At 45.9% G+C, this 1,153,433-nt stretch overlaps 1 protein-coding gene and 1 non-coding gene across 5 annotated transcripts; one reads left to right on the forward strand and one right to left on the reverse strand.

Annotated features, from left to right (window-relative positions):
• Positions 1–38,143: 38,143 nt before the first annotated feature.
• TENM4 (teneurin transmembrane protein 4) lies at positions 38,144–756,986 on the reverse strand. 4 transcript variants are annotated; one of them, XM_087868191.1, is made up of 33 exons: positions 756,587–756,986; positions 613,367–613,422; positions 530,994–531,095; positions 472,063–472,159; positions 412,690–412,977; positions 409,416–409,685; positions 321,728–321,937; positions 267,482–267,737; positions 257,496–257,594; positions 256,070–256,305; positions 232,006–232,176; positions 224,781–224,995; positions 222,752–222,962; positions 187,788–187,889; positions 185,569–185,763; positions 179,197–179,397; positions 160,777–160,962; positions 145,523–145,669; positions 133,261–133,477; positions 111,960–112,079; positions 106,788–107,049; positions 103,970–104,237; positions 101,561–101,704; positions 98,651–98,900; positions 88,694–88,926; positions 84,724–84,878; positions 76,204–77,081; positions 62,821–62,993; positions 58,069–58,304; positions 54,292–54,588; positions 51,033–52,647; positions 45,983–46,125; positions 38,144–43,641 (listed from the first exon to the last, which is right to left on the reverse strand). In XM_087868191.1, the coding sequence occupies exons 5-33, from the start codon at positions 412,910–412,912 to the stop codon at positions 42,883–42,885; spliced, it is 8,472 nt and encodes a 2,823-aa protein (XP_087724317.1). In that variant the 5' UTR covers positions 412,913–412,977; positions 472,063–472,159; positions 530,994–531,095; positions 613,367–613,422; positions 756,587–756,986; the 3' UTR covers positions 38,144–42,882. The 4 variants fall into 4 exon arrangements, with proteins under 4 accessions (XP_087724317.1, XP_087724315.1, XP_087724316.1 ...); XM_087868189.1 differs by lacking the exon at positions 472,063–472,159; XM_087868190.1 differs by lacking the exons at positions 472,063–472,159; positions 756,587–756,986 and adding an exon at positions 756,304–756,420.
• Positions 230,582–230,689, forward strand: LOC123804261 (U6 spliceosomal RNA). Its single transcript, XR_006783122.1, has one exon. It is a non-coding gene; the product is annotated as a U6 spliceosomal RNA (small nuclear RNA).
• Positions 756,987–1,153,433: the final 396,447 nt, after the last annotated feature.

A 1,153,433-nucleotide genomic window follows, 5' to 3' on the forward strand; every position in this document is an offset into this window, starting at 1 on the left:
TTAACTGAAGAGACCTTGTTTTTGCAAATCAGAGAAGGCATGACAGACAACGTGAAGATGTCGGAGAGACTGGAGGGAATGTTGGCCATTGCCCGCTGGAATCTTCAAGTCTATCTTTTTTCCAACACAGTTATCTGCATTTGTTTGACCGGGAAACAATGACCCTTTTAAATTTATCCACCACCCCCTCCCAAATTAAAAAAAAAAAAAAAAAGAAATATATATATATATATATATATATCTGTAATTCACTGACAATCATGAAAAGTTTTCCATCTAATTAAAAGATAGAAGTAAGGGTTAACAACTTAAACTTGCTGCTATTATTATGCCCATATTACAGATACAGGAACTTGGGCAGAGAGAAATGAAGTGACTTGCTATACATACATCCTATAAATGTGAGATTTAAACTCAGAAATCCAGCTCCATGCACTAAACTACTATGCTATAGAGTGTCTCAAGGTGGGAAATAAAATCATGGTCCTTCCACCAAGAAGCTCATGGTCTAGACGTGGGGAATGACAACAAAATAGATTATTGCAATATAAACCTATAAGTACACATAAATATACGAGCCAAGTGAAGTGGTAGTGTAGAGAAGGAAATAAACTGACTTTTTGAGGAGGATCAAATTTTGCAATGCTGGGATATAAGAAAGAGTATTTCCTGCAGGAAGGTGAGCAGAGAGGGTTGCTAGGAGGGCAAATAGTCTGGAAGAATTGTAAAATTGTTCTCAAGACAGACTAAAAAATATCTCTCACAAAAATACCAGCACCTCTTGAACCTTTTGAGAAGAAATGTGGAGGGGTACCTGGCTGGCTTATTAGGATCATAAACTCTTGATCTTGGGGTCATGAGTTCGAGCCCCACATTGGGTATTAGTGATTACTTAGATAAAATTTTAAAAATATGGAAACGTCCAAATACCTTCAGAATTACGTAGCTTTGGGACTTTAACAAAAAAAAAAATAACTATGGCTTTGGTGTATTGGCTACAAAATCTGGGAAGAAGATGATCACAGCATTAATGTGTTTCTCCATTCTAATCTCCCCTTTGACTATGCCTACCTTGTCCAAGGGATGAAAAGAAGTGACCAATTGGCTCACTTCTTTCCCAGGCTGTTTTTCTGTCTTGCCATCCTTCACCACCCTTTCCCCCTCAATGTGTATTTTAAGAACTGTGGTCCTTACCACAGTGATCCTGACTTCCTTTACTCTCTCACCTACAGCTTGTCTAAGCCAAAGGGTTAATTAATTTCTAAGCAGGGGACCAGTGCCTACTAGTATGATGAAGACAAAGGAAACCAGTGGGTGAAACTAAAAATTAGCAGTAATTAAAAATGTATATAGTTGAAAGTTGACTATAGCATCTGTGTGTCTGGTGCTAAGTTCAAAACACTCCATGAATCTTGCACTACATCAAATCAAGTTTTCTTGATTTCTGTCTTGATTCTGAATATTGCAAAGGATCCTGGGTTTCTCTGAAGAAGCTAACGTTGGTGAGTACAATTTAACTTGAAAAATGGAAAGGCACAGGCACAAAGCCGCACAAGAAGTCACATGTGTCATTTGGAACCTTCAGAAAAGCAGCTCATAATCTAGAAAGAAAAGCTGACAAGTAAATGATCAATTAAAAGAAAAACACAGAAGAGCAGTAGTAACCAAGTGCTGGGGGAGTAAGGCAGTTTTCGTAGAGGAAGTGACCGCTAAGCTGAAGCCGGAGGATGAATATCAGCCAGGAAAGCGGGAATCGTACGTGCGGAAGAGAGTTGGCAACGTTCTATATCATAATCCTGGTGGGCTTACCAGTATCAGATAGACAAACATTCCTGGAGCTGTAAACTTAAGATTTGTGCATTTTACTCACATATACCTCAAAAATATATAAATTAAATATTAAAATAGAGGAATCGGGTCTGCTGCTAGAATTAGAGCATCTTCTTTCCCTGGTCAGTACAAGAGACTCGTGTGTGTGTGTGTGTGTGTGTGTGTGTGTGTGTGTGTAAAACATGTGAACTATTTCCTGCATATAGAAGAGTTTCGGAAATAATGCAATAAAACCTGGTAGCTGACACCTGGGTTTGTCATATCAAATCTTAATATTTGGTCCTATCTCCTTGAGATCTTCCTCCTTCCAGGAAATGGACCTCCTTTATACCTCTCTCCAATCCCATTTCCCTCTTTTCCTCCTGGATAGAGGTAACCACTATCCAGAATTCAGTGTTTATCATTTCCTTCCATGTTTTTATACTTTAATTATACACACGCACAATTTTATATATATATATATATATACACACACACAATCTGTGCACGTATATATATGTATATATAATATGCATACATCTATAGTCTCTTGTATTGTTTTGCATAGTCTTAAAATTTAAGTTAATGGTATCTACAAATTATTGTGCAACTCAAATTTAGTTTTTCACATATATCCATGTAGCTGCAGCTCATTCTTTATAATATTCTGTTGTATGAATATACCACAATTCATTCATTCTCATTCTGATAGTTATTTGGGCTGCTTTCAATGTTTTTCTATAATAAACAGCAGTGGATTTACCATGAAGCTAATGAAAGGTAAACTCAGAGCCCCTTATTTGCATGTATGCAAATAAGTCTCATACCCCTCAGCATCTCCCTCTCCCCAGCCCCTCCCCCCCAGTGCTGGGTACCGCTGGGAGTTGTAAAAATGGGAGGGGAAGCAATCAGGAAGGGTTTCTAAAGGAACTCAGAAGAGAGGGGCATGAATCTCCAGAGTTCTAGAAATTTCTTGTAACTGCTCTCATTCTACATAAATATTTACCTTAATATTTGTAGTTCTGTATTATTTTCCTTAAAAAGAACGTCCTAAACTCTGTAAGCTTCAAGACCCACAGAACTGGATCTGCCCTTCATTACAAGACTGCTGCAGAAAACTAGATGGGACACGTCAAAGAGTGTCCCTGCATCATACGCCTCGGGTGCAGAAGCTATGCATCTTCAGCTTTACTAGGTACGCCAAATTGCTCTCCCAACTGAGGATTCCAATTTATACATCCTCCAGCAAGTTTTCAAGGATTCTCCGAGCTCTGTACCTTTCGTGACAATATAGTCACTTTTGAATCCCCTGAATTTTATCAGCCAATTCTCTTTAATTCCCAAAGCAGAAGGCTCAAGATGATTTCTATCTACTTTGTATACATTTTAGGTGCAGTTCTTCAGTGTGTATCAGAATCACCAGCAGTGCTTGTTAAAATGCAAATTCCTGGGTTTCCTGCCTGATGACTCTGACCGACTTTGAAAAACACTTCTGGATCTGTAGTTGGGTCTCATCCTTTCCCTGGTTTCTTCCTTTTGCTTTCGGGAGGCCCTCTGAGACTTGAACTTCTTTTCTTATGCTGTACCACTCCTGCTACTACTATTTTTAAACTTCTAATGTTATTTTCAAAGAAACTGTAACAAAACCACCTGCCGCCCAAGCCGCCTTCCAGGTTTAGGGTGGGGGAAGCACCAGTGCACAGTGGCTGGAGCATGACCCCAGGGGTGCAGAAGGAGCTTCGTCCTCCGCTGGCTCTGCTGGGGCAGTAGGGCAATCTACACTGAGTATTTTGTTTACACATTACATATACAGAACTTGTACATCTGCAGGATAAATTCCTAGAAATAAGACCAAAAATTTGTTTCAAAAAATATCTTTAATGTTCTTTTATGTATCCAGTTGCTCTCCTCATCCCCATTTTGGGATACTGATCTTTTCCACTCTGGTTTTAGTGTATGTTTGGCAAAGACCTGGAAATTTAGAAAATAGGTTTCTATAATGCTATGAGACTATACTGCAGAGGAAAGAAAACATACTTAATCCCAGGAGTGGCTAAAGTTTTCATCACCCATTAAAATTCAGATATAGGAGAGACTGGAGACAGTCCGCTACTAGATAGGTTATTACAAATTTTGATTTTGTACAATTACCTCCGGAGTTTGATACCTGTTAATTGGTTGGCTCATTGGCAAACCTTTGCATTTCTGAAATTGGGCTTGAAAGGAAATTGTAACATCCTCTGCAAATAGGTTAATGTGTGTAAAGCATACAAATTTTTATGGCTTATTATTTGGGATAATTTGGCATGTAGTAATAGCCTGGGTTTTCACTGCTGAGGATGAAAGGAGGTTCAAAAAAATGTTTTTTGTTACGATGCAAATAACAGAAAAAAATCTAAAATACAAATGTATAATGAATGCTTATAAAGCGAATACCTATCTAACCACCATTCAGATGGAGAAAAAGATCATTGCTAGGACTCTTCTTGCCCTCTCCCTTCCCCGTGGCAAGCACAACTTCCCTACTCTCCTGACCGGCTTGGTAATCTTTGCTTTGCTTTCTTTGCTTTAAAGTCTTACCACCATCTCAGTATGTAGTCTAGACATTATAGTTTCCTCTGTTTTTGAACTTCATGTAAACAGAATCACGCGGTATGGGTTATTTTGTGTATGATCTCTTTTGGTCAATACTATTTTTGTGAGAATCCACTGTCGTTGCCTATAACTAAAGTTTGTTCATTTTCATTGCCGTCTGGTATCCCATTTTATGACTATAACCCAATTTATTTATCCATTCTATTGTTGGATTTTTGGGTTGTTTCCAGTTTGGGGTTATTATAAGTAACACTGCTATGAGTATTTTTTGTACATAACTTATTGTAAATGTGTATATATTTAAACTGGGAATAATATCTAAGAGTAAAAGTGCTGTATCATAAAGCATACAAATTTCAGCTTTAGTACACAGGGCAGACTTTTCCCAGAGTGTCACCCACCACTTAGGGGAGTTGCTGTTGCTTTACATTCTCTCCAACACTTGGTCCCGTCAGACTTTTAAATTTAGCCATATTGGTGGAGGTATAGCAATCTCTCATTGCAGTTTACTTTGCATCTCCCCAATTACTATTCCTTACTGAGCATCTTTTGATATTTATTTTCACTGGGTTTTTTTCTTTAGTGAATTCACTAAATCTTTTGCCCATTTTGCCCACAAGTTCTTACATATAATTTACATATAAGTTATTCTCAGTTATAAGCATTGCAAATATCTCCACCCACTCTGTGGGTTGCCTTTACCATGGTGTACTGTGAAGAAATGGCTGAATGATAGCAAAACTTGACATTATTTGACCCTTTCCTTTAGAAATAGTGTCTAGTTCTTAAAGAAAATTATTGACACTCAAAATTGCCCTTTTGATTTACTTGGCCAATGTAAGACCAACATCTTTTGTCATTTCTGTTACTGTGCTTTAAAAATAAATTTTTTTCTATTCAAGTGTTTATTTTCTTACCATTCCCCCCTGCTTCTTGGTTGCATGGTTAATGGCCTTTTGTACACATCTCTATGTGGTAATCCTCAAGCAACAATCTGAAGGCTTGCAACTTCACTTTAGATGGTTTGAAGCTGATTCCTGGCTGCTTGCAAATATTTCTGTGTATAATCAACCTCTAAGATTTCACACCGGAAAACCAGATAACTCGGAAAAGAAAAATTACACGTAGGAGACAATAAATCTGAGCCGATCCGCCTACACTCATACTTTCTTTTTGATCACACAGAACTTCAAAGAATGAAGTTTGCTTTTCAAAATTTCTTTAGTGCCCACACAGCTCAATAATGAGCACCCCATCTTGTCTGGGAACATTTTTCACGGCTGTACCTACATTTGTGACTACATCTTTGCAGCATTTTCCACTGATGAAGTGAGAGTGAAAAGAATGGGCAAATTCCCCCCCCCCCAAGTTTCCAAAAATGTTACATGTGAAGAAAAAATGTTTCCAAATAATAAAACTCCACAAATGTTTAGGCTTTTTCAGAAAGGAGTGCCTTATCACGGACAGTTTTGGTTTATAACCAAAAATAAAAAGTAGCTGGGCTTTTGGTCCATTTTACTATCGTTTTTTAAATTTCTACAGTGGTACACCCCCTAATTGCCTGCACCTTGGGCAGGCCCCTCCCACTGCCCCACCCTTGGTAGACCACTGATATTAAGCATGATATTTTCTACAGACTTCTGAGAAATACTTTTTCCTTTAAGAAAGTTCCCTGCTGCTACTGAGGGATTACTACCCTCCCATCCCAGTATATATAATGTCATGAATAATGAGAGCTATCTTTGGAAAAGAATAACCTGCATAAAGATATGCAAATTCTAACTGAAGAGAATTTTTTCCTTTTGACAAAAGAGTCTGGAAGAGACATTTTCCTGGAATGCGTAGGAGCATGGGTACTCACCATTGGTCTCAAACGAGCAGACAACTACATAAGAACTTAAAGACACCAAAAGGAGATGTGCTTTTGAACATTTTTTCACGTTTCTGTTAGCCATTTGTATGTCTTCATTGGACAAGTGTCTGTTCATGTCTTCTGTCCATTTTATGATTTGTTTATTCGTTTCTTGTGTATTGAGTTTGAGAAGTTCTTTGTAGATCTTGGATACCAGTCTTTTATCTGTAGTGTCATTTGTAAATATCTTCTCCCATTCCGTGGGCTGCCTCTTAGTTTTTTTGACTGTTTCCTTGGCTGTGCAGAAGATTTTTATCTTGATGAAGTCCCACAAGTTCATTTAAACTTCTGTTTCTCTTGCCTTTGGAGATGTGTCATAAAAAAGGTTGCTGTGTCCAATGTCATAAAGGTTGCTGCCTATGCTCTCCTCTAGGATTTTGATGGATTCCTGTCTCACATCAAGGTCTTTCATCCATCTGGAGTTTATCTTTGTGTATGGTGTGAGAAAGTGGTCAAGTTTCATTCTTTTGCCAATGTTCATAGGAGCACTGTCCACAATAGCTAAATCGTGGAAGGAGCCGAGATGCCCTTCAACAGATGACTGGATTAAGAAGATGTGGTCCATATATTCAATGGAATATTACTCAGCTATCAAAAAGAACGATTACCCAACATTTGCTGCAACATGGACAGCACTGGAGGAGGTAATGCTAAGTGAAATAAGTCAAGCAGAGAAAGACAATTATCATATGGTTCCTCTCATTTATGGAACATAAGAAGTAGGAAGATCGGTAGGAGAAGAAAGGGATAAAGAAAGGGGGGGTAATCAGAAGGGGGAATGAAGCATGAGAGACTATGGACTCCGGGAAACAAACTGAGGGCTTCAGAGGGGAGGGGGGTGGGGGACTGGGATAGGCTGGTGATGGGTAGTAAGGAGGGCACATATTGCATGGTGCACTGGGTGTTATATGCAACTAATGAATCATGGAACTTTACATCAAAAACCAGGGATGTACTGTATGGTGACTAACATAACATAATAAAAAAATATTATTATTAAAAAAAAGGAGATGTGCTTATACCCTGATACTTCAAACAGGAAACAAAAAATATCAATGACCCAGTAAACTGTTTTGAACTCCTTACAAAAGGGGCTTGTGAAAGGTGTGTTAAAACAAGGATGGCAAGTAGATTGTACTCCAAGAATAGCAATGCCTGAACGTTCGGGGACCTGGATATTTCCTTTCATAGATTTCCTGCAGAACTTCCTCGAGCTCCACACCCCCTATGAACAGCAGTAAGAAGATTGGCTGGTAATGTAACTTTCCCTGAAAACTGATTTATGCTCCTCTTCTCAGGGTTTACTTTTAGAATTGTGTACATTGACAGATAAAATGTAAAATTTTAATTTCCAATGTATTAGATTAAGTAACTTAATTTTCATTCCTAGAGTATAATATATATCATTAAGGGTTATGAGATATATATGTGTGTATATTCCTAAATAGTGTGTATGTACACACACATTAATTACAAGTTACATTAAAAAGCTGTTGCTTCAGGGCACCTGGGTGGCTTGGTCAGTTAAGCATCCAACTCTTGATTTCGGCTCCATGATCTCAGGGTCCATGTGGGGCTCTGTGCTCAGTGTGGAGTCTGATTGTCCCTCTCCCTCTGCTCCTCCCCCAGCTCACGTGCACTCTCTCTCTCTCACTCTCTCAAATAAATAAATAAAATCTTAAAACAAAAAAGCTGTTGATACAATCCCCACTTAAAAAGTGTTTAATATTTGGGACACCTGGATGGCTCATTTGATAGAGCATGCAGCCATTGATCTCAGGGTTGTGAGTTCAAGCCCTGCATCGGGTGTGGAGCCTACTTAAAAAAACCAAAAAGTTAATATTTATCAATTTGGCTGGAGCCCTGTAAAATTACATAGTTTGGTTTACATTTCCTAGTGACTGGTTGTGGTCGCCAGTCTCTAAAATGGCCCCAATGATCCTTGCCTCTTTCGTAGAGTCCTCTCCACATTAGTCACACAAGATTAGCCCATATAACCGAAAGAATGTAGCAGATGTCTTAGTGTGTGATTTCTGAGGATAAGTCATAACAAACACTGCCCCTTCTGCTTCTTCTATTGGACCAATTGCTCTGGGGGCTGCCAGTTACCATGTCATAAAGATACTCAACTAGCCCTATAAACATGCCCACATGCCAAGGAACTGAGGCATCTTGCTGGTAGTTAGCACTACTGTATTACTACATAGGACAGAAATATTCTATTTGTTGTTTTTCTAGAGAATCCTGTGTTAGTAAGTTAATTAGTGAGTGAAAGAGTTAGCGAGTTATTATGCATTGTATGTATGTATATTGCTTATATGTTTATGGAGCCTGAGAAGTCCCACAATCTGTCCTCTTCAAGCTGGAGACCAAGGAAGGCCAGTGGTGTAGCGTGAAAGCCTAAGAGCCAGAGAGCCTACGGTACAGATACCAGTCCAAGTCTGAAGGCCTGAGAACCAGGAGTGCAGAGGGCAGGAGAAGATTGATGTCCCAGCTCCTTTAGTCAGGCAGAGAAGCAATTCAGCCTTCATCTGCCTTTTTGTCCTATTTAAGCCCTGAATGGGTTGGATAATGCCCACCCACACTGGAGATAGCCATTTGCTTTTCTTTGTCCACCAATTTAATGTTAATCCCTTCTGTTATAAAATCAATAAATCCTGGGGATGTAACATACAGCATGACGACTACAGTTAACAATACTGTAGTGTGTATTTGAAAGTAGCTAAGAGAGTAAACCTTAAAAATTCTCATCACAAGAAAAAAAATTGTAACTATGGCTGGTGATGGATGTTAACTAAGTTTATTGTAATCATGCTGTACACCTAAAACTGATACAATGTTATATGTCAATTGTATCTTAATTTTAAAAGGTTGATAAAAAAAAACAAAGCCAATTTAACCCATAATGTAGCCAAAATGTAATACACTGACAATAAAAAATATTCTTAAAAACAAAACAAAAAAGAAATCCAGGCTAACATTCACTGTCTTTTCCTCATTAGGAAACCAGCAGAACCTGAAAGGACTGCTTATTATGCACTCCCCCTTTCTGTAGCAGAAAACAAATGGCAATAAATCAACTTTCATCCCACCTAAAGGCTAGAAGTTAACAGCAATATAATATGAGCCTGAGAAAAGTCTCGTTCTCACTTTTTTTTTTATCTATTGAAAACTTGGGGAAAGGAGACTTTGTTGTTGTTTTCATCTTTTTAAAAAAAATTTATTTATTTATTTAAATAATCTCTACACCCATGTGGGGCTCAAACTCACGACTCTGAGATCAAGAGTTGTATGCTCTTCCAACTGAGCCAGCAAGGCACCCTGGGAAAGGAGACTTTGTAATAACACTTAAAGATTTTAAAAAGATTATTCTCTGGATGATGTTCTTTTTAAAATTAAATTTAAAAAAATTTTAAAATTTAAACTCAAGTTCATCAACATATAGTGCAGTATTGGTTTTAGGAGTGGAATTTAGTGATTCATCACTTACATATAACACCCAGGGCTCATCCCAACAAGTGCCCTCCTGAATGCCCATCACCCATTTAGCACATCCCCACACTCCTACTGTCCAGCAACCCTCAGTTTGCTCCCTATAGTTAAGAGCCTCTTATGGTTTGCCTCCCTCTCTGTTTTTATATTATTTTATTTTTGCTTCCCTTCCCCTATGTTCATATGTTTTGCTTTTAAAATTCCACATGAGTGAAATCATATGATATTTGTGTCTCTCTGATTGACTTATTTCACTTAGCATAATATACTCTAGTTCCATCCATGTTGTTGCAAATGGCAAGACTTCATTGTGTGTGTGTGTGTGTGTGTGTATACATATATATATACCTTTGTGTATCTCACATCTTTATCCATTCATCTGTCAATGGACATTTGGGCTTTTTTCATGATTTGGCTATTGTTGATAGTGTTGCTATAGACATTGGGGTGCATGTCCTCCTTCAAATTAGCATTTTTGTATCCTTTGGATAAATACTTAGTGCAATTGCTGGGTTGTAGGGTAGTTCTATTTTTAATTTTTTGGGTAACCTCTATACTGTTTTCCGGCGTGGCTGCACCAGTTTGCATTCCCAGAAACAGTGCAAAAGTTTCCCCTTTCTCTGCATCCTTGCCAACATCTGTTGTTTCCTGAGTTGTTAATTTTAGCCATTCTGACAGGTGTGAGATGGTATCTCACTGTGGTTTTGATTTGTATTTCCCTAATGATGAGTGATGCTGAGCATTTTTTCATGTGTCTGTAGGCCATCTGTGTGTCTTCTTTGGAGAAATGTCTGTTCATGCCTTCTGCCCATTTCTTAACTGGATTATTTATTTTTTGGGTGTTGATTTTGATGAGTTCTTCATACATTGTGGATACTAGACCTTTAACCAACATGTCATTTGCAAATATCTTCTCCCAGTCCATCAGTTGTCTTTTAGTTTTGATGGTTGTTTCCTTTATTGTGTGAAGCTTTTATCTTGATGAAGTCCCAGTAGTTCATTTTTGCTTTTGTTTCCCTTGCCTCTGGAGATGTGTCTAGTAAGAAGTTGCTGCTGCTGATGTCAAAGAGGTTGCTGCCTGTGTTCTCCTCTAGGATTTTGATGGATTCCTGTCTCACATTTAGATCTTTCATCATCCATTTTGAATTTATTTTTGTGTATAGTATAAGAAAGTGGTCCAGTTTCATTCTTCTGCATGTGGCTGTCCAATTTTCCCAACACCATTTGTTGAAGAGACTGTCTTTTTTCCATTGGATATTCTTTCCTGCTTTGTGGAAGATTAGTTGGCCCTAGAGTTGTGGGTCCATTTCTGGGTTCTCTATTCTGATCTATTGATCTATGTATGTGTCTGTTTTTGTGCCAGTACCATGCTGTCCTGATGACTAACGGTTTGCAATACAGCTTGAAGTCTGGGATGCCTCCCACTTTACTTTTCTTTTTCCAAATCACTTTGGCTATTCAGGGTCTTTTCTGGTTCCATACAAATTTTAGGATTGTTTGTTCTAGGTCTGCGAAAAATGCTGGTATTATTTTGATGGGAATTGCATCAAACGTGTAGATTGCTTTGGGTAGTACAGACATTTTAACAATATTTTTTCTACCAACCAATGTGCATGGAATGTTTTTTCATTTCTTTGTATCTTCTTCAATTTCTTTCATAAGTGTTTTATAGTTTTTAGAGCACAGATCTTTTACCTGTTTGGTTAGGTTTATTCCTAGGTGTGCTACTGTTTGGAGTGTAATTGTAAATGGGATTGACTCCTTATTATTTCAGTTTTTTGCTGCTTCATTATTGGTGTATAGAAATGCAATAGATTTCTGTATGTTGATTTTATATCCTGCCACTTTGCTGGATTCATGTATCAGTTCTAGCAATTTTTTTTGGTGGAGTCTTTTGGGTTTTCTACATAGAGTATCATGTCATCTGTGAAGAGTGAAAGTTTGACTTCTTTGCTGATTTGGACGCCTTTTATTTCTTTTTGCTGTCTGATTGCTGAGGCTGGGACTTCCAGGACTATGTTGAACAATGGTGTGAGAGTGGACATCCCTGCCTTGTTCCTGACCTTAGGGAAAAAGCTCTCAGCTTTTCCCTATTGAGAATGGTATTAGCTGTGGGTCTTTCATATATGGCCTTTATGATGTTATGTTCCTTCTATCCCTACTTTCTTGAGGGTTTTTATCAAGAAAAGATGCTGTATTTTGTCAAATGTTTTTCCTGCATCTATTGAGAGGATGATATGGTTCTTATCCTTTCCTTTATTAATGTGGTGTATCACATCGATTTGTGGATATTGAACCACCCCGGCAGCTCAGGAATAAATCCCACTTGATTGTGGTGAGTAATCTTTTCAATGTACTATTGGATTCGATTAGCTAGTATCTTGCTGAGAATTTTTGCATCCATGTTTATCAAGGATATTGGTCTGTAATTCTCCTTTTTAATGGGGTGTTTGTCTGGTTTGGGGATCAAGGTAATGCTGGCCTGGAAGTTTTCCTTCCGTTTCTATTTTTTAGGAGCAGCTTCAGAAGAATAGGTATTAATTCTTCTTTAAATGTTCAGTAGAATTCCCCTGGGAAGCCATCTGGCCCTGGACTCTTGTTCGTTGGGAGATTTTTCATTACTGTTTCAATTTCTTTGTTGGTTATGGGTTTGTTCAAATTTTCTATTTCTTCCTGTTTCTAGGAATTTATCCATTTCTTCCAGATTACCCAATTTTTTGGCATATAATTTCTCATAATATTCTCTTACAATTGTTTGTATTTCTGTGGTGTTGGTTGTGATTTCTTCTCTTTCATTCATGATTTTATTTGGGTCCTTTCTCTTTTCCTTTTGATAAGTCTGGCCAGGGGTTTATCAATTTCGTTAATTCTTTCAAAGAAGCAGATCCTAGTTTGTTGATCTGTTCTACTATTTTTTTAATTTCTATATCATTTACTTCTGCTCTAATCTTAATTATTTCCCTTCTTCTGCTGGTTTTAGGCTTTATTTGCTGTTTTTTTTTTTCCAGTTCCTTTAGGTGTAAGTTAGGTTGTATATTTGAGACTTTTCTTACTTCTTGAGGTAGGCCTGTATTGCTCTATACTTCCTTCTTTGGACCTCCTTTGCTTCATCCCAAAAGTTTTGAACTGTTGTGTCTTCATTTTCATTTGCCCCCATGTATTTTTAATTTTTTTCTTTAATTTCCTGGTTAACCCATTCATTCTTTAGTAGGATGTCTTTTAATCTCCACATATCTGTGATCTTTCTAAATTTTTTCTTGTGGTTGACTTCAAGTTTCGTAGCATTGTCGTCTGAAAATATGCATGGTATGATCTCAATCTTTTTGTACTTGTTGAGGCCTGATTTGTGACCTCGTACATGATTTATTCTGGAGAATGTTCCATATGTATTTGAAAAGAATGTGTACTCTGCTGCTTTAGGATGTCATGCTCTGAATATATTAGTAAAGTCTATCTGGTCCATTGTGTCATTCAAAGCTATTGTTTCCTTGTTGATCTGCTTAGATCATCTGTCCATTGCTGTTAGAGGGGTGTTAAAGTCTCCTGCTATTATTGTGTTATTATCAATGAGTTTAAGTTTCTTATTAATTGCTTTATATATTTGGCTGCTTCTAAGTTGGGGGCATAAATATTTACAATTGTTAGGTCTTCTTACTGGATAGACCACTTTATTATGATATTGCCCTCCTTCATCTCTTATTACAGTCTTTGGTTTAAAATCTAGTTTGTCTGATAGAAGTATGGCTACTCCAGCTTTCCGTTAATGTCCATTAGCATGATAGATGGTTCTCCACCTCCTCACTTTCAACCTGGAGGTGTCTATGGGTCTAAAATGAGTCTCTTGAAAGCAGCATATTGATGCTTTTTTTTTATCCATTCTGACACCCTATGTCTTTTAGAGCATTTAGTCCACTTAAATTCAGAGTAATTACTGATAGATATTAATTTAGTGCCATTGTATTACCTGTAAAGTCTCTGGTCTTAGATTGTCTTTGTTCCTTTCTAATCTTTGTAGCTTTTGGTCTCTCTTTCCTGTTCAAAGGGTCCCCTTTAATATATCTTGCAGAGCTGGGTTAGTGGTCACAAACTCCTTTAGTTTTTGCTTGTCTTGAAAACTCTATCTCTCCTTCTATTCTGAATGACAGTCTTGCTGGATATAGTATTCTTGGCTGCATATTTTTCTCACTCAGAATGTTTAAAAAATCATGCCACTTTTTTCTGCCTGTCAAGTTTCTGTGGACAGGTCTGCTGCTAACCTTATGTGTCTACCCTAGGTTAAGGACCTTTTGTCCCCAACTGCTTTCAGAATCCTCTCTTTTTCTTTGTATTTTGCAAGTTTCACTATGATATATCTTGGTATTAACCTGTTTTTGTTGGTTTTGAGGGGAGTTCTCTGTGCCTTTTGAACTTGAATTCCTGTTTCCTTCCCTAGATCAGGGAAGTTCTCAGATATAATTTGTTCAAATAAACCTTCTGCTCCTTTTCAGGCTCTTCTTCTTCTGGGACTCCTATGATACAGTATCATTGCACTTTGTGGAATCACTGAGTTCCTTAAGTTTATATTCATGATCTAATAGTTTTCTTTCCTTCTTCTTTTTGGCTTCATTATTTTCCATAATTTTATCTTCTATGTCACCTATTTGATCCTCTGCTTCTTCCATCCTTGTCGTGATTACATTAGTCAGTCTGGCATCTCAGTTATAGCATTTTAAATTTTGGCCTGACTAGTTTTTAGGTCTTTTATCTCACAAGCCAGGGTTTCTCTGGTGCCTTCTATTCTTCTTTCCAGCCCAGCTAGTCTTCTTATAACTGTTGTTTTAAATTATTGTTCAGATATATTGCTTATATATGTTTTGAGCAAATCCCTGGCTGTCATTTCCTCTTGATCTTACTTTTGGGGAAAACTCCTCTGTCTTGTCATTATGTCTAGGTTTCTGTCTTTTGCGTGTTATGAAAGCTTGTTATGTTTCCCACTCCTGAGAGTAATATTATATTAAGAAGAGGTTAGGGGTGCCTGGGTGGCTCAGTCAGTTAAGCGTCTGACTCTTGATTTCAGCTCAGGTCATAATCTCAGGGTTGAGAGATCAAGCCCCATATTGTGCTCCATGCTGGGTGGAGTCTGCTAAAGATTCTGTCTTTTTCTCTCCCTCTGCCCCTCCCCACCACATGCACTCTCTCTCTCCAAATAAATAAATAAATAAATAAATAAAATTAAATTAAATTAAAGATGGTGCCATTAAAAAACAAAAGAAGAAGAAGACAGTCACACACTGTCCAGGGCCTGGTGCTTGGGGCAGTGTTTCTGGTGTATGTTGTGTGCATTCTGCCATTGTGTTTTCACTGCTCTTTCCCATAGGTCAGTCCTCTGCAGAGTTCCTCCTTGCTTGCAGTAGGGAGTGTTTGGACCTTTAATTAGGTGTACTTTGATTTATTTGTTAAAATAAGCCTGATTAAAAAAAAAAAGCCTGAGCCATGAAAACAGAAAAGTAAAAGTAAAAGCAAACAAACAAAAAACCATAAGTCTAATTCCAAAGAAAAAGAAAGAAGGAAAAAAGAAAAGAAGAAAAAAAAAGGTACCTGATCCAAAAAATGAGAAGAGGAAACAAAGCAACAAATGAACAAAAAACTATAAGCCTGATTCCAAAGGAAAATGAAAAAAAGAAAAAGAAAAAAATTATAAAAAACTGAAAAAGAAAAACGAAATCCTGGTTCTATTTCCTCCAGAATTGAAGCTAGTGCTTTGGAGCACTCTATGATCAGTAGACTTGGTACATGTGGGGGCCTGTGTTTGTCTTCTGAGGAAGAGGCCCCCTGTGCTGGCTCACAATCAGAACTGCTCTAGTAAAGATGCCCCTGCCAGGCGCAGGGGGTGGGGTTTGGTGTAAGCGACTCCAGCCTCCACTGGAGGTGCTGTGTTTCTCTCTGTAGTCCCACTGTGCTGCTGCTGCTGGTGGTGGAGGGGGGGGGAAGTGTGTAAGATGGCGTCACCCTGCCCTCTCTTCCTGGGGCGGAGAGCTCCTGGCCACTGCTGTTTACGAGGCCCTCATAGAAAAATGAATAATCTCCCCTCCTGTGTCCCAGGCTTTAATCAGATTCCTGCCCTCTCTGAAATCACTGGTTAACCCTAACATCACTGAAAATGTGACAATGAGACATTATAAGCCTCCTGATATCACGCAGTAGAAAATACCTGCACATATAGAATACTATGAGAAGCATTATTTACAAATTTAAACAAATAAAACTTTAATTTGATTCAGTCTTTTTCTTAAGATTTATTTTTTCGAGAGAAAGAGAGAGAGATCTTGGACGAGCAGGGAGAGGAGCAGAGGGAAAGAATTTCAAGCAGACTCCCTGCTAACTGGGGAGCCTGAGGCAGGGCTCAATCTCATGACCCTGAGATCACGACCCGAGCCAAAATCACGAGTCCGACACTTAACTGACTGAGCCATCCAGGCGCCCCTGATTGAGTCTTTAGGTTAGGGGTAGGCCAACTTGTTCTGCAAAAAGCCACATGGTAAATATTTTAGGCTTTGCAGGCCATAGTCTTTAGTGCATATTGTTTTCCTTGTTTATTTGCTCTTAAAACACTTTAGGAATACAAATGACCATTTTTAGCTTTCAGGAATTATAGAAAGAGGCTGTGGACAAGATCTGGCCTTCTGGTCATAGTTTGCCAACCAATCTTTGCTCTAAAGAACATGTTAGTTTAAAGGAAATATGGAAATTAGAGGAACACGTGAAATAAAACCGCGAGGAAGAAATGAGCCCAATCTAGAATTGAGTAAATTTTGTAGGGCAAATGCACCAGTTTCTCTGACAGTCAAAAGCATTAAAAAAAGGAGAGAGGACATTAGAGATTAAAGGAAAATTAAGAGACACGTCACCCAAATGTAGTATGTGGGTACTTGCTTGGGTCCTGATTTAAACAAGTCAATTGGAAAAGATATATATGGGTCAGGGAAGACAGTGAAATTTCTTAAAAAAGGGTATTATTTTTTGAAAGACTTTATGTAACGTGAGTATTATTTCTTTCTTAAATGTTTGGCGGAATTCACTAGTGTAGCCATGTGGGCCTAGAACTTTCTTCATGAGAAGGTTTTAAATGACAAATTTAGTACGCTTAATAAATAGGATGTCATGCAGATTTTCTATTTCTTCCTATGTCATTTTTTAAGGCTATATTTTAAAAGAAATTGGTCTGTCTCTCCATTTTGGGGGCAACAGTTTGCCTTGTGACTTCAGTTCTCTGATGGATCTAAGAAGAGTTATTGATTTTCAGATTATTCAGTTTTTTTCTTATTGTGAGGACAGGAGTGAGAATATCTAAGTTCCTTACTTGCTGGGTGGGAAACCAAAAGGGAAAGATCTGAAAGAGAGGACAAACACTGTGGGAAAGAGAGAAGAGAGTCCTGGGCGTGACGTGGTAGAGTAGTGAGAGGGGGTGGGGTGAGTCAATGCAGGGCTGGGTTTCCCTGAGAGCATGGTGAGCAATTCACCTGTAGTAACAGGAGAAGGTAGAGTACCTGGGCACGCACACAGGTTGGTGAGTATATAGGGCAGCTTACAGAGTCCTTTCTCCCTCAAAATAGAGGCAAATAGAAATAGGAGGCAAGGTCTTCTGTTGAGAGAAAGGGGAGAGTGGGGAGGAGGGAAAGAGAGAGGGAGGGAGGGAGAAGGAGAGGAGGAGGTGGAGAAGGTATCAGAGTTTTGAAAAGACAGAAAAGACTGTGAAATAATCATTTGAGAGACTGGGAAAGTGGACAGACTGGAGAAAGATAGGTTGGTTGCCAGGCAGAATTGGAGCCCACGTGAGTCGTACTTTTGAATTGATGCCCTTAGTCTCAGGAAACATGATAAATCCATGATGGTAAATCTGCTAGCATCTCTCAATGTCTGTTTTCCTGCCTTTAACAGCAGAAGCCCAACTGTTTCAGGGTACACAGACCCCCATAATAAAGACATTTGCTAGCTTCCCTTGAAGGTAGGCATGGTCATGTAACTAGATAACTAACTTCTGGAAAACAGAATGTAACAGAAGTGGTCTCTCCAACTCCTGGGAAGACTCATTGAAGGGAGGGCCCATCAGCTAAACTTGAGGAGGGAGCAATGTAGATAATAGAAAGAGGAGAAGGCACGAGATAATTATCTAGGGGAGTGGAAGAATGGATGCAGTAGGGAAATACATTATGATTGCTTGGCAGCGTTAGGGAGTTCTAGTGGGGGTTAGCGGCCGTAAAGTAAGCACCATAAGACATCCTATTTTATACGTGAGGATACCAAGACTTAGAGAGATTGAGACTTACTCCCCAAAACTCACAAGGATTACATCATGGTGACTAAAATCAGGCTACTCTATTTTCTTGGCTCCTCTCCCTGTATTTTGGCATAGACACTTGATGCTCTTGCCTGCCTGGGAATCAGGCCATGTGTCCACTCATCAGTAAGGAAAAAACATGGTTCCTGAATGAGCACACACATAGTGTGGTCACAGTTACTACTACAGACCCTGCCAGTGCTGCAGTGCAGTTAGCAACTATCGTGGAGCACCTGCTATGTGCTAGGTAAAGTGCTCAGAACCGGAAGTACAAAAGGGAAAGGAAGACGACTAACACCCCATGTAGGTTTCTTATGTGCATGTCATGTGCTAGAGGATAAAAATGCATTAAAAATTATTTTTTAGAGATTTATTATTTGAGAGAGAGAGAGAGAGAGAAAGAGCGAGCATGGGGGGGAGGGATGGAGAGAGAGGGGGAAGAAGAGTTCCAAGCAGATTCCATGTGGAGTGCAGGGCCTGACTTGGGGCTGGATTCCACAACCCCAAGATCACGACCTGAGATGAAACCAAGAGTTGGATGCTTGACTGACTGAGCCACCCAGGCACCCTTAAAAATTATTTTTTGAGCACCCACCATGTGCTGAGCCAGGTACTGTCCTGGGTGAACCCTTCTGGAAACTCATTCTGACAGATCCTATCTCCTGCCCCTATACTGATTCATCAAACAGTTCTATCTCCCAGGACTGTGAGTCCTGTGCACAGTGATGAAAAGGAAGGAAGTCATGTTTTCCAGTGTTATACTCCGATAGTTCTTGTGCTCGTTCCTGTCTAGTTTCTAAGCCTAGTTCTTCAGCCTTCCTATTGATTTTGAGAGTTCCATGATTATTTCAATAAATCCCCTTTTTTCCTTATTGTTTTGAATTTTAAGACTATTTCAAAATAATATAGAATGACAAGAACAGTTCAAATAACTCTCATGCCCTTTACTTGGATTCATTAATTGTAAATATTTTGCCATATTTACTTTATTGCACTCTGTATGTTATACATATTATATATGGTATATGTACATGTGTATGCTTTACATATATTATATACACGATATATGTATATGTGTATTTTTTCCTGAGCCATTTCAAAGTTGCAGACATCATGTTCCTTTACCCCAAATCCTACATTGTTTATTTCCTAAGAACAAGGATCTTCTCTATCTTCTCTTATATAATCACAACATAATGATCAAATTCAGGAAATATAAGATTAACTAATACTATTTTACAATATACAACACACTTTTCAGATTATACTAATTGTCCCCAAAATGTCATTTATATCCATTTCTCTCTCTGATCCAGAGGATTCAATCCCAGATTACACATTGCATTTAGTTGTCATGTTCTTTTTCTTAAATTAGCCAGAATTTATCTCTGTTGCTTACAACCAATCTTAATGATACAGTTTCTCCCTGTTGTTCACAACCAAAGAATCTTTATAATATAGTCAGTTATTTAATTTATTTAATCCTAATAAACTCTTCTAGGTAGGTATTAAACTCCCTGTTCTACAGATCGGCATTATCAGGCTTGGAGAAGTTAAGAAACTTGCCCATGATGACACAGTAAGTTCCAGAGCCAGAATTTAAATCCAAATCTTTTAAATTCCCAAGCCCCTTTTTATTCCATTATAGGCTTGGCAGGTATTAGTAAACCACAGTCTCTTACCCAAAAATCTTACAGGCTAGGATGGGAGAGAGATAGATAAACAAATAATTAGAATAGATGGCAGTAAATCTGAACCACAGAAGTATATACAAGGTGTAGATGGAGCACAGTCAATGAACTTACTTCAAGGATAGCAAGAAATATGGTCAGGGCTTCAACAGCAATAGGAGAAAATAAAATTAGTTTTCTTCCTTGATACCAACTGGGAATTTACAGATTGTCTGTCTACTGTCCAAAGCATGATTAATATCAATGCTGATCAGCTAATGTCCAACATATGGTCAGGAAGTTCCACATTTAGTTGGCTAACATTGTTAGCTTTGACATCTGCTAATGCAACGCTCCCTCCTGAATGTTAGGGACCCAAGTAGTTCCTACATCATTCCAATTCTTAGGTGGCCATTTTGATTAATGTCGACATTATCCAGTCTGACATTTGGCTGTAACGTATTGCAAAGATCCTAATCTGTAAGCTTGCTAAAAATCTGCCCTGTTTAGTTTGATAGTTTTAAAATATTGACATTATAAAGGGAGTTCTGAAGGTAAAAGGGTCTGCTCCCTTCAAGAAATCTAGAGCTCTTTCCCTTCTCTTTTTGTAAAAAGTCAAATGAAAAGTAAGCATCAGGCAGGAGGAAAAGTAGAACTACAAAATCAGAGCAAATAGCATCTTCTATTTTGTGGCTTCAGTTCAGAATGTGGTGACAAAAAGAAAATATGCAAAGGTCGGCAGCTCAGACGGTATACAGGAACTGAAGCTTGGAGCAATTATGAGGACTGTCAGAGTAACAGGAAAGTGTTAGCAAATCAATGGACCCTTGAGCTCGGTCAAGGAGCTGAGCATTTGCTGGGGACCCCCAGAGGGACCTGGCAGCAGGTGAAGGGCAAGAACTTGATAAGCGTGCAGTGATAATATCTGTTATTGATGAGAGAATTTAATTTGTATTTAGATTTTTTTTAATACTTAACTTTCATGTTGAGTTGTCCATAAGTTACTTGGATAAGTAGGTGTTCAAGTAATGTTGTATTGCATTAAGCTAGAAGTGGATGAGAAGACTAGCTGACACGGATTTATGGTATCAGCGGCTCATGGGGTGCATTCTCACTTGTCTCAGCCGAAGCTGTCCTAAACGGCGACAACTGGAGACCTGCCACCCGCAATCTAAAGGCCAGGTGTAGGGGTTGACTGATTTAGTAAATGTTTACTGGACACCAGATCTTGTCTTAGGTAGCAGGGACACAAAGACATCTCTGTCTCTACTTTCAAGGAGGTTATCGACAAGGAAGCCCACAGTTATGGCTGCCGGCTGTCTATTTTGACACCCCCTCTCTCAGTTCACCCATGGGCTGCAAAATCTGAGACCGCTGAATATCAGCATCATACTAAACCACTGACGTCATTATCTTTATCATCCTGCTTTTGGCAGGAACACCCCAAATTCAGCCTTAATGATGGGGTATACCCTCCTTGTTAAAGCTCTCCTAAGGTGACAGTGACCTCACTGTGTGATCTGGTCACAACTCACTGTGTGACATTCCTTCCACAGAAGAACGATGTCAGTGCAGCGGTAATAACCCTGACCCACTGTGCCTGTGGTATGTGCCCGTTCCCGTGCGAGAGACTCTGCTTAGTTCTTCTCAGTGAAAACTCATAATTCTGTAAGTACGTTGTTTCCAATTTGTATTTGGGAAAACGGAGGGTGGAGAAGTTAAGCGGCTTGCCCAAGGTCACATAGCTAGTAGGTGGCAGATATTCAGTCCCAGGGTTGTCTGGGACATGCCCAGAAGGCATGTTTCCACCTCACCAAACCGCAGTATTCTTCCTCCTCATTTGTGGTCAGTGCAGTCTGTCCAGCTCCCCAACGTACTCCTTGATCATCTTATTAAGAGTATGTGAAGGGGGCTCCGAAAGTGGGTGCCTGCTGCTGGGCGGTGTGTGTGGGTGAGGCCAGGAAGGCGGAAGGCTGTGAGGGAAGAGTCCGATTTCAGATCCCAAAGAATCCAGTGTGATTCACACATATCATCCCCATCACTTCCCCATTGACTTGCAGACCTATAGGTTGATTTCTGTCTTTGTCTTTAAAGATTATTTATTTATTTGAGAGAGAGAGAGAGAGAGAGACAGAGAGACAGAGATAGCGACAGAGATAGCAAGAGAGAACACGGGTGGTGCGGGGGAGAAGAGGGAGGAGGCTGCCTGCCGAGCAGGGAACCCAATGCCGGGCCCAGTCCTAGGACCCTGGGATCATGACCTGAGCCGAAGGCAGACACTTAACCGACTGAGCCACCCAGGCGCCCCTGTAATTGATTTCTTGACAGTGGATTAACTCAGGCCTTCTCTAGATTTCTCTTTCATAATTATTTGGATGTCCCTGCCCTCAAGGGTCACTTCAACAATAGCAAACAGCCCTGCGCCAGCTCTAAAACTGGCAACAGAAACATGGGCTCTGGTTAATTCACTGAGGCAAGGTGCTTAAGAGCATGGCCTCGAGAGTCAAATTAACTTCAAATCCCGACACTGCTACTTACCAGCTGTGTGATCCTGGGCAAGTAACTTAACTTCTCTGTGCGTCAAATTCCTCAACTGTGAAAAAGGAATGAATAATGGCTTTCAGTCAGAACAGGATGATGATGGCATAGATTTTTAAAAAAAATTTGAAGGGTCTTATTGAGTTATAACTGACACACAGGAAACTACATATATTTAAAATGTACAACTGACAGTTTAATGTATCTATACATCCATGAAATCTTTGCCACATTCAAGATAATGAATCGTCACCCCTAAAATTTTCATGATCTTCTATAATTTCTTTCGCATCTTTTTCTGTCACCCCCCCATCATGTTGCTCACAGCCAAAAAGCCACTGATTTGAGAAGCTGAGATTTACCGAAGAATTGATTCTTTTACCATTATGTAATGCCCCCTTTTACCCCTGATAGTTCTCCTTGCTCTGAAGTCTGCTTTGTCTGAAAATAGCTTCCTTTTGATTAGGATCAGCCTGGTATGTCCTTCTCTATCCCTTTAGTTTTAATTTGTGCCCCTTATATTTAAAGTGCGTTTCTGTGAACAACATATACTTGGGTCTTTTTTTATTTATTTATTTTTATTTATTTATTTATTTTTTAAAGATTTTATTTATTTATTTGACAGAGATAGAGACAGCCAGCGAGAGAGGGAACACGAGCAGGGGGAGTGGGAGAGGAAGAAGCAGGCTCATAGCAGAAGAGCCTGATGTGGGGCTCGATCCCATAACGCCGGGATCACGCCCTGAGCCGAAGGCAGACGCTTAACCGCTGTGCCACCCAGGCGCCCTGGGGTCTTTTTTTAAAAAATAACTTCTGATAGCTTGTCTCTTATTTGATGCATTTGGAACATTCAATTTTAAAGTGATTATAGTCGTGGGGCACCTGGGTGGCTCAGTCAGTTAAGTGTCTGCCTTTGGCTTGGGTTATGATCCCGGGGTTCTGGGATTGGGCCTGGCGTTGGGCTCCCTTTTTTTTTTTTTTAAAGTGATTGTAGTTGGTTTAATATCTACCATATTTACAACTACTATTTGTTTTTCTCCTTGTTTGTCTTTTACTCTTATAACATTGCAATCATTCCACTTATCCATAAGCTACAAACACTAAATGCATTATTGGTATTATTATTTTGAACAAACTGTTATCTGCTAGATCAATTAAGAATTAAAAAAATGTTATTTTACCTTCATTTATTCCTTGACTAACACTCTGCTTTTCTTTATGTAGATCTGAGTTTCTAACATATATAATTTCCTTCTCTCTGAAGAACTTTATTAAAAAAGATTTTATTTATTTGAGATAGAGAGAAAAAGTGAACACAAGTGGGGGTCAGAGGGAGAGGGAAAAGCAGGCTCCCTGCTGAGCAGGGAGCCCGTCTTGGGGCTCGATCCCAGGACCCTGAGATCATGACCTGAGCTGAAGGCAGACACTTAACCGACTGAGCCACCCAGGTGCCCCTCTCTGAAGAACTTTTAACAAATTTCTTATAAGGCAAATCTACTGATGACAAATTCCTTTAATTTTCATTTGTCTGAAGAAGTCTTTATTTCTCCTTTCCTTTTGAAAGATAAGTGCCAGTGGATACAGAATTCTCAATTGGTGTTTTTTTTTTTCCTTTTAACACTTTAAATACTTCACTCCCCTCTGCTTGCATGGTTTCTGAAAAGAAATTTGATATGATTCTTATCCTTATTCCTCTGTAGGTAAGTGGTCCCTACCCCCACCCACACCCTGTGTTTTATTTCAAGATTTTCTCTTTGTCTTTAATTTTTCTACAGTTTCATCATAATATCTTCATGTGTAAATTGTTTCAAATTTACCATGCTTGATGTTCTCTGGGATTTCTGGATCTGAGGCATGGTGTCTGTCATTACTTTTGGAAAATTCTCAGGCATTACTGACTTCAAATATTTCTTCACTTCCGTTCTCTCTTTCTTCTCCTTCTGGTATTCCATTACACATATGTTATACCTTTTGTAATTGTCCCACAATTCTTGGATATTCCATTCCATTCCATTCCTCCCCGCTGCCATTCTTTTTTCTCCCTGCTTCTCAGTTTGGCACATCTTCAAACTTGTTGATTCTTCTGTCACCCATGTCCAGTCTGCTGATGAGCCCAGGAATGGCATCTTTATTTCTGTTATATTGTTTAGGATTGCTATACTTTCCTTTTGATTCTCTCTTAGAGTTTCCATTTCTCAGTTTACATTACCCATTTGTTTTACATGGTTTCACATTTTCATTGGATCTCTTGGCACATCAATCATAGTTAATTTAAATTCCAAGTCTGATAGCTCCAAAATTTCTGTCCCGAGTCTGGTTTGAAGTGCTCTTTATCTCCTCAGACTATGTTTGTGCCTTTTAGCATGCCTTGGCATTTTTTTTGTGGAAAGCCGGACATGATGTAGCAGGTAAAAAGAATTGAGTTAAACAGGACTTTGTTGTAAAGTTCTGTGTTTATCTGAGTTAGACTATGTTTACTATTTGCTATAGTTGCAGATGGTAGAGACTGAAATCTCCTGTACTGTCCCTGTTTTGTCTCCCCTAGTCTTTGGAATTCCCTAGAGACTCTTTCTTGACCAGGGTCTGAGTTTTGCAGTTCTTTCGGTAGTAATGTCCTGTTACCATACAGAAGCCTGTTAATGTGGTGGTAAGGTGTACATATGTGTGTGTGGGGGAAAAGATTCCATAATTCTACAATTAGGTCTCAGTGTTTTAATGAGCCTGTGCCCCTAAGCTATGACTTTCACAAGCAATTCTAGGCTTTTTTCCCTCTTAGGTAAGACAAAAAGTGTAGAAGGGGCTGGAGTTGGGTATGTCTTTTCTTCCAGGTAGGTTAGGCTCTGGTAAAATAATTTCCATTGAGGGCAGGCTTTTGTTAAGGAGAACATAATGCTTCAGATGTATTTCATAATTGTTACCTCTTTTGGAAGCATAAAGGGATTTTTCTCTGACTTTCACCCTGAGAACCTGGTGGGATTCCTAGAGGTAAAACTCATAAAAGTGTGGGAGTCTCCCTAAAATTGGGCACCTAAAGTTTTTAACTCAAACTAGTCCACACTGAGCCATCAGCAACTTTTAAAATTACAGTTTAAATGTTCCTACTACTTCAATAACCTGGGTGAAGGAAAGTTTTCTTATGTCTCAAAATCTAGAAGCAATAAAAGAAAACTTGATAAATTTGGCTGTAATTTTTTTTTCCAGAGCAAAACATTGTAAGCAAAGCTACGAGACAAGTAATAACCAGGAAAAGATCTGCTACTCAAATCACAAACAAAGGCCTAACTATCTTAAACATTGAAGGAAAAAAAGACCAACAATTCTTTTGAAAAAGATGGAGAAAGATAGGAATATATGTTTCACAGAAAGAGAAACAAAAAAGCTCTTACACATGTGAAAAGATGTTCAACCTCAACTATAAGATACAAAAAAAATAAAAGTATGCATATTTTTCAATGTTCATCTATCAGATTGGCAAACATTCAAAATTTTTGAGATTTTATTCTGTTGAGAAGTCTGGCTGTGAAGGAAACAGGCACTCTAGAACCCTGATATCTTTCTGGCAGAAACCCAAATGATACGACAACTTCAGAAGGGAATTTGGTGACATATTAGCAAAATTATATATTCATCTACCTTTGACTCAGCAATCCCACTTGTAGGAATACGATTCTTTTTTTTTAAATTTATTTTTTATTATTTTAAGCAGGCTCCATGCCCAGTGTGGAGACCCGTGCTGATAGCAAAAATTGGACACTTAAACAACTAAGCCACCCAGGCACCCCTAGGAATAGCATTCTAAAGATACAGCAACAAAAATAAAATATGACCTATGCACCACACTGTAGTTTAATTTATAGTAACAAATGATTGGAGATAGCCCCAAATGTCCATCAATAGGGTTGAAGAAATGGTTCAATCAATGGTTGAAGAAATGATGGTACTTCTATGCAATGAAGTATGATGAAGCTCCAAAGAGTAATGAAGAGATCACTAAATACTGATTTGCAGTGGTTTCTAGGATACACTGTTAAGTAAAAAAAAAAGCAAGGTAGAGAATAGGGCCAAGTGTGCTAATTTTTGCTAAATAAATAAATATATTAAAAATAGAAATGCTAAACTAATATCTAATTGCTATGTATGAGGGGAGACAAAAAAACTGGGGGGAGAAGATAGACATATAAGGGAGATTCTATAAATTCAGGTTGTTATATAGTTTTGACTTTGGAACGATGTTAATGTTTTAGACAGTTAAAAAAATAAAGTTAAAATGAAGACAGAATAACAATAAAAAAGACATTGAAACAAATAAGCCTAATAGTCTAAGATAGTAGCATAAACACAGGGGGGAAAACAAAACAACTCTTCAAATGATGTAAAACTACAGCAAAAATAAAACCAAAACGTTCTGCAACGAAATCTTGAACCATAATCAGTAGTCTAATTGCCATTTCAGAACTATTATAGTTTTACTGTAAGTAAACTTACTTATAAGTAAGTAGTTATGTTCATGTGTTTGGAAATCAAGATTTCCAACTTAGGAGGAAAGATAATGAAACATAAAATGAAAGAAATAAAAACCATGTAATTATAGATTACAATCACAAATACAGTAACAATCTATGATTTTGCTCAACATTAAAAAAAATATTTTTTTCTAGCTCTGATCACTGAAAAGGCCTAGACGCCATGAAAACCCTGTAGCAGTGAGCACCCATATCTTCTAGATTGTGGTATCTAAATACATTTTCTCAGCAAAAGGAACCAGGGAATCCTTTGAGAAATGATTGATTCCAGTTCTGGGGTATGAAACATACAAAGTGAGTTTGGGATATCTTACTCTGTTAAAAAGCAGCCGGGGTCATGTGAAAGGACAATAGAAGCCAACTGGCCTAAGACAGGACAATTTGTATATCAAAGGTAATTGACAGAAGCACATGACATCATAAAGATTCATTAGTTCATGATGACATTTGAAAAATCTTATTTTAAGCAATACACACAAACGTATGCACATATGTATGTATGTGTGTGTGTGTGTATATATATATATATACATATATAAACTAGGGTCCCAGTGAACAGATTTGAAGACTGATCAACAAAGGGCAGAATCCCTTTGGCATCCTGTCTTTCTTATATGAAGTGTATTTCAGAGTTAAAAAGTTGAAAAAACCCCATTCTTCTCCTTCTCCCTTCTTCTCTTCTTCCCCTATCTTAGGCTCCTCCCTCTCCTTTTTTTCTACCCTTCTAAAAATTACCATAATTATTTTGATTTTTTTCCTAACTATACCTCAGGTGTACCAAGTTGGGTTAGTCATAATTCTTGGTTTATAACATGTGAATATCATTTGTGCTTCCCAGGCCCTTCTTGTTGATTAATTTTTAACAATAAAATGAACTCTCATTTTACTAAAATTGTTCACTGATAGAATGAAGTCCTGAAGAGTAAAAATATTACACAGATATTTTGAGAAATGTGCAAACAATTGCTTAATTGGTAGAAAATTCTCTTACGAAGAAAGATAAATGTTCCAATTGGATACTTTTAACCAATCTATCTTCATTGGCTCTTGTCCTGTCAGCTCCATTCTGCCAGACCGAGCCATCCAGTGAGTTTTAAAACGTTTGGTTAATGTGTTTTTTTTTTTTTAGTTGCAAAATTTCCATTTGGTTCGTTATATCTTTTATTTATTTTCTGAGGCTTTCTCTTTCCATTTGCTTCAAGAGCGTTCCCTCTTACTTTTGGAGTACTTTTATAATAGCTGCTTTAAAGTCTTTGTTAGATAATTTCAACAACTGTGTCCTCTCAACGTTGGCCCAGTGGAGGCTTTCCTGGTTCTTCATACGTCGAGTATCCTAGATATTATGTTATGGGTCTCTGGATCTTATTTAAATTCTATGGACAATTAAAAAAAAAAGTGAAAAGCAAGTATTTGACGAGGCAAGTTCTGACCAGTGTTCTGTGGATTGTGGTTTCAACGTTCAGTTTTCAAAGACTTTGTCAGGCTACGCAGATCTGTTCTGTATATGTGTTCCACGCAGTGGCCAGTCTGCGACCTAGGCCACAGTCTGTTCCTCAGCTGAGTTCTCAAAGTTCATGTATACTGTTTAGGGCCAGATCTACGTCTGTGTAACTAGGAGGGTGCAGGAGTTCACATTCAATGGATGGGTCCACTGTCCTGAGCTCCTCCTGCTCCACAGCCACCCTGGTGGTTTTTGTTTCCCTGAGGTCCCCCCTTTTTGGTTTTGGGGCCAGAAATCTGGGGCTTAATTTATCCTCCTTCTGACATGCACTTTCTGCAATGACTACAGCTGCATCTGGGCAATCCCGTAGGATGACAGAGGAAGTAGCAGGGTCCTTCACCCGACACTCCTCTGATCAGAGGACAGTCCTCCCTCCTGTGTCTGTGGGCCTCTCCTGCCACTCTCAGGAGATCCTGCTCTCATTCTTTAAGCCCAACACAGGATTTCTGCTAGCATTCTGTCTGTGCTGATGTCCGACTCTGGGTTTTTGGCTGCTTTGAGTCAAGGCTGGGGGATTCCAGAGGGGAAAACAAGAGATAAACTCAGTCAATTCAGTGAACACTCAAAGTTCTGGTCTTTCTCCCCAACCTGCCTGCTGCTGTTTACTTTTTAAAGACCTCATAACTGCTCTGTGCATTCTTTTCAGATTTTTAAAAAATATTTTATTTATTTACTTGAGAGAGACAGAGAGAGAGCATGAGCGGAGAGAGGGGCAGAGGCAGAGGGAGGAGTAGACTCCCTGCTGAGCAGGGAGCCCAACTCAGGGCTCTATCCCAGGACCCCGGGATCGTGACCTGAGCCGAAGGCAGATGCTTAACTGACCGAGCCACCCAGGCGCCCCTCTGTTCAGGTTCTATAGCTGCCCCATCTCACCTGTCGCCAGAACCTGGAAGCTCTTCCGTAAATAAGGGTCCCACTTAAGTAAGCATTGCTTTAACATCACTAAACCTTAACATCATGAGAAGTGGAACAGCCACACATTACTCGCCTCCCGATGGGATGCAATAGAAAGTACCTTTGAATTAGTCCTGCTTGAACAATTGACCTGAATTTATTTAAGCTTTAGAGCTATATGCCAGCTTATAGGTTTGGAGGCTTAAGAGTCAGGTGACCCTGAAGACCCATCACCCCATTCCAGGTTGTGAGACCTCCTATAGTACAAATGACCTGTGTGTCCACAAATAAATGGCCTTAAGAAGAATGCAGCACTATTACAGAATAAAGGGACTCCAGAGGCGTAACAAGTAAAGGGGGGGATAAATCTCAGGATTCTTGAGAAGATTCAAGGAAATAATGAATGTGAAGTGCTTAGCTCAGTGCCTGAGAAATGGTAAATGAAAGCTATTACTATCTCTTGTCACGCCTCAGAGTCTTAGTCCTCTTTATTCGTAAAACACAGAAAACAACAACGTCCCTCTCAAGGCTACTTAAGGGTCAAAGATTCAGCTACCTTCAGCCCCTTTCCCTCCGCATCCGGGAGGAAGGCCGGACGCTGGCCATCCCCGGAGCAGTACATATGGTCGGCCAGTAGATGGCAGTTCAGGCCCGTCTATGTGGAACCTGGACCCCTGAAGGAGCTAGTCTTGCTTTGCTTTAAGAAGGGGAGTCTTGCCTCATCTCCAGTGTTCCCCTTCTCTTTCTGGGCAGTTGGCCTAAAGCTCAAGGGAGAGAATCACTGGAGCTTCTTAGATATAATTAGGATTCTAGCAGCTGTTTGCTGAAGATTCATGATTTGCTCTGCTGATATTCTTTAGACCCAGTTAGACCAGGGTTCAAGTACCGCCTGGCCCTACTTCTTGTCCCAGTACCTGCTGTTCCATCCCAAATCTCTGTGTGCAGGTCCAACCTGGTTCGGCTTCTCTTCCCCATCAGAGTGGGGGTCACTTACACCTACGTACCCACCCAAACCTGGTGTCAGATATCCTTCAGGAAAAGTGAGTCGAGTCAATAAATAAGTAAATGCATTATGGGTATTGACTCACATATCTTTCCTCCCCAGCAGTCTCCAGGACAGAGTATATGCATTTTGTTTTTGTCTCTCAGCCTAGGAGGCAGCCCGAGTAGTGATTTAATAGTGTGTGCCCTGGACCAGACTGGCTTAGCTTCAAATCTCCGTTCCTCCACGTACTAGCTGTATATCCTTAGACAGGTGCTTCAGTGACCCTACCTGCAAATGGGGATTACAATAGTACCTCTCTTGATGTACTGTGGTGAGGAGTAAAGGAGCAAATGCATTTAAAGTGCTCAGAGAAGTGTCTGGCATTTAGTAGGCACCCAGTGTATATTAATTGCCATCTGAATCTTGCCTTACTGAGACAGATTTAACGTACTTGCAGAAATGCATTCAAGGAAGATACGTAAAGGGGGTTGGCTCTCAAGAAACAGCATCCTCCCCTCTAGCTCCTCTTCTCCTCCTGCTTCTTTTTATTGATATTATCATTCCTGAATGTTCCAAGAGGCCTAAGGTAAGTTTCCAAGCCCTGTGAGTCATGAGTGCTGTTTTGTTTTGTTTTTTTGAGATGGAGAGAGGTGGGGGGAGGGGCAGAGAGAGGGAAAGAGAGAATCTTAAGCAGGCTCTGATCTCACAACCCTGAGATCATGACCTGAGCTGAAATCAAGAGTCAGACACTTAACTGACTGAGCCACCCAGACGCCCCGTAAGTGCTGTTTTGACCACCTTCGTCCACCCATAGGCTTGGCCTCCGCAGTTTTCCACATGGTGTTGTGACAGCACATCAGAGACTCAAGGGTCCTGTCACAGTAACCCAAGGATCAGAAGGCACTGAGGAAGGGACCTCCAGGGCTGATTTTCCTCCTCTGTCCACTTCCTGGTGTGTGTGCATGTGTGTGTGTGTGTGTGTGTGGTGCATGTGAGTGTGTGTGCATGTGTGTGTGTGTGTGTGTGTTGGGAGCATCTTCCAAGAGTCATTGCTCAACTCTGGGGCTGTTGTGTGGGTCAAAAGGATCCCTGTATGAAGGCTGTCTGAACTACACAAAGTACAGGGGCAGGACGGGGGATTATTATGGTCCGATATAATCTCTCCAATTTTTCTGCCTATCAGTCTGTTGAAATGGCCAAGTGTGCGTGACAGGTGACCACCAGGTGGTGTTATCAACGTGAAGAAATCATTGTCTGTAAGCTCCTCACCTCCCCTGTACAACAGAGTGGAAGAGCAGATAAACATTTATCTGGAGAAGATCAACCCTTCCCCCTCAATAAATTTCAGCCATCCTGGCAAGATTCAGGTGGAAAGGGGGCACTGGCCCAGTACAATGTACCAAGAAAACTGGGGGCAAGGAGGCAAAGTCAAGCCTGCCTGGTTGTCTGGCCCCTGCCCACAAGTCCAGTGCTGACTGCTGAGCTCCTTCCTCTGCCTTGCCCAGGAGATGTGCCCAACGACCCCCAGGACACCTCGGTGCCCTTCCCTCACCATGCCCTCCGCCCGCCATAGCCTTCTTCATTCCTTTCTCAGGGTGTTGTCTCCCCCTTGGAAGCCTCCCCTGACCAGGCTAATGTCTTCTTTGTGCCGCACTGTCCCTACACTTCCTTCTTTCCCGATCTTTGCCACTTTAGGGGACTTCAGGAGATTTAGAGGTTTACCACTGAGTAGGGATTTCCTGGCTTGGTGTGGCTAGGGGTGGGAAGCCATTGAGCTGGTTCTAGTCAGTCTCCCCTGCCCCTCGAAACATGTAAGGGTTTTCTTGCCCACAGCATCCCTTTGGAGTTCCAGGGCCCCGAGAATGTCCTAGCATGCTGTGTTTGTCCACACAGGGTAAGTAGTGTGGGGGGACTGGCTATAGAAATTGCACAGTCCAGTGCCAAATGAAAATACAGGACCCCTTATTCAAAAACTAATGAATTTCAAGATGCAGACAGCAGAACAGTAAGCCAAGAGCGGGCCCTTCTGGCTACAGGAGGCTGTGAGGCTGCGTAGGCCGCACACCTGCGAAGGCAGCCCCGCGTCTGGAGTTGAGGGAAGTCTCGGGGATGCCTCGCGTCTCTTGCCTGATGGTCAGGTGACCGGCGGGCTGCTTGCAAGATGAATGGCCACCAGCAGACCTTTTCGCGTATGAAACCCTTCACATGAAACCCTACTCGCCAGCTTTAAGACAGAAGAGAAATAACCTCAAATTTGGAGTTAAGCAAATCTGGATTCAAATTCTGATTCTATTGCTTAATAGCACAAATCACAAACATCTCCAGGCCTCATAAGCAAACTGGGAGGTAATAATATCTACCATGAATATTGCTATAGGTTCAAGTGAGGTTTCATGCGGCTAGTACTGGGTCTAGAGCCCACGCCTACCACATGTCACTGAGCTCTCCCCACTGAGCCTCACTGTGTGTCCTCGGAAACATTTGATCAGGAGAGAACAGGGGCGGATGTTGGCCCAAACAGTTGGCAGGTGCTTGTCCATTGGGGAGGGTCACCATGTGGTGAGATCCCAGGGAGCTCACCCTGAGTGCCCCATAGTCAAGCAAGCAATGAATGAGAGAACTAGGGAGACCCTAGAGAAACTTAGAACTTAGAGAAACTTAGTGGGGGGGGGGGCGCGAAGATTCATTCATCATTTATCCGACAAATGCATATGAATGTGTCCTCTGCCAGGTGCCAGGGATGCAGTGGTAAGCACAACAGGTGGGGTCCTGTCCTCTGTCTGCTTAATGCAGGTGATTACTGTGTCCTGTTCTCTTGGATGCATCTGTCACTAGCCAACAGTCAAGCAGCATTTACTAGGTGCCCACTATAAGGCAGGAAATGAGACCACAGCGGGTGCTTTGAGACTCCACTAACCTCCTCAGATTGAAATGAATGAACGCTGTGTGCTTTCATTCCCAAAAGCCAACACCTGCGACTTTTTGTAGGCAGGCTGTCCTCAGGCGGCTGGAGCCCCATTTGCCGAGTGCACGAGGGCATGGAGAGCCAGAAGTGACACGAAATGACATCCCCAGGGGCAGCCCTTAATGCATGACTGACAGGTGCAGAGGTGTCAATATTCCTGCCCTTGGCCCCGCTGGGGACAGCTCCCAGGCGTGACTTAGCTGGTTTCCACAAGTCCCCCACTGGACTGAGCCGAAGTTACTCTCCTGGACTTTGCTTGCTCTCACACCCCTGATAGCCTTTTCTTCCCCCTCATCTTCATTCGTCTACTTGTTTTTCCCGGCACCTTCCTAATAACTTACTTTCAGACAAATCTTTGTTCAGGAGCTGTTTATGGGGAACTCCTCCACCCAAGATAGAAAAGAAGGAAAAGGAGGTATGTAACTTCATGTTACTACGAGGAGTGACACCATGTGTCAGAAGTAAGTTATTATGAATAATGAAGCACAGCTTTGCAAAATAATGTCTTTTGCTATAAATTAGAGTGCATCCAAAATTATCCCTGTAATATGATCACTCTTCCTCATATGCATTCTGATATGCTTTTTGAGTGGGGGAAAAATTCTTGCTTGCTGGGGTTGGCACAGAACCTACACCTTTGTTTTACCAAATCTGGATACACCCATGGGAGTGGATCCTGCATGTACCCATCAACCATTGTGCATTTTGCTCTGTGAAAAAAGTTGAGACGTGCTGGGTCAGATCCTTTTGGCTTTAAGCTCATGTGGATTGGGTTCACAGGAGTAGGGCTTGGAGGCGCAGGCTCCCCTCAGCTCACGTGAACAGCACCCCTTCCTCCCACCAGGAATGTCTTCTAATCCCTCCTAATCCTTTCTCACCAAACACACCTCTTCCAGGAAATTTACTCAGATCCCTTCCCTCCCCCACCCAGCCTACCCTGAGCTCCCCTTCTTCGGCACTGTGGAAAGTGGTTTTTGTTGGAACCACTTTCTTAGCACTTGGCTCAGTCCCCTCCGTCCTCTCAAGATAGCTGGAGTCTGAGTTTCTAGTGGAAATCACAGGCTAATGAGGCAAGGAGCACATTAGGAGCCTTAGACAGGCAGGAGGCGGGAGGAGGAGCCGGCCCCGCTATCACAGAATCATGGCTATTGGAAGAGGATGAGCTTAAGTCTCCAGACCTTAGTTCCTCCTAAAACCAAACGTCTATTAGTGAAGTTTGGATACTAGGGCACCTGCCGAGCCCACCTGCCAGGTCTGAGGCCTTGCCTCACTTGCCTGCCCAGCCGACCTGCCTAGACCCAGACCCCTGCCCTCAGGGTCTGGACCTGACACTTGGCTATGGATAGGGTAGTGCTCCCAATAGCCCTACACACGGTAGTGCTTGGACCCCCTGGCTGCCTTGCCACGCCTCTGCAATCCCTCCCTGTCCCTTAGACGAAACTCAAGCTTTTGGTGAACCTCTTTGTTCCAGAGACTGGGCCTCTGGAAACCTGGAAGGTTTCTGCTCCTTTGCCAGAATTCTGAGTTCTAGCAAGTCTGGACGCTGAGGCTTCTGGAGTAGTGACAGAGAGCACATGCTCTGTTTTCTGAATCTTTCTAGACCTCCTGATTGGGCAGTAATATTTTTAAGCAAAGGGTCCTGTTTTACATCTAAGATCCCTTTAAGGCTGCTTGGGATAGTGTCTAACATACATGAAGTGCTCATTAAACATTTGCTGATTAATTGCAATTGCTCTTGTAGGCCTCCTCAAAGGCGTGGCTATGGCATTCATTCATTTAGTCATCCGTTATCTTCCCACCCACCCAGTGATATAATATCTATATCTGAAAGAATGACTCCATGTCCTCTGTTCCCATCTCACAGACTGGGGAAGGGATTTTTACCCTAAGCATTTAGTCCTGGGAGTGTGCATTGGGCATGTTTTGAAGGTGAGGGAGGGGATGACAAAGTGAAGGCCCATCTGCTCTGCATACGATGTCACATACTGACGTCCACCGGGCAGGAGTGGGCTTGCAGGTAGGAAAATGCTTCTATTCTTCCCAAAGGGTTTAAAATTCTACAGCCCTACGAACTGATATCTATCTTTGCAAGGTGTGTCTCTGCAAATACGCTTTGGATAAATCTTGAAGGATAAAGAGCGTATGTGCAACTCCTACTGCTGTTGATATGTTGAAAGGGGACTGGCTGGGTATGGTGGTTGGAGCCTACTCAGGGGTTATTCCAGACTTGAGAAATAAAATACTGGACTGCCTGATGGGGGCAGGGCTGGGCTCTCCGGTAGGGATGGAGCTTCCCAAGGCTGCAGAGAATCTCCAGTATGGATTTGGAGGGAGAGACACCCAGAGGGATGCCAGCGAGGAATGGGAACAAGGTCAGGGCGGAATGACACCAAGTGGGAAGCCTTTGTAAGAGGTTCAACCCTTAGACACTTCTCCCCTGGATATGGGACAAAGCACAGTAGTACTCACTTTTTTTTAAGAGAGGGGGAAGGGCAGAGGAAGAGGAAAAGAGAATCTTAAGCAGGCCCGAGGGGGAGTTCAATCCCTCAACCCCTGAGTTCATGACTCTGAGATCGTGACCTGAGCCAAAATCAAGAATCAGACGCTTAACCAATTGAGCCACCCAGGCACCCCTAGTACTACTCACTTTTAAAGTCTTTTTCCTCATAGATTGTGGCTTTCTCTATGGCTTCCCGGGATCGTGAAAGAGGGAAGCTAGCGCAGACCCTTGGGGGCGGGGTTACAGAGAGCGGGGGCGGGGCGCTGGGAGAAGACCCACTCTGCTCTCTGCAAAAAAGGCAGCTGCGGCCAGTTTGCCTGGCAGGCAGTGGAGGGAGGAGCAACGCCCAGTTTGGAGGGGAGGTAGTCCCCTTTCAGAAGGGGACAGGAGATGATCCCCACTCTTTCTCAAATATAATAGGGAGAGTGAACCCTTAAGGCAAAGGGAGAGCTGAACCGGGGGTGACCCATGGCCCAGCACCTGCTCTGGACACTGGGGACACGCAGAACATTAGATAGACACAGCCTCGGTGGGGCTTGAGGGCTCACACGGAAGGATAATCCAGTCTTGAGAAGTGCCTGGAACGCAGCAGGTGCTCAGTGTGTGCCTTCGGAGAGGGGAATGAGCAGCCAGAGGGCTTCAGGAGCACATTTCGGCTGGGCTTGAAGAAGCAGTGAAAGGTCCTTAGGTGTGAAAGTTGGTGGGTACCTCTGGTGGGGGGCGGGGAATGTGTTCCCATGCAGCTGACAGAAGAAGCCGGGGTGGTGGAGGGGGGGCAGTGGGCAGAAGAGGGCCTGACCCACCAGCTCTACCGTCTGGCTGCTGCGGTAGGTTTCACGGACTCCAAGCATCCGAGTGCCCTGCTAAGTAGCTTACTGGGTCCACAAGATACCCATAGTGTAGTCAGCACGGGTTCTCAAAGCAGGAAGGGCTATCAGTGTCCCCTGGGAACATGTCAGAAATACAGATTAATGAGCCCCATCCCAGACTCCCTGATTCAGAAATTCCCTGGGGGGAAGGACCCAGCAGTCTTTTTCGATAAGCCCTTCAGGTGAGTCTGACGCTGGCTAAAGGTTGAGAAACACTTGCGTAGGGGCAAGAGTGCCGGACTTTGGAAGGAAGGTGGGTGTGGTGGGCTGGGGAGGGGCGCATGGAGTAAGAAAACTCACCTGGGAGAAAGCCCGTTGTGCTTGGAGTATCGTGTGGCATTGCGTACCCTGTCCTCTGAGGGGTATGCACCGTCATACCCTCAGTAGAGATGGAAGACCAAGGCTTAGGGGCGCTAAAAGACTTGCTGAGATCTCATAGTAAGTGCTGGAGCCAAGTTCTGCACCCAGTTTGGCCCAACTCCAAAAGCGGAGTAGGGTTTTTTCCTACCACCGTAGATGACTCCTGGCCCCACAGCAGGATGATGGCCTGGGCAGCAGTCCTGGGAAGGCACAGGTTCCCTGGTGGTGGGCCCGTGCTGAGGCTAACAGGAGGGCAGGGAGGCCTTCTGCTCTTACGCTTCTGCCCAATGACTTGAATTTTCATAAGGTTTGCTATTCGCATGGGGGAGCTGGGCTTAGCAAATGTACTTTCTGAAGTGACCAGCTGTCATTCCTGACTTCTAGAGCTGAGAGGTTAAATGTGAGGTTAAGTGAGAAAAACAAGGTGAAAAATTACCTGTATGCTGTGATTATAACTACCTTAGTTATTGTTAAAGCTACATTAAGAAAACACAAAGGAGGGGTGCCTGGGTAGCGCAGGTGTTAAGCGTCTGCCTTCGGCTCAGGGCGTGATCCAGTGTTAAGCGTCTGCCTTCGGCTCAGGGCGTGATCCCGGTGTTCGGGGATCGAGTCCCACATCGGGCTCCTCCGCTAGGGGGCTGCTTCTTCCTCTCCCACTCCCCCTGCTTGGGTTCCCTCTCTCACTGGCTGTCTCTCTGTCACATAAATAAATAAAATCTTAAAAAAAAAAAAAAAAGAAAACACAAAGGAAAGGAAAAAAATGTTAAAAAAATTTTTGTCCTTTCTTCCAAGTTGTATTATGTGGTTATAATAATTTGCATGATGACTATGCGTTCATTTATTTTCAAAAGTACAACCAGTGGCCTAGGGCACAACTCTGTACCCAGTGGCTCTATGTTCAGGGCAGTGTTGGGCTGTCCTGCTCCTTGGAGCCTGGCCCTGAGGCCAGTGAGGATGTCAGCTGGGGGAGGGCGTGGCCTGGGGGAGCAGTGGGGACACAGCTGATGTCAGGGGTGACTTGACATTCAGGCTCTTTGTGGCCTCTGGAAATGCCTCTCCAGGTAGCTGTCACCTAGACGCCTTAGGAAGGCCTCTGGGGCCTCGGACCCGAGTCTTGCCAGTCATCCTGAGAACAGCAGCGTCCAGAGAAATGCAAACTCAAGAGCACTGGCTCAGGCCATCCTTACTCTCCAAACAGAGGCCACCCGACACCTTAAACACAAAATATTCTTTTATTTGTCAACGAAGGCTACACGGGATCACTTCTGGTTTTGTTTTTATGCCTTTTTTTTTTTCTAGAAGGTATCTACATCTGCATTTACAGCCTTGTCGGTATTTACAGTCAAGAATACAGTGTTAGAAACACAAAAGTGTTGAGAAAAAAACTTCTCAAAATTAGTTCCAGACTTCAGGAAAACTGTTTCCACATGGTAAGGCCAGAGTCTCCAGTGTTGGTCGTCCAAAGGCAGCTTGGGAGAGTCCTTTTGCCAAAGCTGCGGGTTCAGAAGTGTTCAAGAACAGGCAGGTTTAGAAAAGTGGGACTCTGGTGTTGGGTGAATCCGGGGCTGCCGGGCACCACCACACATCCGTGACCCAGCTTCTGCCGGGACAGCTGAGCCTGCCTGAGGGTTGGTTCTCCGTTGGCAATGTGCCCTCAGAATCAATCACACGTTCTTGGGGACCAATAAGTCACCCGGTGTCATGCCTTTGGCATTCCAGAGGGGGTAAGAAACCCAACATGAGCCCCACCCAGGCCTCCCCCCACTCTGATCTTCCACATTCATGATGAAACCGAAGAGCTCGCCGCTGTCTGGGGCGGTCAAGTACACAGGGCTGGTTTTGGAGAATGTAAAGGTTAGAAAGGATAAAGTTTCTATCACCTGAGCAATGAGTCTTTAAAATGAGTTTGCTGTTTTTTGAAGGTTAAATGAAAGGGCCTTGAACGACAGAGTTCTTTCTTTGAATCCCCTCCCTTCCAATAAAATGTAGACAAGTGTATAAACCTAGCTGGGAATTATGAGCCTTAAATGGAAGGCTTTGTGTCCTAACAAGGATCCCAACAGAAAGAAGAGACTGGGTTCTTTCTGGGACCTCTCAGGAGGCGGGCCCCAGCTCAGGACCAGAAGCCAGAGCCGGGGCTTAGCAGCTGCTATGAGGAATGGAGAAGAGATCTGACTTTGAGCACCAGGAGATCAAACCCCAAAGCCCGGGATCCCGCAGAGTCCTGGCGAGCTCCTTCCTCCTGGGCACCAAGCTCGGCATCCCTGCCCTCACCACGTGGCAACTGCAACCACGAGGCTGCAGATGTGAAACTGCCTTCTAAGATTTCACATCAAAAGCCCTGTCTTTGCATAAGGGAACCTGCCACCTATAAAGCTGGTGCTTGAAGGTCACAGCTGAAAAGGTCCTTTATAATTTTTTTTTAAAGCGAATGTGATTCCTTGTTATGTGTCTACAAAACACTGCCCAGGGTTAATCCTCTTCCTTGCCTCGCCGTCCCCTTCTGTTTCTGCCCCACCCCATCCTGATGATTTAAACCATTCTCAACCTCTGGTCAGTTTCCTAGGGATTGTTTCAAATTCTCCATCACCAGGTAGACATCAGGCACTGGGCTGCTCCTTGGGTTAATTCTCAGCCAGCAATTCTGAGAAACAAGCATCAGGGGCTGACAGAGCTGGAATTTACCAGAGTTTCTTCCCCATCCTCCCCTCATGGTAGCTCTGCCCTCCAATGTGGTCTGTCGGTGGGGGGATACGAAAAAGGAAATCTCATCCTATAAAAAACCACATTGGGGAATCATTAAAGTCCTGTTTAAAATGCTGGCAGAGGGGCTGAGGGTCAGGGGCTGATGGGAGCTATGGAAGGCAGGGAAGAAGGCAAGGAACTCTTCCAAAATAAACCCGTTTCTAGGGCACAGAAGCTGACATCCTGCAGGATCATGAACCTGGGCCAGTGAGGGAAGGCTGGTTGCTCCAAGAAATGGACATGTGTAGGTTGCTTAGTGCCAAAAGGGCAATGGGATTTGACACTTGGAGGCCACTCAGTGGGCACAGGGACCTCTGGCTTATGCCTTCAGACTCACTTTTGCTGTGATTGGGACTGCTGGTCTCAGCAGAAGGCCAGACTGAGAAGGGAGGCACTGTGTCACCTGCTGGCCCGAATGGAAGCCGACTCAGAAAGGCCAAGGCCAGAAGCACCATCTCCAGGAGCAGAAGTACCCATGTGAAATGGCGGCGCTTAATGCTGCCTAGCCCACACCTGACATCTTTTCTCTAAAGTTTGGGAATGCCCCAGCTTGTCCCCGCACAGACGCTGGGCCTCCTGGGTGGTGTGTAGCCCAGTAAATGTAAAACATTATTTGTTGAAATGAAAGGAACACGCAGTAATTCTCTGTGTTTTTGATCTTTACAAGTCCATACTGTTACTTTGGTGGGGGATGGTGGGGGAGGCTCAGAGGGCTGGGAAGGTGTAGGCAGATGATTCATTCCCTTGGCTCTCGCGTTGTCTCTGACCTCCAAGTAGATGTCCCCAGCAGATCTTGACTAGTGTCAGGCAGCCAAGATAGAACTGACCAGCTAGGCTACTGGGCAGGAGAGCTTCACCCAAGGGCTCCTTATATCAAGAGTATGCTTTGAGAGGCTTAAGTCCATTTTGGATTAAAAAAAAAAAAAACAAACGTGTTCTTCAGGCCAAACTGCTGTCCATCCCATCCAAGGACGATTGTGCCGGATGGGAGCCCACCACCAGCTCCCAGGGACCATGCACGGGGGGCCCCAGGAGCACTGCATCTGACTCAGCAGAGCTCTGGACCCGGAGGACAAACAGGCCAAGGTGCACTGGTGCAGCAGTGTGGCTTTTTTTTTGGAAACAGGAAGAGCACTTAGCGAAACATATCCTCTAGTCCCGGTGGGATGACGTAAGGCGAAACCTCCTCTTGCGAGAAGCTGTGGATGCTTCCCTCCGCCGGGCAGAAACCAGGCGACACGCTGCTCCGCTTCTCACGCAGTCAAGACCTTCTTGGTTTCATTAACTCGGGTAATATTCTGAAGACTCTGTGAGTAAGGCTATCAAGGTGCCATGAGCTTATCAGTCCAACAAGGTTTCCATGGGGGATAGCTCAGACTCAGAATTCATTTTCCACACTTAATGTACATGTAACCCATAAAAGTCCCATTTTCTAAGAAGCCCAGCTCAAAGGAAGCGTTTGGCTTCCCCTCCTGGTCTCCCAGAACCTCCTGTGAGCGGTAAGGATGATCGTCATCAGGCAGATGAACCAGGAGCACGGGGCGCCTAGCGCCTGCGGCTATCTCCCCTCCCCTCGCTGCCACCCTGGCGGGTTGGCTGCTGCCTCTCCCTGGGCATGCCGTCCGGAAGTGGGCTGTGCCCATCCGCAGGGGGCGGATGCCTCCTCCCAATGACCTCAGGCCTCGGTCTTCCCAGGGACGACTGTAGCCTGGCCTCCCTGATCTCTGGGCGTCGTCTCGGGAACTGGCCCCAATCCGGGGGCAGCAGGGGAGGCGGGGTTGGATGACACTGCCAGGCCACGCCAAATTCGCTCTTTCCTGCTTTCTCCTCAGTCTCTCTTTAAAACCCTGGACAGACTCCTCTAGAGGGGAAGCTGCTGTAGGAGAACTTCACAGAAGGCATTTCCTGAACGCCTAAGCTGTCGCATCCCAGCTGTGTTACTGGCCCATGTATGCGAGGCAGAGAAGCCTTCAGGAGCTGGTTAGAAGACGCTTGACTTATGCCTTCCTCTCTTTGGCTGACTTTTTCTTAAGTCTCTTTCCAGAATCAAAGGCCACCAAGCACCTCTCTCCACACTCCTGTTTCTCAGTGGTGGAGCTGAGCAGTGGAGGGAAGATACCCAAAGTCACGGAAGCAAGTTTCACCCAGGAAGGCAGGCTGGTACCTTGGCCGCCACTGCCATCCTTTTGCCACGGGTGGCCCGCCCCTCCCAAGACCTTGTGGCCACGTGGCAGGCTTGCTGGGCAGTGCTGGTTCTCACATCTGACTTTGGGAGAGAGGAAGAGATGAATAATAAGGAACATCATGGGAAGACCGACCAACCACAGACATCCTGGGTGCCCCTACCTCTTAGGGAGGAGGCTGTTAGCCCCAGGATGTGACGTCACCAGACTGGGGCAAGGGACCTGGGGGACGCTTTCTCCACCCCAGCACGGGGCTGGCACCAACAACTACACAGGATTTGCAAAAAGGGTTGGGGGTTCCATTTAGCATCAAAATAGAAAGCTTGGACAGGAGTTGGGGGCAGCTTGAAAAGGTGCTGAATGATATCACAAAATCCCCCAGAGCAAGATGAAGACATCTGTGGTCCTCCAGAGGCACAGAACATGGTGAGTAAAAAGCCACCACTTGTCTGTGGGAGCTGAGCCAAAAATCCTCAGGTCCTGCAGACCCTCCTTCCAGGCCCCCTCGGAAGTTTGGTACTAGCTCGTGACTCTCTGCACCCCTCACTCCTGCTCGACCCCCACGGAAGAAAGGGTTGCACATGAGACAAATTAGCACAGACACTGTGTCTCACATCACACCGGGTACCTAGGGACAGACAAGGACACACCTCAGGAGATATGTCTCAGAGAGGAGAAATGTACCCCGACAACAGGGAAAAATCCTCAAGGAAAAAGGGAACAAAAGACAATAAAGTTTTCATTGTGATCACACTACAGAAAAAAAAATACCTTCTGTTCTTTGCAAAAAATGTGTGAAGGCCAAATTTGTGTTTTTCTTTTCTTAAAAAAAAGGATGTTGCATGAGTTACAATGCAACCAGTATCTTTTTTTTGTCTGTTTTCTGCACTTGTTAAAAAAGGATTTTTTTTTCTTTTTTTTTCTTTCTTTCTTTTTTTTTTTTTTTAAAGTACAACACAGTCAGGTGTGTGGCCACGAAGGAGTAGCTGTCTTTGGCAAGAAGTGCAGGCCGTGGTCCTCTCTGTCACCTCCGGCCCATCTCGCTCTGTCTCATGAAGTGGATGTTGTTGGCGCTGTCTGACAGTTCTGGGTACTGCTCCACGGAGATCACGAAGAAGCCGTCGTAGCCTTGAACCCGCCCTGTGTTCAGCGCCTGCTGCTTCTCCCCCTCTGTCCAGGCCCGCAGGCCTTCCTCCCCTTCCCGCAGTCGCTGCTGCTCGCGGGCCCACGCCTGGCGCACGGCTCTCTGCCGCGCCAGCTCCAGCACCCGCGCCTTCTCCTCGTCCAGCGTCGTCCCGTAGCGAGTGCTCAGGCACAGCGCCCCGTACTGGAGCTGGATGTCTGTGTAGCGTCTAGTCCTGCCATTCAGCATGGTGTTGATCTGGGACACGGTGACGTTGACCCCGTTCTCCAGGGTTCGCCGCCCCCCACTGAGGCCCAGGATGGCCAGGTCGCCTTCCGAAGGCCCTGGTTTCACGAAGTAGTGGGTATCCACCCCGTCAATGGTGAAGTGCAGGTTCTCCAGGTAGTGGGCACTGTTCAGGATGGCAGCGACCCTCCGCCCATCCTCGTTGGCCACACTGATGATGTCTGTGGTCACTCGGCCATCCTTCAAGGCAAACTTGACCCCTTTGCCGAAGACTGAGCCACTGGATGCAAACTTCTTTGTCTCTGGGGCCTGTTGGCAGCTGGTGATGGTGGAGCCGTAGAGCTGGTCGAAACGTTCTAGGGTGACGAAGGCCTTGAGCTGCTTCTGCACTTCACACTGTACCCCGAGGATAGACTGATGGGGGAGGAAAGAGAGAGGGAGGGAGAGAGAGAGAATGAGACAAAGGGGGAAACCTCTCCCTAACAGCCTGAAGAGTCAGCTTACATTACTGAGTCCAATCTATACATATTTATTAACCAGTAGCATCTAGCTCTACCGCTGACTACTAGAACATTCCACCATCCTTCAGCCATCCAGTCACCCATCCTTCCATTAAGAAACTGTTCAGGGAACATCTCTGTGCCAGGTCCTTTTCTGGGCACTGGAGAGACGACAATGAATCAGGCAACATCCCTGCCCTTGAGGAACCCATCATTTAGTGGGGAGAGACAGCTGTGACAACTGAAGACTGTAGTTAAGCGTGATAACTGGTGGTCTACGTGAAGTAGTAGTAATGCCTATGGGTAACATGTCTTGGTCTTTGAGCTAAAGAAGTCACATTCAGTAACTCATTTGATCTCCACAATAACTTTATATAGTAGGTACTGTTCTATTACTGGTCTTAATCTAAGGAAACTAATCTCTAAGAAGTCGTAACGGGCCACAGTCGTAATGCTAGGAAGTATTCAAGCCGACACTTGAACTCAGGTCTGTCTGATTCTAGAGGTTCAGTTTCAAGGGCTCTAGATTAGGGAGCAGCAAACAAGGCTCAGAACATCTCAGCCTGCAGGTGAAGGAATGAGGTTCAAGGAGAGACTTGTGCTTGAGTTGGAATTTGGAGGCTAAGGGGCTGATGTACGTAAGATACAGCAATGGCAAGAAACGGGCTCTTGACAAAAAGGCTTAGGAAGATGCAAAATGGTGATTTATATAAACCCTCTTGCCCTGCTTTACTGTTCTTCATTGTGTTAGGAATGATTTTCAAGGAGGGCCTCTGCCCCCACAGTACTTCCTGGGGGCTCCTGAGATGCTCCTGCTCTTGGCTGCTTTGGGGGACAGATTGGGCCCTGTCTCTGTGTCATACCAGGTACCAGTCCCTCCCATGGCAAAGCCATGTTCGGGCGGACTCCAGGGCCTTATCGGCAACTCAGGGAAATGGCTTTAGAAACAGGCCCATCGGCTTCTCACTGAAATTAAGTCCTCTTTATAATTAATAGAACCCTGTCTGTGAACAATTATTTCCTAGAGTTTCACAAAAGCTGGAGTGCTCAACAACAAAGATCTCCGATGCTTGCCAAGGGCAGAAATCAATAATTCATTGACAGGCGAGGTTGGCAAACAGGCCGTCAGAGACCGGGTTTCTGCGCAGGGGAGAAGGGAAGCTGGGAGGAGCTGAGCTGCTGGAATCAGCCCCGGGCACAGCGATGCTGGCCTGGGGGGACCGTGGGGGATTGGAGCCGGGCAGAGGGGCAGGGCTATGGCAGCAGAGAACAGTGGAAAGGGAATGGGCTCTGTGGTCAGACACACTGGGTTCTCATTGCCTTGCCTGCTGAGTGACCTTGAGCAGGTCTCTCTGAGCTCTGGTCTCTTCATCTGTAAAATGGGGAAAAATGCTCACAGGGTGTTTACTTCTTCCAAGCATTTGTTCATTCCACACAAGTTTTGGTGCCGGGCAGTATACTGGGCGCCACATAAGACCCAGTATTTGCCTTCCTGGGGCTCACAGTCTAGCGGAGACACAGGAAGAAAACAGGAACTCAAGCAAAGTGTGGCGAGTGCTTTGAAAGAGGAGAATACAGGCTGCGTCCAGAGCCAAGAGGCACAGAGTCACCTTCTCCAGAGTCTAGAGGAAGGAGGCAGCTCAGCTGAGGATGGATGGAATCGGGTTGGAGTAAGATATATGGATGCCTGAGGTTTCTGGCTGCCAGGGGTATGCCATCTAACAACCTTGCTTTCCCCCGGACTGGGAACATGAGAAAGTCATATTAGTTTGAATGGCTACAGACAGATCTAGGTTCGAATCCCAGCTCTACCCCTTCCCTTGCTGTGTGGCCCTGGAAAGCCTCGGGCATGAAATCTGTACAGCGTGAACAGTAATACCAGGGGATATTTGTGAGTTAACTGGTGTAGCATACCTCAGGCAAGTTCAGGTGCACTGAGGTGCTCAGAAAATACATTTGTATTTAGAACACACCTTTCCTCCTTGCACTTTTGCTCTGGGCAGTGACAAAGGCTCATTGTTTTTGTAGATTTCCAAACTCAGCGTAATACAGAAAACTGAATAGGGCTTGTCAGGGTCTGTGTGCTATTGCAGCTGGGCCCACCACGGTGGCTTACCAGCGGCAGGGTCCCTACATACGGGCTGAGCAGCTTCTGGCAGTTTCCATCACGGGCCCATGCTTTCCGGGAAAGCTTTGCAGGACCCACTCCTGTCATGTCTGAAGGGCCCAACGGTGAGCAGCTGTGTGCCAATTACCTTGCTGTTGTCCCACTCCTGAGTTTTCATCTGCGTGTGGATGAGCTCGTAGGATGGTTCCATAGCATCCATGTCTGGCTTGGGGTAGCCAGGAATCACGTTGTGTAGCTGGAATCCAAAGGTGAGGAGCCAACTGTTCACATCTGGGTGGGAGAGAAGCAGGCACGTCCTCATGGAGTAAGTGGCCCTCAGAGGTGACATATCCCAATAAATTAGCCTAGAGTTGGGCTGCAGTGGGGGTGAGGGGGTGGAGTGTTGCAGGTGGGACAAGCAGCTGCTACAAGCACCTTGCAAAACTGTTCTGTAAAAGCCGTATGTACTCTCGGGACCTGGTGCCCCGCTCCTGGGTATGTATCCAAGAGAGCGTGTATCCAGTAGAGCCTATGTTTCCAGATCCCCCATTCTGTCACTCCGCCTCCTGGAGCCTTGGTCTCCCACCCGGGGGGCAGCTGTGGATGGAGGAAGACCGTTCCGCGTCCTCTCCTGGCATTTGTAGGACACACTTGCAGAGGACAGCCACACCCAAACGGAAGATGTAGATGAATACTTTCAAACAGAAAATTCACTTAAGAAACAAGCCCTCCCTCCTCTCCTGAGCCATGAGATGGCCTATACCAAAACTCACAGTGTTTCCCCCACGCTGATCATACCTTTCATTTCTTCTGGGAATTGATGCAAAGGAAGTCACTTAACTCCCCGGTGCCTTCATTTTCCAATCTTTAATATTGGGCTTGAGGATCTAGCCCCATAAGCACTGGTTTCATTGATGTTAGAACATTCCTGGGGGGTTACTAATTATAAAATATTAGGCAGAGGGGCAGGGAGGATTTTGCCATGAGCCTTCGGCTCCTTGAGGAACAGAGTCAGGGAAGCCCAGACATAAGGAAAAGAAAGAGGATGGATGTCGTGCCATCTGCTACCTGGCCCACTGCTGCTGAATGCGCCCAGGAGCGTGTTACACTGATCCTCACCTTGCACACTCAGGACCCCGAAAGGGGGATGAGACATGGGAATGCAAAACTTTGACACAAGAAGAAAAGATGAGAGGAGGGCAGAAATCTTCCAGTTGGACAGGCTGCTAAGTCTTCATGGAGAAGGTGGCCTTTAAGGCAGACATTGAAAGCTGTGTACCTTTGTCAGGCTTTAGCAGAGATGAAGGGGGTGCTTCAGGCAAAGACCATCATACAAGGCAAAGCATAGAGAGGGGAGGGGAGAGCAGGGAGTGTTGAGGTAACTGGAGAGCAGCTCAGCAAGGCAGAGAGAGAACCAGAAGGAAAAACTGGCTGGAGGAGGAAGAGCCTGGGATGACAGGTGGGAGTTGACTGGGGACCTAGAGGAGACAGCCCGTGTCCCAGTGTGGCTCAGCCTTCCTTGAGAAGGGGGCAGCTGAAGATGCTAGAGTATAGCAGAGACTCAGAATCCGAAGTCTGGGGAAGGAGGGATGTGGAGCTGAGCCTCAAAGCTGGCAATTCCGGGCTACGGGCATCCAGGACTGCTTTTGGCTTCTTTCAAAGGAGACACGTCCTTGGTTAGGGAGGCCCTGCTTAGGGTCCAGGCATTGGTGAAAGTGTCTTCCCCTAGCACCCACTGAGGCCATCCCAGGGATGGGCGTGTCCTTTGGAGCGTGACAACTGTGTCCCTGCCACCCCTGCATCCCATGCTGTCTTCCCACTCGAGAACCTCGTGATTGCCTTTGTTTTTTGTTTGTTTGTGTTTTTGCATGCCCCAGAGCCCCTCTGTTGGGTGTGAAATCTGGAGGTACTGGGGTGGAGGGAAGGTAGGAAGGGCAGCTTAGAAACCCAGGTTCTACTTCTAGAAAGATCATGGAAGGGAAAGAGCATGGTGAGGCAAGACAAAACCCAGGTCGAAATTCAGGTTCCCCAGCTTGCAGACTGTGTGAACGTAGACAGTTGCCTTAACCTCTCTGAAATTCCATTTCCGGATCTGCAAACTGGTGGTAGAAACGGTTTTCACCAAGCCATGGAGAAGAACACTAATAGTGTTACCACTTTGGGCAGCCATCATAGAACGGGAACTGTTCTGTTACAGGAAGGACTGGGTTTCCTATATTATATTCTGAAGTGTCCAGCTCAGTTCCTGTCTCATAGAAGGTTTTCTGTGTCCCTTCAAACCCAGGCCTCCGTGTCCCTGGATCCCCATTTCCTCATTTATGACATGAGGCTCTCAGACTAGTTTTCTTCCAAAGTCCCTTTCCTCACTGAGTTTTTGAGAATCTCTGATTCTATGAATCATGGCAGATGGTTTTTCAGGAAATTAAAACAAACAGAACAGGGGGGGGAAATCCCCTCCAAAGTCATTTTTGCCTGAGGGCGAGAACTTGCAACTGAATTTGTAGTTGGAAAGGAAAACTTCTATCAGGAATACCACAAATCCCCAGGAAACCAGGGGGCTGAAAAGAGGGCTGGGCCTTAATTATAACTGATGGAAGGTAGGAACATTTCTCATGATGCCTTCAGGAAAAATGCTGAAAATTGATTTCTTCATTGGTTTTTCTACAGTGCTTTTCTGAAGAGCTGGGAATCTTACCTTCCTTTTCCTGACACCAGAGCTAGACATTTCCCTCAAGTTAAAAAGCTCCTCTTTACCCATCGGCCCCAGACCTCAGGCGTGGCCACCCGGGACATCGATGAATCCCTTTTACGTGTGCATAATACGGAGTGGATTCCATTCCCAGAATGAGGATTTTGGAGCCTTGTCACTTCTCAGCGGGGCAGTTACTTTAGAGCTCTGACCTTCACTCTCCTCTGACAGTGGGCTCAGTGATCCCATCTCACAGGCTGCACGGCAGGGTTAGTGTGGTAGTGTGTATGATGTATTTGCAGTGGACATTTTGTGGTTGCCTTCCCAGCATCCCATTCTGCCTCCCCGCTCTTTCCTTTTGGGGTATGCGTGTAGCTGGAGGGACACTGACTCCACCTAAGGGTGCAGCAATGGAGCACGCGACCTAGGCTAAGCCAGTCAGCGCGTTTTCTCTCTGCAGCCACAGTGTGTGGTTCAGGCGCTGTCATGTGACCTAAGCCTAACCCATTGGAGGATATCTCAGGACCTTTGAAGAAAGTTTTGGAAAAAAGATGCTCTTTTTTATTGGTGTTACTGCTGGATGTGAGTGAGTTTGCATGTAGCTCACGTGGAAGCCAACAGGCTTAGTGAGAACTGGCGGTGTCCTGGTTTTTAGTAGCAAAATGTTTTTCTGCATCACTTTTTTTCCTAGCTAAATTAACCTGCCAAGATACCTCACGAGACACTCACTGGAGGATGAGACAGGAGGATGCAGACAGAAGTATTGCAATGTGCTCTAAATCTGTAAAGTTTTCTAGGGCTGCCAGCAAGTTGAGCATAGAGAGACTGTGTTGGGACAGTCCTGTTTCCCACAGGTCCCAAGTGTGTTCACCACGGCACGTGCCCACCACCATGTTCCCTCTTCCACCTCACTGGGGGCTCCTGCTCTCAACATGACCCCCTGGGGTTCTTGCTGAAAGAAAATCCACCAATCGGTGTCAACAGAAACAGGGTCCAGACTGGGCTGCCAAGTTCGGGGGGCCAGGAAGCCACATCTCTAACAGGCACTTACGTGAGCTGTCCCTGTTGCCCTCTCTAGACTTTTGTATATGTGGGCCCCTCCTTGGATTGCCTTTCTCCCCATTAGCTGATGAAGAGGGCCCCATGCATCATCTGCTCCCTGGGCAGAGACAGCTATGCCTCCTGTGTTTCAATGGCCATCGGTACAAACCTTCACCCTGGGCCCCTCACACTGGACGGCAGCTGTCTGCTCCCCCGCAGTGTGTGCTCCTGGAGGGCAGCAGCCATCTTCCTATCCCCAGTTCCTACAACAGTGGCTGCAAGGAGGAGGCGTTTGTTGAATGAAAATGAATCTGCCTTGAAATAGGGTGTGGGTATAGCTGGGATCACAGGAAAAACAGAAGGACATGTGCCCAGTCTGTGCCAACAAAAAAGTCTCTTTTATAAAAAGTGCTGGCTTTATCCAGACCTGAATCCCTGCAGCTGCTCTGACCCCTGAGGTCTTCTGTGGCTGGCCTGCGAGTGGCTACTTGCTGGCTGGACTGTGGCCGCTGCAGGCATTTCTGGCATGTGTGACCAGTGGGGACACTTATATTTCAGGTGGTTTCACAGGAGTAGAAAACAAAGCCCACTTTTTAAATCCGGGAGGAAGAAGGTAATCACCATGAGTCAGGTACTGTGCTAGGCAGGTTATTAAATGTATGTCGTTTTGCCCTCGCAACCATCTTTCTCTTTTTATCCCCTCTTCCTCCCCTCTTCGGTTTGAATATTTTTTTAGTCTTCACTTTATTTCCACTATTGACTAATTAGCTATGTCTCTGTTTTATTCTTTAGTGGTTGCTCAAAGATTTACAATGTGCATATTTAATTCACCAGTGTCAGTGCAGGTGTTCTAACTTTAATTTACACATCAGGAAACTGGAATCCAGGGAAGTTAAGTAAGTTTTGTGACTGTGTACTACATCGTCCCAAATAAGAAAACTGATTTTTTTTCTTTAGCTATGCCATCACCCACCTTATTGGGGACTCCTAGCCAGCCCCATCTCTGGGTCAGAAACTCCCAAACTATATTCTTAGGGTGTATCCAGTGAAATATTAGCGTTTCATGGTGAAAAAAGGGGCTTCATGCTCAAGTGGGTAAAGGGATTTCATGTTCAAATGTTTAAAAAACAGGTAAAGGGGTTTCATGCTCAAATGTTTGAGAAATTGTGGGTAAATGTATCAAACAGTCCTCTTTACTACAGGACTTCTCAGAACCTTTCATAAGCTGCAGTGTCTTATGAAAACTTAAAAATGGTGGCTGCCCTGTTGAATTAATTTGACGTCAGTACCAGTTTACCTAGGCTATTTCTCTAAAGTAATGTTTCTTAAAAAATATTTTGGAAAACGCTGTTGTAAGAGAAAGCCAATGATTCTTGTCACCCCATCCCAGCTTTCGCAAGGAAGACTATCTCGTCAGATGACCAGAGCAGCGGTGGTCCCTGTCCTCTGAATGAGCCCCAGTCCTCACCTGTCATGAAGCACTTGATGTCCTGAGAGTTGCTGATGGGGTTGTTGTTTTTAAACATGTAGAGATTAAAAGGCATGATGTTGCTGCTAGTCAGATGCTTCCACAGCTCGTGGTCTGGGCTGGTCCAGCGCCCAGCCAGCACGTCATAGTCCCGCCGGCCCATGTGGATGAGCTTGGTGAGTGGATCGTAGAGGCCTCCATGGTAGCCGATGATGATCTGGAAGTTGGGGTTGGTGTCCATGTAGATCTCCCCGTAGGCCGTGTACAGAATCTGCTTGATCATCAAGCCTGTTCCACTGAAGACAGCAAGAGGGGTCCCGATGTTGTCACAGGCTATGTAAAACTCATCGCCGCTGCTCAGCTCCATGGCAAAGAGGTGCCCTTGCAGATCGTAGTAGAGGGATGTGATCTCAGAGCTGGAGTGGTTGTAAAGGTGGGTGACCTTGGTGGGGTTGGTCAGGTCTGCATAGAAGAACTGCAGATGGTGGCTGTGGCTGCTCTTGCTGGACACGCGCCGCCCCAGGCCGTCGTAGTGGTACCTGACGCTCCAGCCGCCGGCCCGGTTGTATGCCTTGATGAGCAGGCCGGCGGAATTGTACTCGAAGACATCCCCGCCCCGCTGCCTCAGGAAGCCATCCTCGTCCATCTTGTACTGCACGTCACCCAGCCTGGTGATGCGGTCACGGAGGTCGTACCTTAGCGGGGTAAGCCGCGCACTGTTCCCTGGGCTCAGTAAGTGCAGGTTCCCATTGAGGTCATAGCTGTATCGCCAGAGTGGCTTGTCATTGATGGAGACCGTCTGGAGCTGGCCGTCAGCATCATACTCATAGGAGTAGCGGGTGGTATTAGCATAGGGTCCCACCTTCAACTCCTTCTTCACTACTCGCCCCATGTTATCGTACTGGACGGTCATCCAGTACATGAGGGAGCGGAAAATCTCATATTGCACTTCCTTCATCCGGCCGTACGCGTCAAAGTGTTTGGTGTGGGTCATGACCGCCGTAGTGATGATCTGGTTAATGTCATAGTAGATGACGCCGAACTTCCCGAACTGCTCTGTCTTGCCTGACACGTCATCATAGCGATAAAGATCGATGGGCAGCGGGGTCTCATTGATCACAGCCTGCATGCTGGTCACCCGGAAACTGTTGTCATAGTTATAGTCAAAACGAGCATTGACCATGCCTTCCTCGGTGAAGCGGAAGATCTGGCGGTCGATCAGGGGCCCGATTTGGCGGTAGCGGATGGTGCAGGTGAAGCCCTCGTTCTGCAGGTTGATGGTCTTCAGCATGCCTGCTGTCTCGTCATAGGTGAAGCTCACCTTGGTGGTGTCATACAGCATCTCGGCGAGCTTTGACAGTTTGCCATACTTGTAGATGACCCTGCGGCCGGTGCCCAGGTAGGAGGTGTGGAGGAGGTGCCCGTCCTCGGTGAAGTCCTGGATGACCGACGCATTGCCCTCAGGGGGCTGGTAGATGTTCCTGTAGTAGCCCACGGACCGGATGGTCTCTAGGGTCTGCCGGGCCACGTTGGGCATCGTCACGGAGGAGAGGCGGTCGTTCTTGTCGAACTCAAAGATATACTGCCTCTGGCTGTGGAGGAGCAGCACCATGGACTGGAGGGAGAGCAGAACAAAGTCGTGAGGGGAGGGGTGTGGGGAGGAAGGGTAAGTCTGTGTGCCTAAGACTTAGAGGAGAGGAATAAAAGGCCAAGGAAACTGGTGGTTCTCCTAAGTTCTGCCCAAGCCGCAGCTTTCTAACCAATGTGCCATAGGATACTGCAGTGGGGATACGAATGTGCCAAGGTGAGGACTTCCTGGGGTGCCTGGGTGGCTCAGTCGTTCGGGCGTCTGACTCTTGGTTTTGGCTCAGGTCGCGATCTTGGGGTTGTAGGACTGAGCCCCATGTTGAGCTCTGTGCTCAGTGTGGAGTCTGCGTCACATTCTTTCTTCCTTCTCCTCTGCCCCTCCCCGCTCACATGCTCTCTCTCTCTCTCAGACAAATAAACAAAATCTTAAAAAAAAAAGGGATTTCTCTCAGCCCTTGGCCCTGGCACTCAGGCATTTGTCTTCCTACAGTGGGCAGCCTTGTCCATGCGCCCCTTTGTGAGGTTCGAAAGTGATTTTAGTGGGTGCTGGTGTGTGAGAAAGGTCGGGAGCACTGACGAAGGGTATGGCAGCAGCCGCCCTCCTGGGTGCATTGCTTCAGCTTCCGTCTCAGGTCCATTTTCCTACCCAAGCAAGAATGATTTTCCTGAAACATAGCCTGACAGCATCTCCTGCCTGCTGAAGAACTTCTGTTGACGCCGCGGGATAGAGACCGCATCTGAGAAGGGCATTTAAGGCTTTGCATGGCTGTTTATGCAGGAACAGGTCATATGCCCACACTGGGGTGGGGCAGGCTGTGATGGGAACGGGGAAACCTGATTCCTAACCGTGGGCTTATTGTGTGGCCCCGGGAAAGATCTTTCCCCCTCTGGGTTGGGTTTTTCAGTACGTCGGATGACCTCCAAGGTCTCTCTTAGCACCACCAGAGAACACGGCTCTTGGAGGTGCTCACCCAGCACAGGGTGGGGAAGACTGGGCACAGACCAAGCACAGCCCAGGGGACCATGAGCAGGAAACAGAGTAAAGCTGTGAGCACCAGAATGGGGGCTGGGCTGGAGGTGCAGGCTCTCTTTTGGGAATAAGTCCGTCAGTAACAGACCTGGAGGTTTCTCGGCAGCAAAGCTACCATTTTCTCCTGTTTGGGACCGACTTTTGCTCTCAGGGCTTTTCTGACTCCTAGCGGCTGGGATGCAATAAAGCCTGACCTGAAGCAGAAGGGGTTTATTAAAGTTAGGCCCACCATTCACCTCCTGCTTAGGGACTCACTGCTAGGCTTCTGCCCTGTTCTCTGTGGCCAGATCGCACGGTGTGTGCCCCAGATCTGGCAGAAGACCCGTGCCTGGGTCTGCACACTGAGTCCTGCTCTGGGAGACCAATTAGCGTAGGGCCTCTTCCCAGCTCTCATCTGTCACGTGGGGCTTTCACATTCTTCTGCCCCCAAACTCCCACCTGCTGCAGCATCTCTCCACTCCACCCAGATGCCTGCTGGGCTCCCTGATCCTCTGCTGCAGATTTTTCTGCACATTTCCTTTTGGAGACCACATGGGTCTAATCCATCCCACTGAAGTCAGCAGGCTGGGCCTGGCCATGAGTTGAGCCACAATGGCGGGCCTTCTGTATGGTAAGGCCAGTGGTGGGGAGACGGACACCTGCCTTCTCTAAGTATGTGTAGCTCCACGTCTTCCCGTCGGCGAAGATCCTGGATGTGATGCGACCCGCCTGGTCGTATTCCATCCTCTCTGACATGATGCCTCTCTGGACACCGGCGATATGGCCCCCGGGGGAGTATGTCACGTTGACGCCGTTCAGCCTGCTGCTGGGTGACCAGAGGCTGGGCCGCCCTGCCTGGTCATACAGTATTCGGAGGGTGAACTTGCGGTGGTCATCATAGATCTTCTCGGTGCGGGTCACACGGTCAAAGTCCAGGGACAGGAGGTTCCGGTTGTGAACCTGGAGAAGGGGCAGGAGGAAAGAGAGAGTTAATCTGGACACGGGAAACTCTGGTGTGAGAAGATCCTGAGTAGAGGCGGCAGCACAGGTCATGGGTGTGAACAGACAGGGTTTGGGTCCTAGTTCTGTCACCTGTCAGCTCTGTGATGCTTCTTCATCTGTAAAATGGGAATAATAATGCCAATTACATACAGCTATTGCGAGAGTAAAGACAATGCAGGTGCTGAGCCAATAGCGGCTAGTCCTGAAGACGATCCACATCATTTCCCAATGGGAGTCTTCTCATGAGGACAAAAAGGCAGATCCTTCTTGACTCTCTCCTAAAAAGGGAGAGGCCAGGTGGGTCCAGCAAATTCATGCGTGACCCCATTTCTCATGTGCCAAGCAATGAATGTGCTAGTGTTTGGCACTGAGGAGACCAAAGCTCAGGGACATGACGAGACATGCTCCAGATCTCCCGGCTTGTAAGTGACCGCATCTGGATGTGACTCTCACTCTGGCAACATGCTGACAAATGCTCAGGGGTCCTCTGAGTGTGTCTGTCCTTTTAGGGGCCTTGGACTTCCCATCCCCTCTGAGGTTGCTCCTGCCCTCTGCCACCGTAGTCAGGGCCTCCTGGTCACCTTGGTCAGCTCCCAAGGTGTCTACTTCTTCCTCGAGGCCCCTGGAGGCAATGGGTGTTTGAGTCTAGGACAGCTTCTAGGGCGGTGGGCTGCCTGGGGACAGACACAGTCCTACTTTTGGGACATTTTGCTCCTGCCTCTAGGATGAGGATCCCCTTTGTAGGATCTCTACCTGGGTTGCTAGGTCAGCACGCAATTCAATTTCCTTTCAGAGTCAGGAATATAGGGCTCCCACAAGGGTAGCAGTAAGTCAGGGTTTTTCACAGTTTAATAAAGAAATACACTTCAGAGGTCCCCTTCCATATCGGGATCCACCCTATAGGCACTGGTTGCCCCTGAAATACTTCCAGGCACTCCGAAGCTAAAATGCTGGTCCCCTCTAGTTGGTGCCTGGCCCGACAGGGCATTTGGGCACATTTTGTGACTCTCCATTAGTCACTGGTTAAGTCTGACAAGTAGTAAGGAAAACACAAGAGGAAAGCAGACAATGTAGGTCACATGACACAAAAGCACACACGTGCGCCATGGTAATGGGAGGCCCTGTAGGGCTCTGGGTGGTGAAAAGGGCTCAGGTCTAGAAATTAAGGCCAGGATTCCAGCCTCAATGCTGTGACCCATCGCTTTGTTGTGTGACCTTGGGCAGGCACTGTACCCTGAGTCTCAGTTTCTTCCTCTGTGAAACAACCGAGCTATTGTGAGGACTGAGGAAGCCTTAGTCAATTGCCTAGTGGAGTTCTGGGTGCATAGAAGGTCCTGAATTAATGATTGCAATTATTTCCATTAAGGCAGCAAATATCACGGTCATTCTTAGAGAAAGTAGAGACATGTGTGTTTCCCCTTTTCTCCAAACAAATTCGCAAACCTTGAAAATAAGGATTTATAATGATACTGAGACAAGTTTTGCTGTGAATGGCCTGGTTATAATAAGGTTGCCTTCCCAGGGGTAATCAGACACAACTGCAGAGCAAAAACAGTGTGGCAGACAATTCCCATGAAAAATCGGAGGCGCTGGAGACTGAAGCTTGTGTTCTTTGCCGGGAGGGCAAAGGAAAGTGCAGGGTCCGCACCACCAGCAATGACGGGGGCCTTTCAAAGCCTCTTTTGCAAAGTCCCTTGCGACTCCCCCGGAGGAGGTGCCACCCAGCCAGCAGCCCCCCTCCTCCCCTGGAGGACCCCTAGTGAAGGGGAGCTAAACCTCTGTGGCAAAATTAATAAAATTGAATTAAGCAGCTCACTGGGGAACTGCCTAATGCTTCCTGTGCTCGGCAGTGGCGGCAATGAGATTATTTTACATCTTTCTTTATTAAAAAAGTTCCCAGTTGTATAAAAAATGAGCTCCATTATGGGGAGGCGCACCCGGCTAACATTCTAATTCCACATGCCGCCACTGTGGGTGGCCATTTATTTTGGGAGGACACGGAGATGGGGCCACCCGACTGGCACACCATTAATCTCAGGCTGGGAGAGGGACCAGTTAAAGCCTGGGAAACTTCTGGTCCAGTTCACACCGCAGAGGGGAAATCCTAATAGCACTAAAAGCCGCCGTTTACTGAGCACCTGGGGTCTACCAGCACCGGGCTCAGTACTTGGAATCTAGTGTCTTGTTTCCACGGAGTAGGGGGAGACTCGGAGGAGCTGCTTGGGGCTACGCACCAGGCCCAGGCAGGAAATCAGACCCAGGTCAAACTTTCCGTTCAGCACATTGCCTCAGATGTGCCGGAGGGGATCCTGGAGAATTCAGACAGAGGGCTCCATGGGGCTGCAGAGGGTGGCAGGCCTCCGAGAGCACACACAGCGAGGCCTTCCTCAGGGAACTCGTGGAAGGCTCTTTCCCACGTTCGATTTTTGCTGGAGTTCTTGGCCATGGAGGAAACAGAGGAAGCCCGGCTTTCTGGGTTCTCGTTGTGTGATACTGGCTACGTCGAGACAGCCCCGCTGAGCTGCAGGAGGATGTTGTGTGGGTTTTAGGAGGCGGGAACATCTAGCTCACTTCTGTGGTTCCCTTCAGCCCCACAAGTGTCTGCAGAGCACCAGGCGTCTGCAAGGAGCTGTGCTGAAAGCCAGGGCTAGTTTCTTCGCTGTCACGCTCCCCCTCACCTTCCATTCTGAAGCTGGAGGGAAAAGAAGCTGGGCAATGGGGCCTGGCCCGGGCCAGAGGTAACACTCTACAGAAACGTGGGGTGTGAGGCAGAGAAAGGGCTGGTTCACGGCGTCCACATACTGAGAAGCACTCTGAACCGCCAGACCCCACAGGCCAACCCCTTGGCTGGGGGCGGGGAGGAGTCGCAGGATGTGGCTTAGGTTCCAGATAGCTCCATATGAGATAGTAATGACCAAAACAGTGGTGAGAACGGCAGGAACAACAGGGGTAGGTATGACTGACCACTACTGTGTGCTAGGCTCCGTATGAGGCACATCGTATACTATTTCTCATCTCGTAGCAACTTGTGAAATGGATTTTAACCTTCCATTTCTTTGGAGAATGAAACAGGCTTTGGAGGAATGAAAGGACGTTATGGATTTGCTCAGATTCCATCAGGTATAACAGAAGCTGGAAACCCAACCCAGGCCGAACACCGAAGTCCGTAGTTAATCTTTCCACAAGTACCAACTGAAAAGATATTCAAGACTTATTACAGGGTGGAGGGGGTGCCTACTTGACTTTCCCCCTTTTGCAAAGGGCCCAGGAAACTTTCTCCCCTAGGGCCAGTGTCAAGAACGGAACCCGGTTCTGCAGATTGGTCCTCGTTCTTTCATTCTCAAGCCCAGCACCGCCCCCCCAGCCCCTGCCCCTCCCCAGCCACCTCCAGAGGCTGAGGCCCCACACGACCGCTGGACCTGCCCGGGGCTTGCTCACCCGCAGCCGGCGCCCGAACACCGTGACCTGGCCCCGGGCCTGCTCCTTGCGCTGCCGCCACTCCACCAGGTTCAGGCCGTTGTCGATGGGCAGTGTGACGTTCCTCTTGCCCACGGTGGGGTTGACGGTGCCCGCCAGCAGGTGGGGCTCGGTCTGCAGCGCCACCTCCATGCCGTTGGCCAGCAGCAGCCGCAGGGAGCCGTCCGCCCCGATGTAGTAGCTGTTCCGGACCTGGTCTGAGGGAGAGGAGAGGACCGGCTCTGCTCAGAAGGGCCGAGATGGGGCTGGGTGCGGAGGCGGGGGGGGGGGGGGTGTGCACATCAGGGGCAGCCATGTTTTTAAATGGGTTTATTTTTCTGACTATGCAAACAGAACACTATCATTGAAGAAAACGAGGAAAATGGAGGGAGATCATCCATGATCTCAATACCCAAAGAAAGCCATTGTCAATATTTTGTATATTCCTAGACTTTAGGATATTTCTGAATATACTGATACCTCGAAGTAATTGCTTATGGTTTTTCAGTGATCGTGGTATTATACTGTTGAATATTTTTCATAAATGTTTCTCTTAAAGACTGCCTAGTATTCCATTATATGGAAACACCATAATTTACCTAACCAACTTTCAAGGAGATATTGTTCCCAGTTTTTCAAAATTACAAAGTTAACACTGCAAATAAACATACTGTAAACATTATGCTAAGTGGAAGAAGTCAGACACAAAAGACCACATGATGTATCAATGAGTCCATTCTATGAAATGTCCAGAATAGCCCAATTCATAGAGACAGAAAGTAGATTAGTGAGGGAAAGGTAGAATGGGGAGGGACCACTAATGCTTTCTTTTTGGGAGTGATAAAACATTTCCAGAATTAGACAGCATTAATAGTTGTACAACTTTATAAATATGCTAAAACCCCCTGAACTGTATACTTTAAAAGGGTGAATTGTATATTTTTCATTTTTCTAAAAGGGTGAATTTTATAGTATGTGAATTACGTCTCATAAAAAATATACTTTTTGGATAAATCATTGTCTTCATTTTGGGTTAAGTTACTAGAACAAAGGACTGAACATTTTTAAGGTTCTTAATATACACCAGGGTAACAATATTTTTTATAACAAGGTGAGAAATAACTCCAATACCAAAATCACTGGCAAAATGCTAAACATGTGTGTTTTAAGTCACTGTCATACACACACGCACACACACACACACACACACACACACATAGATATACCAATGATTTTAAAATAAACCTGATTTTGAAATTTTAAACCTGATTAAAACATTTAAATTAGGATCTTTAGCTAAAAAGAAACTTCTGGAGAAGAGTAAATTTCAGCTGGAAAATGCACACAGTTCTTTTCTAGATATGGAAACATCTCTGAGTCTGTGCTGCAGTCTTCTGCCTCTTGTCCGTCCTCAGCTGGTGCTTCTGTCTGCACCCGCCCCTCTTTAATAGACACCAGCCCAAGTCCTCCCTTCAAGGCTCTGCTTAATTGTCATCTCTTCCCAGAAGCTTCCCCAGTTCCTTGGTCAGAACGAATGCCTCCTCTTTCCTTAGCCTCTTTACGGGCCTCACTAGTGGTCCTGCAGCTGGGGGGTGCAGGGCTTACCACTCTGGTAATGAAGGCATTCTCAAACACCTAAGGGCCCGCTGTGCAAACGACAACTGCCCAGAGATGGAAAGCACAGCCTTTGGAGCTGGGCTATCAGGGTTCAAGTCCCAGCTCTGCCATTCTCTCTGGCAAATTCCTTAACCTTGCATGCCTCTGGTTCTTCATCTGGACCTTGGGGATAATAACCGTGCTCTTACGGATTAAGCGGGATAATGAATATGAAGAGCTGACAGTAGTACTGGGCATGTACTGAGTATTACATAAACGTTAGCTATTTCTAGGGTTTTTTTTTTTAAGATTTTATTTATTTATTTGACAGAGAGAGACAGCCAGTGAGAGAGGGAACACAAGCAGGGGGAGTGGGAGAGGAAGAAGCAGGCTCCCAGTAGAGGAGCCTGATGTGGGGCTCGATCCCACAATGCTGGGATCACGCCCTGAGCTGAAGGCAGACGCTTAACGACTGCGCTACCCAGGCGCCCCAGCTATTTCTAGTTTTATGTGCCTGGCACTGTACTGTATACCTCTTGTCACTGTCATGTATACCTCTTGTCCTCTCTCCTCTATCTCCATCACCCCGTTGCATAGATCTGTCATAGTGAACTTTCTAGTACTGATCATGGGTCTTCAATAGCTCCCCATGGCCTTTAGATCAGTGGTTAAGAGAATGGGTTCTGGAGCCTCTTTGTCTGGCTCTAAATACCTTACCAGGAGTGTGTCTTTCAACAAGCCACTTAACCTCTCAGTGACTTGCTGTCTTCCTTTGGAAAATGGAGATGTTAATAATACCTCATAGGGTTGTGGCAAGCTGAAACGGGACTATGAATGTAAAACACTAAAAATCTACTTTATACTTAATGAGTGTTCCAAAATGTTAGCTATCACTGTTACTATTGTGTGTGCTCAGTAAACATTTGCTGGATTGAATGAGATATATTACAGGCTATGTTAAGCAAGCAGCAACAACAACAACAACAACAACAACAGGTGTAGTTTTGTAGGAAACCCTCGCTGAGTCTTCCGGGCGAGAACAGCATCAGATCAGCCCCTTCCTCCGCCACTCCCTCCCCCTCCATCCTTCTCCCATTCTTTCTCATACACACACAGAATCCTAAGATCTGCCTTAAACTTGCTATGTATTATTCACTGGCAACCTGTATTTTACTTCCTTTGAATGGCGAAAAAGCCTGTGTCAATTTATCTTTTAAAGCTGCTTCTTGCTGAATGCACATATGTCCATTAACGGTGACTGTGGATGGAATGGTGTCTGGTAGAGGCCCATCTCAAACCATCCCCTTTAATGTGAGCTGTGACTCCCCAAGCCCGCCCCTCATTAGCAGCTGCTTCTTATTTCTTCCCATAGTTCAGACGTAAGATGAAGCTGGAAGAGCTTTTCACGAGGACTACCGAGGCAGCTGCCAAATGGAGCATCTAAGCCTGGTATGAAAGAAGGACAGGGAGCTTGGCAGGGGGACCAAAAAGGAAGCACAGGTGCCGCACTTCCTGGATTCCGAGAGGCCGTTTTCCTCCTCCCACTTTAATGTTTCTGAAATTGGAATGTGTCTTAAGTCCTTGTATGAATTTTCAACAGCGGGTCTCCCGTCCTCCCCAAGCTGGAAAGTTGCTATTAAATTGACGGTATGTTTTAAAAGTGAGGAAATGTGGCGCTTTTGAATTTAAAAAGTTGCCTTAATATAAGAAAGGCTGCAGTAACTTTTGAGAAAAATGCCACAAGCCAGCTCAGAGGCGTGGAGTGGAGAAGAAAGTTCTTAACCCCTGGGAAGGACAAGATGTCTGAGCCATCAGGGGCCCTGCTGTCTTTGGCCAGGCAGAACGTGGCTGGCTCGGAATTGGTACCTTCCTGTGGCAATAACCCAGTCAGAGCATAAATACCCGGGGTGTGTCCCAACCTGCTGCTACAGGTGTTGGTGGGGAAGGACCTGCAGGGTATTGTTTCTCTTTCTTTGACCGAGAATGGCTATTGTTCTTTGAGCTTCCTTATAGGCACAGGTTTACGTTTGGGAGGAAAAGTGATTGTGAAAATATATAGTTATTTTCTTATGGTAAACCGAAGTGCCAGTTATCAAGTAATTAGTTCACTAATCCAACAGGTACTGAGTACTACTATAGGCCTGTGGTGGTCACTCTATGTGCAGTGTGTCAGAAGATCGTCTGAGCAACACGGATGAGGCAGGCATCGTAATTCAGCCCCGTTTCCCAGGCGCAGAGACGGAGGCTCAGCGAAGAGGGATTCCGCCCAATTCGCACAGGTAGGAACTGACACAGTAGGCACAGGGACCCTGGCCTGTCTACTCCAGAGCTTCTGCTCCTGGCCTTGCCTCATATCATTCAACATGGCTTCAACTTGCTTTTGCTTCCTTGAGGAGAAAACTGAGGGCCCCCGTGATATGACGGCAGAGTCAGGACTAGAATTTGGGTCCCTGAGCCTAGCCCAAAGCTCTTTCGCTACTTGTGTCAAAGCTTTTAGAAGTACCACAAGCCATCAGGAGGGTGGGGGAAAAGCAATTAAGCAAAGCTTTCCCTAGTGACAGCTTTTTTCTTTTTCTTTCTTTTTCATGCTTACTAGAACCAACAAAGCCACAAGCTCCGCTCTGGGTCACCATGTCCCATGAGGACAGTTGAGGCAGACGGTTAGTTCACAGCAAGGTTTTATCACTGTGATTTACCTAAAGCTAAAAGGTCAACGCGTACTAGGGATGGTCTTATGGGTGCAGAGAAGAAGGGTCTCTTCATGAAAGGGTTTCATGATTAGGTGTAATTATTGTCCTTTGTCCTCACCCGCACCAGGGTGAGAGTTAGTCTTTCATCTGGGAACCACTGGAATGGTGGAATAGTGAGGTCACCTGGATTAGCAGCTAGTGGACTCTCTACTCTTCTGATGATAACGGGATGAGACAATGGACTGTTATCCTGCAGCTTTGGGAAAGAATATACAGGACGCAGGCTGCTGTGTTCTGCTCATTAGGGGGCAATGCAGAGAGAAACCAGTCCTAACGCTTTCCTGTGCTTGGGCGTTTCCGGTAGCAGCTCATTTCTGATATCACCCGCTTCCAAAGGGGTCCCTTCACCCCTCTCCCTCGAGGTCCCCAAGCCCCCCACCTGGCTTACCTTGCAGCAGTGTATAGAAGGCACCTGAAGCAGACAGGTTGGTGGTGATGGTGACATCATCCTTGCTGGAGGTCTCTACCTGGACATGCACTGAGCTGTCTGTATCACTTCGGAAACTGCTCACCTGGCCAGTAGGGAAGGTCACGTTTGTCAGGCGGCCAAAGCTGTCATACCTGAAAACCAAGGGGTGGCTCTGAGTAACAGAAATATAATAGTGCTATTGCTGGAACTTGGCATGTTCTGCCCAGTGCCACAGTTTGGCGTGTTCTGCTTTTCTCTCTGCTTAGATACGTTGCCGTGTCTTCTACATCTCCTTGCACACGGTTTTTTCGGGAAGCGACTCCACCTGCTGATATCTGACCACAGGCAAATGACTTGCTAATTCCATAAAGTGGAGACGATCACCCCTGTCCTGTGGGGAACATGTGGCAGTGGCCTGTGGCTACAAACTAGTAGCCGCCCATGCGGGGTGAGATGATGGGGGCCATCAGGGACCACTGACCTGTGGTCTTAGAGCTGGGGAACTCCCAGAGGTGAGGGGGCCAAACCTGATGCTTCAATACCCTCTCAAAACCCCGACGACCGGGTATACAGTTGTTCCTGAACAACACAAGCGATGGGGCTTCCTACAAAGCTACAGACCCTGGGGTAAGGGGACTCTGAACCCAAACCAGGATCCTGCTACCACATAAGGAGGCTAAACGGATGGGCTCTTGCAACCCCTTCCCATCTCGATTTCACAGCCAGCACCGAGCAGCTACGTATCTGCAGTCGTCACAACTCACGGCTCTGCTCTGGTGCGGGCTTTCGGAAGCATGACAATTTAATCTTAATTCTCTTTTCCATTCCTGAGAATAATAAAAGAAATGCCTACCATTACTGAACACCTACCATGCCACAGCTTTGCGCTTCTCATACCTTCTTTCGCTCACTCCTTGCAACTTGTCTAAAAGGTACAAATTATCTCTTTTGGAGGAGGCTCAGAAAAGTGAAGTCACCTGCTCAAGGTCCCACAACTGAGAAGTGTGGTGGAGTCAAAACTCAAGCTCAGATCAATCTGCTTCCAAGCTGCCACTTGCTTCTCTGCCCTCGCCCAGCATTTCTGTGCTGTCCATTTGCAAGTGTCTGTTGCGTGGGTTCTCCGAGCGGCAGAGTGGTCGGGAGATGGCAGGGAACAGGCTGTTAACACTTCAGTTATAATTTTTAATTGTGGGAGGCTGAAGTGTAAAAAGGTAGGTTTAATAGCCTTTTTGCACTTGTGTGTGAATAGGAAAAAAGGTCTTCATCCAGGGGCACCTTGGTGGCTCCGTCGTTAAGCGTCTGCCTTCGGCTCAGGTCATGATCCCAGTGTTCTGGGATGGAGCCCCGCATCAGGCTCCCTGCTCAGTGGGAAGCCTGCTTCTCCCTCTCCCACTCCCCCTGTTGTGTTCCCTCTCTCGCTGCCTCTCTCCATCAAATAAATAAATAAAATCTTAAAAAAAAAAAAAAAGGTCTTCATCCAGATGTCAGTATTTCTGACTTCTGCTCACGCTCAAGCTGGTGCACGGCTTGAGTTGTAGGTCTCCTCCATGGATTCCGGGTCTCCCTACTGGACATTTGCCCCTGCTTTGCCCTTACTAAAGCTGACCTCTGGGCCCCGAGGGACTTAAAGATGGTGAAATGGAAGGCCTTAGCGCTGTCCTGGCTCTTCCCATGATCCTTGAGCTGTGCCTGGCTTCCCGCTGGGATGCCTGGGTGCTGTGGTTTCTAAGACTACAGTGAGACTTGGGAGGTGAGACTAGGCTGAAATTTGCTGAGCCATTTTCTGCCCAAGGTCAGATGTTGGTGCTGCATCGATTTTGCCCTCTGCCAACTCTTTCTGTCCCTGTGCCTGAGACTGACCACGGCACTCTTTACGTTGGATGCCAACGGTCCTTGGCACAGTCTGCCACAGACGGGGTGCTGGTTAAAGGTCTTTTGAATGACTCATCCAAGTCCTTGACCCAAGACCAACTCTGGGATCAGTTGAATCTCTTTCTATCGTCTGAGGAAGGGGGACAAGCAGCACAGGGATCTCTAACACACAACTCGGGCTTGGCCTTGGCGGGGCAAGGGTGTGGGCTGTATCAATCCTTCTGGCTCTCCTATAGGCACCTTAAAGGGCTTTGGAAACCTGCTTCTTGTCATGATTTCTCATCTTTCTTCCATAGCACTGAGTCAGGTTCTTGTAAGAAAGCATCAGTCTGGCAACGGGGAGGGTGATGATGTGGCTTATAAACCGGACTGGAGGGTCACAGGTGCAGGGTGCCCCTCAGAGCTGGGTGAAGAGGTGATTCTGAGAGACTGCTGCTAGGAAGGAGGGTGAGTCTTGGGATAAAGATCTGGAAGGTTTGTCCTAAAGCCTCTCTGTCCTGGAGATGCTCTCAGAGCTCTGCTCCCTTTAATTCTAGGGGAGGTGGTGTTCTTTTCAACTCTTTATGGCGGCTGGAAATTTGAATAGGAAGGAATTTCACAAAAGTGTTTAGAGTGGTTATCTCTGGAAGGTAGAATTACAGGTGATATTTTATATTCCCAAGATTTTTAAATAATGAACATGGATTATTTTCATAATCAGAAAAGTGACCACCCAAATAATGCCATGTACAGAGAGCTCATGAGCATGGCCATCTTGGGGAAGAGGCCCTTTTAAATTACTGGCATCATGGAGTGCCTGAGTGGCTCAGTTGGTTAAGTGTCCAACTCTTGATTTCAGCTTAGGTCGTGATCTCAGGCACGTGAGATGGAGCCCTGTATTGGGTTCTGTGCCAGGTGTAGAGCCTGCTTATGATTCTCTCTCTCCCTTTTCCTCTGCCCCCTGCCCTCTGCCACATGCGCGCACACTCTCTCTCTTTCTCTATCACTTATTTTTTTAAATTTTAATTTAATTTTTTTTGATGTAGTGTTCCATGATTCATTGTTTGCGTATAACACCCAGTGCTCCATGCAATACATTCCCTCCTTAATAACCTTCACCGGGCTAGCCCATCCCCCCACCCCCCTCCCCTCTAAAACCCTCAGTTAAAAAATAAATTATTGACATTTATGGAAGAGTCTCACTTATAGGACATCTGCCAACAACAATCTCCAGGCCTTTTCAGTATATATTACTAGGGTACCCCAAATTTCTGAGCCCTAAATCAAGACCCCCAAACTGGCTCTGCCCTGGTCATCTTAGCTATATCTGTGGTCTGCGAGTAGGCTGAGTCCTGTCAGATCCTGAGTCATCTTAAATCAGTGGGAAGATCCATTCCAGTTCAATAGTTTCATGGGATGGGTATGCTGTTCTAGTCTGGTTCTCTGAACACCTGTTATCCACGTACATACTCTTTACTGAGACGACTTACAGACTATGTAATTTCCTGATCTAACCAGATACAAAAGATTTTATTATGCCATGCAAGATACTTAAAAAGGAGTTTTAGAGTCTTACCAATAAGTATTGATAGGGAGATCACAGGTTAGGGGGCAGATGTCACTTCAGTACTACTTTAATATGACCTTGCTCAAATGCCGCCTCGTAAAGCCTTCCCTGGTCTCTCTCTCGTCCCTCCTCCGGCTGATACTCTGGCACAGCTGCCTTACAGAATGGGTTCCCTGCATTGTAACAGCCCATGTACAAGCTGGGAGTGTTTGAGTTGGGACAGGACTGTGGAATCAGACAGGCTGGGAATCTGGAGTCTACCACCTGCCAGCAATGGGACCCTGGAGGACTGGCTCTCAGTTCATCTCTTCTTCCCCAGCATTGCAACTGGCAGAGAGAAGACGGGCAGGGAATGCTATTTGAACAAATAAATGAATACATGATTGGCTATGTGAGGCCCCTTTGCTGCTCTGTTGGAAAGGGGAGACCATGATTCATTCAAACACTGTCTCCTGCAGGACTTGACAGAGGCTTGACACACAGTAGGTCCATGATAAACATCTGCTGAACGTGCAAATACAGAAACAACTGCTTTCACTAAATGGTTCTTCACCAATCTCTGTAGGCATCTCCCCGGAGCTTTGGTCTCCAAGACAGAAAGAGCCTTTGCATAAAGGCAGACAATCGTAATTATTATTGAAGGTGGCCTGTAATACATAATTAAATTGAGCTTGAAGAAGATACAATGAAAAGCCTCATGCCTTCAAGATCTGGTTTTCATTTTATACGAGATGGCCGAAAAACAGTAATTTCCACTCCTCACATTTTCCATTAGAGGGACTGAATGTCTTAATTAAATGAACATCAAATAGAACAGCCAATTTATAGAATTTTCTTGTCTCTTATTCATTCATTTCAGTGCCTTCCAGAGCTTGGGAAACGCCACTGGATCTCTCTGCGGCCTGATCCATACCTGTGATTACCCCATCAGAACACTGCTGCTTCTTCCTCTGTGGGGAGGAACTAGGACTGCCCATCCTGGGGGCCCTGAACACCTGTGCCCCCTGCCCACTCTGTGGAGTCCTTCTCTTCCTGCCACAGAGCTGTTGAGAGAAAGAAGGTTGGTGCCACCCAATGAGGTGGGACAGTTCGCGGGCCTCTCTGGATTCCAAGTGGCTGCCTCAAGCCCTGACCCCATGATTGGGAGATTTCTGGACAATGGCTCAGTTGCGTCTGTTTTGGCTTTACCTAAAGTACTGGCAAATTTCTTTCTTTCAAACCAAGAGGAAGGAACGGGTTGGTACAGGAAAGTCCTTGGAGCCAGACGTTCTAGGCTTTGACTAGGCTCTACCTTTGCCAGCACTGCAACCCTAGAGGACGGGCACTCAGTTGTGTTTTCCCACGAACCATCAACCCCATCACATCACAAATGATACGATTTCAGGCAGGTCATATACCATAACCTCTGGGAGCCTCTGTTTTCTTCTCTATAAAATGTGATTATAACACTTATCTGAGAAAGATACTGGGAAGTTCAAACAAGGTGACCTATTTAAAGTGAAATGTATTTTTTTTTTTAACCAGGGCCTGCAGGACCCCATGAGACTGACTTCCCTAGGATGTCAACTCCCTGATAGAAGGGCCTTTGGTCACTGATCCCAGAACTTAGAAGAGTGCCTGGCGTATAGTAGATGCTCAATAATGTAAATGAATGTTGGCTGAAGGACCTGTTTCTTCCCGCCTCTCTTTCTGATTTCAGTTTGAACCCGACCCCTCCATCCTTCCTGTGTTCCACTACATCTGCTCTTCAAACACGCCAAGCTCAAGCCAGGCTTGGGGTGCTCACACTTGACTGTTCTTTTTGCTGAGAATGCTCTTCCCTCCAATCCTGGTGTGGCTATCTCCTTTCATGACTCCTATTTCAGTTCAAATGTTATCACTTCAGTGAGGCTTTCCCTGAAATAGATGGGTCCTCCCATCTTGGCCACATTACCTTATTTTATTGTCTGCATTGTACTTATTATATTACTTATGTGTTTATTGGTCTGTTATCTGTCTCTTCCTATTATAATATAAGATCCATGAAGATAGAGACCTTGTCTGTGCTCTCATGCCTACAAGAGTACCCAGAATATAAAAGGTACTCAATACATATTTCTTAGATGAATGAGTGAATAAGTAAATAAACAACAGATACTATTATTGTTTTTTCAAGATGTGGATTGAGAAAAACTAAGAATTTCACCCCTTTCCCCTCCCCCCTTCCGTATGAGGAAGGGAAAGTTCACGAACATTGATACCCGTTTAGGTACCGAGGACAATGCTCATCACTGTCTTCTGAGGTGGGCATTATTATTGTCATTTCACAACTGGTGAAGCTGAGGCTCAGGAAGGATTCCTGACTTGCCTAAGATCACACGGCTAGTTGAGGAATACAGATTCAAAGTCAAGTCTGTCTGACCTTAAAGTCTGTGTGCTTTCATCAAGCTTCCCCTAAGAGTGATGCTGTTTCAGGGAAAAACCTTTGTGTTCATCACTATGTTAAAGGAAAAATTGTTTGAAAATCTCACATGGGTTAAGAAAACGGACAGTTTTCGAGATGCTTTGCTTTGATACCACTGCAACTGACTTTGTAGTGATGCCAACCCCCCATCTAGGGGGTATGATCAAGATGGCCAGATGATTGGCTTTTCATTATTTCTTTCCATGGATTTTTCTTCACTCCATTTTCCTGGAGCATCTTTGGAGAATGGGGAAAGAAAACACATAAAACATTCATGTAGTTGCTGTGAACTTGGCTCTCAGAAGAGGATCGCTAAAGGGTATCTTCAGACACATTGCAAGGTTTTCTTCTTCACACTCAATATTTCACATCTCAAGCCACTTACCATGTTGTAGCTGGTGAGGAAAATGCCAAATTGCTTCTCTGATACTAACTTTTGCTGATTGGGATTTTTTTAGTTGGAAAAAAAAAGATGTGATTTTTGAGTTTCATCTACGATTGTTTCAAATGCCACCATTGTGAATGAGAGGAATTGGATACCACATCCTCTGTGAATAAACAGGATTCACAGCCCATGCACATGATAGTTCCCTTGGCCTCAGGTCCCTGTAAGAGATGGCATTCCTACATCATGATCTTCTCCAAAACTGGACCAGAGCTGGGTACTTTTTGGATTCTGCGATGGAAACTTATACCTCCTGCCTGTTCCCTACAGAATTAAGTCCCGCCAATGAATTCTAGCCTTTGGGATTTCTAAGATTTGACCCACCCTACCACCGTAGGTCTTATCTCTTGCTGATGTTGTACTTGAAGCAGTGCATCTGGTGGAAAGGATTCAGGGAGGTGTGCGATTGAATCCTGGCTCTGCCACTTGTGTACAATGTCACAGAGCCAAGCAGTGTCTGTGCTGGTCATTCTCTCCCCTCAGGTCCATTCTCTGTTTTTCTCTGTGCCTACAGGAGCTGACCCCACAGACCCTGGCACTGGGCCCCCCCTTCTGGCTTGCTTTTGGTTGGATTCAGTCAATGGTAGGCACTGGCAAGAGACTGGAGGTCAGGAGGAGAAGTTTTCCTTACTCCCTAACTCCTTTGGTGCCATATTTCTAATAGTGGCTGCATGTGTCCATGATTATAGTTTCTATGAGATAGCTTCTTCTTCCTGGTTATGGCTCCCACTGGGTGCTCCTGTTCCTGCCCCACTTTGCCCTTGAGTCTCAGGGTCGGTCCTGGTTGTTCACTGTTTTTAGTGTCTGCGTGCCTCACCATTCTTTGTTGGTTCCCTTATCCCTGCCTCTACCTTTATAACATTTCTTTATGGGGAAGATATTTTTCCTGGGTATAGAATTCTGGGTTGACAGGGTTTTTTTGTTTTTGTTTTGTTTTGTTTTTTCAGCATTTCTGTCTTCTAGCCTGCATGCTTTCTGATGAGAAGGCTACTGTAATTCTTATCTTTGTTGCTCTAAAATGCCTCCCCCTCCATCTGCTTTCAAGATTTTCTCTTTTTCTTTTGTATTTTGAATATACGCCTAAGATATATATATGTGTGTGTGTGTGTGTGTGTGTGTGTGTGTGTGTACTCTGCTTGGTGTTTTCTGAGCTTTTTGGGTCTGTGATTTGGTGTCTATCATTACTTATGGATAATTCTTGACCATTGTTTCTTCAAATATTTCTTCTGCCTTGTTCTTTTTCTCTTCTCTTAGAATTTGAATTATAGGGGGTGCCTGACTTACAATGGTTTGGGTTATGATTTTTTGACTTTATGATGGTGCAAAAGTGATATGAACTCAGGAGAAACCATACTTTGAACTTTTTTTTTAAAGAATAAACTGATTTTGGCCTTTTATTTTTATTTTTTCATACTTTGAATTTTGATCTTCTCCCAGGCTAGTGATACGTGGTATGACTCTCATGATGCTGGGCAGAAGCAGCGAGCTGTCGTTCCCAGTCAGCCACCAGAATCTTGAGGGTAAACAACCAATACATTGACAACCGTTCTGTACCCATATACCCATTGTCTTTTTCACTTTCAGTATGGTATTTGATAAATTACAGAGATATTGAACACTTTATTATAAAATAGGCTTTGTATTAGATGCTTTTGCCCAGCTGTAGGCTAATGTAAGTGTTTGAAGCACATTTAAGGTAGGCTAGGCTAAAGATGTTTGGTAGGCAAGGTATATAAAATGCATTTTTGACTTAGAATATTTTCAACTTACAATAGGTTTGTCAGGACGTAATCCCATTGTAAGTCAAGGCAGATCTGTGCATTCGTATTAGACCAGATGATATTGCCTCCTAGCTCTTGGATGCCTGGGTTTTGTATTTTTTTCACTATTTTTTTCTCTTTGTATTTCAAGTTTGGGTAGTTTCTATTGACCCATCTTCTTTCTTCATCTGTGTCAGATAAACTCATTAAAGGCATTCTTCATCTCTGTAACTGGTTTTCGTTCCTAGATTTCCATTTGATTTTTTCTTATAGTTACCATTTCTCTGCTGAAATTATCCATCTGATCTTTCATATCGTTCACCTTTTCTGTTAAAGCTTTTAACATAATTACAGTTATTTTAAATCCCCTGAAAGATAGTTTCAACATCTGAGTCATATCTAAGTGTAGTTCTGATGATACCTTTGTCTCTTGGGAGTGTGTTGCTTTTTCTAGGCTTTTTTGTATGCTCAGTTGGACATCTTGTGTAGCAGAGAATGAGGTAACAGGCTTTATGCGTGGAAATGGGTATGAATTTCCTTCTGCTAGGACTTCAGTGAAGGGGTATGAGTTAACTTAGTTAGGATTTGGGCTGGCTTTGAAGTTTGATGTTTCTCTGGCTAACTTTAGTGCATTACAGGCTTTACGTTCCTCTAGCAATACCTTGTGTTTAGGGTGCTAAAACTGGTTTGTCAGAGGACTTTTTTTTTCTCAGTGTCAACTCCATCCTAAGCTTTAGGTCCCCTGTCTGTGCTATGCCTCAGGGAGGATCTCTTCCCAGGCTCTTGTCCCTCTTTTATCTCTTTCACAGTAGTTCTGTTTCTCTTTTTATCTCTTTCCATTGTTGTGTTTGGCTTTTTAGCTAAACGGTGGCGGCAGTGGGTGGTGAGCTAGAGAGTTCCCCATTATTCTGAGCAAGCCCCACTCTTATCCATGTGCCCCCGAGTCTCAAAAGTGTGGCCTCTTCAGTCTTTCTGTCTCTCTTCCTGTTGTAATTCTTGGCCCGTTACATATCCCTTTCCCCTCCTAAGAGAAGTTAAAAATTTTTTCTCTTCCCTCATCAGGGGCAGTGGGTCTCCACCAGTGCCCTTCTCCCCACAGATTAAGACTTTTGTTCCATATGGAATAAGGTGAGTCGTCTGGGCGCAACTGGCAGATATTTGTGCCCCTCCCCCAAGTCCACCATAGTAGACGTTTTCTTACATCTTTCTCTACTCTTCTCTGAGAGTACCTGGTTGGGCTGTGGAGAGAGGTTATGAAGAGGATGTGGGTTCTCCCACCCAGTCTGCAGCCTCTAATTTCTTCAGACTCTCTTGTCAGGATACACTTAGCCTTCATAAATTCACCAGTCCCCCTAGCTGAACCCGTCTGGCCAGCTGCATTGACCCCCCCAGTAAGCCAGTGCTCATATCTTATCTCTCTCCTCAGGAGTCTCTCTCCTTGCGTTTGGCTAGGTGGTTGCCCTGTGACCTCTGAGAAGGAGTTTAAGGAAAACTCATGAATCTGCCATTTGTCTAGCTTATTCCTACTGTAAGTTTGGGAATGGTGCACTTTCTAGCTCTTACATCCTCCAGCAAACCCCCAAAGCCAAGTGTCTTCATTTGAACCATTTGAGTTGAGTTCTGTGTCCTGCTGGATGTGCTGATAATGCTGGAGCTGGGATTTGATACTCTTCCCACTATAGCGTGTTTCTCCCCCTTTCTTTATTTCCCTTCCCTGTATTTACATTTCACTCATAAAATATTTACTGAGAACCTCCTAGGTGGCAAGCCCTGAGCTTGAGACAGAGTACATCAGTTAGGGTCTCCCAGTATTTAGCGTGAGCAGAACTATGACAGGAGCTGTCACAGGGCACCAAGGGATGCCAGAGCCACTTACCCTGTGAAACTTCGGGCAGCCAGCTGCTCATGCCCACCACCCGGCAAGCGAATTTTGGAACCTGCCTCATGCTCACCAGGCCATTTTCTTAGCCACTGAGCGCCATCTGGCCAGGAGCCCAGTCTGAAATGAACGATGCCGCACACTGAAGATGAGGACGGCATTACAGGGTTCTTTGAGGTTTTCTGCCAGCAGACCTGTGGGCTGAGGGGAAGAAGGGAACCTTCATTCCCCAGAACTGTGAACTCTCTAAGTCAGGTTGCTCTGCAGCGTGTGATGTTTATGTTAGATGTATTATTTAATCTGTTGAAAGGATCAATAAAGCCAACTTAAAACTTGTTTCAATAACAGCCCATGTTACAGGCAAGCCTGGGCTGATTCTTTTTTTTTTTTTTTAATATTAGAGTGTTTGGATTGGAATCCACTAAACTGCCTCACGGAGCTAAAAGTAGAAAATTCACTAGAGCAATGGCGCTTTGGCAAAATCTGTCAGAATCTGTGTTAAGAAACACCACAATAATGGGGTGCCTGGGTGGCTCGGTCGGTTAAGCGTCCGACTCTCGATCTCAGCTCAGGTCTTGATCTCAGGGTAATGAGTTCAGGCCCCGTGTTGGGCTCTGTGCCGGGTGTGGAGCCTACTTAAAAAAAAAAAGAAAGAAAAGAAAAGAAAAAAGCAACACCACAATAATGATAACACTGCATCCTTACTTCTTGGGAGCCTCACAGTTTGCAAGTATTTTTACCTTCCGTATTTATTTAGTTTGTTGATCCTCACAACAGCTCTGAAATAGGGTAGGGGAAGCTTGAGTTCTGTCTGGTTGAAACCTAGGTCTGGAAACCAGCCAGCCAGCCCCTGAGCCACATGGCTAACATTCAGCGAAAATAGCTATCTTGTACCCTGGCTTTGTTCACAGTCTGAGCTAAACCATTTTTCCTTGACCTGCATGCCTTTTTCCAGCCCAGTTTGGATATTCTCAGGGACCGGACCCCTTTCCTAATCCTTACCTTGATCCCTCAGACTTGACATTGGATTCTGCTCCTGTAGTGTAAGTTCTAATTCCTACCTACTTTAATGATATCTCCTGTTTGCTCCTTTGGCTAGTTTACTTGCTGCTGCTCCCGGGTACTACATTTCATGCCCAAACAGTATTTCTGCAATTACTGGTACGTCCACTCATCTTGCTTGAAATGACGAGGAGGAGGATGATGATGATGACGACGACAGCAGCTATCAGTTGAGAACTGCTGATGAGTAAGACATCGCGTTTCCATAGTTTATCTCATTGACATTCGGAGCCTCAGACTGACCCTGTGAAGTAGATACTATAGAGAGAAGCCACAGAGAACTCAGGTGCGCCTACTCAGTGTCAGTGAAAGAACCCGGATCTGTGTTCTGGCTCTGCGATGCATCACTGTGGAATTTTAGACTGCTTCCTAACCTCTCTGTGCCTCGGTCTGCTCCTCTGTAAAAACTGCGGATGAGAATTTCTCTGGTCTGAGGTTGCTGTGAAAATGAAATTGGAAAGATCCTGGCACACAGTAGGATGTCAAGATAAGTACGTTTCTCTTTTAATTTGGGGGCTTTTGTTTTCCATTCTCAGGGGATTCTTTGGAATTCCAAATGCCATTTTCTAACAAGTGATTATATACTAATTCTCTTCTTCATAAAGCAACTATGACTACATATTTCATCGAGGAAGACAGGGAGCAGGGACTGGGATCCTTCCTGGTGGAGGCATAGGAAATGGTTTTAGGTTTCAGGGTTGGTCGAGAGCAACAGTTGCAGTGATATGTAAGCATTCGGTTTGGGATTTGAAGGAGTGACCTTGGGAACTGAGTGTGTCGACTTGCTCTGACAAAGAAACCCCTGTATCAGCCAAATAACGTATAAGAGATTTCCATTGGGCAATGGAGGAAAATTGAATTATTTAGTGTATTTCCATTTCAATGAGTTAATCGAGATAATTGCTGTTTCCTGGATCTTTGTCTTTCTTTGTAATTAACGAGGCCCTTGTTTGGCGACAGGAATTTAGCCAGTGAACTTTGTACAAATTGCCGTGATAGTTTTTGGGTGCAAATTGTCTTTAAAAATCTATTAAAGATCTTTTGCTTTTGGATTCCAGGACTATGAGAAACGGATGCTTGATCAAGCTTGAGAAACATTTACAGTTCAAGGATTTAAGTTCATTTGGGATTAACAAACCCAGCAGGAGGCAGCCGGGCAGAGCTGACAGTGCAGGAGCCCTGGCATCAGACAGACTTAGGCTGTGATCCCGGTTCTGCCGCGTTCTCACTAGGTAACGGTGAGCCTCGCTGAGCCTCAGTTTCTATTCCTGTAAAACGGATTCTATCACTCATCTTCCAGAGCTGTTATGAGGATTAAGTGCGGCAGTGTGATTGCTAGCCCATCTCTGGTGCTCAACAAGGCTACTTCCTCCCTACCTCCTGCATACCTGTTTAACGGTCACATATTTAGCAGTCTCAGTTGTTTGGAACATGGCTAAGCCCTTGAAAAAAAAAATCTAAGTGGTGAAAAGAGAAGGTACAAAGTCCATTCATTACATTAGCTCCTATAGAAAGTGCGCAGACACACGTCTCTGATTCTGGCTAGGACGGAATAAGCTGAACTTCTGGTTTTCTGACCACACCGTTCGAGAAGCCCTACCTCGGAGGAGGGGAAGGGAAGTGAGCTCCTTGTGGTGGGTGCCACGACTGAAACACAAAGTGACACAGTAGTGCCACACTGGGGGAGGAAGCAGTGAAATGATACCCTGCCACACGGGAGCTTATCAAAACAGTTTGTAACCCTTTTTGGACAGGAGGGAAGGGTTCTGTAGCCTTGTGTCCTCCCTTCTATTGTAATAAGCAACTGCAGTTGTTCCTTATTAATGATCTTGACTCATAAAGAGAAAGGTTTCATTATGGCTCTATAATGGGTTTGAGAAGGGAGGCATGGAAAGCATTTCTTAAGTTCCACCCCAAATGGTTAAAATGAAAAAAAAAATGTTCCAAAGCCTGAAGATGTAAGGTTCGATTACGTGGGCAATTCATCTACATGGAACTTGCCATTGTTTTCTGGAAGTGGTCATCCGAAGATGCTAGCACTCTGTGAAGTACGTTTCATCTCCATTACCTCCCTGGGGAATGTTGGGCAGATTTCCATTGTACAGATGTGGCAACAGAGGCCTAGAGAGACGCAAACCAAGTCTCCTAATGTTCATGCCTTTCCCATTACATCAGGTTCCTTCCTAGCAGCAATCGTCTGTGATATGAACTTGCAGAACACGTTGTAGATAATGGTCTGCATCCCAAATTCTGAGCCAAAATGAAATCTATCCAAAAATTAACAGTCTCCCAACTCACCTCTAATGGTACATCTCATGAAACAAAACCATCAAATGCCCTTGTGGTGATACTTACTCATAAAATGTTGTCCATCCATTTTCATTGCTTTTGGTTGCCAGAAGGCCAGAGTTGCCATGGTATGTCATCATGGCCAACTCGTGTCCTTGTGTGGTCACGCTCTTGAGTGCGCTGTTGGTGCCCATGGTCACCCAGTACACTTGGCCATCTGGGACCACCAGCCAGAGAGGCATCCCGGTAGAGTCCCGGCGGACGTTCACCATGTTGCCATTGTTGTCAGTGATGAGTGTGACATCGCCATCGCCAGTGTAGGTGAAATTGTACAGATAATCTCCCGTGGGCAGACTTTGGGTGTACAGATGCTTTCCACTGGTATCAAACAGGTAGAGCTCCTGGTCAATTGGTGAGGACAGCTCATACATGTTCTGGGTGTTGAGGAAGGGCTTGTTCTTCCTGATAAACCGAATTCGGATATTCCCCAGGTCGGCCACGTAGAGCTCCCCATCGGCACACACAGCCAAGGAAGATGGAGTATTCAGCTTTGCATCCTTGGCATAGCCGTCATCTCCAGAGAAACAGTCACAGTTGGCATCGTTTTTACAGTCACAGCCACTGGGGGCCCCGGCAACCAGTGAGATCTCTCCACTGGTGGTGACCTGCCTGATGCGGTTGGTCTTCTTCTCGTCGGTCTCAGCAATGTACAGGACCCCATTGTGTGAGACAGCCAAGGCGGTGGCTGACTCCAGGGTTGCGTGGATGGCCACCTTGCTCAGCAGGAAGTGGTCAATGCCGGGGACCTGGCAGTGCATGGGTCTCCCGGCGACGATGCGCACCTGGTGGTTTTCAGAGATCTGCAGGACCACGTTGTTGTCAAGGACGTAGAGGGAGTTGTCCATCGGGTTGATGGCTAAGTCTGTGGGCCACTCCAGGCGAACCTGCCAACAGAGACAACCGGTACTCAGACGCCTGGCAGGGTGCCCACCACTAACCCTCCCCCAGCCTGTATAGCTCCAAAGAACGTCTCGAGTGCCTTCACAACTGTCCTGCCTGATCTCACGACAGCTTGTCATCAACTACGGATGTCAGCCTCTTGATCAGAGTGAAACATGCAAGAGCTGTCACTGAGACACCAGATGATCTCCATTAGACTCATGAACACAAAGAAGGGAATATAAAGGGAAAAAAAGGCTAAGAAACAAAAAAAAGTAAACAGGAGATAGACTTGGGAGCCAGGCAGGCCTAGGTTCAGGTCCTAGCCCCACCATTATGACCTTTGGCAAGTTACTTTGCCTCTCTGAGCCTCGGTATTCACATCTGTAAAATAGGACTGACAATAGTGCAAAGTGCCTGACCCACGATAAGCGCTCAAAAAATGACCGCTAATGTGATGGAGGTGGGAGGGAGTCTGGAAGCTGAGGCAGGAATTGTTCAGATGTCTACATGAACTGATGATATAATATCTGTATGAAAGACAGCATCTCAACCCATTGGGTTCATGGATTAACCCATGACTAGGTGCTGGGGATGTAAAGACAAAATAGCCACGGCCCCTGACAGTTCCAGACCAGTGATTCTCAAATCTGGCCACACATTCCAAGGACCTGTGGTGACTTTAGAAAGCACTGGTGCCCAAATCCCACCTCTGCTCAATGAAATCAGCCCTGAGTGTGGGGCTCAGGCAGTGGCAGGCTTACAAAAGCTTTCTGGTGATTCGAATGTGGGACTGGGAATCACAAGGAATCCTTTCTCTGTCAGGTGTGATTGCTGGACCAGCGGCACATCGCACGGGAGCCGGTCAGAAATGCAGGACAGCAGGTCTCACCAGGCTTCCTAAACCCGAACCTGCATTGAAACAAGAGCCCTGGCTGGCTCCCGTGCACATGGAGGCGCACTCTGAGATAATGGTTTCTTGCCTCTCAGAGAACAGGTCCTCCTGGACGAGATTCAGGAAGCTGGCCCTGGGAATGAGGGGTTCCGAGGTCCCGGGGTCCACGCCTGAGCCTCCTCTGCGCCAGGCCGGGAAGCTGACAGGGACGATGGAGGGCTTTCAGGCGGGAACACAGGGGACGCTGCTGACAGGGTCTGAGGCGAGGAAGGCTTTGTTGGTGGACATGGAGGCCGGATTGTTGGATTCCACACACTGGGAGGTGCTGGCACTGAGGGAAGCCGCTTGCCAGCTGTGTCCCCAAGGGGTCATCCAGCCACACTGTACGTGGGCTGGAAGTGTTGCCTCCATCCGACTTGTGTACCCCGCCCCTAGGGACTCATCGCCTTAGGTTCCTGAGCCCCCTGCAAACCCTCGACGTTCCATCCAATTTGGGACTTACTTAAACACGCGTATTCCTTTAGATAAGAAATTTCTCCCCCAGGAATTCACTCTGGTACACCCCTGTCCACAAGGGTGTACATCACAGCCGTTTTTTATAGTGGTGAAAAACTGCAACCAACCCAAATGCCCAGTGACAGGGAACTGGCTAAATAACGATAGTATTTAGCTCGCCCCCAAGGCAGAATACTCCGCGTAGTCATTAAAAGTGATGTTATGGCTGGATATTGAATGACATGGGAAAATGGTTGCTTCGTATTAGTTGAAAAGAACAGGTTACAGAATTGTAAGCATAGTGTGAACCCAACTGGGGGAAACACGGCAACCACAAATTAGATAAATTACAGATCGAGGGGAGATTAAAAGCGTGGGGGTTATACATCAAAATGTTAACCATACTCGGGTTTGGGGTAATTTTAACTTTCTTCTTTGTAATTTTTAACTTTTTACATTTTCTACAACGTCCATGTGGTCGTTTACTAATATAAAAAGAAACCTGAGCAATTACATACCTATGAGATGTGGCCACCTCCATCTGACCCTTCAGCTCAGGGCCATCCTCAGGCCCTGCCTGCTGGTCTTCCTGTCTCCTCCCCCCCAGCCTGGGCCCCTTGGCCTCCACAGAGCCGGGGAGCCAGAGCCTCTGGCCAGAGGCGCTCCTGCACACTTCCCAGGGCTCTCTGGAGCACAGCGTCGCAGCAGCCCTTGGCTGCTTCAAGAACAGTTTACTCTAAAGTGACAGGGGAATTTTCAATTTCCTAAAACCCATTTCTTGTCAACACTGGCTGCTAAATATTTTATGCCTTTTGGTCCTGTGGCACCTTGGGGACCTGCTTGCCCAGACCTTTCTGCCAGTCATGATGATGAAAAGATGGCTCCCTGGTGGGTGGGAGGCGAGGCGGAAGGGGGACAGGGAGAGGAGAAGGAGGAAGGACAAGCGCTTTCCTGCTCTCTCCCTCCTTCCACTGTGTGCACAAAGGCACCTGGGAAAGAAGGAACAGAGCTCTTGGAGTCCATCCTGGCTCTGTCACGGAGCCTGTGGGGTGGCTCTAGAGCAGACCAAGCATACAGGCTTCTCTGATTTCACCTCCTAGGAGCGACAGCCACGCCAAGGCTTAATCAACACAATGGAGGCACGATTCTTTAGAATTCCTGTGGTCCCTCCGGCTCCGGCTCCCGTGTTCTGCAGTACTCCCTCTCCCCTGTCCTTCTGAATATTCTGTGCCTTTATCAAAGTGCTCTGGGATGACTGCCTTGTTGCAGAGTTATTTGTTCTCAAGAAATGGATTGCCAAGTGGATGAATGAATAAATGACTGGTGAATGGCATGGGGAGTGCGAGGGATTTGAGGCCAGGACAGCTCACTTCTCGTCTTAGTCCCACAATTACTACAGGTGTGCGTTACTTAAAGACTTTGAACTTCTTCCCTCATCTGTAAATGGAGGTAATAAATATTACATAGAGTAATTGTGAGGATCAAACAAGACAATGTACAAGGAGTTTCTTTGCAAATTATAAAGGGAATGAATATTTACAGCTTATTCCTGGCTGCCAGGCACTGTGCTAGGATTTATGTACATGATTTCATTACAAAATTCATTTCCACATCCCTGATGGAACCTAGCATAGGGCTCTGTATGTATAACTGCATTTTCACCCACCAAGCCTCAGTTTCCTTATCTGTAAAACGGGGTAGATAATATCACCCCTTGGGATTACTGTGACAGCTAAATAAGAAAAGTGAAGTCATACTCATCTCTGTCTTCCCATTTCTAACAGTGCCTGGCACAGGCTAAGTTCTCAAGAAATCATTTTGGACCCTCCATACAGAGTTATACTCTGTAGCCTGCTGAGCTAGGGACGAATCCCCTCTTTCGACTAGGTTGCAACATCTTGTGTTCCTTCTCTGCTCTACGCCTCCCTTGACTTTCTCCTCGGGCCTGGTCTTCATCTCCTCTCAGCGGAGCTGGTCCGAGTTCCTTGGTTCCTGTTTTGTACTCTTGCCTCTGAGCCGTGTTCTTAGCTCTCCGGCTTACCACCTTGCTCCCCAGGGGGGCAGTGAAATAGCCCTGAGTGTTTGTACAGAGGAAGCTCTCAGAATGAAAGCCAGTACCCCGCCCACATGTGCGCATAAAAATATCAGCCTGTGTCTGGAGAGTTTGGTAAAAAGAATTCCATGCTTCGACTCAGATGAGAGTAGTCAGGACCAGGGGCAAAGGAACTGTGGTCCAGGATTTCTGAAGCTAAGTGTGGGTTTTTTCCCCACTCCACTATCTGCCGCTTGTCCTCCGAGCCTGATTCCCGCTGCTTGGTAGTCCCTCTAACTGAAGTTAAACAGCTTTCCATTTCTCAATCTCATAAAAGCCATCTATGAAAAGCCTACTGCAAATATTATTCTCAATGGGGAAAAGCTGGAAGCCTTTCCCTTAAGATCAGGAACACGACAAGGATGCCCACTCTCGCCACTATTATTCAACATAGTACTAGAAGTCCTTGCAACAGCAATCAGACGACAAAAAGGGATCAAAGGTATTCAAATCGGCAGAGAAGAAGTCAAAATGTCTCTCTTCGCAGATGACATGATACTCTATATGGAAAACCCAAAAGAAGCCACTCCCAAACTATTAGAAGTTATAGAGCAATTCAGTAACGTGGCGGGATACAAAATCAATGCTCAGAAATCAGTTGCATTTCTGCACACTAATAACGAGACCGAAGAAAGAGAAATTAGGGAATCCATTCCATTTACAATAGCACCAAAAACCATACGTTACCTTGGAATTAACTTAACCAGAGACGTAAAGGACCTATATTCTAGAAACTATAAATCACTCTTGAAAGACATTGAGGAAGACATAAAAAGATGGAAAGATATTCCATGCTCATGGATCAGAAGAATTAACATAGTTAAAATGTCCATGCTACCCAGAGCAATCTACACTTTCAATGCTATCCCGATCAAAATACCGAGGACATTTTTCAAAGAATTGGAACAAATAGTCCTTAAATTTGCATGGAAACAGAAAAGGCCCCAAATCGCCAAGGAACTGTTGAAAAGGAAAAATAAAGCTGGGGGCATCACAATGCCGGATTTCGAGCTGTACTACAAAGCTGTGACCGCAAAGACAGCATGGTACTGGCACAAAAACAGACACATAGACCAATGGAACAGAATAGAGAGCCCAGAAATGGACCCTCGACTCTTTGGGCAACTAATATTTGATAAAGCAGGAAAAAACATCCGGTGGGAAAAAGACAGTCTCTTCAATAAATGGTGCTGGGAAAATTGGACAGCTACATGCGAAAGAATGAAACTTGACCACTATCTCACACCATACACAAAAATAAACTCCAAATGGATGAAAGACCTCGATGTGAGACAGGAATCCATCAAAATTCTAGAGGAGAACATAGGCAGCAACCTCTACGACATCGGCCAAAGCAACCTTTTTCATGAGACATCCCCAAAGGCAAGAGAAACAAAAGATAAAATGAATTTATGGGACTTCATCAAGATTAAAAGTTTCTGCACAGCCAAGGAAACAGTCAGAAAAACTAAGAGGCAGCCCACGGAATGGGAGAATATATTTGCAAATGACACTACAGATAAAGGACTGGTATCCAAGATCTACAAAGAACTTCTCAAACTCAATACACGAGAAACAAATAAATAAAAAAATGGGCAGAAGATATGAACAGACACTTTTCCAATGAAGACATACAAATGGCTAACAGACACATGAAAAAATGTTCAAAATCATTAGCCATCAAGGAAATTCAAATCAAAACCACACTGAGATACCACCTTACGCCAGTTAGAATGGCAAAAATAGACAAGGCAAGAAACAACAATTGTTGGAGAGGCTGTGGAGAAAGGGGATCCCTCCTACATTGTTGGTGGGAATGCAAGTTGGTACAGCCACTCTGGAAAACAGTGTGGAGGTCCCTTAAAAAATTAAAAATTGAGCTACCCTATGATCCAGCCATTGCACTACTGGGGGTTTACCCCAAAGATACAGACGTAGTAAAGAGAAGGGCCATATGCACCCCAATGTTCATAGCAGCATTGTCCACAATAGCTAAATCGTGGAAGGAGCCGAGATGCCCTTCAAAAGATGACTGGATTAAGAAGTTGTGGTCCATATATACAATGGAATATTACTCAGCTATCAGAAAGAATGAGTTCTCAACATTTGCTACAACATGGACGGCACTGGAGGAGATAATGCTGAGTGAAATAAGTCAAGCAGAGAAAGACAACTATCATATGATTTCTCTCATCTATGGAACATAAGAACTAGGATGATCGGTAGGGGAAGAAAGGGATAAAGAAAGGGGGAATGAAACATGAGAGACTATGGACTCTGAGAAACAAACTGAGGGCCTCAGAGGGGAGGGGGTGGGGGAATGGGATAGGCCGGTGATGGGTAGTAAGGAGGGCACGTATTGCATGGTGCACTGGGTGTTATACACAACTAATGAATCATCGAGCCTTACATCGGAAACCGGGGATGTACTGTATGGTGACTAACATAATATAATAAAAAATCATTATAAAAAAAAAATAAACAGCTTTCCAATGTGTGCATTGAAAATTCTCAGCGCCTGTGCGGGCTGGTGCAGGGCCCATTCTGAGAATTGAAAAATACTCGCGTGCACGTCCTCAGGCCGTGGCAGCTTCCTGATGGGTAATTCAAGCTCGCTCACAGGCCGGAGAGGGAAATGCTTGAGCCAGCACGGGGAAGCCTGCCAAATTGGGAAGACAAGTGGCAGAAAACAGATTCCATTCCGGAGCGTAACAATCACATTAGTTGATGCAGAGGAAAACCACTCCAGCAACTGAAAGGGGTGTGAGGTGGGTGCTGGGATGGCCAGCGACAGCCATGGGGCTCTGGGGACGGTGCTCCATGATACATGCCACTAACAGGCAGGCATGACCAGCGAGGGCTCCCAGCCTCTGCTGCCCGCGGAGCACAGGGAGCAGGTCAGCAGTCGGCAGGAAAGGGCCTCTGTGCAGGGGGTTTAAAAAGCTAAGCGAGGTTATTGCTGACACCACTCTGCAATTTAATGGAACTCCTGCCTTCCTTTTCCCCTTGGTTTTGCTAATGTTGGCAAGAAGGATGTTCACTGCTTCAGCTCTGGCCAGGCCCTGCCAAAGGATCTAGCAATAAAGGACACTTTTTGCAATAAAGGACACTTTCCTTGCCAAGACATTGCGGGACAAACTAGGGACATGCTGAACGGCCAGTCACTGGGTCTACACGGGGTTCCCGGTGTTCCCTGCTAAGGTCCAAACTCTTTGGCATGGTCCAGGAAAGCCCATCCCTAACTGGCCCCAAGTCATGCTTCCAGTTTCAACGCCTGCTTCTTTATTCCAACAACCCTAGGCTCGGGCATTCAATCTTCCAACGGTCCTTGAATGTTCCCGGCCCATTAATATTGCTGTAGCTTTTTGCACACGCTGCTCCCTCTGTGCGAGATGCCTCTGTTCTTCCTTGCCAACCAGCAACCCCTATTTAACCTTCAAGATCTGGCACAAATTGCACCTCTTTTGTGCAAGTGGGCACCAGAACTTCTGTTTACTGACCGCCTTTGAGGAGCCAAGCCATGCCAGGAGCCCAGTGTGCACTGTTCATGTTTCCTCCAAGCAATCCTGCCAGGCTGAAGTCAATGATTTCCATTTTAAAGATATAAAAAGAGAGGTTCAAAGGACTTCAGGAACTTGTCTAAAGTTACTCAGCTCGTGAGTGGCAAAGCTGGGATTCAATCAGTCAGTCACCAAATACTGGTTATACTCCTACTGTATACCAGGCACTCTGGTTACAGCAGAGGAAAAGATGGAGAGAATTCCTGTCCCCACGGAGTTTATAGTATGGAAAGAGAAAAGACAACGTCCAAGTACCTGTAAGTATTTCCAAAGAGGGAATTCACAGGCAGCTATGGATCTAAATTCACACCATGTGAATCTCGGCTGCCTTTGAAACTTCCTCGGGCAGATTTCTTCACTGTCCCCTGAGATCCCTCTGTCACCCCCCCCGCCCCCCGTCACACCTGGTGGTTAACTCCCAGAGCACCAAGCTATGCTCTGCTCATCTCTGTATCCTAGTTCTTTTCCCAGGTCCAGCACCAAGAGTGTACTCTTAAAGGGCTAGTGCAGTATAAAAATGGGGGGGCCGGTGGGAGGGCTGGGTGCCGCGTGAGGGGACAGGTGTGCAGCTCCAGGGCTCTAGCAGGCAAAGCTTTCTCTTTTACCTGAGAAATATCCATGACAGAGTCACAGCTGAGGGGCCGGGCGGAGGTAAGATCATTGGAGCCCAGCAGGGTGGAGATGACCCCATTCTGATCAATGCGTCTGATCATGGTGCCATCCACGAAGTAAATCAGCCCAGACTTGTCCACCGTGATGCCTGGGAAAGAGAAGCCAAAACAGGGAGTTCAGCATTAGAGGCAGTAACTAGCTACATGCTCGGGGAGCCCTGCAGGCTGATGGAGACACACCGCTCTGTGATTTGACGACATCCTCCCCACAGGGTTCGATTCTCTTCTAAAGGCCTGAAGACAGATGCCCAGGGGCTTAGGGTGACTTGTTCAGAGCAGGGATTAGAACTAGAGTCTTCTGATTCTCCAGGGCTCTGGTCCTTCCACCTTACTGCTTCTGGAGATTTCTACCTATCAGCTTAGCTAGCCACTAAAACCGGACCCCTGCTTGTCGAGCACTAGAGGTAGCGGTAAGGAGAACCCTTTTCAATGTCAAAACTGTGAATTATTTAAGTGAACCTACTTATGAAGCCTTGTAATTATATTAATCAAATCCCCTTTTTGGTAACAACTTTTCTGTTCCAAGATAATCATCCTTCTTGTTTTTCTATTCTGATTTTATTTTCATTGGTTATTATAGATGCATAGAGCCTAACCATGAAACCTGTGGATGTGTGCAGAGAACACGGGTGAAATAAATGTCCATAAAAAGGCACACAGATGAGAGCAGTCGGAATTCGCCATTCGTTTTCTCCATGACCAGCTGTGTGACCTTGGGTAAGTCACTGGACGTCTCTGCATTCGTATTCTCAGCTCTTAAATGAAGGGATTATTCTAAATTTGTACTTCTCACTCCCGGATGTGTGTGAGAATCACCTGGGCGTTTTCTATTAGGTACCCCACAGGGAGCTGGTTCAGAAAACCTCAAGTGAAGCCTGAATATCTGTCTGTATTTTAGACGAGCACCTCGGGTGATAATGATGTGAAACAAAGTTCGAGAATCGCTCTAATAAATCAGTGCTTCTTAACCAGTCATGTACATCAGAACCACCAGAAGAGCTTTTATTTTCCCCAACACATACTTGCTTGGCCTCGCTCCTGGAAATACTAATTCTGGGGGTGGCTGGGACTGGGACCAAGATATGTTTTATCACGGGTGATACTGATTTCCACCCCCAATTTCCACCCCAAGAGTTAGACATAGCCCTGCCACACCGAGAACTGCTCAGGGGTGCTGGGGCTGAGAGACGGACGAGAAGGCCCCCAGGAGCACGCAGGCTAAGATGGGGAGTCGGGGCCCCGGGGAGGGCCCGAGGGAGTGACACGACGAAGCAAAGGAGATGCCGGTCAGTTGTGTTCTGTTCAGGCTTCTCTGGGACTGAAATGAAAGAAGGGGTTGGGAAAAGCTTCCCAGAGGAAACTTTCCGGTCGTAGAACCTTGGCTGTGTCGCTTCACCGAGTCCAGCTTCCTCATCAACAACATGGGATAAGAACAGCTGACTTGTAAGAGCCCGCAGTAATTATTAGTGGCTGATAATTCTGAGAACGTGACCAGCGCTTTGTGGAGGCCCTTGCTCTCGGGGTCCACGTGTCCAGGACGGGGGTGGTTTCAGACCCCATCAGGGCCTCTGAGTGATGAAGACTTCCCAGAGCAGGACTTCCGTCCACCCCCTTGTCAGGCTGCTCAGGGCCGGAGGGCGATTTCCCACAGAGGACAAGGCAGCCTTCAGGCAGGGACGCCTTTCTTCTGTCCCTGCCTCGAGTGTAAATTAGTTGCATTCTGTAAGCACCAGGACAGGAGTTTTCTTGTCTGCCTGGCTCTGCTCTGTCTTCCTCTTCCATCTGCTGGGACTGAGAAGTGCTCTGTGAACAACTGAGTTTCTTGTTTACAAAGTTGGCTGCACTGGCTAATAGAAGTGATCTGCCCCCTGATTAATTACTTCAGATTTTCTCCTTTTGTTGTGCTAAATAGATGGACATCTTTTCTCCCCACTGCTGTGAAGTGTCTGCATCCTGTGGCACCCTTGTCATTTCTGTCTGGGTTAATTACAGACTTTTGGGCAATTTCACTGCCGCTACATGTGTGTGTGGCTGCATCTGTGTGTGGAGAACACACGTGTGTGGGGGGGCAACAGAGAAAGACCTAGAGAGAATAACATTTTCAGAAAAAACCTTTACTTCTAAGGGAATAGAATGTTGTAACTGAACGTGGTCTTAGGGGATCCATGGAGCCCAATCTGCTCATTCGTCAATGGGAAAACTGAGGCCCAGAGGAGGAGGTCAGAGGCCAGGGAGCAGCAGGACCAAACTGTAATGCAGGATCCCTAAGTGCAAGCCTGGTGTGCTTTTCACTGCAGGCTACTCACTCAGGGTTGGGAAATTGTAATTGGGACCGTGGAAATCACAATACTTACCCCACAGTCACCACCTGACCAGTCCGGGTATGTAAGCGAGATGAGATGAGATGACATATGACATGGTGTGATAACATAATGTAATGTAATATAACAATTCTGATAGAAGTCACTATTTATGAGATGTTTATCCGGTGCCTGGAACCACTGAACTAAGCATTTTCACTCCTGATCAGATTTAATCTGTACTACGACTGTGCAGTGCATTTCTATTTCATAGACGAGGAAACCGTGGCTCAGGTTAAGCAACTCACCCCAACTCACATGGCTACGAGGCAACAATGTTTGAATTTGAATACAGAACCGCTGATTTCACTAGAGTCTAATGCTTTGGCTGGAAAGTGCACGTACCAACCACTGTCACAGACATTAATTCCAATTCACTAGGGACACAGCTGGGTCCAGGAGAGGCCCTGCGATCTGGCGCTATTTACTAATACGATCACGTATGACATTGTTGTGGGACATCATGTGAAATACATTCATTTTGACCCTCAGAACAACCCTAGGAGGTGGACACAGAAGGTATCGATGTCCCTATTTTACTGACGGGGACGCTGAGGCTCACACACTATCGGTCATTCGCTTTACAGCCGCACACAGCGGATGTTTTGCTGATGAATGTTGACAATGACAGCTTCTCCTCCAAAAAACCTTCCCTGTGTTCTACGCACGGGGGCCTCTCTTGCCTCTGGTCCCTCACACAGTTTCCCTTGCCTCTCAGGGAGAAGCTCCTCTTCCTCTCTCCCACATCAGTGATTCACATTCAAGTCTTATTTCTTCTGCTACACTGAACTTCTCTATGCAACCACAGTGCACTGCACGCTCAGTGAATACTTGCTGAGTAAGCAAATGAAGAACTGTAGCTGTGAGTAGAAAGAGGTCTGACTTTTTGAAGGACTCAAAACTGAAGCCTACAGTTAACCCGTCCTGTGGCGTGTGAGCATCTACAAAGACGATACGCTGCAATGTTTTGATAAAACAATAACATGAGAGCGAGCATAGATGTTCAACAGGAGGGGACTGATGAGTGAATGATGGGACGCCCATTTGCTGGAATGCTATACAGCCGTAAAAAATGCCGGCAGAGGAAATTGACAACATGGAGAAGCGTTCATGGTATATCAATTAGGGGAACAAAAAGGAGGTTACCAAAACAGTTTGTTTAATGTGACCTCAACTTTGTCTGTTTTTGGTGAGCACCCAAACACACGCACACCCACACGCAGGAAAAAGACTAGAAGGGAAGACGGGAAAAGTTACCTGGGAATACTGCTGGCAGGTGGAATTGTGACAATTTTAACTTTTCCCTGTAGACTTCTTGGTATTTTCCAAAATGCTTTCACAAGGATAAACATGCATTTCTTCTGAAAATTGAGCGGGTATGAAGGCCGAATTTTGCTATCACATGGGGCTGATATATATATATATATATATATATCTATTCCAATTCTAAGCCCGAGTGTGGAGTTGGACTCCTCACTCCTGGGAAGTTGATTATCAGGACGCCCATCAATGTTACTAACTGTGTTTACAAGGCAAGGCCTTACCTCGGGGGTTGGTAAGTGTGGCTTCAGTGGCCTTGCCACCATCCCCGCAGCGAGTGTCATCGAAGGGGAGGCACTGGTCACCCGTCCCCGCGACCACCTCGGAGTTCTTGACAAGGTCCTTCACCACCACGGTGGACTTGATCTTAAAGACCCGCCGGCTGTTGGTGTCCGAAAGGAAGACAGCCCCACTCATGGGGTCCGTGGTCAGGTAGTACTTATGGGCTGGGCTGTGACTGCGAAATAAGGACACACCAGTTGGTGACCATAGAGGTACAACCTGAATCCAAGCAAAAAGTCACCTAGGGATGACTTTTGGGTGACGGCTCTGCAATTTTTCTGACCCCAGTGGGTGGCTTCACTGTCCCTCTTCCCTAACTGTTAATACGAAAAGCTCTTGCCAATGACTACAATGCCCGGCCCAGCGCCATGTCCACAGGAGGGGCTCAACCCATGTTTTCTTCAAAGGATTATCAGGGAGGCTTCCCACGGGGGGTCTGGAGAGCCAAGCCAGAAAGACAAGAGGGCTTGCCTCTAAAAAAACACTTCAACAAGAGTTCACAACACAAGCCCTTCTCCTGCGAGTCTGCCCCACCCCCAGCCACCTCGGGACTGACTGACAAGACCCTGGCCACATCTGACTCCCAGGCAGCGGCGATACAGTCTTCTGTCGACTCAGACTCACGTTATACTTATCAGGATGAGTTTGTAATTTGAAGCCACACCCAAGGAAAAAGAAATAAAACAAGGGGGCAGTTCTGGAGATACTTCTGTTTCTGGAAACCAGTCCTAAAGACAAGGCTCTGGAGACAGAGGGAGGCAGAGGCCGACCACGACCGCACGGAGGGTGGCAGAGACAAGGCACTGGCCTGGGCGCACGGCAGGAAAGACGCACAAATTTTGGAATTGGATCAGTCTGGGTTCCACGTCTGGCTCGGTCATTTCCAGGTTCTGAAACCCGGGCAAGTTAGCTGGCCTTCTGAGCCTCAAGTTCTCTTCATCTGCAAAATGGGGTGTAAACAGCTACCTTGTCGGTGTACCAAGAAAATTACATAAAATCCTATGTGAAGAATATTTAGCATAGCGCATGGCACATCGTAGATACTTAATAATCGTAACTGTTAGTCTAATTCCTAGTCATTATGTCTGTTTTTACAGTTGGAGAGGACAACAGAGTAGGTATCCCTAATTAAACCTGAATTGTCCTATCACATGGTACTGCTTTATAATTTCTCCCAAGTCTAGCCTGAATTGGAGCTGGACTCCTACATCCTGGAAAGCTAATCTTCAGTCCCTGTGCATGGCCTGGTCACTCCTGGGCCCTTAAACTGCATCTTAATACTGGTTGCCGCTTCCAAGTTTCTGGAAAGTCTTCTGATTCAAAGGACTCTCCCTCTGTTCAGGTTGGATGGCCTGGCACCGGCCATTTTCACTGGATGGTGGGCTGCAAACTGTGCTGGGGGTTCCGAGGGCAGGCTGAGAGGGGCCTAGAGCCCCAGCACCAAAGGGGCACTGTACAAACCTTCAAGATGCAAGAGAATCAGAAAAGTCCAGAGGAAGTGATCTTACATTTTATCAGGCATGTAGGTTTTGGGTCCTTTTGAAAAACAAAATTATATTTTACAGCTTGGTGTTTTTTGAATTACACATGAAGATGGAGGGATCATCATCTTTTCAGTGTCAAGGTCTCTGAAGGTCTTAATCTGGCCCTGACTGGCTGTCATTGTAGCCATCCCTTGCTTTGAGCATTGTCTTGGGGACTGACTGATTCTTAACAGGGCCAGGTTCCCAGACCCAAGATACCCTCCCTTTATTTTCTCTCCTTGAATTAGACTAAGGTGACATGATTTTCTCCCACTGTCCTTCCTCTCTAGACCTAACACGACTGTCCCATCACCTCATCCTTCTCAAATAACAGGCAGGTCTCCCTGCCTGCAGCCTGGGTCCTTCCCAGACCATTCTTCCTTGTTCTAACTCAAACATCGTCACGTCACCCCAGAGCCAATGCCCTCCCTTCCAGGACTCCTCATGGCTTCTAGGCTGAGTTCAGACTCCCCAGCCGAGCAACACACGGGGCTTTTCACATGCTGCCACTGCCTGGTCTCTCCAGCCTCCTCCCAGCAGATGCCCTGCACTCCAGCACCTTGTCACCCCCCACACCTCTGCATCTCTCTGTACCTGCCATGCCTGCTCTGTGGAATGTTCCATCCCCCTTCCCTTTTCAGCCTGCAGAACTTCTACCTATTCTTCAGGTGTCAGCTCAATGGTAACTTTTCTGGCAAAACCTTCCCTGACCCGTGTCATATCTGCCATATCTGTTCGTAACTGGGTAACAGGACACTTCACATAATGCTGTGACTATTTATTTATGAGGCTGTCTCCCGAATCTGACAGTCAACACTTGAAGGGAAGAGACGGGATTTTATTCATTTTTGTATTCCAATGTTCAATTTGGCGCCTTCTAGTGATAGTCGCCCCTTGCTTTAAAGGGGTGGCATCTCCATTTTGAGCTTATTTAAATATCATTTTCATTCAAATTACTTGGTATTTCTTTCACTTCTCTTCTGGGGGAAGCTGGTAACAGGAGAGATGTCCTGTTTATCTTGAAATGCCCCCTGAGACTTATCCTATAATGCAACACAGATTTAATCTTCCCAGATGACGTGGATTCTGGCTAAACAAAAATGCAGTGACCTTAGATGCCACTCTGCGATGCGGGGCAGCCTTGATCTCTGCTTTCCTGATGACAGCTGCGAGGTGGGGGAGACCATTTCATTTCTTTGTGCATCACTCATGATAAACTGGTGCCCTCCACCTTGGCAGAAAATGTGTCCCAGAGGAAGTATGGGGGGGCCCTGTCCACTGAGATTCGCCCCGAGTTTCTGGCTCATGTCTTCCTGCACTGACCCAGAGAAGTGGCACTCACGTACAGTTTCTCAGCTCAGTGAATTCCAGAAGGGGATGGCACTGGCAGGACTGTCCCAGAGAGTCCGAAAGGGCTGCGGCCCGTCTGCTGTGCCCAAGGACATATTGCAGTCTGGTGGTCAGGGAAGCGTAGGGAAAGAACGCTAGCTTTGAACTAAGAAGACGTGGGTTCTCATTTGAGCAAGTCACCTACATCGCTCAAATCGTAGGTCCCTCGGCTGTCAGCTGATGGAGTTCCTGCTCTGCTCGGCCCACAGGCTTGTCATCAGGATCAAATGAAATTATACATCTCAACAGCCCCTTCCAACTGGTAGAGCTCTTGGACAGTCTTCAGGACACTGCCTCCTCATGCCACCTGCCCAGGGAGCAGCAGCCAGACCTCTGCAGGGGGCAGGAGCACCGTTCAGTGGAGCAGAGCTTGCCGAGCGGACTGTCGCTGGCATGAAAGCATCTGCTACCACCGCTGGGGGCTTGTGCTGCCCCAGACACCATCCTAGTGCTTTCTCTGCACAGCCTGACATGCCTCACAACTACTGTGTAAGGCAGGTGCTTGTTGTTGTTTTAAATATATATATTTCAGAAAACTGAGACTACCAGAGATGGTTTCCATCTCCAGTCTTCTTGACCTAAAGGCTGTGTTCTTCCTATTTGCCCACGCTGCCTCTCAGGGCCTCGAAAGTGCCCCTGCCCTGACCCAGCGGGGGGAGCACCCGACCATGTCCTGAGACCCAGCTCCAGCGTTCTCTCATCTGTAATGCCATCCCTGGATTCCCAGCCCTGCCTTCCTCCACTGGATAACTGGCCACTTCCTTCGTGGCGTCACTAGACCCTCTGCAGAGGAAGTGTTCCAGAAAGGTCTACTGACTTTCTGAATCACTGAATGACTATCTGCCTCCCTGGGAGCGTACAGAGGAAATACTAACGCTAAGGAGCTTACAGTGATGGTGCTCAAACACGGATCAGACTCACCAGAAAAGCTTAAAAAAAAGAAAAAGAAAAAGAAAAAGAAAAGCCTCACTGACAACATCTGAAGGGCCTGGGCATCTGCACCCTTAAGGTCTCTCCAGGTGATGCTGAGCCACAGTCAGATTTGGAAACTGAGGCCTTACAGCAGTGTTCTTCACACTTTCACGGGCAGACAAATCATGTGGAGATCATGTTAAACGGAAGATTCCAGCTCAGCAGTTCTAGCCTGTGGCTTGAGAACCTGTATTTCTAACAAATTTTCAGAGGACGACAGGGTAGCCTGTCTGTGCTGAGAGTGGCAAGGCCTTGGAATACTCTAGAAACCATCCCTCGCGAGATGGAGCCCCAGGCCCAGCTCTGCAGCAGGGACCATGTCGGATTCAGCTCTGATTCCTAGTGTCTTGGGCTGGGCTGGGCACAGGGGAGGGTCACAGCTCTGTATCCAGAGCCCACCGCGGGACCCACATTCTTTTCTACCTCTGTAAACATGAACTTGGCGCCTCTGGAAGCTACACACATTCTTGGAGGCTCTGAGGGTGTCATTCCCGAAGCTCATGGCTGAAATCAAGCCTCACTCTGCCTTCTTTCTGGAAGCTGTGGGGAATGTCCTGGTCGGAGCTGGGAGTCCAGGGACCAGAGGCACTCTATTCCCTGCTTCTGAGTGAGAATTCTCCCTTTGTCTCAGAGTAACGTCTACAAACGAGCATCCTTTGGCTACATCTGGCAGCAGCCCTGGCAGAACTTGATTTACTGGCTCTTAGAACCAGTGGGAAGACCCACAAAGACAGGGGTCCAAATGCTAGTTCTACCACCCACTCGGTAGGTGACCTTGGGCAAATCACTTCATTCCTCTGAGCCTTAGTTTCTTCATCTGAGAAATGGGGATAATCACAACTACTTCAAAGGGCTGCTTTGAGGACAACATTGTATAAAGACTGTAAATCTCCGAGCATAGTGCCGGGAGAAACCTGCAGAGTATCTACGTTACTGCATAATGGAAAAGCCAGGTATGTCAGACTTAATATTGTCCTGTCCAGCATATTTCCTGGGGCAGTAAAGGGCCCTCTGTTGCAGTTAACTTAATATGTGCGGCTGGGATTGATGGAGACCTGAGTTCAAATGTGCTCCTGAACAACAGGCTTCAAGCTTTCCTCCATGACCCTGGGGAAGAAATCTAGGAGGAAATAAGAATCCTCGTTCCCTGAAGGGGTCCACTGAGGAAGACACCCAAGGGATGAGGGGTCCCTGGACTGGGCATGCCCTGCATGGTGGGCTGGCATGAGGCTGAACTGTCAGAAGCGGACAAGATGGCTCTGGGGAACACACATGCGGACTCCCACTCCTGGGAACAGCGAGACAGAAAATGCTCATGGACAGAGAGGACAAAATTCTAGAATTTTTAATCTACTTCTGACATTAACGAAGGGGGACACGAAGGCCCGGAGAGAGGAAGGGATTTACCAATATCCAAGTGCCAGTTAAAATCAGAGCTGGGACCTGGGTCTTTTCACTCCAGATTTTCTTTAGAAAACTGGAGAAGCCAGAAAGAAATTTCTTTTTTCCTTCCACTTTGGTTTATTTCAGAAGTAGTTTCTGGCGCCTGAGAAAGTGATGAATTGAGGGAGGGCAGGAAGCTGGCTTTGAAATCATGCCACGGATGTATCAAAAGATCACTAAATGTCAGAAACAAAAGGCACGAAAACCACAGCTCTCACGGTTGACAGATGACGAGGCTGGAAACCGGAAACGCTGGGTGACCAACCCAGAGGCACCCGACGAGTGTGCCACGGCGCTGGACAGGAACCCTGGCCTCCTGATTCTTCCCAGCTCCGGCCCCATAGCCCAGCTGCGTCCCAGCCAGTTACCACCACTGACTGAAGGTTTTCATGTGAAATGCTGGGTTTTCACCCCAGATCTTCACACGAAACGTACCTCTGTGTTCTCTCTAAAACCCAACTCGGCGGTTATGTATCGATTCATGGTTCAGTATCATCCATACAAAGCTCACTGAAAATTCTTTTAGATTTCGGTGTCAGGAAAAAATAGTCCCCCTCTGAGAAGTGAGCATGTTTTTCCATTTCTGATAATGCAAACCATGAGAATAATTATGTTTCCCTGTTTACTCTAGCTGCCAGGAAGTTCAGGGTCTAGTTTGACATACAATCACATATGTGTTTCTTCCTTTTTTCTTTTGTTCTCAACTTCTATTTAATTTACTTTAAGACATGTGTCTTTGGTTATAAGAGGACTGAATTCCTTTCCGGAAAAGATGGAGACACCATCATCATCATATAATGGTTATGATGATAGCAATAATACATATAAATATAATAATAATAATATTTATTTATTATTTAGTAATAATATGTGCCTGCCTGCTGTGCCAGGCAGGCCCCCTCTGTGCCTGGCAGCCCCCCTCTGTGCCTGGCACAATGCTACATACTTTATAAGCACCCTCTGTAACCTGTAAAACAGCCTCCAAGAGAGACTTTGTTAACTTCCAGGAACAAACAAAAGCGCAGAAAGATGAAGTGATTTTTCCAAGGTTACACACTGGGGAGCTTCAGCTTTCTCATCTGTAACCTGGGTGCAGCAAGAGTGCTTACCTCACAGGGTGGTTTGGGGATGAACTGCTACAGTCCATGTAAATCACTGAACCCTCTCTCTGACACACACTGGATGCTCTATCCATGTTAATTATTATTCTAACCTTAAAATAATATATATGATTGGGGCGCCTGGGTGGCTCAGTCGGTTAAGCATCTGACTTCAGCTCAGGTCATAGTCTCAGGATCCCGGGATCAAGCCCCGTGTTGGGCTCCCTGCCCAGTGGAGAGTCTGCTTCTCCCTCTGCCTCTGCTCCTTGCTCTTGCTCTCTCTCTCTCTCTCTAACAGAGTCTTAACAAAGTAATATATATGATTGTTACATTAATACTATATCTAATTACACAGGTGTGGATATAAACATTATGGATTTTGGGTCTAACTCTTTCCACCATCCTAAGATTTTCTTTCATTCCAACTTAGCACTTACCCCATGTACCACTTTGATGTGAGCCACACATGGATAACTGAAAGCCACCTCTGTGGCAGCCCCAGCTCTACCTGCCCACAGCTCCTTTCGAGTCACCTAGATGTGTGTGAGGCGACTGTTCCCTGGGACTCAGACTAGTGCTACAAAGACAGTGGTGCTGAAGGGCAGACATGTCTCTGTCACTGTGAGCCTCCATGACAAATCTACCCTGTGACAAAGCTCCTATTTGGGGACCACTATTTTGGGTGGTCCATATGGTCTGCAAAATCCTCCCCAACTCTGTCCTTGCTGGCAAACTTTCTGGTGGGGTGACCGGGCATCCCAGCCACCAAAGCCAAAGCATCCAGAATGCCCCCAGAAGTGCAAATCTGAAACCTGCCTTCTTCCAGGTTCCTCGCCTGATCGAGATGTTCTCAAGACTACCCATTGTGACCATCGAAGCCACTCAACACAGTTAGGATGATGTCCTCATTTACTCCAAGGAGAAGCAGACTGGTGTTCAAATTACCATGCCAAGGTTAAAACTGTTTCCCCTATTATTTCTGTCTGTCATGTCCACAGACAACCAGAGTAGCTCCTGCACTTCGCTAGAGATGAAAGGAACTCAGGCTCTCGCCCCCCGCCCCCCCCATTATTAATGACTTCCTCTCACTGTAACTGATTACCCCCGATCAGTTCCAATCGCACAGGATTCATTTGCTATGGAGCCGTCTGAAATTGACACGTGCAGCTTACCACACAACATGCAACAAGGCAGAGAAGAGACAGGAAATTCTCCACTGGTTGGCTTACCTATGTCTGAAATCTTTATTTCTGACAGAAGACAGGAGAGCAGGGAATAGAAGAAAGAATGAGGTGTTAGCAGTGGGGTTAGAAGCATTATTAGCAGCCTGAAAACTTGACAGCAATGGTACTGTACAACACTATAATAAATAAAGACTTAGCAGCTATGACACTGATTTATTTTATATTGGATATTACTTGTCAGTGAGCTCACTTACAAGCAGCTACATATCACAGAAGAGGCACGGTTTCACCTGCACCACTATGGCTGAGTTCAGGGGAAGAGGAGGAGGCTGACATGCTGCCGCTCTCACCAGGGCTAAGACAGAGGCTGGGACCGCCGATCCCCTTCCCTGTACAGAGACACATGCCCAGAGATACACCTGCTCACTGCTGTGTCTCTGTCGGTGGGCATGCGGCCCTACAGAAGGTATTTAAAACTTGCGTCACCCACCGTGATCCTGCTCATAACAGAATACAGAATTGGAGACACACCGTAATTAGAAGGGAGGGGGAGGAACAGGGAAATAGGCTGGGAAGACAATATATTAAGATGGTAACATATTGATAAATTTATTTCTTTCCAAATTTCATTAACTCCTCCCTTCCTTGTCTATTGTCTCCCATGATTTCCCCTCAAATGTGGGAGGGAGGCAGGGAAAATGGGATGCCTTATTTGAAGATGTGAAAATGGGGGCCCAGAGAGGGTAAGCGTATTGCCCAAAGTTGCACAGCCTCTCTGCCGAGGTGGCCTGACTCCCTAGTCTCTGGCTCTTTCCATCGTACTACAGGAGATAGGAAGACAACGGCAGCAGCTGCCTGGAGCAAACAGGCTTACGGGCTCCTTCCTCCCTGACAGATGTCTGTGGCAGGGAAACCCATAAAAAGAGAGAAGAAAGGCAGAGAATATTCCATCGGTAGTTCTCATTAGCCTTATATCTCATCTCCTAGGAGTCCAGAGAATTTGAGCTTCTGATTGTTCTTGTGGCCAAAGACCCTCTGCTTCATTTGTCCGTGTGTGTATGTGTGTGTGTGTGTGTGTGTGTGTGTGTGTGTGAGAATAGGAACCCTTTCCGACGGTGGTCAGCCAGTAAGCCTTCCCTTCCTTTCATGTGTGCCCTGCAGAGTGAGATTCTCAGCAGGCAATGACCTCCACAGAATAACTTAATGTGGCATTAAAGCCAATGTGGCTCTTTTTGGGTGAGGCAGAGCTGTGTGATTGACGGCCTTCTGGGTTTGGGTCCACCATGCTAAAAGCTGGACCTCGGGCAGATTCTTTAAATTCTCCGAGTCTCCTTTTTCTTGCTTGTCAAGGGCAATCATGAGAAATATTTTGCAGGACTGTTATACTGGGCAAATAGTTGGGACCTCACAAAAGTGAGTTTCCTTATCTCTGGCTATTTTAGAGGAAGGCTTTCCAGCTCATGGGCCCACACCCTGTTCACATGGACCCCGGTCTAGGAGATGGGCAGATCCCCTTCCCTAAAGCAGTTCTGAGGAACCTGGCGTCATTTCTCCTGACTGGGAGTGTGGGGCTCCCCTGTCTCTAGCCACAGCTTCTCTGTAACCCTAGAACCCACCTTATGACAGTGCTTTGGTTCTAAAAAGACCTGCTTTAGGGAGGCCTACAGAAAATTCAACCCATCAGGTCCTTCCCCGAGCTCTAAGTGTGGCTGTGCTCCAGCACGCATGGTTGCGATGGGGAGAAAGAAAAGGCTGAGTCAGCTGGCTGTGCAGCACGTGCGGGGCCGAGAGGCACTGCCTGATTTCAGCCTGCGGGCCTTTATCTGAAGAGAACCATTCCTAACTCGGATGAGTGTTTAGTAACAGGGCCAAACCAGGTGACGCTGGCACGGGGGCCGTGTCCATCCTGTTGTCCTTGTGCTTCTAAGAAAACTCATGGGACTAATTCCAATCTGTTTGGTGCCAAGAATCAGGAAGAAATTCAAGGCCTTCCAGAGTCTAATTCCTGGTTGGTAGCAGACCTTTACATCTTCTGGGTACCAAGATACCCCTGTCCCACAAGTGGTTTGTCTTCATTGCAGTGCCCCATGGAAAACTGCACCTGCTTCCCCAAAGCCCCCAGTTTATAGTTCAGCCCCTGAGCTGGGAAGTGGAAAGTCCCAGATGGACTCTGACAGGTGAGGCTCCGTCTATCCCCTCCTCTGGGTGCAGTGAGTAACGCCGGGTAGGCCCAAGGCATGGCCAAGGAACGGTATTAGCAAGTGTGAGGAGGGCGTCACCTTACATACCTCAACTCCAGGATGTTGGTGACGTTCCCAGAGGGGAAGATCCTTCGGACGTAGTTGAAGTCTCCCACATAGAGGCTCCCGTCGGAGCCACACGTGAGGGCCACGGGGGCCAGGAGCTTGTTGCCGTCAGCAAGGCCGTTGCAGCTGGGGCAGGAGATGCTTCTCCGGCGCCCGTTGCCCATGATGCTCCCGATGACAGGGGGCTGCTGAGACACAAACTGGTTCTCCCCATTCCCTTTGTGCAAGATGCCTGGGGCAAGGACAAAAGGGCAGAATCACCAAAGGAGCAGGAAATGGCCCTCTTCTATGGCCAACACAGAGTCCCCGTGAGTGTGCAAGGAATGCAAGATCTCTGCCTACCATTTCCAGACTCCCCCCCCCCCAAGGCTGCCGCACCCCCATCACGAAACCCAGAATGTCTTGAACAGGCCATCCTGCCTTCCTGATCGAACGCTCACAGTGACTCTGTAAGATAGGTCCCATTATCCCCTCTGTATTAATGGGGGGGGGCAGGCTGGTGGCTTACCTGAGGTCACCCAGATGGTAGCAGAAGTGCTCCTGAGCCTAGGCCCTGAACCATTCACCGCTTCTCAGATAGATAGTACATGGCTAGTCCCTCTCTTTATTACAGTGTGCATTTTTTATTACAGTGACCCATTTTTCTCTCTTTAGATTGACACCATTTCAAGCGGGGAAACCATGTCTTCCCCCTTTCTGCACCCCCAGTGCCTAGTGCAGACTGGACATAGAGTAGATCCCAATGAATGTTTAAAGAAACGCACGAGTGAAGTTCAGTCTCCTCTCACCAGGGTGGAGTCAAAAGACCTGGGTTTTTATCTGGTTTTGCTCCTAACGGACTGATCCCAGATGTTGCATAGGACTCCCGCTGGCTTTACCTGCTCTTGGGGCCTCAGTTTTCTTACCAGAAAAATGAAGGGACTGACCTCAGTAACTTGGAGACTTCATCCCATACCCACACTGTTTCTTTTCTAGGCCCAGATCACCTTCGTCTTCCATGTTACTGCCACAGCCTCCAAACTGGACTCCCTGCCTCCGACCTCACCTCTTCCATACTGAAGCCTGAGTTTTGGGTTTATGGTCACCAGGATCTTCTCCCGGGCTGTCACCGGTTAGCTTTATCCTTTATTAAACAGGTGTCTTTCATTCTTACATAGTCTCATCACTCATTTTGCTACTGTAATGTTTGTGCTCTTTTTGGTTTCAGAGAATCCTCTGAGATCATAAAGATATTCTCTTATGTTTTCTTCTATCAGTTTTAAAGCGTTATCTTTCAAATTTAGATCTTTAATTAACCTGACTCATTTTGTATGTGGTGTGAACTTAATTTTACTCTTTTCCACCTATTGAACCAGTTTTCCCAATGCCAGTTTCTAACGTAACTGTCCATCCCCCACCGATAGCTGACGCTGCCTCTGTCACATACCAGTTCCTATGTATGCATGCTGTTGTCATCCACAGACACCCATCCTGTCCCCTGTCCTTACTCTGCAGCTACAGAAGCCCTGCTGTCTGGCCGGGCACAGGAAGATCTAGGGCTGCCTACACTTGGCGGGTGATGAAATTCTGGCCAGTGGTGTGGACGGACAGGTGGGGCGGGCAGCTGCTGGGAGGTGTCCCTGAAATGGAAAGGGCTTGCCCTTAGCCCTTCTCCTCCTTCTTGCTGGCTGGGTCATGGATATGAAGGCCGGAGCTTAAGCGGTCACCCTGGACCATAACCTTGGAGTTGGAGGTGCGAGCAGAGCAATGGGAGGGGAGGAGCCAGGACCAGGACCTGGACCTGCCAAGCCAGCCCTGGACGGTCTCCCTCCAGACTCTGAGCTGAGTGAGGAACAAACTTTCAACTCGTTTGGAATTCTGTTATTTTGGCTTTCCCGACACGTGTGGCCAACACTAGTCCCCCGACTACTTACAGGTCAGTTTCTGAACTCCGAGCTCTGTCCCATAGAGTCTATTTATCTGCTCCCGGGCCAGCACCACACAGTGCTGGAGACTGGTTTTTCTAAGACAGTGGATTATCTGGCAGTGCCTCTTTCTTCTTCTTGTTTTAAAGGCTGCCATAGCTATTGGCAAATCTTGATGCTATCATAAGTTCTAGAATCAGTTTGTTGATTTTTCCTTAAACCACGTGGTGTTTTGATAGGCATCCACTGCTTCCTCAGGTGAGGCGGGAGACATTATTCCCGTATTTAGTTGGCCCATCCCGGAACACAGTCAAGGTGAGCTTGACCATACAGAGCTCGTTGTGTCACTTGCATGCCTGGAACCTTTCTGAGGCTTGACACCTGCCTCTGGACGAAGTTCAAAGTCCCCCTCTTCTCAGCCTCGGCTCTAGCTGCTCCAGCCCCAACTTTGGCTTTTGCTCTCGCTTTCATTTCATCCTTCGCTCAAACCACAGCGAACCTTCTCTCCCATTACTCTTCTTTCAGCTTTGTGCTTTGGTGCATACTGTGCCTTCCACCTAGAATATTCTCCCTACTAGGGCTAATCCTACAGACCTTTTGAGACTCAGTTCAGAGCTTCTCACCAAAGAGAACCTTGCTGAACCAAGAAGCTGAGGTGCCCCTGTTCATGCCCTAGGGTCCTGTGCCTTTGTGCGGGGAGGCATTGCCACCCACGGCACCACTTGGAGACCACCTGGGAAGTGTCTGGCGTCTCACCAGAGTGTCAGCTCCTGAGGCCTTTCATTTCTGTATCCCCAGCGCCCAGCAGTGACAAGCACAGAGCAGGCTCCCAAGAAATATCTCTGTTGACTAATCCTCTGACAACTGATCACACACGAGCCCTTGTGGTTTGAAGTGTGCCTTTTTTCCCCCTCTGGCGGGGCAGGAAGGCTAGGAGACAAGGGTCACACCCGAGGCCTGGCTGCTGGAATTCTACGCACGTACTCACCACTTTGGATGTTGAGGGCATGATGTTTGTCTAGGCTCCAGCCTCCCAGCTTGGAAGCATCGATTTCGTAGCCCTGTAGCACTGCTGTTCTTTTTTCCCAGAGGATCAGATCTGGGCAGGATTCATACTCATAGCCCACAGAAACTGTAGGAAACAAAAGGTGCAAAATGCACAGGTGAGCAAAGCCTCTGCTCTGGCTTTGATCTGCATGCGAGGCTCTGGCTTGTCTTTTGTAGCAAAGGAGAGAGGATCCAATTTCTCAGCAGGAACCAAACGTACGTGCAGTACTGACACGGAGGTGCCGAGGCTGAATACCTTCCTTTCAAAGAGCAATCGTGCATTATTAGGAAAAGTTAAAGAAAATGCACTAAACACCTTAAAAAGGACCCAGGTGAATCGATTCCCGGGACATAATCCTCTCGTATGGAAAATACTTTAGGCCCAAAACTCTTCACTGAAGCATTATTTATCATAGGGCAAATTGGAAGTCATCTGAAAGTTCAAAAGGGGTTAGAGGTTGAGCTCAAGTGTACCCGCTGGAGGAATATTATGCCATCACTAGATATTTTGGTTATGAAGATAATGGGGTGACATGGAAAATGTTTATGGAATAATGCTAAGTTGGAAAGACTGGTTATATACAGTATTATATCTATGCTTAAAAAAACTATACACACACACATAAAATAACTATACATGAAGAAAGAAAATAAATTTAAATGTTAACGAGTAGTGGTATTATTTATAGAAACATATGAATTTATTTATTTTTTGTCCACTTATCAAATTTTTATGAATGATAATGGTATGACTTGACTAGAGAAAAAATTCAATATTGTTTATAATGAATATATGGGAAAAGAGCTCAGGGTACTTTGAAAGCTGGAAGATGCTTTGAGGCCTCAAAGCTTGAAAATCCCCTGGTTTCACTTCTGTTTCATAAATCCAGGCTTCCTTGGAAGGCCACCGGGATGCAGGCTAACCCTGGCAGGCGTCCCAAGGCGGGGTTTGTAAAAAGCCCTATAACTGCCCTATGGAAAGGAACTAGCAGGGATGGGAATGCCATTTCTTTCAAGTATCCTTCTGCGCAGACACTATTCGCCAAGCAGGCAATATCCTACCGCGTGTTCAAGGCGGGAATTAACAATTGGGCAGCTCCTGAAAGTTTCCCTACATGCCATAAAAGGTTGATGGCCAAATACGGCAGGAGGGGAGTGTCCACATGGACATCTTCCCTGTGACCAGGAGTCCTGTTAGCAGTCTCTCTGCCTCCTGCTGGTCACCTGTCAGCCCAGGAAAGTGAGCCTCTGCCCTTGGAGGTCTCACTGAGCAGACGCTTCCCCTTTTTCCCTGGCTGACGGATGCGAAGGATACTCATTTCACCTGAAGAGGTTGTGAAGTTTCGCTGTTCTTGAAGGGACCCCAGAAGCAGTTTGAATTACAGAAAGGAGAGCAAACGGTGAGAGACAGCATCTTTGCTCCCAACATGCCCTTGCGAGGTAGGGTGGGCTGTGAAACTACAGGGGAGGTCTGCGATGAGTCCAGCTCTCTTCCTTCCTCATCCACCCTTGGGGAGGCCCCTCACCTCTCTGCTTCCTCTTGCAGACATTCTCTTCATGATTACCTGCCTTCCTTCCCTCCCTTCTTCTCTTTCTTTTTACAACATGATTTCTCCTCTGCTTCCTCATCCTGCCTTCGCTGAATCCAGCAAGGGAATGAAATTGGAGCAGGGTTCAAGGTAAGAAGGAATTCCCTGGGCTAACCTTCTCCATGCTTGGGGGACTAGCCCCGCAGGGCTAGGTCTGCTAGCAGTCCAGCTCAGAACCCTCCTTGGGACGCTGCTCTATACGGAGGGGCTGGGACCCAAGCGAGGCCACAGTCACCTTCTGCCTCATCTTAGAAACAGATAGCAATGACAACAAGGAGAGAACCTCTCTGACTGCAAATGAGATGAAGAGGCCAACAGGCCTTTCTGATGAAGAAAGAATCTTTGCCCCAGCATCTCAGTAAAACTGAAGAAACCCAGGAGCTCCAGACTCCCACATGTTTAGTGGGTGCGTTGAGGCCAGATGGTTGTGAGGAGGCCAGGACAATGCCACACAGCTCAGTCTTTGTGGCACAAAGCCTCTGTTCACCCATCACATACCACCACGGTGCTTTGCAAGGACCCTTTTGGTTTTGTAACCCACTTTTTTAAATGATCAACTTCTTTACATTCAGGTCTTTGAGTACGTTCTCTGAGATTGTGGACGGTCCCTGAAAAGTCCTGAAGGTCAACTAAGCTGAAGGTATTTCTGAGAAGAGTAAGGGAGGAAGAAGAAACAAAGGAGGTGGAGAAAGAGCCCTGTGCCCCCAAGTGTTACTCTCTCTCTGGGGATGGCCTTGTGGTCCTGTGGCTGAGAGGCTTACCAAAGGCTTCCGAGAGCCCAAACACCTTCTGGTTGTAGACGTCTGTCTTGTCCCAGATGAAATAATAGGACAAGTCCGGGGCTGCGGCAAACCACTTCCTGAAGAGGCGGCCCTCAACGGCCACCATGAGGTGCACCTTCATGAGGTTGAAGGGGATGGTGGGGTGGGTGAGGCGGATCCTCAGGACGGACTTGTAGCCAGGGGTCCGGCTGCTCAGGTAGCTGAGCCTCATCTTGCAGCCAGAGATGGCGATTTCCTCCTGCAACGCCTGAGGAGACAGATTACATGGAAAGTGACGCTCAGGGACTCACGGCACATGGGGAGATGGCAAGCCCCACGCACTCTGGGTGACCGCGAGGCAGAGGAGGAAGCAGAGCAGGGGGACCAAGGGGAGCAGAGGGGCAGGGACTAGAAAAGAGAGAAGAAGGAAGAGGAGGAGGCAGAGTGTGAAGAGGAGTGGGAGGAGGAAGGAACCCAGAGGTGCAAGGCCTGGTTTCTGGGGCCGACTCTGTGTGGTACACCCCGCCTCAGCGAGCCTCAGGGTCCCCCCCATTCCGTGGGGATGACAACGCTCACGCTGTTGCATTACTGAAGGAACACACAAAATATTTATCATCGTGGTGCCTCTCGTTCACTGGCGATGTCATCCGAGAAACTCATGTGAGCCGCTGAATCTCAGTTTCCTCTCAGGATTGGTGTGAGGACTGAGTTGGGTCACATATAGAAAGTGCCCAGCTCATAACAGGGGCTCAGTGAGCGGGACAACGGTGCTGGTGCTGGTGCTGGGACCGGCGGGTATAGGACAAAAGACCTTTCCCTCAGACTAATGTGGACAGCTGCCTCAGCAGGAAGGATAGTGTCTCCCTCAAAACTTCCCGGAAGTGAGATCCTCCAATGGCTGTCCCCTTCAGGAAAGTAAACAGAGACCGGGAGAGGTTGGTGAAACAGTTATGCAGGGTGGAGAGCACAGCCTGCCAAGGACCTGTGGGCAATGCCTCCCCCAGCTCTCCACGGAAAGAGGCCGAATTGGCGACATGGAGTTTTCGTGCCCCGGTTCTCCTAGGTGCTAGATGAACAGAATGGTGGGGAAGGCGGCACTTGATCTACTGGGTGTAACGGGCTCAGTTCCAAGATGGAAACTTGAAAATCAATGACAGGATGTTTGGGCACATGGAAGAGCAGAGAACTTTTATCAGCTTGATGCTCTGGGCTCCGTTTCAAGAAGGGGACGTTAAATCAATTGAGGCTAACGTATCCATTAAAAGGACAATGATCATTCTGTCCTTGTGTTCATGGTGAAACTGGGCCTTCACAAAGAAAGCCTTTTCCTTTCCATCCATTTCATATCACAGATGGGTGTGAACTCTCTCCCCACCCCATTCTGAGCACACGAAATTTTAGGGCTTGGGCCTAAAGCAAAGCAATCTTTCCAAAAAGCAGCTTGCAAGTTCTAGGCAAGGCAGGCTCTACACCCCGGTGAACCATAGGCAGGGTTCGAGTCCCATCCTGATGCTCTCATAAATATTTATTTATCTTCAACATACCTTTTAAAATGTACATCTCACAGGGCTTGTGAAGGCTAGCCAATGATAGGACTGCACCAACCCAGGAGCTTGTTTTCATGTGTTTCATGACTCTGATAATAAGCAAGGTTTGTGACCCGGCTGGGCTTGCAGACACGCAGCCCAGGGAGCACTGTGAAGAGGGTGGGACCTTTAACCTCATTTGTTCCAAAGTCTCTGCTCCTGGGAAAATGTCTAGCTGGAGCTGAACCAGGGTTGAGTAACAAATTACTTCTCTCCAGCAAGCTCTGTCTCCACTGACAACCATTTCAAAAGAAAGGTCAGCCTGGGAGTCGAGACAGGAGACAAGCACTGCATCTCTGAAAAGGAGTGAGGGTTTCAATCTGTGGGTACAATGAGAATTTCAAAATGGTTGTATGTCCTTGTGGGCTGGTGCCTGAAGCCACTCAATAAGACACACACAGATGTGTCTGCTTGGCCAGGCACGAAACACACACACACCGAAGTGTCTGCACTCCCTGCTCCACAGGCACCAGTAACCTATTAACACGCACATGGCCACAGCTCTCATTGGGCAAGCGAGCCAGGCTGGGGCCTCTCCCTGTGGTCTCTCCTCTCCCCCTGGCCTTTGCTCCTGCCATTAGAAATTGGGCTGGGATGGCGGAAGACATTTAGCTCTGCACAGCTCTGTTAGGCAAAGAATCCATCTTGATTTCCATTCAATTAAAATGCATCTTTTTCCAAATTACTTCCTTTTAATGATAATTAAGTAAAGCGCTTGTGTGTAGAGATTTGAGCCAAAGCAGTCCTCGACCGGCATGAAGGCAGTCTGTGTAAAATAATCTCAGTGATAATAACACTGGCTAAAATTTATTGAGCACTTACTAAGTGCTGATACACATTGTGTTAAGCACCTCGTATATATAGTCTCATTTAGTCTTTCTTATGATGCTCTTATGTCCTACACTTCTTTGTAGACCCTATGATCAAAAATATTTTTTATAGAAATAAGATAGAGGGGGGCATGAGAGGAAAGTGGAAGGGAACTGGATGGCAGACTGGAAAGGGAGCAGGAACTCTGCGCTGGAGTGTGCCAGGCACCTTCCAGTGCCGGCGTGTTTTAAGTGTGTAAGAGGGGAGACCATCATCTCCTGACACCACGGCTGCTGTGGGGCCTGGCAGCTGCATTCTTCATGGTGGGCTGATGGGATCTCTCTTTCTGCCCCGGCTCTGAGACCCTCCTCTCCACCAATGAAATGAAAGCATGGAGAAATATAGTGAAGTCAGCTGGGTACCTGAATTTCTGGAACGACGGGGCCTTTCTCTGCACAGGAGCTGGCGAAGGACGTCAGCGGGGATGGAGACACGACAGGGTTGGGGCGGGCGAAGTTGCTCAGGTCACAGCTGGGAATCTCATTCTCTTCATGTCGCATGACGATGGTTTCCATGACAAAGAAGCGATCCCAAGGCAGCCAGAGGGTGTGCTCCTGTGTGATGAAAGGCGCCCGTTCAAACCGCAGGATGATGGAGATGCCGCCGTTTGTGACCAAGTCAAAGCTGTTGGGGAGGGAGGGATGGAAAGGGGGGGGCAGGGAAAGTAGGAAACAGGAGGTGAGGGGGAGGAGGAGCAGAAGGGGGCAAAAGAGAGACAGGAGCAACAAATTACACCAGAGGTCTACGGACTCTTGCAGGAGACCCTAAAACCTAAAGGCTTTACTACAGCCACGAACAGTAACAGCGAGTCCAGAAACCATTGTTTTTGTTTGTTTTTTGTCAAAATGATTCACTATAGAGATTTTCCCCTAACCCACACGAATCAGCACTGCCACGGAGAGCCATGTGCCAGGACAGAGGGCGGCTGATGCGCCCCCGCTCTGCTGCTTCGGGCACGTACGGCCTCTTAGAGCTGAGGCCTGGGGAACATCAGAACCAGAAGGAGCAAATCCTGCCCTGGTGTGTGGAGCCCTAAGCCCAGCCCTGCCTCTGCCACAGATCCTGTGTGATCTTGTGTACATCACTTAGCCTCTCTGAGCCTCAATTTTCTCATCTCTAAAATGGGAAGGTTCAAATGGATTAATTGTTTTATTCAAGTACAGTTCACATACAGCGTTACATTAGGTTCAGGTGTACAATGAAATGCTTCAACGATTCCATCCGTTTCTCTGGGCTCACTGAGATGAATGTACTTTTGATCCACTTTATTTTACCCATCCCCCCTCCACCCTCCCCTCTGACAGCCATGTTTGTTCTCTGAATTTAAGAGTCAGGGTTTTTTTTTTTTTTTAATTTGTTTGCTTCTTTCTCTTTGTTTGTTCATTTGTTTTGCTTCTTAAATTTCAAATGGATTATTCTTAAGTCACTAGGATTCTACGACCCTACGGCAATTTTAGCTCTGATTGTGATAGATGAGTCAATACAGGCCTTTGGGATTACAAAATGGCACGATTAGAGTGACAGTCCATGAGGAGTGGAAAAGGGAAGAGGAAGACTGCCCTGAGCTCCCCACGGAGGTGAGATCTCTGGTGGTGACCCTGAGAGCCGGCCACCCAGCCTTTGTGCATGGCCCTCTTCCAGGCTGATGCTTTTCTTCTACACAAGGGGCCAGTAGGCTCCTACCGCATGCTTCCAGGGATGAGCAACTTGCCATATCCATGGCAGGACTGTCCCGTCTTTGGTTAGTTCTGACAGTTAGGCATTTTTTTTGGAATGGAGCCTGGGTGCCTCTCCGTATGGCTACTTAGCCATGGGACCTTGTTCTACCTGCTGGGGTGACTTCAAACTGGTGTGTCCCTTCTGTCTTTGACAGAAGTCCTTCAGGACTTAGAAACAGTGTTCCTATCCACCTGGCCACCTCCTGGCTGTGATGTCTCTGGACAAAATCCTTTTAGCTACTACTTTAGGATACATTTTCTTTTCCTTTTTTTTCATTGTTTTATTTTTTTATAATTTTTTTCTTCCAATTTTGTATTTAAATTCTAGTTAGTTAATATATAGTGTAATACTGGTTTCAGGAGTAGAATTTAAGGATTCATCACTTACATGTAACACCCAACGCTCACTATAACAAGTGCCTTCCTTAATATCCACAGGATGCATGTTCAAGGCCTGTCGTCATCTTGCTTCTTTGATTGGAGAGCTCCTGCTAACTCCTTGGCCAGATGGAATCCCAGCTCCCTCCCTTGGGCTCCCAGGGCACCGTGTACACTCCTCTTTATGGCCCACTTACACTGCACAGGAATCATGCGTTCAATGCTCCAGCCTGGAGACAATGATTCCTCCGTCTTTCTAGAACCTAGCACTGTGCTTGATGATTATAGTTTACTGAATGAATGCATGAGTGCCGCTGTCAATTTCTTCTGAACTGACTGTCTGCTAAACACCCTGGGTTCCTTCTCACTCTGGCTGTTATTATAAGTCACCCCAACATTCACCCATGCCCTTGGCTTCAGAGACTCTAACACAGCACCTCACCTTTGTCGCTGATAAGTACACCTTGTGGGGATGCGCTCACTGCTCCAGCCTGCTCTTCGTCCCTCTTCTAGGGATTTTGCACAACTGCCCAGACCTAGTGCCAAACCCTGCTCTTGGTAGACGACGCCCCCAGATTCGGATTTCTAGCCTCCAGAGCCTGGCTCTTCCGTCCTTTGCTGAAGCTTTTCACCCACTTTGGCTGCTTTTCAAACCACTCAGCCCTTTTTAGGCCCACACTCGGGTAGAGGAAGCGGGACAGCACCATCCTTCAAAAACCAATGACGGAGTTTATTTTGAATCAAGAGTTTAGGTTTTGGCTCTCTAGGAGAATATCCATGGTTTTGGGGAAATACCCAGAGAACAACTTTCCTGCCACTGAACTGAATAGCATCTGTACTTTGACAGAGCATTTTTAACCATCACACAGAATTTTGGCCCGACTTGCAAGCTCCTTTCATGAGAGGACAAGTGTGGGGAGGAAGCGAAGACAAACATGAGAAGATGGATTCTCGAGGTCACCAAGAGCTGGGTGCAACTGGGTCTTGCCAAGATCCAGGCCTGATCACCTGGAGGGGAAACCCTGCTGTGGACATGGGTGTGAATGCAACGCCAAAGGTAAGGCCTGGGTCTCAGAGGAAGCCCAGACAGCTGACGGCCGGTCCAAGCACTGTCGCTAACTCCATAGGTGAGTTATATCACCTGTCTGGGCCTCAGTGTCCTCGTGTAAGATGACGTTGCTGATGACAATCACTGGCAGAGTTATTAATTAGAGAGATGCGATCACGGATGGGAAAAGCCCAGGGCCCCACTCCCAGGACAACATGCTCTGTATAACCCCATTTTTCAATTCAACGAGCCTGAACTGCTTCTCTTGTCTGCTATTCTTGTAAAATTTGTCTTGATGACTTCTATTTTTCATCTTTTTAATGATCTCTGTGGCTCTGTTTAAGACTAGATGCCTAGCATTTCGGGATGGTGGGGCTGTGAGGGGGAGCCGGGCCAGGGAGGGGAGCATGGTGCCTGCCTGGAAAGTGAGGGAGACAAAGCTGAGGGAGACTTGCTCCCCGAACTCGCACACCCTGTCACCTGTGCACGACGTCTCTAGCCTTCCGGGTTCTCCCGGGGTGTGAGAGGTACGAACGAGTCGGGGAAGCGGGAGGGAAATGGGTGAGGCGCTGCCTAGTCACCCAACACAAACCGGGATCTTCAGGCACCTGGGGAATACGGAATGACTCTGCTATACGGGATGCAGTGTCTACACTGGGAAGCAAAGTCAAGCCCCATCAAGCACTGGGAACACCTGCTTTGAAACTCAAGCTCTGAGCGTCAGCAACTCTGGTTCCTATGATGTGATTCAGGAGGCTAATGCACGAGATGTGGCTGACACTTCCTCTCAGACCCCCCCATGCTGTCAAGAGGCCACAGAGATCCCAGAGGGCAGCACACGTGGGAGGAATCGAAGCCTTGAGGGGGTGCAGTGGGTTTTCCCAAGGGCCACCAGACTTATGTGACTCTGGGGTGTTTTACGGACCCACCCTGACCCAGCACAGCAGGGCGAAGGACTGGCGGTTTGCCCTCTCCTGTGAACGACGGGCAGGTGTCATGGCAAAAAAAGAGCAATCCCCACAACTCCTTTTTGATGACTGTTTCACAGCAGGTAATGATGTAGCCAGAATACCTGTTGCCTGGGGTGCTCACAGCTGCCATTTCCATACGGCAGGCAGCCCCAAGCTGGAAGGCAGTAGAGACAGAGCACGAGAAGGGATACTCCCCCATGCTGTAGCGAATGTCTGTACTGACGTGCGTCCCGGGATGGGATGTGTGCGGGGCAGGGGGTCGTGCGCTGGGCTGGCCTGGGCAGATTATTCCGGGGCCCGGCAGCCGGCCCCTTCTAGCTGGGCCCCTTCCCATTCGCAGGGTGGGGAGCGGGGAGAGGGCTCCCCATGCCAAGCTTGCCACGCTGTCTAAGAGGCACACATGTCTACAAACAGATGAGCCTCTACTTCATTATCACCTCGGCCGGGACATGTTCACATCTGATATGGGATTAAAGAGGTGCTAAAATCAATCAGGCTGGAGCATAATTTCCGACACAGAGTGAAAATCAACCTTATGGGCCCACGCTTAGCCAGATGGACTGCCGCCACCTGATTTTATTAAAAATCGAGGACCCGTCACCGCTGACAGCCTAAATATTCCACTTTCCTCCTTCCCTTCCCCTTTTCTTCAAGATAGTCCCATGGCTTGTACCGTAATCGTCACCTTCTCATCATTTAATAATTGGTAATTTTAATAAACGTCTAATATTTATGGCGTCCTTACCTTGTGCCAGACCCTGGCAATAAAGCAATGAAGCAGAGTGGGGCAGGGAAAGCGAGATTTATTAAACACCTACTGTGTGCAAGGTGCTTCCACATCCATCACGGAACGTAATCTTTACAACCAGTTTGTGAGATGCTAGTATTAGGACCACTCACAAGTGAAGAAGTTGAGGCCTTGAGAGGTGAGGAGAAGTGTCCGATTGTTCTAGCAAATGGAAGAGCTAGAATCACTAAAGAAACTTTACTTCCCTCTCCTGATGGTTCCCACAGGGACCCAGAGGGCAGAGTTCCCAGTGGCCGCCATGGTGGTTGTGGCCAACCTAGTGGCTGCACATGGAAACCACACAGCAGGAACGCTACTACCATGGCTGGAGTTGTCCGGTCTGTAGAAAGTGGTCCATGTGAGCGTATCTTATATTATAAGCCAGGGAGCAGGACAATATACAGAAGGTACCTTATGCTTACTCTGAGAACCAGAGCAGAAGAAACTGCTTAATTTTTAGCCAAAGGGATTAGGCCAGAGTCAGACACAAGCTGTCACAGCTAGTGAGTTATAGAACTGGGGCTCTGAACACAGGTCCCATCCTCCTTCCATGTTGTCATCCAGCAGCAGCTGTGTGGCATGACCACATCAGCAGGACCGTCACTAACCCTGGTCCTCAAAAGGTCTCCTACCTGCCATCTTGCCTGCTGATGGTGTATCCAAAGAGAGGGTTATTGACGAAACTGATATTCACACCAACCAGCGGGGTCCCATCTGATGTCATCACTTGACCACGAATGACACAAGCATGCCTGTGGGTAGAGAAGAGAGAATAACGTGATCTGCTTTTCATGCTCAGAACCCCGGCTGGCAGGGAACCCCTGGAGGTCAGACGACAGAAGACAGGCTGCTCAGACATATCCTGGCACCCAGAGACCCATCGTCTTCACTCAAGAGGAGTAGTAACCCTCTTTTTTTCATAGAGTCCCAATTTTAGATATTGAAGTGTCCTCTAAAGGCTTATTTCTGGGAGATGTTTTCAGATTTCTTACTCAGAGGTCATTCTCTAAGGACACTATGTTATACCATAAAGAGACAAACTGTTACAAGAGGGCTGCATGGTGGAGTCATGTGTGAGAATCCAGAGTCACGTGACGTGGGTTCAACTCTCAGCTCTGCCACTTGCAGAAGAAAACTGTGGAAGGTTTGTCCTTTCAGTTGCGAAAGGACGTGATGGTTCTCTGAGCCTCTGTTTTTGCATCCTGGTCCAGAGTGAGCTCCATAAATGGCAGTGGTTATTACGGTCACTAATACCCTCACCAGAGGTGGGCATACAAGAAAGTGAACAGGGTAGACAGCAATTCCTTTCATCGGGCTTTAGAAACAGGAGAAGGACTGATGCTAGCGTCCCCCTGGAACCTTTCGCATCTCCCAATATCCCCACTCTAGCTTTCCCACTATATTCCAGACAACACACCCTCTGTTTTCCCCAAACGTGCCGGGCACTTGTTGCCTAGGCCTCTGTGTCTGTGCAGTGTTCTCCCCTCTGCTGCAGGTGCCACTCCTGCACCCCTCCCCCAACACTCCCATCCTTCCTGATTCAGCTTCAGATGACACCTTTTCCCTCATGCCTGTCTTGATGGCCCTAAGTAGAACTAGTCACTTTCTTCCAAAGCCCGACACAAACACCTTGCTACCCTACCACACGGTACACGGTTCTCCTCTCCACTAGATTGTGAGCTCCTTGAGGGCAGGGTCAAGGGCTCTTTCTTTCCCTCTCTCTGCAATGCCTGGAAATGCCTAACGAGTACTAGGCCATTGTCTCAAAAAAATGGTGGATTGAGTAAGTAAGTGGGACAATTAGAGATCATCTAGAATGATGGTTTTTCAAATATATCAGAAATGGAATCTTCTTACCAGATGCTATTTTATAAGGACCCAAAGTGGAAAACAAATAAAAACAAGATATCTCTAGATGAAAGAGAGGTTTGGGGTGATTCTGAAGGCAGCTCTGGAGTCTTAGTCTTGGGAAAAGCCAGAGAAAAACGAGTTGGAAAATCACTGAGTTGGTGGAAGAGGAGGAAACTGGGGTCCACAGAGGTTATGTTATTTGCTCCCAAGCCACACGGAGGGGTAGTGGCAGAGCCACGCCTCGAATCCATGGCTACCAACTCTGGGTCCAATTCTAGAGCAGCTTGTTTACCACTAGCAATGTGCTCAACTGGGGAGCTAGCCCTCACCGACAAGACAAATCTGAGGCAACTACGCAGGCGCGAGTATCCAGACGACTTTTTCCACCTGCCTCGGTTCAGAAGGCTCTTTTTTTTCTGGCCTAGGGAAGAGCTACTGATGAGACCTGTGGGCATTCATGAAAAAAAGATCTCAGACTCAGCCTCTGCTTTATTAGGTACTTAATTTCTACATTCCTAGCGTGATAAACTTTTCTCTGTTTGATGAGAAAAGCAATTAGCACCAGGCTTGTAAGCAGCTGGTCTCGCTAGTGTCAGCTTGTCCTTTCTGAAGGCAAGAACAACTACCCACAATGCACCAAGCTCCCCTCCCCCACCCTGCCCTGCCCCACCCTACCCCACCCCACCTCACCTCACTACACACAATCTGGTTAATGCTAATTCAGTCAGTGGTTTCCTTCCGAGGCCCTTGGTCTAAATGCAATTACATGACAAACAAGTTAAGCGGTGAGGCTCAGCAAAGACTCTCAGTCCTGCTCTGAAGGTCTCCCAATACATTTATGTGAAATTATCCCTCCACTAATGGGAAAGATTTATTCCATCAATTGTATTCAGCTGGTACTGAGAGATGCTTTCTTTAATGGAGGAAAATTGAATTTCTTATTGCTGGAACTTTGTCCTTCCAGAGAATTACTAACAGATCTCATCTCCCGGAGCTGGCTCCTATCCAGCCTTCTCCTGACATATGCGCCTTCAGATTCTGCCTGGACGATCACCAGCCCTCGGGGGAGGCTTTCCTTCTGGGGGCTGCCCTGGCTGCTGCACCTCAGGCACGTGGGGGCCAGCCTCCTCCGATTTCTCTCTCTTTGGGGATTTCCTGATAATTGGGAAGCATTAAATCAGCACCATTTGGCTATCACTCAGCCTTCACTTGGGCAAGCCAGAGCAGATGCAATTTCAGCCCAGGCTCCTGTGGATTGCTTTGGGTTCTGGAGAAGATTAAGTTGACTCCCTGCACCCCTGTACACCGCAGAGGCCTCTTGCCAAAACAGGCATTTGGCTCAGGAATGAAGTCCTGCAGAAAAACACTTCCATCCCCCTTCTGTTTGACCATGATTTTCAGTTGTAGAGAAGACCCAATTTAACATAAAGGCTTCTCTGGGACAAAGGAGATGGGAGAAGTCCGCTCTGTGGTGGCCTCCGAAATATGTCTCCTGCCACGAGTTTTTGTCCAGGGAGGCTTGAGAACGTGCGGGTGCCGGGCTTCCAAATGCTTTCCCATTTATTTAACGGATAGCAACAGTGGCGTACTGGTAAATGTTTAATGATCGGCTTTCAAAAGAGAAAAAGCTTGAATTTGTAGCATTTGCCTATTTCTGTGGTGTAAATACTTCCGCTGTGGCTGATTTCACGCTCTTAATGAGATACCACTGACCCCAGGGCTGGGAAGAGGTGCACGGGAGGACCCCATTACACAGTATTTCCACCACAGAGATACAATCGTCCTAGGAAGCTCAGGAGCAGAGAGAATAGTAAAATACAGTAAAATAATTAGGAAGTGATAAGTCTGAATTATTTATTATCTTTATTTTGAATATAATTTATTTAATTTTAATTTCCTATAATTTAATTTTTAACAACTGTCGTGTTCACACACTAGCTTGCAGAATTCCTGAACGTCTTGTGCTCGGCTCCTGCGAGCTGACACGAGCCAGCTTCTGTGCAGCACGGGACACTGACCCCACACAAAGGGTCACTGTGGCTAAGAAATAGCTGCTGCTCTGACTTCGAAATTCTGTGGTGGAAGACCATCGTGGTGAGAAATCCGTAACATGGGGTGCAGCTCATCGTCACAAATTTGGCCCCCAGCTGGTTCATACAGTCCCCTTATGACCAGTCCTATGTCTGACATGTTTGGCTTTCCCTTGGTCACTGTCTGGGTATCATGGAGTTTTGGGGTATTATTTTCTCCTTGTCCTCAGATTCCCATCTAAGCTGTCATCACCTCAGCAAGGCTGTTACTGACTCTTCCTGGCGCAATTAATCACCTCTCCTTGAGGCTCCTCTAGATACTTCCAAGTACCTCTCCACGGCTGTGACAGTCATAGAATTCCATCATTCACATTTACAGAGCTGAATTCACACATCTGCGTGTACGTGCGAGCCGGAGGAGGGCTGAGACCACATCTTCAGTGGCTAGGGTGAGCATGGGCTCTTGCTCTCTGAGTATCTGCTAGGTGAAAACTTGATCAAGTGCTTGAAACGCAGCGAAAAGACTTGCTCAAGGTCACATAGCAAAGACCTCAACTGGTTGAACTGATGCGCCAGGCTAGGACTTCTTACTTCGAAGTCCTCCCTGTCACCACATGTGGTGTACCTGCAGTCACTAAAATCCTTTTGAATTAAAAACCGGGGCACCTACTTAATAAGCTAGATGCTGGGGTTGTAAATGCATGAATTACAGTCCCCACTTGCTTGCTGGAGCTCCCGAGAGCCAAGTGGAAATGCTCGAGTGTGGCTGTCTTGGACACAAGTGAGTCAACACATGGGTTTGGCATATGTCAGGCAGCTGGGGTACAAAACAAGCAATTAGGTTGAGTGAACTCTGCCAGGAAGGAGCGCTCGTGCCAGGCCAAGGGGGGAGGGGCGCATCACACATGCTGGTATTAGTCCAATCCCACACTCAGGGCCTGACTGAGATGCCCCTACTGACGCCACTGAGGACGGAGATCTGCCTGACGCCTCCCAAGGACAGTGGCCAGGTTTGGGGTCAAGAGAGCAAACTGTTGGGGAGACAAGAACACCTCAAAACACAATCAAGCAAATAAGAAATGACCCTCAAGTGTCAGTCAGGGAGAGGTGGGGTGGGGGTGTGATGGGAAGTGCCCTGGGCAGGGAATCAGTCCCTAGTTCCAACTCTGGGAACTAACGGTATGACTTTGGGGAATCATCTGACCTCTCTGGACCGCCATTCAACTGTCTATCCAGGCTGAAATTTTTCCCATCCTGGTGTCAAATAAAATCCAATACGTGTTTAAGAATGTATAATGGTTTTAATATAGGGCTACACAATCTAACTCAGTAGCTCTATTCCACCTTGTTTCAGAATCTTCATGGAGCTCACCCAATACTTACATGTATCCCTGGGCTGTTCCCTCTCTATGGAAACTTCCACCTGTCCTGTTCACCGGAAAACCAGCTGCTTACCCTCAGGACCCACGTGGAGCATTCACCAAGTGCTAGCCCCCACCCCCACCCTTCTGGCCTGCCTCTGTAACACCTCAGTGCTGTCATGCCACGGGGACAATCTTCTTCCCCGACAGACCATGAGCTCCTTGAAGACAGGCGCCACATCCCCTTCACTGCTATATTTCTGGCATTGAGCACGAGTGACGCTCATTTTTAAGCGGGCAGAAGAATGCCTCCACCAAAATAGGTGTTTGCTCTGAAATCTGAATGCAGAACACAGAGCAAGCTCTTGATACATTATTTACTGGATGAATAAAGAACTGATGTTTCTGTAGCTGAAGGTGGGGGCGATGCCCAAGAACACGGAGCCACATGACCTTGCTAGGGATTTGGCCAAGGAACAGAGGGCTGGAGGGGCTGGCCGGTTCTAGCTGGTCAGTCCACATGGCATCCCAAGCCTCGGTTCCTTCCCCTGGGGGACCCACCCCACCTCAGCTTGCAGCCCTACCACTTGGAACTGATAGCCTCCTTGTCTGCACTTCTTTTTTTGAAGACTTTGAACAGTGAATGCCAGGAATTAAGTTAGATTTGTTATTCAGTGCACATTACAGAAGCAGATAAAGGCAGGTGAAGGGGGAAAAGCTGCAGCTTTAACTTTTTAGATTTTAACTGAAAATAGCTACTGAAACTGGTATTCAGGAGAATGGAATCATCACTTGGGATCTAGGTGGCAAAAAGGAACTTTTGCTTTTCTCTGATTTAAAGTATTGGTTACTCTGTGCCACCCTTGTTTATGCAAATCACTCCTTTGCATTACATACTTTAAATAGATTTTATATGCCTGACTTACACAGATCCTTAAGCTGTTTTCTGCTAACTCATGCTGATTGACTGGGGATCTTTCCAGCATCTACTAGACTTTACTCAACGTCTTGTAAGAACCTCACTTGGACTCACATGAGAAGCCCTCTCCATGGCCTATCAAACGACCCCCAGCAAGGGGGTTCCCGTCAAAGCCTGACCCTGTCCTCACTGTGGCCTCCAAGACCTTCCTTCTAGCCTGGCCACACCAGCTGTTCCACTGTCCTCTCTTTCTGGCTCTCCACCTCAGTGAGCTGCCTCAGTTTCCTTAACCAGCTTTTCTAGCCTGATGTCTTCCATCCATACACGTATTCTTGGGAACCCACCAGGTCATGACATGTTAGAAGAGCCCTTCCTAAACTTTCCTACTTCTCATTGTGGAGGTGAGAAAATAAGGTCTCGACAGGGAACAGACTTGCCCATTCTTGTAAGTTGCTGGAGAGCCAGGATTCCAATTAAGGACCACTCATTATCCACGAGACCTCGGGAAAGTCATTTCACCTCTCAAACTACTTACCCTTTGGCACAGATACACACCTAAGCAATGGAGAATCTCAATTTGTTTGCGCTGCCTTAAAAATCAGAGTTGATATCACCAGAGCAGGCTCGTATAACTTCTTCATTATACACCTTTTCTGTCATCATGTCTGATCAGGCTCTCTGGATGTACTTTTATTTAGTAGTAACATACACCTGTGCGGCCATAATTAGCTAACACTGGAAAGAATCATATGCATTTGGTGCAAGGTTTAATGGATAAAAATGCACGCATGCATACTCGGTTTTCTTGCACTTCACAGACAGTGTGTGTTTACAAATGGAAGGGTTGTGGCAACCCGGTGTCAAGCGGGTCTACTGGCGCCATTTTCCCAATAGCATTTGTTTACTTCATGTCTCTGTGTCACATTCTGCTAATTCTTGCAACATTTCAAACTTTTTCATTATTATTATATTTGTTCTGATTATCTGTGATCAGTGAACTTCGATGTTACTACTGTCATTATTTTGGGGAGCCATGAACCATGCCCACGTAAGATGGTGAACTTCATTGGTAAATGCATGTGTTCTGACCACTCCACCAGCTGTTCCCTGTCTCTTTCTCTCTTCTCAGGCTTCCCTGTTTGCTGAGACACGATGGTATTGAAATTAGGCCCATTAATAACCCTACAATGGCTCCTAAGCATTCCAGCACTTTAAATCAAAAGCTAGAAATGATTAAACTCAGTGAGGAAGGCATGTAGTGAAGGCTGAGGTAGGCTGGAAGCTAGGCCCTTGCAACAGTTAGCCAAGTTAGCAAAGGAAAAGTTCTTGAAGGAAATTAGAAGTGCTACTCCAGTGAACGCACGAATGATAAGCACAGCAGACTTACTGCTGGTATGGAGAAAGTCTGAGAGGTCTGGATACAAGACCAAGCCAGCCACAACATTACGACAACAGAACAAACCAAGCCAAAGCCTAATCCAGAGCAAGGTCCTAACTCTCTCCAATTCTATGAAGGCTGAGAGAGGTAAGGAAGCTGCCGAAGACAAGTCTGAATCTAGCAGAGTTCGGTTCATGCAATTTAGGGAAAGAAGCCATCTCCATAACATAAAAGTACAAGATGAAGCAGCAAGTGCTGATGGAGAAGCTGCAGCAAATTATCCAGAAGATTCAGCTGAGGTAATTCATGACGGTGGCTACACTCAATGATAGATTTTCAATGTAGATGAAATAACCCTTCTATTGGAAGAAGATGCCATCTAAGACTTCCATAGCTTGAGAGGAGAAGTCACTGTCAGGCTTCAAAGCTTCAAAGGACAGGGTGACTCTCTTGTTAGGGGCGAATGCAGCTAATGACTTGATGTTGAAGCCAGTGCTCATTTCCACCCTGAGAATCCTAGGGCCCTTAAGAATTACACTAAATCACTCTGCCTGTGCTCCATGAATGGAGCAGCAAAGGCTGGAAGACAGCACATCTGTTTACAACATGGTTTATTGAATATTTTAAACCCTCTACTGAGACCTACTGCTCAGAAAAACAGATTCCTTTCAAAATATCACTGCTCATTGACAATGCACCTGGTCACCTGAGAGCTCTCATGGAGATGTACAAGATGAATGTTGTTTTCATGCCTGTTAATACAACATCCATCCTGCAGCCCATGGATCGAGGAGTCATTCTGACTTTCAAGTCTCATTATTTAAGAAATATGTTTCATAAGGCTATAGCTGCCATAGATAGCAATTCCTCTCACGGGTCGGGACAAAGTAAATTGAAAACCTTCTGGAAAGGATTCATTGTTCTAGATGCCATGAAGAATATTCGTGATTTATGGGAAGAGGTCAAAATATCAACATGAACAGGAATGTGGAAGAAGTGGATTCCAGCCCTCATGGGTGACTGTGAGGGGTTCAAGACCTCAGTGGAGGCAGTAACTGCAGATGTGGTGGAAACAGCACGAGAACTAGAATCACAAGTGGAGCCTGAAGACGTGACTGAATTGCCACAATCTCATGATTTTTAAAACTTGAATGGGTGAGGAGTTGCTTCTCATGGATGAGCAATGAAAGTGGTTTCTTGAGAAGGAATCTACGCCTGGTGAAGATGCTATGAGGGTTGTTGAAATGACACAAAGGATTTAGAATATGACATAAACCAAGTTAATAAAGCAGTGGCAAGTTTGAGAGGATTGACTCCAATTTTGAAAGAAGTTCTACTGTGGGTAAAATGCTTATCAAACAGCATCACATGTTACAGAGAAATTGTTCATGAAAGGAAGAGTCAATCAATACAGCAAACTTCATTCTTGTCTTATTTTAAGAAACTGCCCCAGCTGCCCCAACAGTCAGTGACCACCACCCCGATCAGTCAGCAGCCATCAACATCCAAGCTAAGACCCTTGACCAGCAAAAAAATTATGATTCACGAAAAGCGATGGTTAGCATTCTTTAGCAATACAGTATTTTTAAATTAAGGTATATACATTGTTTTTCAGACATAATTATATTGCACACTTAATAGTCTACAATATAATGTAAACATAAGTTTTATATGCACTGGGAAACCCAAGAAGTCACTTGACTTCCTTTAGCGTAATATTCACTCTCTTGCAGTGGTCTGGAACTGAACCAGCAGTATCTCTGAGGTGTGCCTGTATTTCAAATAGGCTTCTTGATAATGTTGAATCTTCGAATTGACATTTTTAGATTCTTGAAAATTTTGAATCTTGGTTATCTTTTCTGTTAGATCGGTTGAAAATGATCATTATTGGTTTATCTTCATGGTGGAGTGGACGAACACTCTACTAGAGGTACCAGCTCTGCCATTCTCATTTGCTTGGACCCACACTGTTGTGTTTGATCTGTAGCTACTTTACAAGCACCGCGCCATTTTATATCTAAGTTTAGTTAAACTAGATTTTTCACACACACGCACACAGACACACACACATGCACACACAGTAGTCATATTGTAATACAATAGGATTAAACCAGCAAAAGGTCCACTGTCTCTCTAAGATCATCTTGTTACCAACTAACATTGGGACCAAGGGAGCAAATCAGTGAAAAACTAGTGTTCCACATGAGTAAAACATTTGTCCTTCTTATTTTTTAAGATCAAAAGTAAATGTGGATGCTCTAATATTTTCTCCCTGTTCCTCATGGACCGCCCTGAGCACCCCGCTCGGGACCACTGCACTGCACTGTAGTTACAATGGTGTGTGTTTGTGATTTTTTCTTATGAAAGAATCTTGAATATGCTCCATATTATTATATTCAGAAGTCAACTTCTAGTTGTGCTTCATTGTTTTTAACTCATTCCAAAGCTGCTTCCTGTTTTTTTTTCAAATGACCTTAGGCCCAAACCAACAGAATTGGATCTAGTCACTTAACTTTTAATGTTCCTGACTTACTGGTGGGCAGGCAATTGGACCAGATCTCTTGAGGCACCTTGCAAAGCTAAGAGCTCCCCAACTGTCCAAACTTTATCACTGTTCTTTGACCATATCACCAGGGACTCCGTGCTGCATACGTCAGTTCTGCAGTATCCCACAGTCTCCAGACGAAGTCCAAACTCTTCTTCTTGGCATATAAGACCTTTCAGAATCTGGCCCCTGCTGGCCTCTGCAGGTTACATCCCATTTTTCCATTCTCGTACCCTCTGTTGCTGCTATATTAAATTACTTCTCATATCCTTGTCTTGGCATGCATTTCCATGCCTCTCTGCCTTTGCCTCTGCTAGTTCGCCTACCTCAAATGTCTTTCTCATTCCTACTAACCTCTCCTTTAAGGCCTGCCTCTCAGCGAAGTGCTTTCTGATCTCCTTGGTACAAAGAAGTCACTCCCTCCGTTGGTGGACACAGCACAATATACTTATCCCACTAAAGTGTACTCATTAGTTCAAACATCTCCTCTTCTCTTCTAGATTGTGAATTATTTGAGGGTAACAACCATGTTCTTTCCACCTTTGTAACTCCAGTCCTCAGCACAGGACTGGGTCCATAGGATGCGTTCAGTAAATGTTGAGGAAAGAAATCGATGAATATCACATAAACGAGTGGATGAAAATGATGAAAGCAAAAAAAAAAATCAATATAGTTATTACAATCAGCCCAAAGGGAAGAGAAATGCAGACAGAGGCCTGGTAAATGAGAATACGGTTCAGTTATTGGAACTTTAATCAAGCACCTACTATGTACTACACACAGTGCTGGGCAGTGGGGAAGATATTTATTCATCCATTTTCTTATTTACTTATGGAAACTACAGGAGGGCAGTGCCTGTAGTTTCTGTCTTATTTCCTATTATATTCTGAGCAGTTAAATAACAATAAATCAGACACAACCCCCTGGTCTGAGTAGCTCACATTCTGGAATGAATACAATTTAACTTTTTAAAAATCCTTGTATCTAGAAGTAAAACCAGTACAGGATAAAAAGGGGAGCTGCCCACCAAGTCATTCCAGTATGACACACAAACTTTCCTACTCTTATAGCTGAGCTCCAGGCTCTGCCCATATACCCTGACTTTTGTTCTTCCGACTGGAATTGGGTTCTGTTTAGACTCTACCAGAGGCTTCCAGATCACTTGCTGGGTATGTGGAATAAACATCACAGGGAAGTACTCCAGATCATTCAGAAAAAGCTTTTCCTCTCAGACTACTTGTATATGTCTGGGAAGATAGAGGGAAAAATCCACAATCTTCTTCCGATTAATGGGAGAAGTTTAATTTTTAAGCTAGAAGTGTCCTGGGGGTGACTGAATCCAACCCCCTCGTTTACAGGTGAGGTATGTGATCTCTGAGGCTGGGTGGGGATCCCCTCTAACATACATCAAAGCTAGGGCACTGACAGGGCTGTTATGGTACCCTGACATCACCTGGGGGCGTCGAATGACAAGATGGCCTGGCGGCTGCTAGTGTCTCCTGGGCCCTCAGGCTGTATCTGCTGAGTCTGCTGAGCTCAGAAGCCACCACTCTGTGACCTCCTAGCTTCATGTAGCTGTTGCGTCCTTCAGATACTCAGGGAGAATGAGCTCCCAGGCCACAGGTCAGATCACCCAAGCCTGTGGGCAACCTGGCCACTGAATGCTATTGCTTTGGGCTGAGTCATCTCCCACAGGAACCCTCTGGAATACTTTCTCCTGGTCAACAAAGTTAACACAAGAGCAGAGCCCTTGACTGTTCATAACACTATATATCAGAGAAATGAATCCATTGATTGTGGCAAAGGAGAAGCAGGACTGAGAGTGGTCGGCCAGGAGAGATCGTTTTGGAGGAGAAAGGCTCCTGCCTAGGACTTGGAAACACTGGGGACATGGACACAGAAGGTGTGCGGCATGTCCAGATAGGCTGTTCTCTGTGCTATGTAGCCAGAGGCTTGCTTCTGAGAAGAATTCTCAGGAGATGGTTTGTGCTGTTAGAAAAACTCGAGGCAGCTCTACTAAAGCGTGACTCCAGGTACAGTATCTCAGTGTACAGTCCATTCCATGACCGTGTGTCCTGTCTTCCTGTCAGAGCACAGGACAGGCCCCGCTTTTACCTGGAAAAGGGAGACTCTCTTGCTTTGCTCAGAAAGGGGACACAAGGATGGACCACAATTAGACCCACTTTCTGAGCTCGGGACAATGCTGAGCAGAGATGCAAAAAAGGGCCTGCAGAAAGTCCAGCTCATACAAGGGACAGGGCAGGAGGATCTGACGGGGCACAGCCATGATGAGGGGGCTCGCACGGGCAGCCTGGATGTGGAGGTCCCATGTGTTACCAGGTAGTAAAGCCCAGGTCCTGAGCAGAGCAGTTGAAGGACCTGAGGCTGAGCAGCTGGGGCTGCTCGAAGCCTTCTCTTCAGATTGGGGTTGGTTCTAGACGCCTGCAGGTGGACCCACAGGGCCCTATAGGGGTGGGAGGAGGAGGCAGAGGCAGGGAAGGCACCGGGCACATATCTTTCTTTTGTCAGAACACCGTCCAGAGGTAGCATCTGTCCACATCATAGCCCATCACCGTGGGGTTCACTCAGAGCCAACTCTTGATGCTTCCAGGATCAGACTGAAGAGCTGGTTAGACTCTCTGCAGAGCTGTTTGCTGAGTCCTGACCTGAAGCACTTCATTGAGGCCAGTAGTAGTAATGTGATGCTTGGCTTTCCCGTATTTTTACTTCTCATCGCTTGAAATTTATCAGGGTCGGCTAAGTCCCTGACTTACAAACACGGGAATTACTGCTTGAGAGAGCCCTCACTCAGGACCCCAGGTTCTCCAGGACTTGGGAGAGTCCTGCTACTACTTTGCTGAGCCAAGAGCTTTCTCTGACCTCAAAGTTTCCTCTTCTACCACAAAGAGCTGATGATCTCATGGTCCATTCACCTGACACGGGGCTGGGGCATCGGCATCAGTTCCCTAACGGCACTAATGCTTCTGGCTAAGATTCTCCTGGTTCTCGTAGTGACACTAAAACCTATAAAAACACTAATGTCCTTGCTAATGCTCACGCTAACTCTTGCTGTTAGTGACAGGGCCGCTGACACTTACTGAATGCATACTGCCCTGACGCACAAGTGTTTTACATCTCATTTCATCCTCAGACAGCCCCAGGAGGCGTGGATTATTATCCTCATATGGCAGATGGCAAAAATGAGGCACAGAGTGAGACTTGTCCAAGGTCACAAGAGCGAGCAAAGGGTGAGGCGAGGATGCAGGCCCAGGCTACCTGCCTCTGACGCTGGGGCTCTGATGCACTGAGACCTACTGCGCATTAGCTTTACATCACGTCGGGCAGAATTCGATAGAACATCAGGACCAGCTGGGGTTGCAGAGCTGTAGCAGCATCATGCTGTACAGATTTCCAAACCGAAGATGCAGGGATGGGAATATAAAGGACAAAGCAGAGCACAGAGGCTTGGCACATGGGCTCTAGTGGCAATTGGTTCAGCTTCAAATGCTGGCTCTGTTGGGCACCTGCGTGGTTCTGTCAGTCCGACTCTTGATTTCAGCTCAGGTCCTGATCTCCGGGTGGTGGGATCAAGCCCTGCATTGGGGCTCTGTGCTCAGCGGGGAGTCTGCTTCTCTTTCTCTCTCCCTCTCCCTCCGCCCCTCCCCTGCTCATGCATGCTCGCTCTCTAAAATAAGCAAATAAATCTTTAAAAAATATTTTTAAAAATGCTGGCTCTGCCACTTATGAGCCCTATGTCTTTGACCAGGTTACTCAACTTCTCTGTGCCTCAGTTTCCCATCTGTAAAAGAAGGGTGATGAAATCCCCAGGTCATATGGTTTGGGGGGAGATGTAAAGGTGTTACTACTTAGGAAAACCTACAAAGCATTTCAAACGATGCTGACACATGGAACATCCTCTGTAAATGGTAGGTGTTTTTACTGAATGTGCGCTACGTGCCGGCCAGCAGGCTTTCGGGTATTTAATCTCATTTACTCTTCCAAACAACCTGCAGGGTGGGAATGGGTAGCCCCACATTACGTTTGAGGACATGGGGCCTGGCTCCCCCAAGGTCATCGGCTCTCATTTGCCCAACGGCTTGAATGCAGGCCCTCTCCCCGAATGCCCCGAGTGGTTCCGGCTTCAGCACAGCGTCCCCGGCTAACGCTTCCCGTGACAGACAGCTGGGAACACGCTCATGCTACCAAGCAAACTGAGATCGTAATTTGGTTTTGAAATCAATAAAGGGATGATCAAGTGGCACAGGAGGGGTTGCCAGCTGCTCATCAGGGTGATGTGAGAAGCTGCCGCCTGCGTCCTGAATTCAATTCACCTAGTGGCTTTATCATCATAAACATTCATTTCAATGTGGGGAGGACTTTTTAAAAAACCAACATGAATAATATATAATGGCTGACATTTTGGAGGAAGCAGGATCTTTACCTTCTTCCATCTTCCGTCAGGGTAATTTATCACTGTCTTTCTCCCTGCCCCCCTTTTCTTACACTGATGGGGTAGCCTGTCAGCGCAGCTTGTCCTGAAACGCAGGAACGTAATTCAATAATAAATTCACTCGGAGGCCAGCTGTCAGGAAGCTCCATTAGATGGTCTCTGCCGCTCAGCCTCTCCGAGGGCTCTGCGAGGGCTGTCGAAGGCCCGGGGCTGGGGACGCGGGTGTGGTGGCACGCCAGGGTCTCTCTGTAACTGCTCCGCCGCGGACACTCGCACGCGGCTTTATAGCTGCGGTGCGCTGATGAAAGATCCCAGCGCATCTGTGATCTTTTCTCCCCCCTTTCCGTTACTTTTTCCTCTTGGAAACCCTTGCTTTCAAAATTCCTGGAAACTTTGTGTCTTTATAGAAGGATCTGAAGGAAATTCTCAAGACTTACACTGCGTCTCGGCATCAAGGTTACTTCATTTCTCTTTGTAGCCAGTTTTAAGTCCTAACGGAGACGACAAACGCCTCTGGTTAGCGAACAGGCGAGGGATGATATTTCTCGGTTCCTGCCCAAACTACCCCTACGTTCTTCCCTCTCCCGCAGGCCCCCTCTGCACATGAGGATCGTGTCCCCCAGACTTCCTGAGACCATCTTGATTTCACATGTTAGAGCATGGCTCTCGACTTTTGATTTGGAAAACAGTATCACCATAATTATGCTCCAGCCACATTAAAATTCTCTCAATTCTCTGATTGTCCCGGAAAGTCATGCCAGTTCCTCAGTCTAGAAGACATTTTTAAGTCTCGTTCTACTGAAACCAACACTGAGCGATGGAGCTTGTTCAGTAGCACGGGTGCAGGTGCGCAGACCACCAACCACGTTCGTGCAGTGCATATCCTTTCCACGCAGCTGCTCTGATACCTTCCCATTCCACTGCACCGCATTCCATTTAAACTGACTGCTTTCTAAAAAAAATCGTTTCGACTCGCTACTTTGATTCCATGACGCACTAATGGGTTGTTGGGCCCAGAAGCGGGAGAACTAATGTTTTCTTGGCCCGCCATCCTCACTGAAATCTTTGTCTCAGGCCGAAGGCCATGCCCCACCGGAAGTCTCCACTCACGAGTTCCCTTGTTGGCTTGCTCATTGCTTTTCAAAAACAAACATATACTGGTGGCTCCTCTGCGCCTGGCGTGTGCTGGGTGCTGGAGACACAGAGAGGTGCCAGAGGCAGCCCCTGAGGTGTGCAGTGGGAGTGACGGCCATGCTCTTGAACTCTCGGGACACTTCGTCTCCACCTCTCTTCAGGCACTCGGCACTGGCTGACTGGGTGATTCACTGATTCATTCTGCCATCCGTGTGGCTCAGTCTGTGCCAACCTCTCTGCTTGGCACTAGGGGTTCAATGACCATCAAAGCCTGGGGCACGCGAAGAACCCTCAGGTAAGTGGGTACAGATGCATGTCTGCTTGCAGGCCTTGCAGAGCAGTATGTACCAAACAGAGCTTGTCTGCCTGGCCGGTCTCTGCTCCCCAGAGGATCTGAGCCTCCCCACAGCACACGATCCTCTGCCTCCTTTGGGACAAATGCTCTGGTCACCCGTCCCCCCTCCTTTTCCTAAGTCCCCTGACTCTCAAGTCTTTTCTCTTTGGGCTCAGTGTGTCCCATCAGCTGACTTTCATAGCAGTCTGTCCACACCCAACTTTCTCGTCTGAGTGAATTGATAAACTATTATGCTTACAGGGGCCCAGAAAGACTTGACAACATCACATTTCTCTCACCCATAGCATCCTCAGACCTACTCTGAGCTGATACACAAATAACTCGGGGGTGGTTCTTTTGTCAGAACCTCTTCCTACGCTCTGGCATTGGCAGTCCACAACTATTCACTGTAGGGATCTGTCTACCCTGTGTCCAGCCCGTCCTTCCCGAGAGAAGAGATGGACCCAAATTGTGTCATAGGGACAGAGCAACCTTGAGGGCTCTCTGGAGAGGAAATGTCTCATGCTTCCCTCTCTTTCCCAACTGTCTGATCCCAAGCTTTAGAGCCTGGGTCCTGTTATCCGTCCTCCTTTTATGGATGGCTGTTGGGGATCCATCTGCCGCCTATAGACCTGAGCAGCCCCTTCCTTCCCACTCCGAGGGCACTGTACCTTGTATTTTCCCCATGACTCCAGGTGAGGGACGGGCGTTCCACTGAGCAGACGGAGGCTAGGCCTCCAGACTGGGAAGTAAAGATGGTATCCAAGTCACCTGATCTGGTGATGGTGGCTCTCCTGCCTGCTCTGTCCCCTCCCCCTTTAGGCCTGTGTTAGATCAGCAGAAGTCGTTCACGTCTCTACCACCTATGTGGAGGTGAGGATGGCAGGGGCAGAATGTCAGACAGAGCTAGTGCACTCGTTAAACCTGCATGGTACACCTGCTGTGGGCCAGGCATCGTGCTGGGCTCTGGGGACACAGATGAGCCAGTCAGGGTTCCCCAGTGAGGCCGTCCTTCTCCAAGTCCTTCTCCAAGTCCTTCTCCAAGTCCTTCTGCTTCGGTTCTGAGTCAATCTCTGTGCTCTCCTCCGAGGAGTCCAGCCCAGCCTAGAGCCTACGATGCTTGGCGGGGCCCTCATGTCCTAAAGCACTCCAGGACCTTTGGCGCCAGCCGGGGCGCTGCACAGAATCGTAAGGAACTCCCCATAGAACTCCTGGTGTCCTCTGTGGATCTGGAGAGCCTCCTGCTTCTTCACCTCAGCCCTGGGGTCAGGCCTCTGAAGAAAAGTGTTCTGCAGACAGCCCCTTGCTTTCCCCACAGAAGGGCGCTGCAGTCAGTCCACCTTGTCCCGTGGTCCCAGCACGCTACCCGTGAGCCCCCTGAGTCAGACACACAGCTGGGAGCCTGCGGCGTGCGGGAAGGCACCTCTGAGGCTGCCCATCCTCGCTGGGCTCAGAAAAGCTGCCGGGTCTCTGGGTGACAGCCTGCATCGTGAAGCCTGTTAAATGGGCTCCCGTGCGGACGCTGCAAGTTGTGTCACAGCATCCGGGGTGCAGGAGAATGTGGGGTTTTCTGTCAGGCACAGGTACCAAGTCCGGTCCTCCTGCCATCAGAAACCCCAGTCTCTGGGGAAGGGCCATGGATGCCTCCCTAACAAGGCCCCCAGCTGACAGCTGGCTGGCAGAATGCTGCTTTTTCCTCTCCTCAAGTAAGAATTCAACAGTCTAAACCTGGCTCTTCTCTCAGTGGCTGCCAGACTTCCCTGGAGGACAGGTTGCTATCAAGTTACACTTCCAATTAAAAAGGAGTTAGAAGTTCTTTTTAACAACGTCATCATCACCACCACACCACCATCATCTTCTCCGTCATCACCATCATCGTCATCGAATTAGCAGGCATTTTTTGTGTGGCTAGTACTAGGTGATGACTTTATGTACTTTGTTTTTTTTTTATTTAATTCTCATGGCAAGTCTGCAAAGTAGACATTACCCCGTTCTTACAGATAAGGAAATTGGAGCTCAAAGAGGTTAAGGAATTTTCCCAAGGTTGAACAGGTAGAAAGTGGATGCAAAAGACTTCAAATCCAGTTGTCTGAGATGAATGGATAAAGAAGAAGTGGTATATATATATAATGGAATATTACTCAGCCATCAAAAAAAATGACATCTTGCCATTTGCAATGACGTGGATGGAACTAGAGGGTATTATGCTAAACCAAAGAAGTAAATCAGAGAAAGACAAATACATATGATCTTGCTCGTATGCAAGAACTTAAGAAACAAAACAGAGGAGCATAGGGGAAGGGAGGGAAAAATAAAACAAGATGAAATCAGAGAGGGAGACTAATCGTAAGACACTCTTAATCATAGGAAACAAACTGAGGGTTGGTGGAGGGGAGGGTGGTGGGGGGATGGGGTAACTGGGTGATGGACACCACCCAGGGCACGTGATGTAATGAGCACTGGGTGTTATATAAGACTGATGAATCGCTGAAATCTATCCCTGAAACTAATAATACATTATATGTCAGCTAATTGAATTTAAATAAAATAAAATTAAATTAAAAAAAATAAATCCAGTTGTCTGGTCCCAAAGCTTTGTTATTTTCACTAGGCCATGCTGCTGCTGTAAAAGCTACCATTTACTGACCACCTAAGTACCAAGCCCTGTGCTAGGTGCTTTATTTCAGTTAACCTTTTCAACGGCATTCGTGAAATAGTCATTGTTACCGCCCATTTATAATTGGAGGCCCAGGCACAAAGCTTAAATCACTTCCTCTGAGGTCACACAGAGCTGGTGGGAGGTAAAGCCAAGATTCAAACTCTGGGCATTTTCCATGAAGCCACATTCTTTCGTATGAGAGGAAGGAAGGCCACAACCCAAACCTGGTAACGGATTCCGCTTTATGCCAACTATGCAAAAAAGCACCGGTCTGCGGACCCAGATCAAGACCACGGACACCCCGTGGGCAGCCCAACGAGAACAGCATTTGATGCCTCCTGTTTCCAGGTTTCTGGTCCCTTGGGCTTTTTGTACGTAAACATCTGTTTGGGGATACTCTGTAGTGATAGACCACTGTTTCTTCTGAATCTAGACGAGCAAGGAGCAGGGACATAATGGTTCGGGCACATGTTAGGTGAAAGGAATTTTTGCAGTAACATTGAGAAGCTTCTGTTATCCATTTATTTGTTGAGTGAACACCATATTCCAGGCCTTGCCCTAAGTGTGGTAGGTTTGGAGAGATAAACGGTCTCTGCTTTCAAAGCATCTGTCGTTTAACTGAAGGTGACAGATACATAAACAATGATCTGGGAGCCGACTTCTCCTCCTGCCTCTGCTACTCCTCTGTAATATGATTTTTAGCAGATGATTTAACCTCCCTGGACTCTGAATCCTCAGTATAAAATAGATAATGTATCCATCCATCCTTCCTCCCTCCCTCCCTTCCATTTCTTCATTGTTCAAGGTAATCCGTATGCATATCTGTTTTGAGCATTTACTAAGTGCTCAAATGAGGAAGATGCAGTCCTTTCCTGGAGGACTCAGTTTAGAGGGTTGACAAGACATTTACATATGTATTATATTAAGCCACTTGCCCAGAGCCACGTATCTGGTAGTGGCAGAGCCAGGATGGGAAACACAAGCTGGCCTCACTCCGAGGCCTATACTCTTCCCTTCTGCCGAGAGATCCATTTCTCCTGGTACGGTTTTCTCAAGTTCCCTGCTTGACAGGCTCCTTAAGCAAGTCTGACCTGCTGGAGCCACATTCCCGAAAGCCTGTGTGGGTCCCCCAGGGATCCGTGGCATGTAAACAGCAGGCTTTGGTGGGTCACCAGGAGACATGCAGGGGACGTGGTCCCTGCTGGCACTCATCACGGCGGCACGGTAAAGGCCTTCCTTAGGCAGAATGGCCACGTGCAGCCAACCAGCCAGAACCCTGATTGGATCCCATAATGGGTCTAGTAAAGCGAGGCTGAGCAAGGAACAGTCCACTTGGTGGGAATAACATGCCTATCTCCAGTTGATTAAAAAGAACGTATGGCACAGAAAGGCCCGCACGCATACAAAGTCACACAATTGAATAAAAGAGCAGGAAGCTTCCTACCCAGAGCCAAAAGCAGCATTTCTGACCAAGATAAATGAATAGGGTTTCCTCTCTCTAGTTCTGCTCCTGTCTCTGCCACTGACTGGCCTGTGAATCTGTGAAGGCCATTTAGCCTCTGAGGTTCTCAATATTCTTGAGGTGAGTTGAAAGATTTGGACTACAAAGCACTTTCATCTCTAAAAAGGTTAGAGTGTGAAAGATTTTACACACCTGTTATGCCCCTCCCGCTGGGCTCAGAGGACTCCCCCATTTCACTTTCCCTGTCCTGTCCTTGCTCCTTGTGGGGCGGGACTGGGGTCGTGGGAGGTGGGTGCTCTGGATCCCACAGTCTGTGGTGTGAAGCCCAGAACCTGGGCTCCATCCTGGCCCAACAGGGAGGCCTTCTCCTTGGATTCCCGGTTATGCTCTAGAGAGGACAACATCGTCTCCCACAGGCGGCTCCTTCTGAGGGCCCAGCCCTTCTCCCCTCACACATTCTCCTTGAGCAAACTGGTGTGTGCTCCTGGTTCCGACTCCTGCTTGCTTGTTGAAGGCTCCCAAGTCAACACCTCTAACCTCTGTGTGAGCTCCAGAATTGCTTATGAACTACAAAATCTCCCCTCCTCGCCCTTACCGTGCAGGGTGGAGGTCCTCACCTTGCTCCCAACTGTGCTGCTGCTCTCAGATCCTCAACCCGGTGAAGGCAACACCATCTCCCAAGGCCTCAGAGTGAGAGACTCTCCTGCATTCCTCAGGCCCAATGGATGCCTAAGCCCTGCTGACCTCCCCCTTTCAACAGAACTTGGCCTTCACCCTTCCCACCCCTTACCATAACCCCGTTGTCCCCGCGGGGCAGGAACTCTCTGGCACAGAAGTCATGGACACAGAAGGGACGAAATCTCTAACTGCTGAACTGAACTGTGCTGACTTTTAGAGAACGCTCTGCATATAAGAGGCCTCCCTACATGGGAAGACATTCAGAAGAAATGATTACAAGTCACTCTTGGATCCTCTGCCTGGTTCCCAGAGCCTGATCTGGGGAGCAGAGAATAGAGAGCGGCACTTTGCTGGCTCCTGTATCCTTGCTGGCCCCTGGTCTTTGCACAAGCTGTTCCCTCTCCTGGGAACACCCTCCCCTCCCTGGCTGAGTGAACCATTTCTCATCTTTAAGACTGTTCTTAAGTCACAGTTTTCCCCTCCCCAGGAGCACCTCCTCGACATTCCAGAGTACCCTGGGGGCACAGGTCTGGTGGATCACCCTGGAGGTCTTTTTTGTCCTCTCAGTAGACTGGGAGTGACCCACAAGCAGAGACCGTGTCCTAGTCACCCCTGTGATTCCAGCACAGGACCTGGCACAGAGTGAATCTCAGTGAACAACTGTCCAGTGGGTGACAGACACAACTGAACACTTGTGAGAGAATGCACGGACAGATGGCCTGGGGGGCCAGCAGCTGCACCCCACCCCCCACTGTCTTCTGGACATCGGCTCTGAGGGTGAACAGTGTTAAAGCGTTTCCGCTCATCTGGAGACCGCAGAACCAGTAACAGCCGACTGCAAAGAAGGTATTGATCCAAGAGTCCCCTTGGACCTTTGATTTCTCACTCTCTCCATCTATCACCCAGTGGGAACAACAAAACTTTGCTCATTAAAATTCCAAATGCCTGGGATAGCAGTTTTCTAAGTGTGGGCACCTGAGGCTGCTTCTCTGCCTCCCGCGACATTCCATCAAGAGCCTTGATGCCCACCCTTCTGGCTTCCTCCCACCCCCACCGCCCCAAATGTGGCCCTAGAGGTGATTCAGTTCTCCCACAGAGAGCCACGGCCGGGGCCGGGGCCCAGCAGACTCACCCTCCGTCAAAGGGGTTCTCCCCGGGAATGACGTGTGTGCTGTCCCTGCCCACAAGGAACTTGATACGCTCGTAGAAGGAGTGCAGATTCTGCTGGGACACGGGGGCCTGTGTCTCTTGGATGATGTCCAGAGGGTCGGGGGAGCCCAGGCACAGAGGGCTGACATGGCAGAGGGGCTGGAGGCAGCAATCAGGGTCCATGCAGTCCATCAAGCCATCTGCAGGGGTGAGAGAGCATAAAGTTCATACCGCTACGATCCACCAGCCGTGTCTGTCCAATGCCTTCATTCACTTCCCTACGTTTCCACTCACCGAGACACTTGATTAAGGACCTGACATTAGCCAAGGCACAGGGGGATAGGTGCTTCTGTTTCTTTCCAAAGACATAGAGGGCATTCTATGAGGGCCCGGGGTAGGAGAATATACGGAACGTTGGAGTTGCTAAACTCAACTCAGAAGGTGAGGGACGCGGACAAGAAGAGACTGTCATTGCTGGTGGACGCAGAAGCTGGCCGGGACACGGGCCAGCTCAGGGAGTTTGCATTTCAGCCCCACAACGGGGACGGTGGGAGCTCCCGGGAGGTTTAAAGCAGGGTTGACATTGCCTGGTCTACATCACTGAAAGAAGCTCTCCTGTACGCAGGAGTGGGGACTGAAGCTGGCCCAGAGTGGCAGCTGGGGGCTCCGCGGTGGCCAGGGTGTTTCTGAGCTTGCACGGGGCACTAGAGATCAGACAGAGCAGGAACAGTGGAGGCGGGAAGAAGTGGATGGTCTGGAGGGGTGTTCAAGGGTTAAGAGCAGTAAGAGCCCGACTGACTGGCTTTGGGGGTGAGGAAGGGGCACTGTGACTGCCGGCATTGCTGCCAGCTGCTGTGCAGGTACAGGGAGGCCCGGCTCTGCTTTCTGCCGGTGGGGGCTGGGGGGTGGGGTCCTCGCTGACCAACGCACCACTAGCAGGGAATCCTCTCCACCACATGGATGGATTTCTTCAGGACTGAAAGCTATAGTACCGCTCCCAGCTTCCCAAAGTACAGAGAAAGAAATGCCAGCAGACCAGAGTTTTGGTGGCATTAGTGCTTTTACACACACCCAATAGCATAGCTTAAAATGGATAGCACACCCATGGATTCGAGCATACTCCCTACGGGGTGGGGGAGGGGGTACGGGGACAGCCCCGGGTGACAATCTGTGTGCTTTGTTGCAGAAAACAGTTTAAGGGCATGTGTTCCTCTGGGTTCAAATTCTGCCTCTCTTGCTTATTAGCTGTGAGACTTTGGGCGAGCCTCCCCACCATCCTGGAGACCTAGATCTTATTCTGGTGACCTCTGTCGTGTCCCCAGTACTTAGTCCAAGTGTTTAAAACATGACTGTGAAGTAAATACATGAACGAGAACTGAATGAATTGACAAATGACTCAGGGGATGAAACCAAATGACAGTCCATAAAAGCCAGAACACCACTATCTTCGTTCAGTTCAACTCAACAGCGTGGATGTTGGGAGCACCCCCGAGGCTCCGGCTGAGGTCCAGGGCCCAGAACTGCCCCTAGAATGCCCGTGGACGAGTGCCTGCTCTTACTCTCCGAGCCCCAGTCTCCTCATCATTGACATGCCTCCCTCACTTCTGTCTCCCTAGGTTTATAACACAGAAGCCGCCCACCAGGGCAGGGCACAGCACTGGCTAGATTCGGTGCCCCATCCACACAGGCAGCCCCCTAAGACCCCTTACTAGCCTCAGACGTACTGCGGCCTCAGGGAAGCCACTTGACCTCCTTGAAGTTCAGGTTTTCTTCCCTTGGTAAATTAGGGATGAAAATCCCTTGTCTTTCTTGCCTACTTCTGCGCGGCATTCAAGGCTCTATGACTTCCGTGAGGACAGCGCAGCGTAAACAGCCGACACTCCAGAACCCAGATTGTCTGGGGTCAAATCCTGGCTCTGAAACTTGTGACCTTGGGCAAGTTACTTCAACCCTCTGGCCTCTGTTTCCCACGTGTCTTACAAGGGGATTATAAAAGTGTCGCGTAAGTATTTGTGACATAAATACAAAACATAGTAATATCCGCAAACCTAGCAGAGTACTGGACACAGAGTAAGCACTTGCTAAGGGGTACTTCCCCTTCCTGTCCCTGAGTCTACAACGTGGCTCACCAAAGTGTAGGGCCATTTGTCCTTTGTCTGCTCACCTCCCAGATACATCGTGAGATGTGGAGGAAAGGCCTCCTCTGACCCCAGCACTGTCCTGGGTCCTAACTCGTGGCTCCTGTCCCAGCTCCCGGATGACCCACTAACTACCTGGCGAAGCACCTGTCTTCTGTGGCAGACGGCAGGCTCCATCACACATCCTCGTGCTGCCCCTGTCAGACATCACTTAAATACATAATTACAGCCCGAGCCGTGGGTTATTTGCATTCTGCTATTGATGTTAGCATGACAGATTCAGCTGCCGCATCCATAACTCTGCAGAAATGCTCCATTATTCAATCCCAGCGAGCAGGGACGCTGACCATTAAATCAGCTAGCACAATTGAAGGGCCGTGAAAAGTCATGGCTAATTTGAAATTTTATTAGCTATTGCCCGCTCTTGTTTACCACTGAAGCAGACCCTGGAAGCCAGCCTTTTACCTCTTTATAAACACTCTGCTCTGTGGCATCTTGGAAGAACTGCTTCCTGTTCTCTAGTCCTGGGGGAAGGTTAGCCATTATAGTTATTATTATTACTATTATATTAAATGATGATGATGGTCACAGGCATCGTGCTAAATGCTTGACAAGGGATGAGTCGTGGAACCTTCCCAGCTCTGTTAAGTAGCCACTGTTGTCACCATCACCCTCGTTTTGCTTTATTTTATTTTTTTAAAAAGATGTATTTATTTATTTGAGAGAGAGAGAGAATCTTGAGCAGACTCCCTGCTGAGTGTGGAGCCCGCTGCAGGGCTCGATCTCATGACCCTGAGCTCATGACCAGAGCTGAAATCAAGAGCTGGACGCTCAACTGACTGAGCTGCCCAGGCGCCCCATCACCCTCATTTTAGGGAGAGGGAACTGGAGGCTCAAAGTCGTAGAGTAACTTGGTCAAGTTCTCGTAGTCAGAGAAGGAGCTGACTTGGAATCTGAGCCGAGTTCTTTCTGAAGTATGAAGGGTTCTTTGAGTCCTGAAAAGACTTTTGGGAACTGTCTCTTAAGCGGAAAACATGAATTTACTAGTCTTGCTGAAATACCACCCTTCCGTGCCCTTCCGGCTCCCTGGGTGACCTCCATCACAGCACTCACTTCCCCACCCCCCACTCTAATTCTGATTTTCTCTGTGTCCTTCCCCAGACATGGAGCTCATTTCAGTATCACTGCTTTAGCTTCTGGCTTCATCCTTGCTTCTGGAATCAGGCTTCCCCATACTCCTTGATATTTCTTGTGATCAGAGGCCCTTTGTGATCTAGTTGGCCATTCTGCTAGAAAGTCTCAGCAAGGGCTCTGAGCTTCAATTCGGCCCATCTATAAAAGGCACAATCAGACATACCTCACAGATAGGGATTTGGTGAGATCACGGACATGGAACACTTGGCACGATGACCTGTACCTAAGTGCATGCTTGGTAAACCAGGGTCCCTGTTAGCTCCTTGGCCGGGTGCTTCCCTTGGACAGGTATCCTCACAACGGACCTGTCCTGGGTCGCTCCCATTGCACATTTCAGGGCAGCCCTTTCTGGATGCAGCCTGGCTTTCTGAATTAGACAAAGATGGCCTGAGACACACCTGTAAGTTAGGGAAATGGACACCCAGGGAACTTGAAGATTGGGGTTCTCCGAAATGGAGCCACACCACACAAGCAGGGCTCTCATGAAAGTCCTGGGACTGTGGAATGACTCGTGGGTAGGCTTCACAGGACAGAGGGACAATGCCAGGCCACGGATTCTGTCTGCCTAGGCTTTCCTGGGTGGATACTCCCTCATCGTTCACTCAGCAAAGATTTGCAAAGTAGTACATGTGAGCTGAGCCTCTGCTGATAGACATGATCACTGTTACAGGAAGCACCTGTTTCAAAAATGAGTGGGGCCCACAAAACTCTTATCAAAGGTGCAGTTTACCAGAAGGGCTGTCATACAAACCCCTTGGTTTCCAAACGCAGCGCATGGCAGCCTGATGCGGGGCATGCGGCCACCTGCAGGAAAGGGAGACTCTTCCACTCTTCTGTTGTCTTATGCAGAGGTGACAGATTTGAGAAGAGTCATGTTAAGAGGAAAAAGTATGCTTTGGGGACAGAAAGGTAAATTTTGAGGTAGATTAGAAACACCTCAATGTATAGTTTTCATGATTCTCCAGTTTGGTTAGTTTGGAAATATTTACATTTTCCGAGGACTTCCTATCTTATTTAATTGTATATTACACACAAGTTGGTTGACTTAGAAAATGTCTATATTTCATTTGTATGCTATTCCCATTGACAGACCCTTCTTACGGCAAACAGAAAGGCAAACAAAACACACCAGGCAAATAGGGAAGATTTTTCTCTAGTTCCTTAAAAATTTCAGTAAAACCTTCTTGAACTCTAAACCCCAACTTCTGGGAAAGAACATTTTTTTCCCCGGAAATATCCTTTTTCCTTCCTCTCTCTGCTTACCTGTGAAAGTGAAGGGGGCAGAAGGAAATGTGGGAGGCCAGTTGGGCCTCCTGGAGGCTGGAGGGCGGCAATGCCACACCCAGCAGTGACCTCTGCAGGGCGTGGAGGGCAAAGGGAAGGGAGAAGGAGGCGTCCAGAAGAAAGACCAGAGAGTAAAAAGACAGATGGAAAAAAAGGGAGGGAGGAAGGAAAAAACCAGACAAAAGATGCAGGTCTCTGGGGCACTAAATGAACATTCCAAAGGGGTTCAAATTCTCCCTGAAGCTCCCTCCCCAAGGGCTGAAATGCTACATTGGGCATGCAGGGCTGGCTTCTGCTAACATTTCCATCTCAGTGCTACCTACTTGTGGATAAAGGCCATGCTGTTGCCTCCAGCCCCTCCTCAGTGCCTGCCCTGCTGGTGGCTGTCAAGTGACCTTGAGGACCAAGGAGTTGGGAATAGGAGAGAAAAAAAAAATCCTTTCCTGGCTCTGTGACTTTCTCGCCGTGAGACCTTGGGCACAGCCCTTCCTACGTCTGAGACATCATTTGTTTGCGTGACCCCTCAGGATTGCTGGTGGGTTCCTGGGTTGTAAAGAGTGAGTCATTCAGTGAAGTTCTGGGGTCCTCTCCATGCTTGCGGCCATTCCCCGGAGCCCCTTCTGCAGATAGGTGCTATGGCACAGGGATGGGTGAGGTCCCCTGCCATTAGTCCCTGTCCTGAGTAGCAGTGGCTTTCTGCCCACTTTGTGATCTAAATGGCTGCCAGCGAGTGGTGGGACTCTGGGCGACTCACCTCCACACCCGATGTAGGTGTCCTACTCAGTTAGGTGGGGGGGGGGGGCGGTCAATGGGGCAGCCTCTGGGGGCTAACCTGACAGTCACCTCCTGGCCTTTCTATGCCACGGGCCCATCTCTCCTGGTGGCTGGCTGGCTGCAACTCCCTCAGGAAGCAAAAGGTGTGCCTCAGGTCCTACTGAAGGTGGTGGCTCAGCCAGTCTTCTCATCGTTACAGATGAGGACCCTGGGGCGTGGAGTAAGTGACTGACTCCATGTCATCTGCTAGCGAAGTGGGGCAGAGCTGGGAATCTGGTTTCTTATCTGCCTCCCAATCCAGCTATTGGGCACTATGCCACAGTCGACATCCTTACCTGTCCATGCTTTGGACATTCTAGCACTTCCACAGAGGGCAGGACGGACTCGTTGACTTCTCTACCCCAAACGCGGCACACAATGCCCCGCACACAGCGAGCCTCACATTTGTTGAATGAATTGAACAAAGGAACGAATGGCGATTTGAGGACCCCAAGCCAAATAGCTCAATTACTTTGGCCAGGCCGTGGGGTGTGGTGAAAGCCTGTACCCCTGGGATGAGCTCATTCCTCTCCTTAGAAAGGAGGCGGGGGGGGGGCGCCTGGGTGGCTTAGTCATTGAGCATCTGCCTTTGGCTCAGGGCGTGATCCCAGAGTCCTGGGATCGAGCCCCACATCAGGCTTCTCCACTGGGAGCCTGCTTCTTCCTCTCCCACTCCCCCTGCCTGTGTTCCCTCTCTCGCTGGCTGTCTCTCTCTGTCAAATCAATAAATAAAAATCTTTAAAAAAAAAAAAAAGAAAGGAGGCAGGGGGACAGGCCCAACCCTTCGGTGCCCATCATGTGGACAGACAGGGAGAAGACGGTCACACCTCTGTGGGATGCAGGGTGTTGGGTGAGCCAGAGACATCAGGATGCTGGGAAAGAAGGAAGAGATGGGGCTGTGGAAGCCGGAAGGTGGGAACCCAGGTTGAGCTGTGGGCTGGGCCATATCCCAGAAGACAGAATGCTTGAACTGGGAAGCGAGTGGACATGAGCAAGCTGAAAGGAGAACGGAGATGGGAGCATGTCTGGGAAATTCACAGACGAGCAAACTTCGTGTTGCAGTTGCTTGCATGGTCCTTACCCTCAGGGCCCCGTGGACAGTGTATTACACGTCCATCTCCCTCTCTGCGGGCTTAGCTGCTGCCCTGGCTCTGCACCTAGCAGCCAACCTCGTCTCACTGTGGCCCGCAGTGTGGCCACAGAGCGGCTTTACAACACCCCGTGAACAGCATCCAGGGAGGCCCTGGGGATGAGGGTGGAAAGTGCCTCCCCCCCATACACATCTGGGAGAAGTTTTTGTCATCTGCTTTAATAGACTCCGTGCCTTCTTTGAAAAGGCTTGCAAAATCTCTATCTGCCCCTTGCAACACAGGATTTTTAAAGGTCAATTTCTCTCTTGTCTCTTATCACAAGAAACGTGGTTTAGAGATGGTCTGAAGGGTGACCGAATTCTATGGCTTTATGGGAGCTCCCCATTCCAGTAATGGGAGATGGGGAGGAGGAGGGCGGGCAGAGAGCTTTGTTCTCCGCTCTCCTGAAATTTCTCCTTCCAGGAGGTATCTATCAGTGATCTGTATTGCAATCCACGATCGTTTTTCATGGGACCGACAGCGCCTGAAGAGATTATCACACCTTGAAGCTGCTTACAAATCCTTCATCCAAAGGGGTCTGGTTGTTTGAAGATTCCAGGGAATTTTATATTCTGACTTCTTTTTTAAAAACACCCATTCCATTCTAATCCTAGCTCTCCTGCCGATCCACCGTGCGATGCTGGGCAAATGACTTCAGCTCACCGAGCCTCAGTTTGCCCCTGTGTAAATGTCTGCCTTGCACGTCTGTTGTGAAGGGCTGGACATCATGTCTACAGAGCCCCCAGCACAGTGCCTGGCACCGGGGGATGCTCTCTAAACTATTACTTTCCTTTACGTACACTTGAATTTATTCCCTTCTAGGAAGGAGCATGAAACAGTGTGGGAGACAAATTTTAAACAAGAGATGAAAAAGGTCAAAATACACTATTATATGGAGAAACGCATTATAATCAGAAGTGAAATAAATAGAATCTAAAATTTCACAGAGAGTGTAATTCCAATTTTTTAAAATAATTATTTATATATGGGTATACCTTTTTTATTATAGATTTCATGCTTCTGTCCTTACAGGTAGTAAGGCACAGAAGAACGGGAACTGACATTTGCAGGTGAGGGACTGAGGCTTAGAGAAGTTGAAGAGCCCACTCAGGGGCCTGCAGTCAGCAAGCGGGAGAGCCGGGTTTAAACCCCATTCAGCTGGACAGAGATCCTGCACTTCTAATCGCTGTGCAGTGTTGCCTCTCAGGGGCTTTGGGTGCACCTGCAATCCTCACGGCAACCATGCGAGGCAGCCATTCATATTCTCACTTTACAGCCACTTCGCAGGTTTGGGCCAGTTTCACCATCTCTGAAATGGGCATGAAACGAACACGCCCCACTGGAGGGTCACTGTGTCACAGCTGAGAAGACACGTGACAGCACTTCAGGAGGGGTTTCATGGACCAAACTACAGGGAGACATCTTCTTGTCAGGTGGGTCAGGGGCTCTCTGCCTGCTGGCCTCGCCGGTCCCTCACCAGCCAGTGTTCTGGCGACATCTGGAGGCATGTAAGGGTGAGGGGAGCCCCGACAGGATCAGCGGACTGGGGGTCACTGAGTCACAGTCAGGATCTGTGTTCTGTTTTCAAATCTACACAACCACCACAGATTAAAAAAAAAAAACAAACCAGTAATGCTAAACCCAACTCAGCCATACTGATAATTTTGTTTTTTTGTCTCACGGTTTAAAAATACTGCAACAGCGTTCTTAATGAAGCTTGAAATTCAGGTTTAAGTTAGAAAGGACTGCTCTAAGCCTAGCAAACTGGGGAAGAAGAGAAACCGATAGTTTCCAGATAACTTGAAGAGCCACAGCTGGGTATTCGATGGCACCACGAGTCTGAGGCCTGGGTGTACTATAAAGCTCTAATGTGGCCAGACCTTGTAGACGAGGGCGGTTTCTGCCACCCCTCAGCTGCGCGACTTTCCTCATTATACAGAACAGGAAGGGGATCATAACACCACAGCCATGGAGCGTGTGGGGTGGATGCACAGTTGTTTGCAAACTGAACTGACACACGAATGATCCTTCTCAGCCCCGGCCAGCTTTGGGAAAACTGTGGCAGCCTGTTTAAACTTGAGGAAGTACTCACGGTGCCTTTCTAGGGGGAGGATGAATCACTGTAAGGCAGGAGAGCTCCCGGGTCACAGGGCCGTGTGGAATGGCTCAAGAGTCTTGGGTCCTAGTCCAGGGCACGTTACCGACTTTGTGTGTGACTCTGACGTGTGTGGTGTAACACCCCCTTCCTACAACACGCAGGGGGTAGAAGGAGGGAGCTGGAGTCCCTGTTCTGTGTCTCTTCCAGTCCTGATACTCGACGTTCAACTCTGCTAATCCCTGCTCCAAGCTCCTGAGTCACGTCAGCCAACAACAGTCACTCCGCTACACTCTAGCACTTTCCCCTGCACCCTGACTTCTTTATCTGGGAATCTGCTGCGTCCACATCATGGCTGAAAGAAAGGCATTTATTCCATTCTCCCTCCACTAGATTTAGTTGTTAGGATAGCAACTTCGTCCAAATGACAGGGCTTCCTGAGGGAGAAAGACCGGGCTACGTTCGCTGGTTCTTTATACTCTCTCAGAAAGGAACATGGTGCCTTGCAGACGGCAGGAGCCCAGCAAATGTGTGATCCGACTGAACTGAAAACAGCGCAGTGCTAAATATGGCTCACTCCTGTGATGCCTTGTATGGCCTGCCCCATTTCTCCCCCCACGAAAACCATCCCTATTTGGCCAAGACCCAGAGCAATAGGCCAGTGAGGATAGCCTTGCCCTCTTCAGGGCTGGGGGCCAGTCTACTCCCTGTGGTTATTTCATCTGTGCTACCCTGCGAAGCAGGGATCTTGTGCATCCTCTCCTTGGCTGCCCCGATGGGTGGAGAGCCCACCTAACTGAGAGGACTGTGGGGGAGACGTTTCCTCATTTCACAGGTGAGAACCCAAGGCTCCCCCAACAATCTGGTCTCCCCAGCTAGTTGTCTTCCCAACCATGATGGCCCATGGATGTCTTTCTGGCTAGACTGGAAGCCTCATAGGACAGGGACCATATCACAGTTCCCAGTAGGGGACTCAGGCATTTGATAATATCAGTTCAATGACTGGATGCTCCTTCCCCCGGCGATGACCCCACCGCGAATCTAACCGCAGGCTGCTTATCTCTCCCTCCAGACTGTGAACTGCACAAGGGCAGGGACTGTGCCTTATTTGTCTCTGAAGCCCCAGGACGTAGGATGGGGCCTGATGCCTAGCAGACATTCAGTTACTGTTTGTTGAGTGAGTCAACGAACTCAGGTTGTAATGCTATTGCATGGCTTTGCTGAGAGATGCATAAAAGCTCATTCCAGTCTCTAACATGCTCTATAAATGCAAGAGGTATCATCTCCCGCAACTGAGGATTTTCTGACCGTTCTTTCCCAGTCCCTGCTGGTTCATCTCCCAGAGCAGCTGGAGGAGACTCCATTTCCCTGGGGTCTGGGTCAACCCTGTTTCCTATGATGGGAAGCTCTTTCACCCACCAGAGCTGTGGGGCTTTGGGCTCTTGCATGCTCAGGCCCCGTGTAACACTGAGTTCTAGCCCCGGGAGAGCTGGCTGAATGATGGCCAACGGGAAACACAGGTATTGTGCTTCATGTGAGGGAACAGACGGACCTTGTTGTAGAACCTATTCTTGTATGTGTGCCCTTCCCCCACATTTCTCAAGGACACTCTGTTCTTCTGCTGCCCAGATGTTCAACAGCTGTTTGAAGGCTTTGGCCAAGACCCTGCCTTCTTGACAGGGGAAGGACTTCACGGTGCAGCTCTTGTCCCCTTTCCTTCTCATTACATGAAGATATTGTTGGTCGTGAGAATTGCATCTACCGGCAAGTAAAGGAGAAGGTTGAGGAGTGATGCAGATAATTTGGGCCGACATCTCTCCTATGAAGAGCAAATATTATTGTACTTTTTCTTGCCTGAAGACAGGGATGCTTGGGGTCCTTCTGTACCTTGCCCTGCCTTTGTCCATGATGATCTCTGACCAGAAAGCGCTTCCCTTTCCAGGAAACACCTGCCTACTCAAGTATCACCTTCCTGCCGAATGCTTCCCTGCTCCCGCACCAACAATACAGAACTCTGCACGGCACTCGCACTGTCCACTAGCACTTGACCGTGGGTTTTTCCCTCCCCATCTGAATTCCTGGAGCGCAGAGACAAGACTCGGTCACCTCCGTGCCCAGCCTAGGGTCTGGCCCCCTAGGACGAACTCTGGATATTTACGGAGCACAAGAATTGATGGACTCGGTAAGTTTCAGGTGGATGGAGGGACATTTCAAGCCTGCAAGGTCTCAAGAGGAGAACTTGGACCTACTGTCCCTGCCTAGCTACCAAGGCTCAACCCCACGAGCTCCTGGTGGACAACTATTCCACTGGGCCCAGACCTGGGTGCATAGGCCTGATCAGCTCCTGGACGCGGGCAGCAGGTAGAGGGGCTGAAAGCCAGTTTGGACCAAGATTGGCGGTCTGAAGTAGCCCTTTCCAGGCTGCTGGAGCCAAAGGAAGGCAAATGAATGAGAATAACCACAATATGCACACACGGCCTTTTAATCAGTACGGTGCTCTGAGGTTGCAGAGCCATTCTAAGTAGAAAAGTCCCAGAGGTTGGGGTGCAGAGTAGGTGGTCTGCTGATTCCCTACTCTGTGCTGTATACTTACAAAGTCCCCGAGCATCTGTGTGGAGGAGCTGCACAAACACGTTTGGAGCAGGCCAGCTGTCAGGCCATCGTTAGAAAGGAAGGGTCGGTGGCTTCAAATTTTTTTCGTTACTCTGTCTTTTTAATCTCTCCTACTAACCCTCTGAGATTAGGAGAGTCAGGAAGAATAAACCCGTCTTCCAAGAGGGAGAGTAGAGCACATCGTGATTATATTTCTCCAAGTAACACAACAGAAAAAAGAAGGCTAATTCTGGGACCAATACAAGGGTTGGAATGGTTCTCGTAATCCAACTGCCCCTTTTCATAAATAGGGAGTGTGAGGCCCAGAGACACCAAGCAACTTGCTTAGGGATACACAGGGGATCAATAGGGATTGGAACCCTGGTCTCTTCTCCTGCAGCTCAGAAACGTTCCATAAGACGAGGCCTCTCTTCCGTAGGGTCTGGACTGTGTTGCACTTGAAAAAACCCTATTAACTAAGACCAATTCTATTATAAACCCAGAGGGACAGAGGGTGTGGGGACAAAGGTGGCTTGGTGAGGGTTACCACATACAGGGGAGAAGCCATGTCAAACAAAGGTAACTCAGCCTCCCTCTGCCGGGGGAGCTTCCTTTCTGCCACTTTCTGTAATACAAAACGGGATGGGCTCTTCTCGTCCATTTCTAGTGAGGGGGATTGCATAGCTTTGCCAGGCAACCCGTCTCACTATTGAATTGCTGGAAAATTCTTCCTTCCATATGCCTTCTTCCCTCCACTGGCTGTCAGATGGCCATTAATTTCATTTACGTTAGTTCATTTAAATTAATTAAGATGGAACAACGAGAGACATGTACTCACCCCTTCGACCACATGTGCAGTTTTATGCCCACCCTGCAGGCCTCCCTGCCTGGACAGCTGGTGTGCTGCTGGCTTGTGGGCTCAGTGACGCCCACCCACCGCCCTGGCCCCCACCCCACCCCCGCCAGAGCTGCACTGGGTCCCCGGTGCCAGAGCCTTACCTCCATCGTTGTCTTTGCCGTCACCACAGGCGGTTTCCATGGATGTGTCACAGCCCGCTCCTCTCCAGCCCAGCTGGCAGATGCAGTGCCAGCCATTCAGGTCCAAGGTACATCTTCCATTGCCATTGCACAAGCCAGGGCAGCCCTCTGCAAGGCAAAGCACACAGCATCGAGGTCTGATCGTCTGCAGCCACCTGCAGTCACACACACTCACGCTCGTCCTGCCTGCTCAGAAAGTGCTCTCACTCCACCAGCAGGTTGATGCCCTCAGCACCCAGGGAGGCCGGGATCTCTGGGAACTGCCATGTTGCCAAGAGTGCAACTGAGACTCATGTGTGGAAGGACTCGCTAAGGCCGCACGATGAGGAGGTGGCATGGTTGGGAAGTGGTGGGGATAGGTCTGAAACACACCTTCTGCACCAAAGTCCCCCCTTTCAGAAGTGATTGGGATTCCCAAGGGAGAATTAGTGGATGGGAGCCTGACAGAAGGTGACGGATGGAAACTTTTGCCTGATCCCTGCTCCATGGTCACTCTTGTGTGTTTTTCCTGTTTCTGGGGGCTGTTTGGAACAAAGGAATCACCTCTCCATTTACTCCTAACGTTCCTTCAGCATTTCTGGGTCTCATTCTAGAAGGGATATCCTTTTTTCAGCACTTGTTCCTGGGTCAAGTACTGTTGTACTATTACTCGTACTGGACCCTAGCTTTTCATTTATTTTGTCCCGTTTTCTCCTCAACAACCGTCTTTGCTTTGAGGAAGGGCCCTTGGGTCTTTTCCTTCCCACCTTATCTATTGCCACTAGGAAGAAGGTTCTGCGCGCAGAGGACCCCAACAACTGCCGTGGGACAGACTCGCTAGGGCTGTCCAATTGCAAATGCAGGTATGGGCAGGCTGTCCTTCCCCAATTTGGTTCATCTGTACATGCGCGTGCCTGTCATTTATCAAGAACCTTCTCTGGGCTAGCGCTGGGGGTACGGAGATGAATAAGATCGGCTTCTTATTCTGGAGGAGCATGCAGCCTATCTGAGGAGACAGATTCATATAAGCAAAGTATTTCACTGCTAAACGTCCTCAGGGAGATGTACAAAGTCTGGTGGGAACCCGATACGGGAGCGGCCATCTGTCTGAGAGAGCCCCGGGTGATCGCATGAAGAAGGCTCAGGCGATGTTTAGAGTCTGCCTTGGTTCTGCTTTGCCCACGTCATAGGGTAGGGAGTTACCCTTACTGGGCAAGCAGATTTACAGGGTTTTTATGACCACCCTTCTAAACCCTTCTTTCTGAGTTCATGGCTCAGAAATCTAGGTTTGAGAATCTGTTAAGTTCCACGGTTCACTTCGGCCTCTATTTGGCCCTTGGTTTTCATTCCAGCCTTCATTTTAACACCTGCCAACTCCTTCCTCAGAGTGGCTATCAAAAAACACCTTTCCCTGGCCTACCTTCTGTGTCTTCTCTCTGGCCCTGCTCAGTCAGGGAAGGGTATGGACGTGAAAGTCATCTATAAAACTTAATTTATTATTATGAGCAGCAAACGGCTACAAATATGGCTACAAAGTAAATTTTCTGCTACGAAATAACTGAAAATTGACGCCTTATTCTTAAATGGGACCAGTGTGAAGGTAGCTGTCCCACCCAAGACGTAGGCCAAGGCAGGGACGCCCCGAATGACCCATCAATTAGAATATAAAACTTTAGTGTTTCAAGGCCTGTCGGTAGCTGACTTTTATTACAAAGTAAAAGAAAAGAACGTGTTCATTTGTATTTGAGACGTTCAGACATCAGCCAGTCAATCACTCTGGTCACCGTGCTTGTCATTCAGAGGAAGAAACCGTATTGACTGTGCACTCCAAGGCTAGGAGGGATCCTGGCAGAAGTTTAGAAGCAAATGTGAACTCTGTGGTCTTTGCACAGCAGAAGCCTGCTGGGAAGGGTGGGAGGCCACCAGCATGGCTCCCCCACAGGTGACCGGGACAGCAGTCGTGCAAGCGTAGGAGCAGTGCCATGGCACGCAGGTGACCAGCCGGCCATCTGGCCCGGCTCCCAGCACCAGCCACTCTTCCTGGCCCAAACAACTCCAGACCCCTTCTTTCCCCAACTAGTCCCATCTAAATGTTTATCCATCCAGAGGGGGCTGCCTTTCAACGGAGCCTCATTTGTATCTGAAATCAGTCTTAGAGGAAGGAAGTCGAGTCCCATTGTTAAGAATGGTAGTAGACTGCTTTCTCTTGCTCCATGATGTAGCCTCCCGTCAGTGGCAAAGTGTACAAGTTTGGACGCCCTACCAGTGTGGTTCGCCTCTCGGTGGCTTCTATGACCTTATTTAATCTCTTTGAGCCTCAGCCTGCTCATACACGGGGTTGCTCAGGGGATTAAATGAGATCATGTATGCGTGAGGCACAAAGCCCGACCTACAGCTTAAGGACAGTATATGAATCTTCTAAAAGGCATACAGTATCATGAGTTGTACCCAGAACCTTCCATAGGGCTCACAGCATGGCAACATCGGAACCTGAGGCACTTGTCTAGATCAGAGTCAGCCAACTTTGTCTCTGAAGGTCCAGATAATAAATATTTTAGGCTTGTGAGCTATAGGGTCTCTGTTGCAATTACTCAAATCTACTATCGTGGAGGGAAAGCAGCCAGACGTAACTTACCAACGAATGACGGCTCTGTTCTGATAAAACTTTATTTACAAAAATAGGTGATGGGCCAGGTTTGGTTTGTGCGCTGTAGTTTGCCACCTCCTGGCTTAGAGGCTTCGGGACAGCAATATAGTGACAGCTGCCATCTACTGAGGGTCTACCATGGCTTGCCACTGTGCTAGACACTTCACACATATCACTTTTAAATAACTTTGTTATTTTTCCAGATCCTGATTTTCTAAGGCCGTTCCAGTTTCACACCATTTAATCCTGAATTGTAATTTAAAACCGTGTGCTGTAACACAGTGTGGACTTTGGAACTGGGCAGACCTCAATTCAAATCCCCATGCTACCTTTCTAGTTACTACCCACGGGATGACTGGCAAATTATCTAACTCTCTCTTGTATTATCTCTCTCAGTATTATCATCTGTAAAGTGGAGGTAATGCCTAACCCAAAGAGTTGCTGAGAAGATTAATGAGATAATGTATGTTAATTATCTAGCACGGTAGGTAACATAAGTAGGCATTCAATAAGTGATAGATGCTATTATTATTAGTATTGAATTGACTTGTCTTAATGTTGTATAACTTCACTGAGAAGTTCACAAACCAGAACATAGCCTTTGCCAGGCCCAACTGTATCAATGTTTGGGTCAAGAGCTATGGTTCTCATAATACAAACCTTGCCAAAGAGAGCCGAGACAAGCCCAACGACGTGGTCAAGGGGGTTAACATGCAGCTCAGTGGGAGGCAGCAGGATGGGTTCAGGGCCGTGAGTCCCAGCCCAGGCCCACCACTTCGTGCTTTCCTAGTGCTCTGTCCTCCTTGGTAGCAAGTGTCCCAAGTATACGTAAATTATTAATTTTGCAATTAGTTTAATGTCTTATTCCCTCCATTAGGATATGAAATCCATAAAGGCAATGTTGGCTTTAAGCCAGTGCCTTGCACATAGCAGGTGCTCAAAGGGTATTTGTTGAAATGAATCAATGAATGAGACAGGAGACCTAGATTGTTGTAACCTGCTGCCTAACTTGTGGGATCTCTGCAAAGTTACTTGTCCTCTTTTGGACTCAGTTTTCTTATCTATAAAATGAAGGTTCAGATGAGATGCCGTGTTTGGTCCTTCCAGTACAACCGACCCAATAGAGAGGGTGAAAACAACTGTAATTTTGATGATATTGTTCTTAATTTCAACAAACTTTACTCAGCACCTACTGGATGCCAGGCAGGTATGTGTCAATTCTAGGGCACACAGAGATGAGATACACTCTCTGCCCTCGATAATTTTATATTCTATTTACCTATACTTTACTTTGTCCCAGGAAGGACTTACAATGGGTCTCATACTCTCAAACAAAATGTCTCAAAGTGAATTTTGCAGAATGCCAGTTCTATGAGGTCCTCAAAAACAAGCTTCTGTGGTCAAGTAAGTTTGGAAAATATTTTATCCTATAATCTCATTCTAGAAAGTCACACCGAATATTAATACATTAAAGGCTCCAAGGGTCTTACAATAAAGAAACTTGCTTATTGGATTATCAGAACATTTTCCAATTTGACCTCAGCCCTTTCTTTCCCCTATAACCACTTAAAATAATGTGGAATATTCCATTCCACAAAGCCCTGTCTGGGAACCCCTGCTCCAGTGAGCTCGTCTTAGCACAGGATGCCGCATGCACACTTTCTGCTCAGAGACTGCCTGAGGGGGCGGGTGTCCCCGGGGAGAAGAAGCTCTATATGTGAAATCACAGGAACACTTTAAATACCGTTAGCTTCTTCAAATGGACCAAGCTATACCCTGGGGGTCTGCACTGTCCTATCGGTTTCAGGGTTTCAGAGGGACTCTGAGTACCTGTGGGTTAAATGAGGTTTGCTCTCAGCCAGCAGTCTGCTTCTGGAGTACTCACACCCCCATTAGCCGGTATGAGGAAGCCTCCTCTGGGGTGACTTGCTGACTTTCTTAAAGCAACATGCCCATCCTTACCCACCACTAAAGCCCATTAATTCTACAAACTCTGAAACTCATCAATAATTCAGAGAACCCAACTGACATTAACGATCCCCTCTGGAAGGACTCACATCAGGCATTTGCTAGAGCCCAAATAATGTGATTTCAAGGTTTAGAGAAGGCCTGAGCTTTTCAAAAGAAAAGATGCCCTTTAAATGACAAGGGACCACTTTATCTTCAGCCTTCTGTGTAAGCCTATGGAGAAGTCCCCTTGAAGCTAGCATCAGGTATGACAGGAAGACTTTCCGAATCCTTGAGGATAGTTTTTAGTGAAGTGGCAAAGGGGCTGTGTATTAACCCTATCATGTATCAGAATGTCCCATTTCTTTATGGTTCTCTTCCCAGTCCTCCTGTACTTTTTCACCCCTACACTCACTTCCCTAGACAAGGTCACCATCATCTCCCACCTCGATGATGGCAAGAGTCTCCTAATTGGCCTGTTTGCCCCCAAATGTTCCCCCTCAACTCTTTTTTCTCCCCAGTATGGCCAGACTAATCCTTCCAAATCACAAATGTCATCAAGCCACCATCCTGCTTGTATAACCTTTAGCGGCTTTCTCATCTGCTTCTGCTAAAGTTCACAATCTTGGTCTACAAGGCACTCCCGAAATCGGGCAGCTCTTCTTGCTAAGTGGGCCTTGGACATCTCCTGTCATAACCCTCATCACACTCATTGGAATTAGTTGTTTTATTAGTGTCTACTCTGCTGACCGCCAGGAATACAAGAATAGGAAGCATTTCTGTTGTGTGGTATCCACCTTTTCTGGCACTTAGGAGGAGTTCAACATATCTGTTAAGTGCATGTTGTTTCTTCAGTCTCTACTGATGCAAGTGGAAAACAAAGAACAAACGTCGGCTTGTCTTTGCCGGCATGATACTGTACTCTGACAAGTCCTGAGTGTGCACGGTACAGGTCTCTGAAATATACACATACATATATATATATTTAGGATTAGTATCCATTTTACCAGAAAGTCAGCAGGATGGGGGCCTGGTTCAAACCTAGATTTTGGTGAAAAAAAAAATTTCTCTTTTAAAGGAAGTTTTGATTTATTGGCCTAATCCAAATAAAGGTCTGGTGATCTTTTCTGAACTAAAGATCAGAACAAGTGGTTTCAGATAGATTATGTATCACCTCCTGGTGAGGGTGCCAGTTTGGAAGACACGGTTTGGAGGAAGAATATTGGAAATTATGGGACATTCTTGGTGAATGGTAATAGAAGATAGAATGTTGGAAACACGGATTAGGTCAGGAAATTCAAAATCCTGGCTCTGCCACTCACTACAAGGGTAACCCAGGGTGGGCCCCTTACCTTCCTCAACTTCAATTTCCTTTTCCAATAAAATGAGTATAGTTCTATCTGCTCCCTTAAAAAAAAATTCAAAGGACTTAAGACTCACAGATATGAAAAAAATTTAGATAGTAGGAAAAAATTCTACGAAATAGATGGTAACATTATTAAATTTAATCCATCCTGAAGATTCCTCTGATAATGATTATGTGTGAAATACCTATTTTAAAGAGGCTCACAGGGACTTCTCTCTCTTGCCAGAATGACTATATTTTCAGTTGAAGACCAGCATGTATAATGCAAGGAACCCTGCTTCTCAACACCAGGCATCCATCTGATGGGCCCCACTGACACCCTTCCTGTACTTGGCAAAGATGTTCTGGTTGGAAAGCATTCAGTCACTTCTGTTTCCCCCAAAACCTTTCCCTAAGTTTTTAAACAGCAGTTGCTGTCTCTTATTAAAAGCTGATTGAGCCATTTTCTTTACAATTTCAAAAATGACTCTGGCTAATGAAGTTCTCCAAATTAAGGGTGAGGATGAAAATACAATGATAAAATAGCATCGCTAACATTTATCGAGCATCGTCCTGCCCGTGTGCTAAGCATGCATGTTACATTCATTATTTTGCTTAATTCTAATGCCTCCCCTATGAGGTAGGTCCTGTTACCAAGTTCACTGTACAAGGACTCCCAAGTGAAGGGAGGTTAAGTAACTTGCCCAAGGTCACCCAGTCCGTTTACTGGTGGACCCGGGATTCATTCTCAGGCAGTCTGACTCGGAAGTATTTGTCCTTAACCACTGAGCACGTCCTCTGGGCCAGGTGATGTGTTAGGACTTCTGGATAAAACGATGAATATGGCAGGATATTTCTCCTCAGGGGGCTTGGAGGCTTTTAGGGGCACACATATCTTATCTTTCCCAGACTTATTCTTAGAGGAATCAGGACTATTTGGAAAATGGGCCACTAGCTAATTAATGAAGATGTTGAAAATGGAATTACTGTGCCTGTAGGGAACACTCCTCAAACGTAAAACTTACCAAACTCGGGCCTTCCCTGAACAGGAAAACAAGCCCAAACAAAGAGACCACCCACTCCCCGAGGCCAGGGGTCTGTCTCCCCAACTGCCCAGAGCCTGTCACAGCATCCAGCATCCAGCACTAGCACTAGCGGGGGCTTCGGACGCGCTCGCTGGATGAATGAGCATGACGCGTAACGTAGCTGTTCAGACTTCTTAGCTTGCGCTGGGGCCTCTCCCAGGCCACCCACCCTGGTGCTCAGTATCTTAATTCTGATGGCCTAGGGGCTGTCAGGGATGGGCAGAAAGAGTGAGGGGTGTATGTGTGTGTGGGGAGGGAAGGACAACAGCACAATGTAATGTCACAAACGGACTGAGCACTTTGGGGGGGAAGAATGACGCTCCAGGTGTATCGACCCCCTGTGACCAAAAACCCACCCTCTGGGCGTCGAATGCTGTGGTGGCAGCGTCTAGACAGCATGCTTCTGGGGTGTATATACATCGCTTATATACACATTTCTTCTTTTTTGCTCATACACAAACACACACACAAAGGCAATAGGAAAATAGAGGAAGGAAGACCATACCTTTCACTACCCTATCCAGATAGTGCGCTTGGGGAATAAAAGACAGGACATGTAAGGTAGGCTCAAGTAAGTGCAACACTGCCTGCCACGGAACCATGCCAGGTGCTCAGGGGACACGGGGGGGGGGATGAGCCCCATGTTTGGGACAGACCTGCCATGGCGGGGAAAACAAAACCAAAGACAAGATGACACGAGAGAGAAGGAGGGAGAGCAAGCACATTCTCCAGGAAGGGTCAAAAGGAACTTCAACTCATTCTATGATCCAGGGGTTTGGAAAGGTGATGATATAGAAGACATATGGATAGGGAAAACAGGAGAGAAAGGAGGACGGGAAGCTGCAAACGTGGCCATGCTCCTGCTCTGTCAGGTGTGTTCAACTTTATGGAAGACTAGAACTTGCCCTTTGTCTACCCAGAGCAGCGTCCAACTTCCGTGTGGGGGCAGCAGCCACATAAGAACAAGTGCTCCCTGCCTGGGCAGCGGGGCTTCCAGGGAGCTGGAACTCAGACAGGTGTAAACTTGGGATCATGTCTGATATGCACTAGGGAAGTGGGCCGAGGCTTTGGTCAAATATACCGCCAGATTATCTGTTTGCCATTCTTGAACTGGCCATGGACACGTGTGCCCACGCAGACTTGTATGCAGAATGCTTGGTGTTCTAAGTAAGATGCATTTCTCCTTGGTGCATCTTACAGAGAATGTAAGGTGCAGGTCAATGGATGTCACTGTGAAAACAAGAAAAAGAAAAGAAAACCTGGCCACTTCTCAATGCTTGTTAACTCGAAAGGCAGAATGATGTATGCTCTGTTTTCCAATGGAAGGGTCGCATCCAAGCACTGACTTACTTGGCACTCTAAGGATTTGCTTCTCTGCGAGGATGGGTGTCAAATGTTGCTCTGAAATTAACTCCACGGTGCATTCATGTGGCTGGGTGTTGAAAGCAGGGCAGTCCTCTTTGCTCCCAGCATCAATCAGTAGTATATCTCATCTTCCCCACCTGGCCTCCTCATAGCTGTTTGAGGGGCTTCCTTCCCACCCCTCTCTCTATAGCTCCCCCACATGTGCTCCCACAGTGGCTGGACCAATGGCTGTCTCCTGAAGGGCCTGATGCTTTCTGCCAGGCAGGCCTCCGTCCTCAGCTTGATTTCATACACGAATCCAAAGCCCACTAGCTGGACTGGACTGCAATGCTGGGGCCTTATGTGGAAGCCCTAGGGATCTAGAAACTGCAAGAACATTCTTCCTTTCTTATAAAAAATATACACTTTATTTTTTCAGTCCTCTGGGTAGAAGAGACACTGTTGCTGGTCGTCAATATATATTTGCCTCAAAAGACGGGCGGATGAGAGGCTATGTTTCTAGTTGAGGTTTCCATGTGGTCTTTGTTTCTAGATGAAATATGCTCCTGGAGACTGCACAGCCAAGTGGAAAATTGGGAAATGGAGATTTTAACTGGGCCTGCGTGCTCCGCCTTCATTCTTATAGATGCTATGGAGTCCATGAGAGCACGAGACAGAAGAAAGGAAAGTGGAGGAGAATGGCATATTAAAGCAAGAGCGCATAAACAAAGCTGTGACATGCCGAACAATTAGAGAGAGGGCCGGCGCACTGGTAGCTCGGCCCAGGAAGCATCTCTGGCTAAGGTGAAGGCTCTCGATTCTTGGTTCATCTGTCACGCTTGTCTTAGTCAAGCTCATTCATCTCATGTTTCAGGGTGACCTAAAATTTCTTAGACATCACCTCCCGTGATATGTCATCTGAGAACAATAATACACAGGATCTCCTGGACCTCCTGGCTCATCTGGTGCTCTTAGCTTTCAGATCTGTTGAGTTTTGCAGAGTCGTGATCACAGATTGTTGTAATAACTGAACCCAGCCACAGAAGAGCCAGAGTTTCTCTCACGGGGTTGGAAAGGATGGCGAGGCTGGGGAGACACCATCATTGGGATCCAAGTGGCCATACCGCCATGCAGCATCCACTTGGAGGGAGTTCTCTCACCAACAAAACCTTGCTTCTCTCCAAACTTAATGGTGATATCCTGGCTCTGGTGACAGCGACAGACTATACCTCCTCTGTAGGCTAGCCTCCCCAAGCCTGGGGCTGACTTCACAGAGCTCTCGAACCTAATGCCATTTTTTTTGTTGCTATTGTTTTGCCATTTCATTTTTAAGAACAATTTCATAATAAAGATCTTTATTAAATGTAAATATGTTTCTAATACCTTTAAAAAGTGCTTACTAATTTTTCCAGGTCATGGGCAGGACGAACAGCCAGCAGAAGTGACTGAGGCACTCAGGCTGCAATCAGCGCTGTGGGTTTCAGGAGACAAAACTGGGCATTCGAAACTTCAAATTCCGGCTCCACAAATCACTGTACTTTCCAGCGCAGTGACCTTGAGCCACACTGTGGGTCCAGAAGCTGATAACGGCCAGTCAATACCAAATCCAAGAGTCTTCTGGGAACAGAATAGAGCCGTCTTCTAGTAGAGACAGAAGGGGTAACTGGATCTTTGAAGTCCAACGCCATTTATTTACAAAAGCCACATGCGGAAGTCCATACTGTTGTCCATGCTTCCATTGTTTGAAAATCTTGGTACATATGCCCTTGAGTACAGCCACTTAAAAATCCACCATGATTTTAAAATAATAACTTTCAGGAAAGATGACACAAAGTCCATGAGTTTGTATTGTGGATGGTGGATTCAGGACTTCACAAAATTCCCTCCTCTTTCTCCTCAGGACTTCGGGATAAAGACAGTGACAGCAGAGTCATCTTTCCTCTCAGGCCATGCTGATTTTTTCAACATTGCACAAATGTTTCTTATGCCCCTTCTCTATTCCTGTCACTATGCAAGTAGCTAGAGATATCGGTGGTGCACTGCTATTTATGACACAGACTCTGAGCCTTTGGCATGAGTCTGTGAGGTCTTAGATCGCTTCAGCATTTCTATGGCAAGCTTCTTTGCTTTGCCTGCCCCCAAACAAGTTTCCAAAAGTTTCTCTTAGGGTAATCCCAAGAAACTTCAGGGGCCCCTATCAAAGGCTGTGGAGAGCAGGGCATGCAGCTCTTTGTTGTCCTTCTCTGGAAGCCTCAGCTGACTCTAACAGCTGTATCATCGGTACACCTCAGGCCAGATTAAACAAGGATCCTTACAGCCGGTGATGGTTAGGGTGCTTATAATCATGTAACTCCTTTCGATGTTTGACAAACCACCAAAGAGATGTTCCTGTTAAGATCTTGGATACATTAATCCCCTTCACTTTGGATGAAGGATCAATGGCCAGCGGCACCCACCTAAGAGGGACTCACAAAGCCTTACTAACCTCCTTCCAGTTGGCCACCCCTACCACATGTGGGCTAACATCTCCCAGAACCAACGACTCATCAAGCTCTTGCTCTGGTAACCTGGAGTAGACCCCTGTCCACTTTCTCTCATCCTTGCCAGCATCTGTCCTGTCAGGTCACAGGTCCTGTTGTGAGAGAGTGCTCTGAAGCGTGAGGACAGCGTTATCACACAGGCTCTGACACCTTGTGAGGGTCTTGTAAGCTCTCAGTTAAGGACTGTCTGATTACAAACGAGAAACCTGAGAGCTACCATTCGAAAGTGGACAAAGGACTCCGGAAGACTGTGTGGCCTTTCTTTATAATCTCTTTTTATCGTGAAGTCAGGCTGGGCTCACTGGAACAACTGCACCATCACAGTACTATTTTGACCTTTACTCCCCGAGGAGGATTTGTGTAAGAATCAAGATTTATACGATTGGACAGCTCTCCTGAAGCCTAGTAAATAATTCTGTGTATCTGGCATCTTGAACAATCACAGCTTTGGGGTCAAGGTTGGAATTTTACAGATGTAATCAGAAGCTGGCATTTCCCACACGTGTTTTGAGACTTTATAAAAAAGGGGCGCCGAAGTGAATAAAATGACGATTGTCGAAGTGATCAAAAATGATAGTACCGTTTTCAAAGAAACAGGAAAAAAATTAGACACCTTCTCAAATTTAACTATGATTTTTAGCTTTTTCAAAAGAATTGGGAGGTCAAGCCCCCGACTTGAGACCCATGAAATTCCTGGAAAAGACATCCCTGAACATACTTTTGATGACTCTGTGTTGACCATATACTTAAGAAATAGAGCCACACTTGAGAAATAGAGCTACGTCAATTCATCTTACCTTAACGTTTGGATTAGGAAAACTGAGTTTCATATATGCGACTGGGAGCATGACTGACAAGTTAGACTGAAAATGAAAAATCCCTTCTTATTAGTGGGATATTTTTAGGAGCAGGATAACTCAGTTTTGGGATGATGGCTGTGCAGTTCTGTGGCCAGTGGAGGAGGAGGCCAGAACTTTGTCACCCCTGGAGGCCTCCTCCAGCCTCCCCCATGCTGTGATTCATGGAAGGAGAAAACAAAGCCCCTAGCAACCAGGTGGTCTGCCCACAGCGCTTCCACCAAAGACCTTTCTTAAAGATGCAAAGAGACAGGTAATTCCCAATATAAGGAATTAGGATTCAATGTGAATAGTCTTGCTTTTTGACAAAAATGCTGTCATTAAAGAGGATGCTACCATCCATTTCCCTTTTGTTCTGAAAGCCAACCTCCTCTGGAGAAAAATCAAGTAGCTTCCATAAAAGAAAAGATGGACTGAAGCCTCTGACAGGAGATATTTAATTCCTACTATAATAATCTGCTTGGGGAAATGTCACTGGGGTGAAAAGATTCTTATGCTGGGGACTTGACCATAAGGAGCCCAGACTTGTCTTGGTGTTTATGCCAGCTGACAGGTCAGGAAACCATTCTTTCCTGTTTATGGAGGCAGCGGTGTGTAAATAAACAGGCCCTCCACTCTTGCTTCTACCGCGTGGAGGTCTCTGCATCAGTGTCGAGGATTCCAGCTTTTTCTCTGGCACAGAACGTAACTATACTCCAGCACATGAACCAGCTGCGTTATAATGACCTCTTGTATAGTAATGAAATCTGATAGCACGAGAAAATGTAACCCTTTGAATTTCTAACTTTTTACCCCAACAGTTTTTTTCTTTTCCTAAATGATCTTCAAAGGGAGTGAAGCTCCTTGGAAACATAAGAAGGTGCTTCTTGTTCCCATCAAAGGCTAAAAAGGGATTTCTCCTCATTTCTATTCCGAAAGGAAAAAGAAGGCACCGCCATTGTTTCCCTCCTTTGCCTCTCCTACCGCTTCCCCTGCACTGAACCAGGTGACCGGAGCATTCCTTCAGCACTAAGGTGTTGGGTTTCTCACTGGGGATGCAGGTGGCCACAGGCAGAGACCCACAGAGAGCAAGTTGCCATGCGGGGAGATTAGACAGGGACAGAGGAAATGCTCACCACAAAATGAAAGGTAATAGAATTCCGAGCCAACGTCCTTTCATCTGAGCCACTATGACTAGTCCATTACTTCTTCAATGTCCTATGACATTTTTCTGGTCTTTGTGACTGTCAACCTCCCTCTTGAATCGTGCACATTTACCCTGATGCATTTCTTATCTGGAGGGCAGAGAGCATCTGCAATCCCAAGGAGGAATGTGCTCTTAACGAGTGACAGTGGGTGTGCGGGTGCGCAGGGCTGGGGGTGGGGTGGGAGGGGATGGGAGGGGGATGCTTTGACTTCTTGGCATCCAAACACACGGGCTATTCTTCAGGCCAGGCTGAGGCATATCCCTCCACAAGACACTAGGTGCAGCACAGCTGCTCACCAGCCCAGGCATGAATCATCTGCGATTGGGCCCAGGGCTGAGTTCCTGAAATCCCTCAGCATCATTTGACTGAGATGCTTTTATCTGATAAAAGTCTGCCATCCATAAACTTTCTGGAACTTGATAAGGTGAGCTGAGGACTCTGTAATTAACTGATGGAAAACAGGATGTACTCTCTCTGAGCTCTGCCTTTGGTTTTAATAGGGATGGCCCGCCCTTCGGGTGGGGAGGCTGAAAGGTCAGCCTGTCCTCAGTCACGGGGAAAAGTGAGGATGAGGGGAAAGTGGGGTTTAAAGAAGAGGGCCCCGCGAATGATGAGGGCCATTTCTCATGCACGGTTGTTAAGGGCCATTGTAAGTTTGGATGACATGGACATGAAGAAGCTGCCCAGAAGGGCGCATTAAGTCACTGAGGCACCTTCGCTGGGGACAAAGTGGGGAGGGCTGCCCTGGGCTCCGGAGCGGCTCTGTGAGGAGTCTGGGGTGGGCACCTAGGTTTGCAACTCGGAGCGCAATGGTAATGAGGAGCCGCAGCCCCCCAAGGATGTGAGCCCGATGCCTCGTAGAAAACCCGGACTCTGCCTGTGGGCCGCAGAGCAAGCTGGTGGTACGGAGACCCTGCACTGAGGCTCTGGAAACCGAGCCTCAAATTCCTGTCCTACTTCTCACGAGCTAAGTGTCCTCAAGCCTCAGGTCCCTGAGAAGGAGGGAATAACACGCGTGCCTTCACAGGGGGACGCTGTGGAGTATGAGATAATGCAGTTAAAAGCCCTTAGCACAGGCTTGGCACATTGTAAACACTCAAAAATCAGAAGCCATTATTATTGTTAATAAACACAAGGGCTTCCACCGCCGTTTATCACCAGAGTGGTGTTGTGGGCGTGGGGATGATGAATATAGATTATTTCAGATTGCAAAACAGAAGGAATGAAGCCAAAAAAAAAAAAAAAAAAAAAAAGGAGAAAAGCAGTGGCTCCATTTGCTCAAAATTCCTCTGTCCCTCAAAAGGTCTGGGGCTCGTCTCCCAGTTTCTGTAAGACCTAAGAGGTGACGTTTGAGCTGGAGAGGCACCCAGAATCCGGCCTTCCAAAGCCATGTGCTTGCCATCTAATCACAGACCCTCCGTTTGGAAAAAATGGAAGGGGAAGGAGTTAAAGCACACACACAAACCAGTTGATTCAATAGAGAGCTTTTGGTGAGTGCTCCTTCCAGGATAATAAGCCAAGCAAACGTCTGGCTGTGCTTAAGATCAACGAAAGCAGAAGGCAAAGCAGGAAGAAGGGAGTGGAGTGGTCGGCTTGGTCCGAGAGCTGCCAATGGTGCTGCTTCGGCAGGGGCGCTGTGAGGAGCCCCCAGAGAGCAGCGAGGAGACAAATGCAGACAGGATGGGGGCTGCGGACAGGGGAGGGAGGGATCCAGGCCTGATGGGAGGCAGATGTGGCCCGGGGCCTGTGGGAAGCTTTTCCCAGGATTCCGGGCCTGTCTCGCAGCTCAGGCCTAGGTGGCCGGAGGGTGTGGGGGGCTGAGAGCCAAGCCTAAGCCCTCCAACCAGGTCACGAGTTTGATCATAATGGCCACACTACCGAGCACTGTACTCGGTGCCAGCCTGTGCTGCGCTCTTTATAGGCATATGATCCCCATTTTATAGGTGAGCAGACCGAGGCTCAGAGACGCGTTGGGACAGCCCACAGCTGCTAAGTGGTGGTCGTGTGCCCTGCTCCCGACCCCCAGCTCCTCAGCACAGAGCCCTACTGCATCTGGCCCAGGAAGGAAACGCAGCAAGGCACGCGAACCAGCTAACGCACATCTGGGAAATGCAGACTGGGAGGGAAAAGGTTAAAAATGCCCAATTGTGAGTTTAAGTCCAATCGCTGCTGGGAAATGCCAACCATAATGTCGCCAGATGAAAGGACTTTGTGCCCAGCTCCCACATGCGGACAGAGGCAGCATGCGCCCCACAGCAGACCCCCGGGACTGGGCCCGCCATACCGATGGTGCAGTGCTCGCCGTTCCAGCCTGGGCTGCACTCGCACTTGCCGTCGCGGCAGGTCCCGTGCTCCGCACAGCGCGGGTGGCAGGCCCGCTGGTCGCAAGCCGCCCCCATCCAGCCTTCCTCGCAGCGGCAGTTGCCCCCCACGCAGACACCGTGGCCCCCACAGTCGGCAGCACAGATCTCTGTGAGGAGGATGGCAGGGGAGGGAGGGGAGAGAATAAACACATTTTGAGCCGGTCATTGTTGGGAACAAGGGTCACACTTGGCTACCTACCTTGGCTCCTGGGAGGGACCGATCCAGATTCCAGAGGCTTGGGAGGCTAATCTCCCGGAACAATGACCCTTGGGTGAGAACAACTCTCCAGGCAAAAGCCCGTCCTGAGCCCGATTCCCTTCCCAAAAGAGGCCGATGGAAGGGCTCTGCTCTGTTTGCTTTCCCCTCCTGCCAGCCTGTCCCCGCTTTTGTGCTCGCCATGTCCAAGGGGGACCGGCCTTCTGAACAGATGTGAGGAAAAGTCAAATTTAATTAAAAACTGGTTATGTGTGAAAACAAAGTGAGGACGAGTCCCCGATGGCTGAGGGAAGTGCTCGTGGTCTGGCGCCAGCACGTGCAGGGGTCCGGGGCCGCATTTCCTTCCAGCCCTGACTGTCCTTGAGGCGGGGTGAAAGGGCGGTCCCCTGCACCCCGGCTGGGGGGGACTCTGGGGGCTGGTTCTGTGTTTTTGTTGCCTGTGCCCGTCTTCCTGCACACTGCCTTGCCACTCCAACTCCAAGCACCACCTCCATGGCCCTTCAGATCCAAAGCAAATAGCTGGGGGACTGCGTCACAGCCAGAGTCGAGGCACCCAGCCCTTCACAAAGGCCCGTCTGTGAGCCGGTGCAGAACACACATGGCCCAATTCACAAGCCCCTCAGGCGCAGGGCCCGTGACAGCTTCCCAGTTACACAGGCAGAGGTGGTGAAGGCTCCGGCATGGGGTTTAGAAAACAGGTTGAGCGGCCGTGGCCGCGGATGCTCTCTGCCAGGGCTGTCGACGGAGACCCTGCCTGCAGTCTGTGCCTTATGGCCCGACAGTCTTCAAATGAAAACCCCAATGCTTTTGTTCTCTTGCAAACTAAATTAACTGGCACTGTGTCAGGTTGCATTTGCCCGTGACAGCTTGGAAGATTCCAAGCTATATTCCTAGTTTGGAAGCTACTAATAGTCTAGCTATTTTTGAAAAAGGAGATAAATCAAAATTAGATCTCAGAGGCTTAGATCTTCCATATCAACCTACAAGGCAATGGCTAGGATGTTTGCAAATTCAAAAAAACAAACGAAAAACCACAACACAACAGTTGAGTCACCATTTATGGGGTGTCCCTATGTCCGACGCCTTGTCAGGCACACTACCTGGGAAGGGACACACGACACGCAGGGACACACTGGATTTCTCAGCTGCCCAGAGAAGAAGGGTCCACTGTCAAATGGGTGCAGAGAGCCCTGACCTGGAGCCGGGGGCCCCCGGGTTCTGTGCCAGGCTCAGCAGCTTCTGAGCTGTGAGACGGGAGGCAGGGTCCTTGACGTCAGGGGTGTATCGAGTGTGGGCAGTGACGACGAATCCTCACAGTCCTCAGAGCGCGCTCGGTGAGGGGCAAGCTAGAAAAGGGCCTGGCAGAGATGCCGAACTCAAGGAAGGTTTCTCAGGACAGTGAACTTCAGACTCGGAGCCCAAGGACCCGGTGTGCAAGGCCCGTGCCTGCTCAGCCACTCATCTGCTGTGTGACCTCGGGGATGTCACTTCCCCTTACTGGGTGTTGGGTTTCCTCATCTACTTTGGGGGTGGGGGGGACTCTGATGGCCTCTAAGGTCTCTTCTGGCTCTAAGCCTGTGGGAGTCTGTGATGTAAACACCCTCCATGTGACACAGCATAATCTACACCCAAGGCCCAGCTCAAGGGTCTCTCCTTCTCTGAGAAGTCCGTGACTCACCCTGTGGTTATTCTCTTGTTCCTGGCCCTTCCATATTACATGGTAAACTGGTTTTCTGTTTCTGTGCCTGTCCTGCTTCAGACTAGGGATATCAGAGGCTGGACCGGATTCTCCTGATCGCCTCTTTGCTTGGTACCTGGGACAGAGCTAGGTACAGAACAGACCCTTAACTGAAGTTTGCGATAAGGGGTGAATCCACCTGTGCCTGGGGCTACAGGTGGCCTGAGAATGCAAAACAATTCATTAACACCCTGCTCAGCCTGGCTGAGGGTCAGTCCCAGCCTGTCTGGGCATTAGGAAAACCTGCCAGGTTGGGGTGGGGCTGTGGGCTAGCATCACTATATCCAGCAGCCCTCCAGGAATGCAGCTGTCTCAGGACATTCTTGGAGCTTCCTTCCCTTTCTCATACAGACAACGTCTGGACACAGAATGATAATCTCCAGGCCCCAGGCCTTCCAAAGTCCTGTCTCTGAAATTTCTAACCCTTCTGCACAGCAGTGACCCCTGGTGACTCTGGAGGCAGGGCGTGCCTCAAGGCTGGAACTTTCCCCTGAGACCTGGGAGGGACGATTAGTTAAGCATTTGTTTGGTTTTACTCAGCACTTTTTCCAGGTGGCGGTTTATGGTGTAAAAGTAAACAGCAAACAGCGCTTCTATTCACTGAGGTGTGAGCCAGCAGAGGGACAGGCTGCTGGGGCCAAAGCCTTGGTGTTTTCAGGCAGCAGAGCACACAGAGTTCAAGGGGGTCTAGAGCAGAAGGGGCAGCCTTTCCCCAGCATTTGCCTGACTTGAGGCCTTGGCTAACACGTAGGCCATTCCTACATTAATTAATCTGAAGGCAGTGTGGATGAAAGAGCGTGAGACTTCGATGTGGTTCCAAATATGTTCTACCAGTTATGTGACCTTAGGCAACCTATCCGATGGCTGAATTTCGTTTCCTCCTTCTGTAAAATGGGGATGGTGGCAGCACCCCTTCGGGGGGGGGGGGAGCCTGATACAAGGTAGGTATCAGTGCATTCATACTGATTCGTTCATTCTTCCAGTAGTATTCCAAGCATGCCTACTATGTGCTCAAGACCATGGCTGGTGCTCGGAATACACAGAAAAACCAGACCTAATCTCTGTCCTCTGGGAGATCAGAATCCGGACGAAGCTCAACCCGGTCCTGGAATCCCAGAAAGATCCAAGTCATCCGCGGTGGTTCGTGCCGCACCTTCCTGCTGATACGCAGCGGAGAAAACACCACGAACCTTAGAATCAGACAGATTTGGGCGTCACCCTTGGCTTTTCCACTTATTGGCTGGGTGAGCTGCAAGTTGTAAGTTATGAAATTCACTGAGCCTCACTTTCTATTTCTGCGAAACAGGTATAATAATTCCCATTCCATCCATCTCACAGGGTTGGTGTTAGATCAAACGAGGTAATGTGTGGGGAAAGTCATTTCTGGCTTAATAACTGACACTTACATCAGGTTGTAGAGTTTACGAAGCACTGTTCGTATATAATTTCTCATTGAACTATCGCAACAGTGCTGTCAGAACCCCTGGTTACTATCTTCCCTAGAGGTGAGGCTACTGCCGACACGCAGAGAGCGAGCAGAGTCCACAGGGTCATGTGATCACCTGGCGCTTCTCCCTCGTTTTGACAAGTCTCAGACCACCGTGCGGACAGACATTATAAGATTAAGGAAACTGATCAGCGAAGAGGCAGGCTCTCCTTGTGGGGACCTCCTGGCTCTTCTAGCAGATCTGTCTCCTTTTCTGGTCCTGTTGCTTATCTTTTGTTACATCCAGGTCAGCCCCTGAATCTATGTGAAATGAGATGAGATGCCCTACGTAGAATCTCCCAGACACTCAGGCTCACTTTTGTCATCTGGAGACTGCTGGGCTGTCCATCCAAAGCCTCCGTTTCCTCGCCAGTTTACACTAGACATGGTCTCCTGGCATGAAGCTAAGGTGGCCTGGTGGCTGGGCACCTCTCCATCAGCCTTTTACAAGCTGGGTTGTGAGCTCTTACACATTTTAATGGAAGGGGCCCGAACAGGGTGACCTTGATGTTTATGGGGTGCTAACTGATGGCAACACAACCTGTCAGTGTTCAGGTTCTCCTCTGCAGATGGCCCCTCTGCTTGCGTGGGAGACGCACTGACTCTGATGGGAGCAGAAATCGGAGCTGCTACTTTATCATTTGGCCTCGAGTTGTAGGCTCTGTTGTTATTTTTCTTATCTGTCTCACCTTTTTCCCCCCCTTGAAATAAAAGGAACAGCTTTAGTTTTCCTTCTTGATTTTGCTTTGACATTAAAGCAGACAGAACTTCCCAGAGGATTGCTGGAAACGAAATAGGACGATGCTGAAGAATGGGCTTCAACAGGTCATCTGCTCCTTACGTAACATAAGGGGGACTCTGTGAAATTTGGGTCACTGCTCCTCTCCAGTCCCCGGTGCCTGACGAGTAATGTGGGGATGACGCCAACAACTGGAGAGGGCTGTTGCAGGAATTTCTCTCACTTGTTTAATTTCTTGAGTGCCCACCATGTGCAAATTCAACAGAAGGCGCTGGGATCCAATGGTGGTTGTGACAGGCGTGGTTCTCTCCTGACCTCAGGGAGTTTACATTCCAGCAGAGCACACGGATATAACTGCTGTCAGTTACACAAGTTAACGTGGGCAGAAGCGAAACTTCTACAGAGTGCCTGGCACACAGTTTGGGGTATGATAAGTTCTGTACACAGACTCTCGTGCGAGAGAAAATGAGGGGCAGCGGCATGTGCACTGGACTGATGTCCGAACAGCAGATGTGAACTCTGACTTCGGTAACATACTTGGTACAAGCGAGCACTTGATCGATGCCCATTGACCTCCACATGATAAACATCGGAGCTTACTGGCTGAATGCTGGAAGGGTCAGGCCCTGAGAGGAATCTTTTGAAGTACTGTGGAGAATATCATCCGTAGGGCAGACTTGGGCTCAGACTCTGACTCCCCAGTTTCCTTGGGTCCTTGTGGAGTCCTTGGAGAATTGACTCAATCTCTCTGAGCCATACTTCTTCACGCCCGAAGTGAGGAGGGTAATCATGGTCCCCTCCTAGGTGAGTAGGGATCATGGAAGAAAAGGGTATACGTGAAAGGCCCCGCGTAACTTATGTTATGTCCAGAATCCATCGATGAGGACTTAAGACATCTGGTATCAGCAGACCTGTTACTCACCTAGCAGAGGGGCATCTTCCTGAAGAGCAGAATGGCAGCTTTTACAGTAAGTAGCCAAAATGTAGGCATGCTTTCTCTAGTCACCTCGCAGGACACCATCCGCCAAGACCATCAAAACCCAGTGAGAAGCCATTTGTATTTGTAGCCTTGGCTTCCTCTTGAAATCAGGTGAAAGTCCCCAGCCATCCTAATGTTCTAATTCTGGGCCTGTGAAGTTCTTGACTGAACCATACAGGACCCTGGAGATGAACCAGGTCAGGCCCAAGAACAAGTTAGCTCTTCTCTGAGGGAGAGCCATGCCCACACATCTTCCTTCTGCCCTGCCTCACTGGTGTACATATGTCTGTCTTCTCTCTAGACTAGGAGCCCCCCTAATGGCAGGCTCTAGCTTCTTCTCAACTTGGTTCCCTGGCAGCAGGCACCAGACATAGCACAGCATGAGAGCTCAACAAATATTTGTTGAAAGAACAGATGAATAATAATAATTAAAAAAAAGCTTCAGAGAAGAAGTGTTATGTCAGTTGGCCTCAACTGTGTCTCAGTGCCCTACTGTACACAATTTATTTGGTTAGATATATTCACACAGGGGCTCAGTCTCCTTTGTGCCTAATCTTCTTAGAAACTCATCTGCAACCTGTGACTGAGATCTCTGTAATTTTAACGGGTCTCAGCCCATACACCCCCACGCACACCTTCCTTCACGCTGCTGCCCACGTTACACCCATTCTCCTTCCATGGTGTGGAAGCCAGGAGGCACGTGAGGAAGAAGGGAAAAAGGGCAGGGAAAGATATAAGGTTTGGCTATTGGTTAATGGCGCCCCTAAAGTGTATACATAAGGGAAAACACTGCCCCAGGCTCCTCTCATTAAATGTTAATCCCCATAAGAGCCTGGATGAAGCCTGGGACCTAGCGCAGCTACGTTTTAATTTGTCTGGACTTACTTTACAATCCTGTTCATTAAAATAGCTGGTAGGGGAAGCTGTGGCGTGCCCCTAAAGGGACAGACTTACATATATTTTTCTCATAAAATTTCTTTGACTTGGAAAGATGCTCAAAACTGCCACAAGTAGGGAATGGAAGGGACCCCCACCCAAGGCTCTGTGTGCCTTCCTGCTGAGCAAGGACCAGATGCAGGCGAAACAGAGTCTGGGCCCCATGTGACCTCCCGGGAAGTCCTTTAATAAGTCCGTATTTAGCACTAAAAGGGATAACAGGGAAAATGGTTCTATTTTGCTTAGGACCTGAGATTCTTAGAATGCCCTTAAGAAACTTTAAGAGAGGAGGGTTAAATAATTTTAAATGATTCCTGCTAGGATTTTCTGTCTTATCACTAGCTCATCGGAGTTAGTGCACAGCTTGGGGAATTTCTCTGAAATCCTGGTACACATTAAGTCCAAGCCACACTAGATAGCATTTGAAGCAGAAATAAGGAGAAAATGTAGAACCCTTGTTGGTGGCACACAAATATTATCCCATGAAATCCTCACAACAGCCCTGCAATGGTGTGTTCATTCACGCATCGGGGTAGAGGAAACAGCTTGGAGAGATTAAGTGACTTGCTCAAAGGTACTTGACTAGAGTGAAAGGCGACTGTGATTAATGCAGCTCTTTGGTCTGCGACTTGTGTGACCAGGTTGAGGCGCAAGCTCAGCTGTAATCTGACACATTCCCAGGACTGTTAGTTATGTATCAGAGCATCACCCCAGCTATAGAACAGGATCTCTGAAATCAGTCTGAGCCTCCTTCTTCACCCTGACCCAACGTTTACCATATTAAGTACTTTTCCTTCTGTTTGTGTATCTGTTTACCTGTCTGTTCATCCTCCATCTGTCTGTCTATCCAGCTATCTGTCCAATCCACCCAACTATCTAATCAACTAACCAGCTATCCAGTCACTGGCCATCTAACAGCCCATCTGTCTATCCATCTGTCCATCTGATTCTGTCCATCCATTCATCATCCATCCATCCATCCATCCATCCATCCATCCATCCATCCATCCATCATCGATCCATCTAGCTCTATGACTTGGACAAGTTACTTCATCCTTCTGTGCCTCAGCTTTCTCATCTGCAAAATAGGGTTTAGACACTAACATCTCAGGTTCATCTGTCAAGCTTAAATGAACACCACGTAACATGCCCCATACCACGCACATCTTTCACAGGGTAAACAATGTATGGCAACTATATCATGTTTATGTGCTGGAAAGAACCAGGAGAAGGGAGGGCTTAATGATACTGGGGAGAGCAAGGGGATGATGTGAATACTTGAGGTGCCCCTTAGCAGCTGGTGAGGACCAGATCTGGAGCATAATCTGGGGGACAGCACTTTGTGGGCACCTCATCTTTTGGAGGGGGGCATGTAGGCAGAGACACGTTTAAGGGACAGGCCAGGATCATGGAAAAGCACTTCATCAATGGCTTCAATGTTCTCAGTGAGGTAGGAATCTCTACTGATGGATGGATGTGGCCATTTAAAGAGCGCCTGGGGAAATGAGAGCAAGAAGGCACAAAGTACAAGAAGACCTGCAGCTGGAAGGGCCCAGGAAAGGCTAAAGATCATGAACATGAGGTGATCTGGCTTCCAGTGCTCAGAAGTGGGCTGTAAGCTGAGAGATGGTGAGTGGTTGGGATGGTCGTGGGTTTTGCAAGGTGGATGTGGCGAGAGGCACAGAAACAAGGGGGCTGTGGGTCATGAAGGAGAAGAGCTGGAGGTGAAGGACCATGGGACTAGGGGAAAAGGATGGAGAGGGAGGGAGCTGGTGTTGGGCAGGAAGTGGCCTGCCTCTGGATACGGGATCTCCCTCAGGTGGGTTTAGGGGTAAGAGAGAAAACAAGGAGAAAAACTTAGAGGAGCCGTTTTTGTGACGAGAGTGAGAGGACACTTCAGAGATGCTCTAGTCATTCTGTAGACAGGAAAATAAGGGCTGAGAGAGAAGTGCCTGTCCTTTGCCCCACAGGGACATGTATGTCAGCATTTGAGCAAGAACTTGACGGCTGCCTTAGGAAATAGTCATGGCAGGGGCCAGCTAGACAAATGGCTGAAGAGAGGGGGCTTAGCACACTCTGTGGTCCCTCCTCTATGCCTCTGTACAAGCCGTTTCCATGGTCTGGGTTCCCCTTTTACCTCGATCTTCCCACGTTCAACTGTACGTCAGCTTCGAGTTCTGGCTCCTCCTCTTTGAAGCCTCCTTCTGGTGCCCCAGCTAGAGAGTCTCCCCTCCAGCCTTCTCAAAACGCTTGATGAGAACTTTTATCAGGGTCACTAGTCCACCTGTTGCCTCCCCAGCCCTGCCACTGCCAGCCTGAACACTACACTCCCTGGTGAGTCTCACACAGGAAATCTATCTTCATCCATGTAACTATTCAAGGCTCTACCATTTTGCACAGAACAGAGGCTAGAAATCACACACGCTGGTATAAGAGCTTGCTCTGCTACTTCCCAGCTACACAGCACACCTCTGAGCCTTAGCTTTGTCCTTTATTCAATGGTGAAAAGGATTCCCATCTGTGGGAACCCTAAACTTGATTTGAAAATATACTGAGCACCTACTATGTGCCAGCTACTCCTAGAGGCTAGGGATTCAGAAATGATATGAAATTATCCCTATCCTCAAGGAACTCAAGTCTACCCACATGTGTACAGGAGCACCAACCTGCCAGCAGGCTCAGCACACAGTAGGACACTTAAGAGTTACCTTTCTTTCCCATGGAGAGATACCCCTATATCCTTATATCAACATAGGTTTCAATAAAGCACCTCCCTTCCTCCTTCTCTCACTAAATTGGGCGGATAGTTTTTAGTCCCAGTGCAGGTTTCAGGAAGAAGCCAGAAGGAGAGGAAGGTACAGGAAAAAAGCCTTCAACTTCCTTAAGGTAATTAGTTTCCTTTTGACACAAGGCCAAACCCAAGCCACTCTCGGGTGCTTTTCAACTTCCATCCCTCTCACCAGAGGGTCAGCGCTGTTCTCAGCCCTGCTCTGTCCTACAGATCTAGCTGGCAGAAAGCTAATGAGCCTTGGAAACCACATGGCCTTTCACCTCACTCGAGGAGCTCGGAGCACTTTCAAACCAAGCCGAAAAGTGGATTCCAGGATATTGTGCTTAGCAGTCTCCGCACCTATCCCCCCAGGACCAGAATTTCGAGCTTTATGAAGCACCTATCACAGGAAGTAGTAAGCCACTGCTATTCATCTTAATTGGCGGGTATCTGGCTTCCTGATTAGAGGAACCTAGCTCCAACCTAGCTTGAAGGAGGCCTCCCAACAGGGTCTGACTTTGCAGAAGGATAACAAGGGAGCATAGAAGCCACACAGCATGGCCAGGATGTGGACTTCTGGCCAGGGCTGGAACACTCCCCAAACCTCACTGACAGGGCCCAGCTGGGTGAGCTGAAGAGATAGCAATGTTCAGTCCTCTTCCCAAAGATCCCCGGCCCTGATATTCTTCTGTGGAAGGCCCGTCTCTCTACCCGGTCATGTGCTCACCTGTCTAACTAGCTCTTGGACACCTCCACCTAGATGTCTCCCTGGCACCACCAACTACATGCCAATATTAGACTAAGCTTTCCAGAACCAAACCTCACCATATCACACCTCTGCCCAAAATTTTTCAGTGGCTCCCACTGACAGATAAAACCTAAACTCTTTCAAGGCCATTCGTGACTGACTGCCTGCTAACTTCCCTCACCTCTTCTCCTTCTCTCTTGTGCCACAAATACCCTAAGCAAAGCCACTCCAAACTACTGCTCTTTCCTGGAAAACGCCAGTTTCTGCTGCATCTTTGTACACATTGCATTGATTTGATTTCTACAATGGGTTGCTGCAAGGTGCTTGTCTCTTCCTTCTCTCTCTGCCAACTCAAACCCAACCTCCATCACCCACCTTAAAACCCCACTTCCTCCAGGAAGCCCTCTGATCACCATGGCTGAAAGCAATCACTCTTTTCCTTGAGGCCCTGTAGTACTGCCAGGTACCTCGTGGTCAAGATCCAGTTTACATGGCTCTTCGCAGGGGTATCCAATGAAGCGAAACCTTATGAACCTCAGCCTTGATTCCTGGACAGTATCAGCATGAACCTTGGAAATGGCCAATGGCAGAGTTATACCAGAGATAAACATGGGCTCTGAGCCTAGAGAACACTGGATTTGAACTCTTGTTTTCCCGGAGTGTCTCTGGGCAGATCCCTCAAACTCTCTGAACCCAGGATCCCTGGGAATAACACCATCTCCGGCGCCGGGGGTTATATATTTATTGTCCCTATAAATCATGAAGTACATACATGAGGAGCTCTGTAAAATGTAAATATAATTTCCATTCAAAGAACAGTTATTATTTTAAAATTACAAGTCATATAGTAGCAGTTTGACTCAGGAAGACGACTGGAGATTGTGTACAAGTCTTCAGCTTGGGTGTCCAAAGAGAAACCTGATTCTGAAGCCCAGTTTCAGGAGGGCTCATATTTACATACTGAAGAGCTCCAGTTCTGATAGAAAATGTTCTAGGGCTGTCAGGGGAAATTCTACTAAATTACAAAGCTGCCAGCTCCTGGTTTATCAACCTTTAACTCTGGCACTATTTAGTACTATGCCTGTCTGGGCCCAATTTCCCGGTCTTTGATTAAATGCTAGGAACTGACCATCTCATTGTGTCTCAACCTACACGCTACTTCCCAGACAGCTGGTGGGCTCTTCTCTGCCTCCAACACCTCCTCTTCTTTCTCTGCCTCACTGTCAATCTCTCCGATATTTATTATTCTGAACTTCGATTTCAGGCTATCACTTGCTGTTGGGAAGGGGTACAGGAAATGTCAAGTCTCAAGGATATTATTCCTCGGCTGAAATTCTAGCCTCGGGTTTCTTCTTCCGTAACATACCTATACAGAAATAGCCCCGCCTGATCATTTCCTTTTGATGTTTCATTGGATGTCGGTGCTGTGCTTTCTGGGCTGAGAAGCTAATGCTTCTCAGAGAGGGAACAATTCCGGCTACACACATGAGACTTGTAGCAGGGAGAATGCTCCACGCTGAATCTAATTTTCTCTCCCATCCATGAACATAAGACAATTTCTCTGGCATTAAAGCATCTCACTCAGTCTTTCTGTCATTAATAAGAATTAAATTCTGTTTCCTCAAATTTAAATGTAATTATATTTGCCTCGTAAATAAAATTGAATTACCATTTTCAAAATTTAGCACTAATGCAAATGCTATGTTTAGAGCTTTAATTTTTTTTTTAACCCTGTTACTACTTTCAGCTTATTCTTATTTTTTTAAACATCGGGCTTATTTTGCTGTCAGTTGTGACTTAATTTGATAACAGAGCTTTTCCGCTCCCTATCTATGCAGTCATATTTGTTATTAAGTATGCTTTAGGATTTGTGTTTCTTTTTGGAAGCGGAGGAGAGGAACAGAGAGGAAATTGGCAGCTCAGAGGATCTGCGTTTGAATTCTGAAGGTCCCCCCTCAGCGAAGGTGGGACCTAGTCCAGGTTAGGCTGAGAGAGCTAAAGAAGGTGTCCTGACATGAAGGCTGACAGGGAAATCTTCAGTGGGCATTGAAAAATCTTTTAATCCAAGATTTTCAGCAGGGCACTCAGTGGACACCATGGTTTGGACTCTGCCTACCTTTCTGGTCTTACTTCTTCTACCTACCTCCACGGTTGCTACTCTCCACTCAGAGGCAGGATTTTCCAGATGATTCTCCTGCACACCTGTGTACTTTGCACACGCTGTGCCCTCTGCCTGGACTCCCCCCTCCCAACACCCCGCTAACGGTCTGGCTCACATGTCTCCTCCCTGGGGAAGATGGTCTCAGCCTCTGCTCTCACCTGTTTTCTGGCTGAGCTCACTGCTCCTGCCTTGTGCTCCCGGACCCCACATACACACACCAGTCCGGGCTCTTATCATGCCACCTAACTAGGTCTTGCCTCCTGAGTGGGCTGCGGCTCTCTGATCCTTGGTGCCCAGAATAGTGCCCAGTGTGCAGGGAGGCTGGGAAGGGCCACACGTGCGTGAGGTGGATGTCCGGTACTGTCAGGGGCAGGGGCAGGTCTGGAGCTGTTCCGGATGCTCTCTCTGCGAGGCTGTGCTCCTCTCTGGAATCGAGCTCAGAAAGCTCATTATCTGGCAGGAAGCTGACGCTAATGCTGTTTGGCCCTTGTGCTGTTGTTTGGGGATAACTATGTCAGCACATTAATAACTTCATCTAGACTCGATGACCAGTGATGGGCCGGGGCGGGGGGTGGTGCTGGCAGAGGGTCAGAAACCACAAGGAAGCTGAGCCACTGAGAGAGAAAGCAAGATGTTCAAGGTTACGCAGACTCAAATCCAGGTCTGGCTCCAAACCTTCACCGTATAAAATGTTCTCAGACTTAAATTTGCAAGAGTCTAAGGACTGTTTGGCTTATTTAGATTTAACCATGCATTCTAAAAACATACACTTTATTTATTGAGTGCTTACCGAATGCCAGCACCATCCTAGGCATTTTATACATATGTATTAAAGCTAATTTGAAAAACAACCCTGCAAAGCAGGTATTATTAGCCCTATTCTTTGGATAAGCTCAGTCTTAAAAATCTAGCTTGGTCCCATTCCAAATCCCATGTAGTTCTTTCTGACTGCACATGCTACCTCGAAACCCATCCTCTAAATCTCCACCTGTTATTTCATGAAACTCAATTGCAATGAAATGATAAGCATCATAAACCACCAGCATGGGCATTTTACAGGCAGAATCTCTGCCACGTACTGCTTCTGTGAGCCAGCCACCCAAAGGAGTGAAATGTCGCAGGAGGGCCCTTACACATAAAAGTCATTTATGGAAGACAAGACTGGAGAGAGCTCACAGAGCAGTGGAAATGAGCAGTGAATTTATGAGGCTGAGGACCGAGGCTACTGGGCTGGGGTGGAGGGAAAGGAGCACCCAAAGGAGAGCCAGCAGAGGGGCAAACGGCGGATCTAAGTGACCTCATCTGAAAGGGTGTCCTGGAAAACATCGAAGGGCCTGAAATCTTCTTAAGAGGTCATTAGGCTCTGAAAGAAAAGGAAATTTTCTACTTGCAAGAACCATCTTGGAGAGGTTAAATTCCTTCCCTTTTCTAAGGCAGCTCAGAGTCAAGAGGATGAAAATTCAACTAAAGCACCTGGGGTTGGTGGGGAGAGTCATTCAGCTCAGCAGTGCTGCTGAGCACCCCACTTTATGCACAAGCTGATGAGGCATCCAGCCCGCTATGGCCGCTCCCTGGGGAAGACGGCTTGAAGGAGGTGAAACGATGCCAGCTCTTGTCCAGGAGGGGTCTGGCTGGCTGGCAAGGCACACGGAACCAACATGAGCTAGGTCTGGGAACTGACAGAGAAGATGCCCAGGGATTTTGGTTTTAGCTCTGCAGGGCACACGTGCATGAGCGTGTGTGCGTGTGTGCGTGCGTGCAGGGGTGTGGGGGTACACTGGGGTCTCAGAGAACAGATTAGACTGGTAGTGTGCTGGGCTCTTCCTGGGCAGAGCCTTTAGCTTCTTCTTTGATGTGTCACTGGGTAAGTTATTGAATAATCGCTGAGAACCTAACCCATGTCAGGCCCTGTGCTAGGGATACTGGTAGACCATGACCTCATGGGGTTCACAGCTTGGCAAGAGAGAGGCACGATGGCAATATATTGCTCAGTATACCACAGAGCTTGGGAGAGGCCTTGGAGCCATATCTGGTTTGAGTTGGACTCTGCCACTTACCGATAGGGGGATGCTGGCAAGGAATTTAACTTTTCTGAGCTTCAGCTCCTTGTCTGAAAAATGGAACTGGTAATACTTTCTTTACAGTTTTCATATGAACCTTAATGAAGATAATGGCTGTAATGCACTTAGTTCAGTAGTTGGTACACAGTAAGCACTAAGAAATGGGTGGCTCTTTAAGTAATGCTCCATCCTTGTAAGGAAACCTCTTTGGATGGAAAGGGGGCTTGAGGCAAGAGCTGAGGACTTGGAAACAGAGCTCCTAGACTTAATTCATACTCTGCCACTGCTGAGCTGCGTTACTTTGGACAAGTCATTTCCTGTCTCCAGCTCTTTACCATCCGTAAAACCACAGCACCAGCAATCACCACGACCATCATCACTACTACCATCCCCCAAGACTGGAAAAGCCAAGTCTCACTGGGTCCAGAGTTGAGGACACCAGTGTGTGGAGGGTGGGGCATATAACCCGTGCTCTTCCAGGCCAGAGGCATTTGTCCCAACAGTTATCTTACACCGTTGGTCAGGAAGGAATATCACATGAAGGAGGCTAGATTTCAGGAGGAATTTCTGGGATGAGACTGGAAGCCAAGCTGCTGGGAACTTGGGGGTCTAAGTAAATCCTTATACAAAATCTGACTTCCCTGTTTCCACAAGCGTAACTGAAGTGCTGGGGAGCTTGTCAGCTCACATTTCATTACGGGCTGGTTGTCGAGTGCAGGGCATGTTGATTTCAGCTGCTTTCATTAAATCCTGTTCCCCAGGCCAAACAGTGAGACATCTCTTCATCTCAGAAGAGGTGGCCCTCCTTCCTATGAGGGCCCGGTGGTGACTTCTGCCAACCCCACGACTCACAGTCAGTGCCGATGGTGTGAGAAGCACTTCGGGTGAGCTGCTGGCCTGCAGCCCCTGACGGGAAGGCTCTGGACAGTGTCTGTGCCAGCCCCGCCATGCCAGGAGCAAAGAACACACAATGCTATGGGAGCTGCCTCTCACCGGGGGTCCAAGTCGAGCCAGACACGGCGTCAACCATTTAACCTACATTTTCTCACTGAATCCTGACAGCAATCCCTTAGGTGATTTTACTGTGAAGGAAACTGAGGAAGGAGGAGAGGGGAAGCAACTTGCCGGAGCCATTCTACTAGCAGGGAGCAGATTCTCTGAGATGAAGTCCAGTGCCTGTCCCACCACCTTGCAGCTAACCCCCGAACACAGAGACAGCCCCCCAGCTTCAGCAGCAGCCAGTCAATAAGGCAGCTCTTGCTTAGCTTCACGGCAGAACTCAACAGTTTTCAAACCGCTTCCACTCTGTGAAAGCGCCCTCGGTAGGGAGGTCGAGAGAGCCGCGGAATGCTCACTCTAGCCAGGCACTGTTCCATGCGCGCACAGACACCTGGTAATTTGATGGTCACGTGACCTTTGAAGGCGACACTGTGATCTCCAGTTTCAGATCAGGAAAGTGAAGTCAAGAAAAGCTAGCACCTAAGGAGGGCACGTATTGCATGGTGCACTGGGTGTTATACGCAACTAATGAATCATCGAGCCTTATATCAAAAACCAGGGATGTACTGTATGTGACTAACATAATATAATAAAAAAAATTAAAAAAAAAAAAAGAAAGAAAAGCTAGCACCTTGCCACTGTCACAGTTATCACACGGCAGAGGCGGGACTGAGCCCAGGCAGGCTCCGCCCATATGGGGCTGGTGGTGAGATAGCACCACCTTCCAAGTGCCTTCCCTCCCTTCAGACTGGCTTCTGGAGGAGAAGGGACAGCTGAGCAGAAACAGTGGCCTGTGGAGAGGCGACACGGAGTGCTGGGCCGCAGTTGAGGCCTGGGGCCCCAGGCTGAACATGGGCTGCCAGCCTCCTCAGGCCCCAGTGTGCCTGAGGCAAGCCTGGCAACTCCCTGAGCCTCCAGGTGAGAATGCGGACAATGTCCTACCTGGTCACCCTGCCCACGGGGCTGTCGTTGTGGGGGTGCATGTGCGTGTGCGAAATATCTCTGTAGGCTGGGAAGCACTCGACAAACACAAATTGCTATTACTATTGCCGTGGGAGACGGTAATTTTGAAGCCATCTTTGAAATTCCTGGCCGGGTGGCAGTCATGACACTGTTTGAGTCAGCTGTACGTTGGGATTTAAAAACTATAATCCACATTTCTGAAAGGGCATATTTCATCTGGCCTCTATCAAATGTCTCCATTAATATCAAGGGCTCTCATCAGTGGCTGTTTTAATCATAATCGTCACAGCAGCTAACATTTACTGAGCCCATATCTCGAGCCGAGTAGCATGCTAAGTGCTTCTTTAATATCACCTTAAATAATTCACCACACGATGATTTTCCAAATAATAACCCCGGAAGGCAGGGACTGTCACCGCCTCCGTTTTACAGCTCAGGGAGGGGAAGGAGCTTGCCCAAAGCTATAACTAGTACGTAGCAGGGCCAGCGTTTGAACCAAGGTTTGTTGGGCTCAGGGACGCTTCTCATCACTCGGAGCTCCTCTGCCTTTGCACTGGAGGCCACACGCACGTTTGACACCAGTTACGGGGAGCGGTGTGCACAGAGTTAAGGAAGACGAGCCCTCACGGTTCTATTCCAAGTCCCTTCCAATGGGTCTGCCGTCTCCTTTTACAGGACCACCTAAAGAATACCTAATGATCTCACCCGAAGTCATACCTGTCTCCGTGAAAGGCTGTACGGTTTCATCGGGGATTAACAATGCACAGACAGCTATATACCTATCATAAACGAGCTTTGTGGCCACATAACAAACAATACAAGCCAGTGTAGCTTCGAGAGGACCATTTATTATATTGCTGTAAACGGAGCTATATAAAAAGAATTATTTCTAAGACGCTGCGCATCTGTGTTTGCAATCATGTCTTAACATGAGCTTTGCAAACAAGGATGAAAGCCCATTGAACATCAGTTCTCCATTCAACGGGGTGAGGTAACTCAGAGGATTCCCAAGGCACAAATGCTGCATGGATCTCATTTTTGCCAAAGGCCTCAGCCGTCTTTCCTGATCTCTAAAAGGACTGTTACCATGCAACAAAATGGGCTAATTTGAGCTGCACTTTGTTTAAATAGTGTGCGTGGTAAAGAAAGTGATTTAAGTAAAAAAACAAAATAAAAACAAACAAACAAAAAAACATAGCTGGCAATGCTGCCACTTTATAGCTGTGTGTTCTCGGGTGGGATTACTTAAAAATTTTCTGCGCCTAAGCTTTTTTACTCATTATTTCTCTTCATCTGTTTGTTTGCTGTCTCCCTCGGTGGAAGCTCAACAAAGATAGGGACCTTCTTTATCTCTTTGTAACTCTGATGAGAAGAGTGTTTAGTACATAGTAGGCATTCGAAAGTATTCACTGATTAAAGTATTATGTAAATCAGTATAACAGGGGTGAGGATACCATTCTCACAGGGTTTTCATGTGGATTTAAACAGGGGACACTGTGGAAACGAGATCTGAGAAGTGAACACACCTACCATATCCCAGTACTGTGCTAGGTGATTCACACCTGCTGTCATCTGGACAAATCATAAAGTGCTCAGGAACAGAAGGCTGCCAATGTAATGATCCTAGAATGTTATACGCATAAGCCCTCTGCATATGAACTGAACAGCACAGTGAAGAACGCATTCCAGCATGTGCTCTTTCATGTGTTCATTACCCATTCATCAGTATGTACCAGGTAGCTGCCGTGGGCCAGGCCTGTGCTGAGTCCTGGGCATGTAGGGTGAACAGACATGTTTGCTACCCTCATGGAACTTACTGGCTAGTAGAGAATCTGGCCAGAACGGCAGGTGGGGATAAGGTCACAGAGAACCGTAAATAATACACTGAGTTCAGACTTCATTCTGATGAATGGGTAAAACCAGAGGGTTTGACATCTGGGACCTGAGTCCCCCGCTTTTTTTTTAGAGAGGTGGGGGGAGGAGGGAAGGGGCAGAGGGAGAAAGAGAATCCCAAGAAGCCCAAGCCAGTTCCCCGCTGAGAGCATAGCCCAACCTGGGGCTCAATCTCACAACGCTGAGATCATGACCTGAGCTGAAATCAACAGTCAGATGCTTAACTGACTGAGCCACCCAGGCGCCCCTGGACCTGAGTCCTTTAAAGCCCCATCCCTGCAGGTCTCACCTAGGCACACTGTTCCCTGTGGCCTTGCCTCTAGGGATGACCACCGTAACATGGGGGAGGAGATTTCAATCCAGTATTCTAATTCACATGGTTACAGGGCAATGTTTTCACTCTCGAGGCACCACTATGGAAGGAATGGTGTGAAGACTCATTTCTGAATCTTCTGCTGGTCTAAAAGGACAGGTACTGAAGGATGGAGTTCAGGGGGAGAAGGAAAGCACTCAGAGATCTGGGGTAACCCCCCCACTCCACCGCTACATGACCAGGAACAGGGTCTGATCACTGATGGGGACTGAATGGCGAACACGTTATGGTGGCAAGCTCCTCCCTCCAGCCATGCAGTGCCCTTCTCCCCACACTTACCGATAGAACAGTCGTGGCCTGTCCAGTTTGGGTCACAGCTGCAAAGGCCGGTGTCTGGGAGGAAGGTTCCATGGCCCGAACACTGGTCCAAGCACGTGGCCCTGGGCGTCTCACAGTTGGTGCCTCCCCATCCCACGGAGCAGTGGCACTCGCCCCTCACGCACACACCCCGGCCTGAACACGTGGGGTCCATGCAGTCCACTGTGACACGGAGCAGAGAGAACACAGGTGAGCGTCTGACCAGCAGAGGTAAGGCTACTTTAAGTGAACCACTCCACTTGGTAGTGTAGGGGGCTTCACCCTGGTAAGAGGACACAGACGTCCCGCGGAGAGACCACTGGATGTGGTAAAGAGGGAGAACTTTAACCAACGGGAGACCTGGGTTCCTGGCTCGATAGGTGGCTGTTTACCTACGGGAGGTTCAGTTCCCTCGCCTATAAAACGTGGATACAAATTCCTACTTCTTGGTTAGTAAGGCAGAGTAAGAAATACATATCAAGGGGCACCTGGCGGGCTCAATTGGTAAGGCGTGTGACTACGGATCTCAGGGTTATGAGTTCAAGCTCCATGTTGGGTGTGGAGCCTACTTAAAAAAATAAAAGGAAATATATCAAGTGTTAGCATGGTACCCAGAGCCTGCTATGTCTGTAATAACTGCACCACTTAGCGGACCAGACTTCATTTTGTTCCCTTCTGTGTCTCCAGCTCCTGGAACGGTGCTCAGTGCATAGAAGATACTCAAGAAATCTTTGCCAAAGAAACTAGTAGTGTTCACTACTTCATAACACAGTCTTACCATGAAGGTGGGACTAAAAGAGATTCCTTAATTAATTAATTAATTAAGTTTTAAAAGATTTTTATTTATTTATTTGACAGAGAGACAGCCAGCCAGAGAGGGAACACAAGCAGGGGGAGTGGGAGAGGAAGAAGCAGGCTTCCAGCGGAGGAGCCCGATGTGGGGCTCGATCCCATAACACTGGGACCACGCCCTGAGCCGAAGGCAGACACTTAATGACTGTGCCACCCAGGTGCCCCGAGATTCCTTAATTTAAAAGAGAATTTATTTTGCATTTAAATTCCATTAGATGTTATCATCTTCCCAAAGTTCTTGTGATTGACGCAAACTTTCAAACCTCACCTTCCAGAGGGCAAACATTTCAATGACTATTCAAAATGACATGCATTGCCATGAGAGACTCCGGGGAAACAAACTGAGGGCTGCAGAAGGGAGAGGGCGGGGGGATGGAGTAGCCGGGGGATGGGCATTAAGGGGGGCACGTGATGTGATGAGCACTGGGTGTTACACGCAACTAATGAATCGCTGAACACTACATCAAAAACTAACGACGTACTCTATGTTGGCTAATTGAACCTAATAAAATAAAACCCCCCAAACCCCCCAACATTATATTCACAGGCTTTGCACAGCTTCTCCTCACGCACTGGGTGAACTATACAGCCGTAGCTCACAGCCAAGCAAGCCCTTCAGGGCTCCTAGTGCCCAAGGTCAAGGTGGTCTCAAGAGACCTACCCAGAAATAGAGAAAAGAGAATAACTCTGTGCGTTGCCTGTTTTGTGCACTAGAGGAAGTGCTTTACATATATGATCAGATTCAGTTTCTTCCGTAACCCAGTGAAGTACTGATGAGGAAATTAAGGCTCAGAGGCAAAGAAGTTATGCCAGATCATACAGTTAACCCTGCCAGAGAGGAATCTGAAGGTCTGTCTGATTCTGAAGTCAATATTTGTTACTGGGGCTGATTTTCCTAAATCAAAGCTTTAGCTATGGGGCTGCAAAAATGAACAGAGACCTCTAACCTTCCATAAAGCCCTGCATAGGAAAAGCAGAAGGAGAGAGTGGAGGGCCAACTTATCACATGGCTCCTGCTCACATGGCAAATGCAAAAGACAGCAGAGAGAAGACAGAGTTGGCAAAGGCCGGTCCAACTCTACCAAAAAGTTGTGAGGTCTGTCTTTCATTTTAGGAAGGCAGAGGATTCCTGTTCCTCTTGTAACTGTAGGAGAGAGTGGTGTCCTGGTAGGGCTGCAACACGTAGCAGTTGGAAAAAGGGTGGACGGTGCTGCAGTGAGTGTGGTCAGCTTCCTCCAGGAAGCCCTCCTGAGGAAGCCCTATGATCCACAGGAAGGAACTTGGCAACTGATCTCTGAGGTCCTAGGTTCAAGGGTCACGGGACAAAAGGCAGTGGTTCTAGGACCACTGTCAAGTCACATACCTCCTCTGAACGTCCCATGTCAAAATTATCTACCTCTCAGTTGCTAATGAGGACACTGAGGATTGGAAAGGAGTGTGTGAGCTAAACTGTTGCTAAGAAGTTACTTTTCCATCCTATCAGGACATTCAGCGGCATGACTTAGGCAAGCTGGTCAGAGGTGCTTTTACTTTATTTCTTTATAATTCAGACATGATTTTACTTCATTGACTAATTAAATTTTATAACTCCACATATTTGACTTTTGCAGAAAAGATGGGGAAACCTGGCCCAGGTATGTTAAAGTCGGAGACACAAATGGACAGAGACTGTACAAATGGCCACATTCGGGGAACAGAGGGCCTGTCTGAGGGCCAGCTTATCAAGACGGCGCTTTTACTTTTTAGATCTGGAAAAGGAGTTCAACTTAATGACCTAAATGAGAAATCAGGAGGTCGAAGCCAGGAGCAATCATTTGCTAAAAACAGAATCACGGGAACGACAATAGCAACGACCACAATAATAACAATTAGTATTGATGTAGTCTCTCTTCTGGGCCATATTTTGCTATTCGAGCCTTTACATACACAGTCTCATTTAACCCTAGCAACAATTCTTTGAGGTAGATACCATTACTATCCCCATTTCACAGCGGAGCAAATTAAAGCACAGAGAGGTTAAATAACTTGCCCAAGATCACACAGTGCTAAGTGGAGGAATTTAAATTTGAATCATTCTTCCCTGGTACACATCTCTTGTTATTTCTTCTGTAATCTTACTGGTTCAAAAATACACACATACATGTATACAGATGTAAATGGTTAAAAAATAGCAATAAAGGCAAAACAAAACAAAACAAGAAAAGAAACAGAACAAAGTAGAGAATTAATAAAGCCAAACAAAGGCAAAGAATCTTCTCTCGCAGTCTCTGGACACCACTTCACAATGGTTAAAGCATGACCCATTGGAGTTCTTGGTAATTAAAAATCATAAAAATAATAACAGTGATATATTTTCATGACCAGCCTCACATCTCAGAACCTCAGAAGGATTATTCTGGCCCATTAGGCTACTATGATAACTCCCCAGATCCAGACAGCTTTCCAACTTGACAGGAAATGACTCAGCAATTCCTGTCCCGAGGCCCATAAAGGTATTTCCCGTTCTGGGGGTGCCTGGGCCCAGGCTTCGGGTCGACGCTGTCTCTGAGGCGCCCTCGAGGTTGAATCTATAAATCTGTGCTGTTAGCGAGCAAGCCGAGAGGGGGCCAAGTTTAGCAAGAGGCCCTTGGCATCACAGTCCTGCTCCTCAGACACAACAAGTCTCATGGGGACCCAGGACCAGCAAAGTGAACCCCACACTCTCAGAAGACGGTCCAGGCAAGGAATGAAGACGAGACGACGCTGCTGACAGGACTACCTCCAGGCTCTGAGTCACCACTTCTGAAGGGCTGCTTGGCAATGTGGGTGTGGAGCGCAAGAGAAGACTCAAGGAGGACTGCACCTAACAAAAACACAGCTTGGCTGAACTCCCCGAGCGAGATTCCTGCAGGGATGACGCTGTCCTTGCTGACCTGATACCTACGGCCATTATCTACGCCACCATGACACTCTGCTAGAGATGTCCTCTGTGGGCTTGGGATCTGCCCTCACTTTCTGGGGCCTCTGGGGTGACGGGATGAAAGTTGTCTTCCTTCTATCATAGCAAGAGGGTTTCAGAAATGACATTTGTTTCCCTGGGAGCTGTGGGTCACATTGGGAGACCCAGCCGGACTGGGCGGGGGGGAGTTCTATGTTGAAGGAGTAGGGGAGAAGTTGGCAGGGAAATGCGCCGAACTCTGTGTAGAAGACAGTCTAACTTGGTTTCTGCTTAGAAGAGGGCCAACCAGTTACCTGTTTTTCCCTCTGCAGAGCTTGCCATCCAAGCCAAAATTTCTGGCAGAAGCTTAGCCTGTTAACGAAATGAGGAGGCCTGCACGGCCAAACTGCAAACACAACTCTTCCCCCCAAATGTTCCCTGCTTCAGTGATCACACAAGGTGTTAGATGCTCTTCAGGACCAAAACACAGTGTCACTTTGCACTGCAAAAGGCCTAAGGTGTTCTCTTCTGCCCCTCCCCCACCTCCCTCCAAGTCCTGTTGGCACGCTTCAGGCTTTAAAAAATACGGGGCAATAAACTTCAGAAGAAGAAGAGGGAGAGAGGAAAAAAATAAGTTTGTTAGCTGATGTTTTATAAACACTGTGAAGCCCGTCAGAACAGAGCTGAGGGAGGAGAGAGAGAGAGGAGTGGGGCGGGATGGTGGGGAAGGCCCCAAGAAGCCTCCATTATAAACACAAGGACTGTGCAATGATGCTTCACCAGAGAAACAGAAATAATAAAAGGAATCAGGACCAGATGGCCCTCCTCAGAAAAGAAAGGAGTCAAAACATTTCTTTTCAAATAGATAACATAAATCAAAGAGCTAAACAACTTTTTTTTTTTTCTCTTGTAAGTAAGCCTGCGCGCCGGGGCACTGTCCAGTGCCCGCTGAGCTGGGAAAGGGACATCGTGCCCTCCCCGGCCCAACATGACACGGTAGGCTTCGGGGTGGGACGGCCCCACTGCTTCAAGAGGAATCTCCTCTTTGTTTTTCTTTTCTTCTCAGGGCCTTCGCCTCAAGTGACTAAAGTGACAAGGGAAAGCGGATGAAGGTCACCATGGTCAGGATGAGAAAGCCAAGTTCCTTTGTCCCAGACGCTGGCGCCCCTCCGCTCTCAGACAGCCCACAGTAACCCCATCAAAGTTAATAGGTCTGAATCAGGACCTCCAGGCACGCTTGGGGTTTACAGGCAGCCTGTCTCAGAGAGGCGCTGCGTTTCAGACACTAATCCCTTCCTGTTCCCCACTCTTTTAGAGTGGCCCCATTATATTGGCTCTCCTCCACCCCCTTTCTTTCTTTTTTAAGAGAAATGATACCTTGAGAGAGGCCTATGTGTTAAATCCCAAATGGGTTAGAAGCTAGCTCTCCTTGGAGCCTCTTCCATCGGTCGCGAAGACGCCAGCGCCCTAGATGGTGGGCAGCGGGAGGGAAGCCTATTAGCATCGTCCACCAGTTTCAGCAGCGACTTCCACCCGTTTCCAAAGACCTTGGATAAAGTGGTTGGGGTGAAACAGGAAATATGCTTCAACTGTCCCCAGAATAATACTAATAATATAAGACCTAACATTTATGGGGCATTTATTATGTGTCAGACACTGAGCTAAGTGCTTTACATGGGTCATTTAATTCAATCCTTATGATGGCCCTCTGAGGAAGGGATTCCCATTTTATTGATGAGGGAAGCGAGGCTAGTTAGTGGCACAACCAGGACTCAAACCTCCATCTGATCCCAGAGCACGCACCCTTAAGAGCCACTCTATATTGCTTGTGAATAAGACCCTTCTCATCTACAAGCCCCGTGCAGGCAAGAAGAAAGAGGGCTCTGAAGTAAGCAGACCTGGCGGGGTCCCAGCCCTGCTGCTGGCTAGCTCCGTGACCCCGGGCCTGCCACTGCCCTTCCTCAGGCCACGGAAATGCTCATTATCTCACCAGAGGAGACTGTCTAGGGAAGAACGGTGCACGGTAAAAGCAGAAGCTCACTTTCTAGCCCCCACCACACATAGCTGACTTCATGAAGGAGAGACACGAGCTCCTATGGGCTACACGCGCACACGCCTGTGCTAACAGAAGGCAGAGTCTGAAGGTCTGTAACACTCATATGTGAGACGTGGAGAGGATATGAGCTGAAGGGGAGGAGAAAGAACCTGGGCTGTGGGGCTGGAAACACTGGGCTCAACCCCAGCTCTGCCACCTCCAGCCGTGTGACCCTGGCAGGTCAGGTGAGTATCTGAGTCTGGTTCCCCTAACTAGAACGGAAATAATTACCTCGTCCCATCGGGGTTGAGGTTCAATGATCTCAGGCCTCCAGGACACAGCCTGCATACAGTAAGTGCTCCACATAGGACGCCTCTCTTCCCTTCACCAGCTAGGACTCTGATTTGCCTGTCCTCTTCCGCTAAGCTAATTTTCGCTGCTGGTGGGTGCGTGGCTTGGGGTGGAGCGGCGCCCTGCCCCCTGGAGGCGCTCCCGGCGCCGCGCCGGCCCGTCCCAGGGCCGGGTGCTGTAGGTGCTGCCGCGCTCCTACCTTCCTCGCAGCTCTCGCCCTTGTAGCCGGGGTTGCAGATGCAGGTGCCCACGATGCAGGTGCCGTGGTTGCTGCAGGCCACGTCGATGCACTGGCTGGTGGGCACATCGCACTCGGCACCCTTCCATCCGCTGTGGCACAGGCACCGGCCCTTCATGTACTGGCCGTTCCCGCTGCAGAGCACGGGGCAGGAGGCTGCGGAGACAGCACGGGAGGTCTGGCGTGAATCAACGCCCAGCGAGGCCCACCTGCCTTTGTCCCTTCTCCCTTCGGCCTGCAGGCCGGACCAAGAGCCTCAAGGGCTTTGCCACAATCCCCATGCGTAGCCATCTGTCTGCGTCTCTTGCTTTATTTCATTCCAGTTTAAACGCAACTGGAATCATAGGCTAGGGTGTGCTGTGCAGGGCCTGGGGGAGCTAGTGCCCACTGAACGCTGCTCCTCCCCATCCCCCTCGTAGTACGGGTGCAGCACGTGGTAGCCAGGACCCCGACGCAGGAAGCTTCCACCTGTTCCTTGGTCTTACTGGAAAAGACAGCACTGGGCCTCCTGCCTGCCCCAGTCCCTCCTCCAGCGCTCTCCTGACAGCATTCCAGTTTGCTCCTTTCACCCTTATCTGCGGCACCACTACTGTCTCTCTAAGCCAGCGAAGCTCAGCCTGTCCTGCCTTTCGGGCTCCACTCGAGCCCCACACACTACTGCCCCCATAAGAGAAGAGCTGAGCCCGACGTGGCTCTTTAAAGTATTATCTTCCCATTCTGCCTCTCAGCACAAAGCGTTTTGTGCCATCCGGATGAAGGACACTATATAAAAATAAACCATACTGCACTGTGCTCTCCGAACCTACCAGCCTTACCGAGATACGATAAGGCTGTTCTATACGTGACTCCCACGTTTAAGTGTGGATGGGATGAGACAGTAATTCTCGTCAGAGGGAATGACCCATCTCTTCTCGCTGCACCACCTTCCCCTGGCCCCCACCTGGCTGCTTTCCCTTTAACGGCACTCAGCAGGTAGTCACTGTGGTTCTCAGGACTGCAGCTCTGCTGTCTCAAACCGAGTCTCTTCCACATTAGGAAGAAAGAGAAGAAGCCTCAAACGGTATCATGTCACGTATCATGTCACGGTATTTGCTGGGCGCTGAAAAACCATCTCTGCCTCCCACTGATGAACGACTATTCAAGGGTCACGTCTGGATTCCAGTGTCACCCCATCCAGAGAGCCTTTCCTGGTCCTCATCGTGTCCAAGGTGACAGCCGCTTCCCGAATTTAACCTTGCTGCAGCGTGTTTCACTTGCTCTGTCATTATCTACTTACTTGTCTGTCCCCCTGACCAGACTGAGAGCTCCTGGGCTAGGCCTCGCTCAGTGCTCTAACCCAGTACCTAGCACGGGAACAAGCCCTAAAGGGCACTAAGCAAACACCTGCTGAAGGCGTGAAGAGGTGGGAAGACCAAGGAAAGGAGGCATTTCAGTTTCCCAAGAGGAGTTCCAAAGCCTCCGGACTACAGAGCTCCTTTGGCCTTCGCCCTGTTAACTCTTCCGAGGACAGAAATGAAGGCCAATGCACAGGGTACCTCATGGGTAGCCTTTTAGCCATCTCAGTAGAGGTTAACATTAGCACTGTCTGTACCCAGATATGAGGCAACATTAGGGTCCTGCGTGGAGCAAAGCGGACCCCCTGCAATCCCTCCCCTCGGTGGTCTCAGTGAAGATCCCAGCAACAATGGAGCAGTAACGCAGGCCCAGCCACAAGGCCAGAGAGACCACACTTGTGAAGTGACCGGCAAAGCCCCTTGGCACATGTCCATTATATTTCAAGAATCAAAAAACAAAATGAAACAACCCCCCCCCCGATAAAAAAAACCACCAAAGGCATTTGGCTAAGGCTGAACACTCCCCAAAAAGGAAATCAACTTTTTAAAAGGACCGCCACTGCCACTTCCCCTGCCCCCACCACAGACACAAGGTTCACGGTGGCTGCCCCTGTAACAGCGGGTCCTCCCGACCTCCCTGGTCGTGCCCCTGTGAACAATGGGGCTGACGCGGCCATGACTCCACTGCGGACCCCTCTCTCAGGGCTTCCGAAGAACGGCCCTGGGGGGCCCTTCTTGTGGGAGGCAGGAGGAAGCCTGGGGTCCTGCGCTTGCTCTGGGAAGTGGGACACGAACCACCCACAGGGCCGGGGGAGTAGGGATCGCACGCAGACACACAGGCCTCACCTCTGCCACAGTCGGGGCCCAGGAAGCCGAGGAAGCAGTGGCAGGTCCCAGAGATGCAGTCCCCGTTGCCATAGCAGTTGCTGGGACAGTTATCCACCGACTCTGGCGGGGAAGAGAGAAGGAGAGTTGAAAAGAGGCCTTCTTTACCCAACAGAAGACCCAGGAAAGCCAGGGCCCATACATTCGAGCTCTTCTGGCCCAGTCACTGAAAGGAAGCGGCAGTTAAAAATTATACGTTATTTTTACTCTTAGTGCATCTCAGTTGACACTAAGAGATGTGTTCTGGAAAACATCTGCCTGAACCAAGCTTTTATATATCAAATTTGCATCTACAAATGCATTAGAAATTCCGCAGCTAACAGCACCGGGGAAGACAGTGTTCACTGTTAGCAGCGCTGCTCTGTGGAGGCCGGGTGATTGGGTGAGTCTCATGGTCGTCTTCACACTTCCCCTGCTTTACATTTTTCTCATAATGGGCTGATATTCCAGTCACTTGTTCTTTTTCCATAAAGCTACTGGGCATTTGCAGACTGGTCCTCTCCCATCTCAGGTTTTTCCCCTGCTGGTCAGGTGCCCGCTGTGGCCCACCAGGCTAACACGACAGCCTGGAGGCCAGTCTCCCACTTCCTCTCTCGCTCCCTACCCCGATTCCATCACCACTCAGCAGTCTGAGCCAACTCTCGGAAACAAATCTGATCCTGTCATTCTCCTGCTTAAAACCCTCCGATGGCACCCCATTTATTGAGACAAAAAAAATCCAAGCTCTCTCAAAAGGCGCAGGAGTTTTCTTTGGTATTCCCTTTGCTGTACCCGCATCCCCAGCATTGTGGCATATGTGGTCATGCCCGTCTTCTGCAGGGATGGGATTTTCTTTTCTTTCTTTTTTTTTTTTTTTAAGATTTTATTTATTTTATTCGACAGAGCTAGAGACAGCCAGTGAGAGAGGGAACACAAGCAGGGGGAGTGGGAGAGGAAGAAGCAGGCTCATAGCGGAGGAGCCTGATGTGGGGCTCGATCCCATAACGCCAGGATCACGCCCTGAGCCGAAGGCAGCCGCTTAACCGCTGTGCCACCCAGGCGCCCCTGGGGATGGGATTTTCTCAGACTCTTCCTACTACTGTTGCTATTTCTGTGTGACCTGACAAGGAAATACGGAGTTCATGTAAGAAAGATTTGAGCAAGAAAAAAAAAGAAAAAAACAAGGTCACTGTTTTGTAGCTTCAGGTAGTAAACCTGGTACCTAGAAAATCTGTTTATTTGGAACAGATTGCTTCTCAATAGTGCTGGATGTGGTATAAAGGAAAGAAGCCCCTCTCTACTGAAGCCTCCTTTGTGCCACATGTTTCCACAAAGGTTACCTCATTTCACTGTCACCAAATCTGCAAGCGTGTATTGTTACTTCTATTTAAAAAAAGAAAAAAGAGGAGGCTCAGAGAAAGATGAAGTGGCCTGCTTAGAACCATGAAGACACTGAGACCTGGAGGCAGGATTTGAATCCAGGACTCTGGGCCTCATCTTCTTCAATGATACGGTGCCCTCTGAGCCTCGAGGGAACTCACTCCACAGCAGAAGCCTGGAGAAGGAACAAGGTGACAGGTCTATGTACAGTAAGTCTGGTCCTGAAGACAGCAAAGGATCCTGCTGTGAGGTAGCAAATTCTAGGGCTTTCGGGGTTTAAAGGGATCCAAGAGACCATAGCCTAATGCTCTCATTTAATAGTGAAGAAAATTGAGATGCGGAGAAAGGGTGGTGACTCAGCCAAGGTCTCAGAGTGAGTCGGCAGGGTCAGGCTGGGGGGACAGAGTTAAGGGTTCAGCCTGTTGTCTTAGCACACGGCTACAAGTCACGCAGCTAAGACTAAGGCCTCTGCTAAATGAGATGTTAGCATCGAAGACATGGGTCTTTGCCCACAGGAAATCTGCAGGCTAATTGGGAGAACAAGATGACAGCTGTCACCCAGGCAGCGGCATGGAAGCTGTGCCTGGAGGTAAAGACACCTGGTTCTGGGGCCCATCTTCTAGTATCAGGCTGGGGGGCCTAAACTAACTTTCTGCCCCTCTCTGGGCCTCACCTCCTTCCTATATGAAATGAAGGCTATAGCAGAGATGAGCCCTAGGACTGCTTCCTGTTCTAAAATTTTATGAGTCTATAATTAATTAAGAGGGCAACTGTGCAGAAAAGGTGTCCAGACAAGGAAGGGCATTGAGCCTTAAAAGCAAAAGGGCAATGGCAGCTGATGTGGGACAAAACCAGCAGAGGGAAAGCTTCTTGGAGGAGGTGGGCCTGAGGAATGGTTTGGGTATGGATCGATTAGGGAAAAGACAGAGGGAGGGTGAAGAATTCATAGCGTGGTGCATTTCCTGGAAGTCTTTTCCCAACTGTCTGCCATTATTAACTTGGAAACTACTTAAAAAGGATTCAGGAGTTCAAATTACGTGGGGGTGCCTGGGTGGCTCAGTCGTTAAGCGTCTGCCTTCGGCCCAGGGCCTGATCCCTGGGTCCTGGGATTGAGCCCCGCATCGGGCTCCCTGCTCCCCTGGGAAGCCTGCTTCTTCCTCTCCCACTCCCCCTGCTTGTGTTCCCTCTCTCGCTGGTTGTCTCTCTCTCTGTCAAATAAATAAATAAATAATCTTTAAAAAAAAAAAAAAAGTTCAAATATGTGGTTCCTTTTGTGAATGGGTGGGAAAGTCCACTCACTTGATGTTGTCCCTCTTGCTAACAAGAGCTGCACTTTACGTGAACACAGAGTTAAGAACAAGAGGGCCCGATCGAGCAAGCGCTCTCCTTACAGCACAAAGCCGTCTGGGCCTTGGCGGAGCGAGGCTCACAAGCCAGGACCCTGAGCACTTCTGCTCTCCCTTGGCTTTGCCTGGAAGAATCCATGCTCCTACTGCCTTTAAGTTAGAAGTGTCTTTCTAGACAATGACTTTGGAAGTTCCTTTCTGAATATGCTTTTAAAAATAAGAATTTTGAGGGGCCCCTGGGTGGCTCAGTCAGTTAAGCATCCAGCTCTTGATCTCAGCTCAGGTCTTGGTCTCGGGGTCATGAGTTCGAGCCCTGTGTTGGGCTCCATGCTGGGAGTGGAGCCTACTTAGAAAAAAAAAAAAAAGAATTTGGAATAAAGTTTAAGCAAGATTATGTTCACTTTAAGCTACTGGTTGATGGTCCAACCGGGGAGGGTAGGTTCCACCTTCAGCACTGCAGAAGGGGTACAGGGCAGAAGCAGGAAGTCTGGCTGCCAGGTCCCGTTCTGCTACTGCATGGCCGTGGGACCTTGGCCATGTCACTTGATCTCCCCGCACCTGTTTCCTCATCTTCACACTTGCTCCTTGCATGGCAACACCTAGTCCTTTCAAATCCAGCTCAAATGTCACCTCCTCTGAGAAGCCTTCTTGACTTCTTAAACAGGCTAAGTTACTCCCAGGACTTTGTCTCCCTCACCCCTATTAAAGCATCATGTAATCTACATTGTTGCTCTCACTGAGAGAATTCAACCAGATGATCTCAGAGATTCCCCCCCCAGATCTAAAATTCTCTGGTTCAGTGCTTCTCAAACCCAGGAGTATAAAATATGTCTCTTAATAAATTACCATAGTTACTAGCTGCATTTTCACAGGATCAATTGCAGATAAGTGTTACACACTGTCTAGATTTTGATTTATGAAGTCTGCAAGATACAAACCTGTTAATCATCTACCAAAAAGCCTTCACAGTGAACCAGTGAGGAAAATACATTTTCTGTGACTGAGTGCGGTGCTGTTTGCTACGTCTGACAGAATTCTGAGAAGCCTGTTTGCTTCGAAACTTGCCCCAGGCTGTTGGGGTCAGAGAAGGCAGAAGTTTTAGCAGATGCGGAATAATTTTACGATAGCAACAAGGAAGTCGAAGGGAGACATTTAGAGAATATTTCTTTCGGACGGAATGTTCACGTCTATAGCTTTTCTTCCATTTGGAAGGCTTTCAAGTACTTGGGGCCCACTTGGGACCGCACAAATAATGAGTCTGCACTAACCAGGTATCTCTGTACCAAACATGAGCACACAAGAGACACTCATTGGCTTGGGAGAAGTGTGAACTTTATTGCATAAATGTTATGTTTCCAATTAGTGTCTGGTGAATTCCTTCCCCCCATCGTTCCTCCCTGCTTTGCTCACGTTCCGACTGCAGCTGCCTTCCTTTAGCAGAAGGGGTACCTTTGGACTGCTCAGACCGGAACTATAATTGCAGCTGCCTATGAATTACTGATTTTCATAATCAGGTGGATGGTATGCTGGGGGACTGGGGGAGGAGGGCTTTTCCCCTGGCTTTTGTTTTTCTCTCACAACAGTGGGTCCTGCCAGCAGATTTAATCTTCAGGAGCTTGTTTCTTCTCTCAGTATTGGAATGTGGAGTTTAAATGCGTCCTTAGCGTCCTTAGCTCGTTCTCTGGATATGTGTTGTGAGTGGGTGTGTTCCCTGGATCTGGTACGAACTATTGTTCGACATACAAAGGAGCGTCTGCAGAAGGAAGAGAAGACAACGCTCCTTCCTAGAGCAGACGTGGAAACCCCAGACGCCTCCGTGAACCCATGACAGTGCCTCACTTTGTCTGCTCGCGACCCTTTCCCAGGCAGAGCGCTAGCGCTGCTGTGAAATGAGACGGCGAAAGGGGGTCAAGTCAAGGTCAAGGTGAAAGAGGATCACAGTTGATAAATACATCCTCCTGCTCTGGGGTTGACGTCCGGGAAAGCCTGCCTTCAGTTTCTACCGTTTGCTTTCCATTTTTGCAATCCCAAAGCCTCACTTTGTAGGAAACAAGGAGAGACCACAGAAGAAATCCTGCCTGGAGGGGGACTACGAGGCAGGCTGACTGCCCACTGGACTCCTGCTTCACAGCAGTCACAGCAGAAGAAGAAAGGAGGCTCTTCTCTTCCAGCAGCTCACCATGGCCATCGGAGCCTGCTGACGGATTCCGGCACCGAAGAGAGAAGGAATCAGCCGTGAGTGGTGCTGGAGCTCACCAGCCATCCTCCGTCTCTCTTCTCCACTCATCCAGTACTTATCCCTCCCTTCCAGCGCCTCTTCTATCCCTTGTTCCCCTGTGATGCGTCCCAGCCAACAGAAGCACCTTCTTCCACTGCTTCTCTTGTTGCTCCTTAAGTCGTAAATGCGGGTGTCAGCAACTCTTTCGGAGCAGTTGCTTGAAGAACCAAGGTCTACCTATTACGCAGCGGAGACCCACTCTCTGGTGCTTCCTTTTGGCTTCTCTGTAGGATAGATGTTAATGCTTCAGGCAAGAGGAAGGAACTCGGACTCCGGGACGGTCAATTGCATGACTGGACGTATGACCTTGACGGCAACTAGAGAAATGTATACTTTAGGTTACATCTATTACATCTTCTTTGATCCTGGAAGGGGATTAGGCTTATTACTGGCAACAAGGAAAAGAGAGGAAGACAAACTAGATGGCATAGCGGGGATTTAATTCTACAGCAACTCAAGGTGGAGAGACGACTCTAACAGAGACTCTCTCATGTCCTCCAATGGAACCACGAAAGGTGCACATGGATTTTAACTTATTCTTCATAATAATTGTGAGCAATGGGTCCCTTGGCCGTTATTTTACACATTTACAGCTCTCAGATGGAGACTGCGAGCTAAAGTCACCTTCTCAAGGTCACACAGCTGTAAGGGCAAATCTGGTAGGTGAACCGGGTTCTATCTGATGCCAAAGAAGCCAGAGTCGTGGTATTTGGCCTGAACCAGAGCATGGGCTCTGGAGCCAGAATGCCTCCCGCTAGCTCTGTGCCTTTTGGACAAGTCGTCTCCACATACCAGTTTCCCCATCTGTGGAATGGGGTTAATAATAGCACCCACGTCACAAAAAAACAAAAACAAAACAAAACAAAAAACAAAACAAACAAAAATAATAGCACCCACCTAAGAGAGTTATTTTGAAGAGCTAACGGCGTAGCAGTGTGCATGTGAAGAGGTTTGCTCAGGCCTTGGCAGACTTGCTATTTTGGTTTTAAGGAAGGGTCACACATGCCTTTCATTTGTGAACCAAAGCAACATACTAACTTGGTCTAATGAATCCCAACAAGGCCATGTGGGCTTTTGGAGGTGAACGCACACGCATATACATATAAAGCACACAGCAACTCCCCATGGTAACACAGGAAAGCAAACAAGCAGTGTGTTAAATGCGAAGAAGGCAGGGTGTTCGGGTATATTCCCTCCTGGGGAAAAGCACTATCAAAACAAATTAAACCTGTTGTCTCCCAGAAGCCCAAACACAGGCAGATTCATGCCAACATCTGAAAGAACTTGTCTCCCTGTGTACTTGAGATTGGCACTGGGAAGGTGCCAGGTGCTGCAAAGCTGTTCCATGGCCTGGGAGGTGTTGGTCCCTGTAGGCGCCCCAGCTCTGCGTGCAGATGATGGGATTCAAAGGCCTCCAGTCTGCAACAGTCTAGGTCAATGCAACGACAAAAATTTGACAAAGCCCCTGACAGCCTGGGCTTAAAGCCAGTTCTGCCCCGGTATTTGAACTGGGAGATCTGTTCTCAATCATACCCAGAAGTTTACCAACCACTATGAAGAGCAGCTGTAAGGAGGGGGTCTAGGGAAAAAAATGATGATTCCCTTGATTATATTAAGTTTTGGTTATTTTTGTTAATTCTTTCTTTGGGGGGCACACAGAGTCTCACCAATGAGACCATGAGCTCCTTGAAGACAAGCCTCAAGTCTGGTTCCCCAAAAAGTCTGGTGTCTGCTACACACAAGGCAAGTACCCAGTAATATTCACTGTGTTGAGACACAAGGGGAAATGGAGGAAAGAGGGCAGGAGGCACACGGCACGACAGTCAACTCCGGAGAATGCCTGGTGGCCAAACAAAGCTATCGTTTCCTTGCCCTACAGTCTCCGACGTGCCATGCCTAGAATCAAGGGACTGGGAGGAAGTGCAAGTCTGTACTGTCCTCTCAGACCATATCTGGAGTTCAGCAGTTCACATCTGGGAGCCACATTTAAGAGACGGATAAGACGAACTTGAGCACGCTCGTTGAAGAGCAATGAAGAGAAGGATAAGAGGACTTCCACACACATTTCACATATAGAATTCCTGAGTGGCTCAGTCAGTTCAGCTTCTGACTCAATTATGGCTCAGGTCATGATCTCAGGGTCATGAGATCGAGCCCCGTGTCAGGCTCTGTATTGCGTGCTGGGCGTGGAGCCTGCTTAAGATTCTCTCCCTCTTTCTCTGCCCCTCCCCTGCACTGTACCCCCCACCCGACACCTCACTCTCTCTCTCTCTAAAAAAAAAAAAATCCTGAAGGAATTGGGAATTTAGCTTACTCAGGGGGTACTGACCTCTGTTTAAAAGTATCTGAAGGGCTATTATGTAAGATAAGGACTGGACTTTTGTGGTCCTAAATTAGGTTCATTAGGGCCAACAAGTAAGGACTACAGTCCTATGGAAATGGACTTAATTCCAAACAAGAAAGAATCTTGTAAGAGTCAGAGCAGGGTGCTATTTACTTTTGTTGGGTCATATTCTGTTGATGTGTGTGGAACTGCCCATATACTATAAACTTCCTGAGGGCAGGAAACGTGTCATTTGCTTCTGACTCTTTAGTCAATAGTGCCATCCTTGCTCACAGCAGGTCTTTGGCTGAATGACAAGATGAAGGGACTGGGTGGCCCATAAGATCACACCTTCTCAGTCACGGGCTGCGTTCAAACTGATGACCGGCAGAGAGATTGGGGCGGCATTAAAAATAAGATTCTAAACCTGAAACCTTAGGATTCCGTGAGTCATGCGTGAGGGAACAGGCCTGGACTGTATCGAGAAACTTGGGTTTTAGTCCCACTCCTGCCACCAGCTCATTGGGTGACGTTGGCCAGGCCCCTTCCTCTCTTCAGGTCTCCCTTTTCATGTACAAAATTAAACTCACTGAGCACGTATTTACTGAGCACCCACTCTGGCTCAGGAAGGGTTCCAGTGAAGTGGATGGCTTCGATCATCTTTCAGATCCAGCCTATGGTCTCACGGATGAACCCGAATTATCAGTTGTTAGAATACTACACAAACATGAAAAAGTGGAGAAATTCCTCATATTTAGGGTTTGAAGGGGAAAAGGAAGTTTGCTCATTGAAGGGCTGACTTTAGATTCTCACACCTCCCGTCTGTGCCTTCGGATAGCTAGCATCATGTCACCATCGTCCTGCGAGAGGGGCTGCGAGGCCGAGTCCTCAGGACAGGGCTGGAGAGCAGGCAGCTCCCTGGCTTCCAGCTAAGAGCCCTTCCTCTGCTCTGGCGGCTGTTGGCAGAAGCTCTCACAGGTGTCAGAGGCCCCCTTGTGGACTCTAGTTCTGCTGCCTGGCCTGGAGAAGGTTGCACATGCGGTCTCCTCCCCTGTCCCGCGAGCACAGGCCAGAGAGGACACAGAGACACGACATGGAGATGAGGCTGTGCTGTTCAAGAAGAGAAGGGCCTTCAAAAGAGAAGTACATGTCCACATGTTTGGAGACACTTTTCCTTCCCTTACAGATCTATCCATCCTCCACCGGCAGCTCCTTCCGAGGAGTAATGCCAGGGGGCCGAGACGCTGTCACCTCCTCGCTGGCCACAGCTGACTGGCCTGGGGGGAGCACCCGACCCAGACCGACTCAGGACACAGGCGGACTGGCGCTCTGTGATGGGGCCTGGTGCACAGAAGATCTGGGCCCATCAGAGACCCACTCTCTAGTATTTGAACTAAAATGCACCCCGGGAGTGTGGGGTGTGAAGTCTCAGTTAACTCATCTATGAAACGAGAAAACCGTTTGCCTTACACAACTGCCACAAAGATGAAATAAAGCCACTACATACGTATGAGTCCATGTATACGTATGTATGCGCACGTGTGTGTATACAGACAGGCACCTGGGACACAGGAGGCGCCCAGGAGATGTTGCTTTACTCCCGTCCCTTGTACAGTTTCAGTGATAAACCTTTAGCCTCTGTCAGTTAGCTGAAGGGCTTGTTAAAACATGGACCGCTAGGCTCTACCTCCAGAGTTTCTCGTGTCATAGGTCGGGGGCAGGGTCCCTGGTGATAGTGATGCCCTTGGGTACCCTGGCTACCACTCTGAGAACCAGTGGTCTGGAAGAAAGGCTGAGACTTTGCACACACATCTATCACAACAAGCCAGCGAGGACAGAGAGACCTAAACTACGCGAGAACGCCGTAACGTGTGGACCACTTCCAAGGAGGAGGGCCTGGTCCTCCAGGAGGTAGCACTGGCATAGCTCTTGAAGAACAGGCAGCCTTTTGAAATGCAAAGCAGTCTGGGCAAGATGCGGGTCGAGCCAGAGCCAGATTCAGAATAATCATCTCTGCTGCTCCCACGCAGCGACCTGCTGATCGGCATGCCAACTTCATGTCAAGTCTGTCTTTAGAACAAATTATGTAAGAAATCAGGTTTTTAAAAGCTCTACTCAGCTGCTGGCTAGAGAGTTCCATCTAATGAACATCACTTCGTGCTGAATTATTCTGTGATGACAGACAATGGAGGAACAGAAACATGCTCTGCGGGGGTGGGGTGGGGGTGCTGCTAATTATTCTCCCATCATTTACCCAGGCTTGTCACCAAGCTCGATACGGCTCGCGAGCTACACGGAACACCAGGTCAGCGCAGTCTGGTCTGAGAATGCACAGAACTGTGTAAAGATGACCTGGAGACCCGCAGGTTAAGAACACCCATGGCGCCAGGACTTCACCTGGAAAGTGGAAATGTCTGGGCTGGATTCCCTTTGGCCTGGACCACTGTGTCGGCATTCTGAGGGGACTTCCGCCTGCAGCCTTGTCCCTTTCAGTCTGCCCTATACCTGCAGGCCCGGGCTGTCATTCTGGAACTGAGCGTCTTTGGACCACGGAGAGGCCGCTGCTTCTCAGCATCCAGAGTAGGTACCACAAACTGGAGGTCTATGGACACTTTTGCTTGTACAGTGTTTAAAAAGTCTGAGTTAGTTGCCAGGATTTCTAAAAAAGGAGAGCTCAATAAAAAATCTCAGCGGTGGCTTTTCCTGAAACACCGGACGATCCAGCATGGCAACGATCTCTCCTCATTGAGGGGAGGCCCAGACGCTGCGGTCACCTGCTCGGTCCCCAGGACATCTGAATATATGACCCTGGCCTGGAGCAGTGTTTCTAAATGTCATTTACTTGGGTACCACCTGTACGCTGTTGCCATAGGCACATACTATCTGCCTTATTATTCACTTAGTATTTTGGGCTCATTTATTGTCTTAAATTCATTTAAAACAGAAATTTGAAATAATAGTTTGATATACCTAATTACATTTTTTCCAGCATACTAAAATAAATACATCATTTTTGAAAGAGAGTCTGTCCATGTATAATGCAAAATCATCTCAAGAAGTATACCGTAGGAAATGTTAGAGAGGAGAAAGCCCAAATTTCTGGAACCGGGAGTTTAAGGCTCAACTTCTCTTTCCAAAATATCTTCTTTGCCACAAGGGTCCTCCTCATGGCCTCTTCATGCTGCTGCCAAATTGCTCCCCAGCCCTTGCCAGACCCACACCCCCTTTCCAGCCAACACTGACCGCTGCACCTGCGAAGCATGCTCCCGGCCCCCATACACACGTCCAGGACCTGACTATCCTTCAAGCCTCCTGGGATACCTTCTAGCAAGATGGGCCTTTCTCTCCCTCATCTGAGTCCTGATGGCAATTTCCCTCTCTCCTTCACTTATCACCTACTGCTTTCCACCTAGCAGTCTAGTTATTTATGAGTATAGCTCTCTTCCCCTAGTGAACTGCAAATTCTTTGAGAAGAAGGAATCCATTTCCAATTCCTCATCTCGTCTGTGTCTCCCAAGTGACGGGTCCACTGCCTTGTCTGCAGGAGCCGTTCCCTCAACACTTGTTAAATATCAAATGACAAAGGGCAACCTGTGGTTGAATGAGTGTCCTTTGGCGTGTGAAGCCTCACATCCTAAGGCCGGGTTCCTTCTGTGGGGGTCTGGGCTCTTGGCTACCTTGCTGACTTTCTTTTTTTGTTTTTATTTTATTTTATTTTTTTCCAAATTTCATTTCTTTTTTTTTTTTTAAGATTTTATTTATTTATTTGACACAGAGACAGCCAGTGAGAGAGAGAGCCAGTGAGAGAGAGACAAGCAGGGGGAGTGGGAGAGGAAGAAGCAGGATCCCAGCAGAGAAGCCTGATGTGGGGGTCGATCCCAGAACGCCAGGATCACGCCCTGAGCCTAAGGCAGACACTTAACGACTGAGCCACCCAGGCGCCCCTCCAAATTTCATTTCTATACATTTTTTCGGGAACTGCAGCTTCATTTTCATTTCTCTTCCTCTGGGCCTGCTACATTCAGCTAGACACTGTATCAGGCTCTCTTATCCCCAAACAGAACCAACCGTGTGTTTGGGGGAACCCACAGTAATAGGACTTTGCAGACCCCCAGCTCTTCTCCCTAGCAAGAACTGTCAGGATGGCTTCTGTGAATTATGGACCAGAATTACTTCTTTCAGGATATAACAAAATAAAATGATTAACAAGATGGATAAATCTCTGACACTGGTGGATTTTTCTTTACAATAACTGTAATGTGTGTCGGTCAGTCGCACAATGATTTGAGCAGTATTTCTTTCTTATTTATCTAGTAGGTAACACTCGACATAATAACGTGGGTCTGTCTTTGGGCCAGAGGCCAAGCTGGACTTCTGCTGGACACCAAATCCTATTAGAGATCATGGTAATGCAATTATATGCTCAAGTTAAATATTTTATAGCTTCTCTAGCCATCTAGACAGATCACTCCCTCAGCCTCTAGGCAGAAACTGCCCAAATGGTAAAAGCAAAAAACTACATATCTTGTAAAGAATTGAGAAATAGCTGCTGTTGTGAAAAGTTTGTGGAAACTTCTGGCCACCTCTGACTCTCTGGCAGCAGCAGGAATCTAAGCCACCATTATACTAGGTTATAATCAAATGTCGGCCCTTGACTGGGCCAGACCCGGAGGGGAAGTCTCCCTAGTTCCCTGACCCATGACATGCTGGTCCGTCCATGTGCCAGGCCCGTCTGCTCTCTGCCCAGTGACAGGTTTGAAGCAGACTGTACTCTCAGCTGTCTGCCTGCTTGACTGATAAGAGCCCATGGGGTCCCCGAAGCACTAGAGCGCGGCCCCTGTGGTTGGCCAGCCTCCTTCCTAGGACCCCGGTTCCTTCCCCTGGTCCGCTGGGCTGGAGTGTGAGCACGAACCCAGGCGTGGTCAGCTGGGCTCTGCCTCCCCATGCTTGGTCTCTAACCCCTCAGCGCCTCAGGGCTGGACCCCGGCGTAATTCCTGCATAATCTGACTTCATTGGCCGGAAATCCCTGACCTGGGACTGACCGTGGGCCATGCAATCAGACAGCCCAGGGTCTGACTTCCGGCTCCGACTCTCACTGGCTGTGCAGCCCTGGGCAAATCATTTACGGTCTCTGAGTTCCAGGTCCTTACTGACTATCCCATAGCGCAGACGGGGGTTAACTGAGATACTGCATGTGAAGCGCTCTGTGGAGCTTGCAGTAAATTTCTCATCAGTGGTACGTAGAACGAAAGGAAGTCAAAGCTAACCAAACCAAGCAAACCCATATTGGGCAGGCCAAGTCAGAGACCGTGTGATATAAGAGAAAGAGCACACACTTTAGAGCAAGACCCTGGGCATTCTCATCGCACTCTGCCACGTCCTGTGTGACCTCGGGCAAGTCCTCTCACCTCTCTATGCCCCGGTTTCCTAGTCTGTAAGATGGGAGTGATTATACAGCCCGACACACAGTAGGTGTTACAGGATTATCGAGTGAGTGACTACGGATGGGGGCCATAGCCTTTCCCGGCTGTCCCCCAGCTGACCTCAGCCCACTTCTCCCTCATCAAGGGCTGCTGGTACGCCGTGCACACAGGTATGTGCACTTGCTGACGCTAGGACAAGAGGAAGCCAGGATCTCGGCTCAGGAAAGCAGCGACTCATGCTCCAGCAGCAGCCCCACCCAGCGCTGGCTTCCGTCATTACGACACAACTGAGCCCGCGTAAGATGTCAGGTTTACGCTGTCCGCATGACGCGGTGTGGCACACTGAGCCGCGCCCACGCAGAAGAGCTCGGCCTGCCAATTCCCTTTGCTTTTGGCTCAGACCCCCAGTGCATGGATAAACATCCCAGAAACATCACTACCTTTCTGTGAAACGTGAGCTATAAGGGTCCGGCCTCTCCTCGATGCCCTGGGGACATTTCCCACGAGCCCCTTCATCTGGCCAACTCCGCTACTGCTCACCCTGAGAACCCTGGTGGTGCCCGCAACAAGGGCAGGGGGCTGTTCTGCTGACTGGGCCTGATCCCTTGCTACCGCCTCGTTGCGGGCCCAGTAGCCGAAGGCAGAGCATGCACGCGTGCACACACACGCGTCCATGCAAGAAGCCGCTGGAGCGGCCCGTGCTCATGGTTACACTTCAGGTGAGGGGCGGATGCTGGGCTTGCTGGGTCTTAAGGCTTCCATAGGACATAGCAGAAGCAGGAAAAGAGTGGCCACCCTCCCGGGGAACAGACTCCCCCTGCTGGGCCTTCTGCCTCCTCTGGGGGCTAGAGTGAAAGACCCCGGGTCCTGAGCGCTGCACCTGTAGGGACAGCATCTCTGCCTGCGTCAGCCTTGGCCACCCAGCCTGCCTCCCTCCACCTGACATTCCTGCGGCTGGCCAGCACTCTGGAGGAGGCAGGCACACGTTCTCTCCAAAGCACTTGGGTCTGAGGGGCTGCAGCTCTGGGCATCTGATGGTTTGGAAGGTTTAGGGAGAACGGCTTTAATTCACGATGGCTGAGTGTAACCCTTCGTCCCTCCCGGGGCCCAGGGAAATCCCAACCTTCACCCTCGACTGCTAGGACAGTAAATTAAGAGAAAGACACTGGGCCAGAGAGCGCTTCCAAACATCCTCTGAAAGTCAGAGGTGTGCTAGAATATTTGACCCCTCACTCTTCCCATGTAAGCTTCTTAGATCTGAAGCACAGATACAAGTTTTTAATAACAAAGGAATAAAATCCAGACATTCAGTGAGGGAACAACAGCAACAGTGATGGCCCTCAGCACCACCCTTGACTGAGTCCTGCCATGTGCTAGGCCCTGCGATAAGCTCACAAATCTCTTTATCATCTCATCCGAGGCTCACCCAGCCTTAAGCGTTAGGTATCACTATTCCTATTTTTCAGAGGAGGAAATGAAGACTCAGAAAAGGGAAAAGCCTTGCTCAAGATTACAGAGGCAAGAGCTGGTAGGTCTCCCAGACAACTAGTTACTGGAAACTAGTTATCTCCAGGCCTGCCACCCCCAGGGCAATTAGCACTCGGTGGGCCAAAGGGTCTAAGCCCCTCTGTAGCCCCTGCTCTCAGTTCATGGTCAGGCCAAGAGCAAACGGTTGGTAAACAGTCAGCTGAGATATGATGAAGTCGCAGCTGTCTGATAGGGGTGACAAGAAGGTGGGTCACGATGCGGTAAGGGCCTGCGGTGAATCCATGTGGAAAGCCCCGAGGGGGAAGCAACACCTCGGGGTCCCCCAGGTACACACTGCCATGCAGCACTGGGGGCCCAGCAGGCAGGGACCAGGCAAAAAAGGGCCCTCGGAGCATTTAGAAAGAGGAACACGTTCAAAGGCAGGTGTTCTCAGAATCAGGTGGGGCAGCAGGGTGGGAAGCGAGGGTGAGCCGCGGATTGAGGCCACGAAGGGTGGTCTGCTGGCGGATGCCGGTAATGAGGGCTAAGAGAGACTTGTCCCAGTTTGAACTGGAGGCCCCAAGTGCCCACCGCTGCAAATATCACTCCTATCTAAACAACCTCTCGAGACCAGCAGCAACCAGCCTGGCTAGAACCACAGGTTTAGGCCGAGTGCCCTGATTCCACCGCCCTCCCCCAAGAAAACGTCTTCTTGCAGACCCTCAGCCAGTCAACATGCTTCTGCTTTGAGATTCGGACTCCAAGTACAAATTAAAGAAGATCACAGGGGAGCCAAAGGCACGTCCAGTGGAACGCAGGGGCACCGCATGATCTCGTCTAACCCTTCTGCGGCTCAGGGAAGGCTATCACCTTCCTCAAGCTCTCACAGCTGGATGGCTGCAGAACTGAATGGGCTCTTCCGTTCTGTCACGTCAGCATGCTCCTGCACTTCCAGTAGCTTCTCGTGCTGGATTTTTGTTCCGTGGCTCCTCCCTTCCTTTCTTCCTAACCAGAGCCTCTGTGCCTTCTTGGGCCACCCTAGGCTACAGTGACCCTACCTTCTCTGTTGGCCTTCTCTAAATCCCCTTGTCAATTCACCATCACTACATGGTAACCCCCGCCCTCATGCTATCAGTGCTAATTCTCGGGCTGTGAGAAGCTCTTAAAGGACAAGGACCCCAGATAGCTCTGCCTTTGTCTCTCCCAGGGAGCAGTGTAGTGCTCTGCCAAAAACAAAACCAAAAACCAAACAACCAATGTATATGTTTTTAATTGATTTGCTTTTTTAGCAGGGTAAACAGAGTTGGGCATAAACAGGTAAAGCCTAAATTTGGACAACTGTATAAGTTGGGAAAGCAATAAACACAAAAGCAGAATTTGGACTGACAATAACGTTAACATCTATCGTGTGCTTAGTGGGAAGCCTGCTCTGCACACACCAACTCATTTCTCCCTCGTAACAAAGTCTGTGCCGATTATCACCCCCAGGGCCTGATTTGTTTTCTTGGCTACGTGTGCCCAAGGCTGCACGGCTGACAAGAGGAGAGATGCAAGAACTTGAACCCAGGGACTCAGGCTCCCAAACGTCTCCTCCCAACCATTACACGGTATGGAAAGGCTGAGGGACCGAGTACAACTTTCAGTCACCATGGTAGCCTCATCTTGGATCATTCTGGACAATGAAGGCACAGAAAGAACAGACCGTCTTACTGGAGTGAACTAAATGTGCACTTACTTGGGGAGAATGCTGGAGGTGGAACCTACTTGCAAATGAGCCTTTCCAAGGGATGCGGCTAAGTGAGGGGACGTGGAAGGAACCAGGTCTCGCTGAGGTTCCTACAGCTACTTCCAATGGACACTTCCCAACTCTTTCCTCCTTGGCCTCTCGCACATTAATTTTCTTTCTAATTCGAAGTAACGTATGCCCATGATTTAAAAAGTCAAACAACACTATAAAGCTTATGATGAAAATAGCAGTCCTCTGCCCTACCCGCCGCCCGCCACACCCCAGACCACTAGTCTCAACTCTTCTGGCTATTTGTTCTAGAATTTACCACACTATTTCTAAATAATGTGCTTATGCAGCTATTGTTTTGCTTACATTGGTGTTCGCTGCTACTACGGTTAGCTACTCCTGTCTGGTGTGATCTCATGGAAAACAGCAGTTTTTGCTTCTACTTCCTATGTTTTTATTAATAACTCTACCCCTACCTACGATCCAACAAAACTAAAATCCCTCTGAAATAGAATTTTCCACGTGGTCGACTGTACCAGGCAATCTGTCCGGCTCACGGTTTTTCCTTTTGCCTGGGGGATCTCCCTCCTGAGCCCTCTGCCCTGTTGCAGTCTTCTCTGTTGTTTTCTGGGTCGGCTACACCTCCATCATTCCGGGCCTTCTCTTCACCTCTCTCACTTATTGAACCCCTTGTTTCCTGGACCCCTCTTGCTGGCCTACTTCGTGGTTCTGATGGAGTGCATTTTCCAGGAGATTCCTGAGAAGAGGTGAATGGGAGGTGTGATTTTAGGAGCTTGCATGGCTGTTATCATCTTTATTCTACTCTTACACTGGACGGGTAATTTGATTGTCTGTGTGAGATGGGGCCAGGAGACCTAAGGGTCTAATTGTGGCTGCTTGCCTCTCACAGAGACTTGAACCATGTTTCATCTCTGTGGCCTCCTGTTGCCCTCTGCTGCACCTGGTACCCCTGTTTCTGAGGTTTTCTGGGGCTCTGCTCTCATTGACATCTTAATCAGCAGGGGCTCAGTATTTAGATTTCTCTATGCTGCTGTCTCAACCCACTTTCCATTTTCCAAAAGTCTTCTGACATCTCTTGATGGCTATTGTCTCTTCCTCTTTTTGTCCTTGTGGATATGTTCCTTGTTTTAAATCATTGCTGTCATTAGGGTGGGACCCCAGGAGGGAGGTATATATAACCTTCAACCACAAGTTCCTGTCAATAGCATTCGAGATAGTTTTCCAGTTCTTCCTTCTTGAAGTTCTCTCGTCCCTCAGATATTAAAAAAAAAAAAAAAAAAAAAAAAGCACTTTCTGACATTTCTGCCGCTGTAGCCACTTCTCCTGCTCCTTCTCTGGCTCCTCCTCTACGCATGAAATGCTAGTGGTCCTTGGGCACCATTAGTCTTAAATCCTCCTACCTTCTCCCCCTTCGCCACTCGTCTCGCTCTCCCTGTTCAATTTCTCAGGTCTCAGCATAGATGTCACGCATTCCCCTGCCCCAATTAGGTTAGCTCCCTTGTTAAGTGCTCCCCAAACTCTACCCTTTTGTTAAGTGCTCCCCAAACTCTACCCTTTCCCTCATAACTCATCCTAGTCACAGTGCCGATCAACGTCCCTCTCCCTGCAGTCCGAGACATCCACCAGGGCCCGTCCCCGAGACGCGTGTCCTCAGCTGTCAACACTGCCCCAGCAGAGGGCATGGCACAGAGGAGCTGCTGAAAAGATGCAGACGGGATGCATGTGTGCTTGTAAGGGTAAATGAATAATTGGGTCAATCAGACAGAAGAACTGGATCGAAACCCAGGCTCGCCCATGCGCTGGCTGGGAGATCTTGGACCAGTAAAAGAGTCTTTCAGAAAAGACCCTTAACTTCTGAACCTCAGTTGCTGCTTCCATGAAATAGGGACAATAATGCAAATACCACCCTACCTCACTGAGTTGTAAAGATCGAAATAAAAATGCGAAAAGCTCTGTGTCCTTGTGCTCAGTGAGTCCATAGGACACGAGGGATGATTACAGTCTCGGTAAACCCTGCTACGCAGAAAATTCTTGTCCAGTTTGGGCGTGGGGGATGCAGGAGACAGAACGGCAGGCTCAGGTTTCAAAGCTCATGATTCTTTAAAATAGGCTTTCTTTCTGAAAGAAAAAATCCCACTAAGCCTTCTCTGCTTTCCCCTAACACTAGGTTTTCAGGATGGAGGGACCACCGGGGGTCTTGCCTTTCCCCTCAAGCAAAGCTGACTGAGCATGGTGTGCCTTCCTGGTTAATGGTTTTAACCTAATGCACTCTTTACAAAGCAAAAACAAAAAACGATGGAAATATTTCATGCACCTAGGTGCGTCACGGAGAGCTGAAGAAACACGTGTCCCACAGCACCCGCCGCACTCGCCAGCAGACTTTGGCTCAACTCAGATCCTTGCTTGGCCTCTAGATTTGCTCCCTTTATCACTCATGCCAACTGGGGAGAGGAGGAAAGTGTAGAAAAGCCCAGCTCTCAGAGGTTGTAAGGTTGACAAGTCCCTTTTGCAGCGCCTATCATTAGTGCTCCGAAGGACTGCGTTAGGGTCCGTTGCGCACAGCACCAGACCCAACGGCCGGCCTGACAGACAGCCCTGACTGACGCCGTGTAAATATCCCTTCGCTTTGCAGGAAGAGCCTGTGGGAACAGCACGGTTTTGGAGTTGAAAGCCTCGAGTTCCAGGGCCAGTTCTACCTCAGACTATCAGATCAGACAAATTACACTGATATTAATAGATGCATTTGTGTGGGAAACATAACTTCTGTGTCCTTCGGGGGCTGAAAATTACAAGCATTTCCCCATGTTTCAGACACTTCATGGTGATAATTTTTAATGGCTGAGTAATATTCATCAAGTGAATATTCCATAATTTGCTTATGTATTTTCTTATTATTAGACATTGGATTGTTTCCAATTTTTCACAATTGTAAGCAATGCTGAGATAAGCAAGAAGCTTTTGCTAAGTATCAGCTTAGTTCTTTAAGAAAGACTCCCGGACGTTGAAAATATGAACATTTTTATGATTTAACATAAAATGCCAACTTGCTTTCCCAAAGGGCGGCACCGATTTACATCACAACTAGTAACATACACGGGTACAGTTTCACTGCATGCAGCCCGTTCAGGATTGGGTATTAACTTGGGGGAGGCGGTGACTTTATTAGGTAAAAAAAAATACCCAATTATTTTAATTTGCACTTCTTAGTTTACTAATGAGGTTTAACATATTTCATGTATGTTTACAGCATACTATATATTTTCGGAAACTTTTCTACATGTGAACTTCAGCCATTTATCTATGAGATCACAATTTTTTTCACAGCATATGTACTTAACATACTATAGATATTAGCCCTTCCTTGGTCTCTCACTTTTACGTCAAATATTTTCTCAGTCTACTATTTTCCTTCTATTTTGACAAGACTTATAAGACATATGGAAGTTTTCCAATTCTTTTTTTTTTTTTTAAAGATTTTATTTATTTGACAGAGATAGAGACAGCCAGTGAGAGAGGGAACACAAGCAGGGGGAGTGGGAGAGGAAGAAGCAGGCTCATAGCAGAGGAGCCTGATGTGGGGCTCGATCCCACAACGCCGGGATCACGCCCTGAGCCGAAGGCAGACGCTTAACGACTGCGCCACCCAGGCGCCCCTACAATTCTATGTTAATATGTGACAGTCTGTGTGTGTGTGTGTGTGTGTGTGTGTGTGTGATTCCTTCAGTGAATCTTTTAAGCTTAAAAGTCCTTCTGTAGGCTAGGGACACACGAACATTGGGTTTTACCCTCTCCTGGTTTGGCTTTCCAATGTTTACCTCTTTAGTCCATCTGGAATTTATTTGGGCATGTGGTGTGAAGTGAAGTCTGAATCAGAGGGTGAAAACTCAAATTCCTCCAGGGGCCAACACAGGTAAGTTAAAAAAGCAAAGCAGGTCAGGTGTGAGAAAACAGGATGAGGTGTAGACTGTGGGGAATTACAGAGTTTTGGAGAGGGCAGGGACTTGCTCCTGCAGGAATTTCGCTCTCTGAATTTTTAAAGGTAGGCCATAAACCTATGGCTTTATGGGAAACCGTCCAATTTTTACGTATCAGGCCAACACTGAAGGCTCAAAACGCCTTCTCTGTGTCTCTCGGCCACATCTGTCCCTCCGAATGTCACTTTGCAGCCTCTGGTTTAGGCTCTGTTTTGCCAAGTTATTCTAACAACGTTTATCAACCAAGCCTTTCCTTCTCCATTAACTTGCAATTCTTCCTTTTTTTTCAAATATTAAAGTTCTACATGTAGCTTATAATAGTTTTAGGCAATTTTACTTCGTTAATCTGTTTGACTCCTATTCTCTTTTATTTTAGATTTATGATATGTTAGTATCTTTAAGGATGAGTGTCCTTTCATTTTTCTTTTTGAATTTCTTCCATACTTTCATCTGTTTATTATTCCAGACGAAGCCTTAAACCATTCAATCCCATCTCCTAAATTCCCTTTAGGATTCCGTTCGGCATTCCATTAAACCTGTTCCCTGACACATTTAGAGTGTTTCACCTTCTCATCTGGGAACATGCTATATTTCCTAATTATTCATGTCCTGTTTTATGGCCCTCAATAAAATTTCACAGTTTTTGTCACACAGGTCACATATAGTTCTCATTAAGTGATATTTTAATTTTTATTGATTTTTTTTGACTGGGACATTTTTATTATATTTCATACCTGGTGATTGCAAGTATATGGGCAATCTATTGACTTTTGAAAAGCTATCTTGTATCCCAGTTGCAAGTTCTGAATTCTTAAGTAAAACAGTTTTTCAATTACTGTTTCTGGGTTCTCTAGGAATATAGACATATCCTTCACAAATAATGACGGCTTTATTCCAACCTCGTACTCCTGTTTTCTGCCTCATGTTAGCCACAACTTCTAAAACACTGCTAATGGCCACACTCCTGTTTTATCAGTGATTTTAAAGGAAACTTGTCTTACATTTAACCAGGAAGCTCTGGATTTTGACTAGAAAGTCAATGTTCTTTGTTATGCTATGTATCTTTTTGTCTTTCGTTTTCAGGATTGTTAGGACCCGGTGTCCTCACTAGAGGTGTTTTTATTACTTCTCGGACACAAAAGACAGCTGAGCACAGTGCAGAGTGCCTTCAAAAAGTGTTGGAAACTTGCAAAATAATTGTGAATCAGATGGACCTGCGTCAGAATCTTAGCTCTGCTTCTGCGGGACCTTGAATGCAATCCCCTGCCTCACCCAGAAAATGGGGATCACAAGTCTGACGGCACCATTGGTTATGAGAATTAAAATGAGTTCACGTCGGGGCGCCTGGGTGGCACAGCGGTTAAGCGCCTGCCTTCAGCTCAGGGCGTGATCCTGGCGTTATGGGATCGAGCCCCACATCAGGCTCTTCCGCTATGAGCCTGCTTCTTCCTCTCCCACTCCCCCTGCTTGTGTTCCCTCTCTCACTGGCTGTCTCTATCTCTGTCGAATAAATAAATAAAATCTTAAAAAAAAAAAAAAGAAAAAAAAATAAAATGAGTTCACGTCAATAAACTGTGCTCAGTGTAGTCCGGGGCACCCAGAAACAGCTCAACAGATTTCCCCTTCCTCTCCTTTCATTTGAAAAGAGAGAATGCTAGTAGGAACGGTTTCCCAAACGAAAGGTTTCCACTGAAGAGCTTGCATTTATAAGCTTGAGAAAAATACACACTGTATTTATGAAAAATATCACCCTTGTCTTCCTGTCTTAGTGCACTGGGCTTTTTCTTGCTCGTCCAAAATATACAGTCTGTCCCTTGCACTTCTGCATGGATTCTTTGGCTTATGACACAAATGAAAATAAAAAAAATCAGGCTGGCGTGTAATATGAACCAGGAATGAAACAAACTGTGCGTCTATTAGCCCTGAACATGAGAGCTGCTCAGATAAAGGCCTGAACTAGCAGCTACTCAAACGAAAACCAGATGTTCAGAGGTCTCTGGCTCGCGATTTTTTATAACCCTTCATATAACACTCATACTCCTGTCATTTCAACAGAAGGTCCTCTGCTCTGTTTAAGCAGCAAGAAACCCGCCCGAACCTCTGCTAGATTTGTATTCTTTAAACCTGTGCTCGACTTAAAGATAAAGGAGCTCTCCCCCCAAGTACAGACCGTTGGGTGTGAGCTCCTGGGCCCCGAGAAGCCAGGGACTGAGAAAGCACGTGTCCTGGGAACGTGCTGCCAGGGGACACGGGGAATGAGGGGTTCCACGGGCAGGGGGTCCTGATTTGGGAGGAGCCCAGGTAAAGTGTAGAAGAGCCAGTGTAGAAACAGCACAGATTCTGGAGTCGGGCTGTCATGGACTCACATCCTGGCTCTGTCCTTACTCCCTGTATGACTGTGGCAAGTTGATAACTTCTCTGAACCTCTTTTCTTCATCTATATAAAGGAAATCATAAGAACTCCTGCTTCCCGGGACTAGTACAGAATTTAAGTTAGGTAACGTATGTATGACACTTAGCATGCTCCTGGGGCCCCATGGGCACTGAAAATCATCAGGGACTAATATTGCCAATAACAGTAATAAACACTGTGTAGCACCTGTCACGTGTCCAACATCATAACCTTTAACAAATATTAACTCATTTTATCCTCAAAATTACCCTCAGGAAATGCATACTGGCATTATCATTTTTTCAGATAAGGAAACTGAGGCACTGACAGCTTACCTACCTTGCCCAAGGTCACACTGCTAATAAGTGGCAGAGACTGGTTTCCAACCAGGCCGCCTGGCTTCAGATCTGACCACCAAGCCACGTTACCCCTGTCTCTACTCCCACAGTACACAATATGATTGATTTGATTCAGTCTGCCTTGCATGGAAGGGAGCACACACAGTTCGCGCCACGAAGGGCTTACCTAGTACGGCAACCCATCTCTAGAGGGTCAGCACGGACCCTCCCCTGTATTCCACTCCCCTCCACCTTCAAACTTAACTTGCTCTTTTGTCACTTTCACTGCCCTCTCCAGTCCCACAGGAAGTGGGGTCTTTCTCCCTTTCCCAGGGTGGGTCCTTCTGCATCTGCCCTCCACTCTGTGTCTCCCACCTCCTTTCATTAATCATCTCCCCGCTCTCCTGGGCTCCCAATCTTCCCCCTGGCTCCTTTCCCACAGCTGACAACACGTTCAAGGCTCCCCCCACCTTGTATAAACCTTTCCATGAACCTGCCTCCTCCTCAGGTTACTCCCATCTGTCTCCTTCCCTGCTCTGTCTAGAAGGAATTGTTTCAACTCTACGCCTCTCACTCACTTCTGAACTCGTAGTGACCCTGCTTCCGCCTGCGACAGGGGGCGGAAACTGCGCCTGCTGAGGTTGCCAACGATCCGCTGATGGCCAACTCCAACAGCTTCTTTGTCATCAGCTCCCTACCTTTTCTCTAAGGCTAATGTCTATGTACCTCCCCCGCCCACCCTCTGAATGTTGGGGTTCCATCCGTGACTTCCTGCTTCTTAGTACTCTACCCTCCCACCTGACCTCTCTCACACCCACACTGATGATGCCCATTGGGTCTCTGTCTCCAGGTCAGAGCTGTCCCCAAGTCAACACCTATTTATCCATCTGCCCATTGGTAACTGTCGACAATGAACATCCACTTAGAAATTCTATTAGCAGCTCAAATCTAATGTGAACTTACCCTCTGTACTTCCTTCCCCTCGCAAGCCAACTTCCCCTCCTCACTTTCTAATTTAATTAATGTTATCGCTAGGTATCCATTCTCTAAGGTTGAAACTTCCTGCCTCTTCCTTACAGCTAAAATACAAGTGGTCAAGAAAACCAGTCTATAATGCCCTGCAATGCATCCCCTCCTTTTTACAAAGCAGCAAAATCTGCCCCAATTCAGGCCCTCTTTCCTCCTCTAACCCTACTGGTTACTGAAACAGTCTTCCAGGCGGCCTCCCTATTTTTGTCTGAGAAACCAACCCATTTGTATAAACCACTGCCAAAGACATCTACTTAAGACCTGAATCACACTACACCTTTGCTCGAAGGCTGTCCTGTGCTCCCCATTGCTTTCAAATCCAGACTTCTAGGCTGGTCTACAAAGCCCTTCCAGGTTGTCTCTAGGCACATTTTCTAGGCTTTTGTCTGGGAACCATCCCCTTCATGCCCTCTATCCACTCCCAGTAGACGCACCAGGCACTCTCAGAGGCATGGTGGGAAAGAACATGAGGAGCAGAGTGTGGGCACTGGGGCCAGACAGACCCGGATGCGAATTCCAGCTCCTCACTGACTAGGTATGGGACTTCAGTCCTGGTCATTTAGACACTCGGAGCTCCACTTCCCTCTGGGGAAAAATGCCTACTTTGTATGCCTATTGTAAGCCTCTGAAACAGTTTATGCAGAACATCTAAGATACCTGAGATATCATATGCGCTGAATAAATAGTAGCTATCAATACTATTAATTTAGCCAAATAGTTCACGGAGGCAGGGGTGAGTTTACAAAGACTGACAAGACCTGAACTTAGAAGAATGGGACATTTGAGAAGTTTCTTATGGAACTGGGAGATCAATTTATAAGAACAAGTAACAATTAGTGCCTTGGAATGTTCTGGAACCCACATTTCCATTTTTGAGCTGCATCAGTTATGCCACAGAAAGACTATAAGACTTGAACCAGTTTGAGAATTGCTTTGCCCCCTGAATCCAGCAGCCCTGAAATGCACAGACCTCCCGGGACAGAAAGAACATTCCTTAACCAAGTACCTGAATTGGCACTTAGGCCTTCTTTCCTTCAGAGGTGCTCACAAGAAGTTCATGTCCACAGAAGAAGGACCTAGGCTGCAAGGAGCATCTGTGATCTTGGACCATTTCACTTGATGCTCAGTACCTGTCTGGTGAAGGTCTGCCATGTTCAAGAGTCCTGTGCCAGGCAACCGGGCTCCCAGAGAAGTTGCTGGGATTGGTTTCAGAAGACCCGGCTTCGTGTTCTCAGCTGAGCCACTGTGAGCAGACTGTTCCCTCATCTCTAGGAGCAAATAATGATTCCTTCCTGCCCAGTCATCAGTGGTTACATGCAAGGTTGAGCAGAGATGGTTACCATCTTATCTCAATGTCTCCTTTTCGTCGAGTATCTCCTTCTCTAAATTCCTGTTACTTGTACACCACTTCCCAGCTCACTCAGCACATTGATCACAGCAAGTGCTTTATGCTTCCAACCTCCTCCTGCATCCCTGGCTGGGGGGGCTGCCCTCCTCTCTGCACCCATGGGAGCTCATGCAGACCTATCCATTGGCACGGACCACATTGCATTGGAGTTATTTACGAAAGGGTCAGTTCTCCAAGCTGACTACAGGCTCTCGGAGGGCAAGGCATCTGTTTTATTCACTGATGAACCTCCACCACTTAGCAAAGCAGATGTTAGGCAAATGTTGAATAATTAAGAGACACTTAAAAGCACGCTAAGAACGTACCACGAATTACATGCTTTCATGTCGTTGTCAGACTCCCTAAAGAAGGTTTTATTCCTAACTACAGGGGAGTTGGGTGAGGCTTAGATTCAGCCAAAGTCCTACAGCTTATAAACAGTGCTGTCAGAATTCAAACCCAGGCCCGTTTGACTCCAAAGCCTTTGCCCTTTCTCCAGGCCACATCACCTCTCTGGTCACAGTGACAAATTTCAACGATCTCCCACCAAGGTCAGACTTGGTTAGGGTTATTCCTCAAGAAGTGTGGCAGAACTGAGGCCAAATATGCAGTCTGGTCCCGCATATTGGTGTCATTGCAAAGGGAAGAAGAAAAGATGCCACCGTGCGACAGCCCTCTTAAAGGCACTGCCCCGTCATAAAGAAGCTAGCTCGCAAGACGGGGATGAGTAGCAACCTTTAGTGACCGTGAGAGAAAAGAGCTATCAGAAAGTAAAAAATCATCATCAGTTATAAAAACAAAGCCATCCCTATCTCAAAAACTAAACCATCAAGAGAGAAATATCTTCTATCAGAAACTCCACCTGGATGGAGGTGGGAGTAGGGGTCCCTTTGGCAGGAGGAAGTCCCGCTCGGGATGTTCTCTAGAACAAGCCAGATGGGTGCCTGGTGGCTGTTGATGGCAGGCACACTGTGAGTCTAGGAGGTGTGAATGCCATCACCTCTAAGCCCCTGTCTATCGTGATGACGGTCTGACTGAGAGAGTATGGAGGTGCACAGGTGGATGTCATCACACACTAGGAACCCCATCACTAAGATGTCAGAGGAAGCATGGGCTTTGGGTTGCCAACCTAGCTCTGCGATTTCCTATGTGTGAGATCTTGGCAAACGGCATTCCATCTCTGAGCCTCATTTCCGTATCTGTAACATGGAAACACAAAGAATCTGACTTCCCAGGTTGCTGGGGAACTGAGGAATAACACCCCCAGCACGTTACCCGGCATAGAATCACCGGCACTCGATCAACAGAGTGCTGGGACTATGATCCTGGCTCTGCTTCTTGGAGGCTGTGTGTCCCTGGACAAGCATGTGACTTCTCTGAGCCTCAGGTTGCTTATCTTTAAAAGTGTGATTTAAGTAAATAAAAGATTTGGGGCGCCTGGGTGGCTCAGTTGAGTGTCTAACTCTTGGTTTCGGCTCAGTTCATGATCTCAGGATTGTGAGATCAACCCCCGTGTTGGGTTCTGAGCTGAGCATGGAGACTGCTTAGGATTCTCTCTCTCCCCCTCTCCCTCTGCTCCTCCCCCCTCTGCTTGCACGTGGGCTCTTTCTCTAAGAATAAAAAATAAAAATAAAATAAAATAAAATAAAAGGTTTGCAAAGGCTCTTGGCATTTCTGGATCCCAAAGTGGCAGAAACCAAGAGTGAATGGAAGCTCTGGCTATGGATTGAGGAAGATGGCTGAAATGCTGAAATGCAGCGGTGGGCGGTGGGGGGGGGGGTGGGAGTCCTAAAATATCTGGACTCCTTCTATTGAACTTCTTGACGGCACGTTCTTCTGGTCCCCTGCCTCCAGCTCTCTGACCTTCACAGGCTCCTTTGCCAGTGGCATGGCTTCACTCGCCCTTGAAACAGACCATTCCTCAACCCTTTTCTCCCCTGCTTTAATCTCTTCTTTCAGAAAACATCATTTTAATACCTGGGATTTGCAAATAATCTCCAAGCGTCAGTATAGAGCTCGAATGTGTTTGTTTTTATCCCCAGGCCACCCTGAGCCCCTGCCCAGACTCCTGTCACTGGAGTTCACTGGAGTTGTAGCTCCAAAGCTTGAGAAACTTTCAAATATATAAATCAGATTAGGCCACTCTAGCTCAAAGTCCCACAGTGGCTCCCTGTTACCTCTAGGATAAATTTAAAAAGCAGAACTCTTCACATGCCATCTTAAATCCCTGTACCAGGAGCCAGCCTTACCTGAAACCATTCAGCCCTCTGATCCATCCCCACACCCCACAATGTGAGCATCTTAAGAGTTTCTTGAACACTTCCAGCTGTTGCCTATCCCAGGGCCTTTGCACACACTCTTGCCTCTGCTGGTATATTCTTTCTCCTAACCTTCATCTAAACAACTCCTGCTCCTACCCTTGCCCCAGCAATCTCAAATTAAGTCTCCTGTTTGTTTCTCTAGAGCACCTTCTTGTCTTTGCCACAATGAGTATTCACCATTATATATTTACATACAGATTTGATGACTGTGTTGAAACTCAAGGCTATCTCAAACTGTCTCAAGCATGTCTATAAATGGCACGAGGGCAGGAAGCACGACTTTTTTTTATATACCACGGACACTGATGCCTGCTTAGGACATGGCGTGTAAAAGGTGATTAGTAAGTACTGGTTGAACGAGAAAATGAACACGGTATCTAGGTCTGCCTACGAGCCCTCGGACCTGCTCATCCTGTCCATCCCCTTTAAGGCATCTGCAAGGGGCTTCACTGAGTCATAAAAATGTGCTTGGCTCCTTGGTGCTGTAAGGAGACTGAACAAAGCCTTTTCCCTCCTCATCAGCTACATGGGTGGCCTCTCCTTATTCCCAGCCTCACCTCCTAGCTCCTGAGAACGTCAAGGCCAAGTACCGTGTCTGCCTCACGGCTGCAGCTAAAATGCCCAGACTAAGGGGCCCTCAGTTGGTACTTGCTAAACCAAACAGACTCAGCGAAGCCTGTAACGGACACTGAGGACCCCGCATTGACCTCCCCTCTTTCTCAGAGAACCCTGATTTTGATTAGAGTATCGATGTGCTGAGCTACAAATTTTCACTTCCTCAGACTCCTCCACAGCTCAGAGTGTCAAAAGGATGCCAAAGAAACGTTAGCTGAAGGTTTCAGGGAAAATGGGGCTTTCCTGCCTCTTCTCCTTTCTTCTTTTCCTGGCCTGGTATGGAGAGGAGTCATGGAGCTGCGGCAGCCGCGCTGGGACCACAAGGGGGCAAGCATGAAAAGAGCAGCCAGGGCTGAGGACGGCAGGGCGCCAGGGGTGGAAAGAGCCGGGTTCCTGATTCCACCCCTGGGTGCTGTCCTGGGCCCGGAGGGACACCCTCGCCTGGGAGCGTGCATGAGAACTTCAAAGCCCCACTGAAAGGCCATCCTAGCAGGGATGTTGTTATGTGTGCATGAAACGCAGGTCTAACCATTTTCACAGAGACTGAGCTTCAGTGCTTGGTACCTACTGTGTCCTTGAACTATCTTTTCTTCTTTCCTGCCCTCGAGGTCCCAGGTCCCAGAGAATTAGAAGGTCCAGCAGTCCAAGGCAGATGCTGGGGGGAGCGGAGGGGGCAGAGGGGGTGGTGGGGAACCCTGCCCTCCCATCTTCAGTGAGCCGGGGCGGCTGCCTGTGGGGCTGGTCCCCGGTCTGCGGTTGTAGCGCTCTGATATTCCCAGCTCTCTGCCATGAAAACGGGTTTTTGCCACAGTCTGTCCCCAACGTGCTGACTCGAGCTCTCCCTCGGCCTACGGTTTCATTCCACTTAGACCAGACTGATCCAAATAAATCGTGGCTATCAGGGAAAGGTGAGTTCACAGGGCACTTTTCCGAAGATGTGTTTCCAGTGGAAATTTCACAAAGTGCTGCCAATGTCATTTACAAGAAGGTTAGCTGATTACTGAGAGACCTCGATACTTCACCGCTGTATTGTATCTTATAATTCAGAGGGAGGGAATATGGGGAAGGGTGGGGGCAGAGCTTATTAAAAACTGAAAATCATTCTGCAATCACTTTTCTTAGTCTTTTCTTTGAAGTAGTGCAGGTTTTTACACAAGGTAGAATTACAGGTTGCCAGGGCTTTTTCTCTCTAGATGCTTGCAAATGCACTCAGAGGCTAATGAACCACAGTCTTATCTGAGCAGAGCAAAGGAAGCATAGAAACGGTACTGGGCGGGGGTCTTGGAAGATTATCAAGGATCCAGTTGTGACCACCCTTCGAAGATAGATAGAAGCTCATGTGAAAGCAGCTATTCACATCTGGAGAGAAAGAGGAATGGGGTGTAGGCACAGCAAATGAGAATGCCACCAGCACCCTTGACCCAGACCTTCTGTTCTTCCCGGCTCCCCCTTTCCCTCCCTCCCTTCTTCTTCTTCTTCTTCTTTTTTTTTTTTTAAGATTTTTATTTATTTATTTGACAGAGAGAGACAGAGAGAGAGGGAACACAAGCAAAGGGAGTGGGAGAGGGAGAAGCAGGCTTCCCACTGAGCAAGGAGCCTGATGCGGGGCTCGATCCCAGGACCCTGGGATCATGACCTGAGCTGAAGGCAAACGCTTAATGGCTGAGCCACCCAGGTGCCCCCCTCCCTTCTTTCTCTCATGAAATCACAAAGCTCAATCCCAGCAACTTCCTCTGGTTACATAAATTAGTGAGCTCTTTTTCTGGGCCCTATAAGATAAACCTTCTGGCTCTAATCATTTTATCCCCTTGCTCCAAAGCCTGCAGTGTCACCTAATACCTGCAGAATGAACCTTGCCTTAAGGAGGCATGCAATCCTGTCCCTGACAACTTCCTCCTCCCTCCCAGGGCATCCAGCATTCTGCTCAAACAGAACTTCTGGCTCCTTATAGCCAGGTTTCAGTTTTTGCTTACCTTGCAGCTCATGCTATTCGTACTACCTGGAACGAACTCAACAATGCCCCCCTCCCATTTTCCTTCTTTAAATGTGGAAATTCCATCCATCCTTTAGGATGCCATCACATGTGGCTTCATCCAGAGAGCCCCCCTGACCCATCCAGCTGGACACGCCCTTGCCTTCCTCCAACCCTCGTGGTACTTTGACCAGTGACTCCAGAAGTAACCTTTCTTTCTCCTTTCCATGGATTAGACACTTCTTATGTCAATGCTCCATTAGGACCACAGGCTACTTTCGCCAGAAACCATGTCCTACCTTCCCTGTATCTCCAACTTGGGAAAAGGCAGGAATGCACTGTTTGTTGGAGAAAGGAAGGAAGAAGGGAAGGAGGGACAGAGGGATGAAATCTGCTTCTAGTCCTTGGACATGGGTCGATTTACAGCAGACAGCTGCCTGGGCATAAACAAAAGGATTCTTCTCTGTAACTAATATGAATGTCCCAGACCAGGAAGACCAGGGCATGTTTCTCATAAAAATTGCCAGGTCTATGTTTTCTAACAGTGATTCTCATTTTCTTTTCTCTGTGTTTCTAAAGCCACTGTGGGGCATCTCTGTTATTTTCCAACTTGGCTCACCACGGCCAAACGTCAAGTTGATCTGTCCCCTTATGCTTTGGCATCAACCCAAACGAAAAGATACCATGCTCTCCGGAGACCCAAAACCCTGCAACACTGACTTGTCAGGTTTGGGGGTTGCCAGCAATGCATATGAAGAGATTTTTATTTTTAAAGTTTTGGATGCTGTGAGGTTTTTTTGTTTTGTTTTGTTTTTTCCTCCTATGGTCTTTTTAATGACTTCACAAGGAAGCTTCCTGGGTTAATGTAAGATGCTTAGTTCTATTGGAAGCAAGTTAATAAAAGGGAAATTAAATCCCATATAATACAAATGGAAATAAAATATTTAATAGTGTCGTGACAAATAGTAAGCAACTGTGGGCAGAGTGGGGAGAGCGTAGGATTTGGAGAGCAAGTTGCCATCCTGGCCCTGCCCTTACTAACTGCACAACTCTGGGCAAGCCAATTCAACCCTCCAAGCCTCAGTTTCTTCATCTGTAAAGTTGAGATCAACATATGTAGTGTCTAAGGTTCTTGTGAAGATTAAACACACGCAGCAAAGAGCCAAGCGTGGTCTCCAACACACAGTAGGCGCGCTCTGAGTACGTGTTGAATGAATAAATAGATGGGAACGTGAAGTGTCACACTCCAAACAGAAACCTGATTCTGGAAGAAGGCAGACTGCTAAAGAAGGAAGAGCCCAAGCTTTGGAGTCCGTCGGATATAAATTCAAGTCCTAGCTTTTCTCTTGCCATTCCTGAACCTTAATTTCCTCCTCTGCAATAGGGGGTGATTGTAAAAATAGGAATAATCACCTCACTGAGTTATCTAGAGGCTTAAAGAATATATTTAATGCGCTTCGTAAACCGCACCACTGAATTATATTTTAGCTACTGGTATATATCCACCTACTTCACTCAATACTGGGGTCAGCAAGGCTACCCACCCCCAGGGGAGCCAGGACCAGAAACAACATTACCTTCAAATTCTGGATCTCCGCATGGGAGAGAAAAACTGTTCTTTCTGAAAACAGCTGCCCTATTTTATTCCCAAACTTGCTCGGTTTCAGTGGTGTGTGTGTGTGTGTGTGTGTGTGTATAAATGTAAATGCATCCAGTTCAGAGAGAGCTCAGTCAACATCAGGTTTTTCTGTGTATATATTCATGTATACAGTTATTAAAGTGCTTTTAGATTTTTTTCAAGGCAGAAGATAAACTCGTTTAATTTAAATCATCAGCTGGATTGCATTAAATGGAGGCAAAAGCAAAAATGTACACAATACAGCCATTTGTTAAATTAAACGCAATTATTCCTCCTGTTACTTAATTACAAACAGACATAAATACTCGGGATTCTGACATCTCAGATCTTCTTAAATTCTAGATCTGCATTTCAACATGTAACGAAGGGAGGGTCGTATTCCAATCCGTGTGTTAAGCAAACCTGAGAGTTACAGTTGTATACTGGGACCATAATGAGTTCACTAAAACAAGACCCAAACTTTGAATTAACCTGCCAAGACAAATTACACCTCACAGCTCACAGGTAACAATCAGAGACAGCTGAGACTCAATGCCGCGGACTCTTGGGGAGAGAGGGATTAATAGCAACATCAGAATCCGTCTGTTTTTATATTAAAGAAAAAAGAAAAAAAAGGTATTCGTTAAACAATCACTGTAGCTTGAAGGAAGGCAGACAAGTCCAAAAGGCAGCAAGAGAAAGGTGGAAGAGGAAGGAGGGTGGAAGAGAATATTAGCAACTTCCACTGACTGGGTGCTTACAGGGCCAAAGCCTGTGCTAGGCATTTTGAATCTGCTCTGAAGTTCCCAACGGGGATTGCTATTATTATTTCATTTTCCATATAAGAAAAATGAGGCTCAGGGAGGTGGTGAGACTGTCGTCACAGAGCTAATGTGGGGCAGTAACGGGAGGAACGAAGGGAAAGCAGTGTTCACGAGGCAGCGGTTCTCACAGCTTAGTTGACAGACCCCTGGAATCAGGAATCTGGGCTCTGTCTAAGGCTCAGTGGGTCATAATTCCTGGGGGCAGGGCCCAGGAATCGGAATTTTAAACCAGCTTCCTGGGTGCCGCTTTGCACAACCATGTTTGGGACCACTTCTAAGATAGCATAACCCCCTGCTCCTCCAGATGTGGTCCACGATGGGCCCCACTGGTATCACCGCATGCCGGTTACAAGCGTAGAGTCTGAGAAGCCACCTGTGGCAGTCGGGTCTGCAGTGTAACAAGACATCGGATGGTTCAGAGAACTCCGAGAAGCACAGGATAGCCTATCTGCTCTAAGAGATACTCTAGGGCTAAGGGAGGTGAAGGCAGACTTCATCATTAAGCTAAGAACAGGAGACCAGAGGGAAAAGCAAGACCACCGCCTGAGTTATGGCAACAGGTTAGCAAGCTCTGACAAGCCGAGAGTTGGCAAAGGCACCTGACTGTACCTACATTTTACTTCTCTGAGAGGCACATCCTAATTAAAAGGAGCTTTCTTTGGGGTTTATATTAATATTCTTTCATATTTATGCTCAGTTATTAAAAATAAAGAATTCTGATTGTAAGAGATCTCAGTTCTGAGCAGGCACGACTGTGAGCCGTGCCTAAGAGAAGTCGTGAGGCCAGGAAGCTGTAACTCAGACTCCACCGCTAAGGACTCGATAATCCACGCTGCTAAAACGAAACCACCGTGCCCAGAAGGAGAAAAGAAACAGGGCCAGGAGCCTGGCAAACCCCGCCCCCTGGCAGCCTCACTGAGGCTGAGAACCACAACTGGCTCTCCGGCGATGGGACGGGGCCGCGGCCACAGCCTCCAGCTCACCAGTAACCAGCCAGCTGGCCCGGGGGGCTGCGCAGAGGGAGCGCCAGGCTCCAGCTCACGGCCTCAGTGACTGCGGGACCCTGCACGTCGGGGCCCGGGCTGGGTGTCGGGGGGCAGGGAAGATTATGGGGAAGTGCTCGCCCTCTGGGCCCTCGGAGACCAGCAGCGAGGGCAGACACTTCCAGATCACGGAAGGCACAACGCGCTATCGCCTCCCTGGGAGCTGACGTAGCCGGATGGCCTCCACTGCCCTCATTTTGCCAGGACGGAGACCACAGAGCCTGCAGGGACAGCAGAAGGGTATAAACCATGCCCGCTTTTAGTGGGAAGGTAGTCTCTGCCTTGACACTAATGGCAAAATTGCAAATGAGAGGAAAATGGCCTGAACGTGATGACTGCTATTTAGAAGGAGAAGCCAGGGTTTTGAGGGAGTTTTAGGGACCAAGGACCAGATTCAGAGGTTTTTATTTAATTTCATTTTCCATGTCACAGAGACTCCCAGCCAAGGACTGAGACAGGGTTTCGAGGGTAACTCTATACCACATAAAGCTTTTCATTAAGCAGAAACCCTATTTCCAAGCATTCTGGCTAGTGGCGTTTCATTTTCTGTTTTATTTTCCTGCGGGGGATTTTGTCTCTAGGCTATGTCATAATGCTTCCAATAGAAACTCAGAATAAATGTTTTCTGACCTGAACCCCTGAGACCACTGTGTCCTAAGGCCATCTGAGGAGGAGACAAATTCTATGGGATGTGCAGGTAAAGAAGAGAAATTCCTTAGAACAAGATGCCCCAGACACTGGTAGGCTTGGGGGGTGGCCCAGGGGCTCACTCTGAACTGAGAGCTGTGGCCCTGTTCCATGATGAGGGACAGAGAAGGTGGTAAGCCCTACGCCAAACATAGGCGCTCGCTGTCTGTCAGAGATCAAGACGTCTCTGTTCTCAACAGAACCCCAGTCTGACTGATTACGTTGTTCATCGAGGCCTTCGCTCTGCCATTCTCATTCTCTGAGCCTTCATCTTCCTTTCTCAACTGCCAGGGATTGTTAGCTCCAAAGGCAAAACAAACAAACACTCAGAAACAAAAACCCAAATCACAAATCCATGAGTTGAGCCAAGGAAGCTATAAAGACAAACACAGGTGTGGGAGAGAAGTGACAAGAAGAGATGTTGCCTCCGTGTGGCTGGTCAGACAGGGTTCCTGTCTCGTTGTCACTTCTACCCCTTGGTTTCAATGTAGCAGCTGGTCCACAGTTAACACAAGAAAGGCAGTGGGCAACAACAGCCCAGAATGGCCTGCCAGCCCCTCCTGTCACTCCTCCCTTCCTTCATTTCCCTGATTCCCACACCCATCCCTGTCCAGCAAGCCCAGGCAGGATGGACTCATGCCAGACTCCAGGTGGCATTGACAGCTGTGAGCAAGACACATCCCCTTGTTGGCTCGAATCCTCAGGATCCCTGGTGTCCTTCCACCCAAAGAGACAAGATCCCACAGACCCCAGGGGGCTGGAGGCTCCTTACCAATGGCAGTGGTGAGAAAAGAAACCACTTCAGACTCCTTCCCGTCATTGTAAAAAGCCAGGTGCCAGATTCCTGAATCCAAATACTGGATGAAGCCTGTCTCGTGACTAGATGGGGGGACGACTCCCCGAGATTGGCGCTGGGGTCCCTCCAGGCTCCGTGCCTCCTGGGTCAGGAGCCTTCTTCCATCCAGCAGCTCTACAAAGTCAAACTGAAGTACAAAGAGCATAATTAGCAGCGTGTCTGCCTCACCACAGTGCTAGCCTCCTTCACACCTGTCTGGGGAGCACACAAGAAACCCAACCTGAGAACAGGCAAAAAGGCTAAAGCCACATGAAGGTGGATCAACCAACTTCGACTCCTTCCCAGACCCCTGTTTTACATGGTAACAGTCTCCAGATTCCTTTGTGAGTGCAGCATAATTAGTGAATTATTTTTTAGTCTCATTTTTCTTTAATTTGGTGTATACGTGTGCAGTCTTCATCTGGCTGAGTCTGTATCAAGACGAGCATGCTTTCCCAATGATGGGCACGTCGTGATCAGAAACCCGGCCATTTAATGACTGGACCCCAACTCTGTGCAAGGGATGGTGAGAATCCCAGGGCTCAAGGACTGGGACTGGAGCACTGGATGTGCCTTAAATGTCAGTCAAGTCCAAAGGAAAATTTGATTTCTATCTATCTTCCTGTTATCAATGATCCTTTTTAAATGTTCCAGTTTCAGGGAGCAGTTTTAGGGGAACTAAACTGGATTAGCTCAAAATTCCAATAATTGCATGCCATGTCAGATACGCTGCTGAATGACCTGAACCTGCTAATGTGAGGCTCAAGAGAAGTGAGTCACACGGTATAATAACAGGTCGGTGGTTAAGTCCTACTGGTCTACCAGCAAGCAAACTGAGCAATTAAATGTTTCCTGGCTATCCTATCCATCTATCTACCTACCTATCTATGTTGTAAAAAACCAAGATATCTATTCTATTTCATGTATAAATAAAATCCAGGACTAGGATCACTGTGCTACAAAGAAATCAGGGGTGCAGGCTCTATTTTCCTATGACTCCACCACCAGCAAATACATCTGTGTAGCTTTCGCCTGGAAATCTTCCATAACGACTGGGGCTAGGAAGGCTGCACGTGGCCTGGGATGTCTGATGGATGCCTCTGATTTCTGTTACCCCAATCCCAGGGCTGGGACGACCTTACCTTACCAAGTCTGTTCTTTACCCATCACGACTGGTAACAGGTCAATCATCCTGGATGAGTTGTCAGGTGTTTCTGTCACGTGTGTGTGTCAGAGTAACCATGAACCCCCAAAGGACAGAAGGGATGTAAGAGACTAGGGAAGAGGCATGTACTCTGAGCCAGATCCTGCACTAGCTGCCTTATAAATGTTCTTCTAGATTCTCTATAACAGCCCTGTAAAGTGGATATTGGTGTCGCCACTGGAGAGATTAGAAACTTGCTCTGAGTGGATGAGTACCAGGCTGGAGGCTTCATAGCTGATAATGAGAAGATTCAAACTCAAGTCTGTCTGACTCTAAAGTGCCTGCTTTTCTCTTTAGGTTACACGTCTTGTATCATTTAACATAGGTGACTGGGTAACAGTAGAAAGGCTATTCGAATATTTCCTAAAATTCCCTATTCTTAGGGTGCCTGGGTGGCTGAGTTGGGTAAGCGTCTGCCTTCGGCTCAGGTCATGATCCCAGGGTCCTGGGATCAAGCTCCCTGCTCAGTGGGTGGCGAGTCTGCTTCTCTCTCTCCCTCTGCCTCTGTGATCTCTCTCTCTCTCTCAAATAAATAAATAAAATTAAAAAAAAAATTCCCTCTTCTTAAAAAACCCCAGGGATGGAATCCTACTCATCAGAAAGGTAGGGTCTTAGAGGGCAAATGGAGGAATGGGCTCTAAAATACGTGAAATGCCCCTCTAGATCAAGGCTCCAGGTAGAAGCGTTAGGTTTCCTGACTTGAGGTTAAGATGTGAGGCAGGAGCCCCTGGAAGTCAGCAGGGGATGTGGCGTTCTGGTTACCTGTGTATGTGAAGGAGGAAGGCCTTTTCTGCCATAAATGCCAACCAGCGCTGCCTTTCCCAGAGACACATTGAATTTCAGATGCACAGGATGGTCTATGAACACCTGAGATCTCCAGAAAGTGCCAGGAGGAATCTTCTGGGAAGCTCGTCTCCCCACGTCGATTTCTCCAGAGTCTATAAAACTGTCCTCTGGAAAGAAACTACTGGACTTTCCTACCAAGACACAGAGAAGGGAAGACAAAGACAGCAGAGTTAGCCACAAGTGACACGTGGACTCAGAGCCCCTGAGCCGCAGGACTCCCCTGGGCCTTGTGCTTCTCTCTACGGTGTTCCACTGCCAGCCCCCACCGCCACTCCCCATGGAGGAGTAAGAACGTCCAGAACTTTTTTTTCCAGTGATGCTCAAATTGTTCTGCTAAAAATATGCATTCTTCCAAAGCAGTATGGGTCCTCCCCAAGGGCCATCTGTATACTGCATAATTCCACAGCTTGTTAAGACATATTTTGATCCCCAAAATAATCATTTGCGGTCACAGGAGAATAACTCTGTGTGTGTGTGTAAAACATGCATGCTAAAATAGGAAGGATAGTGCGAACAAGGTGTTGTTATTAAATTTCTAACTCAGAATCGTTCCCCCAGCAGTGGGAAGCATGATCTGAGTGGAAGAGGTATTTTCCAAGTCTATGTGTTTATGTATAATTGGAAACCAAATTCTGGGGCTAAGACACGTAGATGGGGGTTTATGTTGGGAACAGGAGTAGGATTGGAGAAGATGAAAAATGGGGGTACTTCTGAAGGGAGGGAATATTTCTGCAAAATGCTTCTTAGTCTTGGATGGAGGTCTCTGAATATCATTTTTGTGCTAAAATAGGGGAGGGATGTAACGCTGAGGAAATTTCTCAAGTTCAGGCACAAAGCCTATGACATACCTGGAAATTCAACCCCGGGTCCCTGACCCTTCAGGTTGCAGGGGACGGACTTAGAAATATGGTCCCTTGCCCATTTCTGTCACCAATCAGGAGTGTGACAGCTTTCTGGGGGCACCCGGTGTGCCAGGAGGAAGGCGGTTTATCAAACTTCCTCTATTCAGTAATTAAGCACATTCACATATGAAAACTATAAACCCGACTTCCTGCCCGACATCAGCCTTCTGTGCAGTTGGGAGGGGACAGAAGGAGGTGACAGGGATGTTAGAGGACCACCCTTAGGACATTGACAAGCCAAACTCAAGCCAGCAGCCTACATCCTATTTGTCATAAGGAAGCACCCCTTGGGTATCCTAGTTCCAAGATTTGCTGTTTTGTTAGAGATGTTCCAAGAGACACTTTAGAGAACAAGAATCCATTTGTAAAGAAAACACGTTTGTGGGAACTTTTTTATAAAAGGCATTTGGGGAATAAGAAATTAAAATGTCTCTTTTCCCCTAGCTTTGTAAGATTCCTTACAAAGCACATTTGATGCTGAAATGGAGCTTGGCAGGCCATTGTTGTAGTCATAAAATATTTTACTGTTTTAAATAATAAAATTCAATTTAAATGTTAAACTTCTCCATATGTTATCATTCCTTTATAAACTCCGAGGCAGAAACATCAGGTTTTTAGCTTCAAACCATTAAATGTTATTTTAATTAAAAATATGCCAACAAAAAAAGTTAAGATGCATGCGCTCAATAAAAGCACCACTAGTATTCTGTCATTAGCATGGGAAAGAGCGTGCATTTGATTCCTTTATGGAAGGAATGTGCCCCAGACTTTTACCTTGAAAATGCAGACACACACAAACCACCACACTGTGGTTCAAAGTTCAAAGACAGAAGCCAAATTCACAAAGCATTAGGATGGAAGAGAATTACTTTCACATTCTTATCTGATTTGGGGGCTCGGATACCACAATTCTTTTGTAGTCTAGGTAGAAAAGAGCATACCCTTTAGCTTCTAATTCTGCTAAGGATGCAGAACTATGAGTTTCCTCCTAGAAACTGCACAGAAATAAGCCCGAGACTGCTAATTCCAAGGACTCATTTCCTTTGTGAGTAGGTGGGAGTCAGAGCTGATGGGATTTCAGAATTGTCTGCATTCAAACAATTCCTATGTCTAAGAATAAATAACGAATGCTTCCCCCACATTTTGGCATGCTGTTAGGAGCACCCTGCCTGGTTCATTTTCCCCTCTAGTGAGCATGTTTTTAGGAAAGAGCTCCTCCCTCAGCTAAGTTCTGAGCCTCACAGTTCAGAGGCCAGCCCAAAGACTCTCTCCAGAGGTCTGCCGGCCCAGAGGCACAAATAAGTTGGCTCTTACCCCGAGGAGTGGTAAAAGGGGAATATTCTTTTCTAGCATTCTAGTATTTCACCAATGTGGGCCAAAATGGTAGGAAATAATTATCACTGGTGTGAATGCAATCAAATAAAAACAGTGAATTCTGTTCTAGGGCACACCCCTCACCAGGACCTTGACTCTCCTGGCTGTCTGTGAGGGCTGCTTGGGCTTCAGTTCAAAAGTGACCTTCGTGCCAAGTTACCCTGTCCAGATTCTTAGGGAAGGGACCACAGCCTAGCCTGAAGGTGATGTTTTTGAGGGAAAAGAGGTTCCCCATCTAGGGACTTAACCTTTAACATTCCTCTACTCTGGTCCCCAGTGGTCCCCACACTGGACTAATGACATAGGGATGGGATGGGGGCTTTGGATGGGAAAGAGCTACAGCCTACTGAGCACTTCTGCCTAGTGGGAAAGAGACACGAGACTGACTGGGCCAGCAGCTGTTCAGAGTGAAGCCACACTCACCCCTTCCTGCCTTCCTCTTCGCAGATGCTGCAACCTAAGACTCTTTGTTCTTAATTCTGAGCACCAAGTGGTGAGCACTAGCATAGAAACTATCCCCTACACAACAAGACCCACCAATGGTGGAGTAATGAGAGATGGCAGAGGGTGGAAGGAGAAAAGTCCTGTGTATAGAATTCTTTTCGTCCCTACCCATATTCTGGAAAATAATAATGATGACAACAGCAGCAGCAATAGGAGCAGTAGTAGTAATAGTAATAAAGGCAGCAGTAGAAGTAGCTGTCATTTACTGCTCTGAGCACATGCTGGGCCCCTTTATGTACACTGGGTCAGTTAATTCTCACACTAATAAGATGTATGTACGGAGGCTCGGAATGCTTAAAAAACCATTCAGAGATAAAGCCATTTGGGGTTTCTTTTCATCTACTAGAATATGGCTTCTTAAAGCATTACATTGGTAAATGGTTAATTAAAACTCTTCAAAGATACTCTCAATGGTGGCAGAGTGCACTGACCCTCTTTAAGAGCTAGAGTCCAACTTAACTCACCGTCCCAGCGGCTAACCGTCAAGGCTAGCCCAGGTAGATCCAAGGCTCACTGAGCGTCATGGGGTACAAAAAGTTGACAATTTTTATGAAGTAGGAATCCACAAACAGGACCCAGAGTTAAAGGGCAAGAGTTGGTGTCTCAAAACATGTCTAAAAAGGATACTACAACACAATCGATGGGGGTCCCCAGAGATGTAACGAACAATACCAAGAGTTTAACTAAGAATGAGGAACCCCCAAGAGCACGATCAGGTTTCACAAGGCAAGTTTTACTGGTAACAGTCCTGTTCTTTGTAAAGATACACAGATTCAGGCTTCCTCTAGCAATGGCCGTACAAATACGCAATCACTATAAAAGAAATTTCTCAGCAAACTTCTTGAAATGATGGGATGGCTCAGCCAAAGGAGGGAGACTTGGAAGAGCTGAAATTCCATGCACTTCCCAGTCCTAGTCCTCACTTTCCTGAACTGAGACCCATCTATACAGGTTTTAAATTCCTAACCAACTAACATTCTCCCCCTCCCTCCACCTTTCTGGTTCTTTTCAATGCAATAACTTGCACAAAGAATCCTTTAGTTTCCTTAGCAACTGTTGGAAATTTATTTGGTTATCAAAATAAGCTGTTCCATTTTGGAGAGCCCAGCTGAGCCTGCGTGCAGCAATTTCCATGGTTTAAACTGATGGGCAATTTTGATTTCACTGCAGAAAGAAGAAAATGCTATCCCTAAGCCCACCAATTCAACCATCAGAAATGCTTGTTTATTCAATGCTTTCCCCCCTCTTTTCCATTAATGCATAACATAAGTTCTTGTGGCTTTACTTCGAAAAGCTGCCGTATTTGGTTTCCATCCCATGACACCCTGAAAAGGTAACGGCCATTTGAACAGCCACTTTGGAAATACAGTGTAAATTGCAGTTTGATGTTACTCTCAAAGACATGATGAACATTTAAAATACTGGACTCATCATAAATTTCATTTGTATAATTAAAGAATATATATCCTTTAAAAATATTCAAAAATGCCCCAATTATTTGCAGGGTCTTTGTGGGGAAAAAATTACTTAGTCTGGATTTCTGAGATTCTAATAACTGACATGGAATGGCTTGGGATTTGAGTGGATGAGAAGAAAGAAGTCTACTTGTTGAGGTCTTACCATCCTGGTTCTTCTAGATGAAGAAACGAAGGCCAAAAAAAGGAGTAATCAGCATGAGTTAACAAAGCCAATAAATGTCAGGGCCAGGATTCAAACCCTCGACAGTCTGGCTCCAAGGCCCATTTATCTTCTTTCCATCATGTCACATTGCTTCTCCCATCTCCGTAAACCAGGGCTCTAATCTTAATTCTGGAATCAGCTCTCCTCTCTGATACCCTCAGAAGGGACAGGAAATATGCATTCACATCAGTGTTAAAGACTTTTCCCCTCAAGATATGTCTAAGGAAGTAGATTTTTAACATTACAATTAAAAACATAAACTGTGTAGACATTGGTTTGACCAGGGCAAAAGAAATTAAGAACCATGTGGTCTCACAGAAACTGTAGGAAGCTTTGTCCTCTGTTTTTCCAGACTGATGTATTTTTTGTCACAGTAATTGCTTTTGATGCTGACCACTGTCCAGCACTGCACTGCATTTTAGGGGTTTGTAAACAGGATTTCCATTTGCATTAGTAATGACAGATAATCCCTTTAAGCAAAAATACTCCAATTAAAGTAAACCAATAAGCTGGTGCAATTTTATTTTGTCTCTTATCTGCACCTCCTGCTCCTTGGGTAAAACAAAACAAAACCTAAAAAAGCCACAAACTAATTTCATTAGAATGGGAGATTTCAGATAGATCCAACTCCTGTTTAGAGAATGTTTGATAGAGATCACGGAGGAAAGAAAATACATTTTGCTAAATGAGACCTTTTCCCAATGCCTTGAGGGTTAAACGTATCTTAAATCTGCATTTGTACATGCTGATCTAAAGACTGTCCACATTTATGGTATTCATGTATGGCATCTGACACTGTAAACCGACAAGGGAATCACAAGCCGACAGGCAGGACCACGGACAGGGCTGACCTGGAAAAATATTCGCGAGAGCCATCTGGTTAGTCTGATGATTCTATTACCAATTTCATATGTAGGACTTATGAATTAGAACAGACCTTGGAGATAATTTAGCTCAATAGCCTCCTTTCAGTGAGAAGGAAAATGAAGCTCAGAAAGTCTTTCAAGGGATTTGCTGAAGGCCAACTCAAGTGGCAGCAGCTGGAATTGAACTCAGAGGTCTTGACTCCTAACCCGGAGCTCTTCCCGTGGCCCTACCCATGCTCCCTCCATATTCTATTAAAGGGCAAAGAAAGTGTAAATTATTCAGTGTTTCAAGTCTTAAAGAATTTGTAAAGGAGAAGACTGGAATTGCCCCTAGGAAAAGTAGGCAGAAGTTCTGGTTTGGCTCCATGGAAATGCTCCCATTCTTACTTTCCTTAAGGACCATAGGTCAAGAACTGGTTTTGTTGGAACAATACAGAGAATATTAGCATTGCCCCTGTGCAAGGATGACATGCAAATTCATGAAGCTTTCCATATTTAGAAAAAAAAAAAAGAGTTGATTTCAGCCTTCGGGATCATTCGGAGGTTCTGAGTAGCTACTTCAACAAAGCATATGGTACCCTGTTAAGCAAACTGACTCCTGGAAGGCAAATCCTTAAAGGGACAGGGAAGCTCAGAAGCTAAGACCCCAAAGTTAACTGAGACGAGAGAAAAGAAGATATAAGCAGTAAAGGTTGGAGGCAGATATGACCACTTTGCTGATAGGTTAACACCCAAAAGATAAAGCAGGGCACAGCAGGTCCAGGAGAGGGAGGCTCACACCTGCCCAGAATGACAATGAGACTGGCTCATTAGCTCAGTCATATTTCCTATTACCATTTTTGTAGGTCTGTGCCACTCTTGGCTGATAGTGAAGACATCTGTGTCAATGGCATGTTAGCTCTTCAAGAAATTCAAAACATGGGTCTACCAATGTCCCGTTTAAGAATGCCAAACTCCAAATGTCACCACCGCTTCCACCATTGATGGAGAAATGTTTGTGTCTCGTGTACAACGGGATTTTTCATCTATATCTCCTTCAGAGTCTTGTAACCATTGGGTGAGTCAGGTAGGACAACTTTTGGAGACAGCAAGAGCTCTGGAGTCATCCACACCTGGACTCGTATGCCAAGCTCCATTATTTACTGGCTATGCGGCTCTGGTCAAGTCACTTAATTAGTGTAACCCTTAGTTTTTGCACCTAAAATGGGTACAAGTAATTATACTTACCTCACAGGATCTCTGTGAGGATTAAATGTGAAATGCTCTTGACAAAAAGCTTTGAACCAAACAAACTGTACAAACACCAGATGAGGAAACTGGTGGTCAGGAAAATTAAGTGACTTGCTTAAGGTCACATGGTTGGCAAATGCTAGAATACCTCGACTGGTGTTTCCATTACACCTCAAGGGTCCGAGGGTATTTCAATGACAACATACCATCTACCCGCTTCACCACATCCCCTCCTGGAGATGCCCGTTCATTCCCATCAGGTTGCTCCAGAAGAGCTCGTCTTGATGCCACACAATCAAAGCCAGCCACCCCAGCAGTGTGAAAGCCCATAATGCTTCCCTCAAGGCATGAGATGGGATACCGCTGAGTGCCATGAGTGCTGCCCAAGCCCCGCTATGAGCTCACAGTGACAAGGAGCTGAGATGGAGACACAGGTGGACTGGCAGCCGGCGTGGAGTGCAGAGGGATGGAGGGAGCGCCAGAGCATGGAGCTGTGAGTCAGGCACATGAGGCGCATAATGAAGATCTCTTCGGTTCAAAGGCAGACACAGAGGACTCACGACACGGACAACACAGCAACCCTACCTTCTGTGGCTCCTTTGCCTTTCCTGTCAGGGATCTCTAACCCAGTGCCCCCTGATGGATACAGGGAGACGTCCGTTGGCACAGGCCAACTGCTGGCTGTGTCCTCCGTGATCTCATACATCTGCCCCTCCATCGGCTGCAGGTGCCAGTTTAGGCCAAACAGGTGCATGGCTGTGGTGAGCAATGAGAAAAGTCATCTTTTTCTGCCGGAGGTGGAAATGGAACTCCCAAGCCACAGGGGAGGGTGGGTGGGGTGGGGAGCACAAGGATTCAGTTCAGCTCAGTTCAACAAATACCCCTGAAGAGGGCTTTTGCAGTGCCAAGCCCAACACGGGGGAACTGGGGCCTGGAGATGCTCAGGGCACAGACCGTGCCCTTGAGGGCTTGCAGTCTGGAGGAACTGGGAGAGGGGCAGGGATTGGAGGGGGTTCAGGAGTCTTGGCCTTTTGCTTCAAAAGATAAATAATCTAGGGCGAAAGTTTGCAACTTGTATCACAAAGGGTTAATTTCATTAATATAAAAATAATTCCTGCAAATAATAAGCAAAGTCCAACAGCTCAGTAGGCATATGATATGAACTATAAACACAGACTTTACAGAATAAGAAATACAATTGGCTCTCAATCATATGAAGACTCTTGGTATCACTCATAATAGGAGAAATGTACGTTAAACTTTGAAATACTATTTTTCACATATGCTTTGGCAAAGATGAAAAAGGTTAAAATTATACAGCACTGACAGAGAACAGGAAATAAGCACTCTCATTCTTTGTTGACGTGAGCGTAAGTTGGTACAAACCCTATGAAGGACAATTTGAAAAAAGCTATCGAATTTATAATAAACAGACCCTTTACCCTGGGACTTAAAGGTTCCCAGGGTTTCTAGAAAATTCTAGAAATCTCTCCTCCAGATATACTCACATACATACTAAATGATGTACATACAAGGTTATTCACTGCAATACTGCTTGTAGTAGCAAAATATTGGAAACCAGTCCATTAATAAGGGGATAGATAAGTTACCATAACTTTTATGGTTACTATGCAACCATAAAAAAGTGTGTGGAAGCTCTTTGTATTTTTCTGAATAGTATATCTGAATGCAGAACACTGTAAGTGAAATACTATCTTTGGGTTAAAAAACATCCTGTATATGTATAGAATGCTTCTGAAAGATGTCAAAGACATTGGTTACAGCAGGTGCAGCCTAAGATAGAAAGAGATGCTAAGGATCAGGGATAGGAGAGATCTTTCACTGTGTCTCTGTTGTACTTTTTTATTTTGTAGCATGTACATGTGTTTCTGTTTTAAAAACATGTTCCCAAGGTAGCAACTGCTAAATAGTCTTGTGCAACAATCTAGAAGAGACCGTAAGACGCCAAAGAATGGACCTGTCCCTTAACATCCACAATGCCTGAAAAGGCTAGGAAGCTTGTTTCCAAAAAGGTTTGTAATCTAGTACAAAATGTCTGCTTAAATCCTGTCTTAGGATTCGAGACTTGTTAATCGTTCCTATTTACGTCTTCAGGGAGGCCTGCCCTGATTCCTCACCTACACTCCAGTCCCTGACTCCCCCAGTAACCTGTATGCAACATCACTGCTTTGTTGTACCGATGAACATTTTCTAGAAGCCCACTCTGTACCAGGACCTACAGCTGACTCCAGAGAACCAGGATGTAATTAGACAGTGCTTGCTTCCATGAGCTCATAGTCAAGTAGGGAAGATGGACAAAGAACTAAATCTGCTCAGAAGGACTAGAAGGCTCCGAGGAGGGGGTAACTGACCCACTAAGAGGGCCAGAGGAACCCAGGGAAGGATATACAGAGATATGAAGCCCATAGGCATTAGGTTTACTGGGGACCAACCGCATGCCAGGAAGTGCCCTGGGAAATTTGTATACATCACATCTAATCCTTAAGGAAGCTCTGCCAGACCCAATGTGCAGATGTGCACGTTAAGGCTCGGAAGGTTAAGATACTTATAAAACTCTGCTTCATTGAGTGCCTATCGCATGCCAGGCATTGTACTAAGAGCAGTAAATGCAATATTTCCTTTGAGTCTCACAAAAATCCTGAAAGGTGAGTATTAATAACCCCATTTTACAGATGAAGAAACTAAGACACAATGACATCGATTAACATGTGGAAGGTGACATGGCTCACATGTGGCACAGTCTAGACTGGAATCCACAACTATTCAAACTCTGAAATCAGACACCAGCATTCTTTCTGGCCGGAAGCCCAGGCTCCGCCCACTGGCTTTAGGGAGCAAGGCAGGCGGGTGTTATAAAGACATCCGCTTTCACACACAGAGCAGCCTGCCAGGCTCGTGACAGAGGATCTCGTGAGGAGGACAGAGTGTTGTGTTGCTTGGTCGGTTTGTGGAAGGGGTCACTGACGGGGGTCTGGAGGGGCTTTGTGGCCGCCCTCAAGACACAAATAACTGTGTAGAGGAGACCAGAACAGCACATCCTTCAGGCTTGTAGTCCCAACACGAGCCACCCAGGGAACGCACTCAAGTCTGACTCCGTCGGGTCGGGGTGCTCCGTAACAGAAACGGAAAAATCTGACCCTTTGCTTTCTCCTTGGTTACTGCCGGAAAGGGGAAAGTGTGCTGGACCAGGGGGACGAAACTGGTTTGGAATCCTAACTGTCGTCACCTAGCTGCATCCAAGAAGTGGGGAGAAAATTCGTTGAAAGAAGTACTGTGTCATAGGAGATCACATATGGCAAAGCACTTTGTAGACTGTACATATGCGTGACTGCTGCCTTTTATTCAGACTGTTGATAAGAATGATAAGAGAGCAGCCGACGTTTTTTGAGCGTATGTTAGGTTCTGGGCACTAAAAGAGGTGTTTTACCCGGCTCTCGGCTCTCTCTGTGTAGTTGTCAATAATAATAAAAGTTCACTTGTCTGAAAGAAGTGAAAACTCTGCTCTTTCCAAGGCTGAACTAGCTCGCATTTCTGCTTACCTCCTTACTGTTTTAATCTATATATTGGCAACTCCAAAGGTAACGGAGAAAGTGTTTGAACTGAGGACACCTCGGATACGTGCGGTTAAATGAACAGCGCTTCTTTCCCCATTAGAATCAATTATCTCATCTAACTGCAAAAGTGCTGTCTTGTTAAAGGTCACGAGAATTAAGTAATCCCAGAATGAACAGAACTCTCACAGCTTTGTGAAGAGAAACATTTTTATTGTCAAAGCTTTCTCTTATTTTTAACAAGATGAAAAACCAACTCCTTGCTTAAAAAAAAATATGCTGAGGGGGAAGAAAAGCCAGTGGAAAAGTATTATAGGTGAAAATGATCACAAGATCTCGTGTCCCAGAGAAGTTAATTAGGGCAGGACAGCTCACAGCTGGTGGGGGGAAGATGTTGACCTAGAGCTTCCTCTCGGCCTCATCCCCCCCCACCCCCACTCCACGACCCACAATCACAGCTGTGAGTCTGGCCGTTCCCTCTGCTCCTTCTCACCACCTGGGAAAGCAAAGTTCTGGATGCAATGCAAACCTGGGCTCTCTTGGAAGACGCAGTCATCCAAAAACAGTTTTGGAGGCTTGTAGGTAGGAAAGTGAGCACGGGGTCACCAAGACTGGGCTCCCAAACGCCGGGTGGAAGGTAGTATTTAGAGAGAGAAGCGGGATGATGTGGAGACAGAGATGTGAAGTTCAACCAGTAACTCATTTTACAGCCAAAAAAGAGACCCTTACTCTCTGACCCAGGGTCTTAAATACAGTCATGCCGGAGGGCCCTCAATTCCTTTACTGTAGTGTGTGGTGGGGGGCTGATTCCATAGCTGCAGGTCACGGAACAGGGGAAGCGAGAAGGAGCAATCCGCTTTGCTCTCTTCTTCCCAAAGGACAGAACACACGCTCGGCCACACACTGTCCAAGGAACACAGAAGCTCAAGCAACCACTCTTCTTTTTCTTTGAAAACAATCACAAGAGTAATAGCTGCTCCAAACTTGCAGTCATTTGAGCGTGGACCGTGGACCCCACTTTCGGGCAAACAGCCGTGAGCAGTGGAATGTAGAAAAGGCGCCTCAGGTGACCCACCTCAAAATATGCATAGGCCCTAACAGACCAATGGGCTCCTTACAACCAGGCACAGTTACCAAAAAACGGAGACCGCCATGCATCACCACACCTCCTCAACTTCCACCTCGAAATACAGCCCCCACCCACTGCCTCCTTGCAGACAGCCTTTCCTCTGCCGTCCTGCCCCCACTCCCTTGGGGGTGGATTCAGTCAACTTCTACCTCCTCTGTTCTGCTTTGGGGGAATCCTCTTACCACCCTCGCAGCCACTGGCTTCAACCCGATTGTCGCCCCACCTTTGGGGGCCGTCATCTGATTGAGAACCCTCGCCCCCATTTAGACACCACTTGTACTACATGCTGAATACTTCATATTATCCAGTTTAATCCTCATGTAAAGATAGGTTGAAAAATCATTACTGGAGAATAAACACAATGATAGTGGAATAACATTAAAACTATAGTGACAAACTCTGATTTCCTCAGAGAGGTAAAGTAAATTACCCAATACCACCAATAGGCTGCCCAGCAAGACATAAGCAATGGCTAAGGAAATGCAAGCTCCGTCCTGACATTTTTAAGAAAAATACCCGATAGATGTTCAGACACTGAACTCCCCCCCCCCCCGCCCCCCGCGCCATCCCCCGCGCCCGGCCAGCAGGAGGCAATTAACAAAGTCATGCAGGACTCCCAATATAAGTACAGCGCTAGTATAAGTCTGAGACAAGTTTCAAAGTCAGGAGCCTGTGTTCCCAATCCAAGCTTCCTCTTTTCCATTGTTTTACTTTAAATAGAAGACAAAATATGGGCAACATAAAGCCACCAGCAAAAAACCAAACCAAATCAAAATGAAAAACAAAACTAAAAAAACCACCACCACAACCAAAAAACACCACAAAAATGGCTGACGTGCATGTCTGGGGGAACCATTGGTGATAATAACTGTTTCCTGGCCCACAGCTACCTGAATCTAAAGTTGCCTGGGGCAGGAAATGCATGCTTTCCAAGCCATCAGAAATTAACAGCCATGGATCCAGAAAAGCTAAGACGTGTAAGTGGCTTTCTCTAGCCTGCTCTAAGGATGAACCAGACCACTGAAAAATATAAGTTGTAATCATCATATTCCCTGTTTCCTGAGGAATTAATGGTAACCACTCACCACCCATGTATATCACGGGATTATAGAAATTACACTTTGTGGTTTGTATTTACAACTGTTTGTGCAAAACTCTCAAGTCCACTGAAAGTGACCTAAATAAGAAACTTGATACTGGTTTTCCCTTTAAACTACTTTGTAATTCCATGAAAAGGTGAAAACATGCTGAAGAGTTCAGAAAAAGGCTGTGCAAAGGTAGCGGGTTCACAGGATCACCCACACTGAAATGTTAATGATTTCTAGAAGCCAAGAGCTAGGGTGGGGGAAGTTTCTTATTCCCTCCGCTCTGGTCAATCTGATCCCAGGGTTGACATTTTCCAGTCGCCTTTTCCTGCCCAGCAAGACATAAGCGATGGCCGAGAAAGTACAAACTCCATCCTGACATTTTTAAGAAAAATGCTCAATAGATGTTCAGACACTGAAGCTGCACCCCTCCCCCCCAGACACCCAGCCAGCAGGAGGCAATTAACAAAGTCATTATGCAGGAGTCGCCAACACAAGTATAGCAGAGTTTTCCTGTCACGGTGCATGCTTTCCTTCCTTCCAAAAATCTAATGCATGAACCCACTTGCATCTGTAAATTAGCAGCTCCAGGTAGTAACTAGAGAGGGTTATAACCACGAGGAACTGTTGATTCAACTGGCATTTCTGGTTTCAAAAGGCAGTGGGAACCAACCCAGTGATGCGGCTCCCCACTTTTCTGTTTTAGATTAGTGCTCGGTATTTTTTTGTTTTTGTTTTTTTAAAATAAATAATGTCATTTGTGTAAAATTTAAGTCATTGGAGTTCTTTGACAATGGTCCTCTAGTGGGAAAACCAAAAAAACCAGAAAGACAGAACTGCAGCAACAAGGGGACAGAGTTTCATTCTCCAGGTCCCAGTCCTGGTTTTGCCACAAAGCCACAACATTCACAAGTTCCAAACCCGGAAGTTCAATACACAGGGCTGTAGGCTGCAGGGCAAGAGCAGAGAAACTGGAAGCAACCTAGATGTGTAAAAATAGAACGATTTAGCTGAATTATACTGCAGGTACTGGAAGGAATGCAACGCAAACATTATACAAAAATGACTATGACCACCAGCAGTGAGGGCAAATGCTGATGACATAACATGAAGAAATAAGAGGCAGGACATAAAATGGCACTTTTTGCTGACTGCATCTCTGCAAAACCAGATATGCATATGAACAAAAAAATCTGAAGAGACGTATGTAAAAATGACATCAGACTTTGAATTATAATGGTAGGATTATGGATAGATTTTCTTCCCTCGTTTCCAAACTCACTTTAATGCTGTTTTACATGAAAGGGGAAGTTCTACAATGCAGTCTCAGGAGGAATAGTTAGAAAGGAAGGGTGACAGCACCCGGGGAGGAGATCCTCCTTTTGAGCACGTGACATGTGTCAGACCCTTAAGGAAGGGGAGTTACATATGTTACTTCATTCAATCCTTACATAAACCTTGAGAAAATTACTATTATTCTCATTTTCTTTTTTTCTTTTTTTTTTTTTTAAAGATTTTATTTATTTATTTGACAGAGATAGAGACAGCCAGCGAGAGAGGGAACACAAGCAGGGGGAGTGGGAGAGGAAGAAGCAGGCTCATAGCGGAAGAGCCTGATGTGGGGCTCGATCCCATAACGCCAGGATCACGCCCTGAGCCGAAGGCAGATGCTTAACCGCTGTGCCACCCAGGCGCCCCACTATTATTCTCATTTTCTGATGAAAGAACTGGAGGCTCAGAGAGGCTGCATGACTTGCCCAAAGATACTTCCCAGATGGGAAGTGATAAAACATCTAAACCCAGATCTGACTGGTTCCAAAGTCCAGGCTCTCCTCCTGATATGTCGCACTGCTAGTGAGTTACAATGCCTGAAACTGAATTAAAGATAATTCAAGGCAAAGCTTCTGTTGACAGCGTGGCCAGGTAAAGGGGCGTTCTTCTCGGGGACAAAGCATGGGGCCCCCCCGTCCTTCCACATCCTGCCTACCAGAGGCATGGCTGACACCCACAGTCAAAGCTATGTACTTGTAGGTTCAAGTCTGGGTCTCTCCAGAGCACTCAGAGCTGGTTTTACTGGTTTCATGACTTTGGGCAATTTCACCTCTGAGTCTCTGTTTCCTTATCTGCAAAATGAGGCTAGTAGGATCTACCTCAAAGGATTAAATGAAACAATGCATGTAATTTGCTTAGAACTGGCATGCAATTTGCCGGGCACACAGTAGGAGCTCAGTAAACGGCAGATGTCTTCATCTTTGTCATTTTGCTACATTGATTTTCCTAAGTGCGGTATCTGTGGGAAGATTTGTTTAAGCCAGCTGTTATATCACCTTTTTCTTCTTTCTGTATATTCCCTCTCATTCCCTTTCCGTGCCAACTGCGAATGTCTTTACACCGAGGGCCCCTTGCTATCATCCTTCCATTAGCTGACAGACTTTGGGCACAGGAACTAGAGATATTTGTCCAATGGATAAAACAGTTTTTAAAAGCAGAATCGCTATAAAGAAACCTGACAGGATCCCACTGGTGACTACGTGGGGCTAATTTTAAATCAAGTAAATATATTGCTTTTCTTCCTGTCTCCGGATAAACCTGACTGCAACAATCAGGGTTACTGTCTCTCACCCCCAAATTAAGTGTTTTCTGGAGAATGGACTCTGGTGCAGTTGATCATTTTTCTGCACCATGCAATGCTGTGGGGGAGGGTTTGCTGGAAGCTGCTCACTATTTCTGTAAATCAAGGTGGGAGGGTGTTGGGCACAGGTAAGAGGCTCAAGTGTAGCCCGCCTGAGACGTGGGAGAGAGCACTGCCTGTCAACGCAGAGGAGAAACAGCAGCATAACCGGAGGGCCCCAGAAACTGTTGACACGGCAAATCGTGGGGGAACCAGAGCTGGAATCTAATTTGTACAGAATAAACTGGTACGATTGCAGTAACAGAATAAGAAAGCTATCTTTTCTGGGCACCCTTCACCCCGCAGGCTCTACTAAGACCTCTTCTATACATAACTAATTTAGGGGTTGGTCACCTCCAGCAACCCTTGGACCCGCCTCAGCCCCGTTACCTGACCTGTCCCTGCTCTACTCCCCAATGCCGTGCTGCTCCCCGAGACCCAGCCCGGAAGACGGGAGCGCACAAACGCCGCCGGGGTGAGCGCTTTGCCGCCGGCCAGCCCTGCGCTCCTTCTCTGGTTCTCGCCTTCGCAGTGATGTGACTTGGCTGCTGTGATTTGACTCTTCTGGGCCTCCATTTCCTCATCTATCAAATGGTGACAATGATACTGAGCCCCAGGAGTGGTGAAGATACTGTATGAGCTTACGGTGCGTAATGTTTGCTCAAGTAGACGACCCTCTGTTCGTATCATTTTCCTCATCATCATCACCATCATCGTAACTATATAGTGAGGTTTTCCCTGCAAAAGTGAGGTAAGGATATTTCTTGAGAGAATCGAGAAGCCCAAGATTTTGCTCCGATGTTGGGGGTGTTGCTAAGATGGCAGTTACAGTCACAGGAATCTGCCCCCCGCTCATGGCACAGGGGAGACCCAGACTTGACTAGAGCATCTAGGCAGAGCCTGGGACCGCGCTGAGCCCAAGTCTCCAGCTTCCGGCGTCAGATCTTCCCACTAAATGCAGGAAAGCCATCCTCAAGGTTTGCTCTCCCATCAGGCACCGCAGTCCCGGATTAAAGGAGTTGTTTCCTCGAGCCTGAAGTAAAGCCCATGCGACAGGCTATGTGGGGCCACCATGAGGCCCGCCCTTCAGGCCTTTCATTTCTTCCCCTCAGCACCAGGCCCACGGGAGTGAAGAAGAGAGGGAGACAAGGAAGGGGGCAGACACAATTAGGATTATCATTAAAACAGTAACAGCTCCCAAGTATTAAAAGTGTACCATGGGCATGGCATAATGCTGGAGGAGTCACGTTTGTTGTATCATTTAATCTCACAATATTTTAAGAAAGATATTACTAACTCCATTTTACAGGTTAGGCACCTCAAAACACAGTGACGAAATAGACATCAATCTCATCTTGTAACTCCAGACAACCAAGGCTCGCTCCAGAATTATCTATGATGGCACCATTCATCCCGGCAGCACCGAGAACCCAAACCAAATCCTGAGTTCATCTCAGACTATTGTCAGGGGAGCACGGGACAGGTTTCCCATTAGCCCGGACCAGACTAAACAAGCAGTTTTTGATCCAATCCCTGCCAACAGAGCAAACAGCCGGGAGGTGCTGGTACCTAGGAAAGGGCCCACGAGCTGCCCTTCATTTTCGAGGGCTCACTAATGATGCAGCGATGACACCTGGGGCGTTGCCGGCCTCTTCAAGCTGCTCTGCTGGGGTGAGCGGCCGGCTCTGCCCTCGCAGAACAGCGCCAGGCCTGGGGAAGTGCCTGCCGTTCCCAAGAGGAGGGCAAAGGCTGGCGGAAAACTCCTGCATGCCAGCGAGTGCCAGCATTATTCCCGAGGCTCTCTAAAGCTTCTCTGTGTGAAGGTGACTCCACTCAGCACAGAACCCGCCTCTCACGCGTGAGGCATCACTCCCTCCTCCTCATAGTCAACTGTCCCGGGGCCAGGAGGAAACATGGGCGTGGGTGCTGCCTGGGTGCTATGGGAGGTGGAAGGTCCTGTCTCCAGGCTCCGTTTCCATCGCTAGGAGGACTTCCTGTTCAGGGCTCTGCAGAGCAACCCTCCCATTTCCTGATTTCCTCTGGCATACCAACCGTGTTAACTGATTTTTTTTTCCTGTGATCAAAGTCAGTTAGGGGGTGGTCCCTACTGTACCTCTAAATGGAGTTTTAATTTGTGTATATATTATTAGGATAGGTCTTTTCCCCCTGGAACATTCACTGCAGCAAGAGGAATGAGGGCGGACAGCTTAACGTGGAGCCTGCCACCCAGATTTGTAACTTGGGATAATATTTCCTTAAAATGAGGAGCATCTTGAAAGAGCATTTTAGAATCTCACAGAACACAGTGTGTGATGTCCCTCTTCTGCGCCCCCGAGCGTCCTGGTCCCCTGCCCCACGGCTGGGCACTTTCTGGCTCTTTGGGATCGTACCGCATTCTCCGGCTTCCCTGTCCTCATCTGTGCACACAGCAAGGCACGCCATACGTGTGAGTTCCCTTTTCCTTCCCAGATAGACACAGACCTCTGGTTTGGTTCAGCCCTTCCATTAGGAAGGTTAAGGCTGCACAGAGTTCTGGGCGCCAGGGTGATGATGGTGGTCAAGTGAACCAGAGTCACTGTCGTTAACCGAAGGCTACCCTGTGCCATGCACTGAGCACTTTATAAACACGCTACCATGTAATCCACACGAAGCTCCACAGGGAAGGTGGTGGTATTACCCTCGTTTGCAAGATGACGAAACAGGATCAAAGAGGTCCAATAACTTGCCCAAGATCGCACATTTAATGAGAGGCAGAGAATAACCTCAGATCGGAGTCAAATCCAGATTGCCCCAAATCTGTCCCTAACCGCAACGCATGCATGCTGACTTTCTGATTAGCTGCAAAACTGTGGAAATGACTAAAATGGGGGGAAAAGGGCAAATCTCTTTATATGGACCAGTCTTACTGCTCCAATTTTGTGCGGACTGTTTTCCTGAGGACAGAAACTTGAGGTAATATCTCTTTGAAACAAACACAATTTTCCAAGAGCATTTTACGTGCTTGTTGAGAGCAGCAGCTGACATTCCTTGCTTTTCTCTGCTCAGGAGTCTGGGTCTGTGTGATTTCTCCTATCCCTGGAACACACCTGTCCATCCAGCCTCCAGGCTTTTGCTGATGCAACGTCTCTGTGTGGAAATGGCCACTGCCCTCCCTATTTAAAAAACCTTTCTCCCACCCTTCAAGGCCTACTTCAAATGTCACCTTCCTCTGTGTGGAGTTTCACCATTATCCTGAGCCAAAGACGACCTCTGCCCTCCCCTGCCCAGCCTGGGGCCCTTGATACCGGGACCTCTCCCATGCACACTGCCCTGACAGTGTGTCCACGTGCTTCCTGTCCCTCGCCGGCTCTGCTGGCCACCTGTGTACTCAATGGAGCAGATCTGCAGAGACAGCCAGCCTGCCGGCTCTGGCCCTTATTAGCTGTGCATCAGCAGACAAGTCACTTAACCACTCTGACCTGCACTGTTTTCATCTGGAGAAACGGAAATAATACAAAGCCATTTCCTGGGCTCTTGTAAGAATTTAATGACAGCTCTTTATAGATTAGAAAGTTTACTAAAAACATAAGGCATTCTGGTCACAATGCTTAAAAGTTAATGAAAGAAAGAACACCCAAAGTCTAAAACATGGACTAATGCAGAGACTGGTGTATGTATTTGCAGCCCCAGGCCTACACAGTCAGGTGTATGAATAGTGCGGCATAATGGACTCGCGCTACACAGAGTTAGAGGTCAGCAAGCAGCAAAAGAAGCGTTTCCAGTTTCTGAGAGCTCTCAAGAAAAATGCTACTTCTCCTAAAATTCTCATTTAATCTCTGCCACCTTCCACTCCCATCTCCCCTCAAATACTAGCTCCGCACGCACACTCAGGTGAAGTAATCTGTGTGCTCACGTAACCAGACACACACACAGGAGCCCAGCGACTAGGTCTTGCTGTACAGTGCCACAGGTGGCCTGGCTGGTAACACTTAGGACAATGGGAAGAAATGGACGCCACAGCACAATTAATGTTACTGGCCTTTTTTTCTCCTTCCCCACTGGACACTGTGAACAAAATCTAACTCCAGGCTGGAAAGGATGAGAAATCAAATAACATGAGGGGCTGGGGCTCCGGGAGTGATGGGTACTGAGGTCCCCTGATTTCACCTGGGTGCCCTCGTCTCTCTGGTCCTGAAGCATGTTGGTACAAGTCACAGAGCCACTCAATGCCACAGATATACGGCTGTCCTGGCACAGGGCATGGCGTGGGACAGGCAGACATCAGTTCTTCTTCCATGAGAAAGTAAGTTGGCTTCTCTGCTCAGTAAGGTGCTCTCCGCATCCTTTCAGCAGTTCTGATCAGGTGTGCCACCCAGCCCCACCCTAGCTGAGGGAATCCAAGAGCACAGTGGGAAGAGGGCCGGCTCTGGGGGCATATCCTGGCCCCCTCCCTCACCAGTGATGTGGCTTTGGACAAACGACTTAACCTGCTGGGGCATCCATTTCTTGTCTATAAAATGGAAATAAAAACAGGATGGTATTTCGCACATGGTGGGCACCTGACAAATACGTGTTGGGTAAGTAAGACTGTTGAGAAGATTCAATGGGCAAATGCACGTAACACTCAGAACGTGCCTGGCACACAGGAAAGGCACATCGGGTTAGGTCGCGGGAGGAAAGCCGGGAGCGGGGGCACAAGAAAGCCACTGCCAGGATGGCAGAGACCCCGTTTTTTGCTCTGAGTCGCAGGTATGCAGGCTGTGGCAGAGGAGGACATCGGGGCGGGGCTCTGAGAGACAGTACGGTCGTCAGGAGGAATGAAGGACTTGGAATCAGAAAATCTGGCTTCTAGGCCCAGCTCTCTTACCCGTGCTTGCAGCTGGACAAGCTATTTACCGGCAGCCAGCCTCATTTTCCACATCTGGGGCTTGTAGGACAAGGAAATGCAGTTAGGAATTCTATACAGCACACAGAGTGCTGGAGGGGATCCACGGGCTGGACGGCCTCATAGGAAGGTGAGGTATTTACCCCATAGCACCTCGTGCAGCCTCTCTTCTAAGGGGGAAGGCAGCTGGTGTCCTGTGATCACTGTGGTTTCTGGGCTTCTACACTCAGGAGCCTTCAGTGAGACAGAGACCGAGGCCGGCAGGTGGGTCAAATGCACCAACGGACTTAACACACAGTGTTCTGATACAGGGGCCCCAGACAGCCCACACTTCCGTCTCCTGTCCTCTGCCTTTGTGGAGGCCGTTCCATCTTCCAGAAAGCTATTCGTAGCTTCTCTTTCAATATCTTACTTGATTTACAAGGCTCAATGCCTTGGGGAAATTTTATCTGATCTTCTTGCTTAGAATGAATTGCTCTTTCCTTCGGGCTCCCACAGGGACAAGGCTCAAACTCCAGTAACACGCTTTTATCGTCTGTCTAGGACTGCCATCAGCTCCTTACAAATCTGGCTTTCCACGAAACTGAGGAAGACTCAAGGCAGTGATGCCAGTGTATCTGGCTTTGTCTGTCCCTCGCAGCCCGGGACACAACCTGGCAGCCAGGCTCTGTGAACACTCTCTGCGGTTTCAAACCTGCGCTCGGGGAAGCGCCTTCTTCTTCATCTCAGATTACCTGGAATCCCTGCATCCGGGGATGGCCCCTGGCGGCTGAATCTGAGAGGGTTTGAAACCTCTGGGCGCTCTTGCTGCCCAGAACGGTGAGAATGGCATTAACTGAACACCCACTATGGGTCACCCATAGCCTAGACCCTTTGCAGATGTCTTCTCACCAACAGCTCAAAACACCGCTTAGATATTAATGGACTTGTTACCAAGGAGAAAAATCAAGACTCAGAGGGATGAAAAACTTGTGTGGGCCATGGCTGGAACGCAGGCCTCACTCTGTCCGGAGTCTGGGCTCTTGCTACTAATGGTATTGCTGTCTCTAAAGGACGAAAGCTGTTTAGCTGTGACTTTGTTGTTTTGCTGATAGGAGGAAGAAAAAATACTGTGCTTCTTACAGCCACCTCTCCTCTTCTCCTGCCCCCCTCCCTTTGCCCTGAAGTGAAGAGCTGCTGCTCTGCTTCCCCACCGGGGTCCTGGGCCCGCAGCCCTAAGCACAGCCCTGACCGTACCCCCTCCTCTCCACAAGCTCTGTATTCAGGGCTGTGCAAGAACAGCCATCAGGGAGACCCTTCCCGCTTTCTCTCTGCACCTAAGTTAAATTAAATTCTGCTTTTTCACATTAATTAGTCGAATCAAGACGAGGATGTGGGGGACAAACCCTTTCCAAGGACGCTACAAATCTGTAAAACTGACACTCCCGGGGTGAAGGTGTGGATGGAGCACCCTGGATGCAGGGTGGGGGCTACTTCCTGATCGAGCATGGCCACGCTGCCTCTCCAGGGACCCTGAAACCGCCACCGCGCCAGGGCCAAGAGCGCCCAGGGAGCGTGTGCTGTCTCTGCAGGAGCTGCTGTTGTTATGAAATAGGATATGAGTCAACTCCACTCTTTTCTGAGACAGCGTTTCCAAACTCGGGACGGCTTGGCCCTAAAATCCAACACATCTTGTTTGCCGGGGGAAGGGAAGAAGATTTCATTGACCAGGAAGAATCAGGTGCCTGACTGGCAAACAGCATCCCTCCAACAGCCTCCCGTCAACATTCCCAGGGAGGAAGCAGAGGCTCAGAGGGAACCAGGAACAGCCGAGGGCCAGGGCCGGAAGTGCGCCCCACACGGACTCCTGTGCTCCCCGCTCAGCTTCCAGAAGCCATTTTTCACTCTCACAAGATCTCCCTGCCTCTAGGCCTTCCCTCACTGTTCCCCGTGTGATCATATGCCTCTATGCTCATCTTTTTCTTTCCTTCCACTCCATGGCTTGCGACAGTGGTTAGGTTCTGGCCCAGACACCTTCCCCTCACTTTCTCTCCTTCAACGGACTTTTTGCTGAACACATGCTACGTCATACTGACCCTGCGCAAGAAACCGTGTCTGTAGCAGTGAGTGAGACGGAAGTAGCTTCTGCCCCCATGAAGCTTACAGTCTGATGGTGGGGACAGGCACAAACCGATCCACAGCACAACGGCCAGCTGCGGTTGTGGTCAGCATTATGAACGCTCCCGGAGCATATTAACTGGGATCCTGGCTCAGTGGGAGGGGGTCGGGAGCTTCGCTGAGGAAGGAATGTGTGAGCTCAGCTCTTCCAAAGGAACTGACGGAAAGAAAGGGGGTGGAAATCCCTCCAGGCATGAAGACCCTTGTAGCTTCTCTGCATCTCAGAATCACTTATTACCTCCCTTGTCCCCTCCCCCCCCCCCCCCCCCCCGCTGAACCAGCTGCCCCAAGTTCAGGCACAAAGCCCCACACTGGCGGGACTGCACAGAAACTACCCTCCTGAGGGGCCCCTAGAAGTGCGTAACAAGAGCTTTAAACTGTGCAGCCCTCGTGACCCAGAAACCCTGCTTTTGGAACAAAATAATTGAAAGAAGAACAAACAGAAGAGGAGACACAAAGATGTTCACAGGAGCACTGTTTAAGCTAGTGAACAGTTGGTAACAGCAGGAATACGGTGATACAGTGATGGCACAAATATGATGGAGCTCTTCAACTTGACGAGAACGAGGACTGTGTCAATACTTAAAAACATGTGCTGAAAAAAACGGTCCATAAAAACGGCAGAAGAACATAAACCCGTGCATCGCTTCTGGCTGCATGGAGGCCTTTCGCCGCTATCCTTCGAGGAGATCAAGAACAACACACAGGAGACCCTAGAATGTTTCCGCGGTTTGCCCTACTATCTTGAATTCTGGATTCTATCTTAGTTTCCTCATCCCTTTAATATCTTAGAGTTTGATTCTGAATCCAGCAAGTAAATCACCTCTGTACTACACCTCTGAAAAACAGTACCTAAAACTACCCAACAGGGAACAGCTGAGTGTTTGCCAGAGGCTGAGAACCAGGACAGGGTTGAGCATAAAGGGACGCAAGGGAACTTTCTGGGGTGCGGGAAATGGTCTGTGTTTTGACTCTGGGGGTGGTCACGCAAATCTATGCATCTGTCAGAATGCATAGATGGGACACCTCAAAAGTGTGAATTTTCTGTGTGTAAATTCTATCTCAGTAAATCTGGTTTTGAACACAAGCAGGCAGGGCCTGGTGGCTGAGTGCGTATAAAGGGAAGGGAGGCATGGCTGAGTGAGGTTTGGGTCTCAGTCCTAGTCTTGGGCTCCTAGGAGTAGAGCCAGAGCCCTGAACACTGCGCAGGAGCCGAAATTGGAAACGTGGGGAGACTGATGTTATCTGCTTGCCTTCAGTCCCGCTCTCCTCCTCCGCCCTGCTCTGTGCCCGGCGGGCTGGGCCACATGGCCTGGATCAATGGGCTTCGTTGGGGTCTGGCTGCTGGCTGTTCCACCAGTGGGAGGAGATTGGGGGGAGGGAAGAGAGTGAGGTCTGCAAAGCTGGAAAAGTTCTTTCCACGCTGAGCGGAAACGTGTTGAACGCCTTCATCATGTCGGCTAGTCTTCTGTTCGCTTGTTTATTCCTATTTTACACACGGGGAAAGTCATCTTGAGCAGGGCGAGTCCTTGCCCACGTGGCCCAGCAAGGTAACGGCAGAAGGTCAATACAGACAAGGTCCGTTGGGCTGTAGAGTCTGGGCGCCTGCCCTTGTTCCTCCCACTCCAGGAACCAGCAGCCCCCACCCCATGTAGGAAGCTGTCTCGTTAGCAAAGCCTTCTCCCACAGAGCCCAAACCGGCCTTCCCCTCGGCTTCACCCTGAGGGCTGGTTCTGGCCTCGGCAGCGCCACGGAGCAAGTCAGCCCCCTCCTCTGCACGGTGGCAGCTCGGACAACGGCAGGCAGCCATGCCGGGCTCCCGACGTCCTCCTTTTGGGGGGTTGGAGGATATTTGTCTGGGGTCTGTTATAAAGAGAACAATCTGTACCTATCTTGCTATTAGCAATTCCCACCGAGCAGCACGAAGGAATCAATCTTGGAGAGAAAAGCTTTAATACGGGATCCTGTATCTTTATCACTTTTTCCTCCCCCTAAAAGATCAAGTTCAATCATCTCCATTTCCCATTCTTTGGGCTATAAAGCTAAATCTATGGCTTCTATCCAAAAGGACTGATGGGAAGTCGAAGAGAAAGGAGAGAAAATGAGCCCTATTGCTCACTAATCACACTCAGGCCCAAAGCGCAACAGGCGTGTGCTTCTGAAGCAGACGGCACCTGGGAAGCTGATAACGCACGCACTGCACCAGACGCGGGGAACTGAGGGATGCAGGGGGTACAGTCACCCCGGCTTCTAGTGCTCATCTTTGTTCACCTCGTTTCGTGTCCCTTTCACCCGTAGCTGAGCCCCTGGACACACGATGCACATTTCTACCATCGTGCTTTCGCCTGTGTCGTGCTTCTGCCCAGAAGACTCTTGGCCGATTTTACCATCTTGCAAGAGGGTGGAGGCCGCACGGGTCCACGCAAGTCACACGCAGTGCTCCGGCCTGCCTCCATCACCACTGCCCAGAAAAGCTCAAGCACGGGATGACCCCGGCTCTTCCAGACCAAGAACGGCGATGTTCCAGGGAGCAGCGCTCTCGGAGAGTCACCTTAGGTAAGGCAGCAATGCCGCTTAGCAACGTTCTCTCGAGAACTATCCCCACTTCAACCAAGGGCTCGGGGTTTTTTCCTTCAATCCAAAGTCAGTGGCTGGTGGAGGTGAAAATGCGAATTACTTAAAAAAAAGAATCCTCATGGGGCGCCTGAGTGGCTTAGTCGTTAAGCGTCTGCCTTTGGCTCAGGGCATGATCCCAGAGTTCTGGGATCGAGCCCTGCATCGGGCTCCTCTGCTGGGAGCCTGCTTCTTCCTCTCCCCCTCCCCCTGCTTGTGTTCCCTCTCTCACTGGCTGTCTCTCTGTCACATAAATAAATAAAATCTAAAAGAAAAAAGAAAAAAAGAATCCTCGTGACTGTTGAGCTTGTCGTGGTAGTTATGCGGAGGCTGCGCCGTGCACGGCTGCAACTTCAGCCTGCACGTCCCGCTTCAGGTTCCTCCAGGCCGCCACCTATAGCCTGCGAGGGACCTGAGGGCATCATCGACGCCCGCCACATCCTGGGTTGAGAGGACTGCGGTCCAAGGAAGGCCAGCAAGTCTTCCGAGGCCAGCAGCAAGGGACCCCTCCTACGTCGCGTGCCCTGCGTGCCTTCCACGCCAACTCACTTAATCTGCGCCACAGCCTCACGGCGGAAGCACTATTACCCCCCCGTAGTGCGGACGAGGAAGCCAAGTCTCCGAAGGGCTACAGAGCTGATGAGCGGCGGAGCTTTTGGCTGAGTCCAGTCCTCTCTTCCCATCAGAACAGCCTGCGGCCTCAGAGAAATCAGTGAACGGCACCCCTTCCCTGCAGGGTGGGCCTGGACCCAGGAGGGAAGAGATACCGTCCCAGGGTAATCTCAGGTCTCCATTTCAGTGGAAAGTGAGGCCTGCTCTTTGTATCATTAGCAAGCCTTTTTCGTCTCCTATTCCAAAGGCCTATCCGGCAAGACAGGTGCTTGGGGAACCCTCGAAATGTGAATCCGCAGCTCTTCCACGGCGCTTGGTGTCTGCTTTTCGTGCAGAGATCCAGAACGCCAGGGAGCCTGTCAGTTTTAGCCGCATAGAGGCAACTGTCAGGGAAGCAAAAATCAACTTTTGTCCTAGTTAAAGAAATGACGTGAGGCACTTTTTGGTAAAGATTCTTCATGCTGCTGCTTCCCCGGAACAGCAAGACATCCCTACAAATGTTTTCTGACAGGTCCCCCTGGTTCTGTCAGCTGCCCTTGAGATGAACACAGGCCTGGAAGCCTGCAGGCACCGCACCAAGGCAAGGCTGGTCCAAGTTCTCAGTCGAGACTTACAAATCCTCTTCTACATGTGATGCTAATAGTACTAATAATACTATCCATTATAATAATGATAGTATCTAATTTTTATTGATACTTGATCTCACAGTCCTGCCATTTACCAGGGGAGGGTGGTGACTTACTCCAGCTCACTGGGTCTCAGTGTTCTTATCTGTAAATCGGGGAGAGTAATTCATAGAGGCTTGATCTCATGACCCTGAGATCAGACCTGGGCCAAAACCAAGAGCTGGACGCTTAACAGACTGAGCCACCCAGGTGCCCCTATGCAAATGATCTTACTGGAATTTTGCAACAACCCTGTGAAGTAGCCACTATTACTACCCTCATTTTACAGATGGGTAAACTGAGGCTGGCAGAGGTTAAATAGACTAGCCTGAAGTCACAAGGCACGTATAAGCAGCAGAGCTGAGATGTGAAAGCAGGTGGCCTAAGTTCAGAGCCCATGCTGTCAACCACGCTGCTACAAATCCCTCCTGTGTAAAATGGGGTAGTCATTCCAGCCACAGCCACTACAGGAACCTGAGTGGAAACTGAGATTCAGAGAAGTTAAGCTACTAGCCCAAGTTTACACTGTCATCAAGGGATGGGGCTGGGCCTGAGCAGGACCTTTTCAGGCTACATCATCTGTTCAAGCCGTGAAGCTACATTAGTGTGGCTGAGAGCATGGCCTTGAAAATCCTAGGTCCTTTACTGGTTTGGGGCCTGGCCTGTTGTTAACTTCTGTGAGCTTTAGTTTCCTCTTCTAGAAAATGCAGAAAATAAAACCTAGCTCACAGAATTGTTGTGCGTGTTCAGGGAGATGACATTATGGGCTTGGACCAATACCAGGCACCCAGCAAGAACTCAAAATACCAACTGGGAAAGTTAGCACGTGAAGTTTAAGACTGTGAACTCGAAAGAGAAAAAAATTTTAAAGCATCAGCCCCAGAGCCTTGAGTGCCCGGGGCTGGGGAGACCACAGTCCTGCCATTTATCAGGTGAGGGTGGTGACTTACTCCAGCTCACTGGGTCTCACTGTCCTCATCTGTAAATTGGGGAGAGTAATTCATAGGATCCTTGGGAGATTTCAATGAGAAAACACAGGCAAAGTGCTCAGAACAGGGGCGTGTGTGGGCAGTGCACAATCAGAGCTAAGGGCTCTGATTATTAACGACAAAAGTGGCCCCTATTATCTTCATTACACTACACTACACTGCCTTTTGTGGTGAAAATGTTTTAAAAACAACTAACTGCTATGAAATAAAGCATTATTGCCATGGCTGTGCAAGCTTCACGGTTTGAACTTTTAACTAATTTTCCCCCCATATCGCGCTCTCCCTATTTTGTTCTGCAAACAGATTTCTTATCTTCAGAAAAAAAAAATGGCAGAGTATTCAAATACTCGAAGACTTTCACAGGGAGAACAGGCGAGTAAAGCAAGGCACTCGTGGTCAACAGCTACCTCTCTGAACAGGTGTTCTTTGGAGACAAAAATACACCTCTTGTCTCTGGTGGGATGCCCTGGGATTCTTAAGGGTCCTCCCTAGATTACCCCCCACCTCCAAACTACAGCAGCCAAGTAATACTCCCAGGGGGGAGGAGGGCCAGGAGGCCTAGCCCCAGGCCCTGCAGCCCTTGTGGGTGGTAGGCGCTGGCTGCGATTTCTCTATTTTCCTATGAAAGTAACTGCACATGTCTCTGCAAATGAAGGGAAACTTTCAAACTAAAAACCAAATGTCAAATGGATCTGTCAGGGTTCCCTCCAGTTATGGCAGCCCCGAGCAGATAGCAGAGAAAGAACAATTCTTTCCCGCCCTGTTTTCGCCTCCCCCGGTGCTGGTGAAGTGATACGATTCTTATCTGCAGCATGATAGGATGTAGAAAATAATTACAAATGAAAAGGTTATTCATAATTTTTAAATGAGTTAATTAGTAAACCCAGTCAGACTCACTCATTACAGTAATTAATAATTGATTATACTTGAAATTAAACACAATTTTTCATCAAAAATCTAATTAAATATCTGTGCTTGCGCCTGTTGATTAGATCAGTTGGTCTGCTGGAAAAGTCTTTGTTAAGGATATTTGTGCTGGGCTGAGACAATTAATTTGATTTTTAATAATTGATAGTTCCTTACGAGTTAGTCATCACAGTCTGTGATTACGGCCAAGCAACAAGACGCTCATCCCTTGCCCCCAGCAGCTGGGGGAGACCAAGCACCAAGACTGCCACCCCAGCCCTTGAAAGGTAGGCCTGGGCCTTGCACCTGCAATGCGTTCACCTGCATCGGCTTACTCCAGCCTCACACGCATCCTCCCGACATAATGAGTCATGCCTATTTTCCAGATCAGGAAATCAAGGCTCAGAAAGAGAAGTGAGCTGCCCAAGGGTGAACAGCGGCCAGGTGGCAGAGCTGGGAATGGAATCCAGGGTGGTCAGAGGCTGGGTGTCTCCAGGGAACAAAGGGAACACCCCAGTCTTGCCTGTCTGACCTGGTCCTTGGATATGCAATCTATGGTCCAGTCTCAATGTTTCTGCAGAGAGAGGGTTTCATCAGAAGGATGTGTTTATTCTGGGCAAGGACACACTATCAGTAGACTGACCACTTGTAACAGGAGACACAAATTCCCCTAAATCGACCTACCCCTCCTCTCTACCTACATTGCCACTGTCTCAGCTGAGGCCCTCGGCTTCTCCTGACCCATTTATTGCGATAGGGCCTATCCTTCCTTCCTCTACACTCATCTTTCTAAAATAAAAGTCTGACTACATCCTGCCACTGCTTAAAATCCTTCAATGGCTCCCCATTGCCCATCCAGGAAGGCTTGTAACTTGGCCTCCAAGGTGATCTTTTCGATCTGACCAAACTCTCCTGCATTAGCTCCAACACCCTTCAAATGCTTACAACCCAGACAATGACCTTATCAGCACACTGTCCGAGCTCAAGTCTGAAGCTTCCCTCTGTTCGAGATCTGCTCTCTGCATGTTTACTGCCGGTTAACTCTGACTGCTTCATCATCACCCTTCCCAGGGAGCCTCCCGTGGTGCTCCCAGCGTTGGGTATTCCCAGAACCCCTGAGCTGCCTCAATTCACTGATGACATAGCTGTCTCCTCTTGGAAGCTACGGACAACTCAAGGGCAGGGACCATATCTTTAGCCCTCACATTTAGCACAGGGCCTGGCCCAAACAGGTACCCCATATGGTTTGCTGAATGAGAAACAAAATTCACAGAATCATGGATTCAAACGCTGTCAGTGTTGGAAGGAAAATTAAAGGCCATCCAGTGAAAACTCCCAGTCAGCGCTTGAATCTTATCCTTGCTATGTGGTCACTGAGCTCTATTTGTACCCTTCCTATGACAGGGAGCTCACTACCTCCTGTAGATCCTATCTAAACTTGGATGAAGACTAACCCCATATTCTTATTACATGGGAGAGGAAGAAGCCCATGGGATGTAAAACAGAAGAGAGTTTATGTAATCATACAACGATTTATTCTTTCTTCCCGAACCAGGCTACGCATTAGAAACCGAAGGCTTCAATGCAAACTGATGTCTTTATGCAGCCAACGACTTGACTCTTGATGGACAGTGACACTGCTTGTTCCAGGAAGTCTACTCATTTAGGAAACATAATTCGGTCAAAGACAAGAGCTGTGCTAGTGGTTAGCAGGGACACATCACGGGTGCCAGGAAGAAACATTTATGCTGGGTGATGGTGCTGGGACGTCCACAGCCCTCACCTGTAACCCGGTTACTGCTCACTGGGCCTGGGTGGCCTCTGGCCTCTTCCAGTTTGGCTATTCCTTTTGCCCACTGACCCACAGCAGGAATGGCAAATGCCTGGTATGTCATCAGTGTTCTCCATGCTGGTGACATGACAGACATTACTAAGCAAACACAGAGACCCTTTCCCACTGAGCCTGACTACAGCCTCAGGATCCTTCTTAACACAGCTTTCTAGGCAGCAACAACGAACCAATCACATAGAACAGAAGAAACGTATGCCAACTTGGCCTTGGAGTCATGAAATTCTCTACATCAATCTTCACGAGGGGAAGAGAGACCTGGTGTATTAAAGAGGGCTTATTATAGCTCCAGATATACAAGGAGACCTCCCTGTTTGAGGGACTATCATCTTCCTGATTACTTATCTCTGTAAAATTCAAGAATCCTGGATGCTCCTTCCATGCTCAAATCCCTTCTCCTGATCAAGCGAGGGCCCACGTTTCCCTCATCATTTCCAGTGACAGTGTGTACAACCACAGTGCCCTTTTTCATTCGCAATGACTCTGCCTATGACAGAGTCCCTTTCCACAGTGGACGGCACTCTGTCTTCCTCTGGCCTGTGCCAGTTACTTCAGTTTCTGGTTGCTGGGGCTTCACTGGAAAGTCCCCCTTGCTTATGGAATTATCTCAGAATTCCTTAGCAGGGGTTCAAGGCCTCCTCAAGCTGGCTTGACCTGCCTTAAACCTCAGAATGATAGAATCTGAAGGCTGGAAAGGATGGAGGGTTAAGCCAACTGCTTCGGATGTCTTTACTAACAGGCAGCAGACTCTACACAATGCCTGCAGATCTCTTCAGATGACCGTCTTCCCTGGGAGCAGACCAAAGACAGGGGTTGGAATGAAGCAGGAGACCAGGCTGTGTGGGGAACTACACCAAAAGAGCACCCAGTGGGTGGCCTCCTGTGGCAGCAAAGCAGGGGCCAGCAAAGTTTCCTCCATCATGGAGGTGGCCTGGGGGCAGGCAGGAGGGCCAGTCAGAGCTGCCGGGGGTCTCCGTGTGCCCCGCAGCCAGCTCGCAGTGCTCACTGGGACCTGGGGCTCCTCAGCTGGGATTTCCCTGGGCTCCTCACCAGGGTTCCACTCTGCACCTCGGTGCCCACAGTCCCCTCAGACCGCCTTGCCAGACCCTCACCTTCAGACATGCCTTCCTGGCTGAGGTCAGCAGAGTCCAACCCAACCCCAGGGGACCCCGTGTCCTTCCTGCAGCTTCATGGCACCAGGGAGAGGCCTGCCAGCCTCTCCAACAGGTCATTTGTGGTAACTCCCATCTTCGACACTCATGTCCTAGGTCACCTGCTCAAAGGCCAGTCAGTGAGCAGTATGCCTCATGCTAGGCATCCGACACGTGACGGAGCAGCTGCTGAGCTTCCTTCCTGGGCTAGTGCAGAGAGGAGAAGAGGGTCCCAGAGAGCTGACTGCGACAGGTTAGGGGGTGGAGGCCAGCACCTCAGTGTGCCTGTCACGCCCACAAGGTGCCTGCAGCGTGCACAGGTGTGTCCATCGCTGCGCCCTGGGCGAAGGGGAACTAAGGGAAGCCGGGGCGAGGGAGGCGCTTACCCACGAAGTATGCCAGCAGGATGACCAGGGTGGCTGAGATGACAATGGCGCTCAGGGCCGCACACTTCCAGTTACAGTACTTGGAGGGCTTCTTGAGGTTGAAGGCCGGCCGGGCGAAGGTGCTGCGGGGCAGGGGCCGGGGCGGGGGTGAGTACACCGTGCTGGACGTCAGAGGGTACCCTGGCGACGTGGTGCAGAAGAGCGGCGAGGTGCCTCCCGGCTTGAAGAGAAAGTGCCTGTGGATGGAGAGAAGGCAGAGGGCGTCAGGGACTGCCGACTCGCCGGGCCCCAGAGCGACCTGGAGGACAGAGGCAGCAGAAGCATGCAGAGGACCCTGGAGAGAGTCTCCACGGAGAAGACGGGAGGGACAGAAAGGAGGAGAATCATGTACCAGACCACACAACAGGGCACACGAACACACGCTTCCACGGAACACAGATGGGACAGCCCTACGCATGGGAAAACCCCCCCCGGGTCAAAGCAGGAGGCATTGCCAACCCCACAGGAGGCTGGGTGTGGAGATCCCTTTCCTGGGAAGGGATGGGGCTGAGATGCTGTTTCTTGGGTATTATATGAGTTGTTCTCTAAAATTATTGGTAGTAACTTGGAAAGTATCTAAAATCATGTTCTGTGCCCTGGAGATAATGGAACCTAAATTTTTCTTCTCCCTCCCATACTCCACCAGTGTACCTTGGTGGAGGCATGAAATACCATTCTATTTGAAGGGTGTTTAGGGGGTGGGAACCAAGAAACCACCTTTAAGTTGTCATGGTTGAGTCCCCTAGTTGCTTTCAGCAAATGGCAGCAAATGCTTTCAGCAGCCAGACGCTGCCTTCCAAACCCTGGGGAAAAGCTGTGTGGGAGGAGAGATGGGCAAATGCATCCTACAGCCTAGCTACAGTCTTCAAGGCAGCGTGGCATGGTCAAAGCGCATGGTTGTGGCCAAACTCGGTGTCAGGAAATCCTCCACAGCTTGCCTTTAACCATGGCCACAAGAAAATTTGTACATAGCCCTGGAAACGGGGTGCACTGGTTGCATTGCTTCTCCCTGAAATCTTAGAGCAATCTTGCACCCTGCAGGGTACAAGATGCCTCAGACCACAGAACAGATACTCAGGGCTACAATACATAGGATATAGGGTCTGTTGCTGCATAAAAATTGCTACGAGATGGCTTTCAGAATGGCAGAGGCAGCCAATGAGATGCTGGGAGCTGCATATTAACAATGCTGCTGTTAATATGCGGAAGATGGGGGATTCCAAGGATAAACTCTTGCAAGTTGAACATGGACTTGGGGATGGGCATGCACCATGGCATCATCACCTCCCGCAGGAGATCCCAGGGAAAGGTCTCAGGGTCAGCATGCTGGTGCAGGAGCCAGAGGGAGAGCACACACAGAGAGGAGGACCATGGGGATGTCACCTACCCGTCACTGTAAGCCCCATCATGGCGGGAGGCGCTGAGAATGTCCATCTCAATGAGGTTGTCCTGCAATGTCCCTAGGAATGGCTGCTTGCCTAGGTTTCTACACACACATGGAGACATGAATGAAGCAATGAGTCATGCATCGATGAAGGGGGATAGTACAGAAACACACAAAGTCGCTGTCTGGCACAGCTGTGCGTGATATCAGCGGGACACGGCTGCCAGGCGATGGGTCTGTGTGCAAGCCACATGTGCAAGGGATCTGCCTGGCACAGAGCACCAGAGGGAGCATTCTCTATACGAACCTGAATGTCTGGCGGTTTGGCCACCCAATGACAGCTCTCCCTGATCAAGACTGATCATGTCTCAGGCACTGAGCTAGGCATGTTACATCCATTCATTTCAAATCTTCAAACCAGGCTATGCAAGGAAGGCACGTCCCCATTTTACAGACGAGGAGACCAAGATGTGGAGGGGTGACAGGATTTGCCAAGGTCACCAGCTAGCGAGGCTGAATGCAGGAATCTGAACTCAGGTTTATCTGATTCCAAAGCCTATGCTGTCTCTACTCGAGACGGTGTACACCTGTTTAAACAAAGCTGAAGATACTTGGCGAGTCCAAAGGGAAAAAAAGAAAAGACAAGCGTTTCGGGTCATTTTCTTCTCAAGCAGTTCTCAAGTTCGAGTAGGCATCAGAATCATCTGGAGAGCTGTGCTTTGTGGAGGCCCACCCCCAGAGATTCGGAGTCAGGAGGTGGTGGTGGGGGGGACTGAGAATCTGCATTTCTCACAAGCCTCCAGGTGGACGCTGATGATATTCAGAGGGTCAAAGTCCTTTTGCAGAGGAGGGACCTCCGTGATGGCTGAGTGGTGAGGATGGCACCCCTCAGAAGATGGGGGGCGGGCTTCGGTCCCCCCAAGTACCCCAAGGGCAGTGCAGCATTTTGTGACATTACTATTTCTAACGCAGAATGAGGAGATGCACACGTGCCCTTTCTGGTCTCAGCCCTGCCTGCTAAGTGGCATCATTCACACTTGGGTGTGCTGGATCCTGTTTTCTGGCATTTTCAAGGACTGCTGCCCCCTCACTCGAAAACCGTGTAGGGCACCATGTTAAACAAGCTGGTGGTGGCTTCAGCCTGCCGTGCCCACCTCAAGGAAGGCTCACTGCAGACGGCTAACTTTTGAGTCCAGCCCTGCGAGGGACCTTCCTGCGACTTTGCCCAGGTCTTGGGAACCAGAGAACCCAAACTCAAGTCCCTTTCCTGCTTCTTTCCTGCTGTGTGACTTTGTGTAAAAACTGCAACCTCTTCCAATTTTACACTTCCTTCATCTGTAAAATGGGGATGACGATACTAAGTCCACAACGTGGATGTAGGACCAACGGAGTGAGGCTGGAAGAATTTATAAGGGCTAAACAAAAATTACTAATGCTAATTGATATACATTAGTACTAATTTACTGATTTATGCAGCGTGAGTACTAAGAAATATTATGGAAGTACTAATGCTAGTCTACACTACGTCCACCGTATCTTACTCACTGTTCTAGAACACTGCATTCTTTAATGTCAACGTTACTCCCCACAACGACATTGCAGAGTCAGCGCTATCACCTTTGCTTTGTAGGCTGGCAAAGCACAGCTCAGAGAAGTAACTTTCCAAAGGTGCTATCACAGAGTAAGCAAAGCGGTGGAGGCGGAGTAGAACCCGGTCTGTCTGACCCCAGAACTCAGGACCCTGGGTCTCATGACTCTGTGTCCCTGCCCAGCCTGCGGGTTTGTCCCCCCACCAGCCTTACAGATGGAAATGAGGAGGAGCTGTAAATACTTCCCCAATGTGTCATTTCACGAGCATCCTCGGGGACGGTGAGAGCACAGGGCAGTACTGTTTCGCAGCCGGAACCACTGAGTCCTGCTGTGGTTGTGGGGACTTCCCCTTCCAGAGAGTTCTGAGCTGCCTGGTGCCCAGGCTGTTCTGGGGGTGTTCATGGCCCTAGGGCCTCCCACAGTGTGTGAGGGGGACTGGCGGGGTGTGGAAGCCCTTCAGAGTGGCCTCAGTTCTGCCCCCGGCCATTGGGCAGGTGAGTCTGCGTCTCCTAGCATTCATAAACTGGGATGATCATCTCTTACGGAAGCTACAACATAATTTGGATCGTGCTACTTCTCTGCTCACAACCTTCCAATGGTTCCGTAAGAATAAAACCATGGTCTTTACCCGGACATACAAGCTCTGGCCCCCTGCTACCTCTCCGGCCTCATTTTCTGGGCTATATATACACTGGCCTCCGCGCTGTTACTCCAACCAGCTAAAGCCTTTGTTGTCATTTGCCTGAATTGCCTTCCCCCAAATATCTACATGGGCCGTTCCTTCCCTTCTCCTGGCTAACTGTAATAGCTCCCACCCTGCTCTTCCTAAATTATCCCTGGCCCCTTGCACTGCTTTAGTGTTCCATGTAGGACTAGACACACACACACACACACACACACACACACACACACACACACACTTTTTTCCCTATTGCACTTTCAATCCCATAAGGGTAGAACTCTTACCCGCCTTGTTCTCTGCCCATGTGCCCAGAGTCTAGAAGAGTGCCTGGTACACAGGAGTAGGCACTCAATAAATATTTCCTGAATGCTGTGAATGATGGGTATACAAAGGGAAGCATATCACAGGCATACAGTTGGTGTTTAATTGAGGCAAGCACAGGTGTTTTATTATTATTTCCCCCATTTCCTGTAGTTCAGGAGGGAATTTCCAGTCTTTCCACAGTCCATATTGCCCAGCCTGAGCAGGTCCTAATAACCCCTGCTCAGAGGGCCTGGAGGCAACGGGAGCTCGTCCCTGGGCCCCGAAGCTGGCTGCATGGCACACTCCCAAGTACGCCTGGGAATCTGGCCTGCATCACTAGGCTAGGACTGTGCTCTCAGACAGTCACTTGTGAACCTTAAAACCCATCAGAAACAAACATATTCAGAGAAAAAAAGGCATAAAGGGTCAAAATCACAATGTTAATAGTGGGATTTTTCCAGTGTCGAGATCAAGAGTGGTTTTTTATTTTTACTTCTATGATTTAGAGAGAGCAGAACATTCTCTCCTGAAAGGACACACCTGTTAGGACAAGGGAAGAGGTGGTGCAGTACGACAGAGGGTTTCTGCAGCGACAGACTGCATGAGTTCCCTGAAAGAGCTCCACGTGCAGGCTAACCTGGGAATCTGGGGGGACGCTGCACTTGCTGAAAATACTGCCAGTTCAGACGCTACGACTGCCTTCACACACCTCGTTCTGTACGTTTGAAACTCAGTTCTGAGTTAGTCCTCATGTGATTGATGAGGAAATTGAGGCCCAGGGAGATAGGGGTCCTGCTCCCATGTACACAGCAAGTTAGCGGCAGAGCTGAAACTAAAACCCAGGTGTCCAGACTCCCAGTCCAAGGCCACCCCCTAAATTTCCTGTCCATTGCCTGCTCCCAACTCTGGGGGTTCCAGTTCTTCTGAAAAACAAAAGCTACGAGGATATCCTAATGGGGACCCATGCTGCCGAAGCCCCCTTAAGTCACAGTCCTACACGGTCTCCAGCTCAGCTGGGAACTTGGGGATGGACGCTCGAGTCAGGTGACCCTCACATGGGTGGGTGCTGTTATCTCATTTTAACAGATATGGAAACTGTGGCCCAGATAGGCTGAGTGACTGACCATGATCATACAGCAACCAAAACGTAGAGGAGGGATTCAAAAGCACATCTCTCAGACCTCACTGCCTCCAGCTGCTCTCAGGAGAGAGAGGCAGAGTCCCCAGAGAGGGGGCACAGCTAAGCACAATACTGCTCAGCACAGTAGGCCAGTTAGAGTGGGGAGGGGCCCAGCTCCCGTCTAAGCCTCAGGGGAGGCCTGGGGCAAGGCCCCGAGCTGCCCGAAGCAGGGGCTTCCAGTTCTAGCCCAGGGCAGGCACAGCTCGCCTTCCAAGGACAGAGCAAGTGGCTTTTGGGAAGGAAGTGGCTGGGAAGTTGCAGTGCCCTGTTCTTCAGACTGCCCTGTTCACCAGCTCATCTTCTATCAGCCTGCTGTCCTGGACCATGCTTCACCCACAAAGCCACCCATTAGAGCAGGACAGGCAGGCATTGTGCCCACATTCTGTAGCTGACAGCCGCAAGGTGTGCAGGGGGTCAGAGATTTGGCCGAGACCACAGAAAGACTTAGTTCTAGAGCTAGCATTTGAACAAATGCATGAACAAAGAAACAAAAAAATGAACTGGGTCACAGTGATCCTTCTAAAAGGCCAAGCCCATAATGTTACTCTCCTATTCAAAAGATATTAACTACTGGTCCCCCCTCCTGTCTCCCTCGAGCCCCAGGCCCATGGGGAGAAGTACAACCTCGTCTTCCTATAACTCAAGGCCCTTCGTGGCTGACCCTCATTTACATGCATCTCCATGAGGCCCCCTGCCCTCCCACGTCCCCCAACTCTGAGCCATCTCTCCAAGACACTAAGCTCACTCAGCTCCGTGCCTTGAACAGCTGCCCCCCATCCCAGATCTCCTTTCTCCCCTGCAGACTCCTGCCAATGCATGTCTGAATAATCGGGAAGGTAGCCCCGGAGCGTGGCTAGGTGCAAGGGCTCTGGAGCCAGCTGGCCTGGGTATGACACTTGCTGGCTGCGGTTCCAGAGGCAAGTTACTTCACTTCCCCGTCTTCAGATTCTTCACCTCTAACGTGGGGATGATGCTATCTTCCCACCTGGGCAGAACAGTTACCACAGCAGTCCTGACCGCATCCTTTGAAGGGCCTGCTTGTAAAGTTGGCCCTTGGCTGGTATCTGGGAACAGAGGTTTTCGGGAGGGTTCTCACCATTAACTGAGGAGGAGCTGACTCAGGACTAAACTGTGTGTACAAACAATATGGCTTATGCTGAACACCTGCTTGCCTTCTGTGAATTTGGACTTTGGGCCTTTGCCCGGCAGGAGGTGCCTGTGTGACCAGCCCCAGTAAAAACCCTGGGTGCTCAGTCTCTGAGGAGCTTCCCGCTAAGGAGCCCCCTTAGGGGCCCCATGAATGCTTGGTGTGATTGTTCCTTCATGCCCCATGCAGAGGGAGCCACACCCTCCTCTCTGCTCAGAGCACCCCTTCACCCCACAAGTCACAGCATTATCCAGAGTGCCATCTTCACTCATCCATTTACGGCTCTGCCTCCCTTACAGAACCAGGAGCTTCTTCTAGCACAGTGGCTGTGCTTTCTGCATGCCTGGGACTGAGTCACTGGACGACGGGGACGACTGTCCATCCCAGTTTCCTGCAATGCTCAGGACTTGGCCTGGCCCACTAGAAGGCACCGTGCGCTATTCTGGGGACTGTACCAAGCCTGGGTTGGAGACCACCAGGATGGCCTCCCATCCCCCAGGTGTGGGCAGAGCTACTCCCCAGTTGAGCATGACCACAAAACAGGCCTCAGGCTCCCAAATCAGGCCTGGGATAAGATGAGCTAGGGCAGGGGTCTGGCAGCCTTGCGCTCTGGCTTCCCCTTCATCTGACAGGAGCCTGACAGGTTATTCATCAGACAATCCCTATGAAATCAATTAAGCATTTGATGCTGCAGAGTGTGAAGAAGCGGACCAGGGTTTAGTAGACCCTGAACACATGGATCCCACCCACATGGACCACAGATGCACCTGCAGGCCTCAAAGTGACATGTGACCCCAGCCCTAGGAAGCACAGGGAGGCCCGCTTTCCCCCGGGGGACTCAGTTACCCTTGGAGAGGGCCAGAGGCAGGGGGTTAAGCAAATCCTCCCTCCCGCCTGTCCTCCCGCCTGCAGTTCTTTTCCTCCAGCACGGAATCTAACCCCCTTCTGGCTATTCTGCCAGCTGGTACGCTATTTGCCCAGCTCTTTCTTTTTGACTCTCCACACAGACTCGGTTTGACAATTAGAGAAGGGCCTGTGACTGTTTCTCTGGCAATCAGGGGGCTCCCCATTCTCAGGGCCTTGGGAATAGCTGGCACCGGCCACCGCCTCAACCAGGCCCTGGGCTTCTAGGCGTTCGCTGAAGCTGTGCCACCCTCGCGCCCTTCCTTCTTCCTAGCTCTGCCTGGGCACTCCCGCTTGCTGTCAGTCCCACGGCACCAGGCCCGCTGGGAAGTCTTCCCTTTGGCTCACTCAAGTTACGTGCAGCTTTTCACTCATTTCTCCCGTCATTCATTCATTTAAGCAGCGTTAGTATTTTCCCAGCACCCATCATGTGGCACCGTGATGCCCGCTGAAAATCCAGAGGCAATTAAAACCAATTCGCTGTGTGTATCTGTCACAGCATTTGTCCCACTGCTAGACTCTGTGCTCTTAAGCGTATGCCTTGCTGGGCACACAGTAGGCACTCAGTGACTACTTACTGAATGACAAGCACTACATAGTAAGCACTTACTGTGTGCCGAGACGTTTCCAGCAGTATTGTATATAATCGCTACAAGAGCCTCGGGAGGCGCTATGGTGCATTAGAAGCGGCTGAAAATCCTTGGGCGCCCCTCCCTTTGAGACATGGGGTCTGTCGTCCTTCTCCTTGAAGCTGGCTGGCCTAGGACTGCTTCGGCCGAGAGAACAATGGCGGAGTGACGCTATGCCATTGCAGGCCAAGCCTTTAAGAGGATCAGCAGCTGTGTCTCAGGGCCATGGAGCTCCAGGCCACTGAGTATGAAGTCCTCTCCCTGCTGGGAAGACTGGGGGAAGAGGCCCTGCGACCACAGCAGAGGGTGAGGGTCCACTGAGCCCAGCTACCCAGCCGTGTCCTCCAAGGCTCTGGCATGTGAGCAGCGCCACCCTGGCTCCTTCAGACTGCCGGGCTAACAGCTCACACGGCTGAGCCCCACTGACACTATGGGGAGACCGGCCCAGCTAGCTCTTCTGGAGCTCCTGCCTCGTGCTGTCGAGTGTAACCAACCAGTGGTGTTCTAAGCCACCAAGTCGGACAGGTGTCCGTCCGCAGCAATAGATCATCAGAACAGGAAATTACTAATCTTTTCTCCCTTTTACAGATGAACAAATATAAGGTCTAGGTCCACATCTAGGGAACAATGGGGGGGGGAGCACAGGATGTGTCCGACCCTAAAACCTGTGATATGAACAACTAGCTTCAGTGAAAGGACCATCACTTATGTCCTCAGAACATCAGCGCCAAACTTCCTTCTCTGAAGTAGAGCAAAGGTAGACCTACTATTTCTTCTCGACTCCTCTGGTGAGTAGGAGCTCATGACTTTTTTCTTCACAGGGTTGATATGGGAAGCGGATATATATGAAAAAAAAAAAGGGGGGAAATCATTTTTATGGTATGTCTTTTCATGCCAGGCACTATGTTTTATGTTTCTTACATGATATTTCATTTACTTCCAGTCCGAGAGGCATAAATACTTCTCCCACTTTACACAGGGAAATCAAGGTTCAGGGCCATAAATAAACTTGCTGGCCAAGTACTAACACCAAGACAAGAATCCAGGTCCCCTGACTCTAAAATCTGGGCTCTTCCTTACATCGTTGGCTATGCTGGTCAAAATTACCTGTGAATCCATCTGCCAGGGGCGACACCTATCTCTCTTAAACCTCCTGCGCCATCAACCAGTAAAGGTCAGTATTAAGGTCCAGAATGCTGATTGTGTTATCCACTGTACCAGGTACCTCTCCCAGTTTTAAACCATCTTTGGATGCATAGAACTCTGGGGTCACAGAGAAGGCCCACCTTCAACATTTCATCTGGGTCTTCAAGAATAGGTAGGGCTTTGCGAGACCCGGAAGTGAGGAGGAGTGCAGCTCTGGCAGAGAGCTGTACGAAAGCACGTGCAAAGGCACAGGGGCATGAGAGGGATGGGCATCTGGGGGAAGACTGACAGCTACGCATAAACGTATACTCCTATACACGTACCCATACTGAACACGATGTATATTATATCTGCGTAGACCTCTATACAAGAGTACAGATGAGCACATATACGCCAGAATGTTAACAATGGCTACCATTTGGTGGGAGACAGAAGGGATTTTCTTTTCTTTTTTCCTAAGTGTTTTATAAAACAGTTATTACTTGAGTGATAAAGTATAAGGACAAAGAAAACAAAGCTCCCTGGGGTCCGTGCAATGGATGTGGGAGGACAGAGGGTCAGAAAGGCAGGCGTCGGCTGGCTGAGGAAGCAAGAGAGGTCGGCTGGGACCACCCTGGAATGTCACCCTAGCCATCAGGAGAATGCCCTGCTGCTCGGCCTCTAGTTTTCTTTCCCTTGAAAAAGCCGGAGAACCACCTACTTTGCTCCTAAGTGAGAAAAATGAACATCCAAGCAGAGGGAGTGGCTACTGGGTTCCATGCAGAGAATCAGAACCATCGATTATTCCCTGGCTTCTCTCAGCCATGTGCAGTCATTCAATAAACCCCCTGGAAATAACAGAGATCTGATTACGCTACCCAGGGTGGGGTGACACACAGTTACACAACTCCCTCACTGAGGACAGCAAAGCAGGCACAGAAGGACAACTCGAACCCGAGTTGAAAGGATGTCAACAGAAACAGTATTGAGCGACTGGGGGTGGGCCAAGCTGGACTGTATCTCTGAGAAATTTGCTTTTGGAAAAATGATTCCACAGGAGTAAAATGTAAAACGGCACAAAAGGATGTTGATTTTCTTTCACTGGATCCCACCTGCCCAATGTGCAACCATCACAGGGATGTGCCAGATTGAGTCAGATGGGTACACTTTCCATGCACAGATTGAGTTCACGTCTTTAAATGTGGCATGACTTTTGTCCTCTTCACAGATCAAGAACGGGAGTTCGAGTAGATAAAATCTAGGTTTCCCCACAACTTCGGGAGATAGGGTAGAAGGCGAGGAGGCTCTAACTGTGCCAACCTGGGACACTTCATCATTAGAGAATGTAGGGAAAGGCTATGTCCCCTGAAGTCAACAGTTCTTCTCTCAGAGTGGTGGGATTATGGGTGAATCTACTCCTCGTCTTTATAGCTTTCTGCATTTTCTCCAGTGAGCTTGTATGACTTTATAGTCATTTAAAAGAGAAAACAACTCATTTCCATTTTGGGAAAACAGTGGCTCACCAGAGGGAAGAAGAATGGCTAGGGAAATGACCCAGATCCTGACCGAATCCCCTGGGGGAGGCACTCTGTGAAGCTGGAGGAAGGCAGAGGTGGAGGGGTCCGGGCCAGGGGAGACCTGGAGAAGGTGGTTGTGGTGTAGGAAATAGCACTGTGCACGAGTCTCGCAACCTGGGTTCACACAGTAGCCACACATCCACTGTCCCTGTGACCGGAGCTCTTCACTGACCCTGATTCTCAGCCTCCAAAACTCCCAAATGGGATCACAAATCACAATACCGCCTCCTTCGTGACGCTGTGAGAATGACATCGTATCTCAAGTACGAAGCTCTTGCAACCAAAAGTTAGTTGATGATGTATCAGTGTTAGGGATTACAGGGTTTGGGGTATAAAGGGATAAATCTGGGGGAGGGAGAGGGAGAGGGAGGAGAGGGGACCTTCCTGGAGCACCACCACAGGCCAGGCAGGCCCCAGGCCAGGCATAGGGTGACCAGATCACAGTAGGGAAAGGCGGAGGTGCGGACGGCCATCAGACGCTGACCAAGGGCCTGCTCTCTGCCCCCTTTACACACTCAGCTCTCAACCACATCACAGCAGCCCCTCCAGCCAGCAGCACCCCACTGCACAGACCAGGAAACGGCACAGACGGCTCATACCTTCGGCTCATACCTTCGTCCACAGCGGCAGGCCCACCCTGGACCTCGCGGCTGCTGGATTCGCAAGTGCCCGCTCTTCCTGCCCCACACCCCTCCCGCAGCCGCCCTGCTCCCCTTCTCCCTGCTGGCCAGAGAGCCGCCTCTCTGAGCAGCGCCCCGACCCCAGCCTCCCCTGCCAGGGAGGTCAGGGACCCCGAAAGGGCGCCGGCCACCCGTGCGGCTCAGCCCCGCCCGCGCACCCCCCAGCCCCGCACCTGGTCTCCAGGGGGATGTTGCTGTTGAGCAGCCAGTTGTCCTGGGCGTGGGCCGGCTCCTGGGCGCCGCCGGCGGGGGGTTCTCCCGACAGCGAGTGGTCCGTGGGGGCCGGGCTGGGGTTGCTCCTCGGAGTGAAGTTGCCCCTGTTCAGGGAGTTGATGGAGGCCGCGTGGTGCTGGTTGGGGGTGTGGGCGTGCGAGAGCGGCGGCGGCGGCGTCCGGAGCCGCGGGTGGTTCTGCAGGCCGCCCGGGTGATCTAGGGCACAAACACGCGCGGTCAGCGGGGCGCCGAGCCACGGCCACGCCACGGCCACCGCCACGGCGGGGGCCCAGGGCCACACGGGGGCCCAGGGCCACGCGGGAGCCGCCGGGCGGCACCGGGCGCTGAGGATCGTGCGCGTCCATGCGGTCGGAGATGGCTGGCTACTCGAAGGGTACTTACTGAGCTCCTACCACTTTCCGCGCTAGGGACACATCCACGAACAAAACGGACAAAATCCCTGCCCGTGAAACTTACATTCAAAAAGAGAGACACAATAAACAAGACAAAACAAAACTAGTCTCTGACATCACCCACTTCGCACTGTTTCTTTGATACTTTCGGGGTGGTGTGTTTGAGTGCGAGCCGGACCGGCAGCTTCAACACCACCTGGGAATTTGTTAGAAGTGAAAATTCTCGGGCCCTGCCCCGGGCTTGCTGAATCACGAACACCTGGGTGGGCCCCAGCAATCTCATTTCACCAACTCCGGGAGATTTCAATGGACGCTAAAAGTTGAGAAACACTAACACCATATAATGGTACGTAGTAAATGAAACAGACAGGAAAAGTAAGACACAGTTTACCGAGGTGGTGATAAATCTGAGAACACATAAAGCCAGGAAGGGGCCTATGGCCTGGGTATGTGCGGGCAATGGTGAAATTTTAGTCTAAGTGGTCAGTGATGGCCTGGGGAGGGAGAGGAGGTGAACTTTGAGTAAAGGGAGTGAACCCAATTAAAAACCACCTGGGGGTTATTACAAACTACCATTAACATTGAGCACTTACTATGCGCCTGGCACTATTCTGAGCCCTCTGCATGTTTAAATTCAGCTGAGCCTCATGCCCCACTGTACTGTTTTTATCCCCACTTTACAGACAAGGGAATTAAGATAAATCTTTTATTTATTCCCTTCAACTAACTTGGAACAATAGGTATTATTATCATTAGATTTATAGAGGAGAAACAGATCTTAGGATAAAGCCCACACAGGGTCCAGCAAGCCCCTTCAGAATTTGACCCACACTGTCTCTCCAGTCCTACCTCTCCTCATCTTCCTCCCTCTTCCCTCCATTCCCGTCACACCTTTCCCCCAGAGGCCACGAGGTCTGCTGCGACGACATAGGGGCCAAAACCTCATTTGCAGTGAGGATGGGCCCCAGGAATGTGAGTGGTACCTAATGAAGATTGCCATGCTGTGCCGGCAGGGATGCCCCTTAATGCGAGGGGAGAGAAGAGAGCATGGGAACCCAAACAGGCAGAGCGGACAGCCTTGGACCAGGGAGAAGGCAGGAATAGCAGGCTCATTTGTTTTGTGCGGCGGTCCTCAGGCAGCACTTTAATGGAGACATTTGGAGCCTGGGACAGAAGCCAGCAGCAGAAGCAGCCTCCTGGGCTGGTGAGTGTCCCTCCTACCCTTGGCCTTTCAGGCTGCTGGCTGCAGGCCAGGGCACCGAAGCAGTGAGAGGGACTGGACCACTATTGTCCAATGCTTATCAGGAGGCCAGCAGAGAAGGGCAACCTAGCCCTTGCTCCACACCCCCCGCCAGGAGTCAACCTCCTCACGGCCTGTTTACCTAACTGATAACGATAGCTGCTGCTGTGAGCGTCTACTGTGTGTACTTGCACAGCCTTGACTGCTCTACTGCTCACAACCCCCAGAGGGCAGTATTCTTATCAGTCCCACTTTCTAGATAAAGAAGCTGAGGTTTGCAGAACTATGAAGCTGTCCTTATTAATCCAAAGCCTGAATTCTGTCTACCAAACCATGGTGCCTTTGCATAAAACACAGACAGCGGCTCAACTGTCCCAGTCCATGGCCAAAGGCAGGAAACCCCCCTCAGTACAGACAGCAAGCATCTGAGGTCTAGGTCAGGACAGGCTGGCCTGCAAGCCTACAGACCTCTGCTTTGTGACTAAGTGAGGATGCCAGGTTCTGGCTTGGTATGTCTTTAGAACCACTGCTGAGAGACCTGAAATAATGAGATTTTAAAGTATAAGACCACTGGTCATAGATCTAAAAAAAAACAACTTCTAAAAGGAAATTCTCCTATGAAGATAAGGAATGTCCTGGCTTGAATCCTCTCTAATTTGAAGCTCAGCTCACTTGATAACCCTTCCAGAAAGCCTTCTTTGGTCTACCCTCCCCAAAGTTCTTTTCTCCCCCATTGAATGCCAGCAGCAGGTAACCTGGACCACTGACCTTTTCCTTCTCCCTGGCAGCTGGCATACTTTTATCCCCATCTTGCCTCTTCTGGTAGGTATAAAAATCCTTATTCTCTCTGTGCTGGGTCCTACAAATGACCAGGTGCTCAATATAGGTTCATTGAGTAAACGGCTCTTGTGAATGGCTTGGGCAGTCTATCCAAGAGAACAGACCTAGTGGGGAAGACATTTGCATGTGATTTGCAAAAAATCATGGCAGATCTCCCTGGACTCTCTAGAGCATGGGCCTATGCAGCCCTTTACTGACTCACCTGGATGTCTCAGCTGGGCCCTTTGTTCGCCTTCCCTCATCCCTTCCATGCTGGGAATGCTAGGAAAGGGGGCTTTGAGGTTCCCTAGGTTCCCATGGGAAAAGTTCTGTGTTTTGGGACTCACGACCCCAAAAAAGAGACATGACCTTCCTAAGGAGCCATTGTCTCCTCTGGTCTGAATGGATTCTCTTCTCTGCTCCTAAGGCCAAGAGGGAGGATAGAGGGGACAGACATAGAGGGTGCTTCTTTTCTCCCCTTCCCCCTCTCCAATATGTACTCCCATCTTGAGAGGGAAACTCAGAACCTGGTGACTCATTCAGCATTTCCCGAACACTTTCTGTGTCAGGTCTGGTAGACTGGTGTCAGGAATGCAGTGGTGAATGACATAGAGATGGCCCAAGAGAGGCCCAACTCTGCTGGTTTCTACAAACTGGCTGGGTGGCCTCCAGTAACTCACTTCACCTCCCTGGTCCTTGGTCTGTGAAAGGGGTACACATTCCTACATCACCACTTTTCTTCTGGTGAAGAAAAGCCATAGCTCTTGCTCAAATGCCAAATACTTGGGCTTCCACTGCTCCCTGAGGGAAGGGACTGCATGCCATGCATCTCCGTAACCCTCGTCAATCTTACAGAACGTGGGGGAGACAACAATAGATTAGCTGGGTGTGCTTCTTGCTTGCACGAGCAATGGCTTCTCTCCTGCTGCCCGCGAGTAGAGGCACTGGTATATTTGCAAAGTTGTGTTGTAAATTCCAATTTAGAGCCTCTTTTCGCAGATAGAGCCGCCAAGTATATCTCTGAATTGAGCCCAGATATGAGTCATTTTTACTGTCCTACTGCACACCTCTGTTAGTAAAGGCCACTTGCTTATCTGAGTTTTGCAAGCCTGGCTTTCCAGCAAGTATTTTTGCTTCCTACAAGTTCTCAGATATATTTGCAGTTGCTGGTTCCCTCCAACACCTCAGACTTTTTTTTTCATTTTTATATATGCACAAAAATCCCGAATATTGAAGCCTCCAGGAGCGTCTCCCTGAACCAAGATCGTCGTGAGGCTTCTTCAGAGTGCTCTTCCAAGCAGTAGGTAATAGAAAGAGACTAGGCTTTGAGGTCAGGCAGGCCTGGGTTCAAGTTTTGGCTTTGTCACTTATAAGTGGTGTCACCTTGATCAGGTTACTTCTCTGGAGCTTCAGTTGTCTTACCACTCAGCGGAGATACTACCTACCTCATGGGGGTGTTATGAGAAATAAATGAGATAATGTATGTAAGGGGCTCATTAGCACAGTGCCTGGGATACAGTAATGCTAAACACTGGTAACTATTAATTCCACGGTTACGATAAAAGCGTGCTGAATGCATAAATTGTAAAGCGTGAATCACCCCCAGGATAATCACTCTATGGCATTTATGACAGGGGTTCCAAGGCAAAAGACCCTGAGAGAAAGAGCAAGAAAATATCTAAGAGAAATGTGGTGCTTTTTTACTGCGGCCGAATCCTGTTCCGGACCGCCCACGGGCTTCCAGGAGCCCTGCTCTCAGGAGGGTGCCCGTCGTTCGGCGTGAGGCTCAGGAGTGATGAGAATGGCTGCAGCCCGACCCTCGGGACAAAATCGGACACAGGGGGCTCCACGTCTTCAAAGGGCCCCTTTCGGCATTAGAAGAGCGTGTCACAGCAAGCCAAGGTGCGGCTCCGTCCTGGGTTCAGGTGCACGCTGAGGAGAAGGCCCTCGAGGTTGTTCAGTCCGTCGGCAACAGTGAACAGCCCTCTGCTGTGTGCAGAGACTGGCTGAGTTTTCAGATGAGCACCAGCCCCAGCCTTGGCCAACAGCCCGTGTCTGGAGGCGTGCTGACGAAAGGTTTAAGAGCAGAGCTGAGGAGTCTTCCAGACCCAGGCTCTACCCTGGCTCTGGCTCTGGCTCTGACGAGCTACCTGATTTAGGGCAAGTCCCTTAACTTCTCTGAGCCCCTAATTCCTCATCTGTAAAATGAATGTGTAACAGTAACAGTAACGAAAGGAAGAGGAAGAGGAGGAGGAAGGGCTACCGTAGACTGCAAACACGGCGACACAGAGCTGAGACGCATACGGTCCCTGAGTGGTTCGAGGTCTAGTCAAAAAGCGGACACTCGGATACTACATGGAGTGGCCATGATGATGGGATTGCGGTGGTTCACATTTACCCAGTCCTTACTGCGTGACTAGGTCTCCGCGTTCGAATCATGTAATCCTGACGATGCCCGTGCGACGAAGGCACTAGCAGCATTCCCCGTGTTGCCGAGGACGAGACCAAGGCACCCGCGTGGCAAGCCGTTGGCCTCAGATTACACCGCCACTGAGCGATGAGCCGCAATTCGGACCTGGGCAGTCTGGCTCCAGGGCCCCCGCTGTTAAACACCCTGCGGCGTATGTATTCAGTGAGTTGACTCCGGTCCAGCGCTGATGTCAGTGCCTGTCGCGGTGAGCCCTCCACAAGCGGTGGTTCCTAGGGTTCTAGTTAGCCTTCACCACAGCCCGGCTGGAGCTCCATGGACCACGGAGGCAGCGGCCAGACCCACTGTCGGGGCTCGGCGAGGCTGTGGAGAAATGACTTGTGACGTGTGTCTAGCGGGCACATGTGAGGGGTTCGGAAGCCTGAGGGGGGGCCAGCACAGCCCGCTGGGGTGCGTGCACGAGCAGTGTGATGGCTGGGAGGCGGCGTGCGAGGGGGACACCGAAAGCAGGCCCAGGCGGCGGCTGTCCGCAGCTGCCCCGCAGAAGAACTTGGCCTTTCCTGGGAGGGTGAGGCGGTCCCCACTGGGCTTAAGCAAGAGAGTGCCGTGATCACTAGTGTTTGAGGAAGATTTCTGCTGGCCAGGTGGAGGGTGAGCCAGGCGGGGACAGACCACGGGCCGAGCCCAGGCTGACTGCAGGATGCCTGCCTGCTAGAGAGGCTCCAGCCGATTGGGTCATTATTCTTTTATAAGAGCACACTCATGAGAAAAAGGCGTGAACTTCCAGGGCTTTGGCTCAGGCAAAGAATTTTAATGTGTCAACAGCCCTGCGATCTAAGGCCAGCTGTGGCTCCGCGCAAGGGTGCCAGGCTGGGTGCCCACGTCAGCCCCGTGAACTGCCGACAGGCGCCCCGAGGTCTCCTTGCTCTGGAGTTCACAGCGACCTGGCGTGCACTGCAGTCGTTCATCGGGCCCTAAAGATTGTCAGATATGAAAGATGATGGTATTTAATTACCATAAAACACAAAAACTCCAGCTGCCTGCGAATGCCAACAGGAAGAGTTATTTGGCTCCCATTAAAATGCCATTGAGCACCACTAACTCGGGACGGTGATGTAGCAGTGCTGAGAGCTCAGCTAATGAACCTTGGCCTCCACGACCAATTTACAGAGGCCAGGAAGCTCTTTGTCACCACAGTCGGCAGCCGGGATCTGATGGCCTGACTTCCAGCCTCAGCGCTGCCTCCTTCAAGCTGTATAATCTCAGACAATTTATGTAGCCTGCATTCTAGCTTCTTCATTTGTCAAATGTGTATGAAAACACCTTGCAAACTGTGGGGTCCTATGTAAGAGTTGGAGACAACTATCACCATTATTATTATTATTATTATTATTATTATTATTATTTAAAGATTTTACTGAGAGAGAGAAAGCATGAGCAGGGGCAGAGGGAAAGGGCGAAGGAGACTCCCTGCCGAGCAGGGAACCTGAGGTGGGGCTCAATCCCAGGACCCTGGGATCATGACCTGAGCTGAAGGCAGATGCTTAATTGACTGAGCCATGCAGGCACCCCTCACTATTATTATTATTAGTTTAGTCCAGAATGAATACAGACCATGAAGTTCAAAATGGAACCACTGGTCCAAGCATGAGGCTAAGGCTGACTTTTCTGTTCCCTCCATGAACAAATGCTTTCTGTTGGCTTTCAGTGCTGGGCTGCTCTTTCTTTTGTTTTTTTTTTTTTTTTATTTAAAGATTTTATTTGTTTATTGGACAGAGAGAGAGAGACAGCCAGTGAGAGAGGGAACACAAGCAAGGGGAGTGGGAGAGGAAGAAGCAGGCTCCCAGCAGAGGAGCCTGATGTGGGGCTCAATCCCAGAACGCCAGGATCACACCCTGAGCTGAAGGCAGACACTTAAGAACTGAGCCACCCAGGCGCCCCTGTGCTGCTCTTTCTATGTCATGGCCAATGTGCAGCATTTCAAAATGGTACTGAAACCCCAGATGGACTCATGGTGGGAGGGTCCAGGGAAGCTAAGACAGTGAGTAGGAGCTTTTTTTTTTTTTAAGATTTTATTTATTCATTTGAGAGAAAGAAACACAGAGAGAGCACGAGCAGGGGCAGCAGCAGGCAGAGGGAGAAGCAGATTCCCCACTGAGCCGGGAGCCTTATGTGGGGCTTGAGCCCAGGACCCCGGGATCGTGACCTGAGCTGAAAGGCAGACGCTTAGCCATCTGAGCCACCCGAGCCATGCAGGAACCCTGAGCAGGAGCTTTTCCAGGGCTCCCCTTCCAGTTTTCTTGATGAGGGGCAGAAAAGGGCACCCTGAGGTCACAATGGGGCTGTTTCTACTCCTTCATTCAGCCAGGGCAGAACGCTGGCTAACACAGACTATTAAAAGTGCTTTGTACTGAGTTCCGGTGATGAGGGGACATCGTGGAAGTGAGGCACGAACCTCACTGTGTGGGGCAGTGGTTTTCCCACGGAGTGTCTGGAAGGGAGAGTTTTCTGGTCCCCACAATGGACAGGAAGCACAATAGGCATTTGGGCAGGAGGGGACAGGAAAGCCAGTGCATACGGGGCAGGTGGACCCAGTGATTCTGAGGGGCGTGCGCCCCGGTCGGCACTTAGTGTGGTCCTTGTTAGTGAGAATGGGTAACAGCCACCGTGAGACTGTATTCTGCATTTGCCTGCTCCACTCCCATCCCGTCTGAGCTCCCTCTCTGCCCTTCTCCGGTGCAGGGAGCTGACTGCTAAGGCCTGCAACACCTGGGCTCCCTTGCCTCCAGGGTTCCATGTAGGTGCGGCTAAGTGTTAGCACAGCGGGTGCTGAAAGATGGGAGGAAAGCGATGTGCAGGTGAGGGACCTCCTCTCCCCATCCCCTGCAGGGCAGCATCTCAGGCAGTAACCTCGTCCTTCACGGCTACAGCAGTTTAGAGGTAGAGTGGTCTGGGGAAACTTCTAGGAGGAGCGAGAACTTGAACTGAGCACAGAAGTAGAGATAGGGTGGAGGTGTGTAAAGGGGAGGGAAAGGGCATTCTAGGCAGGGAGGCTGGCACGAGCAAAGGCCCACAGGCTGAGAAATGCAGGCTCCTTAAGGCAGCAAGGATGGTGTGGGGATGAGAGGGAGCAGAGGGAGAGGCTAGAGCCCACCTGTGAGAGCTGGTGGGGGCCCTGGGAGCCTGAAGCCAGAGGGGCAACTCTAAGGATAATTACGGGGCTCACCCAAACTTCTGGCCTTTTAAAGCCAAATGTTAGAAGAGTCACAGGAGTGAACCAGAATCCCCTGGATTCATTCAAATGCACATGGAATTTCTCATCCAGGAAGGAAAGCTCTCCTAGGGTGCGGGTGGGGGAGAGGGGCATCCTGCTGCCTTTGCTTACACAGTTGAACAGAGTGTCAGAGCACCTGTCAGACAGAGCTATAATCCACATTGCTCTCGCTTCCCAGGGTCATGGCCACTTACAGACAAACTCAGTCCACAGCATCAGGACCTATCTTTCTAAGTGTGTGTATGAACACCATGGCTGAGCCACCCCTGAACCTGGAAGGACTGTCTCCCAACCTACACTGGCCCAAAGTTCATTCTTGGGCTTGTCCTATCAGCCAGTAATTGCTGTGTGACCTTGGGCAGGGCACTTGACCTGACCGAGTTCCAGTTTCCCCAGCTGACGAACAGGAAGGAAGCGGTGGTTGGGAGTCTCCTCCATTTCTAAAACCAAGACTGTATGATTCTTGGCAGATGAACCTGGGACATTTGGTTGTGAGCAGCTACTTACAAAGGATGTGCACGGCAAGTTGTGTATTGCATTGTGCTGTGTGAATAGTGACCAAAGAAGGCAGAAAGATGGAAGAGAAGGGAACATAGTGCTTCCTTCCTCCCACCCTCTCGTCTTGCTTCCATTTCTTTCGTAAAGGTCACACTCCACAGGCTTTGTGCTTGATACCAGACACAGAGGGATCGGACAAAGTCCCTGCCTATAAAATCGGAAAAGGCCACATGCACCTGCTGGGGAGATTTTTTTCTGGGTCCATGGCTTTCCCCCAACTTAAAGCTGTGTCCACCTCAGGCAGAATTTGTCCTGGGAAACCTTTCTGGTTGTCTAGTAAGTTTTCTTTCCTTTCACTGTCACCTTCTTAACCTTTTCAAAAATGGTCTGACCCTTAAACTGTTAGGTCAAGCCCTGAATCAACAAGAAACTATTTGACAGGTAAGCTAGGAGGGTGTGCACACACATGGGGGTGGAATTGAGTTCAGTGCGAGTCTGCAGTGTGTTGGGGCGGAGAGGAAGCTCATGGAAACGTAGCAGGTTGCATGCATAGAAGTAAAGCACTAGGAAGGAGGGAGGTGATGGGCTTGCTGGGCTGATTAGCTGGAGTGGGTCCAGAGGAGGGATGCCTGCATTGTGGGTCATTCCAGTATTACAGAGGCTGATACTGCCCCAAGGTCTCTGGAGGTAATGTTTTCCCTGGCATCCTTGGATGGTGAAGAGTTTAGAAACCGTATTCCTCTGGGTGTAGACAAAGGACCGATGCTGTTAGTCTGAAAAGGAGACACGTTAGGGGAAAGGACTTAAAGAACGAACGTACGTCTGGGAGTCCTGGTGAAACACAGAAGTGCCTGGTGATTGGCTGTCCAAGTCCCGTCACTCAAGCCATACAATCCATAGCTTGGAAATCACACACACGATTACACGGCGCTGTAGAGAGTCCTAGATTAAAGAACTGTCCCCAGTTTTGCCATGAACTCACTCCGTGACTTTGGGAAAGTCCCTTCCTCTCTCTGGGCCTCAATTTGTCTGCCTGAAAAATGATGTTCTTTCCTCTGATACATGATCTCCTGAGGTTCCTTGCGGCCTGTGGCAGCCTGATTCCTCGTGGCTTCCCTCACCCCTTTCAGGGAATTTCCTGGAAAGGAGATGACATGTAGAACACTACTGTTGCCCCCAAACAGCTAAAGGGTGGAAGAAGGGGCAAACCTACTCCACGGGGCTGTAGGATGAAGAATCAGGGCAAAGGCCAGAAGTTACCTGGAGCCACCAGCAGTCAATTAAAGAAACCCTTCTTCCTGCCGAGCTCAGCAATGGGCTGCCTCACAAAACAGTGAGTTCCCTGTTGCCAAAGTGGCATCTTAAACAGCTGGCCTCAACCTTTTCCCTGCACGCCAAGCCTCTGCCACTCTGGAGAAACGCACACAGAGCTAGACCTCCCGCCTCCCGTGCCCCGGCCCCCAATTCTACCCGCTCTCCTCAGCTCCTGACCTCCCCACCACCAGCTGTTGCCAGAACTGCCCACCCGGTCCATGAAACCAGACCTGGGGACTCACCACAGCCTCCTCCCTCTTTTACCAGATTCTCACCACTCCCACTGTCACCACCCTGAGGCCAGGCCACAGCCAACGCTGGTGTCCCAGCCCACAGGCTCTCCCACCTCCTATTCAGCAGGAGGGAGCTTCCTACAAGAAAACAATCTCCCCATTCCCTCACGATAAAGCTCCAGTGGCTCCCCAGTGCCCATGGGACAGGCCCCTCGCCATCTGGCCTGAGCCGGCCACTCGAGCACAGCACCCACAGAGCTCCACTCCCCTCTTTAAAAAGGTGCCAGGGTTAACAGGCTAATTATAAAACACTCATGAAACTGCTCACTGCCTGTCTGACATCCACGGCTTTGTACATGCTGTTTTCTTAGGCATGAATGCCTTTCTTTGTCCCTTCACCCGGTTAACTCAGATTAGGAGTCACCTTCTCTAGGAAGCCTTCCCTGACCACCACCACCCCCCCCAGTGTGGGCTCGAGGCACCTCTTCTGGGCTCCTGAGCCCCCAGAGCTCACCCTGAGTTGTCCTACTCTGTTTGCACATCTGTCCCTCCTACCATACTCTGAGCTCCAAGGGCAGAGGTCTTATCTTAACATGTCACGGGCTGTGAGGCTAGAAGCAGATGACTCTTCTCTCTGGGGTGTGTGGCAGGATCTCTCACCCACGTGCTGCCACTGATTCTCAAGGGGCGTGGTATAATTGGGGCACTCTGCTCTTTCCCTTTAAACTTGACCTGATGTTCTCCAAACTGCACAGGAAAGACAGCTGATCGCTGAGGTGGATATAAACTCTTTATATTTTAATCAACAGTCGAAGATGCCATGAAAAGATGAAGAGGAAATCATGACAAGGACCCTCAAGGCTCCCACGGGGAAGAGCCCACTTTGTTGAAACTGACGTCAGCATGGACGGTCAGGGCAGTTTATGAGGCCGTTTTCCTAACCCACCCCCTTCCCCCCAGCACTGCGCCGCCCGGCAGGAGGCTGAACACCAGCACGCGGACATGCGAACTCTCATTAACGGCGCTCACGTACCTCCCTGCATTGTACGTCCGTCAGTAATACTGAAGAGACTGCTTTCTCTTGGAAGGAGCACAGATATGCTGGATGGAAGCAACAGGCTTCCACAGAGCATTGTGGATGGTGGTTAAGTGCCCTGGCTCAGGCACAGGCCGCTTTGGGTTCAAATCCCACTCCCCAACTTACACACTGGCCACACTACAAATTTCTTCTGGATCCCAATTTTCGTACAACGAATCCCATTCAAACAACACAGTGGCCAGGAAGCAGAGTGCTGAGTCAGATGGAACTGAGTTTTAAACCAGGTTCCACCACTTCCTAGCTCTGTGGTTTCCTGAAAGCCTTGATTTCTTCATCTGTAAAATGGGGATACCAGCACCATATACTGCTTAGTGTTTCAGGGATTTAAGGAGATGGTGCATAGAGTCCTTAGCACGATGATTGGCAGGTAGAGGGACTCAGCTGAGGTTAACTATTAATTCACTCTCATAGCTCCTTAGAATTACGTCTAATTACAGTCCCCTTAGGCTAGAGGATCTTTAAGAGCCGAGATCTTATCTGAGTCTTTCCTATGCCTTCAGCATCCGTAAGTGCTGAATTAAACTAAATTAAGCCCTGTCTATGTAGGTCTGAGAACCAAGAGGTTGTCAGGGGGAAGAAAATTAGTATTTATTGACACGTGATGACGAGCAGGACTCTTATTCCATCTCCAGATGAAACACTGTAAGGTTGGTCTTAATTTCCCCATTTTACAGACAAAAAACCTGAGTCTCATAAATCTGTTCATGTCTTTGTCTACGAATGTTTTCAAATTTTTTTCAACAACGGGATCTCTTGGGCCCTAGCATCTGGGACAACCTTATTAAATGTGACATCTTGGTTCAAAAACAAAACAACAACCAAAACAAGAAACATGGCCTTGGTCACACCGCTCAGGAAAGGATAAAAGCCATGATCCCAACGCAGATCTCCGCTCCTTCTAACTCTTGATGCCCCCTAGAGGCAACAGAACAAGAAAAAATAAATCCAGGAGTACTTAAGCTATAGGTATCGGGCAATATAGTAAATGCAAAAACATCTAATATATTTTTGTTATGACTAAGCAACAATTGTATCAATAGCTACATGGATGAGGTGTTTGGGGGAGCACAAAAAGTTTTACTGTTTGATAACACACCATAACCACTAACCCGAAGAGGAAGGTGTTGTTATCCTCCTTTTATGCATGAGTAAACAGAGGCCCTTCAGGGTTATGTGGCTTGCCTGGGTGGCTTGCCCAGAAGCAGAGACTCCAAGCCCAGTGCCCTTCACAGCCTCTAGAAACCACATGCAAATACGTCCTACCTCAACCAAGAGCACCCGCCCAACCCCAGCAGGTCTTAGGAAGCATGGTGGCCGCTGCCCGAGCGCTCTTTATCTTCTCCCTCAGGCCGTAAATGGTCACACTTAGGGGACAAGGCAGAAAGTCATCCAACTAATTATACAGATCACAGAGATGCTTTTCATCATTTATGACATGATTGCATGTGGATTTTCCTTTCGATACAAGCTCAGGAGATCTTAGGCAGGTGTTTCATCCATCAATGTCCATAAATCAAGACAAGAGAAGCAGATCAAAGGAATTTGTCCTCCCGAAGTCCTCTGCAAAGTGTCCAGCTCAATCCCCAGGCCACCGAAATGTGGTAAGAGTATAATGATGGCCTCAGAGTATTGAAGGCCTACAGGGCGACTAGCCACTAAGCTAAGCATCTTTAACCCACGTGCCCCATCTTCTCTTCCCAAGAGTCCTCTGCGGTGTAAGAGGAGCACACTGCAGCGAGTTCGGCATGCGGCCTCGAGGGCAGGACAGCCGGGGTTCGAATCCTGGCCCTGCCACTTCCTAGCTGTGTGGCCTAGCTCCTTGGGCCCCACTTTCCTGACCTGGAATACAGAGATGACACTCACGGGTGGCTGGGATGATTGATGTAAAGTGAGAAGAGCACGGCCGGCATGTGGCAGGTAGTCACTAACTGCTAGCTATCACTGTCTCTGTTTTATAGATGAGGACACTGAAGCTCAGAGAACGTGCTCGTGCTCCACGGCTACTCAACAGCAAGACTGGAGTTCAAGTCTAACTTCAACCACCACACTCCTGATGACGATGGCGTACTTGCCACACTTCACCTTGCCATCCACCCGGCATAGCAGGTGCTCCATAAATGGTATTATTACTCTTAGTCATACTCGAGAATGCCTACTTAAGTGCCACCCTCCTTGTCAGTGCCCTCCCGAGATGACTGACCCCCAGCTCCGGCCCCTTTTCTTGCCACAGCCTCACGTACAGCTTACAGAGGAAGTCCGTGCCGCAAGGGTACAGACGGGGCCAACTTGATTTCAATGCAGAAAGTGTACAGTCTGTGTGTGCCACCTGGGCTCATTCCCCAAGCTAATTCTTTTCTCTCAGCTGTGGAATATTTTATTTTTCCAATTTCAGAATCTACTTATGTTAAAAAAGAAAGGAAGAGAAATCCAATCAGCCCAGCTCAGGTTTGCGAAACAAATAATGCAGCCACCATAGAACCTTAATCCAACAGTTATATTCATAACCACAGTGATCACTGCTCTGCCTAATTTATACAGTCCAGGGCCTGCTAAAGAAAATGTCTCTTGACGATACAGGATGCAGTGCAGAGACTCAGTGACACCACTGAAGGGGTGTAGATCTCCAGGCCTGGCATCTTGATGAATCCAAAGCAAATGTGGATTTGGAGGCACATCCCCCAGGAATTCCGCCCACACCCGAATGTCATACTACATTATTTTTTCTTTTTTAAAATAAGGAAATGGAAGAAGTAAACTTTTGCCTGCCTGCTTCTTTTGTTTTCTGGGGAAAAAAGAATTAAAATAGAAAGGACAAACGGTCTCAGTGTCCCGGAGAGGAAAAGTGCTTCGGAGTCCAGCTGATACAGGTTTGAATCCTGACTCTGCCACTCACTAGCTGTGTGACCCAAGCAAGTGACTTAACCTCTCTGAGAGCATCTATGAAACAGAGATAATTATAACTACTCACAGATTGAAAATTGAATGAGAGAACAGTGGGTTTCCAACTAGGCTGTGGCCCTTGTATTTCCAATGCCTAGTACACGTACTACTTTATTGTATGTCTAATATAAATGTTCATTGACGATGCCTACAGTCCTAGTGTCCACTGTTTACTGAGAGAGAATGCGTGCCAGGGTCTGTGCTAGGTTCTTTTCGGAGCATGATCTTATTTTATCTTAAAAGCATCCCCTTCCCAGCTCTGAGATAACTGAGGCTCTGAGAAGTTAGGACATTTGTCCAGAATAGCACAACTCATAGGAGGGGGAGCCACTGGGAGTCCAAGATCACAGTGGCAAGCCAGGATTCAAAGCCAGGCCTGACAACTCTACTTCTCGGTCCCGCCTGCGCCTTCCACAGCGCCCACCAAACTTCACACGTGGCAGACGGCAGATTCCCAAGGCCAGTTAGTTCCCTTTTCTTTCTCCTTTGGACCTCTCGTGTTTTGGGATTCCCTGGGGCAATTGAGAAATCAGGGTAATACTTCAAGATACTTCGAGGGATGAAGTCACCATTTCCAGCCAACATCTGTGGGACATTTGCAGTGATCTTGCTCTGTGTTAGTCACTGTGGTGCCCCAGATTTCCAGGCTGTCCGGATGAAATCAAAGTGAGAAACCAAACTCTCCTGAATGACTCGGGGGAGGGAAGGTGCCCACCCAGGAGCCCAGGTGAGTTGGATTCGCGCCCTGCCCATTATCTTAAGGTGGCAGGGTGGTAAGTAGTCCTGGGTCCTAGTTCTGGCCCTGCCATGATCTTGCTGACACATGGTCCAGGCACCCCACCTCTCCGGACCTCAGTTCCTTCCCGTCAAAGTGCAGCGAATGCAGAGTGTTGGGCCTGAGTCATTCGCTCAGTGAAGATTTGTTAGTTGTTGCCAAACTCTTCACTTCCAGAATCCTATTAAAAATCCCTCTTCAATTACTCTATGTTTTAGAATATTTCATTTCTCACACATGCTGTATTTGCTATATTCACTAAGGATTCATTAATTGGTTTCTCTCTCTCTCTCTCTTTTTAAATCAAACACATGTAAAGCTGATAATCAGAATTTCTGTTGGACCAAGAGAATTCAGTCAATGGATCCCTAGCACCTGACCCATTGCTGACATGAAGTAGGCCCTGTGTTTACTGAATGAATGAATGAGGGAATGAATGGATGGATGGATGAACGCTTGATACTAAGCAGAAGAGCATCAAATGGTGGGAAAATAGGGAGTCAGAAGGATCTGGATCTAAGTTCCAGCTCCACTGCTGACATGCAGTTGATCTTAGGAGAAGTTACCTAACTACCTAAGGCTCAACAACTTTCCCATCTCTGAAAGGAGGACAGTTAGACCTATCTTACGAGAGCACCGTAGAGCTGACTACTACTAACGGTAAGGAACATACTATAGCTAACACGTATATGGAGCATACTGTGCGCCAGGCACTCGGTCTTCATAATAACCCTCTGAGGGGGTTACTATTATTATTCACAGATGGTGAAACTGAGGTATGAAAAACATATTGTGGAACTTGCCCAAGGACAGACTTGCATCATGGCAACAGGATGCAAACCTACGTGGTCTGGTTCCAGAGTCTGTGTCCTTAATCCCCCCCCACTCTACTGCTTGCACAGGTCACGCCAAGTGCCCAGCACATGGCATGGTCATTCCCATGCTAACTGAGCGGAAGCCCTAAAGGTTGGCCAGGGCAGCCTTACGGCAGGATGCTAAGCACATTTTTCACCAGGACTGTTGATAAGAACAGCAGTTACCCACAGCACACCTGTATCTTCATGCTGTGTCATGCCCAGGAACCACAGCTGGGATTGAGTACGAGGTGCTGTTAGAGACCAGCTCTGCTGGTGACTGTACCATAAAGACCTTCGTTAGTGGACGGGAGGAAAAACGAGGCCGGTGCTGTCCATTTAGTCTCCATTTCTGGAAGACATGCAGGATTCCTCTTGCCCAAGGCTATTTCCTTCCACCATGCCTTCACCCCTTTAATGTACCCATATGGCTTTTGCTTTCTGGCATCCTTCTTCTTCATTTTTTTTTTTGAGAGAGAGAGAGAGTGAGAGTATGTGCGTATGCATGAGTGGGGGGAGGGGCAAAGGGAAAGGGAGAGGGAGAGAGAGAATCTTAAGCAGGCTCCATGCTCAGTGTGGGGCCCAATGTGGGGCTCCATCCCATGAGCCTGAGATCATGACCAGAGGCAAAATCAAGAGTCAGATGCTTAATCGACTGAGCCACCCTGGCGCCCCTTCTAGCAATAGAAATTCTTTCTCTGTTTTGGGGAGCCCTATTCTCGGACTCTGAATTTGGATGGAATTGGCTTCAGGGTGGCCAATGAGAGCACCCCCAATCCTCCAGGCAGGGTGTCTAATTCAGGCAGGGCCACGTGACCCTGGTCAGGCCAGTCCACCTTGGGATTTTGCTGGAGCTATTTTGCTGGGGTGGGGGGGAGAGGGGAGAGGCACTCTTTTACCTGGTTTACAAAAAGCTGGTAGCAGGGGTTCCTTTTATCAGATGGGGACGCCTGCATAAGAATGAGGCCAAAGCAAAGAGAGACTCAGAAAGACTTTATCTGAATGCCTGGGTCTAGTTGCATTGCCGCTAGAATGGTCCCCTGGCCTTTTCAGTTATACCACCCGCTCCATTTTCTTTCCCTGACAAACCCGGTGGAGTTGTTTCTATCCCTACAGCTGGGAGTTCGGTCAAGGCCCTCGACTGATTTCTCGGCCGAGAGTGCCTTTCCTCAATCATGAGGCTGAAAGTCAACTCAGAGACTGCAGCACCACATCAAAGCCCTTCCCTCCCCTTCAGACAGACCTGGCCGCACCCTCTTGTGGCCCCGTACACCTGACATCACAAGGCATCCGCTCTCGCACGCCCGGGACACTAGTGTGTGTGCATGCACGTGTCCCCCAGGGATTGTGAGTGCTCTGGGGTGCCTTCGTCACCTCCACGCCCCTTGGTCCCAGCCCACTGCTTGCCACATGGTACGTACATATGCTCTGACCTCACCGGCGTTTAAGCCAATGATCACAGACATTCCCTCTAATGAAGAAAGAATGCTCCGTTACGATCAGGAATGGCCATTTCTACCTCAGAGGAAAATGTCCTGTAGTGAAGCGTGGATATTAAATAATGAGAAAACATGCACTTCCAGGTGGCAGAGCATGACCTATGTGGGAATGGGAGCAGCTGCAGTGCTGAGCCCGGAGGCAGGCAAGGGCTGGCCGCTGGATCGCAGTTCCACAGTTCGCCGCCTTGGTCAAGTTCTCGTCCTCCCGTTGCGTTACTCATGGACGCTGTTTCTAATCACGCTTACTCACATTGATTTCTTTTTTCTCCCCGAGGATGAACTACCTCATCCCTCCCTAATCTAATGGCTGAAATTAGGCAAAAGCAGCGTCTGATCCATGTTAGGCGTCACCCCAGAAAGGAAGTCATCAAACAAGACATTACAAAAAAACCTTTTAACGTTTCCATTCTCTTAACTGCCCATGCAAATCAGGCAGAAGGATTCCAAATGGAGAAAAAGACGCTTGAAGCTGCGGCTGTCATGACCCTTCCTGCGTCAGGTCACCCAGAGAAGGTATCTTTGCGCTGGGCTGTTCTCCCCCCCAACAGCGAATGCTGCGCCTCCTGTGTCCGGCACGTTCCACGCTCTCATCTGTGTTACGGCCTGGGGAAGTTTTGTTGCCACCATCCTCATTTCCCAAGTGAGGAAACTGAGGCTCGGAGAAGGGAAGGGATTAGCCTGAGGTTAGCCAGTAAGCGGTGGATTCAAACCTAGGACTAGCTTGACTCTACCAGCTCTTGCTGCCTCTCTTTCTCTACAGGCGGTCTCCTCCTCCCTCTCCCCAGTGCCAGCCACCGACACCGAAGTTAAAGGGATTCAGGAAAGCCGGGAACAGCCAGTCCAGTGAATACTGGCATTTTTATAACGTGCTGGGTCGCATCCATGCTCTGGCGTTACTCAAGCCTGTGGAAGGATGGGGGTGATGCCTGGGCCTGTCATCTCTGGATCGCCTAGATACCAGCAGATATCTCAGCTCCCTCGAGCTGGAGCTGGGCAGGGAATGTCATGTCAACAGTGACCATGTCCCATCACGAGTGGACCGCGCCCAAGGAAACTTCAGACATCCATCTCTGTTTCTCCCTCTCTGCAACTCAAATGCGGCATTTAGGAATATTTCTAAATGTCAAAAGCTACCATGAAGACAGAGTCCGACTACCCTCTTCGCACACACTTGGGGTCTCAGCTGTAATTACAGACACTCCCTCTTTGATGCTCCGTGTTTGCCTTGTCTGAGCCCACGTGTGCGGCAGAGCAGGGCCGTAACCACTCAGCCAGGCAATCCTCCCTCCCAGTGGACTGAAAGGGAAGGCCCAGGGCCGAGGCCAGGAGGGCAGTGTCAGTCCTCAGCAGCCTGGTGTCTGGTTGACGGCTCAAGGCAGTTCTCGTGCCGGACACATCATTAGCCTGAGATCAGATACTGCTGATTTCACTTGTGATCTTGGACTTTTTCTGAAGACCATGAGCATTCCCTCGGGGACCTCAAAGCCACAGACCCTTTTCTTGTCTGACCTCAGTGCACAGAGTCAAGTCAACCCACTCTTACTGGTATCTCCTGTGTGTAATGCCATGTGACAGGCACGGAGTGAGGGAGGGAGAGGTATGAATGGCATCCCTGGCAACTAAGCACCGAGTCTTCCTGAAGGAGACAGTCTTGGAGGCAGTGAGTCCTCCCCGGATGCAGTACGGGGACTGCTGCTATCAGGCTGTATCTGGGGTGTGATGGCGCTGGAAGCGACTCATGTTCTCTCGCACAGCTGGGAGGGTGCCTAGGAGAAAGCGATGCCAACACACAGCAGGCCCTCTGCAGAACGTTTCCACGCCTGGCCTCGGAGGCAGTCTCTGGAGGCCCTGAACGATGGGGAGAGTTAAATGCTAGAGAACATGTACAAAATATGCAGGGACAATTTGAGCAAAGGCAGGCAGGCAGAGGATAAAGGGAGTGCGGTCTGTACCGTTCAAAAGGCAATTAATTAAGCCCTGCCCTTCTGATGTCTTTATGATGACGGTTCTTATTACTTCACTCTGCCTGGGCTTTTGTCCAGTGTCTCCAGCTCTGCTGGTGTGTCATACACTTCTTTAAATCTCTGTTTGTCCTCGGAGTCCACACAGTGCTCTGCATGCAACAAAAGTGGACTTGGCTGTCCCTGACAGACTGAGGACTGCATTCCCGTACGATAAAGAACACAGGCGCAAGAGCCAATCTCATTTCTGAATGGCCGATCCGAAGGCAGGTTTTAACATCAAAAAGAAAATGCTTTGCATGGTGATACGAAGACTAGGAGTGAAAGATTGCCCCGGTGTGGAAATCCTGGTCCCGGGGGTCCACCGTGTGATTACAGCTCGGCAGGTATCGTGACCCCGAAGGCCGAGGACCTCGGGGATCAGGGAGGAAGTTAACCAGAAGTATTCCTCAAGTACAAATGACAAACAGCAGCCCCAGGGAGGAGGAAACAGGTCAGGGTTGATGTCAGGTGGAAGCGAGGGAGAAGGAGGAACGGAGAGCGTGCAGCATGCTATCTGGCATAGAGCTGGGGCTCGAGGCCCCCTTGACATCACCAGCGTCCTTATTGCTGGTTCCTCAGTCCAGTATCAGCTCAGCCAAGGGTTCCTTTCTCAAACATTGTTACTCCTCGAACCCTATTAGAAGCCAGGCATGGGCAGCACAGAGGAGGCAATGACGAACAGGAATGGTTGGTCCCTGCTCTCAGTGGAAGTCAGAGCAGCGAGCGATGAAGAGCCACGGGCAGCAGGCAGCAGGATACGGTCAGGGCCAGTTCTGTGGGTGAGTGACCGCCGCAGCCACGCGGGCCCGACACCCGGACGGCCCTGCCCTGGGTTTGATGTGCTATCGCCATCCGGAAATTCTCAAACGTTTTTGAACAATGGGCCACGTACTTTCCTATTGCAATGGGTCCCACACATAACGTAGAGTGCCCTGGATACAGGAAAGAGCTTTGCTGTCTGACTTCGATTCTGCCCTTTTCCCACCAAGAAGTAAGAATGCGTTCTGGGTAAGTGATCTCCACTAAAAGTGCCTGAGTGATCTAAGGGTGATCCCGTCCCCAAGGCCAAGGAGCGGGTCAGGAAGGAGCAGGTGACAAAATTCCGGCCAGTGAAATTTGAGGGGGATGTTTGCTGCATGTTTCAGGAGAAATTCTACTTTTGTTTTTAATCCTGAACAATGGTAAGCCAGTCTCTCTTGCTCATTAAGTGAACAAAAAGCAGCATGAGTCTGCATTTCTACTAGCAGCCGTCCTACAACTACAAGGAGGAAGGAGCCTAAGACGGATAGAGCAGAACCATGGACAGAACCTGAGTCCTTGATGATACTGTTGGTCCTGGAACGACCAACCCTGCAGCCACCTGACCTCTGAGCTGCCTTTTCTATGACACAATATATGTCCTGATACTTGGGTGTTTTCTGTTAATTGCAGCCTAAAGCATCTTAACTGACACTGAGTTAACCAACTTGGCTTTCAGTCCTGATTCTGCCACTCACTAATAGTACACCTTTGGGCAAGTCCCACTTTCTCTCCTCCACTGGAAAATGAGGGCAAGTCATCACATTTTCTAAGGCTGTAGTGAAAAATCAAAGGAGGTACTGCTTAGTGAAGATGCTTGGATGGCATCTGGTACATAGCAGGGGCTCAATTAATGAGAGGTATTATGATGATGACAACATTTGGACCTAATAGACAGCTGTCTACCGCTGCATTTCCTGGCAATGAGTCGGCGATGAGCTAAATTTCCCAACTGTAAGTAGAAGCAGAAATCTTGTAAAAATATCTTCTTTTTACATAAACAGCAATTTGTAACTATACTAATAAAATTTGAAGAAGTTGACAAGTAAATTCAAGTACTTTGTACACGACAGAAGTAGTTGGTAAGTTGCTTTCTCAGAAATCTGGACATCCCCTGGCCCCCTGTTACACCAGGGGTTTCCTCTCTACTAATATCAAGGTTCATCTATACACGTTAAGGCGGCAATGCTGTGACTGCATAACTGAAAATAATTTCATACCCACTTCCCCTGATACAAACCCTAGTTTCTATTCTTATGAAGCAAACTTCCGAATATGAATTCTTATTCTGCACTGTTCTTTTAAAAACTGCCAGCCTTTCCCTCTTTCTCCCTAAACGAAAAAGCAAAAAGCACCAATTAAGATATGTGTGATTTCAGCTCAGGAGCTACATTTTGGGTGTAGCATAAATTCTAATTCATTGGTGATGGGCGATTCACTTCTATCCATCAGTGTTTTAGCTGTTTTTTACTTCCAAAAAAGTGTGTTGGGATGCTGGGGGAAGTGGAGAGGAATAGTTTTGTTGCCCACAGCCTGGACCACTTTGTGACTGGGTAATTCCAAGTGAATCTTGGGAAATTCCAATTGGAGGCAGTGAGAGAGAGAGAGAGAGATGATTCTCAACCTTCCTAATTGACACTGGTGGGGAAGAAAAATGCAGGAGAGTTGGGAGTCTGTCAGCAACTTGCCAAACACCTATCCAAATTTGGGAGTTTTCTAAAGATGGCACCAGTTATGTTGGAAAGATGGTGAGAATGTGGATGCTTTCAAACACCCTTCCATGTCAGTTTGAAAACTGTTTCCATGTGGTTCTCTCATACAGTCATCAGAGAATGTTCCAGAAGTTTGTTTCCCCGCCTAAAGTCCTTCCATGGCTCCTCATTTCTCCCAAGATAAAGTGCAAGTTCCTTAACTGAGCATTCAAGTCTCCTTAAGATCCAGTCCCCTTTACAGCCTCATAGGTACCATATCCCTAATAGTAAGGATCTTGTCCTAGCCACACTGAACAATTTGCAATTTCTCAAACAAGGCAATAAAAGAAAGAACAATCAACAACCCCAAGAGAAATGAAGGCGTGTCTAAGAGAGGAGGGACGGTTACAGTGTACTACCGACTCAGGAGCAAAAAACCCCCAAAACAGAACCAAAAAGCCCATCGTCTTATATAACCATAATTAAATAATCAATGACTACATATTTAACCAAAAAAATGATGATAACAATTATGTTAGGGTTGTAGGGAGAGGAAAAGCAAGAGAGTGGGTAGTGTGGGAGTTCTTCCTTTGGAGGAAGTCAATAGATAATGCCTAAACTTGATAAATGAAGAAATACCAGCATATGCACATTATTTAAAAACAGGAAGTTAAACAGCAGGGGAAATAGCTAGTGGAGATCAGAGCTGTCTGCTGGAGAGTGGAACTGGGAGAGGAGAGGATTGAGCAAGGGATTGCTATTTTTCTTATCACAAACATTTCACCAAAATTTAGCTTTTAAGTTTTTGTGTACATATTGTTTTCATTTAAGAATAATAACATATAAAAGTATTTTTTCTAAAAAAAAAAAAAAGCCATAGAGGCATGGCTTTAGCACTGGGTTTGATGTTAATGTTACGGTTTGAGAAAGGCCACAGTAAACAGAGCTGCAGGGTGGTGCTTTACAGATCAAGATAACTCACTTTCTAATGCGGTGAACACCAGTGATTAGGAGAATCATCTGGAATCCATCAGTGACATAGGCTCTTGAAGGCTTTGGAAATGCTGATTTACCTGGCTTTGCAGATGATGATTTTCTACGTTTGGGGGATAAAGATTAAAATCTTCATGATACTGTATATTTTTGCTGCTTCTTACAAGGCATTGATAGTCACCAAAATATGTTTTTCCTATAAACCATTAAAAAAAATTTTTTTTGTTTGCAGTTCACTAATATTCAGCGAAGCATTTGCTTTTAGTCCCTGTGTAAGCACGATGTTGCAATTCGCTCACATGGATTATTTTGCTGTATGCTTGGAGCTTATTTCTGATGAATTATTTGCTTGTGTGCATTGTGGCTACTAGCATAGGAAGTGATTTAATGTTAAAGTACTTTGCTAGCTGCCGTGTGCCATTTTTTAACTGATATATTCACTTTGTCTACAGGGATTGCATGGGAATTTATTCCAGTTTATTCTCAAAGAACCAATGATATATTACTTTTATATCAGAAAAAAAGGAAGCAAAACGTGTAAGGGAAATAGCTGGCTCTACGCCACTCCCTCTCTTCTCTGTTCTCTTGAAGATAATTAAACAGGTATCAAGAAACATTAGACCATTGTCAGGTAAATGATGTCAATGGAGAAGAAGTTTATACAGACCAAAAACAAGACAGACGTCTTGAGGGAAGGAATGGGATTGAACAGTGGATAACAAGGCTCCCAGAGCTTTTTCTTATAGAAGCTTTTACCCACAATATAGGAGGTACAAGTGTCTCCCAAGGGCTCATTAGACCAGATGCACATGACTGATGCTCACAGGCTCCTGTGTTGAGTCAAAGGGCTCTGCATTTTTAAGGCTTAGAAGATGCACGTGACGCTTTCTGCTGATTTCTGCTACCAACGTCCTTCAAGTCAGGAACCACGTCCAAGCAAAAAACCTAGCAGAGAGCTGGTACTCAGGCTCAGCTCTCTCTCTTCCATCCCAGAAAGAAGAAAAAAGTCCTGCTCTCTCTCTCTCTTCATCACCCATCAGTCAAAGCAACCCTCAGTGACAGAGTTTTCATTGCCAACTTCCTGACACCCGGAAGGGTATGTTGTGTCTCTCTAGGTCTGTCTTGTTGGGATCCCTGAAGTCACTCCCAGGACAGCACCGAACCTCCACACACCTGCCCACGGGCTGCTGCCATTGGAAAACAAGGTCCAACTGTGGGGCCACTGCCTTCTCTGAAGCCATCCCCATCCTCCCCACCCAGCCCCATTGTGCCTCAGAGGGCTGGGGCCCCAGGCCCTTCTCCCTACTCTGCAGCCCTCCAAAGAGAGCAGCCCCTGGGTGTTCTGGCTCTCGCCAGCCTTCCCTTGTGCTGAAGCCCTGCGCCTGCCAACAGCTTCCTGGGAGAAGACTGAGGGGCTCAGGAAGAGAGGAGGTCTGCTCCAGAGGCTATCCCACCCACCTCGCTGGAAAGTTTCAGGAGGGCAACGTCATGCTTTAAGAGGCAAAAGGGGTTTTTCCCCTAGCCTGGGAGGAAAAAACACCACCCTGCCACTGAATCCCAATGTAATAGCTCTCAACTACTAGGATATATAAATGTACGTATGATGAAGGTAAAACAATTAGAACGGTGTGCAAATAGTTCAAAAATTTGTAAGGAGCTTGACAGATAGATTCCATAGCCTTGAAAGATATCTCAGAAGACGTGAGAACTTACTATATAATAAAGGGAGTAGGAAAACGTGGGGGTTAGTGTGGGCTTTCAAATCAGACCCGCATAGGTTCAAATTCCAACTCTCCCATTTATTTGCTGGCTGTGTGACTTCCTACATACCACCTCACGTGTTGAATCCCATTTTCCTGATAATTATCAGAAATAATGAAATCAAGTCCATAATGACATAATAAATTATTGTAGTAAGAATGAAATAAGAATACATGAGAGATGTACTCAGCACGGCGACAGGCACCCAGGGATGGGCACGAACTGGCTGGACGGGGTTTAGGTGTGATGCCAACTGGATTCAAACCCAGTTCTACCACCTGTGAGTTGGAAAGTCTCGGTCTCACTTTCTTCCTCTGCAAAATGGGACTAAGGGCTACCTTTACGGATGCCAAGATCCCGGTACAATGATGTTATGAGCTTCCCACGTTTTTGTCTCTGTGACCTGCATGAAGAAAAATGCCCCTGGCAGGTGGCTGGTGACAGAGCCTGCAGCTCAAGACCATCCGGGTCTCGCAGCTGTGGGTGCCAGCCTGCGCCTGCCGCCCCGCGCCACCACGCAGAGAAGCTCCCCCTCAGAGTGCTCATTCCCCATACCTCTGGCGCATGTGCCTGTGTGTCTGGCCCCCCTCAAAGGCTGCCTGTAACTCCAGACCACTCCCCTTGCTGTCGGGATAGTACAGACACTCGTGGAAGGTATGCTCGGCTGTCAGCTGAGGCTGAAATCGGCAGGACAAAGAAACAGCAATCAAACTGCTTCCGTGTGGGGCACGTAATTACAGAATCTGCTAAATTACAGTGATTAGGCATCGCCAAGGCGAAGTCAAAAGAAGTCTCCGGCAACTTGAGAGGTGGGAGGGGGAAAGTTTAATTAAACAGGTCCTTGCAACTGATTTAATCTCTCTCTTGGAAGAAACAGCAGGTTCGGAAGAGACCAGAGGGAGAGAAGGCCAGGGAAGGGGACCTAGGAAAATCCTGCCACAAAGGGACTGCCTAGGTCTTTAAAGGGTTCTTGGGGAGTCAGTGATGAAATGGGAGCCGCTGGCCTTTATCATGGAAATGGTAAGACTTAGGTTGAGGATCAGGGCTCCTCAGGGGAGGGAGAAAGAGGGGCTCCTGTATAGTAGCTGAGAATAGCCTGCTGGGGCAGGGGCTGATCTGCAAATGCAGCCCAGCCAAGCTTCAGGTGGCTGGCTGCAGGTTTTCTCTTGAAGGAGTTATTCTGCTGTGCCAAAAGTTCACCACACCCACGTTCTGTCATTGTAGCGCAAAATGTGCCTTTTTTAGCCACCGAACATTGAAAACAAGGGGTGCTCAGCCAGGAGCCCATTTTACCAGCACAGGTTTCTTTGAAGACTAATTAAATTTAGATTCTGGACAGAAGAGAAGCCATGGCAGTGGCGAGGGGGGTGGGGTGGGGGAGAGAAGGGCCGAAAGACTTAGATGGAGGCAGCTCTCTGCCTCTGTCCAGCCTCATTTTAATTTCCCCAGGAGAGCTTTACAGAGAGGGATGGGCTTCTCCAGAGAGGAGAGGTGCCTGCTGAGCTGGTGTTCCCTGGGGAGAAATAGTTCTAGAAATAAGCATTTCATGCTTGCGACCTCGGACAGCTTAGACGATATTTCTAGGCCTCATTTTCTGTATTGGTGCAATGGGCTCACTTCTTCTGGGTGCCTTACACGGTCCCGATATGATGGAGTAATACTGAGGTTACTGAATGTGATCGATGGAGAAAGAGAAGCAAAGAGATCAATGTCCCCAGAGCTCTGATTCTGCCATTGTCTTTCTCAGACACTTGCTGTGGTTCCCCGTTGCCCACTGAATACAGCCCCATTTCCCTCTGATGACAGAGTTAGTTGAAGTATTTAGTAAGAACAATCGATTTGGAGTTAGTCTCTGCACACACAGGTCACTCTGCCTGAAACACCTTTTCTTCCTTCTTTACGGGGCTAAGGGTTACACCTCCATTAGCTGTGTGTGATCTTGACAATAACTTAACCTCTCTAAGCCTCAGTTTGTTTATCTTTAGAATAAGTAAATGCAAAGCCTCAGTGCCACTTGGAAAGATGGAAATCACCCACTTCGGTGAAGCAGCCTGGGCAATAGCAGGTTCTCAGCGAATGCTTGCTGAAGGTGACAAAGGTGATACCCTACACATTGCCAGGAAAAGGACAGGAACCTTATTCCAAAAAATCTTGATTATAAACCTGAAGAACATCTCAGAGATTAAAAAAAAAAAAAAGTGAACGGTGTGGATAAGAGCCCTTTCTTCTGACTGTGGCAATGATTAAAACCAGGCCTTTCGCAAAGAAAAATTCGACACACTCTAACCCTTCAGAGGCAGGAAGCTATCGTTAAAAGGTCATCTTTTCGACTCAGACTTCATACGGTCCGGGGGAAGGGTTCCAAATGGTTATGCTTTCATTTTGCAGTGTTGCCAAGAGGATTTGAGAATCCGCAGGGCCTCATCTGTTGTTCCTTAAGCAAACATCGAATGTAATTTGAAATTTCACTTTATCATTTTGATGGCGGCCAGCAACTCCCCCTCCCCCCATCAACCCTCCCTTTCAGGGAGGTTAGGGCGCTCTTTGTGCAGCCAGAAAGTGCCTGCGCTACGTGGATTCTCTCTGCCCACCCGGCATGAAGAAAACTACAAAACAGACTGTGGAGAAGGGCCCAGCTCACGATTTCCCCCTGTGGCTTGTGAGGTTTTTCCTTCTCTCCCCTCTCTATCTCTCTGTCTCTTTCCGGAAGCCAGGAGTTTTTCAAGGCATGCTGGGAGTTCTCTGAGTCCTCACAGAAGCCCCAATACATATTAAAAAGAAAGAAGATCCCCAGTCCTGAAATGGGGCATGGTGAGAAGGGAGTCAGCTGGGGCCAGGGGCTTGTTGTCAAATATAAAAGATGGGCAGCAGAAAACAGCGGATATTACATTTGCATCAAAGCATCTAAGAAGTATATCAGTAAATATTTACTGGTCACTGATCCCCTCAGGAAGGAAGAAACAAAAAAAAGACCTGTATTGGCACCCACTGATTTCTGGCAAACTGTCATCTGATTTAATCCTGACGTACGTCCAGTGAAGCAGGGGCTATTGCTCCCGTTATAGAGCATAGAGTATAGAGGAGGGTGAATGACCGGCCCAGGTCCCTAGGCTGCTGAGCGGTAAAGCCACTGTGTGGAATGGTAAGGGGCATGGGTTCTGTAAGACCAGGAGTCTAGCCGCGGCGGCGTGTGAACTCCGCTCCTTCCTAGCTGTGGGACCTTCGGCAGCTTCACAGAACCCCTGTGCCGTAGTCACTTTGTGTACAAAGGGCAATGATAACAGTAAGAGCTCCCTCGTAGGGTTACGGGAGATTTAGTAGAAGAATTCTTGTAAAACATTTAATAAGCTGCCTGATACACAGAAAGTGCTCAACCAATAGGGCGTCTGGGGAGAAAGACTGCTCAGTACCTCTCCTCTGGACCAGGGAGATGTGCTTTCTTCATTTGTAAGAAACCCGTAAATACTTCCCTTGAAGGACAGAGGAGAGAAACAAAAGAGCACATACAAAGAACTTCACACAGTCCTTGGCACCTCTCTAGGGCTCAGTAAATGGCAGCAATTATTACTATAATACAAGTGAAGGAGTTCGGGAAATTAAAATGCAGCATAAACTCAACACATTGTTATTAGTCTTACTATATCTACGCCATAGGTCCTCAATTAAGGGATAATTAAAGATTAGCTAAGGTTACAAGGTTGGCTGCCCACATTTTCTTTCTTGGTTTGGTCTTTGGTGCTACTTGTAACTTTTATTCAAGCCCCAGGCTAGACATAAAAATACACTCAAACACCCAACCACGTTAAATGCCAGTGAGATTTTGCGACATCTAAACCTAGAGAACATTGCTGCTGATTTGTTAAGTTTAAATCTCAGAAGTATTGGGAGGCCAAGGAAGTTCGCTCTGGGGCAGCAGTGTGTGGGGGTGGCGTGGAGGGCGGGCAGACGCCGGAATCCATAGGGCCCTGTGTGAGTGGAGGGTATCACTCGCCCACCCAGACCTCAGTTTCTGTAGAATGAGGCTAGGAATACTTGCCCCTGGAAAAGAGATAACATGTTGCTCCCGGCAGGTGCTCAATAAATATGAACTCCGCTTTTCCCTTTTCTCCTTCGCCAAGAGCTCCCGGCTCCGGACCTTACATTTGGCTATTTCTGTTGACCAAGTGCCGACACAAATTCAAAACACCTTCTTGGGGAAAGGAAAAGGGGACAAGACTGGCTCACTGGTCTCTTGGTGCAAAGATACATGGAGAATTAGACTTTACTTTCGTCTGTGTGAGTTACACCAGGGAAGTTAAAGAATACCCATCACTTGGGCAAGCACTCAGGGCAGTATGGTTTCCAGAAAGGGCAGCCCTAGTATAGGTAAAAAAAGGTGGCCCCTCAGGACAAGTTCATCAGGTGCAAATAAAGGCCAAGAAAGGGGGCTAAGGAGATGCTGCCGAGGAGAGTCTGTGAAAAGGTGAATCAGGGCTATAGTCATGACCCAGGGACTTTGAGCCCAGCTCCGTTCATTCACATATTCATTGGTTCACCTCTCACAAACCTGGGAGTCTGGCATGCTTATTTAGAAAAGGGGAAACACAGCTCTAACACAAAGACACAAACAAAATCCACAGAAAGACCTTGACTGTTGTTCCTCCTTGTTTTGCCGGGTGATGACCAGATGGTTCTCAGGAGAACGTGACACCCGCGAAACGTCCCAGACTCTGCTTTGGAGAAATCTTGGCTCCTCTCCAGGCCTCAGTTTCTATATATTTTAGGGGTTAGACTAGAGGACTTAGAAGGTCCCTTCCAACACTAAAGTCAATGGAATCCATGCCGTAGTGCTGGTAAGTGTGCTTATGCATATCACACAGAGGCTTTCTCTCTTCCCAGAGTGAATTTGAAGCAATCGCTTCACATCAGGTCAAATTTCATATGCTTGGGGGATTCGGCCACTACCTAGAGGGAGCTCACCTGATCTGCTTTTCTCTGAGTTCATAAAGTAGGTGGTGGGAGATGTGTTAATAGTTTTCATGAGGTGCTATGGCCCAAGATCTGGAGATGATATGAATTATGCTTTGTGTTAAAGCCTTCTTTATCGTCCTGGGAGGAAGAAACTAGACATGTTATGTGTGTTTTTTTGGAGCCGAGGAACTTTTGATTTACTACTCAGGAGGGGCTTGTGTTTCGTGGCCAACACTTATTTTAGTTCTGTTACATTGTTGCTGTGCACTTCGCGGGTTAAGAAGTGTGCAACTTTTAAGAGTTTCTTGAATACTTGAAAAACAGCAAGGGGAGGAAGGGAGCTAAGCACCATTAATTTCCAGCCACCTTTTGCTCCTTGTACGACAATTCTATGAGAGAGGTTATTGTACTGTGCCCATTTCACAGGGAAGGTAATGGCTCAGAGAAGTAAAATAACTGAACTAAAATGAATCAGGCAAATAAGTCTGTTTAACCATAAGGTTCTCATAGATTGTTCCATTTCACGTGTGCCTGTGTACAAAGAAACCAGAAAAATACTTCCAAGGGTCGAAAGCAACATGATGGAATTGGGTAAAGGCAACTGTCTGGGATCATGGTATAAGGAACTATCCTATACACACATCTGAAAGTTCAAAGGCATCGCTGCTTTCAAGCATCGTGTTATAATGCTGACTGTAAAGACGACCCCGAGGCATGCAGAAAAGTCTAAGATGGGAGCCCTCCATCAGACACAAATTCCAAAGAAATACATACTCTCTTTTAAGAAAACTGTTAATATATTTTGAAAGTCCTAGGCTGGAAGTCAGAAGAGCTAGGTTCTAGTCTTGCTTCTTAAAATAATTCAACAAAGCCAGCTAGAGGAGGTCACCCAGGATCCTTGAGCATTTCTTCTTGAGCATTATTTCTTAAAATAATGGGGTTTCACCATGAGATCTCTAAGGCCCCTTTGAGTTAAAGCTCTGTGATTCCATCTGTAAAATTCACTTAATATAACAGCTCATTCCCCAGTGAGGGATAAATGAGGTGTTACCGGGTTGCCTTGTAAGTTTCATGCACACGTTTCATCTCCTTCAACTAGAAGGTGGGTTCTTGGAGGGCTGGAATGTGTCTTGTGTCTGGCACCCAGCACATGTCAATAACTGTTGAGCTGACTGTAAGAGAGGAAGAAGAATGGATCCTATCATTCCTGGTACAATGTTAAAGGACATAGACCTAGGAATTAGAAAGATCTGGGGACGCCTGGATGGCTCAGTCGGTTGAGCGTCCGACTCTTGATCTCGGCTCAGATCATGATCTCAGGGTCATGACATAGAGCCCCTCGTGGGCCCTGTGATGGGGCTCCATGCTCAGCAGGGAGTCTGCTTCTCATCCTCTCTGCCCCTGCTCTCTCTCTCTCTCTCAAATAAATAAATAAATCTTAAAAAAAAGAAAGATCTGAATTTTAATATAGCTTCTCTCGGAGCCTCGTTTTCCCAGTTTATAAAATGGGAGCAATAATACCAACCAAGCAGGGTTGTTTTGAGTTAATTATTACAAAGTTAAGTGCTTTTATTGAAAGGAAGGCAAAAGAGAGAATATATATAGCCTTAAAGGGGGCAATTAGCTCCTTAATTAATCTTTATTAGGCCAGTGGCAGCTGTGTGCACGTACCTGAGTTCACTCAACTCAACAAGCATTTTTGAGGAGCTGTAAGTGCAGAGTGTGATGACGCTGATCACTGGAAAGAGACCGTCAGAAAGAATCCTTACCAAGTGCCTGAATATACTATGTGCCCAGCACTTTCCTGCACTAGCTGTGGGAGGTAGGAGTTGCTCTTCCCCATAGTGAAGCTAGGAAAGCAATGTTTAGAGAGGTTAAGTAGCCCACTGAAGGTCAAACAACTGGCAGAAGCCAGTAGAAGTCATAAGATCAGAGGGTTTAATGAACTACAGTGAAAATGCTTAAAAACTTGAGCATTGCAAGGATCACTGTGCTATTGACAACCATAAAATAGAAGGAGAAGGTGGGTGGGGAAGGAGAAGAGGCCACCTTAACTCATTATAGCACACAGGTCAAAGTCAAGGTGGGGTTCATTTAGAAGGAGGAGAGTGATGAAAAACTATTTTCATTCAAATGCAAAAAAATAAATTAATTAAGGACTTAACTAGAAAATGCCATGTAAAGAAGCCTTCAAAAATACTTCCCTTCTTAATGAAAACATTGAATTATTTCTCATTATTGCCATTTTAAAACATTGGGTTGGTAATGTGTCCTAGGCACCTGCGATGTTACTGTTCTCCCACCGTTAATGGACTCACAGAAGAGCCTCTGGTGCAGTGGGAAGGGCGGTGACCCCAGGCTCAGACAGCTGGGGAAGGAGGGTGGTTCAAGGGGGCACTGGCTCCCCTAGTACAAAGGGATCTGGGTATGTTCAGGTCATGGTTTCCAGTTGGCAGAATCTAGAGGTTAGGAGGGATTAAACTATAAATACCTGCTCCTCTCCATTTCTAATGCTAGCCACTATTTCCTGAAGTATTTTGTTTTGTTTTGTTTTGTTTTGTTTTTCCTGAATATAAGTCGTGTGAGAAGTTCCTAAGAGGGTTCTATGGTCAAAACGTTTTGGCAAATCCTCCATATCATCTCCTCTCTTTAGAGAAACACAGTGCATATAATCAAATTAATGCCTCTGAGGACACCTGCAGAAAGACATCTCTGTAACCTTAACATTTCCCATCTTTTTGGTGTGTGGAACCCCTCTTTCAAGTAGCACCTATTAACATCCTGCAGAGCTAGTCCTCTTCAGGATGCTTTCAAAGATCATCCTCTCTGGGTTATTTCAATCGCCCCCAGGCTCACTTCCCAACAATCTGTCATCCCTTGATTATCAAGTGATCTTTACAGGAGATCTGGCCATGTTTTACCCTTAATCGAAAGCCTTCCATGGCTCCACACTATCTACAGAGTCAAGTGTGTACTCTTTAGCCTGACATTCAAGATCCTCCCTCGTGCAGCTTTAAATGACAATCCCGGGCTACTCCTTTCTATCACCTATCTTCTGGCCCCCTTACCATCCACCCTAGGTGCCAGTCTTCTTTTTTTTTTTTAAACGTTTTATTTTGAAATAATTTTAGACTCATCGACAAGTTGCAAAAATAGTACAAAAGTTCTTATGTATCTTCCTCCCAGCATTTCCCTGTGATCACTCCCAGCCTTTTCCAAATGAAACTGATCATTTCCTATACCTTGGATTATACTCATGATTATCTGTCTTTGAGGGCCAAGTGCATGCCTTACTCATCTGTGCATCTCTCCCAGAGCATGGCACTAAGTGCAGATCAGTAAAGCATAGGCCTAGCGGCTCGCAGACTTCCGCATTTCACAGTAAAGTTAAACAAAAAGTCAGAAACAACATAATGCAATCCACTCATCATAGCTTCATTGGAAAGGGGGTATTTCAGGAGGAAGGACAAAGCCAGAATAAGAGTCAATCCTGATGCAAACTCCCTACATCATTCTGATCTCTTTCGGTGCAAGCAGAGCCCTTGTGGACGAGTTAAACGGACCATAATCTGGGAACCTCCATGTCAGCTCACGAAAGGCGTGGTCGAGGGATCCACAGAGGGTCACCTCGCTTCCTATGACTCGGTCAGCTCTACGGGGAGGGGTGGGGGGACTTCCGTAATAAACGCAGCTCCAACCATGCCTGGAATAGAAGGACTGATAGCATTGTCACACAAGACTTTCCCCAGTTTTTATGGCAGGAGCAGAAGTGTTTGGGGCTAATTAAGCACAGAAATCGCATTGAAACCCAGAAGTCCATTTGGAATTCCCAAGTCTCTCTTCCGGCAGTAACACCTTTTCCCAGGCTAGGTGGTAAACACACTTCTGAGCACATTCATCTCTCATCCTGGGGCTGGATTCCACATGGCTGCAGTGACTTTCTACAAGCAGATAAGGGTAAAGGAAATCACACGTTTCCATGGCCTCCCACCGTTTCCTTTCTCCTTCTCTGCTTCGTCAGCTGGAACGGAGATCAATTTTCCTGCAACACTCAGTCTCCAGAGGAACATTCTCTCTTCACATATGGCTGAGCTGTTCACAGGGTTTAAGAAGACGGAATGATCTTCCTCCAATTCAGAGCTGGCCATGTCAAGACTCCTCCATGGCTCGCCACTGCCTAATGGAGTTATGCTCCAACTTTCAGCATAGTCTGCCTATGCCCTTCTCAGAGGGGCTCAGCGGACCTTTCTGGCTTCTCGCTGGGGAGGAAGGAGTGTGGGATTAGCCATTTCATAACGATGTCTCGCTCTTTTGTCCCTTGGTGTCTTTGTTCACGGTGTTCTCTGCACCTGGGAAACCTTTGCCTGCTGGTCTGCTTGGAGAACTCACATTTATCCTACAAGGATCAGCATACGCGCTGATTCCCGACCGCAGCCTCCATAACAGCACCACTACCCCAAACGCAGAATTAATCGCTCTTCCCTCTGTCCCCATGGCATCCTGCACTACCAGTAAAATGGGTTAATAACTACCTACCCATTGAGATGGTAAGGTTTAAATGTAAACATACAGAAATCATTTAGAACATTCCGTAGCACTTAACAAAAGTGTCAGTTTAATGCTTGCTGCTGCTGCGGCAACGGTTAAGAGAATCTGCTGGTGTATTTGGACACCCCGCTAGGTTACCAGCTCATGGAGAGCAGAGGCGAGGTTCTTCTAAACCGCTTATCCCCAGCACCCGGCACAGTGTCAGGTATACTAGGGGTGAAATAAATTAACTTTGAAGAAATTAATTTTCTTTTTGACTCTCAAGTAAGAATGTTTTCGCTAGAAAATGTATACAGGAGAACAGTACAAAGGGAAAAACCAAAAATCTATCATAGCCGCAGCACCCAGTAATAATCACTATTAATGTGCCCTGCTCTGTTTCCTTCTAGTCTTTTCTATACATATGTAAACATGTGCTTATCAGTTAGGTTCTTATATATATAAACTGTATATACAGTTTTCTATTTACTCTCTTTCCACTTAACATATATGATAAGAGGTTTCTTCATATCTTTTAATATTATTTGAGCACATGATTTCAACGGCGATTTAGAAGACCATCATGTGGGCTGGAGACAATGTCATTTTACCAACTTCCTATTATTGGACACGCAAGCCATTTTTAGTTTTTCTGCTTTTGAATATTTCTTGAGTTGAGTTGTAGGCTCTAACAAGGGGCAGACTAAGTCCCAGATTAAGCACAGAACCCTCCCCTCCCCTCTTAGGAGGGGTGGTCATCCTAGGAAAAGTAGAGGATGAAGCCCTCTTTCCTGGAGCTGGTTTAAGAGTCTCTTGCAGGGACTAGCAGACATGCACGGATGAGCTCACTCAAGAGGCTGACCTGAGTGTGGGCTCTGACTGGTCAGTCTGTCCCCCTTCCCCCCTTCATTCTTGGTCCATTAACATTCCTCCTGGGGGATGGCAGCTCCAAAGGACAAACAGCCATTGTTGGGACTCAAGGGCCCTGAGAATGGGCCCTGTAACCTGAGCCCCACCAGCTTTGATATGGTTGGGCAGGTCACCCTGGGGACACCCTGGTGACAGACGAAAGTGCATCTCAGAGCCCTGGATTGTGTTTCCAGGGCACAGGTGTGGGGGGATTATGTTTCTGACAAGCCAAGCACTTACCCCAATCTCTACAGCTGCTTTCTCTTCTCCCTCTGGTCCTAGGCCTACCAAAAATAGCACCCTCAAGCCATTCTCTTTTAAAGCTCAGAGCTGTCTCCGCCTGAGCCCCTGTGCCTAAGAGTTACCGAAAGAACCCGACAAATTGCCTCGCTTTGTTAAGTGAATGAGTGAACAGACATCTTGCACTCTGAATGCCTGGGCAGGCGTGTCCCCGCTAACCGATGGCACCGCAAAGCTCCTCCTGGGATCCCCGCCTGCGGTGGGTGTGGAGACCACGAACTCTCACGCCCGCCACTATGGGCTGGTCACCTGCTAGCTGCCCAACCCCAGGCGAACTGCTTGATCTCTCTGAGCCTCGGCTGCCTCATCCGTGAAAAGGGAACAACGCTGGCATGGAGGGACATGCCAAGGGACATGAATGCACTTACAGGTGCCTTGCAAAGGTATTCCTGTAGAAAAGGGCAGAGCTGGGAAAGGGGCCAGGTATGTCGGAGGAACAGAGAAAGTGACACACTGGGGACTGGCAGAGGGGCCTACATGGGAAGGCCAAGGGACCTGCCTCAAGCATACCCAGGACCAGGAGTGTCCTATGGGAAGCGGCTGTTCTGGTCGGTCTTGACTTGAAAGTCGCCTGGCTTTGGGTTGGGAGGCAGAAAGGCAGAGCCCTGGCAGGATGCTAGCTGGGACCCCACTAGAAGCAGGTGCAGGGGCAGGGCGGACAGCGGAGCTCTTGTGTTGTACCCCACCCCACTGTGTTGTACAATCCAGAGCAGGCTCTCCCTGGTGCAGGCAGGGGACTGACTCCGATAGAGCACAGACGGCACTCTTGGCCTGTCTTTAATAAGATTTCTTTTTTGTAAAATCCAACATTTTCTGAGCATCTACCATGTGCCAGGCACTGTGCCTGAGGCTGTCACACACGTGATCTCACCGGATCCTGTGACAATTCTGAGAAGTAGTTATTCCCATCCCTGAGCGGTGGTGAGACTCAGGGTGATGAGGCCTTTTAAACATGGAGAAGCATGGCGTAAGCCACACTGAGGACAGCCCTGAGTGCCAGCTGGCTGGCCTTCCTCTAGTGCAAAGGCTGGTCTGCTTTCCTCCCTCAGATCCCTTACCTGTTCACAAGCGCAAAGCCCTGCGGGCAGTACGTATGCCTGGTGTCGGTTCTCTGGGAGCCTGTGGGCGAGAGGACTGACTTATTCTCGCATTTACCATGCACCAGGACCCCGCTTGTCTTTTTACCAGTACTACCTAACTCAGTCCTGCCAACTGCCCCCCACCCCGAGGTAAGAATTCTTATTCCCATTTTGCAAAGGACAGAAATCAGACTCAGAGTGGGAGATGGATGGTTCAATGCCATGTGGCTACAAACCGGAGAAGTGGTGATCCAAGGCTGGCTGGTTCTGGCTGCCTCCAAACCTGTACCCTTCCTCCAGACGGGGCGTCTTTCGGAGAGAGCCCCGGCAAGGCTGAAGGTGCAGCCGGAACGCCAACCAGGCTTCCACACCTGATGAAGCTGCTATGAGATCCTGGGAGGGTCTTTGGGACAGACTCTTTCTTCCCAACCCAGAAATGTGCATCTAACCCCAGCCCCAGAGAAGGGGCTCTAGCTAAAGACCCTTACAGGTGTGTACCTTTCAGACGACAAACACGCACCTGTTTCCAGTCCACGGGCGACAGCCCCTGGATTGGGGCAGGAGGCCCCAGAGGAAGGGGGTGATTTCACTCCCCAACTTTAAGGCACTTTTTCAGTCCTGAAAGAGGCACATTTTGAAGGACCTTGACTCGAAAGAAGGGACACAGAAAAAGAAGGGAACCTGATGTAGGGTGAGGGGTTGGGAGTGGCTATGAGCAACAGAGTGCTACCCCAAGGAATGCACAGATCGAAAATGTTTAACCCAACCTGCCAGTGGGCAGGAAGCAAGTCCAGCCCCTTTCGAACCTCCGCTGCCCCCTTTTACGTATTACGTCCTCTGCTTTAGCAGGAGAAATACACATTCAGCAAATACACATCATTTAATTGCCTACCATAAATTCTCACCTGTCCAGAGGGACGGCGATTTTCAAGGCATATTTGAAAATCATTTTTTTTTTCCTAGTAGGAAAATACGCCTAGATCTTTAGTGCTATCGTAGATGACCTGTTTGAAAGTTTTGACAATCCAGGTGTGCTACTTTAATGTGCAAAAACGCAGTTAAGAATCTAGATGCCAAAACCAGAATAAATTAAGGGTAACAGATGGTAAGTAAATATTAGTATTCTCTCTCTCTCCTCTCATATACTTATAATGTTTCCATTTACTAAACATTCTATTTACCAAGTATTTTAGTAATAACATCCTCTGTTTGCATGTAGCTTTGCGGGAAAGCACCTAGCGCGCTCGGTGCCTGCGATACGCCTGCCAGGCTGGAAGCCGTGCTCCCGGGGGCTGCCGCCCTAGCCTCCTCCTGTGCAGTGGGCCCTCGCGTGTGTCTGAGCTCCTAGAAGCCACAGGACAGGCTGGACAGGCCAGCAGAGCAGGTGGTCTCATTCTCCCTCTAGGGATCAGAAGAGTGAGGGCCAAGCAGATGGAGTGACGGTCCAGCATCAGTGGGGGCCAAGCTGGGATTGGAGGGGAAGTCCTGTGTCGGGTGAAGTGGCTGACCCTGTGGTGACTCAAATGAAGATGCTGAACCTTTCACGAAGCAGTTTGGGGTTCTTAATCCAGACTCGGGCAAAAAACAAGCAACACTTTCCCACCCATCCCTAGCCATGCTGGCCGGAAGAAACAGGTGTGTGAAGGTTATCCCCCTTGCCGGACCACACCTCCAGGTAACTGGGCCCTGAACAAACCAGCTTGCCATGTCTGAAGGAGGTATCTTACTTCGAAATAACAACTAAAGATTCTTCCCATCCTCAGTGTCCTCCTAACCTGCCAAACCCCTCGTAGCGTGGGGGGTTAGGCCAAGAGCTTCAAAAGGGCAGAAATCACAGTGCATTTTCATCATCTGTTGAAAGGTCTGCAGGGAAGGGCTTTTGATGTCACCTGGCCGCCCTTGGTCTGTCATTCCTGGTGCCTGAGAACAACACTTGAGAGACAGGTCTCGATATTAAGACCCTTCCTCTTCTCAGATTCAATGTTGGCGGCAGCTCTGCTCATTAAATGCTGACTATTGGGTAGGCAAAGAGCTTTTCATAAGGTGTGTTGGTTCCTCCCTCATCCTGCTCTGTTGGCATTTTTAGGCCCTACTGTACGGATGAAGTGACCAAGGCTCAAAATGGATTATGAACCGGCCTGGGGGCACACTGCCAGTAAGCGGCAGGGCCTGGGTTTTAACCTGGGCCTATCTGACTTCAAAGCCTATCCCCTCCTTTTACCAGAAATTCTTAATAAGAGGACAAAATCAAATTCTTTCCCTGTGTCTTTCCATGTGATTTTTCTTCCACTGAGAACTGCACTTCAGCTACCTTTTAGATAAAAATAGTAATTTTGGGTAAGCTTTTCTTCATGATCAAAAAAGACAACTAGTTTCCACAGATCTCTCTGTATTCGACACACTCAGATGTGACCGATAAGACAATATTTACACACTGTCACTGTGTTTCCGGTCTCCATGCCCTCAGTGACCACACACCCGTATGGACTAAGCAACCCTGCAATTAATATTGTCTATAAATTAGCAAGAAGCTGAAGCTCAGAGACTGAAACCAACTTGCCCGCGGCCACACAGCTTTAGGGCTCAGACTCAGAAAGCAGGACTCCCCAGCCACAATACAGCCCTCTAACCACAGAATGCAGCGGCTTCTGTGTTTGATTAGATTGTGGTCTCCGCTGGAGATGGGGAGTGGGGTGGGGATGGGGTGGGGGCCTTTGGAATTCTGGCCAAGGCTGGAAAAGCAGGAGACGGAAAAGTTTTATTCTAAAACTCTGCTTCGCTAGAAAGCTTTAAACAGAAAAGCTTGCCTTTACAATCCGGAGGAGTTTTTCATGTTTCAGCTCATGCTGAATTGCTTTGTGCTTTCGCTATAAACCTCTGACAGAGAGGGTGTGGGGGCAAGGCCGGCCCAACTTTAACGTAGCTGTACCGCCGTAAAGCTCAGGTTACAGGGATCGCTTCTGGTGCCAAGGCAGTTTAACAAGTATGAATGCACATAATTCGTTCCAGTTGTCCTGCCTCAGCACAGAAGGGCTGTTTCTGGGGTGGGGCTCCGCACACTTCTGCCAATGTGGTTCCCATTACCGGCTCCAGCGCCTCGACCAAGTCCCCTCCACGCCCAGGAAGGGCCTGTTTTATCACAACTGCTAAACTATCAATTCTCTGTAAAGGTTCACAGGGTTTCTATATTCCGAGCTCCCAAAGGGGGTGGAGGTGGGATCGTACTACACAAAGTGCCCACACCTCGCCCATCCCACGAGACCTTTCCAAAAACGCGGCTGCTTTGTACAATCTCTCTTCAACCCCAGCAGAATCTCCCCTGCTTTTTATTTGGAAAACTTGCAAGCCTACAGAAAAGTCAAAAGAATAGTTCAAAAACATCTATATACCCTTCACCTAAATCTGTCAATTGTTAATATGTTGCCACATTGCTTTATTTCATTATATTTCTCTACACATTTTTTTTCTTTCTGACCGTTTGAAAGTCAGTTGCAGACATCAGGACACCTTACATCAGCACATGTCTCCTGAGAACAAGGCCATTCCTCCATCCAGCCACCATGATCACAACTAAGAAAGTGAACAATCATTCCACAATATCACCTAACATATATGCATATACCATATTTAAAAATTTCCCCCAGTTCTTTCCTAAATGTCTTCTTTATAGCCTCAAAAGAAACTTAGGATCCAATCAAGATTCAAATGTTGCCTGAATGTGGCTGTTATATTTAGAAGACATGAACGGACATTTCTCCAACGAAGACATACAAATGGCCACCACACACCTGAAAAAGTGCTCAACATCACTCGGCATCAGGGACATTCAAATCAAAACCATGAGATAGCATCTCATGCTGGTCTGAAGCACTAAAATTAACAAGTCAGGACAGATGTTGGCGAGGATGCGGAGAAAGGGGAACCCTCTTACACTGTTGGTGGGAATGCAAGCTGGTGCAGCCAGTCTGGAAAACAGTATGGAGGTTCCTCAGAAAGTTAAAAATAGAGCTACCCTACCACCCAGCAATTGCACTACTAGGTATTTACCTCAAAGATATAAATGTAGTAATCCGAAGAGGCACCTGCACCCCAATGTTTATAGCAGCAATGTCCACAATAGCCAAACCGTGGAAAGAGCCCAGATGTCAATCAACAGATGAATGGATAAAGAAGATGTGATACACACACACACACACACACACACACACACACACACACACAATGGAATACTACTCAGCCACCAAAAATTTGAAATCTTGCCATTTGCAACGACATGGATGGAACCAGAGGGTATTATGCTAAGCGAAATAAGTCAATCAGAGAAAGACAATTATCATATGATCTCACTTACATGTAGAATTTAAGAAACAAAACAGAGGAGCATAAGGGAAGGGAAGGAAAAATAAAACAAGACAAAATCAGAGAGGGAGACAAACCATGAGACTCTTAATCATAGGAAACAAACTGAGGACTGCTGGAGTGGAGGCTGGTGGTGGGATGGGGTAACTGGGTGATGGGCATTAAGGAGGGCATATGATGTGACGAGCACTGGGCATTATATAAAACTGATGAATGACTGACCTCTACCTCTGAAACTAATAATACATTATATGTTAATTACTTGAATTTAAATAAATTAAAAGAAAAAAGAATGTGGCTGCTATATTTATTTAGTCTCTTTAAATCTAGAAGAAACTTCCACCCACCCTAGCATTCCTAATTCCTTTTTCTTCATGACACTGACCTTTTGGAAAAATCCAGGCCAGCTGCCGCACGGACTGTCTCCACATACTGGATGGGTCTTGATTGTTTTCTCATGATTAGACTCAGGTTCACATTTTGGGCAAGCACACCTCACACGTGATGCAATGTACTTGTTCTCGCTTCGTATTACTGACCACAGGGGATGATTCCTGATGTCCTCACGTAAAGAACCTTTCTCCTGTTGTAATTAGTAATCCGTGATGCAAAGCCCAATCTCTTAGACTCAGTTATCCAAACTAGTTCTGCCCTCTCACCTCCTATCTGTCCTGTTTCAGTCCCCACACCCTGACAATGGCCTTACCATCGTCACCAATGGCCATCTAGATGTCAAAGCCACTAGGCACTTCTCACGTTTGCATCGTCGACGTCTCAGTAACTGCATGTAAATGTGCGGCCCCTCCTTGGGGGCAAGATTCACATCAGTACCCCTGGCCCTACCCCGGCGGCCGGCACACAGTAGGCGGTCAAGAAATCTTTGCAGAAGGAAGAAGTGACTACATCCATCGAGAGAACGTCAGGATTTGGAATCAGAAGGCCTGGCTTCAAATCTAGTCAGCCACTCTTCGTATAAGGAATGGGTTGACTTAATTCAGTGGGTTTCATAACTTTGAGAAAAACGTTTAACACTTGAAGTGTTCTTTCAATAGGATCTTATGCAGAGGCAAATGTAGGAAGCTGAGAAGAGGGGCTGCTTTGGTTGAAGCAGGTAGTGAAGACCAATGGTGTGCCTCACGGGGGTGGGGGCCCGGGGAGGCATCGGAGAGGTTCAAGCAGGAGGTGAAGGGGCACACTGAGAAGTCTGAACTATCATCTGTAGCGTTAGGTTTCAGTAGTGGAAGGTGCGTGGGGAAATCACTGTCACAGGTCACTGTGAGTGCCATGCCTCGGGGGAGGGGAAAGAGCGGAGCAGGGGAGCACGGTGCAGGGTCGGCACAGGGTGGAGGCAGGAGGTCAGGAATTATCCCTTGTCCTCTCTCTGTCTTGGTTCCCTCCTCTGAAGTCCTTTGTCTATCAAATGTTCTTTGAGTCTTTCTCTCTCTTTATATCCAAGTGTCCCTCCTGGCCAAGAGGGGAGCAGCACATCATTGGATGAAGAGCGGGGTTAGCAGGGAGTGGAGGGGCAGAGGCCCCCTGTGCTTGGAGGGGCTCAGGCCATTTGCTGAGTGATTCAGTGACCTGAGAAGCCTGTCCATTGTCCAGGCTTTAAAGGGCCACTGCCTCTTACCATTAACCCAACTCAGGACAAAGGCCATCACCAGCTCAGACAAATAAGCTGCTTAGCCAGACCTCATGCATCATCTTGTCACCCACACAGGGGCCCAATAGGGGCATCTTAAAAGAGCTAAGCACTGGAGTGCGACTCAGCAGTTTCTATTCAGGGGGACTCTGGCCCCGGGGCTGGGGACTACCACCTCTTCAATGCGGGGCGGGGGAAGAGATCTCTGATCTGCCCCGGAGGCTCTCTGAGACCTTTGGCTTCCAGGACATTGTCAAGAAAGGGGGATCATGGCTGTTGGAGGAGGGAAGGTGGCCTACGGGGGGCGAGATGAGGCTGGGTTGAGGAGCCAGGCACACCTACGATACAAAATGCTACTTACTATCTGCGTGACCTTGGCCAAGTTACTGGACCTTTCTGAGGCTTGGTTGGGTAACGCAAGAACCAGAATAAGGATAACAGTAACAGTAGTGTGCATTTCAGACTGTATAATAGTCCCGCGCTTTGCTGTGTACTTCACAAACACCATTTCACATTGAATTCTAACAACATGTACGGAGTAGGCATTATTATCATCTCTGTTTTACACATGAGGCAAAATGGAAACTCAGAAGTTAAATCATTTGCTAAAGGTCTCAGCTAGCAGTGGCAGAGCCAAAATTCAAACCCACACTCTTAAGGCTTCTGCTCTCGAGCCCCCCAGTCACCCCGATTTCTGAGTGGCGAAGGTGGAGCATTCAGCACAGCACCCGGCACCTGTCAGTGTGCAGGAATGAGATCTGCCCTTCTGTTACGCCGTCCAAAGCTGTGTCAGGCCCTCCTCAGTGCCCGAGGCTGTACCAGCCACCTTCTCCCATCTCCATGAGCTCTGAGCAGCACACCTGCCCTCAGTCCACACCGCTCACTCCATTCCCACCTCAAACCCTGGCGAACCCGAGGCTTCTAAAGAGACTGGTCCGGGACAGGGGGAGTGGTGGGGGTGGAGATGGGCCCCGGCCACACCAGCTCTTTTTTCCTTGTCTTCCACCCCTCCCCCTGCAGCAGACCCAGACGTCCCCTCTACCTGTCCCCCGCGCACCTGGCTACACATGGAGTGCACAGACGATGGTATATGATCCGAACTCTCTTAGCACAGGACCCCACACAGAACACACCCCTGGAAAAGTCTGCTAAAGGAATGAATGAATGAACGAACGAATGAGGAAATAAATGCTTCCAAACCCCACAGTTAGGCTGGGAGTATTTGATTGCATACAAATAACTGACATGCAAAGCATGACCTTCCAGGCTCCTCCTTACACCTTCTCCTCACCTGCTCGGGCCGCCATGACCAAGTACCATAGCCTGGGCGGCTTGAACAGCACACATTTATTTCTCATTGCTCTGGAGTCTGGAAAGCCCAAGATCAAGGTTCCGGCAGGGTTTGGTGTCTGGTGAGAGCTCCCTTCCTGACTTGCACTCGGCCACCTGCTTGCTGTGTCACATGGCAGGGAGCAAGTGAGTGCTGGTGTCCCTTCCCCTTTTATAAGGAGACCGGTTGCGTTCAGATCAGGGCTCCACCCTCATGACCAGAGACGGCCTTACTCACTTCCTTAAAGGATCTGTCTCCAATACAGTCACACGGGGGGCTAGGGCTTCAACAGGTGGCTTTCGCGGGATCACCATTCAGTCTGCAGCAGACCCATTCAGCAGACCCCACTCAGCAGACCCTGAATGTGGAAACTTCCTGTGCTCCCCGCGAGTGACCCTCTTCCTCCAGCTTGCAATCAACCGGAGCCTCCCAGTTTGCATTAACCTTCTGCAGCCCCACAGACTGGGGCACACCTGTCTCCTGGGTCCCCTAATAGATGCCTGCTTCAGGGCAGGATTGTTCAGGTGTATGTCTGTCTCCCCCAACAACCAAACAGGTGAGCAGACTGCTTTCTCTTCTCCATGAACCCTGGCACGAAGTCAGTCTTTAATAATCATTTGCTGAAACTGAATTGGTTCTGAAGAGTAAACAAGCTTCATTTCTTCCCATATCACCACAAATCAGAAAGCCCGTCCACTGTTCTCACTCTAAACTAATGAGGTTTTGTTATGTTCGGAAGCCTTTGCGCCCCACAATGCCAGATATTCACCGTGGGCCCTGTATTTGGCATCAGGAATGTTCCCTGTCCCTTCAAGAGCTGTGTTATTTACTGTGGCCACAGCTCCCTGGCGGGAGCACAAAAGTAAACAAAGAGAGCTGAGGGCCCCTGGGAAGAAGGGCTTTGGCTGTGGCTGCCATGCTGCGTCAGGCCCTGAGCCTGCCAGCAGTGAGAACAAGTCGAGGGTTGCGGGAAGGGGGGGCCCGTGACAGAGATCTGGGCTTCAGAGGGATCACCCTGGGACAGTGTGAGGATGGAGGAAAGGGAGAGACGGCAGGCAGGGAGGCCAGTGAGGACATGACTGCAGTGGTCCAGGCGGGAAAAGACACAGCAGGAAATGCTTTGGCTAAGGAGAGCAGTATTTGCAAAACTAGAAAATAGGTAAGTCATCTCAACATTTGTTTTTCCTCCTTCTCATGATGGTAGCAGACAAGTCGTCACAACTTAAATTTTGATCAGCTGACCTCCTCGCCATCTGAAAACAAACCTCATTCTTTGCCAGAGATGACCAGGGGACACTGGTAAATACTGAACACGGCTATAATCTCAGTGTCTAAGACGTGATGCCATCTCGCCTTTAAACTACTCCCACATGGCTGTTCTTACCCCCATTTTACAGATGGGCAGCTGGGTGAGAGACGTTGAGCCTGGACGAGGTCACACAGCTCCCCCCACACCGGGAGAGAAACTTGCTTCCTATCAGTGGTCTAGTCCCTCAGAGCCGGCAGCTAGAGAGAGGTCTCTTGAAGTGCAAATATATGTCTTACTGTTGTTACTCTGTGTGGCAGCTTCCCAGAGTTATTTATAGAAATACGATCCGTTCAGGAGAGAAGGAGTGAAGCCTAAATGAATTACCAGTCATTTTCCTCTCCTTTCAACTCTGGGGGGGAAGGCCAGCTGCCCAGAAGGAAAAGACATCACAGCGTTTCATCTGGTCCCAGATATCAACACTCAGTTCCTGGCACTACGGGGAATGGAAGCAATGCAGGGGCTCCAGCAAGCAAGGCTGGGCTCTGTTTCCAAGACCCCCTGCTATGTTGGTTTAGCTGCTGCCTTGGGCTCCCTCCCCTCTCCTAAATCTCTGGAAATCATGCAGGAGGGAGAGGAGGATTAAAGCTTGGGACACCCAAACAGAGCTGTTAATTCTACCTCCTCCAAGTCTGGGTGGGAATGGAGGAATCCGCCTTCCTTCCAGAGAGACCTGGCCAAAACCTTTTGGGTTCCAGAAAGGAAACAGGAAACTAACATTCATTGGGTATCTATTAATGTAGCAATCATCATGCTAGAAGCCTCGACGGTATTTCCTCATATACATAGCAGTTTTGTGAAGTACTATTCAAACCAACATCCATTTTACAGAGCAGGAAACAGACCCAGAGAAGTTAAGCAACTTGCCTGTGGCCACACAGCACAGTAAGGATCTATAGGCCTCCATAACCTATCCTTCCTCCCGTGGTTCCACATTGTGCCGTTTCTGTTTTTCTTCTGGCTTTGGTCCTTTGAGGCCTTTTATCGCAAAGTGAAAAATTTTTTTGAGTTGTTTAATCTCAAACACCTATATAAATAATGGCCGTTCAGAGGGAGAGAGAGGACAGGAGAAGGGAGAGGAAGGTGGGGGAAGGAAGGAAGCCACATGGTTTCCTGGTCTGAACTGGGAGCCATTAACCAGTGATGGGGGATCCAGCTGAGCTCAAAGCACCCAGCTCAGACCTGATGACAGGGGCAGAGGGCAAGGGGCTCGGAGGGGAGGGTGGGAACAGATTGCTCAGGGAAGACCACACTTAGGAAAGGCAAGAAGGGTTGATTCTGAGAGCAGCCAGAGACGTCTCTTCTCAGAGTGAGCAGGCTGCAGGGGGTCGCACTGAAAGCCCAGACAGAGTACTGGGAAAAGCCATGGGGCCGAGTATCCAACGGTCACAATTTTGGTGGCATCCAGCGCCAATGGACATTAAAGCGCTGAGTCGCATGCAGGGTTGCTGCTTTCAACCTTTTAGATGATGTTGAGGAGGAAGTCTCAGTTTAGTACTGGTGTGTTTTTAACACCTAACGCTTGCCAAGGTCCCTCCTTAACAGAGAGAAGCGAACCTCTGCTCCGTGTCCTCAAGCAGGCATTCTTTCGCCAGACTGTGATAACCGCTTTCACCGTATTTATTTCTATGGCTACCTTCTAGGTATGGCAAGTGAATTGCAGCAGAAACACACGATTTTCTTTTTCTTTTTTCTTTTTTTTTAAGATTTTATTTATTTATTTGACACAGAGAGAGACAGCCAGCGAGAGAGGGAACACAAGCAGGGGGAGTGGGAGAGGAAGAAGCAGGCTCCCAGTGGAGAAGCCTGATGTGGGGCTCGATCCCAAGACTCTGGGATCACGCCCTGAGCTGAAGGCAGACACTTAACGACTGAGCCACCCAGGCGCCCCACACAATTTTCTTTTAAAATAGATAGACTCGGGGTTCCTGGGTGGCTCAGTCAGTTGAATGTCTGCTTTCGGTTCAAGTCATGATCCCTGGGTCCTGGGATTGCACCCCCATCATCAGGCTCCCTGTTCAGTGGGGAGTCTGCTTCTCCCTCTCCCTCTGCCCCTTCCCACCCTACCCCCACTCATTCTCCCTCCCTCTCTCTCTCTCAAATAAATAAATAAAATCTTAAAAGATAAATAAATAAATTCACTTGGGTAAAAAAAAAAAGTTGGTACAAGGAAGCAGGAAAGAGAGGCGCAGGTGGGCACACTGCTATAACCCAGACTGTGACAGTGAGGCCTGGGCAATGCTGATGTCATCCAGTTCTCCTACCGCCCAGCCTGGGAAGCCGAGGGCCACAGGACAAGGGTCTTGCAGAGCCATACTGCAGGTCAGAGGCAGCGCTGGTCTCGGGAGCCGGGTCTGCCGCTCCCGGGGACGTCAGCGTCCTCACCGCAGGTTTCTGTGCTGAAGGGTCACGGTGAGACCTCTCCAGGTGACGTTTGCAACTGGAACACAGAGCTTATATGGATGGTGGCTGGCCTCACAAATGGGACTGACCCACTGTGAGCAAATGCAAACCTGGTTCAAAGCCATGCACCACCGGGCAGCTGTCTCCCTGAGCAAGTTTCCTCCAGCCTATGATGGTGCCCCGGTACTCCACGTGGGGCCAGCCTCCCTGTGCTGTGGATCCAATGAGGTGACAGATGTGAGGGCTTCGCAAGTATTAGTTGTATTAATCTCGCAAACTCTCCGTGGCCTCCTTCCTGGCGCCTCTTCAACAGTCTGGGCCCTGAAGTGTCAGGAGATGCTCTAAGACATGGTCTGGTGTCCACAGGGCCTCATGGAGCAGGCCACTAACATTTCAATGGGGACACAAACCAGGCTGAGTTTCCAGATAGAAAAAGCCCAGACACATGGCTAACGTGCCTTCCTCGGGGGGTGGTCTAGGAATTCCTAGATCTAATCAAGCCATACGCCAAAAATGTTATTTTTGTACCTTTTAATGCAATGGTATTTGGGGAAATTAGTGGAAAAGGAGCTGCAAAGAGTCTACAATTGTGTCACGTGAGTGACTAATTAAAGGGCTCTGGTTCTCCCAGGACATTTGGTTACATTAATTCAAAATGTGACCTGTTTATTTTGCAAGGTCAGGAAGAAGCCTTACCTCCTAGAAAGCCAATGTGGCAATTAAATTAGAGTCACCAGAGTTTGCCCGAGGTAATGCATGAAAAAGGGCTTTGTAAACTGTACGAAAACAGAAGTCACCTCTGTGTGCTTGTCCCCGCTGCCCCCAATTAGGGGGGCATAATGGCCTGCCCTTGGTGGGAAGCCACAGGTGAGGGCTTGTTTAGTTGAGGGAGGTACCAGGTAAGGTGGGAAGGGCGTGATGTCGGGGGCCAGGCTTTGAACCTTGACTTTGCAGCACTTGGGCAAATTGCTTCATCTCTGCGAGTCTCCACAGTTATCTCCTGTATGTGGCTCATTGTCCTGTTCCATGGGGGGTGCTTTTGTGTGTGTGTGGGGGGGGAAGAGGCTGGCAGGAAGGGGGAACAGAGAACGTGAACTTTTTTTACTTTCAACTGTAGCGCCTGCAATCCGGTGCTCAGCAGAGAAGACAGAGCCTTGGACAAGGCCCACCTCGAGGAACCTGCAGTTGAACGTGGAAATCAGACCTGGATAAGCAGGTCCTCAGACCGTGGGGGAGGAGTGTATACGGAAGACAGCAGGGCATTAAGAAAGAAGGTCCATACTCTTGAGGGGCTGTCAGGAAAGTTCCTTAAGAACTCAGGGTTGCTGAGTTCTAGATTCTGGAAAACTGAACATCTGGCCTCTTTTCTCCTGAATTCCCCTGCAAGGAGGCACCAGCCTGCTGGTTGGCCTGGCCTCCTGAGTTCCCACATCTACAGCAGAGGGCGCTTGGCCTTTCCAAGTGGCTGTCATGGATAAAAAGCACGCTCTTAGAAAGCTTCCCCACCAGTGACTTGGACCTGTAGCATACCTTCTAGGTGTCAAGCTATCTAGTTACCTCTATAACCACAGGCAAGTTACTGAATGAATCCTGATACCCCCATTTAAAAAAAGGCACAATTAAGGCTCACCATCCATTAACCACCATTCCAAAATCCCCAAAACTCTAAGACCAGAAGTTCTACCAAAATTCTTTTCATGGCAAAACTTGAACTGACATGAGACTCAGAGTCTTTTTTTTTTTAAATCCCATGAGTATAGCTAAATATAGCTATATTGATGTGTTTGATTAATGGAACCATCTGAGCACTCTGGGAATGTTAAGAAAAATATATCATATGAACTGCATTTTCTTTCTTAAACCTGAAAATTTCTGAATTCTGAAACACATCTGAATCCAACGGGTTCATTTAAGAGATTCTGATACCATTGGTTTAATACCTATTTTATGGGGTCTCTCTGCTTAGAATGCCCTTCCCCTTCACCTGTTTGGATAACAACCACAGGCATTTCAAATGCCATCATGAATGAATGAATAAAGGAAACTATCAATTTGTCTTGCTACTAGGAGTTAGATAACTTAATTTCTCTACATAGCTCGTGTAAGAATCTATTTACCAACAAGAGTGTTTTAATGCAAGAGAGAGGAGAGGTGGGGCGTCTGGGTGGCACAGCGGTTAAGCGTCTGCCTTCAGCTCAGGGCGTGATCCCGGCATTATGGGATCGAGCCCCACATCAGGCTCCTCCGCTATGAGCCTGCTTCTTCCTCTCCCACTCCCCCTCCTTGTTTTCCCTCTCTTGCTGGCTGTCTCTATCTCTGTTGAATAAATAAATAAAATCTTTAAAAAAAAAGAGAGAGAGAGAGAGAGGAGAGGTGAACAGAATTGCGTGAAAACTTCATACACCGCAATGTCCTTTACCTTTGGGCCTGGGGAAACATCCAGACCCAGGGATCTGGGATTCCAGGAAATTCGCAGTCAAAGGAGACAAAACCTCACTGGACACTTCTCAACAGTAGGAAACAGGCACAATTTTGCCTTCTGATTGCATAAAATGACTAAAAAGGACCCGGGCAGACTCCCTCAGGGGACTCTGGATAGGTCCTAAATTAAGTTGAATTTTTTGTTTTGTTTTGTTTCGTTTTAAGAAAACACTTTTGGAAGGAGCTGGCATACCTAGCAGTGTTTCCCATTTAGAAAGAAAAATAAACACTCCTCCACTGGATTGGAAGTCAAAACAAAATAATCCCAGCTGCTTAAGACCCGAGAAAGTCAATGAAACTGCCAAACAACAGTGATGTTGACCAGTGTGACCAGCTTGAGAAATGTGTAAGGCGAGGTGGGAAGGGCCCAGTACAGGGTGCGGGGTGTGGGGGGAAGAAAAGAAAAGAAAAGAAGCCATGGATGGCTCAGCGTCCAGGTCTTGCTCTCATGAACCAGCACCAAAATTTAGTGTCTAAGTCATCTGTACGTATTCATCTTTGAAACTTCCTCAGTCCTCACAAAAACACAGCTGAAAGATTCTACTCTATGGTGTCAGACAGAACTGAGGTTCAAATCTGATTCTATCAGAAGCTGTGTGATGTAGGGGAAGTTACTTAACCTCTCTGGCCCTCTATTGCCTCAATGAGACTTAAAAACGTCTATGTCACAGGATAGATATGAAGATTCAATGAGATTCAACGAGATTCCAAAATTCAATGGGATTAAACACCTGTCATGTAATAGGTACTTTGTAAAGGTTTGTGAAGTGAGTAATAGGAATCTAACAACTTGTAATTTTTTTTAAGAAATTCTTTTAAAAAATCTTTTAGAATTTTTTCTTCGGTGGAGAAAGGGGGAGACACAGAAATAACAGGACCTGGTATTGGAAAGAAAACATAACAAATGGGGGGGGGGAGGGTGGAAAGAAGAAGATAGGAGCCTTTAGAGTCAAGCAGGCTTGGGTTTGAATCTTTCACATGCCATGGGGCTGTGGGCAAGTCATTGGCCCTTGATGGGCCTCTTTTTTCCTGGTGGAGACACAGAAAGGGAAACTCAGAGAAGTTAATGCATGTAAAGAAAGACTTGCACACAGAAGGTGCTCATTACATGTAAATTCTCCCACCCACCTCTACCTCACCTAGGCTTTGAGGAACTGACAGCTTTCTCTGAGCTATTTAATCCCTGACCCTCTTAAATATTACCCTCCAAGTTTTTCAAGTCTCTTTACTGCAGAATTTAGGTTCTGACAATCGATGGAACACTTACTATTTATTCTAAAAAGTTTCTCTTGGGTAGGGACAAATACCTACTTAATCCTCACCACTTCCTTAGCTTTTCAGCTGTGACTAGTTGATATTTTAGTGAAATCTTTCTTTACATATATCAGTGTTTTCTAGATGGTTATCCTTGGGGGCGGATTAGGACTTTGATGACAGAAAGAGCTCCTTTCCCTGTTTTCTTTCCCGCAGGGACAATGAGCTGTTCTGTAGTGCTCTGTGCGTTCTCCTTGCACTTTACATGGGGATTTGGGGCGAGCGGCTCTGAGGCATAGTGGCCCTGGGACCGCAGCCCTGTGCTGGAGTTGACACAGCTGTAAGCAGCGCGCCTCTGGGGAGCCCCTGGAGAGAGCAGCCCCAGCTCCCGAGGAGGCTGGCTTGCAGAGGGTCAGCCCTCCCGCGCAGGGTGCTGAGTCAGCTCCCACCAAAGGAAACCACTTCAATTTCACCCGCCAGGAGCCCAAGGGGCTGCCTTTGTCATTTAAAGTACATTCTGAATTAAGTCTCTGGGGGAAGCCTGCCTCAGAAGCAGCTAGAGCCTTTCATCCATTTAGGGTGGTCTCTAAAGCCTTCCATTGCTGGAAGGGAATGGGGCTGGTGCCATCCGGAAGGGAAATAGGGACGTCTGTCACCTTTAACCATTCTTAAACTCCATAGCAACTTTGGAAGGTTTCCCCCATTTCACAGATGCAGCAACGGATGGTCTGAGAGGTTAGGTACTTTGCGCAAGGGTCCCAGGTCCAGGACCCAATTTCAGAAGGTGGGACCCCATGGTCCTTGCTCTCTTGGCTGCACTTCAGCTGTCACGCCGCTGGTACTGCGTGCTCATTCATTTATTCTCTTACGAAATTGACACGACATGAAAAGCGCCTCTAAGGCCTTGCACCAAACTGAAAAGTGGTTATCTCTGGGAGGAGGGAGGGATTACAAGGGAACTTTGCTGTTTAGCGTTCTGTATTGTCTGAATGTTAACGAGTATCGTTACTTTTACATTTCTTTCATGGAAATAAATCCAAACCTTAAAAACATATATAGAGTCCACTACGCAGCTCAGTCCGCTCATGTCCCCTCACTAGTGCTGGGTTCATGCCAGTAGCAGCAGGTCCTTTTACTCCTAGAAGACCACTCAGTTTGAGGCTTCAGGGGCCGGGAAGGTAGCAGGCAGGGTCTATCTGTGGAGTGAGACTCACTGGCTCTCCCATGACCCACCAACCCCAGAGCAGCAGGCCATTGAAAAGCCAGACTCTGCCTTTGGGCACGGGACATATTTACAACCAACCTTGAGAGTGACACACTGGAGCAAGCCCCAGGGAAGGAATCAGAAGTGTCTCTGGGTCCCCTGGAGAGCACAGAGGAGCACAACTGAGCAGACAGCTCGTAGGCCAAAGTACCCCCATCTTCCCCGCACATCAATAATGCATGACTGCTATCAATTTGCTGCAGAACTTCCAACAAAGTGATTGCTCTCGTTCAGTTATTTAGCAAAGGGAGAGATTAAGGAATTTAATCTCCTGCCTTCTCTTTTACCTGCGAGGATTATTTACCCAGAAATGAACAAAGAATGCCATCATGCGTGTGTGCGCGTGTGTGTGCGTGTGTGTGCATGTGCGTGCGTGTGCGTGTGTGCGCGCGCGTGTGTGTGTATACACACACATTTTTTTTTCCCCGAGTGAACTTAAGGCCACTGGCTGGCACAACCCTGTCAGCACCACACGACACTCATTCATTCAGAGTACCTTAGAGATTGCTCCATCACTGCTAAGTTGGGGGGGAGGGACTGATGCTTAGAAAGGGACAGTCATTTGCAGAAACAAATAGCCAGGGGGCCTCAGAGCTGGGCCTTGCCCACAGGTTTCCTCCCTCCTCGTCCAGGGTTCCTGTTTCAGTGCACAGTTTAAAACATGAACAGCTAAAACGTACAGGGAAGCAGTGACACCAAACCACCAAAAGGACAACGCCACTCTCAGGGAGCACAAAGTTAATCTGCCCTGGAGGATGGTTTGGCTTTTGGTCACAGACAATGTAGGGCCTAATATCCTGGCAGAAGAGAACCATCAGGTCCTAAGACGTCCTGTCTGATTTTCAAAGAGAGTAGAGGCAGTATATCATCCCTTCTCTTGGAGGCTTCTGGGCATCCTTGCAAAGAAGTGGATTGGCCTCTGTTGGACCCAGAGAGGGCAAGGACCTTGAGCCAGGTCACACAGCACCTGACCAGATACTAAAACCTGGGTCTGTTAGCTCTAGGTCAGCCTAAGGCTCTTCCACGGTATCCTCCCACACCCCTTCTCCTTAAGAGAGTCAGGGCACAGCTTAGAAGAATAGTGTTTATTATGGGCAAATCCATGCTTAAGCCCCATGGCTCTCTCTGCAGCCAGCATTGGGCCCTGCAGCTGCTTGGGACTTCAGGGCCCTCTGTCTCCTGGCAGCGTGAAAGTCAAGAACTTTCGAAGCCAGCGCGGGCCTCCAGGTAGTATCCTTTCTCTGAGCTTTCTCACGGTTAATGGGGGCACTGTAGTGCCCGTTTCTTAGGCTAGGTTGTGAGGAAGCTACAAGTGGTAGTGGCCGCATGTCCTGGCACAGGGGACGTAGCCAATCGGTGCTATTTTGTTTCAACCTTTCTTTTCTATTTCGGTTTGGATCTCTGTTTCTGTGTCTTTGCCTGCCTCCGTCTCCACCTGACGCTTCTGTCTCGTGTTTGTCTGTGTGTCTCTGTCCCTGAAGCTCTGTTCACCCCGACGTCTGTCATGGGAGCGGGGACAGCAACCCCCTGAGCCCCCCGCACACCCCAGAGGCACAGCGGGGTAGGAGCGGGGCTGCCGGAGCCGCGCCAGGCCCCCGACAACCCCGAGCCCCCCATGCACCATGCCCCTCCGCCCCTGCAAGAGGCCCAAGCAGGCAGATTAATCAGCATCGCCAACGAAAGGAAACACACACACACACACACACACACACACACACACGCACGCACGCACAAAACACCCACAGAAGTTAGGAAAAGAGAGGGACTTACCGTTCGCCGCGACCCCCAGGCTGGCGGAGCCACTTTTAACTAAGAATGAATTAGGGACAAACTCTTCCTCAGAGTCTGAGTCCGGGGTTGGCTGGGCCACACCGCTGCCTAGCAACCGCCTCTGGCTCTCATTGGCCGGAGGGGAGGGGGGCGGGGAGGGGGACTGCTCAATAGGGGTTGATGAAGCGGATGAACAATGCAAGGGAGCACCTGCGAACCACAAAGACAAACACAGACAGAAAAAAATAATGAAAATTGGTTTTGAGGCACACGGGGCGGGGGAGGGAGCAAAATAAAACACGCATCAACGGGGGAGGGGGCTCCCAACACTGGGCGATCTACTGCACACGTGGTCGGGGGGCGGGGCTGATTGCCTCCGCAAAGGTAGTTGGTGCAAACTCTTTCTGAAGAGCGGGGCCTCGGTGCAGAAGTCTGCATGGCTTGCAAAGAGGGCACCCCTCGGAAACACACGGGAAGCCCTTCCTGCTTTGCCTGCTCTCTGAGACAGGCCTGAAACCTGGGGCCTGGTTCTGGGGGGGCGGGGCATGCTATCTATCAAACAGCTGCCGGGCTCTGAGCCTCAGTAGCCTCTCTGGTAAAAATGAACAGCCTCACTGGGTGATCGCTGAGCGCCTGCAAGCTGGCCATTCTGTGATGTCACTGAAGTGAGATGATGTTCTTATTAGTGAGATTTTTAATCGGACATGCCTGGAAAAGTCTCCGGGACTCAAAGATAGAGCCGGAGGGAATGATCCAGAGACCCTTTCCTTCGCTGGCATTCTAGGATTTTAACACACTAATGTTTTACTTTTCTCAGAGTCTAGCATTTTAAGATTTTTAAATCCTGCCGTTCCCTGCAAACTCCCTGAGAGCAAGAGCATTAGCCGTCTTTTCCACGTCTGTATCCCCAGAGGCTAGCATAGTGTGAGGCATGCAGGAGGCACTAACAAACTATTTGCTGAGTAGGTGGGTTACAGGTGTCTAACACATTAGGATCCTCCGGTTGTAAAAGTCTCAGATAAAATAATTCTATAATTTTGGGACATTAGCATTCTGTGAGTTTCAAGATACACGAAGTCAGTATGTTTTGATGCCAAGTTTCTACCACGTGAGGTTCTGATTCTAAAAAGCCCAGTGTTGTGAGCACACTCCCAACTCTTCAGAAGGAGAAGGTGATGGCCTGGGACAAGACCTTTGAGAACAGACAATTTGCAGTTCGATCTGTGGCTGGCCTTTAGACATGTGCAGTACATCGTCCACAAGCGAGGGAACATAAGCACAGACATATAAAAGTATACGGTACAAGACAATGCATCCACTTGGCAGCAAGGGCTGCTTCTTTTCTTCCACTTTGACTGGTAGGAGGCTGAAAACATAATCAGATCTACCCAGCTTTTCAAAGGGACTGAACCTTAGGAAACATAATGCAACCTGGACATGTCATAAAATTCGGCAGATCTTTAAGGTAGAGGTGGCACAGAGAGCTGCTGATTTGGGGTGGGGGAGGAGAAAGAGATGCTCTCTCAGTTCACAGCCACCAAATCCTGCAGGATCCTGGAGGTTTCATGATCCTTCTGTCAACCCCTGAGCCTCACCACATGTGACCACAATTTATGCAGACACTGTTTATGCCATCTGGTTCATAGTAGAAATTTAATAAGAGGAATTGAGATAGCAGGGATCAATGACTGTGGTACAACCTCCGCATGGCTCTGTGTTCTGGTTTCTTTACCTAAAAATCTGGGCTAGGATTCTCTTCAAAATCGTCTAAACCAAGGGTTCCCGATTCACCCGGTGAGAGCCTTCCCTGACACCACCTACTACATAGCACTGTAAGGTGATCAATCCTTTCCCTAGCCTTGACATTGGTTCTGCTATCACATGTGCCATACTGTCTTTGCGGTTATCTGTACTTATGTTTCCCACATAAAAGTATATGGCATATTCTTGGGGTACAGTACACGCTTGGAGTGGGTTTTGGAATTCAACAGAAGTGGGGTTTGCATCATGACCTAGTCTCCTTTCAGCTGTATGATCTTGGGAAAATGACTTCCAGTTCCTTGTTTGTACGTCAGGCACACCTCCCCTTTGACAGAGTTGTTTCGAGGACTAAAGATACCATATCTGTGCACACAGTATGCATGAGCAAGTAGGGTCAGCACTCACCAAATGTTCATTAAATTGAATGAAACCACCTCCCCCCACCCCCTCGGAAGAACCTCATTCATGATCCTGCTTCCCTTGCAGTCCCAGTTTTGGAAAGATTTTGTCGACCAGGCTGCATTTATTAAGCAAATATACATTCATTTCCTCCTCTTTTATTAGTCAAAGACATCTTATAATCTCCAATCAGAGCTTCTGATGAGCTGAAGATAACCAGTACCATACCATGCTGAGTTGTTAGAATTGCAGACAACAGTTAAGAAACACGATATGTTGTTCTAGGGTGCTAGTTACAGCCTCTTCCTGAGTAAATCTGTCAAGCTTTATGAAATAAATAGTTCCAGAACTAAGTAAATTGTTCTATCACAAACTTCAGAGGCCTGAGGCTGGGAACGGCACAGTGGCCTGGCCTCGTGCCTGTTTCTTCTGCCTTGATCCAACCTCCAGGCCTCACTCACCTGAGGTCTCGGGGCTGCTCTGACTATTCATAGCCTGACATTCCAAGCACCTAACTAGGCACCAGGCCCTTAGTAGGTGCACAAGAACTCGTGATGTTTCTGTGAGGTACAGATATTGTTGGAAACCTGTTAATTCCCTTCCTCTTATTCATCAGCTGCTTTTAATTTATGTGGCCCCAAAGTAGGGTGCACAGAACCATCCCCTGGGCGCGAGAAAAAATGAGAAATATTTATTTTTTAAATTCACTCTTTGCTCCTATCTGTTTTGTATATATTTTATAATGCATACAATCTATTAGTGCTTGGAACACATGAATAAAATGCATTGCTGTACAAATTTGGCGCCTACAGAAGCAAGCGAGGCAAGGTGGTATTAAGAGTATGGGCTCCGGACCCAGATCCTACATTTGAATTGCAGTTACACTACTTGCTAGCTCAGTAGTTGTGACTGTGGGCAAGTTACTTCACCCTATGTGCCTCAATTTCCTCATCTATATAATGGAAATTAAAGGATAAAATAAGAAAGAACATCTATTTCACAGGGTTGGTTTGAGGAATAAAGAAGTTAAAGCACGTGATGTGTTGAGAACAGCGTGTCAGCCCATAAACACCTAATAAACACGCGATGCACTCCGCAACATATGTGTATATGGAGTGAGGGGCACTAACCTAATTTTATCTTTTCTTTTTTATAAGAGCTGTGCATGCTTCCAACACTGCGTTATTCCACAAACACGTGCTAGATATCCACTGACTGGGCTGGAAGGTGAGGGCGATACATGCTGTGAGAGCCAGGATTGAGAAGGAGTCAGTGGGAAGGGAGGGAGTCACATGGAGTTCTAAGCCAGGCAGGTGGGACCTGCCGGAGCGAAAGACAGCCCAGTGCACTGCTGGGAGATAACATGTCATCTGGAGGAAAGGAGAAAGGCTTGCTGGACCACAGAGCATCCCACTGGGAAGAGACGGAGGGATGAGGGCATGAGCACCATGGCCCAGAGAATACTCTGGCCTCGGGCCCTCATCCTTCACCCGGCCTCCAGGAAGCTGCCCATCCCCCTGGGCCTTTTAAGTCTCGTGCACTACCACTGCCTTCTCACCAAGTCTGCTGGGACTCGCGGAGACGCACTGGCCTGCTCATCTCCATGAACGCACGGCTCTACCTTTTGCCCAAGTATGTCAGGTTGCCCCACTGCAGGGTACCACGGACAGTGCATCTGTTTGAATGGCACCCCTGGCACATAGTTATAAAGTTTTGCCCGCGTGTTTGCCCATGCTGTTTTTCTCCCTGAGCATACCCTTTCCTCTTCTCTCTTCCTCATGGCTACCACCCCATGTGTCTCGCTAGCTCCCACTCATCCTCAGGGCCCAACCTCACGTCATCTCCCCGGAGAAGGCTTTCCTGATGCCTGATGCCTTGGAGGACCAAGAACTTTGCTGCGGGCCAGCAAGCTGCCTGGGTTTGGCACCCCTGCTGCGTGCCCGCACAGCTCCCTGTTCCTTCCCCGGGCAATCCTTCCCGTCCTGCAGTGTTTACTTGCCGTGACTGCCCACTAGCCTGGCTGGCTGGCCCCTTACCATGCCCCCCAGTGCCAAGCAGTGTCTAGCGCATAGAAAACACTATGGGATTGGGGTTTAGAGTTGCCCTCTCATGTATCCTGGTCATCAGCTGAAGGGATCCTGGTACTGTAGAACTTTCCGCAGTGTCCATGGTCAAATGAGATGGGATGATTGGCACAAACCTTCCTACACCTCACTCCAGCAACGAAGGGGGCCAGTGAAAGGTGCAGGAGAGCCATCCATGTTCCCTGAGAGAAGGTCTCTGTGAGCCTAGTTCTAGCGTATAGTGGATACTTCTCTTAGTCTCTGTTTTCTTCTATGAAAACTGGAGTGCTAGCACCCACTGCAAAGGGTTGCTGAGGGGACGGATGCTGTGATACTTGTAAGGAGCCCAGCCGTCTCATGGAAAGGGCTCAGCCAACACCGATTTGTCTCCTCCAGCTGTGGTCTTTCGTCATAAGAACAGGGTGGTTTTGGAGAATAAATGATGACAGATCTGCAAGCCTGCCAATGACACCTTTATCAATGCGGATTACTTGTCGATGTCATAAAAGAGGAAAGTGTTAAGGAGGCAGCCGTGATATATGAAAAGAACACACAACAAGGGAATCCTGAGATCTGCAGAAAGAACAATTTGAGTTACTCACGTCTTTGTGTGAATTGATGGTAGGCTGCTTGAGCATTTGAAATGTAACCTATAACTAGGATAAGACAGTTCTCAAGGAAGCTTCTAGCATTCGGGATTCCAAACGTGTGTTTGGAGTATGCCATGAGATTGAGGTGTGAAGGGCCAGCTGATGGACAAATTTATTACTCCATCAGGGAAAGAAAGACCATGAACAAAAGGCACTTTTTTTTTACACTTTTCTCAGCAGTCTTGAGAAATCCATCTAAACACCCAAACAGAATCTTATTAACCTATGCTAAAGTGCATGTAGGGTATGATGGGGAAAATCACAGCCTAGAGATACAGTGGGGAAGAGTGAGTCCAATCTGAAAAGCCAGAGCACTGGCTGTGTGCTGCATGGAGTGCATTTTCTCCCCAGGCTGTTCCCTGGATTTCTGGAAGAAAGAGCCTTTTTAACTGGCAGCCCTGAATTTTAGAAGCCTGTATGTAAAATATTTAGCATAGTGCCCAGTATACAGCAATCAGTCAACGACACCTAGAGAAAAGTAAAACAAACCCTTAGACCTACACAGGTACCTCCTCTTGTGGAACTCTGAGCTGATGGATTCCTCCTTCCTCCAGTGAAGGCTCCTTTCTAGAAATACTCTAGTCCTTCCACTTAAAACCAAATGCATTCCTTCTCTTTTCATGTGCTAACCTCAGGCCTATGTCCTCTTAACAGGGCAGCCAGTTGCTTCACTGAATAAGTGAAGTTCTTCTCAGCTCTGAGCAAAGGATGGAAAACTGGGATCTCCTTCGGATAGAAGGTTTGGCGCGCTTGGAGGACCAAGAACTTTGCTGCGGGCCAGCAAGCTGCTCACCTCTGCGTCCTGGCCTAGATCAGAGTCTCAGCTCAGAAAAGGTTTGCATAACTGGTTCCCATAGTGATCTGAAATGGATTGAAGCCCACTGCTGCAAAGGATTTCAAAGTGCTAGAACTCTGAATGAAGCTAGAGAGCTAAGGAGACCATCCATTCTGTCTGTTAGTGACCGCCGGCCCCATTTTGCATCTGTTATCCTGCGTTAGTTAACGATAGTGCCCCACCTTTGCTCTAAAACCGTACTGACTTGGACAGTTAATTAGATGGCCCTCACCTTCCCCGTCAGGGACTTGGACTAGAACACTGGAAGGTTCTTTTGTAAGAGGAACAGGCATGCACACCCCCGGGGGTTATTCTGAGGAGTAGAGGAGACTATAAAAAGAGTGCGGGATGAAAACGATTTCAGTTACAATGGCAAGTGCATTTCTTCAGCACTGTAAATGCTCATAAAATGTTTACAGAATGAACAAATTTGTATGACTCTATTGGAAGAAGGACTGGCTGAAAAAAAAAAACCTTTAACAAGGGCTATCGATGATATCAGCAGTTTTTCATTTTTAAATATGATTTTATATCTTCAAATTTTTGTACAATGTGTATGTATCGCTCTTCTTATACTTTTAAAATTATTGTTAAGACTTCAGGAGAAAATGAAACAAATGTAAAAATACCAGGTACCTAGCAGGTGCTAAGACAGATGTGGGTTTTAAATACAAACAAGATTTTGTGCCCTGATATTGGTAGCATAACTTGATATAGACTGATTTTTAAATATTTTTTTTAAAAGATTTTATTTATTTATTTGACAGAGAGAGACAGCCAGCGAGAGAGGGAACACAAGCAGGGGGAGTGGGAGAGGAAGAAGCAGGCTCCCAGTGGAGGAGCCTGATGTGGGGCTCGATCCCAGAACGCCAGGATCACGCCCTGAGCCGAAGGCAGACACTTAACCACTGCGCTACCCAGGCACCCCATAGACTGATTTTTAAAATGTGCGATTATACATCTAGCAATTTACCCAAGGACATAATCATGACTTTTCAAAAGAATTATTTATAAGAATATTCATCACAACACTATTTACAATAGTAAAAAGTAAAATTTTAAAAAATCTTGCAAAGGAAGAACATCTTTAATGTTAAAAGTGCCTAACTGTGTAAATTAAGGCCCAGCATTACAATATCAATATGCAGACATTATCAGCCACGTTTGTAAAGAATGTTTAGGGACATGTGAAATAGGATACAAAAAACTATGCTGCAAAACTGTATAAAAGTAATTCTGCCATGTGTTTAAATGTGTGTGTGTGTGTGTGCAATTTGTACAAAAATGTTGACACCTGTCACCTCAAGGCAGTAGAATTATGAACACATTTCATTTTTTTCTTGATATTTTTCTATACTTGCCAATTTTTTCAAGGGGCAAATGTGATAGAGAGATTTAAAAAAATAAAGTTGTTTTAAAGAGGAGAAAACACACACACAGGAAGGTAGCAAAGACAACAGCTTCTGCTTTGGGTTCCCAGTGGGATGAGTGCTGCGGTCTGCTGGGCACAGACTCGCGTCCTTTTCCAGCCTGTTGAGTCTAGCGGAGCTTACTCCCCCGGCTGGGCAGCTCCCACTAAGCCAACGCTCCACTCTTCTCAACAGTGGTTATTTTCAGAAGCAGGTCTGGGGCCATCTGTCTCTGGGACTTATGCTGGGAAAATGGTCTCTGGACAACAGGACGTAGTAAATTTCTCAGGCTCAGCTCATTTGATCTCCATCCCTCCTCCTCATAGGTTTCTCGGGGCCATTTTTTGTTTGTTTGGTTTGTTTTTAAAGCATTCACCAGGAAAGGAGGCTTGCTCTCACCTATTTGCCTGAGGAGGCCAGTATCTTGGCACATTTCCACCTCAGCACTCAGAAGGGAGTGCCTCGGTCTCTCCGGTCTGCACTTGGCGGTGAAGGGGGGGGGCACCAGCTGCTTGTTTGATCCAGGTGTATTAAATGAGGACATTTGTTGGTTTTGGGGGTAGTAACAGCTTTGTTGAGATGTAATTCACATACCCATACAAGTCACCCATTTAGAGCGTACCATTCAATGATTTTTAGGATATTCGTAAAGTAGTACAATCATCTCCACTACTTTATTTATTTATTTATTTATTTATTTATTTATTTATTTATTTTACCACAGCCAATTTTAGAATATTTTCATCACCCCCCTAAGAAAAACCCATACTTCTTAGCAGTCATGCCTCACTTCCGTCCAACCCCTTGGAGCCCTGGGCAATCACATAAATCTACTTTTTGGTCTCTGTGGATTTACCTATTCTGGACGCTTCATATAAATGGAATCCTATGACATGGCTGGCTCCTTTCATTTAATGTAATGTTTTCGAGGTTTGTCCATATTGTAATATGGATCAGAACGTCATTTCATTTTACTGCCGAATGACCCTGCATTGTATGGACAGGACACATTTTATTTATCCATTCATCAGTTGATGGAATCTTGGGTTGTTTCTACTTTCTGGCTAATTCTGAAGGGCGGCTACAAACATTTGAGTGCAAGATTTTCTGTGCACGTGCGTCTTCATTTCTCTTGGGTGGATACCTAGAAATGCTGGATCGAAGTAACTCTGTTCAACCTTTTGAAGAGCTGCTGGACTGTTTCTAAGTGGCTGCGCCATCTGACATTCCCACCTGCAGTGTTTGAGAGTTCCAATTTCTACACATCTTTGCCAACACTTTATTATCCGACTTTCGGATTATGGCCATTCCGGTGGGTCTGCAGTGGCATCTCATTGGATATGCGTTTCCTGATGGCTATGATGTTGAGCGTCCTCTCATGTGCTTACTGGCCACTTGTCTATCTTCTTTGAGAAATGTCTCTTCAGATCCTCATTTTAAAATTGGGCTATTTGTCTTCTTCTTAGTTAGTGGTAGGCCTTGATCTTTCATCAAATATTTATTTTGGGCCTACCTTGTGCTAGACACTGTTCTAAGCATGTAGGCATGGAAGACAAAGTCTTGCCCTCAGAGCCTTTCAGTGGAGGAGAAAAATCAGTAAGTAAGCAAATAATCTTATAGAATGAGATCGAGCGGTGATAGACGCTGTGAAGAAAAGTCAAGTGCAGAGAGAGGTCTGGAGTGATGGGACGGGTGTGCTATTTTAAGTAGGAGATTCAGGGTAGGCCTCTCGGAGGAGGTGATATTTAAGCAGAGACATGAGACAAGTGAAGGTGTGAGCCACACAGACATCTGGGGGAAGAGCTTTCCAGACAGAGGACCTAGCAACTGAGGGGCAGCGAGGAAGCCACTGCAGGCATCATGTCTCATCCCTGCCCCCATCTGAAAGCAGAGCGTAAGCTGAAAGGGCATAAAGCAATGACCATTCATTTATATGGAAAAGTTTCTGAGCATTCCCAGACCTCAAAATAACCTCTCAGGCTTTTCTGATACCTTAGCACACGTCTTGCTAATGGCCGCACAAAATAAACTGAGAGAAAGCCCAGATGCTCACAGACACAGTTCAAAGCTCTGGCGGCTCGATGCTGAGATGCTTAGTTCCCGGGGAAGGAGCTTGGCGGCCGCCCTTGCTGCTCTGGTGCGCGCTGCCTGGATAATGGCTCTCACGTAGGACGAACTCTGAACCCTATTTGGCTTTTAGCCTTTTTTGGTAAAAGCAAAAGTCCTCTTCGGATCTCTTTCAGTGAACGAAAACAGGTAGTAATGCAGGTCTTTCCGTAACACTGAAGTGGTGTCATGAGAACTTTGGAAAAGTGAGGGCTGCCCGCATAAGTGGAGGGGTGTAAGGAGGAGAGTGCTGGGAAATGAGACTTGAGAGGCTGCCAGGGGCCGGAGACAGACATGCAAATACTACAAACTGAAGGCCACCATGTCTATGTGTTTTTCTTAGTGATTTCCCTGAGGGCAGGGGCTGGTCTGATCTGTATCAGTATGTCCACAGCCCACGCAGGGATTTCATATAGGTATTCACACAGGTTCTCTGGTTCATATAGGTTCGAACCTACTGGACTCTGTTTTAACTGACTGAGCTACTCATAAAAACAATACCTACATGGGAATAGTACTTACTTTATACTTTATACAGGATTTTCACATCCATGGTCGTATTTTATCCTCTCTACATTCATGTGAGGTTATGAGCATCATCCCCATTTTACAGGCGAAAAATTGAGGCTAAGAGGGGTGATGTGACTTGTGCAGGGACATACAACTGGTAAGGGGCTAAGCGAGACTCCAACTTCGGGGAGGAGCATCAAGATCTGGATTTAGAACTGGTTACTGTGATTTGGGGCAGGTTGCTTCACCTTTTAGAGTGCTGGGCTCTCTAGGATCTGAGCCTAATTTCCAGGGGTCCTGTGGAGAGTAAGAAAGAGCGAGCGTGCATCTCTGGGACCTACGATGGGCAGATGCTCAACAGTGGTAGCCGTCCCCCACCTCCCTTTGATTACTGACCCCAGACGTACGCCAGGCAGCCTCGCCATGTGAGGCCCTCAGGGGTAGTGGGAATACAGAGCCATGACAAGCCCTTCCCCTGGAAGGGAGCCTGGTTGCATGGATGAAAGAAACAGAAACACATTATTTCATGGGAGAGAGGCAGGGGTGCCAGAGGAGGGGGATGAGCGGTGACGGAGTTGTGGGGGGATGAGGGTGGGGGAAATGGGAGACCCACAGAACTCCAATAGTCAGCCATAACCTCGGGGTTCTCACAGCTTCTCTGACCCTTTCCCAGGAGTTGGTCCAAAGGGGTTTAAGATGGGCCATCCAGACCTCTGGAGGCTCAACTCAGGCCAGATGGAGAGGCCACTTTCTGCGGGATGTGGGGGAGAGGGAAGGCACAAGGCAAGCTGGATTGTCTAAGCCTGTCAGGTCTGCTGGTGAACCTGAACAAGGCCCCACTGGGATTCACGGCAGGCCTCGACCAATCCGTGGTCACCGAGTGCTCTGCTCAACAGAAAGGCTCAAGCTTTGCACTTCTGCACTAAGATTTGATTAAGAAAGTGCTTCCAAACAGCTGTTTTCAAAGCCATTTATTACTTCCTGGGCTCTAATATATGTATTTGTAATTTATACATACCTACATGTATATATGTAATTTCCCTATATGTATTTCCTTTCCCGATTCAATTTACACAGCTGCAAAATTCCAGGCTCCGAGACAAAGGCAAGAGCACAGCCTGCCTGTCAAGCTTCACTTCTACTCACATACTGGGGGTTGGTGGAGGAATCAAGCACAGAGGACGAGGGACGAGGTGGGGAGCTGTGGAAGAAGAGGGGCCCAGCTGCTCGAGGTAGGGGAGGGGACTGGTACTAATTGGGTACCTCCCGCGTGTCCCTTACGCACATCACCTCAATCCTCACAGCCCCTGCAGAGGTGTTAGATCTCTCCACGCTGATGGATGCAGAATCTGAGGCTGAAGACCACCTAGCTGGGAGGAAGAGGGGGGTACAAGCCTGGGGTCTGGGCCTTGTTCTGGTGGACCTTAGGGCCACCCCACCCCACTAGAATCATCCAAATGAACAATAATAAACAGCACAAGATGCACATTTGTAAACCCAAGGGTTTACTCCCCCATCTCTCATCAGCCATGGGGGGCGGGGCGGGCAATGACATTTAAAGAAGTTACACAGTGTGCTCAAAGCCACAGAGCCAGGCCGGCTGAACCCACCGCTAGAATTCAGTCTGTCTTCCACAGAGACGTAATGGGGAAGTTGAGATTAGTATCATCAGTGAACTGGACGAAAATTCACCAGGAGAAAAAGATACCCATATAAAATAAAGCCAGAGGTATTTATCATTTGTGCAGTTCTCTGCCTATCGATTATATTTCAACAGAAAGTTTTAAAAAAATAACAGAAAATCCTATGGTGTAAGCATATAGTGACTATATACTGAGAATCATGTTCCTTACCTGGTTTTCCCTGCAAAATGTCCTGATTCTACACAGCTTCCCCTGAGCTTGCTCACTGTACCAAAGCCTCTGCTCCCATTAGATTTCTACAAAGCTTCTTGAAACTTTTTTGAAAGCACAAACATAGTAAGGGCCAAGCTTTCTGGAAATTCCTCTACTGTCACTCCAGGAAATTTTGAGAAATCAAGGAAAGCAGTCTCAAAAAAGCCTTGGAAAAAATCACTGTGGTGCAGGGGGAGAATGGACAGGTAGAGAAATATCTGCCCAAATCTTGCCCTCAAGTGCCCAGATCTCTCTCACACGGAGAATTTCCCCAGATGTAGATTCTCAAAGCTGGGGGCCCCTTAGGAGGTGTCAGGCAAACATTAGAAGAAAACCATGCTTGTTTTTATAATAAAATATACTCTGTACAGAATGGAGCCTTTGAGATGATAAGAGAAGGGGAAGGAATAAACATTCACCAAACACCTCCCGCATGCTGAGCACCTTGCACGCACCACCAGCATACCGCTCACAGCAAGCATCGTTCACTCACTCAACAGATCACTGAGGGGCCCCCGCAGGGGAGCTGGGGGACACAGGGGAAGCAGAGGCAGGTAAAGGTCCTGTCTGTTTTGGCTCCCTAGGGCTGCCATGACTGAGCACCACAGACTGTCTTGAAAACACAGAAATTTATTGTCTCGCAGTTGTGGAGGCCAGAAGTTCAAAGTCAAGGTGCCTGGAAGATCATGCTCCCTCTGAAACCGTAGAGGAATCACTCCCTGCCTCTTCCTAGCTTCTGGCGGTTTGCTGTTCCTTGGCTTGCAGCTTGCCCACTCCAGTCTCTGCCTCTGCTGTCACATGGCCATCTCCCCATGTGCGTCTCTGCCTTCATAGGGCTGTCTTCCTGTAAGGACACCAGTCAGACTGGATTAGGGTCCCCTGCTCCTCCAGGATGACCTTGTCTTGACTAAGTACATAGGTAACAACCCTATTTCCAAATATGGTCACTTTTGGAGGTCCTAGGGGTTAGGACCCAAACATATCCCTTTTGGGGGGGACACAAGTCAACCCATAATACTGTCCTTTTGGAGCTTACAATATAGAAGCCTCCTTTTACACACGAGGAAGTGGAGGGACAGAAAGGCCAAGTGACTTACTCAAGATCTACAGGTAGTAAATCACAGAGCCAGGGCTGACTCTGGAGCCCACACTCTGTCTACCACACCACCCTTTCTTGCCAGCATGGGGTTTCTTCAGCTGGTGGTCATTTATATAAAAGGAGCCTTTGCATACATCCTCTCTTCTAGTCCTGTGACACCTCTATGATGTAGACACCATTCTTTCCATTTTACTGAACAAGAAAATGACTCCAGAAAAGACTGAGGTCACTCTGTTCTCAAGAGGAGGATTAGGACTGAACCCAAGTGGGTAGACTGTACCCATGTGTTTGGAGCCATGCCAAGATCAATGGCATTATGGTGGGAAACTGAATCTCCGAAATGGCACCAGAAATCAATACTAGTTAATGAAAAGGCATTATCTCCAAGGCTGCCCGGGAAGGCTGGTCACCCTGACTGGGGGCACTGGGTAGGAAAAGAAAGAAAGGTGTTGGTTATTTTTGTTTCTCTTAACCAAAAGTCTCATCTGGGGAGAAAAGAGTCTATATTTTGGAGGTAAAACCCTTCAGGGTCTCAAGCCCAGGAATTCAGATCCAGCCATATGCCTTGGATAGCAGAGTCTGAACTCTGCTGGCAAATGGGATTTCTTGCTTTACGGAGGGGATGGCACTGGGCAAAGCTTGGGTATAAGGCTTCTTAGGTGCTTCTTGGGCAGAACCTGGGAAGCAGCATCCCCTTGACTTCAGTGCTGGCACACACAGACTGCATTTGCCTCGGATTTCATGCTGGTGGGGAAATGAGGGAAGAGACAGGTGCCTGCAGGATAAGAAGGCACTGGGGTGTCCAGAGTCCAGTGATCTGTGAGGCTGTGTAATTTGTCTCAGGACCCTGGCATAGTCAGAAGAGGGGAGTGCCACCCTCCTGGGAAGAAGGCGAAGCCCCCCTCTGGAGTGTCCTGGTAACTCGATCCTGCCACTCAGTTCTCAGTGACCCCACAGGGGGCTGCAGCCAGGACCCCAGTAGAGTCATGGAGGGGAATCTGATTGGGTCCTGCCTGCCTTTGAGAATCCCCAGAAGAGGCAATTATCGCACAGTGCTATGGGAGTAGGGAGCACAAAGAACAGATCCTTAATTGAGACCTTGAGGTACAAAGGCACCATCCTATAGGAAGTGAGGTTTAAGCAGAAGCCTAAAGTTCAACCAGGAGTCAGCCGGATGGAAGCGGGATTGTGTGTGGCGTGTGCACACGGGGCCGGGCTGCAGAGAGAACTGCAGGTGCGAGTATGACCAGTCTGGTAGGTCTGGGGGAAAGGGAGCGGAACTGGTAAACAGCTGAGCTGGACAGAGGTGGGGTTCAGACTCCGTACAGCCTCTGGGAGAATCCAGGGCCTGCTCCTATTCCCGGGGCTCTGCGCCCCAGCATCTGGTAGCAACTAGGATGTACCACCGGAATTAAGCCGCTGAACTTCTCTGGGTCTCTTTAGCTGAAAATTACTACGGTCACACGGGTTGCCCCCTAAGCTTTCTTAGAGCTCCAATAATGAAAACTAGCAAGACTGATTTACGCTCTTCCACTTAATCTTCCTATCAACCCTCGGAATTTCTCCTTATTACCCCATTTAGTAGACGAGAGGAGAGAAGTTCACAGAAGGTTAAGTGACTACATTTTCTCAGTCTTTGGTTTTCTGAAAGGAACTGCCCGCAGGCTTGCTGCCCTAATAGCTGCGTCTTTTGCTTTCCGAGGACTTTTACGAAGGAGAGAAGGATGATTGGTTCGTAGCAACAGTGATACTAATAGTTACCGTTGCTGGGGACTTCCTCTTTGCCAGATGTTGTACCACGCTGCGTAGAGACACGCGTCCATCGCATCCATCTGAATCCTCACCGCGGTCTTATGAGGGTAGGGACCTGGGTTACCCTCATTCGAGACGAGGACGCTCGGCCTTACAGCGGTCAGTCGGCCTGGCCGACGTCACATAGCCTGGGCTCCAAATCACTTCTCCGTGAAGCGCACAAGGAGGAAAGCTCTCCTAGTCCTACCTGTCGGTTTACACAAGAGGAACCCAGGCCTGGAGAGATGACCGAATGAGCCTAAGTTCCGACAATCAGGCGGCAACGGAGGTGGTTTTGGGCCGTTAAGATCAACAATAGCACCAGGGCGGCCTAGCACCGGGGTTGGAACACGGAACCTTTCTGATCCTTGCTTATCTGGTAGATGTAAAATATGTTAAAGTTATTTTAATATTCATTCCTTTATTTGAGTTGGAGCATTTTGTAATGTTTATCAGATGTTTATATTTAGGTATCTGTGAATTGCTATATGGGTCTTTGCACATTTTTTTCTTATTTGGTTGTTCATGTTTCCTCTTTATTGATTATAAGACGTTCTGTATGTTAAAAATTAATACATTTTATATAATGTAAATATTTCTCCAGTTTCCCCTGACATCGCTTATGTTGTGTTGTTTTTTCTTGTTGCACAGAAATGCTTACCTTGCATTTCTTAGTCTTTTTCTTTCTGGCTTCTGGGTTCAGTGAAGATCAGCCAACTTCCTGAATTGTTTTCCTGTCATCAGATCCCTCCAGGCTCCCTCTGGGTCTGGGGGCCAGCACCGAGGCGCACATAGACAAAACAGGGGCGCCACTCTGTTCTCCTCCCACGTGCTCTCAGGGGACCCTCTGTTTTTGATGGAGCCTTTTCTTTCCTTCCAGGTCCCTAGCCTCCCTCCAAAGTGTAACAGGAGAAGGATACAATCCCTCTGGAAAATTTGATTTTCATGTTGGATACACTAAGATCAATCCCCTCTTTTCTTCTGGGCTCTTCATCCTCTTGAAATAGAGACACAGGGATGTTGGGGCAGACAAAATGGGATAAGACTTGGGGGTTCCCAGGAAACTTTAATTTGGCTGTTCATTGAAGGAATGAATTGAAATTTCTGAAAGTTCTTTCAAACTCAAAAAATATCTCTAACAGTCAAATGTTATAATTTTTCAGAAGGAAGAACACTGACATCAATCCAACACTTATATTCCAGACACTGAGCAAAGTGCTTTTGTATCTTATTCTCCTAAAAGTTGATCCCTCTGTGGTCATAGGGAGGATCACCCTGTTTTCAAATGAGGGGCTGTCACTTGGGGAACTTACATGGGAACCTGTCACACTGTAAGTGGATCAGGGAACTTGAATGCGGGCCCCCTGGATCCTGGCATAGTGGTTAAGGGCTCCGGAGTCAGTGGGCAGAATTTATCTCAACCCCTAGGGTTACTGTCAATTTGATCCTAAGCAAACCACTTAGCCTCTTTGAGCGCGGTATCCTCAACTGTCAAATGGAGATAAAATTATGTTTCCTCATATGGGTTCGGAGAGGGTTAAATAGGAAAAAGAATATAAAACACAGTCTAATGCTTGGCCCACAGAAAAGGCTTAATAAATTTTAGGAATAATAATAACAAGAGCAACAGCAACAGCTAATTTATTGTTTCCTCTCCATCACGTCTCTATCATAAGAGCATTCCAGCTGCATACTTTTGTATTCTTAGCCTACTCTGTGGTGATGATAATATAATAACAGTGCTGTTCGAGCAGTTTTATTCGTAAGAGTCCAAAACAATGCAAATGCCCATCAACAGGTGAACTGATAAATAAACTGTAGTATATTAATATAATGGGAAGCCCCACAGCAGCTAAAAAAAACCTACCGGTAAATGCAACAACATGATGAATCTCACAGATTTTCAGAGATTCATTTATGTGAAGTAAAAGAAGCCAGACACAAGTCTACACGGTGTGATTATTTCTATAAACTTCAAAAGCAGGCAACACTAAGCAATATCTATAGAAGCCACCATACCAGTAGTGTCAGAGTGGGTGGGTGCATGAGGGGAACGTTGATGAGCATGTTTTATATCTTGATCAGGGTTACGGCTATAGAGATGGCGCTATCGTAAAATATCACAGAGCGCTAGACTTCAGTGCATACTTAAACATTTTAATGTGCGCACGTTAGTCCTCAAAAAATTATTAAGGGGGGGCAAACACAAATGCAAATCTGGAGATATGATCAAGTGAAAGTACGCAAAATATAAAGATCGTGATTACGGTCCCAGGCTGATTTCTGTACTGTAGGCACTGCGCGAGCAGCTTCATGTAGGCTGTCTCCTATAATCTCATGGCGGCTCTGTGAATGAGGTCCTACAGTTGGTAGGTGAGGAAACTGAGAGCAAGACAGGCTATGCTCTTTGCCTCAGGACACTCACCCACATAAGGCCAGGACTTGGCCAGGTCTGGGGGTCTCCAACAGCTGTGCTATCACCCCCTCCCAACACAAGAAACCCCTAGGTAAGTTGTGGGAGCCAGCCTCCAAGATGGCCCCTGTTGATCTTCGCTTTCTGATGTTTATGTGCTTGTGTACGTGATTCTCTCCCTTGCACTAAAGCTGACCTGGGGTACCAAGGGAATATGTGGAAATACAGAATGTGACTTCCAAGGCTAGGTGCCTAAAGACATTGTGGCTTTCTCCTTGTGTTTGTTTAGGTCATTTGTTCTCAGGGAAAATCAGTGGCCATTTTGTGAGGACTCAAGCAGCAATAGAGATGTCCTTGTGGTGAGAAAATGAGGTCTCTTGCCAACAGGCAGCATCAGTTTGCCAACATGGAAGCAGATCCTCCAGCCCCAGTCAAGTCTTCAGATGACTGTCACCCTGGCTGAGACACCAAGTCAGACAACCCAGCAAAGATGTTCAGGACTTCCTGACCCACAAAATCTGTGCGAAATAATACATGTTGTTTCTGTTTGAAGTGGCTAAATTTGGGGGTAATTTGTTACAATTGAGATCTAATACATAAGAGAAGGGTCATTTGGATCAAACGATGAGAGCCCTTATATGTGAGTTAAAATCTTGAAGGAATCACAAAGTCAATAAACTCTGTGCTGCCTGAGGGCTAAGATTCAAGTGGCTGTTGCTTAACATCTAGCCTGGTTTTTAGTTGTTTTCTGGTCTTCATGATCCCATTTAGCTTTTTATTTTTGTGCTACACCCACCCAGCTAAGGCCCATCTCTCAGTCATTGCATACTTTAGCTGCATGCTCTTAACCTTAGGGCTGTAAGCCTGAATAATGTCAAATCTCGCAAGGAAGAGATACAAATTTCCAACTTGTTTACTAATAAATTAGCCCTATCGGACCCCAGAGCATATCAATAGTTCAGTTGTGTTTGACACCAACTCTCTTCATTAGAATGTTAATCATTAGTGTCAAGATTTGTCTGATTCTGTTGACATTAACCAGGAAATTAGCATTTAAAGACTGGAAGAATCACGGGACGTGGGAGAGCAAGCACCTGGAAATATTTTGGCCCAGTCCTTCTGTCTCTAGGCAGATTTTTTTTTTATAATTTTTATTTTGTTATATTAGTCACTATACAGTACATCCCCAGTTTTTGATGCAATTTCCATGATTCATTATTTGCGTATAACACCCAGTGCACCATGCAATATGTGCCCTCCTTAATACCCATCACCAGCCTAGCCCAATCCCCCACCCCCCTCCCCTCTGAAGCCCTCAGTTTGTTTCCCAGAGTCCACAGTCTCTCATGGTTCATTCCCCTTTCTGTTTACCCCCCCCCATTCTTCCCTTCCTTCTCCTACCAATCTTCCTATTTCTTATGTTCCATAAATGAGTGAAACCATATGATAATTGTCTTTCTCTGCTTGACTTATTTCACTTAGCATAATCTCCTCCAGTCCCATCCATGTTGCTGCAAATGTTGGCTAATCGTTCTTTCTGATGGCTGAGTAATATTCCATTGTATATATGGACCACTTCTTCTTAATCCAGTCATCTGTTGAAGGGCATCTCGGCTCCTTCCACAATTTAGCTATTGCGGACAATGCTGCTATGAACATTGGGGTGCATATGGCCCTTCTCTTCACTACGTCTGTATCTGTGGGGCAAATACCCAGTAGTGCAATTGCTGGGTCATAGGGTAACTCAATTTTTAACTTTTTAAGGGACATCCACACTGTTTTCCAAAGTGGCTGTACCAACTTGCATTCCTACCAACAGTGTAAGAGGGATCCCCTTTCTCCACATCCTCTCCAACATTTGTTGTTTCCTGCCTTGTCAATTTTTTCTAGGCATATGTTTTAACTACATTCAAATGTATTCAAAGTTAGAGACCCACACAATATTCTTTAGTAGCAACTTCTGCTTTCTACTTTTAGTTTACTTCTAATCATCAAATAAGTCCCTTTCCATTCCACACAAATTTCTACCACTTTCATTTCAGTTCCTTCTCTTTTGCTTCATCTTCCAAGAGCAGGAAGAACAAGTGTTAAAAACTCTCTTTAGAGAACCCCTTCTATATATTCACAGAGAGAAATTTAATCACAGGTCAGTCTTTCCAACTGCAGGTTAAAGAGCCCCAGTTCCTCTGCACTAAACTCATAGGGATTTTCCAATCCTTTTGTCCTAGGTAGGGCCCTCCCCGAAGGCTCCCTCTCACCTAAGCTTCAGTGTTTAGTGAACGTAGCCGGGGCTTTGTGGAAAGTATAAAAATGAGGATTTTGCACTCCCACCTCCATTATTGGATCACAGTACCATTTTAGAACTGATTTTCACAGCTGTAGACTCACAGATACGTTAGAGGTATAAAAGTAATTTTGTCTCATCCCCACACCCCAATTTTATAGCTGAGGAAACTATGGCCCAAAGAGGCCTGCTCAAAGGCACTGAGTGACAGAGTGGCTGAGCTGAGTGTGACCGTCCCATCATGTGCCTTTCATCTCTCCTGCTTAGCCTGGCATCCTCCCATCCGTGCTGAGTCTCTATCCTCTTAATACCACTCTATCCTCTTATTACCAACAACAGCACTTTGCAGCTAGTACTGACAACAGTCTCCACTGCAGTGCTTTTTGTAATAGCAGAAGACACGGGGACAACCAGGGCCCTATATTCCATGGAATATTCTGAAGCTGTTAAAAAGAATGACGAAGATTTAAATGTGTTGCTAGGGAGTGAGTTACAAGATATATCATTTGTTGAAGAAAACAAAGCAACAACACCTTGTAGAACAGCAAATAAGGTGTATTATTCCACTTGTGTCTGAAAAAAGTATATACACACATGATTCTGTACAGAAATTTCTAGAAAGATACATACAAAACTATTAATGACAGGATGGAGTTGATGGTAAAGACTCTTACTTTTCATTTTATACCCTTTAGCATTGTTTGAATTTTTAACCATGTGGTTTTATTACTTTTGTAATAAAAGAGTATAAATGTTTAAAATGTTAATGCTGAGGACTTCTATTTTTTTTTTTACTGTCACACGTCTCTATTGACTTTTTCAACTACCATGTATTACTTATATAATTAGAAAAAACATATTAAAGGTAGATACACATTAAAAACAATGCTCTATATCTGAATACTGGTTCTATAGCAATGTTTTCAGACATAAGACATAGATGATAGGCTCTGAGCAGGGGAGATCAGGTCATCACATGGTAGTGGTTTCTCAGATGGGGCATGGGGTGTGAGTGTGTGTGTGTGTGTGTGTGTGTGTGTGTGTGTGTTGGGTGTCACATGCCACTGGAGTTGTTGGAAGTGGTTCTTTTTTTAATTTTAATTTTTTTATTATTATGTTCAATTAGCCAGCATCTAGTGGTTCTTGGTTGTTATGATGACCAAGCAGGCTGGTAGTAGTACCTAATACCCTGGAATTAGGGATGCTAACAATGTCCTACCCAAAATGCCTGTAGAGCCCTGCTGAGAAACACTGGTGGAATATTTAACGTAGAGTTTTTAAATGTCTCTGTGTAGTTTCTCATTTAAACTTCACATCTCCTTTGAAGTTAAAAGAAAAAGTATTCATTACTATTTCCTATTAAGAGAGAGGAAATATCTAGAAGGTAGGTTACCCAGGAGGAGTTCCCAGAGGAAGAAAGATGCAGATGGTGACAGAATTGAACCTAGCAACCAAGAGGCAAGGGTATTTGCTGAAGGTCTGTTCATATAACAACAAGGTCTGTTACATCTCTTACCATGGTTCATAGGGTTGGTATATCCCTATTTTACAGATGAGTCAACTGAAGGCTTGAGATCAGACCACCAGCCTTGGGGCACCTGGCTGGTGAATGGCTCAGCTCAAACCCTGGGATGTATACTTTCAAAGCCCTTGCTCCTTGCAATTCCCCACGTGGCCTCCCTCACAGCCATTGGAGGCGACCAAGTGGCACCTGGAAGCAATTTCTCCTCTGGTTTCCCCCCAGGACCCATGCTACTTTGGTAGGGAATTCACGGTGGGAAATTAACCTCTGTCTGCAAGGGCCAATTATGTAGTCTAGAATAAAAAGAGCAATGTGGGCCTGGACCCAGGCAAAACACTGGCTATCCCTCCCTCTACCACTGCCTATGTAGGCAGCTAGGAAGGGCAAAGGAGGGGGGCAGGGGAAATCCTACTCTATTTTGAGAAAATAGTTGTGTTTGATTATCCAATAATAACCAAGCTATAAAGCGGGGAAAACTATGGATTTTCCCTAAATTTGGAAAATTGTGAGTCATTAACTTCTCACTTTTAAAGAAATCCATTCAAAAGGAATTTAGCTTCTTGTGCCTTGAGGTAAGCAGGACTCAGAGTTAATGCAAACTTCTCATAGGAAAAACAAACAGGAATTCAGACCTGCAAAATTCTGCTGGAGAGAGAGATTGTGGAGAATAAGTAGCTTCCAAGACAATTTCTTCCCACCACCCCAACGACACTGGCTTCTCTGCCATTGTGTCCTCAAATGCAGACACAATGGATTTTTTCTTGCTATGGTATTTTATACATTGGCCAGTCCTCATATCCTTGAGACTCGTCTCAGGTATCACCTCTTCCAAGAAGCCTTCTCTCACCACTCCAGGTTGATTTAGTGTCCTTAATGTCCCCAGAGTTCCCTTCTCTCCTATACTGATCTCCCTTGTCACAGGACTCTTTCTCTAATTGTACTGTGTTTTTTTTAGGACAGAAAACACATCCCACTTATGCCAGGATTCCCATGGCTTAAAACAGCATGGGCACTCAGTACAGGTTCCGCCTTGTGGACTCATGGTGTGTGAACTCATTTTCTTGCCAAAGTCACTGTCTGCTGTGAGCAAGGGACTTGAGCAAGAAACTGGACTTTATCAGGTGGATTAGAGAAAGAACATTATGGACAGGAGGAATAATCTGAGCAAAAGCATGGAGGTATGAAAATACACGATTAAAAAATGGGTTGTGAGTAGGGGGTAGAGCAAAGTGGTAAAAGGCACAGTTTTTGAAATCAATCTTGAGAGGAAATCCTAGCAACACCATCACTATTTATGTGACTTGAGGCGATTTGTTTAACTGCTTGTCCTTGGTTCTCCTATTATAAGACTGTAATTAGGTGTAAAAAGGACTTACCACAGCAGCATGCATTCAGTGAGTATTTAATAAATTGTAGTTTTAAATATTGTTATTCTGAAAGGGGCGATATAATTCTCCTGTGGGATGACCTGGACCCTACTGCTCCTTAGCCATTGTTTGCTTAGACGTGCAGGATTTGATAACCAACCTGTGCTATTCTTACCTTTATTTACTCATGCACTTCATTCATTCATTCTACAAACATTCCTTGAGCAACTACTATTGGCAAGGTGTTGCAAGGTTGCAATACACTGTGATAGCCTCAGAGCAAGATGGATTCCCAACTGTCAGAAAGCTCAAGATCTCACAGGAGAAATTAGACACAGACACAAACATATGGTGAAGGCAGAGTCAAAGGGGAAATGAAGATAAGGTGCTAGGAGAGCCTGGAGGAAGAAGGAGCATTATGGAGAACTCAGTTCCTAGAAGAGGGGAACTTGTATCTTTTTCCAGTTGTTTTAACCATTTTTTCTTTAATTATCAGCAAATTTATCATCGTTTTATTTATGTTGATTCTTCTTTGGGTTTGTCGAACTTCTTAGATCTGTGGGTTTAGTTTATATCCAATTTGAAAAAAATTCCGTCGTCATTTCATCAAATAGTTTTACTGTCCTCATCTCTCTCTTACCATTCCTTCTTTGATGCTAAAAACTTAGAATTACCTATTAAATGGACTCTAATTACATGTTAAACCACTTGATACTGTCCCACAGGTCACGGAGCTTCTGTTTAGTTTTTCAGCTTTTTCCCCCCATATCTCCCTCTGCTTCAGTTTGGCTAATTTTTATTGCCCTCTCTGCAGGTTCATGGATCTTTTCTTCAGTAGTGTCTAATCTGCTGTTAAACCCATCAGTTTGCCATGAAATTTTCACTGCAGAGACTACATGTTCAATTCAAGGATTTCCATCTGGTTCCAATTCTCTGAAATTCTCTATTTGCTCACTGCTTATGTTCATATTTTTCTTTAACCCCTTGAACACATAGTAGCCATTTTAAAGTCCTCGTTGGTTAACTCCATCATCTCTGTAATTTCTGCTTCTATTGACTTATTTTTCTCTTAGCTATGGGTCCCATATCTGCCTTCTTTGCATATTAGGTAATTTTTATTATACACTGCACATCATGATGCCAGGATGTTTGGAAGCTGGATTTTTGTTGTCTTCCTTTAAACACTGTTGAGTTTTTGCTTAGGTAGGCAGTTCATTTACTTGCAGAGTAGCTTGATCCTTTCAAGGCTTGTTTTGGCTTCACTGAATTAGGCCTCAAGTAGCCTTTAGTCTATGGCCAGATTAACCCAAGTCCTAAAGCGTGGCCTTTTAGGGGACCCTACTGAAAGCTCGGGACACTCACCAGGTCTCTGTACTCCGCATGGTCGGAACTTAAACATCTCAGCCTTGTGTGAGCTGTAGCGTGCAGCTGCCTGGTACTTGTTTTATTTCCTGGTAGCTGTTTTTTCCCCAGTAGATGTTCTTTGTCCCACCTCATGGGGTCTTTCCCTGCACATGTGAAGCTTAGCGTTTGGCTGGAGCCTCAAGTGGATCTCTATGCAGATCTCTGGACCCTTTCTCATTAGGACCCTGTCTCACAAATTTCCAATGTGTCAGCTGCCCTCAACTCAGTAAGAACGCTGAGCTCTGACCTTTCCTTCTCTGCAGTTTGATATGGTTCCTCTGAGCTGAGAGCTCGGGCAACTGCCAGCTCATGTTGCTTGTTTTGTTTCTCTCGGAGACCATATTTTTGTGCCGTCTCTGTCCAACATCTGAAAACAGTAATTTCATATATTTTGTCCATTTTTACAATTGTTTATGGCAGGATGGCTGGTCTGGCTTCAGTTACTCCATCATGGTCAAAAGTGGAAGTGTGGAAAATGGGGAATTGGAATCATTTCTTGAAGAATAGGTAAGATTTGGACACAAGGCAATGAATGCGGAGGCTCATTTCAGGCAGAAGAAACAGCACGAGTAGCAAATATTTATTGAGCCCCTGCTGTGTGTTATGCACTGGGGATTTTGTGATGAATAAGACAAATGGAGACTTGCCCTAATGGAGCTTACAGCTTGTTCTGATCTGTGTTCATTACAACCACTCTCTGGATGCCTGCTCTGTGCAAGACAGTGTGCTGGTACAGGAAGTTGATGTTACAAAGAAGAATAAAACACAATTTCTGTCTTCAGGGAGTTCACAGTGTTGGGGGGGAGAGAGATAAATAAAGAGTTACTTCCAACATAAAGTAGCAAGTGAGATGACAATGTTATGCCTAGGGCGCTATGGGAGAGGAGAGGCAGACTTTTAGGCCTAGCTTCTCTTATGATGTATGCACTGTGTCTCCAAGAATGAGTAAAAATTAACTTGGAGTAGAAGGGATGAGGGGGCCCTCTAGACAATGGAACAAAAGCACAGAGATGCAGGTACCTACCGGAAACTGTATGAGATGAGACTCGAGAGGCAGATCGGCCCTTAAGGGGCCGTGTGTGCCATGTTAAGAGTTTAGATTTTATCTTGATGGCAATCAGGGAGCCATGGAAAGCTTTTAAGTAAGGGAGTGATACCCTGAAAATTCCTATCCTTGACATCTCCCAGCTGGCAGGAAACACTGAATATTCAAGGGGGATTTATGGGACTGGGAAGGGCTGTTAGAAGTTAACTCTCTTCCACTAGGAATCTGAAGGACCTTTTCATAAGAGCCATTTGGATTTAAAAAAAAATAGTACAAGAAGACACTTACAAACAAATCCCATGGCATCAAAATTTCATCAACAGAGATACGGAAAAGCAACACATGCAGTCGGTAAAGATGAGGTTGGTTCTTCAGGAAGGCGGTGGGTGGGGAAGAGACAGAAAATTTTAGAGCTATAATGGTTCTTGAAAATCATCTTCTCCTTTGCCTAATTTTACAATTACATTGGAGGCAATTGGGACCTAGAGAGAGGGAGCCAGAATGGGGGTCGCAAAAAGAACATTTGGCTGACCTGAGTTTGAATCCTGGCTTGGCCATTACTAGCTGTGACCTTGGGCAAGTCACTTAAGCTGCCGGAATTTTAGTTTCTGTATTGACAAACTGGAGGATAACAAAACCTACCTTGATGAATTGAAGTAAGGCATACGTGAAATCAGTGAAGTGGTTTCTATGAACCTAAACTGAGCTTGCTTATGTAGTGTCATCAACTCAGGCATTCCATTGCTCAACTGATTAACGTGGAAGGACAGGGCCCATGGGAGGAAAGTTCCTTTGGGAACAGCCTCAAAAAGTGAGGGGATGACAGTGCATTAAAGATAGCTGCAAATTCTTTGTCACTAACCCCATTAGAAGGTGGGCTTTATTTTATTTTTTCTCCCTTGAATCTTTGCTGGCCTTGTGATTACTTTAACCAGTTGAATTAACCATCATAGTGGATAAGATGCTGTGGTAGTTCTGGGCCCAGGGCTTATGAGAGCCAGTGATTTCTGTCTGTCCTACTGAATAGTGACTCTTGAGATCCAGCTGCCATGAAAAGTAGTCTAAGCTAGTCAAGTGGCAAGACCACTTGGAGAGACAGAGCTGCCAGCCTTCCATCTGACTCTATCAAGGCACCAGGCAGATGAGTAAAGGCACCTTGGGTATTCTAGTCCTACCTACCATATGATTAAAGTCTCATGAGAGACCCTAATCAAGATTCACAGAGCTGCCTGGTCAACACACAGAATTGTGGAAAATAATACAGGGTTGCGATTTTAAGCCACTGCATTTGGGGCAGTTTGTTACACAGCAAAGGATGTCCAGGAGAAATAGGGAGGTTAGCTCTTCCACCTGGTCCCAGAATCAGGTCTGAGCCTTCCTGGGAAGCTAAAGGAGTCAGCATATTCTGGATGCAAGCAGTGCTGCTTTGGAACCCAGGGACCAAGGTTTATTGCAAAGGGGGGCAAGAGTCCTTCTCCCCCCTTTTCTAGGGAGCACACTATTTATGGTAGAGGGTAGACAGTGTGACAGTTTGAGGGTTTGCAGCTTTGGAGGCACTTGGAGCTAGATCCTTGGACAGAAGAATGGTGATCTTGTGGAATCCAGCTGTAGGGCTGAGCAATAGTGCCACCTTCCCAGTGGCTTGTAGGCTGAGAGAATATTAACAAGGAGTGTGACGTAAAGGGACCAGAGCAGATCCTGAGCACAGGTGAGGCCCCTGGCATCTTCCAGAAAACCCCAAGCAAGACTTTGAGTGAGTTGGAGGTCTCATACACATTGTTGAGGGAGAAATCCCTGAAATCTGGATAACTGCCATCAATGAGACCACAGGCTAATGGGGTCTGGGGACATCCAGGATTTATATGTGAATCTCCTCACATTATGTTTGCTGCGTGATCAGTGGTCAGTATGTGACAATATGTATCATTAGGGAACTGGCCCTAATACCCAGGGTCATACAGCTCATTAGCAACAGAGCAGCCTCTTGCCAGGAGGAGCTGTTTCCTGCTGATTGCTCTGGGTTAGTTCGGAGTCAGCAGCAGTCACCCCAAGAATGCAGAGCTCAGATTACTCTCTAGAGACCCAGGCAAATCCTTCAGTTTCCAGAGTTTGCCAATGTAAGTCCTGGCTTCAGCACAAAAGATAATACTCTGATTTGGGGGGTTAGGAATCGCTGGACCTTAAAACAAATGCTATCCTCCTCTACTGGACAGCTTAACAGAGGAAGCTAGAAAAAGCACATGACTGTTGTGAATCTAACACAAGATCTGTGCAATAGTTTTAACTCTGGCCCTACTTGTGGACAAGTGCAGATCCCTCCATAGGGCAGCTGTATGGCTGTAGGAGGAAGGAAGTTTCACTACCAAATTTCATCTTCAGGGTGAGAAGAGGAAAGGCCCTGAGCTTGGGCATCTGTAGCTGGAGTTTATCCTTTGTTTCTTTCCCCCTGAAGCTTGGCTTTTGATGAATATGAGGACCCAGCGGATGTCTCCAGACCTCAAGGCAGTAAGAGAAAGCTCTGGGCTAGCTTCTTTTATGGGCTGAATGTTCATGCCCCCACGCCTGCCCCCCGCAATTCCTATATTGAAGCTCTAAACTTCGATGTGATGGCATTTGACAGTGGGGACTTTGGGTGGTAATTAGGTTGAGATTAGGTCATGAAGTTAGGGCCCTTACGTGCCCGTCTAAGAAGACAAAGACAGCTCATTCTCTCCCTCTCTCCCTCTCTTTCTCCATGCAAAAGCACTAAGGAAAGGTCATGTGAACACACAGCGAGAAGGTGGCTGTTTACATACAACCCAGGAAGAAGGCCTTTACCAAGAACCAAATCTGCTGGAACCTTGACCTTGGACTTTAAGCCTCCAGAACTGTGAGAAATAAATGTCTAATGTTTAAGCCACGAAGTCTATGATATCACGTTACAGCATCCAGAGCCAAGTAAGACAGCTTACTAGGCTCCATGGTATGGTAGAAAAGGCATTGGAATCTAGAACATCAAGCTAGAGCTCTGGTTCAGCCAGTTTCAAGCTGGACGACACTGAGCAAGTCATTCTACCGCTCTGAGCCTTATTTTCTTTATCTTTGAAATGGGACTAAGAACACTTGCTTTGCCTATCTTATTTAGAAGCTGTTAGGATTGAGAGAGACCCTGGATAGAAAAGAAACTATGGGGGGTATTTCTGGCTATGGCTGAGTGAGGAGGCTGGCAAATCCTTTTCCTTCAAAAGAAACTATAAAACTGAACAATACTGACAAAAACAACCATTTCGACACTCTAAAAATTGACCAAGGGCAATAAGTGACAATCTCAGAACAATCTCAGAAGTGTTTATGCTGGAAACACTGCTTAACTGTAGGTAAGAACTCTGGGACTCCATGGTGTTATTGCCTTGGGCTCTTCCCACCTCTACAGTACAGAGGCTCTACCGTGAGGAATGGCTGCTTGGCTCCTGAGGTGGAAGGGGTTCAGCCGACTGGGAGCAGCAACTGGTGGCCGTGGCCAGTGACATTGTCAGTGGAGGTGATGATCCTTCCAGGCAAGTAGAGGCGGCCATTGGCTCTACTAGCATGAGGTCGTCACTGGGGTAAGCATGTTCTTGGCGGAGACGTGAGTGAACAGTGGAGATCAGAGAGGGGTCAAGCTATCCACACACTCTTGGCCATCCCCAAAGGTGCATGTAGGTACAGAGGACTTGTAAAAGGACCCAGTGGAAAGCAAAGCCAGAACAGACTTAAAAATGATCTAGGTTTTGAATGTGCGCCCCTCCCTTCCCCCAACAGCTTCATTTGCAGAACACCTGGCTTGATGTGTCTGAGCATAGTCTATGTCCAATTACTTCACTGATTGGCTATAAGCTAGGCAGACAGAAGCTTAAAAAGCAATAATGAAAAATAACTAAACAGAGACACCAGTGGTCACACCATGGGGAGGAAAGATTTCACAGATTTAACCCAGGCAAGTTTTAAACACAGGAGAAAAAAAAACAAAAACAAAGGAAAAAAGAGTAGTAACAACAATCATCATGAGGGAAAGTCAGAGCCCAAAGTTGTTACAATATAGTAACTAAAATGTCCAGTTTTCAACAATAACAGCAATAACAAACTTATGAAACATACAAAGAAACAGAAAAGAATGACCCATAATCAGCAACAAAAGCAGTAGACAGAAACTGAGAGTGCTTCTAAGTGTTTTCATTAGCAGATGAACATTGCAAAGCAGCCACTAAAAAATGTTCAAAGAACTACAGGGAATCATGTCTAGAGAATTAAAGGAAAGCATGGCAGCAATTAATGAACCAATATCAAATCTCAACAAGAAGACAGAGACTCTAAAAAGGAGCCAAGAGGAAATTCTAGAGCTAAAGTACAATAACAAAAATTCACCAAGGAACTCAAGATAGCTCAAGAAAAACTCAGTAAACTTGAAGATAGATCAATAGAAATTATGCAAGCTGAAGAACAGGGAGATAAAAATTTGAAGAGAAAGGAATAGAATCTCAGAGACCTGTGGATAACATTAAGCATACCAACAAACATCTAATGAGGGCCACAGAAGAAGCAGAGAGACAAGGGGCAGAAAACATGTTGGAGAAATGATAACACTACCCCAAAGGGGATAAAAAAACACTAATCCACGCGTCTAAGAAACTCAGTGAACCCCTGATAAGATATATGCAAAGAGATTCATACACAGACACATCATAGTCAAACTGTTAAAGCCAAAGACAAAATCTTAAAAACAAAAGACAAAAATGACTCATTATGTACAGGAAAACATCAATATAATTAATGTCTGACTTCTCATCTTTTTAAAGTTTATTTACTTATTTTTTCATGATCTCTACACCCAACATGGGACTCAAATTCACGACCCTGTGATCAAGAGTTGCACGCTCTTCTGACTGAGCCAGCCAGGTGCCCCATGACTTCTCATCTTAAACAACAGAGGCCAGAAGAACTGGAAGGAAAAGAACTGTCAACCAAAAATTCAGCAAAACTATCCTTAAAAAGTAAAGGCAAAATAAAGACATTCCCAGATAAACCAAAATGAAGAGAATTCATTGCTAGGCAATCTGCCTTTGGAAAGTCTTTCAAGCTGGGAGGAAATGATGTCAGGAGGTGAGAAGTGAAGAGCATCAGAAATGGAAAACATGTGGGTTAATATAAAAAAAATCAGTAAATACATATTTTCTCATTTCTTCTTTTAACATCCTTTGAAAACCTAAGATTATGTAAAACAATAATTATAACACTGAACTTAGGTTTATTAAAATATTATCTATCTACCTTTGTGTATATATATATATCTCAATAACAGCATAAAGAAGGGAGGAAGGGATAGTCATCTTGCAACAAATTTCCTAAGTTTTACTGGAGTTCAGTTAGTATTAATCTAAAGTGGATTATGATACTTGAAGATTCATATCACAATCCCTAGAGCAACCACTAAAAAAGCCTTTAAAATATGGCTAAAATAATCAACAAAAAATTAAAATTTAAAAGTCACTGTTGAACACACACACACACACACACACAAAAGCAGTCGAGAAGGAAAAGAGGAATAAAAAAGATGAGGGGCATGTAAAAAAAACAAATAGCAAAGTGGCAAATATAAATAGAATAATATTAATAATGATCATAAATGTGAATGGTCTAAATAACCCATACAGAAGGTCGATACTGTCAAACCAGATCAAAAAGCAAGATCCAATGATATGCCATCTACAGGAGGCAAACCTCAGATGGTAAGACATGAACAGGTTGAAAGTAAAAAACCCCAAAAAACCTGCCAAAAAACCTGAGAAAGATATACCATAAAAACAGAAACCAAAAGAGAGCTGGAGTAGCTACTGTAATATTAGATAAAATAGAACCAGGACAAGAATTATCTCTAGAAACAAAGAGGGATATTTGATAATAATTAAAGAGCCAATATATCAGAAAAATATGACAATTATAAATGAATATATGCCTCACAACAGAGCCTCAAAATTCATGAATCAAAAACTGACAGAACCAAAAGAAAAATCGCTAATTCAACAGTAATAATTAGAGATCGCAATGGCACACTCTCAATAACTGACAGGAAAACCAGACAGGAAATAGCAAGGGTGTGGAGGACTTGGACAACACTACAAACTTCCTGGACCCACCAGACATTGGCAGAACAACGTACCCAAGGACTGCAGAACGCACGTTCTTCTCAAGCAAACGTGGAACATTCTCAAGGTTGGCCGCATGCTAGGCCATAAGACAAACATTAATACAAGTAAAATAATTGAAATCATACAAGATGGCTCTTTTTACCACACTGGAAACCAAGCACAAATGGAAATATGAGAGGGCGCCTGCGAGGCTCAGTCGGTTAAGCGTCTGCCTTCCACTCAGACCCAGCCCCGCATTGGGCTCCCTGCTCAGCAGAGACCCTGCTTCTCTCCCTGCTTGCACGTGCTCTCTCTCTCTCTGACAAATAAATAAAATCTTAAACAAAAAAGAAAAGAAAAAGAAATATGAGGCTTCTTATCCCTCTTTTGGTTTAGCAGAGCACGGCCTGCGGTAAGCAGATGACGGGCAGCTGTCTCTTCGCCCGGAAAGGAATACTTTGGGAGGAAGTCAGAATGCTGGTCCCGCTGATCCCCTTTGCCCCTCCCCCACAAATACCTCTCTCTCTCTCTCTCCATTCAGTTAGAAGTTACAACCCCAAGAAAATGAGTGGTACGCTACCCATTAGGAGACCTTTAAGTGGGCGGACGTTCAGGGTCAGAAACCATAGAAATGGAGCATTCATCCACAGGATAGCTACAACATACACAGATCCAAGAGTGGCGCCCCGAGGCGTACTCAGTAGTTTAATTCACGCTCAGAGAAGTGCAGGGCAGAGTCGTTGACCGAACCTAACCTGGGTCATGTATTATACTAGCTGTTTCAATATCTTTGCCAGAAGTCTGTGAGGTAGTCACGCTGCTCATTTTACAGATGAGAGAACTGAGGCTCAGAGAGGTTAAGTAAGTTCCCCAAAGCCACACAGAATGTGTAAGGCCTGGGATCTGACTTAACTGAATTAGATAGACGGCGCAGGCATGGAGAAACTTCGTTATCTTTTGTTAACAGGAAATAGGATTACAGAGAACTTACTACAAAGAGGCATATGGAACAATGAATTATTCTCTTAGAAATTTAACGATGAGTTCTTAAGTGACATTTGAATGATTTTACTTGATTAGGGCATCGGAATAAATTCGGATAACATTTTTAATACAATGGGTAGAAAGAATGTGTGTGCGGAGTGGCAGGGCAAAGGACAGGAATTTCTTGTTCTCACGCTACTGATGAGAAAACCAGAGCTGACAGACCTTGGAAGTCACCTTCCCAGTGTGACAGAGCCTCATGGCGGCAAAGCAGGATCTAGAACCCAGGCATCTTGGGCCCTAGTGAGTGCGGAAAGCAGTAGCTGTACTGGGTATCGGGGCCCCCTAACTGAAGAAAGGCGAGCTGTGTGTAGGCACTGGGCTCCCGGCCCACACTTAGCTCATCTGGCCACTGCTGGCGGGTGCTGACACTTATCCCCGAGGACAGAGGGCTGTCAGGTAGCCTGGGCATCCCTCACTGCCACCTAGGGACAGATGAAAGGGGTGTCCCCCATCCTGAAGTGGGTAGGAGGGCACAATGCCCCACAGCTCACTCCTTCCACATGCCTCACAGCCCCTTTCTGTTCTTAAAGGATGACCATCATCCCTAAACCCTCTCCCTTGCTTGGCTAAGGCCATTACCCCGCCTGAAAGAGCAGCAAGAAGGGGGCTTTTTGCCGTGACTGCACACTGCACGGTCTGCACAGGGCCCGTTTTTTCCTGTTTTTTACTAGTTCCGCCCGAGATCCAGTCCTGACTTGTGCGGAGCTCTACCAGGCATCACTTAGCTCTGCACCACGCCACTGGGTTTAAAACAGCAGGGGACTCAAGAGTTTCAGACCTGCAGCTCTTGCTCGCTGAATGGGATTTTTATGAGGCTGCCGCAATCAGTCTTGCATACAGGGTGCTAAAAATTTTTATGGCTGGCTGGGATTTGTTGGAAGCGCCAAGCTGGAACGTGATGGAGTTCCCCATTAGAGAATGTCCCCAGGAAAGCGGGCTTGCATGGCTCCCTGGTACTCAGAGGTGTCAGAGAGCTGCTTTTATGGAAAGCAATTTCCTCAGTAAAGAAAAAATATGCTCCAGAGACGGAGCGGTTTCAGCACAGGGGCTCTGCCACCCTCGGTTTAACGGGCTTCCTTAGCAGGCGGTCCCTGGTGATTGCAAAGACAAATGGGTCCTGCCCGTTCTGGCTGCTAGCAAACTTTTCTTCTCTTCCCATCTTTAAAAACATGCATTTAAAAAATAAATAATAAAAAGTTGGAAATAAAGAAAATGAGCTGTAATGATATCATCCACTCAATGCTATTGTTAACATTTTGTTATATATACACATGTATTTTTGACATACTTTGGACATGGCTATGATACGATTTTAAAACTTTTTACGTTTTATGATAAACGTCTGAAGTCATGAAAATTGCTTTGTAGACCTCATTTTAAGTAACTTTATAATATTCCATTAGGTAGATACACCATAAAGTAGTACTGTTTTCCATATTGTTGGGTATGGAGGTGGTTTCTGATTCTTTTTTTTATTATAAATAATGGCACCATGAACATCTGGGAACATAAAGTTTTGCTCATATTTCCAATGAGTTTCTTGGAATATATTTCTGGAAGTAGAATTACTGGATCCAGGATGTTACATTTTAATGTGTCCTAATACATATAGCCAACTTGCTTTCCCTGAGGGTGCTATCAGTTTACGCTTCCATCGACCTTATATGAGAATGTGTGTATTACCACACTCTTCGCCAACACTGAGAGCTTTCGTTTTTAACATATCGACTAATCTGAAAAATACAAAATGTCATCTCATTGTGTCTTAATATTGTAATTTTGGATTAATAGTAAGGTTGAATGCTTTGCTCATTTGTGTATCAATTATTTGCATTTCTCTTGTTCTATTAGTGTCTTAGTGTTTTTCGTATTTCCTATAGAAAGGATTGTCTGCCATATTTGTTAATTTTTTTTTTTTACCAATTTGATATTCTTGGCCAACTTTTCAAACAAAACCCAAAGCTGGACACACATGGGTTTCTAGTTACTCAAGTTCAGTTGTATCATGATCGACCCAAGGACGTCCCAGGCCCCAGCTTTGGCAGTGGGGAATTTGGTGTTTTAAGCTTTGGTTAGGTATGTGGGGTACCCAGACTGGGCCCAAATCCAGTTGTAGGCCCTCAACTAAGTACTAGAGTTTTTCCATAAGCCTGACCTGTGTGTCCAGACCTTGGGGAGGTGGAGATGAGTAACGCAGAGGTCCTCAAGGAGCTCGCAGCCTACTTAGCAATGAAACAAGTGCACTCTGCCTAACACCCAAGGCAGATGATGGTGAATGCCCCTTGTTAGGGGTATGGCCTCAGCACCTGAGTTTCAGGTTCTTCAGCTCCACAGAGGATTAGGATCAGTCCTTGAACCCAAAAACCCTGATCTGAGGATCTCACGGTGCTGTGGTTGAGGGGAACGTAGCAATCATTTAGTTGAACATTCTTATTTTACAGATGAGAAAACTGTGGCCCAGAGACTTGACTAAGATCTTGGGGCAACTTATGTAGGCCTGGTCTGGAATCCGAGTCTGCTGCCCTATGCAGGGATTTTCTTGAGCACTTCAATTTCTTCATGTACCATCCTTTCTTGCCCTCATCACCCACCTGCCTGCCTTTACATGATATCTTGTATGTGCCAAGGACTAGGACGTGGAGTTAAAAAGGAACTCACCATCAGGGACAGGGTGAGTACACGTAACCAGTGGAACTTAGAGGAAACACTTTAGGCTGCTGGGGCTCAGAGGTGGCTTGGGGAGATCGACGTAGAAGTCTTCACCTGGCTTCCATTGCCACTGGCAAATTTCCCCCAGATGACCAGGTGACAGCAAAGCACAGGAATGCCAATCAAAGATCTCAACACAAAGCTCCACTTCAGCACCTTGCCCACCGTGGTTTGGAAGCAAAAATAGAAGCTTTGGAGTCAGGCTCTGTTCCTGACTCGCTGTGGGACCTTGGACAATTTACTTCTCCTCTCTGGGCCTTCACTTTCTGATCTCTACAATGGGGCACAAAGCTGTCTGTGAGAAATAAGCACATAGTAGATTGTTTGACACACAGTAGTATGTTCCCTTCTTTATTAAACTCATCCTAATTAAGGATGTACCCCACCCTCATTAAGCTCAATCAGAATATTCTCTTTTTAGGGGTGCCTGGGTGGCTCAGTCAGTTGAGCGTCTGACATGATCTCAGGGTCATGGGAATGAGCCTTTGGCAGGCCCGCGCTCAGTGGGGAGTCTGCTTGAGATTCTCTCTCTCCCTCTCCCTCTGCCCCTCCCCCACCTCCCTCGCTCTCTTTTACTCTCAAATAAATAAATCTTTTTTTTAAAAAAGAATATTCTCTTTTCAAAAATTTCTCTGAGTGTGAAACAGATGTCAGCAAATATCTCATCTTCTGGCCTCTGACTGCGAGAGCTCACCACAGATAGGCCGAACTACAGTCTCGGACCTGCCCTGCAGCTTAGAGGATGCTGTCCTTGCAATCACCTGCTCTCTTCTGGCTGACCACTGTTCTGATTCTAGCTCCTGTTAGATGGGCCCCTGGGTATGTCCCGAATCAGAGTTACAGGGCCAACTATGTCCTTCCTGGTGCCTTCTTTCTGCTAATAAAGCCCTCACGTGGGGCTCCCAAACAGCCTTCAAATCTGTTTTGGCCTTGGTATGGCAATGGTTAATTTTGTGTCAGCTTGATTGGTTTATGGGATCCCTGGATATTTAAACATCATTTCTGGGTGTGTCTGTGAGGGTATTTCTGGATGAGATTAGCGTTTGAATTCACAGACTGAGTAAAGCAGATTGACTTCCCCATAATAGATGGGCGGGCATTACGCAATCCATTGAGGGCATGAATAGAACAAAAAGGTGGAGGAAGGGAGAATTTGCTCCCTCTGCTTAACTGCCTGAACTGGGACATTAGTCTTCTCAGGCGCTTGAACTGAGAATGATACCACGGGCGCTCCTGGTTCTCAGGCCTTTGGACCAGGACTGGAACTACACCACTGGCTTTCCTGGGTCTCCTGCAGACAGCAGATTATGGGACTCCTTAGTTCACTGACTCATGACATGAGCCAAATAATTGTACTAAATGTATGTATATATGTATGTATGTATGTATCTATTTATCTATCTTCCATCCCTCCCCTTTTTCCTCCCTCCCTTCCTTTCTCCCTTCCTCCCTCCCTCCCTTCTCTCTCTCTTTTCTTTTCTTTTGCTATCTTTCCCTTCTATCATCTATCTATCATCTATCTATCTATCTATCTATCTATCTATCTATCTATCTATCTATCTTGTTGATTCTGTTTTTCTGGAGAACCTAATATAGTCCTGCTTCTGGATGCTAGTTCTGGTCACCTAAGGCCCTCCTAGGCCAGTCCTGCCCTGCTTCTATGAGACCTTCTTCCAAGCCTGACCTCCCTGAGGTCCTTGGCCTATGTGCCTACATTCCTGAGTGTGGAATCTGTGGCCAGTTCCCGGCCGGGACTTTGGCAGAGGCCTGCATCCTTCTTGCTTGGCAGCCCCTGTCCAGCTTCAGGGAATCAGTCTAGTGCTTGGTGTCAATGCTTCCTCACTGCCCTGACAGGTGGGAGAAACTTATGGCCAGAATTTAGAGGAATATCACAACTGAAATCAATAGCACAGTCACTCAGCATGAAGTAGAACAATTTTCCCAGGAAGGGTACCCCAACCATCTTTTTTGTATTGCCTTTTCAAACATCCAATGACTTTGACTGTCATTCTGATTCATGAAACCAAACTCTGGTCAAAATTCCTCCCTCAGTTTCCTTCCTTTCAAAGAAACCCCCTTCTTGGGAGGGACCCCCAGCTGATTTCCCATTATCTTTGTAAAAAAGTTGGCAGGCAGCAGCCAGGGGGCCTGCCACAGCCCTCATGACAGTCATCGGAGCCACCAGCCCTCAGAGGAGCAAGGAGGAGCAAAGGCCCAGAACAAGCCAGCGAACAGGACAGGCTCCTCCAACCCAGAGAACATGAGGTTGAATCTACAGCACAATTTCCAGATCTCTGACTCAGAAAGACCCAGAGAATTCATCAGGAGGGTTGCCTCTGTCTTTAGCCCCTATATGTTCAGCTTTTCCCTGATGGCCCTGTCTCTGCAGGTGGACTCTCTTCCCTGTGGGACAAGATGTCCCAAGCCAGGGCCCTAAACAAGAGGGATGGCTGCTGGCCCTCCCACCTACCCTCAGGATCTCTCCTGGGAGAGCTTGAAGGATGGGGAGATGGGTGCTGGCGCTTACTCCGCACCTCCTAGGTGCCAGCCAGTGTCCCATTTAATCCTCGTGACAACCCTGCTTTGGGGTTTGCCCTTCTTTCCAGAGAAAGAAACAGGCAGAGATTTTCCCCTGTCTGACATAAAGTAGGTGCTTAATAAATGCTTATCAATCCGAACCATCTTCAGGCTCTTGAGAAATGATAAAGCTTTCTGAAAATGTGAAGAATTGTAACTCTTATTGTCAATGTACTTTGCTGTGTCGAATGAGATCTAGGAGGGACGAGACAGTGTCTACTGTGTTTTGGGTATATTCATACAGCAGAGATGCTCGCTTTCCCTCCCACCTGTGCTCCCCCATCCTGGGTCTAGAATCGTGGCTGCCCGGCCAAGGACTACATTGCCCACATCCCCTTGTATCTAGGTGGGGCCAGGGCGCTGGATCTCACCTATGGAACTGAACACTTTCTCAGACCAGGTGGTTAGGAAGCAGGTCTGCCCTCTTCCCCATTTTTTCCTATTTTGCAGATGACTCTGAAACCTGAGTGGACGGAAAAGCCACAAGACAGAAAGAGTCTGGGTCTCTGACTCATGCTCAGCATGAGGAAATGTCGCCTGCCAATCAGGAACACTGCATCAGATGGCTGCATGGATAGCATTTATTTACGGAAGCCTCTGAAATTGGGGGGTCTGTTGCCTACTATAACTGATACTATCCTCGTGTAGTTGATGTGGTTTATATTCTTGTGCCTTTTTCCAAGAGGACATTCAGGGCATGGCAAACAATCGGGGGACACAGCTCTGATGAAGCCTTTCCCTATTCCTTCCCTTATATCCCGCAACACGAGCCGCCACACAGACTGTCCCCACCCCCTTCTGGCCTCCCTGCATTCCTCATGATGTCCTCTCAAGCCACCATACTCTTTCATGCTGATAATATCCTACCTTGCCTTGACAGTGTCCTAAATGTCACCCCCTCGGGGGGAAGCTCTCCTTTACCCACCCCTCCCCTGCCACGTGGGTAGTGATATCTCTACAGTGATTATCAGACTTGTCCTGTTGCTATTTTCTGCCGACTCCTTCCCCATCCAGCCCTCCTCCACTGCACTGTCTGGGCCAGCCACCAGGCCCAGTGCCTTTCTCCTTGCCCTGTCAGTGCAGGCCGGGCCCAGACATGGGGAGGAGTGAGTGGAATCCAGGGCTTCCACTGGAGTGCCAGCTTGGAGGAGCTGGCGGAATTCCTGCAGGGCTGGGTGAGCAAGACTCCAAGTTCAAATCAGGCTCACCGGAAAAGTGGGCTATGATTCGTCAGCGCCATCTGCCACGGGGCAGGAGTTGGTAGCTGCTATACGCATGCCATGCACCTGCCATCTCAGATTAAATGCACCCCGGTCAACTATAGGCGAGGGAGTACTCCAAAGGCTCCTCACCTCAATCCCAGCCTCAGCCCAAACCCTGACAGTGGCCCTTGGGCCCAATGCGATTGAGCTGCTGTGACGATTGCCCCTCTGGCCTCCTGGCTGTCTACCTTTTCATGCTCAGCGAGGCCACACGGGCCTCCTTGCTGTCACTCAGCCTCACCAAGCACGCTCCTGCCACAGGCTCTCCGCATTGATGTGTCCCCCAATGGGGAAATTCTTCTCCCAGATGACTCAGCCCCTCACCGCCTTCAGTTCTTTGCTCAAATGTCACCCCCACAGTTACTTTTCTAACTACTCTGTTTTTTTTTTTAATTATTATTATTATTATTTTTTATTTTTAGAGAGAGAGAACACCCAGGAGCAGGAGGTGGATGGAGGGGAGGGGCAGAGGGCGAGAGTGAGAGAGAATCTTAAGCAGGCTCCATGCCCAGTGCGGAGCCCCACACGGGCTCAATCTCATGACCCTACGATTATGACCTTAATTCAAATCAAGAGTTGGATGATTAACCGACTGAGGCACCCAGGTGCTCCTAACCACTCTGTTTAAAACTGAGACCTCCCTCCCCACTGACCTTCCTACCTAATGTTTCAGACTCCCCCCTTCCTGTCTCATGTCGCCTAACATACTCTATGACAATCTTACTGTATTAATCTGTCCATGAGGGCAGGGCTCTGCTGTTTGTATCCCAGGGCCTACCGCAGTCCCCAGCACATAGCAGAGGGTCCGTACATACTTGTTGAAACAACTGAAAGCAAAGACAGGGCAAGTCTAGGCCTCCTGCTCAGGCCACTTCCACTGTATTGAAAAGCTGCCCCTTTGCTCGGCATCTAACGTAAGTGTTACCTACAGGATGCCTGAGCTAAGAGAGCTTTAGCAGCCACGGCCCGGGAACCCGTTCTCTCCTCCCCACAGCTCCCCAGCAGTGCAAGAGGAGGCCTCTACCTGCTTGTGGTGGCAAAGGGACAGGGAGGCTGCCTGTCCCCTGAACTTTGGAATCCATTTATCTATTAATTTATTATCTCATTAGGGCCCGCTATGGCGGCGCTGCTCCAAAATGCCCTCGAACTAAACCAACGCGGCATATGCACATTTTAATCAATTAGAATGGTTCTCCTGGATGCCAGCCTGGAGCAGCGGGTAACTGTTGCGCTCCCAGGTCCAGCGCAGGGAAGTGCCTTTTCACTTCATTAGGCCCCAAATGGTCTAACCGCACAGGGCTCTTCTTAGACAACGAGAGGCAGCTGTTTCAGGGTCCCGGGTGATGCATGAGCACAACTCTGTGTGAGGAGGACTGCTTTGTGCTTGTCATTTGCCAACTGAGTAATAACCACAGAGGAAGTAGGCTCTGGGAGACCAGAAGATGGGCAAAGGTGAGCAAGAGAGCCTGAATGCAGCCATGGCCAAATGCCAAAGCTTTTCCAACCAGCAGGCTAAGGGTAGCGGATGTGCAGACTGCTCTCCCTGGGGTTAACGGCCCCTCACTGGGCTTGACCTGTCCTCTGACATACTGACATACTCTGGCACGTCCACACATTCCCTGACGTACAGACATACAGACATAAACACGCTCCGACATGCGGACATAATGACATACTCACACATGCTCCAACATATATGTATGGACATACATTTACTCTGAAATACTCGGCTATATTCTGTAATGCAGACAAACTGACATACACATATTCTTGACATATGGACACACTCACATATACTCTGACATACGGACATACTCGCACACACTCTGACACACGGACATACTCGTACACACGCTGACATGCAGACATACTCGCACACGCTCTGACACTCAGACATACTCGCACACACTCTGACACATGGACACACAGACATACTCATACACACACGGACACACGGACATACTCGCACACACTCTGGCACATGGACACACAGACATACTCGTACACACAAAAGTTCCCTCTGAGGTGACGATCAGGTTGAGACCTCATGAATGAGAGGGCAAAGAATACACTTCCAAGTAGATGGAAGAGTATTCTAAAGAGGGGAACAGCATATGTAAAGCCCAACAAGGGTGAGCTTATTGTGTCCAAGGAACTGGAAGTGTAGCTAGGATGGGATAGGTAGACCGGTAGGAAACAAGCCAGATCAAACTTCAGTAACTGGAGAGTCTCTGAAGCTATGGTAAATGCTCCAGATTTTATTTTAGGAATGAAGGGAAGCCACAAAAGGGTTTTAAGCAGGGACATAACACGTTCCAGTTTCTACCCTTCAAAGATCTTTTTTGTAGCAGACAGGGTAGAAATTGGGAGAAGAATAAACAGGATATCTCAGTAGTTCGGGTGGAAGACCATGGGCACTTGAATGAAGCTTATGAGTAGAGATACACCATAAGATGGATTTAGGACACATTTTTTTGGCGGTGGAACCAAAAGGACTTGTTAGTGACTTGGACATGGAAGCTCAAGGAATGGTAGGAATCCAAGGTGACATAGGTTTCTAACTTGGGCAAACAGGTAGATGGTTTCATTTGCTGAGATGGGGAAGACTTTGGGGACACATAAGGCTTGGGGTCATAATCACAAGTTATGTTCAGTGTGAGAGGCTCACAACACATCCAATTAGAGATGTTAACTGGAGATAGAAGTTTGGAGTTTAGGGGAGAGGTCTGGTCTGAAGATATAAATTTGGTTGGTATTTAAAGCATAGAAATGGATGAGATTACTTTGAGCGTCAAGGTAGGAACTGTTAAAAATGACTAGAGAGAGAATAATAAAATAGATGATACTCACCATGCCCAGGGAAAGCTAGCTGAATGAAATCCCATAGTTAATATCACATAGGTGAGTAAGTTTCCGGGGGAAGCATTCAGCTGATAGCCCCTTACTGGAGTCACCAAGAGACCTCTAAGGTGGCTGAAACGGGAGGTGGGATTTTGGACTGGTTAAGAACAGGGTCTGCAGTTGGACTGACCTGAGTTTGGAGCCTTCCTTTCACATTTACTTGCTGAGTTACCTCCCTGAGCTTCGAATGCTTCATTTGTAAAGGGGTAATTTTAAGGCCTACCTCATAGAGTTGTCCTGAGGATAAAAGTAATATTTATAGGTGTGTACAGGGGTCCTGACACACAGTAACTTCCCACGGGAGCTATTCTTACCATTAAGCTGCATCCACAGAGGTGGGGTGGCTAGGATGATGGGGGATATCAATTTCTCTCTACTTTGAGCATGGCAGACTGCCCCTGGTAGATCAGTTGGCCCAGTCTGGGCCCCATGCACCCAGAAAGTCAGACAAGCCAGCGTGGCCCAGACCCCATACCCTGTGAGGAGCTGAAGGTACAGTCTGGATAAAAGAAGCTGAAGCTGAAGGACATTGGAGGGGGGGGAGTTGGTCTCTGTTTTCATATCTCTGAAGGGCTTTACCAGAGATGAAGAACTGGCCTTGTTTTGTGGGGCTCCGAAGGGAGGGTCAGTGGGAGCAGCTGTAGTAAGGCCAACTACTACTGGACTCCAGGAAGAATGTTCTGATATGAGGCATGGAAGGTCTATTTCATATGCAAACTTTGCATTTTAAAAATGGGGGAAAGACAAGAATATATAGTTGCATTGCATAAATCCTGGAAGGACACACAGAAACTACAAAGTAATTACCTATGGGAAGGGGATAAGGGGTGCTGGGAATTGGATAAGAAGAAGGCAAAGGGGTAGAAGTAAAACTTTTTATCATGTACCATTTTATCCTGTTTGACTTTGAACTGTGTGAACATATTTCATATTCACAAAATTAAATTAGAAATATGACTGAAGCAAGCAAGCATACAGGCAGGAGGAAAAGCATATCCTGAGCCAGAGCTCTTCAGACACGACACAGGCTGCCAGCTTTGTGAACTTGGGGTGTTATACAGGGTCCGGGGCTCAGAAGGTCCTACACCTGACTCAGTGCTCTGTGCTGCTGTCTTAAAATTCTTAATAATCTTTAAACATGGGGTCCCGCATTTTCATTTGCACTAGGTTCCACAAATTATGCAGCCGGTGCTCACTGGAGAGGGCACAGGAGTCTTCATCCTCAGCCCCGGACCATGAGCTGGGCTAGGAAACCGCTTGGCTGAAGGCCATGGGATGGCTTCATGCACAGGCCGAGGATGGACTAGATGACCTTCAAATAAAGGAACCCCCTAATGTCAGGTGTTTCTTACATCAGAGCCCTACAGCTAGGATGAGCACATGTTCCAGCCGGTCTCCAATGGTTCTGGTTCGTGCCTGTGGTCCCGGTGAAATTATTAACAGGGATCCCATTCACTCTGAGAAGTGTCTCAGTCTGGGACAACAAATTTTATGGCCACCTAACCTAAGGCTTTCCCGGCCTTATTCATGGGATGGGCCAGGGCACACCTCATTCACCTGGGGTGCTTAAGGATCAGGGCGGCCGCCTAGACCCCATCTGCTACCCCCAGGCACACCACACCATGCACGCCTGGCCCAGCTCACCAGTAAGCTGATTATTTATAATGTGGCAGAAGATATGTGGCAGAAGATAGTTTTAAGATAAGGAAACAGAACGCAGGCCTGATGGAAACAATGTGCTTATCTCTGTCGGAGGAGGAAAGAGTGGCCAGAGAGAGATTGCTCGGAATATGTTTACTTGCTTCCCGGAGACCTCCCCCTCCCCTTATTTTCAGAATGAGTTTAATATGTGAAATGTGATTTGAACAGGGCCAGGAGGGAGGCATGGCAGTGATTCACTCCAACCAAGCTGATCCACATGTTCTTTGCTGGCTTTTTCCTGCCAGACTTTCAAATTGACCATCTTAGAATGACAGGGCTGGCAGGATTTTGGAGGTGAGCTAGTCAACCTCATTTCACAGAAAGGAGAACTCAGGCCCAGACAGGGGATGGTGCTTGCCCAGGACCTTACAGCCTGGAATGCAGACTCCAAACCCCGCCCCCCATCTCTTGGATTACTTCTGGGGGACTCCCGATCCAGCAGCAGGAGTTTGGAGGTACCTCATGGGCAAGCAAAGAAAAACTCTACAGAAAATATCCAGAGGCATTTTCTGGAGTGCCTAGTTTCCCTGCACACTTCCACGCCTCCATGACAGCTGCTGCCTCCGCGGACGATGTGTGTGTGTGCTGAAGAGCAAACGCCTCCAAGGGCTCCATGCTTTGCTAGGCCCCAGGGCTGAGACCAGAGCCTGGGGAAGGGCGGCAGAAAGGCAGGAAGCTCAGATGGAGGCCAGCACAGGAGTGAAGCCACACTGACCTGAGAATCATCCTGAAACTCCATTCTCTCACTTTTACAGGGAAGGGGGACAAAAAAGCCTACCAGTGGAGGCCACAGATAGAACAGCCCACCCTCCTCCAAAGCCCTTGCACCTCTAAAACCACCCAGGGTGCCACTTCTCCTCAGCTAGCCCTAATAGCCGACTCTGCTGGAAAAGGTAGAATTGCCTTCTCCATCTTTTCAAGTTCCTGCTCAAATGTTACTTCTTCCAGAAAGCCCTCGAAGAGGAAGTTCTCCTTCTGCTTTGTTCATAAAGCACATTCCCTCCCACTCTCATTTCTCTGTGATTTCAGTGACTGTTCATGGATCACCTCCTAGGTACTGTGTTTTGTACTATGGCGCCCGGAAGTTGAAAGACAGATAACATACTGTTCTGTGTTTAAGTTCCAGGCCTAGGAGAGCAGCACTGAGGGAGGTGAAAACACAGACAGCACACCATTGAAACATGGGACGAGGAGAAAGTGCTAGAAGGTGAGGAACGCCAAGGGAACGCTCCCCTCCAACACGCCTTGAGGCTCAAGAGAATTCTTACCAGTGAGATTTGAGTGGCATCTTGAAAGGCGAGCCTGCAGAGGCTAGGGGGTGGGGAACAAGGGTGAAAGGTAAAGACTGTGCGGTGGCGGCCAGCCACCTCAGCACCTGCCTGCTTCCAGCTTTGTTGGGACTGCCGGACCCACGCATCTTTCACACCCCTATGTTCCCTTACCCTTCCTCAGAACTCATCACTTCTTTGTTAAATAGATCGACAACGGCCCTCACTTAGGCTAGAACACTGCTTCTTGCCTTCTGGGCACAGACAACCCCAGGCTATGGATCCGGGAGGTTCACAAAGCACCTTGGTAGCAAGTTGGGCGGCTGGGACCGGCCCCTCATGGAACCTCAGTCACCAATTAATGCTACAGTAAGACGGACACTGAGCACTAATTTTGCAGGCATAAAAAGTGCTATTAGAGATTTCCTTCCAAATGTTGAGTTCATGTTGCTAATTCTGTTTTAATATTAACTATCCCATTTGGCAATTATATTTCAATAATGAAAAGGTTATCTCTACTGTAAGATAAATAATGAGGAAGATTCACCGGCTTTGGCTTGATCGTTGGAATTCATGTGTCATTGGAGCTGTATTCTCAATTACGACCCAACAAACTGATTAAGTATCAGCCAAGCATGAGCAATAACTTGTAGCTCTGATTCCTCCTCCTCACCCCACCTCTCACTGCTTTAGAGCCTTGGAATATAAATGTGAATTTTTCTTGGTATTAACGGAGACAAAAAAATGTCTATTTTTGACCTGGTGTCTACTGTGACCGACGAGGTTCGAATCACGTGGGCCTCTAGATCAACGGCCTAAGGAGAAAGGTGTTTCTCGGTTGGGTCGAAGAGTCATGGGGTCAGAGGCCTCTTCCTCCCACACGGATGCACTCAGTTCGCTTCGACCAGCGTCAACTGAGCACTTACTCTATGCCAAGCCCCGAGCTAGACCTGAGCCCACAGAGATCATTCAATCAGGAAAACAAAAACCGCTGCTGAGTGTCTTTGTCCTCTGAGCTCCCAGGATACTCTCTGCAGCTGCACACGGCCACCAGTTCTAGATCACACAGTGCTGAAATGACCTTTCCTGCTTCCGTCCGCTCTGATATGAGACATGTCTCAAGGACAGAGGATGTGTCATATTCACCTTTGCATTCCTCGCTGGGCCAGCCCAGAGCCTAGCACACAACAGACACTCAACAAATGTGTGCTGAATTTCCGTGAATCACTTGAAATTTTATATACATGATTGACTCCTCATAGTGACCCAGAAACTAGCCCTTTCTTCTACACAGCCCTCATCACACTGAACTTGAGTGCTTCCCAGTCTCTTCCTAAGAATATAAGTGTCTGAAGGTGGGACTGTTTTGTTATTCACTCAGGGACCGTCCATGGCTGAGGGAATGGCTAGGTCTCCAGTGTTTCCTCTTGTATCTAGGACTAGTGTCCTAGTGGTTAAGTTCCCCCGGGAGCAAACCCTGAAGAAAAAGATCAAAGTGCAAAGAGTATCCGAGAATAAAAGAAATACAGGTGAAGGAGAGGGGATTTGAGACAGGAAAGGGAAGGCAGCCCAAACAGTTGCCTTCTTTGAAATATCCCACCTGAGAAGTGATGCAATTGGGGTATCCATCCAGCAATGCCCACTGCTCACTGGTAGAGGGCTGCTCCCAGAGGACGTTCACTGCTTGTCACTTCTGACCTGCTCCATGCATGGGCAGAGCGGGTTTCACAGGCCAGGGATGCCCGCGGGCAGGGGGAGAAATAGTTGGAAGTTGGGCGAGCTCCACTGCAGTGGTCAGAGGATATGAATGGGGTACCGCCTAAGTAGCCACGGATAAGGAATGATGATCATGTGATGACACGGGCCCCCCCAGAGCTTCCGAAGGGGAAGTGTGTGATGTGGACAGTCATCGTGTATCTGGAGGTTGGGACGAGAGGACATCTGAGGCTCTCTGCAGAAGCACTAACATTCTAGAATGTCATGATGTTCATGTGTCACTTTGGCTTTCAAAGTACAAAGCAGAAGAAAATCCTTCCGTCTTTGGATTGAGCAAGTAAAAGAGGTGCGTGTGCGACAGGAGGGTGGTGGGGGCCACCTCGATGGTTTGGCTCAATCGTTCTCTACACGACAGCAGACCTATAGAGAACCTGAGATAACCCATGGGGATGGAGAGAGCGTGGGGGTGGGCTAGAATTCTAACATGACACATTAGGGAGGACCCATAACCTTGCTGGCCTCCCCCAGATCATCTGACATCTCCCCAAACACCTATTTGGTGGCAGGCACTGTGTTGCCCTCTTTACACACATTAATTTACATTAGGTGACCTTCACGCTACCATGAAAGATGTCCTAAAAATACTATCTTGCAGACGAAGAAACTGAGCCTCAGAGAGGCCCAACAGTGAATGCAAACCCAAGGTGGGGCCGCGACTCTGTTCCTGAACATTTCGTGACCCCAGGGTACCCTTCTCTACAGCTGTTCAACTACAGCCTTCAAAGGAGGTGCCACTGGGCTCAGCGAGGCAGCAAAGAACCCCGGCAAAGGATCTCTGTGCCAATTTGTGATCAAAGGCAAACGTGATCATCAGTGCCAGGACTGGGGGGAGAGCTGTCCTCACTCGCAAGCATTCCTCCATCCACATGGCCCTGGACACCTTCCAACGCAGCAGAGGACGCAGCAAAGAAAGGGTCCTGTCTGGAAATGCAATTATTTCAAAATAAAAGGTTTCTAAAAGACACACAAAAATCATAGCATATTGTTTTTCTTTTTTTTTTTTTAAGATTTTATTTATTTATTTGACAGAGAGAGACAGCCAGCGAGAGAGGGAACACAAGCAGGGGGAGTGGGAGAGGAAGAAGCAGGCTCCTAGCAGAGGAGCCTGATGTGGGGCTCGATCCCATAATGCCGGGATCACGCCCTGAGCCGAAGGCAGGTGCTTAACCGCTGTGCCACCCAGGCGCCCCAGCATATTGTTTTTCTAAAACTGATATTCCCAATAAGGACACAGATTAACTTTGATCAAGGTCTAGAAAGCTTCGGAAGGAATGATGAACAGGATAAGGACAATGAAGAAGATGGCAGCGATGCCGATGGATGGATATTGACCATGATAATGAGGCTTGATCTGTCGAGGTGGTGATTCTAGTGAGGACACCGGCAGTGATGAGGATGGCGGCAACTATCAGGGCTTGAATTATTAAGTCCAGACCGGTGCCTGTAGCCACAACCCACTGGCTTCATTCAGTTACTTTTCCATTTGCTGAACTATTTTAAAAAATTCATTCATCTATTCAAAATATTTACTTAGTCCCAGGTATACCTAAGGTAGCTTCTGGACCCCTCTAATTCCCAATTTGTCAAGAAAATGCCTCTAACCTCGCATTAGGGATAAATGAAAATGAGGGTAAATTGCATTCAAATAAAGATTTATCACAATGAATGTTCCCAAAACGGGTGTGAAAAGAACTATTAATGATTTTTCAGCTCCTATAAGCTAATGTCAATGATCTGCTTCATTGTTAATTAATGTGGCAGTAAACAGCTGCTCTGTAATTACCTAAGGAGAGGGGATGTCTGGCTTTTCACTGAAGCCCGCGCTCTAGGCCCAGCGGACCAGGGCGGGTGGTTACCAGGAAGGCGCACAGTGCAAGGATGACGTCTGGGGGATTTGGGCAGCTCTAGAGATTTGGCTAGAGATTTGGGCAGCGCTTTACTGGCTAGAGATTTGGGCAGCGCTTTACTGCATCGCTATTCGCAGGGGTGGCTCCCTGGGCAACAGCGGGCCTCATTCCTGGCATTTACTGAACGCCACCGCCGCATACTTAATTTGCCCAACAGCATCAGGAAAGAGGCCCTGAACATTATTATAACAATTCTCCAGAGAAGTTACACACCTTTTCTAGGTTGTTCAATCAGTAATCGGGGGAATGAAGGTTTGACTGTATCTGCCTATGAGGTTTTTAAGTTGACCTAGGAGCTCCCACAAATAGATACGCTTCCTACCTTGTATGGTGGGAATGACAACGGGAATGAGAACAGAGAAGGCCTAGATGAGGTCTGGTGGCCGGGGCATCTGGGTTCTAGGTCCCTGGTCCCATTCAGTCGGTCACTGACTTGGACCGTGAAACTACCTGCAACACCTCTGTCCTCATGCTGTAGGATTGCCGTCTACACAGAGAAGTGGTCGTTCTGCAGGCTTTCTCGGGTGTCTTCTAGCCTCCCCAGAACCTCTCAGACTGCATTACAGACAGCTCGCCTATTCCTTACCTCACCTGCTCACAAGAACAACTGCAGGACAGACGGAGGCAGGTGGTCTATGCAGCTTAAACGGAAAGACTTAGGATACTGTAAATCCAAGAAAATGCATCTCTGGAGTAAACATAACTCAGTGGAAAAGTCACATCTGACATGCAGAAAACTAGTTTACATCTGAAACCAGATCTAGTTCCTTGTATTCCCTCATTCCCTGCCTCGACCATCTGTGTCAATTTTGTCCCCAGTAAGAAAGTGGGCATGGGGCGCCTGGGAGGCTCCGTCGATTAAGCAGCTGACTCTTGGTTTCAGCTCAGGTCATGATGTCAGTGTGGTGAGACCGAGCTCCTTGACGGGCTCCATGCTCAGCGGGGAGTCTGCTTGAGATTCTCTCTCCCTCTCCTTCGGCCCCTCCCCATTGCACTCTCTCTCTCTCAAATAAAAAAATAAATCTTAAAAAAAAAAAAAGTGAGCAGCTTGAGACCAGGGACTGCACCAAGTTTCTTTTCTGTATCCTCATTGACTCTAGTGCCGCTCTGGGCATGGAAAGGGACTGAGAACTATTTCCGCCTAAATAAAGTTTCTGTAACTTTATTGTTGCCTTTGCATATTACCACAGAGGTCACCTTGACCAGTACTTTGCTTCCCATTTTCTACAGACGGAACCCAGGGCTGAGAGAAGCCAAACGGTTTGGTCAAGGGCTGTTCAATCAGGAAGCAGGCCTCTTGATTCCCAAGCTAAGGCTCCTGTCACTAGCCTTTGAAAGAGGGAACAATTCCTCCCCAAGGAGAGGGATGAGGATGTTAAGAACTCTTGAACACAGAGGCACTTGCTAGAAATGCCTGGGAGAGTCAGCATTTAGAGAACTATCAAGGATTTTCTGGGAACCCTGGGAAGGTACTAGAATGAGGGAAGTCAGGGGTACGATCCTTATACTTTCGCCAGTACAATGAATTCTCACTCCCTGCCCTATAGCTGGATTATTTAAGTGCCTCTCTGTCTCTCACATTAGCCTGAGAGCCCCTGGGCCAGGCTCCGGGTCATACTCCTGTGTATTTCCCACTTGCCTTCAAACAGGATGGTCTGACACAACATTGGAATGAGTGAACTAATGGATGAATGAGTGATTCAGTCAATACAGTGCGGAGGATCTAGAGACTTTCAAATAGCATGTATGGTCTCACAGTCCCTAAAAACAGTCTCTGCTTTTTTATGAACAATGATAATAAAGGACATCTCCTTAGGTCTATGAAGTTTTGCAAACACTTTGGCAGGGCGAGAATTACCGTCTCAATTTGGGAGATGTGTCCAAGGTCACAGAGGTATTAGAAGTAGCTACCATTGACTGAGTTTGTGTCAAGCCCTTTGCTGGGAACAGCTCATTTAATGCTTTGCAAAAGTCCTCTGTGACAGATACTGCTATTATAATACCCATTCTTCAGATGAGAAGACTAAAGCTCCAGAAGGTAACCTGCCTAAGGTCACCCGGGCAGTAACTTTATTTAAAGCCAAAACTGACCTGACTCCAAAGCCTGAGCATTTTCTATTTAGGGCAAGCTGCATGGTCAGCGCTCCTGGCGTGTGGGTGTGGACGCCCTCATAAGACACTGTCAGGCTGACAGCGCCGTCTGCTGAATGGAGGCTGACAGAGAATCCTACAGGAACAACAAAGACAGACCCTATCTCTGAATGACATGGAATGAGAGTCTGCAGGTGAGCTTCCTGGCTGACTCAGGGTCAGGTGCACGCTGCTTAAGCGTGTATATTTGTGGGAGTACATGTGTGTCTACTTGTCTTCCCGGAGGCAGAAATACAATGGACCCATTCCGATCTCTTCTCTTAACTCTTCCGAGGTGCTGCAAGCCCCCCATTCCCTGTGCCTCACTCCCTGTGTGTCAGCAATAAGGTAACAGGTGTCAGTGATCACAGTGTCTATGAACAGGGTTCAAGGGCAGCGCCTGCCCAAGGAGGAACTGGAGGGCAAATGTCCTAGTGCTGAGAGGAACTACGGAGAGTCTGCTTATTTTATTTATTTTTTAAAATGAGAACTGTGTATGTTCAAGGTCTACTATCTGATGACTGTGATATACATATACATATAGTGGAATTACTACTATTGTCAAGCTAGTTAACATATTTCTTCACATGGTTACCTCTTGTGTGTGTGCCTGTGTGTGTGATGAGAGCACCTGAAATCCACTCTCTTGATTTTTATTTTGTTTAACATTCATTAAGGGTACTCTCCCAGTCTTGCATCACTCAGGGTATGAGTCCAGACAGTTAAGATGGAATGGTGACTACAGTAAAAACCAGCCTAACGAAGCTGCTGTCCAGCCACCAGCACTGTTGGCTCAGGGAAGAACAAGACCAAAGGTCTGCAGGTAGGATTCCAGGAAGAGCCCTTTCTGACAGTAGTCAGGCCGCAGGGAAGTAATGATCGCCCCCTAAGGAAGCGAGTGGAAGGAAGGTTTATAAAGAGCACATGGACGCGGGCGTAGGGCTGTGCTCCACCAGCAAAATCCAGCAGAGAAAGGAGCTAAGCAGTGAGGATGTCTCCCAGCTCTCCAAGATGCAACACAGCTGAGCCTTCCTGGCACCTGAACGATGGTATGACAGAAATGGTACTTCACTGCTTACTTTGGGTCAGGCATTGTTGGATACTTTCTATGAATCATTTCATCTTATCCTCACCACAAACCCAGAAAGGCAGGGTTATTGTTCCAACTTTACAGAGAAGAGAATGCCACGATTGTTGTTAGGTTGACAAAAGCTGGGCAGTCTGATCCCCAAACTGTACAGAGTGGCTGTGGACTTGCTGGACAAAACAGATCACTCTAGACGATCATGCAGGAGAAGGGACAGAAGTCCTGGACTTGGATAAAAGAGCAACACTGAGGATTCTTGGGAGCCTTCCACTCAAACAGCCCTGTGCAGAGCTGGCCACTCTGTGTAGGAGTGGGGTGGGGGGTGGGGGGGAGGAGGCTGGGGGTGGCAGTGAGATCTGTACATTGAATTCTGGCTGTTCTGGTTGGCTGGGTCACCTTGAGGTTTCTTCCTCTACCACATTTTGTTTTTAATTTGACACAGGGCTAGGAAGAAGAATTAAGGCAGGAATGAAGCCCTTGTTCCCAAAGATGCTCAAAGACGACCACTGTCACGTGTAATACAAGAGGGTAAGTGGTAAGAGAGGAGGCAGAGAAGGCGTGAATGTGGGCTAAATAGGAGGCTTGGACTTGGAATTATCTAGACATAAAAGCTCTAAGAGGAAACCTGGGGCGATTCAGGGGAAGTTAGGGCAGAAAATGCTTCTAATGGTAGGTCTGTGATTTCCTTCTACAAACCACAAGGGCTAACAATTCTCCCCACATTAAGGGAAGGCCCGGAGATTGGTACAGTCACCGAGGTTTGGAGCTGGTACGGTCTTGGAGATCACGAGTCCTGACGTCCACTTCCGCTTCCAACTGAGACCAAGATCAGGGAATGTTGACTTTCCCTGGGTCACATAGCTCTTTTGTGACAAAGCCAGGATAAAACACTTTTGAGGTCAAAGCCTACTAGTTTTTGGTTGAGGATTTCATGGGTCAGGTGGCCCCAGCGCCCGGATCGCACCAGAACACCCCGAATCTTCCATGTCGCTGCTCCTGTACGGACTAGAGACCAGAATTCTCAGCTGCATCTTTAGCTTCTCGGGTTGATGTCCTGCCTTCTCCCAACTTACAGATCTGTGCACGGGGGCAGCTTATGTCTCCCTTTCCTCAGTCTTATTCCATATCCTCATCTCCTCTTAAACCCGTTTCTCCCAATTCCTCAGCCATTTCTTTTCAGACCTTCTTGAAACCTCAGCCATATCAGGGCTTCCTGCAGGAGAGCCCACTTCCCTCATGCACCACAGACAAGTATTTCCTGAGTGCCAGTCAAGGCTCCGCTAGACCTATGTGTTCACCTGGTACCTGCTGGGCCCCAAGCATGTGTTGGGTCCTTGACACAGACTGAGCCTCAATTCAGCCCCATTAGAGTTCCACAGTGTAGGTAGTACAAACCCCATTTCACAGACGAGGAAACTGATGCCCAGCTGGGATCACTTGCATGAAGATCATAGAGCCAGCACGTGGAAGAGACTGATTTGATTGCTGAAGTGGTCAAACAGAGGGCTAAGAGTCTATTAGAGCCAGAGGGTCTGGATTTGAACCCCAGGTCTGCCGCTGAGTATCCGCGACCCTGAGCAAGCTGCCTGACATTTCCCTGTCTCGGGTTCCTCACTTGGGAGAGGAGGACCACAACAGGGTTGGTAAAGATTTAGAGAGAAAATAAATATAATGCACTCAGAACAGAGTGAGAACCCAAAAATAATAGCTACTGCTGTTGCTATATTATTATTATTACTATTATATATCAGGTCATCGAATTCCCAAGACTGTACGCTTTCCACTATCCATGGTTTCTCAAACTTGTCTCAAATAGCCTGTTTCGGACTAGGTTCCGTGGGAGACAGACCCTGCGATGGAGAGCGGCTGGTAGGAGGTTGCTTGCTCTGAGCAACGCCCCCTATCAGGGAGCGAGGGAAGCAGGGCTGGGCAGAGAACTGCAGGGCCGCCTCCACCAGTCTCATGAAGAGCTCCGGAGCTGAGCTGGCCTTTCCAAGTTGTCTCAAATGAGACCAAGGAGTCTGAGCCTTTCTGTAATTCTCACTCCCAACCCTTCCCCAGTGGAGGAGTCACTGAACACAGGCTGCCTCCAGGGTTAACCCGAGTAACCCTGACCTGGGTAGGGCAGCTCCCTCAGAGGAGGACAATCCACCGAGAAAGAAGTAGCTGCTGGCACTCCCTGGCATCCGGGGAAACGAGTGCCTTGTCTTGGGGGGCATCTGGGTGCCATACCATAGCATCCACGACAAGCTAGAATAGCAGAAGGGTGAGCCTCTCCCTCCCCAGGATTTGTGTGAGTGTAGTTGCATTCGTAGCGCCTGGAGAGCCAACGGGCTGCTGAGTCCCACCTTAGAACTGCTGTCAATCACAGTCTCTGGGTAGGGGGCCCAGAATTCTTCAAGGTTAAGGAGCACCCCTGCTGATATGTGTGTACCTGAGGCTGGAGAACCAATGCCCTAAAGGGTCTTGAGGAATTGGCTTGGTCAAGTGCCTACTTGACATGTCATTAAATTCTCATATTTTGTCTTAAGAATTCACTCTAATTTTGCATCCTTTTTCATGATATATTCGTGTTTATTTTAATCCAAGAATATCTCTCCCTCATATCTTCAGAAATACAGGTCATGGTTACCTTCCCTGATAAGCTCCACCCAGGCGCAAGGATACCCACAACCCAATTTGAGAAGCCCAAGTGCCTCATGGTATTTTCACTACCTGCTGGGGATGCAAATATACTAAGACCCAGCCCCTTCCCTCAAAGGAGCTGGAAGTCTAGCAGAGAGGTAAGACACAAGGTCACTTCCTGAGCTGGATCTTTCCTCTGGTCTTCTCTGCCTCCTAGATTCACCTGCTTTCTGGGAGCCGATGGCCGATGCTCTTACGGAGTTAGCAAACTTATTTTGCCTGGGACAGCTACCTACCCCACCCCTGCCCTCAATCAATTTCTTTCTCTCTGAGGGCAGTGTATGGCTGGTGTAGTTTCTCCTCTGCCCGTGTTCTCTACTTTCTGGATCATTAAATTGTTCTCATCCAAATTCAGCAATCTATTTCATCTTCGATGTTTGGCTGTCTTGGAAACCCAAGAGCCCCTGTGGGAGTGGAAGGCCCAAGAGAACAGAATGATTTAGAACACCTCAAAACCAGGCCTCAACATTTCTCGCTCCTGTTCCCGGAGGGGCCTTTGCAGTTGGAATCTCAAGTCAGAAAGTACTTTCAAAGTCGGAGGGCAAAGGGAAGGCGGGAAGACGTGAAACGGGACAGGCACGATTGGGAATCTATGAGGAGTAGCTTTCCCTATCCAGGTGGGCTCGTTTCCAGGAAGCCCTATTAATAACACCGTTCACTGTGGTAACAGCTTTCATTTTGAGAAATCCCCAGGTCCTTTATGGGGAGAAATCATATCACCCGACAATGGACTGGATCTCCTGAACACAGTAAAGTTAACAGCTGCTAAACAGCTGCGTTACTCTAGCGAGGGGAAAAGAGCTTTGGGGCCTTGGAAGAAGTTAGGGAAAGGAAACAGAGCTTCAACTCCTTTAATGCGAGGCAATCAGAATGCACCCAGGGTTGAAAGCGAGATTCCTACGTCCTCTGCCTTCAGCAATCAGACATATCATCAGAGGAAGAAACCGGGAGAGTCACATGGGGGCCAGGGCTGGTGTTTGCTGAGCCCTGTGCTAAGCCACTTACACGCATTATTTAATAGACTCCTCACACCTACTAGGTGATGTGATTTCTAGCTTTACTCCCACTTTCCAGAAGCCTCAAAGAAGCGATGGGACCGGTGTAGGCTTGCCCGGCAAATGTGTGGAGCCCAGGCTGGGTTCCCAAGTCACTCTAAATCAGGAAGTCTCAGAAACCCTCTCTCAACCTGGCTGACATGTAGGGGGCTTGCAGCCACTTTGACTTGAAAATGGGAAGGGTGTGCCTGTTTCAGAGGCTAAAGAAGCTTCTGAGCTGGACATGCTGTCTTTTTAGCTGGTCGGGGAAAGGACCCCACACTGGACATGCAGCTTGGCCTTCTCGAGGTGCTGGCCCTCAATCCCTCTCCGTGTTAGGAACATCCCTCCTGCGGCACACAGCATTGTGCAGCCATGTGCTGCTTGGGTCTGGCTCTCAGTGGATGATTTATGAGCCTCATATCCTTCTACCATCCCTAGGAAGGAGTGATTCTTCTTACTTAGAGCCTGGCCTGGCTGGTTCTTGTCAAACAGCCTCGCAGACCCCCTTAAACGACAGTAATTCTCCCACCAGAAGGAAGCCAGGGTGGCAGGTATCTGAATGAGATCCAGCACCCCTGGGAAGCTTCTTGGCTGGTCCCAGTAAAGGTCACTGCTGGATGTGAATGGGGCTGAAAGATGGAGAAAGGCAGGGAGAGAGTAGGAAGATAAAGACAGAGAAGGAGACACAGAGGCAGAGAAAGGACATTTAGGTGGGTGATTGCTCTTGTGATGAAAGTCTGCTCCTCCTGGGGACCAGGGACTCTTGGGTTTCCAAGACAGCCAAACATGGGGAACCGTGTCTGGTTCTGCTCAGTCCTATAGCCTCAGGACCCAGCACACAGCTTGACACACAGGAGATGTTCCTAAGTACTCAGTGAGTGCAATTAAAAATAAAAAGACGTAAGAGTACAGAGAACACGAAGAGCTGCTAAGTAAATCCCTGCTGACTGACTACATACGCACACATGGATAGACAGCATTTTAGAGGGGATGAGAGGGGACCCAGATTCCAGGACAGGTGCCCAGCAGATCTACCAAGGGAAGAAAGTATTGAGGGCTAAGGGCCTAGGGCTGCACCCAGCCAGAGGGGCCCAGGATAAGGTGGGCACCTGCTCCTGGGGCTTCAAAGTCAAGGTGGAAAAGCAGAAGGGAAAGGAGCCTCTGACAGGTAGCAGGAGGCCAGTCGCAGGTATTCGATCTCCGGAGTAGAGGAGGAGTGGGGAAGCAGTGGCTGAAGCAGGAGCTCATCACTGCTTTCTCAGAATCTGGCATAAATCCAGGCACGCAACAGGTACTCGGCAGACGTCTGCTGAGTGAGTGAACAAGAACAAGATTCTGGTCAAGGTGAGGGATTTAAGACCGCATCTGGGAAAGGACAGAGTGATGTGTGAGGTGGGCCCACAGGCTGAATGGGGCATGCTGGGCGGGCCATGCCCTATCCCGAGACTTGGTGCCTCTGGGCGAACGTGAGTGAATGTGGCTTCTACTTTCACTCTAGAGCAGTGGTTCTCAACTGAAGCAGTTTAACCCCCAGAAAATGTGTGGCAATTCTGGAAACATTTTTAGCTGTCATGATTGAAGAGGGCTGCTCCTGGCATCTAGTGGGTACAGCCAGGGTTTCTGGTAGACATCCTACAATGTAGACGGTAGACCCCACAATGAAGAATTATCTGGCCCAAATGTGATGGCTGAGAATGCCTGCTCTGCAGCCCTATGGGAACACCACTGGCCCCACCCCTGATCTTGAATGCAAACCCTCATTGTGAGGTCCTTTAGTCACCATAATTAGGATCACTCCATCACTACAGATTTGTTGAGACTTGATATGCCAAAACAGACACCTGTCGTCTTGACTTTCCCCCCCCTAAAACAGATGACAGTGGTTCAGGACTCCGAGGAGACCAATGTGAGCACAAGCCATTGTAGGGCACAGCTAGAGCATGCCAGCCATCACTGCTGCAGCCACGGGGACTCTGTGCTGGGACTGTGCTCTTCCTTCGGCAGTGGGTAAACTTGGCCCTTAGAACAGGAAAGGGTCATAGGGGCATACAGTCTCACTGCCTCCTCTTACAAAGAAGGCCCAAGTGGGAAACGCTAAATGACTTGCCCAGGGTCACACAGCAAATGAGTGGTAGAACCAGGCCGGGAATGCAGCTCTCCTGATGCCAGCCTGCCTTGTGCTCTTTCTCCGAGAAAGCCTCTAGTGGCTTAAGTTTCCAAAAACTGCCTCCTGCAGCTCTGAGCCATATGTGATACGTGGAAGTAAATTCCTGAAAGCCTTTCAAACGTTCAGGTAATCAGGCGCAGCTCACCTGAGGCCGACCGTTGCTCAGGGAGGAGGAATCTAAGAGAAGGTTCTTTATTTTATTTTATTTTATTTTATTTTATTTTATTTTATTTTATTTTATTTTATTTTATTATTTTTTTACATGAATGACTTATTTTATTTTATTATTTTTAAAAAAGATTTTATGTATTTATTTGACAGAGAGAGAGACAGCCAGCGAGAGAGGGAACACAAGCAGGGGGAGTGGGAGAGGGAGAAGCAGGCTCCCAGTGGAGCAGGGAGCCCGATGTGGGGCTCGATCCCAGGACCCTGAGATCACACCTTGAGCCGAAAGCAGACGCTTAAATGACTGAGCCACCCAGGTGCCCCGTAAGAGAAGGTTCTTGTGGGAGCCTGCGACTTTGATGAGTCATTTACTTTGATAGAAAGCTAATTGCTTGAAGCAATCTTTAAGCATTCATGGGAGACCCCAAAGACCCAAAACAAGATGCCTTTATAAATAATTAGGATATTTCCCCCTGTTGTCCCAAGGAAAAGTGGTATTAGGAAATGAAAAGATTAACACCAAAATTAATATTTCTTCCCCCAACCCCAGGCCCTTGAGACTTATTCTGATGACAAAGAGTTGCTATTCATTTGCCCAAGAGAACATACCAGTGACTAGGTCACTTAGAGTGGAAATGAAACAGCACAGGATTAGCCGGAGAGGTGGGATAGCTTAACAAGTCCCAGGGCAGTAAAATTCCCTCTGCCTCCCACCCTCCATCTACCTACTCATCCTTGAAGACTCTGTTCCTGCCTCCCCCAGGCATTTCTAAGCCCCCTCCACCAGGAAGAACGAAATTTGCACCACTCAATGACCCACACTGACCCTTAGCACCCAGCACCCCGATATGCTAACGTGCACTGTCCGCTATCTCTCTCCTCCCCTCGCCCGGGGCATCTGTGCCTGGCACGGACGTGCGCACACAACAGGGACTCAAATACTTGCTGATTTGCTGAAGTAAAATAAGAAGTACCCCAGGGGAGAAGGTGGGTACCAGAGGCAGAGTGGGGTGTGCATTCGTGGCGGACGGAGAACTCAGCGCTGTTTTGATGCTCAGATTCTACGAAAGCAAAGATGCTACAATGTCCTGATCCCTTGCTACGTGCAAAGCACTATGGTCACAGATGTATCCTCCTGACAAGCCTGTAAGCAAAGTATCATCATCCCCATTTCCTTGAGAAGGAAACTAGTACTCAGTCAGGATGATAGGGCACCAAAGCACAGGCTTTCTTGGTCCACCGTGCTCTCATGCTACACAAGCGATATATTTCCTATGCTTCAGTAAAACCCTGATGAGGGGCGCCTGGGTGGCTCAGTCGGTTAAGCATCTGCCTTCAGCTCAGGGTTGTGATCCTGAGGTCCTCGGATCCAACCCCACGTTGGGCTCCCGCTCAGCAGACAGCCTGCTTCTGCCTTTCCCTCCGCCTCTGCCCCTCCCCGCTGCTCATGCTCTCGCTCAGATAAATAAAATCTTAAAAAAAAAAACAAAAAAAACAAAACACCCGATGATGCCTACTTGGACCAGCAGGATTTGTCACATGAGAGCTTCTGCTCATGTTTTCTGATCTAACACACGGGTTTAATGAAAGTACCTGTTGCGTTATCAGAGCGCTAGAAGCTTTCCTAAGTCAACATAAATAAACAGACAACTGAATCAGTAAACAAACTGAGGTGACTTGTGGACTTAAGATTCTTGAAGTTATTTATCTGAAAAGTCCCATAAAGATACAAATAAACTACATTCTGCTAAGCACTTAATCAATTGACCTTAATCAATTGACCTTAATCAATTGACCCTAGGTTTCCTGGGGTAGACCTGATTTTAGCGAATAAAAACGAAAGTCAATTTTATTCGCTAAAATCAGGTCTACCCCAGGAAACCTAGGGTTTTGCCATAGTCATTGACAGTAGGAGGTGGCTTTGTGTAATGGAAACAATAGAGCAAAGAGAGTGAGAGGAGCCGGGTAGGGTCACATGCTGCCACTCACCAGCAGATCTTTAGTTCTCTTATCTGTGAAATGGGAATCCTAACACCCGGCTCTACCAGGCCTGTTTTGAGGACACGACTTAAAAGCAGTTTTGTAAACGGCAAAGCAACACAGAAGCATCAGCTGGTATGGCTGTGGAAATTTCGGCATGTCATGCCCACTTGGGAGCACTCGATTTCAAAGAAGGTTTAATTATGTACATCGAAAAAGTTAAAAATAAAAACCACCTCCCTGAATAGAGTACAATGGTGGAGCTACTTACTAACGTCAGGGTTTGAGTTCAGCATCTTTCCTTTCCCACCGCCCGTCAAGGCTGAGAGGACCGTGTAATTTGTAGCGTCGTTACTGTAACCCCAGACGCTATTCTCGTGCCTCACGAAGGCGTAAGCCTTGTTAACCTCCAGCCCTCAGAGGCACATCCTGGAGAACTCGTGCTCCTTGTGGGTATAATTAGAGACATTTTTAGTTCTCTAGAAATTTCTTCAAAGAACAAGATGTTCTCAAGAAATCCTAGACCACTATATAGAAAATATTATGTAAATTGAATTAAAAAAAATTTTTTTAAAGTTAGGTCTTTATGGGGCCTAAAAAACCATCTCGAAAACTGTTTTTTCAGAACACTATGTCTTTGAGATGTTAATGGGCATCCCACAAAAAAGTTGTCTGTGATTGACCAGGCCTGGAAAAGGCCTAGATGACAAGGTTAACCCATGATCATGGGACTTGTCCCAGCATGTGCTGTGCTGGCACGTATACTGCATCTCTGAGAGCAGGCCTCGCAGACAGAGGCGTTTATATATGTTTGAGAACCTTTAATGTCTCAGGGAATCTGGAAGACTAGTTTTTCACAGAACAAACTTTCAGAACTCTGCTCTGAAACTGGTTGTCATACCATGCTTGGCAGAATCCCAAGGGCTCCTAGAGATCTCAGGTGCTAAAAAGGGCTAGAGCTAAGGCCCAGCTATGGTCTGCATGTTTGTATCTCTCCCAAATTCGTGTTGAAACCCTGATGCCCAACAGGATGATATTAGAAGGTAGGGCTTTTGTGAGGTACTTGGGTCAGGAGGGTGGAACTCTCATCAATGGCTTTAGTACTCTTTTCAAAGAGACCCTACAGATCTCCCTCACCCCTGCCACCATGTGAGGACACAAGGAGAAAGCACACGCTGTTAATCAGGAAGAGGGCTCTCACCAGAACTTGACCATGCTGGTGCCTTGATCTTAGACTTCCAGCCTCCAGAACTGTGAGCAGTAAGTGTGTTGTTTACAGGCCACCCAGTCTGTGGTGTTTTGTGATAGCAGCCTGAAAGCATGAAGACAGCCCCTTTGTTTTTGCAGAATATCTCCCTCCCACCTGTTCTAGGACAGACAAGGCCACGAGACCCTTTAGCCGGCCTATCCCTATGTGTCAATCTTCCCACGACAGCCCTGTCTTCGCTGTCTGAACCAAGGGGTCCAGAGTACAGAATGACAAGATGAGGTTTGAATGCCACTTCACTCCTTCCTTGACCTTAGACAATGTGCTTGACCTCACCCAAGCTCTCCTCAGCTCTGCAAGGGCGACGGTGGTCATCTTGCAGACTACGCACCGGCATGTGACTGGCACACAGCAGAGGCTCTAGAAACAACACCAGGACATCTGGAACACTCTTTTGTTGCTTTTAGATTTTACATTAAAAAGAAAGAAATTCTCAGGGTGCCTGGGTGGCTCAGTCAGTTAAGTGTCTGTCTTCGGCTCAGGTTATGATCCCAGGGTCCTGGGATGAAGCCCTGTGGCGGGATTCCTGCTCAGCGGGGAGTCTGCTTCTCCCTCTGTCCCTTCCCCTGCTCATGCTCTCTCTCTCTTCTAGTGTTCTCTCTCTCTTAAATAAATAAATAAAATCTTTAAAAAAATTTCTCAGTTCACCATCAGGTATACCCCTTTGCCTCCCACAATCTGTGTCACTCTACTGTGCCCATGTTAGCATGTTTTGGGATTTCTTCCTAAAAACATTTTTGGTCAATTTTTCTTATTACATAGTGATACGAATTCCACACAGAAGATTTTAAACATTCAGACAAGAAGAAAAAAAAGAAAAACAAAAAAATCACCCATAATTCTACCATCAGAATTATGCTGTTAATGTGTTCCTTTTCAATTTAAACTCCTCTGAGAATTGCCTCTGCAGCTTCCTGGGGTTATTCTTTGCTGTGTTGTCAAACTTACGTTTACCAAAATCACGTATCCTTCTTCTTCTTCTTCTTTTGTATTAGTTCATTTGCATATTTTTTATCTCCAAAATAATACTAACATGTATTTACATACTCGAATTCGAGCAATACGGAAGTAAGGTGAACACAAATGTAAGTCTTCCTTCCCTCCTTCCCCTCCCATCCCACTTGTCTCCCGAGGAAACCACTGTTAAATGTTGTGTTTACAGACATTTTCTTATTTATTTCTATATTACAGTGGTTGATGTTTAAAAACATAAAGGATGGTCTTATACCTACTGTTTTATTTTTCAACCCTCTTGAATCATCTTTTCAAAGTGTCTGGTCTTAAAACTAAACCTAGTATTTTCTCTGAAGGTTCTGAAATCAACTTTCTTAAAAGTCTAGGACAGTGCTTCTCTGCTGTCGTGTGTATGAACCATTTGGATATCTTGTTTAAAAAGCAGATTCTGATTCTGTATGTCTGAGTAGGGCTGAGGTTCTATATTTCTAACCAGCTCATGCTCTCAGTCCACTTTGAGGAGCAAGGCTCGGGAGCACATGTCTGCCCATGTCCTGCATCTTTGCTTCGGCTTGCACAAACTCCAAGATGGCCGCCTTCTCCCACGTGTCCCACACCCCTGCATCACCAGCTTTACTTGACTGGCCAGAATTAAGCCCATTGCATGAGTCTCCCTCAAGATGTGGGGTAACTGGTGGTGTGGAGTTCCTGGGCCTCTAGGTCCCACAATAAAAGACACTTCAGTGTTCCGGTCTTATCTGAAGGGAAGAAACATCCAGAGGAGCAGAAGACATAATAGCCATAGTGCCAAACTCCTGAAAATCATGACGGGAATGCCTGACCAAAGAACATCCAAGGGGAGCAGAAGTGAGGAGACTGTAACCTCAGGGGTGGAAAGAACCCCAAAGAGGCAGAGCGATGTTTAGATACCCAAATTAGCTAAAGTGGTCAAGTACTTTCTGGTACTGAGTTGAGGTGATGAACAGAACCTGGGGAATGGCCATGGGGGAGTTAGTGAAAGCATGCTGTCTCTGCCCTGTCATCAGGTGTGGCCCTTTAGGAGACTCTCCTGCCATCAGCTGTTGCATATACAAGGGAGCCTTCCACAACACGGCCCATTCTAGCCAGCGTGGGTCTTAAATGACAGCCCCCTGGCAGTTATAGTGACCCCAGCACTGGGTTGAGTGGGGGAAAAGCACCTCAAAAGCCAATCGGTCTGGGAGGTCTGATGAGGATTTCCCTCTAGCCACTGTAGTCTTGGAATCAAAGAGCTAGGATGTCTGCTTGGTTAATGACAGTACAACAGAACCTGGAAAATTTATTCCTTACAGTTTCTACAGTTAAGCACACCATAGTTCACTTTGCTTCATTTTTTTTAAGCTGTTGGCTACCCGAAGAACACTCTAGGAAAAGCCTTTCCCTAATCGACCACCACATCTCAAATTTCCTTTGCTGACGTGAGAGATTTTTCTGCACAATGTGTATATAATATGTACAAATATATATGTAAATAGCATTCCTCCCAAATAACTGAAACCTGCCCAAGAAAGCCAGGGGACACTTATTTGCACAGTTTTCATCCAGATCCATCAGGATACCCAAAACAAAGAATGCAAGGGGCAAGGGAATGAAATATCTATTTCTAATAAACTTTCCATGAATGTGACCTGCAGGAGAGTCATCAGAAAGCCATAGTGCTTTCCTAATCCAATCAGAAGAATGATACTAGAACATGACTCCCAGGGGGGGAGCAAAGCAGAAGGGCTTGTGCTTGAGAACCAGTGGGTGACAGTCAGCCTCCACTCTAAGATGCCTTCCTTTTATGGGGTATTGCCAAGGAAAACATGACAGGGACATACGGCCAGACCATCCCAATCAGAGGTCGAGCAAGTTCCAAAGCTGGGCAAAGGAAGCCAGGGAGCACCACCATCTGGGACGTCTGTTTTGCTGATCACTGTATGCCCGGCATCCAGCACTGAGCCTCCCTAGAGTAAGTACTGCACACAGTTCCCTGAAATGAGTGCGCGAATGCACCCATAGATGAGGGAGTGAACGATCACCTCTAAATCAGTATCTCCAGGACCCCTTACTCAGCTCCAGGTGTTTAGTAATTATCTCTACTTAGCTGTCTCCCAGGTGCTTCAAATTCATCATATCTCAAATTCCGACTCATCACGCACCACTCCATCCCTGTAAACTGCTCCTTGGGGGCTCTGGAATTCCGACACCATCTCCGACTGTCTGAGCTGTTCTTTCTCACCTTCTTCATTTATAAAACTCCCTCTGCAAATGTTACCTCCTCTCTGATGCTTTCCCTGGACACTCCTTGCCCGCCCTTCCTCGCTGGCCTTTCTTATTTAAATATCGATTAGAGTCTGAGATGATGTCTATCAAAGGCTTTTGCAGATGGAGGCGAAGAGGCTAAGCCAAGCACCAGGCCACTGAGCTCTCTCCCAGCTGAAACAAAGAAAACTCCTTTTGCTCTTTCAACTCATTTCCCTCTCTTGCATTTCTCCTCCTCTTCCGGGGAAGCAGAGATGGCCAAGAGCTCCGGCCACTGACCACAGATGTCACACGTTCAAGTCCTGACTTGTGCAGGAGTTTTGCCTTAGCTGTTACTTCAACTGCAGGCAGCCCAGCCTCATAAGGAGAGAAAGAGCCAGGAAAAGGGAGAAGGCCTTTTTGGGACTACTCGGTTTCCATGAACTGCCACGAAAAAGCAAGACTTAAAACTTCTGATGAAGTTCACTGGCGCCCAGAGACTACCAGGATGACATGTGTCGTCATCCACCTGGTGTATTCAGCTTGCTGCGAAAACGGAGGACGCACCCCAGGGTTACCTCAGGCTTGGGAGGGGCCTCGTACTGGGTGTGTGCGCGTGTGGGCTGATCCTAAAGAGAAATCAGGGAAGGAGGGGCAGGTTCTGGAGTGGACACTCTCAAGAAGCAGGGACAATGAAATGAATGACCGTATTCATATGACCGTATTCATTTCGGGGTGGGAGGGTTACAGCAGGGCTAGACTTAGCAATAGGTTAAGAAGCAGCACTTCCTCGGAGGAGGGTGATGTCGGTCCGAGGAGGTGAATGGTGGTCACTATTGGGGTCATACATTGGCCACGCTTATGCCCTGATCATGGTCACAGAGAGGCTTGGTCTACGTCTTTTCACAGCACTGCATGTATGTTGGGAATATCCCAGTCTGGTTGTCAGCAGGGCTGTTTTTCATTTTCTCTGTAATTTCTATGAAGCTACCACTTACTTTATGCCGGGCACTACCCTAATCACTCAGTATATATAACTCCTTTAGTCTTCACAACAGAACTTTACAGAGAGGTAGGTACTGCAACCATTTCACAGATGAGAATGGCTTAAAGTTGTCAGTAACATTCCCACACTCACAGAAATGAGTTTGAATTCAGGTCCGACCGACTCTAAAGCCTGTGCTCTTACCTTCTACATTATTCTCTCTTCAATGCAACACCACCAGAGTCTCCTCTATTCATTCAGTTAATAGTATGGAGCCCATGGTAGCCACGGGTCGAGGCGTTGGGGGCATGGGTACAAGATATGTTGCCTGCCCTCCTAGAGCTGAAAAAAGACTCCTGATCCAAGAGCTCTGCTATCCAATATGGCAGCCACTAACTACATATGGTTATTTAAATCTAGATTTAAAATTAAATTCACTAAATAAAATTTAAAAATTCATTTCCTCAGTTGTACTAGCTACGTTTCAAGTGCTGCCTAACCCCACGGGGCGAATGGCTGCAGAACATTTCCATCACTGCTGAAAGTTATCTTGGACAGTGCAGTTCTAGAAGAAAGGGGTGCCCCAACCCTCCTTGAGTCTAGCTTAAAAAGTTATACCTGCTTTTTAAGTGCCCTCCCTTTTGCTCTCTTTTCTAGCTAGACAAAGAAACATCTACTAAACCCTATCAGGAGCTGAAATGTTTTCCTGATTCCCAGTGTCTGTTCTTGCTTTGCTGAGTCATCCCCACTTGCCTTACAGTCACCAAAGGGTTTGGAGCTGCAATGACAGCAGAGTGATTGCCACCGAAGAGAGGACAAACCCCAGCCCTACATTTCCCATACATCAACACAACTGTCAGCCTGGCGCGGATTTCAGAATCGTTATTGCTCAGGAAGCTGTGAGAAGCAAAAAGAAGCCGGCTTGATTTTTAGGCTCTGGAGGCAAGAAGAGAAAACATCTTTTGACTCGTAAACTGAACACATTTGGATGTGACTATCATCCCTAGCAGAGCTCCTTCACAGCCAAGAACTCTGCTTACCGGCAGCGGGCAGGACTCCTTCGGATGGAGATGCAGGCCCCTTGGACCTTCAGTTAGGCCATTTCTGCAAAAAGTCCACAGCCAGGCAGAGCACACAGAACCTCTTTACTCTTTCTGTTCTTCCTCCTAACCCCGAAAGCCTTTCCTAAGGACTGAGGGCAGGCCCAGAGAGAGGGGACAGAAAGATGGAGAAGACAAAATCTTTATTCTTCTGGAGTGAAAAGTCCAGACGGTGCCCTTTATGGCAAAGAAACCACCTTGTGCTTGCTTGCCCCTGGCCCCTTCCGAGACCGGCAGCCTGCCCCTGGCTTCTGCTGAGGGGCAGGCCTGTGCAGCCAAGTTGTGTATCTCCTGACTCTGCCCTGCCTGCCTCCACCCACTTATTTTTGACCAGTGGCTTGATGGGAAAAGATGGGCTCAGCCAACCAGATTCTATTTCTGAGATTGTCTCCGGAAGCAAGAAATGCCCCACCAAGAAACAAGAAACCAAAGTTTGCAGAGTGCCCTAGAGGCAAGAGTCAGGTGAAGACCTATTACCTCGGCCTCCAGAACTTCCAAGGTATTTCCAGTACAGTCCAAACCACGCTAGTTTGGCACCTGTTCTTGATTTCCATGCCAGCTTTATCATTAGGCATATACCCCATTCCCTGAGCAAGCTTGAATGTGTCCCTGTTCCTTGTGTAACTCAGGGATGTTTTAGCTCCGAAAGAGCGTCACTCATTCTGTGCCAGGAAATGTTTCGGATGAGTAACGTGGAGGTAAAAGGGGAATAACGTTCCAAGTGCCTACTACGTGCCAGGTAGTATCTGAGGTGCTCCCACGTAAGAGTGAAGACTCAGGACTTGCAAGAGCCCTGCCACCTACGTATGGTTACCATCCTATTTCCCAGATGAGGAGGCAGCGTCCTGCAGATCAGCCATCACTGCACCCCAGCTGTCCTTAGGGTGACAGCTTGTAAGAAGTTCTGTGACTTTCTGAACCTCAGTGTTTTTTCCTGTAAAACGGGAACAAAAATATTGGCCTAAAGGAATAGTGTGGAATTGACGAGGTCAAGAACGTACAACACTGAGCATTATGCTGACCACGTACAAAAGGAGCTCGATCTCAACCAGAAGTCCCCTCTCCTCCTTCTTCATCTACTACTTTCGTGCGGCCTCCAGGAGCTGCCAGCCCCTGGCCTCCTGCCTCCTTCCTGCACCAGCCCGACAACCTTCGTCACACTCTGGATCCAGTCCCAGGCTACTTGGCTGAGGCCTGGTGTTCACTGCACTTAGTATTCCAGGCACCCTGTGATTTACTTTTCTAGTGAGTTAATTGCAAAATCCATATGGAGCAGAGAGAAAACATCAACCCAAGCTTGCCATGAAAAGCAGGGGAACAGAGGAAGCTTTCTATCTCAGCCCGTGCAGCCTGGAGAAGCAGGGAGGGAGGAGGGTGCTGCCGCACTCAGTGTACAAGAGGGCCAGATCTGCCAAGCCCAGTGGAAGGCGCGTGCTGTTCACAGCCTAGTTATTCCCCTTTGGTTTTTTTTAGCTCATCCCGTTAGAAAAAAATCTAAGTCTGAGAAACCTACGATGGGTATAAAGTGTAGGTTATCAAATCTCAGTGTGCATAAAAAAAATCAGCACCAGGGAATTTACTTAAAGTGCAGATTCCCAAGCACCTCTCTCCAGAGTTTATTTCACTAAGGCTGGGATGGGGCCCCGGGATTTACAGCTGCGTGTGCCTGATGCGGGTAATACGCAGGCGAAAGGGGAGAAACAGTGCTGCACAGGAAAGCCTGATGATTCTGAGTGAGAAGGATTTAAGATTGGTTCTTGGTTCTCCCCCTTACCAGCTATGTGTCCTTGAGCAAATCGTTTTTTCTCTTTGGCCTCAGTGTTCTTGTCTCTACAGTAAAAAGGTAAAAATGAGAGTACTTACCTCACAGGACCATTGAGAGAAAAAGAGAATGGATCCTGAAAGCCCTCAACACAAGTCTTGGCACGCTGAAGGCACTCAAAAAAACCTAAAGAAACAATTTGTCTTTTTTTTTTTTTTAACCTGGAGAAGGTTCCCTGAGCATCTTTATTTCTGAATATTAATACTTCTCTGTATCTGTTTACGATCTACAACTTCTCAAGAGGGGCCTTTGGGGAAGCCAGTTCTTGTTTTAAAAGCACTTTGAAGATGAAAAGTTGTCAGATCCTCCAGAGATCTGGTGGGTGGAAGGTAAAACAAATGTTTATTTTAATTTGGTGAGTTATAATTTATTAAAGGCTTGTGGAAAATGGAAGTACTATTTATATTTTCACAGGGGACCTAACAGTTTTGAATAGTTTAGAGTTAATTTATTCATTTTTTCAAGACCCATTTACTGAGCACCTGGGTACTCGGCCAGATGAACAGGGGCCAACCCTCTGGGGACGCAGGGTCTGGATTATGACAGCAACTTGGTAGGGACCACAATCTGGGCTGCAGAAGGCCAGAGAACAGGGACTTCCCTCAGCCCAAGGAACTGGGTCTCGGGAAGCTGATCAGCAGGAAATGATTCTATTTTGAAAGCACAGAGATTGAAACAATTTAAAAAGCAATTCTGGTACCAAGAGAAATGTAATTTGAGATCCGTGGAGGAAAGAACTATTCTCAGCATAGGTTACTCCCACCTCTAATTTATTAGATACTCCAAAGGGGTAGGACGAGTACCTAAGTACTAAATTCTAAGAGTACTTAGCCTCTCTCCTAAGCTTCAGGCCCTAACAGCCAAGTGTTAGAGGGACGTCTTGGCTTGGAGGCTCCGTAGGCACGTCAGATTCAGCGATAACAAACACTCAGCTTCTCATCTTTCCCCACCAATGTGCTCCGGCACCTCCTCACTGCATCCGCATTTACCCCAAGCAAAAACGGGGTCACCAGCCTCTAACCATTTCTTCTCCCACAGCTGACATTTATCTGGTCACCACGTCTTCGCAGTCCTTCCACCCACGTACCTCTCAAGTCCGTCCCCACGACCACTACTCTTTGTGTTCCACCATCTGCCGCTCGCTCTCCTTCATGTGGAACCCTGGGTGATCTTTCCACAACACAAAGAGGCTGGAGCGGGTCCTTTCTTAGTGAAAGCACTTCGATAGTGTGCTTCTCACACCTACAGGTGCTGCCCGAGGCCCTGCTTATCTGGACTTACCTCTTGCCACCCAAGCCACCCCCCATACGCTTTAGCAGACACATAGTACACACACGTATGAACATGCTATGGCGTGTCGGGGCCAGACTGCCAGCACCCCCTACTTCCACCCTGGAAGGTTCCAGTGAATGGCTCCCCCTTCTCAGATCTCACATCACAACTCCCTTCCCCCCTCCAGCACACTCTCGACTTCCTTCGGCTGTGAGGTCCACCCACTATTCTCTTCCACTGGATGGAAACACCTCGAAGGCTGGTATTCAACCGTGTTCATATCCCAGCCCTTTTTATGCTCTGGTGCTTACCGATTCGGTTGTCTTCTGTTTCTGGGCACATGGGAGGGACACACATCCCTGCTCCCTTGCAGTTAGGTGAGGACCTATGCCTAAGTCAGGCCCGTGGGTTGTGAGAAGCAGCCACGAAGGCCATTGGCTCCAGAGAGTGCAGCTAAAGACAGTGGAGGCTTGATCAGCCTGGGTTTTGAGAGACGGTGTGAAGAAGCCCTTCCTCCCACACCCCCGAAGCACGTTGAATACACAACATGAGAAAGAAACTCTGTTAAGCTACTGAGATACGAGGGTTGTTTGTTACTGTAACATAAAATAACCTATACCGATTACTACAGAAGTCTTATTTCTGTCTATAATCACTAAAACAGGACCTGGAAATAGCAGGTTCTCCATACACATTTGATGGACAAAAAATACAGGAATGGATGAATGAACAGAGCAGCCTAGGAAAAGGAACGTGAGATCTGGAGTCAATAGAAAATAGCCTATAATAGCCAGCCCCATAGCCCGCTGCCCCCACAGCAGTGGACTGTTCTTCTTTATCTCTATTTGACTCCAGAGGCAGGATTTAACCTGGTTCCTCTCTCTAAAGTATCTCTGTATGGATGCCAACCAAAACTACAAGAGATCCTGGCTTATATCTCAGCGTCTGGAGGAAAGACACTGGTGACATATTTTTGCCAGTTTTCCAGCAATCCATAATCCTACTGTCTTTGAACTTCATGCTTCCAGGGCAACATCTGGATTTGGCGCCAAAGATGGGGATCCCTAAGCTCCTGAAACTAAAGGCTTCTAATTCTGACACCCAGCTCCCCTGCATCCCACACCTCAACCAGATTAAAGAATGACTTCATTTGACCAAATATCTTTTTATACGTGGGGAAAATATTCAGTAGTTATCCCTTAAGTCTTTCAACATATTTCCGTGAAGCCCAAAAGCAGAGGCTGTGAGATTTGAATTGATTCTACGTATTTTAAAAAGTAAACAAAAACCTAAAGAATGTCATTCGAAAGTCACCCTTTCCTGAAATTACTGCTTAGCAAGGAGGTCAGGGCACCGACACAAACGTCTCCAAGGAGCACGTAGCTAATCAGATTAGAAAGATCGGCAGGCCGGCAGTGCTGAGGATGGAGTGTGGGGGGCGGGGGAGGCGCGGAAGGCAAGGAGCCGGGGAGGAGAGATGGTAGGGACTTCAACCAGAGGAGCTGGTGGAGGAATTGTGCTTGGCAGTGTCTAGTTTGCTGTCCACGTGGGCGCTTTGGTCTCTCGCTGCACTATTCCCAAGGTAACTTGTGAGCACCGGCCCTGAAACTTGGAGGAAGCACGGGGTACTGGACGCAGGATGGGCTTTGCAGCAAACTCCGGTTTACACCTTCTTCCCTCACCTAGGAGCTCGGTGACTCCAGGCAAGCCCCTGGCCTTTGCGATTCTTCGTTTGCTCACATATGAAGTAAGGGCAAATGAGGCCCCCTCCCAGTGTTTTGTATTGTTGTATTAAACCAGGAAGCATCTGCTGGCGGCACGTCCATCTGCATCCTCTAATCCCAAACAGTGTTGTATCCCTTGGGCCTCTTCCTACAGATGTACTCAATCAGTGTGTGTTGAAGGAATGGCCGAATAAGGTGCTCTAGGTTGGTGGGTTTTTTTTTTTTTAAGATTTTTTTCTTTTATTATAGAAAAATATACATAACACAAAATTTACCATTGTAACCTTTTTAAAGTATACGATTCAGTGGCATTTTGTACATTCCCAATGTTGTGCAACCATTACTACTACCCATTCTGGAACATTTTATCACCACCCCCCCAAGACCCCAGAACCCATTAAGCAGTTACTTCCTTTCCCACCTCCTATGGGAAAGTCTATGGAGGTTTTAGCTAAATTCAATACTTTAAAATATTGCTAGTGGATATGACTTTGGTGACAAAGTTGGCAGGGTTGGGTCAAGCAAGATTTTATTTGCTGAGTACCCACCCCATGCTCACCTCTATGTGAGATGCAGGGACACACAGAGCAAAAGCTCCAACATGCATGTGCAAGGCTGCAAAAGAGGCTGTCACCAGGGAACACTTGAACTGGAGCCTAAATCAACGCTGAATGGTGAGAGATGAAGGGTCCCGGCGGATGGGGGGCGGGCCCAGGATGTATAGAAACTTGGACTTGAGTCCATGAACCAATGAATGGGGCTCCACCCTCTCTCCTGTCTAGTGCATCCCGGGGACTCGGACAGGCTGGAGTCCGGGAGCTATGCAGCCCCTTCTCATCTGACTCCTGTATAGCGGGAAGGCCCTAGCCTGGCGGCGACTGAGCTCCAGCTGCGGAGAAGACCGACTTGGAGGCAGGCGGCTGTGGACAGTTAATGAGTGATTTATTGGTGCTGCCGCACAGGCAGCTTCTCTGGGACCTGCTCCTAATTAACAACCACTAACTGGATGATGCCTCTCTCTCTCTTGCTTTTTCAAAATAGAAAAAGGCCCCCAAAGCCTTTCTTCCCCATCTTTATAGGAGGAAAGACTTCACCTTTGGCTGCTGACTGATTCTAAACAACAGGTATCTGGCAGAAATCCCACCCACTCCTCTGCTCATGCGCAGACCCACACAGACATACCCCATGTGCAGGCAAAGCTGTCCACTCCCGTTCATGTGTTCCCCCCACCCGGTGGCCCGTTAATTCGTCTGCTAACATCATTACATCGTGTCACCGCGCAGTTGCACTCACACGCCATTGAGCAGATCCATCCTTTACACTTGCAATCCCACATATACACACATTCCTACCCCGCCACGGTCAAACCAGACACGTAGCCGAGTCCTCGAACACAGCCACACACACGTTTGCACACACACTCCCTGCTGTTCATGGCAAAGCCCCATAGTCACCCACGTGATCTCAGGTGGGAATCTTCTCTGTGGCCCTCACATCTCCAATGAAGGGGCTCATCCACTGAGATGAGGCCTAAAATTTGGTGCTCTGAGCCAGCTGGCTGAGCTTTGAAGGGCTGTGTGCCAGGGAGAGGGAGGGGAAGCTAGAATTAGGCGTTAGGAGCCCTAGAGTCTGTGTGGAGAGTCACAACTGCCATGTCACTCAGACTAAAATGGTTTCTCCTGTTTATCATTCCTAGGGCGCTAAGAAGCTCCAGATTCACTTAGGAGCCACTGCCAAGTGGTGGTGGGGTCCAAGTGCCTAAAGTGCCTCGCACCCAATAAACATCTGTTATGGATTGAATTAGCCACCCCACCCAAACAAGGTAAGTTGAAGCCTGCCATAAACTGAATGTTTGTGTCCCCCTAACATTCAGATGTTGGAGTTCCAACCTCCACTGTGATGCTCTCGGGGGTGGGGCCTTTGGGAGGTCATTAGGTCAGCAGCCGTCATGCATGGACTGAATGCCCTTAAAAATGGGCCCCAGAGAGCTCCCCGCCCCTGCCATGTGAGGACACGGCAGGAAGGCGCCATCTACGAACTAGGAAACTGGCTCTAAGAAGACACTGACTCTGCGGGCGCCTTGGTCTCGGACTTCCCAGCCTCCAGAAATGTGTGATGTCAGTGCTGTGGGAGGCATCCAGTCTGGGGTATTTTGTGACGGCAGCCTGAGCGGACTAAGACGAAGTCCTAACTCCTAGCACCTCAGAATGTGACCTCATTTGGAAATAGGGTCATTCCAGATGGAATGAGTTAAGATGAGGCCTTGGGATGGCCGTGGCTGGGCCTCTAATTCACCGTGACTGGCATTCTTAGCTGAAGGCAGCCACGGGAAGACAGAGACCGAGAACACCAGGAATCAAAGCAGACAGAGACTGCCATCCTGCAGAGGCAAGCCAAGGCGTGCCAGTGATCACCAGCAACCCACCAGAAACCAGGAGGACACCGGGAAAGACCCCCTCACACGTTTCAGAGGGAACGTGGCTCTGTCAGTACCCTGATTTCAGACCTCCAGCCTCCGGAACTGCGAGGCAATACGTTTCTGTGGTTTTAAGGCGCCCGGTTTGCGGGGCCTTGTTATAGCAGCCCTAGGAAAGAACAGAGCGTCCGAGGAGCATTAGAACCTTCGCCTGTTTGCTCTCTGGCCTCAGTCTAGTCGTCCGAAGTGCGGGCGTGATCGCTCACCTGATGCTGCATGAACTCGTTCTAAGCTGTGCCTATTTACACGAGCTCCCGGGCCAGGCCCTGCTTATCCTGAAACCGATGAACGAACCGCGGTCTTGCCTGGAGCTGCACAGCTCTGGGGGAAGGTTGCTAGATAACTACAAAATGGACCACTGAAGGGAAAATAATGCCTCCCGCCAACGCACCAACTTCAAAAGATCTTCAAATTTGCCTCCCTCCCCCCCTTTAAACAACGCCGCACCTCTGAAGGGGACGGCAAGGTGAACCATCACTCCTACTTAAAACTGGCCCCGGCTTCTGAGCTATAGGTTTTGAGTTTCATCGAGGCATCGTTGTGGTGGGATAAGAAGTTAATCGATAATGGGCAGCTCTTTTTCATATTAATTAGCCTACTGTGCAAGAATTAAAAAAATAGATCCAGCCCACTGTCCCTCTCGGGGGATGCCAGGATGAGCTCACGTTGCTGGGGCCATGACAGCAGCTCCCGGGAACCACCACACTCCACCACCGCCGGGGCCTGGGCGTGGGCGGCCTGTGCCATTCTGTGGTCTTGATTCCCCACCCCCACCCCACCGCCCTGCCCGTCTGTGAACACGCTATGGATTAGTCCCAGATCGGTCATGCTCTTTGGACTAAGACCAGTCTCGGCCACAGCTTGGAAAGTCATCTCTGTCACTGCCATAGGCAGCCATGGGTCAAAGAGGCCCCAGGGCAGGGGAAAGGCACAGGTTTGGGAGTGCAGATCTGTGTTTGAATTCGGCTCCTACCACTTCTTACCTAGGTGTCCTCAGGGAAGCCACTTAACCTGTCTGGGCCTCTATTTCCCTATCTGCCAAAACCAAAATACCAACCTTGCAGGGATACTAAGAGGATGCAATGAGATTATGCAAAAAAGCTCACATGGTACATGACCAATAATAAATACTCTGTAAATAACTTGTATTATTTGTTGAGCATGTATTTTTTAAACAAGTATTTAATAGTACTTCCTTAATATAATAGTGCTGATTATTGAATAACAAATTTTCTTCCTGGGACACTGAGATTTATCATGGGCACGGGTCACTGAAGGCTCTGGAAGCAAGCTGCCATGCTGGCACGGTGGGTCTGTTCTCTCTTCTTTTTGAGAAAGAGAGAAGCAGTCCCCAGCAGCCAGGAACCGGCCTGGCACTCCCAGCTGGGTGGTGGCTTTCTCCTCTTGAACATCAGATGGGGGCTCTGACTGAATGGACTAAGACGAAGGCAAGGCCACTCTGCAATCATGACTGAAACGCCAACGAAAACAGAACACTGGCCAAACCACAAAACAACTGAGCGTCCCCCTACCCTGGATAACGCGAGTGACGGCTGCTGCTTTGGCAGTTATGGCTTGACTTCGTTCTTTCTGGCTTCTACGTAAGATTTAAGCCACCCAGGCACAAAATTAGTCCTGCCATCTGACAGTATCCAATCCAGAGCAAAGCGCCACTTCCTTGAACCCTCCAAATCACCTAACGTGGGCCCAAACCCTGGACATCCCTCTAACACGCTCTACGGCGCCACCCGATGCCCCCCCCCCCCCATGCTGTGCCTTTGCCCTCGCTGCCGAGTCCAGAAACCCCATTCAACTACCGGGAAGTTTCTGGTGGTCTTTGGCTGGAGGGCATTAAATATATTTTGGTGTTTCCCTGCCCTAGTAGAGAGGCTGACTTAGAGTCGAGGGGGTCTGGGACTTTTCTGCACCTGACCACCAGGTAAAGCTTCCTCCCCCGGCCTATTTCTGAATCAAGCAGGCATCCTGGCCCCACGACACCAAGTTTGTTTTTGTTTTTGCTTTTGTTTTTTTTGCCACTGGAACTCTTAAAAGCGGCATTCCAGGATTGGTAGGGGTGTGAGGCCACTGGGGCAGCCATTTCCTTCCTGAGGTCCTGGCTCAGCGCTGGCTGGGCGGGTGCTCCGCACCATAGGGGGTCTTGGGAATCGTTGTATTCCAGCACAGGCTTCTTCTGCTGGCCAGCCAGGGTCCTTCCCAGCACTCATGTAATACTCCGCAGGATACTGCCGGGGTGCGTGTTGCGCTTCCTTACACTGCGAGCCCTGGGTCAGAGCCTGCGCGGCTTCCCCACAGGGTCCTCGGTGCACCTGCTCGCTGCCCAGCACGAGCTGCTGCAGGCTTACAGCTGTGCACGCCGCTTCACCACATCCCTCCCCCCACCCCAGGGCACCCGCCGACTGCAGACCGAGGAGCGCTGCCCCCTGCCCCACTGTGACAGCATTTAGACATGCTTCTCTTTTTCCGGAGGAAGATCCATCAATTCATTTTCTCTTCTCTTTTGTTGCCCTAGTAGCGAGCTGTCTTTATCAAACGAGGTCTCTTAAAGTGTATAATCACACTATGAGAGTTGTGACATGAAAGATAAAGAGTGAAGGGCTACAAAGTGTCCTGAGAAGTCCACACTGGGTGGTCTGCTAGGGTGACTCATGAGTTACAAAGGAAGGAGGGGGTACACGTGGCTCACGCAGGAGCGTTAACGCCAAGGACTGAGACGGCCACCTTAGAAAGGACTGCTTGTAAGCCTGCTCCTTGGCTGGTGTCTGGGAACGTGGCTGGTAAACAGGTGCTTACCTGTCATTAGGCTTTTCCAAATGATAAGAGTGGCTGTATGGTGCCTAGACTGCAGAGACAAATTATGGCTGCTTTCCTTCTGATAGGTTGGAGTTTGGGCACGAGTTAGGCAGAAGGCACCGATGTGCCAGCCCTCTGACGAAATCTTGGGGCACAGGTGTCTCTTGAGCTTCTTGGTAGACTGTGCTTTGCGCATCACTACCACTCATTGCTGGGGGGGTCAGGCCCACTCTGTGTGACTCTACTGGGAGAGGACGCTTGGAAGCTTGTGCCTGGTTTCCTCCGGGCTTCGCCCTCGGCAAGTCCTTTTCCCTTTGCTGGTTTGCTTTGTATCCTTCTGCTATAATAAATCTTAGTCAGACGTCCCACTATGTGCTGAGCCCTGTGAGTCCTTCTAGTGACTCACTGAGCTTTTGGGCAGTGCCCCCCACCCCGCACACGTGGACTCCAAGTTCGAAGACCCACTGTCAGGGTTCAAAGTCAGGGTGTGGGCTCAGGTGCCGGGACCAGGGAGATAATGTGATAATTTATGAAATGTTGGGTATCAAAGGACATTGCGAGCTATTACACACTCCCTAAATGTGAGTACTAATGGCCCAGTGCCACAGCAGATTTTTTGAAGAGCTCTTTAAATCTAGCTGGGGGGAAGAAAATGACACAATATTTTCTCCAAATAAAATGCATGTTTTAGCACTGCTAACTCTAGGGCTGAGGTAATAAATGATCGAAAGTTGTGGAGGCATGTAGAAAGAAGGGTCAGGGGCGCCTGGGTGGCTAAGTCGTTAAGCGTCTGCCTTCGGCTCAGGGCGTGATCCCGGCATTCTGGGATCGAGCCCCACGTCAGGCTCCTCCGCTGGAAGCCTGCTTCTTCCTCTCCCACTCCCTCTGCCTGTGTTCCCTCTCTCGCTGGCTGTCTCTCTCTCAAATAAATAAATAAAATTAAAAAAAAAAAAAAAGAAAGAAGGGTAAATCCCCTGGACTTGAGCAGTCTCTCTTGTTTTGCCACCAAGTGGGGCTGCGGGAGCAGAGAGGTGCCCGGGGTGCCTCACTTCTAATGTGTTGTCTACTTTCCGACTTAGCCCATTTGGTTCCTATCAAGGAGTTTCCTCTGCATTTTCACAGCCCACTTCACACCCAGGATGGCCGCTCTCTCCTCCCTCTTCCATCCTTACAAGCAGCTAGAATGGCAAACAATCTCCCTTTGTTTATACCACACTTCAAACCTGGTTTCTTCCATACGATTATTTCCTTTTTGGAGGCACATTCAGAAAAGCAATTTATTTCGTAGCTAAGGTCCTACAAAGCTGAGCACAGAAAACTCATTTAGGAGCCAGGCTGCTGAGTGGTAGTGGAGAGAAAGTCCTCTTCAGTGCTGGGAACATAAAGGATTCGCCTCCTTATTTGAAGGGAAGCTGCTTTCTGAACAGATAGGCTGGGCTGAGAGCCTTCTCACAGTGCAGCCTGGGAGTAACTGGCCTGAGGAAAATCAGGCCCTGGTAGCTGCAGAGTCATTGTTGGCAGAAAGAGCCAGGCTGTCCAGCCGCCAGGCCCCGTCACGGACGGCAGTGTGTGGGTGTGGGGTCAGAGGGCCTGGGACTGTATTCCCTCCCACCCCTTCCCAGCCCTGTGATCTCACAGCGCTTCCAAAACAATGAGGAGACAGATATCTACCCCCAAGGTTGTTGCAAATGTTCGAGAAAATGTGAAAACACTTTGTAAATCGCCAAGTGCTGCCCCGTTAATAACAACATGAGGGTAAGCTCCTGCAGGCCTTTCTGAGCACCAGGCACGATCCCAGGCACTCTAACTCTCACTCTACGAGGCAGACAGGACAGTGACCCCGCTGTGCAGCTGAGGACACTGAGGCATGGAGAGATTCAGAGGCTCGCTTGTGTGACACGGTGTGACGCAGCTAGGAAGTCAAAGGGCTGGTGCTCAAACCCAGGTGCTCTGGCTCCAGAGCCTGTTTCCCAGCGTCAGTTACCAAGGGTTGTGTTTCTGTTTTGTTTTGTTTTTTTGGAGGGGATGGTTTTGCATATTGGCACCTTTTTAACCCACAAAATCATTGGCAGTGATTCACCCGGATAGTTTTGCAGTCCTGTCTCCATGAGGCAATGGACAGGGTTAAGAACTCTGGATTTCGACAGCCCTGTGTTAGGTATCAGCTTTGCGGCTTCCTGGCTGGCAAGTTCGTGAAGCTTCTGAAGGCTGTCTTGGTCAGCCTGGGCTGCCATAGCAGAATACCACAGGCTAGGTGGCTTAAACAACAGCAGTGTTTCTGACAGTTCTAGAGGGTGGCAGCATGGCGAGGCTCTGGTGAGGACTCGGCTCCCGGCTTGCCGAGGGCGGCCTTCCCGCTGTGGGCTCGCCTGGATCTTCCTCAGGGCACGTGCACAGAGAGAACAAGGCCTCCCTCTTCCTATGAAGGCACTAGTACCATCACGAGGGTCCCACCTTCATGACCTCATCTAAACCTAATCACCTCCCCAAAGCCCCATATCCAAGTCGCCTCATAGTAGGGCTTGGAGCTTCAACATATGAATCAGGAAGGGACACCATTCCATCCACAGTGGTGTCTGAGGCAATTTGCCCCCTTTGACCTCTCCCTGTTTAAACCTCGTCTGTGGTTCCTTCTGACCTTCAGGAGAAAGGCTGAGCCCTTGAGCCAGTAGATTTGAACTGTCCTCAGCCATGATGGGGGCCAGGTGTTCTCTCTGCTGCATCCCCGCTTAATCCCCACTGGCTTAGTCATAACAAACCTTTTGCTGTTTCTTGAACAGTCCACACAGCTGGGTATCTTCTGACTGCTTGTTTAACGCTCCTTTTTTTTCACCATTGCTGCTCCCCCACCGTCAGAAGAAGTTGGGCCTGCCACTTTGGGAAGAGTTTGGGGGAGGGTCTGGCCTTCTCTGAGACCTCTTCCCTAAAGAGGTACCTGGTGGGGTTTGCACAGAGTCGGGTTCCACGTCCTGTGAGTGACCTCCATTAAGCTCTCTGCTCTCTGCTTCAGGCCCACATGAACTCCCAGAAGCCTTTCCTGGCTTTCTTCTACATGCTTCTCTCCAGCCCAAAGTCAAAGGACAGAAAGCCATTTCTCTACTGTGGTCAATCTGCTGGCTTTTCCGTGTGAAACTGGATTTGTAATCAGGATCCATGAGTTGAGGGAGCCAACTTTCACGGGACATGCTAGTTTTCTGCAACGTTCACGTACATCGGCCTGGGGTTCCTCTCCAGCCGCCTCTGCGTGAGCGCAGATTCACTGGGTTCCGTGAATCCAGGGATGACTCTTCCAGCCCCCTGGAGCTTCCTGAGTCCGCTCTTCCCGTCTGGGGGTGCTTTTCCTGCTGTCCTCATAGCTCATAGCAACCTAGAGCTAATAGCCACCCCGCTAGCCATTTTCACAGGAGAGATGGCTGGGACCCCACAGACCAGGGATGCCAGCTCTATCAGCATACAAGCTATGTGACGTTGGGCAAGTCGATCTGACCCCAGAGCCCAACTGAATCATGAGGCTCTGCCTAATCTATACTCATTCTCAGTAAGGGAGCCCCCAAAATACAATGTCAACAGTTTTTGGACAAGACTCTGACATCATGAATCATGGAATCTTCAAGCTGAGGGGCTCCTGAAGGAGAGGAATTGACACTCACAAGGTCCTGCTATGTGCCTGGTACCATCTTTGAAACTTATTTTTTTCTAACTCAACTCCTCAATAAGGAAAACACTGTAGGGGATGACCTCGTACTGATGCTGTGTGTAAAGCAGAATTAAACTAGAAATTCACAAAACAACTTCCCTTGCTGTGTGCTATGAGCTCTAGTCGGCTCCTCTCTGTTCTCTTTGTTGTTATTATTCTAAATGATGCGGAGCCCCAGCCTTTATTTAAGGATCAGTCGTGACCCACAATTTGGAAAATACCGTGCTGATTCCTTCATGGGCATAGTCACCAGGCAGGCTTGTTACAACTTGGGGAGCTCGGTGCCTATTCGTTCCCATGTTGCAGATGAAGAAACCAAGGCTCAGCGAGATTCAGTAGGTTGTTCAACTGCTGAGTCGCTAAGCTGGGATTCCGAGTTCAACTCCAAAGTCTGTTCTCCTTCCAAGTTATCTTGCTGCCTGAGATTCCAAAAACTCCATCAGGCTGATGGGGAAACTAATGCCCGGAGGGGAGAAGTGACTTCTTCAAGGTCATATGGGGACTGGTGACAGAGCCTAAAATTGACACCAGATTTATCCCCAGACTCCAGACACCCTGGCACTGGAACTAGGCTCCTGTGGGCAGAGAGCTCTTTTCCCACCACCAACTACTCCTTGAGCCATTCTCCCTGGACAAAGCTGAACTTACTGATGGGAAAAAAAGATGCCTGGAAAACACCTTCTGGTAGGACGTTTGTCATTGTGCACATCATTGCTTCCACTGAATTGAAAATCGTGTTGGCTCAAATGAAAGCAAAACTGTGGTTTGCTGAACCTCTGTGCACACAGCAGGTCCTAACCTAGTTTTGAGAATGCAATCTATCTTAATTTCGCATAGCTTTGAATCTCCCTACCTCTTTTCCTCTTTCCAAGTCAGAAGCCAGGTGCTCTTGTATTAGCACGTTCTGCCCACCAGGGAGAGCAACAGAGCACAGACGAGGTGGGGATGGGTGGGGGGGTGGACTGGGGCACATTTTAACTGGGCCAGGACTTCTCAAAGTCTCCTTACAAGGAACGCCTGAGAACAACAGTGTTAGTGGCTGTCAGATACTGGCTTCACAATCACAGGCAATTCTAGCAGATGTGATGCTAGGGAGAGGGGGCCCTGAGTCAGACTTCACCAAGGCAGTCTGAGCAGAAGGAAGGGCTGGAATTATGGCTGAAGGAAAGCTAAGATTATAACAAAAAAAGATGGTGCCAAGAGTCTCATGTGGGAGGTAAGGCAAGGCTGGGAGTAGGAGTCAGGCAGCAAGGTTAGAAACTTGGAGTGTGGTATGAGGAATGAGCAAAGGGTGTGGTCCATGACCAAGGCCACAAAAGAGCGTGGGACGTGGCACGGGACAGGCCAGTGCTCAAGGACCCCACAACTGGGCCTAAGGAGCTGTGAGGCTCGAAGAAGGATCAATGGTACAACCCCCCCCCCCGCCCCCCGGGGGAAGGAACCCATCTTGGTCACAGAACCTGAGTATGGAGGTCTTCTTCACTGCTACAAGGCCCTGGGTAGACAAGGGAAGAGATGGCTTGTTCCCTTCTCCAGGCCCAGATCCCGTCTTCACGCCTTTATGCTTCCTCTTTGTCTAAGCCCCCATCCTCTTTCTTCCAGAGTAAAGCAATAGCCTCCTACTTAGACATAGCCCACCAGGGTCTACTCTCAACGCAGCTTCCAGAATGTTCCTGTGCTAGCATTAGTCAGAGCCTGTCACTCCTCAACTCAGGACCCTCCCGTGGCTGCCCATGCAACGGCCTGCCCCACACCACCTCTTTGACCCACTTCCCTACTCCAGCCATACTGGTCTCATTGTTACTTTTCAAACAAACCAGACACACTTCTGCCTCAAGGCTCTTGAACCTGTTCTTCCTTCCGCCAGGACCATGTTTCTTCCAGACATCCTCACCACTCGCTCCCATGCCTCAAAGGTCACCTTCTCCATGAAGCTTTGTTTGGCCACCATATTTAGAACCGCTCTCACCCTGGAATTCCCGGTCCCTTTTTCCGTAGCACTTATCATCTGGAAACATCCTGCATCATGCAGTTTTCATACTTGCTGATCGTCAGTCTCGTCATTGAGGAGTGGGTAGTTCGGTCTGTTTGGATCATGCTGGAACCCCGTATCTAAAATGGTGCTGTCGTGGGCTAGGTCCTCCATAAATAACTGGCAAACGCCAGGTGACCCTGCTAACTCTCCAGCCTTCCCTCTGAGCACACTGTCCCCATATTTCCAGTCGCACCCTTATCTTCCAGCCTCATGGGACACTTTCTATTTGTCCACCTTTATGCCTTGTCTACACAGAACACCCTTTCTTCTCCCTTTTTACCTGTTAGTCTTTTCCACCCCTTAAAGCCCGGGGGCCAGCGCTTCTCCCATTAAACCTTCTCAGATACCTTCCGGTTGGAATTTTTTCTCTTAACCCTCTATGATCCCTACTTTACATGTCTTTTCTCCAGCATGTCACAATCTGAGAGTGGCCTGGTACGACGTCTAGCTCCAAATGAACTCTAACAGGCTATGGAATCAGTGTCTTTTCCTCAAGCTTCCAATACTGACAAAGAACTTGATGTTCTGGAAACAGAATCATCTCCCAGATTATATATAGATCTATATCTATATATAGAGAGAGTCCATGTTGAACTAATAAAAACATATCTCTATAAAACAGAACAAACCGTGGAGTGCAGTGGTCAAGAAAGGTAATGGGCACTGCGGAGAGGCAGATCTGGACTCAAACCCTGGCACTGCCATTCACTAGCTGTGCAACCTTCAGCAAGTCACTCAGCTTCTCTGAACCTGGAAATTGAGGAAGGGTTAAGAGTCAATGGGTTTGATGTCTCTAAGGTGCTTCTCGTCCCCCAGTTCTCAGATTCCCAGATTCTCTAATAGGCCCTTTCTAATCCTTTTTGGAACTCGGGGCCTTACAGCCCTCATTCTACTGCCCGTCAGAGAGTCTAATCCCAAGTCCCTCTATATTCCCGAGAGGGAGCGTGGCCCAGCTCACTAGACAGAGGGTAGTCAAATGCGGATGTCCAATCGCTACTCAGGCCAAGGGGGCCCGGCTTCCTACCCTACAACATGGAGCCTCGTGCACACAATGGCCGGGTAGCTGCAGTACTCTGGCCACTTAGGGAATTAATGATAGATATTCTTATAGATTTTTAAACCACGTCTCATGAGCATGAGGCCAGGGAGGGTAGAGGATAAATTGAGTTCAATTGCTAAAGAGCTTCTTTCTCACCGTGCTTTGGAGATGCTCACCTAATCTTCTGACTGTGAATAAGCAATTTGGCTGCCTAATTAGGTTAACCAATAATTTCCCTTTTGACACCTAGGCAGAGTGATAATTTGGGGGTAACCGTGATTCTGTTTCATCATTTCTTTTCTAGATGCATTTCTCAATTTGCCTCTGGGACTAAAGCACAGAGGAAATTCTCACTATTCCCCAGACCTACTGTGCCTCTTCACACGCCTCTAGGCCTTGGGCTGTGCAATCGCCTCTGCCGGGAACGCCTCTCTCAGAGCTCTGATGCCCACTGAGATCCTGCCTGGCCTTCAAGCCCAGGTGCATAATGTGAGCGGAAAGCAGGAGTGAGACTTTGCACCCTCAGGGTGAAACCAATGGCTACTTTTACTGTCACTGCACAGCTCCTCGAAAAATTAATATTAATAGCTAGCATCAGTTAAGGACCGACACAGACCACAGACTTCACAGATGTTGTAGCACAGCCTCATAGCAACACGTCAAGGAAAGAAGATGATATGCTGCTTCTGGTTTTTATTATTATTATTATTATTATTATTATATTATTATTGTTATTGTGGTAGAACACATATAACCCTTTAAACCAGTGCCAAGTGTACAACCAGCGGCACTAAGCACATTCGCACTGCTGTGCGCCCATCAGACCGTTCCCTGCAGGACTTTGGCAGCTTCCCTCACTGACACTCTGCATCCATTAAACACTGACTCCCCATCCCCCCGCCTCTGTCCCTAGTAGCCACTGCTATGTTGTTTCAGAGATGAGGGAACCGTGGCGCGGGGAGGAGAGGCGACTTGCCCAAGGTTTCAGAGAAGGACACGGCGCCTTGAGGATATGAGGCCAGGCCCCCTCGTTAGACTCCAGAGCTGCTGCTCTTTCGACCCCGCAACGGCGCCTGCTATCCCTCCCCTGTAGACAGAGACACAAGGCTGTCTGTCATGTCTCCACCTCCCTGCTATTCATCTAGACTCCTGATTCTAGAAAAATGCCCAGCACACCGAGGGAGCTTGGGATAGATGGAGGACAACTTACAATAGGCATCTACAACAGAGACATCGCGTCATCCGGACCCAGTGGTTGGTAATGGAGCTCAGATCATAACCTTTGCTTTCTACAAAAAACACTTATTGAGTGCCGACTGTGTGCCTGGCCCAATGCCAGCTTCTCCTTATTGTCCCCTAGCCTGCTGGGCCCATCTCAGCAGGAGAAGCCCAAGGGCTGGCTCTGCTTGACGGCCCCGGGGTGGAAGATTTGTGTTTCTGTTACCCAGTCAATCCTGTATTTATTTTGGATATTAAGCAGTGACATAAAAGCTGCTGACATTAACCTTCAGGGGCAGAAATTGGCTTTAATGGACCCCATAAAAGTTATTATTGATGGCAGCCGCGTGCAGCATCACTGTGACCTCAGCAAAAGCCTCCACCGCTATCGATACCGTTGACAATTACTATTGACTAATGCAAGGCCGGGCGGGGAGGCAGAGTGGATGTTCCTTCCCGTGGCTGGAAGTCACTGGGGGTTACTTTGCATTTCACCTTTGGTCAGGATCTCTGAGAACTTGGTCACACATTTTTGGTGGGCCTCCACTGAGAGTCCAACACTTACTGATTCAAATGGAGGTGGGCAAAGGGCTCAGACTATAGGATTGGAGAGATCTGACTTCCAACCCAAGCTTTGCTGACCTGCTGACCTAACCAGCTACGTAGTCTCTGCCAGGTCAGCTGACCTTTCTGGAGCCTCTGTCTTCCCATCTGGCTCATTTCCTCACAGTGAAATGGGAATGCCATGGTGTTGTCCTGAGCAGTGGCGTGACACATGGTGGGCCCTCAGGATGGCGCCCCGTACTCCTGAAAAGCAGCCACACGGTGAGGGGCTGGTTGATGCACCCAGGGCGACAGAGCCCCGTTCTGGTGGTAAGACCTGAGTTCTCATCAGAGAAGGAGAACTGAGGCCGGGGAGGAATGCAAGACAAAGAGAGGAGGGCAGGGGAGGGAGATGGAGATGAGAGGGGCAGGGAGAAGGGAGGGAGAACAGCCAGGACGGAACCAGACTCCCGTGTAGGGCCTGGCTCTAGCTCTTTCCATCTTTGCCTCCCGGGCCCCTCATCTGTCGGCTGGGGAGACAATGGTGTGAACAAGAGTGCCGTCGACCTCACCAGCAGATAAAAGGGAGCCATTGAGATGGCTCAGGCGCTGTCTATACGATTTAGACCCAAGCAGAACACAGCTATGAGTGCAGCTCCCCACCGAGGGGCAGGTGGACGGGCACGTGGGCACCGGCTGGTGTGTGGGCTTGGGGAGTCCGGGCCTGGAAGGGCTGTGGAGGCCAGGGGGTCTTTGTTAGGTTCACCTGCCCACCTCCTTCTGCTGCCCATCTTCCCTGAGTACAGCGAGGCTTAAGGGCCACAGCCGGCGCTGAGACGGGCGATCGGAAGGAAAAGGTGGCCTGGCGGGGGGAAGGAGGCAGCCATTTCCCGTTGCCGTTATCAAAGGCTGAAGCTCTTCAGGCTCCTCAACTATGTCATTATCACCCAACAGAGGCTTAATTCAGCTGTAATTCAGCTCTCAGGGAATATACAATAATGTGGGCGGTGTGCACCTCACTCTGTCATGACTTTATGGAAAAATGATCATTTGTCACCATGGCAAGAAGCCTTCAAAAGAACAAACAACCTAAGTCTTCCGCTGCAGAGGAAATTCACTCACCAGGGCTACAAGAATAAAGATTTTTAGAGCCATACAGGCCCGAGTTCAAATCCTGTCTTGCTGGCTGTGTGACTCTGGCAGGCATCTTAACCCCTCAGTGCATAGTTTCCTTATTCTGTGCAAAGAGGATAATAAACCTACTTTAGAAGGGTGCTGGCGGGGGGAGATGAGAGGCTGGAACTAAAGCGCTGGCCCTGTGCCTGGGGTCTGCTGCCCAGCGAGCGCAGCTACTCACCGCTAACGTTGCCACTATCCTTCTCTTCTCATGCACCTTCATCTGAATGTAAGCACCCTGAGTCCCAGAAGCCCAGATCCAGAAGGGCCTGCAGGCCATCCAGCTCAATTATTCCCTAAAGGTGTTCATCAGAACACTGAACCCATCAGACACTCTGAGAACAAAGGATTCCACGCTCAGATCAACAGGCGGAATGCTGCATCTATCTCTCCTTAGTGATATACCCATTAGCATGCACATTTTAATAGATTAAAGGCTCTGAGAAGTCCTGCAGTAAAGAAATTGGTTTAAATTCATTCAACATAGTGCTTCCTACATTATTTGATCACAGAGCACCTTCTGGCTGTCATTCCCCACCCCAACCTAAGTACTATTAGCATTCTCAGATATAGGAAATGCAGATTTGGTGCAAACTATTTTACTATTTTATAGATGAGGAAATGGAGGTCCAGAGAAAGGATCCAACTTATCCAGTGTCACACCCCAGGTCAGCGATGGAACTGAGGCTTCCTGCCTCCTAATCAGAGGCCATTTTCTCTGTACAGGCCTTATACATCAAATCCTTGCTCTGGTTCCGTGCATGGTGGGAGTGGAGGCAGAAGGGACTGCTGGCTTGGCTTGGGCCTTGGGGGGAAAGTGAATGGAGTGAGGATGGCTTGTCACTGCAGAGAGGGGGATCTCCTTCAGGTGCTGAGGTCACTGACCCCCCTCACAGGGCTGGTTGGTGGTCAAGGGAGAGGGAGGGGGGAAACACCAAGCCAGCATCTAGGCATTGCCTCTCCCCTACCCCTCAGACAAATGCACAGGCTCCCTAGGAAAACCTCTGAGCTCTCCGGGAGAGGTGGCAGAATGGATATTTGGAACCCTGCTGCACCTGACTCTTTAAGGAAATACATTTCCCACCTGACCCTGACCTTGGCTGGTCTCCTGCCTGACTCCAAAGCAGGGATTGTGTTGTGCATAACCTAGCTAAAGCATCCTCTTCAAAGACCAAACTGCCTAAGCCTTCACCTCTGACCCGGTCCCCACCCTGACTCTGGGGAATCCTGGACAGGAATCACTAGGAGCCTGCATTTGGAGCTGGAAACCAGTAGGGGGCACTGGTGCCTGACTTGGCCCAGTTTTCACTCCCATTGCCCTTCTCAATCTTGAATGGAAGCACCAGCAGACCCCCTCATTAAACTTCTGAGAAACAAAAGCCCTCTTCTCCCCTGGGCAGCGGGGCTGTTCCTGGTCTCTGCCACCCTCCCCAAGACTTCGCTGCCAGACCCAGCAGGTGCCTCCTCAGTTCTGACCTGGGTCCACAAAGCTGCCCGGAGTGTGGCGGGGCACAAAGCCCCAGAGAAGGGAGATTGCCTGAGCAGCGCCCCGCACGGCTGCATCCCACCCGGAGCCCCTCAGACATCTGCCAACAAGGTTCCAAAAGGAAGGAGGAAAAGTCTGAAACCAGGTTCCCTTCCTTGCACCTTAGAAAAGAGGCATGTGAACTGGCTGCCTTCTCTTTCTCCCACAATATCACTTGGGCCTTGGAAGAAGGGCTGCAGAGGTGAGAGGGGGATAGAGGGCCCAGAGCCTGCATGTCTCCAGATCTGCAGCTGAGATCAAGGGAAAGTGGGAGCAAACTAAGTTTGAAGTTACTCCAACAGACACTGGGGCAGGGAGCCAAGGACTGCTGAGCCCCTGGAGGCTGGAGACTGAGCAGGACTCAGGCAGGACCAGACACGGCTGACGCGATGGACAACAAGCTGCTGGGGACCCGTTACCACTGCTCTCCCACACAGAGGCACCTTGCAAGTGATTACCCCGGGCCTTAGGTGCCCCCCAATCTGAAAACAAAGAGCAGTGACCCAGTCTCTGGTGTGTCACCAGTGGGTGGGTATTTCTTGTGACTGTGCAGAGGCTCTGACTTCTGACCACTGAGAGCAAAACAATTTTTCACCAACGTCACCAGAGCCCCAGCAATGGAGCAGAAAATCAATATTGTAATGAAAAGCCTGGCCTCGAAACGCACGGGCCATGTGGGCCACTCACCAGTCTCGGTGTTCTCGTGCTCCGTGTCGGTGAGAGTGAGGTTGGAGTTGGCCCGGCTGGACAGGCAGGAGCTGCGCCCCGACCGTGTGCTCCGGCCCCACAGCCGCACGGGGTGCTCCGGGGACAGCACGGTGTCGGCCTCCACGTCGGCATCGGAGCTGGCCCCCATGGAGTAGCCGCAGTGAGGGATGCCTATGTCCGTCCGGTACAGTGTCCCATGGGGGGGCGTCACCTCTCCCAGCCCCAGCTCCCGCAGGCTGAAGTTGGCTCCTGGGAGGAAAGGCAGGTGAACTAGGTTAGGGTCTCCCCGCCAAAAACCTGACCCCTCAGCCCGGGATTCACCGCCGTCTTTGGAGCTTGCGTGGTATTCTGCACACAGGCCTCTCTTCTAAATGGCTCCTCGCCCTTCCCCCATCAGCCCAACTCCTCCACATCCTTTAAGGCCCAACTCGTACGGCACCTCCTTTGTGAAGTGCCCCCTAATACCTACACCCCATGCGGCCGTCATTTGCTTCTTGCAGCCAAGCTCCCTTTGGAGTCCTTGGCCCCAGTCGTCCCACACAGTAGGACCAAGGGCCTAACCCTTCCACTGCTGCTGACCTCAACAGAGGCAGGGACCACGTCAGACTCATTCCTAAATCCCTGTGCTCAGCCGTCAGTAGGGGCTCAATAGATGTCTGTTAAATCGATGTCTGGTCCAAGGAGGACTTGGCAGGGAGCAGCACTCCTGAGCAGGGCAGACGGCTAGTTGAAGAGATGCAGATGGCTGCCCTGGCCAGGTCAGGAAAGCCTGGAGCATGACACCAAAGATGGGGACTGGTAGAGAAAAGTGGGCCGCACGCAGGCCATGGGCTCTGCTTCCCGCTTCCTCATGCCACGTGGGGCCGGGACTGTGGCGGGAATCTGCAGGGTTTGGAGGAATCCAGGGAGCCCAGCACACAGCCAGAGCTGGGTTGCTGAGAGGCCTGGAGGTCTCGGGAAGGCCTGGCGATGTCCTAGACAGGCCAGAGAAGACGTGGGTGAGGGGGTTCACTCGGGGATTCATATTTGAGTAGGATTTCCCCCTCCATGGGAAACACAGCCTCCATGTCACACCTGAGTGTTCATTCAATGTCTATTCAAGGACAGCTTCTCCCATATTTCTAAAATTCCCATGAGTGTTTTGGGGATAAGAAAAAGGGGGCGGACAAAGACACCAAGGGCCATATCCCAATTAAACCACTGATCTGGGAAATGGCCTTATAATCAGGTAGCGCCCACATTCAAATCAATTCCAGCTGGCCGTGGCCTTCACCAGCACACAGCAATGAGTAGGGCGTGGTGCCGGACTTCATAGCAAGTGGGGGCGAAACAACCAAAATCACGATTAAGGGTTGAAGTCCAAAGTCAGGAGACCCATCGAGAGTGTTCTGGGAACACAGAGGCGGAGGGCAGGAGCTCAGAGGAGAGGTTTGCAAATGAGAGTGAACTTGGAGAACAGAGGAAGAAGAGATGTCCGAGCTTAGAAGGATTCCTGCAAGCAAGGCCAGGGCTGAACAGGAAAGCCTGTAAAGACAAGTGAGCAGGTCTCCTCCTCTGGTCCAGGAGGGGACCTACCAGAGAGGGAGGAGGGGAGCCAGAAGGGAGAGCTCTGACTACAGTCGTGGGCATCGCTCTGCACATCAGCCCTGTGCTCCTGAGTGTCCCAGGCGGCTCTGGGTGCAGCCCCTCTGTCCTGGCACAGAGTGGGTGCTCAGCACAAGTTGTAAGAAAACAGACAGACGTGCTCTGGCAGGACTTTGGTGGATGGATAGAGAGAGGCGGAAGGAGGGGATCAGAGACCACCCAGGCCGCTGCTGAAATGAGAGGTGCAGTGGGAGGGGATGTGCCCCAAGCCCGACGTTCAGGTGCTTCATGCTGCTCCGGCCTTAATTTGAGGCTACAGTCATGAAACAAGTCTATACTGGCTGCCAACTGATGCCCGAGCCTCCTCCCACCCACTGCCCCCTGCCTCTGCTCTGTCTTCCTCTCTCTGGTCTCCCTTCTCTGCCTCTGTCTTGCTCCCAGCCCCAGCTCATATTCCTGCCCTGAGTAAGTCAGCCTTACTAACAGGTCAGCTCTCATGTGGATTCGGTCCTGTGGGAAAGGCCGGGTGGGTGTCAGGCTATATGAGGGTGTGTGTGTGTGTGTGTGTGTGTGACCAGTTCTTCTTACCTCTGGGATCTGGGGGAAATGATTCGGTGTGGCATTGTTGTAAGGATTAGATAACAATACTAAAACATATCTAAACTACACAGCACCCTGCCTGGCTAACCCCAGCTGGAAGGGGAGCAGGTGGGGCAGAATCAGCCATTGGTCGGAGCCCATCAAGCATCACAGAAGGCTCACGGCTCTTTTGGCAGAAAAACAGGAATCACTGAAGCACCAGGGTAGGGAAGGGATATCATGGCATATGTGGGAATGATGAGTGGGCCTGCAGGGCAGGAGCACTGGTGGCAGGGGTGGAGAGGCAGGGGATGAAACAGTCCAGGAAAACGGATTTGGGGAAAGTCCCTTATGGCACTTTAAGGAGCTCAGATTGAGGGCAATGGGGGGAGTCAGGGGCTCCCAACTTCACTCTGGCTGCAGTGCACAGAATGGCCGCAAGGGGGCAGCACTGGGTGAAAGGGGCTGCGGTCAACCCTCCCGGAGAGATGACAGTGGCCTGAACAGGGACAGCGGCAGAGTGGTTGAAGAAGAGGAATGGATTTGAAAGGCACTTCGGAGTAGGATGGACAGGCTTTGGTGACTACTATATTCAGGACGTGAAGGAGGGGAGTCCGGTGCCAGGATTTTAGGTCTATGTCAGGAACGTCTTCTCGCAAGGTTGGGACAATGCTTGAGGAAAACGTGATTTTTTGTTGAATGGACACATATATGACAAGTAACAAAACCAACAGCTGACTTACTCTGCACTTGATGTTAGTTCGCTTCCCGCTTACAGCATGCCGCTCTGTAACAGGGGGAGGCCACTCAGGCCCGTCTGACACATGAGGACTGAGGTCTAGAGCAGAGCTGGTGGGGGTTCTGCACCCAACCCCAGGCAGCCCAGCTCCTAACCACCTCTTTACGCCAACGAACCGGGTGAGCGTGAAGATGAACAAACCAAGAATGAGTTATAGGCAGGCTCTGACCAGATCCAGGTGCCAAAAGAGCCGAGGCCTGGCGCTGACCTGCGTCCGGCCCACCTGCCCGCACTTGCTCCCAGGCATGCAGGTGCGCCCCCGCCCCCAGCCGCGCCCCCCGCCGCCCTCACCTGCGCGGCAGAACTCCTCGGCCTCCTGCGGCACCATGTCCTTGACGCGGCCGCCATAGGCCAGCCGGGCGTCCTGGTCGTAGGCCTTCAGGGTCTCGCTGGAGCTGTAGGACTTCTGCGGAGCCTTGCCCTCCTCGCTGTCCGCGGACGAGCTGGTGTAGCGGCGCTCGGCGTCGCGGCGCCGGGTCAGCGAGCGGTACGGCTTTCTCTCCTTCACGTCCATGGCCTCCGGCCCGCGCTCCTCCACATCCACGAACAGGGTCCTCGCAGCACTCAGGGCCGAGTGCTCTGGAGCCAGGGAACCAAAGAAAGGGTGTGCGTGAGCTCAGGCCGCAGGAGGCAAAGGCAATACCCCAGTCCCTCCCGGACCTGATCGGCCCCGCAATGCTGTGGAGGAGGGACTTTAGACTTGGAGAAGGGAGGGCACCGTTCCACCGCCACACACGTGTTAGCAGCAGAGGGGGCCTGCATCCAGGGCCTCTGATGCTGAGTCCTGTCCCCTTCTGTTACTCCGCCTGTCCACCACGAAGATGCCTCAGCCTCTCTTCAAGCGATGGGTATCAAGGAAGTCGACAACAAAGGCCAGAGGACACTGATTTCAGTAATCCCTCTACATGGGAATCATATGTTTGTTTCCATCATGTCCCCAGCTGGGACAGGGCCTGACACAGAGCAGGGGCTCCTTAAGAATTTGTGAAATGAATGACCATACTCAGGCACTGGGGTAAGCACTTAGCATGTATTCTTCCCTCCCAAGACCCAAAAGGCCCTCTCCAGGGCTGGTCTCAGCCTGGTTCCGCAGTAAGCTCTGCTCATCTTGTTAAAGATCTCTCTAGACCCAGTCAAATGGGTCCATATGTCCTAACCTGGAAAGCTGCATCACTTTCTTCAGCCAAAGAATGGTCTGAGATTATCACTTGGTGTCTTTGGGATTCATCATGGATCCCAAGTGTCTACTGTAGACTTCCTTCTATGTGTTTTCCATGATATTCAAGGAGTGCAAACATTTGTGATTTTATTGGTGCCCCATAATAACCATAAAGCAGATAAGACAACTGTTGTCACTCCCATTTTATACATGGGGCAACAGTGACCCAGAGCCAAGGCCTCAGGGTGCATTAGTAACCAAGCCAACAATGCCTTGGGGTTGCCACTAGACCCAATCAAGATGTGTAGGTGATACTTGTGGGGACCTAGTTCTCAAAATACCCCTGGAAATTAGTTCGGGGACAAGGAGCCTGACCTCAGATACACAGGAAGCAAATCATCTTAGTAGGGCCCAAACCCAAGCTCTGAGCTCTGGCTTCCTAACATTCAGCCTCCTGGCACTGGCTGAGAAGACGTGACAGTCCGTCCTCTGAGTGCCTGAGGGGCAGGGCTGGAGGGAAGACCGGTGATAATACTTTCTATGCCAGGGTCTGTAAAACCTTTTTGCTTGCAATCCATAATTTGAAAAGCATCTTACATTGTGATCGGATACATATATTTACATAAGTGAATGCATGTGTTTATGTGTATAAAATGGAAATAAGATTCACAAAACCAAAGTTACTGCATGATGAACAATGTACTCTGATATTTCCTATTTCATTCTCTTTCACTTTTTTAAAAAGGCTGGTTATAACTTCCTAAATGGACCCAATACTAGCTTTTGACCCAAAGCTCTGTTCTGGTCTAATTCGGATGAGGATGTACGGTGACTGTCACCCAGCCTCTGTGCCCTCTGGCCCTTCACCTCCAACCCATCCCCCTGAATGACAATAATGGTGATGGTACTATAGAGTAAGCACTAATGTTAGCCATTGTGACTAATAATTAATAATATTAATAATGGTTTCACAATAAGAGCCAATATACTGTTATTAGTAGTAGCTAATACTTATTGAGTACTTACTTTCACTAATATTATATGTGATAATATTTTAGTCTTTGCTTCAATTCCATAATATAGGTACTATGATTATCTGCAAATTACAGATGGGAAATTGCAAGGTTAAGCATACTGCCCAAGGTTACATGGCTCTTCATTGGTGGAGCCATCATCCTGACCCAGGGGTTGAACTTGGCACATGGGTACAACCACTAGATGATACTGGCTCTGTAGGCTGTGCCACATAAAGCTCCTAAGCCCAGATCATGCCACTGCCCTGCTCACGCCTCCGTGGCAGCTCTGTGCAGGCTTCAGGATAAATTCCAGTCTCTCGGTCAAAACGGAAGGCTATTCTTCTTCGATCTGGCCCGACTCACTTCCTTCTCACTGGGCCCCTTGCAACTTTCCTGGACATTAGTTCTGTGGCCTCTCCACCTCTGTGCATGTTGATTTATCATTGTACTTCCAGCTAACTGGATGGTCTGTGTCCATGTCTGCCTCTGCCCTTGACTGCAGTTCCTTGAGGACAGGCTGGCTGGCATCCACAGAGCTCATGAGATGTGTACTGAATGAATGAAAGAATAAAATTATGACAGCTCCTTTCTTACTTCTTACCAATTGTAGGTGGTATAAAATATTGGCAGTTTGATTTAGGTATATCTAAAATTGAATTGAAGGCATTGCTTAGATGTAGTCTTTTAAAATTTCAAAGGAAGCCTGCCTTTGAGGTATGTGTCCACCATGGATTTAGCAGCTGTGTGACCCAGGACAAGTTATTTAACCTCTCTGTGCTTCAGTTTCCTCATCTGTAAGACAGTACCAACCTCGTAGGGTTGTTCTGAGGATGAAATGAGTTAATACACGTCCCTGGGAGATACTGTCGCTAATACATAATGGGTGCTCAATAAATATTAGCCATTATTGCCATCAGAAAAAAACCCACATTTTATTTTTAAAAGGCCCACTTTAGAAGGCTTCAGGTAAGTGTCAGTTATAATTGGAGAAGGAACATCCCCTTGGAAACATACGTTAATAAGGCCGAGACACATTTTGGGTTGTTAAATTGGTGGATGACTATGTCTTCTTATCAGTGCAAGCCTGTTGACCAAAGGCACTGGCTTCAAGGCGAAGGCTCAGTAACTACACATTATTAAGCACACAGCCCTGAAACCCACGGCTTCCCTGTCACAAAGCAGAGGCAGGGAGAGCACTTGCCTTGCTCCCATTCCCTTTTTATTTCTTTTCTTCCATTTTAGGCTTAATATAGTAATTCAGTAAATAGTATTTTTTTTTTAAGAGAAGGAGGTTGGTCATGGTTCATACTCAGCCTGGCATTTAATAGAGGAGGAAGAGGCTTGGATGCAAGAGGTGACAGTGGAGAAGAGCTCCCCTCGGGGCGAGGGTCTGCAGTCCAGTGGCGCGGAGACATGGCGGGACAATGGAGGAATGCTGGGGAAGAGTCTGGCTCGGACCCACCCACGGCGACCCTCTTCCACGGGCTGGGCAGCAGACAGACCTCATACACGTTCGTGTATAAACATGTCAGCCCCTCCTGCTGACCAGGGGTTCCCCACCGCCCCGAAGTCCATTAGCCTGACCTTCTTGACCCTCCCTCTGTTCCTTCCCACAACCCGCAGAGCACCTGTTTTCTTCCAGATGCACCCCTCTGTTTCTGTCCCTCAGAACTGCCAGCCATTTCTCAGATACCCTCCATCTGGACTGTCACTGAGACTCCACGTCCCTGTTTCGCTGGGTTCACCTGAGCGAGGCACCTGAGGGAGTTGGGGCAGGAGGGTGTAGGCGAGAGGGGCAGTGCTGCTTCCCTGCTCTCTCACTGCTTCATAGGCCTTTGTCCGCTCATCAGATGCCAGGTGGCCCCTTTTCCAGTCCTCTTTCAATATCCTTCCCTGTCCTCACCTGTCCAGGCCGGGGGCGGGGGGAGGGAAGGGGTCCCCATTTCCTGCCACTGCTAGACCCTGGTTGTCTCACCATTGTGGCTGGCTCTCCTCACCTGCCCACACCTCTGTCCCTTCGTTAAAGTGTGTTCATTTAAAGCATCTGGAGCGAATCCTGTTTCCTGACGGATCCTGACCCCTTACCATCTGGTTGACTTTCAGTAACCATAGGGACCATCATCATCAAATAAACCCACAGCTCCCGCTTACTCGGGGCTTACCGTAGGCCAGACGCTGGGCGAAGTGCTTGTGTTAGGTGATCTCATTTAGTCCCCACCATCCCACTCTGCAATGGTCTCTCTTAATGATAAAGAGAACCCGAGGCTTAGAGAAGTTAAATAACTCACTTAAAGCCACACAGTCAAGAAGTGGATCAAGGGCCGGACCGACCCGTCTCCAGACCTTCCTTCCCAGAGCCCCCCACCACGCACAGTGATGGAACAAGCTCTACCATCCTTCTCAGCCACCCCCTGGATATGGGGCTCTGGCAAGTTAGGTGTTGGCTTTGTTAGACCCTTCATAGGCTATAACACACCTTGTCTCTGTAGCCGTAAGGGATGGAGAAGGCCTACGCCCAGCGTCATCATCGCCGCCATTATTGACATGTCATTATTTCTGACCCTCCAGTGGTGTAACTGCACACACGGAGCATGTGCGAGACCCTGGCCTGCTCCCAAGGTGTGGCTGGATGGAACTCTCTCCGGGTGAAGCCCAAGCACCAGGACGGGGCCTTCAGAGAGGAGTTCAGTCCCACAGCCTGTTCCAGACAGACCTGTGCTGGGCACTGGGCCCCAACATGAGCAGGACGGGAGCTCTGTCTTGGGGGTGTCAGCCCCAGGGGGCAACCACGGGTGCTTCGATGGGCATGACCTGCGGTTCTACACGTTTCTCCTGATGTGGGCACGGGTGTCATTCTTGGCCTCTCTCTGGGGGAGGAGAGTGGGCCCCAGACGGGAGACGGGAAGAAACGTGGGTGCATCGAGTCCTGTATGCAATGCCTTCCGCACAGCCCCGTAAGAGCTCTGGTCATTTATCATTCCAGAGAGCAGGCGATATGGCCCGGGTGGCTGGTCAAGTTCACACAGCTGGTAAGGGACTCTAAAATCTACATTTTAGGCTTTTTTCTTTTACAGGGAGCTGGGCTCTGATAGACTTAGAAGGTCTGAACAGGTCTGTGAATGTGGGGGTGCCTGGGAGACCCGGGGTGGGGGTGGTGATCAGAGGATGATCTCAGATAGGGAAAGAGGTAATCACCATATAGCAGCCACCATTTACCAGACCCCTACTGTGTGCTGGGTGTTTTGTACACACTACTCCTAATCCCTACCACAATTACACGCGTTAGATAGATCCTCTTTTGTATTTTCTCTTATTTACTCTTATTGTACAAATGAGATAATGAGCTCAAAGAGATTAAGTGACTTGCTCTAGATCCTGTGGCTTCCAAATGTCAGGGCCTAGATTTGAATCAGAAGAAAATGTTTAAACCTCATGAAAGGTATTGCTCACCTCGTACCATAGGTTAATTCATTTAGTAAGTCATGGCTGATTACCTTTTCTGTCCTAAGTGCAGAAGATGTTCAGAGGTAACATACCAGGCTCCCTTGTTCCCTCCCGCCCCTCCCCCTTCTCCCACCCTGCCTCTTCTCTCCAACACTGAGTTCCCACACTGCCGTGCCAAGCCTTGCTTGACGCATCAGTGGACAAGACAAATGAGCTTCCTACTTCTTGGAGCTTCTAGAACATGGACAAGTCAGACAGGGAGAGAGGCTGGGGAAGGACCACAGGGAACCCTAACCCAAGCCAGATGGGCCAAAGGTGGAGAGATCAGGGACCACTGCCCAGAGAAAGTGACATCTAAACTATGACCCAAAAATGTCAAGGAGAAGTGAGTTAGGCCAGGGGCGCCTCAGTCAGTTGAGCATCTGCTTTCAGCTCAGGTCATGATCCCAGGGTCCTGGGATTGAGCCCTGAGCCGGGAGCCTGCTTCTCCCTCCGCCCTGCCTGTCTCTCTACTAGCTTATGCTCTCTCTCTCTGTCAAATAAATAAATAAAATCTTTAAAAAAAAAGAAAAAGAAAAAGAAGTGAGCTAGGCCAGACCATTTGGAGGTAAGGAGAGAAAAGAAATCTAGGTCTGACTTTCCATTTTCTCTGACCTACAGTAAAAATACATTTCACCATCCAGAAAACACATATATCTACAAATTTCTAAGTAAAATAAGTATTTCAGAAACTATGCCTAATCTTTCCTCCAGTGTAGCACCTGACACTTTCTATTTTATTCTACTCCACTAAAATTGGATTATGGATGGGTTGCTAACCCACAGTTTGAAAAGCACCATTCTGGTCACAGCATGGAGGGAAGTTGGAGGTACAAGAGAACTGGGACCAGGGAGAGACCCAGTTATCTCGAGTCCAGCCTTGAGGGAGACAGAAGTTCGCTGAGAAAGCCTGGGAGGGGAGAAAAAGAGCCATTTCCACAAACAGTCGTCATCTCAATGACAGGAAAATGCAAAGGAGCGTGTGGCAGAGAGCCTGGATGGGAGGTCCTGGGGGAGCGTGTCCTCCAGCTGGGTTTCAGAGGCCTGGATGGGGCCGGGGCCAGGAGTTGGCCGGGAAGAGCAGCACAGGCATTGGGCCTGCGAGGCAAGGGGAAATGGGGAAAACAAAGCCTTTGGTGTGCGGGAAGACACTCAAGAAGCAAAGTTGGGCCCTTCACATGGGCTCCGGCAGTATTTACGAGGGGCTGGGGCCCGGATTGGCAGGGAGACTTGAACAGACACACAGCACTGCCGAGTAACCTCTGCCCCCGCCCAAACCCGCGGGGAAACGGGGGCTGTTACCACCCTGGGTTTCCTCCCAAACTAGAAACAGCCAGAGACGAACCAGGAAATTGACTGAATTCCTACTGGACTGCAGTTTTATAAGTTTTCCTGAACATAAGCACAGGGTGATATTTTTAGTTCTTTGTGTGTCAAGAAGGGCCCATAAATATTTCAGAGCTAGAATGTGTTCTACAAACTGTAAATCCCGGGCATTATCTGTCTGTGTATGTGTGCAGGAAATCATCATGAATTTTTACTTTCCTTAGTTCTTCAGAGTTTGGTCTTGCAAGGCCTTTGTTTCAAACTCCGGGGACATGTGCGATATGAAGGCGGATGCCAGGGGTGGAGGGGACATCGGTGATGTGTGGGGCTACGTGCACACCAGAGGACTAGGCATCGTCAACCCCATTTTACAGATTCGGAAACTGAAGCTCAGAGCAGCAAAGCGATGGCCAAGTTCATACAATATGCCGAGACTGGCATCTGGGAGCCCTGTTTCCAAGTCTGCATTCTCTGTTCTGGCACCCTGAGCACATTTGTCTGGCCCCGTCACTTTAGGGACTCTTGCTCTTCGAAACAGTGACAGTGGTTACAATAATGGTGGCTAAGGGCAAGGTCTTCATAGCATGACCTCATTGTATCCTCACCATATCCCCAACCCACCCTTATTTTATACACGAGAAACCCGGGATTCCGAGCGGTTAAGTGCCTTGCCCAGAGGGCCCCAGCAAGGAGGTAACAGAGCCAGGATTCAAACCTGGGTCTATATGACCCCAAGGCTCAAGCTTTTAGTCATAATCTTTACTGCTTCCCACCCAGGTCATCCCTTATTTTAATTTCTTTAGATGTTCTATTTGCTTTTTCATTGTGTTTTGTTAGCAGTATTAACTCCTTTGACGAACCAGGTTAGCACCTAACCTAGGCTTTTTGGGAGGATTGCTTTGACACCTCCTACCCGAAGTGGCCCCAGACAGCGCCGTGGGCCAAAAAAAAAAGGGCTTTCTTGGGAACCTGGTGGAGTGTGGCCGAGTGCTCAGCTCAACTACGGGGACATCCTTAATCAGCAGCTGGCAAGCAGGTGACAGATGGTGCCACTGCCTACTTGTGCCATCTTGCCCTTTTGTTTGAGGGCCTGTCATAGGCCAGGTAGCGAAGGGCAGGGGACTGCTGTACGGGCACCATCCTCCGATCTTGAGCTCAGAGAGCTCCCACCAGAGCTGCCTTGACCCCTCGAAAGGGCTGAGCATACACAGGACCCGGGACACAACAAGCCTTCAGCCCACACGAGGGAACATAAGGGCCGTATTTTCCCGATTCCTCCACCCAGATCTTCCCCTCCTGAAGCTACTTCCCAGCCAATGATTCCCCTTTATAAATGGGAGCCTCTTAGAGTCAGAAAATGTGGCACTTACTATCTTAAGATTGACAGTACCATCAAAGGTCAGCTGGTTCATGCCCCATCAGATGTCCGAATCCCCTCCGTGCCATCCCAAGTGGTCACAGCACCTCCAAAACTGGGGACTTCCCTGCCACCAGGGGAAGCTTCGACTGTGCTTCCTGATATGGAGCTGAAGCTTCTTTTAGCTCCCTTCCAAAGGCCTTAGCTCTATGTCTTGGGGTCCCAGGAAGGAAGTCCAGTGCCTTTGTCCCAGGAGCAGCCCTTCCAGAAGATGGGCTTGTCTGTTTGCCCTTGGGTCTTCTTGTCAGGCTGAAGCTCTCTCCTAAGATTTTCAAGCCCTCACATTCCCCTCTTAGAGACCTTTCTCGGGGTTCATCCAGCCTCATTCCCTCTTTCCCATCCTATAAGGTTTTCTAAGGGTAAGGTGTGGGGACAAGGAGTTGGATCAGACACAGAGGGACAGACACATCTACAGATGGTTCCAGCACAGTGCACACAAAAGAGCACCCGACAGAGACACTCGGGGGGAGAGGCAGGGACGGCAGCTCAGGTGGGGTCAGGAAGCAGGGCGGCCTGGAGGGGGTGACACCTGAGCCGAGGCCGTACAGCTGCGGAAGAGGTAACCGGGGGACAGGGAAAACGGTGTGCTTATATTCACCCACATGCCTCTCACATGGGGTCGGCCAGAACCCCTGGGATCCCCTTGGTCCCCACGCACCCACTGGGCAGCTCCACGCCACATGGCTTTCTCAGAAGCAGCCCCACCAAGCCTCAGAGGCGCTGGCTGTGTGTTACGACTCAGCTCCTTCATGGACCTTGGGAAACGGTCTGTCTGGCCCCCCAGCTCCTCCTTCTCCCTGGAAACCCCACTCAAGGGTCAAGCCCCAAACCCAGGTTTTATTAGAGTGCTAATTCTCTGCAAAAAGTGTGCAAGGGCTCTGCACAGACTTCGGATTTTCTATGGGCTTATCCTGGGACCCCATTATGAGATAATCAGAGGGAGGGGAGAGATAGTTGCACTGATTAATCGCACATCCCCTGCTGTGCCCAAGGCTTAACCTGTAATTACCTGGGGCTCCTGAGTTAGGCTTCTATTTTCGAGGGGAGAGCTGGAGGAGAAAACCAGTGCCACAGGCAGCAGGCACTGGCTTAAGGCTCCAGAAATAGCGAGTCTCTTAGTTTTAACACTAACTCCCTCCATCCCACAGGAGCCCCCCAGATTTGTGAATGTAGCACCTGCTTGTGCCCTCCTTGAGCTGCCCATGGCTCTGTGTCCATAGAAAGGAGGGAGCGCTAGGGCAGCTGTGACTTGGTGACAGCCACCGCAGCAAGTAAAAAGCCAGGAGCTGCCAGCTCTTTCATGTTTTCCTTCCTGACCTCAGTTTTCTCTTTTGCAAATTGGGGTGGTATATGAGGTCATAAGTAAGGCATGCCTGAGGACTGCCTTTTATGTACACACACGTATACACACGCACACACACACACACACACACACACACACACACACAATGGAATTCAAAGTACTCCGTCAAGGGCTTGGATTTCTGTTAGGTGTGATGATTGCAAAGCCCCTTGGGGAGGAGTCAAGGAGGATCCCAGGGGCAGACAAAGCTTGTTAGCAAAGGTATTCCGGAAAGGGGTGTCCAATTGCAAAGCAATGGAGAAAGAGGTGGCTTTGGCAGAATTTCACTTCTATCTCAGTGTACTCAAGCCTCAAAGAGGTGGAGGGAAAGGCCCATAATGATGGGAAAACCCTAACTGCCTGAAGCTGCCACCATTTCCAATAATTAAAGGCAGACTTAATAGATATTAGGGCCCTCTTTCCAGCAGCTGGGTGGTCAGGCAATTTTTATTTCAATAATTAGCTGCTGTAAGTCACACAGAACTGGAGACAGATAAAGGCAGGGCCAGTCTCTCATGGAGCTAATTGTGCCCAGAGTTCTACACGCCTAATCAAGCCTTCCACGGCTCCCATCCCTTTCATCCAAGGCCTCAAAGGACCTTGCCATCGGTAATTAAGTCTCATAAGTGCTGTAAGGGAAGGGATTCTCCTTGATGGTCTGAATGAAGATGAAGCTGCCGGGGTGGAGGTGGGGCAGGCAGCCAGGTGGCTGGCCCCCAGGAGGACGACAGAGAGGGAGGAATAGGCCCTGGTCCCTGAGCCCGGGTCCTTTAAGCCTTTGGCTACTGTGTACTCTACCCCCAGGCAGGACAACCACAGACCTTCTGGCTTCACTGGCTACCTCCTGTTGAGTCTGGCTCAACCTGCCCCAAACTAGAGACAGTCCAGATGGCCATTGAAAGCCTTTCTAAATGTATCAACCTGGATGGTCTCTGGGGGATCTATTTGTTAGATGTGCCAGGTCAGGCAGAGGTAATTCAAATGCTGCTCTCCTAGATTCTCAGAATTCGTGGGGAACATAAAGGATATTAGTCACCCATGCCCCATGGGCAGCTTGGATTCCTTCTAGGAATCCACACGGACACCAGCAAGCCTTTGCTTGATCTCAGATGACAGGGTACTCACACCTAACACATTTAACCTCTAAGCAGTGGCCTTCGAAGATCGTTCTGATCGGGAGCTAGAAATTACTTATTTCCAGGGGCGCCTGGGTGGTGCAGTCGTTAAGCGTCTGCCTTCGGCTCAGGGCATGATCCCGGTGTTCTGGGATCGAGCCCCACATCAGGCTCCTCCGCTAGGAGCCAGCTTCTTCCTCTCCCACTCCCCCTGCTTGTGTTCCCTCTCTCGCTGGCTGTCTCTCTCTGTCAAATAAATAAATAAAATCTTAAAAAAAAAAAAAGAAATTACTTATTTCCAGAGGCTCCCTGCTGGTCCTAACTCTGCTTTAGAACCTCGCAAACAAGCCTAATCCCTTTGCACCCCCAGAATAAGATCTCTCTTCCTCAGGCTCCAGGAACAGTGGAGGACAGTAGTAAAACACACAAGCTTTACATCAAAAGCACAACCCAAAGAGGAAAAACTGGTACACTGGACTTCACTGAAATGCAAACTTGGGCTCTATGAAAAACTGTTGCGAGGATGAAAAGAGCAGCTAGGAAGTGGGAGAAAATATTTGCAAACTGCATATCCAACAAAGGTCTAGCATCTAGAGTATATAAGGAACGCTCCAAACTCAACAGTAAAAAAAAACACAAAAAAACAAAAAACAAAACCAAAAAAACAAACCCTCAAACAACCCAATTAGAAAAATGGCCAACAGATACGAGCAGATATTTCACTGGGGAGGACATACAGATGGCAAATAAGCCCGTGGAAAGACGCTCAACATCATCGGCTGTCAGAGGAGCTAAAATAAAAAACAGTCCTAACTCTAAGTGCTGGCAAGGATGCAGAAAAACTGGAGCGCCCACACATTTCTGGGAGGAATATAAGTTAGTACAGCCCCTCTGGAAAACAGTTGGATGCTTTCTCATGAAAGTAAACATGTAATTACTGTACAACCTAGTGACTGCACCTCGGGTGTTTATCCCTCAGAAGTGAGAACTATGTTCGCACAAAAACCTGTACAGTAACGGTCATAGAAGCTTTAGTCATAGCTAAAAACTGGGAACAGTCTGGATGTCCTCCAACAGGCAAATGATTAAATAAAGGGAATACCACGGAATACTACTCGGTAAGAAAAAGGAATGACTAATGATACAATGAATCTCTAGAGAACTCTGCCGAGTGAAAAAAAGCCAATCACAAACTGTAGGCACTGCATGATTCCATTTTCTGTAACAGTTTTGAGAGGACAACAGGTTAGAAGTGGAGAACAGCTAGCAGCTGCAGAGGGTGAGGGATGGGGCAGGGGTGGGAAGGAGGCAGGGATGGCTACAGAAGGGCAGTGCGGGGGGGGGGGTACCCGTGAGGATGGAAATGTTGCTGTCTTGCCTGGACACACTGTTACCAGAGATGAAATAGTACAGAAGTAAACACACATGTCCACACATATAAGTACAAGTAAAACTGGGGAAATCCACATCAAAGGAACTGATTGTGTCAATGTCCACATCCTGGTTGTGATATCTGCTCTCTTACTAAAGTTTTGCAAAATGTTACTACTGGGGGAACCTGGATAAAGGGTACTCAGCTTATCTCTGTATTATTTTTTACATGTGAACTACAATTATCTTTCTAGAAATCTTGATTAAAACAATAGGTTTTGTGAGTCTGGCAGACCTGGGTATGAACCCTAAACCTGTTATGTACTTCTGGTGCAACTCTGAACAAAGAAACTGAGACTCAGTTTCCTCATCTGTGAAATGGGCATAGTATTTAACACCTCACTTGGTTGTCTTGAGGTTTACATGAAGCAAACCATGGGAATGCTTAGCTCTGTGTCTGGCACATAAATTACTCAATAAACAACAGTGGCAAACATTACATTATTATGCAGGAAAAATGTTTCTCTGCCTTCTCCTAGTTCAGTTCCCACTCACCTTGCATCCACCCTGGTCATCCCTCTCTGAGAAAGTTCCTTTCGGCGAATGCCACTCTTCAAAATACCAGGGTTAAAAACAGAAGAGTCAGATGCACTCCCAGTATCAGAAATGCTCTGGTATCTTATTATCTCTAGCCATGCTGTCATACTTTACATGCTGTTTTGGCTAATCGTTGGCCCCTGACTTCCTGTGTAACGTATTTTTCCCCCAATAAGGTGGCAAGCTGCTCTCAGGCTCATGGTCAGTCAGCAATTCTTAAACATCGACTACGTGCAGGCACAAATACCACCAGTGTGGTGTCACACATCTCTGACAAAGTCCTCAGGGTAACTGGATGTGAGGTGTGGCGAAGACTGCTGTGGAAATGACACACCCCGTATCACAGCCTTGTGCAGTCTCCCACACGGACTCTGGGGTTGGCCATTTGGTACGCATTGGCCGAGGGGCTGAGGGGACATTAGCAAACCTGACTCAAGAGGCATGAATAACCCTTGAGTTTTGGGCTTGCCTTCTCTGGCTACTTCTGGAAAACATTCACCATGTAAGGGGACCCAGGCTGGTCAGCTTGCTGCTAGAGACATGGGGCTGAGTCTACGAGACCTCCAGAGATTGTGGCTACATGAGCGAGCCCAGAGTCAAACTGGCTGAGCCACCTGGCTCCGCCCAGCCCAGAGGACTGACTCTTAGATACAGAAACCAATATATGGTCATCTTAAGCCGCTATGTTTTGTGGTGCTATGTTACGTGGAATGGCTAACTGATGCACGTATTTTTATAATTCCCATGTTACAGATGAGAAAACTGAGGCTCAGATCATTGAAGTACCTTAAAAAATAGGAGGAAATGTCACGGGGACAACAAGGATAATGTCTAATGTTTAAACAGTACTTTAGAGCTTATACATTTCTCCTACATTTTTGCATGATTTAATCCATCATCCTGTACCTCTCTTTTTGGGATTGTATCAAAACGACATTTACATCGCATTTATACTTACGCAATCACTTAATTACACTCTCCAGGCTGGGAGGAGATAGAGATCCTGTCTGTGTTGCTCAGCACTGAATTCCAAACTTCGAGCCTTGCAAACAGTGGGCACTTAATAAGTAATGACTAAGTGAACAAACACATCTGAGTAGCTATGCCATGATCCTGTATTAGATAGAGGTTTGACGTTCACAGAGGTGAAGTGCGTTGTTGAAAGTCACACAGCTAGCAAGAGGCAGGGCTCACAGGCAGCCTAGCTCTCTTGACTTAGTGCAAAGGTCTGCCTCCAATTCTCTGTGTATCCCAAGGGTGAGACAAACAAGGAAATGAATAACCACCCCACAGTTAGGATGGAATGTTGTTGGATGAATTCCATATGTTTAAGGAATGCCAATCCCCATGCTAAGAGGATTCTGATCAAACCAAGCTTCCAGCTGGAGCAAAAATGTGTTGCAGTGCGAACCCCAGTGCCTGGGATCGGAGATGCCTGTTGGCACAAGTCCCACATCAACTTGTACCATCCAGCTCCCAGTCCCCACGGGGCACCCCAATCAAACACAAAACCATCCGGCAAACACAGGAACGCTGAACAGCTCTGCCCTTGGCCCTGGGCCAGGCTGTGTGTTCCTTTGTGAGGGACCAGCGGGTATTAGGGACAAGCCCTGCCTTCTCCTGTTCTAGGTGCCCCCTTCCCTCTATGGGGTCTTTCTCCACTGCCACAACACAGAGATGACATTTTCAGAATGCCCTTATACACTCTGCCTTGGGAACCTCAGACTCCAGCTGGGGGTGAGGCGCTGTTTACCCTCCCAGCCACCACCAGGAACAGGGCATCTCCACCTTTCCAGAAGGCCCTGAGCCTGTCCTGTCCATGGGGAAGCTCTGGTTCTTGGTCACTCTGACTGGCTAATCTTACAGCTGGGTCACTGCAGTCTGGCTTCTTGGGGCCAGACCCTCACTTTGTTCTCTTCATTGTAGCCCTAAATTTGGTTTCATTAAGAAACTCTGCTTGTCACTCCATTAATTCTGTGTTTTGGGTTATTAACCTCAGTGAACTGGACCAGTCTTTCAGGCTACTCCAGCCAGGAGAGGAAGTGCAGTGGGGCTGCTCACTTCTCTCCGGGGCTGGAACGCAGAACGGCTATAGCATCTAGGACCCAGCCTGGCCTCTACTAGGCAGCACCAACCCGGATTTGTCTAGTACGGTGTTTCTAATGTAAAGTCGCTTCTCATCTCAAAAGTCACAGAGACACCGAATGCCGTGAGAGAGGTGGAATGCACAGCCTCACCATCTCCAGCTTATGGAAGAGGACATTCCCAGGCAGACAGAAAGTAGTACATAGTGGCTAAGAGCCAGACTGCTAGGGTTCAAATCCCAGCTCTACCACTCCCCAGCTATGTGCCTTGGGCAGGCTACTTAACCTCTCTGTGTCTCATATGTGAAGTGGCTATAATAACTGTCCCTAGCAGGCAGGGTTATTGGGAGGACTGAATAAGTTAATAAGTGCAAAATACTTAGAACAGGCTTAGCCCTTGGCTATTATTATTATGATTATTATGATTATTATGATATTTCATTTCAGCCCAGGTTGTAGTTCTGGATTTCTCCACCCCACTCATACTATTTCCTTTAGACAAAATGCCCCTGTTTAGCATTATGTATTTATTCATTTAGTCACTGAACAAATATATACTAGTAACCTACTATGTGCCCAGATCCATGATGGGAAGCAAGGTGACAAGGGTTTTGCGGTTGTCCCAGAAAGGCAGACAGAGCATCATTTTTGAACAGGTGTGTTCTAGTTTGGATCTCAGCCCTGCATTAGGTATGAGCCAAGTCATTTGGGGCCTCACTTTCCTCATCTGGAAGATGGGGACTTACTTATATCCCTGCCATCCTGCCTCTCCCGAGGACTCCCATGGTGGTCTGGGGGCCTGAAGAGGGAGTGAGCAATGGGGTGTTCTCTGAGCCCCGGTCCCTCCAGCTCTGGCTAGCAGGAGGAGAGGAGAGCATTCCCTGAAGCAATGGCTGGGGCAGTCCTGTGCTTCCCCAGGAACCTGAGCCCTCTTCAGAGAGAGGGTTTTAATTGGCTTAGGCTCTGTGCCCACTCCAAGGGAGCATCACAAAGCAGGGATTAGCCCCCTAAGAAGGCCAGGTCCCACGGACAGGCCAAGTGGCTGGAAACCAGCCTGTCTGCCTCGACCTTCCTGAGCTGCTCCAGTGATGGGCTGCCTTTCCTTCTCTTCCTATCTCACGAGAGCAAGAGAAGGGTGCTTATTTATTTTTTTACATTTTTAAAAAGATTGTATTTATTTGACAAAGATAGAGAGAGAATAAGCAGGGGAAGGGACAGAAGGAGAGGGAGAGAGAGAGAATCTCAAGCAGACTCCGTGCTGAGTGTGGAGCCCGATGCAGGGGCTCAATGTCACAACCTTGAGATCACGACCTGAACCCAAATCAAGAGCCAGCTGCTTCACTGACTGAGCCACCCAGGCGCCCCCAGGAGAAGGGTGCTTTAATCAGAGCCTTGAGCTAAGAAGCAAATGGGAAGGGTCTGCAGATGATGTTTAGTACAACCTAGAAAAAGTCCAAGCTTGAAATGCACAGTTTGTGACAAACAATTGGATTTGCCTACCCCAAGGGAGGCCCGGGGGCTGCACAGAGCAAACATAATGCTGGGCCCTTTCCTGGACCGGGTACTTTACAGTTTATACAGCACCGCCAATCACGTGACTCTTGCGAACACTCTCCAGCCCTGAGAAGTAGGTCGTGTGTCCTTATTTCAACAGGGAAGTGTGGCAGGCAGGCAGGGATGTGGGGCTCTGGCTTAGGAACAGTCACTTTGACAAGTGGTTTTGTGATCCCTGGCAAACGGCAATAACACACCAATGCCGAACACAAACAGCGGGCATGTACTGGGCATCGAGTATGGGCCTGAGGACACTTCTTGGCCAGACCGTTGCCATTTTCATATACACTGAGGCTCTGCCCTAAGTCACACAGCTTCATACGGAGGCTAGGATGCAGAGCCCCACCAGGAGAGGCTCCTTTTGTCGAGCTGTATCACAGAGGTGAGAAAGATCAGTTATACTCAGGTTAGGAGTGTCGCGGGAGCAGATGCACGGAGCTCTGAGACTGTGAAACACTATACAAATATTTGTCATTCTTGTTGAGGAAATGAAGGCTTCAGGAGGGGGAAACGATGTGTCTGAGGTCACCCAGCTGGCAGAGAGCAGACCGGGACTTGATTCCAATATTCCAATGCCCACTGTCCCTTGCGCGAGGCTGCAGCTGCTGTCTGGGGCACCTGCTTGCGCAGGACCAGGGCTCCAAAGCGGCGGGAGCAATCAAGCTGATGATATTTAAATACGCGGCTATTTGAAAAATACAGCAACAAGCAGTGGAGAATAAATGCCAAAACTCTCCGTGGTTAGGAACACCACCTGGGGGCACGGAGATTTGTCAGCGTGACAGATGCTCGCTGCTTTCATGGAGACCTACGTGCAGACGCTCGGGCTGCGAGCTGGCGGCTTGAGCGCAAAGCGGGCCACACCGGCTAGGGCACAACGCTGGCTTCCGGTGCCTCACTCATTCTGGGTCGCATCCTTCTGAAGGGAAGATGTGTGATTCTCGTTTTATTGAGGACGAGCCAAGGCCTGAGAAGCTCAGCACTTCTCCAGGTTTGCACAGTCGTTAAGTAAGCGCCTGAGCTGGGATCCGAAACCGGAATTGTTTTACTCTGAAACTCTCGACTCGGACCCCCGCCCATCCCTGTGGCCGACACCGCCTGTGAGGCCGGGGAGGCATGTGGCCACGTGTCTGGGCACTGGGAACTTCATCCCTTGGCCCGCTCTCCTTGGGACTTGCTGGCTTACGTGTCCGCCTCTGCCCATCATCCTGCCCCCGACGCCCCTTTGACCAGTCCCGTGCTGCGCTTGTAGTCTTTTCTCATGGTCCTATCCCGAAGGACTGCGCTGTCTAGCGGGGAAGCGGGGACAGAAGCAGATAATCTCCACTCAAGATCCTGCAGAAGGGCGTGGCACACAGCCTGGGGGCGGCGGCGCAGTCAGCCTGGCTTCTTGGGGCCCCGGATGCTTTCAAGAGTCTGGGGCTACAGTGGGAGTCTGCCAGTTGCTGGGAGAGGGGAGGGAGGAGGAGGAGTGGGGCATGGGGCTGCAAGCCCCGACCCCTGTGCCAACCAGGGCCCTTCATTTTTTTTTTTTTATCTAATTCACAAATTGGGCCTCCATTTAGGACTTTGTTTAAGCAATCAGATCCTTGACCAAAAACAAGTGAGAAAATCACTGCCTTAAGACACAGCCTCAATTTAGACTGGCCCAAATGAGTGTTTTATAGAGTATTGGCTTATCAGCCTGGCATAACTTGAGTCACCCCTTCTTTCTGTTTTCTCATTTAAAAAGTCCATCATAAATGGCTAATTCATGCCTTTACATGTATCTATTGACTATCTGCTTTGAGCCAGACACCATCTCAAGTGCTGGAGATACAGAAAAATACATCTCTCACCCTGTTTGCATTCTCCTACCCTGCTGAAGCTTTTCACAGGCTGCAAGGTGATTGTTCTAAGAAGGAAATCAGACCATAATCATGGCCCTGCACACAACATTCAATGGCTCCCTATTGCCTAAAGCCTGGCTACTCCCAAGTGCAGCCTTGAACTACAGACCAACAGCATCAGCGTTATCTGGAGCTGATTTGAAATCATGGGGCGCCTGGGTGGCTCAGTCATTAAGCGTCTGCCTTCGGCTCAGGGCGTGATCCCAGCATTCTGGGATTGAGCCCCACATCGGGCTCCTCTGCTGGGAGCCTGCTTCTTCCTCTCCCACTCCCCCTGCTTGTGTTCCCTCTCTCACTGGCTGTCTCTCTCTCTCTGTCAAATAAATAAATAAAATCTTAAAAAAAAAAAACAAATCAGAACCTCAGGCGCCACCTCAGACCTACTCTATCAGACTCTGAAATCAGATCCCCAAGTGGTTCCCTTGACTTTGGGATCTGAGGCTCACAGGACCGTAGGATGTGAACATGGCCCTTCACACCCTGATCCCTGTGTTACCTGTCCTGTCTCATCTCCACCCTCTTTTCCCAAACACATTATGCTCAATGCCAGTCTGCTCAGTCCACCTGTCCTCCTCTGCCTCCAAGCCTTTGTACACATGGGGCCCTCTGCCTAGAACATTCTCCTCACCCCCGCCTCCGGCTTCCAGCTACAATTCCTTCCTTTGTTGAAAGTCAGACTCAAATACTACTGGAGCTTCCTCAGATCCCTTCTTCCCTCCCACCTGCAGGCGGACTCCATTACTCCATCATCCCATCCCTTTCCCAGCCAGCCCAATGTCTGAGAACTTGCCAGAAAGCTCAGTGCTCTGGAATTTGTGTCTGTCATTTAGGTGGGTGCCTGTCTCCTTCAAAAGATGATGAGCCCTGGGGCAAGGGATGGGCCTTTCCTTCTTTATATCCACCCAATCTCTGTGCTGCCAATCAGTGGGGATGCAGACCGGATTCCGAGTCTGCGTCGAGGAGCACCCAGTCTGGCAGGGCAGACTGGCTTTCAAAGCAATGAGGGCCAACACATGTTCTTGATAACAGCTTTGTGGTGACAAATGGGATGGTTACTGAGCTGAGCCATTTTTCTTTCTTTCTTTCTTTCTTTCTTTCTTTCTTTCTTTCTTTCTTTCTTTCTTTCTTCCTTTCCTTTCTTTTCTTTCTTTTCTTTCTTTTTTTTTTAGATTTTATTTATTTATTTGAGAGAGACAGATAGCAAGAGAGAGCACGAGTGGGGAGGAGAGGGAGAAGCAGGCTCCCCACTGAGCAGCGAGCCTTACGTGGGGCTTGATCCCAGGACCCTGGGATCATGACCTGAGCCGAAGGCAGATGCTTAACCGACTGGGCCACCCAGGTGTCCCCCGTTTTTTTTTTTTTTTTAAGATTTATTTATTCATTTGAGGGAGAAAGAGAATGAGCAGGAGGGGCGGAGGGAGAGATTCTGAAGCAGACTCTGTGCTGAACACGGAGCCCAACATGGGGCTCGATCTCGCAATCTTGAGACCAAACCTGAGCCGAAACCAAGAGTCCAATGCTTAACCGACTGTGCCACCCAGGCACCGCCTGAACTGAACCATTTTTCAAGGCCAGTGGATCCAGCTGGCTTTGCTCTTTGGGCAAATGGTCACTGGCTTCCCCTCCCCACTTCTCTTCCTGACAGACCTTCTCATTGTCTCCCAAGGGAGCACCCCTGGCTTCTGGACTGAGTTCTCAGGAGGCTGAGTCGGATGTGAGAACCCAGCTCCACACACCACTTCCTGGCCAGAGGAGACCTGCTCTGCTTGGCCCCTGGCTGGCATGAGCATAGGAAATGACACCCGTATAGCCAGCCAGGCCTAGAAAGGGATGGTGCTTCCTCAGTTTGAAGGAAGGCAAGTAGTAGGTGGCCAAGGACTATTATTCTCATCCTGGGCACCAGGGGGCAAGTGAATAAATTAACTAAAGTCCTCAGTGACAGCATGAGGACTAAATAATTAATTAAAGAAATTCATTACTTAATATATCCGTTGGAACATTTACTGAAAGCCTGCGCTGTGCCAGGCCGTTGAACTGGATATTTGGGACACAAAGACGTGTGACTTCTGGCCCCTGCCCTCAGCCGGGATCATCTCAGGTCTGAGGGGGCAGCTGGAGGGTCTGGAGGACTGGGGTCTATCGCTCCCTGGCCCGCTAGTTTGCTCTACTTCATCTCCTCAGCGGTAATACGGGGATCACCGTTCCCGTGCTGTCTTACAAACTCGAGAGGCTCAAACAGAACCCCAGACCGAAGTGCTTCGTAAACTGTAAAGTGCTGCACATGGAGGGGGGCCGCTGCAAGCAGCCAGGCCCAGAGCCGCTCTCCGCCCCCTTTCCCACGCTATCGCAGCCCAGGCTTGTTCGGGAAATCAACATGCTCAGCCCCAGGCAATAAATCATGATTTGGCGAAGGCAATCAAGCCTATTTTCTCTTTGGCAGACGCTCCATTTCCCGGCTTCTCTTGAACTAATGGTAATCGTGTGACCCAATTCTGGCCAATAGATGAAAAAGGAAGTTCACTGGCAGAGGAAGCTTTCGGGGGGGGGGGGTTGTAGGTGACACCACTCATCTCCTTCTTATCCTTGTCTTAAATGGGGTGGCCATCTTGGGACCGTGAAGTGACAGGTATGAGGACCGATCACTTTGTAAGGCTGGTGGAGTGGATCAACTTTCCTTTCCCATTTACCCAATTCTTGAGGCACCCACCCCACTCAAGGCCCCATCCTCTCTCTCCTGCGTGGTGGCTATGACCTCTAACCAGATGCTATCCGATGATAAACTCTGAGGGTCCAGCTGCTAAGATGGAAAAGTAGGGGGAGAGGCTGATTCTCCGAACAGGTAGTTATGGTCCTACATGGAAAATCTTTGGAGCAAACAAGAGGGAGGCCCAAGCCAGGTGGGAATAGCATAGAGGTCAAAAAAGGCTGAGGAGGGGGTTGGAACTGCATCGCCGTGTCTGTTTCACAGGTGCAAATCCCATCTGCACAACCGTCCCAAAGGCAGGGGTCATGCTACCTCCTCTCAGCACCTCCATTGCTCTCAACAAACACTAAATAATCAAAATGAACAGGTGTTGTGTCTACAAAATGAGGCAAGAGATATGCTGAATGTCTACCGAATGGGGCACATTTCTTGCCTCACTGAATTCTACCAAGAGCCCTTATTTTACAGACAGGGAAACTGGAAGTGCAGGAGGTGACGTGACTTGCCCAAGGTCATGTATTTGAGTCAATGCCAGGCCAACTCAGGTCTTCCTCATGGTCTAGGCCTATGCTGTCCAACAGGGCGGCCACTAGCCACATGTAGCCAGTGAGATTTAAATTTCAAATTAAAAGTACATAAAATTCAGTTCCTCAGTTACACCAGACATGTTTCAAAAATACAAAAGCCAGCTGTGGAACCAGTGCAGACCCAGGACATTTCCCTCATGGCAGAAAGTGAGCTAGGACAACACTGGGTCAGAAGCTTGGGATAATCAGAGAGTAAGTCAGAGATCCCTGCCTGGAGAGCACATGCCTGCACAATGACCCAAGCATGGGATCTGGAAGCAGACAGCATGGATGTCTGGATTGAAGAGGGAGAAAGGAGGGGAGAGAATGTTCTGTGAGTGCCTACGAGGTGCTGGTCACTGTACAGGGTGCTTATGTCTACACCATACCATTTTGTAATTCTGTGTGACACATGGAGAAACTGAGGCGCAGGACCTCAGAAATACTTGTCTAAGACCACAGACCAGGAGATGGTGGAGCTGGGATACAGACCCAGATCTGACTTCAAACCCGGGCCCATCTGCCATGGCTCTCTCCTCCAGGTGCCAGCTTTGAAGGTACTTCCTCCCCTCATTCTTTTCTGAAGGGAAGAGATGAATCTTCTCAGCAAGAAAGCCAAATTCCAGTAGGGGTGGGGGGCATTGCCCACATAGGCCCAGAGGGAGGCCCCTTCAGGGTAGCTCCAACTGTCTCCCCAGCCTGGGAGGCCAGGTCAAAGGGCAAACTCATTTTTCCCCTGGGCCTCCCTTCCTAGGCTGGGCTGTTGTTATCAGAGACCTCTGTAAATCAGGCCCCAATCACCTCTGGAGACTCCAGACCACGGGGGATGAGCTCCTGCCATAAGAAGATCAAGCTGTTGGGGCTCTCCCAGGGAGCTCTTGGAAGCTTCAAAGGCTGAGGCCTGATTTACGAGGCCGCCGGTGGCTCCATGCTGTCCCGGATCAGTGCCTGCACCGGCTCTGAGCTGAGCATTAGTCCGGGGATGGGTCAAGAGATGTGAGGCCAGACCCGGCTCAGGGCCAGGCCTGTTTCTTCTCGTGTGCATGACGGTTCAGAGTTAGCCACACCTGGTGGGAGCTGTGTCCATCTCTAAGCTCTGGATCAGCCTGGGCATTTCCAGTTCTGCCTGATAGAAGATGAGGAGACAGGGTGAAGAAGCAGGGCCTGGCCACTCCTGGAAATGGGGTCCAGCTGCAGTCCAGGAGCTCTGCCTCCAGAAGCAGCCCTAGAGATGGCCTTCAGTCCCCACGGTGATACTTCCAGGGAACTAAGACTCTTCCCTCCTCATAGGAAGAAGTGCAAGTTCAGAGAGGTCCAGTGTGTGCCCGGGCAGTTTGCAGCAGGCCTGGTTGTGAACTCAGGTCTGCCACAAACCCCTGCTTCTCGTACTCTCTGCTTCTGTGTGCAGTCCCCCACACCTGGCAAGTCTTTCTTGACCATCAAAGAACAAAACTCACAACTTATTTCTGTAATAGGAAGGATACATTCCTTTACATTCTCCTCAACTCTTTCATAAGCTGGAGTGAGTGAGGAGGGGAGATGGTCTTATCCATCCCTGGGAAGTTGGTAAAATGAAATGAGCTCCCTTGCCAGGGTTGAACATCTGGGCCTGTGGCCTGCCAGGACTGCCGTGGCCATGGTGATTTCTGGAAGTGTCTTCCAGCTTAAGGGTCCTACGGTGACTAGCCTGGTCCTCCTCACGGGAGGGGGGGAGCAGACTCCCTACTGGTTACAAAGCCTTACATCTCCAGTTATAGGCAATCGTCGTCCTGCTAGCTGTTTACAGATACCGCCCCCGCCCCCGGAAGTGCCAGGATAGTCAGTTATTACAATTTCTTTCACTATTTGGGAAAGTAAGTATTTTTATCTGATTTGCAGGAGCTCAGAGGGGTAAATGTCCACAGCTCATAAGTAGCAGAGCTAGGGTTCAACTGTATTTGCTTCTAGCCCCCTACGCCCCCCCCCCATTGCAGCATTTAGCCTTTAACTATGGGCCAGGCTTGGTTAACCCCGTGAGGGTCTAAGATGTGCTCTACGACTGCCGCCTCTGCTTCTCCGCCACGTGGTGACTCACTTCAGGGTGACCACACATGTGGTGGATGTTACAAGCGTGGGTTCTAGAGTCAGAGCCTGGGTCTGGATCCTGCCACTGCTTCCTACCAGCTGTGTGACTTTCTACAAGAACCTTGACCTCTCTGAGTCTGTTTCCTCTTCTGCAAAGCGGGGATCCTGCCTATATACCTCAGGGACCTCCTGTGATGAGGGTCATCCCCAGGAAGCTGTGGCACCACACCGGCTTGTGATAAGCAATGGACAAACGTTCACTGTCACGACTGCTCTGCTTCCTCCAATGCGCAGCAGGGGCTGACCCAGAGTCTACAGTCAGCGAGAAGACCTGTTGCTTCATGAGGAAATGCATCCGGATGAGGCACTGCCAAAGTGTGGGGTAAAACTGCTGTTGTTACAGCGGGGAAATTTCCAGATGGAGCTCATCAACACAATCAGCCCAAGAGCCCAGCTCCCTAGGGATCCCCTCTCCCCCCCACCCCACCCCCCCACAGCTTGGGGCTCCCTTGCCTCCACGGCCCACTCGAACCAGGAAAGAGCCAACTCTCCCCTTCCCTGGTGTGCTTCAGACCTCCCCTGTGATCTGTTTTTTTCAGGACAGCAAAGCAGCTGCCTGGAAGGCACCCAGGGCAGCCATTTCCTGGGATGTGCAACCTCCCTCCCCCAAGGCTGGGATGCCAGAAGGACAAAGCCAGCCAAACATATGGATCCTCAGCCCCGTAAAGTCAACAGCTGGCCCACTGGCTGACATCTCCTCTGTTCCTCAGAATATTCTGGCAATAAGAAGACATAGTCTCAGCAACTTATAGAAAATTTCCCAGGATATCCCAGTCTCTAAGGGAACACTTTGTTCCTTTCTCACACATTTAAATCCCTCTTCTTGGAAGAACAATTATTCCAAGAGGTACCCATACACTTTTAATTTGGTCATGTGTATGATGAAATAAAATTTCAGTGATAAATTTAATCATAGCAATAACTAGTATTTGTTCAGTATGTGTTAAGTGAAAAGTAACTATTTCTATTTGTCATCTCATATAAGTCCTCCCAACAGCACTGGAGATGGGGCTCTAACATCCCCATTTCACAGATGAGGAAACAACAAGGTGGGCTGACGAAGGCAGGGCCGGCTTCTCATCCGTGGCACTGATCTGAAGACCCTGGAGCCCCGGACCCCTCCCCCTTCGCCGTGCTGCCTCCTCCAACCGCGCTGATGGGGTTAACCAGCTGGAGTATGTTTTCTTTTCTCTGGGTATGTAAGGTTGACAAAGAGAGGGTCCTTTTCACCGCTGGCGTCCATGACCCTGGAGATTCAGGAAGGAACCCAGAGTTGTTCCCGCACTTTCTACAAGAACCACCCGCTGATTTTCCAGGGTAGCTCAGCCCCTGCCAGGCATCCCCTCCCCTGGGCCCGGCGCCCAGGAACCAAGCCTTGGAGTTCAGCTCGTTCCCTCCAGCGCAGACATTTGGAAACCGAAATTTCCCACATTTTCACCACACAAAAGCCAGGTTGTATTTTTGTCCTCTTCAAAATATGCCAAAGGAATTTCTTTTTCCTCCTGAACTTTCTCCAAAAATAAATAGAAAAAGTGAACACCATTTTGCCCTGTAAGCTGAGAAGAGGAAAATCAACACTTGGGGTGGCATTTCTAAGACATTACGGAAGAGGGAACATGCGATCTGTCTCAACACCATTTGGCAACCTCAGGGAGACAGTACACAGTGTTTCTCACCCAACCCCCGCCCCCCCCCCCCCCAGCAGGCTCCAGTGCACGTGTCTCTTTTTCTTTACAGCCAGATCTGAAACAGGTAAGAGGCCTTCCTAAATGAACATTGCCTGGATCAGAAATCTGAGCTAACGGGCCAACCACAACCAAATAAAACATAAAAATATACAGAGAATTTAGTGAAACAAAGAAGACAGGAGCTCAAGATACAGTAAACTGGTCGCATAAAGGTGGGGCCCAAGGAGAGGAAGGGAAGTGTCTATCCTATAAGCCCTGCCAAGAATTGAGCGCAATTGTCAAGGTGCAGGGATTATTCACAACTCACGGAATCGCCTGTCCTCAGGACTGTCTGCCGTGCTGGTCTGGGCTATCCAGACCCCTGTGTCTGCACCTTCAAAAGCCTCCACGTGCGTCTCCTGTGTCTCCCCCGCCCCACATGCCGGCTCAGTGAGAATCATCTTTCACAAACACTGTTTGATCAAACCTCTCTGCCGGCTTCCCTCGTCCTCAAAGCCAAACCCCTAGCTCTGCCCCCAGGACCCTTCTCCCGGCCCCTGGCTCCTGGCAGCCTCCTCCCCCACCTCAGCTCCTCACTCCCCAGGAATTTGCTTCAAGCAAGGCACCTGGCTACGTGCTGCCCTCCACTCCACACAGCCAGAGAATTTCCAGGTAGGAAGCCCAGCCCGGGCTCCCATCCATTTCCACCCACTCTTTGGGGGTGGGGGGTGTGGGGGGGTGCCCTACAGGCAGGCTGGCAGAGAAGCACCTCAAACTTGTTCCTGCCCTTCCAGGAATGAGAAGCTCACTCACTCCCATAAGGAAGAGGAGCAGAAAGAGGACTAGGCTAGCAGATGAAAGACTGCATTCACCTCTGTCTCTCCCAGTTCCAGCTGTGCCGGGCTGGGCAAGTGACAGGCCCTTTCTGGGGTTCACACCCTCCATCTGCAAAATGCAGCTAACACGTCCTCCCTCCTAGCCATTGAAAACATCATGAACATCATCCTCCTTATCTCAAGACAATTTCAGTGTGAAAAGAACATGGTGGTATAGCTAGAAAGACCCAGCCTCTAATCCCAGCTTCAGAACTTGGGGAGATGAGTGAACTTCTCTGAACCTCACTTTCCCCAGATGTAACATGGGGATAAAACTCCCTCAAAGTGTGACTGTCCACAGTGAAGGAGAGGATACCTATAAAAAGATTTTATAAACTGTTTACTTAGTACAAATGTATGCATTTACTCTGCTGAGCTACAACTTGCCTCCTGGTAATTCACCCTGCGGCTGCAGGTGCCTCAGACATCACACGGCACTGTTCCGATCTTGCCACCCGAGCCTCTAGCCCTCCCCTGGTTGTGTCTGAGCAGCCTCATCCCTCAGCCATTCCCAGGTGGGTCAGGGAGTGTCTCTGGTTTGGTTCTGGCAGCAACCTGACTTCCCTTCCTGGTGGAGCTGCATTTGAGAGTGCTGCCGGGGTTTTCTTCATTGGGGGTCTAGCCCCAGTGCCTTTGCACAAGCCCTTCTCTCCTTTACAAAGCCTCCCTGAAGTGCAGTATCCCATCCAACAGGTCATGCCTTTGTCCTGTCATGCCTCATGCCATGAATTTAAGCTGTGTGGACACTTAGGTCATAGACTTGGTGGCCTCTCTACCTGTGTGACCCTGAACTGGTCATTTCCCCTCCCACCAGACCTTGCTCCCCTGGAAGGAAAATGAATAGGTGGACGATATCATCATTGGACCTATTCACTGCAACTATTACATGCCGATTTTTAGCAATTGAATTTGACTTTACGCCCTCCTCTACTTTCCCCTTTAACTTTTCAGCAGAGCTTTTCAGGGATTTAGAAAGAACCTGGACAGCCCATCCTAGCTGATGGCCTGTGCATTTCTGTGCTCTTTAAGATTGGGGCTGGGTCCTCAGAGACTTTTTTAATCCTGATGTCAAGTCCCAACTGGCAATGACCACTGTTGTTTCCAACCTACCTGACAGAGAACACAGAGAGGCCTACTCCAAGACTTAGCTCTTGTCATTCCACATCCTTTATCTGCCTAATGAACACCGGGCACCCATACAGGTTTTCATGATTGCAGAGCATGCAGCCATTTGCTGCCCCCAATCCAGGGAGACACTGTTCATAGCATTTTAGTAGCAGTAAAAGGCCACCTGGTTGAACGCTTTCATACCAGGGCTGACATTCGTCTCCCTAGCAATCTTCACTTGGTGTGTCAGGTGGGGTAGGGAGACTGTCCCCTATATCCCCTTTCTGAGGACCAGTTTCCTTGTCTGTAGAACGGACATGGGGGCTTCTGTGAGGGTCGAATGACATAACAAACATCACGGAACAACATCTAGCACACAGTCAGCAGTTCTTTTGCTCTTTTCACAACTTTATCCAAAAACTGCATCACCCTCAGCTAACTGCCCCCCTCCTACCCATCAGTGACATCTGGTGGCAGAGCAGGGTAACTACAGGTGTGAGTACCCAAAGCTCCAGACCTTTTGGCAGCCTAGCCCATCTCATTTTCAGGGATCACAGTGAGATCACAGTGATTACAAGCAACTTCAGACAGGATCTGCCTCATCTTTTCCACGCACTTCCATGTTTACCATCTAACTTTATCCCCACTCTAACTTTCATTTTTTTTAAAAATTATTTTAATGATTTTATTTATTCGAGAGACAGAGACAAAGACAATGACAGAGAGCAGGAGCAAGAAGAGCGAACACAAGCGGGGAGGAGAGGGAGAAGCAGGCTCACCACTGAGCAGGGAGCCCGACTACATGGGGCTCAATGATCCCTGGACCCTAGGATCATGACCTGAGCTGAAGGCAGATACTTAACTGACTGAGCCACCCAGGCACTCCCCCCGCCCCCAACTTTTAAAGGAAAGTAGGTTAGTAACAGTTATGAAGGGAGGGTCAGAGCCAGTGCTGGAGAATGGAGAAGACCTGCCCTAGACAGTAAGTTCCTCCAGATCAGGGAATTTCCCACCATATCCCCTGTACCTGTGACACTGCGGAACACAGCAAATGCTCAGTAAATACGTGTAGAACGAATGGCAATTTTAGGAAACCCCAAATTACACAAGTCCCCTTCCAGTTCAGAAGTCCATGTGCTGCAGGGGCTGGCCCTAGGGGACACAGTGACAAGGCTGCTCCAGGAATGAGTTTAATAGGACACACTCCCCATTTCCTCCCAAGGTGTGTGGATGAGTTCCCAACCTCCCATTCTCCTCAACTAGAAGAGGAGTCCGCTTAGGTCCTCTGTCTCTTCTCCAGGCCTTCCCCACTCCTCAGAAAAGGTCACAGCAGCTAGGTATAGGGCCAGGAGTAAGGGCTGGAGCACAAGAGGCACGCGGGCTTGACCAGGGAGAATATTTTGCTGAGAGATGGTGGAAAAGTGGTTCAGGACTACGTTGTGAACTAAAAGTTCATGCCCCTCAAAATTCACATGTTGCAACCTAATTCTCAAGGTAGTGTTACTAGGAGGTAGGGCCTTTGGGAGGTGATTAGGTCATGAGGGTGGGGACTTCAGGAAGGGGAACTGCGCCCTTAGAAAAGAGACCCCCCAGAGCTCCCTCACTCCTTCTGCCATGTGAGGACACAGTGAAAATGACAGTGGGCTCTCACCACGTACCAGATCTGCCAGAAGGCCTTGATCGTGGACCTCCAGCTTCTAGAACTGTGAGAAATAAATGTCTGCTGTTTATAAGTCATCCAGTTCATGGTATTTTGGTATAGTTGCCCACGTTGACCAAGACAAAGAAAAGCAAGAGACTAACCACAGAAGAACAGTGACCTGACATGACAGGGTGGGGGTGGGGCCCCACAGGGCTTTGAAGGAGTATCATGTTCTGTTTCTTAAGCCAGCCAGTAGGGACATGAGGGTTGATCACTATTCTTTAAACTGCACACATTTGTTATAAATACTTTTCACTATGAAAGAGTATCATTATGAAAAAAATTTCATAATAAATATTTATAAAGAGACACAGAAGCTGATGTCTGTAAATGCAGTGAAGGGGACACAGAAAAGGCAGATTTCAAGAAGTTTGGCTATGGATTTGGTGTCTCTTGCAACATCTGAGAAATATAAGTGGAAGTCTCGAGTTATTCGGAAATTATTTCTGTTTCTTAAACTGTGTCTTGACCTCGGCACACCCCAGGGCTGGCACACAGGGTCATGGCTTTATTGCCCCTACAGTGTAGACTTGACTTGGAAAGCCACTGACAATGCTGAGGAGCTCCTGATCAATGGAAGCAGAGTTCAAGCAACAGCTGCGTCCCCTAGGCCCCGCGTAATCCTGAGCGGGTGCCTTCACTTCTCTGGGCTCCTTGCGCTACACAGACAAACTATACTCTTTGCCTCGCCTCCCTTCCAGGCTGGTGTGAGGATTAAACAAGAACATGCAAATGAAGGTACTTTGTAAAGCCGAAAACATGGTATAACTATTACCATAACTACTCCTGGCAGAAAAGTACTCTAAAAATGACATCAAGTGCCCCCAAAATGGGAGGCATTTGTATTATGACTGGGCATAACTTCCCGCCAAGGTTTTCTGGAACAGAATCAACTTCTCATACTACTCCAGCCAAAACAGGTGGAAAGTACACTTAGCAGCTGTCTTCTAGATCCACAAGATTTATGATGAGAGGCCGCAGAGCGCCATGGCTACGAACCGACTCCAGCCGGAACGGCATGTGTTCATATCCCAACACCACCACTGACTTGCAGGACAAAGTATGACCTTGGGCAAGTTACTTCTCTAAGACCCAGTCAGTTCTTCCATGTGTCAAATGGGGAAAATAACAGCCACTTCACATCAGTCTTACGAGGATCAAATGAGTTAGCACGTAAAGTGCTTGAAACAGTGCTGAGTACAGAGTAAGCTCAACATGGGCACAGTAGAGCTTCCACGTCCTTTGGGGAAAACTGAACAGAAAGAAATAGGCAACAACAGCAGTCATCAATTGGAAAGCTGGGTTAGACACTTGGAAGGACTTTCTGGCAAAGCTGCATAGCGCTCATCATGGAATTTGGAGGATCTCCAGTTAGCGCCTTCTTGGCCAACTGTGAGCTGGTGAGATAGAGACCTTTTCAGCAAGCTGAGGCTCCAACACTCTTCGGAAATACAAGCAATAGAACCGTGCATTCAGTAGAAGCCAGAGCTGGGCCAGGTGAAGCCTTGGAAAATGCTGACAATTGACCTACAGCCTTGTCCCCTCAGTGGACTGTATATGACTCTGTGGGGTGTCATGAGGGCTCATGGGAAGCATTTAGATGGTGCCTGGCAGACAGAAAGCACTGCGGTCATTGCTACTTCTTTTGTCTGTTCATCTGTCCCTCTACCCATCCTCAAGTGATCATTCTACAGCAGTACTGGCCATAAGAAATTTCTGTCTTCATACACATGTTCTGTCTGTATCTACACTGTCCCTATGTCCAAATAGCCACACATGGAAATGTGACCAGTGGGACTGAGGAACTAAGGCGTTAACTTGATTTTTTTCAGGTGTTCGCGTGGCTTTTAAAAGAGCTATTTACTTTTAATGAATTTAAATAGCCACCTGTGAATGGTGGCTACCATATTGGAAAGCACAGGATGGAGCCGTGTCACTTCTTGGCTTAAAGTCTTTCCAGGTCTCCAATCCCTTTGACATACCTCCAAGGCCCAGCACCATGTCCAGATGAGGGGTGCTCTCTGTGGACACCCTGTCCTGTAACCACCGTTCCACACGATTCCCTGCACACACTGGCTGGTGCCTCCATCCCTCCACTCTGAATGCTCTTTCTGCCTTGTCTGTCTGGGAATCTCTTCCAGAAGCTCTCTCCCACCCAAGCACAGGTCGAGGGTACCACCTCTGGCTCCCCCAGCCTCCAGGGCTTCTCCTCACCCTGCCATTGACCCAGCAGGGTTGAACTTGGCTGATTACAGGCCCATCTCCTTTTCTGGTTGCCCCCTGAGGACTGACCAGGGCCCCTGTTGTAAGCATTCCTGTATCCTGATCCCCTGCACAAGGCTTGGCTACGGCTGGCGCTCTGGGTGCACAGAGATCCAGCAGAACACAGGCCATCCTCACGGTCCCACAACGGCCCCCTTCAGGAGGAAGCACTGAGTTCCACCAAGGTCCTCCCACTTCCCAAGGCTGGTCCTTTTCTTATTTTTCCCATGTGTCACTGTGATTCATCAGCCCCACGACACCGGCCCTATAGGAATCATCATCAATTCTGTAACAGCCTCTTCGAGAAAAGAAAACAAAGTACAACGTGTAAATGACACATTGATTGTAATGACACTTTCTGCTTCCGAAATGTCAAAATGTAAAGAAAAAAAAATTGCCTCCAGGGAGGCAAAGCAAACCATGAGCTGGCCTCTTGGGCGATGCCGCCGCCCCCCCCCCCCCCGGAGAATCAGTCCCAGGCAGCACCTGAAGGGCGCCACAGCTCCTCGCTCTCTTAGCGCACCTGTTCTCTGACTGGGTCCCCAGAACAGGAGCGTTTACCAGTGTCCCATGAGTTTCTGAATGGGTCAAACAGATATCTGAGTAAAATGTTTTATCTGATTATAGAAAGAATCCATGGTGATTATACACAATTCTCTTTCGTTGCAAGGCCTTTGCGTCGGCTGTTCCTTCTTCCTAGAGCTCCCATATCACAGATTTCATCTGCTGTCTCTCTCTTATTTGTCAGGTCTCGTTTAAATGCCCCCCACCGGCCTCCCTCCCTTGCCAGCCTGGCAGAACTTGGTCTTCACTCCCCACGTCAGTGTCTCTCAAATTCACAATCTCATTTTTCTTCCCAGCGCCTATCAGCATTTGGAATTTCTTGTGTATTTTGGATTCTTTGTTTCTTCCCAACAAGACTGTAAGCTTCTCAAAAGCAAGGAGTTTTGCATAGTAGGTACTCAAGAAATTTTTGTGCATAACGGAAAATACAGAAAAGCATAAAGCACATATAAGGCCCCCCCTCCCGCGTCCCCATGACTCCGAGCATCACAACGAGCATCTGTACCCAGCGAATCTCCCAGGCCCGTTCTGCGCCCGTGTCTGCTGTGCCCAGCGACTCTCCCAGGCCCGTTCTGCACCCGTGTCTGCTGTGCCCAGTGACTCTCCCAGGCCCGTTCTGCACCCGTGTCTGCTGTGCCCAGCGACTCTCCCAGGCCCGTTCTGCACCCGTGTCTGCTGTGCCCAGCGACTCTCCCAGGCCCGTTCTGCGCCCGTGTCTGCTGTGCCCAGCGACTCTCCCAGGCCCGTTCTGCGCCCGTGTCTGCTGTGCCCAGCGACTCTCCCAGGCCCGTTCTGCACCCGTGTCTGCTGTGCCCAGCGACTCTCCCAGGCCTGTTCTGCACCCGTGTCTGCTCACACATTCTTTTTTCTTAAGATACAACCTCTTTATTTCTATCACTCTGTAATTTGCTATTTTCCCCTCCACTTACTATATCACAAACATCTTCCACAACGGTCTACATAGCCGGCTCTCATGGTTTTTAAAGAGGGCCTACCATGTCCTTGCACGGAGTAGCCCTATTCGCTTCACCAGCCCCTGCGGGGGGCGTTGAGGGGGACAGTCCTCCTGCTACGACATTCAGCCCTGCTAAGGAGCACCTCTGTATATCTCGGCTCCTTCCACGATTTAGCTACTGTGGACAGAGCTGCTATGAACATTGGGGTGCATATGGCCCTTCTCTTCACTACATCTGTATCTTTGGGGTAAATACCCAGTAGTGCAATGGCTGGATCATAGGGTAGCTCAATTTTTGACTTTTTAAGGGACCTCCGCACTGTTTTCCAGAGTGGCTGTATTAAGAAGCTGTGGTCCATATATACAATGGAATATTACTCAGCTATCAGAAAGAATGAGTTCTCAACATTTGCTACAACATGGATGGCACTGGAGGAGATAATGCTAAGTGAAATAAGTCAAGCAGAGAAAGACAATTATCATATGATTTCTCTCATCTATGGAACATAGAACTAGGAAGATCGGTAGGGGAAGAAAGGGATAAAGAAAGGGGGGGTAATCAGAAGGGGGAATGAAGCATGAGAGACTATGGACTCTGAGAAACAAACTGAGGGCTTCAGAGGGGAGGGGGGTGGGGGAATGGGATAGACTGGTGATGGGTAGTAAGGAGGGCACGTATTGCATGGTGCACTGGGTGTTATACGCAACTAATGAATCATGGAACTCTACATCAAAAACCAGGGATGTACAGTATGGTGACTAACATAATAAAAAAATATTATTATAAAAAAAAAAAGGAGCACCTCTGTACAAACAGTTCCACGAGAGAGTCTACTTAAGTCCCTTAAAGTGTTATTACTGTGTCAGAGGGTATGTACATTTTACGGGACTTCGGGTAAACAGTCAGAATGGGACACTTTTCAGGTGAGGAATCCTGCTGTGAATGAGAACTTTGCAAGGTTCACAGGCAGTTGAGGAGAAGATAGGAAATAGGCCCATGTCCACCACTTGGGTAACTACTGCTATCTAACTGGAGAGATTTATAAAGCCCCCCGCCAGGGACCCAGCACTGGGGGCCCAGCAGCCTTGCGAAGACGTAAGCCCTTCCTGAATAGCCCCGTGGAGCTCCTGGCTCAGCCAGTGTAGGCTTGCTTGTCGTGGGCTTATGCTAGACACTCTTCTTGAAGAAGGAACCGTCTCGAAATGTTGTCCCTTGAAACCTATATACACGTGCACGTGCTAGTAAAGTGCCTGTGTAATTGTATTCTGTAATCATCCTTGACTGAACCCACAACTTGATACAGCACAGGTGTGAGCTACCCACTAGCCCCAATTCCAGTTCAAAAGGGTGAAATCACTATTTTCTCCCCCTTAACATATTTAATAGCTGCCGTAAAGCCAGTGAATACAGTTGGCTTCATTTGGAACTCCGTTTGTGTGACTGCTTCCTTGCAATTCGTATCACCTGTGTCTCCATACAAATCCGGTCTGACAATGGGTACAACCCTCCCGTCTGGAAACCCAGGAACAAAGGATGTAAGAAAACACAGACTTCACCAGCCTCTAGAGCTCACACCGTTAGAATCCAATTCTCCCTGCCCCTCCCAGCTCTGGCCTCAACTGTCTTCACTGCTGTCAGATCCCCGTGGTGCTGACCCTTCACATGTAAACAGCACTGCACAGGCTGTGATCCACACACCATCCTTCCTCACACCTGATCCTCACAACAGCCTTGGGAGGTTGGCCGAGCAGGAGCAGGGTTATTGCAGTAATCCTTATTTTGCAAATGGGTCAACTGAGGCTCAGGGCAGGGAAGGACATGTTTATACAGCACACAGGAGGCAGGGCTGAAACGATGTCTACATTTTCCGATTCCTGGTTCAGAAACTTTTCCATTATATCGGGATAGAGCTGGAGGGGCCTGCCAAGTAGGCCCAGGTGGTAAGTACCCATTTCCCTCCTCTCCCTTCTACCCAGGTTCATCCTTATGGGGCCGACCTAAAGGAGACCCGAAACGTCACTTTGGCAGGTACTGACCTGAACCAGATAGGTAAAGAGCCGACAGTGGGCAGCAGTCTGGAACAGTGAGATAACCATGGAGCTGGGTGATTGGGAGAATCAGCTCAGTGCTGGGCACACTCTAGTTACTATTATGAATTAATGATGCTAGAAGACATTAATTATCTTATTTAATCGGCTTACTTGGCAAAACACAAAGTTGGCAATTTTATTTATATTGCAATTTCACTTTTCCATGAAAATCTGAACACCACTAATTCATACAACCACAAACAAGTTACCTTATTTTTTTTAATTACCTATATTTTAGTCACTCTTGTGTTTTATACAAGCTCTTTAAGCCTCAAGATAGTTGCATGAAGTAGGAATTATTATCTCTGTTTTATAGACCAAGCAAATCACATGAAATCATCTGCTCCAAGTCACATAGCTCTTAAGTGACCTAGGCAGGAAGTGTAGCTAACTGGAGGAGGGGGAGAAATTTCCCTAAACATACCAGAGCAAGGATGCTTCTGTTCATTCACTCACTCACTCACTCCTTCACCAAACCTTTGCTGAGTACCTGCCGGGAAAGAAGGTGTGTAGGGATGGGCCTTCCCAGACTGGTGTCCCGGCTGTGCTCCTGAGCAGAGTGACCAGCCAGCTGGCCACCTGACCTCCCAGAGACTTGGCTTCTCCAGCTGTAATGTGAGAATAACACACCCCCATGAAGGGATTGCTGTGAAGACTACAGCAGCAGCACGAGAGGAGGGGGCCTCACAGGGCCTGGAGTGCAGTGAGTGCTTGGTGGACAGCAGTCCCCTGCCTGTCCCCGAAATGAAAGCCATTGCACAGGTCACCAACACTCAAGGCGTAGGGTTGGAGGTGCTCTTTGAGATCATCCGGCTCAGTTCTCCCACTTTACAGATAGAAAAATTGAGGCCCAGACAGAGATGGTGACTTGTCCAAGGCCACAGTGCAGGGTAATGGCAGAGATAGGACCAGAACTCAATCTCCTGATCCTCATCTTCTGCTCTTTTCCAGGCCAATGCAGCAGCCAAGTAGGCTGTAACGTAAGTAGACTGCAGATAAATGGAAGCATTAACAATATGTTGTTGGGTAGCTTAAAGAAAGCGGTAAATTTTGACCGAAGAGTAAATGTCTAAAATACATTTTCCTGTTTATTAAACAAGTACACATCATCTACTCTGTACCTACCAGGTACTAGGCTAAGGCCTTAAGAAACATGAGCTAATTTATTCATCACCATAATCCTATGAGGAAGTTTCTATGACTCCCATCCCCATGTTCCAGATGAGGAAGCTGAGGCAGGGAGGGGTTCATGAATTTTCTCAGGGTCCTAGAAGCACTATGCTGGCAGAGCTGGGATTTGAATCTATGCACTCTAGCTCCAGAGTCTGTATCATAACCACAACACCACGCCACTTCAGAACAATGAACTGCTTTCTACTATGTCCGCAAGAGAGTAGCTACACGTTACTTGACCCAGTAATGCTAATCGTAATCATACTAGTAATAACGGGAAAAATACAAGCAGACAACACTGTGATGCTTCTGGAAATCTTAAGAGTGCCCCTCACGTTTCAAAGCTGACTCTTCTCCTTATCCCTTTCCCCACCCCCTCTTTACTCCCCATGCTACTCCCTCCACCTGGGACACTTTTCTTCTCTGTCTGACTGCAAGCTTTGTCCTTTAACACGCAGCTTCAATGTCGCCAGCCCTGGGACCGCTTCTCAGATGATGTCTCCTGTCACAGTTGGTCAGCGTTCCCTGGGTCAATGTTAATGGCAGGCTTTGACATTGTATCCCATGATAAGGATGATAAAGAAGATGATGATTTTGCTGGAGGAAACCTCCCAGTGGTCTCAGGTCCCTCTCTTAACCAATGAAGCCCAGGAATGAGATCAGCCATTAATTACTTCACTGAGGCAAAGGAGGTGTCTATTTAACGCCTCCAATGCCAAAAACACTTATGGAGTGCTTTCTTGGGATCTGTGACGACATTCAGTAAGCGCTCCAAGACTTTGGGGCAAGTGCTGTCACCCCTATCTGAGCAGGAAGGACCTTGGCTTGGGAAAGTCAGGTAACTTGTCCAAGGTCACACAACCAACTGAGTGGTAAAGCTGGGGCCTGCAACCAGGTTCTCAACTCCCTTCTCCCAGGGAAAGGGCTTCTCGTAACTGTCATAGTAAAAATGATTCCAGCAAGAATCAGTAGTAGATCTGGGGTGGGGAGGGGAGAAGGTTTGATGAAGAACAGGATATTTACATAGGCTTGAAGCGTCTCCCTATAAAATTCTTATTTATTACAAAGGAAACGCTGGCAATAAAGGAACTGGAAACCATCTGCGATGGTTAGTGTTATGTGTTCTTGGCTAGGCTGTAGCGCCCAGTTATTCAATCAAACATTCCGGCTGATGCTGTGCAAGAGTTTGGTAGATACAGTTAACATCTAGAATCAATTGACCTTAAGTAAATAAGGAGATTATGCTGAGCCATGTGGGTGGGCCTCATCCAATCGGTTGAAAGACTCCAGAGCAACAACCGAGGTTTCTCAGAGAAAGAAATTCTCCCTTGGACCTCAAGACTGAAGCATCAACTCTTGCCTGAACTTCCAGACTGCTGACCTGCCCTCCGATTGTGTGAGCCAAATCCTTAAACTAAATCTCTCATTTTCTCTTTGTCTATCTATCTAACAATCTATCTATCCATCTATCTATCCATACACATACACACAACATGTGTAAAGCATGTATATGTAAATGTCTTCCCATATAGATCTGTGATTCATTACATAGTATATATGTGTGTACATGTATATACATATAGAACTGATACGCCATCTTACCCAAGTGGTCAAAATTAACATCACCAATAAGGGCAAAAGGACTTCATGTGCCTCCAAATGTTATAGCCTCAGAAGGACACATATTTAGGTAGTATCACTTTTGTCATTGGAAACAGTAAAATATGAATCAAATAATAACAAAGATCTCTCTTCTCCTCTCGGGTGCTCCCGAGCCAACAGTGACACTGGTCACCAGACCAGGTGACCTTCACGCACCCGGCCCAGAAATGGGTTCACATTTGGTGAATGCGTTCAGATGAGGGTCTGCTCTCTGTCTGTCCTCCCCTTCTCTCCGCCTCCCCCACCACGGGCTGGAAAACACTCACAGTTGGTAATTTCCTCTCTGCCACCCAGCAGGCCCAGGATAATTCCATCGCCTCCATTTTAGGATGCCCGCAGAGCAGTGACTCACTTTGCGCGCATCTGTGGATTCCTGTCAGAGCTGGTTATCTGTCTAAGGAGGGATGTTAACATTTATGGCAGCGAGCAGGGACGTGTGACAGTTCAAGAAAGCAAGGTGCCAGCTACCTTTTGGAGCTGCAGGTGGTTTTTATGAAAGCAGAATATTGCCACTTATTATTTATTTCACTTTTTATTTTTAAAATGTGATTAATATAGCTCGCCAATAAATTTGGCCAGGCACACGTATTTATGAAGCATTCTTGGCAGGCGCGGCGTGACAGGGACTAATTGCTCTGAGGGCAGAGGCAGCCGCGTGAAGTGAGCTTCTTCCAGCCTGCATGCGAACCAGCCTCATTTTATGGGCTTCCGAGGTAGCGGTTCTCGTCACGAGTGCCTGGGGGTTCATCCCAGGAGGCTTCTAGCAAGGAAGAGAAGACCGATGGAGCCCGAGAGGCTGGCTCTGCCGGGCAGTGGAGAGAGCTCTGGCAGGGAGGCTGGGGTTCCAAGCCCAGCCCAGCCAAGTAACCCGGGGAGCTGCGCAACCCCTCTACCGCTCTCTTTCCCCACACTGCAAGGTCTCGAAGGGTCGTGTGAGGGTTTAAGGAGTACACACTTGGACAGTGCCATCCAGTGCCTTACAAACAGGCACTCGGAGATGTCAGTTTTCATGTGTTCAAGGTGATGGCCCGTGGAGCAAAGCTTGGTTTTGAATCCCAGCTCTGCCACTTACCACTAGCCGTGTGACTCTGGGCAATTACTGAATTTCTCTGTGCCTCGGTTCCCTCAGCTATAACATGGGGATAAGGACAGGGCTGCAGAAGGGATTAAATGAGACAGTCCACACCTGGCACTCCATTAGTACCCAACAGAGCTGCTATTATTATTACTGTTGTTATTTCTTCCCTCACCTTCTGCCTGCCTCCTTCTGTGGTCTGGCCCAGAAGAAAATTCCTGCCGGTGAATTCTTCTCCTTTGAAGCCTCGTTTAAATATCACCTCTTCTGTGAAGTCTTCTGTGATCCCTTGAGTAGAAATAATAACATCCCCGCTGTATGCAGACACTTTATAGATCTATCTCCATGATGGTCATGCCCACAGCTGGATGCCCCCCCCCACTGCTTTACAGGAGGGGTCCACCTTCATGGGAGGACCAGGTTTCTCCCTTGCTGCCCAACCCCTGCCAACTCACGGCACACAGAGAAGAGGGTAATTTTGGTCTGGCAGCCCTGTCCCTAACCATCCTGTAACAGACGGGATCCATAGCTGAACCCCCCATGACTCAGTTTCAGCACGCTGGACACCTTGGGTGGGCGAGTTCTGGCCTGGTGCCTAGAGTCGTGGCCCAGCCCTCAGAGGGTGCTGGGGGACTGTGTGCTGCTGCAAGAAGGGTCAGGGGGATTGTCTTAGCGGCTGCCACGTCTCCCTGCCAATAATTTGAGCAGGACCAGGTGACAGTGCTGGATTAGGAGAAGTTCTTTCTATCTGTTGGAGGTTCCTGGATCCATAAGCTGAAGCAGAGAGCAGAGACCCTGCCCGGCCTTTGCGGATGTGCATTTTAGGGGAGTTCCAAAGTTCCGGCCAAAAAAGAGGTTGTTCTGCTCCACAGGCTCCTCGCCCTGGAGGATGGGTGGGGTGTGTGGACTTTGGAGGGGTGGCAGTGAGATCTGGGACAGGGTATCTGAGACAGGCCCTTGGGCAGCAAAGCACCAGACCCTGCTTTCCCAGGCTAGTAAGATGTGGCCATGTTCCTGGGATCTCCCTTCTTCTTTCAGGGCTAACTCATTCACCAAAAGGGTGACTCCTCAACGTGCCAGGCCCTGTGCTCTGCACAGGGGACACTGAGATGGGTTTGGCTGCGGGCCCACCTTCGGGAGCCCACTCTCTAGTGGGGAAACTGCCAGGAAAACCCAAATACAATATGGTGCCACGCATGCCACAGATCCACGTCCACAAAGGACGTGGGTCCTATAGAGAAAAAAGGGGTGGGGGTTGGGTATAGAGGAAGGCCTCAGAGAAGACACATAAAGCACTGCCAAAGCATGGTTGAAGGAATTTGCTAGGTGGAATCAGTGAGAGAAAAGCACTCCAGGCTGAGGGATTGCATGATGATACGGATATGTGTGGGGAACTCGAAGTTCATGGTGGGGGGGCAAGGCGTGAGCGGAGAGGGGCAGGGCAGAAGCCGCAGGCCGCCCCAGCCCTTGCCTGGGCTGCAGAGGAGGTGCGCTCCCGCCCGACCATGAGCACGTCCTGCGTGAGCAGTAACATCTTTGAATACTTACAGAGGACACATTGACTCACGTGAGTATACCTGTGTCTGTCAATTTGTATATGCTTGTGTATAAATAATATGAACAATTAAATTCTAGAATATGGGTGGTTGAGCTCTGAGACACAAGGAAATTCTTTGAGACTCAGGTAGAGTTCAATATGGTGGGGATTTTGGTATGGTGGAGGGTGTGGTGGGGGCGGGGTACAGGGAGTGTGAATTGAGAAGAAGAAGTCTGCTTTCAGTCTCTGTTCTAGGGTCGGCATGTTGTTCACTGCTCAAGGACATACAGCTGAGGGGGTGGTGATTGAGGGCTGGGCTCCTGTGTTTCCTTGGAGATGGGAGGTGCACCATTTCCTAATTCACAAAAAGGGGCTGCCTGGGCTCTGCTGGGTCAGACCAGCTGCAGTGAAGTAGAGATTCTTTTAAATGGAAGAACTGGCTCAGATGACTTCCCAAGTTCCTTCCAGCACTAATATTATACACACACACACACACACACACACACACACACACACACACACACACACACTCAGTTAAGCTGATTTGGTTTCCTTGTTGGTCAAGGAGGGTCATTCCTACATCATCTCTGGTTTCGCCAGGCTGGACTACACGCACCCCCCCCCCCACCCCCCCCACCCCCCCCCCCCGCTTTCCTGGCCCTTCCAGGCAGGGCCCCTGCTTCCCCCAGGAAACCTGCCAGCCACTCCTACTGCCTCTCCACTCCAGCACTCCCAGGTCATGTACTCTTTCTCTGTCCTCTGAGCACCAAGTGGCCCTCCCCGATTCAGAGGAAGGTAGAGGTCAGATCTCACTTCCATCAACCACCAACTTGCCCTAAGGAAAAAGAGACACTCAAGAGGGAATTCTTAAACCCTCGCAGGTCTTGGCAATTTTCAAGTCTCTGTTCAGAGTGAATGACCCTTTCAGAGGGGAGTGTAGGCTGACTGTGAAAGCAAATGAAATGCACTTAATGGCTGTACAAAAGCAAAGATGAACATCTACTCTGTTTTATTGTTGCTGTGAGTGAGAAAGCAGCCAGCCCTGGGGGGCAGAGTTGGCTGGGGGTCAGGGAGATAGCTGGATGTCATTCAGGAGAGGGAGGAGGAGAGGGGAGGAAGAGAAGAGAGAGGGCTGTCTTGGAGCTGATCCAAGACCCAGGCAGGCAAAGCCTGGAGAAGAAAATTCATGCCTTTCATACCCTGATTATCTGAACTTTGTGGGATTCTGTCTGAGTTACTCCCCCACCTATGGGACTGGTGGTGTGAGTGTGGGTGGGGGAGGGGGGAATTCAGATTTCATGAAATCCATTTTAATCACCTTCTGCAATCCACAACACTCTGTAATTACAAGGCTCTTATACTCAAGTACAAAAAAACTCACCGAGAAAGCAACATTAAGCTTGCGAGCGGAAACATGAAAATTCATGAAATGCACAATTAAGGATCCAACGACAATGTTAACTCTCCCCTTTGCAGGCGCAGGCACTGCAGATTATAAACAAATGGGCAAATCTAAACCCCAGGGCATCTGCCACCGATATTGGAAAACCTCACCCCCATAACTGCTCTCTCCATGGATTTCCATTTGCTATTGCCCAGGTTGTCCCTGGGCCCAGTTTAGGGAGTAGGAGATCTGGGACAGGGAGGAAGGTCAGGTCCACCTTAAAGAGGAGAAGCCAAAGAGTTGTGTTTGAGAAATGACCCAATGCTGGCTGTCACCTACAGAATCTACAAAAGACATGGCCAGACCTTCACGTTGTCTCCCACTAATCAAGAGAATTCAAGAGTAGAGATTGTGGTCACCTCCCATTAGGGTGGCTTCACGCCTTGCCCCTCCACCATGAACTTTTTCTACTCTTACCCCTAAACCCTTAACCGAGGACCTTCCTGGTTTTCTCTTCCAGGAGCCCAACTCTACCTCCATCTCAATCCTTGCTGCCAATCCCGTGCCCCTCGTCCACTCCATAAACTGGTTTCCAGGCCAATCTCCCTAAGCATTGATTTTGGAAGTACCCCTCTGTCCCTGACTCTTACAACGTCATGTGAATAAAGCAGGACAGAAATTGCTGCTGAAGTATGATCTTCACTATGTTACGTCAGGGAAAAAAAAATTAGATAAGGAAATTAACCAAACATTCATTGGTTCTTTTTGGATTTGGTTCCTGTAGGGTGGGAGATAGGAGAACAAAGAGATTATCAGGGCTTTATACCTTTTTTGCTTGTGCAAATTTTCACAGTGAGTATAATTTACAATCAGGAAAAAAATGAGATAAACTTTAAATGTCACCTCTGCTCAAGATCTTTCTGTAGTTCCTTTTTTCTACATGACAAAATAGAAACTCTGAGCCTGGTATTTACAACCTGCTAAGATCTGGTCCTCACTGCATGAAGGCCTGACCTGTGTCGTCACACAGCGTCCTACCCTCAGAAGGGCTCAAGCTTGGTTAAATGCTCTGCTCTGGCTATCTTCAAATTCTTAGTAATTTTCGCACAAGGGATCCACATTTTTTATTTCACACTGTACCCCATAAATTATACAAATGAACCTGTTCATCAGAGTGTCTTCATCGAGAGACAGCACAGGCCAATCATTCAGAATAGAACAATGCAGACAGCCTTTGGTCTGCTGTGAGGGGTGAGGGTCTCCCGGCTGTGGCAAGATGGTTAGGAAACCACATCATGAGAACGGGGGATGTTCGGCCTGGGGATGTGAAGAGACAGGGGAGACTTAACAAATGTTTGCTGAGCACCTTGAGTACACTTCTAGGTGCTAGGAGCACAGTCATGAACAAAGCAGGCCAAGCCCCTGCTCTCTCCAACTGCAATGCTAGCCAACAGAGACCCACAATAGACAAATCACTAGCCACCCATTGTTGGGTAGTGCTATGCAGAGAAATGAATCAGGATAAGGGAGGCGGAGGAGGGAGGGGGGGACTATTTGATTAGGACCTGGAAGGAAGTCAATAAGCCCCTGGATGATGGCAATGTGGGAGATGTGGACACGTACACAGACGATTACGAGACACTGTAGGGTTTGCCATAGAGAAACTCAGAGGGAGCATAAATGAGGAGCAACCTGCTTAGCCAGGGGTGGGAGGGGGAAGGGGCTGTTAGCTTGATCTCCTTTCCCCAACCCTCAAGCTGGTGGAAAGCACACTGTACTGACTATACCCTCGCAACTTCCCTTCTGTTCCCACTACCATGGACTGGCTTGGGTCTTCACTTTCCCTGAATCATGGCGAAAAACTCAGCCTGGTCTTTTCTTCTCATGCCACACCCTCTTCTGGATGATTACTTCTACTCTTGGGCCTACAGACTGAGTCTGATTCTTCAGCCCTGACCTCTTTCTTGAACTCCAGATCTCAGTATCCAGCCGCCCGTGTCCTTGAGGATTCCCAGGGTCTGCAGGAAGGTGCAGTGTTCCAACTTCCCAGCTGGCCTGACGTGGCTCACACGTTCCTATCTGGGCATTCTAAGGTGCTTCCCAGACCACCAGAACCTTGTGAGCCAGGCCAGAAACTGAGGCACAGAAGCAGAATGTGGGGACTTTTCTTCACCTTGGGGTCAGGATATCAGCTTGGCTTTTCCAGAAACTCAAATTCAACAGTGTCCTAATGCTAATGGGATCTGAAGATGCTTGGAAAGTTCACATGAGACTGAAATACAGAGCAGAATGTCAATATATTAATTGATATTGAAAAAAAAAAAACCCTAAAAAACCTGTCCATGTTAATCTGACCAGGATTTTCTACACAGAAAGCCAAATTACCCTTAGAAGATAGTTGGGTGGACATGGTAAATTACAAATGACATTCCTCACTTGTGGGACCCTCTGGGACAAGAGCTTAACACTCATTATATATAAAACCTTAATTATTATGCCTACTGCACAGACGAAGAAATGGAGACTCAGAGAGGCTAAGGAGCCTGCCCTAGCTCACACAGCCAGTAAGCAATAAAGCTAGGATTCAAATTTAGTACCAAGCCTGTTTGTTTAACCGCCAACAAATACCAAATAGATGGTATTGCTATAGAAAAAAGAGTGATAAGCTTTTGTCGAAGTCAAGTTGATGTAACATAATACCTGTGACAGTGTTCTGATACGGTTTTATAGCCACACAGATGGGAAAGATTATTCTTGAAAATGCTCTCCCCAGATGAATCTTTACAATCAGGGTTTTATGTGAAACGCACTATGTGAGGGTTGCTTTTCAAAGGACTTCTGTAAAGCAAGTAAATGATTTTGTTTCTGAAAATGAATAATCATCCCCGATTTACCTCCTACATAGTAAATCTGCTGGAGTCAAAAATACATTGTTTAGGGCCAGAGAGACCTCAGGTTCTGATTCATGTTGCCTTGGACACATGAGTCACCCAGACTCAGTTTCCCTTATCTGTAAAACAGTAATGATGATAATAATACACACCTCATAGGGCTTTTTAGGGGAAAATAGAGAAAAATTTGTGTAAAATGCTTAGCATGGATCTGCATATAAGTAAATGTTTTCAGTTTTATTGAGAAATAATTGACATATATCACTGTAAAGTTTACAGAGTATAGTATGATGGTTTGATTTACTTATATTGTGACATGATGACCGCAGTAGGCTCGGCTAGCATCCATCTTCTCATATAGATATGATAAAATGAAAAAAGAAAAATAGAAAAAAAATTCTCCTTGTGATGAGAACTCTCAGGACCTACTCTCCATTTTTATCTTATTATTTTATTTTTTAAGATTTTATTTATTCATCTGAGAGAGAGCATGGGGGGGGGGGCAGAAGGAGAAGCAGACTCCCCCCTGAGAAGGGAGCCCAATGCAGGGCTCCCATTCCAGGATCCTGAGATCATGACCCTAGCTGAAAACAGATACTTAACCAACTGAGTCACCCAGGTGATCCAGGACCTACTTTCTTAACAACTTCCCTAGGTATCTCTAGTCATCACATTATTCATTTAATCCTTGGGCATTATTTTTTTAAACGATGTATTTATTTATTTGAGAGAGAGAGAGAGAGATCACACATGAGAGGGGGGAGGGGCAGAGGGAGAGAATCTTAAAGCAGACTCCCTGCTGAGCATGAAGCCCAGCGCAGGGCTTGATTTCACAACCCATGAGATCATGACCTGAGCCAAAACCAAGCACCCCAATGTTCATAGCAGCATTGTCCACAATAGCTAAATCATGGAAGGAGCTGAGATGCCCTTCAACAGATGACTGGATTAAGAAGATGTGGTCCATATATACAATGGAATATTACTCAGCCATCAAAAAGAACGATTTCTCAACATTTGTGGCAACATGGACGGGACTGGAGGAGATAATGCTAAGCGAAATAAGTCAAGCAGAAAAAGACAATTATACGGTTTCACTCAATTTTGGAACATAAGAAGCAAGAAGATCGGTAGGAGAAGAAAGGGAAGAAGAAAGGGGAGTAAACATGAGAGACTATGGACTTTGGGAAACAAACTGAGGGCTTCAGAGGGGAGGGGGGTGGGGAATGGGATAGACCGGTGATGGGTAGTAAGGAGGGCACGTATTGCATGGTGCACTGGGTGTTACACACAAGTAATGAATCATTGAACTTTACATCAAAAACTAGGGATGTACTGTATGGTGACTAACATGATATAATAAAAAATATTATTAAAAAAACCCAAAAAACAAAAAACAAAAACCCCAAGAATCAGATACTCAACCTACTGAGCCATCCAGGTGCCCCCCTCAGTGCTTATTTTATAACTGGAAGTCTATACCTTTTGACCACTTTCCTCTAATTCTCATCGCCCTCACCCTCCAACTCTGGTAACCAAAAGTCTGGTTAAGTCTCTTTTTCTATGAGTTTAGTTTTTTTTTTTTCTGGTTTGGGATTTGTTCGTTTGTTCGCTTGTTTGTTTTTTAGATTCCACCTGTAAGTAAGATCATGCAGTATTTGTCTTTGTCTTTGACTTATTTCATTTATCACAATGCCTTCAAAGTCCATCCAAATTGTCACAAATGATAGGATTTCCTTGGGTTTTTATGGCTGAATAATATTCCATTGTGTGTGCATATGTGTATACACACACATATACGTATATACCCCCCCCACACACACATATGCCAGCATTTGTTAAATGCTAGTCTTTTTGATGGTGGACATTCTAGGTGTGAGGTGATACCACACTGTGATTTTAATTTGCACTCCCCGATGACTAGTGACGTTGAGCATCTTTTCACGTACTTATTGGCCTTTCAGATATCTTCTTTGGAGAAATGTTTGTTAAGGTCCTTTGCCCACTTTGTGAATGGATTATTTGTGGTTTTTCTGCTATTGAGTTATGTAAGTTCTTTATATATTTTGGATATTAACCCCTTATCAGAATATATGGCTTGCAACTATCTTTTCCCATTCTGTAGGTTGTCTTTTTACTTTGTCGATGGTTTCTCCTGCTGTGCAGAAGCCTTTTAATTTGATCTAGTGCTACTCGTTTATTTTTTATTTCACTGCATGTGTTTTAGGTGTCATATCCAAAGAGGCATTACCAAGACCCATGTCAGAGAGCTTTTCCCCTATGTTCTCTTCTAGGAGTTTCATAGTTTCAGGTCATACATTTAAGTTTTTCATCCATTTCAAGTTTATTTTTTTGTGAGCATTTTAAGAGATGGGTCTAGTTTCATTCTATTACATGTGAATATCCTATTATCTCAGCACCAGTGAAGAGACTGTCTTTTCTCTATTGCATGTTCATGGCTCCCCTGTAAAATATTAGTTATGCATATATGTTTGGGTTTATTTCTAGGCTCTCGACTCTGTTCCATTGGTCTATTTGTCAGTTTTTATGCCAATAACATACTGTTTTGATACTATAACTTTGTAGTGTATCTTGAAGTCGGGAATTGTGATTCCTGCTGCTTTGTTCTTTCTCAGGACTTCTCTGGCTCTTTGGGATCTTTTGTGGTTCCATATGAATTTTTAGGGGTGCTTTTTCTACTTCTGTAAAAAATGCCATTGGAATTTTGACACAGGGATTGCACTGAATCTGTAGATGGCTTTGGGTACTATGAACATTTTAACAATATCAATCTTCCTATCCACAAACACAGGATACCTTTTCATTTGTTTGTGTCTTCTTTGATTTCTTTCATCAGTGTCTTGTAGTTTTCAGAGTACAGATCTTTCACCTCTTTAGTTAAATGTATTCCTAAGTATTTTATTGTTTTTGATGCTATCGTCAATGGTATCGATTGCTTTATGTCTCTTACAGAAATTTGTTGTTAGTATATAGAAACACTAATTTTTGTATGTTAATTTTGTATCCTGAAACTTTACTGGATTCATTGATTAGATCTCACGGGTTGTTTGTTTGTTTGTTTGGTTGGTTGGTAGAGTCTTTATAAAGGAGTTTCTCTACATAAAATAAAATCATCTGCAAATGGAAACAATTTTATTTCTTCCTTTGCAGTTTTGATATTTTTTCTTTTTCTTATCTGATCGCTTTAGCTAGGCCTTTAAGTACTATATTGAATAAGAGTGGTAAGATTGGGCACCCGTGTCTCGTTCCTTACTGTAGAGGAAAATCTTCCAATCTTTCACCATTAAGTATGATGTTAGCTGTAGGCTTGCCATATATGGTCTTTATTATGTTGAGATATGTTCCTTCTATGCCTAGCTTGTTAAGAGTTTGAATCGTGAATGGATGTTGAATTTTGTCAAATGCTTTCTCTGCATCTGTTTAGATGATCATGATTCTTTCTTTCATTTTAATATGTGATGTATCACATTAATTGATTTATGTATGTCGAACCATCCTTGCATCCCTGGGATAAATCCCACTTGTTCATGGTGAATAATGTCCTTTTCATATGCTTCTGGATTTGTTTGCTAGTATTTTATTGAGAATGTTATAATTTATTGGGGATATTGGCCTGTAGTTTTCTCTTCCAGTAATGTTCTTTTCCAGTTTTGGTATCAGGATAATGCTGGTCTTGATGAGTTTCGGAGTGTTCCCTCCTCTTTGACTTTTTGGAAGAGTTTGAGAAGGATTGGTGTTAACTCTTCTTTAAAACTTTGGTAAAATTCACCAGTGAAGCTATCTGGTTCTGGGCTTTTTGTTGTTTTGTTGTTGTTGTTGTTGTTGTTGTTGTTGTTGGGAGATTTCCGATTATTGATCAATCTCCTTACCTATGATTGTTTATTCAAATTTTCTATTTCTACCTGATTCAATCTTGGTAAGTTGCATGTTTCTAAGAATTTTTCCATTTCTTCTAGATTGTCCAGTTTGTTGGCATATAGTTGCTCACAGCAGCCTCCTAAGATCCTCTGAATTTCTGTGGTAGTAGTTGTAATGTCTCCTTTTTCGTTTATAATTTTTATGATTTTGGTCCTTTTTCTTTTTTCCTTGGTTAGTCTAGCTAAGCATTTGCCAATTTTGTTTATCTTTTCAAAGAATCAACTTGTAGTTCAGCTATCCTTTCTCTTGCTTTTGTGTTATCTATTTCATTGATTTCTACTCTGATCTTTATTATTTCCTTTCTGCTGTTAACTTTAGGCTCAGTTTGTTTTTATTTTTCTAGCTCCTTAACTGTGGAATTAGGCTGCTTATTTGGGATCTTTCTTGCTTCTTAACATAGGCACTTATTGCTATGAACTTCTCTCTTAGAATTGCTTTTGCTACATCTCTTTCTACTTTCTGTCTCTCTATGATTTGATTATTCTAGGTACCTTATATAAGTGTATCATACAGTATTTGCTCTTTTGTGACTGGTGTATTTCACTTAGCATAATGTCCTCAAGGTTCATCCACATTGTGGCATGTGCCAAAATTTCCTTCATTTTCTAAGGCTAATACTCCATTGTATGTGTATGCCACATCTTGTTTATTATTCATCCATTGATGGACACTTGGGTTGCTTTTACCTCTTGGTTATTGTGAATAGTGCTGCTATGAACATGTGCATACAAATAATTCTTCAAGTCCATGCTTTCAATTTTGGGGGGTATATACCCAGAAGAGGAATTGCATTATCATATGGTAATTCTATTTTAAATTTTTTTAGGAATCATCACACAGCTTTCCACAGTTGGCTGCACCACGTTGCAAGATCCCTTTTGGAGGATTACGAGCGACTAAGCAATAGACACAAGGCCACACAGCTTAGGAAGTGACAGTCAGATACCAATGTGGGTCCAACGTGCCCTCATCCTACAGAGCAGCAGTTCCCAAAGTCAGGGTTCAGCCAGGAATATCAGAATCATCCAGCGTACTTATTAAGCATATAGATTCCTGGGCCCCAGGTCTGGGGAAATAAAATCACTAGGGACAGGGCCCAGTGTCAATATTTTCAAAATAACAAACCAACCAACCCTTGGGTGTTTCTGGTGGGCAGCCAGGTTTGATAACCACTATTTTTTATTGTGATAATCATCATAATTGTTGTCTTTGTCATTATCAGAATGTTCCTCATTAACCCTTCTTTACTCACATTAGCTTACTTAGACTTACAAACATCTGGAAACTGTGGGAATGTAAGGGTTACCAGGAAATCTCAACCCTGGGTTTTTGCTCTCTGAGCAACTGAGGGCTTTCAAAGGGCGACACATTTAGCATTGTAATCAACAAGGAATCAGCCAGGCGCCTGCCTGCCCAGGCCTTTCTTAGATTCCTGACTAACACTCATTAAGCAGTTCAAGCCAATGTGTTCCTAAGTAAGTGTGTGGAGAGGCAGGCTGTTGGCATTTTAATCTCATTAGTGAACTGAAGCCCTAAGACACAGGAGCCACAGAAGCTGCTTACTGGGTGAAATTCTTCACACCCTAGACTGGCTACCTGTCCTTCTGCCGTCTCACACCATTGGCTCCAGCTTTCCATCTTCTCCTGGGCCTTGAGCAAAAGACTCTGGGAAACTAGAGCTTGATGACGTCCAGGGTGCTGGCTGCAGACAGCTGGATAACCGGGTCAGGTGGCCAGGCTGCCTGTATCTCAGAAAAGACACTGAGTTATCTGCCCCAGCCTGATTTGTTGAATTGGCACCAGGCCATGGGCACTGCTCCCTGAATTCAACTGTCTGTGTCCCCCTCCCCCATCCACACTCTTGATAGAAGCCAGACAAGGCTATGGGGCCTTGGGAAAGGAGTATCCATAGGCAATCTTCCCAGCACAAAGCCCTCATTGTTGGAGGAGAAAGGCATGGAAGAGGCAGAAGGAGTGCTTATCTTTTGTCAGTGCTGGACAGCTGAAAGGACTCCAGTGAAAAATGACCTTGTAAACTAAAAAATGGGGGAATATGCAAACTATGTAACTATGACTATCTTCTTCCCTGGGACAGAAATAGTTGGAACTTCCTCTGCAAATATTCATAGACACATATACATTAACACACATATACACTTGCTATGTTCAAAGTAAATCCAGAGGCCAATGTGAAACAGCCTCATCTATCCATTCATTCAACCATTTATCTATCCATCCGTCTGTCCATCCATCCATCCATCCATCCATCCATCCATCCATCCATCCATCCAGTTACTTGTTTACTCAAATATTAACTTAGTGCCACCATGGGCATGAACTATGCTGGAGGAAACAGCAATAATCCAGATCAGAGCTTTATAATTGGGGGATATTTTTTACTGACACATCTAGGAACCTGTATTTCGACTCACCACACATTGTCTATAACTGAATCAATGTCTTGCACAACATATGTAGGGGCTGTTGTGACGAATACACACCGAGTTCAGACATTATTGAATCCACGGCAGCTATTCTGTCTTATATGTGTCTCAGCCAGTGCAAGCTAAAAGTATACATAAATCCTAACCATTGGGAGATTTGGACATGCTCCAGGCAAATGCAAGTGCAGAACGCTAATACATGGTTTCATGAATGGAGAGGATCACAACTATAACCACAGTAACTAACTAAATATGTTACCATGTGTTGGCTGTTATTCTAAGTGCTTTACTTGTTTTTTTTAATGTTTTTTTTTATTATATTATGTTAGTCACCATACAGTACATCCCTGGTTTCTGATGTAAAGTTCGATGATTCATTAGTTGTGTATAACACCCAGTGCACCATGCAATACGTGCCCTCCTTACTACCCATCACCGGTCTATCCCATTCCCCCACCTCCCTCCCCTCTGAAGCCCTAAGTTTGTTTCTCAGAGTCCATAGTCTCTCATGCTTCATTCCCCCTTCTGATTACCCCCCCCTTTCTTTATCCCTTTCTTCCCCTACCGATCTTCCTAGTTCTATGTTCCATAGATGAGAGAAATCATATGATAATTGTCTTTCTCTGCTTGACTTATTTCACTTAGCGTTATCTCCTCCAGTGCCGTCCATGTTGCAGCAAATGTTGAGAACTCGTTCTTTCTGATAGCTGAGTAATAGTCCATTGTATATATGGACCAAAGCTTCTTAATCCAGGCATCTGTTGAAGGGCATCTCGGTTCCTTCCACGATTTAGCTATTGTGGACAATGCTGCTGCGAACATTGGGGTGCATATGGCCCTTCTCTTCACTATGTCTGTATCTTTGGGGTAAATACCCAGTATTGCAGTGGCTGGATCATAGGGTAGCTCAATTTTTAACTTTTTAAGGGACCTCCACACTGTTTTCCAGAGTGGCTGTACCAACTTGCATTCCCACCAACAATGTAGGAGGGATTCCCTTTCTCTACATCCTCTCCAGCAATTGTTTTTTCCTGCCTTGTCAATTTTTGCCATTCTAACTGGCGTAAGGTGGTATCTTAGTGTGGTTTTGATTTGAATTTCCCTGATGGCTAATGATTTTGAACATTTTTTCATGTGTCTGTTGGCCATTTGTATGTCTTCATTGGAAAAGTGTCTGTTCATATCTTCTGCCCATTTTATGATTTGTTTATTTGTTTCTTGCGTATTGAGTTTGAGAAGTTCTTTGTAGATCTTGGATGCCAGTCTTTTATCTGTATTAAGTGCTTTACTTGTTACTCCCACAACAAACCTCTGAGGTAGACACGACCATTACCCCATTTTGCAGATGATCAAACTGGCCATGGAGAGCTACCATAACTTGTCCATGGTCCCACAGCAGTAATGAAGGAGCTGGTCTTTAAGCTTAGGACATACAACTACAGAGTCAGTCCTAGAGAAGAACTACTTTTTACTTCACAAAAAAAAAAAAAAAATCAAAAACAATTCTAATGTGTATGGGAGTTTATCTACCCTTTATGGGTAGCTTCTGGGTTGGTGATGGGTGGGGGGGTTCAGGGTCCTGCCTATTTCGTCTCCTTTCTTCCAACAGTGGCCTTGAGATTCCTCTGGGAAATTTGACGAGGTGATCATTAGCCCCCTTTCAACTGTAGTTAAGAAAAAGAAAGAAAGGAAAAAGGAAGAAGGGAGGGAGGAAAGGAAGGAGGGGAAAAGAAAGCATAGTCTTGTCTGTCACTACCTGGGAAGAGGTTTCTATTTGTCCAGCATCATTACCAAGATGAACTTGGTCCCTATCCTCATGGACTTATGGTCCAACAGAGAAGCCGGACAGGGATTGGTAATAAAAAGATTGAAAGGCAATTTAAAAAGCAGGGGACCTCATGGCAATGCAAAGCGGGGGTCTTGATGTAATTTCATGACCAGAGAAGCTGGGGGGGGTGGTTGTGGGGATTTGGGAGGTGGGTGGAGGCGGCTGCTGGGACCACCAGCTGATGGATAGCAGTACAATGGGAAAGGAAAGGGTTTGTGAAGTCTGGGAGGTGGTGTCTCTAGAACCTGGTGACTACTGGACATGGGGCCATGACACAGAGAGTGCTCTCAAGGATGACACCCTGGTTTCTGGCCACAAAGCCAGGTGTGAAGCTGAAAGTAGGGGGGTGTAGAGAAAAGATTCCATGAGGTCCATTAACCAGCATTACACAGGACCCACCACGCACCCTGGGTCCACCACCCACATGACTGTCCACCCTTCCCCAAGAAGACAAAGGCAGGAGAGACCTATTGCCACCAGAGCCCCGGAAAGGCACTAAGGCCAGGAGAACTCTACACAGCCTACAAAAACATCCGTAGGCAGAAGCGATTCAGGAATGTACAGCAACTGCTGGCAGTAAATTAATAATAGATGTGCTGGACTTCCTCAGAAATATTTACCCAGCCGGAGCGGTTAAGCACTAATAACCGGGAGTGGAACCTGAGCTTTACCTCAAACAGCCCTGACTATGGAAAAGGAAGAAACGTCATCCTGGCCCTTCCCAATGCTGGGGGCTGGGGGGAGAAATGTGCAGAATACCTCGTTCAGGAATCCGAGGATCTGCAGTCTGCTGGGAAAGTGGAGATGGGGCTCAGCCAGAGGCCGTGGGAGGCACCCAGCGGAAGCAGCCAGCAGCCCAGAACTGCGAGCACTTAGGTGATGCTTACCGCCTGTCGGGCCGTCTCAGGACCGTGACTATATTAACACTTGATCCTGTGCACTATTTTTGGGTCCATCATACAGGGGAAGGTGCTGAAACACAGGAGAATGAAGGAACCGGCTGGGACATGATGAAGCTGGGATTCAAACCCAGGCAGGCTGGCTCTAGAGTACGGGACCCCTGCCTTTGCTGCCTCCTGATGCCCTTTCCAAAACAGTCAAGAGAGGGGGCCCAGGAAGAGGAAAGACACCCTCCACCTAACTGCCAGGGCACACTTGGACCATTGCTAACGTGTGTCCTCCGTCTCCGGGCCCTGCTGAGAATTCTGGATTCTTCTCACCAGCAAACACAGTAGCCATTCCTTCATTTATTAATTATTTACTGAGTACTTGCTGGGGGTCCAGACCCTGAGCTCGGCTCAGACAGGGCCTTATATAATGCACACAAAATCTCCCTCTCTGGAAAACTCTCCCTGTGCTCTCTCATGAAGAGAGAGCCCTTTTCTCCTTCCTCAGAGCTCCCATCAAGCCTTCAGGTCATTCTCCTGGATAGAATTTCCTAAATAAGTTCTGAAAAACAGAGGGGTTGGAAGACACATGCAAAAGGGGTTCTGGACAAATAATTTTGAGCAACATGAGGTTAGCATCGATACTGCAGGACTTCTAAGAACCTTGAGGATGCTAGTGGCAGTGAGATCTACCTGGAGCAATTCAGTATATGGCACTTCTCAGATCACTCAAAAGGAAACCCTCCTCCTTTACTTTCTAAACAATGTTGTGTAGGACTGATACATCCTGGAACACAGTTTGGGACATTTTGCCATGGGATAGTAACTACTATGTCAAATTTATGCTTGGTTTTGACCCGTCAGTCCACTGGCAGAACCCGGGAGGCTCTTTCTTACTCATCTCTCCAGTGCCCACCTTCAGCCAGGCCTAGATCAGAATAGGTCTCTGAAGGTCTTCTTTGAGGACGGCACAAGTGAGTGCTGGAGAATACAGTTGTGGGATGCACGGTTGTTCAGAGCTGCGTCTGCCCGCACCTCTTCCTCTGTCTGCAAGGCTGCAGGCATTCTCTTGCCTACACAAATCTCATGAATGGTTTCCTTTTCACCCTGGACACATCTTGTCAGGGCACAGAGGCTCTTTACCATCTGGTGTCTGTCCACCTCTTCTGGATCCTCTCCCACATTCCCCACACATATCCTCAACATTGACTCCACAGAAGTGCAGGCAGTTTCTAGAACACAACAGCGCTGGTCCTCCTCAGCAACCTGGCCTGTGCAGTCGCCCTTTCCCTAATGCTTAGCTTGGACCTCTTGGCTGCTATGAAACCTCGGAGGCCCCCTCTGACTCCCTGTCCCTGAGGTTGGGCTAGATGCCCCTCCCGGAGAGGTCTGGGCTATCCCATCCTAAACCACACCCATCTCCCTGTGGGAGTGGGGCCGTGTCCTGAGTGAAGACACCGCATGTATCTTGTGCCGAGGGTCATAGTCAAAGGAGCTGGAAAGCCACTGATGTTATGTAACCCTCCTATTTAAGATGGTTCCAGACCCTGTGTGAGGTTCATACTGGCCTCTTAAAATCCACAGAACGTTTCCCTCCTCTGTGAAGCTCTGCCTGGCCGGGACAGGGCTGCATCCCGCAAATCGGATACCCTCAGAGGCTGGGAACCCCCCGGACCCTGCAGGAGAGGTCTGCTGAACGGACTCACCACTTCATAACAAAAGAAAAGCACAAAGCCAGGACCGAAGCGTGCTTTGTCGGACCCCCTCCTCCCAGTGTGTTTTCCTCACAGTTTTCCAACTTGTACAACCACAGTCACATCACACAAATGAAAACACAATTGAGCACGGTGCTGTTTCCCGAGCGCTGAGGGAAGCAGAGCAGGCGAAGAGGCAGGAAGGAGGTAGGAGGGAATTCGGGGAGCTGGAGCCAGGCCCCTGCAGAGGTGGCTGGGCCTCAGACTCTGCCCGTCTGTGGGTGGGAAAACAATCGCTCCCCTTGGACAGAAAGCACAGGACTGCCTTCCAGGGACGAAGGTGCCAGACGGAGCCTACTCAACAGAACGCGCCATTTCACCCATTGGCAGGGAAATGAGAGACACGGAATCAGCAGAAGGGGACCTAGCATCTTCTCAGCTCTGCTCCCCTCCTGGCTCTGCTCTTAATTCCCCTCTTTGCTGGGCCTCAGATTCCTCTTCTTAAACCAGTGACTCTCAAGATTTTGGGCTGTGACTCACAGTAAGGAATACAATTGACATCACAACCCAACATAGACACACAGATAGGACGCACATGGAACTTGAGTTTTGCTTATGCTTACCCTTACTACCTGCTGTATTTTCTATTCTTTTATATTCATTTATAAATTATAAACTCATTTTATGAACTTTAATTGAAGCATGATGTAAGAGAGCAGTGTGTACCCGTCCTAAATGATGAGCTAGAGAAATACTCAGAACTGAAACCACCCACGTAGCCGGCCCTCAGATCGAGAGATGGAGCATTACCAGGCCCTCGAAAACCCTCTGTGGACCCCATTTACCAACTCTTCCCATTTACCAACTCTTCCCCCAAGGGTAACCACTGCCCTGACTTCCAACAGCCCAGATTAGTTTTGTCTGTTTTTGTGCTTTGCAGAGGTGTAGAAAAGGTTCTTAATGCCTGGCTTTTTCTTTCCACATTGTGCGTGTGAGGGTCACGGATGTCACTGTGTACAATACTGCACTGTGTGGCCATGCCACAGTTCATCCATTCCACTGGCCATGTTTTGTGGTGGACATGAGTGCACATGCCTCGTGGCTGCGTATCCAGGGATGGGAGCCCTGGCATGGGGATGGTCAGCTTTGGCTGTTGCTGCCACTTTTCCAAAGTCACTATACCAAATTACACGTCGACCGGCCCTGTAGAGTTCTAGTTGCTTCACATCTTTGCAACACTTGGTATGTATCTTCCTCATTTTAGTCGTTCTTGTGCATTCACCATAGTCGGTCTCTGCGGGTCTCATTTGCAATTCTCTGAGAACTGATCATCGGTACGTATGCTTATTGGCTATTTGGATATCTTCATTTGTGAAGTGTCTGTTTGAGCCTTCTGCCTTTGTTCTATCAGGTTGTCTTTTCCCTACTGATTTGTGTGAGTTTCCTCTTTTTTCCCACTATAACTATTTTGGATACAAGAGTTTTGTTGAATATATATAAAGCACATATCTTCACTCACTCTATGGGTAACTGGGTTACACTGTTTCACTTTAATACATGACAATTTTGAACCACCAAATTAATTTCATGACCCACTAATGGGTCAGACAACATACAATTTGAAAAACCCCACAAAATAGGACTATGTAGTCTTCCCCGGGTCTGGATACCCCTGAAAGGGGCACCTCTGACAGTGGCACCCACGATAGCATCAGCCTGGAGCAGCACCCATGGGTGTAAGGTCAGTAGCTGTCTGGAGAACAAAAGCCATGTTGGCTATATTTAATTTCCAAATTAAAGAAAAAATCATTGTGCCATGCCTTGAATGACATTACAGTTCCCAGTTCTGAATTTAAGATTTGTCAGCCCCAAACCCAGGTGGAAGAAGGCAGCTCAGAAGGATGGTCGAGGTGTGGGATACCTCTGGAATTAGCCTTTCTAGCAGGCTAGAGGGTGTGCTCACCCATGTGGGCTCTCCATCCACTGAGGTGCCTGGGACCTTGGGGGAGTGGCCTAGGACCTTGGGGAAGTGGCCCTGTGAAATCTAAGATACCTCATGAAGTTCTTTTAATCCAACAGGTCAAAATAACTTTCCTTAAACTGATAAACTCCATGAACCCTGAGAAAATGGCACTTACACATCCTGGGCACTCACCCATTGTGAAGGGTAAATTCTACACTGACTCTCAACCCCTCAGAGTAGACCTGTCCAGAGACGTCAAGCTCCATGAAGGCAGAGACTGGCACTTTGGTTAAAAATGTGGCCAAGATCACCCAGCTGGGCAGTTACAGAGCGAGGCTGACTGATGCCACAGCCTCATTTTCATTTCTGTGTTATTCTCCTTCCAGGCAGCTGGTCACTGTGTAGCGTGGTGACCACATCTACAGCGTCCAAAGAGTCTCTCTCTCTCTCTCACACGCACAGCTGCACGAACGAGCACACACACAGGCATGTGTGTGCATACACACAGTCATGTTCACAGGCTGTTCTACTCAAGAAATCTGTGGGCTGGACTCTACTGGTTCATTCCACACTCAGCTCCTTGGGAGTTTTAGCCTCTTGATTTCCAAAGTATTGAATATCCCAGAATGTACAAGTAATACAAAATATGTGTAGGGAAATTAACAGTTTGTAAATCCCTTTCACACTCTGAACACACGTAACTTTGAGGATTCTCAAAGTCCCCCAGGTCGAGTGGGGGTCTAAGGACCCTCCTGGGGACAACAGTCTTTGTTGTCCAGGACTGAGGTGGTACAGCAGCCAGCGGTTGGCAGAATTTGTGTAGTTCCTCAGACCCACCTTAAAAATTTCCCTTTTGACTATATATTCCAGAGGAATCGATCCTTCCAATTCCGAGTTTGAATTTCATAAACCTCCGAGAGTTAAGCTTGTGTTTGCATGAATATTTACAGGATGTGGACACTTCTCCCCATCCCTAATTAGCATGCTCACATATTCTGTCTTATTAGAGTTCTTACCACCTCATGTCCTCCTCCAGCTAAAAGTAAGTAGCTCCATCACTACTTATAATATGAACAGGGACTAGCACTTATTGAACACTCCTACACTCCAGGTAACAAGTGCTTTAGGCACCTTATCCCAGCACACCGCACACAGATCTTGTGCCACATGCATTAATATCCTTATTTCACAAATGAGGAAACGGATGCTCAGACAGGAGAAGCCTACGGACTACAAAGTCAGTAAGTGATAGGATTGGGATTGGACCCAGGTCCCACTGATCCCCAAGCCCTGGCCCACTCCAGTGCCTGGGACAGCGAGAAGCAGCCACCTCCTTACTCCAAGTCAACAGAAATGTCCATATGGAGGTGGACAACATCTTAGGACCTCTTATCCTACCCTCCTTGTGTTCTCCGAGCTCAGAGATTTGAAGGGACTTTCCTAACAGCACAGCAAGAGCAGAACTAGGCCTGCAACCCAAGTCTGGTCTTGGGTTTCTCTCCCTTCAGTTCTCATGGATCTCCTGGGACAAAGGACACTAGTGGAGCTCTGTGTGTGTTCCAGGCATGCCTTTTCAAGGAGACATTTACAGTATTGGAAAGAAGGTGATTAGGGCAGGAACTGTTCTTGAAACCAAATTATTATTGAAGGAACAAAGAATAAGAAAAGATGTCAAGGCACAACATGATCTTTGTCTTCAACCATTTTTAGGACTGTCTAATCAAGAAGAAAGAGCCTTGGCATGGTGAGGAAGAGTCGATTTCAAATCCAGATTATGGAAGAATTCTATAAAAATCTTAAATGTGGGGAAATACCAAGTTCCTCTTCAATACAAACCTCCTCTTGGAGGTTTCCAAGCATGGGCCAAATATCTCTACTTATCTATCATCTATCTATCTATCTATCTATCTATCTATCTATCTATCTATCTATCATCTATCTATCATCATCACCTATAGAATGGCCCATGGCTCTGAGGCCCTTTCATCTCTAAGTTGCCATAAGCTTTTGAAAGTACTAAAATCTTATAGGGAAGGCAAGTAGTAATCTTATACTCCGTGCTCATTGTTCTTAGGGGAAAAAAGGCATTATAAAATAAGTGGAGATAAAGTCTACCTATTAACGTATATTTAAGAGGTAGAAAAAAAATCACCCATAACATTAATTTAGATCATGAATACTCTCTGAAGTGTAAAAAAAAAAAAAAAAACAACTCACTTTTCTTTAAATCTTCTTAAAAGGGTCTAAGAATAGTCCTTCAAATAATCCTTCAAGTATGCAATTTTAATTTGGACACATGGTAATTTCAGTCTACCTGTTGAAAGAGACAAGAGAGAAATCAGTCATTTTTGATGAGGATGCTGTTCTGACAAGCAGCAGAGAAGATTCAGGCAGCTTGAGGGGCGGGGGTGGGGGGGTGGGGTGGGTAGCAGTGGCGGGAGCACCAATGGCAGTTTGGGCCCCAGGCCGAAGACTGGTTTTTGAACACTCAGAGGAAAGGCAACTAAGGTAGCGATCACAGTGCCTGGCACATAGCAAATGCTCAATAAATATTTAATGATTGAATGAGTAAAAGGATACATGAATAAATGAGCGGGATTTATCATCAACCCTTGATGCAGGGAGTTTACCCTACAGGCTCATCTCTTTGACTCTTAGGGAGAAACAGAATTTCCAGGCACTGGGCGTATTATGGAAAATAGCACACAGAAAGGTTCATGGGGTAGTGGAGAGTGTGAGAGCTTTGGAGCCAGCCATGTCTATATTCAAATCCTGTCTTTACCACTTATAACTCTGCAACCCTGGGCTATCTTATTTATTTATGGTTACTGTTGTTATTAAATGGGATACTTAGCCCATTCATTAATTTTCAGCCCTTCTTTTTCCCTAATACAAGCATTTTAAGGTCATAAATTTCCCTTAAGTGCTGCCTTGGCTATATTCCACAACTTTGATATCTAATATTTCTTTTACCATTCACTTACAAGTATTTTTAAATTTCTATTATCATTTCTTCTTTGACCTATGAGTGAGTTAGAAGTGTTTTTATAAATCTCACTCTCTCTATATTTGAACTCATCTTTCTGTTATTGACTTCTAGCTTAATTGTACTATGCTGGGAAAATGTGAGCTGGAGGATACTGATTCCCTAAAACTTATTGAGATGCATTTTCTAGCCTAGGATGTAGTCAAGTGTTGTGAATATCCCACGTGTGTTTGGAAAGAACGTGTATTCCCCAGTTGTTGGGTGTTCTCCCGGGCGAGTTTATGTTTTAACCTCCACGCACACTCATTTCCTTATCTTTAAAAGGGTGGGCATGCAATCCACGTGAGTCTCTCCTGCCATTTAGAATTGCACTCACTGACCTAGAAGCTGTGCAGACAAAAACGGAGAGAGCACACGAGAAAGAGAGCCGGATATTCTATTTCTTGCTTATAACACTATTAATAATGATACCCTAGAGTTACAGAGCAATTGAAGTTTCCATACAATGACCACACCTGCCATTTGGTTTCTTACTCTCAACAGACCCGTGAGGTGTCCCCCAGGCAGGTGGAGGTGAGGACCCACGTAGAGAAGGGACACGTGCCGGTTGGTGCGGTTACTTGTTCAGTCCTCCACACCAGCCTCGCAGGATCCCTCCTTGTTTCCTACCCGCCCCTCTCCACACACACCTGCTCAGTGCGGTCTCACATCCACCCTCATTACCACCCTTCCTGCCCACATCATTTCTCGCCTGCCTGCTCTGCTCCAAGGGAGTTATTAAGTCCCTACTGTTTTAAAAATACAACTACAAGAAGTAAATCCAGACAAGATCTTCTTGGCAGATATGATGCCTAGATAAGTGTTGGGTCGTGGGTGCCAGAATATCAGCATCTTGAAGGGGACACTGGTGTTGGTGTCTATCAGCTAGAAGCCTGAGTTTAGAAAGGTAGAGAAATACTGTGCTGACTTCATCTGACAAAGCCTTTCCCATGACCTTGTCCCATCCCACTGCAAGCTCTCTTTCTCCTTCCAGAGAGAATTCCCGAGAGTCATCTAAACTACTACTTCCTCTACTCCACACCCCCACAAATCACCACCTCCAGAATGTTCTGAGAGTCATAATGATGTTACTGAAAATTCCAGAGACTTCTCCACCTGTGGTGGCCTCTCCACGTCCTCCACCAGCAGGATCACCACCTCCTCTGGAAACCCTCCTGCTTCCCCTTTTTCCCCCAAGGACTTTCTCTGTCTCTTCTCCTGCTGCTTTTTCTCTGCTTCATCCTTAAATGTAAAAGAGTAAAGAGCCCCCTCTTCTCTCCCTCCTTAAATTCTGTGGTTTGATCCAGAATTTTCATAATTTAATGAGTCGTTTCAATAAAATAAGAACCATAAACTACCATGTATTAAGTGCATATTAAGTATATGCCAATCACTGTATTAGAAATTACTTCATTGCACTTAATCTTCCCAACAACTGAGGAAGGTATTATTCATATTCCTATTTCACAGATGAGAAAGGAGAAGCTAAGAAAAGAAGTGGAATTTGCCCAAGATCACTCAGCATCACTAGATGTGGCGGCACTGGGATTCAAACCACCATCTGTCTAACTCAAAGCCTGTGTTCTCTGCCACTACATTTACTCACCCTACCCTCCCATACCCTGGCCTCTGCCCATGCCATTCTCCCAGCACGTCATATATTCCACACTTCCATTTTTGCTGCTCTCGAAATGGAAGACCTTTATCCACACTGTGTGCTTAAGAATTCTGTTCATTGTTCAAGGCCAGCTGCAATGTCCCTCTTCCCATAGAGCTGCCCACAAGCCTAGCCAGTTGAATTGCTGTGGCAAGTCTGCAATGATACCAAACCATCCATGCATCTCTCTGACCACACACCCATCCATCCGCCCAAGAATTACATGAATACAGTAAAGATTGTTTATCCGAAGTCTAGATACTAGAAGCATCCAAACAAAAATTGTTCCAAAGGATTTTTTATGCTCCCCCTCTGAAAAAATATAGTTATGTCACAACTGGAGAAAAATTGCTGGGAGTCACGGTGCATGGGAAGGAATGTGCTCTGTTAAGCATCTGTGAATGCTGACTGGTCAGGGACAGCCATCCTTGTGATGTGGCAGGGTAGTTTCCAAGGTTACCAAACCAGGTCTGCCGATTTCCCTTACCCAGTGCCCCCATTTCTAAATCTGATTTCTACATCAAGCCTGGCTCACATACCTCTTCATCCTCCAAGCCTTCCCTGATTCTCCTCCCCCAACAAGCAAAAATATGTCTGGGGTTTCTCTGATGGCACTCAGCAACTTTATCGTCTGTGGCTAATACTGCAGTTCAAAAGCCAATTTGACATATTTATGTCATGCTTTACCTTCCCTTCTGGTCTTTTTGGGGGCTAGGAGTCCCATCCACTTCACCCTCACGACGTGTTCTGAACCGAGCTCAGTGCCTGGCACACAGAGGCTCATGAGTGACCGAATGACCAAAACAGATGACATTGGCCTTGAATGAGGGAGGCCATCCAAAAATCACTCACGTGCAAGCTCCCAGCAGTGTTTTATGTACAAAGTGGGGGCTAAATAAACCTAAAATCCTTCCTCTCTTCACCCCTCAAGATATAAGGATCAGAACAGTGGGACCATGCATTCCCTGAGCCCAAGGCCTCTGAAGGCCCATGTTCTATGATTCACGAACATGTTGGGGTGGCAGCTTTTGGCCTTCTCCAGGATGAATTAGATAGGGAAGAACCATGTTTGGACACATTCTAGTTTCCATAGTCACAAAATGAGTTAGAGCTTGAAGACAGATAGGACTTCCAGATCAGCTACTAAAACCACGGGCTTTTCCGGAGGTGGGCCAGAGAGGTTAAACAACTCCATCCAAGTCACGGGGCAAGAAGGACTGTGCAGACGCATTTTCCCTGTCCCCTCCCTGTCCCCTCCTAGACTTGCAAATGAAGCCTCTAGGAAACTGAGTGCTTTCTGAATGGCTAAAAATAAACTCCCAGAAACTTCATCTAGATATATCAGGGCTGCAATTTACAGCGTCTAGAACTTCAGCCTGGTATAATTAGCAAATGGATTACAATAATTTATTTTTGGTTTAAATGCTCGAATGAACACGACCTTCCAGTAGAATGGGAAAATAAGAGGCTGGGAGCCAGCCACATTCCTCTGCCCTCTTCGAATGCCACAATTTTAACACTGGCCGGCATCCATCTACCCATGTCTGGTGGATGTGCCAGAAAAAGGATTGCAACTCTGAGCTCTGGGCTCCCTAGGAAGTATGACTTCTGGAATACGGCCCCCAAGAGGGTCCTTGCTCATTCTACCAGTGATCAGGAAGACGTCCAAAATCAGCCCTCCGATGAGCAGGAAAATCCAAAGTCAGGGAAAAGTTTGTTGTGATATCTCTGCGCAGACACCAGTACCAAAGGATGGGACCAAGAGAGACGCTGTGATGCAGCTGAGAGAAGACGAGACTGGGGTCACAGAAGACCTGCGTTTGGGTTTTGTTCACTGTGTGCCCCGAATAACAACCACTTCAGGACCCTTTCATAAAATGTTGATAAATAGGTCATTACATCATCAGATTGTTATGGGAATTAAATGAAAAAAATGTATGAAAAGGGTTTTGTAAGTAAGTGCTGGTGATTCTTCTTGGGTGGATAAATTGCCAAAGAAGCTCTTTCTGATGAGGAATTTCTTGGACCAAACCAGCACAGGATATTGTAGTAGGGAGCAGGGGGCAGGGCCGCAGAAAACCTGGAGAATTGTCTTCTCGAGTTTCCCTCTCCAGAGTCCAGGCAGAGGAAAGTCCATTCACTCTTTGCAAGATCTCCCGGCAGAGCATTCTAGAACTAGAAAACAGGGACCCTGTCTTGGGCAAGGAACGCAAGCGACTTGTCTCCTCTCTCGTGCACTGCACCAAAACCAGCCCGACACCTGCCAGAACGCGCCCCAACACAGAAGGCGGAGATGGTGGCCAGTCTGTGCCAAACCACAGCTGTGCTTCCTGCAGCTGAAGGAAAGGGCAGGGGCATTCACTGAGCGTTCACCGTGTGCCAGGCACAGCACAGCACACCCTTCCATGTCACAGCCCCTCTCCTGACCCCACAAGCTTCCCCCACACCCCACGTTGTCCTGCGGCACCAGTGTTGGCACTGTGTCCGGGACCGTGAAGCCTCCTCTCTCCTCTCTGCCTCTCTCGCCAGCCCTTGGAGTCCCTGCAGCAGAAAGACCTGGACCCTCATCCTCGCTCTTCCAATTCTTCGTGATCATTCTGGAGGCACTTCAGTGATCTGACCTGGCAGGCTGGGACAAGAACCCCAAACTTGCCTGCTTTACCAGACTGCTTTCAGACCACAAAGAGTGGGTAGGAAAAGCTTTGGAAACTGTGCCAAACACTAAAGATATGTTACTCTGTTCCAGCCCCTCAAAAGCTTCCTATTACACTTCACTAAACATTAAATTTCTACCTTGTTTCCAACCCACACAGCTGACCCCATCTTCCGGCTTGCCCCCTTGTTTCCTGAGTTCTATGCAAACCAGTCATCTTTGGGGCCATCATGCTTCCTCTTCCGGGAGTTGCCTCCTCCCGCTTTAGGTCTCAGTATAGACTTAGAGTCACTTCTGGGGAAAGCTGCTTCCGCCCCTCCAGCTGGGACAGCTTCCGCTACTCCACATTCTTCAGGGCACTTGTAATTATAACCTTACTTGAACCACTATTTGATTAATGTCTACTCCCCAGGTAGAACGGGGCAGGAACCATTTTTGCCTCTTTCACCAGGACGTCCTCCAGGGATGTCTTCGGGGGGGGGGGGGCGAGCAGGCACCCAGCAGTCAATCAAATAATCTGTGTCTGTTTCGTTCATTGACGTATCCCTAGCAACCAGAGTAGCGCGTGGCATGTAGCAAGTGCTCAATAAATACTGCGTGGATGTAAAGGTTTGTTGGGGGGGAAAGAGCATGGGGTGAAAATCAGGGACCCTGGAGCCAGAGTACTCAGTCTGATCCTGGCCACTCTACTCACAGCTCTATCACTGAATTCACTTCCTTGAGCCCCAGTTTCTTCTTTAACCTCAAAAGGGATAATGATGTGCCTACCTCCTAAGAGTTGTTGTGAGGATGAAATAACACATTTAAAGTTCTTAGGACATAGCCAGGCAGGTGGTTGGTACAATGTAAGTGCAGCTATTCTTCTTGCGATCACTCCTCACCCTCTCCGCTGCCTGGGGTTACATCCCTTGTCTTTGTCGAAGCTGGTCAGCGTGGTCCTCTTCCTCTGCTCGCCCGCCTTTTCTCCGCACAGGGGACACTTCCATATATTTATTTGCCACTGTGGCTTCACTGTTAGCTAAGAGAGTGACTCTTCTCTGCAGAGAGATCACAACAGGGCAGAGGAAGGGCTAGAGAGGCAAGCCAGAGGGGTACCTGCAAAAGGCAGCCGGCCAGGGGATGTGCGTAAATGCAAGGGGGCGTACAGAGGGGGCTTCCTGAGGAACCCACTTGAAGCTTACTTGCAGCTTCTGCCTTGAAACCTGTTTCTGGGGGCAAAGTTTCTGGCCTTGAGTAGCTGGTTCATGGGCAAAAAAAAAAAAAAAAAAAAAAGGCTTTTTTTTTTTTTTGCATGAAATGAATGGTTAGCCATTAAGATGTAAAATGGAGCTGTCACAGTCCATAGAACAACAGACAGGTTAATATGGGTGCTTAAGAATGCTATTTCCTCATATTAACCCCAGAGCAAGAGCAACCTATCCAGATAGATTCTGGAGTGCTTGCTCCGGAAACCTGCCGGTTTTTCTTCTAATAATATTTGATGTTTAAATAATAGTTGATGTTTGTTTCTAAGCAGAGTTCGTTAACTTGCTTGCCTCCCTCTTCCCTCCCTCCTTCCTACTCTGAGAATATCTTGGCCTTACCTTCTTCCTAAAATCTGGGCTACAAGCACGCAGATACGCTTCTGGGTCACCTTAGTTCCTGAACTTGCCTCTTGATTGATTCCTTGACTTCCATTAGTCCTCTCCATCCACTGTCAACCCAGCCTATCTACAGGTTGCCTGCCAGAGGACTAACTGAACTTAAAAAAAAATATGTTTAAATTGTAAAAATGGTTCTAAGTTCCTCGCCAAAAGAGGTGAGCTTCAGGTGCGAGGAAAGTGTGAACAGCTGTGACTTGCCCTCCCAGCAGAAACCAAAGCTGGCTCCTGGCACTGCCCAAAAAGGCCAGGTGGAGGTCCATACACAATACACCGGCTCCAGAGGGACGGGGCCTGGCCTTGAGTTCTGGCTCCTCGGGACTGGCAACTCGAGGAAGTGACTTCAGTGCGTGCCCTGCACACTGGCCGCTGCGGAGGAAGCCGGCACCCCAGCCCCATTCACAGAGTCCTGGGTGGGGGACGGTTACATGCCGGGGGCTTGCCAGCACAGGAAACCAAAGTACTCGGCCCCCTCCTGTTGTGGGTAATACACGCCCCATCGGGGAGTCGCAGAGTGGGGAGAGGTGAAGGGTGTGCCCCTGGCATCGTCAGAAGTCCCTAGCAGACCCTCAAGTGGACCAGGCTCTCTCCGGCCTCCGGCACCTGGTACATGCTGTGCCCTTTCTCTCTGTCCTTTACGTGTCCTCTGAGTAATTCCTCCTGTCCTGGAAGATGCAGAAGGTCACGTCCTTCCAGAAGCCTCCCTCACCCTCTGACCAGGTCAGAAGCCCATCTTCTGAGCTTCTGTGGCCCCTGTGCTTCCCCTGCTGGGGTGATTCTCACCCTTGTGAGATTATCTGCTTGTTTCATTGTCTCCAATGAATATCTCCAGTGAATGCCTACCAGTGCAAGATGATTTGGGTACAAAGGACAAAAAATAATCAATACATTAATTAATATATGCATCAACTCTCCACCTTGCTCCAGAAAAAATTTAAGGCAGCATAAAAATGAAAAATGCCCCTGAGAAGCTTAGAGTCGGGGGGAACGGCAGATAGATAAGCAGTTTAAAAAATATCACCTGATAGGAGTTGAGATAATGCGATCTGGTGGAGGGCCTGGGTGGGGCATGGGGTTGCCTTCTCCCTAATCTCCCCCCGAACCTGGCGCAAAACCCAACATGCAGGATGCTCACTGAGTATCTGTGCAGTGAATGAGATGGGTAGGAAGGGGGGACATGAAGGGGCCTTAGAGATCACGCATTTCAATGAGGAAAACAGTTAGTGGCGGTGCAAGAAACAGAATTTGGGCTCCTCGGACTTCAACTGACAATGTCAATCCCATCGAATGAAATGCAGAAGGACAAACCGCTTTTCCTCTCTGAGCCTCAGTTTTCTCACCCATAAATGAAAGAAGAGGGTGGGAGTAGATCATTATAGAAGGCTGTTCCAGCTTATAATCAGTTACCAAAAAAGGGCTGAGGAGTGACCAGGCCACCGTTCCTATGATGTAGCCTTCTCTGTCTTATTCTGATACAAATTCAGGAACCTACTAACAGATAGCAACCTTCATCCATTTATCCAAAATACCTTCACAGTTTACAGCTAACTGTGGGCCAGGTGCTGGCCTGGGCGTGCTGCAGGTCACCCACAGACCCGACGTGCCCTGGACCTGCTCCCCTCGTACTGATCTCTAAAACCCTGGGCTTCGCCCAACCATCTGCTTTACAGTGTGGAGCAAGCCCCTGACTTCTCTGTACTTTCCACCCTCCTTTTCCCCCACTCCTTTGCTTTCTCCTTCTTTCACACCTTCATGCCTGCCTGCATGCAACAAATGCTTACTACTACCATCTAGGCGCCTGGAACCGTGCTCGCAGTGGTGTGCTGCAGGGGTGAGTAAGACCTAGGACCTGCCTTCTGGAACTCAGCAGGACCCCCCTCCTGCTAGTTAGCCATGCAGTTTTCAGAGCTATGGATTTCATCGACATTCACCGTCCTTTCATCCCTCCATGACTCTGTTCATGCTGTGTGTTTGCATGGACTGTCTCAAACTTCTGACCCTCTTCCAAGGTCTAGTCCCCAGGCCACCTACCCTGTGACATCTTCTCTGACCTTCCCCTCTTTGGGGTCCTGCAGCCCTGTGCTTGCCACCATAATTATGCTATAGTGTGTGGTGGGTTTGTCTGTTGGCCCCACTGCTTTGAACTCCAAGAGGCCCAGGACTGTGTATTTTCGATATTATATCCACAGCAGTGCAGAGCCAGCAAGTGCCTGAGAAAGCATGGCTGAAATGAACTGTGAGATCAAAACTGAGCAGAACATTCTAACTAGTCCAGGTCCAGGGGAAAAGGGAAAAGGCGCTCATCTCAAAGCTTGTCCTACCAGCAAACCCAACACTCACCAGCTCTATGGCTTCCCTCTCTGCTCTCAGGGGTTGTTCCCAGCTCACACGGGACCCAGGCACCCTGCCTGCAGCACCCTGGGCAGTTGGCACCTATATCCTTGGATGCCTCATCTAGTCCCTCCTTAGACTTTCTGCAGATTTGCTGGGCAACATGCTTAGCCCAAAGGAAGAAAATCTGCCTGGAAATCATATCCACAAATACAAAATACCTATACAACCTTAAGCTTTTCTGGCTGTACCAGTTTTGGTAAGGTTCTTCTGGAAGGTAAGGTTCATTTTCCCCCTACAAAGTATATTCACGTTAGCCAAAGCACAGGAGGCCATAGACACCCCTGGGTACAAGACAGCCAGGGTTTGAGCCTTGGTTCGGCTATGCTAGCTGTGAGCTAGCATGGCTGACCCTGACCTTGGGCCTCCAGCTGGATCAGGCTCCAGTCCTGCCCCATAATTCCAGTCTGGTTGCCAATCCTGGCTGCCCAGAAGAGTAATTCAACTGTTGGCTCACTTGCACATCCACTCCATCACTTATTCCATTACTTTTCAGCTCTTCATTCCTTCCTTCATTCATTCACTCATTCATTCATTCATTCCTATTCATTTTCTTAAATTTTCTTAATCATTTACTCAAAACCACATCGTCATTCATTCACTCAGTAACTTATTTACTCATGCACTTATTCATTCATTCATGTATTTATATCTTCATTTACTCATCAACTCTCTCAATCCTCCCTTCCTTCACTCGCTCCCTCCACCCTGCACTCACTCACTTAGCCCCTCGCCCCCTACCCCTGCTGCTCCCCATTCCCCAGCACAGCCTCCTGCCTGGAAGCACAGCCTCCATCCTGGCTGGGTCCATTAGTCCTCGCTCCCAGGACATTCTCTTCCATCTCAACATCCAGCTTGCTGAACTGTGCAGGCATGTGTCCTAGCGTGCAGAGGATACGCTTTCCACTCAGGAACAGATGTTCTTGTAATTACTGTTTCGACTTTCACCCTCTAATGCCAGAAAATTCTTTCCACAAACTCCTCCAGCATGAGGGAAGGCAAGGACTCAGCATGGGCAGAACGTGCAGTGCCTGGGGGGTTCAGAATCCAAGACATAGGAGATTCCTGGCAGCCAGAGCTGCAGGGAACGTGCAGAGCCTCCCTACTCCAGGGCTTTGTAACCTGGAGGCCAGGGATGAGCTGGGAGGGAGGCAAGCAGGCCTGGAGAGCAGCAGACTCTGGGAGCCAAGTTAATGAGTATGAAAGGGAGTGGACCGTCTCAAGAACATGAAGTTACGATGGGTCTGGGTTTGGGTTACTGTGATGACAGGTGACAGGGTCAATGGAAAATGTAGAGGTTTACTGGCATGAGGCCAATGAGAAGACGTTATTAGCAATGTCACCGCAGAAGATCAAAACCACAATTTGCTGACCACCTACCATGGGCCAGGGGCTTCCCATACTTTATGCTAGCTGTGCTTCAATGATCAATCTTCCTGTCTTTTTTTTAGAAAATAGAATCCCCTGAGATTTAGCTGGTCATGTGACCTCTCAGCCAAGACTAGATTTCCCAGATTCCCTTGCAGCAAGGCGTGACCAGCTGAGTTCTGGCCAATGGGGGTGAGCGGAGGCATTATACGCAGCTTCTAGGTTGCCCTCTTAGAAGGAAGCTGGGTGCCTTCCACTTCCTGTTTCACTGCCTGCGGGAAAAAGCATGGCCCCCTCTAGTGACCCACCTGTCTTTGGGATTGAGGGCATATCCTAGGACATGGCAGAGCAATAAGACAGAAGAAGCCTCAGTCCCTGCAGAAAGAACCCTGTGAAGCAGAACATCTCGATCCCCCCCATACCCTGCTGAGATTTTATGTGCAAGAGAAACAAGCATCTGTTAGGCTTTGGCCACGGTTGTTTTATTTCCCATTACAAAGCAGCCAAGCCAGTACGTACTAAGATGGGAGGACTCTCTGCATCATGTTTCCTTATGGAGAAACTGCCCTTAGAGGGCTTCTCTTGCTCCCTCACTTGATCCTCTCTGTTGTGGTTGAACAGTGACCCCCCCCAAATCCATGTGTGCTGGGAACCTCACAATGCGACCTTATTTGCAATCAGGGCCTTTGCAGATGTAATTAAGGTAAAGATCTAGATCAGATCATATGGAATTAGGGTGGACCCTAAATCCAATGAGAGTAGCCTTGCAGAGGATGGGAAAGGACGCTGTGAGGCGCAGGGGAGAAGGCCGGATGCCGTGTGAGGACACTGCGGACTCTGAGGGACGCACGCACAGCGCGGAGCCACGAGGAGGCGAGGAGAGAGGCCTGGGATGGATTCTCCCACAGGCCGCCGGAAGGAACCAACCGTAATGACGGCACCTGCATGCAGAACCGTGAGCGAATGCACTTCTGTTGTGTTACATCACCAAGTTTACGGCAATCTGTGGCAGCAGACCTAGGAAACCAACAGGTGCTCCGGGGGAGCGGCGGCTCTTGGACAGGAGGATTTGGAAGACGGAACTGGACCTGCCTCACGTCCCCCGCCCCCAGCCCCCATACCCCCTCAAATGGCCTGCAGAAAGCAAACCTCTCTTTTCCTCCACGGAACGGATAGGCTGTCTAATTCTAGGGTGAATTAGGGGTTGGCAGACGCCTCTGGCTACCCATCTAAAGTTGCACTGCGTGCTTTCCATTGTAATCAACGCTGTGTATTGTTCAAGGTCACGGCCTCCAAAGCCAGGCCACCCAGCCTTCTGTCCTGGTCGGCCACTCACTAGTTGTGTGATATGGGGCAAATTAATGAAACTTTCAGTGCCTTGGTGCTTTCATCTGTAAAATGGAGATAATAAGAGTACCTACATTATAGAATTATCGTGAGGATTAAATTATATTGTGATGTGCTCAGAACAGAGCTTGACAAACAGTATGTGGAGGTACATGTTTGTGCCTAACTTGTGCCAAGAATGCTATGTAAGTATTTACTCTTGTTATTATGGATCTGATTCCACTATGTTTCAATTAACTTGGAAGGCAGGCCCGGAAGGTGGGTATTATCTTCGGCTCCCCTGGAATCCCAACACTTACTACATTTATTTAGTCCTCATTAGCCTCCTCATTGTTTTACTTCCCATTACAAAGCAGCCAATTTCCTCATCTTGCAGAGGAGGAAACAAGTGTCCGAGAGGTAAAACGGCAAGTGCATGGGTAAAGATCTAGATGAGATGAGATCTGGAGCCCCCGCTGAGTCCTCTCCCATCCCCACCGGCTGCTCAGCCACCCTCTGGGTAGGTCGTTGGGCTTCCAGGCTCTGCCTAGTGGGTCCTCAAAGGTCTCCCTCCTAGCGTCGAGATAGTCGGCCAGCACCCAGGGGGACTCCAGGCTAGTAGTCCCTGTAGGCCGCTCAGTGGGCCAAGCCATGCAGCGCGGTCAAGTGACCGCGGGCCTGTGTGAGGATCCCGTGGTCCATGTGAGCACAAGACTGGGTGACTCTTCAGCTCTGATGGGACCGTTTCTGCGGCTTGAGTTGTGTGTCAGGAAAAGCAAGTTGAATATGCAGGCACCAGTGTGGGCCCTCTGCCTGGGGGCCCCTAGATCACATCCCGGGCGGACACAGCATGTTCAATCTTGAGAACCAGCCTGCTTAGCACACACCCAAGCCCCTGTTTGCTGGGATGATGGAATTCCTCTTGGCCCAACTGTACAGGTAGGCTGGGAGGAAAAGGGTGGGAGGGAAAAGGTAAGGGACAATTATTGAGCACTTACTGGATGCCGAGCTCTGTGCCAGGTTCCTTACCTAAGCAGTTACACTTAATCCTCACCACCATCCTATGCTATAAACCCATTTTAACAGATGTGGAAACTGAGGTTCAAAGAGCTGAAACCATGCCAGGAAACACCAGAGGCACCCGGGTTTGCCTAACTTTGCCAACACAGGAGCATCGGACATACCTTCTTCACTCTGAATAGGGAGGGTCTTCTGGGTCCTGACCAGACCCAGAGGGGACTGGAGCCCAGAGCAGGTTCCATGGGCCGGTGCTCCATGCACACTGCAGCCATGAATCCGCAGCAGCAGCAGCAGCGGGGGGTGGCGGGGTAGGGGGATGGGGGCAGCAGTGTTTGAATGGCCCTTTACACTCGGTGGAGGACGTCTGACAGGCACAGGTCAAGAAGGGCTCCACCAGCAAGCTCACTAAGAAAGGTCCCCAAGCGGGAAGTAGAGGTTATTTCTTCTTCCAGCCTCATCGGCCATTTCTGACAATGCCAACGGATGGAACATGCTCTGCTTTCTAAGGCTTGCAAAGGCTAAGTCAGCCCCGTTTCCTGATGCTCCCTCTGTGTGCCAGCGCCATGTTAGGAGCAGGGCCTTCAGAGAGGAATCAGCGGGGCCCTGCCCTTGAGGGATTTATGAGCAGGTGGGGATGACACACCTGGAAGCATAAGAATGATGAAAAGGATGATAACCAACAGTTATTGAGTATGTGCTCTCGGCCGCCCTAAGTCTGTCACTGTTTATTAGCTTATGTAGCCTCCGTAAAACCCTACTGTCTGCTCCATTTAACTCATGAGTGACCTGCGGCCCAGAGAGGTCAGTTACGAGTAGATGGCAGAGTGGGAATCAAACTCAGACACTGTACTTCAATTCTGTAGGCAGGTGGTGGTTCATTTCTCAAGAACGGAAAAGCCAGCGACATCGTCATAGAGGAGTTGATATCAGAGCAGGATTTTGAAGGATGAATAGGAGTTCGCCAGGCAGAAAACAGAGGAGAGGCATCAGGAAGTTCCAGACAGAATCGAAGTGAGAAAAGCATGAACAATGGTCAAGAGGCCCCAAATGGAGCTGTGTGCAGAAGGAACTCTGGGTAGTTAGCTCAGTATGGCTAGAGCGTAAAGGCGAGGAGTGGGGGACGGGATAGGATTTCAGAAATGAGGTTGCAGAAGGAAAAGGGATCCGCTCTTGGAGGCTCATGGATGTCAGGCCTAGAAGCTAGGATTCCCCCTTGCTACCATTAAACAAATGCAAAGTTTATTTGTTTCTCACAATAAATGGTCTGGGAAAAGTAGTTCAGGCTGGCACGGCAGGTCAACGGTGTCATCAGGGCCCCAAGATCCTTTACAGCTCTGCCATCCTTAACATTTTCCTCACGGTTGCAAGGTGGCTGCTGTACTTCCAAGCTTTTCATCTGTGTTCAAGGCAGGAGAAGAGGAAAAGGTAAAGGGCAAGAGTCTGATCTTTGTGCTAGGAGCTTGAATTTCAACTTGTGGCCACTGGGGACCCATTAAAGGGTCTGAAACAGGGTGGGGATGATCACGACAATGTCTAATATAGATTGAGCACTACTGCACCAAGTACGTACCACCACCTCGGCTAATCCTCAAACAACCCTAACACAGAGATGCTTTCATTATCTTCACTGACAAATGAGAAGACTCAGAGAGGAGAAGAAAATCACCCCAGGCTACCCAGCCGGGAGTGGCAGAAGCTGGGCGGTCTGGCTCCTGAGTTTTGCTCTTTATCACCACGTTCTCCACCGTACACTCTGACTTCCAGGCGATGTGTGAGTGTGGAGGCAGGGGGTCTAGTTTGAACCCTCAAGTGAAGGGACTGGGCTGGCACAAGGGTGGGGCTGTGGGTGGAGAGGACACGGCAGGTGGGAGGGGAGGTGGTGAGGATACAGAGAGAGCCTTGGTGTGGGGCCCGGGGTGAGAGACGAATGGGGGAGGATCTGGGACTGCCTGACTCTCCCCCTCCCCAGACTGGCTCCTTCTGTGTCCACAGGGCCTGCAGGACTGCGGCTGGGCACGAATGCTGGGCACCTGCAGGGATCCTGAAAGAGGAGTCCGCCCCCCGCCCCCCGGCAGGAAGAACCTGATGCGGGTCTGACTTCCACACTGACAGTCACGTCATTATTGTCGTTCCGTGTGCAGACTCTCACCCTTGACAGTGCCAAGGCCTAAAAAAGCATGAACCAGTTAGCAGAGCTGGGGCTACGGTTAGATCATTGTCTTGTGCCTGGCAGATGGGGGCAGGATGATGCTGACGTCTACTGCTGACTGGGGCCTGCCAGAGTGGAGGGGGCAGAACAATGACTTTGGGGCTCAAGAGACCGAGCTCCCGTTCGTGCCGGGCCTTTAGTTAGCAGTGACCTCAAGCTACCTCTAAAGCATACACTTCTGAGCATGTGCTCTGCACCCTGCCCTCTGGGGGATGCTGGGACGCAGAGACAAATCCGACCATCCCTGGAGTCAAGGAGCTCCCAGTCTGGGCAGTGCTGGTTCTAGTGATCGGTGCTGTGATACCGGGAAGCACAGAGGGACATGGGAGCATGGGGTGGTGGCCCAGGAGGGAGAGGGGATGCTAAACCAGCATAGGGAGTCAGGGTGGGCTTCCTGGAGGAAGTGACTACCAGGCTGCATTCCGAAAGAGAAGAGTTGGCCAGACGAAGACGAAGGGTATTTCATTTAGGGCTAAGGAGAGGGGACAGAAAGCAAGACCAAAGGGGAGAGTGTCTGGGAGGCCCTAAGCCTGCTCTGTGGCATCATCACACTTGCGGCTCCTGGTACCCTGGGGGCTGGCAGACATGGTATCCGACTGCTGCAGAAAGCAGAGCTCTTAGTGCTTGCAGCAGATTGATTATAAAATTGACACAATTCTTGCCCTCCTTGGACACACACCCCTTTGCAACGTGACAGCAGCTCCTATCAAGAGGTAGAGACCATTTTCCCATCTGTTAAATCTGGGCTGACCTTGTAACTTGCTTTAACCAACAGAATGAGGCAAAGTGATAACGTGCGAGTTCTGAGCTCATGGCTTCCTGCTCTCTCGGAGGTTTGCTCAGCCGCCAGGCAATCAAGCCCAGGTCCGTGTACTGGACCACAAGAGGCATGTGCCCAGTCACCCTCCCCCCATCTCCATTGCCCCAGATGACAATCAGCCCTCAGCCCATCCACCAGCTGATGGAGGGTGACCAACTCACCCCCTTTTGCCTCAGACTTTACTTTTTTTTTTAAAGATTTTATTTATTTATTCGACAGGATAGAGACAGCCAGCGAGAGAGGGAACACAAGCAGGGGGAGTGGGAGAGGAAGAAGCAGGCTCATAGCGGAGGAGCCTGATGTGGGGCTCGATCCCATAACGCCGGGATCACGCCCTGAGCCGAAGGCAGACGCTTAACCGCTGTGCCACCCAGGCGCCCCTGCCTCAGACTTTAAAACTGAACGCCTCATACCCCTAGAAGCCTTTCAGTCCCAGGCAAACGGGGAGGGCTGGTCACCCTGAGCTGACCTCAGACGGATGAATGAGCCCAGCCAAGCTTCACGCAGATCATCAGCACTGCCCAGCTGACCCACAGGCCGGGAAGCAAAAATAGAGTTGTTTTTAAGCACCAAGGTTTGGGTGGTTTGGTATACGGCAACAGAGAACAGATACACTTGCACTTTTGGGAATGAAGCCCGGGCTCTTGGCCTCAGCAGCAGTTGGGAAGCAGCTTCGTTCCTCTCCTTGACCATGGCACTGAGTGGGTCATGAGAGGGAAGGCTCTAGAGCTCAGAAAGGTTGAGTAACCTGGTCAGCATCACAAAGAGGCAATGGCTCCAGGTCTCCCAGGCCTCCCCCTCTCACCCAGCTCTCTCTCTAATCAGCACATTTCTGCTGCAGTGACTGAAACTCCCCCAGAGACTGTTACTTTAACAAATCTCTGGTCATGCTCGGGCTCTCTGCGATGGTTTCCTTTACAAGATCCAGTGTCAGACCGTGTGATATGCTCCCTCCCACATGAACAATGGTGAGGCCAACACTTAACCACAAGCCACTACCAGTCCCACCGTGGTCGGAGGCAACACTTGTCAGGCAGCAAAAGACACGCATTCAGTTTCCCGACTCACAGGGGGAAAGCCACACAGACTTCACACATACGAGGAGCTCAGAGACATCTACCCTAGTTCTAATTCTGACACACACCAGTTGCATCGCACCTTGGGCAAGCCACTGCCCTTCTCTGGCAGCCTGGGTGGCAAATGATTATTTAAAATCTGGATCATTCACCATCAACCAAGGGCAGAACAGTGGAGTGTTCGACTTGAAATCCGGTGCCCGATATAGCGCTTGTAGCTGCTCAGAAAACATTCGCTGATTACACACATCACAGCGGGATATATCATGAGAACAGCGTGTATTATCTGGTTTTTGATACAGCAAGGAAGCCAGGGGACTGACAGGGCAGAAGACCCTGACATTAATTTGAAATAAATGTAAGGGTTTCCCCTCCCTGTACCAGGGAAGAATGGGACAGGACTTCACGTCCAAGGTCTGAGCGTCTTCATCCCTGGAGAAGTTATCACATTCCCATGAGCTCTTCACGCTTAGCTGTTCTGAACACCTCTGAGATTGTGGGACGTTCGTAGTGTCAGGGGGAGAATGGTGCTAAGAGTCCTAGCGATCGCCAGGGTCTAGTGTGGAACATCTGAGGCAAAAGTAGCACAAAGAAGACCCCTTTCCTTCCACGGGTCATGCACACTTGGGGAGGAAGCTGGACAAATGAGACTTTGCCACATTGGGAGTCCGGCACTGGACAGGTGGCGCTGGGCCAGTGGTTGTCTGTGAGGCACCACGCTATTAATATAGCAGTGGGCTGTAGTTAAAATAGCTTTTATGGCTTGAATTGTGTCCCCCAAATGCAGGTGTTGAAGTCAACCCTAGTAGCTCAGATTGTGACCGTATTTGAAAACAGGTTATTGCAGATGTCAGCATTAAGAGGGGGGTGTACTGAGTAGGGTGGGCCCCTAATCCAATACGACCAGTGTATTTTTAAGAAGGAAACACTTGGAGACAGACATGCACACAGGAAGAATGCCATGGGAAGATAAAGGTGGAGACTGCGGCGATGCTTCTAGAAGCCAAGGAACGCCAGCCAACCACCACAAGCCAGGGGAGAGGCTGGGAACACACTCTCCATCACGGCCCTCAGAAGGCCGCAGCCCTGCCAACACCTTGCTTTCGGACTTGTGGCCTCGAAACAATAGCTTTCTGTGCTGTGAGCCACCGGTCTGCGGCACCCTGTTTTAGCAGTCCTAGCAAACTAATACAAAGTAATGCCAAGCGGTCTGAGAGGCCTTCTGGGGTGAACATCCCATGGGCTGTGCAAATGTCCTTGCTTTAGGGTCTGTTGGGAGGGGGAGCAGGGCAGGGGAGCCGTCGGAGAATGGCACGGGCCTGCATCAGTCTGTGTGTGAAGGCTCGAGTCCGTTCGAAGTTGGCTTGAGAAAGGAGGATGCTGCCATAGCCGCCCTGGGCCCATAAGCATCACGACCAGGACGTTTGTCCTGTTACCTCATGAAAACAAGCAGTGAGGTGGAAGCAATCACAAAGGTGGGAGAGACCCCTTCCCCTATTTTACAGTGAGGAGACCAAGACCCGAGAAGGTGGGAAGGGAGTACTTTGCAGGTGTCCCAGAAGGGGAAGGGCTGGGACCACAACCTGGGCATCTAGAAATGTCCTTCTCCAAACTGGGACATGCCTTCCCCAGCAAACACACAGAGCTGTGGCATTTGTGTAAGATGCAAAAGCCTCTGTGGGCACCACTGTATATTTAGACATTTTCAAGAAGGGAAGGCATTTGCAAAGTGGGTATTTTCATTTTCACAAAGCACTCTGGGAGCCAGGACGAGTGAGGATTGTTTTTTTAGACCGAGTCTTTCTTGAGGTGAATCTAGCCAAGAAAAAGCGCTGGGGCAGGGACCCACTGTGCAGTACTTCACAAAGCTTTCATCTACAAAACCATGAACCAGTGGATTCCTTCAAATGGGGAGCCCCCATAGGGCAATGAAGTATGTGTTTTAGAAATCACTGGCACCTGGGGGAAGGCTGGAGCGGGGAGAGGGAGGAGGGGAAGGAGGACGATGCAGGAACAGTGTCCCATTCTAGGGTTGGGAGCCATAGGGCATGGAAGGTGAATCAGACAGCAGAGGAAGGTAACCTAAAATAATTGTGTAAGTTCATGAGCAAAGAAGATTCAGCTTTTGGACAAATCTTCATTAACATAACAAATGCTGATTGATGCTTTTCATTTATACACTGTTTTTCACATGTCGAAGCACATTTCCAATATTTCCCTACTAGCTCAAAATTCTTTCTAGGCTTGAGTGACCAGTTACTTAATCATCCAAAGCAGGCCACTTTTGAGGGTAAAAGGAAGCGTTCTTCTTTTCTTTTCTTTTCTTTTCTTTTCTTTTCTTTTTTTTTTTTCTTTTTTTTTTTTTTTGTAGGCTCCATGCCCAGTGTGGACCCCAATGTGGGGCTTGAACTCATGACCCTGAGATCAAGACCTGAACTGAAATCAAAAGTGGACACTTAACCGACAGAGCCATCCAGGCAGCCCTGAAAGGAGGCATTCTTAGTAATTATGCTGGGTCAGCAGGTGTAGACCAGGACTGGCCCAGACAAACAGAGATGTATGATCAGCTCACCACAAGCCTCCAAAAGAGCCTGGGTAGCCCAGGGACACCATCATTCATTTACCCTACACCTGTCCCTCCCTGTCCACTTTATCTCTAATCCATTCAGTTGCTCAAATAAAACTGCCGGTCACTCTCAATTCTTCTCCCCCTCCTCACTCCAATCCATCAGCAAATCCTGATAACTCTATCTGCAAGTTATTCCCCACTTGTCCATTTGTGCCTTTCTCCTTGGGGCTCACCCTAGTCTTAGACATCATCACTTCTCACCTGGACGGCAGCAAAGGCCTCCTAATCTGTCTCTCCATGTCTGTAACTTGTCCTTCTTATAATCCATTCGCCAAAAGGCAACAAGAGTAATTTTTTAAAAGTGTAAATCTGATCATGTTTCTCCCTTGCCCAGAATTTTCTAGCGGCTCCCTACTGTACCAAGAATAAAAAAGCTAAACTCCTTAGCTTGGCTCTATGTCTTTGCTCAGTAACTACCTGTTAAGTGAATGAACATACAACGTCAAGTATTTGCTCAGTGCATCTTAAGTACTAGGCTCAGGCGAGGCACATCTTCTAGCTTCTGTGTGACCCATGCCATGTGAACGAAGGAAAACTTTGTTCTAATTCTGATATTTATTTCCACGGAAAGGGGGTCCCCTTCATAACCCTCCTGGCCTCTCTCTGACCCTTTACTCACAGGTAGCGGAGTGAGTTATACTGGAGGTAAACTGAGGAAGAATAAATGGGGCATGCTAGGTTGAGTGTCACACTTCCTCTTGGCAGCTGGCTACACTTGTCTCTACTCCTCTAGGGGCTGGCTCTGCCTCTGCCACCATCCAGCACTGCCCCGGGACCAGGCGGGGCAGTCGGTCTCATCCTGGATCCAATTACCAAGTTGATTCAGCTCTCTTACTGAGCAGAATTATTCATCATCAGTAATAAACATGATATTTTGACTTCCATCTGTCACCCTTTATTTGTCTCTCAATTTGTTCAGGACTCAGGTGGAAGGAGGGGTGCCACTTACTGGGCTGCCTCAAAGACCTCGAACATCCCCTGAGAACCAGGAGAAACCAGTTGCATGAAGCCTGGCCACCCAAGGGTGTAACAATCTGGGGCTCGGGAAATGGAAGCTGAAATAGTACAGTTGCTGGCTGAGCAAGGATCATGTGGTGCTCACAGTGAAAACTCAAGCACAAATTTAGCAGCAGCATTTAGCCCAGAAGAATGTCTTCAGGAATGAATCACGAAGGGAATATTGTCATTTGTGCAAAGAGACAGAGGGTTGTGAGGGAAAAGGTGGCTAGAGATTCTCGTTGATGTTGATGAAAACAGATGGCCTTTTCTGAAACACAGAAAGCCAAAACAACAGCGTCATTACTCCAGGAGCTAAGAGATTCTTTTATTGACATCTCATCAAAAACCCATCTCTTATGCTTTTTAACCCCCTAAGGAATTCATAAATAGCACGCCTTAAAATAAAAGCTAAACGCGCTTTCATCAGGATGTAAGTTACATAAGATCATCTTGGTTCTGCCCCCTGCACCCCACCTAAACGTTATTCTCCCTTTGTCTGTTCTGTGCCCAGGTGCTACTGAAAACCTTCAGAACTCTGCTGGGAGTGGATTGCGAGAGGTGGCAAATGTGAAATGCAGTTCATGATTCCTGACTCATACCTCCCTCTGTCTCTGATACTCCTACAACAGCCAAAAGACGGGGCTGGAATTGTGATTTCGTTTCCTTACCATCTTTAATGTCTTTTTCTTCAATCCATCCTTCCCTCAGCCTTCAGACCCTGATTTGAAAATGTCCATGCCTCGGTCTAGGGCTGTGCCAGCCAGATGTCCCAGTGTGCCCATCCAGAGACTTCCCACCCTTCTTCCTCCTGCTCAGTGCCCTGGGAGGCCACTGTTTAACCTGGATCAGTGGGCTTCCTCTGGCTTCCAGGTGGGTTCAGCCAATGGGAATCCTGGCAGGAGGTCGAAGTTAGGAGCAGAATGAGGTTGGGGCCACCTGGCAACCTCCCTGCTGCGCTGTGGGTTGGCAGTGGCTACAGACCTGTGTGAAAGCACATCACTCTTCTGGGACAGCCCTTTGCTACAGTAACAATGCAGCCACTGCTCTCATCTAGGTCCCAGTACCTGCTCCCTCCCCTGCCCCATCTGGCTTGGGTGGCCACAGCTCCCAGCTGTTGCTAGCCTCAGGGTGCTTCGTCAGGCTTCCTGCTTGCCCTGAATTCTGTCACACATGAAGGATAGCCCCTTCGCCACACTCTCCTTAACCACCTTATCTCAAATGCCCCAACTAATACACTGTCCACGTCTACGTCAGTCTTTATTTGGTTCCAAACCAAGCTCTATTTTGTTCTTTCTTTTCCTCATCAAACTTCTTGAATACATACTCCAGAAGGTTTGGGCTCAGAAGGGCTTTGCACACTGACCAACCCCATGGTACCTAGTACTTGTGTCTCTGGAGGCCAGTTTGCCAAAATACACTATAATCTGTAAAAATATTGCATTCTGATAACCCAGAAATTCTAGTAGTCCAAAAAAATATCCCAAGGAATCCATGGGCTTACATAAAAATGTTTCTGAGGGTGATATTAGAAATAACTAATGATGATAGAGGCAGCCACTAGCTGAGACGGGGCAGGCTGTATCATTATGTCAGCGCTATCTGGCCGAGCATCAGCGCTGGTACGCAGTGTGGCCTTGAGCAGAAGAGTGAAAAAACGGGAATCAACCTGAATGTCCAACAGCAGAAGAAATGTAAAAAAAAAACAAACAAACAAACCGCTGGCATTCCATATGATGAAATACTATGTAACCTTACAAACTGATTCTGTAGATGGATATGTAATGACATGGAAAGTTGTACATTACATATTGTCAAATGAGAAAAGCAGATCACAAAATTCAACGGGGAGCAGGGTCCTATTTTTAGAAATTAGAAAAAGGTGAAGTGTGTGTGTGTGTGTGTGTGTGTGTTTACAGATCAGAGAAAGCAAGAGCATTTATTTCAATGTGGTAGGGGAATAGACACTTATTATTTTCTTCTACTTGCTCATCTATAGTTTCTAAATTTTCAAGAAATAAGCCTAAATTTTGAAATGAGAAAATATGATAATAAATGTATTTCTTTGAAAGTCACCCAGCCTAGTTTTAGAGATGCAGTATTTAGGAAATGTTACTAAAATTTTGGTTAGGAGTCTCTGATTATAAACTGTTTGCTGAATGCACTGCCTGGAGGACCAACCATTTAACTGATGGCTTCTGGTCTCAGTAGAGGGGGTTGACGTTTCAAACCGTGAAATACAGACCCTCAGGCAACCTTAAGCTATACACCACCAACTCCAGCTCTGTGCAATGGCCACCGACTCTCTGCCAAGAAAACAATGTGTCCCAAGCAGAGACTGTTGCCTGAATCCTTGGCAGCCATTTCCTGATGTTCTCTTTCCTGAACACTTAATATATTCCCAGCAGATTGACTACATGTTATTAATAACTATATAGGCTGTCAATCAACATCATCTTCGGAGAGAAACTTTCCAAGTCAGCCATATTAAAACCCAATTAAAAAAACTATTTGAAAGGCATTCTTTCTCAATAGTACTTTTAATTATTTGACATCTAATTATTTACTCCTTCACTTTTACTCTGCCTCCTTTTCCAAAGGACTCAAGGAAGCTAATGAGCCAACATGGAGCTGCATGCAGATTCACGTGTCCGTGGCTACAAGTTCCTACAGATGCATGGACGTATAGGACTTATTATATAGTAATACATACTATGTAGCGTATATTTAGTAATAATAACATAGTATTAGTACATGTAAATATATCACATTCACTTAATTCACCCAGGAAAGGAAGGCATGGGCCAAAGCATGCTGCTAGCATCCCTCTACCAGAATAGAGAAAGAAATGAGAATTTGCTGAGGTCCCTTTGGTTCCTACTTGGGACCCTGTCATCACCTTTGGCCTTGACCCTGCTACAGCCTCTGCTACTGGACTCTCTGCTCTGATTCTCGCCCCTTCTCTGCTAACTCCCAGTACCCCTGCCGGATTCATCTTCACAACAGGCATCATAATATAATTCATCTTCAGGTCAGAGGTCTGCAAACTGTGGACAACACCTATTTTTGTAAATAAAGTTTTATTGGCACACCACCATGCCCTCTACTTGCATATTATCTCTGGTTGCTTTTTTATCCATAGCAGGGTTAAGTAATTATAACAGAGACTGGACAAGGGGTGCCTGGCTGGCTCAGTCTGGAGAGCATGTGACTCTTGATTTTGGGGTTGTAAGTTCAAGCCCCACACTGGGCCTAGAGCTTACTTAAAAAATTTTTTTAAATTAAATTAAATCATAATTTAAAAATAAAAACAACAGACTGTAGAAAGTCAAAAATCTTTACTCTCTAGCCCTTTATAAAAAATTTTTACCAACCCTTGTCTTAAATAAACAAAACCAGAGTCCTCTAAAACAAAATGCTCCAGACAGCTTATTGGTATTTGGGGAGAACATATCTGAACATCTCTCTCTCTCTCTCTTAATCTTAAGAAAGGCAGCATTAAACTTTCCTAATGTTTAGTACATGGATTGAGAGCAAATCATGGGTATAACTTATAAATAAAGATGAAAATGCAGAGTATGTGTAGTCAAAAGCCATTTACTGTTAGGGACAGATGATAAAAAAGGTTTGAAGACCAAGCAGGTGATTAACAATAGAGAGCTTGGCAAATAGCAGGTGCTCAGAATGGTTTGGAATAATATTAGTTATTATTGAATCTCCAGTTTCTTTCAAGAGAAGTACAAAGGGCTTTATACGCATTATTTCATTTAATTCACACAACCCTCCAATGAATTCGGTATTATAACCCGATCCCATTTTATAGAAGAAAACACTGAGCATTATAGAGATTAAATGTCTTCCCCATGGGCACACAGGGAGAAAATGTAGCTTTGGGAGCCAAATTAGGATCTCTCTGAGTCTGAAGGCTCAGGTCTGAGCTTGAGAACTGCCAAGCCGATTCAGTGGCGCCATTTTGTGTAAACATGTTTAAGTTCAGGCTTATCATTAACCAAGGAAATGTGGAAAGGGAAAACACTGATTGTGCTTTTCAAGCTTCATTAACCAGTTCTAAAAATGTATTTTGGAAAAAACAAAACCAACCCCCCCCCCCAAAAAAAACCAAACCAACAAAACAAAAAAACAAAAACAAGGAGGGACCACCAGAACTTCTTTCATATTATACCTTTGTCAAACCCATAGAATGTACACCACCAAAGGGAACCCTAATGTAAACTCAGGATTTAGAAGGATAATGATGTGTCAGTGTAGGGTTCATTGACTGTAAAATGTTCCATGGTGATATGGATACTGACAGTGGGGGAGATTGTGCCTGTGTGGGGGCCAGGGGTATATGAGAACTCTCTATCCTTCCCACTCAATTTTGCCATGAACCTAAAACTGCTGTTAAAAATAAAGTTTTTTAATTTTTTTTAAAAAAGGAAGAAATAAATAAATAAGAAAGACTCCATACCTCACATTCATTAGGAAGACTATTTTTTTTTTTAAGATTTACTTATTTATTTTAGAGAGAGAGAGAGAGAACTGAGCGAGGAGCCAGAAGCGGGGCTCGATCTCACAACCCTGAGGTCATGACCCGAGCTGAAATCAAGAGTCAGATGCTCAACTGACTGAGTCAGCCAGGCGCCCCCCACTGGATGACTATTATCAGAAAACAGCAAACACTGGCAGGGATGTGGGGCAATTGGATCCTCTCGTGCGTTGCTGGTGAGAATGTAAAGTAATGCAGCTGCTGTGGAAATAGTGTGGCAATTCCTCAAAAATTTAAAAAGAGAATTACCATATGGCCTGACAACGCCATTCCTGGGCGTTTACCCAGAAGAACTGAAAGCAGGTACTTGAAGAGATACTTGTGTACCCACGCTCACAGCAGCATTAGTCAGAACAGCCAAAAGGTAGAAGGAACCCAAGTGTCTTTTGAAAGATGAATGGAGAAACAAACTATAGTCTAAACATACAATGGAATATTATTCAGCCTTGCAAAAGAAGGGAATCCAGACACACGCTACACCAGGGCTGAACCTTGAGGACATCATGTCAAGTGATCTAAGTCCGTCACAAAAAACCAAATACCATATGATTCCATGTATCTGAGGTACCTAGAAAAGTGGCTCCTGGGGAGCTGGGGGAGGACAGAAAAGGGAGTTATTGTTTAATGGGTATAGAGTTTTAGTTTGTAAGATAAAAGGAGTTCTGTAGATGCATGGTGTTGATGGCTGCATGACAATATAAATGTACTTAACACCATCGAACTGTACACTTAAAAGTGTCTAAAATGGTGAATTTTATCTTATGAATATTTTATAATTAAAACTATTTGAATAAATAAGACCTTTAATATTCCATTTTGAAGTACAAATGTTAGCTATAATTTTTTTTTTTAAGATTTTATGTATTTGAGAGAGAGTGAGCAGGAGTCGGGGGTAGGGGAGGGAGAAGCAGACTCCCCGCTGAGCTGGGACCCCCTAATGTGGGGTCGATCCCAGGACCCTGGGATCATGACCTGAGCTGAAGGCAGGCACTTAACCGACTGAGCCACCCAGGCACCCCTATAACTTCTATATTATATTTTGGCCAGTCCAATCTATATATTTCTTTGAAATGAAAACATACTTTTAAAATACATGAAAAAAATTATAGAGTCCTCTACTTCTTGGCCCATGACTTGAAAAGAGGCAGAACAGAAGTTAATGGGCTCATATCTGAGGCAGTACCTAGTAGGTTGACTGGGTCCAGTTAAATGGCCAGCCAATTTTCATATTACATCACCAGCAACTGGCCTGGTGCCATTTGACTCTTGGGGCCAGGAGACAATCAATGTGGAATTTTCCAGAGAAAGCCTATTCACCACGAGTATCGGCATACACCATTTGATTTTCACATGGTTGGACCATGTGAAAATAAAGGTTGATATATCCTTGCTCAAGGTTTGGGGTATAATTGTTCATGGCTATTACCAAATTCTTTATTCTGATGGAATCATAAACCTTAGCAGGCTTTAGAAAAAGTACATTGGGTTGGGAGGGGGGGACCCAAAAGACAGAACAGAACATTAACACTGCAGAGCAGCTTTCCATTTCGAAATTCCTCCTGACATAGTCAAAATCTCCAGAAACAACTGCCAATGAGGTAATATTCCTAACGATGACGATGGTGGTGACGACGACGGCGATGTTGTTACCAGGTCTGAGTGCCTTTTCCGTGCCAGGAACTGAAGGTGGTATTTTACACGTGTAGAGAAGATTTAATTTCATTGTCCCATTAGTCTTTCCAAGCAAACATGTTTTATCTTACTTTTAAAGACGAATAAAGCGAGCCTCAAAGAAATGAGGTGACACGCCCAAGGTAAAGCGGTAAAGCTAGGATTTGAATCCACATCTCTCTAACTGCCAGAACGATCTTCCTTCCACACTGCATTGCCTTTCCTAATATTCCCAGTCCTGGATGAGTACTATCATCTTTCCTATTGTCATGCTTATCGTTGGCTGAACTAGTGAGAGCCTCAGTTTCTAGTCTGGCCGTTGTGGCTCAGAGTGGAGGTTCCCTAGGTAATAAGAGAGGAGGTAGGAATGTGGGGTACTGCTTGCCCAGAGCACCCCTTCCACCCACCAAAGCCATCTAGGGAACCTGGTCATAATAATCACATCTATTTGTCAAACAACTGGCATCCCAGGCACTGCAGAGAAGGCTTCACACACTTTATCTCTAATCCTTCTAGCAATTCCATAAAGCAGGTATATTATCCTCACTTTACAGAGGAGGCCCAGAAAGGTAAATGACATGCCAAAGGGAAACAGCTAGTTGGTGGAGAACTTTCCTCTTCACGTGGTGGTGCCTTAGGGCAGAAACCCAGAGCCAGTCCACACAACAGGAAAAGCAGATGGTGGAAAAATTACAAATCAGGTTACAATCCGTGAGGCAGGCAATCTGGGAAAATTAGATACTGGAGGGTGGGGTGGGACAAGAAGAGTAGAGAGACCCTCACCACCTCGAATTTTCTAAAACAAAACAAAACAAAACTGCCTAAGGTCACAGAACTATGCAAATAAATAGCAAGGGTTATTGTTCCTGAAATAAACTACCTTGAATCTATACTTAACTGCACTGAGATTATCGATCTGCCCGCATCCAGTGTATATTAGTAAGCACACAGCTCTAATTCACTGCATCTGAAACAGCCCCTCGGAGGCTGATTCTCTGGCCATTGGCCTTGGTGAAAGATTGTCTTCAGACCACGTATTTACATTGCAGGTGATATTAAGGGAAGAATTTTGTTAACCAAACTCTCCGAGGGGAGTGGCATATTTATATGAAATCTTTAAACCTATTTCTTAGCTCCAGCGCCCCAATCCCTTCCCATCCTTCCCTCCACCTTCTTGTTCTGGGTGTTAAACTTTTATGCACCTGGCTTTAATGACCTGCTAATGCGTTTGGGTTAATACTTCCTGCCTCTTAAACTCCAGGGCAATGACCTGAACGCCATCTATTAATCAGACTATGAGAGGGGTTCAAGACGGAGCAGTTACAATAATCCCTTCCACTGGAGATACAGGGAAACGTACACGACTAAGAATAGCTGCCCATATAAATAAAACACGGCCTCTTCCTATCGGTCAGGAAGCAGAGGCAACCACGTGGGCCTGCTCCTTGCTCACGTGGTGTCCATGACTCCTGCCAGGCCAAGGATGGGTCCTTAATAATTACTCCTGCACCCGCTCAGCCAGAAAGTGCTTCCTAAATAACCTTCTGTCAATAGTGGTTTCAATTAAGACCAAGTTCTAAATGCAATGGTTTTCAATTGATTGGCTTGGGGAACGTCCCCCCTCCCCCAGCCTGACCCCTCAGTGTAAGCGAGGGATTCCATCCAATGTGTTGGGGGCTGAACTGTATCCTCTCCCCACGTTCATATGTTGAAGTCCTAACCCCCAGTACCTCAGAATATGAGTTTTATTGAAGATAGGGTCTTTAGAGAGGTAATAAGTTAAAATGGGGACATACGAGTGGTCTCTAATACGATAAATCTGTTGTTCTCTTAAGAAGAGGAGCTTGGGATACAGACACACATAGAAGAAAGACCACGCGAAGACACTGGAAGAAGGCGGCCATCTTCAAGCGAAGCAGAGAGGCTTCAAAAGAAACAGACCCCGCCAGCACCTTGATCTCGGACTTCAAGCTTGCAGACTGGAAGGAAATATATTTCTGTTTTTAAGCCACCCAGTCTGAGGTACTGTGTCATGGCAGCCCTTGAAAACTAGACACAATCTTACTCATCTGCAAACAGCAGTGTTCCAATAGAAATGGGGAGGGCTGGAGACTGTCATTTAGTTAGCACTGCCTCCATGCCAAACACTCACCCATGAGATCTCATTTCATCCACGCAGCTGCCGGGGACACTCGGGCTTCCTGAGCACTGGGCTCTCTCTACAAAGGGTTTCCGTGCACTTACTTTTTCAATAGTTGCAAAATTTTGAATCAATTATAAGTAAACTGTGAATCTCACTTGTGGGAAGTTAGGAAAACAATGAACCAGAGACTAAGAACTGGGAAGAGAAGTAGTGTGTCCAACTCCAGGACGCGGTGAGAATTGGATCAAAGCCCAGCAACTTTTCCGCAAGAAGAGACACCTATGCCCACGACCCCAGAATGCTGGGCTTTAGTTTCAGGGTGAACAGACACTTTGAAACTTACAGACCCTAGCTTAAAAAGCCCTAGAGTAGGGGGTTTCAAGGGAGTCCTGGCAGAGATGAGATGATAAAGGAGAGAGAAGGGAGGGGAGAAGAGGGGAAGACAGAGGGAAGAGGAGGGAATGTGGGAGGAGGGAAGGATGGGGGGGAGGAGGACCAATGATGAACCAAAGGGGGATAGAGGAGAGGAGAATGAGAGAGAGGAAGAAGGAAGGGAAAAAATGAAGGCACTGAAGGGAGCACAGCAGGGTGGCAGCGAAGTGAAGGGGCAAAGAAAAGGAGAGGGTAGGAGGGGGAAGGTAGGAGGAGGAGGGGAGGGAGAAGATGAAGGAACCCTGGAGGAGGGAGGAGGAGGGCTGGGCTCTGTCTACAGCGGGTCCAGGCCAGGCTAACACAGAAGGGTGGGGTGTGGAAGCTGGCAACTCCACGTCCTAACCTCAGAAAGGAGGTCAATTCTTGCAGACCCAGCTATGGGGAAATGTCAGCACATATACTACCTGCGAGCACGCAAAATAAATATTTAAACATCTGATTGAAATTGTGAAGAAGGGCTATCCTAGAGTTCCTAGTGCTCATGGAAAGTGTTAGTAAGAAATCCACAGGTATTAAAACAGTTGTAATTGGCATAGTTCCTTAGGTGGAATTTCCTTCTGGTTGAATTTTAGTGAACGTAAAAATATGTGTAAGGGCTTTTGCCTATTTCTTCCTGATCCTGGTCCCTTGAGCCCCATTGCTACCCTCGCAAAAGGAGCATCTACAAGGAGAGGGGAAAGGAACAAGTGGATACTTAAAGTGAATCTCAAAGGAGTACCAATTTTACTTATCAGCAAGTCTTTTAAAATGCAGTTTTCTATGAATATAAATATGGATATATCACGGAACAGAATGCAAAATTTTGTATGCTCATAATTTGTTATCTTGGGCAAGTGACTTAACTCTGTGTTAAGAATCCATGAAGCGCAACTGCAAAGAGATTAACACGCAAACCCCTAGCATCTGGTTGGTGGTCCCCTTCTCTTCCCCCCATCTGCAGTCAGTCCTCATCTGTTTCCACAGGCTTCCTTCTCCCTCATCTCACAGACATCTTCTCAAAATTATAGTTCTGGTTTTTTTAGGAAGCAGTGTGCATGCTTCCTATGAGTAGGGATCATATCCTATTTCTTTCTAACTCCTAGGCCTTAGGACCACGCTGGCACAAAGCAGGTGCTCATTAAACAGCAGCCGATGAATGCACTGAACATTCCTTTGGCAAATGCTCCTGTGATGGCCTGTGACAGCTCTTAAAATATTCACTTTCTCGTCACTCCTAGAATGAGAGCCCTTTGAAGACTGAGGTTAGGTCTTACCCATCGTGTAAGAAGTGTCTGTGTAAGAAGTTGTAGGGCCTTAACAAATATTTGCAGAATGGATTTTTCTTTGATTTGAAATGGAACCAAAGCTAACATGGCCTGGGCTCCACAGTCAGCATGAATAATAGAAGAGAAAGGCCCCAGAGTGTGCAGGAGAAATTATTCAGACCTACTGGCTTTGCCAAGTCCAGACTTGTCTAGGCAGACTCACTCGAAGGTCCTACTTCCGATGTCAGATCAGAGAGCACTGCGGGACCTCTGGGCCACTGGTGGTCAGAGGAAATGCATCAGGGACACTCGGTGACTCACAGCGAGGGAGGCCAGCTTCCCTACATCCAGTGGAGTTTAGACAGAGATGATTTCCAGTCTCCTGAAATGGTGCTCCCCAACCCTCATCCCTAGGCAGCCTTCTAGAGCCTTCAGTCCAGACAACACTGATCTCTCCCTTCTCTGTGCTCCTGCTATAAAGGTTAAGAAAAAATCTTTACATGAGGCCTTGCACATAGTAGGTGCTCCATAAATGGCAACCCCCTTTCTTTTTCCTCTCTTTGACCTCTTTGGAAGGCAGAGCCAAGACTAACTTTTCCTTAGACTCCAGGGAGCCTGGCAAAGGGTAAAAACTCAGTATTTATTTTTCTAAGTGAACGAATGAATGAGGGTCAGACATTATACAATGCCATTCCCCCCAAGCCTCTAAACCAAGTATCCTGAAGACCCTACCGCAGAACCGCCCCTTCGAACAGAAATGTCTGTGGTGGAATAAATGTGGAAGGAATCACATAAAAATGTAAATAATTTGAATAGGTGGTGCAATTCAAGGAGCGTGGGCTTTCCCCCCCTTCATGTTGCAAAGCAGGTTTAATTATAATTACAGTTTAAAAAAAGATTTTCAGAACAGATTCTGCATCAGAGTGTCTCAGGCATAAAAAGAAAAAAATTTGGAGAATAATCCAGGGGCGATGGTTATTTTGTCTCCAGGGACGGAGTGGCAACAACCTTTCTGGGCCATCGGCTCCAGTTCTTGCTTCTGACTCTCCCCCCAGCGAGGTGGGGGGTCAGGGAAGTCGCAGATAGAAGGAGCCACGCGAGCTGCTCCTATCAGATCTGCTCACTCTCCCCACACCCCCAGCTCCCGGGCCCCTGCATGAGCAGCGGGACAGCGGCCAGATGCCCTGGACAGTGAGATTGCCTGCCTGCCTCCCCACCACGAGCACCAACGCGCCCGTTTCCTTTTGGGATGTGAGGACTGAGAAAAAGACCTCACAACATGGAGCTCCATTTCCTGGGCGGCCTTCCCTCTGTTCTAGACTAGGAAGCTGGGCCTCAGGACGGCCTCACAGCAGTTAAATGCCCTGGCAGGGTGGGGCTCAGGTGTCTCTGAGGGGAACACTGGATGCTCCTTCCCAGGGAAACACTGCTGCCCCTCAGGGGATTAAGGTGGAGGGATCTTTCCAGGATTTCTTTCCTTGTGTTCACCTTCCCCCTGGGTCCTAGGGTGCTACCTGGTCCCGGTGCAGGGAGCACTGGCCCGGGAATCAGGACACATGGGCTAAGAACCAGCCAGCCCTGCCCCGACTTGCTGTGTGGCCCTGGTCAAGTCGCCGTCTCCTCTCATCCTAGGGTTGGGCTGGATGACGGTGTGTGAAATTCTCCACAGATTAATTTGTCTGATCAGCAAGTGTCCACCAGCCAGGACCCTGTGTGGGCCACGGTGCCACGGACAGTCTCCCATCATTCTCACAGCAGCCCTGAGAGATAGGTGCTCCCCTCCCACCTGGCCGGAAAATGACCTCACAGAGGTCAGGAGGTAATCAGCCTTCCAAGGTCACACAGCCAGAAAATGGAAACCAGGTGGGTTTCAGGAGGGGTAGGAAGGATGGGAGCGTTTGGAGCTTGGGGGCAGCCCAGCTGGAGAGGCATCCAGAGGGGCCACGACTGGGGGGCAGCAGGGAGCATGCCGCAGGCAGGCCTGGGCTGAAGTTGAGGAAGCACCCATTTGAGCCTGACAGACCTGGCCTCAGGTCCAGGCCCTGGTGCTTAGCTGCGTGACACTCAGAGAAATCACTGTGTGTCTCTGAGCCTCACTTTTCTTCATCTGTAAAATAGGGGTAACAACCTCCCCTTGGCCCATCTCTTAGGCTGTTTGAAAAGACCAAATGAGAAAATTTGGAAGGGGCTGTTTAAAATTAACAAAAGGCTGAGCCTCACCACTTACTAGCTCTGTGGCCCTTTGAGCCTCAGTTTCCCTGCCTATGAAATCAGGATCCTCAGCCCTGCCTCGTGTATGTGTGTGTGTATGTGTGTGTGTGTTGGTGGAGGGTTACTGGTGACAATGTCTGAGAAATTAGTCTCTGGCTGATGGTCTGTTGACAACAGCCATTGTTATGAACATAACACTGTAAAGGTCTGTGTACAGGTGGGGAATTGTTCTCCATGTTTCCTGCGGTCTGTTTCCAGGGAGATGGGCTCTCTTCCTCACAGGACGTTAGTCACCCCTGTTCTCAGGCTCCCGCCCCACCATACCACCCAGCAAACAGAGAGTTCTAGGGACTGGAAGGCTGATTTTCTCTTCTCCTCAGGACCTGGGGATTTGCCTCTGCTGTGATGGGCCTGGCCCACAGACTGCCTAACCCGTATTTCTAGAACCATCCAAGAAGTCTCAATGAGAAAGCCTTGTAACAGTAGCCTGGGTCTCAGGAATGAACGTGCGGCTCCCCTCCTCCTCCTGCCCGGGGCCAAGTTGTGTGTGTATGGGGTGTGTTCAACCAATGCCATCCCTGGGGGTGATGGGTTTTTAGCAAAAAGGCTCTGAGTCCTTGCTGCTTTGTTCCAACCACAGGCCCTTTTCCCAGGGCTTTTTTTCTGTGCCAAATAGCAAACAGGACTGGTGCTGGTTCCTCTCAGAGGCAAAGGTGTAACCGAAAACAGTTTGGGTCTGCTCCCAACAAATCACCACAGTTCACGGAGAGCATGTGTGTGTCACTCCGAATGTTCTGGAGATTGTTTTCTCACAGAACATCATGCCCATTTGAGAGGGGAGAAAACCAAGGGTCTGACAGAGGAGTAGGGGAGGGAGGAGAGGGAGGAATTGGGCGGGGGTTCTCCGCTGGGCCATTCACTAGACTCACCTGGGGACTTTTACCAACCAATCCTGCCTGGGCTGACCCCACGCCAAAAGGACCAGAATTTCTGATGGTGGGGCCTGGGCATCTGCATTTTTCAAGAGCCACAGCGAACCCTCTGCCTACGAGGAGTCTTGCTTACCCTTAATCCTCACAGGCACACCACCATGGGAGCATGAGACCCGGGCTGTGGTTTGATCAGGACTTTCGGACCCTAGAGCCCGGGCTCAAGACCCTCCATACCACACAGCCTCCTAGAGAGCCACCTGGAAACGTAGCTTCGCAGCTTCGATACTCTCCCCAAACCTGCACAGCAAACTATTCCCGTGTCGTCCCCCTCCCCCATTTCCCACAATGGCCTGTGATTTCATTTTCCCATTTGGCATTTTGTTTTGCTGTTCGGGGCACAAAGCGCCAATAGCTTCTTCCCCCAAGCTATTTCTCCTCAGAAGCAATGAAATAGCTTAGCAATTTGGGAGACATTTAAAATGCATTGTTTTGCCGGGGCACCCTGGGAGGGGGGACTCCACATTTCCCGTCTCCTAAATCCTAGCAGAATGTAGCAAGGCTTCCAATCAGGGTTCCCCCCACGCCGCCCGGTCTTGTTAGCGATTAAGCCACAAGCCCTGCCGCTTGCTCCCTGCTCCCCGCTCCCCTGGGGCAGGCAGGAGGCTGACACACGGTAGGCCCTGCAAGCGGGCAGGAGCACGGGCTCGGGACTCACAGAGGCCGAGGTCTGCTCCCAACAAATCACCACCTGGGCTCCACCCGGGCATCCTCCTCCGGAAAAATGGCAACACTACGCCCAGCTTACAGGCCTTGGCCAGGGTTAGGTGAGAGGATGACTCAAACGGCCCAGCACCCTGTTTACTCAAAATAACAGTTCGCTGCTGTTAGTAAGTGCTGAGGGTGACCATGACTCGACTACCGTCCTGCTCTTCGGCTTCTGTGAGGCCTGGCCCTTCACGCAGGCCCGCCACAGGTTGAGGAAGCATGGAGCAGCGAAGGCAGCACCGGGTACTCTAAGAAACATTCTTCTCTCTGGATGGCTTGGCCCCCAAGACGCCATCTAGGAGGGTCAGGCTCAGGAAACGGGACAGAAGGGGTTTAAAGCGCTGAGGCCCGGGGCCCCCCAGAAGCTCCAGGTGCTCAGGCCTGGGTCAGCTGAGGCGGGGTGTCCGCTCCAGCAAGCAGCCAGGGCTGAGAAGCTCAGCTGAAGGCTTCCCTTCGCTCCTCCCAGAGGACTCTTCCCAGAGTGTCAGTTGCTTCCCCTCTCCAATGGGTGCTGTCTTGTGAGGAACAGTGCCAGACTGTTCAGTGACACCAAGGTGCTCTCGGTCACCTGTGGTGAGCTGGAGGGAACAGACGCAGTGCCTCCCGAAGGACCAATGCCGGCCCCGTTTTCTAGCCCTGCTTCCAGGCCTGTAAGTGACAAGTCCTGATGGAGCAGGACATCAGGGAAGCAGGGGGTACGTGGAGAGTGGCGCTGTCCTGCCCTCCGGGAGCTGCCCCCGTGCGGGGTGGGTACTTGAGAAGCGGCAAGACATCATGAGAAAGGAAAAACATGGGACTGAACTGGTCTGGCGGAGATCAGGGCATCCGTCTGAGCAACCCTCTGACAGGGAAGCTGAACTTGAGGGGTGACAAGTAGGAGAGAGGTAGCTGGGAGACGAGGGCACAGAGTCGAGGAGCCCCTGATGCTTGCTAGGGCTCGGCTAGCCGGAAGAACTGGGAGAAGCCAGTGTGTGTGGCCCACACACAGAGGAGGAAGAATGGGTCAGGATGAAACAGTCATCAGAGAAATATCCATGGGGACACAGAACAAGGTGGCCTTGGCCATTAGGAGCATGGCCGCTGGAGCCAGACTGCCAGGGTTCCGATCCTAGCCTAGCTACCGGCAAGCTCTGTGACGTTAGGCTATGTACTTAATCTCTCTGTGCTTCAGCGTGCCCGGCTCCGAATTGGAAGTGATAATACTACCTACAAGGGTTTCTGTGAAGATTAGATTAAATTAGTTAATTCAGGTAAATCACTTAGAACATATTAAGTAGTGTATAAACATTTGCTATCATTATCATTATGTGCTAGACATTGGTTCAGCCTCTCCATCTGCAAAATGGGAATGATAATGTACGTAACTCAGATGGCCGTTGTGAAGATGAAATGAGAAAGTGTAGGTGGAATCCTTACAGGATGACCTTACAAGGCGACCATCACCATTATTTGTCGTTATGCATTATGTATGCTAGGCAGGTGATATGGAACTTCTTGGAACAAATCTGCAAACAACCGACTATCTAGAAGTGGGAGGGGTGCTCAGGGGATGTGTCCCTTCATGGCAGCTATGCGAGCACAGGGCTGGCAGGGCACGCAAACACGGCGGCTGGATGAGGTGCCCTTGCAGCCGAAGATTCTGTGATTCTACCTGTCTCTAATCTCTATCGATTTCTGCCCCTCTCTAAAAATGTTCACTAACACTTCTTGCAGGCTTTGGCCCCAGACAGTAATCCTCTCCTGCCTGTTTTCTTGCTGTGGCAAAGAGACATCCAATCCAGACATCTCCCATGCCCCAGGGGCTGACAGTGCTTGTAAGGAGCACACCCATCAAGGACATAGAGTGGTCCCCCGGGTTGGTGCCCCAGCTCTCTCTGCCCTCACAGCATAAAGGACACTCGCAGCACCTTTGCAGCGACCCAGGGCACAGGGAAGCTGATGGCCAACTGCCTGGGCAGGTGTGTCTGCAGAAAGAGCCTGGGATTCAGCTCAGGACCCCCAGGGTCTCCAGAAGCATCCAGGAGCTCCTCCCCCCTCTCTCCTTGGGTGCAGTTCATTGGCGCCCTCTAAAAATAGCAGTGGTTATTCAGGGAAATACACCGTGCTCTGTCTCTGGGGATGCCAGCACGGGCCTCTTTCAAAAATAGAGCCCCAATTGGGTGTGCTCCTAACTCTTTGTCTCTCCCCACCAGTCCCTGGATCCTTCCGAGGGATCCAGAGATAGGGCGGCCGCTCCAGATGCTGGGAGGCTACCACGGGGATTCTTACCCAGGTTTGTCTCCTTCCAAGTCCCTCGTCTGTTGGTTTCCACTTAAAAAAATTCATTTTCCCTCAATGTAGAAGGTAATATATATTTATTCTAGGTACTATGGAAAACATAGAAAAGTATCCAGAAATAACCACTGATTTGAGTCTGTCCTTCCTCTCTCCTCCCCTCCCTCTACACAACACACACACACACACACACACACACACACACATACACTTATTGATAGAATAGGGATAGTGAATTTTTAATCTTTTTTTCCCCACTGAGTACATCAAAGGTATTTTCCTATGTTATTAAATATCTACCCACAACACAATATTTTAATGTGAGTGTAATAGGACAGAGGTTAAGCACATGAAGTTTGCTTTTGGAAAGATCCGGGTTCAAGTCCTAACTCTATCACTCACAGGTGTTGAGACCATGGACAGCTAAGTGACCTCTTTAAGCCTCAGTTCACACATTTAAGAAAAGGGTCAGTAATAGCATCCATCTCAGGATTGTTGTGAAGATAAAGTGCGGTACTTCCCTCCTAACTGCTCAGCAAGTGCTTGTAATAATAACAACGACAGCAAACTCCGTGAACTCTGAGTTCATGATTCTCCTGCTGCTGGCTATCTAGCTGGTTTCTAAAGCCTACGTTCTCCTCCCACTCACCCCTTCTCCGGGAAGTTCTGGAATTCGCAGAGAGGATTATAGAGGCAGCACCCTGGCTGGAGACCCTGCAGATCAGGAGCAGATCAGCTGCTGGACGGGGAGCTGGGGGTGTGAGCTTCCAGAGCCTCACAAGCACCGGCTCTCCCGCCTCCTCCACAAAGCTCGCGAAGCTGAAGATGAAGCCTCCTCTCGTGGGAGGGGCCCCAAGCTTCCAGCCTCAAGCGGTGCCTGGACACGGGGACTCCTCCTTAGATTCTCAGCCAGCTCCCATTCTGACCTTCTTTATCCTCCAAATTCAATTTCTCAGAAAGTTGAGCATCTTTTTCCCCATTTGGATCCTGCCTGGAGTTATCACAAGCTGGGCCCTGACGAAGAAAACAAGGCCCTGGGGCACCTGGGTGGCTCAGTCGGTTAAGCGTCTGCCTTCGGCTCAGGTCATGATCCTGGGGTCCTGGGATCGAGCCCCACACTGGGCTCCCTGCTTAGCGGGGAGTCTACTTCTCCCTCTGCCCCTCCTCCTGCTTGTGCTCTCTCTCACTCTCTTTCAAATAAATAAAAATAAAATCTTAAAAAAAGAAAGAAAGGCCCAAAAAGTGAGGCAGATTCTTGTAAGTCACACAGCTAGTCATTAATCAAGCTTTAATTAGAAGCTTATTATGGGCTGAACTGTGTCCCTCTTGCCCCCGTTCATATGTTGAAACTTTACCCCCCAGTATCTCATGAGGTGGCTGTATTTGGAGGCGGGGCCTTTAGAAAGACAGCTAAGGTAAAATGTGGTCATGTGGGGGGGCCCTAATCCAATAAAACTGTTGTCCTAAGAAGAAGCGATTAGAGCCCACAAACGCTGGGACCACCCAGTGAGGCCCCAAGGAGAAGGCAGCTATCTGTTAGCCAAATAAGGGCCTCAGAAGAAACCACACAGGCCGGCATCCCGATCTTGGAATTCTAGCCTCTAGAACAGTGAAAAAATACATATCTGTTGTTTAAACCACTCAATCCGTGGTATTTGTTATAAGAGTCCTAGCAAACTAAGGGAGCACTTAAACACAAAACTCATAACAGTTAATAAGGTTACAAAGTCATTTCATGTTTTTTGATTCTTCTGATTTTTACAGTGACCTTGTGAGGTAGAAGTAATATTTTTATTCCCACGGGGCTGGAGGGACTCAACAAGATGTCGAGCTGCTGTATGCAAAACGCTTGGCCCAGCGCCTGGCAAGAGGGGGTAACTGCTGTTGTTCTGTCAAGTACTCACACCTGCCAGGGATTCTGAGGGGAAGGCTATGAAGAGCGGGTAGGAGCCACAGGGGAGACGGGTTTCAAACTCCATCTGAGGGGGATCTGTGCAAGGGAGGAAGGGCCATCTCCAAAAGGCCAGTTCCCATCCCAGGACACAGGAGAGCTGATGTAGGATGGCCACTGGGCAGCGGTCCCCACTGTGGCGGCCAGAGCAGTTTCAGTAGCAGGACCTGGGAACTTGGAGATGCAAATTCTGGTGCTTTAGCCCAAAGTGAATCAGAAACTGGGGGCGAGGCTCAGAAATCTGTTTTTTTACAAGCCCTCCAGGTGATTCTGATGCGTGAAAGTTTGAGAAGCAGCATGGCTAGCAGGGACTTAGGAAATAGGCAGACTGGAAAGCACAAGATGACCTTTAACAGCCCTTCAAAGCCAGAGACACAGAAATTCTTCTCCCCTTGTCTTCAGATAATTGTCAGCTGAAACAGCTGGGGTTGACTTTTGTCCTGTGGTATCAGCTGACTCCCCATCCACAAAGTTGGGAGAGAGCCAGCCAGGCTCCCATTGCAACCATTGTCCCCCCAGAATATGCCATAGATGCCACATCAGCTCTGGAAGGGGACTTGGGAATTTAGCACCTGAGCAAATCTGACCTGGAGAGGGCAAGGGTCGTCCAAGGTCACATGTCAGAGTGAGGCAGGCCAGGCCTTCCAGGCTTACTCCTCAGAACTGTGTGCTGACGCATGGCACCCTGGAGGGATGTGGTCATCCAGCAAAACCACCGGGGGCAACTGCCATTTTCATCCCACTTCTCCCCAGCTCAGCTGGCACATGGATGCTTTTTGATTCCAGGCAGATCATTTTGACAGAATGTTTCAAAGTCAAGGCGGGGGTAGGGCGGGGGAGAAAAGGACAAAGCTGTTGCTCCAGGCATAAGCAAAGCCTCTGACCTTTGTGCCTGTCAATGCAGTTTCTGTCCACACTGGCGGATTGTCTTGTCTTGGAAATGCCTGTACCGAGGGCATTACAAGTGATTCACGCTCTGGTTGCCCCAATACCCAGAGTCATGCAGGAGAGACCCTTGTCAGACTTCGTTTCATCAGTGCTGGCAGGAAGTATGTTTGAAGGATGGGTGCTATTCTGCCCTACACAGTTTTCTGAACTTACGGGAAAGACCATGCTGTGGAGGGTCTGTAGGGAGGAGCTTTCCTTTTAGCTGGTGCAGTAGAGCCCATCACTAGGAGTCAAGGACACAAGTAACCCCAGAAGCAGGACATAGGACAACACAGAGAATATGATCTTAGCAGGGAGATAGCAGCTGCGACGTTTGGGCTTGGCCACTTGCTATTCCATAATCTTGTGGGTGGGGCCCCAAATTGAGATTTCTAATAGCAGGGACCAGGGACCACACTTCGAGAACCACAGGCAATAGTAACCTGCCTTGACTTCCTCATGGAGTTCTAGCAATGGCTCCTTTGGAAGACCTGTTTGCCAGTATAGTTCTGCCCTTCTCCTGCTCTGTACAAGCCCTGGATGATCACTCCTCCTCCCTACCTGTAAGATGGGAGTAACAGCTACTGTTTGTACCTCAGAGCAGTGAAGGTCAGCAAAAGAAACAGTTAAGGAAAATGAGTTCTAAAATTTATAATGACTTTTTAAAGATTTTGTTTGTTTGTTTGTTTATTTATTTATTTATTTTATTATAGAGAGTGCAAGCGGGGGGAGGGGCTGAGAGAGGGAGAGACAGAATCCCAAGCAGACTCCATGCTGGGTGCAGAGCCCAATGTGGTGCTCGATCTCAGGACCCTGAGATCACGACCTGAGCCGAAATCAAGTCGGACACTCAACCGATGGAGCCACTCAGGTGCCCTCATGACCATCCATATGTAAAGGGGAGCAAACATTTACTGGGCGGTTCTCTCAGATATCAGGATACTTATATAAATAAACCAGAATTCCTGACCTTAGAGAACCTGGGGTGAATGCGAAAGGCTGATAAATGAACCTCTGATCTAGTGAGTGCAGGAGCAGAGGTCACAGCAAGCTCTAGAAGCATGGAGAAGAGGTGAGACAAGTGGCTCAGGATGGATTTTATCCCCCAGCAAAGGGAAGCCATTGCAGGGTTTGAAGGTGGAAACTGACCTGATCTTGTAGTTGCAGGGGAAGATCATTGCGGGCTGGAGATCCACTGTAGATCCCTGGGTGGGGCAAGTCTAGAGGCAGGAAGGCAGGGAGGCACAGAGGGGGCTGCTGCAGCGATTCAGGAGTGAGATATTGGAGACAGGGGACGCATTTGAGAGATTAAATATGCAGAACAAAGCAAGCAGCAGAATCAAGCTGTTACCCAGATGCCCGGGTCACTGACTAAGATGGGTGGCAGTGAAGGTGATGGGCCTGTGCCTCCTGTCCACACGGGCTGCACCACGGCCACGGACAGACACCTCGTCTGGCAATTACAGCCACTCTGACTGCCAGGTCTCTCCAGGTGAGGGACCATCCATCCGCCTGTCCTCCCTGCCCATGCCCTGGTATTACCGAACTCTGCTTTTGCTGCCGCCCCAGCCTGCAGCAGCGTCCTTCCCACCCGTGGAGTCATCTCCAAAATGCACAACAGTAGCAATCAGCAAGTAATCATCTTTCTCCCCCCATACAATACCTGTGTGTACAGATCATGTTTGCGATTATTGCAAAAATGATAGCATGAAAATTGGGGCTTCTGCCAAAGAAAAGGAGGAAAACCTATCTACATAAAAAGTGGTTCAGACCCAATTTGAAGCTTCCTAAACCAGGGCCTGCTAAGGTTCTCAGCCCCTCTTCCCCACATAGGGTGGGAGGTCACCCTGTCAGCCCCTGCTGGGGTGGGGAAGTGCACAGTGGTGGCCCCGGGAGGCTCTGGGAATTGCCACAACAGCGGAACTGTTCTGCTATCTGCCATAAGCTCTGGGCATTAACCAAGGGCAGCTCTCTGGGCCTTTCACTCACAGCTTAGCTCCCAGCCAGCTGAGAGGAGGTGCTCTCGGAGGTACAAGGTGACTTTAAGAGCATCCCAGGCAGAAAGCCGGTGGACTAGAGGAGGCCCATAATAATAAGCTGTCACGGTTACTTTGTTCCAAGGAGAGCCGTCTGAATCCCACACTGTGCCAAGGGCTTTACAAGCCCATTGTTTTATTTAATCTGGCCGCACAACTGTCCTAAAAGGTGGCTGTTATTATTAATTCCATTTTACAGAGGAAAAAAAAATGGAGGCAGAAGTTAATTATGATCTCATGCTAGTAAACAGCAACACTGGGATTCTAGCCTAGGTTGCTTGATTCGAAAGCCCACGATTGAGCTATAATCAAAAAAGTAATAGTAAGGATCGGGGAGGATGTGGTGAAATTGGAACTCTGCTCCACACTGCCAGTGGGAACCTAAAACGCCATAGGCATCTGCAAAACAGTCTGGCCATTTCCTCAAATGGTTAAACTTAGAGATGCTATGTGTAATTTCTCACCTAGATGTCTGCCCAAGGGGAATGAGAACATATATCCACACAGAAATTTGTACGTCGATGTTCACAGCAGCAACATTCCCAGTAGCAACAAAAGCAAAACCAACACAAACGTCAATCAACGGATGAATCGAGAAATAAAATGTGGTCTATCCATACAGTGGAATATGGTTCGGCATAAAAAGAAATGAAGTCCTGATCCATGCTGCAACATGGGCGAACTTTAGAAACATTATGCTAAGTGAACAAAGTCAGTTCCAAAAGAGCATAAATTGTAAATTTTCTTTTACATGAAATGTCCAGAAGAGGAAAATCCAGACAGACAAAGCAGATTAGTGGTTGCCTAGGGCTGGGGGTTAGTGAGAGATCTGGAGTGACTGTAAGGGGTATGGGTATTTTGGGGGGAAAGATGAAAATGCTCCCAAACTGACTGTGGTGATAGTTGCACAACTCTGTGAATGTCCTAATTAAAAATCATTTAAATGGGTGCATTATATGATACATCTCAACAAATGTTATTTTTTTTAAAAGCCCATGATTGTATATTTGAAAAAAGGAAGAAAAAGAAAACAACTATGATTCTCCCAAGTGAAGTCATTGAGAATTATTCTTTTTTTTTTTTCCCATTCATTACACAGATCTGGAGCCCCTGTTATGTGCTAGGTACCTATCTCCAGGAGCCTGTGACTAGGAGCTTCTAGTCTGGTGGAAGAGAGAGGATGTGGGCACAGAAAATCATGATTCATGGGAGAAGATGCCAAGGGAATTTAAACAGGAGGATACTATTTCACACCCACTGGGTTGGCAAAAATTTTAAAGTCTGACATTACCACGTTGGCGAAGATGCGGAGCCCCAGATATTCTCACCTACTGCTTGAGGGAGAATAAATAGGTATAATTTAGAAAGAAGTTTGGCAGTGTTTTCTAGAACTAAGGATGTGCATGCCCTGTGACCCAGACATTCCATATGCCTCTTGGGTATAACTTGGATAAATTCTTGCACAGGGCACAAGGGAACTTGGGCAAGAAGGTCTACACCAGCGTAGTTTATCCCAGAAGGCTGGAAATAGCCAATCCATCAAAAAAAGAAAGAGTAAATAAACTCTGCTAGAGTCTTACAATGGATTACACTCAGTGGGTAAATTCCAAAAGATACAACGTATACGAAGTTTAAAAACATACCAAAGGACACTATCCATTACTTCTGTATACACATTCATGTAGTAAAAATATAAAAACATGGGAATGATCAATACCAAAGTCTGGATAGTGGCAGCATCTCAGGAAGGAGAGGAATAAGATGGGGGAGGGTGGGCACTGGGATATTCAATTGTATCTATAATGTTTCTTTTTAGAAGTCACTTGTAACATCTTTTTTTCCTCTTAGTTAAAGTTTCATCCCTTATGCACTTTGACCAGTTCCCATGACAATAATGTTTTGAAACGGCATAATATGCTATCACGAGGATCTTGATACTGATACCATCCATCAATAGGATTCAGATTTCCCCAGCTTTATACGTATTCGTGTACGCGTGTGTCCAGTTCTACACAATTTCATCGCTGGTAGAGGTGGTGCTTCCACCATCGCTGTGGGGGCACTGAGAGCACTCCTTCACGGCAAGGGTCTCTTGTCTTCCCCTTTGCATCCCCACCGACTCCCCTCGGACTCTGAGCCTTGTCCCTAAACCCTGTCAACCACTAACCTTGACCTCCACGTTAACATTTCTATCATTCTGAAACTGTTGTGTCGGTGGACCCATACAATATGTACTCTTTTGGCTCCCCCCACCCCACCCCAATTCCCAAGATGTAGTAGGTGTCACAGATCATTCCTTTTTATCGCTGAAGAGTGTCCCACAGCGTGGGTTACCGCAGATGGTTTCACTTCGTGAAGGACACCTGGACAAGTCGCAGTTTCGGCCTATTACCATACTCCCATGTTTTAGCTCTTCCATTGGGTGGTGGGTATCTGGGTTTTCACTGTACTACTTGCCTTACTTTTTGATGCAAAGAATATTTCATAATTGAAGGAAGGTAGAAAAAGATAGCACTGATGTTGGCCAGCCTTGTGCAGCCCAGAGTGCAGGGCCCAGGGTGACACCTGAGACCAAGGTCGTGGGCCTCCCGCAGGTCAGGCGCCCCCAGGAAGCGGGACCTGGGCACCTACTGGCTTCGGGGTTCTAAGCCTCTTGTGACTGCAAGGACGCCTGTCCAGGTCCTTCAGACTGTGGGGCCAGTTTCTAGGGGAATCACCCATTAGGCTACAGAGCCCTTTCCCCAACCTGGGCGTGGGTGGGGAGCTGCTCCTAATTAGGGAAATCGCGAAGAAAAGGAGGTGCTCAAGGCAGACAGAATGAAATCTGGCCTCTCCTGAAGGCCTTTAAGAAGAAGCCAGAAGTGCAGCCAAGTGGCCGCCTGAACAGCACTGGAAATAGAGTATTTTCTGTTGGAAGGCAACAGGGAACATTCTTCTTACTTGAGATTCAAGCTGTGGGGTGGTGGTGCCAGGGGATGGATAAGGAGGTCCTGATACTATCTGCTGCTGCCCGCTGCAGGCGAGACGGGTGCGGCCCCGGCCTCGGTGTGCCTCCTACCCCTCTACCCAAGTAGCTTTAACCTTTTCTGTCTAAATCCTTGCAAGCACCAATTATGAATTTCTTAGGCAGAGCATGGGACAGTGTCAGAGTCACGCTACACACACCCACTGTGGACGGCCTGGCCCTCAGACACCCTACCTGCAAGAAACACCCAGCCGAAACACCCAGAAATGCCCTCATATGCTCGGAGAACTACAATGTGGGTGGAGAAGCCAGCATAGGCTCCGAGGCCCCCTGCTGTGGGAGAGAGGCCAGGGCAAGGCATGGGTCTAGGGCAGGTGGGCCTGCAGCAGGTGGGCCTGGGAGAGCTTTCTGTGCTATCTCACTTGATCCTAACAACGACGACACATTATCATCATGTCAATTTTACACACAAGGTTACAGAAGCAATGGGTGGTGAAGAAAGTTGCTCTGGGGATACGCTTTGGGAAGGAGGAGAGTTAGGATTTGAACCCAGAGACCAAGCTCCTTTGCTGTTTATGATAAAATTTTCTGAGGAAAGGAGTCATACAGGACCTTCTATGATACAATGAGGGGTTTGGGCTTCCTCTGGAGGGTAAGGCAGAGCCACAGAAAATCATTAAGTAGGGAGGGTTCCCAGCAGACCTCTGATTTAGGGATGCTATCTTGGGGGCCACCCTGGGCTCCCTCCTCACCATCTCTGAAGGCCCAGCTCCTTGCTTTTATTGCTTTTCTTCTGAGCCTCTTCCTTCTTTTACTGGGCATGGCGGGACCACAGCCCACTCCACAGCCGCCAAGGCAAGACACAAGTGCAATAAAGCCTCACGGCGGGTCCTCCAGATCTGGATGCTGTCCTGCTCGAGGCTCCTCAGATTTTACTCGCTGCTCTGAGCACAGCAGCTGCCCAGGGTCTCCCCTCTCTGAGACATGCCCACACAAGGCAGGGAAGAACACAGCTGTTGCAGTCAGTGGGGTCCGGGTTCTAGCCCTGGCTCTGCCCCTTGCCCCCTGTGTGAGCTGCAGAACGCTCCCTTCCTGCTTGGGCCTGGGCTGGGAGGAGCTGGGCCTGCAGTAGGCAAAGGCCCCTCAGCCCCGCACTTCCTCCTGGAGCACACCCTCACCTCCCTGGCTGAGATGGCAACAACCCCCACCCCTGCAGTGGGTTGCTATGAAGATCAACAAGAGAACGTGTGAGAAAATACTGGCCGACCACAACCTGCTTTACAAAGCGGGAGATTATTATCTTCTAACCTAGTTTGTCCCCCGTGCCCCTGGACTCCCCATCTTGTGTGTGCCTGTTTCCCCTGGTGGTGGGTGGTGAGGAGGGTAAGGCCTGCAGTCTGAGGCCACAGGGGGGTGAGGGAGCTGCAGGGAGGTGAGGGGGCCATGCATTTCTCCAGGCCACATTTGGATATACTCGGCCCAGCCCTGACGTACTCCGAGTAGAGAAACCGAACCCACTGCAGAGGACAGGCCTTGCAGGGAAACGGAGCTGGTGTTGGGAAGAAGGTCCCTCCACCCGGTACAATGGGGAGCGGCAGTGCTCCTGAGTTTTTAGGCTCGGGTGCTGCCGGCTGCATGTCACTGACATGGAGGGGGCTTGTCACCAGTCAGCCTGACCTGGACAGGCCCAGGGGGACATCGGAGCAGCAGTGGGGCTGGAAGTGGGATGGGAGGGGAGGAGGGAGACAGTGGGCCCACTGCTGCACCCAAGGGCTCTTCCGTCTCTCCCTTGCGCCCAGCACCAGGGCTCAGAACTGACCCGGTGGCCAGCCTTGCCCACCGGGAGATATAGTAAGGGCAACGGATAGAAGGCCTGTGTTGGGAGCCAGGCCTTCCTCTGGTTCTGTGCTTTAGTCATCTGGGAAAACCTTGTAAGTTCTCTTAGCCTCAGCTTCCGTATCTATAAAACGGGGACGATTCTGACGAAGGAACATAATAGTTGAGTTGCCGTAAGGGTCAAGTGAGATAATGCAGTGAAAATCACATTACGAAATAATGATGCTAGTTATAATTATGGGGGGGGGGAGAAAGCGAATCATCCAACACATGTGTGATGGGGGCTGTTATGTGCCAGGCGTTATTCAGGGAATTCTCGTCTATGCAGGCCTTCTGGGGGCACCAGTGAGGATGGCGACAGAGGGAAGCGTGGAGCAGCAGGGTGACAAAGAAGGACCATCCAACCCTCCCTCCCCCACTGTCCCTGCTATCCCCTCCCCCCATGTTACTCCCTTCTACTCACACCCCACCTGTCTGGTCCTGGGTCAATAGCTTCTTCCCTAAAGGGGGGCACAGAGGCCTGAGACACCAGGAGACCAGGTTGAGGTGCCCAAATTAACTTACGGCCCACAGGAAAACCCCAAACTCTCCCCTTAAAATACAATCACTAACAAGCTTTAACTCCACCTGGATGTCTCAGCTTCCCTCAGGTTAATCGCTCTGTACAGGCTGAATATTAATTGCATCTCTGAAGGAAGCACCAGAAAAATGTCTTTGATAACTCACAGGGATCACCCCATCCCTGTCTCAGATAAATCCGAGAACTTCTGGGACACTGCACATTCACACGGTCCCAGAGAAGGGGATTCTCCTACACGGCTCCTCCAGGCCGACAGCAGGGACCGCTCCTTCACCAAGTCTCATCACGCCTGGGCCCTCTCCTGAACGTGTGCTGGGCTGGATGGGGGCAGGGAACTCACCTCTAGTAGCACTCACTGAGTATCTACTAAGTCCAGGAGACTGACATGTATCATTTCATCTAAACCTCAGAACAACCTTGTGAGGGGAGGTGTTATTATCCCATTTTACAGGTAAGGAAACTGAGGTTCAGGGAAATTAATTAATTGTGTCCAAGGTTATACCGGTTGTTAACTGAGGGAGGCAGCTTTGAATGTAGGCGTATCTGGCTGTCATGCTACCTGCTTTTACAGTTACATGAGTGGCTTTCGGCCTTTCTTTTCATTCCTCCCGCCACCCAAAAGGCTTTATAGATATTTGTTTTTCCAACTCCCTTCCCTTTCCTATAAATGTTAATATTGCAGATCTACGATCTAGCTGTTTATGTACTCTGGTCCATTGGAGGATCACAAACCCTTGTAATAAAGATTTCTTTCACTCCCAACCCTCCACGAACCAATTTCACCCCCCTGTGAATGATAGTGCCCCTGTTGAGAATGTATGAATTATATCTGTGGTTCTCAGAGTGTTGTCCCCAGAGTGGAAGAGGGCAAGGCTTACCCACAGGCCAAGAGCAGGAAAGGAAAATTAGCTGGACCATTTCTTCTCAAGGGGAGCATTCATGTTTTCTTTTGAGGGTCATGGCCTTTCTGTTTCTAGATTTGCTATCTGTTCCTCATCCTTTAGACTCACTTGCCACTTCCTATGGGAAGCCTGCCCAGACATCCTTACCTGAGTTTGGGTTAAGCCCCTTTCCACCTCCAGTTTCTAGCTGCCAAAGCAATGGTCAGACTCTATGGTTACTGTCCATGTAAATCTCCTTGTATACAAGAGGAAGGACTGTGGCTTATCCATCTCTGTATCCCAGAGACTAACACGGCCACAGCATGTGGTAGGTGCTCAGTGAATGTCTGTGGAATGAATGAACTCATGGGCAAATGAATCTAAAATTGCTTGTGCTGCCTCTGCTGCCCTGGGTTAACATGTTAGCAAAGACCACATCAGGGATGGCTGGATCAAGCAACAGCATGAAGCCATGCCTTCAGAATGTGGTACCCTCTGGGCACCTTTCATGAAACCAGAGCTTTCATTGGGGAACATCTATGTTCCTGATCAAGGCCCCTATGGGGACTGAGATGAGCACAGGATGAGATCTCAGAGAGAAGGTGATGTTATAAGAGATGGGCTTGGCCTATGGTACGCAAACCTCCCCCCAGCTCTCCAGGCACACTTTGTGGACCTTGGAGAAAAAAATATGATAAACTGTCATGATAAACCGGTAAGAATCAGGAAAGCCCCTAACTGATGAAGTCCATGCTCACACAAAGGAAGGACAGGGGTGGCCACTTCACACTTCTATTTCCAGCAGTAGGACTGACGACTCACCCTAACACAGTGTATGGGAAAATGCCAGATTAAACAAACACATTTATTCTTACATGTAGAGATAAGCAGACAAGACACACAAGGAAACCCTCAGAGGTCAAACGAACCAAGAGGTAGCATGAATTCACAGAGCTTCCCAAACACTGAGTGGGTGACCGGCCGGGGACATCTGCCACATCTTAGTGATCTGGGGCCTTTGGTCTTAAAGAGCCAAGGAAGGAAGCAAACGCACAGTCCTTCAGAAGGTGGAAGGGAAACTGAGACTCTCACTAGGGCTAAGACTCAGAAAGGGGACAGTTAACCCTTGGGGAAAGGGTGAATCAGAAAGCACAAAATCCCACCCTGCAGGAGGCAGTAAGGAGACTGGACCCTAGGCCTGGGCAGAGGGGAAGGAAAAATTTTAAAAGGCTGAGAATTTCCACTCACAAAATGGCCCTCAGGTGGGTCTGGAACTTGACTATGTATTACTTTGTGGCCAGAAGAAAACAAAACAAACAAAAAAATTCAAGCTGAATGTTTAAAGTGACCCCAAGTTTGTGGTTCCTGCAGGTACCTGGCAGAAGCACATGCACACCCTCTCTGGAGCAATGAATTTTCAACTCAGGCCTCAAAGGAATCCCACAAAGTTTTAGCAATCATAAATCTACAATTTAAAAAATCACAGAGCACGTGAGGGAAAAGCCACCACGAGCAAGAGAGAGAAGAAAAAATGAACAAATCAACCAGACCTAGGAATGCTACAGGTACTAAAATGATCAGATGCAGAAAATGAGATAAACGTGTACAATATTTAAAGAAATATGTCAAAGCAGTGAAAGTATAAACAAAGAACAGACTATGAAAGAAGATAAAGCAGACTGAAAGATAACAACTGAAACTTCTAGAAATGGGAAGGCTGATTATGGGCTCCTCCAGACTGTTGTTCTAAATCTGGCTTACGCTTACATCGAAAACCGGGGATGTACTGTATGGTGACTAACATAATATAATAAAAAATCATTATAAAAAAAAATCTGGCTTACGGTTTTGGAATAAACTTGGGTGTTTATTGGGAATCAGAAAACTAAAATGCTGTGTGACTTAGGCCAGTCACTGCCTATCTCTGGGCCTCAGCTTCCTCATCTGCAAGTGAAAGGGTGGAACCAGATGACCTCATGAGTCCATCTCTATAAACTAATGTAGGCTACAACAGGTCACAGTCATGGGGCACCTGTTTTTTGTGTTACCCTTGACTATCAGCATTTTACAGGATTTTTATCCTTGCAACTGCCCACTGAGGTATGGGCTCTTATTATACCCAATTCACATATTAGGAAACTGAGGCAGAGAGTAACTGGCCCAGAGTCCAGAGCTGGTAGGCCATGCTTGGTCTCCACCTGTCTGATTCTGGATTCTATGCTCTGGACTCTTAACATCTGGGATCCAGGACTCGGATTCTCTGACCTATGGGAAGTCTCCCACGGCAAGGGGCAGCTCAGTGGCCCGCAGAGGCTGTCAACAGTGACTGGAACAGCCATTCCAGCGGGGACATAAGAATACCGTGAAGTTAATTATCAATAAGCAAACATGAACAAGACCCGTGCTTATTTTAGACAAGAGCTATTTATGATAGAGCAGCAAACAGTGACAGATGGCTGTGCCTCACCTTCCGGATACCCTTTGGAAAAGTTTTCATTCCGAAAGCACTTCTCTGTACCTTGGGTCCCTCAGGTCTAAAATGGGGTGATAATAGCGCCTAGCATCCCTGGGTTGTCACAAAAGGCTGAAATGAGCTAATACAAGTCCGGAGGGGAGCGAGCGTGCTTCCGATGGTAGCTCTCGCTGCTGTGGTTCCCGTTACTGTTTTCAACCCAGTGGGGAGAAGTCGGGTCCTGCAGCAGATGACCTTGATGCAGTTCCAGGCTCCCCCACTTCCCACCTGCGTGATTGAAAGTCCCTGACCCTCTGTGAGGCTCCACGGCCCCATCTGTGAATCAGAAATAACAATGCTTACCTCACCGGTAGTTGGGAGGGGGAAATGGACCGTGAAATGCCTAGCTCAGTGGCTGACATGTAATAGGTATTCAACAAATGTCTGTTCTCACCCCTGGAGTGTTTTCTGCACACTCGGCTTTTCTACCATGGTTAGAATCCAAAGAGGCAAACGATTCTGTGCTCATAGATGTTGACTTGCTGTTCTTTTCCACCAAGGGAACTTTCACAAAAGTGGTGGGGGGAGAAGAGGTCTAAAGACATCCGCTTCCCCACAGGGAAGTCAAGGCAGTGCAGTGATGGCGGTCCACAGCCTCGGAGAAGGGCCTCCGGGCCACGATCCGCTGCTCTGGCTGAACTGGCCACTGAGATGTGCAGCCGAAGACGCGGCTGTTACCAAGAGGAAGTGAGCCCTACCATGAGGAGGATTTGGTCATTGAAGCCACCGAGGATAATGACACTGACCTTCCCACGTGGAAATAAACCAGGCATTCGGCTTGTCTGTGGCTCTGTGGTCATTCTGCATACCCTGGACCGCAAAGCAGCAGTACCCCCCGAGGATGGGGACAGGTAAACAAGGATATTAAAGGCGTGTCAGAAGGACAGCCACATCTGGAGCAGTGGTGTGTCACTCTGTGAACCCCAAGCTCGGCAGGCCTCAGGGAAGAGCAGAATTCCACACCCGGCTTCCCAAAGAAGCATCGAAGGCTGGGACCAGAAGTGCTTGCCTAGAGGGATTCTGTTTTTGAGCCCATAGGGCACTCTTGGGTTTCGAGCTGTATCTGTGACACCTTTTGGATTTCGTAAGTCACCGGCTCCTCCGATCTCATCCTCCCTAAGCTCAAGTGGCCCAGGGACTCTGACGAAGCTGACACTTGGTGCTGAAAGGTGGTGGTGGCTTGGTGGAGGGCTGGCCATTCCAGGTGCTCCAAGTCAAAGTTGAAGGTGCAGACTCAGGCAGAGAAGAGGAACCAGGGAGGACAGACAGTCTGGGGAGCACAAGCCTGACCCCAGTGCAAGGGTTTCGGTGGCCGCTGAGCCCCACGAACCACCCTGCTGGAACCAGACTCCGCATTTTCTCCACACGGGGAGGACAGTGTGATGTTCCTAAACAGACCCGGCTTCAAACCCCAGCTCCCCCACGACCTAGCCACCCACGTCCCTGAGCAAGATCCTTTTCTGTGTCTCGGTCTGGGCACTGGAAAATGGGCCACTCCTATCTCATTGAGCCCCAAACAGAAAGGTTTTCATCATGAGGGTGAAAACACGCAGTGTGTCTAGCGTAGAGACTACCCCACAGTAAGAGTTCACGACGGTTCCTTCACCCTTGCTTCCCTGACATAATTGGTCCACTCAGCCTCACCAGCCTGGTTTGCCGCACGGAGCGTTTGTTGACGAGCTAGGGTGTGCCGCATAGGATTATTTCTCCAACCTGATCCAGAGAAGAGCGACTTATCTGCTCCCAGCCCTGTGACCTCCCAGGTTCCCATTACCAACGAGGACGGACAGTTCTGGGCAGGGCCTGACCATGCGGTAACCCCTGAGTATCTCCGCTGGGTTAATATCTCCACTGCAGTCATGCCTTCTATGGAAAGTAAGGAATACAAAGGCGGGGATTCCGGACTGTCGGCTGTGTGCCAGGAAGCTGCCACAGTAGACTCGGAAAGGAACAAAAAAGAGGCATAACCGGTGTTCTTGTTCAACTTTCCAAGGGCGAACCGTTGTATTTGGAAAGCAGTGGTAGAAACGCATTTCTAAATAGCAGTAAACACCCGAGGTCAGACACATGATGCCAGGCCCACGTGGTGTGGTGGTAAAAGCAATCACGAGCTTTAGAAGCAGACTGACTTGTGTCTGAATCCCAGTTCTGCCGCTTAGGGCTCCTTGGGGAGGGGTGGGAGAAGGGTGCCTCAGTTTGTTCATCTGTAAAATGGGGAAGAGCCCCCTAACTGCTCTGACGATTACATAAACATGAGGCACGCCTGGCACAGAGTGCTCGATTAGCTGTTAGTTTCATTCCTCCTTCTTCTTCCTCATTTCCCATTCTCTTCTAGATTGCTGGCATTACTTTATTCGCTAGTGAATTAGAATTAGTAGCCGATGACTTTTATCTTCGCTTCGGTGACTGCTGTTCTCTGTACATATAAATTTGTACACCATCAAGCAGATGCCTGTGAAAAACTTTCCAGCGGCTTCTCGCTTCTTAAACAAGAAGAACAAAAGGCCCCAGCTCCTCTGCCTGGGACCCTAAGGCTTCCACCAGTAGGTCTCAACTCCCAGCTGCTCCCCTGCTGTAATGCTCACCCTGGTGGCCCCATCAGGGTGCTGGGTGTGGAGGAGGGCTTAGCCCAGCCTTGAGGATGTTAGGGATGGTAAGAAAGGCTTTCCAGAGGCAGGTGCGTCCAAAGTTAACCTTAAAGCACAAGGAGGATTTTGCCAATAGACCAAGATGGAGAAGGCGCTCTGGGCCAAGAGAATATCATGTGCAAAAGGCCTGAGGCCGGAGGCCTCCCCAGGGCAGCCAGGCTTCAGTCCAGGTGGATTCTTGTTGCCTCTCCCCTCAGACTGTCCTCACTTCTCTTTCTGTTTTTATTAGGCTGACGGATGACCTCTTCTACACTCTGCTGGACTCTGGTAAGGACCTTACTTCTCGTGCCCAGCTTTCAAAGTGTAGCTTAGGGATCCTTGCAGGTCCCTGAGACCCTTCCGGGAAGTCGGTGAGGTCAAGACTACTTAAAATATTGCCCTTTTCATCCTTGTTCTCTTATCAGTATACAAGGGAGTTTTCCAGATTGAATGCAGAAACAGATATATCTTCCGTTAAGCCAAATATTAAAGAGATTTGCCAAAATGTAAAACAATGCCACTCTATACATTTTTTGTTTGTTTTTTGTGGAAAAGTCATTTTCATAAAAATGTGTTACTTATGTTAATGTAAGGGTTTATTATTATTACTTTAAATAAACTATAAATAATGATTTTAATGGTTTTTTTTCAGTGCTAATTACTAGTTTGACAAATTTTGATAGAGATAATCCACATAAAAACTCTTTGGGGTCTTTAATAATTTGGAAGAGTCAAACAGGGTCTTGAAACCAGAGAGTTTGAGAACTGCTGCTGTAGGTCTTACCGTGAAGAGGGCCAGGGCATAACTGACCCTGGGAAGCCTTCTCAGATGGCAATTTCTGCCCATTACTGGGAAAAGAGCCCACAGGCAGTCTGTCCCTGGCTGAACCCTTCTGTCTTGCCTGCCTCTCTCTGTCCTTCCCTTTCCTTCCTCTCCCTGTGAAAACCCTAGTGGCAGACCAGGCCTCTCACTAGCAGCCCCTCTTCCCCAAGCTTGGGGAGCTGTGTTCAGGAGACTTTGCTGTTAGGAAGGCAGGGCCCACACAAGTAACTCAATGGCTCTGATTGGCATTTCCCTGATGACTAAAAATGTGGAACATCTTTTGATGTGCTTATTGGCCATTTCTGTTGTTTCCTTTGGAGAAATGCCTATTCAAACTCTTTGCCCATTTTTGAATTAGGCCCTTTGTCTTTTTATCGCTGAGTTTAAGAGTTTTTTATATATTCTGCATACAAATCCCTTGTGAGATCTATGGCTGCAAATATTTTCTCCCATTCCAGGCCCATCTTCACTTCCCATATGGTGTTCTCTGCAGCACAAAAATTTTTAATTTTGATGAGGTCCAATTTATGTATTTTTTTCCTCCTTTTTGTGTGTGACTAACCACTGCCTGCCTATCTGAGGTCATGAGCATTTATGCTTATGCTTTCTTCCAAGGTTTATAGCTTGAGCTATGAAGTAGTGTGAGGAAAGGTCCAACTTCATGCTTTTGCATGTGGAGCGCCATCATCCCAGCACCATTTCCTGAAGAGACGACCAGTGTCTCAGAGACTCAGTCGTCTCATCTGGAAAATGGGCTTTTCAAAGACCATCTTGCAGGGCACTGTGAACATTCAATGAGACAGAGAAAAAATGCCCTGTGAGCGTCCCTGGCACACAGCAGACAATGCCTATAACTGAAGGATCACACAGCGGTTGTGAAATGCTCTGAAACACTGGTCATCACCACTACCATTTGACCAGAACTCTTCCATCCCTAAAGGTCATCAGCAACCAGCACCTCACCTGTAACCCTTTTCCCAGAACCCCCTCTCTGAGAGGCCCTGGAAATATTTTTCTTCTCCCCTTCCCATTTTTTTTAAAGATTTTATTTATTTATTTGAGAGACAGTGAAAGCAAGAGAGATCACAGAGAGAGAGAGAGAGAGAGAGAAGCAGACTCGCTGTAGAGCAGAGAGCCCAATATGGGGCTTGATCCCAGGACCCCAGGACCCCACAACTTGAGCCAAAGGCAGATGCTTAACTGACTGAACTACCCAGGTGCCCCCTCGCCTTCCCTTTTTTCTCTCTTACCTTTTACCTTAATTTTGCATTAAATGCTCTTGGTCTTAATTAATTAATCAAGTTAAGATTGTTAACCCACTCAAATCTTTTTTGGCAAGTTGGTGGAAAGGCCGGAATGAACAAATGAGTCAATTAAAAGGCTCCTAATTTAAAGTCAGAAAAGTGAAGCCCCTGGAGCTAAAGGGATCATGCAGGCCACCCCGCACACAGGTGTCAGAGGTGGGACATGGGACACTAACTCCAGGGCTCCGCACTCGCGCACTGCACTCCCCCTCCCACCCTGGTGAGATCCTTTTAAATCAGTCTCCCTCCTCCTCAGTGTTTGCAACACCTCCCAATTTAGTTTTCTCTCTGCATTTCATTAGTGTCCCATTTGCCTCATCTTCCTGATCTCTGAGGCAGGCGTTAAGCAGGAGGAGACTGAATTGGCAGCAAGGGCTCCCTGCCTCCTGATTGTGGGTGAGGTGACATGCAGGGGAGGAAAGCAGTGGCCCCTGGATTGCAATTCTGCATGGTGCTCTGGTCCACCTCGCTCAAGCCAGCAAACAGTAGCAGGCAAGGGGGGGGGGAGGCAGCTCGAGGTCGAGATGCTGCACTTGCCCTTGACGTCCCAGGGCTCATGGGGATGGCAAGATAATGCCCGGGCTGTGTGCTGCTACGGGCACTGGGCCCTCCTGGGCAGGCAGAGTGAGTGAGAAAGAGCAAGAGGTTAGCTGGGGGAGAAGGGCAGTGGGGCCATTCCAGGAAGGGTTTGGAATAGCATATAGAAAAGCACAAGGGTGTAAACCATAGCATGTAAGCAAATATCGATGTGGAACCTGATGTGAAAGTATGTTTCTTCATTCACTCATTCAGTATGTGCTTACCGAGTGCCTGTTCCGGGAGGAAGAACACTGCAGGGAACAGTCCAAAGTAAATCCCTGCCCTCATGGAGCTTCTGTCCCAATGGGGAAGACAGACCACAGCCAATCTTACAGAGTAAGAGATGATGCCGCAGGTGGAGAGAAGTGTCACATGGACACGAGCAGATGGAACAGGGCACAGGAAGGCCTGGACTGGGAGGGTGGCCCCTCGCACGGGGTGGTGAGGACAGGCCTCCTGCCGCTCCCCGAGCAGCAGACACTTGTGTTCGGCACATTTCAGCCTATGCGTGCTCCGCCCACTTGGATGAGATGTGGCGGTCTGTTCCCTGCCGCTGCTCTGCCTGGAGAGCTTTCCCCAAGACCGGAGAAAAGGCATCTATGCCTTATGTCTTGAGGTGGGAGTGTGTTTATGGTTCAAGGCACAGTGAAGAGGCCAACGGCGTGAGTGAGGGGTGCACAGAAGAGATGGGGTCGGACAGGAGACGGGTGGGCTCATTTAGGTCCTAGTGGGTCACCGTGAGGCCTTTGGCTTTTCCTCTGCCAAAGATGGGGGCACACAGCAGGTTTGGAGCAGAGAATTGATCCGATCTGACCGGTGCCAGAGTCCCAGAGAGAAGGGCGGAAGCGGAGCCCCATGAGGAGCCCACTGCAATAATCCAGGCACGAGACCATGGCTTAGACCAGTGTGGGGACAGAGGAGGTGGTCCCACGAGCTGAGGAGGTGAGCGAAGTGATGGACATACATGGTGATGTATATAAGTGATGGACAGTGTACATATAACACAGTGTGCAACGGGAGGGACGAGGGGAGATGAGGCCAGAGAGAGAAAGAACATTCTAGACAGAAGGATGTGCCTGTGCCAGGGCTCAGATTTGACCCCATCCTACCAGACTCAGATCCCACTACCTATATTTCTGCAATGGCTTCCCTCCTCCCTTGAGTTCAACAAGCCGTGCTGTGGGCCCAGCTCTACGGGCGGCACCAGCACGGGATGAGGGACCGACCCAGTGTCTGGCCTCTGCAACACTCCCTCTCCTGTCGCTGAACACCATGTTCACATATGACACCCAGGAGGATGCTGCGGGAACCAACGGGAGAAAGGCCGGGATGGAGAGTTTAGAGGAGGAAGGGGAGAGCATAGTTCATGGGTTTCCATGAAGTGGGGGTGGCAAGGTTCAATGTGTTCTTCTGCCATTCACGTTTACGAGCGAGCACGGTTAGGATCGACGAGCTCACCTTTAGTTTAGTTAGCTTACCTCACTGAGTAGGTCTCAGTGTTCTGATCTCACAAATGGGATGGAAAGGACTACCTCGAGGGGCTCCCTGAGTTCAATGAGAGGCGTAAATTAAGTACTTGGCACAATGCCTCAATAAACGTGACCCCATTTTACCCATCCTTCTATACGAAAAGCTAATAGTGTTAACAGCTCTCCTCAGAAGGCCGTGTCTGCATGGATGAGCGCTCCTCCTGGTTTGTACTTACACATTCTTCAGGCTGAGAGCAGAAGCGACCTCTGCTTTCGTTCCCTGGGATATCTGCAGAGCCTAGCTTGGTGCCAGCCTTACTTTTCGGATTCAGTATGCCTTTGTTGAATTGCCAAATAAATGACGGAATCAGAGGTTATGTAAGATCTAGGCTTTAGCACTTTCTAGCTGGAAGATCTCAGACAACACAGTTAATTTCTCTGCACCTCGATTTTCTTGCCTCTTAGACAGAAATAATATCTTCTGTGGCAGAGACAGTTACATCCAATAACCTGGTTTTCCCCACATTTCCCAGAGCCCTAGAAGTCAGGCAGGACCATGCCCACAGGCTGTGGGTGACTTCTGGACCAAAGCGTTTATGGGCCAGCTCTCAGTCTTCTGGTTCTCTGCCTCACCAGCAGAGACCAAGGTGGCCAGATGCTCCAGGCGGTATCCCTACAACCCAGCAGTTCTCATCAGCCTGTCCGGCGTCGCTCGGGAGAGCAGAGTCCTCCACCTCCCTCGGCTGGACGCGGAGCAGGAACAAGAAATACGCTTGTGCCGTGTCGAGCCATCTAGATTCTAGAGTTCATTTATTACTGGAGCACAACTGAGCCTAGCGAGACTCACACGTCCACCTTGCAAGAGTGCTTGGAGGATAAGAAAAAGTGCTTGGTTCACAGTAGGTTTTCACTAAAGGCCTCGCGCCCTGGCTCCTGGGTCCTGAGTCCTGGCTCCTGTGCCTCTTCAGCCTTCTTCACCACGACCTAGCCTCCATTAGGATGCTACCTTCTCTAGCGTGAAGCATCCTTCCATTTCCCTGACACAACCCAGGTGCTTTGTACCATTTATGTCATAGTTCCTCTACACGGCAGTATGAAGACAAGCCTCGAGAGGGCCGTTCTGGCCGGCTGGATCTGGCCTCCAACCCCCAGTCCGGGCTGCCACCCACTCACCTCCTCCTGCCACACTCTCAACTATGCCTCTGATCCACTCCAGCTCAGCTCAACGTGTAACCATCAAACTCTGGACCCTGCCCCTGGTCTTCCGGATTCGGGAATGATCCTGATGGCCGCTGCTGCCCCCGTGGTCCCGGACCTGCACGGTGCTTTCGACTGCCCGCGCCCACGTTACATCCCACCTGGATGCCTAGGCCTTGCCTGTCCTGCCCTCCCCCCGTGCTGGCTGCTGGCTGGGCTTCCAGCACCCACCGCTCCTCCTACTGCATCTGCTCCCCAGAAAGGATACCTCCACTCTGGCCTACCCTCCTGCTACTCCCCATGCCGCTTAGTGGCCAGAGCGTTCAACCAAAAAATATGCATGGTTTCAGATTCCAAGATGGCATTTCTTGTTAAGACCACAGGTTTGCAACTGATGACACAGAAAATCAGAGCAGACAAGGGGACTGACCTGGCTCCATGTCAGCACGTTCTGAAGAGTCAGCTGTGTCCCTGGGCCCTGCAGCCCTCTCTCCAGGGCCATCGGATCCTGGACGACAGGGAAGGATCCTTTCTGTTGAAGCAGAGAACACAGACCCTACTGAGTGAGGTGGCAAGATGCCCTGGACCCTTTCCCACAGATTTCTCCCCAGCAGTCATTGCAAACACATGCCAGTGGGGGGAGGGGCTTGTCCCTGATCCTACAGCAAGGAAGAGAAGCAGCTGGGGGTGGGGGTGGGGGTCCCAAATACCCTGTGAATCCCACCAGAATATACTTCCTTCTGCAGCTTTCCTGGGCAGCTCTGGCATACCTTCCTCGGTTCCCCCATCTTATCCTGGGCTGTGGGAGTAATGGTCTTGTCTGACCAAACCCCTCAAGGGCAGGGACTGCAGATTAGTTCTCTTTACGACCCTAGTACCCCGCAAGGACTTGGAGCAAAGGTGCTCTGGGGGAGGTGGGTGATAGAGGATGGGGGAGAAAGGGTGGGTGCGAGGCCCTGGCCCCCCTCAACAGTTCAATCATTGATTCACCAGGCAAATAAATGCATCACTAAACCTCCTCGGCCCTTAGTGTCTGGCCCTATAAAATGGCGACCTTCCTGGGATATACCACATGGGTGTGTTGGGAGTCACCTGGGCCGAGCTCCTCACACACAAGAGTTTTGGCTCTGGCACACGCGCGTGTCACACTGCAACCTCTAGCAAACCTCATCCTCTCTTTGAGCCTATGTTCCCTCGTATGAAACAGGGAAACTCTGAACCTGGTGACCGGTGAGGTCCTCTCTGCCCCTAGAATTCTACGACGGTGAATTTGATTCATCTGTGATCTCAGTGCCTAAGGAGATACCTGCACACAATAAAGGTTGATGAAATGAGTAAAAGAAATGCTACCCTACTCAAAAGAAAAGTAAGGGGAAGCTCAAAGGTGTTAAGTCGGGGCACCTGGGTGGCTCAGTTGGTTAAATGTCTGCCTTCAGGTCAGGTCATGATCTCAGGGTCCTTGGATCGAGCCCCACATCAGGCTCCCTGCTTAGTGGGGAGTCTGCTTCTCCCTCTGCCTCTCCCTCTGCTCATGCTTACTTTCCATCTCTCAAATAAATAAATAAAATCTTAAAAAAAGATAAAAAGCTAGACGTGAAAAAATTTTTAAAAAAGGTTTTACTCCTTCAGGTCATCGCAGGATGGGGAATGAAATTTGAACACAGGCCTTCGCAGACCCAAGATCTGTTTACCGTCTCCTGGACCAACCACCACACCCACTGAAAACATCGCACATGCCTTTTTATACAAAAGATGCACGAGGCTGAAAAAGAAGGCATGAAGGGTGCATTTAGGCATTTGAGGTAAAAATTACGTTTTAGAAATTCCCTGAATACCTATTTGCCAAATATAGGTAGGAGCCTAGGTAAGAAGACAAGATTGTTCATTATAAGGTGAGGAATTAGTGGTCATCTCTATTAAAAACACAGTTTTATGAAGTGTGACATCTTGCTAGCTTCATCTGAATTTCCTGTTTCTCTATCGTAAATTGTTATTCTGATCAAAGAGGACCTGTATCAGGCAAGAACACGGACCAGGCCCAAGTGCAGACTATCCCCTTCCCCGTCCTCACAGGTCAGGCTCCCGAACACCCCAGAACAGAAGACCTGTCGGGCAGGAACAGAATTGACACAACCTAGAGGCACAGCAAGAAAAGCCTTTAGAAACCACCCTACAGGCCCTGTAGTAAGAAACAGGCGGTACTCCACAGAGCACAGGACTACCATTTCAGGCATCCTAAAAGAGCAGTCATGGCTACCATGCCCTTAACTTCTATTTACCACGCCTTGGTCATTGCAAGCATCCCTACCAAAGTTTCGGAGATCCGCGGAGATTGTTTTTCTGTTACAATGGGCATAGTAAGAGGCTCCTTCTCCTGTGTGTGAGCCTCGCCCCACGGGCCCAGCATCTGGTGGGTTTTAGGACTCAGAGTTCTTGGCTTTGCCGGCAAGGGTCCAGCCGGGGTCTTGGCCAAAGGCAGTGACTCAGACAAAATACTCAGCGTCTCCCTCAAACCCCTCTCTCTTGTCTTAAAATTCCACTCTGCCCCCATAGCTTCAGGCCACAGCTTGTGCGCTGGACCCTGGCCTGAGTCTTAGGGTCCCTCCCCCTCTTAGGAAAGCCGAGGGACTAGTTAACCTCCCCCTTCCACCTTCCTCTTGGCCAGGGCTTTAGGGAAAACCTCAACTCCTTTTCTCCTGTTTATTTTCTCTTCAATTCACATCCCTGAATTCCCTCTTTTTTGAAGTACTTCCAACAAAGGCCACAATGAGTGAAAGGAAAAGGCTCACGGGTGGACTGACCATCTCAGAGGTGCTTACGTAACTAGCATTTGATGGAGGGGAAACCCAGCTCGGAAGGCAGTGGAGCCTTCATTTATTCCTTCCCTTGCTCACTCACTCACTCGTTCATGTACGGAGGGCGAGGTGTCATACAGGACCCACTGATGACTTGGAAGCAGATCCTGCCCTCCGGAAGCTCACAGCCCTGCCAGGAACGATAAGGCCTGGCCATTTTGTAAGAGATACAGATGAAGGCCAGCGAGGGGGACAGAGGAAGGAAGAGACCAGGGTGGCTGACAGCTCAGGGAGCGTTCACTGGACAACAGACCTTTTCAGCTCAGCCTGGCACCAGAGACAGTGTCAGGCGGGCAGCCTGGGGTCAAGGCACGTACTCTGTACCAGGGAGTAAAGCACTGGAGGGGAAAGCATGCCAGGCGTGTAGCCCAGCTTCCCCGGATGTGGGCTCTGTGGAGGGAAGTGGAGGACGATGCACCTGACAGGTGACGTGGGCTCCAACAAGCAGGGCCCTGAACACCGAGCCAGAGAGGACGGCTGTTACTCAGTGAGTAATTAGGAGCCACTAAGGGCAGTTGAGCAGAGATGAGACAGGACTGGAGATCTGCTGTAAGAAGAGGAATTTGGCAAGGCTGGCACAGCATGAGCTAGAGGGAGACGAAGTTCCTCACTGCATGCCAAGCATCGGGCCGAGTGTTAGGGGCCGGCTGGTATTTGATCCCACGGAACCTTCTAAACAACTGTGGTAGGCAAGCATTATCCTTCCAGACTTGCAGGCAAGAAAAGGAGACTTCAGGGAATTTAAGCTGCTTGCCTCTAATCCCCCAGCTAGGAAGTGGTGGAGACGAAATTTAAACCCTGTTCTTTTTCTTTCCAGTTGAGCCATAAAGCGTGCTGAGACCCAGCACAGGACACCCGAACTCTGATCCTCTCAGTACACCTTCTGCTTCCAGAGCACCTTCCTGCCTACCCTACGGTGGGCGGAATGTGATCGTTTCCTGGACTGCCTTTAAGAGGCCCAGGTGGAATGAAGCACAGAGCACCTTTGCTTCTGTTCGTTTTCCCCAAAGTGACCACAAATCAATGAGCTAAGACAATGCCTTGAGCAGAGTCCCAATCACCACAGACGGCTGTCTCTTGCAGAGAATTTCAAAGGTAGCAGGAGACCATCCTCTCCCTTTAGAGGGGAGTGCTGCTTTTGTCCTTCCCTTCTTCGCTAAGTCATGGGAGCAGGGGCAGCGGACCCGGGAGCCCGGGTGGAGCATCTTTGGAATAGCCAGGAATCTGCTCGGGCCATGTACAATGTCCGTGAGGCCCAAGCGTTTCTACACTCTGGGCTGGCTCCACTGCTCAGGAGGATTGCCCAGAGGACTCAGTACCCCTGAACTGGGTTGTCATAGCCACAGCCTGGAGATGACCAGGGATCGCTCCCATCAGGACGCCTGCTATTAGGGGCACCTGGGTGGCTCAGTCGGTGAAACGTCTGCCTTCACCTCAGGTCATGATCCCGTGGTTCTGGGATCGAGCCTGCGTCAGGCTCCCCGCTTGGCGGAGGGTCTGCTTCTCCCTCTGACCCTCCCCCTACTCGTGTGTTCTCGATCTCGTGCTCTGTCTCTCAAATAAATAAGTAAATAAAGTCCTTTTTAAACAAAAGATGCCTGCTCTTAAAACTTGGGGTTTTTTTCTAGGAGGGAAAAAAGACTTCCTAACTACAGGTCATGGTAGGCTGTATACACCCGACAATCAAGAGTGCATACGTTCTTAGAGGAAGCCTCGTGCAACGGGAAGAGCAGGGGCTTTAGAAGCAAATCGAGGGGTCCGGATCTCACCGCACCCAATTACCGGCTCTGCAGCCTGGGGCAAACCACTGAGCTCCTTACATTTCCTCATTATTAAACAGGGATGATTATAAGGGATTAGGCTAAATGGCAGACCCTTGGCACAGACATAAGCACATAAAATAATTTCTTCTCCTCTTTTCATGTTCAGCATTCTGGGCACTGCTCTCCCCGTGAGGTGGCTCTCGTCCTCACAAAGTCCCAGCTGAAGAAATGGATTTTTGGAGGAAAAAAAGCTGAAACTATAGCAAGTGGTCTGTATCTTTGACCTAGTTTTTATTACCAACGTCTTTTAATTATTGGTCCGCATGTCTTTCCCTTTCACCAGCCTGGGACCTCCTTGAAGTCAGTGACTATTGTACGTTCACTTCCCAGAGCACGGTTATCCCTTTCTCCCTTAGTCACCTTGTTCTAAGATCCAAACAAACCACAGAGGCTTCAGCTCCTGTGGGATTTTATTTTCCCAGCCTGGTTTGAAGAGTGGCTTTGAAGCAACACCTTCAAGAGCACATCCGATCATCTCAAAACCGTCTCATTATCATGCAATCATTGGTACAGACGACTTCACCTTGTTACCCTGCTAAGAACTTTGGTTTCTAATCTAAGCCAATTATATGTGCCAACATTTTCAATAACATCTTAATAATACCAAGCCTCCCAGGTCTCCGGTCAGAATTGGACCAGGTTGAGGGATCTGGGATCTATCTAACAGGATACAGGAGGGCGCTCGGCAGCGGGAAAAGAAATGAAGCATCCAACTGGATTCAAACACTGGCTTGTGCAGTTGGGACAGCCTGGCAGAGTGTGTGGGGCTGGGATAAAAGCTCGGTAGTAGTTAATTTCCTTCTTTCCCCCAATTCCAGAGAAAAGCAAAGCCAGGAACCTTGTTGAAATAAAGAGGGAGAGAAGAGGACATTCACCACATTCCAGAGTCCATTTAGAATATGGATTTTTTTTTTTTAAGGCTTTCTCCCTAAGGACTAAAGGAAGCAGGCGATTTCATTTTAATTTTGGCAGCTGCAGCTGCTGCTTGCGGACTCAAAGACCACTTTTCAGATTAAAAAGAAAAACACACACACAGAGACACACACCCCAAACAGGGTGAACTGCATACACAGAAGAGCACCTCTTTCAGAGAGTGAGTCAAGAGGGTGGAAAGATCTGGACGGTCATGCTCAGAGCCAGGTGGAGCTCCCTGGGTGGGCATGCTCCTTTCACTTTCCCTCCGACCCCACATTCTTTCCACCTGCCACGTGCAGGACCAGCCCGCGAGCCACACAGGGCAACGCAATGTTTCGTGTCGAGCAGCTGCATGTTTTAATGCGCACAGGGGGAAATAAAGGCAGCAAATGGTTTTATGTAATCTTCTCATGAATTTTTAACTGGTCATCCTCATTCATGAAGGCCCGAAGACTTTTGTTATAGGTCCTCCGTGGGGCCAGTGAGCCAGCCCCAGACTCGTGGTGAGGACACGTTAGTGTCACAGGGAAGCTGGAGGAGCTCATTTGCCACTTCGTGGTCTACAAGTTTTATCCAGATTCCCACTCAGGGTTCTGTCTTGCGGTGCTTCCTCTGGGGTTTCTCAATGCTAGCCTTGGCAAGCGAGGACTCGTGAGTCCTTCGCAGGTGAGCTGCCCAGACCTGCAGCACATGGAGATTTGTCTTTGAAAGGATTGAAGACCCGAGTGACTGTAGGGATGTTTGTCAGAGAGAAGGCGGAGAGGAGCAGGGGTGTGTCTCGGGGCACACCTGCCTGGGAGTAAGACGGAAGATACTGGCCTCCCACCAGAGAAAGAGCCTGTGCTTACGGGACGCGCAAGAATGCCTCCTATAAGACAGAGTTCATGTGTGGCATAAAGCAAGAGCTTGTGGGGAGCAAACCATTCTCCAACGGCTGCAAGTGCTAAAAAGCAACCTGATGGAATCTGTGGTATCAGTCAGGTGTTTTCTCAATTTTCTCAAACTTGCTTTTACTTAACTATCGTGCACCCTTCAAGCCCCTCATCAAAAATTTGGGGATCTCAGGGACCCTGGGTGGCTCTGTTGGTGAAGCGTCTGCCTTCTGCTCAGGTCATGATCTTAGAGTCCTGGGATCGAGCCCTGAGTTGGGCTCCCTCATCGGGGAGTCTGCTTCTCCCCCTCCCTCTGCCTGCTGCTCCCCCCCCACCAACTCGTGCACTCTCTTTCACTCTCTCCAATAAATAAATAAAAGCTTTTAAAAAGATTCTGGGATTTGAACAAGCAGGATAAACCCACACACTTGTTCTCAACCACTGGAGTGCTCCCAGCTCTCCAGGCCTTTGGTTGGCTTTGTGGTCAGCCTGCAAAGCCTCCCCTCCTTCTACGTCCGCTGGCTCCTCGTCTTCCTTCAGGACCCAGGGCAGATGGCAGCATTTTCCCGAAGCCACCCTTGCTGCATCGCTCATCACTAACTGTACTCCCACACCAGAGAGGCGCCGGCTCCCGGCGATTGCACCAGCAACTCCCGGGGGGGACCTGAGCTCTGTGCAGGTCGAGTGCACCCCCGTTCCTTCCCTCAAATGACCACGCTTCCAGTGCCATTCCTAAAGTGCAAGTCTGACCCGCCGCTCCTGGCTTCAAAGTCTGGTTGGTGCCCCACTGTCTTTGGGACAAAATCCAAACCCTGCCTTAGAGCAGGCAGTCCTCTTCACCGTCCAGCCTGGCCGCTCTCACCTCAGACCCTCTGCACTCCAGCCAGACCGAGGTGCTTTGAACACCTCACCGTCTTCCCAGTTGCCCTTCCTTTGGCCTGAGAGGCCACTGGAGTGCTTGCCCACACGTCCACTGGGTAGCACCCCATCTTAGACTGGGAGAGCATCTCCCGGCTTCTGGGAACCACTGTTCCCACTGCTCCCATCACGTGGGTCTTGCGGGTCAACAGTGCTGTCTGGCAACCACTCTGGCTCGCTGGCTTGCAGGCACAGGTGGGATCACACAGCCCCAGAGGGTCTATTGGCTTAGATCCCCGGGGGATGAAAAGAAACCCCACGCCCCCACCACTTCTACTGTCCCCAGTGGATGTAGGGTATGAGCGAGAATGGGTCCTTTGTTATATACCACTACCATTTGGGGGTGATTTGTCCCCAGCATTAATTAGCTGATCTGTAGATACATGGGTCTTATGAGAATTGTCATATTCTTAAAGGACCCTGACTCCCTGGTCATCATTGACTGGCTCAGGACCGGCAACTTAATGAAGCTGGGTCAATTACAGTTCTGGGGGCCCCAGTTGCCCTTGAGGGGAGCAGAACCTGATCAGAGACGGACCACTTAGAATTCTTCCCCAGGTATTGAAAAAGAACCTAGTCTCTAATAGTGAAGATTGTAAGACAGAAAAACTTGAGAGCTATTCGTGGCCAAGTAGGTGTTATGGGTTGCGCTGTGTCCTCCAAAAAAGGATTCGTTGGAGTCTTAACCCCTAGTACCTCAGAATGGGACCTTATTTGGAGATAAGGTCTTTACAGAGGTAATCGAGTTAAAATGAGGTCATTGGGGTGGGCCTGAACCCAATACAACTGGTGTCCTTATTAAAAGGGGGGAAATTTGGACAGACAGATGCAGAGAGAACACCACACAGCAAGGAATTACCAGAAGCCAGGACTGGGGCCTGGAACGGACCCCTCCCTTCAGAGGGAAACACGCAGGGGGCACGGCCCTGCCCACACCTTTCATCTGGACTTTGAGCTTCCAGAACTGTGAGACAATACATTTCTGTTGTCTAAGCCTTTCAGTTTGTGCTATTTGGTTAGGGCAGCCCTAGCTGACTCAAACAGAGCGGAAAGCTGGTCGTCAGTGAGAGAGAGGGAAGCTCACAAGAGAAGGAGACCAGAGCAGCCAAAAAGAGACAGAAAAACTTCAGCAGAACAGAATGAAAACCCTGATCCCAATTCTACCGCATCTCTTTGCATTTTCTCTGGATGGAAAGTTCAAGTTCTTGGACTCCATGAGGCAGTAGTCAAAATCCCTCTGTTTCTAATTAGTTCATTCTGAGGTTTCTATCACTTTGAACCAAGAGTACTAACACCATTATTACTATTTAGCAATTATTACTATTAGGGTGAAGGAAAGTCACGTTGAGTGGCTCCACCTGATGCTAAATTTACCAGATAGGGGACTGATGGACAAGGAAGCCCTCTGCGTCCCAGTGCTGTCCAAACACGTCCTGGGAGGAGACAGGGTCCCTCCTGAGGTGCAGCAACCTTCATACATTCACACAGTTTAAGCCTCTTGGCTTTTCTTTAATCCAGTAACAGCTAGAGTAAAATCGGAAAAGGATTTTCTTCTGCACAGTCCTGCCTTTCTTCCCAATCCAAGCACAACTGCATGCCTGGCCCCCTGAAATGCTCCAAAACAAAACAAGTCCAGCCCAAATCCCTCATCTCGTTTCATGTTATTTTCTTGGCTGCACAAACTTAGGGGCCTTTGTTTCTTCTGCTCTGCCCTTGGACTCTTCCTGTCCACATTCCCATCTGTCTGAGCTCCCACGCCAACAACAAGGACTCCAAACTCTTGGAACAAAGACAGAGACAATTTGAGGGACGGCAGGCTGCAAACAACTGATCATCTCAGACAACAGCTGGAGGTTCCCTAAAGCAACTCACCAGCCTTCTAGAATAACTACTGAACACAGGCCCTTGGGGATGAATATGGAGGGTTAGTGGGGTATGGGTTACGGGTTTGGTCTTGTAGAGTAGATGATGATCATTCGAGGTGTATATTAGAAGAATGAACAGAACCATTCCACGTTGAAGACCCTACAAAACTAGAGAATCAGTGCTCTCCTCTGAAAGGCTAGGGACAGCAATTATCCACATGAGCACAATCTGATGACTACTGATGTTAGAGTTTACTGCCCCTTCCCAAAGTAAAGGAGGATCCTGATTTTCCCTTATTTGTTCAATCCAGGAGCTCCTACAAGAATATGCTGCCTAATCAGGCTACCAGCTGTCTTGATCAGAGAAATGAGAAAAGAGCAGCAGTTTTCTGGAATGGGTAGGGGAAACTCAGCCTTGAACAGAGGGTGGTGGGGTGAGAGGGCTGAATGGCTGGTAGGCCAGTCATCTGTGTTTGCTCCCAGGCCCATTCCCCATACTTCCCACTCTGCTCTATCTCCCAGGAAATTGCAATACAGGCTCCCTTGCTTACCAGCTTCTGGGCAGGTGGGTTTGGCAAATGGAAGATGGGGGCAGAAGACTGGAGGTGAGGAAAAGAGACAAGCTAGGGCCAATCTCTCTCTCTCTTTTGCTTGTCTTAGCATCCCCTAGCAGCAGCCACATAAACTCGGTTGCTTCAGGTCCTGACCCTATAGAATGACTCCAGCTCCTGGGGTTCTAGAAAGATAATCTTCTCTCATTGTCCCTCTGGTCTAGGGGTGATAGTAGTTTCCCGTTGTTGTTGATCGCTGGGTTGTCTCAACATGTACTGTTGAGCAGTCTTGGCTGTTTCATTAACTGTGTGACCAATTCCTGTATTAAATTCCCCCTGTTGACAGACCTAGAGTAGTTTCTGTTTTCCTGCCGAAACTCCGACTGACAGCGGTGCTGAGAAAGAACCTGCGGGTGGGAGTCCCACTCTGCAGCCCGTGGTGCAATGGATGCACAAAGACGTACCGTGCTTGGGGCTGGGCTAGGGAGCCACTGCAGCACTGACCGGCGCAATCAAACCCTGGAGGTCAGAAGTGATGGCGTGGGGGGGGGGGGGTTGCTGTGAGGTTGGTGAAGCAGCCCTAGAAGAAGGAGTGTAGGAATACACAGTCAGGTAAATGCCCCCCCTGCCCATCCCCCGCCAGGACTAGCCAGCTCCAATGTGACTTAGGCTGTCCTGAGTCTCTGCAGGGATGCCAGGAGTTTAATGAAACCAAGACAGGCCAAGAAAGACATCTGTCAGCAAATTTAGCGAGATGTTCGAGTCTCAGCATGATATGGCTTGTCTGGGCGTTGTCTGTGGGGATACCTACGACTACAAAGGGCTAGCATCCATCCTACCGAACTCTGAGGGGTGGGGAGCCAGCCTTTATTGAGAAAGGATGGAGATGGGAATAAAACAGAATACTTTAGTGACTGCTGAGAGACAGAGCATCCTTGGTTACTAAGGAAGAATTTGGATGAGAAAAAGTATCTATAAACAGACAGACACCGTCTGGGACCAAGAAAGACACACTGGAAACAAGAGCCCACCAGAGAGAGGGACAGTGGCTTGCAAGCTCTCCATGGACCCAGCCCCATGCATGGTGGGCAAGCTTCCCAGCAGAGGTCAGCTTCCCACAGTCAGAGCAGGGGATTCTGGGATCCATGGTGCATTTACTTTCTGCTTCCCTACAGGTCCTTGTCACAGGTGGCCTTTTATTGACTGACCCCAGTGTCCCAGACCAATGGCCCCCACAGGACCTGAAAGGACCACCAGGTGTGGAACAGCGGGGCTGTTGATGAACTGCCACATGCTTTGCTCCCTGGAAATCTCCTTCAGCCTCAGAGAGGAAGCCAGCACCAGGCATTAGCATAGACACATCTCAACCTCAGCAGCCCCACCCACCTTCTCCCACATCACGTGCCCACCCGCACAGCCACGCACGCTTCTCTCCACCCTGGTGAAGTTGAAAACACTTGTGGGGGGACAAACTGAGTTGGAAAAAAAAGAATCTTATCCAAAGATGGGAAAACCAATGAAATGTGGGGGTTGCAAGTGTTTTCCTACTTCGACTTTTTTTTTCAATTTTTGTTATAACAGGTCTCATGTTTTTTTTTTTGTAATAAAATATTTTTAGAAATGTTTAGATTTTCAGAAAAATTGCAAGGAGAGTTCCCACATACCCTGAACCCAGTTTCCCCATTATTAACATCTTGTAATCTTATATTAGTACAGTTCTTTCATTATAATCAACAAACCACTGTTATTATATTGCTATTAACTAAAGTCTATAGTTTATTCAGAGTTCATTAGTTTTCACCTAATATTTTCTGCTTCAGGATCCCACGCAGGCCACCACATTACATTTAGTTATCACATGTCCCTAGGCTTTTCTCGGTGGTGGTAGTTTCTAGGATTATCCTTGGTTTTCGATGACCTTGACAATTTTGGGGGTACACTAATATTTTGTAGGATGCCCCATTATTGGAATTTTTTTGATGTTTTTCTCATGACAGGACTGGACCAGTGAGAGCTACTCTTCTGTTTTTCACCCTTTCTTTATAAACAAATGCCATGCCTCTGGCCTGGGGTGGGGGGGTGGGGGGGGGTGGGTAGCCACTGGCCACTAGCTCGGGAAGGCAGATGTGGTACATGAGCTCTGCATTGACCACAGCATTCACATGGTAACCGGCATCCTCGCCCCTGGGGACACACGAGGCCCTCACTGTGTGGCCACAACTGACCTCTCCAGCATCAAGTCCTGAAATTTCCTTCCCTTTCCTCTTGCTGCACCTGACTTGCCTGCAATCTCCCAAACATGCCCGCAGCCTTTCATTTTCATGCCGATGCATTTGCTGGTCCCTCTACCATCCCTCCCCTTGGCTAGTGGAAACCTTTCTTCTCTGTACTACATTGTATGTTTCTGTCCATTCCTGACTGCCTGACTCAAAACCGTGATCCCCTCTCGCACTCCCAACCCCTTTCCCGATGTCTCTCCACGGCGGTCTCCCGCATCTGACATGCTACTTGTACATTAACTTGCTTCTTGTGTATCTCCTCTGCCCGAGTGTAAGCTTCATGGTATTTGTCTACTTCTGGCTCCATTAGGACTGTGCCTGGCACATAGAGGATGCTCAATTATTATTTGCTGAATGAAAGAATGACAAATGCTGGAGTACTTCATACACTTTGGTAGTTGTTTGGGTACATCTCTGTTTCTTCCAGTGGACTATGAACTTCCAGGGGAAGGATCTGATCCTATGTAACACGGGGAAGTCTTGGTGTGAAACTAAATAAAGGAAACCTCATTTAAAATGGAGCTGGGAGACAGAAGGGATGAGCTCTCACTCCCTAACACTCATCCTCAGACCCCAACAGAGATAAAGGGACCTTGCATTCCCAACAGGAGAAGCCCAGTTTACTTCTTAGCAGGAGGAAGGAAGATTTTCTTCTCAACCAGCAATAGGCTTGGCCAGTAAGAAAATAGCACAACTGAGTCACTAAGAAACCTCTGAGCTCTTGCTTTCCTCCAATGCACTTTCATTCCATGCGGCCCCTCCCAACCTCTCCTTTCTCTATGAAGCAGTGTTCCTTTCCTTAGATCTCCAGAAATGCCTATGGTTTGCCATAGCTTGCCTGTCCCAAATTGCAATTCCTCTGCTCTTCCTGCAACAAACCCATTTTGCTGTTAAGATGACTGCTGTTTTACTGTGAAGGTATCCAGTGTGGAGCCTGGCACGTAAGGCACACCTTATAGGCCATTTCAGGACATGCTGACCGTCCTTAGCCACTGCTCCTTCTCTCAGGACATCACCACACTCTCTGGAGCAGCATCTCACTGTGGTCGGAAGGGACAGACAGTGTCTAGTGCAAGGTCAGAAGTTCAGAATCTAAGAGTTCCTGAGCAGGGGTGAGGCCTGTCTCTTTTTAGAGCTGAATTTCTGACCTCAAACACTGCTCCTGCTCCATTACTGGAAGGTCAAGGCCATCGCCAGGAACTAACTTGGCAAGGCAGAGACGACAGCAGCTCTGACATCTAAGGACAGGGCTGCCTCTCCCAGTAACCAGTGTGGGGACACGGACAACCTCCCTGAGCCTCCCTTCTCTCAGCAGCTCCTGGAAATCATATTATCACCTACTAGAGGCTTGTTGTGAGGACCAGCTAAAAAATGGATGGAAAACCACTTCACAATCTATAAAGCCCCGTCTGCAGCACTTTGGCAGTCATCACCAACAAAGAACCCAGGCCTCCTGTTTTCTGAGCCTCATAACACGGTAGGAACCATCCGGTCACCATAACATGGACAGGCAGCAGGTGGGGGGATAGGTGCTCCCAGGAAAAATTTAAAAACAAGTCCCTGGGCCTTTTGACTAAGATCAAAGTCAAATGTTTTCAGTAAAGCACACGCAGAAACCAATCATATGTTTACAGTACAAAAGACTTGTCCTTTGGCTGCCTAGCAAGGGCCCTCAGGCTTAGAACTGCACTTGTACCTGCTTTTACCTTGAGTCTGCCTTTGATGCTTGCTTCAGCCCCCCCAACTGAGTGGGGTGGAGAAGGGGTATATGTTGCCTGGGGAAACCTACTTCCAAACCGTGGCTGGGGCTTAGCATGCTGATTATGAATGGAACATGAATAGAAATTAACATGAATGGAAATTAATTTTACTTAACAATTCTGCACAACCAAAAGGAAATAAAGGAAAAAGGACAACAAGCTAGAAAAAATAGTTGTAGCATGGAAAATAGAAGAGGGTTAATAACCATTCAGCAACGATGTGCTGCAAATTGATGTGGGAAAAAATTTAGGAGACCAATAAATAAATTGGGAACAGACATGGGTGTGTTATGCAAGAAGTAGAGTAAGCGAATCCACACATGGGAAAATGTTCAGTTTCTCTAGTAATCAAAGAAATACAAATTAGAGCAAAAACAAAATACCATTATACCTAAATTAGCAGCCTTTTCCCCACAGCACTCTGGAGCTAGTCATTTAAAGGAACTTACTTAGCACCTGCTATCTACCAGCTACAATGCCAGCAGGCCAGCTGAACAAAACAGATGTGACCCCCAGCCGATCCAGGGCATCCACTTTCAAGCTGTGTGACTTTGAGCAAGTTATTCAACATCTCTGAGCTTCCAATCATCTCATCAGTAAAACAGGGCAAAAGATACCTCTTCCCAGGGCAGTTACAAAGCTTCTTCGCATACGCTAACACTTCTGATTCACCCAGCTCTGAAGCTTGAGCGAGGCCCAGGCATAAGCTCTGAGCTTTAAAGACTCTGGACTCTAGGAAACAAACTGAGGGTTTCAGAGGGGAGAAGGGTGGGGGGATGGGTTGGCCCAGTGATGGGTATTAAGGAGGGCACGTATTGCAAGGAGCACTGGGTGTTATATGCAAACAATGAAACATGGAACACAACATCAAAAAGTAATGAAGTACTGTATAGTGACTAACATAATAAAAATAAATAAATTAATAAACGTGGAAACCAAACTCAGAGAGGCGAAGTTACTTGCCCTAAGTTACAAAGCCCAGCACTCCAACCCAGTTCTTCAGGGCTCTAGAGCATGCTTTCTTCAGAGGCAGGGATGTGTAAGGGAGTCTGAAGAGAGGGCAGTAGGGGGACCCCTTCAGGTGGTGCTGAGGCTGGCAGGAAGCGAGAAGAGAGGACCAGGTGGGGCCAGTGCTGTAGCCCGAGCTCTTCACGCAGAAACCTGTGTGGTGTGGCCCACACCTGAGCCCTTCCTCCTACCTGCTCTTTAAACTGAACGGGCGCTCGCTGACCCCACCTGCATTCGGCAATGACAGCGAGTGGGGTTTCCACTTCTTTGATAATGATTAGAAAAGCAGGAGGTAGCAGCTGGCCGGTTTATTATGGCTCCTACTGAGCACTCCAGAGTGACGGTTAGATGGGACACGAGTTGCTGCCTGCATCCCAAAACAATTCCCTCTCCACACACTTGGCAGCCACTGGCCCAGTGACTTACACTGCCATTCGAGACACACTGTGTCCGGGAGAGGGAGAATAAAAAGGAATTTCTCGGAGTGTGATTTGGAACTCTTACGGGTAAGCCGTGTCTGGGAGAAGAACGGTGTGGTGCAGGCAGAATGTCAGACAGCCAGGAAAGGAGTCTAAGCAGGTCTGGTTGAAGGTGAGAGCATGGACAGCAGCTTGCCAGGGGGTCCAAGTGAGATGCGGAGAGCGAAGTGGTCAAGAGCTCTCTGCCCAGATTGCTTCCTTACTTGAAAAACCATCCACGGCATCGGGCTGCCGACGAGCCAAAGTTCCAGTTTTGGAACAAGGCATATCATGATTCGGTTTCTGCCTTCCCAGCAACCAGACTTCTTCCTGACCTTGCCACGTATTTGTGGTTCCCGAAGTGCGCAATGCAGTGCCAAACCCTGGTGCTCTTCCTGGATGGCCAACCCCTTCCCCACCTTTACGTTAAAAATTCTGATCCCACTGAGGCTGCCAGGCTGAGTCACACGCCACTCCTTCGGTCTCCCTTCAGCAATGCTGTAATTTATGCATCTCCCTCCACTGCAGATTGGACCATTTCTTATCTACCCTTGCATCGTGAGTCTAGCCTGAGGCCTGACACACAGCGTGCGTGTATATACACGGAGGGTATGAGCAAATACTCATATATCCCAGCGCAATTTTTGGGTGGATGGGAAGGTTGGATGTCTGGTCGGATGAATCAAACAAATGTTTCGCAAAGTCCGTCTGTTACTATATGGAAGACTGGGGTGGAACGAGAGACATCAGGACCAGCAGAAGCGAGGGCACTAGTCTAGAGTATGACAGAGGCAGGGAGATGGGACGGACGCAGGCCATCTCGGTAGTTGGCCTGAATAGAAACTGGTAAGCTCACGGAGAGGAAAGGTTGAGAGATGGTGCAGGAGGCTGACCCCTAGTTTCCAGATGGTGCAGAGTACGATACACTTAATCGAGATGGGGACCCAGGTGTATCACTTCGTCCTGGGGGAGCGGAGGGGGACAGGAGATGGTGAATCTGATCTTAGTAAAGAAGCAGGCCTGGCAGAGCTCCAGCATGTACTCCTTCCCCAGCTCTGGGTGGCCTTTCGTGACTCTCCAATGGGTAGGCCTTGTTAAGATGGCCCAAAGACATGGCTTACATGCTTAGAGAGAACAGAAGGCCGTTCTGACTCAGCTCGGGGTCTGAGCAGGAGGAAAGGGCTATGCACTGAAGAGTCAGCTGGCCCTGAAATCCCCACCCACAGGGCATCGCCTGAGGGAACATGTGGTTGCCTGTGCAGTGTGATGCATCCCAAGGGAGGCTATTCAGTGCAGTGCAAGGGGCACAGACTTTGGAATCAGATGGGCCTGAGTTCGAATCCTAGGTCTGCTACTTGTGAGTCGAGCAGCCTTGGGCAAGTGCCTTCACTTGTCTGCGTCTCAGTCTCTTTGCCTGTAAAAGGAGGGCAATAATCCCCACTTTTGATTGTAAACGCCAATTTAAATAAGCTTGCGCGTGCCTGGCACTTTCTTCCCTTTGATGTTCTTTCCCTCCGGACACCTCCTTCCTCATTCCAGCAACGCGGAGAAAACTGCTATACAGAATGCTATACACATGCCATTCCCTATAGAGATACGTGCACCTGTGTCAGTTCCGCCTACCTGGCTGAGCTCCGCCTACCTGGCTGAGCTCCGCCTACCTGGCTGAGCGACCTCAGGCAATTCACTGCAGGGCTGTGAGCTCAGTTTCTTCATTGGTGCCAACAGGGCCTGGTCACCTCTGCACCAAGGGCTGTCCTTGGGCTGGGATGGGAACACTTACGGGGAAAGCGGGGAAGCGAGTGAGGAGTGGCAAGTGCTCAGGAAAAGTCCGAGTGTTCGCTACGTCCACCTCTGCAGAGAGCGGCTTTCTTGGGCCTTCTCGAAGGCTGCTTCCTGCTATCTCATTTGAACACTTAACGGGTTTCACCCTCTTAAGTGGCACCTGCTGGAAATGTAATTGTGCACCTAATTGCTACGTGGGAACGGAGGCAGCTTCATTTTCCAATGCTGATGCTTCCCTTAGGAAGAGAAACAGTGCGCTCATGAAGCCCTTGCTGCATGCTGGCCAATAGGGCACAGGACTGGGTTTTGCTCCTGGATGAGGACAGAAGGCAACAGCTGCTGAAGCATTCAGATTTCCAGAACTGAGTCTCTGGCACTGAGTGCAGGGAAGCCACAGGGCCTTACTGTGATAACAAAGAGCAGAAGACAAAAAATTCCATTGGAAGTTTCCCTGGCAAACATTCTAGCTAAACTCGCAAAGGCAAGGTGGCCCACGGGTAGAGTAGAAAGTGAGAGGTGTGGGTTGGGATCTGGGCTGGGGCTTCTGCTCTCCTCCCCAGCTGTGGGATCTCACAAGATAGGGAAGCCAGGGCCTTAATGATAACACGAGGACAAGAGTTAGCATTATTGCTGATAATCTTGTTCATGAAGGACCAAGCAGAGGACTTGGGGCAGGCAAGTTTGGAAAGGCAGAGAAAAGGGAACAGAAAATTAGATCGTAGGATGGGAGAAACAGGCCTTAGTGCCAGGATCTATGTGGATACAAAGACATAAATATAGGACTATAAATAAATATATAAATGCACAAATATATATCAGGGTTGTCATGTTCAAAAATTGATAATTAGGGGGGTGCCTGGATAGCTCAGTTGGTTAAGTGGCCGACTCTTGATTTCGGCTCAGGTCATGATCTGAGGGTCCTGGGATTGAGCCCCACATCAGGTTCTGTGCTCAGCAGGGAGTCTGACTGAAGATCCCTCTCCCTCTGCCCCTCCGCCCTGCTCACGCACTTGCGCTCTTCTCTCTCTAAAATAAATAAATAAAATCTTTAAAAAAATTGATGATTGGCCTGTGGTGCTATGGAAACTGCTCCTTTTCCCTCTTACACCCCTGCCAGTGCCCTCCCCATTCTCTTTTAGTTTTCAAAGAATTACCTGCAGCCTCTGGAAGAGAATTAGGACATTCCTTTTTTTTTTTTTCTTAGTTGAATTTGTTTGCCTGTTGAGACCAATTTCTTTGACCCCTCAGCCCGAGGTTCAGACGTTTCCCTCTCCACATTCATACAAGACCGAGGAGGAAGGGGCTGCCACCCTGTCAGCCGCGGCCTAGTCTTCTGAAAGTGTCTGCAGTTCTGTTGGGAGAGACTGGCCTCCTGAAAGGACACCTGGGGTTCTGGGTCCCGGCTCACATGGTATTTATCCTGGGGGTGTGAGTCGGGGTTCTGATGCGGCCACAATGCCTACGTTGCCTGAGACGATTGTAGGGCACAGGTTATGTGAGAAACAGTAACTCGGAGTATGCGGGTCCCCAGATGTCTGCAGCTCAGTCCTGCAGCGCCAAATAGCGAGGGGGGAAAGGCACATCTGTGTTTGGGGAATCTTTCAGAAGCCTTTTAGAGACGTTCCTCTCCTCTAACCCAAGTCTCTGGAATACAGTCTGGACTTTCCTTAATGGCTAAGCTGCGTTTCACTCAGCTCTCTTACAACGATGCCCTTCGTGACTGCTACCTCTGTGGTGGCATTTGTTCCTGAAGGAAGTGGCCCTGCCGTTTTGTGCCTTTGGCGTTTCCATGCCTACTCTTTGCCGTGCTGCAGTCCCCTCCCTGACTGTCTGCGCTCAGGTGTCACTTTGTGTTCCCCTTGTGTCGTGTGACGGTGAGTCAGCCCTTGGAGCACAGCTCTTCAACAGGACCTGGCTCGCTGGACTCTAATGATCTGGCCCCATCTCTAGCAGGGGGCTCAGACTGGCCCTGTCAGCACCCACAGCCCCCCACTTCCCATGTGCCTTTCATTCCACAGGGGCAATACAGCTGAAACGACACACTGACTCCGTTGCAGCCAGACCCCAGTTCCATGGAGCAAATGCACCCGCAGGAACACAGGGGGCAGATGCTGTCCCAGGTGAAGCAAGGCTTCCCACAAACACGGTGGCTAAGGTGTTGGTTTATCCAGACGAGTACAGTGTAGGTTCCTAGAGTTCTGAGACCCAAGGAATGGGGACAAAGGACACTGCGTTCCAGCAGGCCTATGCGGTGTTCAGGGACTTCTCTGGTTCCGTGGCATCCCAGCTTGGGTCTCTGGCCTTCCTGGAAAGCTTGCGAGCCACCCGATGTTCTGTGTTAATCCGTTTTCCGATTTAAAGTAGCCAGAGTAAATTCTGTTGTGTGGAACGAAGAAGCAGGACTGAGACAACATCTGTCTGCCCCCAAAATGTAAGCTCCTGAAGAGCAGGGATTCGTTCTCAAGCATCTTTATCTCCCCTGGGCCCAAAACACACTCTGCGCCCTGAAGACACCCCCCCCCCATTGGGGGACTGAACTGAGGGGGCCCCGGTGCTTGGAGCCATTGCTGCTAGGCTGCTGGTGCTCCGGGAGCGGGTCACTTAGCTTCACTAAGCTCTCGTACCCAGTAAGATCAAACAAACAGGTGATGATGTGGGTCGGGAGGACATGTTATCAGAGAAGGGAAAGGACTGTGGTACCCACACAAATTGCAGCGTGTTTTGTTGCCACGGAGGCTTTTTCTCCCGTTTCCTGCCTGGCTGGCTCTCTGCTGAGTTCCGAAGAGCTGAGGGACTTGCAGATAATCAAAGTTCTCTAACCATACATACTGTTAGTAACTCCTTTCAGAGCCTTTCCTGTCCAGATGTACAAAGAGAATAGCAAAGGGAAATAAACCCAACATTTCCTCGCTACACCCACGAAAGCGCTAAATCTCAGCAGCTCTGAATCATCAAGCCTTGCATTTCTCATCAACGGCCCCTCATATGCAGCATTTTCAATTAAGCTGGGAGCACTGCTATACTAATTATGTTATGATATTAGTCCCTGCAGATTAATATGCAGCTAACAGTTTAGGAGTGCTGTCTGGATTGTATTCCTCTATCTAATTGAAAATAAACATTTCCTTGAAAGTTGTCCTTGACTTGGGAACGCAAAGGAATGGGACCCCCCAAAATGGGGTGCTCTCGGGTGAGTAGTCTCTGCAGAGACAGGTCTGGCTGCACCAAAATCTGATCCCATTGACCCAGGGGTAAAATCTCAGAGGACCCTGGGGCTGGAGGCACATTTTATACCCTCTGTGTCCTCACACAGTCCTGTGCTGACAGCAGGTGCTAGGTTGACACTTCCTCATCAGACCAGCCTTGAAATAGTCTACAAACCAAACAGTAGAAACCCTGCCACAATATGCTTTTTGTCTAAAGTATGGCTCTGTTCCATGAAAAATACAAACGATGAAAGGAAAGGAAGTCATATTTGTTTCTGCGTCAAATACTTTCACATCCCACAGCTCATTAATCTCCCAAGTACCCCGTGAGGCAGATGTTATCATCCTCATTTTACAGATGAGAAAACTGAGGTTCAGGGAGGTCAAGCACAGAGTGTGGGGCCAACTCAGGAGGTGGCAGAGACCTGGGTGCACTGGGTCTCGGGCCCATGCTCTGTCCTGTACCCCTGCTTTACTGACTCTGGTATGACGGCGCCTTGATGGGGACTGGGGATCCCAGCAACAGGAGAAGGGCAAAGGGAGTAACCCTCACGTAATAATAATAGTCAGAAATAAAACACGAATCATCAGGATTCACTTAGTACTTACGAGGGACTCTGCTCAATGCTTTCCATATTTCATCTTTACCCTAGCCACTGGGCTAGGCGTCATTATCCCCATCCCAGGAATGAGGAAACTGAGGCCCAGGGCTCTCAGGTATAAAGACAGAAAGGCCCAAGGCCAGAGCTAAGGTACCGTCCCAGGTATTCTGACACCACGATGACTGCTTAAGGCATTGCTATCCCCATTTCATGATGACACGTAATCTCACTGCCAGAAAGTGGCAACACCAGGCCTGAGCGACTCCTGAGCGATCTGGGACATGAGAATATGGCATGCCGGTGGTAATACCAATGGGGCACTAAGAAGCCTCAGAGCTGCAGGACAGCACAGAGGTGAGAAGTTCCCACGGGACGCAGAGGTTGGGAAAGCTTCTGGAAGGTGGTGGAGGCAGAGAGGAGGCCTGGCAAATCTCCCGGGTGGCCAATATTGTTGCAGTGGCTGTGCTCACAAGCTGCCCCCCCTAAGGAGACTGCGGGTTCCTGAGACAGAGGGATGGCTTATCTTGCATCTGTAGCCCCCACAGTGATGGGAACTCGAAAAACCAGAGAGAAGCCTGCGATTTAGATCCTGGATTACCCCTTTTTGGCAGAATGACTTTGGGTAAGTGACTTCAAAGTTCTCCAGGGAAGAACACCTGATACAGTAATGATGAAATGAACAGAGGTGATGACATCATAGCATCCACTGTCAAAGGCTCTACAAATACCAGGCACTAGTTGAAGCAGAAAACTGTGGTGCTGGAATCCTCGGGAGCCAGATGGCTTGAGTTCCAATCCTGGTGCTGTTATTTAATGGTGTGATTCTCTGTGACTGTCTTTGTCTTAGTTTCATCGTCTCACGGGGGGCAAGAACAGCATCTACCTTGTAGGGTTGTTTTGAAGATCCAACGGCTCCTGCATGGGGAACTTAGCACCATAACAGGGCACAGGAAGTGCTTCATTGCACTCATCATGAGCAGCGTTCGCGGTGTTGGAAGTGCTGTGGGAGATATGCAGGCAATAATAATAGGACTCGGGAGTCTTCAGCACTGCCATGGCGTGGACTTTGCCACAACCCAGGCCAGGCAACTTACACGTCCATCCCATCATGGTAAGGGGCCTGAGCAAGAATGTGAAGTTTACTGGTCAGTCAAGCCCATCACTGGCCAGATCCTCCAGAAAGCCCACATGGCTGCCTCTGTCTTCCCATGACCACTTCCATTACTGAACGCCTATGGAAACTTGAGATTCAGAGAGAGTGAATAGCTCACCCATGGCCATGCAACTAGTAAGTGGTAAATCAGGACTTAAGATTGATTGATTGATTGGTTGCTCTATTAGAGAGAGAGAGTGAGCAGGCACGGGGTGGGGGAGAGGCAGAGGGAGAGAGAGAGAGTGAATCTCAAGCAGCCAGATGTGGGGCTTCATTTGTACAACCCTGAGATCATGTCCTGAGCTAAAATCAAGACTTGGACGCTTAAGGGACTGAACCACCCAGGCGTCCCTGGTAAATCAGGATTTAAACACAAGGCCATCCAATCCTAACACTTTTCCACTTTGCAGGCATGGGAATCATTTTGATCATGTGTGCCTTGACACTTGGGAAGTTTCAGCATTAAATCATCTTACCTGGGGCCCTTTAAAAATAAATCATTCCATTAAAATCTTTCTCAATGTTCCCTTTGCCTAGGATCTTTTTAAAGTATTTTCTACATATTTTTTTTAGTAGGTTAGTTTGAATAATTTACATTTTCCCAGAAAACAGCTACCTGATGGAGGTTTTCAAACTTGTGAAAGTACAACAGTACGTTGTACTGTTATCATTTTAAATCACATCAGTTGTTCTATCTCCTTTCTCATTAATTAGTTCTCCTCATTTTAATATTAGATGTTTTTCAGTGCTCTATTTTGCATCATACAGTACGATAAGAAGTGTACACACACAAAATTATTTTAAAATGCTGTCCACAGGAAAAGCTGCCAGCTTGAAAATAAGTCAGAAGGTATCTTTGAGAGAGAATTCTTTTGGAGGGAAAAAATGCCGGTTGGTAAGAGCCGGTTGGGATATGAGAAGGTAGGCCTCCCGGATTTGGAGGGAGATGAGTTCTATTGTTCTGTGTAAGAGAGCAATGAATCAATCTGATAGCAGACAGTTGGAAGAGTGGTGTGGGGGGACCCAAAGGGAGGAGGACAGGGAGAGAGTGCCAGGCACCAAGGTGGCAAGTAGGGAAAGGTTGGCCAAGCAGATCTGGGGAGACCAAGGAGGGACCTGGGTATCCCGTAGCCTGTGGGTCGGGGCCTGGACTGTTTGTTTTTACTGTTAAGAGAATTGGTCACTCCAAAGTTGGAAGAAATCCCAATGAGAAGGCTACTCTGACCCCTGCAATCCTATGAGTTTCCCAAGCAGGCAGAAGGAAGAATGGCTGAGTTTTTTACACTCTGAAATGAGGCTTGATAATACTTCATTTATAGGGTCACTATGGGGATTAAACAAGGTGACGCTTGTTAGAGGCCCAGCATGGTGCCTGCTCACTGCAGACCACCGCTAAGTGTTAGACACACCTACGGAGAGGGACAGACGCGGGATGATATGTACACACTGGAGTGAGTGAGTGGAGGGGTGGGGGACGTTGGTAGGGTAGAGAATGGAATGTCCAACCACGGGCCTTCTAAAATCCTTGCAGGCCCAGGGAACTCACCTCCTGTTCAGCCCTGAGCTAGTGACAAAACAGCCAATGGGTGGCGGGACCCTGGAGTTATTCGTGAAAGGCAGAGAGTGGAACTTGAAACCAGACAATAACCCCCAGCCAGCTCATCAGCAACCTGGGATTTGCAGGGCCCCAGCCATGGCCCAGACCGTGGGGCAGCCGTCCCGCATTTCATTTCTGATCCTTGCATTTGGGCCCCATCTCAATTAAGATCAGTTAGAAGTCAATTTCACAGTGGTTGGTTTTATAAGATCCCCGCAAAATGATAAGCTAGAAACAGGCAATCGCTTCTTTGGGGAGCAGAGGCCGTCCTCAACAGGGCCTCAGACCCTTTATTTAGTTTGATTTGATTTTAATTTGGTAAATAATGTTTATTTAATTTTATTCTGTGATTTCAAAAACAATGTATATACAGGAGGGAAAAACAGCTGTGGTAGCCCTCATCAGAGCTCAAACTCACGGTGATTTTCCCTTCATCGGCTGTGAGGCTTAAATAAATACATTTCCCCAAGCTGATAAGCAATCATTTCCAAATGTAGAAAAAACCAGCAAGGTGGAAAGAAAAGGAGAAAAATCATCCACAGTCCCCCTACCCAGAGACAACCACTGTTAACAGTTTGTGTGTGTGTGTGTGTGTTTCCTTCCTGTAAGTTTTCTCTGATTGTTTTACATGGCGGAGATCACACTGTGTGTGTAATTTCATATCCTGCCCTTTGCATTAATGGTACACCATACACATTTCCCCGGGTCGTTAAAGCTCTGTAAACATCATTTTTAACGGCTACAAAATATTCCATTCTAGGAATGAACCATAATTTACCTAACCAATTCCCTCAAGCGGAGCATTTAGTGGTTTCCAGTTTTTCATTCTTGTGCATAAAGCTGCAGGGAACACCCGTGAGTATACATTTTTGCCTGCATTTCACATTATTTTCTTAGGACAGATTCCCAGAAGGAGAATTACCAGGTCAAAGGATATAGACTTTAGCGAGGTTCTTGAATCTATTGCCAAACTGCTTTCCTGAGCAGCGGTCCCAATATCCGCCCCCTCGCAGTGTGTGAGGGCCCCTCGGCACACACAGGCAGCCCTGTCTGGTGCGTTTTTTAAACCCTACACCCTGGGAAGGGAAATTGCCACTTGTCTGGGGTCTGGGAAGGCTTTGATTCCTCTGTCTCCCATTTGGTGGCCCCAGAAGGGGTCAATGGACTTCCAGTCCCCCTTGTCCCCTCCCCCGGTGTCTGGCTTTGTCGCCTTTCATCTGAGGGCACAGAGCAGGGCTCTGTGTGCTCCTTTTTCCCACCAAGGGTCCATGACACAGCAGGGGGCAGGGCATGGGGGCATATCTGTGAGGCTGAGGTCATTCTTAGCCAGACTCGAGGTATCCTGTTCTCTCCTTTTTTGAAGAACCCTCCCACGCATGAGAAGACGGTGCGGCCCACAGCTGACTAACGTGCTCACACGCAGCCTCGCTCTGGATAGCACTGGAGAAGACGTCTTTCGGATTCGTGCTCGAGAGGTCACTGGACATGCCTGATCACATGGCAGTGCTGAACTTCAAGCGAATACAGAACACTTCGAAGGGAAAAGCCACACGAGCCTTTCCACACGTGAAATCGGAGAGTTCCAACCAAATGCTGTGGGGATATTTAATCACGAGAAAACCAGAAACACCAGAGGAGGGAGGGCTGTAAGAACAGAGCCCCTGTCATCCAGGGAGGAGGTTATGTGCTCCCCGGGGAGAGGCAGGAAGAGTTCTGAGCACCTCCAGGGGACCCGGGACTGTGGGATGCATTCTCATAAACTGTGGGGCAACCAGGGGGACAACGGTCTCTCTGTCTCCCCATCAGCACATTGAGGCTTGGAGAAGTCGTGTGTCCAGCCACTATCACAGAGCCAGTGAGAGGCGGAGGGAGAATTCCCAGGGCTGTCCTACTGTGGTTTGCTTCTCAAACCTTACCATGGGTGGGAGTCAACTGAGGGTCCTGTTCAAATGCTGACTGGGCTTCAGCAGGTGTGTGGAGGGGCCTGGGAGTCTGCATTTCCAACGAGCCCCAAGTAATGCAGACGCTGCTGGTCTAGGAAGCACACTTGGAGCGACAAGGCCCTATGCCTGTGCTTCTCAAACTTTAGCAGGGATCAGATTACCAGGAGAGCCCCTTAAACCACAAATTGTTGGGCCCAACCTCCACAGTTTATGACTCAGTAGGTCTGGGCTGGGGCCTGAGAACTTGCATTTTATAAAAGTCTGAGGTGCTGCTGCCTCTGGTCTAGGCACCACTGTCTGAGAATCCTGCCCTACACTTTAGCTTCAGGGGTCAGGGGAGCAGGTCTTAGCCTGCTCACATGCTGCTTCGGGGCCTTTCTGCGCTCTAGAGAACACGGTAGGCCTTTGTTCTTGGGACAGTCTGGAGCGGGATTGCAAAGAGGTCCTGCTTTTGTCCTGAGACCCTCAACTTTTGATGGTGGTCTTAGGAGGCACAGGGCTTGTATGTGCGTGTGTGTGTGTGTGTGTGTGTGTGTGTGTGTGTGTGTTGAGGGACATGCTGAGTCTCTAAAGCTCTGCGAACATCTCTCCAGAACCAGGCAGTGATAGGAGAGGCATGAAAGTTTCTGGAGCAGCTTGAGGACTCACCCATAAAAAAGCCCGCTTTGCAGTATATCACTTATATTATGTTGTCGAACAGAGTTTCCTGATTGTTGGCTCTTGGAGTTTAATAAAAAAATATATTATGACTCATTCCAAACTTTACAAAAGTCCTTGGGGAATCTGAAATGAATCACGTTAAGCTCCTGTTATAAAACAAACAGTCCTCTCCTTTCACAAGCCTGTATTCACAGCAGACTAGCAGTAGGGGTGAGGGAAAGGGAAGACAGGGAAGAAGAAGACTCAGAGCAAGGGGTGAAATCTTTGCCCAGGGCCTCTCTTAAATAACCAGACACTTCTGGGCCAAAGGAAGGCAGAGCTCAGAGAGGCTGTGGGTGAGTGGTGGGGGGGAGGCTTCTTTAATGGTGGGTCATCTCCCTAAGAGTCAAAGATAGCTCGAGGAAACAAGGCTACAGAGGTCACCTCCTCCAGAAAGCCTTCCTTGATTTCACTAGGCAGAAGTGCTCTCAACTGCATGACACTTTATATTTGCTTCTGAACACAGAAAACCATTGCCTTATATGTCAGCTGTTTGTAGCCATGATGGCTCTCCTACAGCACTGAATCTTTTGGGCTGGAAGAACACGTCCAGAGCTTCTATCCTGCCTGTTGCAGGCCTACAGTGCAGCAAGAGCTCTGCAACCAGTGCATGTTGGACTGACTAACTCTATGAAGTTTCTCAGTCTCCGTGTCCATCTTCAGCCCAGGTTGCACTATGAAAAACCAAACCTGGTAGCAGGTTGGTAAGCAAGCATCAGTAGGGCATTAAGTGGCACCAATTATGTTCCTTCATGCTGAGTTCTGCTGGGTACCCCCCCTGGAAGCAGAGGGCATGCATAGGAACCCTGGCTCCCCCACCTACTGGCTGGAGGACTTTGGGCAAATCACGTCACTACTCTGTGCCTCAGTTTCTGAAAGTCAGAGATAATAATAGAACTAAATTCATGCCAGTGTTGAGAAGGTTAAATCAGATGACATGAAAAGCACACAGTATCTAGCCAAAAGAAAGCAAGCATGCGAGCAAGCAAGCAAGAAAGAAAGAAAAAGAGAAAGGATCAAGTTAGTAGAACACTAGACCCAAAATCCGAGAGAGAGAGAGAGAGAGAGAGAGAGAGAGAGAGAGAGCAGTGCAAGAGATAAGTCCCTTTACAATTTCAGGCCAAATTTCCACAGATAAATGCATGGAAAGGATGAATGAGGAGGCCAGATAAATGGACTACTTTTACAGAGTACTCAATAAATGTTAGCTATTATGAAGACATTGCTGAGCACACAAATGTTATTTCATCCCATCTTTATTACAACCTGTGAGATGATTTTTATTTCTCAGATTTTACAGCTGAGGAAACTGGGGCCTCTCTCCATGGGGTTAGTGCGCTATCTGTGTATAGCAAAAAATAATAAAAAGGCAAGTGAGTAAACTCAGTAGAAAATAATTTGGCATTTTGTAGGAAAGTTGAAGATCCTAGACTTTTACGACCCAGCATTTCCACACCCAACAGACAGACACAGCTAAAAGACATGTACGAAGATGTCCATAGCGGCATTGTTTATAACAAACATCGGAAACAACTCCAATCCCCCTCGACAGCAGAACAGCTCATTTCTGGACATTTGTGCAATGGAATATCACACACCAACAAAAAAAACCCACATAGTGAACCCCACTGAACTACATAGTGTTTGAATGAATCTTAGAAACATGGTACTGAGCAAAGAAGACCTGGCACAGAAAGATATTTGTTACCCGACTCTGTTTATACGACGTACAAAAATGGGCAAAACTAAGGGAAACTGTTTCAGTACACACATGTAGATGTCAAAACAATAAAGAAACGGAGGGATGAAATTCTCATCAAAGGCAGGGTGGGGGCGAAGGGAGGATGAGCGGGTCGTGAATGGTGTGGGGCCCAGAGGGCTTTGGGAGCATTACCAGTGTTCCTTTCGTGCTCGGGTGGTGGTGACATAGGTGTTCACTTCTTGATTATTCATTGGTATGTATATTCGTGGTATACTATTCAGTACAAATATCATATTTCACAATAAGATATTCAAAAGCTTCCAAACAAAACCAAAAGACAAAGATTACCTTACAGTGGGGACTCTAGAATGTCATCCCCAGAATTTAAAGCTGAGTCATTTAAAGAGAGAATGGAACAGGAATTCAGCATTCGAGAAGAATGTGCCCGCACCAAGCCTTCGGCAGTGACCCAGAGGCTCAGTCTTCCTTTACGACAGCAAAAATCATCACCACAGTTACCGCCTAACTAAGTGTGGTAGGTAAGACCCCAACGGGTCCAGGTCTTGGGTTGAGTGTTAACATCCATTGTCACCAATCCTTACAACAGCACTCGATGTAACCATTAATAATTTATTCTATAGCAATGGGAATATGTGAATGTTCCAATGTCTCTTGGCCAGGAAGTGGGAGAACCGGGATTTAACTCATGGCTGTTCCAGGCCAATGCCATTATACCTCATGGCCTCCTTCTACACCGGACTCACTTTCTTTTACATCAAAAGACTGAAGTAAGACAAGGGAATTTTCTGGACTCCCAGAGCATTTGAACACTGGCAGGCCTTAAGGTTGCATATGGGTTCCTTCCTCCCATTTGATAGCTAAGAAAATAAAGGGGAATGAGCTACAGTGTGGCCCATACCTTCAGCTGGGTCTTCACAGAGAGCACAGAAGCCCAGTTCACCCAGATGGCTCATACTCTGGGCCCTTAGAAAGGCACAGGGCCAAGTCTTCCATCTTGTTGAAGAGGTAACATGGTTCTTCTGAAGCTTTGCGGGGACCTTACAGAGCTTCACTTGAGGATCTCTGAGGCTCAGACTGGAGGCGCCATCATTCTAACCCCGAGAGACCTGTGCGAATGTCCCAACAAGGTACCTGGCACCCAGTAGGCATTTGATAAATAAATACTTGCTGACTGAGTTTTCACTGAATGGCCTAGATGATTCGGCGGTAGAGGAAAGGTTCTGCAAACTTCTCCTTCCTGAGAATTCATTCAGTTCTGGGAATTAGAAAAGGGAAACCCCTCCCTTTGTGGCCAGGGACCACTGTGTTAGAGCATTCCCTCTAGGGCCAGAGAAAGGGCTTTTGCTGGCCCACGGAGTCAATGTCTGGCAATTCTTTCAGAAGTGTTCGCCATGCCTCTGAGAGAACCTATTTTGGGTGTCTCCATTGTATCTATAATTCCATCCCTAAAGTCATTTTGCACATCTTTCCAAGGATTCAAAAATAAAACTCCTGCCCGATAGAGGCAGTAAAAGGATTTTCAGAGAAAAAAAAATCTTCAAATACTATTTTTAAAAAACTACCGTTTTCCCTTTTCCTTCTCTATCTTCACTAGAGACCTCTGAGTTATGAAGTGCACTTAACACCATTAATTGCCATGGAAACTACAGCATCTTCCACAGAATATGGTCAACTTTTTCTGCAGAGAATTTTTTTTCCCCTTTCAGCAGAGACTTTGAATAATGGGCTGTTTTTGTTCCTTTTGTGGGAAGACACGTTCCTCCTCCCCCACCCCATTCCTTTTGATGTGTTACTTCCCCTGGCCACAAGTCCCTGATAGCCGGAGCTGGTTACCAGGTTTCAGAAGGCCAGGAAAGAGGAAGAATGCCCTCTGAATTCCAACTATCTGATGATGCTGTCTGTGGGATCCAGTGTCCTCACCTGTCTTCAGCAATGATTTGCTCACCACCGATTTCATTCAGCTTCATTAACAACAGCCCTAGCGGCACGCAGTAATTATTATTAAACATTTCTATTTGGTTTTATGCTTACAGTAAAAGCAATAGTTTTTATCCAGTACTTACTATCTGGTGCTTTTATCTACTTGCTATGTACGCTAGGTACACTACATTTTTCTCAAAGGAACCACACAGATATTAAGATTATCCCCATTTTACGGATGAGGAAACTGAGGCACAAAGAGATTAATCCACCTCCCACAGGCACAGAGCTAATAAACATATTAAGAAAGATTTGGACATAGGCCTTTTTTTTTTTTTAATTCAAGTTAGTTAACACTTGGTGTAGTAGTGGTTTCAGGAGTAGAATTAGTGATTCTTTACTTACATATAACACCCAGTGCTCATCCCAACAAGTGTCCTTCTTAATGCCCATCACTCATTGAGCCCATCCCCCCACCTCCCTCCCCTCCAGTAAGCCTCAGTTTGTTCTCTATAGTTAAGAGTCTCTTATGGTTTGCCTCCCTCTCTGTTTTCATCTTATTTTATTTTTCCTTCTCTTCCCTTATGTTCATCTGTTTTGTTTCTTAAATTCCACATATGAGTGAAATAATATGGTATTTATCTTTCTCTGACTGATTTATTTTGCTTAGCATAATATACTCTAGTTCTATCCACTTTGTTGCAAATGGCAAGATTTCATTCTTTTTTTCTTTAAAGATTGATTTATTTTAAAGAGAGAGTGAGAGAGTGAGCATGAGTGGGGGGCGGGGCCAAGGGGGGAGGAGGCAAGCAGACTCCCTGCTGAGTGGGGAGTCCAACACAGGGCTCAATCCCAGGACCCTGAGATCATGACCTGAGCTGAAATCAAGAGTCAGATGCTTAACCAACTGAGCCACCCAGGTGCCCCAAGATTTCATCCTTTTTGATTCCATTGTGTATGTACACCACATCTTCTTTATACATTCATCAGCTGATGGACATCTGGGCTCTTTTCAGAATTTGGCTATTATAGATGTTGCTGCTATAAACATTGGGGTGTACGTGCTCCTTCAAATCCACATTTTTGTATCCTTTTGATAAACACCTAGTAGGTGTTGCTGGGTCATAGGGTAGTTCTATTTTTAACTTTTTGAGGAAACCCCATTCTGTTTTCCAGAATGACTGCACCAGTTTGCATTCCCAAAAACAGCTCAAAAGGGTTCCTCATTCTCTGCATCCTCGTCAACATCTTTTGTTTCCTGAGTTGTTCATTTTAGCCATTCTGACAGGTGTGAGATGGTACCTCATCATGGTTTTGATTAGCATTTCCCTAATGATGAGTCATGTTAAGCATCTTTTCATGTGTCTGTTAGCCATTTGTATGTCTTCCTTGGAAGAGTGTCTATTCATGTCTTCTGCCCATTTCTTAATTGGATTATTTGGTTTTGGGTGTTGAGTCTGATAAGTTCTTTATAGATTCTGGATACTAACCCTTTATCGGATAGATCATTTGCAAATATCTTCTCCCCTTCTGTCAGTTGCCTTTTAGTCTTGTTGATTGTTTCCTTCACTGTGCAGAAGCTTTTTATCTTGATGAGGTCCCAATAGTTCATTTTTGTTTTTGTATCCCTTGCCTCCGGAGATGTGTCTAGTCACAAGTTGCTGCGGCCGAGGTCCAAAAGCTTTCTGCTGGTGTTCTTCTCTAGGATTTTGATGGTTTCTTGTCTTACATTTAGGTTTTTCATTCATTTTGAATTTGTTTTTGTGTATGGTGTAAGAAAGTGGTCCAGTTACATTCTTCTTCAGGACATGGGCCCTTCTAATTCCAAGCCTAATCCATGCATTTTCTACCATGCTTCTAGACTAAGTTAAAAAAAAAATGACAGTATAACCCTCAGCCAATAACTAAATCATTAATGAATTGATTGGATCATTAAATATTTATTAAGCCTCAACTCTATGCCAGGCACAGTGCTGGGTCCCATTTCACATTTATCTATCCAGCAAACTCAGCCATCCGAAACTCTTCGGAGAAACAAGAATTATGCAGAAAAGCTTCTGAGCCACCCAAACATATCATAACATTCACACACTTCATTTATTAGAGAAATACTCCCCCAGCTTCTTCACTTTTTCTATACACAATATTGATAATCTGGTCATCTAAAATCAGAGATCTGGGTCTGTCGCTCCTGAGCTACGTGGCTTTGGGTGACTTAACCCCTCCAAGCTGGTTTACCATATTTAAAGTAGGAGTAATCTCAGAAGATGGTTTTGAAGGCTGAATTAGAAAATGTATGTAAGGTGACTATTCCAGAAACTGATACCTAGTAGGAGCTGAATATCCATTTACTCTTAGCAGTAGTTACAACATTATTCATTCACTACAGAAACACTGACTATGCATCACTGATTCCCAACACACCGTCTATCCATGCTCTGCACTAATTTTCTCCTAAGAACATGCCTAGGAAATCAGCTGGGAGACTGAGACAAGCCAAGTACAGGGCTGAGCAGGGTGCCAGACACAGGGCAGGCACACGGAAGTGCTGGTGCTGCCCACTGAGGGCTCTTCTCTGGCTCGAGAGTCATTGCTTGTGTTTCTGTTGAGGTTACCTAGGATGCAAGGTGCAAGGCAGGAAGTGACCGGGCTAGAGGAGGAATACACATCTGGCGACTTTCAAACCTGCTCCTGGGAGTAATTAGATTGGAGACATTTGTCCCAAGTGGGGGATGGAGCCACACATGTCCACACCACTGAGGGTCAACCCTGCTGTCCTATGCTCCCTTTTGCATCTTTCAAAAGTTCTGCTGTAACTTTGGTTCTTCTAATTGAGGCTGTCTGGTTTCCGGGCATTAAAGAAAGGAATGGTCCCAGGAAATACTGCCTTCTATCAATCCAGCATTAGACACAATTCAATTTCTTAATGACATTTGTGATCATTATGCCATGTTTCTAATTGAAAATGAATAATTGAAATTCTAATTATTACAGGAGTCAATAGAAGGCGACTCTAGACAGCAACCTGCTAGGCTAAGGCTTTAAAGCTCAATCATTTCTTAAATCCAACAAGTGTCTGGTTATTCAATTATTTAGCAAACATGCAACTTCGGGGCTATAACCTGGTAAGAAGTTTAAAATAAAAAGGACCCAGTAGTGTTTTTATTCTTTGTTTTTTGGGTTTTTTTTTTTTTTTTGAGAAGCTGTAAGTGTTGGGCTTCTGGTTTCCAGTTCCGACAATATGGTAGACTAAATTTACAGGCTCTCCCTTCTGACCAAAACCATATAAAAATGTGGGACAAAATTAAATGGAAAAATTAAATCAGGAACCTTAAACTAGAGCGCTGAGTGGAAGAGCTGAAGCAAAGTGACCCGCAAGTATGTGAGACACAAACATGGACATAACAGCTAAGGACTGGGGCTTTAATATCTCCGCGGGGGAAAGAAGACGGAGACCCAGCTGATGGCAGGCAGGGGGTTGGAGCGAAGCCCCTGCAAGCCCCGCATAAGGCCAGGCACTCCAAAGTGTCTCTTTCCTCCACAAATGAGATCTCTGTCCATTGAACTACAGTCGACGTTAAAAAGCTTGTTTTTGCTCAGGGCTTTGGAAAAAAAAAAAATTACCCCACGATATAGACAAACTCAATCCTGCATCATATGCAAGAACAAAGTCCAAATTTACACCACCTGTGGGTTGCAGGAATCTTAAACCAAGAAATTAATGTAAGATCTGGCCCACAGCCAGTGAAACCTCTCAGTCGTTTGGTCAAATCAGGCACAAAATAACTCTATAGATTCTGTAAGGGCACTTCCATAACCCTGAATGCAGGGAAATCCTACTCAAATAAAGAAAACAACAACCACAACTAAAACCATGTCACCTGAAGATGGGCTTACAGAAAAAAAAAAATTAGCCAAGAAAACACTTCACCATCAGGCACAATAAGGGAGCTTAACACCCTTGGAACACTAAAATTGTCTGATAGATTATAAATGCATTTGAAAGACTAAAAAAGAAAAGTGAAGGAATAAAAGTCATATTAAAAGAACTAGACCCAGTATAAAAAAAAGGCAGGTTTGAAAAAGAACCAAATAAAACCAGGGAAATGAAAAAAACAAAACACCGTCATTAAAATTAAAATCCAGAGGCTAAATGATGCAGCACATTATGCGGAGCTGAAGCGAGATCTAGGGAGCTCGAAGATGGGTTTGAGGAAATTCCCCATAATGTAGCCGAGGGAGACAGACGGAAAATATGACAGATGTATTAAAACAAAGGTGGACAGAATCAGAAGAGCCAACATAGATCTCATGGGAATTTCAAAAGACAAGAGCGGGGGAGAGGAGATACTTGAAGTACTAACAGCTGGGAATATTCCAGAACTGAGAATGATATAAACTACAGCATAATAAAGGCAAAGAAAAAAAATTGTAAATGCTCTCTGAGTGTTAGTTTCCTTTAGTTTTCTCAAGAAGATCAATCCCTGGGAAGCTGAAGAATGAAGAGATAAGAAGATTCGGTGGATAAAAAGAAAAGCAGCACAAGATTTGGGCAGTCATCCATGGGGAGAACGGCCCTCTGGCAGGAAGTCCATTCTAGTGTGTCAGCCAGGGGACGTGGGCACACACTCTGCCCCAGGAAGTGTACGGAGTGGAAGACTGCATCATTGTTCCTAATTCTTCATCCCTCACCTCATGCCCCTCGCCCTGAACTTTCCAGTGCTTCCCAGTGAAGGCGGACTGCTGAGACGCTGCCCGGGGAACCCCACGGAGCCAAGGAAATGAGGAGCTCGGGGCGCAGACCTGCATCCGACCTGCAGAGCAGAGCCACACCCAGCTGAGTGCAGTTTCGATCCAATGACACCCAGCTGATGCCCAGACACGTGAGCAGGAATGATTTACTGCTTTAAGACGCTGAATCTTCCAGTGTTTCAATGCTGCATGAGGTGGCAACAGTTGCCTAAAACATATATTATCTCAACAGATTTCCCAACTCTGAAGTAGGCATTTCCCAACTCCTCATCTCGTAGTTAAGGAAACTCAAAGGCTCCAAGACACAAGAAGCAATGCAGCTTGCCAGGGTCACACGAGAGAAAAGTTCAAGAACTGAAGCTTACTCTGTACGTAAAGCTTCAGCTTTTCACTTGTATACCGGGCTGCTCTCAGCCCATGTTTGTTGCATGAAGGGATGGATGAATGGACAGATGAGTTAACAACCCATCTCCTGGGGCCAAAACCTTGGCTGCACTCACTGAAACTCACACCCAGGGCCTGAGCACCTTCAGGCCAGGACAAACTCATCGATGTACCCAAGGAGGCTCATTTTCCTTTTATGGGGTGTCTGATGCACGAGGAGCTTGCCCAGAAAATGAATCCTCTTGATGCCAGGGGGAAAAAAATGCACTAAAGTAGAAAATAATCACAGCCTGTGAGACTCGTTGGCATGCTGACGATCTTCATGGTCCAGCAGATGGTGTCAAGGATGTGACCCCCGGAGGCTCACGACAGGCAGCTGGCGAAGGCCTCATCTAAATGGACGGCACGGAGTCCCACAGCTGATCTGTGTCTTAGTGCGTGGTACTTAGCAGCTGCCAGAGCACGGTTTGACTGGTAGAGTTCCCCTTCTGAACCACTGGGATGCTAAATAATTAATTGCCTTGTTCTACTTGGGGTGGGAACAGACAGACCCTTCTGAGAGGTTACAGAGGGTTCCCTGCTCAAGCAGCAGAGGATAAAGATGCCCAGACCCCCAGCCCTCCCTGCGATTTGCCATCTCAAAACAAACGGAAATAAGATCAATGGTAAAAATAAAATATTTGAGATTTGGATCCTGCTTTTGATTTCACGAAATACTTTAAAATTTATTTCTGGTCCAGTAGGGGGGAAAAAAAAGACAAGGATATGAACAGTCTGTTCAGAGAACAAATACAAACATATAATAACCATATGAAAAGATGTTTGGCTGCACTGATAATTAAAGAAATGCAGATAAAACCAACGATGAAATAGCATTTTTTCCCCCACCAGGCTGACAACAATGGAAAAACCTGGTAATTTCCAGTATGTGCCCCTAGGAAAGGGGCACCCTCAGCTTCTGCCAACAGGCGTGACATTTTGCAGGACAATTTGACAATATGCACCAAAATTTAACTTCACCTACTTTTCGGTATCAGTTCTATTTTTAGGAATGGACTCTCCAGTTATCCCCCTAAATATGCCTGGATAGGCAATATATGGAATTCACTAAAGTGTTCAAAAGATAAAGAGCATCTAGTTCAAAAAACGAGAAAGACTTGAGTGTCTGGGGACCGAGTGGGTACCACCTCTGGTACATTCGAACTCTGCAAGGATATGCAGCAGTTAACAAGAGTAAGTTCTGTAAGGATTGAGAATGAAACATCGAAAGACGTGTCAAGGCAAAAACACAAGGTGCAGATGGTGGATAAAATGACCTCTTTGGTGTAAATAAAACATGGGTCTCCTTTTTTTCCTTCTGGAAAAATACTAACAAACTCTTTCAGCGTGGTCACCTTTGGAGAGAGGCAAGAAGGAGCCTCGGACAAGCTACATGTTGTGTTTTATCTTTCTGTATTCTGCGCTTCCTGGCCACGTACATCTGTTCTTCCCCCTTTCAGTTAATAGGAGTTAACTGCACAGTGAGGTTTAAGAGCCATTTTTTTTGTTTTCCTTTCCCTCAGACACATGAAAGGTCTAATAAATGTTACGACTTAGTGTAATACTATGTGTTGACTCTAATGTATTCCAGTGCCAGGCAAGCAGGGCGTGGGGGGAGGGGATGAAGCAGGGGAGGCTGGGAATGCCATGCCCCCCGCCCAAGCCGGTGGATGCAAACCTGCGCCCTGGGAAGCACAGGCAGGGGAGACTTTCTGATTCCTTCCTGGGTTCCTTGGGAAAGCTCACACTGTTCTCCCATGGGGACAACTGGAAAAAGAAGGAACTGGGACTTGGAAGGTGGAAAGAAGACAGTGGAGGTCAGGGTAGAACAGATGCTTTCACGCGCAGCCTTGAAATCCTCGAAGGGCACCAGGGCAAGTCTCAAACTACTGGAAGGGCATCATGGTGCCGGAAGAGCTGTGGGAGAATCCCCCTGAGCTGAGAAGGTCCCTCTAGGCTGGGGAGTCCCGGCAGAAGCCCCCGGGGTGACAGCTCTGGGGGCCACTGCGGAGGGACAGGCATGGTACAAATCTTGCAGGTTGAGAAGGAAAAAGAAAGGTGCCTGCTCTTTTCCATCTCAAGTGTCCAAGTGTATTTTCCCACTGGACTCTCCACTGAGAAGCACAGCGATCCCTCTCTCCTTTACCACTCAGGGCCCAGCACACAGTAGGGCGCGTTTGGGGACCGAAGGGGATGCTGACACCATCTGTTCCTTCTAGCCTCCCCTTTTCCTGACACCTGGTTTGCATCTCACCCCATCCCTGCACGACTGCAGCCAGGTATCCCCTGGCAGAGCCTGGGTCTGCCAGCAGAAGTGATTTACACATGCAAAGAAGTACAAAGAACTCCTCCTGGGAAGGCTGACCTATTTCACCAGTTCGGTGATATCTGAGCAATAAAGATTCATTTGACTCTATTAGATCAAATGTAAAAATAAAATTAAAATTAATTAAAAACTACAGCATACAGCTCCTTACAAAAACACCTTTGATGCGTGTTCAGTACATCCAACAGCTGCAGTTAGAAAAGGCAATGAGGTTTCAATTATCCCAGCTACTGGCGGAAAGAGATAACGCGGATAAAAGAAATCCACAGATAATCAACATTTAAAAATCCTTTATTCCTTCTCTCCATTTCAACTTCGTTCTTAACGCGCTCTTGTGAGAACCTATAAGGGGTGTTCAGATTTGCTTAGTTTTCTCTCTTCCGTCCCTTTTCCTAAGAGGGAGAGATGTTAATAAGGCGAGGAAAACAGGTGGTTCACACGGGGAACCCACTGTTTGATCAGGACAGGGCTGGGCTGGACATTCTCCATCTGCCCCTCTAGCTTCTTTTTCTACCCTTTCCTAGGCTGCTCTGGATTCCAGAAGGCTGACCTTTGGGGTATTATCATTGATTTTCTTTTCCCTCTGGTATCTGGTTGGGTTTAGCCAGGGGGAGGCACCAACCTCAGGGTGGGATGAAAATGGGGGGGCTGGGGTCATTATTCCCCCCGGCCCCTCCCTGCTAGGCTGTGATTGGCAGTGGTTTCTTTCTTCTTCCTAAGGCATGGCTCCTGTCCAGCATCCCCTCCTGCAGCACAACTCCTTCCCTTTTTGGCCTACAGATGGTAATGGTTCCTTGCTGTTGCTAATTCTGGGGTGCTGTGCCATCCCTTACTGCTTTCCTGAGACACTGACCTTCATTAAACTCTTCCTCGATTACCTCATTTGAGAGTGCTACCAGTTCCCTGCACTTACCCCCATCATCTCATTTAGTATACACATTTCCCAGAGGAACAGACAACCTTAAAGAGGACAGCTGATTTGTCTATGGTCACACCTCCAGGAATTGGCAGAACTAGAATCCCAAGCTGGGGCTGTCCAACCCTGAAGCTTAGAGAGCTGACAACTTGATCGCATCACTGAGAAACTAGAGCCATCAGTGAGATTTTGCAAAATGATGCCAACTGCAACATAACTACTTAAAAATTTCATCTCAGAGTTGGCAGGATTAGAAGGCTGGGTCTTTAAGAATGTCCGTGACAGATGTGTCTGGATCTGATAGGAATCCTGCCCTTCATCACTTACTTTGCCTCTTGGATTCCAACTCCTAACGTCTTGCTCCTGGACTCTGAGCCTCACACTGGCCACCTTCAGATTTCAGGACCTCCGTTGGGCTGTCGGGCTTTCTAGGGATGGGGCTTATGGCAGCGAGAGGGAAGCTCAGTTAGGTAACTAACCAGCCCTCTCTATCTCCATTCATCCATCCATCTGGTCACACCACAATTACCAAGGGACTGTTCTGTTCCAGGCCCTGTGGGGTTGCCAAGATGAACAAGATGTGGCAGGACATCCAGGCAGGCAACTGTCATATACCGTGAAGAGATCTGTACAGGGTAGGGTGTAAGGGCAGCTGAGGATGCCTCCCCTAGCTGGGATCAGTGGCTAAGTCTTCCTGGAGAAGGCAACCCCTGAGTCGCATTTTAAGGGGTGAGGAGGAGTTACTGTGCTGCAGATGGGAGGCAGGGCAGAGAGGCAGGGACGGTCCAGGCAGGAGGTAGTCCGAGCAAAAGACGATGTGTGTGCAGTACCCGACGTTCAGCATTTCTGAGCACGGGATGCACCTGGCTGTTGGAGATGGACTGAGAAGGCACGTAAAGACAGGTTATGCTGGCCCTTGTTCAGTGTACTAAGAACTAGGCCTAAGAAATGGGATGAGCACCCAGGGGCCAGGCCAGCCTAGAAGCCTCAAAAGCTGGATCCTGTCTCCCAAAGAAAACATGTTATACCTTCTTAAGTAACCGATGTAAAATTTTTCACTGTCCAGGAGTAAATACCATTGTTTAATGCATCCCGACAGACCACTCAGGATGCTATTCCCCGATCTCTTCCAGTTTCAGATCAGGACTGGATGTGGGGCCTGAAGCCCTCCAAGCCTGCAGGTGCAAAGGTCCTCAGCTAAAAGGACAGAATGGTGGGAGGGTCCCAGGCCAGCTGGCAGAACACTGGCCACAGGTGCTGCCTGAAGCCTGACAGCAACAACGGCGAGCAAATGCTGATCTATTCACTTCTGTTCACCTGCACGCTGGAAGGGTGACAGGTGAGGGACCTCAGCTAGTGCTATAAAGGTCATCAACAAGAAAAGTTGACACGGGTCTTTGGCACATGCCAGACCATCTGCCAGCCAGGCCAAGCCGCCCCAAGTAGAGGCTTCTGGAATAAAAGAGAATACACAGGCTACCAGGGCAGGTCATGCAGAATCTGCATGTGACCATTATCAAGGCCACTGCATGTGCTTGATATGGGAAGCAGAAGGGAAAACTTCAAACTGGACTTGAAACCACAGAGTATCCCAACTCTGCAAATGCCATCATTAAAAATCATCACAGATAATGTGGTTTTAATTAGAAGGGTTGAGATATTGGCAAATGTTCAAAAGACTTGTCATCTGAGAATCTGCCAGCATCGTGGGTGCAGATAGCCTGCAGAATGCGAGCCTGCTCAGGGGGAAGAGTTCAAGCCTTCTTGCAAACACCTGTGATTGAAGGGGTCACTCGATCCACGGTACAGACTGAGCAGAAGGAAAATCTAGGGTTATCCCCTTTACATTAATGAGGAGGTGGAGGAGAAAGGTTTGGTGACTTGTCATGTGCCAAGGTAGAAAGGGTTTTAGAGTCAGACCAAACACGCCTCTCTATCAGCTACCAACGGTGAGACCTTGGGCAAGATGCATAACCTTTCTGAACCTTGATTTCCCATGCATCAAATGGGAACAACTATACCTACACCCCAAGGGGTTATGGGAAAGATTAAGTGAATTCATGCCCCTCAACACCAGGACAAGTGACCTGGTGTGAACCGGATGCTCAGAAGGCATTTACTTTCTCCCCTTTAACAGCTTCCCCAAGCTGGTAGGCAGCGGGGCCTATATCCAAACCCCAGTCTTTGTGGAGCCAAAGGCTAGCACCCTTCAACAATGCCACACAACCTCTCATTCTTTGCCAACAAGGACTAGGACAGGGCTTTATTTCACAAGGGTCAAGTCTGCATTGATCAAAAGTGGCTTTGACTTATAAAACACTAGTTTCCAAGAGTGAGACGTGTCCTGCCTCTATCTCTAAATCCTGTCCTCTTCCTGCACTAGGGAATCTTAACTGGCAGTGACTCCATTAAATACCAATAGATGGCCAGGCTTCTGAGCACATCACATAATGCCCATCTGCTAAAAGCACCAGGGACTTAGGCAGATGCAGTCATTTCGACCAGGGAGGCTCAGGGAAAGCTGCTTGTCATTGGCTCCCCAGCTCCCTAGCATGATGGGTCTGTTAGTTATTCATGCGGGCTTCCCCCTTCTCTAGGCAGGCAAATCATCTTCACTCTCATCTGACATGAAACAAGCCCCGGATGGGCAGTCTGAAGCTGAGTCTCAGTCCTCAATTTACCACCTACTAGCTGTGTGGCCAGGACTGGTTTTGTCACTTCTCCGGTCCATTCCAGAGTGGCGATGACTGAACTTACTTGGTCCACAAAGACAGACGATCTACAGTGTGCCGGGCCTTGTGTTCAGTACTAGAAATAGAGTAAGATTTATACTCGGGCTTGGAGGAGCTCACTGTTCTGAAAAAAAGTTGGAGGGTGTTCCTGGGGCAGAAGAAAGCATGCAATACTGAGAATACTGCTTGGCTCGAAGGAGGGAGTGGTCAGTTATGTACCTGCCCAGACTACCTTGCACAGCTTGGCTGAGGATTGAAGAAGGTAAAATGCTGTTCGAAAGTAAACTAGTATTTATTCATCATCCATCCACTGTCTCAGCCATCCATTCCCCCATTTCAACAACAAGCATTTAGTGAGTGTGTGCTATGCACCAAGCACTAGGCTTTGGACATACATCAGTGAACAGAACAGATGAAAACTCCTGCCCTTCTGGAACTTACATTCTAGTGAAATCCACCATCCATCCATCCATCCATCCATCCCATTCATCTATCTATTCCATGCATGTATCCATTCATCTATCCAGCCATCCATCCGTCCCTATAACCATTAATTCAATCAGCAAGTGTCCATCAAATACCTAGTATGCACTGGCCACTACACTGGGTGCTAGGAAGGAATTAAGACAGAACAGACAAGAACTGTCTTTGGTTGTCACGCACTGAGGTTACTCAGGCAAGATTCCTGGCTCTGTGCCATCTTCTCGGGGCCCACATGCAGACAATGACCAGTCCTACCCTGAGCCATGCCATTCCTCTCTCCAGAAGCTGCTTGATCAAGAAGACAACTGGGCTATGAAAATGATGTTTTTTGAGCCTGGCATTTCTTTTTCTTGGAAGCAGAAAGAAAGAAAAAGGAGAAAACGAAACCACTTTCAGAGAGCAGCCAAATTGGTTTGTAATCACCTGGGTTGCACAGTGGCTATTCTTGAATGACAATTTGCCATGAGGCACAGGGGCCACTGTTTCTCTTTGCCGTGAGCTGACAGGTGTGGAGAAGGGGGCCGTCTCCTGGGTAATTTCTGATACGAGTCATGCACACTGGACTTTGTGTATGGGAAATTTCCTGGTCAGCACCTCTCCCTCTGCTGAGCCCCACACCCCAACACCTCAGCCTGTGTCCCAGCATAAGCAATGCCTGGCAGTGGACCTCCGCAAGGGAGCTCAGCTTCCTTGGGCTTTGGCAAGGGGGCCTACCAGAGCTGCCTTCGTGTTTCTGGGGTGGAGGAATCCAACCCCACTAACCTGTGCCAAGCCCTGTGCTAGGGCCTTTGGGATAGACATCACTTAGGCACCACCTGTGTTCCTGGCCCTGCGCTGAGGCCTGTTCCCATGCATAGTTTCATTTAATGCAGCACCAACCATCCCAGGAAGCGCTAGAGAAAGGGTATGGGTTTCTTCCTGGGGTAATGGAAATGTCCTAAAACTGATTGCGACGATGGTTTCACAACTCTGAGAATCTACTATGAGCCGCTGAATTGTATGCGGGTGCTTTATGAATTATAATTCAATAAAGTGGGACACGTGGGTGGCTCAGCCGGTTAAGTGTCTACCTCCAGCTCAGGTCACAACCCTGGTGTCCTGGGATCAAGCCCCACATCCGGCTCCCTGCTCCACAGGGAATCTGCTTCTCCCTCTTCCTCTGCCTGCTGTTCCCCTGCTTGTGCTCTCACATTCTCTCCCTCTCCCTCTCTCTCTCCCTCTGTCAAATAAATAAATAAAATCTTGAAAAAAACTAATTCAACAAAGCAAGGCAGTGTAAAGCTGCATCATTCAGATGAAATCATTTGAATCCATATTTTCTAACTCAAGGCCTAGGTCTCTTTCCTTTGTTACTCAATAATAAAATCCAGCTCCTGCTCTCCAGATGTTTATTTTCTAATAGGGAAGAGAAGGCAAATACTCAAGCTGTTTACAAATACAGGACGGAACAGTGTACGTGCTCTATGGGAGATTTAAGCAGGAGCACAGAAGGTTGTCCGAACCAGCTCACACAGAGAATGGAGTTGAGGTTTCCTAAGTTGTGCTGGGAGTGCAACCCTTCTGCCTCCTTTCCTATCTGCACACAGGCAGCTCACACACCCAGCTCCAGGACAGGGGACAAACCTGCTTAAGCAGTACCCTCAGATTTCGTAGTAACAACCTTAACACACATATGGTGCTTATAACAGGCCAGATACGCTTCCTAAGGCTACAGATCCAATAACTTCTTTAATCTGCTACACAAGCCTAGAACGTAGGTACCTATCACCCCAGTGAGGCTTGAAGGTCAGAGAAATGCAGTAACTCGCCCGAGGTCATACGGCTAGGAAGTGGCAGAGCTGGGATCCCAGCCCTGGTTTTCTGGCTGGAGTTAATATTCACAACCTCTACACTAGGTGGCTAACGGGTCTGTTTGGAATCCTGTCTCGCTCCCACAGCTTCTGCTCCGTGCCCTCCTTCCCCGAGACCTAAATTCTCTAAGGCTGCTGGGGCTGGTGAGTGGCCACATTACAGAGCCGTAAGGAATGTGAAGTACGATTAAGCATGGCCCCTTAGAGAACAGAACAGAGGGGAGGGAGGGTCTCAGCCTAGGCGCTGGTGGCCAGGGTTCTGGCGCAGCTCAGCCACTAAGTCCCAGCATTCCTTGCTTCTCTCTGGGCCTCAGGTTTGTCCCCTGTGAAAGGGGTTTAGGGGACTTTCAAGCTGTCTTTTGCCCTAAAACCCTAGGACCCTCAGTTCATGGCCTGGTACCCCACTCAATTTACTGTCTCAGGGCTGCTCTCTGTGAGTCCCGGATGCACGCTGTCCCTATCTGTGACCTTTCTGACACCCAGCATCCAAGGAGGCCCCCTGACACACAGATTTGGGGCTGTGCTGCCCAGCGGCCTTGCTCGTGTCTGACTCCATCTGCACCCTCACCCGACCTACCAAGGAAATAGCCACTCCTTCCTGAGTATAGCTTTCTGTACCAACCACGCCCCACTCATACTAGAGGGCTCAATCATTATTTATGAATGAATGAATGCCTGCAACAAACCCTATCACAAGGCTGTCATGACTATTGACCCTGTCTGTCTTCTCTATAGTGCTATGATTTCACGAACGCCTGTGGTTTTTGTGCCAGGTCTCTCTCTGGATATATTCAGGATAAAATCATTGGAACTGAACATTCTAAAGAGGGCATACAATGTATGACTTCAGAGTGGACTCAGAAAATCTGGGATGCACATCAGTGGGAGGTGTGGGGCCCACACAGCCAGTGCTGAGAGGCCTAGCCAGCAGAGGTGAAAAGCGTGGGACGCATGACAAGGACCACCGGAATTTGAGCTCCAGCCACCAACAGCGCCTGCAGGAGAGGTCGGCATTGTGCCCTCCTCCTGCTCTGGCCCAGGCCTGGGCTGGGGGTTCAGACACTGAGGTGATTCGAACTCTTCACTTTTCTGTTTGGGTGGCTCCAAAACTCTGAGACTAGCGCTGTCCAGCAGAACTTTCTGCCATCATGGAAAACATTCAATGTGCTGTCCAATACGGTACCAGGCACTTGTAGAATTAAACACTTGAAATGTGTTTCCTGCAACCCAGGGACTGATTTTTTAATTTTATTTGCTAATTTAAATATCAATAGTCTATATGACCAGCGGCTCTTGCACTGGACCACACGGGGCAAGCCTACGTGATACAGCATGTTTGAGTAGATCCCATCTTACTTCCAGGTCACACACCTCTAAACCCAGACCATACAGCAGGCTGGGCACACGAGGACCGTGTGCTGCTATGTTAGCAGGCCTGGCTTCTTCCTGATCTTGTCTCCAGCTCTGGCATCACAAACCTGGGCTCTGGCCTCAGGTCTGCCTCGGACCAGCTATGGGCCTGGGACAAGCTGTTGCAACTCTTTGAGCAATTTCTTCATTTTGCAACTTCACAGGGTCGATGGAGAAAGAAAAGGGGAACCCAGATGGAAATGACCTAGTGTATCATAGGCACTTGGCAAGGCCTGGTGCCCTCCTGTGTTCCCTCTCTACTCTGACTGGTCTTGTTACCTGCTGGAATTCACATGCTCTCAGCCATCTGACGTTTCCTCCGGATTCCAACCTGCCTTTCCCTCTTGGGTGGCTTGGGTCTGAGCCCCACACCAGCGACCCCTGTGTGAGCTCTTCCCATTCTCCATTGTGTCTGAGGGCCAGGCGAGGAATGCACAGGGAGAGAGCTGTGGGTGCCATGGGACATGGTGGTTTACACGTTTTGGGGGATTGTTTTTTCTTGAGGAGGAGGGAAGCTATGGGTTTGGGGATGAAACTGTTTAAAAAGCCCTGATCTTGGGGCACCTGGGTGGCTCAGTTGTTTAAGCGTCTACCTTTGGCTTGGGTCGTGATCCTAGGGTCCTGGGATGGAGTCCCCATGTCATCTGGCTCCCTTCTCAGTGGGGAGTCTGCTTCTCCCTCTCCCTCTGCCCCTCCCCACCGCTTGTGTGCTCTCTCTCTCTCTCTCTCTTCTATCTCAAATAACTAAGCAAATAAAAAGCCCAGATCTTGACAAAACAAAGCCAGTGCCTTCTTCCTCTACCACCTCTCAAATTTCTTCCTCGATCCCTAGAGACAAATACAGGGGCAGGCCACTGAGTGCCTCCAGAGAAAGATGTTACGTTGCCAACATTCGGTTTCTTATAACCTCAGGATGGATGAAAGTAAGTCAGGTGCATGGTCTGTGGAGACTCCAAAGGGACCTGTGGAGAACATAAGATCACAGCCCAGCAAGGGCTTTTTTATATTTTGAGAAAAATAGCCTTCAGGATAGATTACTTTTTCTCCAGGCAGAGACAGTATGATGGAAGAAAAAAGCCTCAGAGCTAGAAATCTGAAGTTGCAATGGTTTGTGAGTCCCCATAAGTGCCAGGCACCAGGCTTGCACCTTCCTAGACATGATGAGTCCCAGCTCTGCACCTGATTTGGAAAGTCTTGGGGGCTCAGTCTTCTCACCAGCAAAATGGGGCCAGTCAAGATTCCTGCCTGCCAGGGCTGCTGTGCGGGAGAGCGTGGAAAGGCACGGACTCATCATGCTATGTAGCACACTCTTTTTTTTTTTTTAAGATTTTATTTATTTATTTGACAGAGATAGGGACAGCCAGTGAGAGAGGGAACACAAGCAGAGGGAGTGGGAGAGGAAGAAGCAGGCTCCCAGCGGAGGAGCCTGACGTGGGGCTCGATCCCAGAACTCCGGGATCACGCCCTGAGCCGAAGGCAGACGCTTAACGACTGAGCCACCCAGGCACCCCTATGTAGCACACTCTTCGCTCATGGTTTCCTATGTTCGTCTAGGAGCGCTATTCACAGAGGCCGACCATTGATCTGACACTCCAATCTGGACCTTTCTTTGAAAATTACCAGATTCTACAAAGCATCTGGCTCGGGACAGGGAGCCCCCACGGCAGTGGACGCCAGCCTTGACGATTAAATTACCACTATCCCTGGCGAGAGCTGAAAACAAATTTTATAAGTGTAAACGGTTCATTCTATCCCTTTCCCCCGATGCTTTGAAGCTCAGTCTCTTTCCCACCCCCGTTTCCTCACTACAGCAAGATGAGATGCTTCGGAAATGAGACCTCAAGCTGTACCTCTGAAAACAATTGAAGAAGGAATGTGTGACACAGCGAGTGGTAGAAGCAGCTTGGTGTATTTGGTTTTCAGGGAGAGAGACACTTGGACTCAAACCCCAGCTGTGTGATCCTGGCCAAGTTACTTAACATCTCTGAGTCTTTTACATAGCTCAGCTATAATGGAGGGGTGATGAAAGCTACATGGAAGAGTATTTTAGGAATACAGTGGGGTGACACGTAAAGGTGACTGATATCGAAGGTGCTTAATATTCACTGAATTGAGTCAGTGCATACTATTCCTTGAGTCACCCCCTCCCCCAACACCTTTGGTGAAAGCTCAGCTTTTCTAGCTCTCCCTGAACCACCCACCCAGCGCAACATTCTTTTCCAATGGGCTTAGTGGTGAGAGGAAGATGGAAAGCATTTGGCCAGAACGCCGACCTCATTAATTCCCCTGTCTCTCCATCTGCTATCTATCAGGAACCCACTGCAAGGAGGCAGGTGACCAGTATGAGCCTTCCCCTTTCCCTTTGCCTCTGGGCCAATGTGCGTCCGTGCAAAGCCACCCACAACCATGCGCCCCTGGCAGGGCTCAGCTCTGGTGACTTGTAGTGGGAGCGGGGGCTGCTGGGGACTCAGAAAAAGAGAGCCGAAGTTCACAGCCAAGTCGGAGGCAGCAGCCAGGCCCAGCTGGCCTCCTCTGTAGGTCAAGAAAGAGTCTGAAAACCTGCAAATGACACTGCAAATGCAGTGGAGTAAGGAGGTCATTATTCAGCAAAGGGATCTCCGATTTAAATGAGTTTCCTTATTCCCTAACGGCACTGAACACACTGCTTGATTTACACAAGGGAGATCACCACTCTAGTTTTTCAGGAACATGTGGCTTGCAGAAAGTAAGGTACAAGGAGTCCATGCAGATGGTGAAGGCTCAACAAATGTGAGCTGTTGTTACTACACCAAACAGATGCTGAGAACTCTGTGCTTGCAGCTCTAGGACTCGGGTTTGGCTCTGAGTTTCCTGGCAGCCAATGGGAAGCAGCAAACAGGATTAGTTTCAGCATTTCCAGTGTCTACAAGTGCACGCACAATGCTAACCCGGAATGAGCGCAACCGTTACTGGTACTGAAACCAGAGAGGAACATCTTCCACCGGCCATCAGAGGCTGGACATCGCATAATGTGAAAAAAAAAAAAAGTGTTGGGGACTATCGCAACAGGAAAATACAGGGGCCAGCTTCCTCAAGCTGACCGTAGTCCTTACTTATCCGTGTCTGAGCAGAAACCTCTCTCTGAGGTATCGGGGAAGCAGCAAAAGGATGGCTGCAATCACTTCTCCTCATTCTAAGCCACCAGCACCCCACACTCAGTTTTGGTCTTTTTGTTTTGTTGGCAAAGGAATTAGAGTATTATTAATCAACCAATCAGTCAAATAAGCCTCATTACCATTAAAGAAGAGAAAGTAAGCTTTATTTATGCAATTATAAGGCATTTAAAAAACAAAGAGATTATTATTAATACTTGAGCCTGGCAATCTTCCCAGAGTGGTAAACCAACGAGGGCTTTGTTCTTGAAGAGGCAACACAGTGGTTATAGATTCCTGACTCTCCGTTCCAAGTTCCTGGTGTACGTAATGCCTCCTGAAGGTTCAGGAAGGTTCTTAAGCCTCCTCTGCCCTCAGTGCTGTTTAGGGAAAACAGCAGTGGGTTGAGAGTTAGGAGGCTGGCATACTCTGTGACCCTGGCTGAAACAAACAGCCTCTCTGGGCTGTGGGTTCTCAGCAGCAGCATGTTAGAAAGTGAACAAAGATCAGTCTATAGAGCTTTTAAAAAATACATGGTCCCCATCCCATTTCAGACCAACTGAATCACAATCTGACCATGGTGCCCAGGAAATGGTATATTTAAAAAGTGCTTCAGATGATTCTAGAACACAAGCGAGGGTTGCCAACCACGGCCTGTTTGCTCTCTAGGTCCACTCTACCTTTGACCTTACCCAGTCTTGGGATTTCTTAAAGACGCCTGACCCAGGGCTCTCAAACACCAATGTCTGCAGCGGGCCCATAGGTAACGTAATGAGTGACGTGGGCCAGGTGCGGAGCAAAAAATGTTAAACTGACGAAGCATAACACCCGGTGGGTTATAATGTTTTGAAGACACGGTACAGGAAAATTCAAAGAGCCAAATACAAAGCATCTGCCAACCGTACGGCCTCGAGGCCCCAGTTTGAGATCCCTGATGAACAGACAGACCCCAGTCCCCCATAGGTGGCCAGCTCATGGCCTGAAATGCACGCTTGCTGGTGACACATACCGGTTCTCGTCTGACTTCACACCAGAAACTCCAGGCCCAGAGCAGGCATTCTGTAAATGCTGTGTGCATGGATGGATGGGGAAACCAATGAGCCCGGGTGGGGGCTGGGCGGAGCCTGGACTGCCCTTGATTCTACAGAGTTTAGGGTCTAGCCTGTACTGCCTGGTCCAGTAGCCACTGGCCACACACGGCTACCGAGCCCTTGAAGCACGGCTCATCCAAATTGATATGTGTAAAATCACTACACAGGTCAGAGAGTGAGCATGAAAATAGGAACTTAAAATTTTAACTAATAAATTTTTATATTGACTACATGTGGACATGATATCGTATTTTGAACTTATCATGTTAAATAAAATATATTAAAATTAATCTCACCTGTTTCATTTTTTTAAATGTGACTACCAGAAAACGTAGAATATTACATTTCTATGCAAAAGTGCTGCTCTGAGCCATTGGGCTTTCATTTTTTTCATGCATGTATCCATGCCTTCCTCGGGTACGATGTTTTTTCAACATTTTTCTCCCACCAATAAACTCTATCCTCCTCTCTTCATCGAGTAGGATGAGCAAATGGAAGATAGGGAGGGACTAGGGATGCAGATAAAAATCTCATCTTTCTCTAGGGCTGGGAGGATACAGCACCTATTCCCACCTGTCACCCCATGCCCCATGTGTCTCCTTGTAAATGACCACAACAACTGTCTCAGTGCCCTCCCCCAAGGATTTCCTCAGTCTGGACGCCCTTCTTATTTCCCACCCAGGGAACTCTTACTCATCCTTCAAGACCCAAGTCAAATGCCGCCTCCTCTGTGAAGCCCTCCCTGGTCACCCTGCTAGAGTAAGGAGCACCCCATGGGCCTCTCCCAGCACTCGGCTCAGATCCCTATTGTACCACTTCTCCCGGGAATATCTGTGAGCTTTTGACCAGTTGGTCACCTTCGTTAATACTTCCTGAGTGCAGTGCTGACCTCCTCTTCTTTTGTTCCCGAGGTCAGACTCAGGATCTGACAAAGCTCAGTAAATGTTGGGTGAGTGGACAGATCTTCCTCATCAAAGGGAAGTATCTTTCTTCTTTCCTTCACCCCCTCAACAAATGCTTACTGAGCATCTGCCACCTACCAAGCATATGAAGCACAGTCTGGGCTCAGGGAACACAGCAATGAACAGAGCAGACGAAAGCATCTGCTCTCGCGGGCTTCCACGCTGGTGCTGGACAGTACCTTGCATCGTTCTGATGCCCTGATGTTCAGTAAATATTCACTAATGTTGCTGCCAGAGCAGAGGAATGGTGAGTGCAGCGGGACGGAGGGGCTGAGCTCCTGGGCCCCAGAGCCCATCCTTCTGAAAGGTACAGGCCCTTACATTTGCTCCTGCTCTCACCGGAGACTTCCTTAACAGTCTTTACAACCTGCCACTTCCATTGCGTACTACCGAGTTTAGGAGGTGCAATAACGGTGTGACAGCACGTATTTATTGGTTCTGAAAGAGACAGAGGAGGCTCTGAATTGACCAAAGCGGAGCTTTCACTTTTACAGGCACAGCACAAGTGACTAAGGAGGCTGGAGACCGGGAAGACTTTCACAGCCACCTGGAAAGATTGACCAGAACAAACAAAACAAAACAAAAATGGAAGCCTTTGCATTCATGAAACAAAAGCTCTCAGCCCTACAGTGGCAGAGTGTGGTGGCAGAGACAGGCAGCTACACAAATTAGGAGCTACAAGCCAGGGTGGCACCGAGGCCACCATCGTCGGCAGGCGGACATATCCTGTGGCTACCTTGTGGTAGCGCCAAGCTCAGGCTGCACAGAACCAGCCCTCACTCTCTCTCTCCAGTTGCAGAGAATGACCCACCATCTACCTGGTCACCCCAGCCAGACACAGGGTGCCACCATCGTGGCCCACTCACCATCCCCATGAGACAGTCACTGAGTCTTGCCGGTTTTGCCTCCTGCACCTGTCTCTGCAGCCCCCAGCTGCCCCGCCAGCACCAGCAGCCAGCCCACCGCCCTCACCCACCTGCGTGACTGCAGAGCCTTCTCACTGACCTCTGTGCGCCCGCTCCTGACACGGCTCTGCCCCAGCTCACCCCAGTGTTCTGCAGAGGCTGCCGCCCCTGTTCAAATCCAGAGATGAAGGTCCTCGCAGGAGAAGAATGTCAGAAATGCCTCACTGGGCAGCCCCCAGTCTTAACTCTAAGAGCCACAAGGATGAAGGCTGATGCTGGGTAAGCTATCTAGAATGATGGAGGACATGGAGGGAATCAGTTTTAGAGTCAGACACACATGGCTTCTAATCTCAAATCTGTTACTTCCTTGCTTTGTGACCAAGGAGAAAGTACTTAACATCTTCGGTCCTTGGTCTCCTTGTCTGTAAAAAGGAATCATCACCCTTAACCTCCATGGAATAGAGGCTCTTTTCTCTATACTACATGCCATAGAGAATAATATAAGCCATATCTAGCACTCAGCCCAGTGTCTAGCACCTAATAAATTCTCAATAAATAGTAGGTAGCTAAAAATATGATTCGCAGATAGTAGGCCTTTGTCTCTTTAGGGACTACCACCACTCACTCAGAATCTGGGTTCTGCCCCAGATAAGACATTTCATTACTGGAAAGTTCCAGATGCCTGTACAGCCTTCTATAAATTGATCCGTTTTTTTCACTGTGCCAAGATAACCTAACTCCCTTCTAGCATAACCAAGATGGAAGATCCTTTCTGTTCCTATCATATGAATGCCAGGGATCCCCAGCTGTTCAGGCTTTGAGTTTCTAAACATCATTGTAAAGAAGAAAACATAATCACTTAGAAAATTCCCAATGTTCAAGAGAGAAAAAACAAAGTGTTTAAGAAAAGCACAAACCATTCTGGAACTGAGACCAGAAAAAACCTCCTCCCTTCTGACCGTAAAGAGAGAATCTGGGATAATACAGCCAACGTTTCCCTAAAGGGCCGGGTTGTATGTGGTTTGCTCTTTCTAGGCTGTCTGTTCTCCATTGCAGCGACTAAACCCTGTCACTGCAGCACAGAAGCAGTTACATAGGCAGTATGTAAACACATGAGGCTGACCGTTTCAATAAAACTTTATTTACAAAAAACAGGCAGCTGGCCCATGCACTGTAGCTAACGGACCCCTGGTGTCACGTAAGAAACCACATTCCAGCTGTCTGGACGCTGGGAACTTTAGCTCTCTGTGCTAAACGATGGGAGTTGCTGGCTCAAGTGAGAAAATAAGTGAAATCAAGTACAGTCCATCCTCATTTGTGGACTATGTATTTGCGAGTTTGCCTACTCAGTACAATGTATCCGTAACCTGCACATCTATATGCATTGCACCCTTGTGGTCTTTCACGGCCATGCACGGAATGTGGAATTCGAGTTGCCCGATGCACGCGTTCCCAGCTGAGGCTGAACGAGGCAATGCTCTGGGTTCTTGTTACGCTCTCGTACTGTAAACAAGTATTCTTTTCGCAGTCTATTTAGTGCCACATTTTTCACGTTTCTGTTGGTGATTTTGCTGTTTAAAATGGCTCCAAGCACAGTGCTGATGTGCTATCTAGTGCTCCTGAACGAGAAGGCTAGGCTGTATGTGCCTTACAAGAAAATACATGTATTAGCTATGCTCCATTCAGGCATGAGTTATAGCACCGTTAGTGCGAGTTCGGTGTTAATGAATCAACAATATATATTTAAGAAGGTGCTTTTACACGGAAATACGCATGAGATTGTGTATTGATCAGCCGATGAAAATGTTCTGACCAGAAGCTAGCAGGAACCTAGCTCTCTACTTCTCCAGGGGCAATGGTTCAGTCTTCACTAATTCAGCGTTCGTGGCTACTTGATAGAACGTAACCACTGGGATCAATGAGAACCGCCTGTATATAAACATGCTGTCCAAAGCAGTAGCTGGCAACGGGGCCGGTATAGAACTCTCCGTTCATAGGGATGCCGTGACTCTGCTATTATTACTAGTTAATCACAGTAGCCGTATTTCCTCATGCTGCAATAACGCTATTACTAATTAACCATGCTACTTTAATTCTGTGTGTATTATTTAACAAGAGGGCTGTAGTGCTATATTGTTATTAAGTGGTTGTACCAAAGTCAGCCAGAGAATGTGTCCCCAAGTTCTTTTTCCCTTGCCTTCCCGAAAGCAAAAATCCCCCCAAATAAAGCCTTCCTACAGACTATGTCCCAGGGGCTTCTGCAGACAGAAAGCAGAAAAAAACACTCTCTGGAGCAGTGATCTGGGACAAAGCTCAGAGCAGCTCCTTCGGGGAGGGGGTGGGGGACAGGGAGCTGGAGCTAGTGGGACCTTTTGGCCTGGCCAGCTCCTCTCTGGGACCCTGCCCTGCCCTGCTGGCTAAGCAGACTCTGTGCAGGAGCCACCCCGCTCCTCGCTGCCCTAGTTAAAATGCCAGCCTGGTATTTATTTGTTTTCTCCCAGACAGATGCCAATTATAGGGGCTGGGGAAAGAGACAATGGCCCAGATCTGATTGACAATGGCTGCTGAATAAGGGGCCTCCGTGGCATGTTTCATGAAAAGGCCCCTGTGTTTTTACTGCGTCTATTTGATCTTAGAGCATCTTTAAAGAAACAATTCAACCAGCAGCATTAACTGCTTCTGGGCTTTCTCTTCTCCCTGGGGCTCTGTGGGTGTCCTCTCACCCCATTTCCCTTCCTCCCTCTCCTCCAGCAGGTTCCTTTCCAGACCTTCCCGGTCCTCACAGAGAAGCCAAGGCCTGCACATAGTCCCCCCAGGCCAGGGCTCTGCAGGGGCTCCCAGATCTGTCCCCAGAGCCCGCTCTCCTCATCTCCGCCAACCTTCCGGCCAGCATCTTCGCTCTTGCCTGGCCACCTGCAAGAGCCTCTAGGCTTGCTTGCCTCAGTTGTTCATGACCTGGAAGGCTCCTTCCCCCCAGGGGGCTTTTAGACACATGGAGGGCAGGTGTGAGTTGTTAGCAAGGAGCCAGGGAGTAGAATGGGTACTTGGTGCCGGAGGCCGTCCAGAAGGATCCCCCAGTGATTTTACTCCCTTTGCCACTTTGTAGACAAAGTGATTTAGTTTCTAGTCCCCAATCCAATTACCAAATTGTATGGTATGTGAACTGTATCCAAATAAAGCTGCTTATATATATATTTTGAAAATCTAATTATCATACTTCCCTACTCAAAACTCCTAAAGGACTCCTATCATCTGCATAGGATCAAGTTCCAACTCCAAACATGACACATAAAGGTTTCATCAAGTTCTAGGCCCTTCCATCTCCCCAGTTGATGTCTTCTCTCTGCTTCCCACGGACCACATGGTGGAGGTTCTCATCCCCACCCCAACACCCTCTTCACATAGATCTCAGCTCTGCCTGCTGTTCACATCCTCTCTGTCTAGAGCAGATGCCTGCACACCTCCTTCCCTGACAAATGCCTACTCCTCCTTCAAGGCTCTGTTTAGGCATCACTTCCTCCGGAAAGACTGCCATGACTCCTCCCAGCCTCAGGCTGCCTCCAGGGGTTTCCCTGGTATCACCTGCAGGACAGTTGCTCTACTAGACAGCCCCAGGCAGGGAGCAGGCCAGATTCAGTGCCCCACAGAGAGCCAGGCTTACAGGAGAGAGAAGGACTCCCCTTCCCCCAACCGGAAGCAGCTCTGCCTCTTCCTGTTTTATGTATTAGGATTTCATGGGAGAATTTGTTGGGAGAAAAATGTCCACTGTCACAAAAGTTGGAAACATTGTTCTAGGTTGTTGAGTTTCTGCAGGGGAAACTGAGGACCTGAGACTCCTTCAGGATGACTTCTGAAGGCTAAGAAGGGATGGAGTCAGTCAGTCTGAGGCTAAAAGGCCAGCAGGTCACTGCACAGCGTTCTTGCCAATGAGGGTCTAGAGATCTGGAGTAAGAGAAAGCTGGAAAGGGAATGTTCAAACTGAACTCAACAGCCAGCTATCCTGACACATCTGATAAAGCTCCCTTCCCAAGAGGAGGCACGCCTTGGAAGAGGCTGCAGAATGTTAACTAGAAAGATAGGTTTATGCTTCCCGAGCCTTCCTCTTCTCTTTCTAAAGGACTTTAGAGATGGTAAAGCCACTTACTCCTCTGGGTTCTCGTGTCTGTGCATTTATTTGCACTTTTCACAACATTCCAGAATATTCTATGTACTGGTCCATTATCCATGAGAGACCATGACTTCCCTATGGGGGAGAAGGGGAAAGGTATTCACACTGATACCCCCACAGACACTACGGGTAGACAGACTTTTTGCTGAGTACTCCTCAACTTACCCAGGTCCAACCCGTCGAGGGCAAGACCCACGGCCTCTAGCTATTTAATGGAGAAGCTGGGTGGAACCCAAGTCTTCAGACTTTCGCTGCTCACCCCCAAGCCCTGACCTTGCCTGGGTAGTACCAACACAGGTCCCTCAGCACACAGGCTCCCTGTGCTCCTTCCCACCTGGGCGGGGAGCAGAGGTAGTGGTGGTGTGTGACCTGGCATTGTGTCGTGGGGGGACCATTTTGTAAGGAGGCCCGCTTGTTTGTTTCTTTCTCTCTTTCTTCTTTCCTTCCTTCCTTCCTTCTTTCCTTCCTTCCTTCCTCCCTTCCTCCCTTCCTCCCTTTCCTTCCTCTCCTCCCTCCCTTCCTCCCTTTCTTTCTCTCTTTCTCTCTTTCTGACGTTAGTCACCATACATTACATCATTAGTTTTTGATGTAGTGTTCCATGATTCATTGTTTGCATATAACACCCAGTGCTCCATGCAATATGTGCCCTCCTTAATACCCATCACCAGGCTAGCCCATTCCCCCACCCCCCTCCCCTCTGAAACCCTCAGTTTGTTTCCCGGAATCCATAGTCTCTCGTGGTTCATTTCACCCTCGGTTTTACCCCCCTTTCCCTTCTATTTCTCATTTCCACAAATGAGTAAAACCATATGATAATTGTCTTTCTCTGCTTGACTTATTTCACTTAGCATAATCTCCTCCAGTCCCACCCATGTTGATGCAAATGTTGGGTGATCGTTCTTTCTGATGGCTGAGTAATATTCCATTGTATATATGGACCACATCTTCTTTATCCATTTGTCTGTTGAAGGGCATTTCGGCTCCTTCCACAGTTTGGCTATTGTGGACAATGCTGCTATGAACATTGGGGTGCATATGGTCCTTCTCTTCACTACGTCTGTATCTTTGGGGTAAATACCCAGTAGTGCAATTGCTGGGTCATAGGGTAGCTCTATTTTTAACTTTTTGAGGGACCTCCACACTGTTTTCCATAGTGGCTGTACCAACTTGCATTCCCACCAACAGTGTAAGAGGGTTCCCCTTTCTCCACATGTAAGGAGGCCTTCTTGTTCTTTAAGTGACTGAATTCTCCAAGGAAAGGGGAGAAGGGGAAGGAAATATGTACTCATTGTGCACTGAGCACCAACTGTGTGCCAGAGACCTTGTCACACACACACATAAATTTCATAGTCTAGTAACACATTAACATAGTTATCTCATTGGGTTCCCATGACAACCCCAGAAAGTAGTGATTTCCAGCCCCATTTTCCAAATGACAAAATCAAGGCAAAGAATAAATGGCCCATTTTAGGGCCAAATAGGGATTTGGCCTATTCCCCCTATCCCCCAAAATAGGGATTTTCAGCCCCAAAGCCTAGGTGCTTTTTCTAGCACCTACTTTCCCTAGCCTCCTGGACTGACTCACTCCATCCTGAGTTCCACTCCATAGCATTATAACAAGACCCAGCCAATGCAAGTTCATTCAACAGTCATTCCCCGAGAGCTGACTTTATGTGACCACCCCTCTACCCCAGGCCATAAAACAGAGATAATGAAAGCACGGTCCTGTCCTCCCAAAGTCACAGGCTACTTCCTTTCAACACGAAGTAGTATACACTAGGGAGGAAGGTAAGGCAAAGAATTTTAAAAAGAAACTAGCATCTATTGAGTGCTTACTGAATACTTGACATGTTCTGAAGGCTTTATATTTAATACTCATAACAACACCATGGGTGTATTCCATTGTCGTTATTCCCCATATTCCAGAGGGATTTGAATCTTGAAGTGATTCTGTCACCTGTCCACTATACTGCTGTGGGGACAAAGCACAGCCAGGTTAGCCTGAAGGCAAAGACTCTGCTAGACTCAACCACTGCATTATATCGGAGATTCATTATATCGGAGAAAGGCTTCTTGGGACCGGGTGGTTTTCTGCTTCCAGTGTCCCACTCTTTTGCTCCTAGGACTCCTTACAAAAACAGAGGTAATTAATTGGAGATTTTTTTAAAAGTCCTCCCCTGATTTTGATCCTAAGAAAAGCAAACTTTTCCTCTCAGTGTGCCATAGGCACTATCATGCCACACCTTGGCCTAGTCCCTTTCCACTGCCTGAGATCTTTCCTTCTCTTTCCTACCCTGCGAGGTCCAGTCAATTGCAGTCTCCTGAAGTCTTCTCCCCTCCAGCATGCACACATGACCACCTCCCTCTAAATTCCTAGCAGGTCTTGAAGCTGGAGAGGGGAGGATGGGGAAGAGGCCTTACGTTACCGAAGTCCAGTGTTTACAAGGCATTTAGATGGGCAGTTTTCCATAATTCATCTTTTAATCTCACTTTGTCCTTACGCTACTTATTTCATGAAGCAGGTGTTACCATGACACAGAAAATGAGTCACACTGAGGTGTCATTACTTGCTCGAGGTCCCCCGCTCATGAGCACCAGAGTGAGAATGCATGTGTCTGACGCTCAGGTCCACACTCTTAGCTTATCATGGCTGGTGTGGTATTCGTCTCCTTCTGTAGATGTCTGTCCAGCTGTGAATAGACGGTGTGTTCCTTGAAGGCAGAAGGAGGGTTATTGCTGTATCTTCCACGCCCTGGGCATGTAGTCATTACTTATGGAAAGTTTATCAAATAAATGAATATTTTATTTTCTTTTGTTATTAAAGTATAATTAACATGTAGTGCGATATTAGTTTCAAGTGTACGATACAGAGACTCAATAATTCTATAACTTACTCAGTGCTCATCACAGTAAGTACACTCTTAACCCCTTTTAGCTACTGCAGCCGTCCCCCTACCCACCTCCCCTCTGTAACCACCAGCTTGTTCTCTGTATTTGAGTCTGTTTTGTTTTTTTGTCTTTTTTTCTTTGTTCATTTGTTTTGTTTCTTAAACTCCACATGAATGAAATCCTATGGTATTTGTCTTTCTCTGTCTTATTTCACTTAGCATAATACCCTTCACGTCCATCCATGCTATGGCAAGATCTCACTCTTTTTTATGGCAGAGAAGTATTCCATTGTGTATATACAGCACATCTTCTTTATCCATTCATCGATTCATGGACACTTGTGCTGCTTTCATACATCAGCTATTGTAAATAATCGTGCAATAAATCATAGTGGTGCATCTATCTTCAAATTAGTGTTTGTGTTTTCTTTGGGTAGATATCCAGTAGTGGAATTACTCGATCTTAAGGTAATTCTATTTTTTTATTTTTTAAGGAGCCTCCATACTGTCTTCCAGAGTGGCCGCACCAGTTTGCATTCCCACCAACAGTACACGAGGGTTCCTTCTTCTCCACATCCTTGCCAACACTTGTTGTTTCTTGTGCTTTTTAATTTAGCCATTCCAACAGGCATGAAGTGTATCTCCCTGTGGTTTTGATTTGCATTTCCCTGATAATGATTAGTGATGTCGAGCATCTTTTTACAGGTCTGTTGGCCATCTGTGTGTCTTCTTTGGAAAAAATGTCTATTCAGGTCCTCTGCCCATTTTTAAATCAGATTATTTGTTTATGTTTTGTTGTGTTTTGGTGTTGAGTTATAAAAGTTCTTTATATATTTTGGATATTAACCCCCTATTGGATATGTCATTTACAAATATCTTCTCCCACTCAGTGGGTTGCCTTGTCAATTTATTGATGGCTTTCTTCACTGTACAGAAGCTTTTTATTTTGGCGTAGTCTGAATAGTTTGATTTTGCTTTAGTTTCCCTTGCCTGAGGAGACATATCTAGAAAAATGCCACGATGGCTAATATCAAAGAAATTACTGCCTAGGTTCTCTTCTAGGAGTTTCATGGTTTCAGGTCTCACATTTAGGTCCTTCATCCATTTTGAGTTTACTTTTGTGTATGGTGTAAGAAAGTGGTCCAGTGACTTTTTTTTACATGTAGCTGTCCAGTGTTCCCAGAACCATTTGTTGAAAAGACGGTCTTTTCTCCATTGTATATTCTTGCCTCCTTTGTCATAGATTAATTGACCATACAAACATGGGTTTATTTCTGGGCCCTCTCCTCTGTTCCATTGATCTAGGTGTCTGTCTCTGTGCCAGTACTATCCTGTTTAGCAGGAGTCCAGACCCCAGCTTTGTATATATCCTGAAATCTGGGACTGTGATACCTCCAATATTCTTCTTTCTCAAGAATGCTTTCACTATTCAGGATCTTTTGTGGTCCCATATATATACTTGTTCTAATTCTGTGAAAAATGCTGTTGGTATTTTGAAAGTGATTGCATTAAATCTGTAGATTGCTTTGGGTAGTATGGCCTTTTTAACAATAAATGAATATTTTAAGTGCCCTTCTATCCTCAGGGTTCAATAGAGTGCCTTACATACTTTCTCATTTTCTAAAAATTAAGACAATATTTTATTGGCAGTTAAGCTTAGCATTAATGATTTTGTACTTGCCCTCTACACACACAAAAGCATAAGACGATGCTGCTAACATTTCACTGCTCTTTCAACTCAATTATTATAACCCTGATTCACCCCAAGCCTAGGTAGAACGTGAACTCCAACCTCCTCTGGATTTACTGCTAGCCCTTCTGTGGCCTGGGGATGGCTCTGTAATCTCAGGTTTGTGGAGAAGCATAATGGCAATAAAGGTGGAAGGCCTGGGTTCCTAGCCCTGCTCTTTCTCCAGATAACTTCTTACCTTGATTACAGCTAATCTCCTTATACCTGAGTTTTTCAAAAGAAAAGTACTCTCGGGTTCCAACTGAAGCTCTGATGTTCTGTGAATCAGGCAAGAGGACCTCTGAAGTTCTAGTGAAGGATTTTTTTTTAAAAGATGGAGATGAGTAAGCTCTCCTAACCACAGCCCCAAATCTGGCAAGATGTGTTCCAATACACCCAACAGCCCTGAGGTCACCACGAGCCTGACGGCATCTGGAGCAAAGTTCCTCCTAACAGGCAGAAATTCCAATTTTGATTTCCACATCAATTCCTACAATATAAAGTACGAGGAAAAATTAATGACAGCTACCTACTGCAAAATATTAAGCAAAAGCACCTTTCAGGAGCTCTGCAGCAATTCTTTCTATAAAGCCTTTCTGCAGGAAGCAATATCAGAGCCGGAAGAGAAGCTTTGGAGAGAGGCATCCAGGAGAAGAACAGACCCTTCAAAACCATTCTCATCGAAGTGTATTATTTAGCGTTATAAAGGGAACCAGAGGAAGAACGAAACGTGATGTATATTGGTTCCTAATTACAAGTGCACCCTGGGAGGAGGAGGGAGAGGCGGGATGTCAGTGAACTAAACCTTCACTTAACCCAGCAGGAAGGCGACAGATACTGTGTAAAGCTGATACATCACTTTGGAGCAGTTTAAGAAAATACTATGTAATGATATGGAAGCAATCACACGAAGAACTAAAATCAAAAGAAGTTAAATGTGGGGGACGCCTGGGTGGCTCAGTGAGTTAAGTGTCAGACTCTTGGTTTTGGCTCAGGTCAGGATCTTAGGGTCATGGGATCAAACCCTGTGTTGGGCTCTGCGCTGGGCATGGAGGCTGCTTGGGATTCTCTCTCTCCCTCTGCCCCTCCCCCCATCCCACCCGCCTCCCTTTGCACCTTCTCTGTCTCTCTTTAAAAAAAAAAAAAAAGTAGTTAAATGTGGTCACCTCAGGAGAGGGGGCTCTGAGGTTGGGGAAGTGTTTTGCTTTTCAGCATAAGATTTCCTGCTTTATTTTATTTTGTAATCATTTATAAGGATACCTTTGATTTTTCTCCTCAGAAAGTCACTGTCCTTCCAGGAGTTTGGAACCATTCCTATGTTTCTGTTCAGCCACATCTCATTGCTGTGGCTTTTGGTGAACAGGATGTCGTGTCAGGGGAGTATAGGCAGTGTTCTCTGTTCATGTTAAGGGGGTATGGGGCAGGCACAGCATAATCTTTCTAGAAGTGGTGGTGAAGGTCCACGAGTTCTCCACGTTCTCTCAAAAAGTACGCTATCTGAAAACATGATTTAAACCCCCAGTAATGAAGCTGGGGAAATAGCCCATCCTCCTAGTTCATTTACAGGGGGAATAACTGCTAGGTATCCCATCTTTGCTAATTGTTTGGAGTAAGGGACCTGGCAAAGCATCTGTAAAGAAAACCCAATCCTAGGGAGGGTGTGAAAAGTTCAGATACAGATTAGCTAGGTGTTTGTGTCCTAAGCTGCAAGGTCACTCTCAGGCTGGCAGCCAGAGATGGGTGCAGAGGGTGCAAAGAGTGCCAGGCTGGACTCAGGAGACATGGGTTCTGGCCGTGCCCCCGACAATGCTGGGCTGTGGGCTCTGAACCGCGTACAGATGGCCCTGCACAGAGCAGTGCCCACGCGGTCATTCTCCTCTTCCAGCTTCACTCTCTTTAGTTGTGCACACAAATTTAAAAATCGCTACCTCTAGAGTTGTTTTGAGGATTAAATGCGTTAATATAGTAAAAGCTCTGGAATTCTGCAACCTCCTAACTGATCTCCCTAGCCTTATACCTCCCCCGGGTCACAACCCTTCCATGGCTTTCTAGTTCCCTGCTGCATTATGTCCCAATATGACTTGAGCCACACAAATGAGCCATGTATGTACGTTTATTTATTTATTTAGATTTTATTTATTTGAGAGACACAAAGAGGGAGAGAGAGAAAACGAGCAGGGGGGAGGGACAGGCGGAGAGGGAGAAGCAGGCTCCCCACTGAGCAGGGAGCGTGATGCCGGGCTCGATCCCAGGACCCCAGGACCCCAGGATCATGACCTGAGCCAAAGGCTGACACTTAACCAACTGAGTTACCCAGGTGCCTGGCCACATATGTAATTTTAAAGGTTCTAGTAACCACTCTAAAAAAAGTAATAGACAGCAACTGACATTAATTTAAGTAACATACTATATGTATTTTATTTATAAATATATTTTATTTATCTAAAACATTATCATTTTAACACATAATCAGTATAGAAAAATTATGAGTGGGACATTTTATATTCTTTTTTATCCATCCTAAGTCTCTGAAATGCAGGGTGTGTTCTACACTTAAGGTAGTAGGAGTTTGGACCAGCCGCATGTCCAGTGCTCCACAGCCATATGTGGCTGTCGGCTACCATACTGGAGAGTGTAGAGCTCAATCTTCCTTCAGTTTCTCCAATTGACCACACAGTCTCTGGCCTCTTCTCACATGCTCTCCCCTTTGCCTGGAGCAGCCTACACCACCCGGACCCACTTTGCGGGGGTGACTTTCAAATCAGGTCACTTCCTCCTGGAAATTCCGCATGGCTCTGTTAGCCTACATGGGAAGGGTCCCTCCCACATGTTCCCACAGTTTCCATACAGTCCCATTAAAATATATACTAAACGTGTTGTAATTGCCTGGATTTCTTGGACTTTAATCTCTACATCTATCTTGTTTATCACTGAACCTCCAATGCCAGGACGTACCTAGTACATAACAGAAACCTCCAATAAATATATGTGGTATTGCTTGCTAAAATGAAGCAGTCTGCAGGCCTTGGGCATGGATCTGCTCAAGGATGGTCCTAAGAAGCAAAGGAAAACTAACTGTCCCTCTCCCCACTGACTATCCTTAGGCCTTGGAGTCAGACAGATCTCGATTCAAATCTTGATTCTGCAGCTGAATAAATCTGTGTCCAGGTCAAGCCCCTTTACCTCTTGGAGCCTCCGTTCTGCCATCTGTAAAATGTGGCTATCAATCCCTAACTTGCATGGTTGGTGCACAGATTAAACTGAGGTAAAGTGGCCTAGAGTCGTACCAGGCACACGGTGAGTGCTTCACACCTAATTTCATCAAACCGAAGATGTCAGCCATCACAGTTGCTTTTGTCATAAGATACCTCATTACCTCATGAGACACTGGAAAGAGGAGGAAGCAAATCTCAACAACAATGCCGGGTCAACTATGACACGCACGTAACATGCAAGAGGCACCCCGATTTCAGACTTGTTGAAACGTTCAGTTACGTGTGTCTTGAAATCAATGACATACGGCAAATGCTCCCCGCTGTCCCCTGGACAGTAACCCGTCAGGACACGTAGGTAGAAGGCGCTGATGCCTTCCTTGGGCTTCACTGGAAGGCGAGGAATGACTGCTTACGGAGTCCCCACCATGGCCCAGCCACTTTCTCTACATTATTTTAATGACTCCTCAAAACAGTCTTCTTTGGTATATCCCTCATTTTTAAGAAGAAGAAATGGCAGCTCAGAGAGGCAAAGCTGCCCAGCTACCACGTGGCAAAGCCAAGACTGGAACTCAGGCCTACGCTGTGCACAGCACCGGCCGCCTCCAGCAAGGCACACCTCTTGCAAAGGCCTGAGCTCCTGAGGCTGACGGCAGCCCCTACAGCCTTGTCAGCACCCCGTTAATGCCCTGTAAAGGCCTCAACTCCTCAAACAAGCTCTGAATCAAACAGTCAGACAGGAGCTTCTTAGATTTAACGCCAGGAACAAACCTTGCAAACAACAGGTTTAAGGAGGCCCCTGCTGTGTGAAGGAAGAGCGGAGCCTTGCTCTTGGGGGGGCAGCGGGCTGGCACAGCGAGGGGGTAGCACAGCTCTGTGCTCTCCCATATCCAGCCGAAGGGATGAAAGAGGAAGGAAGAACGCTGGCCTCCTGTGTCCACAGCATCAGCAAGCTTCAGTATTCCTCAAGAGCACCCAGTGGGGAGGGGGAGAAATGTGGAAGGGCCCAAGGGGCCGAAAGGGCCAAGAGTGGTAAATAGGGTGGGGGGGAGCTCTAGTGCAGGGAGGCCCTAGCGTGAGGAAGTCACCTGACGTCAGAAGTGCATGAAACATACAGGTCAAAAGTCAACACCCAGCTGGGTGGCAGGGGCTAAGGACAAAAGGCAAGAAGGCAGAGGTCCTCCGTTAGCCATGGGGGATGGGATTTGCTCCCCAAATCACGGAAGGCCTTCTGGGAGAGGCAGCAGGCTCTTTGCTCTCCCAAGTTTGCTGTGGCTCAGATGACAATTGCTGGTCCTGCAGATTTAAGACACAGGGATTTTGTTCCTTTAATTCTGTTTCCTTAGAAAGTTCAGCCTCTTTGCACGGAGTCAACGAAATCAGGTCACTGCTTTTTTCATCTGGGGAAGTGTGTTCTTAATGAGAGTTTCTCAAGCCTTTTCGCTGGGCAAGGCAGCTCCCTCCGTCCCCTTCACATATTGTGGAGAGTAAGTCTCTGGAAGTCAGGGAAGTCAGGGAAGAGCGGAGCTGGTCTGCTGCGGTGGAGGGCGAGGCTCGGCTCCCAGGCTGCCCAGCAGCGCAGGGCCCTCCCCTCTCGGCCTCCACTGAAAGCCCAGCACTGGGCCCCGGGGAGAACAGAAAGCCCTGAGCTGTCACTCCCAGCTGTGGCGTTCGATGCTGCTGCGAACAACTCAGAAAACACGAAAAAGCCTAACCATGTAGCAGTGGCCGCCTGGTACAGCAGCAAGAGGGCTTGGGTCACTGGAGAAAGCAGTCTTCTCATCTTAGTTCCTCTGTGAAATGACCTCTGCCACGGTGCGGCATGGGTTCCATTCTAGCAGCCACCATTTACATGACACGTGGCCTTGGCCAGGGTGCTTCTCTCTGCACCCCTCAGTTTCCTCGAGGGGCTGGGAGAGCTCAGGGGTTTTCACACTGCGCTCAGGGGACCCTAGGGTCTCCCCTCCCCACCTCCCCCACTCCATGCAGACAGCCTTAGCTCTCCTCTATTTTATACATTTTGGGTCCCCGTAAAATTTCCTTTGAAGAGAGGCTTTTGTGGCCAATAAAAGTTTGAAATCCACCAGACTGAATAATCTTATACATTGCTTCCAGCCCTGACATTCTCTGATTCTAAAAATCACCAAGTTACAATCTATTGGGGAGAACAAATAATACTCAAAGACTCAAGGTTCTGGGTGTGTGTGTGTGTGTGTGTGTGTGTGTGTAATCCTTTAACATTTTGTTTTTGTTTTTATTTTGTTTTTGCCTCTGCTTGTCAGACACAAACCACATACAAACATCTCACCCGGAAAGCTGGGCTTCTCTCAAGTTACTGACGTGCACAAAGTGCCTGCAGGCGAAGTGGGGCAAGCGTGCACCTGTGCCCAGCGCCCGCTCCGTGCTTTGCACTCTGCAGGTGAAGAAGACACTGCTGTCCCACGGCTTGCAAACAAGCAAACCAGTTGAGAGAAACACAGCTCTGCCAGGCAGGTACTCACACCCTTGGCTTTCTACTTCTCCTGCTGGCCTGTTTCCACTCCCCAGACCCTCCTTGATTCTTACCCATCTCTCTCAAATGGAAAAAAAAATAAATAAATAAAGACAGGAAATGGAGCCTAGTAACCATTTCAAGATGGTGATGTGATGCCATAAAACCTGCACTGAATGGGCTGCAGACTCGTAACATTTCCAAAGGCTCGCTGAGTGAAACCTCCAGACCCAGGCCCATCGGAGTACCACAGCTGCACACCCAGCCCGGGGGCAACAAAGACTGGAGGCCGGTTCTGCCTGGGGGACAGGTAATCTTTAGCACCTTGCACAGACAGGCCTTCTGGTGCAGCCAAAGATCCCAGCACAGGGGAACACAAGAGAGGAAATCCAGACTGCAAATAAATCAAAAATAATTTCTATTTCTCTTTGGATCATGTGGGTTTTACTTGGGAGGAGAGTAGAGCACACATGCTTTTCTGATTCTGTCTTCACTATGCCACCTAAAAATGAGCAGATAAATAGCCTGGAAAGCTACAAGAGACCCTGGAGATCATCTAGTTCACCTGCCTCATTTTAAGGATGAGAACTAAGACCCGGAATGGGGAGGCTCCTTGCAGGCAATCATCCAGCTATAGAAGAATTTAGTCTGCACCTCAGGCCACTGGCCATTTCATTCAGCTCCCAAGGCTCAAGTCTCCTGTTCTAGTCACAGCATACTGGTAAGAGAGGGCAGGAGGGCTGTGCACAGCACGTGTGGGGATGGTACCTGTGTGTAGGAGGCATCTTACGGCAGTCATGTGTGGTTGTTCAGGTTGTACACTGCACAAGGGCCCCCTCCAGGCAGTGAACGAGACATGAAAGCTGGCTCACATGGCATGCCCAACTGTGTGCCCTGGGGTGGGGCTCTATCTGCTTAGAGGAAGGGCATCTTTTTCTAGTTGTCACAGAAGTGCTCCAAGGGCTAGCAGGACTTCTGGGAGCAGGGAGTGTTCACAGGGGAAAGATTGGAACACAGCCCCAAGCTGAGTTTATCAGGCAGAGAAGGAAGAGCAGACATTCTGTGAGAGGGAGGATGTACAAAGGGCCCCGTTACAGATGTGTTGGAATCAGCAGTTGACACAGCTCTCTCCTGGCCTAGGCCCAGGGCCCAGTGACATCGGGGCCTCTGTTTCCAGCATCTCCAGGAGGACCAGGCCAGGAAAATCCCTCTCTAGACACAACCATCTTAGAGTAGAAGGTTCCAGACCCTGTCCCTCAGAGCCAACCCCACTGCCCTGTTTCAGCCACGCTGGTGTCCTCACAGAACACTTGGAAGGCTCTGTCACGACAACACTCCTCACTGCTCTGCGGGGCACCCTCTGTGGCCTCGCTCCCTCTTTGCTGGCTTTCTTCCCTGCTCCCGCACTTCCTGAGGAGAGAGGACGCCAACCAGCCTGAGGAAGGGAGAAGCAGCCCAGCTGCTCTGCCTGCCTCCTGGGGTCAGGGTCAGCTGGCTGCAACCACTCCTCTCCTCCATCCCCCCAACTTCTGCTGCTTTAGGAAAGGGCTGAAGACACGGATTCTAAATATAGGCACATCTCCCATCCTCCTGCCCAGCTAATATTAGCCCTTTTGTGGAATCCAATGACAGCATTATTCCCTTTTTTTGGCTGCACTGGTGGGAATTCTCCTGCTTACAGTAAGGCAGGCTGAGCCAGCAAAAGACTGGGGACCACACTGAGCCAAATACAGTGAGAGCTCTGCTAACTGGGGGCTGTGCCAGATGATTTATGGAGCTCCTTTCCAACACAAGATTTATGATTCTATGAAGGGGGAGGCTTGGGAAATGGGGGTGGGGGGCTGGTTCTGGTTAATTGAATTTGTCAGCTTCCAGATGGAGGAGGCACTAACATTTGTTGATAATTTACTCTGAGCCAGGGACACTACTGAGGATTTCAAATATGTGATTTCATTGAATCTTTACCACGGCCCTAGGAGAGGTATAGGACTGTTCCCCCTATTTTACAGATGAGGGCACTGAGGCTCCTCGAAGGGAATGTAACTGTCTCTATGACAAACGGCTAGTCAATGTAAAGATGCGATTTGAAGCCCGGTCTTGGTGACCCCCCAAAGGCTTGACTCTTCATCATGCTTGCTTCGACGCTGGCAAAAAAACTTTTGAAACCAATATGGATATGATCCCTCTGTATGGTCCATAGTTAGGGTCAGAGAAGCAGAGCAGGACTTGAGTCAGGGAACTTGAACTCTGGGCCTGCCTCTGTCCAGCCAACTTGGAGTAACTGGTTAAGCCTCTCTGAGCCTGTTTTTCCCACCTGCAGGTAAAGGAACTCCAAAGGTAATTTTAGCCCTGACTCTTGGAATCTAGGTTGCATTTCTCCAGGTAGGTATTTACTTTGATGGCCAGTTCTCATCACCCAGTGCAAAAATGCAGCCCGAAAAGGGCCTGGGGAGGCAGGAGCATGAGCTGGGGGCAGAGGGCAAAATGAATGTTACTGACCAGGAGGTCCCAAATCCTCCTTCCTACAAGATGTCAGCTCATTGTCTTGCCACTCCTCTCTGCAAAGTAAAAGAGCACAAGGAAAGCTAATTCTGCCTGAGGCAACGTAGCACAACTGAGGGCCTCGGTTTCTCTAATGCACTGGGAGAAGAGAGAAGGAGAAGGCAGATTCAAGGGAGAGTGCGAGTGACCAGTGATACAAGGGGGGGGCAGTGGGTATTGATTGCATTCAATCGTTTATCTTCCCATCTTGTTCCAATGAAGATTTAATGCAGGAGGATTTAGGAGCTAGTGATGCCGAAGAGGATAGCAATGCCAGCCACCGAAAAAGGAACAGAGCCGGTGGAGACAGCTGATCAAGTCTAGAAACGTAGTCATGAGTGCTTGTCTCCACTGGGAAAAATGAGAGAACAACTGGATTGTTCTCTGGCACCTGCAGAAACGCATCCTTCAGGCAGTCGGCCTCCCTGGCAATGTTTTTTGATTAACAGCTCAAGACCAAAAAGACCGGGGCCTGCTCCGTAGCTCCGGAGAACCTCAAGGAAGGATGTCTGCCCCGACTCAGACACTGGAGCAGCTTACCCAGCAAGTGGAGTCAGGGGAAGTCTGCCAAACCTTACCACTTCATCTTTGTTGTGTTTTATTGAAGTTAAACCAATCCTGAAATTTCACTCCAAAACCGTTTCCTGGACCATTTCTCCGAGGAAGGAAGCAAGCCCATTAGCGAGCCACTCAAGTGGCCCATGCGCTCCCTCGGGAATTCGCAGAGCCGGCAGCTTCTGAGCAGTGCGGCTGTGTGTGCGTGCGCGTGTTCCCGAGCGACAGGCGGGGGCGGTGACACTGTCACTACCCGGAAATCACCAACAACAGGATTATTTCCAGGGTGAGACAGGGAAACAAACAGAGCCTGAAGGGAAGGCACACACGCCCGCCAACACGTGCAGAGCCAGACAAGGGCACGGGGTCTGAGGACCCCACTATACAGGGGCCTGGACGCACACGCCCGCCGCGTGGACACGTTCGTCCGCACCTGCACCTGCACGGTCCCCAGACGCACAGGTGCACAGCTGTGGCTCAGCCCCTACGTGTCCTGAGACCTGGGCATTAGGGCCGGGGACGGTGGTCCCTCCCAGCTGGCACCAGACCTGGAGGATTTCCAATCTGATGATTTCGCACCCCCCCCCCCTGTGTGTCAGAAGGTTCATTTTCACACCTGTTTCCTCAGCACCTTCTGCCCAGAAGATCGTGGAGTGAGTGCTCCAGGCAGAGGAGGAAGAGCACAGACCTTAGGGAGTTTAACATCAGAGGACAGGCCGCAGACAAGACGTGTTAAGGAGTGAGGCAGGCGGGCAGGGGTGTGGGTCACAGGCTTCGTGAGAGTCAAGCCTGTATCCTAAAGCTGGATCCCCAGAGCCCAGCAAGGTGGGAACCCCCAATGGTGCTTCTCAGATGATTACTCACAGATGATGAATTAATTCAGGGCAACTTCAGACCAAAGTTACTTGGTCTGTCTATCCTGCCTCCCCACTCCCCCAGTACCAAGTCCCTATTCCTTATCTCTAGGCCTAGAGGGCCCTTCTTCATCCGGCAGAACCTGTCTTCCCACCTCAACCCCTCCCCTACACCCCCATGTCTACACTTCACTCACTGTTCCTGTGCCACTGAGCTTCGCCCTGTTTCTCCAGGACGCCAGACCCTCCCAGGTCTCAGAGTATTGGTGCCAAGCTTCCCGCTGCCAGGAAGGCCTTTTGCTTCCTTCTCTGTTTGGTAAACTCTCTCCCTTCATTCTGCAGTTTTCTCCGCTCTTCCCCTCCCTCCCTCTCCCCCCAGTCTGATTCACTGCACCCTCCAAAGGGCCCCCAAAGACCTTGCTTCATCCCTTTGTGGCTCTCTCCCCACAGTGAGCAGCTCCAGGGGAGGACCCTGTCCCACTCATCCCGGAGCCTGGCACTCAGTAAGCGATGCTGGGCGGGGTGGGGGGCTCCGCGGGGCTTGGTTCTGGGCTTTGTGGAGTCCCTGAGCTTCCTCCCTCAATAGAGTGGGCACAGAAGCAGCAATGGATGGCAAGCGTGAGAAGCCGGGCTACAGACCGTACTAAACCTGTGTCTGGGGCTGCTGCCATCACGTGTCTCCTCCCCTGGGACACATCTCAGGGCATAATTCCTGCTTCTCCATGCCCTCACCCCTTGGCATGTGGCTCTTACAGCCTCTGTCCCACTTAACATCCCCAAAGCACTCTTCTCCAGAGGCCCCTGGGTATAAAACATCATTAAGGACACATCTCTCCCAGGTTAAACTTTCTAACTCCCCAGTGCGCCAGAAAGACTGCTCTGCCTTTTGGCTGGAGGAAGTGGGGCAGCCCTGCTGGGTCCGCGGACACGGGAGCTATGGGCCCTTCCTGCCCCCTCAGGGAAGCCCCAAATTGATTAATACCTGCTTGGCCCACTCAGCAAAATAAACCTATAAAATGAGAGGATTTTAAATCTTTTTTTTTTATTGATTTATTTATATTTCTAAAAGGTCGCAGTCAGTTCTTTTTTTAACTGGACAGAAACCCAGAATGAGCAATGGAGTGAGATAGAGAAGTGAATGCAACCGCAAAAACATTGAGTATCTTTACACGCTGGCGAGCAGGGCGTTGGGCTCTGCGCATGGAGAGGTGAGGGAGACGCGTGCCCAGGCCTCCGGGAGCACCTGGGTGAGTAGAAAAGGAGGGCTTGTTAACATTCAGATTCCAAGACCATCCTTGGCATCTTGTATATGCCTGGGGACGTCACAGGGGTCCTTACTGGGCCTTTTCCCAGCGACCCCAAGAGGGAAGTGTTATGATCATTTCTCATTCACAGATGAGAAGACTGAGGCTCAGAGGGTAAATGATTTGTCCGGGATCAAGCAGCCAATGAGCAGATTGGGATTTGAGCCCAGGTTTATGTAGCTCCCAACACTGACGGTCTTGCTTCCATGACAAAATGGGCACATCTTTGGTCTAGCCGTGGAAAATTCTGAAGGTATTTGGAGAACCCTTATTTCATTCCCTTTGTCACAACAACCCTAGGAAGTAGGCATCAGTGCCTCTATTACCAAGGAGCAAACTGAGATTCACTGTTATCCATTCCAGCTTGGAAATGGGAGTCAGGACCAGAATTCATTATTTCTGAGTCTGACCTCCTAGTGAGCTGGGGGTGGTGGTGGCCCTTCTAGGGGCATGGAAGGGAAGACAAGGTCCAGGGGGAGGGGGATACGCAAAGACAAGGCCCTAGGAGACCCGCATGTCATTCAGCGACAATTCTCCAATGTCTAGACCTGACCTTTGTTACCGAATCTTGTTTCAGTTCTGCCTCTTAAAAGACATCAAAATCCTGTCAAAAGACACAAGAAAGCATCTGACAAAATCTAACACCCTTTCGTGAAAGAAATACTTAACAAACTATGACTACAAGGAATCCTCAGCTTAATAAAGGCCATCTTTAAAAAGCCCACAGCTAACATTGGACTTAATGGTGAAAGACTGAAAATTTCCCTCCAAGATTAGAAACAAGACAAGCTGTGTGCTCTCACCACTTCTATTCTATAGTGTACTGGAGGCTCCAACCAGGGAAATTAGCCAAAAAAAAAAAAAAAAAAAGATAAAAAGGCATCCAGATTAGGGAAAGGGAGAAAGAAAACTATCTCCACTCACAGACAGATGATAAGATCTGGTATATAGAAAATCCTAATGAATCCACAAAAAATACTGGAATAAATAAACAAGTTCAGCAAGGTTTCAGGATATGAGATTATTATACCAAAATCATTTCTTTTCTATATACCAGCAAGAAGCAACCTAAAAAATGAAATCAAGATAACCATTCTATTTATTTTATTGCATCAAAAAATCACAAAAGTATTTAGGAATGAATTTTAAAAAGAAGTGCAAGACTTCTTTACAAGTGCAAAACTTCTTTATATGTCATATGTATAATACTGAATACCATAAAACACTGAAGAAAGGGAAAGACATCCAGGTTTATGAACTGAAAGACTTAATATTGTTTTGATGGCAACATTCTTAACTTGCTTTATAGATTCAATGCATTTCCTACGGAAACCCCAGCTGGAATTTTTTGTTTGTTTGTTTTAAGAAATGGGTCAGTGGATCCTAAAATTCATATACAAACGCAAAAGACACTGAATACCCAAAACAGTCTTGAAAAAGAACAAAGTTGGAGGACCCATAGCTCTCAGTTTCAAACCTACTATGAAGCTACAGTAATCCAAGCAGTGTGATATTGCCACTGGGATGGACATACAGACCGATGGGCCAATGGAGTAGAACTGAGAGTCCACGAATAAACCCTCACATTTATGATCAGTTGATTTTTGACAAGAGTATCAAGACAATCCAATGAGGAAAGAACAGCCTTCTCAACAAATGGCACTGGGACACCTGGATATCCACAGGCAAACGAACGAAGTCGGTCACATACCTCACACAAGATACAAAGATGAACTCAAGGTGGATCATAAACTTACATGTAAGAAATAAAACTATAAAATTCTTCGATGAAAACATAGGCTCAAGTCTCCATGACTTTGGGTTAAGCAATGGTGTGATACCTACAACACAAACGACCAAAAAAACAAAAACAAAAAATATGGACTTCATCAAAATTAAAAATTTTCGTGCTTCAAATAACATTACCAAGTAAGTGAAAAGACAACTCATAGAATGGGAGAAAATATTTGCCAACCGTATGTTGGATGAGTGACTTGTATCCAGACATTTCTCGAAAGAAGATATAAAAATGGTCAATAAGGGCAAGTAAAGATGCTGAACTTGTTCGTCATTAGGGAAATCTGAATCTAAACCACATGAGATGTCACTTCAAAGCCGTAAGGATGGTTAGAAAAGGAGAGAGACAAAAAAGTGTTGGAAAGAATGTGAAAACAATTGGACACTTCATCCATTGCTGGTGGGATTATAACATGGTACAGCTACTTTTGAAATCAGACTGCAGCTCCTGAAAATGTTCGTCAGATGACCTAGCCGTATTACTTCTAGGTTCGTATCCCAAAGAACTAAAAATCCATGTTCACATGACCCCTTGTACACAAATGTTCATAGAAGCATTAGCATTGTTCATAACGGCTAAAAAGTACAAATAACTTGAATATCCATCAACTGAAAAATGGGTAAATGAAATGGGATGTGTGTGTGTGCGCGCATGGGTGTGTGTGTGAATTAGTCAGCAATAAAAAGGAGTGAAGTACTCATACATGCTACAACATGGATGAATCTTGAAAACATGCTAAAGTGAGAAATCAGACACAAAGGTAACATATTATATGATTCTATTTAAATAAAATGTCCGGCATAAGCAAGTCCACAGAGACAGAAAGTAGTATTAGTGGCTGGTGGGGGCTTGGGGAGCAGGGAATGGGGAGTGACTGCTAATGAAAATGGGGTTTCTTTGGGGGGTAATGAAATGTTCTTAATATTAGATCACGGTGATTGTGGCACAACTCTGTGAATCTACTGGAAAACACTGAATTGTACAATTTTGAAAGGGTGAATTTTATGGCACGTGAATTATATCTCAATAATGCTGTTGTAAAGAAAAAAACATGCATGAAAGAGACTGTGGGGAATGTAGAAAGTGGAAACAGCTGAGTTGCTAGAAGTGGTGAGATGGAAGGTAACTCTATTTTTTCTCCTGCTATTGTTGTCTTAATGTTGTTGGCAATGGCAAGTGAAAAGGAGGGAGAGAGAGTGATAGGCCAGTAGAGAAGACAACTAGCTTGGGAGTCCAGGGCTCCAAGGCGGTCATCCCTCACTCTGCTAGTCACTCTGACATTGCTAGACTGTGTGCTCTTGAGTAAGTGGCCTCACCTCCCTGGGCCTTGATTTCTTTTTCTTGGAGTGGAATAATATCAACCTGTAGGGCCCCTGTGAGGATCTCAAGAGGCCTTACATACACAGAGCACGTATGTGGCAGATATCCACAATGTTCATTATCTTTCATCTTCATTTATTTGTTCAAATAATTATGGAGCATCTGTTACATACTGGGGATATAGATGAACTAAGATTGGACCTTGTCCTTAAATATCTCGGCATTTAAGAGAGGACAGACATAAATAACCAAAACAAGTTCATTGGGAAGGGTCAGAGTAAAGACATCCACAAACAGCTTGCTGGACAAGTTATCAGCAGAGACCAAATATATCTGGGAACTCGTGTTGGGAGTGACTGGGGCCAGGTCAAGAGATGGAAATCCACGGAAGAACGATGGCATCCATAACCGCAGATCACATATTTGTTCTATAGCATGCTCATACCGTCCCATGCGACCCTCAGAGAATGTCAGCAAGGAAAGTATTACTACCGTGCTTGATAAATGAGAAGACCAAGCTTAGAGAGGTCAAGAGAGTGCTCTGTTTTCATAAAACCAGCTCATGGTGCAGGACCCTCTCTATTCTGCCATAGCTACCTCTTCTGAGCAATCTTGGCTACATTCCACTAAGAAGGAACACTGGGAGGGGTGCAGTGAAATAAATGAAGAGGCGCTCTCTCCAAGTCAGGGCTGGTCAGACATATTGAGTATGTAAGCTGTCCCCCTGGGGTCCAGTGAGAAACATGGCAGGCGGAGACCCAGGAACCAGTTCAGGCCTGGGTCACCGAACAAAGATTTACAGCATTCCTTGGGGGAAATATTGAAGCTCTGCAGGTCATCAATGTCTAGTAAATACTTCTCCACTGATCTCACTAAGTCCTAAGCTGGGTGTGGGGAAGGGAAACATGATATCATTTATAGAGCACCTACTGTATACAGGGCATTATACAAGGAGCTTCCCCAACAGTGACATTGAGGTAACACTGATGACCGGAGAGGTCAAGTGCCCTGCTCAAGGTCACACAGAAAACCTGTATCATAGAGGAGTGAGCCTCCTTTCCACTCACCAGAAGGATTCCAAATTTCTCCCTGTGCAGAGACGTCATAGTCTCAAGGGTAGAGGGCGGAATCAACACACGGCCTGTAAGAGCTCAGAAGCTTCACAGCGTCCGGGACCCATGTCATCCATTTATACAACATTTAAAACACACACACACACACACACACACACCAAAAAATGAGCAGTTTGCATTTCCAGGGTGAGGGTGAGCCACTGGTTTTATTTTTGTATCCCACGGGCTTAGCTGCTTATCTGGCACAGAATTGGGGCCTCTGTCGGTCCTCTTTAACAATCGCCTAATTGACCCTTAGGTGACAGCAAAAGGCCTCCCTTTAGCAAATGCAACTTCCTCAAAGGAGCGGGATGACAGATGAGAGAGCCCGGGCATTCAGCACAGAGACCCAGGTGGGTCCCTCAGTGATGCTGCCAGACTATCGACGGCTGGTCAGCTGGACTGACCGAAGTCTCATTCATCAAAAGCCATAACAAATCCATTTGTTGGCGTCAGTGCCAGCCCCATCCCATTGACCCTGACCATGAGTCTGAGATCACCAAGGCTCCTCACCATTGCAGCATCTGTAGAGCTCACTGAAATGGAGGCCCAAGGGCCAGGCGGGACCCAGCACTTTCTACCTACCCTGTTCAGGGGAAACAGGAGAGTCTCCAACCTGCCCAGTGGGGTAGGGTGTCCACCAGCACTCTGCAGTGATTCATGATAACCTACAGGATTACAACTGAGGGCTTCAGAACTCTCAGCCAGGCAAGACTCAACAACAAGGGGAACCTGGAGTCATCAAGGGATCACCCCCAACAAATGTCCCAAAGGTATAAAAGAAAGAACACAGATTTGGGGAGCCTACAGACCTAAGAGAAAGCCCAGCCCTCTCCTGCAAGATGTCTCACCTTCAGAAAGCATCTTGGCCTCTCGAAGCATCTATTTTTTCACCAGCTAAACCCAGATGTCATGTGCTGCTGTTAGGAAGGCCAGACAGGCTGATTGGATGGACGGGTTTGGCAGGTGACCAGGATTGTGAAAACCGGGTGAAGGAAGGTTGCTTGAGGAGGGCTGATAGTTGAAATAAGAACAATGAGAGGATGTAAGAATGTGTGGCAAAAAGAGAGAGAGAAAGCTGGGGAGGGAGGGAGAGGGAGAGGAAAAGGAAATGAATCCTAGGGAAAACTGCATTTAGTAGGGGTAAAAGGAAAGCAAGTCAGAGCTCAGATGGAATGCAGTCAGAGCGGATAATAAGGAAGAGGACAAGAAAATCCACATTTTCCACTAGACATGTCAGGGAAACTGTCCACAGTTTCCCAACTGTTCGATTTTGAGGAGCAATCATAACACTGGAGACGTATTATTACACCATCGATAAGCGTCTCCTACAGATGTAGAGGTCAAAGGTAGCAAGCGGGTTCCTTCTCACCAGCCAATTCCAACTGATTGGTAGTGTTTATCTGAAGCATTGTGTTTGAAAAAATTCCAAGGCCTCATCTGAGCACAGTGGTAAGGAGAGCTGCGTCAATTAGCGATGTCTACGGCGGTGGGGGGGGGGGGTACGGAAGGAATGGCAGCCCGCATGCCATGTGTGGTGGGTGTTGGACTGTGCTGCCCAGAAAAGCCCTTTGGGACTAAGGCACTCATTCCTCCAGCTGCACGGACTGTTGCTGTTGGCTGCTGACAACTCTCAGTGGAGTCCCTCTCCGGGAATGGCCCTTGGCCAAGAGAGCTGCCTCACCCGGGGGTAGCCCACAGCTGCTGCAGAGGGCAGTGAGACTAACTCCCCCAGATTCAGTGCAGGGTATATCTGAAGGGCCATCCCAGCTCCAGCGCTCCTTTGGGGTCAGTGGATGTCCATGCTGTGATGCATTGACGTTCAACACCCCCCCCCTTGATCCAATCTTACTTCCCTTACAAATGCTGATCCTGGGGGCAAGCCCAACAAACTTACTGCACGCAAATCTCCCTGGAGTCCGGTCCCGAGGATCCAACCTAATGTATCATGCATTTGCCATTCCTGCACAAGCTCTATCCCTCTATGCCTAGCTAGTAGTGTGTCATCTGCATTTACTCCTCACCAACGAATGGAAGGAGTTTTGTTTCTCTTTCTGCTAGACACAGAACAAGAGTCGAACAGAACCGGCTTGTAGGAAGAGCGCCCTCGGCTCCAAGCACATTACTTGGGAATTGCTCCTTACACAGCCCTGAGATAGAGCTGGAGAGGTCTGGAGTGTGGGCTCCGTTCCCAGCTACCCAGGTTGGAGCATGGGCTCTGCCATTTAGCTGTGTGACCTTGGGAAAGTCACTCTGTCACTCTGTGCCTCAATGTCCTCATTTGCAAGAGGCAAGACTAACGTTACCTTGTCATGTAAATGCTCAAAACTCTGCTAGGCACACGGTGGGTGTGAGTTGTCATTTTTGTCATCCTCATCTTCCAGACAAGGAAACTGAGGCCAGAAAATGGAGCCACTTCCATAAAGTCAAACAGCGAATGAGGAGCAGAGCCTGGACGGAAATCTTGGTTTGCCTGAGTCCCAAGTACATGAGCTTTCTTTTATACAACGTTACTTCTGCCGTTCCTTTTGTCTTTTTTTAAGAAAAGGGGGAAGTACAGAAGAAACAGTCATGAGGAGGTCTGCAGAGAAGCTGGCACTCCTGCTCATTGGAGGAAGGAGTTTGTTCCTAGAGGCACGGCTAAGGGAGTCTGGGGGTGATGTCCCCAGGCAGGCAGGAGAGCACGCTGCCCGCCTGCTGGAGGGACGCGCCGGGGCCCAGGGCCGAACACGCCACCTCCTGCTCCCCGGTCTGCCACCACAGCCACACCGGGGCCTACGCTTTGGTGACAGTGGGGAGGACAGACACGTTGCCAAGCCCCACGTGGCTGTGTGACTGGTGACATGTGGGTGACTGTAAGGCCCTGGGAGGGGTGAGGAAGCACAGCAAGCCCTTCTCGAAGGGGAAAACCGTCTCAGTTCTGTGTAGCCGTGGTTGAGAGGCTAGTGCCGGCACACGTGCCAGAGTCAGGACGCAGCCAGAATGGGGCATTTTGGCTCTGCACAAAGGAAGGCTTGCGAGCAGGAGTGAAATTCAAACTACGGAAGCACCGATCTGGCACAGACAGCCACCAATCAGAACAGGCAGGACGGCCCGTGAGAACAGATGTGTAAATGAGCAGTATGGCTACAGAACACATCCCGAGTGAATGTCAGTCTCAGCAACAGAGAAGCCCACTGTGGGAACAAGAAGAGCATCAACAGGTGGGGGCCCAGGCACCAACAGAGAATTGTCCATGCATCTCTTAACCCACTCCTAGGGAGAAGCCCACGAGGCCCCCGGGGCTCTGTAGAGAATGGTTTCCAAGCCACTGCTGTGGAGCCAAGAGTCAAGGGCCTCAGGTCCAGCTCCCAGGCCCAGTAGCAACATTGCCTTTGGGATGCACGGGTCCAACCTCCAGAGAGCAAAGCCCCAGGCCCACCCGTGAAGGCTCTCACTGATACGTCATCATGCTGTCATTCTGCTTACTCTTCTCTTGGCCACAGGGTGTTCACTTGTGTCTCCCAAAGCAGTTGTTCTTGTTCTAGCATTTAGAGGAGGGCACCAGCGCGCCTCACTTGAGTCCCAGGGACACCAAATGTAGCCTCGGGGCATGTGCAGGGAGCCCCAGCCTGGTCAGGAGTCAACATTTGGAATCCTGGTCCCACCTAGGTAGCCCCCAGAGCCAATCCAAGCCCCCCTCTTTCCCAGCTCAAATCTGCCTCCCCGGTGCTTGCTAACCTTTCACTCAAAAACACATGCTCCTGCTACCCTTTGGACAAAGTCACAAGGGGTCAATTATCTTGCGGCAATGAAGGAGGAATTCCATTTCTTCGGCTTGCATAAGATGAGGCTCCACATGATGAAATAAGTCATTGGCCCGTGAGGTCTTGTGGGAAGGTACTAGAAGGGAAGGCCTTCCCTTGAGAGCAACGCGCGAAGACCTTTCCCCTCAGCCAGCCTCACCCGCCAATGAGTCTGCAGGCGTACTTGCCAAGCCTAAGAAATTCCCCTGCAAAGTGCCACTGAAAGACTTCACCACTGTTCTCCATGGACCTCAACAGGTCGTGCCAACTGATGTGGACTTTGCCCCACTTGTGTCTTATAAATGCAGTCTACTTTCCTGTTAGTTAGGAGTGGCTCTTCATGCTGTCTTTGATACATGACTGTGGCCTCCTGGCCTTCACTAGCTTTGTCCCTCCTGAGTGGAAACTTCCTATAGCCCCCAGGTAAGCAGGCACTGGATTTGAGGCGCAGCTTCAGGAATTTACCGAAGGAGCCATGGGCATCGGCTGTAGCTATGTGGTCCACTTGGACATCGAGGGGAGGCCAGCACATCCAGGTGAAGCGAAACATCACGGCTGAGCACCACGCCCTTGGGTCAGTAAGCTGGGCTCCCACCTCCAGCTCTGCCCCTCGATAGCTAGGTAACCTGTAAAAGTTACCCAAAGGTTTCAAGCCTCTGTTTTCTTTTGTGGAAAATGGTTATAATATTGGTATCTACCTTATAGGGTTATTTTAAGAAGTAAGCAAAATAATATATACAAAGCACTAAGCACTTTGTCTAACACAAGGCCAGCAATCAGGAAAGTTGGTCATTATTAATATAATCTTTCCAATATTTATGGATTAATTGTCATAGACCCTGTATCCTGCTAGGGGCTAAGGTTCCAGTTTCTGCCCTGAAGGACCTCACCATTCAGTGCGAGAAGACCACAACCGACAATCAGATGTACTGTGATAAATGCTTTATTAATAATACTTTTAAAAGCACGTCACTTAAAGGTGACAACTGTTTCTTGCTAGTCACTGTGTTATACACTCTATTTAAGATAAGAGCATAAGCTTTTTGGTCTAAACACCTGGGCTCAAATCCCAGCATTACCACTGACTACCTGAGTACTCTCTGGCATGTTAACTTCTTTGAAACCTTTATCTGGAAAAATGGATGTAAAAATTAGGAAAAAAAAATTTATATATATATATGTATGTATATACACACACACACACACACACACACATACACATATATATATATATACACATATATATATGATGTTACCATAGCGCCTTGCCCACAGTAAGAGGTTTAATAAATGTCTTTTATGAAGGGTGATTAAGGGTGTTGGAAGAGCTAACGTTGGCTATTGTCCCCGTCCTGGAGGGTCTGTCTGGGTAGGTGTAAAGGGCAAGGAAGGACATCCACCCAGGATATGTGGCAGCACTGTAATGTTCAGTGGCTCGTCTGGTGGGGAGCCAGTTCTGAGCCAATAGCTGGGGCCATAGAGACCAGAGGCTGGCCACTCCAATGGAGTTGCCAGCAAGAACTAGGCAGAATATTCCAAGTAGGGCAGGTCCTCCAGGACCAAGAGAAATTGAGTGTGTTGGTATAGTAAGAGGCCAAGCGAGGAGTCAAATGCAGGCCTGTTACATTACAGAAGGCATGAGTAGCCCAACCTGGGGCACTCTGCTCCCTGCAGCCAGTAGCTTCTCTACAGACCACAAACACTGGCTATCCCCCTGCTGCACACTCAGCCCTACACCGGGGACCTCCATGCTGGGTACTGCGGGGCTGAAGGACGACGCAGGCAGGGCTCCACACCTCACAAAACGTATCACCTCTGAAAAGGAGCCATGCAAATCAGATCACCCCAGAACCAAGCCAGTGCACAAAGAACAAAACTGCACAGACTCAGACCCATTTACACGAACGAACATTCTTGCAGCACGGCTTCATAAGCCTGTTGCTAAGCCTGCCAAGCTTCCTATCACAGAGCCCTTCACTCCTAGCTCAGGAAAGATAATCACTCTGGGAACCAGCTTCCTTAGGAGACCTGGCAGAACGCTTTCAGTCCACAGCGAAACCTACCTTTTCAACAGAGCGTCTCCTTCTCCCATGTCAGACAAGGGGAAACCCAATCCATAAAGGAAAGGGTTTTCACACACACAGTACTGCTGGGTGTCGCTGGCTGTAAGTGACCCTCCGGGAAAGGAAGGAGCCCTGCTCTCCTAAACAAAGACCCCAAAGTCTCCTGCTGGAACAACACGAGACTCGGGGCGCTCAGGTTCCAGGCTCACCCGCAGGTATCATCTGTCAGTCCTGACACCGGCCCTGTCCGTGTCGGGGTCCGAGCGGAGAGATCAGACAAGCAGCAGGGTAGGACGGGGGCGGGGGGAGAGCAGGAAAGGGGAGAAATGGCTTTGGAGAGACCACTACAAATAGTCGGAGTTTTTGTCTGACACCAAAGAACAGGGCAAGGGAGAGCTGTGTGATCCAAGCCAGGATGAAAGAAAGTCTGGCCTCCCCCTTGTAATATAAGAGTTTAATGATACTTATTAAAAGCCCATTTCCGGGTCCTGTTGAAAAATTACACCCGTAAGTGTTTCTTTTTTCATATAAATTGCTTCCTAGAGATTAAGCGCACACACACACACACACCCCTTACAGATTCCACACCCCCACACTTGCACACACACCTTCTCCATAAATCCCGCACACCCCATATGTCACACACACGTCAGTACATCTTCATCAAGGACGGCCACAATTCACGACACACACACACACATACCGTAAAGCAGGAAAACCCGTCCTGGTCCCTGAGGTCATTCAGGCACCCTCTGAACCTGCAGACTTTGAGGGAGCCCAAGAGCTCCGCGCTCAAGTCGTCACGCCCACAAACGAACAGCACTGCCTCTAATCTAATCATTCTCCACATCTTGCCTGAGGCCAGCAAACTCCGCAAAAGCCAAGCTACCAGGATCATCCAGCTTTGGTGGAAAGCAACAGCATTCAGTAGGGTCACTGTGGAAGAAGGGGCCGTGCCCCTCTGGCTCAGGGCAGAATTCTCTCTGATATGCTGAGGAGGTGGGCCTGGGCCTCCGCCAGGGGCATGGTTTTTTCTGGCTAACAACTTACCCAGAGCCCAAGGCTGCCTTCACTCTCGGTGAGAGAAGGCATGGCTTTCTGGAACGATCAGCTAGATACAAGAAAGTACCCCTTGCCGAAAAGTACCCTTCCACCAGCATGGGCTCCCTCTTAGTGCTGACCTACCCAGTGTTTTACTCACTGCTAAGGGGTAGGGTTCAAAGGCTAAAATCATCAGATAGAACAGTTTGCTGTTATCAGAGACAAATGCTTTGGAGTTAGGAAATCTGGTTTCCAGGTCACCTCTAACCCTTCCTCGCCGTATGGCCTTGCCAACTCGCTGAGCCATAGTTTTCTTCTTGGCAAAATGGCAGTAACAGCTTCTTCCCATCTTATGGAGTTTGGGGGAAGATCACAAAATGCCCTACAGACTGTAAACCCCAAAGCAGGTGTGAGAGATGTTCATGATGAGACAGTGATGAGGGAATGGGGGTGCTCCTAAACTGGGCTGGGAGTGCCTCCAGGGCAAAGCCTGTGCTGTATGTATCTTGTTAGCCTCAGTGCCTGGCACAGAGGGCTGGCACCAAATATTCCGGGGAAAAAAGGTTTGAAAGAACCAGTAAGCCTGTGAGTTAAGTGGCTTGTTCAAGGTCACAGAACAGCCGATGGTGGACTGAAACCCAGTTCCCCTGACCCCCTAGTCCCGGGCTCTCTGTTCTAGATGCACCGAACTGTTGGGTCTCTGGAAGGGTCAGTGATGTCAAACTAGCCACAGCACGGGCCAGGTTTTAATGAGCCCTACCATTCCCCAGGAAAGATCCATTACGGGCAGGCAATGCCCAGGAAGCCTTCACGAAGTCGCTTGTTAAACACTCTAGCTCAACAGTGAAAACAAACAGAAACTACAGAGCAAATCACACCCAAATGCCTCAAACCAACGCATCTTATTTCCCGTCTTGAATTGCGCACATCAGGAAAGTCACGGGATGGGGACAATGAGCCCGCAGAGATTTTGTCGCGGAGATTAGCGGTGTATCTTGTTTCCAGCTCACTTTCCGCATTATCACTTACCTACTGACCAAGCATCCGGGAGATCACTAGCCCTCTCTGAGTCTCAGTTTTTCCATCTGCAAAACAAGAAGATGATCACAATTAATCCCTTGAGACCCCTGGACTAAAATGCATCAGAGCTTTTATACCTTATATGGGTTACCAACTGCTTATGAACCCACATAACTGGGGAAACTGCTAACGGTCAGGGGCCGGGAGTTATTTCAAAAATGAAGTGTGATAATTAATAGTTATGTGTCACTCAGGGCGCCGACGGTGTTCAACCCTCAGTAAAGAAAATTCAGCCTTTCCATCATTTTGGCACTTATTTTTCTTTTTCATAAATGTAAAAATGCAAAGGACCACTGAAATACTCCAGGAGAAATGGAGCAAACAAAAATGTCACCACCCCAACATACTCACTCTCAATATTTTAGGATATTTTTCCAGTTTTTCTCTTCTAATGCACAGAGTTCAACATTTTGCAGAGCAGGGACCACAAAGGTGGACTATAGTGAAAAGTCACACATAGATCACCATGCACCCCCCTCACCCCCCAGAACCCCGAGTATTATATCATGGACTGTTGCTCACGTTATTAACTCTTTTTTATTCTGACGTCAACTTTGTCAGCTTCCCTAAGACTCCTGTGCCCTGGCCAGGTCTCCAGCAGGCACTGTGCCCTGCAGAGCCCAGGGGAGGGAGGAGCCAGTGACAACAGTGGCCCTGGGTTGGTCTCTCCCCAGTCTGGGTTCAGTTACCTCATCTGCATAATAAGGAAACCAGACTGGCCCATCCCAGAGATCACTTTTACCTTAAAAACACGAGGCTAAGGAAAACTGAAGGAAACATGTATTTGAATCTCTATTATGTGACAATGAGTCCATACTGTTGAGCTGAAAGTATCTACGGATATCATCTCCTGAGCCTCTTAGCCACACTGGGAGATCTTCCAGGCAAGAAAACTGCAACTCAGGGAGGTTCCGAGGTCCACTGACACCGCTTGCTAAGTTTTGCTGTGGTTATGTCTCACCTCTACTACCATTTACTAATTTTTCCAAGTTGATTCACATTTTTTGCTTAACTTTATTTCGATGGATTTTTTTCTTAAAAAGTCTCTGCTGCACATTATTCCCCTCCACCTCTCTCCAAGGCCCACTGAAAGGCAATCTTTCAACTCAGATGGATTCTGTAATAGCAAAATGGTCGCTTACAGCTTAAAGGAATTTTTAGTCATGACCATTCTATATACAAATCTCTATGAAGTCATAGGTTTGAAGTGTTGTTTTTGTTTTTTTTCTAATACTCATTAAAATAAATAACTTTTGAAGTCTAGAATGCTCGTCTCTGCACTTCCCAGCGATGCCCCTACTTTATCTTGGGAAGGCTGGTTTAGGGGTCCCTTGTCATGCTGAGGCCAGACCTTGGACATAAGTCTGTCCTATTGCAAAGCTGAAACGTCAAAAGCATCTAACGCTTACTGAATGTCAAGAAAGGTGCCTGAGGTCACATAGCCATGAACCAAAGGAACTGGGACTTGGGGTCCCCATTTGCTCACTTCCGACCCTGGGCTCTGTATTTTCAGTTTCCTCTCTGCCCCTCTGCAGACCCCCAGTTTGCAACTCTGTGGCATCAGGCCACCCATTAAGCTCTGTTTCCAAGTCAAGGCAGGGTCATGCTGTTTTGTTAGGTCACCGGCTTTTCCATAAAGTGACTAGATTGTATTGATGCATATTTAAGTTCCCAAAAGGGCACTTTGGTAAGAAGCTGCAGAATTTCTAAAACCAAGTTTAGAAAATGTGAAGTGAAAGTGATTCTTTATTCAAAGATCCAAGATAGTAACCAAGGAAACAGAAAGGGCTGATAACAAAACATCCAGGAATGCCATTGCCATCGCAAATGAGCATAAGACCCAAGCAAGTCATGGGAAGTGGGAGAAAGTGGCAGAGTGACTATACTGGGCACTGATCGAAGCTGGTTTTGGCTATTGGCGTCTTTCTAGAGTTCTAAGCTTCTGTTTCCTGTCATCTGGTTGAAAATTAATTGGCATGAATTTTTTATGACCAGAGAACAAACAGACTCAAAGGTCTGCAGAAGAGGCTCAGACTTTCTGGAGAGTTCCCCATTTCTCATGAATACAAGCTACAAAGTTGTGCAGACACAGGAAAGCAAAGATTTTTCATTCTTGGACCCACACCTCTTCCATGAAGTCTCCCACCAGCCCAAGTCAGGCTGAGTCACCCTCTCTCAGCTTCTTTTCCAGCAACACTTTAATTAAAGTCTCTGTTATACTGCAGTTACTCTTTTCTTCTAAAGTATTATTTTTTTCTGTTTACCCAAGTTGATTAACTATAATAAAAACTCATCTACCACTAGCAATATGATTTTAGGCAGGTTTCTTTCCAAACCCTGTATACATACCCGCCCCCCGCACATTCACACACATACACATCCAGACACTTTATAAAATGGGATCCTGTTATACACACTATTTTTTAATCTTTTTAAAATGGTTATATAAATGCACAATTAATCCTATTAATGAACATATAGGTGTTTTCATTTTTTCACTAGTGAAAATACTCTAATATTTCCGTACATGTATCTCTTTGTGGTTGCTCGACTGTATACTTAGACTATATTGCTTAACATTTTTTAAAAAGATTTTATTTATTTATTTTAGAGAGAAAGAGAGAGAGAGAGAGAGAGAGAGAGAGAGAGACAGTGAGCAGGTGGAAGGTCAGAGGGGAAGGGAGAGGCAGAGGAAGAGGGAGTGAATCCCAAGCAGACTGCACTGACTGTAGAGCCCCAGGCAGGGCCCAATCTCAGCACCCCGAAATCATTATCTGGGCTGAAATCAAGAGCCAGATGCTTAACCAACTGAGTCACCCAGGTGCCCCACTGCTTAACATTTTTTTAAAAAGATTTTAAGTAATCTCTACACCCAGCATGGGGCTCGAACTCATGGCCCTGAGATCAAGAGTCGCACGCTCCACTGATAGAGCCAGTCAGGTTCTCCTTTATTGCTGGACGTTTTTTAAAAAAGATTTTATTTATTTATTTTGAGAGAGAGATAGAGACAGTGAGCATGGGAGCGGGGGCAGGGCAGAGGGAGAGAGAGAATCCCAAAGAGATTCCACACAGAATGTGGAGCCCAACATGGGGCTCGATCCCACGACCCTGACATCATGACCCAATTGCTTGACGTTTTTAAGAAATTTGTAACTGCCCCTCACAAAAGACTATATCACTTTCAATTTCCACCAGCAGCATAGAGGCATGCCAATTCCTTATGATCTCATCCGTTTTAGGCATTAATGTGCTTTTTTATCTTTGTCAATGTGATAGTTAAATGGAGCCTAGTTATTTTAGTCTGCGTTTTTGGATATCAGTTGAACATCTGTTTCTATGCCTCTTGGCCATTTGCAATTCTTCTTTTAGGAAATTCATGTTCACAGTCCTTTGCCCATTGCCTGGTTGGGTGTTAGCCTCTTTCCTGTTTGGTACATAGAGTTTGCCATTGGTCTTTTGCCTTGATTATTATTTTTAGCTTTCTTCCAGTGAGTTCAATAACAGTAAATGGTGCTACCATATCCTGTTGCCCCACCAGAAATCTGGAGGCCTGTCCTGACGCCTCCCTGCGCGTTCTCCCCACCAGTCACCAAGTCCCATCTGTCCTATTTCCTAAGTTCCTGGTCCTGTTCATTTTTCTCCCTCTTCAGCACCACAACCGTCACCAAATCACCATCACCTCTCACCTGGACTTCTGCTGTAGCCTCCTAACTGTTGCCTGTATCCTCTCCTCCAATTCTCTCACTGTCCAGAAACTAGAGGGATTTTTTTAATGCAAATTAGATCGTCTCCACTGCCTAAATCTCTTTGACAGCTTCCTATCCCATTAAAGATCAAATCCAAAGTCCAGAATGTGCACCTGTGCCTGAAAAGGCTGCTTCCGTGACCCAGTTTCTCCGCTGCTTGGGTCTCTCTCGATACGTCCATCTCCCCTTCAGCCTCTGTACTTAGTCACACTGGCTTCCTCGCAGATCCTCAAATGGGTCACTCTTCTTTGCAATTCAAGGCCCTGGATGTGCTCTGCCGTCTGCCTGGAAAGTCGTTTGCTCTCCTCTTTGCTGGCTAACCCAAATAAATGCATCCTTCAGGCCTCTCAGTTTAAACACTCTCTCCCCCGAGAAGCCCTAAACCCCCCACACTAAGTGAGCTCCTCTGGCTGTTTACTGGAGTTTTCCTCTGAGGCACATCGTCCAAGGTTCTCTGTGCTTGGAAAAACGGTACTGAGCGTCCAGGCTCCACCCACTAGGGGGACTGAAGTCCTGCTGGGTTTCCCACTGTATCCAGATGGACTCGAGGCCTGAGTGGGTCAGGACCTGCAAGGGAAGGACACCACTGACCCACAAAGCAGGGCTGGTGACGGCACAGGGTCATGCCTCCTTCCTGGCAGCCCCTGTGTCCGTGCTCACGAGGTTCCAGCAACTCCGAGGCTCAGAGATGCTTCTCGAGCTCTGTGTATCGCTTCTTCAGGCGGGGGAGCCGATTTCAGAAAACTCTGTCGACCCAAGCAAAGCTGGCCATATTGCCGCCAGCTGTCTGAGTGAGGAGGCTCTCTCCCCTGAGAACCGTGCAGTTTCCAACTTCATCATTGTTGGTGCGCAGACTTATTTTTCCCTGGACTTCTGCTGCTGATTAGGTCCCGAAAACGTGTTCACTTCAGCTTTCTTCTAGGTATTTCAGAGTCAGAGATTTTTCTCCTTTTTCACTCTCTCAGTTAGATTTCACTTTGTGCGTGTGTGAGATCGCAAAAATGAAGCATTTCAGGTACGAAGCAATTTAGGATGAGAAAATTGTACTCCAGCCACAAGGCCCCGGCCCTAACGACCTAACAACCTTCCATGGCTTGGCAGGCTCAAGAGCGAAATCCCGATGTGTTAACTGGCCTTCCCAAGACCAGCTGTGTCTTTGTCTGGGGGTGGGGGGGCTCCCCACAGCTGTCTCCTCCACAGGTGCCCCCTGCCAGGGACACGCTACACCAAGTTGCTCTCAGAATGAGGCAGTTTTCTGGGTTGTGCAAGGGATAATAGTGGTTTTATTATTTCCCTAAAAACATGGTAAGTCCAATAAGTATCCAAGATGTAGGAGAGCATCACTGCTTTTCGGTCAGGGTCACAGGAACCATGTGAGAGGGCCTTTGGAATTTCTAAAACCCAAGCAAGTCAGCTCTCCTTGAAACATCAACTCTTCCCCCAGCAGCTTCACGCTCACCCTCTCGTTCAACAAGCAATCGCTGGCTGCCTAGTCCGTGCGTCAGACCCAGACTGGACTTGGTGGCCAGAAAGATTTTCAGAAAGAACATGGGCCTCACCCGTGCTGGAATCCCCTTTCTGACTCAAACGAGTTGCGTGACACACGGAAAGTCATGTAATGTTTCTAAGCTTCGGCTTCCTCATCTGCAAAGCAGAGATCCATACCGCAACCTTGTGAGAATTCTATGGAATAGCATTTCTCAAACACCTAGCAGGGGCCTGCAGGTCAGCCTCGGTCAGCCTTCACTGCTTTTATGATTTCTTTTTTTTAATAATAATTTTTTATTATGTCATGTTAGTCACCATACAGTACATCCTTAGTTTTTGATGTCGTGTTCCATGATTCATTGTTTGCATATAACACCCAGTGCTCCATGCAATACGTGCCCTCCTTAATACCCTTCACCGGGCTAGCCTAATTCCCCACCCCCTCCCCTCTGAAGCCCTCAGTTTATGATTTCTACTACTAAAGATGGTCAGTTGGACACGCTCCCTGCACTAAAAGGTACAAGTGTTACCAGTGTGGGGTGGGGGCAGTCTGTAACTTCAATGGGACCTAGCCAGGAAGGGGTCAGTTTTAGTGGGATGGCACTGGGCAAGGCAGGCTTCAAGCAAGACTCCTGAGCACAGCGTTTGCAAAACAAAAAGGTCCACAGCCAGGGGTGTGAAATGTGGATCTATTCTGAGGAGCGCCAGCAGCAGGAGGATAAGAGAAACCTCTGGGAGCAGGGATGCAGGGCTGGAGCCTAGAAGGCCTCATGGGCCAGGTTCTGGCAGCAGGCTCATCCATCAGAGGTTTTTAAGCTGGGCGATCATAGGGCCAGATTTGTCCTTGAGATCAAGCACTCTGGCTGCCATGAGGATGGATGGGAGGGGTGAGGCTAGGAATGAGACAGGGGCAGCGAGAGCCACAGAGCAGCGGCTGATCCAGGCCCAAGGGGAGGGTCGCTAACTTCGTTCATGAGGCTACAATCATGCCTTGCCCAGCTCCCCAGAGCAGCCCGACTGCGGTGGCCCAGTTACTAGAGGCTGTGGGCCCGGCTGCTCTGGAGCTGCCCTGAGAAGGCTGCTTTCTGACATCAACCGCAAAACCATCCATCCCAAAACAACCTGTTCTTTCTTCCCTGGGACAGCCCAGCCTCGGATACTGGCCTTTCAGCGCCTGGGCCATCTCACAGGGTGATGGAGCTGCTTCTCTAGGACAAACTCGTTCAATTCCGCTCACTCACAGTATTTTTGTGTGTGGACCTGTGCTCAGATTTGAAGGCAGCATGAGATTGCAACAGACAAGGTCATGGGCCCAAGAGGATTACAGTCAAGGACACCGGCCTGCGCTGTAACCCAAAGCTGAATGCTGAGTGTTCAAGGGAGGGCCAAGTGACAGGGCTGCGGGGACAAGAGAGACGGAGCTGTGGATTCTCCTTGGCAGCATTGGAAAAGCTCTGTGAAAGAGGCAGCACTTTCTGGACCCTGGAGACGAAGAAGGCAGTTGATGGACAAAGGGTGGGAAAAGGGCATCGGAGGCTGAGGGAAGGCAGGGGCGGAGACAGTGGTGATGGCTTCTGCGGCTGACCCGCAGGGGATGAGGAGCAGGTGACAGGAGGCAAAGGCAGGAGGGGGTACTGAGGCCCGGCTGCGAGAGGCCTGATGTCACTTTCCACATTCTTCCTTAAGCCACAGAACTACGGCCACATAAGAAAGAACAAAGCAGTAACCTTTATTAGGCACCAGTCTGCGCCTCGCAGCGTGAATTTTATAACCATCCTGGGAGGTACTATCACCATCCCTACTTCCCAACTAAAGAAACTACGGCCCGGAGAGATGACATGAGCTGCTCTCCGGCTGCAGAGGCAGGAGGAGAGCCCACACAGCTGCCTCGGAGCTCAGGGATCCTCTCTCTCCACGACACCAGCCCCTAAATGAGGAAGGCAGACGCTTAATGTGCTTCCAACAGCCAAGAAAACAGACTCCTCGTCACCACCACCACCCGTGTCATGGACTCCAAATTTTATCTCATAAAGGACAAAACGTACCAGATGTGCCTCTGTGTACCAGGATATTATAAGATTCCTGAGCACATATGTTTAATTAAAATCAACCGCTACCAGTGACCGCCTATGGTCACCGCGTGCTTACAATATGTGAGGTGCTTTCCCTCCGTGTTTGTAACAACCTTTACAACAACCCTATAAAGCAGGTTTTACTTCCCTAGTGTTATAGCTGAGGACGTGGAGGCCCAGAAAGGCAAAGTGATTTGCTCCAATTACGCAGAGCAGCAGAGCAAGAACCAGAAGTCTGTGTTCGGGCGCTTGGACCCACCTGCCATCCTCAAACCTAACATGTCAACTGCTCAACCCTCATCTCCCAAGGGTCCTCTTCTGCTGGTCCCCACCCCAGCGAGTGATGCCACTATCCACCAGCAGCACAAGCTACAAACCTAATCCACCCCTGATACCCCTCCCCTTCACTGCACCCCCACATTAACCCATCATGGACCCCTGCTGGTTCTAACCCTCCCACTGGTCTTCTCACCACTTGTGCCTCCACTACCCTAGTCCAAACCACAGTCAACTCTCACCTGAGCTGCTGCAGTAGCCCCCCAACTGGTCTCCCCGCATCCTGTGCTCGTGGGAGATGTGAGCCCTCCGCGGCTCCCGGGCCCAGAGAGCCTGGCTCCTGCTGGCAGCTCTGCCCCCTCTCGCCAAATGCCCTGCCCCTTTCATTTCTCAAACACCCCACTGTCCGTCCCATTTCAGAGCATTTACACAAACTATTTCTTCTATAGCAGCTCTCGGCTTCATGGGCCTATCTTTCAGATCTCAGCTCAAACAACACTTCCTCCAGGAAGCCTTCCCAGACCCTCAGTCTAGATCAGCAGGTACAGAGCTGAACAGTTGTGCCTGGGATTAAAATAATGAAAGATATCCGTGCCAGTCACTGTGCAGTCCCTGCCCCAAGCCCCTGCATGCCTCCCACCATGATATGAGCGTCTCCCCACAATCCAGAAGGCAAGGCATGTATGGCGAGTGGAAGGCCCCCAGGCCCCTGCTGGGCATGACGGCAGAGACCTGTTCTGACGAGCCTGTGCACATGCACTCAGACTGTTGAATATTTTGACTGTCCCCTCTGCTCTTGATCCTGCATTTCTCACGGTTCATAGTGATGGGCTTATTTGGGTGACTATTTGGAGACATGACCTCTGGGAGGGCAGGGAGCAGTTCACCAGGCTGGGGCTCCATACAGAAGACCTGAGTGACAGGATAGATTAAACGAATGGAGGAGATTTATTTCCCCCACCGTTCATGCTGCAGTGACTCAGCTTTGCCGAAAACTTCAGGCATCGAGCAATGAAGAAGCCAGGCCAATGCAACCAAGCATCAGTGGGGGTCACAGCAGCCAAGGAGGGGCTCCCAGTCCTGCCAGGGTGAAGTCATAGTCTCTGCTCCCTACAGACCCTTGGGAGCATGAAGAAGGCAGAGTCTTTCTGGGCTTGACTCTTTCCTGCTCCTGAGTCACTTTACCCATCTCAAACGGAGCTCTCAAACCCATTCCCTCATCCTTAGCAATCAGGTAACACCTCAGTCCAAAAGACCACCTTTCTTCATGGTTGTCATCACAAGACTTAGCAATTTCCCTGCTTCCCCTGTCACCCTCTTCAATTCTTCTTTTGCAAAACACGTGGTCTTAAAAGGTACCTTTGACCATGTCTTCCTTCTGTGGCTTCCCGTTGTCCTCAAGTGCATTCAAACCCTCATCCTGGTTTATAAGGTCCTCATCTCTGGGCCCTGTTTGTCCCTCGAATCTCACCATCTGCTTCTCTCCTGATTCTCTTCTGTTTTCTCTCTCAACACACACTTCTTCCTGCCCCAGGGCATTTGCACGTGCTGTCCCAATTTCTAAAACCTCTCCAGCTCATTTCTACCTACATTCTGGGTTTTAGCCGACAAGGCATATACTTTGAAAGGCCTTTGCTGCCTCACCCTGGTCATCAGCTCCTCCTATTATCCACTGCTCTTTTGTTACACATACTCAGCATGACTGAACTAGTTGTTCAATGTCTGTCTTGAAAAGAGGCCCCATGTGGGCAGGGAGCCTGTCATCTTGTCCATTGCTATATCTACCCTCACTGCTCAGCCCAGGGGGGTCCTGACACAGGGGCTCGAGCAATATTTGACGAACGAATAATCAGTATGATAAGGCTGTAAGCTTGGACCGTTCTCCTCTGTCTCCAGGGTCAAAGCTGAAATGTAAATTTCAATGGCCACCATAGAAATTTCAGGAATTAGCCAATTAATTTACCTCTTTCCTGATGTGTGGAAGGGGTCTGAAAATACAGCACTGCAGCTCCCTAAGGGACCAGACTGAACTCTTAGGAGAGAACCTGAACTGTTTAAATAAATAAATAAATAAATAAATAAATAAATAAATAAGAAGGAAGAAAGGAAGGAAGGAAGAGGAAGAATAGAAGACAAGGTCTCATGAAAAAAATGCTGGTCAGGAATGGGCAAGAAAAAACGAACTGAAGATTCACCTTCACAAGAAAAGGCAGTCCCCTGGTGAGCCAAGAAGTGGATCCTGCTGTTCCAGGAAATGGGCACCAGACAGGTGCATTCGTGTCCCCCCTCTGACCCTGACAAACCGTGTGACCCTCGGTCAGGCATTTGCCTTTCTCTGCACCTCAGCTTCTTTCCCTCCTAAACAACCAGAAGCACTGGGGCCTCCAGATCTGGATTCTCACGCAGAGATATGCAGAGAAACACTGGAGTGGAGAGGATGGAAGGCGTGATGTACGTAGGCCCAGAGATCAAAGCACCAAAGCACTCCCCGGGGCAGAAGGTCTGGGGGGGGGGCAGGCGCCCAGGGAGCCCCCGTCCCCTCTCCTCTTGCCTGCCCCAGGCTCCTGGCTACTCTGACACCTCCAGCCTCCAACAAACTGCAGGGTGTTCGTCTGATGTTACTGAATGTCAACCAGGCTGCCTGGGGCCCTGGGAACGGCCTCGGAAGCTGCTACAGGTGCAGACACAGAGTGGGCTGGGTGGAGGGGCAGGAGGCAGGTCTGGGCCTGACACTCGCGGAGCCTAGAGCCCCAGCTGCTCCAGTGGCCTGGAGATCATCTGGGGAAAGGGACTTTTGTCTCTCAGACCCCTCTGGTATTTTAATGAACCTTATAGACCCTTTCGCAGAAAAATGTTCCCAAATGCATAAAAACAAAAACCAAAACACACGATTACAATGGAAACCAATTATATTAAAATGGTTATCAAAATATTAAAATGATACATTTGTGATACGGTAATATTTTTATTTGTTTTTAAAGTCAAGATTTATAACAAATCTAGTGGCAGGTCTAATATTTCTCATAACCTGGAAGGAGTTATGAGTGTAAATGATATTTTGAGGTATCTCCAACAACTACAATGGATACAAAAATATCAGATTCCTCCTGGTAACAGAGTCCCAGGGACTTCTAACCCTATTGCGGTTTATTGCCTATATTCTCAATGGGGAAAAAATGCTAACTTTTTTCGAATCCACGTGCTTACATTAATAACCTCTGATTTAGGGCAGTGACCTGACTTTACAGAGGAGGAAACCGGAGCCCCCAAAGGGGCAGAGAGTTGCACAGATACCCAGCGAGGGAGTGCGAATATCAAACTCTAATTCAGGCCACTAACCACGCTCTGCCTATCCTGCAGAGCCACCTCCCAAGCGCACCACTCTTCAAACCCGGGGCTGTGTTTCCCTTCCCTCAGCCTTGCTTTCCTCCTCTGTAAGATGGGAACAATCGCACCCACTTCTGCAGGCTGCCGTGAGGACAGGATGAGAACATGAGCAGGAAACGGCCTTGTGACCTGGACTGGGCTCTGTATCTGTACAGACAAATGACGTGTAGTGATTAGTAGATACTGCCTCCTGGGAGACCAAAGGATATGAATTTTGGGCTTCCTTGAGGGGGTAGGTCCAGGCTGGCAAACCCAAATGCCTATAGGGATCAGTAATAGGGAGTGTGGCAAACTCAAAAACTCATGCCCTTCTAAAAGGGGCAGCCACCATTCCGCACCAGCGGATGATGCATGCAAGAAGGTGGGCCTATTGTTGTCAGATCTGAGTTTCTAAGAGAGGGTGGAAATCCTTAGTTTTAGCAAAATGTCCTGGATTTTATAGTAAATGTCTTTTTTTCTTTAAAGATGTATTTATTTATTTTAGAGAGAGAATGTGCACACTCACGCACACGAGCAGGGGAGGCGCAGAGGGAGACAGAGAATCTCAAGCAGACTCCCCACTAAGGGCAGAGCCTGACTCACTTCTCCATCTCACAACCCTGACATATGACCTGAGCCAAAATCGAGAGTCAGATGCTTATCCGACTGAGCCACCCAGGCGCCCCTTAAATGTGTTGATAATTAAAATGGAATGTGAGTCCCAAAACATGTCTATAGGTTGTCAGTTTGCAGCCTCTGGGAGTGTGCAGGTAGGAGTTCCACGGCCTGGGGAAGGAGACAAAATGGGTCAGTGTCTCCCCTACAGGCCAAGAGGGTCTTCACCCCATCCCGGCCCTGGAGGTTAGATGGTGCCTGTGCAGGGTGGGCATTCTTGCCAGGGCAGCTGAGGCCCCCCAGACAGAGACAGCTGGTCCTAAAGTTGTGCTCCCCACACCTCACTGCTGTGAGCTGCCTTGTTTTATTAATAACCCTGGATCGTGCTCACAGCGCATCAAGGTAAACAGAGATGCTTCCCGGGCGGTAACGCGGGCAATTCTAACAGAAGAAGAAACGGGCTTCCAAATGTAAATAGGAAGATAAGATAAACAGACAGAGATTCAAGTCTGCTTCCCGCAAATTTGCAGACTGTGAGTCACGGGTTTGGAGGGGCCTTGTTTGGAGGATGGGGGAAATCAGCCCAGAAAAGGGGAAAGACTTACCAAGGGCCATATTCGTCATGTACACACTTCTGATTTCTATCAGCATCGGTTTCCTCATCTGATAACTCTAACAGAGCCATTCAGTGTTGCCTGAACGCCTCACGTTCTCTCCGTCCCAGTGCTGCCGTCCATGCCGCCCCCCTTCACCCGGCCATCTCCAACTCCATGATCTTCAAGCGCGACTCCAGTTTGCCTTTGGTGACCCACCCTGACTCCTTCGTCTGTGCCCTCTCAGCCACGGCACACGGCACAGAGGACGATCTTGCTGGTGGAGGTGTCTGCCCCATGAGCCAGCGGGGAGCTGCAGGCGGCATGGCCCTGCCTCACCCAGCTCTGCCTACTCAGAGCCCCCCACGGGGCCGGGCACAAGGGAGTGCTCTGCACACCCGGCTGAATGAAGCATGAGCAACGCACAGTGTAAGCCCCTCTTATGGAGCCATAAGGAGGTTGCACACGAACACTACTATGGGAAAGCTCACCAAACACCATCTCGACAGCAAGTTAATATGCTAAATGGTCCTGAGTCCGAGATAAAAGAGAGACTTTGGTCTATTTCTTCAAAGACCAGCCAAAACAGGGGTGAGGAAAGAACGCTGTTACTTTGATAATCCGTCCTGGGAATAAAAGGGGGAGGCACATTAAGCAGCCATTAAGAATCCACTATGTGCCAGGCTCCGTACTGGACACTTTCACAGACGGCCTTGTTTCGTTCCCAGGACTTTAGAGGGAGGTGGCGATGCTATTTTACAGGCGTGGAATGAGGAAAGTGAGGCCCATCCGTGGCAGGAAGGAGAGAACACAGGACCAAAGCCAATCCACACATCTCCAGAGTTTTCTCCATTCTATCAAAGTCACCACTGTAATTAGCAACGAACTTACTCCATCCTGTTGGTTCTAAACCATTTTAGAACAAGGCAGAGGAGCAGGGGATTGCGCTTTAAATAAATGGTTTCCCCACTGGTACCCCTAGCCCTGCCCCTGCTACAGGTCTGGGGCTTGAGAGAAGGGGGTCACTGTGGGGTCTCTCTGATGATCCCTGTGAAAAGCATTAAAATACAAAAAGAAGAAGAGAAGCCCAAGGCCTCCCCCCCAAACCCCAGTCACTAGCTATGGAGTGGGTAGGAGGGAAGGGGTTCTGTTCCGTTTTGTTCAGATTTTATTTTTAAAACATTATTTATGTGTTACCCCCAGAAAACTTTGGTTTAGAGAGTGCCTGCTTGGAGACAGAAGTCCTCAGGTTAATATACACCTCAACCTACTAGTACTAGCTCAAATAGCAGTAAGATGGGACATAAACAGGGGTTTGTGAATGTCATGGCTAATAACACAACAGAAACCACTCTGACTGCTGAGTGCCTACACTGGGCATTTCCACCTTCTAGTTCGACGAGATTCTGCATCCAACACTGAATTCCCTTGCGTCATAAATGCTTGCTCTAGAAGCTTGGAGTAAGAACCTGATGTCCCACACCCACCTGACTTCTGGGACTCGGTTTCCATGCCTAGATCTCACAGGGCTTCTGGGGTGACAAGTTCAGTGCATGCCGCACCCTCCCCACCCTGGTCCCCACCATTTTCACTTCATTTCAGGGCTGCTGGGTGCTGAATGCGGAGTGCTGGAGACATGGAGGGGAACAAATATAGCAGACATACTATTTATTTCCTCGGCCTCACATCCACTGGAACTTTTAATCCTACTTTGTCGATTGGGCTAATATTTTACAAGCCCACGATATGTCGTTTTTTATGAGCCCATAAAAACCTTCAGAGTGAAATCAAATTCACCTGCCACCCTCCAGCCTGAAGATGAAAGCCAAAGAGTGGAGCCTACCCTCCCAGGTTCTCTGTAATCAAACTGGCCCGCCTCCCTTCCCAGTGTGCGCTCTGTGCCCTCTGCTCAAGTTGGCTTGTCCTTCTCCACGCTCTGCCCATTTCTGCCTCTGCATCTCTTCTCATGCTGTTCCTCTTCTGGAACAATCCAAACCCCTCCAGTGCCTGCTCTCCAACCGACCTGCGAGAAGCATTTTCTGCAACTCAAGCTTCTCCTGCCTCCCCCTCTTCAGCATCCCATGATGCTCAGAGTAGCAGCCATTATAGGTATTCTTTCCTTCTCTGGGGCTGTTTCACCTGAGGCAGGGCCCAGAGTGGGTTTCTGAACGTTTCCAGGTCTCCACGTACTCTCAGAAGGAAAGCTCCTTCAAGGCAGGGCGGATCCACACCCTTGCCCTACTGTCCTCATGTTAGAAATTCTTCCCATTCTTCAAAGTTCATAATGAGTGCTCCCTCCTCCAGGAAGCTTTCCTTGGTCCATCAAGCTGGTCTTGATATGTCCCAACTCTGACTTCCCACAGCACTCCACCTGAATCTTTCTCAGATTCAGATCGTGTCCTGCCCTGTAGTCATTTATGTGACTGGGAGTCCATGAGGGCAGGGGCCATGTCCTGTTCACCGCCCCCTCCCCGGCACGCAGCACAGGGCTTGACGTAGAGTGGGATTTCAGTAAATATATTCTGAATAATCACAATAACGCAGCAGCAGCAGCAGGAAACATGTGTATAACACTGGCTATGTGTTAGGCATTAGTGCAAATGCTTTAGCTATATTAGCTTATTTAAGGCTTTACATATACCAGCTTACTTCATGCTCATAGCCTCCCTGAAGGTAATCCTGCAAGGACTCCCATTCTTCAGATGAAGAAACTGAGTCACAGAGAGTCAGGTAATATGCCCAAGGTCAAACAAGTGGCAGAACTTCTGCTTGAATCCAGGCCATGGGCCTCCAGCAACCACAATCTTAACCGCTGAGCATCACCACCTCTGAATTCATTCCTCTCTACATACCTGGTACCCGGTGCCCAGCAAAGAAGCGGCTGTCAGCAAGGGCTCGATCAGCAAGTGCTCCCAATGCCCCTTCACTGGAAGCCTACCTCCAGGCATGGTGAGACCCGAGATGGGATGAGCACCTGGCAGAATGGAAGCGATCCCAGCCAAGCCAGCCACAGCACCTTCCGAAGTGGGCTGTTCACCTTCTCCTCCTGAGAGGGACAAACCCCCACCCCACGAAGCCTTCTCTGCCAGGGTAAGCAGGGAGCCCAGACGGCGTGACTGTGTGCTCGGTTACTCTCAGGACTGGCTGCCACCTATTTCTGTATTTATCAAGGCTTTCACACAATTTGTCTTCCAGAAGACCCCCTCCCTAGTCATTGTCAGAAATAATCTGTTTGTATGGCTGGCGGGCTCCCTGACCCAAAGTAGAAGGCAAGGAAGTAGACCCCACATAATACTTTTCTGACTTCAGTGACTTTTCTAACTATTTACCCCTATTCATACCTGCAGTGTTACCTTTTTCAATTATTGCAAAATGGGGACATTTCTAGGGTTTTAGAATATGATTCCAAAGCCAAGTGAAATTAATCCTTGGGCTGATTCACTTCTAGACCCTGTGCAAGGGGACCGGGGCTCCAGACACACAAAGGCCACGCCAGCTGAAGGTTCGGAAGCTATGGGTCTGGGTCTTCTCACATCAGCTCTGTACACAGCACAACTACATGCACCAGACCTTCCCTTGATACCAAAATCTACCCCCTAATGCCTCCCGAAAGGGTAATCCTCCACTAAATCCTACACAATCACTTCCAATGCCTGCTGCTAATGGACACCAGGAAGCTAGCGACCTTGCCTCTACTCACAATACATTTGCTAATAACCCTCACACTGAAAGAGCTTCATCCCTGCCGATTTCGAGGCTCTGGAAATCAGACTCCACACAAATTTCCTTTGGCTTTGTTTCACATAATCCCGCTTCTGTCTGCTTCACACTCTTCTCTAAATGCGTTGGGTCCCAGTGGGCCATTGTCCTCCATGAATGATGGCTTCTTGCTCGACAAATGGCCCTCCATCTATCATTGCGGAGCTCCGGTGACAACAACAGGGGCTCCTCTGTTTCCCTCCGCAGGCAAGCAGAGTGATGGGCCTGCCTTGGACTCACCTCCCCCACTGTCTTGGGAGGGACACCGAGACTGCTGGGAGCTCTGGGGAGGCAAGTAAAGGCTGAGCCACTTTCACTGTCCATGGGAAGCCCTTCTGGTCTGTGGAGACCCCATTTATGTTCTCTTCTCCCAGGTGGCCAGTCCCTGCAATCATCCATCCTCCCCTCTGCCGCCCGAGTCTTTCTTCCAACCGTGTCATCCATCACCCTGTTGAGTTCTGAGCATCTAATGAGATAATCATACCAAGAGTGTTTTGCAACACAGTATGGACAAAGCAGTTAAGGGGACTGGGCTTCACAGTCAGGAAAATCTGGGGTCAAATCCAACTCACTGCTTGCAAACTAGGTGACCTTGCAAGAGCCATGTAACCTCTCTTGGCCTCAATGTTCCCATCTGCAAAATAGGAATAGGAATGCCTGCCTTGTAGAGTCACCATGAACCTTGAGTGGATCATGAAGGGAATGGACAGAAATCACTAAGCACAGTGCCTGACAAACAGAAGGCACTTAATAAGGGATACCACTGTTTAAAAGAAAATAAGAGTATAATAATATTAATAAGAATTCTGTATTTTTCCTAAAACTCTAGAAAATTGATGGTGGAGAGAAATTAAGCAAGTTTATCTGTGGCTTTAGGACTCCCCTGACAAAAGGCATTGGAGCCGGAGCCTGAAAAGCCTAGTGGTGTCATTTCCAAGCCACCCAGCACAGCCCTGGAGCAAGCTCAGAATCTGCTCGAATACTTGCTTTGTGACCTTGGCTAAGTGATTTAACCTTCCTAAGCCTCAGTCCTTCCTCTGCAAACTGGGATAAAGAAGATCTACCTCCTAGGTCTGTTGTGAGTACCAGTGTGGTAGTACAGGGAAAATGCTAGTCTTTAGTCCCTGGCATATAGCAGGTGTTCAAGAACTTTTAGCTAATTACATTACTTATTAATTACCTGTTCATTAGATACCTAATAGAAGTCCAGGACATTGTGCTGGGTGCTAGAACAGAGAAAGAGGAGGAGAAAAGAGGAGGGGAAGAAAAGATGAATAAGACATGACCTCAGGGCGCCTGGGTGTCTCAGTCATTAAGCATCTGCCTTCGGCTCAGGGTGTGATCCCAGAGTCCTGGGATCGACCCCCGCATCGGTTCCCTGCTCTGCTGGGAGCCTGTTTCTTCCTCTCCCACTCCCCGTGTTTTTGTTCCCTCTCTCATTGGCTGTCTCTCTCTCTCTGTCAAATAAATAAATAAAATCTTAAAAAAAAAAATAAGACATGATCTGTATCCTCATGAAGTTCACAGACTAATGCAGTGATTCTCAGCCCTGACTACATACTGTGGTCACCTAGAGAACTTTAAGAAATACTGCTGCCCAGGTCCCCTACCCAGAGATTCTGATTCAATTGTTCTGGGGTCAGGCCCAGTCATCAGTATTTTTCAGAAGCTTCCCAGGTGATTCTAATGTGACCAGGGCCAAGAAAGACTGGGGGAAGATATAAAGATATGGATGCTTTGAATAATATATGCTTATGGCTCCAACCGAATTATGTACAAAGAGTAATAGGAACACGTGCAAAGGCAAAGATTATGCCTCATTATTTAAGCTGAGTAATAGTGTGAGAGTAGTTCACCAGAACGGAGATCTGAGAGAAGGGCATTCTGAGACTTTTCTGCAAGAGCTGCAGTAAGTTGCCAGGCAGAGCTGCAGTGAGTCACCAGGTAGGACCTGGAACAAACCAGAGCAATCAGGAGGAAAGCAAGAAGAGCTGGGCTGTTTCCCATGAACAGAGTTTATCAGGGACCCCAGTCCCGTACTGTGTGCCAGTCCTTGACTGCGCCACTGCTCCAAGGGTTTCTTCCAAAGAAAGAAAGAGAAAGAGAGGATGCTCTACAAGGTCAGGCAGTCTTGGATAAACTCCTCTCCTTTCTCATCAAAGGTGTCACATGCCTTGCAAAGAGACCAAACACTTGGGACGACTCAAAGTTTGTTGGTTGGTTGGGGGATGGCTTCCTGTCCATGGTGCTGAACAGTTCCTTTGCTGAAGAAATATTCCCAACACATGGTCTATAAACAAGCAGCATCAGTGTCACCTGGAAGCTCATTAGAAATACAGAACCCACCCCACCCCAGACCTACAGAATCGGAATTTGCCACTTATCAGGCCCCCATGCAGTTTGCATGCACATTTAAGTATGAGGCTCCCTGCTCTAGGCCAGTGTTTCCAAGCTGTAGGTTGCATCCCATTCTTGAGTCAAGAAATTAATTTATTGCATTGGAAACAGCATTTTTAAAGAAGAGAAAAGAATGGACCCCCCCCAAAAGAATAAGGAATCTAAAATGTCAGATTTCTTCACATGTAGTAAGAGCAAGATTTGTCATTACCCAGTGGGTAACCGAGCAGGATCTAAGAAGTATTTATTACTATGGCTTGCATTCTGAACAATGTCTGAAAGCCACTGCTTCTTTTTCATAATCTAGGGAGAATGGTGATGCTTTCCCAATATCTCCTAATATTCTACGCCACAGGAGGAAACACAGTGAGAGAAAAGAGGGGCACAGATTGATAAAGAGTGACAGAGAGAATAGATCTGCTGGAGAGAGTAGAAAGAAAAAGAAAAGGAAGGAAGAGGAAAGCAGAGGGGTTGCATTTGAGTATTATTGTCTGCAGAGCTGAAGTGCTCTTGGTTTTTCCTTTTTATTTCACTAAAATTTTGTAAGCGTTTATACTGCACGCCCTTAGAGCAAACATTTATATTTCTCAGCACATGCCGTTGGTTTTACATACTTGAGAACTCCTTCACATTTCTTATGATTTGCTACCATCGGCCCCAGGAAAGCTGGTGGGGGGCAAACGGTGGGGAGTGACCGAGACTCAGAGTCAACGTCTCCTCACCACGGGCCAGGTTTCTCAGGTTTCCCACTGTTCCCACCTCTAACCAAAATATTTAGAGGAACAGCTCTAGAGAACTTTGGAAAGAAAGAAATTGAGGCCTCTTTAAAATGCACAGACATTTTGTTTGCTTCAAGAGGTGACACAGAACAAAATGTCAAGAGTAGAAGTGACACCATGATTTTTCTTCTCTTCAAAACTGGGCAATGGGAGTTATTAACCTCTTGCCATGCACCTGTTATTTCATTTATACAACAGTGTCCTACATTCGATTTTGCCTAGCAAATCGGTGTCCAATGGATGATGACAAAAAATGACTTTTAAAACAATTTTCTCTAAGGCTAGTGGAGTTTATAAAACACCGAGCTCAATAGTCCCCCTCTGGGAAATTCCGCATAGAAATCACGGTATGGGACAAAAACTTTGTTAACATCCATATACTGTTTTAGGTTCAAGGAAGACAAAACCCCATGTGCAGAAACTTGTGTTTGTTCTGCAAAATGGCAGAATCAGACCACCATCTCCTCCGTCCTGAGCTGTGACAAACTCAGTGTGGATAGTCTTTATTTTTACAAAATGAAAATTATAAAATTATGTCTACAGCTATAAAGACAAAATATTTTTTGATACAGTCAGAGTACCTGTTTTTTCAAGGGCATTTTAAGTCCCTTAAACCCTAAGTTATTTGGCAAAAACTTGTCTTGATATGACAAATGGAGTAGCTAATTCTTACTGATACCTGGTATGTTCCTGGGCCTTCACAGCTTTACCTTATTTAATATCCACCCCCGACAAACAATGGGAAGAGTATCACGATCTCTATTTTCAGATAAAGTAAAATAGAAGCTCAGAGAGGTTTAGTGACCCGCCCAAGGTCACACAGCTCATCAGAGACACACAACCAGAATCTGAACTTGAGCATGTCTGACTCCCAAACTCCAACCAAGTTGGCCAAATGCTAACTTGTTCAGTGGCCTTTCTACCTCCGTTTCAAAAGCCCCAAAGTTTCACAATAACCTTCTTTACCTTGGGCTTCTGCTTATTTTCCCACTTGCTGCTTTCATCTCTCTGAGACTTACACCTGAGCAGCCTGACATTTCTCCCTGGTTTTGTCTGGCACTGAAGGAATCGTCCTGGGTTGGTGTCTGGTCACTCATAAAGAAGGATCTCTGGAAGGGAAGTGGCTTTCCACAGTGGCTCAAAATGAGACCTGCTTCCCCTCTATTGAGTCAATGGTTTTACAAGAGTCAAACAGCAAATACTCAAAGTGGAAAAATTTAAGTACATTTCAGCTCTGAGGCTGGATTTCCTCAACATCACAATTTAAGCATTTCTGAAACCAGTTAATGCTTCGAGGGAAAAGTCCCATCGGAGAAATGACATTTTAAAAATCCTCCTCTGAATACAGAGACAGTGAACCTAACACAACAACAATTTCTCCAGCACCTACCACGCTCCACACACTATGGATAGGGTAGGTACAAAAGAGGCCAAGACATTATCTTAGACCATGGTATTTATTTGCAGTATTTTTTACCAGTGAAAAAATTAATATTTTTCATTAGTGAAAGAAATCACTGAAAATTCCAAGTAGATTTCAAGCTAGAAGAAACACATTTCGGCTCAACATAATAAAGGATTTTCTGATCAGCACTTGTCTAACAATGAAAAACCAAACTAATTAGTAAGTTTCACCCCAAGACGATATACAACTGGCTTTCTGTGGGGGAGAGGAGAGGAGCTGACTTGTAGCACTTACTGGTTTCCATGGTGCAAATACTCCTACTATGGCCAAATGCTCCTACCATGGCCGATTTCAAGCTAAGGAGAGCCACTGAAAGTGGAGTTGGGAAGACATAAACGGTACAACCATCCCAAGTATATCCACCACACAGATAAAACAGATGTAAATAACTTCAGGAGCAAAGTATAATGTAGTAAAATAATCAGGAAGTGGTGAGTGTTCATTATGTATACCTTCTCTTAACATAATTTATTTAAGTGTAAGTTTAATATATTGTAATCTTTAATAATGTCTGTGTTTAATAACTGGCTCACAAAATCCCTGAACAATGAACAGTCCGTTCTCATGAGCCAGTACAAGAGGGAGCTCACAGGGCCTGTACAGCAAGGGGAGGGTGGTCAATCAGGATGGTGGATGTGACTCCCTAAGTCTTGAAGCCTGTGCAACTCAGGCCCCAGCAGCAGCCACAGATGCAGCCTCAGGGCCAGTGGCCTTCCAGTGCCTGCCACATAGCAGCGACCGAGCCATGAGCTTTGCTGCACTGTCTCATTTATCTGTACTAAAACCCCCAAAGTGCAATCGGGACTAATATCATCCCCATTATACAGATGAAGAAACTGAGGCTTAGAAAGATAAAGTAACTCTCCTCCAGTCACAGAACAGGAAATGACAGTATTGCAATGTTTGACTCCAAATCCCTTTTGCTCAAAATAGGACGTTGAACTGACACGAGAAACGCGTTCTACCTACTGGTTCATGAACCTCCATTATCCCTCAGAGCCAAGTGATTTGTGAAGCAGGAGGAGAGATGGGGTTTCTCAGGGCACAATTTCAGAAGGGTTGGCTCTCCCTGCTGACTCCAGAGTCCCAAACTGCACCTACAGCACAGAAAGGACCTGTTGAAATGAGCAGCACCTTCCTTTCTTTTGAAGCAAGAAGCAAGTAACTAAACCCTCAAATTAAGTAGATCTGTATAAAATCATCACCATTGCAAGTAAAAAGAAAGTCAAATATCTACAACTTAATTTTGTTCCCCTTGATGGACAATTTGGCACATAGCGAAGAGGACTGCCAGCAACACGCAGCCTGCTCTGGAGGCTTGTGTCTCTGTGCTAAACGGATAACAAACTCTTTTTCCTTTAACGCGGGGATAGCGAAGAGCGGGCAATATGATGGAACTAGACAGGTAACAGGAGTAGGACACCCTCTCTCTTTATCACAAAGATGCAGGTGGGTACAGATGGTGTGCCCAGGACCGACCACCACGCTCTCTACACTGATACAGTGGAGATGCACATTCGGCCAGTATCCTTCCAACCATCCCATCCAGAAGTCCCTAGTCCTGACCTTAATCCTGAGTCCACACCAGGCGAGTACCCAGACTGGGCATCCAGTTAGCTGATAAGACGTTCCAACCGGGTAGAGGCCTCCCCAGTGATTAACGGGCCTGCAGGCTCTCTCGCTCCTTCTTTGTGTCACCCACCTACCTTCTACAGCAATGGAAGTTTCTAGCAGGGCAGCAAGCACGTCACTCACATTTGGTGGAGCAGGTAAGCCCCCCAGCCCACTGGCTCCCGGTCTTCCCCTCTTCTGTTGCCTCCTACCTCCGGTAAAATCCCAGGCCCGCAACCGAATGCAGGTGTTTGCTCTGTGTTTACCTGTGGAGGTTTTGGTCACCAGACTAGCCAAGATCCCTGGGCTGTGCGTGTTAGCTGCTTTTTCATCATGCCTCCATCACATGGAATTACTGCAGTACTGCTGCATGATGCAAACGACCTAAGCTGTGGGCAACAGCTCCTGGAGCAACAGGCGGGGCATGGAGAGGGCTGCCTGGCTCTTGGCCTGGAGGAATTTTACATTGAAATCAATCAAAATTGCACTGGAGAAAGAAACACTAAGCGCTAGAAATGTTTGAACGTAACTGATGTGACAGGTGAGTAACGGCTGGTCCTCACCAGCAGCTCTGCGAGGTGATTATAGCTATCCCACTTCTTGGATAAGGAAACTAAGGCTCGGGAAAGTTGAGTTGCTTGTCCTGTGTCACACTGCCAGGAGGCAGAACCAGGGTTTAAATTCATGTTTATCTCCAGAGCCCTGATGCTAGGCACACGGCAGCTCTGCCCACACAAAAGGGGAAAAATAATTACCAAGGGCTTGCTTACTCCATGCCAATAATGAGGAAAATGGTAATAATGAAAGTAGCTCACATTTACATAGTGATTATTACAATGCTCCAGGCACTGTTGGAAGTCAGGTTTTTAAATCCTTCCAAAGGCCTTTATGTTAGACACTAAGACACTGATGCTCAGAGAGGTTATGCAACCGGCCCCAGGTCATATGGTTTAGGACTGAGCTGGGTGCTTCTGCATAAATGCTTCTGTTAGTATCCTCTTATCAGTCTTGACACAAAGGTGGTGACATCCCCAATGAGGGACGAGGAAAGGGAGGCTCTGAGAAACCAAGAGACTTGCTAAGAGCTTGACACCACTCACCCCTGCAGTGAGTACATCTCAGGAGCAGAAGGAGACCTGGCTTGGAGGTTAGCTCACCCCTGGCTACCTATACCACCTTAGACAAGTCTCTTGGCCTCTCTGGGTCTCAGTTTACTCAGGAGAACAGTAAGAGCTTTAAGCAGGACTCCCTTCCATCCATCCAACAGGGATGCGTCGGGACCCCCACTGCTACAATGACCTATGTGAGGTGCTCTCCCGCCAAGAGGAGGGGAAGAAAAGTGCTTTCAGACTCCACACGTGTGTCTCCCCCACCACCCTGACTGTTACATCTGCAGGCAAACAAACAGCCTCAAAGGCTTCAGAGCGGGATCTCGTTTAAGGACCTGTAGAAAGGGTTGATGGCAACACTGTTGGTAGTGCTGCGTCCCCAATGATTTATCAGGGAAGGTGATGTAAAGAGCAGCAAGAAATCACAGGGAGGAGGGAGGGGCTTAACCACCCGGTGCTTGCTGGCACAGAAAGAGCCAGACATCGCCAGGAGGGAGCAGGCAATCTGTCTGAGCTCAAAAGACTTGTCACGGGGCCGTCTTTGAGGACTCTCTGTGCAAGCAGGGAATGGCAAAAAAATGGACAATCTGGGACATGCTGAAGGAGGCGACAGAAGTTCATGAGGCCTGTTGATGTCTCAAAGTCACAGGAAGACTGTGGGATGCTGAGTGAAAACACATCTCGGAGCCTGCCGCCACAGCGCCCCCCCCCCCCCCACCTCAGCAGCTCGCGCAGGGCGGCCAGGAGCTTGAGGTGTTACAAGGCCCGCGGATGGATTTCACATCACCAATGACTGGTTGGTCCCAGTGTGCTGTGGGACTGTCGGGCTGCTTGGGATGGAAGGGTAAAAGGCGGATGAGGGTGTCCTGGGTCTTGACTGGAATGTGAATATGTGGGGCCTGGAGATCAATGTGAAATTAGTTTCATGTGGACCCTCTGGGATGGGGAGTGACAGGAATTACACGTAATCACAGGCACGGCTCTTGGTGATTTATAAAGTCCTGCCGCCCTCACCCGTTTTTACCCTCCCCACACCCCTCTTGCTACATCCCCTCTCAGGACTAAATCCTAACGTCTCCGTCTTTGCACTAGCTGTTCCCTCCTTTCCGTGCTCCACTAGCAAAGTCCTACCCAGCTTTTTCAAATGTCAGCTGAACTGGGAAGCCTCCCTCCCTAACCAGGTCTGGATTCATGGCCATCCGACCTGTGGGGTAGCACAGAGCCCAGGCTTAGCCATGCTCAGAAGAGTCCCAGGCTTGGTTTCACGCTCTCCTGTTGCTGTCTTCAACAAGGGGCTCTGCATTTCCTTTTTGCACGGGGACCCACAAATGATGCATTGGACCTGCTCTTCCCCTTCCTGCCTCCCCCAACGTAAGACTGACTGAGCCAGGTGCTCTCCCCTCTATGGTCCCACAGCACCTTGGAGGCTCCACGGTGGTAGGGTCTCGGTGTTTGTATCTTTCCACCTTGCCTTGTTGCCAAAAAAGAGTATTTAAACAGATAGAAAGAAGGCCAAAACAAAAAACCAAAAAAAAAAAAAAACACACAAAAGCCAATACAACCACAACACACACCAGTGTGGCACAGAGTGGGAGTAGATGAGAAAGAAGAAAAAAAAAAGGGGGGAGGCAATAACCAAAAATCAAGGCAGGAATGAGGTTAATTCCCTTAACAGGCCGACCTCAGATTTGGTCCTGCACTCCCTAGCCATCTGTAGGGGAAATGGGACATTAATGTTCACACAATTCTGTGTTTACGAGGTAAAAACAAACTCACTTCCCTGGAGAGGAACATTTATTCTTAACACTGAGAAGAGATGAAATTTCTCTGAGACTGCTCACAGAAAGGACCTTCTAATCCACACGGGCTTCATCCTGGTCACTGTACCTCAGGAAACAGGTCACAAGACACCGAGGTATGTTTTGGGGTGAGCGCTGTTTGGGGGGAAGTTCCATGGCTTGCGTGGATTCTCAATGGGCCCACGACTCACAGAGGATTAAGCCTCCCTGGGCTGGAATGAGAGGCACCTCACAGTAGACGCTTTCTCATAACGACCCTCAATCTAGACTGATGGGATTTTTACAAAGCACCGTTCTACACAAGTTTTATTGATTTGGCGCTGAGAACTTACTATAATGGTGTTACCTGTGTATGGGCCATCTCTTTCAGGCCGTAGTGTTTTCCTTCTCCCCTCTGGTCCCAGAGGACCTAACTCAAGGCTCAAGGTACAGTCAGCATCCAGTAAAACTTCTGACAATCCATCTAGAGCTCTTTCCACTCTTGCACTGGACTCTTGCTCAGAAACATTGACCCATATCTGCTGATGATTCCCTGGGTCTGGGGATTCAGCTGCAAAGTGCATCCCTCATCAGGCCCTTGAGCTTCCTAAGAAAGGTGACTTGCCCTCAAAGGCAAAATTTCTCAGGGACCGTGTGGTTAATTTTATGTGTCAACTTAGCTAGGCTATGGTGCCCAGCTGTTTGGTCAAATACTAGTATAGACGTTGCTGTGAAGGTATTTTTTCAGATATGATTACTATTTACAATCAGTTCACTTCAAATAAAGCAGATTACCCTCCATAATGTGGGAGGGACTCATCCCATCAGCTGAAGGCCTTAAGAGCAAAGATGGCGATTTCTTCGAAGCAGCAGCAGTTCTGCCTCAAGATTCAGCACAGACATCCTGCCTGAGTTTCCAGCCTGCCTGACTTGCCCTGTAGATTTCATACTCAAGACTACAACTTCAAGTCTTACCTGAATCTCCAGCCTGCTGGCCTGCTTCACACTTTGACTTGCCAGCCCCCACAGTCGTATGAGCCAGTTCCTTAAAATAAATCTCTCTCTCTCTCTCTCTTTCTCTCAACCTCTGTGTACATCCACACACACACACACGTAGACATACGTATGGATGTATATGTAGATATAGATATATAGATGTCCTATTGGTTCTATTCCTGTAGAGAACCCTCTATGGGGACTAGGGACTCTTGACTGTTCTGAGTAGGTGACACTGCTACTTTTCCCCAGAGCCATCTCAGTCAGGGCTTTACAGAAGAGAAACAGGAAGCCTGAGAAAGGGAGTTTCCGGAACCACAACGATGAATCAGCACCTTAGCCTCAGGCTTCAGATAAAATGGAAGTCAAGAGGTGGCTACTCTGCCTCTCGATGCCTTCAGCGGCTCTTAGGGAAGGTCCTGGCAAGTGCAAACTGCCACATGGCCAGTGATAGATTTTCTGAGGAGGAGGACACTGAGTTGCTCTGGTGCCCCTCCCCCATCTCCTGCTGTCAGAACAAGTCGTGGAGCTGCTCCAAAGCTGGCATGTGAGGGGAGGAGAGAAGGTGTTATAGGGAAAGGCTGGTGGTGACAGCTTTAAGCTAGCTTTGCCCCGCACCCGAGACTCGGATGCTGCCCTGTGCCAGGGGCGGGAGGGTCCCAGCCTCCCAACGTTTAATGACTCCCCAAGAGCAGCTCATGTGGGCCGGACACAGGCTAATTTACTCTTGTCGAGGACACTATCAAGGAGGAACATCCTTTTTTACTGACAAGGAAACTCAGAAAAGCCAAGTGGCCAAGACGGAATTGGAACTCACAGCCGGAGTGAAAGACCCTGCCAATTTCCCTCGGCCCTGTCCTTTGCTCCCATCACGCTCTGAACGTGATGCCCGGGTGCCGCATTCGGACAGCGTCATCTGTCCAACGCCTGCCTGTCACAATGTTGCAAGGATTCACGAGATCACGCCGCCCACTACTCGGACGGCGCTCGGTGAACAGACGCTGCCGTCATGCTATCATTCGCTGGCCCCAAGACGGCCGATGCGGTGAACTGCCCTCACATCTCTATGAAGACGCACGCAGACGGCTCCATAAGCCCCGGCAGAAGCCACATGGCCACACCCCGCAGCTCCTGCCATCCTCAGGGGATCATGAGACACAGCTCCATCACGGCATTTTTACACCAGGGTGGGAGGGGTGGGGCGAAGTGAAAATGAGGAAACAAAATCACTTTGTGAACTCATTAAACGTGTGCCCGCTTGCGTCTCGGCGTGCCTCTCCTGTTCCCACTTTGGGTCGTGTGCCTATTACTAACCACCACCCTCAGAGAAGAAACGTGTGTCTTATCCCAGGAACATATTGTGGGGGGAAGAGACTTCCTAATATAGTGTAATCAACAAAGTTTTTTTTTTTTTTAAAGTCCCACCTCTCTGAAGGAGAACCTGGCTCAAAAACTATCCTGGCCTCCTCTACTCCCCGAAAAAAGCAGTACAAGTCCTAGATGGCTATGCCAGGACTTTATGAGTAAGGCCCCGATCTCCTTTCCACTTGGCTTCCGCTTCTCCTGTTAGACACAACCCAGCCCAAGCAGGCCACCCCAGGTCAACCCAAAGACCGTCCCATACTGTGCCTTTGCTTATAACCACCACTGCCTAAAGGGCGTCCCTGCCCATCAGGGACTATTCCACCCTCCCGGTTCCCTCAAAGGCTTCCTTTGCTGCCAACCCAGTCTGGACCCCCAGGCCTAAGTAAACCCCCTTCGCCTGAAGTCCCCTAGCTCTTGGCTCATTTGTCTTTCACAGCATGTATTGGACGATGTGAAAAAGGGTCACTTTCTGGTCTGTTTCTCATCCCTCTTCCTGTCCCACTCACTGCCAGACCGAGGTCGGATTCTCCAACAGCAGCCACACACCATGCGTGGGATTTATAAGGCACAGCTCTCCCAGCAGAATCCCAACACTGTGACTGAGAGCCGTGGGGCGGGGCACTGCAGACTCAGTTCCCACTCTAAACGTTTCCTGGAGCTCCTTCAAGTTCATGACTGCCTCCTTCGCCAGGCAGACGCCTCCTTTTGGGAAGGCGCCAGGGCTCATTCACCTCTGTCCCCATAACCCCGTGCTAGCTATGCGGTGAGTTTGGGGAAATATCTATTAACCATGGAAGAAATTAGGACACAACTCCTGAACTAGTAAAAAAGAAAAAAAAAATAAGTGGATGATAAGCTCCTTAAGGGCAGGGGCCTCAACTCACTGAGTTCCGTCCCTTCCCTTTACCGCTCTGGCTGCAGCAGGTGATCAGGGAAAGACAGGGGTTGCCGCGAACTGAAATACACTCGGGTCTTGACACTTAAAACACAGCATTAATCTTCGTAAGCACTCAGACATTTTCCCCCCAGCCTTCGCAAAGTGAGGTTACAGAAGTCAGCCAGAAGGTGAAGCAAAAAGACTCTGCTGACGATTTTAAGTGCCACAGAAATGGATAATTTTAATGGATGCAGTATTTCTACAGAAATAAAATACTATGATTGAGATAGAGGCCAAGCGTTTTACCACTGGATGATAGTGAAGTTTAATTTGAATCAATGAGGAAGGTCTACAAGTCAATTACCTTTCATTTAATTCCTGTGCCTTAAATGAAAGTTTAGGGCCAGTCGCAAAAGTACCCTGGAAAGGAGCATTTTACGATGTATCCATTCATACATCAGCACCACCCCCACAAGCATTCTGTATGCGACAGTCATATCGACTAGCTCCTTGAATTTAAGTGATCTCAGTTTTAAGTTCACAGTGAGTTAAACCAGCGAGGTTAGTGCAATTATCATTCCCATTTTACAGCTGAGAAAACTGAGTCATAGTGTATCTTGCCCAAAGTCACTCATAAATCTAGGAAGGGCAGAGTTAGAATTTGAAATGAGATTTTTTTTTTTTGGCCCCGCCCTTGGCCTTTACACAAAACCAGACTCACACAGGGAACCAATGGAAAAAAGACTCCTTCCTTGGGGGAAGCAGTCTAAGCTCATCAATCTGCATCCAAATAGCTCCACAGCTTCTGTGTTTCTCCAGAAAGGCAATTCTACCACTGTCTCTTAAATGCCACTTAAATAGGAAAATGCCTGAGAGTTAGAGGTTTCTAGGTTCTGCCCATGGACTATGTAGGGAAATGCTTCCAGGGCACAATTTAGGGAGTCAATGCTTCAGTGCACTTAATGAAAGCCCCGTGACCTGATCAAGCCCCCTCTGTCACCCTGAGGGACCCAGGGGTATGTAACCGTGAGGAGGTTATTTGAAAAGCTTCCTTAGCAAGATGTCTCTTCCCCTTGTTTGTTAGAAACCAAAATGTTTGTCTTTCAGACCCATCCCAACACATAGCCAGAACTTCTGTTGCAGTCCCCCAGCTCAGCAGTGATGGGGGAGACCTCCTCCGGGGTGCCTTCTCTTGGAAAAGTGAGACTTTCATTCATTCATCAAATATTTTCTAAGCGCCTCTGCTTTGCCACCCTCAGTCACAGGCAATGTAGAGCTTTGGTTTTGGTGGAGAAATGGCAGATTAAGTTGTAAACAGACCTGGGGGCTACCGTAGAAAGTGACTTTGGGGAGGGACAGGGGTAGGTAGACAGAAGGACTTTTCTCTGTTGGGGGGAGGTGTGGTCAAGGAAGACTTCTCGGAGGAGGTGGCACTTGAGTGAAGGCATGGATAACTTCTCAGAAGAAGCCAGCCATCTAAAAACCTAGGGGCAGAATACTCTCAACAGCAGGAGAAGCGCAAAGCCTTGTGGCAGGAAAGTGCTGGCTCTTTCCAGTAACAGGATGAAGGCCAGTGTGTCGGAGGCCAGGTTAGCAGAGGAAGGGGGAGATGAGATCAGAAGTTGGCAGGGCAGGTAAAGTAGGCTGTGCGGGCCTCAGCAAGGAGTTTGGTTTTCATTCTGAGTGTTCTGGGAAGCCACGGGAAGGTTTCACAGAAAGACTGACAGCCGTTGATTTACGTGTTTTAAAGACCTCTCCAGCTGCCAGGTGGGGAACTGACAGGAGAAGGGCACACAGGGCGGCTGGGCAGCACCTGCTGGGGAAGAGATGAAAGTGGCTAGAACGGGAGACATGGAATGAGAGGGAAGTGGAGAGATTTGGGTAGTGGTGCGTTGATAAATGTTTAACGAGCCACTCTCAGGGAAAATATAAAAAAAGTCCTACTGGCCAATTTCCGTGGTATAAATACTCCCACTATGGCTGATGTCCACGTGGCCTCGGTGAACGCAGATGTGGGAAGCGCTGTGCACGGTCAGCTCTGGCGCGCTGGGCGGCCCACGGAGGACCCCAGGCCCTATCCCTTCCCCGGCCTCCCAGGACAGGAGTGTCGTGGTGCTGCCAGCTCGGCAGTGCTGGGCTGAGAGGCAGGAGGCTGTGGGGGAAGAGGCCAGCCCCAGGCTCCGGGCTCTCTGGGAGCTGGGCCAGCCCTCCCTGTCTCCTCAGCACCCAGCACTGAGCCTGGTGCACAAACAGAACTTCATAAAGAACAAATGCAAGAACAAGTGACCTCGGCTTTCTTGTCTGTAGAAAGGAACGGTAATGCTCACCCTCTCTGAGGGTAACTGTGACAAGCAAGTGGGCCATCCCAGCCACCAGAGGCAAGAGCTAAGCGTCCCACAGGCACCCATCGTGATCCTGTGATGCGTTACTACCCCACGTGACAGATGAAGAGCCATGAAGCCGTGTGTCCAATGCCATTTAGCTAATAGGGGGCAGAGTGGGGACTCTCAGCCTGAGGCGGTCAGCCTGACACTCTCAGCTGCTGGGCCACCCCTGCCAAGGACCAGTTTCCACTTTCTCACCAGGGCAGCAGAGGCCACACAGGGTGGAGAGGACACCCCAGCCACCCTACTCAGCCAAGTCCTGAGGGTGAGACCACACGAATGAAGTGAGACTCTCACGGGAGAGCTGGGAACCAGATGTTTCCCTCACCTGACCAGGAAGGAGGGAAAGAGAGCCCCACAGGGAGCAGAAGAGCACTGGCCTGGCCTGGTCATGATGAATGATTCAGTGAGAAAGTGTAGGGATGGAGGCATGACCGCCATGTTGCCCCAACTGTGCTCTGTGCAATGGCCAGTGTGTTCCCCTGGCAGGGATGGGCTGACCTGTCTCTGCCTGATAAATGGATTTTTTTTTCTATTCCTTTGCATGGCCAACATTGTTCTCCCACTCTGGTAGAGATCCATGAGCCCAGGCCTTGGGGTCAGAGTCCCAAGTATGAACTCTGCTCTTGCTGTTCAGACTGTGAGCAAGGAGCTCCCATAGGCTCCCTGCGCCTCCACCTTCTCACCTGTGTAATGGGGGACAATAGAGTCCTCAGCTCAAAGGGCTGTGGTGAGGACAGAGGGGGCTTTCAGGATGGGTGAGGTGGAGAGCCTGGGTGCAAACCAGACCGAGAGGCCTTCCCTTGCTCCCATGTCTACTGCACACAGCACAAGCAGACTTAGCAGGAGGGAAAAAAAAAAAAAAACCAGGAGGAGAAAAATTCCCATTGACTCACTTCTACGTGTCATACAAATGTAAGTGACACATTAGTTCCCTCTCACCCTGGGAAGGCTATAAATTGTTGGATGCCAAACAGCCCAATGGCCCTGATAAATCATAGCACTTCCTGCAACTGTGGGGCTGGGGAGCCTGATGGGGGCTGAGGAGCTCAGCCAGCCTGCCCTCCACTCAGGGAGGGCCTGGCCACCCATCTCCCACTCAACCAGCCTCCTTTGCCATGTAGTGGCTCCAGTTCCAGCAGCCTCTGCTACTCATGTGGGGAGGACACTTCTAAAATCATTGCTGTTGAGAAACTTGCCAGATTTTGGTGCTCGGGTACACGACAGCAAAAACCTAATCAGGCCGGATGATTCACATTATACTAGGATGTGCTGCTTTAACAAAAATAGAGGTTATCTGCTAAGCACATACTCAGCGCCAGGCGCAAATGTGATCATCACACGCTTGTCAAGCAGGCTGGACTATTATCCCCTTCTTATAGCTGAAGAAACCGAGATCAGAGAGCTTAAGTGACTCGCCAGGAGCAGCACAGCAAGTAAGTAGCCAAGCTGGGACATGACCCAAAGCAGCCCCACGCCCAGAAGCAAACCTCAGCCTCCACTTCCGGCTGCGTTTCCAGCTCCTCTGGAGCACGGGAGGTTTATTTGCAGCTTATAAGCTCGATTGCAAGACTAGAAGCCTAGAATTTAACATAGAGGGCTGAGGGCACAAAGCAAATGTCTTTCGAGGCCAGAAAGAAGGTCTGGCCTCAGTTTCAAAGAGAGGGCTGGAGGTGGCAGGGAGTGGGGCAAATTCGAGGTGGGCCCTATCTCAGCTCCATGGGGCTGGGGGAAGATGACAGCTCAGCCACCCTCGCTTCTATCTTCTCAAAAGAAGCTGAACGACCTGAACTGCCACATGAACTCTCTAAACAAACAACAGGCCAACCTTTTGCAGGCCTACCAAAATCCATCTGGGGGCCCACCGGCGCCACGGGGCAACAGTTTGCAACCTCTGTTGTCACTTTACAGTGTACAGCCAATATTGCTGTGTCCCTATTTCACAGATGTTTAAAGTGAGGCTAAGAGCTTAGCAATTACTGAGTGCTACAGACAGTGCCCCTCTCTGCTGTCCCAGATGGGCATCCTGCCACCTCAGCTCGCACACGTCCTGCGGGGCCAGGGAGCTCACTCCTATCACAGCAACCCAAATCATCTTTCAACAGTTCTAACCTTAAGAAACTCCCCTGAACTCCAACCTGACTGTCCCACTCTGAAACTCTAGGTATGCCCAATTCCTCTTCCACACGACAGAATTTGTAAACCACCAACAGTGAGTATGACGGGAACAGAGCAGAATTTTCGCTGAATACTTCTAAGACAGCAGATTCAGTGTTCAGAGCTTCACACATGTATTTACAGTGAGTGCTCAGAAGGGCACAGCGTAGCAGGTTTCCCTACAGCCGTGAGTAACTGAGGAGCAGGCAGGCTGAGTACCATCCCAAGGTCATTCTTGGTTTACGATGCAGAAGGGATTTAAAATGAGGTCTCCCCAATTCTGTGGCCACTTTTCCTTCCTTCCATCCATCCATCCATCCATCCATCCATCCATCCATCCATCCATCCAATATGTTTTGAGAATTCACTGCTTTGGAGACAGAAGGATACAACTTCCCCTCTATCACAGTACTTCCCACCATCTTTTCATCTTTTTCAGGCCAAGACACCTGAGCTCTTTCATCTGATCTTTATGTGGGCAGCTTCCAGGTCCTTCTTCCTCCCTTACTTGTCAGTATGGACATGTGTCAATATCCCCATTACAGTTACCACCCAGAATGGAAGGTGATCTCTAAACAGAGCCCAGATAAGCATGTGGCTGGAAGTGTCCCCTCCCTGACTTGGGATCTCTCCTTTTATTGATGGAGCCTCTGCTCCTATCAGCTTTTCTGGCAGCCTTCCCATAAGCAACTCTTCAACCAAAACCGTGAAAATCGTTTTCACAGCTGCAGCTACTAACCCATGTCTGGTCTTGGGATATTGAGTTTAAAGACCCAAGAAAAATGAAGTGCAGCTAACATCTATTGAGCCAATTTTGCATGCTAAACATCTCACAAACATTTAAAAATTTGGATTACTCCTTCCATTTTACAGCAAGGAAAGTGAGGCTCAGAGAGGTGAAGGAACTTGCCTGCAATTATCCAGCCAGGATGTTGTGCAGCTGGGACATGAGTCCATGGCCATCTGGCTCTATGGCTTAGGTTTTTCCCTAAAGGATTTCACATTCATACCTGGTAAGTTTCCTCTCCATTGAACAGGACTATTGCTTCGGACTACTGTCTTTGATCCAATATCCTGGTGACACTTTCTGCTTTTCCTAGCACAAAGAATACTCCACGTCAGCAACAGTTCCTGAGCATGTCAACACTGAGTACAGCAAACACCACTGACTGCCTAACTGGGCTTGTGGCAGTCAGTAAACAGAATGACGGCCCTAACACAAGCACCACAACCAGTGAGCAGATCCCAGTCACCTTCCAAGAAAAGAAGTGCTACTCAACAGGGGCACGGCTAACACAGCCACAGGCCATCTGCAGGACTCAGATGGACCTCAGCGTGTGTCCGGCTGGAGGGCCTCAACAAGGTCTCTGAATGTGACTGCCCTAGGCGAGGTCTGAGTCCCTGGCGAGAGACACCAAAGAGTAACAACCCCTATAGCCTCCGACTTAGAATCGCAGCCTCCAGGCTCCCCTCCCTGGACCACTTTCCCCCTGTGCCCTGAGTACTTTCTAACCCAGGGCCCTGCTGAAAATCTTGCCCCGGCTGCCCATCACCTTCAGGGTAAACTTCCAGCCTCATCCTTTGCCATGAAGGGACCCACAGGAGCCAGCCGTACCTGTCTCCAACCACCCCCAGGAAACAACCCTCCTCTGTAGCTTAGCATTTTCCAAGGTGGGTTCCAAAGTATCTTACTCTTAAAAGATGGCCTAAGTGTCCTGAGAAGTGAGTGAGTCTAGGAAATGTTGCAAACAAGTCTACGATTTTGAAAAATCACAATAAACGTTAGCATGCTGCCTTATGGCTGAAAAGTCCTATCATCAAAAGGTTTACTTCACTTTAAGCCTGAATTTCCTATTTGGTGACAGAACCCCCTATCGGAGTAACATCCATTCGATCCCAAGGGAGAAATTTTTTGATTAGTTAGTGATGTCACCAACTTTTCACTGTTTCTTTTGTGCTTTTTGGGTACTGCATTAAGCCACACCCTCCACCAAATACCTTATTCTTCTTTCATCACCTATAAAACTCTTATTCAGACTTCAAAGCCTGGTTTGACTTACAAGTCCTCTGAAAAATATCCCTGTAAATTCCTGTAAGGCTTGATTTTGTTCTTACCCTGATGATAACATTTATCACAGGACTTGTTACAAGCCTCTCTCTCCCCAAAGACAGGAACCTGGCTTGATTCTTCTCTAGAAACACCAGTGTCTGGCCTAGTTCCTGGAACAGTGGTCCACGGTCACTGTGTGATGGGATATATGGGTCCGCGAATGAATGAAAAAGGAAATGAGTCCATATTCATGATAGGCATGTGAACCGGCCCAGCCCAGCTACAGAACGCTGCAGGGTGTTTGGCTGCCATGACTGGGGAAGCTCCCTCCCCTTGGCAAGGCAACATGATCTCAAGGCAATGGCCGCCACTCTCAAAGACAGTCAACAGGTCATTTCAGGAAGATTCAAAATAGATGCCATCCTGCTTTATCACTTGGCGTTGCTAGGAAACAGCTAGTTTGCTACAAGACAGGTTGATTAGCATTGCGGAGAAGACACAAACTAAGAAATGGCTGTACCTTCTCACCCTCCCCAAACCAGCCATGAGCATATTTGCATCCATTTCTTATTCAGGTGGAATAGGTGGAAAGGGAAAGCTTGAAGTCAGGATTAAAGACTTGCAAATGCTTCTCAGAATGTGGCAGTGAGCATGGTGGTGACTCTGTAAGCACTAAGGCCACAAAGGGACATACTTCATTCCACCTTGGTCTTTCACTTAAGGCCTTTATGCATCTTGCGCTGGGGGGAGTCTGGAAGAGACACAATCTGGGAAGATTTATATTAAGAGAGAAGGAGGGAGCTCTAGGTGCCTACCACTCCCTCCCCTGACTCTCAGTTATAGAAACCTGGACTCATTCTACCTGGAAGACTGGGAGAAGCTTTCCAGGCTTTCAAAGGGTAAGTAAGAATCACTAGGATGAGGTCTGACAAGCAACAGACTGCTGGCTTCCTTTCCACGTGGCAGTCCTAGGAGCCAATTCCTCTAAGAAGTCCTCTTTGCTGACTCCTTGTCTAAACTCCCAAAGCAGCGTGCCAGGTGCCATCATGGGGATTATCACCAGTTTACAGATGAGGAAACTGAAGTTCAAAGTGATCACACTACAAAGTAATTGGCAAGCCAGGACTTGAACCCAAGTCTGAATAACATGCGTGCTACGATGTCAGCTAAATTTGAACTAAACAGGAAATAAATAAATAAATTTTTTTTTTCCTTTGGATACCCTGTCCCTCGTGTGCGGATGACTGTCTTGAGGGGTGAGAAGGAAGACTGGTTTGGTCCACAGAGCCCCACACATGTACTCCTGGGATCTGGTCCCTCACCCTGCTCTGCCACTAACTAGCTAGGCGGCCTTGAGGAAATCCCTATCCTCCTCTAGGCCTCTAGCTTCTGATCTGTTAAACAGGGATAACAAGAGCCAACCTGTACACTCACTTCCCTGGGTATTGGATGGTAAATGGAAAAGAGATTTTAAAAGCATAACACATCAGGCAATACTCAGCACACAGTATGTGCTCAGAAAGAATTGGCTGGTTGAATGCTTGTAAGCTATTACTGCAATGCACTGAGGAGCCCAGAGAGCCAGGACTGGGTTCCCACTTGGTTTCTACCACTTTGAGCAAATTACTTAATCTCTCTAAGCCTCATTACTTCCATCTGTAAAATGGGGATTATAATGCCCCCTTGATAATATTGCTATGAAGATGGAATAAGTAAGGGATGTAGAGATCCAGGCCCAATAGAGATGCAACGTATTTCCATTTCTCTCCACCCTTCTTCCCTCTAGAGCCATTGGAAGGCAGAAGCGGTCTGCGAGCTGTCTGTCATTCCTGCTGGCCAGCTGCCCAGGAGGCCCCCAGCTGCTGGGATTGGCCAGTACGTGTGGCGGCACTTACTCAATCATGCCCAGCAGGATGAGACAGACTGTAATTTCCAAAGCTGAGCCCTAGCCCCACTCAGGGACACAGCATGGAGCCACTTTGAGAAATCCACATTCAAGGCACAGTCTCCCCAGGCCCCAGGGAAACGCAATAGCTGAGGGAACAAGGAGGTTACTAAGCTAATCGTTCTCCAATTAAAGCAACTGGCCTAAAGCCAGCCAAGCCAGCCTTTGCAAAAGTTTAAGTTCCGTCAGTAGCCTATGGTGATCCTCACACCTCACATCTGGGTAGTACCTTACAATTTACCAAAGGCCTCTACAAACAGTATTCATTCAATAAGTCTCAATAAGTCCTCACAGTGTACAGGGAGTCAGCATGCTAGGCATTTTTTTTTTAAACTTCACTTAATTGGTCAGGGCAGCCTAGAAGGAGCAGATGTGTACCAGATGTTTTATGGTGCCTGCACCTTTTAAGAGGAACTGTCCCATCTGCAGCCAGCCATGTTTTGTACCATGTGACCTCTAGCAGCCATGTTTTACATCACATGACTATGTCCCATTATCATCACAGCTGATTGGACCAGGAGTGGGCACCTGTTCCAAGCAGGGCCCAACCACTGGCTGTCCAGTAACCTGCAGTTTGTCTCACTTTGATTCCTCCTTGGAGGACTGGGAACTGGATCCAGGGAACAGAGCCTGGGTAACTAGCAGAGGGTAGAAAAACCAAAAGGAGTTACTAAGAGTTGTCAGGGTGGAGAAGGCCAGTATGGCCAGGACAGGGCTTTGCAAGTCAAAACTTTGTGGGACAACAATCTATGAAAGAGCAAAGGAAATGGGTGGGAAGAGAGGAAAACAGTAGAAATGTGAGAGAAAGATAGGGCCACTAAGGGAGAGACCATGTGGATGCCTTTGCTATTGGCAACAACCCATTTTGGGTTTCTGTGAGTCCCTGCTTCATTCGGGTTATTGCCTTTGGCCTCCCAAAGGTCCCTGCTACCTTATCACAAGCCATTCTTGCCCTTAGTCGGCTTAAGCGGTCTCTGTTCCTTGCAGTCCATGTCCGTGAGCAGGACAGTACCAAGTAGGTATTGCTATCCTCACTCTGCCGACCGAGACCTGAGACATGGAGAAAAACTGACATTTGCTGGCTTCTCACAGCTAGACCAGGGTTATCCTGACTCAGGGCCAATGAGGTCCTCAGAATACAAGCTCTGTTGTCTCCTCCCTGAACCTCACCGCTTTTCAGGTTGCAAGGAGCTGTGTAACTATCCACCGATTCTCAGAGGAAGGAAAAGCCGGTACTCAGACAGACAGATCTTGTGACAATCTGTTTCTCATCTGTCTCTCCCACTAGAATGGGAGTGCTGAGAGAGTGGGGACGGTGTTATCTTGTTCACTGCTGCCTCCCCACAGCCTAGAAGAGGGCTGGCTACAGCACAGATGCTTAGAATTGTTTGCCGAATGAATGACTGAATCAATTAATCTGTCCCGGGACTTTCTGGCCATGATGAGAACCAGGGAGTTTTGCCTATCCTCACCCACAGGCAGCAGCAAGCACTGCTCCATTTGAGATTCCAGATTCTTCTGGGGAAATTTTTCCGCTTCCTTCTCCCTTGGGAATGGTTTGTGAAAAGCAGCTGCTGTCTGCTTGGGTTCAATTCCCGGTCAGCGCTGGGACTGCAAGCAGCAGAGGGACCGTCACGTCTCTGGCGCGCGCTAGCCCCTGACGACCACCCAGACCGCAGACTCAGGAGCTCCTGCCACAGCATCTCCATCGAGCGACCTTGGCCCCTGCCCCAATCACCATGCCAGGGAACAAATGACGGGGAGGTCTGGCCGCTCTGGCAGGTGGAAAGTGGACTTGAAGCTAACTGCAACTATCTTCCTCTTGGCTCTGGCTCTAGGCTTCAGGATCTCACAAAAGCAGCCCAAACTATTGTAAGTGGAGGATGGAAGGAAAGATGTTCAGAAATGGAATCTGGGGAGACATGAATTCTAAATTTGCACGACCTTGAACCAGTTGCTTGACATCCCTGAAAACCAAAACATTTGAAGTCTTTGGTCAGAGCTGGCTTCTTGTCCCAGCTAAACTTTGTGCTTAACTGAGCCTCTGTTACCCCCACTCCGGGAAAATAACACCATCCAGCTGAGAATAATATCTTCCTACTCAGAGCATTCAAATGGGCTGTTGATTCCAGGCTAGCACGGAAGTCATGTTTACTCTCTGATGGACTCAGTTCATTTGGGGGCCACAGGCCCCCAGGCTGAGCCCTTGAAGTGGGAGACAATGGAGCCCAATTTGCAACCCCTTGTCAAATCTCACACACAATACAGTATCAGTTAGAGCTCAGAGTGCTGGGAAGACCCAGGATAATCTGGTTTCCCCCAGACTTCAACACCAAGGTCAGGAGAGAGGCAGGAGGCCAAGCAGGAGAGAGAGGGATGGGGCCGTCCTTGCATCCCATTCCACGATCCAACAGAGAAAAGCACACAAGGGTCGATGTGGTGTGAGTGCCCACTCACTAGCTGGGTAACATGGGACAAATCCACCCATGTCCTCTGAGCCTTAGTCCCCTCACCTACAGACCAGGCTAGGACACCTGCTCTATCTCCGTCAAAGCGCTGCCCTCGAGATCAAAAATAGGTCAGAAAAGTCTTGACAAACCACAAAGTGCTGTTCCCTTGAAAACTATCATGCTATCACAGAGTTTGGAAGCAGCTCTGCACCCTCCTCACCTAGCGCCCGGTGTGGGGGTTCCTGCACAGAGCTGCAGGATGGCACCTGCTCCCTTCCACTCCACATCTCTCTCCGTCCCTGGGGTCTACTGAACACCTAACTGCGGAACCCTTCTCACACTGCCGTGAAACGCACATTATTATTTTACAGATGAAGACACTGAGGTCCAGAGACACTGAGTAAACTGCCGGGTCAGGTGGTGGTGGAGTGAAGGATATAACCCCAGGAAAAGGGGGCAGGCGGGGGAAGAAATGAAAGAGCAAGAGAGGGACAAAATGGAAGAAAGTCAATACCCAAAAAGAAAGGTGGAAGAGAAAAGGAAGGGGGGGACAAGGGGGAAGAGGGGATGGAGAAGACAGAACAAAGAAGGAGAATAAATCCCCCTCGTGCTGGGGGCCAGAGTGGACACGGAGGGGCAGCTGCTCCCTGGGGTTGGGTGGGGACTTCGAGGTGCCTCCCACCCCCACCCCCGGACCTGAGGAAGTGACAGGTCAGCAGAGACATTCAGTCGAGCTACAAAAGCCCGCTGCCAGGGTGGCAAGAAAACATGAAAGGGACTTCCTCAGGCTTTAGAAATTGCTGAAATACAGAGGCCGCCATGGAAGATAAAGTGTCCTACAAAGGAAGCTCCAAATGGAATCAATTTCCCTGGGCCAACTTTTATGTCCTATTATAAGAAATTGAAAAATTATTTCTGTGGGAATGTCGCTTTGCCGGTGCACCTTCTCAGAAGTGTCGAGAAGGGAAATGGCATCCAATAAACGGGCACTGGGTCTCGTCCTCCCTCATGGGAGCTGATCCTCTGCTCTGTGGCTCGGGAGCCAGAGGAAGTAGGGTCAGGGAGAGTTTGGGGGGCTGTTCTGGGAGGCCTTGGGCGCTGGAGGGAAAGGCAATGAAATGGAGACAAATGTGACAGCCCCAGGGACCACCAGCTCCTCACGGCCAGACACGCAACGCCACCCGGCTGGAACATGATACCCTTGAGGCCGGAGGTCTGGGCCAGAGTGGAATGTCAGGATTCCCTGGACAGGATGTCATGTTGCAGGGAGGACTCCAGCAGCTGCCGTCATACCACACATGTTGCATCTAGGGTCACGGCATAAAAGGGCTGCCCGCCCATTGTTCCTTCCCTCACACCCACATTCCTGCCGCCATGAACTTCTCACCTCCCCCTAAACGTCGTAGGCTTTCCTTCCATTCCTTGGTGCCTTTGCTGGAGACCTTTCCTCTATCTGGAATGCCCTTTCCTGCAAGTCATTCTGGCAGATTCCTACTCGTTTTTCAAGAACCAGCTGAAATGTGCCTCCTTAGGGAGTCATCCCTGACCTCCCTCCCTGGGCAGGGCTTGTTCTCTGTCCCCTGCTACAGTCGCCTGAATGATGCCCCCATAAATGCCCATGTCCTAATTCCCCGAACCTAAGAGTATGTTACCTTACATGGCAAAAGGGACTTCACAGATGTGAGTAAGCTAAGCATCAGAGTTAGTGGGAGGAAATATGAAGACGATACAAGGAAGTAAGGAGTGATACAAGGACCAGGCCAAGCCCAGGAATGCAGACAACAAAGGTGAGGAAATGGAGTCTCATTTCCAAGCCTCCAGAAGGAACCAGGCCTGTGGACACCGTGACTTGAGCCCAGCGAGGCGAATCTGGATTTCTGACCTCCAGACTAGAACATAATACATGTGTGTTGTTTTAAGCCACTCAGTATGTGGTGATGTGTTGCAGCAGCGATAGGAAACGAACACACTTGTGCAGGGTATGTGGTCCCTCCCCTGGGCTCCAGGGAACCCCAGGTTCACACTGTGGCTCGTGTGCTGGGCCTGTTCTATGTGCACACAAGGATTAACTCACTTCACTTTACCTCAGCCTACCAGTAGGGTACTATTATCCCCATTCTACAGATGAAGAAACAGAAGCCCGAAGCCACTGGCCAAAGACAATGGTACCGGTAGTACCTGACAGAGCTGGACCTTGAACCCAGGACATACTGTATGGCACCCGTATGCTTAAGAGTTGGTCTCTTCCACCAGAAAGTAGGGTTACAGGGTAGATGTTGGATTGTCTCTGGGTCCCAGTGCCTAGTCCAGGCCTGGCTTAAGTGACCTCCGGCACTCAGGAAACATGTGAATTGGGGCCTTCCTGATCCAACCCAAGAGTCGTTTTTGTACAGTGAGCCCTGATGTGTGGAGAATGGAGAAAATGAAATGTCTGTCCTTGGAAAGTAAAACTTCTTATCAAATGAGTTTATCTGCAACGTTAACATAAAGCTTTTTATTGTATATTTTCCAGAAGCTTTACTTTTGGGGAGCACAGTAAAGTGGAAGGAATTGGGGATTTAGACTCAAGAGAGCTCTGGGTGGTTCCCACATATGTATGCCCCAAACATCCATTTCTTCATCTGTGCAATGGATACAGTCATCCCCCTGTCAGGGGCAGCACCAGTGCGGATAAATGCGGAGGCGCCCACAAAAGCACAGGGTATGTGTAAGCACTGTTCCTGTCCTCCAAGTCTCACAACAAAGCTGGGCAGCAGCAGGTCATACTCCCATCACTGATGAGGAAACTGAGCCCCCAGGCTGCAACAGCTCTCCATTACAACACATAAGGCCATGTGACCTAAGTACCATGGGAGTTGTCCAAGCTGGCTGCCTCCAGAATGCAGAGGTGACAAAGGTTATCCTGGGCTGGGATGACAAGACACTGTCCCAGAGAAGCCAGCCTACGACTGCTGAAGCAAGGTGTGACTCTGATGGGGCGTGGAGAGAGGAGGGCTGTGGGGAAGTACCCGTGGGCTAAGCAAAGGCCTTCCCCCAAAGGGAACGGGAGGCTCTGAGAATGTGGGAGCATGGGGTCTACATCAAATGCCATAGGGTCCTATAAGACCTGGGAGCTGGATTTGAGGGGTCAAGGGGAGGTGGAGATGGTGGAGAGGGAGGGAGGGAGCAGGGTGGGGATGTGGGGAGAACAGGAGCTTGAAAATAAGGAGCTTGGGGGCCTCCAGCTATCTCTTGTCTGACTAGAAACTGAAAGTCCGAGGGGCAACCAGCCCTGGCTGTACAGAAGAATCATCTGGAGACTCTTAAAATCCCAGTGCTCATGCTACACTCTGGTCCAATTAACTCAAAGTCCTCAGCGATGGGACCAAGGCACTGTTCCATATTTGTCAGAGGTCGCTGGGTGATTCCAAAGAACGGCCAAGGCTGAGAAGGACGACTCTAGGCCTTGGGTCCAGGGCTGGGATGCCATCCTGGGGTCATCTGTACTCCAACTTGTCTAGTTACTTTCAGCCATTCCCAGGGATGTTCAAATGTGTCCCTTGCTCCTGCCCATGCCCTAGAGCCCAGAGCTTAGCCTAAACATGATCCTTCACTTCCTGTCCTTGGCCTGAACCAGGTCTTTTCGGGGTATCTGGGCCGTGGTTTGAGGATATGACTCCAAATGTTTCATTTACCCTGTGCCAAGTCTCGATGGTTTGGTGGCCGTGACCCACTTGACAGGGGCTGGACAGGCGGTGAGCACCTGAGGCCTCCCCACTCCCAGCTCACCTCCAGCATGACTAAGGTTTTTCTATGGCCAATCCCTAGCTTGAGTGGCCTGGGGACATGGGGATTGGAATGGGGTGCTTCTTCCTACTGGCCTGTGGAGAAAGAAAGAAATGGTATTTACTTAGCTCTTGCTTTGCGCCCACATCACACTGCAGGCATTATATGCACTCCAGTTAATTTATCCTTCTTAGACCTTGTGAAGCAGGTGTTTGGAATCATCCTATTCTATACATGAAAAACACAAGGGCTCAGAGAAGCGAAGTGACTTAGCCTAAGGTTTCACAAATGGGAAATGTTAGAGCTGGGTCTCACCCTCGGGTCTGCTGACTCTAGAGCCTGAGCTTTAACGCTTAGAGTTTCTGTTTCCCACCTGTGAAGGGGGGACAACAGCATTTTCTCCTTCGTAGGGTAATTGTAAGCATCAAAGAAGTAGCACGTGAGCCCATATAAAGCAGCAAATAGGGTGTTCAGAACTCAGCTGATGCTTAATAAAAATGGCCCTGATTCACCTTTTAAAAAAGGACTCCAGGGGCACCTGGGTGGCTCAGTTGGTTAAGCGTCAGACTTTTGATCTCAGCTCAGATCTTGATCTCAGGGTCATGAGTTCAAGCCCTGCATGGGGTCCCACACTAGGCATGGAGCCTATTTAAACCAAAAAAAAAAAAAAAAAGACTATAAGCTAATGTGTAGGTGTTTTGAAGAGATCGCAGAGCCAAATTTAAAGAAAAAAAGTGGGTCGAAACCAGAACATTCTCCGCCCCACTCCCCCCTCCCCCGTCTCCATTTGATTCCTTATTCTCCATGCTCTCTGAAAAATGAGTGAGCTTGTTACCAGTGCTAACCAGCCCTTGTGCTGGCACCCAATCCACAAGAAGATGTCTAGGGCCAGCTATCGGGGGTCCTTGGGGTGAAGACTTGAGACCCGAGGCAGGGCTGTGTCCCAGGCCGATGCGGGGGTCTGCCAGGGCTGGCATCCACCAGGGCAGGCCTCCCCTTGGTGGCAGAGAGAACACCTGTGAGACCCTGGACATCCCAGACACTGCCTAGCTGCACTCACAGAGGTGCTGCTTTCAGCATTTATAGTTTCTGTCTGTCAATGTTTTCTTCCTCTTTTAAGCCAGTCTCCCACCAGTGGGGCATCCGAGAGCCCACAATGAGGAAATGTGGCACAAATGTTCCCAGGCCTTGGACAGAGCCTGGCTCAGAGTAGGCACCTAACAAATACTTGTCGAAAGAACGTACATGTGAAAAACTACTCTCAGTCTCCAAATCTCCCGACTAAGTGCCTGTGAGTTTATCAGCCATTACTCACGTGGGTGGCAGTGGGGCTGCTCAGAGCATGAAGCTTCCATGAACCTGAGACCAAAGAACTCTTCCCCCAAAGCTGGGGGAGATCAGGTCAGGACTCCAGGGAAGAAAGTGAGCTGGGCACGCAGGTCGGTCCTGGGGCAGAGAGGGAGGAGGGGGGAGGGTAAAGCCTGGGGCAGAGAGGGAGGGGGGGGAGGGTAAAGCCACCTGCAACTACGGAGCTTTCTGGAACCGACTGCACGGGAGGGCTGTCGTTAGACACCCAGAGGCAACACCCGCAGTTACACTGGCCATGGTGGAGTCTTTGAACAGCAAACTTCTCTTGGACCAACACTCCAGAGTGCAGACCATGTTGAGAGTCTCAGAATCCTTCTCTACCTTCTCCCACCCCCACCTTGGCCCTTCGTTTTGACCCTTCTGGAATAGCAATATTTCATTTTTCTAAGAAAAACCATCAGCCCAAGACAGGAAACAGAATAGACAGGCCACCTTCCCAATTCTACCTAAATTTTCTACCTAAATTACCAAGACAAATATTTCAGGAAACTATACTTGGCTGGAATGGTCGGGTAATTCATTTTATTTACCATCTAAATGCACTTGAGTGCTGAGATAGATTCATTCAAGTTGCTGCTTCTTAGTCGAACGCAATTCACAGTAGAAATTGCTGCCATCCAAAGCTTCCATAACTTCCAAAAGGGTAATGGATTTTTTTCAGCCCATCTTTCTTCCCTGCTCATATTTGCTTGAGGATTCCAAATGGATTCTATTTACTGTAATTACTGTTCTAACTGCAGCTCGCTTGCAATGCATCAGGTTAATGTTAACAAGATACCCAGCTGATGCTGGTAATGTGTATTCATTGTTCAAACTCTTTACCCACCCCCTTCGGTGTTGTCTCAATTCTATTTTCTGAACCCAAAGGGGAAGGAGCAAAGCCAAGTAACACGGATGGTTTTTTTTCTCTCTCATTCTTCTCTAATGCCATGGGCTTTTTTCTCAATGGATATTCATTGTTTTTGGGTTTCCCTACCCATCTATTTACATGGCATTATTACAAACGTTGTGCTTTGTTTAAATACTGATTTACATGCTTACCTTCTCAAATTTTTTCACGTTATTAGTGTCATTAAATTTCACCTTATTATTTGATTATTAATGATAAGAATAACAGCCACAAAGGTTCTGACAATTTTCAAGACACATTTCTCCTATGTGTCTCTATAATAAGAAGAGAAATTCATGGCCCAGTGTATCAAGAGTATTCATCTCTCAATTACTGCGTAGTTTCAGATTACTAATTTGTGTCTATGGGAAAAGCACACACTTCAGAGCAGGGAAGACTAAGGCTTCAAATTCCAGCTTCATTACTTCTTAGCCATATAAGCTTAGGTGAGCTAAACGCTCTGATTTTCAATTTCTTCATCTATAAAAGGAGACAACTAATACAAAATAAATCACGTTGTTGGGAAGTTCCCTGCCCACAGCAGGTGCTTAATAATATTTGTTATTATTATATCCTATCAATAATCCCAATTACACACCCAGGACCACAACACACACAGGTATGAATGTACCTGTCATGGTCAGTTTAGGACTTTCAAATGGCCTCACTGAGCTACAAGGTTCTCAGAAATGAAAGCCTTACTATTCAAAGTGCAGTTAAAAAAAAAAAACACACACAGTAATATAGGGCACCTGGGTCACTCAGTTGGTTAAGCGTTTGACTCTTGATTTTGGTTCAGATCATGATCTCAAGGGTCACCGCACTCAGCAGGGAGTCTGCTCGAGATTCTCCCTGTCCCTCTCCCTCCAACCCTTCCCCTGCTTGTGCTCTCTCCAAATAAATAAATAAATAAATAGATAAATAAATAAATAAAATCTGAAAGAATAAAACCCAGCAATATCAGCATCATCTCAGAACTTCTTAAAATGCAGACTTTCAGGGGCGCTTGGGTGGCGCAGTTGGTTAAGCGTCTGCCTTTGGCTCAGGTCATGATCCTGGGATCCTGGGATTGAGCTCGGTGTGGGGCTCCCTGCTCAGTGGGAAGCCTGCTTCTCCCTCCCCCGGCTCTTGCACTCTCTCTCTCTCTCTCTCCCTCTCTCCCTCTCAAATTAAAAAAAAAAATGCAGACTCTCAGATCCTTCCCCAAGGGGGAAAAAAAAAACAGTCTAATTTATAACTCCATGGAGTTGACAGAAAAAGAGATTGTCCCTCCAAAGTATCCTGACTACCTCGCTCCAGTCTTAAGGATATGAGAGGGGCCAAGAGGAGACATTCCCAAATAAAACCCCTAGGTGCATTCCAGCTTATTCCATTCTGCGAGTTTGTGTAATCCCTCAGACAACGTTTTACCCTCTCCCCAACAGTGATGATCATTAGGCATGAGGAAAACAAACACCATTTGATTCAGGTCTGAGACATACCGCTCTGATATGTCAGGCAGTTACCCTCCAAGTCTGGGTAATTTCTTCTCCCTCCACCTAGCTTACCTCACCCGTAAAATGAGGACGACAATAACTACCTCCCAGGGTTGTCCAAGTGCTCGGCGTGACGGCCAGCACACAGCAGGCACCCAGTGATAGCTGTGGCAGCAGCAGCCTTAGTAAAAGTAATGGCATGCACATTTGCATGTGTGCGTACGTGCGTGCGTGCGTGCGTGGAGTGGGAGGTGAGGGCTGGAGCTGCTGCTGCCCTTATTACCTCCTCTGCGAAAGGAGCTAAGTGTCCCTGTTCCCAAAGCCAAATTCTTAGTCATCTCCTGTCATTAGGAGGAGGCAAAAGAGAACTGGTGTTGGAATTTTTAAAAATCACCTTCTCTTCCTGTCTTCTGGTAACTTTCTTGAGAAAACCACTTAACCATGGACAGTATCACTTTCCTCATCTATAAAATGGACATAATACCATTTCCCCTGACTGCCGTAGGGACGAAGTTGAAGCGCTCATAACATAAAGCATCTGAAAGTGATTTGCAACCATATAACCCTGCGATGCCAGTTGAGCAAATGTGAAAGAGCTCTGTGATCCCTGCTTCCTCCTGGGCCCCAAGCCCTGATCTCATGATTGTTCTCATCTGTTTTCTCTCATTCTTCTTTCTGTCCCTTTCCCACTGAGCCGCCAGCCTTTGCGGAGGCCTCCATCTCCACATAGGTCCCCTGAAAGCCCCAACCTGGGTTTTAGTCTCTCCCCCTTCTGACCCATTTGCTCATCACTTGGGATGGATCCTTCTTAGAAGCTGCCCTTTCTTCTCCAAAGTCAGAGGCGGCATTAGCAAGGGATGGGGAACGCTTCAGCCTCCAGACACCTCCTAGTCTCCACTCTAGCCCGCCCTCCATAAATGTGCTATCTAAGTCAATGTGCCTGCTATGCACGTGAACCTTCGGGGCTGGTCCTCCAGCCCTCTGGCCTCACCCGCAGCCCATCACAATGGTGCCTCTCCACTGATCCTACAGAGAGACATTAGAGCCACCTGTGCCAACCCCTCATGACTTCCTATCCATTTTCTGAACACCCATTAAAGAAAGTCTTAGAATGCTTATATCTGAGAACAAGGATATAACACTGACTTTAATGCAGTCTTCCTCAGAGTGAACTCAAAGATATGCAAGGGACCAACTTGACTGACTGGAGAGCCAGGGTTCTTGTCTCCACTGAAGGAGGTGTATGGGGATGGGAGCTGGTCTTAGTGCCTCCCCCAAGGAGGACCTCACTGTCATGGCACTTGGGCATTACACGGTTTGCAGGTGGGTCCTGCAGAGAGCCACAGTTTCCAGACATCTGTGTGATCTCTGACAAGTTTTTTCTCTGCTCCTCAGCTCCTGGGGCCCTGTGCTTCTCTCAACCTCTGTTTCCCTGTCCATAAAAAAGGAAATCCATCTCCAGGTTGGCATGAAGCTTAAATGAGGTAAACCCTGTGAAAGGCAGCTGGAAGAATGTGGCGTGTATGAGATGTTTAATTATTGTTATTCCCTGCACTTCCCTTGACCAGGACTCAAGGGGCCCCCATCTTCCCAGGGTACCTGGACAAAGCCATTTTTTGATCTTTTTTCCCCCAAGATTTAATTTAGTTATTTATTTGAGAGAGAGAGAGAGAGACAGAGCTCACACATGCACGAGTGGGGGGGAGGGGCAGAGAGGGAGAAGGAGAGAATTTCCAGCAGACTCCACCCTGAGCATGAGGCTCAATCTCAGGACCCTGATATCATGACCTGAGCCAAAACCAAGAGTCAGACACTTAACCGACTGAGCCATGTAGGTGTCCCTCCCCCATTTTTTGAGCTTTTTCGTACCCAACTGTAGTCATCAGTCTTAGACAGAGTCATTCATTTACATAAGAAATATGTATTGACTATCTCTCCTGTTCTGGTATAAGGTTATATGCTAAGGACATAGAGGTGGGCAATACAATGCTGGTGAGCAATGGTAATGGTCTCCAATCGCAGGGAGGACCATAGACCCTAAAAACAAGCACTGTCTCCCCAGGAACACTTCCAACCCAGCAATCTCCTTCACTGGCATCTGACATCAAAGCAGAGGCATCATGCAAAATGCTTTAGAGTCAGAATGAGGGGTCAGCTAACGACGGCAGTTGGAATCTGGTTCCGTCCCTTGCTAGCTCTGTGACTGTTCTGGACTTACTGTTTGCGTGCCTCCCTCCCCACCAAAATTCATCTGTTAAAGGCCTCACAACCCAACATGAGGGTGTTTGGAGATGAGGTCTCTGGGAGGTAACTGGAGTTAGACTGAGTCATGAAGTGGGACTTGAATGTCAGGATGAAAGGTTTCCTAAAAAGAGGAGGAAAGAGAGATGTCTCTCTTCATCTGCTAGCACAGGAAAAAAAAAAAAAAGCCATGTGAGGACACAGCAAGAAGGTGGCCACCTGCAAGCCAGGAAGAGAAGCCTCACAAGAAACCAAAGTGGCCAGCACCTTGATTTTGGACTTCCCAGCTTCCAGAACTATGAGAAATAAACCTGTGTTGTTTAAGCCACCTTGTGGCATTTTGTTACGTGATGTTAGCCAGCCCAAGCTGACTAATGCAGTGACCTTACTTACTTATCTCCGTGTGCCTCAGTTTGCTTACCTGGAAAGGGGGGCTAATTACAACCCTATCTCACAGTGTGCGAGTGAGGATTAGATGAAATAATATAAAATGCTTAAAGCAGGGGTTTGATCAATAGAGAGTAGCGATTATCCTCAATATGTCCAATTAAAAATGCAAATCATAGGAGGATAGAGTTGGCGGGATCTTGTCAGCCCCCTCGCTGAATGCGGGAAATGAAGCTCAGAGGGCAAGGGTCTGCGCAGGCTCACGGTGAGGGAGAGATCTACTCCGGGGGGCTCTGGCTCCTGCTCCAGGTTGAGCCCGCGCTAGGGCGCGGGAAGGTCTCCCTGTCCCTCCTCATCACCCACCTCAATGCTGTCTCATCCCTGACACTTAGCACACCCACTTGAAACTGCCACCTCTCTCACGTGGTGGGGGGCTCCTGTGTGAGGTTGCTAGGAGATGAGGATCCATCGCTGAATTCTGCACCTGGAAATTCTCTTAAATTAGGTTGTCAGAATTCTTTGAAGAAAACCCAAATAGAAAAAAAAATTCCCACTCATGTTTGCCTTGAAAAATGTTGTGGGAAGAGTCAGAGCTGTGTTAGCGTGAGAGGCACATTGATAATAATAGCCAAACCCCTTTCGCTGGTTTTACCCTTTATGGTTTGCAAACCACATTTCCACAGACTGTTGACCTGAGTTCATTCATTCATTTGTTCATTCATTCATTCATTCATAAATACAAACTTTGCCCCTTCCATGCACCAGGCACTATCACAGGTGCGAAGGGTTTAGCAGTGATTAAGACAGAAACCTGTGCCTTCATGGGGTTTACACTCTAGCAGGGGAGACAGATAATATATAAGTTAATTAATAAAATAACATGTTTTCAGATACTGGCAAGTATTATGAATTTAAAAACAAAGCTTGAGGGGCGCCGGGGTGGCTCAGTTGGCTTAAATGTCCGACTCCTGATTTCAGCTCAAGTCACAATCTCAGGGTCCTGAGATTGAGCCCCGCATCGGGCTCCCCACTCAGCGGGGAGTCTGCATGAGATTCTCTCTCTCCATCTCCCTCTGTCCCCCCACCCCTGGTCATGCGCATGTGCACACGCTCTCTCTCTCTTTCTCTTAAAAAAAAAAAAGTTGGAGAAGGGGAGAGAGAGTTGGGGGAGGTGCCTTGAGTGGCCAGGAAAGCCTTCTCTGAGATGCGCTCTGGATTCTTAATATTGTTGAATGAATGAGTGGACCCTCATTTTATAGAAATGGAACCATGGTCCAGACCCATAGCAGCTATGCAGTAGAGCAGGAGAGAACACATCTTCTGTCCACCCCGGCCTGTGACAATGCCAAGGCTCGTGTCTGGATCCACGAAGCCAGATCCCAGGATGACGGGAATTCAGATTGCGTGGAGATCAAGATCCCATGTCCTATCTAATCACAGCACCGCTATCACTGAGTGCCAAGCTGCAGCCTGGGCACTAGGACTAAAGAGATGGAGCACATGTGGTTCCTGCCCTCAGGGAGCTTCTAGGCTAGTGAGGAATATAGAACAAGTTCACGGATAACCATGCGTCTCGTTAGAAAGCATGTGTCTACACAGGTCCTTCAGAATGGGGCTGCCTCTCCAGCACACACGAAGTAAAAGTGCTCCAGTCTCCTGGATTTTCTCTTCTCTTTAATCAAATAACATGAATTAAATGCTAAGTCCAGGTTGACCACTGATAGGGATCACCTGGGCATGTCTCTGTCAACCAGCACCTCTAGTGCTAATACCCTACCCCATGAGAGCACCTGTGGCCTGGAATACTGTAATGGCCTCCCAGCTTCTGCCTGTCCCTTGCCCATGACCTTCATGCCCTTTCAGCACGTTTTCCATGCAGCAGCCAGAATGATCCTATCAAAACTTTTATCAATCATGGCATTCCTCTGCTCAAACCCTCCAATGGTCCCCAACTCATTCAGAGTAAAATTAGATCCTTATGTTGGCCTAAAGACTCGACGTGATCTGCCTCCACCTTACACCCAGGACCTTATTTCCTTCTTCCTACTCTCCTCCTTGCTTCCTTCCTTCTGCCACACTCACCTCCTTGCTCTCTTCCCAGGCACCAGGCACAAGCCCACCCACCTGGAATGTTCTTCCTACGGGTATTCACAAGACTTGCTCCCTCACCCCCTTTAGGTCTTTGCTCAAGTCGCACCCTATTCTGATTTGCAGCCTCCACCCCACGCCATCCCCACATTCCTCAGTCCTCGCTTTCCTGTCATTTATCACCCCATCATACATGGTATAATTTCCTCACCTATGTCACCTGCTGTCTGTCTCCCTTACTAGAATGCAAGCTCCAGGAGAACAGAGATTTTGGTCTGCTATGTCTTGTGTTTATCCCAATGGCCTGGGACAGTGGCAGGCATACAGAGTCACAGATCACTTTCCCTACCATCCTGCCTGTTTCTCCTCGGATATCCATTACCCCTGTGAATGGCATGGTCACCTCCGCCATCACCTCCTGGCTTCATGCAGTAGTTCAACGAGCCTGGACTGGAGCTGAGGAGAGGACAAGCTTATGCTGCTGCCACGGGAACAAAGGAGGCCCTGGAAGTCACCCCTCAAATCCAAACTAACCTTGAGCCTTCTATTCTGTAAAATCAAGATAATAGTACCTATTTCATAAAAGGGGCTAACACGCATACAGGTTCCAAGAAAAACCCATGCCACATAGCAGACGCCTAATAAAACATCATTCAGCTGGCATTCAATTCTGGATGGTCTTGCTCCTGAATATCTCCCAAATACATCAACTTCTCACCCTCCTTCCCAGCCCTGCTGCTGCCAGGGTCAGTCAGGAGGCCGGAGGGAGCACTGTTTGGAGGAGAAGGGAGCACCCAGGGTAGGAGAGGCTTATGGCAAGGGGTGACCCAGATTGCCAGCAGCTGTTTGGTTTTAGCTGAGTTCCCGGCCCAAACACGATCAGCAGTCGTGGGCACAAGGAGTAAGACCACAACTTTCTAGGACACAGAGCCCCGGGCTCCCATGGAACCGTGGGTGCCCTCCTCCCTCAGGTGTCCCCTGCCCCACTCATGCCCAGCCCCACACTAAATAGCCCCTCTCTCCAAATGGCCTCCTCACACCGCTGCCCAGTGACATCTGTGGGAAGCAAGAGCCACATAGCACGACTGTCTGCAGCTAATTGATTCGTGCAAGTGCTTGACAGCAGGATGTGCAGCCCCCACGGAAGATTAGGGGCGGGTGGTTCCAGGCGGACAGGGAGAGTGGGGGCGGGGCAGACACCTGCCTCCTGCTCTCTCTGAGTGCTGCTGGCTAGTCCCACAGCAGCCTCCATTCTGGCCTCTGAGAGCTCTTGGGGGGGGGCGGTGGAGAAAGGAGAGAGAGAAGGAATGATGGAAGAATGAAGGGAAGGAAGGAGGAAGAGGGAGTTAAGCAGACAGCAGGAGGCAGAGGAAAGAACAGAGCTACAACAGATTTACCACCATGCACCAAAACCCAAGTGCCCTGTGAAGACATAGGAAGGAAAAAGACAAGGCGAGGGAAAGAGAGGAAGATGGGAGCCCCCCACAGATGGGTACCCTCTCTGGCCAGGCAGCAGTGTACGAACAAGAACAGCCCCTAAATATTGGGGTAAACCTGTCTCTGAGTTAGGGGGTTGGTGAAGGGGGAGGGATGTGGAGCTCTGTGGGCCCTAAATACTTTTGCTTGACTGGGGAGAAAAGCAAACAGTAGGCATCATGAAGAAGCAATGTCCACCGTAAGTGAGAGCACCACACATTGCCTTCCCTGGGCCAGATCATCTCTGACTTTCCATGACCTTATTTTTCAGTTTAATTTAGTTTAAATTTGTTTTCTTTGGGGGTTTTCCTTCCCTTCAAATCTATCCGATAAAACAGATTTTACAGGGAAGGCTCTGGTTGATGATTTGGAGAGAGAGAGAGAGTCTTCATTGTGATGGTCAAGCCCAGGAAGGTGTTCTGACCTAAGCAATCTCACTCTGGACAGACTTGTAATGTGCTTCTCGGGGGGGAAAAATAGCCTTCGCCTTGAACCTGACATACCAGACTTGGTGAATTGCCTGACTTCCTAAGTCTCATCTGTCACTCCACAAACATGCCATCCTGGAGCTGTGACGACCTCTAATGCATCACAGTTTATAAATGAGTCTGACGTGCCTCCTGGTACATGAGAAACACTTATAATCAATCAGGCAAATCAGAAATGCTGTAAAAACGGCTTGTAGCTTATGGACCTACTGGCAAGAAAAGCTACAAAGGAAATACTCATGATCAACTGGCCGGAGATGTGCAATTAAAGTAAAAGAACAAGAAAAAAATAAAGAGGGAGGGGGGAAAGACAGTGCAGTACAGTGGTAGGCAGCAGGGGCTGGCAACTCTGGCCTGGGGGCCAGGCACAGCTAGCTGCGTTTGTGAATAAAGTTTTATCAGCACAGGGCCACAACCATTTGTTTACACATCATCTATGTCTGCCTTCCTCTACAAGGCAGAGTCGAGCGGTTGTGACGGAAATTGTGTGACCTGCAAAACCTAAAATACTTATCACCTCGGGCCTTTACAGAAGAAGTTAGCTCCAGCATACAACACAGATCCCCCACTTTTTGCTCATAGAGGCTGAATCTGGGGCCCGTTTGTTTTTTGTGTGACTCTGGTTTTTCCACGTACATAATGGGTTTATAATGACTATCTTCCAGATGGAGAATTAAATTAAAAAAAAAGTGACATAAAAGCACTTTACACTCTGCTTGGCACATCAGAGGCTCGCATCAAATCGCATCTTTGTGTTATCAACATTAGGTTACATTAGCAGCACGGCACTATATTACGCTATTTCCGAGAAACAGGTAAGTTCAGGGAAGGCAGGGCTGGTTGATGAACTGTACCCAGGGTCTTGATAAATGAATTCCAGAGAATCTCGAAGGAAGCTGAGGGAAATGGACATTTAGTGAATGGTGCTCTCTGGCAAGTTCGTATTATTTCAGTGCAGATTCTCCTAAGAACTCGGTGCCGTTTCACCGGGGAGGATGCTGAGGCTGAGTGAGGCCACACGAAGTTATACAAAGCCAAGGAATTGCAACAGCTCTGCCTGCTTCAAAGCTGGAGTCCATGGTTCCGTGTGGTTCAAGGAGCTCGTGGCATTTTACTTAGAAAAGGAATGGGTGGTGACACGGTAGCCTGCCTCCAAATTCTTAAGTGTTTCCGTGTATAAAAGGACCCTAATTTACAGTAGTTTCAGATGACAAAACCAGGACCATTTCTGATTGCTGCTAAAAAATTAATGTTTCAACGGTACCTGATAATTCTCAATGTGAAATGTGCGAAACACCAACAACACAATAGAAAGCAAAAAGAATCTGAAGTCCAAAGGGTCTAAGTCTGTCCTAAAGATAAGCTGGCATGAAGAAAATAATACTCTGTGTGGGCAGAGTATTGGTGAATTACCAAAAATTTCCATATATGTGAGTCTATCTGATCTTTGCAAAAGTCACGAGGCGGTGATAGTTAACAATACTGTACTGTATGCTTGTAATTTGCTAAGAGGACACATCTTGAAAGAAATCTTCTCATGCCCCCTTCCACACACACACACACACACACAATGGTAACTACAGAGGTGACAAATATGCTAATTACCTTAATTGTGATCATTTCACAAGGTATATGTATATCAAAACATCAACTTGTGTACCTTAAATATATGTAACTTATGTATCAATGATATCTCAATAAAACTGTTAAAAATAATTTATGATGCAAGTGTACAATATAAATATTTAGAATTTTAAAAGGCCCACAGAATATTAATTTACAAATCTATAAAAATGTAAAAAAAATTACATGGGGAAGGTGAGTCACATGTCCTATCCTCCCATTTTACAGAGAAGAACAGAGACCTAGCAAAGTTCCTTAGCCAAAGTCACACAGCTAGCAGGCTATAATCAGAGCTTCAGCTCAAAGCTGAATTATCTGAGACAGGAGTGATGAATCATGGGGCCTCAGCAGAACAAATTTACACAATTGAGTGTTTGTCAAGATGAGAAATGAAAATTACTCTGATCCTTTTAGCAGCCAGAGTCAAAAACTTGCAGGGAAAAATAAAGAAGCATTTCCTATCTCCAGGACCCAAGTCTGGCAGAACCTCTCTCATATTCCTGAGATCTACAACTCCGGAAGCCTGCAGCGTGCAGCCAGGCAGGGGCTCCGTGAACCACCTGGGTGGTGGGTCTCATCAGTGGTCAGGGGCATCTGAGCAGAACAAGGGCAAGGTGTGGGTGCCAGCCAGCGTGTCCCCATCCTTGCAGCTAGACATGGATCCAAGGAGAGGAGAGAGAACTTTCCCTTTCGTGTTTAAGCCTTTTCTGCAAAAGTGTGGGGCAGTGGTTATGAGAGGGCTCCGGAATCCTGGACTCATGTCCTCCTAACCAGCTGGACAACCTTAGGCCAGGAACAACCTTCTCCATCCTCAAGTTCTTCATCTACTAAAGAGGGATAATAATTGTTCCAAGACCAAACAAGTGAATGCATGTGAAATATTGTCCAAGCTCCTGGTGCAGAGTCAATAGTCATACGGGGTAGTTACCACCACCAGCAGCACACTGCCTACAAGACAGCACGGCGAGAGGACGTGACTATTTCTGGGGCTGTTCAGACTCCTCGTCTGACTCTACTCACTACTTGACCCCAGTTAAGCCATATAAGCCCCCTGTGCGTTAGGTTTCTCCCCTGTCAAATGGAAATAATAAGCCCCGTAATATTTGTCTAGTGGGGTCACGAGGAGGATCAAGCAAGATAATAGATATAAAAGGGCTTTGTAAACAGTAAAGTGGTATTCACAAATGAATGAAGGTCATTACCATCATCACTATTGTCAGTCCTGAATGATGGAAGTGTTCTTCTGTCGGGTAAGGAAATAATCTGCAGAACCTTTCCTATTCATGTTTATATCTAATAGGAAAATGTTTTTGGTGGGTTTTGGGGCTTTTTTTTCGGTTTTTTATTTCAGGATCTGGTGCTTGCTCTCAGAAACCATTTCACTCTATATCCACATATATCCATTTCCATTATATATGCACAACAGATATTATAACATAATGAGAGCTATTTTTTTTTGATGCCTACTTATCTTAAAAGATTCTTCTTCTGTAACATCAGAGTGCTGCTAGGGAGTGGGTGTTAGCCTTATTTTACAGACAAGAAAAAGCTGCCCCAGGACCCAGGCAGAGACCCTCTTCCCCCTCCCTCTCCTTCCCTCACCCCAACAAGCCAGAAGACAGAGCAGATGAAGTGCCGGCTCTGCCAGGGCAGGACACAGTTCATCAAGTGACACGGGCAGCCCCCTCGAAACGTTCCACTGCACAACACAGTAACTAACACAGGCCTTGGCTGAGGACTACAGCCTCTTACTTCGGAGTTTCTCAACAAATGGCATGCTCTCAAATGCGACACATTCTTTTAAGTGTCCCCAAAGATGCACATGTTGCAGATTCGGTTCAAGGTATTTCTCCCTCTGTTCTGAGGCACCGACATCACGGGCTCTGACATCAGCCTGACTTCAGAGATAGCTCTTTGGATAAAGAGACACAGGAGAGACACACAGCCTGGCAGGAAGTGGCAGGTCAATCCCAAGCCGAGTCCCAGGGAATAACGCAAGCCTACATATCATGTGCAGATGTCCCCCACTCCCACTGAGCATCCTGGCTCAACTCAACCAGGAGGACCCAAGTTTTACAGACATCTTTATCAAGAGTTGAGTTGATCATCCCTGCTCTTAACCATCCTGACCATCACAGCCCACTGCCTTCCTAGTTCCTGAAGCATGTCTAAGGGAGACATTGGAAACAGCCAAGTGCCTACTGAGACAGCATAATCGCGAAGTGCTGTCTGTGACACGGCGGGCACCAAATCATTCTAGGAACAACCACTGGACACCAAGTTTTCCTTCCAAAAGAGGAAAGAGGGGGAAATGTAACTGATGACTTTCGGGGGGGTCAAGTTCGTGCCTTGGGTGGATAACCCCTTAAATTCTCCAGCCCACTTCTAGCAACAACTACCAGAGTTTCACGTGTCCGAGTGTGGTGTGTGTTTACAGGTAAACGCGCACTATAAGACGCACCACAAGAACGCTCAGTTCCTGGAACAGCCAAATAGCTCCTGTATCCCTGCGTGGTAGGTTAATTGAGAGATGGAAGTGGACTAAATGGAATGGAAATGTTTCCACTTTGAAATGTTAACACAGTAATTACCATGCCCAGAGCCTGATTTTCCACGATCTGGGGCTGCCCCCAGAAATATCACTCCTTCACAGCACTCCCATCTGAAAGGCTTTTGGATGCTGCGGAAACCAGGGCTATAATCACAGCAGTCTGCTAGATGAAGAATCTTCCCAAATGCCTTAGAATTATTACCTCTTCATCCACTTAGAAAACTGCCCCCTCTAACATGGGCTTGACAATTTCAGGAAATTAACCGATAAATATTTTAAAAATGACCTTTAGCAAGGTGCCAGCTGTGTAAAGGCCAGTATTACATAGTGTTGCTCAGAGGCCTGGGAAGCCATGATGATGGGGCAGCCTGTGGGGTGAAGGCCTCTCCCCAAGGAGCTCTGACCAGATGGGGAGGAGGCCGTGGTCAGCCCTGGGGATGCTCAGACACTCAGGATGCGAAGCAGCGGCAGGGAGTCCTGTCATTCACCTGTGGACCCAGTGAAAATGCTCACATCCCCACATGGGGAAAGCAGGATAAATAACTGTACACACAGGATGGTCACAGGAATAGCAAATTATGTATTTTTAAAAGAGATTTTCTTTGTTTGTGAGAGAGAGAACATGAGCAGGAGGAAGGGCAGAGGGCGAGGGAGAAGCAGACTCCCTGCTGAGCAAGGAGCCCGATGTGGGGTTTGATCCCAGGACCCTGGGATCATGACCTGAGCCGAAAGCAGACACTGAACCGACTGAGTCCCCGAGGTGCTCCCCAAACTATGCATCTGTAAAAAGCTGCATTGAAAAAATTGATGTGGGTAGTGAGACTAGAGGTTCAGGTCTTCCTTCCTTTCTACTTTCTGTTCTGACTTCCTAAGCCTCCTCCCTCCCTCCTCCCCGCCCTTCATTCACTAAACACTAACTGAACACCCATTATGGGACGGCACCATGCTACCTACTAATGATAATGCTGTAAAACCAGGGGGGGGCGGATCTTTATTTTTCATTGTACTTTTATGCATTTTTACAAGCTGGATTTCTTTTAAAAAAACAGGAAGGCCCATTTTCTTTTTATTGGCCGAAAAAAAGATGTATTATTAAAAATAACTGCTTGTGGGGCACCTGGGTGGTCAGTCGATTAGGCCTCCAACTATTGATTTCGGCTCAGGTCATGATCTCAGGACCCTGAGATGGAGCCCAGCATCCAGCGTCGGGCTCTGCGCTCAGTGGGGAGTCTGCTCTCCTTCCCCCCCTCCCTGCTTCTCTAAAATGAATAATTTTTTTTTTAAAAATTACTGATTGTGAAATTCTACAAGACAATCTACCAGACCACCACTGAATGACTAGCTGATGCCGTGAAGGACTTCTTGACAATGAGTTATACCTGACCATGGTTTGGGTTTATTTTTATGGTGAGGAAATCTTAATTTTTTAGAGATGCACGCTGAAGTATTTACAGATAATATGCTCAGTATAATCCAATGGCCAGGTATTGATAATGGTTGAAGCTGGGTGGCATGCACATGGGGGTGATTATATTAGCCTCTAGTTTTGTATAAGTTCGAAATTTTTCATAATAAAAGCAAAACAAAACAAAAACAAAAAACGTCATATAAAAATAAATGGGACAAAGTCTGCTGGGAAGGGCTGAGGTCCTGGGGCCTGGGGGTGGAGAAAGGAAGGGTAGGCACTGCAGCTCAGACTTTAAAATGTTAAAAAAAAATGTGCTTTTTTTTTTTTAGCCTCCTCTACTTCCTCATTTAGATAAAAATGATCATCATCATCAAAGTCTCTTCAAATACAAAATAATCCCTCTTCTATTCAAATTCTCCATACTGAACCCCAGCCTCTTGCTCCATGGGTCCCCACAGTACTATGTACAGTTCAATGATAGTATTTATTTGGCCATATCATAGTTTATTTATGCGTCTGTCTTCTCTGTTAACTCCGGGAGAGCAGAAGTTCTATCTTCCCGCTCCCGAGTGCCAGTTCCTCACACTGGGCTGGGCATATACAGTGAATGCTTTGTTAAACTGATTTCCAAAAATCCTGGTGCAATTCATAAGTTTTAAAATGTTTCCCCTGAAATTTTAATAATTTAGGTGGTAGGTCATCACATGAAAAGCTGACCCGCATTTCTCTCCACTTGGGATCAGCAGGTTGATTCTGGCCACACAAAGAACCTCTCCCTTCTCAGCTGAAGTAGGCATGTGTCTGTGGCCAAGTATATAGTCAATGGAATTACCAAAGACCACGCAGGGCTGTGCTATACCATCTACTGACCCTCAAAATCGAGGAAATGAAATGACAGTTGGCATTCATGCCAGGAGAGACCACCTCAACTGCAGAAGCAAATCCCAGTTACAACGATCAAGTTTGAAGAGTCGCTGTGATACGAGTGGCTAGATGGGCTCTGGGATTTTCAGCCATCTGAAGGCCCAGTCCTTCTGAGACTTTATTGAAAGGTAACTTTTATGAATAAACAGGCTATTAATGAGACCTTCTCATTATCAATGAGATATCATCATCAAGTGAGGAGGGCAATTTCTTAAATTAACCTTCTCATGCCTACTTTGCAGAATGTATTATAGGAACCTCACACCCATCATGTCCCCCACAAATGAACTAAAAATGGTCCCCAAGTGATCTCTGCCTCCTGCAAGCCTTACGTGTATTAAGAGTGGCCACTACCGCTGCTGGGTGGTTGCCCTTGGCAAGCCTGCCCTGCCCTGTACCCCTAGGCCTTGTGATGCAGCAGACCAAACTACTGTGCATGTCACAGCCTTGGGTCACATTGCAGAGCTGACCGTGACTGCGTGAATGAGGCCTAGCTATTATCGCTCAACCTGTAACAGTGTGGCAAGACGGCACCAGGGGCGTTGATCCCAGAACCCAGATGTCAGACCCAGATGACATTTAAGGCCACTTTACGGGACTTTGGGAGTAATGTGGATGGAGATATAAGGTCTGAGGAGTTAATATCCAGTGCCACTATCATGAGGAGTCTGGGAAGCTTGAGAAGCTGAGCTCAATGACCATCCCCCAAACTCCTCTAGCGTCTTTAGCTGAAAAGAGATCCTTGGTGTTTCTTGCAATAAAATGTAACTTGTTGGAAATGTATGAGTTTAGAGTGCTCATTTTCACTAAGCTTCAAACCTTGTTCTCTGCTGGATTCATTCCCATCTGCACCATAATGTCAGAGTGATAACTCTCAGCTTCCAACCCTTCAGCACATCCCCATCCATGAACTGCATTCTCTGATGCCAGCACTCGTGTCCCCTCAGCCCTAGGCTCCCCGCTGTTGCCAGGGGCTGGGAACCTCGCCATCGCCGATGGGCCCGGTCCTTGCCCACGCCTCCATAAGTAGTCCTCTCATTAAACTCTCTTGGGTCACCTGATTTGAATACACCATCTATTTGCTGCTGAGACCCTGACTGGCACAAAATAGATTACTTTGAGAAAGAAGAACCACAAAAGGTCAGTGGCTCTTCCAGATATCAAACCGTGTTCCTTACTGTGTTCGAGATGGGGGGATAAATGAATATGTCAACAGAAGCGAGGCCCTGCACATGCTGCATTTGATACAGGCTGGAAGCAGCAATTCGAATCAACGCAAGGAAAGAATAGATCACTCAACAAATGAGGTCAGGACAACTAGCTTTCCATGCAGAAAAATCAAATCTGTACCATACACACCAGACATATGCTTAATTACAAGTCACATCTAAACTCTAGGTCCTGAGTTCCTCAACACTTAGCACATATTCAGAGACTCCAAGAATCACAAACATGGGAGCAGAACCAGATGGATCTCAGAAGATCTTCTGGACCGGATCCCTGCATTTAGTTAGGGGAAAAAGATCATTTCCATTTGACAGATGAAGAAACTAGGCCCAGACCCATTAAACAGCTTGTGTAGACTGACCTAAAAAGTAGCAAAGGGGGCACGATCACTAGGACCTGGCCTCACACGTCTCTGGACTCGAGGGCGAGACATGTAACTGGGAGTTCGGTGCCGTTTCCCCCGGCATCCCAGTTCCAGGTGCAGGGCTCGAACACAATGAGTGCAGACAGCTGGTGCATGTCAGCACGGGGGAAATACTACCTGTTCATCAGGGAGCTCACCCTGCAAAGCGCACCATCTAATCGGTACCATATACACGTAAATAGGATGTGTCCTACTCAGCAGGAAGGCAGGAACTGCAATCTATCCCTCACGGACCCAAAACGTAATGGAGCAAAATTGAAGGTTTTACGATGCACAAAGCTCTTTACTTGGAAAACTGACGCTTTTCCAGGCAAAGCGTTCATTTCCAGAACAAGTTCCCACACTCTCTGACATCCAATCCTGGGGAACAATGGGCACTGAACAAAGAAATGCCTGGGCAGCTCTTCAGTAATGATAGAATCCGTGGGAGACAATACAGGGCGGAGGTTAGGCGTACAGATTTAGAACCCAGGTAGACTTGGAGTCCTGCTCTGCTACTTCATAACTCTGTACCTCTGGGCAAGTCTCTTAACCACCCTGAATCTGTTTTCTCACTAGTAAGAGAAGGGTAAGAATATCCCATCGGAGTGCTGGGATAGTAAATAAAATAATGTAGGTTAAGTGCCAGCACATATTTACTAGTCAATGAGCTTTAATCGTTACTCTCAGAATGATTTCCTTATGTGGCCCACTGTCCCGTACCAAACAACTGTCCCAGGACAGGGTTCTAAAATGTTAGCCCTGGCAACTGCTGGAACGAGCACAGTGCCCCTTAGAAAGCAGCCCTGAACGGTTTTGCTGGACATGCATAGGTCGTTTTTTTTTTTTCCTTTAAATCACATTAATTGACAATAAATTACAGTGCTAGCATTTCACATAAAAATCTGGATTTTCAGTTCATTTTGGAACCTGAATGGGAGTGGTGACAAAACACCCGCATCCCCCTTCAGCCACAATGAGCTGGAGCTGGATGGCAGCTGCCCCCTCTAGAAGGCCACATGGAGTCTCTGCTGCCACAGTCCCCACCCAGCCCACTTGTCCACCTGCCTGATCCCAAAAGGCATTTGAGTCAGGGATTCATCTTCATGTGAAGCTTTCTTCCCCCAACCTGTAGGTAGAAAAATGTGTATTTGGGAAATATAACACTTCATCAGAAGACAACTTATGATGTCGGGACTCTATGGATTTGGAATTTGGCCCGAGTTTGACTTCGGGCTCTGACACATCCCAGCTGTGTGGCCGTGGTACAATCTGTCTCTGAAACAGCAGTTCCTCAAGTTCCCATTTCCTCATCTGAAAAGCAGGAATCAAACACTCCCCTCCCAGGGTTGGTATGACAAGGAGATGAGACAACGTACAAAGTGTCTGGCACAGACCAGACTCTCACTCAGGTGGAATTATCATAGAAATTATTCTGGAAAAAAAAAAAAAAGGTTGCAGGTCCAAGGTTATGAATAAACTTAGGAAATCTCTTCATGTTGTTTCACGAAACTAAACTAGAAATAACAGATGGCACATATAAAAAAGGCCATTTTATCCATCTTATTTTTATATAACACGCCCTATCCTTTTCATTTTCATATTCCAGTCTTCGCTAGCTAGAAACACTTCAGGATCTCCCTCCCACATTGTTTCAGTGAGATGTCTGTTGACTTTGATTAAGTTGCAAGCGATATCGAAGTCAAAGGAATTTTTCTGGATCTGGTCCTTCTTAATGAATGTAGTGTTTTTATCTGGAAACAACACACTTGCTGGGCACTGGGGATAAAGCAGGGAATGTGACAGACACGGTCCCTGTGCCCATGGGGTACATGCCCTTGTCGGAGCATGTCAGGACCTTGTCACTTTGCTCAGAGTCAGCCCCTTCTATCTGCGTCTGGGCCTGCCATGGGGGACTGGGCCTTGGAGGTGCAGGGAGGAGCTCCTCTTCCCCTCTCTCTCCTCTACCTCCCTCGTCATCCTTAGTTTTTCCCTTCCCAAGGCTGAATTTCTCTCTTGTTTTGTTCTACTTAGCTCTATTTAGCTCCATCAAGAGTGGCGTCAAGGTGCATTTATAACTGAAATCCTCATAGGTGTGAAAAAGATATTGTAAAAATACGAAGGAGGCAAACTTACTGGTGGTAATACATTGCTATATGATAAAATTAATAACACTGACAATAAAAATAATGAGCATTTATCAAATGTCTGTTCCTTGCCAGGCACTGCTCTATCTCATTTCATTCGGCAACAGCTCTTTGAGGTAAAGTACCATAATCTCAATTTTACAGATAAGGAAACTGAGGCTCAGGTCACACGGAGGCTGTAAAGGCCAGGCCAACCTGCTTCTCTTACCAGTAACCTCATCTACGACATCAGTTGTCCTGTATTCACTTTAAAAATCGTTCTCATCAAAAACCAGGGATGTACTGTATGGTAACTAACATAATATAAAAAAAATATATTATTATAAAAAATTAAAAAAAAATAAATAAAAATCGCTCTCTATAATGTATCTCTTTTCTCAAGTAGATTTACTAGGAATACTCAAAATCGCTCAGAGACATTTGCAATACAACTGATACGTTGCTTTTTCTTTAAGATGTAGTTGTTTTTAAGAGGAAAACAAAAACCTCTGGGAGACATGTTTCAAATCTTCCTAATGAGGTATTTAGCTGATAATCCACAATGGCTTTGATTGCAGGATAAATATGGGATTGCCACTCAGACTTTCGGCAAAAATATATGTAATTACAAAGATTTAGCAAAGTATGAGGAACAAATTGTTTTTCAACTCCTCGCACTTAAAATCGCGGCATCAAGAGGCTTTGGGCTGTGATGTTTAGCACCGTATCTGCCCCCAAATACCCGTTAGACTTTCAGTAAATGCCTCTCTGTTGTGCCAACTTTCTTCCCAAAGAATTGGGATAAGGTGTTTGTATGGTCTTTGATGAAGTAAAACTACCAGCCTGTTGGCCCTCCTCCTTCCTAGGACCATCACAGCCCCTAATGTGTTAGCCAGCCTCAGAGCCCCAGGCAGCGACTATACCATGAATGATTCCAGGTTCTTCTAATTGGGAGGGTTTTGAAATCATGAGATTTTAAAGCAAACAAGACCCTGGGTGTTTAAATCCTGCCAGATGGAAGGAAACCTGCAGGAGTGGTAGCTAAGTTCACGGCACTGATAGCGCTGATGGGTTCACGGGTCCGTGCTCACCGCCAAACACAGCAAGTGTGTGCGCACCGAACATCTATAGCCTTTTGTGTGTCCGTCAGAGCTCAGTAGAGTGGTTTAAAAATGTGATAACTGATTACTTACTGGATGTGTAATGATGTACCAAGTGTGCTTCAAGTCATGTCCCCTGGACTAGAGAAGATTCTGTAGAGGAGCGGTTGAGAACGGTGACTGTTTTGCCTTTTCCCTTTGGTCAGTTGGAAAATCAACCCCAAGTGGTCCCCTAATCAAAAATATTCTGAGCAGTTAAAAAAATATTCCTGTCAGAGACAGAAGTCTAACACCCACAGGAGGCTGACCTCCGCTGCCTTCTAACCAGGCTTCGCTCAATTCCATCATCTATTCTAGAAACATTTTTGCCAAGCTGTGTGCCAGGTGCCAAGGACACAGCGATGAACGTGACAACCATAGCTACTGCCTCTGGACCTTATACTCCCGTGGGGAGACCAGCACTAACAGCTGGTTACTGGGTGAGTGGTCTGTCCCAAAAAGCACAGTGCAGAGGAAGTAGGAGCAGCCAGGACAGCATAAGAACAAGGGCAGCTCCACCAGATCTTGGGACGGTTCGAGAAGGTCAGTGAAGGAAGTGTCATTGCAGAGGAACACAAGGATGCCCGGCGCGGGTCTGGGGGGAAGCTTCTGGAAGGGGTATGGCCAGTGAGGCAGCAGGGGTATGGGTTCTATAAGGTTCAAAAATGTGTTAAGGACCTTCAACTCTATTTCAAGATCAATGAGAAGCCCACCGTCGGGCTCTAAGCAGGGGGTTCCCCTGGGAAAGGTCACCATAGCAGTGGAGTGGACAGTGCGCTGGAGGCAGCGGTGGGCACACACTGGAGATGGTCATCCTGTGTTCCTCTTCCCAACTCCATGCTCAGCAACATCAGGTCAGTAGCATGAAGTCAACCACGGTGGGAATATGTGTGCCGCAGATTAGAAAACACTTCAAATCACGGCTCCCCTCTGCTTCAGACAGCCAGTTGCTAAATACTGACCAGTGCATCACTGGTTGGAGACGACAAGGATGGTGGTGAGAAAATGGGTTAGGAACAGTAATCCAGACAGAAGAGGAGGGTGGCTGGGACCAGGGCGGGGGCAGGGGGGATGAAGGAAAGGCGGCGAGTATGTGTTTATCTATCACTGTATCTGATAAAAGGGAGAGATTGAGTCGCATGTGTCACAAATGTTTCCTAAGACCCTCCCAAGTCCAGGCTGAGGATATAGAAGGGAGAGAATGTTCTCCATGTCCTCAAAGACAAAAAAGCCATGTTACAAGAATTTTAGTTTATGGTGGGCTATGCCAACCTTCAGAATGCAGTAAATTCCACAAGATACATTCAAGCAATAATAGCAGCAGTAACTATAATACTTACTGAGCTCTCACTATGTGAAAGGCACTACTCATTGCTTAATCCCTATGATTACTCAGTGGAGTGGGTACTATCATTCCCATCTTACAGATGAGAAAGTTGAGGCTCACTGAGGTTGAGTAACTTTCCCCAGGCACCTATTGGTATTGAAAGTGCAGAGGACGAAGATACCATTTCTCAAGGATGGTGGCCTTAAGCTCTGCTTTGAAGGATAAGGTGAACACACGAAGACTGCAGGTAGAGGGAACAGAGTGAGCAAAGGTAAGAACGTTCTCTGTCCCTGCATTACCCACCTTAGCACGGTGGAGCTAGCCACAGACAATATACAAATACGCGAGCAAGGCCGTGACCCAACAGGACTTTATGTATGGATGCTAAAATTGGAATGTCATGTAATTTTCACATGTCACAAATATTCTGCTCCTTTGTATTTTTTCCCTAACCATTTAAAACATAAAAACTCTCCTTAGCACATGGACCCTACAAAACTAGGCGGCGGCCCCATCTGGCCCCTGAGCTGTTGTTTACAGATGCTGGTCTATATCAGCGCTGCCCAAGGAAAAAGAAAATGTGAGCTGCATCAGTAATTTAACATTTTCTAGTAGCCACATTTTAAAAAGTAAAGAGAAATGAATGGAATTAATTTTAATAAGAGATTTTATTTGACCTAGTAGATCTAAAATTTTATTATTTCAATATGTAATCTACATGAAAAATTACTGCCGGGAAAGATGGTATTTTTTTAATTGGCACTAAGTCTTTGAAATCTGGTTTCTATTTTATAATTACAGAACATCTCAATTTGGACCAGCCACATTCAAGTGCACAAGAGCCATAGAAAGCAAGTGGATGGCAATTAGACAGTGCAGGTCTAGACTCTCTAAATGACTAATCTGTTTAATCCTCAAAGCAACAGGCACAATAGGCTCTCATGTGCCCATTCCATAGACCACGCATTTTCCACCAGACCTGCCCTCACCTGCTCCACCCCCAGCTCTGACCCTGACAGGATCTCCACTGATGACTCAGGAGAGCATCTGTGGAGGTATGGAGCTTCCCTGTCATGCTTCAAGATCTTTCTGCAGAGCTGACCTCTCAAGGTCACCTTCCTGATGAAAGCTAAGGCTGGTCAGGGCTCCTACAGCCCCTTGTTTTTGTAACTTCGCCACGGTATTTAGCACCCTGCATGGAGGAAAGTGCACAGCAGAAGCACGTTTCCTATGCAGCTTCAACTACACAGTCTGTAGGGGCTTGCAGAGAGAGAGTGACTCCTACTGGAAGCAACCTGCCAATCCGCAAGAGCCCATGCACCCGCCCTGGACAGAGGGGGTGCCCTGGACTGATAATATGGGAAATGTAAATCCACAGTGCCCTTGAGCTTCTCCCGGTGTGATCATCTCTCTTTTCAAAGTTTTTGAGGGTAATACAACCTACAGTCAATTTTTACCTCTGGCCCTGAGGTTAGATGTTAATTCCACACCCATTGCCCCCCTCCATATTGTGCCTGGCTGTCAACTTCCCTGACTCCCCCACATTCACTGTAAGCTCCTTGAGGACAAGGGATGTGATCTATTCCCCCTAGTATCTCTGGGCCCTGTAAGATAGCCAGCAGCTGAAATATATCTAAACACAGGAGAAATGACGTTACGATAAATGATTGATGGATGAATGAATGATACCAGTTGCTACAGAAGGGTCCCTATCATTCATTCCAGAGCTCTGCCAGAAGTCACAGGGCCATATATCCGTCAACAACGAGGCATCCACTCACAGCTCCCATCTAAGACTTATCAATATTTTTTTCTCCTTTGGATCAGAAAACAATAATAATAAGGTAGGTATCCTGTACATAGCTCTGTTTAAAAAAAAAAAAAGAAAAGCAAGAAAGAAAGAAAAGAAAAAAAAAAAAAGAAAGTACTACAAAAGGTAGAAACAACACTTGTAATTCTCAAACCTGCGTTCACATCCTGATCCTGACACAGGTTGGTTGGCTCGCCTAAGATAACCTTTTCCTTGGGCCTTTGTTTCTTTACCTGTGAAATGAGGGAATCGAGGTCTAACTAGCTTGACAAAATTGGGAAGCAAAAATGAGCAACTCTATGGGTGAATGTCTGCAAAGGAATCTCTGCTCAATAAATATTGTTTTTTTTACTTTTTTTTCCTTCCGACCTTAATATATGCTTGTCTGCTAAAAGCCCTGACGCTCTCATTGGATGATTCCTTTACAAGCAGCCAGTTCCCATGAGTCAGCCAGAAAGAGGACATTTGCACAGTATGGTGCAAGATTATTTTCATTCTCTTTCCCTCCCTGACTCCCTCCCTCTCTTTTGCTCCAAGAGAGTCTAAGAGAATGATTCCTTTAAACATCTCTTCCTCCTGCCAGGAGTTCATGCATTTCACACCTTCCCTGATGCACATCTGCTATTGATTAGGTACAATGGAAGAACTGCCATCGTTAAGTCAACAGCTACTTGTGAAAAAATATATATATATAAATTATTTGCTTATAATTTTCTTGGCTATATGAATTGGGGCTTTGGAAATAACTTATTTCTGCTAATCCAATGTGTCAACGGCCTGCTGAAATCATCTGAAATGGAGCAATTTTATCATCACTTTGATCCAAATTATTAGAAGAAAAGGAAAAGGAGACAGAACAAATGTGACATTCAAATGGCCTGCTTTGACCAAAAACAACCAAAAAACCAAACTTCTTTCTTAAAGCCTTCAGAAAGCCACAATTTGGATGGTTACTGATCTCTCCTTTTGGGAGGTCTTTTATGTCTTAGGATCAAGAGTTTCAAACCTTCTTTGTGTCAGATTAATAGCAATAATAATAGAGACATTCTCTTGCTGTAACTAGATCTGACTGAAGCAGGTGGAGGCTGCTGTTTCTTTAGTCAAAAGAGAGCCAGCATGCTGTTCAGACAGGCAAAGTCCCGTCATTGCCAGCTTGCTGGGTCCTGCGGGCAGAGAGGAGGTGGCCCGGAGGGCAGAGAGGAGGTGGCCCGGAGGCCAGAGCTCTCCTCACCCCCCAGACTGGGGGCTCCTCCAGGGCAGGAGTACTGGGCAGGCCTCAGCTCTTGTCCCCCAGCACAGAGCAGTGTGACCCACTGTTTACCTGCCTGATCAAGACCCCAGGAACGGCCTCATAAATGTAATGAACGTGCCAGCAAGGGAAACCATCTCACTCAGAAAGCGGCCCAGAGCCACCATTAGCAGTGTGATCTTGGACAGATCACTTGGCCTCTCTGAGCTTTGGTCCCTGCCAGCCTCCACCAGAGACAATGAGAAGAAAATACATAGCAACTGGGAACAAAAAGACGGGCACTCGCTCTTGGGCGGCACTCCATGAACAGCTGCCCGTCCTGCTATCTGAAACAGTCAGGTCCTTATCAAGGAAAAGGGTGGCAGGCTATCGTTGAAAAGGCAAGGATTTTTTAGAGTATATGTTAGAACTGCTTTCCAACCTCCAAACTAAAGGACAAAGCATGGGACTTGGAGCCAATCTGCCTGTTGTATTAATCCCAGCTCTGCCATTTACTCTCCAAGGGCAACATACTCAATCTCTCTATGCCTTACTTTCCTTCCCTAAAAAATGTGCATCCTAACAGCACCAACCCTACAGGGTTATTGTGAGGACTGAATCAGTTAATACATGGCCAGAGCTTAGCCTGTCTGGCAGATAAGTACTAACTGCTGTCATTATCACCGGCATTGTACCGGGCAAGTTAATTAAACTAATTTCTCCACCTGCACAATGGGAATGACAACATCTGTGAGGACGGACTACATTCAGGGACAACAGGTACCTAGTACACACTAAATGCCAAATAAATGTTCGTTTTTGGTTTCTTCCCCCTCCATCCTTTCCCAGTCCCCAGTAACGCGTGAGCTCTTTCAAGAAGACCAGAGCCGGCAAGGCACGCAAGCCCGTTCTTGCCTGCTTTCACTTCTTTGCAGAATCTCTCCCCCACCCTTTTTTCTCTGAACAGTCTTGGGTCCCCAGAGAACAAAAGAACAAGCCGCATCCTAGCCAGGAATGATGTCCGGGTTGTTTTTGACTGGGAACTCTCCTCACGGCTGGTGGGGCCAGGAGTCACTCGAAAGGACACCGGCGAATTACCAGCCAGTCGCCGAGGTTTCCGAGAGAGGCTTTAGAACCTGGGCCGGGGCTGCAGCACTTAACCCGCTGGAGCCTCTTCAATGGCAGCCGTCACACACACACACACACACACACACACACACACACACACACCCCTCCACCGAGCTAAGTAGTGGATGAAATCAGCATGTGCAATTGCTTGTCTTCCAACGTTCAGAGAGGAGCATTACATTTCAACATGATGAACGCTGCTTTCCTTCCTTTTTTTTTTCCTTCTTTTGCATTTTCTCTTCCCAAGGACCAGTGGTAGGGTTCAAAGAAACAGACAGAGACAGAGGTGAGTACTACAATAGAACAGGTGCTCAGCTTTAAGTGAAACACTCAAAGGATTGATAGTCAGGGAAAGAGATTTTCCTTCCCTCCCCCTCTGCTGGCTTTATAATTTGCCAGTAGGCCTCCCTGGGCTGAGAGAGAAAAAGAACAGGGTGCGGAAACAACGAACCTCTTAAACCCAGGATCACAGTCTTCCATCCATCAATCCATCCATCCATCCATCCATCTATCCGTCTATCCGGCCATCCATCCATCCATCCATCCATTCAACAAGCTCTCCCCTCTGTATAGGTTAGGTTGGATTCATCTGTAGACTTCAGCTCATTTTTTCCCTGGAACCTTTACTTATCTGAGAGTAGATTCAATTCTTCCAAGATCTAACAGCTCTGAGCATTATCTCATTTAAAGCAGTGACCACAGTGGTAGATACATTTATTGATATAATTATGAAGTTTAACAGCTGTTACTGAGGACTGTCTGTCTCCAAAGCCTGGGATCTTTCTAAGTGGAGCTGTCAGAGCTCTGGCCTGCTTTTAATAAGAAGCCTGGGGTCTAGCCCCGGATCTCCAACTCAGCAGCCGTGTGGTGTTCCATAAGGAACTTCATCACTCGGGACTCTGCAGACAGGGTGACATTCAAACTCCCTTGTCCTGTTTTGATTTTCTAGGATTCGTTGTCTTGTGGAACTCATGTGTATAAGGAACAGGCCCCGTGCATGAAGGTCAGCAAATAACAGAAGCCCTTCCATTCCCTGAGTAGGCTTCTGCTCACATCCCACTGTGGCCCTCCCATCCAGAGGTGGGCCCACTAAGCTGGAGGCCTGGGCCCACCACACCATTATCAAGATAGCACAGGCCTGTCTTCTCCCTCTTTTCCACTAATTTTGAATTGCACAGGCGCTGCTGTGCCTGACACTAAGGGTTATCAGATTTGAGTGGAGACGGAGGCCACAGGCCTCTTCATCTCAAGATGTGATAGCAGTGGAGCTCCTGAGGGACACCTCCACTCATTAAGCATTCCCTCCGTGATGCGAGGTATGAGCACCCCTGAAGTTCAGAAAAATTAAAAAATGGAAAATTTAATTAAAGTCCTCTCTGCGTAATTGCCTTCCTGTTGGCTTTGGAGTCCTTTGAAGGAAAGAAAACAAAACTCTTTACCCTCCACGTCAGCCCGGGATTCATAAACTTGAGCCCTCTGCTAGCAGGAACACAGGCTGATGCTCCCTTTGCCTCTACCGGTTATTCAAAGAAAATATAGAATATTTTTGTGATCTGCTGATGGGAAAGCACTTCTCAAAACCCCCAAATGCATATATTCTAAGACGAAAACGTGATGAATTTGATAACCCCAGAATTAAAGTATTTGCTCAACAAAATTAATAGATGGATATAGTTTGGGAGAAGATACTTGTCTAAAAGTGACTAGGGATTAATATTTAGAATCCACTAGGAACTCCTTCCAGTGAACAAGAAAAATGTCAGGAACCCTACCTGACACAGGGGCAAAGGATATGGAGAATTCCGTGAAGAGAAGCCCAAAGGGCGTGCATGCTATGTAGATATTCAGACTCATTTATAGTCAAATAAGTGAAAGAAAGAAAGAAAGAAAGAAAGAAAGAAAGAAAGAAAGAAAGAAAGAAAGAGCCATGGCAGCACCCATCAGAGTAGCAAAAATAAAAAGTTCTACCCTAAATGTTGGAGACTATGAGGGGATGTAGGAAATAAGGAGCCTCGTGTGAAGGTGAGCACAGGCCAACCGAGGCAGCCTCGGAGGAGAGCAACCTGGAACTACTTAGTCAAGCTAAACCCGCATGTGCTCTCTCTCCCAGTACATGGCCTGTAACGACGGCACAATCCTCACACAGGCCTGTTAGGGGGCACATGGGAGGATGTCCACTGCAGGGGCAGAGAGCTAGGCACCCCCTGGTGTCCCTCTCTGGGTGGATGCATATGGAAAGGTAGCGAATGCACACAGGGATGATTTAGCAGCAGTCAGAAACAATGGGCTGAAATGTACGCATGGCAACGTGGATGGACCATGAAAACCAGGTGCTAAAAGTAGGAGGCAGAATGAGGTCACAGCACAATATCACAATGTAAATTAAAAATATCTGAACAGAAAGCAACAGCTGCTTTAAAGGAACACACATAAACAAAGGGGTTCGCTTCAAACACGTGGGGGAGGGAAGTAAGAGTGGGGAAGGGGAGGTAAAAAAAAAAGAATTGATAGCTCAAAAAAGTGGGCTTTGCAAGGCCCGACGCGGCTGTTTCGCACCAGGTGAGGTATGAACGTGGAACTGCACCTTCAGCACTGAGGTCTGAGAACAGCAACCGTGCGGGCAGGCCTGGGGGTGGTGGCTGTGGCTTTGCTTTTCACCCACCAGAGACAGAGACGTACACTCAGAGAGCAGCATGGTCCGGCTCCCAGAAGCCAACAGCCCCCCCTGAGATGTTCCAAGGCAGCTCCTGGGACCCAGGGCCACGTGATGGGCCTGGAAATCAGACTGACCTGGTATCAAGTCCCCTCCGTCATATGGCAGCTGTGGTACTTGGCCAAGTTACTGAACCTCCCCTAAGCCCCAGTTTCCTCTTGGGCTTGGCGGGGGGGCGGGGGGGGGGGGGTTGCTGAGCCTACCCCTCCTTAAGTGATTGTGAGATTATAATTGGATATATATGAAACCTGATCTGTGGGCCAACCCCGGTCCATAGGAGGTGCTCAATAGATGGTAACTTCTCTCACCTCTAAGATGTCCAATGTCCTCATGATTTCCACCCCATTCCTCACCCCTAGCAAACCCGCCTCTCCAGAAGGATCTGGAACCCACACTGATCACCATTATTACTGCTCTTTTTGAGGCCCATTAAAGTTGGTAGTGTCATCGCTACTCCGTGCACAGGAAAATAGGATGACAGCAGTGAACTCGGTGACTTGTTCAGACTGTACAATCAATTCATCACTTCAGTAAATTTCATGCAGGAATGAGGCTGGGAGCAAAAGCTGCTTTCTCAGGACCACATACTCCGGCCAGTATCATATGCGTCTGTAGCTCATGAGGTGAGGAAATTTTCCAGATTAAGCTTCTCTGTGCCAAGAAGCCTGTCTTGTTTGCTATGGAATCATTTCCCTCTCAAAGAAGGGGCTTCACAATGAGGGCAGAACAACAATGTAGATATTCTTTCATTTCACAAGTGAATACTGAGCACCTACTGTATACTAGTAGATACGGTTCCAGGCACTGGGGACATAGCAATGAACAGAAGATCATCCTTGCTTAGATTCTAATGGGGGATGACAGACGACAGGCAACAATGAACAGAAAAACCCAACGTCAGGGAGTGATGACTACTATGAGGAAAAGGAAAACAGGGAGAAGGCCAAAAAAGGGTAGGGGGTGGGTACCATTTTAGAAGTTAGGACTAGGGGCGCCTGGGTGGCACATCGGTTAAGCGTCTGCCTTCGGCTCAGGGCGTGATCCCGGCGTTATGGGATCGAGCCCCACATCAGGCTCCTCCGCTATGAGCCTGCTTCTTCCTCTCCCACTCCCCCTGCTTGTGTTCCCTCTCTCGCTGGCTGTCTCTATCCCTGTCGAATAAATAAATAACATCTTAAAAAAAAAAAAAGAAGTTAGGACTAAACCCTGACCAATTAAAGACAACAAGGGCTGGGCAGGAGGAAATGAAGAGGGAAGGGGGTATGACTAGATTTCCCCACCACTAATTGATTTAATTTATAGTACGTCTTGCAGTAAAAATGCCTCTCCCTCATCTCAGGAGTGCACACAGAAAGCTCCACCATTTGCAAAGTACCTTCACTCTCATCTTCCAATTTGATCCAAACAAAACCCCTCTGAGTTAGAAGTAGCCTCCACTTTACAGGTGCAGGAATGGAGCTCAGAAAAGAGAAACGACTTGCCCAAGATCACCCAGCCACTAAGCACCAATCAGGACCCCTGCTCCAGCCCCCTTTCTGCCAGATCGCAGCGCCTGACATGCTGACCCATAAAACAAAAGTGGTTTGCAGGCTCAGCAAGCAGCACCAAGGACCGGAATATTAATGATCAGCATGTTTCATGATCACCTCGGCATTGCAAGGTGCTTTCACGGCACAAAGTCACTGAACACTTTCAAGGAATGGGCTGGGGAAGGGCAGGCTTGCTCTAGGCACTGTGACTGGAAGGGCCACATGCTCAGTTCTAAGTCTCGATGTGCTGAGAATATATCACCTTTACTAGCTTGGCACGGGCCTCGCTGCCAAGGCAAGGGCATATCAAGGCCTTAAACACAGGGCTCACGGTCGGCTTTGAGCTCTCCTGAGATTCACTCACAGCCCCGCATGGGCTTTCTTACCTCCTGTTCTAGAAGCTGAAAATCTGCATGAAGGGTCGGCCCTTCCCCACAGCCCAGGACTTTTGCTCCTGCTCTCCTAGCAGCTCCCCTCCCTGAGGGGTGAACTGTGGTCCCCAAATCTGTGCTGTTCCTTTAAAAAGGCACACAGGAAATAAGAGCTGTTGTTAATACAACGATGGTCATTATTAGCAAAGGCAGAAACCTCTGGGCAATGCATAGAGCAAATGTGATCACCCATATCCCCAAACCTCTGTAATTCTGAAGAAAAGAGACTTCACTGTAGCCCCCAGGCTCAGAGCTACACTTTGGTCCTGATGATTGGAGCAAATGGTCCCCAAGCAGCATTCAGCAAATGTGCAAGGATGAGAGGTGGCCTAGAATGGCAGCTGCCATTCGTTGAGGAAGAGCCTCAAGATGTCGGGCCAGAACTTGGATTTGGAAATGGCAATGAACCTTTTGAGAGTGGGATCAACAGGGCTCCTGCTATGCCTCTACCCCCTGATGCACAGATGAACTTCCTGGACCTTCAAAAGGGTCACAAAAAGTTTGGTATAGACAGATCGACTTTTGTATCATTATCCCAGTTTATGAAATATGTTTTGAGTGGTGATTTTATTTTTATTTTTTCCAATCTCAGTCTCAAAAGGTCAATCCAATACTTAATAGATGGACATCCCAGGGTCTGTAATAAAGCCAGGATCCATATGATGGGATTTGGATGGCAGGACCATTTTCTTTTGCAGTAAAATGTAATAAGAGAATCTGCAAGAAGGGGAGGTTAAAATTATGTGTGGGGGTAGTGGATAGCTTTGCCGTGTCAGAACCTGCTTCCTTCCAAGGGTTCCTGCAGTAAATCAGCAGAGGCATGGGATAGGGAGCCGGGGCCAATCCCTCACGGCTAATTACTCAGGTGTGAAACCCAAAACCAATCTTCTCAGAGATGACAGTGTAAGCAGAGAGGACTGTAGCAGAATCAGTGGTCTGCATCCCCTAACTCCGAAAACTTGGACAAGTCATTTGATCTTTCTAAGCCTCAGTTTCCTCTGCTACGAAATGGGAACAAAATGCTTGTTGTCACGAAGACATGGGGCTTGGCATGCGGTAGGCTCTCAGCGAATGTCAGGTTCCACATGACTCCCCTTCCTTTTAACAAACTCACAGTGTTATACACGAGAGAAAAGGACAGTGAGCCATGACAGTGTGGATACAAGCTGACTTGGGCAAGGGTCCTGCTTCTACAGCCTGATGGGCAGTCAGCCACGAGGCCGATGAAGTATATTAATGGAGGCGGGCGCTTTTGAAGCACACAGGAGAGATGGCTAACTGCTGGGTAAAGGACGTTTTTGCCTATCTTGTTCATTAGGGAAGATTTTTTTTTTAATTGTAAAAAATACATGTACAGCAAAACGCATGAAGTATACAGAAGGAAGAGACGTTTGTCTTTTTTTGTTCACTGCTGTATCTGCAGTGGTTTGAACAACAGCTGATACAGTGCAGTAGCTGCTCAATAAGCATCCGTGGGATGTATGTGCGGATGGATGAATGAATGAAGGTCTGAATGGGCGGATACAGGGTGGGTGAGTGAACGGTCAGGGAGCAGCTCAAAGAGGAGGGGACCGCAAGTCAGCAGGTAGACACAGAGAAGGAAGAAAAGCAGAAAGTATGGAGGGCGTACGAGATGATCAAATTCCTGCACTTTCTCAGCAATGCAAATTATCATTTTATCAAATAAAATGTATTTTGTTATTCTAAAAGATAGTGAGGTGGTTGATTCCTAAAATAGTTATTTTATATAGAGCTCCAACTCACTGTGGAGTTCAAAGTAATCTCCAAGAAACCATTAAGGTAAAGGCCAAGATATTTACTTCAAATCTTGGGGTATGATTATTACTGATTATTTTCAACTCCACACATTCTTGGGTAGAGGGAAGGAAGTATTCCAGGACATTTAGGGTAGAGGGCTGTCCAAGGCTGGAGGGTGGGGGCAGGTGGGAGAGAGGGGGGCATGCAGGCCAGCCAGGGGAACAATCAATCAATGCCCGTCACCAAATCCAAGAGGATAGAAATCGTTTCCATGAATTCACACCAGAGCCAGGGGTCATCTGATGATTACCAAGATGAAATTCAGGGAAATTATGGGTACTCCTTGAGGACCAAAATCTTCAAATATTCATCTTTCAGCTCTGTGACCACATCGACTGCTCCAAGTCACCTCCAAGACAATTACGTAGTTATGAACACGTAATTAATCTTGATATCATGTGCACTTTGGCAGGGATTAGGGTGGGTGTGGAGAGGACATCTGTGTCCTTACATGACAGCGTCATAAATCTTTATATATAAATTTACATACATCCACACACCAATACAGAAACTAAAACTAGGCGATAAGCATTTTACATACTACCTCCTGTTATTTAAAACCATCGTTTCCAATGGTTGCACTTAGCCCACTGAGTGAACGCAATTACTGGAAAACCCGCTCCCTTACCGCTAGAGATTTATTTCTCACCTTGCTTCCAACTTTTCTCTATTACAGTTGGCAGTATAACGCTACCTTTACGTATAAAACCTGTTTATATGGTTTTTTTTCCTTACTTCGGATCATATCCTTAAGGTAAGAGTTCAAAAATGGCATCGAGTCAAGGGTATCAATTTGTCAACAAGTTTTCCAAAAGGTTTGGGATGATTTATTTTACATAAGGATGCTAGTTTTGCTACTGACTCACTAATAGAAATTATTACTAAAATTTTCTTTTGGTAGCTTAATAGGAAAAATAATGACAGGTAAATTTCTACAATAGCTATGGTATGAAAGGCACAATACTACAAAAACGTTTTAAAAACTCCAAGAATGCATTACAAAGAAGGTTAATGCAGTTGAAAGTCTAGGATAATTAGTAAACACACACACACTTCATGGGAATTCTGTTCTGGCTGGAACTATGGGCACGCCTTGAACTCATTTTCCTTTCAAAGACTCTAAAACCACTTTGCCCTTTTTTCTGGGCATTAGCCCCTGTGGGAATTCCATGAGAAAGGCTGGAATGGAATGAGAGAGAAGGATTTCAAATATTCCCTTTGTCCAGCTCATAATAAGGATTATTCTAAATCTTTTGTCCAGCACATATAAGATACCACAGCAGTTAATGAATAAGTTAATTGGTTAAATCATTCTAGTGGGGACCTCCAATTCATTCCCAATAAGCCCATAATGTGTGTGTAAAAGATTAGGACTACATGCGAGAAAGGAGCAAGATACCAGATGGCCCAAAGTAGCCTTACTGATATTTCAATTTTTAAAGTGGCAGATTCTCATTAAAGAAAACTTGGAAAAATCAAAAAAGTAAAGCAAAAACAATCATCTTACAGCTTCGCAATCCCCGGCCAATATTTTGATGGGTTTTTAAGCAAATATACATGAATTTTATAAAATTGAGGTTACGCTATAGATTTTTACTTTGCTTCTTCCATTCAACATTATAAGCTTTAAAAAAAAATTTCTTGCAAAATGTATTTAGGGTGAAAGACAATTACCTAACACAGATGTATCATGAATGTTAACTCTTTTACTTCATTAAATACTTCTGAAGTTTTCTTTGATTTTTGTTACAAGTTCAGGCTCTCAACATGGAGTTATGGTACGCTTGCAATGCGGTTTGGGCTGGGTCAACAAACAGACTCCTTAGAATGAAAAATAAGCAATTAACACATACCTATGTAATCAAAGCTGTGTAAATGCAGTACGAGAAGTGCCCTCTAGGCTGAGACAGAAGGCTGGGAAGAGTCGGCAGGGGCAGCATGGGGTAAGCCTGTCTGGGCGGAGGGGAGCACGCCGGCATAGCCGCGGCAGGCCGGAGCCACAGCTGCAGGTGGAAGGACCTTGGGTAGCTTGGGGGTGCAACCGCGTGGGAGGAGCGCCGCTCACGCTAGCCAAAGTACACTCTCCACTGAGCATCGCGCTGCATTCACACCACGAGAAGCACAGGGGGTACTTTTACATTTTGAAAGAAAAGGTGTGTGAACACTGAGAACACCACGGGACTGGATTTCTGAGACCTGACGAGCCTCTGATGAGCAGCCAGTGTGCGTTCAGATTTCACATCCAATGGGAGACGAGCCCGGCCATCCGGCGGAATCCGTCCCTTTATTCTGCGGTGCTTTTCACCCATAAGGAGGGCTGGGAGGGGGAAGGATGCCAGGGATGCTTCAACCAGTAACAACAAGAAGAAAGAGCTGGCTCTCCATGCCCTCATCCAAGATCTACCTCAGTCCCAGGGGGACCACGGGGCAATCTCCACAGGCAGAAGGCAGGTCCAGTCTCAATCACGTAGCTGTATAAATGCTTCCCTTTCCCTGTCTTGGGTTGACGGGGCCAACTCCTACTAATCTTGCAGCTTCAGTTCAAGTAGCGCCTCCTCCTGGAAGCCTTCCCGGTCAGGGCTGAAATGCCCTGTCAGTGGTGCGTTCCTCTAGCCCAGCACTTGGCCCCGTACATACAACAGTCCCTTGACCAGTTTCCTTGTCCAGAATGTGGGACCCAGAGGGCTGGCCATAGGGTGTCTGCTCAATAAGTTTTTGATGAAAGGATGAGTAAACTGTGGTCCCCACATCTCAAATTTAATTCCCGTTAGAAGCCGAAGCACATCTCCCTTCCCGAGGTTGCAACGACCCCTGCTAACGTCTTGTCCTGCCTTTGCCGGAACGGTGTGTCCCTTCTAAGCAGCTCACATTCAGCCCTGCTTCCTGCCCATCCACATCGGCTCCCACAACGGAGTCAGTGCATATTCCGTGTGCAGCTCCTAGAGCCGGTGCGTGCGGAAGGCTGAGTCATGACCCCCCGGGGCCTAGAAATGTTATCCTGTTTAGAGAAAGAGCTTCCGCAGATGTGATGAAGAATCTTACAATGGGAAGATTATCCTGGATTATCTGCGTATGCACTGAAGGCCGTCACAAATGTCCCTAGAAGAGAGCGGCAGAGAGATCTGACATCCGCGTGAGGAGAAGGGGGGAGGAAGACAGGAGGAGATGGGAATGATGTGGCCACAAACCCACGAAGGCCTGCAGCCACCAGAAGCTGGAAGAGGCGAGGAACAGACACTCCCCTAGAGCCTGCAGAGGAAGCACAGCCCTGCTGAAACCTCCATTTCAACAGGGACACTATTTTGGACTTGTAGCCTCAGAGCTGTGAGAGAATACATTTCTGTGGTTTGAAGCCCCCCCCCCCCCCGCCCCCGCAGTCTGTGGTATCGTTTTAGCTGCCACAAGAAACTCCTACGGCTGGGGAGTGCATAGATCTGGGGGTCGAGACATCTGGGGCGTCATCCCAGGTCTGACTGCTGACTCACTCAGCAGTCCCTCTCAGAACAAGGACTGTCGCTCAGGCTTCCTCCTGACTGACAGCCCTCCCTGGGCAAGCTTCAGTTCGCTAGCCAGTGCGATGGGAGAGCAACAGTCACCCCGATAGACTCTCTGGGGGTCTGAGGGGACATGGACCCACCAGCCCTGGCCACACACCAGCCACTCCACACAGATGCCTCCTTCTCTCCCTTTACTGTCACAAAAGTGAGAGTCAGCACTGGCCAAGCACTTACCGTGTGCCGGCACAAGCCAGGAGAAGGAGGTACTGGCCAGCATTTCTCAGAGGGAGTCTGAGGGTTAAATGTGCTCCTAAGAGAGAGGTGTTCTGAGCTCTCTAGAAAGCCAGAGGACAGAATGGGATTTACTGAAAAGCTACAATGTTCCAGAAAGAAACACAAGGAAATGCAACCCTGTCACAAAATACATAATTTTTTTACTCTTCCAGGGTCACTTTTCCCATCCTTTTGTCGCCTGCCCAGGGTATTCTCCCAAGAAGTGTGTCTTCCCCATAATGCAAAGGTCAGACTCAAACACTACACACAAGTGAGCATCTTCTCATCTACTCTCTATGCCTTGAGAAGTATTCTAGGCTCACTGGTCTAAAAAGAAAAAAAAATTAAATAGAAATAGAAAGCTTCTGGTTTCGCCCACAAATTTGGGAGCTGAAAGGAAGACTAATACTTTGCTCTCTTGTGGGAATTCTCACTCATGCCCTAGATCCTAAAGATGTGGCGAAAACCTGTCAAAGACCCAAACCCGTCCTCACCTATGGGGTGTCTGGTTCCTTCTCCTGCTTGGCTTGCAGCCTGAATGTGGGAGCAAGCCCTCCCACGGGCAAAGGCGAGGAATGAAAGCAGATGGATGAGAGCAAGGAAGACGGGAGGGGAAGTAAGTTTCCATAACTGCCCAGCTAAATGACTGGCATGGGAGGAAGGATCCAGCTCTTTCTACAGGATTCCAGTCCAGACTCTCACTGTGGTGCATGCCCTGCTCTGATCCATTTTCCCACCTCACTTAAGTTCAGGTTCAGTTTCCCCTAACAAAGGAGGCAGAAGAGTTGGGTGGTTAAATGTTGGGTTGCAGGCGCCCAGACTTCCTGGGTCCGAATCCCAGTCCTTGGTGAAGGAGCTCAACTTTCCCTTCTATGAAATGTGGATGATAAAAGGAAGATGGGGGAAAGTACGGCTCTGCCAAGCTATAATTTATTCCCCGTTTATCCCTCCTGCATTCATTCTGGGAACAGAGTGGTAAACTGAAGTCCCTGTCCTCACAGAGATTACAGGACTTGTAGGGGCACCTGACAATAAATGAAAAAAATAAAGTAACTACAGCTTTGAGGAAATGTACATTTTGATGAAAAAGACAGTCAAAGAGGAAGGCCTTTGTGGGAAAGGGTGCTGACTGGGTGCATTAGAGAAGAGGGAGCCATTCTAGAATGGGCCAGCAGTATATCCAAATTCTGCTATATGGCCAGGGGCTGGAGGGGTTACAGAGCAGGGCAGAGGTGGGAGTGCCTGGAACAGGACAAGGAGGGTGAGAATGGCACAAAGAAGGTCAAAGAGCTACCTCACAGGCCAGGTACATCTGAGTTGTTGAAATTTCATTTGAATTATGATGCTAAGCCTACTGGGAATGTTCTATGCAGCAGAGTGAGGTTGTCATATCTGTGTTGTGAAAAGATTGCTCTTGTAGCTGGGTAGAAATGGTATTAGAATAAAGTGGAAATGGGACCCGTTTGGATACTACTGCAATGGCTCAGGGAGAGATGACAGTGGTCGGGGCCAGGGTGACACCAGTCAAGATGGAGAGAGGAGTACTGATAATATCTGACGTTAATTTGAGTGCTATCTAGCGCCATATAAAGCACTAAGCATTCACTCTCTCATGTGATCCTCCCCGCAGCCCTGTGAGCTCAGTCCTCCTATTATCTCCAGGTTAGAAAACTCCAGGTAAGGACCAGAGAGGTTAGGTAACTTCCCTAAGACCATACAGTTAGGATGTGTTAGAGGCAGGGTCTGAACCGAGGCCATTGGCATCCAGAGCCCACACACCCAACTGCTGTTCCTCCAACCGGCCTGGACAGAAGATGGGCTGAGGGGGGGTGAGGAAAAGGGAAATCCAGATGCCTTGCCCAATTTGGGCCTGAGGAACTGGGCCGCTGGTGGTGCTGTTTACAGACAAGCATGAGGTGGGGAAGATTCTGGCTTGTGGGGGCAGGGTGGGGGGACCACTGGAGTTCAGGGCTCTGTTTTGGACATGTGGCAGTCCGGCTGCCTTCATGTCCTCCTTACCCCTTTTCTGTTCTCTGAAAAGCAATCAGTGGTAGAGGAGGAGGTGGGCCAAAGGGAACCGGGACAACTTTTCTCTGTCTATGTGACCTTCTCTCCCCCAACATAGACACGTGCAAGCCTCCCCACGTCCCTTTACAAAAGGAGGCAGGATGGCAGACGTGCTTGAGAATGCAGTAAACACTTAATGAGGAAAGCAAATCAAAATTACCCAAACGAGTTCTGGTTTTTGTTTTTCTTGTAAGTTACTGGTAGTTCTTGGGGGCGGCATAGATGGGCATTTTCCACATCAAGACAGGGTGAAAACAATGGGAATGAGGGGTGATACAGGGCTGGACTACATTTGCAAATCCCGGAGGTGGGAGTCCTACGCTCTTTCAGGGGCTGGGCAGCGTCAGGCAGGGCTCCCCAGCCCGGGGGCCCGCGGGCCGAGTCAGGTCTTGGGAACAAGGCTGATGCACCTATTTCAATATCTACTTGGCTCTGCAGGAAGTGAACAGAAGCTAACAAAGGTTAGCTTGGGGATTGGGGAAAGCTGGCTCGGTGAGGCTTCCTCACCACAGGACGTCTCAGAATCTTGAACCTGGGAATGTGCACTGTGACTCTCCCAGGAGGACAATTTCCCAAAGGTACTCGATCACAGACTGCTCTTGTAGCCAAGCATCTCACGGCACAAGTGTCCCAGTGAAGAGAGCTGGGGAAAGGTTCTGCTCCTCCCATGCATTCTTAAGGGAACGGCAACAGATCCATTACTCAGAATTGGGTACTGAGGCTTCTTCAGTGGGCAGCTGGAAGCCTTGTAAGGAGTGTTGAGCAGCAGAGGCCGTGCGGTCAGGCTTGGGGCTGAATGCATGCTGTGTGACCAGCGAGCTAAGGAAGCGCCCTGAATTCTGGTTTCTTGGCTGTCTGTTGAGGATAAGAATAACACAGAACAGAGCTTTGCGAGAATTCAAGGAGACAACTTACGCGAAAGCCCAGCTGCAGGAGACCAGCATGCAGCACGCCTCTCTAGAGCCTCTGAGATCCCGGGCAGACCCCCGACAGCCCTGACTCTTCGGCACAGGAATGGTCCCGCTGACTTTCCTGCGGTACCAGCTCCATCTGTCCTTGGCAACAGCCCTCCTCGGGTGGCCCAACTCCCTGCCGTTAGCAGGCTTCTCAAGTGGTCAGTCAGGGGCAGTCAAACCTGGAACTTTGAAACAAGGCCCCCTCAGGCAGGCAGGAATTGGAGCCAACAAGGCAATCATGCTCCGGCTTAAATGGCCTGAAAATACTTCAGGAGGAAAAGAGCCAGTGCGCACCGCTTTCTAAAAGTATCGGGTTTCTCCGGGGATGTACTGTATGGTGACTAACATAATAAAAAAATTTTTTTTAATAAATAAATAAAAATAAAAATAAAAATAGAGCTACTTATGATCCAGCAATTGCACTACTGGGTATTTACCCCAAAGATACACACATAGTGAAGAGAAGGGCCACATACACCCCAATGTTCATAGCAGCATTGTCCACAACAGCGAAATTGTGGAAGGAACCAAGACGCCCTTCAACAGATGACTGGATTAAGAAGATGTGGTCCATATATACAATGGAATATTACTCAGCCATCAGAAAGAACGATTACCCAACATTGCAGCAACATGGACGGAACTGGAGGAGATTATGCTAAGTGAAATAAGTCAAGCAGAGAAAGACAATTATCATATGGTTTCACTCATTTATGGAACATATGAAATAGCAAGAAGATCGGTAGGATAAGGAAGGGAAGAATGGGGGGGTAAACAGAAGGGGGAATGAAGCATGAGAGACTATGGACTCTGGGAAACAAACTGAGGGCTTCAGAGGGGAGGGGGGTGGGGGACTGGGATAGGCTGGTGGTGGGTATTAAGGAGGGCACATATTGCATGGTGCACTGGGTGTTATATGCAAATAATGAATCATGGAACTTTACATCAAAAACTGAGGATGTACTGTATGGTGACTAACATAACATAATAAAAAATTATTATTAAAAAAAAGAAGGGAAAGGCAATTTAACTAAAAACAATGAAATGAAAGGAAATAACATCTTTCCTTAAACCTAAATAAAGGATTTAAAAATTAAAAAAAATAAAAAAATAAAAATAAATAAAAGCGTCAGGTTTCTGAAATGCTCCAGGTCTCCCTGTCTAGGACAGCCAGAGCTTCTGCAGTGGCTCAGATACGTTACAGCTAGCCCTGAACTTCAGGAGTCCCCAGCCCTTACTCACCATTCCATCATTCGTTCAACACATCCTGACTGCTTCCCTCTCCATATGAAACACGGAACCAAGCATGTGAGTACAAGGACCTGCCAGACTAGTGGGGAAGGTGGACAAGGGAGTAGGGAAGCACTGGGAGAGAGCCACAAACAAAGCTGTATGAGAACAGGAAGGAGGAGGCTTCTGGTTCACTCCAAACAGTGGCTTCAAAAGCAGCTTACATTTAGGAACATTTGGCATACACCCAATAAAAGAATAGAAGATTTTTGCATAAATCATCTCAACACAGACATAATGATGATGCCACTTTACAAAAGAGAAAATAGAGAATCAGAGAGGGACAGGGAGTTGCCCAAGGCCACACAGTGCATTAGGGGAGGGCTGAGATGAGAACTGAAGTCATTGGCCTGGGCAACACATGAGCCAATTCAACTGAACAGACAGTGCCCCTGACAGGGGGTTCTCTGAGGACTGAAGGAGCCGGTCTCGGTGAACACCTTTCCTTAACCTGGGGGCTTCAAACACACGTTCTTATTTTTCTGCTCCTACTTACGCACATTCCACTCTTAGTCCAGAATTTAGTCAAAATGAGCAACATGGAGTTCCCAAAGAAGCTTTTATCAGCACCCACGTTTCCTCACACTCTGAGAGATCAGTAACTCCTTCAGTATCTCCACCACCAACTCCCTGGTAAGGCTTCCTGACGGAAGCTCCCCAGAAGGCAGAATCGAAGGGATCCCGAGGTCCAGAGCTCCTGGGGCCAACAGGCCTGAGCCCTCAGTGGACCTGGGAGGGGGGGCTGCTACCATGAGATCTCCTCCCCAGAAGAGCCTGGGAGCCTCATCTCCAAAGGCTTGGGGTTGGCTCTAGGCCTACAAAACAAAACCACTCCTCTCTTGTGGGGAGATTCCTTAGAGGAATATTTATGAGACATTAAAACCACTGCCATTAACTCTTTAAAAAATTCCTGTACATGTAATTATGGGTCCAGGATGAGATTCTTGGATATGATATAATTACTTCCCTGAAGCTCACATTCCCCAAGGACTGAGGGCAGAAACACTCTGCCTGCAGATCTGTTTCCTTGTCCCCTGCGTCTCTCTTTGCCCCTACAGACTCTTCCCTGCACGTGTGGCACTGCTTCTCCAACTGCCCCCCCTTCATCCATGCCCCACCTCTGTCTGCCCCGCTCTGAGCCAGGGACGATGTCCCAGTGCATGCACCCGCCAGGGGCCTTTGCAGGCCAGTGCCAGCACCTTGGGCTGCTGGAAGGCACTAGCAAGAGATGGAAGAGCAGGAGACCAAGGGTTTTCTTGTCTGCTCCCTCCCTGCTTTGGTGCTGTACCCTCCACAACCATGGCTCCTGCCTCCAGCCTCTTCAGTGGGGCACCCCCCCACCACCACCACTCTCCCTGGGCTCCAGAAACACCACTTTCTCTCTTCACCCCTTCAGACCTGGGTGGTTGGGGTTCCAGCCACCTAGAGGCCCTCAACATCTCTTATTTATTCCCTCAACCCTGCCTGCCCCGAGTCTGCTAAACAGTTCCTCCATTAAAGTCTCCTTATTTGAACCATCTGGGATGAATTCTAATTTTCTGGTGGCAATCTGACAAGAGGCAAATTGGGAAGAGAACTGCCGTATTTTGAGCTCATGCCACAAATGAGGTAAGCAATATACTTGCTCCGTCGCCACCTCACGGATGTGTCCTGGCATTCTGTGCCACGTGTGGGCTCTGGAGACACAGGGGTGCTCGGCAAGAGATGGCAGCCTACAGCCAGGGAGGAGCACCTGTTCTGTTTCTCCCACTCCTCCTCTCCTCCCCTCCCTATCACCCCCCAGGTACACAGAACACCACACTACCCACATCTTTGGTCAAGAAAATATTAGAAAGAATAATAGAGATTGTTCAATTCTTCATTCACTCGGCCAGCCTGCCCTGAGAACCTTCTGTGTGTCAAGCCCTGTACCAGCCACTGCGGTACAGAGTCGAATGGCCACAGAAGGCATGGTCCCTGCCCTTGAACACGGCCAGACTACTGAACTTCCCATTTCTACTCACTAACCAAAGACACCTTCTGCACCAGGATAAAGATAACCTGCCCCTCACTTTTCCCTTCCCACTGATTCGTCTGATAAAACACAGCCGGCCAGACATACACACGCACGCGTGTGTGCACACACACACACGCCCACGTGCCCTTCAGCTGGGTGACTGCGGATTCTGGCCCAATGCCACAGCAATGCTGATCTGCAGCCTTCTAAACCCAGGCTTGGGTGCCCAGGATGTGCACACAGCAGGGGGCCCCGGGGCACAGGATTCCTCTGCTCTCCTCTGCAGGAGGTGTTTCTCTGGTGAGAAGAGTCATAAGGTAATAGTACTATAGCACGAGGCTTCGCAGGCATGCTCACGGATTCATTTGGCCTCAGTCACGGGTCATCTGACCCCTGCCCAGCCTTGTGTTTGCTCGTCACACCGTGGAGCTTCTCTGTTCAGTGTCCTTGCATCCAGGGAGGGGCACCCACTTCTCTGTCCCGCTCTTCATCCCTGCCCTCCTGTGACACTGCCAGGTCGTGAGCCCCCGTCTGTGACCCAGAAGGCCTGGGTTTCAGTCTTAGCCGATCCCTGGCTCACCTGCTGTGTAGACGTGCACAAACCACTCTCTCTCCGATCCTCAATCTCCCACCTGCCCAGCACAGTGTCTGAAGGGATGGTCAGGAAGAACCCCGTAGTGAGAAATCACCGCACATCCCTAAAACTGCTATCACTGAACGATGACAATGGATAGTAAGTGGGAGCTGCCTAACGACACAAGTGCGGGCTGCCACCCAAAGCGGCATGGAGTGAATGGAAGGCAAGTCCCGTGAGAGTGAAGACACTCAGTTTCAGCCCATGGGATTCAACTGCAGCTGCTTCCTCTGCTCGCCGGAGTTTTCAGGAATCCTGATGCCCAGGCTGCTCCCAAGACCAATTGAATCAGAATCTCTGGGGCTGCCATCCAGAATCCAGCATTTTTTCAAAGCTTCCGTTGGGACTCAAATGAGTAGCCCAGACCGAGAACTGCTGATGTATGTGTTCTATCCACATTTTGGGCGTGTTTCACCAGATGGTCAGTAATGTCCATTTAGAGCATACAGCTTCAACTCAGAGGGTAAAGAGTTTTCAATCACAGAAACCTGAAAAGAAGCTAGGTTATTCAGGGCTCTTTATTTTCTTGTGCTTCATCTACAGAAAGTATAATCCTCTATTTAGAAGAGAACATATATGGATTAACTTCTATAATCAAAGAACGTAATTAATAACCCGGTTAGAACAAGATTTTGAAGAGCTAATAATCCCTAAATACAAATTATGTACCCTCGTTACAATCTGTTACAAACTCTACTTAACAAATAACCCCTTGTCTACCAATTCGCTTTACTTTAAAGCTACAGGAAAACTAGTTTTTCCCTGTCCTGTGAGATCACCCCCCTAAAGCTTTTCAAAGGTCCTAGCTCATGCGTTTCAGCCTGATTTCCTGACACCTCCCTCTTAGTGTGTAAGCACAGGCTCTAACTGTCCTTCCTCCCCCTCCGTTACCCCACACCCCCATCCAGCCGAGCCCCATTGGCCATTTGGGACTTTGAGTACCTGCCATGTCTCTTGGGTAGCACTACCACCCAGATACGACATATGCAACCTTTCACCTTCAGTGTGCTCCAAAGTCACTTACTCACATTCTTTACATTACAGAATAACGAAAAGAAGATACACTTTGGAATCAGCTCTGGCTGAAAAACTTGATGCCAAGAGTCCAGAAGCAGACTCACAAATGTGCAGTCACCTGGTGACTGGCAAAGATGACACTGAAGTGCTGTGAAGGAAAGGTGGTCTTTTCCACAGGTGTTGCTAAGTCAATTGGTGATCCATATAAAACAATGAACCTTGACCTCTATTTCACACCATACAAGAAAATCAATTCCAGATGGACTGCAGACCTAAATGTAAAAGGGAAAATAATAAAACTTTTACAAGAAAGTGCAGGAGAACATCTTCATGACCTTGGAGTAGGCAAAGTTTTCTTAAACAAAACATAAAATGTGGTGACTCTACAGGGAAAAAAAAAATTGAAAAGCTGAACTTCATCAAAATTAGGAACTTCTCCTCATCAAATGATACTATTAAGAGTGCAAAAATACAAGCCACAGAATGAGAGAAGATATTGTCAATATCTGACAAAGGACTTGTGCCAGAATATGTTAAGAATTCCTACAAATAAATAAGGGGGGAAAAGCAGACAATCTCATTTTAAAAAGTCTTAAATAGGTACTTCACAAAATAGGATATCCAAATGTTCTAATAAACACATTAAAAAGGTGCTCTACTTCATTAGAAACTGCGGAAATGCCAATAAAACCCCAATGAGATACAACTACACAACCACCACCACGGCTAAAATGAAAGCACACGGAGCAATCTGAATTCTCGTATGCTTCTGGTGGGAGTGGAGGTTGGTACCACCCCTCTGGAAAGCAGTCCGGCGGCACCCAGGAAATCTGAACATATATCCTACAACCAGAAACTCCAGTCCTTGGATGAAATCAGTGCCAAGAGACGCGTAAAGAATATTGCCTGAAGCACTATCTGTAATAACCCCAAACCGGAAGTGACCACATGTCCACCAACAGTACGGTGGATGAATAATGTGTGCTCACAGGAGGCAACACTCACAGAGTGAAGAGAACGACCATACTACAACCACGTGGAACGATACAGTGCATCCCCAAACATAATGCTGAGGACACGCAGCAGACACAAGAGAGTCCATGCTCCATGACTCCGTTTCTATGAAATCAGAAAACAAGCAACACGAATCGTAGTGTCACAAGGCAGGAGAGCAGCAAGATCCTTGCTGGAACTGAGGGAAAACAGGCTGCGAGGGGCCAGAGGGGGACCCCAGGAGGTGCTAACGAAGGTTCTGGCTACATAGCCATGTTCACTGCAAAAAGTTCCCTGAGCTATACCTGTGTGAGTAGTGCACTTTTGTTTATGTGTATTATATGTTGGTAAGAGGTTTACACACACACAGAATTCGGCTGCTCTGCCCTTTAATTATGTGTGACTTTGGGCAAGGCACTTTATCTATCTGGTATTCAGTTTCCCCTTCAATAAAATTGGAATTAAAATACCACCTACCTTGCAGGATTGTTGCAAGGATAAAATGGGGGGGAAAAAAAGAAGTCTACACACACACGTGGCATCCAGTACACAGAGCACGTACTCTGTAAATGAGTTTCCCTCCCTTCCCTAGTGTAACTCGGTAATAGTCTCTTACAACCTGGGACCTTGAGGAACCATCACCTTACCTTTCGTATATTTAAAACTAAACAAGCAAAAAACAAAACAAGACCAAAACAAAAGATACATTGAGGGTGAAAGGTGGCCAGGGCCTTCCACAGACAGTCTTGAAATGTTTGGAGAGGCTGTGTATGGATGGAAACAATCCCACCTCCGGTGAGGTGAGAACTAGGAGTGGGTCACCGCCGCAGAGCTGTGTGCCAGATCGGGTCTAAGCCAGACACAGTGACAGCGAGGACGCGAGATGACAGAAAGAACACAGCAGGATGCTGTCTGCCAAGATGGCAGCCACACTTTCTTTTCTTCTAACCACACATGGGCTGAGTTTTCCAGCAGCAAAATTCTTCACAGACAGAAAAAAAAAAAAATCAAGGAAAAACCACTCTGTTTCCTTCAAACAAGTGCCAAGTCCCAATGTGAGAAAGTGCAAGTCACAGAAAACATAAGATTCCCAGAAAATAAACTTGTGATTACCAGGAATGGGAAAGCAAGCGTGGCTGCCCCTTCGTCCCCAGTGCATCCCGGTGCTGTCCTGTTCTCACAGGCACGGGGACAGGGCCCTACCCGGGGCCCCCAGCGCTGGTTCCTGCATTCTTCCCTTCGCCCAGCAAACACTGATTGAGCATGGATGGATGGGGGCCAGCCTGGTGTTGGCTGGACACAGGGCATCCAGCTAAGAGAGTGCTTAGGCCCTTCTGTCCTGGGGCTGACAGTCTGGAGGATTCCAAAAAATGAATGGGCAATTATAATGTGGGGCATTGCCTGCTAACATGCAGAGAAATACAAGGGGCTCAGGAACCAGAGAGGAGAGGACACCTTCCCACAGAAGAGGACTCCCGGGCTAACGTTTAAAGGATGAAGAGTAATACATGGACATCCCCAAACAGAGGGGCCAGTGTGAGCAAAACCCAGAAGGAAGAAATTGCCCTTGGTGTTCCCAGAACTGAGGGGAGAGCAAAGAGTTCCAGTGAAGAGGCTGGAGAGGTTGGCGGCACCAGATGGAGGCGGGCCTTCCATGGACTCTGTCCTGCAGTCCTGTGGTTCTCAGTCCTGGCCGCACATCAGAATCGCAGAGCGTCTTCCAGACACACTCATGTCCCGGCCTCGTGCCTACAGATGCTTGCTTAATGGGCCTCGGCTTGGGGTGCCCCTAAGAAGGGGCTATTTCAGCACGCAGCCAGCGTGGGGAAGCATTGTTATAGTTCAGGGGTGTGCAAACTCTGGGCCTGGAGCCAAATCCACTACTTTATACTTGAGAACTAAGAATGGTTTTACCAATAAACAACTGCAATCGATTTCCTGGTAGCAAACACTACTAACTCCAATTAAGCAAACTTCCATTCGAACTCCTAGTAATCAAAATGGTCTCTCCCCTCCAAAAAATGAAATTCCATCCTTCTCATCTGTACACCTATATTACAAAAACAATATTCAATTATTTTTATGTTCTGAGTTTCATTAATAAAAAGGTATGTGAAAATTTGTTTTCTCTCTTATTACATGGGTATTCACAGAATATCCTCAATGTTGCCTGTTGGATGGCAAACTCAAAAGATTTAATATCTGGCCTATCGTAGAAAATATCTGCTGTCCCTGCTATAATTGATGGGGAGAGATGGAATGGTTTGGAGCAGAAGAATAACATGTGGGTTTGTGTTAGGGAGGCCAGGGAAGTGGCCATCATTTTACTATTGGTCCAGGAGAACATGGCATGAGCCAGACCAGTGGGATGGAGGTGGGGTGGGGTGGGCAGGCCTAGATCTCAAGTTGGATGAGAAGGTGACATACATGGGGCTTGGCGGCCAATGTATGTGTGGGGTAAGGACAAGAGGGAAATCCAGATGTCCTTGGGACCAGCAGAGACCACACAGAGCCACCAGCGCCACTGTGTCTCCAGCCTGGCCAGGGAGGGGAACCCCGAGACTTGTCCCAGAACACATAGAGGGAGACAACTAGAGCCCCTCTGCCTTCTACTCTTCTGAAAGATCCCATTTGGTCTTTGTCACTCTCAAAGATAGTTCTCTTCCTGGTACATCTTTGCACACAAAAAAAGCAAAGAACCAAACTGTGCCTTAAAATCCTTTGGCTCCCTGAACCCCAAGTACCACCCAGTATGGCAGGCAGGGTGGGTATTACTCCCCATTTTACCGACAGGAGATAGGCCCAGAGAGGAGCTACACCTTGGTCGATGTAGAGTCTTTCTATTCCTGCTCTATGTGCTGACATGTCACCAAGACCACCTGCCTGACCTCTAACTGTTCTCAGCATGTCCTCCTTGTTTCTGTGTCACACACACGTGTCCCTGAACCTGCAGGTAAGCTCCTGGGTGCCAGCACCTGTGATCTCACTCCCCGAGATCCTTGGCTCTAGTTCTGGCCAACCCTGGGTTCAGATCCTGACCCTGCCATGTCCTCACTGCCCTGAGCCTCAGGTCCTTCATCTGGAAAGTGAAGGTTGTGACTCTTCTGTATATGGTTGTTGAGAGGCTGAAACAGGATAATACAAAGTAGTTAGTCCAGGGCCTGGTGCAGGACAAGGGCTCAATAATGCACAGTATTTCATTAGGGTGGTTTGCCCTTGGCAGTCTGAATTCCTACTGCTGCTTGAGTCTGGCTGGAGTAGACAATGCAGACAGGCAGTGCAGCTGAAAGTGTGAACTGAGGAGGGGCACCTGGGTGGCTCAGTCAGTTAAGCACCTGCCTTCGGCTCAGGTCATGATCCCAAGGTCCTGGGATCGAGCCCCATGTTGGGCTCCTTGCTCAGCGGGTAGCCTGTTTCTCGCTCTCTCTCTGCCGCTCCCCCTGCTTGTGCTCTCTCTCTCTGTCAAAAAAGTAAGAAAGAAAAGAAAAGAAAGAAAGAGAAAGAAAGAGAGAAAAAGAAAGGACCGAGGGAGCGAGGGAGGGAAGGAGGGAGGAAGAAAGGAAGAACTGAGGAGCTAAAATGCTGGAGACCCAAGCCCCGCTCTGCCACTGGCTGGCTGTGTGACCCTGGGTGAGTCACTTACAAAAACACCTGGGAGTGTAGTCATGAGAATCCAGTAAGTTAAAACATGTAGGACATTCACAACAGTGCCTGGCAATAGTAAGTGTTCTGTAAGTATGAGCTCTTGTTATTGTTTGATAGTTATTTTCATTTTCTATAGCAATTTTAACCACTAGGCCAGCTCCTGGGATCCAGCACATCTTGTGGCAACAGCAAGCCTGCCGGTACGTGTACCCACCCAGCGGTTTGCAGGTCCCGCCTCTGTGCTTTGCCGGCAATGGCCTTCGGGATGCCAAGCGGAACGAGGCTCCCCCCAGCATACCTGAGTGCCTGGCATCTTCGCGAACTACGGAAAGCTGATTTATACAGCCTTTCACAGATGATCCTCATCTCTGTAGGGATTTTTATAGTGAAGTAGTAAATATTTATCATAGAGCCAGAGGCGCTTACCAATCCTGACCCTCAAAAAATTCTCAACCCAAAAGATTTTTCATTTTTTAATAACTCATTTGGTGACAAAACCTGACCTGAAGTGATGTGAAGCTATTTATTGTCTTTATTTCTCCCACTTAGTGTGAACAGTTCACTGCAGAAAATTAATGGGTTTGATTATGGAGCAATGCCCCGGACTCCACGGGGGTATTACATAATATACAGTATATGCACCCTTGTTCCTTTCTAAAAACTAAAACCATGCCAAGTTCCAAAACACATCTGACCCCGAGGGCTTTGGACGATCGACTGTGGACATGCATTTATTATTTCCATGGGAGAGCTGTAATCACTCCTCTCATCCCTTCAACCAAAAGATACAGAAAATTGGTGTTTGCCCATAACCAAATGACTTTTTATTTCTCTTGGAAAAAGAAATCAATAAGGGGTGTTTTCTGGAGAGAACCGAGAAATAAAATCGGCTTTCCTCTTGTTATGCAGTGGATAGTTCCAAAAACATCTACCTTATAACCAACACAGACGCCATCAGACTGTTCTCAGAAAGAAAGCCCAGGCCTGAGGTCAAGGGCAGCCAGCCTCTCGGAGGCTCAGCCCTGGGCTCTCTGCAGGGTGTGGAGGTGAACAGGTTCTGTGGGCGTGGAAGCCTTTAGCTCTGTCTCGCAGCCCTGATGTCTCACCCTCTCCTGCAGATGTTTCCTCGCCGGGAAATTTGGGGTGGATGGAAGGCTTGTGCGGAAGGAAGCGGGGCAGGAGGGAGGCCTGTTGTGCACTTGGAGGCAGAAGGAGAAAGGCAAATGAACAATTACTTCATAGGCTAATTGGGAGATACCCACTCTGTAAATTGCTAATCGCCTTGGGGCACTGAAGTGACAGGCTAAATTAGCAGGCGAGACGGCTGGGTTGCTTGCTAGTGAAAGCCCCATATAATGATTCTATATGTGCCCCTGGATTGCAAAGGTTTGGGGTAAACACGCACGCGCGTGCGCGCACACACACACACACACACACACACACACCAACCAGGAAGTGGACAGTCAGCCTACAGGGCCCTGGTTTCCCAAAGCGCTGTCCAGGCACTGGCCCCACATCCCCCACCTCAGGGCACTAAGCTGGCAACGGGAAACATGGGTCCTGATGTCTACTACCCACTTGCCGAGCACCTTGGGGCAAACTACAGGGCACTCCACGCAGCACCACCCAGACCCCTGAGCACGAGGCCTAGATATTTGCACTCCCTCATCAAACAGGTTTGATTCTTGGGTGGCTTCAAGCACCCAGCCTGCCCTTGCCTTCTCCCTTTTCTGGCTTCTCACCCCAAATGAAATCTACAATCCCTAGCACTATAACACCGGGAAGGGACAGTGATTTCCACACGGTTAGGGAGTAAAGAGCCAGGAAGGCCTAGACAATCACTCATGCTGGCTCCAGCCAATGGCTCCACCCCTACTCCCCCACCTGCCCCCAGTGCCCAGCAAGCCCTGTCCTTCCTCCCCCACACCCGCAACAGCCCGGCTTCCTTTCCTCGTAGGAAACATGGTTCCCCTTTCCTTCCGCTGTGAAATCCAGCTACAACGGACTGAGTGCCTACTATGTGCCAGGCAAGTACACTCACAGAGGTCACTGGGCCTGGCCCTTCAAACAGCCGGTGCAACAGAGGTCACCTCCTCGTAGAGAAGGGGCCCCGAGGCTCCCAGAGGAAGCACCTCGCCCAGAATGACATGACTGGCAGGTGGTGGCAGTCGTAGGCAGACTCAGGCCCCTGGCAAGTTGCCAGGCATCTGTGGGCCCCCATTCCTCATCTGTACAACACGCTGGGGCTTATCCTCAAGACTAATGGGGATGTCAGCAAAGCTGTGCGTCCATCCTTGGTGGCTATAAGAGTGGGCTCTTGTCTGTCTGTCATTGTCTCCCAGGAAGGGATGAAAACACAGCTTCTGTTTCCCATTCGTAGAGTCTGTGCATGGCAGGACTGTGCCAGCCCTCTCGGCAGCCCCACCATTGTAAGAATGGCAAATGAGGTAGGGATGAAAGGCAGGCTGAGAAAAAGGGCCCTGGGGGAAGCTGTCCCACGGCAGCAGAGGTGGGAACTCCAAGATGTGTATGGGAACCGGAGATAAGCTGAGTCTGTAACTGCTGGACAGAAGAGGAGAAGGAATATTCCAGAAGGTGGTGGGATCAGGGCAGTCTGGACTTTGCCCTGGGCAGTGTGGAGCTGAGCCAGGGAGTGACAAACAGGGTCAGGGTAGACCCGAAGGAGGGAGGGGGCCCACACAAGAGGGCAAGAAGCTTCTGAGGCCTTAACGTTGGCAGAAGTCTCAGGCTTGTTTTTGGAAAGAAAGAAAATGAGAATTGCAATCCCGGCTCCCCCCAACCTGGAGTGAATTCAGCACCTCATCCACAGAAATGCCCGCTGACTTGCTACACCCTAGTTTTCCCAGAATTTGGTTTACTCTCTCTGAGACGCTCAGTAACCATCGGATTTGCTATCCTTGAAGGCTCTCTCCAGAGAGCTCTGACATGCAGTTGGAGCCAGCAAGCATTTACAGAGACCCTGGCTCTCCTGAGGGTCCTGTGAGTGCTCTGGACACATGTGGAGGGATGGCGAAGCCAGCCCCACCCCCAAAAGCTCCCACAGGTCAGATGCACAGAGGGAACAGGCCCGATCAGAGCTGGATTTCCCAGCTTCGGTTCCCTCTGTCACTTCTGAGCTATATGATTTTCAGCAAATCACCTTTTGAACCTCAGTTTTGGCGTCTCTAATAGGGCTGATTATGCCATCTGCCCTTAGGATTTTTGTGGGAATTTAGTGTGATAATCAGTTTCAGGAGCTGTAAAACACCATATAAATGTATTGTTCTATTTACCACTAATAGGTGATAACCAACTATTGGCGTTTGAATTGTGTCCCCCCGAAACATGTTGGAGTCCTAATCCCTGGGACCTGGGTTGGTGACCCTCTTTGGAAACAGGGTCTTCGCAGAGTAATTAAGATGTAAATTAAACTGAGATCATACGGATTTGGGGTGAGCCTGTAATCCAATATGACTGGTGTCCTTATAAAGGAGAAGAGACACAGACAGAGAGAAGAAGGCGCAGAGATGCGCAGGGTTGGAAGACGGCCGTGGAGGACAGAGGCAGACCGCAGTTTTCACTCACAAGCCACGACCGCCACGGCTTGTGAGCGACCACCGACCCTGCCAAAACCTTGAGTTTGGACTTCTAGCCCCCAGAACTGTGAGACAATACCTTTCTGTTGTTTTGAGCCACTCTGCTTGTGGTCCTTTGTTATGGCAGAAAGTAACGCCACGATGCTACCAGGCGGGAAGTGCCCTAACAGAGGAACAAAGTGTTGGGGAGGAAAAAGAAGGATGAATTCCTCCCCTCATGCTTGCATCTGCTCCCGTCTCTTTTCCATCAGCCTTTTGCCTTCCAATCTCGTGCTCACACTGACCTGTTGCCCGGAAGATATCTCTGGAAGTGAGTCGAACTGGTACTGACTATCCCTTTCTAAAACGGATGCATCACATAATAGTTGAGAACCCCCCGTACCCCAGGGCCAGGCATGGAGGGAACGGAGGTGAGCTGCACAGGCCCCACTCCCGACCACACAGAGAGATGGTGCACTTTGAACAAGAAACTGTAAGCGGGAACCGGGTACCAGAGGGGACATGGCATGCACGTGCTCCGAGGAAATGCAGCAAGAGGGTAAAACATGACCCACTACATGTGCCACCAGCTCACATTGACAAACTCATACAAGTTCCAAAGGTCACAGGCATCTGGTCACCCCTCAGCTCAAGAACTTTCCATGACTCCCAGTGGCTCTGCAGTACTCCCATCCTCTTATTCAGAATTCTCCCAATCCCTGTCTGGACACTTATCACCCAACCCTCACTTACAAACACTTTATACCCATTCCAGCAAACAGGCAACACGGGCTTTGGGGAATCCTGAGTTAGAATCCTGGCTCTGCTGTATGCCCGAGTATGCTGTATGCCTTTTAGTATCACTGAATATTTCTCAGAGGCCTGTTCTAGGGCTCTGTACTCAGGATACAGAGATTAATAAGACATGTTTTCCCTGCTCTCAAGCAGCTGAACGGCTCCTTAGAGCTCCTTGGCCTCAGTTTGCCCATCTGCAAAACGGAGGCTTGGTCTTAGTCCTACTTTACCGTGGCTGTGAGGATTGTATGCATAACAAGCATCGAGCACCCAGCAGGTATGTGATGAACGCCAGATCCTCCTGCATTTATTTTCTTGACTGTATCTTTGCTCAGACCTTCCCCTGCCTTTGTCCTTTCCTTTCATCTTTACTTCTTCATGGCCAATACATTTTTAAGACTCATACGAAATCCTGGTCCTGTAAGCTTTTCTCTACCATCCTAACTGTTCCTCAGATTTCCTACCTCCCTGCCTGTGTGAGTCTCAGTGTCTCAGTACTTTTCCCAGCGGTATGGTCCAATCGGACATCCTTTTGTGTGTTGCCTCTCCCAGCTCTTTTGTGTCATGTTTTCTATCTAGTTCTTTTTCAGGAGTATCTGTAGATTGGTTTGCTCCTTGTTTCATCACTGCAAGCCCCAGGAGAGTGGGGGGAAAAGTCATACAACCCCTCCCCCCCCACAAGTATTGGGCCACTCAGGAGCCAGCTCTGCCTAGAGGTTGAGACAAGGCGGCTGTCCTCAATAGAAGCCTTGTGATTCCCAGACCTGAATGGCCTCGTCACTTCTGCCTTCCTGGCTCCCAAAGCGGCCCGGCTATTCACGCTTTTGCAGGGGCCCCATGCTGCCCAGGAGCAAGGAAATGGCTGCCAAATTGCAGCCCTAATTGGGAGGCAGGCGGGAAGAGCTGGGGACACAATAGCCCATAGGTGGCCATGCTGAAGCATCTGCCTTCCGTCCTTTTGTGTGGTTCCCAGACCATTAAAATGCACTGTTCCCTCTGAACTACAGACACGGTGGCTGCTGGGCCTCCCAACCCCTCTCTCCTCTCTGGTCACACTCCCAATCTGCCAGAGGAAGAGGAGGGAGAGCAGCTTGAGTAACTTGATGAGTCACCAAAGCCCAGAAAGACACATTCAAAGGAAAGCTGCTCTCTGGGTCTGCGGGGGCAATGATAGAGGGAGAACGGGCCCCCGTCATTGACAGAGGGGACTCTGCCTCTCACTCCCTCCTTGTATGACATTTCCTTGAACAATGTGCCAAGCAGCTTCAGAGCCTAGTCAAGGACACAGGAGTTTCAGCAGGGACTTCCTATTCACATGGCAGACATATGGGGCACAGAGAAGGAAACCACTGGCAGTAGCTTGAGGGGTTAGTGAAGGATTCAAAGGGCCGACCTTCAGGGAAAAGCAGGAGCTCAGCAGTCAAGAACCATCCTGCCGGCCACAGCCAGGGACATTAGAGTCACAGTTACCTACTAGGTACCAGGCAGTGTGCTTACTGGCTTTCACACACAATTTTATTTCATCCTCCAAACAGCCCTATGGTAGAGGTATTATTGTTACAAACGTCACCATTTTGCAAATGAAGACGCCTGAGGAGCTGAGTAACCTGGACAAGCCGAGAGTCGGGAAGAGGCAGAGGCAGAGGCAGGCTTTTAATCCAGGCCTGACCGCCCCAAAGCCTGCCCTCTCGACCCTGTGCCCCACGGCCACTGGATGACAGCACGGATGTTCCAGTCCTGCTCTTCTCCAGATGCCGTTTCCTGAGTTAATCTGCTGTTCTCAAATATTTGACATTAGGATAACTTCTTTCCAGGCCAGAGGTAACCGCCACTCACCGTCGACAAGGCATGACACCCTTGCAAATAAGATAGAGAGCAAGAGCAAGTGGAGGGTACAAACAGCGTGTCTGCTTTCAGAGCCACGGAGGTAGACGCCAGGAGCCTTCAGGCCTGGAGGTCACAGGACTCCTACTGAGCATGGACGGGCCTCTTGCCTCGAAATAGAGGGCTAGCTTCCGACGGTCCAGTCCGTGGGAGGGGAGGGGGTACAGGACTTTTTTTCCTCCCTTCTTTTGAACCTAAAAAGTCACCAGCAAACTAATCTACAGATACCGTCAAAGGGAGGCTGCAACGCTGCATGATGGAGCGTTAAAGGGGAAACAGCCTAGCATTTAAAAATGCCAACTGTATGCTGCCACGCAAGGCCCATTTATATGTGGTTTCTCATTAAATCGGCGTGACAACCTCACACAGAAGGTATTATTGCTATTATTCCTACTGAAGAAGAATTAAAGCTCAGAGAGACTATTTTTTAAATTAATGAATTTCCATAAGCATCTTTATTTACATTTACCCCAACTTGTGTAAGAAAAATTATAAGGAGTCCCACACAGACAGAAGGTATAAAATGTGAACTGTGGCCCAAGATGGCTGTAAGGTCTAAGCTTTTCCATCTTTCCTGTGCTCTCCAGCACCCCACCACGTGTGTCCTTTAATCTAGGACACCCCTGATCCTCACCCCCTACCCCGGGTTCAACACAGGATGCAATATACAAAGGTTCCATTTTGCCTGGGAATTTTCAGAAGCAACAGACAAGGTGGGGTGGGGGCATCTCATCTGGGTTGAGACTTAGGTCAGGTGCTTTGGAAAGTCAGCAGTAATCACCCAGCCCTACCTCTCAGGGCCCTGATAGAGATGTGGACAGGAGGCCACAGCGGCACTGACATGACCCTGAGCTGATGGTTTAATCTCCCCGTAGTTTTGTTTTTTCATCCATATTGTAAGAATATTAATAGCACTTGCTACAGCTCGCAGACCGAGATGTGAAGGGGAGTGAGGGGGAGAGCGATGTACACACGCTCTGGAAGCCATAAACCGCTAAACAAATGTGAGGGCTTCTTTTCATTGCTACCCAGGTAATGGCGCCCCGCAATATGGACCCAATATGACCTGACCTTAAATAAAACAGGCTCCGGGCAGATTGCTGAATTTATTCAGCTGCGTTCAATAGACACATTTGAGTGCCTGGCTCTGTGATAAAAGACAGACACTGAAAAAAGAAAAAAAGCCACACTGTGTTAGGTTCTAGAACTGAGGTGGGGTCCCCCAGGGGAGCCTGGTAAAGCAGACCTGGGGTAAAGAAAGGAACTGCCGATGAGGGCATGTTGGAACGGGATCTTGAGGAATAAGTAGGATTTGGCCAAGGGGATGCAGAGAAGGCGCTCCCAGCTGTTCCCTCTGCACAGAGGGCTGAGCAGGATGGCTTGTAGAGGGAGGTGTGGCCATCCCATGGGGAGGAGGGAGCCTCACAGGTGCCATATGGGCCCAGCAAGCCTGGCCCCCATCCTTCATCAGGAGGGAAGAGGATCTGTTCATCAGCGGGATGTCACTGCAAGGGCCCTGCGTGGCTTCCTCACAGCCAAGTGCATGAAGACCGCCCCAATCTCACTGACCCAAAGGACTGCCAGAACTTCTTCGGCCATTTTTTCCTCTGATTTGCTAGCAATCTGGGGCACCTGGGTGGTTCAGTCAGTTGAGTGTCTGCCTTCAGCTCTGGTCATGATCCCAGGACCTGGGATCGACCCCCCCGCATCCGGACTCCCTGTTTGGTGGGGAGCCAGCTCTGTCTGCTGCCCCCCTGCTTGTGCTCTCTCTGTCTCTGTCAAATAAATAAAATCTTAAAAATTCAAAGATTTTTTAAAAAAATGATTAGATAACAATTTTCTGCAGTTGAACGGACCCACCAGGCACATGAGTTCTGTTTCAGACAGCAGAAATCTATGGTTCCGTATTCTTCCACACCTGAAAGGAGCAGTTGTTTCCATATTTACATGGTTACTCTCTTCTCCCTGGAAGTGACTTACAAACAAGGATTAAACGTAGGAAGGCAGAGAAACATTGTGATCTCTGCTATTGTGGCTAAGGAGGAGGGACTGGGGGGTAATAGTCTCTGCTTGGTCAGAACAAATAAAGAGTTTGATTCTTTGAAATTTGAGATCAGAACTTAAAGCTAGAAGAGAGCTTGGTGTTGACTTTGTCCACCATGCTGCCCAGGGTAAGTCCCCTTTATAAACCAGCCTGGCCAACTGGTAGGCACCAAGTCTTTGCTTCAGGAAATTTGCTTATTAATTGGTAAGTTCATGGGTCATAGTTCTGGTGGAAACGCACACACTGCCCATAAAGAGAAAGAGAGGAACAGAGGAGGAAATGCTTGAATCAAACTTGGCTCCTCTACTTACACAGATTAAAGCTGCTATGACCTTAGGTAAAACATTCAAACTCTCTTTCTCCTCTGTGGAGATGGGTTGTAAAGCCTTCCTTGCTGGGGTTGTTGTGAGGATTAAGCGGACTCGTGTATATAAAGTGCCCAGCAGAGTTGCCTGGCACGCAGCCAGTACTCAATAAATGGTAATTATTATTATCCCATTAGCCCTAACTCCCACACAAGGCAGAAATCCTTCTTTAAACAACCCTGACAAACTAGAGAGCTATCAGGTCTCTACTTAAATAAATATTTGTTGATTGATTTGGTAATCAGTTGGTTCTAAACACCCAGACACACACAACCAGATACACACACACACACACACACACACACACACACATATATACCCTATGAATATTTCTGGAAGTTCTCGGAGATGCTTTAGCAACAAGACTGTATCTCTCTCTGCTGGGTGGTACTTAATTACTTAATGGTTAAATCCTTCCCAGCGTGGAGCCAGGCTCTGTCACTACAACTCTTCTCTAATCCCTGGTTTTCTTAACCAATATATATATTTTTTCTAACCACACAGACTCCTTTGAAGAATTTCCCAGAAAACTGCACATATTATGGAACCCATCACCTACTTCAGGGATGCCTCAGACCTCACGAAGGGCTTTGTGTACTCCAGGCTAAGCACCACTATTCTAGAACCTCACCAAACAAGGCTCTGCCAGTGCAGATGCCCCTTCCCTGGTTCAAAGAGCACCCACTCATCCTCTTCCCTCAACACACCCCACTAACTTCAGAAGAGGAAAGCGACACTGGACTCAAGGGCTGCAATCAGCAGACCACAGTTCCCCATGTAGTTCATCATTAAGCCTCAGTTTCCTCATCTACAAAATGGGGATAATAATAGTATCTACCCTGCAGTGCTATTTTGAGGATTGAAAAGGATAATGCACATTGATGCTTAGCACAGTGCCTGGCACAGAGTAAACACACAATAGAAGTGGCTGTTGTTAGTTTTCCTAGTTTATCTGTTCCCTTGCCTCCCCTTCCAGAAGACACTATAGTTTGCCATTGTCCACTTCAAGAGATGCTCCAAAACACACATTCAACTGCAGGATTCAACAACCCTAAATGTCATGCCCCGGCTGTCTGGCAGGGGGCGCTCTGGCCAAGTCTGGCTTGGGATAGCGCTTACCTGTGCCAGACTCCTAGGGCAGCAATGACTGGCATTGATATCATCTTTGATGAATACAAACGAGAAATATTTGAATCACTTCCTTTAGAATGCACTGGTTCAATAGATCAAAAAATCAACAAAGGGTCTTAAAGAATAAAAGGGATCTGTGGAAATTAAAAAAAAGAGAGAATCCCAATGTCTTTCCCTTTTAATTTTCCTTTCTCTTTTCCTCTCCTTCTTCCATCCTTTTAAAAAAACAAACATGTATTGAGTGGTTACCTGTGTCAGCCTTGTGCTAGGCACTGGGAACACAAGACAAATAAGCCCTGGTTTCTGCCCTCAAGGGGCTCACAGTCTAGGGAGGGTGGGGAGCCAACTTACAACAAGGACACAGTGGGACAAGTTCCCCAACAGGAAAGTACAGGTGCTGATGTTGCTGATAAGACTCTCAGACTCCAGGTGGGACACAAAGACACAGGGAAACTGCCCACAAAAGGTGACATTCAAATTGAGACCTTTAAAGCATTTCTAGTAGACATTTTTGCTGGTTATAAAAGTAATACATACTTATTGCAGGAGATTTAGAAAGCACAACAGTGCCAGAAAAAGAAAATATCAACCATTTCCCACCACTAAAAGCAACTCCTGACACATACTTCAGCATTTCTCTTTCAACCTCTGTATTTAACATAAATGAGCTCATTATGTCTAAACAATTTGATAGGATCCCTTTTTACTTAACATTGAGACATAAGCATTTTTCCATCAAGCTCAGTCTGTTAGAGTGACCTTCGCATCTTTGATTTGGGGGACAGAGCCCCAGAGCCCCGGGGCCAGGGTCGGCCTAGAGGAGAGAGGCCAGGCTGGGTTTCGGTGAGCAGGTCGAGTCAGCAGTGCCTGTAGGGCATCCCACGTCCCACGACTGTGGACGGTCGGAGAGCGGGCTGCGGCATTCGGGAGATGGTCCAGGCCTAGAGGGTCCTCAGCACACAGGTGGTGGTTGACGCCATGGGATGGATGAGGTCCCTCAGGGAGGGTGTGCAGGGTGAGAAGAGAGATGACTAGGGTAAGGTCCCTGCCCTCTAGAAGCTCACAGTCTAGTTGCGTTCATGTGCAAGCCGTTCACCCCCAGCTAGATTGTAAGCTCCTTGAGGGCAGTTACCATTTCACACACAGCAGTCCCTCGCCAACCATGGGGGTCAGGTTTCTGAAATCCCCTGGGGCAGAAGTCAGGCTTGAGGAATTTAGGACCTTACTGGGGAAAAAATAGGGTTAGGGGAATGAAGTCACGAGTGAACTTATGAAATCATCATACTTTTTACATTGACATAGAGGAAAATGTCAACAACAGCATATTCAAAACATCGAATATTGGTGATCATTAAATTATCAAAGTACTCTTAAATTAGCGACATACACTTTACAATTTATTTTCACCATCCACCCCTTCAGGAGAGCGCTCCCCTTCCCAGGTGTTAACAATAGGCTTACAAATCCATTTTTCCTTGCTGGAAAAAATACACTTGGTAAGAGTCGTTTTCCTTTGTATATTTCCCCATGCAAATGTTCAATGCCTTTTAGTTTTTATGACGCTGAGCTACTGTTTCCTATCTCTTGTTCCTCCTCACGAGTACATACCACATCCTGACAGGTAGGGTTTCTGACGGCTGATGAACTCCCTCCCACACTTCTTTCTCTCCCACTTCATTGCAAATACCTCTGCTCTAGTCTGCCGTACTCTTCACCTACTTCCCTCTTCCCAACCTCTGGGAAGATTTCATCACTGCCCCGGGGGTGACCTTGATCCCCATGGCTTCTGAAAGAACACACAAATGGAGAGTTGTCAGTGTTAGAATTTGGAGTCTTTCTTCTGTAGACCCTGGCACATTGTATACTCCCTGGCTCCCAGTAGGTGCTCAAAGAATTCTTGCTGAACTGAGCAATATCCTAGACCAAAATAAAGGATGTGGATTTTATTTCTCTTTCCACTCACTGCTCCGGATGAATATTAAACCCTGCACACAGCATAAATATTGAAATATTTGTAGGCACATTTAATTTTCCCTTCTGACAGGTCATGATGACAAGAAGGAACTAATAGATGCAATCTATCTGCATTCACGAAGGCAATTTTGAGTTCCACATGACATGCTGTCAATAGACTCAAAAGATATGGCCCTTTAGTGAAGGAATGCTCCATCTTTTCCGGCTCGGAGACCACGTGGATAAAGCAAAAGACCTACTAACCTGAGATTTCCCCAGGCATGTTCATGACACAGAGGCTATCATCACCTTGACTCAGTGAAAGGACTAGCACTGTTTTTGATGAGATACCAACAAGACAATGTCTTTCCAATGAAATAATAATCAGTTACATTTACACAGCACTTTACAGTTTACAAAATGCTCTCATGTACATTCTTTTAATCTCATTTGTTCTTACAGCTACTCTGGGAGATGGTCAGATTACGGCACCAATATTTCCATTTTGCACATGAAGAAACTGAGGCTTGCCCTAAAGAAAGGGGCCAAGGTGGGGGGGCAACTCTCTAGTGAAATCGAGCCCCCTTCCCATTATTGTTACCAGCTGGGTTACATATGAAAAATAAAACTGAACTGCAATGCTGTTTCAACTGTCTTGTAATCGATCGCCAGCACCCAAGACGCAGCTTCCGCCTAACGTCTGCACCCCCGCCACCTGTCCTCCCTACCCACTAGCCACCCTGCAAGTTTAGTAGCCAGCCTGGCCCATGAAGACGTTTGAGCTCATGACGTCAGGGAAAGGTAACACACGTTTGGTACCACATGGATGAGAAATGGCGCTCAGCACTTCGTACGCATGATCTCACATTATCCCCCCAACAGCCCTGCGAAGGCGGCTGTGCTGTTCCCATCCTGTGGATGAGAAGGTTGCCAGAGGTTTAGTAATTTGCCCAAATCCCAGGGCTTTCAGTGGAAGACCCTGGCTTGAAGTGCATCTGCCCCCTTTTTGCCTTCTTTTCCATTATTCCCGCAGGCCCATGCTTGGTAAGTAGCGGGACTAAAATTTAAACCCAGGTCATTTGACTCTAGATTCTTGGGTAATGTTTCCAACATACTCCTCTACTTCCAAAGAAGCAAAGCAAAGGTAGGATGATAATAGATCCCTGGGGACCTCCCACAGCCCTTGCCTCATTTAATCCTCTACGAAAACTCACAGTGATCACTCCCTCAGAGACGCAGACACTGGGACTCACAGAGTGCCTTAGCCTGAGCAAGGTCAGATGCCTAGAGAGTGACAGAGCCGGAATTTGAACCCAGGCTCCGTTCCTGGACAGCAGGGTAGTCCCAAGGAAGCAAGTCCCCAGCCAGCCAGCCAGCCAGGCGTGCCCCACCTCCACCTCCCAGCTCAGCACTAACAAGGCTTAGAAGGACCCGACCCTCAGAGGCAGCTATCTGCACGCAAAAGCCTTCAGCAAAGGGCCTTCATGGGGACGAATCCCCTGACGTTAGGCTTAAGCCCTCCCCCCCCACTCCCCCACCCCCGCCAAAAAGCCCCAAATCCTTTGTGAGAAAAAATAAATCTGTATCTTAAATGACTTCACTGGGACAGTTTGGTTTCAAGGAGGTGGGGGTTGAGTCCACTCATATATTTCTTTCACAGGGATCTTTAACCAACTGGCAAAGGGCAAAGGCCAGCGAGCACCAGCCAAAAGAAGGCAAGGTTCAAGTCGGACACAGAGTTCCAGTGAAGACAAAAAGTACAGCTGCAGAGACAGAGCATGGCCTGGGGGCTGCCAGGGGCTGGGGGAGGGGAAGGAGGAAAGACCACGTCCTGGGGACAGGGTTTCCTTTCCGGGCAGTGACTAGACAGCAGCGATGGCTGCACTAAGCCGAGAATGGATGAAATGCCAATGAATTGTACACTCCACAGTGGTTAATGGTGAATTTTATGTTCTGTGAATTTTAGCTCAGTTTTTTAAAAAGGTGGGGAGAGGAAAGGTGCCATGTGCTGAGCAGTGTGTCCGACAGATGATGCCTCAGGAAGCACTTTGTTAGCTGAAGCCAATCCTCTTGTGACAGGAGCTGTGGAAATGGAGACTCTTCACCGAGTGAGCGCTCAGCACCAGAGCTGGGTGTGTGCACGCACGCGCACTTGCTCACTCAGTAAGGGTGTGCAAGTTTGTGTGTGTACGCAACTGACCGAGGGGACAACCTTCAGAATTAAATGTTTACAGCTTCGTGCTACACCTTCCAAATTCACCAGCAGTAGTAATAGTTAGAAGAACAACAGTGACAGGGAGGGGGCTCCCAGGGTGTGGCTGTGGTCAAATAATGCCAGCACTCCTTAATGAGAAACTGCTATGAGCCGGCCACCTCGACAAATGTCTCCCCTGCACCACCGCACTTAATGCTCATGACAACCCACGAGAAAGGAACGCTCTCCATCTTTCAGGCGAGGAAACGGACACTCTCAAGGTTAAGTACTCGTCCAAGGTCATGTATCAATAAGGACAGAACCAGGATTTTAATCAGGTCCGTCTCACGGATGCCTGTAATCTGAGGGGGGGAGAAGAGTATATTCAGTGTTTAGAATTGTGGGAAAAGTCTCAAAATATAGACAAGCAGTTTTTAAAAGACACATCATCACATTAGCCAGAAATAGCCACTATTAACACTCTAACATATTTACTTCAAATTGCTTCTGCATTTTATATAGTCCAAATAATGCTATAGATGCAATTATGTATTGTGTTTTCCACATTGTACTCTATTTTCCCACATCCCTACCGGCTCCCATATATATAATTTTGAACAGCTATATATATTCTGTCCCAGGGATGCCATAACTAACTTTTATCTTTCTGTCGAGCAGGTGAGTGCTTTCCAGCCATCTGTGCATATAAATAATGCAGTGGTGAACACTTTTGCCGTCAACTTTCTCTGCATTTCTGGTTCTTTCCTAAGGATTTTTGGATTCTACACGTGCACTGAACCTTATGTCTTCATCTGGAACCCTGCACGGCAACACTATCATTTCTAGAGATTTCTACAAATCCACGCCCCTGGCTCCACCCAAGAGCTGGGATCAGAATCTCCAGGGTGGGGTGGGGGCTCTCGCCGGTGGCTCTGGTTTTCACCACTGTGCCAGGACTGATGCTCCTCACCTCCCTTCCTGGCCTGACTGCACTGACATGCAGTCTTGACCAAAGAGAAGGTTCCCCTCCTCACTGCGTTAACTCCTGGCTGGTAAGCCTGAGGCCTGTTGGCACCCATCTCCCTTCCAAACTTCCTGCTCCGTCTTCATGGTTCTGCCGCGCCTCCAGACCTGCTGCACCGCTAGTAACCTAACTTTTAAAATCAACTGACTTTTTGTTTCTTGATTCGATTTACTCAGAAAGGGTACATGCATCTCATTACGGTAAGTGAAAAAAAAACACCATCTCTTCATGGACAGAAGAAAAGCTTAAAAAAAAAATAAAAACAATGATAGGCGCCTGGGTGGCTCAGCCGGTTAAGCGTCCTACTCTTAGTTTCGGTTCACGTCATCATCTTAGGGGTCTTGAGATCAAGCCCCACGTCAGGCTCCAGGCTCAGCGGGGAGTATGCTTCTCTATCTCTCTCCACCACCTGCCCGCCCCCCCTCCCCCGTCGCTTCCTTCGCTCATGCTCGCTCTCTAAAATAAATAAATCAATCTTTTAAAAAACAAAAAACAATGAAAACAAAACAAGGTAAATACTGTTGCCTCCTTATCCAAACTCAGGGCTTTGTTAAAATAAGAGACTAGGCAGGGTGCCGGAGATATTAAATGCCTACTAGTGGCACAATCAGGCTAGGCTCTCTCCTTGACTAAATCACGAAGATTGAAAAGGAATTGAAACAGGGCTTTTTGACCATGTGATTCAACGCTATTTAATACTCTGCCTAGGTAACATATCTCCCACCATTTGGTATCAGTCCCCGTTGGCAAACACTGATCTAGTCCAACCTTCTCCACTTACACATGCGTAAAAGAGGCTGAGAGTTAAGTGACAGGCCTTTGTCACATCTAAGCCTGGCAGCAAAACAGAACAAAGAATCCAGGTCTCCTGGCTCCTAAGTCTTATTTGATCACTCTCTGAAAACTTCATTTTTAAAAAATGTTGGGCCGTGGAGTATCCAGGGAGAGAAATATACTTCTACTTTGATCTTTGCTTACAAGATCTCAAAGCATATTATTGATAGAAGAGATTAAAGATATAAGCATTTCTTTAAAAAAAAAATTCAATCAGGAAGTAATTATGGACCATCTACTTGTGTGCCAGACCCTATGCTGTGTGCTGGGACTGTAACAGAGTAAGAGACAGCTTCCGGCTCCCACACCACAACCTGACAGTGCGTGTGGGCAATGTCTGGGCTAGACGTCACATCTGTGCATTGATCAGTCATTCAATTCATTACTCCACAAACATGTATGGGCACGTATCGTGTGTCAGATTTCCATAAATGATTTTTTTAAAAGATTTTATTTATTTATTCGACAGAGATAGAGACAGCCAGCGAGAGAGGGAACACAAGCAGGGGGAGTGGGAGAGGAAGAAGCAGGCGCATAGCAGAGGAGCCTGATGTGGGGCTCGATCCCATAACGCCGGGATCACGCCCTGAGCCGAAGGCAGACGCTTAACCGCTATGCCACCCAGGCGCCCCTCCATAAATGATTTTTTAAAGTAGTACTCATGGTTTCTTCTAGGCAGTTACTCTGGTAACTATACTTATTGCTAAGATTCAAATATAAGGAATGGCAGGGTTTAAAAATATCATTCAAATCAGCCATACAGAACTGTTTGAGAAAACTTATGCTGAACTCCTTAATGAAGGATGCAATTTAAAAAGCATTACACCATTTAGCTACTAACAGCTAACATGAGCGAACCAATCATATAATTATTAACAATTAGCTAATATTTATTGGATTCTTATGATACACTTGACATTATGCTCACCACTTCTACAGACACTGACTCACTTAATCCTCACAAGAATCCTGTAATGGATTACCGTTATCTGCAACATACAGAAAGGGAGACTTACAGGGTTAAATAACTTTCCCAAGATCACACAGCTAATAAGCAGTGAGACCTAGATTCGAATCCAGACAGCTGAGAGTTTAGACCCTTCCAAATTTGAAAGGCATACTTACTAGAGAAAAAATAAATGTTTGTTGGAATTTTCCTCACTTTAATTATACTGACAAAGAGAAGAGGAAATTTCACAGCTCCTCCAAAGGGTAACCATATATAAGTAGTTAACAAATGGGTGATGACAGTATTTCCCCAGCTTTGGACTGTACCAGAATCACCTAAAGGGGACTGTACCAGAATAACCTAAAGGGTGGGATCCCAACCCCCCACCCCTTAGAGTTTGTCATTTGCCATTGGTCACATCTAGAGGGGACCCTGAGAATCTGCATTTCTAATGAAGTCTCAGGTGATGCTGATGCTGCTGGTCTGGAGACCACACTTTGAGAACCACCTGATTTGGGGATCATGGGCGTTAAAATTAGACAGACTTGGGTCAGAATCCAAGGAGGTCAGAATCCAATCCTTCCTCTGCCTGATTTTTCCCCTTGCTTTATACGTGACCTTGGGCGAGTCACAGAGGCGAAGCTCCGCTTCCATCAAGGAGAATAACGCTGTTGGGTTGGAGAAGGTCATTGTAAAAATTACATTAAATGAAATTATGTGCATGGTCTGCCAAATACCTGGGATGTAGTAGGTACTCAATAAATTGGGTCCCCGATACATGATTCATAGGAGAGAATGCATAGTTCTCCACAGAACGTACTATTCAAAAGAGAAAGGAACAAAACTGGATTTTGGAGGACAGTGATATTTCGTCCCAAATAATCATGTTAGTCTCTTCTATGCATATAGATGTGAGAAAATGGTGCCAGGCAAGAAAGGAAGATCTACGTGATGGGAAACACATTTAAGTCAAATGCCAGCAGCTCAGGAAAGGCCGCTTCCGCCCAGCACCACCATCTGCGGGAGCAGCATTGTGGGGCACAGAAGAAACTCTCAGACGGCTTGTAGGCAAAACCAGAGATGCCTGCACACATGGGGGCTTTAGGGGGAGCTCAGGGCAGGATTAATAATTATAAAATAACAATATAATTGCATGGGCTTTGTAAAGCACTTGACTGTTGAATGGAATAAATGGGAAGTATTAAGTAGTCCTTTTTATCTTCCTCTGCCCGATTTATAAAGTGTCATCTGTGGGGGATATTGTGTGTGTACGTGTGTGTGTGTGTGTGTGTGTGTGTGTTGTTTGTTGTTGTTGGTTTTAAAGTAAGCCGCAGAGACAAATCTTGTTGTGAGCTTCTCTTCCAGAAAAAGCAGAATATATTAAGGGCTGGAAATTGGCCTCGGGGCTAAATACAGCAGTGTGGCGAGTGGTGGCAGCCAGGACACGTTTCGAGCTGTTCTGTGGGTATCTGCAGCATTGAAAGCTGGATCCTGGTATGACTGAGCAGGACCTAAGTCGTCTAATGACAGTCTATTTCTAAGGCCATTTGTGAGTTCTTTGGCTAAAGAAGAGTTAGCCTATTTTTGTGACTCAGAGAGAGGGGTCAGAGGAGAGAGAGACCCAGCCTGGCCAGCGATCTGCACCTGGCCTTGGCTATTGAGCCTTTGCCCTTGGCAGTTCAGGTTGCCACAGAGCAGTGTGGAAGAACGGCTCAAGGAAGCATTCTGGTTGTAAGCCCCCTGGCTCCTTCAGAGCCATCCCCTTCCATTCCAGTCTCAGCTCGCTCACATGCTGCCCCTCTGACCATGCCATCTGAAGCAGACACAATGAATCCCCTCAACCTGCCCGCAGCTTCCGTGGACAGTCCCCACACTATGAAGCCTTTGCATCTCAGGTCAGGCACTCACTGGAAACTGTCTGGCCATGGAAACGCTTGCATGGGGCAGGGTGGAAGCACCTGGAAGTTAACATCCCTGGAAGCAATCCACAAGCAATGAGGAGCATAAGTTGGTAGAGGGATCCCCCAGCTTTCTTGCCACCTGATGGAACAAGGGTCCGGCAAGTGCTTCAGTGTCTCTCCAGGGGTCCTTGCAGGATGGAGCTAGTCCACTGCCTACGGGGGTGACCGGTCATGAACACTCTATTACCTTTCCTCCCTTTGACATCTCCCTTCCCTGCTCCCTTGTCATGCCTCCTGGAATCACCTCACAAACTATTTATACCCACATCCTTTCCTCTGGGTCTCTTTGGGGAGAACCCAAACTAAGACATTATCTCAGTGCCCCTCCCTCCTCCAGTCCTTGTTTCTCATAGCACGCTGTCTAACTTCCTTTCTGACCACCCTCCGATTCATTTTTTCATCTTCCTTTCCCTCCCCAGGACAGGGCCTGGGTCTGCTCCATCACCACCACCTGGCACTGTGCCTGCCTGGTGCTCAGAAAATATTAACTGGCTAAATGAGTAAGTGTTTGCCATTTGGAAATGGCTTCCTCTTAGAGCAGTTTATATAAACAGGATTACACTCTCACCTCTTGGTATCAACTCCCGTTCTTTCTCAAAATAGAGTCCTATCCTAATGCGTACCCATGAACAGGCAGAGAGCTTTCATGGAAAGGGATTTGGAATTCAGAGAGCTGTATGACTTTGGGCAAATCATTTGCCTTCTCTGATCGTCCTTGAGACCATCTGAAAACAGGGAAGAGTACTGCCTGCCTAACAGATGGACAGCGAAGGCTATAAGCTTAGAATGTACAGTGCCTGGAACACGGCAGACATTCCGTCAGTATGAGTGCCTTTCATCCTGTTTCCTCCTCTTTTCTTTTGTCTCAGCCTCCAGAATAGGTCCTATGCTCCGAAGAGAGAAGGAAGACTTTGAACACGTCTCTCCAAGCCTGGTGACTCTGCCCCTCCTCCCTTGGTAATCACCCCTGCCCATTCGTGCACATGCACACACACACACACACACACACACACACACACGTGCACACACGTGCATGCTAGTGGGTGGAGTCACTACATTACACCATCAATACTTATATCCCACATTGTCTTCTACTTCCTACCTCCACGTAGTAAGCACTTCCAGGCAGGTCCTGACCGTATAGGCCAGTTGGCCATTTCACAGTCAGGGAAAGTGAGGCTCAGAGATGGCAGATGACTGCCCAAAGCCTGAGTGCTAGGAGGACGGGGAGCCTGCCTGACTCCTAAGCCCTCCCTCCTCTCCAGGCCCCACTGCCTTCCTCAGGGTCCTAGTGAACTCCAGAGGCTGCATGGCTGTGACCCAGGAATGCCCTAAGGGCCTGCTGGGGACATTCACCCCAGTGCAGCACGGCCCCCCTCTTACTTAAGTTCCCTGAAATACAATGCAGTGCCCTGGACACTGGCCTAGGCAGGCCCTTTGAGGTAGGTACCGTTAGCCCATTTTCAGCTGAGGAAACTGAGGCCCAGAGAGATGAAGACATTTGCTCTCCACTGCAGAGTGAATAAGCAGTGAAACAAAGACTCGAATCTGGGCGTGTCTGATCCAGAGGCTAAGCCGCCCTGAAAAGACACCGTCCTTCCTGGGTCGGCTTCCAGGAGCCCCGCTTCTCCCCCGTTGGTGGCTGCTTTCCCAGGGCTTCCTGGAGCAGCCCTCTGCGTCTCCGTTTTTCCCTTCACAAAAGGCAGGAGGGAAGAGCACCCACTATGCTGCAAGCTTCCTGAGGTCTTCCTCATCTCCTCTCCAGGCACTGCTATAAGGCTCAGGAAAGATTTGTTCAACGGCAGCTATCAAAGCCGCAACAGGAGTTGATGAGGTGTTTTACCTCCCTTCCAACTCAGGAAAGCTACTCCTCGGATGGTCCTGTGTCAGCTCTGGCAACATGGAAAGGAAAGCATCTGCAGCCCTTCAAACCACCAAACGGCAGGACCGAACACCAACAAACAAACATTCACCTTCGAGAGGGAATTCCATGCAAGTGGGAGCCAGGGCCCCCGGACCCCAACTTTGCAGCGGAGCCCCAAGGAGCAGCAGCTCTGTTTGGCTCCAGCAATGCACGACAGAGGTCCACTGGCTTGGCCTGCTTGCCGGTGGATCGGGCCCTGTGACCAGGCTGGGTCACGAGGAGGGACAGGTGGACTGGCACAGCCACTGTGACAGCCTGAAGACCTCCTAAGCACCACAAGAGGACATAGTCTTTCCAACTCTATTAGCAATGTAGACCCAGTTAGTCAAGCCCAGCAGCATCCTCACCGAAATCCTGCCCCACAAGGACACCCAACAGGATGGAAAGCATCAGGCCCCACAAGTGGCAAAGGTGCCTTGCTTCTTCAAGATGGCTAAGCCAGGGGGCAGGCCCTCTGCCACCTGGCCTTGACAGCCTTCCTGCCATCCCTGGTAAGCAGCTTAGGGTTACTGCAGTGATTTCCCCGATCCTGGGACACCCAAACCCACTCAACACAGTGAAATGGCAGAGAGGGGACTCGGGACCAGATCACCTGAGGTCAAGTCCTGGCTCTGCCTCTCTAGCCACGTGGCCTTGGACTAATCCCTTAACCTTTCTAGGCTTCAGCTTCCTCAGACGTAAGGTAGGAAAAATACCAGTCCTTACCTCAGAGGGTTGTAAGAAAATGAATTGAGTTATTTTTAAAACACTTACAGCAGTGCTGTTGTGTAAGCACTTAAGTATTTATCAAATAAATAAATACTTATCGTATCTCCCAAGAACTCCCTAGTACAAACCTTCTGGAAAACATATCTAATTGTCCTATTTTCAAGCATGCGCCCCTTTGTTCATTTGTTCTTCTATGTGCTCCCATAACGTTCTGGCTGATCGCAGCAATTCGAACTCTGGGTCATGGCGGTGTATTTGATGAACATCTTCTCTGTGCACAGACAGGTACTGTATCAGCACTGAGGCCGCAACTCTAGACAGCGCTCAGTCCAGAGGGGATGGGGACGCGGGTCAGGGGCACCACATGACAAAGGCAAGGGGGTAGCACTGGAGGGATCAGCCGCGGGTGCCTTAGTCAAGTATCAGTTATACTGTCTTAACCATGTTATAATAACATATGGCCATCGAATGGCTACAGAAGAAAAAAAAAAATCTCCAGATGCCTGCAATGACATGTTCATTTTCAAAGGTATACGACCAAAAAATAGAAATGAGAAGCAGAAATGAGAAGCAGAAAAAGAAATCGGAGCAGAAACACACATTTCAGGACTCTTGTGTTCCAAATCTGGTCCTATTTTATGTAGGGTTCCCAAACCCCCTGGCAACTGTCCCCTGTTCCCAAGGCCAGCTGTCATGGGCTCACACTTCAGGCTGCTTATAACTCCTTCGGCAACTCCCTGCTTCCTGAATAGCTGGCCACGGGCTCAGGTGACTCTGGTTCTAGCCGCCGTGGAATCCAGAGCCTTGCTGACAGGAAGCTAGATCACTCTGCCTTTCCCTGCCTCCCTGAGATCTCCATCCTGACACAGTGATTCCAGCTCCTTCCTCTGATTGGTCAGCAGACCTCACAGGGGAGGCACAGATATTCCCAGGGGACCTTCACGGCCAGTCCCAAACAGCTGCCTCAGCTGCAGAGGGCTTTTTACTCTAATTTGGAGATGATTCCAGCTCATGAAGACTGCTTATTAAGAATGTTGGTTCAACATACAAACCAAATGTAATGCATAAATTTTGTTTGGATCCTAGCTGAGGAGAAAAAAAAAAAGCCATGAAGACATTTTTTGGACAATGACAATTGTAAATTATTAATTTTCTTAGTTATAAATAGCATATCATGGTTATGTAGAAGAAATTCCTTATTTTTAGAGGCATGCTGAAGTATTTACCAAAACATCACGTCTGCAAGAAACGCAGAAAAATAGATATCTACACACACACACACACACACACACACACACATACACACAGGAGGATGAAGCTTATATGGCAAATATTTTAAGAAAAAGAAAGATCGATTCCTATGACTCTATTTAGAGCTTGTTCATGCATCCTATATTGGGAAATGAAAAAAAGAGGTACAGAAACACAAGATACATATAATTCAACTCCCTGTTCCAAAGTCAACTTGACTTTGGTTTTGGAGGGGGAAAAATCCCTTGGCCCTGCCCTGTACCCCAATCACCCATGCACACCTGCAAACACACGCATGCACACAACACACACGGGTACACACTCAGTGGAAGGCATTTCCTTCGAGCTCAAAGCCCTAAGAGAAATCCCAGGCTAGCGACCGGGCCAGCAGAGAGCCGGGATACACTGGAAGACAGGGGCTCCACGCCTGCTGCACAGGAACTGGTGATCTAGAGGACCCACTGAACTTCTCGGAGTCCTCCCTTTCCTTACTGTCACCCAGGAGTATAATAATGCTACCTCGCAATCCCATCAGGTGAGACCAGGACCAGGAGAAAGAATGGCTGTCGTGATGCCCTCTGAGTTTTCCTTGTGACTGCCTGTGTCCACAAGTAAGAGATGCTGAGCCTGCAATGCATGAAGGGGTCTCCATGCTCTGTCTAAAGGTTCTTGTGTCAATCTTCTGGAATTGGGCCTCCAAGAATTTACTTTTCCAAGCTGCTCGCCACTGGAAATGGATGTAACTCGTTTAGCCCTACATGATATGGCCAAAGCAATAAAAACACAACTGGCTCTTCGATTTTTTTTTTTAACAGGCATTCCCAAAGCAATCTTATATAAATGGATCTGAAACACACAGCAGAGATGAAGGCTCTGAGTAGAGAGATGGAACCCAACCAGAGTCCTGCCTGGGTCATGGGCCAGGAATGTCAAAACCTTGGCCCGCTGCCTGCTGAGTTCCCTGAATCTAAGACTTGGGCAGAAAATGTTCTCTTTCAGAAGCTGCTAATTCTGATCATTTAGACACAGCCTCAGCTGACCTTGCCACTGGAGAAATGCTCTCTGGCTTAGAGGGCAGGTCACATGGTACATAGACAAGCATGCTGGCTGGGAGGCCAGGAGAACTAGCTTACTCCTGACCCCACTTTATGACCCTGGACAAGGCACCTTCCTTCACCAGCCTCAGTGGTCATCCTTGTAACAATTACTGTGTTGGATAAGAGGCTGTTCCAGTGTCACACGATTCTAAGACTCTATGATTTGTCACTTCCTTTGGGAAGTTCTCCCAATCCTCGAAGAATGTTTGTTGAATGGAACCGGTATCCGTGAAATGAAAGCATGCTTAATCCACCAAAGGGAACAGACTGTTCTAGAGCATGATGGAAGCGCTCATTTCTATGCCCCGAGAAAGGCAGAGCATTTCGGTTTCCATTCAGGTTGGTTCATGGGGATTTTCATCTGTTTGTAGTTGGTTTGGGGTATCTAACTCTACATAACAGTACTATCATTACAAGGAGCAATTTGGGGCACCCACAACGTGCTGGACTCCATGCCGGGGGTCTGTGTGAACCACAGAGAGGGAGTGGCATAGGTTCATCATATGGAAAACCGCAGCTCAGACAGAATAAGTCACTTGCCCAAGGTGACCCTGAGCGGTAGAGCAAGGCGTCTAAAACTCCATTCACTATGGTAGCATCTGGAGCTAACGCATCATCTAGTCAACAAACCCCTGTTAATGAGTATGCTATGTGTCTTGTCTTGTAGTGGACATTAACTTAAAAAAAAACTTAATTGAGTGATAGTTGACCTACAAAACTGTACGTGTCTAAATTGTGCAACTTGATGAGTTCAGATCATCAGCATACAACTATGAGACTATCACTACAATCAAGACAGTGAAGAGATTCATCGTCGCCCCCCAAAAAACTTCCCCACACCCTCCTCCCCTCTCACCTCTCCAGGCAACCACTTCCCTGCTTTCTATCACAATATATTACTTGGCGCTGTCCTCGAATTTCATGTAAATGGAATCAGATGGCACATATTCTTTTCTCTGTCTGGCTTTTTTCATTCAGTATAATTATTTGGAGACTGATCCATGTTGTTGGGTTTATCAAGAATCCTTTCCATTGGGGAGGCTGGGTGGCACAGTGGTTAAGCGTCTACCTTCGGCTCAGGGCGTGATCCCGGTGTTATGGGATCGAGCCCCACATCAGGCTCCTCCGCTAGGAGCCTGCTTCTTCCTCTCCCACTCCCCCTGCTTGTGTTCCCTCTCTTGCTGGCTGTCTGTATCTCTGTCGAATAAATAAATAAAATCTTTAAAAAAAAATCCTTTCCATTTTTATTGTTGGGTAGTGTTTCATTGCATGGATGCACTGCATTTCGTTCACCCATTCACCTGTCAATAGGTATTTAGATCATTTACAGGTTTTGGCTGTTACCAGTGAAGCCTTTGCAACCATTCCTGTACAGGGCTTTATATGTAAGCATGCTTTCATTTCTCTGGGGTAAGTACGTAGGAGTAGAATGGATGCATCATAATCTAGGAGTGTATTTAACTTTTAAGAAGCTGCTAAACTGTGCTCCAAAGTAGTAGGACCGCTTTACATTTCCGCTGCCCCATATCCTCACCAACACTCACTATGATCAGTCTTTTCATTTTTAGGCACTCAAGTGTGTTTGAAGGCATATCTTACTGTGTTTTTTTCCTTTTTTTAGTATTTTATTTATTTATTTGAGAGAGAGCAGGTGAGAGAGAGAGAGACAGAGAGAGCGCACACGAGCAGGGGGGAGGGCACTTGGAGAGGCAGAAGTAGGCTCCCGGCTGAGCAAGTAGCAAGGACCCTGGGATCATGACCTGAGCCGAAGGCAGACACTTCACTGACTGAGTCACTCAGGCGCCCCTCTTACTGTGGTTTTACTTTTCATTTCCCTGATGACTAATGATGTTAAGCATCCTTTTGTTGCTTGTTTTTTCTTTACATCTTTAACTAGGATATGAAAATTTCATAAAGATAATAGTGCCAGTTACCAATTATTAAATTGTTGCCCTCTTCTGTGACAGATAGGATGCTGTGAATTTTATATCCACATCCTGTCACATTTCTAGCAACCTAATGAGGATGGCGTTAAGATCCAGTTCTACAGATGGGACACTGAGACTCCGTGAGGTCAGGTGCTTTGCCCCATGTCACGGTTAGTTAGCGGCAGGGCCAATTTCCATTCTAGGGCTCTGTTCTACACCCTGGAGGGTATGGGTGTGCCTGCCACCAACACTGCTCTTGATATATCCTAGGCATTTTATATCCTAGGCACTGGCGGACTCTGGAGCGTAACCAAACCGTAGCAACAACAACAACAACAACAAAGACCGACACTGCAGACAAATGCAACATTGACACTTTCTTGCCACTCACACAGTCATTCTTATTTGCTAGGGACATAGGACAGTTTAGCCAAGATACACTCTGGCTGAGGCTCTGATCAATATATCAATACTGCATAACATTAAAAGCAAAACAGATATCTGGACAGTAGTTAACCGAGAGCCTCAAATCCAAAGGCTGGGACAAGAAAGTCAACGTTTATGTTGTGCTGAAGAAACCTTTTAAAAGAACTTTATTTTGCTCTTCAAAGGCAAGTGTATTTCCAGATGTTGACTCTTATGAAAGCGTTGGAAGTCTGTCTGGAGTTTTCTCTAGCCCAGGGATGAAATTCTAGCCTTAAGGTGCAAGGGAAAGCTGAGCAACTATGAGCAGACTAGCAGCCTCTCTGGGCTGTCAGTGGCTCCTGGGGGACTGTTCCCTAATACGCCCTCCAGGGCCAGGATGCTGCTGGCCGTCATGTGCAGGAAACACCAAACGCAAGAGTGGCAGTAAACATGATAATATAATGAGGAGAGCTCTACCTAAGTATAAGAAATTTCAAGTCTGCATTTTAATTTAATTTAAAATCTTGGCTTTGAACTATGGTGTTTAAGTGCCATGCAGCCCTTCGAAGAACAGTATTCACGCCTCCCGCCATCCCGGATGATGCGTGACTCTGCTGCTGACCCTCACAATGTCACGTCATCTATACATAGCTGCCTTGCACCATCGGAATCAAGTCCAAGCTCCCCAGCGGCCCCTCTTCTTCCCGAGGCCACCTCACCCTGCCGCACTTCCCTGGTGGATATCCTTTTCCAGAGCTTCTGTCCTTTTTCCTGTACGCTCTCCTCTGCCTGGAGAGTCTTTCCACATCCCCTCCCCACCCCTACTTGGAAAACTCCTCAACTCTCAGAGTCCATTAAGAAGGTCTCTTCTCTCCACACCCTTACTCTGTTGGTTCCCAGGCAGAAATAGCTACCCCTTACCCGCACTCTCCCTTACTGGGGTGCCTCCGTCCAGGGAGTTCCTCTCCCACTGCATATCTCCCAAAATGTCTGCAGCAGCAATGGGCTCATAGGCTTTCTCCTACCACCCAGCACTGCACAATAGAAAGCAAGCCCCTCTAGGGGCGCCTGAGGCTCTTTTGGTGAAGCATCCAACTCAACTCTTGATTTTGGCTCAGGTCATGATCTCAGGATTGTGAGACAGAGCCCCACATCTTGCTCCGCACTCAGTGGGGAGTCAGCTTGAGATTCCCCCCTCCCTCTCTATCTGCCCCTCCCCCTGTTTGCACACTCTCTCTCTAAAATAAAATCTCTTTTTAAAAAAGCAAACATATAAATATGGTAAATATCTATGCATATTAAATAATACAATCATATAAATAGTATAATAAAATAGATACAGTTCTATTCTAGCCACATTTAAGATTTTATTTATTTATTTGACAGAGAGAGAGACAGGCAGCGAGAGAGGGAACACAAGCAGGGGGAGTGGGAGAGGAAGAAGCAGGCTCCCAGGAGAGGAACCCGATGTGGGGCTCGATCCCATAACGCCGGGATCATGCCCTGAGCCGAAGGCAGACACTTAACAACTGAGCCACCCAGGCACCGCTATTCTAGCCACATTTTAAGGACCCAACAGCAGCATGAGACTAATGGCTACTATCCTGGGGAGCACACATATAGGACATTTCTATCACAGTAGACACTTTTACTGAAAAGTATCAGTCTAGAATATCTGTTGGAAGAAGCCTATTCAATGGTGGTAAATCTGCTTCTTTAAGGTGCAATTGATTTCCCTAAATAAGCAAAAGACACAGGAACTGCAATATGGGAAACACGGAGAACATCAGGTTGCAAGATGCCACTCCTACCTGATGAGACATAGACGACCATGTGGCTTATGAGCTCGCTCTGAAGGTCAATGTTGCCTCTTATGAACCTCTTCCAATCTATTCTCCCTCATACCACTTCATCACCCAATATAATGTCCTCTGCTCGGGTCCAGCTGAAATAAATTGATTGCCCATTTTCCTATGTATCTGTAGATGCAGTTTCCACCACTTGGAAGTTCTCAACTGTGACCCCGCCTAACTCTGATCACCCTTCAACACAGTGTGAGCCCCACCTCCCTGGTGATACCTTCCCATACAGAGGGGGCTGACCCTTTTGGAGGCCTCCCTCCACATTCACACACCTCTTCAGTCACTCTTTCACACGCACGGCAACCTCCTGAAGGCTGGCTGGGGTTGTCGAGTCCCCTGACCTGGCCACCAGTGTCTGGCTTATTGGACATTCTCGACAAATACTAACTGAAAAACTCTGTGATGAGTGACTGAATTCCCCGATTCCCAAAAAGGAGTCCCAAAGAAGCGTCTAGCAATGGTGCATCACCTGAGTGCATGTGTAGCCTCTCTAGGTCCTGCCTAGAAGGAAGCCAAACTCGTTGGATTGTTCAATTCCAGGCCATGTTTACAATCGGCTCAGCTTAGAAAGGTGCGAGACCGAGGATGGAAGGAAGCCCATGGGTGGCAGCTGAGCCATTCCCCTGCCTTCAGGACAAACTCACATCTAAATCAGTTGAGGAGCTAAAAACCTACCTGGCTTTTTAAAGAATTAGAAACCACCCCGGCAAGCCAGGCGATGTGGAACTAAGAACCAAGGGCACCTCCCTCTCTGAGCTGAGTCAGCGGCCTTTGTCTGCTCTGTGACTCACTCGGATGCTTATAAGCCAGCTGAGCAGTGGGGAACAAGGAAGCCAAGCGGCTCACGCCCACAGGTACGCATCCTGCTCCTTTCCTCCATGTTCAGAATGGTACCCACAGCAACCACCGCACAAGGACAGACAGGATCCCTCCCGCCTCATTAGAAGACAAGCAGTTCCGGACTTAGGATGTGTTATGGATTTGCAGTGGGTTTAAATCCCACGGAATGGCCAGTTACCCACCGTGGGCCGTGTCGCTGAACATTTCCCAATTCATCTCCTCAAATGGAAGCCAAGATAATACCCCTCTTCTGGGTTGGTTGTGAGGAGATTAGGCTCAGCCACACAGTAGGGCTTCAAAACGTGTTAGACACTATCCCTGTCTCCACACCTTGGCCTGATCTCCCATAAGGTAACTAGTTTTGTGGGTTGAGGCAAGGCCCTTCCTCCTCTGAGTCCTCAGTTTCTCCAGCCACACAGGTGAGCCAAATTATCCCTCAGTTTCCGTCCAGATCCAAGGTGTGGGAGTTCAGGGTATGAGACTTCTTCAGCGATAGTGTGTGTGTGTGTGTGTGTGTGTGTGTGTGTACGCACACACATACAAATGAGAGAAGAGCAGAGAGAGAAAAAATACGAGAAACCATTTTTTTTAGTTCCCTTAATGGAATAAGACAGATTTAAATATTTTGATTCCAACCCACTGTGTTCTCTTTGTTCCATATATGATTTTATCTTTGTCTTTTAGCTCTTTCAACAATGCAAATCCTCCTCACAATGCAAGGTAAAGGTTTTCTCCCTCCTGATGACTTAACATACAAGAAAATGTTAAATCCTTATCCTTTGTATTTAAATTCTTTGATGTTTCCAATAAAATAGGTTGGGAAAGGTTGGAACAGAGAGCCATTCCAGGTATCTGAGTGACTAAAACCTCAAAAGGATAACTGAAACTGAGATAGTCAGAATACCCAAGAAGTGTAGCAGTAGGAGCCCAGGCAGTCTTCTGCACTGACCCCCTCTCTACGACGGGGACGGTGATCATAACCCTGCCCATTCAGTAACCTACGGAGTCAGCACTTCCTAAAGACTTTTGGAAGTGACGCTGCTCGTAGGAGATGTTCTGCAATTTTTTTTTTTTAACTCTCTTGCTGGAAATTTGGGAACTCATGTGTGCTATTTATCTCTCTTGGAGATTCACACTGGCATTAGGAAAGGCTCTGAGAATTCCTGCAGTGCAAGAACACATTTAACTTGTCCAATTTGGCATCTCTCAAACTTATTTGGACACAAACCAGGTTTTTTTGAGGTTCTTCTCTCCCATGGGAAAAATAAAGCTTTTATGCCCCTCCACATCCCCTGATACCCACGCATACATACGCAATATGGGAAAAAAACACTTGAAAACCAGTCCTAGAAGCCAATATGGGGCAGAGGTAACAGCATGCACTCCAGAGTCAGATAAATCCAGATTCAGTCCTAATTCTATCAGCAGTGTAGCCGTAGGGATGTTACTTAACCTTCCAGAGCCTCAGTGTTGCATAAATGAAAAGTGGGCTGACAGTGTCTACTTCCATAGAGCTTGTGTGTGCCTTAGGTGAGACGAGGCACGCCTAGAGGCTTCTGGCACACGGTTGGTGTCTTTCAAATGTGACTCTCCCTCCTCTCTCCTCTTCGCAAAATCACAAGCTGAGACATTTGAAAATACCCCGGTCATTTTTTTAAATGCTCATAAAACTTTACATCAAATTATTTCCCATAAGAAGCCTTCTTGGAATGTCTTTCCATTACCTAGTCTGCAAGTTTTCATAAATAGAGTCATCTAGAAAAAACATGGCAGGGCTGCTTTAATACATATATATGTGAAGGAGGCCCAGTATTTCATACAGCTATCTGGGATTTAATATCGAGGAATTTGCCCCTGTCAAATATTACTTTATTTAACGGAATGTGATATCACTTGATACAGTCATAAAATGCATTGCTATCAAAATACAGCTGTTATTAACATTACTAACAACTGCTTTATTCCAGGGCATTTTATTGATACCATAATGATGGGCACTTTTGAAATGAGTGTCCCCGGCTGATTTTCAGAAGCCTATCTGCCAGAGAGTTCATTCGATAATTCCACCAGGGTTTTCACCAAGGTAGAATGAGGAGTTTAAAATGCTTGGAAGCAAGTCATCTTGAGGTCACCAATAATTAAATAGGCACTAAAGGAACAGAATATGGAAAACATGTAATCTTCCCCAGCTCTGAAATAAAAACAGATATCAATGAGACAGTGCCTCTGCAGGGAGACTTGATCTCAAACTACAGCAGGATTCCTTTCAAGCCTGGATGTCGAGTTCAAAATATCCATTAAAAGTCTATGATGGACTTTAATTACGAGAGGCAGATGATAAGAGTCTAGTTCATTCCCTCCCGTTGTCCAGGGTGGTTTAGAGCTGCCAATCATCACCCCCTTCAAAGAGGCCCAAAGTGCAGATACCACTTTAAAGAAATGGCTGGACTGTGAGGGAGGGGCTCTCACCCCACAGGTGGTGTGATGGAGTGGTGTCAAAATGCCTCAGGGCCTGCAAAGTGCACTCAAAGGACCTCTTACTAAAAGCATCAACAGTTTTCCCATTATTCCAATATACAGCAGTTGGACCCAAAGATTCCTTCATCCCTGCTTCTCATTTCTCCGCCCCTGAGGTCCTTCTTCCCACTTCCATTCTGCCCCCCCCCACCATACACATGGTTTGGAGGTGATTTGATTCTGTGTCTGTCAGGCTAACAGGTGGAGCTCGCCTATACACATACACACACTCAAGAGGTAAAGGAGAGTAGAGGAAAGAACCCATCTTAGAAGAAGCAGCGCCAGCTATAGTCAGAAAGACCTAGGTTTGAATGCAAACTCCCTCACTTCCTGCTGTGTGGTCTTAGGCAAGTTACTTAACTTCTCTGAGCCTCCATTTTTCTGTCTGTTAAACAGAGACAAGAATACCCAACACCTAAGTTTAATATGAGGCCCCTGGTTCTTAACAGGACACCTAATAAAGTCATTCCCCTGCAAGGAAAGCAGGAGCCCTGCAGTCAAATTGTTTGTCTGCCTCCACTGTTTCCTACATAACAACTCCCTCTGCCCCGAGACAGAAACTAGCTGGAGAGGGCAGCTGGGAAAGAAAAATGTTCAATAATTCAGAAGCACTAACATCAAGTCTGATGTAGGTATAAAAATAGTTACAAAACACCACACTCCTCTTGTTTTCATTACAGCAACCTCAGCTCCGGGTAGGAACAGGAGGAGCTAGGGACTGGCCTGAGGCTGGGATGGGGCCTGGGGCAGGGGAACCTTATCAGGCTTCTGTTTTGGCTCTTCAAATTAGTCATCTTTGTACAAAGGCAAGGCAGGAATTTGCTTGTCACCTCTGTATTTTAAACCCACCTTTGGATAGACTGGTTTATTTTTGAATTGACAGTATGCTCAGCTGGGCTACTGGAGCAGAGAGAATTCTCTACATCCTGCCTGCTGACGGGGACCAACTGGGGAGCTCTTCAAGGATGCTGGACCAGATCCCAAAGCTTAGGCTCAAAGGAGCAGACTGATAGGCTGCCCTCTGCCCAATCAATCCCCCTAGGAAGCCCGTGCCATTGGCCTGTGTCACCCAGAAGGACTATGCTATTCCTAAAAGCACAAATTCTGGGAAAAGAACCCAAAGAATCCAACTAGAGAGCTAACGTTTACTAAGCTTATGTGCCAGGTACTCTGCCACGTGCTTTACCTCTATTACCGTCTACAGCCCTTAAAACAAACCCCAAGTTAGCTGCAATCCTCTCCATTTCGCAGTTGAGGAAACCGAGGCCCTGGGAAGTTAAGAGACGTCCCCCACAAAGTTCCACTGAGGAGTCAGGGCTCAGACCGAGACGGTCTGACTCCCAAGCCTGTGCTCTCTCCCCTTCGCCCTCCCTAAAAGCAGAAGATGTGGTACGAAAAGGTCTTCATGAAATATTCAGCTACATTTGTAGCTCCTGTCACGTCCAAGCCAGATCTGAATGCTTAGTCGGGGCATTTTTTTCTTGCAAGGGAGCTGCAGGGAAACAAATTGGCAAGTCCTACTTAACAAGACAGGGAAAGAGGGCCTGCCGTTGGTCCGCTCCAGGTACGGGGGCAAGTCTGTGCATGTGCCCAGAGCACGAGGTACAGGGACAATTTAGTGGGAGCCAGGACCAAACCTACTGCTTCTAGCAGCCCAGGGTCTCAGAGAGTTTCTTTGCCCCGCCCCCCCCCCCCCCCCCCCCTGTCTAGGAGAGAAGAGGGAGGGATCAGCAAGGGTGAGGGAGCCTGGAAGAGTAGAGGAACGTCACATTTCTTGTCCTTTCAGAAAACACAATCTCATCCTTCAAGTCCAAGGCCAAACACTTCTTTCTCTTTAAATCCTTCCTTGGCTCCTCCAGTCCAGCCTGGTGTGAGAGTTCTTTCTCCCATGTGTCTCCTTCGTGCCCAGCTCTGTGCTAGAACGTCAGTGAATGCTACTCCACTTCACTGGGAAAACAGGTATGGTTCCTCCATATTGAAGAGGAAGGAACCAAGACTTAGAGCTTGTTTAATCTGCCAAAGGTCACACAAGCCAGCACGGTGGGTCTCAAGCAAGGACAGCCCCCCGCAACAATTATCTGGTCAATGGTGCCAAAGCTGACAATGTCTAGAGGTGGTCCAGAGCCACGATTTTCAGTCAGTCTTCAATTCATGTCTGGTAATACTCGGAACCGTATCCTAAGTGCCTGGAGGTCTGAGTGGACTCTCCTGCCCTTCTGTGCTGAACGATACCTACTCTGGGGCCGAGTTCACTCAGCGAGCTCTTACTGACTGATTCATCAGTATACTTAATAATGGTGCCAAGGATCTGGATAAGCAGCCCCACCCAAGGGAGCCAGCCATTCTGTAACTGGATCTTTAAACGGGACAGTGAGTCCAACTTCCCACCTCCTGCAGGAAGCTTCTCCTCGATATTCTAACAGCCCCCTGCTTGCACACCTCCCACGATGGGGGACTCACTCTCTCCACAGGCAGAACAGTACTTGGGAGAATGTTCTTCCTGGTGCTGAAATAAAGCCAGCTCTCCACCCCATCTCCACCTACCTCAGCCTCTGGAGCCCTTGGGGAAAGACTGTGGTTAGCATCTAAGAGACTGGTCATGTGTTCCTGACTCCTGGAATGGTGAAATACAAGAACACAGCCTTAGAGCCAGAAGGATCCCGATTCAAATCCTGCCCCTGCTGCTCACATAGTTGGTGACGGAGCATCACGGTCAGCCTGGCAGAGTGGCTATGTTCAGCACACAGTAGGGAGCTCAGTACACAGTAGGGATCAAATGTCCTACTTAGCTGCCAGGGTCTGTTCACAGGGACCTGGCTCCCCTTTTGATATGAGCTCTGTGACACCTGCTGGCCTTCCTCACATCACATGCTCTCTTTGGCCTCTGCCTGCCTGTCTCTGGGGTCCACTTCTGAACAAGTGAATTTAATTCCCTGATTATTAAGGAGATGGGAAACTGAGATGGGTGACAACAACAAATCAAGAATGACAACCATGAGAGTTACCATGGCAACAGTTTAACTTGAAAAGTTCCAAGAATGCACTGTAAATTAGAGGCATGCACACACACACACACACACACACACACACACACACGCACACACATGCCTGAATATGGGGGCCTCGGAAACCTGCTTTGATGCCTGAGACCATCACCAAACTCCAGAGTAGAATGAATTTCCCACCCTGTGTCCCACCTTCAGGGGTGGGTTATGAAGGCAAATTCTCCTTCGAGGAACCCAAATTAATGCTTGCTACAAGGCATCATTCATCAGTGCAGGCAGGTGTCAGGAGAGGCTAAACCTCTTCTATGAAAAGTTCTGGCTGAAACAGACATCTGACGATGGTGCACATCTTGCTCCTGCCACAGAGTAGACTGGTTTTAAGGACTAAATGAAGTAATGTAGGCCAAACGCACACGATTCCACAGAGACTGAGAGCCTCTTATTGGCAAACACCGTTCTAGGCCCTGGAGTCACCGTGAACAAAAGGCAAAGATTGTTGCCCAGTGGAGATTTACAATAGTCATGAGAGATGAAACAGACAGATGACGGCCAGACCAGCCATGAAAACAACTCTACCCCCCACCTCTGCAGCGGCCAGCCCCAAATGGTCAGCACCCCAACAACCTGCCAGCTTTTTACATTTTTGCCCCCACTTTTTAAATATGAACCCCACTCAGGACCACTGAGAACGAGCAAAATACGCTTCCCAAACTAATCACATAGAGCTCCAGGTTTCTAGTTAGACCGCCTCCAGCTTCGCCTGCCAACAGCCTCCAATCCAAGCTGCCCAAGGCTTGCTTTTGTTTTCGCTATGAAGCTTTCCCACCATTCTGCCTGACGCTGAGCCTCACCAAAGGCAAGTGAGGGTGGCTGACCCCCTTGGACTCAATGCTTGTTCTCATCGGAGTAGTCCTCATTTCTGCAATCAGTAAGCATAATACAGAAGCAAATCAGCCAGCATGCTGTGCTCTTGACCGGTCTTCCCACCTCCCCATCCCACCCTCGTACTCAGATCATTCTTAACACAGCAGCCAGTGTCATCTTGTTAAAATTACAACACGGAGTATTTAAGCCCACAAAAAGAAGAAAATATACAGCAGGGTAAGAGGTCTAGAACACTGGGGGCAGGAAGGGGGGGTCACATCCGATGCAACAGGATGGTCAGAACGTGATACCGGAGGAAGGACCTGGAGGTAGCCAGCCATGTACCTGTCCAACAGAAGAATATTCCAGGCAGAGGAAACAGCCTTGAGGCAGGACTGGGCCTGACACGTTTCAACACAGCACAGGAGGTGAGGTCAGAGATGCAGGAGAGACCTGGCATGGAAGGAGGCCTTTACAGGTCATGTAAGGACTACAACCTTTACTCCGAGGCACATGAGGAGCCATGGCAGAGTTCTGAACTGAGAAGCAACCTGTTCTGATGCGGGTCTGAACAGGATCGCCCCGGCTCCTGTGTTGAGAATAAACTGCAAGGGGGCAGGGCAGAAGCAGGGAGTGCAGTGAGGGCCACGAGCACACCCGTCCAGGGGAGAGATGTGGAAGTGTAGATGGCGAACAGTGGTTGGGCTCTGGGAACAGTCTGATCATGAACCTCAGGTATGGGAGATACTTGAAACCCTCCGCTCTCTTTCCCTCTTTCCTTAAAAACAGAGAAACATCACAGATCCAGAAAGCAAAATGAGCTCTGGGTCAACCCCAGTGCCCTTCTCACCCCTGGGGAGCACTTCCATACACACCGGCCCAGAGAGGGTGCCAGTGGGGGTGGTCTGCTCTGACACTCTCCAGTGACACCTGGTATTCTGGGTAAGGGACCACTGCCAACATAAAATGCAAGTGCTGATCACGCCCTTGATCTAGTGCCTACCACGGGGACAGGAACTCAAATTAGACTCAGTCCTTCCACAGGGCCATTTAGCAACACCTATCAAAAGCTCCACAAAGCTGCAAAATCTTTGACCTAGTAATTTCAGGTAAAGAAATTGGGCTGAGGGAGATAGAAAATAGACAGGTACCTAAAAGCATTGAGCTCAGCATTATTTACAGTGGTGAAAAATTGAAAACAACAATAGAAAATTGGTTAAGTAATGATATATCTTATGATGGACTACTACATACCTATTAAAAGTCATGTCAGAGAGAACGTTCAGTGGCATGGGGAGATGAACAGGGTATATTTATATTAAGGTTACAAAACCATGTGTAAGGTCTGCTCCAAGTGGTTGGGGAGGAGGAGGAGTCGGGGAGGGGGAGAGAAGGGCTGTACACAGAAAGAATAATGGAGAGAAAACCAATGTGTTAGAAGGAATTACCTCTCCGTGACAGGATTATTGGTTGTTTTCATTTGTTCTTTGGGTTATCTTAGGTTTTCTAAATTTTCTATTGTTTACATGTATTATTGGTACAATCAGAAAAAAACACATTAAATAAAAACATGATAAATGTTATAAAATTTTCAAAGTAATCCTTATTTTGGTAATAAAAATCGCTACCCATTCTACAATGTACCACAAGGCTTAATGAATTTGAGAATATGAAAGAAGCCTGGAGGAGGCAAGAATAGGCAATGCGGAAGAAGACAGTCTCTTCTATAAGAGCTATGGTCAAACTGGACAACAACATGCAAAGAGTGAAACTGGACCACTTTCTTACACTGTACACAAAAATAAACTCAAAATGGATTACGGACCTACTGATGAGACCTAAAACCAAAAATCCTAGAAGAGAGCACAGGCAGTAATTTCTCCGATATTGGCCATAATAACTTTTTTCTAGATAGGTCCCCTGAGGCAAGGGAAACAAAAGCAAAAATAAACTATTGGGACTACATCAAAATAAAAAGCTTCCACGCAGTGAAGGAAGCCATTAACAACTAAAGACAACCTACTGAACAGAAGATATTTGCAAACGACGTATCTGATAAAGGGCTAGGATCCAAAATATATAAAGAATGTACACAACTCAACACCAGAAGAACAAATAATCCAATTGAACAATGGGCAGGAGACATGAACAGACATTTCTCCGAAGAAGACACACACATGGCCAACAGACACACGCAAAGACGCTCCACATCACTCACCATCAGGGAAATAAACGCAAATCAAAACCATGGTGAGAAACCGCCTCACACCGGTCAGAATGGCCAAGCCAAAAGCGCAAGAAACAACGAGTGTTGGCGAGAATGCAGAAAGAAGCCTGGAGAATACAACAGAATACCTGGACCTGGAATCTTTCTGCGGCACCATGAGAAGGACCACGGTTTTGTGTGTCTGCTGTCGCACTGCAGCTGCCACCAGCGAGGCCACCACAATGCAATACTGACAAAGAGGTCCACAAAACCCACGGACTCCATTGCTCTATGGCACATCACATCTGCTACTCCTGGACTTGGAGACGGGAGAAGGAAGAGAAGGCGGAAGCAGGAAGAAAGGTCTAGGCTTTAGAACCTGTGCAACTGGAATCAGTAGCATCAGCATCTCCTGGGAGCTTGTTAGAAATGCCGAATCCCAGGCCCTCCCTCCCACCCGCTGAGGCAGAACCTGCATTTACCAAGTCCCCAGGCAGTGCCTATCCACATTACGTTTCAAAGCCCTCTCCAGAACACAGTGTTTTTTTCTTATTTTGAGGTGGATTTGAAGTCATCCTAACAACCACAACAAAAAAAGCAGCCAACTGAATAGGATTTCTCAAGCAAATATTAATTACCTAAAAGATGTAAAAATCACCCAAACCATCCAGAAGTGCAGAGCTTCCAGGCCTTTGGGCAATGACAAGTCTCTGGCACCAATCCTGAAGAGCTACCACAGGATCCCCTTTCACAGGGAGCCAAGACCAGGTACACCCTCTGCTACCCCAGGAATCCTGAGGCCTTGCTGGCTGAGCGAAGGTTGTGCATGAGTGGTTAGCAGGGCCTCTGCCCAGAAGTATACATAAAAGGAGTAAAACCAGGTCAAAGGAATATCAGAATATCTCTAGGCAAAGGCTAGCTGGGCCTTTTCAGCACTCGGAACGCGACTGTGTCGGAATGAGGAAACGCGCTGAGTGAGAAGGCCACACTTTTCTGACCCAGATGCCCCAGTTTGCCAGGAGGCAGGGAGGCGATGAGAAAGGAGCCTTGATTACTATATCGGTCGTCCCATGGCTCAAATAAATGAGGTCACCCTCCTCATACATAAATTACTCAATATGGGATCGCTTTATGCTTTGAAGAAGGGAGGGAAGGAACATTTAATGAGGCTGTACTTTATGCACCATTTCTCAATCCTGGCTGCAGCTTAGCCTCACCTGGGTCCCAGCCACAGCTGTCAGAGAGCACTCTGGGGTGGGGCTGGGGCACGGGTGTTTGGTAAGAGCTCCCAGGTGATCCTACTGCATAACCAGGGTTGGGATCCACCGTATTGGGCACTGGGCTGGAACTCAAAATCTAGCAGCTGACAGCAGCTCAGAGAAGCAGGTAAGGAATCATCATGACCAAGCTGGTGCTGAGTGGCGAAGGGACAGAGCTGGAATCAGAACCAGGACCTGCCGGTCTAAATCTAGAGCATTGTGGTTCTTCCACTTCTATAACACCTCCACTTTTTCAAAAGGCAGGGATGCCAGAGGTCCTCTCAGCGTCTGACCTGCAAAAACCATAAAGAGGCTCCCTTGGGCCCTCTCAGTCTCCCCTCATAGCTCTGTCCACCATTGACCTGTGTTGACAGTGCAGTCAAGGCTCTAGAAGCAAGAATCAAGAAGACCGGGAACTGAGTGGGTGAGGCGGTCACAGGAAAAAGAGCAAAGCCAAGAGCTACCAGCACATGGAAGACACTGCCTGTTAGGTGCTGTGCAAGTTACTTCACGAATCCCACACCAACTCTTTGAGGTCAATACTTCTATTTTCCATTTTATAAATGAAAACACGATGGAAGCTCAGAGAATCTAAATAACTTGCTGGAATTCATACAGCTATCAGATGACAAAGCAGAGAATTCAAGCCCAAGTCTGTCGTGCATTTTCCTCCATCTTACATGGCCTTGGGAAGCACTTAATCCGAGTATATGGGGGAACCATCCCTGGTGGAGAAAAAGGAACTCATGACTTAGCTTTCCCGAAATAAGTTACTTTAAAGGCCTTGGAAATAATGATGCTGATTCAACAATGACAAGGTCTCACAAAACTGTCACAAACATTCTTTCATGACAATCCTGCCACCAACTCTAACAAACACTCGTTATTATCCCCATTTTATGGATATGGAATCTAATGCATGGAGATATGAAGTAACTTGCCCAAGTGTTAAAACTGGGAGCTGGGGCTGTCCACAAATTTGGTATCTCTTTAGCTGCCAGGAAGTGAAGAGTGGCAGATTTTTGGTGGCAAAAATTCACCAGGGCCAAGGCACCTGCAGACTTCCCAGGAAATGGTTCTAGGACCAGCATCCTTGCCTCTGTTACTCGGCAGCTCAGGGCTACTTTTCAGTCAAGCGAGTTTTTGTTATAATCATTCAACCTATAAAAAATGAATGTCTGTCTTATTTATTCCTTGAAAGGAATGAGTGCCTGGCTGGGAAATGCTGAGGGGTTTACACAGCATCAGGACGAAGTGCATCCAGGGAAACCAGGAAGGGTGCCTGTGAGCCTGCACGGAAGAAGGCCCGAGCCTCTGAGGCAGCCAGACTCAGTCCACTCCTGGCTCGGCCAGTCACAAGCCCATGCAACAGGGGCCGTGTCATGCAACCACCAGATGCTCCACTCCTTCATCTGGAAAGTGGGGATCCTGCCGACTTCACGAGTGTCCTGGGGAATCCATTAGCTTATGTTCCAGACAGCCCTGCACGCCAGGCCCTGAAGCCATTTGCATCTTTATTTACCTGTATGTGCCCGATGTTTTACGGAAGTGAACACTTACTCCTCAGTGCCATGTGATAGGAGATGAGAGCTATCGCTTTCCCGATTTTATAGAGAACACCGCGGCACAGAACTGGTGCTCAAGGTCATAAGGCAAGGACGTGAGGCTCTGGGTCTGCGCCTAGCTCTGGCAGGCTTCAAAGCTGAAGTTCTTCCCGAGACTCCAGGCTGTTCCGGCGGAAGAGCCTCAGAGAGCACGTACCAACGGACTTAACCGGCCATAAAGAGGAATTAAGGTTGGACATTAGGAAGTACGTCCTGGCCTTGAAGGTAGACAAACACAACTGGATAAACTAGACATTCCGAAACTGCTACAAAGAGCAGCTGGGAGTCGCTGACTACACAACATAGCAGAGAGAGGACATGGCCTGCATGCTCTGGGCACCCAGTTGCCAAACTTTTTAGGTGAGTTCACTTTGAAAAAAAAAAAAAAAGTAAAAGAAAATAAAACACAGAACTTTAGAGGAAAAAGCTAAAACAATTGTCTCAAAACCATCAAAAATACTATTAATTCACAGGCTACTACTTTTAATACTTTGTGTATTTCTTTTTAGTCCTACTTCAATGAATGTCTGCTTTGGAAAACATACTTGGGATTTAATAGTACAGCATTATTTTTTTAAAACATAATTTTATTGTGGCATTTTCCTATGTCACAAAAACACATGTTTGAAAATGACATTTAATCTTTATATAATATCCCACTGTTTGGCTGCCCGTTTTTACTTGTCCATTCCAATTGTTTATCTTTTTTTTTCACTATTATAAATAACACGGCAATGAACATTTTTATTCTGACATCTTTTCTGCCCATCTCTGATTATTTTCTTTGGCTAGATTCCTAGAATTGGAATACTGAGCTAAAGGGAACAAGTGTTTCTAGGACTACTGACAGTTATTGCCAAATTGCTTTCCTAAAAGGGTGTATTAATTTGCATTTCCACCAGCAGCAAAGGAGAGTACCTGTCTCCCAGCACCCTCTCCAGAATCCAGCATTGTCTTAGAAATAATCTTGGCTAATAGAAGTGAAAAATAGTAGCATGAGTCTGCAAAGAGACATAGAGTGTTTGATAATCTACCCCTGGTCATACAACCAGTCTGGATTTGAACTGAGGCCGCTCAGCTCCATAAGCCAGGTCCCTAACCACTGCTGGGGATACGCAGTACTCAGCCACATGTCAGCTATTGTTTTAGGGAATTTTACATGATAGTTCTGCATGGGCCGATGTCTTTACAGCAGTCTTTCATAATGCTGGGCAACTAGACCAACACTCCACAATAGAACTTTCTGCAATGATAGACGTGTTCTATATCGGCACTGTCTGGTATGATAGCCACTATCCTCTACTGAGCACTGGGAATCTGGGTAGTATGACTGAGGAAATGAATTATTAATTTTATTTAATTTTAATTAAATTTAATTTAAATTGTGACTAGTGACTACCGCACTCACTGCACAGTGCAGCTCTCGAATATCTTGCACATCACCCAATAAATATTTATTAAGTGACAAACTCAAGTAATCTCTTAATTCCACCTCCCTCTACCATACTTCCTGCAAGGCAAAAGTTTGCCTCTTCCATCCTCATCTCCGTGTGTCCATTTATTCTCTCAAATGTAGGCTTAATGCTATTTATCTGCCATGTGGGGGTGATGTGAAGATCAGCTAATTAATGTTTGCAAAGAGGTGCATTGCTGACTGGTTCTCAGAATAATTGCACGTTAATAACACGTTTAAACGACCAATTCTCATCCAGAGGCCAAAGGAGGGCTGAGTTTATTCAGTCAAGAGCTGGTTTTTCTGACTCGCTCTGAACTAGATCCTTCCACTGTGGACCTCATCAATACAAACTCCTTTCATCTGCAAGGTTCCACCAATCTGAAGAGACTGAAATGTACCTTCACAATGGTTTTGATGTCACAGTTTGATGAGTAAATTAATAATAGAAACAAGATTGGGGAGGGTGGATATTTAACCAACTTGAACAAATTGCTTTTAAGCTCTTAAGCACTTTCATTGCTTGCATGATAATGAAGCAAATTTTTAAATGTCTTCATCCACTCTCAAAGTAGACCCAGTAAAAGGACCTCTAAAGAGATACACTTTGCTAAGCGCTCAGCTTTAATTACATGGCATTCCAGAAAGTTATAAAGTTGCTATTCTAGAAGAAACAAGGGTTTTGGAGCCAGAGAGGCCTATGATCAAATGATAGTCCTAGGTGTGTGACCCTGGGCAAATGGCTTGCCTTTCCGAGTCCCAGTTTCCTCATCGAGAACATGGGGGTAATAGCAGCTGCCTAACACACAGAAGGCTCTCAATATGTGTTTGCTTGACTCTTGCCCCATTCTTCCACCACCTCGAACCACCGGATGAGAGAACTATGTCCCTCCCTACTCCGTCTGCTAAAAGATGCCAATTCTAAAACCCAAAAGTTAAGAACGGCCACATCCCTTTATGGTGTCAATCTATAAATATAAGACAGCTCCTCTTGACGTCCGGTGATCATTATTGTTACTTTCTGAAATAATGTCAGAGTAGGAAGTAGCTTGAAACTTGGCTACTAAAAGTGGGGACCGGGACAAGCACCACGGCATCATCTTGGAGCTTACCAAAAATGCACACTCAGGTCCCTCTTCAGTATCAGAACTTAGACTTTAACAAGACTCCTGGGGGATGTATGTGCATATTAAAAGTTTGAAAAGTACAACCTTACAAAACATCAAATCCACACTCCTCTCCCAACCTAACTGTACAGAGAAGGAAACTGATTCCAAGAATGGGCAAGTGTTTTACCCTAAGCCATAATGCGTTAGCTGCAACTCTTTTGCATGACTTTCAAGGGGTTCGAAGGCCAGACTTTTAGTATCAACAATCATTCCACTGCAAGAAATTCAGCTTTTTAAAAGAAAACATTCTCAAAACCTAAGGTGCTTGAGGATTATAATGATTCATCAATTGTATCTGACAATCATTGCCACTGTGGGCCCAAGCAATAAGGCTACCATCCACGAAGCCAATGCAGGACTCCAGGAGACAGGAAGTAGGGGGCACTGCACAACTGCTTTTGAGATCCTGCTACATTTCTGTCTTGTGTCCTTTTTGTTTTCCAAATGAAAGAAAGGCCCCGATTTGATGTTCAGAACATGACAAAGGACGAAAAACGTTCCGCTGCCTTCCCTAGTGAAACTGGAGAGGTGTCAGTATCAAAGACAGCATCGAAACACTTGCCAGAATTCTGAGTCTGTGACCAGTGGAGTGGGTTTCCTCCATGGTGACCACACCATGTAACAAGGATGAGCTGACCTCTCTCTGATCTAAGGGGACTCCTGATGTCTCCTGCTGGGTACGGGACATCTTGGAAATGGGAGGACTGGATTTCCTCCAGTGGCTCCACTGAATTCTTTGTCAGATGACGAGTCATCTATCTACAGGGAAGGGATTTTTCTGGGTCACAGAAATTTGACACGTGAAAGCAAGACTGACAAATACACCCTCTCACTGAACTGGCACGTACCAGGATGGGAAGAGATGCCCAACTACCCCCACCTTAGGAACAGCATGTAGGCATGTTAATTTATTTTTTTACTGGCCCAGGCACCCTGAAGAGAGACAGTTGGACGGATTTTCCAGCAAGATGCCCTGCAGCGGGTGGGGATAAGCTTGCTGTGGGTAGTCCCAATTGTTTCCTTTGTCAGATTTCCTAGGCAGCCATTCCAAGGCCTCGGAGCCAAAGGAAAAGGGAAGGGGGAAGGGCAGGGAGCGGCGGAATCCACCGCCTGAGCAAATGCTAGACACACACACTTGTCTTGAGGGACTGTTTGTCATTCACTGCGGAGCCAGCCCCACCTACAATACAGAGGAACATATTTACATATTTCAACTCCATTGCTGGCTGAAGAGCTACAGAAAGTGATGATTCGTAAACAGCCAGGGAAGAAAAATGTTCTCGAAAAAGGATTTTCCTATCACTTTAGCAGAACAGCTCAAAGTTATGCAAATCCCCTGCTAGAGGTTTGATTGTCACCCCTACCTCCCTCTACTACCCAGGCTCTCAAGCCCATAAGGGATTGCAAAGTAAACAGCCATATTCCGGTTTAAAAGATGAAGTAGAAATCACAGTGTAGCCTACTGCTTCTCATGTGTGACAGAAGTCTTAGCATGGCATATGCCCGTGACCCTGCAATCCTACTTTCTAGGAATTTATCTTAATACTAAAATTACACAGTGTGTACAAGGGTGGTTATTGCAGCTTTGTTCTAATTTAAAAAAAAACAACTAAAAATAAACAAAAAGTCAAAATTTCAGTACTGGTTAAATAAATGATGGCATATTAGAACACTGAGGTTCTATGGAGCCATTAAACGTGTTGCCATAGGGAGAAATATTATGGAAGAAATACATGGAAAGATCTATCATTAAATGAAATACATATTCCATACATTACGACAATGATCTCATTTTTTAACATGCATAAAGTCACACGTCACGACTCAAAATATGGTGAAATTTATTTTCCTTCTGTCTTATCTTGGGGCAGTGAACACAGATACTTTGATAATTAGGATAAATACAATAAAAGTTTTTTTTAAAAAAACTGTGGCAAAGTAATAAATACAGAGGAGTAAGCATCTACATTACACTGTTTCATTAGAAGCTTTTCTTATGGAAAATTAATGCATTCAGGGATCCATATATGCTGGACTCCCTGGAAACTGGGGCATGTGTTACTTTCCAAGTGGCCCCCATAGCAGTCTGTCAGTGAAGAGCAAAGATAGAGTGAGTCAGCTTTCAGCTACAATAAGCCAGGCTGATAAACCATGTAAGAAGGCAGGTAAAAATTGGTCTCTCAGATCTAGAATTGACGTTAATTTACCCTGTTCGGCTCTTGGAATCAAATCTGCAAGGAGGTGATTTAAACCCCATTGTTCCTTTGTTTCCCTTTTGAGATTTATGGATGTGGAAGAACGTTTTGGGACAGAACAGTGGCCAGCTGGAGATCCAGGCAGAGTAGCTGTTTATTGGGACTGGACAGGGGGCTGAGTACCCAGGTAAGGATTTACACCAGGTGACATTCAATCTTCTTCAACCCCTCTGAGTTAAAGAGTGTAAGAGGGCATCTTACATTGAGTCCCTCACTTGTACTGTCCAACAGTCTTTATCTTAAATTCCTAATCACCCTCTTTCCCATATTTTTAACTCTTGATCTGGAAATATCAGGTTATGTAACATGCCAATCTGCACAAGGATGTAATTCTGTCATAAAAAAGGACTCAATGAGGGAGAAATTCTAACAAAACTGGAAATGACTTTTCTAAGAAAAGAGAAGATATTTTTGTTTCAAGCACTTGAGCTGTTTTTAAATAGACGGGGGATGCAATGTTGCTGGTTCTTTTGGGGCTTTTGATTTTCCTGCCCAGCCCCCACCCAACAAATGCACAGGGTTGGAAAAGGATGAAGGAAGTGGAAGGGAATGATCATCTGTGAGGTTTTGTGACATAAATCCTTACTTTGTTGTAAACTAGAGAATATCTTCCCATTTATAGGAGAGCAAACTGAAGTACCAAAGGTAATTAAGGCCACAGAGCCATGATTTCCACCCAGTAAATAAAGGAGTTAAAGTCACATCCCCTCAATTTACTCCCACAAAACCAGAGAGGGTTAAAGGGATTATGCCACAGAGTCAGATCTATTGGAGGTCCAAATCTTCCAGTACTATAATACGCAGTCTTCCACTGCAACACCTGTTCAGTGGGGAGCTCACTACCTCATATTCCAGATTATTCCCTTCGCTGTAGAACTGCCCTCTGACGATTCCTCTTTAGGCTCAACACTGCTTCCACCGCCCCTGCCCCCTCCACCCGCCCCAGCCTCGAAGTGAGCAAGGCTGACCCTATTTCCCCCCAAAGTCCACTAGGGTGGTTTATTGGCTTACTGGGCCCATTCTACCCCCATCCCTCAAAAAAGACCTTGATGAGACCAGGAAGCTGGCAGATGAATCCAAGAAATCTCAAAAACCGAATCTTTCCATCCCTGACAGCTTCCCCACCCTCAGAAGACGGTAAATTCACACGCCAACCTGCACTCTGCCCCCGCTCACTTAAAGACACATGCTGGGAATAAGACCCTCCCTGAATTAGCCCCCTAACGCTGTGGGAACATCTCCGTCCTAAGTTTTGCCTGGAGAACCTGCGGGCGTTCACTTCCGCGACATTCACGAGGACCTACTGTACGCAAGGCTCGTTCGCCCGGGGAAATCAGCTCAGACTGGTCCAATTCCACTAGGTGGAAGGACTCCCACCATCACCCTCACCAGAGAAAACAGATTCTTTCTCATCATTCTCTTATAACGCCTACAAAGAGGGGAATCCCATTTTTGCGCTCTGTCTGGCCTCGCCGCACACCCCCCTTCCAGGCTCGCTCGCGCTCTCTCTCTCACACACACACTCACACGCGCGCGCGCACACACACACACACACACACTCGCGCGCGCACATGCACACACAAACTTGCTTCCACCACCACCTGTGAAAACATCCCTCCTAACTTTGGCGAGGAGTGCTCCGGGGCAGAGCCGAGCGGCCAAGCGCCCGGAGCGCGCCGGCGGGCGGAGGATGGGGCCCGGCGGGGAGGGAGCAGCGCGGCGGGACGAGACCCCGCGCGGCCCGGAGCTTGGGCTAGCACCCAGCTGGATCTCTGCGGTCAGGGCTCGGGTTTCCCGCGCAGGCCCCGCCCACCCGGCGGCCCGGCTCGAGCGGACTGCGGCGCAGCTCAGCCAGCAGAGGAGCCGGAAGCCGGGGGCAGTCGGTAGACGACTGCGGAGAGCGCAAGGGGGCCTCGGCCCGCGCGGCCGACCCGGGACGCCGGGGGACGGCGAGAGGCCCGCGGAGAGGACGGCTGCGCCCGGAAGGCGCGGAGGCCGTGGGGCAGGAGGGCACAGGGAAACAGGTAGCCGCGGAGCCCCGTCCCCTCCCCGCGGCCATCCCGCCGCGACCGGATTCGCGCCCAGTCCGGGGCAAGCACAGCCCCTCCGGGGCGCCCTCCTCCTTCCCGGACCCCCGCGGCCGGCCCACAGCCCCTCAGGCAGCAGGGTTAAAGGCGCCTTCAGCAAGGTCAAGGCGCGGCCGGCCGGCACCTGGGGGATTTTCCCCAGCCAAGCACGGGCTTTGTAATCGCATTGTTAAGGATCACGGCAGCAGCAGGAAATCCGAAGGGCCCCACAGTGCGAAGGGAGGATTTATTTTACAGCGCGGAACACACTCAGACCCGGGATTTCAGGGGGAGGGGATCCGAGGTTTCAGGACCGTGGAATGTGGCAAAAACAAAACCCTCCCCTCCACCCAAGCACACCACCACCTCCTGCCTGCGGGGTGGGGAGAGGAGGAGGGGCGAGGGAGTTCAGGGCCCCTGTGCCTCAGACTTCACCGTTCCGCACGCCTCTGTCAGGTCTGGGGTGGTTTATCCCTCTACAGGCGAAAAAAAGATTTAAAAGCACTCCACTATTGTGGTTTCTCTATCAAAGACCATCAACATGCTACAGGCTGCGGCAGCTATAGGAAGCAGGGAGAGGAGAATAAACGCAACCGAAGCAAACTACGGTCCGCGTAGGAAAGAAGCGAGGGGGCGGAAGCCATACTCTGCACTCATCCCCATCCTACCCCATTAGCGCCCGGCTAGCCCAGGAAACCAGGAATGGGTACCTAATGGTGGCCAACCCTGGTAGAGACCAGCACTCTCCCTCCTAACCCCCCGCCAGAGTAGGCCTGGTTGGCTGGAACGCTTGGTATCTCCAACGCGGACCAGACAGCGCAGGCAGGCTTCTAAACACGTGAAGGGCACTGGGTGTGAGGATAGGTTGGAGGAGATCCGACAGGCAGAGAAGCGAGGCTTAGGGGTTCCCCAGGATGCAAAGTTAGTTTCCTGAAAGAGCATCCCCTGCAAGGCCTCACAAACCCCCGAGACAGGCTCGGGCTCTGGGGACTCCACGAACCCTGAGTTCTGACCGGCTTTTTCTCTCCGATCAATCCCAGAGTCTCTACGCAATTCCTGTGTCGATAACCGGTTCTTTGGGGACAGCAGCCCAGTACCCAATGCCGATCACAGAGGTGGGCGCCGTGGTGTCAGGCGTCTCCCTGCCCTCCGGTCCCGGGATGGGTGCGCCCCGGTACTTACATTCCCCAAGCAGGCAAACTTTCGAGCTTGTCTTTCGCGAACCCGGTGCTCGCATCACGGTTCTGGGTAATCACTGAGCCAGTTTATATAATTGCCCGCGATGCCGTATGGCAGATCTTGCGTGCACCGCCGCACAGCTCAGCACTTGGGCACCCTCTCGCCCCCGCGCTCGAATCCCAAGCGTGCCCCGCCGCAGCCTTCCACAAAGCAGCAAGGCGATCTTGTGGATTCGTCAAACACCAAGGGTGCACGCAGGATCTACCAAAACCCAGGATCTACCCAGGCTGCCTCAATGCGCCCCTTTCGCTGCATTGGTGTCTTATGGATAACTGCATCTTTACAAACCTCGCCAGGCCTGGGGGGGGGTGGGAGGGGGGTAGAGACACGGAGTGGGGGTGCTGGCGCGATTCTAAAGAGGGCTCTTATTACCCAACCGAGTAATAATACCCTCGTCCACATGGACCAAGGGACACAAATCGCCTTAACGTGTCTCCCTGAAAGGGGAGCCAACTTCCAAAGTTAGAGACCACGCAGTTGAATTTCCAGTACTTTCCAACCTTGCCTAGGCGGGGACCCCGCCGAAAAGGGGCGGGCAGCGGCCAGCGAAGCCCACTCTACCGCTCAGCCAAGGAGGACTCACCAGTTGAACCTTCCCTCGCCCCTAGTAGTTGGTTGTGTATTCCCTTGTTGCGCGCGCGCGCACACACACACACACACACACACTCCGATACCACCTTCACGTCTGCTTCCTTCAGTAGACTGCATTTTTAAAACGCGAGGAAAATGACGGAGCTCGGTGATCACATTTCAACCAAGAGCGGATTTCTCCAAACCGGGGTGCGAGTAGCCTCTCTCTCTCTCTCTCTCTCTCTCTCTCTCTCTTCTCTCTCTCTCTCTCTCTCTCTCTCTCACACACACACACACACACACACACATACACACATACACAGTGTCACACTCACACCCAGCAGCGCTCTGAGCCCGCGGCTGCAGCCTCCACTCGCTGGGAAGGGAACGTCAGCACCGCTGCAGGGCGGCGGGCGAGGAGAGGCGAGCGCCGCGCGGGTTGCAGAGAGCGCGGGGCTGGGGTCGCTTTTCCGTTCCTCTGCTCCAACCGCGGCGCACGCGGGGCCGCTGCTGCCGGTGCTGACCCCGCAGGACGGGCTGCAACCGCCAGAGCCCCGCGCCGCCTCCCAGGCTCTTCCAGCGCCCGCCGGGGCCCAGGGGCAGGCTGGTCTGCAGAGGGGCTGCGGACGCTGGGGCTGGGGCGGGGAAGGGGATCCCCGCGAGGAAGACGAACCCGAGCGCTCCGCCTCCCTCCCACCCGCAGTCCCGAGTCCCGGACCCGCGCCCACCTCCCGGGTCTCCCCTAACCTTCGCTCTCAGACTCTAGTCCGCGGCGGGCTCCGGGGGTTGCGGCGACGGAGGCTCGGGCTCCAGACTGGCTCGCCTCGCCGGCAGCCTCCCGCCCAGCCTCCCACCCTTCCTCCCTCAGTGCGGGCCGAGGGAGCAGGAGAGCCTATCCAGGAGCCCTGGGCGTCCGTGCAAGCCGCGGCGACCGCGCCACGGCCAACGAGCGAAGAGGGGCAAGGGAGCCGGCGAGACGCCGCCGCGGTCCCCAAGGCGCTTTTCCGTAGAGCGGAGCGCGCCGCCTTACCGTGGCTGCAGGCTGCCACCGCCAGGGAAGCGGGGAGGAGGGCGGCAGGGAGGCACGGCGCCGCGCGGGTGGCTCCTCTGGCGCTCGGCGGCGCGGCTCCTCGGCTCCGCGAGCCCGAGCAGGGCGCCCAGGAAGGAGCGGGTCCCGGCTCTGCTCTCAGCTCCAGCGAGACCAACAATAGCTCCCGAGGGGAGCGGAGCCCCAGCGAGCCTCCAGCCGCGCGCGCACGCCCGGCTCCCGCTCCCGGCCGCTCCCGGCCGGCGTCCCTGCCAGCACTGCTGCCCCACATGAAACAGCTGCAATCCCGAGGCTTCTGGGGGGCTGGGGCGGGTGTGTGCGCGCGCGTGTGTGTGAGTGTGTGTGTGTTTAATAGCTTCCCTCCTCTTTTTCCCCTCCCTGCCTGCTCGCCTGCCTGCCTCCGTCCCCCACCCTCGCTCTCTTACACACAGACAGAGAGGGCGAGCGAGAGAGACACACACACACTCACACGCACACGCAGGTTACATGAATGGGAGGCGGGAGCCAATCCTGCGAGGCCGGGCGAGCCGCGGCGCACGGGCGCTGCAAGCAGGGCCGCACCACGGCGCGGGGGGGCGCCACGCAGGTGACGCGCGCCCTCCCGGGGCCCTTCGCCGCCTCTCGGCTCGCCCCAGTCTCTGTGTTCTCCCTGATGGCTTCCTCTCTCCCCTTTCCCTCCTTTCACTCCTCTCCTTTCTCCATCTTTGCTCCCTTTTATTGCTTTTTCTTTCTGGAATTCTCCTAGTTGTCTCAGTTCAGTATCTTCCTCGGTCTGCTCTTTTACCGTCTTCGCTCCCTCAGTCCCTTTCTCAAACTTTCTCCTTCCTTGTCCCGACTTTTCCCTACTTCCTCTCCTCCTGCCTTTTGTTCTCTTTCCTCCCGCTTTGGCCGTATCCCCTGTGTCTCTGTGGTGTTGTCTGGTCTGCTCGCCCTCCCCCTCTTCGCCGGTCCTCGGGTCTCGCTGGGGCCATTGGCTTCCCTCCCCGCCTACCCCCTGATGTTATTTCACACCCTCAACACTTTTCCAGGGACAGCCCTTCTCGCATTGCTGCGGCAGCACAGCCAGAGGTAATTAAGAGCTGAGAACTTGAGTTCGTTCCTCGGGCTCACAAGATGCCCAAAGAAAGGCCCTCCCTCGGACAACTTCCCTAAAACCATGGTAACAGCTACTCAGTCGTGATAACAATCATTTAAAAAATAACTGCAGAGAACGTGGTCCAAGAGATTTGTCCTTCGCATTTCTGGACTGTGATCGCCAGCACATTTCGAGAAGGGCATTTTCATGGGATGTGAGAGGCAGCTTGGTGCAGTCAGTGGCAACTTGCAAGGGCTTTGGAGAGAGACTGGAGAAATTCCCACAGCAGCCCTGCTGCATGCGAACTGTATGTCTTCGTGCAAGCCATTACCTCTGCCCCTGCCTCAGATTTCTCCTCTGTAAAATGGATAATTATTCCTACCTCACCTGTTACGTGAGGGTTAAAAGAGAGAACAAAGGAAAGAAAGCACTGGACATATAGAAGTTCAAAAGGTGTGACTTCCTTTCTCCTCCTCTCACCCTTTTTAAAAACTCCCTTCATGATCTTCTGCTACATTATATCTCCGCAGTCTAAAGTCTGCGGTGAAGGAGGAAATGTGACAATGTAATGTTACAGAAATGTGGAGCGAGGTCTAGGATATTTTAAAAACTCTGTTGTATGACCAGGAGACTGTCTAGCCAGTTGTGGGCAGCCAATTACAAAGGAATCACAGAGATGATAAACTTGGGGTGCTGGGATGCTCCTTCAACATCTCCTGAGGCTTCCTGGAAAGTCGGGAATAGGGTTAGGAGTAGATGGCGGGGGGGGGGGGGGGGGTTCCATATACTCTGTCCAATCTATTTTTAAAATCTTCATAACTGAACACTGACCAATGACAAAGCCTCTGAGACTAACTAAAATGTCAAATTTCTGCCTTTGGATGGCATTTATCAACTTCGTGTCCTCACTACAGATATCAAATGCTTTCCATGAGCTGCAGTTAGATTCAGTCCTTTGACCAATATTTGTTGACCACCTACTCTGTGGCTGGCACTGTGGTGGGCTGTGGGCATTCAGCGGTGAGGCAAGGAAGCCTTGCCTTTGTGAGCATACAGTGCTGATGAATGTGTAATAGGGAAATGAGTCACATACACCTTGAGAAATATCATTTGTTTGGTAGACAGAATCTTTCAATATATGAGATCCATGGCAGAAGGGATGATAAAGGAATCCTTGAGTGAAAATTTTGGAATCCACTGTTCATTCTGTGCACCTCATTCGACTGATGGGAAAACAGAGCCCTAAGCTAAAAGTAGCAGGTGAAAGTATGATGGGAAACACAACAGTTTGCATCCTTTCAAAGTATCTTTGATTCATTTCAAAGGGAAAAAAATGTAACTTTACAGTTGAAAAACCTGGCCAACTCTGCCTTAAGTAATTAATAAGTCAGTATCACTGGTCATGTTATAGGTAGACATCATGTGCCTCCTGATGTGACACACTGAGAGGGACAGAGCCTCACTTCTGTGGTATGCCTGCCAAAAATGAGTAACCTGCATCTAATCATGAAGGAACATCAGACACACGGAAAATGAGGATCATTCAATGAAATAACTGTCACGTACTCTTCAAAAACACCAAAATCAGGAAAGAGAGAGATTCTGCAACAGTTCTAGATTAAAGGAATGGCTCAGCTGTCATGACAATACATGTAACACGTGGTCCTGGATTGGGACGTTAATAGGACAATGTTAATTTCTTGATCTTCATACTTACTGTGTTTAGGCAGAAGACTTCCCTTGTTTTTAAGACCTACACAACTGAAGTATTTAGAGGTTTAAAAAGTTGAAGAAATCCCCATCTTCAAAGAGAGGCACAGTATGGTGGGTTTCTGCCCAAGGAAGAGACAGAGTGTGAGCACAAAAGGCTCCCCAACCAAATCCCTGTAGGTAAGGGAAGACTTCCTGTAGGAGGTGGCATTCAAATTGAATTTTGAAGGCAAGAAAGTTAGCTTGACCATAAGGGAAGGGAGGTGCTTTTTAAATAGAGGTTACTGAATAGGGACATGGACAAAAACATGAGGCAGATTATGGCCTCAGAGTTGGCACATGAAGGGAGTGCCTGGGACAGTCTAGACAAGTAGATCAGGTTGGATTTTTGAGGAGGGCTCGAATGAAGCTAAGGAACTCAAACATCTTGAAAGCTCAGGTACAGTATGGGGATGGGGAGTGGAGAGTTATCAATGACTTTTAAGTAGAGGAGGCATGGGATCCTAAGTATTTGAAGAAGATGATCTGGCAGCGGTGTAGAGAAGTGGATTAAAAGCCTGAGAAGACCAGAGATGCTGAATTAGGTCATTTAGTAAACTCAGGCAATTGCAGTGAGGGTGGAGAAAGGAGGAAAAATTTAAGAAAGATCGAGGATATAAAATGAATAGATTTTGGGGACTGGTTGAATGGGGGTGGGCAAGGAGAAGTCCAAAGTGACTCCTAATTCTCAAGCTTGGGTATCTGGGTTGAGGGTAGCACTACTCACTTCCATGTCAAGAGCATTCAGTAGGAAGTGGAGGTTGTAGAGGGGAGACTGGACATTACCATGCTGTAATCTAACTCTGTAGCTAGCTTGATATTCTCCGGCATGGCTGCTCTGTGCCACAGGAAACCCCGCTATAAAATTCAGCCAACGACCCTCCAAACAGCCAACCCCACGTGCAACCCAGAAAAACAAACAAACAAAACCAATAGATGAGATATAATAGCAGTACATTATTTGTAATAATGGGGAAAACATTGAAACAGTTTAAATCGTCAAGTAGGAAAAGTAAGCTGGGGGACAGCCTTGTCAGAAGATTATATAGCCACTCTAAAGTTGTTCTTCCTTGCAGAGTTTCTCAGGCCGTGGAAAAATGCCAAAGCTAGCATGTAACATTTTTAAAAAGCAGATTTCAAAATTGTTAACTGCACAAAAATCTTCCTGGAGAAAAATCTGAAGGAAAAAAAAAAAAGACCTCACCAAAAACATGCCAAATATTAACAATGGTTGCCTCTGGGTGATAGGATTATGAGTAATATATATTTTCTTCTCCAAGCCTTTTGGATACTTTCTAACTTTCCCACAATGAACATTCATTACTTTCATAACAAAAATTAAAAGCTGACATTTTAAAAAAACAAAAAAGGCTGGGACCCCCCCTCTTCTATTTTATCCCTTTTCAATCCACCCTTCCCACTCCCCCTGAAGACTAACTGCCTTTTAAGCTTTATCTTTGAGAGTGAAATAAGAGGGCATTTAAGAAATCAGGGGAAATTATCAGCTGGGCTGAAGAGGGGGAGAAGGCGTTTTTTCTTATGCAGGCAGATATGTTATTAGAGCTGTTGAAACTGTATACATTAAAGACATATACATTGCCCTTATTGATTCTATGCTATGTTACCAGGAAAAGAAAACCTATAGTGGGGCCAAGAAAGTGTGAGCCTTTAAAGGGCAAGTTTTAATTAAGAAATATATTTATTTGCAAAACCTCTTCTCTTCATAGTTCAGCAGTTACTATAAAATTGTTTCAGAAAGCAGGTATTTCAGGCAAGGAGACACGTGGGGGCAAGAGCCAATGCTTCATGCCTGTTGTCTGATACGACATCAAATACACAAACTGGTTACGTAGGATTTGGACATCCACTGATAAGTGCCATCAAACGCTCACAATTAGAGGGCAAGAAAAGTGCCAGCCCGAGGATGTTCTTATTCTTTGACAAGGTTGCTGTAAATGGCTCCCCGGTAAGGTTCCCTATTTGTGATTTTTCAACTCACAGAAATGTTTACTATGTGCATAGGTTCCCCAACCTAATAATAATAATACCTTACACAAGCAGAGCCCTTTACCTTTTCAAAGGCCTCCACTTCTGTTGATTCTACTCAAGCCTTGTACCCCCTGTCCCCTCTTCCCACTAGGACCCTGTTCCTTCCAGTTTGCATGGGAGGAACAGGGACCCAGAGAGGTAGAGCAGTGGCTAGAACTAAAGAAAGAACAGGAGACATTCTTGAAAACCCCTCTATGTGGCTCTGGCACTTTCACTGTGAGTTGTCTTATCAATTCCTCAAGGTAACTTGGGAGGGAAGGTGAGTAAACTGGGGCATGTGTGCTTCTGGCTCAACAGAATCAGAAGGAGACCCCACTCTCCAGAATTCCAGGATCACGCCTTCCCCAGCATAACCCCATTTTTAAAAGCTAAGGGGTGAGGCTAGGTATTATTCTCTGGCAGGTAACTCAGTTTAACCTGTGAGCTGTCTTTCTGGGAGGTTTTTCTAACCTGTTTGCTGTCTTTCTGCCTTGAGGTAATTCAGAGCCAGTATTTGGGGGTGGACAATGACTTCTAAATGTGTCTCCTAGAAAAGGAGAAAGCCTCTCTGCTTGGTTTTCCACACATCTTCTCCTTTGGAGAAATAGTTGGATCTTTCTCTTTCCCCACTTCACTCCAATGTTCAGCAGAGTATTTGGTACTTAGGGGTTCTTAGTAAATATTCCTGCATGGAGTAAAGAGACAGATACTAGTAACAAGACAGCTAGCATGTACGAGCATTGTGCCCAGGACTGAGCAAAGGGCATTATCTCATTTAAAGTTTAGAGCAACACCATGTGGTAGATAAGATGATTGTCCCTACTCCATAGTTGAGAAAACTGAGACATAAAGAAGTTAGGCAGTTTGTCCAAGGTCCTAATGATTAATAAATGACAAAGCCAGATTCCAGCTTAGGTTGTTCTGAGTTCAGGCTCTTAGCCACCATACTGTATTGGATGGATGGATGGATGGATGGATGGATGGATGGATGGATGGATGGATGGGATTAATGGCAGTGGCGGTGAAGTGAGCTCTCCATGAACCCCTGCAGTACATTTGATGTTGTGGTTAATCTTGTCTAGAGCAGGCCATCCTGTGAATTTCCATGATAGCATCCTGTTTATTTCCTTCATCATGGATTTCACAAGCTGCATGTGTATGAATTTGTTTAACTTCTTCTTTAAACATCTGCCCATCTTGCAATGTAAGTTGCAAGCTCAGTTCCATGAGTGTCTTGGTCACTGTTGTGCTCCCCAGCACCTAGCACAGAGCCTGGCACAGAGTACATAGTTCCATAAATATTTTTAAATGAGTGAATGCATGTGGGATCCCATCCTTCTTCAGGGCTGGAGGGCCTGTGGGAGTGCACACACGAGCACTTGGGAAAGATGGGTATTTAACATGAATTTACTCCATCCCAGGCTGATGCTTACTTTCTGCTTTGGAGGGCATGTAGTTCGGACAGTGGAGCTGAGATTCATAGGAGCACATAATGGTTCTGATTGTGCTCCTCCACAGGCGTTTGTGCCCAGATAACAGGGCAAAGACTAACCAGAAAATAGCAGCATCTGTTGTGGTCAAGATGACTAGCTGGGAGAATTCCATGGTGGAAGCATCCTCTCTGATTAGGTCAGCCCCCAGAGAGGCGTTACATCAGCTGACATCACTTGCATAACATTTCCATTCCGAGGGCTGCTGGCAGTGGTCTCCTCAAAAGGGGGGTCTCCTAAAGCTTTCCCCCTGCATGCTTAAGGCCATGTGATCCTTTCCAAAGAGGATGCCTCAGCCAAGGCCTCCTTTCTTGCTAATTTTTGTCCTGTCTTTTTTCTTACTTGCCTAACAGACTTCTTTGCCACTTGATGTGAATATGCCTTTTTTGCAGGGTAGACCAGGTGGCAGATGCTGGTCCTCTACAAAGCTAAATCAGATCCATTTCCTAGTCTCAGAAGTCTGCAGCCTTTACTAGAACTGTTTATTGGTCCAGAGGCCATTTGCCCAGAGGTTATCAGGAATGTAACAAAGTAAACACAAAAGCAACCACAAAGGCCTTCGCTAAACTACCAAGCCTCCGTAGGGTGATTCTAATGACTATGATGCCAGAGGCTGACCTAATGCTTTATACATAGTCATACATTTAATTCTTGTAACAGCCCTATAAAATAAAGTATATTACTACTCCCAAATCAGAATATAATTCAACATTTCTAGGCCTTATCCGCCTATGGGACAAAAGGAGTAGCATTAATGTTAATTCCCAAATAAACTCTATTCTGGCCTGTGTACTTCTTTTTCCATATAACAATATATCTTGGAAATAAGTGCCTCCTCATTCTTTTTTATGATTGTACACTATTTCATCATTTGGATGTACCATCTGAATGTAACCAGAGAGATCATGGTGATTGTGATATATTCATTTAAATAAATATCAAGCACTTAACCTAAGATTAGGTCCATGCTAGCTGCTCAAAAATCTTAAATAAGGGACTTAACTTATATGATAACTATTGTGTCTGTTGACTCTTAAAAAGAAGCAACCCAAAGGAGGCTGAAGTTTCAAATCGGTTGGGAAAGGATGAACCTTTCAATTAACAGTGCCATTGTAATCGACAAATCATTTTGGAGGGAAAAAGGTTAGATTCCTGTCCATTATAATAGTCCTTTAAAATTTTTCACACTGAATATAAAAAATGAAAATAGAAAATTCTAGAAGAAAAATAGGTGACAATTTACATCATTTTGGAAGTGCAGAAAGAAGCCATATTTAAGTGTGACATGAAAAGGAAAAAAAATTAAAAGAAAAATGTCAAAAACTTGACTGTATAAAATTTTTGAAATGTTTGTATATTTATAAAATCAAGACAAGAATCAAAGGAACAAAATGTTAAGGAAGTATTTGAAACATACACAAAAAAGTGCTATTATCCTTAATATATAATGAGGTTTTACAAATGTATAAGAAAAAGACATCTCAATAGAAAAGCAGACAAAGAACATATAAAGCTAATTTACCAAAAAGAACAAAGCTAAGCATATGATACATATTTAACTCATTCATAACTCCAAGAAATGCCAGATACAATAATATTCAAAGTCTTTTTTTTTCTTTTTGCTTATCAAATGAGAAAAGTATTAGAGAAATATGACATGCCCAGAAAATAGTTACTCTCCCTATAATGCCAATGGGTAGATATCAGCACAACCTTTCTGAAAGAGAGTGTAGCTACATTTACCAAAAGCTTTCCATTGTGTGAAGCTTTCAGCCCAGGAAACTATGTCTACATTTAAGAGATTTAATTAAGAGAAAATAATCATGGATGGACTTATGTAAAGAATTATGTAAAAGAGTTAATCAGTGTTGGTAGTGATAGCGCCAAATTGGAAACAATCTAAGTGTCAAGAATCAATTGTATTATGGTATATCATAGTATGATAAACTAATATATAGCCATTATAGACCATAGTGAAAAGAATATTTAGTGAACTGGAAAGAATTTACAATACATATTTTTGTGACCTTTCTTTAACTTATTATAGAAAATGTGAGACAAATACAAAGTTTGGTGAATAACTTATACCCATCACCTAATTTCAATGATTGTTATTTTTTATTTTTATTTTATTTTATTTTTAAGTAGGCTCCGCACCCAACATGGGGCTTGAACTCATGACCCTGAGATCAAGAGTTGCATGCTCTGGGGCGCCTGGGTGGCACAGCGGTTAAGTATCTGCCTTTGGCTCAGGGCGTGATCCCGGCATTATGGGATCGAGCCCCACATTGGGCTCCTCCGCTATGAGCCTGCTTCTTTCTCTCCCACTCCCCGTGCTTGTGTTCCCTCTCTCGCTGGCTGTCTCTATCTCTGTCAAATAAATAGATAAAGTCTTTAAAAAAAAAAAAGAGTTGCATGCTCTACCAACTGAGCCAGCCAGGTGGTCCTAATTTCAATGATTATAAAATTCATGGCCAATCTTGTTGTTTCTATATTCCTCCCTACTTACTACCTACCCCATTACTTTGAAGAAAATTTCAGGCACCATTTTATTTTGTCCATAAATATTTTAGTAAATATCTCTAAAACATAAACTATTTTTAAAAAATAAACACAATATATTATTACATTTTAAAATAACAGTAATTTCTTAATGCCATCAATGGTCCAGTCCCCATTCAAACTGCCCTGATTGTTTCATAAATCTTTATTTTTCCAGCTTTTTGTTTGCATCAGGATCCAAATAAACTTCTCGTATTGCAATTGGTTGCTACATCTACTTCTTTTGTTAGCCTTTCCTCCATTTATTTTTGCCCCTACTTGTACATTGCTTCTTAAAAAGACAGGGTTGTTTGTCCAAGAGAGTTTCCAATAACCTGAATTTACTGAAGGCACTCTTCTAGTTTAACCGTTCTTCTATAACGTGTATTTCCCATAAATTGGTAGTTAGCTCTAGAAGCTCGGCCCAATTCAGAGTTCATTCTTTTGGGTAAGACTGTCTAGATGGTACTGTGTGCTGCCACCAGTCTTTGTGACGTTAGCAGTCTGTGATGCTCCGTGACTAGATGCATCATTTACCTACAGGTTGTACTGGTCATATTCTGATTCATCGACAGTCATTCCTTTCTCACATTTTTTTTTTTAAGAAAGAGAGTGTGAGACAGAGTGAAAGAACACAAGCAGGGGGAAGCAGCAGAGGGAGAGGGAGAAGCAGACTCCCCACTGAGCAGAGAGCTGGACACAGGACTTGATCCCAGGACCCTGAGATCATGACCTGAGCCGAATGCAGACACTTAACCGACTGAGCCACCCAGGCTTCTTCACTTTTAATGGAATACTCCTATAAAGAAAAACTTCTTCGGGGGGTTTGGGTGGCTCAGTTGGTTGGACGTCTGTCTCCAGCTCAGGTCATGATCTCAGGGTCCTGGGATCAAGCCCTGCATCAGGCTCCCTGCTCAGTGGGGAGCCTGCTTCTCCCTCTGTCTCTGCCCCCACTCCCCCAGCTCATGTTCTCTCTCTCCCTCTCTCAAATAAATAAATAAAATCTTTAAAAAGAAAAGAAAGTCTTCTTCTCTTGAACTATTTGCTGACCTGAAGAGGCAGGATAAATGTTTGATTCTTTCCTTTTACTTACCAGGTTCCCAAAGAATGATTTGGTTCCCTAGCATTCGCCAGAGGCAAGCAAAGAGGTTTTGTTTTGTTTTCTTTTCTTTTCTTTTTAAGTGTCATTATGAGTTCATGTATTTCAATATGGTTGATGTATTTTCATTCATTTTAGTTATTGTTCATACTGATGTTCAAATTGCCATATCTTTGGCCAATGGGAACATCTTCATATTGACTCCCAGGTCTTTGATGGCCTCCTTCCCCTCCCCCATCCCACCCTGCAATATTAGGATGTTTCAGGCTCATCTTGTATCTATCCTGTGCCAGATCTGAAATCACCCATTTTAGGAGGACCCTGGCTCTTTTTAGTGGGAAATGGTAGTTAGAAACCAAAATCTTGCTATTAGAAGTTGCTTATTGCTACTGTGTTATTTTTATTTATAGCCTTTTTTAGTAGGCAGGTTTAGGAAATTTTTTAAAAAGGAAAATTCACTATGTGTTTATTCCATTACTTCTAATTCAGTTTTTACTTAACTTCTTCAGTCTTCTATCTGCATCTCCCTCCTTCCATTACAAACAATAAATGATGCTATAGAAAAATATTTACTGATTTGTGAAAATAGCCACAATATTTATTTTAGTGGGAAATAATCATATGTCATAAATCATAAATATATATTTCATATGGATATATCAAAGATACAGAAGTTAGCAGTGATTATTTCTTGATGATGCAATTAAAAGTAATTTTTGGTTTCCTTTGGTTTCTTTCTTTCTTTCTTTCTTTCTTTCTTTCTTTCTTTCTTTCTTTCTTTCGCTTTTTAGTATTTACAAGATTTCCATAATGAATCTATTTTATTTTTGCTATGAGAAAAAAAATTGTTAAAAACCAAAAATAAGCCAGATGGTATAAATTATAATATAGTAAACTGTCTGCCAATCTTATATGTGGGTAGAATAATGATATTCTATTACATCTGTGGGGCACTTTACAATTTACAAAGCATTTTACATCCATTATCTTTCATGATCATCACAGAACTGTGAAGGAGTCAGAATAGGAATATCGTCTTATAGGAAAAGAAAGCAGAGATTGAAAAGGATCACATATGATAGAATCAAGGTTACAACTCAGGGCTCCTGACTTCTTCTTCTTTTTTTCTTTTAAGTAGGCTCCATGCCCAGTGCGGAGCCCAATGCAGGGCTTGAATTCACAACCCTGAGATCAAGACCTGAGCTGAGATCAAGAATCAGACACTTAGGGGCTCCTGGGTGGCACAGCGGTTAAGCGTCTGCCTTCGGCTCAGGGCGTGATCTCAGTGTTGTGGGATCGAGCCCCACATCAGGCTCTTCCGCTATGAGCCTACTTCTTCCTCTCCCACTCCCCCTGCTTGTGTTCCCTCTCTCGCTGGCTGTCTCTGTCTCTGTCGAATAAATAAATAAAATCTTAAAAAAAAAAAAAAAGAATCAGACACTTAAAGGACTGAGCCACCCAGGTACCCCAGGACTACCAACTTCCTGTCCAGTGTTCTCTCTCCTGCATAATATCTGGCTCTGGGTGATTGTTATTATGCTTTTGTTTTATAGTAAGACAAGAAGACCCTGCAGTGTCCTGTCTGTTACTTAGAATGTTATCCTCATAACGCTCTTTCTTTAGCATGAGGTTTGGAGGCCCATAAAAATGCCAAAACTTATCGTTCAATTTAATTTTTATGTTTAATCAAAGTAATCATTAACATAATTTTAAAAGTCAAATATTCCAAAAGGATTTTAATGCAAAAGAGCAGTCACCTGCCTTCCCATTCACCCCCTTACTCCACCTGATGGTCCTCATTCTCAGGGGCAACCACTTTCAACTATTTGAGCTGTTTCTTCTGGTTTTTATTTCCATATTACTAGATAATTTGTTTTTACTGAAATTTCTGGATTTTTAATTCTTAGATATTATCAATATACTTTCTATTATTGAAGATGATAATTTAAATGTCCTTTCCCTCTTTACCCAGATTTCCCTTTTCCTTATCCTCTCAATATACTTACTTCATAATCTTTGCTTAAACATTAGTATTTCCATCATTATGATTCTGCAAAAATTATTCTCAGCAGAGCCAAGTAGGGGACTATGATATACTTTCTTGTATGAATTTTTGTTTCCTCTTAAGTTACCAATTGGCTTGCTCTCTCTTTTTTTTTCAGATTTATTTAGTGTTTTAGGCACCTGTCACCATTTCATCCCCAAACTCTCTACCAAGTTATAAATCTTCTCTTGATACATTCCAATCCATCAAACAATCTGCCAATTTCTTTTCTTTCCTTATATTTGTTTTGCTTTCCTTTCCTTTGTCTCATTGGTTCTGATATGGACTGGTTGCTTTGGAGGCTTGCTGGTGGCTTTTGTGTCAGGGTCTGTTGCTCTACTGTATTCCTGGAAATTTGATTGGATCTCACACTTATTCTTTATATCTTTGATTTCCAGGATCCCATGTGTTCCTTTTTTTTGTTTACCCTTCACACTGAGAACAAACATGTGGGAGGTGAAGTTCTTGAGATCTTCTTTGGCTAGACACAGAATTCTAGGTTAGAAGTAAACTCCTCACACCATACACAAAGATAAACTCCAAATGGATGAAAGACCTCGATGTGAGACAGGAATCCATCAGAATCCTAGAGGAGAACATAGGCAGCAACATCTACGACATCGGCCAAAGCAACCTTTTTCATTACACATCTCCAAAGGCAAGAGAAACAAAAGATAAAATGAACATGTGGGACTACATCAAGATAAAAAGCTTCTGCACAGCCAAGGAAACAATCAAAAAAACTAAGAGGCAGCCCATGGAATGGGAGAATATATTTGCAAATGATGCTACAGATAAAAGACTGGTATCCAAGATCTACAAAGAACTTCTCAAACTCAATACGCGAGAAACAAATGAACAAATCATAAAATGGGCAGAAGATATGAACAGACGCTTTTCCAATGATGACATACAAATGGCCAACAGACACATGAAAAAATGTTCAAAATCATTAGCCATCAGGGAAATTCAAATCAAAACCAAACTAAGATACCACCTTACGCCAGTTAGAATGGCAAAAATCAACAAGGCAGGGAACAGCAATTGCTGGAGAGGATGTGGAGAAAGGGGATCCCTCCTACATTGTTGGTGGGAATGCAGGTTGGTGCAGCCACTCTGGAAAACAGTGTGGAGGTCCCTTAAAACGTTAAAAATTGAGCTACCCTATGACCCAGCCACTGCAATACTGGGTATTTACCCCAATGATACAGACGTAGTGAAGAGAAGGGTCATATGCACCCCAATGTTCATAGCAGCATTGTCCACAATAGCTAAATCGTGGAAGGAACCGAGTTGCCCTTCAACAGATGACTGGATTAAGAAGCTGTGGTCCATATATACAATGGAATATTACACAGCTATCAGAAGAACGAGTTCTCAACATTTGCTGCAACATGGACGGCACTGGAGGAGAAAATCCTAAGTGAAATAAGTCAAGCAGAGAAAGACAATTATCATATAATTTCTCTCATCTATAAGAGCTAGGAAGATCGGTAGGGGAAGAAAGGGATAAAGAAAGGGGGGTAATGAGAAGGGGGAATGAAGCATGAGAGACTATGGACCCTGGGAAACAAACTGAGGGCTTCGGGGGGGGGGGGATGGGATAGACTGGTGATGGGTAGTAAGGAGGGCACGTATTGCATGGTGCACTGGGTGTTATACGCAGCTAATGAATCATCGAACTTTGCATCAGAAACCAGGGATGTACTGTATGGTGACTAACATAATATAATAAAAAAAATAAAAAAAAAAGAAATAAACTCCCTATAATTTTAAGGACATGGATATTTCCATTGTCCTTTTGTTTCCAGTGTTAAGAAGTCTGATACTATTTTTGCCTCTTTATCCCATTTTTTGTGAACTCCGCCCCCCCCCAACACATGCTACTTACTGAAATTTTTTAGGATCTTCTCTTTTCTTCAGAAAATTTCTTCAGAAATCACACCATGAGTGGCATGAGTCTTCCTTCCTCCAGTGTGCTGAACTGTTGCTGGGTTCCTTTACACCAGAAACTCTGAGGGATTTGTTCGAAATATTTCATTGCTGATTTTCTTATTCCCTATTTCAAAAACTCCTGTTAGTCAGATACGGGAGCTCATAGACCATTTATAATTGTTTAATCTTCCCTTTCCTGTATCATATTTTTGTCTTTTTTTTTCTTTCTGGGAGGTTTTCTCAGCTTTGTCTACCAACCCATTTGTTGATATTTTTATTTCTGCTGTCATATTTTTAATTTTCAGGACCTGTTTTAGTGGTTTGGGTATTTTTCTCTTCAAACAGCCTCTAGTTCTGGTTTCATGTACATATCTTTCTTTATCTCTCTAAGGATATTAATGATCTATTCTGTAAAATTTTCTACTATTCCCTGCATTGTTTCTATGTTTTTGAGGCTTTAAAATTGTTATTTTGCTTTTGTGTTTATTTTTTATTGTGAGGGCTTTGCTCAGATATCGATGATCTGTGACTACCCATGCCTATTTAACTAAAAACTGATTGGAAATTTTAGCATGTAAGAGCAAAATCTCTTGCCTAGTGGGCTTGCCTGTGGGATCATCTGTCTAATTCATTGGTAATTCCTTAACAGTATCTGTAAGTCTTTTCTCAAGGGCCACTCAGTTTCACCAGAAAGGAATCTTCCAGTCTCTTCCAGGAGGACAAGACTGGCTGCAAAGATATTCTAGAAGCTTCATGGGGGAAGGGATTAGGAGGCAGTCTCACTATTTCTATACAGATTTCATTTACTCCTCTCGTTCCTGTTTTCAGCACAGTATATCTACTCTTAGTTACACTGTTTCCACACATCTGGTTTCTCTTTCACTTATTCACTCTGGACAGTAGATCTTCAGTCATTTCCTTGTCCGAGGAGGAGGCAGGCACTCAGGAGGAGAGCAGGACACAGGAGGAGGGAATCTTAAGACATTCAACCCCACCCAGATCCCTCATTTTTAGAAGTGCCTGAGCTCCCAATTTCTGAGCTTTCCTGGGGCTCTGCAGTGAAATGAGATAGCTTGTGGGCTTTCACCACAGAGAGCTCTGGTCTACTTCCTCAGGTCTGCCTAAGTCAATTATTTCTTGCCCATCTGCTTTATAGATTCAAAATTCTATTGTCTCTTCTCCAATTATTTTTTTCTTTGCGGTTTTGTGTTTTGTGCCTTTTATTTCTCTTTCGTTTTAGTAGGTGTTGGGGAGGGAGTAGGAGTAAAAGTCTACAGTAAACCTTCCATGTGCTACAGATGTCCAAACCCTTCTATAAGGCCAGCACTTTAAGAGGCATTCAACCACTTCCAGGGGCTTGAGTTCCTTCTTGGAGAAGCACTGTGGCTCCACTGTCCACACCCAGGGATGTGGGAGCCTGACATTCCTCACTCTTCAATAGCAGCTAATAGTGCTTGCCTTGTTGGTTGTAGTGAGGATAACTGGGATGCTATCTGGTCTGCATTTTTAGTTCCTAGTCTTTTGAAGAATATCAGCTATATTTTTTTATATTATGATTACTGGCAGATTGTGTCGGGGGCAGGAGGAAATTTCACTGGGTTGTTGAGGGAGATGGTATTGCACAGGAATCTAGAGAAACCTCTTTTACAAATGCTTTGGTGACAAGTTCTAGCTTATAGAAAGTAATAATGGTAATGACAATAACTTATTTTCCTAATGATGTATATGCATCAATCACCATGCTTAAATAGTATCTCAATTAAACATCACAACAAGCCTATAAAGAAGTAGCATTATTCTCTCCATTTTAGAAATGAAGACATTCCATCACTTGGTCAATATCACACAACAAAGATGTGGCTGATCTCAGATTAAACCCGCAATCTGTCTAGAGCTGTCACTTGTAATCCCGAGGCCAGAGCTTCTCAAATTTTACTGTGCTCACACATCACCTGGGGATCTGTTGCAGTGCAGATATGAGTTTGGTAGGTATGCATTCAGCTGAGATTCTGCTTTTCTGCCAAGTTCCCAGGTGACCCCAATGCTGCTGGCCCAGGGGTTGAACTTTAAGTAATGAAGCTTCAGACTGTGGTCTCTCTAAGGCAGCTGCATCACATGGCACCTAGTTGCCCAGGTACAAAAGAGGACATATGAACAGTAATGGTACCCAACCCACTTCTTCCTCCCCACATGTGTACAAGCAGGACCACCAGATACTCATTTCTCCCTTCCATACACGTTCCCCAGGAGTCCCTGGTGTGTCTCGTGAGTGGTCACAGTCCCCTATTGCTTTGGCTGCAAGATGCTCACTTCTTTCCACCATCTTTGAGGGTAGCCCCTCACCTTCCCCACTGCTTCTAGGGCCTTCTCTGAGCCTGTCACTTCTGGAGCTGGACCTTTGCAGGTGTTCTGCAACACAGGAGGCCTCAAAGTGTGGAAAGGCGGAGAGGTCCTTCCTGGTGGTCCTCAGTGGTGTTGTACTATGTTCCTTACAGAAATAGGGAGAATCCCCTTCCCAGTCCAAGTTACCTGGATCCCCAGCAGCAGCACTGTATCTCCCAGGTTCCTTATGAAAATAGCTGCCAGTTACAGACTGTAGGCTTACTGACCTAGGGAAATAAAACTTCTGTCCTCCTGTGTCTCTTTCTCCCTCTTTAGCCTCTGCTCCCAGCGATCCTAGAATTCGCTCCTCTGAACGTGAGTCTAAGTCAGGCCAGCTTCCAACTTGGGTGGGAGGGGTGATGGTCCACCACCTTGCCAGACACAGCTAGCTCAGTGTGAATCTCAGTTTAGGTCCAGTTAGAATCCTGTTCCAGGGGCGCCTGGGTGGCACAGCGGTTAAGCGTCTGCCTTCGGCTCAGGGCGTGATCCCGGCGTTCTGGGATCAAGCCCCACATCAGGCTCCTCTGCTATGAGCCTGCTTCTTCCTCTCCCACTCCCCCTGCTTGTGTTCCCTCTCTCGCTGGCTGTCTCTGTCTCTGTCAAATGAATAAATAAAATCTTTAAAAAAAAAAAAAAAGAATCCTGTTCCACGTGTGACACAAGGCATAGTAAAGGAAATTGGGAGAGGCATCTCAAAGACTCAAGTCATCAGAGGGCCAATGGAAAGCACTGGAATAAGACTGGGGTCTAGGTTGGACCACCTCTGTCTCTACTTAGCTGTGTGACCTTGGACTTTTCAGTCACCCTCTCTGATTGTTTCCAAAACTACAAAAATAAGGGGAAAGACTCACCCTTCCTCTAATTCTCAGTTTTCTCTGTAAAGTGTAGGAGTTGGACCAAATGTGATGCATAAAGTGAAGGACGTGGACCACATGAACTCGAAGTAATATGGAGAGGTTTCAAACCGCAGGTTCTTAGGCCGTATTCAGCCCACAGGCTTGTTGTGCTTGATCTTTGCAGCATTTTTCAAATGTTGAATCAGTTGCCAGCTTTTAAAACTAAGGAGCTTTTGCATAAAATCTGGTTTCCTGGCTTTTCCTGAAAGATCAGAAAACTGGCAACAAGGGTCATGCATTCCTGAAGAGCCACTCTTGGCCTGAACTGCCTTATGACTGTCCTTTTAAAGGGCCATGTGCCCTCTGCATTGTCGCAGCCCCTAGCAGGCCCTTATTACCCATCTACATTGTCTGCACAAGTCCTGTAAGTTGTTACATTGGTGTTTCCTGGGCAGTGGTGGCAGTGGATAGCTGGGCAATGTCAGGTTAGTACTTATCCTTTCTAAGATGCAGTGTCCAAATTAAAGAATGGGGAAAATAAATGCTCATATTATCGCATTGACTGTATTAATGAGACAGAGCCAGGGTCAGCGGACTTTTCTGTAAAAGACCAATGAGTATCTATTTTCAGCTTTGCCGGCCACATAAGATCCCTGTTGCGTATTCTTATACTTATACTTATTGCTTTTTGGTTTTCTTTTAAACAGGTGCATATTCTTAGCTCTCGGGCTGTATAAAAACAGGCTCCAGGGTGCTGACCCCGAAACAGATGACGTGAAGTGCTTCCAATAATGCCTGGCAACCGTGAACGTCAGCAAGTATACTTCTCATGATCGTGAGTTTGGGCCTCTCGTTCTCTGACTCTGGGACATGGGTGATGCCACGGTGCCCATCAGAAGTCCCCAGTGGCTGTTTTGATTCTCTTTGCACACTGCAGAGGGGGGGCAGCATTTTGTCTGTTGAGACGCCTCTTTCCAAATAGGAAGCCTGCATGGGACAGCGCTTGAAAGCAGCACTACAAATACGGTGCAACTGTGTCATCACCATGAAATCAAAGCCATTGTTTAAGCCATTTGCCACAGCACATCCCCACTCCAGTCACTCCGTCTGAAACATTCGCCAACAATCACAGCTGGAAGAAGAGTTGGAGGCCCTTGAGAATCGGATTCCAGGTTCTCATCACCTTCCTCCTTTGTTTTGGTCCTTTAACTCCCCTCCTCCCCATCCCCTCCAAATAATACACCTCGCACTGTATTATTTATTATTTAACTTAAATGCTAGGGATGCAGCTTGTGATGAGAGACACTTGACAAAGTGAGACTGCGTTGTGTTGTAGGCCTCTCCTGCACGTGGCTTGGCATAATTAAAAAAAAGAGAGAGAGAGACATGATATTGTTTTCTCATTCAAAGAATGTGATGGCTGACTCTAAAGCAATGTCAGTTATTTTCTGTGGTGTCCAAGGAACCGAAGGCAGCATGAATTTAAATAAGAGCCAAGGAGCACTCAAGAGATTGTTTGGAGGATACACTTACTTATTTTTGCTTTCTGGTTCTTCACCAAGAAACAGACCAAAATCATATATAGGGGTCTGGTCAAGTTCCTCGAAGACCTTGACCTCAATTTCCTTGATCTGGATTCTGTGCATCCTGTTTAGGGGGGACTTTACCCTCTTCCACTCGTGTGGCAAACTGCCTGAGCACCTACTATGTGCCAGCCCCAGTGCTAAGTACTAGAAACAGAGGGATGACTGAATCAAGGGCCCTGAAGTCTAAGAATTTAAGGTCTAGTGAGGAAGACAGGTGTGTTAAAGAGTCTCGATGTAAAGTTTTAATTACTGCTATGATAGCAAGAGTCAACACTTAATAAATACTTGCTACATGCCAGGCATTATTTTAAGTGCTGTTTATAAGATTAATTCATTCAGTCCTCTCAACAATCCTGAGGGTTACATGCCATTATACATTTCCATTTCAGAGATGGAGAAACTGAGGCCAGAGGCTATGTAATTCTTAATTCTTTAAGACCATATAACTAGTAAGGGGTGGAGCTCTGACTCAGACACAAGGAACCTGACTTCGGGCCCAGAGCCCTTGAAAGACAAAACACAGCTTCTTAATAAAGGACTTGGATGCTGTTCTGGGAACACAGCACAGAAAAGCCCCTAATTCTGCCTGTAGAGGTCAGAGAACACATGAGACAACATGACATTCGTCTGAAAGATTCCCTTCACAGGGAAGCCAGGCAGGACATTTCAGGCAGAGCAGAAGCATGTCTTAGAGGGTGATATTTGAAACAGACCCAAAAAAGAGAATATTCAAACCTGACTGTTGGGCTCCACTCTTTTTATTTTTTTAAAGATTTTATTTATTTATTCGACAGAGAGAGGCAGCCAGCGAGAGAGGGAACACAAGCAGGGGGAGTGGGAGAGGAAGAAGCAGGCTCCTAGCGGAGGAGCCTGATGTGGGGCTCGATCCCAGAACGCTGGGATCACACCCTGAGCCGAAGGCAGACGCTTAACGCCTGCGCCACCCAGGCGCCCCTGTTTTTTTTTTTTTTTTTAGCAACACTCAGAATTACCAGCAGTTGCTTGTTCAGTACCAGTTTTCCCTGCAGTTCTGGAGCTTTGGGAGGGCAGGTGCCTGTCTTGTTGACTACTGTATGCCTAATTCCCAGCACATGCTTAATAAACATATTTTGAGATGAAAGAAGAAATCTAGTTAAGGTTGAACAGTAGGATGAGGATTAAGCTAATATTATATCCACTATGGACAAGGGTTAAGGCTCAGCTTTATTTTATACCCATAGTAGCATTTAAAATTCTCATTTCACACTGCTTTTATTTTAGACATGCCCATGGCATTCTTAAAAGGCTTTAAAAGCACAGTATTGTCAAAACTCCATTACTATATGTATCAGTAACAGTCGGTACATATATCTGGAGCAATTATTCTGTGCATAGAATTCTAAGCATAATGCTCTACTTTACCCATGATAGCCATTAATTAGATGAAATGAAATGATGGTACAGTTGCATGCAGCCCATTTTTAAGTGCAAATCCGTGTGTGAGAAGAAAGGAACTTTCTTTATTTTCCCCTGTAGAAGAAAACCATGTCGATGGCCAATGTAGAAACCTCCCGAGTGGGCTTTCTTAGGGAAGCTGGCAGGACTGTCTAAAGAAAAGAAATGTTTTGACTTTGCTAGTCAGATAAGCAAAGATGTCTAAGGCTGGGGGTAAGAGGGAAAAGATGAATCCAATTGCCAAAAACTTTGGGGTAGGGCCCTAGAAGTTTTGGTAATTTCATAACTTCATTTTAAGACATCTTTGCAAGTACGAAATTTCTCAATTTGGTATTTGTAAAGATATCATTGAGAACAGCATCTGTCTGGCAGGCTATTCCAACTCTTACAGATATTGAAAACATGGGGTAAGGCATAGATTCAGGTGAACTGAAGGGGAAATCTTTTCATCAGTTCTGGTTTCCTAATGATTCTGTGAATCTGTGACCCCTTCCTGGTAATTTTTTTCCACCAATAATCATTTTTGATTAGAAAATTACTATAGAAGAGGGAACCCTCTTACACTGTTGGTGGGAATGCAAATTGGTACAGCCACTCTGGAAAACGGTACGGAGGTTCCTCAAAAAGTTAAAAATAGAGCTACCCAATGACCCAGCAACTGCACTACTAGGCATTTACCCAAAGGACACAAAAATAGTGATTCGAAGGGATACATATTCCCGATGTTTATAGCAGCATTATCAACAATAGCCAAACTATCGAAAAAGCCCAAGTGTCCATTGATTGATGAAGGGATAAAGAAGATGTGATATATACGTACAATAGAATGTTACGGAGTCATTCAAAAGAATGAAATCTTGCCATTTGCAACAACGTGTATGGAACTAGAGAGTATTATGCTAAGTGAAATAAGTCAGTCAGAAAAAGACAAATACCATATGATTTCACTCGTATGTGGAATTTAAGAAACAAAACAGTGGAACATGTGGGAAGGGGAAAAAAGAGAGAGAGAAGGAAGCAAACCAGAAGAGACGCTTAGTGATAGAGAACAGACTGAGGGTTGATGGAGGGAGGTGGATGGGCGATGGGCTAAAGGGGCGATGAGCATTAAGGGGGGCCCTTGTGATGACAAGCACGAGGTGTTATATGTTCTACTCCTGAATCCAGTATTACATTATATGTTAACTAACTAGAATTTAAATAAAAATTCAGAAGAAGAAAAGAAGAGTTAAAAAAAAAAAGGAAATCATTGTAAAAGAATGACTCAGATGTTTAAGTCAGGATATTTGACTTTCCCCTGAAGTAATTCCCTAAGACTGGGAAAAGACAGCTTTTTCTCTACAATCATGCAGATAAGACACTATTGTAATTCCCATGCAAGCAGTGGGAGCGGAGCCCTGAGATCCCAGAGCAGTGTCCACTGCTGTGTCGGGGGGGGGGGGGGGGGGAGGGGGGGAGCCCTACCCTCGCAAATGAGGGCAGCGGTTTCCAGGAGCTACCCTGGAGGTGGGCTTCCTCTGCATAACAGTGGATCTTCAGACGTTTACGTGTACCCATGGAGGAGGAAAAGAGGAGAGCTTTGCGTGTGTCCTCAGGCCAATGGGAGGCTGGCACTGGCCAGGGTCCCCTCCCCTCTCCGATTACATTTCCAAATCTGCGAGCAGAACAGGAATGACAACACCAGGCACATGTCCCTTTAGACAGAAAGCAAAACAAGTGGCGACTTGCCTAACCCTGCACTTGGGAAAAGGTTTATAGTTGGAAGCCATGTATTACCTGGCTCTGCCCTGAGCGCCGAGACAACATGAAAGATGAGAATCATTCTTTTCTTCATTCCACACATACTTATTGTGCACTCGCAGTGCCCTAGCCACTGTGCTAAGCACTAAGGAGGCCACGGAGAGCAGTTGCAGATCCGGCCCCTGGGGAGGATGTCACAAGCTTACCAGATTCTTCTCTGTGTATCACCTCAGAAATGTGAAATAGGCATTGTGGGTGACTCCATGTGACAGATAAAGAAATGCAAGCCAACAGCCAGAAAACCTGAGTTTAATGCAAAGGAGTGGAGTTGAGAGCTACCCTCAGAGAGCCTGGCCCGAAAGCCAGGGCGCTTTGCACGGTGCCTGTGGTCTCCCCATTTCTGTCCCAGCAACAGCAACACAGGTGTCTGCAGAATGCTGGGCAGTTGACAAAGAACTTTCGTTTACTTGATTTTATTTGCTGGAGCACAATTCTGTCTGTAGGTATTTTTGTTAGTACTGTATCCATCTTTCATTGATTAAATTGACCCAGAGAGGAACGTTGGTCTGTCCACGATCACCCAGCAAGAGCCAGAGCCGAGACGAGATTCTAAGACTTCTGATGCCAAGCTCTGTCTGCCATATGTCAACTCCCAGTTTAAATATTTCTAAATTCAGAACTCTTGAGCCATGTTTTCCCTGTTTTAGATTATTGCCATAACCTATGCAAATTATAATTAAATTCCTGCTAATAGGCCATTTTGTGACAAAAACCTCAATAATCAGTGAACCAGGGCCTACGGGCTTGCACAATTATTTCTGGTTAACTCCGAGGGCTGCTATTACTCAATATATGTGTGCTACAGCAAACCGTTTACTCGTATCTGCAAGCTGGCTACTCCACTACGTTTTTCTTTATCCCCCTCAGCAAAAAGGCAGAAACCAGCTCCCAGCATATGGAAGCATTTCTGCACTGCTACATTCTCTGAGGAGGGGGGGGTGGGATGATGGAAGTGTGATTTGCAACCATGTGTCAGAAGAAATACATATTTTTGAGCAAGGCTGACTGGCCCAGGTTCCGCGTGGCAAAAGTTGTCTCCAGGAAAGAATTTTTCCCTCCGCATAACCACACTTGACCATTTTGGGAAAATGAGTGCTTTCTGAATCGGCTTAACACTTGTGAGGACCCCCAATCCAGAAAATCTTGGCTTTTTGTTCTGCTGCTAATGCTGCTGGTGTTCTGCTAAGGTCTCTGTCCACTGCTTCCAAACGGCACTGACAGGGAGCTGGGGCCTCCCTTCAAGGCTAGCGGTTTCATTTGTGAGCACACTAGAGGTTTCTCTTAAGTCAACTAAATGACTAACTATGTAAGTACTGTCTGAGTAGATGGTTCCTTTAAATTTAGAATTCCCAACGTGATAATTGTATGAGTAAACCTATCCGTAATACATTATTCTATTCTCAAACAAACAAAAGGCTTCTAAAGCTGAAAAGGGCATGACAATATGACACATATTGTTAATGTTCTAAGAATTATCCACTTTTCTCCCTCAAAGAGTGTCTTTCCCTCTGCTTGGATTGAAATTTTTATGGCACTGGTCTAACACATCAGATAAAGACCTCTCGGCTATGTAGGTCCTTCCCTACCTAATTTGCTATTCAGAAATGTGTGTAGATGGAAATCAGAGGCATGATCTGTGTGATGTGGAAGGATGTGTGGACTATTCTAAACCAGAGGGTTTAACTCTATTTTCCCTGCTTTGTCACTTTAACAGTGGCTTAAAAGTAACTACATGTATGGCTCTCCCCCGGTTTTCTAAGAGCCCCCACAAACATCGCTCATTTGTTCCTTAGAGAATTTCTGGCATGAAAGCTTAGTGGGTTATTATATTCCTTGTATCACAGATAAGAAAACTGAGGATCAGAGAGTCTAGGTAACTTCTCTCGGTTACATGAAGGGGAAGTGATTTGAATTCAATTCTTTCTGACTCTTGTGCAGAATTCACCCCCTTGCTGGGGGTGTGCTGGTATTTAGGGTGGCTCCCCATGGTGTGGAAGGAGGAGCACCGGACTGGAAGTCAAGCAACAGAGAGGTTTACTCTGACTTGGCTGTGGGGCCTGAGGAGGACAGAGACCTCCCCTGGGAATCTCAGCTCCTGCATTTATAGAGCGAGGGGCTTGATCTAGCTGCCATCTGGTAGGTCTCCCTCTTCTCAGATGCCCTATGGGAGGGCTCTATACTCTAGGCAATGACACAAGAAGTTTTTCATTTTGATTCTTAAATTTTATTTACCGCCTTTCAAATATGTCATAGAAATCAAATTCATAAATACTTAAGGATTATAACACTATTTCTTAAAATACTCAGAAGGAGGCCAGGGATTGAAGTTTTACTTAAATCTAACATTGCCATTGAAATGTTCACCTTTCTATCTTCTTCCCCAGTGTTACTTACCTCCTTAAAGGCCAAGCTGATGGTCCTGACGTGACTGTTGCCTCTCCCTGATAGCATGCCCACACCCCCCTTCCTCCACCTCAGGGACTAGTACAGTGCCTGTTGCCTAGTAGCTACTCAATAAAGAACTACAGTTTCATTTTGTTATTATTATATTCTTATTCAATTCTATCTAATACCTCATGAAGCCACAAGGATTTTCCAACATTAGTTTAAAGAAGTATTAATAATCAACGCCTCCCATATAAATTAACTCTTTATGGTCACATATTGAATCAGTATTCTATGCTCAAATAATAAGCCAGATCGATTAAAAACAGGGCCACCTTCTAGGAAGATCTGAAGAGTTTCCAGTGTGAAGGGGACTGAATACAGTATCTATGGGCATGCCTGCTTTTCCAGGACGCTTCCGACTTCCTGTAATTTTTTTTTTTTCAGTAAAGGCAAATCATTAAATGTACAAGAGGATGTGATTCTACTTTTATACCTTTTTAGATTTTCATGTGTTTAAGTTCATCAGTCAGAAGAAGACAAATCCTTTCTCCCGATTTTGCCAGGGAGAAATTAGGTCCCTGCAGCTTGGTGGCACCCGAGAAGCCTGCTGGACGGACTGGCACACGCGGCCCTCTGCGTTATCATGTGGGACCCGAAGGACATCCTGCAAATCAGTACGTATCTGAAGCTGCCAGGCAATGAGCGTTGCCCACGTGTGAAGCACTGTCAGGGTCACAATAACCATGCAAGCTGACTCTTCTCCCCACTTTAAGGCAAGGAAACTAAGGCCCAAAGCCACGCTACCAGGAACTGGCAGAGCAAAGAGCCGGACTATGGTCTGCTGAGCTCCAGAGTCCGTGTTCTTTCCACTACCACTGAGCTGCTTGCTGCTCAGGGGCCCAGATTTCTTCTGTGCAGAATTCACTGGGTCCAAAATAAGCTAAACACCATTGCCTCAAAAGGACAGGGGAAAATCGAGTTGGTCAGCTGTGACCCAGAGCAAAGATCTAATTCAGAATCATTTGGTTTCCTATCTGCCACCTGAGACCACAGCCATAGCCCTCCCTCGGCCGGGCCGATGGCAGCATGCACTTCTCCACGCACACAGACATATTCTCTCAGACTCACTTTTTAGGACCAGCATTTAGGAGGCCCTGCTGCCAAATGACTTCCCAGTTACTAACATTTAAAATCGCACTTGGTACATGACAGCAGAAACACCCGTGCCTACTTTCTCAAAACGCCTGTTCTCAGATTTTTTGCAGATCCCCCTTGCTATTCTGCCCTGCGCCTGCATCCCCAGAAACATGGGGCACGTCTCAAAAGCAAACGCTCAATTTGCTCTAATGATGCAAGAGGTAGAAAGAGCCTCCCGAAGCCCTAGCTACCTGATAACATTCATGGGACTCATCCTTTGCCACAGCTCACACTTTATTTTTATATTAAAAACAAACTCGAAAATGCTGAAAGTGAGTATCTGATCTCTGAAGGAGAAAGCACTTCTAAGGATAATAAAGGGAAGAAATCACAATTAAAGGTATCAGTAGAGTGACTAAATAAGGCTTAAATTTCTGCACGTCAAAAAATTCATTAAAAAATAAAAGGCAAATTACACTGAGGAAGTATTTTTAGAAGTGACAAAGCCCTAATATCTTATTAGAGATGGATCTTTTATGAATTGATGGGAAAAAATGGACAAGGGGCGTGAATTCATAGCAAAGACAAATGGCTAATAAACATGAAATAGAGCTACACCTCACTAATAATCAAAGAAATGTAAATTAAAACACTATTAAAGCACTAGTTTTTGTATATCAATATGTCAATGGTGAAAAAAAGAAATCCCAGTGTTTGTAAGCACATGGGAAATACTTTCACTTTTTTGGATTTGATACATGCATACTTGCCTCTCATTATTGTTTCCCTTTGCATTTTTTTCGACTATAAAAAGTTTTTAAAATGTCAGTGTTCTTTGACCCATTAATTATAATTCTGACAATCTATACTAAGGAAATAATCAAAAATGGAAATATGAGTTATGTCTGTTTAGCACAGCATTACTTACATTAACAAAAACTGGGGAATAAAGAGATCTAAATGCCTAGGAAAGAGGACTGGCTAAATTAAATATGGTCCCAGTATTACTATGCAGGCACAAACACTGCTACACCAAAGAGCTATGATAACATTAGAACATGCTGGTGACATATATATACCTACATATGCACATACATTCAATATAACCTCAACGTCTTCAAATGTTTCCTATGCATAGAACACACAAAGATGAAGGAAATTCACAAGGATGCTACAGTGATTATTTCTGGGTAAAGGAAATAACGATATTGTGGGTGTCTTATTTTCTTCTTTACATTTAACATTTTCTGTAAGAAACACGTATTGCCTGATCATCAAGAAAAGACGCCCCACATTTTATGAACAGATCAGAAAAGAAAATATGCAGGCAACTTGTGTTGGAGGCCCACCAAGAAAGTCTCAACACAGACCTCAGCCCCGAAGAGCTCCACACAGAGCCCATCACACAGAACAGCTGCTGAGTCAGACTGCAGATCGTTAACAGTAGGGGTACTATCCCCCTACAGTTAAGCCTTAACCCAGAGCTGAAGTCAAGACAAGATGGTCAGAGGGTGCCTGTTTACTGCCGTCACACCACAGACATGGTAACATGCAAAATGCATTTTGATATTTACTTAAAAGTGGGGTACAATGCCAGGGAGACATTTGCTACCACACAGGTGAAATGTTGTTAGTTACAATTTGACTCGATGAGTAGAAACATGCTGTGCTGAAAAAGCACTATTACTTAATATAAAAATTATTTTTAGAACTGTAAAAATGTTTTACTTAATGTAACATACATACATCATTGGAAATTTAGAAAATACAAAAAAACAGAAGGAAAAAAGGTATAGCCACCATGTGAAGATAACCACAATCAAATTTTGTTTCATTTCTACCCTTAAGAATGGTATTTTTATTTTTATTGATTTGGTTTTACTCTTTTTTCTCTCCTCATAATTGAGATAATAATATATCGTGTTCCCTTAAGAAAGAACTTTTAAATTAACCCATTGTTCCTTTGTCTTTGGCATAGGAGGAAAGATGGTCATAAAGTTAAGGGAACTGTAATTCATTAAGCGTGTGGGTGAGGGTGGGTGGGAGAGAGAGAGAGAGGAATGCTTACCCATGCCAGGAAAGAAAGAAGCCCATCCTAGAGGTTCATAGAGAAATCCACAGGACAAAACCGACCAGCAAACACTATTGCAAGTAAATTTGAAAATATACAGTAGAGATATTTCTGTTACCTAAATTTGATCTTATATTTTTAAAGACTTTGGAACTTTTTTTTACTCCTCTTTTGGAAACTGTGGCCTCAATTTCAATACATTCATGAACTCTTATCCTCAGGCCCGACATGGGGTGGGGAATCTATCTAAGTCATAGTCTGAGGTTCTGAAGGGCAAAACCTTCAAACCATCAAAATAGGTACTGTATCCATTTCTACACCAAAAAGACAGAGAAACACAAATACCATATGATTTCACTTATATGTGGAATGTAAAAAACAAAATAGACACACAAACAAAAACCAAATGGACTCTTCAGTACAGAGAACAAACTGGTGGTTGCCAGAGGGGATGTGGGTGGGAGGATTCATGAAATAGGTAAGGGGAATTAAGAGGTACACACATCCAGTTATAAAATAAATTATCCTAGAGATGAAAAGTCCAGCATAGGGAATATAGTCAATAATACTGCAATAACGTTGGTGACAGATGGTGACTACACTTATCGGGAGAACTGGGTCATGTATAGAATTAGCAAATCACTATGTTGCACACTTGAAACTAACATGATATTGTATGTTAATGATACTTCTCAACAGAAAAAGAAGAACAGGGTCAATCGTCTTTATTTTTAAGGGATTGGTGTTCCAATCCTAACCACCAATGCTCAGGATTACGTGTTCGGGACTGTGATTGCCATACGTGGTAATCAGAGCCGGCAGTGTCTTGTCGGCCAAGAACATTTTATCCCCAAATTTCACTGCCCTCTTGCAAGGAGATTCTGGTCCTGAGATAAGAATTTGAGGATGGTGTTTGCAACATAGCCAGAGCCTTGAGAAATTTCTAATATTTGAGTAGAATCCAGGGAATGTATTCACTTATCTCCAGCCATCACTTTGAAAAACAAAGAGTGAACCCTACACAAAAGATGAGCAAGGAGAAGCGTTCTTGTGAGAAAACAGGGCCAAAGTACCAGGGAAATTATGTTAAGAAGCAGATTTCAATTTTGTTTGTTCTTTGAGGTCTTTGTTTTTGTAATTATGGATTCTGAATGGTAAATGGCAACATAATAACTGTTACCACAGTGCGAAAGCTCCTTTGTAGATATTATAATAGTTAATTCTCCAACAGCCCTTGTTTGTTGCCCCCATTTCACAGATGGTGAAATTGACCCATAGTAGAAAATAATAATAATGGAATTTGGATATGATGTCTTTTGTTTTGCTGGGTTTTGGTAGTGGGTATCTTAATGCAGTCCTTTAGCTGTATCTATCATGAAGTTGTAAAGGAATCATTTTGGTCTTTGAGAATAATTAGTTGAGATTTCTCATTTATTTTTACATCCGTTCCCGTAAGTGTTTTGAGCAGTAGGATACTTTGTTAAAATGTGTTGTTTTCTTCATCTACTTCTGTAATGTCAATAGCCAACATGTATCTGATGTGACAGGCACTGCCTTCAATGTTTGGCATGCATTGCGACGTTTAATTCTCACTGCAAGTCTGTTACAAGAAAAACAAACTAACAAAACCATTTTTCAAACGAGGGAACTAGCGCCCAGGAAGGTTCAGTGACGTGACTAAGACACATAGCTACTAAGTGACAGAAGCTACTAAGTGACAGAACCAAAATTTGTACCACCGTCAGCCCAGGTGGTACAAATTTCCTCCATTTCCTGAACTATCATTTCTACTAATCAGTAAGAACTTCTTACCATACGATCACAGGATTTAGAGCAGGAAGACACCTTAAGGAGCTTCGTACAATAAAGTTTACAGACAAATGGGCCGGGAAGCCCAGAGAGGTCAGTAACTTGCCCTGAGCCACACAGCAGAGAAGGGTAGAGCAGACTGTCTGGTTCCCATTTCAGTGTCAAAATAATTGTAATGCTGTCTGGTAAAGGATTTATAGTCATAAGTGGGAGTTTTATTGCTAACTTCTTGCCTATCAATCTTTGAGCTTCTAAAAGTTCTGTCTAATGTGCTTGGCTTCTTACTCTTATTCATTCCTTCCTGTCAGAGTTCTTCAGTGAAAATGCAATGACAAATGCTTTGCAAAGGAGCAGATACCCTGGCTGTTCCTATGTTCTCCTTCACAGGGCCTTGTCCTTGTCCAAGGCCCAGAGCTGGACAGACCCACAGATGCCACTTAGGAGGACCAAGCACCCAACACCCCATTTCTGATAGTTGACAACTCGTCAGCCACAGAGACAAGATGGAGCTCCCATTCTCTTTCACATTTCAGATAGCACGTATCTCCTTTCCTCTCCCGTCTTGGAGTCAGGGCTCAGAATCCCTAGGTTGGAGCACAAGAAAGCTAGAGATGAGGTCTAGACTTCAGGGCACTCTGTCTAGCACAGTCTCAGCACCGATGTCGGTAACTGAAGTCTAGCGACCGTGCTGGCAACTCTGCATGGCCCATGTCACTTCATGCCTGCTTGGGCATTTCCCCAGGGAAAAAGTGTAGCAATAAACGGCGGCTTGACCTTTCTTTCTGCTCAGCCCCCTTGGCTGTGCTTAAGGACATCTCTGACTCCCTTAGAGCTTGCTAGAATTGGCTGGAGAACAGTCCTTGCCTCAAATAACTGAAAAATATACTTAACACTGCATTGATTTTCTATATAATTTTATAAGCACAAACATTCTCTTTCATTTCCCGACAAACAACTATATTCCCCAAAGTGTCCAATAAAAATCAGTAATTTGCACATCACTATCTTTGTCGGTGGCTGTTGTTTGGAGTTAGTCACAGAGGCCAAGTTCTGTCCCCTCCTGCCTCCATCCTCTTCCACTGTCCTCCTCAAACAAGCCACAGAACTGAGCTGGGGGGGTGGGGGTGGGTATGGAAACAGGTATGTAGACCTCCCAGACTCTGTTCAAAGCCCCTTCTGGAAAAATGCAGGGTTTTCAAGCAGAGATGGAAGCTGTCACACTGGACGCTACGGCACTGGCTCCTGACTCCCGAGTCTGTGTGGACAGCCCAGGGCCCTCCCCAGCCGCTCAGCTGTGGCTGTGAGCAAGGACATCTCTGCTGCATGAGCAGAGCTGAGCTGAGTTAATTCAGGGATTGACAAAGTCTGAGGCCAACGGGGCACCCTGACCTCCAGTGGCCGGCATTACCCTAAGGTTGCATCATAAGACAAGCAATGACCAGAGTGAAAACTGAAAGTGGGAAGTCATGTTCCCAGGGATCTTTCTGGTGCGCCCTCCCCTCGCTCCCGCCCCAGCCCAGCAGCGGAACACAGCCTCCCTCTTTCCATGTCGATCCTAACTTCCAGTACAGCCTTTCCTCCCAATCAGCCTCTTAGCTTTGAAACAGCAACCCACGTTGAATGTGGCAGCACAGAAACAAAGAGGAAGGTGTTGATTCTCACCCAGAAGTCTGGTCTCCTCAGGGTCCTTTGGAAACGCAATCCTCACAATCCTCCTCGGGAGACAGGGCACTGGGGTTGCCAAGGGGACCTGAAATACCGGTTTGCCACAGTCCTGAACGAATCAGCTCCCAGGGCCAAGAGGGGAGAAGGTGTCAGTCACTCAAACCCTGCTCAGATTCTTAAGGGGAGAAAAAAAGAAGCGAAGGAGAGCATCCGTCAGCAATGGGCAGGCAAGGGCATTAGTTAAGGCGCTGGGCTCTTTGGCAAGAAGTGTGGTGGCTCTTTCACCCTGGACGGAGCCAGGACCCTGGGGCTGCTTGTGTCAGGAGCTGTGTGGTCTTGCTCGGTGTCTAGGTGTTTCCCCCTCCCTCTTTCCCTGAGCCCTGGCACTGGGGAGTGTGGAGCCGCTCAGCCTGTTGTAATCGAACATGTGAGTTGCTGCCCGTTGCGAAGATATTGCAGCAGACTCTTCATTAAAGGAGGCTGTTCTTGGATGCTAAGGAGCAACTTCCCTGCCTGCTGTGGTTGCCTGTTTGCGCTCTGGGCTGGGGGTGGAGTGGGGTGCTAGGTGGGAGTGTGGAGTAGGGCAAAGGGGATGAGCCCAGCAGTGAAGCCCCTGGAGCACTGCTATAGACAACTCCCAGGAAAGGTATTTTCCAGACATAAGAGGGCATTAACCGTCAATCCCCCCCTCAGACCTTCAGCCTCAACTTGAATGCTGCCTCTTGGGATTTCAACTGGTGCTCTGAATCTTAGGTTTTCTGATCACGGCATACTCAAGGGGGCGGGGCAGTCCTGGGGGAAAGGAGGAAGGCATTCATTCAGCCCGTTTGTTGCCTCATTCCCTCATTCATTCATTCCCGCATGTCTGCATTCACCAGGTCACTCATGTATTCATCCTTTCACTCCTCCTTATGTTATTTCATTTATGTATTAATTTATTCATTCACACTCATACATTTGTCTACTCAGTATTCATTCACTCAACTATATATTTATTGAATCACTAATTCACACGCTCATTGACATATTCATTCATTCACCTTGACCCATTCATGCTATCCATGCCCTCCATCAAGGTGCATACATTCACTTTGTGAATTTTCATCCATCCATTCATTCATTTCTAGATTCATTTATTCATAGATATGTTGCCTATTGATCTATATGTGCATTTGTTATTTAGCTCTTCATCCATTGAGCACACATCGTAAGTGCCTACTGCATGCTTGACATTGTGGAGGACGTGCAGGAAAAAGAATCAGGCACCCCTCTTGGCTTCAAAGAGTCAAGAAGAGAAGACATGGCTGCAAGGAACTATAACACAAAGAGAAAGGCCTGGATGCTAAGAGGGGAGCTGAGGAACACTAGAGAGAGATATCATAGGGAGACCTGAGGGGCCGGGGGTGGGGGGCAGTTTAAACACTGGAAAGAGCCCTGGACTTGGATTCAGTCTCATTGACACCTTGCGTCTCACTCTGCCACTTAGTGTGGCTTTGCTCTAGTTAATTCGCCGCTCTGCGTCTCAGTTTTCTTACCTGTAAAGTGGGAAGAGGGAATGTCTACCTCACCAGTGATTGGGAAGACTAAATGAGTAATTGATATCAAGTGCCTCACAGGAAAAAAAATGTGCTCCGTAAATATTCATTTTCTTCCTCCTTTCCCTCTAAATTTCTTGGCCAAACTTTTGTCAGCAAGGTTATTTTTACTTTCTCTGGGGCGGGGAGGAGAGGGAGAAGGGGAGGAAGGGAGTAGCTGGAGAACCACGTTAGCAGGCCCTGGGAGCTGGTCTGGGGGCGAGAGCCAGAAGTTAATCCTGAGAGGTTTCTAGACCTTCCCCGGGGCCCTGAGAAAGGCTGAGAGAAACTGTCAAATATTCTTTCAAATGTAAAACCTGTCTGGTGAATTGGCCAAAGGAATCTATTAACATAGGATTTGCACAACCACTCTTCCTTGGGTGAAAGGGGATTTTATTAAGCATAGAGACACGGGAGGGGTCTGGTTGGTGGGGTGCTGTGTAGATCTCAGAGGGACAGCAGTCAGAGGGGGAGGGGAGGGAGCAGCACACTCTTGTCCAGACCTTGTGTACACCCTGCATGTACCTTTACAACGGCCTCATGAGCCATGTATGATTACACGTGAGGAAACTAAGAGGTTTAGCGGTTTGCTCAAGGTCGCACAGTTAGGGAGTGGTAGAAGCAGAATTTAAATGCCGTTCTATCTGATTCCAAAACCTCTGCTTGTATCCACCATAACGTGCTCTCCCGTGAAGGCTTCTACCCTCTGCAGACGTTTTTTTTTTTTTTAAAGGCCCATCTAATTAGGGTTTCAACAGCCATTGTCCGAGGATTTCTTACTTCCTTTTCTAAGAGAAACTTGAAATGTGAACAGAAGTAGGCCAGACCTTCAAGGGAATAAATGAAAATTTTTCTTTTAGAGTCCTATACAATGCATGTATACAGTATACACTGTTTTCATTTTTATTTAAAAATATTTTTAGCAGCAGGGACACAAAAATATGACACCGCACCCAAAGGGCTTTGTGATTTCCCATTATGCTCCAAGGTAGGGGGCTGGGTCTGTGGCTGTCTTGGCAGACGGGTTTCATAGCCCAGGCCTGCCAGGAGACATGGATAACGGGGCAGGTCAGAGCTGCTATTCCAGATGTGACCACAGTTACGTACGTACGGCAGGGGCACAGAGCAGCAGAGGCCTGGGCCAGAATCAGGGGAGGGCCCATGATATGGGCTACATTGTGTCCGCCCCAAATTCATGCTGGAGTCCTAATTCCCAGTACCTTAGAATGTGCCTGTATTTGGAGACAGGATCTTCACAGAGGTGATTTAGCTAAAATGGGTCCTGATCCAATCTGACTGGTGTTCTTGTAAGAAGAGGTGGTTAGGACCCACAGAGAGGCACCCGGGGTGCACTCGGATGGACAACCCTGTGAAAAGGCAGCGGGGGGGGGGGGGGGGCGGGGCAGCTGGAAGCCAAGGAGGGAGGCCTCCCAAGAATCCAACCCTGTCCACGCCTTGATCTTGGACCTCCAGCCCTCAGAACTTTGAGAAAATAGCTTCTGTTGTTTAAGCCATCTGGTCTGTGGTGTGTGTTACGGCAGCCCTCACAGACGAGAACAGCCAGGGAACACGTGCTGTGGCCAGGGTGGCTGGGGGAAGGGCGGACTTGGGGGGTCAGGAACAGTGGCTGTTCACAAGGCATAGGGAAGTCCTACGTTCATAACTACCACAACCATTCTGGGGCACAGCCTCGAATCCCCCAGAGCCAGTGTGACAGGAGGAAGGGCCTCAGATGGGGAGCCCCAGATGGGGAGCCCCAGTGCTGCACTGTGAGGGAGAGGGGTGTGTGAGCTCTGTGTGGCTTCCCCACACGGGCTCAGATTTTTGAACTTGGAGGAAGCCTGAGGGGAAGACTCCCTGGCGAAGGTGGAGGACTGAGCACAGGGGCTAGCTTTATTTCCTCGGACACTCGCCTAAAACCAGGGGAGTCTTTCACTTGTTTCATTTTGCTTGAAAGACACAATCTGATGAAGACAGGGAGAATGGGAGAGAAGAGAAGAGGAGCGTTTGAGCAGCTGGCAAGTACGTGACAGTAGACTGGAGAAAGCCTGGCTTGGAGCCAGTGGTGGGGAAGCTGTAAGTCGGCCGGATTTCCCCTGCACGACCCGCAGATGGTCAGGGATTGGCAGCTCCAGGCTCAGCTGGAGCCGAGGGGAGGGGAGCAAGTAGATGCCTAGACCCTCTCCCTTGCTTCACATTTCTGAGCGATTACCCTTCTGCCCTGTCCCTGCAGAAACCAGAGACTTATCTTCTAGAGAGGATGAGTGTTCAGCAGAGTTTCTCTGGACTGAAGGACTCCAGGTACAGTTGAGGCAGGAGACCACTCCGAATGCAAAGATACTGAGCACATATCTGCCCACTGAAGGCCAAGGGCATCCCCATCCCCTGCCCCAGCGTCAGGCTGTGTTAGGTTTCCATTGCTGCTCTAATTACCAAAGAACACAGATTTATGATCTTACAGTTCTGGACTCAACTAAAATCAAAGTGTCGGTAGGGCTGTGTTCCTTCTGGAGGCCCTGGGTGGGTTCTGTTTGCTTGGCTTTTCCAGTCCTACAGGCTGCATGGATTCCTTGGGCTGTGGCCTCTCCTCACTTCGACCTCAGCTTACGTAGTCATACCTCCTTTTTTTCACTCTGAGTGTCTTGCCTCCTGCTGACAAGGGTCATTATGATTGTAGTGGGCCCCCTGGATAACCCAGCTTCATTTCCCCATCTCAAGATCCTTAACTTAATGACATCTGCAAAGTGCTTTGTGACATGCAAGGTCACATATTCATAGGTTCTAGGGACTAGCACAGGGACATCTTTGGGGGACTATTACTGTGCCTCCCACCCAAGGCATTGGGAGGACCTTCTCTGGAGAATCTGACTAGTTCCAAGAGGAAAGAACTAAAGGGACCCATAACAGGGGTTCCCAACACAGAGGTCAGCCCACTCTCTCCACAGTAGCGCTCCTGCAGACCAGCCCCGCCCGCATGCTCGCCCATTTTTCATCTCTGCTTCTCAAATACTGGTTGACACCTAGGTGGGCCTCGAGGGTGAAAAGTGGACATAGAACGAACCAAGTAAAAGGACTTGGAGGAGATGGAGTCCACACAGGCAGCAGAAAGACGAAAAGAAAAACTTTCAGGAAAGTTACACTCATTATGAGGGTTGGAAGAGAAAGTTGAGGAGATCCCCCAGGAAGTAGAGGAAAACAAAAAAAAAAACCAAAATGAAAAACCCCAAGGAAATGGAAAGTATAAGAGAAAAGGTAAATCAATGGAAAGACAGACAGGAGATTCTTTATCTAATTCATAGGAATTCCAGAAAGAGAAGACACAAAAAATGAGTAAGGAAGTCATCAATTAAATAGTTCAAAGGTTGCCTGGGCGGCTCAGTCAGTTAAGCATCTGCCTTCAGCTCAGGTCATGATCCCAGGCTCCTGGGATTGAGCAGGCGTTGGGCTCCCTGCTTAGCGGGAAGCCTACTCTCCCTCTCCTCCCCACTTGTACTCTCTCTCGCTATGTCTGTTGCTATCTCTGTCTATCTCTCTCAAATAAATAAATAAAATCTTTAAAAAAAAAAGTTCAAGAATGTCTCCCATAATTGAAGGACATGAGTTTTGAGATTTAAGGGTCCACCAAGTGCCTAGAACAATGGATGAAAGTACACTCACCTGAGGCACATTATTGCAAAATTTCGTAACATGGGGACAAAGAGATCTTACAAGTTTCCAGAGAAGAGTTGGACCCAGACCAGGGATGAGGAATATGGAAGTCTTTGGATTGCCCAATGGCAACACTGGGAAATGGAAGACAGTAGAGTGACGCCCTTCAAAATCTGAGGGAAGTACAGTTGCACAACATGGGGTTAGGGTACCCACTGCCCCCCCGTGAAAAGTAGAAAGTCCGCATATAACTTTTGATGCCCCCCAAACTTAACTACTAATAGCCTCCTCTTGACCAGAGCCTTACTTACCAATAACACAGTCAATTAACACATAATTTATATGTTTTATGTATTATATCCTGTCTTCTTACGATAAGCAAGCTATAGAAAATGTCATTAAGAATCATAAGACAAAATACATTTGTAGTACTATGCGGTATTCATGAAAAAGATCTATGTATAAGTGGACCCACACAGTTCAAACCAGTGCGGTTCAAGAGTCAACGGTACTTCTAACTTAGGATTCTACGTGTAGGGGTAGGATGAAGACCTTTTTAGATATTCGAGGCTTTGAAACATTTTCTTCTCCATATACCTTGTCCCAGGAAGCTCCTAGAGGATGCCTTTCCCCCAAACAAGGAAGTGAACCAGGAAAAAGGAAAAGATAGGAACCCAGAAATAGAGGCTCCCACAGAAGATTGAGGAGAAGGCACTGCCAGGAAGGGAGCAGTGTGCCGAATGTGGAGAACATCAGCACAGACCAGAGAAGGTCAGAAGGTGGCAGGAGGGAGCCTGCATCCTGCTCTCGGCCCCACCTGGCTGAGGGGGATGTTAATGGTTTCTCCACCCGTAGATGAGTCTAAAGTTAGTCTTGCTGCCACAGATCTGGAAACCGTTTTACAAGGTGAGCCTATACCCATGTGGCCTCATTCTGTCAGCATTTCTCCATTCTTCAGTCCTGTTTTTACTGATCTGCCTCAGTTTCCCCTGTAGCCTTCTAGGTCCCTGATGCCCCACATTCCCCACATCTGACTGGGACTCTGCCTCCTTGTCATCCTGTCCAGTTGTTGCCAATCTTGTCCCCACAGAAGGGCTGGAGGCTGCTTCCGGGGCTGCCAGCCATGCTGGGGTGACTCACTGGGGAGTGTGATGTTGCTCTTGTGGTTAGACTTCCCACCGGCTCGTTCTCCTACCTGCCAAGAAGCAAGCCATCTATCTGATGCCCTTTGGCCAATACACACAGGGTTATCCTCTGCAGATGGGTCCCTGCCAGTCCCTACTCTGCATTGTCCAGGCCTCTACCTTCACCCCATGACCCAAAGTGCTGGCTGGTGGGTGAGCAGGGACCAGCCCGGTCCAGACAAGCAAAGAGACTCGACTCCCACTGTTGCCTGGCTATACCTTCACCCCTCGTCTTCCTCCAAAAAAGCACATTTGAACGCCAGAGACAGAGAGAGAGAAAAAGAGAGAGAGAAACATTTTTTATAGGCGTAACCGTGATTCTGCTCTAATTTTAAAAAGTAAATCATTAGCAAACATCAATCAGATGGTGTTATGAGCTATTATTAGTAAAAATTACTTACACTTCACCACAGATCATGACATACTGCTATAAATAGTGGGCAATCACTGGCTTATCGGAAGGAGGTCAAACATCTTTCCTTCTCTATTGCTCTCTTCCACGATGTTCCAAGAAAGACACCTATCACTTGGAGAGAGGATTGGGGTTGTAGCGTGATATTCGAAACTGCTAGTGGAAATCAGTTTCAAGGAATATTCATTGCACACCTGTCATGCACCAGGCTTTGAGCTGCAGGCTGTAAAATACTCCATCCGATTAAATCAGGGAGATGGTAACAAGCAGAATTATTATTATGAATTACAACCCATAAACTATGTATCATGGGTGAGTCCCTTGGTCACTCTGTCTTTTTTGTGCCTGAAAAATGGGAGTGACGTTTTTCAGTTCAGCCTATTCTGTGAACTTACGATGCTGCATGAACTCTCGAGTCCCTCACAAGTACAGCTGTTGAGATTGTTCTTACGGACAGCACTCCGCAGGTTTTAAAGCACTTCACAACCATTATGCGTTGCATCCTTTCAGCATTCCAGGGAGGTAGTCTGGGATTAGGACTTTTCTGGCGTTTTTGGTAATGCCATCAAAAAGGGGAAAGTATGATGTGGACGGAATGTCATCGGCTTTGGCATTTTGAGTGTACCGGGCGTGACTTGTGTTTTTTCACTGTAATTTTTCCCATTTAGAAAGTGTTCTTAATGATGACAGAACATCAGTACGATTGGTCTGTTCTCTCTGGCAGACTATGGACGCCCTACCAAGGACTGTGTCTTACTCGACTCTGTGTCCCCCAATTAGCACCTGGGGAAGAGGAAGAACTCAGGTGTGCTACTGAATGAATGAATGAATGAATGAATCAATCAATCAATCAATGTATTCCCATTCATTCCCGTAGAGGAGATGGCCCTGGTGGCCGGGAAATTGCTACCACGAAGATCCGGGACTGGGCTGCCTCCCAAAGTAATGGGTATAAGATAAGAAGTTCCCAGAATAAAAACTGGAATTATAAACTGGGAAGGGAATAGATTAAAATACATATGTAATTTCAAAATATGAACATATGCAGTATTTAATTAAGATCAACAATAAGCAAATGAGAAGCTGTGTCTATGTTGACATTTTGGTTCTTACCATAATTTTTGATGAACTTACATTTCCTCATTATGCCTCTTGACATATTAAAGGGGTTTTTTAAAAGGAAAGAGATTCTGAGAAATGGCTTTGCAAGTGGAACAATAAACACACAGTTTCCCACTTTATTACGTTTTAATGGTATCATTTTTACTCTACTCCAAAGAGAAATCAGCTGCCATTAATTAAGTACTTGATCCTGGAATGAACGACGAACAGCAGGATCAACACAGACTCATCCCCTTGTAGTGCTGGTCACTCATGGACCTTTCCCTCGAGTCCTGCATTAGTGACCGTATAGCAAACAATAACAGCATTTCGCTAAGGCCTGGAGGCTGGAAGTAATTGTGCTCGGGACTGTTGGTTAGGGGGCGTACATAAAGAACCATTTCCCCCCATCATTTAAAGGCTTTTCTGGACTAGATTTTTTTTTCCATCTATTAAATAGCAAAGAATGTAATTCAGGATCATGAGAATGAGGATTTGCTCATTTAACAAAAGTTCTTGTGGAACTGATCACAGGCAATCTGCTTGCTGCTGGGGAAACCAAATTGGACAAGCTCTGATCTCAAGGTGCTCACCGTGTAATCGTGACCATAGGCCTGTGAACCAGAGGAAAACAACTTTGTTTGACATTTGAAAAGGGAAAAACAAAGTGCTGGGAGGGGTAGAGGACGGAGGAGTTGGCCTCATTCACACAAGTTGTGGTTTCGTTGTTTTTCTCATTTGAACCTGGTGTTGATAGAGTCATATCTAATTCCCGGTAGCCTGAGCGATCTTTCCTAAATGAAAAGTTGGGGATCGTGTCGCTGCTCTTCTAAAATGCTTCCGTGTGATATGTCCAGAGCCCTGTTTGGACTCTCAGCCCAAGAGGCCATGTGGAGACTGGGTTTGTCTTGCTCACCTCCCAAGACTTCATGCTAATCACCTGGTTTCAAGCCAAGTAGGGACTCAAGTTTATTTGTTGAATACATGAATGCAGCAGACAACTAGAGACATCAAAACATTCCCATAAAGTTTTAAGATGTTCTCTTCCTTCTCTTTTTCAGTCAGTGTTTCCTGCTGGTTGTGGTTTATAGAAGTTCCATGTGCAGAGCGGTGTGGGGATTGAGAGCATGACCTTTGGACCCCACGAGATCTGGGTTCGAGTCCTGCTTCCCGTTTTCCTAACCGTATGACTTTGAGTGAGTTATTTAACCTCTCTCAACTTCGGGTTCCTTGTCTATAAAACAATAATGATAATGATTAATAATAATATCTGCTTAAAAGGGTAGCTAGGAGGATTATACATTTATATAGAAGTATTTATACATGTATGTATAAGTCATATATTAAGTGTTTAGCAAATGTGGGTATCATTTTTTTAATTCTTCTCCAAGTTAAAAACAAATTCCAAAGCTTTTACCATTGGTCAAAACTGTGGGGTTTCTTCCCTCTTGGGGACCACCTTCTCCCGGGTATGGGCTCATTTCTAAGCCTCTCACAGAAACCTTCAGCCCAGCCCTCTTCTCCCATGACAATCCAAGGGGGATTCACTGTCTCCCACTTGGCCATTCAGCACATTCACCAAATTTGGCTCAAAATGACTCAGGATTATCCCCAAATTTCAGTAGAAAACGCCAAAGACTTGCCCTCCCTGAGAACCCATGCTGTGTCACTGACAAATTGAGGTGGGGGCAGAAGGGATACTTTCCAGAAGGGAGTTCTCACCATTGGCTACAGGGGCTGCTTTTTAATTTGATCCTTTGCCTACTTTAGAAAAGGTTGGTTTGCTTTTTTTCTTATTTTTGGTGGTTTAAAAAATTTTGTCTCTTTGGTCTTACAATAGATTTCTGCAAGGAAAAAAAAAGTAACGGCAGTGAAAGATGTTGAAACGTTGGAGACTTGGCAGACACACTTTTTTTTGTATGTGACATTCGATATTTGGTATTTGCATTTCAGGACAGGTCTTGGGAGTGGAGATACACAAATCACCAGGAGACAGAGCAAGGAACAGGCATGTTTACCCTAGTTTGAAACAGGGTCACCACTGATCTGAGGAGTCTGGTTTTGGAGTTTTGAAGCAGCCGTGTAATTAGACGTGGTCTGTATGTATGCGCCATGCTGCAAAGGACGCTGGAAGGGCCTGGGAAACCGGAGAGCCCTAGCCCTACGTCTGCCCTCCTGCGCTGTTGTTTTTGAACACACGGGTTCCCCTTTTTGTGTGTCAGTTGCCTTCTATTTGTAAAGTAATGAGGTCATACCCATCCTTTTCTCTACTGAAGACCCTCTTTTCATTATTTTCCCCGCAGGACCCCGTTTCTTGTAAGACTTTGCCTACTAAACAAACAAGATTAGGAAGCTTATTAATAATGAGCTTGTGCAAGGGGTACTGGAGGCAGGCAAATTATCCGGGAAGCAAATGAGCCTTTGGAGGGCAATTCTGTCCCAACAGCAGATACAATCCCCATAATAATTCCAGTTGTACTAACTGTGATCATTTATTAGGAGGTTACTGCATGCCAGCCTCCTAGACACATTGTCTGATTTAACCCTTACCACAGGAGGAGGAAGGGGCCTTTAGCTCTCCGTCTTACAGATGAGGAAACTGAGGCCGGGCGAGGTGCAGTAGCTTGTCTGAGGTTACACAGCCATTAGGGTCGGAGGAGGGACTCACTCCAGTCTGTCTGACTCCACTGTCTGACTCTGAATCACTAAACCCAACTCCTGTTCACTTGCAATAGAATAGTGGTGCTTGCGTAGGACTCAGGTTCCAAAATCAAGATGTGGAAAGCTGCAATTGTCCCCGTCCCTGAAAGTCTCGTGAAGCCACAAATGTGGCGTTATGCTCACACCACAGCTGAGACCAGACAAAGCAGCAGCATCGCGGACACACCTCACGTCTGCTCCGGGCACGGCCCCCTGGCTGGAGGGCAGGCAGAACTGCTGCCCTTTTAAACATCTTCATATTGTATATTATTTTTCCTTCCCATTTTCTCTCTCTTTTTTCTCCTTTTCTTTATTGAACAGTTTTAATTGAAATTGCTTATATTAGTTTCTTATTGCTGCTATAACATTACCACATACTTAATGGCTTAAAACAACACAAATTTATTATCTTACAGTTTCGAGATCAGATATCTGAAATGGGTCTCACTGGGCTACGCCAAGATGTTGGCAGGGCTGTGTTCTATCTGGAAGCTCGAGCTCCAGAGGCTGCCCGTACTCCTTGGTTCACGGCCCCTCCTACCTTCAAGGCCAGGAAACCGCATCACTCAGACCTGGGTTCCTACCTCCCTGGGCGCCTTCCTTGACTCCCCTGACTCCGTCTTTCACCTGTGCTTACTTCAGGCCCCCCCTGGACCACCCAGGATAATGCTCCCATCTCAAGATCTTTAACTAATTCACACCTCCAATCCAATCTCTCTTTCGCTGTGTAAGATAACATATCCACAGGTCTGGGCATTAGGGTGGGCACATCTTTGGGGAGCCTTTTTTGCCTACCACACTGCTTAAATTAAATGTATGCACACTGGGGGGCGCCTGGCGGGCTGAGTTGGTTAAGGATCCAACCCTTGATTTCAGCTCAGAGCCTGAGCTCAGGGCTAAGGGATCAAGCCCCAGTCAGACTCCGTGCTCAGTGGGGAGTCTGCTTGAAATTCTCTCCCTCCCCCTCCCCCCACTTGAGTGTGTTCGCTCTCTTTCTCTAAAATAAATTGCAAAACAAATATAACAAGTGGCCACTGATCTACTACCCAACGTTGACTACTGCCAACACTATGTTTTATACGCACATTCTTTCTTTAGAAAATGAAATATTTGGGGGCGCCTGGGTGGCACAGCGGTTAAGTGTCTGCCTTCGGCTCAGGGCGTGATCCCGGCGTTACGGGATCGAGCCCCACATCAGGCTCCTCCGCTAGGAGCCTGCTTCTTCCTCTCCCACTCCCCCTGCTTGTGTTCCCTCTCTCGCTGGCTGTCTCTATCTCTGTTGAATAAATAAATAAATAAAATCTTTAAAAAAAATGAAATATTTGTTTGATTGTATGCAAATCTTGCTGACCCATGAGCCATTTTGGCTCTACCCTGCTCAGTTTGGGGTTGTTGTGTCACAGAGGTTAAAAAGTGACCCTTCTTTTCTTTGTTTCTGCTAAAACTCTGTGAGAAAGTATGTCCTGCACTGCTAATTCTAAAGTGAAGTGTGAGACCCATAGAGCTAAGATTGGTCAGACATGGTGTTCATAGACCCCCAGGCTTTAAAGAATCATAGTGGCCGGGGGGAAATTGGGGAATATTTCTGGAGGGAGTCTTCAGTGAGCTTCAAGCCCCCACTTTGCCCTTCTCTCCAAGTATCTAGGGAAGGGCTTCCGTGTGGCCACTCAGAGAATTCCGTATGTTTCTGTAGAGCATGGAAGACACTTTGCCCTAATGTCCAACTCACACCATATACATCTAAAGGGCAAGAGATCTTGGCTCACTCCTGCACAGACCAGGCAGCAAAGGTCTGGTGCTGGACCTGGGACAGCTGCCTTCCCAGAATTTCTCAGCACCAGGAGTGGGTTACCTGAGAAAGGGCAGACCCAGGTAGTGCCACTTGCGGACAATGAAGTGCACCTGAAGGGGCCAGGGATAGACAGAAAGAAGCTGAAGGTGATACCCAGGGACTGAGAAAGGGGTCACAAGTGCTCATTCAGAGGAGGAGTCTTTGCGGGGTGAAGAGAATTGCAGGGATCCCCCCCAACCCAGCATGGAGGCCTCAGAAGCAGTGAAAAGAGTGTCCTGTAAGAGAAGGTTGGCCGAGCCAGGTGCACCTTCACAGCGTAAGGGCACCATTGAGGCAAGAAGTGTCTGCCCTCCGCTCTCCTTTCCTTGCTCCAACCCTGACAGCACCTGCCCAATGCAGGGCTCACCCTGCAGCAGGTCCAAGCCAGGCAAGGGAAGAAGCTATTACTTTAAATGAACTTGGACATTGTGACTCTTACATGGACGCCTGTAGTAATTACTACAATTACTGAGCTGAGCCTTTTTTTCAGTGATAGAAATGACCGGAGGCCTTTTGGTTACCCAGCGGTGGGCCTTAGATTGTTATGAGGGGAGAGGGTAGCTTGAACCACAGAGCAGGTTGAACAAAGCTAGTTTTACCCCACAGGCATCCTGCTCAGGGGACAGAATGTTAACAACTATGTGTTGTGAGTCTCAGAAAAAAGCCTTCCTTCATTTCCAAGTCCTTGTGGGGCGCTCCATCCCGGCTTCTCCATATACTTGCTCAGGAGCCCTAGAAGTGATTTGGGTTTTCTTGGTTGTCTTCCTTGTAGTGTCGGCAGCTTAAGAATGCTTCTACTCGGGGCGCCTGGGTGGCACAGCGGTTAAGCGTCTGCCTTCGGCTCAGGGCATGATCCCGGCGTTATGGGATCGAGCCCCACATCAGGCTCCTCTGCTATGAGCCTGCTTCTTCCTCTCCCACTCCCCCTGCTTGTGTTCCCTCTCTCGCTGGCTGTCTCTATCTCTGTCAAATAAATAAATAAAATCTTAAAAAAAAAAAAAAGAATGCTTCTGCTCTTTGTATTTGGTCTTTGGTCTCACTGCCTCTGTTTTCAGTTCTTCTGAAGGGTCTTGCAAGATACGAGCATCAGACGGCTAAACGGGAGGGGCGGTGGGGCTTAGTCACACAGGGCAACAACAGTTTCCTGGCTGGATTCTGGTGACACTGGGCATGCCTTGAAAGCACTCATCATTCATGAGCTTTCAAAATGTGCCTGGGAACCCACCTATAAGCTGTCCTGATTGCCTTTTCAAACAAGCCAAAGATGAGAGGGCCTTATTAGCTGAAGGAAAATAAAAGTGTGCTCACTGTCTTCTCCAGGAACAAGGACTCTCTCTGAGGCACAGTGGATGTGCCTTTGACTGGAGAAGTCAGGGAATCACAATGAGTGAGGGACAAGAGAAGGCTCTGATGGTGTTGAGCCCAATCCTTGAAAAGCAGGGGCCCAGTGAGGTTATGACCAGACCAAGCCCACATGGATAGGAAGTGGCAGAACCCAAGTTTACACCCAGGCCCACCTGGTGGTAAAGCCTGTAGGCTTCCCCTCACCCTGCTTCCTTGTGTCATAGGATTGGAAGGAAACCTCCAGCGTAACTAAATGATCTTTTCGTTAAGTGAGTGAGGAAACAGAGGCCGAGAGAGACAAGAGATTTCTCCGTGCAACCTGGGTGGCTCATTTGGTTAAGCGTCCGACTCTTGATTTTGGCTCATGTCATGATCTCAGGGATGTGAGATGGAGAGACCTGCATCCAGCTCTGCGCTGGGCACGGAGTCTGTTTAAGATTCTCTCTCTCCCTCTCCCTTTGCCCTGCTGCGACCCCCCACCTCTCTCTCTCTCTCACTCTCTAAGAAAAAAAGAGAGAGAGACAGACTTCCTGAGCAATTGGCTGGGTCTAGAAACCAGGTCTGCTGATTCTCAGGATGGTGACCTTTTTCTTGTCTCTTGTGCCAGAATGGAGCCACAGCCTTCTTCTTCCCTTCCTTCCTTTACATTTGCATTAGGTTTTATGTGAAACAAGCAACACTCCAATATGGGAGGCAGGATAGGAGAGTGAGCAGAGTGTGGAGTTCGCATCAGTGACAATACCCACGTAATAGTAACAGCCAACAAAGACACGGCACTGACTCGGTGGTGGGCACTATTTTAAGAGCTTTACATATAGAAACTCCCTTAATGTTCTAACATCCGTAGGACTTAGGATGGCTGTTATCTCCCTTCCACAGATGAGGGGCGTGAGGCTTGAAGCGCTGTGCTCGTTATTGAGACAGCCCTAGGGAGACAAAGACTAATACTCTGGGCTCCAGGAAACAATCCGGTCCAGTCCAGTTCAGTTCAGCCTGGGCCCGAGGACCAGGCCCTGGTACCCAAGAATAGGACTATATCCATTTGGAAGGCATACACTTCATTTATTTAACAATCAGCCTTAACAGTGGCGAGCCACGCTTTAATGCCAGTTTGCGAAATGACTTCCAAAAGTTTTCTCAATCATCAAGAAACGACTCTCCTGAGAAGGGACAGAAAGGGGTCTTGGCTTCCAGTTCTGACTCCACCTGCTCTGGGGACTTTGGCAAGTTACCGTCCCCTCGGAATCTCAGGCTTCTCATGTTCTGATGGTTCGACGACTTGGAATGTAAAGCTACCGACTATGCCACTGAATACCCCAATCTTCGTGGTGGAAGGGAGCTTACTATCCATCTGTCTCCGCCCAACACGGAGCCCCTCTCTGATCTCCCTGCCCGGGGTAGGTGTGGCCTATGCCTTTTGACCGGGAGTGATAGGGGCACTGTGCCTGGTGCTCAGGGTGATTGTGGGCAACCACTAGTCCAACAGTGTTCAATTCTTTTTCAAGGACATGCATGGGAACCCCAGTGAGGGTAGGAGTGATAACAGTAGTGACGGTGACTACAATAAGAGTGACGATAGTAATCTTATTGCGTGACTGCTACGTGCTATACGCAGACTGAATGCATTGTCTCACTTAATCCTCATGACAACCCATCGGGTAGGAAATAATTTATGTCTATTCTTTTAAAGATTTATTTGTTTATTTTAGACAGAGAGAAAGAGCAGGGGGAGGGGCAGAGGGAGAGAGAATCTCAAGCAGACTCTGTGCTGAGCGTGGAACCCCACGTGGGACTCGATCCCACAACCCTGAAATTATGACCTGCGCCGAAACCAAGAGTTGGTTGCTCAATGACTACACCACCTGGGTGCCCCATGTCTATTTTTAAGATGGGGAAACTGAAGCTCAGAAAGGTTAAGAAATTTGCTCAAAGCCCCAAAATCAATATGTGATGTAGAAACAGGATTAAAACCCAGATTTACTGATTTCAGAGCTTATAACCTCAGTCCTTGGGATTTCAAACTACCCATAGGAAGAGGCCAGACAGGTCATTTGGGTGATGCCCCAGGGGGGCAGGTATGACTGTGGTGAACTGTAGACCTCTTGCCTCATTTAAATAAGTCTTGTCAGCTTCAGCTCATGCTGCTGAGGTCAGTGGGAGGATTAAGAGTTGCTAAATCTTCTCATTTTGTAATAAAACCCAAGAATTTAGGTATTTTAATGTGTTATATATCATGATTTTAAAATGTTACCTGAAAATTTTTGAAATTCCTTATGACTTCTCAAACTTGAAGTGCTATCACTGTCCTTTAAATGCGTACTGACACCAGTCTCCTGAGGGCTCTTCTTCGGTCCCTTTCTCTCCCACACAAGTTCTCATATTGCAGGCAAGTGACAGAGAGGGACTTATTGCCCAGAAAACCCTACACCCACTCTAATTGTCATTACGTGGACACTGGTCCTGAACAAGGGAACTTGAACCATTACTTATGACTGGTGGAGGGCCCTACTGCTGGGGTTGAGGATGGGGCCAGGGCCGGGTGTGTGTGTGTGTGTGTGTGTGCATGTGTGCGTGCCTGTGTGTGTGTGGGTATGAAAGACAGAGATGTGGAGGTGGGGCCTGGGAAGCTGGAGGGGTGGTGGTCAGTGCAAGGGAGCAGCTCTTCAATTGCATACCAAGGAGGGAGGGTAGGAAGGGAAGCCCATTGGTTTATAGGATCCCCGCAGCCACCAGGGAACCGCCCCTCTCCCTGCTATAGCTCTGCCAACCCAGGAGAGCAATCTAACCCTTTCTCCAAAATCTCTAGGCAAAATAGATTTCACAAGCTCCCGGAGGAGTACCATCTCCTGGCCCATGGCCCAGCTTCCAGGCGCTTTCCCAATCCTGCTTGCTGAGCAGTTTAACCTGGAGGCCCCTCCTGGACTAATTAAAATCATTGTAAATGTGTCATTTACGGATTGACTTAAATCATCCCTTAGTCCACAAGAAGGATCTGAGGGGTCTCAACGTGCTCAGCGAGGACCATATTCTGAAGCACTTTCACATGCTGTCATCACTTAACCCCCACATTGTTGGTTTCCATATCCAGAGCCTGGGGGCCAGGAGACCAGCCCAGTGCACTTAGTGAACGAATGCCCAAGCTGGAAATTCCAAATTGGCCTCCTGACTTTATTACTAACGCATTGTTTCTTGTGGTGCTCCACCCTTTCGGAGCAAGGAAGCTTCTCTCTGAAAGACGAGGAGGGGCAATGCAGCGGCGCCCCACTCCCCCCTCCCCTCCGCAGAATCAGGAGCATCAGCAGTGCAGCAGAAACAAGACAAAGCAATCCCAACAGCCCACTTCACATGCCCTGTTCAGGAACTTCAGCAGCTCTCTGACGGCAGGGATTACTATCCGCAGAAGGCCACTGAGGATACGTTCTTACCTCCCACAAACGTTTAATCCTCTGCCCCATGTCTCACAAACATTAGATCGTAGGCAATCCTGGGCCACCAAGTTGGACTGTTGCATCAGCTGAGTTTATAGTTTCTTAGTTTATTTTTTATAGAATCCTCGCCCCATAATTGAAGATAAGATGGATGTTTGATATGTTAAGATATCGATATAAAGGATTTAAAAAAAATTATGGTTTATTTCACTTCAACTTTCCCAGGTATCTGCAGAGAAAGTTTCCCTGTTCTTTTCAAGGTAAAACTGTATATAAATCTCTCTGGTATTTACATTTTCATGATGCTCGCAAAATTCCTAGGGATTCTCATAAACCCATGTTACAGTAGAGCTATGTTAAGGCAAGGTGGGTAAAGAGATGTCGGCACCTGGTTGCTTATGTATCGATCTTTAACGAGGTTTAAAAAGATGTATAAATCATATGTGATGCCTCTGATGGAATTCTCAAGTAATGCTTGGCTGATAGAAACACTGAGATCCCACAGATGTCACAAAACCTTTAATATTTAATTTTAAATTGTTCCTATTTCACAGTGGTGCAAACTGAGTCCTATTACAACCAAATGATCCGTTTTAGGTTACACAATAAGCTGTCTTGACAAAAGCTGGCCAGAACTGTGCCATCAGGCTAAATGAGGTTTGAGGGCCACTGCCCTGGATGGGGAATCATAGCTTTCCTTTCAGACCACCGATTGCTTTCCCAAGCCGGGTTATGTGTCTCTGGCAATTTCCATTCTTGAAGAGTAAGTGTCTTTTGTTATGTAGTCTTATTTTGGGGGGAAATATTGGGATGGGGTCTAAATCTCAGCATTTTTGGAACTTGATCAAAGGCTATAGGTCTCCTTCAAAATTTTCCCCAAGAGGGCCTATGTCCCTATGCAGATGAGACTCTTTGCCTCCTCTGAGTTCTCTGGCAAAAATATCTCATGAGGCAATCAGTCATTGACACTCTAGTGTGTTTTAATTCTCTCTGAAGAGATAGCTCTTTGAGGCTGAAACTCTGCAAAGGGGTAGAGGTAGAAGACAGGGGAAGCAAGCAGATGAGTTCTCTCATCTCTGTGCTATGCATTCTGTTTATCATTTCAGATCCCACTCAAATGTCTTTTCTTCCAGAAAGCCTTCCTTGATCTCTCTTTAGAGAGACTGTTCCCTTCTCCCTTCTCACTACTTCAGGAAATAATATCTTTTCTCACGTTTCAGCCCCCGACTTCTCCTCATGTCTTCCATGCAGGTACTTATTTGTGTGCTCATCGTAGAGTGCCCTCTGAAGTAGGAGCAAGTAGGAGCCCTTGAGGGCAGAGGACACTTCTAATTCCCAACCCCCGTGTACTGTCCAGCTTTGAGAAGGTAAGGTCATCTTCCGATACCTGAAAAGCCTGAAATTACTTAGAAGGATGGTGGCCATGTCTTGTTTTGCATGGGCTTTTCTAGCTTCTCGGACATCGTTCTAGAGCAAAGTCTGCACCACTTGGAAGGGAGCCTCCCGTCTCCTTTCCACTCTCATATTTTAGTGCAGAGCCAATGGTCCCCACCCGGGGTACACTGCCTGCCAGTCTGCTCTGGTTTTAGATCATGGATGGTGGATTCGCAGCTGTGGCACTTCCTAGCTTTGTGACCTTGAGCAAGTTACATCATCTCTCTCTTCCGTTTCGTCTTTTATAAAATAGGCGTAATACTTGCCTCTTACGCTATTGTTCTGGAGGATTGCAGATATCACCTCTGTAGTACTTAACACAATGCTGTGCACATGGTAATCTCAATAAGGAGGAGCAATTCATTTTCCTCAATGAGATATAGAACAAAAAATGCTTAAGACGGTGTCTGGCATATAGTAAGGGCTGTAAGGGCTGTGTGTAAGCTGTCATTTTTATTCTTGTTTTAGGAAAGCAATAAAATGTAGTTATAAAGAGCAAGAGCTTTGGAATCTGCTTTGGGTGAAATCCCTGCTCTGCTAATTGCTAGCTAACACATCTCAGAAAAATTACTTAATACTTCTGAGATCAGATCCCTCATCCCTAAATGGGTGATAATGCTACCATACAGAATTGCTGCTATGATTTAAGAAAAAAAAATTCAAAAGTTGTGGCAGATTGTATTTACCAAAGATGGCCACAATAATATCTCTTTTCTAGAACCTTGCCAACTGCCCCTCCACCCCTGTACCCCCATTTATAGCTGGAGTCTGATTTCCCCTCTTTAAATCTGGGTGGGCTTGCGGGTTGCTTGTCATCAATAGAATGCAGCAGTTGTGTTGCTGGGTGACTTCCTGGGTTAGGCTATAAAAGGCCATGCTCAGTCCACCTTGTTGTCACTTGCCTCTGGATCCCTGGGCTGTCACTTAAGAAGTCCACCATAGGATGAGAAAGTACAGGCCACATGTGTCCTGCCAATGGTCCCAGCTGAGGTCCCACCCAACAGCCAGTATCAGCTGCAAGGGTATGGACAGAAGATGCTTCCAGATGATTCTAGCCTTTGAACCTTCCCAGGTGAGGACCTAGACATCATGACCATGGATAGAGACAACCTACTTCCGCTTGACCTACCATTGTTTTGAGCTGTGAATTTTGGGGTAATTTGTTACACAGCAATAGTTGGAACAGGATTCTGATAAAGTGCTCATATATAGTAAAAAACAGAGAAGAGGAAGGAGGAATTATTAGAGCGATTGTTAGAGTTACTACTATCCTGGGGGTATGTCCACCCAAGGGGCCATAACGTGCCCACCGGCTGCCAAGCAAATGCCTCCTCTCAGGCTTCTGCCCCGCCCACCAGCCTCTCAGCCAATGAGAACCTAGCCTCGAGCCTCTGCACACCTCCTCTCCAAGGGCGTGGGGGGAAAAAGGGTTGAAGTGGTCACAGGCTGCGGGAATGTTGGGGGTCCTTCTTCCTCATTTGCGCCCAGCTGTCTGCCCTGCCAGGGAGCCAGGGCTCAGCTGCTTTTGTGCAAGGCCGGCTGGCCTTGACTGAGTGATGCCTCGTTAATCTCCTGTCCTCGGCTGCTCTTACATATTGACTGGACAGAGGTCAGCTTCACTGGACACATTCTTTGTTGCAGTTAAGCTAAGCCCTTCAGCTCCTAGAATTGGTTTAAGCTTGATTAACTCGTGAGGAAAGGAAAATTTACATTTTGGGGACTGGGGATAAGATATTTAAGCCGCTCTCTTAAAAATACATGCTTTCCATCTTTCTACTTTCAAAGGCAGGCAGGCGCTGGCTCCTCCTCTCTCGCCTCCCTTGTCTGAACATGTCTCTCTCCTGTCTTCTCCTTTTGCTCTGGGGCCGGCTTTTTCTTTCCTTTCTTCCGCTCCCCTGCTCTCTGTGGTTTGCTCCCTTTCTCTCCCACCCTCCTGCAAATCCCACCCTCTGGTTCTCCCCCATCGCTTGTCTGTTTCTCCATTGGGGTCTCCCGGTTTTTCTCTCCCTGCTTGGTTCTTCTCAGCTTGGGTATCTGTCTCTTTTCAGCACCTCTGTTTCTGAATGGCAAAACATGCAGCCGTTGTCCCCGCATGGCTACAGAGTGAGACTGGAATTCTGGAGCTTCTGCAGTGAGCTCGGCTTGTATTCTGAGCACCCTGGTGGAGAACGTGGCCAGCAATGTGTCTCACATTTGATGGGCCCATTCTTCCCTTGTCAGCAGAGGGCCAGTGGAAGCCGCACTGTGGGGTTGATGGCCCATCCATTAGGGCTCACTGTGCTATCTACCAGACTCTCCTTTCGGGGACAATGGCAGGGCAGCAAACAAGGAAGAGATACAGAGATGACTAGACCTCTCTCTGAAGGCTACAGAAAAAGACCTGGGCTTGGAGGAAGGACCTCTGGCTCTCCAGCTATGTGATCTCAGGATAGTCACTCTACCTCTCTGAGCCAGTTTCTCACCCATAAAATGGAATAATGACAGTCATCTTGCCTTCCCCAGGGAGCTGTTATGAGGCTCACATGAGCTAATGAATGAGAAAGCATTTTGTAAAGTATAAAGTGCTCTACAAATTTAAATGCTTTTTATTATTGTTGTTATCATGATCATAATTTTTATGTCCCACTAATGCTCATCTTACAACTCATCAGCATTAAGAAGAATAAGCTCTAAGTGGAACGAAATCTTGTTTCTCCCTTGTGCCTGAATTTAAGGTGTACTTGTGGGAAATAAATAGTAGTGTTTCAAGAGGCCTTTATCAAGCCCCTGCTTCTGCTCCATCCTGCTTCTTAAAGCCTGGCTGACGCTCCCCTACCAAGGAGGCTGGAAAAGCTAGAGCTGACTCCACAGGGGAATTGAGCCCTTTGTTGCAGCCTTGCTCCCCACATCCTGCCCCCTTCCAGTAACTGCCCCCTGTCATGGAAGCCCAGTGCCTGCCTTTGTTCCTGAGACAGCCCAGCTTCTCTGGGGGTATCCGGGGGTGCCCCAGGACACCGTCTTGTCCCTCCCCGCTATCCTGGCCTAGCCACCGCCACCCTTAGCCTCAGTCTCTTGGGCTCCCCCTTGTGGCAGGTCCTGACCAGGCCCACTTCACTGACCTTCCAGGAGGTCCTATACTCAAGAAGCAATAAATTGCCCATTTAGGGAACTGACTCCTCCGACCTGCAGGGTTCTCCATCCTTGCAGTCTGCCAAGACCACTGACCACAGGTGCCTGTGGGAGGAGTAAGGGCGGCTCCAGGGAGCAGTCGTCTCAACACCTGTGCTCAGCTTGGCAGCAGCTCTGTTATTAAAACCAGTTGTCAGAACCTTGTTCCTGAGTCAGCCTTCTCACCAGTCCTCCTGGACTAGACCCAGAACTCTTGGCAGTTGAGGAGGGAACCAGAAAAAGACAAGAGGCAGGAGGTGCATCAGCAGAGAGTGTGGCTCCATGCAATTCTTGGGTCTCACTCCAAGCGGTGGGGCCAGCTCGGCCAGCCTGGGGCTGAATCTGACCTGACACTCCATTCTCGGTGTGGCACATTGTCCATTCTTGCTCCTCTCTAGGTTTTTCTCTCCCCTCTCTGAATCCTGGGGTAGCCTTCCACTTGGTCTCTCAATCCCAACCCCACTTTGGCTCCCAAACCTACCACACGAGGAGCTATTGTTGTATCTTACAGATGAGGTAACTGAGGTCTGGGAAGTAAAATGACTTGTCTGAAGTCTGAGGGCTCTTGGAGCAGTGGACCCAGAAGGTGAACTAAAGCAGAAGCTCATTCCAGTACAATACTCTGCCTCCTGTTTGGTTTTACAGAGCAATTAAGACCTGGCCTCTGCCCTCAAGGAATTAGGGCCTAATGGAACAGAAGGGCACCTACCTCAAACCAAGGCAATAGTCAGATAATGGAGATATTTACACAGAGCTCTGAAAGTACAGAGGAGCTAGTTATTGACTTTGCCTGATGAGCTGGTGATGGTGGTGATGATGGTGGTGGTGGTGGTGGTGGCAGTGGTGGCAGTGATGGTAAAGGTGCTGGTGGTGGTAGTGGTATCGGTGATGGTGGTGATGATGGTGGTGGTAAAGTTGATGGTGATGGTGGTGGTGATGATGGTGGTGATGGTGGTGATGATGGTGGCACTAAAAGCTGTGGTAAATGTGGTAGTACTGATGGTGGTGATGACGGTGGTGGTGGTGGTCATATTGGTGCTGGTGGTAATGGTGGTGGTGGTGTGTGTGTAGTATAACTTTCAGAAGAGGCTATCCTGAAGCAACCTTGCCAGTGTTCCTCAGAGGTCAGAAACTCCAGAGAGCAAATACCAAGTTCGTACACCATCACTCCTAGAACCCAGCCCATGGCAGGCACTGCTAAGCAATCTTCCCCATGAACCTGAATATGGCTTCAGAATCTTTTGCCAGGAAATATCCAGCAGCTAAGTCTGTTGGTTGAGGCTGGCAGGAAAGAGGACATTTTTGGTATTCCCAAGTCTTAGACGAAAACCCCTGTTTTCTAGAAGAGGAAACAAGGCTCAGATGAGGGCATGACTTTATATCACTATGGAACAAAGCACTTGAAATTCCACCAGGATCTCCTCCTGAGTGGCTTTCTTACCTTTTCTGCATTAAGGAACCAACACCTACTGACTTCTTGTTCTGAGGCAGGTTCTGTGACATGAACGGGATATCACCTATGCTACCTCTCACGTTGTCACACCTACCTATGAGCTAGTCACGATTATTGCCATTTTACAGAAGACAAAACCGAGGCTCAGACATATGAATAACTTGCTCAAGGTCACACAGCCAGGAGGCAGGGCAAACAACACTGTGTTCAGATTGCTCCTACTCCAAAGCCTACTTGTTTTTTTCTTCCTCTAAATTTATGACAAAATGTTAAAAATTTTAAAAAGATGTAAAATGAATACAATGCATACCCCTCCTTAGTTCCCAGTTAGGACGTGAAACAAAGCCTGTTTTATTTTTGCGGAACACCACAGTGCCCTTTATGACACATTAAAAAAAAAAGGATTTAATAAAGTAATTGAGCAATGTTGAACATTTCTCGGTGAAGTTTTAAAATGAATTTTCTTTATCAATTGAAATCATGTCTTTGGATATTTCGGAGATCGCAGCAAGGGAAGACTCCCTCATCTGAGGGAGTCATTTAATGCCACAGACATAGATCTCGATTTCTCTTTTTACCTTTAATCAATTTTAACAAGCCAGATGGTCATTGCAAATGGGTCTTCAAGTATCTCCCTTCTCTGCCTCTGTTGCTCTCGGGGATTTATTTAAATTTGGCAATAATTTTATACTTTCCTATTCTCTGCCATTCCCTGCCACTATTAGGGTCACTCCGTAATACTCATAACTACATCTTCTCTAGCTCCCCGATTGGAATTAACTTTTCCTTTTATACTCTACAATCTCCCTCAGCACACAGTAACCCTAGTAACGCATACATATGCCTTGTGTTAGTTATTTATGTATGTAATTTCCCCATTAGATCCAGTCTTGCTCATCTATAATCTATGTAACCATAATTATCATAACGGCTAATGCTTTACAGTTTCCAAGTACTTTTCCTAGTCACGATATTATTTAATACCCACAATATCTCGACGTAAGTCTTTTTTATTATACTCAATTTTACGGATGTGGCCATGGAGCCTCAGAGAGGTAATGCAATTTGCTCAAAGTCACACAGCTAGCTAGTTGCAGGTTTTAGGCAAATTTAGCATTCTTATCCTGTAATTAGAATATAGTCTTCTACAAGTAATTTTAAAATACTGATATTTTAGGGGGCGCCTGGGTGGCTTGGTCAGTTAAGTGTCTGCTTTCTGCTTAGGTCATGATCCCAGGGTCTTGGGATCAAGCCCCACTTGAGGCTCCCTGCTTGGCAGGGGGCCTGCGTCTCCCTGTCCCTCTGCCTGCTGCTCCCGCTGCTTGTGTTCTCTCTCTCTCTGTCAAATAAATAAATAAAATCTTTTTAAAAAATACTCAGATTGTTATAGTTTTATTCAAACTCCCGCCCATTAATTTCTTTATTCTAGAAATATTTATTGATCACTTACTATGTGCCAGGAATTATGCTGGGTTCTGGGAAAACAGTAGGGAATCAGACAAAGAAAGCCCCTTTTCCATGGGACTTAGAGCAGCTAGTAAACAAGTAGTCAAATACCTAGGCAGAGGATGGTAGGCTGAATAAAGATGTCCCCCCAAGGTGTCTACATCCCAATCCCCCAAAACCTGTGAAGGTTCTGTCACTTACATGATAAAAGGGACTTTGCAGAAGTGATGAGGTTAAGCGTTATGAGATGGGGAGGTGAACTCGGTGATCGGGGTGGGCCCAATGAACTAACACATGCTCTTGGAAAAAGGAGGCTATGCGATCAGAATCAGAGAGGAAGAGGTGACGAGGGAAACAGAGGGGGAGCTGGTATGACTGAAGATAGAAGGGACCCCGAGCCAGGGCCTGGAGGACAGTTCTAGAAGCTGGTAAAGGCAGGGAGAGGGATTCTCCCTCAGAGCCTCCTGAAGGAACATGTTCCTTTTTAGGAACATTTTAGGCTTCTGACTTCGAGAACGGTAAAAGAATAAATTGGTGCCACTTTAAGCCATTACAATCGTGGTGATGTCTCACCAAGGCAAAAGGAAACTAATATAAGAGGTAGAGATTACAACCAAAACTGCACATCAATGAAACATCTTGATGACATAAATATTAGGGAAGGACTCTCTGAGGAGAGGATGAGCACGAACCATCCCAAGGAAGAACATTCCACGCAGGGGACCAGCGAGTGTAAAGGCCCAGAGGAAACAATGTGCTGAGAAACGAAGACAGGACCAATGTGGCTAGACTTTAGTGAAATGAGGCTGGAGAGTTAGACCAGAGTCCGATCATATCAGGCCTTATAGGTCAAGGCAAGGAGTTTGGAGTTTTAACTAAAAAAAAATGGAAAGTCTTGAAGAATTTTAAGCATTGCATTGTCTTCTGTTCCCAGCAGGGCAAGGGCCCTTCCTTGGGGCATAGGGAAAACTTTATACCCGATCAAGACCAAGCCACCCTCCAAAGTAGCCTTCTTATGTTCTACCAGGTTCTCAGAACATGTCCAGTTTCCATTAGGAAGCATGAGGATTTCTTTCTCCCAACCTGGCCCTCTAGTTCTATAGGGGGCAGGTGCCCCCAGTGTGAGCCAGGGGCAGCAGGCGTCCCTGTAACCTTAGGTGTGATTTATTGCTGGGAGGGCTAACATGTGGCATGGAGGGAACTCAATATCACTGAGCTTACATATGCTCCTGCCAAGAGCAGAACTTATCATTTGAAATCCTGTACAAATATTTTGTTTATTTTTTGCTTCTGTCTTTAGACTGTTAAGCTCTATGAAGTCAGGGAGCATCTGAAGTTTTGTCCCTGTGTTTGTAGTGCTCACGCACAGTAGGTGCTCGACGGGCACATGCCGAGAGCACGGATGATCAGAGGGAAGGGGCACCGATTACTTAGCTCGCTTTTGTTAGGAAGCAGAAACATGAAGAGGATTAATAAGCAGTAAAATACAAACATCAAACACCCTATAGTCAGTTCTGCTAAAATGCTTGTTTTGAAAATAGGCATTTGTTCTGACGCAATTTATAGTAGGGAACGACATGAGCATAATGCAACTTTCCGCAGTGAAAAACACTACGTGAATGCCAAAACCCAGCTGGACAGAGCCACCGAGGAGTATGCCCAATGCACACACACCAGCTCCCTTAGTTTACGGCCTGTGGTATGAGCCACACCCATCCGCATCTGGGCCCAAGCGCTCTGTCCAATCTCACAACATTCTCCTTCACAACAACTCAGGATTCTGACGTCCACTTCCCCAAGCAAACAACTGGTCTCTTTCAAGGAAAAGGGCCATAGTTACTAGAGGATTTTTGCATTGAACCACCGAATATATGTGAAACTATGCTACTATTTGTTAGGTTCCCATCCTAAAACAAAACAAAACATGGTGCCATTTGTGAAACTTTGGAATGTGGGGCCCATAACTCCATTTCCCTTGTAAGCTCGTGGTTTTCTGTGCACGGTTTTGCACAGCACAGTGATTTTTAGAACACATATATGGCATTATGGCAGAACTGACCATACTTTCTTCTGTCTGTAACACCAGGCAAATAAGAAAACCCACACAATGAATAGCAAGAAATTGAAATCGAACAATTGGACACTAGGGACGATTCATGATGTCCTTCTGGTAGATAGGACAGTCCTCTTAGTATTTATGTATTCATGTTTTGCCCATCCTTCAATTCATTTATTTATTCTAAAAATATTTATCAAATGTCTACTATGTGTCAAATCTTGAGATAGACCTTGGTGATACAGTCAAGAACAAAAATAGCGTCTTAGAAAATCTTAGGGCTGGGAGAAAATAACAGTATAATAATATATAAACAAAAAGGAGTGATAGTTGCAATGGGCTGTTTCTGTTTCATCCCCCAAATTCATAGTTTGCAATCCTTTCCCCCAATCTGATGGTATTTGGTGGTGGGGACTTTAGAAGGTGATCGGGTCATGAGGTGAAGCCCTCGTGAGTGGGATGAGTGTCCTTATAAAAGAGACTCCAAAGAGCTCCCTTTTCCTTCATTCATGTGAAGACAAGGCAAGAAGATGGATGTCTATAAACTGGGAGGTAGGCTTTTAGCAGAAATGGAGTCTGCACCTTATTCTAGGACTTCCCAGCCTTTAGAACTATGCGAAATCAGCTTCTATTATTTATAAGCCACTAGGTCCATGGTACTTGGCTGAAGCAGCCTGAGTTCAGGCAATGTTATATTGCAGGCTTACTACAGTCCAGGCACTATAATCAGCATTTTACAGACATCATTTTATTCAATCCTTCCAATATGTGGTGGTTATTGGGAGGTATTAGCAACAAGCGAGGTAGCCATTAGTATTCTTCCCATTTTCCAGATGAGGATACTGAGGCTTGGCAAGAAGATGGGGCCAGCATTCATACCCAGGCAGTCTGACTCCAGAGCCTGTGCTCCTGAATGATATTGTTGCCCTCTGTCTCCTGGGCCTCTGCCTGATTATTGCCAGAGGTAGGAAACACACTGCCTCTCAAAGCAGCCCTTTCCATCTGTGGCAGTCTATCAAAGGGGTAAAGTGGGGTGAAAAAACATATTTTAACAGCTGGCACTAGAGCTCATTGTAGGGAGAGAATTGAATTTAAGAAAATACATTGCGAGGCCACTTCCTTCAGGATTGCAGAGGAAGATGAGGGGCAGGCTGAAAGGACATCAAATTATACTGCCTGGCGTAAGATTTTAGTAGAAAATTATGGACTGAGGCAGAGAAGAGGAGGGTGAAGGACAGACAGAAGCATCTGTACAACCAGAGCACTGTTGCCCACGGGGAGCAGTGGCCAGCGAGTCCTGCAGGGGCATGGCTACAGGGTTTCAGAGGCAGGGGAGGCAAATGTTCCTATTCACATCATTTGCATTGCTTCCCAACCCCCAGACTTCCATAAAGTCTGTGGCATACCTGGGAGAAGATCAAAGCCGAAGGGTCGTGCCCTGGCATGGGCCGGAATGGAGCATGCCTGGGTAGGAAAGGCCCCCAGTAAGCTCTGGCCAATCACTGCTGGTCTTCCTGGGTCAGCTGAGGGAAGTGAGAGCTATTGTTGCAAATGGAGGAGATCAGATCTGTCTGGGCCGTGAAAACCCAAGCTCCAGGGAATTTGCAGATGTCTGAAGAGGGCTCAGGTGTAGATCAGGGGCTTACAGGACCCTCTGTAGGTAATTTGCGAAGAACTGGGAAACCTCAGATGGCTTTGGGTTATATTTGTTAGGATCAAGGGCTCTCAAGTAGGGAAACTCTGGTTTGAATCCCAGTTTGGCCATTTAATGGGTGACCCTGGGAAATTTACTTAACATGGCTGCCCCTCATCCACAGCTTGAAGATGACCTTTCCCATTTGCAGGGTTATTGGGAATTGGACGTATGTAAAGTGTTTAGCACAATGCCTGTCATAGCAATCAATCTATCCATGCTTGCTGTTATAACTAACTCCAGTAGCGGAGTGCAAACAGCGTAAGCTTACTGCTTCGGGGGTCAGGGAGCATGACCCACTTCCCCTGCTTTCTAGCTCTGTGTGCCTGGGCATGTGACTGGACTTCTCTGGCTCTCAGTAGGGTGGGGAAATGAAACCAACCTGCTAGGGCTTTAAGGATGAACTGAGCCAACAGAATATGCTTAAAACTCCGCTGGGCATACATAGATGCCCGATGATAGGAGCCAAGGCTAATCCACACAGCACCTTTTGTGCATGAGGTTTTCAAAAGTGTGTCCCTTTCTTTGGACAACACAGCCCATGCTAATTTCAGCCCCGCTGACCGCCCTGGCCAGGGGACCTTGGTGCAGCGCGCAGCTTGCACACGAGCAGCACGCAGCCTGCCAGGGATGGGTGGCTGTTACGACTGTACCAATTCATAGCCTTCTGCCCTGGATTTGGCCTCCTTGTTCTGGCTCAAGACTATTCCAGTTTGGAAGAAAGCACCTAGGCCCCTTCTTGATTTTCTCTCTCTTGGCTCCAGCTGCCCTCCTCTGCTGATCTCGTTTCTCCACCCCACGTCCCCCACTTCCTGTCCTCCTTCCCCACGGTCCCCTTCCCCCAGCCCAGGATCCTGGCCACCCCTGCCTGTGCGGCTGGCTTGGAGACTGCTCAGATGGGAGGCTGGAGCCGTGGCCCCCCTCTAGCCTCGCGGGCCCAGCCTAGGTTCTGGTTCAGGCTCTGCCAAGATAATCTAGTGCTTTCGTTGCCAACAGCAGTCAGAAAGAAGCAGACAACCACTGCCCACAAAGGGCGAGAATCCTCAGTGGGGAGCTGGGCTGGCTGCAGAGCCATCGAAGCTATTTTTAGTGCCTGGCCGCAGAGGTGCCAGGAGAAAGTGCCAAGCCAGAAGGCAGCCTGCCTGAGGGCTGGGCTCTGAGGGTCCTGCCTGTAACTTCCAACCTCAGTGCTCTGAGCATCTCTTTTTCTGGGGTGAGGGATCCAGGCATTGCTGGTGGCGGCAGCCATCCCTCCGCTGGAAGCCAGAACACCTGCAAGGGACAACACTCACTGGTGCCTGGGCTGGGTGTTTAAGCGGGGGTTTAACTCCCTGGCAGTACTTAGCACCCGGACACAGCTCCCACCTGGCTCTCATTCTGCACACGAGGCACCTGGGCCTTGCCAGCAGGACGTGGCTTCCTTGAGGCCGCTCTGCGGGAAGTCCTTAGCGCGCTGCGTCTGTGGGCCCCTCACAGCAGGTATCGGGCAGAACTGTAAGTGAGCAGAGCGATGAGTGGGTGCAGCCGCCTCCCAGCCGCTCGCTGCTCTGTCATTGTGGAGAGCCATCTGCCCTCTGAGTCCCAGTTCCCCACGGTGAAGAGCGGCAAAAAGAGTGCTACCGCACAGGGAGAACCGGAGGAAGACCGAAGGAGCCTGCGGTAGTGCCTGCACGGACGAATCACTCAGTAAACGTGCACAGTTGGTGGCCACTTTCGCGGCCACGCACGTGCTGGCAGCCGACGTGCATCTCAGCAAGGCCTTAGCAGCCCCCCTCTTCAGATGAGGAAACTGAGTCCCAGAGAGATGAACTGAATTCCCACAGTCATCCAGCTGCAAGGGTAGGAGTTGGGCCTTGAGCCCAAGACTCTGCCCTCCCATGTCTAAGATCTTTCTTCCCCGTAGGCTGGAGCTTCCTCTGGGCTGTGTTCCTTGGGAATTTGACCAGAGGGCAGGTGTCAAGAAGATGATGACTTGCGTGCGTGCGTGTGTGTGTGTGTGTGTGTGTGTGTGTGTGTGCGCGCGCATGCGCGCGCACGTGCATGCATGTTGTAACAGGTTAGGAAGGTTGATGCGGAGGAAGAGGAAACACGCTGTAGTACAGGGCTCGGGTTAGTGACGATTTAGCTCCCCTTTGCTCTCTTATGGCCTCCAGGGTATTCCTGAGTCACATTTTAAGAGAAGGAGCCCCACAGTTGTCCTGAGTGCCCTTCCCCAGCCCTTACATGGGATGATTCCCATCCTCCCTGTGTTGTGTGTGGCGGGAGTTGGGGGGCGCTGCAAAGCCCACAGACTTTCCTTCCATTGCTGGGTCCATCAGGGTCAAGGTAGCGCCCCTACACTCTGGTGTCCAGGGTTTGCCTCCATCAGCCCCACCTGCTCTGCTCTGTCCCTGACATTGTGTTACCGAAATTATCTCTTATAGGTACCCTTCCTCTCTAGGCCAGGGCCACCACCCCCAATTTAAAGCTGCTTCTCTCACCTGGGCCACAGCCTTCTAACTGGCTTCCCTGACCTGGGTCGAGGCCACCACAATCCACAGGGCCTGCCTGACAAGGGGCCTCCTCAAATGCGACTATCACCAGGTCACACCCCCCTTCCATCCCCTCTATCCCCTCTCGAGTTTTCCAAGGCAAGAAAGATGAACAGCTTGAAGTCCTAGCTCTCACCTCCATCCCATCTGCAGTCTCTCTCCAGCCCCCAGATGTGCAGCCCACCTTTCCCCAAAGGTGTGTCCCCCAGAAAACAGGCATGTGGATTGTTAACAGGCTAGCTGGGGGGTAAGGTAGCATTCCTTGTGGGAATTAGTATGAGAGAAATCCTGAATGAGGCTCAGCAGGTTTATTTGTTGTGGGACCTCTCAGAGCCTCTGTTATGCTAATTTATGACACAAAAGCCCTTCAGTTGGTCACTGGTCAGTTCCTACTGAAAACGGTAGGAATTCTTGAACAAAGGCTGACACTAACAAAGCACTTACTAAGTGCCAGGCACTGTTCCCTGTACTCTAGTGTATTATTATTATTTTTTCTTCTTTAAAGATCTTACTTATTTACTTGCCAGAGAGAGAGAGAGAGCACAAGCAGGGGGAGCAGCAGGCAGAGGGAAAAGCAGGCTCTCTGCTGAGCAAAGAGCCCGATGTGGAACTCAGTCCCAGGACCCTGGGATCATGACCTGAGCCGAAGGCAGATGCTTAACCGACTGAGCCACCCAGGCGTCCTGCTCTAGTACATTAAGACATTTCCTTCTCTCATCTCTGGGAGGCAGGTGCTATTTCCATTCCCGTTTTATGGAGCAAGAGGCTAGTGAGAGGAGGACCCAGACTCAAATTCCAGAATGTGTCAAAACCTGTGCTGATTTCTTAGCTAAGCTTCCAGATAGGGACAAAACAGAGCCCCAGGCTACATGAAACCAAATGAAAATTCCCAGCCCTTAGGGTAGCCGCTAGCCATCAGGAACAAGGTTCACCCAAAAGGCAGAAAACAGATGGAAAGGTAAAAGGAACTCTAGGCCACTTCTGTGGAACCAGAGCTATGGAGTGAGCTTTAGGCCAGCTTGGGATGAGGTATGACATATAGAAGTTACTAGCCGGCTCTGACTGTGGCCACAAGTCTTGGTGGGCAGAAGGGACCCGTCCAGCCCCCTGCCAGGGCATCTATGGATAGCAAAGGGCTTACCTGATGGGACTTTATATTAACACAAATATCAAGGACCCTTGATATCTCCCATAAAACAAGAGAAAAGAATATAAAGGGGAAAAGGAGCAGAAAATCATTTTTTATATATTATAATAAATAAAAGGCCTAAACAAAACTATCTTTATTAATATTTCCACACTAGTGATAAGATAGATGGATTGGAATTAGATATGGAAAAATGTAATATTCTACAAAGGAAACTCTAGGGAGACCCAGGGAGTTATGAAGGTCATTTCTCATTAAGGGTGAACTTGTCTATTCTTTCCTCCTCTGCCTTTATCCTAACTAAGCCTCCACCACAGCCAGCAATTCCCAACGCCTTTTGTGTATTGGAGACGGTCTGTGGCACCAAGAGCCCCCTCAACTAGTCAGTGCAAGGCTATTTTTAGCTCTGCCAAACAACTAATAGCATTTTTGTCCATTCTTGGTGGGTTTTTTTTTTTTGTCTGTTCAGCTGCTCTGCAGTACAAGCAGCATATTCCCTGCATCTCTAAGACACCTAGGATGGAGAAAATGGGTTTGCCTTGATGTGGGCCTCAGGAGAAGCAAAGATTCCCAACTTCGGGAGGGAGGAGGCACCTTGGGAGGACTGCGGGCTTCGAGGCAGACCTGAAGTCCCAAGACATCTCTGCCTTGGCTGTAGAATGTGCGGCTTAACAAATAGGTTGTGTTGCTGTCTGTGAAGTGCCTATAATGGGGTCTGGAACATTCAAGGAAGAAACATTTGTTCAAGGAGCGGATGGGTGGGATGCCATTGGCCTGGTTCCCACCAGAGCAAATGTTTGTTGCGTGCATGAGAATGCGTGTGAAGTCTTAGAAGAAAAGAGTGTATCATTAGGCAGTGTTATGGGTGAAATTGTATCTCCCAAAAAAGAAATCCTGGAGTCCTACCCAGAATGTGACCTTATTTAGAGATAGAGTCTGAACAGAGGCAATCATGGTAAAATGAGGTCGTTGGGGTGGACGCTAATCTAAAAAGACTGGTGTCCTTATAAAAGAGGAACCTGGACACAGACACACACAGGGAGAAGGCCATGTGAACACGAAGGCAGAGATCAGGGTGATGCTTCTACCACCCATGGAATGCCAGTGATCCGTAGCAAACCGCCATCAGAAGCCAGGAGAGGGGCATGAGCAGATTGTCCCCCACGGTCCTCAGAAGGACCTAACCCTGCAGACGCCTTGACTTTGGACTCTAGCCTCCAGAGTTGTGAGGTAATTGCTGTCTGTTGTGTAAGCCACCTGGTCAGTGGTGCTTTGTTAGGGCAGCCTTAGGAAACGAATATAGGGAGCACGAGTGAAATGATGCACTGTGGAAATCCTCGGCTCTGGTCTGCCTCAGACTGCAAACTCAGTCCTTGCCTCTTACATGAATCCACGATATAATGCAGAGGGACTGCCTCACCCGGCATCTGGCAAGGAGGAGGTACTTGCTACTACTCACTGAATGAATGAATGAACGAGGTTATACATAAAGCATGTATTGCAGACCTTGGCATACGGGCAGATGTTCAGTGAGGACTTGCTAGCTGGATGGTCAATGGAGCTAACAATTATATATCCTTTACTATGAGCCAGGCAGTGCTCAGAGTGATTGTCATGAATGTGATCATGTGACCGAATCCTAACAATCACATTATTATTTCTCCCATTTTTAAAAATGAGAAAACTGAGACACAGGGAGATTAAATAAGTTACCTGAATTCATCCAGCTGAGTGCTAGAGTTAGCTTTTGGATCTGGTTTTTTCTAGAGCCAGGGTCTCTACTCTTAAACACTGCTTGAAATAATGCATGGGAAGAAACTGACACATAGTAGGTGCTCAATTCCAAACAAGTAAGTAGACAAACGTAGTGGGGCCAACCAGGGATGCAGGGGCCTGCCCTGATGGCCTTAGAGTAGAGGTGGCCCTACTTCTCCCTCCTCTCCTAAGTATTCCCTGATTGCGGCTCAGTCTCCACCAACATTTGGGGTCTTACCCTCCTTAAAGCCCAGCCAGAATTAGTGGGTCTTTCTCTGAGTGGGGCTCCTCCTATGTCTGTCCCCACCCCCACCCCATCCTCCTGCCAAAGTTAGAGTGGTGAAGACCCTAAACGGAGCAGAGGGGGGCATCAAAGCCTCCCTCTGTCTGTCAGCAAGGTGATAGGCTGCCAGAGGGCTGGCTGCATGAGTGTCCCACCTCCTCTCCATAATTCATCCCAAACCAAGTCCAGAGTGCTGACTCGGCTCTTCCCCACCGCCCCAGGGCCACGCCGTCTGTTCACCCACTTTCCCAGACGCTCCTGGGCTGAGCCAAGTACCAGGAATGGTAGTGATTTACGATGTCACAGGCCAGCGTCCTCTACCCTGACCACTGCTCTTGGCCACAGACTTAATTATTTAAACAGATTTTACATTTTATGAGCATGCCCTCAGGCCTGGCAGAGGAAAGCCTGGAAGAAAAAAAAATTTGCTCGAAAGATTAAATTGAAATATTCAAGGACGGAGTTCAGGAAACAGTCCAAATTCCTGAGTGTGATAGTAACATTCAAGGCTCTTCCAAATTTGCCTCATTTTACCAGCCCCATCTCTTGACCTTCCCCTTCCTCGTCAAATAGCACGTTCCTGCCTCCCCGTAGCACAAAGTAGTTCTTTATCCTTGCACGTTCATCATTTTGCCTCTGCTACAGCCTGTCTGTAATGCAGGTGCACCGAACACTCGCTCATAGGATCTTGCTACACACCTGCTACTACAGCAGGGCTGACGACGCCAGCGAACCACACAAACAAATCCCTACCCTCGTGGACCTCCCATTCTACAGCAAGAGCCTGCCCACCTCACCCCGGGGAGACCCTGTTCTCCCAAGAGGTCAGCTTAAACGCTACTTCCTCTGTCAGCCCTGACCTTCCAGGTGAAAGAAATCCCTCGCGTGACACTCCAGTGGTCTACCAGAGCCCATACTCACGGTCCTATAACCACCAATGAAGCTGACACTCTGTCTCTTAGACTGTGGACTCCTTGAGGGTAGGGGCTGTCGAATTTTCTTTCTATCTTGGCACCTGGCACATAATAGGTGCTCATAATACAGATGGCCATTGGAAGATTCCTCTGCTTCTCCTTTCAAGCCAAGAGAAGCTCCTGCATGTTCTCTATCCTCTGACATTTCCTGGTTTATTTTGCTGTTCATGCATTGAGTCACTCACTCACTCACTCCAGTCATTCATTCCTTCAACATATATTTTTTAAGGACCACTACGTATGAGACCCTATTCTAGGTGGTGAGGATATGCCGATAAAGGCAGAAGACGTCCCTGCCCTTGGCATGCTCACATTCTGGTTGTGGGGACAGGTGGTTGACTGTTGTTCTATGATTCTTTGGATGTCAGCTTCTCAGATGACTGTGGGTGGCTGTCAGCCCTCGGGGTTGTCACCCCACGGCACAACCAGGCTGGGTGTAGGGTGATCCGCCCTACACTTCAGGTCAAGAGGTATCTATGTTTCCTTAGCTGGCTCAGAGGACAAGGCTGGAGAAAATGAATCTTACCAATCTCCCTCTTCCAAGCTTTTTACCTCCGTGTAAACTGGGGATACCTAAGTCCAAGGCTATTAAAGTAATAATGCAAATAATCCATATTTTTCATCTTAAAAGCACTTCTGGAGCATCCGATTAATCTTTCTAGTCCCATTGCGTGTAGGTAAGTATAAGTTTTTGCTTATAGATGAAGAAAATGAAACACAAGGTGATTAAACTATTGGCTTGAGGCTGTAGAGAAAGCAAGGTTCTGAGCAGGGATTACATTCATCAGCCCTTGGTTAATAATCACAGACCCAGAGGCCAGTGTTCCCAGGGCAGCTGCTGGGGGGTGAAGCCAATGTCCCTTGGCGGGGCAGGGCAGCTTGGTGGGGAAGAGTCCCAGCCCTGCAGGTGCACAGAACCCGGTTTGGCTCCTGGCCCTACCGATTACTTGGGCTGACCTTTCAACAAGTGGCTCAAACTCTCTGCACTTCAGATTCCTCATCTATAAAACGGAGATAAAACCTGTGTTGCAAGATTAGGAGGGTGAAAATAAGTGACATTAAATCTGTAAAATGGTCAGCGTGGTGCAGGAGACATTGTTCTTAAAAATATATTGTGGTGGAAGAATTTGAGTTGGGCAAGGTGTTTAGAGCTACTAATAATCATTGCCATCGTCATCATCATCGTCATCCAACATCTTTTAGGCACTTGGTCTATTTCAGACACAGAGGTGTCTTGGTATAATTGCATTAGATGCTTGGTGTCTTTTTATTAATACCAGTTGGTCACCACACTTAGGTCATGCCATCCTTCTGATTTCTTTCTCCACGAACAAACACCAAGCATCAGTGCTGTATGCTGTGGGGGATACAGAGTTGTCTTGTATAATTCTGTGTGCACTCTGTCCCCTGCCGTCAGTCCTGCCCTTTCCAACCCAGTTAGAGTCATGAGCGCCCGAGTCTACATCCTCAGTATCACCAGGTGCCAGTTTTCAGAAGTCTCTGCGTCACTCGCAGGGACAGTCACCTTAGTCTTGCTAAAAATAGCTAACATTCTAGATGTGCCTGGATGGTACCAGAAATGTAACAAACATTCTTTTGCTTAATCCTCATCACAATCCAGTGGGGCAAGAACAATTCTCACTCCACTTTCATAGATAAGGAAACTGAGGTAGAGAGAGGGAGGTTCCATGGCCAAGTACCCTTTGGCCTACCCAGAATTTGGTGTGACTGAGGGGAGATCTGCGTCTGAAGAGAGGGTCAAGAGGAATGCATGAGGGCCAGATTCACAGTCCAGATCGTCATGCCTTGCTGTGTGGATTTCAGGCTGCCATCAGGGTTTCTGTGCAACATCAGTAGATCACCAAGTATTTATATGATCTCTGCTATTGGCCCAGACTGTATTAGGCACTATGGATGTTATAAGAGCACTAGAAGATTCCTTTTTTAAGAGACAGAGGCATCGGAATTGGATAAGGTGTTTGGAGGTGCTAATAATTGTATCATCATTGCCAGCCAGCACCTTTGGAGCACCTCATAGATTCCAGATATAAAGATGTTCGAGACAGACCATCCCATTTATACTTCCCCAAATCTCTACAAAATGGGTATTATTTTCCTCGTGTCAGAGATGAGAAAACTGAGGCATGCTATAAGGCTCACAGAGGTTCAATATCTTGCCTAAGATCATAGAACCTGCAAATATGAGAGCTGAGTTTTAACTCATGCCCCATTGTGTACCTAGGAGGGACTGATTGCCGTCATTCCTGTTAGGGTCCTGTCTGAGAAGCCTCCTGTCTTATTTCCTCCTTCAGGGTTCAAGTCAGCTTTCTCCTCCAGCAAGAATGAGAATTAATAGCTCTAAAGTTGGAAAAATCATACCTTGGTTTACACGCTTTTACAGGGCTGCCTTGGGAGGGCACTTCACCTCTGTCTGCACCTCCATTTCCTCATTCCTAGCATGTGCCTGCCTCCTGGGGGTGTGTCTGTATTATTAATGATGGTAAAGTGATCGGGGCACACTGCACTGACATTCATGAGAAATGTAAAGTGCCATTAATCTTGAGACCCATTTGACAGGGCCACATGGAGCTGAAGAATGTGGAGGCCCTCCCTTGTGCAGGGAGTGGGCATAAATGCGTTCATATCACCATCATGTCTAATCCTCTCCAACACTCTGCACTGTAGGCTTCCTGGGAGATGGGTGAGAGCCCATTAGGGCCACAGAGTCCCATGGAACTGTGGGAGAGAAAAGAGAGAGTCGGGGCCAAGGAAAACCGTGTGGCACGAACGATGAGTGCTCACTGCCATCACTGCTATACCAATTTCCTAGCCATCTTTGCAGGGAGGTGTGTCCATGTGAGCCAGGCCTGCCGATGGCATGTGGCTGGGAGGGGTGTATGCCACTGCCAGGCTAGGCTCCTAGATGCCTCCACTTGTGACTTTGCTCCTTACTGCCACCAGACTTCAAGGAGTGTGGAGCCACAGACGGAAGGAGCGTCAGTCCCTGAATGACTGTGTAATCCACTCACCAACTCAGAATGACCTTGCATGTGGAAAATAAACTTTCACCATGTCAGGTCACTGACTTTCAGGGGTTTACCTCTTGCCTTCATCAGCATTACTTGCCTAATAGATGATAAAATAACGTGACTTTTATAGCATGTATAGTTTTCCAATCACTTTCATGTATGTTACAACTAGAGGCTCCTCGGGAGACATTTGTGGTTTCAGTATCACAAACAGTTGTATGTTTCTGGAGAAAATGATTCGTCTTCAACCTTATGTATGTCTTGTGAACTGAACATTGCTTCCTCTGATACTATGGCTGCTGAAAAGCTCATAGAAACTATGAGGGAACAGAAGGCAAGCTGAGGACAAAGCAGAAGCTGACACCCTGCAACCCCCTCCCCCTGGGATTGGAGGGGATGTATACGACATTCCTTGGGCACTCCTGGCTGCCCTGAGGGACAAAAAAACAGTTTACCTATAGATACCACAATCTTGCAAGACTTGAGTCTCCCTCAGTTTACAAATGTCTTAGCAGTTTGCAAGAACAAAGCTATCAGTAACCTAGCTTCCAGAAGGGAATGTATGTAGACACAGTTAAATTTCCTTACTACCTACAGCCCATTGACAAGTCCTTGTAACAGGCACGGTGACATTCCTCCAGGAACTCAGCTGCCTGGATGTTAATACTTTGCTAAGGGCAAAAGGCAGTCCTAGCCTGATCCCCTCCCCTCCACCAAGATCCTGTAAGTCTACTTTAATGTATAAAAATTCCTTTGGAGACTTCCTTTATCTCTAACTCCCCCAAGATGGCAATCATCCCCCAAGCATATGGCCCACTGATATACATCTGAAGGGCCTCATGACTAAGGTTTTATTAGACGGTAATAAATGACCTTTTCCCAACAATAGCTAGCCCCCTCAAGGTCCTGGAAACCTTGCTTCCAAAATTCCTTAGAGATTTATGCTATCCCTAACCCCCTCCCAACTTGAGGGCATATAATGGGCCATTCCTCATGACTCTGCAGCAGCTTTTTCTGCCCATGGGTCCTGTCCCTGTGTTTTAATAAACCACCATTTTGCACCAAAGATGCCTCAAGAATTCTTTCCTGGTCGTCGGCTCCGGACTCCACCCCACTGAACCTCACCTATATCCCGCAACCTCATCAGAAGCTGTGGTCCCATGATCAAAGCCGCATGACCCGCTGTTTGGGTAGCAACATCACTGCTAGCACCATATTGCTTCCCGAGTGATGGACTTTTCTCCAAATCTCAGTTGTCCCATCTGTAAAATGGGGATAGTCAGAAGGCCAACTTGGCTGGGTGATGGTGAGGATTCTATCAGCCTGTGTGGCTCATGCCCAACTCTGCTCTAGAACCAGTTTCCAAAGCCTGAGTCCCAGAAGAGGGCTATGGGAGGAGGTTTAGGGATGGCCACACAGACCTTCCAGTCAGTGCTTGGCAAACCGTCAGGGACCCAGCACTGTGCCAGGAGCTGAACAAAGCCACAGAATAAATATGGCACAATTTTGTTGTCAATGTACAGCAGTAACTCTGAATTTTGATGTGGCATATGTAGAAGAAAACCTCAGGGAATGTTTTCTTCCACGTTATCAATCTCAATGTCCCTCCCACCCCATAAATACCTGAAAGTAGAACATTTTTTTATGCACTAGTGAAAGGCTATGATCGAAGTGCTACCAGATGCACCCTCTTGCCCTGGCCACCTGGCACCCCAAACTGCCCCCTGGCTTGCTCAGCAGGACTAAGGCTTTGGTTTTGAGCAAACTCCCTTTAGCAAACAGGGAGGAGCCTGTGCACTGTCTTTTCACAATTGTCCGTCATTCCTCCTTTTAGGAAGTGTCCCACATCAGGAATTTCTCACGGACTTTTCTATAGGAAAAGCATGGTCTAGTGCAAGGAATGGTCATTTGCTCTTCTGCTGGGACAAGAAGCCCTGTGTAAACTATCAAATGACTCCCTTTGCCTCAACAGCCCGGAAGCCCTGGGTCCAGGTTTTGCACCCGTTTGTTTTCTCCTGTTTCTTTTACACAAATTATTTTTTTTCTCTCTTCTCTGTCCCTTTTCTTATATTTTCTTATGTTATTATGAATGCCCCTTTTTGGTAATGTTCCTCAAATCCTTTCTAGTGAGACAGCATGCAAATCAATTAAAGAAATTACATAATGCCCACCGGAGGCCAGCCTTGTTAAAATTCTAAGTGGGCCAGATGTTGTTTTTTTGCTTTCTGCCACTCCCTCCCCCTTCCCCCACCCTGTGTTCTTCTTGGTCACTGCAGGGCCCCATTCCTGGCCCAAACACCCCTTTGCCACCATCCCACCTTCCTCCTTGCCTCTTCATCCTTTATTGACCTGATAAATAATTCTGGCAAAGCCACCGAGTTAAAAGAACTAGTAGCTTCAATAAAGCAAAAAGACATTTGAATCTCCACTTTTACTTCCGCTTCAAACTTTTGGAGGCACCAGGGGGGGTCCAGAGCCATTAGGCTGAGGAATTGCAAACAGGGCTTACCCCCTCCCACCCCACAGAGGGGATCTGCAGGGGAGGAGGGTCTCTGGCAGAGGGGAACTGGAGATCAGGGGAGTGGGGAGGGCTGATAACGGAAGCTGAAGTGTTAATGCAGGGAGGAGGGTGGTCAGGTGTGTTAGCAGTGCTGAGGCTGGCTGAGGAGCTGGCATTACTATTTTTAAGTGGGTTGAGAAAAATAGGCTTTTTTTTTTCCTGTGTGTTCACTATTTTTTTTTTTAATTGTAATATTGGAAATTAGTGCTTAAAACAAGGCCAGTGGAAACCGAGCTCAGGGAATTAAGCCTCCGCTATCAAACATTAAAAATCACTTTGGACTTAAAACATCCATTTGCTAGCTTTAAATGCTTTTAATATATATGTTTAAAAGCTTTCACTGTCTTTGCTTTCTATTTTTTGGTTGTAATGTCTCCTGCCTGCCTCCCAACTACAACGTCTCAAGTGTTTTGTTTTGTGTGTGTGGTTTTTTTTTTTTTTTTGTAACTGAATCATAATTCATTTCAATCAGGTTCACCGCCAGGTCATCCCTTCCTCAGTGGTTAGAGACCGAGGCTGGAAAATTCGGGGCCTGCCATAACCATGGGGGAGGGGGTGGTCCTGCTAAATCCCATTGACCCCATCAGTTTGCAGGAGACCGCTCTTGCCTATTTAGGTCCCGGAGACCATGAACTGGGACAGCAGGCCCCCTCCAATCAGCGCATGCGCACTGACACCTTACTCTGTCCCAAGGGCAGTTCAAGCGGCATCCTTTTAGCTCAACTTCTCAAGTTGAGAGAGGGAAAAGCCAGAGTCCAGAGACGAAATGTGACCACCCCTAAGGACACGGAGCCTGGAAGAGACACAGCTAACCCCAGAATCCAGGCGCCGGATTCTTTGGTTGCGGAAAGCCTGGGGCGTTTGAGCCTAGGAGGAGGCATGCGAGAAATAGTAAGTATGGAGTGTTTTACTGTGTGTCAGGCGCTCTGTTAGGTGTTTTACTACTCCAACGGTCACTGCCAGTGTCAGCTAACACTTGATGAATACCTGCTACTTGCTAGGCTCGATGCTAAGTACTCACACGCATTTTCTGTAACCCTTATATAACCCATGAGGCCAAGTATTATTCCTGTTTTTACAGATGGGCAATATGCCCAGAATAGCTAAGTTACCCAAGGACGCATCGCTAGGAAATGTAGGAACTGGGATGGGAATGAAACCAGGGCTGTCTGACTCTAAACCCATGTTCCTACCTGAATCTCTGTCCTTTTCCCCTCAGTAGAAAGTTCTCCTTCAGTGAGTCCAGCCTTTGCAAATCCCATGGTCGGTGTTTGTGAATCAGTGTGTGGGTAAAAGATGTCCCTCAGTGAGAGGCTTTCTCTTCGTCCCCTCTCTGCTGGGCTTCCTGCTCTTCTGGTCAAGATGCACATACTTTGGGGGAACACGAATGGCGCATCGATGTCAGCTCAGTTCCTGCTACAATTTGACGTGCCATGATATCGGGCAGTTTGAGCCTCACGTTCCTTATCTTTTAAAGTGAAAAGTAACAGTGTCTATGCTTGCAGGTCATGGCTTGGTCTGACTCGTAAGTGCTCAGGAGGTAATAATTCTAAGCTACAGCACCCCTCACCACTTCTGGATGGTCCTACCTAGAGAGCTCAAAGTCCCTCAAAGGTCCTAGGAAACCCGAGCTTCTATTCCTTCTCCTCCTGTGTGTGACCATGGTCTGAAAGTTCTGGGAAGGCAGGGCTGAGTGAACACCTGTGTGCATCCATCCCGGGTCATGAATCATTGCCAGGGGTGAGAACTGTTAGGTTCATCGGACTCATCGCCCAGGACATGATTGCCAGCCTCGTTCCAGGGAGATGACAGATTCTCACTTGTTCTACATGTGCCGTAGAGAAGGAGAAGAAAAATACCCCCCAATCATGGCTTGGGAGGAGGAGGAGTTCCTAGAAGTGGATGCCAACAGCTTCCTGCCAGACACTGAGGTAGGACAGTGAGTAAGAACCATGCGGTTTGGTGACAGAAGCTTCCCCCGATGCACGTGTGCGCATGCTTGCTTGAGCTCGGTTTGAGCTACTCCATTTACGTCAAAGTTCTTTAGGCCTCTGAGAAACTGTAGGCTTGGTCTGTTTTAATCTGCTCTGCTGGAGACACACATGGGCACGTTTGCTGTAGTTACTGGGAGGAGCGCTGAGGTCTAGTGTGGTGGTTCTCAAACCTGGCTATAATTAGAACCTGGGAGCTTACCGAAATTCCTGAAGAGTCTCAGGCCCTGTTTCTAGAGAGCTTGATAAGAAGTCCCTGGGAGCAAAGTAATGAATAAAGAAAAAAAGAGACAAACAAACAAACAAACAAAAAACACCAGACTTTTAAATGCAGACAACAAACTGGTGATTGGGGGGGGGGGGATGGGAAGATGGGTGAAACAGATAAGGGGAATAAGAGTACACTTATTTTGGTGGGCACTGAGAAATGTATAGAGTTGTCGAATCGCTGTATTGTACACCTGAGACTAATATAATACTATATATTAATTATACTTGAATTAAAAAAAAAAAGAAGGCTCTGGGTAGGAACCAGGTAGGAACCAGGTTCTGTTTGTATTTTAAAAGGATTTCCCGGTACTGCCACTGGATGGCCGGAGTTGGAACCATTGGCACAGGTTAGGAGCCTTGGGATGGTGGACAGGTCATGGCCCAGGAACCAGACACAGGTCTGAGCTCCTTCTACCAAGGACTAACCAGAGACCAGAGGCTTTGACTACCTATTTATTAGCTTCTCGGAGCTCCTCTCAGTGCAGGTGTCAGAATCCCTCTTGTAGAGAGAAGGAAAGGTCTGTAGAGAGATTGCCCAGCTCGGCAGGGTCACCCTGGATGAGCGCATTCTCCCAACCCTGCCGCATTTGTGGACATGTGGTATCCAGGCAGTGACTGTCGGAGAGCCAGGGTTGGACACACCCCTCTGGGCAACAATGGTCATTTACTTAAAAAAGTAGATTACAATTGGCACATTTTCAGTCTGCAACAATAAAGAATAATTTCTCTTCCTTGTGCACAAGAGCTCCAATTATGATTTAATTCAATTCTGATTAACTATGCTTTGATGGCATTTCCATTACATAAAAAATAAATGTATTAGCCAAGCATAATGTGTTTTGACTATAGTTCTGATGCTAATAAGGAGGCTGTTTGGCGGCTATGATCCCACACTTGTAAGAACGAGAGAAAAACAAAAGGATGAGGCAAATAACTCTGAGAAATCCCACACAGAGGGGTGTCGTGATTTGGGGGTGGGGTGGGTGCTGTCAGCATATGCTTGGTATTCACAGGTTTGCTCTCACAGCCGTTGCTCGAGATGCTTCTAGATGTGTGGGCAGGTACCAATGGCTACTGCGCCTCTTGGGGTAGACTTCAGGACAGGGGCGGGGTGAGGCATGAGATGGAGCTGACTGCATGTGGGAATGTCAGGCCCGTCCCCATCCCCACCGTCCCCACCTCCCCACCGTGGCAGTGACAATGCCTCTCCCATCTCCTGGGCTCGCTCACAGTTTGAGTCACCTGCAGCTTATGCCTCAGCTCCTGGCCCTTCTCCCCTAGCTCCAGCTGGACAATGTCACTGAGATGTCCAGTGGCCCTCCCACCTGTCCCTGACGCATGCGTGCAGCTGCTAACACCCTCCTTGGGGCCCATGGCACCTGGCCTCCTTCCATCCCTGAAGAAGGGGACTCGCCTGGTGAACCTTGGTCCTGACACTAGGCCTTTTAGCCATGATTCTTTGCAACAACTCCCCCAGGTAGGTTTCCATCCGTGTTTTATTGGAGAGGAAACTCCTGGACCTGGGCCTGTTTGCCCTCAGATTTGTCTCTTAAAACTTTGTCTCCTCTCTTCTATTTGGCAGGGGTGCTGACCTCCGCTGGCTGGCTTCCCCTGGGTACTGCCAGCTGGGGGGCGATGGCTGGAGGGGGGATGGAAGGAGGCTGTGTTCCTCTGTAGCACATCTTCCACTAGACAGGCGGCTGTGGTTCCGGCTTCCCCGGGGGAGAGCCCAGCCGTGGGCTGCAGAAACGTCGTTACTCCCTTTGACCTCAGGGGTGGGGTTTTCAGTTTCTTGCTGTGGCTAATCCTTGAGTTGCCTCATTCTTCCCTGCTGGGCTTTTCAGCTCTTCATCTCCTCTGTATCTAATTCTTTACAATAAATTTCCTCTGTTTCAAATACTCGGAGCAGTTTCTGTTTCCCCGGATGTAACGGATGTAACGGAAGCTGCAAGAAGTTAAGTAACCACCCAGAATAACAGCCTTCAACACTTCAGTGTATTTCCTTCCAGGCTCTAAAAATGCATATGCATATGCATATCTTCTCTTTGGATTCTTTTTCTTTCTTTTCTTTTCTCTCTCTCTTTCTTCTCTCTCCCTTCCCTCCTCCCTCCCTCCCTCTTTTCCTTCCTTCCTCCCTTCCTCCTTCCCTCCCTCCCTTCCTTCCTCCCTTCCTCCTTCCCTCCCTCCCTCCCTCCCTCTCTCCCTTCTTTCCTTCCTTCCTTCCTTCCTTCCTTCCTTCCTTCCTTCCTTCCTTCCTTCCCCCCCAAACAACCAAAACATAAATGGGTCATACTGTACATATGGTTTGATCTAATGTGTATGACACTGTGAAAATTGTATTTTCTCATATAATAATTTCAAATATATATTTAATGACTATTTACCGTGCAGTTATAAGGATTACTTATTTAACCAATCTGCTGTTACTGAGCATTTAGATTCTCTGTACCTTTTCACTTACATAAATAATTCCTTGGGACTTCTACCTAAAGTGGCAAAATGAAGACAGTCCAACAATTGCTCTCTCTTAGTTTCTGACTAAATAAGAAATCTGCTCATTCACCCTCCCCCACCAAATCATCAGGAGCCTGAATAAGGAAAAAGTGCCAACTTCATGCCATACACTTCAGCGAAAGCTTCTGACCCTGGTGGTGTGGTTCCTAACCCAATCCCACCAAGTCAGAAGCTGGGCTGGGGAGAGAAGGTGGCTGAACCAAGTGCTGGGCTTCTCCCTAATCACCCTGCATCTGGAGAGAAGCAGAGAAAGGGTGTGAGCATGCTCCAGAGAAAGGCCTTATATCCTCCACTCACTGTCCCCAGGACCTGAGGATCAAAGCCAATGCAGGCAGTCTGTCCCAACTCACGATTTTTCTAGGATATTATGTTCTTGCTGTGAAATATGTTAGGAAACACTGCCTGAGACCACCAAAATGTGCTTGTATTGCAATATAACAGCTATTAATATAGCTAGAGAAGGAAGAACAGTTATCAGATATGACGGGAAGTGAGTCTAGAAAAATCTAACCACATTGCGTAGAAATAGAAAGTCTAGTCAGAACCACCTGAGTCAAGCACAGGAGAGATGAAAGAAGCATGTAGCAACTAAACAAACATATTATAGTCCCCATCCCACCTGGAAAGAACAAGATAAACAAATGAAAGAAAGGCTATTGCTTGCACAAGACAAATGAAAAACTCCACCTGGGAGAAAACACAACCCAAGATAAAAGAAAACTTCCACTGTGTATGTTGTACTACAAAGGAACTTAACCAGAATCTGAATCCAGTGAAACAGCCCTGGGGCATCTGGGTGGCCCAGTCGGTTAATTGTCCGACTCTGGATTTTGGCTCAGGTCATGATCTCAGGGTTGCGAGATCGATCCCCACGTTGGGCTCCACGCTGGGCATGGAGCCTACTTAAGACTCTGTCTCTGCCCCTCACCCCCAAAAAGAAGTTTTGGCAACCCCAATGCAATGAGATGAAAAGAGAGTTCACAACACTAAGGAAATCGAGGACTCACACCACACTATCACAGAAATCATGAACGATTTAAAAAGAATGAAATTGGACAGCTGACACTTGTATTTCTGACATACAGAAAAGGGTTGCTCTAATAATGGTGAAAGCTGAGGAAAAGGACAGAGAGGCAGGCAGGTAGAAAGATGATATCACCTGTGAAGGACAATGCTGATTCAGAAGCAAGGTTAATAGGTGTCTCTCCTGAAGAGAACCCACGGAGAATCAAAACTACGTTTCATTCTGTTATCTAATGATTGAAAGGGCATACCATATTCCTGAGGAAAACAGAATCAGAGTGATAAGAGTATCTTGTTACCCCCAAACTTGAATAATGAAGAAGTAATTTTTCTGGCATCTAAACAGAAGAGCAAATCCCCTTCAAGGAGGGAAATCAAGCTGACCTCAAAGGTGTTCAATGCTCAGAGAGTTCTGAGGGAACGACAGAGGGACTAAACATGAACATATGCGACCCAGCGATTGTGGGAGTGTAAAGGCAAAAGGTAGACATTCAAAAATGAAATGTAGGGACTCAGCATCTAGGAACCCTTCCAGAGGAACTACTCTGTTGAAATCCAGCCATCGACAGCATGAATGGAGGAGAGTAGCCGGAGAGCTGGTGTCACACACCGAGGCAGAGGATGGTGGAGCAGTATCTTCAAGATCCACGGGGGGAACGTGTGACTCATGATTGTCATATTCAGCTGAATTGTCGGTTATACATAGGTGCAATAGGGGAGTACTCTATTTTCAAACTTTTGGGAACTCAGAGATTATAAAGAGCCCTCTGTTAAAAAAAAAAAAAGCTGGTTGATGGCATTGAGCCACCATACAATGAACCAATACACAGAACTCTAGAATGGAAATGCTTTGCTTAAAGAACTATGTTAGCATTAAATCAATTTAAATAAAGCAAAAATAAACCAGAGAGTAAACAACCACAGGAGTTACAGTTACATAAAAGAATTTAAATATAAATGTCAGAAAAGTAAAATACCACCAAATTGGGAAATAGGGCAGGAAAGGAGGAAATATAACAGTCCAATTTACTCATCGTTCATAGCAAAGGGCCAATCAATACTGTCTGAAATTGGGCCATGGAGTTAAAAAACATTAACTCAAACTTCTCATGATATTTTCAGCATATTTTTTCTCAAGGGAGTTTATCTCATTTATAAATTTGTTATGGGTTGAATTATATCCCCCTAAATTGATACATTGGTTTTCTAACCCCAGCACCTCAGAATGTGACTCTATTTTAAGGTAGGGTGTTTTGTTTTGAAGATTTATTTATTCATTTGAGAGAGAGAAAGAGAGAGGGAGAGTGTAAGCACACAAGTGGGAGAAGGGGCAGAGGAAGGTGGAGAGAATCCTCAAGCAGACTCCCCACTGAGCACGGAGCCTTATGCAGGGCTAGATCTCATGACCCTGAGATCATGATCTGAGTGGAAATCAAGAGTTGGATGCTTTACCAAGTGGGCCACCCAGAAGCCCCAAGATAGGGTTTGTAACAGAGGTAATCAAGTCAAAATGAGGTCATTAGGGTGGCGCCTAACCCAACATGCTCAGTGTGCCTACAGAAAGGGGAAAATTTGGACACAGGGATGATGCACACACAGAGAAGATGACCATCTACCAGCCAAGGGATGCCTGCAGTTACCAGAAGCTGGGAGAGAGCCTGGAACAGATCCTTCTCTAGTGATTTCAGAGGGAGCATGGCCCTGCCAACACTTTGATTTCCGACTACTGACCTCCAGAATTGTGAGATAATAAATTTCTGTTTTATCACCTAGTTTGTGGTCCTTTGTCACACCATCCCTAGGAAATTAATACAATATTTTTAAAGGTATTGTTTTATAAATGAACTCTCTTGTGGTAAAGGAAGTTCAATAACCCCCTAGTTTTATTTCACTTTTCTATTGTTTTCTGCAAATTAAATAAGTGGAATAGTTTGTTTTCCTAATAATAGTATATATGAGACTATTTTATGAAATCATTCCCATCTACCCAAGCACTTATCAACCAACCTCACCTATGCATCTTTCTGTATACAGGTTCAGAAATGTATGTGGAATGTGCTCACCTAATTTTCATGACTGTTATTACTTAGGTGGAAACATTTTTGGTAGACCGTTTTGCTCTTTTTCATCCTTGTTATTGTCTGAATGAGCAATGAATACTTTACTTAAAAATCCTAATATTAAAAAAAAAATCCTTGTATTTTAGTCCATACCTACATATCTCATTTTTAAAAAGCTATGGAATCTTAGATGGAATTTGAATATTTTTAAGGCTCCTTTCAATTCCTTTCTGGATTATAATAGTTTATGATCATACAAGCAATACATGATGATGTCTGCCTTATTAGACTATTGCAGCATTGAATATTATTATTAAAATAACCAGTTGATGGACTAAAACTGGCATCTCATTTTAATTTGCCTTTCTTTAATTGAAGTCTTTTTTTTTTTTTTTTGCAAATCTAGGTGCTTCTTGTATTTCTTGTTCTGTTCATGTTTTTATATCTTTTCTATGGTTATTTCTTATTTATGAGTAGTATATTACACACACACACACACAACCATCTGTCCTGTTCATTGCTAATATTCTCTTAGCCTAAGCTTTGCTTTTCAATTTTGTTCCTCATGCTTTGAAATGTTCATAAATTTTTAATATTTTAGTCTGATATTTTGTTTTCTTCTCATTTCCTTCATTGCTTTTGATCGATTAATTGAAGGGGCTTGTTTTATCTTTTGTTATGTGTATATCACATCCTCAAAACTATTCTGGCTATTCCTTGAGGATAGCATCTCCCACGCCTCCCTGACCCAATGCATTTTTTTGTCACCATTTTAACCATTTAAGAGTATAGAATCCAGTGGCTTTTAGTGCATTGACAATGTTGTCCCACAATTACCACTATCTAATTATAGAACATTTACATCACAACAAAAAGAAACCCATGTTCATTAAGCAGTCATTCCCCATTGTTCCCACCCCCCAACCCCCAGCCCCCCAGCCCCTGACAACCACTAATCTGCATTCTGTCTCTATGGATTTGCCTATTCTGGACATCTCATATAAGAGGAATCATACAATACGTGGTCTTTTGTGTCTGGCTTCTTTTACTTAGCCTGATGCTTTCAAGGTTTTCCATGTTGTAGCATGTTTCAATACTTCATTCTTTTTTATGGCTGAATAATATTCTATTGTATGGATAACCTTTTGTTTATCCATCTGTCAGTTGATGGACTTTTGAGTTGTCTCCACTTTTTGGTTATTATGAATAATGCTGCTGTGAACACTTTCATGCATATTTTTTCTTTTTGATTATCCTGGAAATATACCTGGGAGGGGAGTTAACTGGTTTATATAATAATTCTATGTTAAACTTTCTAAGGAAAGGCTGAACTGTTTTCTAAAGTGGCTGCATCATCTTACATTCCCACTAGCAATGTATGAAGCTCCAAATTTCATCACATCCTCCCCAACATTTGCTATTTTCCATTTCATAAAATTGTAAGTGTTCTGGGGTGCCTGGCTGGTTCAGTCAGAACAGCATGCAACTCTTGATCTTGGGGTTGTGAGTTCAAGCCCCATGTTGGGTGTAGAGATTACTTAAATAAACAAAAAAAAATTAAAAAATAAAATTATAACTGTCCTAGTGGATGTGCAGTGGTATCTTAGTGGTTTTGATTTGCATTTCTCTGAGTAATGTTGTTGAGTATATTCTTTTCTCTAGCTTTATTGAGATATAATTGACAGACAACATTGTGTAATTTTAAGGTGTATAATGGGATGGTTTGATATATGTATAAATTGCAAAATGTTTAGTTCAATAAGGTTAGTTAATACCTCCATCACCTCACAGAATCACCATTTTTTTTTCTTATGGTGAGAACATTTAAGATTAACTCTCATAGCAACTTCCGAGTATACCATATAGTATTATTAACTGTAATCACTACACTGTACATTACATCCCTGGAAATTATTCATCTTACAACTCAAAGTTTGTATTCTTTGACCAGCTCTCCCCATTTCCCCCACCACCAGTCCCAGGTGGCCGTCAATCTATTCTGTTTCTATGAGTTCAGTGTTTTTAGGTTCTGTATATAAGCAAGATCATACAGTATTTGTCTTTCTCTGTCTGGCTTATTTCACTTAGCATCATGTCCTCAAGATCTATCCATGTTGTCACAAATGGCAGGATTTCCTTCTTTTTTTATTGGCTGGATAATATTCCATTGTATATGTATATACCACATTTTGTCTATCCATTCATCCATGGATGAATATTTAAGTTGTTTCCATGTCTTTGTGAATAAGGCCACAATAAACATGGGAGTGTAGACATCTCTTCAAGAGTAATTTCAATCCCTTAGGATATATACCGTGAAGTGGGATTGATCACCCAATTACCCCATCCCTCCACTCCCCTCCCCTCTAGCAACCCTCTGTTTCCTATAGTCAACAGTCTCTTCTGGTTTGCCTCCTTCTCTGTTTTTATCTTCATTTATTTTTTCTTCCCTTCCCCTATGTTCACCTGTTTTGTTTCTTAAACTCCACATAGGTGAAATCATATGGTATTTGTCTTTCTGACGGACTTATTCCACTTAACGTAATACCCTCTAGTTCCATTCATGTCGTTGCAAATGGCAAGATTTCATTCTTTTTGATAGCTGAGTAATATTCCATTGTGTGTGTGTGTGTGTGTGTGTGTGTGTAATGTACTACTCATTAATCTTCTTTATCCATTCATGTGTCAATGGACATTTGGGCTCTTTCCATAGTTTGGCTGTTGTGGACATTGCTGTTATAAACATTGGGGTGTGTGTGACCATTCTGACAGGTGTCAGGTGATACTTCATTTTGTTTTGACTTGCATTTCCCTGATGAGTGATGTTGAGTACATTTTCATGACTTGTTGATCATTTATATACCTTCTTTGAAAAAATGTCTATCCAATTCTTTTGCCCATTTTATAATTTGGGTGTGTTGTTTGTTTGTTTGCTATTAAGTTGTAAGAGTTCTTTAAATGTCCTGGTTAGTAAACCCTTACTAAATATAAGAACTGCAAATATTTTATCCCATTATATAAGCTGTATATTCATTTCTTGATAATGTCCTTTGATGCATAGAAGTTTTAATTTTGATGATATCCAGTTTATCTTTTTTTTTTTTTTTGTGGCCTCTGCTTTTGGTATCACATCTAAGAATCCATTAACAAATCTGAGATCATGAAGATTTATCCTTATGTCTTCTTCTAAGAGTTTTATAGTTTTATATCTTATATTTAGGTCTTTCATCCATTTTGAAATAAATTCTGTATGTGGTATGAGGTAAGGGTCCAACTCCATCCTTTTGTAAGTGGTTATCCAGTTGTCTTGGCACCATTTGTTGGAAAAATATTCTTTTCCCCTTTGAATAGTCTTGGCACCTATATTGAAAATCAATTCATCATAGACCTGTGGTTTTATTTATTTATTTATCTATTTATTTATTTATTTATTTATTTATTTCAATTCCATTGAGCTACATGTTTATTCTTGTGTAAGTACCACACTGTCTTAATTACCATTGCTTTATAGTAAGTTTAAAAATTGAGAAATGTTTCTCCCTGCCCCAAGATTGTTTAGGTTATTCTAGATTCCTTACAACTTCATATGAATTTTAGGATCAGTTTGTCAATTTCCACAAAGTCAGCTGGGATTCTGATAGGGATTACATTAAACCCAGAGATCAATTCAGGGAGTATTGTTATCATAACAGAATTAAGTCTTCTGATTCGTGAACATGGGATGTTTTCCCATTTATTTAGATCTTTTAAAAATTTCTTTCAACAATGTTTCATAGTTTTCGGAGTACATTTCTTTTTGTTATTCCTATGTATTTATCTCTGTGTGTTTTATTCTTTTTAATGTTATTATAAATGGAATTCTTTTCTTAATTTTTGGATTATTCATTGCAAGTTGCATAGAAATGTAATTGATTTTTGTATATTGTTCTTATATCCTGCAACCTTGCTCATGTTATTTACTAGTTACAGTGTTTAAATTGGATTTCTTAGGATTTTCTACATACAAACTCATGTCATCTGTGAATAGATAGCTTTGCTTTTCCCTTTCTTATTGGATGTATTTTATTATTTTCTTTTTTCTTGTCCAATACCCTGACTAGGACTCCCAATACTTTGTGGAATAGAAATGGTGAAAATGGACAGGATCTTAGGGGAAACATCTAGGCTTTCACCATTAAGTGTGATGTTAGCTGTGGGTTTCTATAGATACTCTTTATCAGGTTGAAGGAGTTGCCTTATATTTTCATATCTTGAGTGTTGTTTTCCTTCTCTCTCCCTCTCTTTAAATCATGAAAGTCTATGGGATTTTGTCAAATGCTTTTTCATATGTTTAACCAGCCTTGCCTTTGGGATAAGTTCCACTTGATCATAGAGTATAATTCTTTTAATATGCTGCTGTATTTTGTTTGTTAGTATTTTGTGGAGGATTTTGCATCTATATTAATAAGGATTTTTTTTTCTTTTGTAGCCTTTGTCTGGTTTTGGTATTAAGATAGTATTGGCATCGTAGAATGAGTTTGTAAGTGTCCCTTTCTCCTCTATGTTTTGGGAGAGTTTGAGAAGATTGGTGTTAATTCTTCAAATATTTGACAGAATTCACCAATGATAACATCTGGTCCTGGGCTTTACTTTGTTAAGAGTTTTCAATTTCTATTTAAGTCTCTTTACTTGTTATAGGTCTAGTCATACTTTCCACTTCTTTTAGAGTCAGTTTTGATAGTTTAATGCTTCTAGGAATTTGTCCATTTCATGTAGATTATCCATATTGTTGGTATACAAATGTTCATAATATCCTTTTTTTTTTAAAAGATTTTATTTATTTATTTGACAGAGAGAGAGCCAGCCAGAGAGGGAACACAAGCAGGGGGAGTGGGAGAGGAAGAAGCAGGCTCCCATCGGAGGAGCCTGATGTGGGGCTCGATCCCAGAACGCTGGGATCACACCCTGAGCCAAAGGCAGACGCTTAACAACTGAGCCACCCAGGCACCCCTTCATAATATCCTCTTATAATACTTTTTATTTATGTAAAAATGGTAATAATGTCCCCAATTTTATTCTTGATTTTAGTAATTTCAGTCTTCTCTCTCTTTCTAGATGAGTCAGTTCAGCTAAAGATTTATAAACTTTCATGATCTTTTCAAAGAACCAACTTTTGGTTTAATTGATTGTCTCTATTGTTTTACTATTCTGCATTTTCTTTATCTCTGCTTTAATCTATAAGGATTCCTTCCTTTTGCTAGTTTTGGATTTAGTTTGTTCTTCTTTTTCTAATTCCTTAAGGTGTAATGTTTGGCTATTGACTTGAGATGTTTTATAACTTAGCAATTTAAAGCTATAAAATTTCTTCTGAGCACTGCTTTCACTGCATCCCATAAATTTTGGTATGTTGTGTTTTCATTTCATTCATCTAACAGTATTTTCTAATTTTTTTTTGTGATTTCCTCTTTGACACATTATTTGTTTAAATGTGTCTTTAATATCCACATTATTTGTGAATTTTCCAGATTTGCTTCTGTTTTTTATTTCTAATTTATTCCATTGTACTGAGAGAAGATACTTTGTATGATTTCAATCTTTTAAAATTTATTTTGACTTGTTTTCTGGCATAACATATGGCCTATCTTGGAGAATGCTGCATGTGCACTTGAGGAGAATGTGTATTCTGCTATTGTTATGTGGAGTGTTCTAGATGTGTCTGTTAGATCCAATTGGTTTATAGCGTTGTTCAATTTTTCTGCTTCCTTATCTTTTTTTAAAGTTTTTATTTAAATTCCAATCCTTCTTTATTTTTTGTTTAGTTTTTCTATCCATTAGTGAAACCAGAGATGGTTGTGTGTAATACCTTTTTATCCTCTTACTTTTAGCCTACTTGTCACTTTAAATCTATAGTGAGTCTCTTTTATATAGCATGTAGTTGGATTTTTCTTTTTAAAATCCATTCTGTCTTTTAGTTTGGCAGTTTACTGCCATTCATTCACATTAAATGTTATTACTGACAAGGCAGGACTTACATCTGCCATTTTGCTCTTTGTTTTCTATATGTCTCACATATTTTTGTTCTTCAATTCCTCTATTTCCGCCTTCTTTTGCAATAGATACTTTCTAGCATAACATTGTGCTTTTCTTCTTGTTTCTTCTGCTAAATATTTTTCAGTTATTTTCTTAGTGGTTGCTTGGGATCATATTTAACATCTTAATTTATAACTATTTAGTCTGGATTAATGGCAACTTAGTTTCAATAGCATATGAAAACATGACTTTCATATACCCCCCTCTCCTCTTAATGTTATCAAAAATCACATCTTTATACAACTGTGGCTATCACCATAAATGTATTGTCATTGTTTTATGTAGTTGTTGTTTAAATACTATAGGAGAAAAGGAGTTGCAAAAATGTATTAATACTGGCTTTTACATTCACCTATGTTGTATATTTACTATGCTATATTTACCTTTACCAGAGATCTTCATTCTTCATGTGGATTCAAGTTATTGTCTAGTGTTCTTTCATTTTAGACTGGAGGACTCACTTCAGCATTTCTTCCTGGACAAGAATGCTTGTGAAAAATTCTAAGTTTTTGTTTATTTGGGAATGTTTTAATTTATACTTCATTTTTGAAAAATAGTTTTTTTGGACACACTTTGAATATGTAATTGCACTGCTTTCTAGCCATCGTGGTTTCTGATGAGAAAGCAGCTGTTAATCTTATTGAAGATCCCGGGTATTAGATGGAAATGATGAATTGCTTCCCTCTTGCTGCTTTCAGGATTTTCTCCTTATCTTTGGCTTTTGAGTTTGTAATGTGTCTTAGTGAGGAGCTTCCACTAAGTTTATCCTACTTGGGATTTGTTGGACTTCTTGGACATGTAGTTTCACATCTTTCTTCAAATTTGGGAAGTTTTTGGCCATAATTTCTTCAAATATTCTTTCTGACCATTTCTCTCTCTTCTTTCTGTGACTTCCATTATGCATATATTGGTATGACTGATGGTGTCCCACAGGTTTCTGAGGCTATGTTCATGTTTCTCCATTCTTTTTTTCTTTCTGCTCCTCAGGCTGATAAACCTTAGTTGACATATCTTCACGTTCATTGATTCTTTTTTTTTGTCTGTTGAATCTTTAGTTCAATGCCTCTAGTGAATTTTTCAATTTAGTTATTGTACTTCTCAACTCCCAAGGTTCTCTTTGGTTCCTTTTTACAATTTCTGGCTTTTTATTGACATTTTCCATTTAGTGAGAATGGAAACTAGTTTTTCTCTAGTTTTTTATCCATGGTTTCTTTTAGCAACTTGAGCATATTTAAAATAGTTGATTAAAGTCTTTATTTAATAAGTACAATGTCTGGTCTTTTTCAGAGATAGTTTCTATCAATCACTTTTTCTTCCTGTGTGCACATCATGCTTTCTTGTTTTCATGCCTTATAATTTTTGTTGAAAATTAGACAATGTGAATATTATTATGTGGTAACTCTGGAAAACAAATTTTCCCTTCTCCCCAGACTTTGTATTGATGACTGTTGTAGTTGCTATTTGTTCAGTGACTCTTGTGAACCAGTTTTCTAAAATCTGTATTGCCATATATGGCCATTGTAGTTTCTGTTCTGATAACTTAGTGGTCAGCTAGTGATTCAACAGAGATTGCTGCAGATGCCAAGATTTAGCTATTATTTCTTGATTAAACATCTATGTGATTGCTGTAAACTTTTAATTCTTCCTGAGTTCTGATAAAGTTCATTCTTATAGCTTTTGCCAACTCATTCACTGCTTTTGTAGAAGTTTTGGAGCTCCCCATGCTACTATTTTTGCTAATGTCACTGCTTGGGCAGCATCTTTTTACAATTCTCTTTGTTAAATGAGTGAATAATTACATCTATTTATTGAGTACCTACTATGTGTAAGAAAAAGTGGTAAGCACATTCATATATTATTTAAATCTAATGATAACATTATAAGTGAGGCATTATCATCATTTACTTTCAAGTCTCTTAGGTCCAAAACTTGTGGCTGGCTGTCCTTGATGAAGGGAGGTGAGGGCTTAAGGAAGTCACCCTTGGATACCTTGATTTCAGTTGCATAAGTGCCTCAGATCCTGATCAGGGAGGGTTAGAGCCAGCCTTAGATGCCAGATTCTCACCACCACTGGCAACGGTGGCTGTCAGGAACCAGAAAGCTGACTACTTAGGGAGACTTTGAGGCAATCTAGTGTAACGCAAGGGCCATAGGCTTCTAAATCTCATTAACCTGGGTGCTCATTACACATTTACTAGTTGTTAGTTATTCTATCTTGATGGCTTTGAACCTCTTTCATACCTTCAATAGGGGCTTAATAGTAAATGCCTTTCAGTGAGAAGGTGCCTTACAATGGGCTTGGCTCAACAAATGGGGAATTTCAGTTTGCTTTGGCTTAAGGAGGAAGAAGCTTATTTCTTGTGGAGACTACTAGATTTAGGTAGTGTTTTGGCATTCAAGATCCCAGGCTTTTCTCCACTAAACTCCTAATTCTATTATAGATTTGTCTGGTTTTGCAGGTCTAGTTTTGGGGCCTTATGTTGTCCGTGTTTTCCTTATGGTTGTACCTCTAGTCAAGCTATTCCTTTCACTGAAACCCTGTTCTTCTTTTCCCAGCTATATTTGTCAAAATTCTATCAAGGTTCATATGAAAGGTCACCAGTACTGGGAAGTTGTCCTAGCTCTTCAACTGAAAGAAATCCCATCAGCCTTTGGGCTCCCACAGTGCTTTGTCCAAAACATCATGCTTTCTCATGCATTCTCACTCACTTGCAACCACAGCCTTCCTTGAGCATTAGAATTAAAGGCAATGAATAGCTGGTGGGCCAGCAATTGCACATAACCCATCTTACGAATGCCCTCATTGATAAGGAGTGATCCTTACTGATGCTCTGTTAACAATTATACAGTACTATAGTGATTATGAGGCATGATTTTTGTTGCTAACTTTTAAGATTTTTCTTTGTCATAATTTTCTGGTGTTATTAGAAAAATTTGGTTATTTTGGGAAGAACAAAGGATTTATCCATGTGAATATCATCCCTTATGGTGGGAGAGGCAGGACAAGCCCTCCACAGGAATATGATTCTGTGAGCTGGATCCTGATTAAATTGTGACTGTTTCCGGCACTTTGGCATCCTAGGCACAAAGTTGATACTCTGGGAATGCTGCAGAGTTGAATTTATCCTATTTTCATGAGTAGCTCTCTTCTGTTTGACCTTTATCTTTGTCTGACTTCTAGCATTTATTTTTTAAATGAGAGTAAGGTGTGCATCTCTCAATACATTTAGAAAATGACTTTTCTATCCATCCTTTCTTCCTTCAGATTCTTTCTTCCCATTGACATAGAAATATCTTGTTTCCAGAGTAAGTGTTAAGACAAAAATAGTAACTTAAGGGGCTTGTTTGTCAGGTTTAAAACAAAGTCACTTATGTTTAGGAATTTAACAACTTCCCATCCCACTTTCACCTACCCTCAAGGCTAACTGCTCTTGAAGGAAGTCTGAAGGGTGTCAAGTAGAGACTGTTGACTGACAGGCAGAGATCAGCCTTCAGGAAAAGACCAGTGATGCATTGGATAGACTGTTGTAAAAGCATCGACAAGATGGAAAAACACAGGCTTTGGAGTTAAGGCAGACTTAGATTCAAATTCTGACATTTCACCTATGTTATGGATTTCTTTAGGCAAGGGTCTTCACTTCTCTGAGCCTCAGGATTTTCAGTGCAAAATTGGAACCATAATATCTACCTCATAGGGTAATGATGAGGGTTAGGTGGGATGCATAAGGGCTTGCTGAATTCTTGAGTGAATACAAGAGTGAATGGTATCCATCACTAAATGTTGGATGGAGCCTTATATTTGGCTTAAAAATTCATTGACTTAGGCAATAGCTTACCAAATAATATGATAGGATCAGTAAGCCCCTGGGTAGAGTATTTTATCATTGACATTGTTTAGAAATGCCAGAACATGGGGCTAATAAAAGGCAGTTTGGCTTTTGGTTTTTATCACTGTTTTTACATTCTCTACAGTATATCTCCTTTTTGCTTATACTCCAATTAAACTATTCCTCCCCAAATGCCACTGGAATCTGGGCTGAAAATAACAGTCACTTCACTAGAGATGAGATGTGAGTATTATAGAGCGCAAAACCTGGCCTGGCTATCCCTCTGGGCCCATGATTGTAGATTCTGAGCTATTTCTGAAACTCCTTGCTTGTTTAATCTGAAAAGTAGTTTGCAATGGAAATTTCTCCCCCTTGAAATCCTTGTTAATCTAATTGCAATTGAAATGCATAAATGAAATGACAAAAGCTGCATTTTATCAGCAATTATAGCAATTTTCTTTTATTTACTGGAGTTTGACCTCTGCTGTATTGATGAATTGCACTTTTTCAAGGTCTATTTTCCCATCAGCAAAGTCAGGTTGTTTATAAAATGATTGGCATAAAATGTCGTTTTCCCCTCACCTTCTCTGGGCCCCCACACACCAATATTATAGAAAATATGTCCCAAGTCTAAAGAAATTGACTAGGAATTTATGAAGATTGCACATCTCTATCTGAGTGTATATTTTTACATGGAGCTTTAAAGTACCCAACAACAGTCTTTTTAACACTGAAATCTGAAAAGTAAGCAGCATTTAGTAACTTGCACCTCTTTTTCTGAGTCCTTAGAGATTTGGTGTGTAAAATCTGTACCCATTATTTTTTCAATCTTCTATCTGATCACTCCTTTCCAAGGTGACATTGTCAGGAAGTCACAGTGGGAAATTTGAAATGAATGAGAAGCCTTGCCCCCCCCCCTTCCTGTGTCCAGGTGGTCACCATGTCCTGGTGATCCTACCTTCTCGAGCTCCTCCCTTTCTCTCCATCTGTACTGCCATTGTCCCAGTTCAGGCTTTTGTCTGCGGTCCCCTGGACCATGCAGTAACTTTCACATGGGTTTCTCTGCCCCCAGCTTTAAACGCCTTTCCTTGCTCCTTTTCCATCCTGCACACAGTTGCAAGAATGATTTTTCAAAACCACAAATTGAATATGCCATTGTTCTGCTTAAACTCTCCAGTGGCGCCCTATCACCTACAAGAAAACCTCTCATGTCTTTAGGATGACCCACAGGGCCGTAGGTGACCTGAAGCTGAGTCCCCCCCTCTGTCCATGTCATGGCCCACTTCTCCTTGCCCTGCCTCTCATCCTATACTCTGGAGACTCAGAACTGTTCTTGTCATCTTTGCTTCATGGTACCTTCCCTCCACCACTCTCTTTATGCTATTTTCTATGCCCAGGAAACATCTTCCCTCTTCTCTCTTCATGTGGCTAACGTTTACTCAAGCTTTGTAACAATTTATCTACCACTTCTTCTGTGAAGCCTTCCTGATTACTCTGATCAATGTTATGCATCCCTTTATCATCCTTTTACTTACTCATCTGTACTGAAATGATTGTCTTCAGTCAGTGCTTCCCTATCAGACTGTGGACAGGTTCTTTGAGGGTAGGAGATGTAACTTAGTCATCTCTGTATCTCTAGGTCCTAGCTCAGGTAGCCACTTACACACTATTTGTTAAATTATGCTACCTGGTAGCTGCTCAGTAATTGCCAATTTCCTTTTCTACTGTCCTCATTTCTCAGAGTATTGGTGTACCCATCTGTCAACATGTCTTACTTAGCTCCATGCATTGCTTTGAGGGTCCAATGAACTATTGACTATAAATGTGCAATATAAACTTAAAAGCATTTCCTAGTGCTATTTTTTCTATTATTGCTCCTTTCTGACACTTCTGTCTAACTCTCTAATCATGCCCCCATCAGTGATATTGACTGAATAAAATATTTCACATTGTGAACAGAAGCCCCTTGGTGAATAGAAACCAAATACCATAATTCAAACCAAAGCACAACACCAAATGAAGCAGACCCTGTCTAATCTAGGCTGTTCACTCATACTAGGGGCTGATTCAATGTTTTCCCCTTTCTCCTTCAAACCACATAGCTGTCTAGGCTTGAGATAGGTGCCCCTTCTTTTGTTCCCATTTCACACTGTGGCTCTCATTTCCTTTTAGGGGGACTGTTGTATTCTGGGCAAACGATAGTTAACACTGTTAATGGTAGCGGATATTAGCATTCACTGTGTGCCAAGTGCTAATGTGAATGGATTCACTTATTTAATTCTCCCCCAAATCCTTGGAAGTGGATACTCTTCTTATCCTCATTTACAGATGAGGAGACTTTGGCCTGGCTAAATCACTTGTTCAGAAGTTCCACAGTTGGTAAGAGGTAGAGGTAAATTTAGAAGCTACGCACTTGACCTTCACCCTCTACCACCGCTCAAGGCTGTCTAGTTCTCCCCCTCTGGACCATGGTCTCTTGAATGCTAGGGGCTTGGTCCAATGTACCTTTGTCCCTCTAACTTTATAGGAAACAGTCCTCTAACATGGAAATACTCCCATTGGAAGTATCACAGTGTAAGAGAATAAGTTCTGTGGAGACAGAAGATCTAGACTAAAAATCCTGGCTTCACTGATTTAAAAGTGGGCCTCAGTTTCCATTTCTGGAAGATGGGAAGAAAAAAAGACCTCATACAGCTGTTGGGAAGTTGAATAAGACATTACAAGGAAAAACACTTAGACAATTCCTGAGTCAGAGGGGATGTGGTGAATACCAGTTTGAGCCTCTTGGAGCTTCACTTTTGCCATCAGCGAAAGTGTTTTTCTGATACACTCTCCTGTTAAAGCTTGACATAATCTTTTTGCTGTACCTGTGTGTGTGATTGCCATTCCTATTTTTTGAAGGAGGAAACTGAGCTACTGGGAAAGGTAGATCTGATGTCCTCCAAGCACCCCTTGATTTGAGAAGCAAAGGGAAGGCTTCGGATCACGTAGGAACTCACTGCCATTGCCAGGCCTGCTCCAAGTCCACTTGGATTACTTTCGCTTTATTTGCACTGTGCAGACTCTAGTGAAAGAACTGTTAATGATTCTGTTGTACCATGATTTTTAAAAGTTCCTCAAAAAAGAATGTAAGCTATTGTGGCTAACCAGATATAGTTAGGCTTATGACCTCTGAGGAATCTCTTTGATTTCATCTTGTTGTACTTTGGTGGTTTTATTCTGTTAGTTGTACCTTAAATGTCTTTGGCTCTGAGAGTACTGACCATGCCATCCAGCACAGATGAGGAAGAGCCAGTTCTTACCCTCAAAAAGGTACTGGACATCTGGGGGAGACCAACATGTAACCAGGATTCCAGAAGAGTTAGATAAAAATGGCCCAGGATGTACATTTAGTATGCCCCCCTGGATGGAGGTATCAGGAAGTAGATTTTGGAGCTGGCCTTAAAGCACCTAGGATGATTTACCAAGAAAAGAAAGTCAGAAAAGGTGGTTTTGGTGGAAGGAACTGTGGGCAAAGGCACCCTGCCACAAAGGTTTATGGCAAGAAATCAACTCTTTTTTTGGAATGTGGTAGAGTCAAGTCTGCATTATATCTTGAAGCTCCAAAGCAACAGGTTGGTAAATATTTCAAGCGTGGCTTCCAACCCAGGAGGAAACAGTACCCATCAGTCCTGGTCCTTCCTTTTCATGAGGATTTATTTCTATACCTGTCATCTTAGCTCTACCAAATATTTAAAGTATGAATAATGGGGACCCATGGTAAGGAAATCAAAGTCTGATGTTTCTCTTCATTGAGATTAATGATTGTAATTTTCCCTATGGTGGGGAGGGGGGAGTGGGGAGTGTTGTATAAGAAGAATGGTTTACTCCATGAAAAGTGTATGCCTCGTTCAAGGCTTAACTTGTCAATTACAGCTTTGCACAGAGCTGTACAGGGGAACTTAACGCAACAGAAATTATCCTTGGAATGGCTGACCTCATGGCCAACCCAAGCCAGTCAAGTTTCTTTCTAGGATCCTAGCTGACCTGTGCCTGGCCCGGTATGGCTTCTTTAAACCACATTCTTCAGCATCTCCTGTGCCTTGCACAGTGCTGTGTGCACTCAATACATATATACTCAGCATAAAAATAAGACCTGAGAGGCAATATAGCATAGCAGTTAAGAGCAAGGACTATGGAGCTAAGTACACACAGGGGGAAAAAAACCAAAACCAAAAACATAAAAAACAAATGTTGGCTGGCCACCTGCTAGCTGTGTGATCTTGGGTAGGGCAGGTCATTTCTCTAAGCCTCACTGGTCCTCATGTGTTGGATGAGGGTATCATGAGGATATGTAAGGCATCTGAAACATATTGGATGTTTAGTAAATATAGGACCATTTTCTTCTTTTCTCTAGATATCTACCTTACCTGACATCCAGCTCTGAGGTTCCCAAGGGTACCTGGAAAAGTTGCCTATTGCGAATGTCCTGTTCAGAAAAAGCCCTGGGTAAATGGGACCCGGTCTTAGGATATTTAAAGACAAGATGTTTAGAGGCATTTAGCATTTCCCCAGTTCTGAGTGTATTCTTTTCTTAGAGACAGTGTCTACTTTCAGGTGATGGGATGTGCTAAACTATGACCGCAAAAAAAGTAGCAGAAGCAGGATCAAGAATGTCACCTCCAGTACAAAGCTGTGTATGTTCAAATCCCCTTCTTGTGACTCTCTAGCTTAGTGCCTGTGGGCAAGAGATTTCACCTCTCTGAGCCTCAGTTGTTTCATCTGTAAGGTGGACATAATAATAATATTCGCCTTAGGGGCTGTTAGTCCATTAACATATGTGAATTTCTTAGTTTCTTGGAATAGCACCTGGTGTACCAGAAATACTGTGTACTCATTTGTGTTCAGTCTTTCCTTTTATTGATTCTTGCCCCAAGGTTTCTATCTTTGTTGTTCAAATTTTTTGATTATATCAGTACTTCAACATTCCCCGTTCTTGGGAGAAATAATGTCCATCTCTGTATTTCTATCCTTTTGTTCTCATCTCTGCCTATATGCCCTGAAATGTCAGAGTAATGAAGGGAGACAATTTGGTGTGTATGAATATTGATCATTTGAGCTTACGATCGCTGTTTCCTTCTGTGTTTGTCCTCTCTTTGGTGTTGTGAGAACCCTGCCACGTGGCTGAGAAGTTGAAAAGGAAGATGAGAAAGGAGTCCATGTTTGACAAAAGAGAAAACCGAGGCAACCCTTAACCCCTCTGAATCTCTGCTTTCGCATCTGAAACCGAGCAGTTTCAACTAGATGGTCTCCAACGGCTCTTCAGCGCAAAATGTCTGACACTAAGACAGCAGGACTTTAATTCATCCGATGGTGAAAAAGAGACTGAGAGCAGGGAGAGAGACCTAGCCCACGTAAGAATAATGCATTTCTGAAGCAATAATAAATTCATGTGGCTATTTGAAAAAATTATCAGACAATTTTGTATTATCCTGTTTTAGCAAAAACAAAAAAAAAATGCTATGTAAGTCTGAGCATGACTGTGATAATCTTCCTAACAATTAAAATCCTAAAATGCATTGTTCGAGATTCTAGTATAAATGCTACTGCTAAACACTCTTCGGATATTCAGAAGAGGAGAGATGTCTCCCATAGAAATAACAACAGTCCCCTTAATTACAGAGATTTCATTATTTTAATTAATTTCTTCTTATTGTCTTTTTTGTCCAGGGTGCTGTTGGAAGCGCACATCATTAATTCAGAGGATCAGTCTTCTCTCATTTCTGGTAGGGGGAGTAGGGGGACCTCTCCATCCTATGATTAATAGCAGTTTCGAATAATTTCAGGTTCCGTTTGCTAATAGAAAGCAAATTGTCCTTGGCAATGACTCCTATAATGGTTAAAAAAAATCAGCCCTTGTAAAGTGACACATGGGTGCCTACCTTCTGGTCATATCATTGTTAGAGACAGCAATTTCCTAACACCCAGCCATTGCAGGTCAAGTTGGTTTAAGGTCACCTTCCCCGATAAACCATTCCAGCAAAGCATTTGGGGGTGACAGATAAAAGATTTAGGGGACTTCATATATTTTCTGATGTGATAACCCAGTTATTTCCGGCATAATGAAACCATGATGTTGGAGGAAGGGCACTTGGACTCCAATTCAGGTTTTATTAATGACTTGCTGTGAGACTTTTTACCAGGCCCTTAACCTCTCTGAATCATACTTAACCTCTCTAAATCAACTGAAAAAATGGGAAGAAACAAGGTTTCCCCTTTTCCCTGCCCAGGGTTGTTTGGACTATCACTAGACAATGATATGAAAGTACTTTTTAAATTCTAAACTTTTAGACTGATAATTAAGGGATAATGATTAGCAGTCAACATAATATTGCTTACAAAGGGGTGTCCAATAGTGACTCTCTGAAATAAATATTTAATTTGGCTCTGTAAAGTCTTCTAAAAATTAAAGGTGATTGGCAGAGTGAAACATAGTGATTACATGTTGATCAACCAATCAAAAGGTAGTTATAAAGCACCTACTGTGTGTGACTGGCCTACTTTTGCTGGGTTCTGTGGGGACATGCACAGTAGGAATGCAGTTGCCCTACCTCTTCCTAGGGCTTTTGTGAGGGTTATATGACCTCATATTCAACAACCCTTTCTCCCCTCCTCCCTCCCTCTACTCCTCTCTCCCTCTACCCGAGAGTCATTCTCAAGTGGAATAAGGGGGTGGAAAGTTCCTGGGGGACTATTTTAGACATAATGGTTAGGAAAGGCTTTCTGGAGGAGGTGTCAAAGCAGAGACTCAGACAGAGGGAGTAAGCCAGCTACGTATCTGAAGACTGTTCTGTATGGAGAGAACAGCAGGGCAGAGCCTACAGAGGACAGAGAGCAGGGAGTGTCATCATCTGATTGGAGTTCAGAGGGGTTGCTGGCTGCTAGATGGAGAGCAGACCATGGGGTGACTAGAGAGGGGGACCAGGCAGACCAGCAGGGGGCTCTTGGCCCGGGACAAGATGGAGTTGATGGTGGCTCCAGGGAGGCCAGCAGTGATGGGGGAGGGGAGAGGTGAGGTGAGCAGACTCAGGGTACACGCTGTAAGGAAGGACCAACAGGACTAGCCGATAGGATGTGGGAATGAGAAAGAGCCATCAAGGAGAGCCCCAGTGTTTTTGGCCTGAGCCATGGGGCCAGGAGAGTTTCCATAGGGCCACATGTGGGAGACGAGGGAGGAGCAGATTTGCGGTCAGGGAGGAGGAATTGCGGGTACGCTTGAGACATTAGAACAGAGATGGCATATTCACAACTGCAGAGGAGTCAGGAGTGAGACTGGGGCTAAGGGACTGCATTCATCCAAGCATTCACTGAACACTTGCAACGTGCCCTTCGGGCAGACGCTTTATCTCATCTCATTCTTATCCTTTAATGCTTGCTTAGTACAGTACAATGCCGTGCACTGGCAGTTAAGTGCCCAGTACAGGCTTCCTTTGGCCTGCCTACCTCAGTGTGGACATAGTAGAGACCAGAGGAGGGAGGTCCTGTGAATTCCCCCTTGGCCACGCTGCTGCTGCCTGGTGACCTCAGGAGTCCTGAGCTCTTTGACAGTCTTGACTTTACATGCATCAGAAGGAAATACTGATTATCCTGTTTACTCTGGTTTCTAATCATAACCTCCAGACTCAACTCAAGTACGGAGTCACAGATTGCACACCAGGAGCCCCCATCAGTCTCCCCCTGGTTTCCGGGCGTCTCGCTGGGAGTGCAATGTGTTTTGCCTGAAGCTGTGGCCACGTGTCGAGAACTCACATTTGGGGAAAATTAAGAAGTCGCGGCAGACAACTGCGGCTGGTTCATTAGCTGACTGGAATCTGTCACCGGTCATTCCTCCAGACAGAGAGAAATAAGGCTGCTGTAGAGTTGTGAAGAATATTAGCTAGCGGAGTGCCTACCCAGACGGGAGAGAACACACTGGCTGCTTCTGGCAAACCCAGCAGCCAGGGCAGAGGAGGGAGCCCAGACTGAAGTCAGGTGGCTTTGACTCTCGTCTGGCCATAAGTGCCATCATGTTGTGTTACCTTGGGTCAGTCACTTTACCTGTTTCCTTATCTATTCATGAATAGGTTGGCTTATGGGATGTCTAAGGGTCCTTTCAGCTCTAAAAGGAATGCAGAGTCAGGGGCAGAGCTAGAGGTCACTGCGCCATTGTACTTCCTCTGCTGCCTCTCCTTTGTCTCACTTTCTAAGTGTTGGCGCGTTCTCCAGGCTGAGTCTCCTGCCTCCTTCGCTTCTCTCTGTGCATACCTGTGATGGGTGTGCTCTCCTGTGCCAAGGCATGACCTACACTGCCAATGTGCTGATGATCCAGTGCCCTAGCTCTAGAGCCAACATCATGCTGGGTACCTTCATCCAGCTGTCCACAGACCCCTTAATATCAAAATGCTTAAAACTGAACCTTCCCTTCCAGAACTTTCTATACCTCTTCAGTTTTGTGCCCTCCCTAATGACACTTAGTCTTCCAAGTGAGAAACTAAAGGTCCTCCTAGGTCTGTGCCTCTTATCTAATCAGTCACTAAGCCCTGTCAACTCCGTTTTGTTGCAATCTATTCTGTCCATCCCAGTGGCCCCATCTTCCTTGCCGGTGTCCTGGTTTAGCCTGACACCATCTGCCTCTCTTCCCAGCCTCTGCCTGCCTCATATGGTGTTCTTCTATTGCCAGCCTTGACTTGTTAATTTCTTGCTTGAAACCTCCAATGACTTTCTACTGCCTGGTGAAAAAAAATCAGCACCTTGGGCAATTGATCAATGTTTGTTCGAAGAATCAATGTCTGCTCAGAAAAATGAAAACTCATTTTTTTTAAATAGAGGTAGTTACTGTTCATTGTACTGGGCTTAAAGCTTTTTTCCATTATCTTATCTAATCTTCATAGCAACCCTGTGTAGTAGACATGGTTACCCCACTCTATAGATGAAAATTGAGACAAAGAGGTTAAGTAACTTGTTTGAAGAGCCCTGCTAGTACGTGGTGGTGTAGGAGTGAAATCTAGGAGGAGTATGTCCTTCACTGAAGGTCTGTCCTTTATCTGTGTCCTGCTGCATCATGCAGGAACCTTCACAACTGCTCTCAGCGTAGTCCCTCCATCTCCCACCACTTTCCTCGCCTCCTCCCGATGCATACCATTTGTCTACTTTGATTAGAGTACCTATTACAACTCAAATTCACCAACGACTTTCATATCTGAATGCCTTTGGCTTTGCTATTCTCTGTGCCTGGGATACTTTTTCCATCCAACAAATGCCTACTTCTGCTGGAGGCCCCATTCTAAGAGCATCTCTGTAAAAACTCTTCTCTGTAGTGGCAGAATCCATCATATTGTCTGTTCTGTCACAGCACTACACTTAGCCTTCTTCCATAACATCTTGCATGCTGTGATTTGAATGGCAGCTTACTCCGAATATGCCAGAAGAGTCTGAGTTCTTTGATGACAAAGACTGTATCTTTTTTCTCTTTGTAGTACTTCAGATCAGTCCTCAATGGCTAGGCGAGTGCCTGATGTATAGGAACAGTTCAATAAATGGCTATTGAACTGAATCAAGCCCAACCCCAAATATTGTGACAGCACTAGAAGGCATCACTGGTAATGGCAGCATTAGGAAGAACAGTAATGCAATTCAGGTTATCATACTCTATAGTTGTATCATCCATTGACTGTGTATCCTGCCCTTTGCTATGAATTTTGGAGGAAACTGAAGATGAAAAAGGCAGTTATCATATTAACTAACATTAATTGAACAACTACTATGTTGCTAGCTGTGCCTTATGTGTAGTTTCTCATTTAATCTTCATGCTGAGCCTATGAGTTACAAATTCTTTTATTGCTATTTATAAGCAAGTAGGAGTATCTAACCTTATTGAGAAGGCAGAATTAATACACTGAAACATAAATGATCATGTATATTCTAATACTACATGTTACTACAGGAGAATGCCCTGGACTAGAGATCAAGGACCTGTTCATTCTCAGTGTGACTTTGAGACCTCAGTTTTTGTCATCTGTAAAACTGATAGAAGGTCAGAAAGGGGTAATTGTCATGGGCCATAATTCTCAAAAAGACTTGTGGTTTTCCATCACTACCACCTCTAATGTTTGCTCTGACTTTTGAACTTCCAAAATAGTCATTACCTTGCGTTCTAGGTTGAATATTGTTGCCCCAGTTCATGTCTACTTAAAACCTATGAAACTGACCTTATTTGGAAATAAGGTCTTTGCAGGTGTAATTTTCTTAAGATGAGGTCATACTGGATTAGGATGGGCCCTCCTCCAATGATTGGTATCCTATAAGAAGATGGAAATTTGGACACATAGAGACACAGCCAGGGGAGTACCACGTGAAGATGAAGGTAGAGATCGGAGTGATGCACCTACAGGCTAAGGAACACCAAAGACTGGGGCAACTACCAGAGGCTAGGACAGAGGCATGGAAAAGATTTTCCTCCTGGAGCCTCCAAACAAACACCCACCCTGCCAACGTCTTGATTTCAGACTTCTGGCTTCCAGAGCCATAAGAGAACACAGATCTGTTGTTTTAAGCCACCGGTTTGTAGCACTTTGTTACGGCCGCCCTAGGACACTAATGCACTTTGGAGGAGATGATGATGATTTTGATGATTATGGTTATAATACTAGTAATAATCTATAGACATAGAATCACATTTCTTTCTGTGGAAGTGTTACTGCATAACCTTAAAATACCTGTATGCATTTTGACCAGTTCGTGCGGGGTGGTCTGGCTTAAAATATAAGGTCATACTTTTGACATGCACTTAACTTGACTGACTTTGAAGGCTCCTCAAAAAAAAAAAAAAAAAAAAGACAGCTGCTGTCCAGGAAAACCCCACATAACCACTGCTTGGGAAAGGTATGCTATACTTCCCAAGGCACCTTGGGCAGAGAAAACAAACAGTGGTTTATAAATCAGGGCCAGACAAAAGTGCCCAGGCCCGAAGCTGGACCTGCAGGCCCTGATTCATGAAGGAGCCACTTCTTACAGGGCGACTCTTTGCCTTCCAGGTAAGCAGCGGCAGGGAGCAGATCATTTCAGTGTGGTTAACGATTGTTCGGCCTCAGCCTGGGAAGGCCAGCTAGCACTGCAGAAGAACCAGCACTTCGGGATTACTTACTGTGTGCCATACACTTTGTAACGCACATTACGTGATCTCATTTAATGCTGAGAAACACAGGCATCCAAATCTTACAGACGAGGTTTAGAAAATCCAAGCCACTTTCCCCAGGGCACAGGATTTGAACCTGGGGCTTTGATTTTGGAAAACTACTTCTTGACTAGAACACTACCCTTGGTGAATTCTTCACACTTTTTCTGACCGGAGAGAAATGCCAAAGGGAGTTGATGCGATTCTTTGTTAAAAGCCTGATCAACTATCCCTGTCCATCCATACATCTCCCGTCCAGAATGAATGAACAGTTTCTTCTATAAAGTTCAACGAATTTTGTTCCAGCAAGTTCAAATTATGTTGTTACCCTCCTTCGTTAGCACACCCTTCATCCTGGACTGCATTCTTGTTGGTTTTATACATAACCAAAATCCCAGTTGAGGTTCTCTATCCTTTGACACTCAAGTAAAGTTGATTTGAACTTCATCCATGGGCTGCGGGAGCCTCAAATCCTTTCCATCCTTCTGATGATTTTGAGTGTGTGTGTGTGATAGAGAGAAACTGAGACAGAGAGCAAGAGACAGAGAGAAGAGAACACGAATATAGTTTGCTTAGTTTCTTCTGCATCCAAGGTTCAGTTTCTGCTACATTAATGGATCATCTTACCATTCCTTTGGTCCATCTTGGTTCTATAGTCCTACAGAAGGGGGCAGAATACTTCCCCTTGATTTTCCCTTAACCCATTGCTCACAGGTGTTTGCAGATAACTTGTAGCTTAGAGGCATGAAGGGGTTTAATCAGCCAGGTTGCTCGGTTCCCTTTCCCTTATGCTTTTCTGCTTTTCCAGCTTTCCTCTCTACTCATTCTCCTCACCTTTCCGCCTGCCCCAGGTCTACTTTGCTATGTCCAAAGATTCAGTGATACACTCTGCTAAACAATGGCTCATTTTCTCTAGGCCTATTATTTAGCAGAAATAAAAAACTGGCAGGGGCTTTGGAATTGGGGTTCATGCCTCCCCTGCCTATCTTAGTGAGGGCAAGAGAACAATTTAGGAATGAGATAATATTGATAGAAATTAAATTATGTCCCATCCTCTTAGAAAGCAAAAGTGGTTACTGTTAATTTATGCTGTAAATTGCGGTGATTTTTCCCCTCCTCTTGGTCACTTGTCTGTCTCTGCAAGACCACATGGTTCCTTGGGGAAGGGGCTGTGTGGTACCATTCCTGGGTCCCTCTGAGGACCCACTGTAGTGTCTGCCATAGCATAAGGGCCCAGAGGGAGCTGTTGGAGGGACACTGCTTCTCTTTTTTGGGTCAAAGGGAAAAAGAATGTAAATAACTGAAAGAGCGTTAAGTGGTGGGATATTTTAGGGAATGTTCCCAGGACCACTACCGCTGACTCCTCTTATCTCTGCCATTACAGGCCCTGGCATCCTGGCTCCTTTGTGGGAAGCACTGCTTGATCAGCGTGCCTTATTTGGATCCGTAGGGATTCCTCACCAGGCAAGAGAACTCATTCCCTGCAGCCCCAAGCGGGCCTGACTCAGGCACAGCGGGGACAGGGCAAGCAGCTCCCATGCTGGGAGGTCTCCATGTTAAGGGTTGAACTAATTAACACCACTCAGTGGAGGGGACATCCCTTTGATTAATCACAACTTATAGAGAATTCAGAGACCGAAAAAGCAGCCCCTTCACTTATTTAGTACCTACCACACACTAGGTATCTCTACTGAGCCTTTTTCTTTACCTCTACATTTTTTAGAAAAATGGCTTTTTGAGGCAATTATGCATAAATTCTTTGCCTTTGAAGAACCTGCTTGGAGAGTTTTATTTAATATGGTCAGGGAAACAAAACTAACCAAGCTTAGAAACTTGTCTTAGGAGAAATTCTGCTTAGAAGTCTTAAGTCCAGGGCTTCAAGAATAAGAATTTCTCGGTGTAGTCTCCAGCTTCTTTGTGTGTGTGACACCCCCTTGAGATTATATGGACAACCACACTGTGCATACAGTGGGTACTAATTGAATGAATAAATGGAAAAATAAACGCGAGATCTTGCGATGGGGAGGGGAGGGGCCTTTCTCCTGGCCTGGCCGCAGGCCAGTCAGCGGTGTTTCAGAAACAGAGCTCTTTATCCTCAGACCATATCCGTAGCATCTGGGCTCAGGGAGGACTTTAAATTGTTGATATTCTTTTACCAATCACAACGTGCTTCATTTCTAAGATACATAATTAAAAAAAAAAAAAAGGATCGTGCCATGGCTTAATTAGTGGAGTTTTTTCCCTTTATTAATGTATATAAAGTAGTAGTGAGTCTTTAGTGCTGTTTTAGGTTCTATAAATACAGTATGTGGAATCACTGTTAAATTTGATTTTTATCGATTATTTTGTTATCTAAGTAAATAATGCTTTGTCCTATTTCAGTTGTTATTTCTGCTCCCCTAATTCTTCATTGTCTCTGAGTCCCTTTCCATCGGGGAAGAAAACAAAGGTGACATAGTTGGGCTGCAGTATCTTCTGACTCACAGCAGTGGGCTCTGCTGGGAAAAAAAAAAAAAAAAGGAAGAGTTCTGCGCCAGGCCAGGGTCCGTGTACAGAGAGTCTGAGCCATCTCTCCTCATTCCCGTGCCTTGTCAGACATCACGAATTGATCACCACACTCTTTCCTGTTGAGCTCAGATAAGGGCTCACAATCCTTCTCACTATAGGCTGTGGGGCAGTCACGATCAATTATCTGGCTTGGCGTTCATGATAAACCTAGCTGACATCACAAGCCTTCTAGATCCTATTCCTGGGTCAAGCCAAACCATGCCAAAGCCAAAAGGCTTAGTACTTGTATCATATTTTCCTTTTATTTGGCAGCTATGCTTTAGGTTTCTATTGAGAAATGATACAAAAATTGCCTTAGGAAACTGTTTTCTGAATTTCTGCAGGGAAGTTGTTACAGTCATTATTCACTACATCATTTGGCACACCTCATAAGGATTTTTTTTTTAAACATATCAACTGCTAGGAAATACTTAAATACTTTCTATCCTTGAGGAACAGTGCTCTTTCTTCCCCTGGCGATTAACTAGCTGGGTCATCCTTTTGGTTCTGTCTGCCACGAAGCTCAGAGCCAGATCTGAGAGATCTTTATAGATCTGTTTAGCGTTTATATTTGTGTTCTTTCTCCAGTGCCAATTTTTGACATTTAGCCTTTATATGTTACATGAATTCCTCTTTTATATTTCATCACACACTCTGCTTTCATTGTATTATATCTATTCTTATTGTGTGGCTTCCTAATGGCCATGGTAAAGTAAAAAGTGTTAAATTGGGTGGTCAGTCTATCAGGCCCACAGGAGTTGAGGCAAAGGGAGGAAGCTATGGCCAAAGTTTTCATGGAGGCAAATGGGCAAGCTCACAATATGACTGAAACGGTAACCCTTCAGACCCGGGGGACTGTGATGGACAGGCTCTACAATGGCACTCACTGATCCTTGCCTTCTAGTCTGCAGCCCCTGTGCAATCCACTCCCCTTTATTGAGGTCTGTGAGAGACCCCGAGCCAGAGGACCCAGCTGAGCCAATAAACTTTGTTGCTCCAAGCCATTAAGTTTCAAGGTCATGTTTTGTTTTGTTTTGGGTTTTTGTGCAGTAATAGACAGCTAAAATGGTAACTCATCATAGCTTATGCAGGCCTCTCATTTTATTCATATGTCAACACTAACAGCTAAGCGTTACTGCCACCCCTGGTGCATAGAGAAGCTTAGAAGGGAGCAATGTCATGGTTAAGTTCATCTAGAGAACAACAGGGAGCTTCAGATCAGGTTGTCTGATTCCAAGTCCAGTGCCCTTTGCTTTATGACAATGGGCTAACTCAGGGTAGACAGGAGTTCTGTTGTATGGCAATAGACTCTCTAGTGAAATTGATGGAACTTGACAACTTTCATTTGTATTCTTGTGCTGTGGATACGAGAACATATTTTTTTAAAAGTCTGGAGTCTCCCTCATTTGCTGGAGTTTGAGTCTTCATGTACAAAGTAGGTTGCACAATGAACATATTCAGTAATTATCATCTTATGACAAACATATATTAAGAATTTGTGTGTCATTTACTTTTACACCTGTTATCTCATTGAATTTATGCCATTGGAGCTTTATGGCTACCCATTGAGGTAGCTTACAGAAAAGGAAGATTGAGTCGCAGAGAGATTATCCAGCTAATAAGCCACAAAGACAGGTTTTATACCGTGCTCGGTCCAATGCTAAAACCCAAACTTTGACTGGATTCCCTTTCTGCAGCTAGATTAATTCCAGAAAATTAGCAAGTGTGAAAGCAGGGGAAGTTTCCTTCTGAAGTTTTCTCTTTTTGTCAGTGGAAACAATGTCTTCCTGAGAAACCCTAAAACTCCAAAGAACAAATTCAAACACCTACTTAAACCACTGTTAAAGTGTAGGACTCAGCAGCCACAAAATCCCCACTGTATTAAAGGACATCTTCTTGTCCCCGAAGGAAAAAAATAAAGACATTTTGAAATTGGTATCAGCTTCATCTTTAACAGACTCTTCTCAAGGACTTCTACATGTAAACAAGATCGTTAAACACTTAATTTGACATTTATTACCTTTAAATATTCATAAGCTACCGGGTACCGGGAAACACCCACTACACCGTCCAAGCCTGACTGAGCCTCTCAAAATACGATGTGCACGTGAATTACTTTCAGGAACCGCCAGGAAACTTCATGGTGCAGCTTTCTCCTCTGAAACTTTAATGGCACTCGCTAAGTTTATAAATCGTCTTGCTTGCAAACAAGGTAATAAACCCAACAAAGCAACCCGTGTCTCATTACACATGTGAGTAAAATTCTGCTTTCCTTGGAAGGAGTTAGCAGAGACGCATGGATATTTTATCTTGCATTTTTCTCCCAGCCTTTTCCCTTCCCATTGGTTAAACCACCAAACTCTGAAAGGACTGAAGGCTGGCCCCACTTCAGTGCTGATAATTGTGACCCACATTCGGCATCAGTTCTAGGATGTGAGATGGGAAACTGACTACATGACAGCAGGGAGAAGGACACTGCAAACATTGTCCTGTGTAGATGGGGAAAGAAAACTTACACATTGATACACTGGTGAGACTCCTGCTGTGCATTGCTTTCTTCTCTCTGATACTGAGGTGGAAAATATTACTCCGGTGTGAAGAGCAGTTAGAATCTGCCTAAGGACGTGGAGATGGTAGGGATGGGGCAGGTGAGGGAAAGATCTATTCTCACTCTTTCTAACTCCATAGGGCAAAGTCTCATAATATTGTGGATACTGCAGTTGTCAATATCAAATCTCTTCCATGTTGATACTAATCATAATAATCATCATCATGCCCTTTTTATAGGTAACGAAACAGAGTCTCAGGGAGTTTGAATGATTAGTTCAAGGTTGCATAGCTGGGAAACAAACTCAACCATTCTGACCCTAAGTATAGAACTCTTTCCACTATAAACACCTAATTTTGAAAGTTCTGCTCCTGTCTTTTGGGATTTCCCAGCACCCTGTGAAAGAACTAGAGATTCAGAGCATGAATCAGAGAAGACCAAGGGGAGATATGATGTCTTCAAGTAGATGGTCAGATGGAGAAGGAATTAGGCCTCTTCTGTGTGGTTGGATATAACAGAATCAGATCAATTAGTAGAAACCCCAGGAAACAGATAAAAGGAAGAATTCTCTAACCATCAGCACCATCCAACACTAAAATAAGTGTATGTTCGGCAGTGAGCTTTTGTTCTGAAAATGTTCCACCAGAGTCTACGGGATCATTTGATGGGGATGCTCTGTGCTGGGTGTAGCACAGAGCACAGGCTACCTGTGTTGGGTGAGGAGTCGGACTAGAAGGAGCTCATATCCCTGCTATACTGGGTTGCTGCGTACAGAGGCCTCTGTTACAGCCCCACCCGAGGCTTGATCAAGTGCACTAATGTCAAACTAATATAAAAAGTTAGGATTTCACAGGGGAGTTACAGGGCCCTACAAATGCTTGATTTGAATTTGAATTTGAAAAATCTTATTTTTTTTCTGGGGCACTTGTGTGGCTCAGCCCATTAAGCATCTGATTCTTGATTTCGGCTCAGGGCATGATCTCAGGGTCATGAGATCAGATCGAGCCCCATGTCAGCTCCATGCTCAGTGGAGAGTCTGCCTGAGATTTTCTCCCTCTCTTTCTCTCTCTGCCCCTCACACCACTCTCTTCCTTTCTCTCTCTAAAATAAACAAATAAAATATTTTAGGGGCACCTGGGTGGCTCAGTCAGTTAAGCATCTGCCTTTGGCTCAGGTCATGATGCTGGAATCCTGGGATTGAGTCCTACATTGGGCTCCCTGCTCAGCAGAGAATCTTCTTCTCCCTCTGCCTCTGACCTCCCCCCAGCTCATGCTCTCTCTCTCTGATAAATAAATAAATGAATTAGATCTTTAATAAATAAATAAATAAATAAATAAATAAATAAATAAATAAATAAAATGTATGGTGACTAACATAACATAATAAAAAATAAAAATAAAAATAAGTAAAAAAAAAAAATAAAATCTTTTTGAAAAATCTTATTTTTTTCCTAATGAAACAAGAAAAAAACTCTTGAACTAGAATCTAAACATATGGGAATTTAGTAAACGATTAAAGGTAGCATTTAAAAAAAACAGTTTTCAGTAACATATTTTAGGACAAATGGCTAGCCAGTAAGACAAAAAACATAAAGCTGGACACCCTTCTTCATTCCTTACATGAAAATAAATTCCAGGTTAATAAAAAATTTAAATCTTAAAATAAATATTAGAAAATACGTGTGAAAATACATACGCATAAACACACTAATGCACATACATAGCAAATATGATCGGTGAAGTCTCTATAGAGTTTTTTAGTGCATAGTTTGAAGTTCTTGCATATGTGTTGTTGATTAGGAAAGCTGTAGCTCTATATATCTTGGTTATTAAACATCAGACTTAAAATTTATGTGGAACCCCAAAGACCCTGAATGGCCAAAGCTCTCTTGAGAAAGAAGAACAAAGCTGGAGGTATCACAATCCCAGATTTGAAGATATACTACAAAGTGATAGTAATCAAAACAGTATGCTAGGGGCGCCTGGGTGGCCTAATCGGCTAAATGGCCAACTCTTGATTTTGACTCAGATCATGATCTCAGGGTCATGAGATCAAGCCCTATGTCGGGCTCTGTGCTCAGATTGGAGTCTGCTTCAGACTCTTTCTCTCTCTCTCACCCTCTCCCTCTGCCCCTCACCCTGCTCATGCTCGTTGTCTCTCTCTCTCAAGTAAATAAATAAATCTTTAAAAAACACTAAACAGTATGCTATTGGCATAAACATAGACACAGAGATCAAGAGAACAGGATAGAGAGCCCAGAAATAAACTGACACCTATATGGTCAGTTAATCTGTGACAAATGAGACAAGACTATACGATGGGAGAAAGACAGTCTCATCAATAAATGGTGTTGGGACAACTAGACAACTACATGCAAAAGAACAAACTGGACTATTTGTTTATACCCTACATGAAAGTAAACTCAAAATGGATTAAAGATCTAAAAGTAGGACCTGAAACCATAAAACTCCTAAAAGAAAACAATGGCAGTAATCTCTTGGACATCAGTCCCAGCAACATTTTTCTGGATATGTCTCCTCAGGCAAGGGAAACAAAAGCAAAAATAAACTAATGGGAGCACACCAAACTAAAAAGCTTTTACATTGTGAAGGAAACCATCAACAAAATGAAAAGGCAACCTACTGAATGGGAGAAGATATTTACAAAAGATATATCTGATAAGGGATTAATATCCAAAATATATAAAGAACTCAACACCAAAAAACCCAAATAATCCATTTAAAAATGGGCAAAGTTACCAAACAGACATTTTCCCAAAGAAGACATACAAGTGGCTAGCAGACATACAAAAGATGCTCAGCATCATTAATCATCAGGGAAATGCAAATAAATACCACAACGAGAAAACACTTCATACCTGTCAAAATGGCTAGCACCAAAAACCGTAAGAAATATGTGAAGAAAAGGGAACCCTTGTGCACTGTTAGTGGGAGTGTAGCCATTGTGGAAAACAGTATGGAGATTTCTCAAAAGATTAAAAATAGAAATACCATAAAAGCCAGTAATTCTACTACTGGGTATTTACCCAAAGAAAATATAAAGACTAATTCAAAAGGATACATGCACTTCTATGTTTATTGCAGCATTATTTACAATAGCCAAGGCATGGAAACAACTTAGGGGTTCCACTGGTAGATGAACGGATCAAGAAGAAGCGGTATATATATACAATGGAATATTATCATCCATAAAAATGAACAATATCTTTCCATTCGCAACAACATGGATGGACCTACAAGACATTATACTAAGTGAAATAAATCAGACAGAGAAAGACAAATACCATATGATTTCATTTATATGTGGAATTGAAAAAACAAAATAAATGAATAAACAAAAACTGACTCATAAATACAGAGAACAAACTGGTAGTTGCTGTCATTGATTATCATTCATTTTCCTTTTCTATTTTTGCCTTCACAACCAGGATGCTCAAAACTATGATATTTTCAACTGAAATAGTGCCCATAGCTTAAGTTTTCTAGGATAATCATTTCTCTGCTCTCCCCATCACTATTTGAATTCTTTCCTTAAGGATATTTGTTTTTCTATTATCTATAAATTTGTTGCCTTTTTTTTTTTTTTGAGGAAGGGGGTATATTCATTTAACAAATATTTAATTTAACAAATATTTATTGCATATCTTTTACATTTCAAGTACATTTCTAGGAACAGAGACATTAGATAACAAAGCAAGCCTCTGCCTCAGGGAGTTTACATTTTAATAGGTTGAAATAGACAATAAGCAAATAAATGTACAATATACCAGGAAATAAGAGCTATGGAGAAGCATGAAGCAAAGTAAGTGGGCAGAGGGTGTGGGTTGGAAGAAGGGTCTCATTTTAGGTCACAGATGGCCTCTCTGAAAAAATAAGATTGGAACACAGATTTGAATAAAGAGAGAGAGCAACAAACAGTGACATCCGAAGAAAGAGTAACCTAGTCTGAGAAAGCAGCAAAGGGCAGGAGGTATGAGCAGATCTGAAGAATTCAAAGAGAATCTAGAGGACAGTGGTTGCTGGAACAGACTGAGTGAGGGGCAGAGTAATGGGAAATGAGGCTAGAGAGGTAACATGAAGCCTCGGACACTGTATGTATACATTTAAAAAGTGAGAATAATAGATGTGATTGCATTTTCTCCCCATGCCAATGGAAATGACTTGGATGTCAACTGTATTGCCCCACACACTTGTTCCCTTTTGCTGCCCACTCTCTTCTGTGAACACTGTTGGACCATGGCAGGGCCAGAGTCTTTCTAAAGAGCTCAAATGCCACAGAAATCTTACTGTTCCTTAGGTTTTCAGTCCCACTTCTCCATAGATGCTGATGTCTTCAGCCTTCTAGAGAAGACCTTTTGGCTTTCAAGTTAGTTTTGGTCAAGAGCTGATCCACAAGTGGGGATTAACCTTGACACTTCAGGCCTCACATCTTGGCTGTGGGGAAAATGATGATGATGGCAGTGACAACAGTAGTACCCGCCATTTATCAAGCACTTCCTCTGTGGTAATTCTAACAATCTCACAGGACAGTTAATATTCTCAATCTGTAAACGAGAGAACTAAAGCTAAGAGATGATACATTTGTCACCCTAGGCCTCACATCTTGGAAGTGGTAGGTAGGCGTTTGAACTCAGGTCTATCTGACTCCAGGAAGGAGTTCTTTCCACTAAAGGATGCTTCTGAGTAGGTAATCCAGGCTTCTGTGGGGTCACTAAAAAGCAGCTTACCACACATGCACGCCCTTTTTGACCTCAGCTCAAGGACAGGGTCTCTTTCCTGGTGCCTGATCAATGCTCTAGCTACTTGTTAGAAGTCACCTTGCTGGTGTTTTCCAGAACCTTGTTCAGGGAGATGGATTCTGTCCACCATTACCTGAGAAACCATGGAAACAAGTGCTCTCTAAATGTTATGGACAACTGTCACTTTCTGAACCTTGGACATCACTGCTGATAGGCATTTGGCTGTTGCACTTCAACCACCATGAAACAGGTGCAGGTTTGTCCTTTTTTTTTTTTTTTTTAGTCCACATAATTTAAGCTTATGGTTATTTGCTTCAGGGGCTGGTCGTTTGGCTAGTGATTTCCTTTAGCCTGAGTTCCAGATAGACCCTGCCTGGTTTACACTTCTCTCTGAGATTCCCCTGGGTTATGATACTTTCCTTGATGTAAGAACATATTCTACAAATGCAGAACTATTTTGAGCATTTTTGCCAAGATTTTATCCCTTATGTGCTCGCTTTTTTTGGGATATGTTCCAAAACAAAATATGTACATATATATATTGCAGTATAATTTCTGGGGAGGTAAATTACTGTATTTAAAACCTGATATTTCAAGGGCAGATGAAAGTTTTTTCAGGAATTAAGAAAACACTCCATCACTTATTTCTTTGGCAGAGGATCTACATTTGCTTCCCTTGAAATCCTCAGAAATTAAGACCATACTGTATTCATTTTTAAATTACAGAAAATAAGCCAAAAAAAGAAGTGAATAGAAGAAAAGAAAGACATATTTTGCTGAAAGCAGAGTTCTCTTAAACTGCTTGGTCACATAGATTCATTTATTTGTTTAAAGAAGGAATTGGCAAACGTTATTTGTAAAGGGCCAGATAGTAAATATTTTAGCTTTGTGGCCATACAATTTCTCATAGCTACTCAACTCTGTTGAACATGAAAGCAGCCATAGACACTAATAATAACTGAATGGGTGTCCCTGTGTTCCAGTAAAACTTTATTTCCAAAACTTTATTATTTTAAACCAGAATTCGCTGACTTCTTTTCTGATAAAATAATGTCTACTACATGTCAGCTTCTGCCAGAAATAAGATAGAAACAAAGATAATCAGAACTGGAAGGATTCTTGCATTTTATCTATTTCAAGTCCTTCCTTCTTTCTATGAGGATTTGTTGATTACTCAAGGTGACACAGCTTGTTAAAAGCAGCATCAAGAAAAGAAATACATTTATTAACTATCTACAATAACAAAGATCGCTGTTGTCTCTAATATCCATTTTCCCTATGTTCTTTAATAATGGAACCCCAGACTCCTATCTGGATTCATGGCCACTAGAATTAAGACTATACTTCACAGGGGTGCTGGGTGGCTCAGTTTGTTGAGCCTCTGACTCTTGATTTTGGCTCAGGTCCTAATCTCAGGGTTATGGGATCAAGCCCCGCATTCAGTTCTGCACTCAGCATGGTGTGTTTGTCCCTCTAACTCCTCCCCAAATAAACAAATAAATAAAATCTTAAAAAAAAGAGAGAGAGAGGGACTATATTTCCAGCCTCCCTTCCCTTTGAGTATGGCCATGTCATTAAGCTCCACTCAATGTTTGTGTGCTACTTAGAAGAAGTGTCCTTAAAGAAAAGCACTGGGTCATTTTTCTTCCCTTTCTCTTTTCTACTGGCTGGAATGTGAATGTGAGGGCTAAAGCTTGAACAGTCATCTTGCAGCACAGTGAAATCACTGCACTGAGAAGGGTGAAACAATCAGACATAAAATGATCAGATGCCTGATGTTATGGAACACCCCATCTGGACTGAGTTATTGCCAGATTTCTTTTATTTCAGCACATCAGAGATGTTATTCCATTGCCTTCCAGTTTGGATTGCATCCAATTACAAGTCTGTAGTCACTCTCATCTTTGTTCTTTTATGTAATGTATCATTTTCTTTCACTGGTTTTAAGATTTCCTTTTTGTTTTGGATTTTTAGCAATTTGATTATTATGTGCATTGTTGTGATTTTCTTTTTATTTACATTTTTGAAGTGTGTAAAACTTGAAACGCTTTAAGCCATTAGGACCTCAATTTTTTTTTTTGTCCCCCACTCTTCTCCTGGTTTCTGGAACTTTAATTGCATGAGTGTTAAATTGCTTTGTATTGTACTGCAGATCACTAAGGCTTCGTCTTATTTCTCCAGTTTTCTTCTCTATGATTCTGTATGGATAGTTTCTATAGTCTTGTCTTCAAGAACACTGATTGCTTTTTTCTTCTGAATCTAATTGGCTGGTAGACCTATCTACTACATGTTCTTTTAAGATATTGTAATTTTCAGCTCTGGAAATTTTATTTGTCCTTCCTTTTAAAAGTTTCCATTTTTCTCTTCATTATGCTCACATTTTTCCTGAAATCCTCAGATATACTTATAACAGCTTTTAAAGAGTCATTCTCTGCTAATTCCAAAATATTTGTAAATTCTGTATCTCTTTCTATTGACTGATCCCCCCCACCACCACCCCATACTTATGGGTCACATTTTCCTTCTTGTTCACATGTCTAGTAATTTTTATTGAATGCTGGATATTATGCATACTATATTTAAAAATGTCTAGATTTTTGTTATTTTCTTTTAAAGAAAATTGAATTAGACTTTAGTAAGCAGTTAATTTACTTAGTGATCAGCTTGATCTCCTTCAGGCTTAAAATTTTTTGTTGTTGTTATTAGGGCAAGTCCAGAGCTTTTAATCTATGGATAGTTTTGTTCTCTTCCTAAGATGTGATCTTTCTGAAGTCTCTACTGAATATTTACTGTGTTCAATACAATTCAAATTCTGGGAGCTGTTCATCTTTCAGCTTTCTCATAGCTATTTTCTTTCTGTTAATTATCCTTTGCCTGGCCTCACGGAGTCTCATCCTACATATGTGCAGCTTAGTATTATGCCAAAAACTCCAGGGGATAACTATGCAGAATTTTTGGAATTCTTTTTCTCTATAGTTTCTTTTTCTCTAGTATAGTACTCTGCATTTCAGTTTCCTCAGTCTCCTTAAATACTCTATTTTTGCAAGACTTTATATTTTCCTTGTGTTTTCCTCACTGTTCTAGAGAAAAAGCCTCTAGATAGAAATCAGAAGCAATCATGAGTCACACCTTCTTTGTTTCCTTTATTCAAGGACACAGACATGCACTGCCTTTTGTCTAATGTCTGAAAAAGTTGTTTCATATAGTTTGCTCAGTTTTTTAGTTGCTTGTGGTAAGAAGGCTAGTCTAGTACCATTAATTACATCATAGCAGGAAGATTATACTTCCGTGCAAAAGAAAGAGAACAAGAAATATCTACTTGTATCTTGTTTAACCTACTGTAATTTTCTGTTTTTCTGTTATTTGTAGCCAAACTCAATCTTAAATACTTCAATATGCCAAGCACCAAGCTATGTGTTTCGTATACATTATTTCATAGATCTCATTTTAGCCCCATGAAAATCCCATGAAGTAGTAGTTATTGTTACTCCCATTTTACAGATGAAGAGAACTAAATTATAAAGGAAAAGAAAATGGAATTGAGAATTTTCTTTTTTTAAAAAAATCCTAACAAGCAGTTAATAAGGGTCTGTGTGAATGACCACAGGAAGAATGAAAAGTTACCTGAGAAACATTGGGAAAGTAGTATTAGCTGGTATTGAGGAGTGATTGATATGGAAAGAGAGGAAGAAGCTGTGATTCTTGGTATCCAGCATAATATAATAGTACCCTGAATATATGGAGGAAAGATTCAGTGATAATTACTATGCTTACTAAGGCAGGAAGGAGCTTCGTACTGTTGTATAAAGAAGTTCAAAACTCAAGGCAGTATATGGCACTTTGCTTATAATATCATCAATCAGAAACTCACAAACCTTAATTTTTTTCAAATATATAACTAGAGTTTCACTTTTTGGGATTTCTAGCTATCAAAGGGGACTTCTATAAATATGGGGACAGTGCAATTGGCACAGGTTAGAGTAGCTTCTTCCTGGACAAAACTTATATACTGGATGCCTCCCTCTTATGCCTTACCCCAGCCTCCTCTAGGCCCAACTTCTTACTCCAGTCACTTCCCTGATGATCAGTTCCATGCAGGCATTGACAGCTTTGTATAGGTATGATTGAACAGCACCTTGCCTTGGGACTCATGCGATGTATCTCTCATTCCTTTCCTGGGACTTCTCAGACACCAGAGTATAGGATACCATATGAAATCTGCTCTACTCACATATATGCAATTAGGAAGTTCAGGGTAGTTAACACATATGTGACCATCCTTGACCAATGAGAGAAAGGATCCAACGTAATACTTCTCCCTTTTATACTTCAAGTAGTTAATTGTGAGATGCATTTCATAAGGCTTCTGGGAGGATCCAGAACCAGTTGCTTTAGTAGTGACCAACACAATATTACATCCTTATTAGGCTGTCTCTCTTTCTCTTTTCTCTTACATCTCGGCTCCTGAATCACATTCTCATTTGTAACCTATATACAATCATGGACTTAGGTTCTGCTTTAAGAGGAACTTAGGCTCAGACTCCTTACATAGTGGAACAATTCACAGGGAACAAGTTTGAGAGCATTTCAGGTCAGTGTTTTTGGGTCAGTCTCCTAGAGATGAAGGCACTATAGGGACTAGAGGGATGAAGACAGAAGGACATGTGAAAAATGAAAATAATTTCCTTAAAAACATAAGAGGAGGTAATGTCCTCTATCATATAAAATACTTGATTGTGGAACTAAGAGACAAATGAGCTCTTCAAAGCTTCTCTTACGACTGTTTGTCTAGCAATCAACCTGTCTTTATGAAGAGAAATTGGACAATTAAAAGCAATTTAATTTTCTCTTAAGATGGATGGTTAGAAAAGGGAGAGATTGGTATATACAATTCTGTTTGTACACACTTGATTTCTTTGGATCTACAGGGTTAGGAGTCAATAGAACTAAACTCTAGATTATAAAACTGACTAAACAATGCCCTTATAATAGCCTCTTAACCGAGCTCCCCATGTCATGCATCTTTGCCTTACCTGCAACCAGTTCTATGCAACAGCAGCTAGAAAACTATTCCTAAATCTTAGCAATGATAAGATCAGCCCTCTTCATCAATGACCTTCAGTGTATCCCCATTGCTTAGTTTAGCTTTCAAGGCCTTTTACAAGGTGCTTCCAATTTGCCCAAATTTCAGTTAAATTGGGCTACTATCATTCCTAGAGTGCCCTCCACACTTTCCTGTTCTCAGGCTATTCCTCTGCTAGAATGTCCTTACTTAACTATGTCTGTTGTGGTCATATCCATCATTTGAGAGTCTCCCCCTCAAGTGCTACTTTTTTGTAAAGCCTAAACAGCCAACCAGAGGTGACCACTCCCTGCTAAAACCCCATGGCATCTTGTATTTTCTCTTTAGGGCTTACTGTAAGCTGCCTTGTATTAGAGCCATTTGTGAAAACGCCTGTATCACCTTTAGGATATGGAATGTTCTTTTCCATTCATATGTGTTCTTTTCCATTCATATGTATCACCTTTAGGATATGGAATGTTCTTTTCCATCCATTTAATAATGGATGTATAACCAAAATAGGTACTCAGAGAACCACAAAATAAGAATCTACATTCTTCTGACTTATATAGGGTTGGGTGAATGGAGAAGGAGGAGAGTAAGGGAAAGAGAATTCATCTTTATGGAACATCTACTCTGTGCCAGGTGCTTTCCATATTTACCCCCTTTATGAGTCTTCACAGCACCCTAAAAAACATGCATTATTGTCCTCATTTTATAGAATGACAAGGTGAAGGGAGGTTAAGAAAATTACCACAGAGTGCAGCTAGTAGGTTGTGGAGTTGGGTAGGAACCCCAATCTCTGTGGCCCTAAAACCTTTACTTATTCTATATAAATGGGGGAAGTATATAATTTATCATCCTGATTGGGATGCTTTTGAAAGTGAAAGGGAGTGCTATTGATAATTATACTAGGGCAACTGGACTAAACTGGGACTGTCCTAGGCAAACTGGGTTCTATGGTTACCCTAATTATAAATCACAAGTGACTCCTTGCATTTTGAGTATAAACTGGCCTGAAGCAGAAAATGAAACTAAGTCTCTTCTTGAGATCTTAATCTTTCAGATTATCTTTCAGGATAACTTTTGAAGAAATAATCTGGTGTTGTAGAAAGCTCTCTTTATTAATAATTGGAAAGAAATCCATATTCTCCAATAGAATAGATGAGGAGTGATATATTTTCATTTTCTTTTAGTAGAGTTGAGGACACTCCTTATCCCTTTTCTTTCCTTTTCTAAAAAGGTTAGGAGTTGAACAACCATCTACTGAGGTAAGTTGGATGAGCTCACTTTACCATTTATAAAATAGATACTATTAATAATAGCTAACGTTATTGAGCTCTTATAATGCACAAAGCCTTTTATATGTATTATCTAATTTATTTTATGTTATGTAGTATCTCATTCGTTCCTCATAATAAACCTATAAATTGGGAAATTGGGTTCTCTTTTTATTCCTATTTTACAGAGGGTGGCCAACTGGGTTACCTAAAGCCAGTCAGCTATTTAAGAAGCTGTATCCAAATTGTTTGATTCCAAGACCCAGGTTCCTAAATACTGAGCTATGTGGTCTCCCATAAGTAGACCACAGTGCCAAACTCATGGGGTTACTGGGAGCATTAAGTGGTAACACATTTACAAAAGTGCCAAGCCCTGTGCCTATAGTAGATAGGTATTCAAAAAATGTCATATGCCACCAGCATTTTTAAGCACAGCTACACCTTTCAAGGAAAACATGCTAAACACCTATTAGAACCACATGTTCTCTAACACTCCCTCTTTGATTTTACTATAGAAGAACAGAAGATTAGATATGGAAAGAATATTCACCATTTATCAAGCCAGTGCCAAGTCTTGGAGACAGAAAAACAGGAGCATTCTTCCTTGTTGCAAATTGCATTCCAGTAGAGAGGACTGACATCTAGGATATGCAGAATACTGCCTGCTATAACAAAGGTCTGCCCAAGATGCCTGGGGATCATTCACTCCGGAAATATTTAGCCCCTAATGTTCTAGGTCTTTGTGATATACAGACTATCGAAGTACAGAATCAAGAGGGGTTAGTTCTACGTAAGGCAAGTCAGAAACATTCTGGTCCCAAATGGACCCTGCCAAGATGCCCCTGATGCCCTGTCTTGCTACATCTGTGTGAACACCCCTCTGCTGGGGGTTTACTGCAGCATCTTGCCTTCACTAATTTGCCTAATTTCTGGGTCACACTTTAGAAATGTGTGCTTTGTGACTACACTCTGAACACATCAGGAAGGGGAGTGATAGTTGACTTTCCTTTGGGGGTTTGGCATTTCACAATTAAGACGTGTAAAATTCATATCACACCCTTTCTGTTGGTGTCTGGGCATGGCTTCCTTGTGGTAACATTTCTATTATGGCTTCATGCCTTTTCTTTTCAGCTTTCACATTGCTGTTGTCAGTATTCAAAGTACAAGAAGAACCTTTTTGATTGGGGAATGTACAACACAGAAACTTCCCAACCTATAAAAGAGCACAACTGAGGGTATGAAAGAGTTTTCCAGAAACCAGTGAACGAACATTGGAAAGATGCTAAAATAAAGAGATCTTTAATTTCCATTTCTGCAGAAATTGCCCTCATGAGCCTTTGAAACTTTAAGGAAGTTGTTTGGACTACTGTTGAGCGTTAAGGGAGGGAAACACATTTATCGAGCACAAAGTCTGTGCCCAGCACTGTAAGCAAAAAGCCTCAGCTCATGTAACATTTGCTAAGGGTCTATACCAAGGTATTATGGGCTGAATTGTATTTCTCCCAAATTCATATATTAAGGTTCCAACCTCCAGTATCTCACAAAATGACTGCATTTGGAGATAGGGTCTTTAAAGAGATAATTAAGTTACTCTGAAATCATTAGGGTACGCCCTAATGTGACGTGACTGATGTCCTTATAAGGACAAACTAGGTCATAGTCACAGACACAGGGAAGACTTTGGGAGGACACAGAGAGAAGATGGCCATCTATAAGCAAGGAGAGAGGCCTTAGAAGAAAGTAAACCTGCCAACACCTTGATCTCAGACATTCAGCTCCAGAAGAGTGAAGAAATAAATTTCTGTGGTTTAAACCATCCAGTCTGTGGTACTTTTTTACATCAGCTTTAGCAAACTAATAAAGCAGGAAATGGCAAACTTTTTCTTGAAGAGTTAGATAGTAATTATTTTAACTTTTTCAGGCAAAAGGCTTACTATTACAAATGCCCAACTGTGGTATTGTCGAGCAAAAGCAGCCGTAGACACTAGGTAAACCATGGGGCATGGCTGTGTGCCAATAAAACTTTATTTACAAAACTGGGCAGCAGCCAGAGGTAGCTGTGAGCCATCTTTGTTGACCCCTGACCTATACTGACCAGGTTCTGTGCTATGTGAACGAAACTTGACCCTGCCTGAAGGATTTCAGTTTGAGAGAACCACACAATAAAACAGTTCCATACAGATGGTTAGTTCATGACAATGGGAAACTCAGGATGTTGAGGGGTGCAGAGGAGCAGTGGTCTAACCTGGAGGTGGCTGGGTAAAGACTGGGAGGGCTTCCTTGGGGGAGGTTAATGCCTGAACTCTACATGGTTTGAGAAACATTTTATTTGATAATTTCTTTTTATTCTCAGAAACAAAATCATGGTCTTCCAGAACTTGGGATAAGGTCTTGGGCCTGCAGGGCTGACATCTCCCTATGTATAAGAAGAGTGTGGCCATGGTCTCCAGGGCATTCCTGGCTCAGCTGGTCAAGGACCCTGGGCCTGTTTCCTTCCCAAGGTGAGGTTCCAGGCCCTTTCTTGAGCTTTCTCACTCCATAGCCCACTTAACAAAAACTTCACCCCAGGATGGAGGCCCCTCTAACTGCTACTTCCATGGCTATGCCTCTTGGCTCACTGGCCTGCATCCAAAACACTGAAGGACCCCATGTGAGAAGCCCCTATGCTCACCAAGGCCCGATGCCCAGAGACCAACCATGCCTCCCTCTTTCTAGGCACTGTCTTTCAAGCAGCACTTCTTTTCCACAGGATGCCACAGTGAGGAGGGGCCTTGAAGCTTGGAGGGGTCAGCTTCCCCATTTTGCAGATTGGAGATAGTGGCCCAGAGAAGGCAGTGGCTTGCTCCAGCTTTACACCATGGCAGGCCAGTATAGAATTCAGACTTCCCGCCTCCTGGGCTGAAGGCAGGGGTTGGCTCTTTGGATTCCATGTGGAGCTCTGTGAGAGTCTCAGCTCTCACAAGAGGATACTCTTCCAGACAGCTTTCACTACTCTAGTACTGGGAGGGTGTATTACATTTTTTCTGGTTATCAAATTAATCTATATTAATTGCAGAATATCTGGAAAGTATAGAGAAGTATTAGTAAAAAGGAATACCCACCTATGGTCTCATCTTTCTGAGATAATCACTATAAACATGTTCACACATTTTCTTTAAGTTGTTCTGCTAATTTGTAACAAAATAACTATAATTGAGTTCTGTTTTTAATACAATTTTAAGATTTACTCCTTTCCTTTAATATTGTAAGCATTTTTTCCATACCATTAAGAATGCACAACTGTCATCTTGTTCTTCCTTAGCTGAATGTCAACGTTGCCTGAGTAAAGCTTTCTCTGGGCCACCAGCAACCTGTAAGCCATGGCCCGTTGGAAGGAGCCCTGGAAACGGGCACTGGGAGCCCTTGTCGGTGACTTGCTGGTGAGCTGGTCTGTTCCCACCCATTCAGCAGCCCTTAGTTGTTTTCATTTTTATGGAGCTGGCTGATCTGAATGCCCCCCAAGGTATCTTCTGGCTCCAGGATGCTGTGCTAGGTACTGCTCTTTCTAGAAAATTGCTCAGATAGGTTTGCTGACAGGTGGTTAAGAAAATTTCCAAACTAGCTTTCTCAAACACATTATTTTGAATGCGCTGACTACATCAGGAGTACTTCGAACAATTAAAGAAGACAGACTGCCCCACAGGGGCAAACAGCCGAATGCGTAAATTAGATCGCATATTTCAAGTCATGCCACTGTTTAACAAATTTGGAAGGAGGAGTGAACGGTGGGAAAATGTCCTTGTTTTGGAGATTTCCACAGATGACAGTTCCCTTTCTAGTGGCCTGGCTGGCTCCTTTCCTCTTCTGTGACTCTCAGGACTCCTCCCAAGCCTCTTCCTCTTCCTTTGGTAGAAGTAAGAGTCAGAAAAACGTTTTTCTTATACTGCATTTCCCTGCAACAATTGGGGTGCTAGAGTTTGGATTTCATTCCAAAAATCAAAAGGAGGCATTGAAGGGTTCTGGTTTACCTAAGTGTCTCATGGGCTTTGGAGGGGTGCTGACCTGGATCTGAATCTTGGCTCTAACCCTTTTACCTGTGTGACTTTGGGCAATTGCTCTGAGCCTGCTTCCTAATCCGTAAGATGGAAATGGCTACATCAAGCATGATGGAATTGTTGAAAGGACCATGCCAAACAGCGCACACAAGGTATTTAGCCTGATGGTTAAGGACACTATAGGGGGCATTATAATTATCGGGATGTCAATGGGTTTGGTAAGCCTGTGCGTATACATCATTTATGTCTTAATTTAAAGAATGTGATGATTAAAATTCCCAGACATTGTTCTCAATACATAAACTACCTGTAGCCTCTAGCACGAATGTGTACATTCTCTGTGTACAGAATGCATAGGGAATGAAATGCCTTCATAATAATCCGATAATTTTTCCTTGAGCAATGACAGAATTTGAAAACCTTTCCCTGAAAGAGATTTTGATAAGAGCTTCAGGTTGATTACTTTTTATATCCCATGTCCTGTTTGGCTGATAAGCTCCCAATCTCTGCATTTCACATTGTTTTTATCTTCCTGGGCTGTGTCCATCTTGTCACTGTCATCTTTTCAGCTGTCAGAATGAAATTGAGGGAAGACAGAGCAGGAGTGAGGCATTGGGAAGGGGTGGCTAAACCCCCAGGCGAGTGTGACAGGTCAGCGCTTCCTCAGAAATGGCTGCGCTGGACGTGGAATTAAACAGATAATCTCCAGGAGACAGGTCCTTTACTAATCCAGTACACAAAGCCTGACTCCCACGTGATGCTGAAGCTCCCGGCCACATCTTCCTCTGCCTTGGGCTAATGAAATCCTGAATTTCTACAACCCGATCCAGTTCTGCATGCTCTCTAATCCTGTTGGCATTTCTTGGGAACCAACGTGTTTTGAGAATCATAGACTTTTACAGGGGGAAGGGACCTCAGAAAACAGCCATTTCTGGGAGTTGAGGCCAGAGAAGGAGGAGGGGTTTCTCCAAGTCACTCAAGAGGTTAGAGACGCATCATCGCATCATCGCAGGAGCTCAGTGCAGCTTCCCTCTGAAGGATTTGCAGGCATCTCACTGTGGGTGGGCTGGTCCTGGAGTTATTCATAATCGCACTGGCAGATTTGTGCTTAAGCAATCTGTTAGTGAGCTCTGGGTAGTTTTTTCCATGATGTGGTTTCAGTTCTCGATAAGTAATTCCTTGAACTTATAGAGCCCTGATTTTGTAGGATTTCTTCAGGCATAGTTAGGGAGAAAAACCCAAACAGTTTTGAAACTACTATGCTAGGGCCCCATTTGAGAATCCTAGAAAACTAAGGAATCTATGGATTGGAATGAAGCTCAAACAGAATGTGCTTCTGATTGAGATCTGGTGCATAGTGGTTTGATCAACATCCATTTCAATCTCCTTTTATCATGCCTGCCTATGATGGAGAGCCTGGAAAGCTAAAAACTCTACTTCTCCAATTGCTGTATCACTGGGGTCTAGATGTGATTAGGTTTGCCCACTAAGATATACCCACGCAAGGTGGAATGTTGTGCAGCTGGGATTCTAAAGTTTTTGCTGGCGAGGATAGTCATGGACATTGTGTGTGTGTGTGTGTGTGTGTGTGTGTGTGTGTGTGTAGCTATAGCAGGGCTCCCTAGTGGGATATTTTTATTCTAGCAAAGTGGGTACCAGACTGCAGTCAGCAGGGACAGTGACAGCTTCCCACTCTGTTAGGCAACTTCCTGTTTCTACTGCTTCCTGATGACAGCAGAGGCAGTGGCTCTCTTGAAAGCTTGATTCTACTGTGTGATTTTGAGGGTTATTCCTGGAAGCTCAGCCTAGTGTCAGTTTCTTCAACTCTCTCAGTGGCTCTATAAGTCAGGGGTCAGAAAACTTTTTCTCTAAGGGACCAGGTAGTAAATATTTTAGGCTTTGTAAGCCAAATGATCTCTGTTGCAACTATTCAATTCTGCCATTGTAGGAAGAAAGCAGCCTTTGACAAAACATAAATGGGTATGACTGTGTTCCAATAAAACTTTATTTACAAAAGCAGGAAGTGGGCCAGATTTGGCTCTTGGGATGTAGTTGCCTGACCTCTGCATAATACCTTCCTTTTTGCTTAAGCTAGTTAGAGTGAATTCTCCTTTCTGCCTCTGGACCCTGACACATGCTGAGGTCCAAGTCTGAGAGTAGGTGGAGTGTGGGAAAGGAGGGAAAAGAGTTTGCATCCCCGATTTCTGGTTCAGGATGCTAACGAGGATATAGAACATGCATATTCTTAGCTAGCTGTAAATTTGGCAATACTCTCTTCTTTTTGTGCCTTGCTTCAGTTACAAAGTGCTTTCACATACAGTATCTCCTCTCACTCTCACAATACCTCGTGAGGGATATGAAGGAAGTATAGTTGGGAAATCTTAGAAAAACTCAGACAGGTGGTTATTTTTATCAAGATCACACGGCTAGTGGGGAGGAGAGGCAGAACTTGAAACTAGGCCTCCTGATTCCCACTCCAGTGCCTCCTCCAGGGCTCCATTATGGTTTCAGGAGCTTGGAACTGGTATTGGATTAAGCTTTGAATAAGAGTCTGATATCCTTTGGGATTCCACTTGTGCAAGTTTTAGAAGCATTAAGGGACTTGGTGTAGAAAGGCCTGGTAGGAGCTATCTACAGCTTTTCTGCTCAATGTGTGGGCTATGGACCAACAATACCTGGGAGCTTGTTATAAATGCAGACTCTCAGGCCCCACCCTGGACCTACAGAATCAGAATCCGCTTTTTAACAAGATCTCCAGGCAATTTACATGCACGATCAAGTTTGAAAAGTAAAGTTAGAAAGACACACATTTGAAAGTTTAGTGCTCACAGTTATATTATCAAGGCTCAGAAGATTCAGTATACATAGCACAGGCAGAAATCAAAAGTCAGGGGGAGGTTGAAGCATATGAAAGGGTGATATTAAGATGTGGTTTTATGCTATTTATCTAGAAGATCCCAGGATACTTGAATGCTCCTTGACCAGCCATTTCTCCTCACTCTGAATTCACTGAGTGAGATATAGGCACAGGAGAGGCAGAACAAAACAAAGTAAACCCTAAGATAGAACTGGAGTGAGCACGTTTTATGTAAAATACTCCTTATTTTTGCATTTTTTCATTTAATATTACCCAACAACCTTGTAAAATAAGGTGCTATTTTATTTTCCATTTGAACCTATCAGCATCACCACTACCACCAATCCTGTATAGCTTATATCACTGTTCAAGTCCCATATACACGCAACTGACTTAATCCTTGCAGTAGTTTTATGAAGCACTCCATCTTCCAGATAGGAAGACTGAGGCATAGAGGGTTTAAGCAACCTGCCCAAGGTGACACAACTAGCATGTGGTAGAGCTGGGATTCAAGCCAGGCTTGAATCAAATCAGGCTTCAGACTGGACGCTTATTATCAATACACCTTATCCTTTTGCTGTGCGCAGTGGCCAACTTGCTCAAGATCACACAACTAACAAAGGCAAAGGCAAGGTTTACACCACAGTCTCACTTTAGACCTGTGCTCTTAACCACAGTACAGTGTTCTCCAGCAGGGTGAGATTCCTGGTATCCATGCTCGACTTCCTGCATCTCTGGAGATTGATCAATTGATTCGTTGTCTATCAAGAGAGTGTACTGCCCGGCTCTGGTCAGGCAGCACAGTACTACACTATCCTGCCTCTGCTTCAACATATTTTGTAGTTTTCAGTAGATGTTAGTTTTTCAAAGATATGCTCTGTGTCTTATCCATCTTCTTGTCACCAGTCCCCAGTGCCTAGCTCAGAACTTTGCTTCATAGCAATTTCTCTATAAATGTTTGTGGTTTGAACTGAACTGTATACTCTCCAGGGGCCACCCGCTCTGGGCAATGGTTCTCCAACCCTAGCATGCATCAATCAGCATCACCTTGAAAGTTTGTTAAAACACAGATTCCTGAGCCCTACCTCTAGAGTTTCTGACTTGGTAAGGCTCAAGAATTCACAGTTGTAACAAGTTCCCAGGAGATGCTGATACTGTTGGTCCAGGGACCACACTTTGAGAACCACTGGTCTAGGGAGCCAAGAAAGGGGAGAAAGGATTGGAATAGGTCTTTAAGGATTTGTAGGGAACTTAGACTAGTGAGGAATGTTACCATTATACTGTTTAAAGTTTATATTTCAAGGGACGAGTCATCATACTCTTTTAGGAGTACATGACCCTGTAAATTAAGTATAGGAAAAATATGACATCTGATAATACATGCTTTGAGATGATGTACCATTAATTTAATCATATTTATTAATATGGACAAGCACAGATGTAGCCTTCAGCTTTCATCAACTAATTGAGAATATGTGGTCAATCTTTCCATTTGATAACAATGGATCATTGTTGGAAATTCAATACAGGGTAGAGTGATATTCCTTGGTATTGATGTGGATGTAACACATTTCATTAAGTCATATTTGGGTTAGAATCAAAAAAGGAAATCTTACCTAAAATAGAAATAGACAAAATGAATGGGTAAAGACAAGCTACATGATGTTATTTGCTCTTACTGTTTCCTAGCAATGCAGAGTGGGAGACAGCTGGTTGTTAAGGTCAATAGCACATATGTAGACCAAACCGGTACACTATCTAGGAAGTGGTTTAGAACTTCTAATCTTGTGGTCTTCTTCATTAACCATTTCATTCCAGCAACAGTGATACAGGATGGGCAGAAAATGTTTCTCCATACCATCCTTTCTCCTCCTTAATCAGATTCACTCAGGAATCACATTCTGAGAAAGTTGTAGACAAACTGGAACCACACAGAAAATGGTGGCCTGTTTGGTTAGGGGCTAGGAAAAGAGTCTGTAAGAACAGGAAGTTCTTCCTAGAGAAGGGAGTATCATGACTGGTGTATATGATTATTGCCCCCTTCTAGGGCCAACCCTCATATCTTCTCTCGAAACTCTAAACATTCTTTGTGTGTGCTGTTTAGCAGACCACACTATAATCCACAAATCTGCTTACTTATCTGTCTCTTCTGTGTCACCATGCGGTTTTTGAGGGACTCAGTCTTATTTACCCCTACATCTCTAGCATCAAACAGAATCCTTGAATAGTATGAGAACTCCAAAAGTATTGACTTTGATTTGAATATTGGATTGTTGGGAAGAAGGGGAACACTGGTCCATGTGACTCTAAATGACAGACATGGTTCTGGGTGGATATGGAGAGGAAAATTTATCATGGCCTATTTTATCAGTTTTTGCATCTATGTTGATACATGAGTAATAATGCTGCTATGACGGGTAAATGAAATAATTTTATAAAATGTTTAGAACACTGCCTGAGGCATAGTAAGTACTCCAAGTTTTCTGGTATTATTACTATTATCAAGTGGCCCTTTTAAATTCTCTGCTATAAAATTTCAAGAATGTCATAGCTTTGGTGTGAATCTTCTTTCCTCTTTCCCTCTCTTCTCCCTCCCTTTATTCTTTCAATTATCATTCATCCTATCTTTCTACTCATCTATACATTTACCTATCAAACCACCAAATGTCCATCCACTTATCCTGTCTTCAACTCTTTCATACATTCATATCAGTATCACTTACTTAACCCACCCATTTGTCTTTAATTCGGTGGCTGTGATATATTGGAAAGTGCCTGGATGTAGCCATTTCCATACCCTATCAGAATGCCTGGATGATGTTGGTTGCAACCCAGAGTGGGAGACATTGAGATAGGTGTTTTGTATATCTAAGAAGCAGACTACGGTCCCTGCCCAAATTACTTTTCATGGATACTTCTGAGAGCCATCGAGGTCTGTAGTCCCCATCAGGGCACTCTGGAAGCCACTTGAGCTGATGGTTTCTGAGCTGCATGTACGTATTTACAATTAGATGGTATTATTCATCACAGTACTATTTTATTTGAAGAAACCAATAAAGCAGATGGAGACTGCTAAAGATGTGACTATTTTAGCTGGCATGTTTATTCAGCAACTGGCACAATAAGAGAGGTGCTGAAGAGCAGATGAGATGGAGAACATCAATTATTTTAATTTTCTTGAAGAGGGGAAGTGAGATTACAAATTTGACCTTACAAATCAGAAAACGATCTGGATTCTAGGAAATTCAAGATGATGTTTGGACACTTGGCAGAGCAGGAGGAAAAATAGGCTATAGCTTTTATATTTGACTCCCCTGTGTAGCTGAGTTAACTGAAGTGAAATATCTAGAGGATAAGGAGTGATTCTGATAATGCAATAGAAAGAGTATGGGTTTGGGGTTGTTCAGATCAAGGTTTAGATAACCCCTCTGCTATTTACTAGTTGTGCATCCTAAGGAAAGTCATTTATTCTTTCCAAGCTTCCACTTCCTTATTGGTAAATATGAGACAATAACACTATTTCATCATTCAATGAAGATTAAAATGAGATTAAGTCAATAAAACAGCTGGCAGAATGCTAGATGCAACTCAATACATATTGGTTCTCTATTGGTTCCAACATTGTGTGCTGGTCATATGACACCTGTAATATTCTGTTCCCTCCTGCACAAATGCTATGGTAGTTTAGCATGTGCTGTAAAGAGTGACCAGGATGATGAGGAGCTTGAATCCATGTCCTGTGTCTAATTGAAAGGAGATGAAATGTCAAATTTGAAGAGGAGAAATTTGGGGGAGATAATATTGGGGTCTTTAAATATTGAACAGTGTTGAAGAAAGAAGGTATAGACTTATATGTATGTGTTCTGTATATGTTCTCTGAGGGACTGATGAGCAAACGCTATAGGAAGATATATTTTAGTTCACATAGGAGAAAAGAAACAAATAAAAATCTTTCTACCAGTAAGTCCAACCACAGGAGAAGGGAAAGACCGCTTAGAAGAGGAGATGAATGAGCTGAGTCTTCAAAGTACAGTGTGTCCTAGAGAGCCTGGGGACATGGGTGGTGTTGGGAGGTGGTCCAGGGTGGAGGAATATCAGATGCAAAGCCTTGGTGAGGTGAAACAGCATGATGCCATAAACTGGTAGCAAATTCTGGAACTTGGATTAGGTGCAAGTTGGGATGAGTGGCAGAATGTGACAGCTGGGCAGGGATCATGAAAGATTTAGAATTTTTTTCTAAGACCACAGAAGGTTTTCATCTGGAGAATGATGTGATCAGATTTGCCTATCACAACAGAAACAATAATACAAACAGGACAGCCACAGCAGCCACTTCCAGCTTTACCATTCAGTGTGTGATCTCGGGCAAACCATTTCAAGTCTGTAAGACACACTAGTAACATGGAGCTAATAATCCTGCCTTGCTTTCTTCGTGGATTTACCTCAAGACTGAATGCATCATGGATGTAGAAAAACATGAGAAATTGCCAAAGTGCCCTGCCCAGGTAAAAAGCTATTATTTTATTACAATTTTGCCCCCATTCCTGATCAAAGTGGTGAGTTTCACAAAGTGTTGAAAATATTTCTTCTTTCAAGATCTTGGTTCCTTTTCTACATTTTTTCTTTTATCTATTCCTTCTTTTTATTTTCTTCTCCCTCCCTCCCTCTCTACTCCCTCTTTCTTTCCCTTTGTTTCTTTCTGTCTTTCAACTTGACTGTGCCCAAACATACCACAGGAATATTCTCCTTCCCCATATCATCTCACAGGCCAAAAATGTTCTGGCCATTCCATTTCTGGCCATTCCCTGCTATGCAGCTGGGACTTGGAGTGACTGTGCTGTGTAAATTGTGAAGTGCTGTCATACAAGGCTGCTGTATCCATATCTCCCTTAGAACATCAATCTCATGGTATCACAAAATGAAAGCTGAGAAAAGCTACAAGTATGCAGTGGTTCCTAGTTCTTCCATCTATAAGTTGGGGATCAAATTCCCAATACCCAAGACTATTGCAAGGATAAAATGAGATACAGTGAAGTGACTGGCATATAGTATATTCATGTGGGATTTATTCTTGGGATGAAAGGATAGTTCAATATTTACAAATCTATCAATGTCATACACCACACCAGCAAAATGAAGGATAAAAATCATATGATCATCTCAGTAGATGCAGAAAAAGCATTTGACAAGATTCAACACCCATTCATAATAAAAACTCTAAATAAAATGGGGTTAGAGGGAACATACTTAACATAGTAACGGCCATATATGAAAAACCCATGGCCCATATCATCCTCAATAGTGAAAAACTGAGAGTTTTCTTTCTAGAGTCAGGAAAAAGACAGGCCATCCACTTTCACCATTTTTATTCAATATAGTACTAGGAGTTCTAGCCACAGTAATCAGACAAGAAAAAGAAATAACAGGCGTTCATATTGATAAAGAAGGAGTTAAAATGCCACTATTTGCAGATGACATAATACTATACATAGAAAATCCTAGAGATTCCACCAAAAAACTACTAGGAGTAATAAACAAATTCAGGAAAGTGGCAGGATACTATACTGACACCCAGCAATTGGTAGCATTTCTGTACACTAACAACGAACTTGCAGAAAGAGAAATTCAAAAAAACAACACTGTTTACAGTTGCACCAAAAAGAATAAAATATCTAGGAAAAAACTTAACCCAAGAGGTGAGAGACCTGTACTCTGAAACTATAAAATGCTAATGAGATAAATTAAAGATGACACAAACAAATGAAAAGATATTCCATGCTCTTGGATTAGAAAAACTGATATTGTCAAAATGTCCTATTACCCAAAGCAATCTATAGGTTCAATGCAATCCCTATCAAAATACTAACAGTATTTTTTACAGAACTAGAACAAATAATACTAAAATTTATATGGAACCATAGAAGACCCCAAATACCTAAAGCAATCCTGAGAAAGAAGAACAAAGCTGGAGGTTATCATAATTTCAGATTTCAAGATATACTACAGTGTTTTAGTAATCAAAACAGTACGGTACTGGCACAAAAACAGACACATAGATCAAGAGAACAGAAGAGAAATCCCAGAAATAAACCCGCATTTATATGGCCAATTAATCTATGACAAAGAAGGCAAGAATATACAATAAGGAAAAGATAGTCTTTTCAATAAATGGTGCTGGGAAAACTGGACAGCTATATGGAAAAGAATGAAACCATACACAAAAACAAACTCAAAATGGATTAAACACCTAAATGTGAGACCTGAAATCATGAAAAACCTAGAAGACAGCAGAGGCAGTATGTCTCTGACATCAGCTGTAGCAACGTTTTTCTAGATAAGTCTCCTGAGGCAAGGGAAACAGAAGTAAAAATAAACTATTGGGACTACATCAAAATAAAAAGCTTTTGCACAGTAAAGGAAACCATCAACAAAATGAAAAGACAACCTGTTGAATGAGAGAAGATATTTGTAAATGATAAATCTGATAAGAGGTTAATATCCAAAATATATACATAACTCATACAATTCAAGACCAAAAGAACAACAACAAAAAACAACAACAAATAAACCAACAAAAAAACCAAACAATTTGACTAAAAACTGGGCAGAGGACCTGAATAGACATTTTTCCAAAAAAGACATATATAGATGGCCAACAAATTACATGGAATGATGCTCAACATCACTAATCATCAGGGAAATACAAATCAGAATCACAATGAGATATCACGTGATACCTGTGAGAATGACTAAAATGTAGAAGACAAGAAACAATAAGTGTTGTTGAGGATGTGTAGAAAAAGGAACCCTTGTGCACTGTTAGTATGTAATGTAATGTAAATTGGTGCAGCCACTGTGGAAAGCAGTATGGAGGTGCCTCAGAAATTAAAAATAGAAATACCGTATGATCTACTAATTCCACTATTCGGTATTTACCCAGGAAAAAAGAAAACACTAGCTCAAAAAGATATATGCACCCTTATATTTATTGCAGCATTATGTACAATAGCCAAGACTTGGAAGCAACCTAAGTGTCCATCAATAGAAGAATAAATAAGGAAAACGTAGTGTATATATACACACAATGGAATATTACACAGTTATAAAAAGGGTGAGATTGTGCCATCTGAGACAAATGGATGGACCAGAGAGTATTATGCTAAGTGAAATAAGTCAGACTAAGAAAGAGAAATACCATGTGAGTCCACTCATAAATGGAATCTAAAAAATGAATAAAGAAACAAAAAGCAGAATCAGAACTATAAATATGGAGAAAAAACTGATGATTGCCAGAGGGGAGGGGACTGCGGGGGCGTCTGGCAAAATGGTGAAGGGGAGAGGGAGATACAGGCCTCCAGTTACGAAATGAGTAATTCATGGGAATTACTTATAAAGCATACAGAATAAAGCACAGAGCATAAAGAATGCAGTCAATGATATTGTCATAGTGATGTAATGGGACAGATGGTAGCTACACTTGCGGTGAACATAGCATAATGTATAAAGTTGCCAAATCACCGAGTTATACACCTGAAACTAATGTAACATCGTGTGTCAACTACACTCAAATAAATCCTAATCAATCAATCAACCAAAGAAAACCAATAAACAGCAAATAAAAACTCTAGAATGCAGTAATCATTTAGTGGGACACACATATGAACGTATTTATATATATTTTAATTACGTGCATATGTATTATATAGCCGGGGCTTTTGTTGTTTGAATTAGAAATGAAATCAAGGAAAAAGAAAGCTCTGGATAAACTCGAGTTCAACATTCAGTGAAACCGGATGTTTCCTCAACACCGAGGCAGGACTGAAATGCTGCCTTAGGATGTCTCCCAGCCCCGAGTGCTACCCTGTTTAGGCCAAGCTAGAGAAGCGTTTTGGAGGCCCCACCTTTCTAAAGCGGAGAGGTAGGCTCTGCAGCCTGAGGAGCATGAATACAGCCTCTAATCCTGGGTCACGGATTCTGGGTCAGGCTCTCAGCTTCCGTCGGCTCCTCACGGTTCAGCCACCTTGTCGGGCTCTGAGGGCTTTATTTTCTTGCAAAGCTGCTATGTTGCGTCTTTTCCACCTTCTCCCACTGTGGACTGGTATGAAATTCAAGATCACAGCCTGCTCCCCTCTCTAGGTGCCCGTATTTGGAGATGGCTTTTGAGATTCTACTTTTCTATAGATATGCCTCTCTATTTCCCTGGAGTGGTCCTGCCAGAGGCAGGGGCCTGGCCGGGGTGCTATGACTGGGCCCTTTGAGTTCTGAGCTTGAGAGGCTGTGGGGGGAACCAGGGGCATCTGCAGAAAGGCTGCTGACGCTTGCTTCTTCAAGGTGACTTTCAGAGTGTCTCCAACTTCAGCTTCTAGAAATGGATTTTGGGGATCCCTGAGAGCCTATATAAATTCTTACCACTTTTGGAGGCATTTTCCCTTGTACAGTTCTGATCTTGATAGCATTTGTGAGTCACAGTGTTCTCTTCAGTAATGGACACTCTATTATATCATAGAACAATTTTGTACTTAGACTAACACTGGGGTTTGAGTCTGGGATCCACCCCTTATTAACTTATGATTTTGGGAAATTCTTTTAACCTGTTTGTGCCTCACTTTCCACATCTTAGAAATGGGAATGATGGCAGCAGAGTTAAGATTCCTGAAGGGTAATATAATTTGCCTAAAGATCAACCTTAGTGTCATATTTCCAAACGGCATTAAAAGTAATAGACGAGCAATTTAATTTCTACCACATTCTCTCTCAAATATAGTAAATACAGAATATATTCCTAGCACACAACACAACTGACTGAAACAATGCTTTCTCCACCATTCTATTTCTCAACATCTTTTGCACATCGCAGTTTCCCCAGCGACTTCCTTCTGGACACCAGGTGTGCCCAGCTTCTCTCATAAAACCAGCTCGTATGAACTTTCTGTTCCCCCTTTGCTCCCATTCCTGCCTTCGCTGGCTTTCCCCCATGCCGAGGGTCTTGGGGTGGATGCTGCGCACTGACTCCTTCCCTGGGAGAGGAGCCGGGAGGAGGGGGATAGCTCACAGACACCCAGGGTAAGTGATACAGAGCAGAGAACCTGCTGCCAGACTCCGAAGCCAGGAAGAAAGGGGTGCAGTGCCACGTGGTAAGAAAAATGCTCAGTGGCCACATGTCATGGCCCTGACCTCCTCGCCCACGCTCCCTGGCAGCAGCTTAAGCAGAAGACTAGGGACACAGAGGGAAATTCTTCAACTGTAAGTCACTGGCCTAGCACATGAGCAGGGGGAAAGGATCACCCACAAGGACCCTGGCTGTGACACTGTGATGGTGCAGTGGGGGCGGTGGGGCACAGCGAAGGGCAGCTTTGGGGAGGCAGCAGGCTTGGATGAGGTCAGCCAGGGTGTGAGATCCCTCCCTCATCACAGAACTGAGCGCTGGGAAGATCTCCTGCCCCTGCTGGGTCCCCTGCAGCTTTCTCACATGTACCCACAGGGGAGCCAGTGTTTGGACACCTGCCATCCATCCAGCAGACGCTGTACTTTGCCTGAGAAGCTCAAAACCGAGATGATCACAACAGAATCCAGACAAGTAAGAACAACTGGTTTTGTCCCATCTCCCCCCCTACTTTCAGTGGCAGGCACGCTTCCCTCCTCCCTACTTCCGTGGCGAGTCCCTGAGGCTGAAGACTGGCCAGTCTTGTGGAGAGAGGGTGGGGTGACCATTAATTAGGACATGGGACTGAAGTTTCAAACAAGGTGGGGCATTTTTAGATCCAAAAGCAACCAGAAAAGTATGGAATTTGCCAAAGGTGTCATTAAGGGGTAGGGAGGGACATTTGACCCCATGGTTGAAGGTGGTGATTAGTGAGAAAAAAATAATCAAACCTGTTTGTATTTGTGCCTGATGAGTTCAGACTGTTCAATAATCCAGTTATGGTTGATGAATTTTCTTTTATCCCTGATACAACACTACAGATGAAAATGTTCTCTAAACTGGAATATGCTGTACAAATATTAGTTATGATTAATAGTCATGACAAATAGGAGTAGAGAAATAACAGGAGAGTTTTCTTAATTTCTCTCAGTGTTATTTTAGAAATTCAAAGCATAATTCCTAGTCTGCTGTGACACAGAATTAAGCAGTGTTTCAAAATACCTACCTAGCATAGGGCCAGAGAAGCAGTGTAAGGGAGGTGCTCTCTGAGTTGGATAGGGCAGAGGGTGTCTAATTCCACACCGTCCCTGATGACATCACTGTTTCTGCAAACACCCAGAACCTTTTGACAACTTATTTTTCTCTCATCCCTTACCTTGGAGCAGTAGCCCCCAAATTTTATCATTATTCTTCCCTCCACCTCTGTTTATCCTCCCTTTCCACTTCTGTTTATATAAAAACAGTCCAGTGGGGTCAGATACTGTTTGTGCCTCATCCCATTCCCCCCCTCGCAGCAGCCCCATGAGGTAGATACTACATTACCCCACAGAACCAACAAGAAGACCAGAACTCGGAGAGGGGAAATCACTTGCCCAACTCACACAGCTAGTGGATGACAGAGGGGAGTCTTGACTTGAAAGCCTTGAGCCTTAGCCTAAGTGGACCCTAGATGCATTCTTTCCATTTCCATCCATCCTCCATGCCGCTGCCAGATGCTCTTTCCAAGTTGGTGTGGTCACTGTCCTGATTTAAACCGTTTAAGGGCTCTTTAATTAGACAAATTCCACATCTTCATCTTGGCGGTCAAGGCTGCCTGTGATCTGACTCGAATCTCTTTCAGGCTAGGCAGCCCTTGTAAGCCTGGACCACATGATATCTCTGAATACCTTTGCTTTTTTTTTCAACTTGTCCTTCCACCTGGACACCTGGTGGGCCTTCTCTGTCCTTCTCCAAGTACTGGAGAAGTACTATCCAAGCACGGCTGGACCTACACAACTGCTCCAGTTCTCCAGCTAGAGGCACTTATGCGTAATGGAGAAAGCAGAGCGTCCGGAGCAGAGAGATGTGGTCCTTAAGAGCAGGTGCACTCTGTTACTGGCCTGGATGATCTAGGACAATGTATTGAGCCTCTGTGAGTGTTGGTTTCCTCATCTGTAAAGAGAAGTAATCATGATAGAGGGCATGCGAAGATTTACTGGTGCTGCCGATGCAGGCCGAGTGCTTAGCATGGTGCCTGGATCCTTTTAAGCCCTTTGTTCATTAAACTGTGTGCCAGGGCTGTGCTAGGTTCTAGAAATACAATGATGAGCAATCTAAGTCTAGTCCTTGCCTTCACGCAGTTTACAGTGTCATTGGTGAGAAAGACATTAGGAAAACAAACACTTATTTGGGATGCTTTCTGAGACTGTTCCCTGAGATGCAGCTAGGTGGTATGGGGGCTACACTGCTTTTCATAACAGGCGACCCTGGGAGGTAGGCGTTATCAGCCCCCTTTTATCATTGAGGAAACTGAGGCCTGGAACAATTAAGAGATTATCTCAAGATGAGCCAGACAGTCAAAATTGGACACAAGCTTGGAACGAGACCAGTCTAACTTCAAACACAAAGCTTTTTCTTCTATATCTACTTGCCTTTTGCTATTGGTGAGGACTTTGGCTACTCTGAAAGAGTCCTTAGTAATCTTTTGCTCTCGAATGATTACATGACTAAATGAATGAATGAGTGATAGAGCACTAATTGGTTAAAAGTTTAAAAGAAAACCTCACAGGCTAAGAAGGAAGGTCTTACTTTATCTTAAATGGACATGTCCGGTCGGCAGAGGCCATTCCCTGACCCCTCAGGGATGGGCGGCAGATTTAGGCTGGCTAAATAGTTAGGACTATTAATAAATGCATTCTGCATAAATGGACAAATATTTCAGTTTTTGTGTGTTGGCACCTAAGGAGTTAAAAATAAAACTAAAGCCACGGCTCTGTCTCACCTCCCCACCATCTAGCCTGTCTAACCAAAGCACTATTGCTATTATCAGTTTCATACCTGTGGGGCCTGTGAGCCGTTTCTTCATAAATAAGGATTCTTTGCTCTAACAAATAGTCGAAAACTACTGCTCCAAGAGATCAGCTGCCACAAGATGGCTCAGGAAGATCCCCAGATCTTCAGCGCAGGGGAGAGAAGGGGTGGTGGACAGCTGCTGTTTACCTTGAATGCTGCACTCTTCCTCCCCTCATCCCCAGCACCTTCTTCCTCAGAGAACACGTCTGGCTGACTTGTGGGGAGTGTTTTAGAGTTTACAGAGAGCTGTCATGTATTATCTCAGCTGATTCCCGCAGTAATTCCTGAAGCGCAGACGGAAAGAGTGGGGTCCTCTCCAATTTAAAGACGAAGAAGCAGGCTGGCAACAGTGAGTAAGCTTCAAAGGTGCAGATTCTGGGCTCTGGCAGTCGTGCCAGTCCTCTGTGGGTCTGCCAGTCTTCGTGGTAACTCTTCACGATTTAGAGCCACTTTGCTGTCAAGTTCTTAAGAAGGAACACAAGCCAGCAATCTTGCCTGGTCTGGGCTGGGTGTGATTTTCCTTCAGAAGCCTATGTGTGAACTGGGGATGGAGGCCTTGGAAGGAGAAAAGGGTCACCACAGAGTTCAGGGGGCACTGCATTTTACAAAAGTAGCCTCCCACGTGCAAAAATCCTTGTACTTCTGCCAGACCAAAGTATCTTGGGGCGGGGGGTGGGGAGTGGGTATAGAGGAAGGGTTTGGCCCATTGGGGAGTGTGGCTTCTTCTAGAAACTGTTTAGTCCAGACAACTTGGGATTCATCATGACTACATTTCTATAAGAACTCAATTGACCAAACTCTCTCTGAACAAAATATAGGCAGAATGTTAGAGCAGAAAGAGCACTGATGGGAGTCAGGGAGGCTGGTTCCTACCTTGCCTCTGTCACTGACTGCTTGGTAACATTCCTTCTCAGATCCTTTTCTTCATTTGTAACCTGGGTGACTTCTCTAATATTCTGTCATTCCTGCAGTGTCCTACTTTCCTTCTAAGCTCTGCTTCTCTTTGTTGTGATTTCCAGACTTAAGTCCATTTGATCAAAGGTGTTTGTCTAATCTGCATACAAGCTGGCCTCTCCTGGTCCTTGGCAATGTAGACCTGTGCCTGGACACGAAGTGTCATGTGTCACAGGGCATATTTGTTCCTGATGCAAGCCTGTGGAAGGCGAGTTGCATACTTTTTAGTATGCCTAATGGGCTCTTTCATCCCTTTGTCCAGAACTAACAGAAGTCGTGTGGCCTCTCTGTCCAGAAGGTCAAGACCATTCCTCATCATCCAGATCATTTTTTATATGTATCATCAAATTCAGCTACTATAAATCCCCTGTCCATTCTCCCGCTTGTTCTCTCCTGGGGGCCTGGCACTGAGCTCAGAGCAGTGAGGAACCTCAGGGATCAGAGTCCTACTGTTAGGAGGTTAATTAAAATTCCAGCGCCTGAGGTGCATTTGCTTTCCCTGCTGTGTAGGAGGAGAAGGGTCTAGAGGCCGTCCATCCAGCCCCCCTTCCAATCCTTTCCCAGGTCTCTCTGACTGGAAGATAGGTTTAGACCAAGAAAGAGGGATAACAATGTAAATGGGTGAGGTTTAGAGAGTGAGAAAGAAAACAAAGACAAGTGACCAGTGGAGAGAGCACGTCTTCATGCTATTTTGGGGGAGTCCACAGTGGGGCAACATCACTTGGAAAATAACGTGGCTTCGAATAGCAAGTGCTTGAAAACCGTTCCTGCCATTGACTCCGTAATTTCTCTTCCTCAAACCCACCCTGAGGATTTATTGATCAGAAATGTAAATAGAGCTTTCCACACAAGCACGTTTATCACGGGGCTGCTTATTATAATAATGAATATTGGAAATAATCTAAATGTCTGATCTGGGATTGGTTATGTAAATTATGACTCCTCTCTATAGGATGGAACATTCTGTAGCAATTTAAAATGATGTTTATGAAGGCATTTGCATGGCATGGCTAAATGCTTATGATGTAATGTTAAGCAAAATCAAGCAGAACAAATTTTAGAAAAAAACTATCAATAATAAGATGTGAAGATAAAATATGCTTAAAAATTATTCTGGGAAGAATATGGAAACATGTTATCAGTGGTTAACTCTCAAGATGAAATTTGCTTGACTTTTCCAATTTTTTATAATGATCAAGTAATTCTTTTATAATTTAAAAAAAGGGGATACGATTAAAGGTAACTATAGAGTTTTTTTTCTCTCTCGAAATGATGAATGCTCTGGACTCCTGTTGGGTCCTCAAGCCTGTTGAGTTGGCCTAAAGGCAGCAGGCTCTTGGCCCTGTCAACAACCAGACCAGGAGAATATTTAAAGGCCAGATAAAGATGGTGTCAGCAGTGATATTCAGAAGGTTACAGAATCGTCTTTTCAAAGAAGCCTTTCCTGGCTCACCTCAGGCACCTCTTCCAGTTCTCTGATCCCTTAAATAGACCTAATGTGCTTTACCATCTGAAGGATTTTGTAGTGTTTTAGGGATGAGAGCGATCTTAAGGATCATTTAGCTCATTCATTCATTCTTTCATTCATGTAATGACTTGTTCAATGTAAGTCACATTTCTTGAGCTGTGTGTTAGGCACAGGGGATTCACGAGACATGGTCTTTACTCCAGAGCCTCTCAAAGCCCAGTAGGTGGGTCTAGGGCTGGCCAGAACAGAGGAGGACACGCATAATGATTACACACTGAGTGAGGGTTTTCTTTATCATCCCTGGCACACCGTCAGCACCCAGGAAATACCTATTTCATGAATGGATAGCACCAGTTGTGCTATGATGGAGGTCACACGGGGTGACCTTGAGGGAGAGACAGTCAATATAGTTCAGGGTGGTAGTATTCAAGGAATGACTCCCAAGGGGGCGCTCCATTTACTGATAGGGTCTCGATAGTCTAAAACTTGATAGGACTTCAACGTACCTGGGTGACACTGCTGAGAATTTGAATCTATGTCGTACAGCGCCTAGCTCTTCCCACTCCACCTCAGTCTGTCTCCCCTTTCAGGACTCCCGGATGCTCCCTCATCTGGGAAGCCTTCCTGGTCCCTTTCCTCCCTACTTTCCTCTCGGCAGTTGGTCAGGTGGCCTTCCTTGGTGCTCCCATGGTGCCCTGTGCTTACCACAGCATGGCATCAAACGCTACCTTTCAGTGCAGGCCTTGTCATTGCAACCTAAGTGCCTAGCCCAGAGCCACGTGCTCAATGAGTAGTTTTTAAAGACTTCCAATTGATCCAGGTCAGTGCCAAGAAAGTAAATATTGTACTTATTCTGGGAGTTTTTTTCAAGCTTAGCTTTCCAGGCACATTGCTCCCTTTGGGGCTAACTCATGCCCTACTAGCTTTCCTGGGATTCAGACACATGCTCATCCCTGGTTTCGTCCATCGTTTGACCTGAAAGCCAATTGTTGCCCTGACTTTCAGAGGTCACACTCTGCTTGCCAAATTCATCTTCCTCCCCGCATTCCCGCCACATTGATTCCTTCCTTGGCTGGTCCTGGGATCCGACTTTTCCATCCCTATGCATCTTCTATGGCAGGTGCTTGGTTATGCTTTGCCATATCTCGGGAAGTAAAAGCTGAGAGCTGTTCAAGCTTGGACAACCTGGAGGGGGTGCTTCATCCCATCCCCTTCTCTAGCCTACTATGGGCTGTCCCTTCTTCTCCCTGACTTGGCTTTTATGATCACTCCTACTCTAACACATGAACCCCTATCCTGAACCTTGGCCCAGCTTCCCAGCAGAAAGGTTGCCTGGGAAGTGGTCAAGGAAAGAGCAAAGAGTACTGGAAAATGCTGGGGCTTGGAGTCAGGCAAACAGATGTGAGTCTTTATCAGTTGTGAGACCTTAGGACCGTGACTGCTGTGTGCCTGTGGTTTTTACCAAGTGGCTTCCATTTACTCTCTTTGTGGTACCTAATATTTTGCACCCAGTTACAGTGTGTGGGGTCTTCCCACACCACCAAGCAATTTTCTGACACCAGTGGGGTGTACTACAATTCACTTCAATTCTGACACTATCTACCTGGAGATAGCATCAGATTCGACAGATTAGGGCTCAGTCCACAAGACCACCCTCCCCCCACTTCATATGTCAGTCCCTTATGCTTCTGACTGACTGGCTATAGATGGGAAGTTCTTACAACTCTCTTCTTAGGTTTGATTACTTTGCTAGAGTTGCTCACAGTTCTCAGAAACATTTTCCTCACTAGCTCGCTGGTTTATTATAAAAAGGCATAACTCAGAAACAGCTCAACAAGGCCTAGGGCAAGGTATGGGGAAGAGGCTCAGGGCTGCCCCGTCCTCTCTCAGTGTACCACTCTCCCCAAATCTCCATGTGCTCACCAACCTGAAAACTCTCAGAACCAAGTCCTTTTTTTTTTTTAAAGATTTATTAACTTATTTGAGAGAGAGAGGGAGAGAAAGAGAGAGTGCATGTAGGGGGAAAGGATAGGGGGAGAGGGAGAGAATCTCAAGCAGACTCCCCCCTAAGCATGGAGCCAGAAGCTGTGAGCAGAGCCCAACCTGGGGCTCAACACAGGCCTCAACTTGGGGCTCGATCCCAGAACCCTGAGATCATGACCTGAGCTGAAATTAAGAGTTGGATGCTTAACCGACTGAGCCACCCAGGCGCCCCCCTTTTGGGTTTTTATAGAGGCTTTATTACATAGGCACAATTGATTAAATCATTGGCAGTTGGTGATTAATTCAACTTCCAGCCACTCTTCCCACCCTGGGGGGTTGAGGGGAATGGTGGGACTAAAACTTCCAACCTTCTAATCACGTGGTTGGTTCTCCCAGCAACCAGCCTCTATCCTCCAGTACAGTCTGAAAGTCACTTCATTAACGTAACAAAAGACACCTTCATTGCTCCCAACCCTTAGGAAATTCCAAGAGTTTTAGGAGCAAAGACCAGATATATTGCTTATATTAAATCACTTACCACAGTAAAGGCCCCCTGACTTTCCCCTGGGGGCTGCTCTCCCCCTCAGTGCACATCTACCAGGTAGAGCATGTGACTTGAGCTCATCAGGGCTGAGCCTTCCTATGGCCACTGCTGGGCTCAGGGTGGGACACGTGGCACACTCAGAGCCACCGAGAGCACATGGCATTTTGATAATAGTTTTGGGGATGAAAATCCCAGTTTTTTGCATGGGTCCTGAAACAGAAAATGTGAGAGCTGCAGCTGTTCCTGTTAGTCTGACACATAGGCTGAGGCCAGTCCAGCTAAAGATCTACGAGATGAATCTAAGAGATGGGGAGCCAAGGTCGCCACAGGAAATATACGTTACAGATCTCATTAGAGTTACGGTCCAACAGGAGACAGATGGTTCACTCGGACTAGATCCTATGAGGAAGGTTTAATAAAGAGACTACTCACTGTGGGCATAGGTGTGGGGTGATGAGCTTCTTAGTACAAAAATACCACAGGGACCCACAGCCAGTAACAGTGGAGCTGTACCACCGCAAGGTTCAAAGGACGTGGGAGGGAGTAGTTACTAGAACCTACTGGCATGGGTCATGGAGAGAGGGCCACCTTGGGACAGACAGTGACCTCGGAGTGAGGGATATAGCCAGCCTGGGTTGACCCTGCAAGGAGAGATTCAGGGCAATAAACACTCTGGCTTCTCTTTGCTCTCTCTCTCCAAGTTTGTGTTGGCCTTTCCTGTTGGCGGTGCCTACTGGAAGCCAGAGGTTGTCAGACCCAGTCAATGTGACACTCTCTGGGTACACTCTCTGAGACAGAGGGTAGGGAGAAGCAGGGTAGCAAGCAGATCTGGAGGGGCAAACACAAATGAGCCGACACAGCCCCGAATCCAGCCCTACCCCTAGACTGCTCAGTGTCTCTGGTCAGTGCATTTCCCCTTTACAAAGTCATTTGGGCTGGGCCTTCTCTTATTTGAATCCAGTAGAATCCTAACTGACACGGTGGTTTAAATGAGCTTCAGTCTGCCTCTGTCACTTTTTAAAAAACTACAGTAAATATATATAATATAATTTATGTGCATTTTAACCCCATTCTTAAATGTACAATTCGGTATCATTAATTCCAATTGCATTCATAATGTTGTGCAACCATCATGATTATCTAGTTTAAAAATTTTTAATCCCCTCAAAGGGCAACTCTGTACACATTAAGCAGTGACTCCCCATTTTCCCCCCTCCCCCCAGCCCTTATAATCCTTGAATCTACTTTCCATCTCTATGAATATACCTATTCTAGATATTTCCTGTAAGTGGAACCATACTATGCCTTTCCCTTTGTATCTGGCCCATTTCACTTAGCATTCTGTTTTTGGTGTTCACTGCACAGTAACACGTATTAGAATTTCATTCCCTTTTATGGCTGAATAATATTCTGTTGCATGGATACACCACTTTTGTTTATCCATCTAGTGATGGACACTTGGGATGGTTCCACCTTCTGGCTATTGTGAATAATGCTGCAATGACCTCTTCCTCTCTATTTTGAATGCCCATCTCCAGAAGAGGAGCCAAGGAATGAAGGAGTGGATGGTGGTAAAGGTATGTGCTCTGCGGTGTGAGCTCACAAACTGTGGTTAGAGCTACTGCTGTTTTGCATCAGGAACTCAGGAACTGTCTCTTCTGAGACTGTGTCCAAGCAGCCTGTGCAGAAGCCAAGGGGCAATGGGGAGAAGCCACTGGTTTCCGGAGTGTGAAGGTCTACCCATTTGGGGTGTTGTTTTTAAAAATACCAGAAGCCCATGGGAAGCTAGTAATTAGACTCGCGCTGTCACCGCCATTTGTTTAATGGTTGAGTGATCAGAAGTTTTCTTCTTTCTTTTTTTTTTCCTTTCTCCTGTCAACTCTGCCTGATTAGAAAGGCATGTGAATCTTTCCTTACACATAATTTTCTAAGTCTGAAGTGAGAAATCGAACTGAACTCAATTACAGCAGCCAATCTACTGTCCTTAATTGCACACAGGAGCGAGGAATTTGAAAGGTTCCTTGGAGGACGGGGACGTGCAAAGTGGACTTGGAGTTATTGATGTCACATGTCTCCGTGGGTGTGTGTGTGGTCTTGAGGGCACCCATGTCCCCTCCCAAGGGCGCATTTGTGTGTACACACCGTACACACTGATGAGCTGCGGATGCTGTGAGATCACGTCCTTGGAGATGATGATACCTCCTTGGATGGTTTGGTTATGAAGTTACAACTGCTTTCAAGTGCTAATTCAGAAGTCTGCAAGAGTTTTTAAAACTATGTATCCCCCTTGAGAAACTGCAACAAAACTAATGAAAAGAGGTCAAGCAGAGGAGGAAAAGCGGCTGGAGGGCAGAGCCTCTTCACCAAAGGGAGACAGGGAGCAGGACCAGTTGGCATCGTGCCGTTCCTGAGCAGCAGGGAACAGCAGCATCAAGGTACCCATGAGGTAACTGAGACAGCCGCCCTGTCCAGAGGAGATAGTGATCTTCATGGCAATGATGGTTTGCCGAGCACTTCCCATGTGCTAGACACCGTTCCGCCGCGGTCCACATATTACCTGTAATCTTCAAAACAATCCTATCTGGCAGGCGGAGTTACTCCGGTTTTACAGACGAGGACAGCAAGGCTCAGAGGATGCAAAGTCTCACTTGAGGGAGTGACCACACAATTAAATCTCAGGCTTCAGCCAAAGCCCGGGATCCTTGCATTATGTCCCAGGGTCAGGCCAGAAGCCCAGAGCCTGCGGCACAGGGACTGCCCGGCACGGCAGACACTCTCCTCTGTTCCTCCTTTCCCCCTCCCTGCCCTTTGCCTCTGTTTTCACCTGCTATACTCCTCCGTCACTTCCCCTTCTCTCTCATCTCCATCCTTCCACCAAAAGGCTTCCTCAATTCTTCTTCCTCCCTCCCCATTCCAATCCATGTTTCATTAGGAACCAGTCAGAAGGTTATCACTCTGAAAATATAAAAGGGGCCCCAAGAAGGAAAATTTTCCTTCAACGTAACTGTGAGCTGAAGATCATCAGGAGCCACTGAGGTGAGTCATGAAACTCTGAAGGGCAGCAGTGAGCAGCCTGGGACCAGCTGAGCCCGTGGCTCACACCTGGGGCTGGAACGATGCTTCGATCCTCTGGCTTGGGCTCTAACTCTCCAAAGGGACCACAGATATATCTTTAACTGGGAGTGATGTTTGCTGCCCAAATCCAGGGGTTGTGGGGAGTTGAGCTTCAGATGAAGAGAGTGGACTTGGTCAGTAGGGTGGACAGCAGTCCTAGGGCACAGGGCACAGAGCTAGGGAACAGAAGAACCAGGGAGAGGTGCACAGTGCAGTCACAGCAAAGCCAGTCAGTAGAAGGGTGGTTCCGGGTGAGGCCAGGGATCAGTTCTGATACACGTGGCTCTCCCTGGCGTGAGGCAAGGTGCAGGAGGAGGGTTGGTGTGACCTCACCTGCTCCTTGGCAAGCACCACTGTTCTCTACCCTGAACTCCGTACATTTCAGACCCACTGCAGTGAGCATGACCATGAAGTCATCAAAACAAGGGTCAATGACACAATTATCCTATTTTTAGAGATGACAAAACCGAGAGTCAGGGGCATCGAGGATCTGGTTCAAGTTTACAGAACTCAAAAGTGCCAAAGTTGGAATCAAATCTAGAAACTCTTCCTACTTGTTTTCCATGCTATTTGGTGCCCTGTCTGAAGGCCAGGCCAAGTGGGATTTGGAGACAAGTGCAGGACTGACAGTCAGCTGGACTGGGTCCCAAATGTCCACTTCAAAACTTACTAGCAATATAGTTCCCGTCTCCATGTGTTCCTGCTGCACTAGGCTCTCTCAGTCTGTCCTGTGGTCTGCCTCATACAAGCCAACACAACAGAATTCACAGAGGGGAAGCTTGGTCTCCGTTAGGCGCTCCACATCATGGACCGCCTGGGAAGGGAGCCTGAACACTGCGTGGAAGAGCCTAATTATGCCCAGAGAATAACTTTCACCTGGCAGGATCTGGGCCTTCACTGATGTGAATGTGTGGCAAAGAGCATTTTCCAAGTGAGAACCTGGATGCCGTAAAAGCAAAATGGAATGATTAGGGAGGCGCTGGACCATGGGAGTGTTTTCCCTGAGCGGGTCTTTTAACCTTGTGGCGGAGTTGACCCTCTCCCAGGCACTGACAGCCTTTTCGGAACTGAAGAAACAAGCTAAGTTCTTTTTAATGTATATTAAATTGAGCCTGTCAACCTTGACAAAGTCCCTTTAAGTAGATGGTCACTAAGAGGACAGCCTGCCCAGAAGGCATGCCGCTCAGGAGGCTGTGTGGATGGCCCTCCCTCCCAAGATTAAGGCCGAACAAATGCTCCCTCTCCCTGTCTCCTTTCTTCCTTCTCTTCTTTCTTTAACAAAAGGTATCCTCTATTAGTGATCACACCAGCCAAATCCTACACCGACAACTTGATGGGTATTCTCTGATGGAGTCCTTATGACGCTCCTATGAGACAGGTTGTATTTGATCCTCATTTTACAGAAGAGGGAAAGGAGCCTCGAAGTCAATACCTTCTATTCGGTTAGTCTGATGCCTACGCCCAGGCTGTCCGAATCTTTGAATATTATTATCCTAACCAATCAAACCCTTTCCATTTGCTATGTGCTTCTCTGGCCTTGTCCGTGTGTGTACGTTATTTTTACATAATTGTAACTTTAATTATTTGATAGTTACAGTTTGGTATTCTTTTAAGATTAAATTTTGTTTTTATCAAATTAATACATAAATGTTTTTTAGAGCCAAGTAATGTAAAATGTACGCCTTAGAAAACACCCATCCCTGTCTTGGTAGTTTTCTCCTAACTGTTGCTCCTAACGTTGATTTCCATACTGTAAATAATATGTCTATATCAGTCTTTCTTGATTTCTAGGCTTTTGATATTGACTTCTTTGGACGGTCGATGAGGGCCTGCTCTCTCTCCCTTCATTTCCTGTCCATAGCACGAGTAGTTATAGCATACTTTGATCCCTCAGTCATCAGGGTTCCTTCCTTTCTTTTTTCTTTCTTTTTTCTTTCTTTCTTTCTTTCTTTCTTTCTTTCTTTCTTTCTTTCTTTCTTTCTTCTTTCAAGATTTTATTTATTTATTTATTTATTTATTTATTTATTTATTTATTTATGTATTATTTGAGAGAGAGAGAGAGAACTGGGGCAGGGGTAGAGGAAGAGGGAGAGAATCTCAAGCAGACTCCCCGCTGAGCATGGAGCCCAATGCGGGGCTCGATCTCACAACCCTGAGATCGTGACCTGAGCTGAAATCAAGAGTTGAATGCTTAACTGACTGAGCCACCCAGGCGGCCCTCATCAAGGTTTCTGTTAAGATTTGTAGGTATTATGCAGGGTTAAGCAATATTTCCTTTCTTGCATACTTTGCTTCTTAAAAAGTAATACTTGCCTTGCTTTTTCATTTGCATTCTTTCTACTAATCTAATTTTCCCCAGAGGTTCCCACACCTCTGTCACTTACCTGTCTGCAATTTTTCTATAACCGGAAGCATATCAATTTCAGTTTCTTTTTTCCTAGAGGTTATCCCTCTGCTCCAGGGTAAACTGTTTGCTTCCAGGATGGCTGCACAGCTGGTTGATGGGGTCTTCTTTTGATCATTATCCTGGGAAGTCCCTTTGTGGCTCTTTTGTGTTGGTTTCTTGTTTCCTACAGCTCATAGCTTCCTATGCTATGATTTACTTCTCAATTTACTTTCCTGAGAAAGGGTGTATGAGTCATAAAATTTTTTGAGTCTTTGATTGTCTTATTACACACTTCAACATATGTAATTGTTTGGCTGGGTATAAATTTCTAGTTCGAAAATGATTTTCTTTCAGAATATTGAAAGCAATTTTCCTTTGTCATTCAACGTCTGATTTTAGCCTTGAGAATTCTGGAACCAATTTGACTCCAAGTTCTTGACACATGACTTCTTAATCTCTCTGGAAGCTCTGGCATATTCTCTTTATTCTTTGAATTCAGAATTTCATGGTGATGTGATTTCATATAGGTCTTTTTGCATGTATTACACTCAGAACTTGAGGAATCCTTCAGTTGGAGACATTTGTTCTTTGCTGCTGGGAAATTTTCTTGTCTCACATTGATTTATGGCAGAAAGATTCCCCAAAGTGTGACCTAATCTGTTTTATTCTACACAGAATAAAGGAAGTCAATTACTGTTTATTGAACAGCTACTATGTGGCAGTCATTGAAATAGAAACTTTATGTGTGCTATTTATTTTATGCTCATAGAAAACCTCCAATACATGGGGTGCCTGGGTGGTAAAGTCATTAAGCGTCTGCCTTCGGCTCAGGGCGTGATCCTGGTGTTCTGGGATCGAGCCCCACATCAGGCTCCTCCTCTGGGGGCCTGCTTCTTCCTCTCCCACTCCTCCTGCTTGTGTTCCCTCTCTCACTGGCTGTCTCTCTCTCTGTCAAATAAATAAATAAATAAAATCTTAAAAAAAAAAAAGAAAAAAGAAAACCTCCAATACAGCTATTGGCTTCACTATCTTATAGGTGAGAATATGTCCACAGACACCACAGCTATTAAACATCACAGTCAGAATTACTCTAAATCTGGACAACTCAGTCTAGCAGACAATCAATTCCCTAACTGTGTTCTTTGGAACACCAGTGCCTCATAAGTTTCTTTAGCCTGGTATCTTTTGGAAATCCTGGGATAATTACGTGTCTTAGTTATAGGATTTCTCAGAGCTGTTAGTACCTAATCTGTATTGTGAGTCTCTAAAGAGGAGACTGTGAATGTATAATTTCCCAAAGCAGATGGGTGTGATATTGAAGCTGTGTCTTGAAGGGCAGGTAGAAGTTGAGTATGAGGCTTTAGATCTGGTTGTTGACTAGCTGGCCATAGCAGCGATGGACTCTGTGGGCCTGCCTGCTCCCTCTCCTCCATACTCCTCCTCATCTCATTCCCTGGGCCCACCTTGCTCTTCTTTACTTTGCTCTCGGCACCAATCACACTGAGATTTTTTTTTCTTTGTTTTTGGTCTCTTGACTACTCAACAGCCACACCCACCATCTTTCAAATCAATGGAAGCATCTTTTTAACACGCTGCTCTCTAACTGGAGTACACTTTACCTCCTCACCTCACTTACACCTACTCATCCTTCAGAGCCCAGCCTAAATGAAGTTTCCCCTGGGGGGAAAGTCCCTGAACATTCTGATTAGGTTAGAACTCCCTATATTATGTTCTCAAAGCACACTGTACTTCAGTAATAACACATGTCATTTGTGTATGCTATGGAACATATCAAGTGCAATCGTATAGGCACGTATTTTTGTTTATTTGTTTAGTGCCTGTTTTCTTTCTTTAGACTCTAAGATCCTTCTAGGGCAGGGACCACATTTGTTTTGCTTATTACCATATGGCTAGAACTGAGAGTGGTGCCTAATGTATGCTGGGTGCTCAATAATTTGCTGAGTGATTGCATCAGTGATCAAATGGATGAATGAAAAAGGTGACTTCATTTGTCATTATCATTAATGATGATGCTAATTAATGAATTTTGCTGAAAATTGTGGCTCTTGCTAGAGTTCCAACAGCCCAATTCTGCTTCACAATAGGTCTGCAATGAGGCCAGGGAATAATGTAAAACATAACCTCAGAGGTGATGAATATGCCATGAAACAAAATTCTAATTAAAAAAAATTCATTTCTGTTCTGTGCATGAATTATTTTGCCAACAGGTATCTCAGCATGAGAGTGCCCTCACCCCAAAATACCCAGCCTCAAAAGCATTTTCAAGTAGTTCTTCATGAGTCTTGTAAATCAAGTTTTCATCATAGAGTCAAGAGCAAATGAATATTCTCTTTTAGAGAGTGGGAAAACAAATGCTTGAAATAAAAAGAGTCAGGTTGGATATTTTTTCAGAGCTCATTTTTCTGGCCTTGATGGCTAAGTAGATAAGCCTGACACCGAGTCCTTGGCCAGTACTTCTATCTCCCACGAAGTTTGTGATCCCACTGGGATGAGGTATTCTGAGAGCTGTGCCTTCTGCTTTACTAAAGAGGACTTCTGGGAAGGCTACATACTGTAAAATCTCCCAAAGCATCTAGCACAACGCCTGCCCATGCAATAAATGCTAGCTCCCTTGCTCTTTTTTCCCCTTGTGGCCCCATCTGCCCTCACTTCATCGATTGGTTAATTAGCTCCTCCTCTGAGTTGCTGCTCCAGCCTAGACAGTAGACACTTTGAGGACAAGTAATCATGCCTTATTCTTTTCTGCATCCCCAGCCTTCCTACAATATCTGGCACACATAGGACCCTCAATGTATATTCAATGATAAGGAGTGAATGATCCCATCGCCAGCCCTGCAAAGTGAAGACAGGACCTTTTTTATCCCCCATTACACAGTGGTGGAAACGGAAGCTTGGATGGGCCATGAGACTTACTTGCCATGATCCCCAACCTGTGTACACTGTTTATTAAGGATGACATTCCCAGTCCTGCACGGCCTGGCCTCTGCCTACCATCGCAGGGTTTGCTCCTGCTGCCCTTCAGCTCATTGTTTTCCCTCTTGTAAAGCTGACCAGCATGTGGCTCTACCCTTGTATGGACCGACTGAATAAATGTCACATGAATGTTTTTGTGTCTGGCCAGAACTTTTCCATTTTGTTCTCTCCATCTGGCAGGTCCTCCTTTTATTTACCTTTCATTCTCTATTGAGGCATCCCCTCCTCCTGGAAGCCTTCCATGAATAGCCCTTCCCTGGCTCTGTGCACTTATCACTGCACTTGCAACACTGTATGGTGACTGTTTCCTGGCCTGTCTCCCATGGGACTGTGAGCTCTTCTAGCGCAGGGGCCGGGGACCGCTGAGGTTAACAGAGGACATGCTGCAGAGCGGAGCTCAAATCTTTGTGAAGAGCAACCAGGAACACACTCGGGAAACCGGCCTGGCCCTCCTGATCCGGCGCTCTCTCCCAGACACCACGCTGCTCCGCACGTTGCATAATATGAGCATCAGGAGAAAAAAAAATAGATCAAATGGCAGCACAAACCCAAATTGGCAGCCATCCTCAAGATGCTGAGAGGCCGCCCATCTGCTCTCCTCGCGTTCTGAATCCACAGTTGTGCCCTCCACGCTGAGCGAGCTGGCAGCAGCTGGCCCCCTGCTGCGAGTGAAGAAAGGAACAATTTATTACAAAGGGCCCTCTCTAAATCGATCTTCCAACCCGTTCTGGGGGTCTGGGAGCAGAGGCGGCTTGTGCGCGCGGTCTCTTTTGCGCTCCCGCTACCTCTGCATTCCGGCTACATTTGTCCAGAGCCCCACCAGGGCGTGAAGAAGAGGCTCGGTGTTCATTTCTGGGAGCAATTTTAGGAAATCAGAGATTAGAACATGTGACTCCCTTCAAAACAGACCGGGTAAGTCCCGGCACATCCCAGGGCTGCAGACGGCACGGCTGGCATCTGGGTGATATTCATGGTGCTGGGTGAGGGCTGCTGGCCAGTGAGGTCTTTTATGCAAACTGGTTTCTAGGCCGATGCCTCCGAATAGCAAATGATGTCTCTGGCAGCCACATCTGGGAACATCTCTTCTTTGGGAATGGCTTACAGTAATCTCACCCTCGGAGCTGGGACTCGCAGGCTTGATCGTGATGCAGTGCTCTGCAGGAAGTTAGCCTGAAGTCAGAGATGGAAGTCAGCCCCCTGGGTCAGTATGGATCTTTTCTACAGACCAAACTTACTCTTCTTCGAGCCCAAGCTGAAGATGTTGGCCCCCGGAAGCCCTGAGTTATACACACGGACAGTGCTGATTGAAAGAATCCAGAGGAGCCAACCTAGGGGTTCGTCAGTGACCTGAGATGTGGTCTGGTACAAAAAGATCAACTGGGCCACTGGCACCTACTGTCTTAGGAATGAGAACTCAGAAATCCCCTGGAGTGAGGCTGTTGGTGGTGAGAGCTAAAGCTGAGAGCAGATGGAGACCAGAGGGGTATGGACAGGCCACATGCAAGCTGAGGGGAGGTAGGAGCAAAACAACGGGAAAGCAGGAGCCACGGTGTAAAGACGTGCAGGTGGGCGAGTGGGAGGGAAGGGCAGGACTGCGGTGTGGAGAAGGCAGGCTTCCTGATGCAGGGGGTACAGGATGATTGAGGTCAGGCCCTTGATCTTAAGGCGCTCACAGTCCTGAGGGGAAGAGGAATTTGTAAAGGGACAATGAGAAGTAAAATGTAGAAATGCAAAAGCCAAATGAAATGCAAGCAGAGGTAGGAGCATTGAAGGCCTTCCAGCCAGCCTGAGGGAGGGGGGCTAGTGTGAGGCAGTTGTGATGGCTTGTCCAAAAGCCTGAACGGGAGCATGGCATGTTTGCAGATCTTGAAGAAGCTGGGTATCGCTGGAACATGAAGTTCGAATATTCATTCAAATAAGAAAATACAAGATTAGGTAATTATGGGGGCCCCTGGGGGGGCTCAGTCAGTGAAGCATCTAACTTCAGCTCAGGTCATGATCTCAGGGTCCTGGGATCAAGTCCTGCATCGGGTTCCCTGCTCAGTGGGGAGTCTGCTTCACCCTCTCCCTCTGCGCCTCCCCCCTGCTTGCGTGCACTCGCTCTCTCTCTCAAATAAATAAAATAAAATAAAATAAAATAAAATAAAATAAAATAAAATAAAAAGATTAGGTAGTTATGATGAGAAGGTGGACAATTCAGTAGGTATCAGCAAATTAGTCTTTGGAAGCAAAAGTCACAAAATTGGAAAATGGAAGGAAACTTAGAGATCATCTAGTCCAACTGCTTTATTTTACCAATGAGTGAATTGCGGCCAGAGAAGGAAGTTACCCTCATGCGGCTGTGAAGCTTTCTAGAATTGCCCAAGGAAGTAGTAGGGGCAGGGCTGGAACAAGATCCCGGCTTCCTGAGTGCTTGTTTCCAGCCTCTGTGTAAAAGGCAGGTCGCTGGCATGGCCTTTTCATTTGAGCTTGATGCTTAATGGGGCGAGGGGGGTGTCCACCTGCTTCTGAACAGATGCCCTGAGAACCCCGCACAGCAAACAGTGACAGCACACTTTGACTGTGTGAATAAAGGCACATGTGAACGTTGGGTTCCAGTGCTCACTGAGAGGCCGGAATGCCCTTTTATTGTCTTCTCCAAATCCTGTTCTCTCCTCAGGATCTGGAGGAACTTCCTCCTCCTCCAGAAAGCCTTCTGTGACCACCCAGTACACATAGTTTGGAGGTGTTCTCTTCTACGGCCTCCTAGCTCTGACATTCCCAGGACACTCATATTTTCTGCCTATTACTATGTGAGTTTCCTCCTCATCTTTGTGATTATTTCTCCATCTGGAAGCTTTGCCCTGTGGAGGGGCTACTGCTCATACTTTCTTGTGTCCTCTAACACTTAGTCCAGCACATGGCAGAAAGAAACAGATTCTTTAGACTTTACACAAGCATCTTTTCTGCCTTCCCTCATATCTTTTCAAAGCTAACTGAACTTATATTGTCTAGTATCCACTATCGCCTGCTCATGCTTTCCCTTTTCTTTAAAATTAATACTGAATGATAATTTAGTATCCCTTTCTATTCATATGGAGCTTCACAGTTGACAAATACACTGCCATACATGTGGAGACCAAAGGTCAGGCAAGTTAAGTGATCCACTAGGCTTTGGAGGTGATGCCGATCAAGGTGAGGGACAAGTTCAAAGTCACGCTACGTGACCTTAACAGGAGCTTAAGGACAACCAATGATTTAAACATCTTCAAGTAGGTGGAGTTTTGGGAAAAGCGCAGGATATAGAGATCACCCACTTCCGCATCTCGGAGTTCTTATATGGGAAACGATCCAAGTGGAGAGGATTAGTAATTTCGGGCCTCTGACAGTCCATGATAATGCAGTAGCTGCCATGTGTGCCTCATACTCATTGCCCAAATACCAGACCCATTTATTTCACTGATCTGGGGTGTTCACTTGGTTTTGACAGATAATGAGATGCTTATTCCCATTCCCTGCTAAGTTCTAAAATACTGCTTTTACTTCCTCTTCCCACATCATCTCCCTCTTAATTGATTGTATATTCAACTTCAGCCTCAATCACATTAATCCCATGTCCAGTATATGTCAGAGGAGGTCGTGATGCTGGATCTATTTCATGTGACCCCCAGGTCCCCATTCCACTTTTCTCCACCCTGCCTACACCCTAGAGGCCACCCCTCTAGGGACTGCATCAATGAGCTCTCTCGACTTCTGGCACCTGATTGGGTTTCGCCAATGGAGGCACTGGCAGGGATCCCAGGGTAGGAGGAGAGTGGAGGTCAAGGTACCTGGTCCCCTGGATCCCACCCTGTCGTGTCACTGTGGGCTGGTGGAGCTTTCTGAGAAAGCCCATAGCTCCTGTCAGAGGCCCGCTCCACAGCCACCTTTTCTGGTTCTGGAAACTGTCCCTGTAGGTCTACGGCTGGTAACAGCTCCCGCTGTTGTTAGTCACATGGTTTACATCCTCCCTGGAGTTTCCTTAAATCCTGCGTAAATCCTTACAAATACTCCCGTTTGGAAGTTCACCTCAATTATCCAATTCGAGTGTGCCATCTCTTTCTTGCTGGAAACTGACTGATAGTCACCATATAATTTTTAAAAAGTGGAATCCTTCTACCTATATAAGTTACCTAGACTAGTCAAATTTGTAGAGACAGAAAGTAGAGTGGTGGTCGGCGTGGGCCGAGGGAAGGGGGAATTATTGTCTAATGGGTACAGAGTTTCTGCTCGGGATGATAAAAAAATTCCTGGAGATGGACAGTGGTGATGGTTGCATGACAATGTCAATGGACGTGATGCCACTGAACTGGACATTTACAAAGGGTGAAAACAGTAAATTTTATGTGGTGTATATAATACCGCAATTAAAATCAACAAATAGGGGGACATAAAAGCTAAATGCTTATTAATGCTTGATAGGCTAAAGTCAAAACAAACAGCAAAAACATTTTTTCCCCTCTATTTTCAATATTCCAGTGACGTGACCATGTTGGGTCAACTCATGCATTGACTGTGAACCATTAATTAATTAATTAGCTAATTACTTAATTTTTATTTTTTTAAAGACTTTTTTTAAAGTAATTTCTACACCCAATGTGGGGCTCAAACTCACAACCTCGAGATCGAGAGTCCGGGGTCTACTGACTGAGCCAGATAGGCGCCCCCTGTGAACCTTTTATTCATGCCAAATAATTTAATCACGTTCAGGATGCTGTTTAATTTATTTGTGCAAGTGCATGTGTACTGATTTTGGTCTGGAAACAGAAGCGGTGCTGGTATAGAATACTGACAGACAGTAGCCTCCTCTGGTCTTATCCTTGGTTCAAAGCTCAGCTCATCTCCACTGCCTCTCACAAAGCTTTCTGGAATTTCATGAAGCTTTCTACGACATGCTTTTGTTGCTTTTCTCCTTCCTGCTCCACAGAAATTAGCCCATTATTTTCTTCTGGTTCTAATCTCAGACAATTGTCTCCAAAAGATTCAGAGGGTTTTTGTTTGTTTGTTTGTTTTGCAGATGAGGATCATGGCCTCATTGCCAGAGTTCCCCATTAACCTTGACCAATGCTGACTGGTACCCTGCACACACTTAGCCAATGATTACAACCTTCCATGGATGGGACCCTGCAATTTACATAATGCAAAGTACTGCAAACCAGAATGTGTTTCTCTTTGGTTCTACTTTCTGCTGGCAGGAAGACTAATTCTCTCTAACGTATACATAGCCCAGACTCTTGACAGCGGTTCGATATCCAGGGACAATGGGTGCCTTGGGTGTGTTTTCTCCCCTTCAGTTTCCACAGTCTCTGAGCCAGAACGTTATATAAATAGCTAAAATCTTCAAGGATCCATGAACTGCTCTCCAGGAACCTCAGAGGTGGGCAGCATCGGCAAACCTTCCGTTTCACCAAAGAAGAGCCATCTGTTCTGCTGGAATTGTTCTTAGAGTGGTATTCCATCCTCTTAATTTCTTTTTCTGAATGGTAAACTACATGACCTATTTATATCATGATCCTTGTGTTAAATATGGCTTTTTTAGTAGGAGAGAGAATTTGGTTTTATTCAAACTATAACAAATGCTAGTAAATTTCAGTCCCATTTATGAGCACTGCTCAAATAACCTGGTATAGTAGAGATGTGGCCAGAGGAGCCCTAACACCCCAAGACTTCCTCTGAATTGAAGACTTGAAAAGTCCTCAAATTGGAAAGTGACAATGAATTAGAATACTAGTATATTCAAAATCTTTGGTCATTTATTATGATCTGTGTTTTTTATTGGTTTGCATAAACTCTTTCTATATTAAACATAACAGCCTACCATATATCAAATGAATCACATTTTAGATTAGGTTTTTGTTTGTTAATTTTATTTGTGGCACTTACAGAAAGTTTTCATTTTTATGCAGTCCTCATATATTAACATTTGTTCAGGCTAGGTGTTCTAGTGCATTGAATTCTCTCTTTTGTGTGGTAGTAACACATTTAGTGCCAGCAAGTTAAATGGGCATCTTCACACATTTTTGTGGGATTATAATTGATATAACTTTTCAGGAAAAGTAATTTACCAATAGATTTCAAGAGCCTGAAACATGTTCATATCCTTTGACCCAATAATTCCCCATCTGGGGATCTAGCTAAGGAAGTCATAAGAAATATAAAATATTTCTGCACTAGGATGTTCATTACAGTATTATAATACTGAAAAATTGGATATAATGTCTGGAAATGAGGACTTTCAATAGATTAGTATGTAGCCATTAAAATTTTAATAACAAAGAAAATTTCAAGACCCACAACTACTTATGACATAATCAGTGATATGCTAGTAAGTGTTTAACAATAGGCTCTCTGAGAAAAATAAAACAAAACAGCCCTACTTTGTAGTGTCTGCCAATTTCTGTAGTGTAAGTATTCCCATCATGGCTGATTCCAATGTCCCTATGTGATGTCACTGAACTGAGAGTTGGAAAAAGATGAGCTGCGCTCTCATGAAGAAGTACGAGCCAGCTCCAGCACACCACTAGACACGATGCTATGTGACAAAAATAGGATGCAAAGGGTGTATACAGTGTGATCTCAACAATGAAAATAATCTATTTTGAAAAGATGCTTGGAAGAAGACAGGTCACCTTTGGGTAGCAGAATTATAAGAGTTCGTTTCTGCCCTGTGTCTTAATATTTCCCTGAACTTCACAGACTGTTGACAAAACTATCATTATGATCAGAAAATACATTGATGCTTGTCCTGCTTCCCTTCCTCATCCACTTGTCATCATGGAGCTTGGCTTCTTTAGTGACTCCACTTCCTCCAGTGACAGCTCTGCACTGGGGCCTTTGCTGGGGTCAACACTGAAGACTTGTTCTATCTTGCCAAAGCCTTTCCTTTCCTTCAGAATCTCCTGTCCCTCCCTACTCTTGTCTCCTTTTATCATCCTCCAGAAACAAAGTACTTAACTTCTTTGGTATAGCAGGCTGAGGGATGAGGAACATATACTTGGGTAACCCCAAATTTAGCTTATGTTTCTGTCACATGTGACAAATGTGTCTCCTGTCACACCAAGCTAATGGGAAACCCTCACCCTAGAAGGAATGAGTCATCCTCCTTCATTGTCACATGGGGAGCATGAGGCCAAGAGTTCGATTTAAGGGTCCACCATGAACTAGTGGCTGGGAACCAGGTGTCCTGACTTCCAGACAGCAGCAGAATCCACTGTAGCACCGCTGGAAGCAATGGCTAGTCTAGAACTTCCCATGTAGAGTTGGCCAGAGAAGGTAGTCGCTTCGTTTCCCCTCATTCTGCATTAAGACTCAGGTAGATATCCAACTCTGTCACTGGGAACTTTGCCTCAGCTTGCAGGAGAGTGGGGCAGTTCTGGTAAACCACATTATCTTATTGTTCTCTGGGAAGCAGCCCCTTCCTTTGCTTGAACAAGTACATATTTGGATGTGGCCAGTTATTTACCAAGAAGAAGGGATGGCAGGTGCTTGGGGGTGTATTGAGAACCTAGCCTTCAAAAGATTTATTCCAATAAGAAGCAACTCTCCAGGAAGTTCATTAGCAATATATGTAGTCACAAAAAAAGACTAATGAATAAAGGAGAAATCTTTTTTTTTTTTCCTACAACTATGGCACACTTAGAGTGGAGGCCCATCAGCCTTTCTCCCTGGCAATGCTGGTCCCGTGGAGTGGGGTCCAAGTGAAGTCTATTCTGCATTGGAATTCTGAAATACAACATCTTGCTCGAATCTCCCACTGTTTTCTGGGACTCAGCTCTTTTTCCTTGTTCCCTGTCTCGGAGAAGTGGGCACTAGTTAGAAACCTCGCCCTTGTCCTGACCTGCCCTGACACTCCTTCCTGCTCAGCTGCATTATCCACCAGTCCCTCTGCAAACGCTGTGGTTTTCACTCCTGGCCCACTCAAGTCACTGCACCTGCACCCCTCTCCCTCGCCTTGAGCAGTGCTGCTATCCCAGGTTGCCTGGATACCTCAGTAGCTTCCTACCTTGGCCATTCTGCATGCACTCTGTCTCCCTTCCAGTCCATTATACATTTGGTAGCCAGAGTTATCTTTTCACAATGCCTATGTGTTCACATTACTCATCTGATTGCAGTCCATTTCTCTCAGACAGGACCAGAATCCTCCATGTGACTTATATGCCCCAAAGTACCAGCCCTAACCCCATCCCACTCTCACCTGTGCTTTCTGGGTCCTGGCTCCAGTTCTGGTTCTGAAATGTGCTGTGCTCTGTCCTTCTACAGGGCATTTTTCTGGTTTATACTACAGTTCTTAGTGCTGCCACCCACTTTTAGGAGTTGGTCCTAAAAAGCCCATCGCTCCTCCCTAGCTCAAGCATCACTTCCTCAGGGAGTCTTTGGTGACCGTCCCTAGCCCTCCAGTTACTAGTCTCCATCATACCCTCTCAGAAAACCATGCCTCGTTCCCTCAGAACACTCCCCTTGCTCTGCAGTTTTGCACTGATTTGTTTAAACCCACCTCCTATCCCGGCTGTGGGCATCACGATAGCATGGGCCACATTCTCCATTGCTCACAACCCTCTCTCTATCATCACCACCGTGCTTGGTAATTGCTCATTAAATGCCCTTTAAGGGGCCTGGGTGGTGCAGTCGTTAAGCATCTTCCTTTGGCTCAGGGCCTGATCCCAGCGTTCTGGGATCGAGTCCCACATCAGGCTCCTCTGCTATGAGCCTGCTTCTTCCTCTCCCACTCCCCCTGCTTGTGTTCCATCTCTCGCTGGCTGTCTCTCTCTCTGTCAAATAAATAAACTCTTAAAAAAATCAATTAAAAAAATAAATAAATGCCCTTTAAATGAACAACTGAGTGAATGAGATGGGACTTCCTCTGTGAAGCCTTCCAGCCTGCCCCTTGTGAGGTTGGTAATCCTGTCTCTGTGCTGATCTGGCTCCTTGTATCCATCTATCAGTTTCCTCTGTAAAATGGGGCTAGCCATAAGTCACAGTGTTGAATGGAAGGTGAGTTAGGATATTCTGGACACACCGCAGTGGCCATTATGTAGTGGGTGCTCACAAAATGCTTGTTTTCTTTACAATCATACTTGTTTCTTTGAATCAGGAGAACAGTAAGGGAATAGGCCTCATCTCGTTTATCTCAACAGCCTCACAGGGAGGGTCGTGCACACAGTAGGTGGGCCCTTGTGAATGCCTCTGCATTTGAACTGTGGGACTGAGACATGAGCTTACCTTGTCCCTGGCTGCCTTTTCCAAGCTAAATCCTTAATTACCTCATCTTCCCGTGAAGCATCTTTTCTGGTCACATAACTCATGGCACTCTCTGGCTAACTCATTCTTGATCAACTGGATTGCTCTACACTGACATTCCTGTGTAATACAGCCTCTGGAGTTCCCCTCAGCACCGGAAGGCAGTCTGGCTCATTGGAACAAATTGCTTAACATGTTAAATTAGATTCAACCGTCCTTAGGAAGAAAAATTAAAAAGAAAAAAAGAAGATGAATATCAATTGTCCTCATACTCACAATGTTCCAAAACTGCTTATTTTACCATTGACAGTTCCCAAGGCATGACTGCACTGTGATTGTGACTTGTGCCGAACAGGAGGTGTAAGTAATTTTCACTATCAGCAGCCAACAGTCCCTGAGAATGTACTGAATGCTTGGCACTGAGCTCACAGCATCGTAGAAACATCCCTGACCATCACAGCCAGACACAGAAGTTGGGGTAATTCATTCACTGATTGTGAATTCTATTAATTTGGCTAGTCATGTTTTCCCCTCTCACCCATCCCTGTCCACTGTGTACCTGTTGAAATCCTATTTATCCCCTAAAGCCCAGGTCAGATATCTCCCCTTCTCAGAAGCTTCTCCATTCTTTCATTAAAAAAATTAATCACTCTTTTAACTGGGCTAAGTCTGTATCTTCAGCACACATCTATTCTGTACTCAACCCTGTGTTTCTTCATTCAATGTTTACCTCCCTTATTAGAGTGTGAGATACTTAACGGTAGGGAACTAATTTTGTCCCAAGTACCTACTATAGGGGTTAGTATATACTCCATGCTCAATAAATGCTTGCTAAACTGAGTTGGTAAATTTATTCAGCCAACAAACATTTCTTGTATAAATTTATTTAAAAAATATATTTTATCCAGCCAACAAACATTTCTAACACCTACTATGTGCTAGGTGCTAAGGATAACCTCCAGACCCTGCCCTTCACAAGCTTGAGGTCGTTTTGGGAAGTGACAGATACATATATGAAACATAAAACAAAGTGTCACAGATGGGGTCACAGAGGCATATGTGAAGTGCTACGGAAGCCCAGGGGCGGGGATTGATAACACAGGCATAATGAATAGACACACGACCATGAGGCAGGAAGTAAATACTTACAGGTGAACCACTAGTAATTTGGAAGAGGCAAAAATTAGTGTGGGTGGGATGATCAAGGCAAGGTTTGGCCTAATCCTTTGATATTTTGGGTATGATATTTACACAAGCAGTAGTTCCTTTTACTGTGATTATCCCAGTGCTATAAGTTAAAATATACAGTATTTATCTGCAGTGAAGAGGATACCCAGACCTAAGAGTGTGTGAAGCATGGGGCAGCCGACAGCTAGGTGGTCTTGATCTAGAAATGTGACTAGGGTTCGATCAGGGCTTGCCTTCTAACAGCCATTTGACTGAGTTTTAGAGCTTGGACACTACAGAATATATAATTAAATAAAATGAAAAGAGTTTATTGTGGTCTTCAACTTTGAAGGACGTAACTTGCTTTTGCAAGTTCCCACGCTGTGTTAAGGCACGTACTCTGCAGGAACCAGGCAAGGCCCCCTGCCTTACTTCAGGAACAGCACCAGTGGCCGGGGCCCCCGGTCTCATGCTGGGAGAGCTGGTTTCTTTCTTCTGGGGCAGCAGGTGGCAGCTAACATGCCAACGTGGAATTAGGAAAGGACTCTCAATGGGAATCCAGCATTGTGAGCTGGGTCAGTGGGCTGAGGTGTCCTCTAGGAGGTTCTGAGCACCCTCTGTGAGGACAGAAGCCCTGGGGACACATCCTGGTCAAACACACACATTCATGGCAGCTCCCCCTCTGTAAGATGATGGTGTTAGAATGACCTGAAGCAGTGTCACATCGTGGAAAAATCAAAGACAAGGAATCAAGAGGTGTGAGTCCAAATTCTGCCAACCTGATGACACGGCAGAACCATGTGTGAGTTTCAAATCCTCCTTAGGCATCTTTAGCTTCGGGTCTGGACAAGAGGAAGGCACAGAATCCTGTTGCCAGACCACTCTCCTCTGATCTGTGCTGCATTTGGGTTCCTCCTGATCTTGAAAATGCATCACCATTTTGTAGGAGAAAGTGAGCGGGAAAGATGATCCAGTCCTTTTCCTCTAAGACTGAGTTTAGAGTCACTGAATCCACCTGTCTGTGTCTTTCTCCTCTGCTCTGTTCTGGCCCTTGGAGGGGCCACCCACGTTCCCTGCAAGCTGTGCAGGAGGGAGCTCAGGCAATCAGAACGAGGAGCCACGGCAGGAAAGACAGCTGTGGCCTCAGTCCACGGCCTTTTATTACCCCTTCTCCACCTTTTCTTTCCAGTCCCACCTTGTTTAGGAGCCTGACTGTGTGGATCGGCAAGGGCCATTGCAGGACTCCTCCTCCAGCCCCTGGATGGTGCCACCAGTGGGCTTAATGGCCAGGCATAGAGCAATGTTGGAGGAACCCTGCAGGGCACACGGGAGCGTCCGTGGCCACCTCTTCCCCAAAGCACTTACTGCTTTTTCCTCTTTAATCTTCATAACAACCAAAAAAAGAGAGTATTAGCATCATCTTACAGATGTGGACATGGAGGGGTCAAGAAGTGAAGTTCGTTGCTGGGGTTACAGCTTGACAGGGGTCAGCTTGGTTGTTGAAGGAAGATACCAACGATAAGTCTTTGTCAGTAAACCCATGTGCGGACCTCAAATGGAGCCAGAGCCTGGCAGAAAGAAAGGTGGCTTCAGGGAGAAGATATTCTGGCACTGCTGTGTTTCTTTTCCTGGAGACCTCCTCGCTCTTTGCCCGTTTGCTCCAGATTCCTCTCACGCTGACCGGCCAGCCCTCTCCACTTTCCCAGTCCATACCCAGAGCGGCCAGTGGGAGTGCTTTAATCATTCCCGTTTCCCCAGTCGGAGTGAGCTTGGCTATTAGGATACATTGCTGGGCTATGAAAACAGTGACTTTCACATTTGAAAGAAATGATTTCATAATGATCCAGGATAAAAAATATATGTTGCGTCATAAGTAAGTATCCGTATATATATTCACATCAAGAGGTAAAGATATAAATTCATACACCCACCACACACAAACACGGATGTATGAACATGTATAAGTTTGTTTTATAAACAGATACAATGGGAAAATATTTCATGAAACAACACTATATCCAAAGTCCTCAGATATTTTTCTATGCCTTTCTATCCCATTCAACAAAAGTATTGCTTATTATCTTTCAAATTGATTTCATAATCCACTAATGAGCTGCAATCCTCAGTTTGGAAAACAGGGACCCAAATGTTGGGGGGCCTCGGGGCTCAGTCCTGGACCTTCTTCTGTTCTCTCTCTCCCATCTCTCCTTTGCGAATCTCCTCCTGCTTCCTGATTTAATACCTCCTATGATGATTCTGGAATGTCTACCTCCAGCCTAGCTGTCCCCCCACATCTCCGCACTCACACACCCAGCAGCCCGTCTGACAGCTGAACGTGGATGTCCAATAACATCACAAACCAAAGTCCCAAGTGCCCTCATCTTGCCTAATTCAGGAAGTGGCAGCTCCTTGATTCCAGACAAGGGAGTTCTCCGTGCTGCCCCTCCCTATCCAAACCGCCGGCAGATGTCCTTGCCTCCAAACTCTGTCTAGAAGAGAACAACTGCTCAGCACCACCACTGCGCTGAGTCATACACTATCATCTCTCTCTCCTGATCACCGTAACAGCCTCCTAACTGATCCCTTGTTTCCACCTCAGCCTGAGGGATTCTTTAAAAATATGTCAGAACATGTCACTCCACAGCTCAAAACCCTCCAAGAATCCCCACCTTACACAGCATGAAACCGCAGGTCTCTCCGTGGCCTTCGGGGGCCTACACATCGGATCCGGTGACTGACCTCAGCCCTGCTGCCCACCCTCTACTCCCGCTGCTCTCGCTATCCCTCAGCCATGCCAGCTACACCCCTACCTCGGCGCCTTTGCTTTCAGGGTTCCCCCTGCCTGGATGTCTCCTTCTCTGAGTACCCACCTCACTACATTAGGATTCTCCAAAGAAATGATGCCAATAGAATGTGTGTATGTATGGAAAGAGATTTATTATAAGGAATTGTTTCATGTGATTATGGAAGCTGACAAGTCCCGGGATGTGCCCTTGTCAAGTGGAGACCCAGGAGAGCGGATGGCGTGGTGGGCCTACAGGCCCAAGCCGCAGGAAGAGCCGATGCTGCCGGAGAAGCCTGAAGGCAGGAAACAAACCCAATGTCCCAGCCTGAAAGAAGTCAGGCAGGAGGACCTCTCTTTGCTCAGAGAAGCATCAGCCTTTTGTTCTGTTCCGGCCTTCAGCTGATTGGACGAAGCCCATGCACGTTCAGGAGGACAATCCTTTTTACTGGATCTACCTATTTAAATGTTAAACTCATCCAAAAACACCCTCAAAGACATACCCAGAATCATATCTGGCCAAATACCTGGGCAACTGTGGACCAGTCATGACACATAAAATTAACCATCACACCCACTCTTACCTGCTTTAGGTTTTTGCTCAAATGGGGCTTTATAAGAGAGACTTTCTCTACCCCTCTCATGTTCTTTCAAATCCCCTTACCCTGCTTTCCCTTTTTCCAAAGTACTTATTACTAACCTGACTTATGTATTTATTATTGTTATTATTACATTATGTTTTGCTATCTATCCCAAACTGTAAATTCCACAAGGGCAGGGACCTTGACTGGTCTTCAGCCATCTTTCCAGGGTCTAGAACAATGCCTGGCATATAATAAGTGCTTACGTAACATTTATTGAATTAATGAAGGAGGCTCTAGATAGCTCATAAAGAAGCCATCCTTGGGCTAGGTGCTTGCTCTAGGCCAGCCAGTGGGCACCTTTTGTGAGGAACAGTGACTTTCTTTCCTGAGCTGGGAGCAATAGGCAGGACTGAGTCTGCTAGAAGGGGCCCCTGGGGACGGGATGCCCACACATGCTGAATTGCCCATATGATAAATTAAATATTCTCTTTCCTTGGTGTAGACTGTCAATAAATGTTTTCATCTTCTTTATAAAGTCTCATGAAAAATAAAGTTATGAGAGCCATGAGAAAATTGAAGATGCAATGCATGTTTGGAGAAAGGAGGGATTGAGTCTAGTTAGTAGAATAAGGAAGCTTTGTGGAGAAAAGGTATCTTAGCTGAGCCCTCATAGGACGATTCAGGACTGAAGATGGGGATTTGCAGAAAGGGCATATCGGGCCGAGGAGCAAGCATAGGCACAGGCCAAGTGTTGGGAAAGTGTGTCTGTATGCAGAACACAGTGGGTCCTTTTGCTTTGCATCTTGAAAGTATCAAGATCAGTCATTGTCCTGGGTGTCAGGTCACAGGCAAATTCAGGACAGATATGATTCAAGTCCCCAAATTTCATTTTCCCGTGAGGTTGTTTGGTGGCTTGGCTTATCCAGATCAGGGCTCATCCTTTCTCCAATGGTGGGCTCTGCATTAATGCAGGTGAAGGCTTAGAAATCCCCTGGCTGTCCTGTTCAGGACACCTCTGCTGTTCAACAGGTAGAGGTGAGATTGCAGTAATTCTAAGAAGCTATGGGAAACTGTACTTGAAAAATGCTTGTCTCTACTTTCTGAGTGTTTAATTAGTTGATTCTCACATCTTCAATGGCGCAAGGGCACCTGGATAATCCTCATTCCAACACTGGCTTTTTTTTTTTTTTAATAGATCAGGAGCAGGAGGTGGGTGGAGAGGGTAAGGATTTCACTGAACAATTTTAAGCTTGTCAGAGTCATGATTCAGTGATTTCAGTGCTGCTCCTGATTTATTCAGACTTGCCAAAGAACTGTATTCTTTTCACGCTCTTCTTAAAAATTACCAACTTTTCATCATGTTAAGGACCTCTTGGAAGAAAGAAGAAAGATTAAAAGATGTTCTTAGCTTCTAGGACTCTGACTTTCTCTTTCTTTCTATTTTCTCTGTCTCTATTTATGTGTCTGTATCTTTGTGGCTTTCTCCCTCTCTGTTCCTTTTTGTCCTCTCGATCTCCCTGAGAGGCAGTGGAGTGTGCTATACAGGAAAGAATCCCTGAGAAAGAAGGAGGGAGACTGGGATCTGAGTTTCAGCCCCCATTCTGCCACTTCATAATTGAGGATCACCAGGCAAGTTGCTTGACTTTCCTGAACCTTGATTTTTCTGAACATACAATGGACAGTCACCTGAGATTGGGGAGGCAGGGGTGGTGTCACAAAAAGGAAAGCAATTCTACTTTAGGATCAAAAGACCTCGGTCTTCTGTGGGCCCTGTCAGGGACCAATTCTGTGGCCCCGAGTGGGTTCTTAGACCTCCCCGTGTCTCACGGTTCTAACTGGTAGAATGAGGCTAGCACAAGGCTGTGGGGAGAAAAAGAAAAAGCCATAATCCAGCCGGGAAAGCATTGTGGTCAGGAGGACTGGGGTTTGGTTCTCACTGGTTACTAGCTGTGTGGTCTAGGATAAATCACTTAGTGATACTCATTAGGATTCGGTGGACAAGTATCACATGCCAGGCATTATTCTAAACTTTTATTTGGGTTATCCCAGGGAGTCTTCCTAATCTGATGAAGAAGGGATATCGTTTTCCCCATTTTGCATCTGACGGAATGGAGGCTCTGAGACACTTGGGCAGCTGCTCAATGTCCCTGGCAGAGCAGGAAAGTGAGCCCGGGGCTTCTGATTCCAGAGCCCACATTCTGCCAGTGGGCTAAGATGCCACTCTTCACATGGGCATTGCAGATCCACAGGCAGAATTGCTTATATGTAAGTACTAAGTAGTACTTACCTTATATACGGCTATTTCAAGGAGTAAATGGGATGCTATATATACATGACTTATCACAGTGTCTTGTATAATGTAACTATGTAATAAATGTCAGCATGTGTATGTATACCCCCTTAACAATTTCTTTTTGGCATATGATGGGGTAAAATATATACATCACGTGCCTGTGAAGAAGTGGCTTGTGACCTTTTACATGCTATAGAAGTCACTGTCATGATGACAATCTCTAACATTCCTTCTAGCTCTTAATTCGGACCTTTTATGACTCATTTTCCCCAGGCTGTATCAGCTCCAGTGAAGCTTCCCAGACCACTTTACGCAGTGATGACAAATGGTTCCAGAGCTCTCTGACTTCTATATTAATTAAATGTGAGAAAACATAGAGCTCCATGAAAAGACACCTCTGTGGTTTCTTGTTTAACTCGGTACTGCCACTCCACCTTGCAGCTGCACCACTCAAAACAGCTGGCAGGAGAACAGTACTCTATTCATTCTGCAAGGTGAGTCACAGAGGAGTTATCCGAATCGCATCTTATGTTCCAAAAAGGAAAGACTCACCTTCAGAGGCAAGGGAGGAGAAAGGTGAATCAGGGGGCTTTAAGTAGTTGGTGCAAAGGTCACAAACATGATGTCAAGCTTTACCTATTCACTCACCAATCATTTATTAAGCCCTTACTGTATGGTAGACATTGGAGAAGCAAAGACGAGTGAGTCTTGCTTCTTGCTCTGGAGAAGAACAGAAAGGATTTCTGATCCACTGATTGCTTACTTTGGGCTGGCATTGGGCTAGGAGTTTTCTATTTAATTCTTACAATAATCCTCTTGAGATAGCCATTATAATTCCCATCTCAGAGATAAAGGGGATAAATTTAGATAATCCAAGGGGTTTGCTCAAGAATCGCACAAGCTAGAAAGTGGAGGGGTTGGGGCTGTTGGTTCCACCACCATTTTACTATGTCTCTGCTTAGAGAAGTCCATGTCTGGTGGGAGACAGATCTAAATCATTACTGTCTGGAACTTTAAGGTTCTGGAAGTTTAGTCCCACAGTACATGTGAAGCCCATAGTGAGAGTCTTCCAGCAGCTATGGTCAGAGCCTCCATTATCAACCTTAAAGAGAAAGAGGATGGATGAAGGTCTCTGCTACCCATGTTATCTCAATCCCTGTGTGTCCGTCTGTTCAATTCAATGGCTAAAGAAAACTTCCAAGGGGGTCACAGGTGGCTGACCACTGGCAGCCTTGGCCTTCCGTATGCGGACAGAAGGAGAAGTCTGGGCAGCTCTGGCATGTTTGGTGGATTGCAGGGCAGAGTGCCCACAATATGGCTAAAACCTGGGTCTCACCACATTGTTCCTCCACTTGAAACCCTTCAGTAACTCCTCCTGGCACAGAAAAGAGGCAAAGTCCTGAGCTGGGCTTCGAGGCTCTTCTGTGAGGCCCCAGACTCTCTATAATATCCTTTACCACTTCCCCACCTACAGCTCCCCTACAACTCCCGCTATGCCACACCCTTCATCTTCGTTTCAGGACTTTTTGCCTCTACTCACATAATCTTTTCACCACTTATAACTTAACTCAGATTACTGCTTTTCCAATAAACCTATCTTATGATCCAGCAGTTCTACTTGTGGATATACACCCAAAGGAAATGAAAGTTTCCTCCAAACAAGTTCAATGAGATGTACAAAGATCCATGTTTATCCCAGCATTATTCACAACAGTCAAGATATGGAGCCAACCCAAATGCCCATCAGTGGGCGAACAGATAAACCCTCCCCCCCCAAAAAACAAGATGTGGTATATATGCAAAATAGAATATTATGCAGCCATGAGTAAGGAGGCTACCCTGCCAATTGTGACAACACAGATGGAGTGCGAGCAGAGTATGCTAAGCGAGATAAGTCAGTCAAAGAGAAGTATTTATTTCCAGGGGATGGGGAATGGGAGGCTAAGATTGATGGTGTTTAAGGGTACAAATTTGTAACAAGTAGTAGATAAGCCAGAGAGATCTAATGCACAGTATAATGAACAGAGGCAATCACACTGTGCTACAATGTTGCAATGTGAGAAATACTGTTTCAATGACAATCATACTACAATATATCAAATGTATCAAAGTAACATGCAGTGCATTTTAAATTAACCAAATGTAACATGTCAAATTTATCAAATTAAAGAAAAAAAATCTACCTTTCCATGGAACCTTCTCTGATATTCCCAGGTGGAATGAATCACTTCCACCTCTGCTTGATCTCATAGCACTTTGCTGACACTTGTAAAATAGCACAAAGCATAGAGTGCCTTAGACTATATACCTACTTATGAATGCACATTCCTTCAGGAGACTTGGTCATCTTGGCTTCCTCCTGAGGCCCTGGCAGAGAGCCTTACTCACAGTGTGCTCAGTCAGGCTTTGCAGAGTTGACTAAGTAACTATAGTTGGCTCTAGTATCTGTGCAGTCATTGGCCTGTGTGCCTTCAGAATCATTCTCCACCCTTCCCCTGCTCTGCTCTGGCTTACAGGGCCCTCTGGATTACAAGCTATACTTTCCGGGTGCCTTTGCAAAGCACAATTCCCGGTGTCGTTTCTCAGGGCCTGAGATCATATCATGTAAGCATCACGAAACTTAGATGTTGATTCTGCTCTGCCACTGAGAGACCTTGTGTAATTCATATAATTTCTTCAGGTCTTAGATGGCTCTGTAATAAAATGAGGTACTGACTTAATGTTCTATTAGGGCCTGAGTATGCAGGCATGCATCCACGCATCCTTTAATCCACACACTCACGAGGAATGTATTGAGCTTCTCCTGTCTACCAGGCAATGCAGATACAGAGGTGGATACAGCATGGTTCCCACACTCAGTAAGCTCATACTGGAGCAACAGATGTACTTGCAGGAGGAAAGTGATGTGAGCAGACAGGTTCTTTAGAAAAGGTGATGGATAGCCTGCTATAGGGGCCAATGGGAGTCAATTTCCTGGGGGCAGAGCAAGAGCAATGGATAGAAGCCAGAGGAAGTCTGATTTCATCTTGAGATGACAGGGTGAATTTTCTAATAATTAGAGGAACTCCACACTGGCATTACCAAGTAGTGATGTCCTGTCAACAGACATACCCAAGAAGGAGCTAGATGATGTCCTAGCAGGTGGCAGGGAATATTTTCCTGCTTTGAGAAGATACACTAGATGCTTCCTAAGATAGATTTTTAATTCTAAGCTGCTATGATGCTAAAAGTCAAGAGTTCTATGCTTTCAATTAGGGGTTTTGAAATGCTTTTTAAAAAGCAGCACAACTTTACCTTTAAACAAAACTCCATGGAATCTCAGTTTATAAAACAAGTAAAACCGAAGTGACTCTGGCTAACATGCAGGGCCCTATTCTCCTGACCTTCCTCCCAGTTCCTGAGAAAACAGGTGGAAAACCACAGCTCTAAAGAATCTAGGAGATTTGGCTTTCTTGTGGCTGAACACCTGTTGTGTAGCCTCCACATGTGGTCCCTTTCACCATTCCTAAGACCCTCCGTGCCCTTGGAAATTAGATGTTAAGGATCCAGCTTGAAGCCATGCGACTTGCAGCATATGGCCCTGGCTCAGGGCCTGGCTCTGACTTTGCCATGTTCTGATGATAGGGCTTCTGCCAGCAGCTGACTCCCAGTCTCCACCTGGAGTCCCCTTCAAATCATGATGCACTTCTCCACATCTCCTTCTCACCTCCTCCCCACCTCATTCTCCCCTTCCTCCCTGGCCCCAAGAACGTTCACAGTTGAGCAGCACCTCATGGTTCCTGAGCACGCCCTCTGCGTTGGGCACAAAGCTCATGCTTAAGCTTCACACCGACGCTGTGAGACAGACATTCATATCTGTACTGAGGTCACAAATGAGGAACCCGAGCCTCCTGGAGGACAAGTGACTTGCTCATGGTCACTCAGCTGAAAAGCTGCTGACCTGAGATCATGCCCCAGCTCTGCCTGGCCCTGGAGCCCATGTCCACTCTGCGCCCCCAGGGCTAGGCCCTGCTTTGCTCTTCCTGGTTGTCCTTTTGGATGCCAGAGCTCCTCACTGGTTGATGACAAACTTCCTGTCTGGTTTTCTGAGTCTCAGCTGCCTCTGAATTCTGCTTTGTCTTACTGTGTTTATATACTCTCACATTTATTAAGCCTTCACTATGGAGTGGGCGTGGTTTTGAACATGTTACATGGAGGAACTGATTTTATCCTCTCAGCAGCCCTATGATGCAGGCATACTTGGCATATCCATTTTACAGATGAGAAAACTGAGGCCCAGTGATGTTGAATAACACAGTCACACAACTATGAAATGGCGGAGCCAATACAAACCAGGGCATTTGGCTTCAGAGCCTGAATTCCTAGTAATTAGACTCCATCTACAGGGTTTTGACTGGGTAGCTTATGTTCCCTCCACTAGCAGTTGAGACGGTAAGACTCAAGGACACAGGGACCCAAAGGGACTTAGTGGCTACTCCTCTCTAGAGGTGTCAGAATGGTAACTACCCTACAAAGCTACTTTGACATGGGACCATATTTTATCCAAGCTAATAAATAAATAAATACATAAATAAATAATGAGAGCTTTGGGTGTATGTGGGGGTGGGTGGGATGGGGGAACAAGGAGATTGCTGCATTCATTACTTGATAGAACAGCTCTTCCATTTCCACCTAGCTGCATCAATGTCTTGTTTTATTTCAGTGAATGGTTGAAGTTGTGGTTTGACAAATAGATTTTTGCTCTTGTTCCAAATTTGGTCGATTTATTGTGACTGCTTGGAACCATGAGTTGGGATAGATTCTGCAGTCACATTTGGTCTCAGCAGGAAAGAGAGTCATGATCTATCAAGAATGTCTGCCATGTGCAAGGGAGGTGAAGGTGATGCATGCGAGTTGTTCATTGGATAGCCATGAACTAATTTCCTATTCTGCTTCTTTCCTGTTTTATCCTTAATCAGTTAAATGGCGGCAGACATGTCCTCATTCTAAAATGTGACCTGAGCTTTGCCAGGATCTCCATCCGCTTCAAATCTGGATGGTGATGATATGAACATGATGTAGAATGGGGAGATGGGAAGATGGGGAGAAGGATTTACAACAAAAGTGTTGCTTTTTGTCTTGGCATTCCTTCCTAATTCTGATAGAGCATAGACATTTTCATTAAACCTTGGCAAATTGGTGAAAAGGATCTCTTTCTCTCTTCATTTCTTGGGCACATGGCTATGAGAGCCTCCCAGTGGCACTGTTCTGCATCCTGTCTTGCTGAAATTCATGGCAAAATAGCACCTCTACTGTTTGGGACTCAGTTTCCTCTCAGTGCTCTTGGACCAGGTACTGCCCAACTGCAGGATCTGCAGTCGTCTTCCTCAGGTCTTTTCAAAGCTGATTTTGTCTCAGCTTTCAGCTGGTTCTAACTCATATGTGAGAAAGGCTCTCTTTTAGCACACTCTCAAATATCTCCCTCAACCATTCTCTATGGTGCTATCCTATTTCATTTTCTTCAAATCCTGCTTCATTGGCTTGACTTGTTTTTCTTATTGATGTGCTTACTTGTTAAGTGTCTGCCCCCTCATGTTGGTAATGTAAGCCCCATTGTTACTGTTGTTTTTTTGTTTCTTGTATAAAACGGTAACACCCACAACCCTAAAAGTAAAACAAAAACTCAAGATTGATGCTAGAAATGCCATGTGTGGTCTTCCTTGAGGTAAATGACAGCTGCCATTTTAGTGTTTGTCATGGTTTTGACCACCTGGCACACAGGAGACAATTTAACCCTTATAGAAACCTGGATTCTTGGAAGTTTCTTATCATCCAAATGCATCTCTACCCTTGAAGATCTTTTCCCACACCCACATGCCCTTCCCGCTGGCCTCTAGCCTATGGTTTCCATCAGATCTGACAGATCGGGGGATATCAACTACCTGGTAGTTTCTATTCTGAGAGCAAACTTTAACTCTTCACTCACAACCTTCTTGGACCAAGCCCGGGAGTTTCATGTAAGCAGAAAGAGCCCATATGCCCAATTTATTTCCTAGTGACCTTACTAATATACTCTTTGGCTATATTCCTCCCACATCTGCAGTGGCTCCCCAATGCCCACAGCCCAAAGTCCAAGGTCCTTACAGGAAGGCTCTTGAGGTTTTTCAAATCTCTCTGTCTCTTGTTCTCCTAAGTCTGGAGTAGACCTTGGCTTGTTCCCCGTACATGCCTTGCACACATTCTCCACTCCCTGGGTCCTTGCCCAGGCATCGCACTTGCGCAGACTTCCTGGTCTTCCTTATCTTCGGAATGGAGGATTCCTCTGTGGGCTCCTAGCACCCTACACATTTCTGCACTGCTGCACACTGACACATGATCTCGAAATGTATTTTTTGCTTGTTATCCTAAATAATAAGCCTGGGGTAAGTACTATCTCTAATTTGCTTTTGTGTCCTCAGTACACCTAGCAGAGTGTCTGGCCTGGCTTATAAAAGAATGAACAGAATCACTTCTTTATTTTTATGAATAACAAACAAAAGCTCAAACTATAACTGTCTTGCCCAAATCCAGACAGCTGGTTGCCAGGGGGAATCAAGACGTGAACATCAGTCTGTTACATTTAGAGGCCCCACACTCAAATGTCAAAAGGGACTGGGATGATGACATAAGCGGGAAAGCACGTCGGTGAAAGACGATCTGAAGCAGGGAGCCCTGTCTCTGATAGGGAAGCCACCACACCTCGGCTGACAGTCATGAAGTGGGCAGGTGGCTTTGGCTCTGCCAGATAGATATTGATGTTCCACGGAAAGTTGAAAAATCTGATTTGTGTGGGAGAGCTCACACACTTTTTTAAGCTGCCAACTAGTTCTAATTAAAATACCGTGTGTTCAAACACATCCCCTCTGTGAGCCAGATGAGGCCTCAGCCTGCCAACTGGTGACCCATGCTTTTAATCTCCATAAGGCCGCCCCGGAGATGGTACCATGGATTGAGTGGCTCAGACTTGCAGAGTGAGAAAGTTCCAATTGACTTTGTGGTCAAATTATTTAAAGCCACTGATGTTGGGCTGATCTTGGGGCCATCGAGGTGAGTGAGATGAACATCTTTGAGTTTCACGTGGATGCTTTGAAGTCGTGTCAACTCCAAATGATGGTTTCCTTGGTCATTAAAACTGACCAAGAACCCCAGTGATGGTCTACAAATGGGCTCTGCTATGGATACATGCGAATCAATACAAATTATGAAAGGGGCCCAGTGATAGATGGGCTGGTTGTCAAGAAGATAAAGCACTGAAGAATTGTTGTAAGGGGGAGCTCCAAATGCCTGGCTTTTTGGAAGTGGCAGGCGATTAGCTATGTAACATTTATGTACATGGGGTGGGGGATGGTGTTCAGCCACAGAGAAAGTAATCAGCTCTGCCTTAATACAGGCACCGAGAGCCAGGCAAAAGGAGTTTTGGCCACATTGACTTAAGCATTCATTTATTATGACAAAATGAGCCAGCATTGACCAGGAGGCCCTAACGCAGGGTATCAGCATCTTGATAACAGGCTGTTGCGTGCACTGTCAGAATGCGGGGATGAAAGGATGGCTGTCCTTTCAAATATAAAGGAAACAGTGTCATTTAGATTTGCAGCGATTGCTCCCAGGTTACCATGATGACATGCAAGTTGGAGTTTGTGGAGTGAAAGGGGGCAGCACGGAGCAGCACGGGCTCACATCTTAATTCCACTCCCTCCTAGCCTGATAACCTTGGCCATGTTGCTGAACCCATTTGCAGCCTCAGATTTATCATTGCTCAGATAGGGATTGGTAGCATTTTCCTCCCAGGTCAGCGGGGAGACGACTTTGCGAGTGTACTCTGCACAGTCCCTCGCACACACTGGGGGCCGTACGCATGTTTATCTTCACTTCCCTTCTCGACTTCCACAGCGGCATTGTCTGAGTCACCTAATGATTTGGTTGGCTTTCTATCTGAATTTTATGGTCTCTCTGTCCCAATATTTTCCTCTCTTGGGGAACGGATTCTTTCAGAGCGAATCTTTCATCTTTGCATTAATCTTTGCATCTTCCAAAGGGTCTGCCCACAGTAGGTACCCAGCCACTGTTTGTGGCACGGGGACTGTGGAAGTCTTGGTTCCCAGCACCAGCCAGCATCTCCCCTGTCAGTCACTGCAGCGTGCAATTGCTCTGTCACACAGGGCCACATGCCTCAGGAGGAGCAGAGATGCCTGCTGGTCCTGGTGCACGCATGCTTCCCTAAACCACCCCCTGCTCCGAGTAGGGACTAATGGCTCTTAAGCAGGGGCGGAGAAGCTGGGATTCCTATGACTGCAGGTGCGAGGTAGAACTTAGCAGGCTTCCTTGAATAGATGACTTCTAAGATGGGCCATAGAAGATCAGGGAGATTTTTCTAGGCAGAAAATGAGCAAAGGCATTCAAGGCAAAACAAGCAGACTGTGCAGAGTTTTGGAGACATGAAAATAGAGAATGTGGAGCTAGAGGAGGAAGTCCCCTCGAGGTTGTTGAGCCCCTACTATGTGCAGGAGCTTTTTAGCAGCTCTCACATTTCATTCTCTCTCTTGTCTTCCCAGGGAAGATTTTGAGTCCAGGTCTCTCTGATGCTAATGTTTTCCCTCTTGTGGTGAATGGTGAGGGGCTGAGAGCAACAGTCTCAGGGATTGGAATTCACCATCAATTCCCCAACATACTATGATCAACTTCAACTGCAAGGTGAACGCTATGTCTGCTTCTCTGAAATTGTATTCTCTTTCAGTTTGGAAAATTCCCCATGCATTTGAAAGGTGATCCTCAAATCTCTAGAAAGAAGTAGGATCAGGCTTGTGAGGAAGGAGCTCTATCTTTATACACAGGATTTGTTTCATTTTGCAAGTTGTGGCCAAATTGCTTGAGCTCTTTTCATACTTGGATTCCAGACAACTTGCTGAGATCCATATTATCTGATTTGGGGTGTTTTTGTGCAAAGATTTTTTATTTTATCAGGTTCATTTCACCCCAGCAAAGCCCAGGCTAATTGCCCCAGCGATGCCTCGGGAAATTGGGGTGGAAGTTTGCATAGGCGGTGTTATCAGGGAGCACCTGATAGAGCTTCTCTGGGAGTGGATTTGGGAGGCCTCCTTCTATCGGATGGAATCATCTTTTAGATTCTGGGGGCCTCTGGGCTCTGACAGCAGGCTGAGCTGTCACACTATCTTTTCCCCAAGTTAAGTGCAATCCTCAAACTGGATTAAATTGGGTAGAGACATTTCTTTCCATAAGGGCATGGAAATAGATGGAAAGTCAACAGAGGAGCCACCCTGTTCAGGAGCTTACACTTTGGGGTCGGACAAGCTGGCCTTAGAATCCTTCTCCTCCCAGTAGCTGTGTGGTAATGGGTAAGCATTTTAATCACTGCACATCTTAGCCCTTCAGCTAACATGTAACAATAATAATATCTTTCTCCTAGGGTTCTTGTGAGAATTACACAAAACAGCATTTGTAAAGCTCTAAGTACACTTCCTGGCTTATACTTCCCTTACTTCCAAATCACTGATTGGGGGAAAAAAACTTAATAAGTGATATGTAATTAAAGTATTATTTTTCGATTAAAAGACATGCTTTATGAAGTGGATATCAAAATTTGAGTGACATTTTAAGATTAATAAAGGTACCCTCAATGAAATGTTAAGCTTGCAGGAGTTGTCTTGAGCTAAGCCTACAGATCTCCAGAGAGAGATGGTCAGTTTCTGATGTAGAGATTCGGTGGAAAAAATCCAAGTATAGCTCTGGTCCAGTCTCCCAACCATTGAAGGAAGAGTCTAACTGCTGGCCTTTGATCAGATAGAATCTGATATTAATAATATCAAATATAATAATAAATAGTTATTCTATCTATCTATTTAACTTAGTTGTCTTTTTCCTAGATGGAATGCCAAAATTGTCTCAGGGAGTAGTTCCGCAATGACTTTATTGAATCACAGAATTCTAGGGAGCTCAAAGGGAGCTTTTATTATGCCAGATGCATCTCACGTACCATCCTGGGCCCAGGACAGTCTGGAAGTAGGTTTGCTGCTTGGCAGGAGACCCAGAGACAAATATTTCCACAGGCAGGTGATGGTTCAGGTGCAGGGTGGCTCTTGAGTAGAACTTCTCTAGGGACTAAAGTAGGACCAGAGACAATGGACTTCACAACAGTCTTCATGAAGTGTTGGACTTCCTACAGGACTTAGAGTGGGATTTTGAGCCAGTTTCATACTTAAGGGGCAGGGGACCAACAAGTGTTTAATAGAATGGCTAAATGTGTAAGCTCAGGAGCTTATGTTGAGTTCATATTTTGGATCTGGAAACTTCAGGAAATTACTCAACCACTGTGAACCTCGGTTTTCTTCTCTGTAAGATGGGGTTAATATTAGTAGTCACCTAAGTATGTAAAGCTTTCAGCATGTCACTTGGTCCGTGATAAATGGTTAACAAAAAGTAGCTTCTATTTCCCGCTATTACTACTACCACGACCAAACTTAATAATATATTACTGATTGTCATCTTCCACATCTATAACACACCATCTACGCCTTTTATGATTTGTGTTGCTTTCCCCCTTGAATTAGCACCATCTGTGTCAGTGTCGTATCTCCTCTAAGTCACTGTGAGCACAGTGATCTCAACCAATTTAGCACTGCGCCCTTCCAGCATTCAGCCTGGGGCTATGTCTTCATTTCCCAGACGCCCAGGTAAGCCCCTATTGCTACCTACTTCTCCCACACCCAAAAACAAAACACTGGGCAGTGATGCTTTCTCTCCGTGGTCACCAGTTGTTCCGTAGCTTAGCTGGACCCTCTAGACCTAAGATCTGATGCTGATGCTACTGATTACATTGTAGTCATTTCTATTTAGGGAAAATACATTGTGAAATGTGAGTGAGAAATTGACTTTAGCTTTATGTTGTCATGGGGCCAGTGGGCTTATTTGTATCTGGGCCATTGAGCCCTGATGGCTGGATACTTTTACAAGAATCAGAACCACACCCAGCTCAATGAACAAGGTGCTATAGCCACCTTTTTTACTGTAGCTTGAGCTATAAGACATGCACCTCATCTGAGCTTGGGCGGCTGCCTCAGAGTCGGTCCTTGGACATTTCCTTCCTATTGAAGGTTTCCTGGAGACCACTGCCCGGACATCTTCCCACCTTCTCTACTGTAAGAGTGAGCAGTACGTGTCTCAAGGCATGAAAAGCAAGACCTAGACTCTCTTTTTTGTCCAGGGGTCCTTGTCTTCCTTTTGGAGTCTGGGGAGGACAGGAAGGGTTTTAATCCTCTGTTCTCCGTATAAAGCCCTTCACTTGGAGGAGAAAAAGCCTACATCTCAATCCCTCTCTGGAACTAGAGAGTCACTCTCTGATGGCACAGAGGCAGGCTGGCATTCAGCACACAGTGATGTGTTTGATGGCTTGTGGTATTGGGGAAAGGACATGAGTTTTAGAATCAGGTAGATCAAGATTGGAGTTCCTGCTCCGCCACCGACTAGTTTAGGTAAGTTACTTCATTAAGCTTGGATGTCCTGAATTGCAAAACGGGGAAGATACCATCCACCTCTCAGGATTGAGGGAATTTAATGAAACAACTTATTAAAAGGCCCTGGCAGTGCTTGCTTGGCACACAGTGAGTGCTAAACAAGAGTTATTCCTTTCGGTTTCTCCTACTCTTCTGTTGAAAGGCTATAATAGCGCTGAGGCTGGATTGGGTGCCAGGGTAACTGGATTCCGACATGGGCTCAGCCATCATCCCCTGGTACAGCCAGGGATGTGGTAATCTACCTTTCTAGATGTCTATTTTCTCATCTTTAAAAGAGATATTCATTAGGGAATTTGTTCTAATGTGTCTCTAAGTTCCATTCCAGTTTTAGCATTCTAGATTTAACGTAGACCTTCTTTAAGGACAAGCTGGCAGTCTGCCTAGAGGTCTTAGGATTCTTCTTCTTCTCCCCTCCACTGACTGCTTCTTCCTCTGTTACACCAACCAGATTTCAGGTGTCCAAGTTGGCTATCCCTCAATGCATATCATTAACAAATCCACATCAACTCGGAAATCAGCTGTCTAGGTATCTTCTTGGTTCAAAGAATATTTCAAAATTATGAAACTGGGTCTTCTGTCCCATGCAGCACCAAATTTTGATTATACCCCATTTCCAGCACAGGTGCTTCTATTACTCTCTAGTAACCACGGTCTCATCCCCTGGAATCAGAGATGTGTAGCACCATTTTGCTTTGGACATTCTATTTGTACACTGTGTATACCAAGAAGTGGAATGTCACAACGAGAATGCAGGATTTGCATGCTGAAGCCGATCCAAAATGTCCCCTTGCATTATTTGCAAGTCACTACCTCCTTGAACCTCCGAGTCGTCACCAGGAAAATGAGGACATCAATACCTTTTTGATCCATCTCTTAAGGCCACTCTTAAGGTTGTAGTAACACAATATGTGTACATTTGACTTCTGGAACTCTTTTTATATTTGTGAATTGTCTTTACTCTTCTGAGCCTCAGTTTCCTCAGCTGGACGTGAGGTCGACTAGGTCATCCTCAGGGATGGCACCACACATAGTGGCTGGCAGAGAGCAGGCACTCAGAAAGCCAGCTTTTAATTATCAGCACTGATTCTCATGATAATCCTTCAAAATTGAAATAATATTACAATTCCATATTACATATAAGAATAGTGCTTCATAAAGATTATTATAATAGTCCTTATCACAATTGTGATTTTTTGATGTTTGGGGACAGAGCTAGGCTATACACACTCTATTGCTGTCCTCCAGTAATAGCACCCGGGACCTTCAGGTGTCAAGCAGGCTTATAATCAATTGGTGACTCACTGAAACCAGTGAGAAGATAGCAGAGTCCACTTACAAGGGGTGCCGTCACCACCCAACACCGAGGATACCCCGTCAGGTGTGTGTGCTGCCCTTAGGGACTCCTGGCTGTTCAGGAGCCCGGTCCCCATCACTGTGGCTTTTCTTGCTTCCTCCATAAAGAGTAGTATGTGACAAGCCTGCTGGGGCAGGAAATAGTTTTGCGCTAATGAGTTTGTGCTTCACTGACGCTTTCCCATTAAAATCATGTTAACTGTGCCCCCCTGTTAATCATCCCAAAATCAGTTTATTAATTAACTCATTTTGGGAAATCGCAATTTAGTCAGATCTCTCCAGCTCATTAGCATGTTACCAGGACAGAGAAAATAGATGTCGCTGAAATCCTTCCTTACATGTTCAGCTCGTCAGGGCACGGAGTCTTCTTCAGTCCCCTTGGTTTGTTCATTCATTAATTCGTTTGATAAAAAATTATTGAAAGCATCCTAGGTGCCTGACTCTACATGTGGTTTGGGGATAAAAGCCGGAAGGCACAGCCTCTGCCTCAAGAACATCAGAAGGTTGGGATGTGAGGCTTGTGAGTGGGAATGGGGGACAGGGGGCCCTAAATCACTCTTCAGACAGTCCTTAAACCAGGCATTGTCTCAGGAGCAGACATTGCCTTTCAAAGTCACTTCTGGTTCCCCATAGCTGGCTAACTGCATTTATGCAGGGAGCTCCGAGATTATCCAGCCCAATCACCATTTTCATAATAATAATAATATTATTATTATTATTATTTTAAGATTTTATTTATTTATTTGACAGAGATAGAGACAGCCAGCGAGAGAGGGAACACAAGCAGGGGCAGTGGGAGAGGAAGAAGCAGGCTCATATCGGAGGAGCCTGATGTGGGGCTCGATCTCATAACGCCGGGATCACGCCCTGAGCCGAAGGCAGACGCTTAACCGCTGTGCCACCCAGGCACCCCCATAATAACGATAATATTATTAACAAGAGCTAACATTAATCGGATGATTAATGGGTGCCAGGCACTGTCCTAAAAACACTTTATACACAATAACTCAATTAATAGCAATGACTTAATAACTCGTTTATTCAATAATAATAGAGTTAATAACTCATTTAATCTCTGCCACAATTCTGTAAGGTAGGTGCTAACAGTACCTTCATTTACAGATGAGGAGACAGAGGCAGGCTGCATGGATTTGAACACAGGTACTTTGGCTCCAGTATAAGGGAAGGCATGAGAACCAGGAAAGGAAGTGACTTGTCCAAGTCACACAGTGAATAGTGAGGACAGAACTCATGCCTCGCCAATGGCCAAATCTGCCAACTTCCCATGGTGCCTGCTATCTGCTTCCAGAAATTCCTACTTCTGGATCAGGCCGCTGTCTCCTGAAAGTTCCTTGTAAAATATAACACAGACTCTGTGCCTCTTGGGGGTAGGGTCCATGTCTCACTTTGACTCTATATCCCTAGCATTTGGTACATAATATGCACACAATTGATATTTCTGGACTGGCTCCATGAGCATTAAATACTTAGGATTTAGCCATTTGGTGATGCAAAGGTCTCATTCTAGAAAGGCTGCAACTTTCCAGCTGGGTGGCTTGATGAATCCTTTCTACGCCTCAGTTTTCTCATCTGCAAAATAAATCCGAAAATAACTCCCGGTGGGCATCGTGAGGTTAAATGAAGTGGAATCGAAAGTGTCCCCCTGACTAGTAACTCACTATGCCAATGTCCGCAGGAGTCACCCGCCTTATTAACTGTACCATTTTTGAGTGTCAGGTTGGTCCTCACCGAGTGAGGGCCAGTCTGCCTGAAAGGAGATGTTGGCTTTTCCTTTTGCTCATCAGGCACTCAAAGGGCAACACAGGAATTAGCGAGTTTGCCTGTTGCTTCTGCGGTTTCCCTGGATGCCTTTGCTTACCAAAGACCCAGCCACCAGCTGGCTGCCTGCAGCCCAGTAGGGCACACGGGCCAGAGAGGAAGCATGCCAAGCCCTCTGCACCTTGCTTTTCAGAGCCTTCTGGCTTGAACCCTTTCTGCATGGCAAGGAGGGATGCTGCCAGGAAGCTGGGAAGCCTTGGTCCCGGGGGAAGTGGGGTCACTCACACAGCCCAGCGGTCCTTCTCACCCTTCAGCGTCCACCTCAAGTCACCTTGGGGCCCCGGAAACATCAACCTCCATCTCGGTTTCCTTTCCCACGTGCCTGTGGTTGACTTTTTTTGCAATCATAAGAAGAATCAGTGAGCACAGAAGAATTATATGGTGTCTGGATAGCGTTGATTAGGAGCGGAGGTTTGGGAAATAGACTAGCTGTGTTCCCATCTCAGTCACTTACAAGTTATAGGACCTTGGGCAAGTTATGCAGCCTCTCTGTGGGCTAGTTTTTGCAACTTAAAATGGAACTAAAAAGAAGTACCTACCTCTTAGTGATGCTGGGAAGACTGCATGAGTGAATTCATGTAAGGAACTTCAGAATAATACTTGGTACTAAGGAGGAATGCCATACTGTACAGATGTTAGTGACTACTGTTATTCTGGGTTACCTACTTCCACTGTGGTTGGCCAGGCTGCCTGAAAACTGCCACCACTCAGCAGAAACCAAGGTTCCTGGTAAAGCAGCTGCAGGGTAGACTGAGCTTTCCCACACTGTATGGCCAGCCTATGGCCTGGGTTCCGCCTGATCTTTCCTGCTGCTGCTACTGCTCCCCTCTGAGCACACGGGCAGCTCATGAGTGGTTATTGGCTCTCAGAGATGCTGGTGGGTGAGAGAAGACAGCTCGACTGGAGTCCAGGGAGTAAAACTAACATTTAAAAAGTACTTTTAGGGCTAAGAGGCTGGATCTGTGTAAACATAAATAAATATTAAGTAAATAAAAGGGGTTGCCCTATTTTATTTAATGATTTGCTTGCAGAGCCTGGGGATATTTCCTGAGGAAGGTAAGCAGAGACTCAGCCTTTGCTGCCAACAGATTGTCTGAAGATAAGGGGGTGGGGGTGTCCCAAGTTGTGGACAGAAGCTCAGGTGTCTTGGATTCTCTGGCAGTGGTCTCTGATGTTTTTCTTGTGAGCATGAGTATTTCTATAAGCAACACTCCACACAGAAGACCAATGTGTAGAACAATGAAGAGGGGAGCCGGGGACAGGGGTCATGACGTTCCCTTCTTCCTGTCTCCGAAACAGCAATGACAGCAACGCCTTTGCAGGGTGACTGAGCATGCGCTCCCTCACCAGTGGAGACTCTCAGAGCCCATCTTCCTGTGGAGGCCTGCCCAGTAACATGCCCCCTGGTGCCTACGCTTGAAAAGCTACCAGGTGGCAGGACTGGGGGAAGGACTGTCAGCTTCCTATGAGATCTTCCTCAGGCATTTCGGGGGAACTCAACCCCATTCAGCAGGACTCCTCTAAGCTTTGTAAAGGAGTCTCAGAGTCATCACTAGAAAAGAGAGCTGTTTTGTCAACTTCTAGAACTAATGAGTATGAGGAGGAACCAGTCCAGTGACAAGATTTTCAGAGAGCTGAGAGGAGCCTGAGAGATTTGTTTACTCCAATCCTCCTCATTCCACTTCTGATGAAATTGAGGCCCAGAGAGGAGAGGCAGCTTTGAGTGCTTGTTGCTAATGCAGCCCCGCTCGGGCTCAGAACTAAGTTAGCTGGTGATGCCACAATGACAACAGCTGCATTTTACTGAGCAGCTGCCACTTCCTTATACCCACTGCAAGACAAGCTGACCTCATACAATCGTCACATTTACTCTGTGAAGTAGCATAGTGAAGACAGTGCTATGTGTCCATCAGACCATTGCTTTTCCTGGACCCAGGGTAGGCATTTTCCATTCCAACTTGCAGTAACTTTGGGGCCCACTAAGTTCTATCCAAGAGTTCATGGGTCAACATTATACCTCGTCCCATCTTGGCTGCAACAGCCCCTATTAAGCCCTCCAACATTTTCCTTCCCTGCCACAGCAACCTCGGAGGTCGGTCATATGTTCTAGATGGGCAGCCACGAGATAGAGGAAGGATAGCCTACCTACGCCAGACTTAGCATAAGCAAGTAATACACTGTGTTACAAGCCACTGAGGTTTGGGGGGGATATTTGTTCCTGTAGCAAAGCTTGACCTGTGCTGGCCAGTGCAGACAGGTTCTATTGTGATCCCATTTTACAGGTTATGAAATAAGGCCTAAGGGGGTAGAATAGCTATTAAATGAGCAGAGCCAGGATTCAGACCCAGGTTGGTCCACCTTCTGTCATATCATGACTATGGGATAGTTGGAGAGAGTGGTGGGATGGAAAAACAGCAAAGAATGAGACACGGGCCTAGTTGTACAATGTGGACAGTTTTCCTTCGTTTTCTGAATACTCTTTGCTGGCTATGAAAGAGAAAGCCAAACATTTCCCATCATTTTTGGATGCTGACCAAGAAGTTGAGTGAGGTGAGGAGAGCGGCATTGCCCTGGGAGCCACGAGGTTTGGGTCCCACTGCCTACCATTCACTTGCAGGTCGTTGGGCCTCAATGGGCCTCCTTCCCCTCTATGGGTTTCTTCTTCATAATCTGTAACAGCAAAGGACTGGACCAGATAACCTGACCTACCTTGCAGGGCTCTCGTGACGGTCAAATAAGAGGTTATTAAGTGCAAGTGTTTGTAAACGCTAACAGGCATGGAAGAGGAAGGACCAAGGTGAGGTCTTTAGGTGTGGCAGAACTTAGGATCTGGCACCTTGTTATCAGGAATAAATGATTCATTCTCGATCGTGTTAGATGAAGTCATGGAGGTGGCTACTAAGGAACTGGCAGGCAACACCATGGGCAAGGATCAGGTCACATGGATTCTCTAAGCCACAGATGAACAGATTGTGGCTTAGCCTTCTCCTAACTCCAGAGAAATTGTGAACCCACTGACTCCTTCCCTCTCTCCCTTCCTTCCTCCTTCCTCTGCTTAAATATTGTCTTTCATGCTGTCACCCCATGTCATGTAGCTCCCTCCCATACCACCTTAACCTACTCTGTTTTCTTCCTAAAACTCAATGCCTTCTCCTGGACAACGTTGCGGACCGCCTGTTGTCCTACTAAACAGGGAGCTTCATGAGAGCAAGCACTTGTCTGATCTCTTCATGGCAGCAACCTCACTTCTGCAAGAGTGGTGGGCACCCAAAAAAATGTGTGTTGAATAAGTTAAAGAAACCACTGATGTGTCCTACAAATGGTTATTTTCTTGTTACTGGTTACTCCTCTTATGAAATGCATCTAGAAGGAGAGAGAATTCCTGGGAGACAGAACTGGAAGGTACTTGCAGCATCAGGGACTCCAAGCACTTTCCTTGTCAGAGAACAACTAAGCATGCCCGAGAGGGAGAACTTAGAGAAGAGGGGAAAACCCAACAGTTGCAGCTTGGACTTGAGATGCGGAGGCCCTTCTGAAATCAGAAGCAGGCTGCTGTGCCCATGCTTGCAAACTCAGGGATGTTCTGTGTTGTGTATTAAGAAGACAAAATTGCAAGAAGAGATTGTACAGCTTGGTCTGCTGTCTTCACTGAAGTTCTGGTGCCCCAGAGATGTGGCCTCCAGAGGCAGGGACCATGCTGATTCATATTCCGTGGCCCCAGCAGCCAACAAAGAACCATGCTTGATGGTCAGGCGGTGTTGGAGGACTGCATGGAGCTGCAAAATTTCCTGCATTTCTGGGTCTCCTTATTTGGACTCCCAAATTTTCACCCTCGATTTCTCATCTCATATTCCATTTCCACTCACCATAAACAATCATCTTAAACTTTCCGCCTCTCCTCATTTCTCGCCATCCTGCTAATAATTCATATCTCATACCTGTTTCCTCTGTGAAACCCCTGTTCCACCTTAGAATAAATGCCTTTCTTCTCTCTTTTTTCATGTGATTTTTTTGAGGGCAGGAACTCTGTGTCATTCATCACTTTATCCTCAATGCCTCACACAGTGTCTGGAACCAAATATGCTGCTGCGGCTGCTGCTGCTGCTGAAGATGATGATGATGGTGATGATGAGGATGAGGATGATGATGATAACAGCTATTTCATGGAGCACTCATTCAGTGTCAGATACTGTGTGAAACATTTTACAGGATTCATTGCATTTGCACCCCTGAGTTGGTGGAATTACCATTCCCATTTTACAGATGGTAAAATGTGAATCAACTAGTAGGGCTCAGAACTCAAAAGTCATAATAATTACCCAATTAAATGTTGACTCACTGGAAAGGATGTAGCAGTTTGAGCTCCTTTTTCTGCCCTCTATGTGTGTGTGTGTGTGTGTGTGTGTGTGTGTTTTCTTTCTTTTTTTCTTGAGTAACTTCCTAGAGCCTAGGAACACAAGCGCAAAAGTGCATGAAAACAAGCCACACGCAAACAAGGCACCATGATACCCAGCACATCTTTGGGGCTGATGAAATGAAGGCTTTCTGTGAGGCTTCTATCTCCCTTTCTTGGAAACTTGGTGACTCAGCAGCATCTCTTCTTCCCTTAGACACAGGTGGCACATGGACTCTCCACCCCATCCCCCAGCAGCAATTATGGAAACCCACTTGAGTTGTAAATTAATACGCAATTATGATTTTGGCAAGTACTCCAAGGAAGCCCAAAAACGCTTAATTGAGTGGCACTTTCCCATGTTCCCATCCCCAGACAAATGGGACAAAACACTTCAGACGTGCTCTGGCCCCAGAAAGCACAGAGGAGGGGGTTGTGACCTCCAGGGAAGAAGGGTGCTGACATCTGAGGTGTAGAGATAGGAATTCAACATGAGGAGTATTTGCTGCTTGGGTCTCGAAGCTTCAGGGGGAACTCACACCATTAGGGGACTCAAATGTAGAGGAGGAAATAGAAAACAAAGTGAAATAAACCAGAACTATAATTAAAATGTCATAAGTCTTCCCAAATGGGATTCTTTGGAACCCAGTCAAAGGCTGGGGATTTAGGCTGTGTGGGAGAAAGTGGAAAAAGCTGGATCCAGGGTTGGGGACCTGTAGTTTTAACTTGGGCTGTGCAGCATAAGGGGCAGAGTCAAGACCCAGGGGTGAGAATTTAGGGAGGCAACTTTGCGCTCAACCCAAGCAGGCAATCTTATCATGAATCTCTTACCTCCCCCCATATATGACAATAATGTCCAGGTGAATTAAAGATTTAAACAAAAGAAAGAAAGTTAGCAGAATATTTGTATAACCTTGGGTGTTAGGGAAGCCTTCCTCAACAAGACAGGAAATTTAGAAGCCTGAAAGGAAAAGATAAATATATTTGACTACATAAGGATTTCAAATTTGTGCACGCCAAGGTACCATACACAAAGGCTGAAATCCCAAGCAAAGTGAAACAAATGATTCTTGGGAACAATATTTGCCATGCATATGAAATGGGGCTACAGGGACCGCGGTTAATATGCCTCTGTATAAAGCGCTTTCACAAACTGAAAGGAGAGAGTCAAGTAACTTAATTTAAAAAAATGGGCCACAGATTTTGCTTGGGCAATTCACAGAAGAGAACATCAACCGGCAAGTGAGCATGCGAAAGACGCCCCACCTGACTAGCAGCCAGGGAAACAGAAATTGGAGCACTTTCCCTATCTAGATGGACACACACTGTAGACAGCAGCAGGATCTATTTACACAGAGGCTGTAGGCGACAGGCGGTCTCACGCTGCCACTGGGAGCATGCTTTAGGGATGGTTTGGAAAGTTACCTGACAATAGCTTTTGAAATTAATACTGCACATACCACTTGACCCCAGATTTGGAAATCCAGCCCACACTTAAAAAGATTGGTGTGTAAGGGTATAGTTATAGTGAAATTCTTTGCAGCAACCAACACAAAACATTAATAAAAGAAACTTGGAAATAATGTGAATGTCCATTAATGTGGGAATAGTGAATAAATAGTAGTACATTTATACTGCAGAATATTGTATAGTTATTATGTTACAGGAGTTAGTTTTATATCTTTTTGTAAATTTTGACCTGGGGCACTCTCACAAGTTACTGCTAAATGAGAAAAGCAAGCGTAATGTATATATTATAATTTTGAGGGTAAAAAAATAACAACAATGCTGTTGGGGCACATATATATATTTATTTTCCTTCCTGCCTCCGTCCCTCTTCTCTTTCCTTCCTTCCTCCCTCCCTTCCTTCCTTCCTTCCTTCCTTCCTTCCTTCCTTCCTTCCTTCCTTCCTTTCTTTCTTGACAGAAAGAGCATGTGCACAAGCAGGTTGGGGGAAAGGGCAGAGGGAGGGGGAGAGAGAGAATCCCAAGCAGGCTCCAAGCCTAGCATGCAGCCCAATTCAGGGCTCGATCTCACCACCCTGAGATCAAGTCAGACGCTTAACCGACTGAGCCACCCAGGCCCGCCAGCACATATGTATATTTTTATGGGCATGGAGAAGAATGTGGAAGAGAGAGTAGAGTGGTGGATATATAGATGTTTACTTGTTCATCTTTAGTTAGGATGCACATAAATCGCTTTTGTAATTAGGATTAAGCCATTTTGTTGTATGTACCAGTCCCTTGTTTTTTATTGCCGAATGTTCCATTGAATGAATATACCACAGCTTGCTTATACATTCTCCCCTTGAGGGATATTTGCGATGTTTTCAGTTGGCTATTACAAATAAAGCTGCTGTGACTTTCTCAGGCAAGAAAACAAAAACGAAAACAAAAAACCCCCAAGAATGGGAACGCAAAAAGAGAAGCACTAAGAACAAATGAATACATTACAACAGTTACCAAACAGACCCAAGGGCAGAGCGAGTCACTGCAGGGAGAGTGCTGGAAGAGGCTAGCGGGCCGCACTGCCATGTGTGCATTCCTGCTTTGGGTAGGGGTTTCAGTTCACCGTGTTTGAATTGCCCTGTAGCTCTAGGAATCTTTGGTCAGGGTAGAGGAAAAGCAGGACAGCATAGAGTCCCAGGCCAGCAGTGAAGGGGAGACACTCCCGTTGGGTGTGGCCGAGGCAGAGGTGACCTGCGGGAGAGCACGAAGGTGAGACTACAGACTTCGGTCTTTGATGAGCAGGGGGAGGCTGGTGGCCTTTAAGGGAGCAGCTTCAGAAGGCTGTAGCCACAGAAACTGGATTGCAGGGAAGTAGGAGTGAGGAGGCGATAGGGAGTGTCCTCCCGTGTGTCAGTGAGAAAGGAAGGCGGGAGACGGTAGCAAGACAGAAGGTTTAGGCTTGGATAGACTGAGCCTGTTTGAGGAAAAGGAACCAATGTGAGCAGATCACCTATTCAGTGGGGGTTCCCCAGGGGTTGGGAGTGGGTTACTGTGCACAGTGGGAGGGTGCCTGCCTCTGGCTTGGAGGCAGAGCTCTTACTCTTTAAAACAGAAGGGCAGGAAAAGTCAAAACTGAAGACTTGGTTTGAGTGGTTATAGTCTTTGGAGACAGGCAGATCCTGGTTTGGAATCCAGGTAACTAGCCCTGTGGTCTTACCCTTCTCAGCCTTCGTTACACTTACTAAATGAAGATACGTAATGCCTACATCTCTGGCTCGCTGTATTGGACGAAAATACAAAGTGAAGGGCCCAAGGTTGGCATGAACTTAAGGGGACAGCACAGCACGGAGGGGAGAGGTGCCACGTGGAGTCAGACAGACCAGGTTGGAATCTAGGCTCGGACACTGATGAGTTGGTGTCTGTGGGGGACCTCAGGGGAGGCTGGTCTCCCCATCTATGGTTAAGGCTACGAATGTCAGATCGTTGTGAGGTTCACAGATAATGTTTGGCAAGTACCGTGCCCGGAACAAAGAAGGTGCTTACTGTTTAGAAGCTGTTACTGTTTATTTTTCTCATCATCCTTTTCATAGGGGTGAGGTCATGGGATGACAGTTTTTGCAACACATTAGAAACAGCCTGAGAAATTCATGAATAGTTCTCCAGTGGCAGAGAGAACCTTCTCGGTTAACAAGGTGTACCCTAGCTGCTCCTGGCTTTCTGAAACTGGGGGTGGGGGAGGGAGAGGGAATGTGGGAGGCGAGGGAGGTGAAGGGGAGGAGGGTAAGGCTGGTTGTTCCCTTTTGATCACCCGACCCCCCCACCCTTTCCTGTGCGTATCTGTGGTATTATATGGGACAAGCAGGAGACAGGGATCCAGTTTGATCACTTGCTTGCTGGATGATAATGAGCAAGGGGTTTTATGAGCTTCAGATTCCTATCTGCAAGATGTCTAATAATTCCCACGTCGAGATTAAATAGGCAGGATTTGTTACCGACCCGGGCATGGACTAGATGCTCAGTAAATATAAAGTTTGTTTCCCTTGACTGCTAATGAGGGCCCCTATCTCATTTATCTCTGAATCTTTACAGCCTACTGTGAGGCCCGGCCCAAAGAAGGTACTCATGTAAGAATTCATAAGTAAACAAATAAATGAATGAACAAGTGAACTCATGACACTCGTGAAGACAATGTCAAAGCAAATGATCCCTGCAGATATCGGTCCACAGCATGTAATAGAGCTGTTCTGGTCTCAGGAAGTACGGTACCTAAGAGACTTCCCTTCCTGTTACCAGAGACAGGGAAAAATGATAAATTATTTTATGGCCGGCAGTCATTAGACAAGAGGGTCATTGCAGTCTCTCTCCTTCAGCTCTCTGGGAATGTTTATGGGGCTCTGAGGGCAGCCATTTCCTACCAGCCCTGGATCTGCACAGGTTCCTGTATTCACGGGCACTGGGGGCGAGGGCCACTGCAGGGTCGGTCGCCCCTGTGGACCTCAGCAGATCCCAGGCCCTCTGGATGACATGAGCAGGGTCCTGGGGCCCCACACAAATAAGTAGGACTCAGCTGTGTGAGCTTCGCCAGCTCCCACCCTCTTTCTGGTTCTCAGTTCTCCTGGGAAATGGGAAGTTTATCTTAAATGACCTTTAATGCTCTTTCCACTTTGAAATCTCCTGTCTGTATCAGTCTTTTTGAAGCAAGTGGTTAGCTTGATTTTAAGTCCAGAAATACCCATAAGAGAGAGTGCCTGTGTCGGTTTTCTGGAGCCCTCGGATGCCTATGGATGCCGCGCTTCCTTTAATCGGCTGCACTGGTGATTAAGACTGCACATGCCGGAGCTAATTCTAGAAAGAACCACAGCAGTCTGCTAGTCCAGAGCTCATGCTCCCACGTCCTGCTTGTGCCTGGTGCCAAGTTTCGCTCAGAGAAGGGTTTTGCTTGGCTGTCGTCATTCCTAAATGTTTTAAAATCACATGGTATCTTACTATGCATCCTGATTTACTGATTCTTATTGCCAATTGGCTCCTCAAGGCACTTGAGTTTGTGCCTCTTAAAGTTAAATCTTTTCATCTTATACACGAGCTGTCCACTCAGAAGGAAGGAAGGTGACTTGTCCAAGGCCCCTCAGCTGGGACTTCAATAGCAGTTCTGACTGTCAACCCCGAGCTTTTTACTCCAGGGCAATCTAGAGATGAGGCCCAAGTTGGTGAGCTGCAGGGACGGAGAGGCCTTTGGGATAAAGCTACCTTGGGGGCTGATGGTGGTTTCCCCTGCAGTAGATTTTAATGGAGAGGACAGAGAATTTGGACAAAGGATGTGTCTCAAATGGTGCTGGCCTCAGTTTTCTCATCTATAAAAACTGGGATAACCTTATTCTGCTTCCTACCTTGAAGAGTTTGGGGGGCATTAAGTGAAATAGTGCCTGGAAAGGAGACTATAGGTATTGAGGATATAGGGGCCTTTTTCCTGGGAAGTGCCTGAATATGGCCGAGGGGTTGACGGGACCTTACCCTCTGAATCTTTCAAATTATAAAAATCACATACATTCTTGCTTTCAGGAACATGCCTAGGTAGGGAAGGTGGGGATTCATATGAAAATGCATTCGAGCACTTTGAGTCTTTACCAAGGAAAGATTTGGGAGACCCAAGGCACAAGCCCCCGTGGCAACCTCAAAACCCACCCTCCATCCTTGAGGCACCTATGCCTGAGACAGCCTCCTGCTAGGAGGGACCATGGGCTTGACCCCATTTCCCTGCATTTGCATACTGCAGAAAAGCATTTCCCTTAACAGTCCTTCCTCTCCAGGCTGAGATGCATTTTCTTTTCCTGAAAATAGCCAGTGCAAATACATCACATTTCTGACAACACATTCTCTCACCCAACAGATTGGAATGATCATTTAAAAGCTCTGAGTGAAAGCTCAAGCTTCTGATTGATCCGATAATATTGTCTCTGTCCCATTTTAAGCTACCTGTTCTTTAAATTGCATATAAAAATACAGTCCATGCAATATTAATACACTAATGAATAATACACTAACAATTTGAAGCGTGCCAACCCACCCAAGGATTTTTCATCTCCTGCATGTTTCATCAGAGACACTTGGTATATACTGAATAATCGTTAGGGTGATGAAACTGATAATAACAATGAAATAAATATGGAGGAGTTTTATAGTGGTGGGGAAAAACGTGAAAGGTAACTCTCAATTAGAAGTGAGAAATGAATGCCTGTGATCCAGGGATGGGCCCCTGCTTTTGATGTATCACAGATGAGGGCAGCTGGGGCTGTGGTGAGTGTGTGTATAACACAGCCCCATCTGGCTCACGCTGTCAGAGATGGTGGCACTCATGGACACGGAATTTCCTGATATCGGCTGTAAAACGGTGTGAGGGAAAGGACGTGGACTTTGGGGACAGCTGGCCCTGGATTCAAATGCTGGGGCAGCCACTTCATTGTCTTGTGAACTCTCTCAGCCTTTGATTTCCTGTCTGAAAAACAGGATACGGACTACCCCACAGGATTATGGTGAAGATTAAATCAGATCATGTATATGAAAATGCCTGGACCAGGGCCTGACACCTGGGAGGTGTTCACAAATGATTTCCTTCCCCAAAGCACAGTGGGGGGTGCCTGCAGAGACTCCAGAAATACGAGTTCTCTCTCACACCTAAAGCTTGAACTGTGAGGTAGCTGGTGGAAAATTCCAGAGGCCTTTTCTTCTCATCAGTGGACTTGAGAGTACATCTCCCATTGTTGGGGTTTTGGGATCTCTGATCGCTAACTGGAGGGGTGTTATGGTACATCTCATCCAAATATGGATGTGGAAGCATGGAAAGTATGCCAAATACTCTACCAAGAGTAGAGTTTTGTGCCAGTTTACAAGCATTTATAAACTTTGAACTGTGAAGTGGATGAGACAAAAAAGCACATTATTTTGGGATAGGTGCTTTAAGTGGGATTTGTTTTGTGAGTTATAGATTTTTTCTCAAGATAAAAAAATTCATTCATTCATTCATTCATTCATTCATTCATTCATTCATCCTTTCCTAGGTGTTGACAGTGGGCTAGTCGCCATGTTGTAAACATTAGAGGTGTAAAGGCATAATCCAAGGAGGATGACAAACCCGTACACTGTTGACTAGTTAGATGTAATAAAAAACGCTAAAATGGAGGACAAGGAATGGCAGTCAGTTCTGACACCTGTGATCAGACTCCTTGACAGAAGTGGCATTTAAGGCAAAGAAGGTAGGGGAGTGCGTTCAAACTTATGGCATAGTGTTGGAACCAAGAAAAGTATATGGTTCTGCAAAGATTTTGGGGAATGGTTAAATGTTGGAGTGGTCACAGAGTGGAGCCTGCGATGCACTGTGTGCACGTGAAGGTGTGAGGGTGCTGGCTGGGGACGGTTCTAGTCTGCTATTAGTCAGTGGCTGCTGAGTGTGTCCGATGCCCTCTGCAAAGCATGACCCGCAAGGTCCCTTTTGGTCATCATAACAACCCTGCAGGCTCTGCCTGGCTGTCCCCATTTCATCTTTGAAGAAACGGAGATCCAAAGAGGTAATGACTAGTCAGTGCAATTCTGGGAATTCTAGTCCATCTTTCCAATTTAAAGCCTGTGTTTGAGCTCTCCTGAATCCCAAGGCCCTGTTCAGAGAGGATGCAGAAGAGATAAAACAAGATCTTGCACCTAAGACACTAGTGGTGACAGTAAGACTTGGATGTCAACAGAAGTTTTAAGAGCTTAGTCAAGATATGATCAGTCCCAACCTGGAGACAGGTGAGCTGCCAAGTTCATGGCTAGGGTGAAGTTTAACAGAGAGGGGTGCTTTTTGAATTAGGTCTTGAAATATGGATAGGGCTTTGATAGGCTAAGAAGAGAAAGGGGGGACTCGAGAGCCTGGAACACATGCATCTGATTCTGTTTAGGGCACAAATAAAAAGGAAGATGGTGAATAAGGCCAGGAGTAGAAAAGACAGGAAAGGAGTTTCAAACCTGGTTGCAGGACACCAGGAATTTTGTGGCACTTCCTTTTCTGACTAAATGTGACACCTTAGTGAGGCAAGGCTTTTGACCTTTTTTATTTAATCCTTTTTCCCTCCATTTGTCAAGAATGGTCTGAGGAACTGTCATAAGGTTAAGTCTGACACTATGGAAGAAACATTCAGAAGTCACTGACGGGAAGGCACTCCGTCAATCTGGGGAATTATATTCTAATGAATAATAGCAACATGGCCCAGAGCAGTCAGTCGCCATGGCAGGGGAGAGGGAATGAACTTAACTCTCATTTCTCCAACAGGCAGCAGACATCAGGGCTTCTCCCTAGCCCAGCCCTGGAACTCAACTCACAGCTCCTTAAACTGTCACTCTTTAATAAGGACTTCAGCCGTCTAGGGAGAGTTTTGGACGACGTGATTTTAACAGACCACTTTTCAACCAAACTTCATGTGACCACTTTAAAAAGTGGAAATGCTACTATTTGTGCTGCATGACACAGGTAATGCCATTCTGCCTCCCTGGATCTCAGTTTCCCCAACTGTTAAATGAGGGAGTAGGTGTAGATGTTCTCTAAGGTTGTCTTTGGATATAATATCCCATGACAGTGGAAAATGACAATTCATCCAGGGTCACCTGGGTACAGTCAACATTTCTCAAGTTATTGTTCCATGGGATGCTACTATTATCAAGCAGAAGTCAAAATAAAACACAGACCAAACAGGAACAGAGAAAACAATAAGGGGGAATGGAATTTATGGACAAATTGGATTAAACATAATTAGCCAGGGTTCTTTACTGAAAGCCTTTAGTGAGTTGAAGTGCATTGAGAATCTCCAGGAGCATGAGATAGAGAATTTTTCCAAAACCTATTTGTCCACATGATCATTTTCTCCCAGAGTTAGTGTTCGGCAGATCATCCTCAGAGAAATGTTATACTAAGTTTGGCCTAATGAGTTCAAACCCTTGGCCATTCTTTCTGAGGCTCAGGACCAAGGGTGTCTGGGACCAATGGGCACCCATGTGTTAGTCCAGTTCTGTCCTCATTCTTGTGGTGTGATCCTGGGCAAGTCATTGCCTCTCCTTCCCTATAATTAAAATGAATTGGATGAAATGATCTCTGGAGGGTCTTCCGGGTCTAATATTTTATAAATACAGAATTTTCTGTAGCTCATTCATTTATTTTTTCATTCTGTCAGCAAATGTGTGTAGAACATAGGCTGTGTGCTCACCACTGGGGACAAAACACAGCAGGCCTGGAGGAAGCCCCAGGGCAGGGGGAGCAAGGGACACGTGCACAGGCAACAAGAGGCTAGGGTGATTAGTGCTTGTATCCAAGCAGGGCAGAGAGATGGCATCTCCCCAGCCTGGGGAATGGATGGTTAGGAAAAGCTTTATGGGGGCAATGTCACTTGACGGATGAATAGGAGGAATTAACCTGGTGGTAAAAGGAGCTCTGGATGAAGAAGCATCATGGATAAACGGATGAAAGGAAGAGCAAAGGCAACACATTCTGGGAACAGCAACAGAACAGCACCATCAACAACAAAAGCAATGATAACATAACAACAAAAACAGCAAGTATGATGTTCTGAGCAAATATTAAGTGTCAGGCCAGAGCTAAACATTTGCATTCATTAATCTCCAATTCCTACAATGCTATAAAGTAGTTATCATTATCCTGATTTTACAGTTGAGGCAAATAACAGGCAACTCATTGTGCTACGTGGGGATTTCCCCCAGAATACAGCTAACTTTTGGCTGATCCCAACTGATCCATCCATTCCATTTATTACTCATGTCACTTTCAGTCCAAGATTGATTTTTTTTCCTTTCATTCAAGTTACTTCTGACAGCTTCTTACTGACTCCAGTGAGGACATGAAATGCAGACACCTCTCCATCTTAGCTCAGAAAAAACATTAGGATGCACCAGGATCATGATGCATTTTCTAACCAAAAATGAGTGATTTGCAGATTTTCAAGCAACAGTTCTTCCCTCTATTCAGTGGGCCATTGTGATTAAAGCTTAATTACTTTAGTTGTTGTCCTTGAAGGAAAGGCTTGGACATTTTTTTATGAATGCATTCATTCATTAATCATTTACTGAAAATGTTTCCCATTCCAGACACTGAATAAGATACTCTGGGGATTACCTCAAATCCCCTATGATTCAGTGCAGGTGGTCCCTCTTCCAAGAAGTCTTTCTGGCCCTCACCCTTGCAAAACCTGGGTCAGATGGCTTTTTCTGCACTCTAAAACTGCCCTGGATCTTGCGTGTTCATACTGATAAAATTGATTCAGGAGTGGGCACCTGAGCCAATCCTCTTTCTCTCTCCCTCTTTATTTTTTCTTTTTTCATGAAGGAGACCACTTTTGGGCCAGTTCCTGTCAGAGAGAAAATATGAGCCCCAGGTCTTGGCATTGAGGGTGCTGGAGGGGACCCCAGCTTCCATTGGTATTGGAAAGAAGAATATGAGGCTGAGGCTTCTGCAATCAACCAGCTACTATGAGGGAAGCAGGTGGAGCGTGGAGCCAACACTGAGGGAGTAGCTCCAAGAAATTGTCCTAACCCAAGCTAAGGGCCAGAGTAGTTCCCTTTACTGCTGATAGTGATGTGAGTGGGAATTATTGGTCATTTGTAACAGAGAGTTCCAACTGATAGAGGCATGGACCCGTGACATTATAAAGGAAGGGCATCCTGGAGAAAATGCTGAAAGAATTCAGAAGACAGTAATCACTTCAGCGAAGAGCTCAGGAAACAGGCAGAAATGTTTGAAGCGGGGCTTAAGAGATAAACAGGATTTGCCCATCCGTGTAGGTGAAGCAGTTCCAGAAAAAGACACAATAGGAGCCAAGTTTTGAGGCCTGAAGCACAGGGAACATTTGGGAATAAATATTTGGCTGGAGCCTGAGATCCATCACAGCCAGTGGCAGGAAAGAAGCAAGAACAGGTGGGCAGGGGCTGGCTCCCCAAAGGCCATGAATGGCAGGCACTACAGATGGGTTCTACAGCAAACCTGAATTTCTCTTCCCTGAGGGATGCCTTGGAGTGGTACTGTCCTACTGAATACCCACTGGCTTGTATGATCAGACCCAGAGAGAATCCCCTGGGTCCACTTCAAACTTTTGGAATCAGAGGCAGAGCCCACCTGTCTGCTTCATGACAGATACGTGCCGCTATCTCTTTCCTAGAGCCATATGCAGATTTCTGACTGTATTTTGTAAGGAAGGGGAGGGAAGAAGACAAAAGAGAGGCACCCATGAGGATTCAAAAGCCCCTTTTGATCCCAAGATGGGATCCCAAGATCCCAAGATGAAAACTGCATCCCAAAGATACATTCCTCCACAATGGGAGTGAACTGAATGAAAGGAGACAAGCAGGAAAGCACCAGAAAAATAGATCCTCTTCACTTGTCAGGGCTGGAAAGAAAGAATGGAGCCTTGGGAATAGACATTTCCAGACTGGCAATCAGGGCCATCCCGAGAATTCCAGATCTTCCTGAGGCAGAGAACAGGTGTTCATCTCCTATCCACTCTGCTGCCTCGACCAAAAGGGAATTTTCAGACTGTTTCTACACAGCTCATATTTAGTGAGAACTCAGGCAAAACAAGCCTTCTGCATGGGGCCAGAATCAGGGGCATGCAAGCTATTCAGCTGCATAGGGTCCCCTACTTACAAGGGCCCCACACTTGGTTTAATACTCTGTTCTCACCATCTTGAAATTCTTAACACTTTTTGAACAAAAGGCCCTGTATTTTCATTTTGTACCCAGCCTTGCAAATTACATAGAATATTCTTTTTTTAAAGATTTATTTATTTATTTGAGAGAGAGAGAGTATGTGTGCAAGCAGTGGGGAAGAGAAGAGGGAAAGGGAGAGAGAATCTTAAGCAGCTCCATAACCCAATGCAGAGCCCCACCCTGGAGATCATGACCTGAGCCAAAATCAAGAGTTGGATGCTTCACCAACTGAGCCACCCAGGTGCCCCTAGCGTATTCTGCTTCTCTGTCTCTGAGAACGGAAGAAAAAGTCAAGCATTATGCAAATTACTAACATCCAGCTCCTCTCCTTTGGCCATCCCGGGTGGTGGGAACTTGCTTTACCTAGTGGGTCCTTATACAAATCCAGCCCTTGCCCAGACTCTTCTTTTTATCTTATTCTCCCTCCTTTCAAAAATTCAGCTTCTGTGAGTCTGAATCCTCCCCACCTCTCAGGAGTAGGTAGAAATGGCACATTTCTCCAGCACATTTTCTCTGATTCTTCCTGTAAAATATATTTCCTCTTTTTCTGTCATCTTACAATGAACTTTGTCACTTTTGTATTGTATTATAGTTACTTTTGCCATGTGGGATGGAGCTGGCACAAGGTTTTAGAGAGATAGGCTTAAATTCAAATGCATGACCTTGGACATCTCAAACTCTCTGAGCCCCAGGATCTTCGTTCAGGGTTACTGCAGACTGTGAGATACAACTAGGGGACCGTATCTCTGATATGCCCAGGGTGGTGCTGGCCGATGCCAATACCCAAAGGAAATTATGAACAGTGCCCCCCTTCAATTCCAAAGAGTCCTGGTTTGAATGAAAAGTTATATTGCTCCCTGGCTTCACCTTTAAAAGTGCTCAGTGAGGCATCTGAAACATATAATAGATGCTTAAGATAATGTTTGCTGAATCAGATGCTTCAAAACAAAAGATTCCCTTCCCTTTGATTTGTTAGCATTTTTGTATCTCTACCAAACTTTACAGATTATAATTAATGACAAACTATTCAGAAACTCAAAGAAAGAAAGAAAGAAAGAAAGAAAGAAAGAAAGAAAGAAAGAAAGAAATGAAAGAAAGAAAAGAAAGAAAGAAAAAGCCGCCAAATCACCATGTGATGGACAAAAATGACAAAACCACCTCTTTCCTGCTGTCTCTGATTTTCCAAGGGCTGTGATGAAGGCTTCTATGCCAATTTACAGAGCCTCCCAGGAGGGCACAGAGGGTCGTGCTGATCTTTTGTTTTATCGCCATTCCAGCCTCTATGGGGCCTGTCAGTCAAGGGTGCAGCAGGGCCAGGGCTCTCTCTCTTTTTTTTTCTAATCAAAGTATGTTTACATTTATGCTGAATAAAGCAGTGCTAAGACAGGCTACAACTTCTCCATATCCTTCCAGGAAGAACTGGAGTCTGGGAAGGGACCCCCTCTTTGTCCAACTTTGAGCCATTTAGTCAGCATCTACTACGTGGCAGGTGCCAAGGCCGACTCCTTCTATTGGCTCCAGGGGTGTCAGTATCCCCCTGCAAGTGTTTCTGGGGCAAGTGGCTTCATGCAATTTTCTTCAACTGGCACACCGCCCTCTCCGGCAGTCCAGGGAACACCCGAACTGTGGAGCTGGTTGGCACAACCTGCCCAACTCTCTGGCCACCACACAAGGCCCTGTTATAATAGAGATATATCAGAAAACTTGGAAAGCGGGGCATTTTGATCTTGTTGTTTGGACCAGAACCCTGCCCATATAGTTTTCGGTTTTTGCTTTGCTTTATCTTTTTATTTTACTTTTTTATTTTTCAAAATGAAACTTGTATATATTTAAGGTATGCAACATGATGATTTGATATACATACACATAGTGAAACGATTACTACAGTCGGCTAATTAACACATCTATGTCATCATATAGCTATTTTTTTAAATTTTATTTATTTATTTATTTGACAGAGATAGAGACAGCCAGCGAGAGAGTGAACACAAGCAGGGGGAGTGGGAGAGGAAGAAGCAGGCTCATTACGGAGGAGCCTGATGTGGGGCTCGATCCCATAACGCCAGGATCATGCCCTGAGCCGAAGGCAGATGCTTAACCGCTGTGCCACCCAGGCGCCCCCATATAGCTATTTTTTTGAATGTGGTGAGAGCATTCGAAATCTATTCTCTTGGCAAATTTCCAGTACTCAGTACAGTATTATTAATTATAGTCATCATGTGTACATTAGATCTCTAAACCTACTCATCCTATAAAGCTCTGTGTCCTTTGACCAACATCTCCCATTTCCCCCACCTCTCTACTCCTGGCAACCTCTGTTCAACTCTCTGGTTCTGTGTATTTGACTTCTTTAGATTTCACATATAGTGAGAGCATGCATTCTCTTTCTGTGTCTCACTTATTTCACTTAATATAATGTCCTCCAGATTTATCCATATTGTTACAAATGGCAGCATCTTTTTAAATATTGAATAATATTCCACTGTATGTGTATGAGAGATATATATATATATGTTGAGATATATATATATATATATGCTGAGATATATATATATTTATGTTGAGATATATATATATATATATTTAAGTTTTTAAAAAATTTATTCATTTGAGAGAAAGAGAGAAAGAGCATGAACAGGGGGGTGGGTGGGAGAGGGAGAAGCAGACTCCCTGCTGAGCAGTAAGCCTGATGTGGGGCTTGATCCCAGGACCCGGAGATCATGACCTGAGCCAAAGGTGGACGCTTAACTGACTGAGTCACCCAGGCACCCCATCTCACAATTTCTTTATCCGTTCATCTGTCGATGGACACTTAGATTATTTCCATGTCTTGGCTACTGTAAACAATATTGCAATGGACATGGGGGTTGCATATCTTTTTGAGTACTGACTTCATTTCCTCGAGGTATATATTTAGAAGAGGGATTGCTGGATTATATGGTAGTTCTTTTTTTTTCTCTTTTTTTTTTTTTAGTTTTCTTGAGGAACCCCCATACTGTTTTCCACAGTGGCTGCACTAATTTACATTCCCAGCAACAGTGGACAAGGGTCCCCTTTTCTCCACATCCTCACCAATACTTGTTTTTATCTTTGTGATAATAGCCATCCTAACAGGTATGAGGTGATATCTCATTGTGGTTTTGCTTTGCATTTCCCTGATGATGAGTGATGTTGAATACCTTTTCATATACCTGTTGGCCATTTGTGTGTCTTTGGAAAAATTTTTATTTAGGTCCTTTGCCCATTTTTAAATTGGGTTGTTTAGTTTTTTTGCTATTGAATTGTATGAGCTTCTTGGCGATTGACCCCTATCAGATACATGGTTTGCATGTATGTTCTCTCAATCCATAGGTTGCTTTTTCATTGTGTTGATTATTCCCTTCACTGTTTTAAGTTTTTTCATTTCATGTAGTCTCACATGTTCATTTTTCCTTTTGTTGCCTGAACTTTTGGGGTTATATCCAAAATAACCCTGCCAAGGCCAAAACCGAGCAGCTTTTCTTTCCTCCATGTCTTCTTTTAGAAGCTTTGTGATTTCAGGCCTTAACATTTAATCCATTTTGAATTGATTTTTGTGCACACGAAAGATAAAGGGTCCGATTTTGTTCTTTTGCATGTGGCTCTCCCGTTTTCCCACCACCATTCATCTAAGAGACTACTGTTCCCCATTATGTATTCTTGGCACATGTAATGTGTGGATGGGTTGGAATGATTGGATTAAAAATGCAATGGGGGCTGCCTAGACATTAGCATGATCCTGAAGTGTCTGACAGGAATTGGACCTTACAAATTTACTAAAACACAAACGAGTCTGTTATTTTTTAAATCTAGTACCTAATGAATATCAGTGGTGAAAGGATCAACTGTAACTAGAACTGAAGGCAGTCAGAACTGATTTCCCCACAGACTAGATTAGGTGCTTCTTCTTGACACTCCTTGAAACTTGATGCTTATCTCTACCTTGTCAGGGGTCACACTGCTTTCTAATATTTGAGCTTATGTGTCTTTCATGCTGACAAGACCGGAAACTCACTGAGAGCAAAAATTCTCGTTTCCATGTCTATGTCCCGTTCAGAGCAGCATTTGTCTAGAAATCTAGGACACTTAGAGAAGGCTAAGTAGCTCATCCATCAGAACCTTGGCCTCCGATTTGGAAATTGCTTTGCATGTGGAGGAAACAATATGGTGCCTGGGAAGTCACCGACCTTTGTTGAATTTTATTTTGAATGAGTTGGGGTGCCCTTGCACTGACATGATCTGGCTTTAAAAAGATCCACCTGGCTGCTGGGTTGAGAATAGATTTGTGGGGATGGAGGTGCAGAGACTGGCTGAGAGGCTGTGTCAATCATTTAGGTGAAATACGGTGGTGGCTTGAACCAGGGCAGGAGTAGCGGACCGGTAAGAATGTTCACAATGTTCTGTATTATGAATACCAGGCTGGTGGGATTGGCTGATAGAGCAAATGTGGGGTGCAAGGCAAAGAAAGAGGATTCAAGGATGATTCTAGTGTCTTTGGTTTGAGTGGCAAAAGGTTGGAATTGCCATTGACTGAACTGGGGAAGAGCAGGGGTGGGAGTAAATTTGGAATAATGTCCCCTCTAGGGTAGGAGAGGGTCACTGTCATCGGGGTCATTCCACAGCTTTTCCCAGCTCCACATTGTTGCCTTTGGGAAAACCCCAGGCCTGACGCTGCTCCTAAGGCACCAGCTTCTGACCCCCGCCTCCTTCAACATCCCTTTACGTGCTGCCCTTCCCCTGGGATGTCCTCATGTCTGTCAGACGCAGTGGGAAGGAAAATCAGGTTCTACCTAATGAGCTCATCTTAAGTGGATTTCACTGTGCATTTAATTAAACCTGTTATAATCTTGAAGGGTATTTTGATACATAGTACTTGATACAGAGTAATTAGACTACTGTGGGCATGCACATAAATATCTTTGGGCTGAGGTTTTAAGCTGGGCTCTGCTGCTGTGGGTTCGTATGAGCTGCCTTGCCAATAATTTCAAAGCCAATAACATTTACACACTCCATATTTGCAGCCTTCTCAGCCATTCTGGCTGGCAGATGAATTGCAAGGTCGCTGCTTATGTTTCATATGGTTTAGGGGAAGGAGTCCTGATCCTATCACTCTCCTGCTCATATGATTGTATAGTTCCTCACTGAGTATGCAATGAGGTCAATGCTGCTTGAATAGGGTTCCTGGCCTACCCAATGTGTTACCCACTATGTTTGTGGTAGATTCTCGGCCTTTAAAACTTTATTCAAAGGAACCCTCCAAGCCTCTGCTTTAGCATTTTCTTCTATTTTGGAATTCTTCTGTCTTTTATTCCGTGTCTGTCAGAATGGGCCAGGATATCATGATATCTCAGTGGCTTATGTATCAAAGGGGTTTTTTATTCCCTCCTTCTGACCTTCTCACTGCAGGTCAGCTGCAGCTCAGCTCCACTGCCAATTATCAGGGGAGAAGAAAAAAGAGGAAACCGTGATCACACGTACCGGATCTTAGAGCTTCTACTCAGAAGCAGCACATTTGCTTCCACTAACATTTCCTTGGCCAGGTAAGTCACAGGACCAAGTCTGCCATCAGTGGGGTGGGGAAGTATGATCCTCTCCCAAGCAGAGAGAGTGAGTGTTTGTGAACAACAATACAATCTAGAGATGCATTATGGATCTTTCTAGGATCCATCATTTTTATTTCCAAAGCAGTAAAGCAGTGATCATTCTGTACTTTCCATTAGGGTGGTTTTTTTGTTTGTGTCTTGTTGTTGTGGGTTTTTTTGTTTTTATTTTATTTTTTTTTAAGTTTGCACTTTCCTCTTTTCATAGGCAATGTTCCTTGTCATCTCTCTCATCTGCAGTGCCTCATGGAGTGCTTTGCCCTTAGACACTGGATACATGTTCTGTGAATTAAATGTTCCATTTCCAGCAGGGCACTACCCAGGAGGCAGCATATGAACTTGAGGAGCTTGAGAAAGCTAGAACTGCTCTCCTTCCAAAGATCTGCAGCTCTCTTCCATGATAATCTTATTACATTCAATCCCTGTATCAGCCTTGGGCTGTTGGCCCTAGTTTACCCCAATTACACCTATGAGAACACGGAGGCCCAGAGAGACACAGGCATGCTCACTATGACAGGGAGCTACATTATTGCCAGTTTAGCATTACTTTTAAATTTATAATTATGTCTAGAAATGATTACCGTTTCATGGCCAAAGGGATGAGCCCAAATCTTCTACCAGGGGAATGCCTTTGCTCACACATATGTCCCTTGACTCCCAGGGAGTGGGAATGGGGGAGAATTACCCAATAATCCAGCAAGATTCAGAAAGATTTACTTAATTGTTGGAGTTGACTCTTGCATTAAATTATTTGTGTTAGGGAGAACACAAGAATGAAAATGGATCCTTTGGGGTGAGAGTGCAGAAAAGGAAGAAAATAAGAGGATAAAAATAGAAGGAACCGAAATATTAGTGGAGATGTCAAAAAGTAAGTTTTTAAAAGGAAGAGTCATTATGTCAATTCATAATTTGTTGCTATTAATTGCCAATACATGCACTAAGTATTGGAGATGCAAAGATGGAAAAGAGCCGGTCCTTAACCTTGAAGAGGTCTTCAACTTGGAAGTGGAGACTTCTCCCGATGCAAGGCAGAGTAATAACCATCCTCTCAGAGGCATAACCCAAACATGTTGGGAGCACCAGACAAGGAGGAGGGGAAGGCAAACAGGAGCAAAAGCTGCTGATCCCAGCAGTATCACCCTAGTCCAGGCAGCTTATTAACCAGATTGTCAATAATGTCATGGTAAATGTTTCTAATGTTTTTTTAAAAGCCTCCAAGCATTTTATTGCATTTGACCCTTCATCTAATAAAGCTATCTGCCTATGCCAAGTGGTGTCAGCATGCCACTTAACATGAGCCGCCAGCTCCATTCCAAGGCCCATGAGGGAGAAGGCAGCTCCTTCACAAAAAGCAGCCCTTTCTCCCCCCATGTCTGGTCTAACTCACACCCTAGCCAATCTGAGCTGTGTCCTGGGTGTGTTGCATGTCCCAGTTCCCTGCCAGACACCAACCAGTTGCTCCTACAGGGAGGCCAAAGAGCACCGGGCATAAGTGTGGGCATCTGAGCCAGCCAGAATGTCCAAGTTCATGCCCCTGCTCCACCACTGGACCCTAAATCCATGGTGAGCATTTGTTTTGTTATCTTTAAAACAGAAGTGATGAGCACCTGCTTTGCCAACATCTTGTGGTTACTACGAATGCCTTAACAGTTCTCCATTCTAGCTCTGCCCCCACCAGGCGTACGTAACGCTTACTGAAAGCTAAGCTGGGGCCATACTCTAGGCTGGGCACTTTCTGGGAGGGTCCCATTTAACCCCCACAATGCCCTGGGGTCAACTGTGTCTTTACCTCCATGGTATAGATGAAGTAACGTGGCTTTGTGACTTCAAGGAAACTTCCCTATAGTACACAGCTATTAAGTGGCTGAAGTGGCACTTGAATCTGGATAAATCATGCTACCAGGATAAACTGTTTGTGATCAGACTCTACTCCCAAAGGAAGGAGAGAAGTGGTCCCCAAGCTGGGATATACAAATTACTTGGGGAAGATATATCACAACACCCCCTCCTGCCACACACACACACACTTTCTCCTTCTCACTCTCCCAGGCTCCACCCAGCAGATTATGATTCAGTGCATTACAGCGGGATCCAGCAATATCCACTTTTTAAAACAAATGCCTCGGGTAATTTGGACAAAGCTGGTTCTTAGAAAAACTTTTGGGACCTCAATTTGACTTACAGGTTTTCTTGCTTCAACTCCTCTCTGCTACTTGAATCTGGTCTATGTCCTCAGACTTTTCTACCTCATTAGAAGGTCATCCATCCACCGACTGAGCCTGGGCACCCTTGTACTGGATGTTGGCAATGCAGGTGAGAGGAAGGCATGGTTCCCAACTTGGAGGTGCTCATGGCTTTCCTATATTCACAGGAATGCTACTCCTCTCCACTTCTGTGCATTAGTTTCAGAATGTGCTCTGGAGACATAGTAGATAAGTCTCCCTTTGGCTTCCAGCCCTTCTTGATCTCCTCTTCTTTGGGCAATACCCCTGAAGGAGAGGATGGAGCAAATAGTGGTTTATAAGGGTGGACTGGGTTTCTGAGGGCTTACTTGTCTGTCCTGAGTGCCCCTCCTCTGGCAGTCAGCTTGGTGTGTGCTTATGGTTGTTCTGTCTACCCTGCTGTTGTACCCCAACAGGTCCCCAAAATAAGCATTAGCCGCCACAATGAGACCTATCCTGTATCCACCCTCCACAGCTGCGGAAGGGGTCTGGAGGCTTGGAGATGGGAAGGGGAGGGAAGCAGAGCCAGACCAAGGCTTCACTGGAGGTCATGGATGGATTTTGGAGGGGCACACGAACCCTTGAAATTGTACATATATGTCTCATGTGCATTGCCTGTGGGAACTGGAGGAGTCCATTAGTGTCACTGTGTTTGCAAAACATTTACGACTCAAAAGCTTAAGAGCTACTGCTCTCCATTCCCTCAAAGGGGGCAAAACCCTGCCTTCAGAGAAGAATTTCACCAGGCTTCACATGTTCCCTAAACTTCTTGCTGAAGAGTCTTACCTCATTTGATCTTTGTTCCCATTCTGTGGAAAAATTATTAGCTCTACTTAGTGATTTGATAGCTAAGGTCTTGATAGGTTAAAGAAACTTGGCCCAAGTCCCATGGCTACTAAGTGGCAAAGGCAGGGTCCACACTCAGGTCCAATGGACTCCCAGCCCAGAGCTTAGGCCGTTCGGTCACTCAAGCTCAGCCATGGCATGTTCTCCTGCTGGCCAAAGACCCAAACCTTATTCACGTTGACAAAAAAACAACAACAACAACAAAAAAAAACAACCCATTCATTCCACTAGAAGAAATGAGGTTTCTTTCACTTTCAGAAAATACCAGGGAAGCAGCCAGTTTAAATTAGTAATAAGATTGGGATGCTGGGGTAGTTGGTTAAGCACCGGCTTACAGCTCGGGTCATGATCCCAGGGTCCTGGGATGGAGTCCTACATGGGGCTCCTTGTTCAGCGGGGCCTCTGCTTTTCCCTCTGCCTGACACTACCCTTCCCCCTGACAAACAAATGAAATTTTTAAAAGTAAATAAATTAATTAATGAGAATTCAATAGCACTTTTTGAACACGTACTGTTATGTCGAGAACTTATGAATATTATTGTATTTAAGTTTCAGAAAAATCCTGAAAGTCCTGTCTTTCCATTCTACAAAGAAGATAAATCCTAGAGAGACTGGATTAAGTTGTCCAAGCTTCCACTGCTGGAGGGCCAGAATTTGAACCCAGGCCTACTGAAGTCTTCATAGCTTTATCTTTCTACATCTTTCTCACCTTCCGGTGACTTACAGGATCTGCATGGGAAGCAACTGGCTTAGTGCCTAAGACAGAGAGTTGAGGGATGGGAATGGAAATGGTGGGCTACTCAATTTCTCTGAACCTGTTTTCTTATCTGTCAAATGGAAATAAATCCCATTTTAAAGGTTGACTGTGAAGGTCAGATGAGTTCATGCATGTAAGTGCCCCAACAGGTAGAAGGTCTCCTTGCATTTAGCCTTCCTACTTGTGGGCAAGAAGTGCCTGCTGCCAACAGCTGGACTGTCTTCTTCTTGGGTCTCTGCTGGCAATAGCGGCTTAGTGGCCTCCTGTGAAGTGGAACGAGCATTATTAAAGAGTTTCTCTTTTTCATCTCGCCTGGAGAATTGAGGAGTTAAAAACCATTTTTCAAAAGATGTTTTGACATTTAATTATACACATCCTCCTCTTTAGTTGTGACTTCTCTTGTCACATCTGCAACAAACAGGGGTTTTTGATGTAGGAAAGCATAGCTCCTGCCCCTCGATTATCAGTTTCCTGCCTTTAACAATTAGTGGTCTGAACACTGAAGTCCAAACACCCAGATAACTTAATTATTTCTCTTTCTCCTTCCCTTAACGAAGAACAACCAGCAAATGACACATTGGTTTACCTAGGAGTTTTTGAAATGTGACTTTAGATACTACACTGGAACCAATGACCCTTCTCTCAGACCACATTCAATTAATATGCAAATGAATTAGACCTTCTGGGTCAGCATTCAAGTTTAGAATCCAAGGAGATGGGGAGTAGAGTGAGTGGGGTGTGAAGGAAATAACAAGTGTGGAGAGGCATCGTGCAGACAAGAGTACAGAGTTTGGACTCAGATCAACCAGGATTTGAATCCTGGCTCCACCATTTACTCGCTTTCTTACCTGGTCATGAGATTTACCCTATTGGAGCCTCAGTTTTAGCAACCTTAAAATGGGAATAATAATTTTCTGCCCCTTCTGACTTCACAGATTGTTACAACATTTGCCACATGGCTAAGTGTTCCCCATGGAAGTTTCTGTCCTTTTCTTTCAGGGGTTTTCTCTCATGCCGATGTTGCACATGCAAAGCTCTGCAGGGGCCAGGAAGGCAATGCAAATGAGTCAAGGGAGCTACCGTAGCTTGGTAGCCAAGGAGGGACGATAGGGAGTGGTAGGGACTGTGGCAAATGAGAACGCACTCCCCACACAGACAAAGGAGGGGAGCAAACTGCCCAGCTTTAATGGAGCACACCTGGGTTGTCACACTTCTGATTTTCTTTAAGGCAAGGCTGAAATCTGGATTTTATGTAACCTCTTCTATAATACATGTCTGTAGGTTCCATTTAAGTGGCAAACAGCCAGGGTGCACTTGTGTCTAGCAGGTTTGGGGAGTAGAAGTTTGGCTCACTTCTGCTTGGAATTAGTCTACCTTGCAGCCAGTCCCCTTCTGAACCACCTCCAAGTTTCCCTTTAGCTCCGGAGACCCCCAATTCCTATCTTCCCCAACCACAGAGAGAAAAGTCAAAGATCCTGTTCTGTTATTATGCAGAACCACCTGGTACTCACTGGCCACCTAAAAATCAGCTCTGGGACCCATGTGTGTCCATCTTAGAAGGCCTATTGGCAAGCTTTTCTGAGCAAAAGAGCTGTGTTCTGTGAGATGGGATCACAGGTTGGAGCTGGGAGGAAGGGGTGGAGAGCTCTGAGGGCAGCCTCAGCACCAGGGTTCTGCTTCTTGCTCTAGTACTGAGTAACTGTGTGGAAATGTCCCTGGAGATGCATCTGTCCCGGCATTTTCATGTCCATGATGGGAATAATAACACACCCCTCCCCCGTTCCCTGATACTTTAGGAGAGGAAATTACAAGATCTAACAATGATTCAACATCATTTACTGAGTTCCTGTGCTCGAACGTCAATCTCACTGTCTCACTTTAATCATGATTGCTAGATCAGTCTGTCAACTCCACTAGATGTCGTGGGCTCCATATTTTCAGCCCCTAGTGGGGGCCACTGTTTGCTGAAAGTGAGTAAACAAATGAACACAAGTTTGATGCAGTCCAAAACCTTAGAACTGGCTTCTACACGTCTTTGGAAAGAAACATCTTTTGTGATTCTGCTAATCTGGGTCTACTACTGCCATTGCACTGTGTTTGGGAGGAACTAGGGATGTTCAGAACTTAGGTTCCTGGGGCTTTAAGAAGAATGCTCCTGCTATGCAGCCAGTTGATCACTTAACTAACTTCTGTCAGGGAAGGACTTAGGAGACACAGGCTGGTGTGGAGAAGTGGGAGCTAGTACCAGCAGCCCTTTCTCCCCGGCATCCTTAGCCCAGTCCTGCTACAGTGGTGGAGGGGTGTCTATGTTCATTGTGGCCCAGGGCATTGGTACTGTGCTTTAAGAGACAATGGGGTGTCTCACTGCATCCTGGAGCCAGGTGGAGCTCCCAGGAAAGTGGAACAGGGTCTGCACAGGCCACAGAAAAGCAGGGTGTGGACTGAGAGTGGAGGAGGAGGCTGGAAAGATATAAACCAGCCATGACTCCATCTGAGCTTGTGGACCCTTCGAACCCTCTTCATGCAAATGTTTGAGGCATGCTGGGTATGGCAGCATGGCTCTCTTCTTGGCCACAAAGCCAAGCCTTCATCCATCCATCTACTCATCCACCCACTCACTCCTCCCTTTCTTTACTGACCCATCCACTCATCCATTCAACCTGTCTCTATTGGCAGGCTCGCTTCTAGCCACTGGGGATACAGAAATGAATAGAGAGACATGGGCATATAATCAGGTAGATGAGGAAACAATATACTTAAAGCAATAGAGAGATGTTGAGAAACCCAGAGGAAGAAAAACTAATGTGGTCAGCAGGAATCAGAGAAGGCTCCCTAGAGAAAGTGCCAGTCAGGCTGGGACCAGAAGAATAAATCTGAAATTCCCAGGATGGGTGACAGCAGAACCTTACACCAGAGGTGTAAGGAGTCATTTCAAGGGCATAGAAGCAACAAGGGTCTGTAATATTCTGGGAGGTGGAAGTACATGGCTGGGACACAAGCATGTGAAGTTTATACATTTCACAGGGCTGGTTGATTTTTAGTTTGATGAGTTTTCAAGAGCTGAGTAGATGGTACGAGCCTTGAGGACTTCAAAATACACTTTAACACCAAACAAGATTAGGTTAAATGCCCCAGCTCTACTTTCTCATATGTACGTCTCCTCTATGTCCGCATTTGAAATGATGACTGCACTCATTGTGCTATTCTCTCATTTGAAAAAACAAACATTTCTTGAGCAAGTATTCTGTGCCTGTTAGTTTCCCCCCCTTCACCCAGCTCTGTTCATCACAGTCGGCTGTGTCTCCTCATGGGTCACTTCTGTTCTTGGGTATCAGGGAACAAAACAAATGACTCCTGTCCTTGGGGAGTTTACAATATGGTGTAATTACTGGGAATTACCTGTTCGAAATGGCTTTGCCTTCCAGACATTAAGTGCAATGAGGCCTGAGGTTATGGCTCTCTTATTCAGTGATCAGTTTCAATGCAGTGCCTGGCGCACAGTAGGACCAGGATTTTTTTTTTTCCTTTCCAGTCTGCCTTCATGACGATGATATTAAGTGACAGCTGGCAAGATTCCTTGGGAGCTAGTCTGGTGTCATTTTAGAGAGGTCTTGATGTGCCCCTATAGTCATGTAGTAGCCACAGTCATAAATGGGCCTCAGAAACAAATACACAAAAGGTGTGTCCTGGCAGGTATCCCGCCAGCCACGGTTACGTGGGCTGGGCAGAGGTAACCCAGGAGGAGACAGTTTCTTTGTAGCATCTGTTACCAAGGTAGAGTGAAGCTCAGAGTTGGAAGAATTCACATTCTATGTACAGCTAGTACTTTATGTTTCTTCCGTCATCCATCTATGGAGAAATTCATGTTGTATGATGCTTGGTGTAAGTGTGAGGAGCATGGGCTCCGGCGTTTGAGTTCTCCTCTGTCACTTACAGCAACGCATGTAGCTGGGTGAAGTTGGAAAATTTCTTCTCTTTGCCTTTGCTTTCCCATCTACAACATGGTGGGGGTGAGGGAGTGCATCAATGCCTAACTGGGAGTACAGATGAGAGTATTAAGTAAAATCACATACAGAAAGCACATGGCCCAGTTCACCTAGCCCAGCAAAGGCCTGGAATAGACTCAGAAAATGAAAATTACCAATACTGTGTCTCAGACCCTTTGAGGACTTGTGTCAGGTTGTTTGGGCTTTGTAGAAAGAATCAAAGACCTAGAAACAGGGGGCTTGAGTTCTAATTCTGGCTCTATCCTTTGTGAGCTGTGTGATGCCATCTTAATTACTCAGTCTCTCCAGGCCTTGACTTTTCATCTATTAAAAAAAAAAAGAGGTTGATGCAATCATTCCTACCTATAACTCACCCTCAGGTGAGTGCCTTCGTCTCAGTTACGGGCTGATGAAGGAATTTGCACCTCTTGCTGCTACCGAGCCAAGGTTTATGCTCCCCCGCCCTGCCCCTGCCAAAGTCATATGTATTTGGAGGTAAGGCCTTTGGGTGGGGATTAGATCATGAAGGTGGAGTCCTCATGAGTGAGACTAGTGGCCTTATAAAAGAAACCCCAGAGAGCTCCCTCCCCTCTCTTCTACCACCTGAGGACACGGCAGGACAATGGCCGTCTAGGAACTAGGAAGTGGACTTTCAGCCGACACCAAATGTGCGGGTGCCTTGATCTTGGTTGGATTTCCCAGACTCTGAAATAATGAGAAACACATTCTGGTTGTTTATAGTAGCCTGTTAGAGCAGCCTGGATAGACGGAGTCAACTGCCAAGCCTCCACATCCAGTTTAGGTACAAATCAGAACACGGCGATCCACCTGGGCAGACAAATTAGGAAGATGGGCTTGATTTTGACTACGTTCTTCTCCCAGCTAGGCACTCTAGCACAGGGAAGCCTGCCCAACAGTAGCTGTGGCCCTGTCTTCCTCACCGGTCTCTCAGCCTCCAGACACAGCCATTCCATTCCAGCCCTACCTCCACACCATTCTGGGAAATCACTCTCCAACAGAATAGTACACAGTCACACTTCTTCCAGCTCAAACCTTACTGGTGCCCCACGGCTTCAGGGTAAAACCAAGCTGCTTTGCCACGCCTCATCTAAGCTCTGTGGACATCTCGGTGCATCATACATCTGTAGCTCCGTGAACACGGGGTGCTTCTCCCTGCCGTCATGCGTCTGCACACACGGGCCCCCAGCTCAGAAGGCTCTCCTCTCCAGCCTTCAGCTCAGCTTACGTCCTGTCACCCACTGAGACTCGGTTCAAGTGTCCTCTCTGGTAATTTTTATGGGACCCCACCCCGGGACAGGCTGAGGGCCCCTCCACTGAGCATTGGCACAAAGCTACCTCCTACAGTGAGGGCCTCATGTTACAGCTGAGCAAACTGAGGCCCCGACAGCTGAACCTTTGCTGACAATGATGTTAGCGGCAGCAGCCAATGCTTACTGAGAATTGTGTGTCTGGCGCTGAGAGCCACCTGGTGATGAGGACATTATTACTTCCAGAGTCAAGTGGAGGAAGCGAAGGTTAGGGGCACGTGTCTTATCTAGTGCAGTGGTTCTCAAAGTGTGGTACCCAGGCCCACAGCATCAGTGTCTGCTGGAACCTTGGGAGAAATACAGCATCCCCAGCTGACACCGTCTAATAAATCAGAAATTCTGGTGGGTAACCCAGATGTATGAGTTTAAACAGCCATCTAGGTAATTCTGATGTGTGCTAAAATTTTACTTATTAAGCACCAACTATGTACAAGGCAGTTTGCAAGGCACTGGCCTAACATCCAGCTCGTAACAGGTGGAGTTGGATTTAGAACCATGTAACTGACAGCTAAAAACAATAAGTAAGCTATACTTTTACCTTTGATGCTGTGACCACCCATGAGCTTTGCTCAGGGAGACCTCACTCGGTCACCCGACTTAAAATGGCAGTTCCTCCCCTCCCCCTACACATAGCCAGCATTTCCTATCTCCTGTCCCTCTACCAGGAACTCTTTCCACCAGCCAGCATACTGTATACTCTAAATATTTACTACTTACTTTTCTCTGAAGTCATTCTGGGCCACTGTAACAAAATACCATACACTGGGTGGCCTTAAAACAGAAATTTATTTAATCATAGTTCTAGAGGTTCCAGATCAGGGTGCCCGCATGGTCAGGTTCCAGGGAGAGCTCAGTTCCTGGCTTGCAAACAGACACCTTCTCGCTGTGCCCTTACAAGGCAGAGAGAAATGGAACCGAGTGAGAGCATGTGTAAGTTCTCTGGTGTCTCTGCCTTTAAGGGCACTGACCCCTGTCAGGAGGGCCCCGCCTCATGACCTCATCGAACTCTACCTCTCAAAGGCCCCATTTGCAAATGCCATCAGGGTTATCAGGGTTAGGGCTTTAACATAGGAATTTGGGGAGGACACCAACATTTAGTTCATATTAATCCCTCCCTACCTGAATGCATGTAAATCTCGGTTGGGCAGGGGTTTGTCGATCTCATCTGTTAACTGCCCAGGACACTGCCTTGCCCATGGTAGGTGCGTGATAAATATTTGTGGAATAAATGGTCACACTGCTGATTGGTGACACAGAAAGGAGACTCGCTGGGGTCTGTCTATTCACATTCCAGTACATTCCACATGCTACCCGCCCCTCCCGTCTCCATTCAGAGTTCTCCTGATTAGTAGCTATCTCCTTCCTAAAAGGGTCATTTTCCAGAACATTCCTTTACCAATCATCACTTGCAGGAAGAACATCTTTTCCCAACAAGCCCTGCAGAGTGGTTACCCTAAACTGTGCAGGCACGATTTAGCTAATTTACTCAGTGCTTTGTCTTAATGGTTCACCAAGTGGAGATTCTTTCAGTAATGACAGTAAATGCATTTGAAATGTAGATATCGACCCAGGCAATGCTGTATATTTCACTCATCAAATTTTCATGTTAAAATTAAAATCTTTTTTTCTTTTTGGCGGGAAGGGAGAAGACTAAGTGTTGATTCCAAGTCAATCCTGTGACATACTTTTTTTCTTTTTTCTCCAAATAAAAGCAGAGGGATTTAATCGTACATCCCTACTGACGCATCATCAGGAGATAACAACAAGAGAGAGGTCAAGAAGCCAAATTTGTTTAGGACCGACCGAGTTCTACCCACAGAAAATGTGAATGGGATACTCTGCCTGCCACTCTTGGGCAACCATCATCATTCCCTCATTTCTCTCAAAGAAAATCTTCCCAGGGCTCCAGCTGCCTCCGTCGTTATCAGAGGCCCGCAACTCCTGCCACAAGATGAACTCGAACCCCACGGTTTCCCAGCTGACGCAGCACCTCCTCAGCATTGCCTTACTGACCACCCTATTCACCCCAAGTAGGTATCCCTTTCCTTTACTGTCACCATGGCAACTTCCTCCTGGTATTTATCATCATCTGCAAAGATTTTGTTCGCCCAAAAAATGATTTGTTAAATCATTTTTTATTAGTTCATTTCCCTTTGGTTTGTTGTCTACTCTTGGGAAAACCGAGGCTCATAGAAACACAGCTAGCCTCTCAGGACCACCACCTTATTTCTTACTAATCATTCCTTCTCCACCCCCCACCCCCATACTTCCGGCCCCAACCTAACTGCTTGCCACAATTCTGAGGTAGGAAATGGTACCTCTGCCTTGTAAATGAGGCCATTGAGGCCCAAGTAGTGAAAGGATCTCACTTGTGCAGAACAGATCATAAGGTAGGGGAGCTCAGGTAACAACCAGGTCTGCCCAGCTCCAAGGCAGAGGTCAGGGCCAAGTCTGCAGGCTCTGAAGCCAGTGGACTGGGCTCAAATTCGGGCTCTGGCACCTACTATCTCTGTGACCTTGGGTGAGTCATGTAAGATCTCTGTGTTTTAATTTTCCTACCTACAAAATGAGGATAAGAATAGCACATACTTTGTGGGATGGTGAAGACTGAAGAATTAAAAATATACAGGGCTTAGAATAATTGTTGGCACATGGTAATCACTCAATACATTCGAGCTAGTGTTTCCACTTCACTATCCTGGCTATTCATAATTTCTCACATTTGAATAAGATTTTACAACAGATAGGTACTCCCTCTGCCCCACACCTCCCCCTATCATTCCCCCTTTTTCAGATGAGGAGACTAAAGACCAGAGCTTTCTAGACCATCTGTCAAGGTCAGAGAGCTAAGAAGCTGACAGAATTAGGACTAGGTCCTGGGTCCCTAGCTCCTCCTCTACTGGTCTGCCTTTTCAGGCCAGAATTTATATGGATTCCATGTTTCCAGAGTGCACTCATGGCCTTAAGGGGCCAAGGCCTTTCAAATTCCTTCCTTCCTTCCTTCCTTCCTTCCTTCCTTCCTTCCTTCCTTCCTTCCTTCCTTCCTTCTTTCCTTCCTTCCTTCTTTCCTTCCTTCCCTCTTTCTCTCTCTCTTTTTTTTTTAAGAAAGAGGGAGAGAGAGAGAGAGGGGTGGGGTGGAGGGGCAGAGAGAAAATCTTAAGCAAGCTCCATGCCTAGCATGGAGCCTGACATGGGGCTGATCTCATGACCCTGAGATCATAACCCAAGCCAAAATCAAGAGTTGGATGCTTAACTGATTGAGTCACCCAGGTGCCTCTTTCCAATTTCTTAAAGGAACTGACCAAACACATAAAACACAGTGAGTCAATTCTTTGCCAAACCAATGGGGTAAAAGCAAAGACTTTATAAAGAGGGGATAGTAGCCAGTCAGAGTAGAGATCTGGGTACCCTGGGTACCCTGGAAGCTCTCCCCAGTGAGTAAGTGAGGGTCCTTCTGGCCCTGCTGGCATCTTCCAATAGCAAGCTGCCTTTCATCCTTCATGGTGGGGCTTCAGCAGGTGGCTGCCTGCACAGTGTGATTGGAAAAATTCTGCCTGAACTCTTCTTTTCTATTAAATTCCTCCAAAATAATCTCCCTGACCAGACTGCCAGCTCCACCATTCAAGACAGTTCTTGGGGATAAAGCACTGGCCCTCCATTATTTTGCCCACAGGGCAGGAACATGTTTTCAGACTCCCTTCTGAAATCTGGTCCTCCCTGGCTTTCTTCCAGTAGACTTGCCAAATAATCCTATGAAGTGAGAGGGAAGGAGCCTCATATTGTACCTTAGGCAGCTTCCATGTTCCCTCAATAGGGAGCATATTTTGCATATATCATTTAACCCTGTAGAGACATTGCAATATAAGTAGTATAGTTTGTTTGCGATGAATAAGAAAACAAACTGAGAAGGCTTAAAGAAGTTGCCAAAGCTTCCACAGTTGCTAGTGATGAACCTAAAATTCAAACCCAGGCATGCTCTGCTCTGCAATATTCATGAGATCATTAGCTCAGCAGCTTGACTTTCTGTGAAACACACGGATATCCATGCAGCTTTTCCTGCCTTCTTGGGCCACTTAGGATGGTACAGGTGGAAACCGCCTTTTGAAAACTTGACTCTATTTTCTTGGAGGCTGAGGGGCATCCCGAGGTTCTAGAAATCTGCCTTTCTGAAGTCAGGACTGCACGATGGCTGAAGCTGGAAGTCTCGAGCTAGTTTGACTCCAACATGGCCCCATTCGTTTCTACCAAAACTCTTATCAGGTGGGCAGCACCACTTATGACTCGGTGCCACTCAGCTCTGTGGAGGGTCCCAAGGAGCAATTCTTCTTGTGGCCCCTCCCTTCAGAGTAAAAGATGGTCAAGAGAAAAAAATATGTTGACGGTCCTCCCAGCACCCAAGAGACTTCTGGAGGCCCTACTATGGCTCCATCCTGCACCAGTTCTGGGTTCTGTATGAAGATTTCCCATAGAGGAGTGGGCAGCATGGTTGGAAGCTCATCCCCACAACAATCTCACTTCTGTGTCTTTCTTCTGTTTGACCCACAGCCCACGGCTTTGCCTCCCATGTCTACCACATTGTGTAGATGTCCAGCTTTTTAATACTCCGAGAGCCTCAGGTCCTCTTTTCATTAGAGTTTTTTCTTTCTTTCATCCTCTTCTTTTTAAACAGTGTATCTCTTTCTACTGCCATGTTATGGCCATGCAACTTAGCCTACCCAAGCCTTGAAGTGGAATTCAAGTCCCTGGTGTATAGTCTTGAGTTTTCTTTGTTTCTTACTCTACTCGCAGTAACAAACCATAGACATCTGAAGTCCTACTTAAAGTTCTCAACAGTCTCCTCTTGCCTCCCCCATTCTACCCAGTATAAAGCTTCACAAGAATGTAAATCCTGTAAATTCAATCACTAAGGAAGGGAAATCACATACTAAGCATTAACAATGTGTCAGGCGCTCACTTTCCTTTATGTTTTCTTAACGGTGCCTCAGAACAATAATAAATTTCATGGTAGGAATTTCATACCCATTATAAAGAACAGAAAATTGAGGGCTAGAGATGTTTAATAATATGGGCCAAATCACACTCTTGAGGGTCAAAGTTAGGATTTTGATCTTTCTTCATCTAACTTTAGAGGCTAAGTCTTTCCAGTACAAAGTACTGGATAAGATTCAAGACCTTTGGACTCTTGATTCATTCTGCTTTCTGGAGGAGCCGAGTATTACATTATGCTGTTCTTTGTCACTTGTGACCAGGTTCAAATTAGAGCATGTCCACTTTATACCCTAGCAATCAACTCTATAAAGCAATATGAAACACATCTACCTGCAAACAAAATTTAAAACAAACCATGACTTTTTAAAAGATGTTTTAAAACCTACAATCAAAAGGCCATTTATTAACAGTCCCATTCACATTCTCAATTAGGTGGCCCTGTCATTTATCTGCTTGAACGTCAAGCAGATCTACAACTATTATTTTAATTAATTAATTCAGCCCTTTATCCCCAGGGCGGGCCCTGGGAGACACCTGGCTTATTTTCACAGCAGTCCCTGATGCTCAGCTGTCAAGCCACATCGTGACTGGCACTCTGAGCTTCATGCAAGGCCAAGCACTTAATCTCTTTAACGGAGACCTGTCATCACTTTCTTTCACTCCGGCGCAGCCCCAGTCTATGTTGAGACATAATGTCTCATGCACCTGTCTCTCCTTTCCTATTCTAATAGCCACCATCTGGATTCAGACATTTCCCAATTCCTCTCTGAACCATTGTTTCTGCAATTCACTGAGTGCTTGCTCTGTGCTGGGCACCATGCTATGTGTTTCATATTCCTCTTCTCCCATCCACAGAGCAACCATGCAACATAGCGTTACCATCCCCAGGTTCCCCAAGAGGAAATGGAGTCTCAGAAAACTGAAGTGACTTGACCAAGATCCCTTAACTAGGAAGTTGCAAAGCAAGGATTTGCACTGAGTTCTGTATTGGCTTTGGTAATTATGTTCCTTCTACTTTCTTGCACTGTCTTTAGACCTGTCTTTAATCTCTAAGGTCTGGGAATAAAAGACAGGTGCCAGTAAGGCTATATAGTGCATACAAGAGTAAAATAAACTGAAGGTTCCCCTGGTCGGGGGGGGGGGGTAAAAAAATGTGGCAGAGAAAGGGCCTAGGGGAGATAAGAAATGTCACAAAATACCAAAAACAACTTTTGAGTACTCATCTGTGGATGTGCATGTAAATTCCCTTCACTATCCCGTCTATGGACTCTTTAGTAAATTCTGCATTGCTTTTGATATTTATGTTCAGTGTATTTATTTGGTGGTGGAGCAGGTGTTCAGGTCTAAGAGGAGAAGGAATAAATGATAGGCATTTGTATTACACTTGGTTTTATAACAGTGACTGATTTAAAAAAACAGTAGATGAGATAGGGTATTGAGGTGGGCTGGTCCTGAACGAGGGAGGAGGGCATGTGAAGTGAGGAAGCAGCTTGTGCCACACGTAGTCCTGGGTGTATGGTGGTTTTTCAGAGGGATCCTTTCTGCATAGAAGATACTGAGCTTATCTGCTCATGTTCCTGGCCAGCCTTCAATTCCAAGTCATAGCTTTAAAATTTCTGATTTTTCCATCCACCCCCCTTGCTGTTAAGCATAAGAAAGAAAGAAAGAAAGAAAGAAAGAAAGAAAGAGAGAGAGAGAGAGAGAGAGAGAGAGAGAAAGAAAGAAAGAAAGAAAGAAAGAAAGAAAGAAAGAAAGAAAGAAAGAAGAAAATCTAGCCATTTCAAATCCATTGCTTCTTAGCTGCCCTGAGGGTGCCACCTCTAAGCTGAAACCTCCCATAATTGTTTGGGGCACACTGGGCTTCCCAATGGAACCTTCATTTAATGCCATTAGAGTCTGGCTCCAGGTTCTTAAACCTTGGTACCTGCCCTCTTTGCCTCTTGCTGCCAGAAGGAATTGCTCTTAAAAGCTATCCTTTATGCTACTAAATTGCCTCTCCCTATTGCATATTGCATGCAGCTAAGATGGTGAGACAGTTAAACCTTTCATTCTCTGGGCTGTGGAAGAGGTTTGAAGCATGTATGCTGAATGTTTCCCCAAGTGTGTCCTGTAGAACACTGGGACCGTGATATGGTCTTCAAAAATGTAAGTTTAGTGGTCAAATATTCTTGGGAAACATGGCACACCTTATCCCAGTCTTGGAAGGTTCCTGATGCGTATGGGCAAGTGAAAGGGTTGGAGAAGTTCTGCATTAAAAAAACCTCTTTCCTCCAGTATTCCCTAATTTATCCAGTTAGAGAACTCTACTTTTTGCATCATTCCTACACCTTTTGAGAAGTGCTACTGTAGATAATAATTGCCCTTCCAAGTGCACAGTATCCATTATTTTATATTCTGTTAGAGCAGGAAGGGGGGACAGTGGTATGATTTGTGTTCTAGAGATCTTGTCATTGAAGGGAAGACTTGTAAGCAACTTGGACTTGAGAAAGCAGCTGGTAGGAGGCAGACAGACATCAGGGTTTCTGGTTTGCAGAGTGGGGTCTTATTGCATGGCTTTTTTGTTGTTGTGGAGGCCATTTACACCCTTTCTCTATGTGCCTGTGCACTACACCCCCACACACCAAAATGAGCTTTGTAAATAGTTATTATTACTTCAAAAAAACATGATGGTATCAGGTGGAGAAACTAGGTAAAGAAATACTTGTTTTGTGCATAGAGGGTGTTTGACCTGTATCACCTTTTAAATCTTCTCCAAATCCTGAGAGGTAAGTGTAATTATCCCCATTTTACAGAGGAGCACACTGAGGCTCAGAGAGATTAAGTAACTTTCCCAGGGTCACACAATACCGGATGCTCAGCCATGCTTTACATTTATGCTTAATTCCAAAAAACATTCTCTTTCCTTTTACCCCAGTGCCTTTTTCTAGTGAATGACACCATCCCTGTTACCCGAGAACCCAGCAGAGAAGGCTTGATTATCCAGATGCTTCTGAGCAGCGAGCCTGTTTGTGTTCCAGCATGTTGCTCAGACAAGACTGGCTCAATCTGGATGTTCAAGAAATAAGAATATTGGGAACCAGGAAGTCCATGCTTAAACATCAAAGGGAGTTTATGCTTAAGAGGTTTGGCAGTGTTTTGCCCTACCCTATAAAGTATATTTGGGATTTTATGTCCCAAACATAAAAAGTATTGATGTCTTCTTAGATGACTGAGTGAAAATCATCAAGATAGGACCTGGAGAGTCCTTAGACTATGCAGTGGCTTGTATGGAAGGGAGGGAGGCCATGGTTCCGATCTGGGCTATGTACCCACAGGGTATGATCTTGGCAAATCTCTTAAGCCCACTTGGCCTTAGTTTCTCATATAGAAGAGAAAGGGGCATGAGTAGCTGCCCAGAGATCCCCCAGACAGGGGATAACAGAACAGTCAGAACAACAGACAGTCATGACTGTCTAGAGGCCAGAGAGACCAACTGTTTGGCCTTGATTGCAGCTTCTGACCTGGTTAGTCCTGGAAAGAAAGGTCATTTTAGGTCCACAGGATGGAAGAAGTTTTGGTGACCTCAACCGTCTGAATGAAAATGAGATGGAGTGTCCCATACCTTGTATTTTGCAGAAAGGGCATTGGGAAGCACAGACGAAGGGCATAAGAGCACACTGATCTGAGAACCTGGGGTGCTTCCTCCCTTTGGTTACTTGGTTATCTGAGTCTGTGTCCCAGGCAGGGAACCCACGGAAGGCTTGTTTGTTATCTATGTGGGGGATGGTTGGTGTGGAGGTGCAGGGCCTCACTGCTTTGGATCCTGCCTCCTCTTTTCCAGCCAGGCCCTGGTGAGGAGGGCCCTCAGGGGTGGAGTGGGCATTCTAGCACTAAAGAGGGAAGAAAGCACCAGGAGGGTGGGGGCTGGTTGACTGCTGGGTCTGGGCAACGGCCCTGAGCAGTAGAAGTTTCCAGAGGCTCCCATGACAGAAGGTTAGTTTAGATGCTTTCTCAGCCCCCCTTCCCAGCTCACACGTGTGTTGATCTCACATCCCTGCCTTCCTTGAGCAACCCCACAAGAAAGTGTCTCCGATGGGCTTGGACTTGAGTGTGACTCACTGAAGAGTGCTGGGGCTGCCAGGCCCTGCAAACCAGATTATAATCAGCTCCTTCCCAGGCCTCTACTCCAGAGGAAGTGCTTTGTTTCCTGCCCTGGTTTCCATGAGGCAAACACAGTGTGCAGGTGTGGTTCAGGCCCCACAGACACTAGCTGGGTGCTGGATTCCAGACGTCACTGGGAGCCCCCTGGGGACCACTGACATTTCACTGGACAGAAACAAAGATCTTAAAAAACCTCACCTTACGGGTCCCTCAACAGGTGAAAAGGAGTGGGCCCTCGTTGCTATTTGGAGAGAGACACAAAGGCAGCCACACCTAGATTCCAAAGTGTGGGCAGATGGATGTCATCCATTCTTTAGTAGCACCAGCTGTCAGGACCCACCCTCGGGTCCACCCAGCCTTGCAAGGCTCATGGTCTTCCCACCGGAGAATGTTGGCAAGCTCTTTCAGGATGCGGGCTGGAGGCTGGAAACGATGCCAGCAATGCCGTCGTGATAAAGCTAAAAGATGTCATCTCCAGAGGACAGCTGGTGTGGGGGTCATGGCTGAGGGTGCGGCTCTGTGAAGGCAGGGACAGGACCACAGCATGCCCGTGCCACAGCAGACCCTTCAGAAACAGTTGTTGAGCGACTGATGAGGGTGGAGACGTGGTGAAGGGAGGATTACCGAGCGGGTCTTCAAAGAGTATGATTAGGCAGCGTTGGGAAGTTGAGGTCTTTGGAATTTGGATTTGGAGAGGGAAAGGAAGAACTGAGAGGGGATAATTACTGAGCTCAGACGTTGTGGTTGGCAGTTCACATGAGTTATTGCCCTTAAATCCTAACCAGGAATTCTTCTGTGCGAGCAGAGGTTTGAGAAACTAGGTGCATTGCCCAAGGACAAATCATTGGCAAAAGGCAAAGGCAGGATTCAAACCTTGATCTTCTGATTTCTCTGCCTTCTTATAGTTAGGCTGTTATTCCATCCATTTTACAGAGGAAGAAGACTGAGGCTCAGAAAAGCAAACTCACAGCTAATAGAAGGCAGAGGAGGCAGTTCTAGAACCCAGAATGCTGGCGTCACAGCTTCACTCTTTTCAACCCCTTCATGGCTCACCTGTTGTTCTCCTGTGACATACAGGCCTCCCTCCAGGTGGCACTGAGTGTATTCAGCAGCTTGTCCTGTCCTCAAAGGGGCTGGAACTCCCCCCATCCTACCATCCTCTTCTTCTCTCTCATCTGCTCATTGAGAGGCAGCTCCTTTGGGGGAGGGGTGGGCAGACATCTGGCTCGCAGCCTGCCTGAGGACAGCCCGTGCAACCCTATGGCGGAGAATGTGGGCTTCGTGTGTTTATCTTTCTTTTCTCTGCTGATAATAAAATTGGATAATAAGCCTGATGAATGAAGACCCCCCCACCCGAGACTGGGCAGAAGTCCTGGTTCTACCACTTGCTTCAGGTGCCCCAAGCTGTGCCACTGGAGTGCCCTCTCTGGGCCCTGACATTCCCATCTGGAACACATGAGGTTGCACAAAATGACACTTAAGATCTCCCAGCACTGGTCTTCTAGAAACCTCTTTAAAACAGGTCAGCACACATATACCAGAAGAGTCAAACACTCTTCTCCACGTAGCAAACTCTAAAATTAAACATGGGTGGCTCAGTTGGTTGAGCAGCTGGCTCTTGGTTTTGCCTATGGTCATGATTTCAGGATCCTAGGATGGAGCCCCACCTCTGTCTCTCAGCGGGGAGTCTTCTTGGGATTCTCTCTCTCTGCCTCCCTCTGCCCCTCCCCCCACTCACTTTCTCTCTCTCCTTCTGAAATAAATCTTTTAAAAAGTAAATAATTAATTAAACATGCATGAAATATTTTGATGTTTAAATCAAACCTTGGCATTTTTATTCCCTTTATTTTTTATCCTTGTATGATTTTTTTTAAGTCTTTGTTTTATGAGAAGAATGTATTTTCCCGTAACAATGTACAGATTTTCAAACCGTTTTTGTTCTCATGCATTTTTTTTTCTAAAACCTAAGTAAAGACAACTCAAAAATGCAGTGGGTACAGTGGTCTAAATATAAAATCTTCCTAGGGTCTCTATTTTTCTCCTTGTGATGGTTCATTTTATGTGTCTTGTGATGGTTCATTTTATGGTCTTGTGATGGTTCATTTTATGTGTCAATCTGGTTAGGCTGGGATAGCCAGTTAATGGTCAAACACTAGTTTAGATGTTACTGTGAAGATTTTTTTAGGTATTATTAACATTTATAATCATTTGATTTTAAGTAAAGCAGACTAACCTCCATGACCTCATCCAATCAGCTGAAGGTTGTAAGAGCAAAGATTCAAGTTTTCTAGAGAAGAAATTCCGCCTCAAGATTCAAAATAGAAACTTGGCCTATTGGTTTGTTTCTCTGGAGAGCCCTGACTGATATATAGCTGCCATATTGAAAGGGTTTTTTTCACCAGAAATGTCATGAAACACATTGTACTTAGAATTTTTCCAGTGTTGTCGTCCTCATGTTATGTTGGGGTCATGAGTTTGGGATTCAAGCGACCTACGTGTAAATCCAGCAGTGGGGTACGTGAGGGTAACGCCCTGCTCAGAGGTTGCTGGGAGGGTCTGGGGAGATGCTGCCCTAATTCACCCAACACAACATGAACTTGAGAAAGAACAAACACTACAATATGGGAATGGCTCCTCCTGCTCCTTCTTATCATCACTACTAATTGGACTCGAGCAGCATTTATGGAGCACGGACTGGCTGCTAGGCCCTGTGCTGGGGAGCCAGTGATGGGAGATGAAAGTCAACATCCTTCCCCACCAGAAACGCAGAGTCATCTGAGAGGAGAAAGCTACAGGGGCTTCCTGAGGCACAAGACAAGATGGTATAAATCAAAGCTCTCCCAAGTGTTCAAGGCCCAACCAAAACCCTATCTCCTTCATGAAACCTTTTCAGATCCCCCTATTAGAAATTAATCTCCGGGCTCCCATGTCCCCAGGGCCTTTGGCTTGTACCTTTCCTTCGATACTTACCACTATTTACCTTGTATTAGAGTGATTTATGCACATGTCAGCCTCTCCCACTAAAATGTGAGTTCCTGAGGACAGAAATATTTATGAAGGGCCTTTCGATGACTTTGACTATTGTGTGAAGGACCAACATAACAACATCAATAATCTGCCTCACATTTTGAGATGGTTTTATGCCAAAATAATTAAAACTGAATGTAGTTTAAAGAATTATTTTCATATTTTTATTATTATAGCCATCATCTCTCTTTTTTTTTTTTGTCCATTTCATAGATGCTGTGCAGGAGGCAGAGAGCTTGCTATGACCTGTGCAAGGTCACAGAACTAGTAAACAAGTGGGGTGAGCCCAGAACCTGGCCCATGTATGCTGAGCCATCGAGGGCTGGCACTGAAGCAACCTGGCTGTGTTGCATATTCCCCGTCCCATTCAATCACCCTTACTTAGTGATTTCATATTCTGCTGTGCACGAGCAATTTGGCTTCCGTGTCGTGAGTGTGGTTTAGTAAGTTCCCTCCCTGTTTAGACATAAAATGAAACCAGATGAAACAATCTGCCTCTTTGACCTGCCTCTCTAGACTGGTTGTGGCTCCTGCCCCGACAACTTTCAGATTGGCAGAGGCTGGTTTCTAGCAATTTCCTCCACAAAACCATACCGCTTTGCAGTGATTGGGGTTGGGTGTGCTTGCACACTGATATTTCCAACTCTTCCTCCCTCAGACTTCTCAGTGCCTTGTGACAACATTGAGAGATAGGCTCAATTGTCTGCTACCGACAGATGAGGACCTTGAGGCTTGGAGAGATGGAGTAACTTATGTGTCCAAGGCCTCACACAGCCAGGGTTCAAACCCACGTCTGTTCTGCTCCTAAAGACTCCATTGTACTCACACTTGACTCCATCTCTAATTGCAAGGGACTTGGAAAGCAAAGGCTGACTCTCCTATCGCTATCTGGCCAACTCTGTTTGTAAGATGCTAATTAGATAAATGATATGCTGGGAGAATTAGCCAAAATCATTAGATAATGACCCTCGCCCCAAGAATCACTTTTAAGATTGGCATGAACACACTGATATAAGGCTGGATAGGACTTTTTTTTTTTCTCTCCCAGTTTGGAATTTGAACACATTCATTGGCAGCACTCTACACTGTGATTTTCCACTACAGCATTCCTTTCTGCAGCTGTACCTACTAATGGGGGGACTAAAACTCTCTATCTTCCCGCCCCCATGCCTTCTGCTGTGTTTCCCACTTGGAATGCCCCTTTCCTTCACCTACAACTAGGCTCCCTTCCCTTCTTCGAGGTCCTACTGGATTGAGCGTATGGACTGCCTAAATTGAATAGATGCAAATTGGTACTTTGACAAAAGCAGTCTTCTTGCAATGGAGAGTAGGGTAAAAGTCAAAAGCAAAGAATAGCTAGTAATGGAAGGTCAGGTACGGAAGTTGGTGAGGGCCAGGATTGGTTAAGAGATCTGAACTCGCTTGTTGGGTAGCGGGGAGCCATGGAGCAGAGGGTGGACCACATGATATGATTTATGTTTTGGGAAGGCAAATCTGGTAGGAAAAAGTAAAAGTGTGAAGACTGCTTAGTAGATTCCTAGAATAGTCTAATTATACAGTGATGAGGGCCTGAGCCAAGGAAGTGGCTGTGGACTGGAGAGGAGGGACAGATGGGAAACATTTTGGATGGGATAATTCGGAGTTATTTTTCCAATGGAATCTTAAAAAAAATGTGGCACAGCATGGAAGATAGGATATGGACTTTGGAATGAGGAGTCTGAGCTATGAATCTCAGCTCAACCACCTAGAGAACTGTGACTGACCTTGGGCAAGTCATATAAACTCACTGAGATTCTGTGTCTTCATCTGTCAAATGGTACTATTATTAATCACTCATAGATTTTTTGAGAATCAGTGGAACTAATAAATGCACAAAGCTACTCACATCATAGGTGATCAGTCAGTGATGGCTACCATTTGGGAGGCAGGAGGACATCCTGGCTAAGTTCTGAGCTGGAAACATTTCCGTACTTCTGCTCCTTGTCAGCTGTCTGGCTTTGGGCAAATGACGGAATCTTAGGTGGATCTCAGTAAAAAGGGGATGATAATGGATCTCTCACAGACCTGTCGTAATGAACATTAAGTTAAATGTATGTGAAGTGATTAGCCTGTGATGGGCATACAGGAAGCACTCAGGTGAAGCACTTACTAGTGTCCATTGGACACTGCTGGTTGGTTGACCCAACTTCCATTCAACCCCCTTCTCTCTCTTCCCCTCACACTGTAGAATCTACAAAGTCAAATACTGTCTTTCTCACCATCCTTTACAGCTGGAGTGACAGAGTCCTGGACAATAAGAATGAGCACATGTCTGCTGGGGGATTCTTGGGAAAACTTTTACTTCCATAATTAAAGGAAGAGACCAGTCACTGTGGCTTAGGCTCCTTCTGCCCCTGATTCCTGCCTTAAATCTGGGCATGGTGCCTGAGGTTAGGACAACTGAGTCCCAAACATGAAGAAAAGGCCTAAAGAATCACAAAGATGCCAGCCAGTCCAACACTGACGAGCTACTAGTCTACACCAATGCCAACAGCCGTCCATTTATCCAGAGTTCTTGTCATGTGAAGAAAATAAACCCTTATGTTTAAGTCACTTGCTTTGGGTCTTCTGAACGTAGGCCTAACCGATATTAAAAGGCAATGGAAAGATAGCAGAAAAACATCGCGAGGTGGCTTTGAACAGCAACATTCTAGCTAAAGAAAAATACCTCGTGTTCTCCATACAGGCTTTGTGTTTTCTTCCTTCTGTGCTGCTTCTTACAGGGATCTTCTTAACTCTCTGTTCTGCCTCTTCAGCTCCCATCTCTGTGTGCATAAATCCTTCTGGGCTCACCCAGTGTTACCTCGCCCACAAGCCATCTCTGTTTCTCCATGTAAAGTGAATCTCACCTCTTTACGTTTCAGTTTTAAGCATTTTAGGTTTTTATTTTTAAAGCATATTTTCAAATGACTATGTAGTTTGTTATTGGTGTTCCTATCTTACCTCCTGTAGTGGAAACTAAGCTCCTTTACATACGTTATTTCTAATTGAGAACATGCACAGGAAAAATGCATGATATGATCTTACAAATAATATTTTGTACTTCTAATGATTGTTCTATTCACTCGACAAATACGTACTAAGAATCTATTTAATGTTCATGAATAGTTCACATTAACAAATATGTGTTTTTAAATTGATGTTCTTTGCAGATTACATTGAGAATTTCACAACAGCTCTTAAAGTAATTGGAGAAGCACTGGCAAATACTGCACAGCCAGAAAGAGGAATAACTTGTGTCAATTAGGAAATTTATTTACTATTAAATTCGACGATTGTCTATATTCTACCTGCTCTGGTTCAGCACCTGGGAAGGCTTCTACCACCTGCACCTCCAGAATGAACATCAAGCCTCTCCTCTGGCCCACAGGGACACCCACAGTCTAAGCCCAACACATGGCATCGGCATTTTTTTTTTCAATCCCTTGCTAAGAGTCTGAACTCTGCAATCAGAATGTCTGGGTTCAGATCCTTGTGCAATCCCTCTGGGGCTTAACCCACCACGTACAGAATGGAATAACGAGAGTTTCCCTCGTGCTGAATTAGCGTGAAGCTTAAATGAGTTAGTCCATGGAAAGTGCTTAGCACGGCACTGAGTTCAGCAGGTGGGTGTCGCCTTGCCCTAGTCACTAACAGTCCAGGCCCACGGTGCTACTCACTGGGCTCCTTCCGCACTCCACATCTTTACACCTGCTCTTCACACAACATAGTCCTTGTTGTTGTTCTTCGTTGGGTAAACTTCTATTGATTCATCAAGACTCATCACAAATGGCACCCTAGTAAGGTACGTGATGTGACATGCTCATGCATTCCTAAAGCTTACACTCTTTTGGGGAAACAAGCAAATGATAGCGCTAACAATAACAACAGATAACCTTATGAATGAACCCTTATGGGACCCTTTTCCAAGCACCCACAGATCTCTGTAGTCCATGATATTTGACACATCTTTCTATTCACCATTTGATCTAAGTGAGTGCTAGCAAATACCCTGGGAAGAGAACCCTTTTCCCTTAAATTGAGGTGGAGAAATCAGATCATTGCTGAGTTGGGGAAGGGACTAATATTCGTTGAGTACCTACAATGTCTTGGCACTGCACGAGTGCATCATATGTTCTCACATTTAATCATTACTACAACCCGATGAAGTAGACAGTGTTCATTTTACACAGGAGGAAACTGAAGTATAGAGAGGTCATATTACTTGCTTGCATTACACAGCTATACATATTGGCTCTGGGATTTGAATACAGATCTCTGTGCTGCTGGAGTCTTGTTTCCCTAGTTTTGTTGGAGAGGAGATGGAACAGTACAGGGTTAGGGAAGTAGGGAGAAAATAAATAGAAGTGTTAGGGCAGGCAGGAAAGCCAAATTCTCTACCTTTGCCTATCTTATTAAGGGCTGATCCCGACAAAAATCCTGCCAGGTGCACATCAATAGCAGAGAAAAATATTTCTGTGTAGGCTCATCTTATTTGCAGAATGGGAATTACTGGGCCATGATCACACAGAAAATGTGTTTCACTTGGAAACCAAGAACTTTGATCATCTTATTCTTCTTAATTCATATTGAATTACTCACAGTACATTGGAAAGGCTGCTTTAAAATCAGTCATTCCTAAACTGGAAATGAGACTCTAATACAAGAGTTGTCAGACTTCAAGGCAAGTGATTTGACCTCTTTGAGCCTTAGTTGTCTCATCTAAAAATGGGATTATTGGAGATATCAACTCAGAGGACAATAATGAGAGACTATAAATGAGATGACCAAGGTGCACATATAACTTACCATTCAAACAGGGACACAGGAGGGTGGGGAGGGGCGTCCTGCCAAGAATTATGCTGGGACATCAGCTGTCAACTAGCACCATCTTGAGCCAACAAGGTTGTGCAGTCACATCAGGTATGCTCTATGAGAAGGGCCTAGCACAGTGGCTCACATCTAGTCAGCACCTGCAAGTGATTGTCCCTGCTAGGATTTTAAGCACAATTTAAAAATTAAGCTATCCTGAACCACTTAAAATTTTCTGAACCTGTTAGACTCTCAGGCGGAGAGAGCTCAGCCAGGGTCTTATTAGTCATCAGTTATTCATATTTTCGAGTCTGTCAGACCATTGAACATGTAGGGGCTCATCAGAACAACACGAGAAGCCTCTCAGGGTAGTTAGGAGAAGAGAATTGTTCAAAGCAAAAAGGAAGGAAGGTATGTGCTGTGATCTGTTTAAAAACAAACAGAAAACATACCAGTGTCAGATCAGAAGATGGGCTGGGGGATAGAAAGGTAAAGAAGAGAGCAAGTTAGAACAGCTCATTTATTAACCAGTGGAGTGAAGATGGAGTGGCCAGAATGTTCCAGCAAGATGAGGGATCTCCAGCAGTTGCTCCGTGGAATACTCTGATGGAAATAGCAGGGGATGAAGGTAGAAATCCCAGGATTTTGTTCTTCCTGACAAACAGTGCATACTTCACAAATGTTGGTTTCTTTCCATTTGCTTCCTTTGTGGTAAGGATTTGTAAAATAATCTGAGAAGCTGGTTTATAGTTTATAGCCATATAGCCTATTGGCTGCTGGGGCAAGTAATAGATGACCAGTAATGCCTGTTTAATCATCAATTTCTTGTCCCCCCAGCTCGGGTTCTCCATCCCTCCCCCCACATCTATCCACTGACCCAGGCACGCAGAGTTTGGGGGTGAACAGACAGGCTTGCATTTAGCAGGGCAGACAGACACTGAGCAGATAATTAAACAAATGTAGTTAGTGCCCTGAGATCTGAGCCCACTCCTCACCTCAGGGCGTTGGTTTTTTTTAGTCCCTTGACTTTTGATGTGTGTTTGACATGTCTGACACGATTTGCCTGACCCTGAACTCATGATCTTCCTCCTGCATCTAGCTCTTCTTCCTGCCTTCCCTGCCAGAGCCGACAACATCAGCCACTCCAGCCCCTTTTCTTTCTCCTTCACCAGCAGTGCCTGTTCACCATAGCAGAGGCTCATGAGAATGAGATTCGTGTTTTCTCAGACACCTCCAGGAAGCTCCATGGGAAAGCAAGCATTGCAGGGTGCAAATTCTATTGACTTTTGGTTTGCGTTAGAGACGGCCGTGTGTGTGAGAGTGAGCATGTGTATGGGTGTGTGCGGGCACGTGTCAGTGGAGGGGTACAGTGGGAGCAGAGACTGGGTGGGGGGAGAAGGGATCTCTGAGCTGGGGTAGCAATCATAGCGCTGCAAAGTTCATCACGGACTGAGGAATGTTCATCTCCTCTTCCTCTCCACAGCCACCCTCCCCGACTTGTCACCTTCATCACCAATAACAGAAAACCCAAAATATGGTAGGAGAGCTCACGCTCCAGCTCAGCCTGCTTTATCAGAAAAAGAGAAACTTCTGGGGGCACCTGGGTGGTTCAGGTCATTGACCTTAGGGTCCTGGAATAGAGCCCTGTGTTGGGCTCAGCACTCAGGAGGGAGTCTGTTTGTCCCTCTCCCTCTGCCCCTTCCCAGCTCGTGTTTGCTCTCTCTCTCTCATAAATAAATAAATAAATTCTTTTTTAAAAAAAGAAAAAACTTGTTTGCTAAATGCCTTCTGTGAGAAGAAACAGCAGCTCCCATATAACCTTCACCCGGATACCCTCTGCCCCTCCATTTATCATCTATTTACCCATTTGAGCAAATGGGAGGAAAAAACCGGCTTCCTGATCAATCTCATTTTCTTCTAGTGTTTGGAATTAAAGATCATTTGCATTTCGACAATGGTGCTGCAGTCCCTTATCCCATCTATCAATTGGAATGGCAAATTGGCTGCCCAGTTTCCGTCTGATCTGTAATTGAATAACTGCATGTTATCAACACAAATTTGCAGTTTGGCCTAGAGCTTGGTTTGGGGGGCTTCGCTTCTTTACTAAAGTGTTTCTGATTTTAAATTTATATTATGTCCACAGAGTGTGCGTGTGTGTTGTGTGGAGAGGGAGGGATGGGAAGGTGAGGGGGAGGGAGGGAGAAGAGACAGAGAAAGAAGGAGAGAGAAGAGGTGTGACTGGGGCTGGGGAGGAGCAGAATGAAGGGGTGCAACTGCAGACATACGCACCACTAATTAATATGGGAAAATAAAATTCTTTCACTTGGGGCCACAGGCAATAAATGTTCCTTGAAAAGGAAGAGTGAAGCCCCTAATACTTAGAGATTTGCAACCCGATAATAACTTTGCAAAATGTGACTGACAGTTACCAGATTATCTCCTTAATCACACCTTTATTTCTGTTAAGCAGGGCTTAGGCTCCCAGCAGGTTTCAAACATGTGTTAATGCTGAACATCCCGTGGAAGAATCAAAGGGTTGTAGCGACTGTAGCTTTACTGGACTCTACAAATGGAAACATTCAGAGAGAGAGCAGAAGAACCAGTGTGCAGCACACACAGCCTTAGTCTGCTCCGCCTCCAGCAAATGTCTCTTACCCGCACCAGAGTAGCACTGAGCTTCCAAGGATGATGATAGCAATGTAGGGGAAGGCATGCAAATCAGCAAACCTTGCAGAAATTTGATGTGTGTGTGTGTGTGTGTGTGTGTGTGTGTGTGTGTGTGTGTGTGTGTGTGTGTGTTCCCTCTCAGTGAACTCTCAGGATTCCAAGCAGTTGGCTGTTTCAAAGGACTAATTCCCATAAGACATAATTAGCATTTATACGACATTTTATTATGACTGTTCTTTTTCTTTCAATCCAAATGTCTCTCCACTCTGAGTGGTTAACTTGGCAGTAAACTCTCAGAAAGAGATGAGGGGGATCAGAGTCCCAGTCTTTGTGGTTTACACTCGAGCCCCACATGAGGTCCAAGAGTGACTGGAATCTCTTCCCAGGAGTTTGCACACATGGGATAAAGGGCAAGAGACACTACTGAAGGGTCTATACTGTGCACTGCATATCTATATTAACTCGGTCCATCCTGTCATCTGCACTCCAGGCTAGATATTATTATCCCATGTTGGAGATGAGGAAACTGAGCCCAGAGAGACCCATAAACTTGCTCAAAGAACCCTACTTAGAAAATCATAGAGTCAGAATTTGAACATGGATCTTCCCTCAGTAGCCAGCTAAGTGAATAGAGCAAAGGGCTCAGGAGCTGTTTGGAGCTTTCCTCTTTGGATATCATTTTGAAGGATCTCCACTTCGCCTCTGTCCCCTTTCTTCTTCTTTGTTTTAAATATTTCCTGCCGATCTCCAAATGAGTAGGTATTTTCCATTGGCTTCTCCAGGTTCACTCTTTTCTACCCAGCTCTGTGCTCTAGAGAACAGCCACCCTTGTCCTTCGGCTTTGAGCTGTTAGCCAATGGGAGGCCCTTAGTGGCAGGTTGGGTGGAGGGAGGTGACGTTGCTGGGGCGTGTATTTCCCAGGATCCTGCTCTGCCAGGCTGCTGTGGCAGCTTCCCAGGTCCTGCCAGGCAGCCATCTTCCACATCCTTCTCTCCAATGTGCAGTCACCCAACAGTTCCTTTGATCTCAGGACTCCCTTAGACTTTTAAAAATTGTTGCGGATCCCCAAAGAGCTTTTGTTTATCTCTCAGTGTTTACCATATGAAAAATTAAAGCTGAGAGTTCTTCAACACAAGAATACACAAACATACATCCCATTAGCCATCAGAGCAACGACTTTATCACAAGTCATGCTGCCTTTGCAAAACTCTACTATGCACTCATGAGAGAGTAAGAGTGAAGAAGGGCGGATAAAAGTCTTATGGTAAAGGCAAAAAAATGTATTACTGTAAAAACAGTTTTGACCTTGTGGACCTCAAAAAAAGTCTCAGGGAACCCCACAGGTTTCTGGCTTTGAGAACCACTGCCCAAACTCCTCCTCCAGATTTACTCCGGGATGCTTTTCCACGCCTTGTTGGATGTCCTCAGTCTGCCCATGCCTTTAATTACTCCCTTACTCTACTCTCTTCAATCACTCCGCTGGAGAACGCCCGCTGTTCCTGCAGGAACCCTGACCCACCACTGGCCAGAAGATGGGTGGAATTTCACCCTGGAGGAAGGGCTGAGGTCAGAGAAGTGGCTCAGGAATGCCAGCAGCAAAGAAAAGCTTTCCTTTTGCCTGCACTGGCCTTTCTTATAAGAACTTTGCTTTGTCTTTCAATTGTATTCATCGTTTCTTCACTGGTAAAAGGGAGTGTCTAGCATCAGAGAGGACTGTTTCTCTTTCTCAGGCCCAGGCCAGAATGTGAGAGATTTATTTTCTGTTAGAGGTGTAGACAAACTGGACCACCGCCCTAGGAGGACAAGTGAGACTCTGGAAACCAAGTTCATGAGGAAGAGATGAAGGCATAGTTTCCTTTGAGGAAAAGACGCCTTGGGGCAACTTGGCCATTTCCAGCTATCTCTTGATCAGCTGCCTTTCTTGGTCCAGGGAAGAATTCTTCATTCCCTCCACTGGGCTCCCACAGAGTTTGAAACATGTCAGTTGCCTGATAACCACTTTATACTGTCATTATTTGCATACTTCTCTTCTCCCCTTCCTGGCTGATAGCTCTTTAAGACAGTTTTAGTCACCAAGGAGGTCCCATCTTGGGTGTGTAATAAATGTGTGTTGAAAGAAAGAGTAGAGATGGAACTCTTTTTCATCACTGACATTTTATTTCCCATAGTCAGTTGGAGATAGGTAAGCCTTTGCTTACCTACAAAGGCTTCCATTTTTAACAACTTTCTTGAGGTATAATTGATCTACCAAGAACTGCACATATTGAATGTATATGGTTTGATGAGCTTGGACATCCCCCAACACCCCTGATACCATTAGCACAATCAAGGACACGTCCAATACCTTCCAAAGTTTGCTTGTGTTTATGTCTCTTTTTCATTTACTTACTTTTCTGTGGCAAGAACACTTAACATGAGATTGACCCTCTTACATTTTGAAGTGCAAACACTGTATCATTAACTACAGGCACCATGTTGTATAGCAGTTCCCTAGAACTTACTCATCTAATATGACTGAAACTTTATGCCTATTGAACAGCAACTCCCCATTTCTCTCACACTAACCCCTGGCAACCACCATGGTATTCTCCACGTGTAAGAGTTTGACTATCATAGATATCTCATACAGGTGGGAATCTTGCAGTGTTATTTTTATAAATCACCCAGGAACTAACTGAATGTGTCTACAGGAGTAGAAAGGGAAGCCCCAGAAATATTTGTGCAGATATTGTGATACCTTGGGGGTAAAGTGTATTTGAAATTTTAAAAAAGTCTTTATGTCAATCCTGGCCCCATCACTGACCAGTGGAGCTGCCTTCCCCAAGCCATTCCCTTTCTCTAAGCTTCAGGTTTTCAGAATGGTCTGATGCCAGCTTGTGTCTCAGGGATCTGGCAAGCCACAAAGATACTGAATATTGTTGGCTGCCTAAAAAATTAGTATCTCTGGTTCATACCTGAATTATGTTTTTGCATATATGGAGATGTGGCTATAATTGATAATGACTCATATCATTCTTGAAATTGTTGAATCTGTTTTATCTTTTTTCCCACTTAAGAGATAATAAAATTATCTGGTGTCATGGGCTCCACAAAATACTCTGACACTAGAAAGAAGCTCTTGTTCTTGGAAAATTTGGAAATCACTGACCCCAAGTCTTGGTTTTGACTCTGAAACCTGTGGATCTGACGCAGAGGGCAGGCACATGGCAGCTTCTGCCACCTGCGGATGGGAAGGCTTTTGCTAACTAAAGTTATAAATCCTGACATAGGAAGCATCCAGCAAAAGCCAATGGACATGTTTTCTAATTTATTTCCTTCACCACTGACAGTATCCATGATATAAACACAAAGCCCCATATTATGAGAAGATTATGAAAGTGTTTAAAGGTATAGAGATCATAAATTTTTTTTCTGAAGCGGTCAGAACATTATTTGCTTTCCCTTTCATCCATACTAATCTATTATCACTCCAAAATATTTTAGAAACTTCCTTCCTTTAATGGATGAGGCAAATTTGGGGGAAAATGAAAGCTACTGAAAACATGTTTTGGGAGACATCAGATAGATTGAAATTCAGACATCTGTTAACTTTCAGGGATATTTGCCAAAGCCCAGTTAAAGGAACTCCGTGACAATTGAACAGGAATTGTCAACTCTTCAAACTAAGGAACTAAAAAGCAATACTTGAAAATGTTTCAGTAACATTATTTCTGTATTTTTCTACTTACTAAAATAATACAACACCACTGTACAATTTGGAAAATACAGAGAAGCTCAAAGGAAGAATATATAAACTACCACTAATCTACATGGAGTATTTTATGTTCTTGCTAGATCTCTACCTGTATGTTTAGAAATTTATAATTATTTCATACTATTAATGCTGTCTGATAACTCGCTTTCTCTTTAAATTGTTATAGTATGCTATTTGTCACATATAAAGGACTATAAGTAAGGTATATGTAAGTTATAAAGCATGATAATAAACTGAACAATCATGAAGTCACCTCTCAACTTCTAGAATCAAATATCACTAGTGTGGTTGTCCCTATCTCTGAACTCCTCTCAAATTCCATCATGTGGTAATTATTATTATTTTTTAAATCTTTATTTATTTATTTGTCAGACAGAGAGCAAGTACAAGGAGGGGGAGTGGGAGGCAAGGGGGAAGCAGTTTCCTTGCCGAGCAAGGAGCCCGATGCGGAACTCAATCCCAGGACCCCGGGGTCATGACCTGAGCCAAAGGCAGGTGCTTATCCGACTGAGCCACCCAGGCATCCCACCACCATGTGGTAATTATGCTAAACTTTTTGTTTATAATTCCCTTGCTTTAAAAATTGTTTTTTAAACCACCTAAACGATATTTTTAAGTGTGCTTATTTTGAATCTTGTAACAGTAGTGTTTTTTTACTGCAAGTTTTTCTTCCAGATTATTTTTGTTCAATTATATATTTATGATTCATTGAGTTATTTTATACATAACTATATTTCAAAATTTTCATTGCTGTATAATACTGTCTGAATATATTGCACCGCTGTCTATTCTGTTGATGGGCATTTGGGTTTCAAGTTCTCTTTTCTTCTTCTTTTTCTATTTCAAAAGGAAAATGCTGTCATGCAAATCTTTATATTTGTTTCCTGGTACACATATGGAGGCATTTTTCTAGGGCATAGACCAGGAGTGGACTAGGTCATAGATGTGTGCATGTAATACTAAATAAATATATACATATAATACTAAATTGCTTTCCAGAGTGGTTGTACTCCATTACCAGTATGTAGAAATCTTCATTCTTGAATATGCTCAACAATATTAGATATATTCCATTTGATGATGCCTATTTATAATCTCTCTTATGGCCTCAGTTTGCATTTGGCTAATTACCTGTAGATGTATACTGGACATGTGTGTTTCCTTCTCTGTGGCACACCTAGGCAGGTCTTTTATCCATTTACTGTTTTGATTGTCCTTTTCTTATTGGCATAGAGCTAACACTACTGCTTATTAGAAAAGGGGAAGCCCCTCACTGTTGTGGTATTGAGGGCTGACATCTTAACTGACCAATCAGAAGGTACTTCTAACCCTTCTTCCTTGCTGACTTCTAATGCTGAAACTGCAAATCCAAACCATCACTTTCCCAGACTCCCTTGCAGTTAGGAATGGCCATGTGGTGCATTTTGGAGCCAGGTCATGTAAGCCTAAGTCTTCTGTGGCTGTATCTGAGAGAGCGCTTGCTTTCCTGATAAAATGACACAGATGTAACTGTCACAAGCCTGTGCCATCCTGGCTTCATCCTGACCTGAGCGCAGACGTGATGCTGGGAAAGACAGCAGCCATGTGGTGAGCGTGAGGGAAAGGCTGAGATTCTTGAAAATTCTGGCCTTGACAATTCTTACATCCATCCATCTCCAAATTTCTGGTTATGTCATTTTTAAAAACCAGTTTTCTTCAATACTGTAAATCTGATTTTCTGAGAATGTGAGTTTGATGCCAGCCTGTCTGCTATGGCAGCTCCCATTCACTGAGCCCTCAGACTAGAGACTCACGTGCAGCAGTGGCCCAAAAGTAGTGAAGAAGTTTTATAAGGAATTTTAATTCAGAATACAAATTTCTTAATAAGGCTAGTATGATCTGGCCACTCCCTTCTCATCCTCATGTTGTATCACACTGCCTTTTATGCCTTTGGTTTTGTGCACTTTTATTGTTTCCAAGAAAATACTAAATTCTTTCCTACTCTATGGACTTCCCACATTCTATTTCATTTGGCTAGATTCCCTGTCCCCCTAACTTTCCTTCCCATTCTAAATAAATCCCACTTGTTATTATCTCTTTGTAAACTAAGTCACAATAAATGCCCTCCAGCTGGCTTTGAGTGCCTCTACAGTAGACTCTATGTCAGTTTTGTTCACTGTATACCCAGCATAACCTAGCACAGCACACAGGAGATAGTAAACACTCTATTTTGTTAGATAAACAGAGGAGTATCTCGTGTGCCAACCAAGTGTCAGGCAAAGACTATCCTTAGTTTCTCTTTCCCTTTCCAAACCTCAAGGTTTTCACCTTTGGGATGGCTAATAATCCATACCTATTAGTGCGGCTTGAGAATTAAAGGTGATCATCGTTGTATGCACTTAGACAGGTGCTTGGAATGGGGTTCGGCTCATTTGCCTTTTATAAGGGGAATCTTTATGCCCCAGTAGCAAATGTTCCTTCCAACTTCTGTCCTGCACACTTTAAAAGTAATACTTAGTATAATTATTATTAGTGATAATTATAGTTCAATCCATTGGGTGTTGAGTGCTTGCTCATATACTTTATATGCCAAGGACTTTATATACATTACCTCTTTTAAAATGTAATCTCTGTTATTATCCCTTTTTATGGATGAAGCAAAATGAGCCTAGGCTCAAGCCTCTTGGGGCACTCAGCCATTGCCTATGGACATCCACAATGAAACTGTGGTTGGTCAGACGCTACCTAGCCAGGGAGTCTGCTATTTACAGGATACATTCTGCACACTTATTTCATTTTGCTCTTTTTCTGAGAAAAAGGCAAAGCAGAATAAAATGCACTGATAACAGATTTTTTTAGAGAAAAGTAACTTCCAAACTGCTCTGAGGTCAATGCAGATTTTCATTCCAATCTTCTCTACTCCTAGATCCACAGACTCTGCAATGAAAATGGATGCTCAAGCTGGTGACCCTAAGGCAGGATCTTCAACCAGAAAACAATGACTGAGTCAGGCTTTGACCAGCGGACTTCTGAGGTCCAGAAAGTAGATTACAGAGATTCGGCTCTAATAATTGAAAACAAAAGACAGTTATTTTAGCCAGAGCCCCTACTTTAGAACCTTACATGTAGGCGGTGCTTAATAAATTCTGGTTGAAATGCATTTCATGGGTCTCATGATACAGTGAGATCTTAGTATAATATTCAAGGTGGTCTATTCTGAATGTCACTCAATTTCATAAAGCAATTGATATTCTCCAAAATTTGCCCCAACCTAGCCCTCCAGTTTCTTAACATTTTACCCCTAGCATGTGGCCCTAATTACACTCAAATACTGTCTCCAAGATACCCCTTAATCTTTAGCACCTCTGTGCCTTTGCTTGTGCTCTACTTGCTTCCAAGAATTCCTACACCCCAGACCCAGCTTTAAAAAAAAAAACAGGTAAACTTATCCTCTGGGTCCCTGTTAGGCTGACTTTTTCTCCATTAAGCCTGTCCCAGGTAAGACATATCTACACCCGTAAACTTCCCCATCTTCTAGATATAATTATGGCAACATTTTCCATCTTGTGGCACAATGTGGCTGGTGGATAAAGCATAGACTTTAGAGTTGGAAATACATGTGCTCAAATCTCAGCCCTGTCACATAAAACTTATGCACGCTGGTGTGATTTACCTAAATGTGAGCTTCCATTTTCTCTTTGGAAATGAGGATGCTATGAGCTGCCCGCTGTGGCTGCTGTGGGAATAAGGAAGGAAACATTTCAAGGGACCAGGACAGAGTGTGGTCCACGGTCAGCAGCTGCCTTGTTCTGGTTGTTCAGGTTCTCAGCTCAAACATCATCTTTTAAGAATGGCCCTTACAAGCATCCCGCCCTTCCACTGCACTCCCTTCCTTAAGCTTTGGGCCCAGGTTGTCCAAGTTCAAATTCCAACTCCAACTTTCTAGTTTGGGTACATTACTTAGTTCTCCTTCCTCACTTTCCTCAGATGGAAAATGGGGCTACCATACCTTGGCTATTGTAGGATGGTAGCTACCCTTGTGGTGAGCATAGCATAACTGAGAAAGGTGTAGAATCACAGTGTTGTACACCTGAAACTAATGTAACATTGTGTGTCAACTATACTTCAATAAAATTTTAATTAAAAATGGTGCTAATAATAGTAAACTTACAGGCATGTTTTAGGGAACATGGAAACCTTAGGTTAAACCTCAGAATAAATTCTGGATATAACTGCATTGTTCACTCCTCTATCCTGAGGGTCCACATTAGTGTCTTGTTCAAGGAGGTGCTCATTCCATATTTGCTGAATGAATGAATGCATGTGCTCTGGGTTTTTTTCCCCCCTCCTTCCCTTGCATTCTATCCCTCTGGGGCAGGAAGAATGTGCCACCACTATTAAGTTTTTAGCACCCAGCATAGGGTCTGGCACTGGTGGAGGCTTCATCAGTTTCATGGAATGGAAGGAACATTTTTCCACTGTGTATTCCTGCTGCGTTCTGCTGGAAGTGAGTTCATTAGCATCAACTGGCAGAACAGTCAGTACTCCACCCACCACTCAGCAACCTCTTGCCCCCACTTACTCAAGCTCACTTAAACAGGGAGTGACCCAGGAATGGAAAGCCACTTCCTTTCTGGCATGACAAAGACCCAGACCATTGTCTCTCTTGACTGGGTAGAAGATTTACCTTATTCTGTTGGCAGATTCATTGAGACGATGCCCTGTTTGGCTGGCAGCAAGAGGGCTCTATTTCTTTTTTATGGGTCTAATCCCTTGAATCAATATTTGTTCCCATCTCTGTCTGTTGACCGACAGGGACAACTAAACTGATAAGGCATCTCCAAAGTTAGATGACGAGCATGGGCCATGAGAAGGAGATTGAGAAAGAGAAAGAGGGGCCCATCCTGATGGCATCTCGGCAGGCCAGGGACTTTGCTTTCCGGTAAAACTAGTCACTTCTGTACTGAATTCATTTAACCTCTTTGCAAGCTTCCCAAAAGGGGTGGTGTAGAGGGAATGGAGGGGCAGCCAATTAAAATTCAGTCCAATCAACAAAGAGAAGTAGGCCATGGCTGACTAACAGAGAGCCATTGAGCAAAAGGAACCTTGGCACTGGGAGTCCACATTGCTTGAATGCTCTTTTCTTCCCAAACAAGAGGACCTCCCAAAGCATGAAGTCATACTGTCCATGTCTGGGTTTATACAGTGTGTGTTCCTCTCACGTAGCGCCCACAGCATGGTCCCTCTGGCTTGCTCTGCATTCTCTCCCTTCACCTCTATGGACACAGACTGTTTCTGTCCATTCTCCATACTCTCACTGGGATTTCTTCTTATTGGCAGATGTAATATCGACACATAACCTGCAGGCAGATTCAGTCTGCCGCTAGACAGATGCCATTTCATACTGGAGTCACTCTTCATGCCAAGAGACGTGTCCTTAACCACGTCCTCCTCTGGTTGACCACTTTTCAGGTCAGATGAGAGGAGGCATGGGCAGAGAGGGAAGAGAGAGACTGAGGAAATCAAGGCAGTATGAGATTAGAAAATTTTGGACTTTTAAACCATATACAACAGAAGGCTGCTAGAGAGAATGGCATAACCTACTTAATTCTGTGTGTCCTTGGAAATGGGTATGGGAGCTGAAGCATGAAAGCATCAATCAAAAAGCTTGCAGTATAAGGACATTCTCTTAAAAGCTAAAAGTCACAAAACATTCACTAATTTACCTTACTTTTTAGATAGAACTATTGATATAGTCCTTTCATTTTCTAAATGCTGTCTAATTTGGCTCTTTTCTTGCACAGCAGAACACAAGTTGGCATGTTTCAGTCTCAAATGTGTCCAGCTGAGACCGGACTTTACTTTTTGGACAGGTTTGAAATGTGTTGTCCTTGACTCCGCTTTATTAAGGTAATAAGACCTAACTTTTACGTTCTGTAACTGTCACTTTGCTATTATAGCTATCATTACTGCTATTCTCACCACAGATGAGGGAGGAGATGCCACTGTTGTCTGGGCTCAGCATCCGCATCTTCACAGCGTTCATTTCATCAACTGAATGACAATGGTGTGCACAGTACAGAAGTTCTGGTTGCTAAACAGTCAAACGTACATAGTTGAGGGCCATCTGTGGTGGGCAAAAACACGGCCTTCGTAAACAAAAGAGGGCTTGAATCCCGTGTGCTGCTTCCAAAACTCTTTCCGTAGTTTCTGAGGTTCAAAAGACCATCCTATCTTTAAAGGTCAATGCTATAAATATCATCATCCTAGTGCGCTGAAGTCTGATAGTGGGAGGAATGAGGCATCAGAATAAGTCTTATTGTTAGCTAGTAGAGAAATTTATTTGCGCTCGAGAGGCTTGGCCAGTTTTAACACTTGGCAATTCTTTTGTCTGTCAGTGAAGCCAAAGCCACCCATGCTGGGCTTTCAATAGGGTGGAATGAAGGTCATGGGCTTTGGAGTCTGGGAGACCTGGCCCAGGTTTTGGCTCCCATCTTCTGCAGGAACTTGGGGACATTAAGTACATTCTCTGAAATTTCATTTCACTTATAAAATGGAGAGAGTGATGATTACTTAATACTAATTCTTAGGAGTGTTGTGAGGTTTAAGTGGATATATGAAATTATCAGCACAATCTGACATATAATGAATACATAGACTGGTGGTTTTCAACTGAAGGAGATTTTGCTGCCCGGGGGACATTGGCAACTCCTGAGACACTGGGGGTAGAGATGCTACTGGCATCTAGTGGGTAGGTGTCAGGGATGCTGCTACTCAGTCCTGACACATACTCGATGAATACTACAGTCCGCAGGATGACGCCCTGGGATAAGGAAAAATCTGTCTCAACAGGTTCATAGTGCCAAGGCTGCAGAACTCTGGCTAGATAAATAACAGTCATTATGCATCAGGCAATTTCTTCAAAGCACACATCTGATCTCTTGCACTTGTACAGGTTCTAAAATGTGGACCCTGAATTTTAAGGCTGATAAAAATGACAACATCCACTCATTTACAGGGAATTTCCATATATATTATCTCATTTGGTTTTCAAAAGGACCTGTTTATGAATCGTAGTAATGCAATCTTCATTTTATAGATAGACAAACTGAGGCTTCGAGACCTTAGGTCACTCAGCTGGTTAAATGGCACATCCAGGTCTAGACTCTCATTCTCCTGCTTTTAGTTCTTGCACGCTATCCACGTGCATCTAGTGTCCTTAGTTAACACAGGAGCTCAGCCCTGAATACTTTGGGTAATCTGGTCATCTGTGAAATGGGACAAGTCATACTGATCTCTGGAGAGCCATTATTATAAGAATGACGTGAAAGGACACACGGGGGGGGGGGGGCGCCTGGGTGGCTCAGTCGTTAAGCGTCTGCCTTCGGCTCAGGGTGTGATCCCAGAGTCCTGGGATCGAGCCCCACATCAGGCTTCTCCCCTGGGAGCCTGCTTCTTCCTCTCCCACTCCCCCTGCTTGTGTTCCCTCTCTCGCTGGCTGTCTCTCTGTCAAATGAGTAAAATAAAAATCTTAAAAAAAAAAAAAAGAAAGGACACACAGGGGAGGCACTCACAAGTGAGAGCTCTATTGATGTCCCTGCTTACTCTTGATGACAAGGCCACGAAGAGTCCTCAACCCCGTTTGTAAGCCAGGAGACTCCTCGAGGCTGGGCCAGGCCTCGTATGCTTGCATTCCCCAGCACTAGCCTGTGCACGCGCCTCAGGCTTCACCAGGTGCTTTACGCACTGAGCACCGCTTCCTGTCAGGCACCACCCTGTGCCGCTCACCAAGACTTCGCAGGAGCCTTCAATCCTTCCCGCTCCCCGCACCCCGGAGCTGACACCTGGAAAACCATGTCACTGCTCTCTCATTACCTATCGGGAGGGTCACCTTTCTGACAGCTTTGAAAATTCTTTATAAAAAAAAAAGTTTTTTCAGCAGAGAAGACAGATTATAGTTCTGACATGCTCTACTTATTATGACATGAAACAGTGTTCCTGTTGCTTTTGCTTGGGGGGCATTTAATGGCTGATGTTGGCTTATGCGGAGTGTCGCTATGATATATGGGCTCTTTGGTCATACCTTCCATAAACTTTATGTACTCATTACTCGTTCATTCGTTCATTCATTCATTCATTTACATTCATTCATTTGTTCATTCATTCGCTCAACTATGCATTTGGATATCTACTGTGAACCTTGTGCTCTGCTGGGCATTTATTGGATTAAAAAATACATTTATATTCAGTCCTTGATCCTGAGAATGTCCTAGTCTAGTAGGCACTGCAAGGGTATAAAGAAGATGAATTTTCAAAGTGGTATGTGAAATAAAAGAGGTATGTGTTGGACCTAACAACTGAAGCTCTGGCAGGATGGACACCAGAATTGGCAGTGTTTCTGCAGAGCAGGGTGCCTGGTTCACTCTGGATGGTGACAAGTCGGGCAGCTGCAGAGCTGAAGACGGGATAGCGTTGGAATTACTATAATCCGCATGCGGGGGATGGAAGAGGAGCAAGCATTCATGACTAAAATAAACTGATGATACTTCACCTGAGAAGAAGTCCTGAATGCCAAGATTTTAGCCCTTAGTGACTTTCAATGGTCCTGATATATACTTGACAAATAATATCTTAAAGGCACCACTGAGTATCTGAGCATATTAGCAGAAAGCTGTAGAAAAGGGATTTACTATCTCTTCTGGGGATTGGGGTGGGGGCAGTGCCCCAGAAGATGTGATATTTGAACAGGGTCTTAAGTATTCCGACGACTGGCTCACCACTGGGAGAAGGAAAGTAAGTGCATTCTGGGCAGAGCCAAGGTGAAGAGCCAGAGCCCTCGGAGAAGGATGGTGATGTGTTTAGAGCAAAAGCTCAGGGGAGGCCAAGGAGAGGTGAGGTTTGAGGGCACACTGGGGCCATTGGAATGCCAGACCATGACATGTGGACCCTCTCCAGCAGGGCTTGTGGGGTTTGCGGCCAATTTATGCAGAAGAGCCACCTGGTAGGATCTGCAACGTGGTAATGTCACTCCAGGAGCAGTATGGGACTGTGGGATGATGGGCCAGAAGCTCAGAGACAGGAGGCAAGGGGACAAGCCAGGCAGCTCCTGCCACCACCCAAGAGAGACTGTGAGCCCCTTAGGTATCACGCAGCTGGCCAGCCTAGTGCCCCCTTCCGAAGGCTGGTCACCCATCCTTCCCTTCAGATGACCCAGCACATATTTAGAGAGAAAAACAAAACAAGACACCAGGGAAAAGGCCAAGGATGAATGAGTTTCTTAAACAAAAATTTAAAAGACACGACTAACATGTGTTAAATACTCCAGCACCTAGTGGAATTTGAAATGCACACATTTGGAATAAATGCACAAAGACACTAGAAACACTGAGGTGTGAGTAAGAGTGAGGGTCTCTAGTAAAAGGGCACTGAAAGAGTTGTCTGCTAACTTTCTAATGTCTCTCTCTCTCCTACACATGTGCAAAACATGGGGTTAGTCATTGGATTCCCCCTCTTGGTCAAAACCGCAGCTCCTATTTACGGAGCACCTGCTGTGCTTCATCATGCACAACACTCAGGCACCTCATCTATTGTGTGAGTTCATCTTATGAATGATTGCAAAGTAGGCTCTATCAGGCCTGTGGTTCAGTTCGGCAAGTTCAGGGATTTGCCCAAGGTCGCAGAGCAGTAGGTGGGGAGCTGGGTTTTGAACCCCAGTCTGTCCAGCTCTGAAGTCTTCCGCCCCAAGGCATTGTACCAAGTACAGCAAGTCCAACATTGTACGATGAGGAATGCCTGCAAGTTGTTAATATCACCTTCCTTTCTAGGCTCTGATTCAGCATCTTTAAAGTACTACGGTGGGTGGACAAACCAAAGATTTGGAAGAAAGTGGTGGGAAAGAGGAAATGGAGAATAAAATGTCTACCTCCAGCTTTTGTTTTGGGGCTTGTGTCAAGCTCACTACCCTCTTTGGATCTGAGATTATTCTCCAGTAAGATGAAATAAGGGAACAAAATCATATGCAGGACACATATATTTTAGTTGTACTAAAATTCTTTCTTTATCTTAACTTCAAATTTAACTGGGTTTCTTGAATTTTATTTGGGAACCCTAAAACCTGGACAACATAAAAATAATGGCATCGTTGACTAAAGTCATACGGAAAGACTGAGGGATGTACAGAGGAGCCAGTTTCCTCTTGCGGAGTGGCAAACCCGTTCTTACCACCTATAGTGAGAGTTAAAGAAACTGAGATGCTTGGTGACAGATGGTCACTACACTTACGGTGATGAACGCTGAGTAATGTCTAGAATTGTTGAATCATTACACTGTACACCTTATACTCATATAACACCATATGTTAATTACACTTCAATTAAAAAATTAAAAAATTACACTTTGATCAGCAAAAAAATAAACATAAAAAGAGAAAGAAGCTGAAGTTTCAGTTTAGTATTTATAGTTATCAAGGTAAAAGTAAAAACGGCTTATAAAACTAGGACTGAGCAGGAAAACATAGCAATAAAAACCCCGGGGTGGAAGGGAGGAGAAGAGGGAAGTTGTACAAGGGCACTAAATTCTTCTTTTAAAGGAAGGAGCTAAGATACAGGCTGCAGCGGAAGAATCACAAAGTACAAGCATACAGATATTATTTAGCATTATGGTGGTAATTCCGGGAGAACTAGAAATGAAACAATTAGAAATGGTTTTCTCTGGGCAGTAGGGCTTAGAAAGTGGGTAGAGAGAGAAATAGTTACTTTTCATTTTATTCTACTCTCATTAGATTTTAAAATTTTATGCCATGTGTAAAATTAGATTAAAAATAAAGTAATTATATTAATCATCATTACTGCCAACCATCATTCAGCATAAGATTTTTGCTTATGTGTAATCTCATGTTCTCAATCTAAGGCTTTTTTATATGCCTCTACCATCTTCATTTGGGGGTAAACCTATTAACAACCAGGTTTGCAAACCCAAAGGATGCACAAAAATCTGCTCTTGCTTTGCCACGTGTGGCAAAAAATATTCCCATGTTTTCTAGTATTAAAAAAGGATAAACACCTTCTGATAAATAAACGTGGTTCATTTAACTTAAAACAAATATTTGAGGACAGGCACCCCCCCCCAGCATGCCTTTAATTGTGAGTTGCCATACATTACTCTTCACAGACTTGCAAAAGAATAATGCTTACAGAAGCCGAAATCAAAATATAGCTGACTCTTGAACAACACGGGTTTAAATCACGCATGTCTACTTATATGAGGATTTTTTTCGATAAATACAGTACAGTGCTGTAAATGTATTTTCTCTTCCTTATGATAGTCTTAATAATGTTTTCTTTTTTATAGCTTACTTTCTTGTAAGAATATGGTATATAATACATATAAAAGACAAAATATGCATTAATGAACTGTTTATGTTATCAGTAATGCTTCTGGTCAACATAGTCCGAAGTAACATGTGGATTTTCGACTGCACGGGTGCAGCGTGGGGGGGTCGGGTTGGGGGAGGAGGGTCAGCGCCCCTAACCTCTGTGCTGTTCACGGGTCAGCTGTATTAGCCAGAGCCAAGTTTGGCTGATTTGCTGAAGTTTCGATCTAACTTAGAAATATGTGGATTTTCACTTGACACCTCCATTCCTTTGGAAGGGAAGCACAAGATTTCAGCTGCGGTGATCCGAAAAAGTCGAATATCACACAGTCACGTGATGGTGAGGGCTGCTCCTGTGTGTGTGTGCGCATGTGTGATAGAGCGTGACTGAGACCCACAGTTCAGACCATACAAAAGTTGCCGATTGCAAGGTGAAATCTCACTAAGAGAATGCTTGCCAAGTACTATAAAGACAAACAGCTGGAGCTTACGATGAGTGGTGCTTTCACCCAAAACATTACATTACTGCAACCCACACACCGCCTTGCTTCACACGGATCTTTCCAGTCCTCGAACCTGCCGCCATGACCAGCGGGCTGTGGCCCTTGAGTACGAACTTCATGTGTGTTAAGCTACACTATATTCATACGGGCATTGAAGACGCTCCGCCAGCTTGCTGACCTGCCAGGACAGAGACGAGTACCGGAACTTTCTTCCTGGGCAGAACTGCATGGAGCTGACCACAGCAACCCCTCTTGTGCTAAGCTCTTCTCACTTCGCCTTGCAACAGAATCAAACCCTTCCTTCACAGGCTGGCCCCCAAAAGACGTCCTGTCTCGCTCAAAAATCAAGAACTGATATCTTCCTCTCCACGCCTCCCAGAATTATTTTGAAGAGTAAATAAGATGATGGTGGCACTAATGAATCATTGAATGCTACAGCAAAAACTTATGTACTATATGCTGGCTAACCGGACATAATAAAAAAAAATAATTATAAAAAAGATGATGATGGAAGCACATGCCCAGGTTAAGGAACTAATGATAAATAATATATAAAAAGAGAACGCCAAGGCCTATCTGGTTCCAGTGCAAAAGACATAAGGACTGTAAAAGTAACAACAAAATAGCAACAGCTGCCACCATCATTTCCACTATTTATTGAGTGATTATGAGTATGTTAGCAATTTTACAATTTTCATCTTATTTAATTCTCACCACAGGATGGGGCATTATTATCCCTCATTTCAAAATGAGGAAAAGAAGGCCCAGAGGGGTTAACATCTAAAATACATAAATAACTCATATAACTCAATAGCAATTTTTTTAAATGGGTTAAAAATGGGCAGAGGAACTAAATAGATATTTTTCAATAGAAGACATACAGGTGGCTAATAGATACATGGGAAGCTGTTCTACATCACTAATCAGCAGAGAAATGCAAATCAAAACCACAGTGAGCCATCACCTCACACCTGCTAGAATGGCTAGTTTCAAGAAGACAGAAAATAACAAGCATTGGTAAGGATGTGGAGAAAAGGGAACTCCCGTGAATTGTTGGGAATGTAGATTGGTGCAGCCCCTGTGGATAACAATATGGAGGTTCCTCAGGAAAATAAAAATGGAACTACCGTACGATCTAGCAATTCCACTTCTGGGTATTTATCCAAAGAAAGTGAAAACACTAATGTGGAAAGATATAAGCACCCCACGCCATTGCAGCATTATTTATGGAAACCACGTAAGTGCTCATTGACAGATGAATGGATAAAGATGTGGTGTACACACACACACACACACACACACACACACACACACATTCAATGGAATAATATTTGGCCATTAAAAACAAAACAAAACAAGGAAAAATCTGCCTTTTGTGACAATATGAATGGACTTTGAGGGCATTTTGCTAAGTGAAATAAGACAGAGAAAGACAAATACCATATGATGTCACTTATATGTGGAATTATAAACAAAATAAAACAAAAACACTGAACTCGTAGATACAGAGAACAGATTGATGATTGACAGAGGCGAGGGGTTGGAGAAGATGGGTGAGTGTGACCAAAAGTTACAGACTCCAAGTTATGAAGTAAGTCCCGGAAATGTAATGTACAGCACGGTGACTACGGTTAATAATACTGTATTGTATATTTGAAAGTTGCTAAGAGAACAGATCTTAAATATTCTTGTCATAAGAAAAAAATTTATAACTATGTGTGGTGATGGATGTTAACTAGAGTTAGTGTGGTGATCATTTAGCGATATATACATATATTGAATCATTCAGTTGTACCTGAAATAATATAATGTTACACGCCAATTATATCTCAATTTTAAAAATATATACAAAAAAAGAAAAGATGGCACAGAGAGGCTGAGTGACTAGCCTAGAAGCAGAGAGCAAATGAGCTGCAAAGCCAGAGTTCAAACCCAGGTCAGTTTCACTGCAAAGTCCATGCTACAGACTAGGCCATGGAATTGCCTCCTTGCAATTTAGCAAGAAAGCTAAAGGAAAACCTGATACAAAAGAGCAGAAGCAGTTTATGAACAAGCATTGAGAAATTTGTGTGTAGTCTACTTCAGCTAGTTTAAATCATAGGCCTAAAGTCCCCTTCCAGGAAGTCATCCGTCCACCCAGAATTTTTAAAGGCATACGCGCCAACTAGACATGATGGCGCATTGCTGCATGGTGACTGTGGGCCTAGAACACAAGGGAGGGTGGGCTGTCAGCAAACAGGAAGGATGTGGGGTTATGCAGCCTGGTACAGCTGCTGAGCAGTGACCCAGCCTACTGCCTCCACCATACTGAGCCAAGCAGCAAACGAAGCTGATCAGAAGACCTTCTAATGTCCGCTGCTCTGGGGACCCCAGAGAGATTGTGGCCACCTGACGGGGCTTCTGATTGCAATGAAGATTTAAAAGCATAAAACAACATCTGAAGTATACTTGACAGGCGTTAGTTCTACGGAGAGGCAATTTTATGGGCTATAGTATGGGCTTCCCATTGAAACTGAGCTGGGCTGGAATTACAGCTTTGTGGCTTTGCCCTTGCAATTCTGGGCTTATTACGTAACCTCTCTTACCTGTACTTGAAAATTTAATAGGATGAAAATTGTAAAAACCATAATATGTCCATAATAGGTACTAGGTAATTGGTGGAAGTTGTGGTGGTAGTTGTTATTACTCTGTTACTTTATTTATTTATTTATTTATTTATTTATTTATTTATTTGAGAGAGAGCGAGCAAGCACACAAGCAGAGTGAGCGGCAGAGAGAGAATCCCAAGCAGGCTCATGCCCAGCATGCAGCCCAGCGCAGGCCTCCATCTCACTACCCTGAGATCATGACCTGAGCCAAATCAAGAGTCAGATATTTAACCGACTGAGCCACCCAGGCATCCCTGTTGTTACTTTTATAATTCTTAGGTCTTTTGCACTAGAACCAGATAGGCCTTGGCTTTTTCTCCAGACTCCCATTCAGACTTGCCAGGTCCTATGCTGGCCTAGCAATAGTGGACACGCAGCTTCCTTGCTAGACCAGACAATGGCTCAAGATTGAAGTTTGTCCAATGCCAGTGTGGCTGTCCATGCTTCTTCTCTCTGACTTAATTCTCCTCCTCCCCTTCCTTCTCTTCCTTCTCCTTTCATTTGTTCTGTTTTTTTTTTTTTTCTTTTCTTTTCGTTGTTCCTGTGGGAGTCCTGGTCCCTGATGCAATGGCCTTTGTGTGGTTGTTTTTCCTGACTTACCTACGTCTTACCTCAACCTCCTTTCATCCTTTCTCCCTCAACACAGAATATTCTTTATTGCTCCAAATACTGTAAACACAGAAGATAAAGGGCTGTTTCCTAAGGACCTGAGAACATTACAGGGGAAAAATCATGTACATAACAATAATATAGGAGAGACTACATTAAGTATCATTCTTAAGGTGTTTATTCATTCAGGAAATGGATTTTTTTTTAACCTCTTTCTAATTACCAAGCGCTGTGCTTAATGCAGATAAAATTATATGGAAATCTAAGAAGAAAGTAATGAGTTCCGGCTAGCCATCCACAGCCAAGAGAGCAACACTGGGGATGCAATATGGGGGGAAAAGAACATTTACCAGAGACGAATGTTAGGCTGCTATAAGAAAGCCCCACTCTTTTACACTAGTCCTCTCCTGGCCAATAAAATAGGAAATCCTGGTGACCCTTCCACTCCCTCAGGAAAGCCTCTTCTTTCCACTCCTTTATCATGTGTTACCTATGGACACAGGTATGGTCGGTCACATCACATGCACGTGCACGCACGCATGCACACACGCACATCAGCTCCTCTCTCTCCTCCCAGCAGTCTTCCCGTTGCCTCTGACTTCCTCTCCTCTCTTCCTTCTTCCTTTTCTCCTCTGTTTAGCTCGTTCATCCTAGCAGCTTTATTCACCACTGAATAGCACTCAGCTCAAAAGGCTTGTGCACCTCAAAGTGTTCAGCATAGGGATATATTTTCAACAAGCCAAACGTTCAATGTCAGGTGTGTGGACATGTGGATTATTGTTCATGTGTTTCAGGGACTATTATGGAGCCACACTTTAGTCAGACCTTTGCCTAACTGTCATCTCCTCAGACAGACTTTCCCTCAAACAGCATGCGTAGCCTCTTTCTCTACCTTAGTTTTCTTTGCTGCACTCCTAACCCATTTTTACTTCTTGTGCATCTTGTCCATTACACCCTAAGCACCATCAACATGGCCAGGGGCTTTGCCCTCACTGCTAGACATCTGTTCAGGAAAACTTTCATGATTGAACTTTCATATAGTATGGGCACTATAACTGTAGAAATGAATAATATTTAATAACATGAAATTTTCCATTATGTTAAGTAAAATGGTAGATACAAAACGATGCTATACCATGATCTCAAGTGAGTAAAATATATGACAGAGAAAAACTATGAGAAGGAAGGATTCATTGTTCACTGTCCTTATCGCTGGGTGGTGGTATTTTCTTTAGATTGATCTATATTAACCTGAATTTCCGCAATAACTTCCAATGAGCATGCATTTTTTAAAAAAACATTCGTCTCCTTTAACATATAGTGGATGCCGCTGGCTCTGTGCAGAATTTTGTAGCCGGGACAGACAGAGGGGATGTGAAAATGACAGAGGGATCAGTGCCGTGGTTGGGGAAATCATCCAGATCTGGGTGACTCACTGCCCTGACCGAGAGTCGACGATGCCTTTGATTGCCAGTGATATGTTTAAAGTGAATGTTTTGATGACAGAAGTGAAAATGAAGAAGTAGAGTCAACAGGCTTGAGATTGTTTTAGGGGTGTTAGGTCTGAAACATGAAAGGAAATGAGGGTTTGGCAAAGCCCATGCTTTTGGTGGTGCCAAACCCCAAATGATCTCAAACTGTTTCAAGATGTTGATGAAACCTCAAATAGAGGTTGTACACAGGCCGGCCATTCATTCAGTCTTAATGTTTGCAGCCCGAGGACAAGCCAAGATAGAAGGATAACTCCTCTGGCTGAGCTGACTGAGGGAGGATCTGTGGAGAAGGGCCTTATCTGCCCTGTCAGCCTTTTCTCTCCTGCCACTGGGAATGTGTCCTACCCACAGACGCAGGCTCTCCTCTTCTCTGCAATGTCTTTATTCAGAAGAGCACTTCAGACTCATTAAGTAGGGGTTTGAACAAGTGTTGCCCATTCATTCAAGCAATGTTTATGGACTGCGTACTATGTGCCAAGCACCAGACGACATGGAATACAGGCACTCAAAGCCTACTATGTGCCAAGCACCAGACGACATGGAATACAGGCACTCAAAGCCTACTATGTGCCAAGCACCAGACGACATGGAATACAGGCACTCAAAGCCTACTATGTGCCAAGCACCAGACGACATGGAATACAGGCACTCAAAGCCTACTATGTGCCAAGCACCAGACGACATGGAATATAGGCACTCAAAGCCTACTATGTGCCAAGCACCAGACGACATGGAATATAGGCACTCAAAAAACAGACAAAAATTCTTGCCCTTATGAAGCTTACGTTACAGCAGCAGGCCTATCATCTAGCCTGGAGGGCTTGCCAAACCCCAGCCTTCTCTTATTGCTTTTAGAAAAATTTTTGGATCAGTCTCGTCTTCACAATTAGATGGCAGCCTTGTTTTCCCAGTTAGCACTAATTCCTGGAAAACTCTGGAAACAGCCTTGGAAAAGAACCCTAGCTATGACCCTGACTGACTCCCTGACTTGTTCCTAAGGGATTATCTCCTGAGGAATCTAGAGACTTGCTGACCCTGGAGCCCTTAAAGCCATAGTTTGGCTATGAGACAAATTCACCAGAACCGCCACTCTGTTATCTCCTCATCTAACCACCACTAATGATGTGCCACGAATGTGCCAATCTTTCCCTTCCATTTTCTCATTTAATATTCACAATATATGTGGGGTTTCTGTTTTCAGTATAGCCAAGAAAACTCCTACCAGATGCTACCTTTCCACAGATAACAACTGTAAACTGTGGACTAGATACAAAAACAAAACACAACAAAATAATGACCGGCAGGCACTGGAAAGTGACAAACTAGCAGGCAGATTCTGGAAGGAAATTTTAAAAATTGGGAAAAGGGATTAGCATGCGGTGTGTTTTTCATTTTTACAGATTTAATATGAGGACAGGCCAAACTGATGTTATGTAGAGTGGGCAAATGTGTGATACGAATCCCACAATCCTTCCAGCTGGAAGAACAAAATACAGTCATGCCCCTTATCCACATGGCATATGTTCCAAGAGCCCCCATGGACGCTGAAACCACAGATAGTACTGAATCCTGTCTATGCTATGTTTTTTTCCTGTATATACCTATGATAAGGCTTAATTTATAAATTAGACATAGTAAGAGATGAACAACAATAACTAATAATCCAATGGAACAATGGAAACAATATGCAGTATAATAAAAGTTGTATGAATGTGGTCTCTTTCTCTCCTCAAAATGTCATGTTGTGCTGTACTTGTCCTTTCTGTGGTGATGTGAGAAGACAGAATGCCTACCTGATGAGATGACGTGAGCTGAATGATGTAGGCATTGGGATTAGCAATAGGCTACTCTTGACCTTTTGACAATATATCAAAAGGAAGATCAACTGCTTCTGACTGAGGTTGACCACGGGTCACTGAAACTATGGATAAGGGGGGACACCATACCAGAGTTCGAGGTAACCACAGCTACTGAAAAGTGAGAAAGACATCCTGGAAAAGAGATGGAGACATTCTGTTTATAAACTCTGTTCAAGTCTCTGGCTTACTCCTGCATGTGTGAGGCAAACAGAGAAGAGCCTGTACCTAAGGCTTGAAGGGTGTATGTCTACTGTAATTATGAAAGTTTGCAGTGTGAGACTAACCAAGTATGATGTTTAGTCTTGTGTCAGCTGGTTAACGTATAGTATGCAGTTACTTAATCAGACACTGACTCAGTGTCACTGTGAAGGCATTCTGTAGACACAGTTAACATCTACAATAGCTTGACTTTAAGTAAAGGAGACTACTCTGGATAATATGGGTGGGCCTCATCTCATCAGTTGAGGGCCTGAAGAACAAAAGTGAGGTTTCCTGGAGAAGAAGGCATTCTGCCTCAAGACTGTACCTCAAATCCTGTCTGAGTTTCCAGCCTCTAGCCTGTCCTACAGGTTTCATGCTTGCCAGCTCCATAACTGTATGACCCAATTTTTAAAAATAAATTTTCTACATCATTATAATACGTAATGGTTCTATTTCTCTGAAAAACGCTGACTGAAACACCACATTAATTGCCTGCTAAAACAAAAACATCAACACTTTACATAACTGTAACCAAATCTAGAGGCTTTACAACAAAATAATTGCAAGGACCAGGAAAAAATCCAAAGTTACTTGATGTACCAGAACCAGGAAATTATAACCTAGGTGCCAGAGGAAAGACAACCAACTGAGAAGTGATGCTAAGATAGGAGATGAGGGTTTTAAAGCCAGTGTTATAACTATGCTCAATGAAGTAAACGAAAATATGCTTATGGTGAATAAAAAGACAAACATATTAATAAAGAAAGACACTACCAAAAAGATCCAAATAGAAATCATCAAACTGAAAAGTTCAATAGTGAAATAAAAAGAGAAATAAAAACTCACTAGATGGCCTTAACAGCAGAAGGGAGAAGACAGAGGAGAGTTTAGATATTATCCAAATGAGAGCAGAGAGGAAAAAAGGTACTGAAAAAAAAAATGAAAGGAGACTCAAAGGAGCTATGGGGGAATAATGAAAGGTTTCCTCCGGATATCCAGAAGGAGGCAAAAGAAAGAATGGGGCCGAAAAATTATTTACAGATATAATGGCTGATGTGATGGCAGTTTTATTTGTCAACTTGACTGAGCTAAAGGATACCCAGATAACTAGTAAAACATTATTTCTTGGTATGTCTGTGAGAGTCTTCCCAGAGGAGATTAGCATTTGAATTGGTTGAGGAAAAAAAGGTCACCTTCACCCGTCCAATCTTTCCAGGACTTGAATAGAACAAAAAGGTGGAGGAAGAATAAATTTGCTCTCTCTACTTGAGCTGGGACATCCATCTTCTCCTGCCCCCAGGCATCAGCCCTCTTGGCTCTCAGGCCTTCAGACCTGGCCTGGGATTTATACTGCCAGCCCCTGATCTCTAGGACTTTGGGCTCACACTGAATTACACCACCAGCTTTTCTGGTTCTTCAGCTTACAAGACAGGTGGCATTATGTAGGATTCTCTGCCTCCATAATCATGTGAGCCAATTCCTATAATAAATCTCCTCATATATCTCTGAAGAACTCTGGCTAATACAGCTGAAATTTTCCAAACTTTGGGAAAGACATAAATTTACAGATCCAAGAATGCAGAGAACTCCAAACAGGATAGATACAAAGAAAATCATATCTAGGGAAATCATAGTCAAGTTGCTGAAAACCAAAGATGAAGAGAAATCTTTAAGGCACCCAGAGGAAAATGACACATTACAAAAAGGGCAATACTAATTCCGAATCTTATTGACTACTCACCAGTAACTATGGAGTCCAGAAAGTGGTGCAAATATCTTTGAAGAGCTAAAAGAAAAACAACCCAGAATAATATCCATTGATATTTTTTTTATCAAAAATAAAGCTTAAATAATGGTATTGAAGAAAAAAAAGTAGAAGAATTTATTGTCAAAAGATCTGTACTATATGAAATAGTAAAGGAGTTGCTTCAGGCTAAAGCAAAATTATACCAGATGGAAATTTGAGTTTTGGGGAAAGAATAAAAAGTATTGGACACTGTAAATATTTGGGTACATATAATAGACTGTATTTTTCTTTTGAATTATTTAAAATATATAGGACCCTTTAAAGCAAAAATTATAACTCTGTCTTAGGGGGCTTATAACATATGTAGTTGTAATACTATGGTAATAACTATAAACACAAATGTAGGCGGGCAGTGGTAAACAGACCTATAAGGTTGCAAGGTTTCTACATTCTATGACAAGTGTTGAAAGATTAACGGTAAGTGGAGAAAAAAGTTAACAATGTATATTGTAATCACTGAAGTGGTCCTTTGAAAAAAAATGCAAAGAGATATAATTAAAAAGCTAAGATATAAAATAAAATTGAATTGTAAAAAAGTGTTTAAAAAAATCCCAAAGCAGATGGAAGGAAGGAAGGAAGGAAGGAAGGAAAGGAAGGAAAGGAAGGAAAGGAAGGAAAGGAAGGAAAGGAAGGAAAGGAAGGAAAGAAGAAAGAGGCGCCTGGGTGGCTCAGTCAGTTAAGCAGCTGCCTTTGGCTCAAGTCATGATCTCAGGGTCCTGGGATCCAGCTGCATGTCAGGCTCCCCACTCAGTGGGGAGTCTGCTTCTTCCTCTCCCTCTGCCCCTACCCCCCTGGTGGATTCTCTCTCTCTCACTCTCTCAAATAAATAAATAAATAAATAAATAAATAAATAAATAAATAAATAAATAAAATCTTAAAAAGAAAGAAAGAAAGAAAGAAAGAAAAAGGAAAGAAAGAAAGAAAGAAAGAAAGAAAGAAAGAAAGAAAGAAAGAAAGAAAGAAAGAAGCAAAAACAGAGGGGACAATTAGGAAACAAAGAGTAAACTAGTGGACTTAAAACCCTTTAACTATACCAATAATTATAATGTGAAATGAGTAAACACTCTAATTAAAAGTCAGAAATTGGTAGAATGGATTTAAAAAGACAAGAACCAACTATACATGCTCTCTAAAAGAAATGCATTTTAAATATAAATACACAGACTGGTTGAGAGTACATGGATGGAAAAAGATAAATCATGCAAACAGTGAAGAGAAAGGCTGGACTGGCTGATTTAATATCAAACAAACTGCACCTATCGCCAGTTATCAATTTATTGCTTATCAGTTCCAAGTCCATCCTCCTTGGCCTGCTTTGTAGTACGGGAGGTGGACCCTGTAAATATTTTACCTTTGCTGCCTCTGGTAAGTTTTGTCAGTAGAGGGTGCTGCAGGGTCATTGCAGGAAGAATGGGCTTCTTTTCCTGATTGGTGTGCTTTTTTCTCCTTCCTTTCTCCCAGGGCATGTCGTGGCCAACAGCGTGTGTGTGGGACAACGAGTGGTGCTCACTCCCCACTGACTGTCATGGCACCCTGGCCAATGGCTTCTCGGCAAGCTTACACCAGCACCCCAGCTAGCATTCTGGTGACTCATGCAGGTGCCTCATAGTCACCGTCCCAGTGGAGTTTCAGAAGCACCCTGGTAGGTGTCTTCCCAGACAGTGCATTTGGTGCCTCTGTAGGTGGTTTTCCATTGAGCCTCCGTGATACCTCAGTAGGTAATTTCCTAGTAAATGTCATCAATGCCTAGTGTGCTCTTGGCGGCGTACCAGCTCTGGTCTGTGGCACTTGAGAGTGAACTTCTCTGCCATCCAGCGTGCCCAAGTCACACACTTTCTAAATAAGTCTGAATCTTACGCTTTTTAAAATATGTTTCTTCCTTGGGTACTCTCCCTCAGTCCCGGAGGTAGTGGCTGCTCCCTATATATCCTATTCTCGTGTTCTTTAGAGGCCTCTTTGCCCCTTAGTGATTAATTTCTTGTTACTAGTTAATAACTCCTTTATATCAAGTTTGCCCTGCTCGAATTCTTTGAGATTTCTGGACCCTGACTGATACAGATTTCAAGACAAGGCACTTTATCAGGGAAAAAGAAAGACCCTTTATAATGATAAAAGGACACTCATAAAGAAGATATTTAAAATTGACATAATAAAAAGGAGAAATAGGTAATTCTATTCATAGCTGGAGACTTTTTCACCCTTTTCTCAGCAACTAGGAAAAAAAAGATAGTGAAGACATAAATGTTCTGAACAACATTATCAACCACCTTGACCTAATTGATATTTATAGAACACTAGCCTCTACAACTAAAATATACTCATTCTTTTTAAGTGCATGCGTTAATCAAGATAGACCAAGTGTTGGACCATAGATTACAAAAAATAATAATAATTGAAAAGGATTGATAACTCATAGAGCATGTTCTCTGACCTCAATGGAATTAACTTGAAGTCAGTAACAAAACTATATCTAGAACTATCTTAAACACCTGATAATTAATCAGTAGACTTCTAAATAATACATGGATCAAAGAAGAAATCATGAGGGAAATTAGAAAACATTCTGAACTGAATGCTAATAAAAAGACAACAGATCAAAAATTTTGGGATGGAACTAAATCTGTGTGTAGAGAGAACTGTTGATTTAAATGCTTGCATTAAAAATGAAGAAAGCTTAAAAAAGAATCTGTGACCTCTGGTTTCAGCCTAAGATGCCATAAAAAGAATAGCAAAGTAAAAGCAAAGTAAGTAGAAAAAAAGGGAAAAAAGTAAAAATAAGTATAAAAATGAAGAAAATAGAAAATTGGTAAGCAATTAATGAAGTCAATTTTTTAAAAAGCCTAAGAAACTTAGTAAAACTTTAGCTGGACTGATCAAGGAAAAGAGAGCACAAATTACCAATACCAGGCATAAATGAGAGATAATCACTACAGATCCTACAGACATGGAAAGGATATAAAAAGAATATCATAGATAACATTGTGCCACAGATTCAACAATTAAAGAATTAGATAAATTTCTTGAAAAATACAACTTCTCAAAACTTAAGAAAAAAAATGAATAAAGTTATGTCTAAAAATAAATGGAACTCATTATCAAATTCTCCTCAAAAAACAAAGAAAGAAGACAACTATAGGCCTAAAACCTTTACTGGTGAATCCTTTCAGATACCAAATGAAAGAATTAATATCCTATCAGACATTAAAGGAGAAATTAAACCAATTCTACAGAAATTATTTCAGAAAATACAGAAGGAAAACCTTTCCAAATTGTTTTATGAAGCCAGAACAACCATGATACCAAAACTCGACAAAACATTAAAAAATTAGACTAGATCTTTAGGAACACAAATGCAAACTACTTAACAAAAGATGAGCAAATTGAATTAGCAGTATAAAAATGGATAAATTTATTCCCTACCATGCAAAGGTGTTTCAACATTTAAAAATCAATGACTGTTATTTGCCATATTAACACAATATACAAAAAAAGCATATGATCACTTTAATAGATGCAGAAAAAGAAATTTATAAGTTTTAAAACCTATTCATGATTTAAAAAAAAAACCTCTCAGAAAACTAGGAATGATGGGAATTTCCATAACTCTTACAGAAGTCGTACAGGAAACATCATACCTAATAGAGAAATACTGGCAAGAAGCAAGGACACACAAAAAATTCAGATACAGCAGAACTGTTTCTATTTGTACATAATATAATCATTTACCTAGAAAATTAAAAAAAACCACTAGAATACATATATTAGATCTAATAAATGTATTTAGTGAGATAGTAGGCATAATGTCAATATGCATAAATCACTTGTAGTTTTATATTCTAGCAGCTAATATGTAAAAGATTTCATTTATAATAGTGTTTATAAAACAAAAATTTGAAATAAATTTAGCAAAATATGTGCAAAACTTCTACACTGAAAACTACAAAACCATTATTGAGAGAAATTAAAGTAGATCTAAATAAATGCTCTCGGTTTCTTAAGAAATCAGCTCATCTTTTTTTTTTAAGATTTTATTTATTTATTTGACAGAGAGAGAGAGACAGCCAGTGAGGGAGGGAACACAAGAGGGGGAGTGGGACAGGAAGAAGCAGGCTCCCAGAAGAGCATGGAGCCCGATGTGGGACTCGATCCCAGAACCCTGGGATCACGCCCTGAGCCGAAGGCAGACGCTTAATGACTGAGCCACCCAGGCGCGCATCTTATCTATAGATGCAACATAATCCCAACCAAAATCCCAGGAAGATTTTTTTTTTTGGTAGAAATTTGCGATCTGATTCTAAAATTTTTTGGAAATCCAAGGATATCCATGGCAATCTTGAAAAAATAAAGTTGGAGGGCTAACATCACCTGATTTCAAGACTTACTATAAACCTACAGTATTCAAGATAATGTGGTCTTGACATAAAGATCAATAAGTAGATTGATGGAACAGAACACAGAGATGGAAATACTTCCATTTACACAGTCATTTTACTTTTCAACAAAGGCATCAAATCCATCCAATAGGGAAAGGAATTTTTTTCATTGTGGTAAAATAACATTTATTTGGTGTCATTTTTAAGTGACATTTCAGTGACACCAAGTACATTTACACTGTTGTGCAAGCGTCACCACCACCCATCTGCAGAACTCTTCCCATCTTGCAAAACTGAAACTCAATACCCTCTAAACAGTAACTCCTCCTCTTCTCCACAGCCCCTAGCAAGCACCATCCTACCTTCTGAATTTGATTCCTCTGAGTACCTAACGTGAGTAGAATCACAGAGTGTGTGTGTATGTGTTAGAGAGAGAGAGAGGGAGACTGGCTTATTTCACTATCATGTCCTCATGATACAACCTGTGTTTTAGCATGTGCCAGTATTCCCTTCCTTTTTAAGGCTGGATAATAGTTCATTACACACACACACACACACACACACACACCCCACATTTGGCTTATCCATCCATCCATTGATTGGACACCTGAATTTTCCACATTTTAGCTCTTGTGAACTATGCTGCTATGGATATGGGTGTACAAATCTACGCTTGAGATCCTGTTTCCAACTCTTTGGAGCATGTACCAAGGAGTGCAAATGCCGGATTACATGCAATTCTATTTTCATGCTTGAGATGCAGTCATCCCATTTCACACAGCGGTTTCACTCTTTTGCATTCTCACCCCCAGTGCACAAGGGTTCCAATTTCTCCACATTCTCACCAACACATGCTAAAAACATTTGTTTATTGGTAGCCTGAGAGAATTTGTTTTAGTTGTCCCCATGGCTAAGCTATATTATAGTAACACGGTAAAGGATACATGGCTGGATGATAAAGGGGAAAGACGCAGGTGGACTCTGGAGGAATCCACACACCCGTTTCCTCATCTGTCCCACGAGGCAGCCCACACAGCACACTCCTCCTCCAGCAATGAAAATGCAGCAAACACATGCAATGTTTTTGCCCAGGGAACCCTATTAGAGACTCCACACTGAAGATTTTTACTGGGGGCTGGGCCCATAGACTCCAGAAAGGAATCATAAACAAAGGCACAGGAATAGCTAGGTTCCTGGAGAAAAGCAAGAAACCCGTGGTGACCCTCCATCCCTATCTCCCACAATACACAAAACTGATTCAAATGAATCGTTTAACTCCCTCCGAGCATTTCTGTGCATATCCACTCGGGAGGCTGAGGCTCAGAGCAGTGAAGTCTTGCTGCAATGCTGCACAAGTGAATGTCTAAGTCACACTCGGAGGCCAGATGTGTCCATCTTCTACATCTGTGCTGTTGACTGATCTTGGAGTTCCATCTTGAGTTTCGCCTAATCATCTTTTTCATCACTGAACCCCCAGGGCCCAGCAGCAGCTGGTACCCAGTAGATACCCTGTAAATACTTGTCGAAGAGATGATTACGTGATGTCTAGAACACCCTGCTGCTTACCTGAACACATCCCCTACCACACTATACAGCACATGTCTAGCAGCCAACGTGCTTCCCTGGCCACTTCCTCTGTAAGGAGCTTGGTTTGCAAGCTGCATGCTTATAGACTGTAGCCAAATTATGAGAGAGAGAGACCAATAAAACCCTGCACACTGAAACAAAAGTAATTATCTAGAGAGCCAATGACAAATGAATTTAAAATCAAATAACTATATTTTAGTTCAGGGGTGTCTGGGTGGCTCAGTTGGTTAAGCATCTGCCTTTAGCTCAGGTCATGATCCCAGAGTCCTGAGCCCCACGTTGGGCTCCCTGCTCAGAGGGGAGTCTGCTTCTCCTTCTCCCTCTTCTGCTCCCCCTGCTTGTGTTCTCTCTCTCTCTCCCAAATAAATAAATAAATAAAATCTTAAAAAATATATCTTGGTTCAGGGATGCCTGGGTGGCTCAGTCAGTTAAGCATCTGCCTTCAGCTCAGGTCATAATCCCAGGGTCTTGGGATCGAGTCCCACATCAGGCTCCCCACTGAGTAGGGAGCCTGTTTCTCCCTCTGCCTGCTGCTCCCCCTGCTTGTGCTCCCTCTCTGACAAATAAATAAATAAATAAATAAATAAATAAATAAATAAAATCTTCAAAAAATATATTTTAGTTCAAAATCAACATAATTTTTTCTTTGATTCCATTTAGAGACAGTTTAAAATATTCAATTTGCTTACCTTTAAAATTAAGAGGGGCCCATCAAATTCTACCTAAGATGCATTGTAATTAGCAGAGAGGGAGAGCATGAAGGAGGAAGGGACTAGAGGAAGAAATAGAGGAAAAAATGTGGAACGGAAGGCAGGGAGAGAGGAAGGCCAGTGGAGAGGGAGTGAGGGGGAGGGAATATTGCACTCATTAAACAATGCACAGGACCTGGCTCAGTTTGTAGGTATGTAGATAGCCAGGACTGCATCCTGGTGAGTTCTGCCTCCCCTGTGGGTTGGGATCCCCAACACTTCTGAGGATGATCTGAGTTCCCATGAATAGGATGTTCTGCCTTTAAAAATGTAGCCTCAGGCTTGAGAAAAGCCTTCACCGATTTGTGTAGTGGAGCAACTGACATGTCTCAAAATAACATTGCCAAGCACTAGAGGAAACCCCAAAGGAAAAGAACAAAGGAACTAGGGGCTCCACAGCCACTGCAATATTCACACACAGAGATTTTCTGAGTCTGCACGAACTCAGCATGGGCCCCCCAAGAACGGTGCACACCCTGGGGCTCCCATCGACCTTCTTGCCGGCTCAGTGCTAAGTCTGCCCCTGTACGGCCACCACCTCCTTGTTGCTTGCCTCCCAGACCACCTGCAAGAGTCCATGTCACTTTCCCAGCTGAGGCCTCCAAAACCCTTTCTGTAGTTTCTCTGGGGAACTTATACCCAGTCTCCTTTTCTCTTTCTGTTGTGAGGAAGATGACACAGATGACACTTCCACAGTCCTCGGCCACCTGGGTTGATGGACAGAAGCACAGCAGAGGCAACTGTTTAGCTGGAAGCATTTCATGATCTGACTGGGGCTCCTTACCCATGTGTGGAATTTGTCATTCTAACCTCGATCTTCTTTTTTTTTTTTATGTTTTTTATTATATTATGCTAGTCACCATACAGTACATCCCCGGTTTCTGATGTAAAGTTCGATGAGTCATTAGTTGCGTATAACACCCAGTGCACCATGCTATACGTGCCCTCCTTACTACCCATCACCAGTCTATCCCATTCTCCCACCCCCCTCCCCTCTGAAGCCCTCAGTTTGTTTCTCATAGTCCATAGTCTCTCATGCTTCATTCCCCCTTCTGATTATCCCCCTTTCTTTATCCCTTTCTTCCCCTACTTTCTTATGTTCCATAGATGAGAGAAATCATATGATAATTGCCTTTCTCTGCTTGACTTATTTCACTTAGCATCTTCTGAGAGCTAAACAGAGTCCTCTTAATAATTACACAGGGACGATAGGCATACATGGATTATTCTGGACTGGATATGCAGTCACCCTAGGTAGAGACTCACAGAAAATAAATACTCCAACCCCAAACTGTTGTCTTACCGGTGTGTAAGGAAAATTATCACACAAACAGTAACAAGGAGTTTGTTTTCTTCTAGAGAAAGAGGAAGCAGGAGGATGAGAACAAAAGAGGAAACACTGTAGGTATTAATCTTTAATAGGTACTGGAGTGATTGCTCATAGCTTCTGTCTTTTTTTGTTTATACAGGAGATACTTGTCCTTTGAAATGTTAATTGCTCTATTTCCTTAACTCTAGGAGAAACACTCACTGAAATCTGAATGTGTATTACAAGGGATGCCAGAAAGAACTCTGTAGCTCCTAGGAAGAGGAGTAATTTGTGACACAGTTATTATTGCCTGTATATGTATGAACTTGGCAGTGTGTAGAAGGTAGAGCTGTTCAAATGGATGTCTTGGATGAGATATTTGCATTGGTAGCACTACATTTGGAATTTTACACTGAATTTAGATATATAATAATTGCTCAAAATGTCCCCAGAGAGGTTGTACTACAGTGTCACAGGATAGCAAAAAGTTACGACAGGCGGACAATGATCTGCACATCCCAGGCAGTGCAATTAAAGTCAGTGGATATCACCAAATATCTCCTAGCAATTCATAGAATTTTCACATCTAATAGAGGTGGATGCTGACAAGTCATGCTTCAAGAAGATCTGTCACTTAGGTGTCTGTGGTCTATCTAGCAGAAGCTAAGGCTGACTTTTAAAACAAAATCTCAAGAGATAATTAGTTCAATTAAGCAAAAAGAAAACTATGTCTTTAACCACATAGCTAACGTAGACCCAACTGCGGTCTCCTTCCATTTGCCTGGAAATCATGCCGTCATTTGCAAAGGTGTTAAAAAGGATGAAAACTCAGCCCCACAATGCAATGTGTGACTGCTGATGGCCAAAAGATGCCAAAGAATCCCAAGGGCTAAGACGATTTTGACTCAAAAATTTTGATGGTGACACTTAAAGTAAGCAGTGTGTACATGAGTAGATAAATTAATGCTGTTGATTAGGTTTTTTGAAGTTAATTTGCACGTAAATAAATGTGCACTCCAGAGGTAGTGTACCAGTAATTATACCCGTAACTGCCCCCAAACACTGTCATTGAATCAGCGGTCCATTGCATAACTGATACTGTCTTAAAGTTAAGGAAATACACTTGCCAGTTCCACCACTGCCTTAATCCTGGCCCATGAGGTCCTGCCATTCTTAAATGCTTAACTCAGGTTGCCCACCCTGGTGGGAGTCATTCAAGACAACAAGAGTAGTAATTAGGACCATATCATTTCCAGAACCAAGAGAAATCTGACCAAGAACCAGGGTTAGCTCTGAGATGAAAGATTTGTATTCCCGATATTGGTATACATTTTAAGGAGAGATACCAGTGGTTGAAGATGTCTGAACTAAGAAAAATATAATATTTGATAGCAACACTACTGCAGAATAATATGCAATAATTTAATTTTGACAGCATTCATGTCACATCAATACAGCAATGTAAAACACTAGCCCGATGTGAATTATTGAGTGGCTATTGGAATATTTAACATTAAAGGTAAATGCTGGATAAGAACAGATTTATTTGTCTTTAATCCTGAGTAAATCTTAGCCTCCAAGTGAAACAAAGCATTCATTGGCTGTGCTTCTTAGATTATTTTTTTCGATTTTAAGAGTCTCACATGGAGAATTTAGAGTCCACCAGATCACTCCAAAACATGAGGGAAATGGCCAAAACACATCGTCTAAAGGGGTAATCATTGTTGTGGTACTGACACTACTATCCTTCTCTTCTTTTATAGAATATTTACAGAAATATTTTTGTTGAGATTATGAACAAGTCATTCTATCCAACTTACCATAAAGGAAAAGCTGATTTCAAATGAAGTTAACATACTATTTCCTATTACATAAATAATTGTACTGAAACATTTGATACTCTGTCCTATATTAATGTTAGCAATTGAACTAAATTAAACAGTATTGTAGTGATATAAATAATTCCTACAGGTGTGCTGAGGGACTCACCAGAAACGTTCCTTGCAACTTATTTCAGATGGCCTTTTGGGGTTTTAAGAGAGGGGTAATATGTTTTTCAAATGTAATTGAAATTCTGATTTTGCTTTTTATGATGTTTAAAAAATGAAAAGATTTGAGTATACCAATGTTTTCAACAATGTGCCAACAATCCCAAAGTGATTACATTGTACTTGAAGGGAAAAGTGAAATGGAATTGGCCTAGAACCAAAAGCAAAAATAGTAAGGCTTTTGTGAGGAGTGGTGATCAGAATGTGGGAAGGGATGGAGAAATATGGAAACAGGTGGGTGGAAGGCATGTATTGACTTTATTTTCTGAACCCCAAATCAAAGCACAAGGCCCAAGACTCCAAATATATCAATGAGAGAAAGGATAAAAAATTATGGCTGCCCCAGAAAATCCAAAAATGATTGCTCCAGGAGTGCATAAAGAGATACTGAAACATTGACAAAGGTGCTAATAGAGGGAAGAGAACTACAAAAAGAAGCCAATTATTAGAAACTAAATTATATTTTTCGAACCTATTTCTGTTTTCTCCAAATTATTACGAGTCATACAGGCAAATGTGTGGATATAAAAAAATGTGTTATGTTAACTGCCTTCTGAGTACATTTATTATTCTCAGTCTGCATTTACATATCAAGAAATATTTTGTGTTAAAAGCAAGGAACAAGTTAGTCTCCAGAATGAACTCTTTTCTTCATAGAAATAAAAGACAAGCTTCTTATCACCCACCTCTAGGTACTGTGCCTCCCAACAAACAAACTCCAAATCAACCTCCCTCAAACAACAACAACAACAACAACAAAACAGAACAACATCTCAGTCAATCATCAAAAACTATAAAACATGCTCTGAAAAAGAGACCAGAATAGATATCACATCTGGAAGTATATTCCATTCTTCCGTGGGAATGCAACTTATGGATAGGTCTGGAATCTTTTCCAGAATTCTTGAAATATCTCATTTTAATGTCTACCTTTTGATTTTTTTCTAATCTGGGGCAAACTATCTCATCATCAACATTTCAACGACATTTCAAACAAAAACAGGCGTGGAAGCAAACTTTCATTATTGAACATTAGGCACCCTTCCAATGTGAATAAATGATCACATTTTGAAGAAGACAAAAAAGGACTGCTTATTAATTTTTCAGATATATTTGTCATTTTGCAACAGGATTCCTTTGAACGTAAAAAAAAACAACTCTAGAGGATTTAAATTTTATATAGGCATCACAAACATTGGCATTATGTACAACTGATCGGCAATTCAATGCTGGCCTAAAGGGAGCTTACCTCTAACGGGGTATAGAATACCCATATACCCAGTGGTGTACCTAGCTACAAGCATGGCAGAACTCTGAAGGCTTTGGCAGAAGGTCTGAGAATCATGAATACAAAATGGCCCAAGAGTGAAAAGCACTATTCAAGTAAGCTTTACCATAATTTGGCTCATGACCACAGGTGATAAACAGAAGATTAATAACCATATAACTCACCAACATAACCAGTTATCTGGGGAGAAGGACCTGTGGAAAATCCAAACTCTCTCAATGACAGATCTGTAAAGACAAAGAGGAAAAGAGTGTTGTCACTCTTGTGGAAGTGGACACATTTGTGAGCAGGGGACGTAGTTGACCATATTCTGATAGAAGTGTACTGCAAGGCAGGCTTGGGTGTGTGGTGGGAAGGAAAGGGAGAATGCATAGTAGAATTACCTTGCTTCTACTTCTTCAGCTACAACCCCCTATGTCTCTGGTACTGCTATCTCTTCTGTGCCGCAAATTGAGGCCAGTGCCAGCCCTCGGCCAGAAGTAACTGGCAAAGTTTTAGTGAAAACCCTCTAATGTACCATTAGATGCATTTTTCTTGTCTTTCTAAAATATACATCTCATCAAGTTACTTCTCTGCTTGAAATAGCTTCCTACTTTAAGGGTCAAGGCAAAATGTCTTACCAGGATTGATAGGGTTCTTCAGGAGTAGATTCCAGGCTCTGTGCCTTCCCAACTTGCTGTCTCCTTCCTGGCCTTCCTAACTCATTTGTATCCTAGAAAGTCACTCACTCACCCTTGCCCATATGCCTTTGAGTATGGGGACTCTTCTGGCTGGAACAATATGCCTTCCCAGTTCCCATAAGACCTCTTACCAGCCTGACCCCATTCACAGCAGGACTCATTCAGTTATCATCTTCTCTGAAAAGCCCCTCCTGACCACCACGCTTGACTCAGGTGCATGCCCACTACGTTCTAACAGCATTTTATTTCTAATTCTACAGGAGCATTAACAGTTTGGGTTGTGAAATTTTACCAAAGAATCTGGTCTTCATAGTTTTGTATTGCGATATATCTTATTTACTGCAATACCCCCAGTACCTAGTAGACTTCCTGGCATATAATAAGTGCTCAGTAAGTATCTGATGAATAGCACTATAGACCGAATGAATTAGAATATGATAGAACAAGTCATATTAGAATATGATAGACTACTATTTGTCAAGCATTTATATACCAGGCACTGAGCTAAAGTCATTGTAAATATTTGCTTTTCATTCCTCTTGCCTAGATTTTGTCTTCAGAGGGTGCAAGTGACTTGTCTTGATTTTCTAAATCTGTTCTGTTCTCAAGACCATTTATTATTCAGCCTTCTAGCTTGGGTTCCTGGTGCCTAATTACCAAAAATTAGTGTTTGCCTGATGAGACCTGTTCTGGTGGACTTTCTTGAACTAGTCTCTTAACTCATATGACTACAGGAGTCTGCCAAAACTCTTATTGGTTTTGAATGAGGCTTTCAACTCTTTTTGTTATGATAAGAGCTTTGAAGCTATAAAAGGCCAATAAGCTATTTGGTTTAGTTAAGCCATTTGGTTTAGTTGAAGAGGCTGGCAAACTACAGCCCATGGGCTAAATCCAGCCCTGTTTTGATAAAATTTTATTGGCACACAGCCTGTTTTGATAAAGTTTTATTGGCACACAGCCATACCCATTTTGTTTACATGGTGTCTATGGCTGCTTTGGTGCTACAACAGCAGAGTTGAATGGTTGGAACAGAGACAGTATGACTGGCAAAGCCTAAAATATTTACTATCTGTCCATTTTGAAGTTTGTCAACTCCTGATTTAGATCATCTTCTTGTATAAGGATGGCACTTCTCTTTACGATATTCCTGACAGGTGGTTATTCAGTCTTTTTACTGAAGAATTTTTAACTCTTGAAAAAGCTCATGTAATTATTTGCTGGAAGATCAAACACAGAAAGATCTCTCTTGTGTTAAATTAAATCTATATGCTACAAAGGCATGAACATGACAAGAAGGTAAATCCACAGTGTTAACTTTTTTTGGTCACTTGTATATTTGAATTATAGACTTTTTTTCCTACTTATTACTTTTCTAGATTTTTTACATCTTTCTTTAATGAGTGCACACTGCTTCTGTAAGTTAAAAATGATAAACACTTTTATGTATATGTCCTAGAACTGTCTACTCATATGAGTTCATATGGAGGTGATATAATCTTTCCCACGAATTTCTCTGTAAAGGGAGATTGTAAATTCAATACAAGGATGAAAAGAGAGTGTGGTAGCCCAAATGGGAACATCAGGGGAAGAAGATAGCTTCTGAATTGTGTTGGTGGCTTTAGTGGGTCTAGAATAAGAAAGTAATGAGGTTTAATGGACATTGAGAATTACCCTGTGAAAACAAAGTCATGTGATACTCTTCTCATTGGACTTTCTACCTTAATCTACTTTTCTCAAAATTCTTGAGACCACCAAACCTCAGGGCTAGAAGGGACTTTAAGGGTCTTTGACCTTCCTGGTACAGCCCTTCAGATTCTTCTACATTCACATCTCTGCAGAATCATACTGCATATGTCCAATGGTAGAGCATTTACACTCTTCAGAGGCAGCATATTCACTCTTAGATTACACAAAATTTTATGATCTCTCGTGTTGAGATTGATCTTCTGGAACCTTCCATTCATTGGTCTTAATTCTCTCCCATGTGAACCTACAAACCATTCTACTCTCTTTTCTTCACAGCAACTCTAGAGAAGTTTAAATCCCCAAGTTTCCTCCTCTTCCAAAGGAACATCCCCAGTTTTTCTTATGTGACACATTTTCTGGTTCCCTCACTAGCTTTTGTGCCTTCTCTGAATATACTCCAGTAGGTTCCTGCTTCAAGTGTGGTTTGCCGCAAGTCAGAGTGACACCATCACCTTCCCACTTTATCATATTATCTATGGGAAAGGCCACAAATTTATGTGATCATTTTTTTATATTGGATATTTAGTTTTTTTTCTATATTTCTCCTATTATAAACAGTGCCACCTTAAGATCGCTTTCCCCCATGTCTTTCTCATACTTAGTACTATTTTAAAGATTTGCTTCCCGGAAATTATTCCTTGTCAATAAATACTTTCTGATTGCAAATACAAAAGATAATATAGTACAATCAAATTTTAAACATCACTGAACCCAATCTCCCATTTTTAAATAAATGTACTTGACTGAGAACAAATAGCAACTTAACAAGGGAACTCAAGCACCAAACTTCAAACTAAAGGATGTTTTTATTACATCCCTCTTCTTTTCCCACTCCCTCCCAAAACTACTACTTTTTTTTTCTTTTTTAAAAAGATTTTATTTATTTATTTGACAGAGATAGAGACAGCCAGCGAGAGAGGGAACACAAGCAGGGGGAGTGGGAGAGGAAGAAGCAGGCTCTCAGTGGAGGAGCCTGAAGCGGGGCTCGATCCCAGAACTCCGGGATCACGCCCTGAGCCGAAGGCAGACGCTTAACAACTGAGCCACCCAGGCGCCCCCACCAAAACTACTATCTATAACCATTTAACAAGGCACACGAGGTCCACGTGAGTAAAGTGTATATCTTACAAACAGAGAGATTTAAAAATAATAAAAAATAAAATAAATCAAGAAATTATGCAAAACAAAACCCACTCGGGAGGATATATTTTGAAAATATTTCATTCTCAATAATCTAGATTGCTATAGGAAACAATCAGAAGGGTATGAATTTTTAGAATATGAAGGTTTCTATATAGAGAATAATGTTTAATTATTTATAGCTTATGGAATTGCTCATCTTTTTCAAGCTTTCCTATATGAGAAAGGTTCTTCTATTATAAACATGTATATATAAACATAGCTTCTTGGATTATATACAGGATTTGCCTCAAGAGCCTTAAAAAGACCTCCAAGCACTAGTGCCACTTTCAAAATCCTAGATACTGAAAATGCTGATCCAGTGCTCACTTGCAGCAAGACAATTTCTATGTGCCAATCAGGCAGAGAATATCCTCCAGTGCTATCTCTGATATGTTAACTTTGGAAATACTTTTCCTCATCTTTTTTCTTCATTTCTCACGCTCATTTTGTACCAGTAAGGGAGTATAATGAACAACAGCTTTCCCTTGAGTTTTATGCATTCTTTAATTAGTAGATATCCCATTTCCACTGACTGCCAGACATCATGTTGGACATGAAGAACACAGCTATACATAGATAGATGTGGTCCCTACCCTCATGATTTTCATCATGCCAAGTTCCCTTCATAGTTGCTGCAAACAATCACTATGATCTTTAAATCTCTGATTCTGGCTTTACCTTCCTCATTGTCAGAAGACTGCTGAGAAAATGGATAATTTAATGAGGCAAAGGTGCAGAATTATTTCAGAATCTTGTCAGTTTATAGTTATCTCTATTTAAGCCCCCCACCCCCTTCCATGGAATAGATCCCTGCCAGCTACTTTGAATAAAGACACTACCTTCCTGGCCACAGCTGCTTGGACCAAGTGCTGCCATCTTGGTCCTCAGAGTTCTTTCCCAAGAAGTTTATAAGTTGGATCAGGAAAATTAAGTGGTTTTTTTTTTTTTCAGGTGGGCGAATTATAATGTGTACATTTGGGATCTGAAAATGGACATTCAGGAGCTTTTTCTTGTGCGCCAGAGACCAAAGAAAGCTAGTCTTCAGAGGAAGAAGTATAAAGTGGCCATACAGAGAGGGACAGAGATGAGAGATGGAGAGAGTCCAGATAGCGTTCTCAGCTTCATTTGTATTCCTGACTTTTTTTTTTTTAGGAGACATTTTTCTCTTGTAATAAATCCCATTTTTTTGCGTAAGCTACTTCAGGCTGATTTCTGTTACTTAAAATCAAATGGCCTAACTAATATGCTGGGTGTGGGATGGTGGGGAAGGTGCTACCTCAACAAATCCAAGTATAATGGTCTCATAGTGAGAGTAACTGCAGCTACTCTAAGAAACATTGCTAGGCAGTGGTTATAAGATAAAAGGGAGTTATATGCCCAAACTTGATGTAAGTTAAAAGGAAACATGAAAATGAGAGATAATAAAAATTCAGGGCTGCCAGAATTTCAGAGTTAGTGCAAAGAGTCTACTTAATCAGAGAGAAGGAGCCTTGGAAATGTAAATTAAGGGAAAAAAAATAGAGATGAATTTTAGTTATCATCATTCAAGATAAAGCATTAAATACTGCTCTTGCATTTAAAGTAATGAGACTGATTGTTTTAACACGAAGACCCAAATTTAAACATAGAAATCATCCCTGACTCATTAAAATGGTCACCTAAAAAGGTGGGATGGTTGTTCTCATAAAGCTGTGTAAATCAATTCTAGAATGATCATCGTTCCAATCACATGGTACACAACTAAAGAGAACACTAGATAGATCCCAGCTGGCTTCACAATTACCAGCTATGTGACATCAGGAAAGTCACCGAACCTTATACAGGCTTTAGGTTTTCATTGGCAAAATAAGGTGGTAAATATGCAACTTCAAGGATTTCAATGAGAATAAATGAGATACCCAGGGCCTAGTATAAAATCTGTCACGTAATGTATGTTGGTTCTCTCTCTTTTTGGCTTTCAATGATACATTTATGTTTTTGGTCAAGCCAAAAGGCATTTGAAAGAAAGATTAGTAAATATTGATAAGGTGAGAAATGGTGTTTAAAGAAAGCTGAGGTTTTACAACAAATAAATTTTATTTAGCACCTAATGCTTGCTGGATCCAGTGCCAAACTGTGAGATAATGAGACATATTAACTTCTCTCATATTAACTTTGCAAACATAAACTTTGATTTTCTTAATCACAATTAACATTCCAAATGAGAACACAACATTCAATAGAACATAACTATGTCACAGAAACTGGGGCCAATTAATTCTTATCCCAGTGCCACATGTCCTGAAATGGGGAAACATATGAATAAACAAACAAGTCCTCCCCTAGTGCACAGTATTGTGATTGGCTACTTTTCTAAAAGTCTAGAAGGACTATAAGCTTTGTAAGGTAAGCTGATCTGTTTCTGCCTGATTAATTTCCCAATTTTGAGCATATTGTCTGATACACAATAGCTATGTAGGAAGGAAGGAAAAATAAAAGAAGGAGAGAAGGAAAGAAGAGAAGGGAAGGAAGAAAAGAAGGAAGGAAGGAAGGAAGGAAGGAAGGAAGGAAGAAAGAAAAGAAGGAGTTTAAGTCAAATAATCTTAAAAGTTTTTCTATCATGAACACTCTAAGATACTTTAAGTCTATTTCTAGATGATGTATAGTGGAGGAGGACCCCTTAGACTTCTACCCTGATACAGAAAGCCTAGTGCTTTTTATAACCCATTAGGGAAGAAACAGAACAATTTTCTCAGGAAGCTAAATTCACCTAGATGCCCTAGTTGTGAGTTGAAATAGAAAGAATAAGGAATCAACTTCAGAGGTCCAGTTCTACCGACTGAAGTGTATAAATACCATCCCAAGGTGGGAATCCACACTTAGGAGGGAAAAGCCCACAGGCAGCACACTGCTCAGGGCAAAGGCACCATCCATCTACTACTCTTGCGCCTGAAATGTGGGTAACCACACTTACTTCTTAAGCAGATCTAATTTGGGGGTGAATAAGAAAGAAAGATCAGCAGTATAAGTACTAGAATGCAACTTTGCTGCTGGGTCTCTGGGAGACAGTATAATTCATTTAATTACAGATATTCAGTTATTTACTCGGTTTTTACCAATTGGGAAGGACAAGTTATAGGAGAGTACTTACATAGGAGGAACCACCAATGAAGTATTAGCATTTAGGGAGAATTAAAATTAAATGTCAGGAGGTAACATTTCAGATGAGAGAATGGATGAGTAAGAGTTGGCCAGCTGAAGAAAGGAAATTCCAAAGAGATGGAACAGCATATGCAAATATTTGGCGATTAGATGAAATGCTGCATATTTGGGGGAGTTCAGTGTGGCTGGGGCATGGACAAAGAAGGGCTTTGCAAACCATTCTCAAGGGTGTGTGCTTTTGCCCCAAAGCAGGAGCAGCAGAAACCATTGAGGGAAGCTGGCTGAGCAGTTAGAAGGTTGCTCAAGCAGTTCAATGAGAGATGATGGTGATCTAATCTAGAGTTATGGCTGTGAGAATAGGGAAAAATGGACAGACTAAGAGATAATTGGGAGGTGAGAATTTTAAGTCTATCTCCGTTTTACAGATGGTTGAGGTCATATTTTCTCTGTGGTTTGGATTCCTCATTACAGGACTGGGTATGGACCCAGTGCTTAACAGAAGAGTCATAATTATTACATTGGTGCTAACCTATTGTCATCACTTCTGAATGTTGGTCAGGGTCTGGCCTTTAGCTATGGTGTGATATTATCCAGATACCACACGTAGCCTAGGGGATATTTTTTATTTTTTAGCTTGTCAACACCCAAGGTCAGGGACTCCATCTGCTTCCCTTCCATGAAGCTATGAAACCACAGCACAGCTAATGCAACACAATAGAGAAAAGAGTGACCCCAATTTTCCCATTGGTTTGAAAGCCCTGCAGTCAGCTTTTCTCGGGGCTCTTAGGGATCAAGCTATAACAGGGTGGGGGACCTCTGCACTTCGGCACCACCTTTGCCCCATGCATGCCACAGTTAAATGGGCAATTTTAAGAGATGCAGAATTGAGTTCAGAAAGTGGTTGCTATGGCTGTGGGTATTTGATCTTGTGACTTGGGAGTCTGTGGGTGGTAGATATGCATAGTCTTCTATTCCAGTCTAGTTAACGTGATCTTGCAGCACTAAGGATATGGATTCCTGTCTTTGCCCCAGCTGCTCAAGGGATGAATATATACCTTACTTATTTGTTTTGCTCATTGCTTATTACCTCTTACTCTCAAGAGAATGTAAGTTGTATGTGAGGTGGGGTTTTTGTCTGTTTCATTACCATGTCAATTAATATTTGTTGACTAATCAAAGTATATGAATAAGCTTGAGGAAATTATCTGAGATCAGGCTTCAGGTTTATTCACATTTCAAATGGGATTAATCACATATGTTTTATAGCCCTTTTGGGACTCTTTTCAAGCTAAAACATAGAATGGAGTGCCCCAAGCTGGATGTTCAACCATCTTTTGTCTTTTAGCTAGTGCTAGCTTCTTATGTATTTCTGTCTAGCCATCCATCTACACATCCAGCCAGCCAACCAGTGATCCATCCAGCCGTCCATCCAGCCATCCACCCATCACTTTGGTTTAGCACCTACTATATGCCTTGTAGAGCACCTACCACTATTCCATACCAAGGATTGTGCTTAGACACTACATTTACCCTCTCTGATGTTTACATCAATACTTCAATGTGAGTATCTATATTTTCTTTTTGTAAATGAGGAAGCCAAGGCCCAGCAAATTTATACAGATAGAAAGTAGCAGAACAGGGATTCACATTCCAAGACTGTCTAATTGGCCGTTGACTCCTGGTGCTTCCATTTCCTCTCTAGAGTTTCTTATTTGTGAAACAGGCACTAAAATGCCTTCTTCACAGGTTACTATGCATGTGCCTGGCATATACACAGTATATTTTGTGAAGTACACCAGGGCACCTCACCAGTGCTACTGTTACGGGTATTCACATAGCGTTCCCTGCATGGTGATCCTCATGGCAAATCACTCTCAGTGCCCCCGTCCCACTTTTTTTTTATTACCCCCATATTATTAATTACTTATGACCACTTCAGCAGGAAAACCACAATGTCACCATCCACGCCTGCTGATTGCTGGTGTACAGCGACATCCACGTGCCTGTCTCTGAGCTTCAAAGAGACTTCCCAGCTCTGTTCAGTCTCCCCTCCCCGGTGAACTCTTATTCTTGAATTCAGACACACCTCTCTCTGGGGAAGCTCCAGATGTTTCTTTAGGGCCTCTCATCAGTCCCTTCCTACTTAATCCCCCCAAAAAGCCTTCTTTTGATGAGTCTTTTTCAGGAAACAAAATAAAATTTGATAGGAATAGGAAAAGTATTGCCCTATGTATTGTTTTATGGAAACTATTAAATACTAAAAAGAGTACAAATATTTCATTTCCCCTTATTAAATGTGGCATTTGAGGGTAATTTTTTGACAATATTGAGTATCAGCATCTTGTCAGGTCATTTAGAGAGGATTTTGATACAGTGGAAAGACAAACACAGGCCCAAGTCCAACCCCAGCTCCTATTTTTAAATCAACATACTGTGTGACTATTTCCTCGCCATGCAGTAATGCCACCTTGGCAGCTGATTTTCTGTTTGCTTCTGCCTTTTCCCTGCAAGAAGAGGGCTATGTGAGCAACTTAGTGGCTAGTTCCATACACCCTTTACAGGGAAGTAGGGGCTGAGAAATAACAGTGACTGGACGCCTGCAACGAGCCAGGCAAAGATGCTTTACATGTGTTGTATATTATTCATTTTTCACAACTGTGCAAGGCACAAGTCCCCATTTTGTAGATGCAAAATCCAACAATTGGAGACATAATGTAATTTGTCCACAGTATTGGAGGTGGAAATTGAACCCAAATCCCTCTGACTCCAAAGTTGCCACCTTTTCCAGTAGCACCTCCACACTTACCATGGCCCATTTTTACTTCTCTGTCTTGTAGCATTTGTGTATATGGCTCTTAGCCTCCTTTGAAAGTGAAAATAATGTCCTATAATGTCTTCTTTTTTTTCTCTTTATTTTTTTCTCTTGTCCTCTAGGGCCTAGTATAATATGAATGCTTAATGCATGCTTCTTTTAAAACATATATGAACATGCCGTCTTAATTGTTAACTATTAACTCCATATGCCAGACATGGGAATCAGACTTATTCATCTTACATCTTTTTTGCTGGCTTTTTTTTTTTTTTGTGGCCATCTACACTCAGAACTGTCTTATAGATTTTGCCCTTGAAAAATAGAACTTTTTATTCTTTTAGTTATGAGAGTACAATAAAAATCCCCAAACTAATAATGCTTTGATTTTTTTTTCTTACTTGCCTTTTTTGAACTTCTATTACTTATATAAAAATGGCAAACTGCCTTTTTTATTGCTTCAAATTACTTTTGTTAAAATACTTTTCTGCTGCCAACTTTCAACCTGAAGCCAATGTTCATATCCAAGTCACAAATAAGAATGAGGAATATGCTTGAGTCCTTTCTCCCACTCTCCTTTTTAGCAGCTCAATCCAAACTTTTCTCAATGTTAAAACTGTACTTCTGTTATTATTTAAAGACACTGAAATAGAAGTATTTCTGTCCAACAATTACATCTGGAAAGAGTTTGACACCGCCTCTACTTCTATGGATTCCAGTGAAAGCCAAAGAGAAAAATAAAGGCAAGACTGTGCTATACCCATAAGGAGCAAGAGGTCTGCTGACGTGCAAGTCCTGGCAAGATCAGTGGTACTAGTCACAGTTTAATGTTTTGGTCACTCAAATCTCCCTCCTCAAAATGAAAATAATCCTCCACAAGCAAAAATATGGATTGGAGACAAAATAGTGACATCAAGAAGATTAGCTATCACAACAATGGATGGAGTTTTTTTGACGTCAGAAACACAAACAAAAATCCTTATCTTGTTATGGATTATTCTTTTTATCCTATGGTAGGAAGGTGCATGTTTGAAGAGTACCAAGTTTTTGGAGAGTCCTACCCCTTCCAACTTTAGAAGACAAGACAGAAACAATGGTGGGCCCAAAGAAGGAAAATGGAACACCTAGTCTTACCTCTATCCTGGGTTGCATATTGAAAGGGCATTAGATGTCCTTATTATTCCCTTCCCTAGAAGTTCTTACCAAGATTGCCAGGCTGGTATGTGAGATAAGGTCTGGGCTAAAACCTCAGCAGGGAGGGGGCAGGTGGGTATAGTTCCTTTGGGCACATATAAGAATCAAGCATGGTTGTAGAAGGTGGCTAGAAAGGGATGGACCTTGGCCATCCCTTCTTTGGAGAGTACAAGTAAAGACTTGATTTTATTGGCCCTTGCTTTCTTCATCTATAACAAAGACATCGGTCTTGCTGTTTCAGGATAAATAAATTGGGACAGTGTGAAATTGTTTTGATAAGGTTATACTGATCTGGAGTCAAACTGCTAGGGTTTCAATCCTAGCTCCATCATTCACTAGTGTGCCTTTGGACAAGTTACTGAACCTTTCTATCTTGGCTTCCCTGTCTGCCACATTGTTCTGGAATTGTGAGAATTACATGAGTTAGTAAACATGAAGCACTTAGAAGTCTGTTTGGCATACAGGAAATATGCAGCAATGTTAGCTATATCATTATCTAAGTCCAGGCTGGTTAAATAGCATATCCTAAGCTCGTAGTTCCAATGACTCAGGGATATTTAAGACTTATATGGGGTAGTAGAGAATTTTAATTTTCTATGCTTAGTAGAAACATGATTTCTGAAATTTTTTCATTCTTTCAACAAACACTTATATGAGCATCAAGTATGCCAGACTCTGGGTTAGATACTGAAGATACAGAGGCATATGAGACACAGCCTCTGCTCACAAGGAATTCTGCATCTAACGGGAGAGCCAGATGGACAAACTGGAATAATGATGAAGGAGGGATTCTTGGCTATAGGAACACAGTAGAGAAAGCACCTAACTCAACCTGCTTAGGGTCTAGAAAGGTTTCAGCAAGGACATAATTCTTGAGTAATGGCCTGAAGGAGTTTCTGGGGAGACAGTATTCCAGGTTAGAGGAATAGTCAGTATGAAGGGCTGGAAGTGAGGAAAAGCACAGTGTGTAAGTTGGTGGGTGGGGGGAGAACAAAAGGGAGGAGGAGGAGGAAAAGAGGGGGGGGAGGGGAAAGGAAAGAGATTTCTGTGGTCACCTCAGCTACTAAAGCCGTGATCCTTGACCTCCAACTCCATCCCCAGAGAGTTCTGTTCTTTTTGAGAATCCCAGACTCCCCAGGCCACTGAGAAGGTGGAATGGGGTGGGAGAAATGGTGGTAATCCACTTATTCTACTTCCTTTGACTTCCCTAAGACATACCTCTGTATCCTTATTTTTCATCTCTTCCCATCCTACTCTATGTTATCCACACGGAGCTTCACTCCAGTCTCTGGGACATTCACTGAACTTCCTGGTACAGGGTCTTTGTGTACACATTGTACTCTCTGCTTTCAACACTCTCCTCCCTCTCTGTCTCCTCAACTCATTCATTTCTGCTCTTTCTTCAGATGTCTCTCAGATATTACTTCCTTTCAGGAGGAGGAACCCTCCTTCTATGCTTCCATGGCCCCTTCCCTACCTATCCTATCATTTGTCTTTGGACTTTACTACTCTGTCCTCAGCCCCCAGCACGAGACCTGACACATGGCAGGTACTTAGTGAATATTTGTTCAATGAATACATTAAAGGCAAAAGGGAATATCCTTACCGACACTCTCTACATTTCCCCTTCTTAACAGGCCAAACGCGATTGATCACCAAGCTTTATTCTCTGAATGTCACTCCCTTGTCTCTATACTTCTCTTTTCCCTGGATCACTGACTGAACCTCCCCATGTCTCCAAGGGTGTCCCTAATACTGCATCCTATAAGTCTCCACTTAGAATCATTCTGTGGCTCCTTATTACCCCAAATTAACATCCAGCCTCCTTGGTTAGCAAAGCCCTTCCCATTGCATTACTTAGGCCTCCATGTCTGTCCTCTAAGACACTGAGCTCTTCAAGTGCTTGTCCTAGATCTCCCAGTGTCTAATATCCAGCAGAGCAACTGCAACACATGTTCGTGTTCAGTAAATGTTTGTGTAAAGAATAAGCTAGTCATATAAATCTAGCATAGGAAAACATTGTTTTGCATATTTGGAAAATATATGCTAAAAAGGTCTTTAACAGGCCACTTACTTTTAAGGGAAATGTCCCAACAAGGAAACAGAGCTAAATTCAGCACAGCTGACTGCTTAATAATGCCATCTGAGGATATAAATGAAATGAACTTCTCTTGTCACATTTACCAACAGGGCTGGTGAGCAGTCACTCGGGGAGGCTGTCTTCCATGGTTATAGAGAAACTCCTGCAGTGGAAACCACCCACTGCTAAGCCCAAGGCATGTTGAACTCCTAAAGTTTATCCCTTGCTGACCGGCTGGCATTCTGTGACTTTTTCTTTGGGGTATAACATTTCTTTCCCTGTTTCCTTTTCTTTATTCCTCTCTCCTGCATGATGGTGTGCCCTCCATTCTTTTGCAAAAGACATGGTCTTGGCAAGTGACATAACTCTACTGAAAATCCTTTTCTTCCTTTGAAATCATCCCCTTCCTTACTCTTTCTGCGATGAGTTACTAGTGGTAGGAGCAGGAATAAGATGGGAAGCTAACATCTGACCTTTGCATACTCTATACCAAACACTGTGCTGAGTACTTCTACTGAGTACTTTTACATAGGTTCTCATATAAGATAAAGAGCTAACTCCATGCCCCTTAATTCTTAGCATGATGCTTAGCACAGAATCAATTCTCAATAAATGTTAGTCATTATTATAGGTTTTTAAATTTAATCCTAAAAACCATTTTCTGAGGTCGAGTTTTACTTTTACATTTTTTCTGTGCTTTAACAGGTGAGGAGTCTGCCCCATTTCAGAGGGCAACGATATTTAAGAATGAATGTGGGATCCATGCCCAAGAAGTCTATCTACCAAGGCCATGCAACATAAGCAATATATAAGCACTCTGTGAGATGTAGGACTCTGCACAGATGTTACCTGTTATCACCACATTAAGGAGGTTAAGTAAGTAAGACGTCAGCACCTATGAAGAGGCAAGTGAAGTACTTTAACAAAATGGGGACACAATTATCATCAAATGAGATATTTCGTCTTAGGTTGGAGGAATTTGTGTGTGTGTGTGTGCACTCACGTGCGTATGTGTGTAAACATTTTTAAAAGCTTTTTTCTAAGACCCAAAAAGGCAAAAAACCTTTAGAATAGAAGGTGGTCAGTATGACTTCTGAAATAATGGACATCTCAAGTGTTCGGCTTTCTTTCAGGCTCAAGAGGCTTTTGCATAGAAAGGATGTGAGAGGACACAAGCAAGGAAGAATTTCTTCTCTGTAACCTCCACGAAATCCTCCTGGGTCCTGGGAAGCACCTGAAGCAGGGATTCTCTCGATTTTACAAATGCACCAACTGACAAACAAGAGACCAAGAGACCCACCTGAAACCTTCCTTCTTGCTTTCATGTTTCTGGCCAAAAGTTTCCTGACTTCCAACACTATACTCTTTGTTCAGTTAAGCATTTAAAAATTCCAACTCTCAAGAGGTCAAATCAACTATATCTAATATTTTCTGGGGACCTCAGAGCACTGAAGAGATGCTCAGGGAACCCCAGTCTCAGCACTAGGCTCTCCTCACTTTCTCCGTGACCTCAGTTAAGCATCTCTGTGGCTGTTTCCTCATTTGTGGGCCAGTTGATGGTGATTCCCAGCTTGACAAGAAAGGGATTCTACCAATGTCAAAATGCACTTTTAGACACATGTTGCTGGACATTAACACATGTTTTAACTTACAAAAAATAAAGTTCAAATAGATGTCTTTTGGCTCAGTGCTGCTGCTGCTTCTCTTCCTTCTCTTTCTTTTCTTTCTGCCCCTCCTTCTTTTTAAATAAGCTACATTCTCTTGTAGTCGTCTCTCTTCCCAAAGGTGTTAAAGTGTTGATCCATCCAGCAATATGACTTTGGAGGGCTACCGACTGCTTGTTGCCTGGTTAACTGCCGGCCTCCTCAGTAAGGTTCGGATTACTGCTCCTGGCCCTGTCCTAGAGCTGCGTGTGACCAAGCTGTGGGCTGGGGGCAGGCAGGCAGGGGTGTGATGGAGGGCAGCTGCATCTGGCTTATTCTATTCACTCAGCGGATTACTCTATTTGATAATCACCCTCGCAGAGCCCAGCACAGGCCTTCCCTACCCTACTGAAGAGCTACAAAAAAGCTTGGGTGATAGTCCAAAGCAGTGTTTATCATTTGCTGTATAAAAGGGGGGGGAATCCCTCCCCCCTTGCAAGACCAGACTGTGGTTTCCCCACATCATTTCGTGCTTCCTCTAGGTCCAGGTGCTACAGTTCATAGAGGCATTTCTATGTAGGAGTGAAAGCATATACTAAGAGCCTCCTTTCTGACTTTGACCTCTGCCTTCCCGGTGGAGGCAAAACCAGTCCTGAAGCTGCGCCTAGAAATTTCTGGTTCCTGAGTGTTGCCTTGAAGTGTCTCTGAATCAACTGAAGGGGTCTCAGTTGCATCAATAGAAGTAAAGGGCCCGTAGGAGAGAGATGAGAGTTCTGTGTCTGCTGCCTTGACCAGAGCACACTAGGAACACTGTGCACAGGCCTCAGCAGCATGCTTTACACACAGCCAGACTGCTGTCTTCATTCATTTTTTAAGGATCATGTATTCCGGGGAATAGATTTTATATTTATATACATACTTAAAAAGACATATTCAGTTGTGTGCATGGTTTGGCTGTATCAACTGTTCAGTTCAGTGCTTCCCCTACCTTGTGGTCACCTCAACTTTCCTGGGGCTCTGGACCTCCCCATGATGCAGCACCTAAGGTGTGAAGACCAGGACCATCAGCATAACCCTGCTCTAGCCCCTAGACCAGTGCCTGTTCTAACTCATTAGAACTCGTGTCATCTGATTGGCTATGACTTTTAATACTGTCCTCTTCAAATGAATTAGATCCATTATACACAAATACAAAAATAGTAATTGAGAAAGCATTAAATGAGAGGAACAAATAGAAGCCCCTCAAAGGATCAAATCACCAGTTTTGGAAACCACTGATTTAGACCATTTTATTGTCTTTTAAATTCAACCTCTCTGCTCTTTTCATAACCTGTGTTCAATCATCCTTTCTCACAAGCAACAACCTTCTAGTTGGTTCTCCTGCCTCCAGTCTTTTTACCCTTAGGCATCATCTCCACACAAAAGCAAGAGACATATTTCTATAAGTACACCCTGACCTGAGACACTCTGCCCTTTGATGGTCCCCCAGGCCAATGGAGTGCCCAGCAAAATACTGTTCTGGGGCAAAAGTCAAAAGATGTGCAACAAGTGAGGTTTCCTTGCTCGATGAACTTGGAGAACACCAGGTTATACAGACTTACTTTATTTAATTTTTATTTTTTATAGCAGGGCTCCCAAATGTGCTACATGAATTGTGAATCTTATGAGAGGACTTGGTGTGCCATTTCCCAAACTTTTTGGTGAGCAATCATATTTTCCAGCACGTTATGACTATTATCACTCAGAATGTTTCACTGAACATCAGTTTGGGAAACACTGGCCTTCAAAATTAAATTTCAACCCCTCAGCAGGGCTGTCAATGCCCTTCATCATCTGCCCCCTAAATACCAGTCCATTCTCCTTCTTTGGTATTCTCTCTTCCAATGGACCCCATGCCCACTCCTCACTTTATTTTTTTTTATTATTTTTTTAAAAATTTTTATTATGTTATGTTAGTCACCATACAGTACATCATTAGTTTTTGATGTAGTGCTCCATGATTCATTGTTTGCGTATAACACCCAGTGCTCCATGCAATACGTGCCCTCCTTAATACCCATCACTGGCCTATCCCAATCCCACACCCCCTTCCCCTCTGAAACCCTCAGTTTATTTCCCAGAGTCCATAGTCTCTTGTGGTTCATTCCCCCTTCTGTTTACCCCCCCCCCCTTCATTCTTCCCTTCCTTCTCCTACCGATCTCCCTGCTATTCCTTATGGTCCATAAATGAGTGAAACCATATGATAATTGTCTTTCTCTGCTTGACTTATTTCACTCAGCATAATCTCCTCCAGTCCTGTCCATGTTGCTGCAAACGTTGGGTAATTGTTCTTTCTGATGGCTGAGTAACATTCCATTGTATATATGGACCACATCTTTATCCAGGCATCTGTTGAAGGGCATCTCGGCTCCTTCCACAGTTTAGCTATTGTGGACAATGCTGCTATGAACATTGGGGTGCATATGGCTCTTCTCTTCACTACGTCTGTATCTTTTCACCCCTCACTTTAGTCCAGTGGTTCTCAAAGGAATACAAGATCTCAGTAAGTCGCCAAGACCCTTTCAAGGGGTCTGTGAAGTCAGACATATTATTTTCTTAATGACACTAGGATGATACTTGCTTATTCTACTCATTGTCTCACAGTTACAGAGGAGCATTCCAGAGGCTACTTGATCTATAATTTTTATAACAGACTCAATGCAGTAGCAGATATGATAATCCAGCTGTTTTCTATTAAGCTACATTAAAGAGATTAGAAAAATATAATACAACCTATTTTGTTTTGGAAAAAATAGTTATTTTCACAAACTATGTTATTTATGTTAACATGATCCATGTTTATTGTTAGTTTAAATGGTCAACAAATATTTTTTAAATTTCTAGTTTTAATTTCTTGTACAGCTAGTATTGCTGAATATAACCCACTAAACAAAAGCTCTTTCGAATTCTTAATTTTTAGCAGCATAATGGAGTCTTTTTTTTATTTTGTTGAGGAGTAATTAACGAACATAAATGCATGCATTTGAAGTGTAGTGTGTGACAATTTGGTACACATATACACTGTAGAATGATTACCTAGATCAAGGTAACTGACACATGCACCACCTCACATAAGTCCTCTTTGTGTGTGTTTGGTGAGGATGCTTTAGATCCATTCTCATCAACTTCCAAATATACAATTCCATAATATTAACCATAGTTACCATGCTGTACATCAGATCCTCAGAACCTATTCCTTTTACAAGTGAAAATTTGCATCCATTGATCTCCACTGCTGTTTCCATTTCCCCTCCCCCGCGCCAGGTCTAAATAAAACAGCTGGCAAACACCATTCTATTCTGTCTTTCTATGAAATTGGCTTTTTCTTTTCTTGAGTCCACATATAAGTGATGCCATACAGTATTTATCTTTCAGTTTCTGGCTTACTTCACTCAGCATAATGCCCCCCAGATTCATCAATATTGTTGCAAATGACAGGGTTTCCTTCTTTTTTTATGGCTGAATGCTAGTCCATTGTGTGCACATACCACATTTTCTTCATCCATTCATCCACTGAAAGGCATTTTGGTTGTTTCTATATCTTGGCTATTGTGAAAATGCTGAATTGTGCTGCAATGTACATGGGTGTGCAGGTATCTCTTTGAGATCCTGATTTCCTGTGGATATATACCCAGGAATGGATTGATGGATCATATGGAAGTTAAATTTTTAATTTTTCTGAGAAGTGTCATTCTGTTTTCCATAATGGGGGGACTATATTATTTTACATTCCTACTGACCGTACACAGGGACATTTGTCATCTCTTGTCTTTTTGATAATAGCCATCCTAACAGGTGTGAGGTAATACCTCATTGTAGTTTTGATTTGCACTCCCCTGATGACTAGAGATCATAAGCACCTTTTTATATACCTATTGGCCATTTGTATTTTTCAAATGGGAAAAATATATTTTAATTGCTCATTTTTGAATTTAATTATTTGCCCATTATCCAACTAAATCAATATCTTCAGCTCACTATCTTATTCCTGACTTCACAGATTTCCTCAAAGAGCTATGTATCTCATTTTAGAAGCCCTGGACTGGGAAGCCAGAGGCTCTGATTTTCAGACCCATTGTTACCATTTCCTAGCTATATCATCTTGGTAACAATGATGTTGGTAACAAGTGCTTCCTTTTACTGAGTACTTGCTATGTGCAAGGAACATTTTAAACATTATTTGTAATACCTATAATAGCCTAGTAGTTTTCAATTTTTGTTTGTAGATACTTTTGTATGTAAGTTTTGTAGACAATTTTGCCATGCAAGGGATTTTTTCATAAAGATATTTTTTACTTTAACAATATGGGATGTGAAGGTATTGCTCCCATATATTTTGTAGAGGCCAGAGATGCTGCTAAATATTTGACAACTCACGGCTGCCAAGACATGGAATTATCTAGCCCCAAATGTCTAAATGTCAAGATTGAGAAACCCTGCAATAATCTGGAAGGTGGATGCTGCACCCATTTTACAGAGCAGGGTCTAGAGGCTCAGAGAGGTTTAGTGAATTGCCCCAGGCTCACAGCTAGTAAGTAGTGAGCCAAAATCTAAACATAGGTTAGTCCTGGCTCTAAAGTCCATGCTTTATAGACAGTAGACATTTGTAGACTCCCATATCCTGCATCTCCTAGTAACTGAATTCCTTTTCTAGACATGCACAATCCAGGCTGGGATCCTGAGAGTCAGAGCTCAACATAGGGGTGAACTGGAACCCTTTGTAGCACAGAAAGACAGAGTCCAAGCTCAGGATCAAATCAGATTAAATCAACTGCTCTGTTGCAGTCACTCCCAAGTAGGAGGTAATCAGGCATAAACCAGAGTCTCCAGTATAGAACACAAGGGTTTGAGAGACCCCACAGAATGGATCTAAGTGGTCCTAGAAGTAGAACCACAGGAATTTTTGATAGAACATGTGAGGCCTTGCACCACAAGGGGAAGGAATTGTGTACAAGAGTATAAGGCATAAGACATCTAGAACAAGACACTATCTCTAAAATTCGGTTTTATTTTCTGTGCAACTAGAAAAACTTCCCTACTTACAGTGTAAGGCCCTTAAAGAGGGTATGGGTTTGAAAAAGGTCTATAAATGGCTGGTGTGCATTAGATCATGTGTATTCTAATTGTGATATTCACATGTTCTTTGTCTCCTCCTCCCCCAACTATACCACCTTCTGGGCTCCCTATTCTTAGGTAGCTGCTAGTGCTAAGTGTATGTAATGAAAACAACCTGAATTTGTTCCTGTTCTCCTGATACACTGTCCCCAGTGGTCAGCAGTTTGGCTATTACTCCCATCGTCATCTTTGTTCCAGACTACCTTTGCGTTGTTAACATTATTTGTCAATAAATCATTGCCTTTTCCTGTGTTTAGTGCCCAGAGGCTGCTGTATTTGGGTTCATCTTGAAAATCCAAATAATGTAAGTAGAAAGCATAAATAATAGATCAGCTTCTTATTCCCCTGGGGTCCTGGCAGGCCTGTTCACAAACGTAGTTTCTCTTAGTCTCTGTCCAGTTCAATTTTAAGGTCTGTGGGAACAGTGTTTAGACCTGAATAAGAAAACATTAGTGGGGTAGATTCTTTTTCCTATCAACGATCTTATGTGTGGAGAAGGGTAAGTATGGGGTAAACATGGGATCAGAAATGGAAAGATTTTGGCAAACATCAGAATTCTGGCTTTTTCCCCCCTCCAATTTTCAGGATGGGAGGAGGGAGAGGAGATGATAACCCTTGTAAAATTGCCATTTATACTCCAAAATAATAATAATAATAAAAAATCTCCATTAAAAAAGGAACAATTATTCCGCTGTGAATTTAACAAATCTTAGCCTCAGGCCTATTTCTCTGTATTAATTTGCTTTTATTTATTTATTTATTTTTCCTCTCATACTCTTTCATGCAAAAGTAAGGCAATCAATGAAAGCACTTAACACAATCGTTCCTCCCTACTATAAGTGAAAGTTAACGTGTGTGTTCTTATTCCCTAGATTTGCAGAGAAAGCTTATCGTCCACCATATATAAACATATATATATATATATATATATATATATATATATATATATATATATATATATAATCTACCACAGTGCCCCCAGTCTTTCTTCCTCTCAAACTATCTTCCCCGTAATTATCAAGGTGAATTTCTTAAAATACATCTTATACTCCCCAGTGGAAAGCCTTCAACTGTTTTCCACAATCCCCGTTAAAATATAAAGTATAAACCCCTCATCTAGTACTTAAGACTATCAAAATCAGATCTGTGGATTCTGGCCAAAGCGGAGTAATTGGGACCAGATAGAATTTCCTATCCAAAATTACCGAGGAAAAAAGAGGCTAAAAATAATAAAATTGTTTTCAGACATTAGACATTAGTCAGTGCAAAAGAATCATACCTGATAGAAGAAAAACAAATATATTCAGCCTTACTTAGCACTGCCCCAGTTTACTGTCTGGAGGGAGTTTCCATAGCACGAGGGTGTGGGGGGTTGGAACCATTTGGCTCCAACGGCTCACTTCGCCTATTTTGGGTAGGGATTGATCCCTGTGCCGTTAAGGGGCCAGTCAGAGGCTACCCTGGGCAGACCTGCCCTCATTCTGTTCGCCAGAATGAGGCAGACTGAACTGCAGGGCACTTTCTTTGTGTTGGCCCGTGAGAGACTTTCATTGGTGGGCATGGCCTGCTATCAGAGCAGATATCTGCCCTCTGTCTGTCTGTTGTGGTTACAGCAACTCTAAACTACAGGGCTCTTTGTGCTGTCCTTTGTGAAATTTCTTTTGGTGGGCGATACTGCCACTCAAATCAGATGGTTACCCCTAGCCCACTGTTGGAGCTACAGTCAAACTGGTGTGTGTGGTTATTTTCCCCTCTACCCAGGGCAAGGGTTGCTTTGGAGTCGTGCTGGTCACCGTCAGGGCTGTTTGCAGAAGGAGACACATCAGGCGGTACCTGGGTGGCTCAGGGGGTTGTGTGGCCAACTCTTGGTTTCAGCTCAGATCACAATCTCAGGGTTGTGAGATTGAGTCTCAGGTTGGGCTCCATGATCTGGGGTGTCTCCTTGAGATTCTCTTTCTCCCTCTCTCTTTGCCCTTTCCCTGGCTCCTGCATGCTGGCACTCTCTCTCTCAAATAAATAAATAAATAAAATCTTAAAAAAAAAAAAAAAAGAAGAAGGAGACACATCAGGCACCGCTTTGGAGGGGCTCCTTCGAAGTGAGATGAGTTGAACGGGGTGGATCCACAGGAGAATTTGGGGATGGGGCACAAAGTGTTGGCAAGCTAGGTGGTGAGGGTTCATGCTGGTTTCTGCAAGCATTAGGTATCTAGGGTCAGTAGGGTGTGGGGTGCTGGTGGGAAAAATGGTGCACACTTGCTATTTTGTTCTCAGAGAAGTCTCCTAAAGATCTCTGCCCCTCCAGCACTTGTTCTGAAATTAGTAAATCAATTTTCTTCCCATATACCCCAGACACTTTTCAAACTGCAGCTTCTATGCTGTATCTTTCTGGAGTTGTTTTTAATGCTCTTTCTTTAAGGGTGCCGACTGTTTCCTATAGCTCTCCAGCAATCCCAGAGCCAAGCCCACTGATTTTTATAGTTCCTGGTTTTAAGCCCCACTGATTGTAAAAACTTACGAAGTTAAGCCCCTCTGGTTTTTAAAGCCAAATGTTATGTGTACTCGTCTTCTCAGTGCCGGGCCCCCATGTCGGCTTCTCTGCCCTCTCTGTGGTTAAGGTGTCCCTCTCATTTGTGGTGAGTCTCACAAGTTAGTTTGGTTCCCGACTGGCCTCTGCCCCACTCCTATTAACTGTGGAGAGTCTGTTCTGCCAGTCTTTGGTTGGTTTTCTGGGTTAGTTGCACTGATATCTATCTATCCATCCATCCATCCATCCATCCATCCATCCATCCATCCATCCATCCATAGGACGGGTAGGCTTAGGTTCCTCCTACTCCTACATCTTCCCCTGAACTTTTTTTTAAGGTTTTATTTTTAAGTAATCTCTGCATACAACGTGGGGTTCAAACTTACAACCCCAAGATCAAGACTTGCTCGCTGCTCTAACTGAGCCAGCCAGACGCCCCTTCCCCTGACTTCTTAAAGAAAGATTATGATAACTTAAATATGTACACTATAAACTCCAAAGCAATCACTAAAATAATAAAACAGAGTTATAGCTAAGTCAACAAAAGAAATAAAATGGAATTACAGAATATTCAATTATTCCAAAAGATGGAAGAAAGAAGAAAATTGGAAGAAGAGTTGAGATAGACTATAAAAAGCAAGTTACTAAATTTAAACCTAACTAGATCAATAATCACAATAATGATTAAATGCCAATTTGACCAGTAGAGAGTATCAAACTGGATTAAAAAAGAGAGAGACCTAAACTATATGTTGCTTACAAGAAACTCATTTTAAATTTAGAAACACAAGTAGGTTGCAGCTTAAGGGATAGAGAAAAAATGCCATGCTAATAACCAAAAGGATGCTGTAGTGCAAGAAAATAGTATATGTTAGTATCAGAAAAAGTTGATTACCAGAGATAAAATGAGACTTTTTGTGATGATAAAGGGGTCATTTCATCAAGAGTTCATGAAAATCCTATGGGGCGTCTGGCTGGCTCAGTTGGAGGAGCAGGGAACTCTCGATCTCGGGGTTGTGATTTTGAGCCCCACATTGAGTGTAGATTACATAAATAAATAAAACTTAAAAAAAAGAGGACAGGAGAATCTTAAATATTTATGCATCTAAGAAATGGAGTTTCGAAATACATGAAGGAAAAAACTGATAGAAGTGAAAGGATAAATAAACAAATCCACAATTACAGTCAGCTATATCATCACTGTGCTCTCCATAATATATAGAAAAAACAGAAATAAAATCAGTAAGAATCTAGTAGATCAACCAATTATTCATCAATTCGGCCTATTGACATTTGTAGACAGACCACCAAACAACACAGAATACACATTTTTTCCGAGTGTACATGAAATTTTTCCACCTTTGATCATATTCTGAACCATTAATATGGTTTCAAAATTTAAGAGGATTCAAGTCATACCATGCATATTCTAGGACTATAATATAATTAAATTAGAAATCAATAATAAAGACTTCGGGAAAATTCCCAAGTATTTGGAAATTAAATAACACACATCTAAATATCCATGGGTCAAAGAATAAATCAAAAAGGGACATTAAATATTTGAAATGAATAAAAATGAATACAACATTAAAAATGTATGAGTGCAGCTAAAACAGTACTTACAGGAAAATTTACAGCAGTAATACCTAGATAGAAAAGAACATCTCAAACCAATAATTTTAGTTTCTACCATAGCATATGAAACCCTTCAGAATCTGACTCTGTGTATTTTTATAGTGACATCTCTCTCTACTAACTACCAATATATACTAATACCATTGCCAGTAGTGGTTGTAACATTAATAGTACTAACAGATGTTGCTAATTTATTGAGCACTTACTATGTGCTAGACATTTTTCCAGATATTACTTCATTTAATATTCCAGTATCACATGTATAATTTATACCTTACTACAATTCTATGAGGTGGTATTATTATTATTATTATTATCATCACCATTTTAATAAACAGAATACTAAGTTTTATGGAGATTACAGAATGTGTCTAAGGTCATGTAATCATCCTGCCATTAAAAAATTACTGAACATCTGCTATGTGCAAGGCTCTTTTCTTTTTTCTTTCTTTTTTTTTTTTAAGATTCATTATTTATTTTAGAGAGAGAGTACGAGCAGGGGGAGGGGCTGAGGGAGAAGGAGAGAGAGAATCTCAAGCAGACTCCGTGCTGAGCATGGAGGCCAACACAGTGCTTGATCTCACAACCCTGAGATCATGACCTGAGCCAAAACCAAGAGTCAGACACCTAACTGACTAAACCACCAAGGCGCCCCAGGCTCTTTTCTAAGTACACAGCTAGCCAGACATGCAGATCTGCTTGTCTTTAAAACCTATTCTCTTAGCCATCTTGCTTTGTTGCCTTTTGTATATTTCTTGACTCCCATGAACTTTCTCTTCCAGAGATACAGGACTTGAGAAAGGAACATTCATAATTCATTGAATGATTATTCTGTGTCTGCCTTTCACATGTATTATCACTTTCATCCTTCATTGGGACTGTGTGAATTTAGTATTACTATCTGCACTCCAACTTCCAAATATATTTGATCCTTTCTTCCTTTCTATATATTCTCTACTAGTTCCATGACCTAGGACACCATCATTACCTGTCCAGACTACTTCTATGGTTTCCTAATTGGCTTCCCAATTTCTATTCTTGCCTCCTGAAAATCTGTTTTCCACAACATAGTAATCATAATCTTTTAAATAGCATTTTAAAAATGTACATCAAGCCATATATCACCTGTGCTGGAAAATCATCAAATGCACTTGGATTAAAAGACAAACTAACTCCTTAATGAGGCAAACAAGGATCAGCATGAACTGGTCCCTGTTCATCCTGTCAACCTCATCTATTTCCACTTTGATCCTGGCAACAAAGAGCCTGGCCCTGACGATTGGGTTTTTGGTTCTGGAATGTACCAATCTCTTTCCCATGTGTTGCTTTCACACATGCTATTCCTTTTACCTGCTGTACATTCCTCCACTCTCACCTCGATAAGTATTCATGCTTCATATCCCATCGTGTATATTATTTCCTGTAATCTTTTTTGACCCCTTTCCAATATCAGCTTGCTTCATTAATCCCTCTTGTAGCTTCCTGTTCTTCTGCTTTGTTGCTTTTATCACAATTTAGAATCGTATATTTATTTACAGCACTGAGATTTAGCAAAGATCTAGATCTTAAATATATCGAAGTCAATTCTTTATCTTACTCTATTTCACAGAAGCATTTTGAGCCCATGGGTGTCTATTTTTCCATTTTTGAAACAATATCTTCTGTTGGCTCCCATGATACCACACTCTTGGCTCAGTCCTAGATGACATTCTTTTCTCTATCTTATCTTTCCCTCATATCTCATCTTTGTACATGGCTTTAAATCCCAATCGTGTACAGGTTATCACCTGCCTACTCAGTATCTCTCCTTCGATATCAAATAGGCATTTCAGACAACATGACTGAAGATGACTATTCATGGCCCCAAACACATAAAACAGATACTCCCAAGCCTTCTCCATCTGAGTAAATGCACCACTACCCATCCAGCTGCTCAGACACAAAATTTAGAAGTCACTGCTGATTGTTCTTTTTCTCAGACCTAATTATTAACCATCAGGAAGTCCTATTGACTCAAATTCTAAAAACATCTGAAATGTGATCTTTCTCACCATCTTGACTGCCACAGTCCTAGTCTAAGAGCCACCACCATGCCTCAGTTAGATCCTGGCATTAGTTCTTTTTCCCCCTCCCATGGTCTATTTTCCATAACAACAGTCAGAGGGAGGAAACATTTCACAACATGAAGTGGATGATACCCCTTTCTTAAAATCCTCTAATGACTTCCAATTGCAAACAGAATGAAACACAAACTGTGGTGGCCAACATGGCCCTCTATTTCTGGACCTACCCTATATCATTTCCTTCACTCTTCTCCTTATCCATTGTGTTCCTGCCACAATGCTTTTTTGTTCCTAGGGCATACCAAATTCATTCCTATTTCTGGGTCCTTGATATTATGTCTTCCACTTGGAGTGCTTTCCTCCAAGATGTTTGCATAGCTGACTCCTTATTATAAAGGTCTTGAATGTCATCTCCTCAGACAAGCCTTGCCTCCCCTTCTCTAGCTAAACAGTTCCTCCACCACCATCTCCTAGTATTGCTTCTACCACAGAACTTCTCAGAATCCAATATTAGAGCATTTTTCATTTATCTATTTATTGCCTCTCTCCACCAAAATGGAAGTTTCTTGAAGATGCAGACTACCTCTCTTGCTCTGTTGTTTTAGAACTTAGAAGAGTACCTGCTTCCTAATAGTTAAATATTTGTTGACTGACTACCTATATTTTCTTTGCTGAAATTGTTTATCTGGGAAGACCTCAATGATCTTCTAAATGGATAGCAAAGATCTGAAAATATTTTTTTCATCCCAATGGCACATGCTTTTTCAAAGCTGACCCGAGCAACGAAATCCCAATTATGGCAAAGATATATTCTAAACACAAGAAATGCAAACTCACTCAAGATATAGATTAGTCTTTTTTGAAGCTAGAAGTCCCCTCTGAATCTCAAAGTCCTCCCAGGGAAATTGAAACATCATCTAGGGAAGAGAAAAGTATGGGGGCCAACTTCAGATCAGGAAGCTGAAATCAGCTTAAGCTGACATTGATTAGTTTTATTAAATCTATAACTCTGTCAGAAACTTAAGCATGATTGCTTCATCTTTGTGATGGAGTTGAGGTTCTAAAAACTAGCTTTCAATTTAATGGTGTCCTTGTATTTGCACACTTACTATGTGCTAGATCTTATACAAGACTCTGAGAATACAAAGAGAGAAAGACCAGGAAGGTGATGGATGGATATATATACATACATACATACATACATACACAATCAACGCCAGTGCAGCATAATCAGACTATAGAAGAGTAGAGAAGACCAGTGTCTAAATACTGAGAAGTCAGAAAGGATCTACACAGAAGGAGATGTTGGGAAGTCAAGCAAAGTATTCACTCAGCAGACCATACAGGAACCTTCTATGCAAGGCTCAGTGAAGACAGAGCAAGACAGGTTCAGGAAGCTGCAAGCATTTTGGAGGGTCTAGATGGTGGATATCTGGGGGAGAGTGGAAGAAAATGAGGCAGGCTAATTCACCCTACAGAAGACCCTGGGTAGGCTAAGGTGCATGAATTTGACCTTGAAAAATAATAAGCTAAGTCAAGATGGTTTTGAAACAAAGACAGAAGGAAGAAGATGACCTATACAGATTCAAAACTGGGCTCCTACTCAAACACATAAAGTAATTAACAAGAAACATAAAGGAAATGATTGATAGTAATACAATAATCATGGGGGATTTTAACACCTCACTTACATCGATGTATAGGTCATCCAAACAGAAAATCAACAAGGAAACAGTGGCTTTGAATGAAACACTGGACTAGATGAATTTAACAGATATATTCAGAACATTCCATCCATCAACAAGGAAACAGTGACTTTGAATGACACACTGGACTAGATGGATTTAACAGATATATTCACAATATTCCATCCTAAAATAGTAGAATACACATTCTTTTCAAGTGCACATGGAACATTCTCCAGAAGAGATCACATATTAGGTCACAGAACAAGCCTCAACATATTCAAAAAGACTGAAGTCATACTATGCATCTTTTCTGACCACAATACTATGAAACCAGAAATCAACCACCAGAAAAAAATCTGGTGTAAGACCACAAAGACATGGAGGTTAAATAACATGCTATCAAACAATAGCATGGGTTGACAAAGAAATCAAAGAATAAATCAAAAAGTAAATGTAAACAAATGAAAATGAAAACACAATGGTACAAAATCTTTGGAATGCAGCAAAAGCAGTTCTAAGAGGGAAGCTTATAGCAGTACAGGCCCACTTGAGGAAGCACGAAAAATCTCAAATAAACAACCTAACCCTATACCTAAGGAGCTAGAAAAAGAACAACAAACAAAATCTAAAACCAGCAGAAGGAAGGAAAGAACAACAGAGCAGAAGTAATGATATAGAAACTAAAAATAAATAAACAAACAAACAATAGAACAGATCAATGAAACCAGAAACTGGTTCTTTGAAAAGATAAAAAAAAAAATAGATAAGCCTCTAGCCAGACTCATCAAAACCAGAGAGAGAGAGAGAGAGAGAGCAAGACAAAGGACTCAAATAAACAAAAACACAAATGAAAAAGGAGAAATAACAACACCACAGAAATACAATTGTAAGAGAATATTATGAAAAACTACATGCCAACAAATTAGACAACCTAGAAGAAATGGATAAATTCCCAGAAACATACAACCTACCAAAACTGAAGCAGGAAGAAATGGAAAGTTTGAAGAGACAAACAACCACCAAAGAAATGAAATCAGTAATCAAAAAAGACTTTCAACAAACAAAAGTCCAGGACCAGACAGCTTCGTGGGCGAATTACCAAACATTGCAAGAAAAGTTAATACATATTCTTCTCAAACTATTCCAAAATGTTGAAGGGAAAGGAAAGTTTCCAAATTCATTCTATAAGGCCAGTATCATCCTGACACCAAAACCAGATAAAGGCACCTCGAAAAAAGAGAACTATAAGCTAATATCTCTGATGAACATAGATGCAAAAATCTTCAACAAAATACTAGCAGCCAAATCTAACAATATATTAAAAAAAATCATTCACCACAATCAAGACGGATTTATTTCTGGGATGCAAGGGTGGTTCAATACTCTCAAATCAATCAAAGTGATAAATCACATCAATAAGAGAAAGGATAAAAATCATATAATAATTTCAAAAGATGCAGAAAAAGCATTTGACAAAGTACAACATGCATTCTTGATAAAAACCATCAACAAAGTAGGTTTGGAGGGAACATACCTCAGCATAATAAAGGCCATAGATGAAAAACCCCCAGGGGCCCGTGGATGGTACAGTCTGTTAAGCATCAGACTCCTGGTTTTGGCTCAGGTCATGATCTCAGGGTTGTGAGATCAAGCCCTGCATTGGGCTCTGAGCTCAGTGAGGAGCCTGCTAAAGCCCTTCCTACTCTCTCTCTTTCTCTCTTTCTAAAATAAATAAATAAAATTTTTAAAAGAGTGAAAGAAAAACCCACAGTGAACATCATACTTAGTGGGAAAAAAACAAAAAACAAAAAACCAGCGGTTTCCTCTAAGCTCAGGAACAAGAAAAGGATGTAACTCTCACCACCTTCTTCAACATAGTACTGGAAGTCCTAGCCACAGAAATCAGACAACGAGAACAACAAAATAAAAGACATCTAAATTAGTGAGGAAAAAGTAAAACTTTCACTATTTGTAGGTGACATGATACTATGTAGAGAAAATATGAAAGACTCCATCAAATAACTGCTAGAACTAATGAATGAATTCAGGAGAGTGGCAGGATACAGAATCAATGCACAGATATTGGTTGCATTTCCATTACCAATAATGAAGCAGCAGAAAGATAAATTAAGGAAAGAATCCTATTTACAAATGCACCAAAAATAATAACATACCTAGGAAGAAACCTAACCAAAGAGGTGAAACACCGTACTATGTAAACTATAAAACACTGATGAAAGAAACTGAAGATGACAGAAAGAAATGGAAAGACATTCCATGCTTATGAATTGGAAGAACAAATATGGTTAAAATATCTATAGTACCCAAAGCAATCTAGAGATTTAAGCAATCCCTATCAAACTACCAACAGTAGTTTTCACAGAACTAGAACAAACAATCCTAAAATTTAAATGGAATCACAAAAGACCCCAAATAGCTAAAGCAACCTTGAAAAAGAAAAGCAAAGCTGGAGGCATCACAATTCCAGACTTCAAGTTCTATTACAAAACCATAGTGACCAAAACAGTATGGTACTGGCACAAAAACAGACACATAGATCAATGGAATGGAACAGAAAATCCAGAAATAAAACCACAATTATATGGTCAATTAATCTCTGACAAAGTAGGAAGAATACCAATGGGAAAAAGATAGTCTCTTCAACAAATGGTGTTGGGAAAACTAGACAGCTACATGCAAAAGAATGAAACTGGACCACTGTCTTACACTGTCCAGAAAAATAAATTCAAAATGCATTAAAGACCAAAATGTGAAACCCAAAACCATAAAAATCCTAGAAGAGAAGCACAGACAATAATTTCTCTGACATCGGCCATAGTAATATTTTTCTAGATATGTCTCCTGAGGCAAGAGAAATAAAAGCAAAAATAAACTATTGGGACGACATCAAAATAAAAAGCATCTTCACAGCAAAGGAAACAATCAACAAAACTAAAAGACAACCTACAGAATGGGAGGAGATACTTGCAAATGACATAGCTAATAAAGGATTAGTCTCCAAAATATATAAAGAACTGATATAACTCAACATCCAAAAAACAAACAATCCAATTAAAAATGGGCAGAAGGCATGAACAGACATTTCTCCCAAGAAGACATCCAGATGGCCAACAGACACATGAAAAGATGCTGCAATATCACCACACACCTGTGAGAATGGCTAAAACAAAAAACACAAGAAACAACAGGTGTTGGTGGGTATGTGGAGAAAAAGGAACCTCACAAAAAGAATTCTCACTGTTGGTGAGAATGCAAACTGGTCCAGCCACTGTGGAAAACAGTATGGAGTTTCCTCAAAAAGAACTACCCTACAATCCAACAATCCCACTACTGGGTATTTACCCAAATAATGCAAAAACACTAATTCAAAGGGATACACCCACCCTATATCCACAGCAGCATTGTTCACAATAGCCAAGGTATGGAAGCAGCTCAAATATCCATTGACTGATGAATAAAGATAAACAAGATGAATAAAGATAAAGAAGATGCGGCATACACGTACACACACACACTGGAATATTATTCAGCCATAATAAAGAATGAAATCCTGCCATTTGCAACAAGGATGGAGCTGGAGAGTATAATGCTAAGAGAAATAAGTCAGAGAAAGACAAATGCCACATGATTTCACTCATCTGTGGAATTTAAGAAATAAAACAAATGAACAATGGGGAAAAAAGAGAAAGACAAATCAAGAAACAGACTCTAAACTATAGAGAACAAACTGTTGGTTACCCGAGGGGATGTGGGTAGGGGGATGGGTGAAATAGGTGATGGGGATTAAGGAGTGCACTTATCGTGATGAGCACAGGGTTGCCAGGGTTAATGTATAGCTTGAAATGAGCCATAATACCTGGCTTGCTAAAGTGTAACACAGAGGCCATTGAGGGAGAGGAAAGGTTTTGGAGAAGGGCGTAGACCTGTGATTACCGAGGCCTGCATGCCCACTCTGCCGTAGGAATGTGGCAGGGAGTTTCCGGGAAGCTTTCTTAGCCCAAACATCTGCCCTGTGAGCTAAGAGATGTATGCACTGTCCCTTAGGCTATGTGTAGAAGATCTCCTCCAACACACAGATTAGCATATCGCAGATTAGCATATAGAATCTTTCCTGTAGATAGATTCTCCTAGTTCCAGTAAGACCCCTTGTCACACATCATGTGCTTGAGAAACAGTGATAAGGATTTGCGGTTATCCTGAAGGACCAATAAAAGCTGGAGCAAAGAAGAGCAAAGGGTGTTTGTCTCTGAGCATTGACCCCCTTGCCTTCTCCTCTCTTTCACAGAAAAGTTTGGAGTGATCTTTCATCCATCGGTGCAGGGATTGCTGGCCATTCCCCTCACAGGGTGATGTACAAAATTGCTGAATCACTATATTGTACACCTGAAACTAATGTAACACCATATGTTTAGTACACTGGAATTAAATTTTTTTTTAAAAGTTGGATTCCTAAATTTAGAGATAGGGTCATGGTTCCTTCATTCTTTTCTTTTACCCTAAAAATGTTCAGGTAAGTTTAATGAAATAATATTCAGGACAATTCCAAGCTAACAGTGGGAAAACTCTGAAGTAGAAAAGGCTAGTACTGGTGCGAGGCAGGCAGTGTTAGAAGAAGGAGGCTTTGAAGATTTTCTCCGTGTAGACACATACGTACAAGCACCCACATGCACATGTGCTCATGCGCCCATTTTCTTTGTACATGAATGTTCATAGCAACTTTATTTAAAATAGCTCCACAGTGGAAACCAAATGTCCATCAATACCTGAATGAACAAACTAACCCTGGCATGAATCTATACAATGGAATACCACTCACAAACAAAAAGGAATGAATAGCTGATTTACTTAAGAACAAGAATAAATCTCAAAACAACCAGGCTGTGAAAAAGAAACCAGGTTTTTTTTTTTTTAAAGAGCTCATACTATATGATTCCATCTATTTAAAATTTAAAAAAATGCAAACTATTCTATAGGGAAAGAAAGTATACCTGTAGCTGTCTGGGGTGTGGCCCTACATGTATCTCAACAAGAACCACATGGGATAGGTCCTATTATGACTCCCATTTTACAGATAAAGAGATGGAGTCTGCTACCATACACTGAACTTCTGGGAGTCCTTCTCTGATACTAGACCTTAATGTTGTTTTTAGCTGTAATATGATATTAGTATTTTAAAGACTCATTACAATTTTGACTACCTTTTATTTAAGCAATAACAGCAAGATTTCTGTTGGTTTTCTGCTATGTCTATAAATACCCTAATCTGGCAGCATATAAAACTCACCTGGAGAAGTTATAAAACTAGAGATTATTAATTTTTATCATAGACGAGTAGTTCTCAAATGTTAGAAAGTATTAGAGACATCTGGGAAAATTGGTAAACATGCAAGCGTAAGGTCTCTGTATGTTTTTAATTAGTGCTCCAAGTGATTCTGATAAACACTAAACTTTGATAATCACTATACAAATAAATTAGGATGTCCTGGGTTGTGGCTTTTGTTGTTCTTGTTAGCGAATTCCTTTAAACTTCAGGATTTGGATTGCATTTTCAGTAGACTCTGGAAATGAGATGCACCCCCAGATTTCAAGGGCTGGAGAAATAAAGTAGCCCCTAAATTTAAGAAATTTTGGAAAGCATGTTGCAAGATCTGGGGCCCGGAGAAGGGAGTTCTTTCTTGGATTTGTGGGAATAGAAGTACCCACAAAACTTTGGTTACTGGACCTCAGATTTGGGACTCAATAATGAGGTGAACCCCAAAATCTGAAAGGGAGTGTGTTCAGATGGAGGCTTGGAAAAGGAAGTGTCTGCTCATTTTGGGGGGTAGCCTGGGAAATGGGGTACAACCTCAGTTTGAGGGGCTTTGAAAAGTAAGATAAAACTCCAGGGCTGGAGTTTAAGAAAGGGGTTATCCCACATTCTCTAAACTATCGAGAGAGGGGACACTCCCATAGTCAGGGGTTTGAGAAAGAGGTATGCTCCCCAGAATAGGATAAAAGAGTTAATAAAAGAAAGTGCATTCCCAAAGCACAAGGCAACAGCAGTGGCTGGTGTGGAGCTTTCGGGGACCACACAGGTTATCCTCTACCCCTAGCACTTACCTGCCGCCCAGGGGTTGTGGCTTGATACTTACATTTTAAAAAGGCCTATCACATGGTTCTGCAACTAATACAATGATGGAATTTTCACTGCAGGATACAATCTAAATTCAGCATCATCTTATATGGAATCCTTCAAAATCTGGCCCCACAATACTTTCCAGTCTTACCTGTCCCTCTCTTCCAAACAGCTGCCTTCCTGTCAGCCTGAACCTCTCACAGTCCCTTGTGATGAGATCCATTGGAACATTCACAAGGTAGAAGGTACTGTTCTTCCACAACTTCAGTCCTTTCACACCCTTTTCCAAAATGCTCATTGCCCTTCTTTTTGTAGTGACTCCAACAGGGAGAATTTTGCTCAAATATCTTGCCCTCACCAAAGCGTTCTCTAATACTCCAGCTGTCTTCTATGTTCTCTTGACATCGTAGGATCATCATTTATCATTCAGAACTGTACTTCCTCTATTTACATGTCTCTCTCACACTGCACTCTGCATCCTAAGTCAGAAAATCCGATGAAAGCAGCACAGATAATGGGATTGTGTGGAACTGTGTAGATTTCCTGCTCTCTTAGTAGCTGTGTGAACTTGGTGGACTTTAACTTCTCTAAACCTCAGCTCGCTTTTGTGACATTAAGATAATAATTGGATCTCTTTCATTGAGTTTTTATGTAGATTGATGAGATAACAAATGGAAAGCATCTTCTATAGTGACTGGCATATAATATGCATTCAGTATAGGGTAGCCATTATTAATGTTATAGTGTAATTATAGGATCATGGATTGGGCTTATTCACCTTTGTATTTTCAGTACATAGTTTGTACCGATACGTATGCTGCTACATGCATGTATCTTCCATGTAACTTGAGTACATACAAGGCTTTCTAGGAAAGATGATTAGAGATAAAGTTTGCTAAACTATCAACCATATCCCTGGCATGAGAAAGGTCCTGATGCGCACAGCATCTCAACTACACACTCCAAATACACAAACATTTGGCCTTGTTCAGGACTTGCCACATATGCCAAATTGCAATGCTTCATGCTTACAGAGCTTGTAACTCGAGCATGACGAGCACACCCCATGTGCACATACCACCTTCTTCAAAAATGTCCTGGAATAAGGCATTCTTGGCTTTGGAAATTTGTGGCCATGGAAACAATCCTCACACTCCCACACTCCATTCCAGGAAAACAGGGCAGGAAGGACTTCCATGAACACAAACACACAGAAGTTGGGTTGAAGGAGACGGCTCACAATCTGGTGGGGTGTTTTAATGATGAAGCCAAGGCTAATTACCAGGAATTTCCAGCAGTCTTTACAGTAAAAAGAGCAAGCATTTTATGCGAGGGGGAGGAGGAAACGAGCAAGGGTGCTACTTACTGATTTCTGGGGTCTGGAGTCTATTTATCTTTGGGGCCTGCCAAAGTAGCAGTGCAAAAAAGAAATAAAATGCAACAGTTATCTCTCCAGGCATTTCGATTTCTTTTGGAGTTTTACTGCCAAAAGGCTGACACTCCGAATTTCTGTTCAAATGACTCAGATATATTAAGGATCAGGAGTGGGGGTGTGCCTGGGTAGCGCAGTCGTTAGGCATCTGCCTTTGGCTCAGGGCGTGATCCCGGCGTTCGGGAATCGAGTCCCACATTGGGCTCCTCTGTTGGGAGCCTGCTTCTTCCTCTCCCACTCCCCCTGCTTGTGTTCCCTCTCTCGCTGGCTGTCTATCTCTGTCAAATAAATAAATAAAAAATCTTAAAAAAAAAAAAGGAGTGGGAAGGAGGTAAAGTACCGTAGTCCTAATTGAGGTCCTTTGGTGATTAATTCTTCTCCTGCTTCAATCTTTCCTCGACAAAGTCGCTGGCAAAATATTCCTAAAATTCTAATCAGAAGAGTACACTCTTTTTTTTTTTTAAGATTTTATTTATTTGAGATAGAGCGAGAGCAGAAGATGGGGTGGGGATGGGATGGGACGAACAGAGGCAGAGGGAGAAGCAGGCTCTCCACTGAGCAGGGACCCTGACATGGGTCTCCATCCCAGGACCCTGAGATCATGACCTGAGCTGAAGGCAGATGCTTAAATGACTGAACCACCCAGGCACCCCAGAAGAGTGCACTCTTGACCAAAGACCTTCAATAGCAACCCACGGCTTAGAGGATACAATCCAAATTCCCTAATTGAGAATGTGAGTTTCTTCATGTCTGGCTTCACAAGCTTCTGTTACCTGAGGTTCACTTGCATTTTAGTCTTATGAAAATATTTGCTCTTCTCAGAATGAAGAATGTTGTTTCCTGAAACCCTGTGCCTTTGCAAACGTTCTCTTCTTTCTTAAGAAAGCCTTTCTCAGTTGAACTACTTAGCCAACTCCTATTCATTTTTTTAAAATTAAAAAAAATATTTTTATTATTATGTTTTTATTGTTATGTATTTATTATTATTATTAGCCAACTCTTATTCATTTTTAAGACCCTGTGTTATGTTTTCTTTGATCACATTCACCTTCCTCATGCTTTCCTTCTCCATCAGTTGATTACATCTGTTATTATGCCACTATCCCCACACTTATTCTCATTCTAATACTGTAATGCAATTAGACACTGACATCTTTTTCCCACATTGGTCTGGGAACTCCTTGAGGGCACTGCAGGCAGTCCTTTCTACAATTCTGCCTGATTCTACCTCCACAGGCCATCCTCATCCCGGAGTAGTACTAGGAGGGAAAAAGAGACCGCCACTAACATTTTGAGTTGGGTAATGGAGAGAGTGTTATAGAAAGTTATAGTTCCTGTGTGCCAGACATCATGGTGGGGACATGAAGATGAATTAAACAGAGTATTTCCTCTTGAATGTTTACCTCTGGCGTATCTATCATATTTAATAAATTGTGAGAGCTCCTTTAGTACGTTGTTTCAATTTATTAAACTAAAAAGCCTTGGAAGATAGGTCAAATTGTTATGCAATTTTAGAAATAAGAATAAGAGAGTCAAATGCCTTTTCCAAGATGTTATGCCTTGTAAGAGACCCAGAACTAGAACTTATTTACAAGGTAAAGGGCACTCTTTAAATATTTAAACCTACTATTTATTAAGCATCTGCTATTTTCCAGGAATTGTATTAAGTTCTACATATATATTAACAATAATTTATAATATGCCATCATGAAAATTACCTCCACTTTGTAGAAAAGAAATCTGTGGCTCAGAGAGACAAAGTAATATTTCTAAGTACAGACAACAGGCAAAAGCAGAATTAGTATTTGAGCCTGGACCTAACTGACAAAAAATACCAATATTGTTGAAGTTTGTCACTTCATTGTCACTCAATTCCTTTGTAATAGACAAGACCTCATAGAAACCCTCACAGAAAGCCCCCTAGGAGAACAAAGTTTTAAGCAGTCTCTGTAAGATGGCAATAAGGTAGAGGTACCCATTGGAGAGGTAAAAAAAAGAGATCTCAGAAATTTCTGCATGAATACAGAGAACCTATTATTATTCCTACAATAACTTTAGGAAGCCAGAATGAAAGAATATGCTTCTCTTCTTTCCTGTTTTCTGTTTCTTGCACATTCATCAAGGAATCCATTGAATGGGCCCTTTTGACAACAGTTGGGATAATCCGACTTGGACACCTCCACCAGAGTGAATGACCAATTGGGTGAAAACTCAAAACCATCCTTTTTAAGGAGAGTTTGAAAGAGCATGGACATTTTAGGCAGGAAAATGAATGACTCAGCATCTACAGGAGAGGATTCTCTGAGTATTCAGAGGATTTTCATAATGAAGAAAAAAACAAAACCAGGACAAAAACTCTGAGGAAGATTAGATTTCCTCCTAGGGCCCACATGTAGAAACAACCAAGAAATATGTTTCTTCTCAAGTGATATAAAGGAAGAACGTTCTAAATTACATGAGGGTAGGTGATGGCCTGCTCATCATGGGAGATGCTCTACTAAAGGTGATCATTCAAGAATTGTTAAGGCCTTTAAAAGTCCTGCAATTTCAGGCCCCTCTGATTCTGAGACCTGCATTAAATTCAAATGAATAACACTAAAACCATATTCACCATGAGAATTATCATGTCTAGGATGCTGTGTAGATGGGGACATCTAGTCAGGAACAGGATCCAATCACATTAGGTTTCAAATGGATGAGGCACTGGGGTATAGCAAATCAGAGCCCCTTAGGGGTGAAGATGAGTCACAGATTACAATCATAGCTGGTGTCGTTACAGTCTCCTGGGTCCTGTGCTATATAGCATTGGAATAGGCTGAAAATATTATGTCCTTAGGGCGATAAAATATTCCTTGGTAAGCACACAGATGCATTTTCCTAAAACAAATAAATCACTTGTGCCTTTCTTCTCCTAGATTTTCTGTTAACAGGTTAAGAAAACTGCCTACCAAAAAGATCTGTCTAAAAATAAGTGTATATTTTGAAAGGGACTGTACAAAGAGTAAACACATGGAAGGTCCCACACCATGGGTCAAATTAGGTTCAAAACATTCACCAACTTCGATGGGAGTTTTACCATCAGGTTTACCAAAATGTATACCTTTTGTGAAGAGCTTTAGAGTCTAAATTCCCAGCAACTTCTAATTTTCACTGAAGTCATATAGTCAAAAACACAAATGGCTTTAGAAGGGAAAACTGTTTCCCAAAGTCTAAATTTCATCTAATAACTCAAACTTGAAATGTTAAAACCCCTTGAGTTTCAGTATGCTCAGACGGAGATTTGAGTGCTAAATCTAGGCCAAAGAGAACTTTGGTCAAAGAATTTCGAGTCCTAGGGGCTTGGAGGTGGCTTTGAAAACAGTTTTAAGAGGAGCAGTTTGCAGAGATAACATGTGCTGAATTTATTCTTTGAAAAATTATTTTGGATTACTACCTTTGTGCCAGATATTCTGTTGGGCATAGGAGCAGAAAGTATAAATGAGTCAGAGCTCCTCCCATGAACAAACTCACAATTTAATTGTGGGGAGATAGACTTACCAGTATATAATGCAGTGTTCTAAGTACAACAAGAAAGGTATATGTATGGAATAACAGTTATGTAGAGGAAGGAATAATTGACTATGCATCCAATGTATGGGGTGGGGGTAAGGAGTGCAAAGCTCATAGGAGAAGATTTCTCAAAAGAATTGATATGTAACCTCAGAGCTGGATGTTGTGGTTTACCTTTTTCTACATAGGTAAACAATGAAAGGACATTTCAGAGAGAAGAAAGATAACATGCAAAGGTGCCAAGGTGTGGAAAAGTGTGGCATATTTAGGCAAACTTGAATATGACTAGTAGGGTACAGGTGAGGTTACACAGGGGATGGAGTTGGGAGGTAGCAGAGACTAGAGGAAGTGTTAGTCTGTGCAAATGCAATCATCCTTTGTCTTTGGGGAGGCAAAAAGTTTTTAAAGAAGAATGTGACATGATCAGATTTTATGATTTATAAATATATTTGTCCATAATGTGGAGATTGGACTGGAGGGGGAAAGGAATGGAATCTGGAAGCACAATTAAAAGCTGATTACAACATTTATAAATCTGATAAAATCTAGTGGTGGTAAGCCTATGGGAAAATATGCATTCTTATACATTGTTGGTGGAAATGTAAATTGGTACAATTATTTAGAAGACAATTTCATAACATGTAGGAATTACATTTCTAGAATTTTTCTTATAAATATATTCATAGACATGCATAAAAATATTTGCTATGAATAATTGTGAAGAACCTAAATGTCTATCAATAGGTGCTTAAATAAAGCAGAGTATACTATATGTAGTGTATTATATTGTAAACAATATAATAGGCTGAAATAATAAAACAAAATGCATATTGGTATGAAGAAGTTGTAGAGATGTATTGTGAAGGGAAAAGTGTGTTGTAGCACAGGTTATAGCTAGCTAGCCAGATAATAGGCAGAGTAATTGGTAACCATTCTGTTATGAATACCTAAAAGAGCTAAACCAAAGCAAACATACAGTTTGAAGAAATGGAGAGCTACAAAGTCATTGAAAAATTAAAGATCTAAGATTACAGGCCTAAGAAATGAGCCCAGAATATAGGGTAGTTTTCCACTAGAAGTATCTGCTGGTTCTGGAACAAGGATCTAAGAAGCTAAGAAATTATATATGGAGCTTCAACAGATTCTTAGAGCTAAGAGGGCAAAAAATGGAGTTTAGATTTCCAAAGCTATGAGGTGTGATTCTGATGAACTCCTTTATTTCCGGTTGAAAATTTAAACGCCCCTGGGAGAAACAGTCAACTCCAGAAACAGATTTTCCCTACAAGAGAATAAAATCTAGCTTCCAAACATCTTAATCTCAAATTGGATTGATCCAGGATAGCTACTGACACTGATAAATCTGCCCAAGGCCAATGTACATATTTTCTGGAAGAATATACATAATCTTAAGTTTTAATTAAATCCACAATATTTTAATATAAAATGACCAACATCCAGTAAAAAATAAGAAGGCATAAGAGACAAGAGAAAGGACTGAAGATCAGTAGAAACAATGCACAAAAGAGACAGGCCTACTGGGGGCCCAGATAGTGGCACTGAATGGTAGAAACATTTAAAATAGCTATGCTTCCTACATTCAAGGAAATGAAAGAATGATACTAAGAATTTCCAGCAGAAAATTGAAAACTCTATAAAATAACCAAACAAATTCTGGAACTTTAAAATACAGAGACTAAAATTAAGAATAACATGGATGAATTTAATAAGAGGTTAGGGCAAATGAAGAGAACTAGTGAACTGGAAAATTAGAAAAAATACAATACAAAAAACATGGAAATATAAGTTATGAAAAATGCAGAAAAGAAGGTAAGGGTTCTCAATAGTCACCTAGCCCACATTTACCATGGTAGAGATTGGTAAGACGTTCACCAAAACTCCTTCCATTTCTTCCTGGATACAAAGAGGTAGATTGCATTTTCTGGCCTCCCTTAACCTTGAATATAGCCATGTGATTCGAGTTCTGGCCAATAGAATATAGGAGGAAGTGATGTTCCACTTCCAGGTACAGCCTATGAAAGACATCTAACTCTTGATGCCCAGGTGAAATTGGAAGCCATGTGTTGAAGATGGCTGAGCCTCCATCATCCTAAGTTTCTAAATGATTGCATGGAGCAGAGCATTTCAGTCCCTGCCCCTGAATGGACTTTACATGAGTAAGAAATATATTGCTATTGTGTAAAGTTTCTGAGATTTCAGAGTTCATCTCTTACAGTAGCTACCATTACTTTAACCAATGTTTGTAGCCATTCTGAGAGTCTTCTTTGTAACATGTCTGCAAAGTTTGAACAGATGAAACACCCATGGTAAAGAGAAATGCCCAATGACCAGACAGGTCATTCCTTTTGTTGAAAGATAACTTGGAAAAATTTCTTCCTGTTATTATCTGTTTGTGAACGTATTCATTTGACTAATTTAACTGAGGTTTCTTTCAGAGGCAATCCTTCAGACACTGAGTCAGTCCTCATAAAGAAAGAATATCCATTTTGGTACATATTTTTGAAAGTAGAATGAAAAACTGATGTTGTCTAGCTGAATGACCTTAAGTACATCTCTTTCTCTTGAACTCAGCTTCAGTCTGTGAAATGATTGCATTAGATCAAATTGGTGTCTATTGTTTCTTTTTGCTCAGAAAAGGTGAGATTGATTTTTCACCAATTAGCTCAGAAAAAAGAATACAAATCAGGATATAATAGTGCACAGAGTAAGTTTTCCATTACATATAATACAATATGAATCCATATTTGCATCCATATCTAGTTGAGATGAGAATACCGAAGATTTGATTTATATCTATATGATAAAGAGAGCTGGAACTTCATACGCTTACACATTATAAAATTCAAAATCCCAATTTTAAGGTTTATTTAATCTGGTTCTTCCCCTACCTCTCCCCTTGTCCAGGCTCTGAAACTTGAATTCCTTCTACCACAGCTTCATCAGGTGCATGTTCAGATACTGCTTGAATTCCTCTAGTGACAGGAAAGTCATTACATCTCAGGGAAGCACCACAATCTACTGCTCAGTAGAATAATGCTGATTGTTAAATATTAAGAACTGGATTTAATAATGTCTGAAAATAATTTGACTATAAGATTACAGGCTTTTATACACACATATATTAGCACAGTAGATACAGAAGATATATGAAGGGATGGGTAAACACAAAGAGTGTATACTCACAGAAGTAAAAAAAATGTACACATGAAATTATTCATAGACTCACTAACTTATTTATACAAACTCACTAATCATTTTGACTATTTTGAGATATGAGATTTGCTCACTCTTTTCAGTGAGGGTTATTCTACTTCCTACATCTTAAGAGATGTGGGATAAGGGCTTACCTAATGTGTCTTACAAAGAGAGACAAAGAGTTTTCCAGAGTACTGCTGCTTATGGTATTGGCTTGTCCTCCCTGACCCTCTGTCCTTGTGTCCACAAGCCGTAGGATTTTCCCTTTGGTAGGACACAGGAAGACACCAAGTAGAATTTGGCATTTAAAAGAGCTGCTTTTTCTTACATTGTGCAGTTAAATCCACGCCCTTCTTTTTTTTTCTGGAACACCATCATTTTATGTCTATCAATCAGCATGTTTTGGGGAAAAAGGCTGTGCTCTCACTACCTAATGTAGCTAAATTGTGAAATATTTGCTGATTGTTCTGGATATGACAAAATACCTTATGAACATCAGTTGATTTTTGCGAACCCTCTTGAGTTAGGCAGGACAGGGATCCTTATGTCAAATTATAGTTAGGAAGTCTGAAGACAAGTGGCATTAGCAATGATCCTGAGAAATGATCCTAAGATCACTGGAGAATTTGTATTCAATCCATTCACCCTGCTCTTACTTACTAACCCATTGTTTTGTTGAAGATGGCAATGTGTCTACACATGTGGTCTCCTACACATTTTTCAGACAGGGATAGGCTCATGACTTAGTTCTGGCCAATGAGGTGCAAGAGGGATTTCTCAATGAAGGTGCTTGTTTTCTTGAATAAAAAGATAAAGTTTAGGAGTGCCTGGGTGGCTCAGTCAGTTGAATGTTGGACTCTTGATTTTGGCTCAGGTCATGATCTCTGGGTCGTGAGACTGAGCCCTGCGTTGGGCTCTGTGCTGAGCATGGAGCCTGCTTAAGATTCTCTCTCTTCCTCTCTGGTGCCCCTACCCTCCCACTTCTGTGCACTTTCTCTCTCTCTCAAAAAAAAAAAAAAAGGCAAAGTTTGACAATAAAAGGGCACTTCGTCTGTCTGGAAAGAAGGAATGATGTCTGATGGTACTGCAGCTATCTTGTAACAAAAACTACAACCTTAACAATAGGCGACATAAGTAGCCTTTACTTTAAGCCACTTTCTATGGATAAACTCATTTAAACCTTATAACAATTATTCCTTTAAACTATGAATATTGAGGCATAGAAAGATGAGGTAACTTGTCCAAGTTTTCATAATTAACAAGTAATAAAGGCAGGATGTGGGCTGAGGTAGTCGGGCTGCAGAGGATGGTGAGGGTGGCGGAGCAGAAAACAGGGAGTCCGGGTCCCTGAGCGCATTAGTGCGCCCACACAACCCCCAGCACCTACCCCTGATCTACACTCAGAAGCCAAATCTCTTACTTGTTTAAGCTACTGTTGCAGGGGTTTTCTTGCATCTGATTGCAATCCTGGCTTCCATTCGGTTTGCTGTGACACACAGCACACCCTGGTCTGGGTGCCAGATGAGCTTGGTTCAAGCACAGGCTCTGCCAGGTAACTAGCTGTGTAACACTGAGGACTTCACTTCAGTTCCCTGGGCTCAGTTTCTGGGTCTTTGAAAGGAGAGAACTAAATGAGAGTCCTTTCTCAGCCTTTAAAAGTCTGCTCCTCTGAGATTCCTCGTGTTTCTCGTGGCTGCCATTTTATATTTTCTTATGTGTTAACTGTTACATCAAAGGATAAACAAGAACTAGCACTTGCTGTGTGCAGGCCTCTACATTCAGACAGCAAGTGGTGGAGTTGCATCTGAACCTGGTCCTTGTCCTTCACCACTCTTCTGGTTATTAGTTCATAAAAGTCACTTGAGTAGCCAACACGTGTTGAACTTAATACCATCAGGGACCAGCTTACCCTACAGTCTAAATATCTCACCATTTCCCTCTATAACTATCCATCAGGCATATGAATTTCCATGTAATTCTGTTAAAAGGCCTTGCAAAGCCCTGGAATCAGCAATAGCAGGAGTTAGTGAGAGGAGTTTAGCTAAGAAAAGACAATTTTGTCAGGCCAGCTACACACTGTAACTTAATTTTGTTCTTTCTCAGTCATTCCTCAGAGATGTTGGAGTCATGATAAATCGCTATTTTAGTTTCAATGTGAGAAATTGTCTGCTTTAACAAAATGTCCACAAAATAAGACAAAACAACACAAAAAATGCCAAACGTACACAAAAGTTCTGGTGCTAACACAACAGAAATTATATGTATAGGATAAACCCTAAAGCTCTCCTATTCATTAGCTCTCAGGCTTCCTGTTGCCTGATCATTAAGAGAGTGTTACATGAATGCAGTTTTTGGACGGGCTTTAAGGGCATATAGAATCAGGGGTTAAGTGAGTATATTGACCAGACTGAAACTTATAGATCATCTTGTCCAGAGGTTCTCGATATTTGCTACCCATCAAAATCATCCAGGGGACTTTTAAAAGTCCGAAAAGTCTAGGCTTCACCCCAAACTACTTAAATCAGAGTCTCTGGGAGTGGCACATAGACATTATTTTAAAACTTCCAGATGGTTGAGACTCCAAGGCTAAGAACCACTAATCTCAGCCAGAATCCCTCCTTTTATTCAGGCAAGAGACGAGGCTCACCTGGGGGAAGCAGTTTGCCCCAAATCTTACCATCATCTTCCAACTGAGGTCTGGTGATTCCTGTGGTCTTTGGTCTCCACCATGTCAGAGCCACCTCAGGCCCTGAGAGTGCTGGTCTCAACCCCAACCGCACTGCCAGTTTAAAAGCCAGTGCACATTTGTATCTGCAAAAACATGGAAGTGCTTTGACTCAGAGGTTTTCTGAATCAACCTGTAACTTTTCATGTCTATAAAAACCCACTGTGAAGAGAGACAGGCTATGTAGACCAGGATCTGAGGAATAATCCAGTTGTATAGCATAGAGGGACCTGGCGGGCTGCATAACAAACAGCTAGGGAGAAGGAAGGAGCAAGCTACATTTGCTGGGTGCCTACTTCTCTGAGTGGGGTCAAATGCTAAACACTTTACACAGACAAGTTTATGTAATCTTTCAAACCCAGGCTATTTATTTAGCTGGTTTGTACAGGAATAGCAGGATTGGTTGTTAAAGTATTCAAATCTGTTGAGATCGGTAAACAGCTGTTGCTCTAAGACAACCTCTCCCTGCTCACCTCATCTCCGGGCCCCCTGTTTCTTTAGGACCCCCCCACCTCTCTTTGGTTGACCACCCAAAGCGTTAACACATGGCACAGTGGAGGCCTTTGGACCCTGCTAGAGTACTAAGGTCCCAATCCCTTCTGATTATGCAGTACACAGGCTTCATCAACTGTTAAGTCTTTTGAGTATCATCTGTGTTCACATCCTTCCTGCTCCCACAGCAAGCCAGATACATAACTCTACAGATGAAAAAGCAGATACTCAGAGAGGATGTGATACTTGTCCAAGAACACACGATGAGTAAAGAGCGGTCACCCAACCCCCCCTGCATTTGAGTCTTCAGGCAGTGGCTGTGTTTGAAGCATGATGCTGGGTAGGGACTCTGAAGTCAACTATGCATTTTAATTCCTTACCTCCTTCTCTTTAAAGTCTTAACATATAAATAGGAAAACTATCATGGCTCTGCTTTATCTCTGTCACATACAAAATGTACTAGGATAACTGCAGGGAAGATACCAACATTGCATGTGGTTTTAAAAAAAAATTATTTGAGAGGGAGGAATCTTTTTAGGTCCAGACTGTGAACTTGGTCTCCAGGACTTGAGTCTGGAGTAAATCAAGTAAGCATATTACCTACGTCCACTAACATCCCCTCTCCTCCCCTTCCTCATTCCAGAATCCCCACTCCAAGACTTTGAAATAGTGATGAATACTCTCAGATACTGCTTGGGCCTGTGTGGACATTACTCTATAATGTGTGAGGAGCACTTAAACATAAAGAGTGCTAAATAAGTAACATTTACTGTCTCTTCACCACCACTTTTCCACAGCACAAATAAATCTGGAGATAATTTTTTAATATTGCAGAGCTGGGATATTTACTCTGCATTGAACTCCACTTTCTTGTCCTCCTAAGACTTATAAAGAATGTTAATAAATTCTCTAAACTGTAGAGCTTCATCAGCAAAAGAGAGAAAATGATTGAGAATTAGTTGTCATTATCTGAGCAAACACTTGCATGCAAGACCATGGCGTTCAGGGCTCCCCCCATGCCAGGCACGGAGAAGGTGCCTGATGGCAGGTTGTTAATTTCAGTGTTGAATAAGAGAATTATGTATTTTTCAAAGAACAGTAAAGAACCATGATTGGATATCTAATTTCTAGGCACAGATGCAGTGGCAATTTCAGTCTACAATAAGTCATATTTTTTCAGCAAGCTCCCCATATTCCAGGAGATTCACCCCTCTTTGTTATTTTAGAACAAAATGACTTCAGTGCATAGTATAATAAAGTACAATCTAGTATTTATGAAAGAAAAATCTATTTTTTTTATTCACAGACTCTCTACCACTGTTATCCTTCAATGGTTTATGGATATGAAAAAACCCTTTTGTAAAGGGAGGTGAAAATTCCATCATCTTCCACAGGTATCTTAACTCTCTTGCATCCTTACGCGGGCTGCAGTGAGGATAAAAGGACCATATATGGACTGGGGACCAGGACATATTAGGTTTTAGGGAAACATTCATCTTCTTTCCCCCTATGGTTCAAGATCTTGGGATACATCAACAGATGCTGATCAAAGGGAAAACAATTTTTTTATGATTTTGTAGCTTATGTATTATACCACACAGAGAAAAGTTGAACTTGCTAAAATAATTCTTCCTATAAGAAAATTAAAGGGCCTAAAACTAAATGGCAGTATTAGTGATTGTTGAGTTAATTTTATAATTATAATTACCAGTTCTTTCTTTTTCTCAGATAATTTACAATAATAAAATCATCCATAGTCATATTTTTCCTGGAATATTGAGCTTATTCATGTATTTTATTTTTATTTTCCCAAAAAGTACTATAAAATTTGAGGAAAAAATAATTTAAATATAATGTAAGAAATATGGATGATAAATATCCATTTTTCTAGATGATATGATCAATGAATAATTAAGTAATATAATAAAGGAAAAAGATAATATTATCAACCCCATTGACTGTGAGTTAAGAATGATTATCTGTGCTTCACAGATAAGGTGGCTTTATTCTATAAGGTCAATTCTTTTATCTAAAACCACACATAGTTGAAGTGTTGGTATGACCAGAGATGACTGTACCATAGCTGGACAGTTAAACCTACAGACTGAGCCAATCGGATTCTCTCTTTAAAAAACTTGGAGTTGGAAGGTGTTGGGCACTGAAACAGTACTGTTAAGAAAAGATGGGACACAAGTTTGGGATTTCACCGACCCAAAATCTCATGGAAGTTCTTATTCTAGGGACCAGGGGTAAGGGTCTTACCTAGAGAGAGAAAGAATGAAGAAGAGGAGAGATTTTCTATACTTGGGTTCCATGAAATTCCTCTTCATTCATCAAAGACAAAAGACTTTTTTAAACAAGACTTGAGTTATTCTGTTCTTCATAACCTACATTCTCTAAGACAGGAGTATTTACAATAGAAAAAAATATTGTGTTGAAATTGATTAGAAAAAATATATATATATATGCTCCTGGTTCAAATGTTGGAGAAAAATACACACACACACAAACACACGTACCCATGCCACATATGTAGAAAGAGATACAGGTAGTCTACTTTCATGATGTATTATAAGGAAAGAGCAAAAGCCTGAGGAGGCAGTGAGGACTGAGCAGAGTTTGACTTCTCATACTCTAGCACAGTACTCATGCTTTAGAAAAGCAGTATTATCTAGAGCTATATTAGTGCAATCAATAAAGGGTCTGTATTTAAAGCAAAAAAGTTGAACAACTGAAAATAGGAATGAAAATTAGCTCTAACCGATATCAAACCTTAATGCCAGAGTGTGACCAGTCCTCAGAGGCAGGAAGGAGATGTTCATAGCCATGGACCAAAAACTGGATTGATACATAATGTAAGGCCAATATAAAAGAGAAAAGGAAATAATCCTTCGGTTAGTCCTGGGTAAGGAATTTTCTAGGCCCTAGTGAGAAGGCACTGAAAAAATGCCAGAGCCACATGACATGTTATTTGTGCTTTGTTATATGTACTATGCCTTATGTAGCTTTTAAATAAACTCTACATAGTTAATTCCATATATGATAGTGTAATAATAGCTATTACTTTGTGCTATATCTTGCTATATACCTGATGTTTTGCTAGGCATTACATATATACACATTGCCCTGCTCATGTGGCCCCAACCCTGTACAAGCCTGTTCCTCACATTCACCCTTCCAAGAGTTGCAGGTGTGTACCTGCTTGTGTATGCTCCCTAGGCTAGAGGAGTGGCCACGGAGTCTCTTCCTGTGGAGGTCTGGATGGGTTTGGGCATGTGGGTGGAAGTATCCATGTGCATGTGAACTGAGCCCTCTTGCAGCATGGATGAAAAGAGACAGAATGGGCTTGGGCTGACTCTCCTACACTGCCATGTTCCAGCATAACTCTGTTAGAGAATTCTAAAGTAGAACCTTGGCATCTGGGTTTTTAAGAAGTTAGATTTCTCAATGGTGGAGGATACACTATATCTTATTTAACAGTTAGCTTGATTTTTATAACTTTAAGACATAGGACAAGTGGTCCTTTTTGGAGGACCAGGTCTCCACTTGGGCCTGAAAATTCAGGGTCAGCATTGGTATCCAGTACAGTGCCTGGCACATAATAAGCCCTCAGTAAACATATTTCAGATTATGGGTGACCATTTTTTCAGGCTTATGCCTGCTTAGAAATGCTTCAAGTTATATATGACACAGTGATTTAAAGTGTGTTGGATGGGGTTTTGAAATATGCAACAATTAGATTCTAGAATTAATTATCCAAACAGAACAGATCTGAATCCTTGAACAAGAAGGGCCTGGAATAATAACAGCTGGATCGAGGCTGTTGAAGAGGACAGGGCCTATAATATTCATAGCTGCTTCACTACTTGTAGGTAGCAATTAGCAGAGAGCAGGGGGAGAGGGTAGCCCCAAGAGGAGAGCAGCTGTTCCTGCAGCTGCTGACAAGGACACGGAGGCTGAATGGGAATAAAAGTCCATCTCCATGTAGTGCACTGTTTCAGCAGGAGTGAGCGCAAGCCATTTGGAAGTTCCATGGGTAGGAAGATCAAGTAGACGTGCCCCTGACTGCTGAGCCCCTACTGCGTGTCCTGCTCTGACAAATTAGTCACCGGGTGAACTTTGTGTCTGTAATAGTGGAGAGCTGGAATTTAACTCATGTAAGCAAGAACAGAGAGATGTGGTGGAAAGCATTAGGCTAGAAGTGCAAATCATGTCCCCAGTTCACTGAGCGTATACAGTTAAGTCACTTCACCTCTCTGAGCTTTGTTATCTCATTAAAAGCACTAAAGCACTTGGTACCATCTTTAATATACAACCATAGGTGAGCATTCAATTAGTGTCAGCCGTTGCTACTACTACTCTTGTTAATTATTTCTCTCCCATGTAAAGTGGAGATAATGATATCCTTCCTGCCTACTTCAGGGATAGTTGTAAGGACAGATGAAGTAATGGATGTGCAAAAGTGGTTTGAAAACTGCATATGCAGCCCAAATATGAGAGGTTGTTAAAAGCACATATTCCAAAGGAATGATTAAAGTCCCCCCCAAAGGCCTACCAGACCCCTAATACCTGGTGTTGAGAAGTCCTTACACAGTATAAATTTTTTGTTTTGTGTCTGGAATTCCAGATTCTTACTGTTCAAGGGAAGTTTCTGGGATGATGGAAATCTTCTGTACCCGCACTGTCTGTGCTAGCAGATCCCTGTGGCGAGCAGCTACCATCCTGGATACCCCAGCCACCTGCCGACTTATTCTTAATGAAGAAGTATATACTTTTAATATATTTCATCCACAATTGCTTGCTATGGGCAACACAATATGGAGTTTAAACAATGTCAAGAATGATAGTGATAGTTCCATGAACACCTTCATAATCCTACCACATGATGCATCATGCCGAGCATATTCACAGCCCTCTTAGCTCGAGGCTGCTATTTCATTTTATGGAAGAGGCATTGGAAGCTCAAGAAGTTTTAAAAATGATGCAGTAATAGAATAACGAAGCCAAGCTTTACTGGGCGCTCACCATGTAGGACAGGAGTTCTCTAATCCTTTCATAATTATTTCGTTTTATTCTTACATTAGATCTTAGTATAATTATTATTCCCATTTTGAGGAAACTGAGTCTAAGTAATTTCCTTAAGATCATAGAATGAGGAAATTGCAGATATACGATTTCTCCCTAAGATGTTTAATTCCAAATAGACACTTTTCAACCTGAGTGTGTATCCCCTCTCCATTATTCTCCCTGTTGGTTTTCTTCACTGATCTTACCATGATTTAAAAGTGTGAATTTGTTGTGTTTATTGTCTTTCACTCCCTTATAAACTCCACAAGGGCATAAACCATGTTTGTTGATCCACCAAAATTATTCACCCCCATAGTGGGTGCTCGGTAAATACCTGTTATTGAATAAATGATGTCCAGAGCATTTTGGCTATCACCAGAATCATCACCATCAATAATCATTGCTTATATCGATAACTTCCATGTTGTGTTATAATATATTGGCTTGTATTTTTCTCCTTGCTGATACAAGGGAATCTTTGAGGTCAGCAACTCTTTTTTTTTTTTAACTTGATATACCTAACCTGGTACATAGTAGGCCTTCACAACTACTAGCTGCACTGAATAGGATGGAATTAAACTCTTTCTGAACAAAAGTAGAAATCTGAGAAAGTGAGACCTCATGGAGGGAAGGGCACGTAGAAAAGTGAGAATGGACTCAAACAGTGGAGAGTGTTGGGAACATGAGAATTGGTTGAGGTAAAATCCCAGAGAGGCTGGGGAGGCAGGTGAGTGAGATGGCAGACCCCTTAATTACAGCCATGGGGGCTTTGCAGGAGTTGGGGGCAGATGGCCCAGGCAAATGTCCCAGGAGTTGGGAGTGGATGGACCAGGCAAACACTATCTTAAAAATCCCCTCTGGGATTTAGGTTAAAAGAACTGTTGTTTGGCCCTTTTCTGGGCAGGAAAATGTTGAAGTCAAATGTAAATGAATATTCTTCTCAGTATCTTCTCTTAAATGCTACCAGAGCACAGCTTTTCCTCTCCTGACTCTAATAAACAATGTTATTTAATGTCATTTCCTTTTTTTCACCCTGAATTGTATTTTGGGGTGTACTGTTGAATAATGGACAATTTAATATTGGATTTAGAGTTAAAAACAAATTCATTGTTTAAAATGAAAAGCAATAACAATACAACAGCCTAAATTTTAGCTAGTCAAATAAAAATCAAATTCAGTCAACGAGTGACAGAAACCAAAAGGAATTCTCATTGCCCTCTTCCACTTCTTTGGAGTTACCAACTTTAACCTGAGTCCTTTGAACGGAAACAGCTCTCCCATGTGTCTCAAAGGAGGCAAGTTGGTGATCAATAATGGGACCAGGGCACCTGACAAAGGAAGTGGGACCTGAAATCCATTTAGAGGAAGAAGCACCTTTTCTGATTTACACAGAGGTGTCAAATGGGGTAATGGTGCCCTAGTTTGTTTCTTTTGCCAATTTCGTTGTACTAGTCAGGATACTATAGCTGCAAATCATGGGGCATACGGCAAACAATACCTTAAATAATTAACATGTTTATCTGGAGATAGATTGTTCCAGAGCTGGGAAGCAGCTCGAAGATGCCATTAAAGATTTTTTTTTTTTTTAGATCTTTCCACTGTGACATCCTTGAGCATTGACTGTTTATCCTCGGATAGTGATCTCATGGTAACAAAACTGCTGCCTCGCCTCCAAGATCACATCTTGATAAAATTGTATTGAACTCCCAGATCTTTTTTTTTTTCCTTAGTGAAGCTTTTAGGAAAAGGTGTAAGCAAGCTTCATTCTTCCCCTCTGAATTCCATTCCCAAGACTCAAATTAAAGCTGATCCAGGTCATTCTCATGTGAAAAGTACTTTCTTTTCTTTCATTGTCCTATATTTGCTGTACTTTCTAGGACGGCTGAATAGGAAGGTGTGTGCCCCTCTGGAGGGACGCAACACCTGATCCCTCTGGTGGGGAGGTCATCCCCTCTAATGTCATTTCCTAATGGAAACCTTCCCTGGCCTTCTTTAGACAGGTCAGTACACCTGGTCTGTGTTCTCAAACCACTGTGTGCTTTCACTTTGCAGCACTGTCATAATTTTAATTGATTAATTGGGCAATTATTGGTTTATATCTGTTTTCCCAGTAGAGCGTTAGCTCATAGTTACACTATTCACTATCTTACCCCTAGCATCTAGCATGATGCCTAGAAATAATAATAGGTGCTTGTTAGTTGTTAATTATTTATTGGATTAAAAATGACCATAATAGAGGAAGTACTATGGTTAAATGTATGGTTTTTCTTTTGCAGGGAAGCCCTTCACCCAGCCATCACTGACCCTCTAAATGCTGGGCACTGTCTTGCACACGTTGTTGAAGAATTAATGATGAGAATATTTGTAAATCACCCAGTGCAGTCCCTGACATATTGCAGACACCATGTGCATGTTAGTGTCTTTGCTTCCCAAACTCCATCTCGCTGAACTCTTTTATGTCAAGTATAAAGTATAAATAAGAAATCATCATTAAAAAGGCAAAATATAATACATAAAATCAGTGGGGAATAGATATTTGCATCTTCATGTGCTAGGCACTTTAGTGAAGTACCTACCCCATGTCCAAGAAGCTGGCACTTAACGGTTTTCAGTAATGCTCAAGTGGGGAATTTAAGCATGCAAATTTCTGTGCCCCCCGCCTCTAGGCATTTTCATTCTATGCACCTCTGATGCATTTAAGAATGCTGCTCATCAAAATTTTATGCAATTATGCAGCTCAGAGTATTTTCCTCTTGTAATATTCCTAGAAGGAAAAAATAGCTGGAGGATCTACTGGCAGAAGCCAAAATAAGCATGTTGATTAACCTCCCGGCCCCAGATATTAGGTAGCAAGGATGGGTTTTCCCTTAGGGCAGGGGTTGCAAAACTGGCTGATCAGTAGCATTACCTGAAAGGAACATTTTAAAGATCTGGACTCCTAATCCCCAGGAATTGGGTGCGGTGACTCTGATCAACTAGATCTGAGAAATGGTGAATTATTATTAATAATGAAGATTTCAAGCTCATACCAGCTTTTGTCTTCTCCAGGCTGGCTATTACATCCCGCTATTCTGGTACGCCTACATGTAAGTTTAACCACTCGTACAGTTCATGGGCAGAAACTTCAGCCCTATCAGGTCATGGGCTTGAATAAAATTTGGACTTTGGTTCAGGGGGCACAGGGCTTTGCCCCTCTTCTCTAGTAATTTTATTCCTCCTAGAACTGCCTTTACCCTGAGACCCAATTCATTTGTTTCCTAGGTCCTTACAACTCCCATTCCAGGGGCTGGAATTTGTTAGATCATAAGCTGGTTAGAAACAGGGCTCTTAGTTAACAACTGGAGATGTGCTTTAACATTTGCTGTTATCCACCTGGCCTCAACTACTACCTGCCGCTTAGACTACTGCTGAATCTATGGCTCTCCCTCCTTCTCCCACCTCAGTCCCCCTCCTCTGATTAATCCTCCTTGTATATAGACAATTTCTCCAGTCACATCCCTTCAGTAGGCACTGAGCCTTCATTTGTCCAGTTGTCTCTGTGAGGCCTGGTTCTGTGCTCACCCAGCATGCCTTGCATGGTTACCAACTACTGCTTTTGCTGAATATAATAGTATTCATTCTATGTTCATGTAAATCATTTTGCATTTTTAAGAAATTATTTTATCGTGTGTATGTGTGTGTGTGTTTGGCAGGGAGGGGCTGAATTGTGAATTTCTAATCCCAACAATTATTCATAAAGCTAGCATCATTTACATCTTAGTCTCCAGGAATTCAAAGGAAGAGTGTACCATAGTCACAATGATAAACTCAATAATAATTAAAATTATTCCCAGGCTGTTAAGTAATGCAGACATATTAAAACATTTTTAGTTGAGCTTATTATGATCTAATAAAATGAAAGCACAGCTACAGGGCAATATTGGGTAGCAGCTGGTCCATTACCAACTCTACATTCTCTTTGGCTGTTTAGATACGGCCTAGGTGTTTGTACAGGCTTTAAAAAAAAGTACAACCACCTGAAGACTATCCAGTAAAAAAAACAAAACAACTCCCCCCCCAAAACAGAACAAATGAAAAGAAAATCAATATAGTTGATTTTTCAATTAGAAAATTTCACTCCTGATCCAAGACCTAATAAGTAATCCACTGAATCTTGCAAAGCTTTTAATGTAAACTTTATTTTTCAATATCAATATGCTCTACTTTATACATATTTGCCAGCTCTGAGTTTTATTCTCTTCTGTTCTTCCCCACCTACCCTACCTCAGTTTATCCTGTCCTGCCCTATCCTGTCTTATTTTTTCCTGCAGCATCCTGTCCTAGCATAGCCTATTTGATTCTCTGCAGTTTAATACAACAATCACTTCTGGTTACCTACTATGTGCCAGGAACCTCAGGCAATGAAGAGATGAACAGGTTTGAGACTTTGTTCTCAAACTTTTGGCTTCAGGGTGAGGAAGAACTATGAGAAGTATACAAGTTAATATGGAACAGGGCAGGCCTGTGATGGGAAGGACCAGGGTGTCATGGGAAAGTCACATGTGGCAAGAGAATGAGACTAGTGTGGGGTCAGGAGTAGTACGCCCTCAAACATGCCCATCGAATGCCCGACACCTGATGCCACATCACAGTGATTTAGGCAGGGAATGGCCCCTGCTGGAAAGATCTTCAGACCACTAAAGGGATACTAGATCAAAGACAAAAACTCCAAAACAAAAGCGACAGGCCTATTTGTTCTATAAGTTATACAAATAGCAAAAATTTCCCCAAACAGAAAATGAACACAACAAAGCAAAAACTCAGAGCATCCTCGGATGAAGAGCTTCACTTTTAGCAGATCCTAGCTGCCTGGGTGCCTGCTTCTTCCTCCTGTCCTCTCAATTTCCCCATCTCTACACCAAATATTTTTTTCCCATCCATATTATTACTCATCTGGCTGAGTAACTCATTAACTTTATTATCTCTCATCCACTCTTGGAGGGATCATCTCTGAAACCCATAAAACACATAGGACCTAATGCTCTTTTCTGAGGATAGAAAAAAAAAATGACAATAACAGCTACCATTTCAGGAGCACCTCCCAAGTGCTAGCCATTACGCTTAACCCTTTCCATATGTTATTTCTAGTCCTTACAATAACAGGGTAAGATTGGGACTATCATTACTCTTAGATCAAAGTGAGGTTGAGAAATAGTAAATGACTGGCACAGAGCAACACTGGATACACAGTTGTTGAAAGAACGAATGTATGGCTAAACTAATGAATAAATGGAGGGGCTCCCCAAGGTCTCTGCAGCAAGTGGTGGAGCATAATCTTGAACCATTCGACATGGAAGCCCTTGCTCTTAACTACAATATTGTATAGGAGGTTGGACTTGGGAAGATCAAAGGATAGGGGATGGAGGGGAGACAGCCACAGAAGGGGATGATGGCCAGTGGAATCCCTGCTGCAAACAAGAACAGGGAGGCTGGACAGCTGGCCTGAATCTGGGAGAGGGCCCAAGAACTTCCAGCTAGAAAGGCCTGAGGGCTTCACTAAAACATTCCTTTAATAAACTGTCAGGTTGAAGTGACCCTTTTCATTCTGTTTTCTACATTATATACCCCATTCCTTCCTATCACGTCTCTGGCATGGTTTCCAGTATGCTCTCTATCTTTGTCACCCTTCCTTGGCTGGACTCCATTTCTTGTAGGTTTCTCTAAAAAAGGCATATGCATTGTGATTCCAATTGCTATTGATACTCTTAGCCAGAGAGATTTGAAGAAAAAGTTTTAAAATATTTAATTTTCTTATTTATTTTTATTTTAACTTTAAGGAAGAAAAAAAACTACAGATTTGCTTCAGAACATTATCCAAATCAGCAAAAATCACACCCTGCTAAAGATCACCATGGAGAAGATGACCACTCCGTGAAAGGTGTGAAGGCTTGCACTGGTCAGAGAACTGCAGGAAGGGAGCAAGGAAGGCTCCAAACACAGTTAGGGGTTGCCAGCAAATCACCCATAGTCCCTTTAAGTAAAAACTCTGATAGGAGAATCTGAATTTTCATTCATCCCCCCCACATCAAGCAGAAATTCCCACACAAGTCATCTTTATTCCCCCCAACAATCTTCAGAGCACCTTGCACTATATCTATATATTTTTTCCTCCATCACAAACTCATTTGCATGTGTCAGCACTAATTTTCAAATGTGCCTTGAAGCAGTGAAAAATGAAACTTCAGATTGGTAGCAGCTTTCAAATGGCGCTCACCCACAGCTGGCTCTCAACTTTTACTTGTTATTAAAAAGGGGGAGAGACAAAATTGGTATTTTTTTATTGCTCTAATTAAGCCTTTAAAAGTTGCAACTGCACAGAAGAAAGGGAGGGAGGAAGAAGGGAAAACAACAACAAAACAAAGCTCCTACTTTAGAAATAAAAGTGCCAGCTTAATAAAACTCACAATGACAAACTCCAATGAAATTACTGTCTTCTCAAACCTGTGGTCCTCCTCGGTACCTCCCGAAAGAAGTGGGTGTGATGCAGAAGAGAACTGTTTACTTTTTGGGAGAAAATAGGGCCCCAAGGTGGAGATTAGTATAGACTAGGAGGAGGGAATAAAGAAAGTACCCTTTACAGAGGGTAAACCCCATTCCAGAACTTTTCTAGGAATCTTGACTACATTGCCTTGCTTAATCCTCACAACTTATTCTTGAAGCTGATTTGAAGTGAATACCCAGGGTATTAAAGAGGGCACATATTGCATGATGCACTGGGTGTTATATGCAAATAATGAATCATGGAACATTACATCAAAAACTAAGGATAGACTGTATGGTGACTAACATAACATAATAAAAAAATATTATTAAAAAAAATGAAGTGAATACCCAGGGAATAAATGTAATAAAAACTAAAATTAATTGTGTTCTGAGGACCTGTTTTAAGATTTTTATGTGATAAGCCTTATTTAATTCTCACAATCTCATGCATCATGCACTATTTTTATCCTTTAAAAAAAAAACAGGGTTACTCATGAAGTGGTTAAGAAAAGGCTCAGTGTCACATGGTTTGGTGGAGCAAAGCTTTGAACCGAAGCAATATGACTCCAGTGCCTACAGCTCTAACAACTGTACTAAGTTGTTAAAAGGTTGAATCCCTTCCTGAGAGAAGCACTCTTCAAGGCAGACAGTACTGAGAAAGGTGCTAGCTCTCCACTGAAGCTGAAACCAGAATGGGTAGTAACTTGAGAAGTACAGTGAAGATATGGGGCTTTACTCTAAGGAGAAGCTATTGGAAGAGTTTTAAGCAGATAAGTGATAAGGTCAAGTCTTATTTTCTGAAAGATTATTGACTTTGGAGGATAGCAGATTGAAGGGACACAGGCAAAGAAAAATAGAGAAACCAGTAGGGAGCTCATTGCACGATCCAGGTGGAAGATGATAGCAGCTTGAATAAGGGATGTAGTAGAAGAATGGAGGGAGGCAGAGGAATCTGAGAGAGATATATAGTAAGAAAAATACTAGGACTTGGTGTTATTGACTGGATGTGTGTGTTTTTGAGGGGATGGGGCTAGTGAGGAAAAAGCTGGGGCAAATGTTAAACATGTGAAAAGATATGAGGAGACAAAAAAAAGAAAGAAAAAGGTTTAATTTTCTTTGGAACTGGGATTTTGTAACTCTAGAGTATAGTATCCACATTCCTCTCTCCCCAATCACTTCCTTGAGAAAGATGGAGGCAAAACACATTCTATACATTCTATATAATGTCCTGTTTACTTTGAGAATTTGGTATTTCAAAAGGAAGAGAATGTGTTTTAGCAGTTGAGAACATTTAGAGGATGGTAAGGTGGAACAGATGGCAGATGTGGAGTCAGGGAACTTCTGCAAATGGACAAAGTTCATCTAAATAAAACCTAAGTTAACTCTTAATGGTAAGACTAAATGCCTTCCCCCTATTACCAGGAGCAAGCAAGCAAAGATGTTTACTATTACCACTTCCATTCAGTATTGTAACAGTAGTTCTAGCTTGTGCAATAAGGTAAGAAAAATAAATAAAAGGCATCCAGATTGGAAAGTACAAAGTCACAGTGTCTTATTTGAAGAATACATGGCCATCTATGTAGAATATCTGTTGTAATCTACAAAGGTATTAAAACTAATTAGATGAAATTAGTAAAAGTTGAAGGATACATGATGAATATAAAAACCAGTTGTATCTTTGTATATTAACAATGAGAATATGAACAATAAATGCAATTTATACAATGTATACAATTTATACAATATGAAAAATAAGAAATACAAATTATAAATATTCATTTAAAATAGCATCAAAAATATAAAAAGACTTAAGGATAAGCCTAAGAAAAAAATTGTAAGACCTATATACCGAAAACTATAAACCACTGCAGAAATTGAAGACCACCTAAATAAATAAAGAGCAACACCATGTTCATGGATTGGATGACTCAATTGTTAAAATGTCAGTTCTCGCCAAATTGATCTACAGATGCAACATAATTCCAATCAAAATCTCAGCAGGACTTTTTGTAGAAATTAACAAGATAATTATAAAATCCATGAGGAAATACATAATACCAATAATACCCAAAACAACTTTGAAAAAGAAAATAGAAGAGTTTTACTACTCAATTTCAAGACTTATAAGGAAACAGAAATTAGTACAATGAATGCAGTGTGGTATTGACATCAAGCTCTACAAATAGATCAATGGAATGGTAGTGCATCCAGAAATTGACTCACACTTATGTGGTCAATTGATTTTTGACAAAGATGAAAAGACAATTAAGTAGAAGAAGGATAGCTTTTTCAAAAACTGATGCTGGGGGGCTCCTGGGGGGCTCAGTCGTTAAAAGTCTGCCTTCGGCTCAGGGCATGATCCCAGAGTCCTGGGATCAAGCCTCACATCAGGCTCCTCCACTGGGAGCCTGCTTCTTCCTCTCTCGCTCTCCCTGCCTGTGTTCCCTCTCCTACTGGTTGTCTCTCTCTCTCTCTGTCAAATAAATAAATAAAATCTTTAAAAAAAAAACCTGATGCCGGAACTATTGCATAGACACCTGAACACAAATGAAGTTTATTCCATTCCTCACACTACAGAAAAACAAATTCAAAAGGGATTAGAGATCTAAATGTAAGAGGTAAAACATAAAAATTCTAAAAAATAATTAGAGATAAGCACAGGGTTTACTATATTGAGATTACAATTCAAATAAAGAAAAACATTTTTATGACCTTGGTTTAGACAAAGAGTTCCTAAATCATCAAAAGCAAAATCATAAAATAAAAGATGATCAAATGGACTTTATTAAGAACTCCTACTCTTCAATAGACACTATTAAGAGAATGAAAAGAGAAGACAGAAGTGGGAAAAATATTTACAATCACGTATTTGGCAAAAAACCTTGTATCCAGTATACGTAATAATAATAAAAAAAAAACCAAAACCTCTCAAAACTCAGTAATAAGTAAACAAGCCAAATTTAAGAAAGGCAAAATATTTGAACACACTTTGCACAAAATAAGATATATGGACAGCAAGTGAACATTGGAATAAATGCTCAATATCATTCTTCATTAGAGAAATGCAATTTAAAATCATAAGAAGACATTGTTATACATGCTATAATGTCTAGAATTTAAAAGACTGACCCTATATTATGCTAAGTGAAGTAAATCAGAGAGAGAAAGACAAATACCATATGATTTCACTTCTATGTGGAATCTAAAAAACAAAACAAATGAGTAAATGAAGAAAAAGCAGAAACAGACCCATAAATACAGGGAACAAAGTATTGGTTGCCAGAAGGAAGGGGATGAAGGATGAGTGAAGTGGGTGAAGTGGAGTGAGAGGTACAAGCGTTCAGTTATGGAATGGATAAGTCACAGGGATAAAGGTCAGAATATAGGGAATACAGTCGGTGGTACTGTAATAGCACTGTATGGTGACAGATGGTAGCTACACTCATGGTGAGCATAGCATAATCTTTAGACTTGTCAAGTCACTATGTTGTACACCAGAAACTAAGGTAACATCGTGTGTCAACTATACTTCAATAAAACAAACAAAAATAGAATAAATAAATAAATAAATAAATAAATAAATAAATAAATAAATCCTCACCAAATGTGGATGATGGTGTGAATTCACTGCAACTGGTGATAATATAAAATGGTACAACAATTTAGAAAAGGGTTTGGTAGTTTCTCCCAAAATCAACTATACACTTACTCTATGATCCAGCTACTCTACTCCAAGGTACTTACCTAAGAGAAATAAAAGCATAAATCCATACAGAGGGTTGTACATGAATGTTCATAGCAGATTTATTTGTAATAGTCCCAAACTAAAGGCAATCAAAATATCCATCAACAAGTGAATGGACAAATTGTGGCATATCCACAATTAGTGGAATATACCATTAAAAGAAAGTTAACCACTGCTACATGGACCAACATGGATGAATTTCAAGATTATGCTAAGGGAAAGAAATCAGACAAAGAGAATACAAACAAAATTACTTATTTTACTAACCTATAATGACTGAAAGCACAACAGTGGTTTCCTGGGATGGAGAACAGGGAGGGAGGGGCAGGAGGACCAAATTAGAAAGGGGCAAGAGGAAACTTTAGGAGTTACAGATATGGGCATTATATTGATTGTACTAGTGATTTCATGAGTGTTTATATATGTCAACACCTACCAAATTGTACACTTCAAATACATGTACTTTATTATATTTTAATTATTTTTCAGCAGAACTTTGTTTTAAAGTTTGTGCACAATTAGATTTTATTTCATATTCTGAGGTACTTCAGTTTCAAGAGTGCACTCTGAATCTGCTTGGATAACCCAGAGCATTTCCAGAAGTGATAGAAGCCACCTTCACAGACACCCAGTGGATGTGCTCTGAGAGGGACCAGTTCTGTTGTGTGAGAAAATGTTAAGTAGAGTCTTTCTATTTCTGGCCCCAAGGGACTAGGCAAATGTGTAGCCACAGCTTGTTGGTGGAGAGCCAGCTAGTGCAGTAGCAGTGTTTTGCCATCTGTATTTCTCTTCTGTTAGTGTCTCCAGTTAAAGTGATAATGGAACTAGCATTTGTCATTTTTTCTGTCTTTGGACGACTCCAGAATCACATTCTTCTGCTTCACTTGCAAAGTGGAGGAGCTGCTTTTGCCCTGATCCTATAGTTCAAAGGAAGACTATGAAACCTTTATGTCTGAATCTCTTCTTGGGATATGGCACTTGGCATATAACTGTATTATGATTTTTAATGCAATTTTTTGTTGAAGTTTATATTTACAAGTTTAAAAGTGTGACAATAATTGTATATCTAGTTCCTGTTATGTTGTCTTTAATTGCTTATACATATTATCTCATTTTATCCTTAAAACAGTTCTGTAGGTGGTATTATTGCTCCATATTACAGACAAGAAAAAAATAAAGATTAAAAGGTTATTTGCCCAAGGTAATACTGTGGTATTTTTGGAGCAGGGATTTAAACCAAAACCCAGCTGACTACAAAGCCAATGAGTCAATACACTTTTCTACTGTCTCATTTATTAACTTACTAATTTTGTCTTTTTCTACAAAAAAATTGAGATACGTTATCATAAACATAATATAAACTAGTAAATCTTTCATTTGAAATTATACCCCAGAGGAAGTATATATATGTTTCTTTCCATGGTTTATGAGGGCTGGGGATGTTTCTTTTTTATTTTTTTTAAATCATGCATGGGGGCACCTGGGTGGCACAGTGGTTAAGTGTCTGCCTTCGGCTCAGGGCGTGATCCCGGCGTTGTGGGATCGAGCCCCACCTCAGGCTCTTCCACTATGAGCCTGCTTCTTCCTCTCCCACTCCCCCTGCTTGTGTTCCCTCTTTCTCTGGCTGTCTCTATCTCTGTCAAATAAATAAAATCTTAAAAAAAAAATCATGCATGATTTACTTTTTGCTTTTTTGCCAAATTACCAAGGTATTGCATCCATATTTTGTATTAAATTTATAAAACTTTTCCTTACAACCAGGTTATAAATTATTGATTATTTGCCCATTTTTTTCTAGTACTTTTATTATTTCACTGTTTTAGATATGTAGCCCATTTGCATTTTTTCTTATGTGTGCTGTGAGAATTAGATCTATTTTCATCTTTGTTCAAATGGCCCTCAAGTTATCTGAATACCTTTTATCCCAAAGTTCCTTCAGTAACTAGCCCTAACAGATGATAAAACATATTATAAAGTCTCTATAATTAGAAAAGTTGCTATAATTAAAATATGTGTTATTGTTACTAGATGGATATAACAACCATATAGAACAGGAAGACCAGAAATAGGCAAAACTACAAGAAAAGTCTAATATAGGATAAAGGTGGTATCTCAAATCTTTTCTTCTTAAGATTTTTTTTATTTATCTGAGAGAGAGAGTGAAAGAGAGAGAGCACAAGCCCAGGGGGAGAGGAAGAGAGAGAGGAAGAAACAGACTCCCAGCTGAGCAGGAAGCCAGATAGTGGGCTCAATCTGGGGCTGGATCCCAGGATGCTGGATCATGACCTGAGCAGAATGCAGATGCTTAACCTACGGAGCCACCCAGGCACCCCTACCCTCAAATCTTTTAAATCTTTTATCACTTGTTCCTGGTACATAGTAGATATACTAACATATGGTGAAATGTACATTTTGAGATTACCCAAGCTTAGAGAACTTTTCTTCCTTCCTCCCTCCCTTCCTTCCTCCCTTCCTTCCTTCCTTCCTTCCTTCCTTCCTTCCTTCCTTCCTTTTGAAATTTGCTTACTTAAAAAAAAATAGAAGAAATTCTCCCATTTACAAACTTTCTAAGAAGAGAGACTTTAAAAGTTAGAAGCAAGAAAGTTCACCACTTTAGCATTAGACAGGTAATAGACCATTTCTATTTTGTTTGTCAGGAGATCTTGGAGGCACTAACTTGTCTATGGCGTCAGAGCTCTGGAATATCAAGACAGGTCTGCAGGCTGTCTCCAGGAAAGGCAAGAAACATACCTTGAGCTAGGTCAGTCTTTCAGCACAGAGTTAGCATTGGCAGCAATGTCTGAGAGGATGATGCCAGATAAAAATAGCCATAATAACTACATTTACTGAAATCTTACCATGTTTCAGGCATCAGCGCTAAGAGCTTTGTATTTATTGCCTCACCTGTTCCTCTCAAGAGCTCAGCAGTGAACCTATAGGTACTATTATATCTGCATTTTACAGATGAAAAAATTGAGATACAAAAAGTTTCGGTAACTTGCCCAAGGTTAAACAGATGTAAGAAACAGCTAAGATTTCAGGCCGCGTCCTTAGCTTCTGTGCTATAATAAGGCATTGGAGGAACTCCCTGGTCATCCTTGGGGTACCTGGTGGTTATCTCTAGGCAGAGTTGTGAAACTGAATGACCAAGCAGTCAGGAAACCATTCAAGATGGTCACTCTGACGTTGACTAACCAGGTTGGGTGTTGGGGACTTTGGGTTGTACTGGCATGACCAGCATATTTGAGCCCCTTTGGGCACACGTGACTGGGAGGAGACTGGTGGTGAGTGGTCCTTCCTTGTAATGGTTCACATTGCCATGTGTGAAGAACAGGTTCAGAATCAGACCTTGGAGCAAGGGAAGCATATGGCAGGGTAGGGAAGTTTCAGAGTTAGAATTTTAGAAGGAAAAGTAAGGGGGGACTGTGGCAAACCACTCCTTCATCCAGCCTCCTATTGGATCCCATCTTTTTCATTCATTCTTCACTTATTTACAATTCAGCATGTATTTATTGAGTGCCTACTATTTACCAGGCACTGTGATATTAGTGCTTATTGCACAGCAATGGTCTAATTTTCTTCTCCGGTCTCCTAATTATCAATAGTTATTTTTTGAGCAGGGACTGTCCTTTTTAGCTTTATACATTCAGGAGAGAACACACTGTCAAGTACATATTAGGTGAACAAAGAATGGCCTGGATTTAAATCTTAGATCTTTCACTTAATGACTGTGAAATCATGTACTTAACTTCTTTGGAACTTAGTTGCCCTGACTGTAAAATGAAAAATTATCATCTTGAAAGCATGTCAGTATCAGGGGAAATAATGCCTGTAAAAGTACTTCATAAAAGGTAAAGTGCCATAAAAATGTTACTCCTTATTCTCTTTTGCGTCTTCTTCCTTCCTCCCTCCCTCTCTCCCTAGTTCTTCTTACCTACCCCTTTCTCTTCCTCATTGCTTTCCATACCCCCCTTTTTGCCTTCAGTTAAATGGCTAAAGGCTGAGTCCCCCATGTGACTGAGTGATACAGGTGCCCCTGGGCTGTGTCAAACACCTCTCATGCTCCTTTGCTTGCTATTTTTTCTCAAACACTGGAAGATGTGGCCTTTTAGTCTCTCACTCTGGTTAGTGCAGATAATTGGGTCTGCACATTGCATGAAAATAGAGGAGGTGTAAGGTTTGATTAGTTTCAGGGCTATTTATCCTTAACTAGTGGTACAGGAACAAAGAGCCCTCTGCACAGTCTGGCCTGGCTTGCTAGATTCTATCTAGTGGAATTTGAGGCCAGAGCTCCAGGTGACACTAAAGAGTTGCTTTGTCCTGTTTCACTTTCACACATCTATTCATTACAGGAACCTCAAGATAGTGAAGGAGGGCTGGACTAAGGCAGGATTTCGGTTTCCTGACCGAACCACATTCTTGAGATCATACAGTGCTATTTTTAAAAAGTTCCCAAACACGGTGTCCCAGAAGAGAAGGGGATAGGGAACCAGAGTATCCTATCTTCTGGGTTTAAGGCCTCATGTTGTCCTCAGCTTGCTTTCTTTGCCTTCCATTCACTCAGGCCTTTAAGTCCTATCAATTCTACCTTATTAATCCCTTCCATATCCCCAGCCCTAGTGTTATTGGCATGTTTTCCATGTTCATCTTTCTGCACGTGGATTACTAAAACCGTTTCCTAAATGGATATTCTCAGTCTACTCTCATGGTGCCCCTAAAGCACAATCCAAATTTTGTCTTTTCCCTGCTTAAAAACTTTAGGAGCCTTGCATTATTCATATCAGAACCCTTCCGCTTGTGACCAGCAGACCAAATCCAGCTTGCAGATTTTTTTTTTAAAGCTTAACAGTCAAACAAATGAACAAACAGGCAAACCTACAATCAATATTCAAATACTGGGAGGTTGCATATAGAGATCCATATTTCTAGATGACAATCATCAGCCAAAGGTAAGTTTGGGCTTTTTGAGTGATCGATGTGTTCTCAAAGCCACTGCAGTCCCCTCCCCATGCAAGGAGCAGATGTGTTCACTCACTGGCAAACTTCCCACTGATATGGCTGACACCTGTCAGTGAGACTGAAACCTCTCTTTTAAGAATGAAATCCAGCCTTCTTAATCTGGTGTTGGAGGACTCGATAACTGTGCTAGGCTGAGTTATGCCCCCCAATTATGTGCTTGCTCTAATCCCCAGAGCCTATGAACTACCTTACACAGAAAAAGGGGCTTTGTAGTTGTGATGAAGTTAAGGATTTTGAGATAGGGAGATAGTCCTCTATCCCAGAGGGGCCCAATGTCATCAGAGGGGCCTCCTAAGAGCAAAGCAGGAGCCGGAGAAGAGAAGGGCAATCTGGGGATAGAAGCAGAGACTGGACTGATGAGGCCACAACCCAAGGAATCCTGGAAGCTGCTAAAAGCTGAAAGAGGCAAGGAACAAATTCTTTCCTGGAGCCTCCAGGAGGAAGCCCTGTCTGTACTTTGATTTTAGTCCTACAGGACTCACTTCAGACTCCTGGCCTCCAGAGCTGTAGGAGAGGAAATTTGCGTTGTGTGAAGTCAGTTTGTGTTAATCTGTTACAGCAGCAATAGGAAACTAATTCTTTACTTCAACTTGCTTTTCCAAATTTATTTCCTAGGGTATCTCCCACCCACAAACAGATTTCTCACTCATCTTCCAAGGCCATATCATTTCCTGGTTCTTGAATATCTGCTTGGACTGATCATTTCCCCCTCTCTAGGAGACAAAATTTTCATGGCTTTCGAATGTCAATTCCTCTTGAAACCTGCTCCTTTGCACTCTGTTGGTTTTGACTTCATATGAATTGAGTATTCCATCTTTACTCTCTTCCACCGGTTTATCAAATGCTTTTTATAAGGTGTCAGGCTCTACACTGATGCCTTACATTCATTATCTTACATAATACTTTCAAGGAGAGGCCCTGCATGTATATACTCATGTGTAGACACCTTACCCTGCATGCCCAACCCATATCATATCCTTGGAAAAATCCCTTTTCCTGACTACCTTTCATAACGAGAGGGTCCACATATCTGAGGTGCAGTCGACTTAGGAAGATATGCCAGAAGAGGCCTGCATATGTCTTGGAAGAAGGTTTGAGGCTGTGTGGGCAAAAAAGTTTGGGGTTCTCTATACAAAGCATGAACTGCAAGTTGGGCATGAGTTCTGGGTATACATGAAACTTTGGCCTCACAGAATCCTCACCCTTTGAAGAAGGACGCAGCCCCAGGAGGGTCAGAGCTGGACCCTCCAAAGCGTATAGCCTGAGGCAGAGTCCTCTCTTCTCTGGCTTTGTGGGCAGTACTGATTTAAAAGTCTCATGTGTGGTACCTGGGTGGCTCAGTCGGTTAAGCATCCAACTCTTGGTTTTAGCTCAGGTCATGATCTCAGGGTCATATGATCAAGCCCTGAGATGGGGACTTACACTGAGTGCAGTGTCTGCTTGGGATTCTTTCCCTCTTCCTCTCCCTCCCCTTCTGCCGCTCCCCCTGCTCATGTGTGTGCTCACAGCATTCACTCTCTCTTTCTTAAATAAATAAACAAACAAACAAACAAACAAATAAAGTCTAAAAAAAGTATAAAAGTCTCATGTTTATGACTTATCTCCTTAACTGGTGTATAAACTCCATGAGGGTAAATACTAGAGGGTGTTTTTTCTTGTGTCTCTCCATAAGCCTGCTGGGGTCCGGCATGTGTGTTAGATGGGTACTGATTGAATCAAAATCAGAGGTAGGGTAGAAAGGACCCTGGATTTACTGCCTACCTGTAGCATGCTTGTCACTAAGCTGAATGCTCTATACATGTTCCCTTACTTAACCCTCAAGACCTCTGAAGAAGATATTGAACCCAGATACAAAAAGTACATTTCAGGTAAAAAAGAAATTTGGTCAAAGTCACATGACCAGTAAGTAGTAGAGTTGGGATTTGAACTCACATCTGTCCAATTCCACCTGCCATGTCTATTCAGGACTGCACTAATTCACTTAATGACATTTTATTGAAGGCCTGTGATGTGGCAGTTATTTCACTGATTACTGGAGATATGCTGCTGAGAAAACCAGTTCCTACTCATGACCTCATTGGGTTTACATCCTACTGAGGCAGTCATGGAAATAAATATTCACATTTCTGTGAGATGTTTTGTAATGGAAGAAGTAAATGGTACACAGTCCTTCCATGATATTGCCTCAGATTGTTAAAGGTAGACTATAAGATGGTATGACAAGCTGTGGAAGAGTGTTCTCCAAAGTCAGTAGGTCCCAGGACCTCTCAAACCATGTTACATTGGCCCATTTAGCCCCATTTACAGTACTGCCCAAGTTATAGAAATGTACTATTAGCCTACTTTCCTGAATAACCCTGCATTACACAATGTGCTTTTTACCTTTCTCAGAGTAAAATGGTTCCTACTAGAAAACTTGCAAGTGTTTGGTAATGTGATAGAATTAAATTTACTAACTTGCTATGGCATTGAATTTTCTCTATTGTTAGTACAAGTATGAAAACTGTGTTCAGCATGATATTTTGAAAGTGTTTGGGAATAGCATTAACTACTTTAAACCCAATCTTAGGCAGGGTGACACCAGCTTTTGCACTGCGTACTTTGTTTTTTTTTTTTTTAATTACACACAGAAGTGCAAAAATGTCAGGTGAGTTGTTCAAGGTCATACAGCAAATCAAGGACCAAGGTGGATGGCAAGGTGGAAACAAAAGGTTATAAACTTCTGGCTACTGAATGTGTATGTGTGTGTGTGTGTGTGTGTGTCACATTTTTCTTCACTCTTTCATTTACCATTTTACAAAGAAAGAAGAAAAGGCTTTCAGGATCTGCATATGGTGTGAGGAGTGAGTTCAGTGCTACTTTTAATTGAAAGCTCTGAGGGCTAAGCTTGCAGAGCAGGGTAACAGCTGCAGCACATGCAACCACCCCGTCACGCTGTGTCGCCATAATAGACAGGCTTATTACTTTTTAATTAGGAGCTTCAGTGTTTTGTTAAACTGTAAATGTGTCAGGACCTGGGGATTTGGTTATACACTAAACTGTCTTGCATTAATTTTGTGGAAGCTTTGGAGAGATTCAGGGTCAGTTGGCAAAAGGCATTCTGTTATTGTGTAATAACAAGAGTTAACATTTACTAAGCACTTACCATTTTCCACGCATTAGGCTGAATACTATTTGGATTCACTATTTAACCAACCATATTCCCTGAACTTCCGCTAGGGTCTAGGGACTGCATGAGGCATCTTGGTGGATAACTAATGAATAATACCCATCCAGACTCAGTCCTCTAGGACATTATAGAAACATAAAATATATGTGTATATAAATGAGATTGAAAATATTCTCTGATTGGAACCATAAGGGAGAAACTGTGAGGTATCACCCCCTACCCAGTCTCAGCCCTCCCTAAGTTTCCCCCATTTCGGTGCAAGGCACATCCATCCATCCATCCATCCATCCATCCATCCATCCACTTGCTCAGGGCACAAGTACGGGTCATTCTTGATTTCTTCTTCTCCTCCCTTCTTGTATCAAACCATTACCAAGTGATGTTTATTTTATTTCCAAAGTATGGCTCAAAGTCATCTACTCTCCTCCTACTATCCCCTACCCCAACTTAGGCTTCTTGCCTATACTTCCTCAATAACCTCCCAATTGGTATCCCCAATACCATTCTTGCTCCTTCTAATCCATTCTCCACACCCTAACCAGCATGATTTTGTTAAAACACAGATCATATTATGTCTCTCTTCTGTTCGGGAATCTTTTGTGACACATCATGGCACCTCTTAATGGACCCTATAAGCCCCCAGCTTACCTGTCACTCCTAATTATTATTCCTTAGCCCCGACAACCTTCTTTTGGTTCCTTCTATGCACCTTAGGACCTTCAAAGTGATATTCCCTCTGCCTTGTCATGCTTTTGCCAACAGTTGCTACCAGAATGGCTGTTGAATGTCCTTCAGATCTCAGCTAGAATGCTCCTTCTCCAGCTGCCCAGCTCTCTGGCCCCCAAGTTAGAAGTGGATCTCTATTATTCCCCTTGCTAGCATGTTGCTTCTCCCTTTCATAGCACCTACTATGTACTGTACTAATGCAGGTTGCCATGTAATTTATTGCATGTTACATATTTAATGTCCATGTGTTATACCAGCTCCACAGAGCCTGAGTGGTACCTGACATCCCATTGCTGACATTCCCACTACTGCAGTATGAAGGAATAAATAAATAGAAGGAATGGAAACTCTGTACATGCAGAGGAAAGACAGAGTATGTGCTATAGCGATGAGGTGGGGAACTGAAGAGGAAGTGGAACTTCAAGTTTGATCCTAAAGGACCTAGCCAAACTAGAGGTGGAATGGGTCAGGAGATGAATGGGTAGGGTATTCCAAACAGAACATACCGATATCTCTTGAGTTTCAGTTTTGGCTCTATTACCAGCTATGTGGTCCTGGCTGAATTACATAATCTCTGATTTCTTTTCTATAAAGTATTAATACAGAATATTTTTCTCTTTCTGGACTTTTGTGAGAGTCAATGAGGTGCTGATTATGATTTTTTTTAAAGATTACTGAGTCGTAACAGGACTTAAGAAACATTTTAATATTTACATTTTCAGATTTAGATTGTTCACGTTTCACTGGCAACTTTGTCTAATCATAGGTGCCTCTCAAATCCCACAGATTCCTTTGTTTCATTGTTTTTCCTGCCCTACCCTGTGAAGCCATTGACTGGTGAGTGCCATGAAAATATGTAGCCTGCCTCAAATGGGCTCAGTATTTTCTTCTCTGATGTGTGTTCCTTACCAGGCTCTTTGCATCTGGTTCCAGTCAGATTTTCCTTGTTTAATGATTATGTTTTGCAAAACCAAAATAACCAGGTACACATATAGATGACTGTGAGTCTTGACCTTGCCACTAAGAGCTGGTAACCTTGTGGGGCTGAGGAACAAGCAAGAAAAGAACCTTAGGGTTAGGGTCAAATTAATTGGGAGAACTGTAGAGTGTAATGGATATCCATGTTAAAAATAAAAGAATCTAAATATATAAAACAAAAACAAAAAACAAAAAACAAAGAAAAGAACCTTAGGGAAGAAACTCTAGCTTTTCATTGGTTTCTGCACATGCATGTTGGGGCAGTGAATGTGTGTGGTGGGTTTGGGGGTTTAGGGAAGCAAGCTAACATTTACTTACATACATGATATACTGGGACCTCCAATAGTGTTATGGTCTGTTCATTTACTATCTCCATTATCATCAGTCTATTATAACAACTACTACTAAAAACTACATATTTTTAGCATCCTGTATGAAGCTAGACACTTTGCAAGTACTTGTGTTATCTTATTTAGTCCTCAAAGAAAGTGATTCTTACACCATAGTGCTTTTCAGAAACACCCAAAGGGCTTGTTAAACTACAGATTACTGGGATCTATATCTAGAAGATTCTGGGGTCTGGGGTGGGGCCCAGTATTTTCATTTTTGACAAGTTTGGTACTCTGTGTGGAACCTACATATCTGCATTTCTAACCAGTTCCCAGGCAATGCTAATACTTCTGGGTCAGGGACCACACTTTGAGAACCACGGTCTTAGAAGATCCGAGACTAGTGTCCATACCTAGAACTCAGCCAAACTGGGAGTCAAACCTGAACTCATCTAAATCCCAAACTCATGCTCTTTCCTGCAATATTACACTTGTTCATTTCAGCAAAGACTAGAATGTAAATCAAATCAGAGGGATAAAGGAAGGGAGGGAAAAAGGAGGAAATAAAGAAATGCAAGAGAGAACGAGGCAAGTAGGCAGAGAAAAGAGTCCAGTATGTTCAGTCATGAGGAGGTCTGGGAATTACCTTGTTGTACCTGCCTTGTCCCACCTTAGGATTTTGAAGCTATTGGGCTCAGGACTGAAAGGCCGTTGTACTTTTGAAGTAATATACCACAAAAAATGATTAACAATTAGAAGGTATCAAGAAGGGGCACCTGGATGGCTCAGTCATTAAGCATCTGCCTTCAGCTCAGGATGTGATCCCAGAGTCCTGGGATCAAGCCCCACATCGGGCTCCCCACTCTCTGCTGGGAGCCTGCTAATTCCTCTCCCACTCCCCCTGCTTCTGTTCCCTCTCTCACTGACTGTCTCTCTCTCTGTCAAATGAATAAATCAAATCTTAAAAAAAAAAAGATGGTATCAAGAAAGCCTTTCTCATGAAAGCAGCTTGTGAATGAAAAAAAAAAAAACAAAATGTGAATGAAAAACGATATTTTTCTTTGAGCCTAAATGTTGGTGGCTTCCCCAGGTATCATGGCCTTCCAACTCACTTCACTTCTCTATCAAATATTTTCTGGGAAATTATTGGTAATGATAATGCCCACTGAACAAAGAGGTAGCAAGGATCACAAATGCAACTTGTGGTAAATTGGAAGGTGGTTGGCTGCTCTGAATTTAAGCGATCCTCTGTTAAATTCCGATGGGCCTGTAAGAGTGATATTATCAACAGCATTCATGACTTGGACTTCATATAAAGCTTTTAGTGTACTCGCAGTAGGATAAAGAGGCAAGCGTTCGTTGGGGAGAAAGAGACTGGGGCAAAAAGATTAGTAGAGACCCCAAGGTCCTAAGAGAAGAGGAGACATGAGGAATTCTCACACTGTTGGTACCCTAGTAATGCACCCACAGCCTTAGACCAGTGACATTTATCTTTTATAAATGCCTGGAATGTAGAGTGCTGAAGGCTGGAGCTTCCCTGTCAGCCTGCGAGTTTTCAAATTCCTTTCTTACCACTTTATAGCATTGTGACTTCCGGCAGATCATTTAACTCTCTAAATCTCAATTTCGTCTTGGTCAAATTGGACTAATAAGGATATATACAGCATAAGATTTGTCAAAATTAAATATATTAATGCCCATAAAGGCTTGGCACAGTACCAGAACTATCTCATGTGGACACACAGTAGATGTTCAGTAAAAAATGCCAAGGAATAAATGAAAAAAAAGAAGAATTTTCTCTCCCACCCTCTCTCTCTCTCTTTCTCTCTCAGTCAGATCTCAATTTTGCTAGGAGACAACCCAGCCCAGTGACTCCTGCAGCATGTCTGCTTCTTTCATTGGACTTAATGGGAGGTTGTTTCCTGTCTTCTTTGACTCTGTATGAAGTTCTCACCCTCCTCTAGTGATCCAGGTTACCTGAGAACATGGAAACCTCACCTCAATGGGTTCACCTTGTGGTTGCAGATAAATGGCTAGTCCTGGCAAACTGGATGGGAACGGCAGGTAACAGTGACGTTAAAGTCTACGTGGAAAAAGCACTTGTGTTCTCATTTAAGGAAGTCAAAGAGGGAACCACTTGTTCTGCACTGAATTATACAAGAAGGCATGGTGACCTCTACTTTGCATCAGGGAAAGAATATAAGCAGTTTCCTTGCACATGATTCTTGGGAAAATAGCCTTGGAGGAAATTATTTATGGAGTGATTTTATGTAGGGCTATAAGACAAATTATACTACCAGCAAATGAGGTCAGAGGAGCAAGAAGGACTGATGTTAAAATGAGTGGCTTGCATAGGACAGGTTGCCTTCACTGTATATGAACCTTGAAACAGCCGATGATACTTTTTAAAGTGCTAGGTTAAAAATGTGTCACTTTTCTTGAAACCCCTGGAGCTAAACCTGGCATTTTACTTTGCATGTGTTTTATATTCATATATAGCGATTTTTGAAGTATAACAGTAAAAATAGCATAACTAAACATTTTATTAAGAAGCAGGGACACCTGGAGACTTTTTAGTATTGTTGTGTATTATTGGTCTGTTCTGTGGGTTTCAGTTCAAATGCCTAACAGGGCTAGGCAGGGAGTGTTAGTGACTCCAGCAGGACAAAAGCAAGGAGACAAGAGGGAATGGTGACAGCTATCATGAAATATATACATACACTCTGTATAGAAGGGGACTGCTCCTTCTCAGCGCTAGCCAATGGAGGTCTCAGAGTGGACAGATCTTTTGGCTTTTCTAAGAGACACTAAAAATCTAAAATTTTGTATGATGTGCAATGTTGCCTGATTGTTTAGTATCGAATAAATTTTAAAATTAAATAAAATCCTCTTTTGAATATGGTCATCATTAAGTGATTTCTGTTTTATTCAGACATTGCATTACCTATGTTAGGATTCCCAAACCTACAGTCTTTGCCTATGACTTTGTGCATTTAAGCCAGGCCAGTCTTTCCACACACTGAGCAGCCATTACCTTGTCCATTAGCACTTGCAGAGAGTGCTACAGCCAGCCTACATCTGTTTAGGGGAAGTCTTACATGCACTGCTTTTAAGGTCAGAGAGGTCTGGAATTGAGGCCTGTCTCTACCACAGGACAAGCTTCCACACCCTTCTGCCAGTAACTAGAACTAGTTAATAGGTTACTGAAAGGATTAGATGGAATTCTGTACGTAATGTGCTTAGCATAATTCTAAGCACAATAAACACTCAATGAACATTAAATATTATTATTTCTACTAAAAGGAAGTAGCCCTACTAACTTTATTCCCTCATTTGACCCTTGCCCCCTCCTTCATTTCTGCATTAACCCAACTCTTGACCACTCAGAATTGCCCCAGTGTGCATAACCTTTGGCTCAAAGACAGTTTGGCTTCTTAAGTTTCCACACCCAGCACTCTGTTAGGCATGAATTGCATCCTCTTTTCTCATTATTCTTTTTTTTTAAAGATTTTATTTTATTTATTTGACAGAGAGAGAGACAGCCAGCGAGAGAGGGAACACAAGCCGGGGGAGTGGGAGAGGAAGAAGCAGGCTCCCAGCGGAGGAGCCTGATGCGGGGCTCGATCCCAGAGCTCTGGGATCACGCCCTGAGCTGAAGGCAGAGGCTTAACGACTGAGCCATCCAGGCACCCCTCTTTTCTCATTATTCTTAATGAGTCACTCTAGGCACTAGTTAAATTAAGAAGTGCAGAATAGAATCTTTTATTCTTGGTGTCATTAGGGTCTTTAACATACCTCTGTTTCAAACTTCTTGCCTAGAATTCTTTCATCTAAGGTCCCTTACAAAGCCATGCTTACCTTGCCTCTCACTACCTAGCAAGGAACCTATTCATTACAACATTCTTTGTGATGCTCAACCAAAATCCACCTTCCTACACATTGTAACCATTATCTCCAATTTTCTTTCTCTTTGGAGGAAAGTAAAATGTGGATAAAAGAAAGAGTATAGCGGGCTATAGGCATAGATGTCTTAAGTTCACTCTTCAAAATAGGCCATAATGAAAATCAACAAAAACTTTTATCTGAGTTACTGAGGTGTTCTATTCCTGACTATGCAGGTTAATACAAATTATATATGTATATGAAATGCATATGTGAATTTGAAAGTAGTATGCATAAACCTATTTTATACAATATAGAGAATAGCATCTACCAAGTTTTCTTTATCTCTTTATACAGAATAGCAACACAAATTGTTAATGTAAGGTAGTTGTTATTTAATAAAAGTGTGAAGTACAAACTATATGTCTATATATAGATCTCCTACTGTTTGCCATCAAGTATAATGGTATGGCTTAGTGCTCTTTTCAATAATACAGAAACCGATGTTTACTATATTCATGAAGGATCGTTTGGTTGGTGTTTATCCCAAGCTAAGCTGTGGGCTACTTGCAAATATAAAGGTTTGAATAAATCATTATAAATTTGCATATATTGACATAAGCTTGGAGATGGCATTTATGCTTATAAATTAAGCTTAATCAACATTTATTGAGCACCTTCTACATGCCAGGTACTGTTTTTTAAGCACTGGGAGTAAACTGGAAATAAAATCTAGTCCTTTTTCCCCAAGATTTATGGTGTGCAGACATCTACCCTGATAATTTCATGATAATATGTAAATGCCATGATTGAAAGGAATACACTGAGCACATGAGAACAGAGAGATAAAAATTCAGCAAAACCTCTTTGAATAGGATGATGCCTCATACGAGTGTTACAGGTTGAGTAGGAGTTAATAATGACACTCAAGGTTTACTGAGCATAAATTGTGTGCCAGGCAGTAATTTAAGTGCTCTTACATGTCTTGGCTCATGAAATGTCCATGTGAACGTTATAAAGTCGGTGTTACTATCCATTTTACAGATGAGAGGCTCACAGCACAGATGGTTAAATGGTTTCACTAGTGTCACTCCTCTAGTGAATAGGCGAAGCAGAATCTGAACTCCAGCAATCTGACAGGAGAATTCATAGTCACCATGAGGCACCATCTTTATTTTGGCAAATAAAGACATTTAGGAAGGTCATGCCTCACAGAGGGAACAGCATGAGCAAAAACATAGTAAGTGGGAAGCGTAAGCAGGTATCACTAGAACATAAAGCATAAGGCAGGAAGAGGCAGGAGATAATCTGGGGAGGTAAGGAGTAGAAGGATTTTGGGAAGGGGATCTTCCTCTGGCAATTTAGAAGATGAATCTAAGAATGGCAAGACTTCAGCAAGGAGCTTATTACAAGGCCTGTATAATGGTCCAGAGAGGAGATGTTGGAGAGAAGATGAGAGGAGAGGGAACTCTAAAATGATTGGGCTGGGGCGCCTGGGTGGCACAGCGGTTAAGCGTCTGCCTTCGGCTCAGGGCATGATCCCGGCGTTGTGGGATCGAGCCCCACATCAGGCTCCTCTGCTATGAGCCTGCTTCTTCCTCTCCCATCCCCCTGCTTGTGTTCCCTCTCTCGCTGGCTGTCTCTATCTCTGTTGAATGAATAAATAAATAAAACCTTAAAAAAATAAAATAAAATGATTGGGTTGATTTTCTGCCGGGTCGGTGGAATGACATCAAAGTCACATTTAATCTAACATTAGAAACATAATGGGACATTTCTGGCAAATGCATGTTTGTGGAACAAATACCCTGTTCCACTGTTAGACAGTTTATATCAGCAAAAAGAAAAAAATTATTTATATAAGCTTTTATAAATTATTTTTTCCTCATAGGCTCATAAACTCTCTTACTGCAAATTCTCTAACCAGGGAGTTTTAGGGGCCTAGCTCACTAATTAAGAAGGGAACAATGTGACGATGGGTTGAGGTACCTGCAGAAAGGAAGTGAGGCATTGGGAGATGGCTCATGAAGAACTGGACATGTTCTCAAGAAAATCTGATTAAATCTTGACTGGGGAAGGAAACTGTTAGGACAGTCATCTAGGTTCAATGTGCCTGGAGTAGGTCATGGTCCCTGGGGGAGACCCTCATTCTCCTGAGCACACAGCTAGACTACCTTTCCCAGACTTCCTTGCAGTTAGTTGTAGCCATGTGACTGAGTTGCAACTAATGAAATGTGCCCAGAAGGATTTTTACCAGTTCTAGGTTTAGAGCAAAAAAATCCTCTCATCCATGTTTTTTATTTGTTTGTTTGGTTGGGTTTTTGGTTTTTGTTTTTTGTTTTTTCCCCTCTCCTGATGTTAGGAAAATGGGCATGGTGACCTTGAAAGCCACATGTTGACAAAATGAAAAAAGCCTGAGTCCCTGAATCACCACTTGGAGGAGACCTGCTTGCCAATCAAGCATTCTTTGTATTTGACCCGTGGAAGAAATAAGCAATTGTGTTAAGCACCTAAGATTTGGGGATTTCTGTTAGAACAGCTAGTACTGACTTAAAAAAAAATCAATGGCTGTATTAGTTATGTGTGTGGAGGGATCTCGAAAGGTCAGAAGCCCATCATGAAAAATCATACCCTGAGCTAAGAAGACAATCAAGAAACTGAACTCAGGGATGTACCGTATGGTGACTAACATAATATAATAAAAAATCATTAAAAAATAATAATAAAATAAAAATAAAAATAAAGAAAAGAAACTGAACTCAGAAAATGTAGATGTTAAGAGCAAGTGGGATCATTCTATTGTCTTTTAAGCTTGAAAAAAACATTCTTTAATGGCATTCAAGTCCCTTACTCCACTGCTGTGGTTATTAGCATTCTTCTGATAATCATTCAACTTTCATAGTGTAGTAGAGAAACCATGAACTTTGGGGCATAAACCCTGACTTTGCTGCACACCTGCCGAGTGATCTTCCGTTGAGCTACTTCACCTCTGAGAACATCAGTTCCCTCTTCTACAAAATGGGAATACTAAAAATACCACAAAAAAGACATAGGAGGAGGAAAAGGATTTAAAGGTGTAAAAAGAAGACAACAGATTTTTTTTCCAATATTTTATTTATTTGAGAGAGAGAGACAGAGATAAGCACAAGCAGGGAGGAGAGGGAGAAGGCAGCTCCCTGCCAAGCAGGGAACCTGATGCGGGGCTCAATTCTGGGACCCTAGGATTATGACCTGAGCTGAAGGCAGAGGCTTCACCGACTGAGCCACCCAGGAGTCGCACAACAGAGTATTTTAAAGGCAACTCTAAGGGGAAACCCCAATGGGCCCATTTACTGTGCCCCACTCTAGAGCTCTGGGTGTTCCCCAGAGGATGTGACCAGCCAGCTGTGGGTAGAGATGGGAAGATAGAGAGGGAAAACTAGAGGAAGAAGCAGCCAAGTACAGTGGCTGAGGCCAGATTTCTGAGTCTATCTGTGTCTTACTAGCCAGGTAACTAGGATAGTTTTCCGAGCTTCAGCTTCCTTGTCTATAAAACAGAGGCAATAACAGAGGTGAGATCATTCAGAAGATTCCCTATGGAATGTGGGATAGCCAAGTATGTGGCAGACAGTGGATGTATAACAGATATTACCTTTCCTTTTTCTTTCCTGCACATCAGGAAAAGCATGCTCTGAGTAGCATGTTTAAGTGAGCATGGGCTGCATGTCCAGAGCCTGGAGGTCCAATCCCACCTTGATTTGCTCATTCTAGGCAACATTTTAAATCACTAACTTCAGGTTCCACTTGTATGGAGTGGAGAAAGATGACCAGCTCTCTCTGCCTTCTTCCCAGGTCCCTGTGAGGCTGAAATGGATTCTATTTGGATAGCCCTTCCTTCAGAGATTGAAAAGTGCTCCACTAAAAGTTAATTATTAGAATGTTTTTAATTGCCAAAGACATACATGTGACTTGTGGATCTTTTTTTTCCCCTTTCCCAACCTCCCCCAAATGTTTCCATGTCCCAATTGCCTATTGCCTTTCCCAGACACTTGGCACATTTGCCAGTGTTCCTTTTGTGAGAAGGGTAAGGATGGCATGACTTGAAGGGGCATGTTCAGCCCACTACAGTGGCCCTTGGATTGGGTTTCTGGCAGGCAGTAATGGTCAGACTTGTCTTCAGCATCATTAGGGTGGTTTACAGGATGGATTTGGAATCAGAAACATTTAGGAGTAAATCCTGGTGTTTCACATTTACCAAGTGTGGGACCAAGGGTAACTTGTGTCTCAGTTCCCCCATAGCTAAAATAGGCATAATAGTGTATTCCATGGGGTCACTATAAGGCTGAATTAGTTAATGATGATACTTGGCATGTACTGAGTGCTCAATGTATTGGGGGTTATTGTTACTAGTTTTTCTGGCTCTGTACACTCCATCATCTAAGAGCCTCTGGGAGGAAACAGCGAAACCATGCAGTAATTGCTGCTGGCATTGCTGGTACTTGTAATATTTAAACATTGCCTCTAATTCTGTGTTGAAATATAAACACTGAAAGCTGTTGGGTTTTGTTGTTGTTGTCTTGCTAAAATGATACACGTCTTTGAGAAGCTTTTAAAGCCTCAAACTTCTCTTTCTGCCAAAGCCTGCCTCCACTTGAAATTATATTCTTTTATTCATTCACTTTGGCTTAACTGACAGTAATGGTCACATTTCATTTTACATTTGCTTTCCTCCGCCTCATTCTCTGTATGTCCTGCTAGGTGCTGCAGACACAGAAGGTTTTCAATATGTACTCCTCCCCTTGCACTCTTCCATGCCTTGGTTCACTCTCTGCATACTGTAGGGGCAAGGATCTTGGAGCCACTGACCAGAAGTGTGGGACCTTGCGATATTAGCTTATCTCTTCTAGGTCTTACTTTCCCCATCTGCAAATGAAGAAAAGAAACCAGTTTCTAAGGTCCACATTCTGACATTTTAGAACTAAATTTGTCTTGCATTTGCTCATTCATTTATTCAATGAATAAGTATTGATTTTATTCCATGCAGAGGTCTCCTTGACGGTAATTAACTTGCTGTCATGTAATTGTTTGCATCTCAATGCTGGGGACATAGATATAAACTGACATGATTTCTGTCTTGAAAAGCTCGCAGTCTTGTGGGGGGGCAGCGTGCAAACAGACAATTACACTCTAATAATCTAATTATTGCAATGGAGCCTCGTACAAGATTTACACCAGAGTATCAGAGAGGCTGTGGCCAGGAATGGGTGAGGGGGTTGTGTGGCCACTGACAATAACTTAATGAAGCAAATGAGAGGTTTATTTAGTTATTAACTCATGGTGCCCTTGCCCTCCAGAAGCTCACAGTCCAAGGTAGAATACAAACACACAAATGATCACAATTCTGTACGTCAAGTTCTGTAATAAAGGAATGAACAAGGTCATCTATATACAGTGGAAGAGAAAATTAGTTTGGCTCAGACTACTATCCCTTTCAGGTGTGAAATTGTTTGATCAAAATAAACCTGGGGGAAATTAAATAAGGAATATAGTTTTAAAATGATGGCAAAATGTATTAACTTACGATATGACTACTTATTGTTTGTTATATGCTAAACCTTGTGCCATGCATGATTCAATGGTATATAAGATACTTCTCCCAACTTACGGCATAGGATGGAAACCAACACAAAATGAAACTTAAACTTTTCAAAAATTTAGAGCCAGAGGACCAGACTTGTTGCCCTAGGTTCTTTACTTATTAACTGTGTGTCACAGAGAAAACAACTTGACCTCTTGACTTCCTTTCCCTGGTGTGCAAAATGGGATAATATGTACAAGGGAAAGTGGTATAAGAAATGAGATTTAAATAAAATAAAGTTTGTGAAAGCACTCTGTGAGATGTTAAGGACTCTACACATGTTAGTGATTATCATAAATGGAAAAGAAGGAATTGGTTTTGCTCAACCTGAGATGAGAGAAAGCAATGATTCCCACATACAATGGCTCATCCATCCTCAGGGCTTATAGGTCATGTATATACTGATGACTCCCAATCTCTTTTTCCTGATTAGTTTTGGTTTTGTTTTTGTTTTCAGCTGCTGATCAGTAACAATTGCCTTTTGAACTCACCCATGAGGCCGTCACCCTTGCACTTCTGACTTGCTTGGTATGGACACAATTAAATACAACTTCTTCCTCCTCACCTCACTTCAGACTTTCTTCTGCTCCCATATTTCCCACCATAGTAAATAGTCCCCAAACCACAACTTTCTCCTCTCTTAGCCCCATATCCAGTGATTATCAAGTCATAGATAGTTCTCTGCTATCTCCATCTTCTATCCACTGCTTACTTCAGATATCATCATCTCTCCTTGGACTACTGCCATAGTGTCTTTGGTGATATCACTGCCTTGAGACTCTATGCTTTTCCCTCACTCCCAGCTGTCCATCTTACTGTTGCCAGAGTGATCTCCGTACAATGATCATGTGACCATGCCACTCTTATTCTTAAAAGGCATCATTGATTCCTCATGATCTACTGGGTAATTCAAGCCATGAGGTAAAATCACATCAATCTCTGCAATCTGGACCCTGCCTCCTTTTCCAGTCTCACTTTCTATCAACTCCTTATTTACCAAACTACTTATGTTAATCTAATTTTTCTTCTCTGTGTCATTGCTCATGATCTTCCATTGACCCAGGACTCATTCTATCTCTCTCTCTCCTCTCTTTGCTTGTCAACCAAAATTACTGAAGTCAAAGTTCATCTCAACCATCACTTCCAAGAAGGAATTCTTGGGTTACTTCTCTTACGTCCTTCTACTACATACACAGCATAGCAGTATATAAATCTAACCTAGTCTTGGTCCCACTGCACTTCAATATATCTGAGCAGGAACTAGCGCTCACTCATTTCCATGCCCTGGCACATAGCCTGGGGCAGATACACAAAGGTTGCTCCGCAAAGTCTGAGTTGTCTTTTAGCTCTTCTAGATGCTAAGGAGACCTCTTCTTGAGTCTATAGCTAAATTTATATAAACCTAAAAATACATTCTGATAAGTATTTTCTATCAAAATAGTTGGATTTCTGAGACTTTCAAAATAACAGTGCCTTGGAATTTTGAAGGGGGGTGGAGGAGGGGGAGAAAAGGAATGAGATAAGGAGGAAGAGGGGGAAGAAGAGGGAGAAGAGGGAGGACAAGAGGAAAGAGATGAACAAATTATTATGGAAACAGATGAAAATACAAATGCCCTTAACATCTAGAAAGTGTCTGAAAACCTCTTTGTAAAGAGGGAATCATGTACTATGTATTTGATCACTACGAAGCAAACCCTTTGAAAAGATGCACTCTCACCTAGACCTAGAGTTTCTGAGCTCCCTCTAATGTCATAATACCAATTTATATTTATCTTAACATTTCATAAGTCATTCCTTAGGAACCCCTCCTGATGATATCATCCTACCCAATTGTGTAACTATGGGTTATCCTGTTCATCTGACCACTGACAGTGGCATCACTGGGTGAAGATCTGCAAAAGAGTTGCTGAGAGACAATGTGCTCTCATGTTGTGTAGCATTTAGAAAAGCCAGATGTTTTGTAAGCATAACCCAGATCTCATCAATCTAGGACTAAAATAAGGATATGCTTCTTTATGCTGATTTTGTTGTTGTTTTTTATTCATTTGATCTCAATTTGAGATTTAAAAAAAGCCTCATTAGTTTTATGGCTTCCTCCCCAGTTGTCCCCCATGACTTCTGAAGTTCCCAAATAGCAGTCCTTATGTGGCTACAGCCGGAAGCAATCACAACACTAGACTCTTTCTCAATTCGTCTTTCTTCCTCTGGATCCTACTCATCTAAGCCCACGGAGTATGGTTAGATTCTACATAAAGAAGGAAGAGTCCACAGAAATACCTTCTAATGTCTATAGAAAACAATGAACAAAATGAATTGTTATGATCTGTTTATCTATGTATTGAGGAAGCTAATTTTGTTTTAGCTTTTATCTTGGCTGCTGGTGCCAGTGTATAAACATGGCTGGTTTACAAAAACTAAGCCCACTTGTGGGACTTCTAGCAGATTATTAGCTACTGATGGCACTGATGAGTTCAAAGAAGGCAGAAGACTCTGTGGAAACAAATGATGATTGACCATGACAACAGAAATAAAAAAAAGTAACCAAGATTAGTCACACTAAGCTAATTGTCGTGCTATGGTGCATACATTAGTTTTAATTTTGTCACTTGTGTAGACTGATACAATTATGCTGGTCAGATACTTACTTGTATTTCAAGGATAATGGATATATAACTTGCTTTAGGATGAGTGTGATAAGTTGTTGTCTGAGCATTGCTGGCATTATTCTTAATTTGGTTCTCAGGCTTAACAATGGCATTAAGGGAGATTGAAGTTAGACATTAAGGAACACGATCACTGGCAGTACTGGAGAAATACCTATCTCTGTCAATATTGAAATGCTTCAGAAATTCTCAGCTATCTGAGATGGATTAGGGACTTCCCTGGCAAAGACTGGACTATGCAACTTTCAAACATCTCCTCTGACACTGGGATTTTATGATATTCTGGAAGATATTATTTTTATCCATCTATCCATCCATCATTTATTGAACTCTCATAAAACTTAAGAACTTGTGCTTTTCGATAGGGAATGAATATATGAACAAAGAAAGCCCTGCCCTCAAGGAACTCATAGTCTAGTGGTAAGAAATGGACATATAAACCAAATCAGACATATGGGAAGAAGAGTTATCCGTGTAACTAGATGGGAGGAGGAGGATATTCAAGGCAAGGAAATCGTAATGTATGCACAGAGGTCTCAAAGGAAGAGAATATGACCCATTCCAGTTGCTCTATAGCTGAACTCAAGGGTCTACATCATGGAGGAGGGTTTGGGGACATTTTTAAGGATCAGATGATGGAGGCCCTTGTTTGTGGTGGCCTTGCCAGTGGACCACCCAGCTCCCATTCTAAGAGAGATCCTGCTGAAAAGACTATTAGCTGGTTGATAGCCTCCAGCCATCACACTTTTGGGTTCACATCGAGGCCTTATGTTCACAGAGATGCTCCCAGCCAATGTCTGGGCATGGCGGGAGTACCAAGAGCTGAGCTATTCCAACACAAGACTCCTCTAAAGAGCAATCTCTGCACTGGGGCTCCCCATTTGACCTGACCATGACTTTCTTAGAGTTGCACTGCAGTCTCCAGCACCTGCCTTCCTCCCTCCATTTCTTGTTCACATATGTCCACTCTGCACCAGCACCTGATATTCTGCCTACTCAGTCTACTCTCTTTTTATGCCTCAGAGGGATTTTCTTCCACAAATCTCTTGTACTTCTAATTCTGCCTTGGTGTTTGCTTCCTGGAGAGGTTGAACTGAGAATAAGGCATGTGACTTTGAACTGAAGCCCATGAGAAGCCATAGAAGGGTTTTGCACAAGGACATCAAGTGACAAAACCTTTGTTACAGAAAGATTCTTGTGGCTATAGTGAAGGGGACCATTAATGAAGGGTAAGACTTAAGGCAGTGAGACCGCTAGGAGGAAGAGAAAAAAATGAGGATTTTGAATGGGGCAATAGTAGAGGAGAGAGGGAGAAAGGACTTAGAAGAGGGAAAATGGGGGTAGAAACAATGAGGCTTCATGATCCACTGGTTGTCAACTGCAATAGAGAGGGAGAATGAAGGATGACAGGTACATCTAAATTATTAAGCAGGGCCATATTCCTAATCTTGAGGAATTCTTGGGAGATGACTTGTATTGGATACTCTTCACATGAAATGTAGAAAAAGTAAGTTGGCAGCTGGCTATGCTCTTTTGCTATACTCCCCTCTACCCCCCATGCCCCCACCCCTACTGGAATGGACTCTGGAAAAAGAGAGCCCTGAAGAGTCCCAATAGGGCACTGGGCTGAAGGCTCAGAAACTAAGCCCTCTGTATTGGGTGAGTAACACTTGAGGGTTGGTAGGAAGAGATGTGCTTGAGGCAGGGCAAAGATGTTGACCTCTCCAATGTAAGGCTATAGGAAGCTGTATTAGTTTCCTAGGGCTGCTACAACAAAGTACCCCAACAAGGGGGCTTAAAAGAAAAGATGTGCATTGTCTCACTGCTCTGAAGGCTAGAAGTCTGAAATCAAGATGTTGGCAGGGCCACACTCCCCTCACTGATCACTCCAGGGAAGAATCTGTTCCTCATTTCTTCCTAGCTTCTGGCAACTTCTGGCAGTCCTTGGCCTTCCTTGGCTGCAACTGCATTGCCTCCATCTCTGCTTCTGTCATCACATGGTATTATCCCTGTGTGTCTTCATATCATTTTCCCTCTCAGTGTGTCACTGTCTGGGTCTCTGCTCTCCTTAAAAGGATACTAGTCATACTGCATTAAGGCCTCACCAGTATGACCTCATATTAATTAACTCATATTAATTAATTATATCAGCAAGGACCCTATTCCTAAGTATGGTTATATTCTGAGGGTGCAGAAGGACATGCATTTGGCAGGGTGGTGGGGGGGACTATTCAATTCAGTTTAGGAGTCCCAAGTGGAAGCTTACCAAGACTCTTAACCCTTCACTATGTCACCCTAAAACTTCAGCATTACTTTAGGAGATTGTGAAAATGACTTTTAACAAGCCAAACTAGATTTAACATCTGATTCTGGCTACAATGTCTTCCCCACACCATCAGTGCCAGCACATGTGTCTCTGTAATTCTCTACAAAGCACAAGAGGGTGGCTACAGTAGCCTGACCAGGGCATACTGTAGGTATTAGCTCAGATGTTATAGGGCCTTCCCTCAGTTGATATAGGAATTGTCTCAAGCCTTCATTCATTTCTTTTCCTCCAGTCTTGGCCAAGGCCTAGGGAGTTGGGGAGTGTTAGGTTGATCTTCAAATTTCCTTACTACTTTTGGGACATTTATTTCCTTTCCTGGTTGTGAGAAATCGATCTTACTTGATCAAGCTTTGGTATGACTATGTAATGGAAAACTTGGACAATTTAGAGAACATCTCTCTTTCTTTTTTCTCCCAACAAACCTAAATGCCAAGATTATTGTCTAGTTATGAACTTGAAACAATCTGAATTTGAAACTCAAACTGAACTGTGATCTGTTTGTTCTTTGCAGTGTCAATCCTTGAGGAAGATATTGGTCCAGCAACTTTAGTATCCAATCCCCACCACCTTTTCCTTTGTCTTCATTTAGGTTCCAAATGAGACAACTGCTCACCTTCCTTGACTGCCTTGCAAGGGACTCAGTTTTGGTCACCAATATATAGGTGGAAGTTTTCTTGGGTACTTTAAGAAAGCTTTTGGTTTTCTTAATAACAGAGAGATATGGCTAACACCTTCTCCCTCTCCTTCTTCTACCCTTACTAGATTAAATAAGGATGCTCCAGCACCTTATTTAATAGGTGGAACAGCCATCATGGAATACTGAAGGAAAGGCTAAAGTGATGTTATTGAACCAGTGAACCAATGTCAACAGCATATATCTCCAACTTCTTATGTTACGTTATAGTACAGAAAATTAGAAGTGTGACAAATGAATTCTTAACAGTCCTCTTGCCAAAGCAATGACAAAACTGATCCAATTGGTCAGGACTACCAATCTAAAAGGCGTGATGAAAACCACCTTGGCATAACATCTCCAACACATTCCTCACACTTTCATCACTCAGAAATATGTGTTGTAGTCACGACTTGACCCTAAGATTTTGCAAATTTGATATGAATGTGACCGGGATAGAGAAGAATGAAGATAGAATAAAGATAGGATGGGATTGAATAGATAATTGTTAAGTAAAATTTCAAGTTTTGAGTCACTAGAAAAATTGCATTTGCCTCTAGGACATTTTTTTCTTTTTGCTTTAGGATAAATTATCAAAATGGATCAGGCATAACACTGGGACTCTCCAAGGTAAGTATTATATATTGAAAAATGAGTTAAATAAAAAAATAGACCTTTAGTAGTGCAAATGTGAAACAGATGCCTACCCTTTGTCTCAGGACAGTATGAAGCCACCATTAACCTGAAGGCAGCTGTTGCATTTGGAATTATAAATTGTTTCCTTAAACTGGAGCTGTGTTTAGAAGTGGATTACTTTTTTTTTTACTTGTTCTTATTAAATTCTTGCAGCAGATGATGATGAGCAGAGAGGAGAAGCAGAAAACCTTGGGAAGACCTGAAGAGGCTACTGTCTTGGTGTCAAAGTATAGCACAGAGCTGGAGAGAGGGCCTTCATATCAATTTTGGACAGACCCTAGCACCTGTCCCAAATAACTGGGAGTGACATCTATAGAACTATAGGAGAGAAAACTGGTGGTCGACACCCAGGCAGTGTGATAAGGAATATTCTCAATAGTAACCATCAATAGGTTCCTTTAGCTAGCTTTAGGGAGAGGAAGAACACAGTGGATGCCACTGCTTCTACTGTGGCAAGAAGACTGGTTCATGAACACAAGCCCATGTGAGGCTTAGGAGCTCCCAGAAACAATGGGGAGCACTTTATAGGCTAGAATGGGATCTGGCAGTTATACTTCTAGAGTCTTATAATTTGGGGTATTACTATAGACATGACTTGGCATCTTGTTGCAGGGACATACCTACTACAATACTGTTTAGAAAACATTAATGATATTTTAAAAATCTTTAGTGGTAGAACACAATGCTGGTACCAGTTTTTTGTGCTTCCTTATAAGCACACCCTTTGCTGATGTAACTTTGCACTATCCTCTCTCTAGATCAGCCACCAGTCAGCCAACTCTTAGATATAGAGAGGGCGCAGCCCAAATCAGGAAAGTCATCTACTCAATCCCTGATGACCCTGGCACATGATAAACACTTACTGTTGCACACTACTGAGATTTAGGGGTTGTGTGTTATGCAGCATCTTTTATTCTTGAAGATGAGTAATACTGGCAATATCACATAGTATTTCTGAGTCTCGGTTTGTATTTGTTAATCTATAAAATAGGCAGAACAAAACCTTCTGTACCAATGTGTTTCAAATATTAAATACAGTAACTCAGCGTGTAAGATATTATTTCTTAGAAACACTAGTGACTGAATACATTGATTTTAAGATCTCATTATAGTATAGACACCTGTGTTTCTGTCCCAAGGATCACATTCCAATAAATATTTCTGTGTCCAAAGCCTTGTGAAGATGGGTACACGTGGGCTGTCCTACAGTGTGCTCCAAGCTTCAGAACTCCCTCTGATAGAGAGTCTCCGACTGAGAGAGAGTCTTTCAAAGGGAATTTTAGAGCAAACCGAGTGTTTGTAGCATTGACTGTGTACATGGGTTAGGCAAAGAAGCCAGGAGGCAGAACATCACCTCCACGCTATTCAGTTGGAAAGGACTTTATGGAAAAGATGGGAAAGTAGAGGAATGGAAGTGGCATAAGCTTCGGAACTGAGGAGCACTGAGTCAAAATCTGAGCTCTTGAATTTGTAGCAATGTGACTTTAGCAGGTATTCTAATCCCAGTGAGCCTGGTTTTCTCCCTGACAAATGGGAATAAAAATAAGCACCTGGTAGAATTGTTGAAAACATTAAAGGAACTACATGCATTTAAGTGTCTGGAACAGAGTAGGTACTGTTGCAAATGATCTCAGAAACTTGACCTTTTTACTGGGTCTTGAGGCCCAAGGACTTGGGGAGCAGGGAGCCAACTGACATCCCCGGTGATTTCAAGTGTTGGGTAGTGAGAGGAAATTTGTATAAAGAAAGCAGCAAAGAAGTTAGTCTCTTTTTTGCTTCAGTTTCAATGCATGGAATTTTTTTTTCCTTTGCATTGCATTACACCGTATTTAAGTACAAGGTGGCTCAAAACCAAAGCGGAATTTATCTTTAAATGTCCAGAACAATGAGATAATGACTAGCATTCTGTATATCAGCACTACTTTGCCAAACACATGAAAACCTTACATTCAGTTATCAGCTTCACACGAATATCTGTCATGATGTTCCAGCCTGACCCTGCTTTAAGTGACTTTGTAGCTTTGACTCTAAATTTTAAATACGATTCTTTACATTTCTAGAGCACTCCATAACTTAGAAAACACTTTCCCAGATATTATTTCATTTTTGACCTTCTCAGCAACCCTGTGGAACAGCAATTCTTATCCTCAACTTGAAGATGAGGAAACCAGTTTTGAGTGGTTAAATGACATGCCTAAAGTCACAGAATTATTGTATGGGGAGCTGACTTGCAAAGTTGATAACAAACTGAGGCATTCACTGAGACATTTTGTATGCCCGGTACGATGCTAGGCTCTTTGCAGTCATTTTTTCTAATTACCACAAAGCCTTCTGTGGAAGTCCAACTGGGCACCTCCTTAACAGGTGCTGGCTCACCTTCCTGCCTTGCTTATGGAACTTATTTTTTTTTCATATGTAAGTTGAAGTGTGCTTGAAAAAGGATGACTCCAGTCCAGGCCCTAAAGGATAACCTACAGTAGTTTAAACTAGACATGACAACCCCGCTCTCCTTTGTAAGTGTGGAGATGAGCGTGTGATCTAGTTTGGCCAAGGAGATGAAAGAGAAGTGTTTTGGAGACTTCTAGAAAAGACCCTTTCCCTTACTCTGTCCTAACAAAACGAGAGTGAGAGATGCACAAGGAGAACACACAGCCCCTTCTTTCTTGCTTTGGGTATTGTTATGTGAAGATCTGATGTTAACCATGACGAAAAAGCAAAGCAAAGCAAAACGAAAGACAGGCTGACCCCAAACCCGGATATCCTTGAGCGGCTTGATTAACCAACCCGGAAAAGCCTACTTCTGGATTTAAGTGAAATAATTAAAAGATCTTATTACTGAAGTCAGGTTTAGTCACATGTTCTATCACTTGCTTTTGAAATCATTCCAGATGATATAGCTTCACAAATAGGTACTGTGGTCACTCTTTTGCAGATGACCAAGCTGAAGAATGGGGAGTTTAAATAGTCCATGGTCCCAAAGGTAGAAAATTCCAGATTTGGAATTTGAACTTTTGTGTGTCTGATGTTGAAATCTCTGATCTTCTAAGATACACTACGGTGCTGCCTACTCTCCCCACCCCTATATACCTCCCATTTCCCATCAGTCTATATGATACAAGAGTGGGTAGACAAGGAAGGGTCCAACATGTGTGTCCCTGGAACATTAGTGGATGTTTCCTACAAAACATAAAACACAGTGGGCCAGGAAATAAAATTGCCTGCTTTGCACTCTGGCCCATTATGGCCCTCTTTATGTTGTGCATCTCAGTACTGGAAAAAGCAAACCTGGAGAGTTGGGAAGACAAGAGGACTAGGAGGTAAAGGTTCTGATTTCAAGTTCTAGCTTTGCCATTTTTTGAGTTCACTTTGGGCAAATCCCTTGATCTCTCTGAGACTCAGTGTTTTCATCCATCAAATGAGAATAACAACCTCTGGCCTATTTCCTTCTGGGGTTATGGTGAAGATGACAAGAAAACAGGCCTGTGGATACCTCTTACCACTGCAGAGGATAAGACAAAACTCTTATTACTAGAGAAGATATCCTCAGGCAGACACGGTCTCCTCATGATCTACCATAGAGACTAAGGATACTAATGGTCCTTAACACAAGCATTACAATAATGTTATTGCTTTTGATGAATTTATAATTTGTAGGTTGTAAATTCAAACATTCTCCCCTCTGAATGCCATTCTGAAGGTTAATGAATGAAATACATGATTTTCAAATCCCGACGGCTGGTGTTAATTGCAAGCAAACACGCACCTTCAGGTTTGATCTCTCATAACAAGACAGTCAGATAACTTAACCTCAAAGCAATTCATTACTGCACCACTCACAGCTCTTGGAAGACGGCAGACATTTCAAAGGCTTTGGATGTGTCTGTATCCTCCCCTCACCCCCACCTCCTTCTCTTCACAAGAACAGTAAACTAGCAGGAAGAAAGGAAGCAAGGGAAACTTAGGAGAACTTGATGCATGATTTTTAAATAACCTGAAAATAATAAATCCATAGGATTCAATGGATTCTTGCAAACAACCCAAGAGTCTAATGGCTGCTGGTACTTGCTACTTCTCCATGATATAATATTTTGCGACCTTCAAAAAGCATGACCTAGAAGACTACTTGAAGGTACAGGACACTACACACAGGGTCAGGTTAAGGGATAACAGTGAGATGGAATGTATAAGCTACATGATTCCAAAGTAATAAAATGTGTGTCTCACACACATACACACACAACCAGCTAGAAGGAACTATATAATTTGGCTTCCTGACTGAGAGAGGCCTTCAAATTCAAAGTCATACAGAGTTGTTTTTTCTTTTAACTAAAATGTTGGATTCACCTCCTTTTCCCCCTGAAGTTATAGGATAAGGACATAATTTTCAATTTTTTTTAAAGATTTTTTTATTTATTTGACAGAGATAGAGACAGCCAGTGAGAGACGGAACACAAGCAGGGGGAGTGGGAGAGGAAGAAGCAGGCTCATAGCGGAGGAGCCTGATGTGGGGCTCGATCCCGTAACGCCGGGATCACACCCTGAGCCGAAGGCAGACGCATAACTGCTGTGCCACCCAGGCGCCCCCATAATTTTCAATTTTTAAAAGTTTCCATTGATCCTGTGCCTTATTGTGTGCAGGCAGTGTGTGGAGCACTTCATATGTATTCACCCCCACTTAGTGCTTACAACAACCCTGTAAGGAAAATACTATTATCACTCCCAGGTTACAGATGGGGAAATTGAGAATCCCAGAGAGTAGAGGGTTTATCTTGGCTTTCCCAGCTGGTAAATGATGCAACCTGGACTAGAAATGTGGTTAACTCTAGAACTAGTTCTCTGACCGATTAAAATTATGTCCTTTTAGCTAAGAAAATTAAGTAAGCCTCATGGGAGAATGGGTAGAGTAAGAGATTTTGCTTTGCTTTCTGGTTGTCTTATATGAAATGAAACTAAAATAAATGCCATTGGGTCAAGAGCACTTGACCTCCTGAATGCTTTCTAACGCTTGTCTCTTCCTCACTTCCTTGGAGCCACCTCTTTATTTTGGAAGCTCCCCAACTCTTATCAGATAATTCCAGCAGCATCCTTACTAGTGGGCTCTCTGCTTTCAGCCTAGTCTTCCTTCAATCTGTCCTTCAGAGCAACCTTTCAAATTCACGAATCCCATCATTTCATGGTTCTGCATGAAGCACAGCCAGAGCTGTCCTTCAGGATGGTGCCTGAAGACACAGCACACAGTGCAGGACCTCTGGATCCTTCTCCACCCCTCCTCCTGTTTCTTTCTCTTCCACCAATGCTTTTCAAATGCATGTCACAACTTTTATAAAATAATAAATTTAGTAGATCATGATCAGTGTCAAAAAAACCATGAACACAAGAGAAAATATGAGAGTGCATCACAGATAGTAAGGGTAGGCACAGTTTCATTAAAAATTTGTCTTAATTTTATATATTTTTACATACAAATTCTGAGTCTTGCTGTAACATCTATTTCTTACGTAGATTGTTTTCCAAAAGTTAATGAGGCTCCATTATATCACACTTCCTATAATTCTCCAAACATCTAAGTTGTGTCTCCTTCTGGGTCTGTCCTTTGTTCTCTCCACCTCTGACTTATCTGTTGAGCACAGGGGGTATAGTGTCTAGGGACCATGATACTTTTAGGGGCTAACAAAAATGTTTTAATTAAAGGAAAAAATAAATTAGATGAAGAAATGAACATATATTTGTCTTCATCCCAATGCAGTCATAAAATGTAATAGAGTGTTTGTGTATGTATGTGTATTTTTTTTTTTTTTGGTCACATCAGATAAGACCAATGAAAGCAGAAGCGCAAAAGTACCCAGGGACCATGAAAGATACAATCCTACCCTGGCTCTCCCCTCTTCCTGGAAGACCCATGGTCCACATGGAAAAGTCTTGCTTGTTCTTAAAAATCTTACCCAAGCATCGTCTTTCCTGACAGCCCTTTTCCAGCATTTTAATGAATGTATTTATTCATTTCTGTATCTACTTATCTCTTTCAATGACAGATTCAAACAGAGAGTAAAATAATCCCAGCCAAGAACTAAGAGCAATTTATTATGTGCCAAATACAGTGGTAAGTGCTTTACCGTGCTTGTTCTGTTTTAGCCTCACACTGTGGGGTAGACAGTTATTATCATCCTCATTTTACATTTGAGAATATGGAGACTAAGAGAGATTGAAGCATCCCTGTTTATAAGTGATAGAGTGAGAACTTAAACCCAGGCCTGCTATCTCTGGAGCCTGAGGTGGCTCTGATGGGGTAAGGTAGAGAAAAGGAAGCCCTCTGCTGGCTTCATGACTCCAGCTGCAGGGATGCCAGTTGGCGTAACACCTTTGGGATTTTTCATGTCTTACCCTTGACCCTGGGTAGTGGAATGACCACATAAGGCCAGCTCAGCCACTCTCCTCATTCTCCTTTTCCTTTTCAATCCACCTGTCCACAGAGACCATGTTCTCTGGTCTGTCCCCTACCATTCAAGAAGCTTGGAAGTCTTCAGCACCTCTTTTGTATGTCTATCCTGAGATTCATCAAATCATGTGTTCAACATTTTTTTCATTTATAAAGCTACCACGTCAGCTGGTCTCTCATTTGGTTCCACATGTGGGCACAGTAGAGTGCTGATAGTTATTTGGGCCCCTTAAAATATCAACATGCTCCCAATCATTAGGCACAAGGACAACTCAGGGAAGGGTGTGATGAACTGTCTTGACATGGACAGAGAAGCCTTTTCAAAGAAGGAGAATTCTGAGCTGAGTTTTTTTAATATTGATCTCTTTGTAGCAAAATAAGCACTTGTTTGAGAGGAAGAGACTTACAGTTCCACAGCATTTTGAAGACATACTGATCTCCAGGTATACAATGACTAACTGAATAAACACTGTTCTTGATAATAGTGAATCTACGCATTTAAAGTGGTTACCTGCTAGCTCTTATTCAGTGGGCTAACCTTTTACATGCCTAATTTCATTTAATCTTCACAGTACCTTTTCAAGGTAGTAAATATCCTTACCTCCTTTTTACAGATGAATAAACTAAGATTCAGAGATGTTAAGTAGACTGCCCAAATCATCAGAGCTACTTGGTGGTAAATAATTTTAAAAGTAATTGAGGATTCAACCAAGTTTGTCTGCCTCCAGTGTCAATAATTTTACACTGTTCATACAGTCCTTTCCCACCATCACCATGTCTTGTACTTAGCTCCTTTATAGCTCCTTTCTCTAGATGTTGTGATTATCTGTTTTTTTTCTGTCTGTCTCCCTGTTAGAATGCAAACTCCATGAGGGCAGGAACTGTCTTCTACTCCTTTTTTATCTTCAGTTTCTAGCATAGTCCATGTATTCAATCAATTTTTTCTGGAGTTTTGTTACTTGCTAGGCTCAATGTGCAGTGTGAAACATGCTCTGTGAACAAGACAGACATCATCCCTACCCTCTGGTGCTGATTTGTCAGGGGAAACAGAAAACTCACAAGTTGGGGGAATCAAGTAATTACAAACTAATGTAAGTGCTGTGAGATAAGGAACAAATAATGGGATAGGGTGGTAGAGAGAGCATGAACAAGGCAGGCCTCACTGTGGATTCTAAACTGAGACTTGAAGAATGACAGAGTAAAGTTCAGGGTCAAACATTTCAAGAGAAGGGAAAAGAATGAGTGAAACACTGGATACTGGGGAGATTTTGGTATGCTCAGAGTTAGGAGATGAACAGGGCAAGTGGCAGATGAGATTTACATAGAACCTTATGGAGGACTTTGGATTTTAGTTCGAGGGCAGTAGACAAGCACTGAAAAATGATCAACAAAACAGTGAGTGTGGGGATGAAGAAATGAAGATGGTACCAAAAGTCTTTTGAAAGTGAAATTGACAAAGTTGCTGATGGTTGACTGAAAGCTGAGAGATGAGTCAAGGTTGACCTGAGAGAGGACTTGTATCTTGAGCAGCTAGGTGGGTGGTGGTACCATTTACTGGGATAGGGAAGACGAAGGAGATAGGTTGGAGGAGAGAGTGTTGGGGAAGATAGTAGAATTAACTTATATTTGAGATGACTAATAGAAACCAAGTGAAGATGTAAAAAATTGCCAAATGACCACGTCTTGTTTCTATTTGATTACATTGTCATCATTTGCCAGTGGCCGTGTTATATACCTCAAAGCAGAATGAAATAAGTGGAAAATTCAAAGTAACAAACATGCATATCTTGAAGGGTATTAAAAAATCAGTCAAATATGAAGTGCAAAAATGTTTTACTGGGGATGTAATCTTTTCGCACAAGGTTGTTCCAGGCTATCATCACCAGTGTGAAAAACTGAATCTCACAAATTTTCAAATTTATGCTCATGTACAGTGGTAATTAGCAATTAAACAGGTGAAGAAAGCATGTCTACCTTCTGCCTAATATGTATATATATGTATTTTATAGATAGAAGTGTATTGCTTTGGGATATATCTATTACCTGAATAAGAAAGGAATAATAGCTTTGACTTCCAACGCTAATAGCTTTGACATGCCTGTCTGTCATTATTACATCTTCAGATATGAAGATCCATAAAGAAATTTACTGCTTCACTTTTTTCTTCTTCTAAGCTTTAGTAAAGTAGATTTCCAGAAGGACTTAGGGGTGTATCACTTCCCTATTCTCCCACAAGCCAGGATATATCCCTATCAAATGTCAGCTTGAGGCCATTTTAGGAAGATTTTTCCATACTGAAAAAATGAAATTATTACTTAAAATAAGAGCAAAGGTCTCATCCCCCACCCTTGCCCTACATTTATTTCAATTATAGTTCTAGAAATCTCGTTAAGAATGGAGCTGAGAGTGAAAGATTAAGACATAAGGTTTACATCTTCTGGACATTGCCCTTTACTTCCTAACATATACTCAATTTGGACAACAGTAACCAAGCAGCTTGCAAAAGGGCAAGGCCACCTTCTAGCTTCTAGCAGGGAACAAGACATATGCAAATGAACATTTACTCTTTTGCTAAGCAAACATGGTCAGTTATTACAATGGGCCAATGGCAGAACAGTAAAAAAATAAATAAATAACAATATGGAAAATAAACAATTTAAATGAGAAAAATACTAATCATAGAACTAAATCCTTGTTCTGGAAACATCAATTGAGATCATGGAGGGTGACAAATGCCATGGTATATTTCCAAATACATTATGACAGTTCCCATTAGCGGTCTGTGAAGGGCACAAAAGATGCTCCGTTGGAAAAAAAGTTTATAAGGAAAATACCTACAATTGCTGTTGGTATGATACTGATATGTCTGGCCCAATAGGTAGATTTATAAGATATATAATATAACTCAGAGAGAAATAGGCATCTTTAGATCTGACTTTTTCCAAGGAACCTCTATATTACTCTTCTAAAATATTGGTAGGAATGAGATAATTATTATGGAAATTAGCTTAGAAATGCTCTAAAGAAAAGAATTGTAAAGCCTTGCAGTCCTGTTCCCTATTTTTCCTTCCCACCTCTCCTGAAATCTTGTAGATAAGGCTCTTGTGTTTCCCAAATGCTCTGATGGGACAGTCCCTAAGGCTACCTATTCCCAGCGCTCAGATCCCTGTGAGGACTAAAGACCCCTTGTGGCCTCTGTGAAGAAGTCACCATTATCTACTTAAACAGGATAATCTAACCCTGACATTCCTTTACCTCAACTCCTTTAATGGGTCCCCAGTGCCCCAAGACAGAGTACATACTTCCTAGCAGCGCTTACAGAGCCCATCTACAGCCTTATCTTCTCTCTCTGCTTGTACCTTACAATCCAAAGAGTTGTGCTCCTTAGATCCTCTGTTGCCTGTCATATCTAGATGTTCCCTCAGCCTATAATATGATTTCCTTTCAATACCTCACACCTGGAAATGTATTCTTCACCTGGCTAATTCCTGCTTATCCCTCCTTCTAGACTCATTCCAGGCATCACTTCTTCCAGAAAGCCTTTACCATTTCCATGACGGTGGCAAGCACCCACAACACACTACACTTACCCCAATCATTACACCTCTATCGGGTTATTAAAATGATTTGTTTCCTAGCCTGCCTTCATTACTAGACTGCGAGCTCCTTGAAAAAGGAAAGGTGTCTTATTCATCTTTTAGCGCCATCAACTAGCATACTCCAGGTACAGAGGAATTCAATATATGTTTTTGTTTTGTTTCTCGATTGAACGAAGTAATTCAATACTAATTTCACTCTACTTTGTCCCAAATCTCCTTGCTCATCACTTGCAGAGACATCCCCAACACTTGAAAATAAGATTGTGTCATTTCAGGGGCAAAATCAATAGGCCTCTCGTAAGAAATGGGAAGCTGGGAATAAGAAAGGAGGATTGCTTTGATTAAGTACAGGGAACCCTAGAGAGTAAGGAATGCCAGCCAAGGTCTGCCACAAGTGACAAAACATGTTAATTTCACAGAGGGGGCCTCCCAGAGTTTCTGGAGAGAGAGTGGGCATGGTCAGCTGGGAAAACAGAAACATCTTGTAATCCTCCTAAAGTTTCTGTTTCGATTTTGGCAGAACTGTCATTGACCACCCACACAGGAGAGATAATGTAAAATCTTTTGAGTGGAAATTCCTGGAAAGCCTAATTCAAATGCAGGGAGTATGAAAGGAACAGGCTTTTTTTTTTTTTTGCATGTATGTATGCGCACTGTGTTTTCTCAAATAGCATTCTAAATTCCGGCTAATAATGAAAATAATAAGCAATGCTAGTTTATGGGTAAACTCATTAAAGATTTCTGCAGGCAAATTCACCAAAAATGCAGACAGTCTGTGCTTTTAGATCAAACACATTCCTGAGGACTTCGACTATAAAGCTGACCTGGCAAAGATATTCTTTTCTGTGTATAAGCCACTGCCTTTGTCTTATTTGTTAAAGGCGGGTGGGGCAGAGAGAGAGCAGAGCCAGTCAAGCTTCACGAGGCAGCGTCCTTGCTTGCGGTGCCTTTCATTTCAGGCGGCTTCATGAAACATTTATTGTGCACCTACCATGTGCCAAGGAGAGATCCTGGAGTTTCAAAGCTGAGTATGACATTGCCTCAAAGACATGCATCATTCAGTAAGGGCCCGTGTTCTGTGTAAATTTCTACTATACTAAAAAGTATCCTTTAAAAGCTATTTTCTCAATGAAAGAAGTCTCTGTTCTGTGTCCCTTTAGTGCTCTGTGCATCTGCCACTTATCTGCCCTATCCTGTCACTAAATGTTAGTGATTTTTGTTATAGCGTTTTTCATACTAGTCTCATACTGTTGGTTTTTGTGGGTTCCTCCAGGGTAGACCGAGAGATTCTTAGGAAAAAAGGAGGCAGTTAGGTTAGAAGTGGTTAGGGACATGAGCTCTGCCTCGGGGCTGCATGGGTCCGAATCCAAAGTCTGCATTTATTAGCAGAGGGACTTTAGGCAAGGCACTTAGAATTTCTGTGCCTCAGTTTCCTCACTTTTAAAATGGGATAACAACATTACCTGCCTCAAATGGCTGTGATGAGGATACATGAGTTGATACATAAAGGCTTAGAACAGTGCTTGGCAAGGAGTAAGTACTCAATAATATTAACTATTAACATTTGTATGCATAAACACAACCAAAATACCCAGGCCCTGGGTTGTAACTGTCAGACTAAACTGCCAGTACTCACTTTCAGCTGAAGCTCTGACCTGTGGTTGGGCGTTTACATCAGTAGAGGGCGATTCCATTCACTGGGTTATCTATGAGAGGAACCTGGGGATTACCCTTGAAAATACCCTCTCCGGTACTTCCCACACCCAGTCCAGCATTCATCTCCTCCACCTAACACCGTGCTGTGTCTTTAGGGATGTCCCTTCATCCCCACTGCCCCACTCTAGCTTAGGTCATCGCTGTTCCTACCGACTACGCAGACATCTCCAAACTGCTCTCCCACCTTCTACTCCAACACTGTCCAGTTTATTTTTAATGCGGTGTTTGGAGATAAAACAGGTCAAATCGTTCCAATGGAAAATTTTGCTTGGGTTCTCCTTAGTGTGAAAACCCACATCCTTAAAGTCGTGAAAGAACCAGAGTGTGATCTTGTCCCTCCTTAGTGACTCCACCTCATTGTGGATCATTCCTGAGCCTGTCTCCAGTTCCTTGAAGTGTCAATCTCTTGCTGGGCTCAGGACCTTCCACCCGCTCTTCCCCAACGCTTCACATCTCGTGGGGCTCAGCTTACAAGTCTCTGCCCCATAGGAACTTTCCTGGACCCCCCCCCCCCACAATCCAAATGTCACCCCCTGCCAATGTCCAATTCTCTGCACACCGGCTAACACTATTTGTACACACACATTTTTTTGGAGCGATTATTTGTTCACTCTTCATCTCTCCAACAGTTTGTGAATTCCACAAGAACAGGTGCTCTATTTTATTTACCACTTTATCCTCAATGCTCAGCAAAGTTCCTGGTGCTCAGGAAATAATTAGCAAACAAATTAATGCCCAATCACTATTTATTTAATAAATGTGTGAATCACAGCAATGAATGAACTAGAAAAATCTGATGAACCAGTGCTGTAATAAACACTAGGGCTCTGCAATGCTTTACTTATGTTCTCTTTCCTTCCCCCCCCAATATGATTTTACTGCTGAAGGAGCTATATTATAAACCATCTAATACAGAGGGAGGGCCATTTTCATTCTGAGGAAATTAAATGTATCTTTGATCTCACTCGCTAGAAGTGCCTATGAAAAAACAGCCCCACATCCTTTCTTGTAAAGGAGCTCTTGGCAGTGAGCACTGTACATCATGTCTGGTCTTGTTGTGATATGTGTGCATGAATATATGTAGAATAATTTCCAGCCCTCCAGAAACCATATTTTAAGGAGCTTGTATTAAAACACTCATATAATACTAATTCAGCCGATAATTATACATGGCAGTGACCTGGGGTGAGAAGGACAAGAAGTGAATTAGATTTGTAGAGACAAGAACATTGAGACCCTGCACAAGACTGGGTGAAAAATGGAATTTGCACATACATATTAAATTGAAGACCGATTAGAGACTCAGAGAAAGTTAGAAATGACAGGAATCTTAGCAATCATCCAGTAGAAAATAAGGGGGAAAATACATAGGATTTAAGAGATATGCTTCAGAATCAAAAAGACCTGTGTTCAAATCATGGCTTTGCCACATGCAGCTTTGAGATCTTGGCCATATTAGGTAACTTCCCTTATTTGCAATTTGTTACCTAAAAGATAGAGACGACAATACTCCTCTTAAAGGAATTTTGTGTGAGTCTATAACATAAGATAGACAGTACAATGCAAATAGCATGGTGTCAGGCGTATTCTGAGTCCTCAGAAAGGGACTCAACAAGGGTTATAATTATCTTTTATTATCTAAACACATTATTTTATGGATAGAAAATACAGGACTCAAGAGGAAACAATTTGCCAAAGGCCACGTGGCAAAGGAGGAATAAAGCCAGGAATGTCATATATGACTAAAAATTCCCTGTTTTGTACTCCTACCTGCCCTCTACCCTCTTCCTCCTCATCTTCCTTCTTTACATGCACATCATAGAAGAGACAGCAACAGATGTAGGACAATGGAAAAGTCACACAAAGACCTCCCTAGTGCTGGCAATACGTATAGCAGAATATCGAATTTGAGTAACTTCCTGCTACTAGCACGCCCTGCTACAGTACTTATACAACTGAAATAAATATAACAAAAATCCTTTCAAGGCTGAAGTGGAGTACAAAATAAAGAAAGAGAATTCTTCAGTTTCAAGACATGAACTAGGAAGTGAACACATAGTCGGAGAGGACTAATGATGTTGCTGCCTAGGGCCAGGACATGAGTAGAAATGGAAATCAGTTTCTGTAATATTTTATCACAGCTTGGAGACATGAGATGCTATCTTGGTCCTGCATGAGACAGACAGTTTTAACTAAGACTTTTGTGTAAATCACAGATCATCAAAGGATGAAAGACAAAACAACAATCTTCCCCCAGCAGGGGAGATGGCAAAGATATTGTACGCAAGTTCATGTTGGAGCTTGTATCTAAGCATTGGTAAGGATGGAAAAAACCAAAAAAAAAAAAAAAAAAAAAAACCAAACATTTAATCTTGGATCTGAGCTTCATGTGGATTTAAGGTTTAAATTTGAAAGAGGAGGCCAGCTTTGTATCACGAAACTCTGAGCTGAGAACTTCCTATTAAATGGTTCTAGTTTAGAGATACTCCTTAAACATCTGGCAGAAACAAATGCAAAAGCACTTGCAAAGGATGAATCTCAACCACTGAGAACCTTGATAACAGGAAAATCTGATAAGGATGATAATTTAAATAAGTCAGTAACAAACAGGCGGGATTGACAAAGAGCTAAGTAGAACTCGTAGACATGAAAAGAATTGTGAAATGAAAGATGAGTGAAATAATGGTAGAAACAGAAATTAGACACAGATAAAGAGGGAATTAGTGAACAGAAATATATGGAAGGAAACGATCCAGAATGAAGCACTGAGAGAAAAAAAAAAGATGGAAAATACATAAGAGGTTAAGTGACATGGAAAATACAATAAGAAGAACCAAAATAGGGGCGCCTGGGTAGCGCAGTCGTTAAAGCGTCTGCCTTCGGCTCAGGGCGTGATCCCGGCGTACCGGGATCGAGTCCCACATCAGGCTCCTCCGCTGGGAGCCTGCTTCTTCCTCTCCCACTCCCCTGCTGTGTTCCCTCTCTCACTGACTGTCTCTCTGTCACATAAATAAATAAAATCTTTAAAAAAAAAAAAAAAGAAGAACCAAAATATGTCGAATAGTAGATTGGAAAGAAAAAAAAAATTGAATGTGAAAGCATAGGTAATGTAATATTTGAAGAAATCACTACCAACAACTTGTAAAAATGAATGAAAAACATAATCCCTCCCATTTAAAATCACACTGGAGTCCATGCAGAATACATAAAGTAAACCTAGACCGAGGGCTATCATAGTAAAATGACAGAATACCAAAACAAAGAAAAGATAATTAAGATAGCATGGAGAAAAGATACATTACCTACAAAGAAATTATCCCTGTTCTGACATCAGATTTCTCATTAGCAGCAAAGAAGTCAGAGAAAAATGTAATCCTATCTTCAAAACCTTAAAAAAACTATAAAACTATTACCCTAGAATTCTATATTCAGCTAAAGTATCATTCCAGAGTGAAGATGAAGAAAGATTTTTAGATACATAAAGGAATACTGAAGGAATTTAACAGTGAGGAGATTTGCCTAAAAATACAACGGGTTTTATTTCAGGAAGAGGAAAACAGAACCTACAATGAAGGCAAGGGATGAATGAAGAAATAGTAAGTAAAGAATCTGGTTAACACATGGAGATATCTAAAACAAACATTGATTATATAAACCATGATAGCAATATTTAATTTAGGGAGAGTGAAAACAAGGTGAAACTGAGATACTGGATATCAGTAACAGGTGATAGAGAAAAGATGACTTGGGGAAAGTGTTCTAAGGTCCTTGTGTTGCTAGAAAGGAGGGGGAAGAGATGCTGGTTAACCTTAAAAACATAAAGGTAGCCAACAAAATAGAACGTAGAATGGATTACTTCCTAGACGACTTAAGGGTCAAAAAGGACAAAATAAAGGAAATCTGATCAATTTAACCTTAAGATAAGCAAGAAGGGGGAAAAAAGGAAGACAAAGCATGTTAAACTAAAGTAATAAGATAATAAAAATAAATCCAAATAAATCATTAATAGTCACAACAAATATAAATAATCTAAACTTGCCTCCTAGCTAGAGACTCCTGTAAAACACAAAAAAAGTAAAATAAAGGAATGCAAAAATATATTTTTAGAAAAAAAATAGGTTAATCAAATAATGGTGGTATAGATTTAATAACACTGAATAAAGTTGACTTCAGGGTAAAATGCATTATTAGGAATAAAAAGGGTCATCATATAATGTATGAAAGAATAGTTTTTCAAGGAGCTGTATCAATTTTAAATTTGTATAATTAACCGAAGCAGCCTTAAAATATGAAAACAAAAATTAAAAGAAGAACAATAAGAAACTGACAAGTCCACAGTTATATTTGATAGATTTTAACATAATTATCTTGGTAATTAATAGATAAAATATTTTTTAAAAATACTAAACTATGGTAGGGATAAACATTGACAAGTTTGATCTAATAAACATACTAGAGAATGTATCTTTTTTTTGAGAAGGCATGCAACGTTTAAAAAAATTTGATCACATATTAGGAACTAAAGCGAATCTCAGTACATGCCAATGAACCAATAACATTGAACATATTCTCTTATGACAATGCAAAAAGAAAAAAGAAAAAGAAAGGAAAAAAAAGAAAGAAGGGTCAAAAGCAAAGTACACTTAGAAATTTTTGTCTTAGGTTGACAGTTCAGAAACACAAATTTAATTAATTAATGAGTCAAAGAAAAAAGAGAATGGAAATTAGAATATATTTTTACAAATGGATAATTAAAATAATACATTTTAAAACTTATGGCAGATATGGCAGTTCTCAGAGGGTATTTATAGCCTTTACACACTTAAATAAGAAATGAAAGCTGAAAATTAGCTGAGCACCCAACTTCAGTGATTAGAGGGATGAAAAACAGAAACAAGATAATAAACAGATACAATAGACAGAATAATAAAATATATCAACAAAAATATACAAAACAGGAAAGAAAGAGAGAATTAAAATACTCAATGTTTGCTGCTTGGGAAGAGTAATAAAATAAACATTTTGTAAGATTGATCAAGAAGTGAAGATACAAAAAAATAGATTAGGAATAAAGGGGAGATAAAATTATGGAAGTATTAGAAATTTTAAACCATAAGATAATACTACTTGGAAATGTTTTATGCCAATAAATTGGAAAAACTAGACAAAACAATTTCCTAGATAGTAAAACTCACTCAAAAAGTGGAAGAAACCAGGGGTGCCTGAGTAGCTCAGTTGGTTAAGAGTCTGCCTTTGGTTCAGGTCATGAGCCCAGCATCCTGGGCTCGAGCCCTGCATCGGGCTCCCTACTTAGTGGAGAGCCTGCTTCTCCCTCTCCTCCCTGAGTGTGCTCTCTTTCTCTCACTATCTTTGTCTCTCTCCCTAAAATAAGTAAATAAAATATATTTTTTAAAAAGTGATAAAAACCAGAATAGACCAGTAATCATTAAATAAATAAGTATGCTAAAATATGCATATTTCCTTCTTTAGTCTCAGTTTGGTCATGCATTCTTCATATACAGAATTTCAGGAATGCACCATTCTAATTATTTCGTCTTCATACACCTACCCATGTCTTTTTGTCCCCATTATATAAACAGAGGTCCTCCTGTGCCAGACTGTCTTCTAGGTACATGTGATAAAAAATGAATCAGACATGGTTTCTACCCTAGGGCTCACAGTCTAGCAGAAGTTCAGATAAATGCTCCAATAACAAGCAAGTTAAAGACACATAACATAATGGTGTGGGGTCATTTTAGATAGAGGGTAAGAATGGATATAATCATTCTTAATTTGCCAAAATGCAGCACAGGGTTGGAAATGAAGGGGTGACACTTTATTTTTTATTCATTTATTTAGGATTTTAAAGATTTTATTTGGAAATAATTTTCAACTTATTAAAAGTCTCCAAGAACAGTCCAAGAACTCCTGAGAGGATTATATTAAGTCCTAATCCATCAGTCTGGAAGCTTGAACCCAATTCTACACAGATGTAGACAATCAGAGTTTTGTGCTCTGAATTTGTGGCCCCAGATGTCTTCTGTTAGGGTTGGGGGAGGGGGGTGAAGACAATTATTTCCTAACACTGGAAACTTTATAGTCCCATGCTATCTCTTGCATTTATACTTCTCTAGCTCTAGCTATCTAGTTCCTCCTGATTTTTAAACTTTCTTAAGCCCAAGATGTCTCTGAGAGTCTAAAATGCCCCCATTGATTGTGAAGGATCCTTAAATGTAGTGTCACATGCCATCAAATAAATAGGAAATGGCATTTCTCTCATTGCACTGGTTTTTAAATACCTTTTCCCACAGGTAGGCTCTGGAATTACTGTGTTGCACAAATCCTACTCTAAGAGACATGTCATCAGGGAGATTATTTGTTAAAGGAGCTGTGCCATCCCGTCTGCATTGGTGTAAGGAAATGGATCAGTCAGAGAAGAACTCTACTACTTTGTTCTCCCCATAATGGGACCCCCCCCCCCTTGGGCCTCAACATTAGGCAGTTCACCTGTCCTCCATTTCACTTGCACTTCCTTCAGTATCCATTTTGGCTGTATGTGTTCAACCTTGGGCTAGACTACAGAAAACCTCTATTTCTTACATGCTTTTTCTCATTGCAGGCATTATAGGAGCTAGTAGCTGAAAAGAAATGCTGCTGTGGCAATTGTTGATTGTAGAGATTTTGCTATGAGGAATATTTTATGATTCAGAGTAGAGAATTTTATATAATGCCAGAGTAGAGAAAATATTTGGATTAAAGAAACATCTGGCTGGCTATAGGTCACAGGAATGAGATGAGACTGAATGGAAGCTCATTAGTAGGTTTAAACCCCCAACCTTTTTCCTATTCCTCATTTCCTTAATTACTTTATGCTTGATTTTCTTGATTGGTGATGTTGGGCCATTAGCACCCTATTATATGACTAATCTTCCTAGGAGATTTGGAGTTTCTCTCTGCTTTCAAATTTCATGTGTGCAAGCCCCTTTTGCCAATGGAAAAAGGACTGGGCATCAACTCAGTTCTAGATGATAGCTCACAACTTCCTGTATTAATCTTTCTATAATTACCTGATCCTCTCCTTTAAAATAATATCAATGCTTTCACTGATTAGGAACTTGAAGCGGTTTTTGATGTAGGAAAGATATTAGGGTTTGAAGCCGATGGCCAAGAAAGAATTCTTGAGACATCTTGGTGCAAAACGGTGGTTACACTAAAGCACGGGGACAGGACCTGTGGACAGAAAGAGCTGCAATAGGGTCATGAGGAGTGGTCCAGTCTATACTTTCAAGTTGGGAGGAGGTTAGGGATAATGTAAGTCTCTAAGGAATTTGGAAGCAAGGTTTCCAGGACCTCAAGAGGGCTAGCTATTGTTGGGAAAAGGTCATTTACTACTGTCTAATAAAACCTTAGTCATCAGACCCTTTAGACATATATCGGTGGGCCATATGCTTGGGGATGATTGCCAACATGTATCCTGGAGGTTTAGAGATAAAGGAAGTTTCCAAAAGAATTTTTATAAGTTAAAGTAGGCTTACATGATCCTGGCGGGAGGGTTGGGATTGCCTTTTGCCCTTAGCGAAGTGTCAACATCAAGGCAGCGGAGTGCCTAGAGGAATGTCATCCTGCCTGTTTCAAGAACTTGTCAGTGGGCTGTAGGTAGTAGGGAAATTTAATAATTTTTCTTCTGCCTTTGTTTCCCACATCAATTTTCAACCATGACTACATATGAGGGCCACCCAGGGAGCTTTCAGAAATCCCAGTGTCCAGGCCATACCCTAAGGCAATTAAATCAGAATTTCAGGGGTGAAAACCAGTTACCAGTAATTCTTGAAACTTCCTATGCAAGTGCTTCTTAACCTTGAATGTGTATACAGGTTACCTAGGTATCTTATTAAAATGCCGATACTGATTCGGTTCATCTGAGGTGGGCCTGAGCTTGTGTAACCCTATTGAGCTCACAGGTGATGTTGACGCTGCTAGTCTACAGGTGAACTTTAAGTAGCAAGGTGCTTGTGGAAGCTGTCAGCTCTTGCCCTCCCCGATTCTCCTGAACAAAAGACAGGGTGCTGCCCGTTTGAAGATTGGATCTGTTCAGTAGCTCAACTCTGTTCAGTAGCAGTGACTCCGCTCCACCATCCTGGAGTTTTACATGACCCTAGGGTCCCAGTTGGTCCCATAAACTTCAAGGGTAGAGCTTACAGGGAAAATGATTTCCTTCATTCCTCAGAGTTGGGACAGGAGCATGCCCACCCTTCTCTACAATTCTCCCAAGATGCAGGATCAGGTACCTGCAGGAGGAGAAATTAAAGAAAGGGCATTTTTGACATTTTAGGGCAAGAAGACTAACACCTTCTATGTTTCCTGAAAAAGAAGCCCTGATGACAGTGGGCCAGACTTGAGGACTCAATGATTTCTTTACACCAATGTTTCACAGAAGTAGGCCCAGCTTTTTCCTGGGGGAGCCACCAGAGAGACCATGGGGGCAGGTCATGTTTGAGGAGAATGAGAAAACTTTGGCTGAACAGCAAGACCTCGGGTGAACTGGTTCAGCCTGCTCCCTAGAGAAGAGGTCCAGCATTCCAGCCTCCCTCTCAGTGAACATTCTAATGAATAACAATAAAAATAAAATACTTCTTCACACTCTTTACAGAAGTAAGCCAATTCTTTATTTAAAACGAAATGCCTAACAATTCACAAGAGACGGTTTTTATATCCTTGTTTAACCTGCTGCCTCATGGCGGACCTCGGGAAAAACAAAGGAAGTTCATCTCTCACTGCTTCTGTAAGTGCTTCCTGAAGTAGCTCATCAGAGCAGATGGCCACACAGCTCAGTAGGATATGCGATAATGAGCCCCAGTTCTAAAGCCAAACCAGATCTACGTACGGACTGTGGCTCTGGTTCTTTTTCACTGTGTGACCTTGAACGACTTCCTTTAACCTTTGATTTGTCATCTGGAAAATGGGTTCTTGTGAGGATTAAAGATAGCCTATTCAAAATGCCAGGATCTTATCAGGGCTAACTCACTGGTAGCTATTAGTATTTTAAAATTTTGCCTTGCTTCTTGACATTCTGTTTTTGGATTGCTTGCAATTAATTCATCCCAGATGTGAGAGGATATTAAACTAGTGGCTGTGAGATTTTTGAAAGGTTCTGGGCTCTCTAAGACTCAGAATCTTCTGGGACATGAAGTCTAAGTAGCAAAAGGCTTTACCATCTAGAGAAGGAAAGTCACACAGCCGTTCCTAGTCAACAGCTGTTCCTTCCTGTGTCCCCTTCCTTCCCTTCTGGGTGGGTTTCCCAGTGTGACCTGGGGCTGAAGCCAGCTTGCAGGCTCTGGCTGAGCGTGGGTGGCAAAGGAGAGTCCAAGTAAGGGAGAGTACACAGCGGAGTCTCCAAGGAAACCAGGGCGAGCTAACTCCTTCTCTGTGTTTCCCCAGCACAGCGAGACATCGGCTCCCTCCCCTGCAGGCTCCGCGAGCTGTGTTAGCTGCTTTTCAAGCTACTCTGGGTTTTCTGTAATGGGCTGCTCAGCAGATGAGTCGCACCATGTAATTACGTCCATGAATTTGCCATTTCCTTATTCTCAGGCTGTGTAGTCCATACTGGAGAACTGGTATGAAATGTAGGAGCCTTGGGTTTATCCTTCTTCCAGGGAGGGTGCTTTTTCAGCCCGAACGTCTCACAATTAAGATTATAAGGGTTTTGGTCATTCAATTGAAACTCTGAATAGTGGCTTCTTTTAAACCTGATGTATCATTAGTTTGCAGACTGAACCTAATTATGCTATATGTTTAAAAATGGTACTCTCAGAAGAGAAGTTAAAAACATTGTCCTTCAAAAATTTTAGCTTATAGGACCTGAATTTAGCTTTAGTCCATCCCTAAAGAAAACTCTGTTTTGCTCAAAGAAGTAAAGGGTCGGAGAAGGATGAGAAAGAGAAATTGGAGAAAGAGTCCTCAGTCTTTTGTGATGTTTAGCAATACACTGGATTACTGGAATTTTCCAGACAGAAAGATAACAGCTTTGATGGGGTACCTACTATGTGCTAAAGTCAATGAGAGGAAGTTACTCTTTATTTATTATGTGCCAGGAATTATTCTAGACCATTTTATAATGTTTTCATTTGTTTCACAATAATTCACCGAAGGTGGTATTGGTTACTCATCTACAGAAACAGAGGAGGGAATTGATCGCTACAGAGTTTTAAGATATTCCTCAAGATCTACAACTAATAAGTACTTGAGCCAGAAATCAAATGTCAGTCTGTTTACACTAAATAATACTGTGGTAAATGATGGCCCCAAAATGTTAGTGGCTCACACAACAAAAGCCTTTCTTACTCACTGTCATGACTACTGCAGGCTGGCTTCACGTCCATGTCATTCTGTGCCCCAGACTATAGAGGCACAGGCCTTGCTTCTCTTACGGCAGAGAGAAGACAGGATGCAGCCACGCAATGCTCTACTTCCACACACCCTTCCTGGACCAGAGCCATTCACAGGGCTAAGTCTGCATCACACTGAGGAGATGCTGCCGGGGACAACAGAACAACTCACCACTCTGTAGCTCTGAGTACAGTGTCCTTCTTATTCTGCCACATTGTCTAGATGTTTTGTAAACTGTAGAGTGTTATACAAAAAGTGTTATTTATAAGATTGTTCACACATGAAATCATGTGTTTCAAATTTGGGTTTTGCCTTCAAAGACTATTTATACCAAAATTTATATAAAAAGAAAATTTTATTATAGAGATGAGTAAGTCACTGAACCTATTTGGACCCTAATTTCAGAAAGTCTATTTATCTAAATATGTCCAAAGATATATTTACCTTTCTTGTGAAAATCATGATTAGTCACAACGGCATAAGTTGCTTGGGCCAAAGAATCCCACTAAGTCTGGCCCTTTTCCCCAGTGATTCTAGCCAAAGCAAAGACATCCACTCTACCCTCCTGACTTGCCCTGTCATCCTTCAAACCCAATACTGACATTGTTCCAGCTGCCCTCTGACATATGACCTAGGGGTTCATGAAACCATGTGTACAGTATAGTAGAATTTCTGATTATGCATTTGGTATTCCAACTATATTAATATATGCATGTAGAGAATGACTTGCTTTGGGAAGAAAAGGGACAACTGAGGAATTTCCCGTGATCAAAAAAATAAATTCAGTAAATATAATAACATATTGTGTGCTAATTCAAGGGGATCAAAGCACTTCCAGACAGAAACAACATTCCAGTGAGGGCAAGATATGGACTTTCTTTCTAGCTACATCATCACTATAGTATCACAAGCACACACACACACACACACACACACGTGCAAACACACCCTGAGTGAATGTACTGAGCATCATTTCACTTCCATGGAAAGGCACAGCTATTCACAGCTGTCTTAGAATGAAGATGGCTCCAGAACAATTTGACAAAAGAATTAATATTTACTGAGCTTTAAAATATAGCATTTTTCTAGGGGCTTTGCATGAATGCTCAACACTGACTGGTTATTTTATGTTTTCATGCCTCAATTTCCCCACATGTATTAAAAATAATAAAAACAATACTAAATTGTTTATCTTTACTGAGTGGCAATTTTCCCACCTTTAAAACAAGAATAATAATATTTTTAAAAAAATAATATTTAATTCAGTGGCCCATTAAAAGGTGTGCACATATAAAATGCAAAATGCCTAATGCAGTTCCTCGTACAGAGAAAGCACCTGTAATCGTCAATTTTATGTGACAGTTTGGCTAAGCCCAAGTCCTCAGGTATTCAGTTGCATAACTGGGGACTGATCAGGGTGCTGCCATGAAGGTATTTTGTAGATGTGATTAACATCTACGATCAGTTGATTTTAAGTAAGTCTGACTATCCTAGATAATCTGGATGAGACCATTTCAATCAGCTGAAAGGCCTTAAGAGTGAAGTTGAGACTTCTTGCAGCAAAAGAAATTCTGCCTATGGAAAGAGCTTTAGTTCCTACATCAGAGTTTTCAGTCAACCTTTCTTGACCGCTTATCTTACAGATTTGGGACTTGCCTAGCCGGCCCCCACTATTGGGCCAGCAAATTCCCTGCATTAAATCTCTTTCTTTTTTGGTAGATAGATCAAGATATAGATGAATGAACAAAGGGATAAATAGGCTTCTTCATGAGTAGTGAGTTCCCCGTCATGGGTGAATGCAAGGAGAGGCCAAATGGCCTAAAAAGACAGTGGAGGGCATTCAGTGGGCATGCTTGATTTGCTTTGAGGATCTTTAAGTTCCTTTCCAACTGAGGTTCTGGATATTTTTTTCTAATTGTTCCCGTTAGCATTCCTGAAGTCAAATGAAGGCAGGGGCATGGGGTGGGGGGAGGTGCTCCAATAACTAAGAATAAATAGAAAATCACGGCCAGGAAATGTTAAGTTTTTCCTAGAGAATCCAAATGCTTTCTTATCTGGGGTATGTGAGGAATGCTAAGTACAGACTTCTGTTCCCAGTAATATGGTAGAGCAGAGACTCTCAAAGGTCCTACTTCAGAACTACATGATGCTAGAGATAATATTCCATTTAAAGGCATTGCTGGGTTTTCAGGAATTAAAGAGAAAACTCTAAGACTCTACCAACCCTTCCACAAATTGAGGGAAGCAAATATAAGGTGTAATTTCATCTGTACTGGAATTGAAATATTGTTTGGAGCCAGTGTCAGGTAGGATAACACTTAAGGGGGATCATAGTTGTCTCAAACAGAAGCAAGTGCAAATCCTTGCTGGAAGAAAGGATCCCAATAAAGGCCCCTGGGATTTTCACAGTGTAAGAGCAATTAAATATGGGCTCTCCACCGAAGGTCACCAGACACCTAGAGAAATAATCCCCTGTGAGTTCTCTCTCTGCTGGGGAAGGTACCCAGAGGACAGCAGAGATGGGAGAAAATACAGAGAGAGGTAAAAAGATATGTAAGACATAATGAGTATTTCTAATGTGTGTAAGTGGAGTTCCGGGAGGAAAGAAAGAAAATGGAGAAGAAACATTTATAAAGAAGAGTACCATGAATTTTCCAGAACCAATGAAAGATACAAATCCAGAGATACAGGAAGCACAAAATTTATCAAGCTGGACAAATAAAAAGAAAGCCACATCTGGCCATAATGTCAGGAAAACACACAACACCAAAGATCAACAGAAGGTCTCAAAGCAACCAAGGGGCAAAGAGACACGTGACCTGTGGAGGAATGACAAGCAGACTGATGGAGGAAACAACAAAAGCTAGAACAACATAAATAGTTGCTTTAAAATGCTAGAGGAAATAAATCTTAAGCCAACACATATGAGCCCAGGAAAATGATCTTAGAATGAGGGTTATTTTACACTTTTAGAGTTTACTAAAAGCCAAGCAATTGTCCTTTTCTAAAGGAATTTCTAAAATTGAAATTCAGTAGGAAAAAAGATGATCTTACAGGAAAGGTGTAAGATGTAAGAAGAAATGGAAACTGGGGCACCTGGGTGGCTCAATCATTAAACGTCTGCCTTCAGCTCAGGGCATGATCCCAGGGTGCTGGGATCAAGCCCCGCGTCGGGCTCCCTGCTCCTCTGGGAGCCTGCTTCTTCCTCTCCCACTCCCCCTGTTTGTGTTCCCTGTCTTGCTGACTGTCTCTCTCTCTGTCAAATAAATAAATAAAATCTTAAAAAAAAAAGAGAAGAAATGGAAACTAATTGGTAAATATGTAGACAAATCAACCAAAATAAGGTCTGTATAAAGTAACAGTGAAGTGTTATTTAAGGGGTTATAAAGAACCCAACTAAAATAATAGGCAATAATAACATGTAAGACAGGGGCAGGCAATCAAACTTAAAATATTATGCAGCTCTTGTCTTGCTTGGGGATTACAATATTAAGGTTACACTGCATTAAATTTGCATGATAAAAGGAAACTACTTAAGGAAATCTGTGTTCCGAAACAGTGGGGGGTAAAGGAAGTGGAAGAGGCAAGTAACTAACTAAATCAACAAATAAACTCCCTCTATCAAAAAAACAAAAAGAAAGGAAAAGGAGATTTGAAAAGCAGGACAAATAAAAAGCAAAAGACATGGTAAAACAAGTTCAATCAACAATGAACCTGAATAAGGTAAAAGGAGTTAGTTACTACGCTTCCTGTTACAGGTTCTTTCTAAGGTATAAACATAAAACTTTAGAATGCAGAGATGGCTGAAAATAAAAGGATAAACATACGTCTGATGAATATAAGCCAGGAAAAATACAGGACCAATGTACAACTTAAGGGAGATAATATTACTGAGAACAAAGAAGGTTACATAATGACAGAATATATAACCATCCTAAACTTGTATGCATATAGTATATAATCTTTAACATAAATCTCAATAACTTTAAATAGATACGGTAAAATTTGGTAGAAATAGATTGAGAAATGAACAATTTCACCATCATTATGAAAAAATTCAATATACCTCTCTCAATAATTGATAGGTCAAACAGAAACCCTACTAAAAATAGAAAAATTGAGAATACCTAAACAACAATTTAAAAACTTGATTTAAAAGACATATATAAATTCCTCTATCAAGTCAATTGGCAAATATACATATTTCTCAAAAATCCATGAAGCATTTACAAACCTGACAATGTACTAATCTATATCAAATAAATTTTGTTGTATTAAAAACAACTCTTATCACACTATGTTGTCTGACCTCAATACAATTAAATTACAAGTCAATAAGGAAGTATGTAAACATAAAATCCCCACACATTGGAAATTAAAAACAGAATACTTCTAAAGACTTATTTATTTATTTATTTATTTATTTATTTATTTATTTGAGAGACAGAGAGAGAGAGAGAGAGGGAGCCAATGAGCAGGAGGGATAGGGGGTGAGGGAGAGAGAATCTTAAGCAGACCTCTTGCTGAGCATGGAGCCAGACATGGGGCTCAATCCCACAACCCTGAGATCATGACCTGAGCCAAAACCAGAGTTGGTTGTTCAACCAACTGTGCCACCTAGGTGCCCCCAAAATAGAATACTTCTAAATAACTCACAGGACAAAGAAGATACAGTGAAAATTAAATATACATGTATATTTATATAAGATATATAACATATATATTAAGAGCTGACTAATAATTAAAATCCAACCTATAAAATTCTGCAGGTTGCAGCTAAAGTTATACTATAAGGCAAGTTTTAGCCTTAAATATGTGCATTAGAAAAGTAGGCTTAAAATGAATAAGCTGGATAATTTAGAAGTTAGAAAAAGTATGATAGAATAAATGAGAATGTGCAAAGTTAGACATAAGAAAGGTAAGACCTAATATTACAGAAAGTGCAAATAAGAAATAGTACTTGAAAAGATCAACAAAATAATTGGAATGGTCAGACATGACCAAGAAAATTAGATAGTAAGCACCACTTCAAATACTATGAATAAAAACCAAGATATTCTTACAGATAAAGCAGTGTACAACTTCATCATAATAACTATGCTAACCTGGGGAGCAGACCTAGTTATTATTCCTATTTTACAAATAAGACAGATAAGGTTAAAGATACACTCACGTTGTGGACTTGCGACTTGCCCCAGGGCAAGCAAAATAATTGGAGAGCCAAGTTCCAAACCCAGTTTTAAATTTCAATATTTTGCTGATAAACAACCACCAACTCCCCCAAACTATCTAGTCAAAACACATACAATGTAACTAAACGAAGTTGTAAGAACGTTGGTAAAGTTACTGTTGGAAATATCTGAGCTGACTTGGAGCAAGAGAAAGCATGAAAAGACGAAAGAAATTCAAGGGAGATCTGACTCGCCTCATCTCATTTCAAAAACCTGCAAAATTTCAAAGTCAAAGCCTTTTCTAGTTATTCCTTGTTGAGTCCTCTACAAAACCACTCTGCTAACATCTTTCTTTCCAAATTTTTTGCAGCCCACTTGGATGATGTTGGGTGTCAACAGCTACGTAAACAAAGCCTGGAGGTGGACGCAGCAGGTAACTTAAGGGCATGCTCCAGCCACAACTCCGACACATTCCTAGTGGCTACAATGGCAGAAAGTACATTTGTTTTTAGCACTTATGGAATACACTGACAGGAATAATAGAAATGGTTTTGGGATCTTTAATAACCTAGTCCTGGCTGGGAATTAATCATCAAGGGATTGGTGTGAGAGAAGCTGGGCAGATACTGTAGAAAAAGATTTGAACAACATTATGGTCTTTTCTGATGTTCTGGATGGGAATTTCCAGGAGTTCAAGCATTGCTGGTGAAGTCAATCCCTGTCCCTTTTGGTTACTTCTCTAAGCATGCTTACCTAGAACGGTGATGACCAAAGGAGAGAGGAAATGTTGGCTGGGCAGCTCCTCTGTGAGAGGAGCATGCCACACCCTTGCATGTGGTAACAAATGCTATTGAATTGACCCATTTTATGGCTAGGGAAACGGTAGCTGGTGGTTGAGTACCTTGCTCAGGGACTCCCAGAAAGCAGAGTCAGAGTCATGATCTGATGATGTCTTGAAAGGCCATGCTCAGAAAACTACATGTCCACTACATCACGGAATGCATCTAAAACTGATGCTTCAACCCCCTCCTCTTTCACATCCATGTCTTCCCCCAAACTCTCAAACTCGACACTGATAAAGGAAACTCCTAATCCTGATGAAATTCCCAGCCATCAAGGCTTTAAACTTCATTTTTTTCTCCACGTTCATGTCCCAAATTCTTTGTATTCTATCTCCTAAATGTCTTCATACTTTCCATTTCCTTTTCATTGCCACTGTCACAATCCAGAGGCACATAAACTTTCTTTGGGATTACATGGGTTCTGTCCTGACAATCTTCTCATTAACTTCAAACATCCTCAGGAAAGTCCTCCTATAACCATCTTTCTCACTGAACTGATGCTTCTGTGTCATGCTGGGGACATATCAGAATCACCTTGGATGGGGTATAGGTGCAGGTATGTGTGGCGCCGGGGATGGTGGTGGTATACGCTCACAAATTAACTGAGCCTTTCTCTCAACCCACTGTTGAGATTCCCTAATGGAGTCCTTCTCCCTCTGCTCTCGCTGTGATGATTATTGCTGTAAAAGCCTGTGATGCTGATAGAGCTTATGCTCTTTGGCTGTGTTACATGAATGAGGTTTAGAGCTACTGCCCTAAACCATGAACTTCTTGAAGGAACATCTTCTATCTCTGAGGTCTAATACCTACTACAGGACTTGATATTCAATAGATATGCAATAAGTATTTGCTTAAAAAATGAGGAAATTATTAACTCCTTCAAGGGAGGGACTATGTCTTTTATCATCTATACTTAGCACATAGCTGGTGCTGAATACATGTTTACTGAAATGGTAAATAAATGAATGAATGAATGGTATCATTTTAAATAAAGCATTCAGCTAAGTTTGGCAATGTTGGGTTGATTGCTCCTTTCTCTTTTACTGTTTACAAGTGGAATGACTGAACCCTTTACTGTTGACATTCAACCTAGCGTTCTAAGCTATAGAAGAACTTTTAAAGATATTAATGGGAACTATATTCCATTCTCATTCCAAAAAAGCTAACTCATAATACATTTATTCATATTAAGGTTAATTAAAATAACAAATTGCTTTGCTTTCAGCTGGCATATATCAAATTAGTGCATTAGTAACCTTTTGCTGCCACATCATAAATTCTGATTGGCTGATATATACTTCTGATTAATAAAAATAATGAGACAAATTAGTTTTTGCTAAATAAATGCAGGTTATTTGACACAAAACATCTTTCAAAGCATGGTCTCTGTAGAAAGAAACACATTAAAGGGCATCTGTGATGCCTCCCCACTCTTAGTAAGGTAGTGAGCAGGACAAACAGGCGAGAGGTCTCGGCTACCTCAACCAGACTGATAGATATAATCATCCTCACATCTGAAAACTGGCTTTTACTATTTTCCCTTAGATTTTGCAAACAGAATTTTAACATTTCTCATTCTAAAACTCTGGGAGACAAATTTTCGTTACTTCCTCCATTTCTGAGAGGTAATGGGGCCCAGAAAGCTTAGGTGACTTTATAGCAGACCACAGGGCCAGCACTGGAACTCCTCCTTCTCAGTCCCAAACCAACCACTTCATTCACCAAAGTATTCTTTCTTTCTCATGTACAGAAGAAGCAAAAGCTCATGATGATTATTCAATTATCTAGTCAATAAATACTTATTGTGCATGTACTATGTGCCATTTGGGCAAAGAGAACTCCAGTTGGGAGAAAAGTGGGGGGGGGTTCTTGAAGATGACCCCAAAGAATCCTGATAATTCTTTGACCCACATGCAACTCCCTGGGTCACACCCTTATCCTCCTCCCAAAAACTCAATGGCTCTCCATTATACGGTAGAGTTAAAATAGTTCTGGTCTGGTGTTTTAGGCATTCCATGATTGGGCCCATCTGCCCTTTCTTTCACCATTTCTTTGTGTTCCTTCATGCTCCAGTTACAAAGGGCTTGTGACTTTTTCTCAACACACCACCTACACATTCATCCAGGTGTCTGTTCTCCCAGTTAGGCTCAACATTCAACTTCCAACTTTTGAAACTTACCCATCTTTAGCGTAAATTTTTTTCTGCTTTTATGTCCGTAAAGCTGTTCATTTTAGTCTTCCCTATACATGAGTCACTTCTAAGCCTTTCTCTCCCACTAGCTAAGTTCCCTGAAGCAGGGGCAAGCCTCACTCATCTGTCTACCTCTGCAAAGTTCCATCTTAATATTGACAACCTCCATAAATGCCCAATGTCAACCCTGACTCTGTGCCAGCATTGGTACCAAGCACAATAAATACTTTACTTAATCCTAACAGTGGCCCACCGGGCATGTGCTATAGTGCAGAGACCCAGTATATTCTGTGTTAGGACTCTCCTTCTGGGATGCCAGACTTCAATATGCACCCTCCTCAATGAAGCAAAATGGAGAGCAATGCCCGCAGACATGGGGCTGTCCTCCGGCATCTAAGTTGTGTTGAGGTCTTACTCATGAGAAGGTAAGAAGGTTGTAGGAGGGTCTTTGACATGTTGGGAAAGGCAGTCTCCTGCATGAGGTTTTTCAACTCCCACCCAGTGGCATAAGAATGGCTCTTGGCATCAAAAACCGGGGATGTACTGTATGGTGACTAACATAATATAATAAAAAATCATTATTAAAAAAAAAAAAAGAAGAAGAATGGCTCTTGGGCCTCGAATGCACCTAACCAAGAGATGAAGAGCCTACGCAGCTTGTGCTGGGTTTCTCACCTTGTGTGGGAATATCTTTCTTTATTTCAAAGTCACTGTGTCCTCCTTTGTTTTGCTCATGTGCACGTGCCCTTGGCCCTCAGACATGCCTACAGCTTTCTGTATTTCAGACCTCATGAGGTCTTGCTACTGGAGTATGCAGTGGAGTGTGTAGCCCAATCTACGGTGCTGGCTGAGGACTGGATCTGCTGGCCATGGGGCTCTGCCACAGTGCAAGATGTTGGACTTTGTGCACTCTTTCTTTTGTCTGCTGGAAGTAAGCATTATAACACCGCAGCCTGGTGTGCGTGTGTTGCCTGTTCTCCACGACCTTAATCCCTGCCCTGGTCTCTTTCCTGGGTGCCAGGTATCTAACTTTTAACCACAGCTGCATGGTTGACCCAGTGGACAGTGAAGCAGGGCAGGAGATAAAGAGAAACTGGGCTCAAAAAGAGGTAGAGACTTGGGCAAGATAGCGATATGCAAGAATGTGGCCCACACTCATGAAAGGAGACTTGGAGTTCTCAGAGAAGAATAAAAGGAGAACGCTTACGTTTCCTCCCATCCATTCTCTCTCTGTGATTATGATGGACTCTGAATATGTCTTCGATTATGGTGGAATTCTGAGGGTATCTTGATTGTTAGAGATTACAAAGTGGATTTATGATTTTTTGTGGGCTTCTGAATGCATCTGTTCATTCCCTTCTCCCCCTGACCTAAGCGCTCCAGGAAGAGACTAGCACCGTTGCAGAGCGGGCATAGTACACATATTGAAAGAATCCAACACCAGGTTTCCTGCAAGGCTCTGTGTGCCTGGTGTGATAATAATAGATGGCCATCTTTTAGATATGAAATTATGTTATTGACAGGACAGGAATTATTTATGCCTAATGTCAGATTTGGAAACTGAGGCACAAATTAGAGGAGTGACTTACCCCTGGTTATAGCATTCACCGCAGAGGACTGGGGTGCTGTATGCTAGATTTGCTGCTGAATGCCTGTGGCTTTGGGAGCACACTCTTCAAATTTTGGTCATTAACAGAGGAACCATGTTCAGTGAGCACTGCATAGTTCAGGCTTATAGCTAATGAACAAACACTGTTATTTTTCCTCTACTGTGTTTCATTCTGGAGCTATCACACTACCGGCATCTACTTTATTGGTTTAGAGTAAATTATTCAGCTCTTAATTACCATATTATGAATGTTTAATTTTGCCCTGATATTGTCAAAGAGAAAACGTGCCCTCACATCAGTGCGCTCTGTTCCCAATATGTGGTTCTACTTTCATTTCTGCAGTAAAAGCAACCATTGGCACAGAGGTCCTGAGACACACAAAGTCTTCACCTAAGGACTCCCCAAAGGCACACGCTCCTCCTTATCTAAGAGCTAGTGATTAAAGCAGGCAATTGTTAACTTCTGACCTATAAAGGACAGCACCGTTCTTAAAATAATTTCCAGGGAAACAGGAAAACATTCCAAGAAAAAAGAACTTTGTTTTTTAATTTTTTGGGAATATATATAATAGAGCTAAATTTTGTTTTAATTAAGGTGGCAGGGTGAATGGGAGGTTTCATTGCAAAGCAGATAGAGCTCTACTATTTATTAGCAATGCTCATGTGTATCTGCATTTTTATAAATCTGCAGTCCCTGCAGGGCTGCCATCCACCCAATGAGAACGTTTCAGGATCGTTCTCACCCAACCTTTTCTTCACATTTGAACAATGATGAGGGTCTTTTATTTATTTTTTTTAAGATTTTATTTATTTATTTATTTATTTATTTATTTATTTATTTATTTATTTAAGAGAGAGAGCACACAAGCAAGGGGAGCGGCAGGGAGAGGGAGAAGGAGACTTCCTCCTGAGCAGGGAGCCTGATATGGGGCTCGATCCCAGGAACCTGTGATCATGACCTGTGCCGAAGGCAGATGCTTAACTGACTGAGCCACCCAGGTGCCCCATAATGAGGTTCTTTCTAATCCATCTTAGAAAACTCCGGGCTCTGTCTCCTCCTCATCCCCACTGCCACTTCCCTCACTCTTGCTCCCATCACTTACCACCCAGCCTGGTGCACTAGCTTCACAGCTTTTCCACGGAAAAGTCCATAATGATGGAGAAAAAAATAGACCCCAGGGCTGAGGTTTTAGTCCAAGCTGGGTGCAAATGCCATGTTCCTTTGTGGTCTCTTATATTATCTTAAAAATTGTGAAGAATTTTGCATCCCAATATTTACATGGCTTTTAATATAAAATCATACATTTTACCACCACCTGCTAAAGTCTTTGAGTAAACTGCCACTCTTGGAAGATGTTCCAAATCTGTCCCTGGGCTTTATGGACCTTCTGAAAGAACACCTCATAGTCTCATTCTTGGAGGTATCTTAGCTTTAAAAGTTCTACAAAACTAATCATATGTGATAGAACCTGAAGGTCATAGCGATTTATTGACCCTCTACCGAATGCCCAGCACTGAGATCCTTTGCTTAAAGGATCTCATTTGTTGTCTAACCACTCCTGGTTATTCTTATTTTATAGATGAGGGAATTAAGGTTTAAATGGACCATGAACTTTGCACAGAAAAAGGACAGGAGGGAAATACAGCAAATAGCGGACAGTGGTTATGGGTGATTTTAATTTTTTTAATATATTTTTTTCTCTTTCCAACCTTTCCACAATGACCAGGAACCATTCTTTCTAACAGAAGTAATATAAACTATATGAAAAGGTTAAATGAGATAATCCATCTGAGAGCCCTCAGCACAGTGCTTGGTACATTAATTTCATCTTCATTCTTTATTCATTTTCGTACCCATCACAGCACGCAGCACCCACAGTCCTAATAAAGAACCAATAAACCCAGGTTCCAGTCAATTGGATTAACAATACAGCTACAGATGATTATAATGTTATTTTTTCCCAATAATAAATAGACAACTATAAATTACATGCACACGCGATAGCTGGGTTATAATATCTCTTATTAAACTGAGTTTAAGACTTTGATTATCCAGTCAAGGTATAATATCTCACGTTTATTAAGGTCTTAATATGCAAAACATCCTATGCTTTGTACTTTAAAGGCATCTCATCTTTTAGTTATATCAACAACTTTATGAGATGGGCAAGACTATTATCCCTTGGTCATAGAAAAGGAAATAACACACCCCAGATAGCTGAACAGTAAGTGGAAACACCAAGATTCACAAACGACTGGGTGTGATTTGACATTTCTTCTCTGCAATCTCCATGCTATGCTGCCAGGCTGAGCCTCATTGCCATTTCCACACATGCATTTCTAATTTTAAACAAGCCCCACAGTGCTGGGTGCCCGCTATAGATCAGACACACGGCTCCATCATGTTTTATCTATATCATAAAGTTGACCTCCTTGGGTCCTTTCACATGTGCGAGAACAGGTTAAACAACTTGTCGAGGAGTCCCACAGCAAGGGGCAGAGTTGGGATTTAAAGCCAGGTCTGGGCACTGGAGGAGATAATGGTAAGTGAAATAAGTCAAGCAGAGAAAGACAACTATCATATGATTTCTCTCATCTATGGAACATAAGAACTAGAATGATCAGTAGGGGAAGAAAGGGATAAAGAAAGGGGGGTATTCAGAAGGGGGAATGAAGCATGAGAGACTATGGACTATGCGAAACAAACTGAGGGCCTCAGAGGGGAGAGGGGTGGGGGAATGGGATAGACCGGTGATGGGTAGTAAGGTGGGCACGTATTGCATGGTGCACTGGGTGTTATATGCAACTAATGAATCATCGAGCCTTACATTGGAAACTGGGGATGTACTGTATGGTGACTATCATAATATAATAAAAAATCATTAAAAAAAAATAAAGCCAGGTCTGACCCAAGAGACTTATTTTGCTGCCTCTGTGTTTGCACAGGGCCATAAAGCTCACGATGTTCAACACATACACCAGATTTTTAAACACACTTGCAATAGAAGGCCAGGTCAAGTAGAAGTAGTACCAGACCTGCCGTTAGCAAAAAGGTTAAACTCTGCGTGCGGAGGCCTTCGGAGCCTGTGAGAGAAATGCTGGGCCTGCTCCGAAGCAGTTCATTTGTCTCCCGTCTCTGCGGTTCCTGTCCACTGTGGAGGTTTATGGCCGCCCCGGCCACCTTGGGGGCCGCTGCCCACTGAGCATGTCTGTTTCACTACAGCAGACAAATGGACTCTGTGTGGAAGAGAACACACTGATACTTTGCTCTACTATTGATATGCAACACATCCCTGACCTAGAATATGGTCCTGAATCCCAACTAAAATTTATAGACCCCGGTTCCGCTGGGCTGAAACAGAAGATAAATAGGCCGGCAGGAAGTTATTTGTTGGGGACTTGATCTCCGGACGTGGATGCTCACGGCCCTGTCCAAGCTCATGAGCCCAGGCAGGGGCTGTTCTGTCTCCCAGGAAGCTGATGGAGGATGCTGGTTGAGGAGATTGGGCTGCAGCTGGAGGCGAGGGACAGGTTTCTAGGTGACAGAAAAAGCCTTTTGTCTGCCAGCCCTTCCTATAGGGCTCTCCTCAGAGAAGCAGTGTAGACTCACACTCACTCAGTCTTCCCGGGGCCGCCTGGAGTGAGGCAGGTATGGAAGAGTGTGATTTGGGATTTCTCTGCCCTACCCCAGCTGTAGGGCAACCCTGAGCTCACAGAGTTGTAGCTGCCCTAGTCCTATGACTGGACTTCCATTGCATATCCTTGCTTTCACCTCAGCTCTCTTGCTTGGAAGTGCCTACTCTGGGAGCAGGCACACCCCTCTTGACTCAGTCAGCACTTCCTCTGGCAAGGACCTCCAGACAAGTACTCTCTGCTCCAAGCCAGAATGACTAGTTAAGAGAGTACCACTCACCCGTCTACAGGTACACTGCTTATTCAAACTTCCCAGTACCGCATTCTACCCCAAATTCTTAACGCTAACTAGCCAGATCTGGATGCTCCTCCATCAAGTCCTGATTTGCTGCATCCATCTGGGTACTCTCTCATATTGCTAGTTGCCTATCTCTTTAATCTTTTTTTTTATTTTATTTTAATTCCCTTCCTGTCCTCCTCCACTTTCCACCACATTTTTTCATGGACAACTAAGTCTGTCTTGAAGTTGAGCCTACAGAGTGATAAAATCTTCCAAGTAGACCCTTTAAGACATTATGAGAAGCACACACTTCTGTGACATTTGGGTTTATATTCACCCTTGCAGCCAACAATTACTGCATGAGCTCCTATTACCTATTTTACTCTGTATTAGGCAAAATAGAGTTACAAAAGAAATACATAAAATTGATCCTTTTTTCCAGGAAAGAAAAGTACTAATCACATTGACTCAGTTCCATAGCAATGCTAATAAGTAAAGGTAAGGTATCTACATTTCATAGAAAAAATCTTGGGTCAAGAGTAATAAGACTGGAGTTCAAGTCCTGATTTCTCCATTATTAGATGTATGATTTTCTGCAAATTAGTTATCCTCTGTATGCCTAAGTTTCATCATCTATAAATATGAGTGGAATATGTCTTTCTCTCATTGAGTTGTGATGAGGATCAAAGGAGGTAATATTTTTTGTAATAATTGCAATAATTATTGTAAAAACGGCTATGCAAACTATGAATTCTATACAAATGTAATTTATGCATATTATCCTTTTGCATAATAGCTGACAACCAAAGTAGAATTCTGAGTAATACGTGCCAAAAGTGTTCATGCAATGAGGAAAACAGAATTAGATAGTTTGCTCATGCATTCAATAAATATTTACTGAATACCTACTAAGCATTCAATGCTAGGTACCAAGTCTCTTCTGTTATAATGGAGAGGACAGGGTATACCAGTAGGAGATAAATGCTACTGGAGGCAGGGTAACACCAGTGGGGAGAGGTGGTGGTGGCAATGGGAAGTCTCTTAATTGGATTAAATATAAGCAGAAATTGGAATGATATGTGGGAGCAAGCCATACAGATAATCGTTGGAAGGCCATTCTAGGCTGAGCAAGCAGTAAATCAAAAGTCCTGAGTGAAAGGGAGCTTGCATGTTAAGGTACAACACATAGATCAGAATGGTTGGGGCGTGGAAGGAAGCAATATCAGAAAGGTGGTGCAGAGCTGGGGGACAGAGGGCTAGCTCATGTAAGACCTTGCACGTGATGCTAAGCACTTTGGGCTTTACCCTGAGTTGGAGTGATGTTGAAATTCCAATAGCAGAATGGTTAGATATGAATTGCATTTTTAAAGGACCATCCAACTGAGTTTGTAGATAGGTTACAGGGGACCAAGGCCAGAAACAGATGATTCTGCTTTGACCTAGGATTTTGAGAAGTGGTTGGATTCTGGGTATTTGCAGATTGAGCTATGGGAATTTGCCAATGACTGGGTATGGGCTGTGGGAGAAAGAGGTGAGACAAATATGGCTCCAGCGATTGTGGCCTGAGACATTGAGAAGGGGGAAGACTGGGAGCAGAGTAGGTCTGATGGTGATACAGTTGTTAACTGAGGAGCATAATTTGGAGTAGTGCCAATCTAAGAAGATTTTACACTTTCCAAGTAGGAATATTACACAAGCAGTAGGATTTAGGAGTCTAGAGTTCAGGGAAGAGGCCCAGGCTGGAGATTTAAATTTGAGTCATCAGCTGGAGATGACATTTAAAACCAAGGGATTCCACAAGCCCACCTGAGGAGGGAGTGCAAAGAAGGGGTTCTGTGCCTGAGCACCACAAGTTATAAAGGTCTAGGAAGTGTGGAATCCAGCAAAAGAGAGGGGTGATAAAAGGCCACATAGAGGAAGTAAGGCTTAAGTCCACCTTCCTTGACTATGAAGTGCTATCACGTTTGCATGAACACTTACACTGTAGCCAACTCCCATGAGCCAGGCGCTTCGCTTGCATCTCCTAATCCTCACAAATACTAGCATTACCTACCTGCCCCTCCACCTCACCACCCATGCCACAGTGGGGGAACCCAGGCTTAGAGAAATTAAGTGACATGACTTGACTAAAGTTACACACTGGGAAATATAAGAAATTGGGTTTAAAATCCAGTCCATTTGGCTGGGTAAAATTTAAAGCATGAAGTGGGGGAATGGCCAGGGGCTGAGTACCTGGTACTGTGACATTAATGCCTCGGGCTTTGCGCTAGGCAAGTAAGCACACTGGTTCTCACTTAATCCTCATCACGTGCTGGTGAAGTCAAAATGATGACCTCTGTTTTTTGAGTTGAGGAAACAGAGATGCAGAAAGCTTAGTAACTTGCCTCCGGTCTCACATCACAGCTAGTGGCTCCAGGATGGAAAGGCAGGCCTCTGTGCCTACCAACTCCACTTGCTCTTTATTACTCTTTCTTCATGCTGAAGTGAACAGACAAAAAGGCCTGAATATGCTGTTTCATGGGTCCTGCTAAGAAATAAGAAATGCAAGATGGGCCACCTAAACTGTCTGAAAGCAGCCCACAGTCCAGGGCTTCTTCCTGATCTTTGCTCACTCAAATCCCCAATTCCCCCAGAAACCAGTCTGCACTGAACTGGGACCCTGAACAGATGCAGGCAAGGCAGAAATGCCTCATTTGTGAGGACACTTTAATAGCTGATTTGATAATTTGGATAATTTGCACATGCACTCACAAAAGCATGATTTGATGTCAACTGAATTATCTGGCACTCACGACCCAAATTAGACATTCAAGGCACCTGGTTGCCAGGATGGGTTCCTTCCTGTGATGACACAAGACCTAGAGAGTCTGGTATAGATGGGAAGCAAAGGAAAGTGATTTTGTGAGTTTTATTTGTGGGCCCCGCTACTATGGTCCAGGCACTAAGAGAACTGAGCGTGTGTGTGTGTGTCCGTGTGTGTGTACACACCAGAGGAGCAGTGAGAATAAAGAATCGCAAGCTTCATTTAATAGATGAAGAAACTCAGGTGAAGTATATTTCTCAAGTGTATAGGACTAGTAAATGGTGGAGTAGGGCCAGATCCACATGTGCCAGACTCAGAAGACTACACCCTAGAGCAATAATAACATTTTCATTGCATTTCAATGTATTTATTAATTTTTCTTTAAATACTCAACAAAATAAAAGGGAAATAAGGAATCTGGTAGAGAGGATAGCCTCAAAATCTTTAGCTATGATAGAATCATTTTAAGAAGAATTGGGCAGAACTAGTAAACCTTTACAGTAGTGCTTCTGGAACTTTAATGTACACAGGAAGCACCTGGGGATCCTGTTCAAATGCAAATTCTGATGCCACCAGTCTGAGAGGAGCAGCCTACTTTTCTGCATTTCCAACCAGCTTTCAGGTGCTGTGAATCTGCAGATCATACTCTGAGTAGCAAGGCCTTAGGGATCACCAGGTACCATTCATTCATTCATTCATTCATTCATTCATTCAAATACCACCTATAATATTTAGCTAATATTACATTGAACATGACTCACTTTCTTTTACTTGAAGTCCTATCAGTGCAGCATCATTAAAGATAAACACAATAACAAGAGAAATATCTTACTCGACAGATACCATTGCTTAACGTTTCTGAGCTTAACATCTATTGTCTCTTTATTTAAAACAATACATACATGTAACAAAATGGGGGGTACCCACACGATGGAAAGGTGTCAGAGACATACACGCATCAAAGTGGGACTTAAAAAAAGAATCTAAAGTGAGTAAAGGGATTTTAACATCTAAAACTCCCTACACTTCTGCTCCTTCCCTGAGCACTCCTCTCTTTCCAAGGAAATCATGATCTTACCCACAACTTCCAAGAAGGGCTGTCCTTACTCAAGGGCATGCAGCCAGTAACTGGTGGGACCAAACAGTGACATGGCTCTTTCTTCAACCCCATGCGCTTACTTCAACCTGCCACATGCTGTAGCCATTCCTGTCCCCATTCTCCCCCATTTTATTTTTTTCATGAAGCTTAACTGGGCATTCAGCAAATCAAAACAAGTGAATCACACTCCTTATTTAATTGCCAAGTGGTGGAGGACGCAGCACTCCACAGTCTTCATCCCCAAAAAGATACCTCCTTACCTATTAAGAATTTCTAACTTTCCAGGTGAAGACTGGATATAGCCCTTTCCAGTTTGTTTATTTATTCTGTCATCTTAGAGGTTTTATTCCCTTTCTATGCTAGGCCCTGTCTGATGGTCTCTTCCCGAAATGCTGCCTTGCTTGCATTCTTAGGTTCCTTCACACACTTGAAGTTTTTCTCTTCTTGTAAACATTCCTCATCAAGATTCCTCAGCCAGAGGCTGCAAACAACCACATTCTCTGGGTGGAAGGCAATATGATCAAATGGGGAATAATGAGTAAGGAGTTCAGTGTGAGGCAACTCAACTCTTCCAGAAGAGAGAGAGAGAGAAAGAGAGAGACCAATCTCAGGGGTCACCAGCTTTTCTGATCCTTTCCCTCACTCCAAACTGGGACTAAGTGCCCTCTGGGCTTGTCTAAGCCACTCGGAATTTATGAGGTTGTAATCATCCCTTATATCACATTCTCATATTATCTGTTGTTTGTTGAGTACTTACTATATACCAGCACCTAGTTTGCCTGTAAATTTTATCCAGCAAGAATCCAGGAAGATATTACCTCCACCATTCAGATAAGGAAACTGAAGCTCCTGAAAAGTGACATGTGAAGGTAAGACAGGGAAAACGCTATAGATACTAGAAGACCATGCACATATGGTAGATGAAGCATTCCTTTTCTTACTTCACAATCCAATTCATATTTACTTAGTAAAGATTGCATATGAATCTTAGGCTATTAAGATTTTATATCCTGGGTGCAAGATAAACCAGGTATATACCTGCTCTCAAGAAGTGTACAGTCTGGTCAGAGACCTAGGAAATCTATGGGACTTTATGCAGTTAAATGTACAGCACCATCCTACTATACAACAGAAATACAACCTTGGTTCTGGTTTCTGACTTGCTTGGTCCTACTAGTTGTGAGACTTTCAGCAGGTTTAAGTAAGATTCTTAACTCTCAGATCCAAGTTTTCTTGTCAAGTAATAGAGATAATAAAGTATTTCTTTTGTGAGGTTATAGTGGATACTACTTGTATAGACATAATGTGATATAATATTTTAAAAATGTGAGTTCTGGAGTCAAATAGAACTATATTTGAATCATGAACCCATCAGTAAGTTTGACTCTATGACTCTGGGCAGGTTTCATCATTGTTTTAGAGCCTCATATGATACATCATGTTAATTCTTACCTGTCAGGTGGTTGAAAAATTATAGGTAGTATGAGCAAGCAACCAGCATAGTGACTGGCATATAACAGGTACTAACTCAGGTTAGTTTTTTTCCTCCCTACCCCTAGACCTATTTTTTCTCCCTTTCATTGTGGAAACTCAAAAGAAGTGAGTTCTCAGTTATGAAGTAATAGGCTCATGGGGGAGGTAACAGAAGAGGACCTTGAGGGCCCCTTGTTTAGGCTTGGAATGAGTGGAGATAAACAGGGGGCACATAAGAGAGTGGTATAAACAAAGAGTTAGAAGTGGTGAATTACAAAGGATACCTGAAGAAAGGATACCTGTTCAAAATGGGGGTATAGAGAGTCAAAGAGCAGTGAGCTCCATGGCTTTCTTGAGAAGACCATTGTTCTTGGTGAACATAGAAGAAAATCTTGACATATGGGTAACTTAAGAACTGCCAGAGGTGGGGTGCTTGGGTGGTTCAGTCAGTTGGGTGTCTGACTGTTGGCTTCAGCTCAGATCAAGTCTCAGGGGCATGAGATTGAGCCCCACATCAGGCTCTGTGCTAAGCGGAGCCTCCTTGAGATTCTCTCCCTCTGCCCCTCCCCTGGCTCATGCTATCTGCCTATAAACAGACAAACAAACAAATAAAATCTTTAAAAAGCTAAAAAAAAGTTTTAAAAAAAGTTTAAAAAAGTTTAAAAAGAGTGGGTGTCTTAGTCGTTAAGTGTCTGCCTTCGGCTCAGGGCGTGATCCCGGTGTTATGGGATCGAGCCCCACATCAGGCTCCTCCACTGGGAGCCTGCTTCTTCCTCTCCTATTCCCCCTGCTTGTGTTCCCTCTCTCTCTGGCTGTCTCTGTCAAATAAATAAATAAAATATTTTTTAAAAAAAGTTAAAGAAAAAAAAAAGAACCTCCAAAGTTTGTCCATTTCTATCAAGATAAATCCAAACTTAACCTGGGATGTGAGTTTTTCATGTCCTGGTTTCCAACTGTGAGACACCAAAAATGAGTAAACTCCTGCTTCCTAGGATGAGACATACATAAAAAGTATTCCTATGCCAGGGAACAGCCTCAGGAAGATAACTGGGCTTTAAACACCTAGAATTTAATGCCGTGTTGAGAGCAATGACCTTGGCATCAGTGAGCACTGAGTCCTAATCCTGGCTCTGACACTTTTGGTCTTTGTGACTTTGGATAAGTCACTGAACTTCAAGTCTTAATCTCTCCCATATGAATAATTCTTCCTAAATGGCAATAAAATAGGATTTACCTCATGGGGTGTTTTTGAAGACTAAACGAAATAATGCATAAAAGGTACTTGGCATACTGCCTGACAATAAGGAAAGGGCTAAATAAATGGTAACTACTTGTATTTTTAATAAAGCAAGTTGCTCATTTTACCAAATCAAAGGAACAATAAGGATCTTTCTTCTAAGACTATTTACAATGGTCTCCGCAGAAATAAGGGGAGGCATTTCACTGGCCCACAGGGTAGCCTCTGGGGTTGTCTCAACCCAGTGATTCTGGCTTCAAGAAGACATTGAAGAGGGGTGCCTGGTTGGCTCAATCAGTTAAGCATCTGCCTTCAGCTCAAGTCATGATCCCAGGGTCCTGGGATGGAGTCCCATGTCAGGCTCCCTGCTCATCGGGGAGCCTGCTTCTCCCTCTCCCCTGCTCATGCTTGCTCTTGCTCTCTGTCAAATAAATAAATAAAATCTTAAAAAAAAAAGGCATAGGACCCATAGGAATTTAGAAAGTATCCGACCTATGCCCCATCTGTCCATTTGACAGATTGAGAAGCTGAGAGTCTGAAAGAGAAAAGTCATAGGCCCTGCTAAAGACAGAGGCCAAGCAAGTTGGTAGCAGAGTGAAACACAGAAACCAGGTCTTTCAATCTCCAAATTGCACTTTTCTTGTAACTGGTGAAAGTTGCTGGAAACAGAATGTCATAATCTCACATCTGACCTCTCTTTTTCCCCACTTCCCCCCTTTTAAAAAATAAAACAAAACAATAAAATACAAAGTCCTTTGTCTTGAGGCTTCACTTGATTTCATTTCCAGTAGATTCAAGGCATAAATAAACACAGTGAGTTAAAAATAAACCTTCTGGTGTGGTTATAACATCTTTTATTTCGTTATTCCCCCCCCCCCATCCTATGGAAGGAATAATGCCAACCCTACCTCTGTGGGAACAGATACTTACTGCAATTGAAGACATTACATGTGATGAGCTCTTACCCGGGCTCTCTATCACCATGTCAGCAAAGGCATTATTAGCAGGGAGATATCTATATATACCTTTATCTGTCTATATGTTTATATATATATATATATATATAGAGAGAGAGAGAGAGAGAGAGAGAGAGAGAGAGAACAAACAAAAGTGAGTTTCAAGCTTGGTATGACTTTTTTCATTCATGTGCTTATTTATCCATTCAGCAAAAATGACTCAGTACTTACTTTGTGCCAAGTTCAATGCTGAGCACCGGAGAGAAAGGGATAAATAGAATTTGGCCTCTGTCTTTATGAATCTCACAGTCTACTATGAAGACAGATCATCACTAAACTGTGTGATGAGATCTATGGAAGGGAAAGCCTGGGGCCTGGAGGCACGGATGAAGATCAGCCACCTGGCCTAGAGGAAGAGCAGCGGGGCCTACGGGAGGTGGCTTATGAAGGGTCAGGTATTCATTGCTCACTCTGGCAACACGTGTACTAAAAGTGAAACTATACAGAGCTGAGCTGATTAGGATGTTAAAAGGAATTTCCAGAGGTAGACTATACAGAATAATGTAGACCAATATAAGACTGGGTTCTAGTCCTGGCTCTACCATCCCTTATGTAAGTGGCCTGAGACAAGTTAATTTTCTCCTCTACAGTGAACTTTCTGATTTGAAAATTTAAGAGTTTTCCTATATTGTTTATAAGCCCCTTTCATCGCTGCAATTTTGCGGCTTGCTAGAAGGTGTTCAGCTTGAGGTCAGG

This window comes from Ursus americanus, chromosome 16 (assembly GCF_024610735.1).
Source record: "Ursus americanus isolate L20-20 chromosome 16, mUrsAme1.1.p, whole genome shotgun sequence".
Lineage (NCBI taxonomy): Eukaryota > Metazoa > Chordata > Mammalia > Carnivora > Ursidae > Ursus > Ursus americanus.

Bases quoted from the DNA above. Each gene is read 5' to 3' on its own strand.
- TENM4 (XM_087868189.1), bottom strand. The intron at 222,963-224,780 runs GTAACCAGAACG...TTTGTACTTCAG, and splicing joins TTCCTCCTTCACATACACAG to TTTGACTTTGTAGAGCTGCT. The intron at 54,589-58,068 runs GTGAGCAAGCCC...CCCCTTCTCCAG, and splicing joins TGTTCGGGCGCCGGCTGCGG to GTTCACAACCGGAACCTCCT.